Below are 889,510 nucleotides of genomic sequence, written 5' to 3' on the forward strand. Positions count from 1 at the left end.
GGCAGCAGAAAGCAATCATTTCATTACTACTTTTTCATTTTCCAAATCCACCTGCTGAATTTGCATGGTCATAATTGCTTCCCTGTATAACCATAAGGAACAAAGTGGGAGAGAGTGGTCAGATTGTCTTGAAATTCAACCAAGGGGACATAAGAATAGGAGAAACAAATAAAAGAATATGTGGGTAAATTTTCATGAAGACAAAGAAATACATTTTCAACTCAGCTCCTCTTGGCCCTTCCTTCTCTGAGCTCTCAAGAATGGAAATTCTCTTCTCTTTGGATTGATTTCTGATAGCACACTTTTCCACTTTTATATCAAACACTGGTTCACTACAAATGTTTAACAATCATGTTCAAGAAAGAATAGTTTAATCTTACACCTCCCAATGGAATTACCCACCTTAGTGATGATAATTAGCCATAATCACTCCCCTTCTCTATGTTGTAATTTAGAGGCATTTTGATGACATTGAAGCTCTGAATGTTTCTTTACATTATGAGCCAGGCCTTCTCTCATACAAATAACAGAAAATAGCACTGCATTTGTTTAATTAGCTATCTGATTGCTAACCTCAGGCGAAATATGTATTTCATTTCCATCACTGATGTTTATTGCTCAAAGCTGTATTCACAGTGGAGAATTTGATTTCAGTTTGCTCTAATTTTTTTGGAAATACTGTATTAAAAGAAAAGGGCTATTTCTTCTTTTTTAAAAAAGAAATGAGACGGTGTGTAGGATGTGTATTCTACTTCCTTATAATCTTCACAATGTTCATTAAGGAGTATTATTCTCTCGTTTTACAGAAGATAAATGTCACATTTCCATATGGCCTCTAAATAACTAAGCTGGGTTTCTACTGATCCTTTCTGACTACAAATGCCTTTTCATTATACCAGGCTATGAATGTTATATTTGCATTGTTTGTCTCACTCTCTTTCTCCTTCTCTACTAATGAAAATACCATGAATAAGCGAATCTATGCCATTTAAAAAAATTGTTTCCTCTGACATACCAGGCACTGTACAAGGGACTTTAGGAAGGCTACTCATTTAATTTGCATATCGCCTCCACGGGGCTCGAAGAAATTAAATAATGTACTCTGGATGACATAGCAGGTTAGGCTGAAATCTCTTTGGTTTCAAACTCCATTTTAAATTGAACTCTTCATAATGGTTCAAATCTCATGCACAGTTGTAAACAGCAACAACTAAGAAAATGAAAGCTATAGTTGTGTCAAATATAATTTTTATTTGATTTATAATTCAGATAATCACCATTAATATATAAGCTAAGCTATGATGTTGGCGCAGTATGGATTAAAAAATTTCAATTGTGTGAAGCAAGAATATGCTCACACACACAGGGATTAGCTACAATTCTAATTCTCCTGTTATATGCAGTACACAATTTACCTTAATTCCATAAGCATCCTTTTCCTCAATTGTAAAATGGAGGTAATAATAGTAATTACACACGGGTGTTAAGATGATGTAAATGTGATTTTCATCACATGTACAATAGGGGGACTGAATGCTTATATAGAAAGGAACAGCTATTGGAAGACAGACTGCTTTCTTATATTAGTTAGATAGGAGGTAGGACGATGAAACTTCATGGTTCATCTAGGACTCAGAGGTTTCCTGGGATGTGGGATTTTCAGAACTAAAACCAGGCAAGTTTCACAAGCCAGGATAAATTGGTCACCCAAGTAAAAGGTTTCTCAACCTAGGCACTGTTGACTCAATGGGCTGGATATTTCTTTGTTATGGGGTATTCTGCTATGCAGTGTAGGATGTTTAGCATCCTTAGCCTTTACCCATTTGGTACTACTAGTTTTTTATCCCTATTATGACAACAAAAATGTTTCCAAGATATTGCTAGATATCCATTGGGGCCATAATTGTGCCCAGTCGAGGCCCAGTGTCCCAGTAGAGGGAGAGAATTTGGAGAATGATAAATGCACTGCAGTGGATTTGGCAGCAGGTCCACAGAAATTGCTCCATTCTTAACTGCAAATGGCCAATTGCTTAATAGAAACTCTTTATGTATTAATAGCAGGTATGAAACGTTATCGTCACTGGAATTAAAACAGTGCAAATTGTGATAATTGTTTACAATTTTAAGCATTTGTTGTTTTTTCCAGTTATGCAGAGAAAAATAAAATTCTTCTGTCCTAGCACTTATTACCCTTGTAATTGCCTATTCACTTGTCTGCATTCAATATCAGCTTATATGGGTCATGTGAGCAGAGACTATGACAAGGTAATTAGAGGCAGTATCCCCAACAATAGATGCTTACCCTGCATAGAATAGAAATAAATATTTGTTGAAGTAATACATTCTAAAATATTAAAAATTATATAACCTAGGTATAATCAAGTAAATTACCAGCCAATCTAACCATCTCTGCCTCTCAACTGGAATATTTAGACTATTTGCATTGACTGTAATCATTGATATGGTTACAGTTAAGTCTATCATCTCAATAGACTTTTTTTTTACTTCCTTTGGACTAAGTGGGTATTTTTTATGATTCCATTTTATCTCCTTTTCTGGCTTATTAACTATAACTATTTCATTTTAGGTGGGTCTTTTTTAGTTTATAGTAAACATCTTTAAATTATCTCTGTCAACCTTCAAGTAATATGCCAATTCACTTCTTCCCTCACAAACTTTGTGCTGTTGTTGTCATACTGTAACTTTTGCCTACATTATAAAACCCATGTTCATTGCTGTTATGTCCATTTAAACTGTTAATTTTTTTTAATGTTTTCTATACTTTTATTAAAGTAGGGTAAAAATATTAGAGGATCTAGGCTAAGGAGATAAATTTACCAAATGCCATGAGAGACCTGTCTGCAGATTGAGCATATTCTACATCCTTTTGAATATGGTCCTTCTGAAAATTAATATTTTATCTAAGTGCCCTTATATTAGCTAGCATGTGCCTATACAGTTAATATGTTTCTATAAGAATTTATCAAATATCTTTATCATAAATGCAGCATTATAGAAACCAGATAGATAAGGATCATTGTACTTTCGTTATCCTCTAATTTCTCAACCCTACTTAAGTAATAAATGATGTCAGCCTGTTATGGTTTATTATTATTTTTTCTTACTTCATTTGAGTTGATTTGTTGACTCTTCAAGACCAGTATGGCCATTTGTGGACTGACACAGTATTTACAAATAGATCATTTCCATAGATAAACAGTAATAAACATACACATTCATATATTCACAAAGAGTTTCATGACTAACTTAAGTACTAATAAACTTCAAAGGGTCATAATTTTGCAGATTTATTGATAATAAAGTGAATATTCTTGATTTTTGTGTTGGAGTACCTCTCAGATATCTCCGTGACCAAATCTCTCATTTAGGTATCCCCCAAGTTCCTTGGAATTCAATACTACAGGGAATAATATCAGAAAATATTGAAATAAGTAGAAGGTTCAACAAAAAGTGCTAGATAAAGAGACAATAGTTGAGTGCTATTTATCTTATTGAAGTTCTTTTTTTTTTAACAGTTTTAGTCACATACCACAATATAATCCTGAGTGTACAATCAATGGTATAATCACATAGTTATGCATTCACCACCACAGTTCATGTGAGAACATTACCATTCTTCTGAAAAGAAAGGAAAAAATCCTTTATCGCTCCTTTATATCCTTCTATCATTTACATTCAGCCTAGATATAGTGCCTTTGTTACAATTAGCAAACATATATTACAATGTTACTGTTAACTATGGACCTTAATTTGCATTAATTGCATTTTTCCCATATGCCCAATCCTTAATTATATATATGTATATATATAATATATTTTTTTTTTTTGCATGGGCAGGTACCACCATTTGAACTCCAGGTCTCCGGCTGCTGAGCCACTGTGGCCTACCTTAATTATCTTTTAAGAGATATTTAAACAATAGGAAAACATCTTATATATTTACACATATAGTTACCATTTCTGGAGCGCCTCATAATTTAATGTAAATCCACACCTCCATCTAGTGTCACTTTCCTTTTCTCTGAATGTTTTCCTTTGACGTTTCTCAGGGAGCAGGTCTGTCATTGATGAATTCTGTCAACTTTCCTCTATCATAAAAAGTCATTATTTCACTTTTTCATTTGTTTGTTTTGTTTTGTTTTGCATGGGCAGGCTCTGGGAATTGAACCCCGGGTCGTGGGCATGGCAGGCGAGAATTCTACCTGCTGAGTCACTATTGCGCTGCTCTTTGCCTTTATTTTGAAATGCATTTTTTCCACATATAGAATTCTAGGTTGTACAACACAGGGAACCCTAATATAAATCATGGATTACAATTAATAGTACAATTATAATATTATTCTTTCATCAGTTGTAACAAATGCATCACACTAACACAAAGAGTTAATAATAAGGAAAGTATATGGGAACTCTATATTTTATGCATGATTTTTTGTAAACCTACAACTTGTCTAATTTAAGAAAAGCATATAAAATGAATTCTAAGAGGTTTTATTATTCTTTTAGTACTTTAAAGATGTTCTGCTGTCTTCTCACTTCCATTTTTTCCAATGAGATATTTTTTTATCATCCTTATCTTTGTTTTTCTGTACATATGGTATCTTTTTGTCATGGTGGCTGTAAGATTTTCTCTTCGTCTCTGGTTTTGTGCAATTTGATTATGGTGCACTTTAATATAATTTTTTTCATGTTTCTTGTGCTTGTAGTTCACTGACTCTTTTAGAACTATGGGTTATTGTTTTCATGAAATTTGGAAAATTCCTGGCTATTATTTTTTCAAATCTATATGTTTTTATTATTTGATGATCATTTATTTGAATTATACTGCTTATTAATGTTGTGATGGGCATTACACTAAACTTTTCTTTTTCAAATATTTTTGTGCCTCTCTTTTTCCTTTCCTTCGAGACTCCAGTCATACATATATTGGGCTGCATGTTTAGTCCCACAACTGTCTGAAGCTCTACTAATTTTATTAAATTGTCCTTTCTCTGTGTGTTTCATTTTTGACAATTTCTATTGCTATGTCTTCAAGTTCATTAATATTTTCTTCTGCAATGTCTCATCTCCATTAATCCTATCCAATATATCTTTCACCCCACACGTTATAATTTTTATCTCTAGAACTTTTATTTGGCTTTTCAAAATATTTCCATGTCTCTATTTTGCTCCTCTGAACATATGGAGTGGATTTATAACAATTCTTTTAATATTCATTCTAACATCTGGATCAATTCTGGGTCAGTTTTAATTCACTGATTTTTCCCACTTATTTCTCAGTCACATTTTTGTGCTTCTTTGAATGACTTACTTTTTTTTATTGAATTCTGGACATAGTGAGTTTGCCTTTTTGTATGCTGGACATTTTTGTATTTCTATCAACATTCTTAACTTAGGCTATTTGGGAACAGGTTGATCCTTTCCAGTCTTGCTTTTTTAAGATTTGTTAGATAGAAGTGAAGCAGTGCTCAAGCTGGGACTGATTATTCCCAACTTTTGAGGTCAGACTCTTCAGTATACTCTACCCAATGGACCATGAATTAAGAGGTTTCCAGTCTGACTAGGGGGAACAGACATTATTCCTGTCCTTGCGAGAGAACACCACTCTTCTCATCCTTTGGAGTAATTTTTTCCCCATTTTTGGTTATTTTCCTCACATTCATGTGCACTATTTTTTAAAAACTAGAATATTTCATTGTGTTGAAATGAGAGCTAAATAATTTTAAAAGACAAATATTATTGCATGCATTAGGGTAGTTTACATCCTCCTGGAAATTGCTTTTTAAAAGGGAGAGAGAAGGAAGAGGGGGAGAACGTAAAACTCATTTTCAGTAAAACTATCAGTTAGTACCTGATGCCTCCAAAACTCAGAGTAGTTACCAAAAACAAGTGAGAGAAGGTAGAAGCCAAGTAACAAAATATTCAGAGAGAAGCAAGAAGGTTCAGCAGGGTCATATGCCAAAAATACCAGAAAAAATACACTTTCTGAAAGTTCTCAAAAGCTGCCTGTTTTTTTTTTTCAACATTAGAGATTGGGTAAGTGAGCAAGGTCGTCATCAGAAATCCTCCTATCCAGAGAAGCAGAGGAGGTGGGCTTCACAAATCATAACAGAATGGAGCCAGAGCTGTAGGAAGCTGTCTATGTGGTAGAAGAGGAGAGAGGTTAGAAGACTACTTAGCCCCTTGCAGCTCCAACCAAGAGCTCACCCAGGGAAATCTGCTCTAATTCATCCAAGGATGAGTTTTTTCTAAAAGATTGCACACAATAATTGCAAATACACCATAAGAAACAAATGTAGAAATGACATCAAAACGTATCTTCAGATGAAGAAAATACAGCAGAAAATTTTGCCATGGAGCAGATAAAATTGTGACCAAACATTTTGTCATGTGTCTAAAAAGAAAAAATTAATATAGGGATTATTTTGATGTAAGATCTCATCAGAAAATACAGGAACTCAGGGAAGATATGGAAAGATACAGGAAGAAATAGAATATGATCTGGAAGAACTTGGGAAAGAAGTCAAAGGAAAAAGAAAACACCATTACAAAATGAAAATAAAATAGAAAGCTGTGTGAGGAGAATTGAAAACATGAAAAACATGATAAGAAATAGAACTAGGGAAAATGAATACAGTGAAATGGAAAGAAAGAAAACCATGGAGAAAACTATAAATGAAAAAGATGAATGACACTGAAGGTGAGCATGATTGACGGACAAGGGCTGGGGGCAAGTATAAACCAGAAGAAAAGATAGAGGATAAAGACTAAGGGTGATATAATTTAGGAATGTCTTGAGTGGACAATGATGGTGATTAAATGTACAAATAAAAATGCGTTTTTGCATAAGGAAGAACAAATGAATGTCAACATTGCAAGGTATTGAAAATGGATGGTATGTAGTAGAAAGTACAATCAATGCGAGCTAGGGTCTATAGTCAACAGTAACATTGTAATATGCTTCCACTGAATGTAATAAAGGCATTATGCCAAAACTAAATATCAACAGGCTGGAGAATGGGTGAGGGGTACAGACTCTTGTGGAAGATTATGGTGGTGAAGGCATGTCTATATATGTAGGTTGGGTTGTATGATGAATAAATAAAATTGTTTAAAAATGAACAGAGAAAAGGTGCTAGAGTAAATGCAGAGAAACAGATGTACCTATTCACTGTGAGTAGTGAAAATGAGAGGTGTAGCCCCTTGGAGGACAGTGTGGTAGTTCCACAGGCTAAGGGTGGGGTTGCCATTTGATCCTGAAACCCCACTACATAGCATATACCTGGAGGAACTAAGTGTGGGGACATGAATGGATATTTCCACACTGGTGATTATGGCGGTAGTGTTACCAATTCACAATGGATGGAGGTGGCCTAAGGGTATAACAACTGAGGAATGGAAAGAGGAACCATGGAGTATACATACAACAAACTACTGAGTGGTTGCAAGAAGCCATGTACTTACTTATGAGGCATGCATTTAGGTGAATGAACCATGAGGACAGTATGTTGACTAAAATGTCAGAAACAAAAAGACAGATAAATTCTAGTGTCAGCAGTGGTATCCCATGATGATAGGACACCACAACAGGTACCTCTACTCTGCACAGTTTTCTGCAATGAGCACATATTATTTAAGTAACAATAACTAAACTGTGATTCCCTATCAATTCCCAAATTCAATTCCAGATGAATTTGCAGCTCTAAGTGTGAAAAATAAAGCTATCAAACTTTTAAGGAAAACATATTTATTATCTTAAAGTAGGCAAAATTTTCTTAATTCCCAAATTTTCAAACAAAATTTTAAAAATTTTTACTCATAATTATGTAAAATTAAGAACTTCTGTTCATCAAAAGACACTATTAGGAGAGTGAAGAATTTGGGAAAAAAACATTTCCAATTCATATCTGTGACAAAGGACTTGTATCTAAAATACATAAGTATCAAAGTATCAATTATAGTAAAATTAAGAACCTCTCCTTATCCATACACTATTAAGAGAGTGAAATATGGGATAAATTATTTGCAATACACTTATTAGATGAAGACATATATCCAGACTATTGTAGGAAAATATGACTACAAATTAGAAAAAGACAAGTACATAGAAAAATAGTCAAAAGATTTAAAAAGAGTTTTCACCTAAAAGGATATCAAAACCATTAAACATAGGAAAATTTGCTCAACATCATTAGTCCTCAAAGAGATGCATATAAAGAAATAGTACCGGGCAGGCCACGGTGACTCAGCAGGCAAGAATGCTTGCCTGCCATGCCAGAGGACCCGGGTTCAATTCCCGGTGCCTGCCCATGTGAAAAAAAAGATAAAAATAGTACCACCACACCTCACCAGAATGGATAAATAAAAAGATGAAAAGTAGCAAATGTTGGTGAGGAGCTCTCTATAATGCTAGAGGAAGTACAAATTGCTACAACCACTTTGGAAACTGCCTGGCACTATCTTCTAAAGCCGAATATATGCATGATATATAACTGCTAAGTAATCCTCACAAGAAATGCATCCATAGGTTCAATGAGGGACATTTATTAAAATGTTCACAGTAGCACTATTTGTATAATGGCCAAAAACGACAAAATATACCAAATCAACAGTAGATTGGATCAGCAAATTGTGGTATATGCACACGATAGAATAGTAAGCAATGAAAATGTAAAAGTTGGAACTACATGAGACATGGATGGACAAATCTCACAAAAACAATGTTTAGGGAAAGAGTTCAGACAAAAAAAGAATACATATCACATGACGCAAAGCAGGCAAAATTAATTCATGTCATTAGAAGTTAGGATTGTGCCTATTTCTTAGTGTCAGAAGAACCAAGATTGGAAGAAAGATGATGGGGGCTTATGAGAATCTGGTTAGCATTCTGTTTCTTGATCTGGGTTCTGTCTAGTCGTACAGATTGGTTCTGTTTGTGGAAATGCGTGAGTCTGCACTCTCATGATAATGTTCATTTTCTATGTGTATTTGTACATATTCATATATTATACTATAATAAATCATTTTAAAAATGAAAGTATGTGACTATGAAAAACTAACTCGTTAATGATATGGAAAAGACTTAAAAGAACTCAGGGAATTAAATATTAAAATAATTTTGGGGGTAAATATGTCTTTCCAGATACAATTCAATCCAGTAATTAGAACCTGAAACTAAAATTCTGACAAAGATGTCTTTCATGGCTCTTCATTAGTCACTTAACCACACATCCAATTTTTCCCTTAAAAAAAGGAAGGAAAATTTAGTATCTTTCCTTCAAAGATTGTATTTAATGAAAATACATTGCTAACTACACGACTTATGAATTAAAAAGAAAGAAAAAAAAGTTTAAAAAGTAAATCTAATAAATTTCCTTTGAACTTGAAGGAACTTCATTAAGTACTACAAGCTTTTTCTGTTTATTTATATACTGTTAAATCTACTCAGTAGAATCTAGAATACTGATAAGTCTAATCTCCATTTTATATCTCATTTGTAACTTTCTATAAAGATAGCCTGTTTTTTTATACAAATATTATTGGATTATTTTGTAAAAGTTTACCATTTCTTGACAGATAGTATTTTTCTAATATAAGGGATTCACACTGAATATATTAATGGCTTTCAATGCACAGTCATGTTAATAGATCATGAAAAATGAAAAATATTTAGAAGAGTCAACTGTTTTAAAAGGAAATGTTAAAAGTGTCTCCAAAGAATTTCATAATTGTTTCTGTTTAAATGTTTGTTGTATTAGAATTCTTCAAAGTACAATGAACTTATGTGTATTACTCCCGAATTGGCCTTTTGGTCAAATATTCCTGAAAACAAATTCTTGATAATTTATTAGCTAAAATTCATATTTAAAAAAAATGTTTATTTCTAGACAAAAATAAATGATGTGTCCCTCACCTCATTTTACTAATGAGACACAATTCTAGCAATGTATTTTTAAAATTAGGATAGAAAAGTTCAAAAGAATTACCATTACTGAGATTTTTAAAAATTCTATACCCAAGGAAAAGATATACTATATTTAGAAAAAGCAAAAATAACTTTCTTTTTGAGAAGCGTTAAATTGAAAACGGACACTATGTGGCGTATAACCAGTAGAGTTTTTGCCAGGAATAAAAAAAATGACAGGAGATCAGAGAACACAGGAGGCAGTCTTGGAGTTACCCCCAGTGACATTACTGAATGCCAAATACGGGTACAGCACCAGTACAGGGTGAAAATAAGGCAAGGAGCCTTTAGCAAGCCAATGAGGGAAAAGATGGCATCATTCCAAGGGCAGAGAGAGAAGAAAGGAGCTACTCTCTCTCCTTGTCCAGCTTGAATTACAAAACCCTGGAAGCAATGGGAGGAGCTAATAATACAACTCTGTTCTAGCTAGGAGTTGCCTAGAAATCCATCAGGCTAACATGACGATGATTGAATGGTTTAAATATAAGACTCTAGTGGTGTGTTTGAAAAAAGGCAGGCAAATGGCTGCAGTCAGGAGAATATGACACCAAGCAAAAAATTAATGCAAGCCTTTTCATTCTGTATATATTATCATATTCTAGAAAAATTATAACCATTTATTTTATAAAAATACAAGCACAGTATGATGCTCAAGGGCATTGTCACATCAAAGGACAAATGTCAAGTCTCTCAGTCATTTGGGGAGTCAATTTGCTTTTTTATTTATAAAATGAGAAGATTGAATGAGATAACTTATGTGACTATTTAAAAGTCTAACATTTTATTCCTCTAAAATGTTATGATTTTGAATAAAGTAAAAATACGTAAGATCGCTGGGAAAATGAAGAGGTAAGGGGCTCTAAAAGGCAATATGTGAGTGGTTCAATGGTAGAATGCTCATATGGGAGACCCGGGTTCGATTCCCAGACCATGCACCACCCAACCCCCCCAAAAAATGCACCCTAAAAGGCAATATGATTACTGCCTTTTTATTATAAGGTAGTTTAACAACAATGGATATTGTACATTGGGATATAATGTAGTCATCTGAAGAGCTTGTTCACTACTTGAATGAGCCAAAATAGGGTGGAAATCAAAAACTGAAATGAATATTTTGGCATCAAAAGGAGGGCTATGGAGCTCACGTGAATGATATGTAATCAATCAAGTTTTATGGAAAGTTACAGAGAAAAAATCTACATTACATGGTTTATTTTGAGATGCTCTGAGTTACAGAATTTGTACACACTGACTTTTTTATTTCCACCCTTTATACTGCACACGGGTAGGAAAAATTCCTTAGGCATCAGGGTGACAAAAATCTGAGATGGACTCTTAGTAGAGAGGTAGTCTCCATGATTGTGTATTTTTGTACATGCATAGATATGTAATCAGTACCAAGAATAACTTTTATGTATAGATAGGCAGATAGATGGATAGATAGATAAATGGACTGATAGTTGAATATGTGGATGGAATGATACAGCGAACAGCAAAATATTAAAACTGGTAGGTCTGAGTATCTGACGGGATAGGAATATGTTGATGTTCTCTGGATGACATTTGTATTATTTTTGTAACTGTCCTGTATGCTTTAAATTAATCCAAAATAAAACGTTTTTAAATTGCTTGTATACAAACGTGAGTACATCTTTAGAAAACTAAAATGAGAGGCATTTTATGAAATAAGTACATGCTGTATTGTTCTCCAATTGCATTACTTTTGCCTAATTTCATGAGTGCAGGAAAAATGAGTAGAAAAGTATATCTTTTAGAGCTCAGTTAGGAGCCATATAAGGAAATCACTTTACCTATCATTGCCTCATCCTTTTTTATTCCACTCCATTGCCCAGCTTGCATATTTATTTACTAAATTTACTCCCAATTGGGTACTGAATGCATCCATAGCGCAACTACACCTTCAATTCCTCCAATGAAGACATTTAAATTTTTTTGCTAATGACTCTGGCAGCAATTCTAAAAGAAAATTCAGTCTTTTAAGAAGAAGCAATATTTGGGGGATGATTATTTGTAGAAGAATGATGTTCATTTGGGCTCACTTAATATATTTCTCAAAATATCAATCCATGCTATGCAAAATTTATCCAGTATGAAGCCTCTCCATACTCCTCCAGGTAAAGTCTCTTAAACTATTTATACCTTGGGCATTTCCCAGCACTTTAGATTGTAATTATCTGTTTAAAATCTGCTATTTTTCTGAATTAATATTAATATGAAAATATTATCATATTTGGATCTATTAGCTTTATATATATGACGTATAATCTGGTTGGCCAAAAAATTTTTCAATATATATAATTAAAACATAAGATTATCTCACTCTGAAATAGCTAAATTAAGTGAATTTGCATGAATTCCTTTGAAAATATAATACATCAGCTTAAAGAATGTCTTACATAGTATTCCTTCACTTACATAGTTCTAAAGAAAGTGCTATTCTAGCTGTTAGGTTCATTTCAAGATGCTGTCTTAAAGAATCAGGATGCAGTATTGAAATATGAGTCAAAATTAGATTACTTAAGAGCCAAAGTATTTCCAGGAGGAGAGAAGTCATCAAAGAAGAAAGGAGAGGTCAAATAAAATCAAGAGTGAAAAATATCTACCGATTTCACGAAAGGAAATCATCGGTGACCTTGGTGTAGCCTTTGGTATGGAATCCAAACTGGAATGGAATGAATGTGGACCTGCAGGTGAGGAAGTAGAGGTAATAAGCATCAACAACCCTTTCAAATAACTTAATTATGAAAAGAGAGTATTTTCTGGAGGACATACAGTTGAAAAAGCACTTGTATTTCCTAAACTTTTCAAGACAGAAGTGTCTTGATATTTAAAAACTGATGGGTTCCCACCTTCATCAAGATAGTGCAGTGAGATGCTTCAGGGCTGTCTCCCCATAGAAGCTTTAAAGAACCAGCAAGAACTGGCAAAAACATATTTCTTAAAGTGCATGCACACACATGCATACACACACACACAAACAGTAAAAAGATTGCAATAAAAAGAAAAAATAAGCACTGAATCAAAGAACATGGCAATTTAAAGGTGGTGGCATCTCATGGTATCATCCCCTCATCAGCTCAGAGTGGAGCCAAACCATGCTGAGTGAGGATCCCTGGCCCCAGTACCAAAGGGATTCATACTGGATGTCTGGTGGTGGCCTGAAGGACTGTACCATGACACTTGTCACAGGCTCACGGTCCCATAGCTCAGTCTGCATGTGGAAGGCAGGTCACAGAGTTCTCCTACAGAATACTGTGGGAGAATAGTTAAGTTGCGACTGCCTGGAGGAGGGATTGCATTCTGTGGGACATACAGTACAGGGCCAAGACATGAAGAAACTGTCCCCTAGGGAGCACGTCATATTTTCATAAACATGTCAACAGAGGTCACATGTGCATGTCCAAGACAAGAAGCATGCCCAGAAAGCATCAGGGAAGCCCGTATGCTTTGGCCTATAGCTGTTCTCTAACTCATTGTATGACTAAATCCTGAAGGAGAGCCCTCACAAGGTCAATCTTCAAAGACAGGGAAAGGAGTTTTCTTTCTTCTGTTTTCCTTTTTAATTTCCAGTCCAGGTTTCAACAAAAGATTACAAAATACTCAAATAAACTGGAAGTGATAGCCCAGAAAAAGAAGAAAATTAAAATATTAAAAACCATAAACGAGGAGTATCAGACCTGGGACATACCAGACAAAGACTTTTTAAAAAATCATCTTCAATATGCTCAAACAGCTAAAGGAAAACATGAAAACAACAAATGAACACAAAGAGAATATCAATAGAGAAAGATGGAGATTATGAGAAGGTATGAAACAGAGCTGAAGAACATAATAGAGAAATTTAAAATTCCTTAGAGGAGTTCAGCAGCAGATTAGAGCTGGCAGGAGAACCAACGAACCTGAAGATAAGAAAACTGAAAACATCCAGTTTAGGTATTAGAAAGAAGAAAATAGGAAGAAAAATGAATAGAGGTTGAGGAACCTGTGGGACACCATCAAGCATTCCAAATGATACATTTTGAAGTCCCAAAAGGAGATGAAAGAGAGAATAGGACAGAAAATTTTCAGAGTAATAATGTATTCAAATTGTCGAATGCCAAAATAAAGAATTCTGAAAGTCACACAAGAGAAGCAATGCATCATTTACAAGGAAACCTCAATAAGATTGTCAATTTCTCATCAGGAAACATGGGGTCAAGAGTGCAATACAATGCCATTTTTAAAGTGCTGAAAAGAAAAATTGCCAACCAAGAATTCTATATTTTGCAAAGCCGTCTCTCAAAAGTGAGGATGAGGTTAGGACATTCCTAGATAAACAGAAGTTAGGGTGTTTGTCACTACTACGTCAGCCCTATAAGAGATGCAAAGGAGAGTTGTGTAGATTGAAAGGAAAGGACAAAAGACCATAGACTGAAACTACATGAAGAAATAAAGATATCCAGTGAAAGTAAAAACATGGGTAAATATAAATGTCAATACTATTGTATTTTTGGTCTGTCATTTCACTTTTACTTCCAATGGGAGTAAATGATAAATGCATAAAATGTAATGATAAATCAGGGGTTTGGGATTTATAATGTATAAATATGTAATTGTGATAAAAATTACATAAAGGTGGAGGGACAGAGGGTTGCAGGAACATAGTCTGTCTATATTATCAAAGTTAAGTTGTCATGAAAGCAAATGAAATTGCTAAAGAATTATGGTGTTAAACTTAAGCCTCATCATAACCATAAAGAAAATATCAGAGAATTATGCAAGCTCATAGAAACAGAGAGAGTAGAATACAAATAGCCAGGGGAAGGGGGAATGGAGAGTTAATGTGTAGAGCATAGGGTTTCTATTTGAGGAAATGGGAAAATTTAAGTAATGGAAGAATAAGGGTACCGAAATAATATGAATGAGATTAATCCCACTGAATGGTATGCTTGGTAGTAGTTGAAACGGAAAAGTTTATGTTGTATATATTTTTCCAGTATTAAAAAAGAATAAGGAAGAGTAACTAACTATAAATACAAGGACAATTAAATGCACTATGTGATCCTGGGTGGGATCTAGCAAAGAAGGAGAAAAAAACTCAAAAGGGCATTATTGGGCATACGAAAAAAATTGGAATGTGTAAAGTAAGATTTATATAATGTTAATTTTATTGAACTTGAAAGCTGCACTTGAGGTGGTTGCATAAGTGAATATCATTGTTTGTAGGAAAAGTACATGGCAGTATTATGTGTTCAAGGAGTATGACGTATATATAATTATACTCGGGTGTCTAGAAAATAGATTGATAAATAATCATACAAAGAGAGAAGGAGACAGGAGAGAGAGAGGGAGAGAGGAAGGAAGGAAGGAAGGAAGGAAGGAAGGAAGGAAGGAAGGAAGGAAGGAAGGAAGGAAGGAAGGAAGGAAGGAAGGAAGGAAGGAAGGAAGGAAGGAAAGAAGATCAAATGTGACAAAATGTTAACACTGATGGACTTGAGTATCTGGGGGATAGGGGTATGTTGGAATTTTCTATATGGAGTTTGTATTGTTTTTGTCTCTCTCCTGTAAGTTTGGATATTTCAAACTTAATATTTTAAGAAAAAAGACAGCAACATAAAGAGTTGATGATACCAATAGAGAGGAAGCAGTTGATGATTCAGGGGAGAGGAGGGAGCAATGACGAGATCCAGGGAAGCAGTAGATGGATTGGTGTCAGGCAGAAAAAGATATCCACTCCATAAAAGGGTAGGTTACAGTGCAAATAAATATGGCAGTGTGGTGGCAGGAAGTGGAGGAAATTGCTGTTTCAGACTTCTGTGTTCTCTGTTATATAAGTAACTAAGTTATCTTCTGAGGAGGAAGGTGAGAATGTAGGATAAGAGGTGTCAGACAATTGAGAAGGTTTACTATAGTTTCCATGCAGAGCTACAGAGGGAAATAAGTGGGAAGCAAATGGAGGGCCTGGCAGTATTGAAAAGACATCTGTTGTTGGAGAACATGAGTTTGTAGTGGCACCAGACTCAAATATGAGCCATTTTCTCCAGCAAGACCCAGCTGCCTAGTAGAAAAGGTATTGAGGGAAAATAAAATGGCTTCCTAAAGTTTCCAATGATTATATCATTTAATGGAAATTGTGTAGCTTTTGCCAGCCTTTAAGGCCGATTTAAATATATAAATACTGAAGCTTCCAAACGGCGCTCAAGATGTCTCATATTTCCAAATATCTCTAATAGCTTATTAGGGGCAGAGATCACATCTTTCTGACATTGTATCCCAAGGACCTAACTGGACTAAGTACATAGTAGACTTTAATAAGCGTTTATTGGATCAATGCTAAATGGATGTGTTTCTCCACTTCACAGTAAAAAATAAAGTTCTATTTTCTTTTCCAAAAGAAATTAGTATGAAGTAAAAGGGAAGTAGATTACTTACTGGCAAATTGCATGTGGAAAGACATAAATGTGCTTTCAACTTGTTACTTTTCCACAAGAATATGTTTTAAGAGAGATCCATATATACTTACTAAAGGAGATCATTGGATTTCATTAATCAGGTAATCAATAGAAAGAGGCAAATGTCAAATAAAGGAGGACTGACCTCAGAAAATATTGTCAGCACTAATACAAATTTCACAGCCTTAGTTGATAGGACATGGATTTATTCATAAAAGCAGTATTAGTGGTGATAATAATAATAAATAATATTGTAAGTGTCTATTATGTTCAGGGCTCAGCACTAAGATGAATTCTCTAATTTAATCTTCACAACAACCCTGTGAAACACATGCTAATATCAACCTCTTTTTGTATATAAAGGAATGGATACCTAAAGAGGTTAAAGAACTGCTCAACATTACAGATCGAGTAAATGGTAGAATATTATGAAGCTAATTCTATCTGCCTTCAGAGTCTACACTCGTTACCATACTGTCTTCCTTTTCCAGTCCCACCTCTTCATTTATAAATGCAGAAACTGAGGTCCAGGGGTTAAAGTGAGTTTTCTGTATGCATGCATACTTTTAACTATAGAACCACAAACTGAACTCAGATCTCTTCATTCCCACTCTAGCAATGTCTTATCCATTCTTGAAAGCCATAAGCCCTGATACACAGATTTCTAGTATTTGAAAGTCTACCCAACTCTGATTCATGACTCAGTGAATGAAATCACCCCTAGTTGTGACTGCATCTATTTTCCATCTTAATACTGTTGACTGATTTGTGGGCGTGGCATACTCATAAGGATAGTCAACTGGCAAGTCACTCTCAAGCTGGATGCTTTCTAAACTACACAAACTCTTTGGCTCATCTTGGACTGATACAAGAGTGAAATGTGAGCCCTTAAGAGAACTACTGAGTGTAGATATGTGACTCTGATCTAGAGCATTCTGGAGGTTGGGAGATGGTTGTAGTTGCCCTTGACTGCTAAGTGAAGAGAGAGGAGAAGGAAGGAATGGGGGTGGGCAGCCACATTTCCAGAATTTGGCAGGACCAGTTTGCATATGAGTTCTAGTGGACTAAATGAACATCATAGAAGTAAGTCACACTCTAGCCTAAGAGAGTTTTCTGCCTGCACCCTCCCTAAGAAAGCTATCTGATGAGGAAGGGGACCCAGCAGAAAAAGACTGTGTGGGATCTGCCTCCAGGATAGAAGTCTGCAAAAGCTCAAAGATTGCACTGGAAAGGTAAGCTATGGCATCTATTAACCACAATGGGGTATGGTGCAATGCAGAGATCCTCAGACATTTGCGCATGGGTCTCAGAGACAGACGCAAAAGAGAAAAAGCAGTATTTGGGCATCTGCCCTACAAGAGGCACTAGAAGCCAAATTACAACAGCAGCAACTGGGGTCAGCCCTTTCCTTCCTCCTGATCTTCAAATTTATTTCCCGATTGACTCCTTCTGAATTCAGCCTATTTAATAATTGGTTCAATAATCTCAATGTGAGCACCCCCTTAACTGGTTCTCTGTTTCCTCAATGCAGCAGTTCACTGTTGCCAACAATACGTTTCTTAAAAACACTACTTCCTTTCTCAAGCCCTTCCAGGATCTACCTGCTCCCTTCCAATTAAAACTAAAGTCATCAGCCATCATGAAGGGAACTCAGTGATACCTTCTGACTTTCCAACATTAAGTGTTTTGAGTAATGTTTGGGCCTACTATGAAGGGAAAAACTTTTAATGGATCTCTAAGAATACTTTTGGTCTTCCAAAGTTTGGAGGTCCACAGTGTGCCACTGACACAAGAAATTAAAGTCATAATCTATGACATTTTCTTTTAGCTGTGAATTAACATAGCTGTAGAATTTGGCCTTAACTCTGAAAAAAAATCAAAATATTAATGTCATCCCCACAATAAAAACATGAGCTTTCAAAATTCTTAGAGCATTCTGGCTGTTTGACAATATATCCATGGAACACAGTTTGGGAAATATTATACATATTTTTCATGTCACAATAGCTGTGTATTTTCATTTCTCCAAACTTGCCATGTATTTCACCACTCTGCTTTATACAGTTTCTCAATCAAAATGCAACTATTCAAAATTCAGCTCAAATATCACCTCCTCCTAAAATTGTTACCTGATTCCCCCCAGTTGAAATCAGTTAGTCCTGTGTCTATGTTCTTCTGACCCTTTCTGTACTCCTTTGCTTTTTATCCTTTTTAACTTTTTAAATTAATTTTAAATTTAAAAATTATAACAACAAAAAACACAAACATTCTTAATATATAATCATTCCGTTCTACATATATAATCAGTAATTCACAATATCATGACATAGTTGCATATTCATCATCATGATCATTTCTTAGAACATTTGCATCAATTTAGAAAAAGAAATAAAAGATAACATAAAAAGAAATAAAATGAAAACAGAAAAAAAATTATACATACCATACCCCTTACCCCTCCCTTTCATTGATCACTAGCATTTCAAACTAAATTTATTTTAGCATTTGTTCCCCTTATTATTTAATTTTATTCCACATATTCAACTCATCTGTTGACAAGGTAGATAAAAGGAGCATCAGACAAAAGGCTTTCACAATCATACAGTCACATTGTGAAAGCTATATCATTATACAATCATCCTCAAGAAACATGGCTACTGGAACACAGCTCTACATTTTCAGGCAGTTCCCTCCAGCAGCTCCATTACATCTTGAATAACAAGGTGATATCTACTTAATGCATAAGAATAACCTCCAGGATAACCTCTCGACTCTGTTTGGAATCTCTCAGCCATTGACACTTTGCCTCTTTTCATTCTTTCGCTTTTGGCCGAGAAGGTTTTCTCAATCCCTTGATGCTGAGTCTCAGCTCAGTCTAGGATTTCTGTCCCACGTTGACAGGAAGGTCCACACTCCTGGGAGTCATGTCCCACATAGACGGGGGAGGTGGTGAGATTGCTTGTTGTGTTGACTGGAGAGAGAGGACGCATCTGAGCAGCAAAAGAGACTCTCTTGGGGTGACTCTTAGGCCTAATTTTAAGTAGGCTTGACCTATCCTTTGTGGGGTTAAGTTTCATATGAACAAACCCCAAGACTGGGGGCTCAGTCTATAGCTTTGGTTGTCCACACTGCTTGTGAGAATATCAAGAATTCAACTGGGGGGGGGTTGAATTTTCCCCCTTTCTCACCATTCCCCAAAGGGGACTTTGCAAATATTTTCCATTCACTGATCAAATCACTCTGGGATTCATCGGGGCATCACTCTGGACAAGCCAACAAAATCTCATGTCTTACCCAAGGTTCCATGTACTTATGCTGTTCAACCAACTATCTACATAAGTTATATTAGGACATGCACTAGTCAAAATATAAATTTTGTACCAAATAAACATATTTTGCTTTAGTCTCACACGTAAGTTGAAATTTTAAAATATTAATTGCCATCAAATTTCAGCACCCTGCAGTAATGATATTCCTTTGTTCTTCCTCATGCAAAAACATTTTCTAAATTTGTACATTTAGTCACTATCAGTATACACTCTAGGCATTCCTAGATTATACCACCTCAATCTTTATTGTCTATTTTTCTTTGTGATTTCATTTATGCCTCCAGCCCTCCTCCCTCTATCATTCTCACATTCAGCTTCATTCAGTGTTTTAACATAATTATATTACACTTAGGTAGTGTTGCGCTGTCCATTTCTGAGTTTTTATATTCAGTCCTGTTGCACAATATGTATCCCTTCAGCTCCAATTACCCAATATCTTACCCTGTTTCTATCTCCTGATGGTCTCTGTCACCAATGAAATATTCCAAGTTTGTTCACTAACATCAGATCATATCAGTGAGACCATACAGTATTTGTCCTTTCGTTTTTGGCAAATCTCACTCAGCATAATGTCCTTAAGCCCATCCATGTTGTTACATACTTCATAACTTTATTCTGTCTTACAGCTGCATAATATTCCATTATATGTATATTCCACAGTTTGTTTAGCCACCTGTCCGTTGGTGGACATTTTGGCTATTTCCATCTCTTGGTAATTGTAAATAATGCTGCTATAAACATTGGTGTGCAAATGTCCACTTGTGTCCTTGCTCTCATGTCTTTTGAGTAGAGACAACATTTGGATGGGTCCTGTTTTTTAATCCATTCTGCCAGTCTATGTCTTTTGATTGGGGAATTTAATCCATTAATATTTAGTATTATTACTGCATGGGTAGTACTTTCTTCTACTATTTTGCCTTCTGGATTTTATATGTCATATCTAATTTTCCTTCTTTTTACCTTTATTCATAGTCTTCATTTCTACACTCTTCTCCACACCTCTCTCTTCTGTCTTTTCTTATCTGTCTCTAGCATTCCCTTTAGTATTTCTTGCAGAGTTGGTCTCTTGGTCACAAATTCTCTCAGTGATTTTTTTTGTCTGAAAATGTTTTAATTTCTCCCTCATTTTTGATGGACAATTTTGCTGGATATGGAATTCTTGGTTGGCAGTTTTTCTCTTTTAATAATTTAAATATATCATAACATTGTCTTCTCGCCTCCATGGTTTCTGCTGAGAGATCTGTGCATAGTCTTATTGGGCTTCCCTTGTACGTGATGCATTGCTTTTCTCTTGCTGCTTTCAAGATTCTCTCTTTCTATTTGACCTCTGACATATTGATTACTAAATGTCTTGGAGTACTTCTATTTGGATCTATTTTTGGGGGGGTACGCTGTACTTCTTGGATCTGTAATTTTAAGTCTCACAAGAGTTGGGAAATTTTCAGTGATAATTTCCTCCATTAGTTTTTCTCCTCCTTTTCCCTTCTCTTTTCCTTCTGGTTCACCCACAACACGTATATTTGTGTGTTTCATATTGTCTTTCAATTCCCCGAGTCCCTGCTCATATTTTTCCATTTTTTTCTCTATAGTTTCTGTTTCTTGTTGGATTTCAGATGTTCCATCCTCCAGTTCACTAATCCTATGTTCTGTCTCTCGAAATCTACCATTGTAGGTTTCCATCGTTTTTTTCATCTCCTTTACCATGCCTTTCATTCCCATAAGTTCTGCGATTTGTTTTTTCAGACTTTCGATTTCTTCTTTTTGTTCATTCCTTGCCTTCTTTATATCCTCCCTAAATTCATTGATTTGGTTTTTGATGAGTTTTTCCTGTTCATATATTCATATATTCTGAATTAATTATTTCAGCTCCTGTAGCTCATTTGAATTGTTTGTTCCTTTGACTGGGCCATATCTACAATTTTCTTAGTGTGATTTGTTATTTTTTGCTGGTGTCTAGGCATTTAATTACCTTAATTAGTTTATTCTGGAGCTTGCTTTCACTTCTTTTACCTAGAGTTTTCTTGCTGGATGAATTTGTTGTCTATCTCTTCTTTGACATTCCGTTCAGCTTTATCTGGACCTCTAGCTTAGGCTTTGTTTAACAGAGGAGAATTTTTCAGTTCTTGTCTTCTAGTTTCTTGCCCTGCTTGTATGGTGCCTTTCCCCCCACCCTTAGGAGGGTCTACTTAGGTATTATAGACCCCAGACAGATTTTCCCAGACCAAACTGGCCTCCTATCAGGAGGAAAGAGTCACCTGCGTCAGTTTTCCCTCAGCATGAGACCCAGCAGGTTGAAAGACTTTCCTGTGAAGTCTCTGGGCTCTGTTTTTCTTATCCTGCCCAGTATGTGGTGCTTGTCTGCCTGTGGGTCCCACCAGCATAAGATGATGTGGCACCTTTAACTTTGGCAGACTCTCCCTGCTGGGAACGTGGTGGAGACGGAGGAGAGGCTATAGTCTGGTTTTAATGGCTTCAAATTACCAAGCCCTGGTGTCTGAATTCCTTGATGGAGGGATTCCACCTGAGTTGGGCTTCACCCCTCCCCTGGGGAAGGCAAAGGCTCCAGACAAGCTCTCAAACAACCTTGTTTCTGCCTACGTCTGAGGCAGTTGCAGCCTGAGAAGTCCTGCTGTTGAATCCAGAGGCAGTCAAGCCTTTGTAGAAACACAGCCATAAAAACCTCTGTTTCTTTTTTTTTTTTCTTTCTTCCGTCAGCCTTGCCTCCTTGTCTCTGGGGCAAAAATCAGCGACCTCCACTTTGACCAGGTTCACCTGAGCTGGGGGCCTATTTTTAGTTGTCAGAACTTGTTAATTAATTCCACAATTGGCGTTTAGTTGGGCTCAGCCCCTGCTGCTGGTAAAGTCTCTTTCCTTTCCCCTCTGGGAAGCAGCCTGTGGGGGAGGGGTGCTGGCCACTGTGGCTTGAGGAACTCATGGTTCTGGGGGGCTCGCAGCCAGTCCAGCTGGTCCAGACTGGGGTATGCTGTGTATCCAGTCACTGATGTGGCCCAGGAGCTGTTCTGTACTGTTTCTGGTTATTTAGTAGTTTTTCTGGAGGATGAACTAAAATGTGCACATTGTTAAGCCGCCATCTTGGCCTGGAAGAGCCTGCTTTTTATCTTATTTCATTCTGTTTTATATTATAGTCAGGTAGCAAGCATGCAAGACAAAAACCCAAAATGTACATGCACTATAAATTTGTGACACATCAAGGAATAAAAGTAATGGACCTTGGATATTCTAGTTGCCTGCAGGCTCATAAAGCCTGCTTTAAAGAACAGGGACTGAGATGCTAGAAAAAGTCCAGGATCTAGCAAGCCTCCTGATCACCACTGAGGAGTGAAATCTTGAAATGGACCCACGAGAGCAAGCATCATGAGGGTACAAGGGCTCAATTCTGGGACACCAATGGAGGTTTGCCAGAGATGGAATCTAAGGGATCAGTAGTGAACAATACTAATCCCAATAATGGTTTAGAGACTCTGTTGAAGACTTTTAAGAAATTAAGCTTAACAAAGCTTGCTGTTTTTTTTTTTTTTAATCTCTAGATCATTGTGGTAAGGTAGCCTGATAAGGATTATTTTTTTGTTGGGAAGAAAGGCTATTTCTTACCTCAGCAAAAGCTATAGATGAAAAAAGAAAAAATATTGATGGGCATGAGAATATGTGCATGAGGTCAAGGAGAGGAGAAATTCTGCATTATGATGAAATAAGCCCATCTGAATGGAGTGTTTGGGGTCAGTGCATGCATTGAGAAAATGGAATCGACGGGGCAGCTGTGACCATGATTTTGTGAAATGGCCATAGGAGGAGCCTCGGGTGAAAGTGAGAAATTACAAAAACAAAAGTCATGGTGATTTCAGGGGGACACTTTAAAAGTCACAAGAAACATGAGTAAGCCATTCTGCCAGGGGAAGGATCAGATTTGGGTTTCAGCGATATTCAACTCATATGTGTCAGCACAGGGGAAACTACATTAAAAGGGTTGTAGTTACAGACACTTAATAAATGTCTTTTGAATAAATACTCACTACATCATCATCTCTTGTATCTCTTTACCAAAATCTTTTGAAACAGAATATCTGGCAATTCTACTATATCCTTAATTTTCCATGTAGTAGATATCTTTATTTTTGTTTGCTGAACATGCCCCTTTCCCCCTTCTTTTGGGCAACTGGCTCTTCCCTTCTCTAACTATTTGACACTAGTGGCACTGCTAGGCATTGGCACATGGACCAACCTTGTCACTTAAAGTGTCCCAGCGTTTCAGCAATGGGGATTGGTGTGGGGGGGGGGGACGACACAAGATTCCAATTGGATTCATTAGAATTACTCCATAGAATATTTATATACAGAAGCAGGGAGAGATAAACCTCAGAGTCATGAAGCCATCATAGTTATATTCTTGAAGCTGCTTCCAGCCATGTTCTCTGTAGTAGAGAAAGCCTGTTTGAAGGAGAGAATGAAGGCAAGCTGACAAGCTTCGATATGTGGGTTTGAATGTGGGTGTGTGAAAGAAAGAGAGAGAGAGAGCATGGGAATAAAAGTTGCATTAGGAAGGTAGTAATATGCATATTTTTCTATCCACATTTTTCTTAATATTTCCTAGCTATTTCAACAAAAATTATATTCTTAAATCAAAAGAAAACACAAATATATAAATATGAGAACACTTATTGGGAAAATGTGTATGTTTTCATCATTTAGCTAGTCCAACATCACTGTGCTTGCTTATTTTACACTTTATTTCCACTTTTTCACCACATGGGATACTAATGAAAATTTTAGATTCATAGTCCATGTGCTAGAAGCTGCATTGTTTTCTCTAACACTCTGGAGTCCCATTATAGATATATAAGAAATATTGAGTTGTTATCTACAAAGGAAACTCCAAGAAAGAAGTCAGCTGTAAAGCCCTGATAGAACATTTGAGTGAGGTAAGAGAGTAATTATAAAATCATAAAATTTTGTAAAATTCAGGCTGACTTTTCCATATTTTGGAAGTTGTTTCTGATTTTTCTCAAAGATCTCTCTTTGCATATCCTGTTTCTGACTAGATAGTCTTGCTTAATATTTCAAAAGCAGGTCATCACAATGATTCTTAAAACAAAAACAGAAACAAACAAAAACAAAAAAAGTAAAGCAGAGAGGAAAAAAAAACTTCGGGTGAAAACTAGGCAAAGATTAAAACGTTGAAGAAATGTAAATCAAAATGGTTTTGAACCACCATCAGATTTGAAAGTTGAATTATTCAAGACAGCAAATTTTCTGGATTCCAGTTCTGTGCTGCAAGAGTTGGAAACAGATAACAGAGGCATTGTTGTGTATCTTTCACCGCCAGCCCTAAGCGTGCAGTCACTATTGTCAGTCGGCAATAGCCTTGCATGGAAAACAATGAGCACACTCCTGGTTTTGTGTATCAATGATAAGATACACCTTGAGACTTCCTCAAAGACTTCCTCCATTCACAGCTTTACCTAATTAATCTGTCTAGTAATTTATCAGGTAAGATTTGCTTTAATCATTTTTTTTCACAGTTTGGCACAGTTGCAAATATAAAGACTGAATACAGTAAATCGCATAGTTTTTTGTAAGATGCTTGTGATTTCCCTCATTTCTCTCTAACTTGTAATCTTTAAATTGGCATGGTCCACATTTACCCTGGGTTTGTATAAATGATAGGCTCTCTCCAACTCTATTAAATTTACTACAAAGTTTGATGCCCTAACTCTCTATTTTTTTTATCGGGGCTTTGACAGAACACCAAATTGACGCTTCTTTCTTTTGCTTCTTTTCAAATGAACTTCAAATTATTTTTCTTTTTCAAACTTTTTACCCCTAACCGCTGCAGGACTGTCCTTGGAACACATTTCTTAGAAGAAGGCAGAACCAGTCTCTGTGTGACTTGAGGAACCCTGCCCACAATGCTTACTGTTTTTCTCCTTGGACTACTTTGCATTAAGTCCTGCCTCTATAGAAAACCACAGTGAAGCTGCTGGGAAATAGCTAAAAAAAGAGAGAAGCGGAGGAAGAGAAGCTGGGGAAGACGCAAGACAAACCCAAAGTAGGGAGTTTCATGACAGCTCCAAGCAAGTGGATGCTACAGAGGTGTGGAGTCAAAGCAGAGATGAGTTTTCCTTCGAACTTGAGTTCAGTAGCTTATGGGAAAGCCCTGTTGCAAGGTCTGACATGACAAACTCCTGTACAAGTGTTTCCTTCCTTTCCTCCCTCCTTCCTGTTCCTCCACATAACAGAGAACAAGACTGATGAGGGTCACCACGAAGACCCCACAAAGGCATAAATGTCCACTTGTCCAGCAATGGACTGGATACACGCAAGCTCAGTTCTATGCTTGCAGCAGACTTGTGCTAAACAATGCGTGTCTATTGAAATGAGTTTGGAAAAACTGAAATTTCCCACTATATCTCTCAGCTAAAATTACATACAGATGCTGCTCGGTGCTTGTATTAACTTGTAACTGTGAACAAATTATAAGGTTTTAAGATCACAGAAAAGTTTTTGAAGTTGAAAATAACCACTATTACAGACAAAATAACCTGTCACTTCTTTTAGAGTTCAGGAAAATAAAATGTTGGTAAGAAAATAAAACACTCTGGCTTTGTGCCAGAGCATTACACTCTCTCATATACTTCTAAAGTGCTTATCTTAAGTGTCAGCAAGTGGCTGTTTGTTTAAATACATCTCCTTTAACAATATTTAAGGCCTTTTTGATTGACAATACAGAGTGTGATACAGAAGTTATATGTTAACTTTATTCTCAAAAAAAATAGCACCCAAACTTATTTTCTTTGAATCAAACTTAATGTTAATTGCAAAACTCATCCACAAATAAGGAAAGAGAAAATTTTGGTGCATTTAATGAAAGAAGTGATAGCTACATGCATTTCAATTCTGCAATGTGCTTATTATTTTCCCAATCTTTGTTATTTGAGAAAAAAACAACAACATATAGAGCTGAGACTATGTGTAACTTTAAATGTCTTGGACTTGAATCTATAGTCATATATGTCTTATAATAATAGGGATTCTTTTAAATAGGCAAGTTTAGAAGAATGAGACCTAATTATAATTTTATTCTGCAGTCTCAAGAGCAGTGGTTTACTCTCAAAGAATAAAGAACTGATTTGAAATTTTAAGTAGGAGTTTCTTTTGCCAATACTCTGATTAATCAGAGTATATGCACTATTAGCTCTTAAGGGGTAGGGGGGTGGGGTGGGGGGACAGTTCTCTTGAGAGTTCTCCTCTGCAGCTGTATACTACAGAGGTCTAAAATCCACTGAAATAAATTACCCCAAGGTTCAAACCAAGCTTTTTCTTTGAAGGGCACACTGAGGGTAAATATTTGAGCCTAATTATTATGCCACTTCAAATACACTCCTTCAGCTGGATTGGTGGAACAGAGCCATCCACACACAGCTTCAGCATCTCAAAAGTCCATCCTTCTGACCCTTCTTAGTTCCTCTCCTGCACGCCAAGCCATTCTGGCTTTTATTTTCCTTGTTTGATTTTTCCTATTCTCAAAAAGAAAAAAACGATGTGAAAGAAACTGAACCATGGTATCAAGTACTTGGGCATAGAGATAAGCAGCTATTTTAAACTTTTGCTTGCCCAGTAGCAATATTGCTTGCCCAATAGCAATATGGGGCCAAATTATGGTACGACAAATATGCCAGAGAATTCAAAATCTGAGAGTGCATTCTAAACAGTAGAATTGATACATCACACTATTTGTCATAAGGATTATATTTTAACTTCCCCTTTGTGTTAATAGATACTAATGCTCTGGGCTATTTGAGGGCTATATTAAATGGTTTAAAGTTCAAGAGACCAGATATCTCGTCTTCACTCTGCCCTTATAACTCAGTATATAACCTGCAGTGCTTCCAAATGAATTGTTCCCACCTCTATAAAGTAAGGACGTTGGACCAGGTCAGTTTCTAACTTGTGGGTCAAAAACCCATTCAGGGCCATGAAGTTACTGCAAAGAGTCAGGTAAATCAAATGCATAGTCGAATAAATATCACTTTCACTCAGATACATGTAATGTTTTAAAATTATGTGGATACTATTGTTAATAAAATATAAATTTATTTAAAAGGTTTACTGAATTTAGAACAGCATTTGTTACTTTGCATTTCCATTCATCATCCAATTTTAAGATTGTAACTTGTAATATATGAGCGGTCTAAGAAAATTTTTGTACTAAAAATAGAGCCCCACTAAAATACTTGATGAAATATGAGATTACTGCCAACTGGAATATTCTAGAAATCCTTGAAAAACAAAATCAAAATGCAAGATTCTGAGGACAGTGTATAGAAGAGATTTAGAAACTTTAAAAGAGAACTAATGGGCATCTCTTTGTCCTGCAGGGTCCATTTTTTTGTGCCATAGCCAAGGGTAACTTTACTGTATATATTAGTTTGCAAAGGCTGCCACAACAAAGTGACACAAACTGGATGGCTTAAAATAACAGAAATTTACTCTTACTCTCACAGTTCTGGAGGCTAGAAATCTGAAATCAAAGTGTTGGCAAGGCCAAGCTCCATGTAAGGCTGTAGGGAAGAATCCGTCCTTGCCTTATCCTCCTTTCTTGTGGTTGCTGGCAATCCTTGGCATGTTTTGACTTACAGGTATGTATCCCTCCAATCTCTGGCTCTGTCTTCACATGACCTCATTCTCTGTATTTCTCTGGGTCTCTGTGTGTCCAGTCTTCTTAGAAGAACACCAGTCACTGGATTTAGGGCTCATCCTCAACCCAAGATGATTCATTCTAGAAATCCTCAGTTATATCTGCAAAGACTATTTCCAAATAAGGTCACATTCTGAAGTTCCAAGTAGACATGAATTTTTGAGGGGGACACTATTTGACTCCCCTACACTGTGTATAATTCTAGCCAGAATACTTTCAGGCTAAAATTTAATCTGGGAACACTAAAAATATCAAAAACACATATAGTTCTCTTTCTCAAAGTTATCACTGAAATAGTTGAGCTTGCAATATCTGCAACATTTTAGGGCTATGAAATTCCACATTAGAAAATAATTATGAGAAATCCTGATAATTCTTTTAGAATAGAAAGCTAGCATTGGGAAATAATATATTTTCTATGGAGTTAGTCCCAAGTAGATCAGGAAAAAGTATCTTCTGTATCCATTTTGATGATTTGGATAAAATAAAATGTTTTGTTTATTTGTTAGTCTTATGCTAAAATGTGTCCACCTAAAGTGGGCTCAAATCTTTATTGGATTACTGGGGGAACTAAGAGATCAATTATCCAGATAAATTGAGCTGATCCTTCTTTCTTTGGATGATACTTCCATTACCTTTCAAATTTAGTTGTGCTTATCTCTATTGTCTACAGAGCCTTACAATCCATTCGTTGGAGTTTGCTCATTCTCCCAAAACCTTCAAATCTCAGAGTTCCCCTATTCCTCCCTCTCAGCAGCTTTAAGAATACTAATACTCACTTTCCTTCTACACTTCCATCTACATCTTCCAGTTGGAGTTCTTGTTATCTCAATGAAACCAGCCACTTCCCATCCCTAACTGGATCTAGGTCATGCCCCATTCAAATTCATACTACTCTTCCATAAATTATTTTTCTAAAATAGGTATACTCCAATTAATAGCTGCTTACAAGTTACAAATTTTCAGTGACTTCCAATTGCCTTAAAGAGATAATAACCAACAAAATCTTCACAACCTGGATGTAAACCTACTTTTTTAGCCTCACCTTCAACCAGTTAAGTCTCATTGTTAGTCTAATATATAGCAAATTTTTATAATCCTTTGCTTCTGCTTCTGAGCTTGTTGTGTCTAGGTTATTCTCTCTCTACGAAGTTGTTCCCACACCTCTTTTTTCTTTTTTTTTTTTGCAAATCTTTATGATTTCTTCAAGATCCAAACTAAAGAGCACCTCCTTTGTTTAAAGTTTAAAGTTCAAGAGACCAGATATCTCTTAATCCTAGCCCCATAGTTGAATTAATTGACTCATTTATGCACTGTTAACTAAATGTCTACTGTGTGATAGTAGACATATATCTTTCCTAGGGTTGCCATAACAAATTGCCACAAATTGGGAAACTTAACACAATAGAAATTTATTTTCTCAAAGCTCTGGAGGTGAGAAGTCTAAAGTCTAAAGCAATGCTTTCTCTGAAGTTTCCAGAGAAGAAGAATCATTCCTTAACTCTTCCTACCTCTGATAGTTGCTGGAAATCTTGGGCATTGTTTGGCTTGTAGATGCATCACTCCTGTGCAGAGCTGTCTTACCTGTAGGTATATCTATGTCCCCAAATCTCCCTCTCCTTACATCAGTCATTGGATTTGGACCCACCTTAACCCAGCATGATCTCACCTTAGTGCAGTTACGTCTGCAAAGACCCTGTTTCCAAATGAGATCACATTCACATGTAGTGAAGGTTAGGATTTCCATATACATTTGGGGGGATACAACTCAACCCACTTACAGATACTGAGTGTAAAAAGATAACAAAACTCAATTCTTGCCTTTCAAGAGTTTTTGGACTATTAAATAAGGCAGAAATGTAATGAAATAAATGCCACAGAGTTATGCCAGTTCCATGTCAGAACTGTACCCAGTGAAGTTGAACCCAAAGAAGAAGGTTATCATTCTAGAAGAGAGGTGAAAGAATAGATTGAGAAAGGCATCAAAGAGGAGACACAAGGTTTGGGCTGAATCTTGAAACAACACGTGGATAAATAATCATCAAGAGGATGGGAAGAGTACATTCACTCAGTTATTCATTCAACCATCGTTTATTAAGTGACCACAATATGCCAGGCACTACACTAGATACTGAGAACATAAAGTACATTTTTTACCCTAAAAAAAGTAAAATAAGTAAATAAATTATTGTTTTACGATTAATATGGTAGGTAGCTTCTAAAATGACCCTCTGTAACAAACAGTCTGACTCCATTTTTGAGGTTTGGCCACTGATAGCTTTCATCCCTCTTCCATCCCCCTTTTCCCTTTTTCCCCACATGTAGACAAGTTGATAAGAAAGCTTTGAAGCTCATTCCCTTGGTGCTGGCAGAGATGTTCAGACCACACAGACCCCACGCCCATGGTAACCCTTATCTCAGCCCTACTCCCTCACCATGATAAAGAACAAGGCCATTCACTTCTTTCTTCACTCAAGCCATTCCAGACTGGCTTGGGAACCTCTTCTCCCCAGAAGTACCATTATATGAGGAATAAACCTTTTTATATCCTCTTGGCGCATGTGTGGTTCCATCTCAACATCCAAATGAATTTTAGGTAGGTTGATACTGCCCTCCACGAGGCAACACAAAACACCCCTCATGACCCTGGCATCCTGGGGTTACACATGTCCTTGTGTAAAGCTACTTCAGTGTGGGCCGGACTTGTTGACTTGTTCCTAATCAATAGAATATAGCAAAAGTAATGGGATGTCTCCTGAGATTAGACAGAAAAAATACTCTAGCTTCCCTATTGCTCTCTCACTGGCTTCCTCCAATGGAGACCAGTTACCAGACTGTGAGCTTGTCTATGAGGTGGCCCACATAACAAGGAACGGATGGAGGCCTACTGTCAACAACCAGAGAACCGAGGCCCTTTCGGTTCGGCAGCCTGTGTGGAGCTGAATCCTGCCAACAACCACATCAGTGAGCTTGCAAGCAGATCCTCTCTCAGTTGAAAATCCTTAGGAGACCACTGCTCTGACAGACACCTTGACTATAAAGATACCTTGGGGCAGAGAACCCTGCTAAGTCACGCTCAGATTCCTGATCCATAGAAACTTTGAGATAATAAATGTTTGCTGTTTTAAGCCACTATATTTTTTGCAGTAATTGGTTATACAGCAATGGATAGCTAATACAATAGGGTATTTTATGGTAAAAATATGCAAAGACATTATACTACTTTAGGGCGGTGATGAAGGATGGATGGGTTACCAATTTGGACAACACAAATAAAGCATGGAGACAAGAGAATCTTGGTAATTTCATCCAATGTGCATCCTTAAAATAGTTCATTTTGGCTGGAGTAGCGATCTGAAGAGGGTTTATGGAAGGGCAAGCCTGGAGAAATCCACTGAAGATGGATAAGAAAGTGCCTTATAAGGCCATACTAAGCGGTAGTAAGAAGTCATTGAAGAATTCTACACATCGAAGAACAACACAATCATATTTGTGTAACTTGAACCTGAGCTGTTTTCTCTCTTGGATTCAGACATATCTGGACAGGTTTTGAGGGCTAGTGGCACAGGCACAGAATAGTCTATTTGCATGAGTAGTCAAAAAAATTTCTGGGGAATGACTCCACTGTTGTCTAGTCTCATGACTTCCTAAGAGCAATTCTTGGGCAAAGAGAAACTCTCTCTCTCTCTTTCAAATACACACGCACACTCTCTCTTCCCAAGAGTAATCAATGTTTTTAGGCATTTTGCAGCCTATAAACAGACTTGGTGGGAGGTGGGGAGAGAATTCTCTGTCTCTAGCAAGAAATGGTCCTGCTAAAAAGAAACCGATTATTTATTACTAAGTAGAAGCTTTTCCTTTCCTTTTTTTCATGGGCAGGCACCTGGAATTGAACCCAGGTCTCCAGCATGGCAGGTGAGCATTCTGCCACTAAGCCACCGTCACACTACTCAACCAAGTAGAAGCTTTAATATCTCAGCTGAAACACTGACTTCTCAGTTCATGGCTGCTTCATGATTTTTTTCTCCAAAAACCGAAAGTCAATATTTGTCTTACACCTGTAGAACTAAAGAGCCTCTTGTGGTGATTCCTGCAACCTCTACCATCAAATAAAACTCTTCCACAGGTGAAACGACAGCTCCATCTCTAGAGACAGAGTACTGCCAGCAACTTTAAAATACTGCCTCTTGGGTGGGTCACGGTGGCTCAGCAGGCAGAGTTCTTGCCTGCCATGTTGGAGATCTGATTGCTGGTGCCTGCCCATGCAAAAAAAGCGAGGCTACCTCTCTAGTTAAACAAATTTTAGAATTCAATCAGGTATGCCTTGTCTGTGGCTTTCACTTCCCCATGGCCCTTATTTAATGTTTTGAACCTCGGTTTATGACATGGGAATAGTATATTCCAAAAAATAATGAGATTTGGCATTTTATTCTCTTGACACAGTCATGGCATATATTAGGCATTCAATAAATAGAAGCTATTATTATATATTACCCATAATATTCACTTCCCAGACATGTATATATACAAACACTTATGTATATGTGCGTGTATGAATACAAATCTTTATATATCATGTTACATATATCAGGAAATAAAATAACTGTTTCCATATTGCACACATATGTGAAAAAGAAAAAATGCAACTATATATGGAGTGGAAAATGGAGTGAAAAAAATTCAATGAAATAAAACAGACACTCTCTTTAACCATAGTAAAATCTCACTCATTTTCCAATTTGGCCCTACCAACAGATATGCCCGAATAGTCTACATGATGTCAAATCTGAAATTAACTAACCCTGACCTTTATTCTTATTAACTATGGAAATAATACTAAAACTTTTGAAGACAATGAGTTCTGAAAAATTTCCAGGGTTTCTTATAGGAACAGCTGGTTGTACGCTGTCTAATTTTTCACCTTATTTTAAGCTGCTAAATCATAGCATGTGTTATTTTTTACTCTGTTTAAATGTGCAAAGTTAGGACAATGTTAATTTTTTCCTGGCATTTTGTATTCCTCAATTTTTAAAAAACCATCATTTCCTAAATAAGGCTATAAATCATATGGGGGTAATCTTTGCATTTATCAAATAATGCAAATAATAAATCATTTGACTCCTGTTGCAATGGATTCTCTTATATGCCCATTACTCACTGAACAATTACTGAGTTTCTGTTATGTTTCACACATCATTTTAAACCCTGGAGAAACAAAAACAAGTCTCAGTTTCTGACTTTAATAGATTTATTAAATCTAATACTGGGGTTGACATACATTTTATCAATTACTATGTGATGGGAGCAGAGGTAAAGAAAAAATACTACGTAGTAAGAATGGAGGGAATAAATATTCCATGGGGGGTAGAGGGAAGTTAGAAAGTACGGGAAGTTAGAAAACATATATTAAAGTATATATGATACTTTAATAAATTATATATCACCATACTTTAATATATTATATTATATATATAATATTAATATAAATAATAATACTTATTATTATTTTAAAAAATAAATAGGAAAAGTTCAGACAGAAATACTAGAAGAAGATTTTAAGCAGAGAAAACAGGACGTGCAGCATCAGGGAAAGCTGAAAGGCCACAGCTCAGACTGGAAAAGGCAAGTGCTGCAGGGCCTGAGCAGATGAGCGCAGGAGAAACACAATCTGGGACCAGGGGTACAGAGGACTTGGGGTGTCCTGTGGAAGAATTTGGACTTTGTCCTGTGAACTCAGGACCTCACCTGGATTTATTTTCAATACATTGGCTTAGCTCAAATATTCAAACCCCAAAAATCAAATAAAATGATACAGAACTGACATTTTCCCCTTGAATTTTAATCTGGGTGCCACACTATTTCATAGGTTTCCAAACAATATGGAATATATATAAAAGGAATGCAAATGGATTACATAACAAAGGTTCAAAGGAAAGACTTACTGTTGACGATGGAAGCCGATAAGTAGGCACAGGATAGAATGCAGCTTTCAGTTTTCATTTCAAGGTTCTCTTTCTCTGTCATCACACTATGGAATGATTTCGTGGAGAATCTAATAAAAGATTAGGGGGTCTTTGACTTCTAGCTTAACTATTAGTAACGATGGAATATCAATAAAGCAATGTTTTTACTGCTCTATTCCTCTAAAAATACAAAATAATATTTTAAAATGTAGGAAAAATATATTTCTTTGGCAGGAACATCTGCATAAGCAGAACGGAAATAACAGACGTGGGAAATCAGAGTCCTGGGGCTGATTTATCAGCCAACAGTAGGAGCAAATTTGCATGAGAAGGCTTATATTGATGCAGAGTCTTTGAATAAATAATAAATAATTCCAATATTTAAAACAATCCCCAACAAATGAATACAAAAGAAAAAAGAAAAAAAGCAATCCAAGAAGCTAATGTTCTCTAAAAAGAGGCAAAAACATTGATAGAAGGAATCCAAATCTGAAATAGGTTTTCAGAATGTCACCAAAACAAGGAAGGGAAGGTAAAAGAGATAAAATTTAAAATTCTGAGGCTCTCAGAATTCCAGAGAGTTAAAATAAGAATTATAAAAAAAATACGAATGATTTCACTTCAACTTAATAGAAAATACGTATTTTGAAATATATTTCAACTTATAATCATTTGCAAATTGACATAGGTAAATTCTGCATAGCTGTTATTAGGCCATATATTCAATATTGTATTTTTATTCACTTTTACTCCATATTCCTATATTCATGCACAGTCATTTCTGATTACTAAAATGTATTCTAATTAGAATCTCTAATTGGTCCAATGATCTAGATGAGAGCGAATCTCTACCATTTCCAAACCAAAAACATCATTGCCATTCATAATTGAGTTAAATTGTATCTGAACGCTCACTGGACCAGGAATCAAGAGTCCACATTTTAGTCCCAGCTCTGTCATTGATATCCCATGTCGCTTACTGCAGACTGAATTATCTTGTTCAGATTCCATTTCCTCGACTGTAAAATGAAACAGTTTGAAGAGCAATCTAAAGATTTCCCAGGCCTCAGTTTCTGAGATCCTGAGAAGTAACCCTGATTCACTCATTTATTTATCCATTCAGCAAATATTTACTGAGTTTCCTGTTAGTTGCTGGGCTGGCTTCTGGGGATACAGCAGTAGATGGGCCCATCAGATGTCTCTGCTCTCCTGAAGAGGAGGTATTCACCATGGAAAACAAACAATAAATCAACAACTAAACAAGATGATTTCAGATAGTTATAAATGCTGAGAATATGATTAAGACTATCTGGTGAGGGGCAGGATTTAGTTTTGATACATTTTTTCAAATTGATATTTAATGCAGGTTGTACTTTGCCTCACCACGCTTCATATTTGGATGTTTCCTGCTCTCACATTATCCATTGGTACAAGAAGCAAAAACAAGATGCTTACAGACATTTGATATATTGTTAATTAGAGATAAGTGACCAAATTGGGAAAAGTCATTTTAAAAATATAATTATAATATGGAGAATATAGATAAAATATTAATATGGAAGTGCAAAGATATTTAGGTGAGAAGATGAGAAGAGGACCATTTGCTTGTTCCCATTTGAGATACCAGGATGGATCTGAAGATGGGCAATGTTTCCCATGTCCAGATGGACAATGCAAGAGTAGAATAAAAAAAGATTATGAATCCCAGTTTTCGTTATGTGATTTTCCCTGGACTATGCATCTCTGGTTCAATTTTTTTATTTCATAAATTGACATAACTATTTGTCCTGTATTATCTCATGGAGAGGACGTAAAGACCAAGTTATTAACTCCCTAAATGTGAGATGCATTTTGAGTTTCCAGAAGGTACATTCACTGCCCAAACAATCGGCATCTGCAATTACAGTCAAATAGAGCATTGTCTGGATGAATTTTGAAAGCATGCATGCCACTGCACAGTGACTGTCATTTTTTAAAACACAAAAATCAGCCGAGGTTTTAGATTACAAAGTCAAGAAATACCTAAAGTCATTTTTCTCTTAACGCATTTGCTGAACAAGTTATACAGCTTCCAAATATTTATACGGTATTTCAAATAGAACTATGCAAAAGGAGCTGAATTATAAAATATGGAAAAGCAGTTTCAACTATGGATACTAGGGTGCCCGCTTCCATAATGTTTGTCCACATGTGAGCTTTGGGAATAACGCTAAATATGCCTTATTCTCCCAGAATTGTAGAGAGAAGGGGAGCTTCCCTTTTATAAGGATACTGCATCAAATGGAAAAACGTTTCATGATAGGTCAAATTGTACCTCCCCCAAAACATGGGATGGCTTGGTCCCCAGACCACTAATCACACCAGCTTACAGGGAAACAGCTGAGGCCTAATCAAGAGCCCCTTGATTTATCTGGGGCCTGAAATTTCTCTTTCAGAGTATGGAAAAAGATTTATACACTTTTAAAATATTTTCGGTAAATGGTTTATTTCTACGGAAAATAATGGTTTCAAGACAGCATTCCTTTTTCAACATTCGAAAATGATAATGACCCAATGTGTGCTGAGGAAATGACATTTTTAAAAGTTATTTGGTAATTATAAATGCTCTGAAAATAAAAAAGTTCTTCCAAAATAAAAGTTTCTAGTAATATTAAGCATACTGAGATGTAAAATGTAAACTTATTCCAACTTCTTAAAAAATAGGACAGTCAGAACTGTCTCGCAGGCTGTTATAAGGAAGACAGAGCCAACAGGAAACACCATGTTGACCAAGCGCCATGGTCCCCGTGGGCCCCATGACAGATTTGGTGTCAAGGCATCTGTGATAACACCCAAGCTTTAAAACAGGATATTTGTAAGCACGTGCTTCTCTGTCTTTTCTTTTAGTTCACTGCTCTTTGCTCAAGGTACATGGATAAGTCTAACTGTCGTGGCACGAACAGAGCTGTGGAAAAGGGCATGGATAGTTCTCGAATTGACTATGCAGTCACTAAAGAAAATGAAGATCTGTCTAGTTACAAAATTTTGTAAAATTGACTATGATCCTTCCCCAACCAAACCCAACATCGACAGACCCAGAATTAATTTGCAGCTAACCCTTCAGTTTAAATATGGAGTTTGATGCTATTTGGGGAACACAATTTTTGCTTCCAATTTGATGGCGTGCCTCTTGCTCCAGTTGTAAATGCACATTAGAAATTTTCCTAAGATCTTCCAAATTGATGTTAATTGTGATCATTCTGTTCATGACAATGAATCTCAGCATGTGGGACTCGTAGGAGGCGATCACTTATTCTTCCCCAGTTGTGGAAGTAAGATAACTTAAAAGATATCTTTCTGATCTTAGAATAATATCCTGTTTGGCTGGCACGCTTCCACAAAATAACAGCGGCCTGCCCTGTAACACTGCCTAAATCTTCAGAGCAAGCATAACATTTCAAATATTTCAAAATTGTGAGAAAAATAAAATTTGTTCTAACCCTCAGGGTTAATGGTCAAAATAGTTCACCTTTATTTACTCCTATCTCTTTTAAATTGCTCCCAGCATCTTCTCACCCATTCTTTATTATCTTCTTTTGAATTATTCTATATAAACTTCCCACATGGATCTGAGGCTAGCTCAGTTTATGTTAGTTGTTAACACTTTCTAGAAACAGAATAATTGTTTTTACCTCTGAAGTATCCTCATTACTTTTAACTTTCATGGGTATCTTTGATCAATAAATAGGGACTGATAGCATGACCTTATAAGTGCCATATATTCTTGAAATGTATTTGTTGAGTTTTTAAAGACAGATAAGCACCAAGGGGGAAATGCAAAGAAAAGAGAGAACAAACCCATGTGCTCGGGTGGAGAATGTCAGATATGCGGAGGCCCACACTCAGCTTACTGCACTGCAGCTTTGACACCTGCTGCAGAGATGTTGTAAAGGCTAACAGTATAAAACCAGCTCCAGGTCACCAATCTGGGTGAGAGAAACACCGGGCCCACTCTGTTTAGTCCATTGTTGTTGCTGATGATGTCGCTGCATGTATTTACAGAGTGTTTATGGAATGGAATAATTTGGTGCTAATTTAATAGTATCTTAATTTTAAAAGAAAATATCGGGGGGTGGGGGGGAGGTACAGATTACAAATACAGTTATCAATTCATGGTTCATCAGGGAAAATTTCACCATAGAGATAAAATATCCATTTTTCTTCATCTATCCCATCAATGTAGGTGTCTTCCAGATTTCAGCCTTCAATCCTCATTAATTTTCAGCCTCACGCTCTCCATGGTGGATGCTTCTGCTCACTTGACTTCAATTACGTGTGTAGATTTATTGTCCTCACTACCATATGGGCAGGCTCGTTCTCTCACTTCAGCTCCTGACCCCTATACATGACTATCTACTACAACTCCCACACATACCAGACTTCATACCTCCAAATCTGAATAAATCACACCTCACCCTCTACCCACAATGTGTTTTACATTCAGTTCCTGACCAGCGAATGGCATCACCAGTCACGCAATATCGAGGCCAAAACTGGAGGTCCTGAGTTCCTCCCGGTCTTTTGCCACCCCTAATCCCATTATACCTGGTCCTCTCCATTCTTTATTCTGTATAGATTCATCGCACTACACAACTACTTGAATACATCACTAATGTAACTCTAGGTCCTAGAATAGTACTGGGTATAGGCTCAGTAGGTTAAATAAAAATGTATTAACGGTGTGATCACTTGATTCACCAAATACAATGTAATAAATAGATCTAATATACGTTTTCATTTTCTTATATACCCTATATTTAGCTAGATTTCTTTTTTTTTTTTAACATGGGCAGGCACCAGGAATCTAACCCAGGTCCTCTGGCATCACAGGCAAGCATTCCTGCCTGCTGAGCCACCATGGCCCGCCCTAGCTAGCTTTCTTTTATACCAATGATTTAAAATAAATTTTTGATGACACTTGCTGTATCATAAAATGGCATTGATCTAATCTATAATAAATATTTCTGCTCTACTCTAAACCAAGGATGTATTTTTTTAGAGAGTTCCTCTAGTCCATGGAGTTTCAACTTTTCTTGACTTCTCAGGCTAGGAAAAAATACCAGAGAGTGGGAGGGAATAAAGAATGATGGATAAAGGAGAGGGTTTGAGGCTTATTTACCTTATTGTCTCTGCTTTCTAAAGTTGGATTTATCTATATTTAGAATAGCTTTAGACATACCAATTGTTATACAGTCTTGAGAAAACAGACAAATAAGCAGCAAATTTGAATTTTTATATATAGTGAACTTACCTCATTAGAGTGATGTCTGTACATACCATCTACTTCTCCAACACTTAAAATGTAGGTGGTGTGCTTCTCATGTAATGCCAGTGTTATCTAGTCTTCATTTTTCCCCTAACCTTTTTGTTGACAATATACATGTGCAAATCTACCCTAAATATTGAGCCAATCTCCTTTTTCTTTGGGCCGTCTTTGACCCTTGCGTTTGTTGGTGATGATTGTCAGGGGAAAATTACGTGAAGGAAACTACATCAACTTTACTTTCTTTGTGCTTAATTCCACAAGAAAGTGAGATTTACACCTATCTTAAAGAGACAGAGTAGATCCCAGTAAATGAGAGTGCAAGAAATGAGGGTAACCTGATTAAATATATTTTTATATATTTATATAAAAAGTGTGGTCTGTGGACCAGCTGCACTGACATAACCAGGAACTTCTTAGGAATGCAGAATCTGGGGCTCTATCAAAGACTCACTGTATTAGAATCCATATTTTAACAAGATCCCTTGGTGATTTGAATATATATTAAAGTATGAGAGCACTGTATTAAATTATCTCAAGCAATAATGTATCTGAACTGAAGAAAGATTGATCAACCATGAAAGTATCTTAGAAATGACAGTGCCAGAGGCAAATGAGCAAAGTACAAACCAGTATAGTTTGCGGGGTAAGGAAGTCAGTCTCTTAGTATTTTCATTGACAAAACCATCACTACTGTGAGCTCATTCTACATAAGCATTTCTACAAAAGGAATCTATGCCTAATGTTCTACATGTCATAAATCGTAAATCCATTTATGGCCCCAATACAGGAACTTTGCAACAATTGTTAAAGCTCATGAGCTCCTTGTGGAGCTGTACATGATTATTCTTATTTTAGAAAATTTCTTATCCCAGTCCCTTGTCTTTCCGATAGGTTCAGCAAAAGGCCCCATTTGATGATCTCATGAAACTGTGTTCCAATTCTGAGTTCTTTTATCAGTTTGGGTAAATCTTATGTGGCTCTATCTGCCCATGGAACTTTTCACCTTGATTATAACCAGGGTAGGAAAAGCTCAAGTCTGTAAAACTTTATGATAATTAGATTTTCAATGGCTTGGTTTCTTCCCTCTACCTCTTTCTCTTTATATGCTTTTCATTCTTTCCTTTCAATCTTCATCCTCCCTTCTTCACTGTTTCCCTTCCTTCCAACTACTTCTAAACCGTTAACACAGTATCCCATAAATATCTCTTTGTTTGAACCACTGTGAAATCTCCATACTGAGGGAATTTAGAATAAGAAATTTCCTTGTACATTCTTTAAGCTTGACAGCCAATATCCTCAGAAAGCATGACTGCAATTTCCCTTGTATCTGATGAGATGAGTTGGCATTAAGGAATGTCAAAGTGCCAGGATCAAGGGATAGAATACCCATGTGCCAAAGTCATTGTAGGAGTTGTGAATAGGGCAGATCTTTGTGTTGAACCCAGTGTCCATTCATAAGTAACACTTAGCCTGCTCTTTTAATGATCTAACTGTGGAAATTCCCTGCACTCTAGCCAGTAGCGAAGAGTTATTGTTGCAAGCAGGATAACTGACGCCTTTAAATCATACCACATATGGCTGCTTATGGAAAGATCTAGCTCAAATAACTTGAAAAGGAGAGGTCACAAGTCTTAAGAGCAGGTAGGGTGTGACAGAAAAAGTATTAAACTACAACTGGGGATTCAGACTGCTGGTCCTGGGTCTCTGGTACACTATCTAGTGATAATAGGTGAGTTACTTCGTGTCTTGGACCATCATTTCTTCATCTATAAACAGAATGTTGGATTAGATGCTCTTTCCAGTCCCTTCCAACTCTAGCATCCTTTGTTTTATGGGTCATTGCGAAAACAATTTCCAAGAGAAAAAGACAGTGGGTTTAAATGAAATAAATGAATAGAAAAAAGGAGGAATATGAAGGAGGGTGGTGTGGCATATGCAATGAAAGCATTCCAAACTGCTTGATTGAATAAATACAGCTATTTTTTTTTTTTATGAACAAATGAGATCAATTTAACTGACAAATTCCTACGTGCTTGTGGTCTGTGAGTAGTGAGGCAATTTTTTCCCACTGGCAGATCAGAACCTCTTTTGGCAACTAGCTGAATTTCAGCAGAGGGACTAGAAGTCCACCAAATATATAGCATGTTTGAGGGAGATAATGTGGACTTCTAAGAAGCCGTCGCTACAGAGGCAAGCATTCTCTATTTTGTTTCACAAGTATTGAACATATTACTTGCATTTTCCCATACTTTCCACATGAATGATGGGAATTAAAGAAACAGAAAGTATCGGCAAGAGCTCTGTTAACCCCAAAACAGATATTCACAGTTTGCTAAAAGAAATCAGACTTTCAATTTTATAATCCTATTCTCTGAATCTCAGAAGACTGAAGATTGAATGGGAAGGCTGACCTTCCTCCCTTTTTTTCTTTCAATGTAATTATTTTAGGAAAATTATTTTGCAATGCTGATTTTAAAACTTTCCCACTTAACTGCTTTTTCATTTCTGCTGGCCTGAGCAACTCCCAAAGTTCAAAGATCACAGTTCTTCACAATGCTGTTCAGTATAACATGACTGTGTTCACACAGAGCACTCAACTGTAGTAGCACATGCTCTTTCAGAGGGGTAACTGTTGGCAGAGCAAAACTCTGGGTAATCCTTTCCACAGCTGCAGAAAAGTGTCTGTGTATCCTGCCACTAGGTCGAATGGCAATCAACATGCATAATACCTTAACAAATCTACATTTAATTGGATTATTGGAACTCAAAAATTCAAGATGACCGCAGTTTCATCTTTCAAATGATCTTATTTGTGGAAGGCACACATTAAATTTGCTTGCAAAATTGCATGAAATACGCAATAAATTTAACGAATTTCATCTGACAGTGGTTTATTTGACTAGGATGCAGAGTGCTATATGTGTGCCAGGAAGATTGTTGTTTAATAAGCAGGAAAAAAAAAATGGAGCTCATAAATGTTTGCAGAGGTCTGGAATGTCCTACACTGAGACTAAATTTCAGTGGTGTATTATTTAAAAATTATAACAATACTTTGGAATTTGAAGTGTCTGATATAATGTGTACTATAAAACTGTATACAAATACCCTCTGTTTTGAGACAAGTATCAGCAACTTCAGCCTCTCCACTGCCACCCAGAGGAGTTAAGGATCAACAAACAAAAGGGAAAAGTTCTCCAAGGAGCCAGCTACTGTAAATCAGCATGAGAAGGAAATTTTTCATCATAGGTTTACTTCAGGAGTTTGTATTTGGGGACAATCAGCCAAAGGAAAACAACAGAAAAAGTTTAAGGAACTGTTTCAAATGACTAACAGCTCCTTGCATGGAATTCCTCCTCAGCAAATGTGCTGGGGGTGGGGTGTCAGATAGCAGCCTATCATATGTTTGCTTGGTATAGCAGGAAATACAGTGTCTCTAAGCAAGTCCCATTACTTAAATGCATGAAAGTACTGACTGGAACAGCTGGGTTTTTTCAAAGCTTTTACCCTTCAGTTAGTTTGTATGAAGTAACTCATTCTACAGTTAATTGTAGGTTACTTTTAAATACAGTGTGAAGGGTCTCCAATTTATGATTCTCCTTTTCGTTTATTGCAAAGATAAAAGTGTGTATGTTTGTTTCGGTTGAAAGGCTTTTATAAACTCACATCTAGAGAGTATTCTGGTCATCTTCTCAGTGGAAATATGCTTTTGTTCTATTGATATGTTTCTGGGTAATTTTCCATTCTTTCTTCACCTTGATATATTTTATGCATTTTCACGCTTTATTTTAAAATAATATCCAACAGAGTCTAAACAGAAAACTTGGGTTAGCCTGCCCCTACCTTTTTTATAGGCCACTTAAAGATGTTTTAATATAATGGGCATTGCATCCATTATTGTCCCTGAAAAAGGCCAGTGGAAGACAAAGGTGCAAAAGCTCTGGCCTTTACCTCCTTCCCCAGGAGGGTTTATTATTTAATGTATGAGATAAATAAATATACTTATCCCCAGGTAGGGAAAAATATCCACATTAATATTTCAGGATCTATTTCATGTTCCAAGAGAGAAAAAAGATCTTGCTTGTTTCTCAGTATAGAACTATAGGGAGATGTCCATCACTAATGCTTTATTTTATAATAATTTATTAAAATATAATTAAAGTAAATAAACTACACATATTTGAAGTTTACAATTTGATCAATTTTAACATATATATGCATCTGTGAAAGCTCCACCACAACCAAGAAAACGTTTCAATCACCTCCAGAAGTTTTCACATGCCCCTTAGTAATTTATCTCTCCTTCCACCCTGGTCACCAGACAACCAATGACCTGATATTCTGCTCCCACAGATTAGTTTGTATTTTGTAGAATTTTATATACATGTAGTCATACAGTATGTGTTCTACTTTGCCCAGCATCTTTTCACCTTTCATTAGGTTGTTTGTCTTATTACTTACTTTAAGAGTTCTTCATATATTCTAAGTCCTTTGTCTGATGTATGTGTTACAAATATTTTCTATCTGTTTGTGGCTTGCCTTTTAGTTTTTTTAATGGTGTGTTTTGAAGAGCAAAAGTTTTTAGTTTTGAGGAACTCTAACTTTATTTTTATTCTGTGGCTCATGTGAGAAATCTTTGCTCTATTTGAGAAATCTTTGTCTAACCCAAGAGCCAAGGCTCAGTCAACTTGGCACCATTTGTTGAAAAGACCTTCCTTTCCCTATTGAATTGCTTTGGCATTTTTGTCATAAATCGACTATACACTTATAGCTCTGTTTATGAACTTTCTACTTAGTTCTACTAATCTATATGTCTATTGAGCCACCAATGAAAACCTGTAGCTTTATAATAAGTCTTGAAATATTGTTGAGTAAGTCCTCCTACTTTTCTTTAAAAATTGCTTTATTTATTCTAGGTCTTATGCATTTGTATGTAAAATTTAGTAAAAGCTTGTCAATTTCTACTAAAAGTGATATTTTTGCTGATATTTTGTATCATGAATGTATGTTGAGTTTTGTCAAAGGCTTTTTTTTTGCATTTATTGAAATTAACATATTGTTTCTCTGTTTATTTTTTTAATAAGGTGAATTATATTGATTTCTCTGAATTTTAATTCAACTTGCATTCCTGGGATAAATTCTATTTGACCGTGATGTTTTGTCATTTTTATATATTGATGACTCAATTTGCTAACATTTTGTTAAGGATTTTTATGTCTCTTTTCATGAAGGATATTGGTCTATAAATTTCTTTTTTGGTAATGACTGTATTTTCATATTAAGGTAATGCCAGCCTCAAAGAAGGATTTGGTCAGTAACCCTTCCTTTTTTATTTTCTGAAAAAGTATGTACGATATTATTACTTCACCCTTGAATTTTTTTTTTTTTTTACATGGGCAGGCATCAGGAATCGAATCCGGGTCCTCTGGCACCGCAGGCAAGCATTCCTGCCTGCCGAACCACTGTGGCCCGCCCTTCACCCTTGAATTTAAAAAAAAATTTATCAGTGAAACTATCTGGGCTTGGAGTTTTCTTTTCAAGAAGTATTTTGATAATTGCAAAGAGATGGAAACAGCCAAAATGTCCATCAACAGAAGAGTGGCTAAACAAACTGTGGTATATACATACGATGGAATATTATGCAGCTTTAAGACAGGATAAACTTATGAAGCATGTAATAACATGGATGGACCTAGAGAACATTATGCTGAGTGAGTCTAGCCAAAAACTAAAGGACAAATACTGTATGGTCCCACTGATGTGAACCGACATTCGAGAATAAACTTGGAATATGTCATTGGTAACAGAGTCCAGCAGGAGTTAGAAACAGGGTAAGATAATGGGTAATTGGAGCTGAAGGGATACAGACTGTGCAACAGGACTAGATACAAAAACTCAAAAATGGACAGCACAATAATACCTAATTGTAAAGTAATCATGTTAAAACACTGAATGAAGCTGCATCTGAGCTATAGGTTATTTATTTATTTATTTATTTTTTACTATTATTATTACTTTTATTTTTTTTCTCTATATTAACATTCTATATCTTTTTCTGTTGTGTTGCTAGTTCTTTTAAACCGATGCAAATGTACTAAGAAACGATGATCATGCATCTATGTGATGATGTTAAGAATTACTGATTGCATATGTAGAATGGTATGATTTCTAAATGTTGGGTTAATTTCTTTTTTTCCGTTAATTAATAATAATAAAAAAAGAAGTATTTTGATAAATAAATTTATTTAACAGACACAGAATTACTAAGATTTTCTATTTCTTTTTCTATTGATTTTGGTAATTTAAAATAAACTTGCCCATTTCATCTGAGTTTTTTAATTTGTTTGAATAATTTTGGTCATAATATTCTCTTATTATTCTTTGAATTTCTATAGAATCTATACTAATAACCCATTTTTCATTTCTGACATTGGTGATTCTTTTTTTTTTATTGGTCTAGGTAGGCATTTGTAAAATTTTGTTTATCTTTGCAAAGAATCACTGTTTGACTTTCTTAATTGTCTCTAACACTGGTCTCTGTTTTCTATTCCTTTGATTTCTGTCCTTATCTCTATTATTTCCTTTTTGGTATTTACTGCTGGTTTACTTTGATCTTTTTCTACATTCTTAAGGTAGAATCTTAGGTCATTGATTCTAAATCTTTTTTCTCTTCTAATATAAGCATTTAAAGCTGCGCATTTCCCCCAAAGAACTTCTCTAGCTGTAATCCACAAATTTTTGTTTTATTTTCATTATCATTCTGTTCAAAATGCTTTCTAATTTCTCTTTTGATTCTTCTTTTGACATGAATTATTCAGTAGTTTAATTTTTGTATATTTGGGGGTTTCTAGATAATTTTTGTTATTGATTTCTAATTTAATTCTGTTGTGGACAGAGAGTACACTCTCTATGATTTTGATTCTTTTGAATTTACTGAACATTGTTTTATTGTCTAATTCATAGTCTATTTTGATAAATATTATATGCATTTGAGAAGACATTGACTCCTGCAATTATTGAATGCAGCATTTTTAATACATGTCAATTTGATCAAGGTGGTTGATAGGATAGTTGAGATCTACTATGGCTTTATTAAAATTATTTTACTTGTCTAATCATGCCATCAACTGCCAAGATAATGGTTTCCAAATCTCATACTACAACCATGGAATTGTCTATTTGTCCTTTAATTCTGCCCATTTTTATTTCCTTTATGTATAGGTTCTATTCTTAGAGGCATACATATTCATGCCTTCCTGATGAATCATAATTTTAAACATTATGAAATTTCCCTCTTGATCCCTGTTTATACATTTTCTTGGAGTCTATTTTATCTGATATTAAAGCTGCCACTTCCACTGTTTATATTTACTGTTGGGATATTGTATCTTTTCCCATTCATTTACTTTCAACCTACTGGTATCTTTATATTAAAGTGTGTTTTAGCACACAGTAGGACCTTGCCTTTTCATTCATTCTATCTATCTTTGCCTTTAATTGGTATGTGTGGACCACAAATATTTAATATAATTACTGATATGGTTGGATTTAGGTCTACCATGGTGTTATTTGTTTACTATATATCCCCACTGGCTTTGCTCCTCTGTTCTCCTTTTCTTATCTTCTTTTAGATTATTCAAATATTTTTTATGTTTAATTTAATTTTTATATTCACATTTTAGCTATATCCCTCATATTATCATAATATATATATTGCATCTCCATTTATTGAAACCATAACAATGTTATAGCTCTTGCTTTCAACAGCCAAACATATTTTAAAGAACTCAGGAGGAAAAAATAATCTCTTATGTTTACCCAAATATTTCCATTTCTCTTGTTCTTCCTCCATTACTGACAATCCAAGATACTTCTCTTCAGCATGAAGAACTTTTAAAATTTTGTGTAGTATACATTTGATGACAACACATTTTCTTAATTTATCTTTATTTGAGAACATCTTTATTTTACCATTATTCCTGAAGTATATTTTCACTGCATATAGAATTGTAGGTTGACAGTTCTTTTCTTTTGGCAAGTTAAAGATGTTGTCCCACTATCTCCTCACCCATGTCATTTTTTTATAAGAAACCTACAGTCATTCAAATCATTTTCCCACTATATGAAATATGTCATTTTTCTCTGGCTGCTTACATGACTTAAAACAAAATTTTTTGCCTTTCAACAGTTTTTTAAATGTGATTTTATTTCATTTTATCCTGTTTAAGGGTTTGCTGAGCATCTTAAATGTGTACATTTACATATTTCTTCAAATTCAGAAAACTTCTAGCCATTATTTCTTGGATATATATATTCTTTCCCCCATTCCTTTCTCCTCTCCTTCTGGAATTCCAATCACATGTACATTAGGCTTTTTAAATTAGGTATATTAGGGGACAAGACTAGGTTATATTAGACTGCATCACATGCAATGGGTGCCATTCTATAAAATTTATACTTCGTTTTATTCAACAAATATTTATTGAACACCTACTATGTGCCAAAGATTGTTTTAGGTTCTGAGAAATACATCAATGAACATAATACACAAAATACCATGCTTTTTTTTAATGAGCTGGAGGAGATAGGTATATATTTCTTTAAGTTAGAACAAAATATAGCATGTTAGCTAAATAAGTGCTGTTGACAAAAATAAAGGAGGAACTAAAGAGTGGGAGTTGCCAAGGCGGAGGGGTATAATTTTAGAAAACAGTAACGGCATCATTTGTGAGTGCTCACTATGTGCCACACACTATTTGTAAATGCTTTGCATTATTAACTAATTTAGTCCTCACAGCAACTGTTGCAATAGACATGACTTATCTCCATTTAACAGACATGGAAAAATGGGCAGAGAAGTAAAAAACAAGGCCCCAGCTCACACTTGCAGTAAATAGTAGAACAGGTATTCAAGCACAGGCAGATGGAATTCAAAGTCTAAACTCTGAAACACTACAGGTGTGTACTTGCACGTGCCCGCAGATGTGTGTGTGTGTGTGTGTGTATGTGTGTGTATTGGGTTTCCAAATGAGACAATTCTTACTGTGAGTGGTGGTTAAAAAAAAGTTCGAATAGCACAGATTTAATGATACACAAATTTAACTCAGATGTCACCACCACTTACTCCCTTCCCCCCAGCTGTTCTTCCATGTCATGTCACTCCCTACGCCCTTCAGCTTCCCACCAGGACATGCTGGGGGAAAGAGTGTGTCTTATGTAGGCCCTGGTAAATGACCCACAGCGTAGCATTTTTCTGTTGGCTACTGGTTCTGATCTGCCTCCATCGCTCACACTGCTGCTGATCACTGCCCGGATGGCATGGCAATGCTGTCACCACATTGATGTCAGCAGAGTGGTGACTTTGGGTGGTTCATAATTTTCTTTACTGTTGCATCCCAATATTTCCTGCAGAAGCCCTCCACACAAGACTCAACAGGTACAGCAGATTTATGAGGATGAAGATAGAGTTTACATCACAACACAGGGTGGAAAGCCAGAATCACTGTTATTATATATTCTACCACCCCACAGTCAGGAATTTCCTCCTGACCACATTTTCCTTTAGGTTGCACATGTCTAACATGGTGTTAGATCTTTCTCTTTCCTCTACCCTATAATCTCTTTTCTGCTACCTCTTACCCTGACATTTCCTATTTATTTCCTATACAGTGTTCATTTCCATTTTGGCTTTTTCTTTTTTTTAACTCCATGCCTACAAAGGCTATTTTTACCTCTACATTTGGGTCAGGTCAAATTTGGTGTCTTGGTATACCACTGGGGGTTCTATTATCACCCAACACTTGGAAAAGGAGTAGATCAGGGTCCTATTGTCCTCATGTCCAAGTAATCCCCAGGAGTGGAGGTGGGTGGTGGGTGGGGAGAGGTGGGTGTTTTCCCATGCACTCAGATACTTACTGAATTGTGTCTAAGTTGGTCAGAGAATTATGGACTCATAATTTAGAATAGGAATAATCCTGTTCTAAATCTTTTTGTGTTACTGACAAGGTATTTCAGGAGAAATGCTACTCCCTTATCTCTGATATGGCATCAATATTAGGATGGCAGCAACATGGCACGGTCCCCAGTCTGCATGTACAGCAGATATCATTAACCACAACCCACCTCCCCCAAGCCCCAGAATTCCCAACACAGCCCTGAGACAGCCACTGCCAATCAGTCAGGATTGAAAAAGGACATGAATTGTTTTTCCCCTTTCCACTTTGGCTAATGGCAAAACTTTCCCCTAAAGTTGTGGTTTTGCCAATCGTTACAAATGAATTTTTATTCCATAAGATAATGGCTGACTAGAGCACAATAAACACTGACACACATGCCTACAGCAATGTCCAGTCTAAACCTTACAAAGTTCTCTAGACACCATTGTCAGCCATAAGGAACGTTAATGAAACATATGTAGCTAAAGAAAATGTACATTTGGACAAAAACAAAGATTCTTTTTAAAGAACTGCTTCCTAGCCTGCTTCTTTTTTTAAAAAAAAGTGGAGATCTGGAAGCAATTTAGTACATTTACTGCATGTAAATTATAATTAACTTTGGACAGAAATCATTTGTTTTCTTGAAAAGAGGTAGAGAAACTTAAAGACAAGGAGATCAGATTCAAACTTAATCCCAGAGTTAAGTGAGGCAGAAAGAGACCCAATATGCAATGCCAACTATAAATATGTGTTAGGCTGTTGAAATTGCTATGTTACTGTCCAAAGCACTACACTGCTGTTTTGTAGAAACAAAATCTTACACATTTATGGCTTTGCACAGCAATTTCCTGACTATTATCATTTTAATTCAAACTGCTCAGCATCCAGAATTGAGGTGAATTATAACTTGTATACTGCAAGCACCAAGCCTGAAAATGCAATATCAAAATGAGTTAAAGTTTGTTAACATGAAAGCTCATGAAATTTCTTAAATAAAAATAACAGTGTTCGTGGAGTGAAATAGATGAATTGAAGCAGAAATAAAAATTCTGTTTTTAAAAAGGTGTTTTGGAATGCCTGCTCTCCTCCCAGTCCCTCCGGGAAGTCTCTTGCTGCTGACTATGTCTGAGTCCTAATCCCCAACCCTGTGCTTGTGAACTTATCTGTAAAGAGGATCTTCGAAGTGAAGAAGACCCTTTGCTGGGGGAACAATAGACCCTCTTCTTCCACTTACCCAGATGACTCTTAGAAAGGAGTCAACAATTAATTCTAAGGTAATCAAACATAAATCCACCAGAAATCTACATTACAACTCTGTAGGAAAGACTCTTTCCAAAAGAGTCAAACCAAGCTGTCATGGTTAGGGACAGGTGTCAACTTGGCCAAGTTGTGGTACCTGTTCATCTGATTGGGCAGGCGCTGGCCTGCCTGTTGCCATGAGGACATTTCATAGGATTAGGTCATGATCACGTCAGCTACATCCACAGCTGATTCCATTTGTAATCAGCCAAAGGGGAGTGTCTTCTGCAATTAGTGATGCTAAATGCAATCATGGGAAGCCTTTTAAGGAGGACTCAGAGGAGACAGGTTCCATTCCTGCTTTGGCTGGTGAGCCTCTCCTGTGGAGTTCGTCCAGGCCATCCATTGGAGTCATTGGCTTCGCAGCCTGCCCTGTGGATTTTGGACTCTGCGTTCCTACGGTCACGTGAGACACTTCCATAAATTTTATATTTGCAAGTGTTCCCTGTTGATTCTGTTTCTCTAGAGAACCCTAACTAATACACAAGCTAACTGGAAAGTGTCTCAGTTTGCCAGGGCTGCTATAACAAATCACACACTGGTTGGTTTAAACAACAAGAATTCATTGTATCAGTTTGTGGGGCTAGTTGTCTAAAGTCAGTGAGTCAGTGGAATCACACAAGGTCTGTAGGATTCTGGCGGTAGTTTGCAGACAGTTTGTAATTCACTGTTTGCCTCTGTCACATGGCGGTCTATCTCTTTCTGTCTTTTCTCCTGAGTCCTACTGCTTATAGGGACTCCAGTCATATTAGACTAAGGCTTACCAAGATTCAGTTTGGCCTCATTTTAATAGGATATTTGAAGATCCTCTTTGCAAATAAGTTCACTTTACCACAGGGCTGGGGATTAGGACTTGAAGATATCTCTGTGGGGGATGTGATCCAACCCATAACAGAAGGTTAAAGTAAGAGATGTAGGAGGAAGTTCCACATGGTAGAGAGCTGTGAATTTGCCAGGTCAGGTTGACTCAAGGTTCAGAATAGCCATTTGGACCATGTGTAGTGTGTTGGTCTGAAAGGATGTATGGACCCTAGAAAAGCCATGTTTTAATCAAAATCCATTTCATAAAGGCAGAATAATCCCTATTCAATACTGTATTTTTGAAACTGTAATTAGATCATCTCCCTGGAGATATTATTTAATCAAAAGTGGTTGTTAAACTGAATTAGGTGACGACATATCTCCACCCATTTGGGTGGGTCTTGATAAATTTCGGGAGTCCTATAAAAGAGGAAACATTTTGGAGAATGAAGGAGATTCGGAGATAGCAGAGGATGCTGCAGCACCACGAAGCAGAAGGTCCATGAGCCAGCGACCTTTGGAGATGAAGAAGGAAAACACTTCCCGGGGAGCTTCATGAAATAGGAAGCCAGGAGGGAAAGCTAGCAGATGATGCCATGTTTGCCAGGTGCCCTTCCAGCCAAGGGAGAAATCCTGAACTTCATAGGCCTTCTTGGATTAAGATATCATTCCCTGGACACCTTTGTTTGGACACTACTATAGACTTGCTTTAATTGGGACATTTTCTCAGCCTTAGAACTGTAAACTAGCAACTTATTAAATTCCCCTTTTTAAAAGCCATTCTGTTTCTGGTATATTGCATCCCAGCAGCTAGCAAACTAGAACATATAGCATCAATAATCCAAAGAAACTTTTGAGGGAGGATGGGGATTAAACAGAAACATAGAGAAAAGTAGAGATGACCAAGATGCATCTAAAATAGAAAGATGGAGAGAGTTAGTTGTATTTTTTGGTAACTGGGTCTCTCATGAAGTCCAACTATATGTAGTGATTCTAGTCTTGAATCCCTATGAAATTCATAAAGCATCAAGTAAAGTCACCTTGTAGAGCTACCTCATTCCACAATACTCCTCTGACTATACTCTTGTTCACTGAATTGCCAAAGATAACAATTTACCCCTTTAGATATACTCTCCATCCTTTCCATCCTACTCCATTGTCAGGAAAGCTAACTATATGTGCTGCATCACAGGTCTTTTACCCTCTGGCATCCAGTTTAGTTTTGTCAGTGGAAGGTACCATAGGAGATCAGAGTGTGGGAGATATTCTTCCAGCTCCCTTCCTACCCTGCAGTCGTGTAGCTGTGACCATATTTATCTCCTCATGACCACAGCTGATGTCAGGAAGCTGTCCTCTACAGCTAAAGTTCTCCTCTCCTCTCCTCTCCTCTCCCTCTCCCTCTCCCTCTCTCTCTCTCTCTCCCCTCACCTTTCTCAGTGGTATCTTTTTGACTGCCCATTCTCAACGTAGTTTACTAGTTCATCTTTCTCCTCTCTAACAATGTTTCTCAGAGTACTAGCCTGGACCATTTTTTCTTCATGATTTCAATAGGACATCTACATCTAGTCTAGCTTTAATCATCACCAAAAGCGTATTCCTTGGTATCTAGTAGGTACTCAGTAAATGTTTGCTGTATAAATGAGTATATATGTATGCTGATGACTACCAAATCTTAATCTCTTCCTCAAATCTTTCCCGTTGATTTACTTGTACGTATTTCTTATCTCTACTAAACATTTCCATTTGGATGCCTCACAGGCATCTCAGACTTAAAAATGTTCAAAGCTGGATTAATTAAACTTACTCCCAAATCCTGGTTCTTAACTGTACCCTATATCTTATGTAATAGCAACCCTATCTACCCAGCACTCAATTGAGAAAGCTAAACATCATCCTAAATAAACACCTAATTTCCCACTTTGCTCACAAATCTTGTCAACTCCACCATATAAACATCTCCCTCTTCTGTGCATTGTTTTCCATCTATCACTGTCTTCATTATGATCCTCGTGGTCTCTCCTTTGACAACTGCAGAATTACCTGGATGTCTTTGCCTCTGCTTTATTTCTTCCGAGCCCCCTTGAAATAAATTACAGAATGATCCTTATATGTCTTTTCTTTACTTAAAGTAATCTAATAGTTCTTCTTTGTATGACCTTCTTGATAGGCTCCATATCTAACTATCAAGTTTTTCATCTTTCACTTCCAACATGCACATTACACTAAATAACTTGACATTACTCACTTTACTGCTGTCCCAGCCAGGGTTTGCTTTCCAACTTTATCTTTCAATCTTTTTCACATCATCCAAGACTTAACCTAAAGTGATCTCTTCATTGATGCTTTCCCTCATATGTTTACCTCCTTCTCCTTTCTTCTCATACATAATACTTTGTAAATATTTATATCTTTGAACACATTGTGCTGCAATTAGTTCTTTATTTAACTTTCTTACCAAGAGACTTTTAGATCTTTGAAGATATATTTTTACTTAGTTTGTTACCTTCAGTACTAGTATGATATCATATATATATATATGCAGCATTCATTAAATTGTAAGTGAATTGATCTTTCAGTAACTGCTATTCTTATTACTGACATTGCAATTCAGCAACAATATTTTATTCAAGCTTTTAAATTTGCCATTTCCTTAAATCTCTGCTATTAAATCCCTCACCTGGACTCTGGAAAATTTATCCTAGGCCTAGTGTTGGCAATCATATCATTCTAAAATCTTTCCAGTTCAGTGAGTCAGGATACAACTACCAATGTACCCTTGTTCTACTTATCCTTTAAAGCTTTCAGTGGATTTTGACAAATCTTCCTTAAATTTAAATTCACAACTATGTAACTTGAGTCTTATTCTGCATTTGCTCTATTAACTTTTGCCCTCACGTATTACTTTCCTCTTAGCTATTTCCTCACCAATTAAGTTAACCAATCAATGTACTCTACATAACCTCTTCTCTCTGAACTTCAAGTCTTGCCATTCATTCATTTATCAGATATTGATTGAGAACCTATGGGGTTCTACAAACTGTTTACAGTCATTGAGGGTAGAAAAGGTTGGGGCCACTAAACACAGTCCCCGACTATCAAAAGCATATTATCCAACATAAGGGAGAACTATACTAGGTCTTAAAATTAAGATACATACGTCCAAAAGTGTTTATTTTACAAATATCAGCAATAATCCCGTCAATGGCCTCATAGTAAAATAGATACAATAATACAAGAATTGCAGGGTTGTTTTCACAATTGGGTGAGATAATGTATCACAAGAGAATAGCATGTTACATTGAGGTTTATGGGCTCCATGTGCTTGTCTAGACTTTCTTGCCTACTCTGTGACTCATGGACACACCAGCCTCGACGTGCTCACAATGCAAAATGATGCCTTGGCAAAATATTCATGTCATGGATGTTTTAAGTCTCCTTCAACATCTTCAAATGCCAAGGTTTCCCTATACAAGTATATCATTTAAAGAGGAAGTAAGTATTCAGAGGAAGAGGAAATCACAACTGCTTGAGTTCAAGGCCATTGGATTAAAGAAAATAAAATAGGTTATTTACACAGGATTGTGACCCTTCAGAAAAGGATATAGTATAAAGTATTTCCCCATTTTATAGGATTGCTAAGATCTTTTTTTCACAGAAGATAGTGATAGGACCCTACTGCTCATTAAATTCAGTTGGGAAATTCTGGCTTGAAGAATACATTCTAAACTTCTGAGCACAAAACCTTCACAATATTGTTCAATTCCATCTTTCTGTCATTCTCTCTCATCGCCCTCCTCTTAAATCTTCATCCTAGGTTCCAGCCCCAACCTGCTCGGCATTTCTATAACTATATATCCTTGTTCACATCCTCTGGCCATGCCTTCCTCTCTTCTCCCGGCCCCGCACCCCACCCCAACCTCTTCCATCATCCAACAAACCAAACATTGAAGAAATTATGCATTTATTTTCTTCTGAAGCCTTCCTCTAATCCCCAGGAAGAATCATTACTTGTTCTTTCCTCTACACACCAAATGGACTTTGAAGTTACCTACATTGTATCACATTGGAATATGATACTTGGGCTATTTTACTTATAGAGTGTGACCTTAGGAGCAGGGACTGAATAAAATTTCAATACCTGGCACTCGGCAGAGGTGCTGTCACACATTCATGATACATGCTCATTGAATGAAAGACTAGCACAACTGAAGTGAAACATATATAGAGAATTGACCTGCTGGGCTTTGTCTGTATTTGACAAGTGGAGAGTGGAAAGTGAAAGAAAAAGGGTTTCTGAAGATCAAGTAGGCAAGGGATTTCAGAAAAGTTGCACACACCTCACTGAAATAGTTGGTCATGGGAAGCAAAATAAACAATTAAAGAGAAGATGAATTTAAAGAATTGAGGAAAATCAAAGGATTAGTGAATCCACGAATACATGAAGAAAGTTCATTATGCCCCAGAGATAGAAAGGTAAAGCTCTTGGTGTCAGAAAAGTTCTTTTCAGTGTTTAAATTTAGAAGTAAAAGTAGGAATACAGCAGTCCAGTGTGAAATTTTGGAGAAGTCACAGAATTTAAAATTAATTAATGGAAAATATAGGAGAGGCAAATTCCAGCTCAATACAAAAAAGAATTATTCAGCACATGTGCAGCAGAATGGGGAAAATGGGGTGGAAAGGTTAAGTCCTTGGAGTTGGTAAAATTCGACTATAAAGAGAGACATAGATGATGTCTGTGAGAAGGAGAAAAGAGAATGGAAAAGAGAGGGGACATGGTGACCTAGGTGTTGAAATCATTATACAAGATAAGAGAAGCGCCTAGAAATCAGTGAATGATGTTGTCAACAATGAGAAGACAATGATACAAGTTAATGGTGTAAACTTCAAAAGAGAAGTTGTTTATTGGTAGTGGCAAAGAGAATGCTGCTTTCTTATCTGGGCCTGATGAATTAGATGGAATGAGGAAATAATTCAATTCTAGGACTTATTTAGTCAAAGATAAAAGAAATTTATTTAGTGAAGCTTCTTTGAGGAGGTGGAGAGGCAGTGGATAGAATATGTGCAAATACACATAAAATGTTGGCAGGTTCTGTGTGATAATAATTGGATTTTCTTAGAAGAAAATGAGAAATTTTCAGTATTCAATAGCAGAAAATAATATTCAATGATTAATAGTATTGTTTACATGTTATTTTAATTTACATCTTGTTTAAAAACTAAAGCACATGGAGCCCTTGAAATAGCTGATCTTATAAAAAATCAGTTATTTTTAATGTAGAAGAGAAAAGTCTTAACGGGGCATAATACACATCTTCATATATTTTAAGGATTTATCTGGAGAGAGATTAAACTTCTGCAAATTTGCAGAAGGTAGAACAACTGGTAGCATCATTTCTGTAGGCAGATTGTGACTCGATATAAAGAAAATTTTTCTGGCAAATAGCACTGGATAGCAAATAGGCTGTCTTTTGAGGTTCTGGCTTCAAGAAGGGAGAGTTTTCTATCAAAGAATGCCAAAATATGAGGATTACATTATTATACACTACTCCTGCATTGGAAGATATTTAGATTAGATGACTTCTAAAATCCTTTCAATCTCAAGTCCTAGGATCAGTGTTACTGTATTTCTAAGAATGTGCTTTACATTTTAAGCAGAATTAACAAATTAAGTCAAGGACTTGAAGAACTATAGTACATATTTTATACGTTCCGTTGTAATTTCGTGATATGTTCAAGCAGGCTGAAGTAGAAACAAACAAAAAAAAAAAGCTTTTTGTAAAAGATGCCTGGATTCTAAAAGAAAAATATTCGTGATTGTAGTTTGTTAAATGGATTTGGAGGAAATTGATTCATGACTCATGTAATTACTCTGAAGGAAGTTGACTAAGGCTTTCCCACCTTCTGTCTAGACTAGAAGCTTAGAAAGCACACCTGTGATTCCCCAAGCCTCTGATAAATCATGCCTGGTAAGACAGTTTTGTATGAAGAAGAAAAAGCTCATCACCCACAATACCCACAACTATGAATCTGGACACCGGAGAATGCTGAGACTTGCCATTGTGTTGGGCACCCAAATGCTATTTACACATGACTTCAGCAGATCTCCCAAAGAGCTTTTCCCCTTTGTGTCAGTTCAGAATGTATATTTCAGGAATAGCTCAGGGAGGGGTCATCGTGGAAATGAAAAGAGTATGGACCATCTGTTAGTTTCCACACCATAAAATCTCACCACCCTTCTTCATAAATCAATTCCAGGGCCCCTGAGCCTTTCTCCTCTCCCCTGCCACTCCCACCAACATTTGAGATTCTGTCACTCTTGGATCAAAGTTTGCAAAAGACTGGTATTCGAGCAGGAATACTGAGTTTATTCACCGTGTCAAGAAAAAATGCAATCCAGCTCTTTTAAGTCATCTCTTTGGGTAAAATGATTAATTCATTTATTGAAAAATTTTAAATTCCAGGTTGTTACAACATAGAAATTAATAAAACAATCTTTCAAGTAATGTAAAGTTTTAGGAGTGATTTTCAAACCCTGATTTTTAGCAGTTTACCCCTTTTATCAAATGAAATTGTATTGGGTCTCCCCCATATATAGACAAAAGCTGAGCAGATCTCTGGTTAAAATAGCAATGAGGGGTCTGAATCCACTCACTGCATCTCTCCAGGGCTCTGCCTTTGAATCCCCGGTGAGTTCCAGAGGCAGCGCTGACTTAATATATGAGCAATGTGAGTAGCTAATACAATGCAAGGAGGAAATTGGTAACATGGACAAAGAAAAGACTATATTCTATTAGGGATATTTGGAGAGACCTCACAGACAAACTGGCATCTGCACTGTGCATTTAAAAATAAGCAGGACTTTGACAGAGAATGTGGAGGGAAAAAGAGGGTAAGAATTAAATGAAAGAAAAATGTGAGCAAAATGCAGAGGCTTGGAAGTATACCTGTGTTTTAAGGAGAACAAGTCACAAAATGTGGACTCTTGGTCCTTGTTGCCTAAAATGTCTTTATTTCTCCCTCACTCATGAATGAGCATTTGGCTGGGAACATGTAGCACCGTACAGAGGAGGCTCCCAAGTTGTAGAGAGGCTTTACCTCTGCTCTAAATAAGTTTGCCACGCAAGGAGGAAGATGGGAAAAGTATATTAAATACAGGCAATGTTAATATAAATATACACGCCCTTATGACTGAATTGCAAAAGTCACTCAGAGATAAAAATTAGGTCCTCCAACATGCTTTGATCATTTCTACTTTCACTATTTCTACTCTGATAGTTATTGACATTTTCCTATATGATAAGGCCAAGAGAATAAAATATATAGCCAGATCATAAACCACTCAGACGCTTTTTGTTTCTAACTATAAAATGAAGGGGTTGGATTAGGTCATAAATGCCCTTTCTAATTATGTAGTCAGCACATATTCTTTATCATCTTGTCTCTCTCCTTTGCTCCCTCCTTCTCATCCTCTCTCACACATATTCAATGACATACACGTTTTTAACAACTAAAGCCTTCTTTATCCTTAGACGAGTCTGATGTTTTATTCAGAGGCATTTTTTCCTCTAAGTGAATATTAAGTATATTTATTTACATATACAATCAGCTGATGAATATAAAAATATAGCCATGTGTATTAATGGGTGTTTATCATTGTACACATCTGATTTGTTGTGGAGAGCTTATAATATTGTCAATTGTGGCTTAATATCACTGATGCTACCCAGGAAAAATATCAGAGAGTGCCCCACGGAGTGTAAGGGCTGGTGGGTTATGTCAGCAGCCTCCCTAAGACCCATCAGAATGTACTTGCCTTCAGGGTCCAGGCTGAGCAGTGGTCAGGCTAAGTCTAGGGACTTCATCCCAATAGATATTGACAACTCTATAACACTCCCTCAGATCTCGCAGGACACATAAGATACATTTTGACCTCCCTTGAAGAAATTCATCTGTTGTGATCCTGGTCTCAGGGTCCAGGAGGGCCCCATGAGACTTTCAGACTTCTTTTCCAGGTGTTTGGGGCCTTTTAAGACTAATATTAATCCAGGCCCCAGGCAGACCCCAAAGCCATGTCCTCAAAGAAACAGATTGTGCTGGTTTGAATCTGTGGCGGACCCCAGAAAAGCCATGTCCTTTAATCCTCATTCTATATTGCTGGGTGGGAGCATTTTGATTGTTTCCATGGAGATGTGACCCACCCAATTGTGGGTGGTAACTTTTGATTAGATGATTTCCATGGAGGTGTGTCTCCACCCACTGAAGGTGGAGTTGCTTACTGGAATCCTTTAAAAGAGGAAACATTTTGGAGAGAGTCCTTTTTGTAGAGCCATGAGAAAGCCAGCAGATGCCACCATGTTTGCCATGTGCCCTTCCAGCTGAGAGAGAAACATTGAACTTCATCGACCTTTTTGAACCAAGGTGTATTTCCCTGGATACCTTAAATTGGACATTTCAATAGACTTGTTTTAATTGGGACATTTTCTCAGCCTTAGAACTTAAACTAGCAACTTATTAAATTTCCCATTTTTGGTATATTGCATTCAGGCAGCTAGCAAAGTAGAACACAGATCAATAGTAAAACCCATTTTACTGGTAGTGAGGAGCCCATGTGCTCACAAGCAGTTCTGTTACGTATTTCTTATTAATGCTGTATGTTTGGAAGGAAGGTAAAAGTTGAACCGTGCAGGTGTGGCAATACTGATCTAGCCCATGAATTAGACTATAGAAGGGCCTGGAAGGTTGGCAAAGTAGAGGGAATAAAGCTAAACAAAGCCATACAAACTGAACCTCAAATATTTTTGTATTTCATACATATAAGGACATTTATCTTCTCTTAAATATGTTAAATGTTAATTCATTGAAACTATTTGGATACTACCATTTTAGGAATAATAATTAACTTGGTCTAAATTAATAGCAGTTGACTAGAATATCCTACAATGAGCACTTATTAAAACAGTCAGAGTAATCTGTTTATAGAAAATTGCATGAATTCAGAAAAGCCTATTTATTAATGTTTTACTGTTGCAGAAAAAAAGAAACCTATGGAAGCTTTCACTCAGTAAATCTCAGTTATCAGGATGCTTCTAGAGATCTTAAATTTTCTTACTTTCTGAGGGTTTTGCCAAACTTTGCCTCATGTTCTGATACCTAGAAGTTTGGTAATAATAGGTATTCCTAGAAGAGATATTTAAGTTTTTACAGAGCAAAACAAAGAGAGCGTTTCTAATTAAATAAACCATACTATCAACATACTCTTGAAATTAATTTTATGAAGTTGTTGGATTAAGCTAGCTTTATTTATAACAGAACTATTAGTTCTGTGATGATTAGATTATGATTTGTCAGCCTTTCAACTCCTTATGTCTAGTAATAACATGATCAGCAAATTTTACATTCAACTATGACTTGATATGGAATGGCCATCAGTTAATTATGAAAACAACAAGAGAAATCTCAATACAAACACAAGAGAGCCAAATAAATCTAGGAGTTCAGGTTTAACAGTTTTTCTAATGAGATCTATTTCATATTTGTATTGGTTAATTTTAGGTTGTTAGTACTTCATATAGATTGTGTCCATATGTCATTTTTATAAAATCAAGTTTAAAATAACCTCAGAAATAAGATTTTCATAAATTTCCTTTAGTAGTTTTATATACAAGAACTTGAAGTTGGTCACAAAGGGATAACATATTATGCATATGGTTATTTCAGAGAAATATATTATCAATTTGTTACTTAATGTCACAACCAATGCACTATTTAATGAAGAAATTGGCTTTGAAGCTGTTGTGTTTTAAAAGATAATAATGTGAAGCAGTGAATATGGTGTTTGAACAGATTATTCCAATGGTTAAAGCAGAACCAAGTTTGAAACTTTAAATGGCAGCATTCATTTAAAATATTGTGGCTTTCTAGAAAATATATTTTGTAATTGCTTATGAATATATGAATAAAGTATGTATTCTCTCAGGCAACAATCAGAGTTAAATATTAATTACTTGTCTTAAACTGGGTTTGACAAGGATTCAGATTGCCTACTGAATGACAGAAGAATGGAACTATGTATAAAAGCAAGAGAAATTATTTTTCAATTTCTCTCCTTTAATACCACTATAATAGAAAATTGCCTTACAGTACTATTAAGTGCTGCCTTACAAACATATTAACTATCTAGCATAATATTAAAACTATTCCACAGTGGCAGTAAGATAGTGCCTTAAATATCTAAATCCTATAAATTTTGTGATATTTAAAATATGGCCACTTTAAAATTCTGAAACTATATAATTACTTCATTCAGTCAATTAAGTGTATTGCACCAAATCATTCACAGAATGTTCCCTGTATATGGAAATGAGACACAAATAGAGTTTATATCCTCTTCCCAAGATATCTTGGTTATGTAGCTCAATTCCTTAGCAGTTTGGGGGTGTTAATTAAAAATGGTAAAGGGAAAGTCCTAGGAAGATATTTGTAAAATATCCCATGCTACAAAGATTATGTAGCTTAGTCTTGACAAATGTGAAGTGACATTTGCCAGGACCTTTTGTAAAAAGGAATAAAGGAATGGGTTCATGAAGAAAATAAGAATCCTTTCCAGGAACCAGTGTGAGGAGGAACAATCATCTAAAGGAGCAAGGCTAAGTAAATGTGTCAGACATCTTGCTCACAGGAGATGAAAGGGAATGTTTTCAAATTCATCTTATGTAGACCACAGATAAGGAATCTTCCAGATCAAAGCCTAGCTACATAATGGAAATTAGTTTAATACAACTAGATCTAAAAACATCTGTCAAGGGTTTAATGAATAAAAATGGAATATTTTGGCTATCCTAGATGATTTTTAAAGACTCTTTCAGCTCTATTGTTGTATAATATCATGTTATGAAATAGGAACTAACAGGACCCAGTACCCTTAAAGTTGGTATTTTCTAATGGGAAAAAAAAAAAGAGAACACATCAGCCTTACAGTGAAAATCTCCTAGCCTATGGCAAATGGATGGAGTATGAAATACTTTTAAATTATATGAGAATTTCAATGCTATATATTTTAACAAAATTCTGTAAGGTTTGATGTTGAAAAGCACGTTGAACTATGGTATTAATTATTGAATAAAAAGTTCAATATTTTAATATGATCGGGTCACTGAGTCTATTAAAATTTGTTAACTAAATTTTCAGTTCTAGGCTCATTTCTTTGTGGTAATATTTTCCTCATTGTATTACAGTGGGGACTGGGCTCGTGCAGAGAAAGCCCTTCGTCTAATTCATCCTTTCCTCGGCATCTAAAAGTGTCTGGTACCACAGCAGATGTCCAATAAGTGGCCTTTTACTACAGTGACACCACAAAACTGCTAGGGGACTTGTAGAGGGATGCTTAGCAGAAGGAACAAACTGGTTCCCTGATTTTCGGAGCCCCTGGGGAGCCTACATTTTGCTTGCTTACCTGAGGTTAGAATAATATCATATTCCAAAATAAGAACTAAAAGGATCCACTACTCTTCAACTTGGTGTTTTCTAATGGGGGAAGAAAAAAAGAACACACCAGCCTGATGCAAGTCCACTCCCCAAACCAAAGTTGACTTATCACCCCACCTCTATCCTTACCTTATCACCTTCGTCCACACTCCACCTGCATTTGTGGGAAGTGAGGCTTGCAGCATTGACAGATAAATCGGTGAGTCTTAATGTGGGGAGAGTTTCACATGTGTTGAGTGAGCCTCTTCCTTAGCTTCCACTGGATTGGAAACGGACCATCTAGGTAGTCCTTGCTTCGAAATTTTGTTAACAGGCATTACTTGATCACCTGGCCTAGCACCAGGAGGAGAAATTTAGGAGGGGAGGTGTCTGGAGGACATCTTGTCTAGGGCCTGTGAACGTTCTCATAAATTATGCCTGAGTCCAAAGGAAGCAAATCCTGCATGAGCCATAAATAGGAGAATCTTATTTTCTGCCTCCCTGGCAATGGACTCCACCTTTTAATACATAAGAATCTTGATCAAATTTTCAAACACATTTTCATATTAAATAAGAAAATAAGACTGTCTGTAAAGACCTTGCTGCTAGTTGAAAACTTTGGCTGCACTGAGAATTTCATGTTAGAATAAGATATATTAAAATAAGAAGAAATCCGTGGATCAGAGGTCTGATGTGTTTATCATCTCAGGAATCTGTCCTTAGCATTTTCCTTTTTTTTTTTTTTACCTATTATACTATGTACCAATGGTGACCAAATATTTGAGCCTCTGTCTCACAAACCAAACCAACTACCAGATCACTCTTGACTCACCAGATATTCACATGTCACTCGTCTATTCTTCCGATTTCAGTTTAGTAGCACTTGCTCTGATCTTTTAAGACTGGTTCATATACCTTTCTTATGTGTGTGTGTTTTACCTTTTATTGTACTGTTGTCACAGAACTCATCCCATTCATTTGTTCATTCAATCAATCAATAATTATGGGATGCTAAGTGCTTGGAATATAAAGATGAGTGAACACAAACAAACTCTTTGCAAAGAAGCAATTCAGTGTAGGAAAAGGACAATTAAGCAAGCACCAAAAAATGTAAAATTACAAAAATAATAAGCACTACAAAAGAGAAACATATGGTTTCATGGGAGAATAAAATATAAGTATTTGAACTAGTCAGGGGGGTCCAGGACTTAAAGAGGATGAGGAGGAGGTAACTGGGTAGAATTCTTGGTTTAGAGAACAGTGTTGCTTTCTTTTTACAAGACCTATTTAATTGTTCATCCCTCTCATTAGTTGAGAAACTCCTTCCCAGGTAAAGACATTATCTAATTTACAATTTAATTGCCAATGCTTGCAAAAGTGCCTGGCAAATAGTAGCTGCTCAGTAAATATTTGTCAATTCCAGGCCAATGTAAACATCCGAGTGGGTGCTGGATGATGAGTTGTACCAACAAAATTCTAAATAACTGCTTTAGGCCAGTGTTTATAAAATTGTGACTTACAGACCATCTTCTTATGTCCAAACCCAGATCTACTGAATCGGAATTTCTGTGGATGAAGTATGAAGACATGTATTTTTCAGAAGCTCCCCAAATGGTGTTTATATGCCCTGTTTTGTTTGAAAAGTCAAAAAGAAATCTAATATTTAAGGTTCTTTTACATGCAACTCTCTTTCAGATTTTTTAGCTGAAGTTATGCTGTTCTTTTTGAGAATCACTATACCAAGCAAATGGCAATGCCAGACATCTAATTGGAATTAAAACATTAGCCATGGCTGGGATGCAGGGGGTAGGACTAATACCCTCAGTAGGATTGGGCAAGATGTTAATTGGAGACCAATCATAGACACTGCAGGCTCATGGCAGAACTCAATATCAAAGAATGAAATAAGGTACAAACCCACTCATTAATTTTAAGCATTGTTTGAGGACACACAATATCCCAGGTTCTGTGCTGAGTGATTTGTGTGAATTATGTTAATTTAAACCTCACAAGAGTCCTATGATACAGAATTTGTATTATTCCCCCAAATAACATATAAGAAAACTGAGGCACAGATTTATTCACCAGACTTCCCCCCAAACAGTAAGCAGAGTTTTTTACAAAGCCAATATGCCTCCAGCTGCAGCCATGGAGGACCTTCTACCTGTAGACTCAGCTCTGTGTGGCAAAGTAGGAACAAATAAAATAAAAGATGACCCTTAATGAGTAGACTCTCCTGGTCTCCATTACTAGGGGAGACCCGCACTAGTTCCTCCTCCAGAACTGAGGAAGGTGGAGAAATGTATAAAGTGCCTGGATCATTGAAACCTTACATGGCAGCCTATTGGCAGTCATCTCTTTTTAGATGCTGCTCTTTCACTGCCCAACACTGGCTATAAATAAGCTCAGTGTGGCTGGCATCCAAACGCTGGCTTTTCTTGGATTCTTACCTCTGGACAACCTCCTGAAGTATCAACTCCATCTTAACCTCTTCCTTCTCTCCCCTGCCCCTGTCCACAGCCTCTTGCTACTGAGACGTCTGCTCCAGGGAAGACATTAGCAATGCAGGCTGAGACCGCCTTTCTTCTGAGGAATATAATTAATCTGTGGGAAACTTATACATGCTCACCAGGACAAAGAGTGAGAGTGAGGCTGTCCCAGACCTCTCTCTCTCCAATTATCCCTTTTCCAGAGCAAATGAGATTGAAGGATTATTTATTTTACTTAAAAGATAGCAGTTACTAAAAACAATAACAACGTGGAATCCACAGTATGGTAAATTGTCTGTATAAAGATGGCTGCAAAAGTATCTTCTATCCCACATGCTCCTTCGTAATCTAACCTTGCCACTCTTCCACCAAGAGATGACATCCATTTTCCCTTCCTTTGAACCTGTGATCTGTTTTGACCGATGGAATGTGGCAGAATTTCCACTGTAACTTCCAAGGGTAGACTTTAAGTGATCTGAAGCTTCTATCTTTGCTTATTGGAATGCTCCTTCTTCAAATGCAAGCTTTGGGAAAGCTTGAGAAAGCCCAAGCAGCCATGCAGAGAGACCCATATGGAGGCACTCTAAGCCAGTAGCCAGGATCAACTGACAGCCATGTGAGTGAGGCCATTTTGAACCACCCACTTTCAGCTCTAGTGGTATCCCTGGCTGATACACAAATCAGAGGAGTTGTTTGGCCAACACACAGAACCATGTGAAATAATAAAAAGTTGTTATTTTAAGCCTCTAAGCTTCAGGATGGTTTGTTACATAGCAGCAGTTAACCAAAACATATACATAGGCAAAAATCAAAGCAATAGCAGGGAAAACAAATTTAATCTTCAACTGAAGCTAAAATGGGTCACAGCCAAAACTGCTGATCCTCTTCTCCCCTTGTATCCTTCAACTTCTTGAACTTTGAGCCAGATGTAGGCTTAGCTGCTTGATGAAGGTCACCAGCCTGTCCTGCTGCAGGCTCACATCATCAAAGTTGGAGGCAGTGAGAGACGCATGGGTTCACATCCTTCTCACAGGTTTCAGCTCGGGTTCATAGGTTCCAGTTTGTTTCTGCTCTTCCACAGTTTATGTATCTTCCCTTATGGATCACCATCTCTGCACATTTTAAAATCCAGCATCAAACACAAACACAGCAGTTTCATAGAGATCGTTTGGCTCATTCCTAAAATTGCATTAGGTCAAATCATATATCTATATCCTTTCAATGATTATGGCTCTGCATCTCCGATCAAACACTGACTGATACAGAATTTGGAGGGAAAAGAGACTCCACCTCTTAATGGAAGAAGTATTAAAGTCAGTATTCGAAGGAGTAAGAAGGATGGAATAGGTTTTTGTGGCCACCTTTTTTAACAATCTAGGACAGTAAACATATTTTCCTCTAAGTTTTTTAACATAATTATAGTACCTGATCAAAGTTCTTGTCTGCTAATTTTAACATCCAGATCTTTTCAGAGTGGATTTCTATTGCCTTCCCCTGACTATGGGTCACATTGCCTTGTTTCTTTAAAATAGTAAAAGCTTTCACTGACTACTAGACCTTTTAGAGACTTTCGATTCTATCTGCCTCTACAGAGGGCTGATTTTTGTTCCAGCAGGTGTTAACTTCACTGGTTTCAAACTCCAAAGTCTGTTTCCTTGACTAGGAGCACTGCTTGAATTCTATGCTTAGTACTTTTAGATTTCTAGCTGTTTCTCTCCAGCAGGTTTCTTGTAGTCTCCCCTGTTCTTGTATTGTTCTGGGGTTAGCCAAGGATCTGAATCAACTTTTCCAGTAATCCCTTCAGTTTCCAGCCCCTCTTGCAACCCTTAACTCTATCTATTGACTCTTCAAGCCAATAAAACATGGCTTTTTGCCCAAATTCCATCTGTGGGAAAAAGACATAAAGAGTATGTTTCCCTATTTCAACTCATCTTATCTCCTCCATTTCCTACCTGCTTTGGTCATTCTCCAGTGCCTTCAAATAGCTATATCTTTTCTATCTCTACCAGGTTTATAATTATCACTGGAGGATTAGTCTCATGCAAAGCACCTTTCCATTACCAAAAGGAACTGCAGCAGCACATATTTTTAAGCTTAATAAGTGCTTTTACTTCTATTAAAACATTTAACACAACATCCCTTTGAAGAGAAATAAGAATGCCATTGTCATGGAGAAAACATGATTTTACTACTTAGTAGCTTTCTGAACATGGGCAACTTACCTAAGTTCAAACCCTCAGTTTCTTTACATAGGGATAATACCTCACAATGATTGGGAGCTTGAGGTCATGTAGGTAAAAGCACTGTCATGGTCATGTTCAGGTGTCAACTTGGCCAGGTGGTGGTGCCCGGTTGTCTGGTCGGCAAAGTGCTGGCCTGTATGTTGCTATGAAGACATTTCTTGGACTTAAAGCATGACCACGCTGGTGGCATCCACAGTGATTGCAAATGCAGAGGAGAGTGTCTTCTGCAATGAGTGATGCTTAATTTGATCACTGGAAGGTTCTTAAGGAGGACTCAGAAGAGACAATCATTCTTCCTGCCCAGCCAGCCTCTCCTGAGCTCGTTGAGGACCTTCATTGAAGCTGCCAACCCACAGCCTGCCCTAACCTTGGACTGTATATCCCCATGGTTACGTGAGACACTTGTATAAATTTTATATTTACAGATATCTCCTGCTGATTCTGTTTCTCTAGAGAACCCTAGCTAATACAAGCACTTACATGAAAAAATGCCTGGCACATAGTTAGCTTTAAAAAATTATGACTATCATTAATATTTGGAGTAAGAAACCATGGAATCATGTTTCTATCATTAGTTCTGAGTCTTAGGGCAAGCTAGCCAGATCATCTGACTTGCATTGTCTTCCTGAGTAATATGGGGCATTAATAATACCTACATGGTCTTCTGCACTGGATTGTTTTGAAGATTAAATGAGATGACATGTATGAAAGTGAAATGACAATGTTAATCATTTTTCAGATTAGAAAATTAAGAGCTAATAGTTGAAAACAGTATGACCATAGTATGGGGTTCTTCCTAGTAACTGAACCAGGATGTGAGACCTAGCCTTAAGTTCCTGAACCCAGGATTCGATTTATTTTTATCACACAGCTGCCTCCATAAAGCTTTGAGAAATTTCCCTTGCATAGGCCAGGATTAATCCCGGATCCTGGGATAGGTTTAAGCACCCCCAAAACGAAGAGAAAGAGCCCCAGTTGCTGGAATGAAAAGGCCTTGGGAGTGGAGAGTGAGGACAGCTAACATACTGTCCTTCTGTTTCTAGCAATATCCTCCCAGCTTCCTGAATTCAATGCCCTGAAGTCATCTTTGACTCTCCCTTCATCACCTATAGCTATATTTCCAAATCCTACCATTTCTTCCTTTAAAACATTTTCACTATCTACACTTTTCTCCCCATTTTCACTGCTCCCCCACCAGCATAGCCTTTCTTGCTCTATCCGCTGTACAGCCTCAGGTTGGTGTCTTCTTTCTCTGCCCAGTTACCCTCAGCAATATTGCTAGATGAATCCTTCAAAAATGTCACTTCGAAGAGTCACAAAAGCTGCGATTATGCAGTGATGTGCTGGAGCCAGTGTGAGCAGATTAGGCCCATCTCTTCTGAAACTCCTCATGTAATGATGTCATGCTCATAGCTACAATTGGCTGTGGTGAGTGTATTTATACCATGGAAATGAGCAAATGTTATGAATTGGTCTCATTTTTCCCCCAGAGAGCCTGTTGTTTACAATTTAGCAGCACACCACTGATTACATTTGACATATTCTCTCCTAACAGCTACCATGTATAATGTCTGACACGTAGTAGTACCAATCTTTATTTGCCAAATTATATGAAGTCACTCTCCTGCTCAAAAATCCACACATCTTGTTCACCATAACTTAGCTAACCCTTTAGATAAGCTTGTCTTTCTAGACTTTCTTAATTTGGTCCTTCTCCATGCAGTCATTATTATTTTCTACTCTTCTGTAAGGTCACATCCCACTTAAGCCCAAACAGACACCACTGGCCCTGCATGCTCCAGGTAACTGCCCTCCTCTGTGCCTCAGCTCCTGCCCTGCCTCCTACCTGGAAGGCCTTCTCTCTCTCCTGCAACTTTTCCAAATCCAGATAGTTCTTTATGGCCCAGATCAAATTTCACTTCTTCCCTGGAAGCCTATGTACTTGGCATTTAATTTTTTATAACTGTTTCATTCCTTTCAGTTTTATTTCCATAACTAGATCATGAACTCTGGAAAGGCAATGTCTTAATTTTTTTACCCATTTTTATTTCCACAAATTAGGTTAAATACAGTAGGATTCAAGAGGCTCATTTGTTTTCCAAGCACTTGTCCATGATCTTGTACCATTGCTCTGGTCCAAAACGTGCCTCTCAGATAAATTCTGGGCTCCTCCCTTAGAGGTAGTCAGTGGCCCCCAAATCCATAGTTCTCACTGTGAGTAACCTTCAGTTCCCTTCCTATAGCCTTCATTGGTCAGTGACCCAAAAGGCGGCCAAAGACTTGGGCCAATGTTCTTTGTACTCAATTTTTCCAGAATATTCTAAATAATATAAAATTGAATATTATTTCTATTTTTCATCAACATTCCCATGTGAAGTAATTTTTTTATGTTAAACTGTAAAAAAATAACATGAGAAAAAGTTGAATGATCAAGCTCTCCTTCATGGTTCATGATCCCATATAGATTCCCAAATGTACAAGGAAATTGTTCAAGGAAATAATCACACATATTGTAATGTCACAAAACAGGTTTTTCAGTTATATGTTTATGCATTTAAATAATAGATATGTGAATAATAGATATGCAACAGTGTCCCTCCTTCTCTTTCATTAATAAAATGCCTTTTGTTCTATTAAATGATGTTGGTAATTGAATGCAGTTGTTAATATAATAACTTTACTTGCAAAATTAAAAAGTTGGTAATTTTAAACCCTCACTAAAATCTTAAAATATATACACCCGCCCACACACATGCATATATAATTCTGTGTGTATATATATATATATATATATATATACACACACACACACACACACACATAAATGCATATAAATGTATGTGCAGTAAAGGATTAACTCAGCAAGCCTAGTTGTCTAAACCCTGCACATTCCAAAGGTCTTCAAGACTGGCCTTTGACTGGGTCCCAGGAGATAACCTCTGTGGCTTTGGCATATCCTACCTAAGAATGTCTTTGAGCTCCAGTATTCCGACTCTAGAGACCAACTCTCAATCACTGTGTTACAGTGTCTCAAGTGAAAGAGAGAATTACTCACTGCAACTAACACTACCACACCTTTAGTTCATTGCCTTGGGAATCTGCAACTAGACTACCACTCATCTAGTTAACGACTTAGGCCAAAGGATGTTGACTTGTACAGCAAGGTCAATGTACTTGGCCACACCGATTGGGCCATTTGCCACATGTGCTATGTGAAGGGTACCTTCAGGAGGAGTACAAGGCAGTGGCTTTGTACTGGATCTGATTACTGGGCAGTTAGACAATCTGAGAAATTAAAGGCCTAATCCAGAGGCAAATGCAGGTTCTGTAACTGGGACTATTAATTCATCTGCAAATAAGAGTTCACTCAAAGCATAAATGGATAAATCCTTATGATATGTTTTGCTTAGTACCTGAGAGGATACAAAAATGAATCTTCTGCCCTCCTGTTTCTTACAATCCAGCAAAGGGGGAAGACAAGTTTTTTACACACTAATTATAATTCAGAGAAGCATTCTAAAAGCTTAAATTCACCAGGTCGTCATATTTTACCTACAATGATGTAGTAAAGTATCATCTTTTACTGAAAGGCATCACATAGACTGGAGACTTTGAATCCCAGCTCCATCGCTACAAGTTTTGTGAACTTGGGCATGTTACTTGGACCTCTCCATGCTGAAGTTTCCTCGTATATAAAATGCAAGTAATAATAATAGTAATAGTATCTACTTTCTAGGGTGTTAGAAAGTTCAAAATGAGTTAGCATTTGGAGATGTTTAGCACAAGGTCTGCACATGGGAAGTGCTAAGAAGTGTCTTATTTGTTTAGCGATAACTTAAAATACATATTTTGTTTTGCTTACTCTGGTTTACATTCTTAACATGTCTCGTACCCATGGAAGAGTTTAGGCAGTTTGTTTGGGCTCTAGTGAGGATAGGATGAAAGGCTAATAGAGCAGGGGAAATCATCAATATTGATAGCATTGCTTTCTTGTACCCCCAAGGGAATGGAGACTTCTCAGGGTGCAGATTGTCTGGTTCCAGGCAGAGTATAAAATACACTGGAATGACCTCACTTCACAGAAACAAGCACATGCAAACCTTTTATTAACTCTTAAACAACAGATGAGAAAATTAAAGCCAAGTTTAAAGTCTAGGTGGGAAAAGCCTCAAATTACAAATACAAATTAAATTTGTCTTGACAGAACTAGACTCCTTCAACAGAAACTAGAAATGTCAGGGACTCACAAACAACGTAAATCCAAAGCATCAGTTTACCTCTTAATTATGTTCTGCTGTCAAAGTAAACTGACAGAATGAATCAAAATATTAATGTCCAGTGATATTTAATTACCCTGTTTAGATAGTTGCAAATAATTTTAGAAATTTTCCCAGAATCTAATAGGAAAAAGCATTGCAACAAGAGAAAGACCCCTAAACTGGTTGCATGGTCCTCAAGCTTAGTTAATATAGAAAATAAGAATCAAGATGCACAATAATTATGTATCCACCTCTCAGGTATTTAAACCTTCTGCATATTGAGGTAATTATGTGCACACTATTCCATAACTATTTACTTCAGAAATAACATAGTGGGTATCTTTAACTTCATTTTTCCAACCTTTTTTTTACACTATTGATTTGAGACGGACGTTTACTGTAAAAGAAACCTGGATCTTAATGATTCAGTGGTGACAAACAATCACAAATGCTTCTTACTTACAAGATGGATCAAAAGTTACATCTGCCTATTTTACTTTTGTCATGACTCCCTACCTGCTTTGAAATAATCCCTTTGAATGGTGATCTAAAATAACAACCTTCACTGATTTCACTTGAAGATACTAGAAAACACTGTAATCAGTTTTCAAAAATAACTTTTCAGAAACTCCTAGCAAAATAGCATTTTTCTACAATCTCTATTTTAAAATATAAGGACAGAAAGAACGATTCCATGAAAACACAAAGTTGCAAAGAATAGAGTGAATACAATTGCTTATATTTTTACTTCTTACAGACTAAGAGAATAAAATGGAACGATAAAAATTAGAGTAATACTAAAGAAAGAAGGAAAGGAAATAAAAAGGGATATAAAATGCAATAAATAAATAAATATAGATTTGAGCTGAATATTCCAATAGTTATCTTTATGTACAAGAACATTATGTTCCAATGAAAACTCAAAGATTACTAGAATGAATGGTATAACACCTCTTTGATTACAAGAAACCCATCAAGATATAAGAAAGGAAGGGGCTAGATAAAGCTATACCATGTGTGGCAGTTTGGAACTGTATGTACCCCAGAAAAGCGTGTTCTTCAAGTTAATAATTCCTGTGGGTGTGGATCAGTTGTAAGCAGCATCTTTTGATAAAACAACTTTAGTTAAGGTGTGACCACCTCATTCAGAGACTGCATGAATCTTACTCCTCTTACTGGAGTCCTTTATAAATGGAATGAATACAGAGAGAGAGAGAAAGCCAGGGAAGTCAGAAGCCGAAAGCAACAAAACCTGGAAGTGAAGGGAGAGGCCAGAAGACACCAGCTTGTGCCTTGCCATATGGCAGACAGGGCAAGGATTGCCAGCAGTCAGTCTTCAGGAAGAGAGCTTCACCTTAATGAGACCTTGATTTGGACATTTTTCTCAGCCTCAAAATTGTAAGCTAAATTTCCATTGTTAAAAGCCAACTACTATGGTTCTGCTCTCAGCAGCCTAGCAAACTCAAACACCACGTGAACATAAACTATAAGAAAGCAAGTACAGCTATAACATGAGAGGGACCAAATGCTAAGGCTGAGGATTGCATAAAACAAAGAGGAGGCTTTTATAATCGCAGAAATGTCAACCTTCCAGGAAGATGCATTTTTGTATGCATGTAGCAACATAGCTTCGAAATATATAGATTAAAATGTAATAAAACTAAAAGGAGGAACAGGTAAATTTCTAATGAGAGTGGAAGATTTTCACACACTCCTCTCAATAATTGAAAGGACAAGGCACATGCACACACGCACATATAAAAGGACATAACCAATTTGAACGACACAATTACCAAAACTTATCTAATGGACATACGTAGAACACTGTAAGCCCAACTTCAGAAAACCCATTATTTTCAAGTGTACATAAATCATCCACCCAAAGTAACCAAAATAATAAAGAAAGTCTCAACCATTTTTAAAAGATTGAAATCAAATAGAGAAACTCTCTTATTAAAGTAGGATTAAGCTAGAAATCAATACCAAATATATCATTAAAAAATGGCCAAATATTTTGAAATTTAGCAATATCCTTCTTAATAACCCAAGGACCAAAGAAATAACAGGATAAAATTTAAAATATTTTGAACTGACAGTGATATGAAAACATGACATATGAAAACTTATGTTCATGTTACTGGAATAAAATTTTTTAAAATCCATGGAACTGCACAACACAAACAGTGAACCATAAGTTAAACAGACTGTAGTTAATAGTACAATATAAAAATGTGTTTTCATCAATTGTAACAAATGTAACACTGATGCAAGTTGTTAATAATAAGGTTATATGTGGGAACTTGAATTTTTTTTTTTTTTTTTTTTTTTTTTTAAAGAGGGAGGAAGGGAAGGAAAGACAGAGAGAAGGAAGGAAGGAAGGAAGAAAGGGAAACATCTTCTTGTTTTATTGTATTTTGTTTGTTTGTTTGTTTTTTACATGGGCTGGGGCCGGGAATCGAACCGAGGTCCTCCGGCATGGCAGGCAAGCACTTTGCCCGCTGAGCCACCGCGGCCCGCCCGGGAACTTGAATTTTATGCATAATTTTTCTGTAGACCCACAGTTTGTCAAATAAAAAGTAAATTTAAGGGCACTAAGAAGATAAAGAATATTGTACAAGGATACAAGGAAAACTAGAAAAAAAGATTTAATTTCTATAAATTGAATAAATGTTCTATGTAATATGGTGTGTTAGTTTGCAAGATGCTGGAATGTGTATACCCGAACTGGAATGGCTTTTTAAGAGGGGAATTTAATAAGTTACAACTTTACAGTTCTAAGGAAGTAAAAGTGTCCAAATTAAGGCACCAACAAGAGTTTACCTTCACCCAAGAAAGGCTGTTGCTGTCCAGAACAGCTCTGTCAGCTGGGAAGTCACATGACTGGCATCTGCTGATCCCTTTCTCCTGGGATTCCTCACTTTGCTTCTTTAGGGCTGGCTTAATCTCTTGGCTTCCCTTAACTTTCTCCAGGTTCTGGCTTGCTTAGTGATGTCTGCTGGGCTCCAAGTATCTTCAAATGTCCGTGTTTCTCTTCTCTGAAGCAACTGTTCTCCAAGCGTCTACATCTGCTCTCTCTGTCAGCTCTGAGGCTTCTGGCGTTTCTGTCATTTCTAGCTCTCTCCAAAACGTTTCCTCTTTTAAAAAATTCCAGTAAACTAATCAAGACCCACCTGGAATGGGTAGAATCACATCTCCCTCTAATCAAAGTTCACACCCACAATTGGGTGTATCACATCTCCAAGGAGATAATCTAATAAAAAGTTTCCAGCCTCTAGTATTGAATTAGGATTAAAAGAAACAGCTGCTCCCACAAGATTTGATCAGGATTAAAATATGGTTTTTCTGGGATACATAATACCTTCAAACCAGCATACACAGCATCCAATTACCAAACAAAAATTATTAGAGCTAGATGGAGACCTTGATAAAATACAGTTATAAGAGCTGTCTCTCATATTATGGAGACTTAATAAATAAAGAATAAAAATAGAGAACAAACAAAACTCCAAGCTGTGCTTAGAGAGAAATCTATGGCTGTAATTGCTCACGTTACAAAAGAATAAAGGCTGAAAACATTTTTAAGTATCTATCTCAGGCAGTTATAAAAGGAATAGTAAAGAAAGTAGAGAAAAGAAAATAATAAAATAAGAGCATAAATTAACGAAATGTTAAAAAAAGGCAATAATAGAAAAAACATACAACACCAGACATTGTTTCTTTGGAAAGGCTGAAAAATATGTATAAATCTCCGAAAGGATTTATTAAGAAAACAGAGAGGAAAAATATAAATTACCAATATCAGAAATGAGTTTTGCAGATCATATCAATATTTAAAAGAAAATAACAGGATTATAAGAATTTTATGCCAATGAATTTGCAGTTTTAGTTGAAATAAACAAATTTCTAGAAAACAACCTGCCAACACTTACAGAAGAAATAGAATCTCACAATATTCCTATGCTTTCTAAAAATATATTTCTATGTCTATTTAAAAATGAATAATAATTTAAAAATCTCCCCATAAAGAAATATCTAGTCACAGGTGACTTACTGTGAATTCTGCCAAATATTTAAAGAAGAAATAATATTAACCTTACCCAAACTCTTCTGCAGAATTAGGAAATAGGAAACACTTCCCAATTAAATGAAATTTGGTAAGGAGAAAGAACAATGGGGGTAGGTTTTGAAATAGTTGAAGCATCATAAGCAAACTTCAAAGACACATATAATTTTTAACTTTAAAAAATTCCTTTTAGTTTTTTCTGATTTTAATCAGAGTTCAGAGAAAGAAGCTGCTTCTTGATGTAACTCACTTTTAACAAACAGCATAAGAAAATTCATGGATACAAAAATATTTAATGATAACTTATGCACTTATGCCCATTTTTGGTAGACTGCAAAATATACTTTTTTGGGGGGTGGTGGTGGGATTCCAGGAATCGAACCCTGGTCTCCCACATGAAAGGCGGGCATTCTAGCCACTAAACTACCTGTGCACCCCAAAATAAACTTTAATAGATATCATAAAATTGTATATCCATTATAGAATTCTTGATTTTTTCCCCTCAAAATTTCTCCCCTCAATCTTGTCTTAATAAGAATTATCCTCATTCTTCAAGTTCTCAGGCCAGAACTCTGGGATTCATTATTTACTCCTAATAGCTTTTAATACTTGCTTCCCTATCCAATCCAACAGCAAATCTTGCTAGCTCTACATTTGAAATGTGTCCAAAATTAGACCACTTCTCAAAACCTTCACTGCTACCACTCTCTCTCCCCTGGACAATTTCAATAGCCACTACAATGATTTTTATGCCTTCATTTTTGCCTCAATACACCACGCTTCCATGCTTTTCAACATAAAACACATCAGGTCACTCCTAATCATCAATGCTTAGCAGTTGCCCCTGTCAATCGAAGTAAACTGCAGAGTCCATACAATTGTCACAAGGACCTGAATGATCTGACTCTTCCCCCAAATCCATCCCTGACCTCATCTCTTATTATTCACTTCTCTTTTGCTCACTCTGCTTCAACCACACTGGCCTCCTTGCTATTTCTAACCCCCTCAAAGTCTTTGTTACTTTCTGGTATTTACTTTATCCCACACCCGTCTGATGCATATTATGTCTGCATAATTCTCTCGCTTGCTTCCTTCAAGTCTGCTCAACACTCCCCTTTTAGTAAGATCTTCCCCAGTCGTCTATATGAAACAACACTCCCAGGTCATGCCATCCCCTTTTCTGCTTTATTTCCCACCATCATATTCATCACTATATGACTTACTATACTGTTGTTTGTTTGTTTTCTGTACTCCTCATTTACCTATAACTGAATTCACCTCTATTGCCCTACTTTTTGTTTCTCCAATATGAAATCTAAACTTTCCATCTAAATTCTTAATACTACATATTCTCAATGCATCCAAAGCCATGCTCCAACTTCTCTCTCTTCCATGTTTTTTTAATTTTATTACGTGGACAGGCACCAGGAATCGAACCTGGAGTCTCTGGCACGGCAGGCAAGAACTCCACCACTGAGCCACCACGGCTCACCCTCTCTTCTATATTTTTAACTTGTCTCCAACCATGGTTTTTACCTCCTATGTATAAACACACTCAAATGCACATCTTTCTCAAAACTCTTCCTTAGTCCTGCAATTTCCTCTGTCACCCCCTACTTGTCCCTTACTTAACCATCAGGACTTAAAACAAGAGAAAACTTTATTTCTGCCTCTTATTTTTCACTTCCGATTTTCTCTTTCAGTTCCAGCAATCTGGTTTCCAACTGTGCCATTCAACTGCTTTTGAAAAGGTCACCGATGAATTCCAAATTGCCAAATGCAATGTAAACTTCTTAGTCTTTATTTTACTGGACCATTCTACTGCATGTAACACTGTTGACATGCACGGCTTCTTGAAACTTTACTCCCTTGACAACCATGACATTAATCTCTTCTGGCTTTTTAATCATTATATTTCTGCCCCTTTGGATCCTTCCTCCTCTGATTACTTCATGTCTTTGCCTCAAGGGTCCAAGATGTGTTCTAACAATATATGAGTACAGTTTCAATAAGTGCACAGCCATTCAGAAAAATTTAAGGGAATGCAAATTTACCGCTTGCACACATTTAGTAGAACTGCCTGGAAATATTTCTAAATAGGTGCTCTGTTTAACTTTTTAACATATGCAACAATTTTATTTAGCAAAATAATTTGCATATTTGTAATTTCTGTGCTAAAGCTGTTAGAAACATTTTATTGTTTAAGTTAGCTAAATATTGCCTCCCATTCATATTTTTACTGTGAATTGGCTTATTACTGAAAATTTAGACATTATAAAAATAAAATTCAACATATGCTGGTTATTAGAAATTATGATTTCATAATTGTTCCTGAATCTGTATTAATTAGGACTACTATATATTTAGAAAATAAAAATTATAACAAAAATAGACTTAGGACAATTTAGTAAAGGAAGGACAATTTAGCAAAGAGAATTTCTTTGTTTTAATGTTTTCCCTATCTCCCACTAGCTCCCAATTTTTAGTTCATTATGATGAATTTCATTACTAATCTAATAGTAAATAACATTTCAAAAGGTAAAGTAGCTAGTAGTTTCCTGTTTTATTTTCTTTTGAAAATGTAAGGAGCACCTTCTCACTTTCAAGACAAATCAGAATTTTCCGAGCTTAGAAGTTAAATTGCAAGGTTAATAAAATATATATCACCCCCCCCCCCTTCAAATATTCAATGGCAAACCAATCACCAGGGCTTCACATTCACATGAAGCAAAAGGGCTGGAATCGATTCTTCCTAAAAGCACTTCACAATGGACCCTTTTCTACAAGGAAAATAAGAACACAACTGTGATTTCCATCTAACAGGCAAAACCCTACACTAGTATTTACTTTGACCTATTATGGGCCCAAAGAGTTCTCAGTGAGATGTTAGAAAATTACAACTTTTCTGAGTGCAAGAAAGTATTTAAATTATCTTGCCCTATGAGGGGGGAAACAGTTGAGGAGAAGTTTTTGCATTTGTCAGACACTTGTCTTGGATCAGGAGAACAAATGTTATTAGTCTCCATATAAGCTATTAGCACATTTTCAAAGTCTAAATATGTCCTCAGATTAAGGTACAACTGTTTTATGCAAATAATCATATATAAACTTAAGCTATATTATTCTAATAATGTCCCTGAAAGCACTATTTTCAATCAAGCTAGGCAAACTTACAAAAACTTACAACAATATATGTTGAAATCACCCAAACAAATCATTTCAGCCATTTGTCTGGAATTAGAATTTTATTTGATCAGTCATTGACTCACCTCACAAATTGTAGACTACTGATTAATAATCTAGTCCAAATAATCTGAGAAAATCATACACCAAAATTTAGGATATTTATTTTGCATCTCCAGATCTTTCTAAAAATATTTTGAAGACAATTGTCTAATTAAAAAACGGTGCTTTATTCTTTAGTTTGACTTTATCTTTACTACTGCTATAATCCTGTTCTCATTAAGTAAATATAAATTACTAAGGGAATGGAAATTTTCTAAGTAGGAAAAGAATCAACGCATGGGGAAGAAATTGGGCAGAATGCATATTCTATTAGAAAACCTATCTCAGGCTTTTAAATAATTTTTCAATTTTTAATGCACATGAAGTTACTAAAGGGAAACAATCTGTAACAACTCTTGAATTTCAGTGTTAGGTAAAATTTCTTCAGCGATGTGAGGCCATTCTCAGAAGAATTCTCTCCTCCTGTATAAAATGTCCAGCTGCCCCTTGGGTCACTGTGAAGAAGGCGTCTATGAAAGGCAAATATGTGCATTGGCATGTAACCTGATCCTAAGAAGGAGCTCACGAGTTCTTTTAATTCAGAGTGGTTTTCATACAGCTGAAGCCTGTTGTAGAAATTCTGATGCCTTCTTTGAAAGGATATGCAGCCTCATAACATAGTGACAGAATAAAGGGTCCTATAATAGTGCCTAAAATATCTAATTGAGGTACATTTGAGCATTTGCATGGGGCGTTTTGAATGTCTGTTTCCCATTATTGATAGAACAAAGCGTGGAGAAGCAGCTACTGCCTATTACCCCCACCTACCTCAATGTGCCCCTGTCAATCTTAACCAGAACAGATTTTTCTCTTAACTGACATGAACAGAAGTGCTCCATCGTGAAACCCTAGCTATTGACAATGACTTACTGAAAATCTAGCAGAACCAGGATAAGATGAATGAGTCAGGAAAGAAAATTGAATCCAAGTACCATTTTGCTAACCCTAATCTTACCTTACCTCCTTCCATTCCAGGTCTCTTATCCAGCTCTTAGCATAGTGAACAGTGGGCCAAATGGTCTAGGGTTCCTTTTCCTGTTTTAACTCCCATACTCCATTCTCTCCCCATCATCCTGATTCCAGGGTGCCACAGCCTCCTTCACGGTAAATCCCTGTTTCCTGTTAGAAGCGACTTTCCCAGTTCTCAGCCTCCAGCCTCTAGTTCTTCCAATATGAAGTAACAAACTACAATAAATTAGTCCATTCTAATAGATATGGATAGAAAAATCTGAAACTACCCTCCTTCTCCAAAGAAAATAAGTACATTTCAGCAATGACTTAGAGTAGTGAAAGATAATAATTCTGGCCAAATTTTTTTAAAAAAGGCATTTATGCAATTAGGTGAAATCTGAATATCTTCCCTTCCCTTCTCCTCTTGCACTATAACTTAAATCTTCTTTGCCTCCTGCTAAGAAAGTCATGCTGAGAAAAAGTCAGTTACCAGAATTTGAAACCCTCTATGCAACTCACTAGGTGTATTACCTAGAAGTCATTTAATCTTCCTAATTCCTAGGTCCACCAATTATATACGAGATTTATATAATAATCTAACACACAGGGTTGGGAAGATCAGATTAACTCTTTTATAAAGCAGGAAACAGTATAAAAATGAAAAAATTGCTTTTGCTATTTACTTAATCCTATCACAAACCCTGATATCTGACTTCAACTTAACAGTATATTTTTCCTAGTTTTAACCAGTGAGCAATCAGATAGTACATGGGCCACATTTTAAAATGTATTACAGCTTTAACTCTATGCAATTGATACCATTTTGCTAATGAACTACATGTGATACATTCTTCATAGTAGATAACCAGGGATGAATAACTAAAAGCAAGACCCTGGCATGCAGCCAAGCTGTCATCGCTGGAAGATGGGTTTGGCCTGTGTGAAGAGAAGATGGTTTAATTTCCAAACAGACTGAGCACAAAAATATATTGTCCATATGCCAGGCAGGAAATTAAAATTAAGAAATTAAAACTTAGTGACGTGACTTCAACCTTTTGGCATTGCTTTGGGAAGCGAGGAAGATGTGGAACAGATCCGCCAATTGCCAGGGAAGCTATCAGAAAGGATCAGTTAACGTTAAAGGGAGATTTGAAGAGTCATGAAGGAGAAAAGTAAAATCACTTTTACTTTTGTGACCAAATCTCCAAGTAGTCATAATAGTGGCTCATGATTTCATTATGAGCCACTTTTCATTATGAAAAGACTGATGGCCATGAGTTAATCTCTACAGCAACACTTACCAGCAAAGTATAATTATACATTAAAAAAAAATCTCCAAGAATCTTTTCCTCAATGATTATGTCTCTGAATGGTAACTTCTTTGGCCACAAGAAAGTAAAAGGACTGACACACAATTCAGGATGAGGTCACACAGTTGCAGGATAACCTAAGAACCAGATTTCTTACAACTGTTTTTAAGGCTGTTAAAAGAGATAGCTATCTCCTTGGAACAGCTCTTTTCTTTGGAACATATTCTCCGCAGTTATTTAAACATCTGTAGTCATAGCGCATGTTGGCTTTCATCTTCAAAAAAAATCTATTTTCAGAAAAAAAAAGTTATTCCATTCAAATGTCATGATAGATGAAAATTCGTTTTTGAAATAGGATCTTTCATTATTCTTTATTTCTGTGATAAAATCACTTACCTTAATGGTTGTGCTCCTTTGAATCTATTATCTACCCCAGAAAAACCTATGCGCTCTTTTCATCCAGTCTTGTGGGGGCAGACCTATTGTTGGGTGGGACTTTTGATTAGGTTGTTTCCATGGAAATGTGACCCACCCAATTCAAGGTCGTTTTCACCAGAGTCCTTTGTGAGAGGATAAAAAGACAGTAAAACCTGGAGAAGTTTAGAGAGAGAGAAAAGAAATGTCCAGAGACATTTTGAAGAGAGTCAGTACAGAGCCCAGAGAGAGAAAGAGAGAAACATTTCAGAGGCACATACATGAGCAGAAGGACACAGAAAGCTCAAAAAGGTGTCCCCAGAGGAGCCAGCAAGGACCCACAGACGCTCAGAGAAAAAGCTGCTGAAATCAGAAGCTGAAAGCAAAGCAACCCAAATATAAAGGGCCAGTGGAAGCCAGCCATGTGACTTCCCCAAGTGACAGAGGAACTCCGGATGCCATCAGCCCTTTCTTCAGAGTTTTGACTCTGAAGTATCTTTCTTTTGATGCCTTAATTTGGACATTTCCATGGGTTTATTTGTAATCTAATGAATCTCCTCTGTAAAAGCCAACCCATTTCTGGTATATTGGATTCTGGCAGCTCTAGCAAACCAAAACAAGGGTAATGAATTCTTTTATTAGAAAATAGTTCATGATGACTCATTCATCATCTGTGACATATTATCTTTCTTGAAACATGTTGTAAATGGAATAATGTACTGACACCATTGCTTTGACGATGAGGGATCATTTGAAATATTTTTAAAAGGATATAAAATAAAGGCTTACATTAATGAAAAATGTGTGGGAGAATGAGTTTCTTATAGTCTTTTTTTTTAAAAAAAGAGTTAATTGTTTAAATAAAATTTTTACTTTTGTGATATCTTTTACCCAATAATTTCAATGTTAAAAATTATTGGTTTGAAAAAACATATATTGGTTTGACTTTTTTATTTCAGACTTCCTTTTTAATTGAGGTAAAAGGATCTCTTAAGCTATTATTTCTTCTCTCTGAGCCATGACTACCATCACAACTTATCACAAAAAGAGGTCATGTTCCTTAACTGCAAAGTTTCAGATTCATGATTGAGGATTCCATTAATAAACCAATGATTCATCAAAAATAGTGATTTCTTTCCAATAAGTGTAAAATACATCTTTTCAAATCTTGAAAATATTTCATGTATTTGGAGATATTTCAGCGAGAAAAAGGAGCTGACCAAGGGAAGAGGAAAAATGTAGAGAACTGTTAGACTAAATATCTTAGGGTTATGAACCAAGATAGATTAATGTAAAAATACATTAAATCAATAATGTTAGTAGTAAAGTGAACACTTAATACTCAATAATTCATGGACTATTAGAGCAATACCCTTGCAACCAAGAAGAGAAAATGTGACCGGTTAAAACTCTGTTGATAGGCTGTAAACCTTATGCCCTTTTATGATGTACAGATAAAAATAGATCTAAGATAAAGAAAAGATAAGTCAAATACTACAGAAACATTATGCGTAATTAAAGAAAATATAGCATATTTGAAGTATATCTTTATTTTTGGATGTTGCTATTTAAAAAATTAAAAGACTGCCATTCTTTCCTCACAAAGGCCATAGTTTCACTGTTAAGGAAACAAGGAGCAGAAGAAGTGGTTACCTAAACATGAATTAAAAGTACAGTAAATTTTAACAGTAGTTATATCACAATAATGATATGGGTAATCTGTTTCTCTTCTTATTTTTTTCAAGTTTCCTCTAAAATTCTATATGATTTTTTTTTAAGTTTAAGATTTTAGAGTTGTCTGAGGCAAAAATGTTAGTAGTACATGATTTATTTTCACAAATCAATGGTCTCTAAACAAGTCTCTAAACTCGTTTTGAAATCTAAATTTGAGGGTTGATGTGCCAGTTTGAATCTGTGGTGGACCCCAGAAAAGCCATGTCTTTAGTCCTCATTTGATGTCACTGACTGGGAGCTTTTTGATTGTTTCTATGGAGATGTGACTCAACCAATTGTGGGTATTAACTTTGGATTAGAGGGAGATGTGACTCCACCCATTCCAGGTGGGTCTTGATTAGTTTACTGGAACCTTTTAAAAGAGGAAACATTTTGGAGAGAGTTCCTTTTAAAACCATGAGTGCCCACACAGCCAGAGACCTTTGGAGATGAAGAAGAAAAACGTCTTCATGAAAGATGCCTGGAGAGAAAGCAGTCATGGCCATGTCTGCCATGTGCATTTCCAGTTGAGGGAGAAACCCTGAACTTTATCTGCCTTCCTTGAGTGAAGGTCACCTCTTGTCGGTGCCCTAATTTGGATATTTTTATTGACTTGCATGGCCTTAGAACTATAAACTAGAAACTTATTAAATCCCTCTTTTTAAAAAGACATTCAGTTTCTGGTATATTGCATTCTGGCAGCTAGCAAACAAGAAGGGTTGACATAGTATTTTTCTGTAGCTAATAGATATACTGGCTTTAAATTTTAGAAATAAAAGTCAGATATACAGTCAATAACTATGAAATGTCAGATTTTTACCTAATTGCAAGTTAACAAATTAGCATGCCACAGTTTCCTGGATGCCAGTAGAAGACATGAGCCTCCTGGGTCAGAGACAAAAGAGAGCTTATTAATCACAGCAATAGCAGCAGCTCCAATTCCCATAGGATACTGTGCAGAGAGCCAGTGACATCTGCACACCTAGTGCATTGTATTACAGGTGAAGAACCCTGAGCTCAAGGAACTCACATATTTTATAAATAAGCAGTAAGTTTGTAGACTTTTGCCCTAAAGGTAGTTATTATGCTTATTGTAGTGGACAATAAATAATCTTCCCTTTGCTCTGGAGGGAGCTACTACTTCTATCTCCCAAGGTTATTTTCTATACCAGGGGTTGGTAAATGCATTTTGGTAGAAAGCCAGATAGTAAATATATTAAGCTTTCTGGGTCATATGGTCTCTTCTCCGTTACTTTACTCTGCTTTTGTAATGTAGACAATATGTAAATAAGTGAGCATAATGGTGTTTCAGTAAAACTTTATTCACAAAAAACAGAAGCAGGTCAGAATTGACCCATGGGCCACCTGCAGTATAAACATCCTTAAAAATATAATTAAAAACAAAGGCATTCAGTGGGCGGGCCATGGTGGCTCACTGACGGAGTTCTTGCTTGCTATGCCAGAGACTCGGGTTTGATTCCTGGTGCCTGTTCATGTGAAAAAAAAAAAACAAAGGTACTCAATGCCTCTGCTCACATAATATACAGAAATATGAGAGACACACAGAGAATTGTCACTCAACATCATGAAGCAGTCTTCAGAGCTACTTAAAGACCAGATATTTTAACTAAATTATATATCTAATGATTCACAATATATAACAAACTACAGAGAAACTATTCTAAGAATGACTTTGGATAAGTTGCCCCATTAAAAATTTGTTTATTCAATAAATGCTTATTGAGTGCCTACCATGTGTCAGAAATTATCCTATATGCAGGGGATACAAAAGTGAATGAACCAATAGAGCTAATATAATAGAGGAAGGAAACAGATCATGAATGTATTGGTTTGAGGCTGTTGTGTACCCCAGGAAAGCCATGTTCTTTGTGGAGGCAGAACTATTGTTTAAGGTGGGATCTTTTGATTAGGTAATTTCCACGGAGATTTGACCCAGCCAATTGTGGGTAGGACTTTTTGATTAAGTGGTTTCCATGGAGATATGTCTCCACCCATTCAAGGTGGGCTTTAATCCATTTATTAGTATATTTTAAGGGGGAACCATTTGGGGAAAAGCTCACAGCTGACACAAACAGAGATGTTTGGAGATGCAGAAAGAAAATACCCCCTGGGGAAACTGTTTGAAACCAGAAGCCAAAGGACCAGGAGGTGCCAGCCACATGCTTTCCCAGCTGACAGAGGTGTTATGGACATCATCAGGCTTTCTTGAGTCAAGGTATCCCTCTCTGGATGCCTTAGTTTGGACATTGTTATGGCCTTAGAACTGTAAACTTGTAACTTAATAAACCCCCTTTATAAAAGCCAACCCATTTCTAGTATATACATCCTGGCAGCATTAACAAACTAAAACATGAGCAAAAAAGAAAGTTAAGTATAGAAAAGTGCTATGGAGAAAAGTAAATATAATAACTTGATAAAAAAATATTTCACAGTACAGAATAAAGATACAAAAAACAGGTATGCATATAAGCTAGACTGGTGTATGACAGATGAGGTAAATGGGGGGCAGTATGTAGGATTCCATAATGATTGAAAATTGGCTAGCAAAATGGAAGAATAATAAAACTCTAACATCAGCTCACATAATACACACAAATAAAGCCTAGATGGAATAATAAGCTAAACAAAAAATAAAATATCTTAAAATTTAAAAATTAAAAGCCTAGATGTGGTTGTGGGGAAAATATCTTCTTTCACATACTATTGTAGTAGTACACATTTGTACAGAAAGAAGTCTTTACTAGGGTATTGTTTATGATAGCAGCATTGTTTATACCAGCAAAAATTTAGAACTAATTTAAATCTCCCAAACTAGGGGAATGGATAAAATGTGGCACATATTTAAGATGGAATACTGCAATTAAAGTATAATTAATTCTATCAACATGAACATCTTAAAAATATTTTTGAATGAAAAGAAGCCAATTATAAAATGACTATATAGCTCATCAACATTTCAGTAGCTTAAATTGTTCAAACACACACAATGATACCCATTTTCTATGGATGTGTACAAGTAGAGGTAAAAGGTTTACAAAAGGACTAGAGAGATAACAAAGAAACATGATGGTAACTGCAGAATAATATGGAGAGGGCCAGAATTGGGAGCATGGGTCAAACGGGATTTTAGCTTTATCTGTAAAATCCTAACTTTCATTTTACTATATATCCATGTATGTGGTAGGCTGAAAAATGCCTCCCCCCACTCTCCCAAAGATATCAGGTCCCAAACCCTGGAGCTTGTAAATGTTACTTTACATGGCAAAGACTTTGGAGATATGATTAAGTCAAAGAGCATGGATTATCCAGGTGAACCTTAAATGTATGCAAAAAAGCCTTGATAAATAGACAGGCAGAAGAAAATATGACACAGACACACAGATGAGAAAGCAATGTGAAGACAGGGAAGAAAGAGATTTGAAGATGCTGGCCTTGAAGATGGGAGTGATGTGGCCACAAGCCAAGGAGTGCTGGCAGCCACCAAAAGGAAGAGGCAAGGATGGGGTTCTCCTACAGCCTCCTGAAGAAGCTCAGCCCTGCTGACAACTTGATTTCAGCCCAGTGAAAGTGATTTTGGATCTCTGGCCTCCAGGATTGTGAGAGAACACATTTCTGTTGTTTTCAACCAACAAATTTGTGATAATTTGATTCAGCAGCTATTGGAGACTAATACAGTATGTTACTTATGTAATTTTTAAAGGAATATACATAGAGAAAAGACAGAAAGCAAAAAAGCCAGCATTTAGCCTATTAATTCTGGGTCATGGGAATGTGGGTAATTATTTTCTTTCTGAATTTTGCAAATAAAAAAAGGGAAAGTACAATGATGAACATCAGGACAAGGAGAACACAAAGAGTTGCTCTGAAGAAGTCAGAAAATTAGAGCATTTAGATAATTTATCTTTGGAGCTGTATTTCTCAGATTGGATATTAAATATAGAACATTGATTTAAATATTATATATTTCTCTAAAATGGACTAGGTCACTAACATAAATGGCCATTACCTTTAGAATAACTGGGTTCATACACAATTCCAAAGCCTTTGGTACATTTTGAGAAAGTCTAGGTTCTCTAGAATACACTTGGGACCTCTCAATTATCTCTAGGTATCTTGGAATTAGGTTTCCACATACTATGAGCTCAGCATGGATGAGGAGCTTCTATATCAAAGAAGATCCTTAATCCTCTAATGGGAACTTGAGGCTTAAGCTGGGCTAAGTAGCCGGAAAGGAACAACTAGTCACCAACCACATTAGCAGTTTTCAAAGTGGCTTATATGATTCTTTGGGTATGCGCAAGATGACAACAAGATATGGTTATTTTTAAGAAACTCAATTATCATAAGGACTCTAAAATGCCCCAAGGCTTTGCCTGAGAAAGTACCTTTGGTAAAGAAGCAGATTTTTCTTTCCCACAACTTCTTCCACAAAAGCCTTTTTCCTACTTTTCTTCCCAGAAGGAAACCCGTAGTTCTCCCCTATCCTGCATCCTTCTAGGGTATAGTGGCTTAGGAAATACTCTAGCATTAATTAGTATGTGTCTATGGATAAATAAACTAATTAAAGTAACTATCCCTATATCTACCTCATTAACAGATACTTTACCAATAAAAGTTAATTTTTATGTCTAACACTTAACAAAATGCATAAAATAGTCATGCCTGTAATAGCTTGTGTATTCATGTATTTTTTAATTCAGAAATTTTTATACTTACAGCTTTATGGTCATGGGAAATAAAAAAATAAATCCTAACTTTACATGTTTTTATGGCGAATAATCATGAGAATGTTGGTGTCTTAAAGTAGGTTCCATAAATAAAGGACCTTGAGATACAAACTATCACTCAAATAAGGATCCAATTGCAGGGAAGCAAGAGAAAAAGAAAAGAAGAATGAGGCACGGAAGAAGGGCAGGCAAATATAAATAAGGCCTAGACTTGGTAAGTGTCCAATGCCAAGGCGACACTACGTGGGAAAAGGAAATTATTTAATCCCCAAGCCTGGACCATAGCAACACTAAAATATCTGTGTACTGCAAAGGCATTGAATCCTCCCAAAGCCAAGAGGCTTTAGACCTGAGATTTTCAACATTCAATTCAATTTTTTATTATATAAGATGCAAATCTCTGTTTTTTTCCTTATTTGTTGTCTTTGCTCTTCTAAAAGATATATAGAAAGTAAATATAGATCTGGTTTTAGTTTTACTCTTGTAAATTAATTTATCCTCCTGACTGTAAAACTTTTTGATACAAAAAAAAAAACTTCTCTGTTTTAAAAGAACAAACAAATCAAATTTATGGCCTGATAGATGTTTAATTTAAGGATTTTTGGACTCTTTTCATTAATCCTAAACTCTACCTTCAATTATCTAAACATTTTGAATTATGAAGAGCATTTTCAACAGGAAGACAAATAATTACATTTCCTTTAGTCTGGACATTTGATCAAGGAGTTTCCTGCCACCATTGGGCAGGAATTTCTATTTAGATTATCAGTTAGATAGATGCCCTATCATCTTTAATCAGGCTAACAACTCTGGTGAAAGCTATGATACAATCAAAACAAATACATAAACATGCATTTTATAGGCAGGAAAGATGCAACCCAGACCATGTCAAAACTTTTTGTTCTTAGTGAAAATGCTCTCACTGTTTCTTTAAAAAAAAAAAAAAAAAAGTAAATTTTTAAAAATCATGCTAAAATTCATCTCAGGTATATCTTTCAGACCTATAGTAGAATGGTGCAGACTCACAGCCTAAATATTAGATTATGAAGTTCCTTAAATACTCTTAAATCATACCCTGCCCACCTTTTAGGAAATGCACTGATTGTTTTTTCCGAAGTGCTAAGTACAAATTCACTAGGAAATTCTATGTTCAAAATCATGTTATGTGAGTCATGTCTCTCTAGCAGTTCTTACCACTATTCTCTCATTCGTCGACCAAGGCAACAACTACTTCTTTTTAATGGGCTCACACTCTTGGAGATTATCTCAAGCCCCACCAAAGCCAGACCGTAAATATTAGGCAGGACTGGCAGGAGGTGGGTGAGAGGTTGGAGTAAAGCCAGTTTTGATGTTGTGCTGAGCTTCTCAAAACTATAATGTCAAGAGATAAGCCAAGAGTCTCTGTTTCCCTGCTACTTACCACTTAGCTATGGTCTTTGTGCCAAGAACTTTGTGGCCTGATTTTTATTAAAAACGTGTTTAAAAATCCAGAAATGAAGTGCTTACTTTTCTGGATGAAATGCTTAAAAATTGTTATTTAAATAAATATTGCTGTTCTTTATGTGAAATAAACATTCAGGTAGTTCTTAGCTTTGAAAAGAAATGTAATTATCAAGGACAAAGGCTCCATTTTTGGTTGAAAAGCTTAACAATTTTCTACTGTGTTTCCTTTTAAGTAGAGGCCTCTCAATAATGTTCAACCCTCAATAAGAAAACTCACTCTGGGGTGGACCCATCAGCTCTAGGGACATCATTATTTTTCAGGATGATTGGTGATTAACAAATGCATTATATCATCAGCTTGCATTTATTAAGTGCCCAAATGAACATAATGTATGCCACATGCTGTATGAGGAAAGTTAAATAGACACAATCCCTACCCTCTAGGAGGAAATCTTTCCTATTTATCAGATAGCAGCATGATGTAATCCATGGAGCATTAAATGGGCACAGATTTTCTTCATAACAGCATCACTAACTCACAGATCCCTTAGATATTCTCTAGAAAATCAAAATCAACAACTGGGGGAATTATTTGTTTTTTTGCATAGTGTTATCAATAATGGCCCTAATTCTTCTCTTATGTCACCAAGGGATAATCTGGCCACCAAGAAATAAATTTTAAGCAAATTATAATTTCTTCAGTTAAGTTGGTTGTAGCAGAGCTTCCCAAAGAATAGTAAACTTATGATTACTTGTACTTGAAATCATTTTAGAAAGTACAGGAATGAACATATTTAAATTTTAACAGCTATTTTTATTTAACTGTCTATTAGAAGAGACATGTATATGCTCTTCAAAACTATGATATAAAATTTCTTTTTGAATAAATTTATCTAAGATTAAAATGTAATTAGATTTTTAAAAATACATTAAATGGCATGCAGACATGGCAAGTTGCGAATTTGGTAGGATGTTAACTGATGTTTGGGAAACATTGAATTAGAGTATGGGTTTAGCATGCAAGTAGCCATAAAGTAATGCCAAAATATACTGATTGGCTTTTCATATAAAATTGCTCTGTGTGAAGTTCTGATGTCACCTTTTATTAAAGATTCATAACAATTAAAATGTTATGTTAGAGACTATGAATAAATCAACAAAACCTATCAAAACAACTCATCAAATAATACAAAACTTTTATACTAATAAAGTGAAAAAATCCAATTACAACAGCATAAAAAAGAAGAAAATACTTAGCAATACAATTAAGAAAAGAAACACAACTGTGCACTGAAAATGTAGAATATCATTGAAATAAAGTAAGGACCTAAACAAGTGGAAAGATATGACATCTTCATTGATTGGAAGATATAATACTGATAAAATGGCAATATTCCCCAAACCAAGCTGCAGATTCAAAGCACTCCTTAGCAAAATCCCAGCTGGGTCTTTTGCAGAAATAGAAAAGCTGATCTTAAAATTCGTGTGGAAATGCAAGGAACTCCCAATAGCTAAAGCAATCTGACTTAGTTTACAAGGGCTTCTATAAAAAATTGTCACAGACTGGATGATTTAAACAAGAATTTATTGTTCAATAGTTTTGGAGGCTAGAAGTTCAAAATCAAGGTATTGGCGTGTCATATTTCCTCCAAAATCTGTAACATTCGTGGTGGTGGCCTGCTGGCAGTTGACTTCTGCCTCCATTACATGGTGATCTCTTTCTAGCTATGTCTTTCTACTGTGTTCAAATTTTATCGGCTTGCAAGGACTCCGGTCATAGAGGATTTAGGCTCACCTTGATTCAACTTGTCCTCATCGTAATGTGATCTTTGAATATCCCACAGGATGGGAGATTAGGACTTCAACATTGTCTTAATGGGGACATAATTCAATCTACCATACAATCGTGAAAAATCACAAAGTTGAAAGACTCACACTTCCTGATTTTAAAACTTAACTACAAAGCTAAAGAATCAAAACAGTATGCTAGTCATATAAAGATAGACATATGGATTGACAAAATTGAATTGAGAGTCCAGAAATAAATATTATACAGACACATTTTTTTGCAGTGGTGCCAAGAAAAATTCAATGCAGAAAGAATAGTTTTTTAAATAAATGGTTCTGGGACAAGTGTATATCCACAGGCAAAAGAAGGAATTTGAATCCATAACTCTCCCTTATTCAAATATTAATCCAAATGTTTAATATATCCAAATGTTTCAGTTTAAACTCTAACACTCTTAAAAGGAAATTTAAGCATAAATCTTTATGACCTTGGATTAGGCAATGGTTTCTTAGAAAACCACAAAAGCAACAGAAGAAAGAAATAGATAATTGTACCTCATCAAAAGTAAAACTTCTGTGTCACAAAGGACACTATCAAGAAGGAAAAGGCAATCCATGGATGAGAGAAAACACTTGCAAATCTTATATATTGGAAGGTACTTGTACAAACTATATACAAAGTACAACTGAACTCTAAAAAGACAGATAATCCAATTAAAAATGCATAAAGGATTTAAACAAAGAAGATACAAATGGTCAATAAGACATGAAAAGATATTCAACATTATTTAGTCACTAGGGAAATTCAAATCAAAATAGCAATGATATGTCACTTTACACCTGTGGGGATAGATAAAATTAAAAAAAAAAAAAACAAGTTTTGACAAGGTGGCCAGCATACATTGCCGGAAGTCATAAAATAGTATAGCCACTTTGGAAAACAGTTTGGCAGTTCTTCAGAAAGTTTAACATATACTTTTTTAGAAATCTACAATCTCCAAATGGGTTCCTAGGATAGATAAACCCTGAAACCTAGAGGAGCCAGCCTCTCCAGAACATCAAGTAATTCCATCCCCATATCCCATATTATCAACAGCCCTTTCTAACATGAAAGAGTTAGAATGAGCATAGCCAAATACTCCTAAAGATTGCAAGAAACATAAAAGGAGAAGGTAGAATTATAACAGGGAAGATAAGATTTAACAAATGAATATGACTGCTGATTCATTATATTGATATTTCTTTAGTCTCCAGTGTCTTGGAGCAGCTAAAAGGAAAAACCTAAAATTGTGAAACTGTAACCCATACCAAACTCTGAAATTTGTTCTATAACTGATTGTTTTGGTATGCTTTAAAATTTATTGCTTTTTTGTGTACATGTTATTTTTCACATAAAAATTTTAAAAAGTTAAACATAGAGTTGCCATATGACCCAGGATTTCTCTTCTTAGGCATATACCCAAGAGAAGTGAAAACATAATTCCACACAAAACTTTGTACAGTAATATTATAATAGTATTATTCATAATAGCCCAAAAGTGGAAACAACAAATGGCCCATCAACAAATGAATGGATAAACAAATTGTTATAGCCATCTAATGGAATATTATTTAGCCATAAAAGGAAAGAACTACTGATACAATGCTACAACATGAATAAAGCTTGAAAACATTGTTAAGTAAAAGAAGCCAGAAACAAAAGGCCACATACTATATGATTCCATTTATATGGTGTATTAGTTAGGGTTCTCTAGAGAAACAGAATCAATAGGGAACACTCGCAAATATAAAATTTATAAAAGTATCTCACGTGACCACAGGAATGCAGAGTCCAAAATCTGCAGGGCAGGCTGTGAAGCTGATGATTCTGATGGAAGGTCTGGATGAACTCCACAGGAGACGCTCACCAGCTGAAGCAGGAAGAGAGCCTGTCTCTTCTGAATTCTCCTTAAAAGGCTTCCGGTGATTTGATTAAGCATCACTCATTGCAGAAGACACTCCCCTTTGGCTGATTACAAATGGAATCAGCTGTGGATGCAGCTGACATGATCATGATTTAATTCTATGAAATGTCCTCATCACAACAGACAGGCCAGCACTTGCCCAACCAGACAAACGTACCACCACCTGGCCAAGTTGACACATGAACCTGACCATGACATATGGTATGTCCAATATAAACAAATTCATACAGACAGAAAGCAGAATTGGTGGTTGTAATGGGCTTGGAGGAGGTGGGAATGGGGGATGATTGTGAATTGGTACAGGGTTTCTTTGGGAATGAAACAAATTCAAGAATTAGATAGTGATGATGGTTGGACAACTTTGTGAATATACTGAAAAACCCAGAATTACAAAAGTTCAAAGGATGAATTTTATGGTAAGTGACTGCTATCCTGCTCTCTCTCTCTCTCTCCCTTTTTAAAACACATGTTGTCTTGGTTTGCCAGGGTTGTTATGACAAATGCCACACACTAATGACTTAACTGGAATTCTTTGTCTCATGGTTTTAGCTCCTAAATCCTCGCTTTCTCCCAGAAATGTCTGTAGTATTCTGGTGCTGGCTTGTCTCAAACATTGGGGTTCCCTGCTTGCATTTATTAGTTGCATGTCTCTGTGCTTCATTGATCTTCTCTTATGGCCTCATCTGACAGACTGTATCTGAATTTCCACTGGCTTTTAAGGAACAGTGATAAGGATGAAGGACCAACCTGATTTAATGCGGCCTTATCTAATCACAGATTTTTGAAGATCCTATTCACGAGTCTACACTTCAATAATAACATCTTCAAAGGTTCTAATTACAAATGGGATCATTGCCACAACAATGCAGATTGAGATGTGGACATGTCTTTATGGGGGATATGATTCAACCCCCAATACATGCATTAGCTTTGTTTCTTGTTTCACTGACATGTTCAAAACTGTGAAAAGAAGCTGCTTTCCAATTATCATGAATACCTAGCATAACTAGTACTGTATTGTTTTCCTATGGCCACTATAACTAATTATGAAAAACTTCGTGACTTTAAACAACAGAAATTAATTTACTCAGTCTTGCAGGCCATAAATCTGAAGTCAGCATCTCTGTGTCCTACACTCTGTGTTGACAGGGCTGCACTCCCTCCAGAGGCTTGAAAGGAGAATCCATTTCTTGCTTCTGGCAGCTACTGTTATTCTTTGGCCGGTGGCCACATCCCTCCATCTTTGCCTCTGTGGTCACATTGCCTTTTCTCTTCTGTCTCTGTCAAATCTTCTGCTGCTTCTTTTTTTTTGGGGGGGGGGAGGCTCAAAGTGTAGAAATACATATATTTTATTCATTAATTTCATGTTTTGTACGTGAAACACATAACACCATGGTTCTATAGCACTAATCTTAAGGTTCCAGGCAGAGCAGTACTATATATTTAAGAGTTTATGGTTTTACAATTGAAGAGGAAGAAAGCCATACATTTTTTAATAATTTGTCAGATAAAATGTGCTACATATATGACATTTTTCAATACTGACCAAAAAATACTGATAAATGGGTGTCTTAAAAATATTTAATATTTGGAGAATCATTACGTGAATCACAAGTAGCAACTAAAACATTGAAGGTATACTATATTAAATTAATGGAAAACATGTTATTGAACTGTTTCAAGACATTCCTAATACACTTTCAGCATCATTGTATGAAACTTGAAAAGCTGTTTCTGTAAATAATGGGAAAAAGCAGAGCACACGTTAAATGAGCTACTCGGGGACTAACAGGGAGAAAGAGGAGTGTGGGAAGCAAAGGGAGAAGTCCATAAGGGGACTGGGAAGGTGGGTGGGAGGAGCCTGAGGGATCTTGGACCTCTGGTTGTTAGTGTGCAGCTGTGTCTTCACAGGCTTCATGTGACACCTTCAGGGGGAACATGAGTCAGTCCTGTTGTGCTTGTGCCACACCCCACGCTCTCTGACCCTCCTCTCTTGGTGTCTCCCATGTGCAAACCATGGCCTGAACTCCTGGGTGAAACACAGCACCTACTGCTTGAGTCACAAGATTCATCTTGCAGAAGAGATGTTCCATAATGCTCACGGAGTTCCATAAAATCAAAGAAATATAGGGGTTCTTTCACTATTTTTCTCACCTTTATAGTTTAGGGAGATGGACTTCTGCAGCTGAATAGAATCCTCAGCCCTGGAAAGGATTGCTGCTTCTGTCTTAGGACACTTCTGATTGCATTTCAGGCCCACCCAGATAATTCAGGATAATCTCCTAAAAAATTATCTCAAGGTCTTTAACAATCCCATCTGCAAAGGCCCTTTTCCCATATAAGGTAGCATTTACAGGTTCCAAGCATTAGGACCTGATATCTTTGGAGACCATCTGGGGTTAGTCTATTGAAAGTAGCATTGCAGCTTTGATAAATTTTGGTGTGCCAGTATAATATAATATACTTCTTATTATGCTCTATAAATGTTTCGCTATTAAAAATGAATCTTTTAAAACAGACATTGCAAAATTTCCTTATTTAAATGAATGCTGCCCTTCAAATAGTCCTCCTGGAAAGCAGTGTGCTTATTACCATTATACAGCTTTTGCTCTGTTCAGTATATTTTTGAGCAAGAACTCCACTTTTTGAAATGTCTTCAGAATCTCCTTATAAATCACTAGGAAAATCAATCTTGCTATTGTATGGGTACATGCAATATGGCATTATCCTTCTCATCCATCAGACTTAGACTGAGTTAACATCCAGCTCTTTTCAAAAATTAAATCCATCTGGTATTGTTCAAGCTCTGCTGCTTTTACATAGAGATTTTAGAAAATAAACAAGGAAAAAGGGAAATTATCCCTTATCACAGTAAGAAATTAACAGTTTTGAATAATTTGGTTTATATCCTTCCATTCTTTTTTTGTGCAGGTATAGGTTTACAAAAATATTACCGACCCACTCATACTGCTTTGTGTCAAAAATAAATGCTGTTTAAAGATAAGCTATTATTAGTTTCCATTCTTACAACCTACATTTTCATTTTAACATGTTTTATCAACTTATTTCCATACTAATAGATACAGAATAATTTTAGTGACGCAGTAGAATTCTACTGATGGTTTTACCATAACTTATTCAACCAATTCTTTGTTGTCAGAAATTTTGTACCTCAGGTTTTCTTTTACTATTATCACAATGTGGATGTAACATGCAACTTAAATAGATAAATTTTTGGACACCCGTCCAATTATTTCTTTTTAAAATATTTGCAAAAAAAATACTGAGTTAATATTCTGATAAATGTTGCCAAATGGCATCCATAGTATTCCCCAAAATATTGAATGCCATGCACTGTCCTAGATCCTAAAGGTATACAAGATTAAAAGATGCTTGTACTCAAATAATTTACCTTTAAACAGAATGGATAGACTTTAGACAAGTAAATATAGGTATGAATTGTGTTTGTGAGAGGGGGAGTACAGGGTATTTTTTTGCCTGGAAGAGGGGCTTCTCACCTAGTTCAAGGATTCAGGGAATGCTTGATGAGAAAGATGTTAAAGCTAAGATCCTGTAGAGTAGGGGGTACACAGGGAAAGTATGTTTCAGAAACAATGAAAACAGTAAAACTGATAACCTAAGGGCAAGATAGAGAATGGAATATTGGAGGAAACAAATGAAGTCCAGTATGGCTACAGTAATATGTATGGCTAAATAAGGGATTGATATCTGTTTTAGTCTGCCAAAGCTGCCAGAATGCAACAATTCTTACAAATTAATAAAATGTTGAATATTATCAGTAGAAAAATGGACAAAGGAATAGACAATTCACCAAAAGAAAACTATAAATGTACAATATTTTAAAAGTTCAATCTTATAAGTAATTAAAGGCTGCAAGTTAAAAAGTATTTTTAAAAATGTTCTGATTATACTATCTGTTCTAGTTTGCTAGCTGCCAGAATGCAACACACCAGAGATGGATTGGCTTTTAATAAAAGGAGATTTATTTCATTAGTTCTTCAGAGGAAAGGCAGCTAACTTTCAACTGAGGTTCTTTCTTATGTGGGAAGGCACAGGGTAATCCCTGCTGGCCTTCTCTCCAGGCCTCTGGGTTCCAACAACTTCCCCTGGGGTGATTTCTTTCTTCATCTCCAAAGGCCTGGGCTGAGCTGCGAGTGCTGAGATGAGGTATGCTGAGCTGCTTGGGCTGTGCTACATTGCGTTCTCTCATTTAAGTCCCAGCCAATTAAGTCAAACATCATTTTCATTGCAGCAGGCACGTCTCCTAGTCAACTGCAGATGTAATCAGCAACAGATGAGATTCACAAACCATTGGCTCATGTCCACAGCAACAGAACTAGGTACCTTCACCTGGCCAATTTGACAACTGAATCTAACTACCACACCATCTGTCTTAGTTTTCCAGGCTGCTATGACAAATACCATACAATGCACTGGCTTAAACCATAAGAATTTATTGACTTAGGGTTTCAGAGACCAGAGGTCCAAATCAAGACCTTGGCAGGAAGGCTTGCTTCCTCCTGAGGTTGAGAGCTTCTGGTTGGCCAGCATCCTCCTTAGCTTTCCCATCACCTGATAATGCCTTCTCCTTTCTCTTCTGGGTTCCCACCGACATCCAATTTTCAGCATCTCCCGGTGACTTTCTATGACTGTGTCTCAATTTCTTCTGGTTATAAAGGACCCCAGTAATTAAATTAAGGCTCACCCTCATTCAATTGGGCCACGCCTTAACTAAAACATCTTCAAGAGATTCCATTTACAATGAGCTCATAGTCATGGGAATGTAGACTGAGCCCAAGAACATGTGTGGTTTGGGAGTATATAATTCAACCTACTATACTGTTAATGTTTTAAAATAATTACACCAAATTGGCAAGGGGCACTCTAGGCAATATTGCATTGTACTTAAGAGCTTGGGCTGAGAACCAAACTTCCTGCCTCTCTCTCTTACCACCTGCATGATCTTGAGCAAATTAGTTAATCTCTCTCCATCTTAGTTTCCTCATTTATAAAATAGCAGTAATACAACCTCATAGGATTGTAGTGAAGATTAATTAATATATATCAAATGAATGGAGCACGACATAATACATGAGTGCCTACTAAACACTGTTAGTATTGTGTGACCTTACCATTGTAATCATATGCTAAATTGTTATAGATATTTAGACATTTCTCATTGATTTGTTTTGACTGAAACAAGGATAATACTAACTTAATTTCATATGTGTTAAATTGTCTGAAGTCGAAGCTTTTTAGATTAAAATATATGTTCATAAGCTAATGATAGGACAAAATTCCTTGATTATTACTCCTTTTTGAAAAAATTCCTGGCTATTTTTGCTTGATTTTTTTCCAGATGCACATTAAAATTCCTTTTATACTTAATTCCAAAGTAAAATGTTCCAAAACAAATCTTGGAATTGCATTTAATTATTGATTAGTATGGGAAAAAAATAACATCTTTACAAATATTGAGTCCTCCTACCCCCCATTATAGGCTATTTACTCTTTTGTACTCCCACATAAATAAATACAACCTCAATAATAGAGTCTTGTAATTTCATTCATATATGTCATGCAAAGGAAAAAATTGTGTGTGTGTGTGTATAATGAATTACGCAAGAATTCAATAATGCTAGAATAAGTATATCACTTAAAAAATTACTCCAAAGATGGAAAAGATTTATTTTGATATAATCATTAGTGCATTTACTTAAAAATATCCCATTACCTTATAGTTAAACTTCGCATATTAGTACCTATAAATATAAAATGCCAAAAATGCATTATTTAAGTAAAAATTCCTGCTAAAATAATGAAATTATCATTCACATTCACATACACAAACACACACAAATCTCTATTTCCTAATCTAGTTGATGAAGTGCTCATAGAAGTTAGAGGTGGGTATATTCTTTAGTTTTCATAGCATTTGGACTTTTGCTTGAAATATTTTGCTTATATTGGGTAACCAATATGTAGAGGATGAATGGACACCATTTAACATGATCCTTTACAAAGAGAAAATTCTTCATTAATCATTCCCTTTCCAGAAAAAGACCTTATGATCTCTTGTTAGACAGAAAACAAAAGGGCAGCCTCTAGTTTCCAGCCCACAGACTGAAAACAGGCTCTGCAGGAAGTCAGAAGCCTGGGCTGCATGGCCCAACTTCACTTCTGAGTTTTGACAAATCAAATGTTAAGCCCGAGAAAGTCCACAAGGTCAAAGCGAGGGACCAGGTGAAGTGTAACATGAATCAATGGCAAATCTCCACAAAATACATGTGAAACCACATGAGGGTTTTGCTGTAAAGCTAATGCTGAAGCCACTTACAAGACCTAGGAGGGGTCCTGTCAATATGGTCACATGGTTCCTTCTTTTTAACTTGTAAAGATACTTCGTATTTTTATTTGTAAAGATAAATAAATGAAAATATTTATTTTGATATCTCCCATATTAAAAAACTTCACAAAACCTGAATCCACACCTGCTCTTCAGTCTTACAAATATCCTTTTTTTGGGGGGGGGGGAAGGGGGGGAAATGTTTTTTTTTCCCACTAAATGTAAAGGGAATGCATTTCTCTTGGACATGTCAGCATTGTGGTTCTTGGATGTCTATGTCCCATCACCCTGGTAAACCAAAAGAAAGAAGAAAAAGAATGAATAAGTTCCAAATCATTTAAACTTCTTGTTAAAAAAAGAGAAAAGATAGTTTGGGGGGAAGTCTAATTTTGTTGCATGGAATGTTAATAGTGAACAGATTCTACTTGTGTGCTTCAAAATATATATCTAAGTTATTATAAATTCCTGGCTATGGTTGAGAAAGAGCCAAGAAAGCCCTCTTTGTATTATCGTTCCCCTCCCCCATTGTTCTAAAACGCAGCTGCTTCCAGAGGCAAAGAAAGGGAGTGGGCAGGAGATGCTTCAAACTGTCCTTAAAGTTTTATTTTAGTTACATTTCCATAGCAGGAAAGATGGAAAAATATTGAGATTAACAAGGAAACATAATTATTTAATCAATGACATCTGTTTGAAAGTAACCTGAACAAATTCAATCTCTTCAAATGTAAAAGCACTAGAAACACCCTAGGGTTCCCTTCGCTAAGTAAAATATAACTGAGCACAAAGTGTTTAATACAGAAAAAAGGGAATTGCACATTTTTTCATCACAAGTGCAGGTGTGAAAAAAGGCAAGTGATACAAACAATGAATTGAGATCACCACAGTTGAACATTCTTCAATTAATGTTCTCCTTAAGCTTACATGAAATATAAATTTCTGGGCATTTCTTCCTCATTTTTAAAAGTTTTAATCTGTAATATGCAAATAACAAAAATGCAAAATCTAACATTGTTACAAACATCATTTATTGCATAATTTTTGTTCAGTAACACTTTTACGTCTTCCTAATTCTCTTTGATGTTAACCCAACTAGCCTCTCACCTTCTGTTAAATTATGCTCATCAGGATTTCTGGTTAATCTCATCCATCTCAACCTACTGCCCCATTCTCTTTTTGTCACTATCGAAGCAATGATGTAGGAGTATAAAATTACTGAAATGCTACTTTACCAGGAACTTTCAGTTTCAGATGATTTTGAGAAATTATGTTCTTCATACCTTATTTGGTAAATAAGCAATTAGAAGTTATGACTGTTTTATTTTTTTCTCTGTCTAATTCCAAGTATATTTAATTTGTCAAGTTGATGCAATACATGTTAAGTTATAATATAAAAACACATTGTGGTTTTTATATGAAAAAAATCAGTGTCTACCTTGAGGTACTTTCCAATGAATAATCAAAGCAATTAAAAATTTCCATTTTTGTTTTCAGAGTGTCCTTAACCCAAAGAAACTTACATATGGTGGGTGAGACTACAACTTGCTTCCCAATAGTCCTTCTCCCCGTCATCCTTAATGAAAGATCTTATGATGTTTTAGCTGGACTCATGGATGCCCAGAATAAGAGCTATGTTTCCTAGACTCCTTCACAGCTAATGAGGATCGTGAGCAAATTCTGGTTAATGACATATAAGCAAATCTTCCTTTGAATATACCTTGCCCATACCTTTTGCTTCTTTCTTGGTCTGTTTTTCCCTTTCTGACGGACAGATCATAGGAGGGGCAGCCAACTTGGGTCATGATTTCAGGCTTGGGCATGGAAAGTTACGTATTGCAGAACAACATGGAAAGAAACTGATTCCAAGGACTTTGTGGAACAAATCTCCCTTCTTAGGCCTGCAGCACCATTTTGGAATTTGAGTTGAGATGAAAACAAGCTGCTCTCTTATTTAAACTATTGTTATTTTAAGTTTCAGATATTGGCAACTGCACATATTCATATCTGGTATATGTTATTGCACCAGATTTCCTTACACATTAGTGACAAACACTAAATTCCCATTTTCGTGGGAAAAAGACTTTTCCTATGAAAAGTCTCATAAACAGTAAATTTCTGCACACTATTTAATTTATAATTAAAGTTTTATATCTGACATCTAACCATGCATACTGAAATTTCTACTGCTAGATACAGAAGGAGTATCATATTAAAAGGAAAATTCCTTTGGCTCTATTCTAGGAAGTTAAATTGCACATGGCACTGCATTAAGTACTGAACTTTTAAAATCATGTTACTATCAAGTGGTCAATTATTTAACTCCATCTTAAACCTTGAGGAAAGAAATATATAGGAAAGTGGTCAGATCTGAAAGCACACCATGAAAAAACAAACATGGTTAGCTGAACCATTTGTCAATTTATTCAATGAAATTTGTTAGCTTCTTTGTATTGTTTCCTATGTTAATTGTTTCATACAAATATAAATAAGACAGGTTCCTGCTGGTGTGTTGCATTTTTTGTATTAAAGAAAAGCAGTTGCTTTATCATTGCACTGGAAATTGTTATAGCTTGCTCCTTTATTAGTTATAATTACGAATAATTCAGTTTCAGCACTATTTACTGAACGCCTGAGTACCAGTATGGTGGGGCCTTGTAAAATCAGAGACACTGATTGAATGAAAAGTTCAACAGTTATGTTATTTCGTTATAGTTGTAAATAATTTGCTGTATTAATGTATTTAACAATTATGTTGATTTGGGAGCATTCATTATTCCCTTGATTTACTACTTGGAGTTATAAATGATTAAATCACAAAGGCTGTGCCTTGTAGAATGACTGACCAGAATGTTTCACTAGAGCTCATATAGTAACAAAAACGATGGAGGCTGAGAGGCAGAACGAGGAATTTGGTTAAAAGAAAGAAAATGCTCAGGTTTGTGACTAAAGAAGATCCAAGCAGGCAAAGAACCAAGTCACGGAAATGTACAAAGGCAGGTTAGGGTTGACAAGTACCTTGAATACTGATTAGAAATCAAGTAGGTCAGACATCTGGGACTTGAAGACATGCTAGAAGACTGAGATCAATTATCAGAGACTCTGAGTAACATAAGAACAGGAACTAAAGGCAAAGAGCCTGGCAGCAAGGGCTCAGGTTCTGAGTAGAAAGCTTGGAGTAGTAGGCATGGGTAATCAACAGTAAAAATGGGGCTAATTATTGAGCAGCAGACTCTGTGAGCCTGATGCTCCATCTATGTTTTGCCCAAGGCTAGAATTTGTTTCATAGTAAGAGACCTGTTTGAATCTTCAGGTACCCTTGGCTGGGAAGAAGGAGTGAAGGAATGGAGAATAAGGCAATTATTGATATTAGGGATCCAAACTTCAAATATGCCAGGCTTTCTTGAGCTAATTTATGAGCATAATAAAGTTTTATTAAATACAGGGCCACAAACAAAGTTGTCATATTAGTATCCCTTAAAATCAAGAGGTGAACCAATTTAGTGGAGACTCTGACATGGCATTCTTACTCTGCTAGAATTAAGTACTGCAGAGTAGTCTTGGGTCTTCCCAAAGAGAATGTATAATCTGTACCATTACTGGGAACCTGAAGTAACATCTTTGGTTTCAAATGTGAGAATATGGATTTTTGCTCCATTAAGTTCTAGGGCTGAGGGAAGAAACCCTCGACCCAAGAGGTTGAGTCACCTTAACAGCTGCTGTAAATTTGTTGTATGACTACAGGATAGGCAGTATCATGATCTCCCTATATTAATGCCTGGAGAGACTCAAATCTTTTCCAGACATGGAAACCCTCCCTTATGCCAAACTCTGCTGATCTTGACATAGTGTTGGAATCCTGCTAGGTTTTTGCAGTATTTCTATTTGCTCAAATTTTGCCTATTCCTGGAATTGCAACATTTTTGATGAAGGGTTTTTCTACCAATCTGCTCATAAATTATAGAATGAACTCTAATTAGTGTTATATGTGACTATTAACAGATAAACTTCAACTTGTTCTGTTATAGTCAGCATAGCCAAATAGTAAAAGTTAGAGCAAGTGATAGATAAAGAGATAACACTATAAGAAACTGTTCAACAAGACCATATTTCTCAAAGTGAAAAAAAGAGAGAGAAGAAGAAATCTGAAGTAAAGGGGTAAAATTACAAATGGGCTTTCAGACGGGCTGTAAGTACTCCAGGCAATGAAGGATGATTGAAGACTTGAATTAAAAACAGATTCAACCAACAAGAAACATATTTTATGAGGAAGGACAGATGTAATGGCTTGAGGGGAAGAAAGGAAGTAAGTGATGGAGCAATGAACATAAAAGAGTGACTGAGCTATGTGTCACAGTCAGGTGATCAAGGGAAGATGAGGTTGGAAAGTACAAAACGAATGGCGATTGACTCTGCCAGTCAAGCAGGAAATTTCAAATTAGTTTCAAAGTTCGATTAGACATAGGGAAATGGTAGCAGATACATAAAGGCCCTTCCCCTTTTTAAAATTCTGTGAAGTGGGAAGAGGGGAGTTTTCAGGGAAATGAACAGAGAGAAACTCAAAGAAATTAACAGCTGTCAACACAAAAGAGAAACCAAGTAGGAAGAGATTTCAAGCAAGGCCCAACTCATCAGTCATCTAATTTGGTACCTTCAGTATGCCAAGCACTGAATGACTGAACGGCCTTACAATGTTATCTCGTGCAAACTCTTGGCTTCTCTGAGTAAAATGGTGTCCATCTATGCCTATGAAGTGGGGATAACAGCATATTTAATAGAATATTATCAGGATGAAATTGAATTAATTACATTAAATTAATTGTGCTGATGCGCTATATGATACTTATTATTGAAAACTGGATATTTTTCAGATAATTATTGCCCAGGGAAATAGTGATAGAGCAGGAATTCACCCCAAGGCAGTCCAGCTATAGAATCTTTGATTCTAAAACATTTGGCTGTATTACCTCAGTCCCTGATTTCAGGAAATTTACAGTCTAATTGAGGGGGAAATACATAGAATGCTGAATAATGAGACAACCAAAATATGTCCCAAAGGAGCCCAGGATTCCAGGATGGATGAGTGCTACAGATCAGGAGGTTTATGCTAGAAAGTTGTTGGAAGGAGCAGAGTCTTGAGTTATCCTTATGAGGATGGTGTTATTTGGCTAATTAGAATGAAGAATAAGAACAGAAGAAAACAGCAAAATAATGCTAAAAATACAAAGCATAGCTATTCAGGTTATTTAGTTCTATATTCAGATATTTAGAGATAGAGCTAAAAATTAAAATACAGCAGACATTTAATATGCTGCTTACTTTCAACCTAAATAGAGGAAAATAGGTAGAAATAAGTATTCAACTATAGAATGTAGTAGCTTTTAAAACAATTTATTATTACTATTTGAAGGATGTTTTAAATAAATGACTATGGGATACACTAACCAGAGGCCCAAAATCAATAAAACAAAATGTAAGCCAAAATAAAGATAATTATAATCTTTTTATTAAAGGAAGTATTAGACAAAATAATACTATTAGGAAATACCCTAATTTTAAAATTGTACTTCATAATTGTAATGCTTATTTCAGATATAAGGTTTAATAAAATTATATTCAGTTTCAAAAATGCTTGCTTTCATTGGCCTTGAGAGAAGTTATAGACATAAATATTTAACCTTAAAGACTATGAAAAGTCTATTTAAAAAAACTGTTAAACTTCACCAAAACATGGGGTTCAACCTCTGGGCTTACAAAAGTATAAAAACTACATTGTATAACTTGACTTATATTATGGGAATTTTGAAAATACTAAGATGAACTCAAAGTGCAAACATAAACGTGTTTTTTAAGGAAATTTGTGTTTAATTTAAAATTACAAAAGATTTAAAGGTGCTGTTAGGGTGCATAGATCTGGAACAAATTTCTGCTCTCTTCATCTCACTGTATCCCTCTCCTTTGCTATTTTGGTTTATACTGAAAGTATAAGATAAGAATGCTGTCGATTGTGCTAGAAGAGTGAGAAATACTGTTCAGAACAGTCCCAAGGAAAGGATAAGGCATGACTACTACAGCATTTCTTTCATTAAAGCATGGGTCCTTCTTCTAAAACCACAAATAGTATCTGGCAGGAATAATGCATTGGTCTATTAAAACCATGTTTAACATTCATTATAAACTTAACTACCTATTTTCCTGGCAGGACTTATTTTTCCTAGAGGACCTATTTGTGGAAATGATGTTTTAGTTTTCCTGGCTGCTAAAACAAATACCATACAAGTTGGTTTAAACAAAGGGAATTTAATTGCTCACAGTTTTGAGCAAAACTGAGGTGTCAGCAAGGTAATGCTTTCTCCCTGAAGACCATGGCATCCAGGGGCTGGCTGACACATGGTAATGCACATGGCCAGGTTTCTTTTTTCTTCTGGTTCCACTCACTTCTGACTGCTCCCTGTGACTTCTCCATCTGACTTTCACTCTGCCTTTAAAGCACCCCAGTTACTTGGATGAAAGCCCAACCTACCTCAGCTGGGCCACAACTTCACTGCAGTAACATCTTGAAGAGATCTTGTTTACAGTGGGTCCATGCCAAGTCCAATGAAGACCAAGACCAAGAATCTGTCCAAACTGGGGAGCATGAGTCTATCCACCACAAATGGAAAGTTAGGGAAGAGCCTGGAGAGGCTGATGTATTGTTTAGGATTTTATAGTAACAAGCCACAGAAACCAAATCTGGCTAATTTCACTCCATGGAGTGAAAGAACATGAGCAACTCACAGGACCTGAGGGAGAGATGAAGAAGGTAGAGAAGAGTGGAACCAGACCACTCCAGAATGCCTTCCTGTTCTAGGACAAAGGAGGAAGATTCTTTGCCCTATGCACTTAATGCCCAATTCCTGACACATGAGGGTTTCAAAGAAAGTTTATTGCTAGGCGTGAAACAGGAGAACAGATGGCCTTTCAGCCCAAAAGTCTGTCTCTCCCAACTGCAGTAATTGTGATAGTTTTATAGTATTGAAAGATGGGCAGTGCTTAGGAGAATGAGCACAGTGGCCCCAGATGATGTAATTAGAGGTGATCTAATTATTGAGCATGTGCAGACTGATTTCATGCTTAGTCACACAACATATGCAAGTAAATGGTAGCCTCTATATGATGATAAGTGTGATTTTTTTGTAATACGATGAGGTATAGGTGACATATAGGTTAAAGTCTAAGCTGCTGTGCATGTCAGGTAGGTCCATTTTGGTTAGATCCAGCTTCAGTTATCAAGATAACTTTGGACTTGGGTGGGTTAGTCCTGGGCTGACCCAAGACCCTTCATTAATAAACATTAGAGGCTCTTTTTAGTGAACATGAGACTCTAAAGTAAATAATAACAATAATAATAAAATAGATAAAATGTGTATAAGTAAAGATTATTTACAAGGTTTTTACATTTGCGAGGGCACAAGACAAAGGCTCTACAATCATTATCAGAGATCAAGGCAGCTGGATTACAGTTTAGAGATTCCAGTTATTTCCCTCTGTCTACTCTAATATACCAGAAAAGAAAAAAGGAATATTCATATAATGATTCAGCACCCATAATCATCCCCTAAATCCTAACTTCTCTGTTACATTCCCAATCCCACCTGTCCATGTCCGCTCATATACGAACACGTTTCTTCTCTCTGCATTACTTCACTCAAGAGTCAAAGTCCAGGTGGCTGCGGTACACCCCGGCCCTGGGACCCTGTAGTCCTCCCAGCGCCTCATCGGCCTCTACCCCATTACCTTAGCAGCCAGGCCACAGCCACAGGTTAGCTAATGGCCCACAGAAATACAGTTGAAAATGCAAAACAACCAAATTATAAAACCTGACAGTAAAATTTCTCGGGAAGGGGCTTTTAAAAAGATGCTTGGATGCATCAACAAATGACCGTCTTATAACTGCAGCTGGTACAAATCAATGAGATGCATGTGGCTAAAATCCAGCTCATCCTGAGCCTTTGGGGGTGGCCACTTGTCATTAATCTGTGTTGGCAAAGGAAGTCTTGGACATGGACATGTAGTCAGTAATTTGAAACAGAGCTACAACTAGGAAAACAAGAGTGGTAGTATCACATATTTAAGAATACACCCAGGTAAACAGCTGTACCCTCTATGCCCCTTAAGTGGCAAAAAACCTATGAAGAATCCTCTAAAAATTATCACTATAACTGCTATAATTCTATAATTCTGAATGTAATGTCTCTTTAATTAGAATTCATACAAGGAAAAAAAGTCCATGTCCCAATGTTCGAGAGTGTCATCATCAAGATGGCAATGTAAAATATCCTCAGAAAAGTTTCCTCTCAGAAACAGCTATACAAGCAGGGCACATACATCTTGCTTGGGACTCTGGAAGACTAGAAACCAGAGAAAGACTCCACAAATGCTGGATTGAAGAGAGAATAAAAACAGACTCACCAAAAAGGACAGTAGGAGATGCGTGACTCAGATCTACCTATGCGGACCCACCAGTCCGGAGCCTTCCCCCTTGCTCTGTGCGGATTAACAGTTACAAAGCACCACTGTTCAGATCACATCCTGCTTATTGACTTGGATGTGCTATTCCCTCCGAGTGCTTCCCCACAACTCATCAAAGAGCTGGTTTCATGTAATTCTTCACTTGCTAGTTTCAGAATCACCACATTAGAGAGTCCTTCCTTGAATTCCCTTTCTACAGTCACTGGCTAATTGTAGAACTCTGTTTATTTCTTTTGTAATATATAACCACTATTGAAACTTACTTTTTTTTTTTTTTTTTTTACTAATTTATTGTTTGGCACCTACCACTACAAGGGTCCTCTGTCTTGTTCATTGCTGTGTCCCCAGATTCTAAATATTTATTAAATGAAATGAAAGACTTACTCAAAGCACAACTTTTCCGTATCTGTTTTTATCTGTAAAATGGCATCGACATTCTAAGCTGTGAGGATCAAATAAGAAAAGTGCTTCTGAGAGCCCTCTGATATAGCACCATTGTAAATGGATGAGTGTGGTTATACATAGAATATCAGAAGTGGAGAACTAATAAGTTCTTAAGGACTTAGGGTCTGCGAGACCTTGGGGTCTGTGAGTTCCCCAAGGGCAGGAACTGGATCTATTCTCCATATCACTGTGTAGTCCCTGCTTAGCATAATGATTCCCATGTAAATAAATATTTGTTGAATCAGTGAATCAATCAATTAATGAACACAGCATCTCTCTAATTCCAGAAAGCTGTCCCTTTAGGAAGCAATAAATTCAGTTGTAGTTCTTCATAAGGAGTTACATTAATACTAATCTGTTGTATTTTTAATTTGTTCATTGATAAGAATTATTGAGTACCTAATCATATGCCAGACACTAGATGATGAGGAAACATTGATAAAGACAAGCAACACAACAAACACCAACAACATCCCTGCCCTCATGGATTTAATAGCCTGGTGAGAGAAATATCAATCAAATAATCACAGAAATATTAAGAATGTGTCTTAATCGTGGCACATAATCCAATCTACCACACTTATATAACCTTTAGAATCAGACTGAATAGTTTAAAGAAACAAATTCATTAAATGTTTTTATTGGGATTGTATTGAAAGGATACATTAATTTAGGGAAATTGGACATAATGTATCTTTTTTTTTCTTTTTTGGTGCTTGATCTGGGAATCAAACCCAGGTCTCCTGCATGGCAGGTGAGCATTCTGAACTACACTTGCACCCCTGCACCATTTTTCATATAAATAGGCATGTATTGAGTTCCATTTTCTTGCAAACACTTGATATTGTCAGATATTTTTCATTTTAACCACTTATTTAGCCATTCTAGTGAGAAGTGGTATCTCATGTGGTTTTAATTACATTTCCCGGGCAAGGAATAATGCTAATCACCTTAAAAGTGCTTGTTTTCCATTCTTATATCCTTCTTTTGTGGTCTCTTCCAGGCTTTTGCTTATTTTTTATTGGCCCATTTATCTTTTTTCTCCATTTATCTTTTTATCATTAAGTTGAAGGAGTTCTTTATATATTCTAGTTATATGTCGTTTGTCAGAGATATATATTGCAATGTATCAATTGCTTTTTTGTCTAGAGCTTTATGTGAACTCTGAGAAATATTTGACTAATGCAAGGTTGCAAAGACACACTCCTATATTTTCTTCTAGATATTTTGTTTTAGTTTTTACAAGATATTAATATATGTATTGCATGATAGGGGACAAGGGTTTTGTTGTTATTTTACATATGGTTATATAGTTATTCTACCACTAGTTATTAACATGAACTTCCTTTCTCCTTTGCTTTGGCCTTTTTGTCAAAAAAGTTCCATAGGTTTTATGTGTGAGATTCTGTATCTGGATTTTCTATTCTAGTCCATTAATCTCTCTGTCCTCATGTCTTGATTATTATAGCTTAATAGTGAGTGATTAAATGAAGTATTATAAGTGATGGAACTAACAGAAAACAGAGAACTGACCTGACCTGTTGGAACTGACCAAACCTTTTGCAGCTGACTGAACTTCACCCACCCTGGAGAACTAGAGAGCCCCACTTGTCTATTCTAAACAATTTCCAAAACATATCCAACATTTAACCACAGACGTCTAAGCACAAAGACATTGTTCTTTTGTTGATCTTAGCAAGTCCTGTTCTATAAATATGTCGCTCTCCTTCCCCTTAGCGTGGCTCTTGGTTCAGCCAGTCCTCCAGGCTTAACTGCCCCTCGGGCTCTCAAGCTCTCTAATAAAGCTTGCCTCCATCCATTGATGTCTATCCGTTCCTTCTTATCAAGCATTCTCCTCCTCTACACTCCTTCACTTTCTTTTCAGTAAGCTTTCCAACATTGTTCTTCTTTACTGAAATGTTTTAGCTGCTCTAGATCCTTGACACTTCCAATTAATTTTAGAATCGATTTATTGACTTCCAAACACACACAAAAAGCCAGCTGTGCTTTGGTTGGGATTTAATTGAATTTATATATCAATTTGGAGTGAACTAACATCTTAATAATATTGTCTTCCAATTAATGAACATCATAGTGCTCTCAATTTAGGTCTTCTTTATTTTCTCTCAAAAGTGTTTTGTTGTTAACATTAGTAACGACACTGTTAAATATAGTCCTAAGTATTTGTTTTACATTATTGTAAATGGTATTGTTTTAAAGATTTCATTGTTCAATTACTCATTGCTATTATATAGAAATGAAATTTATTTTGGTACATTGACATTGCAGTATAACCTAGCTAAAATAATTTATTAGTTCTAGCTGTGTTACCAAACATAGGCAGTGGTTTCTCTGTCCAATGCATTCAAATGACCAATTCCTGAGACACTGAGGTTTTAAAAAGAAAAAGAGTTTACTGCTCAGCACAAAACCAGACATCAGGTGGCCTAAGCTGACTAAAAATCTGTCTCCAGAAGTCTATTTGTGCTGGTTTGAAGTTATTATCTACCCCAGAAAAGCCATGTCCTTTAATCCTCATTCAGTATTGCTGGGTGGGCTCTTTTTTATTATTTCCATGGACATGTGACCCACCCAATTATAAGTGGTAACTTGTGATTAGATGGTTACTATGGAGATGTGTCTCCACCCACTCAACGTGGGGTTGCTTACTGGAGCCCTTTAAGAGGGAAACATTTTGGAAAAAGCATCAGAACCTACAGAGCCAAGAGAGCCCACATAGCCAGAGACCTTTGGAGATGCAGAAGGAAAATGACTTTGGGGGAACGTCATAAGAAGCTGGAAGAGAAAGCTAGCAGATGTCACCATGTGACTGAGGCATTCAGTCAGAGGTATTCCGGACCCATCAGCCTTTCTTGAATCAAGATTTCTTTCCCTGGATGTCTTAGTTTGGACATTTCCGTGACCTTAGAACTGTAAACTTATGACTTAATAAATACCCCTTCTTAAAACCTATCCTGTTTCTGGTATATTGCATTCTGGCAGCTTTTACAAACTAAAACAGGAATTCAAGGTTTTTATGGATTCTAACAAGGGGAGATGAAATCATTACAATTTCAGCAGCAGGTATGAGCAGAAAGGGAGAGAGACAGAGTTACCATCACTTCAATAGCAGGTATAGGCAGAAACAATTTAAAAATATAAAGGTGTGAAACTGTGCTGGAACCAGTTAATGGTTGGTATTGAATTTATCCACATTCTTCCATTAGCATTAGGGCACTTGCCCTTACAAGTTTCTAAAGTAAAAAAAAATTAAAAATGGATAAAAGAAGTACTAGCTTTTATAATTGGGAAAGCTGAAGATAAGGGTTTTACAATCATTATCAGAGATAAGGACAACTGGATCACAGTTCACAGATTTCAGGTATTTTCTTTCAGACATTTGCCAGAAAGAAAAAAGGAATATTTATATAATGATTCAGTAATCACGGTCATTCATTAAATCCTAATTCCTCGGTTACAGCTGTTCATTTGTTTTATTTATAAATTTCTTTGGATTTTCTATGTACACCATAATGTTTACTTCTTTCATTACAACACTTAGTGTATGTATTTTTTTTTCTTTCCTTTATTACATTGGCTAGGACCTCTAAGACAAGTGGTGAAAGCAGCCCTCTCAAAGGGCTCCAGTAAGCAACTCCACCAAGGGTGGGTGCAGACACATCTCTGCTTAAACCAATTAAGCAAACTTAAATTGGTTTAAGTCTACCATATTGCTATTTATTTTCCTGTTTCTTTTCTAGTCTTTATTCTTTAATTTCTGCAGAAATAATTGCTTTATTTCTAATTTTAGGTGAATCTGCTCAATATTTAATCACTAAGTATTATGTGAGTTATAATTTTTAAGATAAATTCCCTTTATTGTATTGATGAAATCTCCATTCTTCTCCAGTGTACTCGGATTTTTCTTTTAAATCATAAGTGGGTGTTGAATTTCAACAAATAATTTTTTTAAATTTATTGACATGATTATATGGCATTTCTTCTTTATTTTATAAGTATATGATTATGTTGATTGATTTTCAGTGTTATAGCAATCTCAAATTCTAGGGATAAACTCACTTGTTCATGATTATTATCCTTTCTATATTACTGAATTTGATTGATAGTATTTTCTTAAAAATTTTGTAATGTGTCCATGAAAATATTATTCTACATTATTTTTTTCTGATAATGTTCTTTTCAGGTTTTTGTACTAGGGCTGTGCTGGTCTCATAAAATGATTGGGAAAGTGTTTTATACTCTTCTATTTTTCTGAAAGTTTGAGATTGACATTAATTATTCCTTTAGTATTTGATAGACTTCATTAATGACATCATTTGGTCTTGAAGTTTTCATTGTGGGAAGATTTTAAATTCTGAATTCACATTTTAAAACAGATATAGGGGTGTTCAGGTTTTCCTTTTCTTAGTGTATCAATTTTGGGAATTTGTCTCTTTCAACAAATTTATCTACTCATCTAAGTTGTGAAATTTATTGGCAAAAAGTAGTATATAAAACTCCCTTGTTATCCTTTTAATGCCAGGGATTCACCAATGTCTTTCTATTAATTGAAATACTTAGTCCATCTACATTTAATGTAACTTTTTTTAGGATTGGTTTAAGTCTGCCATATTGCTATTTATTTTCCTGTTTCTTTTCTAGTCTTCATTCCTTTCTTTGTTCTTCCTTTCCTGCTTTCTTCTGGATAAGTCAATTATTTTTGCTATTCCAAAGTATATCCTTATTTTAATTTTAAGCTGTATCTGTCTCTTTCTCTTTAAATTCATGTACTATAAGGATTACAATAAGTATCCTTATCACATAACAATCTCTCTTGAAAAAAAATTAGAATATTCTACTTACCTCTCTCATGTCTTTTAGCTTTTTGGCTATTGTCGTCATATACTTTGCTTCCACATGTGTTATAAGACCCACAAAACATGTTATTATTTTTTAACTTTAGTCACTCATCCTTTTAAAAATGTAACTAAATTTTTTCTTTAAATTTTCTCATGTACTTCTTTCTGACACTTTTCATTCTTTCTTATACATCCAAATTTCCCTCTCCCCAACTTTTTTTTTTTTTGGCATTTTTTTGGAGAGCAGTTCTGATGATGATAGATTTTTCTCTTAATTTGTTGGAAAGTGTTTCTATTTTGCTTTCAGTTTTGAAAAGTATTTTTAATGGATGGAAAAATCTTAGTGTGTTTTTTTTTCTTTCAGCATTTTACATATATCATTCCATTAACATCTGTTTTGCATTGATTTAATGAAAAATCAGCCTTTATACTTATTTTCATTATATCCCCCTGTTTGCAATGTATCTGTTGCTTCTTTGCTTTAGAAGATTTTAAAATATTTTTCTTTATTTTTGTTTTTCAACAATTTGACTATGCTGTGCTGAGATAGTTTATACTGTATTGTTCCTATTTCTGATTCATTGAATTTTTTTGATCTGTGAGTTGATGCTTTCCCTCTAATTTGGAAAATAAATACTAATTTAAAAATATATGTTTCTGTCCCAATAAGAGGAGAGTTCTCCTCTCTTTCAGGATTCCAATTATATGCATCTTAACTTACTGCTATCATCTCACTGGTAAGATGCTTTGTCAATTTTATTCTCTTGCTTCAGTTTGAATAATTGCTAACAGCATGTCTTCAAGTTCGCTGCAGGGTCCAATCTGTCATTAATCTTATCCAATAAAATTTTATTTGAGGTAATGTAGGTTTTCAGTTCTAGAACTTTGACTTGTTTTTTTAAAATAGGGTTTCCATTTTTATTCTGAAATATTCCTTTATTTCTGACTTTTCCTATAAATTGCTTAACATATTTATAATACTTGTTTTAAAGCTTTTTCTCTGCAAATTTCAATGATCGAGTCATCTCTGTTTGCTTCTTCTACTATGGTTCCTCTTCATTATAGATCACATTTTCTTGCTCATTGAATGTAACATTTTTAAATGTGTATTCCCGACATTAATATAAAAGACCTATGTCAATTCTTATTTCCCAAAAGAATACAAGATTTTTTCTTTATCTGCTTGTTTATTCCAGTTCTTTCTGAGACTGAGTTGAACCAAGGCTAGTTCGCAGCTTTAATTAGAATGAATTTACTTGCCCTCAGATTGGAAGCTAATAAGTCTCTCCACTTACACTATAAGAGCTCATTTCTCCCTCATACTCAGTCCATGAAGCCTTCTTATATCCAAGGCTCTTTTCTGATCTGACAAAAAAATATAATTTTTACTTTGTCTCCGATTTCCTTGTTGTTACCATGATCGTGAAGGTCTTTTGTATCATTTTTCTTTCTAACTGCTATCTTATGTATCAGTTTGCTGAAGCTGCCAGAATGCAATATACCAGAAATGGAAGGGCTTTTAACAAGGGCATTTAATAAATTGCAAGTTACAATTCTAAGGTCATGAAAAGACCAAATTAAGACGCCAAAACAAGATTATCTTCACTCAAGCGGGTGCTACCTGAACACCTCTGTCAGCTGGGAAGTCACGTGGCTGGCATCTGCTGGCCCCTTCCTCCTGGACTCCTTTACTTTTAGCCTCTTTCTAGTGCTTTCCTCTCGAAGCATCTGTGGGCCTTCACTTAGCTCCTCTGGGACACAACGCCAGGTTCTGGCCTGCTTAGTATCTCATGGGAAGGCACATGATAATGTCTGCTGGGCCCTGTATCTCCAAATGTCTGGGTCTTGTGTTGGCCCTGAAGCATCTGTTCTCCAAACGTCTGAATCTGAGGTTTCTTCAAAATGTTTTCCCTTTTAAAGGACTCCAGTAAACTAATCAAGCCCCACCCAAAATGGGCAGAGTCACGTTTCCGTCTAATAAAAGGCCATACCACACAATTGGGCATGTCACATCTTTGTGGATATAATCTAATCAAATGGGTTTCCACCCTACAATTTTGAACCAGGATTAAAGAACATGGCTTTTCTGGGGTACACAACATTTTCAAACTTTTTATTGCTTTCCTGGCATTTGTGTTTGTGTTTAAATTTGCAATATTTGGGAGAGTTTGATTTCACCAATGGTACTACTTTTTGCTCCTTTTTCCCCTCATTGTCTATTATCACTTGTGCTTTTTTTGACTTTATCTTCATTCCTTTCATCTTTTTTCTTTTTTTTTTTGTCTGTATCTTTTCTGAGTCTGCTATTTCAGGTTTCATCCTCTAGTTTTGTTTTATCCTCTCTTTCCTATTTTATTTTTTCTTCTTTTTTCTTTTGTAGTCTACCTTCATAGAAGTGATTGCTTACTAAAACATTAAATATTTGTCAAATTATTTATCACAGTTTTATCTTCTTTATGGCCACTTTTTTTGCAGTCTGTTGGAAAATTTTTTTATTTCTTTCCACATATGTATCTTACAGCATTGTTGTATCAAGGTTGTACCAGTTTCCATTTATTACTTATTATTGAATGAGTTGAATTTTACTGCACCAGCTATTTGTAGGAGGTTCTTGATTGGGAAGGAAAGGCCAAGATAATCTCCCAACCCTTATAATTCAAAGAATCCCCCCTTAACGCATCCTACAAATACAGAATATGCTTGTTTTTGATACTCTGTTTACTGCCAAACCAGGCTCAGCAGGATTTCAGGCATCAGCTTTGCTTACTAAATTTCTCACACCATTGTGAATAAGAGATACAACTTTTTCTCTTTTGGGTAATCCTTCTCATCTTTATAAAATGCATTTTTTTGCTGGTGCTTCCTGAAATCTGCTCTTATTGAGCCATTTGATACTTTTTTTTTTTTTCACTTCCTACCATGCAACTTTTTTCAGGTCTCAGCTGCCCTTTTGCCTCTTACATTTACCTTAAATGTGCAAATTATTGTTCATAATTTTTTATAGTTTTTCTTACTGTTTTGATGAAAATACCAAGAGAAGAGGAAAAATGACCATTTATACAACCACGCTCATATTGGAAATCACATGAAAGTGTTTTGACAGACTTAAGTTTTAACTCATATCTTAGAATATTTATGTTGTTTTATCTACTCTCTTGGATTACATTGACTGTAAACACAATAATCAAGTACTGAAAATGTTGAGTTCTCTAATTTGTCTTGTCAAGAACACACAAGGAATATTTTCCAATACTTCTTATGAGAGGAATGCTTTTCAACTGCAATTACTAGAACAATTCAGCTGATTATCAAAATATACTTGATTTGTCATCTAGAAAGTGACTGCATGATAAAAAATGCACTATAAAACTCCAGAGATAGGTAAAGAAAATTGTAAGTTTGCTTCTAGTTTTTCTTAGAGCATTGACACATGAACAAGATTACCTAGAAGAGTTAGATTAGTTATGAGGGGGTTATAAGTGCAAGGATATATTTCACTGTGAAATTAGAGTAGGCATTGAAATTGAAGACTGGCTCCTAGTGAGTTCTCTTCTGGGAGCACTAAGTAATCATCAGTACAAAGGTCACAGAAGTATCTCATGAAGCCAACCACTTCTTATGACATTTTGGGTCTGTGGAATTGATCTGTCAGATGACTGAGAGTATGGAGCAGGGACCAAAAAAGAATGAGAAGAGAAAATGTGAAGCAGAAAAGGATATAAATGTGACTCATCATATGTACATGCATCTTTTCTAATTTTTTAAAAAATATAGCCTGAAAATAGAGAATGATTAAGGATAATAAGAAATTTTCTTTTATACACTCCCTCCCCACTCTACCTGGCTCCATAAAATGCAGTGCTTCTAACCTTTTTTCACTCAAACAGAAAATGATGTCTGTATCATACTAAAGTAGACTGGAGTGGATATAGGGATGTGAGTTAGTGAAAAAATGTTTCTCTTTCTATATATATATGTTGTGATTAGAAAAAGTAAATGCAAGTACTAGATAAAAAATTAAATGTGAGTACATTTGGGTTTGCATACAGCTTCAAAATAAAGTATTTTCAAAATTTCAATGAGAAATTTAAGTTTTCTTCTCTGGATATAATATTTTAATAACAAGTTTTGTGTGCGAAATGGCTATGTATCTTTCCTGGTCAAAACTTAAGATTAAAAGGTATCATGGTTAGGGACAGGTGTCAACTTGGCCAAGTTGTGGTAACTGTTCATCTGATTGGGCAAGCGCTGGCCTGTCTGTTGCAATGAGGACATTTCATAGGATTAGGTCATGATCACGTCAGCTACATCCACAGCTGATTCCATTTGTAATCAGCCAAAGGGGAGTGTCTTCTGCAATTAGTGATGCTAAATCCAATCATGGGAAGCCTTTTAAGGAGGACTCAGAGGAGACAGGTTGCATTCCTGCTTTGGCTGGTGTGCCTCTCCTGTGGAGTTCATCCAGGCCATCCATTGGAGTCATCGGCTTCGCAGCCTGCCCTGTGGATTTTGGACTCTGCATTCCTACGGTCATGTGAGACACTTTCATAAATTTTATATTTGCAAGTGTTCCCTGTTGATTCTGTTTCTCTAGAGAACCCTAACTAATACAAAAGGATAATAGGCAAAATAATAATAAGAATGTGACAGTTCCTTTCAAACAGCAAATGCTATTTAACTACTACCTGAGTAAAACAAACAAACTTTTGCAAGATGATTTCTTAAATTCTGATGGTCACAATGAATATGCAACTTTGTAGAACAAAATTTTAAAGCTTTTTTTTTAACAATCAGTCAAAGATTATAACAGTTAAAATTGTGTTTGAAGAAGCCAACAGTTCTTCCTCTTCTTGAAAACCTAAATGTTAAAACTCCTTCATGATAATGAAAACAATTTTTGTATTTAATAAAACTTTCTCATATCAGCTATATCAAACTAATCATGAAACTCATTTCTAGAATAGACATCGTTAGAACAATCACTGTTTGCCTAGCTTGAGAGCTAAAAGGCATACCATCCATACCCAGAAAAATCTCCCATAAGTGAAGACAGAGATCAGGGCTTCCATGTGGCTCTGCACCTCCTCCACCCCTGTACCTGCCCACCTGTGAGCCTTTCCTGTAGGTCCTCATGCTCCTGGATCACCGTGTGCAGAGGCACATCCTACAACTTTCTGCTGAATCAGAGATCCAAGTGGTAGAGCAAACTGTTGCCTGTGCTTAGAAAATAGAGGAAAAGCAGCAAGTGACATACGTCACTCATCATAACTGCTACCTTTGGTGACTTCAGGATACATCATCACCCCTCCCCCAGGTAGTGACTACACAGAATCCTAAGGGAGGCTGCTTGAAAGGCTGAAGGACTCAGGATCTTGTGGCTTACCAATACATTCTAGCATGCCAGCTGGAAAGTCTCAGATAATATATTGCTCCCTCAGGTAATATATTTTCAATTGAACTGCAGCCTTTACTTCTTTCACACAATGGGATAAGTAATTATAGTGGTTTCTAATATAAGACAAATGGATATTTTAGTTATATTGGCAAGAAAGTTGAAGTTGTCTTAGAGAATGCAGGTAATTGGAGGCAATTATAGGTTTAGTTTCAAAATGAGGGGTCACCTTTGGTTCTGAATCCTAATTGAATAATGACCAAATGTTTTTGATTTTGTGCTTCAATTCTCTAGCCATATTAACATTTTATATAAACCAGAAATTAAAAATATGATTTTTTTTTGTCTGTGCCAGGGATTCTCAAACTTAACATCTCAGGATGAATCTCAAAAAAATTACTGAGGATCCCGGTGCCTGCCCATGCAAAAAAAAAAACAGCTACAATTAAAAAAAATAAAACGTTTAACAAAAAGTGCTGTGCGATGGTGGCTCAGTGGCAGAATTCTCGCCTGCCACGCGGGAGACCCAGATTTGATTCTCGATCCATGCACTTCCCAAAAAGCAAACAAACATGCAAAGCAAACAAAAATCAACCAACCAAACAAACAAAATTCAACAAATGGTACTGCAGTAACGGGATACTCACATGGAAAACTAATGAAATGTGACCCCTCCATACAGCGTACAAAAAAAAAAAAAAAAAAAAATTACTGAGAACCTCAAAGAGCTCTCATTTGTGTGAATTATATCTAACAACATTTACCATATCAGAAATTAAAACTGAGATTTAAGATGACAATAATAAATTCAATACTTGTTAAAATAAATTACATTTTTAGGAGAGTAAAATTGCCCAAACAAAAATAGAAGTGTCACATTGTTTTACGTTTTTGTAAATTGCTTTAATATCAGGACAGTCTTTTGTTAAGACAGCTGGATCCCATAACTGCTTTTGCGTTGATTCTGTTGTGATATTATATATCACGTAGTCTTTGGAATACATGTTAAAGAATGAGTGGAAAAGGCACGTGATTCCTAAGACTTAGTAAGAAAATAGTTTTGCCCTCACACTCCCTGGGGCCTGGGGAGCAGAAGGGATCACATGGCTACACACTGAAAGTCAGAATCCTATACTAAGGGGCATTTATTATAAGCATTAGGGCAAGAGGGGTGACAAAATTCCTAAGCATGACAGATGTACATCTTGGAAGTGAGGCATTAAATATGGTTTCTGAAGGAGTCCATTTGGGGTTCCTCTTCAGAAGTCCTTTAGGATTTCTCAATTTTTAACTGTTTCTCTCCCTGGTGTTTACCTTAAATAAAGGTATTTTGTTTTGTTTTTTAAAGTTCACCTTGAGCTAGTATATTCTAGTGTACAACTTTTGGTTTATAGTAAGAAATTCTTGGTTTATAGCAAACATGAAAAGTAATAGTTCTAAACAAAAGTAGCATTTCTCAGAGGCATTGATTTATGAATTATACTGATACAGGAAATCGTTTGATTCAGTGAAATCCGATAGAAATAATCCCCCAAATGATGCTTCACTTTAAAGGAACACAGCACACCAAAATAAAAAGTTAAAAATCTGACAGTTAAAAAATTATTATTCCTTTACAGAAAGATTTTTCACAGGTTTCCCTATGGACTATTCTTCTAATGCATTTAAAAGCCAGGCCAATATTTATATACGCAGCATCTCCTAAACCCAAGTAGAAAAAAGCAAAGAAAAAACAAGGTAGTTTTTAAAATTAGTTATTTTTTAAAAATAAAGATGAACAGTTTATTAATAGATTCAGCAGTCTCCTCAAATCAAAAGACATTTTGTAATATTTATTCTTTTTCTTTTTTTAAAATTTTGTGGTATATAACAATATAAAAGTCCACTAAAAAATGGAAAAAATATAGAGAATATTTACAAAACATATATTCATGTAACCACATCCAAGCTACCAAACAATCTAATGGAAATTTGTACTTCAAAGTCACATTGAAATAGAAATGCAAAAACATTAAGCAAATAATTATCAAATAATATGAATTATCTCAGAAACAGTATTGAGTGAAAGAAACAAGACACTAAACATAGATCTGTATCATTCCATTCACTTAAAGTTCAAAACAGGCAAAATATACCATATTCTTCAGGGATGCATGAATGGGTAGTAAAGCTATAAAGAGAATGAAAGAATTTATAAAATTTGAGATAATGGCAGCCTCAGGGGTGGATAATTTGTGATCAGGAAGGTGTTCATGGAGAGAAGGAAATGCTCTGTCTTTTGGGCCTGTGGCCTCATAAAGTAAGTTGGGGACTTGTGCCACTTTTCTAATCTCTTGAAGAGTGTCTGTGGGCTTGAATTATTACTTCCTTAAACATCTAGTAGAATTGGTTACTGAAGCCATCTGGGCCTGAACTATTTTATAAGGGAAGATTGGAGGCTACTGGTTCAACTCATTTAATGCTAACAGGATTATTCAGGTATACTATGCCAATTTTGTTTAACTGTATTTTTTCAAGGAGTTTTACATTTCATATAAAGTTCAATTTTATAAGCACAAAATTGTTCATGATATCCTATTATCTTTTAATTACAGTGAATTTCCTTTTCCAGCTCTGATATTTATTTGTGTCTACATTAAAAAAAAATTTTTATTAATTAAAAAAAATTACAAGAAAGAAACACAAACATTCCCAACACATACACTCAGCAATTCACAATATCATCACATAGTTGCATATTCATCATCATGATCATTTCCCAGAACATTTGCATCAATTCAGAAAAAGAAATAGAAAGACAATAGAAAAATAAAACAAAAACAGAAAAAAAATTTTTACATACCATACTCCTTACCCCTCCCTTTTATTGATCACTAGCATTTCAAACTAAATTTATTTTAACATTTGTTCCCCCTATTATTTATTTTTATTCCATATGTTCTACTCATCTGTTGACAAGGTAGATAAAAGGATCTTCAGACACAAGGTTTTCACAATCACACAGTCATATTGTGAAAGCTTTATCATTATACAATCATCATCAAGAAACATGGCTACTGGAGCACAGCTCTACATTTTCAGGCAGTTTCCCTCCAGCCTCTCCATTACATCTTGGTTAACAAGGTGATATCTACTTAATGCGTAAGAATAACCTCCAGGATAACCTCTCGACTCTGGAATCTCTCAGCCATTGACACTTCATCTCATTTCACTCTTCCCCCTTTTGGTCGAGAAGGTTTTCTCAAGCCCTTGATGCTGGGTCTCAGCTCATTATAGAGTTTTTCTCAACCTCTTGATGCTGAATCTCAGCTCATTCTGGGATTTCTGTCCCACGTTGCCAGGAAGATCAACACCCCTGGGAGTCATGTCCCACGTAGACAGGGGGAGGGTGGTGAGTTTGTTTGCTGTGTTGGCTGGAGAGAGAGGACACATGTGAGCAACAAAAGAGGTTCTCTTGGGGGTGACTCCTAGACCTGGTCTACATTTTTTACATCAGTCTCACCAGAGGTATGTCAGTTTTATTAGTATTTTCAATGAACCAACTCTTGGATATGCAGATCTACTCTATTTTATTCTCTATGTTTCTATTTCATTATTTCTATATTAAGTCATTATTCCCTAATTTCTACTTTCATTGAATATATTTTGATGTTACTTTCCTACCGTCTTTAAATGGATGCCTAACTAGCGTTTTAGTTTCCTAGGCTCCTCAAGCAAATACCATGAAATTTATGGTATTTGTTGGGTTAAACAATGGGAATTTATTCGCTCGTGGTTTGAAGCTGAGAAAATGTTCACGTCAAGGTGTCATCAAGGCAATCTTTCCTTCCAAAGACTGGCATTCAGGGGCTGGCTGCTTGCAATCTTCCTTCTCTCCATGAACACCTTCCTCATCACACGATTGCCAGCAGCTTTAGATCGTCACATGGCAAGGGACACGGTGACATCTCCTGTCCTCTTTGTTCTCTTCCAGGTTCCACTGAATTTCAGCTACTTGCTTCCGAGGCTTTCTCTCTCTCTCTCTCTTTCAACTTCATTCTGCCTGTAAAGGACTCCAGTAATGGATTAAGACCCATCCTGATTGAGGTGGATTATACCTTAGCTGAGGTAACCCCATCAAAAGGTCCTACTTACCATGGGTTCCCACAGGAATGGATTAAATTTAAGAATATGTTTTTCTGGGGTATATATATAGCTTCAAACCATTACAACTAGCTAATTTCCAGCCTTAATTCTTTCTACTAAAAGTGTTTATGAATATAATCTCCCTCTATATGCTGCTTTAAGTGCTTCTTACAAGTTTTGATGAGTAGTATATTTTATAATACTCAGTTAAAAATGTTTCCTAATTTCATTATATTTTATTTCTTTGTTCCATGGGTTATTTAGAAGTCTATTTCTTAATTTCCAAAGATAGAGGGATTTTCTAGTTATCCTTATGTTGTTGACTTCTAGCATAATTGTATTTTGGCAAGAGAATATACTCCATATGGTTTCATTCATTTGAAAATTTACTACATATGCTATGACCCAGAGTGTAGTCAATTTCTGTAAATGTTCCATATATGCTTTAAAAGAATCTTGGATCTGCAATTGATGAGTGTACTGCTCTGTATATGCCTACTAAGTCAAGTTAATTCTGTTGTTCAAAACTTGTGCATCCTCATTGATCTACGTCTGCTTTTATTAAGAAAGTCATGTAAAGTATCTATTTCTTATAGTTATGAAAATGTTTGCTTTGAATATTTTGAAGCAATATTACGAGGTACATTAAAACATACAGCTGTTAGATCTTCCTGGTGAATGGGAAACTTTAATGATTATGAAGTACTTCTCTTAATCCCTAATAATGCTTCTTGACCTAATTTTTTTTGTTCAATTATTAATATAGCTATGCCAACATATTTTCATTATTGTTGCATGGTATATCTTCCTTCTTCATTTTACTTTCAATCTTTATGTTGTCTTATGTTTGAGATGTATCCATGATAAACAAACTATAACTAAACTTTTAAAATACACTCTGATGATCTTTTTTAACTGGAGCACTTAATCCATAAATGTTCAATGTAATTATCGAGATGCCTGTATTTAAATCTACCACCTTCTTTGGTGTTTTCTATTTTTTTCTGTTATAATTTTTGTCTTCTCATTCTTTCCTTGCTTTCATGCAGATTTTTAAAACATTTTATTTTGAGTTAATTTCCAACTTACAAGACAGTTGAAGGAAGAACATAAATCCTATACAGACAACAACAACATCCCTGCACCATCACTCTCAAATACCCAGATTGACCAGTTTTAACATTTTTTCACCTTTGTTGTATCATTCTATCATTTATCTATCCATTTCTCTAATTTTTCTGAATATTTGTGAGCAGGTTGCATACATCATATTTCTTGAACACATAAGACTTCCATGTACATTTCCTACAAACAAGAAAATTCATTTATGTAATCACCTTAAGTATAGTTATCTAGGTCGAGAAATTTAACATTGATGTAAAGCTTACAGTCTATACTCCAAATTTTTTTCTGTCCCAATAATGTGCTTTTGAGCCTTTCTCCACTACTCTTATATCCTATCCAATATCAAGTATTGCATTTAATTGTCATTATCTCTTTGGTTGCTCATTCTTGCTTCTTTTTTAAATTATGGAAACATATATACAACATAAATCTTTCCATCCCAACTCCTCCCAAGCATACTATTCAGTGAAATTAATCACACTCACAATGTGGCAGTACCTTCACAACCATCAAATATTAAAACTTTCCCTTCACCCCAAACACAAGTTAATTTTGCATGATCTCCCCATTGCCCCTGTTCCTCACCCCTCATAACCTGCACTCTACTTTCTGTCTCTATGAGCTTGCATATTCTATGATATTTTTTTGGTGGTTACCTAAGAGTTAAATTTAACATCCTAAATCTACAACAATCTCATTTGCTTTGAAACTATCTTTATTTCAATAGCATACACAACCAATGTTCCTATACCCTTTATCCCCCCACCTTTATGTAGTTCTTGTTACAAATCACATATTTATATATTGTGTCTCAAAGCATTGATGTACCATTACCTTTTAGATCCTGTAGGAAATAGAAAGTGGAGTTTCTATTTTTTGGATAAAAAATACAATAATACTGGTATTTACCCAGTATTATTGTATTTATCTAATTTTTTAGTGTCCTTTCAACCTGATAAACTCACCTTGGCATTTCTTGTAGGGCCAGTCTACTAGTGACAAAATCCTTAGCTTTTGTTTATCTGGGGATGTCTAAATCCCTCCCCCATTATTTGAAAGAATTTTGTCAGGTATAGAATTCTTGATTGACAATTTTTTGCTTTCATCACTTCAAATATGCCAATACATTGCCTTTTTGCCTCCATGGTTTCCAAAGAGAAATTGGCATTTAATTTTGTTGAGTCTTCCTTGTATGTAACATGTTGCTTTTCTCTTGTAGCTTTCAGAATTCTCTTTTTACCTTAGGCATTCTGTAGTTTGATTATAATATGACATGGTGTGGGCATATTAGGGTTTATCCTTTTTTGGAGATTGTTGAGTATTTGGATGTGTATATTCATGTCTTTCATTAAATTTGGGAAGTTTTCAGCCATTATTTATTTGAATATTCTCTCTGTCCTTTCTCTCTTCTCTTTCTGGGACTCCCACAATGCATTTATTAGTACGCTTGATGATGTCACACAGATTACTGAGGCTCTGTTCACTTTTTTTCATTCTTTCCTCTTTCTGTTCTTCAGACTGAATGATTTAAATTGTCTTATCCTCAAGCTCAGTGATATTTCTTCTGCTAGCTCCAAAATGCTGTTGAACCCCTCCAGGCATTTTACATTTCTGTTACTGTGGTCTTCTACTGTTTGATTCTTTTTCCTAATTCCCATTTCTCTATAGATATTCACTTTGCGTTCATCTATCATTTTTCTGATTGCCTTAGTTCTTCACCCATGTTTTCCTTCAGCTCTTTGAGCATATTTAGGACCATTTTTAAAAAGTCTTTTCTGGAATGTCCCAGGTCTGATTCTCCTTACTGATAGTTTCTAATGCTTTAATCTTCTCCTTTTCCTGTGCCATTACTTCCTGCCCTTTTTATTTTTAATATTTTGTAATGTTTTGTTTAAACTTGGAAAGTATGATATTCAGTGTATTATTGCTGGAATTTAGATGCTGATGGGTCTGTTCCTTAAGCTTGCACTATGATAGAATTTTCCTTGAATGCCAGGGAGCTAACCAAAAAAAAAAAAGGAAGTAAACATTTCTCCCAGTCTTTGCAGATTTCTCCCAGTCTTTGCAGATAGATTTACCTGTGTGTGTGCTCTTTTTCAGGACTTAACTGTACAAGAATTTGGAGAATAGCTCTAGGCCAAAGTGTGGGGCCTCCCTGATCCTTCCTACACATGCCTCTTGTCTTAGGTTGGTATATATGGCCCTAGAAATTACCCATTTATATAGGTACAAATATCACCTCTTCCCTAGGAAAGTTTCCCCATGGTCCTACGCACTACACTATATGCCCTATAGCCATCAATTCCTTACCGTCAGGTATCATGACTTGACTGCTCTCCCACAGCATTCTCTCTGGGCTGTCTTCTACATGTAAGGCAAGTTACGGACCAGTACCAAATAGGGTCAGACATACATGCTCCCAGAATCTACATGAGAGTTATTCTGCTCCCTTGGGAACTGGAACCAGGGATCCTCCCTGGGAGCATGGGCCAGCTATGCACTGAGTCAATGAGGGGGTGGGGGGCAGCCTGGGTCCCATTAAATTCTACTTTTTTTTTTTTTTGCATGGACAGGCACCAGAAATTGAACCTGGGTCTCCAGCTCGGCAGGCAAGAATTCTGACACTGAGCCACCCACCCATCTACCATTTTTAAGTAGTCTTTTTCTTGAGTCAGAACTTGCTCTATTACTGTAATTATTTACCTATTTTCTGGAGCCTTTAGTGAGATGTTTCTGCCAGTTCTTGCTGGTTATTCAAAGCTTCTGTAGGGGGCCAGAGCCCTGAAGCATATCAGCATATCACTCCACCATCTGGATTAGGATGGAGCTAGATTTATTATTTTTATTTTGTTGTTTATTTTTTGGGTTTTTTTGTTATTCTTTTTTTTCCTTTCTAATTTGATTATTATTACTGTTTTTAATTGTTTTACTGGTCATTATCATGATTAAATTATACATGTTTAACTTATCAAAGACAAAAGTGTGGTAGATTGGATTATGCACACTGATTTTGACATGTTCTTAATCTTAATTCACATCCTTTTGAGTGTGAACCCATTGTAAATAGGGCCTTTGGAAGATTTAGTTTTAGTTAAATGGTGGTCCCGCTGAATGAGGGTTGACCTAAATACTTATTACCAGAGTCCTTTATAAACATAAGAAATTCAGTTATAGTGAGAGAAGGCCATGGGGAGAAGCTGGAAGATAAAAGCTGGAAATCAGCAGATCCTGGAAGAGAAAGGAAAGGACATCAGCATGCGATGGGAAACCCAAGGAACCCAAAGATTGCCAGCCGCTGGAATGCTGCCAACCTCAGAAGGAAATAAGACTTCTGACCTCCAAATCTGTGAGATAATTAATTCTCATAGTTTAAAACAGTCCACTGTGTGGTATTTGTCATAGCAGCCTGGAAAGCTAAGACAAACACATTTGCTCTTTTCTAAACTATATAGGGATTTTAGATCATTAATTCTATTCAGTTCCCTTCCAGACCCTATGTAATTATGTTATGTTTTAATTTTGTATTCTTTTTTAACCCCAAAAGGAATTATAGATATTGTCATTATTGTTTTATAATGTCATTTTGTCTATATTTAGTCACATATTTACCATTTTCCTTGCTCTTCACTATTCCTACACCTTACCTAGGATCATTCACCTTCTGTAATTTCATCTAGATAGAGTTGGCTCATTGCAAATTTTCTCAGCTAATTTAATATATTCCATTTTTGCTATGTGAATTAGCTTTCATTCTAGTCATTCTTTGGGGAAAAATTCTTTCTGTGGCTGCTTTTAAATTATTTTTCTTTTTTGTTGATGTTCTGCATACTCATTGTGATGTGCCTTATTGTGGTTTTCTTCTTATTTACACTGCTTGGGACTTAAGGGACTTCTTGAATATTTAGTATCTTATTAGTTCCAGGTAATTCTCAGCTATTATCTGTTTAAATGGTGCCTTTACCTTTTTCTTTCTCCTTTCCTTCCAAATTTCCAATTAAATGTATTTTGAAGCTTCACACTCTATTCATCTTGTCTTGTGTTTTTTCTCTATTTTTTAAAAATCTCTGCTGCATTCTGGATAATTTCTTCTAATCTATTTTTTATTTTACTAGCTTGCTTTTCAACTTTGTCTAATATGCAATTAAACTCATCCAATGAATTTTAAATTTTGATGATCAAAATTTTCATTTCTAGAATTCGCTAGTTCTTTTTATATATTCAAGGTTGTGTTTTAGTAGTCTTGCTCCTGCATTTTTTTCAATTTTGTCTCTTACTTCCTTAAAAATAGTAAATATGGGGGTGGGCAACGGTGGCTCAGTGGCATAGTTCTCACCTGTTGTGCCAGAGACTGGGGTTTGATTCCCAGTGCCTGCCCATGTAAAAAAAAAAAAAAGAAAGTAAACACAGGATACATATCTAGAATTCTAATATTTGAACTCTTTATATATATATATATATATATATATATATATAGTGTCTACTTTTTCTGCTGGCTTTTATTCATGATGTCTTGTTTTCTTCTGTGATGCTTATTGACTTGAAAATCTATTTGAAATCTTGGATGAAGGCAACTTCCTCTAGAGAACATTCCTGTTGGCTTCTGCCCTGTGATTGGTGTCACAACCATTTCATTTCAACCCAGTTCATGGCGTAAGGGCCCCTGAACTCTGTACAATAGGAATTAGATTTGAGCTCTGGGTCCATCTTTTTTATTTCTCAAGTTTCTTATTCACACTCTATCTCTGTGTCTTAATTGACAGTACTTAATAGATTAGTACTTGCTGATAAAATACAAAATGCTTAGTACATAGCAAATATTCAGTGATCAACAGCTATCAACATTGTCACTGAAAATGAGTCTTCCCCCTCTTGCTTTGACGTCATAGAATATAATAAATAGGTAAAGTCATATACAAACAGATTAAATAATCACTTCAGTAGCAAAGTAGTGAATTGAGGCACTCTGCATTAGGAACCAACATAGCATAGTAGTTATCACTGGGGACTTTGAAGCCGAAAAGAACAAGGCTAAACTCTCTCTCCTTGCAGCTTAGAGCAAGATAATCTCTTCAAGCCTTAGAATCTTTACATGTAAAATGGAGTCCTGGGTGGCAGATGACACTTGAAAGACAAATTAGAGGCATACTGTGTAGATCAACACCTGCTATACTGAGGAATTTGGACTTTTATTCCATACATACTGAGAAGCCATTGAAGTGCTATATAGCTTGAAAACAATGACAGGATCAGTTTTCTATCTCTAGAAAGATAAGCAACATTAGTACATAAGACGTCCATAAGATGGACAGTAAAGAATAAAGCCTAGCCATTTAGAAAATTATTAGAATAATCAAAATGAGAGAAGATAGGAACATAAAAGCATAATCATCAAATGCTTCACTATGAAGTTTAATATTTTCTTTTTCAATGCATTGGGAGAAAATGCTCTCTGAAAGTAGAATAACTGCTTCCTAGGATTGTTACTGACTCCTAGATGTGCAAACTGCATCATTTTTATTTACATGGCATAAAAATATATTCAATTCCCTTAAGATATTTCATGGAAAATGCAATTTAAATTACTTTCCTTTTGAAAATAATATGCAGAAATTCCATTTTATTTTAACTTAAGGGAATTATAATGGTTATTTAAAGAAAGACTCTCCAACTTCCCTTTCAGAAAAGAACACTAGCCCTTTAGGACCACAGAGTGGGCAGTGGAAGCAACAATCAGAGAAGATTAAGACCCTATTGTTGGTGAAAAATTCAGAATCCTGACTTAACCAGTCTTAAGAAAATGCACGGAAGACTTATCAAGAAAGTGTGACTAGGAATAAAACAGAAAGAATTGAGTCCTTACCCCCCTCCACTACTCACCCCATCCTGCTGCCCCGACACCTTGAGTTAAGAAGTGATCAGCTCTTTGATCTCTTCCCTTTAAAAACAATCAAACAATTTCTGTTTTGACTTCATGATTAAATTTTCTTCTCATAATAGGGGCTTTAATTCTACATTGGTAGTTGGGTTGGGTGTTTATTATGGGAAATTATAAAGGAAGCAACAGTTTAATATTTTGTAATATTTTCCAATATATCTGAATTTAGATAATGGCGATCCTGACCTCATCCCATGAGTCAAGTTTTCTTAAATAAGAGAGGATCTATGTACACAGGTGGAGTAAATTAGCTCCTGCCACAAAGTTGCTGAGAAAATGAATTGCTTAAGAAGATTAGAGCCATTTTCTTTACTCAGAGGTATTCCTGACAACCCACACTGAAATTACACAAGATTAACTCCATTAACACCATTTCCCATTCTTTAAACTAGTAGCATTCTAGAAAGCAGCATTTAGTCTGAATAGTTCAAAGCATATTTTGCTAAGATAAGTATCATTTAAGGATTTAGAATGGGGTGCTGAGAGGTCGAATAACATATCCCTGGTCATACAGTGAGAGAATCATAAGTGACATGAAAAGATGCTACCTATTTCCTTTTTTGCCAATTAGTGCATAATCTCTTTTGCAGATGACATGTCAAATAGAATTATATCTTAAAAGATATAACACTGTTAATCTCTCCCAAAGATAGGCATATTATTTATTTTTGTTTTTCCCATAGTATCTTGTAGAGTGCCTTTAATTTAGGGTTACATAAATATATGTTGATTATTATGTCATACATTTGGCTTGCTTTGTGGCCTATCAAAAAATATGTAAAGCAGAAAGGCTTAGAAAAAACAGATTAACACAATAAAATAAGACACCAAGTTATCTAGGAGACACATTTCGGAATCTTTCTGAAATTCTAAGGTAAAATCTACAGCCCAGGCACGGCACTAAACTTCAAACTACTTATTATTAACTGCTATTGGTGGTCTTAAACTTATATTTAACTTATACGTATATATAAGCTTATCTTGGTGCTTTTAAAATGCACAATGCCTAAGCTTCTTTCTTTTAAAATCCTATTTTCCTCGCTCCACATATCTTACCCCAAGTTCTTTCCTAGCCTTACATTAATGCAAGAAACCTGTGCATTTAGTTATACAGGGCTTCATTTTCTTTTTGATGTCTTAATGATAGTCCCCACGTGGAAAATATTGAGTAACACTGACCTAGATAGTTTTAAAAGATCCGAATTTGAACAAACTGCTAAACTGCCAGACTCAGAAATTGCTATTTCTACCTTCTAAAAAAAAAAAATTCTAATGGTGTGCTGAATTACCTTATTTTATGTTACGAGAGAGTTACATCAGAATTCAAAGTAAAGTCATTAACCTTTCAATTGAAAAACTTTTACCAGAGAGCATGTTAATGTAATAGTAACTATGATAACACTATGTTTTGAGGATTTACTAGGTGCCAGACACTGTTCTGTTTCATAATTTTTACTAAAAGTCAGTCAGTGAAATTTTAAGATATGGCATGTGATCATCAGTTCTTTTGTTCATAGTATCTTGAATGTGTACACTTTTCATGATTTTATTTGATATAATACTATCCAATTACTAACATTACTTCAAACCTGATAATATCACCTGCAAAACTGAGAATTTCTGAGCTTGAATCCTGTGCTTTTTCTGTGAAAAAGGTAAATCAGCAAGTATTGCTGATAATACATAAACTAGTTCGAAAGAGCTTTCTCTGCTTTAAACAAAATGATTGATAAGAAGATTGAAAGAGAATTGAAAAGGAGCAACTTTCTGACCATGCTTTTAAAATGATGTTTAATATTTTGCTATGTATGATCTAAAATAACCTCCTGTGATCTTTACTGATTTTGCACATACAAATCATAAAATATTTTGGGAAATACCTCAAAATGATCTCCTGAAAAATTTCATTTATTCTATTTTGGTCTCAGAACCTCAAATGAATCTTGTTTCTCTCAAGACATGCCCCAATATGCCCATTAATCAATGGCAAGAATATCAATGGTAGAATTGGGAGTTATTAATTGAAAACTTGTTCTCAGAAAGCAAATATTAGGTAGATGAAAACAATACTATCTGGGGAGCATAACTAAGTTCAACCACAAACTATAGGTTTGACTTTGAATATGCCAGTAAATCATTCTGATATTTTTCTCATCTGCAAAAAAGGAGAAAATACTACCTACCTACAGGGTGTGCATGTAGATTAAAGGGAGAGAAGTGGAAGTGCTTGGCATAATAGATACTCAATAAATGCTAGTTGGATCAAGAATTACACATGACTTTCAATTTATTTTAACTCACAAAAAATCTCCAGGTGTTTTATCTCAATAAAATGCCTATTAATTTGTTTTAGCTTCCTGATCCTGGGGCACTATAGCTCAGTTTGAAATGCAACTTTGGCTTTTAAAATTACCTAAACATCATCCTTCCAACCCCCTGACAGGACCCAGAAAAACTGCAAACAACTGAAGTGACTGGCCCTCAGCTGGACAAAGCATATTAAAGTCCTTAAAGTTAAAAAAGAAAAAAAATACAGCAAATATGACTGGTAAAAAAAAATTTTCCACATGAACAATATCTGAATCTATTTTTATCATGACTTGAAAGATGTTTAGTGATTCTTTCTTTACACATGGCCAGAATATTTACTAAACATATAAATGTGAGTGTGTGTGTGTGTGTGTGTGTGTGTGTGTGTGTGTGTGTGTGAACGATATCTGGAATTATAGTGCCATCTGCAGGCAAAGAAAAATACCATTGATAACATTGTAATGCTTCCATATTTTCTAATTGCGCTTCAACATTAATAAGAAAACTAGTTTTTAATACTTATGTAACATTTCCTAATTTACAGGATATGATTTGTCACAAAAAAGTTAAAAATTTTTTCCTAAAAATGTTTACTACTTAATATAGTATCATTTAATTATCAATAAACATTAAAACCATGAAAATATTTTTTAAAAATCAATCATACCAAAAGCTCTGATTCTTTAGATATCTTTATTGTTAAAAATGTATTACTGGAAAGAAACTTTTTTTTCAAGAAACTTTTTAATATTTAAAAAAATCTTGACTCCCCACCATCTTAACAGAATAAGACTTTTCATTTTTTTCTAAAAATTGCCATCTGCAAACACTTTTATTAACAAAAGCTGTCAGGCACGTTTCTAATGCTTTACATATATTAACTCATCAAATCCTCACGATAATTCTGTAATGTAGATAATAGTAACATCCCCATTTTATAGATGTTTTATTTGAGACACACAAAGTTTTTTAAGTTGTACAAGGTCACAGTGCTATAAAGGCAGAGCTAGGGTTCAAACTTAGGAAGTTTATCTCCAATATCTATACTTTAACATTATGCTACTAATGTCCCTAAAATGATTTTACCGATTTAACTATAAAAAATCCCAGGTAACTGGTATGTAATTATGCTGCCTCTTATTTGAAAAAGCTGCATTCACTGTATATATTGCATTCATTATGTATATATAGCATTCATTATGCATATATATATATGTATGCATATATATATATATACGCATACATACATACATACATACACTGCTCTTGTAGGTGGGGGGGGCCAACATTTTCTCACATAACTAATAAAATCTTCACCATTTTTAATAACTACATGCTTTATTATCAAGTGAACAGTTCACAATTTACTCGAGTTATCTAATGCAAGACTTTGAAACTATTTCTAATTTATTGCACCATACATAAAAAATGCTGCAATAAGTATATTTTGCATTTCATACAGCTTTTTTTCCTTCTTTTGAATTTTAATTCCTTATGCTAATGTTCCTAAAATAATTTTACTGATTTAAATATAAAAAAGTCCCAGGTAAATGATATGTAATACACTATACTGCTTTTATTTCATCATTATATAATGCTACCACCAGCAATGAAAGAATACTCAGATTTTCCCAATCAATAACTCCCCACCCCCAAGCAAACCAATATAAAATGGTTAAGGATCATTTATAATATGGGACAGCTAAGCCTACTCAGATTAAAATTTTCAAATGGGAAGAATGTTTTCTTCCTCTAGCAACATAAAAGTTTAAAAATCTTATTATTTATTGCTATGAGGTTGATAGCAAATGAGCCTCAAAAAGAATCAGTAACATATCCAGTCATTAGTAAGTGTCAGAGCTAAGAGTCTGAACCCAGATCTGTCTGACCCTAAAATTTGTATTTTAGATGCTAGAGAAAATTAAAGGTCAAAAGGGCCAGCTAATGTATTTCAAGATATAGAAATTAAATGAAAAATTTGACTTCAGTCTTCATCGAAGATTATTTATCCCATAAGGGAGGTACCCCTGGGGCAGCTACCATTAATAGAAAGAGGTGTTTCCCTTGTGTAGTGTTCTGATCAATAATATGAAAATAGGAAAGAATGACAATAATCAATATCAAGACACTTCACACCTCTCTTTCTCTCCAGTCATACACTTTCACTGCAACCTAATTTTATCTATATTCTAAGCAAGAAGCCAGAGGATGTAAACATTACTTCAAAGATGTTTTTTCTTAAATGTTATCTTGGGATATTATATGTTCCTAATGGTCCAAAATGATTGTAACTTATAACACAGAATTATACAGGTCCCTGAAACATGATATAATAGAATATAGGCTTTGGGGTCAGACCAATCTGAGCTTAAATTCAGACCCTGCTACTTACTGGCTATATGTTCTCTGGAACATCACAGCATCAAATTCTTACTTCTCAGGACGCTATGAGAATTAAAGGAGATAATAATTACAGGGTTCCTAGCACATGGTAGATGCTCAAGAAATTTTAGCTTCCTTTCCTCCAGACAGCGACGTATACACAAGTATGTAAAGGGCATCAATTTTAAACATCATGCTTCATTATTTCCCTCAGACAAACTGTGGCATAACATGAGGTATCAAGATCAAAAGAGATCAAAAGAGATAGAGCTTCATTGATATGGGAACCTTCCATTTCGACATCAATATCATGTTCTTCCATTAGCTGGTATGAGAGATTATGGGGATATTTCAATATCTGTCTATAGCATCCGGGAACATTCAGTTTCAGAGTAGGTACTTTAAACCTACATGTCTGTAGTCCATCTCGCTTAAGTATTTCATGGTACCACTGCCCTACTTTGTTCTTTGGGTACTGAATATTGTATCCCAGTACTGGAAGAACCACCTAGGAAAGAAAGGGAAAAATAAAAATATACACAAAACAGTTTTGAGAAAGATATATGGTCATATTTTCCATTTACTTTTATGACTGGGACCTAGACCTATAAAAACGGCATCAGGGTCTAAACATTAGAATCAAAATATGCGATTGAATACACTATGTGGGATATATTTAATGCTGCCAGACAAAGAAAAGGTGTGAACTAAAATCAACAAGAATGCTCAAATTAACCAAGATTATATAATCAAATCAGATTTTAGTAGACAAATACTGCTCATATATAGGAAATAGAACAAGTAGTTTATATACATTTAATTAGACAACAAAGAGTTACTCTCCATGCAAGATACTATACTAAAAGCATATTTTTTCTTTGTAACACAAAGACTATAAACATTCTTTGTGAAAATCCTAACTTGTATCTCAATTATATAACTGGTATTTTGGTTGGCAATTTTAAATTCTTATTTCAAAATGAGAGCAAACAAGTAGCAGCAAATATACTTATTTTCTCAGCTGCTTGTGAGTAAATACTGAAGTTTGTGGGGTTCTCCTCTCCTGCTGATTTCTAGACATCTTCTCTTGGCTGGTACCAAAAAGCAGTCAGAAAAAGGAACAAGGTAAAAACTCAAATATATAAAACGTGGACACTAAGTGAAAGAAGCCAGATACAAAAGGTTACACACTATATGATCCCATTATATGGCGTTCTTTCAAAGGCTAAAACTATAGGGACATAAAATAGATTAGTGGTTGCCAGGAGCTGGGAATAGCAGCTAACTATAAAGGGGTAAGGGGAAATCTGGGGGACAGGTGGAATTGTCCTATTAGTTAATTTTTAAAAACGGTAAAAAGAAAAAAAGTGGTGGGGAGGGTGGGTATGGTGGTGGTGGGGATCAACATTTTCTCTTTTGAGGGCAAATATCTACATTTAGATCTAAGTGAAACTAATTTTTAAGCACATTTACCTGATGTATTGCATATGTATTAGCTGATTCCTCTTCTTCAGTTACCAGATGAATCTGTTTTTTAAAATGAAAATATAGGTGATCTCCAAGTGTTCCAATTTCTATCAGTTTTCCCTAACTCTGTTATAAATAATCCAATTCCTATGCTGACTATAAATAAATGCAAACAAGATCTTTTCACAATTTGCTTCTGCAAGAGTGGTCTGGATGAAAATTGGAAATTATTCTTCCTACTGTAAACTGTTGATGACTGATGTTGGAATGCAGAGAAATTGGTGAGCAACTCAAAATCCTGAGGCAATACTTTCACCTAATACTTTCACCACCAACAACAATCTTTTTCTAAATTACAAAGTTGTTTTTTATTATGAGTCAAAAATCTGTTTCTGTGAAACCAGCCCTTCCCCCTAACAGACATCATAATCCTCTAGCATAAATGGTGTTTCTCAAAACGTTCCATAGAATATTGGTAGGTGTCATGTAAAAGGAAAAAAAAAAAGATGCATGACAGATTTTGAGAAATATTGCTCTTGGATATCACACAATAATTCTAATTTCTCTTCCACATAAAGTTCAAGAATAAAGGAAACGATCCTCTTTCCACTAGGACTAGCATATAATGTTCTCATTTCCCTAATGCATTCGTGATATAATATGTGCCTAGATACCTTCTGCCTGTTTGCTTTCCCTTAAATTCTCCTTTCTCCAATTAATAATGTCCTTCTCTTTTTTGCTGGTTTTCATTTTGTATTTGTGAGTTAGTTGGCAACTTACGTTTTAACTGTCAGACTCAGAATTGGATGTAAAACTCCAGATGTGGTTTGACTAGGACCACAAAATACTTGGAATTATGATCTTGTGCACCATCACTTCCAGCTTTTTGTCCTTTACAAATTCATAAGCATGTAAGTAATTAATGAAAATACTGAACAAAACCTGGTCAAGGATAGAACACCTGGATTTGTCTGTAGAAAACTCCCTGGAGGCTGATACCATGTAACAAACATGCTTTGGCTGTATGGATGCTCCTCAACTATAAATTCACCCAACTTTTTCATTGTCTAACCCACAATTCCCCATCATAGCCACAAAAAATTATGAGTTTCCAAGTGAATTAAAACACACCTATTAGTTCAGTATTCCTAATAAAAGAAGTGAGATTAGTTTTCTACTTTTATTTGTAGATGCACATTTCATGCCCCATATATCATTTCTTAAATATCTTCTGGCTAGTTCCTTTTTTATATTTTAAGTTTTGAGTTTCTAAACCTGTATTTTTTTTCCCCAGTGTTAACAGTAAAGAGAATACAAATGATTGGTCTTGAAATATATAAAGATACCTTTTACTGTTAGTAAAAGGAAACTTTGCAAGACATGGAGAAAATAGTTTCTCTTCCCTGTAGCTCCAAAACAAAAGCAGATACAGTTCTGATACAAAATTGCCCTTGTAAATGTTATTTTTGGGCAAAGAAGTCTTATAAGACACATGCATTTCAGAGACTATTATGTCTTAGGAAATTAACTTTTAGCCTCTAAAAATCTGAATCAGAAATGACGGACTTACTAGATAATATATTGCCCATGTAATAATATTTATATTGACAACTCTTTTCTCAAAGGTATAAAAACCTATGATTTTAAATTACTTATCAAAAGGAGATTACTAACATATATATTCTTCTATTCATATAAGGTAAAATAAAAACCTATGATGCTGGGAGAGTTTGAGTCTATATCTCAATTAGATTATCATTTTTAGTATTTTATGCTGCCTATTAGTGATCACGTTCTTATCTAAAACTCATAAACTATTTAATGAAATAGTTAAGCAGATATCTATTGTTTTGGCTTGTTCAGTCTTTACTCCCTCTTTTCCAGTATTAGCACTCTCATTTTCCATGGGGAATTTTCCTGACTCGTTCTCAGATACGGTTTGGGTGAGATGGTTCTAGAGGGAATCCTAGTAATGTAGGCTCAACCAATCACCCACTCCAGTCCACAGTAACAGTTTGGGTCTGGTCATGTGACCCAAGCCAGGCCATTCAAAAGCACAGACATCAATTCCTTGGCTTCTGTTGAAACTGTTGAGAAAGAAAAAGCTCTCTTTCCTCCAAAGTTTGTGAGAAATAAGTCTAGACCTATTAATAGCCATCATGTCATGGAAGGAATAAGCCAGACTTAGAATGAACCTAAGACAGAGGAAAGCAGGGGTTTAAAGCGGAAGAAAAGAAGATAAATTATTCAGAACATTGTTTAAGCACCTGGCTACATCTATGCCTGAATCAATCACGAACTTTCAGTTATGTGGGATAATAAAATCTTGTTTGTCTTTCCTTAGTTAGTTTGAGATGGAGATAATAGTTTCTATTATTTGAAACCAAAAGAAATTTAATTAATACACCTAGAACTCTATTTACACATTTTTAAAAAACTGGGACATGTTCTATCACTAGATGCTGATACCTCTTCTATGCTCCTTGATGTCTCCAGCAGAGGAGAAAAGAGAGTTTCTAAAATCATTTTCTGCTATAAAATCAAGTATTTTATGATGTTATAACTTACCACTTAAATCCTTTCACTTTCTCATTTTTAACACTTATTTGCGAGACTGACTTAAAAGGCTATTTAGAAGTAGTAGGAGCTCTTCTTCCCACGTACAAATCCCTGGTCCCAGTTCTGGAGGGAGAGAATAACCCACATGCACCTACTAGGAGTATGTATGTCCAGTGCAATCTGTCTGGTGGTGGTCAGAGGGACTCACCATCCCACAATTTGCTCTATGTGTAGAAGTCAGCTCAAAGAGCTCTCCTACTCTATGGCAGAGCAGTCAAGTTGTGCTGCCTGGGACAAGGGATTGCTGGTTGTAGGGCATAAAGTGCAGTATTGGGATTGTGAGGAAACTGTTTCCTAGAGAAGAGAGGAAATTCAGAACTGTATAAATAGGGAAATTCCTAGGACCAAAGGCACATGTCCAACAAAAGATGCATGCACGGAAAGGCTCAGGATGGCCCCCACACTTTGGCCTTGAGCTATTCTCTGAACTCACTGTATAGAAAAGTTCTGAAGATGAATACCACACAGGTGAAACAGCAAAACTGGGAAAGGGTTTTCGTTTTCCTTTTTTTTTTTTTTTTTTAATGTTTTTTGTTATTGTTAGTTTCTGGCATTCATAGAAAGCTCTGTCATGAGACACAAGCTGAATACAAGCTTAAAGAACAAATGCGTTAGAGTTTAAATTCCAGCATTAACACATTAAAATACCAAAATGTCTAGGTTTCAACAAAGACTCCAAAACATACAAAGAAATAGGAAGTTATGGTCAAGACAAGGGAGAAATTAAAGCCTTAGAAATCATCAGTGAGGAGGACCAGACCTGGGAAATACCACATAAAGACATTTTTAAAAAACAGTCCTAAATATTTTCAAAGCGCTAAAGCAAAATCAGGAAAATGATATAGGAAACCAAACAGAATATCAATTGAGAGATGGAAGTCAGTAAAAACAACAAAACAGAGCTAAAGATCACAGTAACAGGAATTAAAAATTCCTTAGAGGGGTTCAATGCAGATTGGAGTTAGCAGAAGAAAGAATCAGAGAACTCTGGAATAAAATAATTGATATCATCTAGTCTGAGGATCAGAAAGAAGAATGATGAAAAGTGAAGAGAGTTTTAAGAAGCTGTTGGACACTATCAGGCATTCCAATATATGCCTGTGAGATTATTAGAAGAGAAGAAAGAAAGAGACAAAGAGAATATTCAAAGAAATAATGGGTGAAAACTTTCCAAATTTAATGAAAGATATGAATATACACATCTAAGATACTCATGAACTCTTAACAGGATAAAACCAAATAGTCCCACAACATATATTACAATCAAATTGTCAAATGCCAAAGATAGAGAATTCTGAAAGCTGTAAGACAGAAACACTGTGTTGCATACAAAGGAGCCTCAATAAATTGAAGTGCCAATTTCTCAGCAGAGACCATGGAGGCAAGAAGGTAGTGGAATGACATATTTAAAGCGCTGAAGACAAAAAGTTACCAACCAAGAATTCTATATCCGGTAAAATCATCTTTAAAAAATGAAGGAAGGTTTAAGGCCTTCCCAGTTAAAAAAAAAAAAAAAAAGCTGTGAGACTTCATCACCACTAGGTTAGCCCCACAAGAGATGCTGGAGTTTTGCAGGTTGAAAGGAAAGGACAATAGACAATAGATAGAAGCTGCATGAAGAAATAAGGATCTCTGGTAAGGGTAATGACATGGGTAAATATAATTACCAGTATTATTGGCTTGTAAATTTACTTTAAATTCCTACAGGATCTAAAAGACAAAGGCATAAAATGTAAAGACTAAAAAATCTGTTACCAGAACTACATAAAGGTAGGGGATGGAGAGGTATAGGAATATAGTGTGTACACTGTATATACCATTGAAGTTAAGTTGGCATCTAAGCAGATGAAAGTGCTACAGATTTAGGATGTTAAATTTAAGCTCCATGGTTTCTATAAAGAAAATATCAGAGAATATACACACTCATAAAGATAGAAATTAGAGTACAGTTTGCCAGGGATGTGATAAGGGGCAGGAGGAAAAAGGAGTTAATGCATAATGGATATAGGGTTGCTGCTTGGGGAAATGAGAAAGTTTTAGTAATGGGATGTGGTGAGGGTACCCCATCACTGTCAATGTGATTAATCTCAATGAATGGTATGTTTGGGAGTGGGTGAAATGGGAAAGTTTATATTGTATATATATTTCCAAAATTAAAAAAAGAGAATGAGCAACTAAAGACACAATTATAAGTAATGGCAACATGATCCTGGACAGGATCTAAGAGTGGAGTAGAAAAGGCCCAAAACAACATTTTTAGCACATGGAAAAATTGGAATATAGAGTGTAAGCTTTATATCAATGCTACATTTCTTGAACTTGACAACTGCATTTAAGATGGTTACATAAGTAAACATCCTTGCTTTTAGGAAACATACATCGTAGTATTAAGTGTTCAAGGAGCATGATGCATACAAGCTATACTCAAGTGTTCAGAAAATGGATTTTTTTAGGTAGGTTGGCAGGTAGAAAGAGAGAGAAAAAAATGAAAAATGTGGCAAAATGTTAAAATTGGTGGATCTGGGTATCTGGTGGGGGTAGGGTGTATGTTGAAATTTTCTATATGGGGTTTGTATTATATTATTTTTTCTATTTCTGTAAGTTTTAAAGTATTTCATAATTAAAATATTAAAGATTATAAAATGCATTGCATTGTATGATTTACAGAATCCAGTTTCATTTAGTCCAAACACACAAAGATAAAAATACTAGATGGAGAGGGAAGAAATGGATCAAACTTCTCTTTTTTTGGAATATAATATACCAATAAATTCAAAAGCATTCTTATACATACATTAAGTGAATAATGAAAACTCTCTTTTCATTTCTATGAAGATAATGTCATTAAGAACCAGAGAATCCAAATATTTGCTCTTATGTTAGGCAGTTTTCTTCATTCTAATCATTAACGTATACTACATAATAACTATTCTTCTTATCTATTCCAAAATGTTCTTTTAAGTATCTAGACTCAAGATGTCAGGGAAAAGGGAAAAGGGGAAAGGCCAGATACTTTTCCTCAATTTTCTCCTATGTACTCTAAGCCCTATAAATATTAAAAGTCCATCCAAGAAGAAAGAAAAGAAGATATTGGCTCAATAAAACTTGATATTCTTATAATATCAAAAGCTACACAAGAGGGCGGGCCATGGTGGCTCAGCAGGCAGAGTTCTCTCCTACCATGCCGGAGACCCAGGTTTGATTCCCAGTGCCTGCCCGTGCAAAAAACAAAACAAAACAAAATCATTTTCAAAGCTACACAAGAGTTAAAAATACAAGTAGATCTGTATATTATAATATGGATAGGTCTCCAAGATATTGTTGAGAGGGAAAAAGGAAATTATGAAATCACATTTATATAAAAGAAACACATGAAATATCCTTTCCATGAATATTTAAAAGGTCTAGATGGACACACGCCAAACAGCAAAGGCAGGTTCTCTGGAAGCAGAGGAGGAAATTACAACAGATTGGTGGTGAGGACAGCAACCTCATCTACAATATTTTGAAATTTTTAAAGGAGACATTTCGGTGCATTATTTGTATGATTAAAATTAAAAAGTTCTTTGAAGAAAGCTTTATTTCCTTTGTGGTAGTCATTTCACATCACTCGCTGATTTTTTATTTTTCCAATTGCTGACATATATTGAACCCCAGCTAACAGCAGGGTAGAAGCAGGAGATCAGCAAATATAAGTAAAACGTGAAGCATATCTTTAGTTTTAAATTGTTTCTAAAATAAGTGCCGAATTTCTATTTGGGACAATGGAAAAGTTTTGATAATGGATGGTGGTGATGGTAGGACAACATTGTGAATGTAATTAATAGGATTGAGTTATATATTTGAATGTGGTTCAAAGGGGAAATTTTAGGTTGTGTATATATTACTAGAATTTAAAAACAAAACCATGGAATTGCACAACACAGTGATCCCTAAATTAAACCAAGGACTATATAGTTAGTAGTACAACTATAAAAAGGTGTTTTCATCATTTGCAACAAACATCCCACACTAATGCAGGATGTAAATAATAGGGTGGTATATAGGAATCCTGTATTTTATGCATGATTAATCTACTAAAAAAAAAAAAAAGGACTCCTGGAAACTAGTATCTTTGGTATGGTAACTACTTTTGGAAAACTTCGATGGAGTGATACTTACTTTACTATTTGAGAAATGCTCATCATTAATATCTTCATCCAAACAGACCAAATCACCCTCCACGACTCTGGATCCATAGGTTGAAAGCCTATAAGACACTGCCTCATTCCAAATTTTGCTGCTATATGCATGAACATAGAAGATGCGCATAGAATGGGGAAATGAGAACCAGGCCTGGACACAGCCTTCCTCTGTCATGCCAAAGCGATGCAATGACTCCAACAATGCTTTTTCTCGGGCTTTGAATTCAGGCATCATTGAAAGTGTGACTTTAGCATCCTCTGAAATAAAAAGGAAATCAGTTAGTCATTTTGATTTAAAGAACAGTTATAAACATCTTTGCTGTTTATAACTCTCTAAATGAGAGTTCAACTGTGCTGTGGCATAAGCACGAACATAAAGATGATGCTTAGCACCAATTATTTGTTAAACCTACTTACACCTGAAGTGTTTTTGTTTTTATTAAATAATAGAGATCATTAAGCTTATGGCCTTCCTTTTACTTTCTCTGCTTTAAAAGAAAAAAAGATAAAAGTACATTAGCATGTGAAAATTTGTCAATAAAAATATTTTTTTAAAAAGTACATTAGCAATGGTTTGCCAGTGTTTCTTCCTCTGCAATAGAGATAAGCTAAATTGCATTTATGCAGATGACTTTCAGGAAAAAAAAGGATTAAATAAATTGCTGAGATTGTAAGTACCAAAGACTTTTAAAGAGCCATTATGTTCATTTATAAACAGAATTTTTTGAATAAGAAAGAGTTGAGATCTGGATCCTTCAAGTGTACTATTAGGATTTATGACTGGGATCCTTTCAAATTATTTTTGAGGGGGAGGGGGTGCATGGTCTGGGAATCGAACCCAGGTCTCCTGCATGGAAGGCAAGCATTCTACCACAGAACCACCTGTGCACCCCTAGGATGCTTTTTATAATGCAGATTACTGGATTCCACTACAAAGATGTTGATTCAGGTAAGGCCTTAGAATTGGCATAAAAAAAACTATAGAGACAAATAAAAAACAAAAGGAACAGATTAATATTCCTGGAGAAGGAATAGGGGTGAAACAATTGCACAAATAGTACAATCTTAAAAATTGTACCACATATCGAGGGAAAGAATCAGATGAGTAAGAGGTACAAAAATCTGATCAGTTAAACATGAGCTATTCTAAAGGCCTATAATAAGTTGAAGCAAGTGTTAAAGTACCTTAGTACAAAGTCAATCAACAAAAAAAACCTTAGGCAAGAGAGAAACTGACCTAAAGAGTAAACTCATTAAGATAATCAGATGCCTGGGCATTGGCAAAAAATTATAAGCCATACTAAGAAACAGAAAGATACGGCCCTGAAAAAGAACAAATTAAAACTTCAGAGGACACACTGAATTTGGAACAACTAATCAAAGACGTTCAAACACTTCTTCTAAACCAATTCAAGGAGATGAAGGAAAATATGGCCACTGAGATAAAGGATGTTAAGAAGACACTGGGTGAGCACAAGGAAGAATTTAACAATATAAAAAAGAAACATAACAGAAATGATGAGAATGAAAGACACAACAGAAGAGATTAAATCACACTAGAGGCAATAACAGTAAATTTGAGCAGGCAGAAAAAAGAATCAACAAACTAGAAGATAGGGCAAGTTAAAATTTTAAAGACAAAAGAAGAGATAGAGAAAAGAATGGGAAAAAATGAGCAGGGTCTTAGGGATTTGAATGATAGCAAAAAGTGCACAGACATACACATCATGGGTATACCTGAAGGAGAAAAGAAGGCAAAAGGGACAGAAAGAGTATCTAAGGAAACAATGGCTGAAAATTTCCCAACTTTTAAGAAGGACAGAAATATGATGTTCAGCAAACACAACACACTCCAAAAATAAAAAATCCTAATAAAGCTAATCAGAATGTGAAATGCCAAAGTTAAGGAGAGAATCCTGAAAGGAGCAAGAGAAAAGCAATTTGTCACAACCAAGTGAAACACAATAAGGATAAGTGCAGAATTCTCATCAGAAACCATGTTGGTGAGAAGGCAGTGGTATATGTTTAAGATACAGAAAGAGAAAAAATCGCCAGTCCAAAATTCTTTATCCAGAAAAAATGTCCTTCAAAAATGAGGGAGAGCTTAAGATATTCAGAGATAAAGAGAAACTGAGAGTTTGTCAACAAGAGACCTACTCTATAAGAAATACAAAAGTGAGTTCTGTAGGCTGAAAAGAAAAGACAGGCGAGAGAGACAGCTGGAGGAAAGTGTAGAAATGAAGATTACCAGTAGTAACTAAAAGGGTAAAAAGAAAGACAAAATTAAGATACGATATAAAAACCAAAGAATAAAATGATTGAAGTAACTATTGCTTATACAACGATATATTTGAATGTTACTGGATTAAATCCCCAATTAAAAGATTGACTTTGTCAAGAAAGCATAAAGGCAGCCTATTCCAGGGGAGAAAATATTTGGAAACCACATATCTGATAAGAGTTTAATATCCAGAACATATAAAGAAATCCTACAACAACAATAAAAAGACAACTCAATTTAAAAATGGGTAAAACACTTGAGTAGACATTTTTCCAAAGAAGATATACAAATGGCTAAAAAGCACCAAAAAGATGTTCAATATCACTAGCTGTTAGGGAAATGCAAATGAAAACGACAATGAGAAAAAAACCAAAACAAAACACAATGAGATATCATTTCACATCTACTAGAATGGCCCCTATTAAAAAGACAGAAAACTGTTAAGTGTTAGAGAGTATGTGGAGAAATAAGAACATTCATCCAATGCTGAACGTAAAATGGTGCAGCTGCTGTACAAGACAGTTTGGCTGTTCTTAAGGAAGCTAAATAAAGAATTGCAATATGATCTGGCAATTCTGCTACTAGGCATATATATATATATATATATATATATATATATATATATATATATGTACAGAATAAAAACAAAACAGATTATATATATATATATATATCCAGAAGAACTGAAGTGGGGATGCAAACACATTTGCACACCAATGTTCATAGCAGCATTATGCACAATTTCCTAAAAGATGGAAACCACCCAAATGTCCATCAACTGATGAATGGATAAACAAAATGTAGTATATACATATAATGGAATATTATTCTGCTGTTATTAGGAATGAAGTCATGCTGCATGTGACAACATGGATGAATCTTCAGGATATTATGTTGAGTGAAATAAGCCAGACATAAAAGGGTAAATATCGTACGATCCCACTAATATGATCTAATTATAATAAGTGAACTCATAGAGTTAAAATCAAAATATAGATTACCAGGAGAAAGAATGAGGGTAGAGAATGGGGAGGTTATGTTTAATTTGTGCAGAATTTTTAATTACATTGATTGTAAACATTTAGAGATGGACAGCAGTGATGGTAGCATGTTATTGTGACCGTAATTAACAGTGCTGAATTATGTGCGTAACTGGTTGAAAGGGGAAGTTTTAGTGTTGTGTATGCCACTAGAAGGAAAGTTTGAGGATAAAACACGGGACTGTATAACATAATGAACCTTGCTGTGGACAATGACTATGGTAACTAGTACAAATATAAGAATGTTCTTTATGACTAGAACGAATGTACATCACTATTACAAGGTGTTAACAATGGGGTGGAATGTGTGAAAAAATACACCTAATGCAAAGTATGGACTATAGTTAGTAGTATTTTTGTATTGTTACAAAGGTTCCATACCAATGCTAAGTGTCAATAATAAGGGGATTAAGGGGTGTGGGGTTTTTCTTTTTGGAGTAATGAAAATGTTCTAAAATTAACTGTGTGAATACACAACTCTGTTAATACATTGTGAGCCATGTATTGTATACTTTGGATGGATTGTATGGTGTGTGAACAAGATACCCTTTATTTCAATGTAGGTGGATTTCATTATATACACATATGTAAATTAGATATTTGGATGTCTCAAATGAACCTAGAGTGGTAGATTGCCATTACAATTAATTAAACACAAATAATCCCTATCCAATACTTACTATGTGCTAGGCATTATATTAAGAACACTATATTAGTATATTATTTAAATATCATAACAGACTTTCAGGGATCATTGTTAGCCCTAATTTATAGATGACAAAACTAATACCATGAGGTTAAATCACTTGCACAAGACTCTTCAGTTGGAAGCAGTAAGGCTGAGAGTTAATCACAGACAGTTGACTCAAACCTACATTCATAACCACTTTTCTGTAGTGTCCTCTATTAAGCATTCTGCAAATATAACATTATATTGATGTAAAGTTTTCAAAATTGACAGTCAGGACTAACTGGCAACTAGATAGAAAACAATGCACAACGTATTAAACATCACCAATAAGGACTAAGTGGCAACTAGATAGAAAACAATGCACAAAGTATTAAATATTACCAATTAAATTTTAGTTTATTTTTAAGTCTCATCTAGTTGTAGTAAATTAGACTGCCATTAGTACCAGTTCAGAATCTGGAACTTCCATCTCCTCAGAGGATTTAGGCCAAGAAAAGCAAACTATATCTTTCCTTATCCCTATCTCTAAGCTATTTCCGTATGGCACAAATCACTTGAGTTAGAATTAGATGGGGCAAAAGTCCTGAGATCTGGGACTTTTTATTTTTATTTTTGGCAGAGACAGGCTCCGGGAATCAAACCCGGGACCCCGGCATGGCAGGCAAGAATTCTGCCACTGAGCCACCATTGTACCACCCCAAGACTTTTGAAGTACCTTAAATAAGTAATAAAATTATTAAATGTACAACCTCTTACAATATATTTATCATATTTATGTTACAATGGACATCCTCCTGCTGACACAACATTTATATTATATATCTACATGGCTAGTATGAGGAAAAGAAATCTTTAAATACCAGTTTGAAGAAAATATTTCTTTGCTCTATTTACAGGATCATCCAAGTCTTCTGGTGTAAGAAATAATTTTACAGCCCTCATCTTTAAAAATCAAACAAACAGACATGTTAATGAAAATGACAAATTTCTTTTTAGAAATGCAAACTGGGATTTTAAAAGAACGCATTTAACAATGACATTTGATGTGGCAATTCTGTTTTTAAACTTTCAAAAATTAAAGTGCATGTTAAATTTAGAAATAAAACTTTTGTACAAGTTAACTTTGTTTATAGAATTAAAGTATTATGGACCAAAAATGTACACCCACATCCTGTCACTTTGTAGTTCTACTTCTATCATTAATTACCTATATCATTGAACTATGAACACAAGTATAAAGTAATGATATATATATACATATATTACTTGAACAATACATACAAGAAAAGGGGAGAAAACAAGCACAGGGGAATGTCAAGCCATTAAATTTCTTTCATGTTCACAACTTCCTGAATTCTTTGATGTCAAAACTAATTGTCAACATCATTAAAAAAAAAGATTGTTGTTTAATATTTTCTTCTGAACCCTAAATACATTAAAAGATGTTCCTTTTTTTTTTTAATGCTGTCTACCTAGGTCCTATATTTTATCACTCTCACTAGCACTAGGAATTCAATTCTAAGTATGTGTCTTAGAGTAGAAAAGGATCTTAAAATAGGTCATTCAATCCAATATCCCACTCAATCTTCTCTTACAATATTCATTCATTCAAATAAATGTTTGTTTAAGAAGATAATTCAGTCAAATAAACATTGTTAAGCAGCTCCCACATGCTAAGCAACATGTGCTAGTGATAGACAGGTAAGCAAGAGAAACATGGGCCCTGTCCTAACCAAATTTACTGTCTAGTGGAAAAAAATTAAACAAGCAGTAACAATAAAATGTAATACAGCTTAAAATGGGAAGTCCAGGATGCTGTGGGATCACAACATAAGCAAAATTCATTTTGTCTAGGGTAGTGGGATGAGAATGAGACACAAAGAATGTCAAATTGAGACACAAAGAATGCAAAGGCTGGGGACTGATGCTTTAAGTAAAGGAAAGGGAGCTTGGCTCTCCACCTATGGAAACCATCCTTAAAGATGACCATCAATGACCCCTGCCTCCTGATACTCATTCCCTGGTGCAGTACCCCCCACCCCACCCCACATTTTATCAGAGTTGGTCTGTGTAACCAGTATAATATACCTGAAGTAAAGGTATGTTACCTCTGAGATTAGGTCATAAAAGACTGTGGTTTCTGTTTTTCTCTTTCACTTCTTTGAACTCTGGACTCCTCACTCTGCTGGAAGCCATGCTGTTGAGTGGCTCTGCGGCATGACACTGAAGGCTCCGGCCAGCAGCCACACGGTTATACCTGGAGGCTACTTGGAAATAGCCCCCACCGTGGCCCCAGCCAACAGTGTGACTATTATCTCATGAGAGACCCTGAGCCAGAACCACCAAGTTAAGCTGCTTCCAGATTCCTAACCCTCAGAAATTGTGTAAAATAATAAATGTTTGTTGTTTTAAGCCTCCAAGATTTGAGGTAACTGTATTATGTAGCAAGAAATAACCAATACTCTGGCAGGTTTGAGATAAAAAACTCACGAGGACAGAATTTGAAGTTTGAAGAGGTAGAAGTATGGCCACTCCACCTAGTTTATGCTTAACTGCTATGAGAAACAGAAAACTCTGGTTCTGTGGGTGAAGAAGCCCATTCTTTTGGACAATTGTTATAAAAGTCTTTCTGAGCTTAGGCTAAAACCCAGCCTTTTGAACTTTTACCCTTGTAAAAGCTCAGATTATTAACAGTCTAATTGTCTAATCTGTATCATCTCAATTATTTTCCATTTGTTAAAATGCCTCTTGAAATATGAAGTTTAGAACTGTCTATAAATTTCCAGATATAGACTAAACAGTAGCTCCCTATCTTTTTTACAGGTCAAATGACGCTGACGTGCCCATTGCTTCTCGCAAGTTCTGTTACTTATTCCTTTCCCTTCCACTCAAGAAACCAAACTTGAATACAAATGAGTGAACATGACACTATCATATGAATAAACTTACATTATATATAAAAAATATTTTTTAATAGTTTTTTAGTCTTCTTCCACTATGTACACTCCACACCACCGTAACAGAATGATCTAATAATTGCATTTTCCATTTTAGTTGAGACTAGTCAGATTGTCTGATTCTGACTTTGTTATTCCTCTTGGGTTACGCTCACTTTTAATCCCTGGTCACTCCTATCTATTATATCATCTAATAAGTGGTTTCTCAAATTGCAAGGTATAAATTTCATTATACATAGCTTTAAACCCACTATTCTGTTTACTGAGAATTTGGTGAGTATTGTTTAATTCTCCGTCAAGTTTCAAATAAGCATTAAACACAAGAATATTTCATACAGTTTGCTTCCTCATTATATGGTATCAAGAATATAGTAACTGTTCAATAAATCCTCAGTGACATAATATTTGTTGTGCATATATGTGTGTTTGTGTGTATACATGCATTTATATGCTGGGGTAGGAAAAGCAAGGTGTTTGCTTCCATCCATGAAACAGATAATAAGTACAATTGATAAGATCACATTTTTAAAAATCCTTACCATTTCACTCTTCAGCAAAGCCAATCCAATTTGGTCTGTGTGAATTTTCCTTCCCTTCCCAAATCTCTGCGGTCCATAGTAATTCACAAAACCTTTATCCTATGAACACAAAATAACAAATTAATCAAAAGTACATAAATACAATTATGGTATCAACATAGGCAATCAGCGCTTTCTTTTCTTATTTAATAAAAGAATCCTGCCATCAGCAATACCGAATAAAAACTAGAAAACAAATGAGTGAAGAGGGATGAAAAAAGGTGTCATTCACCTTTCTGAGGATTTACTGGAGATGCAGGAATTTTAATACTAAACCCAGGAAAAATTCCATGTAATATGGAAAGTTGATTCCCCTCTAACCAGAATTTGATTAAGGCCGTGAAGTCCTTGCTTATTTTGTGTATCTTATGATCGCTGGAGATGCAGGGAATGAGAAAGATTTATTTTCAAACCCAGCAAGCCTGGCACCTTTATATATAACAGTCAGTTCGTCAGTACATCTCTTCCCTATCTCATTTTATCAAAAATAGTGAGATGTCTCAGGTAACACCTTCTATAGCCAGATCATCAAGTTTATTATGCCCATTTCCTGTTTTCCACATTACTTCAGGTGATAGTGTTGCCAAACTTTGTGCCACAAAAATGAACATCTTTTCTCCAGTTTTAGTAACATTCTCCTTTCTTTTCTTTAAGCCCTTAATGACAGCCTCTTCAAAGCCCACGCGCCTATGCCAAAATTCTCCTCAAAGTCCTTTGGGTTTTCACTAACACTCTCCTTGAGCCACTTCAAACTTTCATTAACTTTTTTCAAAGCCCTTCTGGTCCTGTCCGTTGCCTCATCCAAAGCCAAATGTGCATATTTCAGGTTTTTGAAACAACATACCATTTTCAGGTAACAAAATCTGTTCCAATTTATCTATTGCTGCATAACAAACCACCCAAAATGGAGTGACTTAAAACAACAATAAGTTATTTAGCTCAAGACTCTAAACTTTGGGTGGGCCACGGTGGCTCAGCAGGCAAGAACGCTTGTCTGCCATGCCAGAGGACCCGGGTTCGATACCCGGTGCCTGCCCATGTAAAAATAAAAAAATAAAAAAACTCTAAACTTTAAGCAGAATCCAATAGGGACAGTTTGTCTTTACTCCACGCAGCATCAGTTAATATGGCCTGACCAGTGCTGGAAGATTCACTTCCAAAATGGGTCATTCACGTGACTGGCAAGTTTGTTCTGTCAGCTCCTTGGGCTTCCTTACAGTGTAATGGCTGGTTACCAAGAGTAAGCAATGCTGAGAGAGGAAGTGCAAACTGCTACTTTCTTAAAGCTGGGACTCACACAATGGTGTGAATTCAGCTGAACTGGATTAGTGATGCAGTCACAGTGCTTAGGTTGAAGGGGAGGGGACAAAGACTTCACCTCTTTTTTTAGTTGCTGTAACAACTTTTTCTTTTCTTTCTTTCTTTTTTTTGCATGGGCAGGCACGGGGAATTGAACCCGGGTCTCCAGAATGGCAGGTGAGAATTCTTCCATTGAGCCACCATCTCACCGTCCTGTAACTACTTTTTTAAAAAAATTATTTTGAAATAATTTAAAACTTATGGGATAGTTGAAAAAATAATACTAACCCCATACAGAGAACTCCAATATATTCCCATACCCTCAGAACCACCAATTTTAACATTTTTTGTCACCTTTGTCTAACTATCTAGCTATTTATTTTCTGAATATTTGAGAGCAGTTTGGACACACTTGAACATATAATACTTCCATGTACATTTCCTACAAACAAGGATATTCACTTATGTAATCGCCTTAAGTGCAGTTGTAAAGTTCAAGAAATTTATCAGATGCAAAGCTTACATTCTACTTTCTAATTTTTTGTTATGCTCCAACAAAGTCCTTTTGAGTCTTTCTCCTCCATTCTTGGATCCTATCCCATATAATGTATTGCATTTCATTACCATGACCTCTTTAGTTTATTATTCTTTTTTTTTTTAAAACTGTGGAAACACGTACACGACATAAATCTTCCCATCCCAATCCCTCCCAAGCATACTATTTAGTGGAATTAATTACATTCACAATGTTGCAGTAATCTCACCACCATCCATTACTATCACTTTCCCTTCACTCCTAACAGAAACTCTACACTCATTTTGTATGAACTCCTCCATTGCCCCTGTCCTCACCCGCCACCCCCACCTCTGGTAAACTGCACTCTATTTTCTGTCTCTATGAGTTTGCATATTGTCTGATATTTTCTTGGTAATCATGGGACTTAAGTTTAATATCCTAAATCTATAACAATTTCGTTTGCTTTGATAGTAACTTAACTTCAATAGCACACAAAACCTATGTCCCTATGCATTCCATCCCCCTACTATTATGAAGTTCTTGTGACAAATTATATACTTATACATTATGAGTCCAAAACCATTGATTTATTATTACATTTTATGCATTTGTCTTTTATATCCTGCGCACAATAGAAAGTGGAGTTACAAATAGAAAATACAATAGTGGTATTTATATTTACCCATATTTTTCTTTACCAGAGTTCTTTATTTCTTCATGAGGTTTCAGTCAATTGTATAGGGTTCTTGCCTCTCAACCTACAGAACTTCCTTTAGCATTTCTTGTAGGGCTGGTTTAGTGGTGATGAACTCCCTCAGCTTTTGTTTATCTGGGAATATCTTAATCCCTCCCTCATTTTTGAAGGATAGTTTCACCAGATATAAAACTCTTGGTGGGCAAATTTTTGTTTTCAGCACTTTAGATATGACATCCCATTGCCTTCTTGCCTCCATGGTTTCTGATGAAAATTGGCACTCAATCTCTTGAGGCTCCCTTGTATGTGACATGTTGCTTCTTGCTTATAGTTTCGGCTCTCTCTTTATCTTTGCATTCAACAGTTTGGATCTATTTAGGGTTATCCTATTTGGATTCATTGAGCAAGAATCTTACCTCTTGAAGGGAGGTGAATTTTGAGACTGTGTTTTAAAAGTGCCACAATATGCAAAAGAAATAGAAAATTGTAAGTTTCTATTGTGATTATTAAAGACATAGTCAGTTGTTAAATACCTTCTTATGAAGACAACACCAGGGCCAAATGGCTTTTTTAAATGCAATTTTGAGCTATATTATACATTCACACACCATATAATCATTCTAAGTTTATAATCAGTGGTTCACAATCATATAGCTGTGCATTCATCATAATCAATCTTTTTAACATTTTTATTACTCCAAAAAAAAGAAATAAAAGTAAAAAAGACACCTCAAACATTCCATATCCCCCATTCCCCACTATAATTGATTCATTTTTTTGTCTTTTTTTTTCTTACTCACTCATCTGTCCATACACTGGATAAAGGAAGTGTCAGTCACAATATTTTTACAATCACATGGTCAAACATTAAAACCTCTATAGCTTTCAAATCACCAGATGATTTCTTGAAAGAAAAGTATTCCGTACTCACTTTATGAGGTGAGTATACATTTATTCAGTCAATAATCATTACTGAGCACCAACTGTGCCTTAGGTCCTATTCTAGGTACTATAGGAATAGATTGATACTCATTCATTTATGTATTATCTAGTGTTGCTTCCATGCTACAATGGCAGCTGAGTAGTTATGACAGCCCTTATGCAAGCAAAGCAAAAAAAAAAAAAATTATTATTTGGCCCTTTAATAGAAAGTTTTTGATCCCTGGACTAGATGATCTGACAAAAAGGCTAGGGTTTTGTGTGCTATTTAGATATCTGGCAAATGTCATTTTAGAACTTAAATAATTTTTTACTGTAAGACATAATGAAATGTATATGACTTATCATTTGTATACAGTGAAAAAATTTCAAAAATAGATTGAAAAGAAAAGAGACTGTTATAATTATGAAAAGTAATTTAATTATTTACCAAGGGTTTTGGAAAGGAATTACTGAAAAAAATTCCCAAAATAAATCCTTATGCTTAAAATTCTATACTATATGGTAGATGTCAAAAGAAAATCTCATGTTATAAAGACAGTTTTGTTTCTTTTTTTAATCTCTCAGGGAGCCCCATACACTGTATTTTAAAAAATTACATCACTCTTTTTTTTTTTTTTTTTTTTTTTTTTTAAAGAGAGAGGGAGGAAGGGAAGGAAAGACAGAGAAGGAAGGAAGGATGGAAGAAAGGGAAGCATTTTCTTGTTTTTATTATATTTTGTTTGTTTGTTTGTTTTTTACATGGGCTGGGGCCGGGAATCGAACCGGGGTCCTCCGGCACGGCAGGCAAGCACTCCTGCCCGCTGAGCCACCGCGGCCCGCCCACACTCTTTTGTTTTAATATAAAAATGCATTAAGAAGAAAATTAAAAATAAGCCAAATGGCTTCAATTAACGTTTTTAAAGGAAACGTTATTTTCCTTTAAAACAAAAGGAAAACATACAAAAGAAACAGAAAAAGCTCTCTTCTGTCTCAAGGTAGAGAGAGGGATTATGAAGATTTTCCAATAATATTCTATTTTGAAACTGAATTTTCTTACCTTAACATTTTGTATTGCCTCTGAGATCCTTTCCTTCAGATTTGCAGAATCATTTATTTGTTTTTTTAAATTTCTGATGACAATATCAAAGTGATTTCCTTTGAGCTGACCAAGTCTAAGGGAATCATCTACAGGACGAATATTAAACACATTCATTCTTCTTTTTTTGACTTCTTTTCCAATATTTTTCAACCTACAAACAATAAAATATATAGACTCAGTTAAATCTTACATTGTAAAAATAACTTCAATATGGGTTTTAAATGATAGTTACCAGGCAACCATCTATGAGAATACTAATACAAAATTTTCTTTTGAAATGTTTACAAATTAATTTGTTATTTCAACAAATGTACATGAAAAACCCATTATTACAGGGTTATAGATCCAGAGTTAGTTTAAGAATCTGAACATACTTTCCTAATACCTAAACATACTTTGCTAATGCCATCACTCTAACAATGTACACCTTCTAACTTCTTAGTTCATGTGATAGAACCTCCTAACTGTTCTCCTGCTCTTCCTATTTCCAGAGTTTGCTCCTTTCCTCTTCTCCTAATATAACTACAGAAAACCACCAGTTCCAGAAGATTTTATGAAAATTTTGCTCTGAACACTTTCTCACTCAAACTTCAATTCTTCCCCAACATCTACAAAATAGATTCCAATGCTATGATCTTAGCATAGCATTTAAGATCCTATAAGATCCGATGTTAATTTTTCTTTACATCCATTATTTCCTTACTGTTCCTGTAGGCAGACAGTTTAGGCAGACAGTTTAGCTTAATGCCCCTCTAAATATACCTATGGGTTTTGTGCATCAGTTAAAATTCTCCTATTACTCAAAGGTAATTAAAATCCCATACCCATAGGCTAAATGAAAGTACCCTGTCCTTCTAGCAACTAATAGCATTTATTGTCCTTGGTCATTAAAAACTAACTTTTGTCTTAAATACCCTTTAACATCTAAAGGACTTCTCTCTTACCTATACCGAAATTCTTGAACACACAGACAAAACCATATACACTTTTTTGTCCCTCATATAAGAGTTTCAAAGAACTTAGTAGTTTTCACTTGCAAAGAGTGGATATTTAAACTAATGACAGAGGATTAATACATCAATATTATCTCAAATTAGGCTGAATTTTGAAGTTTTTCTTTAGGAAATTATCCACAAGGCACAGATTTAAGTACAAGAATAGAATATTAATCACAGTATTATTCATAGTGAAAAATCGGGAAGAATGTCCATATCCAAAAAGAAGAGAATGTTAAAGTAGTCTATATCATGAACTATTAAAAACTATGGTTTTGAAATATTGCACAATATAAATTTTCATAAAACAATATTATTTGCTTTAAAAATAAATATTTTAGCATTTGAGTTGAAAGTAGGCTAAATTTGAATACTTTATATTCTTCTTAATAAGGATTTACTTCAAATTGTAAGGAACCAAGATAACCAAGATAAAGACATCAAAGTATTATAGTGATTAGAAAAAAGATTTGTAAGATACTCTCCTGAATATAAGTGCATATTAGAATATAATTCAGGGGATTCAAAAACAACTTAGATAATTTAAAATTTATTGCTTGTCAAAGTTTCTATCCTGAGACTGCCTACATTTTCTTTGTAAATTTGACACAACTCTATTTAGGAGCTAACTATATTATGAATGCAGAATGTGCTGCTTAGTAAGCCAGTAATCAATGAATTAATATTGATAATAGGTTAATTTGCGTTCAGTATTATTCTGATTTCATAATCTTATATCTATTAGATGCAATAAGAAACTGAAGTTCTATCTTGTAAAGCAATGCTTTATTACCTCTCTGGAGTCACTTTTCTAACAACCATTGTTTGATAGGTGATGGCTTTCTTGTCTTTAAGGCCTGCATAACTAAAGTCCGAAGGAATCACACCAAGTTTAATTGCTAAAAATTCAACTGCCTCATACATTTCCAGATTTTCCTTTTGTAGGGTAAAAGCTGAAACAGAAATAATCCTGGATTACAAAAAAGAAAAACAAAAAACATAGCAGCTATCATATGTCAATTACATTCTCATCAGACAGATTAGTATAAAGAAATCATTATTTTAAATAAAGTATAAGGTATTTTAAAATCAAAATAGAAAATCAGCTTCGAAATTTTCAGATTGTTATGCAGTGCAAGTTGGTTCATTGAAGGCTTATAAAAAAATCCAAATTCCTTAATTGGGCATTCAAATGCCTTCACTATCTGGCCCCAATCTACCTTTCAGCTTCCACATGTGATACTTACAGTCATGCGTTTACAGAGAAAACGTCTCACAATGTCTGGATGGACTAGATTTTTCCATAGCCTTGTACCTTCACCCCTTTTAGCTTTTCTGTCTGAAACAGGTGCTCACTCCAATTATTACTTGCTATATTTCTATTCATTCTTCTAGACCCAATGGTAGCGGCACTTCTTACTCAAAAGTGGCACTTTTTACTTCTTACCCCAAAGCAGGGATCATCTTTGTTTAATTGACCATTATATCCTCAGCCTAGCACACAGTAACTATTCAAATATTTGTTGAACTAAATGAATAAATAAATGAACTCCACAAGGAGTTGATTACTTAATCCTCTGTGCCTCCAGAATTAGTGATTATTGCTAGTATGATACCTTGTATTATAATGTATCTTTTTATGTTTGTCCAACCCACAGACCTGGAGCTCCAGGCTAGCTATGCAGTATTTAAAACAGTACATGCTTCATGGTAGATGCTTAAATAAATGCCTATTATATAAGGGGTTGAGGACAGAATTGTGGAGGTGGGGAGAAAAACAAGTACAATAGCAGTAACAAAAACAACAACAGAAACCCAAATGTGTTAGTTTATATAACCTGCCGGCCTTGACAACGACAAATATCCCAATCCTCAATTCACCATATTTACTTATGAAATATTTCAAAGTACAGTCCTCTCCCCTACAATTGTGAAAAGAAAATTAAAAATTTTTTTTTTCCTGAATATATATTTTGCTCAACTACTATAACCATCAGCAGGAGCTATAAGGGCCTCTCTGAAGAGTATGTTAAGAAAATGAACATTAAACATAAACATATTCTGTGACCCAGCAGGAAGAAAGATGCCTGCATTTCATATTCTTCTATTACATATATATATATATATATATATATACCTCAAATATAATATTTGAGGTATAACCTCAAATATTTCAGCTATTGTCATATATATATATATATATATATATATATATATATATATATATATATATATATATATATATATATGAAAGGACTAAACAAAAATCTGTAATGTCCATACTTTAGAATAACATGAAGTAATTAAAAAGAATGGAGATCTGTATGTTCTGATATAAAATAATCTCTAAAAATGTATGATGATGGCAAGTTTCAAAATCATGCATATTGTATATCATTTATATGACAATTTTAAAAGCCTGCAATGTTGTATATTCTCAATGTTTTAATTTTTATAAGAAAAACATACTCTTACTTTTTACTTACACGTTTAAGAATTAAGTGTAAATAAATATAATTTCTGAAGGATATTCAAGCACTTTCCATTATTTCCTAAAACTTTTTACCACTAAGATCATTGCTCTTTGTGCTATCATAAAAGCTTTGTAGGATTCTCCAAGTTTTCTATCCGGACACTGATAAAATAAATGTATTATAACTCCTGTTATTTAGAAAGAACTTTTAAAACAAGTGGAGGAAAGAGAGACTCATACAAATTAATTCTGTGTACTGAATCACAATTTTTCTTTATACTTTCGGTATACCTCTACCAAATGGATTTGAGTATAAACCTCTGATTCCAAGGCAAGTGTTTATATAAGTTGTCTGAATATTAAATGAAATAAAAATCTATATTTAGAACATAGAGAAAGTATAACCTCAAATATTTCAGCTATTGTCATGATTAAGGATAGAGTTTAAGTAAAATTATTTTGGAAGATGTGACCAAATGGGCAAAGCAATGAGAAAGATAAAAATATAAAATATCTTAATATCCATAAGATTTGTTGATCATATCATTTCAGGGGTCCACGATGTTATTCTCACAGAAGGTTGTTTTATTCTCACAAAAGGTTGCCTTTTGCAAAATCCGGGATAGGCAAAATGTATCTTTTGTTGTTTTCTCTATTCTTGGACAACCAGGTATCTCAGTACCTTCATGCTGCCCTCTAGTGGACATCAATTTGTCCGTTTAACACATCCCTCCAGCCAGCCAAACTCTTAGCAAAAGTAATCTAATAAAAAGTTTCCACAATTTTTTGATCATTAATCCAAATTAACACTGTTAGAATTTAAAATTGTATACTGTTAGAATTTTAAATTGTATAGAAATATAAGAATTCCTAGAACTACTTAAATCACATATCAGCACTTCCCTTCCTGAAATGTTTTGTTTAATCCCTCAAAGCAGCTTTCTTATTTGTTACCATTTCTTGCATACCTAATGTGTCATGCCATATACTAGGAGTTTACACATAGAAAATGCAAGTCACATAACCAGACAGAAATTTCTAAAAGAGAACAAGAAGTTAAGTTTTCAGTATCTATTATGTGCTAACAATTTTCAATCATTATTTTATGTAATCCTTAAAATATTATTGTGAATTAGGCATTATTACCAGCCCATTTTTAAAGTACAACCTCAAAGTAAAGAATTATTAAGTAACTTGCCCATGCTAGTATTCTTTCCATTTTTATATCTGGCAGAGCCAAAGGAAGGTAGGTGCTCTCTGTAAAAATGTTCAGGTCCATGGCTTATTTTGGGTAGGGAAATTTGTTTTGGGTTACAAGGCATTGTCTTCCTTTTCCAATCATAGCATACATATTCTGTTTATCTCCAAATGTTTAATTTTAATTAAGATGACTTTAAAAATATGAAATTAAGATTTACCTCAATAAAGGTTATGAAAAACAAAATAACTGCTCCAACTTTATACAGTTGTGACTATGTTAACTATAATTGCCTGTGTTAAGCAGACTATCATCAGTTAAGACTATTTTACATTTAGTACAATTTGAAAGGCTTTTTCTCCCAGCAAATAACAGATATTTCTTCAAATATCCCTCTGGCAAAGTCTATCCAACTCATTTGAAATTACACAACTTTCACACAACTTTAAATTTAATTAAGCTTATCCAAGAAAATGATGATTTATTGAATTACCTGTATATGTAACTTTTCTTTCCTCGCATTCAAGAAGAGATCTTTTCCTTTGCCTGTGTACTTTTTCCCGAAATCTTACTGTTATCACTACATTTGAATTATCAGCATTGTAATTCAGTTCAGAAAAGGATTTAGTTTCCACAAGGTTTCCAAACCTTTTGTTAACGAAATGGTGGACAGCTTTTCTGTGGTCTTTATTCATATCAGGTTTAAAGGTAAATTTGGAATTCTCTTTCTTTGCATCTAAATATTTAAAAAAGTCACATGCTTCTTCTTCAGATACCAGATGACAGAGTTCTTTATATTCAAGATTCGGTTTTATAACAATTTCACTATTTCTTCCTACAGTTATTAAGAAAGGAAACTTCTGCCTAACAGCACTATGTAAAACGGCCCTTTGGTTCTTCTCAAGGATTTTGCCTAGTGAGAATTCAGGAGATGATGATTTAATTAGCTCATTTTCAGAATTCCATTTTTCTTTTATTTTACAAGCAAACTGATTCAATAATTCATTAGTTTCTTCATCTAACAAGGAACCTAATATATCAGCTTTTTCTTTTTCACATTTGGAAGGCCCTTCGACAGTCTCTTCATTTTCTGTACCAGACTGATGATTTTGGTCACTACTGGAGCATCTAGCCAAAGTATTAAGTTCTTGGTTACTTTCATCTTCACAAGAACAATTTTGAAGATCTAGTTTTATGTTTTTGCCAAGATTACTTGGCTCAGGTAGAATTTTACTAATCTTGCAAATAGGTTCATCAATGGCCTTATCAACTAATTGTCCCTGCTCATTAATCTCAATAACCACAAAGTCACTTGGTGAGCCTTTTATAGTACCACAAAATCCAACATGATCATTAATGTAACACAAAGAACTAAATCTGCTTCTATAATCTGCATCCTCTTCCATTCGTAAATGTCTGCAAAAGAAACAGAGAGGCAGGCAGTTACCAGAGAGAAAAGTTGTGAATAACAAAAAAGGAATAAGATTGCAGGATTTATTTAATCTTCTTAATTCAATCTTTTTTTTTTTTTTTTTTTGCTCTTTATTTTCTGGCATTCCAAACAAAACATAATCACTGTATAGTCTGTGTTTTACAGTAAATTACATGAACTAATTTAAAATTAAGGTGAACAAGGAAAAAATCTATAGATACAGATATCAGCATTTCTTAGATTCTAATATTAAACACTAACTTAAATACCATTTGACTAGCTATCAAAACTATATACATTCTCAAAATATATGTACAAAGTTATTAGAAACTACTTTGCAATAGTAATGACCTGCTACTGAACATTTTCAAATGTTTTATTTCAAGGAAATATAAAGATACAAATGTTTTTACAAATAACATATGAATATCTTATCTCTTTTCTTATAACATTTAAAAATCTTTATTTAATTTTGAGTCCCCTTAATTTACATAACTAATTTATGATGTGCACTTTGACTCTCCTATACCAAGATGAATAAATAGGAAAATTATTTTTCTGGTATAGTTGGTGATTTGTAGCTTGTTTTTAAATCCACTGCATATTTCCACCCATCATCCAGGCTTAAAATGGGTCAATTTCAGGTTTACCTTAATAATACTATTTATAGGTCCCCAAAGAAGAAACTAGATGATAAGAGTGTTTACAATGATTTCTCTAAACTCTATCCCTAGAACCTAAAATTTCTAATTCCAGAGAATTTGAGGCTATATTTTTCTAAACTGGGGATGGGGATTTGGAGAAGAGACAAGGAAAGGACAGGAAGAAAAAGCTTAAATTGATAAGCAAATGCAGTTCTAAATATCAACTCACAATTTCATTATGCTTTCAGGTAGGCTTAATTCAGTCCTGGACCATAAGCCTTCTCTAAAGCCCTCACTGGGACAGGCACAAACTTTTGAGGACGACCCAGAGGATATTTCCAACTACAATATCATTACCATTAGAGAGCTTTCTTGGAGCAGTAGACAAAACAATGGCCTCTGAGGCAGCCATCACTCACTCTTTACACAACTCACAGCTATCTTATGACATGTAGTCGTGGAAAAATCAGTTGCTCGGAAACAGCCAAAATGTCCATCAACAGAAGAATGGCTAAACAAACTGTGGTATATACATACGATGGAATATTATGCAGCTTTAAGACAAGATAAACTTATGAAGCATGTAATAACATGGATGGACCTAGAGAACATTATGCTGAGTGAGTCCAGCCAAAAACTAAAGGACAAATACTGTATGGTCCCACTGATGTGAACCGACATTCGAGAATAAACCTGGAATATGTCATTGGTAACAGAGTCTAGCAGGAGTTAGAAACAGGGTAAGATAATGGGTAATTGGAGCTGAAGGGATACAGACTGTGCAACAGGACTAGATACAAAAACTCAAAAATGGGCAGCACAATAATACCTAAGTGTAAAGTAATCATGTTAAAACACTGAATGAAGCTGCATCTGAGCTATAGGTTTTTTTTTTTTTTTTACTATTATTATTACTTTTATTTCTTTTCTCTATATTAACATTCTATATCTTTTTCTGTTGTGTTGCTAGTTCCTCTAAACTGATGCAAATGTACTAAGAAACGATGATCATGCATCTATGTGATGATGTTAAGAATTACTGATTGCATATGTAGAATGGTATGATTTCTAAATGTTGGGTTAATTTCTTTTTTTTTTCCGTTAATTAATAAAAAAAAAAAATCAAAAAAAAAATCAGTTGCTCAAGGGTCCACATCATTTAGTTACCAGCAGAACCCCATACTTTCCAGGCAATTTGTTATTATCTGGATTTTCATCCGTATTTCTACACATATTCCACTCATCTGAATCAAATAAGCAACACCCCTCCCTTCTGCCCCCTTCTCAATCTCTTCTACTGTGTTGTGTAGAAATCACAACAAATTCTTTACACACTATTTCCTAGGGAACATATAAAGGTATATTTAATTTCCTGCACATTCCCTTCAATTTCTTGCCCTAAGTGAAACCTGGCTATTTCTTCAGACTAGTTCTGTATCCTCCCAAATGAAGGCTATTTTCCCTTTCACACACTACTACCTTAGGACCTGGAGATTGTAAATATTTTCTGTTTCCCATCACTCCTTCCAAACCACTTTTCTCCTCCTCTACCTTTAAAAATCCCAGTTCCTTTAAAGTTCATGCCACTGGGTTTTACCAAATGCTGTCACCTTCACTCTGATAGTTTGAGGACTCTTCTTCATTCACTGATGACTTAACACCCGACTCATACCTTCCCATCCAACATGACTTCGACGCTCATCTACCTGGATCTTCCATTTAACACCAGGATCCCTCAGTCCTAGATCTTCCACTGCCACTTCATCTCAGTTGTACATCCCCTCAGTAACACCCCCCACTTTCTCATCACCAATCATCCCCCAAAACATCAACTTTAAGAATCTAGCTCTTTGATCAACCCACTGTCTTTTCATCACCCCTACTTTAGTACTTCCATACCTGAAATTCTTAGACTTCAGAAGGCCTCTAATCTCTGCTTCCATGGGTCAATATAGTTCACTCTCCATAGAGCCCCCAGAACTCTTTTAAAAGATAAATTAAATCATCTCACAACCTATTTACAACCCTCTAACTATAAATCCAAATTTCTTACATTGGTTTCCAAAGACTTCTGATTCTAGATTCTGTTGATTCTCCAAAATCATTTTGTACCCTTTCTCCATTACCCATTACACTCCAGCTACAACGGCCTTGTACTAACTGTTCCTGCTGCTTAAATTATTCCTTCCCTGGCCATATAGCTACATCTTTTGAAATTATATCCTCAAAGAGGTCTTCCCTAATCAGTATCTAAAGGAATCTTTAGATTCTTTTTCACAGAACCCTATTTTATTTTCTGCATAATATTTCAAATGTTTTCTTCAATATTTATTGTCTATCTCCCTCCAACTACTGTTAGCTCCATAAGCAGGATTCTTGTCTCATTTATCACTGATTATCCCAAAGTTAAAACATTGCCAAGCACATAATAGGCATGCAATCCATTGACTGCTGAAATGAACAAAATGACAAATATAAAATAAGAGCTTTAAGAATGAAGAGGAAGAAAGAAATAATCACTTTTGCCTGTGATAATCAGAAAAGGCATAATGCAAAAGGTGACCATCTAAGTGTGGCCTCAAAAGGACTCAAGAGATAAAAATGAGATAGAGAGAATATCATAAGTAATCTACAAACAAAATATGAATGTGTGAGAGAAAAATATAAACAGCCCAGATGCAACAGTAGGGGAAAAAGAGTTTTCTAGTACAGTTTTGGAAACGGAGCCCAGTTATGGAAGACTGAATGCCTTGTCAAGGACTTCAAATCCATTAGATGGTCAATGGATGGCCACAGAAGTTGTCTGAGTAGAAAAGCAACACAATCATTAAGATGCTTTAGTAAGATGATTCTGATAACACTGAGCCAAATGCATCTGATGGGGTAAGAGAAGAGTTGCAAAGCAATATGATCAAGCGCATAGCGGCAGATTGGCCTTGCAAAGAACAATGGTCATCTCTTTTCCCAGAAAAAGGAAGATAATATGAAGGTATTCTAAGCCAACATAATAATAATAGGGAGAGAAGGTAAACAATAAAAGGATTCCAACCAAGCACCTTAGTAAAAGAATGGGAAAATGCAGGGACTTGAGGTGGATAATGATGTGAGACTGGCTGGAGGTGGGAGTCTGGGAAATGTCAAAAGGGTCTAGACCCAAACTGGACAGCAGCCAAGGAGTCCACGTGGAGTTAAGCTCAAATGTGCAGAATTCCTAAGCCACAGTTTAGTTATGAGGGGGCGAGGCGGCGAGTCGGAGTTGGAGAATTGCAGGTTGAGGAATGATTCTGGGAAGGTAGTAGAAATGGAGAGTAGCTTCTCCATCATGCTCTTCTTCCACTAACCGCCAAACTCCCCCGATCTCGCTCCTAACAAAAGCTACCAAGCCACAGAAGTAAAGCCTACCCGGCGCTACCACTTCACTTGCCCCGAAAGTGCCCCCCCCCCCCATACACTGCCAGCAGCTCTACTTGCTTCTCCGCCTATCCATGGCGGAGAAGCAAGCCCACGTCGCCCCCCTTTTTTAGGGCAAAGGGTCGGGGTCCCCAATGCCAACCTTGTCACAGTCCCAAACACAAGCTGCACATTGCCCAATTAGCGCGATCCAGCCTACCTAGCGTCCAGGTGAAGGCGCGCCTCGGCACAACGCTGTGCGCATGCCCGGAAGCTTCAACTATTCAGCCTCCGACAGCGGCATATTTAAAGGGGCAGCTCACGGAAAGAAGCGCCTTACCCTAGACTGCAGTGTCTCACTGAGTACCAAGTCTCGGGACCCAGAGAGGAGGAAACGCGGCAGGCGGAGCGGGGGCGGGACCTGGAGACTTGCGCCCGCCCATCCGCTTCTCCGAGCGAGCGTAAGTTTTTAGGCCTTTTACTCCGCGGGGCGTCGCCCCACCCGCGTCCCGTACAGCGGGCAGGTAAGGGATTCCCGCCGTCCGCACCTGCTTCCCGGAGACTGTCCGAGGCCCGGGCCCGCCTCACCCTCTGCCCCCGAGTTATCGGGTGACCGTTTGTAGCGCAAATCGCTTCAAGTCTTATCTCCAAAGTGAGAGGCGCTAGAGAGGAAGTAGGTTGCGTGGGAAGACCCTGCTCCGGGATCGTGACCTGGGTAGTGGGCCCTCCGGGATCAGAAAGGTACTCCGATGGAAGGAGGAACTTAAGGCGCGGAGAGGCGTCACCCAGCACTTCTGTGGCTCGGTCAGACCTCGCCTCATTTCTCAACTTCCAGGCTGTTTGTTCTCTGAGCTCTTCTGCGAAATGAAATCTCATTTCCCGATAGCCAGGAAGTAAGCCCAGCACGCAGCAGAGATGCTGGCAGCGTGGGAAGCATTCTGAGCATACCCTCGATTCTAATAAGCTTGTTTTCTCTGATTTCCAAGCTCTCAAGAAATTAGAAAGTGGACAGTGGATGTAAAGTTTAGATAACTACATTAGCAGATGGGAAAAGTGTACTTAAGCCTGGCAACCAGAGAGTGAATCAAGAGATTAAAAAAAAAAAAAAAAAAAAAAAAAAAGCAACTTGGGGAAGCCGAGAAAGAACATCCGTCATTTAGAATGGGAACCAGTAACACTTATTAATGCCTCAAAAACAAATCTTCCCAAGGAGACTTCAGAGCACAGGATATTAAAATCTGCCTTTCCCCTTGCTGGGGATAGTCCTTGGAGACGACTGTCAGAAGATACCTTTTATGTTTCTGTTCTGTTCTTCTGTTTCATGCTAAATATTTATTTGAATTTAGCTTTCTGCTTTTCGCAGTGAAGCTGATCTTCCAGACCAAATTTGTGCCTTCCAAAGTTTTGTCCATTTCAGTAAATATCAGTGAAGAGTCGTTCGGGCCAAAACCTCCTCACCATCTTCCCACTCCACATCAGCACGCAGGTTCTGTTGGCTCTGTCTGGGAATATATCGAGCATCCAAGGATTTTGCACTTTCTCTGCCTCCACCCTGGTCCTAGCCGCCACTTGTTAGTGTAAGTTGTTAGTGTAGTCTCATAATTGGCCTCTCCCTGCGTCTCTACTCCAGTAGAGTTTATTTTCAGCAGCACCCCCAGTGCCCTTTTAAGGCATGAATATACAACATATCTCTCCCTTCTCAAAACCACCGGTATCTTCACATCTCACTGAGAGAATAAACAGTCAATACAAAGGAATTGAAGCCAGTGGCCTGGTTTCCAAATCTAGCAGACACCATGAGTGTTTTCTTGACCTCTTGAGTCATTTGTACCAACCTGTCCCCCATTCTAAAAATTCTCTGGTATGCTACTGTCTTGATTTTCAGCTTCCCTCCATGACTCTGCCTCATGAATATTTAAAAATTTTCTTTCTCTTCATTCATTCCCATTTTATATATTCCTAATATATAAGGCAACCTTATCTTACTTATTGCTTCAACCAACTCCTTTATTTATTGTGCATTCTTTACCTAAACTTCCCTCTTAACCCACAGACTATAATATCTAGTTACTTGCTGCCACCCCCCAGATAGTTCCAGAGATAGATATTCCACATTTAATATCAAAACTGAATGGTTTATTTCCTCGTACTATCTACCTAATTGCCCAAGCCAAAAAACCTACGAATCATCTTCCTTGTTCTCCTCACTCTCCATCCCTTCAATATCTGATCACACATGAAATCCTTTTGATTTAGCCTCCTAAATCTCCTGAACCTTCCCCTACCTAATACTTTTTTCAGGCTCTTATTTCTGCTCACCCAAATTATTGTATAATCATTCCGACTGGACTCTGTTTCTCAATATGCATCCCTTTAATTTTTTATACAGAGGATATTTTATCTTTACAAGTAAATCTCTTTTATGAACAAATTGATTCCTGAATATGCTCACAGAAATTTTACTGAAAACAGTAAACTTTTTGTTACTTTGTATAAATTGCATTTGGAAAATAGTATCCTAATATACATCAATAAGAATAAAAAAATGAACTTTTAAAATTCTTATTGATGTGTGTAGGTGGGAAAAGAATGCAAACCCAGAGGACAATTAATCAGAGAACTTACAATTTTAATTTCCTCTTAGAACATTAACTAGTTGACTTTAGAGTATTTCTTTACAATGGTGTATTAAGTTGCCAACCTTTCCTATGATATAACAAAGGGTGATATATAAGTTTACAGATGTCCTTCCCAAAGCTACTGTAAAATTTTAATAAGAATTTTTTATATTTTAGGAATAGAAGATGAACAAATCCATAACCTCATCAACATACGTGCGCTGCCTCAATGTTGGACTAATTAGGAAGCTGTCAGATTTTATTGATCCTCAAGAAGGATGGAAGAAGTTAGCTGTGGCTATTAAAAAACCATCTGGTGATGATAGATACAATCAGTTTCACATAAGGTTATATACAATATTCCTTTTTTAAAAATTCTTATATCACAATATAAAATGATTAATAGGAATAAATAAGTACTGCCCAATATCGCAGCTTAGGGACTGGGTCTTTCTCATGGAGATAACAGTTATAAGTAACCCATTTTTTGTTTGTTTTCTTGTAATTTTTGCTTCATTTGCCTTATTGGCTGGGCTGATATTATGGTCTTGAAAATTTAGTTTTGGGATTAGAACCAATTACAATTCTCTGGCAAGCTACGTGCGGTTTACTCTGCCTCCCCAGCTTATTTCCATATTGAAGTAATATAAGAATTTTTAAGAATCTCTAGTAAAATTCTGAAACTTAAGCTTCTAAGTGCGTGACTCTAATGCATTTTATCAATGTATTTTGGAAATTCTTCAAATTGATATTTTAAAGTTGTTACTTATGAGTGTACACATCTATGATCAGAATTCTTAGTGCTTAGTTAGGTCAGGAGTTTTCGACACTATTTTCAGATAATTTCCAATATTCCTCTCTACTCAGTTCTGCTTTCTTTAATGTAAAACATAAATGCAGATTTTATTCTTTGTCAATCATTGCTGCTGAGATCTGTCAAAATATGTAGCATGAGGGAAAAAAATTTATCTGTAATTTTCAGCATTAACCTGCTAAAAAACCTTTTTAAGTTTTGGTTCCCTCATTAATCCTTCCAAGAAATGTTTCCTAGTTTGAAGGGTAAACTTCTTCAATTTCTTGAAAGAAGCTTACGTTTAAACCTTGAAAGCCAATTTTTAAAGATAGTTTATTGAGATTATTATTGATCTTAATACGTGGAAGATAGTTGAGACCGTGGGGAAAAGGAAAACTCTTCCTTACGGAAGAATGCCAGCCAGTAATTGTTGAAAGGATGATAGAGTTAGAAAGGTACTAATTTCCAATCACCAATGAATTATTGACACACATGGCTCAGTAATGAATGCTAAAACTGCCTTTGAAACACATTATCACCTACATAGTATTCTTACCAAAAAGTTGTAACCCGAATTTAATCTTCGGAAAATAGACAAATATAGACTGTGAGCCATTCTACAGAGCATCTGCCCTAGACTCTAAATACACAGTATACACACACACACACACACATATACACGCACACAGGGCATGAGTGCAAATGTGGCAAATTGTTATCAATTCGTCAATTCAGTTGGTGAATCTAAGTAAATGATAAATGATTATTCATTGTATTATTCTTTCAATTTTTCTGTAGTTTTGGAATTTTTCAAAATAAAATATTTGGAGGGAAAACAGAAAAAGCTATGTTAAGTTTTTAAATGTTATTTTTCAAAATCGAGTGTCAAGTGGGTGAAAACACCTGATTTGCCTTTTTCCTTAAGCTTAATTGGAATATAATTAAGATCAAAGGAGTAATATTATAAGTTTATGTATATTCTATTTCTTTAATTTAGCAGGCTTATTTATTAAAATTATATAGCTAGGGTGGGCCACGGTGGCTCAGAAGGCAGAGTTCTCACCTGCCATGCCAGAGACCCAGGTTCAATTCCTGGTGCCCCTGTGCATGTAAAAAAAAAAGGAAAAAATTATATAGCCAGCAGAATTAGTAAGTCATATAGGAAAATACTATAGCTTAGCAGTTGAGAGTGCACCTGTATGCTTGAATACAGCTTGTTGGCTGTCTGGCGATGGGCTAGTCACTTTACCTCTCTAAGTCTGGCTTTCTCATTATTAATATAAAGATGATAATCATAATGTCTTTGAAAACTAAATGAGTTCATGTGTGCATGTCTTAGCCCACTAAATAAATACTTAGTACGGATCATCTTTGGCATCTTTTTTCTTCTGCTCATCTTTCTTGTCTTTTAGTTTTTGCAGGCTCTCTTGCTGCTCTTTTCATTTAATATTTTAGTAGGTGGGATGGAAGGCACAGGGATGGGGGAGCAATTCCTATTTTCATATTTGTTCTATTGATATATTCATTTTGTTTATTTGTTCCTTTTAAGGAGATTTGAAGCATTACTTCAAACTGGAAAAAGTCCCACCTGTGAATTACTGTTTGACTGGGGCACCACAAATTGCACAGTTGGAGAGCTTGTGGATATTTTGGTCCAAAATGAGTTTTTTGCCCCTGCCAGTCTTTTACTGCCAGGTAAACTAAGTTTGACCAAGGTCTCAACAGAGTGGAAAGACAAGAAGAATAGGAACATTTCTTCTTACTCTTGCTTTTTTCTCATAATAGAGGAACTTTACCGGAGAGTCTTTTTCATTCCTTCAGTTCTCCCCAACTCCTTAACAAGCACCTCAGACATAGGACTCTCCAGACTCTGCTGCTAAGCTGGTGGAGGCTTCACGATGGAATCTGATCCCACTATTAAAGCCAGGTAGTTGTGTACCAGTTGGAATTTTTGAAGGATATATATACTTCAGAAACCTAGTTTAGGCTGTAGGAAATTATTCTTTTCAGCTCTTTCTTTTTTCACCCTCAGTGTTCACCCTGATGAGACCCTGTAATCCTGATTTCCTTAGATTTTATATATATATATTTTTTTGACATGGGCAGGCTCCAGTAATTGAAGCAGGTCTCCAGTGTGGCCGGCGAGAATTCTGCCACTGAGCTGACGTTGCACCACCTTCCTTAGATTATATTTTGCTGCATTGGAATATCTAATTGCCTTCCTCATAACCTTGTTTTTTTTTTTTTTCATTAATGCCAGTTACACCAGTGGTTCCTTTATGCATAAGCTTCACTTGGGGCCAAGCTCAGGGTGAGACTTGCTTTTATGAAACTTATTTCTGTAGGGGAGAAGCTAAGACTCCTCATAATGATGCTTAAGAGTTGCTTCCAGGAAGCCTCTTTTGTTGCTCAGATGTAGCCTCTCTGTAAGCCCAACTCTGCAAGGAAAATCGTTGCCCTCCCTGCTACCTGATTCAAACCATTTAGGGGTAAAACTCTCCCTGACAGTGCGGGGCATGACTCTCAAGGATGAATCTGGCCCTTGCACTATGGGATCAACAACATCTTCCTGAGTAAAAGGAGGAAAAAGTGTAATAAAATAGGGCATCAGTGGCCAAGAGAGATCAAATGGAGTCACGAGACTGTTCTGGAGGCTGCTCTTATGTAAGCTTCAGTTAGATAGTGCTAATTGCCGTGGTTTGCTAAACACCAGTCATCATCGCTCCTATTGACTCTTAAGAACACCTAGGGCTTGAAGTGAGACTCTATAAAGGTTTCATGCACTAGGTTTGCCTTCTGGAACGTAATTACCAGAGGGTTCCTAGGTCAGATAAATCCTGAAATTCAGAGGGACCAACCTCTTCAGGATTATCAATTAATTTCATCCCCTTATGCTTTAGTGTGGACACCCCTTCTCAACATGAAAAAGTCAGAATATGCATTGCCCAAAGATCTCCATATATTGGATGAAGGATTAAAGGAGAAGAAAGAAGTATAAGAGAGGAAATGGGATTTAACAAATGAGTATGACTGCTGAATCACTATATTAATATTCTTTCTAGCCTTCAGTGTTTTAGAGCAGCTAGAAGGAAAAATCTGAGGTGATGGAATGGTAGCTCATGACAAACTCTGGGATCTATTCTGTAACCACTTGCTAAAGTGTTTTTTGAAAATTTTTGCTTTTTTCTTTCTTAGCTTTGTATATGTGTTATGTCATACAATAAAAAAAAAAACTTAAAGAATCAGTTGGGGTTGTTGTTAAACATGTCGAGTACTAGGACCTATTCTAAATCTAACTGATCAGAATTCTGGAGTGGAGTTTTTAAATGAGTATTCCAGGACTTCTGATACAGATGGTTTATGGAACAGCCTTTGAAACACTGTCATGCCCTCTCTACCCATCTCTATCACATGTCATATTTAGTAGGTATGCTTCTTGTGTGTGCTGTGAGAATATGGAACCAACATGTAGAATTTGGGATGATGGTCAATGAACCAAGTTCCTAGTTTAACTTTTTTACAAACAGTTTTTCTCGTGGAAGGATAACATATCTTATTTCATTTTGCAGATGCTATTCCCAGAACTGTTAACACATTCCCTTCAGAGGAAGCTGTAACAGTTCAGCAGAAACAAATGCCTCTCTATGGCAAGGACAGCACACCTGTAGTACCAATGCAGAATGTTGAACAAAACTATATGTCACCTGACTCCTCTAGTCAAGAAGATAAAAGTTTAGAAGTTAGCAATACACGTAAGTAACATTTTAGTGCTTTCTATTAGTAGGTTTGTTATTGACATCATAACTGCTTTAAAGTAAATATTTTGTTTGTACAGTAGTCAGAGAAACATTGGTAGTAACCCTTTGGTGTTTTTTTCTCCCTGCCGATTTGCTAAGTACCGTCTCCATTGTATTCATTAGTATGTTATCAATGGGTAAACGCAATAGGACATGTAAACCACACAGCTGCTATGAAAAAATAAGTAAATATTTGCATAACTCCAAAAAGACATTTTTTAGAAATGTTTTAAATGTATTTAAAATATTAAAAAAATTTAATATTTTAAGAAAATATATGAGTGTATAATAGAGTTTTGGCTGGAGGATGACATTTTTTTCTTTCTACTGGATTTGACAAAGAATTAAACACAATCCTTAAGATAGAGTTGACCACTTACATTTAAAATATACTTTTATCCTCTCCCGCCTTGCCTAGTCAAAAGTTGTAAGTAGTTGCCTATATATGAAATCTTTAAATTGAGAAAAATGTCGATTATTCCTAGAATCAGTTTTATTTTTCTTTATTTTATTAACAGGCTTTCACAGTTTCTCGTTTTATGAATTGAAGAATGTCACAAATAACTTTGATGAACGACCCCTTTCTGGTGGTGGTAATAAAATGGGAGAGGGAGGATTTGGAGTGGTATATAAAGGCTACGTGAACAACAAAACTGTGGCAGTGAAGAAGCTTGCAGCAGTAAGTTATACTTTTAGGAATAAAAGGAATTAAAGGGAGAGCTGCTTCCTACTGTGCTATATGATAAGTTTTTAATGAATCTTTAGGAAACATTACATTATTGTATATTTGCTTTCTTTAAGAAAACATTATTCTAAGCTGGTGGTTCTTACCATTTTAAGATCTGATGAAAGCTGTGGATCTTATCCTAGGAAAATGTAGTTGCCCTTACATACATACTAATATATATATAATTTTAGAGGAGTCACAAAATAAAGTTGAGAAGCCTTGATCTAGGTTGTGCTTCATGCATAATCTAGATTAAAATGGTGCGATATTAAGAATATTTTCTAAGAATAACTTTCTTTGCATTACTTTTCTTATTTAAAAATAAAGTTCATAAAATATAAAAAGATTGAAAAATTTTTCATTTGTGCCCTTTGTCCCTATTTCTATTAAGTTATTCACCTTTACTTATTGATGTGTTGTGTTCTAAATCTGTTATCCTCTAAAATATAAATATAATAGATCTTGATATTTTAAAATAGTCAGCTCTTTGTAATATGTGTTGCAAATGCTTTTGCAGTTTTTTTTTCTTCAAGTTTGTGTATGTTTTCGGTTACAGAGACTTTTTTTTCCAAAATGTTTATGCAGAAAAGTCTCGTATATTATTTCATTTTGTTTCTACAATATTTCAGTGAGATTTACATGGTTCTTTCTTCTCACTGTCATGGAAATTTGAGCAAATCAGTAATCTTTCTAAATCTTAATTGTTCTATAAAATGGGGAGAATAATGCCTTACTATTTTAAAGAAAGGGAAATAGGCCAACCAATTTCTTGATCTCCTTTCTAGCTTTAGGAGCCATGGAGTTCTTGCATTTTGCTGTACTGTTTATTATTTTATTTTTCAGATGGTTGACATTAGTACTGAAGAACTGAAACAACAGTTTGATCAAGAGATAAAAGTAATGGCAAAGTAAGTGTTAATATAGCAGTCTGGTATTGTGAAAAAAAAAACAGGACAAAGGGTAAGGGATCCAGTTTCTTACCCAGAATATGCAATGAGATAGTGGTGTTTTCAAATATATAGAATGAAAGTAAACAGTTTAGAATAGAGTAGCTGAAGAAACTTTTTGGCTCTGCAGTTCTATTACTACATAAACTCATGTATCTATTGATTAGATAGCCGTCATTATTTTAAATCACAGCAAAGTTATATAAAATTCAAACTCTCTTATACTTTTTTTTTTAACATATATACAAAGCAAAGAAAGAAAAAGGCAGTAGTTTTCAAAGCTTCTTCAACAGGTAGTTACAGGACAGATCCCAGAGTTTGTCATGGACTACCATACAATCCTCTCAGACTTTTCCTTCCAGCTGCTCCAGAATATAGGAGGCTAGAAGGAATAAATATTCTTTTATCATCACAATCGTCTTTTTTTTCTTTTTGAGAAAAATAACATATATACAAATGTGCAATAAATTTAAAAGCACAGCACCACAATTAGTCTTGGAACATATTTCAAAGTTTAGCATGGATTACAATTCCACAATTTTAGGTTTTTACTTTCTCTTACGCTTTTTGTTATCATATTTTCGCTCCCAGAATTCATGAGAGATAAACTCTGGAGATACTCTTAATTTTTTTTTCTGGAGATACATTTAAAAAATCTTAATTGTGGAATAATAGGCCTTTAGCTGTAAGTTGACACCCATAAAGGAACTAGGAAGTCTTATATGCTAGGTTTCTTAGAAGACATTGACCAGTATGATGGAAACTAGTTGGGCATCATCAAATCAAGAAATACTTTCAAATAATGATAGTGATTTGTATTTGAGTGCATACAATATACCAGATACTGTTTTATGTATTTTATGTGCCTTGTCTCATTTAGTCCTCACAATAACTAACTAGAGTTTTTTTTTTTAAATGAGATTTAGAAACATTAAATAACTTGCCCAAGATTACTTAGCCTGTAAATGTTAGAGCTGTGATTCAATCCCAGGTCTGTCTGATTCCAGAGCCTGAGCTTTTAATCTGAATCCTAATAGGTCTAAGTCTTTACACCCATTAGACCGTTGCTATAAATCATCCATTTTGGTTGCTAAACCTCAAGAAAAAAATAGACTGGGATTGATTCAGTCACAGTGAAATAATGCACACTAGAAAAAGATCAAAGCTTTTTCTTTTTCAGGATTTGTTCTCCCTACCCCTGCCTCCCACTCTTTAATCCTGAAACTAGTAAGTTCAAAGAAGATAATATGGATAATACAGGAAAATGTTTTTAAAATAATAGAAGCTATCTCTTAATTATGCCACACAGATATAACCATTGCTAATATTTTTATGTACTTGCTTCATGATGCATGTGCAGCATTTTCCCTTTCTCATTAAAAATAATTTGAAAACATTTAAAATTATTATGCAACATTCTAGTATATATAAGTATCAGATTTTATTTAATCATACCATTAGGTTTGTTTCAAAATTATAATTTGTTTGAAAAACAAAGTTTTTCAAAATTATAAATATAAGCTCCTTTAAACATTTTTAAGTGCCTGTAAGCATCCTATAATTTTGTAATTTTAAATTACAAATTTAAGCTGCCATAGATAGGCTCCCATAAATATCCTATAAACTGTGACAGTGAAGGTGCTTGCAGCGAAAATCCCCTTGGGAGACGGGGAAGAAAGGAGGACATATTAAACTTCCCCATCTGGCGAATTTCTGATATTCTCACATGCAATGGGGACAACTATAGGCTGAGCCCTCGATCTTGGTATTCGTCCCTGTGAAACTTATTCCTGCAAAGGAGAAGCTTAGCCTACTTCTAATTATGCCTAAGAGTCAACCCCAGAGAACCTCTTTTGTTGGTTAAATGTGGCCTCTCTCTCTTAAGCCAGCTCCGCAGATGAGCTCACTACCGTCCCCTCTACATGGGACATGACTCCCAGGGGTGTAAGTCTCCCTGGCAGCGTGGGACAGGATTCCCCAATGAGCTAGGACCAGGCATCATGGGATTGAGAAAGGTTTCTTGACCAAAAGAGGAAAGAGAAATGAGGCAAAATTAAGTTTCAGTGGCTGAGAGATTTCAAACAGAGTGGAGAGGTTATCCTGGTGGTTATTCTTTGCATTATATAGATATCCCCTTTTAGTTTATGATATATTGGAATGGTTAAAGGAAAGTACCTGAAACTGTTGAGCTGTGTTCCAGTAGGCTTGATTCTTGCAGACGATTGTATAACTATATAGCTTTTACAATGTGACCCTGTGATTGTGAAAACCTTCTGTCTGATGTACCTTTTTTCCAGGTTATGGACAGATGACTAAAAAATTAAGGCTAAAAATAAATAATGGGGGGGAGGATAAGGGGTAAAAATTATTGGGTAGAGTAATGGTCAGTGAGAGGGTGGGGTAAGACATATGGGATGTATGAAGTTTTTTTCTTTTTATTTCTTTTTCTGGAGTGATACAAATGTTCTAAAAATTAAAAATGATCATGGTGATGAATACACAGCTATGTGATGATATTATGAGCCATTGATTGTATACTATGGGTGGACTGTATATGTGTGAAGGTTTCTCAATAAAAATATTTAAAAGAAAAGGAAGCTTGCAGCAGTAAATTATACTTTCAAGCTCCTAAAAGCATTTTTGTATGTAAGCATAAATCTTTAAATGCAACTCTACCTATTTCATCAGAAGACAGCCCTAGAAATAGAATTACTGGGTTAGAGTATGTGAACATTTTAAAAACTTCTGAAGTACAATAGGACCTTGTTTTATGTAACCAATATGTTTCAAGACCCTTTGAATTGAAAATCATGCAAAATAGTGAACCCTATTTTTAAAATTTATTTATTAATTTAAAAAATTTAACAAACGAACTAAAACATTAACGTATGTAATGTTGCATATCATCACTTAGTTGCATATTCATCATTTCTTAGAACATTTGCATCAATTCAGAAAAAAAAATAAAAAGACAACAGAAAAAGAAATAAAATGAAAACAGAAAAAAAAAAAGATTATACATACCATACCCCTTACCCCTTGCTTTCATTAGCATTTCAAACTAAATTTATTTTAACATTTGCTCTATTATTTATTTTTATTCCATATGTTCTACTCGTCTGTTGACAAGGTAGATAAAAGGAGCATCAGACACAAGGTTTTCACAATCACACAGTCACATTGTGAAAGCTATATCATTATTCAATCATTCACAAGAAACAAGGCTACTGGAACACATCTCTACATTTTCAGGCAGTTCCCTCCAGCTTCTCCATTACATCTTGAATAACAAAGTGATATCTACTTAATGCATAAGAATGACCTCCAGGATAACCTCTCGACTCTGGAATCTCTCAGCCATTGCTGCTATGTCTCATTTCACTCTTCCCCCTTTTGGTCGAGAAGGTTTTCTCAATTCCTTGATGCTGAGTCTCAGCTCATTCTAGGATTTCTGTCCCACGTTGCCAAGAAGGTCCACACCCCTGGGAGTCATGTCCCATGTAGAGAGGAGGGGGAGAGTGGTGAGATTGCTTGTTGTGTTGACTGGAGAGAGAGGACACATCTGAGCAACAAATGAGGCTCTCTTGGGGGTGACTCTTAGGACTAAATTTTAAGTAGACTTGACCTATCTTCTGTAGGATTAAGTTTCATATGAACGAACCCCAAGAATGGGGGCTCAGCCTATAGCTTTGGTTGTCTACACTACTTGTGAGAATATCAAGAATTCAACTTGGGGAAGTTGAATTTCTCCCTGTTCTCACCATTCCCTGAAGGGAACTTTGCAAATACTTTTCCACTCACTGATCGAATCACTCTGGGATTCATCGGGGCATCACTCTGGACAAACCAACAAAATCTCATGTCCTACCTGAGATTCCAAGTACTTATAGTGTTCAATCAAACTATCTACATAAGTTATATTAGGAAATGCACCAGTCAAAATATAAATTTTGTACCAAATAAACATTTTTTGCTTTAGTCTCACACATAAGTTGAGATTTTAAAATATTAATTACCATCTATTCAGCATCCTGCAGTAATGACATTCCTTTGTTCTTCCTCGTGCAAAAACATTTTTAAAATTTGTACATTTAGTCGCTATTATTATACTCTCTAGGCATTCCTAGATTATACCATCTCAGTCTTTAACATCTATCTTTCTTTCTGATTTTATTTATGCCCCTAGCCCTCCTCCCTCTATCATTCTCACATGCAGCTTCATTCAGTGTTTTAACATAGTTGTATTACACTTAGTTAGTATTGTGCTGTCCATTTCTGAGTTTTTATATTCAGTCCTGTTGCACAATCTGTATCCCTTCAGCTCCAATTACCCAATATCTCACCCTATTTCTATCTCCTGATGGTCTCTGTTACCAACGAAATATTCCAAGTTTATTCACTAATGTCAAGTGAACCCTATTTTTTAATAAGTATTTCTTATAAAAACAGACCTGTCATACATTTAAAAATTTTTTATTATTTTTTTTAAATACCAAAAACACCAACAAATGCAAACATTAGTAACTTGATCATTCTGTTCTACATATATAATCAGTAATTCACAATATCATTACATAGTTGCATATTCATCATCATGGTCATTTCTTGGAACATTTGCATCTATTCAGAAAAAGAAATACAAAGAAAACAGAAAAAAATTCATATATACCATACCCCCCACACCTCCCCCTCACCGATCACCAGCATTTCACTCTAAATTTATTTTAAAATTTGTTCCCATTATTCATCTTTATTCCATATGTTTTAATAGTTTTTGAATTGTCAAATATAACATATTTACAAAAAAGCAATAAATTTCCACGTACATTTTAACAAGCACTTATAGAACAGATTTTAAAGTTTGGTATGGGTTACAGTTCTGTGATTTTTTGTTTTTTCTTCTAGCTGCTCCTAGACACTTTAGACCAAAAGAAATATCAATATAATGATTCAGCAGTCATACTCACTTGTTAAATCCTGTCTTCTCTGTTATACTCCTCCTTTTTTTTTCTTTTTTGTAAGAAATAACATATATACAAAAAAACAATAAATTTCAAAGTACGTCACAACAATTAATTGTAGAACAGATTTCAGTTTGGTATGGGTTACCATTCCATTATTTTAGGTTTTTACTTCTAGCTCCTCTAAGGTACTGGAGACTAAAAGAAGTGTCAATATAATGATTCAGCACTCATATTCATTTGTTGAACCCTACTGTTCTAGTTTGCTAGCTGCCGGAATGCAACACACCAGAGACGAATTAGCTTTCAATAAAAGGGTATTTATTTAGTTAATGTATAGTTCTTCAGAGAAAAGGCAGCTAACTTTCAACCGAGGTTCTTTCTTACATGGGAAAGCACAGGGCAATCTCTGGCCTTCTCTCCAGGCCTCTGGGTTCCAACAACTTTCCCCGGGGTGCTTCCTTTCTGCATCTCCAAAAGCCTGGGCTGAGCTGCAAGTGTTGAGATGAGGCATGCTAAGCTGCTTGGGCTGTGCTATGTTAAGGTCTCTCATTTAAGCACCAGCCAATTATCTCAAACATCATTCATTGCAGCATGCACGCCTCCTAGCCAACTGCAGATGTAATGAGCAACAGGTGAGCTTCACATGCCATTGGTTCATGGCCACAGCAATGGAACTAGGCACTTTCACCTGGCCAAGTTGACATCTGAATCTAACTACTACACCTACCCTCTGTGTATAACTCCACCATCACCTTTGATCTTCCTCTCACTCTTTAGGGGTATTTGGGCTATAACCATTTCTAACTTTTCCATGTTGCAAGGGGCTGTCAATAATATGGGATAGTAGGATGAAACTAGTTGATGTTCTGAAAAGGCTTGCCCCTCTGCATTTCTGGACTTAACCTGGTCCAGGGACCCATCTGGAGGTTGTAGTAAAAAAAATAACTGTAAAGTTATTCTAGTGCATGGAACCTTAGTAGAATCTTATATAATGTCCTAGGTATTCTTTAGGATTGTCAGGAATGGTTTTGGTTGGGGTTTGGCAAGTTATGATAGGTAGAAATGTCTAACTTAAGCTTGAGTAAGAGCAACCTCCAGGGTAGCCTCTCTATTTGAACTCTCTCAGCCACTGATACCTTATTCGTTACACTTCTTTCCCCCTTTTGATCAGGATGGCACTGTTGATCCCATGGTGCCAGGGCCAGATTCATCCCTGTACCATATATTTTTATAAGTAAAGCAAATAAACATTCTATTAACAATAAGAAAAAAAATTAATCTTTGAAATAATTTTAAAAATGTTTAATTCTCTCTTGCTGTCTGTCTTTATTTTTTTCATTTGCCAGTCATGTATACCTGAATTCCCGTGTATTGAGTTTGTGTAAAACGAAGTCCTAAATGGCTTTATGGATAAGTTATGGTAATTTATATTCCTACCAGCAGTATATGATAGCTTTTCATTTTCAGTACTACCTCACCCTCATTGAATTTTATTTCTATTTTCAATACATGTCAATCTCTGGACCTTATTAGCAGAGTAACCTTAGCCAAGTTTCTTAACACTTTATTCTAAATTAAAAAGCAGGTAAATCACTTATTACAGTGCCTGCATATAATATAAACTCATCAAATGTTAACTACTTATTTTAAAAATAAACCAATTTCTTAGAAAATGGAATACTTACTGTTTTACTTTGTACTTCTTAAAATAGTTATGTGGGTAGAAGTCCGATTTGATATAATTAAAAGTCAGATTTGTAGAATATTTTGAATGATCAAGCATTTGAATAGAACTTTTATCATGTACCAAGTGTATTTCTAGGTTTTCATATATATTTGCTCATTTAATACTCACAGCATCATAGTGTCCAATTAACATAGTAGGTGTAATTATCCCCATTTAGCAGGTAAAGAAGCTAAGATTCAGTAATGTTATGCCATGGGTCACATATCCAGAAGGCAGAGCTGTACTTTGAACTTAGCACTTTGTACTCACAATCCAGTCTTCTTTCTGCTTTACCTCAAATGTCTGCAGTTTTGTTATCCCACAGCTCTCTTTAGTTTATTATTTTCAAGTATATGAAGAAAACCAAATTGGGCTATAAATGATTAGATATGATTAATTAGATGTGTAATTTGTTGTAAATTAGATGTGACTAAATATCAGATATCTTTAAAGCAGCACTTTTTGCATGTTGGAGAATGTTTTTTAATATTGTATTAGTTAGGGTTCTCTAGAGAAACAGAATCAACAGGGAACACTTGCAAATATAAAATTTATGAAAGTGTCTCACGTGACCGTAGGAACGCAGAGTCCAAAATCCACAGGGCAGGCTGCGAAGCCAATGACTCCAATGGATGGTCTGGATGAACTCCACAGGAGAGGCTCACCACCCAAAGCAGGAATGCAGCCTGTCTCCTCTGAGTCCTCCTTAAAAGGCTTCCCATGATTGCATTTAGCATCACTAATTGCAGAAGACACTCCCCTTTGGCTGATTACAAATGGAATCAGCTGTGGATGTAGCTAAGTGATCATGACCTAATCCTATGAAATGTCCTCATTGCAACAGACAGGCCAGCGCTTGCCCAATCAGATGAACAGGTACCACAACTTGGCCAAGTTGACACCTGTCCCTAACCATGACAAATATTTTCATAAAAACCTTAATAGGTTTCTTGAAATCCTATTTGTAATATCGTTGAAAATTGTGCTAAGCAAAGGTAAATATCAGCTTAGTCCTTAACCAAACTATCACAAGTTCCAATGGATCTGAATTATTGAGCTTTTACTATAAAATAGAGAGATTTTGTTTCTATTGTTGAATCAGTACTGACTAAAAACTATTTACCACAAATTATAACAGTTATTAATAATGTAAACATTATAACATATATATCATAATTATGTCACATTATTTTCTTGCTTTTTTCTGTTATAAATCTAAAGTGAATAATTTCTAACCTATTGCTGAGTATATAAGTCTGCATTATAATAATTTTGAGTTATAAGTTTAATTATGAAAATTATTCATTGCAGGTGTCAACATGAAAACTTAGTAGAACTCCTTGGTTTTTCTAGTGATGGAGAGGATCTCTGCTTAGTATACGTTTACATGCCTAATGGATCATTGCTTGACAGACTGTCTTGCTTGGTAAGATGTTTCTACATCAAACTGGCTTTCTGTTTCCATGTTACAGTACTAATATTCAGTTTGTGATGGCATCATTTAAACCACATTAAACTTAATAATTTCCCTTCTCTATGGAAAGTATGTTGTTGTTATATAAAAATGGACTTCCATGTTCTTAGGTGATAATCTAAAAATATAAAATTGTCAATTAAGGCTAGACTTTGAAGATGTTCTTTTGTATTTTTATTTGCAAATAACAAATGCTAACCCCATATTTGATCTCGTCTAGAGAATTTTTAACAACTTAAAAAAAATTGTAGTCTTAAATTCTTAGTGATATAGTATCATTTTTAGTTGTTGCCTAGAAAAGTATTCTTTATTTTCCATAGATTTTTTTATCCTCTGTTTTTAATTGGTTGGTTTGTTTCTTCACAAGTATGGTACTCCACCACTTTCATGGCACTTGAGATGCGAGATTGCTCAGGGTGCAGCTAATGGCATCAGTTTTTTACATGAAAACCATCATATTCATAGAGATATTAAAAGGTAAATGCTTTTGTTAAAAACCTTTTGGAAGTCTATCTTTAAAGAATAATTGTGTCCTTACTCTTTCCATTCACTGTTCATATGTATGTCTTAACCTCGAGCAGCTGGACTTTTTTTGCCATCACTCCTTGAAAGCTTTTCTCACTAAAAATATCCAGATGTCCTTTATTCCAAACACGGTGACCTATCTTCAATGCTCATCCTGTTTAACCTTTTTTTTTCTTAAATATCATATTTTTCAGTTCTTGACCACTTTTTCTATCAAAATTCCTTTCTCAGTTTCTGGATCACCACTGTTTTCTGAATCACTTTTATCCTCCATAGGTACTTTTCAGTTCTCTTCTTTCTTTTTTATTTATTTATTGAACACCTATATCCTAGGTGCTATGGATGCTATAAGTAGCAAAAGTAGCATTTATCGAATTTGACATCAATTAAATAGTTACAAAATAATGTAGAATAATAAAATGATAGTAAATGTCATAAAGAAAAGGTGACCAAAGCTCTAAGAGCTTGTAACAGGGGAAGCTATTAGTTCTTGGAGGTCAAGGAGAGTTCCCTGAGAAAGTGATATTTCAGCTGAGATCCAAAGAATGAACAGGAAGTAATTAGGCACAATTTGATGGTGGTTTAGAAGATGGGGAGAAGAGCATTCCAGGCAGAGGAAACTGCATTTGTCAGACCAGAGTTGAGAGGAACATGGGAGCATGATGAATTACAGCAACTGAAATAAATGTAGTATGATCAAAGTGCAGAAATTAAAGGAATGATTAATGTGAGATAAAACTATAGAGGTAGGCAGAGAACTAGGCCAAGGTAAGGATTTTAGTCTTACTATAAGTGTGATGGGATGCCATTGAACATTCTTAAAGTGGCATCATATTTAAATTTTGAGAAGATTACTTTGGATCAGGTGTAGAAAACAGTTTGTAAGAAGGGGTACTTGGAGGCTATCACAAGGAGCCTCGGTGGTGGTTGTACATATAATAAGTGAACAGAATCGAGAGGTTGAGATGACAGGACTTGCTGCTGTCTGGCTGTGGAGGGGCCAGGGAGAGGGAAAGGTCAGGAATGATGTCTGGGTTTCTGGCTTCTAGAATTGCATTCTGGAATGATGATAGCATGATTCACATACAGAAAGCATTGTAAGAGGACCAGGTTGGGGTGGAGTTGGGAAAGGAAAGAACATGAGTTCTCTTTTGTACATGTTGAGTTTGGGGTGCTTTTAAGTTACAGAAAGCAGTGTCATACAGGTTTGGAGCTTAGAAGAATTCTGATATGAAGATATAAGTCTGTGTATTATTTGCCTACAGGTGATAAATGAAAAGTTGTCCTATGATGCAGTTACTTAAGGAGAGATATAAACTAAGAAAGGGACCTAAGATTAACTTTTTTTGGAACCCTAGGACTTAATGATAAGTGGAAGAGAATGAGTCCAAAAAGGAATCTAAGGAAGTACATACAGAAAAGCACATGAAAGCTAGGAGAATGTGTTTTCCCTGAAAAAGAAAAACAGTGTCAAGAGGGAGTAATCAAAAGTCAGGTACTTTTTAGAGATCCAGATGAAGACTGAAAAATAACCATTTGATTAGTGCCATGAAAATCATTAGTAATGTTACAGAGACCTATTTCCATATAGTGATTGGGTCAGAAGTCAGGTTATATTGAGGAGAGAGAGTGGGAGCTGGGAAACTAAGATATGATTATAGACAAGTCTTTTAAGACATTTATCTTTTGAAGTGGAATAGATGTCTCATTTAGAAACCTTTTTTTTCTTTTAATTGGCAGAGACTAAAACATGCTTCTATATTTATGGGAAGGGTCCATATAAGAGGTAGATGGTACAGTGGAAGAGAGAAATGGGGTAATTTACAGGACAAGTTCCTGAAAATGTAGGAGGGAGCCAATGTCTAGAGGAAATGGCCTCAGATAACAGGGGAGACACATCGCCCATCCCTTAAGTATTGGTAGTCCCTCCTGCTCTTACCTCCTTGTATCTTCTCTTCACTCTGCATGTTCTTACTGAATGATATTATACTGACTTCAGCTGCCATCTCTATGTGAATAACTCCCAACTCTGTATCACCAGCCTCTAACCCTGTATTTTCAGTATCTCCATGTGCCTTAGGAGTCTCTCAGTCAGCATGTCAAAAATAAGATTTCTCTCTTTTAACCCAAACTCTCTGTCCTGCATTTCCCTTTTGATCCCTTGAAGTCACTGTTCATCCAGTCTCCCAAGCAAAAGATTTTATCATTCCTCTTATCCTACTAATTACAAGGTCCTATTGAATGTGCCTCAAAAGGCACTTTCTATTTATCCCCCATGCTCAGCCTTTGTTTAGACCCTCATTTGTTTGCTTATAAAACCTCCTACCTGGGTGCATGGGTGGTTCAGTGGTAGAATGCTCGCCTTTCATTCAGGAGACCCGGGTTCGATTCCCAGATCATGTAACCCCCCCCACCACCACCAAAAAAAACCCCTCCTAACTGGTCGTCCTACAGCAGTCTGTACCAGTTCTCATCTGGTCACCACACCACTGCCAGGGTTATGGACCTAAAAGTTAGGCCTTATAATGTCAAGCCCCTACACTGAAAAGTTGAGTTGGAGCATGTTGCTTACAGAATAAAGTTCAAGTTCCCTTCATATTCCATGGACACCAGTTTCTTGCCATTGATCACGTGGACAGTTTGCTTTCAACGCTTTGTACATGTTGCTCCTCTTGCCTGAAATGCCTTTCTTTCCCTCATTTACCTGTCAACTTCTAAGTAGCTTAAAAACTAAATACACTTGTTACCGTCTCTTTGGAATTTTTTCCCCATTTTTTCGAGGCATGTGGTTGTTCTCACAGCACTTTATATGTCATATTTCCATTATTTGGTACTTATTAATAAATTATTTAAATTATTTATTCATGTACCTTTGTCACAGACAAGATTCTAAGATTCCTCCCATGCGCAGTCTCAAGCTTAAATACTAATACTAATACTAAAAGGGATTCCTCAATGAAGTTTAATTGTATATAAATATAAATGAATATACACAATAAGTGAATATTTTTTAGCTATATTCTGTTCTCTTCAAAATATTCCAGATAATAAAGAAAAAAAGAAATAGGTAAAGATGTGAATAACTTAAATACTTGGATTGGAAATTTATTTTTAAATGAATTAAGGAAGTTTAGGAAGAAAATTTTAAAAGTTGCTTTAGAAGACTGAGGGAAGTTACCCTGTAATAAATTATTTGTGAAATAATGAAAATCTCTCTCACTAACATCAGCTTTATTCTCCTAAAATTTTTTGTTGAGAAACTAAAAGAGAGGGCAGTCATTTCTCCTCAGCTGTAATTGAAATTCTAGATTTATTTGCATAAGTTATAGGTTTTTATGATATACTATAAAGTGGCATACTCTGTAAATGAATATCTGTATATATACACAGACACGTATTCAATTATGTGTACGTACCTCTAACTAAGAAAATATTTGGCTTGCTTGGGAAGAGTTTTTTTTCCTACTAACTTTAAATTTTTTTCAGTGCAAATATCTTACTAGATGAAAGCTTTATAGCCAAAATATCTGACTTTGGCCTTGCACGGGCTTCTGAGAAGTTTGCTCAGACAGTCATGACTAGCAGAATTGTGGGAACAACAGCCTACATGGCACCTGAAGCTTTGCGTGGGGAAATAACACCCAAATCTGATATCTACAGTTTTGGTGTGGTAAGTTTCATGTGGATAATTAGTAACGATATTAAATCTGCCTATCATTATAAAATTGAAGTAGAATATTTTTATTTATTTATTTATTAACTCTTTTATTTAGTAGAATATTTTTAAATACACCTGTCTTGCTTAGCTCTCTTCTATAAAGATGTTCCCTTTAACCGTTAGTTAGATCAGGAAGTTTAGAAAAACTCCTCTCAATGTGGAAAACTTTTTAATTGATTTCTGAAATTACCCCAAGAACTGATATTCTTGCCGCACTATACTCATGAATTAGTATGAAGCTTAAATCGAATTACTGGATAAAATAGATCATGTCATACAGTATCACTTTAGTTTCATATTTTAAGAATGAAATTTTAAGTAAATAAGCTTTGGCATTTTCTGATCTCCCAGTCTGTTCCTCATAACTTTTAAGAATGAGGTGAGAAGTTGGTAGGGGTTGTTAGAGAAACGGTGCTTTATCTTCATTTTATTTTCACATATGCATTTCAGATAGCACTGTTAAGTCTAGGCGTAGGGTTGTAGGATACCCATAAGGTTTAGAAAATAATATTCTCATAAGAGGAAATTATTCTTGTGAAGACTCCCGTGCAAGGAGGAAGAAGATCTGGGAATTCCCAGAACACGTATTGAGTGAAGCTGAATCTTTAGTAAATTGCCAGAAGAGAAGCAGTGCTTATGAGGATCAGTGGGATCCAAGGTTCCATGAAGGAAGGGTGGTGGGAAATGCCTAAAGCTCACTTCAATACCCCAAAGACGTAATACTTTGTATGGAAATGATTCATCACATTTCATTATCAGGCTTTATATTCTTTCCAGTTTCTATAGCTTGTCTTGAGCCTTTTATTAATGGACTTTTTTTGTCTTCATAGGTTTTACTAGAAATAATAACTGGACTTCCAGCTGTGGATGAACACCGTGAACCCCAGTTATTAGTAATTCACAGATTTATTTTTTTCTCGTCCTTTTCTCTTTGAATTTATATGGGTAGATTTGACATCTAGAAATGTTATTTTTCTATTGGCAATCTTTCCGTTGGCAATTATATGATGGCATGTGGAAAGAGCACTTCTAATCTCAGCTCTGGAATGAAACATTTGTGAAGCTTAGACAAGTCACTTACATTCTGTGTTCTAGTTTCTTTGTAGGGAAAATTAGAATTGAACCATATGATTTCTGGGTCTCTCCAGTTTATTTTGTTATGTTCGGGGTGGTTTTTAGTAGCATTTTCAGCTTAGAGAGGAAAAACAACATCACTGCCATTCACTTGTATTCAAGTAGTTGTCAGTAAAAATTCTCTATCCATTTCTATTATAAAGTATTTTATTTGGAAAGTATCATGTAAAACATCACCTAAGTTGTTATATTAGATATTTGTCAAAAATTGCAAAATAAATTAGATTAGCTGTATGCTAAAATAGGAAAATTATGCCTTGCCATTTTTTCCTATATAGTATATTTAAAAATTTAGAATATTTTTGTAAAATTTAAGAATTACAGAAATAACTATTATTGTATGTATGTTTTTCTTGAAATTAAATAACTACACTGATTTATTCTAATTTATGTATTTTAATGGGATACGTCAGTGTGACAAATTCAGGTAATATACATATGTCAGATTATATCCCTAGAACAGGGATTAGAAAGTCAAAAGGTGTATATGTATCTCCACTCAAGGGTTAGTTCGTACTCTTTTAAGAAAATTTGTAAATATAATGTCTATATGTTATAATATTGCATATAATTGTCTTTTATAAAACTACATTACAGAGCTTTCTGTGGTATACAAGAAATGTAATAATGCAATTGTATAATCACATTGAGGTATATTTATGGAACATAACATTAAAGTTCTTGTGAAAAGTTAGTATATTTTTAATATTTAGATTTTTATAGTTAACACAAAAAGAGTAAAATTTTGTTTTCACCTGAGAAATAAAATGCTCTGTCTTACTGGTTTTTGAACATCAGGAGAGAAGCCTGGGCTAGAGATAGTTTTTGAGCCATTAGTATAAAGGCATACTTAAAAAGATTTTATTACAAGTACAGGTGAAGAGAGTGGTCCTTTAAAGAATCTTAATATCGCTAGATTCTACCAGTGCCAAATACTTTCAGAATTGTCTTTTGGAAGGGTTTTGTACTCTCCTTCACGTAAATTATATTTTCCATTCCAGTCTTTCACCTCTTTCTCTCACTTCATTATTTTTTCATCTTGGCCTTCCCCTCCTTCCCCCTTCTTTTTGCTCTTTGACTCAACAATCTGAACACCCCTGGAAAGGAATTTGCTAGATACAAGGACAGTGAGATTGTATCTTCAAATTGAAGGCACTTTATTAGAAGCAAATCAAGCAGCAGACCACCCTGTGCTGCTAATGAGAACATGGGAGCAATTGGTTTAGCAACATAATATGTAAAAATGAGAAGACAAACAGCTAGAAGGCATAAATAAGAAACAAAAATATTTAGAGTTTCTCTTGGTATGGCTTTAATTCTTAATAAGGTTTTAAAAGTGGCTAGTAAAATGAGAATACATTTTACTATAAAGTAGGTTGATTTAAATAATCTAAATTTATATTCTAAATTTTTTTACTTTTATTTGATGCTCTTAATGTTTTAACACATTTTAAAGCTAGATATCAAAGAAGAAATAGAAGATGAAGAAAAAACAATTGAAGATTATATTGATATGAAGATGAATGATATTGATTCCACTTCAGTTGAAATTATGTACTCTGTTGCTAGTCAATGTCTGCATGAAAAGAAAAATAAGAGGCCAGACATCAAGAAGGTATTAATTTTTTTTACACTTATATAAAAAGTGAAGGGGTATTATTAGTCACTTTTTCCTAAATATGCATTTCAAACCAATTATTTCATGTGGTTCTTTTTTTTTTTCTTTCTTTTTATAAGGTTCAACAGCTGCTGCTAGAGATGACAGCTTCATGATTTCTTGAAACTTTGCTGGAATAGACTTTTGGCTTTTTACATACAGCTATCAAAGCCATTTATTATAAACTAAAATTTTTTGTAAATGCAATTCCTTATCTTTAACAATGCATCACAGTGTAGTACTATGGTTTTCAAAGCTCGTACTAAATCCCAAACATATAGAACAGATAAAAGTAGAGCCACTGTATCAATGCTTAGCCCCACCGTTTTAGTGTCATCTCAGCTCCTACAGTAATCCCTTATACTTTTCCTTAGAACTTGACTGCTTCACCAGAGTTTGAAAACAGGTTTAGCAAAAAGATCACAGGGCTAGATAGGGGCAAAATCTTTGTAAAGCTTTGGGCAATCTGTTAGCTGCTCGGATTTTTTTTTTCCTTATAATATGGACTAATATCTGCTTAGCTTTTCTGCCAGGTAGTCATGGGATCAAATGTTGCAGAATATGTAAAGCACTTTTTGAAATGTAAAATGATATAAAATGTAAAGTTTACAAAGGCAGGTATAAAATTATTATAGTCATATGTTTATCGGATCATGTTCACAGTTTGCTATTTTAAGCATTCACCACTAAACAAATATCCCCTTATAATACTCCCAAAATGATTTGCCTGTAATTAGATTGTTATGTAGGCAAAGGTGAAGGAATTTTGCAGGTCAATTAAGTTCCCTAAACAACTGACTTTGAGTTAGTCAAAAAGGAAATTATCCTGTGTGGGGCTCACATAATCAGGTATACCCTCACAAGAAGTCAGAGATTCTTCTTCTGAGCTTGATTGGAGTAAGTAAGTATTTGCCATGTTGTGAGAGGGCCATATTGGCCAGGACCTGAGTGAAAGGGACAGCTACTCCCAGCCATAAAAAATGGGGACTTCATTTGTACAGCCACAAGGAACTGAATTCTACCAACTGCTTGAATAAGTTGAGAAGAATACTCCAAGCTTCAGATGATACCAGTCATCCAACTGACACCTTAATTTCAGCTGTGTGAAACCCCAAATAGAGAATCTAGTTGACCTGTGTCTTGGATTCTGATATACAGAACTGTGATATAATAAAAGGGTTGTTTTAAACCACTAAGTTTGTGGTAATTTATTATGCAGTAATAGAAAGCAAGTACAGATAACCCCATGATGATACTCAGTGATGACATCTCATTGTAGCCACAGATTCTGCTAACACTCAAAGACTGGAGATTAAGCAGAATGTATATACCAGGGGGTTGTGTGAACTGATTTTCACCAAATTTCTCTTTCCCTCAGTCCCTACTCTTATAATTTGTTTCTTTAATTTACCACAGAGAGTTAGAGAATTCCGGATAGTACTGGTGAGTTGATATTGTTAAATACTTTCAACTTTTTTCAAAGTTAAAAACTCTCAGTTGGTTTATATCATTTGAAAATTCATTTTGCAGCTTTGAGCAATAGGAAGCAATTCACTTAAGTATAAAAAATTGGTTGAATTAAAATTAATATGTACAGAAGGAATACCTAGTGTCTGGGTAATTCATTCATTCAATAACCTTTATGTAATTAGTTCTTTTAGTAACACACCCAGAACAAGAGTATGTAAAATGTGCAGGGGATGATCATAATATATACTGCGTTGTTTCAACCTTCCTATGGTAGTTTGAAGCTGTATGTACCCCAGAAACAGGTTCTTAAATTTAATCCAATTCCGCAGTATGAACCCATTCTAGGTAGGACCTTTTAATAAGACTATTTCAGTTAAGGTGCAACCCACCTTGATCAGAATGGGTCTTAATCCTATTACTGGAGTCCTTTATAAGAGAATAAAATTCAAACAGAGAGTGTGCCACAGAAGCAAGAAACTGAAATCAATGAAACTGAAAAGAGAAGGGAGAGGCCAGCAGATGCCACCATGTGCCTTGTCATGTGACAGAGGAGCCAAGGGTCACTGGCAGCCGGTATTCAGGAAGAATCATCACCTTGATACCTTGATTTGGACATTTTCCCAGCCTCAAAACTGTGAGCAGATAAATTATGATTGTTTAACCCAACCCATTTCACGGTATTTGCTTAGAGCTGCCTAGCAAACAAAAACACTTCCTAAATGTTCTCCTGAGAGACAAAGATGGCATATCTTTCAAATCACCTTTATAAATTATATATTTAAGCAGAAAGGAACATTTGCTAGTTGAAAAGGAAAAAGGAAAGCAAAGGAAATGATAGCCTATTATTGATTTCCAACTTCATTCCTTTATCATCCGAGAAAGTGTTGTGTATGATTTCAATCTTTTTAAATTTGTTAAGACTTGCTTTGTGACCCAGCATATGGTCTATCTTTGAGAATGATCCATGAGCACTTGAGAAAAAGGTGTATCCTGCTGATGTGGGATGTAATGTCCTATAAATGTCTGTTAAGTCTAGCTCATTTATAGTAATATTCAGATTCTCTATTTCTTTATTGATCCTCTGTCTAGATGTTCTGGTCCATTGATGAGAGTGGTGAATTGAAGTCTCCAACTATTACGGTATATGAGTCTATTTCCCTTTTCAGTGTTTGCAGTGTATTCCTCACGAATTTTGGGGCATTCTGGTTCGGTGCGTAAATATTTATGATTGTTATGTCTTCTTGTTTAATTGTTCCTTTTATTAGTATATAGTGTCCTTCTTTGTCTCTTTTAACTGTTTTTCATTTGAAGTCTAATTTGTTGGATATTAGTATAGCCACTCCTGCTCTTTTCTGGTTGTTATTTGCATGAAATATCTTTTCCCAACCTTTCACTTTCAACCTATGTTTATCTTTGGGTCTAAGATGTGTTTCCTGTAGACAGCATATAGAAGGATCCTGTTTTTTAATCCATTCTGCCAATCTATGTCTTTTGATTGGGGAATTCAGTCCATTAACATTTAGTGTTATTACTGTTTGGATAATATTTTCCTCTAACATTTTGGCTTTTGTATTATATATATCATATCTGATTTTCCTTCTTTCTACACTCTTCTCCATACCTCTCTCTTCTGTCTTTTCGGTTCTGACTCTAGTGCTCCTTTAGTATTTCTTGCAGAGCTGGTCTCTTGGTCACAAATTCTCTCAGTGACTTTTTGTCTGAGAATGTTTTAATTTCTCCCTCATTTTTGAAGGACAATTTTGCTGGATATAGGAGTCTTGGTTGGCAGTTTTTCTCTTTTAGTAATTTAAATATATCATCCCACTGTCTTCTAGCTTCCATGGTTTCTGCTGAGAAATCAACACATAGTCTTATTGGGTTTCCCTTGTATGTGATGGATTGTTTTTCTCTTGCTGCTTTCAAGATCCTCTCTTTCTCTTTGACCCTGACATTCTAACTAGTAAGTGTCTTGGAGAACGCCTATTTGGGTCTAATCTCTTTGGGGTGCGCTGCACTTCTTGGATCTGTAATTTTAGGTCTTTCATAAGAGTTGGGAAATTTTCAGTGATAATTTCTTCCATTAGTTTTTCTCCTCCTTTTCCCTTCTCTTCTCCTTCTGGAACACCCACAACACGTATATTTGTGCGCTTCATATTGTCCTTGAGTTCCCTGATCCCCTGTTCAAATTTTTCCATTCTTTTCCCGATAGTTTCTGTTTCTTTTTGGAATTCAGATGTTCCATCCTCCAAATCACTAATTCTATCTCTGTCTCTTTAAATCTATCATTGTAAGTATCCATTGTTTTTTCCATCTTTCTACTATTTCACTTCCATAAGTTCTGTGTTTGTTTCAGATATTTCTTCTTTTGTTCAGCCCATGTCCTCTTCATGTCCTCCCTCAATTTATCGATTTCCTTTTTGAAGAGGTTTTCCATTTCTGTTCGTATATTCAGCATTAGTTGTCTCAGCTCCTGTATCTCATTTGAACTATTGGTTTGTTCCTTTGACTGGGCCATATTCTCAATCTTCTGAGCGTGGACTGTTATCTTCTGCTGCTGGCGTCTGGGCATTTAGTCAGATTTCTCTGGGTGTCAGACCCAGCAAGGTTGTAAGATTTTTCTGTGAAATCTCTGGGTTCTGTTTTTCTTATCCTGCCCAGTAGGTGGCACTCGTGGCACACGTTTGTCTCACGTGTTTGGAAGGGATCCCCCCGGTCACCGTTCTCCGCGGCCTGGGGATTTCCGATCCAATTCTCTCAGTTGGTTCGGGGGGCCACACGTGGTGGGGGCGTCAGCCGCCGCGTCTTGAGGGGACCCTGTGGCTCCTTTATTAATTCCCCTATTGGTGTTTGGTTGGACCCAGTCCCTGCCACTGTCGGAAATTTCCTTCTCTCCCTGGAGGGGTGTCGGTCGCCGGCCGCAGCGGGCCCAGGGAATTCGCCACCGGACCAGGAAGCCGCCCACGGGGGAGGGGCGTCGGTCGCAGGTTGCCATGGCCTGGGGAATTCGCCATGGGACCAGGAAGCCACCCGCGGGGGAGGGCCACCGCGGCTTGGGTAGCCCCCTGATCCGAGACTCGTAGCCAGTCCAGGAAGCCGCCCGCAAAAGAGGGGCGCTGGCCGCCGCGGCTTGGGAAACTTGCCTCTTCGAGACTCTCAGCCGGCCCGGGAAGGAGGGAGGGAGGAGCTCCGGCCGCCACAGCTGCCGCTGCTCGGGTAGTCGTGCGCCACTCGGGGATCTCACCGCAGCTGAGTCTCGCAGTCAGACTAGCCAGTCCAGACTGGGGTACGCTGTGTGTCCATTCCCTGCCGTGGCCCTGGGAGTTGTTCTGCACTGTTTCTGTTCACCTAGTAGTTGCTCTGGAGGAGGAACAAGTGAAGCAGCTGTCTCTGCCGCTTTGGTCCGGACTTGAGAACGAGCTGCCACTTCTCGCACCGCTCTTCCACACCTCCTGATTCTAATCCTCTTTTTATCGTGGATATAAAGAGCTCATACCAATCTTCCAGGTCCTTTGAGGCCTCACTTGAATCATCTTGCAGGAGATCCCACTAGTGCAATTGATTTCAGCTTTCCAAGGAAATACACAAAACTAAGTGCAGATTCAGAGTTTAAATTTTCCGGTAGGTGTTCTCAGTCAGCCGGTTCACCTACTCGGGCTCCCGCGACATGGCTGCGGCCGCCGTCGGCGAGCACCGGAGGCCGCGACTGGGCCTTGTGGCCGCCCAACTCGGGACGGCGGGCGCGCTGAGGCGCGGCTGAGGGGCCCCGGAGAGCCGGTCCCCGCCACAGCAGTCGGCCTGGGAGGGCCCGCGCGCGCCTCCGCCAGACTTCGAAGTATCAAAACTCGGACCCACTGCCGCCACCGCCGCAAACTGCCTGGACTATAACTTTTGCTTCCAGCCAGGTGAAGTTGTTAAAAGATCTGTTCAGTTTCTTGGTTGCTTCTTCCAGAACTGGCAGATGTTCTTGGGGAAATAGTGACCCCCCAATGCTGGGTTTCACCTCAGTATATTTCTGTATTCTCTCAGATCTTGGCCCTTTATTTCTTTTTTCCCTTGTTAGCTCTCTGATGTGGTCCAGATTTTTCTCCCTATTTCTCCTCAGGGGGAAGTTTGATCTGAATTGGCTGTTCTGCTCTTGGTGAAAGTAGAAGTCCTCTGGATTCATTTTCAATCTGGAAAGAATCCCACCCTCTCTTTCTTGAAGTTTTCTCCTTTCTTGACTTCCTGGTTTTCCTCATTCCTCCCTTTTTCTCAGTTTCTTTTGAATACATCTTTCAACCTATTCTTTTAAAGTTGATAATTCTATCCTAGGCAATTTTCTCTTTCTGGATATCTCTTGCTTGTCTCTTATAAAGTTTCAAATATCATCCATACTCTGATGATTGGATTTTTCTAGTTGACATATTTAGCCACCTGGCCTGAAATATGTTTTCCTCCACCAAACTGAAATATTTAGACTTTCTTCAGCATGACATGGCTGTTCCTGCATTTGAACACCCTCCATCCTTCTATTTTTTTTCTGCTTGAAATACCCTTACCTCCCTTGTTCACCTGGGAAACTTATATCAGTTCTTGGAGATTCAGTGCAAATATCCACTCCACAGTCCTTTCTAACTCCCAAGGTAGTAATAGGTGCCTTTCCTCTATTCCCGCAGTAATCCCTATGATGATGGTGATGATATTTTTTAAATTTGTAAACATTTATGCTGCACTTTTTTTATTCAACATCTTTGAGCATAGTTCAAATTGCTTTCCATATATTAACTTATTCAACACTCACAACAATCCTCTGAAGTTCGTAATATTGTTATTCCCATTTTACAGATGAAGAAATTGAAGTAATTTACCCAGGATTATGTAGCTATTAAATTGCGGATCTGAGATTTTTAAATCAGGTAACTGGTATCAATCTGTGCCCTTCATCGCACAACGTCTGTCATCATATTAATCATTATCTTGTCTGTCATTTGTTGAGGGCTAACTCCTGTGCCAAGCATTGTGTTAAGTGCTTTATATGCAAGATCTGATTAAATGAATTAAGATGGGTTCTATTGTTTTCCTATTGAGACCCAAAAAGTTTGTTACTTCTCTCACACATTGAGTTAGGTTGCAAAATAAAATTAATTCCCCACTCTTCCTTATATCCATATCCTTTGCAATATGACATTGTAATTCTTCCCATCAAGAAATGAAGTCTAGGTCCCCAACCTTTAAATCTAGGCTGGTGGTGTAATTTGCTTTGATTGATATAACAAAAGTGAGATTTCAGTTCCAAGCCTAGGCCTCGAGCCCTTGTGCACTAGTTCTCTCTCGGTCACCCCTCCTGGGGAACAGCACTTTCAGTGTTCCTGAGGCAGTTATGTGCTTGGTCCATTACAGAAATACCAAGCAGGCCAATGAGCTGGAGCAGACTGATCAAGGGAAATGGAAAAAGCAAAGGGCCAGGTCATGAAAAAAGCTAGTGGACAAGAGTAAGAACTAGATTTTATTATATCACATGCTATGATTATCATAACTACTATATACCAGCCTGAGTATACAGTTAACGGAATGAGGAAAAAGCCTGTTTACATAATTTAAGGTAACTCTTTCCAGTCATGGTCACACATGAATCACTCTTGAACTCTGATTCCTTGACCATCTACTAAAATCAAAATCTCTGAATACAAAGCCCCAGAAGCAGCATTTTTAAAAAAGAATCCCCTACATCCTTACAATGTGTGGCTGTATATGCAAAGAAAATGCATGAAAGTATGTACACCAAACTAGTTTACTTGAGGCATATTATTTATTTTGAGTAGCTATCTCAGCTTTTTAAACTCTCAGGTTTCAAAATCAGCCCTCTTAATGACATTTTGCTATCTTTTGTAAAACTGCTACCAAATATCCATTTTATAACATAAAAGGATCCACTTGTTACCGAATTGCACGCTTGCATTTATTATTTGTTGGATGAATGATAGCAAGTTTTTTAAGGTTTAGTGTCAAGTTAGTTGGTCACCCCTATAGTACTGGGGAGCTACTATCAGAGCAGGTACTAAATAAGTCAAGGCATTTCTATTTTTCCTGTAGCAGTGGAAAAACTAATCTAAATGAGGCACTCAGTTGTTACAAATATTCTTGGCTCAGGTTTCTGGCATAATTACCTCAAGTATATTATCAAATATATTCATGTAATAGGTATATGTGTATTATAAACTATAAATATTGTAAACTAACTCCTTTTTAGGACTTAGGGAGTCTAATTAACAAATTCTAACTTATCACTGGGTGTTGAATTATGCAAAATTAATCAAACTTTTTTTAATAAAAGGTTATAGTAGACAACCAACTTGGAACATATAAAACTTAAAGAGAAAAATCTTTATTGTGATATAAAATGCACTTATAAAATGTCCACAGAAGGCATGTAATTCTTTACTGCTATCTAAATTAACAGGGAATACTTTATTCACCATCTAGTGTTAAGATGATGCCACCTAAAACATACTGTAAACAATCAGTTATAATCTATAACAAATGCATCACTGATTTTCAGCATTGATTCAATAATTAGTTTAAGACTGTATAATCACATCTATAATCTGGAATGTCCATTTACCTTCTTGTAGTGTAGTGGAATTTAAAAGTATAATTGCACATGGATGGTGCAGAACATTCACTACTGAATTATTTTATACCCTCATGACAGGTAACATTCTTCCTGACTGAAAATAACAGCTGCAGCTATGGTCTGCAACATAGCTTCAGGCTTCTCAATTCAATAATTTGTGTATATGTCACATCTATGTGTGCACCCATGGAACAACTTAGAGTACTTTATTTAAAAAGTGCAACATTATGTGGATTATTTTGCATGTTAAATATTGTAGTCTGATTATCTGTAAACAAACAAAATCCCACACAAACACTCTTATTTCTACTTTTTAAAAAAATCTGTCAACCCATAATTATTCTAATATGCTTTGCTTATGTGAACACACATTGAATGTTGGAAAGGTGCATATACCTTAGATAATAAGGTTTAAAAATGAGTGCTTCATAATTTATACTATGAAATGTACATTTCTGATATTCATTTTATGCAGCATAAGGTTTAGATCAGGAAATTTCCAATCCTGGATCCACTCAGTTCACTTAGAAAACAACTCCTCAAAAGTATGGCTCTTGCAGCAGGCTTAAAGATTAAACATGATGAAGTATTCTTGCTCCCTCTATTTCAAGTATCAAAGAAAAATGAGGCTCAAAATATCTCTAGGATTATAACTGAAAATGCAATGATATACAAAAGTTGTGTGTTTTGAAATAAGATCTAAATTGAAACAAAATTCTTAAGCTAAATTTATAATCTATGTTAGGGTGATAAGTACTTTGACCTTAAAATGATTTTATTAAATCTGAATATTTGTTCTAAAGTGATAAAGAACACATTGCACTTATAAATATATGGTTTCAGAGGTAAAAATTCAATCATGATATTTAAAACTTTTAAAACATTTTTGGCTTTTGTTTTACTTTAAAATATTAAATTTCAATCTGAACATAAATATTTGGTCTCATGGTACTTAAAATTCAATGACTTTAGATATGGAAAATGTTTAGTGCACTAAAAAGAAAGAATTTACTAAAGCTGTTTAAACTTGCCTTTCACTGTCATCAGAAAATCTGCAGTATAGAAAATGTTTGGTACCCTTGAGGTTTTCAGGGTAAGCTGACTTGAAATTTCAATGCCATTAAAAAAACCAAGAATCAAACAGAAAAGACTGCTGCAATAAAGCACTATGTTTTTAAAACTTGCAGACATGATCCCACAGTCTGACAAAGTTAGCACTGCTCCTCAGAATAAGTAACTTTCCACCTTTTCCTAGGCACAAGAAGTTCTGAGCTTAGAAAATAATCTAACCTGGTTCTTAACATACTCACTGAGAAGTATGAATATTTTAAGGTATTTCTCTTTTAAGAATTACGTCAATCATGTGAAAGTGTGGAATCATCAATCTTATGAAAAGTGTGCCAAGATTAAATATGACTATGACTATGTTGAACCCTTTTCTAGCTTTAACTCAAAAATAGAAATCATGAGTCTTCTATACATTAATTTTAAAAACACATAGAAGTGAAAAGTGCTATTTTTAAAAAATTACAATTTTTCCCCTATTTTATATCAACGTGGAATGATTTCAGGTCTCCTGTACTAAAAGCTGGACTTTTAAAAAACTAGTATTATAATGTTTAATATGATGATTTCAATCAGTAGTGGCTTCAGTTTCAGCTGGACCACGAATTAGTCTTCGAATTCCTCTTTTTCCTGCAGGACCTTTTGGTTTTGCAAAACTTTGCTTATGAGCATGTTGCTTGGGGTGTACTTCTTCATAAAGGAAGTCTGCAGTCAACTCATCCCCATTATCTATCTCAATCTGTAAAAAAATGAGATTAATAAATAGTGTAGTGTAATAAAAAAAAGCACAACATTCAATCATTTCCTCATGATTAGATTTAGATGATAAATCTTTGACCAGAGTTTATCACAGAAATGATGCTTCCTTTTTCTCACTGCATCCTATCACAGATAGTACATAATTTCCATTTTTTCTATTACTCATGATGTGTACTTTGATCACTTGATTATGGTGGCATCTTTTTGTCACTATGAAGCTCCCCTTTTCCCATTTGTTTAAAAAGTATTGTGGGGGAACTATTCTGAAATTATATAAATGTCCCCTTCTTCATCAAATTTTATTTTACTCATCTAATTATACATGTGTAGTCTCATAGTTTCTTATTTTATTCTATGCATTAGAATCTATTATTCTCATTATTTATTTTCATGCTCAAATTATCCCTAATTTGGCCAGTAAGTACTTTTGTGTCCTTTTGATTTACGTTCCAATAATTCTTTCAGCTCTTTCTTACTTTGGGCACAGATATCCCATGCTCATCTTTTACCTCCCTTGACTATTAGCCATTTTTCTGAGACTACCTAGTTCCTTTTAGAGGAAAATGGTATTTGGAAGCCAGATTTGGGCTCTAGATCAACCAATTGTTATTGAGGTATTGCTGCTCCATGCCCTCAGTGGGGAAGTGTTGGGAAATACATGTATTATAGATATTTACACATCTACATTTATTTCTATATTTTTTTAAAAAACTAATACAAGCAAAAAGCCAGTTTTGAGGTATGAAATGAATACAAATGTTCATAAATAAATGCATGATATCTATTTCACCAAGAGAAAATCAAGCACCACTGGTAAATAGTTTCATCTTTTGTGGGGAAGTGGGGCTGAATGAGTGACTTGAATATACAACTAAAATCACTTCCTATTTGATTCCCTCTTACTGATTCAGTTTAAATAGATTTAAGAAACATTACTCATGGCCTCTTCATCATGTGGGCCACTTAAAACCACTCTAGAGCTACCATATCTATAAAAGGTAGGGGTCATGGTAGGGCATCCATAGGCATCTAGAATACAGGAGATCCTCTAAGGATTTATGATTGAACAACTTTTTTTTCATTTATAAATCACAACATATCATGAATTACATGGAAAAAAGAAAAATCTACCAAAAACAAAATCTTCAAATAAATAGGTAGATTTACCTTTCTAATTACATCCATTTGTAGTTGTCTTTCTACTATTTCTAGCAGAGGGCTCTTGCAGCTAGAATACAGCATCCGTTCTCTTATACTGCATGTATATCCAGGCATTGAATAAATAAAAACTATAAGTTAAAATAAAAGTGAATAAAATTAGAAGCATATTAATTAAAATAAACACTAAATATTATAAAACTAAGCCCACTGGGCAAGAAATCACTAAGGATATAGTGCTGAAATATCAATAAGCAAACAGAGTAATATGTTAAAAATATCATATACCTATGGACTCCAAATAGTCTCCTTCATGGGAATGTTTATACAGAAAGAAATGGTAACGTGCGGAATCCTTGGGTATCCTCTTTGGCAAATCTTTTAGTTCTGTATTTGTTGTGTTGGCCAAAATAATAATTTCGTTTTTTATATCTATTTCCTATCAATAAGAAACAAAATACATTCATTAGAAGACATACACAAAATTCATTAAAAAATGAATAACAAAAACCAGGAGACAAGGGAACTTACAGTTTTATATTATTTGACTTTTCACAGTGAGCACAAATTTGTTTTGTAATTTAAAAAAATGAGTGAAAAAAATCAGGAAGCAAATAAAAGCATGCATAATCCATTAAATATACAGGGCATAAACTAGCAAAAAGAACAGTCATTTCATAATAAATTATGTCTCTTACCAACTGCACATAGTTGAGCTGTCTGTTATTCAATTTTTCCAAAGCCTGAAAAGCTTCTCGAGAAATAGGAAATGCTACTCCTTGTAGTGTTTGATGCTTAGTGTCCACACTCACATCAGTTTGTACCTAAATATAAGAGATTTAATTTACTGCTAAGGTTTTAGCATTCAACAATGTCATATGGCAAAGAAAATAAGAAAACCAAACCCCTATAAAGTAAACATTCTTCAGCCTTTGTCCAGTCTAATATTAAATAAACACTTAAAACACTATGAACTTAAAAAGCAAATTATTTTTCGTATTTGTTCATGGTCCTGTTAACACTTTGTCAACATGCAGAGTACATGACACACCTTTATGAAAATATTGGTAGTGAAGGTTTGAGTGAGTATACAGTGAGGGTAGAAAGTTGGGGGTTTGTTAGTTTATATGTTTTATTTTAGCAAAATTTCAATGAGCCATGTAAGTTTTTTTTAAATGTTAGCAGGTTTTACTTTTAATAAAAAAATTTTAGTTGGTAAGTATTTATGAACAAGGTACTACAGTTTGATATATACAATACTGTATATAGTTTTATTTTATTCTGCTGGACATAAAATGCAACACCACGCATTGAATTGCAGACACTATACAAAGACGCAATGCAACTCAACAAGTTATACATCTGCAGAATTTCCAGACGTAGAGCTTTCTTTACTAAACAGGGTGTGCATGAACTGGAAGGCGGAAAGGATATGTCAACAAAGCTTTCATTGTACATATTTAAAGTTTTTATACTCACTAAATCATAGCTAATATAAGGTCTTGCTGGCAGTGTTGCAACAGATAGTCAAACAGAAATTTTGCTTTTAAGAAAATGGAGATTGTACAGCATAAATGTACTGGATAATGAAAACATCATAGAATAAATGTAAATGCATACCCCAATATGATCCTCTGGGTTCTGATTGCAAGGAATAAAACAAACTATCAAATTTGTAAAAAAAAAACAAAAAACAAGAGCTCTATTCAAATAATGTGAATTAAAATGACAGATCCTTGCTACCAAGTTAATATTAAGTAATATTATATACTAATATGATGATATTAATATTCCAGACTATTTCCACTATTAGTCTGCTTCTTAGGCTAGTAAATAGTTTTCTGCTACTTGTTCTTTTCTATAAAATCTCAGTAGAAATATAGTGGCATCCCAGCTCACAACTAGAATGGCTACAGAAAAAAAAAAAATATGACAACCTATAACATGGCTGAAATTTATTAACTCTAATATGCTAAGCAAGTACTCAAATAATCATCTATAAATATACATATATCTCCATCTAATTAGTGTTCACAGAAGTTAATTCCTAGAGCTTCTGGAATTCCTAAACATCCTACAGCATTTATATTTTGTTCTTTAGTCTCTGAAATGACAAATAAAACCAAAAACAAAAACCTGTTTCAGTCAACCTTATTAGAATAATATTCTTTGTATTAAATGGATAACACTACTTTTCCCATTTTTTTAGTATTCAAAGTATAAAGTTAAAAACAATTTGTACTCCCAACAGGAAAATTTACTATTCTGACCTACATTCTGAAGAAAGGATAAACCTATTTAGGAAATTTATATGAAGTTTAATACTAATTTTAGCTTTTTTTTTTCCTGAACACTTTAAGCATACAATCTTGTGTAGTCTGAGTGGCTCACCAAGTCTCTAAATTAAACAGAAGAAACCTAAGCAATCTCACTTCTTTATTCTCTAGTTACCTATCAACTGCTATCAAGTATATGTATTTTCAAACACCGAAAATCTTACAAGGGTTTCAAAGTTGTAATTTACCTCATTAATTTTAATCTGTCGTAATTCTTCCTCAGCTGCAGTCAGTGGAGCAGGAGAAGATTGTGATAGCAAATATTTTTTATATCCATGGAATGATACATCTTCCTGTAAGCACAGAAATGGACTGTTATCAGTTATTCTCTAGAAGTAAAATTTAGTGAGGTTATTTTAGGAAAAACAAAAATCATTAATAGAAAAGTACTTTTAAGTGAAAATAAATAGCTACAAAATGTTACTATCATTTCTTATTTTCCTTTATTCCTCTATTTTATAAGTTTTAAAACTTTTTAAGGGGAATATCTACTCTTTGTTTCCATAAGTAGAATAATTACCAAATCTTCTGGGGGTTTGATGGTGGTGGTGAAAGTCACATGAATACAATGATGATGCTTCAAGTCTACCTGACAATTATAATTAAATTTTCTGTGGAAGCCTAGTCTATAATTATTTAATTATCAACATTCAGATTCTGAATTTCATACTATAATGATTTATGTAATTTATCTACAATTATTTATATTAAAAGAAAAAGACACTCCAAAGTGGTCTAGTTATCATCATAATTTTGTTGTTTGGAAAACACAGGACTCTGAGAATTGAGAAGCCTGCCCATCTGACAATTAATGGTGAACAAGCAATGTATTCTCAACTGGTCTTATGCTCTGTCTACTCGCTTACCTTACTTTCTGAATCAGAATAAAAGCTCTAAAGAGAACACAAAACCTGTTCAAATATATATTTCAATTCCTTAATTCATGTGTGTAAAGGTAGGATGCATATATTTACTATATACTTGTGACAAAGTAAAATCTTTATCTTAATTTAACTAATTATCTCAATTAAATAATCAATTAAAATTAATTATCAACCAATTTTCCTGCCTCAATGTTCTGGTACAAAGAGTACTGTTACTACTTCTATAATATGGGTATAAATGTCCAAGACACCAACCAATTACCCTTTTTCAAGCAGATGCTAATTTTTCTGAGCCTATTTCCTCATTCTTAAAATGAAAAAGTTGAACTAGATGAAGGAATCAAACTAGATGAGCTCTAAGGTATGTTTCAGTTTATGAAGTTTATCATATATAGATTAACAAAGGCAACTTCCAATAAATTTCTAAAGGGTAAGTATAATGTTTCAATATCACTTAAAAATGTCAAACAGGTACAGATGAATGAATATAAAGTTACATATTCACTGGAGTTAACTTGCTCATCTTATTAAATATAACAATGTCTCTTATTCCTGTGTATATAGATGTATCAATCTGAATTCGTATTATTTATTACTTGCCCATTACTTAGGAATTCTTTAATCATTACATATATAATCCATATAAAAATATACGTTTTTGTACCTTTACTGTTCCAAATACTTCATCTTTAATGTGGCCACCTCCAAACTCCTTCTTCAGAGTTGCTCTTGTTGCTGCATATAGCATTTTTTGACGAACCTGTTCAGTTTTGAAAATTTACAGATGTTTACAGATGAAAACATATTACAAAAGAAAACACCTTTTGAATCTATTAAATCTCCAAGCACACTAAAAATAAAGCTAAAACCCACTGACTGTAATATGCTATGTGTCTATAAATAACCATGCTTAGGGTGGGCTACAGTGGCTCAGCAGGCAAAGTTCTTGCCTGCCCTGCTGAAGAACCAGGTTTCATTCCCAGTGCCTGCAGAATGCAAAAAAAGAAAAAAAACAAAGAAGAGCATCTAAATCATTATAGTAATAGCTATTAATGTAAGATTTCAATTTACAGCATGTCATATTTTTCAAAAAATGGAAAAAGCTGAATTAAAAAATAAAATAATTCATTAAATCTTTCCCAAGTCAAAAGTAAATTAAAAAAAACCACAACCAGAAGGAGAAATCAAGATAAAGTAAAAAGTACCCTTGATATTGATATTTACTCAGCGCAAATCAGATCAGATACTACCAAAAGCTGTTGTTTAAGAATATTCATGATGTACGTATGGAATAATATACTATCCCATGAGAGGCACAAAGATGAAAAGATATACAATATATGCTGAAATTAAAGACTTCTGGCACCTGCAGAAACCTACTCAAGATCAACTACCCAACAAAAGAAACAATTTCATAATCCTGCATGGCTGAATCCAATATTTCTTTCAGACAGGATGTGTGGAATTAAAGAGAAAGGGATGCTCTTTTGAATTATTTTTCTACAAGAAACATGGGAATTAATCTATAAAATATCAGGTAATGTCATATATTAATTTTGCCTCTTGTTCTATTTAGCCCATCTACTAACCAGCTTTACTAAAGAAATAGACTTTTGTATGGTATATTCATCATTTGAATAGTGGCTATTAATAATATAAATACTAATAATATTTAATATGTCCAGTTAGTTCTCAGAAGTATTACAGTCATCACTCTCAAAGCAAAGTAGGTAGCTTCTTCCTTAAGAAACCCAGAGTCACTTATATGGCCACAGATTTTTTTTTTTCATGGTCAGGCACCAGGAATCGAACCCAGGTCTTCGGCACGGTAGGCAAGAACTCTGCCACTAAGCCACCATTGTCTGTTCTTGCCACAGATTCTTAGATTTAAAATCAGTAACTGTTCTTTTGATTTCAAAGATAACACTTCTGAATCTAAATTCATTACTCTTGATCCTACATAATTAATCCAAGGATTTTTTCCATGATTTTTCCCTTCTATGGGAAATGACTTAGCTTCTTAACCCTTCTTTTAGTCTAGGAACGTTTCAGGAAAAAAATTCTTTCTTGCATTTAATGTCAAATAAATTACAACAAATTACTCACATGAGAATGATCTGGAGACCACGCAATGAATATCCATTCATATCCCTGGGCATTCTGGGAATCTAATCTGAATAAGATATAGCATGGTTGTTTGTCCTCCAGCAGAGGTAGAATAAAGGAATCATAATCCTTATCCCAGGAATCTGAAGGTTGACTATATGACCCAATCACAAGTTGCTCTATGAAGAATAATTTTTAAAAAGACAGATGAATAGCCTGAAATCCCAAATGGTAGTATAATTAAAGAACAGAACTCTAAATTAATAGATGGTTATTTACTAATTATCATTATTCACATCAAAAAGTTGACAGAAAGGTACAACAGAAAATAATTACAATATAATATAGTATCAAAAAGAAGTAGAGGGATGGCCACAGTGGCTCAGCAGGCAGAATTCTCGCCTGCCATGCTGGAGATGTGGGTTCGATTCTGGGTTAGATCGCCCGTGCCTGCCCATGTAAAAAAAAAAAAAACAATAGATATTTCATGAATAGTATGGTTTCAATAATGTTATATAAAAGCATAAGAAAAGCATAGAAATGACCAAAATAGTTTAGTTAGATTATTGAATAATGGATGATTATATTTCTATTTTTCAAAATCTCTATTTTAAATTATCAACAAAAAAATTTAAAAAAATTTATTAACACTCAAAAGTATAATTTCTGAAATTACCTTTGAGTTGTACAATAAGAAATAGTACATAAAACCAGGTTTAGCTCCTATTTAGCTAAAATGTAACACTACAGGTTAAAAAATTTTCACTGAAGCACAAGTTGGTACAACCACTTTAAGGAGCTATTCAGCAGAATCCAGTTATTCTGAAAATATACTGTTCATAGAGAATCTCTTATACATATGCAAGTAACAGTAAGTCTATATGTTTATCAATAAAAGAATGGGTAAATAGAGGTATAGTCATATGGTAAAATTCTATTCATTTTTTTTTAAATGAACTTCTAATATACCAAAACTAATTTCAAAAATATTAACAGAAAAAGGAAAGATGCAGAATAAGATGGTATCATGCAGTTTATGTGAATTTTTAAAACTCAAAACCACTTTTTTTAGGGTTACATATAAAACATAGATTGCACAAATGTAAGAACCTTATTATAGTTGTCTCAGAGGAAGGAAGTCAGGAAATGGAACTGGTTAAAAGGGATTTTCTTATATTTACAGTTCTTAATTTAAAGAAAGACTAGAAATTATTAGATTACTTATTTTGGTAACTTCCTTTGTTAAAAATTTTTCTCAAACAAAAAGTAAGTAGAAACAGAAAACAGTGGTATTTTCCTTTCATAAAGGTGTTGGTTATATAAAATCATAAAAATGATAAATAGAAACTAGCGCTTATCTTTAATTGGAATCCATTATGTTTCATTATTTAAAGTGCATGGTATTTACAACAGGAGTAAATTTTAAATTTTCCACTGTAGTTACTTAACTAGCACTCAAGAACTGACAGCATTTAACATTTTTACTCAATATTTCTAAAATAGGCTGCTTTATAGTGCATGTTTATTCCTATTGTATATAAAGTTGTAATTTTTGTAGAACAATTGTATATTCCACAAACTATTCTGGTATTCTTAATATCTAAGCAGAAATTGAAAGCTAATTAGATTGACTCCCAGGTTATGAGAGAATAAGTTATTTATCAAAGCAAAATATTTCAAGGTATTTAAGTAAATTAAGCCAACAGAATATCTTAGCACATTCATTTGAAATCAAGTAGTTGGAATATTAATTGTTCAAATTTAAACCTACCACAAGATTTTCACAAGATTTTAGTATTAAAACATCTTCCACCCAATCAGTTTTACAGCTCAGGATTATTTTAAAGGAATTAATTTCTAGTTTATTACAGTCTCAGAACTCCACCCACACCCCAAAAAAAACAAGAAAGGGTGATCATATCTGTAGCATAAACTGCAATCAGGTGCAGAAAATGCAAGAGTCTGAAATCCTTTGTTCGTACTTCAAAACAAAGTTCACTGAATAATGATTAACAAGTATCTATTTTTTTGATAATCAGCATTTTACTGATTTCATTTCAGAGATGGGAGCACCAACATTAGAAATAGACTGTGGTGCAGAAACAAAGACACAAAAGTAAATGAGGAACACAACACGCTGAAAAACATCTTTCCGTTTTCCTGATAGTTGGATACTCAATTCAGAAGGACAGCAGGGGCCAATAAGGACCAGTCCAAAGTGTGGGACCAGGATCCAAATTACTTATAACTGATAAGGTTATAAACAGTGAGCTTTGAACTAGCATTATATTAATAGTTCAAATGTCTGACAAAGACTTATAACTTTAAAACATATGGTACATAAAAAAATAAAAAATAAAAAAATATGGCACCTAATAATTTAAGGACAAGCAATATTTAAAAATGTTTAACCAACCATTTTCAATAGATATTTTCAGAAGTCTGTATTTTCCATTTCTTGCTCTGGCAAAGATATCTTTAACATCTTCACTAGCTGTGGAAAAAGATACAGAAAAGTAAACTTATTTTTGTACATACATATTGATACTTTCTTTTACCACTTAATAATGGAATGTATTACAATTCAAAGAAAAAAATCTTGACTATGTACCATCCTCTTATTACCAGTAATTTAAGTAAAACTTGAAGACATAATAGTTTATATTGAATACAGTAAAGAAACAGAAAAATTAAATATTTTATAGTACATTAATATTAATTTGAATCTGATTTAGCCAGAAAATCCCATAGCAGAAATAACACTTAAGTGAATTTATTGAAGTTACTCAAAACCCAGTCATAAATTACAAGTTTTGCTTGTTTGAAAATGTTAAAAATTTACTTTCATTCTCTTATATTCAATTCGATTGCTTTTTTATTCAATTTGTGATATACAGACCCTCCTTTATCACTTCATTTTCCCATTAAAAACAACAGTAAATACCAGATATCCTAACCCGTTTAAAGTCAATAAAGTGCATTTAATCCTATACTTCTGGCTTTATTTTTCTAACTTGAATTTCTCAAAAAGCTGGAGTAACCTCACTGGGCAAATATATATTTGAAAACCTAATCCTGTGTTACTATGAAAGCTTAAATTTCATCTTCTTCTAACAATTGACTAAGTAGTGCTTGCTTTAATAAAGTTCAAGCCTGAAAGCTCACTAATTACATATTTAAATGTCGAATTAACTGAACAAATAAAACAATGCTTTTAGGTTTGGGACACTTATTTATCTGTGAAAGGTGTGGGGTGGGGGCGGTATCAAAGACCCCTTAAGAACAAAACACAATTAAGTGTTTTGGAAGATACATTTTGTATTAAAATGAACAGTTTAAGTTTATATTAGAACGCGTTAAGTGATTGTGAGTAACTCTGTGATACATTATTCGATTTTGATGAAGTGAGCACTTCCAGACTGCCCTTCTTCATACCAGGAAATAAAATTGCACATTCAACTGCTTGCACGGGATGATTAAATGCAGCCACACAGATCAGACTTTTCCGTTTCCCTAGGGGCTACGTGGAAGGATTTCTCACAACATAATTCTGTTTCCATTTAGGAAGAAGATGCGGAAGACTTTAGGAAGCATCCCGAATGATGTGAAAAAGGTTCTGGCATCTCCTTTGGATCGTGAGACGGAGAACACCCCAAAAGGAGCCCCAGTCGCCTCAATGAGCTAGCTCTTCCCTACCTGACTGAAAAGGGGGAAAGTTGGGCTAATGTCAGGAGCGGTGAAGGGCAACGCCCCCTTCACCCAGTCCGCCAGGAAGACAAATTTCCTTCAGTCCTCTGAATTGCGGGTCCGTGGGCTACGTGGCGGCGACTCGGCCGGGGCTGGGAGGAACGCAGGCCGGGAGCGCCCGGGAAATGGGAACGCTGAGAGGTGCAGAGGCCCGGCAAGCCCCGCGTCCGGAGTCCCTGAGCTCCAGGCTCGACTCCAGCCCTGCCCGTCCCCGAGACCGCCCGGATCGCCCGGGGCCTCCTGGGAGCCCTTTACCCGCAGGCAGCGCTGAGCGCCGTTACCTTGGATGCCGGTCTGATGGGACATGGCGGCTGCCGCGGGCTCCAGGATCCGGCGCTGACTGCAGCCAGCGGCCCCGGCCGGCGGCTCCAGGAAGTGGTGTCTCCTTTGCCAGCCCCTGAGCGTCATCCGTACGCGACCGCAGCCGCCAGGCCCCGCCCAGCTGTGACGCCATTCTCGAGCGCCTCGGCGCCGCTGCTGCCGGCTAGTAGGTCGGTCTGTATCCGGCAGTGGGGCGCGGGAGTCAGTGTCGGCTGGTCCACCGTGTCATTTTCTGACCCCGGCTCGCTGTCCTCGGCACTTCTCCCTCTTCACCAGAGGGAAACCCAGCAGATAACCTGGGACACTTGATGCTCTGCTGTTCGCCTGCGGCGACCCGGCCAACACCGCCATTCGCTGCTTTAGCAAAGGGACGCTCGAAAACAGAAATGAGTGTCACCAACCACTCATTTTCTGCTTTAAGAAAACAAGTGTCCAACATTTTTCTTGGTTCCTCCTCCTGTAATGTATACGATTTAAAGAAGGGGTGAAAAGAGCAACTAACTTGAGTGATTCATTCCCCTCTGGTCGAGTCTACCTTTGCAAACGATGACATTCATCCGCTTTAGGTTTGCTGTTTATTTTTTAATTAAGTAATTATTCGAAATTCACTTGGATAAATGTGTAAGTCAGAGAGCAGATATTATCAAACATTATATTCCCTGCATTTATTAACATACGTTCACTTCCTGAAAGTAATTTTAGTAGTTATTTTTTGTTTTTTGGGGCATGGGCAGGCACGGGTAATCGAACCGTTGAGCCGCCATTGCACCGCCCATTTGTACTTCATTTTCTGCCACTCCTAGATTAGAATTTCTTGGGTAAAAAAACTGAGTCTTTATTCTTAGGACCTTGAGTGACAATACAAAATTACAATCTGCTAATCAACGAATACTTTGTTCTGTCCAACAATGTAAGGGCAAGTTTAAAAAAACCACCCTTCAAATGCAAAATATTTTTAGTTATTAACTAGCAGGCCTGCAATTGTTTTTCTTTGCAGGGATGGCAACAAACAAGGTTGCTATGTTCTATTCCTTGTTATACAAGGTCAATTTCTCATATTCAGGAATAAGCAAACTTCAATCTGGGTGTTAATGACTTGTTTGGATTTAAGAAATGTAGGGAGGAGTTCTTCCTGATAAAACAGTTCAACTTGATTTACCAGCTTTGATTGTATTGTTGAACACAGAAAATTGCGGAGTTTATCTGCCCCTTCTTTTTGACAGATTCATGTCCTGATGACTAGCAAAACCATTTAAGGAGGTTGGCCTTCCTAAAGTTCCTAAGCAAAAGAAGGAATCTGAGGAGAAAAATATTTAAGGTATAGTGTCAAGGTAATCTTTTTGTTGTCCATTAACATTTATTCATTATAGTTAAATCATTTTCCCTATTTTGTTATAGTCTAGGTATATGTGAGAAGTGGAGTTTTGATGCTCTTCTGTGGGAACTTGTTTTATGATAATGTTTTTGGCTGATATTGACATTATGATTAAATCTCATTAATTTATTATGTATGATGTTTATCCCAGATGCAGTTAAAGATTGGCATTGTACTAACTTTGGATAAATTGTTTTTTGAGCATGTAAAATGCATATATTTTATCTAAGAGAACAAATTGTAGTAGAAAACCTGCTCCTTTGGTCAGTCCCTCTTACTTACATCTTATTTGACCCCAATGACATGACTTACCCCTTTAACTTTTTAACTTTTAATTTTGAAATACTTTCAAACCTACAAGACAGAAAAATAATACAGATTCCATAAAGAGAACTCCCATATGCCCCTACACACTCTCCCTCCTCCCACATACCCAGATCCACTAATTTTAGAATTTTACCACATTTGCCATAACATTCTCTCCCTTCCCCATTCCATTTTCTGAACATTTGAGTGTAGGTCATATACTCAAGACTCCTTGAACACTTAAAACTGCAGGTACATTTCCTAAGAATAAAAATATTTACTTATATAACTTCTTTAAGTGCAGTTGCATCCAAGAGATTTAAAAAGTTTATAGTCTATATTCCAATTTTTCTTATGTCCCAATAATGCCCTTTGAGTCTTTTCCCTTACTAGATTTCATGTAGGGTCACATGTTGCACTTAATTGTCGTTGTTTCTTTAGTTGTGCGCATTCTCTCTCTTTAAAATAATTATGGAAATAAATATACAACATAAATTTTCCCGTCTCGTCCACTCCTAAGCGTATCATTCAGTGGGAATAATAACTTTCAGTATATTGTGGTTCCCTTACCACCTTCCATTGCTAAACTTCCCCATGTCCCCAAATAAAAACCTATACTTATTTTGCATAAACTCCCCAATTCCTCCTACAACCCACCCCTGGAAAACTGTCTCTGTGAGTGTGCATAATCTCTGATATTTTCTGAGAAATCAGCACTTAAACTTATTAAGGCTTCCTTGTATGTGACATGTTCCTTCTCTCTTGTGGCTTTCAGAATTTCCTCTTTAATTCTGGCATTTGATAGTTTGATTATAATATGTTATGGAGTGGGTCTATTTGGATTTACCCTGTGTGCTGGTTTGAAAGGAAGTATGCCCCCTAGAAAAGCTGTGTTTTAATCAAAATATCATTTCGTGAAGGTAGAATAATCTGTATTCAATACTGTATGTTTGAAACTGTAATCAGATCATCTCCCTGAATGATGTGATTTAGTCAAGAGTGGTTGTTAAACTGGCTTAGGTGATGACATATCTCCACCCATTTAGGTGGGTCATGATTGGTTTATTGGAGTACTATAAAAGAGGAAACATTTTGGAGAATGAGAGATTCAGAGAGAGCAGCCCCACGAAGCCGGGTCCACCAGCCAGCGACCTTTGGAGATGAAAAAGGAAAACGCCTCCTGGGGAGCTTCATGAAACAGGAAGCCAGGTGAGAAAGCTAGCAGATGACACCCGTGTTCACCATGTGCCCTTCCAGCCGAGAGAAAAGCCCTGACTGTGTTCGCCATGTGCCTTCTCACTTGAGAGAGAAACCCTGAACTTCACCGGTCTTCTTAAACCAAGGTGTCTTACCCTGGATGGATACCTTTGATTGGACATTTCTATAGATTTGTTTAATTGGGGCATTTTCTCAGCCTTAGAAATGTAAACTAGCAACTTATTAAATTCTCCTTTTTAAAAGCCATTCCGTTTCTGGCATATTGCATTCTGGCAGCAAGCAAACTAGAATACCCTGTTGGGAACTTGGATATGTATATTCATATTTATTTATTTATTTATTTTTGGGTAGTTTTTAGCCACTACTTCTTTGAATATCCTCCCAGCCCCCCCCCTTTTTTTCTTTTCTTTCTGGGACTCCCACGATGCATATATTAGTACACTTGATACTGTCCCACAGATCACTTTTCTTCGTTCTTTCTTCCTTTTGCTCCTCAGACTGAATGATTTCCGTGTCTTATGGAGCTTTGAGAGAGATTTTTCTACCAGTTCTTATTGATTGTTCAAAGCATCTGTGGGGGGGAGGGAGCCCTGAAGTGATTCACTCTGCTATCTTGAACAGTGTGGGGCTCCTCTTTAACTTTTTAAATGCTGTATTTGCTAATGTTTTTCCTCCCCTATGTTTTTACAAAACTTCTTATAAATGTCATCTGCACTTTCTACATACACTTTCTTCCTCTGACATTGTACAAACTATTAACTTGCGACAGTTCAAGTTTCAATATTCTTTTCCTTAACATCGTATCTTTGCAAAGCTGGATTTTCAGTGGTTACTCTGAATAAAAAGCAAATTCAGGTGAAAATTAATTTGGAACAGAAAATGACCACAGCTGTTTCCAATACAATTCCAAGTTTTGAGAAGTTGCATAAGGTCTAACAGGTACACACATCCAATTAGTAAATTATTGTGCTTACTTAAAAATAAACTCAAATATGATTTTTTTTTCTATCAATTTATATGTGCTACTTCAAATAGCTGCTAAGTTGTTAGGACATGAGTACTGATTGAGATGATTAGAACTGTCAACTTAATAAACTGAATTGTTCAGTATTTTGTTTGGCCAAGGAGCATCATGAAAAAGCATTGTTAACTGAGAAAGTTTGGGAATCTTTGTCTTATACCCTTTGCATATGGTTTTCCATAGACCACTCTATTGAAACTATTTTTTTGAATGTCACCAGTTTCCTTGATAAAAGAAAGTCCATTACACTTCCTCTCAGATGTTGTATTAATGTCTACTGTAACAAATTAACCCAAACTGAGTGGCTTGGTAGAACAAAAATTTCTTTTCTTTCAGTTCTGGAGGCCAAAAGTCTAAAATGAAGGTGTTGATAGGGTTGTACTGTCTCTGATGGTTTTAGGAGAGAATCCAGTCTCTGCTCTCCCAGCTTCTGGTGGTTGTCAGCATTCCTTGACATGTAGCTGCATCATTCCAGTCTCTGCCTCCATGTTCACTTGCCTTCTCTTCTGTCTGTCCCAAATCTTGCTCTGCCTTTTTCTAATAAGGACATTTGTCATTGGATTTGGGACCCATCTGAATAATTCGGGATGGTCTCCTCATTTCAAGATTCTTAACTTAATTATATCTGCAAGAATTTTTTTTTTTTTCTGTAAGATAACATTACAGTTTCTAGGAATTAGGAAGTGGACATATCTTTTTTGGGGCCACCATTCAACTCATTACAGATGTAGTCTCTGAAGCTTTCCATACTGTTGATCATTACCTCTTATTGGCAAACTCCTGTTTCTCTTTCTTTGTCTTCTTTATCTCCATTTGTCAACTTGACGTATGTAAAAAATGAACTCACAATGTTTTTTGTCATACCAGCCCTACTCTGGATTTCTCTTAAGATATCACTTAAAAGTTGACCCTTCTAATCTATCACACAGCTGCCTGTAGACCTGGGAGGACTCACTTATACTAACTACATCATTAGTATCAGGTGTAAAGTAACATACACCTAATCATAATTAAAATATACATATTTGGATCATAATTAAAATATACAAATTTGGAACTGTGAGGTTTGATATTTCCATATTCAATCTGTATGCAGTAAATCACTCGTGTGTTATTCAGCAAAGTACATTGAAGCATTGAACAGAGAAGGCAATTAATGTTTGCTAAATAAAATAAATTATTCCATTTATCCAGTCAATCCTTTCTGATCCTCACACCCAATTATTTCCTAAGTCTTATTGATTCAACTGACTTTTTCTGAAAACAAAATAAGAACAAACCTCTGGGTTCTCTTTGCCTTACTATTATTGTTTTACCCTATATTATTATTCTATTTTTGCCCCACACTGATAAATCTATACTCCATTGTCATATTTATTTCCTAAAATGCTGTTTTGATTGGTTATGCTGATATTCATTGCCTCTTCCAGCCTAGAAAATAGGGTTTATGTCCCTCAGGTTGGCACCCAGTACTCTCTGCATTGTTTTACTAAGTATGTGCTTTGCTCCAGCCAAACTGGACATTGTTGTTTCTAAAAATTACACTGTATTTTCCTTATCATCCTGTTCTCTGATCTGTAAGACAATGCTTCACTCCCCTAGCCCTGCTTCCAACTCTTTTTATGCTATGCTCTCAACTCTTTTTTCCTTCTGTTTTGGTTTTCAACATCTAACTCATTCTTTGAAGCCATATCAACTTCCATGAAGCCTTTCCTCAATTTCAAAGATATATGAAATTTTTTTCTTCAAATGCCTACAGTATTTTCTGGGCCTATTTTAGCCCCTCCCTTACCTTTTCCTGTATTTACAGATGTACATAGGTTATCCTTGCCTTTCTATTAATCTGTGATACTAAGGACTTTATCCTGCCCCTTTTTGCATCTTATATGCATTCAGTAAAACTCATTCATCATTTGTTTAATACATTAAGTTTCCTCAAATTGGAGGTATATCATGATCACAGTGCTCTGTAAGTTTTCTGAAATTTAAAAGATTATGATGATTTTGGTTTTGCATATGGAAATAGATGTTGCTGAGTCACTTATTTTCTGTGGAACTATGAAATGAGGATTTTGTTTTCCAAAAATATTTTTATCAGTTATCAAATTCTATGATTTCTTTGGTAAATAAAATGGTTATATATTCTTTTAGTAAAACAACTGCTTGGACATAGTTCCAACTAGTTTATACAATTAAACCTGAATTTCTTTAGGAAAATCTGCATTGTGAAATTTTTCTTGCAGACAAAAATCTTTACTAATGTGTTTAATGTTAATTATGCTTTTAGCAGTGACTGCTCAGATGGCTGTAAAGATTGTATCCTCAGGGTTGTGCGACAGTGGCTCAGTGGCAGAATTCTTGCCTGCCACGCGGGAGGCCTGGGTTCGTTTCCCTGGTGCCTCCCCATGTAAAAAGAAAAAAAAATTGTATCCTCAAACCCTTAATCTTGTTTTTTAATCTTTTTTTTTTTTTTATTTCTAGCCAAGCCGTCATATGAATAATTGAACAATTAAATACATCCCAAACTGAGTATGGCTTCAAGAGGTGAGCAAACCTTAAAGTCATTTCTCATTTTAGGCAAAGCAAAAGGAGATAGGACATTTAGGACAATGTAGTCACCTCAGGGTTAGGGCAGAGCCCAGGCAGAAATGGAAAGGAAAAGTTCACCTTTCCCTGCTGGTTTAAGTATTTAGTGGTAAAGTATCATGAATGTCTGCAACTTAATTTTAACACACACAATTTTTATACATACAACTTAATTTTTATACACACAGTATACACATACATACATAGATAGTTAAGATAAATGTTTGGAAATGTTAAACTGTGCACAAAACATATAAATGGTAGATTTATAGGTGATCAGTATGTTATCATTTTAATTTTTCTGAATTTTTAGAAATTTTTCATTATTAAAAACATTGGAAAACAAAACAAAACGAAGAAGATAATATGTAGAAATGTTCAGGTTGGTTTTCCCATGGCTGAAAAATATACAGTGAATGGTTTAAAAATTCCAAATCCTCAATCTACTGTAATTTATTTTAAAATAGTTTTATGCCAGCCCATCTCTAAACCCTGGGTCTTTTCTATTTTTTTCTCAATTTTACATAGATAAAGAAGCTCATTTACTGATTATTATGGGTCTGAAATCCCTTAGTTATCCCTTCAGGAATCTGCATTTATTTCCAGAGGTTCCTAACTACTTGCCAAGTACTAAGTGAATTGATTGCTCCTCACATTTCTGATTATTTCTTACTCTTAGGATTATGAGGTAGTTTATGCCTGATCACTTCACAGTCCTGCTACTCTCTTCCACAGAGAAGAGGCTGTTTGATTGTGCGTTAATAATATATATATATATATATATATATATATGTTTTTTAAAAAACTTTTATTGTATGGTATAACATATATACAAAGCAAAAAATAAAAAAGTAGTAATTTTCAAAGCACTCTTCAACAATTAAAGTAGTTACAGGACAGAACCCAGAGTTTGTCATGGGCTACCATACAGTCCTCTCAGATTTCTCCTTCTAACTCCTCCAGAATATAGGTGGCTAGAAGGCATAAATGTATTTTTATCAATACAATTGATGTTTTTTTCTTTTTTGTGAAAAATAACATATATGCAAAAAGGCATAAATTTCAAAGCACAGCACCACAATTAGTTGGAGAACATATTTCAGAGTTTGACATGGATTACAATTCCACAACTTTAGGTTTTTACTTCTGGCTGCTCTAAGATATGGGAGACTAAAAGAGATATCAGTTTAGTAATTCAGCAATCATATTCATTTGTTAAATCCTATCTTCTCTGTATAACTCTACCATTATCTTTGATCTTTCTTTCCCTCTCTTTAGGGATGTTTGGGCTATGGCCATTGTAACTTCTTCATGTTGGAAGGGTCTATCAATAATGTGGAGTAGGGAGATGGAACTATTTGATGTTCTGGAGAACTAGGCTGGGCTAGGTTTCAGGACTTATCTGATCCCAGGAACCCCTCTGGAAGTTGTAGGTTTCTGGACAGTTACATTAGTGCGTGGAACCCTTGTGGAAACATATGTACTGCCCTAGGTGTTCTTTAGAATTGCCTGGAATGGTCCTGTTTGGGGTTTGGCAGGTTATGATAGGTAGCAAGGTCTAACTGAAGCTGGCACAAGAGCAACCTCCAGAGTAGCCTCTCGACTCTATTTGAACTGTCTCTGCCACTGATACTTTATTAGTTACACTTTTTCTCTCCCTTTTGGTCAGGATGGAATTGTTGATCCCACAGTACCAGGGCTAGATTCATCCCTGGGAGTCCTCTCCCACACCACCAGGGAGACTTTCACCCCTGGATGTCATGTCCCACATGGGGGAGGGGCAACAATTTCACTTGCAGAGTTGGGCTTAGTGAGAGTGAGGCCACATATGAGCAACAAAATAGGACCTCCAGAAGTAACTCTTAGGCATACCTATAGGTAGACTAAGCTTCTCTGCTACCTAGATAAGCTTCGCAGGAGTAAGCCTCAAGGTCAAGGGGATATCCTATTGATTTGGGTCTCCCTAAAGTTTGACACGGTATCAGGGGATTCCCTGGTAAAGTTTAATACTTCCATATTTTTTTCCCATCCCTCAAGGGACTTTGCCAATACTTTTAGATTATCTGCTTAATATACTCTAGTATGTATCCAGGCATTATATTAATCTATGCAGGATTAAAGGACTCTTTCTTATTCTGGGCTTCCTGTGTTTCAGTTGTTCAAATGAGCTATACATATAGGTTGAGTTCGATTATGTGCTACAGAAAATTTCCATTCCAGATCAAATAAAACTTCCTTCCTGTGGTCTCAAAGAGTATGTGTGGTTCTAAAATATAATCAATGTCTTCCTTACCCCCGTGTTCTTAATTACTTTAACTCCAACTTGATCCACTTTGTTCTTATCTCTAAATATTAAGTTATATATATAAAACAGCTTCTGGAAATCCAGAAATAATTACCATTCCAGAATTATTATATCTGCTATAAAAGCTTACAATCTAGACCCCTGTTTTCTTTTAAGCATTTTCAATCTTATTTTTTTAATTAACTGATTTATCAGTTATATTTGCTGTTTGCCTATCCTAGCTACATACTCTTATTTCCTATTATTTATATGTATGAATTTTCTACTTCAGCCATGAAAATTTTGTTTTCCGTATCTGTTGTCTCCAGTTCCTGAATGTTTTGCCAGAACTGTCAAAAACTTAATACCTTAGACTTATATAATGGTTTACAGTTTTCAAATATGTATAATCTCATTTGAGCTTCAACATCCAACTGGCTTAATGAGTTATTATCAGTCTTTATATTTGAATTTTAAGAGATTTAGAAATTTAGTCAGCAGATTTCAAAACTGGGACACATGTTTGTAATATTTATTATAAGGAGACAAGGAAATCTCATAGATCCAATGGTAGATTGAGTTATTTATCCCAGGAAAAAACTTTATCTTAATCCCATTCTTGTGGGTATAAACCCGTTGTAAATGGAACCTTTTGAAGATGTTATTTTTAGTTAAAGTATGGCCCAACTGAAACAGAATGGCTTTTAATCCTGTTACTGGAAGATGTATAAAGAGAAAGAGCCAGGGAGAGGAGCCAGAAGCTAGAAGTCAAGAGAACCCTGAAGAGAAAGAAGAAAACATTGCTATGTGACAAGAAAACCAAAGAACCTAAGGATTGTCAACCTGCCAGAATGCTACCAACCCTGGGAGAAAGCAAGCTTCAAGCCTCTGAAACGGTGAGCCAATAAATTCCTATCTAAGCCATAACTAAGCAGCCAGAAGACTAAGACATATCACAGGGGTCTGGTTTCATGTCTGCTTTATTTTTTTTCTCTCTCCAAATGGGGCTTCTCTGCTTGTCCAGGCAAAATGACAAAATATGGCCAACCTACACATTCCAAATTTACAGTTACAGTTGCAGAGATTAAATAATTGTTACTAAATCCAAGTTCCAAATTCCTAAGGGAGAGCATATGAGTCATCCTGCTTGGCACAGGTGTCAAATCATCTTTGGCCAGATTGGCTGGCTTACTCAGTACACACACCCCTATGAATGAAAAGCCATTACCACTGCAGGGGAGTGGATCTTCAGTTTGGAAAAAAGGCTTAAAATTCTTAGGTTTTACAATTTGATGGAGCTGATAATGCATACAGAAATCAGTCAGATAACAAATGAAAAAGCTGCAGATGGAGCCTACAGACCCAGATTAGAGGACAGGTTCCATCTAAAGGGAGCTACTACTCAGTACTTGGCTGATGCTCAGTGAAAACTCAGGCTCAGTGAAGCCAACCTTCTGATTTTCAAGTGACATCAGAAATTGGGAATTTATGTGAAATCTCTTTTGGCAGATATTTCAATTAAAAAAAACTACATGGCAAGCAAAACAAAACAATAAAAACAAAGAACCAAGAAAGAACCATACGTCGGGCTGATTTGACCTATAAACTGGTAGTTGGGGACGTTTGACCAATATCTGTCTGGTTAGTTATCAAATAATGACCTTTGAGTCTTGTAAAATGCACTTAATTCACAGCTTCTATAAAATCTTCATAAATTGGAAGAAAATATGATGTGTAAAGTATTAATCTCAGCAGTTTAGATATTTTTATATAATGTGTGTGTACATAAAACTATAAAGAATTATTCATTAAACTAGTCTCTTCTCTGAATAGTAAACTTTTGGTAGAAAGGAACCATTGCGTCTTCACTTTGCAAAATAGTTATATTATAAAATGTTGCTGTGGTAGTTAGATTCAGGTGTCAACTTGGCTAGGTGAAGGTGCCTAGTTCTATTGCTGTGGACATAGCCAATGGCATGTGAACCTCATCTGTTGCTGATTACATCTGCAGTCGGCTAGGAGGCCTGCCTGCTGCAATGCATGATGCTTGATTTAATTGGCTGGTGCTTAAATGAGAGAACTCAACCTAGCACACCCCAAACAGCTCAGCATACCTCATCTCAGCACTTGCAGCTCAGCCCAGGCCTTTGGTGATGCAGAAAGAAATCACCCCAGGGAAAGTTGTTAGGAACCAGAGGCCTGGAGAGAAGGCCAGCAGAGATCACCCTGTGCCTTCCCACTTAAGAAAGAACCTCAGTTGAAAATTAGCTGCCTTTCCTCTGAAGAACTAATGAAATAAATTCCCTTTTATTAAAAGCCAATCCGTCTCTGGTGTGATGCATTTCAGCAGCTAGCAACTTGTACAATTGCACTGTTTGTTTTAGGCTTTCCTACAGAAGAAACCCGGTTATAGTAGAAAAAGCCATTTAGAAGCTGTGTGACCATGAATAAAATTACTTAATCTCGCTAAGCCTCAATTTTCTCTTCTGTGATATGGCAATACTGATGTCTCAGGGTATCATGGAAATCAAGTAAGATATAACACAAGGATTTTGACATGTTTTAGATACTCAATATATACTAGGCTTCATATTTGCTAGTTTGAAATAAGTTCAGTACAGTGTAAGGCAGGGTGTTTCAAAACGTGTCATTAAACCAAATCAGATAAAGCTAGACTGAATTTCCAAACTTAAAGGCAGTGTTCCGAGGATGTTGTTTTATAATGAGCTACAAAACCACAATATTACCATTGTAGTTAACTGCTGTGTCTGATACAACATTTCCTCTGACTTATAAAGCATCAAGTAAGAAAAATAACTCTCTTGGTCATAAATGAGTATCAAGCATTAAGCAACATACTTTGACTGAAATGAACTTAGATGTATGAAATTATAACTTCCAACCATTCACATAAAATACCTGTCAAGATTGTTAAAACTTTGAGGAAAATAGAATATATCACAGAACAGTCTTTCATTCAGGTCAGGCTGAACAGGCTCATTCAGGTCATTTGTGGTACTCAAATGAGTCACCAGGGAAACAGAACAAAGTGTTTGGGTTAAATATCAATTCAAGCAAATTTCTCTTTCTTACTTTTGCCTGACCGAAATATGGGCCATTATAACTAGTAATATGTACTTTCTAATAAAAGAAGCAGGAAGCACCTTGGTTCAAAAGAGTCATTAATAATGATAAGGATGCATACTGGAATCAAAATATAGGAAAGCATAAAGCACCCAGCTTTTTAATGTATTATTTACAGTGAGATTTTCATTCTGGGTTAGAGAAGTGCTTTAGCAATAGCATCTTGAACCTGTTTCTCATTATCCCCAATATCTTCTCTTCTGTTTCTCTGTCTTTTCTAATGGTGCCAAGTAACATCTAAAAGACTCCTCTAAAATTTAAACAGCATTTATCAAATAACTTCTCTAATATAAGTCCATACTGGGGGAAAACCTTTTTTGCCCTTTAAGTATTTTTGCGATCACAACAGAGGCAACTCCAGCATTTTCATGTTAGAGAAACTTAAGGTTGGAACCTGCAATCTAGTTGAGAGGTGGTGCAAGAGGAACTGTGAAGCTGAGTTTGCATAACAGTTTGTTTTGCTTATGAAAATAAATTTGAGAAAGCTGTTGAGAGCAAACAGTTGGAGGAGAGGAGGATGAAAGGGATTGAAGGAGATTTAAAGCCCTTTTACCCTCTTCCTAAACAATACTTTGGAGAGGCCTCAAAACCGTGGCCTCAAGGTTGGGATCCAAAATGGATTACTTCATACTAAATTACTTCTTCATAACATAGATTTTATAATTAAGATTCAACGTAACTATTCTGTTTTGTAGGGGCAGTCTAGATCAGTGCAGTGCATTGGCATATTTATTCAGAAATGTGCCAAGGAGGGCGTTAACTCTTAAATTTTATATGTTAGTAATGGGAACAGCAGTACAGTGAATCACAGATGAAGTATTGTCCAAAGGTCATTAAAATAATTATATTGTAATGCCTGTGTTTTAATGCTTTAATAATAGCTTTTGGTGAAACTGATAGCCACCTCCATAATGTTCTCAGATTTTATTTGGTGTGGCAGGTTGCCCAGATAAAAGTTTGGATTACCACCATCCTTGCAGCTTGATGTGTGCACATAATTAAGTTCTAGCCAATGAGATAAAAAGCTATCTAGCTGTGAGTACACTCTTTTATTTCTCTGCCCCACTTCCTCCTGTTTCCAACTAGAATGAAGATGTGATGGCTGGAGCTCTGGTCACTATTTTGGAGCATGAGGTAACCTTGGTGATAAAAGCCAAATTAGGATTATGGCAAAGAAAAACAGAAGGAGCCTAGTTCTTTTTTTTGGGGGGGGGGGGGCGGGAGAGGGGTGGGGTACAATACCAGGAAATTGAACCCAGGTCTCCCTCATGGAAGGTGAGCATTCTACCTCTGTACCATCCATGCACCCAGGCTACTTCCTTTTTAATGCCACTCTTCCTTATAAGACCTGGCATGCCTACCACCAGACTTATTTCACATTCAAGAAAAATAAACATCCATCTTATTTAAGCCACTGCTAGTTATAGGCTCTGTTAGTAGTGGCCAAATATAGTTCATAAGTGAGATATTATTCTTTAGCAAAGCACTATGTATAAATATCCCTTGAAATGCAGTTCTTTAGTTCAGGGAGTGAGAATTTGGGTGGCACATTTGTCAAATGAGGGATGTTATGTTGTCCAAATCTGATAGTTCCTGAATTTTAGATAGGAAGCAATGAAAATTTGGACAGAAGGGACACATACAGCTTAAAGGTGGAATTACATCTAGTTGCTATTCTATATTCCCTGTGTGTAACAAGATAGACACTGGCAAAGATTCCTAAAACCTTACTAAATAAGAGAACTTAATCAACCGAGAACTGAAAACATTGTTTTGTACAAAAGAAGATAAATGATGCATTGCTTAGCAGATGTAGAAATACTGTAAATCTTTGAAAATATGTAAACATTTCTCTGCTCTTTATAAAACCAGTTTAACCTTGAATGAGATTCATTTCTATAGTAACTGAGAACATTGTAAGAGATGCATGCTTTTTCTGAGTTTCAACATTTTCCCAAATACTGACTCATCCCAAGGTGGTACAAGAATTCACAAAGTCTTCACCTTAAGAAATTACATAAGATTCTGTTGATTAGCTGTGCTGAATGGTATTGTGAATAGACATCAATATTCCCTCTGAAATTATGATATACTCTTACAATGCTGGTTTGTACTTCATTCGTGGTTACTGGCAGCCTTAGATTTGACATTTTCTTCTCTGCTCTTGAATGAGTTCTCAGACACTCCTAAAAGAGATACTCTTGAGAACCATTTCTTCCTGGTGTTTCATTCCAGCTATGTTTGACCTGTTGCCAGTGGAGAATCAAAGCTTGTTGAAGCACTGAGTGAGATGGGACCACAGAGTCCCAAGATTATGATTCATCCCCCCCTTTTCCTTCTTTTCTTCCTCTTTATTCACTTTAGTATAGTACATTTTATTGCAGTTAATGTGCACCTGTTTTTACTACCCCAAGAGGAAAATGAAGGATATATTTATATACTAGTCAGGCAAATGGAAAATACTTGTTTTTGTACTATTCAATTATTAGGTTGGCAAAGGTTTCAAAAGTTAGCCAGATTCTTCGAGAAACTTCTGGTTTCTGTCTCCCAGACACTTGGCAATTCTCATCAGTTTTATTAAACCAGAATGAGCCTGGACTCTCTCTTTAAGGAGTCTGCCAGAGTGTTCCCAGGCAGTTTGAACCTCACCATGGAGCTGCTCTGCTTGGCCTCCCCTGACGCTGATGCAGCAGGTCCATCCCAGTTGTCCTCATGGTAATTCTCCAACCAGCTTCCTGGTGAAGTCGGTGCTTAGTGTTTCATTCAAGTTTTGTGAAATTATTTTCCTTCTTATTCTCACATCCTGGACACTTTCTTGCTTTCTCTAAAATCTCAGGACAATATATTTCTTCACACTCTGGCCCTTTGTTGTGGCCAGCCCCATGACTCTGTGTGGGTAACATCAGTCCATTTCTCTTGTCTGGCTCATTACACTTCCTTTTGGAAAAGCTCATTTTCAGGTCCCTACTCACTGCCTATTATTTCTCCCTGGACTGTTCTTGCACAGAACAATAGCCCAGGCACCGTAAAACCACAGTTCACTTTTCATGGCTCTAACCATGATGACCTCTAATCCACTTTAACTTTTAGTTTTTTAAGATCTTCCTCCCTCCCTCCCTCCCTCGAGTTCTCCCTCCATCCCTCTTCTCTTCCTTCCCTCCCTCCTTCCTTCCATCTTCCCCATCTTCTTTTTCTCTACAACCACTGTTAGTGTCCTGGCACTTTCCATTTGACCATTATGGCTTATGAATAGTGGAATAAAGGGCAGAGATCCCCAATGGATTCTCTGTAATATCATTATTGTTACAGCACATTTTAGATGTTTTTAATGGAGATGGAATAAGGTGCTCAAAGGGATACAGATCTTTCTGTTCCTCAGCTCAGGTCTGGACTACAAATACATTTGAAATTATGGATAATATCTGTGAGAAGACAGCTTAAGGTAAGATAAGTTGCACTTTTAAGACTTTAAAACTTAAATGTGCATACAAGAGGCAGTATTTGTTGTCAATGGGAAATGCTCTTGATTTTAATCTCACCTCCACGACTGGCTGGGTGTATGACACGGATGTGAGATGGTAAGGGGGAGAGAAAGGATGACAACATGGTAATCCCTGAGCAATAATATTAGCCCGGAATTGGTTTTGGTACTTCTGTGTCTTTGCTGGGTGGTTTCTTTCTATTCCATGACAATCATTCTACACAACATAGTATTTTTGTGTTTTCTTCCCTGGCCTCTCTAGATGGTTCTTTCTCCACAGCTAACTTGTCCAGGGTCTCACTTATTCAGAATACTTGCCAGGTAACTGGAAGCCAATCTGGTAAACTAATTCAAAGCAAGGTGCTCATTCACTGATTCATCAAATATTTATGGAGCACTCCAGCTCCCAAGGAAGGTGTGAATGACTCCCCAAGGCCACTGTGTTACATCATCAATATACAATGTAGCAACCTCAGGCTTTGGGGTTAGACAGCCCTGGGTTTGAATCTCACAAGGTCACTTGCTGGATGTGTCATCCTGGAATAATTACTTAACCCTGTCAGCAGTCTGGATTTCCTCATCTGTAAAACAGAAGTAATAACACTTGCAGGAGTTTTTGGGTTTTAAAGACAATTAGATACAGTGGCTAACTCACAGTAGGTATTAAATATGTGCTATTACTACGTTATCCCTTTCCATATAACATTCATGGGAATCTTTGAAGCTTAACTTAGGTTGTAAATTGTCAGTGTCTTATAATATAAATTTAAGTCTTGTGACAGGTTAGTGAGAGACATTGAGGGAGTCAGGGAAGTTTTCCCCTGCCTCTCACCCCCACCCGTTGTCCCTGTTCTGACAATAGAATACCCAAGTATCAGCTGTCTGAGGAACCGAAGCAGAGTGAACTGCTGAAGACACAGGAGAGGTGTTATGAGGATACACAAAGGTCCATTTTCAAAGGAGGCAGCCTAGCTATAAAGTGCCTGGAAACAGCAACAGCAGACCATGAAGTGAAAATGAGGTCATTCATTTGGAGTCAAGGTGTCGGGTAGCACACAGTGTGAAGAGCTCAAAGTGGTAAATGGTAACAGGCTGTGAAAATTGCTATAACCGCCATAAAACCACCAGCTGCTTTCCCGTATATGCTGGGTGAAAAGAACTGCTGGTGGTGCAGCCATCTTTTTGCCACACTAGCACACATGGAAAACAACGTAGTCAGCCATCAGCACCAACAATTTGAACATAGAAGACAATGATAAATAGACCAGAGGCTTGATTATGCACAAGGCGGGGGTGGGGGGGGGGGAGAGAGCAAGAGAAAGTGGGAATAAAGCTCTCCATTTATTTTGCTTGCTACCTAAAGTTTTTGTTGTACTTTTCAAAAGTTTACGGTTTCTACTTTCAGTGCATCAAATTTTAGACTGCCTGAATGAAACATCTGCTTGTTTGCATATTCTTGTACATGCGTATGTCCTATGGTGGGGTGTTTTTGTGCTGTGAGAATTTTTGTCATACTTATGTTGCTTGTAAGTTATAAAAATTCTAAGATTAAAGCCTCAAATTGGCATTTGAGCTGCATGAGTTCTATCTAGGGTTGTCTGCTTTGGAGGAAGGGAAGAGGTAGAGAGTGGCATTCTGTACTGCTCCATCATATTCTATGTCACTCCACTCCTCGATGCTCAACTCTACCCACAATCCTCTCTCCATACTTACACGTCCCTCTTCCCCAACACCCGCTGGAGAAATGGCCAAGAAGAAAAGACAGCCGAGAGAGTAGAGGTTTTGGTAAATCCTGGTGTTGGAAACTAGTTGCAAAAAAAGAAAAGCCTTAGCCATCATATACCAATGTTTCATTTTGATACTTTGATTCAAGAATTCTGAAAATTTCTTAGGCTTCCTAAATTAAGTGCGCTATGATTATTAACTTGTTAAAAGTGACATCAAATGGTATAAATGTTCTTTAAAGTGAAATATTCATTTAAAGGCCCAAACTATGATGTGATACTAGCATGAATTTCTCTGTCAACTCATGTATTTTATGCAGATTGGTACCATTAAGATTTTACACAATTGAAATCCATTGAGAGTTTGAAATAAGGTGAAGGTATTTGGAAATTGAGAACTGTGAAAAAAAAAAAAAAACAGAAAAATCCTAGCTGGGCTAACCCTTTTAAGCATCAGAGAACACACTGGATTCAGGCAGAGTTCTGACCAGATAGCTGGCTTTCAAAAGGCCCATAATTTAAATGAAAATAAATAGTGATTCTTATATTCTCTTCTTGAAATAAAAATAAGTGATGGCATTGAATAAAAATTCATGTAGTTTTAAATAGTTAGGAAGAGAAACTTGAAGACAAATGTGCCATTTAATCTATACTTAGAATAATAATCCTTATGGATCTCAAAGATTAAAGGCACTGACCTTACCTGAAGGGGATAATACACTAGTTAGGGAAATATATTCCTGAGATCAAGAGTTATGTTTTAAAACATTGAATTTTTTAAAAAAGTGTTTCTTGGGAGAAGACTGAGGAGGAGTTAACAATTTTTTTTGGTGTACGACTGAGAATACACATATTTGTTAACTTCCATTTGGAATCCTGATTTAATAAAAGCAAATTTTGAATTTATGGCCTTAAATGACTGAAATGAGCTTTGAATTTTACAGTAACAGCAACTAAGAAACTCTTCCATTACATCTGAAAGCAGTAGAAAATATTCAAATATTTAAAGTTTACTGACAAAGAACAATATCATTCCCTTAGTTTTTTTTAAAAAAAAACTCTTTTTTTTCCAGACTATAAATAATGTTAGTGTTTGAACAAAATTGCCCTCAAGCATTTTTGAAGGGGCACTATATTAGGCTGATTACTTCCATTTAACATCAATGCAGACTAAATAAAACCATATTTTTTTCTAAGCCCAGGCTTACACTTTGACAAATTTTCATGTTCCTTACTTACATAAAATTTACTTATATTAGGCCTATTATACAAGCATAAGAGCTTTATTCTTCAGAGGTTAGCTTCATAAACTAAATTTAGAGCTTCTGAAGAAACTTCTCAGTTTCTCTCATGAGTGATGATGCTATTTTAAAAAACATATAGAAGGAGGCTTTACATTCATTTTTTATTTACCTCACTTGAAAACATGTACTTATATAGTACAGGTGTATGCTTGAACTTACCTAATAGCTCTAAAATATGGGAGAAAGGTTTCCCTTTTCAAGGATACCTCTCTGATGAGTTTGTAGAATCTTAACTGCATGGTCAAAGAGTTAAAAGAAAGGACTTTCTTTTGTTTTTACGTGCACTTTAAAGCTTGCAGATAAAGTTATGCAAATATAAAAGTTACTTCTACCCATTTATGTATGATTAGTTCTAAGTGCTTGAGTGAATCAAATTTCCTGGGGAATAGAAAGCATATAAAAAAAAGTGCTGGCATTTTTTTTTTCATTCCATTTACTGGAGAATAAAATGAACATTTAAAAATGTTTAATTTATAAGCAACCCTCCTCCCCACTGCCCACGCACAGGTACCTTAGCCTATTTCTCTTAAGTTTTAAATTTGTATTTGTTCCCTTAATCTTAACATTTTAATCTTCTCCTCCTGGTTTTGTTTCAGATTTTGATATATTTTTAAATGGAGTTAGAAATAGAGATTAGAGGATATGTATGTCCATAATATTTTTAACGGAACTACAATACCTTCATAAAACCTCTCTTTCTGCTTTGCCTTTCTTTTCCCCACTTTTCTTTTCCTTTCTTGCCATCTGTTCCGTCACTTTGAAATACCTCTGAGCATCACATCACTCTTGCAAAATCAGTGGGGGTTCCTTAATTCTCCATGATGTGTTGCATGAGTTGAGAACAGGGGGTTACATGAAGCTAAAGACACAGAATTGTAGGGTGAAAGCCTGAATTATACTGCAGCTATTGAATGAGTCACTGAAAACATGGGAAGGAGTGGATTTGTTTAACCAGTTATTCGTGGAATGATAATTCACTGTCTTTGGAGTGGCATAGTTTCTTTCCAAACTTTTACTTGCCTTCTTGCTCCTTAGCTTTGCTAAAGGAAAACAAAGAGCAGTGGCCTCTATCCAATTCTGGGTCTTCCTGTGTATTGCAGGTTTTTTGATTTTAGATTCTAAAACTTGATTGTCAGAAGACTCCTCTGTAAGAGAAACTTCCGTATCTTGTTCAGAACAGTATTGCATTTTCCCTTGTGATATTTCAGAAGGGATGTCTGGTTCTGAAGCATTGATTTTCTCTATTATCATAGTCCTGATACGGTGATTAAATTGAAATATACCTCATTACAGCATGAGAATTTATGCTTAATTCTAGGAAAGAGTTGTATTTGGCATGATAATCATCTTGCGGCCCTTTCTATCATGGAAAGATTTAAACATATTTCCAAATAAAGGTAGTAAAATAAACATGGTAAAATAAAATTAGAAAAAAAGAAAACCTTTGCTTATCCATTGCATATATTTTCAGGTATTCCAGCTCTCTGGTTCTTACCAACATGTAATCGCAGTTGTATTTTGGAAACAGAATCATACTCTGCTATAGAAAAATATGCAGCAAGCATTCTGTATTCTGCAAATGTGCAATTTCATGTGCCTTGACTACTTTATTGCCCTTGTAAGCAGAAAACAGCAGGAGAAAGAGGACCGCTCACCTATAAGATAAATTACTCTCAAAACACACAGGCAAATAATTTAAATATTCACCAAGTCTGTTTTCTGTCTATCAAAGACAGAAAAAATGAATAACATTTGCACTTACTACTACCTGGTATAATTTTGTAGAACCTATAGCGTTTAAACAGACTTAGTTTTTACTTTTTGTTCAACACCCTTAATTTCCACAGGTAGAAGCTGAAGCCACAGAAAGCAAGTCATTTATCGAAGATGATACAGATTGGCAGTGGCAGAGTTGACTACTAAAACCCAGTATTCTGGATTCCTAATTAAATCCTGTTTTTGTTATACTTCAAATGTGAATATTTGTAAGGCTACCAAAATGATTAAATCATTGTTTCTGTAGTGGGGTGCGGTGGGATTTGGACTCTCTTCAGAGAGATAAACTTTCACACTATTTTATCTAATTTTGCACATGTCTAACATGGGTGTTAGTCCAGAGGGCATAGAGCACCACACTGAGTTACATGTGGGTGTGGGTGTGTGATCTGTCTGCGCCTCTGCCTGCAGATGACCACAAAGAAATTAAAGCTGGTGGGCCTCTGTGTATTCTTATAAGCTTAGGAGATCCAGGCATTATGGGGTATGTAATTAGTATTAAAGAATTCAAGACTTCTCCTGTGCTCCCAAATTTCTTTCCACGTTTTTATATATAAATTATTTTTACTAAAGCACACATGTGAGTTGATCTCTCGTGACAGACTGGCTACAGGAAGATTGCCAATTAGATATTGTGTAAGATAATCACCCACACCAATATCAAAACAAGATTTTTCTTTTCTTGTTGTTAACTCTTGCAGACTAACTCTCAGGAAATAATAAAAGTTTGTGTTTTGCAGGTTCAGGTAAATTCATGATTAATGCTTTTAAAATAATGATATATTATAACATAATGAAGCTTCGTGTAACCCTACAACTTCTCTAATAAAGAAAAAAAGTTAAAAAAATTCCAAAGTATCATTATAACATATCATTTTTCCATAAATAATTTGGGAAACATAATGGAGAAAGTGAAATGACTCCTGAATATCACTAAGCATTTCATAAATACTAAACTATAATCATTGATAAAGTTACTAAAATTAATTGGTATGAGGAGTGGTTCTTGAGAAATAGAATCCTAAAAATGGGTTTTTGCAAATGGTTTTCTACTCTGATTAGATTCAAAGGCACTAATGACTCTATTTTTAGTAATCAAGATGGCACTGACTGTCTGTGGTGTGAGTTGGCAATACAGATAAGCGAAATAACTCCATTTGATTCTCCGAATTATACTCTTATATAAGGCTAGGCAGTAGGTGACAGTGGTTTTGATACCTAACAGAGTTTTGTAGAATTAAGAAGCATAGTGATGTTGGCTGGTTGTTCATAAATATACTGAATACAGTTATGAAAGAAAGAGATGAGCTAAAGGCTACAAATATGCAACTTAAATGCATTGAAAGATGTGAAAGTTTCTATATATGACCATGAGGCAATATGCAATACTCCAGAAGAACTGCAAGAGTTTTACAATTTATGTGGACAGAAATCAGGGGAATCTGTGTGGGAATGGATATTAAGGATGTTGGATAATGGTGGAAGGAATATAAAGTTGCATCAGGCTGAATTTATTGATTTGGACCCACTAAGCAGAGACTCTGCATTCAATGTTGTAGCTTGAGGGGTTAGAAAGGGCTCTAACAGTTTGTTTGGGTAGTTGGCTAAAATAGGCATCAAAAGGTGGCTGACATTACCTGAGTTCAAAATGCCAGAACCACCCTGGTATAAGGTACAGAGGGGATCCAAAGACTCAGAGAGATTGGGATGTTAGGGTGGATTTATCATGGAAAACCTGCTCATACCTCCCAGGAATGTCAGAATACACACCTTTTACCAGGACTTTGAGAAATAAATTTGTGAGACTAGCTCCATCATCCCTGAAGAGCTCTGTAGTCACCCTTCTGTGTACGCCAGATATTACTATGATAACTGCTGTCACTGAATTGGATTCCTTAAACATAATGGGGATGATTGGATTTGAAGTTGGTAGAAGCCATGTGACGATAGTAAATCACCAAAGACAAGGTGGGCATGGTTGCCATAATGGATAGCAGACTCAAAGCAGCAGTCAAAATAATCTGACTCACAGAGACTTGGCTAGTAGATCATGGGGTACCTAGAAGTAAAACAGAAGAGCAGTCTATTAAATTCTCGTTTGATCTGTGTAAACAGAAGAGGATGAGGTCAAGTGAACAAAAGTCTAACTTGAATTACAAAAACAGAGTCATGGCCCCTTAATAAATTCCCAGACTTGAGACAATGTACAGATCCAGAGCCCCTTGAATGAGGGGAAGGCCGGATACACTTTGGGAAAGACTCACTTACACTGCCAAAAATTTATACTGTTAATCTTCCTCCCAGCCTTCTCCAAGGAAACCTATGGCTTTTTAGCATGGTAACTGTGCATTGGAGAAAAGGAAATGATCAAAATTCTGGGGATTATTAGACACTGGCTCAGAAGTGACACTAATTCCAGGAGACCAAAAACATTGCTCTAGTCTACCAGTCAGAATAGGAGGTTTATGGAGGTCTGATGATTGGTGGAATTTTAGCTCAGGTCCATCTCACAATTGGTCCAGTGGGTCTCCAGATGTATTCTGTGGTCATTGCTCCAATTCTGGAATGTATAATTGGAATAAACATATACAGCAACTAGCAGAATCCCCACATTGGTTCCCTGACTCATGGAATGAGGGATACTATGGTAGGAAAGGCCAAGTGGAAGCCACTAGAACTGCCCCTACCTAGCAAAATAGTGAATCAGAAGGAATACTGGATTTCTGGATGGATTGCATCACACTGTTCCATTATATTGATGATATCATGCTAATTGGACCTAGTAAGCAGGAAGTACAAACTACTCAACATTTACTGATAAGGCATTTGTGTCAGGGGATAGTAGATAAATCCAACAAGAATACAGGGGTCTTCTACTTCAGTGAAATTTCTAGGTGTCCAGTGGTGTGGGGCATGTTGAGATATCCCTTCTAAGGTGAAGGATAAGCTGTTGTATTTGGCCCCTCCTACGACCAAAACAGAGGCACTATGCACAGTTGGCTTCTTAGGAATTTGGAGACAGCATATTTTCCATTTGGGTGTGCTTCTCAGGCCCATTTACTGAATGACCAGAAAAGCTGCTAGTTTTGAGTGGAAATTGGAAGAATAGGAAGCTCCATGACAGCCCCAGGTTGCTATGAAAGCTGCTTTGCCACTTGGGCCATATGATCCAGCAGATCCAATGGTGCTGGAAGTGTCAGTGGCAAATAGAGATGCTGTCTGGAGCCTTTGGCAGGCCCCTATAGGAGAAGCACAATGCAGGCACTTAGGTTTTAGAGTAAAGCCTTGCCATCCTCTGCAGATAATAACTCCCCTTTTGAGAAACAGCTTTTGACTTGCTACGGGCCTTAGTAGTAGAGACTAAACAGTTAACCTTGGGCCACCAAGTTACCGTGAGACCTGAGTTGCCTATCATGAGCTGGGTGTTGTCTGACATGCCAATCATAAAGTTGGGCCTGCATGACAGCACTCCATCATAAAATGGAAACGTTATATATGAGATAGGGCTGGAGCAAGTCCTAAAGGCATAGATAATTTACATGAGGAAGTAGTCCAAATGCCCAAAGACCCCACTCCTGCCACGTTACCTTCTCTTTCCCACCTCAGAGCTATAGCCTCTTGGGAAGTTCCTTACAACCACTTGACTAAGGAAGCAAGAAGTCAGGCTTGCTTCACAGATGGTTCTGCATGATATGCAGGTACCACTTGAAAGTGGATAGCTGCAGCAGTGCAGCCCCTTTCTTAGATATCCCTGAAGGACAGTGATGAGGAGAAATCCTCCCAGTAGGCAAAAATCTGAGCTGTGCACCTGCTTGTTCATTTTGCTTGGAAGGAGAGGTGTTGCTAACGGTTTGGCTGTATGGTTAGGGATTTGGAAGGAGCTTGATTGTACAATTGGCAACAAGCGGTCTGGGAAGAGGTATGTGGGCAAAAAACATGAAGATATTTGTGTTCCATGTGAATGTTCACCAGAGGGTGACTTCAGCAGAGGAAGGTTTTAATAATCAAGTGGCTAAGATGCCCCATTCTGTGGATCCAAGTCAACGTCTTTTCCCAGCCACTCTTGTCATTGTCCAATGTGCTCATGAACAAAGTGGACATGTGGTAGGGATGGAGGATCTGCACGGACTCAGCAATATGGTCTTTTACTCACCAAGGCTGACCTGGCCACAGCCACTGTTAAGTGCCCAATCTGCCAGCAGCAGATTCCCACACTCAGTCCCTCATATGGCACCATTCCCCAGGGTGATCAGCCTGCTACCTGGTGGCAGCTTGATTACATTGGGCCACTTCTATCATGGAAGGGTCATCAATTTGTTCTAACTGAAATAGACACATACTCTGGATATGGATTTGCCTTCCCTGTGTATAATGCTTCTGCCAAAACTGTCATCTGTGGATTTATGGAATGCCTTATCCACTGTCATAGTATTCCACACAGCATTGCTTCTGATCAAGGAATCCACAGCAAATGAAGTGTGAGAATGGGTATGTGGTCATGGAATTCACTGGTCATACAATGTTCCCCATAATGATGAAGCAGCTGGATTGATAAAACAGTGGAATGGCCTTTTGAAGACTCAATTACAGTTCCAACTAGGTGGCAATGCCTCTCAGGGCTGAGGCAATGTTCTTCAGGAGGTTGCATATGCTTTGAATCAGTGTCCACTCTATGGTGTTGTTTCCCACATAGCCAGAATTCACAGGCCCAGACATCAAGGGGTGGAAATGAGTGTGACACTATTCACTATCACCCCTAGTAATCCACTAGAAAGATTTTTGATTCCTGTCCCTGAAACCTTAAGCTCTGCTGGTCTACAAGTGCTATTCCAGAAGGAGGAGTGCTCCCAAGAGGAGACACAACAATGATTCCATTGAACTAGAACTTAAAATAGCCACCTGGCCACTTTTGGCTTCTCATGCCTCTGAATCAATAGGCAAGGAAGAGGATTACTGTACTGAGCGGGGTGATTGATTCTGACTACCAAGGGAAAATAAGACTGCAGTTACACCATGGAAGTAAAGAAGAATTTTCCTGAAATACAAGAGATCTCCTAGGGCGTCTCTTAGTATTACTATGCCCTGTGATTAAAGTCAATGGAAAACTGCAATGACCCAATCCAGTCAGAACTACCAATGGCCCAGAAACTTCAGGAATGAAGGTTTGGGTCATCCCACCAGGCAAAGAACCTCCGCCAGCTGAAGTGCTTATTAAGTGTGAAGGAAATATGGAATGAATAGTGGGAGAAGGTAGGGATAAATATGAACTATGATCATGTGACAGAAAGGAGGACTGAATGGTATGAATATTTCTTTCTTGCTTGTTATGAATGTGTTTATATTTGTGCATGAAGCAAATATATTTTTTCTTCTCTATCTTATCCCCTTATCGTATGACAATGTATTGTTCATGTCATAGTATTTAAGTTAAAGGATGTCAAGTTTAAGAGTGAATGTAACCCAACTATTCTAGAGAGATTTCATGCATTCCTGGTTGTACTCAGGACATTTGAGTATTGTTAGGCTAAAAATATGTCTACTATTGTGTTCTATTTAGAGATTAAGACTGGTTTAAAGTGATATCTGTAGCTGCCAAGTTGACAAGGGGTGATGGTTGGGTTCGTGTGTCAACTGGCTAGGTGATGGTGCCCAGTGCAAGCACTGGCCTAACCATAACTGTAAGGATACTTCATGGACTGAATTTATCAGCCAGATGATTACATCTATGATCAACTAAGGAGAGTGTCTTCTGTAATGAGAGCATCCAATCAGTTGAAGACTTTTAAGGGAAAGGTGACAACTTCAGCAGTCAGAAGAGAGAACTTTCATCTCTACTTCAGCCAGCCAGCCCCTCCTGAGAATTTATCGAGGAACTTCATCATTGCTGCTAGCTTTCAGCCTGTCCTATTGAATTTGGACTCATGCATCCCCATAATAGTGTGAGAAACTTATATAAAATCTCATATTTACAGATATCTCCTGTTGTTTCTATTTCCCTAGAGAACTGACTAACAAAGACCTATTGTACAAACTGTACCCTCATACACACATTAGGAGATACTGAGTACATGTCATTAACTCAAAGGGTAGGATGCTTTCACATCAAAGTTTTGGTGTAGTATCTATATAGGATTTTTTTTGGGGGGGGGCTGGGTATACTTTATTGATGTTATATGGCAAGGTAAAATTCTTAGTCCCTCCCTTCTTCAGTGGGTCTGGGATGGAAGCTGTGGAACATGGGTGACTCTCAGTATTGTGGGATCAAGTTGAGCCAGAACTCTCCAGCAGCTAACGGCCTCTCTCTTCCACTCATGCTGTCACTGGGGCTGGTAGTATAGGGGCTCTTACTCCTTGGAGGCTGTGATGGTTAGGTTCTGGTTTTAACCTGGCCAAGTGATAATGCCCAATTGTATGGTCAGGCAAGCGCTGGCCTGACCATCACTGCAAGGATATTTCTTGGCTGGTTGATGAACTGGAAGGCTGTTGTATTAAGTTGTCAGTCAGTTGATTGCATCTGTGGCTGATCACATCTGTGATCAACTAATGCATGTGTCCCACAATGAGATAAACAATCAGTTGAAGGCCTTTAAGGAAGAGGAAAGATTCTTTCACTGCCTCTTCAGCCAGTGAGCTTCTCCTGTGGAGTTTGTCCAGACCCTTCAACGGATCTGCCAGCTTCAAAGCCTGCCTTATAGATTTTGGATTCTTCTATTCTCATGGTTGCATGAGGCACCTTTATAAATTTCATATTTATAGACCTCTCTTGTTGATTCTGTTTCTCTAGAGGACCTTGACTAACACAGTTTGGTACCAAGAGCGGTCCTTAAGAAATCTTTAAAATGGATTTTTATGATTGGTTTCTACTCTGACTAGACTAAGAGGCACTAATGACTCTGTTTCTAATAATCAAGGTGGCACTGACAGTTCATGGGGTGAGTTGGCAAAAGAGATACACAAAATTTCACCATTAGATTCTGCTAATTTATGATTATATGAGGCAAGGCTCTGGGTAATAATGTTTTTGACACCTTCACAGAGTTTTGTGGAATTAAGAGGTATAATGATGTTGGTTGGTTGTTGTTAGATACACTAGATACAGTGATGAAGGAAAGGGATGATTTAAAGGCTTCCAATTAACACGTTAAATGCCATATGACTGATACAAAAATTTCCATGTGTGCCCTGAAAGAAAATCTTATTTCCTGTTGTCGCAGATTTGAGGTCTCTGAAAACCAGACCTAAAGCGTCATTGTGCGAGTAGCAGATTTACAACGTAAACTAAAATCTGAAACTTGCAGGGTGTCTCCTGTTAAAGTAAGGGCTTTGATTGGAAAAGAATGGGATCTTGAAATGTGGGGATGGTGTATATATGACTTGATAATGATGGTGATGGGGGGATGGGATCCCTGGAATCTGCTGAGCCTTAGCTAGAGATGGCACCTCCAGAGGAGTCTGCCATCAACAAGATTAACCCTTTAGTGCCTACTAACCCTGTAAACACTTCCCCTGGGGAAACAGCTCTTACTCCTCTGTCTGGAGCAACTAATTCTGTTTAAAAAGATGAAACTGCAATGGAATGCCCTGAAGTAATTGGCTTCAAAGACACTTCTATTTGTTTTCATGACCCACCCCCACAACCCCTCTTTTCTTCAAGACCTTTAACCAAAGTCCCAACAGGCCTGAAAGGTGGGATACAAAGTGTGACCCATGGGGGGGTGCTATATTCTAAAAGAACTGCTTGAGCTTTCTAATCTATACAGACAGAAATCAGGGGAATATGTGGGGAATGGGATTAAGGGTGTGGGATAATAGTGGAAGGAATGTTAAATTGAATCAAGCTACATTTATTTATATGGGCCCGCTAAGCAGAGATTCTGCATTCGATGTTATAGCTCGAGAGGTTAGAAAAGGCATTAACAGTTCATTTGGGTGGTTGGATGAAAGATGGATCCAAAGATGGCCAACATTACCTGAGGTCAAAATGCCAGAACTGCTCTGGTATAATGTAGATGAGGGGATCCACAGGCTTAGAGAGATTGGAATGTTAGAGTGGATTTATCATAGAGACCTGCTCACACACTCCAGGAATGTCCAGAGGACACATCTTTCACCAGAACCCTGAGAAATAAATTTGTGAGACTAGCTCCATCATTCCTGAAGAGCTATGTGGTCACCCTTCTCTTTAGATCAGGTATTACTGTGGTAACTGCTGTCACTGAACTGGAATCCTTAAACACAGTGGGGATGATTGGATCCTGAGTTGGCAGAAGCCATGTGGTAACAGTTGATCACCATGGACAAGGAGGGTGAGGCCACCATAATAGGCAGCAAACTCAAAGCATTAGACAAAATAACCTGAGTTGCAGAGACTTGTGGCATTGGCTAATAGATCATAGGGTACCTAGAAGTACAATAGATGGGCAGTCTACTAAATTTTTGTTTGAGCTGTATAAGCAGAAGAATTCTGGGTCAAGTGAACAGAAGTCTAACTTGAATTACAAAAACAGAGAGTCATGGTCCCTTAATGAATTCCCAGACTTCAGACAGTTTATAGACCCAGAGCCCCTCAAATGAGGGAAGGCACCTTAGGGAAGGAGCCTTTATACGGTCCAAAATTTACACTGTTAACCTTTCTCTCAACCTTCCCCAAGGAAACCTATGGCCTTTTACCGGGGTTGCTGTGCACTGGGGAAACGAAAATGATCAGATATTTTGGGGATTATTGGACACTGGCTCAGAACTGACAATAATTCCAGGAGACCCAAAACATCACACTGGCCCACCTATCAGAGTAGGGGCTTGTGGAAGTCAGGTGGTCGATGGAGTTTTAGCTCAGGTTCATCTCACAGTGGGTCCAGTAGCTCTCCAGGTCCATTCTGTGGAATGCATAATTGAAATCCACATATTCAACAATCAGCAGAATTGCCACATTGGTTCTCTGACTTGTAGAGTGGGGCTATTGTGGTAGGAAAGGCCAAGTGAAAGCCATTATAACTACACCTGCTTAGCAAAATAGTGAATCAGAAGCAATACTGATTTCTGGATGGACTGCAGAGATTAGTGCCATTCTTAAGGACTTGAAGGATGCCGGTGTGGTGATTCCCACCACATTCCCATTCAACTCTATTATTTGGCCTGTGCAGAAAACAGATGCATCTTGGAGGATGACAGTGGATTATTGTAAACTTAACCAGGTGGTGACTCCAATTGCAGCTGCTGTTCCAGATGTACTGTCATTGCTTGAGCAAATCAACACATCGCCTGGTACCTGGTATTCAGCTATTGATCTGGCAAATGCTTTGTTTCTCAATAGCTGTCTGTAAGGACCACCAGAAACAGTTCACATTCAGCAAGGCCAGCAGTATACCTTCACTGTCGTGCCTCAGGGGTATAGCAATTCTCCAGCTCCCCATGTCACAATCTTGTCCCCAGGGATCTCCCTCTCACAAAACATCACATTGGTCCATTATATTGATGATATCATGCTAATTGGACCTACTGAACAAGAAGAAGCAATACTCTAGACTTATTGGTAAGGCACTTGTTGTCAGAGGATGGGAGATAAATCCAACAAAAGTACAGGGTCCTCTAACTCAGTGAAATTTCCAGGTGTCCAGTGGTGTAGGGGCATGTCGAGATACCCCTTTTAAGTTGAAGGATAAGCTGTTGCATTTGGCTCCTCCTACAACCAAAACAGAGGCACAATGCCTAATTGGCCTCTTTGGAATTTGGAGACAACATATTCCTCATTTGGGTGTGCTATTCCAGCCCACTTATTGAGTGACCAGAAAAGCTGCTAGTTTTGAATTGGGACCAGGACAAGAGGAGCCTCTGCAACATATCCAGGCTGCTGTGCAAGCTGCTTTTCCACTTGGGCCATATGATCCAGCAGATCCAATGGTGCTAGAAGGGTCAGTGGCAAATGTGGATGCTGTCTGCAGCCTTTGGCAGGCTTTTATAAGAGAATCACAACACAGACCCTTAGGATTTTGGAGCAGAGCCTCACCATCTGCTGCAAATAACTACTCTCCTTTTGAGAAATAGCTTTTAACCTACCCTTGAGCCTTAGTAGAGACTGAATGCTTAACCATGGGCCACCAAGTTACTATGAGACCTGAGTTGCCTGTCATGAGCTGGGTGTGGTCTGACCCACCAAGCCATAAATTTGGGCCTGCAGAGTAGCACTCCATCATAAAATGGAAATTGTATATTAGAGATAAGATTCGATAGGTCCTGAAGCACCAGTAAGTTTCATAAGGAAGTGGTCCAAATGCCCTTGGCCCCCACTCCTGCCACATAACCTTCTCTTTCCAAGCCTGAAGCTATGGCTTCTTGAGGAATTCTTACAGTCAGTTGACTGAGGAAGAGAAAACTCGGGCCTGGTTTACAGATCATTCTGCATGATATGCGGGGATCACATGGAAGTGGACAGATGCAGCACTGCAACCCCATTCTGGGATGTCCTGAAAGGACAGTGGTGAGGGGAAATCCTCCCAGTGGTTGGATCTGACTTTGTGTAGTGCATCTGGTTGTACATTTTGCTTGAAAGGTGAACTGGCCAGGGATGCATTTGTATACTGACTCATGGACTGTTGCTAATGGTTTGGCAGGATGCTCATAGTGCTGGTTTGAAAATATTATGTAACCCAGAAAAGCTATGTTTTAATTCTGATCCAACATTGTGGGAGCAGCCCTTTCTTTTAACCTTATTCAATATTGCAGGGAGAAACTTTTGATTAGATTATCTCCATGGAGATGTAACTCAGCTAGTTGTGGGTGTGACCTTTGATTAGGTGGAGATGTGAGTCCACCCATTCCAGGTATGTTTTGATTAGTTTACTGGAGTCCTTTAAAAAGGCAAACATTTTGGAAAAAGCCAGAAATGGCAGAAATGGTGGAAATGACAGAAGTCTCAGAGCTGACAGAGAGAGCTGATGTAGATGTTTAGAAAACAGTTGCTTCAGAGAACAGAGACATGGATATTTGTAAATGCTTAGAGCCCAGCAGACATCACCATGAGATGTTAAGGAAGCCAGAACCTGGAGAGAGCCAAGGGAAGCCAAGAGATGAAAGCCAGCCCCAGAGAAGCAAAGTGAGGAACTCCCACAGGAACAGAGGCTGAAAACAATGGAGCGCAGGAGCAAGGGACCAGCAAGTGCCAGCCACGTGACGTCCCAGCTGACATAGGTGTTCCAGACCTATCAGCCTTTCTTGAGTGTAGTTATTGATTCTTGTTATTGCCTTAATTTGGACATTTTCACTTCCTTAGAACTGTAAACTTGTACCTTATTAAATCCCCCTTTTAAAAAGTCCTTTCAGTTCTGGTATACTGCATTCTGGCAACTTGTAAGCTAATGCAATCAGGCATTTGGAAGGAGCTTGATTGGAAAATTGGTAACAAAGAGATCTGGAGAAGAGGCATGTTCTGAGTGGGCAAAGAACATGAAGATATTTGGGTCCTATGTGAATGCTCACCAGAGGGTGACTTTAGCAAAGGAAGGTTTTTATAATCAAGTGGATAAGATTACCCACCCTGCAGATACAAGTCATCCTCTTTCCTCAGCCACTCCTCATGAGCAAAGTGTGCATGGTGGTAGGGATGGAGGTTATGCATGGGCTCGGCAACATGGACTTACACTTACCAAGGCTGACCTGGCTACAGCCACTGCTGAATGCCCAATCTGCCAGCAGCAAAGACCCATACTCAGCCCCAGATATGGCACCATTTCCTGAGGTGACCAGCCAGCTAGCTACATGGTGGCAGGTTGATTACATTGGACCACTCCCTTCATGGAAGGGGTAGCGATTTGTTCTAACTGGAATAGATACACACTCTGGATATGAGTTTGCTTTCCCTGCATGCAATGCTTCTGCCAAAACTACCATCCATGGGCTTATAGAATGCCTTATCTATCGTCATGGCCAACCTGGTTACAGCCACTGCTGAGTGCCCAATCTGCCAGCAGCAGAGACCCACACTCAGTCCCTCGTATAGCACCATTCCCCAGAGTGATCAGCCTGCTGCCTGGTGGCAGCTTGATTACATTGGACCACCTCCATCATGGAAGGGTGAGCAATTTGTTCAAACTGGAATAGACACATACTCTGGATATGGGTTTGCATTCACTACAAGCAATGCTCTTCAAAAACTACCATATGTGGATTTATGGAATGCCTTATCCACTGTCATGGTATTCCACATAGCATTGCTTCTGATCAAGACATCCACTTCACAGCAAATGAAGTGTGTGAATGGGCACATGCTCATGGAATTTTCTGGTCTTAACATGTTCCCTATCATCCAGAGGTAACTGGGCTGTTATAATGGTGGAATGGCCTTTTGAAGACCCAATTAAGGTTCCAACTAGATAGCAATACCTTGCACGCCTGGGGCAGTGTTCTCCAGGAGGCTGTGAATGCTTTGAATCAGTGTCCACTCTATAGTGCTGCTTATCCTATAGCTAGGAGTCACGGGTACAGGAATCAAGGATCGGGGGGAATGGGTGTGGCACCACTCACTATCATCCCTAGTGATCCACTAGAAAGATATTTGATTCCTGTCCCTGAAACCTTAAGCTCTGCTGGTCTACAGGTCTTAGTTCCAAAAGGAGAAGTGCTCCTTCCAGGAGACACAACAATGATTCCATTGAATGGAAGTTAAAACTGCCACCTGGCCACTGGTCTTCTCACACCACTGAGTCAACAGGCACGAAAGATTACTGTTTTGTCTCAGATGATTGATCCTGATTATCAAGAGGAAATAGAACTGCAGCTACATAGTGGAAGTAAAAAAGAGTTTTCCTGGAATACAGACCTCCTATGATGTTCCTTAGTATTACCATGACCTGTGATTAAAGTCAATGGAAAACTGCAACAACCCAATCCAGGCGGGACTACCAATGGCCCAGAAACTTCGGGAATGAAAGTTTGGGTCACCCCACTAGGCAAAGAACCATGGCATGCTGAGGTGCTTGCTGAGGGCTAAGGGAACATGGAATGGGTAGTAGAAGAAGGTAGTGATAATATGAACTACAACCATGTGATCAGTTACAGAAATAACAACTGTGATTGTATGAATATTTCCTCCCTATTTTGTTAGGAGTGTACTTTCATTTGTACATAAGCAAATATCTTTTTCCTCTCTTATCATATGACATAAATTGTATTGTTCATATTACAGTATTTAAGGTATAGGATAAGAACTTTAAGAGTGAATGTTACCTAAGGACTTGCACCCTATTTTGGAGAGATGTGATGTGTATCTGGTTGTACACAGGACAGTTGAGTATTGTTAGGTGAATCATATATCTGCTATTGTGTTTTGGTTTGGAAATTAAGCATGTCTCAAGGTGATGTGTATAGTTGCCAAGCTGACAAGGGGTGGTATGTGATGGTTTTTTTCTCATGTCAATTTGGCCAAATGATGATGCCCAGTTGTCTGGACAGGCAAGCACGGGCCTGACCATTGCTGCAAGGATATTTTGTGGCTGGTTGATAAACTGGAAGGCTGGTGTATTAAATCATCAGTCAGTTGATTGCATCTGTGGCTGATTACATCTACAATAAATTAAGGCATGTTTCCCACAATGAGATAATCCAATCAGTTAAAAGCTTTTAAGGAAGAAGGGAGACTCACTGCTTCTTCAGCCAGTGAGACTCTCCTGTGGAGTTCATTCATACCCTCCATTGGCACTGCCAGCTTCACAGTCTTTCCTACAGATTTTGGATTCTTCCATTCCCACGGGTCATGAGACACCTGTTTCTGTAGAGAACCCTGAATAACACAGAAATTATGTAGACCATAAGGTCCATCACACTGTTGCTGTAGCCAAATCCATCCTCATATCAGGAAACGAGCTTGACAAAGTGGTCACTGAGAGCAATACCTGCTCCAGCATCAGAAGTGAAAAAGTGGGTGTCACTGTTTAAATCACAGGAGACAAACTGGGCCCTTTAGCCCAGGATGCCCTTTAGGGGGACCTGTGACACCTACTTCACCATCTTCTTGATGTCATTGTACTTCTCCACTTTCTCCAGTCAGCACATCAGATCCACAATGGACACATTGGGGTTTGAGGTGCAGAAGGCATGTCAGTGAGCTTCCCATTCAGCTCTGGGATGACCTTTTCCATTGCCATGGCACCACCGGTAGACACAGGGATGATGCTCTGGGCAGCCCCACAGCCATCATGCCACATTTTCCTGGAGGAGCCATCCACAGTCTTCTGAGTGGCAGTGATAGTGTGGATGGTGTTCATAAGTCCCTCCACGATGCCAAAGTTGTCATGCATGACTTTGGCCAGGGGAGCCAGGTAGTTGATGATGCAGGAAGCATTGCTGATGATCTTGAAGGAGTTGTCATACTTCTCATGGTTCACCCATCACAAACTTGGGGTTATTAGCAGAGGGGGCAGAGATGGTGATTCTTTTGGCGCCATCCTTTAAGTGATCCTCAGCCTTCTCCAGGGTTGGGAAGACACCAGTGGACTCCACAACATATTCATCCCCAGCATTACCCCATTTGATGCCAGCAGGATCCGGAAGATAGTGACGGGATCCTCATTGATTGCAAGCTTCTTGTTTTCAACCTTGATCATGCCTTTGAACTTGCCATAGTTAGAATCATACTGGACCATGTAAACTATGTAGTTGAGGTCAATGAAGGGGTCATTGATGGTGACAACCTGCACTTTCACAGAGCCTATAGCAGCCCTATTGTCCAAGAATCCAATATGTCCAAATCTGTTTATTCTGACATTCACCACTGTGTCTGAGATGCTGCTGGCACTGCATGAAAAGATGTAGTAGTCTCTCAAGCAGGGAGGAGGAGGGAGCTATATAGGAATTTTATTATAAAAATATGAGAACTTTCACTAGACCTGTTATCCACTGTAATAAAACTTAAAGATTTATTAAGAAGGCAATACAAGATGTGCCAATGTTTTATTTTAGCTACTTCATTTAATCCTCACTATAACTTATATATTATAACCAAAAATCTCAGATAAGAATATCTGTTTCAGATATTCTTAAAAAGCTGGCTGAGATCGATGATATGTATGGAGCAAAGACAGATTTTAACTTAGACCTGTCTAATCCGAAAGTCTACCTCCTATCCATTATATTACATCTTTGCATAAGGTAATAAGCAAATGGATCAAGAAAAGAATAACCACAGTCTTTTGAGTAAGGATGAAAATCATCTCAAAATATAGAGAACAACTTGGGTATATGTGTGTTTAAATTTTCATGTGCTGATAGTGAATTGAAGTGCTTTCCACTTTGGTTTGAATGCTAATTGTCAGTTGTTTTCCTGTTATTGCAGATAAGAAACATTTCATGCTCATTTAGTAATTTTAGGTGACAAATTGCTTTTATTACTGTATAAATTTTCACAGCCCTAAAACACTAAAAATTGCATGTAAATGGCTGGTACTGATATCTTCAAAAGTAATGATCAATTCATTAGCCAATGTTTGTGAATGTAAGGGAAACAAAAGAGGGAGTGCAAGCTTCTCCAATTCCTCTTACCACATATGTCCATCTAATTCATGTATGGAGTCCAGTCATCCCCAGACCTGGGAAGCTCCCTAGCTGTACAAGCCAGTCCTTCTCCTTCCCGAAGAAAAGCATTTTCACTATGCTGAGGGAGTGCCAGAGTAAATAATGGGGACCTGGGTGTCCAGTTGATTTGTGATTTGCAGGAGTCTAGCCCTGTTGGTAGAACCCAAAAGTATGAGGGTTGGTGTCAGAGGTCACCTTGGCCTGGGACTTCCACTATTCTCCTCAGGACCTCAGGCTCTGTCAACTGTAGCTCCAAGAAACTGGCTCTGGAAATAGATTAAACCAGCAGATAAATTGGGGTCTGTTTGTCGTTTTCCCAAATGATGTGCCATGCTCGGAAGGATTTTGGGGTCTGTGAGGAGGGAGGCTTGCTTGGGACCTTGACTTGGGAAGTGGGGGTCATTAAAACCCTTGAGGGTGCACATTATAGGCCTCAAATGCCTTCCGAACCCAGCCAATAACTGAGTGAGGGCAGAAGACCATGTGTCACTAATGAATATAAGTCCAGTGAGGCCAGTTCTTCTGATTTTTAAGAAGCCAGAAATTCAGCTTTTTATGTGAAATCTACTGGCTTTTAAGTATTTGCAACTAAATTAAAGTTTTAAGGATTGTGTGAGGGTCAAAGAATACAACCCATGGGTCAAACTGCTACCAGTTTGCAAGTTTGGGTGTATGACAACTATTGGGGAGTCTGGAGTGAAAGAAGCGATCCAGCCCTCTCAGAGGGATCTCATTGGTATGTGATGGGTCCAGGCATCAGAATATCCTGATATGCAGTCGAAGTTGAACCCTACTTACTTAACAGATGGTATTAAGTGACTTAAATTCTAGGGACCACTGGGCTATGTCATTAAGGCTTCCCAGGCCTTATTCTTTTTTTTTTTTTTTCTTTTTTCCTTTTTTTTCAAATGGGCAGGCACCCGGAATCGAACCCCAGTCCTCTGGCATGGCAGACGAGCATTCTTGCCTGCTGAGCCACCATGGCCCGCCCCCAGGCCTTATTCTTCATTCTAAACATTTTTTTTAGGCAACTTTATCTATAGAGCCACAGCATCAATTGTGTTTCTGCGTCTATCTTCGTTTCTTCAACCTAATTGTGCATGAGAATCACTTGGGAGCTTATTAAATGCAGATTACTAAAATCCACTTCAAGAGGTTCTGATTCATTAAGTGGGGTTCTAGAATCTGCTTCTTTTTTATCATTACCTTTAATTTATTTGTATTTAGATCCTGTGGGAAGTAAAAAGTGAAATTACAAACCAAAAAATACACTGTTTTGACTACCGTAGCTTTGCAGTAATTTTTTTTAATTAGTTGTTGGTTTACAGAAAAATAATGTAGATAATACAGTTTCTAAATTAACCTCCCTTCCCACCCAGTTTTCCCTATTATTAACATTTTGCATTAGCATACTACTTTTGTTGTAATTGATGAAACAATATTATTATAATTATACTATTAACTATAGTCCATGGTTTACATTAGGGCTCACTCTTTGTGTTGTATAGTTTAATGTCTGTTTGTTTTATATTCCGTTAACATATATACAACCTAAATTTTCCCATTTTATCTATTTTCAGTTATACAATTCAATGGTGTTAATTACATTCACAATATTGTGTCACCATCACCATGGGCAAAACTTTTCCATCACCCCAAACAAACTCTGTGTCAATTAAGCATTAACTCCCCATTCCACACCCCCAGCTGCTGATAAATTGTACTCTCATTTCTGACTTTATGAATTTGCATATTATAATTATTTCATATCAGTGTGATCATATCAATATTTTTCCTTTTTTGTCTGGCTTATTTCACTCAGCATGATGTCTTCAAGGGTCATCCATGTTGTAGCATGCATCAGAACTTCATTCCTTTTTACAGCCAAATAATATTCTGTTGTATGTATATACCACATTTTGTTTGCCCATTCATCAGTTGATGGACAGTTGGGTTGCTTCCATCTTTTGGCAATTGTGAATAATGTCGCTGTGAACATTGATATGCAAATATTTGTTCCAGCCCCTGCTTTCAATTTTTTTGGGTATATACTTACAAGTGGGATTTCCAGGTCATATAGTCATTCTTTACTTAACTTTCTGAAGGACTGTCAACTGTTTTCAACAGCGGCTGCACCATTTTACATTACCACCAACAATACACAAAGCTTCCTATTTCCCCACATCCTCTCCAACACTTCCTATTTTGCGATCTGCTTTTTAACACCCATCTTAGTTTACTATAGTGGTATTGATTGTCTGGAGTCCACGATTTGGGAAACAATGACTTATAATGGATGATGATTGATGGCACATCTGTTATATCAGCCCTAGTTTCTTGCCCAATTCATAGTGACCTACTGGAAATCTCTGTCATCTCTACCTGGACATTTCAAACTTATTGCCTGAAACTAAATCTATAATTTTCCTCTAATTCTGCATGCAGGTTTACATTCCTTATTTAATGTATGCACTATATCTACTTGTTTGTCCATGCCAGAAATTTTCATTTGCACCTCTGGTGGGTGAGGCCTAGCATTTAGGGGGCATAGAGTGTGTGACAGGCACCAGCCTTCCCACCAAGCAGCTGCCTTTCCATTCCAAGTCTTGTTGTATCTGCTTAGTTATTCTACTTTGTCATTCTAAGTATAATCCAGTTCTTCTGGGACAAACCAATAATAATAACAATAACTTTATTCATTGAGGTTTCTCTCTGCCAGGCACTCTTCAAAGAATTTCAAGTGTATTAATTCAATTTTTTTTGAAGTCACTGTCCAGTTTTTGGCAGTTCAGTATACACACTGAGGTTAGATTCTGTTCCCCATGTTTCCAATTGTCAGCTGGGATCTCTGTTTCATAATAATGTCATCTTCTTCCCACCCACCTAACTACAGACCTCAGGGTCTAGGAGCTCGGATACTGTTTTCTCTCTGTGATTCCATGAATTCCAGAATAGGAATTATATTTACCACATCTCCTTAGCTATTATAAATCAGAATACTGCATCCCCTAAAACAATAGAGTGCTAGAGTCAGAAGGGAATTTGGAATGCGATTTCTTTACTTTACAGATTTGGAAACTGAGACCTAAACCATAAAGTGATTTGCTAAGGGCAAGAAAGCTGTAATAGTTAGAATCAGGATCAAAACTTCCTTTTCTGTCTTTGAGTCTAATACTGAATGCAAGCCCTATTCTGGATGAGTTACATAATATCAGAAACTTTTCCTGAACTGATCATTTCTTTAGCTGCTTGCACCTAGAAGAGTACCTAGAACTCAGTGATGGTGAATGGATACACCACAGATATGTCAGCCTGTGGTGAACTGGCAATGCAAATAACCAGAATACCTTTCTCACATAAAGGAGTGTGATTGTTTTATTAAATATTGAGTCATATTCAAATATAAAAAGGTTGTGTTTAAGGCATATGTGGACTATTTTTACCACCTCTCATAAGAATGCAATGCAGAAAATAGAAATAAATTGTAACAGCAAAGAGCTCTAGCTTAATTACCCTTCACAAATATCATCTTGGAGAAGCCTACTTTTATCACCCTTTCTAAAATAGTGACCTGTATCCTTCTCAGTGCTCTGATTCTACTTACGTTGGTAGTTTGAAGCTATATGTCCCCCAGAAAAACATGTTTTTAAATTTAATTCATTCCTGTGCGGGTGAACCCATTGTAAGTACACATTTTGATGAGGTTACTTCAGTAAAGGTGTGGCCCACCTCAATCAGGACGGGTCTTAATCTATTACTGGAGTCCTTTATAAGTGGAATGAAATTTAGACAGAAAGTCACAGGGAGCAGCCAGAATCTGAAATTCAGCAGAACCTGGAAGAGAATGGAGAGCCAACATGTGTATTGCCATGTGACAGAAAATCTAAGAACCTAGGTTTGCTGACATGCCACCCCAGAATGCCACAGTCTTTGGGAAGAAAGCACTGCCTTGGTGATGATTTGGATTTTTTTCCCAGTTTCACACTGTAAGTGAATAAATTCCATTGTTTAACCTGAACCATTTCATGGTATTTGTTTGAGCAGCCTAGGAATCTGCATTAGTCAGGGTTCTCTAGAGAAACAGAACCAACAAGGGATATGCATAAATATGAATTTATAGAAGTGTCTCACATGACCATGGGGATCCAAGAGTCCAAAATCAGTAGGGCAGGCTGCCAGCTGGCAACTCTGATGAAAGTTCTTGACGAACTCCATAAGAGAGGCAGGCTGACTGCAGAAAAAGTGAAAATTCTCTCTTTTTTTCCCTAAGTCTTCAACTGATCAGCTCAAATCCAGCTGATTGGATTCTCTTGTTAGTGGAAGCACATCCTTCGTTAGTGGTAGATTTAATCAAGTCACAGATGCAGTGAACTGACGGATGATTTAATAAACCAGCCACAAAATACATTACAGTAATGGTTAGGCGGGTCCTTGCCTGACCAGGTAACAGGGCACCATCACCTGACCAAGTTGACACCTGAACCCAACCATCACAGAATCTAAAACACTACTTTTCTTAATAGCACATTCCCCTGTCTGAAATTATATCATTGTGCATTTCATGTTGACTCTCTGTCCACTCACTAGAATGGAAGCTGAATGGCGACATGGACTCAGACTTTTTTGCCCCCTTATCACCAGAATCTGGAACCGTGTCTGACATAGAAGAGCTTCCTGAAGATGAAATTACATTTTGGAATAAATCCTTAACGTAATACTTTGGCATTCAGAGACCTAATATACCTATGCAAATAGAAGCAAAATAAAAATCCAGTGCTGGACAATGTTGGAGTACTTAAATATGAGAGGTGTGGATAAAACTTGGAAAGATATCTACAAAAAAAGAGATATTTACAAATTTTCTTTATCATAAACTAAATGACACCACATTAGAAGAAGAACCCAGTAATGTAAACAAATATGACATTTAGACCAGGGATACTTGCTTATTTATGAATCTGAGAATAGGGGATATTTGTTTACTTATAAATAGGAGAATAAGTAGATTGTGCCATAGATAAATAAGTACACAGTATTTTGAAGTTGACTATTATTGTAATATCTAACCCTCATCAAGTATTCCTTGTGAGTAGATATGCTCCTTGTGACAGTCATCTTTTTAATGGCATCCTGAAGTTCAGAGACATGAGCCAGCCTGAACTTTGGGTTTAGCAGGTATAAGGGAGGAGAGGCTCTAGACAACCCCTAAGGCAGCTTACTGCAAGAAGGTAGAGGATGAGAATTGCTTTTGTTCACTTCATTGGCATGCAGGTTTGAAAGGATTTATGTACTCTAGGAAAGCCATGCTTTAATCCTAATCCGGGATTATGGAGGCAGACTTTTCTTTTAATCCCTATTCAGAACTATAGGTTGGAAACTTGATTATATCATCTCCACAGAGATGTGACTCGCCCAATTGTGGGTATTAATTTTGATTAGAGGGAGATATGACTCCACCCATTCTAGATGGGTCTAGATTAGTTTACTGGAACCCTTTAAAGGAGGAAACATTTTGGAGAGAGCAGAGCCACAATATGAGCCATGAGAACCATGAGCGCCCACTCAGAGACCTAAGGAGATGAAGAAGGAAAATGCTTCCTGGGGAGTGTCATGAAACTAGAAGCCTGGAGAGAAAGCTAGCAGACATCACCATGTTTGCTTGTGCCTTACCAGTTGAGAGGGAAACCCTGAGTTGCATCAGCCTTTCTTGAGTGAAGGTAAACTCTTGTTGGTGCCTTAATTTGGGCATTTTTATAGACTTGCTTTAATTAGGGACATTTTCACAGCCTTAGAACTGTAAACTTGCAACTAACTAAATTGCCCCTTTTAAAAGCCATTCTGTTTCTGGCAGCTAATATTGTAGGACAATTGGCTACATGTGAACATGATCATTTGTCTTCAAAATAAAAAAGAAAACAATTTTTGTTTCTTGCCATTAAAAATTCCTAGTGCCAAAGTCGTTTTGGGGGAATGGTGAGAAAGGGGGAAAATTCAACTTCCTCAAGTGGAGAATTCTTGATATTCTCACAAGTGGTTGTCCCACTGGGACAACCAAAGCAATAGGCTGAGCCCCAAATCTTGGAGTTTGTTCATATAAAATTTACCCCCACAAAGGATAGGCTAAGCCTACCTACAATTAGGCCTAAGAATCACCCCCAAAAGAACCTCTTTTGTTGCTCAGAAGTGGCTTCTCTCTCTCAGTCAACATGGCAAGCAAACTCACTGCCCTCCCCCTCTCTACATGGGACATGACTCTCAGGGGTGTGGACCTTCCTGGCAATGTGGAACAGAAATCCTAGAATGAGCTGGGACTCAGCATCAAAGGATTGAGAAAACCTTCTCTACCAAAAGGGAGAAGAGTGAAATGAGACAAAATAAAGTGTCAATGGCTGAGAGATTCCAAACAGAGTCAAGAGGTTATCCTGGAGGTTATACTTAGGCATTATATAGATATCACCTTTTTAGTTAAGATGTAATGGAGAGGCTGGAGGAAACTGCCTGAAAATGTAGAGCTGTGTTTCAGTAGCCATGTTTCTTGAAGATAATTGTATAATGATATAGCTTTCGCAATGTGACTGTGAGATGGTGAAAACCTTGTGTCTGATGCTCCTTTTATCTACCTTATTAACAGACAAGTAAAGCATATGGATTAAAAATAAATAAATAATGGGGGAACAAATGTTAAAATAAATTTAGTAGATTGAAATGCTAGTGAGCAAAGAAAGGGAGGGGTAAGGGGTATGGTATATATGCATTTTTTTGTTTTCTTTTTATTCTTTTTCTGAATTGATGCAAATGTTCTAAGAAATGATCATGATGATGAATATACAACTATGTGATGATATTGCGAATTATTGATTATATATCAAGAATGGAATGCTCATATGGCAAGAATGTTTGTGTTTGTATGTTGTTATATTTAATAAAAAAATCCTGGTGCCAATTATTTTTCTTATCTTCTGTTTTACCCTTTTCTATCCTGTTAGGCTGCCCCCACCCCCTTACTGCCAAAATTTCTGGAATAGATAAGTCCATTTTCAACAATCCGGTTTTCCCTAATTGTCCAAATGATGATTTCATTATCCCCCATAAACCCCTGCTCTTGTGAACAGACAACAAAATTCCTGCTCCTCCTTGCTTCTTTTCTTCATTCCACCCTCCTTCCTTTCCCTACACACTTGTGCTATTTTTTTTAACTTTTTAATTAATTTAATAAACAAAAACAATTACAGAAAGAAACACAAACATTCCCAATATGTGATCATTCCATTCTACATATATAATCATTAATTCACAATATCTTCACATAGCTGCAGATTCATCATCATGATCATTTCTTAGAACATTTGTATAAATTAGAAAAAGAAACAAAAAGACAACAGAAAAATAAAACAAAAACAAAAAAAAAAAACATGCACACCATACCCCTTACTCCTCCCTTTCATTGATCACTAGATTTCAAACTAGATCTATTTTAACATTTGTTCCCCCTATTATTTATTTTTATTCCATATGTTCTACTCATCTGTCAACAAAGTAGATAAAAGGAGCATCAGACACAAGGTTTTCACAATCACACAGTCACACTGTGAAAGCTACACCATTATACAATCATCATCAAGAAACATGGCTACTGGAACACAGCTCTACATTTTCAGGCAGTTCCCTCCAGCCTCTCCATTTCCTCTTGGATAACAAGGTGATATCTACTTAATGCATAAGAATAACCTCCAGGATAACATCTCGACTCTGTTTGGAATCTGTCAGCCATTGACACTTTGTCTCATTTCACTCTTCCCCCTTTTGGTTGAGAGGATTTTCTCAATCCCTTGATGCTGGGTCTCAGCTCATTCTAGGATTTTTCTCAGTCCCTTGATGCTGAGTCCGAGTTCATTCTCGGATTTCTGTCCCACGTTGCCAGGAAGGTCTGCACCCCTGGGAGTCATGTCTCACATAGACAGGGGGAGGGTGGTGAGTTTGCTTGCCATGTTGACTGAGAGAGAGAGGCCACTTCTGAGCAACAAAAGAGGTTCTCTTGGGGGTGATTCTTAGGCCTAATTTTAAGTAGGCTTGACCTATCCTTTGTGGGGTGAAGTTTCATATGAACAAACCCCAAGACTGGGGGCTCAGCCTATAGCTTTGGTTGTCTGCACTGCTTGTGAGGATATCAAGAATTCAACTTGGGGAAGTTGAATTTCTCCTCGTTTTCACCATTCCCCGAAGGGGGCTCTGCAAATACTTTTCCACTCACTGATCAAATCACTCTGGGATTCATTGGGGCATCACTCTGGACAAACCAACAAAATCTCATGTCTTACCCAAGGTTCTATGTACTTATGTTGTTCAACCAAGCTATCTATGTAAGTTATATTAGGAAATGCACTAGTCAAAATATAAATTTTGTACCAAATAAACATTTTTTGCTTTAGTCTCACACATAAGTTGAAATTTTAAAATATTAATTACCATCTATTTTCAGCACCCTGCAGTAATGACATTCCTTTGTTCTTCCTCATGCAAAAGCATTTTTAAAATTTGTACATTTAGTCACTGTCATTATACACTCTAGGCATTCCTAGATTATACCATCCCAATCTTTGTCGTCTATCTTTCTTTCTGATTTCATTTGTGTCCCCAGCCTTCCTCCCTCTATCATTCTCACATTCAGCTTCATTTAGTGTTTTAACATAATTGTATTACAGTTAGGTAGTATTGTGCTGACCATTTCTGAGTTTTTACATTCAGTCCTGTTGCACAATCTGTATCCCTTCAGCTCCAATTACCCAATATCGTACCCTATTTCTATCTCCTGATGTTCTCTGTTACCAACGAAATTCTCCAGGTTTATTCACTAATGTCAGTTCATATCAGTGAGACCATACAGTATTTGTCCTTTTGTTTCTGGATAATTCACCCAGCATAATGTCCTTAAGGTCCATCCATGTTGTTACATACTTCATAACTGTATTCTGTCTTACAGCTGCATAGTATTCCATTGTATGTATATATCACAGTTTGTTTAGCCACCCGTCTGTTGATGGACATTTTGGCTGTTTCCATCTCTTGGTAATTGTAAATAATGCTGCTATAAACATTGGTGTGCAAATGTCCACTTGTGTCCTTGCCCTCATGTCCTTTGAGTAATGACAGCATATAGATGGGTCCCATTCCCTAATCCATTCTGCCAGTCCATGTCCCCCGATTGGGAAGCTTAATCCATCAACATCAGTGTTCTGACAGCCCGGGCTTTTTGCCTTTCAGCTTTTATATGTCCTTCCAATTTTCCTTCTTTTTACCTTTACTCATAGTCTTCCTTTCTACACTCTTTCCACACCTTTGTCTTCTGCCTTTGTATCTGTCACTAGTGTTCCCTTTAGTATTTCTTGCAGAGCTGGTCTCTTGGTCACAAATTCTCTCAGTGATTTTTTTGTCTGAAAATGTTTTAATTTCTCCCTCATTTTTGAAGGACAATTTTGCTGGATATAGAATTCTTGGTTGGCAGTTTTTCTCTTTTAATAATTTAAATGTATCATCCCACTGTCTTCTTGCCTCCATGGCTTCTGTTGAGAAATCTACACATAGTCTTATTGGGCTTCCCTTGTATGTGATGGATTGTTTTTCTCTTGCTGCTTTCAAGATTCTCTCTTTCTCTTTGACCTCTGACATTCTGTTAGTAAATGTCTTGGAGTACATCTATTTGGATCTATTGTCTTTGGGGTACGCCGCACTTCTTGGATCTGAAATTTTAAGTCTTTCATAAGAGTTGGGAAATTTTCAGTGATAATTTCCTCCATTCGTTTTTCTCTTCCTTTTCCCTTCTCTTCTCCTTCTGGGACACCCACAACATGTATATTTGCACGCTTCATATTGTCCTTCAATTCCCTGAGTCCCTGCTCATATTTTTCCCTATATTTTCTTTTTCTTGCTGGATTTCAGATGTTCCATCCTCCAGTTCAGAAATCCTATGTTCTGCCTCTTGAAATCTACCATTGTAGGTTTCCATTGTTTTTTTCATCTCTTCTACCGTGCCTTTCATTCCCATAAATTCTGTGATTTTTTTTCAGACTTTCAATTTCTTCTTTTTGTTCATTCCTTGCCTTCTTTATATCCTCCTTCAATTCTTTGATTTGGTTTTTGATGAGGTTTTCCATGTCTGTTCATATATTCTGAATTAATTGTTTCAGCTCTTGTATCTCATTTGAATTGTTGGTTTGTTCCTTTGACTGGGCCATATCTTCAATTTTCCTAGCGTGATTTGTTATTTTTTGCTGGCATGTAGGCATTTAATTCCCTTAATTAGTTTATTCTGGAGATTGCCTTCACTTTTTTTATCTAGGGTTTTCTTGCTGGATGGATTTGTTGTCTCTCTGTTCTTTGACTTTCAATTCAGCCTTTTCTGGACCTCTGGCTTAGTTTTGTTTAACAGAGGAGAATTTTTCAGTTCTTGTTTTCTTGTTTCTTTCCCTGCTTTTGTGGTGCCTTTTCCCCCCCCACCCTGAGGAGGGTCTACATAGGTTTTATAGACCCCAGCTGGATTTTCCCAGACCAAACTGGCCTCCTATGAGGAGGAAAGATTCACCTGTGTCGGTTTTCCCTGAGGGTGAGACCCAGCAGGTTGACAGATTTTCCTGTGAAGTCTCTGGGCTCTGTTTTCTTATCCTTCCCAGTATGTGGTGCTTGTCTACCTGCAGGTCCCACCAGCATAAGATGATACGGTACCTTTAACTTTGGCTGGGGGCATGGTGGCGACAGAGGAGAAGTTGTAGGCTGGTTTTAATGGCTTCAAATTACCAAGCCCTGGTGTCTGAATTCCTTGATGAAGGGATTCCACCTGGGTGGGGCTTCACCCCTCCCCTGGGGAAGGCACAGGTTCCAGACAAGCCCTCAAATGAGCTTCTTTCTGCCTATGCCTGGGGCAGTTGCAGCCTGAGAAATCCTGCCACTGTATCGAAAGGCAGTCAAGCCTTTGTAGAAACAGAGCCACAAAAAGCTCTGCTTCTTCTTTTTTTTTTTTTTTCTTTTTCCTTCAGCCCTGCCCCCTGGCGCCAGGGCAAAAATGAGCAACCTCAGGTTTAACCAGGTTCACCTGAGCTGGGGGCCTATTTTTTTCTCATCAGAATTTGTTAATTAATTCCACAATTGGTGTTTGATTGCACCCAGCCCCTGCTGCTGATAAAGTCTCTTTCCTTTCCCTCTGGAAAGCAGCCGTGGGGGAGGTGCACTGATCACCACGGCTTGGGGAACTCACGGTTCCGGGGGGGGGCTTGCAGCCAGTCCAGCTGGTCCAGACTGGGGTACGCTGTGTGTCTGGTCACTGACATGGCCCCAGGAGCTGTTCTGTATTGTTTCTGGTTATTTACTAGTTGTTCTGGAGGACGAACTAAAATGCACACATTGCTAAGCCGCCATCTTGGTCCAGAAGTCCCCATTTGTGTTATTTTGAAGATTTACCCCGAAAAAGCCATGTCTTTAATCCTGATTCAATATTTTAGGGTGGAAACCTTTGATGAGATTATTTCCTTGGAGACTGACCCACTCAGTTGTGGGTTTGATCTTTTGGTTGGATTACTTCCATGGAGATGTGACTCACCCACTTGTGAGTGTGGCCTTTGATTAGATGGAGATATGACTCCACCCATTCCAGAGGAGTCTTGATTAGTTTACTAGAGTCCTCTAAAAGGAGAAATACTTTGGAGAAACTTCAGATGCAGATACTTGGAGAAGTGTTACTTCAGAGCAGATATTGGACATGGATGTTTGGAGATACCTGGAGTGCTGACAGTGAGAGAAACAGATGCCTAGACATGGGCAGAGTCCAGCAGATGTCACCATGTGCCTTCCCATGAGATGCTAAGCAAGCCAGAACCCAGAGTTATGTCTTGGATGTGCTAAGTGAAGGCCCACAGATGCTTAGTGAAGAAGCCACTGGCATCAGAATCTGGAAGCAACGGAACAGAAACAAGGACCAGCAGACACCAGCCACATGCTTTCCCATGTGACAGACATCTGTCTTTCTTGGGAGTTAAGGTATCTTTCTCTGGATGCCTTAGTTTCGAAATTTCTATGGCATTAGAACTGTAAACTTGTAACATAATGCATTCCCTTTCTAAGAGCTGTTCCATATCTGGTATATTTCTTTCCAGCAGCATTAGCAAACTAAAACACCCCTTCTCTTTGTTTTCCTTCCCTGCTTCTCACATTTTGTAGGGGGCCTGTTGGGCAATGGACACTATTCTAGGCTGCTCCCCTTTGTCTGGGATTTCTTCCCCTCCATCTTTTCTCCTTATGTAAATTCTCAATATTCTTCAATGTTTGTCTCAAACTTCTTCCTTCATCTCACCTTCTCTGGCAACTCCCAAGGATGGTTTAATTTCTCCATTTCAAATTTCTGTAACCTTTATGGCCAGTAAAATTCATTTGGCTCAGATTGTATGTCATCAGGTATTGCTATTTATGGTGATTATAAACCATCTCTTGCCTTTTCATTTAGATCATGACATCCCTAAAGAGATGAAAGATGCCATATGAATCTTTGAAATCTCAGTATCTTGCAGTGCTTTGAGTGACCAGTTGCTTTGGATATGTTTATTGGTTGAGTGATGCATTGCTACTTTACATGAAGTCAAGACTCTTGAAGGCCTGTATATTTTTTGTTTTCCTCCAAATCAAGATCCCCACCACCACCTTCGACTAAGTCTATCCAAGCTAAGGGCCTATTGGAAACAGTTTTGAAGAAGGTAAAAAAAAAAAATCATCCCCAAAACATTTGCTTTAAGTAAGAAAGGGAAGGTGAGACAGTAACTGCCCAAAAGGCAAATTTGACATTTAAATCTCAGCAGACAGGTTTCTGTGGATGAGGTCATCACCAATCCTAGTAAAGTGCTGAATCCTGAAAGTGAGGCACCCCAGTTGTTAGGGCCTTCAGATATGCTGGAGTAGGGTGAGGTAGAGAAGAAAGTAAAAAGAGGTGGAGAAAGGAAGTGAAGGGTGTGGATGACAAACTAATTGCTGTACTTAGTCATCGTATGAGGTAGGACCCTTTGAAAGTACTGCTGCCTTTATGCAGACTGTGCAGGACTGTCTCATGTAGAAGTCAGGGGTGACGCTGGCCACCACCCCTGGAGACCACTTGAATGCTAGTGTGCTCTCTGCAGGACTCCTCTGATTTTTGAAACACTGCAGAGGAGTCCTTGTTCCTGCCATTTATAGGCTTGGAGGCAGTAAATCAGCCCCTTAATAAAAGAAACTCTGTGGGCCATGCAAAATATAAGCAGAGCAGGGGTGAGATGAAGAATAATAATAATTGAAAGAGTCAACATTTATCAAGAACTTAATATGTACCAGCCTGTAATGGTTAGGTCCATGTGTGAACTTGGGGCCAGGTGATAGTGCCCTGTTGTCTGGTCAGGCAAGTACTGGCCTAACAGTTACTACAAGGATATTTCATGGCTGGTTAATAAGCCAGAAGACTGGTTTATTAAATCGTCAGTCAGTTGATTGCATCGGTGGCTGATAATGAGTACATCTACTCTCAACTAAGGGAATGTTCTCCCTAATGAGAAAATTCAATCAGTTGGATTTAATCCAATAGTTAAAAACTTTTAAGGAAGAAGCGAGAACTTTCACTTCTTCTTTAGCCAGCCAGCCTCTCCGGGAGAGCTCATAGATAACCGTCATTGGAGTTGCCAGCTAGCAGCCTGACTACAGAATTTGGATTTGTGCATCCCCACAGTTGCATGAGACACTTTTATAAAATCTCATATTTACAGATATCTCCTGTTGGTTCTGTTTCTCTAGAGAACCCTGACTAATACACAGCCCAAATGCAAAAGTGTGACATAGATTACTTAATTACTCTAATAGCCTGCCAGTACTACTAATGAAAAGCAGCCACAGAGGTTGAGTAATTCACTTAATATCATGTTGCTACTCTATGGCAAAACCAAGATTCAAGTCAGTCTTTGTCAGATTCAGGGCTCAGGCTCTAGTATTACAAGCAATGGACATGTGCTGAACATCTTTTTCCACCCAAAATTGAGCACATGTGGTCGAACTATCGTTGCACTTCAATAGAGTTTGAAATGGGCATTTGAAATGCCTTCCAGGACTGTAGAGGAAAATCCTGGCAGTAGAGACAATGCCCTTAAAATATCAGAAGAAAATTTTGGCTCATGTTCAAATTTCTATTCTTGCCGCTTTGGCAATAAGCAAATTATGCTGTTAATGTTTGCAGCGTACAATTAATATCACCCTGATTGATCACTGGGTGTTAAAAATAGTTTTGCTTGGAGTCTCAGATCACTGACAAAGTGTTTACTAACCAAGTTGGTGGAGGTTACTGATGCATCCAGCTATGGTTTCCTCTTGCTTTAAAGTGTCATCTGGTTGGAGACAGTTTGGTCATAATCAAAGTTTATACCAATTTTTGACATGTACTTGATTGAGCTTGTCTTTCTCTCTCTCTCTTTTTTTTTTTTAAAGTACAGAGTAAAGCCTTATTTTCTGGGACAGGTGAGGTGAATGAAAAAGCATTATATCTCATGTGGTTACTTCTGATTTCTGAACTCTTATGTGAGGATTTTTGAACAAAGGAATCATATGTAAGCAAGACACATTTAAGCTGTTACAGGGTTGATTTTATACGCAGATGAAGTAGTAGTAGGCAAGTGATTGGATGGTCTGATTTGAGTCTGACTAAACTATTGCCAACTTTGTCCTGCCACTCTGAAATTGTGGTCAATTTTTGAAACCTGAAGAAATAAAATAAATGGAGCAGTTTGGGCTAAAATATGGATGGGGTAAGTGGGAGATCTGAAGTCCTGCCATTTTGGTTTCTTCCTGGGATTTCTAGCTATATGACTTGAAAACCACTGCTGGCCAATACTGGAGAAATGGCTAATCCCTGTGATTAAGTAATTGCCCATCTGTGTACTGGACTAATAGATTTGGGCCCTGAGGTAAGGTTTCATAAAATGGTAAAGTTTGATGGGAAAGAACAATAGCCTTTATTGAACACCTATTAAGTATCTGGCATTGTGTAGGTATTTTATTCACATCATAACATTAAAAACTCCTAACAGGTCTGTATGTAATGACTGAGGTGGGAAGAGCCTAAGGAATAGGTAGAATGGTAGCCCAAATTCAGAGTAGGATCTGTCCTTGATCAGACTAAATGATATATATCCAAATCAAATCAAACATATCCAAATCAAACATCCATATCCAAATCAAACATCATCACTTCAATGGTGATGAAGGGCAGATCTAGGGATTCCTACTGTAATTTTATAGTATTAATGCCCATCAGGTTGTGGCTATTAAGTGGTGGAACCAGAATTTATAAAAATATTCCCTACTCTAGGTCTCCTAACTGTAAATCTCACAGGTCTTTCCCGGTACACAGGAAAATGTGTGAGAGGAGAGGTTAAAATGAGGGCTTGTGAGCCACATTACCATTCTGACTAGTTCTGAGATCATCCATGAGTTAGTCTCTCTGTGCCTCTTTCTTCAAATGTAAATCTGGAGGTGATATTCATAGCAATAACTCACAGACCTGTTGTGAAGATTAAATGTCTTAATATATGTAAATGGCCTTGTGCTGGTTTGAAAGGATGTATGTACCCTAGAAAAGCCATGTTTAGATCAAAATCCCATTTCATAGTGGCAGAATAATCCCTATTCAATACTGTATGTAATTAGATCATCTCCCTAGAGATGTAACCTAATCAAGAGTGGTTGTTAAACTGGATTAGGGGAGACATGTCGCCACCCATTTATTTGGGTCTTGAGAAGTTTCTGGAATCCTATAAAAGAGGAAACATTTTGGAGAATGAGAGATTCGGAGAGAGCAGAGAATGCTGCAGCACCATGAAGCAGAGAGCCCACAAGCCAGTGACCTTTGGAGATGAAGAAGGAAAACACCTCCCAGGGAGTTTCATGAAACAGGAAGCCAGGAGAGAAGGCTAGCAGATGACGCTGTGTTCACTATTTACCCTTCCAGCTGAGAGAGAAGCTCTGACTGTGTTCACCATGGGCCTTCTCACTTGAGAGAGAAACCCTGAACTTCATCGATCTTCTTGAACCAAGGTATCTTTCCCTGGATGGAGCCTTTAATTGGACATTTCTATAGATTTGTTTTAATTGGGACATTTTCTTGGCCTTAGAACTGTAAACTAGCAACTTATTAAATTCCCCTTTTTAAAAGCCATTCTGTTTCTGGTAAATTGCATTCTGGCAGCTAGCAAACTAAAACAGGCCTGGTAATGCAATAAGCTCTCAGTAAGTTGAGCTTTTATCACTACATATTACTGTGACATATTAAAGTATAGAGACTGATCCTTTACCTGGTCCTGAGATAAAGCTGAACTGGAGGTCCTGGGTGGCTGCAGAAGCAAATAGTATAAGCTTTTTGGTCAGTGGTAAAAAGGGAACATGGATATTAAAGACAATTCTTGCCCATTTCATCATTTTGCCTTGAGCTGGTCCTGGAGAACTATATTCTCTAAATTTAGATGTCACAGTAAGAGCAAATAGCAAGTATTGGTTGAGCTTAAATTTAAGATTATTATTAAAGGAAGAGAGACTGTATATTAAGAAGACAGGTATCTAAAGGAAGAGTGATAAACTCCATGTAACTGAGGCCAGACATTTAGTTCTGATTAACTAAAGTTCATGCTAGTAGATACCTTTGTAATTCAACTGATTGTAGAATGGAATGAGTAGTGCAATGAGTTCTTTCTCTCAAGTAGACAGAAGAGAAGCTGATAAATGATTTTTACCTACTATCCTTTAAAATATGTGTATTTTTAGTCTGTCTTTCAATGATAGGGAAAGTGCCTTCTGTTTTATTGTTTGTTCATTTGCTTTGCTCCACAGACGTCAATATTATAGTATATAGTTTGTTAAGCTTCAATATTTCCCAATTTCAACTAATTGAAGAGCCCTTGCTTTAAATGAAGAGTCAAGGAAAATAACATGAAACCCGTGTTAAGTAGTGTTTTAGTTTGGAAGCAGCTGGAATGTGACATACCAGAAACAGAACGGCTTTTAAAAATGGAATTTATTAAGTTTCAAGTTAACAGATCTAGGGCTGTGAAATTGTCCAAATTAAGGCACCAACAAGAGGTTACCTTCACTCAAGAAAGGCCGATGTAGTTTGGGGTTTCTCTCTCAGCTGGAAGGGCACGTGGCGAAGTCTGCTAGCTTTTTCTCTCAGCTCCTTGCTTCATGAAGCTCCCCTAGGGGCATTTTCCTTCTTTATCTCCAAAGGTCTTTGGCTGAGTGGGCTCTCAAGTTTTTTCCAAAATGGTTCACTCTTAAAATACTCCAGTAAGCAACTCCACCTTGAATGGGTGGAGACACATGTCTATGGAAACCATCTAATCAAAAGTTACCACTCACAATTGGGTGGGTCACATCTCCACAGACACAATCAAAAAGTTTCCACTCAGCAATATTGAATGAGAATTAAAGAACTTGGCTTTTCTGGGGTACATAACAGATTCAAACTGGCACAAATAGTTACACAGTTTAATAATTCTTTGGAAAATAATCCTAATTTTAATAATAAAATCATAATAGAATCTAATGATTAATCATGGACATTCCACTCAATATATGGTGCTGAGGAAGCAAAGATGAGTAAGATTTAGTCTTTGCCCTCAAAGAGTTCATAGCTGAGTGAGGGAGAAAAATAAATTGCAAAAAAGCACAACAAAATGTAAGAAGTATTATGATAAAATGTGCAGAGTGTTAGATGATGCAGCAGAGGAAATAACTCAGAAAACTTATGAAAGCCTCACAAAAGGAACTTTTACTAAATTAAGAGTTCCATAAGATGATTACAAACGATGGCTACAACAAGAGGTTGTATATATGCAGTCATTCTTAAAGGCTAGAAAAGATGGATGGCAAGCTGTGGGAAGTATGCCAATGAACTTCCAATTATCCCTAGGAGGATTAGCTGCACTGCAGGACTTGGGAATGGATCCCTCCATCCCATCTCAAACACTGCTGACATCTTTTCAGCTCTTCTGCTACACAACCCATTCTTGCATCATATTGTCAGTCAGGGTTCATGCACCCTTCATAAATTTACTACTTGTGGGCATATATGAATTATCCCATTTTCCACTGACTACGCAAATTAGTGATCACTTCCTTCAGCATGGAAAAACAGCATACTGAATAATAGCTTTTAACACATTGTAAGCATCTGGTAAACTGTAGTAGCAATTGCTGTTGGATGTGGAGAGAAACAAAAGCCTCATGTAGTTTTTGATAGAAAGGTGGTTATATCAGGAAAAAATGAATTGGTTAAGTGTGGTCCAAAGGTCTTCCTGCCCTATTCTGCAAATGAATCATTTAAATCCTACAGAATGATAGGCTCCTGAGAGCCTCAGCCTGTAAAATGATTCAAAACTGCACTGTGTATATACATGTGTTATATGTATTTTATGTGTGTATGTATTTGTGTTCTTCCACACGTTTGTGTATAGAGGTGGATGCATATGAGTGTATGGGTACTTATGTGTGTGTATTTGTGCGTCTGTATGTGTTTTTATATGTGAATATTAATGAATATGTAAGTATAGATGCTTGTGTGAATATATTTGCTTGTGTGTGTGTGTGTGTTGTGTGTGTGTGTCAGACCAGATCGGCTGGGAAGTACTATAAAACTTCTCATACTCCTCGCGGGCTCTCTCTTCTCCCCCCATCGCCAACAGACAGAAGCAGAAAGAATGCTCTGTGACCTAAGCCTGCATTAGAAAGTTTGTGGCTCTTTGAGGACATTCCACCTGGGAACCTTGTGGGTTCCCTGAAGGATGGTGGGTTTTATAAGAGGTCAGACAGTTCCGCCAGGAAGAAGGCACTGCTGCGGACAAGCTAGACTGAAGCCCAGAGTTAGTCCCCCAGCCCCCTAGTTCCCAAGTCTTCCTCGCCAGGGGCCGACGACTCTGCAGAGGCGGGCGGGGCCGGGGCAGGCTCAGCCGCGGCGCCCGCGGCCCGCGGGATGGAGTCGGCCCGCGGCGCGGGAGGGGGGAGAGGGAGCGGGAGGGCGGGGGCGGCGGGAAGCCATGCCTCCAGCTGTGGAGACTGCCGCACAGCTGGAGCGATCGCTGTCACCTGCGCCGCGCCGTCGCCCTTGCTCCCGCTGCCCGGCCCGCGGCGGGCGGACTTTGCGGTGGGAGCGCGGTGCAGTGAGCAGCGTCGCCGGGGGCGCGGGGCGTAGGCGGCGGCGGCCGTGGGCCGAGCTGGTATTTATAGCTCGGTGACAGCTCGGCCGCAGCGGCGCCGCGGGTCCGTCTCGCCGCGCTTCCCAGCGAGGCCGCCAGCGCGGCGTAGGGCTGTGCTCGACCCGGTCTCGCGTGTGCGGACGCCCGGAGCCCCGCGGCCCTATCGGGTGAGTACGCGGGCCCGGGCTGGGCGCGCCTCCCCCGCCACCCAGTCCAGCCGCAGCGGAGCCTCCGGGTCCCGCTGTCCGCAGCCCGGCTGCCGGCTCGCCCCTGCCCGCGATAAGGAGGCGGCCGCCGGCCCCCGGCCCCGCGTCCTCGGCTCCTTTTCTCCTCCCTTCCTGAGGATGGCATCCAAAGAGGAAGGGTGAAGTGTCAAGGAGGGAGACTCACGCACCAAGCCCTCTGGGTGAGAGCGGGGGAGGCTTCCGGGCGAATGCCTTGAGATGGGGACTCCTCAAACTCCCGGCCCTGGGGTAAGGGACACCACCGAACAGACCTTGAACTTCCCTCACTTCAGTGATTCCTAGGATAGGTTTTAAGAAAAAGCCTCATCAATTATTTGTTAATTAAATGAACAGGTTGCAGTTCGTGTATATTCTCTAAACCAAAACCAAAACCAAAAACCACCAACCAACCAACCAAACAAAAAGAGTCTTTGGGTGTTTACCAACTTCGGTGTGACGAAAACTATCTTTTGATTCCTGTTTTTGAAAATGCCACAGGCCCGTAAGTGTGTTTGACTCATGTGCTAACAATTTGGCTACCATTATTCATTCTACCCGCTGTAAAACAATAAACCCTGTGTTTGTGTATGATTGGAGTAAACATCACATGTTATTTTAGAATTATCTGTGCATAGAAGTCTCATGAACCAACAACTGAGTAAAAGTATGTTGAATGTAAGGAAATGTCTTTTCTCACAAATTAAACGATTTATTGTCTGAAATCCAAAGTAGGGCTCCTAAGGAAGCTGTCAGGGTTTTGTTTTGTCTTTAGGAAAGAAAGTGTTTCTGATTTCTTAAATATAAAAAGTAGTAGAAAACATCTAACATTTCCCTCCCTCAGTTTTTTTAGTTTGGAGGTAATTACGGATTTTGATATATTGATCCAGGTATTCGTCTCTCTTCAGCCCACTCCCTGTCGGGTGGGTTGTGTACTGAAAACAGGACTTTTCAGTGTGATTTAATTCGATTCTTTAAAACTGCGAATCATTTAAAAAATAACCTCAGACATGTGAGAATATTATTTTGACTTTAACCCTTATTTTCTTTGGTAAGTTTTGTTTAGAATATGATCACAGAGATCCAGTCGTTGTTAGCATAAACGGATATCCCTGAAAAGGAGGACCAAACAGTTTAAGAGAACTCATTGGTGATTATTTTTTTAACTTTATAATATGAAAGGGCTCATAAATATTTTGTGTTTCAATGAAAAAGTTGCATAAGGTCTTTGTTCAGAGGACCCCGTTTGCTTTTGGATTCTCTAGTTTGAAAACTTGCACTGGTTCAGTGCTTGTTATCCCAAAGATTGCAAGACAAGAGTAAGGGAAGAAAATCACTTAAAGGTTAAAACAATGTGAAGAAGAAGTCTAGGAAGTGATGTGTGGATGTGAGCCTCTAATGAGACAGGGTACCACAAAAACCATCCTGTCTAAGCAAAAACATTTATGGTGGTTTCATTGATTGACTTAAAAGGTTGCTTTTTATTTAAAAGGCTGTGTGGTTTCTTGTATTGGACTAAAAGTTCCCAGTTTACTTCTGTTATTATTGCTATTTTTTTAAAGCCTGTATTGAGCACTTGCGTTTCATAAAATAATTTGTACTGTCTTGGCATACTTTATTTTCATCAACAATTTAAGACAATATATTAAGACCTACTCTTACCTCAGGGTACGTCTAAATGTATATTTATTTTTCCATCTTTCTGTCATTTCTCTTTTTACAGACTTGGGTGTTCTATTACTTAGAGTCTAAATTCTCTCAGAGTGGAATCCTTCCCCCGACTTCACCCAAGGCTGGTCTGTTATCCACCCAGCATCCATCCATCTACTTATTTATTCATCCATCAGCAAATATTTATTGACTGCCTACTAGATGCAAGTCATTACAATGTACTTACTCCTACTTCTTTTCCCATAGGAACTTTTTTATTCTGGTATTTTGTACTGGTCAGTGTAGGGAGCACAGTAATAATTAAAAATATTGACTTTGGGCTCATGAAAAGTAAGATCTGCCAGTTTCTGCCAGTTACTACCTGCACGACCTTGGGCAGAACCGCCATTTCTTCACTGGTAAAATCCGAAGAGTTGAAGTAAAGATGAACCAAGATAATACATAAAAAGTGCTTTCAAACAGCCTAACATGTAAAAAGCACTAAAAAAAAAAATGTTAATTATTATTGTTGTGTACATCTGCTCTGACCCTATTCACTCCACATTCCCCATCTTGGTAAATGGGAAATCCATCCTGGGTTTTATTTAGACATCCAATTCATCAGCAAATCTTATCAGCTCTCCCTTTTAAATGCATCCAGAATCTGAGCTATACCTTCTACCAGCCTGGTCCAAGTTACTGTATTTCACCTGGATTATTGCAAGAGCTTCCTCTGTAACCTTCCTGCTTCTGTTCCTTGATCTCCTACAAAGTATTTCAACCAGCAGGGAGAGTGGCCCTTCTAAGATATGTCAGATTATATTACTCCTCTGCTTCCCATATTATTAAGTATAGAAAGCCCAAATACATAGGATGTCCTCAAGGTCTGTTATATGATTGTGTACTATCTCAGGAATCTTCATCTCCTTTTATATTCCTTTGCACCTATGACCCTCAGTTGCAGGAGCCTCCTTGCTATTCCTTAAATATACTAAGCGCACATCTGCCTCAGGTCTTTGCAATTCTTGTTCCCCCTTTAGGGATCATTCTTCCCCAGATAACTGCTTGTGTCCTTAACTTCTTTCATGTCTCTGTTCAAATGTCACTTTTTAGTGAGCCCTTCAACTTCCCTCGCTCCTGACACTCTCTATTAATTTTCCCCTACTTTAATTTCATCCATCAACTTATAACTTTCTAAAATATTGTGCATTAAATTTTTTATTTCCTTCAATTAGACTATAAAGTCTATGGCAATAGGAACTTTGTTTGTAACCTTAGTAAATATTAGACAAATGAATGAATGAAAATTATGTGGAATTAGCAAATTTGGACTTGACCACTTTCTATGTATGATTTTGGACAAGTAACAGTCTTTTTGAGCCTCAGAACACCTGTAAAATAAAGAATATTCATGTTTATCTCGTCAAGTTATTCTATTAAAATCTTTTAATGCTGAGTGTAGCATTTAAAACACACTCAGAAAATGTAATACAAAGTTGATATTACTTTCATGCCCATTTTTAATGGGAGATGACTAAAAGTCACTCGCAGTTTCACAGCGGTCTTCAGGTTAAGAAGCACCAAGAAGTGACCAGCAACTTTACAAATGTAATCTTCTGTAATCTTCACACCAGTTCTGTGAGGAAAGTACTTTCATTAGGATTTACTGGTAAAGAAATGGAGTCTCAAAGAGGTTAGGGATTGCCCAAGGTCATAGAACTAGCAAGTAATAGGGCCAGGTAGATTATGATGGATCATATTCTTTCTGCTACATTATGCTGCCTTCTGAAAACATATGTTCTTGATTTCTTTGGTCATTTGTATAGTCATTCTAAGGGTATGATTCATATCCATTAAAAATACTAACATTATGTAAATACAGGGCATTATCATTATTTGTCTATTTAGGAAATAATATCAAATAATTTAAAACTTTGTCCTTTTGACGTGCAAATTTATAAATGATTTTATCCTAGGAATTAAATGAAATGATTGCATGAAGTATTCTCATAGCTTTAAATAACTTTGCTTATATAACTATACCACAACTACTAGCTAATTGAAAAAAATAATCTTTAACTTTGTCTGGTACTAATACAGCTAAGATCTATTCAGACTTAGCAGTGGATTTCACAAAGTGCATATAATGCTTGAAATTGGATTCAAGATGTTGAAAGAAAGTTCATAGAATTCATCTTGGCAGAGCAGCAGGCACAGTCATCACTACTAAGTCTTAATGGGAGTTAAGAAGGGTTACAAGTGAAATACCAGCCATTAATAGTCAAGGACCTTCCAAAAATCCTAGAATAGTGCTTCACAAGAAAAATGATCTGTTTAGTAATCTAATTAGGTATAACTAGATGCTAAGATCAACATTAATAGAACTGTACTTTGGGTCCTGTTTACTTGGCTAGTTATAGTGTCTTTTTGTATAGCATATCATTTCCTCAGGGACATGCCAACTGTGGTACTTAGATTCAGGTGTCAACTTGGCCAGGTGAAGGTGTCTAGTTCTATTGCTGTGACATGAGTCAATGTCATGTGAACCTCATCTGTTGCTGATTACATCTGCAATTGGTTAGGAGGCGTGCCTGCTGCAATGAATGATGCTTGATTTAATTGGCTGGTGCTTAAATGAGAGAGCTCTAAGTAGCACAGCAAAAGCAGCTCAGCATGCCTCATCTCAGCATTTGCATCTCAGCCCAGGCCTTTGGAGATGCAGAAAGAAATCATCGCAGGGAAAGTTGTTGGAATCCAGAAGCCTGGAGAGAAGGCCAGCAGAGATCACCCTGTGCCTTCCCATGTAAGAAAGAACCTCAGTTGAAAGTTAGCTGCTCTTCCTTTGAAGAACTATACGTCAACTAAATAAATCCCCTTTTATTGAAAGCCAATCCATCTCTGATATGTTGCATTCCAGCAGCTAGCAAACTAGAACACCAACTTTTTAAAAACATGTTTTTTATCCTAATCATGTAAAATAATGTTTATGCAAAGAAAAGGAAGAAAAAGCAATAATTTTCAAAGTATAATTCATGAATAGTTATGGAACAGATTTCAGAGTTTGTTAGGGGTTTCCATTTTACTATTTCAGATTTTTCCTTTTAGCTGCTCCAGAACATTGGAGGCTAGAAGAAAAATCAATATGGTGATTCAGCAGTCATACTCATTTGTTAAATCTGTTTCTCTGTTATAACTCCTTCTTTTCCTTTGATACTTCTCCCAATTTATAGGGATCTTGGGCAATGCCCATTCTGAGTTTTTCATGTTGAGAAGGGGTGTCGACACTAAAGGAGAGGGGGATGTAATTAGTTGATAATCTTGAAGAGGCTGGTCCCTCTGGGTTTCAGGATTTTGAGGCTTGCCTTTATGAAACTTATTTCTTAGTGGAGATGCCAAGACTACCTATAATGAGGCCTAAGAGTTTCTTCCAGGAAACCTCTTTTGTTGCTCAGATGTAGCATCTCTCTAAGTCCAACTCTGCAAGGAAAATCATTACCCTCCCTTCTACATGGGAAATGACCTTCTGGTTTGAAAATCTCCCTGACCTGACAATGTGGGGTGTGACTGCCAGGAATGAGTTTGTTGGCCCTCGCACTGTGGAATACAACAGGGCCTTCTGGACCAAAAGGGGGAAATGAAATGTAATAAAATAAGGCATCAGTAGGCAAGAGAGATCAAATAGAGTCAAAAGGCTATTCTGGAGCATACTCTTATGCAAGCCTTGGTTAGAGAGTATTAATTGCCATAGTTGCTAAACACCAACCAACATCATTCCTATTAACTCTTAAGACCACCTAGGGCTCGAACTGAGACTCTATACAAGTTTCATGCACTAAGTTTGCTTTCTTGGAATTTATAATTTCCAGACGGTACCTAGGCCAGATAAATCCTGGACATGGCAACTTTTAGCAACCTTGTGTATGAGTCCTGAAGTAGATAAAAGTAGAAGTTTTATCGAAGTTATTAGGTAGGTTTTTGAAATTTGGGATCCATAAGAGATACCACTTCAGCTTCTGGGTTTTATGAGTCAAGAATAAATATCAACTGTATTTAGCATAACATAAATATGGGGGTCCTGTAGCTGTATCATTCTGCTAATATCTAAGTCACTAAAATTGTTGATGGAAATAATGAATAAGTTGTAAGTATGATGGGAAATAACCTTATTGGAAGGAGCATTTCCAGCTTTGCAGTATACTAGAAAGACCAAGAGCTAGGAATGGATGTAGATGCAAATGCTGGATCTTACCTTACTGAGCGTGTGAATTAAATAGATAAGTGCATTGGGCTTCCTGTAACATGGCAATGATGGTACCATTCATGATATAACTGTGGGAATTAAAAATAAGATAAGGTATGATTTAGTTTCCTGGGCTGCTGAAGCCAATATTGTACAATGGGTTGGGTTAAACAATGGGGAATTTATTAGCTCATGAGTTTGAGGCTTGGATAGAAGTCCAAATCAAGGCATCATCAAGATGCTTTCTTTCTGAAGACTGTGGCATTTTGGGGCTGGCTGCTGGAGATCCTTGGTCCTTAACTTGTCACATGGCAAGACTATATGGTGGCATCTCCTCATCTCTCCCTTCACTTCTGGGTTCCACTGATGTTCAGTTTTGGCTGCTCTCTCTTGGCTTTCTATTTCTGAATGTCATTCTGCTTGTAAAGGACTCTAGTAATAGGTTTAAGATCTGTCTTGACTGAGGTGGTCCATACCTTAACTGAAGTAACCTCATCAAAAGGTTCTATTTATAATGGGTTCAGACCCCCAGGAATGGGTGAAATTTAAGAACATGTTTTTCTGGGGACATATAGCTCCAAATCACCACAAGGTATTAGTGCAAGATTGTTGCTCAGCATGATACAGTTCTCTCTTTTAAAATAGTGTAAATGCTGGAAAGGAATAGCTAGCTTCAGTTTTAAAAAAATGTTCTAAGTCAGTTTGAGTATATGAACATTACATAGTGCGCACAAGATTCTGAAGGTAAAAAATAATAAAAACACACACACATTAAATAAGTACATGCCAACTCTTCACAAAGGATTTATTAATAAAAAAATCAAGGTCATATATATTCATCATTCAGAATCCTGCTGCCTTGATTTCTGTGTGTGTTTGTGTTTGTGTATGGTGTTGGCAACTACACTAGAATTCCTCAATGATAAGAGAAGCAACCTGTTATGCAGCTTCTAAACCAGTTCTGATGGCATGTAGGGGCTATTTCTGCTTCAAGATAAGATGTATTCTGTATATGTCTCCTGTGGTGATGGTCTTTGTAGTCTTTGAAAGATAATTGCATGAAATTGAATTGGCAACCAACCGCTTCTGGCATCCTTGCACACTGGATATCACGAAATGCATTGTGTTCATTTTTGTTCTTCACAACTGGCTCTGCTTTCTTTGGTGTGGAAACCACACAGGTAGATCTCTGCTGCTGCCGTGGGTGATGAGCCTCACTTTTAAAAAAAGAATCTTGTGAGAGTAACTATTCCTAACTGACCTGAGCAACACTCCTGGGAACCCAGATGTTAAGAGTTGTTCACGAAGATCATAAGGGATTTGAAATTACTTAAAGGCTTTTGAAGGAGGCACACTAACTATTTATTTTGCTGAATTTTATTGCCAATCCTTTTGCATGTTTACATTGTTTTTCTAAAATAGTTAAGGCAAATACTCACTCATTTAGAGGATGGGTTTAATTGACATTCATCAGCGCAGAATATTGAACGGGGACTTGGAGCCTGTTCTCAGATCTTGCGCTGAAGAAGAAAAAACTTAAAGTATTTTCATGCTTGCGGCTCAATCTCGTACTTTTAGCTATGTGTAAAATGAGAGTGTTTATTGTTGAATACTTTTCTCTTACAGTGTTCATAATTCTTGAATTTATATGTATTTTCCTGGACCATAGAAAAATATATTACAGAGTTAATATAATTGTCATTAAAGAAGAATGTGTCTTCAGAAGGCATTTGAGGGATGAGGCCCTACCACTGGGCTGAGTAATAGTGAAAATACCTGGAGCCGATTTGCCTGCAGGGCCCGGTGATCAGACTGCGAGACCTCAGATGTGGGCTTCCAGCTGGCTGACTTTGGGCAAGTTATATAATGAAGTGACCGGAATGATAGTAACTGTTTCAGAAGATTGTTAAAGCAATAATGAGATAGAGATGTATGCAGGTGTTAGCAACAGAACTTATAAAGGACTGTAGGCTTTTAAGGATCCAGTGAATAAGCATACCTCTTCTCTCTCCGAGTTCTAAATATGTTGTGAGAGAAGACAAAAACAAGCAAACAAAAAATGGCAGATTGCATTCAAATGATTGCCTTTATGGTTACTTTCTGTTACAGAATTTTCAGTGTATTTACTGAAAAGTGAGATGTAGCTTAGCTTGAGAACCAAATAGTTTCACTGAAATTAAACCCTAGAAGTAGCTGTTCTTACTCACCTGGTCACAAGCCCTGATGTGACAAGCCTCCACATATGACGAATACTGCTTGTTTTGTTTACGGTCAGGTTGGTTCCAAAACCTAAATTTTCTGTAGCACACAATCTTACTTAATCTGTCTGTCCAATTCAGTTAAACAACCTAGATACATGCAGCCTAGAGTTGGGAATGAGGTCTTGCAATTTTTAATGTAACACCCGGTTACATTTCAGGGTATTATGGAAAGAAAAATTTTAAAAATTGACAAAATCCTTTGAGGGACTGGAGAACAAAATATGAAACTATTAAACTTTCCCATTTGGGAAATCCCTGATACTCTCTCAAACATAAGGGGCCCCCAAGTTAATAGGCCAAGCCCTTGATTTGAGGCCCACCCTTATGAAACTTACTGTAATGGAGAAGTTAAGCCTGCCTATAATAATGCCTTAGAGTTATTTCCAGAAACCGTCTTTTATTGCTCAAATGTGACCTCTCTCTAAGCCCAACTCTGCAAGTAAAATCATTGCTCTCCCCACTACATGGGAGATGTAAGTCTCCCTGGCAAGGTGGGACATGACTCCCAGGGATGAGTCTGTCCCTGGCACCATGAGATTGGCAATGTCATCCTGACCAAAAGAGGTAAAAGAAATGTAATAAAATAAGATATCAGTGGCCAAAAGATTTCAAATAGAGTTAAGCGGCTATTCTGGAGGTTACCCTTGTGTAAACTTCAGCTAGGTATTGCTAATTGCCATGGTATACCAAGCCCCAACCCAACATTCCTATAGACCCTAAAGAATACCCAGCGCTTTGTCTGAACCTCTATAAAAGTTTCACTCATTAAGTTTATTTTTCAGAAACCTATAACCTCCCAATGGTTCCTAGGCCAGATAAGCCCTGAAACCCAGAGGTACCAGTCTCTCCAAGAGCATCAACCAGTTCCATCCCCCTATCTCATATTGTGGATACCCCTTTTCAACATGAAGAAGTTAGAATTGTCCAAATATCCATGAGTGGAACAAGGATCAAAGGAGGAGGAGTTTTATCAGAGAAGATAGGACTTAACAAATGAGTATGATGACTGAATCATTGTATTGATGTTTCTTTTTAGTCTCCAGTGTCTTAGAGCAGCTAGAAGGAAATACCTGAAATAGTGGAACTGTAATCCATATCATACTTTAAAATTTGTTCTAGAACTACTTACCAAAATGTGCTTTGAAATTTTTCGCTCTTTTGTATGTTATATTTCACAATAAAAAATGTTTAAAAAAATGAGCTGTTATAAATTTGAGAAGATTGCAGAAGGAGAGAGACTACTTAAGTTTTGGTCTAATCATATGTTCTTTTCTTATACAGGTAAACTACAGGATTGAAGTTTTGAAGGATGGGCAAAGACTTTCGTTATTATTTCCAGCATCCCTGGTCTCGCATGATTGTGGCTTACTTGGTGATCTTCTTCAATTTCTTAATATTTGCGGAGGACCCGGTTTCTCACAGCCAAACAGAAGCCAATGTTATTGTTGTTGGAAACTGTTTTTCATTTGTAATGAATAAATACCCTAGAGAAGTTGGCTGGAGGCTTTTGAAGGTGCTTCTATGGCTACTTGCCATTCTCATAGGACTAATAGCTGGCAAATTTCTGTTCCATCAACATTTGTTTGGTAAGTACCATAACCTGTGAATGTAAAGCTGCTAATTATTTATTTTCTATTCTTCAAGATCGAGCTTTTTTTTTCTTTTTAAATTCCAATTTAGGATGTATTGTAGTTTGTCCTCCAGCCTTAATTAGTTTCTTCCACTATTTTGTTAAATTTTGTACTTTTTTTTTTTTACTGTCTAAGGACAATTAGTATGACATAAAATTAGTACCAAATTTCATTTCAAAGCATGGCTTTAAAGCTAAAATGAACTTCTGAGAGCATCTATTTTTCTTCAGACAAGGCATGAAAATAACCTTTTTTTCTATAAATAGTACCTAATTATGATATAATAAAGAATTTATAAATTATAAAGAGAGTGCCTTCATATCACACCACATTTTCATTAATGTAAGTTAGCCATTGCCCCTATTTTTTCATACATTGTTCATTCAGAACATTAAAATTGGAACTTTAACTTTTTACCCTCACTTCCACTTTTTTTGGGACCATTTACTTGAGGATATTTATTTTGAGCTTATTCACCCACAGAATAGGGTGTTAGTAAGGAATCTCTTAGTAGTAGGCAACAGAAATTAAGACCAGCCAAATTTGTTCAAGTTTAAAAGGTAACTTACTGTAAGGATTTTGGAATATTTCACAGAGACCAAGGACAGAATATTTTCCTGGACATTGGGATACCTAAAACCAGGGGCTTGAATTCTGTCAGGGTGCTCTTTGTCTTGATGTTTCTATTCATTCTCTTTTCACACTGAAGATGAGTTTACATCCTCCCCAGAGACTGGCTAATTTAGATTCCCAGGGAAGGGACTGAAGGTGATCTGGTTTGAGAATGGTTCCCATCACTGGTCTAATCTATTTTGTTCAGCAGATGAGTGACATTCATTCAACAAATATTCATTTACCACTTATTACCTGCCAGGCACTATTTTGGACAACCCGGAGTGCAATTATCCCCATTGTGTTTAAGTTCAGTGGCAGCAGTTCCCACAGTATTATCTGACCAACAGGAAAGAGCAACCACAGAATTCTTCTGGGATGATGGAGCTGCTCTTGCAAATTTATCCCTCACAGTCCTGGTGGAAGTTGTGTCCTCTGGACATTCCTGGGGTAGATGAACAGGTCTTCCACGATAAATCCACTTTAACATTCCAATCTCTGTAAGTCTTTGGATCCTCTTATCTACATTATATCAGGGCAGTTTGGACATTTCAACTTCAGGTAATATAGGCCACCCTTTTGTCTATGCTTCAGCCAGCCACTCAAACAAACTCTTAGAGCCCTTTCTAACCCTCAAGCTACAATAACATCTCTGCTTAGTGGTCCCAGAGCAATAAATTCAGCTTAATCCACTTTATGTTTCTGCCACTATTATCCTACACCCTTATTATCCATTGACACACATTTTTCTCTGTTTATATCTGTATAAATTGGAAAAATCATGAAGTTCTCTTGGAGTATGGTTACCTCCTCATAGTTCACACTTTATACATCAACTTACAGAGACTGTTAGAATTTCAGTCTAGTTATAGGTCTGAAATATATGTATAGCCAGCCACAGACACACATATGTATATACTTATTGTGTGTGTGTGTAAATATGTTGGATTTATTGTAGGAATTGGCCTGCACAACTAACTGTGTGGATTGGCAAGTCCAAATTCCAAAGGGCAGGCCAGGCCAGGCCAGGCCACAATTTGGAAACTACAATGTAGGTTTCAGTGAATTCTGCAGGAGAAGCTGGGTAAAATAGCTGAAATAGAGAAAGAAATTCTTCCTGACTGCTGATATCATCGTTTTTCCCTTTAAGGCTTCCAACTGATTGGTTGAAACTTTTCTCATTACTGAAGGCAATCTAATTTGTTGATTATAGATGTAATCAACTTATTAATGACTTAAATCCATGACATACCCTTATACTAACAATTGGGTCAATGCTTTCTTGACCAAACAACTGGACACCACAGCCTACTCAAGTTCACACATGAAATTCACCATAGCAGTTATTATATATTTGCATGAAACCAACTTGCACTGTTAAGCAGTTTTCTCTATGAGAAACTGAATCACCTCTGAGTATGAGAGCTTAGTCACCTGAAACAGAATTTGAGAGTGATTAATCTAGGTGGAGACTGCTCAGGCTTGCTCTGTTGGAAACAAAAGATGGAAAATGAGGGTGCTAGTAAAAAGAGTTATTAATATGATTAACAGACAGTTCTGGCTGGACGTGGAAAGAAGGTAAGGGAAAGGATGGACTGGGAGGAGTGAGTAAAGGCCCGAAGACTTGGATGAAACTGAAGTTTGGAGTAAGAGAAGGGAAAGGATTGGAGGGTATTACTAGATGCCATGTTGCAACAGAAGCACAGCTATTCTTTAGTGTTGATTCCCAACTAGGACGGGATCTCAGAGAGTGGGTGTTACAGCAGAGTGGAGAGGCAGGTTATTGACACAGAGGATATCTGGGAAATGGGTGCTTGTTGGGTCATATACCAAAGTTTTCACAAGCGCAGGGTCATGCATGGTAATCATATGGATGGAAGTTGAGGGAGTGGGGGTGGTGGATGAATCAGTTTCCAAAAGTGTGATTAGTAAGTGTGAGGCAGACAGAATGATAGGTATCCATTACAAGTAGTGGCTGAATGTGTTTGTCACCCAATCAGGAAATTTGCTCAATGTTGGAAACTAAGACAAATTTAGACCAAAATATCCATTTGGTACCTATCCATTTGGATAGGTAGGGAACAATTCTCTACCTATATTAAAGATGTATTCAAAGCCTTACAGTCAAGGTAATGGTATTAATAATAAGAGCATGTCATTTAGTTTTTTAATTGCTTTGTTTTGTTAATTTATTCTATTGCAGACACTTATCTCTTACGTGAAACTCACATTTATCATTCTCCTATTGGTATAAGTAATTCAACTCTGAAAAATCACTCTTCCAGAGTACACGTTACTGTAAAATAATACAAAAGTGATTCCTAATTATTTTTAAGTTTTACATACAAGAGGAAAAATTCTATGCTTACAATTTCTATTGGGAAACTTCTTTCTCCTCTTTTTTCTTATTAAAAATGTGGGGTATTAGAGAAGGAATGATAACCTTCTAACCTTATGGAAATCCTGGTGAGTAAGATGATTGGAATTCTGATTTAATTTCCTAATTAACCTTGTCTTCCTCAATTAACCTTCATTTTCCTTCATGCCCATTGCTTCTTCCTTTGTTGAAGAACTTTTAATCATTTTTCCTAAAAATTCTCTCTTCCTCTGATTCATTCTCGGTTTTGTTACTAGAAAAAATTTTGCTATGGCTAAGTGTCTCCTTTTTCCCATGGAATAAAGCCTAAACTCCTTCAGTTGCCATCCAAAGCTCTTTATGATTTGCTTCTGTTTGACTTCACACCTGATTTCTTGATACTCCACAATGTTCAGAATTGGGTGATTCTATTTTTAAAAAATAAATGCTAGTTCAAATGATGCATAAAAACTTTTTTGGGGGGTGGTAGTAGAAATTGTACTTTAGAGATATATCCATGAATAGAGAAGTTCAAAATTACTATGCTGATAGTGAAGATTTAAATACAAAACATAATTTAATTTCTGGAGTTTATTCAATAGATCATCTTTATTCCTAAAAGAAATTGGAACTATTGACAACAACATATATGCTTAATAGAATAGGACTAGAAAATATTAACTGTAGAAAAGAGGGAGAATCAAATATGTTTTGATTTCATGAGTTTCATCACCTTGTTTGATGTTGAGCTTCCTTGGAGCCTGGACAAAAGGGGGAATGTGTTACATTATGTAGCTCAGTGATCAGAAATCACAAAAATTACAAGTTCCACAGGGCGTTTTTGTCTTTGTACTAAATTCTAGAATTTTCTTTGCCCTAAATTCTGGTAAAGAACTTTTTTCTTATACTTTGTATAGAAGACACTGAATAATGAAGTAGCAAATGAAGAAATGGGTTTCACATTCTTAAGTCTAAAAAAAACACTTTCATAAAAGCTTAGAGTACACCTTTTAAGCATAAAAGTGGTTCTTGATGTTTTATTCCATGAAATCAATTCTATGAAGGGCATAGAATTACTGGGTCCAAGTAATGCCTTCTGAGTTCTTTTTCCAAAAACATGTATATTTGTGTACATGGTTATTTGTATAGTTGTTTCATTAATGTCCAGTTCCCCAGCTATACCGTAAACTCCATGAAGGCAGGGATGATGTTGGTGTTGTGTACATTTGATTCTTCACGTCTGAAATAATGCTTGGAATTAAAATATTGAATAAATTTGAATGAATGAATAAGTTAATATTCCTTTGTCTATTGTATGTTCTCTTTGCCAATATTGCCTTCTTATTTTAAGCCACAGAAGGGTATTCATTTGTTCATCATAAAATATGAGACGTGGTCTCTCTTCTCAAATTTAAAATTTAAATTCTCAAATTGTATTTAAATTTAAATTAAAATTCATTTGTTCATCATAAAATATGAGACATGGTCTCTGTTCTCAAATTTAAAATCTGGTTAAAGAGACAAGATACATATGCCTGAAAATTTAAAAACTCTGGAAAGACAAGGGAGTACATATCAAGTATCAAAAAATATTAAAGACTGTGAGTACTGTGGGAATTCAGGAAGGATGATCATGGTGGGGTATAAAGGTGAAAGTAAGCTTTTCTGCTGACATGGGATCTAAACTGGATCTTGAAGAATGGGAGGGATTAAAGTCGTCAGATATGATGCAAAGAGTTCATTACTAATCTCAGGCTGTGAGGAAGATGGTGTGATCAAAGGAGACGAAGGCAACTCAGGTTTTTTGAATGGGCCGTATATTGATGAGGTCGTTCTCATCTTGACTGGAGTGAAAGGTTTTTGTTATGAAAGAGGAGTAGATGCAGTGGATAGGTTGGATCCAAATTCTTATGCTTTAGCGTTCCAGTCTTGTAACTGATACTGATCAAAAGCAGTGGGTTCTCTGACAAATTCCTGAGACACCAGGGTTTCAAAGAAAGAGTGTATTGCTAGGTGCGAAGCAGGAGATCAGATGATCTATTGGCCTAAAAATCTGTCTCCCTGAACTGTAGTGATTCTGATGGTTTAATAATATCAAAAGATGGGCAGGTTTTAGGATAGTGAGCAACAGTGGTTCTAGATGACATAATTAGACGTGATCTAATTATTGGGCATGCTCAGATTGATTATCTGCTTGTCACAGAATGTATGTAAGAAAATGACAGACAATATGGTGATGAGTGTGATTTTTAGTATTATAAGGAGATACAGGTCAGTTATAGGTTAAAGTTTAAGCTACTGCACATTGTCAGGTGGACCCATTTTGGTTACATCCCACTTTGTTTGTCAAGATAGCTTTGGAAATCGGGGTGGGTTAATTCTGGGCTGACTCAAGCCCCTTTATTAATAAATATTAGGGGTTGTCTTTAGAGATAATAAGACCCTAAAGTTGAAAAACTGGATAAAAGGGTTGTGAGGGTCAGTCACAAGGTTTCTGCAATCACAAGGGCAGAAGATAAAGGCTATGTAGTCATTACCAGAGATCATGGCAGCTGGACTATAGTTCAGGGATTTCAGGGATTTCCCTCTGGTTACTCTTAAATAACAGAAAGTAAGAAGGAATAGCTATATAATGATCCAGTAATCATAATCAACCCCTGAACCCTAACCCCTTGATTATATAACCTTGGACTTCATCTCTTCTATTGTGGTATTTCAGTTAAGAAAGGTATTTAAGCAAGGTGTGAGATAATGACAAGATTAACCTTGAAGCAGAATATAGAATAAATTGGAGACAGCCTGGGAGAATAGAAAGGAGTTAGGGAGGCGTTTTAGGAACCTCTTGTAGGGATTCAGGTCTGGGTCTGCAGTAGGGGTGGGACCTGGGGGAGGAGAGCAGGATGTGGATATGTGAGACCTTGTGAAGAAAGGCCAAACCGGCTTTAGCAATTGATAGTGTGCAGTGAGGTGAGAATAAGGATGAAATGAAAGATTAGTAGGAAGATTGGGCTGGGTGACTGGGGAAGTAATTATCTTGTTGAGAAAAAGAAAGTCATCAAGAGAATCCATTCAAAGAAGGAGATAATGAGTTCATTAAATGATAGGTTCAGGTAATGAGAACAAACGCGATGGCACCTTGATTAGTGCTCAGAACAGAGCAGTGTGTGTTTACTAAACTTAATTTCAGGTCCAACATTTCTTATCTCAAACACTAAGGACAGATGTGTTTCAGAATTCAGTGCTTATGCATATTTCTAGTAGTTTGTCTTTCAGGGCCTGAGAAAATACCCTGTCATTAAACACATTTTTATTTCTGTGGTTGAAAATATGCGACTCCCATGAGGTGGGATAAAGAAAGACTACAGACTGTCTCAAGTCGATCTGGACTAGGTTTTTTGCTAAACGAGCTCAGGTTTGGTCAGGTCTTGCCAATACATCAATTATAAAGATCAGAGTCTTTTGAATTTCAGAATCAAGGAGATTGAATTGTGGACCTGTACTTGACAACAAGAATATTTTGTATGGATCTTTTGTTTCCCCAAGATATTTCAAATGAATGAGGATCATGATTCTTTTTTAAAAGGCTGTGATAGAAACATGAATGGTTCAACTGATAATTGGAAAGAATAATGTGTTTATGTCATGCAAAATATAAAGGGGTTTGCTGTTTTCTCTGTACCTGTGTTTGTTTTAGTTTTAAATAGGAAGTTCTAAGTAAAAGAAGCATTCTCAATATAACCAGAGATTTGAGAAGGCATATTCTAGTTTTTTTCCTTTCATTTTACAGTTTATCTTGTAAAGGATTTGGTAAAGCCAAATGCCTGTTTATTTTGTAAATTATCTTAGCTTTAAGCCTACTTTGAAAATTTCTTCCTTGTATTTTCAAAATAGAAAAGATTCAGACATTCTGGAAGGTGTGGGCAAGATAGTCATGGTGATACAGGAATATATAAAAATGAAATGATTTCATCTAATATTTAAGAAGGAAAAATGTTATTTTATTGCAAGGATATGGGTACAATCTGACCTCTTTTGTGTTAATTTGAGGTCTGAATCGCTAAAGTTTTACCTCAAATTTATCCTGGTAAATAGTATATTAAAAATGTTTATTTATTAGTACTCAGGTGATTGCCAGTAAAGGCATATTGTAAGTATTTTATTATAAAGTTAATAATGACCTCATTTGGGACAATTATTTAAACAAATGCTTTATATGTAGGCAAATGCTACTCAGAATATCTATAATTTTTTTTTTCTGGTATGGTTTGTTAGTATAAACAATTGTCAAATGTTTAGGGTATCTATAGTTTTAAGATGTGTCCTCTTATGGTATTTGATACTCATGAAAGATATTATTTAAATGCCATGTCACCACATTCATTCTCAACCAATTTATACTGAATGCCATATCTTTCTTTTTCTAGGCAGTTGAATTGTCAACACACAATTCCTTTTTATAGAGTTAGAAGTGACCATAGAATTAAATTTAGAGAGAAGTCTTATTCCAAAGGTTAGTGGGCCTACTGGCATAAGAAAGAAAAAAAGGGAAGTTATGGATACAGTATAGGTGAGGAAAGGTAATGGGGAAAGTTATTGATGTTTAACATTAAAAAAAAAAAGCATTAGGGAATACCCTTGTTATATAGGGAAATTTGCATGTAAGAATTATTGAATTTTGTAGCTCTTTACAAAATTTACCTAGTTACTTTAATGTTCTTCCTTATACAGCAAGAAAGTAAGGTGAGGCTGGAAATTCCTAGTATACAGCCATTTCTTCCCAGACCTGCCTATTTGTAGTGTAGGCAGTTACACATCCATTAGCACTTAAGGGCGATCAGTTGTAGCCTTCAGTGTGCTAGAATCTTCTGGCTGCTCTGGTTCCCATAGGAAAGAGGATAGAAATTCTCTAGAAGGATACCTCAAGTGCTTAATAAAGCTAACTCAATTTAAAGCATTATAATTAAGCAATTATTAACCAGTGTACCTTTCTAGTTACTTTTTACTGTATTTCTGCAGATGAGTCAGTCAAAGGCCAAGGGAGCCATTCCCTACCAGGTCCCATTATAGGCTCCACCTCCTCTTCTCATTTCCCACCTAGGGGAGGTAATGGTAGAAGTTCTAATGAAGGCAACTCTCAAATTGAATAGTAGCAGGCAGCTAGTTCCATGCACCTAGGGAGAATGGTACCATTTCACTCAACAGTGAAATGTAGCCAGCCAGAGTGGTATCTGAAAGCTGGTTAAACAGTATCATGTAAACTAGGAAGTGAAGAGTGATTTCCAACTTCATTTATTTAAAGCCACATTGATGGGGCTTCTTGTTGTTCAGATAATAGGGTAAAGTGTATTGGCTGGTGGAGCAGTATGCTTTGAGAGGTCTCTGACTAATAAAAATTTTCCCTGGTTTGCTTGCTCTTTTGTTAATTCCCATAACTAGAATCACTTGTTGAATATATTTTTACTGGACTAAAGGATTTTACTGTTTGTAGGTATGATAAATTAAGAGTATGTCAACATTTGGCATCATCAAGAGTTGATGAATCCAAAGGTACTGGCACCCAGCTGGATATGTTTTAATAGGTAAGAAGACATAGAAGAATGTTCTGATATGGTAACATGTTGCTGTGCAAGGGTTCTGCATAGAAGGGGGGGAAATAGGGGCCATCAGCAGACCTTAGAGTACACAGGGGGACAGGCTGCATTAAGGATCAAAGGGCTTTTCCAAAGACAAACTTTGGTTCTTCACAGTTTTGCCCAGTGGCAGCCTTGAAGCTGTTTATCTGATTTTGAGTGTTTGCGGTGGTGGAAGCAGGCCTGTTGTCTCTGATTTGTCTCCTTCTCATGGTTATGACTCAGAAGTTGATGTTGATAGGTGAACAGAAATATACAGAGTTGATTTGTGTCACCCCAAGGTCACAGCAATAGCAGCAGCAGTAAAATTGGAACATAAACCGAAGTCTCCTGATTTCCAGACAGGTGCCTTTTCCAGGCATCCCAGATGGCGAACAGGCGGCCTGCGAGCCTCCTCTGCCTTAGGACTGGATTGTGCTAGGCCACTCCCTGGGCTTTGCTCCACATTGTCTGCATTCAGGAATCTTTTCTGGCACTGCTTTGTGCCTGACCAGCCCCTCTTTTGAGTTTAAAAAAAAAAAAAGTTTTTGTTTGACCCAGCAAAAATTTATATGTTTCCAGGGCAGTCTGTTATTGCTGCAGAGCCCAGAGAAACTCAGGACAGTGCTTCCTGCCCTTGTAGCCCTCAGTAACCCGACAGTCCCTGCTGGACTATACTTCTTCATATAAGAGGAATGTGATTGTACAAGATTTTCCCAGGCTAGTTGGTGCTTGTTAAAATGCTTTGTGTGTCCTTGAGGACATGGCCATGAAATGGACAGACCAGCTAAGAGTCGACAAATGGACAAACACTCAAACCTGAGTTAGCGAGTTTGAACTAACTCCCCAGCAGCCCAGGGAAGTTAATATTTCCTGCTGCTTCATTGCTTTTGCCCTTGTTCTTTTATATATTACCTTTCAATTTATTCCTGTTTGTTCCATCTTTCATCATTAACACTGGCAAACATTTTGAGTATGTATTACTTGCAAGGAACAGTGCTAGGTGCCGTGAGCCTCTGCCTTCTAAGAAGGTTGCAGTTTGTTGAGGACATATGAAAATACAGCTGCACTATACCTGTAATACCACTATATGACAATTGCCATGTGGGTGATATGGATCATCTATTCTGAAAGGGGTAAGAGGTCATTCCCAAAGGTAATAGCCAAATAAGGCTTCTCAGTAGAAAGAGGAGCTGAAGGGCACCTCAGAAATGGATGGGTGAATGTTCAGGGTGAATGGATTTGTTGAGAGCTTCCTTTGTGGTTTTCAGCCAGCCACTGAGCACCCCCATTAGCAGGGAACTTAGTATCTCCTAACAAGTCTCTGTGTCTGATCACTGCTTCTGCAACGTGCTTTGGTTCTGAATCTGAGCTGAGCCTGGCAGTTCAAGTAGGATTCTGTTAGAAGGAGAGACAGGGCATTCCAAGCTGGAGAAATGGCAAGCACAAAATTGTGGGAAGGGAAAGGGCAAAATGGTATGGGGATGGAGTGTGAATGGGACAGCTTGGTTGGATCATCAGATTTGGGTAGAGAGGAGGAGCAAAAGGGAAATTGTGGAAGATCTTGAATTCTAGACTCAGGAGTTTAAAATTCATTCTGGAAACAATAGGAAGACATTAAAGATTTCCCTTCCTTTTTAATTCTAAATTACAAAACTAGTATAAGCTTGTAAAAATGAAACAAAACAAAACAAGAGTATATGAAATAAAAGAAGATTAAAAATATTTGATCAAAAGGATAACAAGATCAAAATCATGTTAAAGGAAAATGAATGCAGGATCTGCTGGCCTTGAGGAAAGGAGGAGCTGTGTCTCAGATGTTGGGGTGCACCTGACCTAGAAGTGATAAGGGCTCCATTTTGAAGTGGTGGCAGTGAGGATGATGAGGATGAGGGGAAAGGAGGAAGAGAGGGTATGAGGAGGGACCTGAGAGTCCAAGTACACTTTTTGTTTCCTGATAATAACATCCTCACCTTAAGGACTCCTGTTCTGAGTCCCTTCCCATCATATATCAAACATACGGCATATCAATCTATTTCTAAAATTGGATACTTAAAGTATCATTATATCATCCATCTTTCTTTGCTAAGTTTCCCAAAATAAATGAAATCTATGTATTTTTATTTGTAACACTAGAGGGGACTTTTAAAAAAGCAGATTTATGTTAAAGATGCATGTATTAAATTGTGAGGTTTATTTTAATGAACTCACTGTTTATTTTTTGAAACTTGCTATTTACCTGAACTTGTTCATTCTTTTGGATTATGCTCATTGATTTGTTTCAATTATTTCTACAAAATATAGAACCTTAATAATATAACACTTGATTTTGTTAGAAGTATTCAGTGAGCAGTTTTCTTGGCACTGGGTGACCCACATTGAACAAAACACAGGACCTGTCCTGATGGAGCTTACATCCTAGTGGGAAGAGGTATACACTAAACAAATAAATGAGTAATTATATATTATGTCAGAGGCAATGATGGTTGTCGTGACTAATAAAATAGGAATGGGGGGAGGCCCAGGGGGGAATGGTTAAATTCTCTCCCTAATAAGATGACATTTTAACAAGGTGACATTGCAGAAGGTGAAGGAGTAACCCATGAAGTTTTCTGGGGGAAGATATCCCAAGAAGAGGGTACAGCAGATTTACAAAACCCTGAGGGAAACTTCTGGTATTTATGTGACACCTGAGACTCAGAGTTTGAGCTCTGAGGCTATAAAAGTCAGCACTACCTCATACAGAAACTATTTAAATAGTTTAAATAGAAGTTTAAATATTCAGCTTCCCCATTTGAAGAATTTCTGATATTCTCACCAGTAGTGGGAACAACCAAATCAATAGGCCAAGCCCTCGATCTTGGGGTTTGTACCTATTAAACTAATTCTTGCAAAGGATAAGCTAAGCCTACTTATAATTATGCCTAAGAAATACCCCCAGAGAATCTCTTTTGTTGCTCAGATGTGGCCTCCCTCTCTAAGCCAACTCAGCAGGTAAACTCACTACCCTGTCCCCTACTTGGGACATGACTCCCAAGGGTATAAATCTCCCTGGCAACATGGAACAGGACTTTTGGAAAGAGCTGGGATCAAGCATCATGGGATTGAGAAAGCCTTCTTGACCAAAAGGGGGAAGAGAGAAGTGAGACAAAATAAAGTTTCAGTGGCTGAGAGATTTCAAATAGTCAAGAGGGTATCCTGGAGGTTATTCTTAAGCATTATATATATATTCCTTTTAGTATGGTGTATTAGAGTGGCTGCAGAGAAGAACCTGAAACTGTTGAACTGTGTTCCAGTAGCCTTGATTCTTGAAGACGATTATAGAACTATATAGCTCTTATAATATGACCATGTGATTGTGAAAACCTTGTGTCTGATGCTCCTTTTATCCAGGGTATGGACAGATGAGTAAAAAAATATGGATAAAAATAAATAAATGAATAAGGGGGGATAAGGACTAAAATAAAGCAGGTAGATGGAAGTACTAGTGGGATTTCCAATGAGAGGGAGGGGTAAGGGGTATGGGATGTATGAGTTTTTTCTTTTTATTTCTTTCTCTTGAATAATGGAAATGTTCTAAAAATGATTGTGGTGTTGAATACACAACTATGTGATGATATTGTGAGCCATTGATTGTAAACCATATATGGATGTGTGTGAAGGTTTGTCAATAAAAATATTTTTTAAAAAGGAGAAAAAGCCCTGAGGCAGGAGTATATTTAGGATAATTGATGAAAAGCAAAGAGGCCAGTATGGGTGGAGGGAACAGAAAGCATGGAGAAGTCGGGGTAAGGCGGATGTGCTGGTTTAAACTGTTATGTACCTCAGAAAAGGCATGTTCTTCTAATCCATTCTTGTGGATGCAGACCTATTATGGGTGAGACCTTTATTTTTTTTTCTATGAAATATGAGTAGAATAACAATATTTAAAATTTTTTATTGTAAAATATAACATCTATCCAAAGCAAAGAAAGAAAAAAGAAATAATTTTCAAAGCACACTTCAACAAGTAGTTACAGAACAGATCCCGGAGTTTGTCATGGGCTCCTGTTCCACCATCTCAGATTTTTCTTTCAGCTGCTCCCAAAACAGGAGACTAGAAGGAATATCAATGTAGTGATTCAGCAGTCATACTTGCCTGCCAAATTCCATTCTCTTTGTTATACTTCCTCCTTCTCCTTTGATCATTTTCCCAATCCATAAACATCTTTGGGCAAATCCCATACCTTTTCATGTTTAGAAGCCTGTCAACACTAAAGGATAGGGGCATGTGATTAATTGATAATCATGGAGAGGCTGACCCTTCTGGGCCTTAGGAAGAAAAAAAAACCAAAAAAAAAAAAAATAATAATAAATAAGAAGACTCCAGGAATCATAGGTTCCAGAAAGGCAAACTTAGTGCATGAAACCCCTATAGAGTCTCAGTTCGAGCCTAGGTGTTCTCAAGAATCAATAGAAGTGATGCTGGTTGGGGTTGAGCAAACCATGGCAATTAGCACTATCTCATTGAAGCTTGCATAAGAGCAGCTTCCAGAATAGCCTCTGGACTCCATCTAATCTCTCTTGGTCACTGATGCCTCACTTTGTTACACCTCTTTTCCCCACCTGGGTCTGGGAGGCATTGTTGAGCCATGGTGTCAGGATCAGACTCATCCCTGGGGGTCATGCCCCACACTGCCAGGGTGACCTTCACCCTGAATGTCATGCCCCATGCAGAGGGGGGGGCAATGATTTTCCTTGAAGAATTTGTTTAGAGAGAGAGAGAGAAGCCACAGCTGAGCAACAAAGCAGTTTCCTGGAAGCAACTCTTAGGCCTTGTCATGGGCTGTCTTAGCTCCTCCCCTTCAGAAATAAGCTTTATAAGGGCAAGCCTCAAAATCAAGGACCTGGCACATTTTCCTGGGTGTGCCAACAGTTGAGAGGGCACCCAGAACTTCCCAGATGAAAAGTTCAATAGTTTGGGAGGGACCTTTTAATTAGGTTATTTCCAAGGAAATGTGACCCACCCAACTCAAGATGGGTCTTAATTGTCTTTACTGGAGACCTTTGTGAGGGGATAAAAAGACGTAAAAGCCAAGAGAACCTGGAGACTTTAAGAGAGAGAGAAAAAAAGCACCCAGAAACATTTTGGTGAGAGCCAATACAGAGCCTAGAGATAAAGAGAAACATCCCAGAGATGCTAAAAGTGGACCCGAAGGACCCAGCTCAAAGAGGCATCTCCAGAGGGTCAAACAAGGACCCATAGAAGCTCAGAGAGAAAGCAACTGGAATCAGAACTGACAGCAAAGCAACCTTGGAGCAAAGGACCAGCAGAAGGCAGTCACATGCTTTCCCAGGTGACAGAGGAATGCTGGATGCCATTGGCCTTTCTTTGGAGTTAATGTACCTCCCTCTTGATACCTTAATTTGGACATTTTAATGGCCTCTGTACATTTGTAACCTAATAAATCCCCTTTGTAAAAGCCAACCCATTTCTGGTGTATTGCATTCTGGCAGCTTTAGCAAACTGAAACAACGGTGTAGCAAGATCACAAGCATTTTATTTTAAAAAGTCCTTTTCCTTTAAATAAAAGGGGAAGATTAATAAACTAGTACATCTGTGTAACTAAGAATTCAGTTTCTAATTTAAATGTAGTATCTTTAAAATTGGTGTTTTCATGAAATCCTTGAGCCTTGCTTCTTAGTTTGCTCCGAGGTAATGCATGTAGATTTTCATTCCAGCAGTTTCTTCTCATATCCCCAATGTGGCTTTTGTATAGACTGCCTACCCCACCTTGCTCCCTTCAATGGGATGCAAAGAGCACATCTTTACGGTGAATGAGTCATTCTAAAAACATGCTTCTTCCTTGTCCTGTCATTTACTATCCCCCATCCCTGCCAGCAGTGGAAGTAGTGGTAGCTCTGTACTCGTACTTTTAGCAGCAGAGGTTGGGAAGAATGTTCTGGAGGCAGCAATTGTGGGGGCAGCCACACTTGTCTGTCTTTAAAGTTCTGACTTTCCACCTCCTGTTCCCCCATACAGCAGGTAAAGCATCTTTCTTTCCCTAGGGATGAATAGATGTTCTCTCTGTGTGCGGGGGTCTGTAGGGATGGACTTCAAAGCCCTTCTCTCCCCATTATTACCCCAGCCATGAGTCTGTTTATCCACATGAAAAGTAACTGTTTCTAGGTTGTTCTCTTCTTTTCAGAGCCTTAACAGATTACTCAACTATATCCCTTCACTGAATTTTGTAAACACAGTTCTTAATAATCCATGTTTAAACCAGGATAGAGAATTTAGTTAACAGCTGAACTGTAGCTGACAGACCAAACTAAATATGAAAAAGAACACTTTTTACTCTTCCTCAGAAAACTGTCAGTAGTGGGCGGAAGAAAATCTTTACTTTGAGAAATTCTAGACATATTTTAGCCTTAGATATTCAAGAAAGGTTGCCAACGATGTTATGCAACCATTTAAAAGTGTTTCTATAGTGCCTGTTATGAGGCAGGCTCAGTTCTAGGTACTCAGGATTCATCAGTGACTATTAAAAAACAGCAACAACCATCAAGGTTCTTGTTCTCATAGGTCTTACATTGTGGTGGGAAAAATATGGACACCTGTGGTCTCATGTAATTCATCAAAAATAATTCTGTCTCACTATTTCTGGCATGTGGTAGGATTGCAATTCCTGGCTTTGTGATTAATTCTGGCTGGTTAGTTGTGAGCCAGGGTGATGTGTGTAATTTCTAAGCTCATGCATTTGATTTCACATGCAATTCTGGCTTTCCTTTTTCCTTGGCAACCAGCTATATTCCAGTAATGGCTGCTCTGACTAAAGGCAGCATGGAGCCTTTAGCTGGTCCGCAGTGGACATGAGTATGAGGAAGGAATTAACCATCATTGTTTTAAGCCACTGATACTTTGGAGTTGTTTATTATTGTGGCATAGAAAGAATTCTCAAAGGAAATTAGAAAATATTTCAAACTGGGTGATGATAAAAATACAACATTGAAATTGGTGAGATGTAGCATAAGAATACTTACAAAATATTTGTTTTTAATGCTTAAACATTAAAAATTGTTACTCTAAGTTTCCACCTAAAGGAGTTAGAGAAAGATGAGAAAATTTAGTCAAAAGTAAGTAGAAGGAAATAAATATGAGAGCAGAAATAAAACAGAAAAATCAAATCGTAGAGACACTTAGCAAATTCAAAAGTTGATTTTTTGAAAAGGTTTATCTGATCAAGAAGGAAAAATCAAAAACACGCATTACCAGTATAAAGAATTAAAGAGGAAATATGACTACAGATCCTAACAGGTATAAGTATGGAGAATTATAATTTATGTCAATAAATTCTCAAAAATACTTGATACTTGATTAGAAAAATACTTGATAGATACAATTTAACAAAACCGAAACAAGAAAAAAATACGTACTCTGTATAATTCTCTATCTACTAAAGGAATTGAATTCATTATCAAAAACCTCACCACCAAAAATTCCAGACCTAAATGATTCCACTTCTTGTAGTTTTTTTATTAAAAAAAATTAACAACAAACAAAACATTGATATCATTCCATTCTACATATACAATCAGTAATTCTTAATATCATCACATAGTTGCATATTCATCATTTCTTAGAACATTTGCATCGATTTAGAAAAAGAAATAAAAAGACAACAGAAAAAGAAATAAAATGATAACAGAGAAAAAAAAGATTATACATACCATAGCCCTTTCCCCTCACTTTCATTTACCACTAGCATTTCAAACTAAATTTATTTTAACATTTGTTCCCCCTTTTATTTATTTTTATTCCATATGTTCTACTCTTCTGTTGATATAGTAGATGAAAGGAGCATCAGACACAAGATTTTCACATTCACAGAGTCTCATTGTGAAAGCTATATCATTGTTCAATCATCATCAAGAAACATGGCTACTGGAACACAGCTCTACATTTTCAGGCAGTTCCCTCCAGCCTCTCCACTACATCTTGAACAACAAGGTGATATCTACTTAATGCGTAAGAATAACCTCCAGGATAACCTCTCGACTCTGTTTGGAATCTCTCAGCCATTGACACTTAGTCTCATTTCACTCTTCCCCCTTTGGTCGAGAAGGTTCTCTCAGTCCCTTGATGCTGAGTCTCAGCTCATTCCAGGATCTCTGTCCCACACCCTTGGGAGTCATGCCCATGCAGAGAAGGGGAGGGTGGTGAGACTGCTCGTCATGTTGGCTGGAGAGAGAGGCCACATCTGAGCAACAAAAGAGGCTCTCTTGGGGGTGACTCTTAGGCCTAAATTTTAAGTAGACTTGACCTATCCTTTGTGGGGTTAAATTTCATATGAACAAACCCCAAGACTGGGGGCTCAGCCTATAGCTTTGGTTGTCCACACTGTTTGTGAGAATATCAAGAATTCAACTTGGGGAAGTTGAATTTCTCCCCACTCCCACCATTCCCCAAAGCGGGCTTGCAAATACTTGTCCAGTCACTGATCAAATCACTCTGGGATTCATCGGGGCATCACTCTGGACAAACCAACAAAATCTCATGTCCTACCTGAGATTCCAAGTACTTATGACATTCAATCAAACTATCTACATAAGTTATATTAGGAAATGCTCTAGTCAAAATATAAATTTTGTAGCAAACATTTTTTTGCTTTAGTCTCACACATAAGGTGACATTTTAAAATATTATCATCTATTTTCAGCACCCTGCAATAATGACATTCCTTTGTTCTTCCTCGTGCAAAAACATTTTTAAAATTTGTACATTTTACATTTCACTATTATTGTATACTCGAGGCATTCCTAGATTATACCATCTCGATCTTTACCATCTATCTTTCTTTCTGATTTCATTTATGTCCCCAGCCCTCCTCCCTCTATTATTCTCACATGCAGCTTCATTCAGTGTTTTAACATAATTACATTATAGTTAGGTAGTATTGTGCTATCCATTTCTGAGTTTTTGTATCCAGTCTTGTTGCACAGTCTGTATCCCTTCAGCTCCAATTGCACAATATCTTACCCTATTTCTATCTCTTGATGGTCTCTGTTACCAACGACATATTCCAAGTTTATTCACTAATGTCAGTTCATATCAGTGAGACCATATAGTATTTGCCCTTTAGTTTTTGGCTAGTCTCACTCAGCATAATGTGCTCAAGGTCCATGCATGTTATTACATACTTCATAAGTTTATTCTGTGTTAAAGCTGCATAATATTCCATCGTATGTATATACCACAGTTTGTATAGCCACTCGTCTGTTGATGGACATTTTGGCTGTTTCCATCTCTTTGCAGTAGTAAATAATGCTGCTGTAAACATTGATGTGTGAGTGTCCATTTGTGTCTTTGCCCTTAAGTCCTCTGAGTAGATACCTAGCAGTGGTATTGCTGGGTCATTTGGCAATTCTATATTCGGCTTTTTGAGGAACCGCTAAACTGCCTTCCACAGCGGTTGCACCATTTGACATTCCCACCAACAGTGAATAAGTGTGCCTCTTTCTCTACATCCTCTCCAGCACTTGTCATTTTCTGTTTTATTGATAATGGCCATTATGGTGGGTGTGATGATATTTCATTGTGGTTTTGATTTGCATTTCTCTAATGGCCAGGGACGTTGAGCATCTCTTCATGTGCCTTTTGGCTATTTGTATTTCCTCTTCTGAGGAGTGTCTGTTCAAGTCTTTTTCCCATTTTGTAATTGGATTGGCTGTCTTTTTGTTGTTGAGTTGAACAATCTCTGTATAAATTCTGGATACTAGACCTTTATCTGATATGTCGTTTTCCAAATATTGTCTCCCATCCTGTAGGCTGTCTTTCTACTTTCTTGATGAAGTTCTTTGATGCACAAAAGTGTTTAATTTTGAGGAGCTCCCATTTCTTTCTTTCTTTCTTCAGTGCTCTTGCTTTAGGTGTAAGGTCTATAAAACCGCCTCCAATTATAAGATTTATAAGATATCTCCCTACATTTTCCTCTAACTGTTTTATGGTCTTAGACCTAATGTTTAGATCTTTGATCCATTTTGAGATAACTTTTGTATAGGGTGTGAGATACCAGTCCTCTTTCATTCTTTTGCATAAGGATATCCAGTTCTCTAGGCACCATTTATTGGAGAGACTGCTCTGTCCCAGGTGAGTTGGCTTGACTGCCTTATCAAAGATCAAATGTCCATAGATGAGAGCGTCTATATTTGAGCACTCTATTTGATTCCATTGGTCAACATATCTATCTTTATGCCAGTACCATGCTGTTTTGACCACTGTGGCTTCATAATATGCCTTAAAGTCAGGCAACATGAGACCTCCAGCTTCGTTTTTTTTCCTTGAGATACTTTTAGCAATTCGGGGCACGCAGCCCTTCCAGATAAATTTGCTTATTGGTTTTTCTATTTCTGAAAAATAAGTTGTTGGGATTTTGATTGGTATTGCATTGAATCTGTAAATCAATTTAGGTAGAATTGACATCTTAACTATATTTAGTCTTCCAATCCATGAACACGGTATGCCCTTCCATCTATTTAGGTCTTCTGTGATTTCTTTTAACAGTTTCTTGTAGTTTTCTTTGTATAGGTCGTTTGTCTCTTTAGTTAAATTTATTCCTAAGTATTTTATTCTTTTAGTTGCAATTGTAAATGGAATTCATTTCTTGATTTCCCCCTCAGATTGTTCATTACTAGTGTATAGAAACACTACAGCTTTTTGAATGTTGATCTTGTAACCTGCCACTTTGCTGTACTCGTTTATTAGCTCTAGTAGTTTTGCTGTGGATTTTTCAGGGTTTTCGACATATAGTATCATATCATCTGCAAACAGTGATAGTTTTACTTCTTCCTTTCCAATTTTGATGCCTTGTATTTCTTTTTCTTGTCTGATTGCTCTGGCTAGAACTTCCAACACAATGTTGAATAACAGTGGTGATAGTGGACATCCTTGTCTTGTTCCTGATCTCAGGGGGAAAGTTTTCAATTTTTCCCCATTGAGGATGATATTAGCTGTGGGTTTTTCATATATTCCCTTTATCATTTTAAGGAAGTTCCCTTGTATTCCTATCCTTTGAAGTGTTTTCAACAGGAAAGGATGTTGAATCTTGTCAAATGCCTTCTCTGCATCAATTGAGATGATCATGTGATTTTTCTGCTTTGATTTGTTGATATGGTGTATTACATTAATTGATTTTCTTATGTTGAACCATCCTTGCATACCTGGGATGAATCCTACTTGGTCATGATGTATAATTCTTTTAATGTGTTGCTGGATTCGATTTGCTAGAATTTTGCTGAGGATTTTTGAATCTATATTCATTAGAGAGATTGGTCTGTAGTTTTCTTTTTTTGTAATATCTTTGCCTGGTTTTGGTATGAGGGTGATGTTGGCCTCATAGAATGAATTAGGTAGCTTTCCCTCCACTTCAGTTTTTTTGAAGCGTTTGAGCAGGGTTGGTACTAATTCTTTCTGGAATGTTTGTTAGAATTCACATGTGAAGCCGTCTGGTCCTGGACTTTTCTTTTGGGAAGCTTTTTAATGACTGATTCAATTTCTTTACTTGTGATTGGTTTGTTGAGGTCATCTATTTCTTCTTGAGTCAATGTTGGTTGTTCATGCCTTTCTAGGAAGTTGTCCCTTTCATCTCATAGTATCCTGTCATTACCTCTTTTATTTCTGTGAGGTCAGTGGTTATGTCTCCTCTTCCATTTCTGATCTTATTTATTTGTGTCCTCTCTCTTCTTCTTTTTGTCAGTCTTGCTAAGGGCCTTCTTGTAGTTTTGAAGGCTTGTTTTACTTGTGGTTTTTTGTTGTTTTTTTTTTTTGCATGGACAGGCACTGGGAATTAAACCCAGGTTTCTGGCATGGCAGGCAAGAACTCTGCCTGCTGAGCCACTGTGGCCTGCCCTTTTTAAAAAATATGGTCATGTAACATTTGTTTTGATAGAGAAGTTATAGGTTTAAGAAAAATCATGCAAAATATACCGAGTTCCATCTTCCTACTTTTACTTGTGGTCTTGAGGGCTGTTTTACTTCTGTAAACAAAAGGAAAAATCAAAGTCTAATTTGTTATTTAGTTTAACATTTGTATAGTACTTTTTTTATGTGCCAGGGATTGTTCTAAGTACTTTAGAAATAATTACTTATTTGTCAGAAATGTGTAGAGTGGTAAGGACATGAAAAAAGGAGAGAAAATTTCAGGAATAATTATTTCCTCCAATGTATTCAAAATAACTGTGCTCACCAGAACTGAACATTTCTGCTTGTTTTTTCCCACACTGGTGACAGAAATTTGTGGGTAGGTAGAACATGCTTTTAAATGTGTAGTCAGATGACATGATCAACAGTGCTTAACTATCATTTTCTCCCTGCTTGCAGAATAGAATAGAATTGTTAAAACCTGGAATGTGAGGTCAGATTGGATTCCTTTGTTTTCTGTTCTTGACTCATCATTTTCCACCATTCAAACTCATGCAGTCTTTTTTCTTGCCTCTTTATGGGTCAAATCTTACTTTTTCTGCAAAATTTATTTCAAATATTATCCCCTTTTTGTTTTTGTAAAAACTCTTATTATCTTGATTATAGCAAGAATTTAATAAACATCCCTTGAATGAATATGATGAATAGATGAATGAATAAAGGCAGGTATCTATTATGTTATATGATGCAAAGAAGTGACATCCTCTTTGCAGCTTCATACTCACTGGGATTTGACTGGAAATTAATTCTGAATAAAACGTAAATATTTGGCTGCCTGCACAACAGTGACTGGTGTTTAATACGATTATATAAAGTATTACAAAGCAATTTTGAAGCACTTGAGAAGTGGACTGACTTGTTATCCATTTGATTTGATAATTGATATATGCCAATAAGAAGCTAATGTTTCATAATGGATAAATGGAGGGTAATTTACAAACATTCATTGATGAATCTTGGTTCCTATGTTCAGAGCACAGTACTAGGCCCTTAAGTCATCAGCAATTCAGCCAACCATTTTTCTGACAAAAAAAAATCTATCTATCTTTCTATCTATCTATATATCATTTGATGAGCTTTCTGGATCCTATCTGAATTCCTTCATTCCTTGGTCAACATATTTGTTAATTATTAACATATCATTGAGTTTAATTTTAAGGGATAATTGCGCAAAGGTTTTGGATATAATGGGGTGTGCTTTTTTTTTTACATGGGCAGGCACTGGGAATCGAACTCAGGAGGGGGGATGTGCTTTTCAATGGGGTGAGTTAAAAAGGCATTTCAAAATTCCCTATCTTCATAACACCTGTCACCCATCTTAAATTCAGGTTCATCATTTTCCACTTTTGGCTCATATCCTGAAATAATCAAGGATTGATTTGAAAACAGTACCAACACAGACCATCATTATGAGCACAAATACTATTCTAAAAATAATTTTTTAAAAAAGTATCTGCATCTCTAACCATAGAAAAGCTATGACTAAGGCTTTGTACAAATTTGGCCAAAATCAAGCTCAATAACACAGCAGATATTGAAACGTAAAAGGAACTTCTGCTTTGCAAGATACTTTCTTTTAGGCATCTTACTTGCTTAACTTTTAGTTAAGAATTTCAAAATACTTTTTGTTGCAGAGGTTTCATGAATGTGCTCAAATGTTACTAGAGAATTAGCCAGCTCAAGAAATGGAAAGCCATAAATATATTTCCTACAATATATTCAAAATAAAACTCACCAAAACTGCGTTTCACCAGTAATGTTCATAACATACTGAATAGAACAAGTTGAATGTAATTTGTTGATAAACCCGAGTTGCAAAGGTATTTTCATTAACTTTTATTTTGAACTACTTTCAAATAAAAGAGAGATATAAAAGTAATAAAAATCTCACATAGAAAACGCAAACATAATCCTAGTCCTCCCAGATACTCAGATCCACCAATTTTAACATTTTGCCACATTTGCCATATCATGCATTCTATCTCTCTATCCGTCTATCTGTCTGTCTACCTGTATGTCTGTCTATTTGTCAGACATTTTCTGAACATTGAGTGTAGGCTGTATACATCATACATTTTGAACACTTAATACTCCCATGTACGTTTCCTAAAAACAAGGATATTCACTTATTTAATCACCTTAAATACAGTTATCAAGTTCACTACATTTAACACTGATGTAAATGTTACAGTTTATATTCTTGCACATGTCCCAATAATGTCCCTTTGAGCTTTTCTCTTTCTAGATCTTTTGCCAGTATTATGTATTGCCTTTAATTGTCAATATTTCTATAGTTACTCTTTTTTAAAAAATAAATAATAATTTTGGAAACATATATACAACATAAACTTTCCTATCTCAATAGGAATTGAGATAGGAAATACACTGGAATACTCCAATGCTTAGTATTCAGTGGGATTAGTCACATTCTTAATATTGGGGAACCTTCACCACCTCCCAGTACTAAAATTTTCTTATCTTCCTGAACAAAAATGCCTTTATGCATTAATTCTCAATTCTCACTGCCCCCCGACCCTGGTAGCCTGCATTCTCATTTCTGTCTCTAGGAGCTTGCATATTCTCTGATATTTTCTTTCTAGTTACCATAGCGCTTAAATTTAACATTTTAAATCTTTAAAAAATTTGTTTGCTTTGATACCAACTTAACTTCAATAGTATGCTCAAACTATGTTCCACTTTCCCCTCATCCCCCACCTTTATGTTCTTATTGCACCTTTATACATTATACAAAACCACTAACTTATCATTATGGTTTTTGCATTTGCTTTTTAGATCCTATAGGAAGTAAAAAGTGTAATTACAAACCAAAAATACATTAGTAGTGGCCCTTATATTTACCCAAGTTGTTACCCTTACTGGAGATTATTTCTTTATGCAGATTTGACCTATTGTCTAGTGTCCTTTCCTATCAACTTCAGAATTCTATTTAGCATCTCATGCAGGGCCAGTCTACTGAAGTCCCTTGATTTTTGTTTATCTGGGAATATCTTACCCTCCTCATTTGTGAAAGACAGCTTTGCCAGATATATAATTCTTGGTTGGTAATTTTTTGCTTTTAGCACTTTAAATATGTTATTCCATATTGGGAAGTTTTCAGCTATTATTTCTTTATTTTTTATTTTTTATTTTTTTTATTAATTAAAAAACAATTAACAAAACAATTAGAAATCATTCCATTCTACATGTACAATCAGTAATTCTTAATAACATCACATAGTTGCATATTCATCATTTCTTAGTACATTTGCATCGATTTAGAAAAAGAAATAAAAAGACAACAGAATAAGAATTAAAACAATAATAGAAAGAGAAAAAAAAAAAACCCTATACCTCACATGCAGCTTCATTCAGTGTTTTAACATAATTGCATTACAATTGGGTAGTATTGTGCTGTCCATTTCTGAGTTTTTATATCCAGTCCCGTTGTACAGTCTGTATCCCTTCAGCTCCAATTAGCCCTTCTCTCTTTTTTTTTTAATTAACAGAAAAAAAGAAATTAACCCAACATTTAGAAATCATACCATTCTACATATGCAATCAGTAATTTTTAACATCATCACATAGATGCATGATCATCATTTCTTAGTACATTTGCATCGGTTTAGAAGAACTAGCAACATAACCGAAAAAGATATAGAATGTTAATATAGAGAAAAAAATAAAAGTAATAATAGTAAAATCAAAACAAAACAAAACAAAACAACACAAAAACCTATAGCTCAGATGCAGCTTCATTCAGTGTTTTAACATGATTACTTTACAATTAGGTATTATTGTGCTGTCCATTTTTGAGTTTTTGTATCTAGTCCTGTTACACCGTCTGTATCCCTTCAACTCCAATTGCCCATTATCTTACCCTGTTTCTACCTCCTGCTGGACTCTGTTACCAATGACATATTCCAAATTTATTCTCGAATGTCTGTTCACATCAGTGGGACCATACAGTATTTGTCCTTTCGTTTTTGGCTAGACTCACTCAGCATAATGTTCTCTAGGTCCATCCATGTTATTACATGCTTCATAAGTTTATCCTGTCTTAAAGCTGCATAGTATTCCATCGTATGTATATACCACAGTTTGTTTAGCCACTCTTCTGTTGATGGAGATTTCGGCTGTTTCCATCTCTTTGCAATTGTAAATAACGCTGCTATAAACATTGGTGTGCAAATGTCCGTTTGTGTCTTTGCCCTTAAGTCCTTTGAGTAGATTCCCAGCAATGGTATTGCTGGGTCGTATAGCAATTCTATATTCAGCTTTTTGAGGAACCGCCAAACTGCCTTCCACAGTGGTTGCACCATTTGACATTCCCACCAGCAGTGGATAAGTGTGCCTCTTTCTCCGCATCCTCTCCAGCACTTGTCATTTTCTGTTTTGTTGATAATGGCCATTCTGGTGGGTGTGAGATGATATCTCATTGTGGTTTTGATTTGCATTTCTCTAATGGCCAGGGACATTGAGCATCTCTTCATGTGCCTTTTGGCCATTTGTATTTCCTCTTCTGATAGGTGTCTGTTCAAGTCTTTTTCCCATTTTGTAATTGGGTTGGCTGTCTTTTTGTTGTTGAGTTGGACAATCTCTTTTTAATTTCTGGATACTAGACCTTTATCTGATATATCATTTCCAAATATTGTCTCCCATTGTGTAGGCTGTCTTTCTACTTTCTTGATGAAGTTCTTTGATGCACAAAAGTGTTTAATTGTGAGGAGCTCCCATTTATTTATTTCCTTCTTTAGTGTTCTTGCTTTAGGTTTAAGGTCCATAAAACTGCCTCCAGTTGTAAGATCCATAAGATATCTCCCAACATTTTCCTCTAACTGTTTTATGGTCTTAGACCTAATGTTTAGATCTTTGATCCATTTTGAGTTAACTTTTGTATAGGGTGTGAGAGATGGGTCTTCTTTCATTCTTTTGCATATGGATATCCAGTTCTCTAGGCACCATTTATTGAAGAGACTGTTCTGTCCCAGGTGAGTTGGCTTGACTGCCTTATCAAAGATCAAATGTCCACAGATGAGAGGGTCTATATCTGAGCACTCTATTCGATTCCATTGGTCGATATATCTATCTTTATGCCAATACCATGCTGTTTTGACCACTGTGGCTTCATAATATGCCTTAAAGTCAGGCAGCGCGAGACCTCCAGCTTCGTTTTTTTTCCTCAAGATGTTTTTAGCAATTCGGGGCACCCTGCCCTTCCAGATAAATTTGCTTATTGATTTTTCTATTACTGAAAAATAAGTTGTTGGGATTTTGATTGGTATTGCATTGAATCTGTAAATCAATTTAGGTAGGATTGACATCTTAACTATATTTAGTCTTCCAATCCATGAACACGGTATGCCCTTCCATCTATTTAGGTCTTCTGTGATTTCTTTGAACAGTTTTTTGTAGTTTTCTTTATATAGGTTTTTTGTCTCTTTAGTTAAATTTATTCCTAGGTATTTTATTCTTTTAGTTGCAATTGTAAATGGGATTCGTTTCTTGATTTCCCCCTCAGCTTGTTCATTAATAGTGTATAGAAATGCTACAGATTTTTGAATGTTGATCTTGTAACCTGCTACTTTGCTGTACTCATTTATTAGCTCTAGTAGTTTTGTTGTGGATTTTTCCGGGTTTTCAATGTATAGTATCATATCATCTGCAAACAGTGATAGTTTTACTTCTTCCTTTCCAATTTTGATGCCTTATATTTCTTTTTCTTGTCTAATTGCTCTGGATAGAACCTCCAACACAATGTTGAATAATAGTGGTGATAGTGGACATCCTTGTCTTGTTCCTGATCTTAGGGGGAAAGTTTTCAATTTTTCCCCATTGAGGATGATATTAGCTGTGGGTTTTTCATATATTCCCTCTATCATTTCAAGGAAGTTCCCTTGTATTCCTATCTTTTGAAGTGTTTTCAACAGGAAAGGATGTTGAATCTTGTCAAATGCCTTCTCTGCATCAATTGAGATGATCATGTGATTTTTCTGCTTTGATTTGTTGATATGGTGTATTACATTAATTGATTTTCTTATGTTGAACCATCCTTGCATACCTGGGATGAATCCTACTTGGTCATGATGTATAATTCTTTTAATGTGTTGTTGGATACGATTTGCTAGAATTTTATTGAGGGTTTTTGCATCTATATTCATTAGAGAGATTGGTCTTTAGTTTTCTTTTTTTGTAATATCTTTGCCTGGTTTTGGTATGAGGGTGATGTTGGCTTCATAGAATGAATTAGGTAGTTTTCCCTCCATTTCGATTTTTTTGAAGAGTTTGAGGAGAATTGGTACTAATTCTTTCTGGAACGTTTGGTAGAATTCACATGTGAAGCCATCTGGTCCTGGACTTTTCTTTTTAGGAAGATTTTGAATGACTAATTCAATTTCTTCACTTGTGATTGGTTTGTTGAGGTCATCTATGTCTTCTTGAGTCAAAGTTGGTTGTTCATGTCTTTCCAGGAACCCGTCCATTTCCTCTAAATTGTTGTATTTATTAGCATAAAGTTGTTCATAGTATCCTGTTATTACCTCCTTTATTTCTGTGAGGTCAGTAGTTATGTCTCCTCTTCCATTTCTGATCTTATTTATTTGCATCCTCTCTCTTCTTCTTTTTGTCAATCTTGCTAAGGGCCCATCAATCTTATTGATTTTCTCATAGAACCAACTTCTGGTCTTATTGATTTTCTCTATTGTTTTCATGTTTTCAATTTCATTTATTTCTGCTCTGATCTTTGTTATTTCTTTCCTTTTGCTTGCTTTGGGATTAGTTTGCTGTTCTTTCTCCAGTTCTTCCAAGTGAACAGTTAATTCCTGCATTTTTGCCTTTTCTTCTTTTCTGATATAGGCATTTAGGGCAATAAATTTCCCTCTTAGCACTGCCTTTGCTGCATCCCATAAGTTTTGATATGTTGTGTTTTCATTTTCATTTGCCTCGAGGTATTTACTAATTTCTCTTGCAATTTCTTCTTTGATCCACTCGTTCTTTAAGAGTGTGTTGTTGAGCCTCCACGTATTTGTGAATTTTCTGGCATTCCGCCTATTATTGATTTCCAACTTCATTCCTTTATGATCCGAGAAAGTGTTGTGTATGATTTCAATCTTTTTAAATTTGTTAGGGCTTGCTTTGTGACCCAGCATATGGTCTATCTTTGAGAATGATCCATGAACACTTGAGAAAAAGGTGTATCCTGCTGTTGTGGGATTTAATGTCCTATAAATGTCTGTTAAGTCTAGCTCCTTTATAGTAATATTCAGATTCTCTATTTCTTTATTGATCCTCTGTCTAGATGTTCTGTCCATTGATGAGAGTGGGGAATTGAAGTCTCCAACTATTATGGTATTTGTGTCTATTTCCCTTTTCAGTGTTTGCAGTGTATTCCTCACGTATTTTGGGGCATTCTGGTTTGGTGCGTAAATATTTATGATTGTTATGTCTTCTTGTTTAATTGTTCCTTTTATTAGTAGATAGTATCCTTCTTTGTCTCTTTTAACTGTTTTACATTTGAAGTCTAACTTGTTGGATATTAGTATAGCCACTCCTGCTCTTTTCTGGTTGTTATTTGCATGAAATATCTTTTCCCAACCTTTCAGTTTCAACCTATGTTTATCTTTGGGTCTAAGATGTGTTTCCTGTAGACAGCATATAGAAGGATCCTGTTTTTAAATCCATTCTGCCATTCTATGTCTTTTGATTGGGGAATTCAGTCCATTAACATTTAGTGTCATTACTGTTTGGATAATATTTTCCTCTACCATTTTGCCTTTTGTATTATATATATCATATCTGACTTTCCTTCTTTCTACACTCTTCTCCATACCTCTCTCTTCTGTCTTTTCGGTTCTGACTCTAGTGCCCCCTTTAGTATTTCTTGCAGAGCTGGTCTCTTGGTCACAAATTCTCTCAGTGACTTTTTGTCTGAGAATGTTTTAATTTTTCCCTCATTTTTGAAGGACAATTTTGCTGGATATAGGAGTCTTGGTTGGCAGTTTTTCTCTTTTAGTAATTTAAATATATCATCCCACTGTCTTCTAGCCTCCATGGTTTCTGCTGAGAAATCTACACATAGTCTTATTGGGTTTCCCTTGTATGTGATGGATTGTTTTTCTCTTGCTGCTTTCAAGATCCTCTCTTTCTCTTTGACCCTTGACATTCTAACTAGTAAGTGTCTTGGAGAACGCCTATTTGGGTCTAATCTCTTTGGGGTGCGCTGTACTTCTTGGATCTGTAATTTTAGGTCTTTCATAAGAGTTGGGAAATTTTCAGTGATAATTTCTTCCATTAGTTTTTCTCCTCCTTTTCCCTTCTCTTCTCCTTCTGGGATACCCACAACACGTATATTTGTGCGCTTCATATTGTCCTTGAGTTCCCTGATACCCTGTTCAAATTTTTCCATTCTTTTCCTGATAGTTTCTTTTTGTTTTTGGAATTCAGATGTTCCATCCTCCAAATCACTAATTCTATCTTCTGTCTCTTTGAATCTATCATTGTAGGTATCCATTGTTTTTTCTATCTTTTCTACTTTGTCCTTCACTTCCATAAGTTCTGTGATTTGTTTTTTCAGTTTTTCTATTTCTTCTTTATGTTCAGCCCATGTCTTCTTCATGTCCTCCCTCAATTTATCGATTTCGTTTTTGAAGAGGTTTTCCATTTCTGTTCGTATATTCAGCATTAGTTGTCTCAGCTCCTGTATCTCATTTGAACTATTGGTTTGTTCCTTTGACTGGGCCATATTTTCTATTATTTGATCGTGATCCGTTATCTTCTGTTGGCGTCTGCGCATTTAGACAGATTTCCCTGGGTATTGGATCCAGAAGTTTGGAAGATTTTTCTGTGAAATCTCTGGATTCTGTTTTTCTTAATCCTGCCCAGTAGGTGGCGCTCGTGGCACACGTTTGTCTGTGGGTTCCACCAGTAAAAGGTGCTGTGGGACCTTTAACTTTGGAAAACTCTCGCCGTCTGGGAGGTTCGCTAGCCGAAGCGGCTTGGAAGAGTGCGAGTCGTCCCGGGGTCTGAACGCAGGGAGGGTTGCTGGCCGCCGCAGCCCGGGAAAGCGCCCGTCCGAATTTCCTAGTCGGCCCGGGGCGACAAGCGTGGCGGGAGGGCGCCAGCGCCAGCGGCCCGCCCGGGAGAGTGCACGTTCTCAGGGAGTCCCAGGTTTGGAAGGGGCCTCCCCCACCCGTCACCGTTCTCCGCGGCCTGGGGATTTCCGATCCAATTCTCTCAGTTGGTCCGGGGGGCCGCGCGTGGTGTGGGCGCCAGCCGCCGCGGTTTCAGGGGTCCGCCTCTCCAATTCTCCCAGCCGGCCCGGGAAGGGGGAAGTGAGTGACTCTGGCCGCCTTCCGCCCCGCCTGGTGAAGCCCGTGCGCCTTGGCGATCTCAACCGAGCGGCTTCTCTCAGCCAGCCAGCTGTTCCAGGATGGGGTACGCTGTCTTTTTTATCTCTGTTGTGGCTTTGGGAGCTGTTCTGTATCTCGTTTCTACTCCCCTAGTAGCTGTCCTGGAGAAGAAACTAAGATCCGCGCGTCTTACTAAGCCGCCATCTTCTCCGGAAGTCGCTATTATTTCTTTGAATACACTCTCTGCCCCATCTCTGTTTTTTTTTCTTCTGGGACTCCCACAATGCATATATTGGCATGCTTGATGGTGTCCAACAGGTTTCTCAGGCTCTGTTCACTTTTCTTTATTCTTTCTTCCTTTTGCTCCTCAGGCTGAACAATTTCAATAGTCTCATATTCAAGTTTTCCAATTCTTTCTTCTGCCTACTCCAATCTGCTTTTGAACCTCTCCAGGCAATTTCAAATTTTTGTTATTGTGGTCTTAAAGCTTTCTTCAGTCCCTTTTCATAATTTCTATCTCTCTATTGATATTCTCTTTTTGCTCATCTATTGTTTTTCTTTAGTTCTTTGTCAATGTTTTCCTTTAGCTCTTTGAGCATATTTAGGGCCATTCTTTTAGAGTTTGGTATGGAATGTACCATGCCTGGTCCTCTTCACTGATGGTTTCTAAGGCTTTAATCTCCTTTGCATAGGCCATTGCTTCATATTTCCTTGTATGTTTTGTGACTTTTTGTTGAAACTTGGAAATTTTGATATTTTAATGTGCTGTTGCTGGAATTTAGACTCTGAGACATCTCTTCCTTAAGCTTGTATCCAGTTAAAATTATAACATAACTTTACTTGATTGTCATGAGCTAACAAAAAAAAAAAAAAAAAAGGAATTAAGGGTAGGAGGAGAAGCAAGAAGAGAAGACGGAGGAGAAGAACAAGGCACCTTTCCTAGTCTTTGCAGATTGACCTGAGCCAGCGCTCTCCTTCAGGACTTATCCAGTGTGCTTAGAGAATAGATGCAGGGCAAAGCATAGGGGTCCTTCTTTTCCTTTCTGTGCTTGGATCTCTGTTAAGCATATGTGTATGGCCCTAGGAATTCTCCATTTTATGTGGTTCCTAATATCCCCTCTTCTTAGGAAACTTTCCTCACAGTTCCAGACACTGCACTGGATATATCCTATAGCCAACAGTTCCTTGCCATTTTGTGGGGGAGCTCTGTGAAACGCCTTCCATATACAGGGCAAGTTCTGGAAAGGCAAGTTCCTCAGGCCACCATGAGGCAAGTTGGGACAGGCATACATGTGCCTGGTATATGTGTGAGGGTCATTTTCTCCCTCTGGGACCTGGACTCTGCACCGGAAGTATGAGTCTATCCTGTGTCTTACTGGTGATGGGTGAAGGAGGGGCTAGCCAGGGTGTCACGAGATTCTACCTTTGTTAAGTAGCTTTTACCATGATTTATCTCTGGAGGCCTTTAACGGTTTTCTGAACCTTTGAGAGGTGTCTGAGAGTTCTTGCTGATTGTTCAAAGCTTCTGTCGGGGTATGGAGCTGTGCAGCATCTCACTTTGCCATCTTGATGGGGGCAGGCATGGAGTGCAAAGGTAATTTTGAATATTTCCATCTTCCAGCTATGACATTTAAGATAATAATATGCTTCCTCAATCCACCTTCATTGTTAAGTCCTGTCTTTTCTGTTATAACTCCTCCTCCTTTGACCCTTCTCCCCAATCTTCATGGATATTTGGGGTATGTACTTTCTCACTTCTTTTCATGTTGAAAAGGGGTGTTGACACTATGGGATAAAGGGATGGAACTTAACATCATTAAATGTGTGATAATGATAATAGAGAAAACAGTTTCTAATCAAAGCTGCTTTCCTTCTGTCTTTTAATGAAAGTTTAAATGTGACAGAAAATTTGATTTTTCTTTTTAATAGGCTTAGTACATATAAGCGCACACATTAACAAGTGCCTTGCAGCATAGGGATTATTTAAAAAGTTAATTATTTTTTTGAGAATCCAGTTAATCAAAACCTTTTATTACATGAAAGTATATTTACATTTTACAAATGTGTCTGAAATCCTTTTAATGCTAATTATGTTAGGAAGGATCAAGTTCATCAAACACATTCAGATGTTCAGAGCTCTTATTTACAATTGACCTTGAGCTGAAATGTAATAAAAGTACTGAATTTGCTATTGTTTTTGCTTGCCATGGATATTAACCAAAATCTGAGACTCATGCTAAGACAGGAAAATATTTTATGTTGGTAAAAAATATCTTGCTTACTTCTATATTAATCTTTAACATTTTTTCTTTCTTTACTGTTTCTACTATCTTTATTGTATCCTCTTTTCCAGTTAGTATTTATTACTTTCTTTTTATTTTCATTTTGTTCTTTCTTCTAAGAGGATATTTCTTGCCTTTTGCCAGCAGCAAAACTTCAGCTTTTGTTATTTTAGTTTTATTTCTTGCATTATTTTACTTGTGCCTTATAGTTATCTGCACTTAATTGATTTTTCTGTCATTTCTTTTTGTTCTCTTAATCATCTGTTTTTTAAGTTTTTTTATTAATTAAAAAATTAACAAACAAAACATTAAGATATCATTCCATTCTACATATACAATCAGTAATTCTTAATACCATCACATAGTTGCATATTCATCGTTTCTTAGAACATTTGCATCGATTTAGAAAAAGAAATAAAAAGACAACAGAAAAAGAAATAAAATGATAACAGAGAAAAAAAAGATTATACATACCATACCCCTTGCCCCTCGCTTTCATTTACCACTAGCATTTCAAACTAAATTTATTTTAACATTTGTTCCCCCTATTATTTATTTTTATTCCATATGTTCTACTCTTCTGTTGATATAGTAGCTAAAAGGAGCATCAGACACAAGGTTTTCACATTCACAGAGTCTCATTGTGAAAGCTATATCATTGTTCAATCATCATCAAGAAACATGGCTACTGGAACACAGCTCTACATTTTCAGGCAATTCCCTCCAGCCTCTCCACTACATCTTGAACAACAAGGTGATATCTACTTAATGCATAAGAATAACCTCCAGGATAACCTCTCGACTCTGTTTGGAATCTCTCAGCCATTGACACTTAGTCTCATTTCACTCTTCCCCCTTTGGTCGAGAAGATTCTCTCAATCCCTTGATCCTGTGTCTCAGCTCATTCCAGGATCTCTGTCCCACGTTGCCACGAAGGTCCACATCCCTGGGAGTCATGTCCCATGCAGAGAGGGAGAGGGTGATGAGACTGCTCGTCATGTTGGCTGGAGAGAGAGGCCACATCTGATCAACAAAAGAGGCTCTGTTGGGGGTGACTCTTAGGCCTAAATTTTAAGTAGATTTGACCTATCCTTTGTGGAATTAAGTTTCATATGAACAAACCCCAAGACTGGGGGCTCAGCCTATAGCCTTGGTTGTCCACACTGCTTGTGAGAATATCAAGAATTCAACTTGGGGAAGTTGAATTTCTCCCCTCTAAGCATTCCCCGAAGGGGGCTTGCAAATACTTATCCAGTCACTGATCAAATAAATCACTCTGGGATTCATCGGGGCATCACTCTGGACAAACCAACAAAATCTCATGTCCTACCTGAGATTCCAAGTACTTATGACATTCAATCAAACTATCTACATGAGTTATATTAGGAAATGCTCTAGTCAAAATATAAATTTTTTAACAAATAAACATTTATTGCTTTAGTCTCACACATAAGGTGACATTTTAAAGTATCAATCATCATCTATTTTCAGCACCTTGCAATAATGACACTCCTCCGTTCCTCCTCATGCAAAAACATTTTTAAAATTTGTACATTTTACATTTAACTATTACTATACACTCTAGGCACTCCTAGATCATACCATCTCGATCTTTATCATCTATCTTTCTTTTGATTTCATTTATGTCCCCAGCCCTCCTCCCTCTATTATTCTCACATGCAGCTTCATTCAGTGTTTTAACATAATTACATTACCGTTAGGTAGTATTGTGCTGTCCATTTCTGAGTTTTTATATTCAGTCCTGTTGCACAATCTGTATCCCTTCAGCTCCAATTACCCAATATCTCACCCTATTTCGATCTCCTGATGGTCTCTGTTACCAACGACATATTCCAAGTTTATTCACTAATGTCAGTTCATATCAGTGAGACCATACAGTATTTGTCCTTTTGTTTCTGGCTAATCACACTCAGCATAATGTCCTTAAGGTCCATGCATGTTGTTACATACTTCATAACTTGATTCTGTCTTACAGCTGCATAATATTCCATCTTATGTAAATGTCACAGTTTGTTTAGTCAACTGTCTGTTGATGGACATTTTGGCTGTTTCCATCTCTTGGTAATTGTTAATAATGCTGCTATAAACATTGGTGTGTAAATGTCCATTTGTGTACTTGCCCTCATGTCCTTTGAGTAGAGACAGCATATAGATGGGTCCTGTTTTTTAATCCATTCTGCCAGACTATGTCTTTTGATTGGAGAGTTTAATCCATTATCATTCAGTGTTATTACTGCATGGGTAGTACTTTCTTCCACTATTTTGCCTTCTGGATTTTATATGTCACATCTAATTTTCCTTCTTTTTACCTTTACTCATAGTCTTCCTTTCTACACTCTTCTCCTCACCTCTCTCTTCTGTCTTCGTATCTGTCTCTAGCGTTCCCTTTAGTATTTCTTGCAGAGCTGGTCTCTTGGTCACAAATTTTCTCAGTGATTTTTTGTCTGAAAATGTTTTAATTTCTCCCTCATTTTTGAAGGACAGTTTTGCTGGATATAGAATTCTTGGTTGGCAGTTTTTCTCTTTTAATAATCTAAATATATTATCCTACTGTCTTCTCTCCTCCATGGTTTCTGCTGAGAGATCTGCACATAGTCTTATTAGGCTTCCCTTGCATGTGATGGATTGCTTTTCTCTTGCTGCTTTCAAGATCCTCTGTTTCTATTTGACCTCTGACATTCTGATTATTAAATGTCTTGTAATATGTCTATTTGGGTCTATTCTCTTTGGGGTATGCTGCACTTCTTGGATCTGTAATTTTAGGTCTTTCATAAGAGTTGGGAAATTTTCAGTGATAATTTCCTCCATTAGTTTTTCTCCTCCTTTTCCCTTCTCTTCTCCTTCTGGGACACCCACAACACGTATATTCGTGCACTTCATATTGTCTTTCAATTCCCTGAGTCCCTGCTCATATTTTTCCATTTTTTTCCTATAGTTTCTGTTTCTTGTCAGATTTCAGATGTTCTGTCCTCCAGTTCAGAAATCCTATGTTCTCTCGAAATCTACCATTGTAAGCTTCCATTGTTTTTTTCATCTCTTCTACTGTGTCTTTCATTCCCATAAGTTCTGTGATTTGTTTTTTCAGACTTTCAGTTTCTTCTTTTTGTTCTTTCCTTGCCTTCTTTATATCCTCCCTCAATTCATTGTTTTGGTTTTTGACGAGGTTTTCCATGTCTGTTCGTACATTCTGAATTAATTGTTTCAGCTCCTATATGTCATTTGAATTGTTGGTTTGTTCCTTTGACTGGGCCATATCTTCAATTTTCCTAGTGTGATTTGTTATTTTTTTGCTGGCGTCTAGGCATTTAATTCCCTTAATTAGTTTATTCTGGAGATTGCTTTCACTTTTTTTATCTAGGGTTTTCTTGCTGGATGAATTTGTTGTCTATCTGTTCTTTGACATTCCGTTCAGCTGTATCTGGACCGTCAGCTTAAGTTTTGTTTAACAGAGAAGAATTTTTCAGTTCTTGTTTTCTTGTTTATTGCCCTGCTTGTATGGTGCCTTCCCCCCACACACATTTAGGACAGTCTACTTAGATATTATAGACCCCAGCCAGATTTTCCCAGACCAAACTGGCCTCCTGTCAGGAGGAAAGAGTCACCTGCATCGGTTTTCCCTGAGGGTGAGACCCAGCAGGTTGAAAGACTTTTCTGTGAAGTCTCTGGACTCTGTTTTTCTTATCCTGCCCAGCATGTGGTGCTTGTCTGACTGCAGGTTCCACCAGCATAAGATGATGTGGTACCTTTAACTGTTGCAGACTCTCCCTGCTGGGGCATGGTAGAGACAGAGAAGAGGTTGTAGCCTGGTTTTAATGGCTTCAAATTACCAAGCCCTGGTGTCTGAATTCCTTGAGAGAGGGATTCCACCTGAGTTGGGCTTCACCCCTCCCCTGGGGAAGGCACAGGCTCCAGACAAGCCCTCAAACCAGGTTGTTTCTGCCTATGCCTGGGGCAGTTGAAGCCTGAGAAGTCCTGCCGCTGTATCCAGAGGCAGTCAAGCCTTTGTAGATACACAGCCACAAAAACCTCTGTTTCCTGTTTTTTTTCCCCCCCTTTTTCTGTCAGTCCTGCCCCCTTGGCGCCAGGGCAAAAATGAGCAACCTCCTCTTTGATCAGGTTCACCTAAGCTGGGGGCCTATTTTTAGTAGTCAGAATTTGTTGATTAGTTCCACAATTGGCATTTGATTGTGCCCAGTCCCTGCTGCTGGTAAAGTCCTTTCCTTTCCCCTCTGGGAAGCGGCCTGTGGGGGAGGGGCACTGGCCACCGCAGCTTTGTGAGCTCACGGTTGGGGGCGGTGCTCGCAGCCAGTCCAGCTGGTCCAGACTGGGGTATGCTGTGTGTCTGGTCCCTGACGTGGCCCCCGGAGCTGTTCTGTACTGTTTCTGGTTATTTAATAGTTGTTCTGGAGGACGAACTAAAACATGCACGTTGTTAAGCGACCATCCTGACCCAGAAGCTCTTAATCATCTTTATTTAAAAATCTGTTCTGGTAAAAAAAGCTATGTAACATAAGATTTGTCATTTTAACCATTTTTAAATGTACATTTCATGGCATTATTTGCGTTTATAATGCTGTGCTACCATTTTCACTATCAATTTCCAAAACTTTTACTCACCCCAGACAGAAACTCTTTGCTTATTAAACAATAACTCACCATTTTCCCCTCCCTGAGATCCTGATAACCTCAAATCTATCTATCCCTGTGAGTCTGCCTGTTCTAGAATTTCCATATAGTGGAATTATACAATATTTATAAATTTGTGTCTGCCTTATTTCACTTGTCTTAGTATTTTTGAGTTTTGTCTTTGTTAAAGCATGTATTAGAGCTTCATTTCTTCTGGCTGAATCATATCCTATTATAGGATATGCCATGACTGTTTATTCATTCAGCTGTTGATAGCATTTGTGTTGTTTCCAACCTTTTGGCTGTTGTGAATAATGCTTCTAACAATATTGGTGTATGAGTATCTTTTTGAGTCCCTTTTTCAGTTCTTTGGGGAAACATACCTAGGAATGGAATTGCTTGGTCATATGTAATTTTATTTAACATTTTGAGGATTCACTAAAGTGCTTTTCATGATGGTTGCCCCATTTTACATTCCTACCAGCAATGTTTGAGGGTTCCAATTTCTCCACATCTTCATTGACAATTGCTGTTTTCCACTTTTTTTTTTAATAATAGTCATCCTAGTGGGTGTGAAGTATCTCACTGTGGTTTTGATTTGCATTTTCCTAATGACTAATGATATTGAGCATCATTTCATGTGCTTATTGGCCATTTATATATCTTCATATATATATCTTAGATATATATATATCTTGTTAAATGTCTATGCAAGATCTTTTGCCTATTTTTAATGCAATTTTATTGAGATTTAGTTGCATACCATATAATCATCCAAAGTGTACAGTCAGTGGTTCACAGTATCATTATATAATTGTGCATTCATCACCATAATCAATTTTTTAACATTTTAATTATTCCCCCAAAACCTATATAAAAATAAAAATAAAATAAAAATGAAGAAGAACACCCAAAACATCCCGTGCTCCTCACTCCCCCATTATTTATTTATTTTTTGTCCTTATTTTTTTACTCATCTGTCTATACACTGGATAAAGGGAGTGCCATCCCGAAGGTTTCCATAATCTCATTGTCACACTGTAAAAGCTATATAGTTATATAACATCTTTAAGATTCAAGGCTATGGGCAGGCCATGGTGGCTCAGCAGGCAGGAATGCTTGCCTGCCATGCCAGAGGACCCAGGTTTGATTCCCGGTGCCTGCCCATGTAAAGAAAAAAAAAAGATTCAAACTACTGGAATACTGTTCAACAGTTTCAGGTATTTCCTTCTAGGTATTCTGATCCACTAAATACAAAAAAGAAATATCTGTATAATGCATAAGAATAACCTCTAGAATGACCTCTCAGCTCTATTTTAAATCTCTCAGCCACTGCAACTTTATTTTGTTTCATTTCTCTTCCCCCTTTTGGTTAGGAAGGCTTTCTCAATCCCATGATGCTGGGTCCCAGGCTCATCCCTGGGAGTCACGTCCCGCATTGCCAGGCAGATTTACACCCCTTGTAGTCTTGTCCCATGCGGAAGGGAGGGCAGTGAGTTTACCTGATGAGTTGGCTTCGAGAGAGAAGTCACATCTGAGCAACAAAAGAGGTTCTTTGAACTCCTGGGCTGTGTTCCAGTAGCTTTAATTCTTGAAGACAATTGTATAATGATACAGTGTGTAATGATACATCTTTTACAGTGTGACTGTGTGACTGTGAAAATCTTGTATCTGATGCTCCTTTTATCCAGGGTATGGACAGATGAGTAAAAAAATATGGATAAAAATGAATAGATAATAGGGGGAATTAAGGATAAAAATAAATTGGATAGATTAAAGTGCTAGGGGTCAATGAGAAGGTAGGGTAAGTGGATGTATGAGCTTTTTCTTTTCATATCTTTTTCCGGAGTGACTAAAAATGATCATGGTGTTGAATACATAACTATATGATGATATTGTGAGCCACTGAGTGTATACCATGCATGTGTTTGAAGATTTCTCAATAAAAATATATAAAAAAAGTCACATTTGAATGCACATGAACAATGCACAACTCTGTAGTGAGAAACAGTATGCATGACATATTACTGTTGGGAAGAAATATCAAAGTTGAATATGTTGTCGTCTCACTTAATGCTATTATTAATACACATGTTCCAGTTAATTAAATGGCATTCTATGCTTACTATTGTTTTCCAGCCTAAAGATGCCAGACAAAACATGTCTCTATGATTTTGTTTGATGAGGTTATTGTCACTCATTATTTGCTGTTTGCATCTTAAGTACAATTTTCCTGTGACTCAGAGTAATGAAACTGCTTAGGGATCTCATCATATTTTTCCCATGTAAGTTGGAGTCATAAGGAAGTATGGGTGCCTTCGAAACAGCGGCATGGTTGCTAAAACTTTCACTAGATTAGAGATTGGATTCATTTTCTTTTCCAGTTGGGCGTTTTTTGTTTTGCTCTGTTTGTTAACAGAGGAAGAAAGAGGATTTTTATTTGTTCCTAGCTGTTTCTTTTTACACAGTAACGAAAGTTGACACAGTCACAGCTCAGAAGCCTAGTGCCAGCAATTGTATTAAAATATTGAAGATTTCTTGCTATTACTCACCAGCACCATATGGTATTGAAACAAGGAAGCATATCTATCATTGTTTTTTTTATGTACTGACACAGAGAAAGTGGTTTAATGTCAAGTGGCTGCCCCCACAAAGTAAACAAGAGGAACATTCCTGTTGGTAAATTTTGATGGTTCTAAAGTGGTAGAGGTTAAAGTCATATTACAGTCAAGAAAACTAAAGGGACTAAGTTTTTGATCTTCAAAAGATTAAAGTAAAAAGGGAGAAAAATGTACAGAATAGGAAATAAAGTTTATTAAGCCAAAAAAAAAAAAAAAAGAGGGTCTTTGGGAATGACTCTTGGGCATAATTATAAGTAGGCTTAGCTTTTCCTTTACAGGAATGTTTCATAAGGCCTTTTGCTAATTTTTAAATTGGATGATTTTTCTTTTTGTTGTTGAGATGTAGGAATTCCTTATATATTCTGGATGTTAAACCCTAATCAGATTTGAAATTTGCAAATAATTCTACAATTCTTTGGGTTGTCTTTTCACTTTCTTGATAATGACATTTTTGCACATAAGGTTTACATTTTCAATTGAAGTCCAGTTTACATTTTTTCCCCCTTTGTTGTTCATGTTTTTGTTGTCATAACTATTAATACATTGCTAAATTCAAGGTCGTGAAGATTTACTCCTTTGTTTAACTCTGAGAATTTTACGATTTTAGCTTATATTTAGGTCCTTGACCCATTTTGAGTTAGTTGTTATACATGGTATGAAGTAGGGAACCAACTTCAGTCTCTTACATGTGGATGTTCAGTTGTCCCACCCCCATTTGTTGAAGAACCAGTTCTTTCCCCATTGAATGAACTTGACAGGCTTGTTGAAAACTGATTAGCTGTAGAAGTGTGGATTTACTTCTGTGCTCTCAATTCCATATCGTTGGTCTTTGTGTCTGTCCCTGTGGCAGTATTACTGTATTTTTATTACTATAGCTTTGTGCTAAGTTTTGAATTGAGAAGTGTGAGTTCTCCAAGTTTATTCTTTTTCAAGATTATTTTGGCTATTCAGCATCTCTTGTAATTCCAGTGAATTTTATGATCCACCTTTTCCATCTCTGCAGAAAAAGTTATTGGGATTTTGGTAGGGATTGTGTAGAATAAGTAGATTGCTTTGCCAGTAATGACAGCTTAACAGTATTGTCTTCCGATCTAGGAAGATGTCTTTCTCCAGACATGAAGATGTTTTTCCATTTATTTAGGCCTTCCTGTGTTTCTTTCTGCAATATTTTGTGGTTTTCAGTGTATTCATCTTTCACCTGCCGGGTTAAATTTTTTCCTAGACATTTTATTTAATTAAATGTTCTTAACTTCCCTTTTGGATTGTTCATTGCTGGTATAAAGGAATGCAACTATTTTTGCATTTTATCTTGTATCCTGTAAATTTGCTCAATTTATTTATTTGCTCTAGTATTTTTCATTGAATTAATTTGAACATTGTATTTATGGGATTATGCCATCTGCAAATAGAGATAGTTTTACTTTTCCTTTCCAATTTTGATGCCTTTTATTTCTTGTTGCTCTGGTTAAAACTTCCAGAACAATGTTGAATAGCAATGTTTCTAACCATCTTTATATATATATATGTAAATGTGTATATATGTATATATATACATAAAAATAGTTTTTTTGATATATATTTATCATCTCAGCCAGTGAATTATAAATTGTTTTTGTTATAGTTTGTTTTTAATGTGAACTGAAAAATCCGTATATTTTTTTCCCTTGCTATATTCTGGTCTTCTATTTTATTTCCTTTTCATTTCTTATTCTCTTTTGGTTTTTCTATCCTAGTTTTTCCCACCTTGATGATTGTTTGTGGTTTCACCTGGGACCAGTAGGACTGAATTTACTTTATAACTTTATAGGAGGGAATGAAAATGGTGAAGAAAGGACATTCTGCTTTTCCATCACAACAACAGAACAGATTATGGAACATTGTTTTGCCTTCTCTTCTTAAGAGTGAGAGGTCAAAAAGGTTTAGAAGCCATAATAAATCCTGGAAGATAGCCTTATATAATCTGTCTGTTTTCTCCAACCATTATTTCCTCTTTACGTTTTAAATCTACACACACAGGTTCTTGAATCGTTGATCCTGCATTTTTAGTGTTCTTTCTATTTTGACTTGTCCTTCAGTTTGAGTCTCTTTCTGGTACTTGACACACAGTAGACACTCTGTAAATAAAGGTTGAGTTAATTTGAGCTATTATCTAATATACTAACTGCTTCACCATCTAAATACTCATTTAAATCCCTTGTTTCTGGAAAGGTAATGGTGCTATCAAATTGGACCCTGTGAGAAGGAATGAGGCTGGGTTGATGTAAATTCTTCAGGGACAAAGTTGGGAGTTATATTTTCCCACTAGTAAATAACATTTGATATTTAATAAGTTCCCTCTTATAGTTTTTCAAGTAATAAGAGATCCACAAGTGGACTGAACTGGCTAATACAAACGGTTTTAATTCCCCCTCTGTATAGAACTCATTTTGAGTTTTGTGTAATAGATACAAGTTGATTTCAATTATTTCATAAATAATGTATTTTTAAAAAGTAATAACAAATAATTCCATCCACATTTGCCCCCACCTAGGACAATGTGTTGTAAAGGATAGTGGACATAGATTTCAGAACCGATTTTCTTTGTGTGCATGTGTGTGTTTGTGTGTGTAAAAGGAGTCAAAGTTTGATAGGACAAGAGGATAAGCAGAAAGACTGAGTCTAAGCTCTCCTGGGAGCAGGTTTAATTTTATAGGTGATCCCACAGCTGTATGTCTCTGCTGTCAGCACTCCTGGGTGCTCAGAACCATGGACCAGATTTCCCCGAGTTCTTTTGAAATATCTGGAAATTTGCCTTTGAGGTTTTGGGATATGTTATTATTTTATGCTTTCAATAGCTCAAGTAATTCAACTTGGCTTGTATATTTATTATTTTTGTTCTAAGGGATCATGTCCAGTAGTTCCTTTCATAAGTTCATTTCTCAGTCCCTTGATTATATTCTTTTTCCTTTACTCTGACTAGAATTTTCTCTGGATTGATCATTTCACTGGTGAAAATTCAAAGAATCCAATTTGGAACACAGCCTAGAACAAAAACGCATTGGGTTGCTTTATTTATTGTTAAAGGAAGAATGACAAATTATCACACTATTAGCTAACCATGAGCAAGGGTGAAAAAACACCTGGGGCCATTTTACATTGCATCTGTTCTTCTTTCTTTCCAGTTGTACAGTGTTTAGTTTCTTGCCCACAAGGTAGGGTACTCATCTCAGGTTTCCTCTCCCTCTCTGCCCTTCTCTAAGATGTCATCTGGGGATATGACAAGAGCATACCTGGATGAAAGCGTGCCTTCTATTATCTGCATGGTGTCTGATAGCTTATTCTGTCTCCATGGAATTGTCCCTCTCGTTCTGGATGGTGTTCATCTTGCTGATATTCATTGTAAAGATCAGCAGCTGGAATAACTCGTGATTTGGTTTCTCTTGGCTTGGTCAGTGGTGATCGTCTCTGATTTGGCTGCCCTGAATCTTTGGCAAATTCATTTGTTGACTCCTGACCTAAGTAGCCAACTTTTTCTCTGCCCTGGCTGGCCCCAGCTGGGCTTGTAGGCTCTCAAACTCACTTCCCTTTGGATGTTGTTCTGTCATCTCTGGGACCACACAAGGTTGCTCTTAATGCCCCACAGAATTTTAAAAGTGATTTTGGACGGATGAATTCAGGCCTCTTTTCTGCCTAATCACCCTGCACTGTTAAGTTTATTTGATGTTCCTCCCTCTTCCCCCTTCCCCCTCCCCCCAGATGGTTGTATGTGCTTTCAAGCCAGTTTCATTCCTGGATTCTAAACATGAGCAGGTGTGACACTACTCTCTCAGTTCTTACCTAATCAGAATGGGAAAACCAGGATTTCTGTATTTCATATCTGTCCCCCGTCTCTTTCTTTTTCTACTTTCCACAATCATTTGAGACCAGTATGGTTCATGTTTGGGATTTTCACTTGTTCTAAAACATATCCCTTTGCCACAGGGCAGTACATTTGACAGCCATTTATGGAGCAGAAAGGGAATCTACTCCAGAGAGTGAAAAAAATTCTATGATCTGTATCATTTATGGAGCGGAAAGGGAATCTATTCCAGACTGTGAAAAAAATTCTATGATCTGTATCATCTAGCCTGCCTCTTGATATTGTAAAGGAAGAGATAATGGAATTTAGAAAAATCCCTGTTTTGGGCAAACTGATTTTTATGCCTCTGTCTAAGTGTATACTTGAAGTAATCTATTTATTTCACATTGAATTTGTGATACCTTTATTTTTCCCTCCCAATCCTACTGCAAAACCACAAAAGATGGAGAGTTTGGGCTGATGGGAAGTGACAGTCTACCTGGAAATGCAGGAGGAAAGCACATTAATCTTTTGGAAATACATTACCACCATTACAAATACAGTAATTCCAAAAAGACTTTCATTTGCAAGGTTCTATTTGTTCTCATAATAGCCCTGATGAAGAGTGTTATCTAACTTCCCATTTTATAGATGAAAACTCAGAGATAGAAGCTGCTTACCCTAGGTCACATACCTGATAAGTGGCAAATTCAGGCCTGACCTCAAGTCATCTGACATTATGTAGTAAGGCTACAAACTGTACCAGATACCTATCCATCAGGGAAGTAGCGGCCCTTTAAACACACTTTTGCAATGCCCTGTATTAGTTAGGGTAATGCCAGATGATGTGAGAATTAACCCCCAAATTGAGTGGCTTAACAACATTAGAATTTATTTCTCACTCATGTCACCATCCAGTATGGGTATCCTGAATGGGAGTAGGGTAGAGAGCAGAGGGCGGGTGTTCTGCTTTACACGGCCATGAAGGAACTTAGGCTGTTCTTCAAGAAGTGGTTTTCAAGGGCAGCCAGCTCATAAATCTCCAGCTGACAGATGGTGGAGAGGGGCTGGAGAAGGCATATTTGCTTGTTAACCACCTCTGCTCGGAAGTGGCATACATTACTTCTGCTTTTATTATATTGGTGTGACTATAGGAATCTTAAGATCTGAATCTTAGTCTGTTATAACTTTGATCAGTAATCTTAGGTAATTTACATGACTCATAGTTAAATGGTCATGGTCATGTTAGAAGGATTACATGATACAACTTCAGGTGTGTTCTTGAGGCTTTGACCTTCCTTATTCATCTCATTAAACCCTCCTTGACCTTTTCTGCAACCCCATTCTCCTCCTGCTCCCCCTACCACACCACAGAGTAACTTCATTAAGGTATTTTGTTCACAATGCCTAATATATAGAGGCTCAATAAATATTTCTTGAATAAATGTTGGACGAACAAAAATATGAAGTGAAAAATCATCCTTACCCTTACTATCCAGAAAGAACTTGATTAGCATTTTATTATGTACTTTCCCTCAATCTTCCTTTCCTTGAAATTATTTTGCAAAAGTATTTTCTTTCTTTTTATATTTAGAGATATTTTATAAACATCTTCCCTTGACAATGAATATATATTTTAATATTTTTAATGCATACCATAAATTCAATTTTAGTGTTTGTGTCGTGTTAAATTGGGTTTTCCTAGCATAATTTATTTAATTTTTTCTTGACTTTTTGGATACTTTCTAATTTCCTCTTTTGTAAACAGACCTTCAAAGAAAATCCATGTACATACATTTAAAAAAAATCTGTGTTCATTTGCTTATTTCTTTAGGGAAAATTCCTAGATTGGTATTTCTGAGTCAAAGGATACAAAAAATTTTGATGTGATGTATGTTGCCAAATCATTCAATGAACTTTGATTTTCAATTTGAAGAAAAACTCATATGTTAAAAGGTGGCCAAAATTTTTGACCCATTAATTTGAGCACTCTATCCCATAGAAATAAAGGTGTTCTATCTAAAGATACATATGCTAATGTACTTGGGGGTTGTGGTTGTAAATAGGTGAAATCAACCTGAAGGTCCACAAATAAGAAAAAACTTGAATAAAATCTGGACCATCTGTGCTATATAATACTATGTAGTCATTGAAAATATCTCTGTTGCCCCATGTATGATTTTGTTTTTGTAAAAACAAACAACAAATGTCTGTACATGTGGGTACATGTGTGTGTGTAGTTTTGTTTTGTTCGTTTGAAAATGAAGAGAATTGCAAAACGGTATCCCCCAGATTATTAAAACTGAATCTTTGGCACTGTGTGTGAGAACATCTTTGTATTGTTTCATATGGTGCATTGAGGAAGTTTTAATTTTTGTAATTTAAAATAAGTAACATAAAAATAAAGAAAAAAAAATCATGGCCTTAACAAACTGCATAAACTTTCCTGTAAACTGTACTTTCTAGCTAGGAAGCTGCTTGCAATCCACAGAAGAATTTCAGGGCTTTGAAGAGTGTGCCTGTTAAGTCAGGATGCCTTCTATAGTTCACTTAGTTGGTATATTGTTTTATACAAGGCAACAGCTAAATTATTGGGATTTCTCCAGTTATTTGATGTTCTCAGAGGTAATCATCTTCAGAAAGCTGCTGAAAATATGATCAGCGCACATCCTGGCCTGCTTTATGTCAAACAACCAATTTTTCAAAAGAGGAAATAGAGGGTGAGCTAGCAAAATTGTATCAATTTAAAAAATTGTTTTCAGAAATAATGTATAATTTTCTATAGATAGAGGAAGAAGAAATTTTTTAGCACTTAAAAATATAGAATCAAACAGGGAGGAAACAATAGGGTGTAGCTGAATGTGTGCTTTTGGTAACTCACTAGGTTTTATGGCGTTTTGATTAAAATTTCATTTTTGAAGAGTGACCAATATATTTTAAGAGGAAAACCTTTCTATGTCAGAAATTTTAGTCTCTTAGCACTATATAAAATTCACTTTAATAAGAGAAATTTTAGTAATTAAAAAAACAAAATTAGAAGAAGTAATTTATTTGAAGAGTAAAATTGATTATAGCTTATGGATAGGAATTTTTAACATTATTTTATTGTACAATGTAGCATTTATATAAGAGCGAAGAAAGAAAAAGCAATAAGTTTCAAAGCACACATCAACAAGTAGTTAAAGAGCAGATCCCAGTTTATCATGTGCTACCATGGTACCACCTCAGATTTTTCCTTCTAGCTTCTCCCAAATACTAGAGGATAGAAGGAATATTAATATAGCGATTCAGCAGTCATACTCCTTTGTTAAATACTGTTTTCTCTGTTATACCTTTCCTTCTCCTCTGATCCCTTTCCCAATTTATAGGGATCGTTAGGTAATGCCCATTCTGACTTTTCATGTTAGTGTTGACACTGAAGGTTAAGGGAATGTAATCAGTAATCTTGGAGAGGATGGTCTCACTGAGTTTGAGGATTTATCTGAGCTAGGAACCCTTTGGGAATTATAGGTTCAGGAAAGCAAACTTAGTGCATGATGCTTTTATAGAGTTTTGGTTTGACCCCTAGGTGTTTTTAAGAGTGAGCAGAAGTGATGTGGTTGAGATTTAGCAAACCATGACGATTAGGACTATCTAACTGAAGCTTGCACAAGAGTAGGCTTCAGAACAGCCTCTTGACTCTGATTTCTCTTGGCTACTGATGCCTTATTTTATTCACTTCTTTCCCCTCTTTTGGTTAGGAAAGCATTGTTGATCCCTCAGTGCCTACACCAGATTCATCCCCAGGAGTCACACCCCATGCTGTCAGGGAGATTTTCACCCCTGAATGTCATTTCCTATGTATTGAGGACAGTAATGATTTTCCTTGCAGAGTTGGACTTAGAGAAAGAGCGTCTACATCTGAGCAACAAAAGAGGTTTCTGGAAGCAATTCTTAGGACTCATTATGTGGCTTCCCTCACAAAAATAAGTTTCATAAGGGCAAGCTTCAAACTCAAGGGCTTGACGTATTTTCTTGAGTGTCGTTAGTGGCTGATAGGGTACCCTTAGTTTCCCAGATAGGGGAATTTAATAGTTCCATATATATATGCTTATTTCCCCCCTTTTTAATTATCAGTCCACCATAGTCTGAGATGTAGCCAGGTATTACATTAAGCTATACAGAATTACAAGGCCTTTTTCCTGTTCTGGACTCTAGGAGTTTGGATTGTTTAAATGAACTATCCAGACAGTTTGATTTAGATTATTTGTTACAGAAAATTTAGGTTCTAGACATAGTAAACCTCTCTGCCGTTGGTCTCATATAGTAGGTGAAGGTCAGGAGTACATACACTATTATCTTTTACCCTGTGTTCTGATTACCTTAGAGCCAGCCAGATTGACTTTGTTTTTATCTCTGATTGAGGCCTGATGTCTTTTTAGGCTACTTTAACTGTTATTGTATATAGCAATGCTAATTTTCAGAACTGCAGCACTTCATTTCTGGGTCTTAGTTGTCAGAGGTACTCAAACTTCCAGGGAAATACCCACTAATACATATATAGCTCAGTGTCTCAAAATCTAGACATACACTTAGAACTTCAGAGTAAGTGTGGCTGTTATAAAGATTTACAATCTAGGCTCCAATTTTCTTATAAGTATTTTCTGAAGGAGACCTTAGCATATTTTTTCCTTTATTTCTGGCTTATTTTGCACAACACATTGTCCCCAAGGTTTATGGTGTGCCTCTTAACGTCCTTCCTTTTTGTAGCTGCACCATATTCCATCATATAAATGTAGCACAGTTTGTCATTTTCCTTCTCAGTCATTGTTCCGTTTGGCTTCCTCAATCTATTGGGCATTATGGATAATGTCCGAAATAAACAAACTGTGTCTTTCAGCATCCTCACTTGGTTTTACAATCAATAACACTCTCAATTTTGAACAATTTTCAATGGCCCATAGTGACAAAGAATCAACAAACATAGCATCCCCAACTATCAAATCAAAACTACTCCTTATCGAGAGATGTTTATTTGGTACAAAATTTATATTTTGGGTAGCACATTACCTAAATTAATTTGCATGGTCAGTTTAGTTGAACACCATAAGTACATGGAATATGGAATATGATGTGAGATTTTGTTGGTTTTTCCAGGTTAGTGTGATGCTCTGATATATCCCAGAGTAATCTGGGCAGTGAATTAAGAAGTATTTGCTAAGTTCCTTTGGGGAATTGGGGAAAAGGAGGAAATGTTCAACTTCTCCATTTGGAGAATTGTGATATTCCTGCAAGCAGTGGGAACAATCAAATCAATAGGCCAAGCCCTTGATCTTGGGGTTCACCACTATGAAACTTATTCCTACAAAGGGTTAAGCCTACTTATAATTATGCCTAAGAGACATCCCAGAGAAGCTCTTTTGTTGTTCAGATATGTCCTCTCTCTCTAAGCCAACTCGGCAGGTGAACTTACTTCCCTACCCCCTACTTGGAACATGACTCCAGGGGGTGGGTGTAAATCTCCCTGGAAACATAGAACAGAATTTCCGGGTTGAGCCAGGACCTGGCATCAAGGGATTGAGAAAGCCTTCTTGACCAAAAGGGGGAAGAGAGAAATGAGACAAAATAAAGTTTCAGTGGTTGAGAAATTTCAAAAAGAATCGAGAGGTTATCCTGGAGGTTATTCTTATGTATTATATAAATATCCCTTTTTAGTTTATGGTGTATTGAAGTGGCTGAAGGGAAGTACCTGAAGCTGTTGAGTTGTATTCCAGTAGCCTTGATTCTTGAAGATGACTGTGTAATGATATAACTTTTATAGTGTGACTGTGTTTTTATGGAAACCTTGTGTCTGATGCTCGTTATCCAGGGTATGGACAGATAAGTAAAAATATGGATAAAAAATAAATAAATAATAAATATTTAAGGAGTAAAATAAATTGGGTAGATGGAAATGGTAGTGGTCAATGAGAGGGAGGGTTAAGGAGTATGAAATATATGAGTTTTTCTTTTTATTTCTTTTTCTGGAGTGATGGAAATGTTCTAAAAATGACCACGATGTCTCCCCCCACCATCACCAATTGGTTGCCCCTGGTATTACTGTGGTACTGTTGATATTTTTATGGATAGGATTTTGATAATTGAATGCCCCTGAATAGAAATGGTGACACAATGACTTAGATATAGGTGGTAATAGATTTATGAAAGTGTAGAAATGGTCGTTTGAAAATATTTAGTGACCTATAAATAAGTTTGCCAAACATTACTAGATCTGGGTTTTGAAAAATCTCTTTAATGTTAATATTTTAACAGTTATATTTTAGATGCACATATAAATAGTTTTATCCAAAGCCTGTGCTGTAATTATTCTATTCCCTTAACAATCTCACAATTTAAATTCTACTAAAATTTCAATGTGAGTTTATTTTATATTTTTTAAAACTTTACAAACAAAAAATTGAAAGCATTTTCTTTAGTCAATGAAATTGAATGCCCAAATAGAAGCAAAAAAATGTTCATAGTGGTTATAGGTGACCACCACGCATTCCTGAATATAATTCTGTGTGTAATTCCATTTCTCACCTTTGGTGAGATCAAAGGGAGTGTGACGTCATCCTGAAGCAGGTCCCAAAGTAAAGCCGTGCCCACGTGGCTCTGGTGAAGGGGCCTGTAAGTGTTAAAGCAGTAAACAAACACTGTTTTGTATTGGTGTCTCTATGTGTGGCGCTAATGTGCAGAGCGACGCAGTTCCTGCCTGCTCCTAATTCTGGGTCTGATATGGTATGTGGCTTTTCCGTAGAGAGTTTGAATTCTAACTTGTCACATTGCACTCACTTGCTATGTTTGAAGAAGAACCCTGACTTTCCTTTGCACATTTCATCTGTATGCACAGTTTTAAACATTCATTTATTCAGGTTTATTTAACCCAACTAGCTGTTAATTTGTTTTGGCTGCATATAGGGTAATCCATCCCCAGGCCTTTCTGTGTTATCTTGAATAATTGAGAGCACACTAATGCACAGAGCCACAGAGCTACAGAAGCTACTGCTAAGCCTCCAAGATGCTCTCTTCTTTTGAAGAAGATTGAAAATGATTCCAGCTGGCTAGAAAAAAATAATACATGAAAGCTGTAACAGACCCTTAGGGAAATCTCTTTCCACCAAGAAAGAATGATTCAAATGTAAGGCACATGTTAAAGTTTCCTTTAAGGAACTGGGGTGTCTAATATTTTACAGGTAGTATTTTTTACATTTCGTTATTTTATCAACTTTGAATAGGAGATTTTCTGAGTCTTGTTTTTCTCATTTATTAAATGTAGTAGTACATTTAATAAATTCTACAATTTTGTGAGAATCAAATAGAGACATGTGAAGGGTCTTGTAAATTATAAATTAATATATCACTCTAAGGCATTGTTTTCTGTCTCAGTGTTACTAATTTTCAGAATTTCTTGAACTATACATTAAACAACAGCATGTAGCCAACCATGTTAGATGGTTAGAGGACTTTTATTTAATTTAATTTCCAGCTAATTTGAATTTTATCCCTTTTATTTTTCCTATACAGGGAGAAAATGAGCCAGTCCAGGTTCAAAATTATATTGCAATTTCAAAATTATACTGCAGAATTAAGAAGTTGAGGGTTTGAAGAAGATTGGGGGAGCATAGTGAGTTGCAAATAAATGCAAGCACCTCCCAGGTGTGCAATTTCTAAAGAAATTATCTTTTGCTCAGCTTCAGTTAGTAGTGTCTGGGAGCTAGGTGCAGTACTCCAGGTAGAATCATTCACACAGCTCCAGAGACAGTGCCTCCTTTTAGCGATTCTTCCAGTAGGGCCAGAGCTGTGAGCTGGTGCTGCTGCAGTTTCTCAAAGTGATAGTATTTCACTGCTCTCATAAACACATCTTGTGGAAGAAACAAGGTTGCCTTTTAAACTTGTGTGGCTGCTTGACAATAAAAAAGATCTACTTTAAGAACTGGATGTCCTAATGAGAAGTCAACCCTTTGTATTTTTGTTATGAATGCTTTTATATCAATTCGCCATTCATCTTGTAGAATACAATATACGATGAGGCAAGAGAGTCAGGATTGATAAATAAGCCATTTATGCTTTTGCTGTCTGTGCTTCAGAAAATTCTACCTAGCTTGAGCTGGTGAAATTGAGAATTACAAAACTTGATAATGAGCAGGTACTTATTAAAGCTCGTTTGTTTTATAATGCATATATTATCCAATGTAGACCACACCATTTTGGGCTATTATACCTTCTGTGTTTTTTGCTTGACTGTGTCCATAACATAGATATTATTTAAAAAGGCCTGGGTTTCTTTTATTTTGTCTTTATAGGTTATTCTGCAGTCCCAAGATAATAGAGATGTGATCAGTTATTTGCACATGATATAGAGCAAGAAAGCATTTGTGTATTCCTTTTTGTCACTGAAAGAAAAATCTGTTTGCATTTGTACCTGTTTGTCTTATGTGGTCTAAGAAATATAGACTGAACGTTTTGATTTTTAATCAAAATTACCTTTGGTGCTAAGTGAAATAGGGTAGATCTCTAGATCTGTATTGTCCAATACAGTAGCCGTTAGCCATATGTGGTTATTAAGTACATGAAATATGGCTAGTCTAAATTGAAATGTGCTATAAATGTAAACTGCACACCAGATTTTGAAGAAAAATGTAAAATGTTTAATAATTTTTATATTGAGTACATATTGAAGTGATATTTTGAATATGGTTGAATAAAATGTATTATTAACATTAATTTCACCTGTTTTAATTTCCACGGTTTTAGTAGTGAAAGCTCCAGTGGCTACTAGAAAATATGGAATTATGTGTGGCTCGTTTTATGTTTCTACTAGACAGTGCTGCACTTTGAAATGACAGTATTGTGTTTAAGCCCCTCTTTAACAGTTTATATCCCTGATTTTAGAGTAAGTTTAAAAGATCTGCACTTTCTGGAAGCATTAATTTACATTGTCTCACTTCAAGGATTTCATTAGAACTATTTCAAAAAGTTTGCTTGTCTCTAAAATGCTTAATTTAGAAATCATTTTAAATTCTCTTTAGGTCAGTGAGCATAAATGGTGTGCAGTTCAGCTGTGTGCATAAAGGTGGCTGTCTTAGGGAATGGGCGCCTTCCTGTGGAATGTACTGAGTATAGCAACTTATTCAATGAACAGCTGTAGATTTTAAGATCCAGAGTAGGCAAATAATTTATTGCAGATATTTGGAGAAAAAAAAACAAGGCTAAAAATAATAAAGATTTTCACTTCCCTGAAGCATCTTCTTCCATAACTGGAGCTGCTGTCAGCTCAGAGAGTTATTTTTCTTAGTTACACATTTGGAGTACTTTTTAAAAATATAAAACTCTTGTTCCAGTATTTTGACTATTATTTTTTCTCCCCAAATTTCTGGCTGATATTTTTGTGTATTCTTTTAAAAAGAATCATAAGTCTATATTTTTGTCATTTTTACTAAGTAAAACTTGATGGAGTTTAAATTATTTAATCCATACAAGCAATCTTCATTAGATAAATGAGAACTGATTTTAGTTATTTTGAAAACATGCATTTTAAAGGGAAAGCATTGTCAAAAGGCTCTGGATAATATATTTCTTGTTCCTTCTTGATATTCTATATGTACATATGAGGATTAATTATTCAATTCATATCTCTTCACCATTACATTTCATCATCAAAGTTAGCCAGTCACCACTAAGTCATTGAGAATGGAATAGATTTCTCATGATTTGTTTTGTTGGGACCTGGTTAATGTAATTCCAAGATACTAACATTGTACTGATCATCTAAACAAAATTCTCTAAAACATTTTGCCTTTGCAGGCTGATGTAAGAGAGAGTAGTTTATAAGAGTGAATATAGGAGAAAGAGTCAGTTGGCTTTTCCTTTTATGTGGAATCCCTGGAAGCCCATTTCTAAAATGCTTGTTTTCAGACATATTATGCTATTTTTGGACACACTGAGTATGTGAAAAACCATTCTGATTATGAAAACATAACGCAAATACCAGAACAAGACAAATAAAACCAAGTGGCTAGTCAACTAAATTTACCCTAAGGAAATAAATATAATGAGTTGCCTGCTCCATTAGTGGAAGGAACCCAAATTTACTCATGTTCACAGTAAGAGGCTGAAGTAAATGATTCATTCTCATGAAAATATTTTTTTGTATTGCTTATTAATTAAATGCTCTCGTAAGTTTCTATGTGGTAATAGATTTTTAGAGCATTATATTTACTATTATACAGTATTTCTTTTTATTATTTATTAGATAAATTCTTGGTGGATTAAAAAATTTCACTCCAACCCACTTTTTCAAAGTTAATTAAAAATATTATAGTATTGGGTGGGCCACGGTGGCTCAGCAGGTAGAGTTCTTGCCTGCCATGCCGGAGACCCAGGTTCGATTCCCAGTGCCTGCCCATGCAAAAAAATTAAAAAATAAAGATAAATTAAACAGTATTAATTTTAGTAATAATTGTTCAGTTCTCATAAGCATTTCCAAGAACTTATGCTTGTTTTGTGGTCTCCAGCAAAGGATTCTGTTGATGAGGGGTCTCGATCCAGTGTTCTTTCAGGAATACAACCATTTGCTTTGCAGGCAAGTATCCACTCCAGTGGAATCTTCCAAGCTGCCATCTCTACCATCTCCCTTATTCTTGCTCCCTTTTTATTATTTTTGTTTTTCCTCCCTCATCCCATTTATGAAAGCAAGGCAGTGAGCCCATGAACACCTCATGGACTCTCAGCAATCACAGTCACTTGAGAGCGGGGGGGCCCCCTGACCTCTTTTGGTGTGAACAATTCAGCTTTGTGTGGATGGGTCTTAGTTGAGGTAGACTCTGTAAGGACACTGTTTGAGGTCAAGGTGCCCCACGCCCATGTAGGATTGTTGTCAACACGTGAGTGCTTCAAAGAGGACAGGATACCACTTTGCTCCTTCTGTTCTCTTGTTCTCCATAGAGTTTTAAGGGCCTCACCTATTTTCAATGAAGGGTTGAAAGGTTGCACCTGCTGTCATTCTCTCCCAAAACAGGAAGCAGAACTATTGCTTGGGACAAAGCTAGAACCTGATACTCAAGAGGAAGTTTCCTAGGAGCAAATATTATTTGATTCCTTGTAAACAGCTACTCCCTGGGGAGAGTAATGATTAATGCACTTTAAGCATAAAGAATAATCTTTTCTTCCTGCTATTTCCTGCAATCCACATGAAACCGATTAAAACAATTTATTGCAGGTTGTTGAAATAGCATCATGAAAAATTAAACAGTTGGAAGGCAACTTTTGGTGGCAAATAGTACTTTTACAAGAAACAGAACTATATTTGCTCTTTAAAAAGGTGCAACCAGAGTCGGCTTAGGGTTTAGTGTGCTTTTTGACCATGCCTTTCAGTCAGTGCAAATGTGGACTCAGAGCAGGGGCCCCAAATGTAAGAGAGACATACACTCTCCCTCCAACAGCCCTGCTGCTTCTCACTCCTTTACTGCAAAACCTGGAAAGCAAGAAGGGTCAGCAGAAGTTGTACTTCTCTGGGATCCAACTGAGGGCTCGGCTAACTTCAGTATCCTGGAAAAGCCCAATCTGCTCATGGACATCAGTGAATAGAAGATAGACTGGGTGTGGGAGAAAAGGGGAAATGGCTCTCAGGGCAGATTACACTGCTGGGGATGAGTCCATTGACTTCTTTAGCAGGGAGGGTCAAACAAGGGTTACAGATCACTTTTTTGTGCTTATGCTTGGCAGGGTATAGTTCCTAGAATGGCTTTGTATGTCTTTGTATAACTGGTGTGCCAGAGCAAATTCTGTTTTGGGCCAGTCTTGGAAGGGGAATAAAACCAAAGGGGTAGCGTAGTTTAATACAAAAGTCTAGATACAGAAAGACAAAGTTCAAAATTTGATGCAAAATTTTAATCGACGTGTGACCTTGTCCAATTTACTTACCTTCTCTGAGCATCATCAGTTTCATATTTGCAGAAAAGGCATAATACCTTCCTTACAGTGCTATTCTGAGCATTAAATCGAATTCCAAATGTAAAGCTCTGTATATACCTGGCATTTATTGTAAATGCTCAGAAAATGTAAGCTTTCTTGTGGGAGGGAAAGAAATTGGGTGCTGAGTAGTTACAAGGCTCCATCTAACCCCACAGGGAGCTCTGAAGCTAGATGGTCCTTCGGTATTGTTCTGAGTTGGGATGAGGGCTTTTATATGCCCACACAGAGCAGTCAGTGATGAGGACTGCTCTTGGGGTAGGCAGCTCTCTCTAGACAAGGACCCTTCGAGGAGGTTGAGAGCCATCAGCTGACAAACTGTGCAGTAGCTTGAGAAGTAAATCCTTTGGTCTTAAAACAGGGATCAGGGAGGGTCAATATCTATGGGATCTTTCAAAATATGTTTTCAGAAAAAGGAGGAAAGATGCATTTAATATAGGAATATAGATTTATTGTCAGTACTCTGTTCTTGAAGCAGCTATAAAACTGTTTGGAGCTTAATTTTCCATATTTTCCTTTCAAATGCCAACAATTCCCCTTGCTCCTTCTATGCTAGTTTAATAGTTTCAGTACTTTGGTCAAACTCGAAGACCATTATTGAAAATCTGTCAATAAATCTCACTCCACTCACTGTAATAGTACTTTTTCTTTCCTAGTTCAAATGAAGATCACTTATATGCAGCCATTCTAGATGAAATTAAGATAAAAATGGTATAGTTTGTTGTTAGGTGTTTAGTTTAGAGATAAAGAATTCATCTAAGGGCTATTTTCTTGGGAATACTAATACAGGCATCCATTCAGTTCAGTTCATTTAGGTGTGAGGGTTCTACATATTCGAAAAATATTAAAAGCATTCATTTGGCCTTTTTACTAAAGAGGAAATCTGGGTAGAAAGATAGTGGGTTTTTGTTGTTGTTGTTGTTGTTGTTGTTACTCTATTATTGATTCCTTAATGATTTATCCAGAGAGGTGGTCATGGGCATTTTTCTGTTCTCTTTAAGAACATCTTCCCCCCACACCCACTAGCTTCTTTACTGAAAAGTCTGAGATGACCATATTTAATGTCTCTCCACTTCCTCTATCTACTCTGCAAGATTTATCTATTTTTTATTTGGCCCCTCTTCTTTCCTTATCATTTGATGAGTATTTATTGAGTGTCTACCTTGTGCTTGGGATTCTTGTAGGTGCTTATATGTTCTTGTGAGCAAAACACACGGACCCTGCTCTCACTGATTTACATTAATGTTTTTTATTACATTTCTGTTCTTGAGCCCATCTCCTAATGTATCGTTTGGGAAATACTTCTTTAATCTTCAAGTTTTCCACCTGCTTTCTAAAAATAAACTAATGTCCACTACTCTACCATAATCTTCTCATAGTCAGCCTACCATGAAACTACCATACCCTTTAAATTTTTTCCTCCATTATTTACTGTCTCAGCTTCTTTAGTTCTCCTTCATTTGTTAACTTCTTGTCAACCAGTGTCTTCCTCCAAAAATTTGCAAAACTGGACTTAGGAAAATGCACTTACAAATTTATCTCTTTTTGCTTACACTGCTACCACACTAACCCCTGCCCTAGACCATTGCTGTAACCTCTTTCCTAATTGGACTCCTTGACAATAATTACTCCAGTCTTCGAATCTACTCTATAAGCTACTGCCAAAATACTCCTAGTGTTGGGAGGTTCCCAAGACCACTTCCAGGTTTGGTGATTCCCTGGATGGACTCACAGAACTCAGCATACAGCCATAGCTGTGATTTATTATAGCAAAAAGGATACAAAGCTAAATTAGCAAAGGAAAAAAATGCATAGGGCGAAGTCCAGGGGAGCCAGGTACAAGCTTTTAGAGTCTTCTCGGAGTGGATCACACAAAATGTGCTCGATTCTCCCAGTAAAGACTTATTTCAGCACATATGAAAATTTGCCAGCCAGTGAAGCTTGTTAGAGACTTGGTGCCCAGAGTTTTTACTGGGGACTGGTCATAAAAACATCGTCTGCCTGATACATACCCAAGTTCCATATTCCCCAAAGGAAAGAAGGTGTTTATCATGAACTATATTGTCTGTACAAACAATTTTGGCAGGGTGAGTCATTCTTACCAGTTAAAACCATCCCAAAATCCAAGTGTCTAGATGCCGGGCCTTTTTAAGGATAGTAGTTCAGTCTTGCTATGCAAACTCTTTTCTGAACTCCCTTCCTAAAGTACAGCTCTGTTCTTCATTTTTAAAAAAATATATATTCCCAGTAATGGGACTGTCTACTCACATGACAATCCTATATTTAGCCTCATGAATCCACTACTTTACCCTCCAGGGGAGCTGCACCATTCGCTACTTTACCAAACAGTGAATGAATAGATATACCTCTCTCTGCACATTTTCCCTAGCACTTGAATCTTTCTGTTTATTTATTTTGAATCTGCAGATTTTGTTAAGATGTATTCACATAGCATATATTTTATCCAAAATAAACCGTCAGTGTCTCACAGCATCCCTACTTAGTTGCACAGTCACTCCCAATTTTAGACACTTTTCATTGCTCCAAAGAGAAAAGTAGCAGGTAGATATACCCACACCAAAGAGAAAACCCCAAACACACCATAACTCTTAGCCCCTCTCCAATTGTTTACCTATAATATTATTGTGGTACTAGTGATGCATCCTGTTAAGTATAGCCCATAGCATGCAATATGTATTTCCCCCATATAACCCACGAATATTAACTTTTTGTACAAGTGTCATACTTTTGAAATAGTTCATGCAAGAACTTATTTACATTTGTAGTGCTAATCGGTGAGATACATGACTTTAAACAACACCTTTCAATCTTATTCACCTTCACTACAGCACTATTACTTGTAATCCCACTAAGTAATAGTTCATTAGTAAAAAGGCCAGTATAGCTAGAGTGGAATGTAGAAGGTAGAGAGTGGAAGGAGGTGAGTTTGAAGAAATAGGCAGCAACTAGATTATATGGGTCTTTTAGGAGGCCATGGCAGGGAGTTAGGATTTTACCCTAAATATGAGAGAAATCTCTCAGAGTATTTTGAACATGGAGGGACGTAATCTAATTTATATTTTAAAATGATCATATTGATAGCTATATGAAGAACTAACTATAGCAGGGCAAGAATGGAAGCACAGAGACAAATCATATGCTGTTCTAGAAGTCTTAGTTCTGAGATGGTAGTGGCTTGGATTATAGTGGTGGTAGTGGAAAAGTGAAAATATATTTTGATTCTTAACTGCTTAACAACTTTAGTCATATTCCATTAGCTACAGAATGTGTTCCAGAGGCTTGACTCTGACCTTCAAGGCATTTTTTGATCTTGAACCAAACTTCTTCCCATTTGAAATTTCTCAAAATTCCCTCTTATGCGCTCTGTATTTAAATCTCTGGCTATTGCCTAAACATGTTGGACTTTCTCACTGCTATTATTGATTTTGTAATTGTGCCTCCTTGTGAAAAATTATAATCTCCTTCAGCCATTATTTTTTTGCATCCAAATGTTAACAGGTATTCAAAGTCTTTTCATAAACGCTTCCCTATTTTTTACTCTGGAATTAATTTCCCTCCTCCAATCCCTTATATTTCAGTGATCTATTGCTGCCTAACAATTTAAACCAAGTGATTTAAAGGCCTGTTTTACTTTGTTCATGATTTTGGGGGTCAGAAATTCAGAAAGGGCTTAGCCGTCTGGTTTATCTGATGTATCATCAGCTGAGACTGGAGGATCCACTTTCACGATGCCTTTTCCATGCACAAGTTTAGCACCTCAGTGTTTCGTGGCCTCTCTCCATCACCATGTGGCATCTCACCCTTTAGGACTTTGGTTTCTCACAGTATAACAGCCTCTTAATGGAGGATGAGGTCTCCAAGAGAACAAGATGGAAACTTCCAGTCCTCTTAAAGGTTGGATCTGGAACTGGAAATACCATCACTTCCATAATACTATTTTGGTCAGAGAAGTCTCCGTCCAGCCCTTTGAGTCAAGTAGTGGTGGAAAGACTTCACCCTTTGAAGAGAGAATGGCATGGACATGTAGGGGAGAAAGGAATTGAAGATATTCGTCTTGGAGACAGCTATCACACCACAGTATTTTATTTGAACCTCTACTTTCACCCTGCTGCATAGTAGTCTGTATTTGCACAGATATCTCCTCTCCCTTATGACATTGTAAATTCTTTGAGGTAGGAGACATGACTGGCTTACCTTTGTATCCCTAGACACTAATATGTTGCCTCACATGTCACAGATTTTCATTGCCAATTTCTTTAATAGTGTTTATATGGCAATATTCTTAGAAAATATATACTGAGATGAAAAAATTTCAGTTCAACAAATTATTATCGCAGATCTGCCAAGTTCAAGAAGTGCTTATTTGTAGGAGTTGAAAATGTCCCATATTTGAAGAGTTTTTCAGTTTGTTAACATCTTTAAATGCTTAGAGTGCAAAGTTCTGTGATGGGTACTGTTGGGGATACAGATATGAATTACATCATCTTCAATATACATTATTTAATTTGATTCTCACAACAACTGCCTCAGTGGTGTGGGGAGAATTTGCCAGCCTCATATTACAGATGAGAAATAATCAAAGGATTTGGCAAATCTGAGCCTATATTTAGTCTGTTTTCAGAACAGTGATATATTCCTTACATGATGCTTAAAGTCTAATTCTCTTAGTGTTATATTCAAAGCCCTCCATAATCTGGCCATAAACTTACCTTTCTATTTATATATCTCACTACTCTTCAAGTACTGGATATTCTTATTGTTTTCTGAAAAGGTCCAAAATTTTTAACAATTTTCCTCTTATTTACTGACACAGTTACTAGTAATTGAAGCCCTACTTGTGGCAGATACTATACTAGGCACTAGGGAATCTATCCTCCAGGGCCTCTTAGTCTAGCAGTAGACACAGTGTCTCCTAGGTAGGACCTTTTCCTTGTCCCTTTCCCCATCTCTTATTAAAATCCTGTTCTTTTCTCAGAGCCAGGAAAAGTATTGCCTGCTCTATGAGGTCATTCCTATGTCATCTGGTCATCTTAAACTTTTATATGGAAGTTATCATGTTGTTCATAGTTTGTAATTTTACGAATGTCTTCAACTTCTTTAAACCTCCTACAAGATTTGGATTCAACTTATAGTACCTAGAACACTGTAGACACCCCCATGCTTTTGACCACTGAGTAAATTGCACTAGTTACTTCTAGACATCTTTTGCATGGTCCACCCTTTCCACGCACACTTCTTGAATCCTGCCTCAGCTCATGGCCTCTGCTAAAGACCTGGGTGGCCATGATTATACCACGTGGCTTCCCCCCCTGCAACTGATTGGAGTAGGAATGTGCACATGACCCAGTGGGTGAGCTCAGTGCTATCAGCTCATCAGCTTCTGTAAGGAATTTGCACTCAGGTAGGGAAGTTTCAGTTTTCATATGTAAACTTCTGTGGATGTATGTATGTGTGTGTGAACTATGTCATAATGTTAACTGTTTTCCTTGGTTATGGTCTACAAACTGTGAAAGTCAGATAATATATGTATGAGTGAGGCAACCATTTTGGCTGTGCGCAAGGAGAGAATGTACTCAGGAGGATAAAGGGAAAAGATGAGACTCATCGTGTAGCCTCTGAGAGGGTGGCCGTGGTCCCTAATTGCTTCCTGGTCAAGTTCCTATAAAATGGAGGTGTACTTTCAGTTCTTTACCTATGAGATGGCCTCTCAGATGATTAAATATATACTCCTTCACTTGAACTATATTTGAGTATTCCTTTATAACCAAAAGTGATTTGACCAAACATTGCCAGATGCAATTCTAGTCTCAGCTTGTCTCCCTTGATCTCTCATAGCATTTTGAGACTGCTGTCCAGGCCAACCTTCTCAAAATGTTTTCCTTGATTTTTATGATACTGAATTATTCCTATTACTTTCTCACCTAACATCTCCTCCTCTGTTTGTCTTTTGTGGCATTTCTCTGTCCTTCCCATCTCTCTCCTTGCTCTTTTCTATTACCATGGCATCAGCTACCCTCTCCATGAGTGTGGGTTTTAAATATTCTTCACAAACACTTACACACAATTCATAGTTTTGTCTTCTTTCTGAATTCCAGTGTTTGCTTATTGGTATCTGAAACTCAACAGATCAAAATAGAATTCATTATCTTTCCCTCTAGATGAGTTTGTTTGGATATTGGATTATTTTTGAAGCACTTTCTCACTCTTAATCTTATGAATCTGAGTTTTCATGACATTTTCTTTTCTGTTAATGTTTCCATTTTTTTCTCTTAGCTAACTAGGCTGTACATTTTTCATTCTGTGCTGGGAATCTCAGTGCCAAGCTAGCCTTTTAGACTGCATTATGATTAATAATGATGAATAATAATGATTAATAATAGACCTGATTAGAGTAATGTTTAAGTATAATAAATCCTACTTGAACCCTATATTTCTACACCTGACCTGGATCTAGCTATGGGTGGGACGCTGCCTGTTTTCTTCTCATCTGTAATACATTTTAAATATCTAGGAGGCAGAGCTTTAAAAAAAAGTGCCTCTAGAGTTCCAGGAGTGAGTTGATCCTGTTGACCTAGTATAGTTTCTGTAAACAGTTTTCCACATGTGAGAAGACCATGTGATGTTGGTGTTGAGTAACGTACTTCACAATGTCCGGTACAGTAGTTAGTTGTGCTCTGAGCGACTGCTTCTCTTACATAACACTTTCCTTGAAATTTAACTCCTGAACTGATTTGTTAACATCTGCAATAGTACCGGAGTTTAGGAAGATCTACTGAAAGTAGGATCAACTCTAAGGTGAAAGTGGCCTTACATGTAGTTCAAAAAGTTGCCTATGTGTCTGATTTGAAAACTGCCAGATTCTTATTCCATCCAAGAGGAGTAGCAATCATCTGCTTGGCATGGGACAGCTGTGAGTCAATCTATATCAAATTGAAAATGCAGCTCCTGCCCTCACACAATATCCTTCCAGATTATTGAGAATTCAATCCAAGCACTAATCTAATGACATAAGAGCAGCTGATGATTATGCTGTTTTGTTTAGACTCAAATTACTTGAAGTCTGCTCCTAAAGGATGTTTAATTAAGAAAATCAAAATATTTCCCTCAGCTCCAATAGAAGATATCCTGATATTAATGAGCTTTGTAAGGCATGAAGTAAAAGCTATTTAGAGCTCAGTTAACTGATGAGTCCTCTATCTAGACCACAGTGACAATTGATCTTCATAATTTATGTAAGATTCAGAACTGCCTTCTGCACCACCCAAAAGGTAAATTTATTTTATATATATGTTAGGGGATTTTATTGTGTACAGTGGAAAACATGGGTGGTCCATAAATATGCAACTCCAAGTAGCAATAATAATCAGCCTCATTTCTGATCATTCTGAATAAGAAGTAATTTACTTAACTGCAAATTCTGCTATGATAGAATCATTTGGGAAATTGTGCTTTATTTCTTAACAAGCCAATTCAATTAAAAGATACCTTTGAAATACATTTTAGGTGAGTTTTCCCCACATTTTAATTCTTTTGGAAGTGAAGATGTACAAAAGTCACTGACTTCTCAAAGTTATAAAAATGGCTCCCACTCACTGAGCACCTGCTCATTGTCTAACACTGTGCAAAGTATTTTACATGAATTTCCTTTCATTTTCCTACCCTGAATTAGTAAAATCATTAGTCCTAAGCAATGTATTAGAAAGAAAATGAGTTTGGGAGATAGGAAAAGATTTATTTGCCATTACTTAGATATGAGACCTTGTGCAAATTACTTCTCTCATCTCTAAAGAGGTTTGTCATGAGGATTCGTGTATACCCATTTTATCCTCATGCATATATATTAACATAGACCTGGTAAAATTAATCAGTGCTCAATAAGCATTAATATCATCCACAGTTCTTTCCTGTTCAGCTGATTGGTTTAGATTTGAAGGTGAATTTTCATTTTGATGTTTGCACAGCTTTAGAACCACCCACAACTATTTTCTCAATCTTTCTCAAACTTTCGTATTCTGTTACTGCAGTTAAAGCTGTAAAATACTTTGCACAGTGTTAGACAATGAGCAGGTGCTCAGTGAATGGGAGCCATTTTTATAACTTTGAGAAGTCAGTGACTTTTGTACTGGTGGACTTGGACAGCTGGAGTTTGTCACAGAATATAGCATTTGAATAGGTACTTAGATTCATTTTGCTTTTTTTTTGTTTGTTTGCGTGATTGCTTTTTTCTTAAAGACTCACCTTAGAGATCTGCAGGGGACATGCTTTGAATATAGGAGCAGGCACTACACAGAGGTAGATTACAAAATTATAGAAGTGAGCACAGATCTTTTGCAAGACCACCCCTGTTAATTTAATAAATGAATCATAAGTGAATCAGAAGAGAAATCAATTAGATCCTTACTTTACTCTATTTGATGATTCTCTCATACCCTTAAATTGTCATACTTTCTGGTTCCTTTTTTGCTGCTGATAAAAGCAATCCATGCTCAGTAGAGAGCATTGGAAACTGCAGAAAAGCAACAACAACAACAACAAAGAAAAAAATAGAGAAAAGTGAAGGAAAATGAAAATGCCCTGCCATTCTTCCACTCTGGACTGAGTGGAATATATTTTCCTTTCTTGATTTTTCCCATGTCATTATTATCAAAGGAAAGATGCTTAGAAAGGATATTATTGGGTCAAAATGAATGGACTTTATAAAGCTCTCGAAACAAATTGTACAATTGCTTTCTGAAGCTATCAAAACAAACTATATTATCGACAATAGCATATGAGACTTTCTTTTGTCCAAATGATTCCTTTTTCAACAACAGGGCATTCATTTGGCCTTCTTTAACTTATTTACATTAGCCATTTGTCTCATTAAGAAAATTATAAAATAAAGTGAAACTGTTAGTGTATTAAATAAGAGAGTAGGGCAGCTACAGTGCTACTAACTTTTTTAAAATTTTAAATTTTTTTTTTTTTTTTACGTGGGCAGGCACCGGGAATCGAACCCAGGTCCTCTGGCATGGCAGGCAAGCATTCTTGCCTGCTGAGCCACCGTGGCCTGCCTGATACTAACTTTTTAGAGGAATTTATGAGGAGTAGGTGAAGCATTTGAAGGACATATTTAATATCTATGTTTTAAAAAGAAAAAAAAAGTTTACATGCTCCCAGAAATTATGAAACTTTTTGCCTAATCATTTTTTTTCCCCCAGGAGCCTAGGAGAGAATGGGATTCATTATTCAACAAGTATTATACCATTTCTTTTGAAGTTATGTAAAATTTGTAGTGTTTTTTTCTGTTACATGGTGATATGGTAGTATATTATATACAGAAAATGATAAAGCTAACATTTAATGGCCTTGGTGAGACTTTTGATTACCCAACCTACATAAGATTAAAAATCAAACCAAATTCCTGTTTGATCATTTATACATTTTGTTGGAGAATTTACAACTGGTTAGTCAGGCATCATGGTGATAACTGGATAACTGCGGTGGAAGGGAGCAGGGTTGGGGTATCTTGAAGTTGAAACTAGACATGCCTTTGAGTGGAGGAGGTTTGGAATGGGATATGGGTGCCAGGACCTAACTACAGAGAAGGAGAAGAAATCTATTTAGGAAGGTACTTTGTGGTATCCAGAGACCAGAGTTAATGATTTTATCAAGACAAAAGACCCAGGCACAGAGGGAAATGAGGAAGGGACCCAGTTACCACATTTAGAGGATCAGTTGGGAATTGTTTTTAGGAACAAGGCAGAAACACAATTGTTAGAACTTTGCCAAACAGTTATCAGAGTTTGGACTAATAATGAGGTTGACTTGATAGCTAATGCTCTATATTGAGCTAAAATTCCATTCTGATGAGGGTAATAGCGATCCAAAGCCTGAGATAAGGCTGAACATCCAGAGGAGATTGATTCCCACTGTGGAGAGAGAGGGTGTGGGGGGAGCAGGGTCTTAGAACCAGACTATCAACAGCAGTATCACCACCAGTGTTTTAGAAGAAGAAACAGGGATGTGAGGTGACCCAGTGAAGTCAGGCCTAGATTTAGTGCTATTTAATACTTCCATTAAAGTGATAGATTAGAGAACAAGCCATTACTTACTCAAATAACATTAAATTAAAATGATAGTTGGCACTCTGGGAAATAAGATAAGATTTCAACATTATCTTTAGAAACTGCATAAAGGATTAAAATCCAATAGTAGCTTTGCCGAGACAAATGCAAAACAGTACATTAAAATAGAAAGACAAATGCTACCAATAAATTATAGACCAAAGGATTGAAGATCTTTATTTTCTGGTTGACCTTTTCTGGTAAACTCATGAGCTATTGATGGAATTTTTAGACCGTGACATTAGTGACTTTATTCTTATCAGTTTTAAAGTCTTCTGAAATTTACCTGATTTTGTAGTATCCAGTTACATTTACAAAAAGAATGAAATATTTATCATACCACCCTTGGTACTACTTGGGAGATACTATTCAGAGTAAGTATTCCATTTTTTTTTTTTTTTTGGCTCTAAGTCAAGGAGAAATGGATTCCATGCAATTATGAAAAGGAATATCTAGTTTCTTGATTGCTAGATGGGAAAAGGTCACTAAGCACTAGTAATTACTGCTTCTTCTGATGTTTTATGAATTCTTTTAAGAAATTGAGTGCTGAGGACATGAGGTCAGTTGAATACAAGAAAGAGTTATAGAATGGCAGAAAGAAAATATAAATCAGCTGAAAAAACATCAGAATGTGTCATCTCACTTTTCTTAAATGAGGATCAGTGCAGAAGAAAAAATTTTCTCAAATGATTTTCATGTGTTACATAAACAATTTACATTCAATTTAATTTAAAATTGTTGTAGTATTTGAAAAATATGACTCACTGTAGTTGGCCAGTTCTTTTATAGATAAGAATAAGCCATAGAGGTAAATGATAAGGGAACACAAAAAAGCCTGAGATGTGGGCTTTTGTGGAACCTTGACATTAGAGAAAATGTAAAAATACTTGATATATCTGTGCTTTCTTTTTCTAAAGTTTCTGCAAGTGGGTTTCTTTTTCTTAGAGATTATTCTCCCTAAACAACACTGTATCTGGCAGCTCAGCTCATCCTGGGCCATTTATATGCTTAGTCATGTTTATCTGGTTACCTGACCTCTTGGAACAGAAATTCCTTCCCTTCTAATCTTTCTACTACCAAGGGTGGTTGAGCAAGTGTTTAACTCTGCCTCAATGACTCCTTTATGTACTCAAATACCACTATTCTCAAGTCTTAACTTTTTCTTCCACAAAACAAAACAAAGTACAATTCTTCAACTTTTGTTACTCTAGTATTTAATGATCATGCATTCAGAGAGTATTGTGTTCTAAATGAATGCACAGTCATTTTGCCAGATAGTATAATTTAAGGTCGGGAACATTTTAATTTTTATAAGATTAATTTGCCTTAGCAACTTGGATCTTTACAGATTAAAAAGAATGAATTTTTATCTCTTTGAAATAAAAAGATAAACCAGATTCTTTAAATAGCTCACTAAAATAAATACTAGTTCCTTAAAAACAACTTTCCATTTAAAAAATCATTATGGTAACTGTTGTTTTAAGTGATATCTTCATCTTTCAAATGGGAATTTCTTAGTATATCCTGAATTACTTGCAACCACTTCACAAGGTAAATAATTAGTTTTTAAAAGATTTTGAGGAACTGTTCCTTTGATATGCTAGTGACACAAGCATTCAGATTAATTAGGAAAAAATCCCTGATTAGAGAGATAAATGCCGTTCTATTGTTTCTAAATCCACATGGCAAAGAGACTGTGTTTGAATCAGAGGAATCTGCATAGATCTCATCCTTGAGCTGCCACCGAGTCTCCATGACCTGTAGAAAAATCTATAGCATAACGTTTTGGTATCAACATTCCTGGAGTCCTCACCATGTCCTTTCACAGGGAAGTCTTTCTCCTGATGCTGCAGTCCAGCTACTTTGTACCAGGTTGTCATTTATTATGCCTAGGAGGATGCCTTAGCTTCCATCTCCCTGATCCTCTGTTCCATCTGAGGAAGAAACAATTAGACAATAACTGACATTTTCTGTATCCAAGTAAGACAACTCCTTTACATTGTTATACCAAGCCGTTTGGCTCCTTTAATGTCCCATTTGTGTCAAGGGTTGCATATCCTAAGGCTCTTTTTGAGCATGTGTGTGTGTGTGTGTGTGTGTGTGTGTGTGTATGTATGTGTCTGTGTCTGGGTGTGTGTGTGTATGTATGTGTCTGTGTCTGTGTCTGGGTGTGTGTGTGTTTGCTGCCCACTCCTCCCAACTGGATCTTTGGTTCTCACAAGCTCACAAGTAGCATAGAAAGCTTTGAAATGATAGCTTCCGTTGAAGGGCACCAGATGAGTTTCTTAGGCAGTACTCAAGCTGGAATACTTGAGGTTTCTTTATTCATTCTGTTATCCCCAGTTTATATACATTTGAGTTTTTTAGATATGTGATGGGAGGGGTGGTGGGCAATTCTGATAGGGAGTGGGAGTAGAAGTTACTCTCCTTCTCTTCCTGGCAAACCCCTCCGTCGGTCAAGTTTTCAGCTATTACATTTGTATTAACTGTTAATTCGTAAGTACTTTGTAAAACCACATGAAATTATTTAATTCTTTTTCATTTGTGTGTGTGTGCCTGTAAGGGATTATGTCAGATAATAGTATTTCTGGGCTCTTTAATCTGTTGGATAAACGTATTAGAAATAACTGATGTGTTCAGATTAGAGGATAGAAACTAATTTACTCATTTAAGAAAGTGACTTGGGCCTGGAGCAAGAACTTCTCATTCCATGAACTCCTGGACTTGGAGTGTCCTTATGCTTCATGGGGGGGGGGGGGAACCACAGTCAACCCCAGCCTGATGAAATCCTTATTTTCCATTGTGTCTATGACATCTTATGACTTGGCACTCCTCTATCTTCAAATATTTCTGTAAGTTTTTGCTTAGAGCAGTTGAGTGAATATAGTTTAAAAATATATTTTCTGAGAACTATAAACCATATATTATCAATACTAGTTATTTATTTAGTATTGGTTATGGGGCTTCTGTTCATTTTTACTGATATTTTTACCACCATAAGTTGAATTGTTAAATGAAAATGGCAGAATGTAAGCTACATGAGGAAAGAATTTTTGTCTCTTTTATTAACTTGTGTATCCTCAGTGCGTACAGCAGTGCCTCACATGTGGTAGACACTCAGTAAATATTTGTTCATTGAATGAAAACAAAGTGTAAATTTCCACCTTGGTTAATATCATCCTTAGGGACTGATCTTTTTATGGATGCTTTTCTATGTGATTTTTAATTAATGTATAGCCTTTAATCTGTTTTATGCCCCTTAACTAAATTAGTTTCATTAGTTTGTATCTACATTTATGTATTTTATTTTTTGGCTTTTAAAAAGGAAGTTTATTAATTTACAAGTTTAGAGTGCTAAGTCCATAAAAATGTCCAATCTAAGGCATCCAGGGAAGGGTACCATGACTCAAGAAAGGCTGATGGGTCAGAATACCTCTGTCAGCTAGGAAGGCACAGGCTGGCATCTGCTGGTTCTTTGGCTTCTGGTTTCAAATAGCTTCCCTGGGGGCATTTTCTTTCTGCATCTCCAAACGTCTCTGTCTGTGTCAACTCCCTAAATTTGCATTTACATTAACCAAAAATAAAGTAAGTACTTTAAACACCCATCTGTCATGTTTTTCTCCCATGTTTCTGGAAAACTTGTCATCATTGAAATTATTTACAAAAGGTATCCTGAGCTTTGAGACATTCCAAAGGAAAAAGTAAAAGTAAAGATGTTTTGAGAAACTGGAAATGTTTTGAGAAGTGGAACACTTTGTGTGGGTCCCAAGGTAGTGGTTCTTAAACATCTGCCCCTGACAAACAAATAAACAAGCATTTAATGCTTTGCATTTACTTTAAGGAGTTTACTAGAGCTCTGGAAGCCCATCCATAACTGTGAAAACAAAGTGCCTTATGTTTAATGAATATTGGCTAAGTGAAACATCGTCTAGTAAGAAAAAGTCATATTGTTTAATGATTGTTATTTTAAATTTTTGACTACCCACCATCATATAGGTTAATAAAATTTGTGTTAGGGTTCTGCCCCCGTACACTGTAGTAAAAGAGAGGCATTTTTGCCTGGTGGATGCCAGGACTATCTGAATGGCATTTGCCAGGAGCTGGACACAGGGAATGGAGCAGCAGCAGTTAGAGGAAAATGTGTTCTGTTGTTACTCTATTTATATCAACTATCTTAGTTTTTTTTTTTACTCTAGGTTTATGAGTCATTCCAATTTTTGCCACTATATGACAAATTGCCATTAGAGTCTGCCTCATATTATCTCTAGAAAATCAATACAAATTGGGTTTATGGAAGGCACAAAATCACACAATACACTTTAATAAAAGAATAAAGGAACATGTTGACATTGCCATTAATTACGTACTCTGTTCACTTCCATCATGGCAAAAGAAAAATAAATATTTTAAATTTATTTTTAAAGAAATAAAATTGGACCCAGTGGTTTTACAAGCAACCAAGTATTAAATGTATCTTGTCAAATAAGACAAAAAGGTTGAAGGGCTTTTCCACTTTTATGGAAGTGTTTCAATAAACTTGATTTTCCTGTATGTTTTGGGAATGATAGATAAAAATATCCAGATGGGAAAGGTATAAATGCTTCATCCTTTCTGGACATCCCAATGTAGGCAGGTGATCACAGGAGAATGCCTTGGCAGAATCTGATCAATTAAGTAACACGCCCTGAACCTACAGCCTTATATAGGAGTGGGGACTGTAGAGAGCATGAAAGTTCTTAGAGAAGGGACTGTCTTAGAGGGTTTGGTGCTGGGAACATTTTTCCACACTAGAAAAACTGAATTAGTATACTTGATGTACTTGTGTTTTGATTCTGCCCCCCTTCCTCTCCAGCATTGTTTATTTCCCTTCTTGGATCTGCAGCTCTCCTCTGAATCTTATGCTAAAAACTTTGCTTCTTATTCTTTCTCTAGATTTGATGTGCTCAAAAGTTGAATTTGCATTTTATTCTTCCTTGTCCCTTCTCCAAATCTGATATGGTAACATTTACCAAAGGTGCCCCACATTTGCTTCACCCTGCATTTAACAATCACATGGTAAGCCATTGTACCCTAGGCTCCAAGCACTGTGCCAGGTGGCTGGAAGGTACACCCAAATCAGCCCCCTTCCATGGATCCTTGACTTCTTATCTTAAGCCTAGTTCATCAATCATAGCCCTCCTTGCCTCTATATAATTTTGTTTCTGGAGCCCTATTACCTTTCCTCAATACTTGAGCTGGTTTGAGCCATCCAGGTCTGTTCTCATAAATTTTCCCTGACTTCAAATCTTAGTGTTGTCTACGCAAATTAATTTACATACCCCTTACCCTTCAGTGACCAACTTTGCATGACTGAACACCTTTGCTTTGTCACAAGAGTCTATTGCACCTTAGTCCCCAGACAATGACTACCAGCCATTGAATTGCCTAATTTAGAAGACTGCTCAGGTGTGGCCTTGGAGCACAGAAGTTTCTCTCTACTATTTTTATTAAAAAAAAAAAAGGAAAAAGAAAAACATTTTGGTAGTGTTTATAGTGTTCTAGAGATAGGGTTAAGGAAAGATTTTTTTTTTTTTTTTTTTTTTAAGATGGGAGACATGACCACTTTTCACTGTTGTCACCACAGACTTTGCCTTTCTCCCAAACACTCCTCTAGCAACTCTCTTGTTTGATAGAGAAAAGGCCATTGTGGTAGATGATAAATAGTGGCCAGGACAGGGTGAGAGCTGAGTAAGATAAAAGGGGAGGAAAAATTCATAGCTACTACTAGCTGTCCTTGCCCCAGCCATATTTTGAGCCAACCTGTTAATGTTGGGCTCTAGTCATCAGATGGAGAACAATATGGAGGGAGAAAGAAGGATAAGAAAATAGAAAAGTGAGAGGGAGGGGGATGATGGAGGAGAGGAGGGTTTTCTTGTTCCATCTGTTTGCTTCTCATTGCTAAATATTTTCAGTGACTTAATGCTGACCATGTTAACCTCTTTCTTTTTGTAAAAACTATTGCTTAAATTATTAAGCTAAAGAACAGTGTGTGGAATTGAGAAAATGTAGCAAGGTTCAAAAAAGAAAGAAATCTTTTTTTTTTTGTAATCCTGCCATCTACAGACCATTCTTAGCATTTTGACATGTTTCCCTATGGATAGGTATTTACAAAAAAGTGAACTTCCACTGTGTATTCAACTTTTATCCTATTATACCCTCTCCCTGTCATTAAATATCATTTATAAGTGCATTTTAATGTTTGTATGATTTGGTCACTTTATTTTGTCATGATTTTTAGTTGAATATATGGCGTGTTCATAGGATGTTGCCTTTCTTTTACTATATAAATCACTGAACTTTGGATCTCTTAGTTCATAAATCTTTGTAACACTGTCAGAAATATATCACAGTGAAATGTCATTGCATTGCTGCTGCTGGGAAAAGAAACTGCTGGGTCCTGGTGCTCTCTTCAACTCCTGGGACTGAAAAAACCAAAGGGTGTCTCTTGAGCCTTCTTACCTGTCATAGGTCTTTGAACTTATCCATATCTTAGGGCTGGAGGGGCTAAACCATAAGCCAGGTAGATATATTTTTCAGAACTTCTGGCTCCTTCTGATTTCCTGTTGGCCTGAAGAAGATTTAGGCTTCTGCTGTGAGCCTGCAATCTCAATATTTATTTGAACCTACATGACCCTCTGCCACGGCCTCTTTTCTGCTATAATCAGATCCATGTTAAAGTTACAGTCCCCTAGACTTCTGGGTCAAGATGGCAGCTTAACAATGTGCACATATTAGTTCGTCCTCCAGAACAACTACTACTAAATAACCAGAAACAGTACAGAACAGCTCCGGGGGCCACGTCAGTGACCAGACACACAGCGTACCCCAGTCTGGACCAGCTGGACCGGCCGCGAGTACCCCTCCGAACCGTGAGTTCCCAAAGCTGTGGCGGCCAGTGCCCCTCCCCCACAGGCTGCTTCCCAGAGGGGAAAGGAAAGGACTTTTCCAGCAGCAGGGACTGGGCACAATCAAACGCCAATAGTGGAACTAATTAACAAATTCTGACTACTAAAAATAGGCCCCCAGCTTAGGTGAACCTGATCAAAGAGGAGGTTGCTCATTTTTGCCCCGGCACCAACGGAGCAGGGCTGACAGAAAAAGGGGGGGGCGGGGGAAGGAAACAGGTTTTTGTGGCTGTGTATCTACAAAGGCTTGACTGCCTCTGGATACAGCAGCAGGACTTTTCAGGCTGCAACTGCCCCAGGCATAGGCAGAAGTGAGCTCTTTTGGGGGCTTATCTGGAGCTTGTGCCCTCCCCAGGGGAGGGATGAAGCCCCACCCAGGTGCAATCCCTCCATCAAGGAATTCAGGCACCAGGGGTTGGTAATTTGAAGCCATTAAAACCAGCCTACAACCTCTCCTCTACTTCACCACGCCCCCAGCAGGGAGAGTCTGCAACAGTTAAAGGTACCACATCATCTTATGCTGGTGGGACCTGCAGTCAGACAAGCACCACATACTGGGTAGGATAAGAAAAACAGAGTCCAGAGACTTCACAGAAAAGTCTTTCAACCTGCTGGGTCTCACCCTCAGGGAAAACCGATGCAGGTGACTCTTTCCTCCTGACAGGAGGCCAGTTTGGTCTGGGAAAATCTGGCTGGGGTCTATAATACCTAAGTAGACCCTCCTAAGTGTGAGGGGGAAAGGCACCACACAAGCAGGGTAAGAAACAAGAAAACAAGAACTGAAAAATTCTCCTCTATTAAACAAAACTTAAGCTGAAGGTCCAGATAAAGCTGAACGGAATGTCAAAGAACAGATAGACAACAAATTCATCCAGCAAGAAAACCCTAGATAAAAGAAGTGAAAGCAATCTCCGAAATAAACTAATTAAGGTAATTAAATGCCTAGACGCTAGCAAAAAATAACAAATCACACTAGGAAAATTGAAGATATGGCCCAGTCAAAAGAACAAACCAACAATTCAAATGACATACAGGAGCTGAAACAGTTAATTCAGAATGTACGAACAGACATGGAAAACCTCATCAAAAACCAAATCAATGAATTGAGGGAGGATATAAAGAAGGCAAGGAAAGAATAAAAAGAAGAAACTGAAAGTCTGAAAAAACAAATCACAGAACTTATGGGAATGAAAGACACAGTAGAAAAGATGAAAAAAACAATGGAAGCTTACAATGGTAGATTTCGAGAGACAGAACATAGGATTTCTGAACTGAAGGACGGAACATCTGAAATCCGACAAGAAACAGAAACTATAGGAAAAAAAATGGAAAAATACGAGCAGGGACTCAGGGAATTGAAAAACAATATGAAGTGCACGAATATACATGTTGTGGGTGTCCCAGAAGGAGAAGAGAAGGGAAAAAGAGGAGAAAAACTAATGAAGGAAATTATCATTGAAAATTTCCCAACTCTTATGAAAGACCTAAAATTACAGATCCAAGAAGTGCAGCATACCCCAAAGAGAATAGATCCAAATAGACACACTCCAATACATTTAATAATCAGAATGTCAGAGGTCAAAGAGAAAGAGAGGATCTTGAAAGCAGCAAGAGAAAAGCAACCCATCACATACAAGGGAAGCCCAATAAGACTATGCGCAGATCTCTCAGCAGAAACCATGGAGGCGAGAAGACAGTGGGATAATATATTTAAATTATTTAAAGAGAAAAACTGCCAACCAAGAATTCTATATCCAGCAAAATTGTCCTTCAAAAATGAGGGAAAAATTAAAACATTTTCAGACAAAAAATCACTGAGAAAATTTGTGACCAAGAGACCAGCTCTGCAAGAAATACTAAAGGGAACACTAGAGACAGATAGGAAGACAGAAGAGAGAGGTGTGGAGAAGAGTGTAGAAAGGAAGACTATGAGTAAAGGTAAAAAGAAGGAAAATTAGATGTGACATATAAAATTCAGAAGGCAAAATAGTGGGAGAAAGTACTGCCCATGCAGTAATAACACTGAATGTTAATGGATTAAACTCTCCAATCTAAAGACATAGTCTGGCAGAATGGATTAAAAAACAGAACCCATCTATATGCTGTCTCTACTCAAAGGACACGAGGCCAAGGACACAAGTGGACATTTACACACCAATGTTTATAGCAGCATTATTAACAATTACCAAGAGATGGAAACAGCCAAAATGTCCATCAACAGACAGTTGACTAAACAAACTGTGACATTTACATAAGATGGAATATTATGCAGCTGTAAGACAGAATAAAGTTATGAAGTATGTAACAACATGCATGGACCTTAAGGACATTATGCTGAGTGAGATTAGCCAGAAACAAAAGGACAAATACTGTATGGTCTCACTGATATGAACTGACGTTAGTGAATAAACTTAGAATATTTCCCTGGTAACAGAGACCATCAGGAGATAGAAATAGGGTAAGATATTGGGTAATTGGAGCTGAAGGAATACAGATTGTGCAGCAGGACTGAATATAAAAACTCAGAAATGGACAGCACAATATTACCTAACTGTAATACAATTATGTTAAAACACTGAATGAAGCTGCATATGAGAATGATAGAGGGAGGCGGGCTGGGGCATAAATGAATCACAAAGAAAGATAGACAATAAAGATTGAGATGGTGTAATCTAGGAATTCCTAGAGTGTATAATGATAGTGACTAACTGTACAAATTAAAAAAAATGTTTTTGCATGAGGAAGAGCAAAAGAATGTCATTACTGCAGAGTGCTGAAAATAGATGGTACTTAATATTTAAAAATTTCAACTAATGTGTGAGACTAAAGCAAAAAATGTTTATTTGGTACAAATCTACACTTTGACTAGTGCATCTCCTAGTATAACTTATGTAGATAGTTGATTGAACACCTTAAGTACATGGAACTTTGTATAGGACATAAGATTTTGTTGGTTTGTCCAGGTGATGCCTTGATGAATCCCAGAGTGATTTGATCAGTGAGTGGAAAAGTATTTGCAAAATCCCCTTTGGAGAATGGTGAGAACGGGGGAAAACTCAATTTCCCCAAATTGAATCTTGGTATTCTCACAAGCAGTGCGGACAACCAAAGCTATAGGCTGAGCCCCCAGTCTTGGGGTTTGTTCATATGAAACTTCACCCCACAGGGGATAAGTCAAGCCTACTTAAAATTAAGCCTAAGAGTCTCCCCCAAGAGAACCACTTTTGTTGCTCAGATGTGGCCTCTCTCTCCAGCCAACACAGCAAGCAGACTCACCACCCTCCCCCTGTCTACGTGGGACATGACTCCCAGGGGTGTGGATCTTCCTGGCAGCGTGGGACAGAAATCCCAGAATGAGCTGAGATTCAGCATCAAGGGATTGAGAAAAACTCTAGAATGAGCTGAGACTCAGCATCAAGGGATTGAAAAAACCTTCTCGACCAAAAGGGAAAAGAGTGAAATGAGACAAAGTGCCAATGGCTGAGAGATTCCAAACAGAGTCGAGAGGTTATCCTGGAGGTTATTCTTATGCATTAGGTAGATATCACCTTGTTATCCAGGATGTAATGGAGAGGCTGGAGGGAACTGCCTGAAAATGTAGAGCTGTGTTCCAGTAGCCATGTTTCTTGATGATGATTGTATAATGGTGTAGCTTTCACACTGTGACTGTGTGATTGTGAAAACCTTGTGTCTGATGCTCCTTTTATCTACCTTGTCAACAGATGAAAGGAACATATGGAATAAAAATAAATAATAGGGGGAACAGATGTTAAAATAGATTTAGTTTGAAATGCTAGTGATCAATGAAAGGAATCAGTAAAGGGTATGGCCTGTAAAATTTTTTTTTTCTGTTTGTCATATTTTTCTGTTGTCTTTTTATTTCTTTTTCTGAATTGATGCTAATGTTCTGGGAAATGATCATGATGATGAATATGCAACTATGTGATGATATGGTGAATTGCTGAGTGTATGTGTTGAGAATGTTTGTGTTTCTTGTAATTTTTTTTAATTAATAAAAAATTAAAAAAAAAAAAGAAAGAACGACAACATCCTTACAAAAAAAAAAAAGAAAAAAAAAGTTACAACCTGAGCATACTCAGGTTACCTGAAGCAATAATTTAGTTATGACTTTCCTAGGCCTGGTTGTTGATCTGTTGAATGCAAAGATCAAATCTGGCTTATTGAAACATTGATAATATTATAATAATAATGATAATAGTAAGTAATAATAATAACCACTTGCCTTGAATATGTGCCGTGTATGGTGGTTTGGAATTATGTACCCTAGAAAAAACATGTTCTTAATCCACTCCTGTGGGCATGAACCCATTGTACATAAGACCTTTTGGGGAAGTAACTTCAGTCTAGATGTGGATCCACTGAATCAGTAGTTCTATTACTGGAGGTGGAGGAGGCCATGGAAAAGGAAGTCATGGGGAGCAGTCAGAAGCTAGTAGTCAGAGACTTGGAAGTGGAAGAAGATGCTGCTTTGTCATATGAGAAAAAAGTCAAGGAGCCCCAGGCAGAAGATACTGACCTGTGAAGGAAGAAGCATTCTAACCTCGGAAACCCTGAGCCAATAAATTCCTCTTGGTAAGCCAACCCATTGTGTGATATTAGCTGCAGCAACTGGGACATTAAAGCACCATGTATCAGGTACTTTGATAAGTGATTTACATTAATCACTGCTCAATCCTCACACAAACCCTATGAAACAGTTACAGTTATCCTCATTTGATGAATGAGGAACCAGAAGCAGGGAGAGGTGATATAATTGGTCATAGGTCACCCTTATGGGCAGTGGCTAAACCAGGATGCAAGCCTTGGTAGTCTTCTCATGAACCCTCACCCTTAGCCATTAAGCGTATCACAAACATATGCATATCATTGGTAGTTTTTAGAAACTACCTTATTTTCCTTTTTAAGTTCCTGGGCTAAAATATAACCAGGAAGGTTCATAATTCTTACTTGAATTTTCAAACCAATTCTATTTATGCTTACTTTTAGGTTTCCTCTTAGATTTTTATCAGGTAAAATCAAACCACGTACGATTTATAAACATAAGAATGTTGGAGCTGGAGTGAGTGGTTTCAGGGATCTCCTTAACCTACCATCTAGTTGTATAGGCTTATGTTGTAATTTTAGACCTTGGCTGGTTGAGGTTGATTTAGATTTCTGTAGAAAGAATGATCTCTATTCCAGTTACTTGGTCTATGACATTGAGTCATCCACACCGGTTTGTCAGATGGATATCTTAGAGTCATTCTCTAGTGGGTAGAGCATTCCTTCAGTTTCTATCTCTGTTCCACAAGAACACTCCTTATCATCAAGGACAAAGCCTGTGACAGATCATAACTGTCGTACATACTCACATTATTTGGCAAAAATATTGCTTACATGGCGCTGTAGAACTGCCTGCAGAGTTCTATGATAATGGTCATTATGTGGGGACAGCGTTCTGTCTTTGCCCAGAATATTTTTCTTTTTTTCTTTCTTTCTTTTTGATGATTAGTATCAGTGCCCTTTTTGTGTTTGCAGGCTGCATTTGGTTTGGTCTGATTAAAATTGGTGGTTATTTTTAAGTCATCAACAATCATAATTTTTTGTTTTATTTTTAGAACTTTTACAGGAATTTTTTAATGCCTTTTTTGACTTTTCTTTTTTAACTCGTCAACGAGTTTTTAACAAGGTTAATAGCAAAGCTTTTCAGTGCCAACTTCGCCTGAAGTTAACCACTGCTTAACAGGTCACTTCACCATGCCAGTCATTTTGGACAGTTTTGTATAGCTATCGAAGTAGTTAATTAGTTCATTAGAAATTACTTCTGCTTTTATTTTTCAAGATAAACGTTTACTTGGCTCTGAACTTTTTCTTTGACTTTGCTTTCCTTTTTATTTAACTAACCCTATGCTTACTTGGTACAGATGCATCAGATAGGCCTTGTCTGTCCTCAGCTCTTTGCTTGCCTTCTGAACGGTGGTCATTATCCTACATTATTCTGAATTCCACACCTGTCTGTCCCAACCAACACTCAAAACCACTTTGATATTCTCACCATGGGTCTGAGGATGCTTTCTCTGAAATCTCGGTTGGCCATCTAAACAGCAAATCCTTGTAGCCTTTTCTCAGTCTTCATTTCTTTAAACTTTGTACCATTTGATATTGTGAACTATACTCTTTTAAAACTTTTCTTCTTTGATTTCCATGGTGACCATTATCTATTATATGATTTTTCCTCTTTATTCCAGTTTCCTGCAAGTATTAGGCAAAACATCATGAGATAGCTGTTTACGTAGTTTACAAATCCCAGTGCTGTGCCTCCAGCACCCCCCCCCCAGAGTTTTCTCTTTTTATTGAATTAAACCTTTGAGTCAAATGTATTGCACAAATTTTGGTTTCTCTCAAAGCTGTCTAGTCTCTCCATTTCTTTGGTGCTGGAATTCAGTGAATATGCAATGGGCTCCTCTAATAGAAAGGGATATGAAGTTAGAGATTGGGGAGGTAACTTTCTGTAACGACTATGAGTTCTAATATGCTTATTGTTTGAACATAGAGCGTATTTTTCCTGATAGTGAAAGAAAATTAAGGATTGTATCATCTCTAAAATTAACATACAAGAAAACCTAGCACTTATTTGTGTTTTTGGTTTATTTATATTTATGATTTAAATATGTGATTTTGTAAGGCAAAGGCTCTACAATAAGTCCATAAAGTCATTGAATTTGGTGTATTTGGGTCTTACATTGGCATTCTATCACCTTATTACTATGTTCTATCACCTTCTCAGGTCTCCTGGTACCTAAAGTCACCTTTGCTTTGAGATTTCTTGGTGAAATTGTGTTCGTTTGTTAGCCTTTTCTGTTACTTGATTTCTTTGAATCCCTTCAGTATAACTTCAGGCAAACTAGGTAGTTGGCATGACTATGAAGGTTGGACCCAAGAATATGCTGGTTAGTACCAGGGTGGTTGTACTGTATCTTTTTGTAGTCAGAGTTTGAGTGTTTGGTTGTTCTCATCACTGATATTTTTAAGTGCTTTAGGGGATCCAATAAGAAGTACCCTTCCTTCCTGCCCAAGTTCTAAGTATACTAAGAAATAAGACAGGAGTAAAGCTTATGGTGAACAAAATATCACCTTTAGTGCTGAAATCTATATCCTTGAGAATGTGGTTTTTATCTGTAGGCAAATGGAGTTCCTAATACTAAACTTCAGAATTAAACAGGCTTCCCCAGTCCCAGGTGGTGCTGTGCTAGACATATATCCTTTGTCAGAGCAGAACATAATTTAGAGTGCTCTGTAGGAGGGACCAGCTCCCTGAAGAAAAAGAAATGAGTTCCTTTCAAAATGATCAATCAAATACGTCAGTTCTCTCTTCGAAGTGGAGAGAGGTTAGGAGGGTCACAGTAATCTCCCTGGATAGAAACAATCTAGAAGAGGCAAGAGACATTTCTTTTAACAGTGTTAAAACCCTCTTGTAATAACTTGGTGGTTAGAAAATATGGTGTGGCCAGTTATAGTGGATTTAGCCCAACATGTATTTTTTTAATACTTTTATTGAGAAAATCCACACACACAGTCCAACCATGTTATACAATCAGTGGCTCACAATGTCACATGGTTGTGAATTCTTCACCATGATCATTTTTAGAACATTTGCATCACACCAAAAAGAGGAATAAAAAAGAAAAAAGAACTTATACATCCCTTACAGCTTACCCCTCCCTGCCATTGACCCACAGCATTTCAAAATACCCAATTTTTACCCTTTATCTTCCCCTATTTGTTTTTTATCCTTATTTTTTTTTACTCATCCCTCCACACCCTAGATAAAAGGAGCATCAAATACAAGTTTTTCACAGTCACATGGTCACATTGTAAAAGCTCTATTGGTTATACAGTCTTCTTCAAGAATCAAGACTATTGGAACATAACTCAACAGTTTCAGGTACTTCCATCTAGCCACTCGAAAATGCCATAAACTAAAAAGGGATATCTATATGATGCATAAGACTAACCTCCAAGATAACCTCTCAACTCTGTTTGGAATCTCTCAACCACTTATACTTTATTTTGTCTAGTTTCTCTCTTCCCCCTTTTGGTCAAGAAGCCTTTCTTATTCCCATGATATTGGGTCCAGGCTCTTCCCTGGGGGTCAGTTCCCACATTGCCCAGGAGATTTATACTCCTGGGAGTCAGGTCAGGGGTGGGCAGCGAGTTCACCGGCCAAGTTGGTTTAGAGAGAGGGCACATTTGAGAAACAACAGAGGTTCTCTGGGGGGTAACTCAGGCATAATTATCAGCAGGCTTAGCTTCTCCTTTGCGGGAATAAGCTTCATAGGGGCAAGCCCCAAGATCAAGGGCTCAGCCTATTGAATTAGTTGTCCCTGCTGCTTGTGAAAATAACAGGAATTTTGGGGAAATTTAATATTTCCTTGTTTCTCCCCAGTACCTCAAGGGGACTTTACAAATAGTTTTTTTTATTTTCTGCTCATATTAGTCTAGTATATATTGGGGCATCACATTAATCTGTACAAACCAACTAGATTTCACACCCTAGTCAAGGTTCCATGTAATTATGGTGTTCAGGTAGACTAACCATACAGGTTAAATTAGATAACCAACATGTATTTTTAAAATTTGAAATAATTTCAAACTTATGGAACAGTTAAAAAAAAATTATACAAGCACCATATGGAGAACCCAGCATGCTCCTACCCCCACCAGATACCCAGATCCACCAATTTTAACATTTTTCCATATTTGTCATATCATTCTATCTGTCTATCTATCTAAACACCTATCTATCCATCCATTTTCTGAACCTCTAAATGTAGGTTGTATGCATCAGGATCCTTGAACACTTAATACTGCCATGTACATTTCCTAAGAACAAGGATATTCACTTAAATAACCACCTGTACTGGCTTGAGGCTGTTAGGTACCCCATAAATGCCATGTTCTTTTAATCCATTCCTGTGGGTGCAGACCTACTGTACTTGGGACCTTTTGATTAGGTTGTTTCACTTGAGATGTAAGCCACCCTATTGAAGGTGGGTCTTAATCCTTTCCTGGAGTCCTTTATGAAAATACAAGACAGAAAAAACCCAGAGAATTCAGAGAAAGATACCGAGAAGTTTGGAGAGAAAAGCCCTGGAGGAGCTAAAAGAGCACCCCTAGAGGAAGCTACTGGAACTAGAGCTGAAGGCAATGAAACCTGGGAGCAAAGGACCAGCAGACTTTGTGCCTCTCCATGTGCCAGAGGTATCCCAGATGCTGGCAGCCTTTCTTCAGAGTCCAGGTATCATTCTGTTGATGCTTTAATGAGGACTTTTTCATGGCCTAAGAACTGTAAATTGTAAGTTAATAAATCCCCATTGTATAAGCTAACCCATTTCAGCAATTTTAGCAAACTGAAACACCACCTTAAGTACAGTTATCAAGTTCAAGACAATTAATCGATAAAAAGCTTCCAGTCTGTATTCCAATTTTTTGTATGTTCCATGTCCCTTTGGGCTTTTTCTGCTTGGCTAGATCCAATCCAGGGTTATGTATTACATTTAATTGTCATTGCTTCTTTAGTTGCTGTTTTTTTTTTTTTTTTTTTTTTTTGTTTTTATTGTGGGACCATATATACAATGTAAACCTTCCCATTTCAACCATTCTCAAACATACCATTCAATGGATTAATCACATTCACAATATTGCAGTGCCCTCTTCACCTTCCATTACTAAAACTTTCCCATCTCTCCAAACAGAAACCCTAAACACGTTATGCATTAACTCTGCATTCCTCTTCCTCCTACCCTGGCAACTTTTATTCTAATTTCTGTCTCTCTGAACTTGCATTCCCTCCAGTATTTTCGTCTTAGTTACTAAGAGGCTTAAATTTTACATTCTAAATCGATAACAGTTTAATTTGCTTTGATTCTAATTTATCATCAATCTTGTACATAAACTATGTTTCTTACACACATCCATGCCCCTTGCCTTATGTAGATCTTGTCCCAAATTACGTGTTGATGCATTTTAAGTTCCAGACCACTGATTTATCATTAGATTTTATGAATTTGCCTTTTAGATCCTGTAGGAAGGAAAATGGAGTTACAAACCACATAATCCAGTGCAATAGTACTGGCATTTATATTTACACAAGTTTTTATCCTATAGATCTTCACATAGTTTGATCTATTGTCTTTTCAATGTGCAGAAATCTCTTTTTCACCTTTTTTGGACTGGTCTAATGGTGACAGATTACCTCAATTTTTGTTTATCTGGAATGTTTAATCTCTGCCTCATTTTTGAAAGACAGTTTGTCAGATATAGAATTCTTGGTTGGCAGTTTTTTGTTTTCAATACTTTACGTCATTCTACTACCTTCTTGCTTCCACTGATTCTGGAAAGAAATTGGCATTTAATCTTATTAAGGCTCCCTTGTATGTGACATGTTGGTCTCTCTTGTGCTTTTGGCATTTTTTCTTTGTTTTGGGCATTGAGAAATTTGACTGTATATGCTGCATTATTGGTCTTTTTGGGTGTATCCTGCTTGGAGTTCGTGGAACATCTTGGATGTGACTATTCATGTCTTTTATTAAAGTTTGGGAAATTTCCAGCCGTTATTTCTCTCTGCCCTTTTCTCTCTTTCTTCGCCTTCTGAGACTGCCACAATGTATATATTGGTATGTTTGATTGTATCTCACTGGTTCACTTCTCTTCGTTTTTTCCCCCTTCTTTCTGTTCCTCAGGTTGATGAGTTCAATTGTCTTATCTTTAAGTTCTCTCATTCTTTCTTTTGGCAGCTCTAATCTGCTTTTCAGCATTTCTGGGGAATTTTTAACTTCTGTTTTTGTGGTCTTCAGCTCTGTTTGGCTCTTTTTCCTAATTTTCTCTTCTGTATTGATATTATCTTTGTGTTCATGTTTTGTTTTTCTGATTTCCTTTAGTTTTTTTTTTCCCATGTTTTCCTTTAATTGTTTGAACATGTTTAGCATTGTACTTTTAAAGTTTTGCCTGGTGCTAGTGCTTCCTGTTTCTTTGTATGTTTTGTAACTTTTGTTGAAACCTTGACATTTTGATATTTTAATGCGTTTTCACTGGAATTTAGACTCTGATGAATCTGTTCCATAAACTTGGATCCAGCTAGTGTTAGGACAAAGCTTTCCTTGATTGCTAGGAGATAAGGAAATGAAAGAAGATAAAAAAGAAAACATCTTTCCCAGTCTTTGCAGATTGATCCCTGCAAATGACCTTCTTCAGGATTTACCTATAAATGAGTTTAGAGAAGAGTTCAAGACCAAAGTGTAGGGGCCTCCCTGATCCTTTCTGTGCATGCATCTTGTCTTATCACATGTGACCCTATGAATTCCCCTGTTTACATGGTTCTGAATGTCCCCTCTTCCCTAAAAAAGTTTACTCATGGTCCTGAACACAGCATTGAATGTCTTACAGCCACCAATCCCTTGCCCCATGCAGCACAGCTTGTGCTCTGTAAGATAATTCTGTAAGAGAGTTCGATGAGCTACCATCTACACACAGGACAAGTTCTAGTATGGCAGGTCCCTCAGGCTGTGAGCAGACAGATTAGGCTAGATGTCCATGCTCCCAGAATATGCCTGAGGGTTACTCAGCTTCCTCTGGAACAAGGACCAGGAATCTGCCAGAGTGTGTGGGCCAACTCCATGATGAGTGAGTGTGGGTTGGGGAAAGGTTTAGCCAGGGCACCATGAGATCCTACCACTTATAAGCAGTCTTTTTCTTGATTTGCACTCACCTTGTTATTGCAGTCCTTTACCTGTTTTTCTGGAGATCTGAAAAAGATGTTTCTGCCAGTTCTTGCTTGTTGTTTAAAGCTTTTGTAGGAGGATGAAGTTATGAAGCATCTCTGTCTTAAATGGGGTGGGTCCCATCTCAGCATATTTAATAAAATGAATAGTTGAGATGTCAAGTGATGCTGGTCTTAAAAAACTGTCTAAGGTGATTTTTCACATCTCTGATGTCAAATTAGAGTGGAACCTGGTTACACACTGGTGATTTCAGAATTGCAACATTAATCCCTGTTGTGCTCCTGCAATAGGAATTACTGTTTTTATCTTATATGTTTATAATAAGGCACAGTAGCATCTAGCCTGTTACAATATCAATATGCTTCACCACTAGCTCATCAAAACTTGTTACTTCCCTCAGGCACTGATAAATAACTATTTCTAAAACTGTGCAAGAGTCTAATTCAAATGAGATTATATTTAGAAAGATTTTCCAACTAATCTCTCTGCAGTTGATGACTTGCATAGCTGATTAAGTAAAAATCTATAATTTTTTTATTATAATTTCAAGTTGGTTTACTATAAAAATAGTCAATTACATTTTGAATACTTATGTAACTGCATTGAGGACAGTGTGTTCTTTGAATCAAAAGTATTGAGAAGTATGCCAACATTATAACCACAGATTTTTCATGCCCTCATGTAAAAAAATCTATAATATTCAACAGTGATTAACTCGTAGAGAATCTATGTGTAAGTTGTTGATAGGAAAACAATTTACCTTATGTAAATATTGAATATTAAATTGTATCCATGGAAGTTTAGAATAGTGGTTATGTAAGTAAGTGGTTATGTATGTAAATAGTAGTGGTTATCTAAGTACGTGGTTATGTAAGTTTTATTAAAAACGCTTATAACAAAGCCTGAAACAAAGTAGCATTATATAAATATCTTAAATAAGAATTAATTAAAATAATGGATTAGGAAGAAGTGATGTTTCTAAGCAAAAATGGTACCCTACATCTTAATAGGTTTTTATAATTTTATTTCTTTTGTAAATGCAGTTTGCTGGCTATTCAAAGAGAGTTGTATGGCTCTTCATTTGTTTTACTTTATTCTTTCTGTATTGAGACAAATTACAAATCTCAGTAGATTAAAACTTGGAAGCAACATTGTCTGAATGCATACTTAAAGGTGAAACAACCTAAATGTCTAAGTTTTAATGCTTTATTATTCATTCAGTTTGTGTAGACACTGATCCTGTGAAATACAGCTATTATTTTATTATAGTAAATTCTGACAAAAAGATACAAAACGTGGTAAAAATATACTTTATGTAAATCTTTGGAGATCAAAAGAAATTGCCTTTAATGAGGTTTACTACACAAAGGTTGCCCTTTGAAATCATTTAATTATTTCAAGGCTTTCATGTTATAAAGGTTATTTTCACAAAGTTTCTTTTTCTCTATGTCATAATATCAAACATTTATTAAGATAAAATGTATGCCACACTATGAGAATTTTACTTTTATTTCTATTTTTTGGTCTCAGATCTCCCCTTATAAAATCATGTATCATGTTAGATTTTGATCGTTATTTCCATGCTTCAAATTCTCAAATAGCTTCTATTTGTTCACAGACTAGCTATGAGTATAAAGTTATCTACTGCTGTATACCAAATTTTCCAAAACTCTGTAGCTTGAAACAATCATAAACATGTATTACCTCACATGGTTTATCTGGGTGACAAATTTGGGAGCTGCTTGGCTGGGAAGTTCTGACTTGGGCTCTCTCTTAAGGTTGCAGTCAGAGTATCAACCAGGGCAGAAGCCATTGGGTGACTTGGCTGGAGAATTCACTTCCAGAATGGTTCTCTCAAATTGATGGCAAGTTGGTGCTAGCTGATGCCTGGAGCCCTGAGTTCCTCACCACATGGATTTTTTCATAGGGCTCCTTGAAATAAATATCCATTTTTTAAAAAAAGAAACAGCTGGTACTTGTTTCCTTTCAAAGCTCAAGAGTTAGCAGCTTTATATATCAGGAATGTCTTTATTATGAGCCCTAAGACTGTTACTGGAAAAAGGCTGTGGATTCTTCTGCCCAACACACTCAATACCAATTCTTGAGACACTGAGGTTTCAAAGAGAGAAAGAGTTTATTACTACATGTGTAGGAGGAGAACAGACAGTCTAACAGCCCAAATCTGTCTCCCCGAGTTTAGGGAATTCAAGGTTTTTAAGTATTTTAATAAGGGGAGATGAGGTCATTACAGATATTAAGTTCAAAGCAGAAAAGGAGACAAGTTTTATCATCATTTCAGTAGCAGATCATAAGTTGAAAGGAGGGGAGGCAGAGCTATCAGTTCAGTACTGAAGGTGTAAACCAAAAGGAAGTAGTAGTTAATGGCCAACTTCATTAACATCAGGGCCTTTGCTCTAAAGAGAATGACCAGCTCTTACAATCACAAAGGCACAGGACAAGGACTTTTTACACTCATTTCAGATATCACAGCAACTGGACTACAATTCAGAGATCTCAGGTATTTCCCTATCTACTCCAACATTCCAGAAAGCAGAAAGGAATTTTTATATAATGATTTACTAATCACAGTCATCCCTTAGATCTTGATTTCTCAGTTACAATTCCTCCCTGTCCTTTGACCATTCCCCAGTCTTAGGAGATATCTGGACAATGGCTGCTTTGGCTACTTCCTGCTGACAAAGGGGCATTGACCCTAAGGGTTTGGGGAGTGGAACTTTTTAGATTGTAGTTGGATATATTCTTTTCTTCTGAAGATAAATTTTAATCTTCTAGGGGTTTGTAATGATATCTGCACCCAGAAACTGGTCAGTTTCCTCTCCTTCATGATTCTCAGCTGTCTGTTTTCCAATATTGGTGCTGTGAAAGAGTCTCGGAGAGGAAAACTGGTTAGAAGGTGCTATTTTTATTTTATTATAGTGTACCCATGGTTTTACTCCCATCAATTTGACAGAGGAGTGCGTTGTTAATAAGATTCAAGAGGAAAAAGGATGAACTGATGAAGCCAGTTGCTATTCTTGGAGTCCAGTATCTCTGGGTTTCAGAGCTTCTCTGGCATTGAAACAATCTAGAGATTAAGTCTCTGAAAACAGACTTAAGTAAAATTTTACAGAGCATAGGATATCTTTCAGGGTTTCCAGGAACACAAGAACACTGTTGGTTGGGGTTTGCCATGTTGTGGAAGTTTGCAGTATCTGGCTGAAGCTTGCATAACCTCCAGAATGACCTCTCGACTCAATTTGAAATCTCTTAGCCATTGTAACTCTATTTCTTTCCCCCATTTTGGTCAGCTCATTCATGATGTCAGGGCCAGGCTTATCCTTAGAACTTATTTCTCACAGTGCCAGTTATGTCCCACGATGCCAGGCCAGTTATGTTTCATACTGCCAGTGCCAGGCTTACCCCCCTGGAAATTATGTCCCACATTCGGGGTAGGGAGCCCAGATTTTAGCTTAGAGAGAGACTACATTTGAGCAGCAGCAGAGATTTTCTGGAGATGCCTCTTAGGCACTAATCCAAGTAGGTTCAGTTTACTATCACAGAAATAAATTTCATAAGGGCAAGTCTCAAAATTGAGGCTTTGACTTATTAAATTGGGAGCCCCTCTTGCTTAAGAAAAGTCAGTAATTCCCCCTGGTGGGGAGGTTTAATGTTTCTATTTTTCCCAGTCTCATAAGGGACTTTGCAAACACTTTTTCATTTTCTGCCCCAAATACTCTGAAATGCATCATTGCATAACATTAGCTTGCATACACATTAAGATTTTGTTCTTTATTCCAGGTTTCATATCAAATAAAGGTGAATTACATTGTTTAACTGACTAGACAGATTAGGCAGTGCAAATTTTGGATAAAATAAACATTTTCTTTTATCTAACACAAGAGTTAAAGCTTTAAAATACAATATTATTCTTTATCTTGTATATTGATTTACCTTAGTTTTAACCAGATCAGTTTCATCACATCTTTAATTGGTGTTTGATCTTTCTCTGTTTTTTTTTTTTTTTTTTTAACCGTGGCTCTATGGACCCATGCTAACTTTTGGAGCTGGAGGACCAGATCTGAGTTTCAAGTTTTAAGTGTCACACAGACACTTAAAATTCCAGGAAACTATTGGGTTATATAAAGATAAAGCATCTCAAAATTTAATAATAATAGTTAACGCTTACAATCTGAGCTTTAATCTTTATAAACATTATTAAATGACACTTCTTTCAGAAACAAAAACATTAGACAGTCATTTTATGTTAATAAACCATAGTAGTTTTGTTCTGTTTCACTTTTATACATTTACCAGAGTTATGTTATTCAACAGATAAAATATAACATATATATTTGTCCATTCTTTCAAAGTTGAGTATAGCCTCACCTAGATCCAACCAATCTGAACCTCAGCACATCTTCCTTGACAGAGCAGATGTATGTGTGGCTGGTTGAGCAGAGTATTTTCCTAGTTCCAGCAGCCACACACCATGCACTTACGAATAGCCATTTTTTTAGGACCATTATCTAATATATCCTTGTAACATCTTTGTATTATTTCAGTAAATATCTTTCTTAGTTAAGAAAAAATAAAGTTGAGCACATATGCTTTTAATAATTGAGAAAAGCAGTGATTTCATAGTTTTTGGAATTTATGCAATCTCTAAATATATGATTAATACTTTACCTTTACAAATTTAACCTGAAACAGGATAGAAAATGCCTTTTAACTACTTTAATACCCCCCAAACACTTCATATGCAATAGGTTAAACTATTATAGCACCTTACTTATAAATGATGAAAGAAAAATTATTTGTAATGGTTTTCCCCTTAACAGTGAGAAGACTTATTTTCTGAAATAAAGGATAATGTGTATGTAAACATTTTTTTTATCCATTTTTTTTGCCCATGCTATTTTAACAGGAGAAAACTAAGCGTTAATTTTATATGAATACTCGGCTTAACACAAAAGCTTCTTTTTTTTAAATATATGATGCACCAAGTTTTTGAATCTGCATACTTCCTTCCAATAGCAGTTTTCATGAAGGGGAAAGAGACAGAGATACTATAAAATAACGGAGGAAGGAAGAAATTTATGTTTGGGTTTGGAACACAGCCAGGCATCTACATACTTTATACTCAGAACATACAAATTATTTCTTTATAATATGCCTAAAATCTTTCAGTCCAATTCAACACTTCCTTCAGAGGTCAGGAAAGCCCGAGTTTGAAATATAATCTGCTTTTTGATATTTAAGGGATTTATATTTGGGAAAAAACCTCAATTTTTTCTCAACAATATTCCCAACTGCTAAATAATGTCAGGAGTATATTATTTCACAAAATTAAGTTACAGTTTCAAAAAATTAGTTCAGAGTTCTGTTTATTTAAATGCTACTTTCTTATTTAAAAGTCTTACATGTGTCATCTCTATGAGGAGTTTTTAAGTCATTCTTTATCTCTCTGCTTTTTAAAATCTTCTAGCATTAAAAATTTTTTTTTTTATTAATAAAACCAATCAACATACAACACGAGCATTCTTAATCTATGAACATTCCGTACTTGGTATGCAATCAGTGGCTCACAATATCATCACATAGTTGTATATTCATCACCATGATCATTTCTCAGAACATTTACATCATTCCAGAAAAAGAAATAAGAAGGAAAAACAAAAACCTCATACATACCATACCCCTTATACCCCCCTCTCATTGACACTAGTATTTCCCTCTACCCAATTTATTTTAACATTTGTTCCCCTTATTATTTATTTTTAATCTATATTTTTACTCATCTGTCCATACCATAGACAAAAGGAGCATCAGAGCAAGGTTTTCACAAACACAGTCACTTTGCAAAAGCTGTATCATTTTGCAATCATCTTAAAGAAACATGGCTACTGGAACACAGCTCTACAGTTTCAGGCACTTCCCTCCAGCCTCTAATACACCTTAAACTAAAAAGGGGTTATCTGTATAATGCATAAGAATAACTTAACAGGATAACCTCTTGACTCTATTTGAAATCTCTCAGCCACTGATGCTTTACTTTGTCTCATTTCACTCTTCCCCCTTTCAGTAGAGAAGGTTTCCTCAATCCCATGATGCTAAGTCCCAGCTCATTCTAGCATTTCTGTCCCACATTGCCAGGGAGGTTTACACTCCTGGGAGTCGTGTCCCACGTAGAGAGGGAGGGGGTAGTGAGTTCACTTGCCATGTTGGCTGAGAGATAGACCACATCTGAGCACTAAAGTTCTCTGTGGGTGATTCTTAGGCCTAACTTTAAGTAGGCTTAGCTTATCTTTTGTGGGGATATGTTTCATATGAAGGAACCCCAACATTGAGGGTTCGACCTATTGACTTTGTTGTCCTCACTGCTTGAGGGAATATCAGGCCTTCTCCAAATGGGGAAGTTGGATTTTCCCTCTTTCTCACCATTTCCCAAGAGGACTTTGCAAATACTTTTTTATCTACTCTTCAAATCTCTCTGGGATTTATAAGGGCATCACCTTGGACAAACCTACAAAATCTCATGTCCTACTCAAGGTTCCGTGTACTTATGGTGTTCAATTAAGCTGTCCATATAAGTTATATTAGTAGATGCACTAGTCAAAGTATAAATTTTATACCAAATAAACAATTTTTGCTTTAGTCTCACACATGTTAAAGTTTTAAAATATGAATTGCCATCTATTTTCAACACCGTGCAATATTGATATTCCTTTGTTCTTCCTCACACAAAAACCCATTTTTTAAATTTGCACATTTAGTCACTATCATTGTACACTCTAGACATTCCTAGATTATACCATCTCAATCTTTATCATCTATCTTTCTTTCTGATTTCATTTGTGCCCCCAGCCCTCCTCCCTCTGTCATACTCACATTCAGCTTCATTCAGTGTATTAACATTATTGTATTACAGTTAGGTAGTATTGTGCTATCCATTTCTGAATTTTTACAATCAGTTCTGTTGCACAATCTGTATCCCTTCAGCTCCAATTACCCCAAATCTTCCTTATTTTTGATCTCCTGATAGTCTCTATTCTTAACTGAAATTCTCCAATTTCATTCATCAATGTTAGTTCATATTAATGAGACCGTACAGTATTTGTCCTTTGGTTTCTGGCTAATCTCACTTAGCATAATGTCCTCAAGGTTCATCCTTGTTGTTACATACTTCATAGCTTTATTCTGTTTTACAGCTGCATAATATTCCATCATACGTATATACCACAGCTTGTTTAGCCACTCATCTGTTGATGGACATTTGACTGTTTCCATCTCTTAGTAATTGTAAATAATGCTGCTATAAACATTGATGTGCAAATGTCCATTTGCATCCTTGCCCTCATGTCCTCTGAGTAGATACCTACCAATGATATTGCCAGATCATATGGCAATTCTATGCTTAGCTTCCTGAGGAACCGCCAAACTGCCTTCCATAGTGGTTATACCATTTGACATTCCCAGCAACAGTGGATATGTGTGCCTCTTTCTCTACATCTTCTCCAGCACTTGTTGTTTTCTGTTTTATTGATAATGGCCATTTTGGTGGGTGTGAAATGCTATCTTATTGTGGTTTTGATTTGCATTTCCCTAATAGCCAGGGAAGTTGAGCATCTTTTCATGTGCTTTTTGGCCATTTGTATTTCCTCTTCTGAGAAGTGTCTGTTCATGTCTTTTGCCCATTTTGTAACTGGGTTGTCTGTCTTTTTTTTGTTGAAATGAGCTATCTCTTTATATATTCTGGATACAAGACCCTTATCTGATATGTCATTTCCAAATATTGTTTCCCATTGTGTAGGCTGTCTTTTTACTTTCTTGACAAAGTTCTTTGAAGCGCAAAAGTGTTTAATTTTGAGGAGTTCACATTTATTTATTTATTTATTTAATGCTCATGCTTTGGGTGTAAGATCTAGGAAACTGCTTCCTATTATAAGACTTTAAAGATATTTCCCTACATTTTCTTCTAAAAGTTTTATGATATTAGATTTAATGTTTAGGTCTTTGATCCATTTTGAGTTAATTTTTGTCTAGGGTGTGAGATACGGATCCTCTTTCATTCTGTTACATGTGGATATCCTATTCTCTAGGCACCATTTACTGAAGAGACTGTTCTGTCCCAGGTGAGTTGGAGTGACTGCCTTATCAAAGATCAGTTGTCTGTAGATGAGAGGGTCTATATCTGAACACTCTGTTCAATTGCATTGGTCAGTATATCTGTCTTTACTCCAGTACCATTATGTTTTGACCACAGTAGCTTCATAGTATGCCTTAAAGTCAGGTAGTGCGAGACCTCTGACTTCACTTTTCTTTCTCAGGATATTTTTAGCTATTTGGGGCACCCTGCCCTTCCAGATAAGTTTGGTTATTCGTTTTTCTATTTCTGAAAGTAAGTTTTTGGGATTTTAATTGGTATTGCATTGAATCTATAAATTGATTTAGGTAGAATTGACATCTTAACTCTATTTAGTCTTCCAATCCATGAACATGGTATGCCCTTCCATTTATTTAGGTCTTCTGTGATTTCTTTTAGCAATTTCTTGCAGTTTTCTTTGTATAGATCTTTTGTAACCTTAGTTAAATTTATTCCTAAATATTTTATCTTTTTGGTTGCAATTGCAAATACAATCCATTGTGAATGGAATTTTTTTCTTGATTTCCCCCTCAGATTGTTCATTGCTAGTGTATAGAAACACTACAGATTTTTGAGTGCTGATCTTGTAACCTGCCACTTTGCTGTACTCATTTATTAGTCTAGTAGTTTTGCTGTGGATTTTTCAGGGTTTTTGACGTATAGTATCATATCATCTACAAACAGTGAGAGTTTTACTTCTTCCTTTCCAATTAGATGCCTTGTATTTCTTTCCCTTGTCTAATTGCTCTGGCTAGAACATCCAACACAATGTTGAATAACAGTGGTGATAGTGGACATCCTTGTCTTGTTCCTGATCTTAGGGGGAAAGATTTCAATTTTACCCAATTGAGGATGATGTTAGCTGTGGGTTTTTCATGTATTCCCATTATCATGTTGAGGAAGTTCCCTTCTATTACTATTCTTTGAAGTGTTTTCAACAAGAAAGACAAAATTTGAATTTTGTCAAATGCCTTTTCTGCATCAATCAAGATGATCATATGTTTTTCCTGCTTTCATTTGTTAATATGGTGTATTGCATTAATTTATTTTCTTATGTTGAGCCATTCTTGCATACCTGGGATGAATCCTACTTGATCATGGTGTATACTTCTTTTAATGTGGTGCTGTATTCAATTTGCAAGAATTTTATTGAAGATTTTTGCATCTGTATTCACTAGAGAGATTGGTCTGTAATCAAGAAAAGAAAATTTCTTTTCTTGTAGTATCTTTGTCTGCTTTGGTATGAGGGTGATGTGGGCTTCGTAGAAATAGTTAGGTAGCCTTCTCTCCTCTTCAATTTTTTTTGAAGGATTTGAGCAGAATTGGTACTAATTCTTTCTTGAATGTTTGGTAGAATTCACATGTGAAACCATCTTGTCCAGGATTTTTTTTTTTTTGAACTTCTTAATGACTAATTCAATTTCTTTACTTGTGATTGGCTTGTTGAGGTCATCTATTTCATCTCAAGTCAATGCTGGTTGTTCATACCTTTCTAGGAAGTTGTCCATTTCATCTACATTGTCGAGTTTATTAGCATAAAGTTGTTCATAGTATCCTCTCATTACCTCCTTTATTTCTGTGGGGTCAGTGGTTATGTCTCCTGTTCCATTTCTGATTTTATTTATTTGCATCCTCTCTCTTCTTTTTTGTCAACCTCACTAACGGTTCATCAATCTTATTGATTTTCTCATAGAACCAACTTCTGGTTTTGTTGACTTTCTCTATTATTTTCATGTTCTCAATTTCATTTATTTCTGCTCTAATCTTTGTTATTTCTTTCCTTTTGCTTGCTTTGGGGTTAGTTTGCTGTTTTTTCCCCTCTAGTTCTTCCAAGTGAAAAGTTAATTCCTTGATTTTTGCTCTTTCTCCTTTTTTGATACAGGCATTTAGGGCAATAAATTTCCTTCTTAGCACAGCCTTTGCTCCATCCCATAATTTTTGATATGCTGTGTTTTCATTTTCATTTGCCTCAAGATATTTATTGATTTATCTTGTAACTTCTTCCTTGACCAACTGGTTGTTTAACTGTGTTGTTGACCCTCAATATATTTGTGAATTTCTGGCCCTCTGCCTATTGTTGATTTCCAACTTCATTCCTTTATGATCTGAGAAAGCGTTTTGTAGGATTTCAGTTTTTTTAAATTTATTGAGTCTTGCTTTGTGACTTAGTATATGGTCTATCCTGGAGAATGATCTATGAACACTTGAGAAAAAGGTGTATCCTGCTATTGTGGGTTGTAATGTACTATAAATACCTGTTAAGTCTAGTTCATTTATTGTATTATTCAAATTCTCTGTTTCTTTACTGATCCTCTGTTTAGGTGTTCTGCCCATTGATGGTATCAGGGAATTGAAGTCTCCAACTATTATCATGAATAGTTCTGTTTCTCTTTTCAGTGTTTGCCTCATGTATTTTGGAGTACTCTGGCTCAGTGCATAAATATTTAAAATTGCTATGTCCACTTGTTGAATTGTTCCTTTTATTAATACATAGTGTCCTTCTATGTCTCTTTTAATTGTTTTACATTTGAAGTCTAATTTGTTTGATATTAGTATAGCTACTCCTGCTCTTTTATGATTGTTGTTTGCATGAAATATCTTTTCCTAACCTTTCACTTTCAGCCTATGTTTATACTTGGGTCTAAAATGTGTCTCCTGTAGGCAGCATATAGATGGGTCCTGTTTTTTAATCCATTCTGCCAGTCTATGTCTTTTGATTAGGGAGTTTGACCCATTAACATTCAGTGTTATTACTGTGAAGACAGTACTTTTTTCTACCATTTTGCCTTTTGGATTTTATATGTCATGCCTAATTTTTCTTCTTTTTACCTTTACTGATAGTTTTCATTTCTACACTCTTCTCCACACCTCCCTCTACTGTCTTTTCCTATCTGTCTCTAGTGCTCCCCTTAGTATTTCTTGTGGAACTGGTCTCTTAGGTCACAAATCATCTCAGTGATTTATCTTCTGAAAATGTTTTAATTTCTCCCTCATTTTTGAAGGACAATTTTGCATGATATAGAATTTTTGTTGGCAGTTTTTCTCTTTTAGTGTCTTAAATATATTATACCACTGTTTTCTTACCTCTATGGTTTCTGCTGAGAAATCTACACATAGTCTTATTGGGCTTCCCTTGCATGTGATGAATTGTTTTTCTCTTGCTGATTTCAAAATTCTCTCTTTCTCCTTGACATGAGACATTCTGATTAGTAAGTGTCTTGGAGTATGTCTATTTGGATCTATTCTGTTTCGGGTACACTGTACTTCCTGGATCTGTAATTTTAAGTCTTTCATAATAGTTGGGAAAATTTCAGTGATAATTTCCTCCATTTGTTTTTCTCCTCCTTTTCCCTTCCCTTCTCCTTCTGGAACACCCACAACACATATATTTGTGTGCTTCATGTTGTCATTCAATTCTCCAAATCCCTACTCATATATTTCCATTATTTTCTGTATATTTCCTTTTGCTTGTGAGATTTCACATGTCCTGTCTTCCAGTTCACTAATCCTATCTTCTGCCTCTTAAAATCTAATATTGCAGGTTTCCATTGTTTTTTTCATCTCTTCTACGGTGGCTTTCATTCCCATAAGTTCTGTAATTTGTTTGTTCAGACTTTTGATTTCTTCTTTTTGTTCATCCCTTGCCTTCTTTATATCCTCCTTCAATTCATTGATTTGATTTTTGATAAGGTTTTCCATGTCTTTTTTAACATTCTGAGTTAATCATTTCAACTCTGTGTCTCATTTGAATTGTTGGTTTGCTCCTTTGACTGGGCCATATCTTCAGTTTTCCTAGTATGATTTTCTGCTCTTTGCTGGCATCTAGACATTTAATTTCCTTAACTAGTTTATTCTGGAGATTGCTTTCATTTTTTTACCTAAGATTTTCTTGCTGGATAACTTTTTATCCACCAGCATAAGGTGATGTGGTACCTTTAACTTCAGCAGATTCTCCCTGCTGAGAGTGTGGTTGAGACAGAGGAGAGGTTGAAGGCTGGCTTTATCACTTCAATTTTCCAGACCCTGGGGTCTGAATTTTTTGAGGGAGGGATTCTACCTGAGCTGGGCCCCATCCCTCTCCCGGGGATAGCACAGCCTCCCAACAAGCTCTCAGACAACTTAATTTTGTCCTTGCTTCAGGCAGTTGGAGCTGAAGAAGCCTTGCAGTTGTATGCAAAGAGTATCAAGCTGTAGAAACACAGCCACAAAAAAAAAAAGTCCTTTTCAGAGCAGAACCCCAATCCCTTAGGTTTGCCAATCAAGAGCTTAAGTTGGTATATTTCTCTGTGTATCTCTAGGTCCTATGTCCCCCTTCTTTTCCTTCAGGGCCCAGAACTTTCAAGTATTTTGTGCTGTCTTTTTTTTCTTTTCCTGTCAGTCCTGTCCTTTCTGCTCCGGGGCAAAAACCAGCAACCTCAACTTTTACTCGAGGTTCAGGTGAACTGGGGCCCTATTTTTAGTAGTCAGAATTTGTTAATTAATTCCACAGATTGGAGCTAGGTGGAGCTCAGCCCCTTGCTGCTAGTAAAGTCTCTTTCCTTTACCCTCTTGGAACCAGCCTGTGGGGAAGGGACAATGGCCACTGTGGCTTGGGTGACTCATGATCCTGGGTGGGATTGCAGCTGGTCCTACTTGTCCAGACTGGTGAACACTGTGTGTCTGGTCACTGACGTGGTCCCACAGTTGTTCTGTACTGTTCCTGGATATTTACTAGCTGCTCTGGGGGATGAAATTAATTTATCAGTTAGTTTTTTAGGGAGAGCACACCCAAGCAGAATAAAATTGCATTTGTTCAATTCAAAATTTATCATAAAGTTCCTTTTATCAGAGGTTGAAAAAAATCACGATATCTTAAAATACAAATGATTTTAAAAATACATTGACTATCAGGTTCTGGTAAATACACTGCAATTGTTTAATTTGTCCCAAGTCGAAATCCAGGAAAATTTCCCTTCTCTCAAAGATCTTTCATTTTACTTACTGAAATTTTGTAATTAGATTTTATTCAGTTACTCCTACCCCAAGACTACTTATATATTAATAATGATTTAATTATTACCACTGCGAAGATAATATTAAACATATGACAGTTTTCTGCTGACGTAAGGAAATTCCAGGGATGGTTTCTTTCTAATGTCCAGGTTTGTTTACAGTAATTACAGCACTAAGGATTTGAATCTTGCCATTCAAAGAGTTTTTTCTTTTTACTTTTTTACTTCAGAAATATCAATTTATATATTTATACGAAGTTCCTAATTATTTCTAAACAGTTCAAATAGAATTCTTTTAAGAATTTTTCTTATTAATTTGCTCTTACCAGAGGTATGATACTCACCCATACCTGCTTAAGTGGTTGGGCCTTAGGGCAGAAATTGGTTGCACAGACAGAAAGAAGAGTTTGTGAAAGATTGGAATTGTTACTTGGATGTTCGAAAGAACTCATCTACAAAACCTTCTTAATGTGGTATTGTCTTCATAATAAAATGTTATAAAAAATACAAATATTTTTAGTAGATATAGAGTAATTCAGGTTTTCTTTAATCAGTTTTGGCAAGTTACATTTTTTCAAAAATGTGTCCATATTTTATCCGTGCTGTGTTTGTAGTTATGTCCCTTTATCATTCTCAATGTTTTTTTAGTGCCTTCTCTCTTTTTCCCTCATCAGTCTAATCAGAATTTGTCTCTTTTATAAAACTTAAAAAATCAATTTTTGCATTTAATGATCTTCTGTATTTTATTTTTGACTTCAATTTAATTAATTTTTACTCTATGTTAATATCTTCTTTCTTTTTTTAAATGAGTTTATATCTTGTTCTTTACTTTTTTTTTACATTTTTTGTTGAAATATAACAAATACACACAAAAGCAATAATTTTTAAAATTAATTTTAACAGATAGTTATAGAACAGATTTCAAAGTTTGGTATCGGTTACCATTCCATAATTTCAGGGTTTTCTTTCTAGCTGCTCTGAAACACTGGAGACTAAAAGAAATATCAATATAGTGATTCAGCAGTCATACTCATTTGTTAGAGCCTATCATTCTCTGTTATAGTTCCTCCTCCTTTGAACATTCTTACAATCTATAGGAGTCTTTGGGCTATGCTCATTCTAATTTTTTCATGTTGAAAAAGGGTATCAGTGCTATGGGATAGGGATGGAATTTGTTGATGCTCTTGGAGAAGCTGGCCTAGGAACCCTGTGGAGGTAGTGGATTTGTGGAAAGTAGACTTAGTGCTTGAAGCTTTTGTACAGTCTCAGTTAGAGCCCTAGGTGTTCTTTACGATTAACAGTGGTGATGTTTGTTGGGGCAATCAGCAGTGTCTAGCTGAAGCTTACATAAGTGTAGCCTCCAGAATAGACTCTCAACTCTAGTTGTTCTCAGCCATTGATACTTAATTTTGTTACATCTTTTTCCCCCTTTTGGTCCTGAAGACATTGTTGATCTCATGGTGCCAGGGCCAGCCTCATTCCTGGGAGTCATGTCTCACGTTGTTAGGGAGACTTTCACCTCTGAATGTCATGTTCCATGTAGTGGGAAGTCTTTTCCTTACTTCTAAAGTAAGCATTTAGCGTATTGAGAGTCATCCTTTCTTTTGTAATAGAAACAATTTAAGACTAATTTTCCCACTTTGTACTGCTTTTGCTGCATTATACATATTTTTTTTGCATTATACATATTTGATGTATCATGTTTTGATTATCATTCAATTCTAATTATTTCTTAATTTCCATTAGGATTTTTGTTTGATGCAAGAAATATGTTATAGTGTGTTAAAATTTATGAAGTGTAAGATAAAAAATTATTTAACCTTTTCTTATTATTCTCTAATTTCATTACATTTGTTTGGATGTGGTCTATGTGGTATCTAATCTTTGAACTTTAATGGGTCTCTTTTTGTAGAATAGTTCATGGTCTATTTTTAAAGCATTCAATGCATGTTAGAAGAGAGTATGCATTCTCTAATTGTTGAATGAAGGGTTTAATATAAGTTCATTAAATCAGAAGTTTTAATTGTATTATTCAAATGTTCTATTTCTTTGTTAAATATTTTTGTCTTTATGCCCCATCAATAAGTGAGAGAGGGATATTAAAAATTTTATGCTAGGGAATTTCTTAATTTCTTCCTATATATCAGATTTAGTCATATATATTTTTAATCATTTTTTTGTTACATACAACTTCAAAATCATGAAATTTACCTGGAATATTTAATATTTATTATTATGTAATGATTTTTATTATTCTGAATATTATATTTTTTTTATTTAAAGCCTATCTTGTCTGAAGTTACTATGTATTCTAGCTTTTTTTTTTTGGCCTGGTGTATATTTATGCAGCCTATCACTTCCAACCTTTCTGTATCTTTAAACATGACTCTTGCAAACACATATCTTTGGATTTTTTTTGTGTGTCTCTCACATTGTAGTTTTCACCTATACAAGTTTGATTTGATTAATGCCTTCCATGTCTTAACTGTTAAATATATGGAATTCAATTATACTGTTTTAATGTACTTACCTGCTAATTCTAACATCTGTGTCAGTTATCAGTTTTTATTGATTATTTTCCTCCTCATTAAAGGCCTTATTTTCTTGCTTCTTTGCATGCCAGGTAAATTTTGATTGGATGCCAGACATTGTGAGTTTACCTTGTTGGGTGCTGGATATTGTTTGCTCCTATAAATATTCTGGAGCTTTGTTCTGGGATGTAATTAACGTGGAAACAGATCCTTTCATGTTTTGCTTTTAATATTTGTTCAGTAATACTAGAGTCCTGTTTAGTCTAGGTCTAATTATTCCCACAACCCTTCAGAGTACTCTATCCAATGCCGTGGGTATTATGTGGTTTCCCAGTCTGACTGCTGGGAACTGGAACTATTTCCCGCCCTGTGTGAACACCAAGCTCTGTTCCCTCTAATCTTTTTGGGTGTAGTTTTTTCAGGCCTCAGGTAGTTACCTAATGGAGATGTGCTGAATAATGCAAGGGAATTCTCTGAAGATCTCCAGAATTCTGTCTCCTTCAATGCTCTGTCTTGCTAACTCCCAGCTGCCTTCTCAGTCTCTCAGCTCTGCCTCTCCAACTCAAAGTTACTATGATATTCCACTTGGTTTCCCTTTATGTGTTCTGAATCCTGAAGGTTCTCTCAAGAGAGTAAGCTGGGGCAATCTTAGTGCTTACCTCATTTATTTTCTTTACCTTAGGGGTAACTGTCCTTTTTGCCTGATGTTCTGTGTCTTGAAAGCCATTATTTCATATATTTTGTGTAATTTTTTTGTTGGTTCAGATGGAAAGTTAAATCTGCTCCCTGTGCTCTATCTTGGCCAAAGTGGAAGTCAATATTGCTGTTTTAAACGGTCAACATTCATTTTAAATTTATGCAATTGATCATTCCTTTTTTTTTTTTTTTTTTTTTTTTTAAAGGAAAGACAGAGAGAAGGAAGGAAGGATAGAAGGAAGGAAAGGAGGAAGAAAGGGAAACATTTTCTTGTTTTATTGTATTTTGTTTCTCCGTTTTTGTTACATGGGCTCGGGCCGGGAATCGAACCGAGGTCCTCCGGCATAGCAGGCAAGCACTTTGCCCGCTGAGCCACCGCGGCCCGCCCTTGATCATTCCTTTTTTATTAACATGTTCCACTTGAGATCTTTGGATTTTTTGCCCAAAGAACTCCCTTAAGCAGTTTTTAAATGAGGATCCTGAATACTTTTATTTTGTTCTTCTGAGAATGTTTTCATTTTACCTTTGTTTCTGAGGACATTCTTGCAAGGTATTGAATTCTAGGTTTGCAGTTATTTTCCTTCAGCACTTTGACATTGTCATTCCATTGTGGATTTAGGCTTTGTTTGGGTTTGTCTGTTTCTAGTTTGTCCTTACAGTATGGCATAGCCTTTCATGTATCACAGCTGAAAGCCTGGACTTTTCTCCAGGTTTCTTTCATTTTGGTGCTCTCTAAATTCCAATTTTTATTTCTTCAGCATTGTGAGACTGCTAATATCTATGCTTAGATTTTTTTATTCTTGTTAGCTATTCCCTGCTGGGCTTTTGCAGGTCTTACCTCTCCCCTGAACAGCTTAGGTGTCAGTGAGTGGTCTATAGGAATTGTGTTAGAATTTTGGGATTGCTTTCTGAGTTTTCCTTTTTCTTGTATCTTGGTCCCCCATGTCTTGCCTGTATTGGTAGCTCTGAACTTCAATTTTTCTTCCTCTGACCCAATGAGACTAGACACTGCCTCCAACACTATGCCATAAGTTTTCCATTTGGTCCCTGTGCTCCACACTGTGAATCAGCAAATGCCCCATGCAGGGAAGCAGCAATGAAAAGGGGATAATCTAAGTATATATTTTTCTGCCTTTTTTGCTCCTTGATGCCTTCAAATAGCTAACTTCATTATGATAGATAATTTTGCAAGATATGTGATTCTGGATTGATAGTTGCTTCCTTTGAAGCACTTTCTTATGGCATCCATTGCTACTGTTGAGAACTTTTCTGTCAGCATAATTTTGTTCCTTGAAATAATGTCTTTTCTCTCAGATTTAAGATCTTCCTTTTATATTTTAAGATAAGGTAAGCTCTACAGTTGTGCCAGCTTCTTGATGAGTTTCCAGGCTTCAGTGTAGGAAGAGGGTACACTAGTCAGATCTTGGTGGTATCTCAGAGTTGAAGAGACATTGGGTGTGTGGGGAAGCCAAGGCAATTCATCTTCACAGGGAAGCGCACCAGAGAGGAGAGAGGGCTTGAGAGGAAGCACTGCAAAGATCTGTAGAGTCTCTTTGAGTCTCCAGATAAGTACTGAGCAGCATGTACATTAAGAAAAAGCCACCCAAGGCAGAACAGGGGATAAAAATCCTCGGAGCTCACTAAGGGCCAGGAATAGTTTGTATTCCCATGTTTTAGTTTGCCAGCTCTGCTATGACATATACTAGAGGCTGGTTGTTGTAAACATCAGGAGTTTATTATTTCACCATTTTGGAGGTTAGAAGTACAGCATCAAGGTTGGCAGGCCATGCTTTCTCTTGATTCTCATGGTGGCTTTCTACCATTGAGTCTTTGCTTCCATCGTATGCTTCTACCATCAGCCTCTTTTTATCTCCTCCTGAGGTTTATACTGGTTCAGTTTACTTTGCTTATAAGAACTCTAGTCAGATTAAGGTCCACCCTCCTTCAATATGGCCTCATCGTAACAGCATCCTTGAAGATTTCATTTACAAATGAGTTCACACCCACAGAATAAGGAGTTAGGACTTGAACATGTCTTTTTGAGGATCATGACTCAATTTACCACCTCTCACAAGGAAGAAGGGCAAAACCTTGTAGTTTATGATAAATTAGGTAGAATATTCAGGATGGTAATTGGGCAATATTAGCCCTAGATGGAAGGCTTCTCTGGTCTTTCCTTACAAAGCTTAAAAGATAGATTCAATGAGATCGAACTCTTTTGAAGTAACTTAAATGCACCCAAATACAAAACTCAAGAGTATTTATAAGGCGGGAAAAGCTATCTGAAACCCAAAGTGTTCTTACTGGACTCTGAACCCAAACTTCCTTTCTGGTACCCTTTAAATTTAGAATTCTTGCTCTCTGCTCATCCTTTACATTAAAAGTGTGCTTTTAGTATTTTTCTCATTTACCATTGCCTCATTTATTAAACAAAGGAATTGAGCTACATTATTCTGGGCGTATTAGTTTTGGATAAAATTAGCTACTGTAATTAACATCTTTTGATACTAACCACCTATCCTTTAAATTTCTTTGTTATGAATGTTTAATGTCTTTATTTAGTAAATGTATAAATGTAATGGATAGAGAGAATAGAAGTTTATAAATATGAGAAACGGTGCATGGGTGGTTCAGTGGTAGAATGCTTGCCTTGCATGCGAGAGTCCTGGGTTCGATTCCCGGACCATGCACTGCCCCAAACAAAACAAACAAACAAACAAACAAACAAACAAGAAACCAGCCTAAAAGAGTTTAGAGGACATGTGGAAAGTTACAAGTGAAAACCAAGTTCAGAACAGGAGAAGGAAGGAGTGAAAGAGACATGAAATCATTGAAATAGGTAACAGGAACACTGGAAGTAGAGATGAAACTGGTAAAATCTTGGCCTTTCACCTAGTTTCACATTCCCAGTATATATGGTTGTGGGAAGACCAGCTCCTTCCTTTCTCTCGAACTTGCCTATGATCCAGGGAATGGCAATCAGTGTGATTGGTCACTGTCACTTATTTAAGCACAAGATTGCTTAGTTGTTCTGCAGGGGATTACTCTTGACAATTTAACCTTTCCTTTTTAGTTGGATTAATACAATGCCTGAAATTAAATCAAAATCTATTTTAAAAGTATAAGCTTGTTATATTTTTTCAAAACTAGTGTCAATATAATGGTGATGTAAAAATCTAATAAAAGTTGAATGATAAGACAGTGGCTCAGTGGCAGAGTTCTTGCCTGCCATGCTGGGGACCCAGGTTCGATTTCGGGTGCCTGCCCATGCAAAAAAAAAAAAAAATCTAATAAAAGTAGTGATAATAATTAGTTTTTAAGAATAGGGAGCTATAGTTTCTAGCCCATTGGCCATTTCAGAGTACAAAATGTGATAGTAACAATAGCTTCCAATGTTTCAGAAAATGTTTGATATGTTTTCTCCAAGGAGGATTTGATTACTAAATGTTGAAATATTCATTCTTTTTAATAATTATTTTAAACCCAAGAAAGCCTGCTATATTTTATTAGGGTGAATATGAAATTGAAGATATTTGGTGGTCTTTGACCATAAAAATACTATTTAATATGATTCCATTTGCGACATATATAGAAAATATAGAACAAATTGTCCATTAAAATTATAATCTATTATCATATTATATGTATTCATAAACCAAAAGTGCTGCTAAATCTTATTTTGGGCTACAAGCTCTGATGTAATATTAACTTTGCGTACTTTACATTAGATTGCTAGTTTTTTCTTAAAAGGAAAATAATAGATAATAAATGAATGCCTTTTACAAATCTGTTTTTATTAGAACAATAATAAGCAATGTATACTAAGAATGGCCTTATGGAAAGAACCAAATTATAATAATAAAATATAATATTTGGGTCCTTTCAATAAAATGGAAGGTTTATTACCATGTTTCCTTTTGAAGAATATTTTATGTCAATATATATTTATTTAGTAGATATGCTTTTTAAATTTAATGCATGTATTTTGAAATTAACATTAAGCTCTATATCTGAAAACTATCATTTTTGCTGTGTTCTAAGTTTAAAGTTTTAGAATCATTTGCAACATTAGGATCTGGATTTCTAACCATGGTTTTTTTTTCCTTTTCTTCTAGAACCTCTTTTTAAAAAATTTTGTATTTTGAAATTTTTTTTCCTTTACTAGAGAAGTTGTAGGTTTACAGAAAAATCATGCGTAAAATACAGGATTCTATATACTACCCCACCATTAGTGTGGAACATTTGTTACAATTGATGATAGCACATTTAAGGGTACTATTAATTAAAGTTCTTGGTTTAGTTTAGGATTCACAGTTTGTGTAGTGTAGTTCCATGGATATTTAAAATATTTTTATTCTATTATCATATACACAATCTAACATTTCCTGCTTTTAATCATATTTAGATAAATATTTTAGTGCTGTTGATTGCATTCACAATGTTGTGCTATCACCACCACCATCCATTACCAAAACATTTTCCCAATTCCATCTGTACATTTTAAGCCTTAACTTCCCATTCTCTATCCTTGCCTCATCCTCTGGTAACCTTTTTTTTAGATTCTGACCTTACGAGTTTGTAACACATTGCTTTTCTCTTGCAGCTTTCAGAACTTTCTCCTTGTCTTTTGCATTTGAAAGTATAATCAATATATGACAGGGTGCATTTTTCTTCATCTTGTTTGGTTTTCTCTAAGCTTCTTGGATGTGCATATTCACATCTTTTGCTAAGTTTGAGAAGTTCTCTGTCATTATTTCTTTGACTATTCCTTCTGCCCCTATCTCTTTCCTTCTGGGATTCCCATAATGTGTATATTGCTGACTTAGGCTATTTTCTTTTTTATCATTTAGTTTTTCTATCTGCTCCTAAATCTTACTCATTTTAAGTGTCTTGTCTTCAGGTTCACTTATTCTTTCTTCTACCAGCTCCATTCTGCTCTTGAAACCCTCCTAGACCTTTTTCATTTCATTTCAGTTATTGTGGTCTTCAACTTGAGTAGCTCTATTTGGTTCCTTTTAAGATCTTTATCTCTCTATTTAGACTCTCATATTGTTCATTTGTTGTTTTCCTGATATCCTATAGCTCTTTCTGTGTATTTTCCTTCATCTCTTTAAGCATTTTTAAGATCATTTATATAAAGGCTCTGTTCTGTATGTTCGCATTCTTATCTTCTTCACTTGTGTTTTCTATATTTTTACCCTCTTCCTTTGGATGGGCTATCATTTCTTGTTTCTTTGTTTGTCCTGTAGGCTTTTGTTCCACATTGTACATTTTAGTATTTTAAGATGTTAACTTTGGGATTACTTCCTGGGATGTCAGTTTCCAGGTTTTATAACTAGCTGTGATAAAACAGATTTTCTGGTGCTTCAGCCTCCTATAAGGAAGGTCTGTCCAAGGTGAATGTACTGTGCAGGGTTTTCCCCATCTTTCTGGGTCTCAGTCTTGTCCTAGGCTTTTGCTTGTTAATTGTTTTGAAATTGCCCTGTTTACAGGAGTTTGGTTGTTCCTTCTGTTTCCCAGGGTTCAGACATCTGTCACCCAGGTGACTGTCCACCTGTATAGTTTTTACTTTTATTTTCTCATGCTGCTTTTGCCTGGAGGTAAATTCTGGGAGGAATGTCACCCTATTGAGGATTTTCCCAATTTGGTCTTTCCCGGCCAAAACAGGGCCAGGGGCACATGAAAGGGCACAGATGGGCTCCAAAATGCCCTGGAGAGGGCATCAGGAAGGGCACCAAGAATAGCTTCTCTGATGGCTCTCCAATGCCGAGCTTACCTCCCCTGCCTAGAAAATGCAGCCCTTTAGCTAACTTTGCCCCGCAAGCCTGAGGAAGCCCTGTGTCTTTAAATCTCCACTATCTCTGCCCCTGCCTGGGGGTGGTTGAAACAGTGGCTGCTGCTGCCTTTCTCTGGGGTGTGGGGTGGATTGAAACAACAGCTACCCGCAGAGCTGGGACCCAGCAATCCAAATTTGCTAATCAAAAGCCGTGATCATTGATCAGCTGTGCACACCCTGTTCTTGGGGAAGAGGATTTTTATGTCCCTTTCTGTCAGCAGCAGCTAGCCAGGAACTAGATGTGCCCCATGGTGGCCTGCTGTGAGAGTGAGGGATGGGCACCAGAACCTGCTGTGTGAAGAGAGAGCAGTTTAGAGTTCTTTACCATGATTTCTCAGCCTCTTCCTCCTGCTCCTCCCTGGATACTGTATAGTGCTCTTCTGACCTCCGGAGTTTCAAATAGTTGCTGCAGACAGTTCTTGCCTGCCTAATAGTGTTTTGGTGGAAGGACTGAGTCCTGGAGCTCTCTACTCCACCATCTTCCCTGAAAGTCTCCTCAAGAATCCCTTTTGAGCTGCATGTATAATGTATATTTTTAGTATTATATGGAATTTTATTTCAATTCTCAATGATTGTCAAATTCAATGAATAACAAACACTTTATGAGTAGGCTCCTACTTCTAATAACCATCTATTCTGTTCTTAATTCTCTTTGTACACTGAAATAATGAGATTTGATCTGAATATTAATGAGATGTGCCTTTGGGGTACACAAGTTTATCATCTTCTATTTATTATACAAAGCCATGTTTGTCTCACTAGAACATCCTTTCTCCCTAATGATATTGTGGTATGTTTTGTTAGCCAGTTTTCTCTGTTGATGCCCCATCCATGAAATAACTTTTATTCCCTTTGGTTATTTTCATTTTTCAATTAGCAAACTTAAACAAGAAAATCACATTATGTCTTTATGACTAGAAATTTACACAAATCTGTCATGAATATTTCATTTATTTATTTTAATCTGATTGCAAGTGAAATTCATTTAACTTCCAAGTGCTCTGATCCAGTTTTATTTTATCCTTTGTTCTCTTATCCCAGCCATAACGAATAGGACTTACATTCATTTTAAGCATTCTAATATTTAAAATGTTAAATATTAACTTAGCCTTTAAAGAATATTATCAGAATGTTGCTTTAGGTTCATTTTACATATTATGAGGCATACAGTGACAGATAAAAATTAAGCAATGATACCACTTTTTTTTCTTAATTGGTAAAGATAGTGCTTTTTAAAAAAAAAATTAAGATGAGTTTTTTGATTTAGCAGACCTTGAGTTAATGCTTCACTGACAAAACAAATAATAGAATGCTAGGGTTGGACTGGATCTTAAAAGTCATGTAATCTAACCCTTTAAACTATACCTGGTGAACGGCCAGCTGTTCCCCTTTGCCCCTAATGGAGCTTACTACCTCCTGAGAGAGTCCTTCCCATCAGTTCTTTTTGGCTACCACTCCAATATATGAAATATCTAACAATGGAGACAGCTTCACAGAGGAGCTTAACTGTGACCTGCATTTAAGTCTCACAGGATATACAGGGGTTAACTGATTGATGGGGAAGGAAGAATGAATATTCCAGGCAGAAGACTCAACAGGAGAATAGAAATCTACAACCTCTTTAGTGTAGATGGAACTAGAGTGAAAGGTAGAGAGAATGGTGAGAGAGGAGAGGTAAATGTGGGTTAAATCAAGTGAAGCTTTATATACTAAGGTAAGGAGCTTAGATTTGATACGAGAGGGAATGGAGATCATTGAAAGATTTTAAGAGAAGGGCTGACATGGTCACATCTGTATCTTAGTTCTATTGATTGTGTGGACAATGGATTTGAGTTGGAAAAGTCTGGAGTAGGAAAGCTTAGTTAGAAAGATGTTGGAATAGTCATCAAGAGATGATGGGGTGGGCAATGGTGGCTCAGTGGCAGAATTCTCACCTGCCATGCTGGAGACCTGGGTTCGATTCCTGGAGCCTGCCCATGTAAAAAAAAAAGAAGGAAATATGATGGGAACCTAAATTATGAGAGAAAAGTATGGATATAAGGATGTAAAAGTATTGGGACTATTGATTGAAATGTGAGATGTGCAAAAGGGAAAAAATCAAAGATGGACTTTACCTTCAGCTATTTAAAAAGTTATATGATAGTAACTGTAAGAAGGTATGGATTTAGGAGTAGGAAGGTTCAGGATGCTGGAGTAGGGAGTGAGGATTCTGTACTCACAATTTGAATACTGAGTTTCTATTGCTAGTAGGCTATGCAGGAGGACAGTGGATAGGGGACTATTTCAGTGTGAAGGTCAGGAGGAAAAGTCTAAGCTGGAGATACTGGATTTTAAACCTTGAAAGTGGATGAGATCATGCAGTGACATGATGAAGACAAAGACTGAGGATAGACCAAGGGGAGGATTTTTCATTTATTGGGTAAGTGGAAGAGAGATGTGCATGAAAGGAACTGAAAACAATCAGGAAAGTAAAAAATAACAAGAAGTAGTTTTTTAAAAACTAAATCTACATTATTTTCTGAACATTTATTTTAAGCAGAAAATGAATTATTTTTGTTTAGAAAAGAGCATGAGAAAAAAGGTAGAAAATGTGGAGAGTCAATGAAGAATATCATTCCTTAAATATTATTATAACTTAAGCTGGTTTTAGTTTTTTTGTTTGTTTTATCTTATGTTTCATTTTTGCTTTTGTTACAATAGAGATCACTCTTACTGATATGTGGAATTCTTGCTATCCTGATTTTGATGATCTTTTGAGCCCCCAAAACTAAAAACACTTCTTCAAATAATTGCCTATTTCATTTATTCCTATGTATGTGTAGATATAGATGGTGGCCAGACCATGCACAAAGGGTTTTGGAGTGGACAACTTAACGGTTAGTAGTGTTAATTTCAGTTTGTAGTTCACTTCAGTCCCTTTATAGTTCCTTTATATTTCCTTATGAGGGTCTTGGGTAATGCAGCATTTTTGTAATGCTACTCTAAATGAAGTAAACCTTATTCTGAGTTCCTTCTTACCAAAATGGGCAAAGAGTACAGTATTAGGAATTTTTCAGATCACTCATTTTATCTCTAAGATTTGACAGAAGGGAAATGTTTAAGCCTTAGGGCTTAAAAATGTCCTGAAAATAAGTCTTTCAGTCTGTTCTAACCTCACTGCCTTTTCTGTGCAGTTACCCACTACTGCTTAGGTGCGGGTCTTCCATCATCTCTTTGGCACTATGGCTCTAAGGTGTCTGGGACCCTACCCAGGCTGTTGTATTCCAGATGGAGGTAAGTGAGGTCCCATTTACTTGGGGCTAGCCTGCCTCGTTACCTAGGCTTCCATGGCCTTAATGCCTGGGCTTTCACCTGTGTCCATGTACTCATCCCCAGATGAGGTGCTGCCACCTTGGAGACCTACCTCTTTGTAGCCCACAGGAGCTGGGATGCTCTCTGTCCAGTCCTCTGCTTTCAACAACTTTCCAGGGGTAGGGCTACATCCATTTCATACCTAGAAGCACCAACATTTTCACCCTTTCTTCTCCAAGATTCTTTAGTTTATTTCTTCCCCAAAGACCTGAGACAAAAATTTATTAACCACTTCCAAAGTAAGGGAGCCTAGAACTGAAATAAAAAAGGTCTGGCTTTGAGGAAGAAGGTAAATGTTCCTTTCCATTATTTTGCTGATGAGTACATATAGCAGAAAACAAACAAACAAATAGACAAAAAAAAAAAAAAAAAACCCAAGAGACTAAGTAGTTTCCCCATAATTCTCCCTCTTGCACTTGTCTGCCTCTATCTTCCAAAACAAATGTGAGCTCAATATACACTTTTAAATATGCTTTTAGGTCAATAATATTCTTAGAGTTCCATGACATCTAAGTAACCTTAAACCTACTGTTTTCCAGGAAGGATTCTGAGGCTCTAACCCATTCCGGTTTACTCTAGCCAGCATTTGTAACAGTGCTGTCCCACCTCCAATACTTGTGTAACACTTTAATGTTTCTGATTGTTCTATGCTATATTTCCAATTACCGTAACCGTAATAGAAGGTGATAATCTATATGATACACATAGATTTTATTAATAGCATAAACATGCACTCTGATTTACAAATAAACCTATGATTAAAATAAAGGTCATTTATGACCATGTCAGAAATGTACTCCTTTTAGTACTAAATTTTATTTCTGTTGATCTATATGGCTTCTTTTACTCTGTCATCTCCTTAAACTCTTCTAAAAGAAAATGTTATGAAATTCTGAATTCTGTGACCTATTGATAAGGTGGCACAATTTGTTATACAAACAAGAAAGCAAGGGGACAGTACTAAAAATTATGCCAGGACAACAGTGATAAACCATGGCTATTCTAGACAAACTAGGATGTATGGTCACCCTACAAGGCAGACTGTATTTTCATGTGACATCCTCAGATTGCTCTGAGATTCTTGGTTTGATTGGATTGCATGGAAAGAGTCATTTATGAAGACAAGTCAATTGATGGCCCAGTCTATGTATATGTGTGTGTAGGATGGTCACTCAGAGGGTTCACCTTGTAACAATTTATGGGAAATTTTTAGTGTGATTAATTCAATACTTGGGTTGTACCAATTCTGGTCTTAACATATTGCAGCACCTTTGCTGTGCTTTGCAAGTGAATTTCAAGCGATGTTAACTTGCCATTTTGTTCTAATGACTGCAATGGCTGAAATCAATGCCAGACAATGAGCTTGGCAATGAAAATATAAATGCTGCTGTTACATTTTTATTTTTACTAATTACAATATTTTAGCCAATTTACAGTTAATTCACAATGCTTTATTTGCAGAGCACTCTTAAATCACAAACATTATTTTATTTTTAAAGAGATTCATTACTGAATTTTTTGACATATGTATATTTTAAGAAAGAAATTCACGTTTGAATCTTAAAGGAACTCCAATTTCTGGTCTTTGCAGTTCTTCAGTATCAGGTACTGAATTAAATAAATGGGTCTTAGTTTGAAGCTAAAAGAACTGGCTGCAAAGGGAATCCTGAACAGAGCCCATGAATCTAAAATAAGGTCACATTTCCATTAAATAACCAAATGATGATTGACTTTTATCACCCTCCTACCTTGCTCACAGCTGAATCCCCAGCACTTACAACTTCGCATGTAAGAGGCACACATTAAATATTTGTTTAATGAATGAATAATACACTACAGCTTGCTTTGAGATATTTATTACATGTGTTTTTGACTCTCAAGCATTCTGTATTCAGTACTTATTTATTATATTCCTGTCAACATGTTGTGTGGAGGCTTGCAAATTCTTGGCTGTCCCATAATTGTTGATTTAATTAATCGATGAGTTCTGTAGGTTTGTAATTTGCAGTGCTCGTATAACTTGCTTCACTGGGGAGTTTTCCACATCATTGTTTCAGCCGTTCACATCCCCCCTGACTTTCAGATTTGCCCTTTGTTTCTCTCGGGTAGACCAAGAAACCAGATGATGTAACTAAATCTCTCTTTTTTGCTCCATCTCAAGCTTTCACTAGGGTAATGTTTCAGTTAGCCTGGTTTCGTAATGAAATATAAAGTGAGGTACAAGGGAATCTTAGCAGTTAGATCTTAAAAGATTATTTCTTCCTATGCTCAGTAAGCTACATAAGAGACACTGTCTGCCCATAGGGAGATAATTTCCAGATAGAAATATATATGTAAACATATTTGGCATATCATTGAAAAAGGGGTTATTTTCCCTACTGAGGAATTTTATTGTAGGTTTCCAGGCCTAACCTATTTTAATTGTAGTTCCTACAAGTATTTCATCTTCGTATCATTATTTAGATACATTTTCTCTAGTGAATCTAAATGGAGCTAGCAGACAACTTATCTTGGAAGAAACTGGGGTGACCTTTGTTCACTTCTTTCACATTCCCACGGCTTTTCATCTTCCTTGCTTTTTAGGGTTCTGGTGCCTTCGTTTGCCTTCTCTACTGTGAATCAAACTATTTTCTCTTTATTAATTCCAATATTGGTAATTTTTACTTTAAAAATTAGTAACTTTTACTTTAGTGTTTTAGTAATTTTTACTTTAGGGTTTTTTAAAAATATTTTTGCTTTTGTGTATATCACACTTGCCTGCCTGCAGTATTTGCATTTCCTCCTTGCAGTGTTTGAATTTTATGCATCACTTTTAATTTTAGCATTTATCTTTTTAAATGGGATTTAAGCATCAGTGTGGAAGTTACGTTTTTTTTTTTTTTTTTTTAGGAGGCACCTTGCGCTCCACAACACATCCATGTCCCACCCCTTTCCCCACCGCACACACGCATGCGTATGCTTGTGCACACACACACATATGCTTGTACACACACACGCATAAGCTTGTGCACATGCCTGCATATATGTATTCACAGACTTGTAGCTAAGAGCAAGGATAAGCTGTTTGCCTTTTCTGACAGAAACTTCCCTTTTTTCCTTTTAAGTTTTCATGTACCTTAAACAATTGGACCTTCTTATACGTGAGATCAGTTTTGGTTTTGGGGAATGCTCAATGGAAGCAAAAAGGGGAATAAATCAATTTTTGCAACTTCTTTGTCATTTGCCTAGAAGTCGTTTAAGTATGAACCAAAAACATATTTGTGGACTAAAAAGTAGCAGGGAGTGGCGCTGTATATAATTCATCTTGTTTTTCATGTTAGCATTATGAATGATCTTTGCCTACTAGATTCTCACATGAGTACTATTCACGGTAGAATGAAATGTGATATCAGAGTTGTCTTAGACTTTATCCATGAGCATTTATTTACATAAGAACAAAAGGGACATTATTTTGTGGTTTTACTCATCAGACAGCCCAATGACAAAGGCTTCAGAGTATGGCGAGATAATCAAGAGTCACTAAAATCAAACCAAGGTATATGAAGTTTGAATTCCAATGTAAATTGATTTCTAATAATTTCTGTATTCCAGGTCACTTGCTTCGGTTAAAAATGTTTCGAGAGGATCATGGGTCATGGATGACAATGTTCTTCAGCACAATTCTCTTTCTCTTCATATTTTCTCATATATACAACACGATTCTTCTAATGGATGGGACCATGGGGTAGGTTACCTTTCCCCTTTCTACTGTGGTGAGTGTTGTGTTTGCAACTCATAAGAATTCAAGGAGAATTTTAGAGTTTGTAGTAGTTTATATCAGCTTTACAAATGGTCTTCTCTAAATAGGGGTAATCTTCATTTTTCTTATTTATAACTTTTAGAATTCTTTTTTCCAAGAATCTAACAGCATTAAGCATTTTGTTAATACTTATTTTGTGTCCCTTATTCTTCAGGACTTCTCTGTGGGATAGTTTAGGACTGGCATTAATCTTATATAGTGATATTATTCATTATATAGTGATATAATCTTCTTATAGTATGAGAATCAGAAAATCTTATTGACTAGCTTATATTCATAAGATTAGTAGATCAGGGCTAAGATGAAGGCTTCAGGTTTGCACTTCCATTGCTCTACAATGCCTGGCTAAATAGAAGTGTTTTGTGGCATTTTTTTCTCCCTCTTGACATGCACAACAGAGACACCTTTGTTAAAAATGGGTCATTTAAAAAGTGGGACACCTTGTATTAAATCCAGAGTTGTGATCTGTACTTATCAAATCACTAATCAAAACAAAATGATAGGAAGATGTGTTGACAAGTGGTTTGTATATTTTTTAAAACTTTCTCTAGTTCTGTCATTATATAATGAAGCACTGGGATTGGTCCTTCAGTACACTTTCCTCTTGGCTTGCTCTCCGGGCAGAATGTAAGTAGATTGGTTTAGCCATCAGCATCAAGAATTTGATTAGTGGCAATAGACCAGCTTAGAGGTTCGATGTGCACTGAGAAAGTTATTAAGTAAGAGTTTGATCTATCCTCCCCAGTAGATCTGCAAGCTAGGTAATATCCTCTTCCAAATGCAGGCTAGGTAAGATTGTTGTCCAGTTATATAGTTTGCAATTGTTTTGACATTACATATAGATTCTGGCTACCACTGTTCAATGCTGAGAGGGATAGGTCAATTAAAATTTTATTGTTCTTTCCTCTCACTGTTAAAGAAGATGGATACTACGGAGAAAGGGGATATTTCACAAGGTTTATAATTTAGTCCATAGTAGCAAGTGGTAAATTCACAAAATGTGGTTCTAGATCAAATGTTCAGGTTTTAGGAAGTTATTAAAATGCTTTGTCTGTAGTTGTTTCTTGGTATAGAATAATGCTGTATATATTGGATCTACTCTTAAATAGTGGAGTTACAGACGCTAGCCTGTGGCTAGTCAGGCTATTCCTCAGCCGTAAAGCAATCCCTATACCAATGGAACTGTTAATAACATGCTTGGAATCACCAAAGACAATCAACGATCTCTCTGGAAGATTTTGCACAGATTCAACACTGGGGCCAGAAGAAGAGATCCATTTAAAATAATGTTTTTTTTTTTTTTTTTGAACTGTTCCTGGCAATAGTATATTAAATAGTATATAAAATATATCCCTTTCATCAGAAGTTTATTTTTCATCTAATTCTCTATACATTTTTTTACATCAACTACGCCAATGAAATATACTGACCAAACGTGTTTATTCTGAAGGAAAAAAATGCAGATCTAAAAGCAGTGAATTAAATGGGATAATAGACAATGGATGGCACATTTTAAAGGACTCAATAGCTAAAGACAAAAATATTATTAATGATAAAGGCCACTTTGCACTTAGCAAGTGCAAGAAATGAATTGTCTCAATTAAGCTTCACAACCCTTGAACATAGGTACTTTTATTATCACCATTTTCCATACCAAGAACTGAGGAACAGAGGGGTTAAGTCACCTGTCTGAGGTTACGTTATGATTAAATCTCCATTTTAAACACAAATAAAGAAAAGGTTGAGCTATAAGTGGAGTATTCTGGTAATGCAGTCTGCTGAAATGCTAGCACGGGTGTCTTTGGTGGTTGATACTGTTGTGCATTCACCACTGAAGACCCATATGCTTCGTTGGTCTTTCTTTGCAATCTTATCATTCAAGCTGAGCCCGAGAATTGAAAGAAGTAAGAGGATGTGCAAGAAATAAAAGAATAGTATAGATTTCATGTGTATATATGTTAATTAAAATTAAAAGTGCTTCTCTTTATTTTTAGAATAAATGCAGTAATACATAGTCCTATGTAACTCACTCTTCATTGAGATACTCCATCTTTGTTGGAAAAGGATCTTCCACTGAGGGGAATTCCTAATGGTGTGTCCCCCCCCCCCCTTTTTAATCCAAAGCAAGGGACAGGTAGTTTAGTGCTACAGATAAAAAAAAGTTAATTATCATTTCCAAAAGACATATTGCTAACTTACATAACATATACCATTTGAACTAGTATGCACTTCAAAGTAGAGATGTAAACTTGAAAGAAAATCATTTATTAGAGCAAATAGACGTAACTGTGCTTTTGGGGTCTTCAGGGAGATGCGATGATATCTGAGGCCTTGCCTCATCTTTTGTAGGTCAGGGAATGGTGGAACCTGAGGCTGTAGAAAGGACTGTGGGCACACAGGTATGGATTGCAGGGTTGCAGGTTGTAGAGGGGAATTCAGGGTTAAATACACTGAATGTGATTTGCATAGGGTGTTCCAGTGTTATCTTGTTTGTGGATCTCCAGAAATACTGGCCTAGAACCATTCCCGAAAGGGTTTCAAGTATTTTCTGTGATGGCGACACTTGTGTTCAGGTATTCTAGATCTCTCTTTTGCAGTTTTATGCTTACAAACACGAAGTCTTTCGGCCTAGAATGAGTGGGTTTAGGTTTCAGGGAGGAAGAAAGGAGCTTCCCTAGACTGGTCTGCTTCTTTATGCGCCCTCCCTCCCTCCCTCCCTCCATCCCTTGCTTCCTTTATTCCTTTTTGACAATTTTAAAGATTGGGTATAAATTTAAGCAAGCTGTAATCCCTTGAAACTTTAACAGAGAACAGAATTTCCAGACCGGAACCTCTAGAGTTCAGCCAGAATTGACTCCATAAGAATCAGTTTTCCTTGCTTCTGTCTTATAGTGAATTCCTTGAAGTGTGCACCAGCTCTTACCTCTGGAAGCCAAACTGAGAGGCAGTCAAAAGGAGAAGCTGGCCTAAATAAAAGAAACCAAGTTGCAGACAGTCTATATTTTTTAGCCACTACAGGAAATATCCCCTTCCACCTTTCATTTTCTCTCTGTCCTTCTATACTTCATACCACCAAAATGCTGCCTTTTGTACCTTCTTTTATTCTTTAAGTCACCTAGATGAAACTAAATTCATCTTTATATAAATATAGGAGGTTTTAAGTGAGGGTTCTCTTACAGGAAGGCTCTGACTATGGCCTGAATTTTGTACCTACCTACTTTATGCATAGCTTCTGTTTTACAAGGTGGCAGACTAAGAACCTGAAACTGCTTTCACTTCAAAATCCCTAGATGCTGGAAAATCTCATACAACCTGATAACCCTTTTTAAAATGCATAGCTGAGCTTACCCCAAGGTGAGGAGAATCTCCAGAGGCCAAAAATGAAGAAGGATCTGAAAACCAGAGCATTAAGTCCATGGGTTGACACTGTGCATAGCTGGGCTTTGACAGAGGCAGTGATTTAGAGACATGTGTTTTAACTCCCCTGTGGGGACTAGAAACAAGGTTTGGGGATCATATTAAGTGAAAAATCAAAAGTGGAAATCTCCCTATTAGATGGGTGTGTTGAGTCATACAAGGAAATGTAGATCAGAAGACATTTAACCACTCACACAACAGGCAGCAGGAAAGAGTTTATCTGACTTTAACTTCATTCAGGATAAAAAAAAAATGTCCAGGAGACTCATACCCACAGGTGTGTCCTCACAAGGCTTTATGGCCTTAATATGCATTTTTGAACTCAAAACATCTCTGATCAGGTTATCATTTTCATTTGTATAATTGCCAGTTGAATTTAGTTTATATAAATCCCCACTGATACTGGTAATTATCAGCAGACAAAAACAAATGGTAGGATTAGAACCTCAAGATCTTGATAAATGGACTATTAGATGAAGAACTACTAAATATGTTTGAAGTAATTAAAATCATTAAAAAGTGATAAAAGATTAAGACACTTTGGAAATAGAACAAGCAAACATGAAAAAGGACCAAATGGAACTTCTAAAACGTAAAAAATAACACAAAAGGGGGAATAAGGGTAGTTCAGTGACAGAATTCTTGCCTGCCCTGTGGGAGACCCCAGTTCAATTCCAGGTCCATGCACTCCCCCCCCCCAAAAACAAACAAACAAAACAAACAAAAACCTGCCAAACAAACAAAAATTCAACAAATGGTGCTGCAATAATGGGATTCTCACATGGAGAAATAATGAAATGTGACCCTGCCATACAGCATACAAAAAAAACTATGAAGGAACACAGTATTGATGAATCCCAAAATCATTATGCTGAGTGACAGAAACCAGGGTGCATGCTGTATGAGTCCATAGATAAGAAATTCAAGAAAGATTAACCTGGGCAAGGTGGGAAGAGAGAAAGGGGAAGGGCAGAAGAAGTGATTAATGACAAAGGGTCATGTAGGAATTTTTGGAGTGATGAGAAAGTTCTGTACCTTCCTGGGATGATAGTAAAAAAGGTACGTGTGTGTGTGTGTGTGTGTGTGTGTGTGTGTGTGTAGAGAGAGAGAGAGAGAGACAGAATTAAAACTCATTCAACTGTGCACTTAAGAGTACAGTTGATTTTATGTAAATATAAAATCAGAACCATTACATTAAAACTTCAAACATTCAAAATATAGGTAAAGAGCAGATTAAACAGAGAGAGAATTAATAAACTGGAAGATTAGATCTCCAAATGACCAAAATATGGCACAGAGAAATAAAGTGATTGAAAATATCAAAGAGGGAATAAGAGACGTTCTTATTACCCATGAGAGCGCTGTCATGAGAGAATAGAGAAAGTGTGGAAAATTCAATAGTCACAGAAATAATTTCTGAGATTTTCCAGAATTGATGAAAGACATAAATCTTCAGCTTTAACAATGACTCCCAGCCAGGATAAATAGAAGTACAGCTATAGTGAGAAACATCATAGTGAAACACAGAACAACGAAGACAATGGGGGAGATCTTGAAAGAACCCAGTCTAAAAGATTTATCTAGAAATTGAGACAGTAACACAGAAATTGATTTCAAGTACTGGGCAATGAATTAAGTGTCACCAAAAGAATTAATACCTCACAGGCTACACTCTGTGTGCATTTTCTGGCCACAGTGTATTAAGCTATAAATGCATGAGATAAATTTTAAAATAGCATATACTTGGACACTTCTAAATAGCTTATGAGCATTTGAAAATTCTTAGAAATAATGAAAAAATATGTATAAACTTGTAGGATTTAGCTAAAGTCTATTTAAAGAGAAATGTGTAGTTCTAATTTTTGTTTTACAAGAAAGTCGAAGAAACAACAAATTGTCTTCATCATGAATTTAGAAAAAGGAACTAATGAACACTAATAATATAGAAAGATAATTTTTTCCATAGGTATCCTAGATTGCCCTCTTTCTTCTTCAATGCTTTTTAGAGACCATTTGTGGTTTGTAGAAAGAATGTCAAAAGACAAACCAGTAGATCTGGCTTCTAATATTTTATGGTAGCTGTATGACAACTAAATGGCTAAATTATAAACTCCCTGTGATCAGGGACCATGTTTTATCCATTATTTTCATTCTGGTGTCCAGCATTTCATGCACGGTAAATAAAAATTTGCTGAATGAGTAAATCATACTTATTTGTCTTCTTGGGTATACGTTTTCTACCTTAATACAATAAAGGAGTTAGCTTAGATATGTCTTGGGTTACTTCTTGATAAGAGATTGTGGATTTTTATGATATGTGTGTGTTAGGCCTTCTGAGATATTCTGAGAAGATAATGATGCTATTTACTAAGATGAAGACAATTTTAAAATGCAGTTGAAGTAATAACCATAAGATGAAAATTTGGGCTTGAAAGTGGATGCATTTGCATAAAACGGGTCTAGGCCAGACATGGAAGCATGAAAAAATTAAAGATGAGGTGAAGGAAGCTGAAAAGGAATGATGGCCAAAGTTTGAGAAAAACTGTAATATCACTGCAATTAGAATTTGTAATGCCAAATGTCATTTAGTGTACTAAGGACATTTCATGTATTATCTCATTTAATCTTTAACACATGAGGTAGAGGCACAGGGTGCCAGTAGGATGTTATGTAATAAGGGAAAAGAGTGTTTCATGATGGTAGTAATCGATGAGATCACATGTAAGATAAAGTTTGTGAAGTGTTTTTACTGGATTTAGCAGATGGATATTCATTAGAGTCTTTATCATTGCAGCTTCACTGGGGCGGGGTGGGTGGAGCTTGATGGGAGGAGTTTGAGGAGAGAGTAAGAAGTGGGACAATGTATGTTGAAAGTGCACAGATGTTCTCTTTTAAAGCAATGTGTTTATAAATGGGAGCTGGAAGGGGCTGGGGAGTTGAGGGAGGAGGATCTTGTGTGAGTTTTGTGATTGTGTGCAAATAAATCAGGGAGGACCTCAGAAAGAGTGAGATTTTGCTGGTATATATGAGATCGTCATTTTCCTTAGTATCTAAATAAAATTACGTGTTTCCATCCATGCAACTGTGGGAGCCACCCAATATTTCTGAAAGTTCCTGGTGAAGCAGAATGTTAATTTTCTCTCATGCCTCTTCTAAATTTGGCTCCTGGTTCAATTTTTGATTCTCTCACAACATTTTTCCTCTATTACTACTATCTGTTTTTTTTCAAAGCTTTTCATCCCATGTATAGATGAATTCCCACCCATTCTACTCCCTACAAAACCACCCATACAAAGTCACTGTGGATTATAGATTTTATTAAGTGTTTGGTGATGAAGGAGGGGCACTACGAAACAGCATAATGGAATTTGATTACCCAGTATCCAGAAGGCGTTTCTCTTTAGGGATAGATCTGCCATTGCTTTTTTTGCAAAATCCTCTTGCCTAAGATTTTTGTTTTAATTTCTTTTTTCCCCCAGGTTCAGTTTCCTCCGTCTTTCTGGAGGTCCCACTAACCTCCAGAATTCTTCTACTTTATTATGGAGAGCAGTTAAGTTTGCTTTTGTCTTAATTCCTCTCCACTTTGATTTATCTGTGGCTTTCTTTAGAACGAAACCACGTTAATGCATTTTTTCCAATCAAAAGAACAAATACCCTGAGATAAATGCTGTTGCCTTCTCAGAATATAAAGGGTATGCTGCCATGGTGTTTTGCTTTTGATCTGTTTATTTTTAAAAGAGCAATTGTGCTTTTTTCCTTTAATTCTACTATTTTTTTTTTTTTTTTGTCTCTTGGGAGAGAATAGGTAAAATACCTGAACTTACTAAAGGAAAAGGGGGCAAAGCACTCAAATAAATTGAAGTCAGGGTTCTGTCTTAATTGTAGTTGTACTTTGCAGTGTCAATATAATATGCTACATTATTTATATATAGCACTGAGGTCTTGAGAAAGTGAGAAATTAATAGGAAAGAAACACAAAACCATTTTCTTTCACAGTGCTTGTCAGTTAACCTGATGCAAAATGATTAAAAATGAACTCACAAAATATTTCTTTTTATTCCCTCTGTGTTCAATCAGGTATCTTAAAGCCAGTCTATTTAGAAATTCTCCGTTTGTCCGGAATGTAGAGAAAGTACTTGGAAGTCCGAGTTGAAGTCTTTACTCACCAGCAACTGAGCTAGTCATATAGTGACTAGGAAGGATTTTCAGGTTTTGGATGCTTCAAATACTTTTTTGAAGTTGTCTTTCTGAAGAACTTCTAAGTAATGTAATTTTTATAGCATCAGTAGTAAAAAGCCCCACTAAAAAGGCTTGCCTGCATGGAAACACCCCCAGTCTCCACGGGGTGACACGTGTATAATGTGCAAAGAATGAAAGTGGTGGGAAAGCAGGGTGAGCATGAGGCTGATGGTCATAAAAATGTTCTGGAAAGAGCCACTTGATGGCAGCAAAAGGCATGTTTTGAGCATGGATTGTTTCATTTTGCAGGTTTTCTCTTAGAAAAGAATCTTCCCCCTGCTGAATCCCTGAAATTTGGTATTGAATGAAATAGTTGCCTTCCTTTTGTTAATTGACTTGTGGAAGAAATCTACATAGTGAACTCCCTAGTAAGTGGTTACTGTTTTGTGATGTGCTTTGCCTCTTTTCACTTTATGTCTTAAAGCAGGTTTAAGTAATATACATAAGCATTTATACACGTGGACATTTATATGTTAGTATGCTTATTCCAGTATAATAATCATAAATATTTTGTTTCACATTGAGGAAATTAGACAACTGATTCACTGATAAGGATCCCTCCATTTACTGGAATAAGGGATCTGTTTACCAAGACCTCCCAAAAGTTCATGCAACTCAGGGCAGAATATGAGGTAGCTGATGTTTCCTAGTAATAATCATGAGAAGCTGTCGTTCCTGATATGAAGCCTTATCCAGAGAAGTTTTACAAGCCAATTAACAAAATTAATAAATCTGTCAATTTGTGTTAAGTTTTGCACGGAGAGAAACCGAGAAGAAAGACAAAGTGAATCAGGCAACTTTGCAAATAAATGTTAGTATTCATTTTCAGGACCTGAATATATTAAGGTAAGAACTAAGCAGTGCGTTTAAATGAAACTGGAATATTCTCTTTCTTCTACTTCTTCACTGATACATTTTAGTACGAAATCATGTGGAGACCACATCTGGCCACCTGCATATGGCAGTTGTTCTGTCGTTGCAACCTGACAAGGGTGATTGGATCAGGAGAAGTAATAGAGGGAATATTCAAAATGGACACTTTCATAAAATCTAAAATGCATGATTTGTCTACAGGGGTGGCAACAAAAGCAAGCAAAGATGAACAGGGAAGGTGAACAAGTCAGAGAGCGGTATAGATTTGGAGGTTTGGATGAAATTGTTCGAGTTCTTATGCTTTTTAAAGTTCTTAGGCCCAGCTCACCTAGGACATAACCTCTGATATGCTGGATACATCTGTCCTTATTTTTTAGAAAGTGATTGATACTGTGGTCCCTATGTGTGTCCACACATTGTGTTATAAAAGATTCTCTCTGGTAGCTTCAGTTTCTGTTGCCTGGAGTGTAAGTTCCAGCACATTATTATTTTTTTCCAAAACTGAATTATCCTTTAATGGAAAATAATTCAGGGTGAAATCTCACTACAGGCAGTACTTTTTTTCTTCGCTAAGTTCACTCTCTTTAAAACTTTCAATAATGTTCCTTACTCAACTTTTTTTTTCTTCTCTTTTTTTTGTCACCACTGACCTAGAACCAGGAGTTCTGGCTTGTTTGCACTGTTAAGAACTGATTTTTGTTTGCAGTTGCTCTTCACATAGAATGTAGGTAGACCTGATACCATTATTCACTGGGCTAACTCAGTTCTAAGGAAGGATATTTAAGTGTTTGCTTCTTCTTTTTATTTTTGAAAGTGCTAAATTTATTTTGGGAAATTATAAGATAAATTGTAAACAGTATTTAATAAAATTAAAGTGTAGGACTTTTTGTAATACCTAAACCGAGAAAATTAGTGAAGTACAAAGCTATTAAATTTGAATAGTAACAAATAGAAAAAGAGATACAATGTTATTTTCCAAGGTCTCTAATCAAACACTGCATTTAGGGATGGGTAAAGGATGGAGGGGTGGGGCAGGATTCGGGGGTTGGGGCAGAGGGATTGTCTAACTCTAGGCTTTAAGGAAGCCTAGAAGTACCAAGAAGTGTCAGTAGCTGCAAGCTTGATTGGCTACAAATTCATGGCTGGAAGCAAATTCTGCTGGAGTGGTGCTTTAAATAATTTGTTGGCTTCATTCTTAATTAGGCTAAACATTAACTTGCTTGTATTATTAATTCATGATAATAGCACAATGAATTACCAAGTCTGTGAGTAAGGGACGTTGCTGGTTGCCGAGAATGGGTTGGTGAACAGAAAAGCTGGAAATGAACTGCCAGATCTGGTTAAGAGATCCCACCGGGGAATGGGGAGAGAGAGGGGGTAGACTGTGAGGAGACAGAGACAGAGACAGAGACAGAGAGAGATAGAGAGAGAAAGAGAGAGAGAAAGAGACAGAGAGAGAGACAGAGAGAGAGACAGAGAGAGAGAGAGAGAGAGAGACTTATTTAACCAGAGGCAGCAATAAAGGAAAAATTTACTGCTTTTAAATATTATTAGTTTCGCATATCAGTTTTGCTAGTAAAAGGTAAAATAGCACAGTTAATCCAAATTATCACAAGTTAAAGAGCGCTATCTAAATTGATAAAGTTTTACAACATTTATGAAAAAATAATAAATGTTGCATCAATTATTGCTCTGTGGGAGTGCACATTATCTCCAGGAATCGAAATTGATTTGCCACACTTACGAGGTGTTCTGTGATCATTATTTATGGTTGTTTACTTTAACTCTACCATTAAGTATTTTATCAACTTATTGCAGGGAAAAAAAAATTGATCTAGGAATTAAAATAGCTTATTTTAGCCTTATCTTCACTACTTACCGGTAAAAATAACTTGGGAAAAGCCAAACAGTTTCCTCATGTGATTTAGCTAGAAAAGGGGATAAATAATACCTTCCCTGCCAACCTCATAGGATTGTTGTAGGGTCAAAAGAATAAAAAAATGCAGGTATATGTGCTTTGCACGGGGGAAAAGAAAGGTACGAATGTTACTACTTATTCATATTATCTTCATCAACATCCTCCTCATTATTGTTAATCTGGGAAAGCACATGGTTCTAAGGGGAAGATACAAACTAAACTTCAGGTCATCAAAAATCTCATTTGCCTTTAATTTTTTCTTTGTTATGAGGGAGAGTGTTGTATTAGTAACAGCTTTCATCCTGGCATGTTTTGGCAGTGTGACCCTGGTGACATTTGGGTTTCTTAGCTCCAGTTTCCTCATGGGTAAAATGCAGATATAAGTACCTATCTTTGAGGGCAGTCTGATGATCAGAGAAGACAGAGTATGCAAAGCAATTGATATGGTGCCCACCACAGAATGAGCTTCTAATAAATCTTAGTTGTTATTATCCTAACTGAAAATATGTTGTTTAGTTTTTCAAGTGCTTTAATGCTCAATGAATATTTGTTGCTATAATAATGACAATATGTACTTTGGTCTATATAATGGGATGATGTAATTTATGGCAATATTCTTATTACATTTTTATCATGCAATTATAATAATCATACAAAATGTTCAAACAAATGCCTGACACCAGTAGGATCTCAATATATTTTAATTTCCTATGCTATAATACATAATCTCAAATATGCTGGACTTTTGGAGTGAAATTAACACATGGAATGTGTGGCACCTGACTCAAATGATATTGGAATGCATCTTGATGAATGTACTTAAGCTGGTTCTCCTTGTAATTGCTATCAATGAAAAGTCAATAAAGAAATCTGATATTACATTGGGGTTTAGAAGAGAAAATCAAACAAATAAATTAATAAACAGTTATTTGCTAGTTTTTCCCTTTTAGAAAAGAGAGGGGAAATTTGATGGGAAATGAATGACATAATGGCCCTTGTGTGTCTACGCATGCATGTATCCATTTTCTAAGAGACCATAGAATAATTTCATTTTCTTCTTCCAGTGGTGAGCATGCAGGAAATGCAGCAAATGTGCATAATATAGTCATGGAAAATTGATGTCTATGATAGCCCAAAGACTCAAGGTATACCAAAAGTTATATAGTCTGATCTAATAACTTAATAAAGATAGCACAGGACCTTTTAGGAAATGAAATTTCTGTGACAAGTTGTATCATTTGTCATCCATTAACCCAATAGTTATTCCTGAGGGACTGATGAGAAACAGTAAGCAGGTCTATTGGTGAAATATTTCATCATTCAAATATTTCCCTGTTAAGATTATATCAAGTTGCAACACAATAGTATACACTGTTCTTGTCACTTAATTATGAATATCTAGAACTTCTTTGACCCTTTTTGCACGAGGTCAGGTGGATAATTCCTTTTCATGGTAAAGATAAGTGAGCCTGCCAGTGCTTTCCTCAAGGAGAGAACCACTTTGGAACTGATTAGCTTTTCTCTACCCTGACACTCTACCTCTTTTTCCTCATTTTTTTTTTCTGGAGAAGCAAATGTGCATAACATAATTGATTTAAGTTATCGTCAAAAGACATGAAATTATAGGACTTCGAAGAGCATGATAATGTTTGCAATATTGAAATTCCTTAGAAATGGGAAACTCAAGAGATCAATCCTATTTTAAGTAGCATGTTAAATAAATTCCTTTACCTAACTGGAAAAAAAAATCTATTCCAGTTTCTTACAATAAAAAAAATCAATGAAATAAAAGTAAAATATGAAGAAAGTACATAGATTTTGATGTATGCTTTTTAGACTATGTAATCTAATCCTTTTCCCCTAAAATACATATTTTAAAAGATTAGGAGGATGCATCCTGCACAGTATCAGGAAAAATGTATATCTCACACACACATGGAGTGCTTATATTCTCTCAGCAAAAAAATTAATGGATTTTTTCACTTCAAAATTGTCCATATTGCTATTATTATATAATAAATGTATTATAAAACAAAATATATTATAAAACATATTGTATGTATATGCAAAGTGTTACACACACACATGTCCATTGTTGTATAGTAAAATATATTTACTAATTAAAGTATTTTACTTTTAATTACAGACTTTGATGTGCAAACTTAAAATGCAACATCTGAAATAAATAATTGATGGTAAAAAGTAAGAGATAAGAAATTGCAGTAGTGTGTGTATACTGTATATACTGAAAGTTACTGAGACATCTTAATCAGCTAATGTGAATATGCATAAAACTGAGAAGTAAAAAGTATTTCAAAAAGTCTTAAAGGAGCAAGAGATCTGATATTTCTCTTGGGATTAGCAGAAAGGAGAGAGATGAGCTACAAGGTTTCATCTTCTTAAACAATTTAGGTGTCTGGTAAAGGAGGCCTTGATTATCACTTCACTGTAGGAGCTAAAGGGAAGTCAGCTGAGGGTGAGTTTATGAAAATTCAATGACTTAAACTAATAAAAAAGCTAGGTTTTCACATCTATTTGCTGAATTGCTTCCAGAGAATTTGCTTATTACTTAGACCCTTCAGTCTTTGGAGGGATTCCTAATTGAAATTCCTAATAGCTATTACTCCTTATGTTTCTTAAGAACAAGAACAGCTCAGACAGAGCCAGAGCTATTAACAGCATTATTCTCTCTGAGCTTGGCTTCAATAATTAAAAAACATTTTCTGAGTATCTACTTTTGGTTCCAATCATCAGTTATAGTTTAAGGGTAGAAGATCTTTAGATCAAACAAGCATCCAGAGCTGGTTCAATAAGCAGATGATGGGCACATTTTGTCATAGTGAAGCAATGGGAAATGATGAGTTACAAAGACAAGGCAAAAGTACAGGACTAGGCAGAGAAGCTTAGCCTCCTGATAGGTATGCCTAAAAGTCATCTCTGTAGGACCTCTTTTGTTGCTCAGATGTGGCCTCTCTCTCTCTCTCTCTCTCTCTAAGCCCAACTCTGCAAGTGAAAACATTAGCTTCCCCCACTACGTGGGACATGACGTCCAGGAATGAAAGTCTCCCTGGCGGCATGGGAGAAGACTCCCAAGGATGAGCCTCCTGGCACCATGGGATCAACAATGTCATTCTGACTGAAAGGGGGAAAAGAAGTATAACAAATAAAGTATCAGTGACTGAGAGAGTTCAAATAGAATCGAGAGGCTACTTTGGAGGTCACTCTTACACAAGCTTCAGTTAGACATTGCTACCTATCATGACTTGCCAAACCCCACCAAAACCCTTCCTGCAAATCCTAAAGAACACCAGAGGACATTATATAAGATTTTACAAAGGTTTCATGCACTAGGGTAACCTTCCAGAAACCTACAACCTCCAGATGGGTCCCTGGACCAGATAAGTCCTGAAATTCAGGGGGGCCAGCCTCTCCAGAGCATCAACTAGCTCCATCCTCCATCTCATACTTTTGGCAGCCCCTTCCAACATGAAAAACTTAGAATGGGCATAACCCAAAAACCCCTAAAGAGTGGGATAGAAGGATTACCAGTGCTGAATCATTATACTGATATTTCCTTTTGTCACCAGTACCTTAGAGCAGCTAGAAATAAAAACCTAAAATTGTAGAATTGTAACCCATACCAAACTCTGAAATCTGTTCTACAACTAATCATTGTGATGTACTTTAAAATTTATTGCTTTTTTGTATATATGTTATTTAAAGAGAAGGAGGAGTATAACAGAGAAGATAGGATTTAACAAATGCTTATGACTGCTGAATCATTATATTGATATTTCTTTTGGTCTTCAGTGTCTTGGAGCATCTCAAAGAAAAAATGAAAAATCGTGAAACTGTAACCCATCCCAAACTTTAAAATCTGTTTTATAACTACTTGTCAAAATGTGCTTGGAAATGTATTGTGTTTTTGTATATGTTACATTCCACAATTAAAAAAAGTTAAAAAAAAAAAAAAAAAAGGAATATAGGACTAGGTAATCCAAGGCCAATTGGTCACAAAAGATTACCTGTCATGGTTGTAGACTAATCTCACAGAACCCTTAGGAATCAGTAACAACGTAGAGCTAAGGACAGGAGCTTTGGAGAAGTTCATGAACACTGTGGACTCTCTTCTTCCAACCCCCTAAATTTTGTGTACAATATAAGGGAGTTTATGAGCTCCATGTTAAGAACCATGGAAGTGGGTGTCTCAAAGTTGCTTTTTTCAATGATTTCAAATGTTACAACAAAGGAGTTTGGAAAATTTGTTCTGCAGTGTATGGCTGTCTTTTTGAGATAAAGTTCTACTTGTGATCAAAGAAAAAGTAGTTGGCATATATCATATTAATTTATTGCTACCTACATAATTTTGTGATTTTTTTTTGTCTGAAACCTAAGGTTTTTTTTTTGTAGTATTTGTTATAAAAAAGGTAACTATTCAGTTAGGAAAATAATGCTGAAGGCAGGTTAAGTCCAGGCTACTTTTCATACCTTTCTGATGACAGGCATAGCTGATTCTCTTTGCAGGATTTTTCTCTCTTTACTGTAATACAAATTCTTAGTCATCAGATTTTAGGTGCCATATACCACTTTAATTTGGAAATAATGGTGTAATGCTCTTTCAGTTAGTCTTGAGAAAGTACCTGCATTTAAAACTATTTCCAGTCTTGGCAGCTTTTACTGCAGCCTGCACATGGGCAAATAATTCTTACTAAAATTACTTAACACTTCCTTGTGAGCTTTGTGTGACACACAGATTTATATGTATATCCTTTTAGCAGGAAATGAGTTTGAATTTTACTTCAGGAAGCAAGAATTATATTTCAGGCTGGAATATAAAAAGATATGATAAAACCCTTTTAGCTAGTAATGTCACAGCATCCTAATCAAAGGAAGCATAGTGGAGCCATAGGAATATCCTTTTATATTGCAGAATAAAGCAGAAAATTCTTTCAAGAAAAGACGGGAACATACTATTCTTTGTGATAGCTGTGAATGTGCAGTGTAGATTTATTATAATCTCCTTAAAATTATTTAAAAATTACATCTCACCCTCATATGAAAAGCCCTGGAGGCTTCTGGCATTCGCCTTCTGCTGCTTTCTTTCTGTCATCTCGCTGCTAGCTCATTATTTCCTCTCACTCACTAAAAGATTTTAGCACATATCTCAGAGTCTTGCTCTTTGAGGCAAGCTCTGCCAGCATCCTGGTTGCAACAAAATATAAATGGTCACCTATGACCTCTTTGACAGTCTATCAAATGGATACTTCTTAAGTTTTTATTTTATTTGACCTCTCTCTCCAGCACTTGATAGATCATCATTTCTGCTTTCTTGAAATGCCCTATTTTTCTGGTTTCTATGACCATATACTCCCTCCTCTCTTTATTCTCTATTCTCAGTAAGCTGATTTTTAGTTTTCCCTGCAAGCTCTCATCACTCAGGGCTCTGTTTTCCTTTTCTTACTCTATTCAGCCTCCCAGTGTGGTACCCACCTTTCTAGCTTGATTTATTTTTTTTGCATGGGCAGGCACCTGGAATCAAACCCGGGTCTCTGGCATGGCAGGCGAGAACTCTGCCTGCTGAGCCACTGTGGCCCACCCCTAGCTTGATTTATCATTTTTTTTTGCAGGTGATTGCAAAATATATATGTATATCCCTGTGTTTTCTTTGGAGCTACCAGATCATACTATGGGAATGTTCTTTTGACTATTTCAAAGGTATCTCCATCTTGATAAACCCAAATTTGAACTCATTTCATTCCTGCTTTCCCCTCTGACACAAACCTCTGGCCCATACCAGTGAATGACTCTTTGGTCTCCCTAGTTGAGAGGCTAGACATTACTAATTTTTTCGTCATCCTTTATCCCCCACACATGGTAAATCACAAAACCTTACTGGTTCTACCAGGTAAATATCTCCCAAATTAATCTGCTTAGGTCTATACTCATGGCTATGACCCTTATCTCCTTTGGATTACTGCAATAGCTGCCTTTTCCTATTCATTGTCCATATTATGGTGATTTCTTTAAAACACGTAAATCCCTGCTTACAACTATTCAACAGATTTTCATCCTTTTCATAATAAAGTCTAAGTTTTTTCTGTGCCCTATAAAGCTCTAAATAATATGATTCTTACTTACCTTCTTTTTCGCTCTTTTGCTACTTTTTCCCCAAGACTAAGTGTGATGGTTAGGTTTGGGTGTCAACTTGGCCAGGTGATGGTGCCCAGTTGTCTCGCTAGGTAAGCACTAGCCTAACCATTACTGCAAGGATATTTCATGGCTGGTTGATAAACCAGAAGGCTGGTTTATTAAATCATCAGTCAGTTGATTGCAGCTATGGTACATTACATCTACAGTCAACTAAGGGCATGTCTCTTACAAATGGCATGATCCAATCATCTGGATTTGATACAATCAGTTGAAGACGTTAAGGGAGAAGAGAGCATTTTCGCTGTTTCTACAGCCAGCCAGCCTCTCCTGTGGAATTTGTTGAGTCCCTTCATTGGAGTTGCCAGACTCGCAGCCTGCCCTACTGATATGGGACTTTTGCGTTCCCACAGTTGCATGAGACACTTGTATAAATCTTATATTTACAGATACCTCCTGTTGGTTCTGTTTAGAGGACCCTGACTAATACACTAAGTTCTACCAAAAGTGAATTTCTTTTAGATCTATGAATATAACACTTTTTTTCCCCATCTCTCGATCTTCAAATTAACCCTTCATCTTGACCACTGTTCATCCCATGACTAACTCATATTCATCATTCAGGTCTCTGTATACACATCACTTTTTCCAGGAGAGCTTCCCTAACACTTTAAGGCCAGGTAAAATATTCCTTCTAAGTGTTCCTGTACTAGTGTGTACCATCTACATCATAACATTTATGACACTGTTCTAATTACCTTAAGATTTTTTATTAGAGAAGCTGTACATTTAGAGAAGAAATCATGCATGAAATACAAAGTTCCCTATATACTACTCAATAGCACCTTGCATTAGTGTGGTATGTTTGTTCCAATTCATGAAAGAACATTTTTAATAATTGTACTATTAGCTATAGTTCACTTCTAATAGGATTCACTGTTTGTGTTTGCAGTCCTATGTTTGTTTCTAAATTTTTATTCTAATAACATATATACAAACTAAAATTTTCCCTTTTAACCACATTCTAATATATATTTGGATAGAATTAATTACATTCACAATGCTTTGCTACCTTCACCATCATCTATTATCAAAAGTTTTCTATCATCCGCAACAGAAACCCCATACAAATTGAGAATTAATTATCTATTCCCTATTCCCATGCCTACCTAAGCCCTTGAGCACCCATATTCTAGTTTCTGACTCTATGAATTTTCTCATTTTAATTATTTCATGCTGGTGAGTTCATACAATATTTGTTATTTTCACTCAACATGATATCTTCAAGGTCCATCCATGTTGTCACATGCATCAGACCGTCATTCATTTTTATAGTTGAATAATATTCCATTTTATGAATATACCACATTTTGTTTATCTATTCATTGCTTGATGAACACTTCAGTTGCTTATATGTTTGGGCAATTATAAACAGTGCCTTTATGAACATTAGTGTGCAAATATCTGTTTTGGTCTCTATTTTTAACTCTTTTGGATACATATCTAGAGGTGGGAGAGCCAAGTCAAATGGAAATTCTGTACTTAACTTTCTGAGGAACTGCCAAATGGTTTTCCGTAGTGGCTGCACCATTTTACATTTCTACCAACAATGTACAAGTGTTCTTCTTTCTCCACATCCTCTCCAACACTTATTTTCCATTTTTTGAATAGTGACCATTCTATTGAAGGTGAAGTGGTACCACATTTTGGCTTTGATTCATATTTCCCTAATGGCTAATTATGTTGAACATCTTTTCATATGCTTTTTGGCCATTTGTATATCTTCTTTGGAGAAATACCTGCTCAAGTCATTTGTTCATTTTAAAATTGGGTTGTCTTTTTGTTATTTAATTTCAGAATTTCTAAATATTTTTTTGCAAATTAAGCTCTGATTGGATATGTGGTTTCCAAATACTGTCTTCTATTCTGTAGGTTGTCTTTTTACTTTCATGATGAAGTACATTGATGAAAAAAATTTTAAAAAGTTTTTATTTTTGATGAAGTCCCATTTATCTATTTTTTCCTTTGTTGCTCATGCTTTTGGTATAAAGTCTATAAAGGTCTTTGATACATTTTGTGTTAATTCCTGTATATAATGTGAAGTAGGGATCCATCTTCATTCTTTTGCTTTTGGCTACCCAGTTTTCCCAGCATCATTTGTTCCAGAGACAATTATTTCCATGTTGAGTGGACTTGACACCCTTGTAAAAAATCAGTTGGCTATAGATGATTTATTTATGAATTCTCAGTTTGATTCCATTGCTCTGCAAAGGCAGTCCATATGTCTGCCTTTGTGTGAGTACCATGTTGTTTTGATTACTGTAGTTTTTAACAAGTTTTAAAATCTGGATGTGTGAGTCTTGCAACTTTACTCTTTTTTTTCAAGAGGTTTTTGTTTACATGGTGCCCCTTACCGTTCCTTATACATTTGGTGGCTGACTTTTCTATTTCTGCAAAGAAAGCTGCTGAACTTTTAATTGGGTTTGTAACGAATCTGTAAATCTCTTTGGGTAGAATTGACATCTTAATATTTGGTCTTCCAATCCGTTCATCATGGAATGTCCTTCCATTTATTTAGATCTTCTTTAATTTCTTTCATCAATATTTTTTGGTTTTCCATGTACAAGACCTTGGTCAAGTTTATTCCTAGATATTTAAATCTTTTAGTTGCTATTTTAAATGGAATTTTTTGATTGATTTCTTCTTCTGGTTTTTCATTACTGGTGTATAAATGCACTATTGCTTTTGAGGTGTTGATTTTGTACCCTGGGTCTTTGATGAATTTGCCATTAGTTCTAGTAGTTTTGTGGGTTTTTCTGGATTTTCCACATGTATGATCTGGCCATCTGCAAATAGGGAAAGGTTTACTTCTTTTCCAATTTGAATGACTTTTATTTCTTTTTCTTGGCTAATCTGCTGTGGCTAGAACTTCCAGTAAAATGTTGAAAAACAGTGGTGACAGTGAGCATCCTCCTCTTATTCCTGATCTTGGGGGAAAGCTTTCAGTCTTTTGCCATTGAATATGATGTTAACTCTGGATTTTTCATATACTCCCTTTATCATGTTAAGGACGTTTCATTCTATTCTTACTTTTCTAAATGTTTTTTGTCAAGAAGACCTGCTGAATTTTGCCAAATACTTTTTCTGCATCAGTTGAGATGCCATGTTTTTTCCCCCTTTTTTCTATTAACAGGGTGTTTTACATTAATAGATTAATGATTTTTTTTTATGTCAAACCACTCTTATATAGCTGGGATAATAATCCCACTTCATCATGGTGTATAATTCTTTTTTTTTTTTTTTTTTTTTTAAAGAGGGAGGAAAGGAAGGAAAGACAGAGAGAAGGAAGGAAGGATGGAAGAAAGGGAAACATCTTTAAACATTTTCTTGTTTTATTGTATTTTGTTTGTTTGTTACATGGGCTGGGGCCGGGAATCGAACCGAGGTCCTCCGGCATAGCAGGCAAGCACTTTGCCCGCTGAGCCACCGCGGCCCGCCCCATGTATAATTCTTTTAATGGATTTGGTTTGCTAGTATTTTGTTGAGGATTTCTGCATTTATATTCACAAAGAATATTGGCCTGAATTGCTTTTCTTGTGGTATCTTTATCTGGCTTTTGTATTAGGCCTCATAGAATGATTTAAGACATGTTTCTTCCTCTTCAATATTATTGAGGAGTTTGAGCAGGGTTGATTTTAATTCTGCTTGGAATGTTTGGCAAATTTTACCAGTAAGGCCATCTGGTCCTGTGCTTTTCTGTTTTGGGAGGCTTTTGATTACTGATTCAATCTCTTGTTTTTGGTGTGTTGAGATCTTCAACATTTTTTGAGTTAGAATGGGTAGTTTGTGTGTTGCTAGAAATTTGTTTTTCATCTGGGTTATCTAATTTGTTGGCATGTAGTTGTTCATGTTATCTTTCTACCATCTTTTTTAAAAATTTCTGTGGGTTTGGTAGCAATGTTCACTCTTTCATTTCTGATTCTAGTCATTTCCATCCTCTCTTTTTTCTTTGTCAGTCTATGAATGAAACAACTGATTTCATTGATGTTTTCAAAGAACCAGCTTTTGGTTTTGTTGATTTTCCCTGTTGTTTTTCTACTCTTTATTTCATTTGCCTCCACTCTAATCTTTATTTATTCCTTCTGCTTGCTTTGGGTTTAGTTTACTCTTCCTTTTCTACATCCTCCAGTTGTGAGGTCAGGTTTTTGATTGGAGATCTTTCTTCTTTTTTAATGTAAGCATTTGGAGCTATAAGGTTCCCTCTCAGCACTGCCTTTGCTGTGTCCCATAAGATTTATGTTGTGTTTTCGTTTCCATTTGTCTCAAGATATTTCCTGATTTCCCTTGTGATTTATTCTTTGGCCACTTGGTTGTTTAAAAGTGTGTTCTTTAATTTCCACATATTTGTGAATTGTTTGTTTCTCCCTCTGTTATTGATTTCTAGCTTCATTCCATTGTGATTAGAGAAGATACACTGTATGATTTCAATATTTTAAAATTTACTGAGAATTTGTTTTATGACCCAACATGTCATCTACCATGAAGAATGATCCTTGTGCCCTATCTGCTGCCATTGGGTGAAGCATTTTACTTTTATGTCTGTTAGGTCTAGTTGGTTTATAGTGTTGTTCAAGTCTTCTGTTTTCCTTATTGATCTTCTGTCTAGATATTCTGTCCATTATTGAAAGTGATGTGTTGAAGTCTATTATAATAATATAGAAGAGTATATTTCTCCTTTCAAATCTGTCCACCTTTCAAATATGTCAAAATGTGCTCATGTATTTTGGGACTCTGCTGTTAGGCTCATTTATATTTATAACTGTTATATCTTCTTGTTGAATTGACCCTTTTATTAGTATATAGTGACTTTGTCCCTTGTAATAGTTTTTTATTTTAAATCTGTTATGTGTTATATTAGTATAGCTACCTCAGATTTATTTTGCTTACTATTTGCATGGCAGATTTTCCACCATCCTTTCACCTTCATAAAGACACAAAGATACCTTGTGTCTTTGAATTTAAAGTGAGTACCTTGTAAAGAGCATATAATTGGGTTATCTATTTCCAAGCTCTGCCTTTTCATGGAGATTTTAATTCATTTATATTTAAAGTAACAATTGATAATGCAGGAATTTATTCTGCCATTTTACTATTAGGTCTTTATATGACATACTTTTTTGACCCTCATTTCTCATGTAAGTGCCTACTTTCATATTTATTTGATTTTTTTTGAGTGTACAATTTTGAGTCACTTTTCACTTCTTTCTGTATATTTTTTCAGATATAATATTTCTGGTTATGATTGTACTTAATTTAACATCCTGTATATGTAATAATCACATTTGATTTGATGCCAACTGAACTTCAGTAGTGTACAACATACTCTGTTCACTTACCCTTTCATTCCTCTACTTTTTAAATTGTACTTGTTACAAATTATATCTTTATATATTGTATGTTCCAAACTATAGATTTATCATAACTTCTAATGCATTTGCATTTTAGAGCCTGTAAGAAGTAAACAGTCCAGTTACATGCCCCAAAATATAATATAACTTGCATTTATAAAGAGCTGGTTTGAAAAGATGTATGTCCCCTAGAAAAGCCATGTTTTAATCTAAATCCCATTTTGTAAAGGCAGAATAAACCCTATTCAATACCACATGTTTGAAACTGTAATTAGATCATCTCCCAGGAGATGTGATTTAATCAAGCGTGGTTGTTAAACTGGATTAGGTGACGACATGTCTCCACCCATTCAGTGGAGGTCCTGCATTCATTAGTTACTGAGGTCCTGTAAGAGAGGAAACATTTTGGGGAACGGTAGACTCAGAGAAAGCCAGAGAAGAACAACATAGCCATGAGAAGCAGAGAGCCCACAAGCCAGCAACCTTTGGAGATGAAGAAGGAAAATGCCTCCCAGGGAGCTTCATGAAATAGGAAGCCAGGAGAGAAAGCTAGCAGATGATGCCTTGCTCACCATGTGCCTTCTCACTTGAGAGAGAAACCCTCAACTTCATTGGCCTTCTTGAACCAAGGTATCTTTCCCTAGATGCCTTTGATTGGATGTTACTATAGACTTCTTGTAATTGGAACATTTTCTCAGCCTTATAACTGAAAACTAGCAACTTATTAAATTCCTCTTTTAAAAAGCCATTTTGTTTCTGGTATATTGCATTCCAGAAGCTAACAAACTAGAACATATAATCACCCATAATTCCCTTTAACCTCCCTTATAGTGCTGATAAATTTCCTTAAATTTTGTTTATCTTGGAATGTCTTAATTTATCCGTCACTTGAAAGATAGTCTCATGGGAATAAAATTTTTGGTTGGCAGTTGAATTCTTTCAGCCCTTTAAATATTTTGCCCCACTGCTTTCTTGCTGTCACTTTTCTTTTTATTAAAAAACATTTTAATTGGTTTACAAAGGAGCTACAGACTAACATTGAAACTAATCTTTGTACAAAAAGGCCAAAAAAAAAAAAAAAAAAAAGAAGAAGTAGAGCCCCAAAACACCCAGAGAGGAAAGGTAAAGAGAGTGACAAGATAAGAAAATACACAAGAACAGGAAGAAACTGAAATATAAGAGGTTAGCATCATACATACACAAGAGCAAAGTGGTAAAAAAAAAAAAAAGCAAGAAAGATGAGCTGCTGTCATGGTTTTGAATGAGAAATAAACACTTACTTTTATTGGGATTCCCTTGTAAATAAAATGTTTCTTTTCTCTTGCATCTTTCAGAGTTCTCTCCTTGTCCTTGATTAACAGGTTAGCTATTATGTGTCTGAGCATTGTTCTCATCGAGTTTACACTTTTGGGCTTCTTGAATATGTTGTATTCATTTATTTCAGTAAATTTAGGAAGTTTCTGCCAGGATTTCTTTGGATATTCCTTCTTCCCTTTCTCTCTTTCTTCTCTCTCTGGGATTCCCATAATGCATATATTGGCATCCTTCGTGGTGTCCACAGGTCTCTTAGGCGTGTTTCACTGTTCTTTGTTTGTTTGTTTGTTACTGTTACTAAGCCTGAATCATTTCAATTGTCTTTTCTTTGGGTTTATGTTTTTTCCTTCAGCCAGCTCTAATCTGCTATTGAAACTCTCTGGGGAATTTTTCATTTCATTTATTGTGGTCTTCAACTCCAGTGCTACTGTTTGTTTCCTTTTTAAAATTCCTGTCTCTTTATTGAGAGTCTCATATTTTTCATTCATCATTTTCCTGATATACTTTAGATCTTTCTCTGTGTTGTTCTTTTATCAACTTGAGCAGATTGAGGTCATTTTTAAAAAGTTTTTGTCTTTTCTGTCTAAAATCTGGTTTTCATTGATGGTTTCTGGATTTTTTATCTTGTTGCTTTGGATGAATCATCATTTCCTATTTCTTCATTTGTCTTGTAATCTTTTTTTTTTTTTTTGCCCCATGGGCAGGCCCAGGAATTGAACCTGGGTCTCCCGCATGGCAGGCGAGAATTCTGCCACTGAGCCACCATTGCACCACCCTGCCTTGTAATCTTTTGTTGCATACTGTGTGGTTTAATATTTTAAAGTGTTAAGGCTGGAATCTAGTTCCTAGCTCTCTGTTCCTTCAGTTGATATCCAAGTAGTGATATAATAGAGGTTTCCTTAAGTCTCAGGAGTATTCTCGAATCTGTGTTTTCTTGATTCATTACTTGCCCGGTTACTGCATCTTTTTAACTTTGTTCCAGAGCATTAAGGAAGATGGCTCTGCCAGTTTTGCTAGCTGGTCAAAGATTCTGTGGGGAAATGACACCCTAGAGTATCTTACACTGCTATTCTGGTCATTTGGAATGGTAATCCTAATTTTCCTTAATGCATAAGGTTATTAGCAATGCTTAACCAAGATTTGATTCTCCTCCCCTTCCTGAGTACAGAGAAGACTTTATTTCTATAATTCTGAGTCTGCTTGCCTTTATGTAGAACATATGACTATAACCAGAAGTAACCTGCAGTATTTATTAATTCAAGCCCTTTTCCCAGTACATGATTCTTCATGCTCTCTTCCTCTACAATGGTGGAATGGAGTACATGGCATAGGTACAATAAAGCCTCCACCAGCTGAAATGCTTGAGTAAATAGAGGCCCCAGCAGATTTGCAGAAGTGAGAAGGATACTTTTCTTGTGGTATGTCATCAAGGTTTCTGGTGATTTGTTATCCAGCATTGTATAGCCTCTTCTGAGTAATACAGGCCAGAACTGTGTCTGCCTTCTTTACTGCAGTACTGACAGCACCTATTGTAGTACCTACCTGACATATAATAGGTGCTCAATAAATAAAGGTTGACTGAATGAATTTCCTGGTTATCTTCCCAACAGATGTGTCATTTAGCATGTTATAGAGATGACATTTTAAATGGTACTACAAAATACTGAAAGAATTAATATAATTCTCAATTGCCTGCATTGCTGGCAGAGATGAGTGACTAACACATTAAGGAAAATCTTATAAAGGCTTCAGTGGTCTAATACCATGGTGATAAATCATTTACCACAAGGTAGCAGTGTTGAATAGATATATAATTTGAATGATTTTTGTATGAGTAATGTGTCTATAGAATCATGGAGTTTAATACTGATAGTTTATTTGCTAACTGGAGTCAGCCTTTCAAAAATTTTTCAGCCCACTCATATTTTGCCAGCCCTTCTCTATGATAGGGAATGTCATAGAGACACTATATAGAAGAAACTATAAAGCTGCTTTACATTCACAAGTTGTTTCTCTGAGTTAGGGATGGATGCATGCTTTTTAAAGAAAATATTAGTTCTGTTTTTATTGACATACCTTGAATATCAACAGTCTGAAGGTGCCATTTACACACTTGGCTGAGTAGAATGAATTTTCCCTTTGGTTCCTATGTTTCTTTTGCTCTCTTGTGTGGGGTGATAGTGGGTATGGCAAAGGTTCAAATCTCCATGTGTGTATAGCCATGTCTGGTATTCCTGTATTCCTCATTCCGGTGGTACAAAGGAATGGCTGTCTGTGGCCACTTGACCACAACAATCGTGGATAGGGCATCCATTCTGAGGTGTTTTCCTGTAGTCAGTTTAGACTTGCCATGACCTTCCTGTACTCTTTCATAGTTTATTCTCATGGAGAAATATCATAATTTTTATTATAAAGATGAGTCAGGGAAATGCTACCTTTTCTCCATATGTTTCTTACTCTTCTTAAAAACAGGAAAAGCATATTTAGAGGAACAAAGAAAAGCCATCTTTGGATTTGGGACAATGGGCAGAACTTGCTGGCTTAGGGCATTTGGAGAGACCGATATGATTGGGTGAATGTTAGTTTTTCATTAAGTTTTAGATTTCGGTTTGAACTTTTGGCTCTGTGTATTATATGTCAAGTCTTTGGCAAGTTATGTCTTTGAGCCTCAATTTCTGTGTTTGTAAATTGGAAAAAATACCTTTCAGGTTGTTTTGAGAAGCACATGAAATAATGAACATGAGCGTGTTCTGTGTATTAAATAATATAACTCTTTCAAATATGGTGTTATTATTAATTTACTTTCCTTCAGAGAGGTGCTGCTTAATGCATTGAAAAGTGGTTCTTTCTTTGGAGAATATTTAGCTGAAAGTCTGAAGCAAGACCAGCCACTTTTTGTAAGGGCATGCGCTATGAAACTATCATATGCTTTGCAGGGCCTAGTGTTCAAAACTGCTCTGGCAACCCTGGGTTCTTGGTTTTGGGCTTTTTTTTCCAAGGTGGTATCATTTAGATATTTGCAATTTAAAGGTAGTTGCAGGTAAACTTTTTGACTATTCCTAAACCAAGATTATGACCATTTTTACATGCCACATTTTAGTAACTTTCTTATTTTTTTTTCTTCATTTATTATTTATTTGCATCTTTTTTTTTTAATTTTTTTTTTAATTAATTAAAAAAAGAATTAACAAAACAATTAGAAATCATTCCAATCTACATGTACAATCAGTAATTCTTAATAACATCACATAGTTGCATATTCATCATTTCTTAGTACATTTGCATCGATTTAGAAAAAGAAATAAAAAGACAACAGAATAAGAATTAAAACAATAATAGAAAGAAAAAAAAAACAAAAAAAACAAAAACAAAAAACCTATACCTCACATGCAGCTTCATTCAGTGTTTTAACATAATTGCATTACAATTGGGTAGTATTGTGCTGTCCATTTCTGAGTTTTTATATCCAGTCCCGTTGTACAGTCTGTATCCCTTCATCTCCAATTATCCCTTCTCTTTTTGTTTTTTTTTTTAATTAACGGAAAAAAAGAAATTAACCCAACATTTAGAGATCATACCATTCTACACATGCAATCATTAATTCTTAACATCATCACATAGATGCATGATCATCATTTCTTAGTACATTTGCATTGGTTTAGAAGAACTAGCAACATAACCGAAAAAGATATAGAATGTTAATATAGAGAAAAAAATAAAAGTAATAATAGTAAAATCAAAACAAAACAACACAAAACAAAACAAAAACCTATAGCTCAGATGCAGCTTCATTCAGTGTTTTAACATGATTACTTTACAATTAGGTATTATTGTGCTGTCCATTTTTGAGTTTTTATATCTAGTCCTGTTGCACAGTCTGTATCCCTTCAGCTTCAATTACCCATTGTCTTACCCTGTTTCTAACTCCTGCTGAACTCTATTACCAATGACATATTTCAAGTTTATTCTCGAATGTCCGTTCACATCAGTGGGACCATACAGTATTTGTCCTTTAGTTTTTGGCTGGATTCACTCAGCATAATATTCTCTAGGTCCATCCATGTTATTACATGGTTCATAAGTTTATCTTGTCTTAAAGCTGCATAATATTCCATCGTATGTATATACCACAGTTTGTTTAGCCACTCTTCTGTTGATGGAGATTTTGGCTGTTTCCATCTCTTTGCAATTGTAAATAATGCTGCTATAAACATTGGTGTGCAAATGTCCGTTTGTGTCTTTGCCCTTAAGTCCTTTGAGTAGATACCTAGCAATGGTATTGCTGGGTCGTATGGCAATTCTATATTCAGCTTTTTGAGGAACCGCCAAACTGCCTTCCACAGGGGTTGCACCCTTTGACATTCCCACCAACAGTGGATAAGTGTGCCTCTTTCTCCGCATCCTCTCCAGCACTTGTCATTTTCTGTTTTGTTGATACTGGCCATTCTGGTGGGTGTGAGATGATATCTCATTGTGGTTTTGATTTGCATTTCTCTAATGGCCAGGGACATTGAGCATCTCTTCATGTGCCTCTTGGCCATCCGTATTTCCTCTTCTGAGAGGTGTCTGTTCAAGTCTTTTTCCCATTTTGTAATTGGGTTGGCTGTCTTTTTGTTGTTGAGATGAACAATCTCTTTATAAATTCTGGATACTAGACCTTTATCTGATATATCATTTCCAAATATTGTCTCCCATTGTGAAGGCTGTCTTTCTACTTTCTTGATGAAGTTCTTTGATGCACAAAAGTGTTTAATTTTGAGGAGTTCCCATTTATTTATTTCCTTCTTCAGTGCTCTTGCTTTAGGTTTAAGGTCCATAAAACCGCCTCCAATTGTAAGATCTTTAAGATATCTCCCAACATTTTCCTCTAACTGTTTTATGGTCTTAGACCTAATGTTTATATCTTTGATCCATTTTGAGTTAACTTTTGTATAGGGTGTGAGAGATGGGTCTTCTTTCATTCTTTTGCATATGGATATCCAGTTCTCTAGGCACCATTTATTGAAGAGACTGCTCTGTCCCAGGTGAGTTGGCTTGACTGCCTTATCAAAGATCAAATGTCCATAGATGAGAGGGTCTATATCTGAGCACTCTATTCGATTCCATTGGTCGATATATCTATCTTTATGCCAATACCATGCTGTTTTGACCACTGTGGCTTCATAATATGCCTTAAAGTCAGGCAGCGCGAGACCTCCAGCTTCGTTTTTTTTCCTCAAGATGTTTTTAGCAATTCGGGGCACCCTGCCCTTCCAGATAAATTTGCTTATTGATTTTTCTATTTCTGAAAAATAAGTTGTTGGGATTTTGATTGGTATTGCATTGAATCTGTAAATCAATTTAGGTAGGATTGACATTTTAACTATATTTAGTCTTCCAATCCATGAACACGGTATGCCCTTCCATCTATTTAGGTCTTCTGTGATTTCTTTTAGCAGTTTTTTGTAGTTTTCTTTATATAGGTTTTTTGTCTCTTTAGTTAAATTTATTCCTAGGTATTTTATTCTTTTAGTTGCAATTGTAAATGGGATTCGTTTCTTGATTTCCCCCTCAGCTTGTTCATTACTAGTGTATAGAAATGCTACAGATTTTTGAATGTTGATCTTGTAACCTGCTACTTTGCTGTACTCATTTATTAGCTCTAGTAGTTTTGTTGTGGATTTTTCCGGGTTTTCGACGTATAGTATCATATCGTCTGCAAACAGTGATAGTTTTACTTCTTCCTTTCCAATTTTGATGCCTTGTATTTCTTTTTCTTGTCTAATTGCTCTGGCTAGAACCTCCAACACAATGTTGAATAATAGTGGTGATAGTGGACATCCTTGTCTTGTTCCTGATCTTAGGGGGAAAGTTTTCAATTTTTCCCCATTGAGGATGATATTAGCTGTGGGTTTTTCATATATTCCCTCTATCATTTTAAGGAAGTTCCCTTGTATTCCTATCTTTTGAAGTGTTTTCAACAGGAAAGGATGTTGAATCTTGTCGAATGCCTTCTCTGCATCAATTGAGATGATCATGTGATTTTTCTGCTTTGATTTGTTGATATGGTGTATTACATTAATTGATTTTCTTATGTTGAACCATCCTTGCATACCTGGGATGAATCCTACTTGGTCATGATGTATAATTCTTTTAATGTGTTGTTGGATACGATTTGCTAGAATTTTATTGAGGATTTTTGCATCTGTATTCATTAGAGAGATTGGTCTGTAGTTTTCTTTTTTTGTAATATCTTTGCCTGGTTTTGGTATGAGGGTGATGTTGGCTTCATAGAATGAATTAGGTAGTTTTCCCTCCACTTCGATTTTTTTGAAGAGTTTGAAGGGAATTGGTACTAATTCTTTCTGGAACGTTTGGTAGAATTCACATGTGAAGCCATCTGGTCCTGGACTTTTCTTTTTAGGAAGCTTTTGAATGACTAATTCAATTTCTTTACTTGTGATTGGTTTGTTGAGGTCATCTATGTCTTCTTGAGTCAAAGTTGGTTGTTCATGTCTTTCCAGGAACCCGTCCATTTCCTCTAAATTGTTGTATTTATTAGCGTAAAGTTGTTCATAGTATCCTGTTATTACCTCCTTTATTTCTGTGAGGTCAGTAGTTATGTCTCCTCTTCCATTTCTGATCTTATTTATTTGCATCCTCTCTCTTCTTCTTTTTGTCAATCTTGCTAAGGGCCCATCAATCTTATTGATTTTCTCATAGAACCAACTTCTGGCCTTATTGATTTTCTCTATTGTTTTCATGTTTTCAATTTCATTTATTTGTGCTCTAATCTTTGTTATTTCTTTCCTTTTGCTTGCTTTGGGGTTAGCTTGCTGTTCTTTCTCCAGTTCTTCCAAATGGATAGCTAATTCCTGAATTTTTGCCTTTTCTTCTTTTCTGATATAGGCATTTAGAGCAATAAATTTCCCTCTTAGCACTGCCTTTGCTGCGTCCCATAAGTTTTGATATGTTGTGTTTTCATTTTCATTCGCTTCGAGGTATTTGCTAATTTCTCTTGCAATTTCTTCTTTGACCCAGTCGTTGTTTAGGAGTGTGTTGTTGAGCCTCCACGTATTTGTGAATTTTCTGGCACTCTGCCTATTATTGATTTCCAACATCATTCCTTTATGGTCCGAGAAAGTGTTGTGTAAGATTTCAATCTTTTTAAATTTGTTAAGACTTGCTTTGTGACCCAGCATATGGTCTATCTTTGAGAATGATCCATGAGCACTTGAGAAAAAGGTGTATCCTGCTGTTGTGGGATGTAATGTCCTATAAATGTCTATTAAGTCTAGTTCATTTATAGTAATATTCAGATTCTCTATTTCTTTGTTGATCCTCTGTCTAGATGTTCTGTCCCTTGATGAGAGTGGTGAGTTGAAGTCTCCAACTATTATGGTATATGAGTCTATTTCCCTTTTCAGTGTTTGCAGTATATTCCTCACGTATTTTGGGGCATTCTGATTCGGTGCGTAAATATTTATGATTGTTATGTCTTCTTGTTTAATTGTTCCTTTTATTAGTATATAGTGTCCTTCTTTGTCTCTTTTAACTGTTTTACATTTGAAGTCTAATTTGTTGGATATTAGTATAGCTACTCCTGCTCTTTTCTGGTTGTTATTTGCATGAAATATCTTTTCCCAACCTTTCACTTTCAACCTATGTTTATCTTTGGGTCTAAGATGTGTTTCCTGTAGACAGCATATAGAAGGATCCTGTTTTTTAATCCATTCTGCCAATCTATGTCTTTTGATTGGGGAATTCAGTCCATTGACATTTAGTGTTATTACTGTTTGGATAATATTTTCCTCCAACATTTTGCCTTTTGTATTATATATATCATATCTGATTTTCCTTCTTTCTACACTCTTTTCCATATCTCTCTCTTCTGTCTTTTTGTATCTGACTCTAGTGCTCCCTTTAGTATTTCTTGCAGAGCTGGTCTCTTGGTCACAAATTCTTTCAGTGACTTTTTGTCTGAGAATGTTTTAATTTCTCCCTCATTTTTGAAGGATAATTTTGCTGGATATAGGAGTCTTGGTTGGCAGTTTTTCTCTTTTAGTATTTTAAATATATCATCCCACTGTCTTCTAGCTTCCATGGTTTCTGCTGAGAAATCTACACAAAGTCTTATTGGGTTTCCCTTGTATGTAATGGATTGTTTTTCTCTTGCTGCTTTCAAGATCTTCTCTTTCTCTTTGACCTCTGACATTCTAACTAGTAAGTGTCTTGGAGAACGCCTATTTGGGTCTAATCTCTTTGGGGTGCGCTGCACTTCTTGGATCTGTAATTTTAGGTCTTTCATAAGAGTTGGGAAATTTTCAGTGATAATTTCTTCCATTAGTTTTTCTCCTCCTTTTCCCTTCTCTTCTCCTTCTGGGACACCCACAACACGTATATTTGTGCGGTTCATATTGTCCTTGAGTTCCCTGATACCCTGTTCAAATTTTTCCATTCTTTTCCCTATAGTTTCTGTTTCTTTTTGGAATTCAGATGTTCCATCCTCCAAATCACTAATTCTATCTTCTGTCTCTTTAAATCTATCATTGTAGCTATCCATTATTTTTTCTATGTTTGCTACTTTATCCTTCACTTCCATAAGTTCTGCGATTTGTTTTTTCAGTTTTTCTATTTCTTCTTTATGTTCAGCCCATGTCCTCTTCATGTCCTCCCTCAATTTATCGATTTCATTTTTGAAGAGGTTTTCCATTTCTGTTCGTATATTCAGCATTAGTTGTCTCAGCTCTTGTGTCTCATTTGAGCTATTGGTTTGTTCCTTTGACTGAGCCATATTCTCAATCTTTTGAGCGTGGACAGTTATCTTCTGCTGCTGGCGTCTGGGCATTTATTCAGATTTCTCTTGGTGTTGGACCCAGCAAGGTTGTAATATTTTTCTGTGAAATCTCTGGGTTCTGTTTTTCTTATCCTGCCCAGTAGGTGGCGCTCGTGGCACACGTTTGTCTGCGGGTCCCACCAGTAAAAGGTGCTGTGGGACCTTTAACTTTGGAAAACTCTCACCGTCCTGGGGGTTCGCTAGCCGAAGCGGCTTGAGCCGGCCCAGGGTCCGAACGCAGGGAGGGTGTCCGAACGCAGGGAGGGTGTCCGAACGCAGGGAGGGTTGCTGGTCGCCGCAGCCAGGGAAAGAGCCCGTCCGAATTTCCTAGTCGGCCCTGGGCAACAAGCGTGGTGGGAGGGCGCCAGCGGCAGCGGCCCGCCCGAGAGAGTGCACGTTCCCCGGGAGTCACGGGTTTGGAAGGGGCCTCCCCCACCCGTCACCGTTCTCCGCGGCCTGGGGGTTTCCGATCCAATTCTCTCAGTTGGTCCGGGGGCTGCGCGTGGTGTGGGCGCCAGTCACCTTGGTTTCAGGGGACCACCTCTCCAATTCTCCCAGCCGGCCCGGGAAGGGGGAAGGGAGTAACTCCGGTCGCTTGCCACCCCGCCCGGTAAGGCCCGCGCGCCTCGGCGATCTCACCCGAGCTGCTTCTCTCAGTCAGCCAGCTGTTCCAGGATGGGGTACGCTGTCTTTTTTATCTCTGTTGTGGCTTTGGGCGCTTTCTATATCGTTTCTACTCCCCTAGTAGGTGTCCTGGAGAAGAAACTAAGATCCGCGCGTCTTACTAAGCCGCCATCTTCCAGGAAGTCAGCCAACTTTCTTATTTTTAAAGAAGTGAAGTATGCTGGAATAGTGAGACATTTGAGAAGCTTAAAAGGACAGGTTTTAAATATTTTTTGTTTATTTAGGAATATTAAACAAGAATTCTTAAGGATTATACCAGAACTATATGCAACTTAGTCTTTTTCACAGAACTATTCTAGTCATCAAGCCAGAGAAAGAAGGGATTGATTAAATTGAATAAAGTAACTTTTTTATACACTTCAGTGATTTGACTTTAAGCCACAATTGGAAGAAAAGAGTTTCCTACCTTTCTCAGGTATCTGTGTAAACTGCATGCTTTTTTACCTGACACAGAGCTGTGACATTTCATTGTCTTTTTCTCATTGAGCTCAGTGTCTAGAGAAGCCCTACATTCTACTTCTCTAGTTGAGTCTCAAAGTTAGAGGCTTCTAAATAAATTTCAATACTTTAAAATCTGATTTTATTCAGAAAACTTTTCATTTTATAGGAGAATATTGATATTATTATTTGTTTAGAGAACATGTTGCTTGGAATTATTCTTTTGAAAGTATGTTTTGTGAAGGTTTTGCTCTATTTGTGAGCGCTTGTTTCTTTGACATATTTCTAAAGAGTGCTTAAAGATTAATTATGATTTAAACTGATCAATACCTAATGGTGAGAAGAATGTTCCTTGGAATTTCTGTTTTATTTCTCTTTATCTTCCTAATCTAATAACCAAGATAGACAAGATTTATGACCTTTCCCTCTGTCTTTCGTTACTTTGTTCCAGATGTACATTTTTTTTTTTTTTCCGCATGGGCAGGCAACAGGAATTGAACCCAGGTCTCTAGCATAGCAGGTGAGAATTCTGCCACTGAGCCACCATTGCATCACCCATTTTTGTTGTCTTTTATTCCAGTTGTCATGAGTTTATCAAAAACAACTCAACTTTCTGCTTAAATAGATTTTTTTCTATTAAGGAAAGCATAAAGTAAGCAATTTGTCTTCTCCTATGTTTATATTCTTAATAATACTGATGTATTTGTTAATGATGTGTCCAATTAGTGAATAGTTTAACTTCCTGAGTGTAGTTTTTACCTGTGAAAATGTAGGGGACAGTCTAAGGCACAGAAGTTCAGGGGGGTGTTAAGAACTGGGATAAGGCATATAACCCATTATAGTCAAAATGCCCCTGACATTTGCCTTCGAATCCTTGACAGCAGATGAATTCATTGCTGTCTTAGAGATGCCCTGCCTCAATCTACCTCTTGTTTGCCTTGTGACTCATCTTTCCTGTGACCTAGTTCTTAGCCTGGTTTTTGTCTTTAAGTTGTCACTGTAAAAATCTATAACTGGGCCATATCTTTGGTTGCACTGTTCCTTTTATTAGTTTCAAAATCCTATTTTTTTTATTGTATTGAAGAGTGTGGTCAGAAAGACCTTGTATTTGCTAGATGAAAAATAAACTTAGTTCTGTGTGTCCTTGACTACATGTATTTGTGGTGACTTTGGGGTGAGATAAACCTGCTTCAAATCCTGCTCTTCTGCTTATCTAACCCTCTTGTCTTGGGCTATGATAATTATAGATGATGCTTATTAAGACCTTACTCTTTGCCATATACTATGTTACATGATTTATGAGCATCATTTCATTTAATTTTGTGACAATTTTATGAGGGGGGATCGCTAACAGAGATTTAGTCATTTGCTCACAGCTGATATTGGGCAGAGTCATAATTCCATTGCAGGCCTTCTGACTCCAAGGAATCTGCAGGTTTATTTATATTGCATTTCCCAGGTATAAAGTACAAATGATAATATGGATCATAGGATTTATTTCGTGATTAAATCATATAATGCTGGAAAATATATTATTTTCTGTTTATACCAAAAGCTAGCTAATTATCTCTGTATACTTCTTTTCCTGTTAAAGCAAGATTTTTTTTTGCCAGAGACCCAAATACCTTTGTGATAGCAATTATAGTATTTTTGCAAAAAAAGCACAGAAAAAAGGTAGAACCTGTATGATTTTAGGATGATGTAGAGAATAACATCAACACTCTCTAGAGGTGGACTACCAAGCTCTGAATTTGTCTTTCACTGGTTTAGGCAACAATGTTTAAATGAAGGTAAACAAGTTGAGAGAAGTAGCTAAAAGAATCAGCATTAAAAGAAAAGAACAAAACAAAAAACACCACCATAGACTAGCATGAACAGTTGAAAGTAACAAGATTAAAATTATAGTTAACTTTAAACCTTACAAAATTATTAAAAAGTCTGCTAAAAAATAGAGTTTTTTTTTTTTTTAGGTTGTATTCTTAACAGGAGTTTGTTCAGTCAAGTTTTGATGGTTTAGCTGACTGGAGGCTGAAGAGGAATCACTACTGAGTAACATACTACTGAAAAAGCTAATGCAGTAATAGTATTATTTTGTGAAATAAGGAAACTAATAGTACTATGCAGTATCAGACCATATCTAGCATATTTTGATCAGTTCCCAGTTCCATATTCTAAAAGGTTCATTGGCCATCTGATTGCACTGGGAGGCCAAACCATGCTAATAAAGAGTTTTCTGACTATTTTATTTGAGGAACTGCTAAATCTGGGTTTTAGTCTGGGGAATGTTATCACTATCTTGAAATGCTTGAAAAGCTGTCATGTACAATTGGGAGTAGATTTAATCTGTATAATGCCAGAGGACAGAAAGAGAAAGGATGAATGGATCACAGTTAGAGGGAATCAGTTTGGGCTCAATATAAGCAAGAGCTTTTTAACTATTAAAGCCATCTGAAACTAAAGAACTGTTTTGTTGGTATAGTAATGAGTTCCCTGCTATAGACATGTTCAAGAAGCTACTAGATAAACTACCTTTCAGGGAGAGTAAAGACATGATTTCTGCTCTAATTGATTGACTCAGCCTGATAATCTCTAATTTCTATTCCAAGTTCAAAATTCCCTCATATTAAGAAAAAAAAAAGGATAAATAGATATTTGGCCACAGCAAAACATAGCTCATATGTTGGGTAGCTGATGGCTGGTTAGCTGATGGCTGGGGGTAAGTGGCCGTACTGAGTCAATCACACAGGCACAGAGCACACAGCACATGACTCAAGAGACAACCCTCAGGGGTGAGTGGAATGCATCTGCTTTATTGAGGAAGTGTACAGGCTTATATAGGCTGGGAGCATGCAGTGATACTTGTCGGGCTGGGATTGGTGGCTGTTGTTGCTAGGACAGAGGGCAGATTTCTGGGATTGGTCACCATTGTTGCTAGGGCGGAGGGCAGATTTCTGGGATTGGTCACCGTTGTTGCTAGGGCGGAGGGCAGATTTAAGGTCAGCCATTTTGTGTTGCCTTGCATCAGCCACAGCAGCCATGTTGGTGATATTTTATGGCTTCTCCAACACTCATAAAATTAAATCTAAATGAGAAAAGTGGATTCTACTACAGAAATTACATTTTTTGGGTGAGCCACGGTGGCTCAGCAGGCAGAGTTCTCACCTGCCATGCTGGAGACTTGGGTTCAATTTCTGGTGCCTGGCTACGCCAAAAAAAAAAAAAAAAAAGAGTAATTATATTTTTAAGAAATGTTAATGGTTTTTATTGTATCAGTAAATAAAATACACTTTTCATATGTAAGTAGGAGTATGACTTTATTATTTCATGATGAGCTTAAAAATGTCAGATAAACTGCATGTTTGGGTCAAGTTAAGTAGTTTCCCCAGGAAACAATATTGACAGTCAGACAATCAGAGAGTTCCTTGGTATGTGTGAATAAAAGTAAAGGGAAGTAGGTATATTATTGAAGTTCAGTGACATCTGGTAATGTTTCTTATGTCAGTGTCAACTTTGCCAGTATCCCATTGGTCAAAGCAAGTCACATCTCTACGAAAGGGATATGTCTGCTAATCAAACAAGATATTCATATTGGCTTCACAAGATATCCCCTTTACTAGGTGTTTTAGTTTGCAAGCTGCCAGAATGTGATATACCTGAAATGGAGTGGCTTTTAAAAAGGGGAATTTGTTAAGTTGCAAGTTTACAGCTCTAAGGCCATGAAAACGTCCAAATCAAGGCATTCAGGAAAAGATACCTGGGTTCAAGAAGGCCGATGATGTTCAGGGTTTCTTTCTCAAAAAGCACATGGCAATGTCTGATGGCTTTCTCTCTAGGCTTCCCCAACGGCTTCCTCAGGGCTCTGTTTGTTCAGTTGACTGTCAGTTCTGGTGGCTCTAATGCCTTTTTCAAACTTGTCCCCCCTGGAAGGGTGCTCCAGTAAGCTATTCCACCTTAAATGGGTAGAGACACATCTTCATGGAAACCATCTAATCAAAAGTTACCACCCACAATTGGGTGGGTCACATCTCCATGGAAACAATCAAAACGCTCTCACCTAGCAGTTTTGAATGAGGATTAAAGAACTTGACTTTTCTGGGGTACACACAGAATCAAACTGGCACACTTATAGGAAAAGATGGGCCCAACCAAGAATCCCACACTCTTTTGTGTTCTTATATTTTGGTAGGTCTTGTAGCTACTTTATTTATCTTAAGATAGTTTTATTTATTTTTACTTGGACCATATATACATATTTTATTGTACAAATCTCCTATGAAGTACCTCATTATGATCCATATTTTAAACATTGCTTACTTTTATTAGGTTTTTGCACAGTAAAGAATCCAGGAAGGCCAGCAATGAAGTAATTTGATGGCATGTTTACTATGATTTAACTTTTCTATATAACCAAACATTATCTGCTTCCCTATATATGCTTGGCAAGTGTTTGAGCTGTCACCTTAATATCTTCTTCTTAGCTTATATTGGGAAAGTCCTCCTTTTCCTTTTAAAAATCATCTTGTCTACCTTTTCCTTCAAGAAAAAAAAAAAAAAACACATCCCAAATTCCTCAGTCACGATCTCTTTTTGGGAAGTAATCTTGTAATAAAATGCTCCCTCTTTGACTTGTCTTGTGATATCATCAGTAAGAAAATAGCGTTCATGTATAACAAATTTTGCTTGGGAAATTAGCCATTAAGGACTTGGGCTACATGCATTTCCTAGAAAAAGTCTTTTGACTCCTTCCATATACTACTCCATTTTCCCTGGTCAAGGTTTTTTCTAATCTGTGGCTTCTCAAGCACATTAACAAATCTTGTGTTACAATTCTCACTACAAAGTTGAAAATAGGTATGCAGTTATAAATGGTAAAAAAGTAGACCACCCCAAAATTTAGTGGCTTAAGCCACACTATTTTATTTGCTCATATGTCTATGGTTCAGCAAGTTAGTCTGGGTTTAGCTGGGTATTTTTGTGCCCTTCTTATGCAGGTGTAGCCTGAGATGCTTTAGGATGGCCTCACTCAAGTATTTGTCACTTGGTTCCAGCTGTTGACTGAAGTACAAGTCTCCAGCAGATTCGTTCAGGTTTGTTCTCATGATGGCGTTTTCCAAGAAGTAGCAAGAGAGAGTTTCCAGCTCAGGAGACCCAGTTCCCAAGCACAAATAATTTTCAAGCTTCTGCCAGTGTCACCTTTGCCAGTATTCCATTGGTCAAAGCAAGTTACATGACCAAGCCCAAGTTCTTGTGAAAGGAGAACAGGTGGGTCTTGTAGAGAGGCAGGCGTGATGACTTGGGGGACGTGACTGTAGTCCTCTATCGCAGTTTGTGTGTTTCTTTTTCTTCTTTTGGTGCATTTAATTTTTATTTTTGGTTAACATAATATGAGCCAAGACTTTATATGAAGTAAGGAGAATGGTGTGAACATGAGGGAACTAAGATGTATTGAGAGCTCACAATGTGCCAGGAACTTTACATATTTTATTTCATTTAATCTCGTAAACTTGGAGTGAAAAAACTGAGATGCAGAAAGGGTAAATAACTTGCCCAAGTTCACAGTTAACAATTCACATTCTAAACTATGGGCCTTAATAAGTATTAAATAAAAAGAAGGGAATAGAAAATATCAGTAATGATACTATGGAGAGGTACTATTCCATAAACTTTACATGTTCATGTACATTGGATTACAATACAATATAGAATTCTTACCATGGATTTTTTTTTAAGCTTGAAAGTCACTCCATTACCCCATGAGAATGGGAAGCCAGAATGCTCATAACCAGGGGCCATTAAAAATATACCACTGCTTTCACACTCCTGATTTATCTGAAAGGTGTACCATGGCTACTATATTACAGTGACATAGTTTTTTATCATGTGATGAGCATCTGACCTTTTCCACTGCAGTTAATCTCTTTTTTTTTTTTTTATCAGCATCTACTAACATTTCCTTGTGGCTTAAAGAAAATCATGACCTTAGGAAAGATTTGGTATTCTGGGGTGGAAGAAATTAGAACATAAATTTCCTTTATTGATAGATCCTTTTAGAAACCGCTAAATAGCAAAAGAGGCACTGAAATAGTTTGGATACAATATTAGTGGGGTTGAACTGAAGCATTTGTAACTCAGATTTTGTATCTGAAGGAGGAAAACATTCTGTCACAATCTATTACTATTTCTTTGTTACTCTCATTTTTCTTCAATCATGCAAAGTGGAATGAGCGTTTTTAAATCAGCCCACATACTGAAATGTCTTCTTTTATTTGTAAAATGGAAATTCCATTAAGTGTTAAAGGAAAAAGAGACTTTTAAAGAAATACCAACAAGATAGTTCCAATGGAAGTTTCTTTGAGATGAAAGAAGTTTCTGCATGATGACTTGATTTGAAATTTTTCCCTCTGAGATTATTTTTTTCATGCTTACCCAACATGAATAAATATCACAAATAACTGGGAATCATTTGATAGAAAACAATGGGAGGAAAATGTCCATAAGTTCCTGCAAACCTCTGCATACAAAAAATTCAGTTACTTGAAATTCTTAAGAGTTCTTTATAGATTGATTAGAGATATTTTAAAGCCATTGTCTTCTGTGTTCACCCAGTAAAGTGTGGGCTGGAAAGTGATTTTAAAGTCATTTTATTGTGAGGAAAACAGCAGGATTCCACCAGAGCCCAAATGCTAGTAAAATTGCAATAAACACTGAAAATTATGAAGTGAAAGCTTTATATGTATATGCAAGAAATGTTAGGACAAAAAAAAAAGGTGATATGATTTTTCTAAGATATGCCATATTCCAAAGAAACACTGATGTATGAAATGGGGGAATTGTTTTTTATTATGACATATACTGGTAATTATCCTAAATTAAGATATTACAATGAATTTGAATTACTATAATGAAGAATGTAACTTTTTAAGTTTTATAATAGTTTTTCATTTAAAAGATGTTTGTGAAACATAATTACGGTGTGATTATTTATTGATTGTATTTTCAAATATTGCTTTGCAACAGAGTACTTATTTTGAAAGGCAAGTTTAGCAAGGACATGTAGCTTATAATTAATGCCAGATACATTAATAAAAAAATAATCAACATGTTCATAAGCAAATGCCAGAAACTGAAAATGAAGGTGATTAAGAGAAGATAATTTCCAAAACATCCAGCACTAAGTGAGTATGCAATTCCAATAGAGTTGTTACTTTGGCTCATTGTGAAAAAATAGGTCCATGCTGGAAGAACAAGCCATCAGTGAGAAAGCGAGAACAGATCTCAAATTTAAAGATCTATAATTTACTAGTCCAATAATCATTTTTTTATTAATTAAAAAAAATTAACTAACACAACATTTAGAAATCATTCCATTCTACATATACAATCAGTAATTCTTAATATCATCACATAGATGTATGATCATCATTTCTTAGTACATTTGCATCGATTTAGAAAAAGAAATAGCAAGACAACAGAAAAAGAAATAAAATGATAATAGAGAGAAAAAAAAAACTATAGCTCAGATGCAGCTTCATTCAGTGTTTTAACATAATTATATTACAATTAGGTAATATTGTGCTGTCCATTTTTGAGTTTTTGTATCCAGTCCTGTTGCACAGTCTGTATCCCTTCAGCTCCAATTACCCATTATCTTACCCTATTTCTAATCCAATAACCATTTTTAATAAGCTTTATTGTACCTGGATTCTAAGAAGTGGTCCCATTCCTGCTATTAAATTGTGATCTTTTTTTGGTCACAAATTTTATTTGAAAGGGAATCTATGAATGAGTGATATTTATTTTAAAGGAATCTGATATGTAATGTACCAAGAAAATTAGATTTCTGGTTAAAGAAGAGAAAATGACTGAAGTCATTCTTTTTTCACTTAACAAAGATATACATGTTTTATTTTAAATAGTTTTTCTTTACGAATTCTTAAATGTTAAAATATTAAATCTTAAAGGCAACAGTGATTCATTACACAAATTTTGGAAAATGCAGAAAAGTATGAGGAAGAAATAAAAGTCATCTATATTTATTATAGTTATAATTAATATTACCAGAAATAAACATAGTTAATATTTTTGTATAAATAAATCTAATTTTTTTCTTGAGATCTAATTACTTTAGCTTCTTTTTTGAAAGATGAGGCTGGATATTGATTTAGATGTTGATTATTGTTTTCCTTGAACACTTTGAAGATATCATTCTGTTATCCTGTGGCATCTATTGCTCGTATGCCATAATGCTCATGCTATTGTATGCGAACTTCTTTCCCCCTCCATTACTGCATTTAATATTCTTTGCACAATACAAACAGTGAACCCTAAGTATAACCATGGACTATAGTTAATTGTATAATTATAAAAATGTGCTTTCATCAATTGTGAAAAATGTAAACACTAATGCAAAGTGTTAATAATAGGTTGGTATATGGAAGTCTTGTATTTTATGCATGCTTGTTCTTTAGCCCACACTTCTTTCTCTCTCTCAAAAAAGGAAGAGCTATAAAAAAAGTGAACTTGCACACAAAAGGACAAATATTGCATAAATCCACTTATATGAAATATCTGGAATGGGCAAATTTATAGAGATATAAAGTAGATTAGAAGTTACCAGGGACTGGGCAGAGGGGACATGGGGAGGGGTTTTTGCTTAACGGGTACAATGTGTCTGTGGGGTGATAAAAAATGTTTTCAAAATAGATAATGGAGGTTGTTGCACAATTTCATGAGTGTAATTTTTGCAAGGGTTAAGGGTGGGCCATGGTGGCTCAGTGGCCGAGTCCTTGCCTGCCACGCTGGAGACCCGAGTTTGATTCCTGGTGCCTGCCCGTGCAAAAAATAAATAAATAAAAAATTTTAAAAACGGTTAAAATGACAAATTTTGTGTTGCATACATTTTACCACAATAAATTTTTAAAAATAGAAAAAAAAAGAGAATAAAAAAGATTTCTTTGTCTTCAGAGTTCTGCATTTTACTACAATATGGATAGATATGGATTTCCTGCCATTTGTCTTGCTTAGAATCTCTTGGGATTTCTAAATTTTGACAATTAAGGTCTTCATGAATTTTAGAAAATTCTAAGCTTTTCTCTCTTTAGATATTGCCTCGCATGTCTGTAATATCCACTGTGGAATTTCAATAAGATGTAAACTAGACCATCTCACTCTCTTCTCCTTTCCTAACCATTCATTTTTATTTTCCATCTTTTTATCTCTGTGTGCCATTTTAGATTTTTACCAAGATATTTTCCTGTTTTGAATTGAACTGTCTGGATTGAAATGACACTTCTGCTGTTTAATATACCAATTGGCTGTTTTATTTCCAGAAGTTGTATTTGATTCTTTTACACTTCAGCTGATTTTCCCCCTCTATATGTGTATTTTTTTTCATTGTGTTTCATTCTTTAATCACTTGAATTATTTTGTACCATACTTACATTTATTTGCTAATTCTTTGTTTCTATTGACTTGTCCCATAGCATTTTCATTGCCTTGTGTGGACTGTGCATTTTATTGCGAGGTGTTTAGTTACTTTCTTTGTTTCTTAGGAGTCTTGTGTGGACTCGATTGGTATAAATACATGATTAATCTGATGGATAAAAACTTGATTTCGCTTTTTTTTTTTTAAATGGGCAGGCACTGGGAAACGAACTTGGGTCTCTGGCATGGCAGGCAAGAACTTTGCCACTTGAGCCACCGTGGCCCCCCCCTTGAATTCACTTTTAATTTATGTTATTTTAGGTGCTGATAGGCTATAACTTTTTCATATGCCTATCAGCTATATGCATTCTCTTCTGTAACAATATGATCAGTGTTCATATTCGTCTCTTCAAAACAAAAATGAACACATTAGTCAGCCTACTTTTGTTCTGGTGATTCAGTGCTATCCATGTATGAACATTGTGATTTTTGTAAGTTTATACATCTTTTTTTAGCCTTCTCTAGGAAATTGAAAATTAATATTGCTTTCTGTTTTGGCAGGAAAACACATGAGTGTCTGAAGATAGGGTAGAATCTTGTTTTCAACTCTAGTTGATACCTGTAGTTAATCATAGAAAACCAGCAATTTCAATTTGTCAGGGTATTGTTATCATATTCTAATTTTGTATCAACTAAACTATTATATTCATTTTTGGTGAACAAACCTTTAGAATCTTAGAGCAAACCTTAGGAGAGACATTCATGCTTACAGAAAACAAAATCAAGACTTAAACTATTATAATATAAAGGTTTCAATTAAATATCTCCTTATAACAGAATTAAATAAGATACTGTGTGGCCTTCAAAGGGCACATCAGACTCATCTATAGATTTAAAAATATATATTAGGTGCCTGGTAGCATCTGCAAACTGGGTCCTAGGTATATTGTTTATATTATTTGACCTTTTGTTCAAAATTACTGCCTACAAGAAACAAAAAACTGAGTTATAAGATTTTGCTTATGTAAAAAAATATATATATGACACACAGTTTTCAAATTTCAATGACTGAAATTTGGCAAGTCTTATAATTTATGATTACATTAATATAATAGTATTTCCCTTTTTTTCCTATTCAGAAAAGTTCAATTGCTACAAATTATAATGAAAGCATTTAGGCTTGAGGAAATATGATGGGTAGTAGTGAATTGGAAAATTTTAGAAAGAATTGCATGGAATATTTAACAATGGTTATCAAAGGGAATTGTGAGGGAACAAAGGGAGGGGCAATGAGTATGTTTTACTATACTCTAAATGAGGTTGGTATTTTTCAAAACTTTTAAAAGTATGTATTTAAGAGTTATTTCTTTCTAAATGTAACACATAAAAAACGTTTTCTAAATATAAGCAATTTCTCCTTATGAATTTCTAAGTGGAGGATGGCAAATAGATGCCACCTCAGATTCCAAATCCAGTTGATTGTTGTGATTCTGCAGAGAGTGTTTTAAAAGGATTCTAAGGCTCTCTCCAAGGTCAGTGGGAAACAGTGCTGGGTTTCCGTAAGTGAGGTTTACCGTGGGGAAGGGAGAGGGAAGCTGCTGACACCAATTTGGGGCATTTGCTGACCCTCTTCTAAGTGCTAATAAGACAGCTCATCCCACATTCAACTTATTATTTGGTCCTGACAAAACTTAAAAAGATAGGTTTGCAAATGGGCACAACTTTATACCTTCCAACTTCATGTTCATATATCTGGAACTGGTTTTTAGAATTTGTTACTTTTGTACATATGTTTATACTACATTATTCATTACTTTCTAGTCACTGCACTTGATTCAGACCTCACCGGAATGGAAAATAGACGGACATGCAGTTTTGCAATCATGGTTTCCTGATAACTCATTTGTATTTGAAATTTAGTTTGGTTTCACAAATGTTGTAAGGTCTCGAATGTCTCTACTGCAACATTTTCTTTAACTGCAGTGTACCATTTTTTCTACCTGCGGCTGGTTTCTCTATCCTGTTTCGTTGACTGGTTGATATCTCTGAAAGTAACTTAACTTTTGGGTGTTGGAAATTTCAGCTCTGACAAGATTCCAATGAGATTGATGACCTTTATATTTGAAAATATTTATTTTTATGGAAATTTTCCTGTCTTTTTTTACTTCATTGTTTAAGTTTTCTGGAATGTAAAAGCTAGGGAATTCTAGCTCCATAGAACCTGCCCTTCTATCCCCTAGAATATTATTATTGCTACTGTTATTATTTTGATTTCTGCCTGAAATTTCATCCTCAAACAAAAACCTGGAATAATTAAGCTTCATTTAGGAGCATGGATCTTAAAATCTCTCTTGTTTTCAGGATCGGTGGTGCTTCCTGACTCCTAAAGAAATAGATTTTTATTTCTGTGTTATTTCTGCATACCTCATATGCAAAATGTTTGAATGAGACAGTGACTATATTTTATAGTAGCTCTCAGATAGTAGCTCTCAGATAGCATTTTAGGCTCTATTTCCAAAATGGGAAACACAGCCCTCGGTAAGAGTTAAACTAGTACATAAATCACGGCCAACATTTCCTAATGGGGAAGATGATCTGCCTTAGGAAATATTAATTATAAGAAAAATGATTTTTCTTATAATTAAATCTTAAAGGTAGTTCTTGGAATGAAGGATGTTAGAGTGATAGATCCTCATTACTCTCTGTAGAACTCTGTCAGTCTTGGTAATTGTTAACCTCCTGCTTGCTTTAAATCTATGTGAGAAATGTGTATGAACACAGGCTTGGAGGGTCAAGTGAATCGGAGGTCTCTTCTCTTGCAGCTTCAGAAATCAGACTTTAAGCCATTTTATTATCCAGAAATCACTTCAAGGTAATTCCATCGTTCCTTTTAAAATACCATCATGAGACATTTCACTATTCTCTGGAGTTTTAGATGAAAATGAAATTCAGCACTTGTGGCTTTTAATCATTTTAGGCGAGCATATTTGGAAAATGATCTGTATTTAAATGTTTTTATACCTCGCTCTCTAAAAGTTTTTATATAGTTTATAATGTCATAGTCCATTCCTCTGAAATGTATACATTTAACAGGGTTTCTGTAAGTTTTAATTTATTAAAATGAATTAGGATTTAATGTGCTGGATATTTCAGCCAAAGATTTCAAAGCATCTTGCCTGTCTGTATTAGCTCATTATTTTTTCAGCATGCCCCTGTGAGATAGTTGGTAAGTATTATTCCTTATTTTACAAATGAGGTACAAATGAAACTGAGAGAGGCTTAAGGGAGTTGCTGAAAATCCCAGAGCACGTTAATAGCAGAAAAGCAATTAAGGCCCAGTCCCCTGACTTGAGAGATTTTCAACCTTTCCTCAGAATATATCCCCAGTCCCACTCCAAAATGCTATATTGTCCATGAAAATTAGCATATTATTATATGCCCAGTGCTTTTGGAAATTAAAGTGGACCTAAGAAGAATTTAATAAAACATCTTTCTCTCTATTACTCGCTGATTAGGTTTCTAGGGAAACGTGTGATTGGAGTGTCCCCATGGCACATAAGTAGGTATTTCCTTTTGTCCAGTCACACAGGGAGCATCGAAAGAGGGCTTCAGAAAAAAGATTTTTATTTTAATTAGCAAGGATGTACCAAAAGTTGTGCATCCTTCAAATTCACTTACTCATAAAGTCGAGGGAATTTTACCATTTTTAGGGGCCTTTGGATTTTCTGAGTGTAACTTCCACAAAACATAGCACTATATCCCAAAGTATTCTTTACAGATCATAAAGCTGTCTCTGCTTGAGCACTTTGGGAGATGGAAAGTTGTCACTTTCCAAGAAATTTTGTTCCACTGGTAAGTAACTGCAATAACCAATCCACAGATATTTATTGAGTATCTCCTATATATGTGTTTTAGTTTGCTAAAGCTGCTAGAATGCAACACACCAGAGAGGATTGGCTTTTTATTCTTTTGCCTTTTAATAAGATGACTTATTTAGTTACAAATTTATAGTTCTTCAGGGGAAAGGCAGCTGGCTTTCTCTGTCACCTGGGAAGGCACACAGTGACATCTGCTGGCCTTTTCTTTTGTCTGCTGGGCTCCAGTGGCTTTCCCTGGGGTGATCCCTTTCCATATTTCCAAATGTCTGGGCTGAGCCATGAGTGCTGAGATGGGTTATGCTGAGTTACTTGGGTTATGCTTTGCTGAGCTTCCTTCTGACCTCTCTCTTTTAAGCCTCCAGCTAATTAAATTAAATGTGACTCATTTTAGAAAGCCCTCCCCTTGGCAGATTGCAGCTGTAATCAGCTGTACATGAATTTCACAGGCTGGTGATGTAAGTCCACAGCAACAGAACTGGGCACCATCCCCTGGCCAAGTTGACACCTGAATCTAACTATGTAAGAGACTATTTTCACATTAGGATGAAAGAAACAGAAGATAATCCCTGACCTCAAAAACCTCAGGCAAGTTTCCTAATTTCTGAACCCCAATTTCCTCATCTATATAGTGAGAAAAATGATAGTACTTACCTCATGGGCTTGTTTTGAGGATTGCATGAATTAAATGTAAAGCCCTGAGAAAAAGCCTGCTACATAGTAAGTGCTCCAAAAGCATTAGTTCTTATTAACTATGGATGAGACCAAAAAGAAAGATAAAAAAAGAGAGATTACTTAGCATTCCACCTCCTTGTTTCATTCGCTAATTGTGTTAGATCAGAGCCTCATTATTTCTCATTTGAATTACTGCAGAGGCCTCCAAAGTGGTCTCCATTTCCACGTTCTGCCATTGCAATCCATTTTTCCACACTGAAGCCAAAAAGAACTTAGTGAAATGCAAGGATGAGTATGTTAATCACATCTTAAAATTCATTGCTCTTCATGTGTTTTAGTAAGAACTCATTTATATGAATGACAACAGTTTTTATGATCCATCCCCTGAATGCTTCATTGCCTTCTTTATACCACACTTGTCCTCTGACTTTGTACTCTAACAGTTCTAAAAGATGCACATGCTCTCCATGCTCTCTCAGGTCTACAGGTATCCAAGTCGGCTTGAGTCCACATAGTCCACAGTCCTCTTTCTGCCTCAGCTGTGGCACATTTCCCATCACCCATCTCTGTGCCACTTCCTGTCCACAGGCTCTATCCACTTCCTGTCCACAGGCTCTATCCACTTCCTGTCCACAGGCTCTATCCACTTCCTTTCCACAGGCTCTATCCACTTCCTGTCCACAGGCTCTATCCACTTCCTGTCCACAGGCTCTATCCACTTCCTTTCCACAGGCTCTATCCACTTCCTGTCCACAGGCTCTATCCACTTCCTTTCCACAGGCTCTATCCACTTCCTGTCCACAGGCTCTATCCACTTCCTGTCCACAGGCTCTATTCTACCCATCTTTCAAGGATCAGTTTATACACCTCCAAGAAGTCTTCCTTGATCCCTTAGGTGGTCTCAAGGACTTTCATTCCTGTCTTCCTCCTTATTACCACATTCCAATACAATAATGTTTTTGTCCTCCCCAATTCTAAACTCAAGGGACTGTGTTTTTTCACTGTGTTTTTTTTCCTCCAGGGTCCAATTCCTGGCACATGGTTGATACTTAATAATATATGTTGAATGAATACCAATGAATGGCAGGTTGAAATAAATGTTAAATAATTGGTTCAGACAAAAAGTGTTTTAAAAATTATAGGAGGGAGAAACCATTCCTGATGATGAAAGCAGAAATAGGAAAACAGAACTAGTTCTTGAGCTAGGGTCTTCTCTTTGGTGTTTCAGTTAAAGGTATTAAAATAAATCTCTAGGGCATCAGTTAGCACATTTGTGCCAGAATGTAATTGCAATGCAGGCACTTCCTAGATGAAAGATATACATCTGTAAATGGATATTATAATATCCCCTACTTTGAGGGCATGTTGGAAGAATTTCATATGACTTTTGTAAAGGACCTGGCTCAGTGCCTGGCATGTAATGGGTGTCCAACAGTTGGTGTTCATTAGAATTATCACTTGTACTATATAACTCAGCTCAATACATCAAATTCTTAACTCTTTCAAAGGACAGACTATAAACTACCTTTCTAAGAACTAAGTCTGGAAATCCATATGTCTTCAGTATAGGTACTAGACCCTGGTTTTAGATTTTGGGATTCAGGGAGCCCTTGAAAGTATGGTGGGGAGGGAAGATGTGAGGGAAAAATGGGAGAGAAGTGAAAAAAAGAATCACTCTATCTTTCTCAGGCAGCAGATATAGATCGTCTTTATGAAATGCTTTCTAAAATACCTATAGTTCAGATATTTTTCTTTCAAAATTCTAGCTATATCATGAAAAATTGGATGGAGATGCTAATGTAGAATATTTACATATTCTTGTTCCCACTAAGACAGGGACCAACCTGAGTTCACTGGGAGACCTATTATCTTTCAGATAGAGTCAAATGCTTGAAATACAAAATGCAAAATTTTGTAAATGCATTCATCTTTTTTTTGAGGACAGGAACCATTGTTTTCTCAAATAACCCCATGGTCAAAACTCACTGTATTTTTGGGTTTTCCTTAATCAGAACTAACGTAATCAGCTGAATTTATGAGGAATGGAGGCATGCGTTATTTACAACAGACCTCTGAAAATACTTAGAGTAGATTATCATGATTTTAACAAGACTTGATAAGTCTTCGTCTTCTTATATTCTTATTGCTCATTATAACAAAAGTAAGCTTACTAGGTCATTTAAACAGCAGTTGATGATGTGCAAAATTCTTTTCAGAGAATAGCTTTTGTATAATCTTTAACCTGTATTATTTTGGAGGATCAGAGATTGAAAAACAAAGGAAAGAAAGAAACAACCAATCAGTAGTAAAGGTCCAGGATTTTGGACATTAGCAATAGCTACCTGATTCCAACATTTTATATATTTATATTTAATCTAGTAGTACATTTTTCCAGCTTCTTTTCTTTTTCAATGACTTGAAAGGCTTCTAATCATCTCTTTCTCATAGTGAATACATATACTCAAGGGAAATCACGCTTTGCATTTACTTATCTGACATGTTGTGTTTGATATGAAATGGTCTTTGTTAATAGGAGGGAAGGAGAGGAGCTGAGATGGGGGTTGAAGGAGAAAATGAACTTTTGATGAGTTTCTACTGTGTACCAGACCCATCATGGGCACATCACATGTCCCATCTTAATTTATTCCAAACGACAACCCTGTTGTATGTTATAAGCAGTATTTTTATATAGGTGGTGAAAGTGAGGCTTCAGAAATTAAGGAATTTGCTGAAATTCCACAGCATGCAAAATTGGCATTTGAACTCAATTCTAACTCGGAAGCCCATGGTTTTTCTTTTTGCTTTTCCTCCTCACTAGATCCCTTTTGCAAAACCTGGTACTTAACTAAAGCCTTTCTTAGATGCTTTAAAGTTTACACAGGGGTTGATATTACTGTTACCAGATAAATTGGAACTATCTGTGCTTTCTGAAGAGCTGGAATCTCCCAAAGATGACGGCATCACCAGTAGTCAGCTGCCTTGTCATTAACACTAGCTGGAAATCTGGACCTCTTAAGATATGTGGAATAAATCAGAAATCACAGGCTATTAGAAAATACCTGCAATCCAAACATTACTGAAACAATAATGGTAACATAATAATAGACAGATTATTAGATTAACAACCTATTTGATTTTAATGAATCATCTCTGAAAACTTGTACCACAACCTCTGCAATGAGTACTTGTGTTCTCTAAATTTCACAATTCCTATACAAGTCACAGAAAGCTTATAGAAATTTTGTTTCAGTTCCTGGGGTTGTTACTAACATTATAAACTGAGCTGAGTATGAACCAGTCTTAGATATGAGTCTTAGATATTACAAGATTTAATCTGAAACAAATATAGATATTAAAACAATAACAACATAAAACTTTTATTGCTTTCTTCCAAATTATAAAAGTAATACTGGCTTATTTTAGAAATATTATAGTACCATAAAAACATTTATGAGAAAATGAATTATGTTACCCAAGATGGACATTATTAATATTTTAGTACATTTTCTTCCAGTGATTTTGGTATGCCTTTTGCTTTCTAAAGTTGAGATCACATTCAATATCCTGTTTTATATTTATTTTCACTTAAATTTAATGCATTAGTTTTTCACTTAAACTACTCATTAACATTTTTATTAAACATTATTTTCAATGATTTAAAAAATACCAATTTAGTGGATCTCATGGGATTTTCTACATGATTACTCTAAGAATTGCTATGTTCTTACATAACCTACTCCACTGGCTGTGTTTGGCTGGATCAAAGGTAGACATTTGACCCAAACTTAGCTAATTGGGTGCTTCCTCAGGAACTTTTAACTTGGAACTCTGGTAGCTGAAACCCTGGTAGCTGTCATTGGTCATATTTGTTGGTCTTAATGAGAGAATATTAAATTGACAATGCAAAGAGTAAATACCAGAGTCAAGTCTCTTACGATATCAGTGCTTCCGGTTGTTCGTGAGGCTCAACTTCACCTCTGTCCTTCCCGGGTTTTATTTGTTCAACCTTTCCTTGTATTCCTTGAGCAATAAAATTCTTTTTCTGTTGAAACTAGTTTGAGTTGGGGTTTCTGTTGCTCTCTGACTAATATATTACACTTGGGAGGTTATAGATGACAAAACAGGCCTGGAAAGGTTTGATAAGCTGGAAAATATAGAACCCAGACCTATCTGATCTTCAGAGCCTGCATACCTAACTGTTAAGAATCCCAGGAATAGCTAGAACAGGAGAACAGGATGCAGAGGTGCATGCTTGTTTTAGTTTTAGTTTAGTTTTTGGTATAGGGACAGGGGATTGAATAGGAAGCAGATGTGATGCGCTCCTCTTTCTGCTTTTGTTTTTCTACTTGAAGATTTTCTACTTTCTACTCTCAATATAAACCCAGTCATAAAATTCAGGACTATTTCTCATGTATTTGAGACTGCTTACCAACTCCTTTGTTAAAGAGGCTTTCCCTTGCTTCTCCCTTTTCATCCCCATTTCCCCCATTCCCTTCAAGTTTTTTTTTTTTTTTTTCCTGCATGGGCAGGCACCGGGAATCGAACCCGGGTCTCTGGCATGGCAGGCGAGAATTCTGCCTGCTGAGCCACCATGGCCCGCCCTCCCTTCAAGTTTTAAAAGGAAAAGCACCCACAGGGAACCTGTAATAGCTCACTGTCATCATCATCACTGTCATCTTATTATCATTAATATCGATTGAGTGCTTGCCATGGGCCTGGCGTGAGTTAGGCACTTTACATGTATTATCTCAGGTACTTCTTCCTACAAGCGCTTGTAGGTATTACTACTGCTGCTGCTACTTTTATTGCTGCCGTTGTTGTTATTTTTATTTCCATTTTACATTTGAGGAAATTCAGTCTTAGAAAGGTTAATAATTTGTCTACGACCAAGCAGTAGAGCCCAGATTTGAATCCAATTCTGTTTGTTTTCCAAAGTCCTTGCCTGTACCTACACTAACGATATGGCTTTAACAGATTCTGGGATAATCCTGGTTCCCTCAGCTTTATGGAGCAAGAGGGAGAAAAAGAGAATGTATTCTTATGAGTGATGGGGCTGGCTGCTAGGCCAGCAGTGTAGGGCAGTTTTCAGTGCTGTGGAACCTGTTAGGTAAGGTAAGACCTAAAACAAGAAGCCGTCTCCACTGGTACAACACCCAGATCATTTTGCAGACAGAACTGTGATTCTGCTCTGAGTATAGGACTTAAATTACTACTTGGGAATCACAGAGACAAGGTCATCCAGACCTTGACAGAAGGAAAGGTAAGGACTGAAAAGGCTGGCAGGGCTCCAGCCAAGAGTATAGCATTCAAAGCAAATCTCTTTATTCAAAGAACTGAAATGCAAACCTGAATAAAAAGCTGGAGCCTGGTTGTATAAAATTGACTAATCACAAACAGGGTTGAAGTGTAAAGTTGCATTAGCGTGTATGTGGGTATGCAGCATCATTGCCAATGAATTAACGTGTAGGTATGCCAAGCACCAGACATTAGAAGGACTAATCTCAGAGTCTATCAGATTTGCTTGCTGAATTATCTGTAGCAAATTATTTCACTTCTCTAAGTCTAAGTTTCCTTATCTGCAAAATATCTATGTTATAGAGTGGTTAATGAAGAGTGGATCAAGTCATACCTTAAATGCAATGGGATAATATTTTAAAATAAATATTTAGATAGAAATTCTTTGGCTTGAGGAGAGAGAGTAGGAAGGAAGTAGTACACTTGTTGGGATCAGCTTCTGAGAAAAGATTTTGTACTCAATGAGCCTTGCAGGGGAGTGACGTAAGTAGAACATAGAAATACACAGTCTTGGGGACCTTAGAGAAGGGAAGCTCTGTGTCTTGCCCACTGTGTGAAGCCTGGGGAGGTAGCAAGCCATGTTGAGAAGTCCCTGCCTTCCCCCACAGCATAGAGGCACTAGTACAAATATGGGCATAGGTGGGCAGGCAAAGGCAGGCAACAGGTCCAGGATGGCAGATGGACCAATGCAACAACACAGAGCTTCAGTCTACCCCTTTGTGGTGCAGAGAATAGCTGACTCATTTCCCTCCTTGCCTCTGAGCATGTTTGGTCATGTTCCTGCAGCAGATCTGAAGAGGTCTTGAGATGTGAGGGAGAAGAAGATGAGAAAGATGAAGCAGCAGATGGGCAAATGACTAGAGACCAGTGGCCACTGAGGAACTGGATTTCTTATGACTAAAATGAAGTTTCTGCTTCCAAGCAGAATATGAGATATGGCAGAAATTTCTGTTCCTGATACACTGAAGTGATAATTTTTGCAAACTTGGTTTTGTAGACTGAGAGTTGCAACCACATACAGGCAAAGTACTTGACACAGTACCTGTTGTAATAAGCATCCAACCAAGCGACAGTATAATGGGATATAAGTAGTGAGAGCTGGAGTAGTGATGTTGAGGATGGTGGTTATGGCAGTGACATTATTGCTACTTTAGCTACCGGACCCAGGTTGGCTCAAGGCTATGAGTGCCTTGAGTTCTGAGTGCCTACAGCTGTGGTGTTGAAAAGTGGCAGTGATATTACAGACCCCTTGGCCTCTAGGACATATCAGAGTTTTCAGTAGAAGTTTTTCTAGTAGAACTCTAGCCATAGCCTCATGGAATATTTTATTGAACTTCTGATACTGAAGGAAACATGTCTTTTCCTCCGGGTATACGGATATCAACAGAAAGTTGGACGCTACTCATTCTACCTGCCTATTTTATAGTTGTGGTAACTGGCCCTAAAGGTTCAGAGTGAGTTAATTGCTGAGACTGAGCACAATTCCTCTGATAACAGTGGTATTTCCACCATACCACTTTGCATCTCCTAAGGAGAAAGATGTGGCCATTTATTACCTCATGTAACAAACATATCAGCTTATGCATAGTAGGAAATAATAAAAACAAACAGAAATATATTATTGAAGGATTCCAATATTTTTGAAAGGCTCAGTTTCAAAGTGTGAAGTTTCCATGCTGATGTCCATACTCGTCCAACCATACTTTGCAGTAAATCCTGAAGATTTAAAAAGAAAAGTTTTTTTTTAAAAGGAAAGTGAGTTTGTAGGAAAGCTAATTTTCCAGAAAGGAGGATAATCTGGTGGTGACTCTAAGTTGCATTCCAGGGAATTAGATGACTAGAAAAATAGTCACAGAAAACAGAAAAAAAAATTTTGTTTTTGTTTCACAGAATATGGTATTTAATATTTTGATATCTGGGGAAATATGTACTTGTTCCTGATTCTTATTCCTCTGTTGGAAACATTGGTAAAAGTGATCTTCAGCATGAAATTGCTGAATTTTCTGGAAACAGAGCCTGGGGCGGAGGGGGGGGAATAGTTAGAAGTGTTGGTCTGGATTCACTAAGACCAATCCCCCACATGGATTCGCTTCACCCAGTACATAGAAGAGAGCAAAGAAGTGAAGATGGTCACAGAATCTCAAGCTCAGAGTGGACACTGAAGGCCCTCTGCTGATGCTTGAGCCTTCTCTGTAATAACCGTTATAAACTTCTTCAGGTCTTAGAATGTCACCTGACCACTGAGACTTAAATTGCATCCCAAACCTGCCCTCTGGCACTCCCAGACCCTCAGACTCTTTTTCTTTTCTTTTAGCACTATTTATGTAATTTATTTATTTAATATGCTTATTATTTAAGGTATGCCTTACTCCACTCAAATTATAAAGCTCCAGGAAAGCAGGGATTTTTGATTGTTTTGTTCTGTTTGACTGCTTGATAGATCCCAAGTATCAAAACTGTCCTTGGCACTTAAGAAGTATTCAACAAAATAAGTGTTTGAAACGTGAATGATTAGCCTAAACACCTGTGGCGTTAGGGCGTACTCTACCTTTACCCTGTGGGTATCACTGTCTTCACTTCAAAGATGAGGAAACCGAGAGCAAAGACCAGGCTGTTCAGAAGCATGCAAAATTTGAATTCAGGTTTTCTGATTTCTGCTTCTAAATTAGGTCAGTGTTTATTCTACTACACCAGTGGCTCTCACACTTTAGTGTGCATCAGAATCACCTGATTTAATTCAGAGTTCTGGGGGTTGGGGTGGGTGGGGAGGGTAGCACGCTGAGTTTTGTCATTTTTTTAAGTTTCTAGGTGATGCTGATGCTACTGGCTCTGGGATTGCTCTTTAAAAACTACTATACTCTGTCCTAGCCAACTTCCTACTCTTTTATATTAAGTAAATATAAATAGCTCTCTGCATGATCAAAAGCTATGTTACCCAATTCCCCAGGTTGTGTACTTTTCCATACTTTATGGTTAATCATGAGATGCAGCAAGGAAAATGGACACTTGTATTTCCATCTCTTGTGTGCTTTTACTATATTTTTCTTTCTTAATGTTGTGCTTTTATCTTGGCGCTTTTCTTTCTCTCCTAATTTTCTTTGTTCTCCTTACTCTGATCTTTTCTTACAACCGCTATCTGTTGTGTTGTTTATCCATGTTCCGTGAAATACTGTGATAACCATGTAAAAATAATATAATTTAATTAAGCTTCAAGTAAATTCCCTTGCATCTAGCCTGAGAACGGCACAAAGCCTGCCATAATTCCTATTATTAACTTCGCTTTAGAGTTTTTTATTTGTTGAGGGGCATCTGAAAAACCTTAGCAACTCAGTTCAGAAAAAAAATTGGGCGACTTCAGTAATAATGTATGAGTCAGAGATTTGAGATTTTAGAGACAATTGATGAAGTGATCATGAAACAAATCTTGTTCTCTGGCTGTTATTAATTCTATTGGTAGCTACCAGACCTGTCAGGAATAATATATCATCTAAAAGAAGGAAAGCTGGACTCAGAAAAAAAAAAAAGAAAGAAATGAAGAAGAGAGTTCAAATCAGAAAAAAGTCTATCTAAAATCAGCCATTATTATATTCATACTAATATCCTTAATTTAAAAAGAACAGAAACCAGGAAGGCCTCAGCCCATTCATTCTGAGGAACTTATTTATTTTGTGACATGATTAAGAGAAGAGTGATTAATTTTTTACTACATTATAAGGTCCAATAATATTTCTTAGTTCTTTCCAGATTTATGATTCTTGGATGGTATGGTTCTAAGACACTTAAATACATATATTCATCTTGTAATATAGAAAAGCTTTTGTTCAGAGGATTTTTTTTTAACTGTGATGAAATGACAATTAAACCGCTAGAGGGCAATGTGGATAAACATTTGTACCAAAGCTATCTAGCTAGTGACAAGTAACTTGCCAGAATTTAGCTGTACAGGAAGTCCTTAATTGCCCATGTGTACTGATTCAAAATCTTGTTTATAAATTACTTCTTGGAAACTCAGAATGCATTTTATCATAGAAACTATAAAAAATACAGTGGTTGTGTTCTTAAGTCTTAATTGTCTGGTAAATATACTTTGTGGCTGAGATTTATTTAGCATATACAAGTAAACATTAATAACAAAAACAATAAAAAACCCTAGTAAACTATATGATTCATTTGGATTATAACAGGGTTTTAAAAAAATCTGATTATAATGACCTCTCACCACCTCTTCTCCAACTGCTGCTGTTCGAGAGCCATCCTTGCTTCTTTCTTTTACTCTGAAGGCAGCCAGGTGCTCAGCCCCAGCTCCTGGGTGAAGCCATTTCCCCCTGGTCCCAAGATAGTGAGGGTAATTTCTTTTTGTGTCCACTTCCCCCAGCTCTGTCTTTGGGAATTTGCTCAGCTCACTTCCCAGGTGGCACAGGACCATTCCAGTGGCCACAACGCAGTCACCTTCTACTCCTCTGATCCCCTGCCCTAGGAATGGGTCCCCTTTTCTCCTTCTCTCTTCAACTCTCTTCCCCCTAACTTAATTACCCTTTTTTCTGGGCCTACAGAGTTTGATCATCCATTTTCTTTTTTTCTTCGGGGCTTCTACTATGCTAGTTTACATTTTAGTCAATTAGTATTTTAAACTAGATTTGAAATGAACATTTTTCATTCTTATATTTAAACAATTATGACTGACACTTCAATCCTCACCCTGATTTCTTGCCACCCTCGCCTTTCCTCTTTAGCTGAAGTTGAGAATCCCAATTTTTCTCCCTTCCCTTCAGAGGTAATGGAGGTGAAGGTGGAGGCGAATTGTTTGCAGTCTGGGAATGTGTGTGGAGGAGAGAATACCGACCGGAAGGATTCTATCTCTCTGGATGGTGAAGGGCAGTGGGTGAGCGCCATGAACCATACATGCAGCCCTTCTAATTTAGGTTTCTGGAGGTAACTGTTAAAAATGCACATTCCTGTGGGTGTGAGATGTGTCCCCGGGAAGTGCATTTTAAATAAGCATCCTTGATGATTCTGATGAAGGTGAGATTCTGGCCACACTTTGATCAATTACAACAGGTCTTCCATCTTCAAGCCTCCTTTCAGGTGAGTGTGTCATAATTTCATAATTTAGAGTGTTATCTTTTGTTTATTTTTTTTATGTTTTATTTTTTGCATAGGCAAGCACCGGGAATTGAGAGCAGGTCTCTAGCGTGGTGGGCAAGAACTCTGCCACTGAGCCACCATCGCGCCATCCTATTGGTCTTTGTTTTAAGTCAGCAAACATGTTATTGTCACTAAAGAGATAGGAAAGGATGTTTTTGGTTTGTTTGGTGATATTACAAAAAAGGAAATTTAGTAAAGATGGATATCGATTTGCCCATTCGGGCATAAATGTCTAGCATTGCAACCCACATCCTTCACAAAAGGAGAGAGCATAATTTATGAAGCCTGGGTGTATTCTTTTTAAAAGATGATAAATTATTGAAAGTAAAGGTTGGCATTGGTATATCATGTCAAGCTTTTCTTTCTTTCTTTTAACATTAATGAGGAGACAGATGGTATTTTTTCATTAGATGCCAAAAAAAGAAAAAAAAAAAGCTCACATGTCTCACAGTTGTGCAAGCAAATCTTATATGGCTTCCAAAAGCAGAGCTTGAATCCTAATGGTCAGCCTTCTCACCCCGACTTGATGTCGCACATGGGGAGTAGATTTGCATTATTCTGAATGTTTGTCGTTGGATTGGCTAAGTAGAGGTGTGTGTGTGTGTGTGTGTGTGTGTGTGTATCTGATTAAAACCATGGCTTTCTAAGTGTGTAGTCAATAAACATGAAAGAGGTGAGAACCAAATGTGTCCAGCTGATCTGTAGTGGATAAATGTCAAATATGCTGATATTTAAATGCATGATAGGAACCACTGCCATCCCTACACATGCTTTGACAATTGTCAAAATATTACATGCCATTTTACTGTTTTAGGGTTTATAACCTTTCCTGACATCGAAAGTAATATCAAAGGTTACTCAATTAGAATGAGGACTCTGTTTTTAGAAGGATGCAACAAGTTCTTACATACTTGTTTTGGCTAGAAAATGATAGCAATAAAAATATTCTCAAATGCATCCTTTTTAATAGATCATTGAAATGACAATGTTTGGATTTTTCAGTGTTCTTTTTAACATCTGACTAGTATAAATGCTTCTATCTACATAAGTCACATACTAATTACTAATTAGCCACTGTTATTTAATTAGACTATCTAGTTGGTGGATCATGCATTAATCACTCCCAATTTGGTATGTGCCGGCTGCTCGCTGTGACTAGGCCACTCTACTGGCTTCATTTCATGCTGTGTGATGCAGCTGTGCTCAGATGCAACCTCTTCCTGGCTTTGTCTCAAATTTAGACATGAATCACAAAATGTAGAGAACTGTACTAATCTTAGTCAACTGGGCTTTAGAAATAGTTACAAAAGACAAAAATGAATCTTTGCCAATTGAATCAAGAAAGGACTCTTTGATTCAAGAGTGTCATTATACTCTCTTCTTCTTTCCTGAACTTTGGAATTTCCCTCAGACCATTTGATAATGATGCATATGCTGTAAGGAAAGGTCAAAATTGTATCTTAGATCTACTGAATTATAAGAACTCTAGCCATGCAATAAAAACTCATAAGCTCTCAACACTTTTCTAAAGCTTTTGGTAAATAGGGTTTATTAGGTAAAACATTTGAAAGACTTAATTAGAAATGACCACAGTAATTTAGAGACAGTATTTAAATGAAAAAGTTACATTTCATAAATTATGAGCCTGACCCATTTGTACTTTTTATTGTCAGGTTGTTACATAAATGGAGATGTCTGTTATTGTGAATTCCTCAAACTGCACAATGTGTCTTGAATAACAAGTGTGTAGGACCTTATCAATTATTTTATCCAGAAAGTACTCTAAATAATTAATTGTACTCTTTTAACTGCACTTAACCACACCACAAGTAGACTCCACCTAGGTCACTGGTTCTCAGCTCTGGGCAGCATTCAGGGAAGGAGATAAGTTAGGTATCCAAATCACATATGGAGTTTTTTGCTGGTTTGTATATCTGTCTTTTTCTACAAAATACCTACTAAGTCAGAATCCCTAAGTGGCTTAAATCAAGTTTGTGCATGTTTAAAAACACCATGAGTAACTACTATGTTTCCTGTTTAAGAAGCAGGAGGTATTTCTTCTTAAATCTTGTCTACAGCATGGTGGAGTGGGGCTTTCTGAAAAAGACAGCCAGTTTTTTTTAACACTTTTGGGGCAAGGTCATCTGGCATGACCAGACTCCTTATTTCCCCGAAATGTGATACATGTAGAACCTGAGGCAAAGATCCTTTCAGGCAAATGCTACATGACCCTTACACTTCCCCGAATGCCTGGACATATGCGGTTCCCTCTGCCGAGAAGACCCATTAGAGTGTCGTATGCCTGCCAGCCTATAGTAGTCCTGAGGGAATGGTAGGGGTAGAAACTGAGGCTTAGACCGGGGCCTGGCCCACTCAAGGTGCATAGTTATTAATCACTGGAATTAGGACCAAAACTCAGAACTTCTGCTACTCGGTCCAGGGCTCTTTTCACTATACATTTCTCCTCCTTTTTCTCTTTCTTCTTCCTTCTTCTAGATAAAGGCTTTTACAAAAAGTACAAATACATACAGATTGTAGACTAGAGAAATCGTGCCTTTTGTACACTTACATGTGTAGAAAGCGTATCTTTTGCATTCCTAGTTATCAAAGAGGGTAGTATATCTTTGGAAAGTTTCAAAAGTATTTTAATAAAGGCTTTATGAATATATAAGACTAATGAATCCTCCAAAACCTCCTTGATTTTCCTCATTTATGTATGATAATCCCCAACTTCAGAGAAAAGCTCCTTTAAACGGAATGAAGGTTCTTATTGTTGACACTTTGTGATAGAATATGTTTGGTGATAATACTCAGCAAATTGAAATCTTTCCTCTCACTCCCACTGTGTGGCAAAGGGAATGTTTTAGTCAGTCATGGCATTTCCTGCAGAATTTCCGATTACTAACTATACATACTAAAAATAAATTAAGAAAAAATAGATAAATTAATTAAGAATGAAAATCAAATTGGATTTGAAGAATTCTGGCTCTTTTGGTCAAATCCAAACAGGTCTACGATATCTTTGAGAAATTATTTAACTATTTCAATGAAAAGAATGAGGGTCTGAGCTGGCAGTATTCTGCTGTTATTATCAGTGAGTTATCACTTTCTCACAGTTTTTTTTACTTCTTTATATTACTTGGAGTCTTGTCTGACAAGAATCAACATTCTAGGGAAGGATACCTCATACTGTCCACCTCCCTTGTTTACTTCTCTTCATCAAAGATTAACTGTGAAGGATTTATAGAGGGTAGCATGGCAAAGTTGAAATGGCTCTAATCTGAACACAAGAAGCCTGACTTCTAGTCCTTTATGGGCTGCCATCTAGCTTTGTAATCTTGGAACATCATTTACTCTCATCTATAAATAGAGAGAATTATCCTAATGCTGTCATTTATGTCTCTCAAACCCTAGAGTTATGTGTGAGTCTTTAAGCAAATACATCTAAAACTTTTGGCATATACCAGGGCTACAAATGCTAACTTAAACTTGGGGCTAGGAAGTTTTCATGTAAAACTTATTGATCGTACAAATATTCTTGAACTCTCAATTGTCAGGGTATTTAAACATATTTTAAGTAGTCAGCAGTTTTCCTAAATTAGCTAGCAGCCAGACTCAACCCACTATCTCTGCTCAATTTGGGGAGAATGCTGAAGACACAGTGAAGGCCATAATACATATAAATTGTAAAATCCAAGATTATTTTCTTGTTTATATATCAGTTTATTAAACAAACACCATGCACCATGATTTCTGGTGCTAGATGAGTTTGGTAATGGAAAATACAGAGTTTGTGAAACCCAGACATTTATTACTTTCTGTGTTTCATCAGAAATCAAGACAAAACTTATATATTTTTAAGAAGTATAAGCAGTAAGAAAACTCATGCATTTAAATATTGTTTTTTTCCATTGCACAAATTAACTGATAATTAGTCTTTATATATAAGCTTTGTATGTCTAATATCTATCTATGAATATATTATTTAAATATAATGAACAAAGTAGGCTTGCTTCTGACTGGGCGTGAGGAAAACCCATTTATATAAATGTTGCGTTAATTGTTCCTTAATGGTGTAAGGTGGTAATTTGCTTACTGTTTTCCTGTCAGCGTTAGAGGCAATATGATACAGTGAAACAGCAAAGCAATTAAAGAGTTAAAATCAGAAGTTATGTGAAACAGCAAAGCAGTTAACGGGTTAAAATCAGAAGTTAAGTTGGAGCCTTAACTCCATTACTTACTAGCTGTGTGACCTGGGACAAGCCACTTAGCCTCTGAGGTTCAATTTCAAGGCTGTAAAACAATGATGATACTAGTTATCATTATTTGTATTGCCCTGCTACAGTATGAAGGTGACAGGGTGTAAGAGCACTTGGTGAACACTAAAACAGACTGCAATTACTAGGCTGGATTCCAACTTTGAATGCTGGTCTCACCACGTAAGTGATCTGGAGGAACCTCTCTGAACTTCATTTTCTTTATCTGTCATATGGTGATAACAATACTACCTCCTTCATGGGGCTGCTCTGAGGAGCAAAAGAAGTCTCCTTCTTGGGCGGGCCATGGTGGCTCGGCAGGTAAGAATGCTTGCTTGCCGTGCCCGAGGACCCGGGTTCGATTCCCGGTGCCTGCCCATGTTAAAAAAAAAAAAAAAAAGAAGTCTCCTTCAAAGGTTTCAAGTGCACAGATATAAGCATGTATATTATATATGTACTCCAGTGGTAAAATATAATAAGGCATCTACAGGCATCATGTGAAATGTGTGTATATTAAAGAAACAAGATGTTTAAGCATGGGTTATATTCAGCTCTAAAAAACCACTAAGGCCTTTTGACAATAATTCTATGTACATGTGAAAAATAGCTCTAAAATGTCAAAAGTTAAAGTCCGAGAATAAAAGTACCCCCAAATGATCAAAATAATTCTATATTCCTTTCTCATAATTTACATATATGTAGTCTTCATAGATATGATACTTAGACCACAAAAATATTACTCAAGGACAGAGATGGATAAAAAGACAAAGGACATGCTGGAGACCTGGGTTTGATTCCCAGTGCCTGCCCATGCAAAAAAAAAAAAAAAAGACAAGGGAGCATCTTTCAAAATTTAATTTAATTTAATTTCTGGGGCAATGGACTGCATTAGTGCGAGTCAGCATTTAATCAAGCACTACAAATAAAGGAGCAGATTAATTCTCAGACTATGGTTCAGTGGCTCCAACCTGATGCCAAATGCTTTTATTCATGTTGAACTGACTGAACACAGTCTTCTTAGTAGAAAAAAAGGAAAGACTGAACTTTAACAAGGAACTAAAGCAACATGGCCTTTCTAAGACTGTTCACAGGAGGACAGGAAGCCCTTTTTGGAAGACTAGCATGGTAAAGTGGGATTGGAGTAGACATGAGCTATTTTATTCACTTTTTGTCACTAGAGTTTCTAATTACAGCTGTAAGGAGATTTATATAATTGGACTGGTGCATGGCTTTATGGGGTTAGGGCAAAGACGAGGCAGCTAAAATGAAGTCAGCTGATACATTTACTTAGAGCCTATGTTGATCAACAGAAATGCCTTTGGTGGAAAATGAAGTCAAATAAAAATAAGGTGACCAAGACAATACACAGGATAAAAGTATTACTGGATGGGCAGATGTGAAGCTGAGCACTCCTCGGCCTTTCCATGCTTATCTCTGCGATAAGTGGCTAGAGAGTATGGAGTGTACATGTACACATGTGAATAAGTCATTAAGAAACAATAGCAAGGAGGTTATTTAATGTTTCCCTGTATGACATTGATGATGATGTCATAAATCCTTTGAGGAAAAGAGAAGGTTATCATGAATAAATGAAAGGAAGGATGGAAGGAAGGAAAGGAAGGAGGGATGGAGGGGGTAACAAATAACAAATGAAAATAAAGCCAAGTGATTATAGTGATAGAGAAGCAAATTTAGCCGAACAATTCACATTAGATTTTCTTAATGCAAGGGAAAAATTATTTTAACCATTAGTCAGTATAGATATAAAAATATTATACCTTTGTGTTTTTTTTTTTGTTATTTCCTTTAGCCATTCCTAAGTATAGACAGATTGGATTAGTTGGATTAGGGGCTCTAAGAGCCAAAATGTGGCTGGGTTCCTCTACTACATGCATAATAGGGCTGACTAAATAGTAACTGAGTGCCCTAGTCAAAGAATTTGACTTTTCTAGGCTTTAGTTTTCTCTTCTGTGGAGATTATAATACTCAGTAGATAAAGCATTGCCTATATAAATGCCTGACATACATTAAAAGCTCAATAACTTTTTAAATAATAATAATAAAACAACGAGAGAGAAGGCAAGTTGAACAGATATAATCTAGGAACACTTGGCCACCATAAGCAATGAAGGGTATGGTTTCATGAAACACTGATTTTCATTTAAGGGGGAGTTAGATAAACACAAGATTGGCCTAACTTCATAAATAGTCACAATGATCAGGCTTCTTCTATTAATATGAACATAGACAGAGTTTAAACTTTAATAAGCGGAAGTTTAGAAAAATAAAATAAAGATAAATTTGGAAAATGAAAGATATGGAGAAATGGGAGAATGTTAAAATTGATTTCATTTCATACAAAGGTGGAATACAAGCATGCAGAAAGATATTCCTCTTTTTTTCATTACTATCTTGAATGGTGTTGAAAGGACTTTTCGTAAGTTTAGGAACATCCAGTAATGAAATGCTGGGACAATTTGTGAATTCAGATGTTGTATTTTAGAAAGAAAAATTGCTGGCAGTCTGTTGGAACATCTCATTTTTATTCTACTAAACTTGTATTAAAGAATTTTCCTCCTTGAGAAAAAAGGAAAATTTCTAGAGAAGATTTCTGAAGTTTAAATATGATAACAGATGGTATTTCAAGTTTTCTGTCAATTACATTTGTGACAGAACTCCAAATTTAGATTCATTACATAGCTACAATTCTTAACAAAGAGTTTATGAAATTCTGATACTGTCAAAGGAATATCTGTGCCTGCGTGGAGGCATTTCTCTATCTCTTTGTAGAAAACTTCAGAAGGTCCAGGTCACTGTCTTTCCCTTTCAAAGATGACTCCAGAAGTGATTGCTCTTTAGTTGTCAACACACATTAGTGTGGGACCAAGAATCTGTGCAGTAAAGTGTATTGACTGGTTTGAGATTATGGCAGCTGACCCTGAATAAATGTGTTGCCACCTCTTAGTCTTGTGATAAGGCTAACTCCTTGACTCAAATGAGAAACTCCATTTCAAAGTATTGGCTCCCTCATTGCCCTGGTTGTTTTCTAAGCAGTCTACACAATTCTATCTTGTTTGAAGCATGCCCATATGTCCAAAATAAATTTCATAGGCTGTTCTGATTTTACACTCCTGCTGCTCTGGGAGCCTGCTGCCATTTTTTTTTCTGTCTTTCCTTGTGAATTTAAGTGGTGATTAAAAACCCAAGGATCCACTTCATGACCTTAGCACATGCTGTCTCATATGCCTTTGTTGCTTTTCCCTGAATTTCTACATGCCTCTGCTTATAAGTCACCTTTTCAGAGAGACAGTCATTGACCTTTATATACATCAGTAGTTCTCACTGAAACCTTTCTACCCACTTCCGTTATTTTTTACTTAAGCACTGATTTTTTTCATAGCACTTAACACAATTTATTATTATTTTTTATATATTTTACTTGTTTCCTTATCTGTCTCTCTGCTATACTGATAAGGATTGCAAACATGTATCTGGAAAATCTTCATGTTCCTGGATTCTGTACTACAAGTATATAGTCGATTATTTTTAAGAATTTTCAGTTTGAAATAATTTCAAACTTACAGGAAAGTTGCAAAAAGAGTACAACTCCACCCATTACAGATTTATGTCATTTTCTCTTTGCGTATACATATTATTTATATACTTCTAAATATTCCCATTGTATTTCCTGGAAAGAAGGACATTCCAATCCATAAACACAGGATAATTATAAAAATCAGGACAATTTAGCACTGATATAATATTAATGGTTAACCTACGGCCTACATACGGATTTTGGCAGCTGCCCCATTCATGTTCATCATAGCAATATTTTTCCCACTCTAGGATGCAATCTAGATTTGCATATTGCATTTCGTTATCACATCGCTTTAGTCTCTTTTAACTTCAAACAGTTCCTTAGCCTTTTATGAAGTTAGCACTTTAAAAGAGGACTGGCTAATTATATTGTAGAATGTCCCTTAATTTGGGCTCATCTGATGTTTCCTGATGATTAGAGTCACACATTGCATTTTTGTCGGAACACCACATGAGAAATGTTGGTTTTTTTCAGTACATCGCATAGGGAGGCACATGATTTTAAATTGTCACATTTCAATCAAATTTCTTAGCAGTAGCAGAATCTGAAGATTATATTCTAGAGCTTCAGACTGTTTGGCTGATGGTCAATATGACCTATAAGTAAAATTAATGACCCTTTTCAAATTTACAGATCTGACGTGTGTGTTGAGGCTAGGCCCCCAGATTTTGTTAGGACTAGAGCTAGATGGTACACACTCCTAGGTCTGTATTTAAAGTACATGATATTTACTGTCAATAAGCAGTTTAACTTGGCGTTGGGATTTTTATTTTAAGATAATGTATCATGTCTATTATTCCTGTGTCTGGAACATAGAATGAGGTGAATAAATGGATGAATTAATTAATTAATTAATTAATGTTTAAGTGTAGCATTATTCAATAATAGTATGCCAATTCTGAAAATTGATCATTTAATTATCTTCCTAATATGCTTTTTATGGCTTCATAATAAATCAAAGCTGTAAAACTAACTCTCTCAGTTAACAGATGAAATAACTAAGGTCCAGGAGCATGGAGGGATTTGCCAACCCGTGCACAGATGGTGTGATTTAGATCCAAACATTTCCTCAATGAAAGTCTACAGAATTTTGGATAATCTCTTAATCTCTTTAGTTGAAAGAATTTTCTAAGTGCAGAAGCACATTTTGATATCAACTACTAAGTTTATTCTTTCTCCTTCAAGAGACATCTCCTTCAATGACTGAGTAGAATCTGGTAAAAATGGTTTTTATGTAACCTTTCGTTGATTAGCAATGGATAATGGACCTAGACAGGATTCTGAGCTGCATGTTACTCGTCTTGCCTTCAACTTAAAGGTTGTCGGTGGTTTTCTCAAGGCAGAAGCAAAGACAATGAATAGAGCTTGGTGTTTTCTTCAGTTCAATGGACTTGGAGATGTGCTGACTTTGTATCCTGTGATTCTCGTCTACCTATTCCATAACAAAGATCGTGTGTATTTTTCTTGCAGTATACATTCATTCGCTGATACTGCCAGTTTCTTAGAGCACCATGCTCATTTCTAAGTCCCTCAACAAAAAAGATAACAAAAATATAGAGATGGTAAAAAAAAATATTCTTAGGAAACAGGTTGAGTTTCCTCTTATTACACCGTGATAGACTTTTTATCTGTAAAACCCTCCTGCTACAAACACTAGAAATGTGGATAACATAAAATCCTTTTATGTTAATAGCTGAGACCATAAGACTATAAGATAAAATAACAGAAGCCAAACAATGAAGAGTGAGAGATGGAGGCAGGGATATCAATAACATTTGGCTTTGTATGTTATAGCATTGGTAGTAGATATAAATAGTGGGTATAAACAATATAAATAATAGTTGTTAAATTAGCCCAAACTGATTAAAATATATTGTGTGACATTTAATACAATTGAGTCCATGCCAATTTCTCCTAAAATCAGGTTAGAATTCTCAAAATGCAGAATTTGCAGTTTTTCATAGTTATAATTGGACTGTGGTTTTGAACTCAAGAATATTGTTAGTAAGATAGCAGGCTTGCTTTACATTTTAATGACTGAGAACCTACTACAGATATTCACTCAACTAATCAAACTAAAATGAAATTAAAATTAAAAACATTCAAAATGAGAATTGGATATTATTTTATATTTTCAAAACTTATGGCCTGTAGGAAGGTAACAATATATGATATACCTTTAAAAGTAAGGATTCAGACAAATAACTTCCTAGGCATTCTGAGAAGTCTGGATGGTCCGTTTCCTTACCTGTGAAAAACAAAGGAGTTGAGCAGGTGATTGCTCATGTGTTCTTTGATTATGACCTTATTCATTTAATGTTTTAAAATATTATATATTACAAATATTACAAAATATATAATATATGTCCTATGTTGGGCTTGAAAATTAATGAGAATATAGTTCCTGTCCTCTAAAAACTAATAGTCTAGCAAATAATTAAGATATATCAACAAATAATTAAGATACAGTATCATATTTAACTAGAAATATATGTAGAATGATCTGAGTAAAGAAACTTGGGTCAGAAACATGTCAGGAGACATATTAGGTTTCTCAGGGAAACAGAATCAATAAGAGATACTGTAATATGAGATTTATAAAAATGTCTTATGCAACCGTGGGGATGCAAGAGTCCAAAATGTATAGGGCAGGCCGTGTACTGGCAGTTTCAATGAAGGTCCTCAAGGAATTCCCCAGGAGAGTCTGGCTGGCTGAAATGAGAGAGATTCTCTTCTCTGAATTCTCCTTAAAAGGCTCGAGGTGATTAGATTAAGCATCACTCATTGCAGGAGATATTCTCCTTAGCTGACTAAGGATATAATCAGCCTTGGAGGCAACCGAAGTGCTGATAATTCAAGTCCAAAAAATGTCCTCACAGCAACAGATGAGATAGGCCAATGCTTTCTTGACCAGACAACTGGGCACCATCACCTGCCCAAGTTGACACATGACCTTAATGATCAAAGTCCACCCCTTGTCAACTTGGCAGCAGCTATACACATTACCTTAAACAATTCTTCATATCTGAATAGAAAACAATAACAGATGCATTTTTTTTGCCTAATAAAACTCAACTGCCCTGTGTACAACTGCGAACATACTAAATATCTCCAGAATAGGGTGCAAGTCCTTGAGTAATATTCCCTCTTAAACCTGATATCCTACAACTTAAATACTATTTCTATTAAGAAAATACAACTTATGTTATATATAAATGAGATAAGATTAAGAGGAAATCAAAGACAATTGCTTTGTATGCAAATACAAACATACTCATTGCAAAGTAAGGAAGACATATGCTTATAATTTCATTCCTCATTTCTGAAACTGCTCACATGGTTGTAGTTCATATTTCTCACTACCTTCTTCCACTACCCATTCCATGTACCCTTGACTTTCAGCAAGCACCTCAGTTGGCCTTGGTTCTTTGCCTAGAGGGGTGATCCAAATCTTCATTCCTGAAGTTTCTGGGCCATTGATAGTCCTGCCTGGATTAGGTTGTTTCAGTTTTCCATTAACTTTAATCACAGGGAATAGTACTACTCAGAGATACCCCAGGGGACTCTTATATTCCATGAAAACTCTTCTTTTGCTTCCATTGTGTAGTTGCAGTCTTATTTCCTCTTGATATTCAGGATCAGTCACCCCAGTCAGTACAGTAATCTCCTTTGCCTATTGATTCAGAGGTATATGAAGCCCAAAGTGTCCAGGAAGTGGTCCAATGTAATTAACCTGCTACCACATAGTAGGTTGATCATCTAGGGAAATGGTGCCATATTGAGGGACTGAGTGTGAGTCTCTACTGTTGGCAGATTGGGCACTCAGTAATGGTGGCAGCCAGATCGGCCTTGGTGAGTATAAATCCATGTTGTTGAGCCTATGCATAATCTCCATCCCTACCACCCTGCCCACTTTGTTCATGAGCCCACTGGGCAGTGAAAGGAGTGGCTTGGAAAGAGGCTGACTTGTATCCACAGAATGGATCATCTTATTCACTTGATTACTAAAACCTTCTTCTGCTGAAGTCACCCTCTCGTGCACATTCACACAAGGCACAAATATCTTCATGCTTTTTGCTCATTGTGAAAGGTCTATCTGCATACTCTTCCCCAGACTTCTTTGTCACCAATCTTCAGACCGCGCTCTTTCCAAGTCCCCGATCATCCAGCCAAACCATTAGCAACAGCTCATGAGTCATTATAAAATGCACCTCTTGCTAGTTCTCTTTCCAAGCAAAATAAACAACCAGGTGCACTGCTTGAAATACTGCCCACTTGGAGGATTTCCCCTCACCACTGTCCTTCAGGGACATCTCAGAAAGAAGCTACAGTGCTACAGCTGTGCACTTTTGGGTGGTACTGTAAACCAGGCCCAAGTTTTCTCTTCCTCAGTCAGCTGATTTTAAGGAATTCCCCAAGAAGCCATAGCTTTGGGCTGGTAAAGAGAAGGTAATGTGGTAGTAGTGGGGGCCATAAGCATTTGGGCCACTTCCTCATGTAACTTACTTGTGCCTTCAGGATCTTCTCTGGCCCTATCTCATATATAACATTTACATTTTATGGTGGAGTGCAGCTGTGCACACCCAACATTATGGTTTGGTGCATCAGACAACGCTCAGCTCATGATAGGCAACTCAGGTCTCATGGCAACTTGGTGGGCCATGGTTAAGTGTTTAATCTCTACTAAGGTCAAGTAGTAGGCTGTTTTAGTTTGTAAGCTGCCAGAATGCAATATACCCGAAACAGAGTGGCTTTTATAAAGGAGAATTTATTAAGTTGTAAGTTTGCAGTTGTAAGGCCAAGAAAATGTCCAAACTAAGGCATCCAGGGAAAGATATCTTGATTTAAGAAAGGCCGATGGGTTCAGAACACCTCTGTCAGCTGGAAAGGCACATGGTGAAGTCTGCAGCTTTCTCTCCTAGCTTCTCATTTAATAACTAGGGGTGATCTCTTTCTGCATTTCCAAAGATCTCTGGCTCTGTGGGCTCTCTAGGCTCCAAAGCTTTTTCCAAAGTGTTTCCCTCTCAAAAGTCCCCAGTAAGCAAACCCACCTTGAATGAGTGGAGACACATTTCCATGGAAACCATCTAATCAAAAATTACCATCCACATTTCCATGGAAACAATGAAAAGATCCCACCCAGCAATATTGAATGAGGATTAAAGGATATGGCTCTTCTAGGGTACATAATACTTCAAATGACACACAGGCCAGGGCAAGAGCTGTTTCTCAAAAGGACAATAGTTATCTTCAGAGGATGGCAAGGCCTTACTCTAATATCCTAAAGGCCTGCATTTTGATTCTCTTACAGGGGCCTGCCAAAGGCTCCAAACAGCATCTCTATTTGCCACTGACACTTACAGCACCATTATATCTGCTGGATCATGTGGTTCAAGTGGAAGAGAAGCTTGTACAGCAGCCTGGACCTATTGCAGAGTCTCCTCTTGTTCTGGTCCACACTCAAAACTTCAAAACTAACAGCTTTTCTGGTCACTTGGTACATGGGCCTGAGTAGCACCATCAAATGAAGAATATTTTGTCTCCAAAATCAAAAGAGGACATTTAGGCATTGTGCCTCTTTTTTGGTCATAGGAGGGGCCAGATGCAGCAGCGTTTTCTTCAACTTAGAAAGAAAATCTCAACATGTCCCACACCACTCAACACCTAGAAATTTCACTGAGGTAGAAAGCCCCGGTATTTGTGTTGGATTTATCTCTCATCCTCTGACCACACAAATGTCTTAAAAATAAGTCTAGAGTAATTGCTACTTCTTGCTCACTAGGTCTAATCAACATGGTATCATCAATATAATGGGTCAGTGTGATGTCTTGTGGGAAAGAGAAATTATCCCATTCCCTGCAGACAAAATTATGACCTAATGCTGAAGAGTTGATAGTCTCCTGAGGTAATACAGTGAAGTTATATTGCTGGCCTTGCCAAGTGAAAGCAAACTGTTTCTGGTGGTCCTTACTGACAGCTATTGAGAAAAAAGCATCTGCCAGATCAATAGCTGCATACCAAGTACTAGGGGATGTGTGATTTGCTCAAGCAGTGATACCACATCTGGATCAGCAGCTGCCAATTGGCATCACCATGTGGTTAAGTTTACAATAATTCACTGTCATCCTCTAAGCCCCATCTGTTTTCTTCACAGGCCATATAGGAGAGTTGAATGGGGATGTGATGGGAATCAGCACTCTTGCATCCTTCAAGTCCTTAAGAGTAGCACTAATCGCTGCAATCCCTCCAGGAATCTGTTATTGCTTTTAATTTATGATTTTTCTAATAGGGCCAGTTGTAGTGACTTCTACTTGGCCTTTCCTACCATAATAGCCCTCATTCCACAAGTCAGTGAACCAATGTTGGAATTTTGCCAGTTGCTCAGGATGTCTATTCCAATTATGCATTCTAAAACTGGGGAAATAACTACAGAATAATTTTTGGATCCCACTGGACCCACTGTAAGATGGAGCTGAGCTAAAATTCCAATGATCACCTGACCTCCATAAGCCCCCACTCTGACTGTTGGATCAAAGTGACATTTTGGTTCCCCTGAAATTAATGTCGCTTCTGAAACAGTGTCTAATAATCCCCCAAATATCTGATCATTTCCTGTTCTCCAATGCACAGTTACCCTGGTAATAAGTGATAGGTCTCCTTGGCAAAGGGTGAGAGGATGATTAACAGTTTAAACTTGTGGCAGTGTAACAGGGTCTTTCCCCAAAGGGGCTCTGGGTCTGTAAACTGTGTCAAGTCTGGGAATTGATTAAGGAGCAGTGGACCTCTGTTTTTGTAATTCAAGTTAAGAGTTTTGCTCACTTGACCTAGAACTCTTCTGCTTATACAGCTGAAACAGGAATTTAAGAGAGTGCTCATCTATGTGCTTCTAGGTACTCCATGATCTACTAGCCAATGCCATAAGTCTCTGCAAGTCATGTTATTTTGACTGATGCTTTGAGTCTGCTGTCCATTATGGTGGCCATGCACACCTTGCCTTTGGTGATTAAGTGCTGTCACATGACTTCTGCCAACTCAGTATCCAAATGTTTAAGAATTCCAGTTTAATGATAGTAGTTCCTACACAGAAAGATGACCACAGAGCTCTTCAGTGTTGATAGAGCTGATTTCACAAATTTATTCCTCAAAGTCCTGGTAAAAGGTGTGTCCTTTGGACTTTGCTGAGGTGTGTAAGTAGGTCTTCCATGATAAATCCACTCTAACATTCCAATCTCTATAATCCTTTGGATCCCCTCATCTACATTATACCTGGGAAGTTCTGGCATTTCAATCTCAGGTAATGTTGTCACCTTTTTACCCTTTTTTTTTTTTTTTCGCCTGGGCAGGCACCAGGAAATGAACCTGGGTCCCTGGCATGGCAGGCAATAATTCTGCCGCAGAGCCACCATCGCACTGCCCTGTTGGCACCTTTTGATCCATGTTTCAGTCAGTCACCCAAACAAATTGGTAATACCCTTTCTAACCGCTTGAAATAGTGAATGCAAAATCTCTGCTTAGTGGCCCCATATCAATAAATTCAGCCTGATGCAACTTTATATTCTGTCCACTGTTATCCCACACCCTAATATCCATTCCTACACATATTCCCCTAATTTCTGTCTATATACATTGGAAAACTCATGCAGTTCTCTTGGAGTATGGTGTACCTCCTCATGGGTCATATTTTGCACCTCACCTTTCTGGGTCTCTTGGGACTTTAGTTATAGGCCTGGAAGAAATGTGAGGTAGTAGGGATGGGTCAAGAAAAGAATTAGAAGTGTCTTTCAAGCTGATTACTTCACACCATTCCCTTGTAGTTCTACCTGGTGAAACAGGATTAAACTCTCCAGACAGAAGAGTGAGGGCTGTTTCCCAAGGGGAGGTGGTTACAGGTTTAGCAGGCACTGAAGTATTAATTTCTTCTGGTGAAGGTTGTGTGGCAGCCTCATCAGGGTGGACTGGAGGCCAGGAAGCTGTTTCCTCTAGGCAGACTGGGCATTTTGTGTAATGCTCTCCTTAGGGTAGGCTGGAGATTGAGTGGCTGCTTTCTCAGAGCAGGTTTTTAGTGGGGCAGCTGCTTCCTCAGGGCACAGAACATTACATGTCTTTCTAGCAAAGCTTGGGCAGAATCTAGGGTTTCAATGTCCCACTGCCATCATTATCAGTCCATATGTCCCCATCCCTATTTTCAGTATCCCACTCCTTTCTGATCAATGCCCTCACTTCAACAGCAGACACACTGCAACATTGAGATTTCGGTTCATGTTGTAAATCTGCTACTTGAACAATGAGACTGGTTTTCAGAGATCTCAAGACTGTAGCCACAGGAAATAAGATTTTCCTTTAAGGCACAGAGGGAAGCTTTTACATTTTCATACAGCCTTTAGGTACAAATTTGAATTTAGCCCAGTCGTTTGTTTTATAACTGTATCCAGCATATCTAGGAACACCCACCCGACATCATTATACCTTTTAACACCACAAAACTCTGTTAAGGTGCTAAAAACACTGTTTCACAGGTCCTTGCCTCTTGTAAGCATACAGTTAGAACCAAATGGTGGTATTTTGTTTATCTTTACTTCCAATTCACAGCATGTACTGTCAAAGCCATCTTGATTATTGGAAATAGAGTCATTAGAGCCTTTTAATCTAGTCAGAGTAGAAAACCTATTGTAAATGCCCATTTTTAAAGATTCTGTTTCTCAAGAACCACTCCTGGTACCAAGCTATATTAGTTAGGACTCTCAGGGAAACAGAAATAACAGGAGATATTTGTAAATATGGGATTTATAAAAGTGTCTCATGTAACTGTGGGTGTGCGAAACACCAAAATGTGTACGGCAGCTTTGATGAAGGTCCTCAAGGAACTTCTCAGGAGAGGCTGGTTGGCTGAAGTAGAGATTCTGTCTTCTGGATTCTCCTTAAAAGTCTTCAGATTTTTAGATTAAGATCCATTTATTGCAGAAGAAATTCCCCTTAGACAACTGGAAATGTAATCAGCCATGGATGCAACCAATGTGCTGATGATTTAAGATCATGAAATTTCCTTACAGCAACTGATAGGCCAGTGCTTGCTTGACCAAACAACTGGCACCATCACCTAGCCAAGTTGACGCATGAACCTAACCATCATAGGAGAAAACTGCATTAGTCTAATATTATCATTGAGCATTGACTCTTCCCATTCATTGCTGTTTACCTTAATTTAATGTAAGTGGAGTGTACTCTTTCCTGGAAGTACATAATCTTCATCAGTGTAGTCACTTTGGCTTGGATACTGGAAAGTTTTTACCTGCTGACAGAGCAAAAGCATTGAAACCTTGCAGATAGATAAGCAGGCTATGCTTGATAGCACATTGTTGAGTGGTTTTATCAGGGTAAGAATGGAACCAGGCTCTGTGTGTGATTGTAATTTGATTCCACATGAAAATGACTGAATTTGCACTAAAGAGAAAGGAGGGTATTAGGGGGAATGTTGAATGCTTCTCAGTTTTCTGAGTGTTTTTTTTTTTTTTTTTTAGCAAAATGAAAGTTATAACAAGTGTTTATGACATGGTGGGAGGAAAATTCCCATTTTCTTCCATTAAGTGTTTTTGAGTCCTTTGCTGTCTGCTGTTTAGGGTGCAGACAATACAGTAGGGAGGGATCAGTACAGCTAGAGATTATCATCTCACATTGCAGTGAAAAAAATCTCTTCTATCAACACTGTTATATAGATTATACTTTTTATTATAGTAAAATATATGTAACAAAAAGTTTACTATATTTTAACCACATTAAAGTGTTTTTTTACAATTCTAAATTTAGATTTGCAATTCAATGGCATTTAGTAAATGATGTGCAGCCATTACCACTATCTAGTTTCAGAACATTTTCAGCTCCCCAAAAGGAAACCCCTTAACCTCTTAACCATTGACCAGTGACTCTCACTTCCATCCTCCTGCCATTCCCTTGAAACCACTGATTTGCTATCTGTCTCTAGGAATTTGTCTTTTCTACCTTGTTCATATAAATGGAATCATAAAATATATGGCCTTTTATGTCTGCGTTTTTTCTTTCAGCATGGTGTTTTTGAGATTCATCCATTTGTGGCATGTATCAGTATTTTTTTCCTTTTTATGCACGAACAATATTTCATTGTATGGTGTATCACATTTTGTTCATGGACATTTGCATGGTTTCTACCTTTTGGCTATTGGCAGTAGTGCTGCTATGAACATTGATGTATGAAATTTATTTGAATACCTTTTTTGTTTCTTTGGAATTATATAGATATAGGTGTGGAATTGCTGATCACATGGTAAGTCCATGTTTATCTTGAGGAACTGCCAAATTGTTTTCCACCGTGGCTGAACCATTTTACTTTCCCACCAGCAATGCATGAGGATTTCTATTTATCTCATCTTTTCCAACACTGGTTATTTTCCAATTGAAAAAATTAGGTATCTTAATGGGTGTGAAGTGGCATCTCATTGTCCTTTGTATTTCCCGAATAACTAATGATGCTAAACATCCTTTCATTGCTGGCCATTTGCATATCGTTTTTAGAGAAATGTCTATTCAGATCCTTTTTTCTATTTTAAGTTGGATTGCTTGTCTTTTTTGCTATTGAGTTATGTTTTTTACATATTTTGCATACTACAGATTAAAAAATATGATTCAAAAATATTTTCTTCTATTTTGTAGGTTGTCTTTTCACTCTCTGATGGTGATTAAATGTACAAATTAAAAAAATGTGTTGGCATGAGGAAGAACAAAGGAATGTCAATATTGCAGGGTGTTGAAAATAGATGGTCATTCATATTTTAAAACTTCAATTTCTGTGTGAGACTAAAGAAAGAAATGGTTATATGGTGCAAAATCTATATTTTGACTAGTGCATTTCCTAATTTAATTTGTGTGATTAGTTTAATTGAATACCATAAGTACATGGAACCTTGAATAGGGCATGAGATTTTCTCTTGATAGTATCTTTTGGTGCACACATTTTTTTAATTTTGATAAAGCCCAGTTTTTTTCTATATTTTTTTGTTGTTTATGCTTTTGTGTCATAGCTAAAAGCTTTGCCTAATACAAGGTTGCTAAGATTTACTCCTACTATTTTTTCTAAGAGCTTTATGGTTTTAGCTTTTGTGTTTAAGTCTTTGATCCATTATTTGTAAAATTTTGTTTGTGGTGTGAAGTAAAAATCCAACTTCATTCTTTTGCATGTGGATATCCAGCTGCCCTTGCACCATTTGTTGATGAGACTATTCTTTTCCCATTGAATTATCTTGTGATACTTGTTGAAAATCAATTGACCATCGGTGTACAAGTTTAGTTCTGGATGCTCCATTTTATTCTATTGATCTATTTGTCTATCCTTATGCTAGCAGTATACTCTTTTTTTTTAATGCAGCTCTGTAGTAAATTTTGGAATCAGGAAGTATCAATCCTTCAAATTCATTCTTTTTCAAGTCTTTTTTTGTCTAATTTGGGTCCCTTGCAATTCCATATGAATTTTAGGACAATTTTTCTGTTTTTTTTTTGTAAAAGACCACTTGGATTTTGATAGGGATTGCATTGAATTTCTCAGTTGTTCTGGGGAGTATTGGCTTTTTAACAATTTTAAATGTCCCAATCCATGAACATGGTATGTTTTTCCATTTAATCAGGCCATATGTAATTTCTTTCATCAATGTTTTGCAGTATTCAGTGTATAAGTTTTGCACCTCTTTGGAAAAATTTGTTCCTAAGTATTTTATTCTTTTTGATGCTATTATTATTGGAATTATTTACTTAATTTCATTTTCAGCTTGTTCATTGCAAGTATGTAGAAATAGAACTGATTTTTTTGTGTGTATTGATCTTGTATCTTGCAACTTCACTGATTTTAATAGTCTAATGCATATTTTATGGGTTCTTTTGAATTTTGTATAAGGTTGTCCTTGTTTAAAAACAATATATGTATTAAGAAATTTATTATATATGCAAAAGAGAATCTAAAACATTTATGAGTTCAAAGAATAATAATGAAAGACTATCCCTCTGAACTTAAGCAATAGAACCTTATATATATATATATATATATATATATATATATCTTAAAGCCCTCCATGAGCATCTCTCCAATCTTTTCCCCCACCTTCCTCCAGAGGAAACTCCTATAATGACTTTTGTGTTTATCATACTGTTGCTTTTCTTTATGATTTTGCCACTATAAATGTATGTTAATTAATATTTTATTCATATTCACATTTCTTGAACTTAATATAAATAGAATCTTATTAATTTTAGGAGTCCTTTAAATGTTTGGGTTACTAATCCTTTTTTAAAGTATATGTGCTGTGAATATTTTCTCCAAATTTGTAGGTCTTTATACTCTTACTAAGATACATCCCAAATACATACAAAGGTAAAGAAAATAGTACAAGGCAGCGCCTATCATCCTGCTACAGCTGTCATCAATTTCACCAATTCATGGTAACTCTTATTTCACCTATATATTTACTCACAATTCACTACCTCTCCCCAAGCAAATCCAAGATATCATATAATTTATTGTGCCTTGTTTGCACTTTATTTGTAGTTTCTTTCTGATGAATAAAGTTCTTAATTTTAATGTAGTAGAATTTATCAACTTTTTTCCTATACATATTGTTTATGTTTCTTGTTTAAGAATTCCTATTGTAAACAGAAATCATGAAAATAGTATCCTGTTTTCTTTTAAAGATTTTATAGCTTTATTTTTTCATATTTAAGTTCTTAATCCATTTTAGATCGACTTTTACATAGATGTGAAATAAAGATCCAGACTTTTTTTTCCCAAATAAGGATAACCATTTGTCTAGGCACTACTTACAATAGTTTTTTTCCCCACTTGTCTTTAATGTTATCTCTGAAATACATTAATTTTCCAAATTCCTGAAGATCTGCTTCTGGGCTCTCTATTCTATCTCTCAGCTAATACCACATCATTTTAATTACTATAACTTTATGACTAATCATATTGACAGGGTAGGAACCCCTAATCTTGCCTTCCTCAGTAGTATTGAATATTTCTAGATCTTTTCTCTTTCATATAAATTTTAGAATTTGATTATCAAGTTCTATGAAAAACTCAGGATTTTGATTGGCATTGCATTCTAATTTATATAGAGATAAATAGATATGTAGATAAACTCTTGGATATTTTATCTTTCAAATTTTAAGGTTTTTAATCTGTGAATGTGTTACACTAAATACGTGGAAGTTTATTTAGTTTTTCTTTCTTTACTCAGGTCTTTAATCAGGTGTTTTTTTCAATGAGTTTGCTCATATCCAGCCTATTTAAAATCACAGCCCTTAAACCCTCCTGAAGCACTTTTATTTTACTCCTAGAGTTCTTAACCCGTTTTACATATTGTTTCTCCCTGATATAAGATAGGTGAGAACAAGGATTTTCGTGTTTGATTACTGCTTGGAATAGTACCTGATATATAGTAGATATTCAATTAATTTTTATAACTTTTCCTTAAAGGTCTTTTACATCTTTTGTTATATTTAATTTATATAAATATAGAATAAAACTGTATCTATTCTACTATATTGTTGGTAAATATTTAACAACAGACTCTCCAAGAAGACGAGAAGAGGGAGAGATTTGTAGAGTTTGATGATTTTCGTGGTGTAAATCCTCCTACCATCTCTGATTTTAAGCTACTAACCTGAAGCTTAGTTAGTAGCTAAGCTTACCTCACTTACTAAGCTTACTTAGACGCTTCCTAATCATTATACGTGAACTTGGGAAGAGATGTGAGGTAGCACACCATTATACTGTATTTCCACCAAACAGAAAAATAAATAGTTGTAAAATATAATATCATAATTAAGTACTTAATTATAAGTATGTAATTTATTTTTTAATAACGGTGTGTTTAATAATTGGCTCACAAAATGTTTGGAAATTTAACAATCAGTCAGCTCTTATAAGCCATAAAGTCAGCTCCAGAACACTATCCAGGTTTTTAAATATTTTATGTGACTGCTATTTAAGTACCTTATCATTTTTTCCATAACTTTTATTTACAGACACTCTATCCACCAAGCAAAAACACTCCTTTCTCCTCTTCCCCTATTCCTTGGTAATCTCTAATCTACTTTCTGTCTTTATAAATATGGCAATTGTAGATACATGTGACATCATACAATATTTGTCCTTACGTGCCTTTCTTATTTCACTGGGCATAATGTTTTCAAGATTTATCCGTGTTGTAACATGTCTCAGAACTTCATTGCTTCTTATGGGTAGTTAATATTCCACTGTTTCATATGCCACATTTTGCCTTTCCATTCATTTGTTGATGGGTACTTGGAATGTTTCTACCTGTTGACTATTGTGAATAATGCTGTTATGAATATTGGTATACAATTATCTGTCTGTGACCCTGCTTTTACTTTCTTTAAGGATATACCTAGGAGTGGAATTGCTTGCTGATATGGTAATTCCATGTTAAAATTCTCAAGGAACTGCCGTATTGTTTTTCATAGTGACTACACCATTTTACATCCCCACCAACAATGCACTAGAATACCAATTTCTCCACCTCCTATCCAACACTTGTTATTTTCCATTTTTAAAAATAATAGCCATTCTCATTGTGGTTTTGATTTGCATTTCCTTAGTGAATAATGATGTTGAGCGTCTTTTCAAATGCTTATTGTTGATTTGTAGATCATCTTTGGAAAAATATGTGTTCAAGTCTTTTGACAATTTTTGAATTGGGTTGTTTGTGTTTTTGTTGTTGCATTGCAGCAGTTCAGGAATTTTGAGATGGATTGCATTGAATCCATAGATTGCTTTGGATAGTAATGACATCTTAACAATATTAGATCTTCCAATCCATTAACAAAGGACATCTTGAGATTTATTTAGGTCTTTAATTTCTTTCAGTAGTGTTGTGTAGTTTCCAGTGTACAAGTCTTTCACACTGTCAGTTAAATTAACTACTAGATATTTTATTTTTTTAGATGCTACTATAAGTAGAATTATTTTCTTAATTTCATCTTAATATTATTCATTGCTTGTATATAGAAATTATTGATTTTTGTGTTTATCTTGAACCCTATCACTTTGCTTAATTTGTTTTTGTGTATTCCTGCAGATTTATTGTACTTGAGATCAAGTAGTCTGCAGACTACAGAACCCATATCATGCAAATAATATTCCCTGATCACAAATAAACTTCGTGTATTGCATTCTGACTTACTTTCTGTATATCTCTCTCCCATTTCACTAATCTCTTTTTTTCCACTTTAAAAATATATTTATTGACAAAACAACATACAAACACAAGCATTCTTAACATACAAACATTCCATACATGGTGTATAATCAGTGGCTCACAATATCATCTCATAGTAGTATATTCATCACCATGATCATTTTTAGAATATTTGCATGACTCCAGAAAAATAAAAAGAAAAAAGAAAAAACTCATACATACCATACCCCTTACCCCTCCCTCTCATTGACCACTAATATTTCCATCTACCCAATATATTTTATCCTTTGTTCCCCCTATTATTTGTTTATTTTTATTCATATTTTTTACTCATCTGTCTATACCCTAGATAAAGAGAACATTAGATCACACAGTCACATTGTAAATGTTATATCTTTATACAATCATCTTCAAGAAACCAGGGTACTAGAGAACAGCTCTACAGTTCCATGTACTTCCTTTTAGCCACAAATACACTATAAACTGAAAAGATACATATATAATGCGTAAGAATAACCTCCAGGATAACCTCTTGGCTCTGTTTGAAATCTCTCAGTCACTGACACTTTATTTGTCTCATTTAACTCGTCCTCCTTTTATTCGAGAAGGTTTTCTCAATCCCTTGATGCTGAGTCCCAGCTCATTCTAGGATTTCTGTCCCATGTTACCAGAAGTTTACACTCCTGGGAGTCATGTCCCTTGCAGAGAGGGGGAGGGCAGTTAGTTCACTTGCTATGTTGGCTAAGAGAGAGAGGCCACAGAGAGAGAGCAACAAGAGAGGTTGTCTGGGGTGACTCTTAGGCCTAATTTTAAGTAGGCTTAGCCTATCTTTTGTGGGGATAAGTTTCACAGGAACAAACCCCAAGATTGAGGGCTCTCACTAACCTCTTTTTAACTCTGTGTATCTGCCTCTTATCTTGTCTGTTTTATTTCACATTTAATAATTACAGTTTTTGCTTTTGAAGTTCTATCTGGTTTATTTGGAAGTCTGCCTGAACTTTAAAGATATATATAATTTTCATTAAAAAATTATATTTCCCAAAGCTTTAAAAAATTTCTTCAAATATCACTAAATGTATTTATTTTTATTAGACATCTGCTAGCTACAGTATCATCAGTCTTCATCTGATTTTGTTGATTTTTTTCCTGCTGTTTCTGCATTGTGATGCAGAAATTTCCTCAGATATCTTATACTTATTTCTGAGCTCATAATTTATGGAATCTGTAGGAATTATTTGAGCATTGCATTTAAAATGCTCTAATGCAGGAGAATTTGAGTTGGCTTATTCCCAGTAATTGCAGGCTGTAGCAACTTGTCCTTACCTGATTTTCATATCTCAGCTTGTTTTTCTTTTTTTTTAACTACACAAATATTTTAAATTCTGGCCCCAAATTCCAACCAAATTCAGGACAAATGGCATGTTTTCCTCCCATTTCCTTCTGTACAAATTTTTTCTGTTTTATTGTTTTATAGTGGATATTGCTTTTTCAAAATTCCTGCTTCCTGCAGGGGCCTACAATTTTACTGTCTGACTTGTATTGCCTAGAGGTTTTATCTCCAATCCCTTACATGATTGCAGATTAGAAGATACAAGGCACTAGGCACTCAGGCTACAATCCAAAACTAACCAAGCTGTATTATTCATTTTATCTATTACTAAGTATGGTTGACTGGAATTTTATTTAGGATTTTTACATTTACTTCTGTAAGTGAAACTGGCCTGCAATTTTCTATTTACATCATTTTCTTCTCAGAATTTGATATCAAGATTATGCTGACCTAAAATAAGTTGGAAAAATTTTCTCTTTATCTATTCTCTAGGAAAAAAACTATATGAAGTTGGCTTTATTTATTCCTTAAACTGTTTGATGGTATTTCCTAATAAAGCTATTTGGGCCTGAGGCTTCATTGGGGACATTTTTTAAATTGCATGTTTCATTCCTTTAGAAATTTATAGGATGATTGTGTATTTTTGCTTGTTTGTTTCTTGTGTTAGTTTTGTTGTATCATTTATCCATTTTATTTACATTTTCAAAATCATTACCATAATCTTGTTTCTTATTTTAATATTTATAGATTATTTAGTAATGTCCCCTTTTTTTCTTGTATTATTATTTTTGCCCCTTCTTTTTTTGATTGTCCTTGGCAAGAGATTGTCAATTTTATTAGTCATTCCAAAGACCCAACTTTTACATATTGATTCTAATTTTTGTTTGTTTTTTATATCTTTAATTTCTGTTCTTATTATCAATATTTCTCTCTTTTCACTTTCTATGCATTTATTTTACTTTTTTTTTTTGACATGGGCAGGCTCCTGGAATTGAACCCTGGTCTTCCCGCACCGCAGGTGAGAATTCTGCCACTATGCCACCATTGCACCTCCCTTATTTTACTTTTATTTTTATAACCTTTTGAGATGGATGTTTAGCTCATTAATTTTCAGCCTTTCTTCTTTTTCATCATATACATTCAAGATGATACATTTTCCTATACATCTTGACAACTTGAGCTGAGTCTGACAAATTTTGGTTTGTATGTCACTTGCAAGTCTTCTTTCATGTAACATGATTCAAATTTTTTTCAGTGTACAAAATAAAGCGCAGAAATAGAGGTCACAGCCAAATAAATAGTATATGTTTCAGAACATGTTGAATTCATAGCCAAGTAGTGTACTCATTGGCTGAGGGCATTTTTAGCATGATAGGGTAACATCAGTTAGCTACGACTATGTGAATTACATTTGTTACATAGGCTGTCAGAACATAGAAATACAGCCTCACAGTTTTTCAGGAAAAAGGACACTTTTCAGGAACATGTAATGTATTAGTTTGTTAAGCTACCGGTATGCAATATACCAGAAATGGCTTTTAAAAAGGGAATTTAATAAGTTACAAGTTTACAGATTTAAGGCTATGAAAATGTCCAAATTAAGGCACCAACAAGTGGTTACCTTCACTCAGGAAAGATTGATGCCATTCGGAACACATCTGTCAGCTAGGAAGGCTGGCATCTGCTGGTCCTTGTTCCCGGTTCCATTGTTTCTACTGATACCAGTGGTTTCCTCTCTAAGAATCTGTGGGCCTTCACTTAGCTGCTCTGGAACAAAACTCTGGGTTTTATCTCTTAGCTTAACATCTGCCTGGGCTGGAGATTTCTTCTCTTCAGGTCCTGCCTATTTCTGTGAGTCCTTGCTAACACCTGGACTATCTCTGTCTTGATCTTCAAATGTCTACATCAACTCTGTGGTTTCTTCAAAATGTTTCCCCTTTTCAAGGACTCCAGTAAACTAAGCAAGACTCATCTTGAATGGGCGGAGTCACATCTCCGTCTAATCAAAGGTCACACCCACAACCAAGCACACCACACCCCTTGATGATCCAGTCAAGAGATTCTGCCTAACAGTGTGGAATCAGGATTAAAAGAACTGGTTGCCCCCGCAAGATTGGATCAGGATTAAAACATGGCTTTTCTGGGCTACATAATAGCTTCAAACCGGCGCATGTAGTTGTATATGGAATTAACACTTTGTGGGAATGGCATTTAATGCTGTAATCCTGTTAGTTATATACTGTACCACTCTTGGCACATCCCTGTATATCCACATGGCAGATATTAGAAACTATTTGTTAAACAAAGGGTAATTCCATCCTTAATTGTGGTTTGGGAACCTTTCAGTTAGCCCTTATCTGTTTATTTTCTGATATGTTGTGAGTTATGTGAGAGTGCCAGTAGACAAATTTATGTGTGCTCATAAGATAATAAGTTTTCACCACTTTACAAAATCATTCATCTAAAATTACAAGTATCTGTAAAATTTGTTTACTTATGAGACATATTCATGGTATAATTTGAAGAATTAAACAATTCTATAAATTGTTATTGCAGGTACAGATTAGGAAGAGAGTATATAATAAAATATTATATAGATATTATTTATGATAAAATATTATTAAGACTATGGAAAATACAAAGAAAATGAACACAAAATTTATCACCAATATAGTCAAACCATTAAAAAAAAGTACATTAAACATAATCATTTTTGCCCTTAATGGTTAATGGATTTTTAATTGGAAAGAGAAGCCTGAGGAATTTCGATTTTGCCACTTAGCATTATTTCCCTGAGCAAATAATGGTCGATGTCCAATGAGTAATAAAATTTTATATTATTTGACAAAAAGCTTTACAGAAAAGTTAACTGTAGTCAATATTTGATCAGTCAGGGGAATGGAGGGACAGATAAGATAAAACAATCAATAATTTTCAGTGATATTGCAGAATGAAGGGAAGGGAAGGTGTAGGGTAAGAGGGAACTGTGGTGGGACCCTGGAAGCACCAGTGGTGAGAATCCAGATCATAGTCTTTATTTGGTGGGTGACACTATCAGAATAGCAGCACTTCCTAAGCAGGCCAGAACTTCCAGCCACTAAGAAACTGATATGCAGATTGATCTCTTTTTGGATCATCTCACTCAACTCTCTGACTCTGTCTCTCTCTCTTGTTGGTCTCTCTTTCCTTTCCCTGCACAGCAACCCCCCCCCATCTGTTTCTGTCTCTCCTTTTTAAATTGAATATTGATGAAACCCACACTTTTTGAGGCATTGTGCTTCACAGGTATATGATCTCAAGGAACTTTCAATCTGCTAAGAGAACCATTAGGAGGCCTATTGCTAATACAATTCTAAAGAGTGATTTCTTAAGCCATTTTTATCTGTCACCTTTTGTTTCATAAAGAATGTCTTATAGTCCCTTGGGTTAAGAATTTACATCAGTAAAGACTGAAGATTTCATCTTGCTGTCAGCCCTGAGGACATTGAAGGGCAATATCACCCATGTCCCAGGACGTTTAGGAGTGAGAGTGATGGCATATATTAAGGATATTCAGATCGCAACTCCTTCTAAATGAAAATTTATTAGTTCATTATTCCTGAGACTGCATTTATTGTGACCCTTGGGATCTGAGATAATTGAAGACAACAATAATAATCCCTTTCTGTGTTACATACTGTGGAGTCGTTCAGTTTTGAAGGATTCCCCAGTGTGTCACACGCTGCATATAAAGCTCAGGATGGGGAGCTCAGGAATGGTGAAGGAAATGGACATAGAATATAAGCACAGATGCCCTTATGTCCTGAGGGGGCCTTGCAGCTTCAAAGTATGATTAACCCTGTGTAATACCAGAGATGTAAACTCTCCCCCCAACTCACAGTAGCCATGGCAATTTTTTGCTGGTTGGGAAATAATGGTGATGATGATGATAATATTAGATAATACTCATGTCTGTTCTAATGAATAGCAATAGCAAAAACTATGCCATATATATAGATATGCAAGAAATGTCACACTTCTCTTTTCTCGAGAATAAATGAATAATAAAACATACTTGGAGCCCGAAGGTATATAATTAAAAATTATTGTAAAACAAGGCTCTGGCAGGACTCATGTTGTAGGAAGAAAATTGTACATTATGTATTCTTTCACTAAATATTTCCCCCCTCAGTCAAGTGATAAATCAGGTAACTGTTTAGAGGCATCTATTTAGATTTGCCGTGATCAAGTTGTATGACAATGTAAATCATACCTTAATATAGAAGAGGTCGAGATGCATAAAGCAGTAATTAAGAGGCTGTGCAAAAGGAAGGCAGTGATGAGACAGAGGTGGGGACATTAGTCCTCCAAATGGCAATGTCCCACCTGTGCCCTCCTAGTTATTCAAAATTACTAGAGAAGCAAATGAATCTGAGCATACAGTAGCAACTTTAAAGGGAATCATATGGACTCAGTCATCATTATCCTGTGTGTCATGATGTTTTCAAAAGGATATTCAATTGGCAAGCTAACATGATGTAATTAAGAATTAATTAATGTCAAATTAATTAAGTAATTAATAACAAAGGGATCTGGGTTTAGATACCAGCTTTCACCCCATTAGCTGTGCACTGTTGGTAAGTTATTTCATTTCTCTAGCTTAAGTTTTCTTATCAAATACAACAGTGATGATATCACCTACAGGTAATAGGGTTATTGTGTAGATAAACATAGGTGGCACATAAAAATCAATAAATATTAGTAGTGCTGGTAGAGATATTTATCCCACTAAGTAGTTAGATTTCTTAAAAATTTCCATCTATTTTTAGCAACTGTTCAATAGAACTTGTTCACTTCTTTCACCGTCTTTGAAGAAATAAAAGCTGTATCGGACTTTTCTGACATTTCTTAAATAAAATTTAATCTATCTGGATACTTCTAGTTCTCCAAAACAGTCTCAGACCAGACCAGAATAATAATCAAACATCCTGATGATCTTAGTTAAAACCTCTTGCCTCCTGACTCAGGCCTGCTTCAGGCTGGCCATGGGAAAGAAGGCCATGGTTGACCTCTTTATTTCCTCAACTAGCACGTCAACTTCTTTTCCCAACTTTCTAGGCATCTAGCTCTTCCTGCAAATGAAGGGCGAGGAGCTAAGGGGCATGAAATTTCCTAATTGACTGTAACTGTCATGGTAAAGCCCAGCTGAGATTCTCCAGGCACTTGTGGGTGCTTTTGTGGGTTCTTTGGAGACCCTCTCCCAGCATGCATGGGAATTGCTCCCATGGGATTCTCTTGATGTGGGCAAATGAATCTCCATTTGGCTGGTCAATTATTGTTCCACCCTCATTCCCCAGATATTACCAGTGTCTCTGCCCAGTTCCAAGGGCTTTCTTGAACGTGGCCCACATCAGGGGAACAGTCACATATCCTTTTCTCCCAACATATTCTGTGATTGTGGCCTATCCCCAGTGCCAGGGGATACCTCTCAGTGTGGCTACTCTGGCACAGTCTCTCCCTTTTAGATTTCTCAGGTGTAGGCCACACACCAACCTAGTTCTAGAAGATACATGTCAATCTCTCAAGTGGTAGATACCCTGAACTTGAGGTGCAAGGAAACCATTCCCTGTCCCATGGCACACCAAAAACTTTTATAATTTCCAACCTCTTTCATAGATTGGAGGTGAGAGTTCAGGTGGTCAGGTTTGCTGAAGAGTTCTTGACCACCTCCTTAGGTCAGTTTAGTGCTGCTCCTTTGCATTGGAACTAGGAGTGGTTGGCACTTATTTTGTAGGGCCTCAGCTGAAAGAAAACAGTATGAATCTCCTATAATATCCTGTTACACAGTTAAAGTGCCACATAACTATTTCTACATAAATGTTAATTCAGAGCAGACAAGTGTGGACTTTAAGTTTGGATGTGATAGCTTCAAATGTTCTTGGGAATATTTTCACCAAGGTAGGTAATTATAAGGGAGAGGATATGATGCAAATCAAAGAACTTGTTGAAAAATTGCAACCCTGATAACTAGTGACTTATTTTTAATGTTTGCTGTAAATACCATGAAGGTCTTGCCTTCAGTGAAATGATTTAAATGGAGATCCCTGGGGTGCCAAAGCCTCGAGAGCAATGACATATATTGAGAAAGATATTTTCCTATTTTGAAAGGTTTATAGTTAGAAGGAATCTATGTGCCTATAAATCTTAATCAAGGATTGGAAAGGAATAATTCATCTAGTAATTTTTGAATTTTCAAAGATGTTCAAGGGAACTAAAAGGCTTTGAATTTGAGAACACCTTGGAGTCATATTGAAGCCTATCAAAGGGCTGCTGTTTTCCACAAACTGGAAATCGATTTTATTGCAAATCTCCCTGAATATTTGAACAATCAGTTTTGAATTTCAACTGAACATTGTCAAAGGGTTGGCCATAATAATTGTGAAAGCTGCATGAAGAGTTTATCTTAAAAACCACATGGTATATTTCAGAAAAGATGTCTATAAATAAAATTTGAAGATTTTGGAAATCTTTGCAAAATATATTTTAAATATCAGAAGTAGTACCTTGTTATCACTTGGGACACAATTTCCTTTAGCTTTTATGCTGATAAGACAGGAGAATTTATATAAGAAAAAATGGTATTAGCTAAAAAATTTTGTGTATGTCTACTGATTATTCAAATTTAGGACTTTGAAAAATGAAAATAAATATGTGCTTGGCAAAGAATAAACATTTAGCTGTTTATCCAGTTATCCGACTTTGAAAATGCTGTTCTCCTTCATCCATATCTCCTAACACACATTTAAAATCCCTTTGATTATAACAAAAATAATACAAGTTCATTGTAGAAAATTAAAAAATAAGGATAAGGACAGACAAAAGTAAACCTTAGGGAAAAAATTAGTGGATAAGAACACTGACTCTGGAGCCAGAACACCTCAAATTCTGATGTGTCTACTTCCTAGCTGTGTGACGTTGGGCATGTTTGCTTCCGTCTCTGTGCTTCAGTTTTCCTCATTTGTACAGTGGTAATTAAAGTATTAAATTACCTTCCTTAAAGGATGAGATAAGGATTAAATGATTTAGTACTTGTAAAGTGCTTAGACTAGCATCTGTTTTGAATACTATATAAGTGTATTTTAATAAAATATGTACACAACATCTTTGAGCAAAAAATTCATCCCAGTGTTCACCTTGTACCTGTTTTATTCACTTAATATATTATTTTCTTCCATGTCTTTATAATTCATATGGTTTAGTTATTGAGAATTTAGAGCACTTTATTGTTTATTTGTACCATAAATTACACAAACTGTAACTAGACTTTTCTTTGTTTTTAGCTTTTCATTCTTTTAAACAAAATCCTAATTTACTTCACGTGTCTAAATTTGCAGCAATTATGATTTTGAGATAGATTGTGAGAAGTGAAATTACAAAATATATGTATGTAAACACAATTTGTAAACATTTTGTTATATACTAACAGATTTATTTTTGTAAAGTTCCACTAAATTTCCTCCTAGTATCAGTGAATGAGCTCTCAAACCTTTGTTCTCAAACAACCCATTTATACCATGTTGGGAAAAGTGTTCCCAATAAAACATTGCTCATTTGTTGAGTCCCCATTTTAGGTTATATTTTAATCTCTTTTATAGAGATTAAGTATTTTAAAGTCTTAATTATACTTACTTGAACAGAGTGTTGGAAGAAATTTTGGAAAGGTGATAGTGGTTGGGGGTGTTGGAATACAGCTTCGAAAAAGTGTGTCAATTTTAGCAGAAGGCAGGGACTTGAGTTTGACTTTCTCCTTTGTATTTTAACATAAATTACACTTAAAGAGCATCTGGGGAAAAGTGGATGATTTAGGAGGAAAATAGAATTATAAGTCATTCATTCAGCTAGATAATAACAACTGATCCTGGGTGCCAACCGTTGTTCCAAATGATCTCTATCTTTTTCTCTCTATCTTATCTTTGTCTCACTCTGTATCTATCATCTCTTTATAAAACTTCCACTTTTCATAATAACCTTAAGGAGTAGGCTATATTGTATCCCCATTTACACATGAGGAAACTAAGAGATTTTATAACTTGCTCAAGATTCCATAGCTAGTAAATGGTGGAGCCTCAATTTAAATCCAAGCAAACTGACATCAGAGTCTATGATGAATACATACTACCTTTCCACATTTCTTAATTCCAGAATCAAAGAAGAGAAGGAAGCCACATGTTTTGAACTTGAGGACATTTCCTTCAGAAAGTAAAGATATGAACATAGCCTGTGTCATCATGCCATCATTTCAAGAATGAGAAATAGCCTCATTTAGGTCACCTAGGGGCTTAATGAGCCAAGCATGAAGGAGAGCTTTGGTTCCACTCAGGGCTGGCATCTGCATTCTGCAGCGCAGAACTGAACAGGCCTTCATGAAAGGTGGAGAGATGAATACCTAAGCTCTGACCATGGCAAGTCTCACGCCTATGAATTTACCACTGATTCTCTGGGAGATAGACAGAGAGCTGAACCTTATTTGAGCCTAGTACTTTTTGAAGAAAATTATTTTAAATGATAGCTGTCTTAAATTTATGTGGCTTAAAAAGTTATATTTTACGTTGAAGTGTTAAATTTGTCTACGATGGTAGATGAGTTAGAATAGGACAGACCTGCCCTTAAGGAACCGTAGTCTAGTAGGAGACAAATAATGTACAAGTACACAATGAATGTGAATAAATGCTATGAGGAAGATATGATAGAGTAAGTATTATGTGAACTCCAACAAACTGCAAATATTCCCTCTAAGTTAGTACACAGTGACAATATCACAGAGGTCTTCAGAGAAAATTCACTAGGAAACAAAAGCAAAATCTAACTGTTATGGGGCCAGCTGGTAGAATAGTACACAGAGGCGCAGTTAAATATATATATATATATATATATATATATATATGTATGTATTTATGTATATATCATTTGCAATTTAAAATATTGAAGGCAACCCAAAGAACATGGTTCAAAGTGTCTGGAGATCTGTGTTCTGGCCCTAATTCTGCCACTGATAAGCAGCATGACTTTGGGGAAACCATATATACCTTTCTGTTTCTTGATTTATCTGTAAATAGGAATAAAGATGTCGTAGGAAAATTAGATTGCACAGCTTGTGTTAAGTTGATTTGTTTCACATTAAATGGTATATATGCATTAAGCACTGGTGATTGGATCAGGTCCATCAGATTCTTGAACAGTCTTCAATTCACAAAGCAAGTATTCTACCAATTTTTCCAATCTTATTTAACTGAGATTATTCCATATAAAAGTAAATCATTTCTGAAATTTTTCTTTTATTCCAATTATGTTGATACGCTATTTGGGAGCAACTGTGTATCATTATTTATTTTTATTCAATATTTAATTTGGGGAAAAGCAACAATATAGAGATGTAGGAAATAGAGACGCTGTTTTCTGGAATAGTCATCATCTGTGTTATTGACTTCAGTTACTGGGTAATTTAATCTGCACAAAATACTATATTCACTAAGAATCTCAGCAGCCTCTAGTTAAAAATGAAAGCTCGCTTGTATAGCAAGAGATAGCCAAATCAGTTTGACAAATTCTGAAACCTATATTTTCTTGCTGAACATGATCTTCTATAATTACAATAGAAAGCTATTTCACCAGGTATTACCCAGGAAGGCATTGGTAAGTATCAGGATCAGTTTTTCTGTGCTATGAATACCAATGTAATCATTTCCTTGGGATTTTGTATTTTTCTATAGTGTTAGTTTAAAGATGAACTGAATACTGCCTCTCATTGCCATGATACATCTTTCTTAGCATTGTTCCAGTTAACACATTTCAAATGCTGAGGAATTAAAAGACGGCAAGGTGATTAAAAAATACCCACACAGACACATTCATTCTGAAAAATGTTTCCTATTTAAGAGGGAAGTGATTTCTATAACAAACATATAATTATTGTAGTAATCTGTATTGTGGGTATGAAGAAAATGAAATCTGTGCTCTTTAGACTCATATGGATTCTGTTCATCTTTTTTTTGTTCACTGTATTGCCACAGTATTCATGCATATTCTCTTCTGTAAACTTTGATAATCATAGAAATCAGCTGTATGAACCAATGATCAGAAAATCAACTGTATGAACCAAAAGAAGGAAATAATTATTTTAGTTTATTCAGTGTCCATAGTTTAGAAATAAATTAGAAGAGCAGGTAGATTTATAAGAAAATGGCCTATAGGCATCCACATTCTTATCACCTCATCAAAATCCCTTTAAGATAAAGAGAAAATGTGCAAATAAATAACTGTGAAAGAATTCTGTCACTTATTCTTTGCAGATTCCCCAGTGTTATAAAAAGAGAGGCTCAGCTTTGAGAGAATTTTGCCAGCATTTGTGCTAGCAAATGTATTCCAGTAGTTTAAGAACATGTGTTAACCTCACTTTTTCATTTTGGGGAAGTTTTTTAAAAAAAAAGTGTAAATGGGTTATGGCATCCATTTTGTAAGTCATTTACAAAACTTTGCACCATTTACCTCTTGCACATTGCAGAAATAAGGCATAATTTCAGTTGTCAGTGAATCACTCTATGACAGGCAAGTGGCCACATAGTCTATACAACAACATTCTCTAATGGATTGCAGGTCCCACATGAGGACCTGCAGTGTGCTCATTAAAATTACAGCAACAGAAAAACCAGAATAAATTGCCACCGAGTATTTGACTATGACACTTATATGTATTTCTTCTTGATGTGCCTATGGGCATGTCACTGTAAATTGTCCGTGATGATCCTGGTGACAGCTTTATGGACTAAAGTTAGAGACCCAGACTCTCACTTGGCTAAATGGTGACAGCCTAAATAAGAAGAACATAGTGAAAATAGCTTATGAATAGCTGTATAATTCTGTTTTGACAAATTTTAGGCACAAACTATCCCAAGTACTGCAGGGATCTAAAACAAAAAATGAGAAGGATATAACTTACAAATACATAAACTATGAACGTTTCTAACACTGGAACAACTAAACATACAATGATATCTCAGGGATACTGTGAGGATTAAGTGAAAGCTCCCAACTCAGTGACTCAAGTACATAGAGCTTCATAGATATTTGATTTTTCCTTCCCTTCTCACATGGCCCTTTTTCACCTTTGATAAACCATGCAGAGAAACTAATGTGAAATGGGAAATGCTTGATATCAACAATAACCACTGCAAACATTCAGGGGGAAAGTTTGGGACAACTGAGGAAGAATTCAGGGAAAGGTGGAACTCGATCTCCTCTTTGAAGGCACAGTTAACATTGAGGGTCTGGAGAGTATTCTAGGGAAGAAATCTCATAAGAGCAAAGGCTTAGCAGCAGAGATTTACCTCCTGTTTCTGAGGAGCAATGGAAAGAACAGATAAAGCTGGAGTTGATTGTGGAGGACTTCAACACAGCATGCCCTGAAGACTATGTACTTCATCTTCTAGGCACTGGGAAGTCGTTGAAAAATTTTAACTGCTAAAATACTGGCAGTATTAATAGAGAAAAGTGGGTCTGGAGGAGGAACAGGTGTTTAGATTTAGACATGTAGATTTTAGAGATGAGGGAGGGACAGAAGCAGGGAAGGTAGAATAAAGCTATCAATATTGAAGCCGTAAGAGTTGGTGAGGAGAGAGACAGAGGGAGAGGGAAAGGGACAGGGAGAGGGAGAGGAAGAAGAGGAAGCAGAGAAAAAGGAGAGAAAGAAGGAGAAGAAGAAAGTAAATGTGAGTTCTTAACTAACTTTGGTATTTGCTCATATTTAGCAGATAGAAGGAGGTAAACCAATGAAAGACAGTGAAGAAATTGTCACCAAAGAAATGAGAGAGAATAGCAGAGACGTGTGCCACATTTGATGGTGGTGGTGGGGCAACTTTTATTCATCTCCAACCAGGATCAACCACTCTGTGGTGGCTTTACATATTTTAATTCAAAGTATTCTGACAATAGCCCTCCAAAGTAGACAGCACTATTATCAAATTACATAGCAGAAGAGGAGACTTCAGTTATTTAAATAGGACTGTAATTTATAAGCTGCAAAGTTGGATTTGAATCAAGGCATCTGACTTCAAAAGTTGTGTATTACATCCCAAGTTCAAAGAGGATGGTTTAAAAAGGTTCAAAGAAGACAAAAGGAAAATTAGACAGATCATTGGTTTGGTAGTTAGTAGACTTGTTGAAGTTTCAAGAAAGTAATTCAAATTTAGAGTTGAAAAGATTAGTTGCTGGGAAATAAGGAAGAGGGCATGGTCAGAAAACAGAGCACAAAGACTCTCTTTGGAGAAATTGGGCCGTGTAAAAGAAGAATATGGAAGTAACTGGCTTTATGGTATTTGGGGTTCAAGAGGGACATCTGGATAATGATCTGGAGAACACTTATAATTCTTAGCAATTTATATGGGATTTCTATCTAAGGTGAGTACTTTTCTGTAAAGATAGTGTGATGGTTAGGTTTCTGTGTCAGTTTGGCCAGATAATGGTGCCCAGTTGTTGGGTCAAGCAAGCATCATCTAACCATGACTGCAAGGACATTTTGTGGACTTAAATCATCAGTAAGTTGATTGCATCTATGACCGTTTACATCTACAATCAACTGAAGATAGCATCTTCAGCAATGAGGGACACTTAATCCAATCAGTTGAAAGCTTTAAAAGGAGAAGTCAGAAGAGAGAATTTTTGTCTCTACTTTAGCCAACCTGCCTCTCCTGGGAAATTTATTGAAGACCTTCATTGGAGCTGCCAACTTGCTGCCTACTCTATAAACATCCTCACAGTTGTGTAAGACACCTTTATAAAATTTCATATTATACCTTTTTTCATATTATACCATAAGATACCTTCTGTTGAATCTGTTTCCCTAGAGAAACTTTACTAATACAGATGGTAGGAGGGAACTTCTGGGGCTTGGTTAGCCAGTATTTTATATTTGAGGAAAAAAATTAATCTGCAAGAGAAATGAGGGAGAAAGAGGAAGGACTGGTTTCAACATTTTCAAGTGGAAGTTTTGGAAAGCAAACTACAGTATATAAGGGGTCAAGGAGAGAGACTGGGAAAGACATGTTTCATGGAAAATTTTCAAGTGTGTTACACTCACACATTTCAATTAAGCTGCCAAATCTAGAATGTACTTGGTATTATTAGGGCTTTTTTTTCCATGAAAGCCTGTAAAGGAGATGGGATGTATTTATTAATGTTGGTGAATTATGGACCTAGAGTCATCAACTTTTAATTTTTTATTATTGTTTTGTTTTGTTAGATATATTGCTTTAAGATTTGAGTATGAGTTGGGGGGAAAGAAGCAGTGGAGGGAGAGAGATTGAAGATACAGAAATAGATTAGATAGAATAAAAAAATAGAGTTCTAGTCTTTGAATAGTGGTTGCTCATCTTTTTCTCAAAGGCAGGGGAAGAGAGAATATCTTGGGAATGACAGATATTTTAAAGCAAGTTGGTGGTTGTGCCTGGAAGAATTTTGGAAGAGGCACTCAAAGATGAGAGGTTATACTCAAGATGGCTGTCATCTTTCTTCTCATTAAAGCAGGATGAAAAATAATTTTCTGGGATGAAAAAGCAATGAATATGGAACTTAAGGAAGGCAAAAAATTTTGGACCCTCTGACTAAACAAATGAAAAATTTAATTGCCAAGCAACAGAGAAAGATAATTTTGAACCCCATCAAATTAGTTTTATAAATTTTCCAGAAATGTTGCCATTTGGAGAAGTGACTGAATTTGGGGGATATATTTAGGTAGGCAGAGCCATATACAATGCTTCAAATTATATCAGGGTATTTGTTGCTATGTTGGTTTGAATTTATGAACTCCAGAAAAGCCATGTCCTTTAATCCCCATTCAATATTGCCGGGTGAGAGCTTTTAGATGGCTTCCACGGAGTTGTGACTCCACCCATTCTTGATTAGTTTACTAGAATCCCTTAAAAGAGGGAGCGTTTTGAAGAGAGCCCCTTTTCAGAGCCATGAGACCATGAGAGCCTGTGCAGTCAGAGATCTTTGTAGCTGAAGAAGGAAAATGTCCACAGGGGAGCTTCACGAAACAAGAAGCCTGGGAAGAAAGCTAGCAGACTTGCCATATTCACTACCTGCTTTCCATTTCCAGTTGAGAGAGGAGCCCTGAGTTTCACCAGCCTTTCTTGAGTGAAGGTAACCTCTTGTTGGTGCCTTAATTTGGACATTTTTATGGACTTGCTTTAATTGGGACATTTTCATGGTCTTAGAACTGTAAATTTACAACTTAATAAATTTCCCGTTTTTAAAAGCCATTCCATTTCTGGTATATTGCATTCTGACAGGTAGCAAACTAGAATAGTTGCCAACTTTGTTTGAAAGAACTGATTGTATGTTTGCCAGTTTTCTTAAAAGAGAGAGCCCAGCTAACTAAATTATCTACATAGGTGTTCGCATTGCATTTTCTATTAAAGATATTCATTTTTTGACTCCTAGACTCTAATTTTGGTATTATAATCCAAATATGTTTGATCCTCCCACTAATTAGTCCAGTGTTTTGTTCATTATGGGATGTATTGGATGTATTTTATAGTATTTTTCTACCCTTCATCCCTTCTAAGAGGGATTTCTAAGATTATAATTTCCAGTAAAGGGAAGAACAGGAGCTATGGCTTTAACCAACTAATCCTAGTCTGTCTAGACCACAGTTGATTAGAACAAGGACAGCTACACCACAGTTAGTTAGCGATATACGATCTGTGGTTTAGCCAGAAAAGATAAGCTAGGCCAATATGGTTCTTCTTCTTGGGAATGTGATTTGAGAATGCTAAGACAAGAAACTGAGAGTGATTTCTGAAGAAGAAAGGATGCCTTGAAGTCTAGGGGACATGATGGGGAATAGTACTGATCCCATGTTCAGTTTCTAAAATGACCTTAAGATCTAAACTTAAAATATATAATTTTAAGAGTTTGAACTAAAATTCTCAGGCTCATGGGTAATATTGATGTAGTACTCATGCTGTAAGACCCACATGATGTTTTCTCAGTTGGAAAAGTTGGAACATGTATCTGACCCTGATACAGCACCATCCTTCCTCCTGCAGAAAGTCACTGATAAAAGAACTTGTAAAGAGATGCTGAGCCTGGAAATCCTGTCTCCCAGGAATCTTTTATCTTCTTATTTACTTAAACATGAGAACTGTATGTTAGTATTTCTTCAGTATAGAGTTATTCTCATTTGAAAGCAAGAAGAACTGCTTTTTTTTTTTTAAGGAGTAGAAAGGAATGCTGCAGAACCATTAAATCCCTCATTGACTGTTTTTTTCTGCATAACCTTGAATATTTTCTTAACAATGGTAATTTGTTTTTCTGAATGCAATCTTACTGCTCAAGGTAACCTCCGGAATTCTTGCCAGTTGAAAAAGTAAACTTCTTTGTGGCTAAATAGGGTACATATTTGCCAATCCTGGTTTTTGTTATTTTTCACTCTGTACATTGTTATTCCTCCATTTCGTTTTTGGAAGATGTGATAAAGTCAATTAAAATTTTGTGAAATTTTCTGATGTTACAAAGGAAACATGACTCTTAGGAAGAGAAATGGCTAAAGGTAGTTGCTAGGGGCAACTAGCAAAGAGTCTTTAAATTAATTGGCTTGCTGTTTGTTTGCAAATATGGTATTAATCACATGGAAAGAGGGAAATTTAAAAACACTTCCTAAAGGAAAATAATTTTAGTGTTAGGGACATTTTAAACATCTTTGCATGCCTAGGTGTACTTATGGGCCTCTTGGGGGGTCTCCTTGAAGGGATTATTGAAAAGCAATGCTGTAGAGGGACATATATTTTGCTGGCTCAGAAAAGAAAACCACAGAGCATGAAATGATTCCCTAAAAAGAGAAATGATGACAAACTCCTAGTATCAAGTGAAAATTAAGGAGGTCAGGGAAAAGAAGCTTCCTCCTTAAAGCCATCACAACAGTTTGAACAATTTGTATTTTGTTTTCAGAAAGTTTAAAGACATCTGTTTAAATGTTGATTTTTATTTTAAGTTAATTTAAGCTCTGTTTGCATAATAGGCATATATTTTTCGTTGGAAAGGATTTGGAAACTCGGTTTATTATTTCCATAAATTTTAGGACTTGCCATTTAGAGAAAAAAATCCATGATTCTCCCACTAACTGGTGCTAATTGTAGGATATTTTATCAAGTGGTGTTTTGAAGAAGGAGTGTGTATCTTTTGTCCCCACATGGTTGAAGACTTCCATGAAATGTATTTAAATGTCACTGTGACAATGACTCAAGTGATACATTTCTTTAGAATTAATTTTTTAAAACCTTTTTAAGTGGAAGTTTTTAATTAAGATGAGATGCAATATATATTTTTTATTTTAATGTGTTTTTTTTGTGAAATAGCATATACCCAAAGAAAAAAGAAAAAGCAGTAATTTTCAAAGTATACTTCAAAAGCAAGTAGTTACAAAACAGAGTTCAGAGTTTGTCACGCGCGTTACCATTCCAGTAGTTAAAATTTTTCCTTCTAACTGCTCCAAAACACTGGAGGCTAGAAGAAGTACCAATTTAGTGATTCAGCAGTCATACTCATTTGTTAAATCCTATTTTCTCTGTCGTAACTCCTCCTTCTCCTATGATCCTTCTCCTAATCTATAGGGATCTTTAGGTAATGCCCACTCTGACTTTCATGTTAAGAAAGGGTGTTGACACTAAAGGATAGGGGGATGTAATCAGTTGATAACATTGGAGAGGCTGGTCCCTCTGGGTTTCAAGATTTATCTGGTTTAGGAACTGTGCCAGTTTGAAACTGTTGTGTACCCCAGAAAAACCATGTCCTTTAATCCTCATTCAATATTGCTGGGTGAAATCTTTTTTATTGTTTCCATGGAGATGTGTCTCTAACCATTCAAAGTGGGTCTTGATTAGTTCACTGAAATCCTTTAAAAGAAGAAACATTTTGGAGAGACAGTCAGAAATGATGGAAGCAACAGAAAGGACAGAGCCAACAAAAACTTCAGAGCCCAGAGCTGACACAGATGCTGATACTTGGAGAACAGACACAGATGTTTGGAGATGCTTGGAGCCCAGCAGATGCGACCATGAGATACTAAGCAAGCCAGAAACCGGAGAAAGCCAAGGGAAGCCAAGAATGAAAACCAGCCTGGAGAAGCGAAGTGAGGAACCCCCATAGGAACAGTGGCTGAAAACAATGGAGCCCAGGAGAAAGGAACCGGCAGATACCAGCCACGTGACTACCCAAATGACAGAGTTGTTGCAGACGCATTGGCATTCCTTGAATTAAGATATCTTTTCATTAATGCTTTAGTTTGGACATTTTTTATAGACTTAGGACTGTAAACTTGTAACTTATTAAATTCCCTTTTGAAAAGCTGTTCCAGGTTCTAATGTATTGCATTCTGGCAGCTTGCAAACTAACGCACCTCTTGAAGTCCTTCCTTTTTGTAACTGCACCATATTCCATCATATAAATGTATCAGTTTGCCTTTCTGTTTCTCAGTTATTGTACCCTTCAGCTCCTATCATCTACTGGACATAATGGATAATGTCCAAAGTAAATAAACCACATCTACAGTATCCTCACTTGGTTGTACAATCAGCAGCACTCACATTTTTAGACAATTTTCATTGGTCTATAGAGACAAAGAACTGATATTCACCAAATATCAAATCAAAACTACCTCTTATTATTTGTCCCTCCAACCCCCAATTAGTTGCCCCTGTTAGTGCTGTGGTACTGTTGATGTCTTCCTGTTAATTATTGGATGTAGCATGCAATTTTAGTTTTCCCCCTTTACCCTTCTACTATTGACTCCTTGTCCAACAACAAACCTTTGTTATAGTTCATACAAGAACTTATTTATAATTGTAGATTTAATCAGTGGGATACATAGCACTATACATCCCTTTTCAATCATATTCACCTTCAGTACAGCTATTTTACTCATAACCCCATTAATTAGTTACCATCACTTCTATCCTTCCCTTGCATTTGAGTTCACCCTCATTGGTAGTCTTTCCCCCATCACTAGCTTCTGTGTACCTCTAGGTCCTGCTATGTTCTATAGTATAACTTCTGAGGTTACCTTTACCAGAGTCATAATGGTGAAATCATACAGTATTTTTCCTTTTATATTTAACTTATTTCACTCAGCATTATGTTCTCAAGGTTCATTCATGTTGTCATATGCCGAGGGACTTCATTTTGTCTTACTGCCTCACAATATTCCATCATATGTATATACCACATTTTGTTTATCCACTTGTCTCTTAATGGGCACTTGGATTTTTTCCATCTTTTAGTGACTTATGAATAGTGCCATGATGAACACTGGTGTACACATGTCTGCTCATGTTACTGCTTTCAGTTTTTCTGGGCATATACCAAATATTGATATTGCCGATGATAGTGCAACTCAATATTTAGTTTTCTGAGGAATTGCCAAACTGTTTTCCACAGTGGCTGAATCATTGTACATTCCCACTTATAGTGAATAAGTGTTTCAATTTCTCCACATCCTCTCCAACTTTTGTAGTTTTTTTTTTGTTGTTGTTTAATAGCAGCCATTGTTATAGGTGTGATTTGATATCTCATTGTTGTCTTGATTTGCATCTCCTTTATGGCTAATGAAAATGAGCATCTCTTCATGTGCTTTTTAACCATTTGTGTTTGCTCTTCAGAAAAGTATCTATTCATGTCCTCTGCCCATTTTATAATTGGGTTGTTTTATTTTGTTGGTGAGCTGAATGATTTCTTTATGTACACAGAATATCAAGCCTTTATCTGATATAGGGTTTCCAAATATTTTCTTCCATTAAGCTAACTGCCTCTTCACCTTTTTGACAATGTCCTTTGCAGCACAGAAGCTTTTGATCTTAATGAGTTATCTATTCTTTATTTTGCTGCTTGTGCTTTGCATGTAAAGGTTAAGAAGCTACCTTGTATTAGCTTGATCTTGAAGATGTTTCCATACATTTTCTTCTAGGAATTTTATGGCACTGTTTTTTACATTTAGATATTTAATTCATTTTGAATTAATTTTTATACAGGGTGCAAAGTAGGGGTCCTCTTTCATTCTCTTAGCTTTTGATATGCAATTATTCCATGCCCATTTATTGAAAAGAATATTCTGTCCCAGTTCAATGGCCTTACCAAAAATCAATTGTCCATAGATTTGGTGATCTTTCTCCGCACTCTCAATTCAATTCCATTGGTCGACCCTTCTATTTTTGTGCCAGTACCATGTTGTTTTGATCACTGTGGTATTATAATTAGAAAGTATTAATCTTCCCACTTTACTCTTCATTTTTAGCTATTCAGAGTCTCTTTCCCTTCCAAACAAATTTGATAACTATCTTTTCCTAGTCTTCAATGTAGGTTGTTGGGATTTTGATTGGTATTGCATTGAATCTTTAGATCAATTCGGGTAGAACTGACATTTTAATAACATTCAACCTTCCTATCCATGAGCATGGAATGTCTTTCCATCTATTCAGGCCATCTTTTATTTCTTTTAGCAGTGTTTTGTAGTTTTCTCTGTACAAGCCCTTGACATCCGTGGTTAGATGCCTGATTTTTGGGGTGCTATTTTGAATGGAATTTTTTCCTTAATTGTCTCCTCATATAGGTCATTACTTGTGTATAAAAACATTACTGATTTTTATACATTTAATCTTGTATCCTGCCACTTTCCTGAATTTGTTTATTAGCTCAGTTAGCTTTGTTGAAGATTTCTCAGGGTTGTCTAAGTATAGGATCATGTCATTTGCAAATAATGGAACTTTACTTCTTCCTTTCCTATTTGGATGTCTTTTATTTCTTTCTCCTGTCTACTAGCCCAAGATAGGACTTCTAGTACAATATTGAATAATAGTGGTGACAATGGACATTCTTGTCTCATTTCTAATCTTAGGGGAAATGCTTTCAGTCTCATTGTTAAATATGATGCTGGCTAAGGGTTTTTCATATATGCCATTTATGATATTGAGGACGTTTCCTTAAATTCCTATCTTTTAAGTTGTTTTTATAAGGAAAGAATGCTGAATTTTGTGAGTGTGTTTTCAACATCAATCAATATGATCATGTGATTTTTTCCCCTTTGATTTGTTAATGTGCTGTATTATATTGATCAATTTTCTTGTGTTGAACCACCCTTGCATTCCTGTTATGAAACCCACTTGGTTGTGATGTATAATTTTTTAAATGTGTCATTGGATTTGATTTGTTAGAGAGCATACCATATTTTGGAGAACATTCCATATTTTTGATTTGCTAGTATTTTGTTGAGAATTTTTGCATCTTTGTTCATTAAGGATATTGTTCTGCAGTTTTCCTTTCTTGTAGTGTCTTTATCCAGTTTTGGTGTAAAAGTGATGTTAGCTTCATAAAATAGGTAGTCTTCCTTTTTCCTCCACTTTTTTGGAAGATTTTGAGTGAAATTGGTATTGTTTCTTTTTGGAATGTCTGAGAAAATTTCCCTGTGCAGGCATCTGGTCCTAGGCCAGATGATTTTGGAAAGATTTTTGATGACTGGTTGAATCTCTACCTGTATTTAGTTTGTTGAAATCTTCTATTTCTTCTCAAGTCGGCATAGGTAGTTTGTGTGTTTCTAGGAATTTGCCCATTTCATCTAAATTGTCTAGTTTGTTGGTATATAGTTATTCATAGTATTCTCTTATGACTTTTAAATTTCTTCAGGATCCACGGTACCGACCATCCTCTCATTTCTGGTTTTGGTTATTTGCGTCCCCTCTCTTTTTTCTCTTTGTCAGCCTAGCTAGGGGTCCATTGATTTTAATGATTTTTTTCAAAGAACCATCTTTTGGTTTGTTCTCCAGTTGGTTTATTTCTGCTTTGATCTTTGTTATTTCTCTTCTTTTATTTGCATCGGGATTAGTTTGCTGTTCTAGCTCTAATTTCTCCAGATGAGTGTATTCTTTTTTTATTTTTTTTATACATGGGCAGGCACTGGGAAATGAACCTGGGTCTCTAGCATGGCAGGTGAGAACTCTGCCACTGAGCCACCTTGGCCTGCCTATATTCTTCTTCTTCTTTTTTTTTTTTTTGCATGGGTAGTCACCGGGAATTGAACCTGGGTCTCTGGCATAGTAGGCAAGAACTCTGCCTGCCCTGCCCAATATTCTTTTTAATATAGGCATTTAGGGTACTACATTTCCTTCTTGGCACTGCCTTTGCCACATCCCATAAATTCTGATATGTTGTATTTTCATTATTGTTTGTCTCCAGATATGTATCAATTTGTCTAGCAATTTTTTCTTTAACACAGTGCATATTTAAGAGTGTGTTGTTTAATCTCTATGTATTTGTTCTGGTTCTTTGGTGATTATTAATTTCCAGCTTCATTCTGTTGTGGTTAGAGATAGTGCCTTGGATAAATTCAATCTTACTAAATTTATAAAGACTTTTTTTTGTGTTCCAGCGTATGATCTATCCTGGAGAATATTCCATATGCACTAGAGAAGAATTTATATCCTGGAGTTTTGACATGTAATGATCTGTATATATCTATTAGGTCTAATTCATTTATCACATTGTTTATGTTCTCTATTTCTTTGTTGATCCTCTGTCTGGTTGTTTTAACATCCTCCAGATGCCCCTCTCCTGTCTTTATTTTTCCAGGTGACAGGACTCCTTTTAATATTTCTTGTAGGGCAGGTCTCTTGTTGACTAGTTCTCTCAATCTTTGTTTCTCTTTGAAGATTTTAATCTTCCGCTCAATTTTGAAAGCAGCTTGGCTGGATATAGAATTCTTGGCTGGAAGACTTTTTCATTCAGGATCTTAAACATGTCATACCACTGCTTTTTTGCATCCGTGGTGTCTTTTAAGTACTTCAGACTCAGTCTTATATATTTTCCCTTGACTGTAGTAGATTGCTTTTCTCTTGCTGCTTTCAGGATTTTATGCTTATTTTCATCATTTGACAGTTTGATTAGTATGTGTCTTTGAGTAGATTTATTTGGATTTATTCTATTTGTGGTTTATTGGCCATCATTGATTTGCATTTTTTTATTTTTACATGGGCAGGCACTAGAAATTGAACTCGGGTCCTCTGGCATGGCAGGCAAGCATTCTTGCCTGCTGAGCCACCGTGGCCTGCGCTATTTTCATTTTTATGGCTTTTATAAGGGTTAGAAAGGTTTCCCCAGATTGGCCAGTCCCAAGCATGGGAGGGAGAAGCTGATTGCAGCACCTTGTGGAACAGCTGCTCGCAGTGCCCAGCACCTGGAAGATCCACCACCCACCAAACCTGATGGGTTAGCTATTCACAGCACCCTGTCAGGTGACTGCTCCCAACACCCTGGGGGTGCGGCTTTTCACGGTAGGTGGCTAGCCACACCTCTGGGATTCTCATGGTTGCTGCCAGCTGTGGAACCACACAGGGAGTTCCCCAGCCAGAAGCTGGGGCAGGCTGGGACAGAGCAATGGTCAGTTCCCTCGGATCTGCACTTTCCTGTGTGCCATCACCAGTCCCCAGTGGGATCATGGCCCATCAAACCCCCCGTCCCAGTCTCCCTGCCTCTCTCCTCCCTATGAAATATTGAAAACCCTCTTCACCCTCTAGGACTGCAGTCCTGGTCATTTTCCCCCTGTCCCCTATCTTGTTTTATGGACCAGGAGTGAATCCAGTCAACTCTACTCTGTTATCTTTCTGGAAGTCTTGCAGTTCATTTTTGTTACAAAAAGTTTTCTCTCCTGAATGTTATAATTACTTTTATAAAGCAAGGTGATATAACAATGTACTGCTTTTCTGTTTATTTTGAGCACTAGAAAGCTTGTGCTTAGTTAATCCTCAATTACAGTATCCCTTTTAGTTCAGCTTTAGTAATAGGATCTGATAAAATAAAGAAAAAACTATGTAAGAATAAAAGCATACTGGGCAGGCCACGGTGGCTCAGCAGGCAAGAAAGCTTGCCTGCCATGCCGGAGGACCCGGTTTCAATTCCCAGTGCCTGCCCATGTAAAAAAAAAAAAAAGGAAAAAAAAGAATAAAAACATACTATAAGCTCCAAGGAGCAGGGGCTTTGGTACTATTTACCACTATCTCAGTACCTAGAGCAGTTTCTGGAACAGATTTAGAGTACAATAAATATTTCTTGAAAAAATGTATTAATAGTTCATAATTGTTGGCAAAAATAAAATTCTATAGAATTACAAATTTTGTATGGTAAAAATCCATGTACAGAAATTGGGATAGAGAACTTTATAAAATTGTCCTAATGAGTAAGGAAGTAAGAATAAGAATGAGTTTATATGGTGAATAGCAGAAATGAAAATAAGAAGAAATTCCATTCATGTTTACAGATAAACATAGCTGAAATTCAGCAGTGGGGCAAGGCTCTATGTTGCAAGTTACTCTTGCATTATGATCTCTTTTTTCATATTAATGATGTAATAAGGAGAATATCATAAGCAAAGGAAATAAACAGTAAATAAGCTTTGAGTAGTGTAAGATCCAGTTAGTTCTTTGGGAAAGATCAGGTGAGGGTGCTGGTAAGGGTTTAAAGGATAACTAGTGGTATCATGGGGAAGTGAAAATGCACCGAACATTTTCTGGAACTGCTTATAGACTTGAATTTCCTGCTGCCATGGTGAGCCAGAGTAAACAAACTAAATCTTTTGGGGGCACCGATGTCATCTGTTCCATTTTGAGGACACTGCTTCATTGGAGGATACTCCAGGCCTAGGTGAATGTAGAATTTATTTCCTTGTTGAAATAAATTCTACTTTTATGAATTGACATGGGTCTCTAGCAGTGGTGGAGCACAGTTGCTACAGTTAAATATTTTTCTGATTCTTACCAAGATGTCTGAATCCACCCAGAGGGCTCAGGGTAAGGAGGAAGTAAAGGGAAGTCATCATTAAAATTTGTTTTCTTTATGGCTTTAATTATGTTTGTTTATATAATTTATGTAATGGTTTTCTATGTGGTAGCTTATTTATAAGGTGCCTCAAATCCCTTTTGGTAGTCATCACAACAGAAGTAATAAAATGTTTTTCAAATGTCATTGATCTTTTCATGGTTTGGAAGAAAGAAACCCTAAAATATTAAATCAGATTTCTGAGTGAAGCCTATAGCTTATAGGTAATATAGGGAATCTATTCATTAAAAATTTATAGACAAGTAAAGCAGTGCTGATGTGTGGGTAGGTAGGGGTGTTGCAATTTGATATAAGGTGCAGGTGTCACTGAAAGGTGATGTTTCAGCAGAGGCCTGGTGGAAGTGAGGGAATGAGCCAGGCAAATATCTAGGAGAGAAATGTTCCAGACAGAAGGAACAGTAAATAAAAACCTGAGGCAAGAGTGTGCCTGATGTGTTCAGTTGAGACCAAAGCTCATAGTCTGGCTGGAGTGGAGCAAGTCAGGGGAAGATATCTAGAGATGAGGTCAGACAGTTCTCAGGGGGCAGACTGTGTAGAGCTTTTTAGGCCATCTGTAAAGACCATCTTTATCTTGATTGAGATCGTGACTGTTGGAGTGTTTAGAAGCAGAGGAGTAACATGATCTGTTATAATTTTAAAAGGATTATTCTTGCTTCTGTCATCTCAGGAAAACATTTGACTGTAAGAAACAAAATATTTGACTAATAGTAGTTTAAACAAATAGATGTCATTTTTCTCATTTTCTCTTTGATGAGGAAGTGTTATGGAATTGGTGCAACCCTTCCAGAATGCCTTCAAGGATGCAGGCTCTTTTTATCTTTCTTCATTATTTTCAGTTGGCTTTCCTTCGTATGCTTTTTGCCTCATGGCTACAGGATGGCTGCTACAACTCCATGCTTCACATCCCTGTTCAAGGCAGAAAGATGGAGGGAAGTCAGCACTAGCCATGTCTAATTGGAAAGTAGTAGCTTTACCTTTGTGTTACAATCTATCTGTAACTGTAAGGGAGGATGAGAGAATTAAAATATTTGCTTTCTCAGGGATGCAAGGATAGTTCAGTGGTAGAATTCTTGCCTGCCATGCGGGAGACCTGGTTTCGATTCCCGGTCCATGCACTCCCCAAAAACAAACAACTTAAATTGAACAGATGGTGCTGCAATATAAAAAAAAAAAAAATTACTTTCTCAGCCTCAACAGAAGAGGCAGGAAAGGAACAAAGGAGTTGCAGCAGGTGCCAGGTCAGTCAGCCTACACTGTCTGATATTCATGAGCCATTATATCGCTATTCTCAGTTTACCTGACTCTTTCACATACATTCTCTCACTTGGTACCTATAATGATTCTCTGAAGGAGGGCAGGTCAGGGATGGTCAAGTTAATTTTAGAGATGAGGAAAAAAAGGTCCAGAAGGGACCATGTATGTTTGTGATAAAGCAGAACCTATAACTGGTGTTGCTAGCTTTTACCCATTATAACATGGTGCATAACTTTAGAATCATCTGAAAAGTTTTGGCAGGTGTTTAACCATTTGCACCCAGCCTCCTCCAATAAATCAGAGGGTACAGGAAGGTTCCCTTTCTTCTCAAGGGCTTGAGAATTGTGATTATTTTGTGGCTTCACTCTGGTTCCCTCTGAACAGAGTTCCCTGAGGCAATGCAGAAATCAAGGAGTTAAAAACAGGAGAAGAGGCAGGTTCATCCTTCTGGCCTGTGAGACAGTGGAAGAGCTACTGAAAATCCATGGATAGAATATGTTTCTGGTAGACATATTTAAAACACACAGAAGAGCTCTCTCTTTAGAGAAAGCGTCTTTTTCATTGTTTCGTAAATTGCATAATTACTAAAAAGATAATCACCTTTCGTCTGTTGACTGTATCTGTGGTTTGCTATATTCAATTTGCTCAAAGCTGTGTTTCTAAGTAGCTCAGAGAAGCAAAAGCTGTGCACTGTGCCAGACAAGTGTTTTCATGCCACCTCAGAGTGGTTACAGCTGGGTTAGGCTTGGTTTGTCTTCAGAGCCGTCTTCCATCCGGGTGTATTTTCATGCTTCTCTTTCACATGACCGATGTTTTATCCAAAAGACCTTGGGACTGAAGTAATTAATGACCCAAAGCTCAAACTTGTCTAAGAAGGAATGCAACGAGGTCCTAAGTTAGGCAAAAAGAATAAAAATGTGTTAAAATTGCTAGAAATGGGTATTTTAACTTATTTATGATGCTGGGAACATTACCTTATCACATTTAATCCTTACAACAGTGTATATGAGATGTCACTGTTTTTGTTTTTTTGGAATAAGCAGTTGATAGTTACAGAGATTAGTTAAATTACTTTAATTTACCGGTAATCAAACAAAAACTGGAAATCAGACCCAGGCATGTGTATCTCCTATCCAGATACTAGTAGTTTTTTGTTGTGTCCTGGACACTCTAGGGAAGAAATTACAAATGGTGATGAAATTCTATGAAGTCTCAGTAACTGAATTAGGAAATAGGTAATACTAGACCTATCCTATACTTGGGTTTTATTATGACTTGGCTCCATCCGGGTCAGTGGTAACTATTTCTATGCACTTAAAAAATCAACTAAGGAGTTTCCTTACAAATGCAAATTCTTGGGCTCCAATCCAGAGGTTCTGGTTAAGTAGGCATGGGACATGATACAGGAATCTGTATTTTAACAAGCATGCAGACTGTTCTGATGCAGATTTTCTGCAAATGACATGTAGAGAAATATTGCACAAGACTGAAATTCAATAGCCAGAACCACACTAAGCATTCCAGAGGCTTCTGATCTCACATCTAGGAGTTGATATAAAATGGATAGATGTACTCCTTACAAATGGAGATGAACAGGTTTTCTTTCTAATGGAGACTTCCCCAGTTTATTACACTTTGCCATTGAGAACTTAGAGGAGATTTAGAAGAAGCAGAGTAGCTCCTACTCTAGGTAAAAATATTTTGAACATTTGTTTAAGTAAAAAAAGGAAATGGGCAGCATGCTTTACTTACTCTTTTTCTCTTACTTTGGTTCAATTTTTTATTTCTCTCACACAGCCAGACACAGTAGAAGAGATTCTCAGAGGATGCTAAAAATATTGCTCTTGTCACTACAGACCTCACATCCCCTTTTCTTTCTTTCTTCCTAATCCTCAGTAGAGGAGGTGTTTTGTCTTTTGCTTCCTTCTGACAAGAATTAGGTTCCTGGGTTTTGAGTTACTTTTGTAATAGGTTCTTGCTGCTCTGGCAAATCTGCCAAATCCGCAGTGAGGTCAAGTGTTGATGTTTCTTGGATGTCACTCAGACCCTGTGTTGGCTTGGGCTGAGCAGGGGCTTTGTTTTAAATAGGAAGCCCCACATGGAAATGAAAAGAACAAAACAACCAAGGCTATAGTCCTGCATGCGTTTGTTCCTTCAATCAACAAACATTTACTGAGTGGCTGCTCTTTGGTAGACGCTCTGCCAGGTGCTGCTCAGATAAATAATTTCTGATTAAAAAAATTGATTTAGGAAGCCGCATTGTCTTTGGTTTCCTGTTGCAAATCTTAAAAATTTGCTTCCCTTTTCTAGACTATAAGCTTATTTAAATTTATTACTAAATCAATAATTTTTGAACATTCTTTAGATCTGGTGCCCAGAGAATTCTATGTATTTTCAGGCATTAAAGCAGAAAACAGGGTACTAAGAGCATGGGTTTAGGAGTCAAACTAATCGTGGGTTACATCTTAGTTCTGCTTCCTGTTAAGTAGGTGAACTCATAAAAGTTACTTCTCTTCTCTAAGCCTTGTTTTTTGTCATGTGTCTGTAAAATAATCTTTCTAAGATTTAAATAATTAAAGAATGAAAAGCATTTGACATATTTTATGTTTAATGCATTGCAATTAATATTATTATTGAGGTTTTTCAACTGAATTCAGGAACCTACACTACAGCTGGGAAAACAGATGTGTCCTTGCTTAAAAGTATAATGAAAGGCTGTGTGATGGGCACCAGATCAGTCAGAGTAACAAGAAGTGCTGCTGGAGGTCAGAGAAAGGCAGGGTGTTAGAAGGAGCTTCTCAGAAGCTCATAGAGATATGGTATAGATAGAGGCTGAAACCACCCTCTGATTCTATTTGCAAATTGGTCTTCAGTGTTCGTTATTCTATTTTGAGTTATACAAATCAAAAAATGTCAAAATGCACATTTCAGAAGAAAAAGGGCAGACAATTATTTCTGTAAGGAAAGGTTAAATGATATGACTATTATCATAATCCATGATCCAGAAACATAGTTCTTAAACGTTCCTAGCCCATAGGCCATTTTGGAAAAGGGAAAAATGATACAGGAAAGTGAGAAAACTAATGATAGAGCCTTTGCTTTTTTAATTTTTATCAACCTCATTCATTTAACAGAGGGGATACATAAAGTAAGTGCTGATAAATTTTTTTTGATGAATGATTCTATTTACCTGTTTTCTCCTTGACATTGCAAAGCCCCAAACAAAACCAATTTTTGAAAAAAAAATCGACTTCTCAGAAATGCAAGGTCTGTTAACTTTTGAAGTTATATCAGTTCTATTATAGCCTGGGTGATCCTAAAATTTATCACCCAGAATGGGACACTTTTGAGAATATATGATGACACTTTATTAAGAATTAATCTGAGACAACAAGTGTCAACCTAGAATATCCTGAGTAAAGGAGGGATGAGCATCCTAATTATAGATTTTGCTCATTAAATACCTCATTATTAGTCGTTTATTAATACCAGAAATGAAATCATAGCTTCTGAAAAACCTTACAAAGTCTCAGGCATACAAATGCTGTGAGAAAAGTTAAGGTATTAAAAATAAAAAGAAGACATGATAATTTATTTACTGAATGTTTATTTGCTTGGCATTATCTCTCTCTCTCTCTCTCTCTCTCTCTCTCTCTCTCTCTCTCTCTCTCTCTCTTTTTCGCATGGGCAGGGACCAGGAATCAAGCCCGGGTCTCTGGCATGGCAGGCGAGAACTCTGCCTGCTGAGAACACTGTGGCCCGCCCTGGCATTATATCCTTGATCATAGATATAAAGCTTAGAGAGATATGTCAGTGTCTCAAGATTTCATATCAATTATGCTTATAATTCCAGATCTGTCTAACTTGGAAGCTTATCAGAATATAATAAAAAACTGAGCATTCTTGTTTAAGGAGAAAGTGTATTTAATAACTGTGTTTAAATAAAGATTGAAATTCTTTAAAAAACTCTTAGAAAAATGCATATTGTCTCAGAAACAGAGCAAAATAGTTTCAGAGAGGAAGGAGATTGGAACTTGAAGGGGCTTTCTATGAAAATCTTAAGAGTATTGAAGTATCACTCATTCTGAGGTAACTTAAACAAAATTGGGAGATCCAAGCTGCTATCCATGTATATTAATGCATTATTTTCTGTAATTCTCTTCTACATTCCAAAGACCCATTTGATTTTCTCATGATTTTTTCATGATGGTGAATACTGACTTCCTGAACTGGTTTTGTGGTAAACTTGTCATACTTAAAGAGATCAGACCAGGCTTATTTTGCGATTCCTAACTTGAGCCCAAGCTATGCTCTCCCTTAGGTTTTGGCCAAAATTGGGAACATCTAAAGGATTGTGGGAAAGTTTTCTGAGGAACAGAGTTGCTGGTGGCCTTGATTCTAGGAGCATGGTGCTGGGGGGAGTATCCAGGCTCTGACATACGGGAGCTGTGTGGCCTTGGGCAAGTTATTTCACTGTGTATTCACGGCCTCGCTCCCTGGACATGCAGCCAGTGCAGTCTCTGAAGAACCCTGCACTCGGTTTAGTGCTCTGTGTAGCTATTTTGAAGTTCTCAGTAGTCTCTGAACATAGGGTCTTGCATTTTCATTTTGCATAGGATCCCCTGATCATGTGTTGATCCTGTTTCTAAGCCTTAGTTTCCTCCCTTGTCAAACAGCGATAGTAGTGTTTCCTCCATCCTTGGGTACATTGCGTACAAAGTTCATGTCAGTGGGGAGGTAGAGTGTGCTGGCTTGAAAGGATGTATGTACCCTAGAAAAGCAATGTTTTGATCCTAATCCCGTTTTATAAATCCAGCCATTTCTTCTAATCCCTATTCAATACTTTATGTTTGAATCTGTAAATAGATCATCTCTCTGGAGATATGACTCCTCAAGAGTGGTTGTTAAGCTGGATTAAGTGGAGATGTGTCTCCACCCATTCAAGTGGGTCTTGATTAGTTTACTGGAATCCTATAAAAGAGGAAACATTTTGGAGAAAGCTAGAGATTCTGAGAGAGCAGAGAAGGACAACATAGCCACGAGAAGCAGAAAGTCCACCAGCCAGCGACCTTTGGAGATGAAGAAGGAAAATACCTCCCAGGGAGCTTCATGAAACAGGAAGCCAGGAGAGAAAGCTAGCTGATGATGCCGTGTTCCCCACGTGCCCTTCCAGATGAGAGAGAAGCCCTGACTGTGTTCACCATGTGCCTTTTAACTTGAGAGAGAAACCCTGAACCTCATTGACCTTCTTGAACCAAGATGTCTTTTCCTGGATGCCTTTGATTGGACATTTCTATAGACTGGTTTTAATTGGGACATTTTCTCGGCCTTAGAACTGTAAACTAGCAACTTATTAAATTCCCCCTTTAAAAAGCCATTCCATTTCTGGTATATTGCATTCTGGCAGCTAACAAACTAGAACATAGAATGAGAAATGAACTTAATCCAAACTGCTTAATTTATTTAAAAAGATGGGTGAATTTAGCTACAGCATGGTTTTGGTTTAGCTTGCTGTGGACTTTTGCCATTGGGTGGGAAGGAGGGAAATTAAAATGTTCTTTTCAATAGGAATATCTAAGAAACATTAGATGGTTAGGGAAGCATTGTTTAGGAACAGTAATCACATAGTTTGGTATGAGGTTGGAAACAGGTTTCTCCTTACTTTAGCAAAACTATGCTTTGGTATCACGGTGTTGGTGTGGCATCAGCATCAGAGCCAGAGCAGCTGAGATGAGCATGTGTGGTTCTTGCCTTAGTGCCCAGGGCGGTGGCAACAGTGGTGCTAAGGTTCCTTCTTGGGTTTTCAAGGGCCTCAGCGGTCCTAGCAGCAGATACAACCGCGTTGCTATAACCAGTGAAAGGATCTGACATTATCATGGGATGAAGAGGAGGAAAATGGCAGTTGCTGGATGATTCCTTGGGGTACTATATTGAAAACACATATGAGGAATTTCCCTCATTCTCTGAGATATATTTGGGAGGGATTCTGACTAGAGAAAGGAAACACCATCATAAAAATGTGGAATGTTGATAAAATTAATTTGTATTCTGAGTTTGTGTGACCTGTGACATATGAGTTGCCTTGATATATGAATCTATTTTACTTCCATTAGTTAGTGATAGGAAGCATTGGATCTCAATTATATTTAAAGCAATATCACATTCAAGCAAATCATTGAACACCAAACAGGTAAGGAAATAACTATCCCTAATACAAATGTTACTAATTCATCCCTTCTTTATAAAAAATAATATTGGACTATTACTGTGGTGTTAGGTTTTCATTTCTTGCTCGCACCTCTAAGCTTGGGAAGTGGAAGGTTATTTAATATGTAAAAGATATTCTGTTCTTGATGTTACATTCTGTGGATTAAAATACAGATAACAAATCAGCACGTATCCCCAATTAGCCAATGCTGGTCTATATTTGAGTAATCAGTGTTCACAACAATATGTTAATATTTGATCAAGCATGGATAAAAATAAATATTTCCATCATAGTTGAACTTTGACGCAGTAAATAATGCCCTTTGAAAGAAGGGATAGATAAAGAAGTAATGGTGGATTCATTGCAGCAGGTTGTCAAATGATTAGCCCATTGGGAGAAAGGAGAAAAAAGCGCTATCATCCATTTCTGGAAGTGGTAGAGGTAAAAACAAGGCTTAAATTATTAATTTAACACTTTGGACCCTATAAAAAGTAGTCCAAACTAAGAAGCAGTTCTCATACTTGCCACAGAGAAGAAATATGCCACTTAACAGGTACCTTGCCCAGGTGTTTTTGCTTCTACCAGCTGGCAACTACAGAATGTAGGAACATCTTATACTCACTAGGAGACAATAGACAAGTTCCTGGGGACTCAACAAATAGAAAATACCCAGGCATACTCAGCAGGAATGAAGCTTTAATATTCTTAACCTGTGAAGATGGTGAAAAGTTTTCATTAGAACAGTTCGTTGAATGAATCACATTTATAGTGGCTTCCTAACCCATTGATTAGATGCTACTTCACAGCCAGCATTTCCACAGGTAAAACTTGCTGCAAACATGTCAAGAACTATGCTTTGAAATTTTGCAGAATTTAGAGAGATTTATTATCATTTAATGTTCGAACTATTTTAATTTGCAGCTATATGATTATATTTGCCCAAAGTTTGTGTGTGTGTGTGTTTTGTTTTGCTTACTATTTGAATGGTCTGAGATAAATTTATGATTTAGAAACATGAGCAGTGCCTTGAACTTAAAAAATTTCCAGCCCCTTAAGTGACCAAACAGATTCTATATGACATTTCAGCCTTGAGTTTGGTTAATTTGTATATATTTAAGTTGATCTGAAGGGAATGACTCTTAGAAGATTTTGCTCTCATTTTGAAAAACCATCTGCTGAATTGCTAAATTATGTGCTAAGGAATGGATACTTCCTTCTAAGAACCAGTTAGAAATATTATGGTAATTTCACTTGCAGTTGTAATCTTGAAAACGATATAAAATATTCCTATGATTTTGGCAGAGTCTTTCAAACCAAATGATTTCAGCAGTGTAATTTTGTTATTCTGTTTGCTGTCAGTCCAGATTCTCAGTTCATACCTTGCAATTTTTATTCATTAAAAATTTTTGTCACTTAAAAGCATTTTCTGATACTGAAATACATTATTGTACTTACATTACACAAACTCAAAGAGAAACTTAGAGAAAAAAAAACAATACTGTATTTTCTTGACATCCCCTGCAAACAAATATCTCAAAGTAAATGCCTAAACCAAGAGACAGAGTTCAGAAAGGAAAATTATAGATGGTAAAAGAACCACAAATTTCTGTGTTAAAGAGAAAACCTCAGAAAAGTGAAATATCATAATTATCCAAAATGTTCAATATTGAGAAATGAAACAGAACACCAAATGTTTAGAAGTACTATTCTCACTTTTTTTTTTTAACTTGAAATAATGTTTTGCAGAATGATGCCTTTGGAATAGAGAGGAAAGTTTCTGGAAATACCAAAAAATATTTAAAATCCCTTCAGACTTGTCTGGGTTTTTTGTCAAAGTTAACAGTAAAACCATTTCAAATCATTTAAATGGGATGAGTTGGCTGAGAATAGATGTCATGCAACACACATGCATAGCTCTTCAACATTCTAGGGAAAGCGGCTGTGCCCAGCTGGATATTCCATTTTGACACTGCTTGTGCCCACACACAGCCAGACCGTTACTGGTGGGTCATTTGCAGCAGAGATTGTGTTCTGCGGGCAACTCAGGGGCACATGCATGATTGGATGAACTGCAGGGAAGGCACTTTGCCCTCAGCTTTCAATGTATTTTGCTTTGTTTGTTTAAATTCCAATGTTTAAAGATGTATCGTGATATTTTGAATAAGGCAGATCATATGAACTCAACCCAAGGTTTCATAAGACTGAGGGGAAACATACTACAAAATTCTCTGTCCTCAGAGAAGTGCCTTTTTAAAAAACAAATCCAAATTAGATGCAATAGGAACTCTTTCTCTAAGTATACTGAGATTTGGCAATACTGTCCAAAGTGCCATCTTAGATGTTTTAAAACCATGAGAGAAACATAAAATCGTTTTTTCATGCCATGCATAAAGATAGCATTTTGTAGAAAGTGCTTTCATAAGGGGAGCAATATTTATATTCTAAATCCAGGGTTATCAAACTATACCCATAGGTCAGATCTTGCTTCCTGCTGGTTTGGTTATAGTCCATGGGCTGAGAATGATATTCTCATGTTTAAGTGGTGGGAAAAAATCAAAAGAATAATATTTCCTAACATGAAAATTATCCGAGATTTAAGTTTCAGTGTCTACAAATAAGTTTCTATTGGAACACAGTCATGCTCATTCATTTATTTTTCATGTATTTTTATAAACAGTTATGTATGGCTTGCTTTTGTGCTATAACAGCGGAGAAGAGTAGTTACAACAGAGACCATCTAGTCTTCAAAGCCTAAAATATTTACTATCAGGCATTCTATAGAAAAAGTTTGCTGACTTCTGTTCTAAATTATTTATTTTCTCACTTTGGTATGCGATTGCAGAATGAAAAAGTAATAGCTTTTATAGTTAATCTGGACTTTTTGCCATAATTATTTCTGGATTAACATTATGAACACATACTCGTAACAGTTTTAAATGGATCTCAGTACTATTTTGCATTAGCATTTGCATTGCATGGCATGTGGTAGGTTCCTAAAAAAATTTGTTGAAGGAACAGATGAATAAATTGACACATGAAGCTGAAAAATAGTACTAAAAGAACAATCCTTTGTAGTCATGTACTTTTTCTTCTGATTCAGTTTAAACTGTAGTTTGAAGACTTGCTTAACTTAGTAATATTTGTCATGTCCCTGAAGTAATTAGTTGCCGTAAATTTGAAAACAATACATTTGTGGAACACAAAGTTATATTTGTGTCTAATTTAACTCAGCTAAATGTAATCCTAATTAGATGCACGGTGTTCTAGCTTTTCATGTTCCCAACTCATTTTTATGGTTCCTCTGTGCTATGCAGTGTTAAAAATATATGCAAATCTCTATGATTATTCACATGGAGAGATGGAAACTTCTGTGATTTGCAATCATCCCTTTATACATAAAGAAATCGGTTTTCAGAGAATCAATAATTAGACAGTCTTAGAATATAAATCTGAAATTTCTGCTGTAGAACAGCTTTCTACTGTTTGGCTATTCTTTAGGTTCTGAGTTTAAGGCTCCCAGGATTATTGGTTCTAATTATTTTTAAAGTTAAATGACTCTTTTGGGCTTCCTTTGAGTCTGGGCTATATCCAGAATGCAAAACTTCGGGTTGAGTTAGTGAACAAATAAATTCTGATCACATCAAGCATGTTCTTTACAGGAAGCCTTTTAGATTAGAAACATGTTGTCTCACAAATCCATTAATAAAATCTCATCAATTTAATTTAGTAAGTCACCTATACAATATTAAGGTCTTAGAGCCAGAATCACCATGTAGGGGAATGAGTTGTGTGTAAATCTTGATGTGAGATACTTTTAAAACAGGTATACCAGAAAATGTTTTTCTAGGTAAAGAATGTTAAACTATTATTTAATTTCTTTTTATAAACTTTTAGGCCGTATATTTGAGATATAAGATCATTCTAATGGGAAGTTCTATACTTACTCCTCTGTGAAATAAATAGAATAATTTGGTTATAATATTGTTGATACCATATTAGTCTTTATTTACACTGCATATATAAAATAAAAATTGCATCCATGTTACATTTAAGCATAGGTCTATGGTAGTATAAATTATAGTTTTAAGAGTCTCTATCAGTACAAATTTAACATTTTTTCACTAGATTGTATGGAATTTAATTGACACTAATGACTTTTTTAAATGACCTCAAATTGTGTGTGAAGGCAATGTTTTCTATAGATTCTCTAGCTACTGTTTTCTATAGGTTTTGAATTCCAAGCCAATCTTTCTATAGGGATATAGACATAGATACAGATATTCTTAGCTGTTTTTCTTATATACAAGACAGTAAATATCATGTTACCTTTTTATTCTTATGGTTTTAAAACCACATATAAATGATTAAATTAAAATATAGTTGAGAAAAATAGGTTACATGTAAGTACTTTCTAGGAAATAAAGAAGAAAAATGAAAATAACTACAACCATGAAGAAGTAATCATATAACATGGTTTTGTGTTTTCCCTTTAGATATTTAGGTATACCGATCTATAATTAGAAAATAATATGTGAAACACGCAGACGTGATTCAGCATAGCAATATAATGAACGCAACCCCACACCTCAAGAATTAGAACGCTGCTTGGAGCATCAGCCTGCATGCCATCAGAAGTGTTTTGAATTTTGTTTTTTACCATTCCCATGCCTTTATTTAAAAAACAGTTTTGGGTGGTGCGATGGTGCTCAGTGGCTGTATTCTCGCCTACCTTGCTGGAGACCTGGGTTCAATTCCTGGTGCCTGCCCACAGGAAAAAATAAAATAAAATAAAAAAACACCAGTCCTAAAGCTCAAAAATATTTTGCTTAGTTTTGCTTTTTTTTGAACTTCTTTTTTGTAACTTGCTTCTCTCGTCTCTGATATTTTGTCTGGCTGAACTTCATTCAACACATTCAAAAATGCTTCTACACTACCAGTGGCAACATTCCATTTGATTCACATCCTCACTAGCAATTGGTGTGATCAGACTTATTTGGTGCCAAACTATTGGGTGTAAAATGATCTTACTGTCATCTTAATGTTTGTTTCTCTAATAACTAATGAGGATGAACTTTGTTTTATGTTTTTACTTTTACATTTTACTTCTTTTGTGAGATACCTGTTCATGTATTTTGCCCATGGTTTCCCCCACTTTTCTGGGTTTTCATCTTTTTCTTATTAATTTGTATTAAAATCCATTTTTCCTAAATAAAACTAATCCTAAATTTACAAAAACACCAGCAAAATACTTGGGAACCCAATACGGCTTCAAAATGTATGTAAATTCTCAAAAGCAGTGATAAGTTTGATTTATTTAAAATGGTCTTCAACAACATAATGTCCAACTCGAGTTAAATGTGTTCAGATGTATGACAGATTAAACCACACAGACAGATAGCTAGAACTATACTTATCCTTTTTAAATCTAAAACTAAGAGTGATCATTCATCTTAAAGCCATTAGATTCTAACATATCTATTAATGGGACAAGTTAAGCACTAAACTTGACTCTGACCATTTTATTTTACTTTATTTAATCATGATATCATGTTTTGCCCTTTGAAAAGACTTCCATTATCGATGGAATAAAAAGTTCAGCATGATAACTATTTAAACCATTGCCACTACTTCTGTAGGTTTTTTTAAAGCCCTTGCTAGTAATATATAATTATGCCACTTTCAATGTAACATAATATCAATATAAATATAAAAGCTACTTAAACATCATTATGCTAATAATTGTAATTATTTAAAATACAACTTTAAAATCCAGTTGTGCCTGAATGTGATATTTCAACTCTAAGAGGAGGGTGTATTATTTGAAGCATGAGCTTCATTCTTCTCTTCATCTTTATCAGCAAAGGTCACTATCTGGGGATAATTATTCACTTCGCCTTTTCTACCTAGTGAGATGGTTTGAATTCACAAGACTGTCCTTTTCAGCGTTCCTCATTGGAGCTCAGGGCCCCATGCTAAGCCTAATTTACTCATTGACTCCATGTGTTTACAGCAGCCTGACAATGACCATGTTGGAGTCTACGCTGAGTATATTCTCATGCTGTTGCTTCCTATATCAAACAGCACTCTACCCTGCTGGTATCATTAGACATTTAAACTAGCACTTCCCAGGCAGGGTGAAAGTTCATCGCAAATCCTATTTAAGAGTAAAAAGAGTGAGGAAAGTTTATATGAACAGAGTTTCCTGACAGCTTTGCTTTCTTGCGCTATTAAATATAAGCAGAATTCCTGAAAATTACATTCTGCTAGGATTACTGTGAGGATTAAATAACATGTATATATATATATATGTGTGTGTGTTCATTAAATGTTACCAATGAAGAAGGCGATGCTGCTTTTATGTTTTATATCTATAATTATACATCTTTAAAATTTTGGCATAAATAGTATTTTCCTATTGATTCATAAGGCTGCCTTAATAACTTTTTATTTTGTTCTTCAGGGCAGCTTTCATTCTACATTTTTGGGGGCTATTTTAGTTCTTGTTTTATTTCCCATATTCAGCTGGGAAAAGCCAATTAGCCAGGAACTTTGTCTCATTTAGCTATCATAGGGCCTAGGAAAGTGCTTTATATATAAAAAGTACTCAATAAATAGTGTTTTGAATTGGCAAATGATCAGGGCATAATTATAACTACAGACTTAAGAACTGTAGCTGGCTAGTAGGAATATAACATGCATCCATTTGAGCCATTAAATAAAGAATTGAAATAATGAAGCCATAATCATTTCAAGGTGGCTAGTGGATCTGGGGGCTCTGGTATGACCATTTTGAGTCACTAATACCATGTTATCAGTGGGGAGCTAGAACTGAGTGCCTTCCAGAGCAACTTACCTTCAGCTTCTTCCTTCAGAAATTCAGTGTTCTAGTTTGCTAGCTGCTGGAATGCAAATACCAGAAACAGAATGGCCTTTAAAAAGGAGAATTTAATAAGTTGCTAGTTTATAGTTCTAGGGCCGAGAAAATGTCCCAGTTAAAATAAGTCTATAGAAATGTCCAATCTAAGGCACCCAGGGAAAGATACCTTGATTTAAGAAGGCTAATGAAATTCAGGGTCTCTCTCTCTCAAGTGAGAAGGCACATGGTGAACACGGCGTCATCTGCTAGCTTTCTCTCCTGGCTCCTGTTTCATGAAACTCCTCGGAAGGCATTTTCCTTCTTCATATACAAAGGTTGTTGGCTGGTTGATTCTGCTTCATGGTGTTACAGCATTCTCTGCTCTCTCCTAATCTCCTATTCTCCAAAATGTTTCCTCTTTTATAGGACTCCAGAAACTAACCAAATGGGTGGAGATACGCCTCTACCGAATCCAGCTTCACAACCACTCTTGAGTAAATCACATCTCCAGGGAGATGATCTAATTACAGTTTCAAACATACAATACTGAATAGGGATTAGAAGAAACAGCTGCCTTTGCTAAATGGGATTAGGATTAAAACATGGCTTTTCTAGGGTACATGCATCATTTCAAACCAGCACATTCAGTGTCCATTTCTTAAATGTGTGCACTTTATCCATGTACTAAGATATAAAATGATTAACAATTAGAGTTCGAACTATCAAACTGAGTATCAGAGATTGCTTTGGCATGAAGCTATTCAAGCAAAAGTTGACAAAATGGTGGGAACTAGTCAGGAAAAGGTTGAAGGGGATAAATGGGTTTTTGGGAAATTTTTTTACGAGAGCTATTGTGATGAATGGACATTTTCATGCAATGTCGAAACAAAACATATTAAAATTTCAACTGTTTTTAGTATTAAGAAATCTGAGCACTTATCATCTTTATCCCATCCCTGACTCTTGTCCCTTGGCATAGGAATGAGTATGGCGTGAGATCGGGTCAGAGAGGAGTAAGAGATATGGAGACAGTCAGGCACCATCTGGCAGACAAACTGTAGATAACCAAGAGTCACATATTTACTGAACTTGCTCTTTTCAGAAAGGGCCATCAATCATTCTTTTTTTATAATTTTATAAATAATTTCAGGCCATGGGCTTTATTGTTTTGCATCACATCATTTCTTATAAAAAAGAAACATTAGAGAACTAAAGTCAAAAGACCCTTTTATTTTCCCTTTCCAAGAAGCCACCACACTCTGGAATTCAGTGTGTGTCCTTCCAAGTCATGATTTTACATATGATTACATTAATAGAGAGTCATAAACAAAATAAAGATTTGCTTTGTATGTTTAAAATTTTACACAAATGCTCTCCTACTTATATTATTCTGCCACTTACATTTTTCATTTGGCCTTATGTGTTTTGGATTTTTTGTTATGAGGAGATGTAATTCATTCATTTATTTTTTACTTTGTTTATTTAAAACCTTTTCTTGAGCGGGCCACGGTGGCTCAGCAGGCAAGAATGCTTTCCTGCCATGCCAGAGGACCCGGGTTTGATTCCTGGTGCCTACCCATGTATAAAAAAAAAACAAAAAAACCTTTTCTTATTGTATAACATATATACAAAGCAAAGAAAGAAAAAAGGGCAATTTTCAAAGCACTTCAACAAAGCACAGTAACTACTACAACCAGTAGTTACAGAACACATCCCAGAGTTTGTCATGGGCTACCATTCCGTCATCTCAGATATTTCCTTCTAGTTGCTCCAAAATACTGAAGGCTAAATCGAATATTAATATAGTGATTCAGCAGCAGTACTCATTTGTTAAATTCCATTTTCTCTGTTATACCTTCTTCTTCTCCTTTAATCCTTCTCTCAATCTATAAGGATCTTTAGGCAATACCTGTTCTGACTTTTTCATTTTGAGAAAGGGTGTCCACACTGAAGGACAGGGAGAGATAATCAGTTGATAATCCTGGAGAGGCTGGTCGCTCTGGGTTTCAGGATTTATCTGACCTAGGAACCCCCTGGGAATTATATAGTCCAGGAGGGCAAACCAAATGCATGAAACCTATATAGAATCTCAGTTCCAGCCCTAGATGTTCTTAAGTGTCAACAGGAATGATGTTGATTGGGGTTTAGCAAACCATGGCAATAGCACTGTCTAACTGAGGCTTGCATAAGAGTTTAAGCCTCCAGAACAGCCTCTTGACTCCATTTGATCTCTCTTGACCACCGATGCCTTATTTTATTACTCTTTTTCCCCCTTTTGTTAGGAAAACGTTGTCGATCCCAGGTGCCGGGGTTAGACTCATCCCTAGTCAAGAGTTCATTTTGAGCAACTCAGAAAGTAGATTGAAAAATATATATTTAGCTGAAAGCAAAATGTTTTTTGTTTTTTAAATCTTTGACAGGTAACTGATTACAGTTAAATTTTCATCCTTCTAAGTTATCTCGTCAAATTGCCACTACCTTGAAATTACATAACATATTTTCTCCTTGTAAAAGAGAAATGATCTGCTTTATCCTCATGCCTAATCATTCCTGAATATAACAATTATAAAATGTATAAAAATGCTGTCCTTTGGTTCCCTCTTGTAGCTTACTTTTCCAGAGAAGAGAAAGAGAAAATGAATTGAGCGCCTTCTAATATTGGAACTTTTTCTGAAGTCACACATTCTGGGGAAAAAGAGAGAGACTTTGAATGTACCCAAAAACTCTTATGGCATTTAATCTAGTCTGTCTTTTTCCTGATTCTGTCTTTCTTGATTCAATCTTTGAGATCCAATTCCTCAGTGAAACTTTATTCTAGTGTATTCTGTGGATCTTAATCTCTAAAATTATTCTGCATTATGAAATTTTTAATTTAATTATTTTTTTCTCTACATGGATTCTTAGGAGAGGTGACTTGGTGTTCTAGTTTGCTAGCTACCAGAATGCAATATACCAGGAACAGAATGGCTTTTAAAAAGGGGAATTTGATAAATTGCTAGTTTACAGTTCTAAGGCCGAGAAAATCTCCCAATTAAAATAAATCTATAGAAATGTCCAAAATAAATCTATAGAAATGTCCAATCAAAGGCATCCATCCAGGGAAAGATACCTTGGTTCAAGAAGACCGGTGAAGTTCAGGGTTTCTCTCTCAAGTGAGAAGGCACATGGCGAACACAGTCAGGGCTTCTCTCTCATCTGGAAGGGCACGTGGTGAACAGGACGTCATCTGCTAGCTTTCTCTCCTGGCTTCCAGTTTTATGAAGCTTCCTGGGAGGCTTTTTCCTTCTTCTTCTCCAAAGGTCGCTGCCTCATGGACTCTCTGCTTCGAGGTGCTGCAGCATTCTCTGCTCTCTCCGAATCTCCTTCATTCTTCAAAATATTTCTTCTTTATTCATTCTCCAGAAACTTATCAAGACCCACCCAAATGGATGGAGACATGTCGTCACCTAATCCAGTTTAACAACCACTCTTGATTAAGTCACATCTCCAGGGAGATGGTCTGATTACAGTTTCAAACATACAGTTTTAAATAGGGATTATTCTGCCTTTACGGAATGGGATTTAGATTAAAACATGGCTTTTCTGGAGGACATACATCCTTTCAAACCAGCACACTTGATCCTGTTTCCCAGTTTAGAGCTGGGTTTGTTCTCCATGTGGCTTTAAACTAGAATCCTATCCAGATCCGGATCCGCTGGACTCTCTTTGATTCTGGCCCAAATCCCAAACAAAAGTCTGCCTGGATAGATCAGACAATCAGATGGTTGAGGGCCATTGGCAAGCAATTGTGCTGTATATTTGAGATTTTGGTGAATTCTAACAATATCATACAAAACGCTGAGGTCTGATTTTTAAAAATACTTTTGACTTTTTAGCAATGTAATGCATGAAAATAGTTTATATGATCAAATAATACTTTTAGGCTTTATTATGACATTTAGAGCAACTCTCTGGGTCTTATTTCCCAATGGCAACAATTTTTATCCTATTTTAATTAAACCAATATTTGGGATTTATATTATATTATGACTTTATAAATAATGTTGACTACAGAACCAAGTAGAAAGTTGTGATGCCCCTTTTCTTATACAAACTAGCTGATATAGATCTTTTCCTACACTAATTTTTTTTATTTTTTTTGTCTGTGCCACACAATCAGAACATTTAGTTCTAAATTACATCCAATCATGTTATAAAATTTTAAAAAACACTTAGCTCAGTCAGAGTTTTAATCAACACTTCATACTGCTTTGTAAAACGTTTTACACAAACAATTGTTTTGTGTTACGTCTCTTCTTATCATGTAAAGGTATGGTTATTTAAGCAGGAATTGTGTTGAACTTGTGTGTGACTTAGAACCACATGTTAAACCTATAAACAGGACTACATAAATATCTTGGTTAATAGAACAGAACTTACAGTGTTTTTCTTTTCCATTCTTAATATTTTTAAATCGATAGGCTCATGAATGTATAATATTTAAAGATATTTCTCTCTGCCTGTCTGACTTTTACCCCAAGTAAATGCATACATTTACCACAGGAGCAAACAATTTATGCTTTATTTACTTATAAAATGAATTTAAGGTGATCTAAACATATATTATAAAGTGTAAGTTCTCAAACTTTTTGGTCTCAGAACCCCTTTACCATTTTAAAAGACCCTCTTTACCCTCTTTAAAATTGTTGAGGACCCAGAGATTTACATTAGAAAATACTGGACATTGCAATCATGCAAAAGCACACTACTCCATCAGCTAATAGAGTGTTGGTGTCATCACATATCATTTAGCCTCTGGAAAACTTCCCTGACACTGGAGATAATCAGGATGAAAAAGGCAAATCAGAGTTTAGTTTTATTATGGAAATATCTCTGCCCTCGCAGATCCGTTGAAAGATCTTGGGACCTACAGCCCACCCCACCCCCATCCCAGATAGCACCTGATAACTGTTGTTTAAAACACAAAATTTTAATAATGAGAAATACCTGTAAAAAGCATTGAAGTTTGCCATGTGATTTCACGAATATTTTCTTATTTGATTCTCCCAACACTGTGAGATTATGACTATTCTATTTTACAGGTAAAAAAAACAAAAAAAACTAACTCAGAGAAATTCATGTGATTGGCTCAAAGGCATTCAACTAGGAGCATTAAATTCAGGTCTTCTGATTCCAGAGCCTGTGATGTTTCCATTATACATATTTCCCATCATATCTGTGCAACCTAAAAATTCTTTTTGAAACTAGGTTAGTTAAATGAAATCTAGCTCCATCACACATCTGGAGCCTGAGCCTGATTTGAATCAGAGCTGAAATCTCCATTTAATGTACATGTAACCCTGTGACATCTGGTCTGGCTCTGGGTGGCACCTAGACTTTGGTTCAAGAGAAACCTGAAGATTTGGGAGGATCTTGGAGCCTTGGCACTTCTGCGATCATACCTATCATGAACCTATAATTCTGCTTCAGAATGTACAGGGACTCTTGAGAGAGGTGACTTGCCAGACCTTTCCTAGCTTGAACTCTTGCCCCCAGCACCAGCTAAAATAGCTGACAGTCAGGAACAAATACCATAAAAAATCAAATGCCCTTTGCCTGGGAGCTGGCCCCAGTGTGGTTACCTCTTATGGAGGACCGTATTTCTGTGCTGTCTTTAGATTTTAACCTTTGGGCAAATCAAAATGACAACACCTGTACAACCTCTAAATCAAAAGGGACAGGGTCAAGACCATTCTTTATCTCTGTTGCAGCTCACGGCTTTGATTCTTCAAGTATTAAACATGAAGAAAACATGCATCACAGGTGTAAGGGACAAAAATATGTGCTGGGTAAGAAGCTATAAATAACTGTTAAATTTCTTTGAAATGAATGAAAAGGATGAATTTATAGAGGTAGTATAAAAGGCTTTTTGACTAATTTCTTTGCTCTGCTGTAAACTGACCTAGTTAGATGAAATGAAATGACTTCTTAATTGAAATAAAAATGCATTAATTTATGAACATACTTTTCATTGTTCTACCTATCTGCTAAAACCAAAATAAAACAAACGAAACAACCACCACAGGTACAAAGGTCTCCTGCATCAACTGTTAAGAGAAAATCCATATTCCTTCACTTGGTGTTCAAGTGCCAAACTCTCTGCCACCTTTTCAACTTTAATTGACACTTCTCCAAAACAACCTCCCCCCACCTTATGCCAGGTTGACCTACTTATTGCTCCATCACAGATTCCCACCTCTGTACCTTGGGTTATATGGTTTCCTCAGCTGAAAAAGTGCTCTACCTTCATTTCTTTTCTTCACTGATTCCTACCCATCCTTTGAGACTTCCTTTATCGGTCCAGTACAAAGCAACTTCATTCTTCTCTAGCCTTCTAGAGTAGGTGTTAGTAAATTTGGTAAATATTTTAAGCTTTAGTGTAAAGTTGGTAAATATTTTAGGCTTTAGTGGGCCATAAGGTCCTTGTCACAACTACTAACTGTGCTATTGTAGCACAAAAGCAGCCTAGATGAAACTTAAACAAGTGAGCGTGTTCATGTTCCATTAACATTATTTACAAATAATTTGTTATGATCATTTATGAAGAAGCCATAGTTTGCCAACCCCTGTTCTAGAGCACCTGCTGTGATTTGCATTCACTTACAATGTAATGTCTATTTTCCTTATTGTTTCGTGTGTACATCCCAATGCTTACCCAACTAGAGTACACGCTTCATGAAGACAACCTTATCTTTCTCCCATATGACATTTTTCCCGATATGTTACACATGGTATGTATTCAGACATTCAGAGAGTTGTGATTGACTTAAACACTTTTAAAAGACAAGAAAAACACTTGATCCCTCTTTACTTCACTCAGCTGCCTTTGGGTTTATATACTAATTCTCAAGCTTGTATATCTGTGCTTGTTCTTTCCTGAGTCCAGGCATCAGCCCATGCTGAGATGGAGTGTCTTACCGCTCTATGTTAAGACATAAATTAAAACAGGTCAGGATAAATGCTTTAAAGTGTATCCCAAGAAAAGGATTTTATGACTTATTTACTGACAGAATTGTTATGATGAGACCTTTTGCTTAGTCTGCCAACATAGCACTCATTTTTTAGGAGAAAAAGTACCATAAGGTGGCCTCTTGATAGAAAGCCTGCCGAGTTTTGCTATTTAATAAAATAGAGTACACAATGTAATTTGTACACTGTCAAACTTCAGAGAACAATTTATAACAATAACATTTCTATTTACAGCATGCTACTAAAGAAGGGACAATGAAATGTCAAGTTTGACAATGTCCACTGATTGATATTAAGGTCAGAAAGGGAAATATTTATTTTTATCATTGCTCCGTCAGTTGGTACTATAGAGGGCAGAATGCAATCAACTTTGCATTATTTTCAAAAGTCAAGGCTTTGGAAAGGATACCAGACTAGATCTGATATTTGTACAAGAGAAGCTGGAGTATAAAAACAGACACGATTGAAAATTGCAGTTTCCAGATTTTTTAATGTTAGCCTGGAAAAAATCGCATTAAATGTAGTTCACTCATCAGTTTTTTATTTATGTTGTGTTGTAACCCTCTATTTGAATTTGCTAGCTTCTCTGTGAAAATACTATACCCACATTTTCTGGTGACATAGATGAGGTCTTGGGAAAATTAATTATAAGCCATGAGATTTGTAGAACTGGCAAAGGGGAAAAGAAATTCCACTTGTCTCAGGTGACACAAGGAGGTATTAATTTAGATGCCTCATCTTAGAAAATGAATTAGCTTAGTTCACTGGTAGCAAAGGGTGGTTATGCTGGCCATTGTGAAGAATCTGATATAAATCAGCTTCTTCTCTTTGAAATATAATGGCACAGAGCTAAGTATTGATATAGATGATTCTTTCACCAGGGTGTGGAATCAAAGGCTCAACTTTATGCTGACATATATCACATTTAATTATATTAATGTCACATGTTGATATGAGGGTAGAATTTCTAAAGGTCTATTTCTCACTCACACCCTCTGACAGGATTTAGAGACTCGCTTTCACAAAGCAAACCAGTGAGCAGGTGAGCTCAGCCCAACAGGCCATATGCTAAGCAGGGCTTGAAACCTGGGACAAGAATCTTTCCTGAGTCATGTGCAGTGAGGTCAGTTTGCCTTGGAGGTGGAAGATGAAGTGCTTTAATGTTACCATATGCCAATGACTTTACCTTTATCACCACTCCAGGGAGCATTCAGAGACATTGAAATGGCATCATCTCTCGCTCCACATGGAAGGGTGAACTGCTAAGACAGTAACCGTTGCTGATGCCAAGTGGCAGGAGCAAGAATATTGAAATAAATCAAAAGTAGCCACACACTATGGAAAACCAGTTACCTACCCAGAGAACCCAAACTGCATGGATGAGCTTCAGTGGCCTTCATGTAGATACTGAAAGGCCAAGTACTGCTTATTTGTTTCTTCGACAAGTACTTATTGAGTTCCAGTGTCATACCGGTGGATAGACATGGGCGAGAAAGACATAACCTCTACCCACTCAGAGTTTACATTGCAGCCAAATAACAACTTCATTTTTCTTAAGTTCTGCAAAGAAGGAATTTGAAGCACTTTGAAAGTTTGTAATGAGGGGATTTGACCTGATCTAATCTGGAATGAGGTTTGGAGCAGAAAAGATCCCTTGTAGCAGTGATGTTTATGTCGCAACCTGAAGGTTGATTTGAAATTAGACTGAGATGGGAGTCAGAGGAGAGGGCAGGTGTTCCAGGGAGAGGGAAGCAGCTCTGAAAGACTGATAGGAGCGGTATAGTTCTCGGTCTTCAGGAAGGCTGGTATGGGCTGGAGCTAGATTTGACTAACTTTATTTTTTTCTTAAAAAATAATAATGCAAAAGAACTTCTCACATTATTTGAAATAAATTAGATAGTCCCAACTACCCACACAATAAAGCCAAAGGACTCTTTATTTTCTAACTTTGGTATTTCAAATTATTACCACTTTAATCAATCCCATTGTATAATTTTTGCTTTAATTGTATAGTGTTCTTAAGTGAAAATCAGATAGAAGTTGACAAAACTCATGTTTGGCTTCTCAATCCAAGTATAGGAGGTTCTTAATTTTTCTGTGTTTTTGTGGAAAGTATAAATCAACCATGTCTCTTCATTGAATATTGTCACTTAATCTCTTGAGAAATGTCATCTCTAATTACTTTTGGGGGGATGTTGCACAGAGACAAAACCCTGTAAGGAGAAAGAGTTGGAACACAGAGGAGAAATTTGATTCTTCTTAGAGTAAGGCACATAGACTGAATGATCACTTATGGTTCCCATCAGCTATTGATTTTTATGATATCAGCATACCACAGTTTGAGACGTCTGACCTGGTTGCATATCACTGGAATGTTGCTATTAGTATAGGGATGGTTTAGCAAGGTTAATTTACCAACAGAGTATATTAATATAGTAACAGCAGTAATGAAAGAGCTTATGGATAAGAAATCAAGCAAAATAAAATGCAAAGCACAAAAGGATCTACTTTAGTAGTGTCACTTATGATGTAATATGTCCTTGTTTGATGCATAACTGTAATAAAGCATGGCCATTCAATTAGAGTAGGTTAACTTTAAAAAAGAATATTGTGCCTATGCTTGATTCCATTTAAAGAGCTGCAGAAAAGAAAAAGGATTTTGAACCATGCAGTATGCATTAGCTCCAATGACAGAATATTAATCATAGCAAGTCATGGGCCTCTGCCCAGTTTTGATCTGTGTGGTGCATGTCAATGTCAAATTTTAAAAATGTGCACCTCGGTTAGAGCGCATGCATTTGGTAATTGGATAGAAGTGAGTGGAATAAATTGGAGGTTAAAGTCTGGCCCTTTGGAAATGTTTTGACACTTTATCCGGGAGCCTGTATTTATTAATAGTAATGGCTCCTAAATTTTAATTTTGGCTGACTTGCTGATTATATAGAAAGCTCCAGAAAGAGTGATGAAAAAAATACATTAGCGAAAAGTTTTAAAAATTGATCTCTGACATCTGTAGCACAAGAAACAAGTTCAGGGGGTTGATAAACGAGCATAAATCAGTCGATCAGAACATTCTTAATCTTATCGTTCATGTCTATTATTTAATTCTTCCCATTTTGTATTACTAGGAAAATCTACCCTGCGAGCCTTATTTCAATTTTTCTTAAAATTCACTAAAACTAAATAATGAACAGAAGGAATTGGGGAAATAATGAACATGCATGTGTGCATACATATATGTCTGGGGGGGCATGCTCTACTAAAGAGAAAGGGGTGAAAAATTACTAATGTATGCCAGGGATGTTGTTGGGCACTTTACCTAATCTATAAACAACTAAAAAATATTGTTTGCCTGAAAATATGCAATGCTGTTTTATATCTACACACCATTATATTTTGATATATGTAGTGTGATATAACCAAGACTAATAAATTAGTCATGCTATTACCCTGCTGCTCAGTTTTTTTTTGTAGGGGAGTTAGGGAAAAATATATATTGTTTGGAAATTAAGGGGATCCACTACAGCACTATAACTTGTTATCACTGCTTCTGCTATGTGATAAACAGTGTAAAGGAAAGAGCATTCGGCTGTGCTATGCACATACATGTCCCATGTACACCAAATATCACACAAACACATGCAAGCATTTTAAGGATAGTCTGATCCTGAAGGATTAGCATTTTTATTTGCTTTATTCAGTTTAATACTCAAAATTTAAAAAAATGTTATATACTTCCTTGACAGAAACACTGAGAAAAGTAAGTTAACACATTCAGTGGCTAGGATTGGAAAGTCATCTTGCATGGAGTCAAAATGTGTTAGAATGAGGAGGTAGATGGTTTGCACATAGTAATTTAATGGGACCACTTGGAAATAAATAAGAAAGTGGAAGGGGAGATAGAAACTATTTCTTAGATGTAGGATGGAATGGAGGCAGGAAGGTGTGAGTCAGTACTTAAAAGGAAAGGAGAAATGCCAGTGGGTCTTACAATGGAAAGGAAAGTTTTGAGGAGAAAAAGCCCTGGAGAAGAGGGAGAAAGAAGGAAAGACTCTATTCACATTTGTCACTTCCAGTTTACGTATTAATTTCCATAACTCAAAAAAGTCTCCTAGTTTTCCACCAGTGGCCAAATCAGAATTACACTAACCAGAAATAAAATAATCTGGAATAGATCGAAATGGGTGTTGCTAGTCCTTGGGGACAGTTCAGATATACAACCATAATGGATTTTGAAATAAGGAATATGGGATGGTCTCCTGGATTTTTCACATTTCATAAATTAGAGCAGAGATGGGTAAAGCCAACTTTGGGGAACAAAATGGTCCCTGGGCCAGCAAGATTCTATAGTAAACTGATCAAATATTAACATATTTGAAAACAGAATATGTATTGATTAGTATGGAAAACAGAAAAAGAAAGTTCAACTATCATTCATTCAACCTGCGGATATAAATTGAATGCCTACGTATAGACAGTGGGTACAGTTTAAAAGTAAGACAAAGGCCTTGACCTCTCACAAGTTGTACAATCAGTCAGAGTTGGCCCTATGTGGCCAAATACTGTCAAGGAGAGAGGGTTCCAGCACTTCCATTCTCCATTGCCAAGAGAACCTTTCTTTGGCGTTAGGGCATTTTTGTCTGCTAGTCTTCAAGAAGTGAATAATTGAACATCCCATGTTCTGATTATATGTTTACCAATCAAACTTCTGATCATAGTTTGGATTCCCAGATGTGTTTGTCTACTGGAAAAGAATAGTCAAGCAAATAAGAAAACTTTGGCTCCTGTGGTGCTCATATTTCTCTTTTTAATTATGCCATTATAATCCTGGGATTTACATCAGTCTAATGGGAGCCTATCCCTAAGGGATAAATTCCCTCTCAGAGTGTTTCCAAAGTCAAGTTTTTGAGTCCTGAACATCAGGACTCAAGGGCCAGATCCTATACTGACATCACTCCTGAATCTCTTGAAAAACCCCCAGCTGATCTCGGTGTCCTAGTTTGCTAGTAGCTGGAATGCAATGTACCAGAAAACAGAACGGCTTTTAAAAAGGGAGTTTAATAAGTTGCTAGTTTATAGTTCTAAGGCTGAGAAAATGTCCCAATTTAAAAAGTCTATAGAAATGTCCAATCAAAGGCATCCAGGAAAAGATACCTTGGTTCAAGAAGGCCGATGAAGTTCAGGGTTTCTTTCTCAAGTGGAAGGGCACATGGCAAACACAGTCACAGTTTCTCTCTTATCTGGAAAGGCACATGGTGAACATGGTCAGGGTTCCTCTCTCATCAGGAAGGGCACATGGTGAACACGGCATCATCTGCTAGCTTCCTCTCCTGGTTTCCCATGAAGCTCCCTGGGAGGGATTTTCCTTCTTCTTCTCCAAAGGTCGCTGACTAGTGGACTCTGCTTTGCAGTGCTGCAGCATTCTCTGCTCTCTCTGAATCTCCTCATTCTCAAAAATGTTTCCTCTTTTATAGGATTCCAGAAACTTATTAAGACACACCCAAATCGGTGGAGACATGTCGTCACCTAATCCAGTTTAACAACCACTCTTGATTAAATCACGTCTCCAGGGAGATGATCTGATTACAGTTTCAAACATATAATATTGAATAGGGATTATTCTGCCTTATGAAATGGGATTTAGATTAAAATAAGGCTTTTCTAGGGGACATATATCCTTCCAATCCAGCACACTCGGTAACACCCCAATATTTCTGTTAGTTGTTTTAGTTCTGTGAAAAATTCTACAAGGAATAGGTCTTATTCAATTATTTCAAATAACATTGAAAATGGATCTGAGAGATACTGCTTTTCAGGCATGATGAAATAAATAGGCTCTTCTTTTTCTTGTTTCTTCATAGTGGTTCCCTTGTGTCATTCTTAGATTTCATTTTATCCCAGCTATCTCCTGCCTCAGAATGGCTGGTAAAGGGCCAATTTATCATCTTATGGATGTCATTCAACTCTTCAGGGATGGAGCAATCTCCAGATGTGTTAATTTGCTTTTGACATCTGGTTTGTGTCCTTCTGCTCAGCAGTCTGCTGTTATTATTTGGTTACTGGCAAAAGCCAATCACAGGCTATCTTTAAAGAAAGTTAACCTGAAGTTACTTCCACTTTTCTGAAAAAATCTTAAGTAGAGCAGCAGCTAATTATCCTTTAACAAAATCCTAGGTATCAGCATTTTTCTTTTCTTCTTATTTTTTTTAGCCTTCAGCACAAAATACTTAAATAGATTTCTGGCTGATGATTAATAATCTATTTTTACGACTGTCCTATGCAGATCTCAGTGATATTCTGCTGTTCATGCCCAAATGGTATATTGTAGTTCACAGTGGACTTGGGATAGACTAGAATTAGTACTATATATTTTTTTCATCCACACTTGAAATGGGAAAGTCAGATAATGAACAGATTTCTTTAGAATGGTGAAAATACTGGGGCATGTGATTGTTTAATTATTTTGCCATTACTTAAATTTTAGAAAACAGTGACACAGTAGGGTATCTAAAACTTTAATATAATGTTGTTGTTTTCAAACTTTGGGTTTAGCAGTAGATCCTATTTTCAGATAAAGTTTTATGAGCGACTCTGCTAGAGTAAACTGATAAAATGAGAGATATTCTAGTTGAATCCTGGACAGGCAGTGAGATGAGTGAAGTCTTGGTTTAGAATGTCACAAATACATTTCAAAATCTCTCAGTTAGGATTCCAGTGCCAAACATTATTGGTGCAGAGAAGAAGGAGAAGGAAATAGAATATTGATTTTTCATGTGTATATGGGAGAAAACTTTGAAAGTCCACCAAGACAAACTGGATGTTAGTAAAATGGCTAAAATGAACCTACAGACCATTGCAAATTATGAGCTGAACATGCCAAGTGGTAGCTGGGAGGTTAAAGAACCTGATTCATTAATGAGAATACTAGTTACATTTTGCAAAACATCAAAATCAGTCTGAAAATGTTTTATAGGGTGATTAAAAACTATATTAAAAATGAATGATTCTTTTTGAGTAAAGTCATCAGATTGAGACTCTAAAGAGTGGAAAGTTTAATTCAATTCATTTAACCTCTATAATGGGCCAGACACAGTGCTAGATACTTTTATATCATATGGTGTATTGAAAATAATGCTGAAGCTAAGAACTGAAAACACTATTTGTTTATGTCCCACAAAAATGCCAGATAAGACTCATTCTGATATACCAGAAAATGATATATAGTGGCTGATTGTGTTAGGATTATTCCCCCCCCCCCCACTTTTACTTGGATTCATGGTCATTTTTTTTTCTATGAACAGTGCTATTAGAGAGTTTGAAGTGTGTGTGTGTGTGTGTGTGTGTGTGTGTGTGTACATGCAGAGATCAATGCATTCCATTTAAACACCCTGATTTTCTGCTAGATTTACTGCACACATTAACGCTTAGATACTTCATCTCATGGGAATATTTAACGCCCAGTTCATTCTATTTTTAGCTAAGACTCACTCATTGCCAAGTGATGATGTGTGTTTTTGTCCATAAACATATAAAGCTTGAAGATATTTTGTATGCTCATATTCTGCTTATTTTCTTCCATCTATAAACATCCCCCAAGCAAAACTCCTGCTCTGCCTCTTAAATTTCCCTCAAGTTACTGCTTTATCTCATTCCTCATCATCACCATAAAACTTCTAGAAAGAATAGTTTTCACGTTGCAGTATTTACTCCTCAACTCACTGCAGTCTGTCTAGCAGCTGTAGCCGCAGCTCCCACTGCTTAGTAAAAGCTGGCTCACGACGGTCGTCGGGTGTGACCCACCGAGTCCCCATCCTGTGGCTGCGCTGCTGTGCTGCAGCCTGACCTCCCTGTGTGTTTGGTGCTATTTGCCATGGGTGCTCCTCTCCCCAGCTGCTCTTCCTGACTCTTTGGCCACCTCCTTTTCCATCTCTTTCACAGGCTCTTCTTCCTCTGTCCATTAATGTCTTCTACAAATAGACCCACACCTTCAATTTCTCTAGCTTTGCCTTAGTGCAGAACTCATCATCCCTCAGCAGGTCCATTTCATGAGAGTCCCAGTAACTTCACAGATTAATTCGACATAAACCTCTCCCTCTACCTCCAGGTCATACTACATTGTGTGGCTAGAGGGGTCACCCACCAACAGAAGCCTCATCCTACACTTGATTTCTTGAAACATCCATTGCCCAAATGGATAAAATTAAAATGCCTTGTCATGGCACACTAGCTCCCTCACTAATCTGGCTCCATTTTTCCTTTCCTGCCTCATCTCCCTCCACTCTTCTTCCTTTACCAGAGACTGGCTGCCTCTGAATTTGTGTTCCTGTCCATGTGTCTGTCCTCTCCCTCTTGCCCATGTGTCTCTTCTCTCCTGCTCTGTCTCTAAAGCATTTAATCCCTTTGTGCCTCTCCCTTATGGATACAATAAACGTACTGTAATGTCTTTATTAAGGGGAGATTGTGTTGGTAGAAGGAAATAAGGCTGGTGTGTAGCTGTTTTATTTCCTACAAGCAACTTAAGATGCTCTGTGCATGTTCATTGTGGTTATTGTTATTAGATTATTCTGAAGTGAGTTTAGGGGGATTTGCAGAGGATGCTCAGGAAACTGATAAAGCCAGTAAAAAGTTTTGAAGATTAGAATCATGAAGAACAGGTAAAAGAAAGATTATTCATCCAAGAGAAGAAAAAGTCTGAAGAGAGATATAAGAAAGAAAAATTGCTTCGTACAGGATAGACTCAGAGTGCCCTCCATTAATATTGAGGAGAGAAAACAGCAGAGCATGTGGGATTTATATATGCCATAAAGGAACATTTCCCAGGTAAGGGATTGGCTCCTAACATGGTTTATTCATGAAACTCCCCAAATTTGTTCACCTAGAGATCTAAAAAGATATATTTTCTTTTCTCTAGCACAATTTAGGGATGAAGCAGATTGTATGTAGAAACAGTAAATTAGATGATTTCTTATGGTCCTTCTTTCTCTTCTTCTTAGTAAGTCTGTCTTTGTTCTGCCTTTGCCTCTCTCCATCTCTCTGAATGTGTCTCTCAGGCTTTCTGATTCTTTGTCTCTGTTTCTGTTTCTCCTTCTAATTTATCCCTCTCTGTTCTCTTCTCTTTCTCCCACCATCCATAACTACTTCTTCATTCTCACTCCTATCCTCCCAGCCCCAATATGCAGTATACGCAAAAGGTTTCCAGAAATGTTCCAACACCGCTATTCTACTTTTTTACTCTCTAATTCATTGCATTTTTTGGTGGACATTACAAATATTTGGGGTCAGAGGAAAATTTCCATTTCTGCAATGGGGCTGAATACAGACACATTTTTATGATCAATTACTTTAACTATATTATTTTCTGGGATCTTCAGTATACTTTCATCAGCATAGCTCCATGTATTTTCCTTTTGAAAAGTATCTTTCATATAACTCATGGATAGCAGATTTTTCCAGGGCACTGCCAAGCTCCTTCATTTCATGTTATTGAGTCCAAAGTGGGAAACATTAATCAGCCCAATGGCCATGAGGGACAAGGGGCGCCACAGAACGCCCTCTTCACCTTTCACCTATGGCTTTGCAGGTTCAATTTTTTAATCGTTGAATTTGGTTGTTTGTAATTGTTTCTTATATTATCTTTCCGCCTTTGAGGGTACCCCCTCCTTTTGTTGATTCTGGCAGCAGTCTTCTTGGTCTACTGTTCAGTAACTTTGTTTCATATTTGTCTTCTCTGTTTTCCCACCTTTTACTTTTCATTATTTCTCATGTCCAACCTTTTTGGAAAATTTCATCTTGTCTTTTTCTGAGATTTTTCTCTTCATGGATGCAGCCTTCTGAAGCATCCCATAACTTGACGTGCTGATGGATCCCAGAACCTGCTACTGGCATCCATTCAGCATGAAGTGAAAGATGCTAAAGCTCATATTATTTGTGGGAAAGTCATATGGATGAATCGATATACCCATTTGTCTTTTCTCCTGAGCAAATATAAATCTCATTCTTGACTCTTCCATCTTTTTTTTTTTTTTTTGCTAGATTTCCCCCTAAAGCCCTTTAGAAGATGCAGGTAGTTTTATTCTGTTCCTGTTCTTTTTACTAATTCTCATGTCATAGTTGAAAAGAATGGTCTAGTGCCCATTATCACAAGTTCATTGTGATCCAATAAACCCCAGGAATAAAACTTTACAATCTAAACTGGAGTAATAAGAGTCAAATTGGCACTTCTTTTGGAGGGTGTGATAGAGGAAATCAGGATAAAAGAATGGAGCAGTGGTTGCAATAAGCAAGATGTGGAGTTATCAGTTTATGAATGGTCACACTTTACTGCCATTTCAACAGCCATTGTAAGTGTAATCTGCCCTGGAAAACTTACTTGGCTTAAAGTAGAATTATTTGTTAGTATATTGCTTGTAACAGCAAAATAAGGTCATAAAGTATAGTTTTAGTTGTCTCCCTCCATCCCTCTTTCTCCTTCCTTCCTTTCTTTTCTTTTAACATATATATATATATATATATATATATATATATATATATATGTTTTTTTTTTTTTTGCATGGGCAGGCACTGGGAATCGAACCCAGGTCTCTGACATGGCAGGTGAGAAATCTGCCACTGAGCCACTGTCACACCACCCTTAACAAATATTTTTGAGGACACACAATCAATTCAATCATAATTATATCTGCTTTAAACATTTCCAATTTTATATAGGATTTAGTTTTTTTCTATCACAAATATTTATCAAGCACCTACCATTTGCTATGCAATTTAAAAATAACCTTTTTTATTTTTCAAAAACCTCAAAAACTCCTGCAAATGGTAGTATGTCCATTTCAAGTATATGAAAACAGGCTCATTTTTTTGAAGAGATTAAATAAATAGCTTGCCTGAGATCAAACACAGAAATAAGTGATAGTGCCTAAAATTAAAAAAAATTAACTCCAATTATTTTCTATTATGCCTTAGTTGTTCCAGTTGGTCCGTGGCTTTAAATGACAATTCCATAGTGTTACTGCTTTGAATAACAATTACATAACTGGGAAAATACATTTGGAATACATTCCCAAGATGGAAGAATTCTCCTACTGATATAGAATGCAAATTAATATTTACCAGCAAAAAGTGATAGATGTTGAATTGAGTTTTTCAGGTGTAGAAAATTAAAGATGAGTTCTAATTATAGTGAACACTGAATATTTTCTATCTCAATTCTTGAGGTTACATAGTTTCTTTCATAGAAATATAGGCATTCCTATGTAAAACAGAACTAGAGGACTTTGTTTATTCTTAAATTAATTTCCTTTTTTAATGGTATTTTGCTATTAACATTGCTCTCAGAATCTAAAAGTTCTTCCTTCAGATGGTGCATTAGTTTGCGAAATTCTTCTGGAACACAATATACCAGAAATGGGATGCCTTTAAAAAAGGACCTTTATTAAGCTACGAGTTAATAAAAGTCATGGCCATTCTAAGGCCATGAAAATGTCTAAATTAAGGTTTCCAGAGAAAGATACCTTAACTCAAGAATGGCCAATGTCTGTCGCATGGGAAAGCATGTGGCTGGCTTCTGTTGATCTTTGTTCCTGGTTCCTTTGCTTGCAGCTTCTGCTGTTTTGCTCTCTAAGCATCTGTGGACCTTCATGTAGCTTCTCTGGGACACAACTCTGAATTCTGGCTTGCTTAGCATCTCAGGGGAAGGCTTGTGGAGATGTCTGGTGGCTCTGCATCTCCAAATGTCCCTGTCTAGGTGCCTGCTCTCTCTGTCAGTACTCCAAACATCTCTGTTGGCTCTAATGCAACTGTTTTTTGCTTCAAAATGTCTCCCATTTTAAAGGACTCCAGTAAACTAATCATGGTTCACCTTGATAGGTAGTCATATCTCCATCTAATCAAAAGACCACATCCACAATCTGACATGCCACATCTCCGTGGTGTCATCTAATTAAAAGGTTGCACTCACAATAAAGTGGTCGCTCTCCATGAAAACAATCTAATCAAAGGTTTCCCCTTTATTATTTTGAATCAGGATTAAAGGACGTGGCTTTTATGGGGTACACAACACTTTCAAACCAGCACAGATGGCAATCAAGATGAATCATTATTTTGCTTACTTATCAATAAAGTTGACTATGTTACAATAAAAATAATAATAGCAATAGTAACTCAACTAACATTTATTGAGCACTTACTAGGTAGGGAGTAGGCACAGGCTAAATGCTTTAGAAGAATTTTTTTTAATTTGTTCTTCAAAATAAACTTAAGTAGAAACTGTTAACAATTTCCATTATAAGAACAAGAATATTGAGGTTAAAAAAAGTGAAATAAACTTTTCCCAATTCCCAAAGGCTGGTAACCTTTGGAGTGAGAATTTGAACCCAGGTCAACTTGACTTCAAAGCTCATAGAGTAAATAGCTACACTTTGCAAAAATTCAAAAAATTCTATGGACATTTGCCTAATTAATGCAATTCCTTTAAGAAACCATGATTTGAGGTGAGCATATAAAGGAGGAAAGTGTGTAGACAGGAAATAAAAATTCACTTAAAGCCTAGCTTTCTCTTAGCCCCTTGCACAGTGATTTGAGAGCATTGTCTTAATCAATTAAGGCTTTTTAAAAAATACAAGTTGACATGGGTAAATTTCATTATTTAAAAATTCACATGAGTATTGACGGATAAACAGGAGCACAGACTGCTTAAGTTTTTAATTTTCCTAATACTGTTAATGAAGCATATCTAAAAATTTTGATGGCATTTAATCACTCTCCAAATTTGAATTTACATAATAGTTCCTCCATAAGAAATGTTCAAATTTTTACCCTATTCCTGGTCGCTTTAAGAGTTTTCTAAAACAAAGAAAAAAAATCTTGTGTCATTTACGGAAAAATGGCCAGAATTATATGCATAACACTTTTATTTCATATTTTGGGAAAATGTTCAATCACTGTAAAATAGTGTTTCCAAAAGTTGTTCATATCCTGCATTGCACCGATTTAATAATATGGCAAGAGAGACTGCCCTGGCTTCTCTAGACCAAACAGACCCTTTCATCAGTATTTTTTATTTTTTTATTTTATTTGTGTATTTTTTATTTGTGTATTTGTGTGTATTTCCTTGATTATTTTTATGCAAATAAAATAGTGAAAAAGGTAAAATCTCCTTATCAACAGTTTTAAACAGACGAAAACTTCTTTTGCAAATCTGTTGATCTTTGATCACCATATGCACCAAATCACATTTAAAAGGACAGTTTAGCTTTTTCCTTATTTGTTCCATCAATCACTTGTGCCAAAAAGGAAGATTTAGTTATATTTTCTGTTTTAAAGAAGAATGGCAGCTCTTCTCTTCTCTGTTTCCTTCTTATGTCTATTCAGAATGGTAGGTGTGAGTGAGCAGCCTTGGAAACTATACCACTTTATAGCCAGATAAAAGACTGAAGTTAAGGGGCTTACCTCTGCATTTAGGATGCACTGCAGCTTAGTATTAAGAAGAAAGGTAAAACTCAGGGCTACTGATCCCAGACCTCAAGGAGTACAACACTGACCTAACTGAATTAATACCTAATTTTGCCTCTCATCTGTGTGGCCAAATAAACCATTCCCACATCCACCACTGTTTTGCTCAGTAGCCTCTGAATAGTAATTAATGTTCTTTTTGTTTTGTTTTCTCTCTCTGGTCAATGAGGCTAATTTTACTTTCCACACACATCAATCATGGTAGTTTTTTTGAGATTAATAACAATATCCACTGTGCATCCTGGAAGCTGAAAAGTCACATTAACCTAACTATTGGTAGAAGTGCTGGGGGTGGGGGGGTGGGGTGCTGGCAGCACACACATTGTTCTCCTGTGCATTTAAAAAATAAAACAAATACTACCATTTCCTATAGAAATGCATCTCCCAGATTTCCTACGTGTGGACGCTATATTCCAGAAAAAACAGCTTGGTTTCTATAAAAAATCCAAGTCAGATCATGCATAAAACAACTCTCTACTATTAAATCTGATTCACTGTAGAATTTTCTTTACAACATTAAACTCTTCTGAATGAATTTTCAGAAAAGGATTATAAGTCGTATGTTTTTTTATCTTTAAGAGCTGAATACATGAACTATTTCAGGGTTTGCAAATAAATAGCATAAAGTAGCATATGTGTCACTCGTTCTTCCTTCTGCCCAACCGGCAGACCTTAAAATTCCCTCCTCCCAAGTAAAGGCAGAGTTTCATGAATCTCCAGAACACACTGTTCCAGGCAGCTAGGACCAATTTATCAGAGTTGGTGGATGAGCCTCTTTGCCATTTTTAATTAACAGCAACTTCCTTATTTATAGTATGGAATTTAAGACCCAACCAAATACTTTAAGATTTTTACTAAAGCCATGCAAGTTATTATTTTTGGAATCATATGAACCAAAACTCAGATGTAACTACAATCTCAATCCAATTTTATTCTGTGACATTAGGTTGTGTCTGTAATTTTCAAGTCTGGCTGCATTCATCATATTCTTCAAAGACTAATTTCTGTGTGGTTGACTCACTCATTCGCTCATTCATTAAGTAACATTTGTTGAGCACCTACTGTATGTACCACATTAGGGATAGTGTTTCTGCACTCAAGCAACTTAAAGTTAAATAGAGTGGGTCATATATAAAAATAACCATAATACAAAATAAAGTACATTATGGCTCAATTCCTGCCACCCCCACCCCTACCCCTCCATTTAGAAACACGATTGTCTTTCTCATTCTTTAAACCCATGTGGCTTTCTAATTATTGGTATATCTTTCTCTCCCTTTACAGCCAAACATTTAGAATTAAAATAAATGACTACCCTATTGCCTTCATTTCCTCTTTTCTTATATATGACTTAACTCACTGCATATTTGCAAATATATTTAATATTTGCTTCTACTCAACTACCAAAATGTTCTTGCTGACATCAACAGTAACCCAAATGTTAAATTTAACAGATAAATTTAAATTCTTATTTGTTTCACTCACAAGCTCTTCATACAGTCAAATGAATTTTTTGAATTTTTCTCCCTTATATTCCATTACAGTACTTCTGATTTTTTCTTCTGTCTTTGGTGCAGCCCTCTCTTTAGCCTATATGGATTCTTTTTTCTCTTCTGATTCCTTTGAGGTTGGTGTTTCTGGGATACTGACCTCAATTCCTTTCTCTTTTCCTCTGGAATTTCGTGGATGACTGCAAACTCCACCTCTAGCTTGAGTGTTTTAACATGTTTCTCTCCAACCTCCTTCTGGAAGCACAGACTAGCATATTCAGCTATTTCAAAGTTGTTCTTCCTATATTTCCTAATTTGGTGAATGAGATCACCACCTGTTCAGTTGCTGAAGCAGAAATAAAAGAGTAACTCTCAAGTCCATCCTTTTTTCTACCCTCATCCTATGAATGATGAAATTCTATTGGTTCTTTTTTTTTTTTACATGGGCAGGCACCAGGAATCGAACCTGGGTCCTCTGGCATGGCAGGCAAGCATTCTTGCCTGCTGAGCCACCGTGGCCCGCCCCCTATTGGTTCTTACTCCTTAATAGATACCTTTTTATCTCCATTTCCATTTTCTTAGGCCTTTGTCTTTCACCTGACTCACCAAAATGAGTAACCCTACCAATCAATTCTCCACTTGCTGTCAACTTAGTCTTAATAAGACAAAAACTGCATCATCTGACATCCGAGCCTAGAATTGTTGAAAGCACCCCTTTTCATCCAGGATTAAATATAAACTCTTTCCCTTGGTACACAAAGCCCATCAGGATCTGTCCTCTACCTGAAGTTCCAGTTTTATCACTCTCCATTAACTAATCTCTTCGTTTAATTGACTTTGATTTCAGAATATTTTGAACTTGTTGAATGAATCATGGTCTCTCTTGCCTCATTTTTGCATATATTGCTTCCTCTACCTGAAATTTCTCCCACCAGTCTTTCTTTGACAGTTTGAACTCATCTTTTACATTTCAATTCTGATGCCATTTCCACCTGGACACCTTCCCTCACCCATAACATACTGTTTTTCTTTATTGCAATGTTTTCTGCATGGCATTACAGTTGTCTTCTCTTATCCTTAGCTCTCTATCCTCAATGCCTTTCATTGTCCATAGAGCAGATTGGTTGAATCATTTGCACCACGATTGGTTCTGCCCACAAAGTCTACCCATTCTGCCCTGGGACTTTTAGATGTGCCCTGTGCATTTTCTCTGTTAGGGTTTGTTGATACGTTGGCTAGTGATGAATAATGTGCAATCTCTTGATCCTGCAATTATCAAGAGTTTTGACAAAAAACTAGAATATCTTTGCTTTCAACTAGTGAGGGAGAAAGACAAGAGAATTCTGGAATTATCTCCCATTCATCTTAGAACATCATTTTAATATGTTGGGCATGAAAACTGTCCATATTTTGACTTTTTTTGTGGTTCCATTACTATTGATTTCACCATGATTGGATCAGAATGTTACTACTTGCTTTTCTTTCAGTTACCTCCTGCTTCTTTGAGTCAAGAGATTTTATTGAGAAAACTGCCTAATTATAGTTTTGTGTTAGACATTTATTTGCAAGTATAGATGATCATTTGCCTAGTTTCTTGGCCATTTTATAATTCATTTTTGTAAATCGTTATGTATCTATCTGCCTAATCAAGCATCTCTAATATCCCACATTTTAACCCTCATGTCTATACTAATAAAATATATAACTAATAAAATATATTAGAGGGAAATTGTAGCACTTATTCTGAGTGGTGGAATGTCAGTTTACATTTTTCTTTCAATATTTAATGCTGTTTATATTTTAATAATAAACTTTTTGTACTTTTATGATTAAAAAAGCTTTTTAAAATAAAAAGAATGAAAGGGAAAAATACGTTCATAAACAACAATTTTATATTGAGGCCAAGTCTCTTTTTCACTGAGTAATGCCATTTATTGATTTATTTATCCAACAAAAGTTCATTAAGGCCTACATTAACGAGGTTGAAAAAAAAAAGCTACCATGATGCAGAAGAGAGAGGACCCAACTTGCCTTTGAAGAAGGGGGAAAGGAAAAAGAAGAGAAAGTGACATTGGAGCTGTATATTGAAACACAACTGAACAAGATGATGGAAAGTATCTTAGGCATAGGAAACAGCATTATACAGAACCACAGAGACATAGGAATGCAATGGGGGATCTGAATGGCTGGAGAGAATTATGTATATGAGATATAGAGAGTTATATGCTATGTTATTGTGTTAATCCACAAGCTTTAGTTGAAATTGGTGGAAGCAAAAAAGAAAAGGTGATTTTGTTTTAAGCTCATTAAGTATTATGTGATTTCTAGATTTTATTAAAATTAATGCACACTGCATTTTCCCCTTAGCTTTTGCTTTCAAGATAGAAGTATTTTTACTTCTTTAAACTTATTATAGTTTATTTGTGTAACATTTATTGGCCAAATCTTGTTGCACTTTCATTTGGTCATGGATTGATTTAACTTCATGTGTATTTTAAAAACAATAACTGCAATTCCTTCGTTTCACTTCCTAGCTCTCAGACATTATTTGAGAATATAATGTTGTCATTAACAAGAGTCCCACCAAGTCCCACCCCAAATTCCTAAATAGCCTGAAGTAGTATTAAACTGAGAGCTCATCTTTACTCTTTGGTCATATTTTCCAGTTGTTTTTCTGGAAAACTGACCCCAAAATGAATGAGCAGTTTTGGTGAGGTTGTTGCCTTATTACACTCCACTTGGAATGCAGTGTGTGCTGTGGGTTGCGAGACACATTACTTTGTGATTGCGGTTCATTTCCACCAAAAGGACTCTAATTTAAATGAAATCTAGTTCTGTTAATCACCAAAGATATAACTCTGTCATCATATGCTGCGTGTTTTAAGATCAATGATTCTGAATCAGGCTGTTCTTTGATATTTGCATCATTTTTTCATGAACTTGCAGAGGGAATTTGGGTAGCTAAGAGCTGAGCACCCTGAGCAGACTCTAGATTGCTCCTTGATGGCAGGATGTTCAGCGTTTTTCTGAATGAGATTGACTACTAATCTGGTGAACACCTTCTCTAATGAATACAAGAGGGCCTCTTCTCAGAAGTCAGAAATCTAAATGTTTCCTTTTCATGATCTGCAGCTTTGATCATTCCTGATCTATCCAAATGTATTTAATTGTGTCATTTTGGTGCTTTAGAAGGATCTCCGACCTCATGATTCTTATAGTGTATTCTATTGTTCAGTAGTCCCTTGCCTCTGGGGCTGAATGAGGTGATGATGACCAAAAATTGCCTTCCAGATCCCAGGGGCTACATGGGTGTGTTAGTTAGATTCAGTTGTCAACTTGGCCAGGTGAGCATACCTAATCTTGTTGCTGCAGACATAAGCCAACGGTACGTGAACCTCATCTGTTGCCAATTACATCTGCAGTTGGCTAGGAGGCGTGTCTGCTGCAATGAGTGACATTTGACTTAATTGGCTGGTGCTTAAATGAGAGAATGCAATGTAGCACAGCCTAAGCAGCTTGGCATTCCTCATCTCAGCACTAGCAGCTCAGCCCCAGCCTTTGGAGATGCAGAAAGAAGTCACCCCGGGGAAAGTTGTTGGAACCCAGGGGCCTGGAGAGAAGACCAGAAGAGACCATCTTGTGCCTTCCACGTAAGAAAGAACCTCAGTGGAAAGTTAGCTGCCTTTCCTCTGAAGAACCAACAAAATAAATCCCCTTTTATTAAAAGCCAATCCATCTCTGGTGTGTTGCATTCCGGCAGCTAGCAAACTAGAACAGTGGGAAAGCTTTTCCTACAGCACTGATTTTAAAAAGTAATGTTAATGCCCATACCACGTACCAGCTCAATCAATGCCTGGGGAGAGACTCAGACAATGGTGGTTTTAAACATTCCCAGGTGAATCTAATGTGTAGCTAGGATTGAGAATGACCAGAGGGTGGATCAAGACTGGATGATGGGCAGGGCATATTCACCTGGGCAGTGGTGAGGGCGTTGAGGAGTCTGGGAAGCTGTGTCTTGAGGAAGTGATCTACGAAAAACCACATAGGCTCTTGAAGGCAGTAGCAATCTGGGCAGAGGAAGAGTCAGGCATAAAGTCAACTAAATGAAGACTGGAGGACTTGAAGAAAGAAAACTCACAGCAGAGGGTAGGACAGGGTTTGGAACAGCAACTCTGCTCTTATCTGCTGCCTGGAGCAGGTACAGGCATATTGTGAAGAGAAACGGACAGGAAAAAAAAGGACAGATTGGTTAAATGGACAACAAATATTTTAGAATTAGTAGAAATGATAGTTTCCTGTGTGCTGCATTCTGTCCTCAATTTTGAGTGTTGCTGATTTGCATGTGGATTACCAGGCAAACTGAAAATTATTTCAAAGCGATATTAAGTTGCTACCTGTCTGGTTTTGCTGTGCTGTGTACTCATATCCTGACTGCAATGACCAGATAAGGTTCACCAGGTTCAGACACTGAGATATATCTGGAAGCACTCTTAGGCCTATTCTGCTACCAGTTTAAAAAAGCACCCCTCTCAGCTCCAAGAGTTGGATAAAAACCTAACTAGGCATGTAACCAGAGAGCTTGCTTTTCAGCTTGGGAGTTTCTCTAAGTTTCCCTTGTGCCTACCTATGGACCCTGATTTTATACTCTGTATTTCTCTTAAATCACCTCACTGGATTTGTAAATTTGACATTTCTTTCAATGGGCTGAGCAGCTCTAGTTTAACCTCAATTATCCCTTAGATTAGGGATTGCTGTTCAGACACAGATTGCTCAGGACCCCCTCCTGGCTTCTAGTTGTTGGGACACACTCATGACAACTGTGGTTAAGATCTGGACACTGTGTCCTCCTCCTCCTCCTCCGGTCCTGTAAGCCACCTCTTCACGATTAATGAGTCCCTTGAATTAAGGACATGAGGAAGATGCCTAAAAACATTTTCTTTGAAGTGTGAGTGAACCTAAAATCTGGAATAATGTATGCTTTTCTATCAATAAACTAAGCAGAAACACGTACAACTGTAGGTGATACTCAGTTTGATGTGATATCAACTTCCAGGTCCTCCTCCTCCAACTAAGTTGTGGATTTTCTCTCTTTCTCTTAAGATTTCTCTGTAAATGTTCATTGAACACCTCCCTTATCAGTCACCATGTTAGATACTTCCACTCATGTGCATATCATGCCCCAAATGATCAGGCTTCCGGAAATGGTTTCTGAACTTCGCTGTTCTGCCTTCCGGTGACTTCATGTGTTATTAAACTTTATTCACAATACTTTCCACAAGCTGAAGACTGCTTAGTACAGTGCTCTACTTGCAGTATGTGGTTCTGTTGAAAAGATGTCTGTTTTAGTGGGAAAAAAAGAACACTTGATAAAAATATCCAACTTATGATCTCTGTGTTCAAGAGGTACTAAAAGCGCATACCCTAGGGTTTAAAAGGAAAGCTCTTTAGATTGGACACGAATGTGGGTAATTTGCGTGTGAGCCTATAGCTGTTCTAGCAGCAGGAAGCAGATGCTTGACAGCAAAAATAATCTCATGTAGTAAGAACTTCAGAAAGGTGCCAGAAGAAAAAGAAATTTTATATCGTCTTGTGTTGAAACAAAAACAAAAGAATACTCATTATAGATTAAGGCATGAGTATGGATTTTTAATAGTTGAATTAATATTTCAAAAATATGTAGAATCCCACAATTTGGTAAAAAATTAAGCTATGACTAAATCAGTGTTGACTCCTCAATTATAGCCACTGAAGAGAAGCTTCATCTCTATTTGGTGAAATACCGTGTGTGTGTGTGTGTGTGTGTGTGTGTGTGTGTGTGTGTGTAGAGGCAAATGCAGGCAATGTTACAAAGTTTTGGTGTTATATTCTAAAATTGGCATTCTAGGGATTGTTTAAATGTTGTATCAGATGTTGATGTAGGCTATATATTGTAATGTAAAAATAAATGTATCTTTAGATGTAAATTGTAGTATGGCTTACTAAATGAAAAGCACTTGAAAGATAAGAAGTAGATACTATCCACGTAGATGCTGGGATAGGGGAGTGAGTTTTAGTTCAAATGTTCCCCTTTCAATGAATGTTTTAAATGGTCAACTTGGTTAAGGCTGTACCAGCCTTTGTGTTGCAGCGCTGCCTCCCCTCGGGCCTCCGTTCTTGTCACACTGTACATTCCAACAGCAGCCTGAGCCGCCCTTGCCGCTCCTTCTAACACGTCCCGTTGCTTTCAGCCTCTTTGTCTTTGTACATGTGTTTCCTTCTACTTCACATGCTTTTGCTCTCCCCTGTGAAGCCCTCTCTTCTGCTTGCCCCTCCCTGTCACACCAGGAGAATTAGGTGCCATTCCTCTCTGTCTTTTCCCTTACAGCCTTTCCACACAAGGCAGCGGTGATTTGTTTGCATGTCTTTTCTCCTTTGCTACATGGTGAAGTAATGATCATGTCTTATTTATCTCTGTATTCCTAACACCTAGCACAGTTCCAGGTATATGGGAGGTATTCAATCAATATTGTTGAAAGAATGAATAAATAGCTCACCTGCTCCTTCAGAGACAAGCAACTGTCTTTAAGTTGCAGATGACAAGATGGCATCTTGTGTGAATTTGCAGGGCTAGGTACATTCCCAGGCCTCTCATACCTGAGATGCCTGAAGAGAAATCCCCTGGAAAACAGACATTAAGCTATTGCCAAAGGCCAGTACTTGTGCGGATTGTGTGTCTGCAAAGCAGATTTAAGCTGAATGTGCAGAACTTGTTGGTAACATATATTTGATAGCATGAATGCTTCACAAACTCAGAATTTGGGCTGACTTATTTTGACATTTCTAATTAATGACGAGGCCCCATCCACACTCAATAGCAAGAAGTACAAGCTCCCTTTTGAGGTTTTACCCACCTGATTGTCCGTAAAACTTGGTGGCTTACTTAGACCAAAATGGGTCACTAGGTTCAGACCTTTTTCAGATACCAGCCACAGAGTAAGATGTGTCACCTCATTATTTTCTTTCACTTTTTTTTTTTGCCCCCACATGGTGCCAGTGTTGAAGCTTGGTCTTATATAGTTGCATGGACTCCATTCACTCGGCCTTGGTGCCCTGCCTGGCTCCATCCCTACATAGGCCATGGTGAGTCTCACACACCAGAGTGGCTGGGTTCAGACAATGGCTGAAAGCAGCTTTCCCACCCTTGCCCCTTAGTGGGTGGATTCATCACAGCACCTTGTATACCTGTTTTCCACTCTCCTGTACCACTGGACCTTAGTCAGGTCATCCTCAACAGGTCTTCTGTACTTTATGTCTTGAGAGGAGATTGACCCCTTTCCTTCCTAGTGACCAGCTCTGCATGATTAGAGAGATTTGCTAGTGTTGTACGAGCTAATTACACACTTTCCAGTTCCCCTTTCCCAGTGACTTTCTCACCATAACCCAGGGAATGACTGGCAAGTTACCCAAGTGATTTTTCATGGAACCTAGGAAACATCTACTTTGAGATGACTTCCTACTTCACTCCTTGAAATAAATGAAGCAGATAGAGGTTTTAGTGGGTCCTTTCAGGGGCTCTTAATTTATCTCTACCTTATCAGTCATTATGTATATGAAAGTGAAAGGCCTTACACGCTGCTATGCCATCACTTTTCCTTTTACAGATACCTAGAACTATGGCTAGTTAAAAAGCAGAAAGATGTCTAAAATGCAGCGCCTTATGGAAGAAACTCATACGATCTAAATCTCAAATGCAAGTTGTCCATAGGGTTTTAAATAGGGACCAAATTACATCGTATGTACTCAATGCCCTTCACTGCATCTTTAATTTTCAACTTCATCTTTTATTATTCCTTTTCCTTGTCCTCATTCCAGCCATGGTGGACTAGTCTCAGCAGTCACAGGATTGATCACCCTTCAGGAATGTTCAGGCTGTTTCTTACCTCCGTTTGAGACACCCTCCAATCTAATATAAAAATCATTTTCTCCCAAAAGCTATGCTGCTCTTTTACTATCCCTGTGTTTCTCTAGTCGAATAACAATAGCTGCCATCTTTTGAGCCTCTCCTATGATAGAAGGTACTTTATTTTTTGTAACTATTTTAAAATTTAGAAATAATATACACAAAAGTGCAAAAATATGATTATATAGCTTAATTAGTGTAAGGTGAATTGTTATACAATATTATTAATGACAGCTGTGTTACCTGTCACCATTCATGTTGACCAAAAGAACTTGGCCAATACTCCAGAAGCCCTTGGGGTCTCTTTTCCTCATAATAAACCTCTGCCTCCCTCCAAAATAATCACTGTCTCCCTTCTGTGTGCTTCACTTTCTGGCTCTCCTTTATAGTTTACCACTTTTAATACTTCCCTAAACACTATTTTTTAGTTTCACTTTATTCTGAATTTTAGAAACTCATACAATGTGTTCTTTTTTCTTTTCTTTTTTTGGGGGGGTCTGGCTTCTTTTATATAATAGCTTCCGAGATCTGTCCAGGTTTGTATAGTAAGAGTCTGTTCATTTTAATTGTTGTGTAGTCTCCATTGTATGACTATACTATATGTATCCATTCTAGTGATAGACGTTCGGGTTGTTTCCAGTTTGGGGCTATTATAAATGATGCTGCTATAAACATTCCTGCACGTTTCTCTCAGCGCTCATTTGTACATCTGTGCCTGGAGTTTTCTGGTAGGAAAGTTTCTAATTATAGATTCAATTTTGGGAATCATTTCAAAATTTTCAAATTTCCTCTTTATTCCTATGCAAGTTTTGTTACTTTGTAAATGTTTTCCTAGAAATTTGTTGATTCCATTTACTTTTTCATTTTTATTGACAATTTCTTAAAATGTACTCATTATCTATTTAATCTCCACAGGATCTGTAACGATGTCCTCTTTCCATTTCTGACATGTTAGCTATACCTTCTCTCTATATATTTTGATTAATCTTCCTGGGAAATTATCAATTTTATAAGTGTTTTCACAGAACCAAATTTGTTCATACTCTTTATCATATATTGCCTTTTTGCTTACTAATTCCTTAACTAAATTCTGTTTTGTAAAATTTTTATTATTACATTCTTTGACTTTACCTTGCTATTTCTTCCTTAATTCATTAATTTTAAATTCTGGATGTATTAATTTTTTTTAGCATTTCATCTTTTCTAAAATATTTATTTACAATTAAATGTTTAAGCATGGGCTTTGTTGTATATCACAATATTTTAATTATTATCCAGCTCAAAATATTTTCTATTCCCCACTGAGATTTCTACTTTGAATCAAGTGTTATTTAGAAGTATATGCCTTAGTTTCCAAGACCAGGGAATTGTCTACTTGTCTTTTTATTACTATTGATTAATAGTTAATTTACATTATGGTCAAAGAACAACCTTTGTATGATTGTCATTTAAAATTTTTTAAGATTTGCTTTAGGCCTTGTTTATGGTCAGTATTTCTAAACTGACAATTAATTTAGAAATATTGCTTTAAATGAAAGTATATTCTGTAGTGGTGGAGCAAATTATACTACATATATCCATTAGGTAGAATTGTTAATCCATTTATTCAAATCCTTTATGTCCTGACTGATATTTTTGGCTGCTTGTTCAGTAGTTTTTGAGAGAACTATGTTGATATCTTCCACTATCTTTGTAAATTTGTCTATTTTTTCTTACCATTTTGTCAACTTATTTAAATTAACGTATTTTGGGGGCACATTGTATCCTCCAGATGACTTGAATCTTTTGTCATTACTAGGATGCCTTCTTAATCTATAATAATACTTTTTGCCCTTTAAAAATGATATTAATACAATGACATCAGCTAGCTTTCCTTTGGTTATTTTTGCATTTCACCTTTTTCCATTATTTTACTTTCAACCTATATGTTGCCCTGGTTTTAGATGAATTTTTTAAAGATAGCTTATAATTTAAATTTGACTTTGCAGGACTGAAAAATGTCTTCATTCTGTTACACATTTCTCTGCTGTCTACACTGTTTCCTCTGGGTTTCTTATCTTCTTTGGAGTTTTTCCTCAAATATAAGGTGATCTCTGAGGTCCATTCATATTTATGAATTGGGCAATTAAAGATAATTGGGAAGTCTCTGGCATGGACAGATTTGACAGATAAGACTTGGGGGTTGTGATTGATGGGAATTTGTCCATTTCACCAGGGAACTCTCAATTTTAATAAATCTTTTGGGTACGGACATTGGTAAGTTTTCTTTGAGCTGATACTTCTGTCTCCAGCCCAGGCAAACGGCATTGTGGATAATGGGACTCTCAGAGTTTAATATAAAAAAATTGTATTTAAAGCCCTTATTTTCACCAAGATGTCTCATTCCCTGATTGAATTACTCCAGGTAGCAAAGGTCCCGTGTTCTTTCCTCTGTGGGGTGGGGATAAAATCCTGGGTTTGCTGGTTTGAGAAGGGTACCTGGTAGTCTAACCATTCATTTGGAGTCTTTCCACTCAACTCTCTGTTTTCAGTTCCATCCTTCCTCTCTCTCACTTTCAGCAATACTGAGTTTTCACTCCGTAAGCACTGCTGGGATCAGAGGCACAATTAACTCCCTTCTTCAAGCATTCTACAGAAGAACTTAGGACTACAGAGAAAGAAATCCAAATCAGGCACCATTCCTCAATCTCCTTTTCAAAATGTTATTGAAATTTCTCATCTTCTGCCATCACTTCTGCTGTACAGATTTGTTTTTATTTATTTACTTCTATACTGTCATTTCAGTAGATTTTGGAGAGGGGGAAACATATGTGGTCACTCCTGCCTCTAGAATGCAGTTTACATGTGACCTCAGGGAGCCTCTTGGGATAGAACATTTAAGGAAGAATTGAAGGGAAGATAACTTTCCAGGACCATGGGCAGGTGTTAAAAAGGGGCTTTTACTCTGAAGAGAGCACAACATATTTTACTCCTTGCCCATGGACTCACACCAGAAGCTGTTATACAAGAGTAAGTGAAAGATAAAATGGGGACATTTCTCTATAATTTCTGTGGGCATTTGGGACTGCAGGGCATCAGCAACAGTGTTGGCATTGGCTTGCAATGCACAGGCGTGGGGTGGTAATGTATATGTATTGGTGACTGACCCCAGAATCTGTGGGAGTAGCATGTTAAAACAGTAGTACTTTTCAAGGATGTCTTTTCGTTGTCCTGGACCCCATTAGTGCCTTTGGGCTTTGACACACAGAGTGACAGCATGAATAGCAGTAGCAGGGACTTTGGTGCCAATCAGTAGAAGAGATGTTATCTTTGGAACCACTTTTAACATCAGTATCAACCAGACCATCACTGTGAGTAGAAGAGGAAAATTGCCAAAAGTATTAGTTCTAACAACACAAATAAAATTCTCAGAAAACTCACTGAATTATTTGGGAGGAAATTGAAATGCTCACAGGGTGGGTGGAAATGTGGCTTTATCTCCTTTTTCTCTTACCTAGGATGGTGTGATGCACATCGCAAAAGCAGCACATGAAATCCTTTACTGTTAAATCAAATGAAACTATATAATTAATAAAATTGCAGAACAGATTTACAGAGCAATAAAAACCACGTCACATCTAATCTGAAAGGGATTTGATAATAATAAGGCATTATTAGGCTAAAGAGATACCCATGGACTTTAGAGTTCTTCACAAGAAGGATCAGTTCAGGAGTGACCAAGTGCAGAGTGGAGGCTATGTATTTTATACCTGGGAGATGCTTCAGGGTCCTGTATCTGCTAACCCAAAACATTCCTGCATCATGGGCAAACTCAGTTCTAGGGCTCCCATTCCCAAGTTCTTGAGGCCCGCTCTCCAGCTCTCTGTTCTACACTGCTAAGTGATGTCTGTTTAATCTGATCTTCTTCTTACCTTCTCTTGACACTTCGTGTCAGACCAGTAATGATCTCTGATCTTTCAGAAACACGGCCTCCACTTTCTCCTACTTAAACTTCTTCTGCCTTTATTTTTTTGGTCAATACTCTTTCTTTCAAAGTCAGGCTCCTATTAGACTAGTTAGCTGAGAGATTTAACCTCCTTTACTACCTTTTTATCTATTCAATGTACAGATATTCTCTTGCTTATTGTCACTCATTTGACTCATTCTTATAATTGTCTCCATTTTTCCCAAAATGAAGACACATTCTAACAGATTGGTTTTAACTAGAACATGTACATGCATTTTTTTTTAATTGCAGGAAGGTGTGCTGTTGCAAAATTTAGCAAACTTGCAAAGTTTATATATGTAACAGTATCTTAAGATTTAAATCGAAGCCCCCCCCCCCTTGCCTTGGGTAGTGGTATAAAGAGTGGGCATACATACCTTCATCCCTGTTCTTATTAGGAGTAATTTGAAACCTAATATCAGTCTGTCAGCCTCATAGGTGACTCTTTTCTTGCAATTTAATTTTTAATCCTTTCTAAAAGGATTAAAAGATTATTGTATAGTTGAAATTGGGAAAATTATTCAAATCTAAATTTTTAGGCTCTAACATCATTCCTTGGTGTAAAGGTTACATTATTTTCATTGCAACTAGCAGAAGCCCAATCAAGTTATTTTGAGAAGAAAATGGGGCATTATTCTTAGAAGTGACGGGTGTTTCATGGATCCGAAATACAAGAATGCAGGTCCCAGAAGGCATTAGAGTTAGAGACTTCCATGCCACCAGTGTTCTCTTCTGCTTTTGTTCTCTCTTCCTTTGCATGAGTCAGCCTCACTTGAACCTCCCTCTCCCCATCTTCTCTTCTCTCTTTCTGCAGAATTTGTTCTCCATTGTTCACATTGTTTAGATTATGGTCACCAATAACCATTGGATTGTTTTCATCCAAACTTTGGAAAGAGGTTTCCTTCTTTTGCCTTTGATCCTTGGTTCTAAATGATCAACAAAGGAAAGTGTAGGATAGCATCAGGGTTCGGTGTGTTTGTACCCATGGTCTCTATGAACTTGTCCTTGGGACTCCGTGGATTGGGGAAAGATGGGATAGGAGGGAGGAAATAACTGTACAAGAGATACTGGACATTGATACAGAAAGCGACCACTATCTCTGGAGTGCTAGTTCTTTGTCCTTGGACACATATGTGAAGTTACACCTGGCTCATGGTCTAGCATATGGTGAGAGATCAGTGAATATTTGTGTGAAGAGTAAATGAATATGAAATAAAGTAGATGCTTATGTAATATAAATTTGCATGCTGCAGGAATGGTTCTTGGTTGAAAAAAAAATAGCTGTCTTCCCCTCCCCACATCACTGGAAGCTAAATTTCTTCAAGCCATAAGTAACATAATCAAACTAATGTATAAATGACTAATACTACAAACTTTCCAAGAAGTAATTTAGAGGTTCTGAATAACTGATAGTTATAGAAAAACTTTAAGTGAAAGATGAAATGCATAATTGGGAAACAGTATTGAGTAGTCCAGGGAAACAGAATAAGATGTGGTTGAATTCAATCTAAGTGATGATGGAGAAGGAGGAGGTCAAGGAGCGGAAGGAGCATAGAAGAAAAAGAAAACATTTCGAAAGAGCTTTGGATGTGAAAATTTTGTAGGGCATAGAAAGGCAGTTTCATTTTTGAGGTTACTTTATTTTATTATACTCCATTTACAAATCATTTCTGGCAAAAGTTAATTGTTGTACTTACATCTCAGTGTTTTCACTCCATTATTTATCTGTTTTGACTTTTTGACAGACAGCCGTGAATATTTACCTTCACTGACACATCCGCTAAAATCAGACTTGCTTTTTTCCTACATTGAGCAGCATCAGAAGCATATCAGAATCTACAAGGTTTTTATGCCTTTCTGATTAGTTTAGGAGGAAGTATAATTATGTAAGAACTAATAAATTATTGTAGGGTAAATTAATTAATGTCTTTCTGGCTCAGCTTGCAATTCACTTTTACAATAATACAAATTGATAGCAGTTCGTTGTATACACTTTATCTGAAGAGTCGTAAACACATTGATGTTATTTAACATCAAAATGTGATTAGAGAATGAAATTTCTTTTAGGTAATTTGTGACTCTCTTAATTCATTTGGAGGTTTATTGGGTTTCTCTTAATAACAAGATAAACATTTAAAACTTTGTCCTGTTATTTTGCCAACGACTTTAATGAAGACACATGAAATGTTTCGGTTATATTTGTTTTATTCATTAGAAATAGAACAAGCCTGTTTGTGCCTTCCAGTTATATTGCATGTAACTGTAGTGTTTGTGAAACTGAGAAAAAAATGAATTAAGAAAGATGCTGGGGTATAATTACAAAAATCCTATAACTTTAAGATTAGTTGTGAGGCTATATTATTTTTTTTAACCTTGTAAACTTCCAAAGTTTCACTTTAAAGGGCAAAAAAATGTAGTTTGGAAGTCCATTTGAAGGATCATGAAATTAATTTTTTTTCTTTATTCACATGGATAAAGTAAATGCATTTTACTATATAGGTCTTATATTGTTTATGCCAGAGAATTGATGCGTTAAATTATGTATTAATAGCTAGTCCCTTTTAAAAGGATTCCTTTGCAAACAGAATAAGATTTAGTAAAGACCATACAAAAAATCTATAGTATTTTACCTTTTTTCATTATTAGCCAACTCACTTATATTCAAAGTAAATAAATTTACATACATGGCAGAAAACCAAGGATGTTTCTTCATTTTGATTGAATTGCATTTTGTCCTTTAACTTTTTATTATAGAAGAGGTATTAAAAATTATACAAAGATATTCTATTTGCTAGGACATCATAATTACATGGTCTACATTTTATCTCTCACATTTTCTTTTAATTTCTTATATTGCAAATCCTTGATTTTACCTTTAATTCTTTTAATTCTTTTATCCTCTTCTTGTTTCGGCCCTGGTGTAAGATGCTTTAAGTAATCTTCTTACTTTAACTGACTACTTAATTTAAATATTTATTGCATTCCAAAAGCATGCTATGCACTGGGCAAAAAATTTCACCTGCCAGGGCAACTGAAATATATTCCCTACCCTTGATGCACTCAGTCTTATGAGAGAGAGAGCCAAGGTGAGAAAATCATTAAAGTACATTAGGAAAAGTATTTAACATAGAAGAATATGAAAATGTTGTGGGAACACCAGGAAAGGATGACTCAGGAGACTTCTCAGCAGACACATTGAGTTAAAAGTCTCAAAGGAAAGGGGATGGCTTTCCAATCGAAGAGACCAACATGGGCAGAGATGAAAAGGTGTGTTGTAGAATAATGTCATGTTTGGTGAGGTTGATTTCATGGTGTGAAGGAGGCTCTGGAAGAAGGATTTTGTGAAATGAAGGGAGATGGGTCTAATAAACATAACGGCTTGCAGATAGTACAAAGCCTTCTTATCCTTTCTTTGCCCTGTGATAGTGGAAGCCCTATTATTTCAGGAAATTGGAGCCAGTAGGCCAGAGGCCAACCATTTTTTGCGTACCCATTGTGAAATAGTTGTGCTGAAAGCTTTACATACGTTTATTTTATTAAATCCTTGAGGACACCCTGTGAAGGAAAAGTAGATATTCCCCTACTCTACAGATAAGGCAAGGGTGGTTATAGAATCTGATAATCTCCTCAAGAGTGGTAGTTTTCAAAGCCAGTGCTTTCTGGTTCTAGGACTCCTATTCTTCAGTATACCATACAACTTTCCCCAAAGCCACTATAGTGACAACAAAGAGTCTACATTAAAGGAAAAACTTTCATAGGAAAGTAGGAGGCTATTATTTTAATTCAGGTGAGATGATTAAGAACAGAATTAAGACACTGATAGTGGTAATGACAAAAGGAAAAAAAAAAGGAAAAACCCAGCATAGATTTGAGAGCCCTTTCAAAAGTCCTTCAGAGCCTTAGTGATTAATCAGATGTTGACAGTAAAAGAGGGGGAGGGATCCATGTGTTTTAATTTGCAAGCTGCCAGAATGTGATATAGCAGAAACAACAGTTTTTAAAAAGGAGAATTTATTAAGTTACAAGTTTACGTGTTTTAAGGCCATAAAAATGTCCAAATTAAAGCAAGGCTATAGAAATGTTTAATCTTAGGTGTCCAGGACAAATGCCTTGGTTCAAGAAGGCCAGTAATGTTCAGGGTTTCTCTCTCAACTAGAAATGCACATTGCAAACATGGTGATGTCTGCTAGCTTTCTCTTCAGGCTTCTTGTTTCATGAAGCTTCCCCAAGGGCTTTTTATTCTAACATATATGCAACCTAACTTTTCCCCTTTTAACCACATTCATGTATGTAATTCAGTACTGTTAATTATATTCACAATGATGTGCTACCATCACCACCATCAAAGATCTGTTTAGGCTGATTGCTATTTTACAATCACCTCAAATAGAAATTCTGTACAATTTGAGCATTAACTCCTCATTCCCTATTCCACCCCATTCCCTGATATCCTCTATTTTAGATTCTGGTTCTTCTATGAGTTTTCTTATCCTAATTATCGCATATTAGTGAGGTCATACAATATTTGTCCTTTTGTGTCTGGCTTATTTCACTCATCATGGTGTCTTGAAGGTTCATCCATATTACCACATGTATCAGAATTTCATTCCTTTTTATGACTGAATAATATTCCATCGTATGTATATACCTTATTTTTGTTAATCCATTCATTGGTTGATGGACACCTGGGTTGCTTCCATCTTTTGGCAATTGTGAATAATGCCACTATAAAAATTGGTTTGCAAATATCTGTTCAAGTTCTTGCTTTCAAATCTTTTGGGTATAGACCTAGAAGTGGTTTTTCCAGGTTGTTTGGTAATTCTATAGATAATTTCCTGCTGAATTGCCAAACTGTCTTCTGCTGTAGAATGTAAGTGGCTGCACCATCTACATTCCCACCAACAATGAATGAGGGTTCCTTTTCTCTCATCCTCTCCAACACTTGTTAATTTATTTTTTTTTAAATATAGTAGCCATTCTAGTGGGTGTGAAATGGTATCTTAAGGTGGTTTAGATTTGCATTTCCCTAATAGATAGTTTTTTGGAGTATTATTTCCTGCCGCTTTTGGTATATCTTCTTTGGAGAAATGTCTATTCATTTCTTTTGCCCATTTTTTAAAAAAACGTGTTGTCTTTTTATTGTTAAGTTGTAGGGTTTCTTTTTATATTCTGGATATTAAGCCTTTATTGGATAGGTGGCTCCCAAATATTTTCCACCATTGAATAGGTTGTCTTTCTTTTTCACTTTCTTGATAAAGTCCTTTGAGGTACAAAAGTTTTTAATTTTGATGAGGTCCCATTTATCTTTTTTTTCTTTTGTTGCTTGTGCTTTGTATGAAAAGTCTAAGAAACTGTTGCCTAAAACAATTTCCTTCCCTACATTTTCTTCTAGGAGTTTATAGTCCTTGTTCTTATGTCTTGGTCTATGATCATTCTGAGTTGATTTTTATGTATAGTATGTGTAGGGGCTTACCTTCAATTTTTTGCACATGACATCCAGTTTTCCCAGCACCATTTGCTAAAGAGACTATTCTTTCCACTTGCCAAAAATCATTTGGATATGAGGGTTGATTTCTTACCTCTCAGTTTGATTTCCTTGGTCCATATGTCTGTCCTTGTGCCAGACCATTCTGCTTTTATTACCATGGCTTTGTAGTAAGTTTTCAGATCAGAAAGTACAAGTCCTGCAGGACTCAAACTTCCTTTTCAAGATGCCATTGGTTATTTGTGCAAAGCAAGCTGTTGGAATTTTGTCTGAGGAGAGCATTGAATCTGTAAATCAATTTGGGTACAATTGACATCTTGACAATATTTACTCTTCCAGCTGGATGCAATGTTAATCATTCTAAGCTAATTCTAACAATTGCTTGCAGCGTTTTTGACACTCCAATGTTCTGTCCCATTATAGCTTTATGTCCTTGGCCTCGCCTGGAAAATCTTTATGTATGTATTCAGCTCCAGCAAAGTCTTTGAGTAGTTAAGACTAGGAATTTTGAGCAAAAACACTAAATGTTGCTATTTGGATACTAGTTAATTAAGGGAGTGGATTAAAGGCTGTTAATCATTTCATTATAGATACAGAAAGATTGAGTAAAGAATAATAAAGTGAATGTAAATTTAATTCCTAGCCTATTTTAGTGACAATTTTCTACCTTAGTGCCTTAAGAATACTGGGATTTTTCACTTTAGTTTAGTACAGGCTGGTACTCATGTAAGTCAACTCCTTATCCATGATTTACTTGAGTACAAGGTTCCCAATCTTATTTATGTTGCCATACATGACTAGGAGAGACAGCTGTGACATTATGAATCCAGCTGGCTACAGATGGATCTTCAGTGAAGCGTGAATCTGTATTGGTTTGATAATCTATGTTTACTGCCTCTTGTTTCAACTTTTAGGGGGATTTAACCCCTAAATCACCTGGCTTTGACTGCATCCACTTATGTATGAGTAATAGATGAAGTGAACTGGAGGTTTTGTTGATAGTGACCAAGACTCTCACCTTAAGGCTGATTCGTTATTTTATTGACTATTAAGCCATGATAGAGTGTGTTTTAGTTATGGCTATTTGATTATCGTTAGATTTCACTAGGTTTAATAGTTTTGGTGCTCATGTTCTTATGTTATTATTATAATTGCGAGCCATTTCTAGCTTCTACATATTGAAGTTCTGACACATTTGTTATGGTTTGACAGTAAATCTTGAAATCTCAAGAAGAAATAAAAACTGAAGTCAATGCATGAAAAGTCATTCATTTAGGATATTTAAAGGCACAGAGATGGTATCAATGATCTATATTTACCTTGAATACTATAGAACTGCAAGATTTTCTAGACCTACATACAGAGGAAATAACTATTTAAAGCATAAAACAGAAGAAATAAGCAAATGATATATGAATAGCTGAAAAATCAGCGAAAACATCAAACAAAGCTAAAACTTTAATGGTGTTTTCTGGAAAATAAATTGAATTCTGAATCACTACCTAAAACCTTTGTGTACAAAGTCCCGCTATTTTGCTTTTTTTAGAGTCCAGTATGTTTACAATGGCTGATAGGAATATATGCATACTCTGTCCTTTACAATATTAGCTTGAAATATTTTTAAATGTGAATGGATATGCAAATCAATGAACTAGAAGAAGAGAATTTTTACGACAGGTCTGGATATTTGTAATTCTTCCTCTTGTTGGTCCAAAGTAGCAAAAAATAACAATGTATACTAACATTTTTATATCATTCTCTACTTGACAAATCCATTTAAAGTATATTAGATATTTGGGGGTGCAAGAGTAATTCAGTGGTAGAATTCTCGCTTGCCATGTGGGAGACCCGGGTTCGATACCCGGCCTGTGCACATCCCAGACAGACAAACAAGCAAACAAACAAGCGAAAACCAAACCAACAAAAATTCAGCAAATGGTGCTGTAATAAGGGGATACTCACATGGAAAAAGAATGAAATGTGACCCCTGCCACACAGCATACAAAAAAATAAAAACGCTTTAGGTATTTTAGTTATTTAATAAAGTATCTATGTTATCTCATCTGCATTGTTATTGTAACATCTAGCACTCACCATATGTTCACAGGCACAAGGGAGGGGAACTTTATTTTGTGCTGAGATGTAATTCTAGGTGAATAAAGGACAGTTTCACAATCAAGGAAAGATTTAGTTGGAGAAATAAAGTGAAGACAATAAAGCAATTATGAAACATTTTTATTGACTTTGTGACAAAGTTCTTATGGATTCAATCTCATTTTATTGATTTTTCTGGGGTTTTACATACATAAGTCTACCCATGCCATATGGAAATGAGTATGAATAATTTTGTAACTTCATTCATTCATAAATTAAACAAATGCTTATTGACCACTTATTATGTGAAGGCAATGTTCTGTGTACCAGGGATTCAAGAGTGAGCAAAATATTTTAGAAATACTTCCCTTACATCATGGAGATATTCTCTGGTTTTAAATATTTTATTTTCTCTTGATTTTTAGTGATATAGCCCAGTCTCTTAATATGCTAGTAATTTTTTAATGAATTGCAGAAGTTATGTATTAAAAAGCATAGAGGATCCACATGATATTGTATTCTTCCAAAAAAGATTTACCCTTTCTTCTGATAGGCAGAGTGAAAGCTGATTATCTTAATCTAGTCATGGAATGGACTGGGTAAAGGCTGATTGATAATTTTATCAAGGCTCTGTCCACCTCTGGTTTATTCTACTCCTAAAGTACAGCCTTCATTAGCCCCATGTATTCTCTTGGGCTACACCCCCTGGCATTTTCTGAACTAAACTTGTATTCTTAGAACTGTTGTAGCCATCAAACCCTTATGCTAATTTTTCAAAGACTTTCTGCTTAACCTTTTAGCCTCCCTCCTGCACAAGTTCAGAATTTGGTATTTGTCTTGACGGGACGATCAGCATGGCTTGGTTAGGTCTAAGCCCCTCCTTTTGCGTTAGGAACTTGGCTGCTTAAGTTTCTTATGTTGCCTCTCCTGTTTCCTGAGACTGCTCTCCGCCCAGACAAAGCCCAGATTCTAACCTCTTGCCTTACCAGAGAATCAGTATATGTCCCCAGAGAAAAAGCAGCTAACCTTCCAATAATTCTCTTCTATCTGGTATCTTGGCCTCTGAAGTCCTTATTACTGCGTCAGTTTTCTGATGTCTTTAAAAAGTGTTTTTATGTTTTGTTTTGTTTTGGTGATTTTTGTATTTTATATCGATTTTTAGTTGTTCTTGGCTAAATCAATCTGTTGCAAGTTTATCCATCCCACTCCTGTTTTTATATACTGGAATAAAAGAGTGATGCCTTCTCTTATATATGTATATTCAACCATAGAGAATGTATCAGGAATTTCCATGCTAACCAACTGTATTATAGATTTAATTGGGTAAGTGGGCAAGTAAGACTGGGTCATTGAGCAAGTTCTTCCAAATAGATATCCTTGAAAGAGCTGGACAATTACCATAGGTTATCACACTGAGTTCATTGACCAAGAGTTGTTCAGTGATAGTGATAGTGAATTCAGTAACACAAACTGTCTATCAAGTTAATCTGGGAACTTTCAAGTAGGCTGCTGCTTCAAAGTTGGATTGGTGAGCTTTTGATGAATTGCGAGTACAACTCCTGAGGTGTTGCTGCTTCTGGATGCTATTGTTGACATGAATTTTCCACAAAGGAAATAAGTCATGATTCATTGCTCGCTAAAATACAAGGGAAGAAAGTAGACATAGCTTTTATTTTTTATATCTCTACTAACATTTATAGAAAAAAGGTATAACATTAGTGGTTAAGTGCCTGAGTTTTAGGATTAACCAAATTTAGAATGAAGTCCTGTGCATCCTCTAGCTGTTTGATCTTGAGGAAATTGCTTGAACATTCTAAAGCCTCAATTCCATATGCATGAAATAAGAATAATATATTTAATTGTGTTGATGTGAGAGTTGTTGGAGACACTGTATTTAAAGGGTTTGTCAGGATCTCTGACGCATTCTGAGCATGCAGTACATGGTAATTATAAATTTTTTGGCTATTATGGAAACCCATGGTATTGCAGATCCTGTACTTTGGAGTGGGATCTCGAGACATTTGCAGAGACCCTCCCAAGCAGGTGAATGAATTTAGCATGTGGAGAAAGAGCTGCTTGAGAGTTTGGAAGTTTGATTTTGTTGTTAAGTGAAAATATTTAAATATCTGTTTATTTTGTGGATAACAAAACTACCTTCAATAACATCAAATAAAACTGATTTAAAGGTAGTTTACCTCTCTGTAATTTAACAAATGTTCTTGTTCATCATTTTAACAGGTAAATAGCAAAAATAACCTCTATGTTATTTTAAAGTTAATCTAAATAATCAAGATTAATGTTCTGAATAGTATAGACATCATCATATATAAGAAAAGGGACAAAATTTAAAGTATAAAAAATATCTGAGTAAAAAAACTTGCAGTAAAATAATAAGAGAGAGAGAATTTGATTACTAACTACCATTCATTAGTTGTGTGGTGTTGGGTAACTTTGGTGATCTCTCTGAGGACCAGTTTGTTCAGAGAAATTGGAAAATGGAAAAAATAATGCATGAGATTTTCTTGAATATCAAATGAACAAATAGAAATGTAACTGCTTAGAAAACAATAAACATAGTCTTATTACTGGTATTTAATGGTCAGCTGTACCTTCCTCAACTGATATTCTGAAACTCTGAGCTGTGAAGACTATGTACTTGTATTATAACAGGAAGACAAGAACTAGCTATGCATAAAGAAAGCGATGACTAAATCCTCTGGTTAGTTTTATTTAAGTAATAATTTAAATGTGTATATCTGAATCAAATTTTGCATTGCTTTATTGTGGGTAATTTTTCTCAAAACTTGACATAATTCTGAACACGATTCAAGTATGATATACCCAAAGCCTGGTCCCAATACTTTTTTGATAGTTCTTACTTGACAGAGCTTTCAAGTTACTCTAATTCAGAAAATGTTTCCACTCCGCTCATACTTGAGTGAGCATGAAATGAAGTCTTTGCTGAGTTTTTCTGTTTGATTTTCTAAAAGCTGATGTCAGTTTTGCAGCTCAAAAGTGAAAACACATGGTGATTGGTATAGTTGCATCCAGTCTTTGAATCTAATTCAAACTGGCTCAGACACCCTCAGAGCTCTTCTTAGCCTTTTAGATTTCTAAGCATGTATGATGACACAAAATCGAGAAAGCTTGTTGAGAGGGAAACATCTTTTTGTGTGTTGCTGAAGCAGAAGACTTTAAACTGTATGGCCCTCTGAGTCTGGACAATGTCTTGTGTGTTTGTTTCCACAGAGCATATATCATTACACACTATATGGGCATCCGAAATGAAAGTTTCATGAAATTAGCTGCAGTAGGGACCTGGATGGGGGACTTTGTCACAGCTTGGATGGTAAGAAAATTTTAACTTCACCCATTTCAAACAAACATCAGAGAGAAGATATGTTCATAATGTTGGACAGACACTGCTTTTGATGATTTAGAGTAAAATGATTACCTCTATTCCAGTCGAACAAATGCATGAGTACAGATAAATCCAGAGATTATATGCAGTATCTGTGAACCTTGGGGAAAAAAATCAATGCAATTAGAATGTTCATAATGGTTCTCCACAGATACATTTATTTATAAAAATACGAATATATATCTTTGAATATGTGAAAATTTGTGTGTATGAATACATACAAATGAATGCACATTCAGAAAATTAATAGAACATTCTTCCTATGAAGATTTGAATAATTCTATGAAGATTGTGCTTTGACCTGTTCAATTTTCAGGTAAGGAGTGTGATCTGGCTTCTCTCAGAAGATCATATGAAATTTTTTAAGGACATTAAAAATAGTTTTCTACATTTGTTTTCCTCACTTAACCTACTAACTTAATGGTAAGTGAAAGTTATGATGGTAACTGAAAGTTATAAGTCATCTCTTTTAGTCTCTTTTGTGCATTATTAGTGGTTATTTTTATAAGCCTGCAACAAATAACCCATATCTTATGCTGAGCTCAATTGTCAAGAGTAGCTTCTGTTTTTAATAATTGAATTAAACTAAAATACATTATACCACCAGAAGTCTCTAGATCTTAACAATACATAAAAGCACCTCAGAGTGCAAGGAACATAATTTCCATAAAGGCTGAAAACTTGAACCTTCCTTGACACCTTTCACAAGTGGAGCTCATCCTAATTAACTTTTGTGCTGGTTTGAAGGGAAGCATGCCCCCTAAGAAAAGTGATGTTTTAATATAAATCCCATTTCTTAAAGGTAGAATAATCCTTATTCAATACTGTATATTTGAAACTGTAATGAGATCATCTCCCTGGTTGATGTGATTTAGTCAAGAATGGTTGTTAAACTGGATTAGGAGATGACATGTCTCCACCCATCTGAATGGGTCTTGATTGGTTTATTGGAGTCCTATAAAAGAGGAAATATTTTGGAGAATGAGAGATTCAGAGAGAGCAGAACGACAGAGCTATGAGAAGCAGAGTCCATGAGCCAGCAACCTTTGGAGATGAAGAAGGAAAACGCCTCCCGGGGAGCTTCATGGAACCAGAAGCCAGGAGAGAAAACTAGCAGATGACGACACCATGTTCACCATGTGCCCTTCCAGCTGAGAGAGAAGCCTTGACTGTGTTTGCCACATGCTTTCTCACTTGAGACAGAGACCCTGAACTTCATTGGCCTTCTTGAACCAAGGTATCTTTCCCTTGATGCCTTAGATTGGACATTTCTGTAGACTTGTAATTGGGACATTTTCTCTTCCTTAGAACTGTAAATTAGCAACTCATTAAATTCCCCTTGTTAAAAGCCATTCCGTTTCTGGTATATTGCATTCTGGCAGCTAGCAAACTAGAACAGATTTGTCCTTCCATTTGCTTGAAAATGAGGTTACAGTTTTTCTACGGATCTACCAAAGGAAAGACTGTGCCTTACCTCACTGAGAGTTGACCGGCTCATGTTCCTACAGATGTGTCCCATATACCATGGGTAGACTGTCTCAATGTGGTTACTGCTATTTCTATTGCTAGCTTTGCTTCTTATTCATAACAGGTGTTTTCAGGGAACAGGAAGCAGTTGCATCTTGACTGATATTACTGTGAGCATCCTGAAAGAGTATCAACTAACCATGCAAGGGCTTTGTATAGCCTGCCTTGGAGTCTCCTCCCACCTCCGTTCATTTTTAGAATGTTAACAGAACAAATTACCAGATGTAGCCCATCCCATTAACTTTAAAACCTGAACTTGAAAAAAATGATTTATTTTTTTTGTCATCACTAGTAATGAGAACGGGGCCAGGTGTTGAGACCAGGCTACCTCATATAAAACTTTTCCATTTCCATTGAGAAAAAAAAACAACTGTGCAGAATGAAATATATAAACTTTGAGAAATGTAGTTTCCTTGAAATTTGAGGATATTCCTTTAGATATGTTCATTGTGTGTTGTGATTTTGACTCCATTCTCTGGTGAAGCTCCTTAGTAAAACTGAAAAGAGAACCATCAAGGGTTCAGAAATCTGGATTCTGTTGCTGACTTCACACCTATGGTTTGACATTCCACAGAGGATATACAACTCTCTGACCCTCTGTTTGCATGTTCCTTAAATGGATTTAATAGCTCCTGCCTGTGCTACAGGGTCTAGTTAAAGATTAAGTGTCTTGCCACATGACAGGACTCATGACATTGTAAAGTGTAAGAAAGCAATGTGTTTTATCATTATTGTTTACATTTTCGGATCTCATCCTCTTGGCTCATCTCAGTCCCTTGAGGCGATGGCAAGAGCAGATTCAACCCTGCTCTTAGTCTTCCTAGAGTGCCAGGATCATCCCACTTATAAAAGGCATGGGATCCCAGTATCTGGAGCTTTCTTCCAATCAACAGTGTCGGGATACACTAAGATGATATGGTACATTCCTTCCTGATTCTTATCTAACATTGACTGTGACAAAAATCAGGGAGAAGCAACAGGTCACTCTGGTATAAGGTTCAAGTCAACCCTTTTATATATAAATCGTTTTCTTTCCCATTATGACATCATTATTTGTTTGTGTCTCAATTCCATTTTACTCCTCAGAATTTTCCTCAAGATAGGCATGTCTAGCGCTGGCCCATTTACTTTTTAACGCTGTTTTTTTTTTTTTTTTTTTTTCCTTTTTAGGTTTTTTCCCCTTCTTTTTTTTAAACCATAAAATGGGGCCCAGTTTTTAGGGTCACCTTGAGAGGCAAATGCCAGGTGCAGCTTTGACCAAAGTTTAAGCCTTTCTGGCCGGATTCCCACAGTGCTCTTGTCTGCTCCACTCGGTGGTTAAACGAATGCAACTTATTTCACGGTTCAGTCTGCGGTCTTTTGTTAGTGCCAACATCTGGCTGACTTTTCGTAGTTCCTCCTAAACTTCCTAATTTAATGCCTTCAATTTCTACTAAATTACTTGATAAATTTTTACCTTTTTCTATGTCATCAATTATTGCTCTGATCAATCCTGCCAAAACAACAGAAATAGGACTAGATTGAGAGTCAAGAGAACTGTGCTCTAGGTTTAACCCAGCAATGTAACCTTGGGTCACTTAACCTTCTGGGGCCTCTTTCATTTTTTCCTTTCTGCAAACTAAATAAGAACCCAAAATCCCTTTCTGTGAATGTTATATGAAATGTTGACATTTCTCCATTAGACACAGGGATGGAAATAGCAAAGGAAACAGTGTGCTTTCCTGATTTGAAAGTATAGTCACACAGGGAGGATTCCCAGAGCACATCATTTCTATTCCCTGACTAGGCAGTAAGTTTCTGTATAAATATTTATATGTCTACATTTGTGTGCATTGATAACATTTAAGAAAATAATAGTTTTCTCATGAGAGGAGTCTAAGGTAGCTTTGACCTTCATTTGTCTTTGGTATTTCATCATGAAGTGAATATCAATGATGAAAGTGACTGTCATGAAAAAACAAGTGGCTATTTGCATTTCCAATCAAACTATGCCTTTTAATATATTTCTGAAATGGAGGATGGTTTCTGGGAAATAATTAAAAATTTTTCCATGGTTTAATAGGTACTTTAAGGCCAGATATGATCCAAAGGGCTCCCACACCGCTTGGCATCAAGCTCTGCTAGGTCAGATTCCTTTGGCAGTCCCGACTGCCTGGCTTTGCATCGTGCACCATTCAGAGAACAAAAGATATTTAAGGCAGAGTAATTTTTGTTTCATCAAATAGGCTAAATTTTTTTGATTATCAGAGAAATACATGAAATCAAAAGTACATAATCAAGCTCTGAGCTGGCATTTGCAGCTGACAGGGGCAAGGAGGAGCTCCATCATGAAGACATACATAAAACAAAAGCACTGGGTGTTGCATGCAGCATCATTTTCATGTAGTCATGCATTTTTCCAGGGTCTGTACTAATCAGCAAGGAGCTGGAGGTGCTTCTGCCAGTCCCACAGCACATTGCTCTAATTTACCATTCCCCACTCAGAAGGCAGAGGTCATAGTCTCTAGGTCTAAAGTAGCAGAAGATTCTGAGGACATCATGACAACATTTGCTCCTGCTCCTGATTGAATACCAGTGGGAAATTGTGGTTCCTGTTCATCTGTACCCAAACGCTTCCTTATCCCCAGAGCCTGCTTCCTCCTGATCTTGTTGCTGTGCTCTTACAGCATAAGTAGTAAAAGTTATGGCTCATTATAGTGATAGGGACCTCAAGACTCCTGATTTGAGGGCTGTTGTTATAGGTGGGGGGAAACAATAGGAGAAGTTGAACCATGACCTAAGAAGGAGACAGTTCTGTTGTTAAATACCAAAGTTATCCTGAAGGCGTCCTTCTCCATGCATGGTGTGCATATAAAGCATATATACATCATCCAACCTGTGCATCAGCCCCTAGCAGGTACGGGGTACTGCTTAGCATTGGCATCTTATTCCCAGGTTTGTCAATAATTGTTTGTATACATGTGTCATTGCAAACAAATTTTCTGCAAGGGAGCAATGACACAGATGCTACATAAAAGAATTTAATTGTTTACCCAATTGATATTGAGTATATTTCAGGTTGTGATAATGACCATCTGCTTTTAAAATCTTGTGTGATTTTTTCAGGCTCCTTTTTCCTTTAAACTTGGAGTTTCATTACAACCAAACAAACTTAGTCAATACCTTCATGTGGAGATGCCTTTGGACTAATAAAACCTAGCCTTTATGGTTCGGTTATAACAAAAAAGAAAAATTTTTGATTTGCGTGATTAATTTTCTCTGTTGAGGATCTAGCAACCATATGATTTTTAAAGAGTTGTTTTACAAAGGTTATTTTACCCTTTTATCTAAACTATGACTGTATTATATATATAAATACTATATTATTGCTCCAGATATTTGAGTGACAAATTTGCCTTCTCTTCACACATTTTCCATTTCTTCAGAGTGATATTTTTCTTGATATTTACACATATTTATTGATATTTATGTTGCTGTTATCTTTGTTTCAAAGTCCTGTGTTTATTTAAGATCCAAAGCTAAAAACCCTGATTTTCCCTTACTTCTATAAGCCATTTTTTTACACTGTCAGTCATCTTCACAGTTCCCAGAACCTTATACAGGATCAGGCATAGAGTAGGTGATCAATGAATATTTATTGAAAGAGTCTCCTTTCTTTCACTGCAAGCTTCTTGAGGGGAGTTACTGTGTCAATGATACCCACAGTCTTATTCCAAGCATGCCCCCCTACCAGGTGTAGAAGAGGTGCTCAATAAATATTTACTGAGAGAATAAAAAGACAGATCAGAAGAACTCAAAAGCGCAGCCTGGACACTGAAGTTCCATTTTATTTTTCTCTGTTCAATATTTTGGCTTAACGTAGGAAAATGGTCAATCCAGAATGCTGGAAAGGAGGGGGAGGAAAGCTGTCTTATTCAGGGCACATAGGTATCAACTCTGTTTCTTCTTAGCCCCCAATGAGAGTATGCTGAGTTTATTTCCATAACCACGAGGATGGTTATGCTTAAGGAATGATGTAAACATTCCTTAAATGAAATAGATCATTAATATAATTCTCCCGTAAGATGAAACAACCCATGAGTATAAAGGATGTTCCTTGGTAAAGCAAAGATTGAGATTCTCAGATCCTACTAGAGCATTCTTTGCATGGTCATCATATTTGGCAATGGTATACTCCTGTTCAGGGTCCGGGGGACAGAAGGAAGCTGGAGAGGAAGCTCTTCAGTCATGTGCACAAAAAGTGATTACTACTTAAGACAGAAAATTGGTTAAACTTCAGTAGTGAGGCAGAGAGAATTACAGGATGGTATATTCTTGAGAGTAATTTATACTTCTTCTGGGTTAGTATTTATTTACAAATCAAAACAGAACACAGGAAAGAAATATTTCCACAGTGTTTGAGAATGATTTCATCTAGTTTAAAGAAAACATGGAATAAATGTCATAATTATACCTATATATAAGCTAAAATATGGTTAAGTTTTTGTAGTCATTCCCCACTTGTTGTATACTTGTTAAGAAGGTGGTATGCCTACTTATGTCTTTTTTATTTCATCTAATTAAAAATTATTTAGTTCAAATTTTTCTATTATATACATGGTATTATTTTGTGGAATCTTGTGCTAAAGATTAAAATGTTAAATTTGTCAATGAACAATACCTGGAGTATAACTGACATCACTTCTAGCTTGTTATTCTGTCTGGAATTGGGCTTGACAATTCATATTATGATCAATGTCAGTTTTCTAATTATTTCTCTTCCACTGTTATTTCAAAATGGCAGAATAAAAAGCATAATTGAATTTGATGTAGTATCTGAAATAAAGCAGAAATAATAGCTTTACTGAACTTTATAATGGAAAAGAATTTGAATTGTGAAACAGGAAATAGAAGGATCAGAGTCAGCAAGCTCATGGAACAAGTGTATATGACAAATGGGAGGGATGCAAGCTAGGTATTTCACCACTAATGCTGGACCTAAGAACCCAGTACCACTTGATTTTCTCTCTTTTGCTTTCTTTCTCTGCCTGTTCACTGGAGCTAGTTCATGACTTCAGTCTACTATCTAATTAGTTAACTATCATGTTAGTAGATTTCTATGTTGTACTTCATTATTTTCTACAATGAAAGGGAAACCGGAACAAGAATTGAATTGAATTAAATAAAATACCATCGTTCTATAAAAATGCCATCTTAAGTCAGATTTCTTAGGAAAACAGCATGCATTAGAGGTGTTGGGGTGCATGATTTATTGAGGAAATGTTCTCCAGGGAAATCTGTAAGGAGCTGAGAGAAGCAGGAGAGGGAAGAAGGAGACAAGCAAGTACGTGTACATATTGTCTCAGGGAAAGGCTGGTATTATATTTTGGGGGAACAGAGTACACCAACAGGTGAAGAGGATATAGGCAGGGCATCAGTAGTGCCTACCAGTCAGACAAAATACAAAGACAGCAGATTTAATGACTCCCCAGGATTTCCAAAAAAAGATTGCCAGGCTATTTGCTCATTTGATTGAAGCAAGGAGTAGAAGAGAAGAATTATATTTTACATTTCTTCTTTATTTATTAGGAAATTCATAGGCAACCAAATATGGTCATTTTGCTTTCACAAGTATAAATATTTTAAGATCTCCATAAATATTTTAGCTTTGTGTTTTCATGTCCCTTCAAAATAATAAGTTCTCTCTAAAATATTAATAAGACAGGAGAATGTAACCTTCAATCTTCAGATGGTGTCACAGATGGTGATCTAGAGTCTTAATTTTCAGGGTTCTTGGATTTTGAAGGTATTAACAGAATATGACATGGGATACAAAAGGATTTCTGAGTAAAAAGGTTGTAGTATAGCATATAGATAGTTAGGAATAGAAGACCAAATTTTGGCTTCTGCTATAGGTTTCCTAACTTCATGTCTTTCAGAAATCTCTATCTATGTAATTTATATGCATTTATTAAATATTTATGGAATAAATTATACTAAGAGTATGAAAGGCACCTATGCAAATGTATTAAATAGAACTATATTAAGGTATAAAAGATGCTGAGGAAATCTCTTATGGAAAGACATTACATCCCCAGCTCAGTGTTAGCTTCTTTCAATTCTATTATACTTTATTTCTGTTACTTGGTTTATATATCCTGAAGGCAGGTTGCCCCCCTTGTCCATACATTCCTTATGATTTACCCAATATAATGCTGCCACCCTTCCACATCTTTTAGAGCATCATCTTTCAATCATTTGCCTGAAGAAGTTTAAATAAAGGCTAGGAGACTTTGATATTTGATTTTTTTTTCTTAAAGTCAATAATATAATGAAACAAATGCTGATTGTTAATATTAGATTAGACTAGAGTGGCTTAGATAAGAACTTGATGAATGAAACTATGTGCAGTGTAATACTTTTAGAAGTAGTGTTATTCCCCTTATACATTTCTTTTACCTTTTATTTAGTGCCTAATGTGGGCCAAACACTATTGTTTTATAAAAAATATTTTTATTGAGAAATCTTCACAAACATACAGTCTATCCATAATATACAGTCAGTGGCTCCCAATATCATCACATAGTTATATATTCATCATCATGATCATTTTTAGAACATTCTCATGACTCCAGAAAAAGAAATAAAATGAAAAGAGATAAAAACTCATATATCCCATAACCCTTATCCCTCCCTCACATTGACCACTAGTATTTCCATCTACCCAATTTTTTACACTTTATCCCTCCTATTATTTATGTATTTTTGTCCTTATTTTTTTACTCATATGTCCATACCCTAGATAAAAGGAGCATCAGACACAAGGTTTCAACAATCACATAGTCACACGGTAAAAGCTATACAGTTATACAATTGTCTTCAAAAATCAAGGCTACTGGAACACAGCTCAACAGTTTCAGTTACTTCCCTTTAGCCACTCCAATACATCATAAACTAAAAAGGGATTTCTATATAATGCATAAGAATAACCTCCAGGATAACCTTTCAACTCTGAAATCTCTCAGCCACTGAAACTTTATTTTATCTCATTTTTCCTTCCCCCCCTTTTGGTCAGGAAGACTTTCTCAATCCCATGATTATGGGTCCTAACTCATCCCAGGAGCCCTGTCCCACGTTGCCAGGGAGATTTATACCCCTGGGAGTTACCTTCCACATAGTGGGGAGGACAGTGAGTTCACCTGCTGAGTTGGCTTAGAGAGAGAGAGGCCACATCTGAGCAACAAAAGAGGATCTCTGGGCGTGACTCTTAGGCATAATTGTAAGTAGGCTTAGCTTTTCCTTTGCAGGACTAAGTTTCATAGGGGTGAATCCCAAGATCGAAGGTTCAGCCTATTGAATTGGTTGTCCCCACTGCTTGTAAGATCATCAGGAATTCCCCAAATGGGGAAGTAGAATATTTCCTCCTTTCTTCCCAGTGCCCCAAGGGGACTTTGCAAATACTTTTTATTCTCTGCCCAAATTACTCTGGGATGTATTAGGGCATCACACTAACCTGGAAAAACCAACAAGATCTCACATCCTAATCAAGAGTCCATGTAATTATGGTGTTCAAAGAACTAATCATAGAAGTTAAATTAGATAATGCAGTACCCAAAATACAATTTTGCACAAAATAAACATCTCTCCCTTTGTTCTCACATAGAAGTTGAGGTTTTTAAATATGGACCATATCATCCTTTACTCTGTATTCTGATTTACCTTAGTCCTATCCAGATCAGCTACATTCGTGTCACTAGTTGAAGTCTGATTACTTGTTGATCTTTTTAATAGTTGCTGTATGGAGTAATGCTGACGTTCACAAGTTCAGTGCCCTAACTCAGAGTCTCAGGTGTCACATAAATGCCCAACGTTTCAGGGAACGACCAGGCTATATGCAAATAGCTTAGTAGCTCAGAATTTAGAAATAACAGTTACCATTGCTAAATATATGTGACTGCTGTAAGAGTTTACAATCGAGAACCCTTTGCAATAGGCCCCAACCTGATAATGCATGCTCTCAACTTTATTTCTCCTGATTTGTGTATTATAGTTAGTCCATACAAGTGAGGCATGATAATATTTTTCTTTCTGTTTCTGCCATTTCATCCAACATACAAGCACTATTCTAAATATAAATACAGTTGTATATACATGTATATGTAGAAAGAGAGAAACTTGTTTCATTTTCATAATAACCCTAAAAATGAAGTATTATCACAACCTGAGTTTTACAGATGGGGACGGTGAAGTTGAGAGAGTTTAAACTGCCTTTCCCAAGGTAACATAACTATTCAATGGCAGAGCTGGGATTTAAACCCAGGCAAACAGGCTCCAAAAAGTCTAAGCTTTCAACAACTATGTTATCCTGTCAGACTAAATAATTTCCTGGGAATAGTTCATCAAAGATCTTAATAAGAAATGGAATATAGACATAGGATTTGGTTAGATATTTTTTCCCACTAGCATGCAATAAATCTATCAAATTTTGGCTTCATCAGGGGAGAGGGGAGTTCATATATTTTCAGCCACAAGTGATAGCTACATCTCATCTCACCCAAACCATTACATTTTCAACTTTAGAAAATTCAGCTATTTATTCCTAATCCCTTCTGACAAATATAGGGGAATGAAAGCGTTTTATTGCTGGGACTGGAAAGAAAGTAAAAGAATAGTTTTTTATGATACCATCACTGCTTGATATAGGTACTGCAATTCCTGGTTAAGTGGTGTTTTGTTTATATGGAATTGCTACCCTTCAGCAGTTGTCTGCCCCAAGAATTTTTAGACCTAAAGATTTTTATTTTCATAGTGTATGTCACAAGTGTAGTTAAATGTTCTATAAATATCAAAAATAAATGTATAACGATGAAGTACCCTGTTCTGTTGTTGTTGCTTTATAAAAGTCATTATGTCATGTTTCAGGGTACCGAAGTACTTGAGTGAACAGAGTTGAATATTTGACAATGAATGTTAAGTAAGCGTTTTCTTAAAACCCGTATGTTTGGTGTATCTCTCTGTCTCTTCTTACATAGTTGAAGGCTGATTAGGAAATAAAGAACTTCCTTTGCCCTGGTTGACAAAATGTATTGAAGCTTATCCCAGATCGGGGCCTAACCTAGCATTTTTCACCATTGTATGCAGTTGCTCAACAAAAAAGTCCTGAAGAAGCTTTGTGAAAATGATATGCACAAGAATAGGAGTCAATTAAGCAGGCAGTAGTAATTGTACTCACTACTGAGGAATAAAATGAAATAAAATAGCAGTCACTGCCCCAAACAAAAATTGAAACAGAAGGCAAAGTCCACACTGATAGGTCCTTTAATCCTGTAGAACTGAGCTCAAAGAAAGTTAGGGCACCACAAGTGCTGATTTAAAAATCCCAGATTGTTCTTGACTGCTAACCAGAGGATATATAAGAAGTAATGCCTAAATGAAAGTCAAGTGCCTGAGATGAAACAGCAGACCTGGAGAGAAGCCATCCGTTTTAATTGAAAAGAGTAGTACCTCTCATAAAGATTTTAGAATATATCACAAAAGAGACTATGAACCTGAAGCTTTTGAAGAGAAGTGAAAGCTAATAATCTTCAAGATCTGGGAATGTTTTTCTTTACCTATAATTATCTTAATTTCAACTTGGGATTTTCAGTTAAGAAAAAGGCTAATAGAATCAATTTAAGAATTCTGGTAAATGTAAATGTTGATTTTAAACACAATACAGTTTACATTCTCATATAAGAAATTAGCAAAGTGAAACCATTTTCTGCCCCAAATGCTGGTATCTAAACTCATTCTTTCATTGAATAAATTTATATACACTTTGACTTTATAATTTAATCATACAAACTGAAATGCTTTTCAGATTAAATGAAGACTAAGAATAGATAAAATTATATAATTGTTGAGATATCTATTTATTGATCAACAAATTGGTTTTATATATTGGTAGAGCTATAAAATGTCTTTTCAAAGACCATTTAAAAATAGTTTTGTCCTAAAATATAAAAATAACTATATTCATGTGCATTAAGGCAAATATTTTTAAAACCTTTATTTTAATTATTTGACTTTTAAAATGAGAAAAATAATTATTCTTCGTACATACTCTGATACTTTACTTCCTTTGCTCTAAAAGTCTCTAATGCAATACAATTAGTATCCTCCTGAAGTTGTTGTTCTCTACCCCCAACTATTTGTACAGACCATAATATTTAAAAAAAAATACCTCCTCTAGTGCCAAGGGACTGATAAGAGCAAATTCTATTAAATGGCAGATACTAAAATTTATTTTTATCCCATGTATTTCCTCAGATGTCATCTTTTGCTTGCAAACTACTTTTTGCTTTCCTAAAAATATTTTTGCCAAACCAAAGTCATTAACTAAGTTGTTTCTGGGTTTAATTATTAAATATTTTACCAAATTTTGATACTGCAAAATTATAGGCCGTATCAATTTTATTCCATTCTGCAAAATATTTCAAATATTTTTCCCACAACTGGAGCTATTTCAGAGCACAATCATAGGATTTCCCCAAATTAAATCTTAAGCACAGTTTGAGCTATCATCATTTAATTTGTTAGTTCCACTATTATTATTATTATTTGGTCAGGGTACATTTCAATGTTTTTCTCTTTGTAAGATGTCTTCCTCCAATAGTTTCGACTTTCTGAACATTTCAAAAGCTGAAGATTTGGTGCACTATTTGTTAACAAATCCGATGAAGCATTTCTAATTGGTTTTGAAGAAAATGCAAGCACATTCAGAGAGCTCCTTTTTGAAAAAAGTTCTTTGTCAATGCAGGATACTTAGGCTAATGTACAAAAGACCCAAGTATCTCAAAAATCTGAGTAAATTTCAAGGAGAGAAAATACATACTGCTATACTGAAGTATTTTTGTGCATTCAATATCAACTTTGTCACAAAAATTTGTAGTTCATTTACTCTACTTGGGTGTATATAAAAACATATTTGAGAATTTTGACAATTATAGCTTCTACAAATTATAGAGCTACAGTAGAATTTCCCAGCTTATTTTACGGAATTGTGAGATATCTGTATACGACTATCAATTTCAAATATTTTCTCCTCCATAGATCCATTACTTTAGTAATGTAAGAAAATTATTTCTCCCATAATGCTGTATCTCACTAAATTTTGTATTTGCATTATCACTCCAAATGCAAATAATTTTAGTTGTATTGTTAAGTTCTACAAATGAACTTATAGTAGTATTTACAAAAATGCTGATTTGTTTCCTTTGGCAAATGAACTGCCAAAGGCTTTAATTTGATTCCAGAAATTAGATGAAAATATTGAACAATTATTGAGAATAAGCTAGCTGATTACATATTTGAAGTGTCTGATATAAAATAGGCATTATTTAAATATTTAGTGGCGTTTTTCATCTGCCAATAGTGTCAAGATACTAGAGGGAATTGTTCAGTGGGAAATATTTCAATTTTCCTACATTTAAGGAAACCTGGAATTAAAAATTGAAGAATTTAACAATAAAAGTCTTTTGATCTAAATGAAAGTCTTGTTCAACTGAGTAATTTGCAAGCACACCTGTAGCTGTCTGAGAAAACATCTAGCAGATGTTGAAGTAGACAATGATGCTTCTTTAGCATTTTTGTGCCTTCTGGTTTGCATGTGCTCAGTAATATCACTATGACCTTCATAGCTGATGCTAAATTTCAGTAAATATTATCTGCAAATTCCACATCCACTATCAATTTTCTTGAGAAACAGAAATTCTAAATTTTACTTTCACCTTTTTTGTTTAAGTTCATTGCTTCCTAAAGGGACTATTACAAAATGTAGCATTGTCAAATAATCGGGTAAATTAAAAGTTGTGGATTTACATAACCATTAATGAAAAAAATCCTTTAACAAGAGCAATTGGACTACTTTTTGTATGATCAAAAGCAGAAATGTGCACACTATTTCCTAAAAGTATTTTATAATCCCTAATCAGTAATTTTGAGTTTCCCACTGACCTGGCCAATCTGTGATCTGCCAGCCTCATGTACCTTGGGGCCAAATGCACAATTGGCTGACTCACCAAGTGGCTCCAGTATACTTCTCCCCTCACCTCCTAAAACTTGACTGTTAAGGAGTTAGGTGTACCTAGCAATTTGTGACTGTCTATAATTCATTTTGTCATCAATTTGTCTTCAAAAAGAAGATTCTATTCCAAATGTGCCTAGAAAGGGTCAGGAAAAGAGAGATGGGTTATTGCTGTTTGTCTTTCAGACTTAAACACATGTTAAAATGAAAACACTGTTTTCTATACGTGGCTCACACACTACTAGATGATACCCTAGAGGTGCTGTAACAGAGTGATGATCATCAAACACATCCTGACTTATTTTAAGGCAACTAATAATAATTCTTCATTAAAAATGAAAAGCCAGATAATAGGAATAAACCTAGATGGTCCTAGACAATATATAGAGTAATATATATGAAGTATATATTATATGACAGTCACTGTAGTAAATGAATGAACTTCTTATCTCAAGAAACTTAGTCTATTTAGAGTGCATGTGGAAATATGTATAGAAGAGGGAAAGAATAGATAAAACCCTGAGTATTTGTGTACTACAGCAATGCTGGTCAGAAAGTGGCATTGAGAAGGAAGAAAAATGGATGGACTAAAAAATTTTGAGTTAAAAATGTCAGGATCTGGTGAGAGGTGGAATATGATGCAGACAGGCTGGATCATGGACCAAGGGACTGTCGGCTCAGGTATCTAGTGGGCAGAGGTGCTGGGCACTGCAATGAGAAAGCCAGGAGAAGGTAGGGGCCCAGCAGAACAGTGGAGATGCGAGTGAGAAGGCACATTTGGATATATCAATTTGAAGGGACCTATTTGATGCCTGGTAGTAGAGTACCAAATCGATTTATCATTAAGAGGAATACAGGATGCGATGATAAACTCATAAGAATGAATGCATTTTATGAAGAGTAGAGGACTGAAGACAGAAACCTGGAGAACAGTGATATTTAAGGAACACAGAGACAGAAAAGAGCAAGTTAAGGAGGGTGGGAAAGTTGGCATTGTGGAAAACAAAAGGAAATAGCCAAATATTATATAAAATTGCTGAGAAAGAATAATCTCATTTCATTTACATTTCCAAAACATCAAAACTCAGTTCAATAAAACCCTGGCTTCACAAAATCAACATTACTTGAAACCCTCCATGGACTGATATTTTAAAATTTCACTCTAATTTCAAAAGAAATTGGTGAATCAAGATCACTTAAGCTTACTTCAGATAATTATTAGAAACAACAAAAAGAACAAATAATAACTCCCAAGAAATTCTGTGAGATCAGATTATATTCGACTTCATCTCTTCCACCTTTTACTTTTATCTCTACAATATGGACAGTGGGAATTAATAATCCAAGGAATGTCACAGTAACGTTTTGAATCATCAGAGTAGTACAATATTTTGCTCAGCAGTAATAAAGGAAGAAAGTGAAATGAAGTCATAAAGGTTTTAGAAAAGTTCATTCATTCAGCCAAGCTTCAATGAACATTTACTGCATACTTCTATTCCAGGCACTATGCCAGATGCTATGAATACAGTAAGGAAAAAGGACCTTGCCTAAGACTTATTTAGGACAAGTGAAAACTTGCTCGGTAACATTTCTTTAGAAAATTTTCTGTTTTCATGAAGGTAAGAGGAAGAACAGTTTTTTCTTAGTTTGCAAAAATTGATATGAAATGTTTTCTAGTTTACTCTAAGTTAAACAGACAACAGTGTTTTCTAAGCATTTCAATTTCAATTTATATTTTAAAATGTAAGGTGTTTCAGTTACCAGACTTTAACCTTCATGTATATTAAAATAACTGACCTCTAAGCTTTCTTACTAATTCATGTCTGTCAGATATTGATTATGTAATTTGTTGACAATGACCATGAAGTCTAGAACTGTTTACGGTTTCAATGTTTTTTTTTTTTAAGTCTAAAGGCTATTTCTTTGAAGTGACCAAATTTCATAAGTTTTAGTTTTGTTGTCCTCTGTTAATGTGTATGCTTGAATTGCACGTGGCTGAATCATAGATGAAGGAATTTCCAAGTTCTTCTTCCCACTGATAGCCTTATTATGACTGATCGAGCTGTTGTTTCCAGTAAAATTAAATTTCTGTTGGCTGCTACCAGGAGCTGGGATTCTATCTTCTAGAAGAGACTGAGTTAGAGCAAGAAAAAGGACCTGCCTAAGACTTAAGGCAGATACACACTTGTTCAATGGCATTCTGCCTTAGTTAAAAAGAGTCGTAATTGGACAAGAAAGTCAGTAAGTGGAATTTGCTGTGAAATGAAAGGAGGAGGTCAAAATCCAATCATGTTTCAGAAAGAATTTGATTTTGTGGAGAAGGAAATAACTAGGCACTTAAAAATGGCACAAACCATTCAGCAGACTAGGTGCCAGGCAGTGATAAACAAACAGCTCCATCTTAGAACCCTAAAACAGATCCTCTATGTGTTTGAGTAGGAAAGGAAATATATCAACAGAGCCATGAAGCTTTGAAACCTTTGAAGAATTTTGGACTACTGAAGTTAGAATAAAAAGTTGTTACTTTTTTATATTTTGTAGGAATTTTGGCATGAAAAAAAAGCATTTAGAGACAGTTTCTATTTTAGCTAGAATCCCCTTATTTAATCTTGTTGTTTCTAGAAATGGGTGCTTCTAAAATTGCTTTTAAGAGTATATTCCACAATTTAAAAATAACTTAAGGAATAAAGACAAACCTTCTTCAACTCTTATTTATAAAATAGAACCTTGGATAATAATATGAGGCTTACCAGTAACTCACCAAAGTATTTCATTACACCATTTCAATATCTCAGAAATATTAAAGAGTGATCAATCTTACAGAGCTGACTTCAGTGATAGAAACCTCTTCTGAGGGTCTTATTCACATATTTGTTAATCTAGTCACTTAATATATGCCAGACATTCTACAGATTAATAACGAGTGAATAAAGACGTAAACATGAGAATGCATTAACTATGGTAACATGGAGTTATAAAAGCCTTGCATTTAAAGTTAACATTCTTTCATTAAATGAATCTCCTAAAGGCCCTTGTACCTGTCCCTCTCAAGACTTGCTGAGTCTGCTAATAATGCTCAAGCTGTGTGGAAGGAACTGTCCTCCTACAACTCCTTTGGTCTATTCAGATTTTTCCAACCTTCCTTCAGTAGTCTAGGTTTATGGTATTTATCATGAGGTTTTAATGAGTTGCAGTGGCTCTCTGTGTTAAATTTGCATAAATAAAAAATGCCAGAGTTGCAAATCAAATGCCCTTAAGGCCAGGCCAATTTAGAAAGTGTGAACCATCTGGTATGGGAATAAAGGGTGTGGGGGGAGGGGAGGGTGTTATTAGAGCTGTGTTGAACCGGAGACTGTATTCTCTGCAAAGAGGCATTGTAATTCAGTTTAATACGCAATACCATGAATGCGAACTAGGATATAATTCAACATGGCTCCTGCCCATTGATCACCTGATGGAGACTCCTGTTTTACACTTTTTAAACAGGAAAAAGTAACCCAAAAACTGATGCTTGGCATGAATGTTGAAAAATCAGCATGGGGAGTGAATTTTGGGCAGATGCCACATTGGAACATCTCTATCACACCACCTAAATTTATCCATCCTCTAACGGGTTGGCCCTTCCTGTTTTTGTTATGACCACTAAAATTTCAGGGACATAAAAACTCCCTGCACTCTAATCATAGCTGATAAGAATTAAATCCTTGTACTACTTAGCACCTACTCCACCCAAACATTTAAGGCTCAAGTGGGTAAAACATTTTCATAACAACACTTTCTGAAGTGTTAATGAAATGCTTATTATTGCAGTCAGATTAGCCATTTCCCGTATGAGTGCATAGAGACCTAAGGTTCATGCCCTACCTGTGGACAAACTGACTAGTTTTTTTTTTTTGTAATAGGGAAAAGGTGTGTACATGGGTACTCAATGTATATGCATTGTGGAAATCTTAAATAAATACAAATATCATTAAGGTATCAGTATTTTGAAAGCTCTTAAGCCATTTCTAAACAAGAACAGTGAACCAAGCTTATTGTTTAATTGGTTGCCCCAATCAATTTTTATCTGAATGCCATAGTGGTTCCTGAATTTGTCTGCACATTGGAATCACCTGGGAAGCCTCAAAAACTACCGACGCCTATATCCCACTCCCATGGACAGTGATTTCATTTGTCCGGGTGTAGCATGGGTTTTGGAATTTCTAAAAGATCGTGAAAAATTCTAATAAGCAGCAAAGTTTAGGAACTGTTTCTCTAATAAGATTCCAGGAAGCTTGGCATGGGAACATTTTGACATTTGGTATGGGGTTATAATCTTCAGATAAGGCCGGGGGGAAACTAGAGTGGGGTGGGGAATCTGCTGGTGGGGGCAGAATATACAGGAGAAAAGCAGCCGTGAAGGAAATGATGGCTGCAAGGTGAGCTGACTTCCTTTTTAAGTGTCAACACTCCAAGGACCCACTCATTGCCATGAGGGTAATTTTAAATGCTCAGTAAATGTCACCCAGCCACCTTTGCTAAGTCTAGAACTTTACTTGGACTTCTTGCAGAGCAACTTGAACTGTGGGTGCCTTCTGATAGAGCAGTTTCCCCTAGGCTTGATTCCTTAACTCTCGGTAAACAAACGTTAGTTAGTGTGGTTGGAATTTCTCCGGGGTAGCTTATTTTTAGTGATTATTACTTAGAAAACATGGCTGTGCACTGCTGTAAGATAAAAGATAAAGCATGTGGAAGTATGACTGTTAATAGTATTAGTGTTAATTAAAAAAATTATAGTGTTTTATGAATGAGGACATCTTAAAATACAGCTCACAATTTGCATTTTCTGAATGAAGAATTTTTACTAATCTTAACATCTTTTTGGGGGGGGCTATACTGTCATTCCCACAGCTGAGCCAAAGATAAAATGGTATCAAGACTGTATATTCACTGTTTTTACATAGCAAACTATTTAAATGAAGGTCTTTTGTTTGTTTGTTTTTTACAAATGAGGTCAGCTTTAAGTAGGTCACTCTAACTTAAAATTATACCTGATGTTAATGTTATGTCCTTTGCTAGAATAATCCCTACTCATAGGAATTGTTTTGAATTTTGTGAGTTATGTATAGTGATGAAAACTCATAATGAAAAGCTTATATTCTCTAATGAAGACCTACAAGGTATACTTTTCAAAATAAGCAAGACAATTTTGAGGGGGTAAATGATAGTCTCAACTTAATAAAGCGATGAAAACATAGTGCTGAGAAACGCTGAATTTTAAAAATGAAATCCAGATGCAAAGTAGATAACTTTGAGCTGTCTTAAAGCTTTCTCATAATCTACCCTCCTCATTGGCTGAGTTCTAAATAAAGTCTGTGAATATTTGATGCAAAAGAAATAAACTTGTTTGAATTTTCTTGCCACACCCTTTTTAAAGAAAAGTGTGGAAACGTATTTACAACTCAGAATTTTCCATTTTATCCACTTTCAAGTGTAACATTTAGTGGTATCAATTATATTCCCAATGTTTCACTACCATCTTAATACTGTGTTGTGCTACTTTTTCAGTCCTGTTTGTTTTAGCAGCCTTATTTGCACATTAATATTAAAATACTAATTTTATATTCTCTAAAGTGGATTATCACAGGAAAATATGGAAGGGAGGTTAGGACCAGATAGGACATTCAGATTGCTTACTTGGGGAGCAGATGAGTAAAGATGACATTTGGATAGTCAATGACAATTATCAGGAGCCTCTCATCTGATCTTCCTGCTGTTATGTTTCCACAACAGTTCGTTAACTTGTCTATAAAAGTAAAGCTTGGAGATAATTAAGGTGTGACAACAAAGAAATGCAGTAGCAAACCCAGGGGAATTATAAGGTAAGGTAAGGGTAGTTTTTTAATTTGGAAGTTTGGAGAAAACAGCTGCACAAGAACAGTAACTTTTGATGCGAAGTGGATCTTGACAGAGGCTCAGATCCCTGATATTTCAGTCCTGTTCATTTGTCAACATAAAGGCAAGAGAGGGTCTTATGGGATTAAGCAAACTCGGTGGCTAAGAATATAGTCTGACATTTCTTGAATGTACTTGACAAGACTCCACATAAAATTATATAAGTATTCTTTCCAGCTAAGAGAAGATTTTTAAAAGAGGCTGAGTACTTTTATTCATATTCAAATTTAATCTTTGGTTGCCATGGCATCTTAAAATAATTAATCATATTGTTGGGTTTTAAATGTTGGATGTAGGGTGCTTAGTATGAATGGAAAATAATAAACTTTAGAAATGGTATTGTAAAAATTAAATTGCATTCAGGAACTTACAAAAATTAGCGTACCCTGAAAGTCAATTTCAGAGATTCTCCACAATGGGAAAAGTGATTATTGACCATGCTGTCAATAGCTGTCAGTGTCTGCCATGCTCTTTGGCATCCTTGCCAACCACCTTGTGGTTGTACCTTGTACCTTGTGTACCTTGTACCTTGTGGTTGCCAACCACCTTGTGGTTGTACCTTGTACCAAGGTACAAGGCTGTACCTTGTGGTACAGCTGGTTGGCAGATTGTGGCTAATGGGCGAGTGGAGGAGAAGGGTGGTGAGGAGGAGCAGGGGTTGCATAATGCAAGATGCCAACAGACCGAAGCCAGGGCAATGCATGTGTGAGGTAAGAGCTGATGGAAGAAGGTATCTGCGGGGAAATTCTGTAGTAATTGAGATGGTTGCACAGAAGGTGGTATGGAAAATATTTAGTGGAGAAGGAATTGGAGAGGATTGCATAGTTCCTAGAATAACATTTCAGCAGCAGAGGCAGAAGTAAGTGCTAATCACTGTTAATCTCCTACTATTGTAGCGATAGTAAATAGAAGGCTGGCACCCATAGAGCTTCAAAATATTAAATTCTTCTCTTCAGATGCAATGTCTGTACCTCCTTAAAATCCCTGTCTTCTTCTTCAGTTTTCCTTTCTTTTGAAAATGGTGTTTACTAGCTTGTTGGACTCTAGCTCTTGTTGTGGTTACCTGCAGGAACAAGAGGATGCGATGTCCAATCATGGTATTTACTTCTTAAAAGCTCTTTCTTTTTTTAAAACCAAAAGCTGCAGACGGATTCATTTTTGCAAAGGTGTGGATGTTTAATCAGGCTGAAACAATTGCAGAGCTGTGCTTTTGAAAACTTACCAACTGCCAGCCTCAGTTTTGAGGTTACCATTTTTTTTTGCCCTAAAGATGGGTCCATAAATTCTGATGAAGGCTTTACCCATTCATGCTTGAAATTCATGAGTATAATGTGCAGTCAGATAATCACAAGATTTGGTGTCAAACTGTGAGGCATATAATTTCCTCATGCCTATGAAATTAGCACTTGAGACCCTAAAATATAAGTATGTTTACATTCTCCCTAAACATGCCACTAAAAGTATAAATACTGGCAAAATTGATATTAATTAATTTGTGACTTTTTTGAAGACATCAACCGAGTGAACCTAATTGAGATGGTTCTTGAGGATTCTTCAAAATAACTTAAACGAGAAAAATCTAAGCCACCAGATGCCTGGTGAGAAGCAAAGTACTGATGTGGAAATGATAGAGAAGGCACAGAAACAAATGTCGGCAATTTGGTATAATGCTCATTTCCACCCAGGTTTCTAGTTTCAAATCAGAGAGCCGATGAAAGCTCAAAAGCCCTGGCCAAAAGAACGTTGATAGAGAAGTGGCAGATTGCAAATTAGCAGGACCCGGCCACTAATCTGGAAAGCAGCATGACACTTCCTGAAGGTATTCCAAGGATAAAAATAAATACATGAGAATGTGGATATTTCTAAGCCACTCCCTGGTGTAAATCTCACGAATATGGAAGCAGCATTAACTCTTTTAGTTAGTATTTCATTGAGCATCTAAAATTCCTTTGTTAGTATAGTAAGTGCCGTTTTTAGATTTAAATTATGAAATAGGAGAGGGTGAAGTACTCTCTATTCATATATGTATTTATACAAATTTATATACTTCATATAGCTAATGTATAAAAATCTAGATTTCTCCATTTTTTCTTTACCTTTTCAAAAATTTATTTCAACAAATAAATGATAAAAAAAAAAAATGATTGGGCTGTGCAATGGTGGCTCAGTGGCAGAATTCTCACTTGCCATGCCCCAGACGTGGGTTCGATTCCTGGTGCCTGCCCATGAAAAAAAAAAAAAAAAGAAAATGATTGGTTACTCTGCAATGGAGTAATAAATAAAACTTCCTTTAAGAAAGAATGATAATTAATTTATTAAACATTTGATTTATGCATACTTTTTCAGGAAACAACCATTGAATAAGGTTGGATTTCATTATGCTATTTAAGAAATTACCCGCCAATGCCCTAATCACATTAGTTGTCTCCAAAGGAATTATAGTTGCCAAAGTAATGACAAAAATGTATTGAACACTTACCATGTACCAGGTTCTCTTTTAAGTGTTTCAAGTTTATTAAGTTATTTGGACACAATGATATCAGGTGACTGTATTATTATTCCCGTTTTATGGATGAAGAAGTGGAAGCATTATGTGCAAACGTGTTTACGTTCATGAGAGGGTTTAGGAACGTCAGGTAGTGAGGTTATTTGGATATTAAAATTAGATATTTCAATATTTAAAATAAGTACAAGTTACTCCTGGAAATTCGTGATTGTAATTTTAATTGTATTTTGATAAAAATCTTTCTGAAGTACATCGCCTATGTCCCTATCTTAATAAACAGAAAACAATAAAAGTGACATCTTTTTTCTATTTATAGTGGAAAGAATATTGAATTTGCCTAGAACTGGGTTCAAATCTCAACCCTTTTATATACCAATTATATGATGCAACCGTTGGTTTTCTTCTCAGTGAAGTGAACTGATACCTACATCCTTATAAAGCACAGAGCACAGGACTTGACCCATGGTTGGTTCTCATAAACGCGAGCCAATGTTACTAGTTTTATTGCTCCCAGTTCTTTAAAAGGAAAGTGAAATAATGCTACCTCATAGGGGTTATATGCTAATCAAATAAATGGGAATAAATAAATAGATATATATATATATATTCTAATTTATGAATACATTATATACCCTAATGTAATTCTTAATAGTTAGCATTCAGTAGCATAGTTTAAATGGATTAATGGGTTAATGAGGACTGCTAGCTGCCGGAATGCAATATACCAGAAACAAAACAGCTTTTAAAAGGGGGAATTTATTAAGTTGCAAGTTTATAGTCCTAAGGTGATGAAAATGTCCCAATTAAAACAAGTCTATAAAAATGTCCAAATTAAAGCACCAACAAGAGGTTACCTTCACTCGAGAAAGGCCGATGAAGTTCAGGGTTTCTCTCTCAACTGGAAAGATGGCTGTTAGCTTTGTCTCCAGTCATCTTGTTCCATGAACCTCCCCCAGGGACTTTTTCCTTCTTCATCTCCAAAGGTATCTGGCTGCATGGGTTCTTGCGGTTTTCATGGCTCTCTTGTAGCTCCAAAATGCTTCCTTATTTAAAAGATTCCATTAAACTAGTCAAGACCCACTTGGAATGTGTGGAGTCGCATCTCCCTTTAATCAAAGATTAATATCCACAATTGGGTGAGTCACATCTCCGTGGAGATAATCTAATCAAATTTCCAACCTACAATGCTTAATACAGATTCAAAGAAATGGCTGCATTCACATGACTGATCAGGATTAAAACATGGCTCCTCTAGGGCACATAATCCTTTCAAACTGGCACAAGGGCAGAGCCCTTAGAAAAACTCTTGGCATGCTTAGAGCTCAGCTATTCTTATTTTATTCTCATTTAGTTTCCATCTTTTAGTTTGTTGTCTTGTTCTTGCTGACTTTTGGTTATGGAAGATTAAGTCATTCAGAAATTTGCATTAATGCTCTAGATATCTAGATATGCTAGATAATATTTTTTAGGTCCTGATAACTAAGGTCCATAATTTAGGAAGGTGAGAATTATTTGGTGAGGGTAGTGATGAGATCAGCTGTACATGCTAGTTTGAGGCATCTAGGAAATCAGAGTAGATAACTCCAGTTGAATATAGAAATTAGGCTCTAGATATTCACTTGCAATTCATAAGAATTTTGTGTTATTTGAAGCTGCTAAAGTGAGTTTTGATAATAAGGAAAGAAGTGGACTGGATTGACACTCCAGAGAACATGAATACTCTAGAGCTTTATGCAGAAATAAAGCAGAATGAATGGTCAGAGATGTAAGAAGAGAACCACAGGAACTTTGGGTATTGTATGTGGACAGAGAATTCATGGGGCACCCTGGACTTCCAATATGCATTCACTTCCACAGCAGTTGTCACAGTGTCCCTGTTCTAGTTTACTAGCTGCCAGTATGCAACACACCAGAGATGGATTGGCTTTAATAAAAGGGGATTTATTTCAATTTCTTCAGAGGAAAGGCAGCTAACTTTTACCTGAGGTTCTTTCTTATGTTGGAAGTCTCGGGGTGATCTCTGCTGGCCTTCTCTCTAGGCCTCTGGGTTCCAACAACTTTCCCCAAGGTGATTCCTTTCTGCATCTCCAAAGGCCTGGGCTGAGCTGTGAGTGCTGAGATGGGGTATACAGATCTGCTTAGGCTGTGCTACGTTGTGCTCTCTCATTTAAGCACCAGCCAATTAAGTCAAATGTCATTCATTGCAGCAGGCACGCTTCCTAGCTGACAGCAGGTGTAATCAACAACAGATGAGGTTCAGGTACCATTGGCTCATGTCCGCAGCAACAAAACTAGGTACTTTCACCTGGCCAAGTTGGCAACTGAATCTAACTATCACATGTCCATCCCTTGTCAACTTGGCAACTACATGCATTAACTTAAACAATATTAAGGTGCAAAAAATTCTGTTCTGGCTGTGGACCTGTAAATCTCAAAACAAGCTGTCTGGTGCCAATATGCAAAGGAGTGACAGTCACAAGATCCACAGGGAGAAATTGGAAGGAAAACCTGCAGGGCAAACACCATTGGATTTCAAAGTCTGAAAGTCATTTATCCTTCAGCTTTAGGAAGTGGCAGTCCCACCCTTTCCAAGGGCCTATGCAGTGGCCTGCCTCTTTCCAAATCAACCTCGGGGAACATTGAGGATACCACCTTTTTCTCGGTTCCACCCTCTCCAGGCATCAGGGCCACCCTGGGCTCTCTGCCATTTCTGGGGCACACTCTCAATCCCTCCATGTGGTGGCAGCCAGGCTCTCCCCAGTCTCCCAAGGAGCATGCTGTACCTTCTCCAAGGCCTGAGGCTGCACGATTCTTCCACTGCAATGAGGTGGAAACTCATCCTCGCCCTTCACAGTAAACTCAACCTCTTTATGTATATGGGTGGGTTCACTCACCTGGCTGAGGTTTCTTGGCTTCAGACCCAAGCTTCCATGGTTCTCACTCTGCAAACCCCAACTTGTCCCTTTTGTGTCCCCCTTTGTCCAGATTGGCAGTGGTTCCATTTACACCAACAGTCTCTTCAAACTCCAGAACTGTCCCTTCTTTGGGTTCTCAAACAGACTTTGGGGTGACTGCTGTTTCTTGGTTCCACTCTCCCAGCTTCGTCAAGTCTCCTCTGAATGCAATGTTCTGGGTTTTATCCGGGAGCATCAATAAGAATCCTCTTTTCAGGGTGCATCTTCCCTCTCTCACCAGAACAGAAAATGTTGAGCAAAAGAACGATCTCTGTCATTGAACCTGTCTCTTGTGCTCTAACCTAATGCATATCCATTAACTGGCTGACAGGGTAGCCCTGGTCGAGAAGCTTATGCCACCCAAACTTTATTGTTTTCACTTGAAGCTGTTGTATTTTGTTCTTTTTCTGTCTTTCTTCCATATATATCTGTTTCCTGTAGCTTTAAAAAGGAATGAATGAGAGCAGGCCACGGTGGCATAGCAGACAGAGTTCTCGCCTGATTTCCAGTGCCTGTCCATGCAAAAGAAAAAGAATGAATGAATATATGATTAAGGTTATGATAGTTCTCAGACTGAATGGATACTGATTACAGCAGTAGCCTTTGCATTCTTTTCATTGGAAATGTCCCTGGTGTCATTTTGCCTTCCTCTCATAAAGGTAGACTAAGGTACATTTAGATGCATGACTTTCTATGGGTGTAACATGATTGCCTTTCTCAAAATTAATTATTGAATCTAAGGTAAAAAACAGCCTCTTCCAAGGGATTCGGCACCCTGGAAAAATCTCACTGATGTTATCAGTGCATTTTGACTCGTCAGCAGCACAGGGCATATACATTATTCCTGCAACTCCAGCCACTGGACCAGAAATACCTTCTGGTTAGCCTCGGCTCTTTCTTCTGGCTCACTTATTTGTCTGCTGAAGAGCCTTAAAGAAGGAACACTCCATTTGAAGAAGTCTGTCTAGAAGGGTCACTTGTTTTAAAGCACACACATGCTACTTCTTTGGAAGAAGAACAATTTAGCAAATTAGTAATGCTTGAATTTTAACAGAAGTGTTGGTACCACCCACACTGAAGAAATAAGATTAAAATTCTTCAGTAGTAAATGAATCATTTTTAAATTGCTCACTAAGGCTTTTCAAACATTCTTAATACCTACTGTCCACAAAATGATTCCTTGGCGTAAAATTTAGGGACATGGGGAGTTTAAAAATTCTCTAAAACATCTTTTCTAGGATGAGCAGAACATTTATCCAGTAATAAACATTTATCTTAAGCTAAATCTGTCTTTCTGAAATGATCTTTCACTGAAGGTACAAAAAGATAATATAGAATTAGCCAATAAATTCTTAACTTTGCATGCTTTGCCTGAAGAGCAATAGGTAAATTTGTGACACTCTGGAAAGCCCTATGATGTTAAAGTTTTGATAAAGTTTTATTTATGGGAACTTAAAGCATTAGGACATGAACAGAGGAAAAACTAGATTTGTTGTGCTTAAGCAGAATGATGACTGGGAAAATTATTTCACAGACTCCTGCCAGGATAAAATGGTCAGCATCACCAAAATGTCCCAATTTCAATAGCACTGATGAGTTAGCTATTGATTAACCAGTGCTTAGAACTCTGATCTCTAAAATGAAGCATTCTCAGTAGTATTGTGATCACTTTTTATATTTTAAGACAAACATTGAATTTTCTAAGGGCATTTAGAATCATTAAAGCTACATGTCAGAATATTCCCAGTCAACCCAATTTTTCTCAAGCATTTTTTGGCTTTATGCTTAGCAATTAGCCTAGAGAAAAACCTCTCATTGTTTGTCCCTTCCAGAATGGGAGAAATCACAAGATAATTGGACTAGTTCCCAGCCATCCTGGGTGCACAGGTTAAGGTGGGATTGAATATAATGTTTCCCCCATCTCCAATGGTCCTGTAATGAGAAGAATATGTCCCGAAAGATACTACCTAGGGGTCAACACATAAACCAAAACTGGAGAACTATACCTCTCTGAGGACCTGGACAAAGGCCCTAGTAAAAGATGACATGAGGGAAATATAGAAATTAGAATTTTTAAATGGAAAGAATAGCTCTGGAGATTCCTTAAACTCTAGCATATAATAAGAAGGTTTCTGAATTAGGGGATTATCTGTCTTAGTCTTGATAAAGTGAGTGGTTGAAGATGAAGCTATGAACACAGTGAGCCTGTCTGATACTCTAAGAATCAGTTAAGCTATGGTCTGGGGTGGGCCACAGTGGCAGAATTCTCTCCTACCATGCTGGAGACCCAGGTTTGATTCCCAGAGCCTGTCCATGCCAAAACAAATAAACAAACTATGGTCTGATGTTATCAAGCACTAATACCTTCAGATGAGTAAAAGAAAAAGTGAGTCTGTAAAGAAGAAATATTTTTTGGTGTTACCAATAATTATTGTGGAAGAAATAAAGTTTCACATTGTGTTTGGATCGAATGTGCCAGAGACAGTTTGAATTTCTTGAATATGAATAGCCGTAGGGGACAACTAGCCAAAGCATTGAAAATGTTTGCAGTTCAGCAATGAATTCACATTCTTTATGGGGTGAATTACACAAGACTGGTCTGTTTCTAAGTAGACAAATACAATTTTTAAAAATAAACATGTGCTTCAACTTAAGTGGTCATGCCGCTTCAAGCCTTGCAGTTAAAAGATTATATTTATTAGTCTTGTAGTCAGACTCTTATGGTCACACAAATTTAAACATTCTGCAAAGTCTCCTTCCTTCTTGTATTAATAAGGGCGATTTCAGCCCAGAATTTAAAATTCTCCAAGTACTTCTATCTTTGAAATTAGCCCGCCTACCTGATTTTCAAGGCTTCTTATGAAAATAACTTAAACATTATAGCCAAAGACTGAAAATTTAAAGCCTATATGTTTGGTTTTGTACTAGTATTGTGTCTAGCCCAGAATAGATGCGTAATAAATATTTATGGTATCAGTGAAGTCACTTTGCAACAATTTGACAAATGTGCTATTCTTGTAAAGATTGTTACAATCTCTTTTAAGAGTATTACACCCTTCTTCTGCTTGAGCTTCATAGGTGTTTGGGGTCTTGCAATAGGATAGCTCCTAGAGTATTAAAATGTATTTTTTTTCCTGAAATTATTAATGTGGGAAATTCTACTTTATTGTCCTAGAGGTTAATTTGTTGTATGCCATAGTGCATGTCTCCACAGGTGGTTCTACTTCACATCCTTGAGCACAACAGTATTATAGCCCTGATAGAGTCTGCGTTATATTAAATGCCACCGGTGACCATTAGCAGACTTCAGATGCCTGGGCACACTCTTTTTTCCCCAAGTGGAATAGTAGTGGAGACTTAAGGTATAGAAAGAAAACCAGCTATGGAATCAGATGATCAGATATCTGTTTTCAGCTCTCACGCTTTTAATCTGTGAGACACTGTTTTAGTTCCCTAGTTGCTGAAATAAATTCCATTCAGTGGATTGGCTTAAATAATGGAAATTTATTGGCTCATGGTTTTGAAGCTAGGAGAAGTCCAAAATTGGGGCATCAACAAAATGATGATTTTTTTCTCAAACATTATGGCATTCTGGGGTTGGCTTTGGCAGTCTTTGGGGGTCCTTGCTGTTTCTGTCACATGACGATGTTGTCTTCTTTTTCTTTCAACTTCTGACTTTTCTTGATGTTACCTGACGAATGTGGTGGATTATTTTGCCTGATGCACTCGAATGACCGACTCCTGCGACACCGCAATTACCAAGAGAGAAAAAGTTTATTACTAAGTGTGTAAGATCAGATAGCCTATTGGCCCCCAAATCCCCTAAAATCTGTCTCTCCAAACTGCAGTAATTCTGGTAAAAGAATTAAAAGATGGGTAAGGTTTAGATAAAAGAGCGCAGTGGCTCCAGATGGTGTAATTAAAGGTGATCTAATTATTGAGCATGTGCAGTTTGATTACATGTTTAGTCACAGAAAATATGTAGGAAATGGCATTAATGTACCATTGGGTGTGATTTTTATTATTATAATGAGGTATAGGTGACTTGTGGGTTAAAGTCTAAGCTACTGAGCGTATCAGGTGGGCCCATTTTGGTTAGATCCAGTCTTGGTTTGAGGAGTTTACAAGATTAACCTCAGTATTTTTGTATAACTTTATGGATTCATGTGTATCACCTCAGCATTATTGTTGTATAACTTTATAAATTTGTGTGTATTTGTGCATATCACTTTATGAATTTATGTATGAAGTTATATACTCCTAAAGTATGTAAAAAGCAGGGAGTAAAACAAAATGTCTGCGGCATCTGTCTGCCCTGGTCACATCTGCAGACCCTGCCTCGGGTCACGTACACAGAACAGGGGTCCTCTATGCATGTCCAGCTCAGATGAAGGAAATTCCATACCTTTCCAGTGCTTACCGCCAGTTCCCATAGTGACTCCCGCCTTGCTTACTAGCCTGTATAGTCTGGAAACCAAGAATATTCGGGGCTCAGACTCTGGACAAAGAGCCCTCTGGGCCTGCCAGCAATAAAGTTTTGTCCACTTCTCAGAGACTCAGGTGCTTTCTTGGGTGAACGGAGTTTTCACTACTTCATGTCATCCAGATCCCTTTGGACTTGGGGTGGGTTAGTTCTGGGCTGACCCAAGACCCTTCATTAATGTACATCAGGGGCTGTCTTTAGTGATTACAAGACTCTAAAGTTGAAAAGCCCGATAAATGGGTACAAATGAAGGTTAGTCACAAGCTTTTTACAATCACAGGGGCACAAGATAAGGACTGTACTGTGTTAAAAAGGATGGACAGGGAGGACAGTGAGAAACCACTGGAGACCAATTTCCAGAGATTGTTTTGGCATTGCAAATTCTGCTGAAATTGACCTCTATTGTGATTTTTTCTTTGGTCAGGGACCTTTTGTCCTGATGTCTAGTTTGGTCACCTTCTTCTGAGTTAGACTGTGTATGTTCCCACACGTTTATCAGATGTGTGTAATCATGGGATGTTTCTGATATTTAGCTTTTGATCACTCAGGACACAGATTATTTTTCTTGTTATTGTTTACAAGTTCTTAATATAGAAAATATATTAATATTTTGCCTGTCAGATTTCCCCACTAAGCTTCCCAGTTTATTTTTTGGTTCTTTAAATATTTATTTTCATAAAATTTCTTATTTGGATTTGTTATATATTTCAGGTTTTTTTCCTTCACAATTTCTTTCATGAGTTTTAATCATGGGAGGGCCTCCTTTATCAATGTTCTCTCCATATTTTCTAGTTGCTATTATGAATGGATTTTCTTTACACTTAAATATAATTTAATGTTTTCTTTACCTAACTGTTAAAATTATCACTCTGCATTTATTTCTAAATGTAATGCAGATGGTCAATATTTAAGAAAATTCAGAAAATCTCTAAGATAAAAAGATTTTCCGCGTATTTATGACTCACTAATAACTGCTTCTAACATTTGGTTATTTATTTTCAGGTTTTTTTTGCATAAATATTTTATCTATATTCATTTAACTTTGTGTATACAATTTACAGAACCTCATTTTTTTTACATTATAATCAGAGCTTATTTTTTTTAATATAATTTGTAAATATAATTTTTAAAGACTGTCCAAAATAACGTCACATGGTTATGCTTTGATAAAGGGGTCAAAAAACTATGGCTGATGGACCAAAATAAGTTCATCATCAAGTTTTTTTGTGAGAAAAAAGAAAGTTTTATTGGAAAATAGCCACACTTATTTATTTGCCTATTTTCTATAGCTGCTTTTGTGTTTCAGTGGCAGAGTTGAGAAATTATGACAGAGACTGTATGACCTGAAAGGCCTCATCTATTTACCATCTGATCATTTAAAGAAAATGTTTGCCACCCACTACTCCAGTACATTCAATAATTCTGTGACTCTTGTGCCTTTAGGAAATTTATTTCTTTTGTTTTAATATAAAACATGGCAATGAAATTTTATCTGTTGCATTTTTTTCTTTAGTTTGGATTTTCTCAGGCCTTAATATGGTCATTAGTCATTCATTTATCTATTCCATTTATCACTCAACAAAAAATTATTGAATACCTATTTGTAACTTGCACTATGTTAGATTATGGGATATACCTATAAAGAAAATACATATGATTGTTGACTTGAGGGAGTTTAAAGTTTAGCAGGAAAAACAAAGTGTGTTTAACATTTGATAAGCATTGTACAGAGCTTATCTGATGAGAGCACATGCAAAAAAAAATTCTGGTTTAAACTGAGGAGGTCAGGTAAGGCAATCAGTGGTAGCTTGAAAAGTATGTTCTTAAAGTTAATTGATTCTTATGGTTATGGACCCATTGTAAGTAGGATTTTTGGATGAGGCTACATAAGTTGTGACCCACCCCACTCAGGGTGGGTTTTAAATCCTCTGACTGGACTCCTTTTATAAGAGAATGAAATTCAGACAGAGAGAGAAAGCCACGGAAGCAAGAAGCTGAAATCAAGGAAAAGCAGAAGAGAAGGGAGAGACCAGCAGATTCCACCAGATGTCTTACCATGTGACGGAGAAGTCCGGAAACACTGGCAGCAAGTCTTCAAGAAAGAAAGTATCATCTTGGTGATGCATAGATCTAGACATTTTCACAATTCAAAACTGTAAGCTTGTGAGCTATTAAATTCCCAGTTAAAAGCCAACACTTTTCATGGTATCTACTTTGAGCAGCTTAGCAAACTAAAACAGCATCTTTGGAAAAATAGTGGCACCTAAAGAATGAAAATCTGCCAACAGGTTGAAGAGGGGGCAATGACAGCAGGAGCATGGAGTTTCAGGGAGAAGGAACAGGATATTTGAAGATGAAAGAGTGAGAGATTCAAAGAAGTACAAGGACCTCAAAGTCACACAATTCTGGGTGAAACAGCAGGAGTGAGGTGATCTTTCTTCTCTCATCAAGCCTACTCATCTCTGTTAGCTTCCTGTCACCTGCAGGCTTGATGCACAGAACCTAGCATCTTCATTTAATTTATTGATTGTTATGTTAAACTTCAGTAATCCCTCCAGTTAGCATCATTTCATTATTCGAAGTATTTGTATAAGATCATTCAACCAGTTTCAAAGTAGGAAAGATCACATTGTAGGTAAGAAGATGGGTCGAAAAGTCAGAGAGCCTAGTCATGACAGTAAAACCTAATACATAAAAGATGTGATATTTATTACCTTTGATAAATTACTTAATGCTTCCAAATTATAGCTTTCTAGCTCACATACCTACCTCTCAGAGTCTGGGATACGCTTAAAATGTGACAGTGTATGTAAATAACTTGGTATAATGCCTGGTACATATAAGTACTCAATGCTAGCTATCTTCATAATTGTGTTAGTTTGGGAAATACTAGCTGCAATAACAAATAATCCCCAGATACCTTTGCTATCTAAGACCCAAGTGAGGCCTGTCCTCATTTGCGTGTGGCTTTCTTCCATATTGTGATTCAAACTTTTTTTAATCTGGTAGTTCAGCCATCCATGAAGACCTCAGTGTCTTTTTTATCTAGGAAGAAGTGAAAAAGAAAACCAAGAAGGTGAAGAAGGCTCACCCACTCCATAACCATCACCACCTAGAAGTGAAATAAATCATTTCAACTCAGATCCCATTGATGAAAAGTTATTATATAGCCTCACCTAGATGCAAGAATGGCACAGAAATATGGTGCCTGGCTGAGCAGCCACTTCCCAGTGTGAGCTCAATACTTGGTAAAGCAGAATGCACTGTTTTGTTGGAGAGCTTGCCATCTCTTCCACACTCACCACCATCCATCATCACCATCTTCATTATGCTGCATGAAACTCATGTTCCTCTTTCTTGTCCAGTAAGCTTAATTATGATCCTGTGTGGTTCAGATGATCTTGTTCTGTGCTGCCATATTAACCTGCCTATCCTTCTGTCATTGACTGTATCACTGGTAATCATTGACTTACTTGTCTTTCACACTCCTTAGCTATCAGTTCTTTTTTTAGTAATGTTTAATATCATGGGAGCTTCATTGGCTAGTATGGTTCCTGGCACAAGTAGTCATATCAAATGTCATTGTGATAATGATTATTTTTTGCCAAGTTATATATAAAAAGTGCAGTCATTTAAAATTCCTGATTTTGTTTTATCCTATAAGTTAGTTTTCAGATTTTTGCCACTGCTACTGCTTGTCTTCTGGGAAGAGCGAGTCCATAAAACAACAAGAGAAAAACAAGTTATGATTTCAAAATCTCAGGAAATGACACTGGTGTTAGGAAACAAAAAACATTGTTTTCATGAATTTGTGTTTACGGTTGTGAATTAATATTGCATACATGCAATTTAATCGTGTATTACCAGTAAGGAAAATTGTTACTTGTTCACATGACAAATACCCCAGTAATTCATTATGTGCTGTGAATAGCACAGACTTCCTGGTGCTTTATGCCCTGAGTCTTGTAGAAGGTCTCTGCTCTATGAAATCATGGATTTGGGGTCATGTTTAATGATTTTCCAACTTCTGTTTAGCATGATGCACAGCAAGAAATAACCCTGCTGAAGTTTGAGATAAAGCTGTTTATATAGTTCTCCTATCATTTTCAGACCTACCTAATATGTCTATAAGTGGATACTTTCTTAGAGGTTATTATTAGTGCCTTTTCTCACAAGGCATGTACAACCCATTTTGACCCAAAGCAGCACTTTTAAAACAGGTTAGTAGAATTTTTTCCAACAATCTGAGACAGAAAGTGATAGATATTCAATAGGAATTCCAAAGGGCATTTCAACAGACAGAATGCAGGATATTCAGCAGATGATTTGACTAGAATCTCTGCCAAAACCTCTACTTTTGTGAACAAGGCCTTTGGGTGTCCTGATAATGTGTTGTTAGGATTTTGACATCTGTTCTTAAAGATATGATGGGAAGCCCTTGCCCTTCCGGTACCAACACTGACAGCTGAGTCAAGGAACCTCTGTTGACTTGCCTTCCCTGCCAAACCTTATGCCTCCGTGAAAATAATCAGAACATTTTATCCTCTAGGGACCTAGGGTTGGCAAACCAAGAAAGGTTAGTCTAGTGAGAATAGTATCCTTCATTTGAGAACTTGTCTGTTTAATTGATTGCCAACTTTGCAAATTTTCTCTGAGCTGTTAAATGTACAGGAAAAGACACAGACAGGGAGGTGGGCATGTGTAAATTGCTTACCACCAAACATCTCCATATGTTGTGTCGCATTTAATCAGCTTTCCTATGGAATGGGGTAGGTGCAAATGAGAATGGTTTACTATCACAGGAAACTATTTTTGTACGGAGCACATGTTTAAAAAATCTTGTAATATGCAGAACTTTAGTCATGTAAACATATTTTGTGTTCCTGCATTGCATATCCAGGAAGACTACTTTTACTGTGCCGAATAGAAGTTCTACTTTAGCAACCTTTACTTTATACCAATCCCACAGAAGAAAATAACATTTGTAATTATAAAATAAATGTGTAATTTATAAAAGATATTTTATAAAAGATTTTATATAAAAGAATTTATAAAAGTTATTAGATAATAATGGTACTAAGGAAACAAAATGAAATTTATCTCCAATCTCCAAAAGTATTATTAATTTTTTCTGGTGTGCTTGGTGCTTTGGAGAAATACATTAAAATGTCATTTCAGAATTCAGAAGAGTACTATTTGGTAGTTGTTCCCCTTCAAATCAAAGGAGTTACCCTGCCTTTAAGCATGCGTAACTTACTCCTCCAGAATGATTTGAACAGTGGGAGAACATGGGAGCATGTATAAAGTAATCTCATGCTAAACCAGCAGTAATTTTATATTTAGGCATTCTTATTTAATTCTCAAAAGCAGACAAGTTTTCTAGTATGTATTAGTTTCTTGCACAGATGGGTTCTCACTAGGGAGGCTTCTTAAAAATCATTTAATGTATATGTGCTTCTTAATTGTATCCAGACTTACCATTTGCATATTTATTGCCCCCATATCAATCTAATTCAGATAGACTAAGGGAAATGAGAAAAAAAAATCAGTCATTGATCTTTAATATTTTCATCTGTTCTTTTTATCTATATATTTGTTAAAGCAAAATTATCATTTTCAACTTTTAAAAGTATATTATTTTTATATTATGTCCTATATGAGTAGTTCCATGTGGAGTTGCTCATTTAATGCCCTTTCAAACTAATGTTATTAGTCAATATTCATTTGTTCATTCTATCATTTATCAAATTTTGAGCGAGCCTGAAGGAAAGGAGCCATATAGTTTTTTTTAACTTTTTTATTGTATAAAGTAACAAATATACAAAGCAGAGAAATAAAAAAGCAATAGTTTTCAAAGCACTCTTCAATATTACAGGACAGATCCCAGAGTTTGTCATGGGCTACCATATGATCCTCTCAGATTTTTCCTTCTAGCTGCTCCAGAGTATTGGAGGCTAGAAAGCAAAAATATTTTTTTACCACAATCAACTTTTTCTTTTTTTCTTTTTTGGCCGTATAATTTTAATGCTGGGCACCCAGTAATACCTTTTTAAGTCTTTTTTTTTTTTTTTTTTTTTGCCAACGAAGAGTGGAGAATTAAAGTTGAATAAGATGGGCTCTCTAGCCTGGAAGTCTAATGGGGCAAGAGATATGTTGTGTTCGTGTTGGGTCTTCAGGCATAATTAAAATGAAACAAAGAAGTGGTGGCTTCTCAGGTAGAACGTTATATCTGATGCTTGGGGATCAATCATCTACTGCCCTTAATTAAAACAATTTGATCATCAATGACTTTTTAAGATGGCTACTTCATTTAAGAGGTACAGTAAACAAGAGTATCTTCAAGAGACCCTCTGTGAGTTCCTAGCTGACTCATATGGAGCTCTAACCTATGAGTTAGTCAGCATTAATCCACGATTCCCACTAGGTCTAAAATATCTGGCTACAATAGAGATGACAAATTTTCTATTTCAAGAGAAGTTGATGAAATTAAATCCCCTTTTGGATGGCTCTGAGAATGGATTAAGAGAGTTCAACCTAGTATTTGGAGAAAATTCATATAGATGCCTATTCCAGAACATATTAGAAAGGTGGCTGCTACTGTAAAGTAGTTGGGGAAACCTTATTGAGAAAGGAAAGCATACACCCATGCCTTAAAGATCACGTTAATTAGCTGGCCAATGTTTTTGTTACTTCGTCTCTATATCTGGTTCACATGTTCTTGATTCAGTCTCTCCTTTTAAGCCTGCAATTCTGTTTTCTATTCCAATGACTCTGATCATCTTCCATTTGAACATCCAATAAATGACTTTGGCTTTACTTTCTGCTAAACCATTGCCACTAATCCTGATTCAATTTTATCTTATTGTTCTTCTGATACTAATTTCAATCTTGCTGCATCTTATTGCTTAACTTATATTGCTAAAGAAACAGAATCGTAGGGTATTAAAAGATTATCATTGTATTTAGGGCAACTCAGCCCAAACTATGCACTCCTGGGGGCCAGAGGGCCAAGAAGCTGCTCGTCAGGCACCAGTTACTGCTGTTCTGTTGTCTTCAGAGGTGTACCAATACCTCTGTGGGTGTACAGAGGGTACCAATAGACTCTAGTAACAAGTTCCTTTTCCCTGTTACTCTGCATTTTGTACATAGTATCTCTTACCTGCTGTTCATTTTGCTCAAATGTCCCATTCTGAATGAAACCTATGCTAGCCATCCTGGGTACAATTGCACCCACCCTCCATCTCTTACCCCCACCTCCCACTGGCACACACAGTCTTCCATGCCATGCTCAACTTTATCTTGATCCATGTCATGTATCACCTTCTATTATACTATGTAATTTATTATGGTTATTGTTTAATTTTTGCCTCCCCCACTTGAATGTAAACTCAACAATTTGTGTGTGTGTGTTTTTTTCTGTTTCCATTGATACAACTCAAAAAACTAGGATAGTGCTTTTAAGTACATAGTATATACTTAATAAATGTTTATTGAATAAATGAATAAATGACTCCCATGTCCACATCATTGCCATAATTAGAAAAAAATTATTTTGCTTTATGAATACTTATTCCAAATATATTTTTGCTGGGAATCTTTTTATAAATCGAATATTATTGCAGAAAATAGCTCTCTTTACAATATAACAGGATTAGTTGTTGAAGTTAAAAGTATATAAAGATTTGAGAGAATGACTTTGATAAGTTACTAAAGATACTAAAAGAATGTCAAATTTGTTTCTTTATAGTAGCATACTCTTAGAAATAAAGGTATTTACCTTAAGCTCATATTAGTGTTCTTGTTTGTAATATACAAAAGGAGATGATGGCATGCTATATCTGAAAGAAAAAATAAAACACTGTCCTACTGTTCCTCCAGAATAAAACAAAATTCTCAGTGGTCTGCAGTGTTTGAAGGTCTTATGTGTAAATTAGATTAAATTTAGAAATAAAAACTAGGTTTATATGATACTTTTTAAATTCTTGGATATTATGTGCTAGATGAAATGGCTAACAATTTTATAAAATGCTAGGGTTACCTGTTTTTAAATGAATAGCGGTCAAGCATGGTTTTTTGACAGAAGTTTCACAGGCATATGACAAAGATGATTAAATTTCTCTGTTAAATGTGCAGACATGACAAACAGGAGCAACTGTAGACCCAAGGATTACCCCATATCAGCTGTGCCCACAGCATAGCTTCAGACTGTGAAAGTGTCCATCTAAGGGAAGTAATAATAACTAAAACAATGACTCAAAATAAAGAGATTAATAAAATGTACAACCCACTTTCATTATATCCTAATATTTTAAAAATGGCACATCCAAACTCTGAAGACTTGGTAAAAGCAATTTTGGATCTTGGGAATTAATAATTTCACGTGAAATTTTATTGTTTCTCGATCACCTTACATAGATACAAAGCAAGCACATTTTAGTATAATGTCTGCAAACCATGTTTCTCAATAAGGGGTGTTATAGATTGAATGACATGCTCCACAAAGACATGTTCAAGTCCTGCATCTGATCTTGGGTATGTGAACTCATTTGTCAATAGGATCTTTGACGATCTTATTAGTTGCAGTGAGGCCAAAGTGAATCATGGTGGGCCTTAATCTGAGATGACTGGAGTCCTTATAAGCAGAGGACAATGACAGAGGCAGAAGGAGACAGATGACCATATGACAGAGGATTGCTGGTAAGCTGCCACCAGCATGCTACAGACTTCAGAGAAGGCATGATCCTAACAACAACTTGATTTTGGACTTCTAACCTCCAGAACTGTGAGAAAATAAATTACGTTGTTTAAGTGAACTAGCCTGTGGTATTTGTTATCCCAGCCCTGGAAAACTAAGGCTGGTGTGTAGTAAGCCCTTTGTTGGATTTTGGGAAAAATAATATTCCGGGTTCTACTTCAGACAAATAGAATCTGAATCCCTTGGACAAGGGCTTTGAATTACTAAGGAAAGAGATCTCATTTAACTTCACACCTAGAAAACTGTAAGGAATATGTGGAGAGAGATAGAAAGTAGTTGCTGTGTCAGTTATCCCCAATTCTGAGAGCTCAAAAGCTTTGAAAACCAAAATATTGATTTCATAACTCACTTTCTGGCAAAACCTGCCCTGCCTTAATGCAGTTGGTGAAAAAACCAGATCTGATCCTCCAGGAGGCTATTTATTCTCTTTACTTATGCCAACTAATGTGAATAGTCATATGTTTTATTCCAGAAACCTGAATATATTTTCCTATGGAGGTGTTACCTAATTTTGTGTATTAGTGTATTCCACTTGTAGAATTAGAACAATTTTAAAGTCTAAAATAATATAAATAATAAAGAATAAAGATGGTAGACCTGTAGTAATGTCTTCAGTTGGCACTTGTTCTGTCTTACTCCAAAATTATTTAAGTACATTCCATTGCCTGATTGAATTCCTTGAGAGCAAGGACTCTGTTATAATCAACTTATACAAAAATAACCTTACCTATTGGATCATTTAAAATAATATCCTTTCCATGCTCTGAAATAATCTTGTGAGGTATGCAGGGCTTGCCATACCCATTACAAGGACAAGCAATCTGAGGGGAGTCCATGAACTATTACAGTGCCTAGTAGGGGGCCACAGAGTTAGTGTTCAGAGAGAGTATTCAGAAAATTGAATATTGCTTTAAGTTAGACTTACCTCGCAATTTACATTGTTCCTATAAATAAAGGAATACATCAGTGTGTGTGGAAAAAAAAAACTATAAAAAAGAAAATGCTGAATAAATACTATAGAATATATAAGCATTTTCCAAATCCTGTAGTCAAACATAAAAGAGTTAAGGGATACAAATGTTAATCATGTCTTTATGATCAGAGTCAGTTTTACACATAAAAATTAATGTATAAAGATAAGACTGATCCCAATTTGTGTCTCTAAGATGTTTCTTCATAGTTTTTACATACTTAACATAGAAATCATACTAATTTTTATAAACATTTCTTCAAATAAGAGATCCCAGTGTTAGAAGAGAATGCCAGTATTGTGGGGAATGGGTTTGGGATAAAAAGGAGTAGGATGAGCATACCAACCTCATTTCCTCTCTATCAGTGGACTCTTAAGTAGCAAACTGGGAGCCACCTGCAGCATCCCAGGTCTCTGCCCTGGGCTTGGCTCCATTTCTCCAGTGCTGACCACTCTGTCTTTCAGGGCATACTGGATTTAGCAATTTAGAACATAAAATAACATTAAAATAAAGAGGAAATGGGAAATATTAGTAAGGAATAAGAGACTAGGTCATTTGAAAATGGCTAACACAAAACTTTAAGAAATAAAAATATGGGATGGGCCACGGTGGCTCAGCAGGCAGAATTCTCGCCTGCCATGCCAGAGGAGACCCAGGTTCGATTCTGGTGCCTGTCCATGATAAAAAAAATAATGACAAAACAGGAAGAAATAAAAATATGTAATAATTGAAATGAAAAATTCAGTTGTCAGGTTAAAAAGCCTATTAGACCAAGTGAGCGAATTCGTTTAATATAAAATACATCTGAAATTAAAATTCCTTTCATAATGAAGAAAAATAAGGAAATGGAAAAATATCTAAAAGAGGTGGAGAGATATGAAGTGAGAATTTCTAAAATGCATCCAAAAAAGATAGAGAAGAAAAGGCAATATTGGAAGAAAATACAAATTTTTTCCTAATTACTGAAATACATGAATCCCCAGATTTCGGTATTACAATGAATTAAAACAAGAAAAAAGTCCCTAACAAAACCTGTGAGAGTGAAGCTATATAATATCAAAGGGGGAGGAAGGGAAGCACTTAAAGTAGTAAAAGAACAAAAGAGGCTACCTGTAAAGAATTGACAGATAACTGATTTCTAATTAGTAGCAATGAAGGCCAGGAGAATAGCTTCCAAATGCTAAGAGGAAATTATCTTAGAAAAGGACATCTCATAAAAACTCTCTTGGGACTAGAGCTAAGTGGACATTTTCAGAAAAATAAAAAAATAAAGTTTATCAATAATAGACCCTCACTAAAGGATGTCAAGGCAAGCTTACAATTAATTTTTAAAAAAGAATGTTAAAAAAGACAAGCTGAGGGCCACAATAGCTCAGCAGGCAAGAATGCTTGCCTGCCATGCCAGAGCACCCAGGTTCGATTCCCAGTGCCTGCCCATGTCAAAAAAAAAAAAAAAAAAAAAAAGACAAGCTGAGATGCCAGAAGAAATTTGTAAACAAATAATGTTTAATATGTTTTTAATACAATTTTATTGCAATGCATTCACATGCCACATAATCATCCAAAGTGTATAACCAGTGGTTCATAGTATCATCATATAGTTGTGCATTCACCACCATAATCAATTTTTGAGCATTTTTATTACTCCAAAAGCAATTAAAATTAAAAGGACACCCAAAACATCCCATACCCAAATTCCCCTATTATTTATTTATTTTTATCCTTATTTTTGTACCCATCTGTCCATACACTGGATAAAGGCAGTGCCAGCTATTTTTTCCTTCTGGAACAATTACATGGTCACACTGTAAAAGCTATATAGTTATAATCATCTTCAAAAATCAAGGCTACTGGATTTTTCAGATATTCAACATTTTCAGTTATTTTCCTCGAGCTTACTAATACACTAAAAACTAAAGAGAAATAGCTACATGACACATAAGAATAACTTCCAGAATGACCTCTTGATTCTATCTGAACTCTTTCAGACAGTGAAATTTTATTTTGTTTCATTTATCTTCCCCCTTTTGGTCAAGAAGCTTTTCTCATCACATAATGCCAGGGTCAGGCTCATTCCCAGGAGTAGATCCCAAATTTTGAGAGAGATTTACACCCCTGAGAGTCATGTCTCACTTAGTGGGGAGGGCAGTGAGTTAACCTATGGCGTTGATTTAGACAGAAAGGCCACATCTGAGCAGCAAAAGAGGTTGTCTGTGGGTGACTCTTAGGCATAATTATAAGTGAGCTTAACTTCTCCTATGCGGGAATAAATTTCACGAGGGCAAACCCAGGATTGAGGGCATGGCCTAATTGGTTGTCCCCACGGCTTATGAGAATATCAAGAATTTCCCAGGAAAGGAAGTTTAATATTTCCACATTTTCCCCCAGTCCCTCAAGGGGACTTTGTTAGTATTTTTTATTCTCTATCCAAATTATTCTGAGATACATCGGGGTATCACACTAACCTGTACAAACCAAGAAGTTCTCATCCCCTGTTCAAGGTTCCATGTAATTACGGTGTTCAAATAAACTGACCATACAAGTAAAATTATATACTGTTATCATAAATAAATTTTGCACCAAATAGGCATCTCTTCCTTTGTCTCATACAGAAGTTGAAGTTTTAAAATAGTCAAATCATCCTTTACCCTTAGGCTGATTTACTTTAGTGCTAACCAGGTCTTCTTCATTCATATCTCTGATTGAAGTTTGATCTCCTTTTCAACTTTTAAAGCAGTTGCTGTATCGGGTAATGTTGACATTCATAAATGTGGAACTCTAGCTCTGCGTCTCATACAAATACCCGAAGTTCCAGGGAACAACCAGGTCATACACAAAGAGCTCAACAACTTAAAATTTAGAAATGACCATTACAATTAAAAATAGATGTGCTTTCTGTAAGAGCTTATAATCTAGGAACCTTTACAATAAACCTTCCCCAAATAACCTGTGCTCTCGGATTCGATTGTCAGAGTTTGCACATTATAGTTAGTCCATATTAATGGTGCGTTATAATATTTGCCTTCTTCTTTCTGGCTTATTTCACTCAACAGTCCTCAAGTTTCATTCATCTAGTTGCATGCCTCACAACTTCATTCCTCCTTCCAGCCTCTCAATATTCTCAGTAATATTGTATGTACATACCACCATTCGTTAGTCTTTCCATTCATAGTTGATATACCCTTAGGCCACCTCCATCCATTGCAAATTGTAAATATTGCTGCCATAAACACCAGGGTGCAAATGTCCATTCCTGTCCCTGCTTTCAGTTCTTCCGAGTGTATACTTAATAAGAGGGTTGCAGGATCATATGTCAACCCTGTGCTTAACCTCCTGTGGAACCAACTGACTGCCCTTCAGAGGGGCTGCACCGTTCTCCTTCCCTACCAGTGGTGAATGGTACATCCTACTCGCCACATTTTCTTCAGCACTTGTTTCTTTCTATTTATTTTTAGACAGCTTTATTTATACACCATACAATCCATCATACATAAGCAATCAATGGTTCTGGGTATAATAACATAGTTATACTTTTACTACCACAATCTATATGAGGACAACTCCATTTCTTCCTCACAGAAAGCGGAAAAGGAAACAAAATGAAGAATAAAAAATTAAAAAAAATTAAAAGGAGAAACAATAACACTAAGAACCCCGTACTCCTCCCTTATACCCCACTCTTATTGAAATTAAACTTTGGTATATTGCCATTCAGTGTTACATTTACTAGAAGCATATTGCAATAGATTCTAATTTTCATTGATTGTATTTTTCCTAAATACCATTTCTATTTTCAACACCTTGCCATGTTGATATTCATTTGTTCTCCCTCATACAAAAACATTCTTATATTTGTATATTTAATTGCCATCATTGGCCACCCTAGGTTTTGCTAAATTATACAGTCCCAGTTATTATCTTCTATCTTTCTTTCTAGTATTGTATGTACCCCTAACTTTTCTCTTTCAGTCATGTCCACAAACATCTTTGTTCAGTGCATTACAATATTTTGGTACCACCAGATAGCATGGTGCTAACCATTTCTGGATCTTTACAATCAATCCTGTTGAACACTGTGAATCCCTTCATCATCAAATGCCTGACCTCTACCCTCTTTTTATCTCCCTATAACCTGTGTTCCCAACTTTAACTCTCAAAGTTCGCTTATTAATGTTAGTTCATATTAGTGAGACCATACAGTTTTTTACCTTTTGTTTCTGGATAATTTCACTGAACATGGTGTCCTCAAGGTTCATCCATGCTGTTCATGCTTCATGACTTTATTCTGTCTTACTGTTATATAATATTCCATTGTATGTACATACCACAATTTGTTTATTCACCCATGCATTGATGGACATTTGGGCTATTTCCATCTCTTGGCAATCATGAATGATGCTACCATAAACACTGATGTGCAAATATTCATTCGTGTCCTTGTCTTCAGTTCTTCTGAATACATACCTAGTAATAGGATTGCTGGATCATATGGCAGTCCTATATTTGGCTTCCTGAGGAATTGCCAAACTGCCTTCCAGAATGGTTGCACCGTCCTACATTCCCACTAACAGTGAATAACTGCCTTTTTCTTACATCCTCTCCAGCACTTGTAATTTTCTAATTTTTTGACAATGGCTGTTCTAGCAGGTATGAGATGCTACCTCATTGTGGTTTTGATTTACAATTCCCTAATAGCCAGGGAAGTTGAGCATCTTTTCATATGTTTTAGAGCCATATGTATTTCCTCTTTAGAAAACTGTGCATCTCTTTTGCCCATTTTTAAATTGGGTTGTCTTTTTGTTATTAACTTGTAGGATCTCTTTGTATATTCTGGATAATAAGCCTTTATCTGATATGTGGTTTCCAAATATTGTCTCCCATTGTATAGACTGTCTTTTTACTTTTCTGACAAAGTTCTTTGATGCACAAAAGTATTTAATTATTGCTTCTTTCATTGCTCATGCTTTGGGTATAAGGTCTGGGAAACCATATCCTATCGTGGGACCTCTGAGATATTTCCCTATATTTTTGTCTAAACATTTTACGTTCTTAACCTAATGTTTAGGTCTTTGACCCACTTTGAGTTAATTTTTGTATAGGGTGTGAGATAGGGATCCTTTTTCATTCTTTTGGGTATGGATATCAGTTCCCCAGGCACCACTTATTGAAGAGGCTGAAGAGCATATTTCTTTAGTTCTATCCCGTTGAGTTGGCTTGACTGCCTTATCAAAGATCAATTGTCCATAGTTGAAAAGGTCTATTTCTGAACACTGAATTCAATTCCAGTAGTCAGTATATTTGTCTTTATGCCTTTACCAGTAGCTTTGTAATATGCTTTACAATCAGGTAGTATGAGACCTCTCACTTCATTCCCCTTCCTCAAGATATTTTTAGCTATTTGGAGCACACTGCCCTTCCAATAAATTTTGGTTATTGGTTTTTCTACTTCTGCAAAGTAAGCTGTTGAGATTTTAATTGGTCTTGCATTGATCTATAAATCAATTTGAGTAGAATTGACATCTTAACTATATTTAGTCTTCCAATCCACGAGCATGGTACATCCTTCCATTTATTTAGGTCTTCCTTGATTTCTTTTGTCAAATTCTTGTGGTTTTCTGTGTATAGATCTTTTGTGGCCTTGGTTAAATTTATTCCTAAATATTTGATTCTTTTGGCTGCTATTGTAAATGGAATTTTTTTCTCTTCAGATTGCTCATTTCTGGTGTATAGAAGTACTACTTATTTTTGCATGTTGATTTTTTACCCTACCACTTTGCTGTATTCATTTATTAGCTCTAGTAACTTTCTGTGGATTTTTTTCTGTATATTTTCTACATATAGTATCATGTCATCTGAAAACAGTAAATGTTTTTCTTCTTCCTTTTCAATTCAGATGCATTTTTTTTTCTTGCCCATTTGCTCTAGCTAGAACTTCCAGCACAATGTCGAGTAACAATGGTGACAGTGAGCATCCTTGTCTTGTTCCTGATCTTAGAGGGAAAGCTTTTAGCCTTTCCCCATTGAGTATTATGCTTTCTGTGCAATATTCATATATTCCCTTTATTATATTGAGTAATTTCCCTTCTATTCCTATCCTTTGAAGTGTTTTCATCAAGAAAGGATGTTGGAGTTTGTCAAATTCCTTTTCTGCATCAATTGAGATGATCATGTGGTTTTTCTGTATGGTTTATTGATGTGGCCTATTACATTGGTTGATTTTCTTGTGTTGAACCAGTTTTGCATACCTGGAATAAATCCCACTTGGTCATAGTGTATAACTCTTTTAATGTGCTGATGGAATTGATTTGCAAGTATTTTGTTGAGGACTTTTGCATCTATATTCATGAAAGAGACTGGTCTGTAATTTTCTTTTCTTAAGCATCTTTGCCTAGCTTTGGTATTAGGGTGATGTTGGCGTCATAGAATGAGTTAGGTAGCTTTCCCTTCTCTTTAATTTTTTAAAGAGTTTGAGCAGGCTTACTACATATTCCTTCTTGAATGCTTAGTAGAATACTCATGTGAGGCCGTCTGGTCCCTGACTTTGGTTTTCTGAGAGCTTTTTGTTGACTGTTTCAATCTTTTTACTTGTGATTGGTTGTAGTCATTTATTTTTTTCAAGTCTAAGTTGTTCATTTCATCTGTATTGTCTTGTTTATTGTCATATATTGCTTATAGTATCCTCTTATTGTTTCCTTTATTTCTGTGAATAATAGTTACGTCCCCACCCACTTCTGATTTTATTTATTTACATCCTCTATTTTTTTTTTGTCAGCCTAGGCAAAGGGCCCGTCAATTTTATTGATTTTAAGAAAGAACCAACATCTTTCACAAAGAATCTTCTCTCTATTGTTTTCCTGTTCTCAACTGCACTTATTTCTGCTTGAGTCTTTGTTATTTCTTTCCTTTTGTTTCCTTTAGGGTTTAGTTTGCTGTTCTCTCTCTGGTTTCTCCAGGTGTACAGTTAATTCCTCAAGTTTTTCTCTTTCTTCTTTCTACTATAGGCACTTAGGGCAATAAATTTCCCTCTCAGCACTACCTTTGCTACATCCTGTAATTTTTGATATGTTGTGTTTCCATTTTTATTTATCTTGAGATATTTATTGTAAAATATTTTTTTCCTTGACCCCTTGTTGTTTAAAGTATGTTTTTTGTCTCTATATATTTGTGAATTTTCTGGCTTCAACATGTTATTGATTTCCAACTTAATATCACTCTAATACCAAAACTGGATAAAAATGCTATAAGAAAGGAATATTATAGACCAGTCTCCCTAATGAATACAGATGTAAAAATTCTCAACAAAATTTTAGCAAATCAAATCTAATGATATGTTAAAAGAATTATACATCAGAACCAAGTGGGTTTTATGCCAGGAATGCAAGGGTGGTTTAACACAAGAAAACCACTTGATGTAAATAGCACATTAACAAATCAAAAGGGAAAAATCACATGATCATATCGATTGATGCTGAAAAAGCATTTGACAAAATTCAGCATTCTTTTCTGATAAAAACACTTCAAAAGTTAGGAATTGAATGACAGGCATATATGAAAAACCCACAGCCAGCATCATTCTCAACAGTGAGAGATTGAAAGCATTTTCCCTAAGATAAGGAATGAGACAAGAATGCCACTGTAACCACTATTATTCAACATTGTACTAGAAGTTCTAGCTAGAGCAATAAGATTAGAGAAATGAATAAAAGGCATCTAAATAGGAAAGAAAGAAGTAGAACTTTCACTATTTGCAGATGACCTGATCCTATATGAGGAAAATCCTGAGAAATCTATGACAAAGCTAATTTGGATATTTGTATTTAGGAAGAAATGTAACCAAGGATGCAAACGAACTGTATATAGAAAACTACAAAACATTGCTTAAAGAAATCAAAGATCTTCATAGATGGAAAGATATACTGTGCTCATGGATAGGAAGAGTGGCTGTCATTAAGATGTCAATTCTACCCAAATTGATATACAGATTCAATGAAATACCAATTAAAATCCCAACAACCTATTTTGAAGACTTGGAGAAGCTTGTTATCAAATTTATTTGGAAGAGGAAGAATCCTTAAATAGCTAAAGATAGCCTAAAAAAGAATGAAATGGGAGGACTATCACTTCCTGACTTTAAAGCTTAATATAAAGCCTCAGTTGTAAAAAATAATAATAATAATAATTTTAAAAAAGCCATGGTGGTCAAATCAGCATGGTACTGGGCAGTGCAACTGTGGCTCAGTGGCAAAATTCTTGCCTGCCATGCCAGGGGCCCAGGTTCGATTCCCAGTGCCTGCCCATGCAAAAAGCAAACAAACGAAAAACCCAGCATGGTACTGACACAAAAAAAAGAAGTATTGACCAATGGAACTGAATCAAAAGCAAGAAAATCAGTTGGTGTAAACAGCACAAATCTATGGTCAATTAATCTTCGGCAAGGCCTCCAAATCTACTGAATTGGGACAGGATAGTCTTGTCAATAAGTGGGCTTGGGATAACTGCATATCAATAGCCAAAAGAATGGAAGAGGACTCCTATCTTACACCCTATATAAAATTTAACTCAAATGTCTCAAAGACCTAAATATAAGAGCCAGTACTAGAAAACTGCTAGAAGAAAACATAGGGAAACATCTTCAAGATCTAATGATAGGAGATCACTTCTTGAATTTTACACCCAAAACACAAGCTATGGAAGAAAAAATAGACCAATCAAATGCTCCTGTGCCTCAAAGGAGTGAGAAATAAAGGTGAAGAGGCAGCCAACACAATGGGAAGAGACACTTGGTAACCATGTATCAGATAAAGGTTTGATATCCTGTGTATATAAAGAAATTACACAACTTAAGAACAAAATAAGTAAACAACCCAATTATAAAACAAACAAAAGATATGAACAGACATTTTTCTGAAAAGCAAATACAAATGACTAGAAAGTACATAAAGAGATGCTCATCTTCATTAGATATGAGGGAAATGTGAATCAAAATGACGATGAGATATCACTTCATACCTATAAGAATGGCTGCTATTAAACAAACAGGAAACTACAAATGTTGGAGAGGATGTGGAGAAATTGGAACACTTATTCACTGCTGGTGGGAATGTATAATGGTACAGCTGCTATGGAAGACTGTTTGATGTTTCCTTAGAAAAGTAAATATTGAGTTGCCCTATAATCCAGCAATACTAATATTAGGTATATACCCAGAAGAGCTGAAAGTAGTGACACAAACACACATATGTACACTGATGTTCATTGCAGCACTATTCATAATTGCCAAAAGATGGAAGCAATCCAAGCGCACATCAACAGACGAGTGGATAAACATAATATGGTCTACACGATGGAATATTATGCAGCTGTAAGATGAGATGAGATTCTGAAGCACATGACAAGATGGATGAACCAAGAGGATATAATGCTGAGTGAAATAATCCAGACCCAAAAGGATAGATATGATTTCACTATTATGACTCCGGTAAGGAGCAAACTCCAAATTATACTGCCCAGGAAGAAAATCTGTACCCACGCATAGCAATGAACTAGATGTTGCATCTCTGCAGCTAAAGTATGCACATGACTTTGCAAGCAACAGTTTCCATGTTTCACATTTTTAACATTGACCATTCATAATAAAGATTCTATAAAGGAGAAAAAAAGAGTCAATCCATCCAAAAAAAAGGCAATATTGAAGGGAAAAAAGAAACACATGAGCAACAGAGGTTATAAAGTGAAATGATAGAAATAAATTGCATTAGTAAACACAATTTGTGTAACTTTCATGTTAATTACAAAGATTGTCAGATTAATTTAAAGCAATTCCAGCTATATGCTGTGAATTAGTTTCCACTGCTGTTTAACAAATTAGGACAGATTTAGTAGCCAACAACAACAATCATTTATAAGCTTATGGTTTTATAGATCAGAAGTTTATTTGGGCTCTACTGGGTTCTCTGGTTAAGATTTCAAAAAGGCTGAAATCACAGTGTTGACCAGGTTGGATTTATCTGTGGGGCCTGGGGAAGAATCTGCTTCCAAGCTCATTCAGGTTGTTGGTACAGTTCAGGTCCACGTGGTTATAGGCCTGAGGTTCCCGTTGCTTTGCTGGTTGAGACTCTAGGGATTCTCTGAGGTCTTGCCTCTTTCACATTCTTCCAAGTGGCTCCCTACAGCTCAGGAAAGGAGAACCTCCCTCATGTCCAGTCCCCATTAAGCTTCAGATTGCATTGACTTGTTCTGCTTTTTAAGGGTTTATGTGATTAAATTAGGCCCACCTGATAATTCCCCTTTTGTCATGTAACCTAGCATAATCATGGGAGTGGTAGTTCGTCATATTCATAGGTTCCACCCCACAACTTGAAGAGTTAGAATTCTGTATAACATTCTATGTTCAGATGCCATACCCCAAAACTAAGAAAACAGAAAATTTCGAAGTAAAGGAATGGAAAAAATGTATTACCAGAGAAAAACGATCCAAAACAAAGTTGATGAGTTCCACTGATATCAAGTAAAATCGATTTTGTGTGTGTGGGGGGGTGTTAGGGGGGATTTTTAGGATTGAAGACGGTTACCAAATAATGATGACAAATTCAGTTCACCAGAAAGATGCACTTTTAAACTTGTATGCACTCTTTACTATAGCTTCAAAATTTATAAAGGATAAATTGACATAATTTAATAAATGATAAATCCACCATAATAATGGTTTTATTAGAAAAGAAGTGGCACTAAAATGAATAAGGTAAGTATTCAACATTAAGTGCCTAGGAAAATCAATTTAAAAAGGAGAAAGGATATAATAAAGATAACATGCAAATTAATATAATAAAAGCAAAGACACTATAAAGAAGGTTAAAAAACAAACTTTTCTTTTTGAAAATGTTAGCAAAATAGATAAATCTTTTACAAGATTAGTCAATGTGAAAGAAAAGATGTACAAATAAATCGTAAGGAAAATTAAAACAACATTAACAGAGATGTAGTAGAGATCAAAGCTATAAGATGTGTTTCATTATGAGTACATCCCATAAAAATAATTGGAGTGAAAAAAGCCAGTTGCAGAAAAATTGTATTGTGGTTGATTAAGTATAAATATACAAAACTAAGCAGTAGTTTATTTTATTTTTGTGTACATCCAGATGAGATAAAATCACAAAGATAAACAGGAGAATAAGAATGACAAATTCACAATTTAAGGCAATGGTCCCATCTGGTATGGATAGACAGGGCAGTTTGTCGGGAGAAGAATATGCAGGTATCAAGGACTTTGGTTTTGTTCTATGTTTTCCAAGCTGGATGCTGGTCACCTGCTCTACTCTACTGTTTATTTTTATTCTTTATGCCTTTGATATACATTATATGGCCTTTGATATATGTGATTTTCAATAAATATAATGAAAAATATTTAATATGTAGTTACATCTGATATTAACAAAACAACAGAAAACAGTTTGATTCCCCTTTACTAGGTATAATTAAAATATGTGTACTCTAAAACCAGTATTTCACTTTTATTTGAAATGAAAATACTTGATTTTTTTTAGAGATTGAATGCTGATAAGCAGGGTTTCTCATTGCAAAAAATACACTTTTAGGTTATTGCTTTTGAATTTCTAAGCTTGCTGTCATGAATGTTACCCCTACACTCACTCCATAGTGTTACAATTATATCTGTCTTCAGGCAACAATAGAATACAGAAATAATGCTTTCTTAAACTTATATACCCTGTTACTTGACAGTTGCCTTACTTTGTAATCCCTCAGATTTAGAAAATGAAACAAGGTGGTTATGACAAATGGTAACTTAGCCTTCTCCTGGAGTTGCCAGTTTTTAACTATTATTAAGAAATTTAAACCAATTGAATTTCCTTTCCCTTCAATAGCCTACAGCTGTGGATTTGCTATCTTATAGAATTGGCTAAAACATTTTGATAAATGCTACAACACAAGCAATATGGCAGGTTGCACAGTAATACTGGGTCTGGAAGGTGGAGGCCCTCCTTTGGCTCTATGATTAGGACTATCCTGTGTTAAACATTTTATTTAGAAAACCAGAATGCTGAGATACCTTAAAATGAGATGGACTTTGCTGTTGAGAAGTTTGCTCATTCTATTCCAAGTGCTCCTTGGTGTGGAAAATGGTTCTTATGACCACATTTCCAGAATTATCCTTAGTTTCTCCTCATGTTTGCCCTCCATTTCTATAGGCAGTCACATACTATCAGATTATGATAGATTTTGTATAATTACATTCTCTAGTACTGATCATTTATCTATGTTAAAGGGGAGAACTTATATATATTGAAAGCTATTCGTGTTTCAAGCAAAAAAGAAAAATCACATGTGGTATTGGACTACTGCAGTTTGATAATTTAGCTAACCATAAGTGATAGCATGTCAAAAGATGGCATAAATATTTATCTGTTGGCTACTTGCTCAGCAAAACCAGGAATCATTTTCATTCTTTCCATTTATTCTAAATTATAATTCAGTGTTGTGGAGAGCAGATTGTACTGGGGCACATCATGTTTATTTTTCATTTGTTAGTACACTCTGAAACTCTGTAGAATTTGCCTGTGAAAGTGCTTCTTGATTGCATGTATTTCTGTATTCAGGTATCTTTCTCTACATGCTTCTATATTCTGAGACATGCCCTATTTCTTTACTTAATAATAAAACAGTCCATGATTCATTGTAAATCAGTAGAGATCCAGCAATAAGGAGCAATACATCACAAAAGCAGGGCAGGCTATCATTGGAGATAATAAGCAGGTGCATTAATATTCATGCTTTATGAAATCTTGGTCGTGCTTCTAAAAAGCTGTGGAATACATTCAAGATTTAATGTTCACCAGTAGATATTTGCCAGTGATTTTCTGATATTTCTTGTAGCAACTCGTTTAAGGCATCACTAGTAATTTAGGGACCTTTTATCTAGATTTTCCATTTACTTAATTGTACTTAATTGTACACTTGGCTAATGTTCCTTTGCTAATGGATATGCATATTCCTTTATGGTTGACTTTGGGTCTTTCTTTGTCTCAGCTGAAAGTGCTGCTATGTAAGACTGATTGTATATGGTTTCTGGCTCTGTGGTGTGATGTGAGAGTAGGGACAGGTGGAGCACCAAAGAGAGAAAAAGCTACATGTGTTGTCCTATATAGTATTTTTCTAGTGTCAAAGAAATACAATTTAGACTTTGTTCTCGTATAGAATGATCTAAGATGGTTGGGAGATGATGAAAATAATGCTATGCTACAATGAGTGCAAAAGTACCAAAACCAAACAAAAAATAACAGGGCCACCACATAAGGAAGCTGGACATTGTCCAAATCCAGGAGGCATCATTCACAACCTCCCCTCCCATGTTTGGCTTGAACTTCTTAGTGACACCAAAGGGAGCACCCAGGCTTTCTTGACATATTGCCAAGTAGAACAGAAGGTGAAGCTTAAAGGCCATAAGTAGTCATACATCAAAAGATGCAGTGAGACTTCTTATTACGGTTATGGTGATTTGGGAGAAATTTTGGAATATATGGTTGCAGTGTGAAAAGGACTTTATATCAATTGCTTAGAAACAGAGTGGTAAAGGAACAATTAAAAAAATATATCGGGGCCTGCTCCCCACCTTCTTCTCATTTTAAGTGCTGACATTTCCTGGATTTGTGACAATTGACTTGACTCATAAGTCAAAACTCATATTATTCATGATAATAAGCAGTCTCTCCTCTTGGCATTGGTATGTGAGGATGCTTTTGCTTTGGTTAGCTTTGACTATTGGTAAATCAATATATCTGGAACCAAAATTCTCTGGACAGCAACAGTCTCTAAACATATAGTTGACTTGTACAAATAAAAGGAACTTAAGTAATTTTTATTCTGCCCCTGAATGAACTCCTATAGGGGATTTCAAAGTAAATGTTGAAATAGTGATTGGAATTGGAAATTTAGCATTAATTGCCTCTTTATACTTAGTAAGTATGTCAAATATTGTCTTGCAATTCCATCTAAAGAATTTCTTTATAATTGACATGTACCTGTATATAACCATAGCCTCAAAGAAATCTGAATAAACATGGCATCAACAAAGTGAGGAAAATATGTAAAATTTGGCCATAATACAATTATACAGGGACATTTCCCCAAGCATAAAAAGTAATTATAGGAATCCATGAAAATCATTTACTGCTATTTTGTTGCAATTTTCATGAAATGGTAGATGTTACCAAATTAAAACACCATTATCACCATTCTCTTTAAGGGAAGAGATGGAAAATCTACCTACTTTTAGTGCTTGAATGGAATGCCCAGCATTCAATTCACTAAATCCTTTTCATGTTTCACTTATACATTAATTATGAGTAGCTGGGTGACCTAACTAAAATTTTATATTATATGTGGCAGATTGAATTATATACCCCAGTTTAGACACACTCTTCATCTTAATCCACATTCCTTTGGGTGTGGAACCCATTGTAAATATCAACTCTTGAAGATGTTATTTTAAGTTAAGGTCTAGCCCAACTGAATGAGGTTGAATCGTAATCAGGATTACTAAAGGCCTTATAACGAGAAAGAAAAAGGAAGCCAGTCATAGAAAGCCACAGGGAGAAGCCAGAAACTAGAAATCAGTGGGAAACCCAGAAGAGAAAGGAGAGGACATAGTCGTGTGAGAGGAATGCCAAGGAACCTTATTGATTGTCAGCAAGTCAGCATCAGAATGCCACACTTTGGGAAGAAAGCAAGCCTTGCCAATATTTTGCTGTTGGATTTCTGGCCTCTGAAACCATCAGCCAATAAATGCTTGTTGTTTAAGCCAATCCATTGTATGGTATTTGTCTCAGCAGTTCAGGAAAAACAAAACATATGCTGAATGTAAAGCAAAGGTTTTCTTCAAAATATCTCTCAGAAAAGCAGGAACTGCCTTATGTTCAAATGCTTATAAAATCTCATATTTTATTTTGAATAAAGTTGTGTTCAAAAACATTAATCTAAAACACTGTTAATTAAAAGCTAGTCTCAGATGTTATTTAGGTATTCTGATGGATGCCATTTTTAAAAAAGGAGACAGACTTATTCATTATTCGTGGTGGTATGGCTTCAAAATGATCACTTTAAATGGAAATACAGAATTTTTGTTTAAAATAGGGAGGTTTTGGTAATCAAAGGATCTTGGAGAACGAGAATCAGGCTGCTAATTTTATCTTAAATCAGATGAAATAACATCTCTGACTGTAAAGCACAATCTCTGATGGAGGGTTGATAAATGCAATCATGGTAATCATGTTTCAAGATAATACTAGGTAATCGTGTTTCAAGACAATACTAGCCAAACATGGGAGGGGAGGTTGTGAATGATGCCTCCTGGATTTGGACAATGTCCAGCTTTCTTATGTGGTGGCCCTGTTATTTTTTGTTTGGTTTTGGTACTTTTGCACTCATTGTAGCATAGCATTATTTTCATCATCTCCCAACCATCTTAGATCATTCTATATGAGAACAAAGTCTAAATTGTATTTCTTTGACACTAGAAAAATACTATATAGGACAATACATATAGCTTCAGCAATCTATAGGATCTCGGGCATAGGACAGTTGCCCAAGGTAGGTGGCACACACGTGAGAGTCTAGATCAATGGGGGTGGGACAATGCTGGCTGAGAGTGGGCCCTGCCACCCTTGAACATGAGTGGTCTGCCGAGAGATAATCCAGGAAGGAATCATGTCATACCAAGGGTGATCAGTCACAAAGGAACCAGCATGAAAATTGTGTTATTAATAATAAAATTTAATAGCAGGTAAAGAAATATCCATGAAACAGAGGAAAATTATGACCAAAATATTCTAGTAAATTAAAAAATAATTAGTGAAGTCTATATAAAATAAGGGTTCAAAGCAAAGATACAAGGATTCGGAATAGTGTGAGACATAGAAGATGGGACAAGAGATGGTAGAGCTCAGGAAGAAAACATGGAAAAGACAAAATTACAGAATTAAAGGTCAAATTGGAAATTCTACAAACATTAACACCCTAAATTATAGTAAGGGACGTGATTGAGTGAGCAAAATGAAAATTTCTAATGGTGTGTAGACATAGAAGACAGAGAAAACAAGCACATGCATAATTTCCCTACAGGACAGAACTGAAACAATGAAAATAAAAATAATAAAGAATAAGATTCCAAAAGGATTTAGAATAGAAAGAAAAAAAGAAACAGCATAACCAGCTTTATATGTACTGATATAGAATGACGTTCAGTGTATATTGTTAAATAGAAAGGACTTGCAAAATAGCTCTAAAATTAAATAAAATTAAGTGTATGTACTGTTCATTAACATAAATAATGTATTTGCTATTTATTAATGGAATGATACTTTTAAATGAAACATCGCTAAATAGTGGTTTCCTCAAGAGAGACATTGTAGACATAGTAATGGTTATTATATTATGATTTCATATCCTGAATAATTGATATTTGTACATTATAACATATGAGGCATGTAGCCTTCTCAGACTATTCCAATCTTCAGTAATTTCCCTTCCCTTTGATTTTAGACAATTTTAGACTATAACATATTTTAACATTAAATAACATCATTTTCTAATATAGCTTAGTATATAAAATTGCTTTGTCTTCATGGAGGGTATGAGGTTGATTCTCAAGTCCTTTGACGTTTTAGATCCAGTTATTCAAAGGGTTGCTGATTTAAAACAAAATGTTTGGGTAGAAGTTCCAGCTGTCAACAACACTGCGTCAATAATTATTATACCTGTTAGTTCGTATTGGGTGCTCATAAGTGATGAAAAAGAAAATGAGGCACAGAGAGGTTAATTACCTTGCCCTATAACAAAAACTAGTGTGGTAGTTAGGTTCAGGTGTCAACTTGGCTAGGTGAAGGTCCCTAGTTTTGTTGCTGTGGACATGAGCCAATGGTACGTGAACCTCATCTGTTGCTGATTATATCTGCAGTCGGCTAAGAGGTATGCCCGCTGCAATGAATGATGTTTGATTCAATTGGCTGATGCTTAAATGAGAGAGCTCAACTTAGTACAGCCCAAGCAGCTCAGCATACCTCATCTCAGCACTCGCAGCTCACCCTAGGCCTTTGGAGATGCAGAAAGAAATCACCCCAGGGAAAGTTGTTGGAACCCAGAGGCCTGGAGAGAAGGCCAGCAGCGATGATGATCGCCCTGTGCCTTCCCGCATAAGAAAGAACCTCAGTTGAAAGTTAGCTTCCTTTCAAACTAACGAAACAAATCCCCTTTTATTAAAAGCCGATCCATCTCTGGTGTGTTGCACTCTTGCAGCTAGCAAACTAGAACAACTAGTGAGAGACAAAACTGGGATTTGAACCCAGGCAGGTGGCTCCAGAGCTGGTGCATGTAACAGCATATTAGATGTGTGACCCTGGCCAGCTATTTAACTTCACTGACTTCTTTTTCTCCACTGCTAAAAAGTAGAGAATAATGTATTTTATAAAGTTATGAGAATTATTAATAAAAGTACATCTGAGAACTTTGCAATCATGTAACTCTACAGCAAATATAAAGTGTTATTGTCATTACTGCGACCGTCATGCTCTTATTGATACAGCATCATATAGGCTCAACTCACAGAGAAGCAAGGATTTCACTTAAATTCCTATAGACATAAACTGCTTTTACAATCATAAACAGACTTTTGAATCTCAGAATGCATGTATTCGCTCAATTGCATAGTATCCATTCCCTAAAATAGCTTATACTCTACTGAGAGAGACTATCTGATGTGTCATAATGAGGTTCAGCATTCTATTCAGAGACCTGGTGGTGAGAAAAGAGAATGGAAAGACTGTGAGACTCAAAGTGTTAAACCAACTCCCTGCTTAGAAAGAAAGCCTTGCAATGTCAAAGAATGATAATCTTCCTGTGGGAGAAGCATCAGCATGTTTTGTATTGTATTTATGCTATACAGCACCCTTGTTTGCCACATACTGAGTCCTCCCTTTTCTGTATCTTTTCACACGAAGACTGTTCTTGACCAACACCAGTCCATCAGAAATGAATTTGATTTCTCTAATGTGCAGAAAGTAATTGGATTTTTTTTTTACTGAATGCATCCCTTTATTGACATCTCTGCTCTCGCCAGTTTTCTGCAAGTGACCTGACACTGGTCTGATGATATAACTTTAAAAAGGAGTTGGAGCTGAGGGTGAAAACTACCATCTGTCTTGCATCAGAACATGCAAAAAAGCATCAGATGTTTTTTACCTCATCTTGCGATTTTTCTGGGAAAATCCTTTATCCTTGAATGTCAGTTTTACAAAACATGCTGTTGTAATAATTTGCCATCCTGCAGCAGATTGCCTTCTTCTAGAAAATATAATAAGTATTTCCCAGAAAGTGCCCTGGAGAAAACATTGGATATTGAATAAAGCCTACCCATTTATTACCATGCACACTCTCTGGAACGGGATAAGTATTGCAGAGCAGAATTAATTAAATCTTCTAAAAAGCTAGTTAAACATGAAATATTTAAAGTATTTATTTACTTAACCTTGAGGTTTGGCTTAAATGAAATTTGACTCAAAAATTGTTATTCAAGAAGATTACAAAGGAGCAGTGGCTGAAATTATCATATTTGGAAGAATTGCAATTCTTTCCTCTGGGGAAGTAATGATATAAAACTCTTTTTATGCCCAAGAATATTTGGGATTTTAATTTCTTTACTCTCACTTTTCTTCCTCTTTTGGTAGCAGTATAAGTCTTTGTTTCATGGTTAGTTTATTTTCCATAATCTTCCCTTTTCTCATGTTGATAAATATCATAAATGTTTTTTGATTGAAAATATAATCCAGGGACAATAGTCTGAGTGAGGAGATAAAATTCTGTAATTTTAAAGTTTCAGGAAAATAAATAGATGATAAAATCATCAATGAATAAGTCTTTTTCTTGAAAATAAATAAAATAAATATTTTTCCTTTTGGAAGTCTCAATATTAGTTCCCCCATTCACATGTATCAAAGTAGCTAACACTTTAAAAGAAATATAATGACAGTTTGTATTAAAGCTATTTGTTCCTTTTCAGATTGAACAATGACTCATTTATGCCAATTTTTATTCCCCAGGAGATGTGATAGAGGATGCAAAGTACTTTTTTTTTTTTTCCTGAAGCATCTATAGTAGATCATTGGGTAACAGTTTCTAGATACAGCACATAAAGTTATTATAGACCCTAAGTTATACAGAGCTGGCATAAATCCCCTGTGTTACTGAGTGTAGATCAATGAACTGGCTTTGGTTCTCACAAACCAGGAGAAGCTTGGGAACTCTATTCCAGAAATGATGTCACGAAGTAATATGAAGAATGGAATCTTTCCTAGAGACATGGTTCCTTATTCACTGTTTGGATTGCATTTTAGGTGAGCATGTGAAGCATTGGCATACCAGGGAATGTTTCCAGAGATCATTTCTTGGAGTTTGTATGTCACAACATGGTGGGCTTGCTTAGGACCTACCTCCCACAGGTAGTTTAGTAGTATTTAAGGGCTCACTGATCAGAATGAACCCATCAGGATCTTTCACCCTACATGTTTAAATATCATCCATTAAAAATCATTTTCTGGGAAAAAGTGGATTTTCTGGGAAAAAGGAAAAAATGTTTTTGTGTTTTAGTGTGTATGCCCATAAAAATTTTCAGTTCTTAGAAGAAAGAAGGAAATTCATTCTTCACCCCCATCATATATTAAAAATACTTCTTATAATAGGTTAGCTATTTATGATACTTCAGATATTTGTTGAAATCATTGACAGGCAATGTACTCAATGAGCAATTTACTTTTTAATGGAGCTTTAAAAAATTTATATTGTAATTCATTTTGCCATATCCTCTTTAAACAAGTATTTAAAGTCAGTTATATCAAAGATCCTTAGATGATAATAAGGATACAAAGATAAATCTTCACATTCAAGTGTTTTAAAGTCTGCTAGAGAGGAAAATGTGCATAAGTAAATATAAGGAGGGAACACTGTGTGACACAAGGAGAACGAATCAAGAACTGCGGTTGGAAAACAATGAAGACATCACAATGGTAGCATGACCTTACCTAGACCTCACAACATAGACAGAATCTCTGCATGTAGGAAAGAGGGGAAGGACATTTTAGGTATAAGGTACAGAAATGCTAATGCTGGTGGGAAAATGCTGGATCCTTGAAATAAATAAGCCATAAAACTTGGTATAAGTACTGTACCTCAAGTATGTTTGAAGGAATAAAGGGATAGAAAGGAAGATAATATACTGATTAGTGATATAGCTGAAAATCCAGACATTTCAGGAAATATTTGGGCTTTGGAGTTTCTGATTTAGACAAATTTTTAAAGCATATGGACTTTTGTTTGATATATAGGTTTTTGTCTATGGAGATATTAATATCATCTCAAAGTCACTCCTTTTACATAAAGGATAATATTTATTGAAATTTAGAGCATCTTAATATTTTAAATAGGTGGATGACCTTAAATAAACTCATTCGCTATGTGAAGTCAAATAAATTAAAGTTTTTAATTGAATTAAGTACATTCTGCTAATTTTATCTCTGAAAATATTCTAATGTGAAAATATCTGCATATCTTATTCTCAATAGATGTAAAGTTATAAGCTTGTATTTTAACTTCGGTTTAAGATTTCTGAAAGCACTAAATAAATTCCTTTTATTGCTTTAGGTCACTGATATGATGCTGCAGGACAAACCCTATCCTGATTGGGGAAAATCTGCAAGAGCTTTCTGGAAGAAAGGAAATGTTAGGATCATTTTATTCTGGTAGGAGATTCATTTATTCATTTATACCTTGTCTCACTCATTAAAGGGTTTGAGTTAGATACAATTTTCCTCAGATACAGAATTCTTTGTAGAGGAATATTTTCAGTTAAAATGATACTTCATTAAAGTGATTAAAACCGTTACCCTAATTATTATATGAATTAATTTCAGCACATATATACATTTTTTTTTTACATGAGCAGGTACCAGGAATCAAACCTGGGTCTCCAGCATGGCAGGTGAGAATTCTGCCACTGAGCCACCGTCACACTCTTTTTGCATAGACCCATTTCTAAGAGTTAAATTCCCCTAATATAATGATGAAATACAAGATTCTACCAGAGCTAAGTAGGTTTTTGACTCATCAAAAACAAAGTGTAATTTTTTTGAATGAAATCTGATGTAAAAAGTCTGTCTCCAGTAAATATTCAATCTCCAGGATATTTGATAAAATATGGTTTTGTCTGAATAAGTTACACAGAGAAGGAAACTTCACAAATGCCATCTGGAGTATTAGCATTTCTACTTTATGCAGCTTACGTTAACTTTCCAGTTCAAACATTGCAATAACAAAACAATCCATGTTTTATGGAACTTTTGTATTGTGTGTAATCACCATTATTTATGTGTATTTGAATGAGTTTAAATAGAAAAGACAGGATGTAGAGACAGCAAGAAGGAGATTTGATCTGGCTGTGGACATGGCCTAGCTCAGAGATTCAACAGACACACGGTCGTTTATGTACACTAAGATACAGAAGCATGTCATTGGCGGTAGCTTGTGCCTGGTAAATCCTATCCTGCTCATCTGCCTTTTGCAATGAAGGGGAAAAAATTCTGTTTATTCTTGGAGTCAATTCTGGGGGTTGATTTTTTTTTTCATGAAAAAGTTAAAAATCACAATAACTCAGTATTTGGGGGCAAATATACAATCTAAACTGTCTTGGTGTTTTCACACTATTATTAAGTGTTATTAGAGATACATGACATTTTGAACTCAATTCTCAGCAAGTAAGCAAAAGTGTATTTTTCAGTAATTTTGTAAAAAGGAATATGGTTTTGTCATACCTTGTCCCGTGAGTCAAATGTGGTCTAATTTTTTTTTTTTTTTCGCATAGGCAGTTTCCGTGAATCGAACCCGGGTCTCTGGCAAAATGTGTTCTATTTTTGTGCTGCTATTTAGCTGCTGTATTTTTTTTTCTTGTTTTTAAGTTCCCAAATAGCTTGTCTGGATAAGAATATACAGTACAATAAGGATAGCATATATTCATTGAGAGTGTGTTTTGCTCCCAGCATCGCCGTGTGCACTGTACTATCTATATTTTATGCATTTAATTCTGACAACCCTATAAGATATCTAGTTTTATTATCCAAATAGGTCTCTGACTCCAGCACACCCCTCCACATCCATTCTTAATAATTACACTAGGCTGAATCTAGTGTAATTTAGAACAAAGAATACCTAAGTGTGCAAATCTCCATGTGATTATTTTTAATCACTCTTTAGTTGGTGGTGGTAAAATAAGAGCAATGAGATTCTGAGATGTCCTTCATCCCTTATCCTACCCTACCCTACCAACAAAATTCTCTAGAGGGAGTTTAAGAATCATTATTTAAGGAGATAAATTCTGGTATCAAAAGCTTTCATGGAATACCTTTCTTAAAACAACATCTATTTACTATTTTTGCACAAGTTTTGAACTTTTTAATGTAAATTTAAATGCAGCCCATTGATGATTTCTCACTGTTGGTTATCACATATATTATCTGCAGTGGCAAGCCATGCACATAGTAATCTGCAGGTCCCTATAATTACTGTCATTAGTTACTATTAATCACAATTGATGTTTTAGAGGAGAGGAGTTCATACTAAATGTTTGCCTGGAGCATCTTAGTATAATTTTTTCCTTGAATATTTTTATACATATCTCTTTATTACCAATCTCTAATATATAAATGGGTTTGCTTTGGGCATATATTATAATGTAGGCATAATGGGTAAACGTAAATGATTTCAAATGAGTAATTATCTACTGATTAATAGATACTATTCTTGAATGGAGGCTTAGCTAAAATTTATTTATGCTTGCAGACATTATTTTTGTAAAAGTGTTGATAATTAGATAATATATTTGAGAGATGATGTTTTGTTGTTATATTTCAAAAGTACTATTTATTTAAAATTATGAGGAGCATAAAGAAAGCAAAGCAACGTCTTAATGCCTCTTTAAAATATTTTTGTCATAGGGTGCACGGGTGGTTCAATGGTGGAATGCTTGCCTGCCATGCAGGAGACCCGGGATCAATTCCTGGACCATGTATCCCAAAAAAAGTGAAAAAAATACTTTCATTCTATTTTATCCATTTCTATACAGTTAGTTTATCTTAACAAGGGTATTCTTGGTTTTTTTAAAAAGAAATCTGATGCAAAAAGTGAACATGGAAATTATGTGAATGCAGTTGATACTTTTTAGAAAAAAGGAATTTAGCAAGTATAAAGGGCATTTGTTTTTTCAGCACTAAGAGATAAAATACAGAATTCATTGGCAAGGTTTTAGATAAAATAAAAGACAGTATTTACATACTATGTGTCACCCACACAAAAAGAAGTGTTTTATTTTGCCCTAGTTAAAGAGAAAGAGATTAATGTGACAAAATCTGTAGCGGAGAAGAATTTTGTGAAGGAATGCTTTCCTAAGTTGAGATGTTCTTATTTGCAACAATTTAAACAGTACAATGTGCAATTTTATGCTTATAAACTCAACTCTTACCTACATGTAGCTACTTTAAATTTCAAAATTTAAAATTTTCAAAATTAAACTTATGACAGTTTTTCTTTGACTTTCAGTCATTGAAGAAAATGGTTCCTATTTCTTTCTGTAATTGTGCGAAGATGAGGCCACTGTAGAATATGGACTTCTGCATCAGTGAGGAAACTAAAACATGAGGGTATTTGAAAATGCCAAATGGAAAAGTGTTGTCGTTTCCTGGCCTCCTCAAGCAAATACCATGAAATGGGTCATATTAAACAATGGGAATTTATTTGCTCATTGTTTGGGGCTGGTAAAAAGTCCAAATTAAGGCATCATCAAGGTGATGCTTTTGTCTCAAGACTGTGATGTTTTGGGATAACTGCTGGCAATTCTTGGTCCTTAGCTTGTTTTTTAGGTTCCTGGTCCAGGAATCAAGTCTGAGTCTCCCGCATAGAAGGCTAGCGTTCTACCACTGAACCACCCGTGCACCTGGGCCTTAGCTTTTTTACATGGCAAGAGACATAGGGCATTTCCTGGTCTCTCCCTTCTCTTCCGGATAATTGATGTTCAGCTTCTTTCTGTGGTCTTCTCTCCCTCTTTCTGAGTTTCATTCTGCATATAATGACTCCAGTAATAGGATTAAGACCCATCCCGGGCCATACTTTAACTTTAGTACCTCATTAAAAGTTCCTACTTGTGGGTGCACGGGTGCTTCAGTGGTAGCATGCTCACCTGCCATGCCACAGATCCAGGTACCCAAAAAGAAAAGAAGGAAAACTTTTTACATGTGTGGGTTCATAGCCACAGGGGCAGATTAGGTTTAAGAATTTTTTTTCCTGGGGTACACACAGCTTGAAACCACCACAGAAAAGGAGAAATGTGTCATATATCACCTCTTCCAAAGTCCTTTTGTTAATTAAAAGGAATAAAGATCTAAGAATCTAAATCATAGCTGAATGCCCTACACTGCTGTATTTTTCAGAGGTGCTACCAAAAGCCATTTTCCCCAACTAGTGTCTGAAGTAAAAGGACGAATACATAAAGAGCAAGTAATATAATGATATTTGCGTTAGCACCTCTCTCTTTTATTTACTCTTTGAAGACCACATTTGCACACTTTTGATAGGAAGCATCATGGGATGATATTTACCAAAGGGCTTAGTTTATTGTGAATTAGGGGGAGACGTTCTTCTGTGATTGGTAGAGGAATTGCGGAAGGAGGGATTGGAAGCACAGATATTCCAGGTCTCACCCTCCAGACGTATGAGAGTATTGCACATTCTACCCCTTCTGAAGTGAGGCGAGATTGCATGATTGCCTTGACCAATCAAATGTTAGTGAAAGTGACATGGGTCATCTCTAGATTGAGCCATTTAGTTGTCAGTGAGAAGCAGTGCAGGGAACTCCTTTCTCAGCAGCAGTTCTGGAAGCTTGTGCTTAGCTGGGGCCTAAACCAAACCTCCTTATCAGCACACAGTGGGCATGCAATGTGAGTGGGAAACAATGCTTTGTGATGTTAAGTTACTGAGATCTAAGGATTGTTGGATATTGCAACAAACACTAGTCCACATTGATTTATACAAAAATTGACCACTAGAATTGGGGTGCTGCCACTCTAGAAAGCTAAAATTTGTGGACAGGAAACAGCAAGAAAATTGATGACAGAGGCTGGAAATATGGTAATGCAAATGTTAATAGTGGCAAAACATTTGGTGAATACTGTGGTGTGTGATTACTTGGATGCTAGAGGAGAAGTTGGCAAACAAAATGTTAGTAGTATAGATGTGTACTGCTGTACACATAGATGCTTATCTTCTTTTTTTTTTCTTTTTGTTGAGCAGTGTCTTTTATTACTTATAAAATACTTTATTCAGTACGGTGATGGTTTGAGTGGACGTCTATTTCTTGATCATGATTATTTTACCTTAATTCTTTTCTGGGAAACAAATGTGGCTGCTGATGTCTGCTTGAAATATGATGGTTCTTAAAATCTAACAAGAGGAACTTAGTTGTTTAACTTTGACCAGAGAAGAACTAATCATGAAATCAATATCTTAATATACAGTAAGTATAGTATAGAAGAATAACATGATGATAATAATAAAAATTAATAAAGTAGTAAAAATCATCTTAGAGACAGGGGGAAATTCAAGCTAAAAGGTTATAGTAACAGCACAGCCAATATCTAACTGTGTAAACTATATTACTACTTTGGGTTTTCATTTCCTTTTCTGCAAATGGGATATTTTGATTTTGCGAGAGCCCTTCCAGCTCTAAAATAGCTATTTTCTATCGTAAGGCTAAAAAGCTGAAGAATGAGTAATTCTGTTCTTCTTTGCTCCAGAGGGCATAATATGGAACAATGAGTTTAAGTTATAAGGAAGCAGACATTAGTAGCTTCATAAATAAAATAATTTCCTAACAATGTAAGCCTCTCAGTATTGAATGAGCTTACCTGATGATGTCCTGAATTACCCATTAGTTGAAGTATTTCTGCCGAGGATAGATATCCTCTGGGATGAGGGAGAAGAGATTTTTACATTGAATGAAAAAAAAATCACTTCTAAATTTTCATCAAACTTGAAACTCTAAGATTCTACATTTTTAACTAGAAAAAAACATTTCATATTTTCTGCTTTACAATGGAGAGGATACCAATTGTAATTTAATGTGCTCTGCCTGATTCTGTCATCATTATAAATACATTTTTACCTTAGACAATAATTCAGTAAAGGTTTCAGGGACAAGTATTGTCCAGAAAGCTCTTTCTCTCACCTCCCAAATAATATATTAGCCTATACCTTTCCTCTTGATGAATTTTGTCTTCTGGCCATCAGTGTCCCTTACTGTCTCAGCATGTCTCTTTCAGTAATTGTCCATCATTAACTAAAAGCTGCCTCTGTAATGAGGAAAAATAGCTTTTTAAAGTCCAAGTCCGCTAACTGAGCCTGTTAAATCAGTCACTGTAAACACAACACTAAGTTAACCAGCTCCAGTTTAAATCTGGCTTCATCCAGGCCTTCTATACAAAAAGGTCTAAGCATATGTTTCAGTTGGTTTTCTTGCTAAATGTATATTTTCTCCCTCTGGATAAATAGATACTTGCTGTTGAATTACTGTGGTTTCATATTAGATGGAGATTATCATTTAAAAATAAATTCCGTATTTATATGTGAAAGATTCAGCTCTCAGAAATGTACCTATGCCTTAGTATTAACATAATCCTGTATCCTTCTAGTCTTAATTTTGTTGAACTAAAAACAAGTCATTTTTCCATAAATTTAAGAAAATACTTAAGTGCTGAGTACACATCCAGCTGCCTACTTACCGTTGAACATTAGTTATTACTCTTTTGTTATAACAGGCATTATCGTTGCTGTTATTGGGTACCAGGCGGTCTCCTAGGTGCTGAGAATACACTTTGAAAGAGAAAACAAGGGCTCTGACAGCATAATTTTCAGTCTGAGAAATACAGAGGGAGAATAAGAGACAGTACCAAATATGACTGTGGGTGCCAAGTGAACACCAGGGATGATTTTCTAAAGGAGCTGAAGCTCAAGACAAGCAGGGGCCAGAGGGTTTGAGACATGATACTAGGTTGGCTATGTGGAAATGAGGTGGATGGAGAAGTTAAGGGCAGCACGGAGTGCTTCGACTTGCGAACCTGAATGGATGACTATACTATTCAATGACATAGGAGATATGATGGAGGAGCAAGTCTTAGGAGGTACATAATGATTCTAAATTTGAACATGTTGAATTTGATGGGTTTATAGATATGCCTGGTCAATAGCTTATTATATGGATCTGGGGCTTAGCAGTGATGTCTGAACTGTCTGAACTAGAGATATAAAACTAACTTTTGTATTTCAGTTTCTCTTTCTACTCATATCTAGATGATATGAAGATGGTTTTGGAAGGAATGTGAGTGGGTAAAGAGTAAGAATAAAAGATCTTCTAGTATACAGCCTGTAGAGCTCTTCTTTTCGGAACAGGCAGAAAGGGGGTCTACAAAGGAAAAAGAGAAGGGAGGAAAATAGTGAAAAACCAGAAAAATACATATCATAGATACCAAAAAGAAAGAGTATATCAGAGAGATGGCAAAGTCAACAGTCAAATGCTGGCAATAGATCAGGTAGGATCAAAATGCAGGGTTCATGGGATTTAACTCGAGCAATCTAATTAGTGGTGATGTTAGCAAGAGTTCTCTTCTTAAAAGTCGGTGAAGTTTAAGAGAAAGAAAGAAATTAGCTGGTCTTAAATTGCTTAAATAGTACCTCTCTATTACATAGGTCTTTTTTCCAATTGCTGAAGTCTAAAATAGTAACAGACCTTGGATTCATGAATCTTCAGAGGAAATGCCCTATAATAAAGGCTTAGAAATACTAATTAGTATTTCTATATAGAAGTTAGTGGTAGAATACAGTTAATCCTCTTCAATTTTAAATTTGCTGGAACAATGAACATGCCCAATGCCATGAGGCCTAAGGCATACTTAAGTTTCTAAAGTATGGGTATGTTTTCAAAGGTCCTTGTGTTCACATATGATGTTAGAAGTGCACAAGTTTAAAATAGAAACAGTAAATTCTAGACTAGAGAAAGAAATACTTAACCAAGTTTAGTGGCTTAATCTATTTTAGCTGTGTGGGAAATCTCTGCCAATCTTTACAATCCTTCCTTAAATTCATATCCCCCTGCCCCACCAAATCTAGTAGATGCAAGATGTAGACCTGTCATTAACAATATTCTAAATATTACTATGATTTGAACAGTTAAAAATCCCAGTCATTTTCACCCTCACTATTTTTCCATGTATTCCAGGTACAATTTATGAAAAACTTTGAGGTATTTATCTTCATTCTACAGATATTTACAAAGTGACCTAAATGAGTAAAACTGCTACAATAATATTTTACAGGCATAAAGTCTTCCTTTAAAAAAGTGTGTAATTTTGTGTGTTGTGACCAAAATCTTTTTTTTAGAAGTAAGATTTTACATGCCGGTAAATATGCAAAATTATCAGATCTGGATTCTTTTACATAAATCACTCAGATCATAACTATCCATCAGCTTTTGCAGTTTGGATGGCGCACAAAGAGGTCTCAGTGTCACCCAAGTGCAGTGGGTTGTAGAATGGCCATGATCCACTGTGGTTCCAATTCTGGTTGTGAGATAAGTTGTTTACAAACTCAATTTTATGGAACATTAGTGTATTGGTTAGGGTGGTCTAGAGAAACAGAATCAACAGGAAATATTCATAAATATAAAATTTATAAAAGTGTCTCTTGTAACTGTGGAAGCATAAGAGTCCACAATCCATAGGGCAGGCTGTGAAGCCGACGATTCCAGTGGAGGGTCTGGACAAACTCCACAGGAGAGACTTGCTGGCCAAAGCAGGAAGAGAGCCTCTCTCTTCTAAATCCTCCTTAAAAGGCTTCCAATGATTAGATTAATCATTACTCATTGCAGAAGACACGCCCCTTGACTGATTACAAATGGAATCAGCTGTGGATGCAGCTGATATGATCATGATTTAATTCTGTGAAATGTCCTCATAGCAACAGACAGTCCAGCACTTGCCCAACCAGGCAAACTGGTACCACTACTTGGCCAAGTTGACACATGAACCTGTCCATGATAATTAGTCACTGTTGGCAACTCACCAGTTATTGATTTTTCAACCAGAATTGCTGGCTAAACTTCTTAGTAACTAATGCGTAGATGTTCTCTACAAGGCAACTGATTTGCAATTATCAAGTGAAAGTGAATTGGTATTTATTTGGTGAGGAACAAATGAAAACTAAAAGAGATGGGGTGTCTAGCCAAGACAAATTGAGGCCTGCTGACAGTGCCTGTCAGGATGTCTCATTATGGAATCAGCTTGCTACCATCACCCAGATACAATGTGAAATTCCTTTGGCAGTGCAGTTTACATAGTGCCTTCTCTTATTCTAAGAATTGCATTTTTCTTAGTCCACCGTGCTGCCCAGTGCTCCCTTAGTGAATGCCTTCCCTCCTTAGAAGAGTTATGCTTACCCACTAACCACACTGAAGACCAAAATGCTCTGATGTTTGTTTTTGCATCTAGGAAGTTTTCTGACAAACTAATGGGAGAATATATCGATGGGTCACAGATGGTGACTGGTCATATGAGTGACCACATTTAGGATACCAGTGAGAACCAATGTCTTCATTTTTAATCTGAACAAAACTTTTCACTGTTGAATCAGAGCAAAATGCAAGCTTGCACCACTTATATATTCTTCCAATTTATGATTTGAATGTTATCTTAGTTTGCCAGACAACTATCACAAACATCACACAATAGGTTAGTTTAAACAATGGAAATTTATTGGCTTATGGTTTTGAGGCTAGAAGAAATCCCAAATAAAGATACTGTCAAGGCTTGATTTATCCCCCAAATCTGTAGTGTTTTGTTGCTGACTGATGGTAATACTTGGGGTTCCTTGACTTGTATTTCTGCTTCTATCAAGTGGTGGTATCCTCTGCTTTCTGGCTTTGGTGGCTTCCAGAAGGCCTCTAGTAATTCAGATTAAGACCCAACCTGGTTCACTTCATTTTATCTTAACTAAAAATAACATCCTCCAAAAATCCTATTTACAATGGGTTCACACCCACAGGGATGAGGATTAATATGAAGAACATGTGTTTCTTGGGGTGCATGATTCCACCTACCACAACTATATTAGGCATTCTATTGGGAATATAACAGTGAACAAAAAATATGCAGCTCTTGCCCTCATGCAAGACCTACTGTCTTTTTTTACCAGCTAGATTGTTGCTAAGACAGATACTAAAGAAACAATTAAACAAATAAAAAACTGTGATGATGCATTCTAGAAAGAAAATGAATATCAGTTATTTACTTTTCAGTTCTTTTCTTGTTCAGGTCACATTTCTTAAAAGTGTGGTTCTCACTGACTCTTTTCTTTGTGACCTTCCAATTACAGCCTCACCCCTATTCCTATTCCATGCCATGGACTGTTGGTAATTTCTTACCATTGAACCTCCTAAATTTCAGCTTTTGTGAGACTTCAAACAACGTGCTTTACATGCACAAACCAGTATTGATTTGGGGGTTTATCTTGACCTTTTATTTTGACACTCTTTAAGTCAAACAATGAAGTGAAAGTTTTTCAAATGAGTATCAGGCATTGGATTGTTTTTTAATAAAAAAATTTTCAGTTAGTATAAATACATAGACTGACTGTTAAACATTTGTTTAGAATCATAATGAATCTAGAAAGGCATATTTCCTTTATTTTTTTAAATTAAGAAAAGGGGGTGGTGTGACAGTGGCTCAGTGGCAGAATTCTCGCCTGCCATGCCGGAGATCCAGGTTCGTTTACTGGTGCCTGCCCATGCTAACATAAATAAACAAATAAAAAGGGTTCTACAACCACTTAGTACAGGGCCCTTACATTTTTTTTTTTCACATGGCTAGGTACCAGGACTCGAACCCTGGTCTCCATTTAGAGCCCTTGCATTTTAATAAAAAACTCTGGTTTGGGAAATGCAATGAGGAGTTCACATATCCAGTGGAATTGGGATGTGGCAGGAAGAATTTGACATGACAAAGCCACATGTCAAATTATGTAATCCAGGTACTGAGAGATAAAGGTGGAATGTTATGGTAATTTAGAGGTAGGGGAAATAACATAAAGAAGCATGTCTAGCAAAATAATACTGTTCCAATTTCACTGGATCGAATGACAAATCTAATGGTTATTTTAAGTTTTTATTTTTTATTTTTGGAATGTTTTCAAGTTTACAGGAAAGTTGTAAGGACAGTACAAAGAATTCCTATATACTTGTTATCCATATTCCTCAACCATCAGCATTTTACCACATTTGCTTTATCATTCCTTCTCTCTTTCTTTCACCACATGATTTGATAATGGTACTTCATCAATGTTAATGTTCAGATTTTGATAACTGGACTACAGTTATGTCTGTCTTTTAGGAAACAGTGAATACCTCATTGTATTTCCAAAAACACTTTTCCTCTGGGAAAAGGTAAATACTTCATCATATTTCCTTTAAGAAGGACTTTCTCATATAAATGCAGTTCAGTTATCAAAACCAGGACATGAGTACTGACATACCTTTTTCAGAGTTTGCCAATTGTCCCAATAATATCCTTAAAAGCCAATAAATAAATAAATAAATAAATAAATAAATAAATAAAGATTGTTTCGTTTTCTTCAGATTCAGTACTCAGCACAAAAATGCATTACATTTACTTTCAAATCTCTTCAGACACCTTTAATCTAAAGAAAAAAACTTGTCCTTTGATAAAGTTTGGGTTTTTAGGTAATTATTATCATTTGAGTGCTGAAATGAAATAATTTCATTCATTAATGAAGATTCCTTACCTTTTTCAAATTTGTTGAGTCTTAGACAAAACATAATATAATGGTATGATTTTTTTCTTATGGTGCAAGCATTTAGAAATTGAAAACATTCTTAGTACAACATGTTTTCTGTTTGACTTAGTGAACTTTTTAAAGTAAATGTTACTCTCTGCCAATCTTCTTTAAACATGTCCTTCTATTTGTTTTGTGTAGTTCAGAATCAGCAATACTTTAAGCAAGCATTCAACAAGCTCCTAAAATAGACTCCATGTTGGTCTAGAATAAAGAAGATATGCATCATGGTCCCAGCTCCCAAGAACCATGCAGATGGTCAGGCAAGTTAAAACTCACATAAGTAGAAAAGATAATCGATAAGGCAGGAAGGTTGTATTCAAGGATTAAATGATCTCATACTGACCGTGAGTGTTATAGGAATGTCAAAAGGAACATTACCAAAGAGGATTGGGTTAGTCATGAAAGTAGTCTAGTGGAAGTTGGATTTAATTAGGCCTTTGGAGAAGGTAGGGAAAAAGAAGCAGCACAGAGAGGGAGGACTTTTAGATGAGGGACGATATAGCAAGGAGGGAAACAGAGTACTCTGATAAGCCGATTGGAGCAGTTAGTATTTTCAAGTCCAAAAGGCTACCTGGTACCGTGAAAGTGTTTTTCACTTGTATTAAGAATCTTGTCACAGGGCTGAGGTTTTGAAGCCAGTATTGTCCATGGGTCTTAGGGGCACGGGGACACTGAGTAGGTGGGCTACAACATGAGGACTTAGCCCCTAGGACATGCCAAACACCTGTTTACTGTATTGAGACTCCATATTCAGAACTAGACAAGCAACAGTGTTGAGCCCAATGCTGAGTCACCCCAGGATCGAGCTAAAGATGCTTAAAATCCTCTATTCTCCCGTGACAAACAAGGATTTATAGGCCTTTATTCCTAATTATGCCATGAAACTCTGCATTTCTATGGTTTTCTTACCATGTTTTTCCTACTGTAAATTGAGTGGAGAAGCCATGTTTTGCTTTACCCTGTAATCCCAAGGCCTAATGGCTAAGCAATAAGCATTTGTTCAATGACATGTGAGAATAAATGAGTACTTCCAGGTAAGTCAACAATCTTACTTGTTAAATAAAATAGAACCTTCTAATAGGTTAGTAGAGCATTGTTCTGGAATGAGATTGGTCTAGTAAGAAGGGTTTGGCTGTATGATGAGTCCTAATTTGGCCCCTTGGGGTTTCACTCTCCTCTTGAGGGTCTCATTTGCATTACTACTGCCATTACCAATACCTGGGCCAAGCATGGTTAGAAATACCTTCCCTCAATTGCCTTTAGCATAGTTAACAAGAGTCCAAAATTTCCTGAAAGGAACAGTACTAAACACTAAAAGAAAGCAAATGAAAATGTTTTCAGAAAGCACTGACATCATAAGAACAGTCTGGTATCTTACTTTAAGGTATTTGATCCTCTACTAACTATCGCCTAGCCTCAGACTCCTGACACAGTTTCAGAGACCTTTTTGCCTGGTTCATATTCTATCCATTTGCTGCTCTGCCTATTTCCATTTGTTTAGGTCATCATATTTCTGGATATAATGGATTCTTTCCTGAATAAGTCTGCTACAATACTACAATCACATCCCCAGTGTAGGTCTAAGATATGGGCAGACTGTAGAGATTAATTCAGTGAATGATTCTGCTCTCTAAGTAGGTAATACTCTACCCAGAGTTTCATATATGAAATATAGAGGAGCCCAAACCTACGTATAAGAAACAGCAGTGGATATGAGTTATTTTATACAATTCTCAACCATATTGCCTTCTCAATCATTGCTTCCCTATTATATTAGCCTTATAATCCCATTCCATATCAGACATCATTTATTGAGTGCTTCCTGTATCTCCATGACTCGACTGTTCACAGTCATTTGATCCGCACCAACCATTCTACAATGTAACCATTACTTACTGAATTTTAATGATGAAAGCCTGTGGTTTAGAGAGGTTGCATAGGTAGTAAGCAACAAAACTGAGATATGCGTACAGGCTAATTTCTGAGCCTGCCCAGTACTGCGCCTCAGTTGTTCTGAGACCTTAAGATGTATAACAACTTTGGTCATTTTTTAACAAAGATATTTTCTATCTAGCAAATGGATTTGCACTGTCTAATGAAAGACATAAAATCCAAGAACGCTTTGAGTTTATGTACTTATGTTCTAATACCCTCATTTTTTTAATTAAAAAAAAAACTTGAAGCAAAATAAGTTGAGTGCCTTGTCTGTCCAAGGTCACAAAATTAATTAATATCTCTATGGCAATGAACGTTCAGGGCTAGTGATTCTTGGTAATGGTGTTCTTTTTGCTGTATCATGTCTCCTTCCTATATTCCTGTTTTGTCTTTAAAAATCAATGAAATTCAAACTAAAATAATTTGTTGATGATTAGATAGATGGAGGTTACAGCTTATATAAGCCAATACTAGTAATCAGAACATTCTGTGCAGTTTATCTTGCTGTAATTGTTTATCATTTACCTTTGATTATGGGAATTAGGCATGAAAAAGATGTACAATTTATAGTTTAACATGCCAGTAAAACATCATATAGTAACAGAAGCATCACTTAAGTTCTTATGTGAAAAGCCAATTGCAAGAATAGACTAGATTTTTTTTTAATTCTAAAATTCTATGATTCTGAATAGACTATTAACTTGTGTTTAGATGGACATGAAGTACTTAGAATAATGATTAAAGCAATCCAAAGTAATACCCTAATTAGTAATACCCTAATGAGTATTTTAGTATTCTCATTCAATGGAATGTTATCCAGGCTTTGGCTTTAGAAGATATGCTTTGGAAGAATATTTAATGATGTGGGAAGTCAAACACAATGAAATAATTAGAAGGAAAATAAAAATTCAAAGGGGCCTGTAAAGTATTATCCCAGTTAACAAAACATGATTGGTTTTAGCATGAGCTAAATTGAACTGTCTGGGTTTGAACCCTAGGCTCAGCCACTTGAGCAATTATTAAACATCTTTTGCCTCAGTTTCTTCCATGAAATGAGGATACCAATAATATCTACCTTAAAGACTTGGTTTCAGGAATATAAAAGATATTATTGTGAAATTTTTAGTGTAGTATATGGCACTTAGCACTCAATATATTTTAGCTATCAGTGTTATTATTTTGTATATTGCATATATCTACTTACATGCATATATGAAGTTACTTCCAGCTACACCTACATAGAACATTGTTCAAATGATGCCTTTGATTGATTCTAATGCATGTCTGTTTGTAAAGTTAAAGTATAAAGGCTTATATTTTCTGAGTAAAGAGAGAAAGTTTTCTGAGAAAGAGGCTGGGCTCAATCAATGATGGAAGGAATATTTTCATTGTCCAAAAAATAAAGGACAAAGGGCTTTTTTGACATTCAATCCCAGGGACCAAGTCTGACCCCTGTGAATAAAAGGGTTCTACAACCAAAGTGTCTCTCAACAGATGAATGGATAAACAAAATATGGTATATACATACAAAGGAATATTATTCAGCCATAAAGGGCATGAAGTTCTCATACATGCTACAAATGGGATGGATCTTGAAAACATTACACTAAGTGAAATAAGTCGGACAGAAAAGGCCAAATATTGTATGATTTAACCTATATAGAATAAGCAAATTCATAGAGACAGAAAGTAGATTAGAGGTTGCCATGGACTGGGAGTGGGAGTGGTGGTGGCAAATGGGACATTTTGCTTAACGGGTTTTGATTTGGTGTGATGAAAAAGTTTTGGTAATTGCTGGTGGTGATGGTAGCACAACAATGTAAATGTAATTAATACCACTGAATTACATACTTAAAATAGTTAAAATAACAAATTTAAGATATATATCTATTAATCACAATTAAATAAATCACTAGTGTTAAAAAGCTGAAGGAACCATTTTGTAAGACGCTTTTGAACTAGAAATAAACAGTGCTGCTTTTGATCTCATATCAAAGGACAGCACAAAATTGATGAGAAAGTCATTTTCTCCTTTTCTGCACAGAATACAGCAAAACTTTGTAGAACAGAGGATTGAAGGGAAGACAGTACTGTTGGACCCACGTAAGATTGCCAGCACTCCAGGAGACTGCTGACTGGGTAGGGCTGCAAAGATTTCACAGAACCGAGCTGAGGCAGTGCTGAGGTGCTTTTCTCAAGGATCTTTGGGATAATAAATAGGCTGAAGATGAAGAATTTGGATCTGCTTATTCCTGTACAGTGAGAGGAACTTTCTGAAACCTTCCAGAAATACCTGGAGAAATTTTAGGGAAATGGTGATTAAAAAAAAATTGTGTAAGGCATACTATACCACTATAAAAATGGCTAAAATTAAAATATATATATAAAATGTTGGTGTGGATGCAGAGCGACATTGCAGGTGGAAGTACAAAATGGCATAGGTATTCAGAAGATAGTTTTCCAGTTTTTATAAAATTAAATTTAAAAAAATTTTAATAGAGAAGTTGTAGATTTACAGAAGATAGTGAACAAAATACAGAGTTCCCATATGTGCAGGTTTGAAAGGATGTATGGACCCTAGAAAAGCCATGTTTTAATCTAAATCCCACTTCATAAAGGCAGAATAATCCCTATTCAATACTGTATGTTTGAAACTGTAACCAGATCATCTCCCTGGAGATGTGATTTAATCAACAGGGGTTGTTAAGCTGGATTAGGTGACGACATGTCTCCACCCATTTGGGTGGGTCTTGATAAGTTTCTGGAGTCCTATAAAAGAGGAAAGATTTTGGAGAATGAAGGAGATTCAGAGAGAGCAGAGAGTGCTGCAGCCCCACGAAGCAGAGTCCACCAGCCAGTGCTACGGAGATGAAGAGGAAAGGTGCCTCCGGGGGAGCCTCATGAAACAGGAAGCCAGGAGAGAAAGCTAGCAGATGACACTGTGCTTGCCATGTGCCCTTCCAGGTGAGGGAGAAACTGTGACTGTGTTCACCATGTGCCTTCTCAGATGAGAGAGAGACCCTGAGCTTCATCAGCCTTCTTGAACCAAGGTATCTTTCCCTGGGTACCTTTGATTGGACATTTCTATAGACTTGTTTTAATTGGGACATTTTCTCAGCCTTACCACTATAAACTAGCAACTCAATAAATTCCCCTTTTTAAAAGCATTCTGTCTGTGGTATATTGCATTCTGGCAGCTGCCAAACTAGAATACCATATAACTACCCCCATTTTTAACATTTTACATTATTGTGGTAGCTTTGTTATAATTGATAAGAATATTATTATCATGTACTATTAGCTATAGTCCATAGTTTACATTAGGGCTCACTGTTTGTTGAGGAGATTCTTCTTTCCCAGTTGAGTGGACTTGGTACCCTTGTCAAAAATCAGTTGGCTAACACGGCAAGCAAACTCACTGCCCTCCCCCCTCTATGTGGGACATGACTCCTAGGGGTGTGGACCTCCCTGGCTACGTGGGACAGAAATTCTAGAATGACCTGGGACTCAGCATCAAGGAATTAAGAAAACCTTCTTGACCAAAAGGGGGAAGAGAGAAATGAGAGAAAATAAAGTGTCAGTGGCTGAGAGATTTCAAACAGAGCTGAGCAGTTATCCTGGAGGTTATTTTCACGCATTTTATAGATATCTACTTTTTAGTTTAAGGTGTATTAAGGAGGCTAGAGGGAAGTGCCTGAAACTGTAGGGCTGTGTCCAGTAGCCATGTTTCTTGAAGATGATTGTGTAATAATACAGCTTTTTACAATGTGACTGTGTGATTGTGAAAACCTTGTGTCTGATGCTTCTTTTATCTATGGTATGAACAGATGAGTAAAAAATATGGATTAAAAATAAATATATAATAGGAGGAGCAAATGTTAAAATGAACTGAGTAGATTGAAATACTAGTGATCAATGAAAGGGAGTGGTAAAGGGTATAGAAAAAAAATAGGAAAACAAAGGTTAAAATATATTGGGTATGGGCAGTGTGACAGTGGCTTACTGGCAGAATTCTCACCTGCTATGCTGAAGACCAAGGTTTGATTCCTGATGCCTGCCCATGCCAAAAAAGGAAAACAAAACAAAACAAAACAAAACAAAAAAAAAAAATATATATATATATGTATATATGTATATATATATACACACACACACATATAGGGTAGATGGTGGAAATACTAGTGGTCAGTGAGAGGGAGGGGTATGGTGTATGGTATGTATGAGTTTTTTCTTTTTTCTTTTTGATTCTTTTTCTGGAGTGATGCAAATGTTCTAAGAAATGATCATGGTGATGAATATACAATTATGTAATGATACTGTGAGCCATTGATTACACCAAGTATGGAATGTTCATATGTTAAGAATGTTCGTGTTTGTATTTTGTTTTGTTTGGTCAATAAAAATTTTTTAAAAATGAATTATTAGAAATAAAAATGAAAAACATACAAAAAAATCATTTGGCCAAACATGTGAGACTCTATTTCTGAACACTCAATTTAATTCCCTTGGTCTATAAGTCTGTCCTTGTGCCAGTACCATGCTGGTTTTTTTTTTTTTTTTTTTTTAATTTTTTTTTTTTTTTAAGAGAGAGTGAGGAAAGGAAGGAAAGACAGAGAAGGAAGGAAGGATGGAAGGGAAACATTTTTAAACATTTTCTTGTTTTATTATATTTTGTTTGTTTGTTTGTTTTTTACATGGGCTGGGGCCGGGAATCGAACCGGGGTCCTCCGGCACGGCAGGCAAGCACTCTTGCCCGCTGAGCCACCGCGGCCCGCCCACCATGCTGGTTTTTTAATGTAATTTTATTGAGATATATTATATATTCACATAGCATATAATCATCCAAATTGTTCAATAGTGGTTCAGAGTATTATCATATAGCTGTGCCTTCATCATAACAATCGATTTTTAAACATTTTCGTTACTCCAAAAGAAAAACAAAAGAATAAAAATGAAGATAAAAGTGAAAAAGGAACATCCCATATACCCCCACCCTTTATTATATATTTTTTTCTTACTCATCTGTCCATACATTGGATAAAAGTAGTGTCAATCACAAGGTTTTCACAATCACACAGTTACACCTTAAAAGCTCTATAGTTATTCAGTCATCTTCAAAAATCAAGGCTATTGGATTACAGTTCAACAGTTTCAGATATTTCCGTCTACCTACTCCAAATCACCAAAAACTGAAAGGGACTATCTATATACTGCATAAGAATAACCTCCAGAATGACGCTTAGCTCTATTTGAAATCTCTCAGTCACTGAAACTTTATTTCAATTGTCTTGCCCCTTTTAGTCAAGAAGTCTTTCTCATTCCCATGATGCCAGGAACAGGCTCATCCCCCAGAGTCATGTCCCATGTAGTGGGGAGGGCAATGAGCTCACATGCAGAGTTGTCTTAGAGAGAGGCTACATCTGAACAACAAAAGAGGTTCTGTAGTGGTAACTCTTAGGCATAATCATAAAGCAGGTGTAGCTTCTACTTTGCAGAAATAAGTTTTATAAGCCCCGAGAACAAGGACCTGGCCCATCAAATTGTCAGTCCCCAATGCTTGTGAGAATATTGGGTCTTCCCAAGTGGGGAAGTTCAATATTTCCACCATTTTTCCCAGTCCCTCATGAGGAATTTGCAAATGCTTTTTAATATTCTGTGCAGATTACTCTGGGATGTACTAGGGCATTCTAATAACCTGTATGGACCAACAAGACATCACTCCCTAGTCAAGGTTCCACGTAATTATGGTGTTTGAATAAACTGACTATACAAGTTAGATTAGATAGTGTGCCTCTGAAAACATAAATATTGCACCAAATAAGCATGTCCTTCTTTGGTCCCACACCGAAGTTGAGATTTGAAAATGTAGTCAGTAACCTGTACCCTTTAAGCTGATTTAGCTTAGTCCTAACCAAATCAGTTTCAGTTTCATTCATATCTCTAATTGAAGTCTGATCTCTTTTTCAGCTTTTTTAACAGTTGCTATATGAGATAGTGCTGACTTTAATAGCTGCAGAGCTCTAACTCTTGAATTTCAGCTATCACACAAATAGCCAAAGTTCCAGGGAATGACCAGGTTATATGCCTCAGCATCTCAGAATTAAGAAGTAACAGTTAAAACTCAGGAATAGAGGTGACTGCTGTAAGAGCTTACAATCTAAGAACATTTACAATAAGCCTTCCCCTGAGAATCTATGCTCTCGAATTCAATTCTCAGAGTTTGCACATTATTGTTAGTCCATAGTTGCTAGGAGTAATAATTGTCTTTTTGTTTCTGGCTTATTTCATTCAACACACTGTCCTCAAGGTTCATTCACTTAGTTGCATGCCTCATCATTTCATTGCTTCTTGCAGCCTCTCAATAGTTCACTGTATGTATACACCACAGTTCCCTCTTCCATTCTTCAGTCATGTACCTTTAGGTTGCCTCCATCCATTACAAAACAGAAACACTGCCACCTTTAACACCAGTATGCAAGTGTCCATTTCTGTCCCCCGCTCTCAGTTCCTCCAAGTATACACCAAACTGCGGGGTTGCAGGATCACTGGGCAACCCTACCCTTAGCCTCCTGTGGACCTACCACTCTGCCCTCCACAGTGACTGCACTGATCTACTTCCCTACCAGCAGTGAATAAGTACATCTCTCCCCATATTTTCTTCAGCACTTGTAGCTCTCTGTTCATTTCTAAACAGTTTTATTCTTACAACATACAATCCAACCTAAGTAAAAAATCAATGGTATAATCACATAGCCATGCCTTCACTGCCATAATCTATATAAGGATATTTCCTTTTCTTCCGCAAAGACTCCCCTACCCATACCCTGTATCCTGCTTATTGACGTTTAGTTTTGGAATACCTTTTTGCATTCAGTGGAAACATATTACCATATTACTGTTAATTAAGGACTCTAGACTTCATCGAGTATATTTTTTCCTGTATACCATCCTATTTTCAACACCATGCAATATTGATATTCATGCAAAACATTCTTGTATTTGTACTTTTAATTGCCATCACTGTCCATTCTAGGCATCACTAAATTATACTGTCTCAGTCTTTATCCTATAGCTTTCCTTCTCATGTCATATATGCCCCCACCCCTCCCTCAACAATACTCACACTCAACTTCATTCAGTGTGCTTATAATATTGTACTGCTATCAGAAAACAGTGCTATCCATTTCTGGATCTTTTTTTTTTATTAATTAAAAAAATTAACAAAACATTTAGAAATCATTCCATTCTACATGTACAATCAGTAATTCTTAATATCATCACATAGTTGCATATTCATCATTTCTTAGTACATTTGCATCGATTTAGAAAAAGAAATAAAAAGACAACAGAATAAGAATTAAAACGATAATAGAGAGAAAAAAAAAACCTATACCTTACATGCAGCTTCATTCAATGTTTTAACATAATTGCATTACAATTAGGTAGTATTGTGCTGTCCATTTCTGAGTTTTTATATTGAGTCCTGTTGCACAGTCTGTATCCCTTCAGCTCCAATTACCTCTTCTCTTTTATTTTTTTTTTAATTAACAGAAAAAATGAAATTAACCCAACATTTAGAAATCATACCATTCTACATATGCAATCAGTAATTCTTAACATCATCACATAGATTCATGATCATCGTTTCTTAGTACATTTGCATCAGTTTAGAAGAACTAGCAACACAACCGAAAAAGATATAGAATGTTAATATAGAGAAAAAAATAAAAGTAATAATAATAAAAACAAAACAAAACAAAACAAAACAAAACAAAAACCTATACCTCAGATGCAGCTTCATTCAGTGTTTTAACATGATTACTTTACAATTAGGTATTATTGTGCTGTCCATTTTTGAGTTTTTGTATCTAGTCCTATTGCACAGTCTGTATCCCTTCAGCTCCAATTGCCCATCATCTTACCCTGTTTCTACCTCCTGCTGGACTCTGTTACCAATGACATATTCCAAATTTATTCTCGAATGTCGGTTCACATCAGTGGGACCATACAGTGTTTGTCCTTTAGTTTTTAGCTAGACTCACTCAGCAGAATGTTCTATAGGTCCGTCCATGTTATTACATGCTTCATAAGTTTATTCTGTCTTAAAGCTGCATAATATTCCATCATATGTATATACCACAGTTTGTTTAGCCACTCTTCTGTTGATGGAGATTTTGGCTGTTTCCATCTCTTTGCAATTGTAAATAACGCTGCTATAAACATTGGTGTGCAAATGTCCATTTGTGTCTTTGCCCTTAAGTCCTTTGAGTAGATTCCCAGCAATGGTATTGCTGGGTCGTATGGCAATTCTATATTCAGCTTTTTGAGGAACCGCCAAACTGCCTTCCACAGTGGTTGCACCATTTGATATTCCCACCAACAGTGGATAAGTGTGCCTCTTTCTCCGCATCCTCTCCAGCACTTGTCATTTTCTGTTTTGTTGATAATGGCCATTCTGGTGGGTGTGAGATGATATCTCATTGTGGTTTTGATTTGCATTTCTCTAATGGCCAGGGACATTGAGCATCTCTTCATGTGCCTTTTGGCCATTTGTATTTCCTCTTCTGAGAGGTGTCTGTTCAAGTCTTTTTCCCATTTTGTAATTGGGTTGGCTGTCTTTTTGTTGTTGAGTTGAACAATCTCTTTATAAATTCTGGATACTAGACCTTTATCTGATATGTCATTTCCAAATATTGTCTCCCATTTGTAGGCTGTCTTTCTACTTTCTTGATGAAGTTCTTTGATGCACAAAAGTGTTTCATTTTGAGGAGTTCCCATTTATTTATTTCCTTCTTCAGTGCTCTTGCTTTAGGTTTAGGGTCCATAAAACCACCTCCAATTGTAAGATTCATAAGATATCTCCCTACATTTTCCTCTAACTGTTTTATGGTCTTAGACCTAATGCTTAGATCTTTGATCCATTTTGAGTTAACTTTTGTATAGGGTGTGAGACATGGGTCTTCTTTCATTCTTTTGCATATGGATATCCAGTTCTCTAGGCACCATTTATTGAAGAGACTGTTCTGTCCCAGGTGAGTTGGCTTGACTGCCTTATCAAAGATCAAATGTCCATAGATGAGAGGGTCTATATCTGAGCACTCTATTCGATTCCATTGGTCGATATATCTATCTTTATGCCAATACCATGCTGTTTTGACCACTGTGGCTTCATAATATACCTTAAAGTCAGGCAGCGCGAGACCTCCAGCTTCGTTTTTTTTCCTCAAGATGTTTTTAGCAATTCGGGGCACCCTGCCATTCCAGATAAATTTGCTTATTGGTGTTTCTATTTCTGAAAAATAAGTTGTTGGGATTTTGATTGGTATTGCATTGAATTTGTAAATCAATTTAGGTAGGATTGACATCTTAACTATATTTAGTCTTCCAATCCATGAACACGGTATGCCCTTCCATCTATTTAGGTCTTCTGTGATTTCTTTGAACAGTTTTTTGTAGTTTTCTTTATATAGGTTTTTTGTCTCTTTAGTTAAATTTATTCCTAGGTATTTTATTCTTTTAGTTGCAATTGTAAATGGGATTCGTTTCTTGATTTCCCCCTCCGCTTGTTCATTGCTAGCGTATAGAAATGCTACAGATTTTTGAATGGTGATCTTGTAACCTGCTACTTTGCTGTACTCATTTATTAGCTGTAGTAGTTTTGTTGTGGATTTTTCCGGGTTTTCAACATATAGTATCATATCGTCTGCAAACAGTGATAGTTTTACTTCTTCCTTTCCTATTTTGATGCCTTGTATTTCTTTTTCTTGTCTAATTGCTCTGGCTAGAACCTCCAACACAATGTTGAATAATAGTGGTGATAGTGGACATCCTTGTCTTGTTCCTGATCTTAGGGGGAAAATTTTCAATTTTTCCCCATTGAGGATGATATTAGCTGTGGGTTTTTCATATATTCCCTCTATCATTTTAAGGAAGTTCCCTTGTATTCCTATCCTTTGAAGTGTTTTCAACAGGAAAGGATGTTGAATCTTGTCAAATGCCTTCTCTGCATCAATTGAGATGATCATGTGATTTTTCTGCTTTGATTTGTTGATATGGTGTATTACATTGATTGATTTTCTTATGTTGAACCATCCTTGCATACCTGGGATGAATCCTACTTAGTCATGATGTATAATTCTTTTAATGTGTTGTTGGATACGATTTGCTAGAATTTTATTGAGGATTTTTGCATCTATATTCATTAGAGAGATTGGTCTGTAGTTTTCTTTTTTTGTAATATCTTTTCCTGATTTTGGTATGAGGGTGATGTTGGCTTCATAGAATGAATTAGGTAGTTTTCCCTCTGCTTCGATTTTTTTGAAGAGTTTGAGGAGAGTTGGTACTAATTCTTTCTGGAATGTTTGATAGAATTCACATGTGAAGCCATCTGGTCCTGGACTTTTCTTTTTAGGAAGCTTTTGAATGACTGATTCAATTTCTTTACTTGTGATTGGTTTGTTGAGGTCATCGATGTCTTCTTGAGTCAAAGTTGGTTGTTCATATCTTTCCAGGAACCCATCCATTTCCTCTAAATTGTTGTATTTATTAGCGTAAAGTTGTTCATAGTATCCTGTTATTACCTCCTTTATTTCTGTGAGGTCAGTAGTTATGTCTCCTCTTCCATTTCTGATCCTATTTATTTGCATCCTCTCTCTTCTTCTTTTTGTCAATCTTGCTAAGGGCCCATCAATCTTATTGATTTTCTCATAGAACCAACTTCTGGCCTTATTGATTTTCTCTATTGTTTTCATGTTTTCAATTTCATTTATTTCTGCTCTAATCTTTGTTATTTCTTTCTTTTTGCTTGCTTTGGGATTAGTTTGCTGTTCTTTCTCCAGTTCTTCCAAATGGATAGATAATTCCTGAATTTTTGCCTTTTCTTCTTTTCTGATATAGGCATTTAGGGCAATAAATTTCCCTCTTAGCACTGCCTTTGCTGCGTCCCATAAGTTTTGATATGTTGTGTTTTCATTTTCATTCGCCTCGAGGTATTTGCTAATTTCTCTAGCAATTTCTTCTTTGACCCACTCGTTGTTTAGGAGTGTATTGTTGAGCCTCCACGTATTTGTGAATTTTCTGGCACTCCGCCTATTATTGATTTCCAACTTCATTCCTTTATGATCCGAGAAAGTGTCGTGTATGATTTCAATCTTTTAAAATTTGTTAAGACTTGCTTTGTGACCCAGCATATGGTCTATCTTTGAGAATGATCCATGAGCACTTGAGAAAAAGGTGTATCCTGCTGATGTGGGATGTAATGTCCTATAAATGTCTGTTAAGTCTAGCTCATTTATAGTAATATTCAGATTCTCTATTTCTTTATTGATCCTCTGTCTAGATGTTCTGTCTATTGATGAGAGTGGGGAATTGAAGTCTCCAACTATTATGGTATATGAGTCTATTTCCCTTTTCAGTGTTTGCAGTGTATTCCTCACGTATTTTGGGGCATTCTGGTTCAGTGCATAGATATTTATGATTATTATGTCTTCTTGTTTAATTGTTCCTTTTATTAGTATATAGTGTCCTTCTTTGTCTCTTTTAACTGCTTTACATTTGAAGTCTAATTTGTTGGATATTAGTTTAGCCACTCCTGCTCTTTTCTTGTTGTTATTTGCATGAAATATCTTTTCCCAACCTTTCACTTTCAACCTATGTTTATCTTTGGGTCTAAGATGTGTTTCCTGTAGACAGCATATAGAAGGATCCTGTTTTTTAATCCATTCTGCCAATCTATGTCTTTTGATTGGGGAATTCAGTCCATTGACATTTAATGTTATTACTGTTTGGATAATATTTTCCTCTAACATTTTGCCGTTTGTATTATATATATCATATCTGATTTTCCTTCTTTCTACACTCTTCTCCATACCTCTCTCTTCTGTCTTTTTGTATCTGACTCTAGTGCTCCCTTTAGTATTTCTTGCAGAGCTGGTCTCTTGGTCACAAATTCTCTCAGTGACTTTTTGTCTGAGAATGTTTTAATTTCTCCCTCATTTTTGAAGGATAATTTTGCTGTATATAGGAGTCTTGGTTGACAGTTTTTCTCTTCTAGTAATTTAAATATATCATCCCACTGTCTTCTAGCTTCCATGGTTTCTGCTGAGAAATCTACACATAGTCTTATTGGGTTTCCCTTGTATGTGATGGATTGTTTTTCTCTTGCTGCTTTCAAGATCCTCTCTTTCTCTTTGACCTCTGACATTCTAACTAGTAAGTGTCTTGGAGAACGCCTATTTGGGTCTAATCTCTTTGGGGTGCGCTGCACTTCTTGGATCTGTAACTTTAGGTCTTTCATAAGAGTTTGGAAATTTTCAGTGATAATTTCTTCCATTAGTTTTTCTCCTCCTTTTCCCTTCTCTTCTCCTTCTGGGACACCCACAACACGTATATTTGTGCGGTTCATATTGTCCTTGAGTTCCCTGATACCCTGTTCAAATTTTTCCATTCTTTTCCCTATAGTTTCTGTTTCTTTTTGGAATTCAGATGTTCCATCCTCCAAATCACTAATTCTATCTTCCGTCTCTTTAAATCTATCATTGTAGGTATCCATTGTTTTTTCCATCTTTTCTACTTTATCCTTCACTTCCATAAGTTCTACGATTTGTTTTTTCAGTTTTTCTATTTCTTCTTTATGTTCAGCCCATGTCCTCTTCATGTCCTCCCTCAATTTATCGATTTCATTTTTGAAGAGGTTTTCCATTTCTGTTCGTATATTCAGCATTAGTTGCCTCAGCTCTTGTATCTCATTTGAACTATTGGTTTGTTCCTTTGACTGGGCCATATTCTCAAGCTTCTGAGTGTGGACAGTTATCTTCTGCTGCTGGCGTCTGGGCATTTAGTCAGATTTCCCTGGGTGTCGGACCCAACAAGGTTGTAAGATTTTTCTGTGAAATCTCTGGGTTCTGTTTTTCTTATCCTGCCCAGTAGGTGGCGCTCGTGGCACACGTTTGTCTGCGGGCCCCACCAGTAAAAGGTGCTGTGGGTCCTTTAACTTTGGAAAACTCTCGCCGTCCGGGAGGTTCGCTAGCCAAAGCGGCTTGGAAGAATGCCAACCAGCCCGGGGTCCAAACGCGGGGAGGATCGCTGGCCGCCACAGCCCGGGAAAGCGCCCGTCCAAATTTCCTAGTCGGCCTGGTGGCGGGAGGGCACCAGCCACAGCGGCCCGCCTAGGAGAGTGCACGTTCCCGGGTAGTCACGGGTTTGGAAGGGACCCCCCCCCCGTCGCTGTTCTCCGCGGCCTGGGGATTTCCGATCCAATTCTCTTAGTTGGTCCGGGGGGCTGCGCGTGGTGTGGGTGCCAGCCGCCACGGTTTAAGGGGACCACCTGTCCAATTCTCCCAGCCAGCCCGGGAAGGGGGAAGGGAGTGACTCCAGCCACTTGCCGCCCCGCCCGGTGAAGTCCGCGCCCCTCGGCGATCTCACCAGAGCGCATTCTCTCAGCCAGCCAGCCATTCCAGGATGGGGTACGCTGTCTTTTTTATCTCTGTTGTGGCTTTGGGAGCTGTTCTGTATCGTTTCTACTCCCCTAGTAGCTGTTCTGGAGGAGAAATTAAGATCCGCGCATCTTACTAAGCCGCCATCTTCTCTGGAAGTCCCCATTTCTGGATCTTTACTGTCAACTCTGTTGAACATTCTGTACTCTTTTGGCATCAAATACCTAATCCCTATCCTTTTTTATCTCTGATAACCTGTTTTCTCAACTTTAACTCTCAAAGTTCACTCATTAATGTTAATACTAGTGAGACTATACAGTGTTTGTCCTCTTGTTTCTGACTAATTTTACTCAGCATAATGGCCTCAAGGTTCATCCACATTCTTACAAGCTTTGTGACTTTATTCTGTCTGACAGCTTTGTAATATTCCATTGTATGTATATACCACAGTATTTGTAGCCACTTGTCCATTGATGGACATTTGGGCTGTTTCCATCTCTTGGCAATAATGAATAATGTCACTGTAAACATTGGTGTGCAAATGTCCATTTGTGTCCTTGCCTTAATTTCATCCAAATATATTCCTAGAAATGGGATTGTTGGATCGTATGGAAATTCTATACTGAGCTTTCTAAGAAACTGCCAAACTGCCTTTCAGAGTGGTTGTACCATTCTACGTTCCAACCAAGAGGGAATACATGCGCCTATTTCCCCATACCCTCTCCAGCACTTGTTGATTTTTGCTTTTTTGATAATGGCCATTCTAGTAGGTGTGAGATGATATCTCATTATGGTTTTGATTTGCATTTCCCTAATAGCCAATGAAGTTGAACTTTTAAATGTTTTTGAGCCATTTTCTTTTCTGTAAAGTGTCTGTCCACGTTTTTTGCCCATTTTTAAATTAAGGGTTATTTGTTTTTTTGTTCTTGAGTTGTAGGATCTCTTTATATATTCTGGATATTAATCCCCTATCTGATAGGGTTTCCAAATACTGTCTCCCATTCCATTGGCTGCCTTTTTGCTTTTCTGACAAAGTTCTTCAATGCACAAAAGTGTTTAATTTTGAGGAGAAACCATTTATAATTCTTTCACTGCTCATGCTGTGGGCATATGGTGTAGGAAACCACCACCTATCACAGGATTCTTAAAATCTTTTCCTACATTTTCTTCTAAATGTTTTATGGTCTTAGCTATAATGTTTAGGTCTTTGACCCACTTTGAGTTCATTTTTGTGTAAGTTATAAGATAGAAATCCTCTTTTATTTCTTTTGATATGGATGTCCAGTTCTTGAAGAACATTTGTTGAAGTGATAATTAGGTCCCAGTTGAATTGACTTGACCACCTTATCAAAGAACAATTGACTGTAGATGTGAGAGTTCACTTCTTAACATTCAGTTTGATTCCACTAGTCAGTATTTTGACTGTTACTCCAGTACCATGCTGTTTTGAGCACTGTAGCTTTGTAATGTGCTTTTAAGTCAGATAGTGTGAGACCTCCCATTTCATTTTTCTTTCTCAAGTATCTTTAGCTATTCACAGCATCCTATTCTTCCAAATAAATTTCATTATTGTTTTTTTTTGTCTATTTCTGTAAGTAAGTTTTTGGGATTTTAATTGGTATTGCATTGAATCTACAAATTAATATGAGCAGAATTGATATCTTCACTGTGTTCAGTTTCCAACCCATGAACACAGATGTCCTTCCATTTATTTAGGTCTTCCTTGATTTTTTTTTAGCAAAGTTTTGTAGTTTTCTGTGTATAGGTCTTTTGTGTCCTTGGTTACATTTATTCCTAAATATTTTATTCTTTTTGTTGCTGTTATAAACGGAAGTGTTTCCTTGATTTCATCCTCAGATTGCTCATTGTTGGTGTATAGAAACACTACTCATTTTTGTGTATTGAGCTTGTGTCCTGAAACTTTGTTGTACTTGTTTGTTACTGCTAGCAGCTTTACTGTAGATTATTTCAGGATTTTCCACATACAGGATTGTGTCATCTGCAAACAGTGAAAGTTTTACTTCTTCTTTTCCAATTTGGTTGCTTTTTATTTTTTTCTTACCTAATTGCTCTAGCTAGAACTTCCAGCACAATGTTGAATAACAGTGGTGACAATGGGCATCCTTGTCCTGTTACTAGTCTTAGAGGGAAAGCTTTCAATCTTACCCATTGAGTATAATGTTAGCTGTGGGTTTTTCATATGTTTTCCTTATCATGTTGAAGAAGTTTCCTTCTATTCCTATTCTTTGAAGTGTTTTCAGCAAGAAACAATGCTGAATTTTGTCAGATGCCTTTTCTACATCAATTGAGATGATCATGTGGTTTTTGCTCTTTAATTTACTGGTGTGATGTATTACATTAATTGATTTTCTTGCATTGAACCACCCTTGCACACATGTGATAAAATCCACTTGGTAATTGTGTATAATTCTTTTAATGTGCAGTTGAATTCAATTTGCAAGATTTTGTTGAGGATTTTTGCATCTAAATTCATTAAAGAGATTGGTCTGTAATTTTCTTTTCTTGTAGTATCTTTGCCTGGCTTTGTTATTAAGATGATGTTGGCTTTATAGAATGAGTCAGTTGCTTTCCCTCCTCTTCAGTTTTTTTGAGCATTCGAGCAGGATTGCTACTAATTCTTTCTTGAATGTTTGATAGAATTCACATGTGAAGCCATCTGATCTGGAATTTTTCTATCTGGGAGCTTTTTGATGACTGACTTAATCTCTTTACTTGTGATTGGTTTATTGAGGTCTTCTGTTTCTTCTTGAGTCAATATTGGTTGTTCATGCTTTTCTAGGAAGTTGTCAGTTTCATCTAAGTTGCCTAGGTTATAGAATATAGTTGTTCATAGTGTCCTATCATTATCCCTTTTATTTATACAGGGTCAGTGGTTATGTCCCCCTTCCCATTTCTGACTTTATTTGCTTCTTCTCTCTTTGTTTCTGTCTAGCTAAGAGTTCATCCATTTTATTGACTTTTTCAAATAACCAAATTCTGGTTTTGTTTATTCTCTATGTAGTTTTCATGTTCTCAATTTCATTTATTTCTGCTCTAATTTTTGTTCTTTCTTTCCTTCTGTTTGCTTTGGGGTTCATTTTCTATTCTTTCTCTAATTCCTCTAGGTGAGCAGTTAATTCCTCAGTTTTTGCTCTTTCTTGCCATTTATTATAGGCATGTAAGGCAATACATTGCCCTCTCAGCACTGCTTTTACTGCATTCTATTGGTTTTGCTATGTTATGGTCTCATTTTCATTTGGCTCTAGATATTTACAGCTCTTGTAATTTCTTCCTTGACCCATTGGTTGTTAAAAAGTGTGTTGTTTAGCCTCTATAAATTTGTGAATTTTCCAGGCTGCCACCTGCTCTTTATTTCCAACTTCACTGCATTATGATCTAAGAAAGTGCTTTGTATAGTTTTAATATTCTTAACTTCACAGAGACCAGCTTTGTGCCCCAACATATGGTCTATCCTGGAGAATGATCCATGAGCACGTGAGAAGAATGTATATTCAGCTGTTGTTGGGTGCTTATATTAGCTAGATTTCTCTAGAGAAACAGAATGAGCAGGAGATATCTGTAGATATAAAATTTATAAAAGTGTTTCACGTAGCCATGGGAATGTATAGTCCAAGGTCTATGGGGCAGGCCGCAAGCTGGTGACTCTGATGAAGTTCCTCAACGAACACTCAGGAGTGGTTGGCTGGACAACCATGGGAATGGAAGAGTCCAAAATCCATAGAGGAGACTGTGAAGCTGATGACTCCGATGAAGGGTATGGATGAACTCAACAGGAGATGCTTGCCAGCTAAAGCAGGAAGAATGACTGTTTCTTCTGAATCCTCCTTAAAAGTCTTCTGGTGATTACATGAAGCATCTCTCATTGCAGAAGACACTCCCCTTACATGATTACAAATGCAATCTAGATGCAGTCAATGTAATCATGATGTAAGTCCATGAAATGTCCTTATAGCAACAGACAGGCCAGCACTTGCCAGACCAGGTGACCAGGCACTACTACCTGGTCAAATTGACACATGAACCTGACCATGGCAGTGCAATTATCTGTAAATGTCTATGAAGTCTACTTCATTTTATTATATTATTCAAGATCTCTGTTTCTTTATTGATCCTCTGTCTAGATATGCCATCCATTGAGGAGAAGGGTGTATTGAAGTCTCCAGCTATTACTGTAGAAGCATCTACTTCTCCCTTTAGTGTTGTCAGTGTTTGCCTCGTATATTTTGGGGAACTATGGCTTGACACATAGATATTTATGATTTTTATGTCTTCCTGATGAGTTTTTCCTTTTATTAATACATATTGTCCTTTGTCTTTTTTAATTGTTTTGCATTTGAAGTCTAATTTGCCTGATATTTGCATAACTACCCCAACTCTTTTCTGGTTGTTGTTTCCATGGAATATTTTTTCCAACCTTTCACTTTCAACCTGTTTTTGTCCTTTGATCTTAGGTGAGTCTCTTGTAAATAGCTTATAGATGGATCCTGTTTTTTCAATCTATCTGTCAGTCTATGTCATTTGAATTGGGAGTTTAATCCATTAACACTTAGTGTTATTACCATAAAGGCTGTGCTTTCTTCAAGCATTTTTTTTTAGATTTATCTGTTGTATCTTATTTTTTTTCTCTTTTAATCTTATTGTTGCCCTTCCTGCTAATTTTCATTTCTATACTCTTCTCCAAACCTCTCTCTCAATTCTTTTCCTATCTTCCTTTAATGCCCCCTTTACTATTTCTTGTAGAACAGGTCTCTTGTTCATAAACTTGCTCAGTGTCTGTTTGTCTGAAAATATTTTAAATTCTCCTTCTTTTTGAAGTACAGTTTTGCTGGATATATAATTCTTGGTTGGCAGTTTTTCTCTTCATTATCGTAAATATATCATACCACTTCCTTCTTGTGTCTATGGTTTCTGCTGAGAGATCTGCTCTGAGTCTTATCGAGTTTCCCTTCTATGTGGTAGATTGCTTTCCTCTTGCTGCTTTCAGAATTCTTTGTCTTTGACATTTGACAATCTGATTAGTAAATGTCTTGGCATAGGTCTATTTGGATCTATTCTTTTATGTGTGCTTCGTGGACCTGTAGTTTTATGTCCTTCATAAGAGTATGGAAATGTTCATTGATTATTTCCTCTATTATTCTTTCTGCCCTCCTTTCCCTTCTCTTCTCCATCTGGGGCACCCATAACAGGTATATTCTTGTGCTTCATGCTGTCATTCAGTTCCCTCAGGCCCTGCTCAAATTTTTCCATTTTTCCCTATCTGTTCTTTTGCATATAGAATTTCAGATGTCCTTCTAGTTCACTAATCCCTTCTTCTTCCACTTCAAATCTGCTGTTGCAGGTCTCCATTTTGCTCTTCATCTGTTCTACTTTGCTTTCATTCCCATAAGTTCCACAACTTGCTTTTTCAAGCTTCCAAGTTCTTCTGTATTGACAACTGTGTCTTCTTTATATCTTTCATGTCTTTTTCTATATTTTTCCTCAACTCATGGAATTGATTTGGAGATCTGTTTAAACATCACTGATTAGTTATTTCAGTTCCTGCATCTCAGTTGAGGTGCTAGTTTGTTTCTTTGGTTGGGTCATATTTTCATTCTTCCTGGTATGAGTTGTAATTTTTGCTTGTGTTGAAGCATCTGATTTTCTTGCTTAATTTATTCTAGAGATCATTTTATCTCTTTTGCCTAGTGTTTTCCTGTTGGCTGGATTTATTCTCTATATGTTTGTCTCTCACTGAGCAGTTGCAAGACTTATTCTCCCTCCCAGTCTCCTCCCAATACCAGGCACTACAGAGGCCTGCCTTAGTGATGGGAGTAGGCACTGGGTACCACAGCAGTGTCTCTGTCAATAAAGCAAGTCTGCTGCCTCCCAGTCATGCTCTGTTTTTTACCATCCTGCAAGATCTGAGTTTCTTTTAGGGAACTGCTTTAACAGTTGTGTCATCTGTGTTTCTCATCCAAATTGGACTGGTTCCTGGGAAGGGGGTCTAGACATGCTCCAGTCAGCCTGAAATAGTTTTCTTGGTAGTCTCTCAAATAGCCCTTCAATTCTTTTGCACTTTCTGTTCTTTCCAGCATATGGCGCTGTTCTATAATTTAATAACCTCAGAGCTGTTTCCTTCAGTGCACAGGCTGTGCCTCACCAGGTCAGACTGACTGTAGAGTTCCTGTTCCCTCTCTTTGCCAGCCAAAATCTGGCTTACCATAAGTCTGTGCCCCCCCCCCCCACTTTATTTATGGCAAAGTGTACCCCCAGCTGTCCCAGTGTTAGCCTTCCCCAGGCAGGGATCAGGTCTCTCACTGCTGTTTCTCAGAGTGGTGGGGGAAGGACTTTCAGACCCAGAGCTGGAAACACAGCTTCTGTCCATGTTTTCTCAGACTCTCTGTTTCTCACTCACCTGGGCCTTGCAATGCTTTCCCCTGTCTCCAAAAGGCCAGAGTCTGTCCCACTGCTGTGAGAGAATACCTATTCTATGACCCCATCAGGAAGGGTCCCTACTGCTGTTTCTCTGCCCATCCCATGCTGTGAGACCAAGTGAGAGGGAGGAGAGTGGACCGGCCAGTCTGGGATGGAAATTTCCTACCTGATATTCTTCTACTTGTTCAATTTGGGATTTGCAGGGTCTCTATCAAGTCCATATCCTCCTCCAAATTTCTGAACAATTCAGAATGTTCTTTTTTAATGCTGAATCTCTTAGGAGAGATTTTCATTAGCTGTTTGTGTCACCATGTTGATGACACCCCTCTCTGACTCTCCTTTCTTCTCTCTCCAGCATCAGCTTCATCCTAAAGCTCGGTTTCCTCCTGGTCACTAGATGGCCACTGGAAAAAGTTAGATTCTCATGTGGATTCTGATTGTCCCGAAGCTAAATGGAGACAGGAGACAAAAGCCAGGACTTCTCCTGAGCCCTTCACATCCCTGTCATGCATCCAAGTACCTCTGAAAACCACAGAGTTTCGTCACATACCATATTCATTAATTATTATTCACACAATTCTATTTCTTTGTTGTTCTCTTGGTTCGCCATAACTGTCTGGTGATAATTGTCTCAGCTCCAAATTGTAAGAATCACCAGCTACCATGCTGGTTTGACCACTGGAGCTTTGTACTAAGTTTTAAAATATGCCAGGGTGAGTCCTTCAACTTCATTCTTCTTTGAAGATTTTTCTGGTTGTCTGGGACCCTTACTCTTTCATATAAATTTGATGACTGACTTTTCCATTTCACCAAAGAAAGCTACTGGAATTTAATTGGCTTAGCCTTCTCTGTGGACAATGATGACTGAGCTTCAACTGGTCCTGTCTGAGCTTTTAAGTCCTAGCCAGGTGCTTCTGGTTTTGAATTATATCCATCACCACCCCTCAAGCCCAACTGTACCTTTGTCTTGATTCCAGTACTCTTCTGTCCTCTTAGCACATTTGCCACCACTTATTGGATGCAGAACTTCCAGTTCATTTATAGGACTTTGTGCCATCAGTGAGGAGAGAGAGAGGGGAAGGAATATCTGGCACTGGCACAGTCTTTTGTATCTAGCCACATCCCTCCACAATGACCCAAAGTCATATTCTTTTATAGAGGAGACCTGCTGCAGTGCCCTAGGCTACAGACCACTAAACCCTAAAGTGCTTGAATTCCTTCATATTTATCTGGCTATTTCTACATTCCCTTCCTCTTTAAAGAAGACCCTTTGTGTTACAGGACTAAGATCCTTGCTTTCTGTTATAATCATCCTTCTTCTATCCCTCTTTTTACTTCCAATAATCCTCTGTGGCAGGTTTCCCCCATTTCTATGGGGCAGGAAATTCTCTTATATCCAGCTTGTGTTCTTTCCCCTGTGACAAATCTGCTAAGCCTCTTGCTAGAGGAACCTTGAGATAATCAGAAACCAATAACTATCAAAGATTAAAATATATCATATATCTTTCCAGAATGCTACGTTCTTTAAATCACACAATATGGTGGCTGTAGATCCAGAATGATGTTGAAAACTGTGAAGGGTACACTTGTGTAAAAGTCATAAACTAAGAATTCCAAACACTTCCCTTAACCACTTTTTAGAACTTATCTTCTGGGCCACTCCATACGAATTTCTTTACACTGAGGGATATAGATGACAGTGTTTCTATGGATGATTTGGCTCTTTCCTATTGTTTCCTCAACCCACACCCCACACTTCCTCCTCTCCTGGTGGTTACTACCCAGACTGTCCTGCCTGGATCCCTCAGTTTGTATGTGTGTTTAATGGAGTCTCTTTCTTAACCCCAAGTTAAAATTTATTTTCTATATGTGGTTTCAAACCAAAGGGAATTAAGAATATTTGAATTTGCCTTAGTAGTATTTATATTTCTCCTAAGAAGATGTTATTCATTAAAAATATTGATTTGTATTTTTTGTCTTTATTAATAAACTGTATTTTTTTAGAGTAGATTTAAGTATACAGAAAAAATATGGGAAGGTACAAGAAATTATTTTCTTCCCCTACACACAATTTTCTCTAGTAACATCTTGCATTGGTATGTTGCAATTGTTGTAACTGATGAACCAATATCAATACCTTATGATTGACTTAAGTCTATAGTGTACATCATGGTTCACCTTTTGTGTTATACAGTTTTATGTGTTTTTACAAATGTAAAATGTAATGTTTCTACCATTAGAGCATCATACAAAATAGTTTCATGCTCTAAAAATATTCTGTGTGCTCACCTATTCATTGCTTCCTTTCTCTCTGTCCCTGAACTCCCTGTCCACCACTGATCTTTTTTACATCTCTATAGTTTTGCCTTTTCCAGAATGTTATAGATTGAAATTTCATTTACTAATATGTATATAAGTTTCCTGCATGTCTTTTCATGACTTGAGAGCTCATTAGTTTTTATTAGTGAGTAATTTTTCCATTTTATAGGTGTACCACAATTTCTTTATCAGTTCATCTATTGAAGGATATCTTAGCTGCTTCCAATTTGGGGCAATTGTGAATAAAAATGCTATAAACATTTGTCTGCAGGTTTTTTCCCCGAGCATAAGTTTTCAACTCTTTTGGGTAAATACCTTGGAGTGAAATTGCTGGATTGTATGGTAAACTATATTTAGCTTTGTAGTAAACTACAAAGTTTTTCAGAGTGCCTGATATTTTGCATTCCCAATAGCTGAATAGGAATTCCTGTTGCTTCACAACCTAACCAGTGTTTTGAATTTTAGCCATTCTAATAGGTGTGAATTGGGATCTCACTGATGTTTGATTTGTAATTCCCTAATGACACATGACTTTGAGCATATTTTCACATGCTTATTGCCATCTGTGTATCTTCTTTGATAGTGTGTCAGTTTAGATCTTTTGCTCATTTTTAAAATGGGCTGTTAGTTTACTTACTGTTGAGTTTTAAGATTTCTTTGTATACTTTGGATATGAGTTCTATATGTATGTTTTGCAAAAATATTTTCTCCCAACCTATGGATTGTCTTTTTATACAGTGTCTTTTTGTAGAGCTGAAGTTTTTAATTTTAATGAAGTTCAACTTCTCAATTTTTTCTTTCAGATATCATGATGTTGTTGTTGCATCTAAAAATTCACCAGACCCAATCTAAGGTCACCAAGATTTTTCCTAAGTTAATTTCTAGAAGTTGAATGATTTTTTGTTTTACATAAAAGGCCTATGATCCATTTTTAGTTAATTTTGTGAAAGCAAAAGGTCTGTGTCTAGATTCATTTTTCAGCCTATGTATATCTAGTTGTTCTAGCCCCATTTGTTAACTATCCTTTTTACCTTAAATTGCCTTTGCTCCTTTGTCAAAAAATCAGTTTACTAAATTGTTGGGGATCTTTTTCTGGATTCTTTAATCTGTTCCATTGATCTATTTGTCTATTCTTTCACCAGGGCCACACTGTCTTGACTATTGGGGCTTTATAATAAATCTTGAAATCAATAGGGCCAGTCTTCTAACTTTGTTTTCCTTCAGTATTGTGATGGCTATTCTGGGTCCTTGCCTTTCTATATGAACTTTAGAATCAGTTTGTCAGTATCTACAAAATAACTTTTGGGAACATTCATTGTTATTGTGTTGAATCTGAAGATCAAGTTGGGAAGAATTGACATCTAGATGATATTGAGTCTTCCTACCCATGAATCTGGACTAGCTCTCCATTTGTTTAGACCTTTTACTATTTCTTCCATTGGAATTTTGTATTTTTTCTCAAAGTATCTTATACATATTTCATCAAATATATACCTAGGTATTTTTTTGTTTGTGCTAATGTTAATGATGATGTGTTTTTAATTTCAAATTCTGGTTGTTCATTGCTGGTTATATAGGAAAGTAATTGAATTTTGAATATTAAGCTCATATCTTGCAACCATGTTATAATCACTTATTTGTTCCAGAAGTTTGTTTTTTTTGTTATTGCTGTTGACTTTGGGGGATTTTTCACATAGATAACAAAAAAATGTCAATAGAAGCTACTGAAAAGTATTGATTTGTCTCACCCTGCCAGTTGGTTTAGCCCTTCCAGAAGATGAGGACTTCCTGGGATTTGCTCCATCACCCTTGCTGTCAATCCACAGCCCTCTTACATCGTACTTTGTGCTGTGTCTTTACTGTTCTCTAATCTTTTTTGGTAAACATTCTTCCCTTCCATCCCCTAAATCTTATAGCTTCCCTTCTTACTCAAGGAAAAGACCTTCACCTTCATTCCTATGCCATGATGCCTTGGTTCCCCTTGTGTGTGTGTGTGCACATGTGTGTGTGTATGTGTGTAAGAGACTTAGGCAGAAACTGGTCTCTTCGCTTATCATGCTGAATTATTGATTGTGCTTTAGGACTTCATAAATCGGTCTACACCATCTGTAATTTTCTGTCTTTGTATACAGTGAAAATTTGGGATAAACAAAGGAATAAAATTATATCTTAAAGGAAAAAATTTTTCATATATTTTAACCAGTTGAGAGAGAGCACACCACTTTTAGATTTCCTCTCATACTTCTCTTAAAATGTAGTTGGCTGGGATTTTCTTGCTATATACCATGAAGTGACCTAGTACTTAATGGAATGAAATTTGAGTATCATGGAGAGAAAATGACAGGCCAAAAAACTGCCATGAAACTAGATTAAAATGTACTTGGCATATATTAAATTTATCCCCATTGCAATGCAAAAATAGTGCAGTGATAGAGTTGCTGGAATTAAAAGAACAGAATGTTGCCAAGGTTGAAACTATCAAAGGCAATTTTGCATGGTTTTTTCCTTTGAATAAATGAGCTGATTTTCTTTCCTTTTAACTCAAGATGATTGTGCGTATTAAATAATGTTCAATGGAACTCTAATTTCACACCTACATTATATGAAGTTTTTTCATTATTTGTTTCTATTAAAGCAATTTTAATACATAAATGTCTTCCTTAGTAACTTCACCATGGTATAGTTTTTCTATGCCAAATATAGCACAAACTGCAGGTCTCTGAGGTTAATGAAATGGCTACTCAGCATCACTGCTCATTGTAAAATCCATCCTAGCTGTCGTGGTCTCCAGTTAAGCTATTTGTAATTTTCTTCAGTATAGTAATATTCTTTAGCAAATTTGTGCCCATAGTGGGTTTAAGTTACTGGATTGGATTGGGGGAATAAGGAAGCATTCTAATATCTCTGAGATTCTCTGGTAAAGTTGGTGCTTTAAATATATTATTAAACTTAACTTTCCTAACAACCCTGTAAGGTAGATGTTATTATTATTTCTGTATACAGGAAGAATCCAGGTTTATCTAAGGTCATAAAAACATTTTTAAACTTCTATACTCATATTCATTGTACCCCACCATGCAGCTTACAAACTACATTTCCATAGCTCTCTAAATATTTAGGAAAAAGAAACAGGCAAAAGTAAGTAAAAACACGTTTCCCCTTTACAAAAAGCACTGTGATTACCTAGACTCAGGTAAAAGAAATACTACCACTGTTTATTCAAGTTTTTCTTATCTTATGTATTTCACAATCTGCTCAGGTGCCATGGCATGTACTTTATAAAGGGGGGCAGGGCATTGAGCTGAGAAGTGGCCTCTCTTTTTAGATAAGAATGGTTTGTGGGGGTAGAGATAAAGGTTCACTGGTAATGCTCTTAAAATAGTGTAGTGAGATAAGGTTAATTATTTCTTCCTAAATAAGTATAACATGCAACCAGAACTCAGCATGGTGGATTCTTCTCTGTCCTGGAGTAAGGACCATTTTCCTCACTGCTATCTCAGTGAACTCTTTCTCTTTCTTTTGCTTCCTCTCTCTCATATATATTTATATATGATTCAAGTGATATGAAAAAACCCTAGTATCATGGATTTTTACAAAAGCAATTTCTAGGTCTTATATACTGTTAACTCATTGTGCCTATGGTCATGTATCCCCACCTCCCACAAATTCAGTATTTACATTGCATTGTCAACATTGCAGTAGTTGATTTTCAGAAAGGTGACCCTGGGGCAATTTGTTCTTTGCAGTCATGAAAGAAAAGATTAAATCATGTTTAGTCTATTACACTTGAAAATTGATTATTAGATTTTAGAAATATTTGTGGATCCAAATTGAATGGGTTTTCAGGTTAGCTAGATAATTCATTTTACTCAAGCAGCTCTTTTTGCCCCATCATGTTAAGGAAGAGAAGATTTGCTGTAAACAAATCTCAGTTATGTCTATATTCTAACAATAATACTATTTTAAATGGTTTACATTTTCACAGGCCTTCACAATACACAAAGGGCCTTTGTTAGAATTGTCTCCTCTTCTGTGAAGCCTTCCAGGGTTCCACCAGTAGACCCAATGGCATTTGATCTCACATCACTCGGTTTTCCCTCTCTTACAGTTTTCACTGTACCATAAGGTTTTTTGTTTAGTTACACAATGAGGGCAGCAACTAAGCCTTTTCAGATTTCTATTCCCAAAGCCCACCTTATTTCTGGCACATGCTTGTGGAACATTTTATGCCCTCTCAGAAATCCAGATTGTTATTAAAGCTGAAGAATCTGAGATCCAGAGAGTTTAATTGATGAATAGGGTTAGGGAAGGTTTTAGAACCCAGAAGTTGGGGGAATATGAGAAAATTGGCCAGCAGTCAGAGGCTAGATCATATTAGGAGTTGAGAATTTCCTCTAAGGGAAATGGAAGACCATGGACAGTTTTAAACAGAAACAGGCCATGATTTCATTAACATTTTTAAATATCAATCTGGCTGCTCTATGGAAGCAGGGAGACCAATTAAAAGGATGCTGCAGCCACCCCTGTGAGAGATCTGGTGGCTTGTACGATAGAGGCAGCAGTTTAAATGAAAAGAAATAGAAAAATTCTGAATTTATTTTGGAAGGAAAATTGATAGGATTTGCTGTATCCTCCCAATATACCTAAGTAATAAATACCTATTTGTCTTACTTTGACAAAGTATTTATTTATTGCAAAGTAGGTATTTATTACTTATTAGGTTAGTCGTTATTTTAGACAGAGAACATACATAGGAGAAATCAGAGGAAGTCCCTACTGTTGGGACCTGCAGTTTATATTCTCATGGGGTTATACAGTCAGTCCATGAATAAGTGAATGAATCCATCAATCAGTAAAAATTAAGTATACCCTAATGATTTATGCAATAAAAAAGAAAGTAGGGTAGTAACCAAGGAGACGACTTCAGATCAGATGGCCAGGGAAATTCCCATGGATACCTAATCAGAGAACTGAATGAGAAGAAGCAACTAGGAAAATTGTTAATGCAAAGAGCCCGAGATGGGAACAAGCTTGGCATATTCCAGGAATAGAAAAAAAGTCTATATGGCTTGCCAGTGAACAAGGTTGAAGGTCATTAGAGATAAGTTCTAAGAGGTAGAAGGGGGCAAGGTGAGGTAGGCCATGATAAGGAAGCCATTGCAGGATTTTAGACAAGGAACTGATATAAAGTTTTAAAATACCCACTCCAGTTGCTATGGTGATACTGGATTATAGGAAGGAAAGAATGAAAGCAGTGATCTTGGCAAGGCATAATGTTGGTTTGGACTGAATTGGCAGTGGTGGAATTGGAAAGACGTCCATAGATTCAGAATCTATGTAGGAGGGACAGTAGCCATGGGGAGTAGTAGAAATAGATGATTCAAAGATGACTTTTAACTTGTTACCCTGAGCACCTGGGTGGATGATGTAGCTACTTAAAGATGGATAGATTGTGGGAGAAGCAGGTTTGGAGAAGACAATCAATATTTATTTCTCTTTGGACAAATACCTATGAGACACCCAAGTGATGATTTCAAAGAGGTTATTCTCAAAGAAAGAAAGGGAAAAAAGGGCCTGACTTCTAAAATGTCTGGCTCAAGCAGTGAAATGTTAAATATAATAATATTTAAGCTTAATATTAATATTAAGCTGAGATGCCATATTGGAGATACTAATGAAGCACTAGCATTAAGGCCATTTTAACTTAGTCAAAACAATATCAAACAAAACTAAAACCCCGACTCCCATATTTATGAGTAAGTAGAGACACACTGCCCTGACCTCCCATTGGTTGTGATGGGGTCACAGTTCCTAGGACATTGCTGCCAGAGAGGGGTGCAGGCTCGTGGAATCCAGATGAGTGTACCCCACCAAAGGAGAGAGCACAGAGCACAGCTCATGTACATCACACAAGGATTTTGGAGCAACTCCCTTCCAGATTCTCCTTTCCCCCTTTTCTCACTTTTCTAGAAACCATATCCTGCCTCCCTCTGATTCCTGAGAGTTATCCCCTTTTATTTGTCTCCTTGATTTGTAAAGATATACTTGTGTTTGCACCAATTCTGCATTTTAAGATATCCTTTGGGAGCTATAATTATGCTATAGCGTTAAATAAGTGCGAGCTTTAACTTTTGGAAGAAAATTTATTATAGGTTATACGTGTAGATTTGAGGGAAGAAATGTTACACTTTATACCAATATTTTAACACAAAACCACATTTGAATACATAAATCAATGGATTTATAAAAATATACTTATAAAATAACTTATAAAAATAACTTATAAGAATAGCATAAACCAAACTAATTTTACATTTTAAAAATCCTCCTTTATTCAGTTTTGTGGGTAACTGTAACTCTGCAGTCAGGTCCGGAGATGTGTGCTAATGGTGTGATTTTCTGTATATTGTCTAAGGCACCCTACGGTCCTCAGTTCAGATTCAGACTCTTGTGCCAAGATCCTATGTAACCTGAACAAGGTGCTTTCATACTGTCATTAAATCAGTACATCGACTCTGTTTAATGACACTGTTACCCCAGTTCTATAGATGTGCAGAGGCTGAAAATGGATCGTGACTTACTTGATGTCATGTGGTCAGTAGGTGAAGGAGCTTAAAAATATTGGGGTTACCCAATATTTTCCATTTCCTGCTTTTGAATGGTGACAAGTTAGCTTGTTTTAAAAATAAATTATGCCTCCCCTGCTCTACTACGTCTGTTAATGTCTTTCATTTTAGCTTATTGTTTATTCAATTTACTATACCACATGCTATGATTTTATAGAAATATGTACTTTTATTTACTAATTTCATACATCTACAATATAAAGTGTTAAGCAAATGATGGCTCCCAATTCTGTCTCTCCACCCTAGATTTTACCTGAGTTTCAGATGTGTGGAGAACTCTAAGGGCAGGACCCTTATATTCTCAGAGTCCAGAGCGGAAGCCATTCAATATATATGTACGAGATAGATAACAAACCATAACAGTAAACCATAACAAGTCAAGTGATAGAGTATCTTTGTTCTCCTGACTGTGGTCACAAATACCACAAAATGTGGTGGTTTAAGCAATGAGAATTTATTGGCTCACGGTTTTGAAGCTAGGAGAAGTCAAAATCAAGGTGTCAGTGAGGCAATCCTTTCTCCCTGAAGACTGATGTATACTCCTCCTAGCTGCCAGCAATCCTTGGCTCCTTGGCTTTTCTGTCATATGACAACACACATGGTGATGTCCTCTCCTTTCTCTTCTGGGTTCCTAGTTGACTTCTAGCTTCTCCTCCCTGTGCCTTTTTCCCCATCGTCTTCTCTCTAAGGCCTTCACTAATAAAATTAAGGTTCGTTCTAATTCATTTGGTGTGATGGTTAATTCTGTGCATCAGCCTAGTAGGTTATGGTATCCATTTGTTGGGTCAACCAAGCACTGGCCTTATTGTTACTGGGAGGGTATTTTATTGATTCAAATAATTGGTTAGTTGATTGCAGCAAAGGATATTGCCTTCAAGAATAAGAAGAGTCTCCTCACCCAGTCATTTGAAGGCTTTAAAAAGAGAACTGGTGATTTCAGCAGTCAGAAAGAATTTCTATCTGTACTTCAGCCTGCCAGCTGCTCCTGGGGAGTTCATGAAACCTTCGCTGGTGTGCCCAACTTGTAGCACATCTTAATGAATTCGGAGTTGCCAGTCCACGCAGTTGTTTGAGCCAATTCCTATAATAAACCTCTTAATATTTATATATATTAACCTTAACTAAAAAAATAACATCTTCAACAGGTCCTATTTATATTGAGTTCACACCATGATAATGAATTAGGATTAAGTGCTGGGGTACATAATTTAACCTATTTCTCCGGATGTCTCACGTTGAATGCTCTAGACACTCCAAAAGCTCAAAAAAGTCCCAAAAAGGACACATGATTTCCTCCTCAATCCTGCTCTTTCTCTGTATAAGTGTGTTATATATGTGTTCAATCTTAGTGAATGAAACTATCATCCATTTAGTTTCCAAGCCAAGAATCCTGAGCATCTTTTATGCAACAACTCTATATCCAATAATTCACCACATCCTGAAAATTCCTCTTTTTCATAACTGTGGAATCAGACCAGTATTTGCCTTCCTCACTGCCATTTCCCTGGTTAAGGTTATCACCCTCTTTCATCTTCCTACAACAACAGCCACAGAACTTCCCTTCCTGCCTACCTCCTTGCCTCCTCTTAACCCATTCTTCTCTCATCAGCCAGAATAAATTGTCTCAAACACAAATATTATTCTGACATTACCCTGTTTAAAGTTGTCTCTTGTTCTTATAACTTCCAAAAATATTAATAGCTTTTCAAAGCCACTATGATAGACTCCTGCTTGAGTCTTTAGCATCATCCCTTGTCTCTCCCCACCTGGAAATCCCTCTGACACTAAATGGATGTCTTTAATTCCTACTTGTCTTGACACTATCTCTCGCCTCCAGGTCTTTAGACATTTTATTCTCTCTGTCTGGAACACTTAAAATATTTATTTTTAAATTGTCAAATAAAATATACACACAGAAAAAAGACTTAAACTATAATATACCATGTAAAGAGTAATTATAAATTGAACACCTGTGTCCCCTCTACTAAGTAAATAAATAAAATATTACCAAGATCCCGGAGACCTCCCCAGTATCTCTTTTCTATTACACTGTCCTCACCACCCTCCCACCCAGGTTTAACCACTCTCTGGACTTTATGATGATCATTTCCTTGCTTTTATTTATAGTTTTACCAACTGCATAGCCACTCCTAAACAATATGGTTTAGTTCTTCCTGTTTTAGAAATTTATACAATCATGCTCTATGTGTCCCTTCTTTAACCAAAAATTATGTTTTTTAAGTTTTATACATGCTATTGTGTGCATCTTTAGTTTCTTTACTGTTGGATTGCGTTACGTTGTGTGAATATAACATAATTTTTATCAGTTCTTCTCTTGATGGGAATTTAGGGTGTTTCCCGTGTTTAACTATTTCAAATAATGCCTCTATGATCATTCTTGTATACATTTCTCTTGGAATATATGTAGACATAATTCTAAAATATATCCTCCGGAATAGAAGAGAGAAGTGGCATGTGTATTTTCGGCTTCACTAGAAAATCTCTGTAGTTTTCTGAAGTGTTGACACCCAGTTTCCATGCCCAATACAGCTGATATGAAAGTTGCCTTTGGTCTACTCCTTTGCTAATAATTAATGTTTGTAGACTTTTTAATTTTAACAAATTTGATGGTGTATAGGGGCATCTCATTATGGTTTTCAATTTTTATTCCCCTAATTATTGTAGTGCCCATTTAGGCATCATCATTTGTGAAATGCCTTTCAAGTCTCTCACCCACTTTTGCTTTGGGGTTATCTTTTTGTAACTGAAGAATTATTTATATATTCTGGATGTCAAATCATTGTCACTTATTGGTGTTGCAGATATTGTTTCCCATTCTGTGCCTTGACTTTTCATTCTTTTTAAGGCTTAGGGAATGAACTTTGATGCCAAATTGCCAGGCTCAAGTATTGGATCTATCTCATATTAACCACTTACCTCAGATAAGTCACTTAGCTTCTCTGTGTCTCATCTATAAGATGGGAATGAAAATAGCCCTAACTTACATGTTGTTGATTAACTACATAAACACTAAAAAGAATGTCTGGTCCTTAGAAAGAATTATATAAATAAGCATTTGCTATTATTATTATTTATGTTATATTAGAACATGATGTCCTAATTTTAATGTAGTAGAATTCATCCATCTTTTATTTTGTGTTTAGTGTTTTTTCTTTAAGAAAGTACATTGGTTTTCTTATTTTCTTTTCTTCTTCATTGTAGTTGGTATCTTTTTTTTTTAAACCTCAGGCACACAATATTAGATTCAGGACGCACTCTCATTTCTAGTTCATTCATGCTCACACTTCATATTCATTAACTTTTTTAGTTAATGCTCTTTAATAATTCATTAAGCATGTGTAGCACTATCATGCGAAGTAATGGCTATGTCACTGACAATAATTGACATTTTTCTACATGGCCTGCTTCCATCTCATTTCTCACCCACTTCTACCCAAGCAACAATAATCTTGAAATTCTTTATTTTACTTTTTTTTTCTTTTTCTTTTTCCTTTTCTTTTTTTTTACTATTATTATTATTTTTATTTTTTTCTCTATATTAACATTCTATATCTTTTTCTGTTGTTTTGCTAGTTCTTTTCCTTTATTTTACTTTTAATATACTTTATTGCTTCTTCATATTTTATTTGTTTTTAACTTTATCAAAAGGGCTTAAAATTGGCACTTGCTTTTCAAATATTATATTGCTAAGTTTCATCCATATTATTGTATATATCTATGATTCATCTGTGTTGACTGCTCAATAAATTTTACTGTGGTGCTATCACATAGTTTATTTATTCTCACTTTGAAGAACATTTAGGGATGTTTCCAAGGTTTCTATGTTATTCACAGCGCTTTTACAAATATTATTGTACATTGATTAATTTACTTATATTAAAATAACCAGAGTAATCTGATATGAAGATATTTTAGCAATTTTGCATTTTTTTTCATAAATTGCTGGGTTCAAGTGTTAATATTTCTTTAGGATTTTTGCATCTAGGTTCATATGTGATTGTTCTAGTTTGCTAGTTGCTGGAATGCATTATACCAGAAATGATATGGCTTTTAAAAAGGGGAATTTATTGAGTTGCTAGTTTACAGTTCTAAGGCGTAAAAATGTCCCAATTAAAGCAAGTCTATAAAAATGTCCAAATTAAGGCATCAACAAGAGGTTACCTTCACTGAAGAAAGGCCAATGAAGTTCAGAGGTTCTCTTCCAACTGGAAAGGCACATGATGAACATGGTGATGTCTGCTAGCTTTCTTTGCAGGCCTCTTGCTTCATGAAGCTCCCCCAGAGGCTTCTGCTTTTTCATCTACAGAGGTCGCTGGCTGGTAGACTCTGTTTCTTGTGGCTTTGTGGTTCTCAAGCTTTTTCCAAAGTGCTTCCTCTTTTAAAGGATTCAATAAACGAATCAAGACCTACGTGGAATGGGTGCAGTCACATCTCCGTGTAGATAACCTAATCAAGTTTCCAACCTATAGTACTGCACAGGGATTAAAAGAAAACCTGCCTCCACAAATGGATCAGGGTTAAAACATGGCTTTTCTAGGGTGCATGATCCTTTCAAACCAGCACAGTGATACTGGCCTATAATTTTCCCTTTTTGTACTGTGTGTAAGTGTGTGTGTGTTTGTGTTTGGCAATGCAGTATCTATGAGAAAAGATGCAGGAAGCTGAGCCCAGACAAGCGGGTGAACCATTACTTAATGAGCCAGTTCTATGTGAAGTATATTTATAAAGGTTGTAAGTAAATAAGGAGAGGGTCTTCTAAATTGATTCTTGCATCTCAAATGCCAATATAATTGTGTGCAGTAATAAGCACTCAGTGAAATTTTATAAGAGAAGAAAGGAAGTGGAAGGGAGGAATCAGGCAAACTGCATTCCATTTTTACTAGATCTAGGCTTCCTATGCATATTTGGCTTAAAAACTCAACCTAATCACTACTCTATTTTCAATAGTAATTTTTTTCATTATTTAGAAAAGACTTTATTACTTACTGTAATCAAGCCCATGTAGATAAGACCTTACATGTTTAATACAGTGCATTAACATTGTACAAATGGAAAAAATTAAGTTTAACATTTCTAGACTAATATGGTTTAATTTCTGTACAATGCCAACTTAGCACGGTTCAACTGGAATACTTTTTTCAAAGTTGACAGCACAGCCAGTTTCCAAAATTCAAGTTGTATATATATTTTATTTATATAAGATGGCCGGTAGAAGTATGTTATGCATCAATAGAAGCAACAGCTCTTCCAGGTTCTGCAGTCATCTGAATGAAATTATAGAAATGTTCAGCACACTGCGTTTTAAAAAAGTAAAAAATTTAAGTCCTATAAAACAGCAAGCTCTTCTCCTGTTATGGTACTTGGCACCATTTTTTTTTATTAGCTTCTCAATTGTAATTTGGAAAGAAGCCATTTTAGAATAATGTCATTAAAAACAGGTCTGGGGCGGGCCACAGAGGCTCGATGGCAGAGTTCTCGCCTGCCATGCCAGAGACCCAGGTTCGATTCCTGGTGCCTGCCCATGTGAAAAAAAAACATAACAAAAAAACCAGGTCTGATATATCATGGTCACTACGATGTTTCATAAAGCAGGTACAAGATATTTTATATTCACAGACATATGATACAATATTATTCTACATCTAAAATACCAAATAGTAATTCTTATATAAAGACAAATTTTGTTTTCTTAGTTTCCGAAGTCCATAGGACTGGTTCAATCCTGAATGTTACTGACATACTCAACTGGTTTCAAATGGATAAGATGCTCAAATGGATTAAAATAATATCTTTTAGAACAGAGTTCACTCAGTTGATTATGGTACTCCACATGTGATCTTATCAGGACCATCTCCTCTGTACTAGATACTGTACTTTGAATTCTGCCTCAAGTTATACTGATAGTCATGACTATAATTTCCAGTTCATCTTGATTTTCTTTTGAATCATGATTTTGTCATTCAAGGTGTTATAGTTCCCAACTTTTTATCAGTTAACAAATTTTAAAAGGATGATTCCTATGTGTATGTCTCAGTAGCTGATGAAAACTTGAAAAGGACAAGGTTGAAAGACTCCCCAACTTCTCAGTGGTTCTCTCCCTCAGCCTCAGGTAAGCTTCAGAGCTCTTGCTGTGTAGCACCTTAGGGAAAGGGGAATTCAACAAGCTATACCACCACCTGCAGCATTTTCTGATTGTCCTATTTGAAACTTTATCAAGTACACTGTAAAAATTAAGGTGCCCCCTGGCACATTACTCAATTACCAAGATTAACCCCCTCATAGGGAAGTTATGCTTATTTTGTATGCATTGCGCTTCTTGAATCCGTTTTGGCTTTTAGTGATTTCCGTTATCTGTTCAATAATCTATCATAAAGATTTCCAATGGGGCATCAAACTTACAGCAAATTATTTCCAGATACATAAAATGTGACTTTGGAAAACTGGGATATTTGATGTTCTTCAGCCTTTAGCCTTGTTTCTATTCTCCATAAATCCATCAAAGCTTGTCAACAGTACCAGAATGCTAATTTATGCCAAGTGCTTGGGAAACAGTTACACACACACAAACACACACACACATACCTGGAACTAAAGACTCATATAAAGAGATAGGTACTATTTTACTATCTCTTAAGCTTCTGAGTTTGTTTGCCTGCATTACCGTATGTGTATTTCAAAATTGCAGATTTAGCCCTTATTATTGATAAAAGACCCAGGCCAAACTGACACTGATAATTTCTGTTTTCCTTCTGATTAAATTTCACCTTCTTTTTATTATTTTATTTAAAATAATAACTTATATTTTGAAAAGGAAATACATGCAGCAAGAAACAAAATTCAAATGAAATAGATATTGAGGCAAAAGTTTGGTTTAGGATCATGTATAACTGAGAAGAGTGATAGAAACTTAAAACCAGTAGTGGCTTAAAAAGAGTCCATAAAGGGTCCATGTAGGGCCTGTATCATGGCTGCATGATTTTCAGCATTCCAACTTCATTCTATCTTGTTGCACTATTATTCTTGGCATTCTGACTCATGGGCCAGAATGGATGCTTGAAATTAAGCTCCAACCTCCACATTCCAGCCTGTGGAAAAGAGCACAAACAAGGGCATACATTTTTTGCTTCCTTTAAGGGCACTTCCAAAATGTTATACATGTGACTTACATTTTCATCCCGTTTTCTACCCTTGGTTAGCCTGCCAAGTGCTTAATGAATAACCAACTGTTATATCCCTAAGGAAGAGGGGAGAACAAATAATGCAGCAATTGGTGGTCTTTGCCATCCTTTCCCACTCATCTTCTAATAACTCAGTTCCTCTTCCCAGAAACGATTGCAAGTTCCTTTTGCATAATTCCAGAAATGGTAGTGAGTACATGTGTGTGTGGGTGTGTACATTTACACATGTACATGCTCTTTTCATTTTACAATATATTTTCAAGTTCTTTCCACTCTGTATGGATGAACCATATCTTACTTAACCACTCCCCTAAGATACACACTTAGGTTGTTTTCATGTTTGCAGTGAATATCTTTTTACCGTAGTATTTCACACTTGTATGAGTAAAGTTGTTGTGTATGTTGCTAAAAATGTGATTATAATGGGTCAAAGGGAATATGCATTTTTAATTTTGATAATATTTTTGACAATTGTTTTTCTTAGTAGATGAATCAAATTGCACACTCACCAGTAATACATGAGATTATTTGGTAATTCATGCAATGTGTTACCAAACGTTTTCTTTCTTTTTTTTTTTTTTCAAGTGCAGGCACGGGGAATCGAACCCTGGTCTCAGGCATGGCAGGTGAGAATTCTGCCACTGAGCCACCATCACACTGCCTGTGTTAACAAACTTTTATCCTTACTTTTGACAGATGAAAAAACTGGTGATTCTTTGCGGCTTTAATTTGTATTTCTCTTATTGTGAATGAGATGATCTTTTCTTTGCAATACAAAATATATTATTTTTATGAGGTCTAATTTATCAATATTTCTCTTTAGGACCTCTAGGATTTGTTTTATAATTAGAAGCCTTGTCCTGCACTGAAAAAGTTCTCTTCACCTTCTAGTAGTTTTATAAACCCATTTCTTTGTGTTTAAGTCTTTGATCTATTTGGAACTTCTTTTGTTTTACGGTATGAGGTAGGGAATCTTTTTTTTTTCAAAGCTGACCATCAAGTAGCCCTACCACCATTAGCTGAATGATCTATTTTTTACCAAAAGATTTGAAATACCATCTGTATTATAAAACCCATCCCTGGGCTGTCTAGATTCATTTTTTTTCATCCTTCTGTAAGTACTAAAATGTTTTAAATAGTGTTACTTTGTAATATATTTTAATACTGGAGGATCAGCTCCCTTTTATTTTTTTATTTTTTTATTTTTTAGAATTTTCTTGACATTTTTCTTTTAGCTATTTGGATTTTATAGTGAGCTTATGTTATTTAAAACATCCTGTTGATTTTCCTGCCTTCATTCACCAGAGTTTCTGTCCCTTCTTTTCTTTTCTTCTTGCAGATACAATATAAAAATATCTTTCTTTGATACTCTGTCTCCCCTGTTTCATCTCATTATGCTTTTCTAGTCACTCCAGATAATTTTAGAAATTAAAAGTCACTAATATTCTTGTGTTGATCTTTGATTTGGAATGCTGTCTTCTATCTTTTTGTACATTATCTTTTCAAATAAATGTAACAGATTTAGGTCAGAATAGTACTAATGTCTTTACAGAATATGCAGAAATGAGCTACTAGGTCATTATCTTGTATGTAATTTAAGGCCAGGCTTAATTAATCAGAAAGCTCTATTTGAGAAACCCTAGATTTCTCAAACCCAAGATTCCCCTATTCATTATCATAATCTAAGAGTCTACATGTTTCTGAGGTTTTTAAGTATGAATGATTTCAAACAATTTATTCTTTAAATTTAATTATTTGAGGAAAACAGTTAGGGGACAATTAAGAAAGTTCTGTTGAAAACTCTGGATAGAGTAGTAAGAGAACGAGAGAGCACTTTTGGTAGATATTAGAATAATTATTAGATAAAAAAGGAAGAAGGGTCACAACAACCAAACTCACTAAAATTGACACTGTTTACATCTTTAGATGGGAGATGTTCTACTTAGAAGAAATAATTACATATACAGTGCATGTAACATTTATATAACTACATGTATAAAATCAAAACAACTATACTATGCATCATTTCATAAAACTCTTTTTTCTCTTTTTAAATTAGATAGTAGTTTGAGAATTTTAATTTGATCTAAATTTAGGACAACAAAAAGGTGAATATATGTGAGAATTATAAGCTCATTTTCTCAAGCAGAATCACATTAAGTTACATTACTTAGTTATACTTTATTTTAATGACCTATGTATGAAGGCAGAAGTTTTACTTTGCTAGTAGGGAAATGTACACTTCATCAGTTTTAGGTCTATTTGTGAAAGGTCTTAAGAACCATTTAACTTTCCTTCCTGAACAGAACTAAATAAGATATTCTGGAATTTATCCTTATGTAATGGAATTTAAGAAATTTATATGTTTTCTTTTAAGAAATTTATATGTTTATGTGAATTTATCCTTATGTAATAGAATTTAAGAAATTTATATGTTTTCTGACTTACCACAAGAAGGAAAACTGGAAGCTGCCAAAATAAGATATTAATATGTCCATAAATGTTTATTCTCTTTTTAAAGAAAACAGTTTGCTTTTGCATTGAAAAATCTATCTCCAGCTGCTTTTTTTTTTCCAGCTTTTGTAAGTTGGTTTGCTACACACTGTGTTTTAAAAAGCCATTTCAGATAAGACTTTTAGTATCATCATTTAGACATGCCATTCTCTCCTGCCACAAGAAATTGAAGTGGCAGCAATATATTTTGAACAGTTTCTGAATACACACTTTTCTTTTAATCTATACACAAACTCAATTAGCGTTCAGGTCACTAAGTGGGAAGGCATTTATAGAATCAATCATTTTGGGTTAAGGAGTAGACACCCTGCAAGCTTACTAATGGAATAGAAATAATGCCTGGACCCTCTCCAAACAGGAACAGTCTCAATGGTGCAATTAAATATGTATGAAGGATGTTTGCTGAGAAGTTCAAACACATCAACCTGGGGTTTATATTTTTGGTTTAATTTATTCAGCACTTTCCAGTGAGCTGATGCTTGATGGTCTAAAAACATTTCTGGGCCCTGCGTGTATCACATCCTGCAAATACTCTGACTGACAGTCACTCAGAAAAGTAGTTATTTTTAATCATCTCAAGAAGTGGAGGCACAGGAGGGAGAATTGGAGTTTGGGATTAGCATTCAGGTACCCAACACTGCCTCATTAATAAATTTGGCACTATTACAGTATGTCAGACAATCTTCAGCCCATTTAATGAAAAGTAACAGCATTAGCAAAACTCCCATTTCTGCTCACAGTGGTCGTGTTTAGACCTTCAAATTACAATTCATTTATGTTATTGCTGCAATTTGTATCTTCAGATCATTACTGTTTCTCTCTCATAAAGAGAAGTCTGAGTGATAGCTACACACGGCACTTTATACCATTAGTGAATAATAGTATTATTATAATATTGCTGATTAAATTAACTATAAAGCAGTTTGGGAGGGGGGCTAAGAAACAACAGGGTGAGAGAGCAACATTTTCTTCTATGTGCTAGACTGTTTTTTTTTAATGACAATGAAAATGAACATGCTGAACAAAAGGGAAAGCTGTTTTTCTGCTTTTTTTTTTCCTGGTGGGTTTTTATTCCAAAGTGTGTGGCCGCGTGGGCCACGGTGGCTCCGTAGGCAGGAATGCTTGCCTGCGATGCCAGAGGACCCTGGTTCAATTCCCGGTGCCTGCCCATGTGAAAAAAAAAAGGTGTGTGGCCTATGACTACTAATAACCTCTCATTGGACAAATTTGCTCATCTATTACTCGAGGCTGAAGCTGGCAGGAAATTGAATTATCAAACAACTGGAATCCATATAATGGGGGAAAATATCCAAATAGGGTCAAGATTTTGAGAGGATTTTCAGTGGCACGACTGCTTTGGTGGATGCTTTGACACTTTCCACATTACATGTCATCTCATCATAGGAAGCGGCCGCGTGACGGGATGAGAGCCCGTACTTCCGAAGTGAATGGCACCGCTGAGATGCGCTACAAAAGCCCAGGCATTCATTCTTTGAAGTAGATTTACAACATTATTAAGGGAAAAAGCTGAAGCATCACAATAACTTAACTAGATATAAAATGAAAACAGATCTTCTAAAATGGAAACCTGCAATCCCAGGGAGACATTTAAAAGGTGGTTACTGACAGAGCTGCCATGGCCAATTTATGAACTGTGAAAGCTCAAGGCTTTCAAAGCTTCTGGCAGGACAACCAGCATTTAGGGTCTATAAGGCCATCGGTTGGACGCATTTCTTAAACGGAAGAAATCCTAAGGGGTTGTTATAAGATGATAGATAAGGTCCCCTGAGACCCAGCATTTACTCGTCAACTTGAAGCCAAGTACAGTTTGACCACTGTCCCAGATGACTGAGAACACATTTTACAGTCAACTCCTTTATATATAAGGTGCATTTTTTAGGCTACACATTGAATAAACGTATAACCCTGATCACAGAATAATTAGAAAAACTGAATAATCTTAATAGCTGCCATCAAATCTAATAGCAATCCCAACTGTAATCTTTCAGTTAGTAGCTCTATACCCTAGGTGGCCAAAGAAAATGATATTTTACGCCATTAACCCCTAGATAAGTCAAGCACAGATTTCCGAGTCACAAGCAAGTAGATAACAAAGTAATGCATCCAGCACTAGCTTCTTAAAAATGCAGATTAGATCAGATGACTCTCAGAGACATTCTCCCACCTGGAGATCTCCCCCACCTGCCCTCTGCCTCCTGTCTTCCAGAAAAAAAACTTGTGGACTTCTCAGCATGTTTAAGACTTGAAAGCATCTGGTTCATCCCCATTTCCAAACTTATTTCCATCTCTTCACACACCTTTGCTCCAGCTTATCCACAGTTTACTCACAGTTTCAGGAGCTTGCTGTATATTTCCAGTCCTGTGACTTTTACCCATGCTTTAGCCTTACTTGGAAGGCCATTCTTCCCTTTTCCTATTAAACTTCATGCACATGCAAAAATTCAACTTAATGTACCATTATTCCCCCTTTGGGTCTTCTTCAGACCCATCCTATCTCTAATATATATTTTGGGCTCCTTCTTTATTTTTGCATCCCTTGTTTTTTTCTTACATTATATAATTATTTCCTAGTATTTGAATTTGATGTTTACATGGGCTTGATTTAGACGAGGATGAATCCACTTTCTTACCCAATGACCTGGAGGGCCTTACTTAACCTTCAGAGCTTCAGATTTTCCCACAGGGTTGTGAGATGTTCGATACACAATAGACATTAAGGAAATGTGAGTCCCACCCAAGTCCAGGGAAAAAAAATGTTTCTCCTCAAAAGGAAGAAAATAGCTTTTCTTAATGAGCCTCTAATTTAAAAAAACAAACTAATTTACTGATGTGTGAAACACAAATGTCTATGAATCAATGCATTTTTTAAACTATTGTTTAGAATATGTGTCTAAATCATCTTCCACTTTTTAGAAGATTACCTGTCAGAGTACAGGAAAGGAATAAACAAGTGTGACTATTTGTTAATTGGAAGCAAAAGAATAATGAATGAGTTGTGTGTGTTAGGTAGAGTATTTGACTCGTTATAGTAAAACATTGGGTAGTACAATGGTGACTCAGTGGTAGAATGCTCGCCTACCATGCCAGACCCGGGTTCAATTTCCAGAGCCAGCCCATGCCAAAAAACATTGTGGTATTGGTCCAAAAATCAAGACAGAGAGGCTCATGTTGTCCTGAAGAGACCATTTGCCTCAGCAAATTGAAAGCCAAAAGGGAAGAGAGTCTGAATTTCAGGTGTTTTTCATAGAGCTGTTTTCACACAGGCAAATCTAAATAATGGCTCTGGGAGATTAGAAACTGGAATAGCTTGATTGGATTGATTGGTTTAGCCGGTGAACTTTTATAAGTGCTTTATGTGCTATTTCATGCGATTTTTGCATCATCTCTCTCTATTAGGTTAACACTGTTGACATTTTACGTGTAGAAAATTTCAGAGTGACGATACTATTGACAGCTGTGGGAGGTTGTCTATCTTTTTGGTCAGTAGTGAAGTGAAATGAATCATTAGTCACCTGACTTGGGGAACCAATCCAGACAATGCATCAGATCCCTAAGGGCATTTCATATTGGGTTATTCCTACCAGCATTTAAAATTCAAGTTATATTACTGGAAACACTAGCTAGGGTCAACATTTGTCATTTGTAAAAACTTCAATATATGCACATTCACTGTGTACACATTCATAGGCTCGTATATTCGTATATATGATTTGTATATACATAAATTTATAAATCATTTATATATGTAATATGCATATATAGTAAATCTGCATATACATTTTGAAAGGAACTGGTCATCTGCTTTTTTAAAAAATTTGAATTACATCCAGCCTACAGTATTTAAAGCTCTGTTGTCAGATATATGGAATCTCATTATTGTATATAAACTACCTACTATTGAATGGGAACCCAAAATGTCATGCTTTAACTTTTTTTTTGCTTTAACTTTTTAAATATGAAAAAGGAGAAATATTCAATCATATATTTCAATAACACTAAATTTGATTTTGGGTCACCTCATTATTTATTTTTTGATCAGAAGCACAAGATAAAATTACCATTATAAATAATACATGGTTATTTCATGTGGATTTTGATGTAAATATATACAGTATATCTCTATTTTACTGCCTTACATTACTATGTATTCTTGGATTTTCTACCAAAAGTTATGACCAGTAGCAATATAGCCCATTAAAATTAAGAATGATTTCATAAACCTAAAAAAGAATTTACAGATACAATTAATATATATAAAATAATGTGGGCTTTAATTTTACTTGATTTCTGTTTCTGAGAATAGCATTATCTGGGGTAATAAAAGAAACATATCTATTTTTAAAAATGCCTTTACAGCATCATTATCTTAAAAACTGCACAATTCTCTATAGAATATTGATTTTGCCAATCCCAGTGTCTGCTGATAATTCATTTGGTTTTAAGTTTTTTTTCAGATTTGTAAGTTGGACATTATTTAGATATATGACCAAGTTCTAAGCTTAATCCCCTCCTTTTTCCCATGTCTGTGAGTGGTTCCCTGCTACCTTTAACAAATGACCTCCATCCATCCATTCCTCACACAAAGAGAGAAAGGATTTATTAAATATCTGATACCTATGCTTCTTCATTGAATTCTCAAATAGTCCATATACTAGGCTATTTGAGGGACCACATCACTTTGGTAAAGAAGACAGTGGCAGGGAAAAGGAGGAGTTGCACATTAATGAGAAGAGTTTTCCACTTTCCTGTGATGGTGAGAAGACATACATTCAGTGTCCAACACCCTAGCCACAAGCAAGTATTAGCTGCTGTTAAGTGTAGTGGGTAATCTTTACTAGAAAAGATAGAGTAGATACTCTTCTGAAATATCTGTCCACGTGTCATTGAAATAAAAGTATTTGAGGAAGGAATTTTTTGTCTCTGCTATATTCACTCAGCTTTAGTCAATGATTCTTCCACCTGTAGCTTCTTCCCGTGAGGTTACTGAGCAAGTGCTAACAAAGATGGTTTCTTAGCAGCCTCAGATCTTTCAGTTTGCGGTGGACTAGAAATAGTCCCCAGTGCTCTGGGCACAATACCATGTGCTCGAGCTGAGCCCCAGGCATCTGCACATTAATCTATTTGCTGAGTTGTCCTACCCTCTTGCTGTGTTAACCCAGAGTATAAGCCATTTGGGTTTTTCTCTTCTGTTCTGGACTTGGAGCTCTGTTTTGAATCAGCCTATGAACTGCGCCTTGAAGCAATGCTTGGTCCTTTTGGCCATCTCCAATAGAGACCCCAACTGCTGTCTTGGACTGTGCCCGAAATCACTGATTACTTGGAACCATGTTTGCTACTGCCTCTTATTTTGAGTTTCTGCTCTACATGGAACCTTCTTTTCTGCTTAGAATTTCCATTGATATGAGAATATATATTACTTTGTAAATTTCAGTACTGACTATTGTCTTGGCATCTTAAAGACAAGCAAGTTACTACAATGTAGATTCCACTCGACTCCCTGGTCTCTAGTTCTACACCCTGAAATATAACACCCTGGGCAAGAGAAATTTTTTGCTTTGTATTTTGTTCTCAGAGCAACAGAGAACTATAATATAGAAGAAGGAGAAAATCCATGAGAAAATATGGTGTTTCTATTTTTAAATAAGGTATACATTATACACATATTTTTTTTTACCTAAACCAGAATTATTTCTACCATAATCTTTCTCAACTCTATGATTTGCTGTCCAGTTATAACATTGCTACTTCTCATGCTCTTCTTGAAAGTAATTGGAATACAGTATTTTTTAAATAAATATTCAAAGAATCTGGAGATTATTAATATTAATTACCTTTATGGAAAGATAAAACATTGTTTGAATATTCCTTTTCTCATAATAGGAGCCTAATTACCTTTTTCCTTGGTAATTTTTTGTCTTGGCTGAACTTCAGATTAAATTCAGTGGATATCAAATTATTAGGTATCTGATGAACAAAATGCATCTGTGGCATAATTGTTAATGCTGGTTAGTACAAACTCATCCAAAGCACAAAATGACCTCCCTATTCATTCCATTATTTTTTAAAAATTGTGTTATATTTTTACTTTGATACTGGTGCTTCTTACCTTAGACAATTGCTTTCTACAGTATGTGAGCAGACATGGCCTGATTGAATATGGACGGTTCTATTTCTTTCAATAGCTAAAAAGACTTGTAGCTGATTATGGCTGATTATGAAGTTTCATTCACTTAGGAAAAAAAATTTTCTCTTTCCTGATGGCATAGGGTGTGTATTCTAGGGAAATATTTTTAACATTAAAGCATCACCAGGGATAAAAAGATTAGAGTGTTTTGACATTTCTTTTATTTAAACTCTCACAGTAGAAAAATCAACTTTGTTAGATGAAAGAACCTATATTTATTCAAACTCTTTTGAAGAAATATTAAAGATGGATTCAAAACATTTGTAAGTATATCTTACCTTGGAAAGCTTTTCACATTTCAATAGTCAATATTTCTTTTAAGACATTTCAATAGAGAAAATACATTTCCTTGAGATTCACATGTAAAACTCACAGAATTCACAAGCATATAGTTGTGCCTAGGGCTTTTAGAACATTGAGATGAGTTTTGATAAATTCAGCCCACCCATCCAGATGTCTCATCTATCTGAACTTTCTAATACAGGAGCCATGTGCCACCTGTGGCTACTGAGCATTTGAAATATGGCTAGTCTGAGTTGAGATGTGCTGTGAATGTAAAGTACACACTGGATGTCAATAATTTAGTAAGAAAAAATTTACAATATATAACTCATAATTTTGTATGATTATATTTTGTAATGACATTTTATAATGTTATTATAAACATATTCACCTATGTGTGATATGCAAATTTATTATTAAAATCAACGTCACATTCCTTTTTTAATGTAGCTACTAGAAAGTTGAATTTTACATATGTGACTCACATTTGTGGCTTGTGTTATATTTCTGTATTTGTGCAAAATATTTAAATAAGCATATTCTTCACTTTTAATAACAGCATTCTGCTCTGTCCATAGCATTTACCATGTCATTTTTCTTGGTAAAGTGTGGTTGGAGCAGCTCTCCTCGTGAACTGTGCCTTCTATGAAGTGTCCAGTCTTATATTAAATTTTCTAGTTATATAGGCATAGCACCCTACAAGGTCAGCCCTTACAACATGCTGGGTGTATTACATAAATTATCTCATTTACTCTTCACAGTGGCTCCTTGATGTTTTTATAGCCTCAGTTTTAAGATGAGAAAACTGAAGTACCAATGGTTCAATTACTTGTCTAATATTACAAAGCTACTAAGTGGCTGAGTCAGGGATTCAAAATGAGGTTTATGAGTTTTTATAGCACCAACTTTTTTCAAAGGCAACTACCTTTCTTTCTTATATCTCAAGGTATTCCCGGAAATCTCTTAAGATACTGGCTTCTCTCAAAAGAGGGATGTCGAAGTATATTGATCTTGGGGGGAGGGTGATGGTGATTAGGATGATCATGGGTAGCAGTTACACAAGACTGTTCCAAACGTAGGTGGTCCGCGATTAGAACGTAATGAAATAGGTTCCTCAAGGAATGGTAATCATGGCATTCTCTGAAATGCGCACTTTAAATATCATCAGTACAATGATTTAAAGAACAAAAGTGGCCATATTAAAAATATCATTAGCTTTTTTAACTAAAATCCTCTCTCTAAATATGCAATAAACCCTATTATTAAATTGTTTACAATCTGGCCTGCAAGTACAATCACTGATATTCAATGAGTTGAAAATGAAGCCCATCAGTTTATGTAATAATTTTTAGTTTGCTATGTATCAGATGTTTCTTCATTAAAAAAACACTATGAAAATCATTAAAGAACCATGTGACATTTGAGACCATTTAGAACATTGTGCTGAAACCTAGCTGGGCTAGGCGATGCGGGTTTGTTTCACTGGTGTGAATTTGCTATAGACAGTTTCCCTACTGCTCCCAGGTGTAGGGAGTCACTGGTGATGGCGACAGTGTCCTTCCATGACCCATACCTCATCTCTCCAGAAGACCTCGCAGACCACAAGAAGAGTGATTCCCACCGATGTCTGCAGGTTAGAGATCGGCGAGAAGGCATACTCTTAAGCCATTTGTAATCACCACTGCAGTTACAATGGCAGTTCTTATGAGATTATGCCTAACAGATTCATTTGTGATTTTCTAACTTGTCTCCTGGCTGAGAGTGGTCTAAACCTTTCCTTAGAGCCTGCCTCAGGCATCAAGTGCACAGGTGTAAAAACTCCTTTCTTACTAAATGAGGAGCTGTGTGATGTCACAAGGGCTAAAGGATGTCTTAATTCACATTTGCCAAAATGAAGTTCTTTTTAAGAAAGAGCTTCCCATTTTTTGAGGCATTTTCTAATATTATTTATTTTAGTTCAGTCGTAATATCATGTATTATTAACTCTCACTGTAAATACAAAAACAAAAAACACATATACAGTATTTATTACCTGTTTGGGGAAATGGCTACTCAGAGATGAAATTGTTTTAAAGTTGGCTGGAGTTGTGGTCATTATTTGCCATGACAACATTTACTTCAGGTTATGTGAGTTTAAAGGGAAGAAAAAGACAAATATCTGTTCATAGATATGGAGTAGTCTTTTTTTTTTAAGCCATCCTCCATCCCTCCCCATTCCCCACTGGTTTTAGAGTGAGAAACATATGTGTGAATCATGGATTTTGGCAGCAAGAGGAGAGGCAGATGGGCAAAATCTTGAGGTTAAGTATCTCAATCCGACACTGCAAGTGAAAAGAGGGAAGCTTTTTTAACAAGATACTTTTAAAATATGCTAGTTTGTAATTAGGAGTGGCACAAAGTAGACTTTTTATGACATATCCCTTCTTTTACCAGTATCTCTATTAATTGAAAGATTGACTTCACAGTTTATCTTGGACTTTTTCTATATTTTTGAATAGTAAGCTTTTATGGGTTACAAAGACATACAGGTGTTTGGCCCATCTTAAAATATAACTTTAAACAGTCTCAATAATGATAGCAAAAATATCTATAAAATAATGATCCTTTATATGATGCACCTCTTCTATTGTAGGTACTTTGTATGAATAATGTCATTTACTCAGTAAACAACTTGATGGAAGGAGTAAGTATTATCTCCATCTCACAGATAAAGAAGATAAGGCTCAAAGAAGGTGGATAGCTTGTTTATTATTACATAGTTAGGAAATATAAGAGTTAAGATTCAAACACAGGTCTGCCTAACTCAAAATCCAATCTTCTTACATACTATGTGAGCCTTAATTTTAAACTTTGATGTGGAAAATGCATAAGAAATGTGAAATTTGTGATCTTCAGGGTACAAAAAGTCTGGATTTTCAACCTAACAGGCTAAAAAAAAAAACATTTGATATTTATGAGGATTTGGCCTGTTTTTTAATATAAATGAAAAAGGTTTATATTCAAAAGGGGCTTAGTTTCCCTCAAAATTTGATGCTGTGGGATCCTTATGAATAGCATGCTGTAGGGAGAAGTCATAAAAAGAAAATAAATCTTAAGGAAGCAGTTCAATTTAAATAATAGGAACACAGATGGAAGGTACTGTGATGGTCAATGAATCCTGTTATTTAATTATGACATTTAACTGGTAAAGTAAACTATCGTAATTTCCCAGCTGAATAGTAAATTGAGAAGTAAGAGTATTTGAAAAACGTTATATGAGCCTGCATTTAGAACAAAGTTTGGAACAAAGCACGAAAGTGAAATTTAATTAAAAGCAAATCAAGAATGTATTAGCCAGGGTTTTCAGGAAAACAGAACCAGCATGAGATATCTACATATATGAGATTTATAAAAATTTCTCACACAACTGTGGGGATGCAAAAGTCAATATCTGTAGGGCAGGCTGTGAGCTGGCAGCTCCAATGAAGGTCCTCAATGAACTTCTCAGGAGAGACTGGCCAGCTGAAAGAGAGAGATTCTCTCTTCTCAATTCTCTGTAAAAGCCTTCAGGTGATTAGCTTAAGTGTCACTCATTGCAGAAGACACTTCCCTTAGCCAACTGCAGATGTAAAAAGCCATAAATACAACCAACGTACTGATGTTTTAAGTCCATGAAATGTCCTCGCAGCAACAAATAGGCCAGTGCTTGTTTGACCAGACAACTGGGCGCCATCACTTGACCAAACTAACATTAGTTATGAACCTAACCATCACAGTACACTCCTTCTCAACTTGGCAGCTATACTTAATCTCTAAATAGAAAACACTAACAGGCACTTTTTTTCACCTAACAATACTCTGCTATCCTGCATACAACTGGAAATGCACTGAATCTCCCCAAAATAGGATGCAAGTTCTTGGGTAATATTCATTCTTACACTTGTTATCTATAGCTTAAATACTAGAACATGAACAATACAGCTTATGTCAGATGATAAAGAGGATGATTGAGAAGAAACCAAAGATACTTGCTTTATGTACAAATACAAACATACTCATTACAAGTAAGGAAGAAATATCCATACAATTACAGTCTTCATTTCTGTAACTGGTTACATGGTTGTAATTGATATTTATCACTACTTTCTTCCACTACCCATTCCATGTTCCCTTTACCCCCAGCAAACATCTCAGCTGGCTTTGGTTCTTTGCCTGGTAGGTGACCCAAACTTTCATTCCGGAAGTTTCTGGGCAATTGGTAAACCTGCCTGGATTGGGTTGTGGCAGTTTTACATTGACTTTCATCACAGGGCATGGTAGTACTAAGAGATGCCCTAGGGATCTCCTGTATTCCAGAAAAACTCTTCCTTACCTCCACTGTGTAGTTGCAGTCCTATTTCCCCTTGATAGTCAGGCTCAATCACTCCAACCAGTATAGTAATCCCTTTCTTTACCTGTTGATTCAGGGACATGAGAAGCCCAAAGTGACCGGGTGGCAGCCTTAGCTTCTAGTTCAATGGAATAAATGTTGCATCTCCTGGAAGGAGCACTCCCCCTTCTGGAACTAAGACCTGTAGACCAGCAGAGCTCAAGATTGCAGGGACAGGAAGCAAAAATTTATCTAGTGGATCACTAGGGGTCATAGTGAGTGATACCACTCCCATAGCAAGAGATAGGCCAGTGCTTGCTTGACCAGATAACTGGGAATCAAGTTGCTACATGAACCTAACCATCACAAGGAGCATTGTTGGAAGATGGCAGAGGAAGAAGCTCCAGGAAACAGTCCCACCACCAAAAGTACTATTGAACTAGCAAGGACTGTTTGAATCAACTATATTGAAACTCTGGAGTCTTGTGGAACACTGTGCAGCATCCAGGGAGGAATAGGAAGAAGAGGCTATAAAATTGCATTAAATACCTATAAATATCACCCTACTTAGAGTGGTGACCATACCCCAGGCCTGTGGCAAACTGCAGTGGGGAGTGCAACTTGGGCTTCTAGTGCAACTTGTTGGTGCCAAGGTGAGACATAAAGACTTAGTCCCAAACTGTAGGAATGCATAGGATGATCAGTGATCATTGCTTTTTTTTTTTTTTTTTCTTACATGGGCAGGCACTGGGAACCGAACCCGGTCTCTGGCATGACAGATGAGAACTCTCCCTGCTGAGCCACCATGCCCTGATCATTGCTTTTTATAAGTTACGAGTTTGTAAGATTGCTGGGGGCTGGCTCTGACGGCAGTCATTTTTCCTACCCACCTTGGGCAAGGTTGGCAGAGGAATCTTAAAGACATAACCTTCCTCAAAACTATGGAGAACTGTTAAAGGGCTACGTTAACTGGGCAAGATCTGAATCAAGAAAACACATGGTCCAGGAGGAGGACAGAATAGATGGGTCGAGTTAAACCCTGCTGCAAGAATAGTTAGAGAAGGGGCAGGAAGGTGACTGAGATGGTGATTCCATGGTGTAAGTGAACTGGAAGAGTCTTCTGCACCACATAGGGAGGCCCCGATTGCAAAAGCTGAGGAACTGAGAAGCAAAGAACTGGAGAACATCCAGCTGGTGCAAGTAGCCTAACACAAAAGCCTGGAGCCCTCAGGAGTGCACAGACAGGGAGATGGACTAGGAAGCAAGCCAAGCCATGTTCCTTAAATGTGTTACCCTCACTGGTGCAGCCAACCCCTCACACGCATACCCATCCCACACCTCCACCCCAAGTGCCCGCATGCCTGCCCCAGCCCAACAAACTTTTCCTGCACAAGTTCAGTCTTGACCCACTTCTTCCAAGCTCTACCTCCCTGTCCCTGCCTCCTATAAGTGGTTGCCAGCACGTGAAGGCTGTGGGCACTTACCTCCATACCCAGGATAAACTTGCCCCAGCCCACACAGTTGTGAAACCCCACCCCACTCCCCTGAGCTTTGTGCACATACACATCAGTTTATGGCCCTCCTAGATCTGTGCATGCCCATGGTCCCAGTCATGCCCCTCAGCTCTGGGAAAGTTCTGACCTGTGCAGATGGGTTGATCCGCCCCAAGCCCACACAGGCACAAGGCTGACCCACTGCCCTGAGCTCCGCACATGCACACAAAAGGCCACACGCCTTAGCCCAGTGCACACCAGGACCCTGCCCCCAAATTCATGAACCCACACAGCCACATCCTCCCTGCTGCAGGGCACCCACACTCGCAGGCACCAGTGTAGCATGCCCAGTCTGCACCTATACTTGCTCTGCAAAGCATTACCACACAGTTGTGCCCCACGCCATGCCCTGCATCCTGCTCCACATCCATCCCACAGATACCAGGCTTTAGAGTATAAGGAAATCAACTTCCAAAGTAAACCAATCAAGATACTTGCATGCCTCACTAATGATCTTCTACTTTGGGCTGATGCAGACAGATATAGCACAGGCCAACGACCAAATTAAAGCACCAAAGGAGACACAGATATTGAAACAACTAACCAAAGATGTTCATATAACTCTTATACTAAATAAAATATATGGGATAGCTAATGACATAAAAGAGATCAAGAAGACATTAGAAGAGCATAAAGAGGAATTTGAATGAATAAATAGAAAAATAGCAGATATCACAGAGATTAAAGATCCTGTAGACCAAGTTAAAAAAAAAAAATACTAGAGATGCACAATAGATTTGAGGAGGCAGAATAAAGAATAAGTGAACTAGAAAGCAGGATAATGGACTTTGAACACTCAAACAGCAAGTGGCAAAAAAAGACGGAACAATTGGAATTGGATTTCAAGGAAGTGATGGACAAAACAAAGCACACAAATATAAGAATCATTGGTGTCCCAGAGGAAAAGAGAAGAGTAAAGGGCTATGAAGATTAGTTGAGGATATAATGGGGGAGAATGTCCCAACTCTTATTTATATAAAGGACATAAATAAGCAAGTCAAAACAGCTCAATGAACTCCAAATAGAATTAATCCAAGTAAGCCTTCCCCAAGACACATATTAATCACTCTGTCAAATTTTGAAGAGAAGCAGAAAATCCTGAAAGTGGCAAGGGAAAAACAATGTACTACGTTCAAGGGTAACCACATAAGACTGAGTTCAGACTACTTAACGGGCACTATAGAGGTGAGAAGACAGTGGTATGATATATTTAAGATCCTGAAAGAGAAAGACTTCCAGCCAGGAATTCTGTACCCAGCCAAATTATCCTTCAAAGCTGAGGAAGAGATTAAAGGTTTCTTGGGCAAACAAATCTTGAAAGAATTTCTCAACAAGAGACCGTTCCTACAAGAAATACTAAAGGAAGTTCTTCCAGTTGAAAAAAAAAGAGGCAGGAGAGGAAGGTCTGGAGAAGAGCACACAATTGAAGAGTACCACTAAGGGTAACCTAAAGAATAAAAACAGAAAGAAGGAAAAGAACATATAGATCTGACAAATAAAATCCAGAAGATAAGATGGTGGATTCAAGAAATGACTTTTCAGTAATAGCTTTGAATGTTAACAGGCTAAACTTACCAATTAAAAAAAGATACAGATTGGCAGAATGGATGAAGAAATATAATCCAGCAATATGCTGTTTAAAAGAGACTCACCTTAGACACAAGTATATAAATGATTGAAAGTGGAAGGATGGAAAAAGATTTTCCATGCAAGTTGTAACCAAAAGAAAGTAGGAGTAGCTATACTAATATTGGACAAAATAGACTTTGACTGAAAAGACATCATAAGAGACAAAGAAGGACACTGTATATTAATAAAAGGGACAATTCACCAAGAAGAAATAACATCATAAATGTTTCTGTTCCCATTCAAGGAGCTCCAAAGTACATGAGACAGACATTGTAAAATTGAAGGGAATGACAGATGTTTCAGCTATAATAGTAAGAAACTTCAATACACCACTCTCCCCTATAGATAGAACAACCAGACAGGAGATCAACAAGGAAATAGAGAAGTTAAGCAATTTGATAATGAATTAGACTTAACAGATAAATATAGGTCATTACATCCCCAAACACCAAGATATACATTCTTCTCTAGTGCTCATGGAACATCCTCCAGGATAGATCATATGCTGGGGCGCAAAACAGGTCTTTATAAGTTTAAAGGTATTAGAATTATTCAAAGCACTTTCTCTGATCACAACAGCATGAAGCTGGATCTCAATAACCACCAAAGAATGAGAACATTCACAAGTATATGGAGATTAAATAACATACTCTCAAACAACCAGTGAGTCAAAGAAGAAATTGCTAGAGAAATCAGTAGCTATCTGGAGACAAATGAAAATGAGAATACAACACATCAGAACTTATGGGATATGGCAAAGGCTGTGCTGAGAGAGAAACTTATTGCCCTAAATGCCTATATTAAATACAAGAAAGAGGGCAGTGCAACAGTGGCTCAATGGCAGAATTCTTACCTGCCATGTTGGAGACCTGGGTTTGATTTCCAGTGCCTGCCATGTAAAAAAATAATAAATAAAAATAAACAAGAAGGAGCAAAAATTGAGGACTAAACTGCTCACCTGGAGGAACTTGAGAAAGAACATCAGACTAACCCCAAAGCAAATAGAAGAAGAGAAATAGCAAAGATTAAAGCAGCATTAAATGAATGGGAGAACAAAAGAACAATATAAAGAATTAATAAAACCAAAGTTTGGTTCTTTGAGAAAATTAATAAAATTGGTGGAGTACTACCAAGACTGACAAAGAAAAAAGAGAGAGAATGCAAATAAAGAAGGGCTGTTACTACAGACCCTGAAGAAATAAAAGAAATCATAAGAGGATACTCTGAACAACTATATGCCAACAAACTAGACAACTTAGATGAAATGGACAAATTCCTGGAAATGCACAAACAAGATACAGTGTCTCAAGAAGAAATAGAAGATCTCAACAAACTAATCACAAGTAAAGTGATTCAATGAGTCATCAAAAATATTCCTACAAAGAAAAGCCCAGGGCCAGAAGGCTTCACAGGGGAATTTTATCAAACATCCCAAAAAAGAACTCATGCCAATGCTGCTCAAACTTTTCCAAAAAAATAAGGAAAAAGGATCACTACCTAACTCATTTTATGAGGTGAATTTTTTTTATGAAAACTGATTAAAGATGCTATAAGAAAGGAAAACTATAGGCCAATCTCCCTAATGAACATAGATGCAAAAGTTCTCAACAAAATACTAGCAAATAGAATCCAACAACTTATTAAAAGAATTATACACCATGACCAAGTGGAGTTTATATCAGGAATGCAAGTATGATTCAACACAAGAAAAATAATTAATGTAATACAACATATTAACAAATCGAAAGGGAAAAATCACGTGATCATCTTGATTGATGCTGAAAAAGCATCTGACAAAATTCAACATCCTTTTCTGATAAAACATTTCAAAAGTTAGGAATCAAAGGTAACTTCCTCAATATGATAAAGGGCATATATGAAAAACTAACAGCCAGCCTCATACTCAATGGAGAGAGACTGAAAGTTTTCCCCTAAGATCAGCAATGAGACAAGGATGCCCTTTGCCACCACTGTTATTCAAAATTGTGCTAGAAGTTCTAGCTAAAGCAATCAAGCAGGTCAAAGTAATAAAAGGCATCCAAATTGGAAAGAAAGAAGTAAAACTTTCATTATTTGCAGATGACATGATACTATACTTGGAAACTCCCGAGAAATCCACCACAAAGTGACCTGAGCTACTAAACAAATTCAGCAAGGTGGCAGGATAAAAAATAAATGTGCAAAAATCAGTAACATTTCTATACAAAAGCAAGGTTAGCAATGACCTAACTGAGGAGTCAGTTAAGGAAAAAATTCCATTCAAAATAGTAACTAAAAGAATCAAGTACCTAGCGATGAACTTAACGAGGAACATAAAGGACTTGTACACAGAAAACTACATAACATTGCTAAAAGAAATTTTAAAAAATGATCTAAATAGGTGGAATACATTTTCTGCTTACAGATAGGAAGGTTAAATATAGTTAAGATGTCAGTTCTACCAAAAGTGATCTACAGATTCAACGCAGTACCAATCAGAATGCCAACAACCTACTTTGAAGACTTGGCAAAGCCAGTTATCAAATTCATCTGGAAAGGAAAGAGACCTGAATAGCTAAAAGCATCCTAAAAAGAAGAACAAAGTGGGAGAATTAACACTTCCTGACTTTAAAACTTATTATAAAGCCACAGTGGTCAAAACAACATGGTACTGACACAAAGATAGAAGTTTTGACCAATGGAATTGAATCGAGAGTGCATCAATAGACCACCAAATCTATGGTCAACTGATTTTTGACAAGGCTCCCAAATTCACTGAATTGGGACAAAATAGTCTTTTCAATAAATGGGCATGGGAGAATTGATACCAATAGTCAAAAGAATGAAGGAGCACCCTTACCTTACACCCTATACAAAAATTAACTCAAAATGGATCAAACATCTAAATATAAGAACTAGCAACATAAAGCTTCTAGAAGAAAATGTAAGGAAACATCTCCAAGACCTAGTAATAGGAGATAGCTTCCTAAACTTTACACCCAAAGCACAGGCAACAAAAGAAAACATAGATAATGGGAACTCCTCAAAATCAAATGCTTCTGTACCTCAACAGACTTTGTCAAAAAAGTGAAGAGGCAGCTAACTCAATGGGAGAAAGTATTTGGAAATCACACATTGGACAAAGGTTTGATAACCCATATACATAAAGAAATCGTACAACTCAACAATGAAAGAATGAACAACCCCATTATAAAATGGGTTAAAGTTATGAATAGACATTTTTCTGAAGAGCAAATACAGATGGCTCAAAAGCACATGAAGAGATGCTCATTTTCATTAGCTATAAGAGAAATGCAGATCAAGACTATAATGAGATATCACCTCACACCTATAAGAATGGCTGCTATTAAACAAACGGGAAACTACAAATTCTGGAGAGGATGTGGAAAAATTGGAACACTTAAGCACTGCTGGTGGGAATGTATAGTGGTACAGCTGCTATGAAAGATGGTTTGGCAGTTCCTTAGGAAACTGAATATCAACTTGCCCTATGACCCAGCAATAACACTACTTGGTATATACCCGGAAGAAAGCAGTGACACAGCAGACATTTGCACACCAATGCTCATAGCAGCATTATTCACAATCACCAACAGATGGAAACAAGCCAAATGCCCATCAACAGAGAAATGGATTAATAAAATGTGGCATATACATACAATATTATGCAGCAGTAAGACGAAATGACATCCTGAAGCACATGACAAGATGAATCAGCCTTTAGAACATAATGCTGAGTGAAATAAGTCAGACACAAAAGAATAGATACTGTATGACTCCAGTTTTATGACCATGGTAAAGGTAAAATCAGAGGCATATAATACAGAACATAAGGGGCTTTGAGATACATAGAAGTTAGAGATGGGTGGAAGGTTAGCTAATGAGGTTGAACTCAAATTAAGGGAATAGATAGAAGTGAAGGTGATTCTCTAGTGGGTCTATAAGTAATATTACCATACTGAAGGTGAACATGATTGAAAAGGGTTGTATAGATCTCTGTGTCTCACTGATTAACATTATAAATATAAATAGGTTCTTGCAAGAACTACTTCAAAGGTATGATTCATGTACAAAGAGTGTTTAAGTCCAGGGTACCAGGGGAAAACTGCTATTGCATGCTATGGGCTTTGTTTAAAAGGAAAAGATCAGCAATACCACCGCAACAGAAGGGATAAATAATGAAGGGAGGGGCAAGCAAAGGGGAGGTATAGATTTCCTATTTGGTGAGGGTGTGTTTATTGGTTATCTTTCGCTTGGGAACAATGAGATCATCTAAAATTGAGAGTGTTGATGGACTGTGGACTATGCACATTATACATGATCCCTAATAAGTGCAGGTGGCTGAAGGCTGCACTGACTGAGAAGTAGCTGGGCAAATGATGGTGCATACATATGATTGAATACTGTGCTGCTACAAGAAGGAACAAAGTTGTGAGGCATGCAGTGATATGAATGAATCTGTGGGACATTTGGTGAGGCAAAATAAGCCAGAAATGAAAGAACAATATTGTATGGTCTCCTTTTGAAAATGCTTATAAGGAAATGGGCCTAGATTTTAAGCTCTTATAGCAGACACATTTAGTCTGGTGTGGTAATTGTTATTTAAGGATTTTGAGAGGCTGTTTTATACATCTATAATCTGGTATTTAGAGATAAGAATGAAGCTGATTAGGTTGGGATTAAGGTGTTTCTGAACATAGGGGTAAGAAAGATGTTGTAGAACCACACCTACTCTTTAGACCAAAGGAAGAAAGATTTATTTTGTCAGGAACCTAAATTTTCTGTAGCACGTAATCTAACTCAATCTGCCTTGATAGCTCATTTGAACAATTGAAATATAGGAAGCCCAGAATAAGAATGAGGGCCTTTAATCCTGTATGGCTTAATGTAATGCCCCTATATATCCTGGAATATATTAAGCAGATAATCAAAAATTATTGGCAAAGTCCCCGAGGGATGGAAGAAAAAATACGGAACTATTAAACTTGCCACCTGGGAAACACCTGATACTGTGTCAGGTGTTAGGGACACCTAAATCAATAGGCCAAGCACTTGATCTTGAGACTTACTCTTGTAAAACTTATGTATGTAGCGGAGAAGCTTACCCTACCTATAGGTATGTCTAAAAGTTACTTCTGGGGGATCTCTTTTTTGGCTCAGATGTGGCCTCGCTCTCTCTAAGCCCAACTCTGCAACTAAATCATTGCCCTCCCCCCTATGTGGGACATGATATCCAGGGATGAAAGTCTCCCTGGAGGCATGGGAGATAACTCCCAGGGATGAGTCCAACCCTGGCACTGTGGAATCAACAATTCCAACCTGACCAAAGAGGGGAAAAGAAGTATAATTAATAAGTATCAGTGGCTGAGAGAATTCAAATAGAGTTGAGAAGCTACTCTGGACGTCACTCTTATGCAAACTTCAGTTAGACGTTGCTACCTATCATAACTTGCCAAACCCCAACCAAAACCATTCCAGCCAATCCTAAAGAACACCTTAGGCAATATATAAGATTCTACAAAGTTCCATGCACTAGGGTAACTTTCCAGAAACGTGCAACCTCCCCTGGACCAGATTAGTCCTGAAACCTAGAGAGCCCAGCCTCTCCAGAACATCAGGTAGTTCCGTCTTGCTACCCCATATTATTGACAGCCCCTTCCAACATGAAAAAGTTAGAATGGCCATAGTCCAAATACCACTAAAGAGTGGGATAGAAAGATCAAAGGTGATAGTGGAGTTATACTGTGAAGGTAGGATTAACAAAGGAATATGATATTTCTTTTAGTCTCCAGTATCTTAGAGCAGCTAGAAGTAAAAACCTAAAATTGTGGAATTGTAACCCATACCAAACTCTGAAATCTGTTCTACAATTAATTGTGCTGTGCTTTGAAATTTATTTATTTTCATATGTATGTTATTTTTCACAAAAAAAGAAAAATAATCGATTGTGATGATAAAAATAATTTATTCCCTCTAGCTGGCTATGTTCTGGAGCAGCTAGAAGGAAAAATCTGAGATGATGGTATGGTAGCCCATGACAAACTCTGGGATCTTTCCCATAGCTACTTGTTGAAAAGTACTTTGAAAACTATTGCTTTTTCTTTCTTTGCTTTGTATATATGTTGTATTATACAATTAAAAAGTTTTTTTTAAAAAGCCATTAGAGAAGCTCCTGGTGCTTTGACTGACCCTTCCACCAACCCCTCCATAATCTGTGGTGAAGTCAGCTTGTGCACATAATGGGGTGCATGTATGTCAGTGCCAATCTATCAGATGGAAGGATTAAGGGATTGAGCTGGAGAACTCGCCTCAGGCTTGCCCTCCCAAGAGTTTGTCCTGAGTACAGAGAAGTAACTTGCAGACAGCTGTAAGAAATAACTGAGTTGAAGCAGCCTGGGGTAAAGGACCATCTTCATCAAGTCATAAAGAGAACACCCAGGAGGCAGTCAGTCTGTTTCAAAGGGCGGAGAAGGAGTGTTCACTAAAATCCCTGTAAAATATAAATGGGAGAATTCCTGATATGCCTACAAACATAAGCCCAGGAAAAGAATCAGGCTGCTCAGCACCACACAGTCTCAGGTAATGCAAAGAGGACCCTGTACGTTGCATTTGCCTCAGAATGATCATCTGGATAGGAGGGCTAAATTCTAAAGGATACCACCAGCCACAGCAGAGGCAATGTGCAGACAGTGAAAGGGGTTTTGTGCTGTAGTTTGTTTATTTAAATTAACTCCTGGCATTCAAGAAAATCTCTGTCATATCACTAGCTGGATATAAACTTCAAGAACTAAATCACAGAGGTAACACTTTAAAATATTAAAATGTGCAGTATGCAAGAAAAGATTGAAAGGCAAACAAAGAAACAGGAAATGATACCCCATTTAAAGGAACAAAGTAAAAATCCAGAAACCATCAATTGAGAAGACCAGACTTTGGAAATAATGGAAAAAAACTTTTAAAAAATTGAGCCTAATCTGCTCAGAGGGATAAAGGGAAAAGTAGGGAATGAACTAAAGTTATGAGGAAAATAATGAATGAACAATACAGGAATCTCCAGAAGATTTTCAGTAGGAACCAAACAGAAATACCAGAGTTGAAGAATACAATATCTGAAATGAAAAATTCCCTTGAGGGTCTCAGCAGTAGACTGGAAGTGGCAGAAGAAAGAATCAATGATCTTGAACAAAAGAAAATTGAAATGATTCAGGCTGCGTGGCAAAAAGAAAAAAGAATAAACACAGAACCTAAGAAACCTGTGGGGCACCATCATGCATACCAATATGCATTACAGGTATTCCAGGGGAGAAAAAAATGGGGCAAAAGGAATATTCAAAGAAAGAATTGCAGAAAATGTCCCAAATTTAATGAAAGACATGAATATGCACATTTAATACCAGTGGACCCCAAACAGGATATACTCAAAGAGCATCATTCCCAGACACATAAAAATTCAAACTGGCAATGCCAGGGACAAGGAAAGAGTTCTGATTGCTGCAAGAGAAAAAGCAATGAGTTATGTATAAGGGAATCCCAATAAGATTAAGTACCAATTTCTCATCAGAACCATGGAGGCATGAAGGCAGTGGGGCAAAATATTTTTATGTTGAAATGTTTTGTGCTGAATGAAAACAATTTCCAACCAAGAATTTTATATTTGTTGAGACTGTTTTTCAAAAATGAAGGCTAGAGTATGACATTTTAAGATAAACAAAAGCTGAGTGAGTTCATTACCACCAGACATGCCCTACAAGCATTGTTAAAGGGTGTTCTTCAGACTGAAAGGAAAGGATACTAAGCAGTGGATTACATCAGCATAAATAAATAAAGACATCTGTTAAAGGTAACCTTATGAGTAGTTATAAATGTCAGTACAATTGTTTTTTTTTTTTTTGGTATGTAATTCCCCTTCTTACTCCTCCTTACTGGTGCCAAAATGTAAATGTATAAAAAGTAATGATAAATCTATGGTTTTGTTCATACAATATACAAAGATATAATTTTTAAGAACTACAAAAAAAAGATGGAGGGATGGAAGGATATAGAAACAATGTATATGTATGCTATAGAAGTCAAGTTAGTATCAAATCAAATCAGGATGTGATAGATGTAGAATTTTAAAAATGAACCCCATGGTTATAAAAACATTCAGAAAGAAATGAGAAGGCAGCCAAAATGGCACAAAACAAACAAAAAATCAAATAAATACAAAAGTAGCCATTATTGGAATAATTGAGGGTCAAAGAAAAGTATAAGACTTGTAGAGATAAAAATATCAAAATGACAGAAGAAAGATGTGTGTTACCAGTAGTTACTTTAAATGTAAATATATTAACCTTTCCAGTCAAAAGGCAGAGATAAGCAGAATGGGTTAAAAAAAAAAAAAAAAAAAGCATGACCCAGCTATATACTGTTTACAAGAGAACTTAATTTCAAAGATATAGATAGATTGAAAGTGAAAGGATGAGAAAAATATGCCATGCTAGTACTAACCAAAAGAGAGTTCAGGTACCTTTACTAATATCAGATGAAATAGACTGTAAGTCAAAAACTGTTATGCAGGACAAAGAAGATCTTTATACACAGATAAAGGGACCAATTCAACAAGAGAACATTACAGTTATAAATATATACACACCGAGGACTTCTGGAGAAGATGGCGGCTTAGTAAGACGTGCGGGTCTTAGTTCCTCCTCCAGAACAGCAACTAAAGAAACAGAAACAATACGAAACAGCTCCTGGAGCCACGACAGAGACCAAAAAAACAGCGTACCCCATTCTGGAACGGCTGAACGGGCAGGGAGAATCCGCTGCGGTGAGATACCCAAGGGGCGTGCGCTTTCCCGGGCTGGGGCGGCTGGCGACTGGGGTCCCCTCCACACACGTGGCTTCCCGGTCTGACTGGGAACGTTGGATAGCGGGGCCCTCCCACCACGCTTGGCATCTCGGACCAGCTGGGCAATTTGGACCGGCACTCCCCCAAGTCGCGGTGGCCAGCGACCCTCCCTCCACGCGCGGTTTCCCGGGCCGACTGCGAGATTCGGATTGGCAAGTTAAAGGAGCCACAGCATCTTTTACTGGTGGGACCCACAGACAGATGAGCGCCACAAGCGCCACCTACTGGGCAGGAAAAGAAAAACAGAGCCCAGAGATTTCACAGAAAAACCTTTCAACCAGCCGGGTCCCACACCCAGGGAAATCTGATCAAATGCCCAGACACCAGCAGAAAATAATGGATCATGCTCGGAAAATTGAAGATATGGCCCAGTCAAAGGAACAAACCAATAGTTCAAATGAGATACAGGAGCTGAGACAACTAATGCTGAATATACGAACAGAAATGGAAAACCTCTTCAAAAACCAAATCAATAAATTAAGGGAGGACATGAAGAAGACATGGGCTGAACAAAAAGAAGAAATAGAAAATCTGAAAAAACAAATCGCAGAACTTATGGGAGTGAAGGACAAAGTAGAAAAGATAGAAAAAACAATGGATACCTGCAATGGTAGATTTAAAGAGACAGAAGCTACAATTAGTGAACTGGAGGATGGAACATCTGAATTCCAAAATGAAACAGAAACTATAGGGAAAAGAATGGAAAAACTTGAGCAGGGGATCAGGGAACTGAATGACAATATGAAGCGCACAAATATATGTGTTGTGGGTGTCCCAGAAGGAGAAGAGAAGGGAAAAGGAGGAGAAAAACTAATGGAAGAAATTATCACTGAAAATTTCCCAACTCTTATGAAAGACCTAAATTTACAGATCCAAGAAGTGCAGCACACCCCAAAGAGAATAGACCCAAATAGGCGTTCTCCAAGACACTTACTAGTTAGAATGTCAGAGGTCAAAGAGAAAGAGAGGATCTTGAAAGCAGCAAGAGAAAAACAATCCATCACATACAAGGTAAACCCAATAAGACTATGTGTAGATTTCTCAGCAGAAACCATGAAAGCTAGAAGACAGTGGGATGATACATTTAAATTACTAAAAGAGAAAAACTGCCAACCAAGACTTCTATATCCAGCAAAATTGTCCTTCAAAAATGAAGGAGAAATTAAAACATTTATAGACAAAAAGTCACTGAGAGAATTTGTGACCAAGAGACCAGCTCTGCAAGAAATACTAAAGGGAGCACTAGAGTCAGATACGAAAAGACAGAAGAGAGAGGTATGGAGTAAAGTGTAGAAAGAAGGAAAATCAGATATGATATATATAATACAAAAGCCAAAATGGTAGAGGAAAATATTATCCAAACAGTAATAACACTAAAAGTCAATGGACTGAATTCCCCAATCAAAAGACATAGACTGGCAGAATGGATTACGACCCAGCAATACCACTGCTAGGTATCTACTCAAAGGACTTAAGGGCAAAGACACAGACGGACATTTGCACACCAGTGTTTATAGCAGCATTTTCTACAATTGCAAAGAGATGGAAACAGCCAAAATATCCATCAACAGAAGAGTGGCTAAACAAACTGTGGCGTATACCTACGATGGAATATTATGCAGCTTTAAGACAGACTAAACTTATGAAGCATGTAATAACATGGATGGACCTAGAGAACATTATGCTGAGTGAGTCTAGCCAAAAACTAAAGGACAAATACTGTATGGTCCCACTGATGTGAACCGACATTCAAGAATCAACTTGGAATATATCATTGGTAACAGAGACCAGCAGGAGTTAGAAACAGGGTAAGATAATGGGTAATTGGAGCTGAAGGGATACAGACTGTGCAACAGGACTAGATACAAAAACTCAAAAATGGACAGCACAATAATACCTAATTGTAAAGTAATCATGTTAAAACACTGAATGAAGCTGCACCTGAACTATAGTTTTTTGTTTGTTTGTTTGTTTGTATCTTTTGTTTTTGTTTTTTTCTTTTTCCTTTTATATATATATATATATATATATATATATATATATTATTATTATTTTAATTCTCTTCTCTATATTAACATTCTATATCTTTTTCTGCTGTATTGCTAGTTCTTTTCCTAAATCAATGCAAATGTACTAAGAAATGATGATCATACATCTATGTGATGATACTAAGAATTACTGAGTGCATATGTAGAATGGAATGATTTCTAAATGTTGTGTTAATTTCTTTTCTTTTTTTTGATTAATAAAAAATAAATAAAAATAAAAATAATATTTCACAGCAAAAATAAATAAATAAATATATATATATATATATATACACACCTAACAGTAGAGCCAAAAATATATGTAGCAAGTGTTGACAGATTTGAAGTGTCCATATTATAACAGTTTCATATTAATAGTAGGAGACTTCAGTATAACACTTTCAATAATGGATAGAACATAAACAGAAGACTAATAAGGAAATAGAAGACTTGAACAATACTGTAAACCAACTAGACCTAACAGACATATATAGAACACTTCACCCGACAATAGAATACACATTCTTCTTAAGTGCACATGGTCATTCTCCAGGATAGATCATTTACTAGGTCACAAAACAAGTCTCAATAGATCCAAAAATATAGAATTGCACAATGTATCTTCTCTGACCACAGTGGCATGAAGCTAGAAATCAATAACAGAGGAAGAAATGGAAAATTCACAAATAGGTAGAAATTAAACAAAATACTCAAACAATCAATGAATCAAAGAAGAAATCAAGAGGAAAATTAGGAAGTACCTACAGTGAGTGAAAATAAAAATACATCTACTATAACTTATAGGATGCAGCTATACCAGTGTTAAGAGGAAATTTTATAGCTATAAGTGCTTACATTAAAAAAAAAGAAAGATATGAAATCAGAAACCTGACTCCAAAAATTAGAGGATCTAGAAAAAGAGGAGCAAACTAAACCTAAAGCACATAGTAGGAAGGAATAACAAAGATTAGAGTGGAGATAAATGAAATAGAAAATTAAGTTACCCTACAGTGAATCAATGAAACCAAAAGTTAGCTCCTTGAAAAGATCAGTAAAATTGACAAAATCTTAGCTAACCTGACAAAAGAAAAAAGAGAATAGAAACTAATAATAAAATTTGAAATCAAATGGGAGACATAGTGACCCTACAAATAAAGACTGAAAGTAGAGACCATGAACAACTGTATGCCAAGAAATTAGATCACCTAGAAAAATGGCAAATTCCTAGATGCATGTAAACCACTTAATACTGACTGAAGAACATATAGATCTCAGCAAACCAATAACTAGTGAAGAAATTGAATCAGTCATCAAAACCCACCCAAGAAAGAAAAGCATAGGACCAAACAGCTTCACAGGTGAATTTTCCAAACATTCCATGAAGAATTAACACCAATCCTGTTCACACTTTTCCAAACAATTAAAAGGAAGGGATACTCCCTATCTCATTCTATGAATCCAGCAACACCCTTGTACTAAAGCCAGATAAAGATAATATAAGGAAAGAAAAATTTAGACCAATATCCTTTATGAATTTAGATGCAAAAATTCTCAACAAATACTAGTAAATTGAATCCTATAGGGCATTAAAAGAATTACACACTATGATCAAGTGAGAATTATCCCAGGTATTCAAGGCAGTTCAACTTAAGAAAATCAACTAATGTAATGCATCACATTAACAGAGTGAAGAAAAAAATGCATGATTATCTCAACTGATGCAGAAAAGCATTTAACAAAATCCAGCACCTCTTTTTGAAAAAAAAAAACACAGAAAAATAGGAATAGAAGGAAACTTCCTCCACATGATAAAGAACATATATGAAAAAACCCACTGCTAACATCATAGACAATGGTGAAAGATTGGCAGCAATTACTCCTATCTAAAGAACAAGACAGGATGCTCACTGTCACCACTGTTATTCAAAATTGAACTGAAGTTCTATCTAGAGAAGGTAGGCCAGAGAGAGTAATAAAAGATATCCAAATTAGTAAGGAAGAAATGAAAATTTCCCTATTTGCAGATGTCTTGATCATATATACAGAAAACCTAAAATATCTACAACAAAGCTACTAGAACAAATAAGTGAATTCAGCAAAGTGGCAGGGTACAAGATCAACACCCCTGTGCTGGTTTGAAAGGATGTATATTCCCTAGAAAAGCCATGTTTTAATCTAACCCATTTCATAAAGGCATAATCCATATTCAATACTATATGTTTGAAACTGTAATCAGATCCTCTCCCTGGAGATGTGATTTAATCAAGAGTGGTCGTTAAGCTGGATTAGGTGACGACATGTCTCCACCCATTTGGGTTGGTCTTGATAAGTTTCTGGAGTCCTATAAAAGAGGAAACATTTTGGAGAATGAAAAAGATTCAGAGAAAGCAGAGCAGAATGACATAGTCACCAGAAACAGAGTTCACCAGCCAGTGTCCTTTGGTGATGAAGAAGGAAAGTGCCTCCTGGGGAGCTTCATGAAACAGGAAGCCAGGAGAAGAAGCTAGCAGATGACTCCATGTTCATCATGTGCTCTTCCAGATGAGAGAGGAACCCTGACCATGTTCACCATGTGACTTTCGGGATGAGAGAGAAACTCTGTGTTTGCCATGTGCCCTTCTACTTGAGAGAGAAACTCAGAACTTTATCGGTCGCCATGTGCCTTCTCACTTGAGAGTGAAACTCTGAACTTCACTGGTCTTCTTGAACCAAGTTATCTTTCCCTGGATGCCTTAGATTGGACATTTCTATAGACTTGTTTTAATTGGGACATTTTCTCAGCCTTACAACTGTAAACTAACAACTTATTAAATTCCCCTTTTTAAAAGCCATTCTGTCTGGTATATTGCATTCCGGCAGCTAGGAAACTAGAACAATCCCAATACCAGTAGTGTATTTATAAACTATTAATGAACAAACAGAAGAAGATATTAAGAAAAAGATTGTTTAAATAATCAAATATCTAGGAATAAGCATAACCAAAGATATAAAGGACTTGTACACAGGAAACTACAAAACATTGCGAGAAGAAATCAAAGTAACCTTTAGGGAAGGATATTCTGCGTCCACGGATTGGAGGCCTAAATATTGTTAATATAGCAGTTCTTACTCAAAGTGATTTATACATCCATTGCAATCTCAATAAAAATTCCATTAGCTTTCTTTGCAGAAATAGACAAGCCAGTCATCAAAAGGGTAATGAGTCTCAAATAGCCAAGCCATCTTGAAAAAGAATAGAGTTGGAGGGCTCACACTTTGCGATCTTAAAAATTATTTTAAAAGCCACAGTAATCAAAACAGTATGGTACTATTACAAGGTTAGACATATTGACCAATGGAATTGAACTGAGAATTCAGAAGTTAACCCTCACATTTATAGCCAACTGATTTTTGACAAGGGTGCAAGTCCACTCAAAGGGGAAAGAATAGTCTAGTCAACAAATGGTTTTGGGAAAACTATTTGCAAAAGAATGAAGGAGGGCCCTTACCTCACACAATATAAAAAAGTAACTCAAAATGGATCAAATATCCATTTTGATATTTAAAGTAAGGAACAGAAATATAAAACTGGTAGAAGAAAACAGGGACACATCTACAGGACCTTGTGTTAGGCAGTGGTTTCATGGACTTCACCAAAAACACAACCATCAGAAGAAAAAAATAGATAAATGTGACCTCATCAAAATTAAAAACGTTTGTGCATCAAAGGGCTTTGTTCTGAAAATAAAACTATAATCTACACAACTGGAGAAATGATTTGGAAACCACATATCTGATAAGGGTTTACTATCCAGGATGTATAAAGGAATCCTACACTCAACAATTTTAAAACAAGCAAAAGATTTGAATAAACATTTCCCCAAAAAAGATACACAAATGTCTGAGAAGTCCATGAAAGAATGCCAGACATCATTAGCCATTAGAGAAATGCAAATAAAAATCACGAGAGATACCATTCCACACCCACGAGATGGCTATTATTAAACAAAAATAGAAAATTACAAGTGTTGGAAAGAATGCGGAGAAATAAGAATCCTCATTCATTGTTGTTGGGTATGGAAAATGGTGCAGCTGCTTGTGGAAGGTTGTGTAGCAATCCTTTAGAAAGTTAAGTTTCGAATTACCACCTAACCCAGCAATCCCGCTTCTAGTTATATACCCAGGAGAGACTCAAACAGATATTTGCACAACAATGTTCATGGTGGAATTATTCCCAATTACCAAGAGATGGAAGCGACCTTAGTGTCCATCCACAGATGAATGTATGAACAATACATGATATGTACATACAACAAAATATTATTCAGTCATAAAAAGGAATGTAGTTCTGATATATGCAATAACATGGATGAACGATGAAAACATCATTTTAAGTGAAATAAACTAGGAAAAAGGGCAAGTATGGTATCATCTCACTGATATGAAATAATTAGAAAACACAAATACATAGAGTCAGAAACTAAAATATAGATTAATAAGGTCCATGGTGGTGCAGGGATTGGAGAGTTAATGGTCAAATTCTACAGAATTTCGGTGTGGGTTGATGGAAAAGTTTGGGTGATAGGTGGTGGTGATAGCTCAGCATTGTGAACACAATTAACAGCATTGAATTATATATTTCAATGTGGTTAAAATGGGAAATTTTAGGTTGAATGTATGTGACTAGAAAAAAAAAAAAAAAAAAGAAGAACCAGAGGGCTATACAATACAAACAGTGAATCCCAATTTAAACCATGGACTATGGTTATTAGGACAATTTTAGCAATGTTCATTCATCAGTTGTAACAAATGTACTACACCAGTGTTACTAATAGGGTTGTATATGGAAAATCTGTATTTTATACATTATTTTTCAGTAAATCTACAACTTTTCTAATTTTTTTTAATCAAGTTAGGAAGCTCCCTCAAAATGAAGTTCTGGCCAGCTGTTACTTTTCTTTCAAGAAAAATTAGTAAAACTCATTTTACTGTAGTTCTGTATTGATTTGGATATGAACTGCAAGTCAAACAATCAAAACAGTAACCTTTGTTTCAAAGGAAAACTAACTTGTTTAATGAAATGGAATGGAAACAACCAATGTTTTTGCTATTAAAAGGAAATCCATTTGGGCTTTTTTTGTAAAAAAAAAAAACCTATAAGGATTAATATCAGTGTGAATCAACATCTTCAGAACTTTTCTTGAACATTTTTATGCAAAGAATAAGTGTGTGTTAAAAAAAAGTCAAAAAAGGGTTATACCAACTACATTTAGCATTCTAAAAATTGAATTTTACCATAAATTATACAGTGTGTATGTGTATGTATTCCACTCTATAAATTTACATATGCATATATGCAATTTACATATATTCATGCGTACAGTATTTGTTTACTTTATGTATATGAGTATGCATACATACATGTATTTATTTCAGAACATTGTAATTTAGAGATAAAGAAGAAACTCGCTTTTCATTTGGAATGAAGTAGAAAACCGAAGCAGAGAGTTATGATATGACCAGGGATCCTTTGTTCAATCAGTGGTAGAACCAGGTAGAGAAGCCTGCTCCTTCATATTGCTTCCACAAACCAAAATGAGGTATAAAAGTAATTGTTAGAGAGCTACAAATACCTTCACACAAAGCTAGTTTTAAGAGTAAAAGTATCACATGATTTGCTTTACATTTTATATATGTATTTGTATCTGTCTAATTAGTGATTATTTTAGTTTCCTAGGCTGCTTAAGCAAATACCAGGAAATGGAGTGGGTTAAACAATGGCAATGTATTCATTCAAAGTTTGAGCCTGGGAAAAAGTCCAAATCAAGATGTCATCAAGACATGCTTTCTTCCTGAAGACTATGGTGCTCTGGGGCCGACTGCCAGTGATTCTTGGTCCTTTGCTTCTCACACGGACCAAGGCACATGGTGGCTTCTCCTGGTCTCTTCCTTCTCTTCAGGGGTTCCACTGCTGTTCAGCAGCTTGCATCCTTGTGGCTTTCTCTTGCTCTGTTTGAATTTCATTCCACTACTAAAGGATTCCAGTAATAGGATTAAGACCCATCCCAGTTGAGCTGGGCCATAACTTAACTGAAATAACCTCATCAAAGGTCCTACCTAGAATCAATTCATACTCACAGGAATGAATTAGATTTAAGAATATATTTTTCCTGGGGTATATACAGCTTCAAACCCCAGCAATGCTATGCTACCATTTTCCTTGAATGAGGTTCATTTTTAATATTACCGTCTTATTAAATCAAGCATTACCCCTTTAAGAATTGAAGCTAGGTAAGAAGAAGCCTTATGAATACAAATTGTGCTAATCCATGCTCTAATTTTTATGCAATACTTTTTAATTGAAATTTAGCTTCTATAAGGCCATGAACTTTTCTTTTGCTGTGCCAAAGACAGTTAATGACATTTATAACTTAACACAAATTTAATTTGAATAAGCTGGTGTTCAAAATAGATAGCACTTTAATTTTTTAAGTTAATGGTATAGTAAATAAGCTTAGAGTTTCTTTTGCCTATAACATAAAGTTTTTAAGAAACCTAATGTTTTCCTCTGTTGATTTAATATGATTCCTAAAGTTGTTTAGAAAAAACATTAGATCAGTTCTACATTTATTATTTTAAGCATTTATTGGGTGATATGGAATCTTTAACTCAAAATAACATGTCTTGCTGTTCATAGAGGTAAATAGCCATTTGATGGACTTGCCATCCTGTTAGAAAAAATAGTGGAAAAAAGATATTACTGTACATAAAAAGTAGAAATATAAAATGTGCATATCCTTCATCTCCTAAAACAAAATATAGTAGTCAAGCCATATTCTTTTAGTTCATAATTTATTTCACTGGAGTTACATTTATACCCTGCAGGATCATATTAACATTTCCAGAGTAATGGAATTGTTTAATGTTTTACAACAATTTCACTGAATAATCAGAATTCCTGTTTCAGACTGTAAAATGTTGCTAATTCAGTTCCATGGTATTCTAAAAAATTTAAAGAGTTCTCAGTGTACCTATTAATAGGCTGACATTGACTCTGTCTTATACATAAGAAATCCAGTTAATAGGGTATGAGTATATTTCTGGACTCTTAATTCTATTCCATTGATTGAATGTCTTGTCCTTATGCCAGTCTCACACTGTCATGATTTTTGTAGATTTGTAATGAGTTTTGAAATTGGGAAGTGTGAGTCCTCCAGCTTTGTTCTCCTTTTTCAAGATTATTTTGTTAATTCTTATTACCTTGATTTCCATATGAATAGTAGGATCAGCTTGTCAATTTCTGCCAAGAAAGCAAGTGGGGTTTAATAGGGATTGCATTGAATCTATATATTAGTTTGAAAGTATTGCCATTTTGACAATAGTAAGTTTTGCAGTCCACAAACATGGAATATTTGCATTTGTTTTATTCTTTCTGATTCTATTGAAACTGAAATTGTTTTATTAATATCCTTTTCAGATTGTTTATTGCTGAGATATAGAAATACAATAGATTTTTGTGTCTTGCTCTTGTATCCTGCAACCTTATTATATTTGTTCATTAGTTCTAATTGTTGGTATGTGTGTGTGTGTCTGTATTTGTGTGTGTTCCTTAGAATTTTCTATATAGAACATTATATCATTCTTGAATAGTGCTTCTTTCTTTCTAATTTTGATACCTGTTCTAGTTTGCTAGCTGCTGGAATGCAACACACCAGAGTTGGATTGGCTTTCAATAAAAGGGGATATATTTAATTAACGTATAGTTCTTCTGAGGAAAGACAGCTAACTTTCAACTGAGGTTCTTTCCTACATGGGAAGGCACAAGGCAATCTCTGCTGGCCTTCTCTTCAGACCTCTGGGTCCCAACAACTTTCCCCGGGGTGATTCCTCTCTGTATTTCCAAAGGCCTGGGCTGAGCTGTGAGTGCTGAGATGAGATATGCTGAGCTGCTTTGGCTGTGCTACATTGAGCTCTCTCATTTAAGCACCAGCCAATTAAATCAAACATCATTCATTGCAGCAGGCACGCCTCCTAGCCAACTGCAGATGTAATCAGCAACAGATGAGGGTCACATGCCATCAGCTCATGTCCACAGCAATAGAACTAGACACCTTCACCTGGCCAAGTTGACACCTGAATCTAACTACCACAGTACCCTTTGTTTATTTTTCTTACCTATTTGCCCTGGTGAGAACCTCCAGCACACTGTTGAATAGCAGTGGTGAAAGTGGGCATCCTTATCTTTGTTCCTGATCTGAGAGGGAAAACGTTCAGTCTTTAATAAGTATGATGTCATGGATTTTTCCTAAATGGCCTTTGTCATGTTTAAGAAGTTCTTTTAGATTCCTAGTTTGTTGAATGTCTTTATAATGAAAGTGTGTTTCGATTTTGTCAAATGCTTTTTCTGCATCTATTGATATGATCATGTAGTCTTTTCCTTTCATTCTATTAATGTAATATATTGTATCAATATCGATTATCTTATGTGGACACCCATTACATTACTGAGATAAATTTCATTCAGTTAGGATGTAATCCTTTTAGTGTGCTGTTCAATATGGTTTTGTAGTATTTTGTTGTGGTGTTTTACATCTATATTCATAACAGGTACAGTTCTATAGTTTTATTTTTTTATGATGTCTTTGGTTTTTGTATCAGGGCTAACTGACCTCATAAAATGAGTTGGAAAGTATTCACTTCTTTTACTTTTTAGAATAGTCTCCAAATGATTGGTATTACTTACTTAAACATTTGGTAGAATTGATCAGTGATACCATCTGGGTGTAGGATTTTATTTGCAGAAAGTTATTACATTACTGATCCAAATTACCTGTTAATCTATTGGATTTTTAATTTATTCTTGAGTCAGATTCAATAGCTTGTATCTTTCTTGGAATTGTCTTTTTCATCTAGATTACCTAATTTGTTGGCATACAGTTTTTCATAGTATTCCTTTATACTCACTTATTATTTTGGTAAGATTGGTAGTAAGGTTTCCTCTCATATTCCTAATTTCATTAATTTGAATATTCTGCCTTTTAACATTGGTCAAACTAGCTAAAGGTTTGCCAGTTTTTCTTTTTATCTTTTTAAAGAATTATATTTTGGTTTCATTGATTTTATCTATTGTTTTTTTTCACTATTTCACTTATTTTGGCTCTAATCTTTATTATTGTATATCTTTGGCTTGCTTTGGGTTTAGCATGCTCTTATTTCTATAATTTCTCAAGGTGTCAGTTTGGGTAATTTATTTGAAATATCTCTCATTTTGTTAATAGAGATCTGTACAGCCCTACATTTTCCACTAACCACTTCAATACATCACATAAATTTTGGATTATTGTGTTTTATGGCCCAACCTATGGTTTGTCCTGGAGAATAGTTCAAGTGTACTTAAAAAGTATGTTTCTTCTGCTGCTGTTGTGTGGAATATTCTGTTAGGTTTACTTAGCTTACAGTATTGTTCAGTCTTTTGTTTCCTCACTGATCTATCTAGTTCTATCAATATTGAAAGTGTTGTTGAAGCTTCTATTGTTGTATCGTCTATTTTACCTTGTTTTCTATCAGTTTTTGCTCCTTGTATTTTGAAGCTCTGTTAGGTACAATTATATGTACTATTCCTATATCTTTTTGATGGATTAACTCTTTTATCATTATATAATTTCCTTTATCTCTAGTAATGATTTTTGTTGTAAAGTCTATTTTGTCTACTCTAGTATAGCCACTGCAACTCTCTTTTGGCTACTGTTCACATGGTGTATATTTTGTCATTTTTTAAATCTAAAGTGGGTCTCTTTTAAACAACAAAGTTAGATCATGTTTTTGTTTCTGTTTTTGATTCCACTAATCACTGCATATTGATAAAAGTGCTTAATCTTCTTATGTTTATTTACTAATATGGTAGAATTATGTCTATTTTATTTGTTTTCTGTATGCCTTGTGTCTTTTCTCTTCTTCCATTTCTTTCATCTTTTGTCTTAAATAGTCACTATCTTGTGTACTATTTTAATTCCGTTTTGTTACTTTTACTGTATTTTTTCAAATTATTTTTTCTTGTGACGGCCCTGGATTTTAGAATTAACATTTTATCTTAAAACATGTAGTTTGGATTAATGCCAACACAATTTCAATAGTGTACAAAAGATTGCTCAATATAGCTCCATTCTGCTTTCCCTCCTTTATGCTATTATTATCATAAAATTACCTCTTTATTCAATATAAATTCATCAAGAAGTTTTTATTATTGTTTTATGAAGTTGTTTTTTAAATCAAATAGGAAAAAGAGTTACATTCAAAACACAGGCATATTGTCTGTTCTATTTAGGTACATAATTATAATTACCAGTGCTCCTTATTTCTTCATGGGGATTTGTATTACTGTCTAATGTTCTTTCCCTTCAGCCTGAATATGCCCTTTAGTATTTCTTGTAGGGCAGGCCTGCTAACAACAAATTCTCTCAGTGTTTGTTTGTCTGGGGATATCTTTATTTTTTTCTTCACTTTGTCTTTTTTTTTTTTTTTTTTTTTTTGCATGGGCAGGCACCGGGAATTGAACCCGGGTCTTCAGCATGGCAGGTGAGAACTCAGCCTCCTCAGCCACTGTGGCCCATCCTGTCTTCACTTTTGAAGAACAGTTTTGCTGGATATGGAGTTGTTGGTTGTCATTAGTTTCCCATCAGCACTTTGAATATGTCATACCACTGCTTTCTAGCCTCCATGATTTCGAATGAGAAGTCAACTGTTAATACTATCAGGATTCCTGGTATATAATGAGTCATTTTTCTCTTGCTGCTCTCAAGATTCTCTGTCGTTTGCCCTGGATATTTTAACTATGAGAGTCTAGGTGTCAATATCTTTGAGTTTGTCCTACTTGGAGGTTTTTGTGACCTGGGATGATATTAATGTTTTTCATCAAAATCGGTAAAGTAATACCGCTGTTTCTCAGATATTCTTTCTGCCCCTGTTCTCTCATTCTAGGATCCCCACTATGGTTATGTTGTTACAAGTCTCTGAGGCTCTGTTAGTTTTCCTTAAAAAGATTAACCCTCCCATTCCAGAAGAGAGAAATTAGAAGGAAAACAGGGTCATAGGTCCCCCAAAATTCCCTAACTCGGCAGGGCAACATCGTTAGATTTCAAGGTCTGAGATTTATGAATGGAATGATGTTTTGTCCTAAAGACAAGATGAAAAGGCAGCTCCGCCCCTTCCATGTGATTGCACAGTGGCATGCTTTCTCCAAACACTGAGGTGAAAGCTCCGCCCTCTCAGAGCATTGGGTGGCAGCACTCTTCCTGAACCACAGGCAGAAGGCCTGCCCTCCTTCAAGCACTTTGACAAACTCACCTTTTCCCCCTATATGGGTGAACCTGCTGTCTTGGCCTAAGAAGATGTCTTGGCCTGACAAGGTACTTCACCTTCCATGGTTTTGCACCTGAGGTGATTTTTCCTTCAATTTGTCCCTTCTGTGTCCCTTTTAGTCCAGGCTGGCAATGGTTCCATTCACACAAATTACACAAAAACCCTTGTTGGTTTTGCTTATAGTTCACAGAGGTCCAACAGAGCAAACAAAAGGACCTTCCACAAATCCTTCCTGGGTAATTGCATTTCCAATCCTGACTTCTATGGAAATTGCTGACTGGGTCCATGTTCAGGTCACATGAAACACAATTCTCTGGGAACTCACTTTCCAGGAACTCGTACTTTTCCAACCATTAATTTCTGTTTTCTTTGTCCCCAGGAGTTCAGGTCTCAGCTTCTCATTTTCCTTTTGTATTTTACTATAAGCTGCAAAAGAAACCAGGCTGCGCTTTCCACACTTATCTTGGAAATCTCAGCTAAATATTCATGTTCATTGCTTTCAAATTCTGCCTTCCATCCAACATTAGAATTCAATTTCACCAAGTTCTCTGCCAGTCCGAAACAAGAATACTGTTCCTCCAGTGTCCAATAACATATTCATCATTTCCTTCTAAGGCCTTCTTGGAAGTACCTTTAGCAACAGTTTTTTTTCAAAGCAATCTAGACTTTTTCTGTCAAGCACTTTACAATTCTTCCTGTCTCTACCCATTACTCAATTCCAAAGTGATTTCCACCGTTTTGTTATTTGAACAACAGCACCCCACATGATTTTTTTTACTTATCATATAAGTTTATAGCAGTTAAATTAATGTGACAGTTTTAGTTTCCTGGGCTGCTCAAGAAAATACCATGAAATGGATTAGGTTAAACAATGGGAATGAAATTCACTCACAATTTTGAGACTAAAAGAATGTCCAACTCAAGACATTGTCAAGTTGATGCTTTCTCCCAGAACTGTGGTGTTCTGGGGCTAGGGATTGAGAATTCCTGATCCTCAGCTCCTTTGTCACATGTGAGTGTACAAGATGGCCTCTCCTGTGACTTTCTCTCTGTCTGAATTTCACTCTGGTAAATCTGATTACCACCCATCCTGACTGAGGTGGCCCACACCTTAACTGAAATAACCTCATCAAAAAGTCCTACTTATAATGCGTTCACACCTTAAGAACATTTTTTTTCTGGGGTGGGTACAGCTTCATACCACCACATTCACCCTCAAAAGTTCCATAAGTCATACTATTTTTATATTACTAAGCTTAATTACATATTCTGTCATTGGCGCTATAATTGCCTTCAATGATTCTGTTCCAAATTTGTAAATCCATTAATGGTTTTTAAATTATATATTATATTTCTTAATTTGATTTACTGAAGAATCAAATTATGGGGCTGGCAATATAATTAAAGTGATGGTATTAAATCTGTTCAACTCGAAGAAACACATAACCAGTGCCAAGGTCAGATAGGTTCTCTATTTTCATACCTAATTAGTTATCCAAAATCATGTATAATGAGTAAGAGACAAGGATGAAGGGAGGTCTATCAATCTTATTTCCACCCTACTTTCTGCTTTTCCTATGTCCATCGCCTTAACTTGAGCCTCTCTGGAACATTCGGATGTTTTTCTGCTACAGCCTTTGTCTGTACCTAAGCTCCTGCTTCCTTTGCTCTGTGTCACATATGACAAAATCCAGTATCTTCTGCTTCTGGAAATTCATAAAAATCTCTGTTTCACTCATGCTTATACTTATGTCTCATTTATGTTTTCATTTCTATTATAGATTTATCATGTTTTATATATCATCGTTAAAGCATCAGTGGGAATTGGAGTGGACTCAGTTTAGCATTATGAAGTAAGAGTGTTTGCCTGAGTATCCAAGACCAGCATGAAAACTTTATTGGGGTTTAACTTTGATAAAAGTCAATTATGGTACCCCCAAAAACAAGGCTGTAGGTAGAAAAGGTGAAAATTATATACTTCCCTAGCAGGCATATAAATTTAAGAGTTTGAAATTTAGCACAGTCACAGATAGGCATTTCATCTGCAAAAGAGAAGCAAGGATTAAGGTCACTGGAAAGGATAGAATAAAATGCCTCTCAGAATCAATACCATTAAGTACTACAAAGTACTTTGTAAGTATTACAAAAAAAGGATTTTAGAAATTATCTTTTTCACATGTGCCTGTCTGTATATCCCATGGTTCTGCAGCTAAGCTTCAAATTTGTCTGATGAAGTGTTACCATCACTCTTACAGTATCTCCACCGTCCATGGGACCATAAGGGTCTCTCCTTAGAGTGACCTTGCTGAGATTCTGGGGTGGGGAATAATGTAAGAAGAAATAGCCCTCACCAGCCAGTAGCAGCCTTGTAACAACCCATATTCCATAATAAACAATTTGAACTGTTATCACAAGTGATCCTCTTTTTTGAGGATTTTCATTTAGTATATTGTAACTTCTTTAACTGAACCATGCAGTCACAATATCTCGGCGATGTGTATGTTACCAAACATGCACATGAATTTAACATGTGGTCTCACCACTGTCAAAAGTATACATGCAGCAGGTTACAAAATGTATTTATATAAACTTTACACATAAATAAGTGGTAACCTTTTTTTATATGACTCTTGGAAAAATCAGAAGAACAAGTCTTTGACCTTCTCAAATTCCTACACTGGGACAGAAGGCAGAATGTCATCGTGAAGGATGTTGAAAAGCTAAGTGCCTACGCTTTAGGGCTGAGGAATGATGCCAGCAGAACAAGTAAAATTTCAACTTTAAGCTAGGTGACTACAATTCATCCAAATTTTACATGAGAAACTCCCTTTTAAAAACTACCTAATAATTCCTTTAAATTGTTCTCAAATTAATTCATAATATGATCATAATTTTAAAAAGTATCTTATTTCATCAACTCAATGGATGATGCCCTCCAGCCCCCTAGCAGGAAAAATAATATATTTCTGTGTCTGTGCTAGCAAACACCCAGCTCCAGAATGCAAGGCCCTTTATCACTTAATGCTACCAAACAAATCAGAGAAAATTATTAATGAGAAATCTGACTTTGTGTATTAAAAACATCACCTCTAATAAAAACTAACAGTCTTATGATCTGAAAGAACATTTTCCCCAACTACTTGTGAGTGAGATCATTTGTAGCAGCTTTAGCTTTAAATACCTGTTGAATAATTTGGAGAGAATACAAACATTAACTGAACTTCTTGTTTTTTTAACCAGAGCCATCACATTTACTAACAATTTTATTTCACATACATTATTCTATTCACCATCACAGTAAAATCACAAATAGGCAAGTCAGAATAGCATAGTGCCTAAGAATCTGGGTTTTGGTATTGGAGAGATATGGATTTAAATCTAAGCTTTATGTTTAATGGCTTTGTGCTCTGGAACAGGTTATTTCTAAATACAGTGTTCCTTATGCAAAATGACATTAGAAATGGTACTTTCTTCATAAAGTTGGTATGAGTTAAGTAAAGACATGGATATAATAATATAATTATATCCAATCAATACATTTAGTTGTCATATCATCATAATCATCATTATTTCAGACCATTAAAAAACTGATCTTAAGAGAGTAACCAAGTACAGATAAATGATCGACATGAGTCAGGACTACAAATCAGGTCCTCTCTTTATTTTACAAAGCTAATGTGATTAGGTTAGGTCCATCCTGGTTAGTCTCCCCTTTGATTAGTGAACCCAAGGTCAACTAATTAGTAATCTTAATTACATTTGCAAAAAATATCTTTGGCCATATAAGATAGCATAATCATAGGAGTGATTTTCTCATCAATTTCATAGATTTTACCACACTGAAGAGGAGATTTTACAAAAAAAGAGGAAAGGATCATTGGGGGTCATGTGAGTGTGTGCCTATTTCAGTAGCCTATAGAACATTGGGCAAGGAAATATGGGTTTCTGAAACTATCTGGATCTATCTCATCATCTTTCATTTTTGTTTTTGTGTGTGTGTGTGTGTGTGTGTTTACATGGGCAGGCACCAGGAACCGAGCCCAGGTCTCCAGCATGGCAGGCGAGAACTCTGCCAGTGAGCCACCGTGGCCCCATCTTTCATTTTTAAACCATCTTTCTTTCCAATTTCTTCAGTTCCCTAAGTGTCATCTCAGTCAAGTTATCAAGTTCTGTTAGCTTTCTTTTCAACTGTATCTTATATTTGTCCTCTATTTCATTGCAATTTATTTCCGACTGCATCATGCATGTATTACTCCAGCAGTCTGCTTTCTACTCTTTCTCAGTGTGAGCTCTTCCTTCTTTCCAGACTGAATCCAACTTACAAAATGATTTTGAAGGATATTATTCTTCTTAAAAAATCAGTATCTCTTTCAAACAGCATCAAATCATGCTTTTACTTGAGACATTAAAGACCATCTTTGATATAGTCTCACCCATAAATAGCTGATTTTGCTTCTCTACAAAATCCATACCTATATGCTCTGGTGTATCTAGGCAGGCTTATCTACCACTTCAGAATTTTATGATTTCTGCCAATTTTATCCCTCTGTCTGAGATGTTCCTTTGTCCTGAATTCTTTTTTTTTTTTTTTTCTCTCAAGGCACAGGAGAATTCTAGTGCCTCCTTGGAGAACTTCTTTAATTCCTGGTTACAGTTTGGTATATGTTAGTCTTTTCTCCTTAATTAGATCAAAGTTCATTTCTCTAATTTATGTTATAAACTACTCAAGGGTAGTTATATTTATACCATTGGCCATCAAAGAATACATGCTAACAACTTTCTCTTAATGAGGAAATGGCCAAGTCAAAGTCACGGTCTGTTCCTGAGAAATACACTTCCATAAAACAGAATGACTTGAAGTGGTTCTTGCCATTCATGAAACACACTGGGAAATTGAAACATCAAATGTCTCCAATTCAAGTATTTGGGTAAACTCCAATTTACAAAAAACAAAAAACCCTCAACTAATTGCCTCCAAATCATTTAAAATAGAAATTTCTAAAATAATTTCATCAATCTTCTCTTCATCCTTACCATTAGAAATCCTATGAAGAGAATACAAATTAGACCCATATCTGAGTCTACAGATAAAAGTATTTGAAACTATTTACATCCAATTTTGCAGTTTTCAAAGAAGCCATGTTTTAAAGGAAGAAGCATATTTAACAGGGCTCCATCTTCAATTTTTATCCTATAAAATCTCTATGTATGCCATGCAGGAGACATAAAGTCCATGTTCGATTTCCAGTCCATGCACTTCCCAAAAAAACAAAAACAAAAACAAACACAAAATTCAATAAATGATGCTGTGATAATGGAATACTCATGTGGAAAAATAATGAAATGTGACCCCGCCATACAGCATACAAGAAAAATAAAACTCTATGTAATATTTGGAGTTGTTGATCACCATTTTGTTCTAGAAATCCTCTTCACCTCTGGCTTCTACAATACTTCTTTTCCCCAGTTCTCTCCATATATCTCTTATCATATATCACTTTATCAGTCTTCATCCATCTCTGAATAACCCATCAAAAGAGAAGCTCTTCAATAAAATACCTTTGATTCTTCCTACTCTTCTTCTCATTTTTTTTACCTAAAAAATCTTATCAACATGGCTGGAACAATTACTTGTATTGAGAAACTAAAAATTCTGGGCTAAACCTTTCCTTGGCCCAGATTCCTACCTCCAGCTGATTATTGTTCCAGCACGACGTCCTTCCAGTCCCTTAAACTCAATAATGAGTCCAAAACAGAATCCATATCTCATTCCTGCTCCCTTTAATAGTTACTCCTTCAGTTAATAGCTTCACAGTCATTTCAGACATGCAATGTAGAAACTCTGGAGAAATTTCCCACTTTTCCCCCATTCCTCACAAGTTATACATTGTCATTACCATTATTTTCTTTCAAATTTATCTTCCTGCCTAAAATATCCTTTCCACTGTGAAAATCTCTTCGTCTTCCAGGTTTCCAATTTCATTAGGCCTCCCAGCCACCTTTTATACCTGAATAAAAATTAATCAAATATTCCTGGACACTTCCACAGAATTATGCTTTTTACTTAACTTTGGGTATAACATCTTAGTTTCAACAAAGACACCAAATTCTAACTGAAGCTTTCTTTTTGCCCAGTAGATAAATTCACCCTAATTTTAAAATAAAGCTTTGGTCTTGCTTATTCTCACTACTCACCACCCTACCTGACAAGATCTTTTATTTTTACCCCTGTTGAAACAAATTGATAGGCTTAGTTTTAAAATTTCACTTTGTATTTTTAATTGCAAGAGTATTTTTGGAGTATCTTAGCCATCATTTTACTTTTGTAAAATAAACAATTATTTCTTTCATTTGTGTAGGCATTATCTGTAATTAATGGGCATTTACCTGTATGACATTTTCATTTTTATTACCACTTATGTTATTGTATATGTGTCAATATTTAATATCTGGTGTAAATATTGGTAGAGTATGTCTGAAAAGTTCCCTCTTTTGAATTAATGAATTACTTAGTGTGTACAAGGTAATTCATTAGGAAGAAACTCTGGGCTGGTGAATTTAAAAGACACATAAGATTAACACCCCCATTAGGTGTTTTCAAGCTACTTGTACCCTGAGCAGACCTCTTTGGTCTGTAAACACTGGAGAAAGTCCCATTGTGGAAGTAGTATCTAACTAGGTTAAGGGTTAAGGATAAACATTTTCTACTCCAGGGTGAATAGCTTCATTTGCTCATTCCACCATTTATTGAGTACCTGTAATGTGCTTTGGAGATCGATAATGAATGACACAGGGCCATGGTGGCTCAGTGGCAGAGTTCTTACCTGCTATGCTGGAGACCCGCGTTCAATTCCTGGTGCCTGCCCATGTGAAAAAAAAAAAAAAAAGCAATCCTGTTTTCTAAGCTTGTACATGATCTAAAATGGCGTTTTCTATCAAGAGGTTTCTAAATTCTTGATGAAATTATAATTTTTGTATAGTTGTAAACGTCTCTAATGGGCCTTCCAGACAAAGTTGATATGTCTATAAAATGTCAACAATCAATTCTGAATTAAATCAAATTTATGAGTTGGTCCCTGATCACTAGTGCTAGTATGTCCTTCCCCTATTTTTTTTTTATTTTTATTTTTATTTTTTATTTTTGGCATGGGCTGGCACCAGAAATTGAACCCGGGTCTCCAGCCTGGCAGGCGAGAAGTCTGCCTGCTGAGCCACCATGGCCCGCCCCTTCCCCTATTTTTGAGTGAAGTAATTTTTTCCAGTTTGTCCTGAGTTATTTTTAACTAAATCAAAGAATCTTCAAAAGTTCCCAGGAGAAGCTAAATATATATCTTCAGTAAAAAGCTTTAGCTCCTTTTTTTTTTCATCTTCTCCCTTAGAATTAAGGAATTAAATGTGCATTTTTATGAATCCTAATATTGATTCTTTAATCCTTCATTGTGATATGATATTAACTCCTTAAAATATTTTTTGTGCAACTTTAGAGACATTTTTTTTGTTCTTCTTTTCTATTTTATAGTCTTCTTTCATAACAGAAAATATTTTATTTTCACAATGTCTACTTCTTAACGATTATACCATGTGACCACGGCCGTTGGAAAGGATTTTATCTTCCAGGTATGTGTGGGGAATTCTACAAACATTTACCTGATGGATAGTCTCCTGATGTTGGAGCCTCTTTAAGAGATTTTTGAGATGGTGCCACTACTGGTCTTGGCTTTGAGTCATATGAAAGAAGTATCAGGATGGTCATTGGGCCCTACATAAGGTAGCAATGGTGAGCACTTCATAAACACAGGAAATATCCTTTACAGAGATTAGGGACCCAGGACACTGTTCACATAGATTTACAATCTCTGAGGCCAAATGCCCCAACCCACGTAGAAGTGCCTTTCTCAGCCACCTATTTTATGGCCTTTCAGGGCAAAGAGTTATCCAGCTATTTCTTCATTTCAACTTGCTTGTTGCTTTTTGAGCTCCTGCTGTATTGAGGCCACTTTTCCTGGTGAAGTAACAGAGAGGTATAAAGATAAATAACACAAAAATGTTTAGTTTAATAGACAAAATTAGAGTAGAGCAATTTCCTTTAGAGATTCCAGATTCCAATGGAGCCAGAAACAGGAGTTAATGACTTCATCGCCTTTCTCAGCGATCCTATCTTAAGGAATGTGGTCACCTTGGCCAAAAACTGGCAGTGACATTTACCTAATGAAAGCCAAATGGAGAAGCTGTGTGCTCTCTCACTAGATTACTCAGCAAACATTATTTTTGTGGTCCCAGGGTACTTCTTGATCTCAAAACTCAGAGACCAGAAGAGAAACAAACCATTTTCTTCCCCACTTTTCTAAGGAGCAAACTAAACTTCAGTCAGACCAAGCATACACTGGCTCGAGGATTTGAGTGATGGTTGTTTTGCTCATAGGTTTGCAGTGGCAACACTGATAATTAAAACAAGAAAAATGAAGTGTGTTGACATTCTCTCATGGCTATATATGACTTCAGTTTGCTGATACTTCGTGTTTAGAGGGGAACAATTATATTTCAAACTGGCCCTCGATTTTGCAATGAAAATCAAAGGCAAACATTATTCTGCTGATGCTTGCTTGTTTTATTTTTTTCCCCCTAAGCAATATCTTTAAAAAATTATTATATTAAACCATTTTAAGTTCCATTGATGTGTCACATTTCATCTCGTGTATTTTGTTCTTTGAAATATGAGACTGTATCATAACTTAATTGTAAACTTGCTATCTCAACTCATGCATTGTTCTATTGCAGTTATAACAACTTGTTTTGAAGAGGATTTGCAGATTTTTATTTTTCTATGAAAAATGACTTGTTCTGGTCTACTTCCAGCATTTTAACATGAGAATTTTAGGAAGAAATAAAAGTGATTTTTTCACTTGTTGTAAAATTTTACAAGAATTGTGCAGCATGATCAGAAAGAAAAATTATATTTATGATGGTGGGATTTATATCCCTTGGAATAAAATATTCTGAACATTTTAGAATATGAATAATAGACAAAAACACATAAAAGTGTATTTATTACATTGGTCAAAAAATGGTCAAATTTGATAGGTCAAGAAATGGTCAAATTGAGCAGTTTTGTTGGTTCTACCAGTGTGATAATTCCTGTTACCTCTCTGTTACCTGGTTTTAATCAAAATGAAACAATGTGATAGTTAACCCTAAATGTTAGCCATTTGTAGATTGCCCAAACTTAATAGCAATTCTTCTTTTTTTCTTGAGTTATTGACTACTTTCAGGCTATTTGACCACTTAATAAGCCAATCTTAAAGTGGTCATGAATGGAAGAAGGGGGAAAACTATCATCAAAATTAGTAACTTAAATAGAAGTTAAATATTTTAAAAATCCAGAAGTTGGAATGAAAGAACAGTTAAAGCCAGGAATTAAACAACTTCTGGGGATTTTCTGGATTTATTTACGTGTGCTATTATTAGTTCTATCACTAATTATATTATTAGTTCTATCACTAATCACCATATATAGATATTTGACTAGTATATAACAAGTTAGATTAAGATGATTGTTTTAGTTTCCTAGGAGTTCCATAACAAAGTACCACAAACTGGTTGACTTTAAAAACAAAGAAATTTATGTTCTCACAGTTCTAGACTAGAAGTTTGAAATCGAAATGTCATCTGTCATACTTTCTCTGAAGCTTATAAGGGTCCAGCAGTGGCTTGCCTGCAGTCCATGATGTTCTCTACATCTGCATAACCATCTTCTCTCCCTCTGTTTGTCTGTGTTGAAATCTCCTCTTCTTATAAAGAATACCAGTCGCATTAGGTTAGGAGCCCACCCTGCTCCAGTGTTACCTCATTTGAACTTGCCTAAGTCCATCTGTAATGACGCCACTTTCACATAAGGTCCAATACTGAGGTACTGAGGAATTAGGACTTCAACATATCTTTTGTGGGAACACAGTTCAATCTGTAACAAAGATATTAAATTTTTTTTTAATTTCTGAAGATTTTTAGCTGAAGAGAGCAGTGGTGTGTTACGAGGTGAGCTCTTACTCAAAAGTCGGTACATCTAAGATCTCATGGTAGTTCTGTTAAGTGGCAGGCTGTGTAATATGCTCGAATTCCCTATCTTCCGTGGAAACATTTTTTCCATTTACCAACAACTCTTGGTGCATATGTGAATTCACATTTCCTTAACAACAAGTCTGTGCATTCCAGGAGCCCAATCATTGGGAACCATTGGATTAGGTAATCTCTTTACTCCTTCTTGGCCCATTACTGATTCTTACCTTCTAATTCCCATTAATCTAAAAGGTATTAGTCATAATTGAGGAAAAAAGGTTAAAAGAAACTACTGGAAATTTGAAAACATGAAAGTGAAGAGACTAACCACCTAAGCTGATAGTTATGTATGTGTTCTTTCTGTTTGACTGGATGCCAGAAACCAGAGAGAGTGGAGTTGATGTGCGATTATGTCAGGCTGGCATTGGCTGCATCCTGAAAGGAAATAATCCAGATAATTGTTTAATTGGATGCTACTTAAAATGAGGAGCTGGAACTTCCCAAGAATTGTGGTCCAGAGTAAATAAACATCTTTTCAACCATATTGGTTAGATAAAAGCCAAAGGCTGTTGGGTCCATGGCCAGTATCCCTGATGGCCCTCACTCACTGCCATGAACCCCTTTCTTTAACTATTTCCTGTCAGTCTCTGTCAGTTTTATTTTTCAGAGTAAAGTATTCCTGGGTGATAATTTTCAAATACTATGTTTATAATGAAAATAGTGAACTCTTACTTTAATCATAGTAATAAGACAGTTATGAGAGGCAGTGCAGTACATTGGTCATGAGCATAGGCTGTCCTGAGTCTGCCTGGGTTTGAATTGCTTCTCTATCACTTACAAAACCTGTGAACCAGGGTAGGTTATGTAACCTTTCTGTGCCTGTTTCTTGACTCTAAATTGGGGATGATGATAACAGGGTTGTGGTAAGGATTAAACAAGTTAATTTGTATGAATCAATTATACCAGTGCCATATAACTCTGATAGTAATGTTCTATTGCCAGCATTTCCTTCAAAGCAGTTTCACTTATAAGTGATGGTTTTTATATAACCCAACGAAGTGAATCATGGCTTTTTCAAACCGGTGGTTTTGACTGATTTGTCCTAGCATGGTGAAGTCTATCAATTTTACAAGAAACGACTGAGAAAAAAAACACAAATGTAATCTATTTGCTTCTGCAGCTATTTCTAGATAAGGCACTGCACATATCTGCATGTAATTTTGAGGTGATATGACTGATTAATGCATTTTGCCCCCCTTTTTCCTTTTTTCTCTTGAGACTTTAGGTTTTGCTGAGCTGTGTGCATTCATATTTAATGATTGCCATTTTTATTCTTTTTTGTACTATTAAATATTAAATATCAGGCAGAATACATCCTTTAATTTCCCTTTGGAGTAATAAAATGTGACCAATAACTTTTCCTTTAGATCTGTAGAAATACTCTGTATCACAACAGAAGTACATAATAAAGCCAGGAAAACACCTATAAGGAGCTCTTAGAAAGAGCATTATATATTAGGTAAATGAAATATATCAAATATAACAAATACCCAAGACATGACTTGGTGTGGGTTTGGTTTCAGAAGGAGTTCACATAAAGGTTTTGATAAATTCTAATTACCAATTTACCCAACAAATAATAGCAAAAGTTTTAAAGTTGAATTTTAGTGACTTTATTTACAATTCAAATATTAACATGAATAATAACTCCTGAATAACTATGTGACAGGTAAGGCTTTTGATTATTCAGCAGACACTTATTCCATATTCCCAGAGTTCTGGCACCTAAAAATATACTGCTGAATGGGTGTCTAACTTTATCGTGTCTGTTTATATATTTATATGAGTGGCATAATATTGGAGCATTAATTTCTGTATAGTCAATCATCCTCACAAAAAGAAACACCAGGTATCACTTGGGGAAAGTGCAGGGGTTTTTTAAAACTGTTAACCTGTAGATGTAAGGCTTTCATCAACAGAATGGACTTTATCCACAGAGTCAGAGCAAGGTGCTGGGACATTCCTGTTGCACCAGAGTTAACCTGTAGTGCTGGATAATAGCCAGCTGGGGACAAGGTGGGGGCAGTGAGGCTGTGGGTAAGAGAGTGCAGAGGCAAGGAAGGGAGAATTTTTTTTTTTATCTATATGACCATACTGGTACATCCAGTAAATATCAATCTCAGGAAGCATATGCATTTATAGCATCCTTGTAGGAAACATCTGAAAATCCAAGAGTGATGGAATATACTCATGGCCAAAAGGAGTTTTGAAGAATAGTCAACCTTTATCTGTTCTTCATGAGGTTGTCATACTCATTGTTGATAAAAGAAATTGTGATCATTTTATTCAGACTTGCTTAAACTTTCTCAAATTCAAGAACAAGAACAAAAATAAATTCACGATCTGAAGAAAGTTTGTTTACAATCCCACTGTTCTTATGTTTGATTAGATAATATTTGAAATTTTTTTCTGTTGAATTGTAATAATTACTTAGGGTTCCTCCCAATACTTATTTAATTCAGTTGGATTACTTTAAAAGATCAAAAGTATTCTAAAGGGTAGCAGGAGATATTCTGAAGTTATTACTTAAGAGGTCTTTTTGAGAAATTTGCAATTTTAATAAAATGAGTGAGTTCTACTAGAGACGTTTATTTTCCAAAAATTTTTAAACAATACTTCATACCTAGTCATAGGGAAAAAAATCTAAGGATTTGTTGTACCCATTGTATCAAAATTTAACTTGTTCCAAATAACGAATTATGAAAAGAAACACAAAATTTTGGTTTAGAAATTTGTACTCTGTACAACTGAAAAGAGAATTTTAGCATGATCCACATGATTCTTTTTTGAGTGCCAATTATGATGACACTGAAAGTCAAAATCAGTTTGTTAATTTCCAAAATGGGTCTTCTAAGATTTTATTCTACCTCCATATTTTCTTTTGTTCCCTTTTCTCTTTCTTTTCTCTTCTTCATTTTTTCTTTCTTCTCTTTATTCTTTTCTGATTAAATTTATTTCAAAATAATTGTGTTTTTTTTTTCCTGTTTACAGTTCAGAATGATTTCTAAATATCAATCCAGCCCTGAAATCACAGGCATAATTAACTACATTATGGGGAATTATCTGGCAGATTAAATTTCCACCACCCATGATTCAGATCTACTTTTAAATGTTAAATGTTAATATTAAAAACCAATTTAAGTATTTTCTTACTTTTCATAAAAATCTTAACTGATAATTATGTGACAATTTCAAAAATACTCAATAAATCCATCTGTATGTAATTATGCAAGACTTTAGGCGAGCCACAAAGATATATGAGAGAAAAATCTCAGGATCCTTGTACTTTGTAACAAGGAGTAGGAGATTGGACATGGAGAGAGGTCATTCAGCCTCAAGGCATCTATAATACGTGTCCTATAAGGAGAAGAGGCTGCACTGTTGATGTTTGGAGGTCGTTCCTCCCCACAATCCCTTCGGGCCATGGGGATTGTGATGAGATTTCTCTAACTATCCTTTCCTTCTGAAAGAGGAAAATGAAATCCAAGGACTTCTTCACCTGATCACCACTACCTTAAGTTCCTACATATGCAAGTCCATACCCCTCAGTAAAGCTGTGTGCATGTAATGAGAGCTACACACTAGCACTCTCTCTGGGCTACACAGTGCACGAACCCAGGTTCTTTGTAATATTTTTGCTGTTATTCATCTCATAATCATCTTGATGTTCTTTAGGGAGAATTTTGAAGTGATGTTGCCGTACCTTTCTCTGATTGGTTTGGAAAGAGATCCTTTAATTTACTTATTTTTCATCTTCTATTTGGTGAAAATGCCTTGAGATAGGTGTTTGGCAAGGGGTGGACATTTCAGATAATGTTCTAAAATGAGTGTCATTCCTTGCAGGACTGTCCTTTTTACTCTGACTTCTGTGGTTGTGCTTGTCATCACAACTGACTGGATCAGCTGGGACAAACTGAATCGGGGATTTTTGCCCAGCGATGAAGTTTCCAGAGCCTTCCTGGCTTCTTTCATCCTGGTCTTTGACCTCCTGATTGTGATGCAGGTGAGTGTCTCTGTGTTTCCTTCCTCTCCCTGGAGATGCATACGGAAAAGCATGCAGAGACTTTCTGTATGCTTTGTTCTCAGGACAGCAAACACTATACAGAATCGGGTTTTATAAAGCTAGAGTAGTACATAGTTTGCAGTTGCTATTAATGGGTCTTCTCTTGTCATACTTTCAGCAGTGTTACTGGGGGCGGGGGGGGAAGCCAATTGGACTTTCATGATAGGAGAACCAAAAATTCGTGTATGAACTTTGCAAGGTACGCCCCTAGAAACCATACAGCATGGTGGTGTTTTCTGCCAATGATTCAGGAGAAAAAAAAAACAACAACAAGTGAAACAAAATAAAACACCCTGTCATTTACTAAATGGAAGGCTGCAGAGATGAGGATGATTTAAGCCAGGAAAGCAGGGAAAGGCCATTGCCAAAACAACTCAGGGTTTCATAGCAGTTGAAATGGAGTGATGTGAAAATGCTTTTTCTGGTTATGGAAATTATCACTTTCTTTCAGTATTCACCAGAGATCATCCCATTTTCATGTAAACAATATTTCTTCCCTGCTTAGCAACAGATTTCTTGTACAACAGCATTGCGCTAGGCAGCGTTACTAGTGTAATCTTCTGCTGTGAATGATTTGGGGTCTTAGATATGTTCCTTTGAGTGGGGTAGAAAGAGACATTAGCTATTTCTTGGCATATTATCTTGCTCATTAAATGTCCATCCATTTGCTAGACATTTTCTTATTGCTTTCATAAGGCAAGTTTGGTTTTTTTTCCCTCCTGAGGTATTATAACTCATCAGAACAAAGGTTACCATACATGAAGGGAAAGGAAGCACCATTGTATTTTGAATTTATGAGATTTTACAGATAGCACATTGTTTTTCTCATTTCCAGAGGCAAAGAGAGGACTTTATAAAAAATATTCCGTGGTGTCTCAGAAGAGAATAATAATGTTCTGTGCTCCTTTTTTTTTTTTTTTGGTATATAATGTATCTCAGCCATCATTAGGTTCAACATGGTTCCTAGTCTTAGAGTGTATTACTATTTTAATGGGTGATAATTTAAAATACATTGTGGCATTTAAAAACATTATTTGATTATGTAAAATTTTTATTTTTATCTCATGTAAAAATTGATGTTTTTTTATTTCCAATAGGATAGTTTGGCATAGTAGAGATAGCACAGTATTTAGAGTTCGAAAGCATTGACACATTCTAGATCTGCTTCTTAACAGCTATAATCCTCCTCTAGGTACCCATAAAATTGAATTTATAGCACCTCTGAAATAATGCATTGTGCATTATTTTGTGTATTGCCTATTTTTTTCTTCCATCTCATATACCTAATATATTTCCTAATGTAAAAATATCTGCTTTGGCCAAGCAGCCTATTAGTTTTTCTCTGAGTCCACATTACAGCTGAAAGTATTAGTAGCCTAGAAAACCATTGTATCCCTGAATTTTTTTGCATTTATACTTGTAAGAGGATACCTTTATTCATTGTCCATTACCATCTCCTGTCTTCTACCCTGTTTATGTGATTTCATTATTCTTGTGATATGTTCACTAAAATCAGGAACTTTAAGTGGATAAATGTACCACTGCAATTTACAGACAGTATGGATTCATTTCATAATAATAAAAAAAAGGAGATAGAAAAAAGTGCTGGCAAGGATGAGGAGAAATACAAGCCTTAGTACATTGTTAGTGGGAATGCAAAAGGGTGCAACCACTGTGGAAAACAGTGTGGTGCTTCCTCAAAAAGTTAAATATAGAAGTACCATATGGCCCATCAATCTCACTTTCGGGTATATACCCAAAAGAATTGAAAGCAGGGACTAGGGCAGATATATATACATCAATACTTATAGCAGCATTATTCACAATAGACAAAATGTAGAAGCAACCCAGAAGCCCATCAGTATTACTAAACATAATATATACATACAATGGGGGAAATTATTCAACCATGAAAGGAATGAAGTTCCAATCCATGGTACAATAAGAAAGAAACTTGAAGACATAATGTTGTGTGAAAGAAATCAGACACAAAGGGACAGATAGTCTCCTAAAGAACCCTCTGCCTCAAGGAATCCCCTTGTACCATACTTCCCACACAGCTCACCCTTATAGCCATCCAATCTAAAATGCCTTATTTACAAGTCACTTCTTAGCCCAAAATACTGTCAGTGGTGGTATTTTGTCACTGACAGTATTTTGGAGCTGTCTCTCTCTGCCTGAATGCCCTCTATGACTCTGAACCTGGCTGTTTTCTCCCAGGAATCTTCCATGAACTAGCTCTTCCCCAGATGTTTGTTGGGTCCTTCACCATGTTGTATTTATTCACAGGATGTCTAGAAGACCTTATTCCTCCCCAGATTATCACATTCTTCTGACCTACTGACCTAGACTCCACATTCTCCATTTTAATGACCCCTTCATTAAAGCCACGTGATCACTACCTCCTTGAATCTCCTGTAGCACCATTCATCTGAACTTCAAATCAGTATTTCACTTTTAAATCTTCATAGCCCTCAAATCTCCCTAACACAATACCTTATACAGACAGGAAAGGCCCAGAGTAACTACTTGATGGGAATAAAGAATTGGCAGGTCAGTACCAAGTCTCCCCCTTCGGGAGCATCATGATGAATTTCCTGGAACTAGTACATGTGGCAAGAGAGTTATTTTAAGGAAACAGATCCCCAAAAGTCATACATATTCAAGACATTAATATATATATATTACAAATGACCTAACAAATCCATCCCATATTTACATATTTCAGCTGAAAGAAAAATAGAAAAGTAGAAAAATTAATGAAAATCGAAGGAATAGTTTTACTTAAATGGCCTGTCCTCATTAGAATAACTGAAGTGCTTTAAAAGCAAGTTACCTTAGGCTTTTCTAATGGGAGGAAAATTCTACCTATATTATGTTAGTGTTTAGTTAAAAAAAAAAAAAGCAATTAAAATTGGGTGATGGAGGCAGGGCAAGATGGTAGCATAGGGAGGTGTGGCGTTTGCTTCATCCTCTAGGGCATCTGTGGACAGCCAGGAGCTGTCTGGATCTACTGTTTGGAGGACTCCCATGGCCAGACACACATCATGCACCAATCTGTAGCAGGTGGGAGGGCTGAGAACCCAGCATAGAACTTTGGGTATGTCTCCCAGGCTCTGGAGGCTGACACCCCTTGCCCACTGGCACAGCAAGCTGTTTTGGAATTACTTCCTCCTGGGAAAAAGAAGCAGTCTCTACTAGGAGCAAGGGAAGGTAGCTCAACCAAGCTCCAATTGCAGAGTTAAGTAAAAACTTCAGACTGCTGATTACAAACTCTGAATACAGATAAACCCAGAGCAAGTACAAAAGGAATCCAGAGGTAGCTCCCCAGCAAAGAGGAGGCAGGGCTAGTGGGGAAGGAAAAACAACAGTAAAGGTTTCTGGAGTTGGCTGAACTCAGAACACTGGAAGAGGGCTGTGCCTCTAGAAAAGAGGCACATAAATCTGGGTACCAACTCTGGCACCTTATTGGAGTACCCAGGGGCATAGGTTCTGGCTCTGAAAAGGACCTTTTTTTACCATTTCTTTTTTTTTTTTTTTTTCCACTTTTTAGAAACCCATTAAATAAAGCTCCAGGCATTCTCAGGTTTCAGCACTGACCCAGACAAGGGCAGAGTTATGTCTGAGAGACAAAGTAACTAGCAGGTGGAGATCATTTCTAAAGGACCTGTCTTCCCCAAGAAAAGGGCTGAGGGATAGGGCCCAATACAAGTGGTGGCTCTCATTTAGTGAAGTCAGACTCCAGGAACTGGAAAACAAAAACAATTTAGGCCCACCTACCTCCTTAGCCTCTGTCTCAACTATGCACCTGACAAGAACAGGGTCTGATGAGAGTTAAAGGCATCACACCACTTTAGGCTAGTGAGGAGCTGTGAGCTGACAAGTGCCACCAGCTGGGCAGGATATGAAAACACACAATCAAGAGGCCTAACAGGAAAGAAAGGTACCCTGCTGGGTCTCATCCTCAGGGAATCTTGATACTGATTACACCCTATTCCTGAGTCCTGGGCCTCTTGTCTGGAAAATCTGATTGGGGTCAATCCTATCTGGCAGGGTAGGAACCAGAAAAACAAAAGCTGAAAACTTCTGTTTAGCTAAATAGAAGCTATGCTAGATCTAGAATAAGTTGAACTGAATGTCAAAAACCAGATAGAGAACAAGGCCAACCAATGAGAAAACCCTAGGTAACAGAGAGGAAATTATCTCCAGAGTAAACTAATAAGGAAATCAGATGCCTAGACATCGGCAAAATGTCATGAATCAAACTAGAAAGCATAGAGATATGGCCCAAAGGAAAAAAATAACAATTCAAATGAGATACAGGAGTTCAAACAACTAATTAAAGACATTCAAACAAATCTTCTAAATCAAATAAAAAAAATCAAATAAATGAGGTGAAGGAAAATATGGCAAAAAAGATAAGGGATATAAAGAAGACACTCAGGATGTACCAAAAGGACTCAAAAGGTTGAATAAACAAATGTCAGAACTTATGAGAATGAAAGGCACAATAGAAGAGATGCAAAATGCATGGGGACTTACAAAAGCAGATTTGAAGAGGCAGAAGAAAGGATTTGTCAACTAGAGCACAGGATACCTGAAATCCTACACACAAAAGAACAGATAGGGAAAAGAATGGAAAAATATGAGCATTCAAAGAATTGAATGACAACATGAAGTCCATGAATATATGTGTTATACATGTCCAGGAAGGAGAAGAGAAGGGAAAAGGGGAAGAAAGAATAATGGAGGAAATCATCACTGGAAATTTCCCAACTCTTACAAAAAATATAAAATTTCAGATCCGAGAAATACAGCATACTCCAAACAGAATAGATCTGAATAGACTTACTCTAAGATACTTACAGATTGTCAAATGCCAAAGAAAGAGAGGATGCTAAAAGTAGCAAAAAAAAAGTGATCCATCACATAAAAGGGAAGTTTGGGTCAAATCTCTAAGGAAACAACTTTAAAAGATCCCATCCTACAATGTTAAATCAGATTTAAAGAATATGGCTTTTCTGGGGTGCACAACAGTTTCAGACCAGCACACTGGCAAAGAAACAAAGAAAAATGATGCAAATAAATGCAATTAGAAATGGGAGGGAAACATAACTGCTGATCCCACAAAAAATAAAGGAGATAATGAGAGGATACTGTGAGCAGCTGTATACTAAAAAACTAGATAACGTAGATGAAATGGATAGCTTCCTAGAAAAGCATGAACAAGAAACATTGACTCAAGAAGGAACAGAAGACCTCAACATGTCAGTCCCGAGTAAAGAGATCAAATCGGTCATCAAAAACCTCCCCAAAACGAAAAGTTCAGGAGCACAAGGCTTCACATGTGAATTCTACCAATCTTTTAAGGAAGAATTAGTAACAATCCTACTCAAACTCTTCAAAAACTTGAAGAATAGGGAAAGTTACCTAACTTATTCTGAGAGACCAACATCATCCTAATACCAAAGCCAGGCAAAGAAGGAAAGAAAATTACAGACCAATCTCTTTCATGAATATAGATGCAAAGGTACTCAGCAAAATACTTGCAAATTGAATCCAGCCGCACATTAAAAGAAATATACACCATGACCAAGTGGGTTTTATTGCAGGTATGCAATGCTGGTTCAACACAAGAAAATCAATTAAGTAATACATCACATCAATAAATCAAAAGGAAAAAAAAACACATGAACATCTTGATTGGTGCAGAAAAGGCATTTGACAAAATCCAGTATCCTTTCTTGACAAAAATTATTCAAAGGATAGTAATAGAAGGAAACTTACTCAACATGATAAAGGGAATATATGAAAAAACACAGCTAAAATCATACTCAATGTGGAAAGACTGAACACTCTCACTCTAAGATTAGGTACAAGACAAGGATGCCCATGTCACCACTGTTATTCAACATTGTGCTGGAAGTTTTAGCTAGAGCAGTTACGCAAGAAAAAGAAATATAAGGCATCTAAATTGGAAAAGAAGAAATAAAACTCCCACTGTTTGTAGATGGCATAATCCCATATGTAGAAAATTCCAAAAATCTGCAACAAAGCTATCAGAGCTAATAAATGAGTACAGCAAAGTTGTGGAGACATGACCAACACATAGAAATCAGTAGTGTCTATAAATTGGTGAGTAGCAATATGAGGATGTAATAAGAAATCCATTTACAATGGCAACCAAAACAATCAAATATTTAGGAATAAATTTAACCAAGGACAGAAAAGACATTTACACAGAAAACTACAAAAAATTGCTAAAAGAAATCAAGGAATATGTAAATAAATGGAAAGACATACCATATTCATGGATTAGAAGACTAAATATAGTTAAGATGTCATTTCTATCCAAATTGATATATAGATACAATGTAATAACAATTGAAATCCCAACAACTTACTTTGCAGAAATAGATAAATCAATAATCAAATTTACCTGGAAGGGCAGTGTGCCCTGAATAGCTAAAAATATCTTGAGAAAAAAAATGAAGTGGGAGATCTCACAATATTGACTTGAATCCATATTACAAAGCTACAGTGGTCAAAACAGCATGGTACTGGCATAAAGACAGATATTCTGACCAATGGACTTGAATTGAGTATTAAAAGATAGACCTTCTTATCTACAGACAATTGATCTTCGATAAGGCAGTAAAGTCCACTAAACTGGGAAACAGCAGTATCTTCAACAAATGGTCTTGGAGAACTGGATATCCAAATCTAAAAGAATGAAAGAGGACACCTAACTACACCTTTTACAAAAAATTGACTCAAAATGGATCCAAGACATAAACATTAGAGCTGAGTCCATAAAACTTTTAGAAGAAAATGTAGGGAAGTATCTTAACGATCTTGTGATATGGTGTGGCTTCCTAGACCTTACACCCAAAATGACAAACAACCCAATTTAAAAATGGTCAAAAGACATGGGCAGACATTTTTCCAAAGAGGAAATCCAAATGGCTCAAAAACATATGAAAACGTGCTCAACTTCACTGGCTATTAGATAAATGCAAATCAAAACCATGATGAGATATCATCTCATACCTACTAGAATTGCCATTATCAAAAATACAGAAAAGTACAAGTGCTGGGAACAATGTGGAGAAAGAAGCACACTTGATTACTGTTGGTGGGAATGTACAATGGTGCAACAGCTCTGGAAGGCAGTTTGGCAGTTCCTTAGAAACTAAATATAGAATTTCCAAATTATCCAGCAATCCCATTACTAGATAGATATAGTCAGAGGATTTTAAGGCAGAGACATGAATGGACATTTGTACACCAGTGTTTATAGCAACATGATTCATGATTGCCAAGAGATGGAAATAGCCCAAATGTCCATCAACAGACAAGTGGATAAACAAACTGATATAAACATATGATAGCATATTATGCAACTGTAAGACAGAATAAAGACATGAAGCATGGAATATGAATGATGAAACTTGAGAATATTGTGTTGAGTGAAATTAACCTAAAACAAAAGGACAAATACTGTATGGTCTCACTGAAATGAATAAATTATAATGAGCAAACTCTGAGAGTTAAAGTTGAGAACATAGGTTATCAGGAGATAAAAAGAAGGCAGAAATCGGGTATTTGATGATGAAGGAGTACAGAATATTCAACAGGATTAATTGTAAAGATCCAGAAAATGCATAGCACAATGCCATCTAATGGTAGCACTATATTGTAGGTATAATGAACAAAGTTGAGTGTGAATACAGTTGAAAGAGAAAGTCTAGGGGCATGTATGACACTTGAAAGAAAAATAGAGGATTAAAACTGGGACTGTATAAATTAGTAAAACCTGGAGTAGATAATGATAGTGATTAAATGTACAAATGCAAGACAGATTTTAATGAGGGAGAACAGATGAATGTCAATAGTGCAAGGTGTTGAAAATGTGATGGTATATGGAAAAAATACAATCAATGCAAATTAGGGTCTATAGTTAACATTAACATTGTAATATTCTTCCATTAATTGTAACAAAGGTAATATACTAAAGCTAAATATCAATAAGAGGAGGATATAATGGAGGGGTATGGGATTCTTGTTGCTTCTCTTTTTTATTTTTCATTCCTTATTTTTTAAATATTTTTCCTCATCTTTATTTGCAGAAGAAATAGAAATGTTCTCATACAGCTTGCTGGGGATGAATGCATTAATATGTGATTATACTGGGAGCCATTGATTGTTTATTTTAGGATGGATTGTATTGTGTGTGAATAAAACTGTTTAAAAATAAACAGAAACTACAAGTGATGGAGAAGATATAAAGAGAGAGCTATACCTATTCACTGTTGATAGGGAAGTAGAATTGTGCAGCCCCTCTAGAGGGCAGTGTGATGGTTCCACAGGAGGCTAAGTATAGGGTTGTCATAAGATCCTGCAGTCCCATTTTTCTAGTTTGCTAGCCGCTGGAATACAATATACCAGAAACAGAATGGCTTCTAATAAAGGTAAATTTAATAAGTTATCCTCCTCTTATTGATATTTAGCTTTAGTATATTACCTTTGTTACAATTAATGGAAGAATATTACAATGTTAATGTTAACTATAGACCCTAATTTGCATTGATTGTATTTGTTTATCCACTTTGTCTGTTCTAAGGGCAAAAAAATGTCCTAATTAATTAGCAAGTCTATAAAAATTCCCAAATTGAGGCACCAGCAAGAGGTTACCTTCATTCAAGAAAGGTCAATGAAGTTCAGGGTTTCTCTCTCAACTGGAAAGTCACATGGCGAACATGTCGATATCTTCTAGCTTCCTCTCCAGGCCTCCTGCTTCATGAAGCTCCCCCAGGGGCATTCTCCTTCATCTCCAAAGGTCGCTAGCTGATGGACTCTAGTTCTTGTGTCTCTGTTGCTCTTGTCACTCTCAAGCTTTCTCCAAAATCCTTCCTAAAGGATTCCAGAGAAGTAATCAAGACCCACCTGGAATGCGTGGAGTCGCATCTTCCTCTGTTCAAAAGTTAATACCCACAATTGGGTGAGTCCTTAGAGATGACTAATCAAGCTCCCAACCTGTAGTACTGAATAGGGATTAGAAGAAACAGTTGCTCCCACAAGATTGATTAGGATTAAAACATGGCTTTTCTAGGGTACATAAATCCTTTCAAACTGGCACACCCATTAATAGATATATTTACTTGGAAGACTGAAAGTAGGGACATTTGCATACTGCTGTTTATGCCAGCATTATTCACCACTTGCAAAGGAAGGAAGTAGCCTAAGTGCACACCAACTGATGAACAGAAGGGTGAACTGTGGTATATGCACACAATGGAATATTGAGCAGCTGCGAGAAGGAATGAAGATGTGAGGCATCCAACTAGGTGAATGAACCTTGAGGTCAGTATGTTAAGTGAAATAAGCGAGAAATGAAGGGACAAATAATGTAAGGCCTCACTAATATCGGCAAACTATAATGTGCAACCTCGTATAATTGAATTCAAGAGCTTGGTTATTAGGGGATAGAACATGGGCAGAGGTTGGTCAATCAATGATTAAGAAGTGCAGAATGTTCAATAATGCTTATTCTAATAGTTCCTAAATTGCAAGCTCTTACAGCAGTTACATTTTTTCCCGAGTTTTAACTGCTATTTTTAAATTCTGAGATTCTGAGCTCTTTGTGTATAACCTAGTAATTCCCTGGAACTTTGAATATCAGTGTGACACCTGAGACTCAGAGTTTGAATTCTGCAGCTAGGAAAGTCAACATTACTCCATACAACAACAATTAAAGAAGCTGAAAAGGAGATCAGACCTCAGTTAGAGATATAAATGAAATGGTCTTGGCTGGGACTAAGGTAAATCAGAATACAGAGTAGAAGAGCATATTGACTGAATTTTAAAACTCCACCTTCTATGTGAGACCAAAGGAAGAGATGTTTATTTGGTACAAAATTTTTATTTTCTGTAGTACACTGTCTAATTTAACCTGTATGGTCAGTTTATTTAAACAGCATAATTTCATGGAATGTGGAATATGGAATGAGATCATGTCATTCTGTACAGGTTAATGTAATCCACTAATGCATCTCAGAGGATTGGGGGCAGAAAACAAAAACAAACAAACGAACAAAATTTGCAAAGTTCCCTTGAGGAACCAGGGAAAAACACGAAAATATTAAACTTCCCCACCTGGGGAATTCCTGATATTTTCACAAGCATTATGGACTCCCAATGTAATAAGCCAAGCCCTTGATCTTGGAGGTCGCCCTTATGAAACTTAATCCCGTAAATGAGAAGTGAAGTGTTATGGTTAGGTTCATGTGTCAACTCAGCCAGGTGATGGTGCCCAGTTGTCTGGTCAAACAAGCACTGGCCTCATCATTACTGCAAGGCCATATCATGGCTGTTTTGTTAAATCATCAGTACATTGACTGCATCCATGGCTGATTAATCTGCAGTTGGCCAAGGGGAGTGTCTTCCAGAATTAGTGGCATTTAATCTAATCAGTTGAAGGCTTTAAAGGGGAAGTCAAAAGAGAGAAGCTCTCTTTGCTTCAGCCATCTAGCCTTTCCTGAGGGACTCATTGAAGACCTTCATCAAAACTGTCAGCTTGCGGCTTGCCTGCAAAATTTGGACTCCTTCATCCCCACGGTTGTATGATACTTTTATAAAATCTCACATTTACAGATACCTCTTGTCGACTTAAGTTTTCCCTAGAGAACCCTGACTAATACACTAAGCCTACTTATAATTATGCCTAAGAGTCATCCCCAAAGAACCTTTTCTGTGGTTTAGATGTGGCCTTTCTCTCTCAACTATCTCTGCAGGTAAACACACTGCCCTCCCCACTACGTGGAACATGATTCTTGGGGATATAAGTCTCCCTATAATGTGGGGATGAGCCTAGCCCTGGCATTATGTGATTGAGAAAGGCTTCTTGACCAAAAGGGAAAAAGAAATGAAACAAAGTAAAGTTTCAGTGGCTGAAAGATTTCAAATGGAATCAAGAGGTCAATCTGGAGGTTATTCTTATGCATTATATAAATATCCCTTTTTAGTTTCTGGTGTATTAGAATATCTAGAAAGAAAGACCTGAAACGGTTGAACTATAATCCAGTTGATGATGCTTGTATGACTGTATAATTATATAGCTTTTAGGGTGTGTCCCTGTGATTATGAAAGACAAATATAAATAAATAAATTAAATAAATAAATAAATAAATAAATAAATGGAGGGATAAAGAAATGGGATATTTCGGATGTTGTTTTTTATATTTTGGGGGGCCTAATGCAAATGTTCTAAAATTGATTATGGTGATAAATGCACAGCTGTATGATGGTACTGTGAACCATTGATGGTACACTTTGAATTGATTATATGGTGTCTGAATAAATCTCAATAAAATTGCATTAAAAAATTGGTTATATTCATGATAATATTTTCTTTTAACAAAATCAGTAGGCCAATTCTGAATCCTTTCAGAGAAAGTGTAATTATTTATTTTTATGAATTTTCACAAACTAGGATTATTTATTTATTTTAAATTATTTGCTACATCACATTTTTTGTGCTTTTAGTAAAGTTACTAGAACTTATATACAAATAGCTGCCAACAAAAATATAGCATGACTGATAAAAATCACAGGACATGAGACATAAATTATAAAGAAAACCTCTGTATAAAATCTTTTCTCAAATTCCTTTTAATATTTGCTGTTATGTCATTTGATTTTTATATATCCCTTTGATTCATTGCATTGATCTGAAGATATGTCCATCCATTTACCTCCTCTGCTAGATTGAGGGAAAGATATATGTATATATATCTTTATATAGAGGAGTTAAAATATGAAGTGTTGCTTAGTAAGAGAAGAACTATTTCTGGCACATAGTAAGTACTACATAAATGTTAACTATATTAAACAATGAGTGAGGATGCTAATATGGTCGCATGTGAGTTTAATACTATATAATATTGCAGAAGTAGACTCTCAAGTACTTGGACTTGATCCTAAGGCTAGTGATAAGCTAATTTGGGTTCTAAGCCACAGGAGATAGAAAGTCATAATTATTTAAGAAAAGCTTGCTTTAAAAGTTGAAGAATGATTTAGGAAGAAGGAAACTCAAAGGAGGAGTCATGTTTTCATTTTTTAGTGTGGCATTTCATGCATGTAATGTCAAGAGCCTGCTTGGTCATAGCTATAGGAATAGCACAAGAAGTATATTACCTGAAAATGACAATAAAACAGGATCTGTTGATGTATATGTTGAGTAAAGGAAGGGAATTAGTCAAGATGACTGTTACAGCATCACTAGCCATCATTGTGGGAGTCATGTCTTATTCACTTTTATATATTTGGTTCTTGTACTATAACCAATATTTTAGAAATTTTGATTAATGAAATGAGCTACAGTCAAGCCATAGACTGAAATAATGGTGGCGCTATTGACTAAAACCAGGAAATTTGTAGTTTGAGAGAAAATGTGAGGAGTTGAGATTTAGACATGTTGAGCTGCAGTGATGGCAGGATATCCAAGTGGAAATGTCAAGATGATAAATTTGGGGTAAAGAATTGGAAAGTGAGAGTTTATATATGTAGAGAGATAGACAGATGACATAGATATAAACGCATATCTTAGATTTGTGTGCATAGATGTGATGAGAGAAGGCTTCTATAAGAAATGCTGTTAAAGCGAAGCTTTCACAAATTCTCTAGCTGCTGTATGTCTTTTCAACATTAATATTGAAAAATATTTTCAATATTTCTTTCATTGTAATTTATCTACCTACCTGCCTGTTACCTCCTGGAAAATGTGAATTCTTCAAGGAGAAGAAATGTGTTTTAACAATTTTTTAATCCCCATGCCTACCTAATGTCTGATGTATTATAGTTTTACCACAAATATTTTGCTGTATTAAAGAACAAATAAAAGAAGAAACATAACATTATTTCACAAAAGCCAAATCACATGAACATTTTCAAGACATAGTGTTTACCAACAGCAGGAGAATGAACCATCAATAATATTAGATTAGGCCATTTCCACTAAAATGTGATCTTACAGCGATTAAATATCCAAATAAAAATCTAGGTAATTTACACAATTAAGTGTTAAAAAGGACCCTATGGTCCAATTGAGAAGCACTTGCAGAGATATGATATTTCCTCAAAAGCTGTTCTTAATGCACTGAAAACAAATGATGACAATTGCATTCTACAAACATTTCATTGTGTGCCATATTTACTGTTTGTTTTTGGTTTGTACATGGGATCTCCAAAGTGGGAATAGTTACAGAGTGGCTATAATTATAGAGTAGTTATAGAGTAGACATATGACTCCTGTTAGACTTTATTTTAAACCCCATTTACCTCACTTTATTAGGGAATTTCTTTTGAGGTCAGTTATTGAAAGGGGAATCCGTCACTTTAGAACATAGGGCTGAACGATGTGCGTAGACCGATTTTAATTTAATAGCTATTGTGATTTGACAAATTTGCATTTATTTTTAGGGTAAAGTATTCCAATTAATTTTGTTTACATGCTACTTAGAAGGAAAGAGTTGTTTAAAGGCCCGTCCAGCAGGTTTAGCATATTCTTAAACTTTGGAAGTGTTTTGTAACTTTTTTCAAAATATTTTTAACTCCTCTTCTTCCTTGTTTTACATCTTCATTTTTTTTTACTCTTGGGTTATATTCCTATGTGAAATCAAAGTAATGGTAATTTCTGTTACAGTTCCAAGTTCTGACATGGAATAAAGGGCTTATGGTTCAAGTAACATCTGAATTAACCATAATACCTAATACCATAATCCCTAATACTATAATACCTCTCTTCAGGGCATGTGCCTTACGGTAGGATGAATCTCAACTTTGTGTATTGTCACCATTGAGTGTTTCTGATATCACTGTTGGTCCAGGTGGAGGCAGACTGTTCAAGGAGAATTATGAAGGGGAACCCCAATGTATTTATTAGCAGTCTCAGCAGCTGGTCTCCAAATAGTGGACAGATTTAGATCAGTGAGTCATGTCTATGCAGCATGAGGGAGTCCAGCCACGTGGGCAGTCTGCAGGAGGTGCCAAAGGAAATGTCTTGGCAGCTGACCCATGGGATCAGGGGAAATTTTGGCAGAAGGTAATAGGTAAGCTGGAAGCATCAGGTTTTCTGGCAACAAATTTTAGTATCCAATCATGGGTACTAATGTGACAAACACACTTTGCATGAAAATGAAGCTAGTAGTTTGGTTAGCGTATAATTAGATCACAATATTAAACCAGGCAGAGAGTTCTATGAGGGATTAATGTGATCAGGAGGGATCAGTCAAGCCATGAATGCATAATGTGGATGGAATGTAGCTTGAAGAAATTATAAATTTTAGTTAAGCAAGTGGAAAATAGAGGCATTCAAATTTTATCCTAATTTAAAATAAAAGACTTTAGTCTCTGAGGTATCATTTTAAAGGAGAGCTAAAACATTATTTTAAAACTGGGAAGATATAAATGCTTGCTATTGCATGTGGGCAAAAATTTTTCAAAGCCACACTGAGGCAGCAAGATATAGCTGCTTTGAACTTGTTTATTTCCATTGGATTTGGTGGTTTCCAAATGCCATGGAAAGATTAGTGCCTGAACATTACCCTGAAAGAGGGTGCCAGTCCTAGCCCTCATGCCCATCTTTGAATTTATGGGTATCATGGGTAGCCCCAAAGTCATATTTAACAGTTGCCCCTTGTCATGGTAACACATGTATATGGTTAAAAAGGCAGATTCCTGTGTCGTCCTTAGACAGAGGTATCAGAATCGCCACGGAATTTGGTCTGGACATAAGGGTTTTTAATTAGCCCATTCATGATTTCTCTGAAACTCACTGCTCTAAGGTAATTAGTTGGTAATAACTTGAATTTTTGTTGTTGCTTTGATTCAGATGGCTATACATAATAGGGCCCCAAGAAAATTCTAAACTACCAGATGGTATTCTGAATTTATTGTGTTTGATGAAGTTTGGGAAATATTTCTCCTAGAAAGTTTTGCATTTCTCCTATAAAATCATATTTTTCCTGTGGCACATATTGTGAAAGTTAAAGAAATAAAATCAACTCCATACCATGTGTGTATTTCTCTGATTTTTTATGAAAGCACATTGTATAAATATTCCTTTGCTGTAAACTATATTTACATCTAAGATGCTTACCATTTATTTACACTTGATTTGGTTTCAATAGATAAGTACATTTATTGGCACATTTAATAAGATTTAAAGTAAGGACATAGCATGAAACCAAAAAGGCGTATATTTTTCAGTTTTATTAAAAAAAAAAAAAGAAATTTGCACTCAAAAATATGGGTCTAGGGAAAAAAATAAAAAGACAATTTGTGGTCTGTAATCCTTTTTTACCCTTCCAGAGCCTTCTAAAGAGGGTGAGTGCCAAGCGAGTTCCTTTGTTTTAATGAATAGGGTGACAGATGCAAAATGGAGATGCTCAGAGACAAATATACTGCTCTACATTAGAAAGGGGATGGGCTGCCCTACAGGGATATCCCTGACTATGCAGAAGGACAGTAGGAGCCAGATGGTTGGTAGGAGTTGTTGTGGGAAAGAAAGAAGAAATAAAAAGAAAGAAGAAATAGAGGTTGACAGCTGCCACAGCTAATGGAAACTGAGAGAGGCCTTCTACAAAGTTTTTGCTTTGGCGTATGCAATGTTATATCCTACATCCAGCTTCCTAAGAGCATTTCAGTTAGAACAATGTTTTCTCCAAGTTTTCATCATTATTTCCCACTAGCCTTTTCTTCCTATTTAGAGTCAAGATGGCTACTAGGCAATAGTTGTGGAGAAAGTGGAAGGAGAAGGTCATGGAGGCCAAGATACACTCCGATTATACGAATATGAAAATTGGTGAAGCCCTATATGTAATGAGTTGGTGCAGAAATAAGTGGATGCATTCAATTTATCTTAATTCAATGTTTGAAAGTTCTTTCCTCTTTTGGGTATATATTCTGCTCTGGTTATATGTCTCTTTGTTTTGAATTCAATTTAACAAATCCCCTTACTCCAACTCTGCTTTAAATATCAGGATCCCCTGTGGTTTTGTCCTAGGACCCCTTATCTTCTCATCCCAGCTATTTTCCCATGGCAGTTTTGCCCACTAACGTGGCTTCAAGTACTCTTTATAGGTAGATCTTTCTCAAATCCAAACGCCTCTGTTGAATTTCAGAACTGGGTAGCTAACTGCCAACTGGCCTTATCTACCTAGAGGTTCCACTGTTATCTCTGGTTCATCATATCTAAAACTAACCATCTACACCCCTCAGACTGTTAGATAACAGTCTTAGTGCCCAGTCACTAAGCAAAAATCCTGGGAAATATCCAGGGTTTTTCTTTCTCAATGATCTTCCCATCAGTTGTCATGTCTACACATTCTTCTTGCCAAATATCTCTTGCATCTGTTCCTTCTTTAATTCCCCACACCCTGTACCTTTGTTGCCATCAATCTTCACTTGTACTCATGCAATATTCTTTCTCTTCTTTTGTAATCTTACTTTGTTTCTCCAAAGCAATCCTTTTAACATAAATACCTGAAACTCAAAATTCTTCAGATAGAAATCTCTTTGCATAGCATGTAAAGCCTTTTATCATCTAGCTCATGTGTAGCTGCCAGCCTTCTCTTCCTTTGCATAACCCATTCTTCCCTCCTCTGACTCCTACTGTTTACATTTTCTTCTCCATTAATTCTGAAATACCTCTTGGTTGCTCAAGTCATTATTCTTTTTATGGTGCAAACCTTTGTATATGCAATAAAAGGGCCTCTCTTTAATGTAGACATGGCACCTCTAAGTCATCTTTTCAAGCCTCACCTTAAATGTTATCCCCACTGTGAAGCCTCCTCTACCTCTAACAGATAAACTTAAGTACTTCTTTTCTTAAGCATCCATGGCAATTTGTTTATATTTCAATGTTAGTTATTCCCCTACTGCATTGCATTTGTTTCTTTGCTTGTATATAACTACCTAACTGAAAAGATTTGAGCATTTACATGGAATAGTGCAGGTCAAATATAGAGAAGATTTAATAGATGTTGGTTAAGTTTAGAATAGCACCTAGACCAGTGACTAACAGGTCACTTGGACTCAATACCCATGTTTTAAATGAAAAATTTTATAATATTCACAAGTGGGAGCAATTTTGTTATTTTAAGGGCTACTTTTAAATAAGCTTTCATTGTGTGAATCGTATTTGGATTGATTGTTAATGGAAAAGTTCAGTTTTAAAGGGCTTATTTAAAGTTAACACTAGACAATTTCCGCATTAAATTTAGGAGAGGCTTTAAAAGTATTTATCATCTAATTCAAGATTCTTCATATTTTGTAAAGCACAACCATCATAGACCCATAGTACTGTTTGTGCTATGATTTGACCATATATTTCCTGGGGCCCAGCTTGCGCTCAAGTAAACTCTTCCAGTTGAATTTGGAATCCACTGTGCCCTTAGAGTACTTCTCATAAAAAGCTGGAAAAGGGGCAAAAAGAGTGCACAATTGGAGACCATGTTGCTCCCCTCCCTGTGTTCTGAAACAGGCTCAGATAATTCTGAACAGCAAAGTCATCAAGAAGAAATTCTGAGCCTGCCATAATGTGTTGTATATTTCCTGATCCTTAGAAAATGGAAAAAAAAGGAAAGAACATTACAGTGAACCTTGATTCACCTGTCCCTGTCTACTGGAATATATCTAATGACTCCATCCAGAGGTGCTTCCATTGTAAATGGAGTGATGGAGAATTGCAATTACTGACTTCCTCATAAGGAGCAACTTAAATCAAATTAACTAAAACTAAATCAAATTAATTAAAACATCTGAAGTTCAGTCATAGAGAATTTGCAATGCCTTATTAATTTACAAAAAGAACAACCATAAACTTTCAGTGGCACACTGTTAGATATTAGTAATAGCATTCAAGTTCTGTTATGTAACTTGATATAGAATCACTCAGGGGTTCAAGCTTTGTGGCATATGTACCTTTAAGTGTATATTTACTACATTTTCTATAATAAAATAAACTGTTGTGGTTTATGTTAATAAATAGAGGAAGTGAATTTTTAGGTTTTAACAAGGCAAATGGGAGACCTTGAAGCAGAGATTCTCATAAAATAAGATTTTCTAACTAAAAAAGTCTCTAGCCATGGGCAGTGTGATGGTGGCTCAGTGGCAGAATTCTTGTCTGCCATGCTGGAGACCCAAGTTCATTTCCCAGTGCCTGCTGGGGAAAAAAAAAAGTCTCTATCCATAATGACCTGGGAGAGAACTATATGAAGGATATAATTTTAAAAGAATTTTATAAGAATAGAGTGAGTTGGTGATTTATGTCAGACAGCTCTTTTCATGGAGAAGACACTGGAGCTGTCACTATTTAGCACAGTTCAGACTGCTATTTCTTTCTACTTTTGCATTTTTAATACTCTGAAATATTTTCTATTTGACTTCTGGGATTCTCTAGATGGCACAACACATATTTTCTGTGATTTCCCCGATGAGATAAATATTTAAATGAACAATGAAAGACCTCTTTAAAATTATTGATTCCCAGATACCTGGCATTGCTTCAATTCTAAGTCACAAGCTTTGTTTTACTCCTGCAATGGTTTTCTTTTCTTTTTTTTTTTTTTTTGGAGTGACCATACCTCAAGATTTTATTGTTATAACAAAAGACAAATCTTAGAACACTATCACGTGGCCCTTTCTCTTCTTGTCTCTTCCCAGTACAAAATATTTGCCTCTCTTAGTAGCCAACATTCTCTTAGAAGCCAGCATTCTCTTAGATATGCAGTTGGGCTCAACACATTCAAGATTCAGTACAATCTTCTTGTAGTTTTAGCCTTCTAGAAAATGGGCTTAGTCTGCCCACCTGTAGCCACGCTGCTTCCTGTCGTAACGCCGCTTCCCCAGGGCATAGAGAGAATCCTTGCCCCTCTTGTAGCGTGTCATTTTGTGGGGTTGGTGCTTGCTGCACTTCTTACAGAAGGTCCGGTGGGTTTGAGGAACATTCTCCTCTTTGACCCCACCACTTGAATTCCTGGCTCCAGAGTCTGGCGTCTTCAGGGCCGACCCGAGGTTTTTTGTTTTTGTTTTAATTTTTTTATTTATTAATTTAAAAAAATTAACAATAAACAAACAAAACATTAGCATATCATTCCATTCCATTCAATCATGCAATGGTTTTCTGATTCTCTCACCTCTCAACAAGAATAAATATAAATTAAAAAGATAATAATTTAGACAATTATTCCAACCTCTGAATAGACTGTAGCTTGTTTGAGGTCATCATAAAGAAGAAGTCATAAACACTGAATTTGAGTGAGGAGAGCAAGCAGAAATACTTTGACACTTCTTTAAAGTAGCATCATAAAAAACGAACTTGTATTAATAACCACAGTCCCACGGTGCATGGTATCCTACATGTACATTTGAATACCAAACTTCCAGAAAGGTTGTAAATATATATATATAAAACCACCAGTATTGATTGGGAATACCTGATAGGTACCTGATAGATACCGTTGTCCTAAATCCTGGAACCTGGAAATATGTTAGGTTATATTACAAAGGGAAATAAAGCTGCATATGAAATTAAGCTTGCTAATCAACTGATTCTGCGATAGGGAAATTATCTTGGAGTATCCAGGTGGGTCCAGTGTAATCACAGAGATTTCTTAGAAGTGGAAAAGGGAGGTAGAAGAAGAGTCAGAGAAGGAGATCTGGATACAGATGAAGAGTCAGCAAGCTGCAATGTTGCTGACTTTGAGATGGAAAAAAAGGGTCACAAGTTAAGGAAATCTGGAAAAGGCAAAGAAACAGATTCTCTCATAGAGCCTCCAAAGGAAGGCAGCCCTGTTGACACCTTGATTTTAGCCCGATAGAACCCACTTTAAACTTCGATCTCCAGAACTGTAAGAATGTACATTTTTGTTGTCTTAATCTACTGAATTAACAGTAACTTGTTAGAGCAACAATCAGAAACTAATACAGTGGGATTTCTCTACATCTTTGCCAACACTCAATATTGTTACACTAATCTGTTAAATCTGTGCTACTCCAGAAGTAAAAAGTATCTTTTTTCACTATTTCTTTATCCTATATGCTTGATGATATTAATATTGTATTATAAAAATCAGGTTTATGTACTGATTCCATTTCACTATTGAGGTTTTAGTTTTTTAGTTCCATTTGTTTGATGATTAAGTATCATTTTTGTTGTTGACTTCTACCAATATATTAAGAAAGTGCATATTAACTCTTTTCAGGGATTTATGCTTAATTTTAAAAAGCAGCTCTTCACTTACAGTATGTTTCATATGTCTAATATGTTTTCCATTTCAACTATTAATGTAATAAAGTCTGAGTAATAGATTTCTTTCCTTGACCTATCCTTACATAACTAGAATTCTACTTGGTGGTAGTACATTTTTCTTTTAATTTTCTGCTGTATTCAGTTTTGCATCTACATTTAAAAGTGAGGTGTGTGTGTATCCTTTTTTGTTCTAATTTTTATCATGATTGTTCTAGCCCTCTAAAGGAGTTGAAAAACCATCCATCTTTTGCCATGTTCTGAAGCCATTTAAAAATATGGAAGAGTGGGTGATGGTGGCTCAGCAGGCAGAATTCTCACCTGCCATGCAGGAGACCCGGGTTCGATTCCTGGTGCCTGCCCATTCAAAACAAAACAAACAAACAAAAAAAAACATTTTGGGCGGGCCACAGTGGCTCAGCTGCAGAGTTCTCGCCTGCACCATGCTGAAGACCCGGTTTTGATTCCCGGTGCCTGCCCATGCAAAAAAAAAAAAAAAAAATATATATATATATATGTGTATATATATATATATATACATATATATATATGATAGCTATTTGTAGGACACTCGGTATCTTTTCCCTGCCTTATTACCGACCCTCTTTCCACCCATTTTTATATTATTTTAATAATACTGTGAAATTTAGAGAGAAAGGTAAGTAAATATACCTCAGACTGTTATTTTAAGGACAAACACCACAAATCATAAAAAGTTTTTCTTTGAAAATTTTTTTGACTTTTTTGAACCTTTAAGTCATTACGAATTATAGAAGAAAAAGGAGGTGAGATCTGAGAAAGTATTTCACTGGAGAGTTGTTGGCAGCTTAGCTTCTGATTACCTGTAATTACGCTGGTATTTTTCTTTTCCTATGAGGTTATTGTTATGCAGTAGATTATAACATATTAAAGCCTGTTTACACAATGCCAGTTCTAAACAAATTATTAATTCATCTTTTAGGATGCAAGTTTGTATGATTAGAACAATCAAAGGTATGTATTATTAGAAATGTCAAGGGCAAGAAGCCCCATCCTACTTTGTGATGGTCAGAATACTTCCGCAAGATTGTGTTGAGTTGGGGTTATTGCATTAAAAATGTACTAACTTCTTAAATTTAAAAAATGTGCAGGTTCTCTCAAAGCATTTTGGGAAGTGCAGAATAAAATAAGAGGAAATGAAAATATTCATAGTACAACCTTCTAGATAAATTGTTCATGACCATCTTGTTGCATATACTTCAGGATTTCAATCTGAGCACAAAAATTGTTTATGTATTTTTTAAAATGGAATCATCCTCTACATTATTGTATTGTAAGCTGCCTTTTCATTTCACAGTATATTACTAGCACTTTCTGTCATTAAATATTCTTTTGCATCATTTTAATGAATGTATTGTTATTTTACCTGAGATAGTATCCATCAATTCCTTATAGCAAAACATGTTTCTATTTCATTATTATTTATGATGCCTCAAAGAACATGATGCAATGATTATTTTCTTGATATAAATTCTCAAAAGTTTATTTGTTAGGTCAAAAAGGCCTAAAAATGACTTATTAAATGCTTAACCAAATTTTGTTCTAGAGGTTGTTCCATTTCTAATTCCATGGTAAATATAAGAAGATAACTATCCTTCTCACTAACAAAGAATACTAGAGTTTTCTTTAAAAGTTTCCAATACGATGGGCAATAAGATTATTTCATTTTGATATACATTTCTTTAATTACACATATTCATAGTCTCTCATTTAAAACCACTTTCAAAATTCTGACTTCTTTTTTATTTTTCACAAGGTAATACAGAAAAATATATTAAACAACCACCTCAGGAGTCTGGCATAGCAAACTGTGAACAAATGCCTTCATTCTTCTACAGTAAAACATGTAAATATCTACATAAAGCAGGATAGACAGAGACCATAAATTTCATTCCTTCAGATCAGGTTTTGTCACCAGATGAAGTCAGTTAGGTTAGGTTTGGGTTAAGTTAGGTTTTGCTGCTGTATGAAGGATGAAAAATCTTGTTTTCAGAGCTTTTCTATTTCAGAGTTGAGGACAAAGGATATTAGATATGTAGTGAAGGTGGTCATTATTTTCTTGTCTATTGGATATTTATTGTTATTCTTTTGTGAATTGATGTTCAGATCCTTTGATCAGTGTCTATTAGGGGGCTTTATATTTTCTTCATTCACTCATAAAAGTTTTTAGTGTATTACAGATTATCCTGTTATACAGATAACTCTTTATCCTGTTAAATGTCACATATATTTTCGCTGAGTTTATTTGATAGAAAAAAATGTTTACAACAATTGGTTACAAACTTAAGTCTGCCTAAGAATCATCCATGTGTTTGGGGTATGTGTGTGTGTGTGCATGAGCCTGTAATGCAAATTCCTGAACACTGCCCATAGAAACGTTGATATAACAAGTCAGGGTAGAATTCAGCTATCTGAATTTTTAGAAAGCCCAAATGTGGTTTTTTTTTTAATTGAGAAATCTTCACACATATACTTTCTATAGAAGGTGCACAATTACTGGCTCACAGCATCATCACATAGTTGGGCTTTTATCACCATAATCATCCTTTAGAACACTTGCGTCACTGCAGAAAAAGAAACAACAAGAAAAAAGAAAAAGCTTATACACAACATACAGCTTACCCCTCCCTCTCATTGACCACTAGTCTTTCCACTTACCCAATTTATTTGTCAAATGTGATTTTTTAATTTTTTTTTATACATGGGCAGGTACCGGGAATCAAACGCGGGTCTCTGGCAGGGCAGGCAAGAACTCTGCCACTGAGCCACCATCACCCACCCCGCCAAATGTGATTTTGATGCTGGTAATCACAGATGCACATTTTGACAAACTGGTTTATGATAGGGTTTGTTCAATATGTAATCCTTTTCACCATTTACTTTTGGTGAAATCTATCAATCTTTTTCCTTGTTATTTCTGCCTTTTATATGAAGCTGTGGTAACCGGGTTTCAAAAGCGACATTGACAAACTAGAGAACATGTCCAAGGGCCAACAATGAGGATGTTGAAAAGTTGAGAAAGAATTACAGTTTGGAGAATGATGGAAAGAAAGGGAGCGTTGAGCTTCAAGCACAGACTTTCTGAGGGGAACATACTGTAAGCTATCTTCGTGTATTTGCGAGAGAAAATGTAGCTATTCTATATTGCACCAGAAGACTGTGCCAAGAGCAGTGTTTTGAAATTCAGGGCATCAAAAGCATCTTCCACTGTGAGTTTTCACTTTTCAAACAGCTCTGATTATGCCACTTCACTGTGAGGAAACCTTCCATGACTTCTTGTCTTTTGGAAAGCATTCAGCGTCCCAAGCAGTCCTTCACAATCCAGGCTTCATTTGGTCGCATCATCTTCCCCACTTTCCCAGTCCTCCCCCAATGTGTTGCCAAAATGAATGACTTGATGTTTCTCAAAATCCTACAGTTTCATACATCTTTCTCCCTTCTCAGATCTTAGAGTTTCACAAGCTTTTTTATCTACTACAGTCCCTTTCCCTGTGGCCTGACCCGTATCTCAAGCTCTTGCTTGCCAGGTCAGGGTCCTTGAGGAGATGGTTTTTCTCTCATAATTCTCTCTGCAGTGTCACCAGTGTGACCTTATGCAGAAAATAAGTCATTTGACAGCTTAATGATGTGGTCCACCCAACAGTATTAAATATGTGCTAAGTGTTGGGATTACAGAGATGAATAAAATACATATACTGCAGTTCTCAGCATCTCAGGAAAAGAGAATTAAAGAAAATTAAAATGAAAACATTTAATGAATATTTGAAAATAGAAGGAACCGCAACTATATAATTCACATGTCAGCAGTTATCAAAATGTGAATTCATAATATATTCAGACATAAAACTATCGTCATTAATGCAGTGCTTAGGAGGATAAATAAAAGGAAAATAATTAAACTCGTTTGGGTTGTCCAGAGTGACAGCCTCATTGTATTCTGACTCCAAATGCATGATTTTTACCAAGATAATGAACTGGAAGACGCTTATGCTTCTTTGAAAATTTGACTGGTGTTAAATAGTTATATTAGCTAAAAAACAAGCTCATATTTACTTACTTAGGAACTCTTTTAATGTTCAATAAAGAGCTTGTACGTTTTTGCATAACAAAAGGGGATGCACCTAGTTAATCACTGAATGTCTTAGGATAATGAGCATTTAGCATCTGTTATATTTATATTTCATTGTGGCTATTAATGGATCATTTTCTCTTCCACTGTATGGGGAAGACATTGTTTTTCTTATTGTTGCACAGAAATTTGAAGTAGGAATTGTTTTTCTAGCAGCAAATTACTGAAGTGAATTGTATTTGGAATCAGTTCTTTAAATACCAGTGTGCTGTGTAGATGAAGTTCCAAGTCTGTAAGAACTCGAGAATTGCCAAGATCAGAAGCCCCCGATATTTTAATTCCATGTCTCCACACTTACAGGACTGGCTAGTGAGCGATTTTGAAATGCCCGTTAAGGAAAATGCATTCCTCAGCATTACCCACAGTGAGTTAAATGGCCAGACCCAAGCCCAAACCTGTGTGACAGATTATAAATGTGTTTTTCTCTGTAGAGCAGTGAGCCAGTCAAGCGATTTCCAAATAGTAGACTTGTCATCCAGATGTGGTTTGACTTTATCTCTAGTTAATCAAAAAACCTTAGCTTTTTCTCAAGGTGACTAATAGCCTTTTTATTCTCTCACTGCAGAATATCTTGAGAGGTGATACTAATCATATTAGTTACAGCTGATTTCCTTTGGAAGTTCCAAAAGCGTGTGTGGCCCACTAGTCTGTGAACTCCTGAAGGCGTGAACCATCACATTTATCTTACTATCGCCACCATTTGGCCAGTGTGTTGAAGTAGGAGTTTCCATAAATGACCTAAATTGAGTTTAATTAACTTCATTTGACATGGATGATGAAAACTATCAACAATTTGAGCACTATTTACATTCTTAGTTCAATGTAGGATTTAAAGCTTTACAGGAACACTGAATTTTATTCTGCCAGTAAGTAAACAACTCAACAAGAGAACTGTTAGCTCTTTTATTTCACACAGCTACTTGTGGAAAATTAGTGTCACATATCAGATACAGCAGCAAAGTCTGGCTTGGCAAGTCAGATGCTACAATCAAAAGTATAATTTACAACTAAAAGACATGTTTTGTGTGGAATTATGCCAATCTTTCCTAATGGGCACTTTAAATTGTTGCTACCATTCTACTTGTTTGTTTCTGGAATGTTCTAGAATCTCCCTGTAGCAGAGAGAGCTCATTACCAGGCAGGACAGATCCCATTAAAACACCCTAAGTAATGAGGTAAAAGGAAGGTCAGAAATAGTTGTTACAAGATCAAATCTTCCATTGCATAATTGACATCTTGTCTCAATGATTCTTGAAATCAGGGTGAGGTGCTCAAGGAATTTAAAGACCTGATATGATATCAGAAATAAGAAAACATGTCTTGACTGCTCAAGGCACGAGGGTATTTTCCAAGCCCTAGGTTCCACAGAGATGGCAAGGGGTTACAGGAGACACAAGCAAAGCAACAGCAGGATGGTGGATGAGAGAGGGACTACCCACCTCAATTAGAATGCCGCCAGCTTTATTGGAGATTCCTATAAAAAATATTTCTGCATTGCAATGTGGAAAATATTTTTGAACACCATAGCTCTAGAATAGTGGCACTAATGTAATATGAAATTACATAGGAGGAAGTGCAAGGGTTCTGAAGAATTAAATTACAAACACAGAGGAATCAAAGCTTAGTGACAACAGGTAGGAAAAAAGTTGTTATTGCTATTGGAATGAAGAAATACTGTGCTATGGCGGTAAAAAAAACCTAATGAGAACTTGGGCTGTGTTAGGAAAAAAAAAATGGAATTTAAAAATACCGGAGGTGATAGTTCAGCTCTAGTCTGAATTGGTCAGCCCATGCTCATCCAGAATTGAGCTCTGTTGTAGGCAAGGTATTTTCAGAAAGACACACACAAACTGGGATATTTTTTAAAGAGATTGCCCAAAATAGTGAGGAGTGATATAAAATCTGAAAAGAAAGTTCTCAAGGCAAAGAAGATAATTTCTTAAAAGACTGGTTTAAGAGTGAAACTAGTCCTTAACCTTGCCAGATGATGGGAAAAAATTCAAATTTGGATCATAAGAAAAACAGGAGAAAAGATCCTCATAACTTGTCGAACTTATTTTTATTTATTTTTTTATTTAAAGTTATGACATTTTTATATTAAAGGAAAACCTTTTTTCTAACAAAGCTATTTTGAGCCCTGCCTTCATTCCTATAAAATCCTTTAACTCCTATGCGCTAAGGTATATTCTGTCCAATGGAAATACAATGCTAGCCACATATGTCATTTTGAATTTTCTAGTAGCTAAATTAAAAAAAAGAAGCATGTAAAATTAATGGTAGTATTTGATTTAATCCAAGAGATCTAGAGTATTATCATTTTAACATGTAATCAATATAAAAAATTGTCAAAGATATTCTAAATTCTCTTTTCATACAAAGTCTCGAGTGCATAGTTTACACTTATAGTACATCTCTGTGTTGATTAGCTACATATCAAATGACTAGTGACTGTTGATTTTGGACAGGGGTAAGATCTTGGTCCTAATTAAATACTCATTAACGGTAAAGAAATTCAAAGGCAAGGACTACTTGTTATCGATATATGATTTTTAAAAATCCTGTGCACCTGGGCAGCTTGGGCATGGAATCCATCATATTGCTGCCTCACCACTGCCACCCATGGGGCACACATATACACACACACTCACACATGGAAGGAACCCTCCTTCTGTCCAGCAGCACCGAGATGATGTCACTGGTTTGTTGTATTGCTTACTGAAAAGTTACATTATTGTTTTATACTGTTTTACATTTTAAAAGCCACAGCATTTCAGCTAAACTATGTTGAAAAACGTTGTTTGGTTAAGTCTGGGAACCTAACCATAAATACTTTAATTCCCCAGTAACCAATATAAACAAAGTTTGGAATCACATTTATGGCTTGGTCAGTTTCTATATAGAGGTGACCACTTGAGCATTTAATTTGATGCCCAAATAAAGGTTTTTGATATTTCTCCTAGTGGAATACTCTTTCCTTTTTTATTCATTTTCTTTTTTTCCCAAGCAGCTGGAGGGTCACACAAATGGTACCATTTGAGGTCTTTTATCATTTAAATGTATTTTTAATCTCTGCAGAAGCCAAGGCACTAGAATGTCAATAAAACACCCCTGGGTGCCAAATGAGAAGTAGTTAAGCTCTTCTCAGAGAATTGTCAACTTTACTAAGAGTAATGTTTCACAAACCAAGAGCCACATTTTGAAGCATGACCAACCCTAATAAACATTAAGTTTAAGTCCATTTCAATTCTCCTTGGGCTTACATATTTGTTTCATCTGTGCATAGCTTCCAATCCAAAGAATTTAAAACAATTAAAGGGGAGCATCTTGTCAATTTAAGCTTTAATGTTGACACTTTGGATCACAAGGCAATTGTTCATGAATCAATGATGCAGTGAAGTTCATTGAAATTTAATGGATGATACTATCTTTCTAAGCTTCCTTTAGAATTTAACAGTCTTCTGTTGTTCAGAGTGTCTGGTCTCGTACAGTGGATTTTCCCCTCCCTAGTGTAGGGCATAGCTAGCTAGGGACTGGATCCATATCTGCTAATATTGTTCCATCCCCCAGAGCACCCAGCTCCATCTCAGTGCTCAGTGACACTTGCTAACCCATTGACCAATGAAGAAAAATTTTATTTCTGTCACCTGTATGGTGTTTTGAAGCAATATTTACCCCAGAAAAGCATATTCATAAGTCTAATCCATTCCTGTGGGTGTAAACCCATTGTAAGTAGTATTTTTGTTGAGGTTACTTCAGTTAAGGCATGGTTCAGGATGAGTCCTAATACTCTTACTGGAGTCCTTTATAAATGGAGAAAAAGCCATGGAAGCAAGAAGCTGAAATCAGTGAAACTCGGAAGAGATGGGAAAGAACAGCAGATGCCTCCATGTGCCTTGCCACGTCGTAGAGGACTGCTGGCAGCTTGTCTTTGATGATGCCTTGATTTGGACATTCTCACAGCCTCACATTAACTGTGAACTAATGAATTTTCAATGTTGAAAGCCAACCCATTTCACGGTATCTACTTTGAGCAGCCTAGGAAACTAATCCACTTTGGATGCATAGACTTTATCTATGTTGCAAAATAAATTCAGTTAATTAAAATAATAAATACTTATTCATTGATTTGTGTGACTACCTACCAAGCACCAACTCTTAGTGCTTGAGGCATCACACTTATTAAAAAATGTAACATAATTTCAGACAAATTTCAATCAAGCAACCCCTTTTGTCTTACATATGTGTAAACTGAGGCACAGAGAGGACTCATCATGACTCTATCATTTACCAACTCAGCTCTTGCATATCCGGGATATGTTATCCAACCTCTCTTGACTTTAGCTCTCCCCTCATCTATAAAGTGGAGCAATCAAAACTGCCACTAAGTGTTACTGTAAGGGACAGATGACATAATGTTTTATTCTAATTCCTTTCCTTCATGACATGGTTTGTACAGAGCATTTCACTTCTGAGTAGAAGGTGAAAGAAAATTTCATCACTTAGGCAAAGGAAGCCAGTCTTTCACTGGGTTATACCAGATAGCTCTGCATAGGACAAGGAACTAGATGGAATGAAAAGAAAGTTAATTGAACTTATTTAAAATCCACTTGAGTATTTTATAATAATATGACCACTGAGGAAATTTTTCTTTACATCCCTGCGGCAATCTAAAGAAAAAGATATAATGCGGCATAGTTTATTTCTAAAATAATTTATTTTCTCAAGTACTGTGAGCAAAATCCTATGAAATTTTTCAAAAAGAACTAGCTTCCAGCCAGGGGATTAGAAGGGCAAAATTAAATAAACTTCACACATATCATATATATTAATAAAATATAAGAATTGTATCTGCTATGGAAATACTGATATTCAATTTAGGGCTTTTTTGTTTCCAGTCAGGTATTTGTGTGTGTGTATCTGTGTATGCATGCACACACAGTCTTAACTAACACCAGAGAATTAAAAAGATCTTTGAAGTAACTATATGAAAATCATACCTATTCAGTTGTAACTAGTACCAAGGTATTTAAATCACCTGCGTTTGTCCATTAATAGTTTCTTATCACATTACATATCATGCTACAATTTGGTAAGAAGTAAAAGATTGTTAGAGAGTGTTTTAGTTTTTCAAAACTAAAATAAACAGCAATTATGTTGTCAAAAGCACCTCAAAACTTGTGCATCTCTCACCTGAAAATGTGTTGTCCTTACTGTGTGACTTTGCCTCAGAATGTATAATGTATGTGTCATTTATTTAATAAGTACTTATTAAATGCCAATAATATGCTAGGCCCTAAGCATAAAATATAGTGAGTAGGTGTCACTATCCTTTTGGAGTCTGGGGTCTAATAGAGGAAGCAAGCATATTTGTCAAGGATTTCTAGAAATAAATGTGTATATACAATCTGTGGTCATTTCTACTGTGCAAAAACTACAGAGTTATAAGAACATTGAAAAGGGGCAACCTGGCACAAAGATCACTTCTCTAACCAAATGTCTGAAAAATAAGGAGGTATCAACTAGGTGAAGAAGTTGATGGAGGAAAAAGAACATAAGCTTTGGGTGTATATAAGTCTGAATTTCAAATCTTTTTGCTATGCATTTGCATTATGGTGCTTTACCAATATGAAACCTTGGTTTTCTCTTTTATGAAAGGGTATTATTGAATTTACCCCTGTAGGGTTCATGAGGACTGTAAAATGGATATGTTGGTAGCTGGCAGACAGTGTACTTTTAATAAACAATAGTGCTATTTCTCTTCTTACTCCTTTAATCCTTTGATAGATTTTTTCTTAATGCCTAATATAATTATACTCTTCTTCTTAAGTCCCAAATCCTATCCAGGTCAAAGACTGTCAAGACAAGTAATTATAATATAGAATTATTCCTGATGAGGAGATGCTGATATTCATTTTAGGGCATTTTCTTTTTAGTCATGTGTTTGACAGGTAATGTGATAAAGGAAATGGACCTATTGATTTTAGTAAAATAGCATGCCCCATACATATCATTAGCTTGGCTGAGTAAAATCATGTGACTGAATAGAAACTACCAAACTGAGAGGTTGGGAAATGAGATTGTCATTAAAGCTTGGTTCAATTGGACCTCAAGTGAACCCTAAAATCCCTTGCAGCCGTTATCTTGGCAAACTGTAGGATGAGATTGATGCCTCTTTCATGTGATTGACTTTTATTTTTCTGAGATTCTTAGTTTAAGAGTCACCTCTTCTGAGAACCTAGCTTGACTCCCTAAGGTTTGGACTATATGTCACTCCCTTGTGCACTGCTGTGTTTTAGTTTTCTAGGCTACTCAAAGCAAATATATGAAATGGGTTGGAATAAATGATGGGAATTTATTAGCTTTTGATGCAAGGAAAATGTACAAGTCAAGTCATCATCAAGGTGATACATTCCCATTAAGACAGTGGCCTTCTGTGACTAGCTGCTGGCCACCCTTGGTCCTTAGCTTGTCACCATGGCAAGGTGCATGGTGGCATCTGCTGGTCTTTCCCTTCTCTTCCAAGTTTTGTTGATTTCAGCTTCTTGCTTCTGTGGCTCTCTCTCTCCATTCATTTTATAAAGGACTCCAGTAAGAGAATTAAGTCCCGTCCTGTAGAGGTGGATCACACCTTAACTGAAGTGGTCTCACCTGATGGCCCTGCTTACAATGGGCTCACACCCATGGGAATGGATTAGACTTAAGAGCTTGTTTTTCTGGGGTACATACAGCTTCAACCCACCCAAACTCTAGGGAGAGACATACAGCTCTATAATGAACACCTCTGTGTGGGCCTGAATCCCCATCACACTGTGGTCTCCTTGAGGAGTGAAATACTGCCCACCTTGCTCCCCAACTCTTGGCACAGCGCCTGGCACTTAATAGACTCTATTTACTGAATATCTGGTAGAGTGGTCTAACACAGAAAAGCTCACCAATGTGTGCTCAACACTATAAAAAATGTTTTGAAAAAGTTTATAGGATGGGCTTTCCTGCTAAAGAACTTATAATTTGATGAAGAGAGCAAAACCAAGACACAAGCAAAAGTATCCAGCAATATAAGGGGTGCATCATAAAATGAGGCATACTTTATAGGTTCTTCAGGGGCTCTAGAGAAGGCTGTGGAAGATTTTGGACTTTGAAGACTAGAAGAGAATGCATTAAGCAGAAAAGGGAACAGACACAATGTACGGGGAGCATCCTGACTTACGTGTGGAACAGCATGGCAGTGGGCTTAAAAGAACAGCAAAGAGTACCTGGTGTTTCAGTTTATTACTGGATAAAAGTTCTTAAGAGGAGTATACACTTGATGGGGTCAGAAATGTGGAACCATTGTTGGTTTTGAACATGAAACTGACATGCTCAGAATAATATCTTTAGAAATTTTAGAATAGGTTTTAGCAAATGAACAAATCTAAAAGAAATAAGGTTCTAAAATTATTTTTAAATATTTTATATTTAAATTGTGTTTTTAAATTGCTAGCACACTTCCATTTCTTCTTATTTCATTGCTTATCATAGCAGCTCAACCAGATTGGGTAGTATTTATTTCTACTTTACAGATGAAGAAATAGATGCTCAGAGAGGTTAAATGACCTGTTTGGGCTTATCCAGTTAATTAATATCAAGGCCAGGAATAAAAGGAAAGATTCCTGAATTTCGAATCTTTATCATCAAAGATAAAATTAAAATCTATTGAATGATAGCAACTATATAATTCAGACTTTTGTGCATATTGTCTAATTTAAAACATTATTACCACAATATTGTGAAAAGTATAAAAAGTTTGTTTGTTTGTGAGGATTTTTTTGCTTTTATGTTAAATCTTTATGCATGGTTGTAAATACACAGGCAACACTGAAGGGAATTGGACAGCTTTTATTAGATAAATTTAGGTTTTTAATACTCATTTTGTAATACTTCTAAAAATATGTAATAATTTAACTTATATATCAGAAATCTGAAACAATTCTTAGAAATAAAACTACATAGAATTCACAACCCAGACAAAAAGGGAAAACATCTTAAATATGAGAAATTAAATTAGAAGTTGGAATTTATTGCATATGTCAGTTTTTCTGCAGAATAGGTGTAACTTATACTCCATAACTAAAGCAAATTTAGGGCATGCAAATCAACATGTTTAACTTCTAATTTCTTGAGTGTTATTATTTGGTTCATAAATCTTTGACCACAGAATAATACATCTGATTATTTATTGCCTAATGCTTTAGGGGGAGGCTGTGTAGCACTGTGTTTAAAAGAACAGATTCTAGAGTCTGATTTGCTGGGTACAAGCTAGCCCTGATCCTTCCATTTTTACTACCTGTGTGATTTTATGCAAGGTTCTTAACCTCTGTAAGCTTTCTTCTTCTTTGTGAAATGTGGATAATGATAATTCAGTAAATTTTGTCTACGATTCTTTTAAAAATAGGGAAGGTATAAAGAAATAATTGATGTTAAAGAATAAAAAATTCTCATGCCTGTAAAACCACTACCATGCATATATTTCTGATATTGATTAGATACACATATTTCTTAATTGCTATGAACTACTGATTTATATTCTAGAATGTGTCTAATCCATTCAGTTTTCTAACTCCTCACTGGAAGTGTTGGCATTAGGTTTGCAGGAAATTGCAAGGAACGATTTTATGACAATTTACTGATTTTAGTGATCTATGGTGATTAATGAACCTTTATGGGAAACCAAAAATAAAAAATTCCCGGATTCCTGGTTTTATACTTTAAAACAATCCATTAGGCATTGGAAAAATGCCTGAAGGCTGAATTTTAAAGTTTTTTTTTCTTCAGATATATTATAAATATATATATAGATGTAAAACATGAAATCAGTCCCAGAGTAAGCACTTCATAAATGTCTAAATCTATGTTTTTCTTCTTTGACCTTTCTTCCCTCTCATGCTGCTATGTTACAAAATTATTCATTCAAAACAATGTGATTAAACTTCAACAGGACCCACTGTTAGCTAGAGTAGTTCTTGGGAAAAAAAAGAAGCTGCTGACAGGGATAATATTATGGCATTAAACATATAAGAAATGAGACAACTTTTAAAATACTGTTTGAAATTCAGAGCCTCAGTACCTCCTCTCCCTTTCTGCTGTGTCATAATATTCCTTTGCAATTATGGAAGTGAAGCTTGTGGAAAATACCTGTTGTCGTCTAGCTGGGTGAGAATTAAGCAAAACTGCTGTGAGAGGTGATAGATAGATCCAAAGAGCTGAATGGATGATCCCTCTTCCAAGGAATAGTGTCCTTCATCCTTCAGCAAAGACTCTGCTATAGATGAAGAGCCGAGCTTCAAACTTTCAGACAGCCAAATCATACAGTTGTTTGAAAAGAAAAGTAACTTTTCTTCTGACTGTGATTCTAAGACACACATTTTCACATTTTAATCTTTCAGAAGTCAAAGTGCATTTCATAATTAGTGAATTCATTTAATGCATTAGTTCAGTTTCCTTTTTGTCTAATAATGGTTATTAAATCAATTAATTGTGTATCATATAATTAATAATGTTTTAGAATTGACAAAATATGGCATTTTTCTTCCGAGGGGTTAAAATTGGTTGATTCCATGGCAGTTTCTCCCACTGTATGTATTTGTGTGTATATGTATATATGTTAAAATATCTTGGCATTAATTGAATTGAATACAGAATATTCTGTATAAAAATGTACAAATCAGGTGTTAGATAAATACAGCCTAACAGTGTTTCTTTCCTTCATAAACCACAGAACAGATGGAGGAGCAGTGACTCATTGAGAACCCTAACTTATAATGGGAAATGCCAACTGAATATTTATAGTAGAAGGAAAAGCACTATCAATTTCTAATTTAAGTGACATTATAGGCTTTATATTTGAATTGATGTTTGCAGAACCTTGTTTTAAAATATTATATTAGAGGTATTTTTAAAGTTTACTGAAGCAGAATTATTTTTAAAGACAGATCTTGACCCTCTAGGCAATTTATGAGGTATTTTATAAGTCTAGCACAATATCATGATAACTGAAGTAAAGAAATGTGAGATGAGTGTGAGTATAATTTGGTAGATTCAGAACTGATTGAAGATCCTACTTTTAAAATGCTGATTAATAAATCAATGTCAGCCTATAAAATGATTTCTAAAGTTTTTTAACAAGATTTTATTTTTAGTCCTGTCTTGTTTAAGCTTTTCTTTTTAAATCCATTATATAAAGTATATACTGGCCAGATTTACTAGTGTTTAGATGAAACAAAGCCAGGAGGGATAAGTAATAGATTGTATCACAAAACTATGGGCCAAATATATAAAAACGAATTTTAACAGAAGTAAAATGTGGTCCTAGTCTTTAAAAATATAAACATACACACACACAAAGGAAGGTGAGAAATCGACTTAAAAGTAACACGAGTAAAACATTCTAAAAGTAGTGGATGCCTACTGATTGTAAATTTGTTATTAAAGCGAGAAACTAAGGAAAACCAAGGGAGAAAAAAGCAGAAAATTAGAAATGATATGGGCAAATAAACGTGGATGTGGAGTAATTAAAATTAAAGAAATAATTTCAAAAGTATTGTAAAAGCATTATGAAAATGTTTGCATGAACACATATATAAGACCAGCATCATATATATATATACATATATATGTGTGTGTGTATAAGTATATATATATATATATATATATATATATATATATATTTTTTTTTTTTTTGGCATGGGCAGTCTCCGAAAATTGAACCTGGGTCTCCTGTAGGTGAGACCTCTGCCACTGAGCTACCATTGCACTGCCCCAGCATCATATTTAATAGTGGAACATTAGAGTTCTCAATGCTGTAGACTAATCTTCCAGATATGTCTCCCAGAAATGAGCCTGCCAATAACTACCACCTCTGCTGTGATTGTGAGGCTGAGGAATCAGCCAGCCTCTATCTTAATATTGCTTCCTGGACTATACCATCTCAGCCATGGTCTTTGGTAGCAAAATGATTTTCCTGTCTACTGCCTCTTGAGACCTGCAAAATTAGATACTACACACCAGCATCTCTGCTATGACTGAAGAAATCCCCAGAGCTCCATGACCATTCTCCTGGTTTGCAGAATCAACAGACCCGAGAGACAGCCTAATTTGTCTCACTCCCATCCTCCAAATCTCATGAGGGGACAGCTACTTAGTGCAAACTAGATTACAAGTAGAATCCAAACTTGAGGGGACCCTGGGAATTGTAGCCCTTTGTTTTCCATCCTCTGGCAAGTAGTTCTACAAAAAAATATTCTACAAAGAAAAGGAAATGGCAGTGATTGAAATGATCTGTATCCACAATGTTATTTCTCCCTAGTTTGATATTTCTCTGAAAGTAGTAGCCAATTAAAGAGAAATAAGAGGTACAAAGCAGGAGGCAAAATTATCACATTTATAGCTGGTATGATCATATATTCAGGAAACCGAAAAAATTAGCAGAAACACTATTAAAAACAATTACGTTTTAGGAAAGTAGTTGGTTATGAAATTAATATAAACCAATAATAGCTTTTTTAAATTTGTATGCTGTATGGCAGGGTCACATTTTACTCTTTTTCCATGTGAGTATCCCATTATTGCAGCACCATTTGTTGAATTTTTGTTGTTTGTTCCTTTGTTTGTTTTTGCTTCTTTGTTTTTGGGAAGTGGATGGGCTGGGAATCGAGCCTGGTCTCCTGCATGGCAGGTGACAATTCCACCACTGAACTACCCTCACACACCCCCCCAATAGCCTTTTATAATCAGTAACCCACTAGAAAATGCAGTAAAAGAAGTTACCTTATTTACAATAGCAGCAAAAAGGTATACTAACTAGCACAAAATTAATAAAAATGTCTAGGTTCTATATGAAGAAAACCTTAAGAATTTCTTGCCAATGTATGTAAGAGAGAAATAAATGCAAAGGCATACTTTGCTTTGAAAAGGAAGTTCAATATTATCAGTATTTTAATTATCCCTAAATTAATGATATATGCAATCCTCAATCATCAGGGTCTGTTTTTGAACCTGAAAGTTCTACAATTAAAATATAAAAAAAGCATGCACACACAATTAGCCATGAAAAGTCTGCAAAAGGAATGTAAAATAGACCCTGGCAGATATTAAAATATATCATGAAGCTGCAACTAAAATAGTTATTGTATTAAGAAGAAATAGAAGTTCACTGGGTTAGGATAAAGATTTAGAACATACCTAAAAGACATATAGAAATAATTTATTGTACAATAAAGGTAGTCTTTCACATCAGTGGGGGAAAGAGAGATTATTCAATAACTATTAAGATAACTAGCTAGATATCTGGAAGAAAATTAAAGTTGTATTGCACCATCTGTAATTGATATCAAAATCAATTACAGATGGAGTAAATGCATGGAAGCTAAAAAATGAGTCAAAAAGAATGGAGAGTTGATAATGACAAATGACCAATCAACTTATCAAAGGAGCTTCAACCTCATAATTTAAGGAAAGCCAAACAAAAGAAAGGTGTACTAATTTTCACTTATTAAATCTAAAGGCCAAAGGGCCATTTTTATAGACGTTGTGATTTAGCTGTTTTCTGTTTTTCTAGAAAGATTTGCCGGCTTTACCACAGCTCAGCTGTCTGTAAAATCTGGGAGTCAGCTTACTCTCTCTTCATCCAATCTCCAGCAATAGAAAGTCCTTTCCTATTAAAACTACTTGAGGCTTTGGGAAGAAACAGCTTCATCGCTCGTATCAAACATCTAACTTCTTAGCTATGAGTGTAAACAATTTGTTTTCTGAAGGGTACCTAGCAGTAACATTTGGAAGAAGTTGGGGCTGGAGGTGGTGCAGGAAGAGAGAGACCTGATTTTGTGTCATAGACATCTTTGAACTGTTTGAATTTCTGATCACATGTGGATTTTCGCTGTTTAAAAGAGATCTGATGTCTAGAACAGAGCTGCCGTTAGTCTTGCTGTGCCCTGGCTTAGCCAGTCAGGCCTGGAACTGGGTTTAGATGTGGAAGCCTGCCACAAACCAGTCAGAACCTGTAAAGAGAAATGCAACCATAGCCCAAGAGGATTTGAAATCAAGCCACATGATGAGAGATTGGAGCCTCTGAATGGATTATTTATCTGGACAACAAAGAGCTGGTCGAAATTTTTGCAGTTTTTCATGGAAAGAGAGGCTGGAAAGGCATTAAACTTATTCACTATGGACTCAAGAGATAGCCCTGCATCAGGGTGGATATTAAAGGAAGTAATTTTAGAGCCCTAAGCTGAGGGACTCTCCAAATGAGGCTGTAATGGCAAGTAGTGAGTTCACTCATCATGGGTGCTGTTCAGAATGAAACCACTGTTGGGTTAAATAGGGGAATTCAAGAAACTGAGCTCAAACTCCAAGATTCCCAGAGACTATCATAATTCCTGCTCATACTCACTGTTAGTAGGGGTCTCCAGATATTTTAAAAGACAAAAAGGAATAGTTCTATATAAATAAAACAAACTTAAAAGAGGTTGTAAAACTACAAGTCAACCACCTAGTTTCTCGAAAACTATTCCACTGTACCAGCTATTTAAAGCAAGAGCACAGCAGATAGTTTGTCATGTCTAAAGGCTGCAGGACCGCTTTTATTACCTTTTCAATTTGGCTTTGCTCTCTGCTGTTTTTTTTAAGGTTAGCCGGCTTTACCACATCTCAGTTTCCAGTAGAATCTAGGGAATCGGCCCACCCTGTTTGCAGCCAGCTTCTAGCTGATGAATTCCAGGCAATTGTTTACAGACATCAAGAGTAGGCATGACCTTGAGGCAAGGGTGGTAAGGCAACTTTGTTCTGACCTTTTCTTCCTCATGGACCACCAAGTATCAGAAGTGAATGTTTAACACCCTTGGGAAGACGCCTGGCCTCTATTTCAAACAATTGCTGAACTAATCTAAATTACACAAACAGACCATTTATCAAGGTCAGCATGCAAGATCTGCATATCTAGGCAAACTGTTCCCAGTACAAAGGATGGACTAAGGATAAGTAAAGCAGAAATTAGTTGCTGTTAGTCAAAACACAAACAGGCACACACACACACAGACATACACATATACAAACACCGTGATTCAATAAATTTTGTTTGCAGGTCAGGTCTACCTAAATGATTATTGTTTTATTAGTGTGAGACCAAAAAGCATTTTTCTTCTTGGGTAATAACCCAAGTTTGCAACTTTAGACAGAGACATTTGTCTTCAAGACAAATGATCCAAAGCCTTGGATTGAAGATGATGTTGTGATTGGGTTTATATTCAACCAACTGGAAGTGAAGAATCCAGACTCCAAAATGATGCAAATCAACCTGACTGGGTTTTTTAATAGAAAAAAAAATGCTAGAGAATTTACGGGAAAACTGTGGCCCCTGTCTTCTTACTTGTCTTATTACAAGTAAGCAGGAAGAGAAGGAAAAGCCATGTTAGTGCGGGGGAAGTGGTGGTGGAGAGAATATTTCCAACCCAGGCACCAGAGCCCAACTCTCCCTTTCAGGCCTTATTTCTTACAGCAATAAGTAAATTCTCCAAAACTTGGCATCTGTCTATTGGTTGTCCCTAGAGGGACTCTCCCCAGGTTTACACCCTCACCTGAAAAGTTTACCTCAAAAGTTAGGATCAATTAAGTATATTCACAGGCAAAAAGATATTACAGTGACTGAATTTTTAGAAACTCTACAACGTTGCATCCTCAGCATCAAGCATCATATTCTCCTCAGGCAGAAGAAGCTTGCCATTAGGCTGGGCATGCTTATTTGGATGGCACAATAGTGGGTCATGAAAAGGGAGTGATCTCTGAGTGAGGCAGCAAGATGGACATGGGATTCTTCCACAGAACTGGTGCAGAACAGGATAATTGGATCAGCAACAAACAGAAGAAGTTACTGAAGAGGCTGAAATTTGCAGATGCCTAGAGAAACCAGTGGACATGAGCGAGGTAAATTTGGAGGGTATAAAGCCTTGGATAACAAAATGAGCAATGGAAATCCTTGGATTGAAGATGGTGTTGTCATTGGGTTTATATTTATCCAACTGGAAGTGAAGAATCCAGACTCCAAAATGAGGCAAATCAACCTGGCTGGGGTTTTTTAATGGAAAAAAATGCTAGAGAATTTATAAGAGAACTGTGGCCCCTGCTGTTAAGTGCACAAGAAAGCATTACTGAAATCCCTTCTGCTTTCCTAGAACTGAGGAAAGAAGGAATAAAGCAGAAACAGATTGAACAAGAAAAATTGGCATCTATGAAAAAGCAAGATGAAGACAAAGATAAGAGGAATTAGGAAGAAAAATAGAGCAGCAGAGAAAAAAGGGAAAGGTCTCGAAGCCCAAGTAGATGCAAATCCAGATCTCCTTCCCCTAGAAGACCATCTTCCCCTGTCAGGAGAGAGACAGCGCAGTCGTTCTTGATCTCCCCATCACAGAGCCAAGAGCCAGAGTCTTTCCCCTGCTCCAGAAAAGAAGGAGAAAACTCCAGAGCTCCCAGAACCTTCAGTACAAGAAGCTAATTCTGCTAGTGACATCCTGAAAGTCCCCAGTTCTGAACCTGTCCCAGAACCTAAAGAAACTTCTCCAGAAAAAAAATTCTGAAAAGGAAAAGGCTCGACCGAAATCTTGGCCACATTCCAAATCAAGGCCCTGGACTCGTTCCTCCTCTCCATCTCCCATACTCGACCTAGATGGCGCCGGAGATGGGATGAAGATCTTGTTCACCCAGAAGGTGGCCAAGCCGGAGAAGGCAGCCTTCTCCTCGGAGAAGATCCACCGAGACGAATCCTCCTCCACCAAAGCATAGAAGGAGTAGATCTCCAGTGAGACGAAAAAGGCTCTCATCAGCATCCTTCTCTGGGAGTAGCTCATCATCATCTTCATCTCGTTCCTGGTGACCACCAAAGAAGCTTCCTAAGAGGACATCTAGTCCCCCTCGAAAAACTCCTAGTTATCTCCTTCAGCAAGTCCTCCCCTTAGCCTCCACCAACTCCACTGCCATAAATTCATCATTCCCCAACACCCCAGCAGTCAAACCGTACCGGAAAAAGTCATGCTTCCATCTCTGCAGGGATAATTTCAGGTCAAGTGACAAAACATAAAGGTACTGAGAAAAGAGAGTTTCCTTCAGTACCCAAGCCTAGAAAAGTAGAATTATCCTAATTCCTGGAATCGTCACTAAGTAGGTGGGAGACCTTGAGCAAGTTCCTTGACCTCTCTGAGCTGAGTTTATGTTTCTTGTTCATGAAACAGAAAAAATACATATTCGTACTAGTACTATGAAGATTAAATAAGATATGTCATGTGCAGTACACAATCGATCCTTAAATGGTACATCTATTATTAATATCATCAGAATTATAATTATTTTTCAAGTAGTAAAGGACGAAAGATGTCTCAAACAGATTAACACAAAATGTGTGTGAAGATTCTGATGGGTTGAAAACTAATTGCTATTCATTTACAGAGTCAGGGTATCATATTATTTATTTATTTTCTGATTTTTATTATTATTTTATAATTGTAGAATTAATTGTACATTTTAAAATTGAAAATGTACCTGAATAGTAAGCCCTGATAGTAGATTCTTTTTTCTGCAGATAGGATTACAATTAATGATAGTGCTATCTCTTATCCTCCACTGAAGTCAGCGTGATGGAAGCTTTTTATTTCACTTATATAGAAACAGAATATTTTAGAGCTGAAAGGGACCTTACAGTTCATCTATTAATGTTTCTTCTTTTAACAAATGTAAAAATTGAAGCCCATGAAATTATGTGTTTCTAAGTATTGGATTATTTCTCCCTAAAATTCTATCAGTTCAATAAGTACAAAATACTTGTATTTGTTTAATTTGTTATCTTTAAGTAAATTTACTTAAGTTATTTAAATCTAAGTGTTAGATCGGAAGCAAGACTTCTGTTATTGTATCCGCTGCTCTCCTTTTACTAGGGTCTTGAGAAGATTGTTTTGGACAGACTTCCAGTAGCACATTGAATTTTTAAATGGCATGGTGCTTTAATAATGGTGTACAGCACTTGCAATATTCTTAAAAGGTGGTCCTAAATTAAATCATCTGTCCAACTTTCAGTTTCTGCATAACAATGCTTATTCTGTGCCAGACAGTCATAAAACAGATAAACGTGACAATCTTGCATCCTGCTTCAAAATACACACTGTGGTTGTCCAGAATCTTTGCTTCAAAATTCACAGGCAACATACAGCACACAACACACACAGCAAAGAGTTCCTCCCTGCTCCCTACCCCCAATTTCTCTTCTTCCTTTGCTCAGTAGGCAAAGCAATCACTTGGACTATTTGGTTTTTTATACGCTCGCACACGCTGTGCGATAGCTGTGGTAGATGGCATCAGGACATGGTCTGTTCCATTTCCAGACCACCTCATTCCATGTATGTGACTGAGTTCTTCCTCATTTTGTCAAATGCGGTTTGACCAACTCCCTTGAGAGCAAAATTTGAATCGGCAGAGTGATTTCAGAGTGGAGTGCTTATTCTGTAGTTGGCAATCTATGTGGATTTTAATTGATGAGTTTTCCAACACAAGAGAAAAGATGCCACAGGCAAAAATAACAGTAAAATCTTCAGCCCACTGAAGCTATCCCTTTAAATGGTCGTATTAAATAAGCATATCATTGAAAGGAAAGCCCCTCTAAGGGATGTCATGGGAGATTATTTTTCTGGACCAGTGAATTAGTTGTAATTGCTGTTCTTTTTTTTTCTCATAAGGACATTGATTTTTCATTTGTTTCTAAATCTTCCCCATCATGGTTTTTATACCATCTGTCTTTTTCGATACATACGTATATATGTATATATAGAAAGATGCATAAAACAGTATGTATGTGTGTGTGTGTGTGTATATATATATATATATATATGTATATATATATATAAAATAATGTCAGCAAATCAGTTCAAAAGAAGCTTCTTCCATTGTCTGATCTTCCAATTCGATCAATTCTACCTTTCCCATGACCTTTTATTTTATAGCGAATAGTTTTCTAGAATCAAATTTTGGATATTTCCCACAGGCAAATCTGAAAGGATTTCAAGTGTCAGGCGCTTTAAATCTCTACTTAGGCTACAAAGACGTGGAAATAAATTTTGAGCTTCAGAAAATTCACAACCTGTGATAGAATCATAGAAATCTCCAGGATATTCCGAAGAATATAATTAAAGGGCGCTGGAGGTTTAAGTATACAAAAGGTATCTTTCAACAAAGCCTAGGGTATCACCTCATGGTTTCAATATTATATATATTAGCATGTATTTATTATGTAGGAAAGTCCCTCACATTATAAACCCCAAATCCTCCATAGATGAGCATAGCAAAGCCCTGGAAAGAGCTTCATGAAGATAATTAATTTTTTTTTTATATCTGGTACTATTCCCAAAAGAATTTAAGGCCGTAACAATCTTCAGATAAGATGTTTACTTCCCTCTTGGGAAGTCTTGCAGTTTGCTTATAGAAGAGCTTTTCCTACAAGAGTTGATCAGGGAATCGAAGTGAAGGACATGGAGAGGGCATTGTTAAAACTCAGAGAAGGGCCGGCCACAGTGGCTCATCAGGCAGAGTTCTTATCTGCCATGCCGGAGACCTGGGTTTGGTTCCCAGTGCAAAAAAAAAAAAAAAAAATATATATATATATATATATATATATATATATAAGCAACTCAGAGAAATAGTCTAAGACAACTAACTGAACCCTATTACCCCGGCTTCAACCTTACCATAGAGCAACTGAAGTGATTTACTCAGAGTAGATCTAAGTGAGCCAGGATTTACCTCCAAGGCCTCAGAGAGTTTTGTTTACTTTTAATTAAGTGGGTTAATCACAAACAAATAGTAATCAATGGAGTAAAAGAAACTATTTGACTCATTTCTACTTAGGTTCCTAACTAGGCAATGGCATAAAAAAGCAGAGGGACCTTTGGGTGTAGATTGTGTTTCATTTCAAGAGGAAGTAAAACTTATCACAGAGGTAATCTTAATACAAGAACATTATTTAACACTAAATACATCTCAGAAATTATAAAGGCAGACTTTACACTTCTTTTTTTTTTTTTTTTTTTTCCTTTTTGCATAGGCGGCACCGGGAATGGAACCCAGGTCTCTGGCATGGCAGGCGAGAACTCTGCCATGAGCCACCATCACATCACCCAAGGCAGACTAAAATTGAACATATGATATGGGAAATTCTAGTACCTAGGAGGTGATGACATTAGCTATTGTGGTTTTGGAAACATTAAAAAAAAAATAGCTTTTTTGCATTTTCTGTATTTTTATCTCTTGAATTTTTCTTGAAAATTCCTTTAGGAAATTAAGTAAATTACTGCTAGACCTACTTATATTAAAAAGAACAAGGGGAAAGGCATTCTCTTTCATGTGCTTTTGCTTTGACTGGATTGACAAGAACAGGGACATTTGTACCTGAGTGGTATGGAAGGAAGGACCAAACTGAGTAAAACCTAAAATAGGTGGAGACGGACGTTAGTGAGTTGGGACTATTAAGAAGGGCCTCTCTTCTCCCCAGAACTGTTTTTCCCTACAGAGTTCATTCTTTTCTCAGTCTTAAAGGATGTCATTTTTGTTACAAAGGTGGTCTCTTTATATCCACGTTGAAGTTCCTTTGCCAGGGAGGTAATTGAAACAATATTCTTTGGTTGTCTGCCTTTCCCAATCACAGTGAGTACTGAAAATATATTATTGTATCGATCAGGCATAAATTTTGAACAGATGTCCACTGGTACTGGAAATCCAACAAATTGCATTTTTGCCCCTCTTGAAGCACTACAAACTGATGTCAGTGATGCATTTCCTCATCATTTCAAAAAGCTTAGATTATAAGATCTGATGGAGTCTGTATAGTGAAACTTTTGCAAACCTCAGTTTAAATTTTTCTGTGAAAATTACTAGATAATTGACAGATCAATTTCATTCATTCTCCAGGGCCTCTGTTACACACATTATTTTCTGTTCTCTCAGCAAACAAGTCAATTTCTTTACTACAATTGAATACTAAAAGAAAGCCACCCATTCAGTAAACTATGAATGAAGCAGATATTTTAACAGCTATACAAACTTGAATGAAGTGGTCCTTAAGCAGAATTTCTTGAAGGAGGAACTCAGGCTGGTATGCATTTAAACAATGAAAACTGCTCCTTTCCAAGTTCTGGTGCTATCCTTCTTTTATTAACCACAACGTGGCAATTGGCATTCCTGTCAGAATCACTTCGCGGTGCAGGTTGCCAGGCCAGTGTCACTCCATGTGAGAATATGTTCTGCAACCTTTATGTTCCCAGCGACATGATGAGCACTCTTTTGAAAACAGCATCCTTCCCATCCTGAGGGCTTAATCTGCCAACTTTTTCTAATTTAGGGAAGTGCTGCTGCCTTTTGGGATAGGGGTTCACTCACTCATTCACTCATTCATCCATTCTGTTGACCTTTTTTTTTTTTTTAAATACTCTTACTATGCTCTTGACACTGCACCAGGTGCTAAGGCCATAAAAGATGAATGAGATATTTGGTTCCATGTAAGGGAATCAGTTCAGTTGTTCCACAGTGAGGCCCAGTGTGACTGGTAACTGGAAGCCTCACGGTATAGCTGAGGAGAAGACTAGAACCAGCCAACTTGGCATCTTATTCTGCCAGGAAAAGCAGAGACACCATCCAAAGAAGGGTTTGACCAGCTCAGCTTCAAGATGGCAATTTAAGAAAATGAAATATGGAGTGGATAATAAAAGAAGTAGCCAGCTGATGGTTTGATTGTCCTTTCACTGGACTCAGTTCTTATCCACAGTGAATGCCCACATCATTGATATCTTCTTATAAATCCTCAAAATTACTTTCCATCTCTTCTAGAACTAGTTCTTTGCTAGGAATAGCCTATGTTCATTATGAACATCTAGCCTGATATTACTTCTCATTCATTCAAGGCCTACAAACAAATTCTGATGATGACATAACAATCTGATTTGTGTTACACAGGGAAAAATTAACCACACTTAACTTGTGGATTTTTAATAAAAATAAGTTAAAAATTCTAACGGAACGATTGCATTTGTCAAAATCTAAGTGAGTTACAGCAATTAGAATGCAGTTCAGAGTATTTTTGACAACTCATCCCGAGTGATTTCTGGAAACTGAAATGCTTTTAGGATGAAGTTCCTGCTTTCTACATAGCATTGGCATCAGAAAATATATTGCCATGGCATAAAAAGCTGAAATTGCATTTCCCAGCGATCACCCTCAGTAAGGCCATTTCTGCATAGGGGTCAGACAAGAGGTTGGTGAACAGATTTATCTTCTTTTCATTTTTATTAACTTTTATTGCCTTTTTTTGCCTTTTGTTTCTTCTTTAAGATAAAAATATGCGCACATTAACTAAGAGTTGTAAAATGAACATTGCGTTAAAAGGAAGTGAGGTACCTTTAATTTGAGAAACAATTTTTAGAGTTATTATACTGTAAAGAGAATTAGTCATAGGAAGAAATTTGATGTCATCTCAATTCTTTTGAAAATGCTGTGTAGGACCATAATCACTAGAGATGCAGGCAATTAGTATTCCTCTGACCTGCATACTTATAATATATAGCTTTTTATTAGTATCAAAATTAATAAAACCAGCAGACCCTAAGTAAATGGACATTCAGTGCTGTGTTTTTATTATTATTTCCAAAGGCTGAAGTGACTAAACTTTCATGCATGATGTTGTAAAAATTAAATGATGCAAAATAATTTGAAATTTTTTTTTTTCTTGTACAACTTGGCCTTTTCAGCTCTCTATATTTGTTTAGGAATCTAGCTGTTGGTGGATGTTGCTTTTGAATGATTAAATTTCTGTTCAAATTTAGTAATAAAATAGTGTTTGAAGTTTCTCAAAATGAAAATATGAGAAATAAAGAGATTTAGTTCTCTGTTTGATTTGACATCACCTTTCCATTGGTTATTTGGAGGTCCCAAAGACTCTATCCTGGTTATGCCACATGTAACACACTGTAACTCAAGTATTTGGTATCAGATCAGACCAGATATATCTGGAGGACTTTCAGGGAAGGTCAGCCAAGCACCCATTTGCATAATGGACTGTGGAATCTTTTTGAGAAATAACTCATCCTAGGAAATACAGAGTTGAAACAGAGAAGCTTGGTATAAGTCCATGGCTTTGGGGTAAAAGTTACTGAGCCATGGATGTCACATAGGCCATTCTGCTTCCCTCAGAAATATATACTTGATTCCTAGGGAGAGTGTTGATGATAGAAACCTAAATTCACTTCCAAGTTTTCTATAAAATTTCAAAACCACTAAAGATGCCTGCTGTGTTGCCTTAGATATAGCTCCAGAAGGAGATGCATAGAACACAAATGGTGAATTGGGCAGGAGTCTAATCCCTAAACCAGAGAAGCAGGAGAGGCAAAGCCAGCAATTCTAGCAGTAGAGGGAGAAAGTTTCACAAAGTTTCATTAGAATCCTCAATGGGTTTGCAGCATTTTCCTAGCACATTCACGGACATTGGCTTCTCTGGTAGATATTTGTTGTGAGAGGAAAAAAGAAAAAGAAAAGGAACTGATCGATGCTATCTGGCAAAAAAAGAGAGAGAGAAAGAGAGAGAACCAGGTCTTTTGGGGGAGCAGGATGATTTTTTAAGACTGAGAGGTTCTGAAATACCTTCTTACTTTCACTCCTGAGAGTGCCTTGGGGGACATAGGTTAACGTGACATGATTAAGAAGACAATACCAAATTTCAAGATTACATGTAAAACAGATAGATGAGAAGAACTGCACTTAGTCAAGCACCAACAAAACTAAACCAAAATACACAATTATAAAGGAACACAGTGTAGTTAAATTTCATCCATTTCACATGTACAGTCTTCTGAAGGAGTTCCTGGTGCCTTTAGCATCTTTAGCTAAAATAACGGAATTAACAGAATAAGGAAGATTATTTCAATGCCTCACTAGGTATTATGTTGAGTTTGAACTCTTTGGTTCAGCTTATTTTATTTGGGATATTTTATTCAGTTTATTTCCAGCTCTGACTTTCTCCCAAAGTTGCAGATCCACATTTCCAGTTGTCTTCTGGACTGCAACACCTGAATATCCAAAAGAAACTTAACGATTCAAAACTCATTTTATTGCCTTACCATTCTCATCAAAGCTGCACTGCATCTTATATTTTATTATTATTTTTGTTGTGGATGGTGTCCCCATCCATTCAGTCTCTTGGGTAAGGAAAACAGATTCACCTTTTGCTTCTCTCACTTCTTTGGTTCCCATATCCAATAAGTTCACCCTAAATGCCATAATTAATTTGTCAAATCTCATCCCTGCCTTACTATCACCAGATTATAGGCCTCTTCATGTCTTGCCTAGACTTTTGCAACAGTTTCCTAACATGAGACGCTTCGCACTCTAATCAGTGCTCTACATATACCACCCCTAAAGTAATGTTCCTAAGGACAAAACTGATCATTACGCAGGCCCACTCCAGAATCTGTCAGCTCCATTGCATGTGGTATAAAGTCCCATTTATAAGCATTGAACCTTCACATATTGACCAGTCTCCCTCTTCAGCCTCATCCCTCCCACTCAGATTCAGCCATACTGAACTTCTCCCTTTCCCTGCATGAATCTTGTCCATTTACATCTCTTTCACAGTTTCTTCAACTGGCAAAATATTAGTCGCCTTTTCAACAGAAGACAAATTACCCCTGCGAGAAGCATTGTAGATTTCCTTTAGGCAGGATTAGTTTCTCCCTCCTCTCTGCCTCTTGGCACTTTAGTTCCTACCTGCAACATAGTACCTACCACCCTTTGTGATACTGTATCTGTGGTGATACTGTATCTGTTTCTGTGTCTTCGTCTCCACCAGACTGTGAGATTTGCTAGGACAGAGAGGTATCATAATTCTCTTTCCATTCCGAGAGCCTAGCATGGTGCCGCCACAGTGGCTACAGAGTAAGTATTGATCCAATTGAAATGACTAAGTCAGAAGAAAGAGACAGTGTGGCTTCAGAAAGCAACCCAGCAAGTGGACAGGGTCTGGCTAAATGTAGAGTAGAACACTCTAAGTGTCAGAGCTTCCTTTGAGAATAGCTAGTTTTCCTTCTCTAGAAATGCTCAGAGTAGTCAATACTTGTAAGAAACTGGAGAAGGTATTCATGCATTAGATAGGAGGTGGCTGTACTCAGTGACCATGAATTCAACTAAAAAATTGTGTTGCTGTTAATGAGTCCGTAGGGTCATCTGATCATTTCCAGTAGTCGGTGATACCTGCCTTAATGTTAACCTTGGCTCTACAAATTTAACTCCCATAAATAGGCTGGGAACATCTTCAGTTGGCACTAAGCACAGAGAGAAAGAGAATATGTCAAAAAACATAAAAGGCATATTATGATCTTTAAAAGATCTTTTAATATATACTGTGTTTAGCATGGAGAGGAATTTGGGATTAGCATTTTTGGCATTATCTTAAGTGCAGGTAGGAGAAGCAGCAACACCTCCTCTCATTCCTGGAATTCTTCTGCTGGCTTGGCATTAAGGGGTATTGCCCAGCCTGCAGTTGAAGTTAGTCCAACCATGTCTACTTCTGCTAAATAGTAGCTCTCACAACTCAATGGGTTTTATAATAACATAAATAATTTTAATGCATTGTTTTTATATAGCACCTTTCTCTAAGGTACATAAAGTGCTGTGTGGACTTTATCTCATTAAATCTCACAACGCCCTGGAGACATTGAGAGAAGGCAGGTGATATTACTTCCCCTTTGAACTGAGAGCTGAAAAAGGATCGCTTCAACCAAAAGTAAATAAAAGCAAGATTGAATAAAAGCAAGATTTATAAGAGGATATAAGGTTAAACTTTAAAGGAAGAAATTGACTATGTTAGCATTAAAGAAAGATTTAAAACCAAAAAAAAAAGGCATTTCCCTGAGAAATGGAAAAGTGTTTAGAGTATGTATATAAATATGTTGTTGTATAAAATTAAAGTAATATATAGACACTTTAGAAATTTGAAAAGCAAGGGCTTTTTAAGCCATTCATAATTTCTCTAAAATAGCTAAATTAATTTTGGGTACTACCTTAATGTATTTTGCCAGTGTTTTTTTGTTTTGCTTTGAATGTGCATCTGTGAAATTTCAAAGTATAGCATGTTATCAATTTCATGTTATGTATTGTTCACTCAACAATATATCAAAAAGCTTACATAATTCTAATTCCAAATTGCTAAGTATAAATTCCCATGGAATGATACACCATAATTTGTTCCACTCATCTTCTAACATAAGGTTGTTTCTACTTTTTCACCATAATAAATAAATAAATAAATAATATATTTAAAATCTATCTTTATGCATAAGAATTATATATTTAAAAAATAAAAAATTATTTCCTTAGCAAAGAAGATTTCTAAAAGTAGAAATATATGATCAAAACTGGTGGGTAAGAACATTAAAACATGACTATATATAAGATACTTCAAAATCAGCATATACGTGAGAACAAAGAAATAATTAAAAATTAATTCTATCCAATGACCAACCATATTTGCAAGCTGACAAAGCAGATACTCTAAAAATGAAAAAGTAGCAGCTTTTTTGTCTGTGCAAAATCAAACAATGCCTTGATTTTATTTTTCATCACATTTTCCTTGAATTATTCAGTCACTTTGATAGCGAAAATCCAGGAAAAAAAGAGAAAGTTGAGTATCATAGAAAACATAAATTTGAATTTGATGCAGAAAAGTAGTTTTACTTAGATGAAACAGGTAATTTCTCTGCACTTTTAATTTCAATTTACATGGTGAAATGTTCTATGAAATAATTAGGAAAGTGTGTGTGTTGTATATACCAATACAGGAGATCCCATTCCAAGAAGATTGTAACGTTTTCTTATTAATTATAGGGGCATTGGGAAAAAGGATGTGTGCATAGCTGTTTTCAGTGATGGGTTGTTAGATGGTTATCTGATTTATGCCATAGTCATTTACCAAAGTAATTACCTTGAATCAACGATAAAAAAAATATTGGCTTTGGTTAAAGTAAACATTAAAAAATATTGATGCATGATGTAAATACTGACCAAGGAAACTGCCAGACCAATGTTATTCCAAACGGCATTCGATCTTAATGATGACTAGAGCATGAAGTCAATACTAGCTGAAATATGAATAAGGGATTCAACCTTGACCATAGACTCAGGAATCTTGAAGGTTTAATCACTGTTCTCAATAATATTCTCAGTGATCTTAAGTCATATGTCCATCTTTATCTGTTTGATGGTTGGAAACAGTGTTGCAAGTTGCTCAGATTAATGTGTGACACCAAAAATATTTCAACTAGCTCGCAGAAATTTTGCCAACCATTCTCGTTTTTATTACCTTAGCATTGGTGTTCAAATGGTATGCATTAAGCATTGCAGCAGTTGTATAGATTGTATTTTCTATTTTACTGCATATTCTAGCAAGCAGGGTCTATCTTGAGAAAAACAGGACTTACATCAAAATGTTGTAAGTAAAGGGGGCCTTTGGATAACCTAAAACTATGTAAACCAAAGTTGTCCACTGAGGAAAGTTCATTTGGTCTGGGTTTAAAACCAGCAATCCCACCAAATATGACAAAGAGGAACAATTTGAATGGCTGCATCCTCCTCCTACAGCATGCCCATGGTCTACATTATCTCAATAGCCCCCTGTGAAAGTAGAAGCCAGAGAACGATTGTTTAGTTTTACTCACAGCTTGAATGAAGTGTCCCTTCCCCAATGGTTCCATAGGAAACCGATTTCATGCTCTGTTATGACTACTTCCATATAACCTTTTCTTTTTTTAACTGGTCTCTTCTAATAGAGGCAGGAGTTTTGCTTTATATCTTTGGTTTCTCAGGGCCTTGTACAGTTTCTGACACATGGTAAGCACTCAGTAAATATTGGTGACTCATCAAAGGATTGAATGGTTACTTCTCTCTATGTATTTGGCATTATGCTAAGACTGAGAGAGATGAAAGTCTAATAGCATGTACCTTCAAAGAGAATATAATCAGCACACAAAAATGGAAAATTAATGAACACTTTGGCGGTTTGTCATGGAGCTGCAAGAGAAGATTTTTGATGCATGTACTGATGAAAATCCAAAAAGGGTTGCATATGCCAAAAATGGCATCATGGTGGTTAGGTGAGTGAATGGGTAGGCTATGCAAGTTAACCTCACAAGTACAAAGATCTAGTTCCATCATTATTTGATTAGTATTCTACCCCCCCACTAGCCTGGAAGTGCCAAGAAGTTGGAGTACACAATAGGTTTTGTTCACCAGTCTGTTCCTCAGAGCTAGCAGAATATCTGGCATAAAAGTACTTAAGAAATGACAATTGGACACTTACTTTCTCAATATTCTCTGCTCTTTATATGGCTGGAACATTCTCATCCTCAGTTCTCAGCTCAATTGTCACCTCTTCCAAAGTACTTCCCTGAGAACCCTCTTATTTTCTCAATCATTAGTTTATTTACTTTGCAGCACTTTAGCTGAGTCTTCACTAGTTCTCTTTTCTGTCTCTCCCACTAGACTTAAGCTACCTTAGGGTGGGGGTATGTCTGTATTGGTCCCTGTGGCATCTGTGACAATGATCCCAGCACTTGGCACCTTTCAAACAGAGGTTTTATCTTCAAAGAAACCTAACCTTATCTAAAATAGCTCCCGTCAACCCATCATCCTATTTTATTTTCTTTCTACCACTTAGCACTTTCCAAAATTATTTTCTTTATGTGTTTATGCCACCTTCAAATTGTAAACCCCAAGAAGGCAGGGGTCCTGTCTGCCTGGTTTGTTGCTGTATCATCAACACTTAGAAGAGTGACTGACAACAAAAATTAATTACTGGGTCTGCAAATATTCAGCAAATAGAAAGCTATGGCTTGAAAGGAAAAGATGACGAGAAATAAAAGATTATGGCATGAAAAGTACAAGTGATGAGAAAGAAAAGAGATTAGCTTTTAACAAGGTTGGCAAAACAAGTGTTAAGCTTAGAAATGGTGGCAGTGGTAGCAGGATCTACTTTCAGTGGAAAATAATGACTATGGAAATCAAAGAGAATTGGGAGTAGGGACAGGAAACAACAGTAAAACAGAAGAGCAGCCTGAAGGCTTTATATCTGAAGTCAAACATCCCTACACAATTCAGTAACTAGTTGGGGCTCACTGAGAGAGACAAAGCAACTATAGTTAGACCAAGACAGGAATCTAAGGTCATTTAGAGCCAGGACATGTTCAATGCCTACTCAGCTTCATGAGTGAAGAATAAAGTTCACTGTGTATGGGGTTGGGCAAACCTAGGTTTGGATCTTCCCCTTCCACTTATTAACTGTATGATGGTAGGTAAGTCAGGGAACCTCCCTGCGTTCTGCAGATGGTACCTACCTCAGATGATTGTTTCAAAGATAAAATTTAGAAGTGTATATAAAGAGTCGTACGTGGTGCTCAACTATAGGAGCTCCCTAAAGGGTGGCTATTGTAATGACAGCACATCAGTTACATAAATGTGTCAGGCATACATTGATAATATTAATGAAGGGAAATCTACTTTATTTTATTTAAGTGACTTTAGAGGGCATCTCTTTATTTTGGATCAAAGCATGAGTAACCTATTAATCATACTATATAAGTGTTAGCAAGGGCATGCCAAATCATAAGCCCTTGATCTGCATGGGAAAAATAGAAAAATTATCAACTTTGATAATATTTATTCTTTCACATTGTATGCAATTGAGGCTCAAGATGTACAAATGGAGAAATTTTTCACAGTCTGAGTCTGTTCTCATACCTTGCAGGTGCTTGCATTAATACATTTTTCATAAGTATTATTTTCAAAGAAGAAATTTAAAGAAGTTCCCATTTCTGGTTAAACCTAATTGAAAGGCAAACGATACATGATTATCTGAAGTTTTCAAGTTGTGTATAGTTGCTAAAGTGTTCAATTACCATTTCTAAGAGAAACATAGTATTAAAAACTAAATAGCTCTGGTTTCTCAAAGGGGTGGGTATCCATCAGCAAATTATCTATTTGTAAAACATTTTGTAATCTTTTTCAAAGAACAAATTTCTGAATATACTCTATCACCTGAACAATTTCATTAGCATGTTGATTTATCAACTTCTCCTCTAGTGACAGTTAATGAATCAAGTGCACCTGGCTTTATTTAAGAAAAAAATAGCTTGTTAATTAACTGATATATAATATTGCAGGTATCCATAAAGCAAATCCTTTGGCAACTGGTAAATGTAATAATTTCATATTTACCTGTGGCTCACCAAGTTGCTTGAAGGCAAACTTTTATATTTTATACTTAGTGCTTATGATTGCCTCCATATAGCTTTTCTGTGCATTAAAAGACAATCATAAGAACCATTGGCTTATGGGTTTTTTACGAGTAAAAACTTTATGAGATATTATCCTGAGGTAGCTTAAAATCTTTTTCTGATAAATTTACCACCTTACCAAAGTTCACAGTTAATTTGTTTCAACATATGCTTAAGGGTATTGTTTGTAATATTTCTAAATATGACAGATTTCATTAGCCATTTGTCATATTGCACAGAGATACTATACATTGTTATTACCTCATGCCATTGCAGGTGTATTTATTAAGGTTGGTTACACTGATAATTCTATTTTAAATCACATATCAAGAATGACTTTGAATAAAATTTTTAATAATGTTATATTTATAGACATTGTGTCATCTTCTCTTGATCATAATTATGAACAAGAAGCAGTTTAATACCTGAAGTTGGGGGAGGGGCTCCCAGTAATACAATATTATAAACACTTCACTGACATACTGAACAAGGTAGACTTAAGATAAAATAAAATAGTTTATGTTAAATTGTTATGCCAAATAAACATTATCATTACCCTTATAGATTCTTTTCTTGTGCCTTTTACTACCTCAGGTCACCTACGTATAATAAGAGTTTCCCACTTAGTGATATGCACAGTCACAAAATTTTGGGGGCACAAATCTCACTGACATACAAGCTCTGAACAAACATAAAAGTTGCTTCTTTTTAGACGGTTGTAAAGTTTGACAGTCATCACTAGTGGACACTAAATCATCCTGAAATCCATCCCATTTTCCCATGCAAAGATATAGAAGTCTGCCATCAGAGTGTGAGGCATGATGACAAATATCCTCAGGTGAGAAAACCGAAGTGGAAGGAAGTTAAGGAGATAATATTCATTACTAGAAATATTCTGAGTTTAGAGCCAAATCTATGCATTGGCAGTAAACATTCCAAGATGGTCATAAACCATGTAAAGTTAAATGTGCATCTCAACCTGGATATTTTACAGGCTTTGTCAATGACTTGCAGGATAAACCTAGTCCCCAAGTGCTGCAGGTAGAAAATAATTCTGAAAAAATGTTATTTCAAGATGAGCCACGATGCACCACTAAAAGGAAAACTTTCATTACAGTTGTAATTTAGCTACCAACAGAAATACATATTGGGGTAACAATTGACTTTTAAGGAGGGTAGATAATTGCAACACTAAAGCCTGACTTGGAAAAAAAAAAGTCATGGAAAAGCTTGAAATGGCGAAAAAAAGTCATTGAGGTCAGAATGACCTGGGTACAAATCCTTTTCATACCAATTGTGCAGTCCTGGACAAGCTACTTGACTGATCTCAGTGTCAGTTTACGCCAATAGAAAATGAGAAAAGTCCTACATATTATATATAGTTTCGTGTGGTTTACAGTAAATTAAGTCTGTCAAATACCTGGCCCAGGGCAAGCTCATGACATGCATAGTATGAATAGAATATGAAAATGTAGATGATCTCCTAAACAGGATTTTCTTGAGTTTTCAGTTATGTGAAGGAGGCTATAGTACTACAGTGGCTACTCACTGAATTTCATCTGATATCTACTCCTAAGATAGGAGTACTATAACCTCATTAAAACTTGTCTACAACTGTAAAAAGATGAGCTTGGCTTATTTCTTTATTTATTAATTCCATTTTATATTCTTTGTCAATAAATGCTTTACATATTAAGTAACTGTTGAGTTAGTTGAATAACTGTGTGGTGCAATCCTATAGAGAACCTGAATGTATTATTGGGAAATTCCATGAGAAATACAGACTTTGCATTTGCACTATCAGTACTATGTGGAATCTGCAAGCCTGCAGTAGGCACCTCAGGCTTTTCTAAAGAGATCGTGTCAGTATTAGGACAGGCAATTGCTAACATGCATAGGCTTTAGTAACCCCACATGTTGACTTGCTTTCCAAAAGGACCCTGAGGGTGGTAGACTATCTCTCCCACAGATGCCTGACTGAGAAATCAATATGCTTTAGGTTTTTCTGGGCCATTGACCTCTGGACTAACAATGGTTTCAGAAAAATTTTCAATTCACCAAGGGTATAATTCTCAAACAATAAAATGTATTTTATCCTTTTCATCCATCTACCCATCCCCCATATATCTTGTTTTCCTAGTCTTTAATCTCTTTCTTAAGGGTGGATACTTTTTCTCTAGAGCTAAAAGGATGAAAAATCTTGACCTAAAACTCATTGAGGTTAGTCATGGAGAGTCTGGCAGTTCAAATCCATTGCTCTAAAGGTTTTGCTTTCTGTTACGTATAATCACTGGGAGGTCCTAGTGATGGGGGCTCTTTGAGTGTTCCAGAATTTGAAGTCTTTACTAAGAAAGATGAAAACAGAAGGAAACCACATGGGGTAAAGAGCCATGAGGATCGAATCTTGTTTCTAAATATCTGCTGCACTCAAGGCGCAATAACTTAGCCCGATTTTTCAGAAAAGAGCCAATCTTGACTTTACAAATACTAATAGTCAGAATACTTAACTCCTGATCCAGCAGAGGTGCTAACCGTGCAGAACCCATGCTGGCCCAAGCACGATGGACACCAGCTGTAAACAACCAGTACATACTACTGCACACCAGTGTTTCACATCAGTCATGGCTGAAACTACTGAAAATAGAACAAGAGAATCTCGTGTCCAAATGTCTCCAGTTATATGAAAATATGGCTTATTTTACACTAGCACAGTTATGTGAAATCAATGTAGTCACAGTCTTTCTCCAGTTACTGCTTCATTTCCCTTTTCCCTCCAACAGCAAAGCTGCTCCAAATAGTTCTGTATTTATTGTTTTTACTTCTCACCTCACATTTTTTTCTTCGACAAACTCCAGTCAGGCTTTTGTCCCCAAGATCAGTTTCCTCTGGAGTTCAGAGGAAACAACCTCCATATTGTTAAATCCTATAGTTAATTTTCAATCCTCTTCTTGTTCATCCTCTCAGCTGCGTTTACATAGGTGACTACTCCTTCCTTCTCAAAACTCCATTTCACACCTGGCTTCTAAGATATCCTTTTCTCTTGTTCTGTTTCTGATTCATACCGGTCCTCCACAGTTTTCCTTACTGGCTCCTTCTCTTCCAACCTCTAAATCTTGGTGTGCCTCAGTGCTCAGTCCCTGCCCTCTCCTCTTGGCTTTCTACACTCCCATTCCAAGAGATCGTATCCAGTTTTGATGGCTTTTCATCAGTAGATGCACCGTGACTCCCACATCTACATCTCCAGGCCTGGCCTCTCCCCTAAGCTTCCCAAAGACTACACAATACCTCCACTCGGATGTCTAATAGGCTTTTCCATATTAGCATGCTCTGAATAGATCTCTGTGTTTCTTCCCCACTTCCCTAACTTCTGCAAGTCTATTGGTTCCCCAGTTTCACCCCTATAGTAAATGCTACAAAGACTTACCAGTTACTCTAGTTACAAAATCTAGGAATCATGACTGAGTACACTCTGTCCTTCACAACCCACATTCAATCCATTCAGCAATTCGGTTGGTGATACCTTCAAAATACTTTTTGACCTGACCATCTGAACATCTGACCATCTTGCTTAAAAGCACCAGCATCTTACATGTAAACTATTGCAGCAGTCTCCTAACTGGTCTTTATTTCTCCTGCCACCAGCCTATACCAAATCACTCACATGCCTATACCACTTGAAATGTGCTGGTTTTTAAACACATGCATCTCATTTTCTCCCCAAGGTCTTTGTACTTGTTCCTCTCTCTAGCTGATATTCTCCTCTAGAGTTCTGCAAAACTGGCCCTTTTTTTATATTCAATACTCCATGTGAAGGTGAGCCTCAGGGTTTTCTTTTAACTAACTAAAATAGCACCCACACCCAGCTCAGTACTCTCCGTCTGCCTGCACTACTTTACTTTCTTCATAGCACTTATCACTCTTTGACATCACATTAGATTATTCACTGACTGACTACTCTGTCTCCTCATCTAGAATATATGCTGCATGAAACATTCCTAACAAAGAAAAAGAAAGTCATAGAAATTAAACCACTGCAGGGGACCCTAGAGATCATTGAACTCTACCCATCTGATATTTAGATCTATTTCATACTCCTTCTCGTGTTTCTGAAGTGGATATTTTTATATTGCATCACATTTTCCTGTGATTTCCACTATTATTATTTTTTCATGAAGAAAAATGACTTCAATATTAAATAAAAATTTTACCAAGGAGAACAATATCCACTCTTTTGACAGGGTGCAATTAATTTTCCTATATAGTCCACAGAAGAAATTATTCATTCGGACAATTTAATGTAACCATTGCTGGCAAAAACATGGTGAGGCAGAACAGATATTGGAGGTGTGACATTTTTACTGAATGTGCAAATGCACCAAAGCAAAGGCTATGTGCTATTAAACTGCAGCCAGTGTCTGAAATATGTGTTATCCAGTAACTTTCTTCCACTAGATTTCATTCTTTCCTCTTTTAAAGGTGTTCCCATTTGCATAAAAAAAATACCAATTTGTTAAATACTGAACAGTCATTCTCCTTGAGAACTGATGGAAGATCCTATCCAAAATAAGCTTTACTGAATCATAATGATGTGTTTAATATTTCCACTAATATTATCAACAACTGAATGTAACCAGTAGTTTGGGGGTTTTCCCCCTTATCCAGGCATCTGTAATAAGTCAAGCACTCTTTCTTTGTGTACTGGTGAAGTGTGCTGTCCCAGTGAGGGCTATTGATTTCCCATTACTCCTAGATGCCACATGATGTATTTCTATTAGTTGTAAACACTTACAAGACTGACTTTTATTTTGCCCTCCATCTCTTCAGTCTGCCAGGGCAGGACATCTGTAAATGAGGCCCAGTGCATTTCATCACACACTCTTCCACCTTGGTGCATTAAAGGAATGATGCTTTCAAGGTGCCCAGATGTAATAAAGCTTGTTTAGAAACCCACAGCTATCTTGCTAGAGCCTCAAAGCAAGGTCTCTTGAAAGTGATAGACCATACTTAGTTTTTAGATCTGCTCTGGGCTTGACTTATTTGCTTTTTCCATAGGCATTAAGCCATTACTTACATCCCATTGATGTATGTTGGCTTCAGAATGAACCAAGAGAATTCATATTGGTCTATGCAAGTAAGACAAAGTTTATTGATGAAGAAAAAATGTTAGAAACACTGCAAAATAGATTCTTACAATAGATAAGATTGTTTGAACAACAATAATTTTAAGAGTTCATTGATATTGTAGAGTACACAAAAACATGTAAGCATCAAGTCTTTTAAAACATTTTAAGAAAATGTTTACAGTTTGACTTGTATTAGTTTCAATGATGAATGAGTTCTACCAACTCTGCTACTTATTGACAGAAGTGTACTTCAACCAGAAAGCTAAGATTTCCCCCCAAACATTTTATATCTTGTAAATAGCAAATGTACCTTTTGAGAGAAAGCTCCAAAAGTTATAGAATTCATTTGCCCTTGAGGGGAAGAAACAATAGTGAATATTGAAAGAAAATGAAGAGAATAACAAATGGAAAAAAAGAATTTGTCAAGGACATCTGAGAAGTAACCTCCTGCTGTCTCTCTCTCATACATCCTTCAATTCTTTATTGCAGGGCTTCTCTTATATGCAACCTTGTCTTTACACCCCTGCTGCTGTCATCCACTGTGGGAAATAATAATAACACCCTCCCCCCCCTTTTTTTTGGTGTACTGTATGGCAGGGTTATGTTTCATTAGTTTTCCATGTGAGTATCCTGTTATTGCAACACCATCTGTTGAATTTTCGTTTGCTTGTTTTTTTTATTTTTGTTTTGCTTGTTTGTTTGTTTTTTGGGAAGTGCATGAACTGGGAATCAAACCCGAGTCTCCCGCATGGCAGACGAGAATTCTACCTTTGAAGTACCCTCGCACCACCACCCCCAACCCTTTTTTTTCCTTTTTCCTTTTGTTTTTTGCATGGCAGGCACTGGGAATCGAACCTAGGTCTCCGGCACAGCAGGTGAGAATTCTGCCTGTTGAACCACTGTCACACTGCACCCCTCCCCCACCTTTTTTTAAAATCACACGTTGTTTTACTTTTTCTTTCCTTGTTTTCTGACTTGGTTGAACATGTCTCATGAGCTGGTTCACACTTACATGATGACCACAAGTCTGTGTTGGATCATCTCAAAATGTATTTCTAACTCTCCAAACATTAATTGCCTCATCTCACAATATTTCCATTTGACCTCTACTCTCTGATTCCTAGTTGTCTCCTTTGCTCTGTGATCCCTGGCAAATGGCTTGATCTTTACGTTACTATGGTTCCAGCAAACTTAGGTTAAAAAGAAAAATTAAAACAAATTTTTCTATAAAAAATAAGCCTAAGGCTCATGTGTGATATTTATTTGCAGAAACAATTATTTGTAGTCTTATTTCTCTTTATCTAAATCCAGCCTATGTTTCCATTGACATGAATCAAAAGAAAAGATGGTTATATATCTTTAAATCTCTGAGATCTCCATTCATCAATTCAACAACTACTTGAGTTCTTATTATGTGACGCACACTAGTTCAGGTGTGGGGAATACAGGAACAAACAAAACAGAGAAAAATTCTGTAAGCTCCCTGGAGCCGACATTCCAGTGGGGGAGACAGGCAAGAAGCACATAAGCAAAATTATGCATCAAGGTTTCTAAGGATTTCTTTGGCCAAGTGATGCTTTCGCAACTTTGCCAATTAGAAGAAGCACAGAGCTGCTGAAAGGAATCAGGCACTTGAAATTCGTAAAAAGAAACGTAGCACAAATACAATTTTTCAGACCACCACTGCTCACTGTCATCTAAAATACTGTTGCTAGGACACTGCTAAGCATAGAAAAGCTAAGGACACTCTATAAGCTGTGGAAAATTTTGGTAGAATTTCATTCTGACATACATGAATTTAAATTCAGTTCCAAAATAGGCAGGAATACAAACTAACAAAGAAAGAAAGAAATACATCTGTAAAGTTGTCTTTGATGAAAATTAAAGCACAAAAATTGAATGCCAATAAAGAGGACATATACAAATTATTACATTGAAAAAGGCTGGTATTGTATATTAACATTTTAGAGTCTCTTGTCAATTCTATTCTGAGCTGTTATCGATACTTCTCAGTAAAGTCTACTCCGATCTTTCTCTTAATTTCCTTAAAAAATCAGGTGGCTAAGCTTTAGCTCAGAAAATAGAACTTTTGTTTCAATACCGTGCCTATAGTTTTGCAGGGTAATGTGTTGTTACATTTTTATCCTCTAACACTTCTCTGGATAGAAATGAGAGTTCTTCATTTGATTTAGAAAATTGTTGATTCAAGCCTGAGTTCCTCTGGGTAGTACCAAGTTCTTTTCCTTGGCCCTTTCCTGGTCTCAGTGAGAAAATGTGAGGAAATGATGAATCCAGGATATCCAGAGATGGTCAGACCAACTGACCTGTGTGCTTAACATTGTCCTAAAATTCGTTCAAATGTGGCCCTTGAAAAGGGATCAGTAACTGGTTTTTATTACTATGGGGAGAAATAAGCCATAGTATGCAAGAAGTAAATATAGATATATCTCATGGCACTGCTTGTTTATTTTTATATGGGAAATTCCATCTGAATGAAATTAGTAGTGTTTCATATAGGAAGCAAGATGCAGAGTTAAAAGTCTGTCATGCCATGTATATAACCATGAACTGATGAGAACTGGAATAGCATAATGTATTATACCTAAATAATTCTCACATTACTGAACCACAAATCTAACAGATTTCCGCAGTCATTGTTACGGTTAATAAGCCAAGAGCAGTAAGAAGTTTTGAATTACTATGCACTTCGTCTAAATCCAGCCTATGTTTCCATTTACATGAGTCAAAGAAAAGATGATTATATATCTTTAAATCTCTAACATTTTTGAAGAACAGAATAAATGAACATTTAGTGATATGCAATCCCAGATTAGCCTGTCTGTACCCCGGGACTGAGCAGCCAGCTGATCATATTTTGTCCCCTCATTCTCTTAGTTCAGCATTTTCATCTTGTATTCAAAATATATATTTTATATTTGTGTAGAAGGAAGAAAAGTCATGACTCTTATAACATTTTTATATAATCTGTGTATGAAATTGGTTATAAAGCCATAGTTATCAGGCCAAGAGAATCTCATTTTCTTTCTAACAAATCATCCATTAGTCAGACCTCTAGTTGTCAGACTGATTAGAATTCAACTCTCCCAAGGACAGTAGCTGAGTGGAGAAAGAATAAAAGCTGGTCTTTTTTTCTCTTGGTCAAAATAGTGTCAGATAAATAAGAGGCCTCCAGGGGAAGACCATGGAACTGGCTTTTGTTGAGAGATGAGCAGGCAATGATGCTATCAGTGATTCTCAATTAGAATAGATGTAGTAGGTCAGAATAGTTCCAGTTCTGAATAGAAAACAGAAGTGAGGTCAATTTTCACAGTTGGAGACAGTGTGGCCTAGCAGAAAGTAAGTAGCGATTAGAGCCAGATAAAACCTAGGCTCTGCCACCTGGCAGGTATATCAACTTGGACAAGTGACACCCTCTTTGAGGTCAAATTTTCTCATCTATAAAATGGATTAATAGCAAGCTTTCAGATTGTTTTGTATGTAAGTATAACTATATAGTCTAGGATGATGCTAGAACATTGCAAATGCTTAATAATTTATAGCCTGAAGGCCCACGGGTTTCTTAGTCATTGGTTATACATACTGCCAGCTCACCAGCTCCTACCCACATAAAAGAGCTTTCCCCAATCCTGAAAGTCTCCCACAGTTATTTCTGGAGGTTATCACAGTGAGACTCACATTGCAAAAGAAGCACATTTCCTTCTTTTTTGTTCTTCCTGCCTCCTCCTGAAGTCACTACCACATGCGTCTTTGAGGGAGGCACCACCCCCTACGGTCTTGCTCTCCATACCCTCTCGGAAATAGCTGCTCTGACAACAGTCCCGGTCAGAGACTGTGGGAGGCCAGAGCTGTGCACGGGTTGATGCTGAATGAAGGCAGCCTTCTTCCTTTTTCACCCCAATCTTGAACAGCCTTATTTGTGATCCTCCTGCAAATAGACCTATCTGCTTCGTCTGCTTCACTCTTAGGGTGAACCTAACCTTGGAATCATGCTAGGAAATGGACCGTTGGCCATTTTTCTAGGCTCTTCCTCCTGTCACCAGCAATCTGCAAATTGCTGTCCAGGTGCTATCTCACCCTCCTGTGAAGCCAGTGAGGTTGATATAGTTAACCTCAATTTATAGATGGAGAGACCAAAAACTTGGGAAATTCAGAATCTCGTTCCTTTTCCAGCCTCCTTTAAATACAAGACCTCACCAGCGTTGGATGGATGTCCGTTCTGTTAAGGTTAGCCCAAAACTCCCTGCTTTTCCACGCCACGTCCAATTAGGCCCGAGTATTCAAGAACAACGCATCTGGTAGAAGTATGCAGAGTAGGAAGTAAGGTGCAAAAATTGGAGTAGTAGGGAAAGAATGAAGACAGGGAATTAGGAGACTAAGTTTAAAAGTTGTTGAAGACAAAATACGATGATTATGAAAAATAAAGTAGAAGGGGTACATTTGAGACAGCACTCAACTGTTGTTTTTTAATGTCCTTTCGTGGTAATAGCTCTCTCATGCTTTTCCCTAACTCCTTGCTTGATCCCTTCTTTATAAAAGAAAAAATGGAAGGTCATCTTCCATATAAAGAGTAAGACTTTCCCTTCCTCTTTTCCTACCTCCACATTTCCTTAAGTCATCTTTCTATCTCTAAACACAAGTGGAAAATAATTAAGGAAATATTTCCTTAATTATGAGCTGTTTATTACAGTCTACAAGAACTCTCTAGAGATTACTTTCAAACTAAAGCCATCTTCATACCCAACAGAAAAATTTCACTTCATAGAGAAAAAAGTGAAATGTGAAAAGTCTAAGAACACCTTTCCAAAAAGATGATTTTAAGTATACTTGCCCAATTATTACCAAGAATTATTCTCTTCCTTAAACTAAGAAATGAAAAGAGAGTTGCTCCATTGATAATGTTTTGTGTCATTTGTCATTTATCTAGACAAATAAAAGATACTTTGATTTTCAGGTCATTTATTTGCCAAGCATGATTATTTCATCAGTTGTATTTTTTTTTTTTTCTTTTCTTTTTTTTTTTTACATGGGTAGGCACCGGGATTCGAACCCGGGTCCTCGGGCTTGGCAGGCAAGCATTCTTACCTGCTGCGCCACCATGGCCTGCCCAATCAGTTGTATTTTAGCAAAAGACTAAATTCAATTTCAGATCTCTTTGCAAGAGTCTTCCAAGTAACAGAAATAACAATAATGGTATTAGTGAAAAAAAAAAACAAACAAGCAAATGCACTTTTAAGCTCAGCAATGGTTCTCAGGTATTATTACCAATCCTACTTCTGTTAATACTTTAATTAAAATTCCAAATTCACTCATCGCTAATGCTTCAGGTTTTCTGAATTTCCAAAATTGCATGCCTATTTGCTGCTGCTGTCTGAAAATCCAAGGGTGGTAAGATCAACAAAAGATTTGTATACAGCAAGAAAGGGGTAATTTTGTTTTTTTATTTTATTTTATTTCATTTTTTAATGAGCAGGGACCAGGAAGCGAATCCAGGTCTCCAGCATGGCAGGTGAGAACTCTGCCTGCTGAGCCACTGTGGCCCACCTGATAATTTATTATTATCATTATTTTAATTTATTTTTGCAAGGGCAGGCACTGGGAATCGAACCCTGGTCTCTGGCATGACAGGCGAAAGTCTTGGGAAAATATAACTTTTTATACTGAGATAATGTACTGAAATCTCAAACTAATATTTTGTTCATTAATTTTTTCCATATTCATGTTCTCTTAAAAAATATTCACTAAACTCACTACATAGGATTATTAGAGATCTTTTCACTTTTAAAAATAGAAGGATGTATATTAATGACAATGAGTCCATCTCAAATAGTTCTTCCAATTGAGTGTAGTCTCTTCTTATGGTAGTTATGAACTTCAACTTGGTGCCTCAGTCTAAAAACCAAGAGCAGGTGAGATACCTAATAACATCCTCATTTGCATCTTTGTGATTCTTTCCAGAAAGAGGATCATCCCACCAGATTTTCCCTAAACAACCAAGAAATAAGTAATGGTAACTTGGAAATTAATTTACTATTGTTCTTTCATGGACTACTTCAAACTCTCTGTCATTTGATTCCAATTGATGCTGAATTGCAAGAGAGCAGGGCGAGAGTCTGGCCCTTTATATTCCAGATAGTAACTAGTGGAGGTAATTGATAACAGCTCCTTGATTTGAATTAAAGAATTTGGTTAAGTGAATCAGATCCTCTTTACTTTGTCCTCTTACCCAATATATGCTACAATAGGATTCATATTTTTTAAGTAGTGAAACAAAATATATCCCATATTTATAAACTGCAGTGTACTTTCTTCCTATAAAAATTTAAAATCAATTTTCTGAAATGAAAGAGAGAAGCATGTATAGATGCAAATCAATTTTGTATTGGTTTCTTATTACCCCTTTAAAGAGAAAATCTGAGGCTGTAAGTTATGACTTAATTTTAATTCTGAATGCATACTACTACCTATTGTACATAAAATAACCATAACAGAGCTAAACTGATGCATCCAACAGCTGGCTGCATTTAAATGATTTTAAAATATGGGCTTGTAAAAAGTCAGTTTTTTGTATTTTGCTGCTTAGGAGTGAAACACATCACAAATATGTTTTTTTGTTGATTTTCTCTTACAGGACTGGGAATTCCCACATTTCATGGGAGACGTGGATGTAAATCTCCCTGGGTTGCACACTCCTCATATGCAGTTCAAGATTCCTTTCTTCCAGAATATCTTAAAGGAGGAATATCGGATTCACATAACAGGTATATTATAACTCTGAGCATAATTTGAATCTCTACAACTATTAGTTAGAGTAGTATTAGCTGCTGTTAAAAAAAAAAGCAAACCATAACATCTCAGAGGCACACATCAATATAATTTTATTTCTCATTCACTTAACAGTGCAAGGTCTGCTGAGGCCTCTCCTCTATGTAGTCATTCTGGGAATTAGGCTATGGTGACTCTGCGAACCTCGGCTTCAGCATGCATCAGGCAGATGTGTATAAAGGAAAGTTGGGAAATGGTCGGGATAGGTTACACGCTTCTTAACCACTTTGGCCTGGAAAAGGAACACATCACTCTGTTCACATTCCAATTGGTAATAACTGGTCAAATAGACCACGTAGATTCAAGAATAACAGCGAAATGTAATCCCCAGGTGGGCAGTCCCTTGTGGCGTTAAGTCTACTATTCTGGTGCAGTACTAGTAAAGGGGAAGGGGACATCTTTTATGTGGACAGTTAGCTCTCTCTGTGTACTGCATTTGCCACTTTACCTTGGTTTTGTCATCGGATGGGTTTTTCACAACATCAGCACATCTTTTTCCACATTAATACTCTTTATGCTTTCCTTCTTGATTTACTGGTGAGATCCTAAAACAACAGCATCCTAGAGTTCCAATCAGTCTACCTGCCTGTCGGGAGTTAGGCCACTTTTCATTTGATTAAGTAAAACCTTCTTCTGAGGTAGAGTTTCCATTCATCTAAAGTGATTCTCCAGGGACCCCAGATTATTTCATTTTCACATATGTCCTGCTTTGAAATGCCTCCAATATGATTTATTATAATGTTCCTTAATGACATCTCAGTCATTCTCATCTAAAAAAAAGACTCCCTGGAATTACATTTTGTGCTTTTTTTTTTTTTTTTAAGAAGAAGCAGACAGCTGAGTGATCACAAATAAAGAATGGCATTAGCTCCCAAGCTGTTCAAATGCAGGTAGTGAATGTGTGTGTGTGTTGAGGACAATGGCCTAGGATCCCACACCTGCTGAAATAAAAACTGCTGAAGAAATCGGTGCTTACTCTACCGTCTGTGCTGCTGAATAAAAATAGCCTGAACACAGAAAACGTTAACATCTGAGTACTGCAAAAAACCTTTGCTTCCCAACCAGAAGGCTGTTTTTTTGCTTTCAGCATGAGGCGACATTCCTAAATTGGAGAATGAGCTCATGAATAGGGAAGATGCAGCAGGTTTCTTTTCCTATTCAAAAAGAATAAGGCCCATCCATTAAATTCACTGGATAAATCAATCAATTTGAGTGCAGATCACATAGTATAGTTACAGAGTCCCCACTTAATCTCTGCAGCATGCTACCCTCTCGGACTTCTAAAACAGCTATCACATTGCATCATCATATCCCTTTGGGCGACTTTTGTCTAAACCATCTGTTCCTGCTATCAGCTCTTATCCCAAACCACCATTGCACTAATATTGTCTCTGACTGTCAAAAATATACTGTGTAGGTACAGAACATCAGCTCAAATAAAAAAGAATTGAAGAATTCATTGATAAGAAAACAAGGAAGCTGCAAAAATATGCAGTTCCGAGCTATTTTGCGTGGCTTTGCCATATACATGGTCATTTTTAGTCGGGGGTAGATCCAGGTTTTATGGTGTCCTAAATTTATACAATTTAGAATCCTATTTAAGAAAATGAGTACCAAGTTACATCTAAAACTTATGTTCAGTGCCTTGGAAGAGCCGCGCACACAGAGTCTCTGAAGCTTCAGTGTCATTATCTGCTAGATAAATCCTCCTATGCATTTGGGAAAAAGCAGATACCTGACTTCCATTTAGTTTATTATTATTATTATCACCGAATTTGTGAATCATGTGTAATATACAGGATTCTCATATTCCACCCTATTAGTAACACCTTATAATGATGTGGTACATTTGTTACAATTGATGAAAGCACATTTTTATTATTGTAATATTAACTATAATCCATGGTTTAACTTAGGGTTCACTGTGTTGCAAAGTTCCATGAATTTTTTAAAAATTTTTATTCTAGTACCATATGTACAATCTAGCATTTCCCCCTTTTAATCATATTCAGATATGTATTTTAATACTGTTAATTACACTCACAATATTGTACTACCGTCATCATCATCATCCATTGCCAAAACATACCCATTGCTCCAAATAGGAACTCTAATTTAAAGCCTTATTTCCTCCTATTGCTTATTCCCATCCTGTTCCTGGTAACCTGTATTCTCAATTCTGACTGTGAGTTTGCTTATTATAATTATTTCATATCAGTGACATTATACAATATTTCTCCTTTTTTTTTTTCTTTTGAATGGGCTGGCACTGGGAAATGAACCTGGGTCTCTGGCATGGCAGATGAGAACTCTGCCTACTGAGCCACGATGGCCCGCCCAATATTTTTCCTTTTGTGCCTGCCTTATTTCACTCCGCATGATGTCTTCAAAGTTCTTTCAAGTTTTACATATATCAGAACTTCATTTCTTTTTGAGGCTGAATAATATTCCATCTGCTGATAGACACATGGGTTGCTTCCATCTTCTGGAGATTGTTAATAATGCTGCCTTAAACAGCAGTATGCAAATACCTGCTCAAGTCCGTACTTTCAATTCTTTTGGGTATACACCTAGAAATGGCATTGCTGAGTCATATGATAATTCCGTACTTAACTTTCTGAGGAATTACCAAACTGTCTTCCACAGTGGGTGCACCATTTTATATTCTTTGCAGCAATGAATGAATGTTCTTATTTCTCCAGATCCTCTCCAGTACTTGTTATTTTCTGTTTAATAGTCATTTGAGTGGGTGTGAAATGGTATCTCATTGTGGTTTTGATTTGCATTTCCCTGATGGCTAATGATGTTGAGCATCTTTTCATGTGCTTTTTGTACATTTGAATATATTCTTTGAAGAAATGTCTATTCACATCTTTTGTCCATGTTTTTATTGAGTTGTTTGTCTTTCAGTTACTGAGCTGAAGGATTTCTTTATATATTTGTGATATAAAACTCTTATCAGATATTGGTTTCCAAATATTTTCTCCAATTGTGTAGGTTGTCATTTCACTTTCATTATAAATTATTTGAGGCTCAAAAGTTTTTATCTATTTTTTCTTTTATTTCTTGTGCTTTGGGTATAGAGTCTAAGAAACCATTACCTAACACAATGTCTTGAAGATTATTCCCTATGTTTTCTTCTAGGAATTTGATAGTACTGGCTCATGTATTCAAATCCTTTGTCTCACCAAGTATTATTTTCCAAATACTTAAAAGGAAGAGAGACTAGCTAAGTTTTTGTCATGAGGACTGCCTGCTAATAAGATTTGCCCGAGGGTGGGAATATATTGTAATTTTGGCTTTGGAGTGCTGTTTGTGAAATTATGTTGATTATCAAGTTGTCTGGAGAATTTATAATTATGCAAAGTGCTAGACCCTATTCCTAGTGGTTCAGACAGGCTGGGGAATGGGTTCTTTTTAAAGGCTCTCCAGGTGATGCTGATAATAAGAAACTGTTTCTTTCTGATCGAAACCACAGATGAAGTCTTCTTGAGACTGGGCCTGCAAATGAATGGGTTCCTCAACTTGCCAGAATGGCTTCTGAAGATTTAGGGGTTCTACTTCCAAATAAGGTAGAGATGAGGGTGGTCTTTGAATTAATGAACTCCACCCTAAATAATTTAAATCCGGTTTGGGATAAGATGTTCTAGGGTATTCCCAGAATCAGGATAAAACTTTCTAGGAAAATGACTATAGGCTTGGAGGGTATAGAAAATCAGAAATTGTCCCCTTTCTTATTTTTGACCTGATACTCTCTTTTTTCTGTTAATCCATTGTAGAGATTGCCGGGGCACTGTGGAGTACATCTACTTTCCTGTGGAAGCCCTTTTACTTTACCTGACTCTTTAAGCAATTGTTTCTGGGCAAACTTAGATAAAATTTCAAAAACACTCTGCTATAAGTTGCATTTTAATACTCTCAATAGTTAGCAGTCTACACATTTCTATGTGAACTGTAGATGCCAACTTTATCAGCTCCTCCAAGTTTTGCTTCTTCTTATATGGAGACTTTCATACTTTCCTTGATAAGCAAATATTGTATCACCAGTGGAGTAATAAGGCATGAAACCTTCTCTATCTATCAGTGGTTCTCACACTTTAATGTGTGTGGGAATTACCTAGAGAGCTTATTAACAAGACAGATCCTTGAGCTGCACCCCCTGAGTCTGATGCATGAGATGAGGGGTATGATCCTGAAATCTGATGTCCTGTCAAGCCCTGCAAATGATATCTACATGGCAGTAGAGGTCCACTCTTATAGAAACTCTGCAGCTGATAAATTGTTTGTATAGTCAGAATTCCTCTCAACTCAGTTTTAATTTATTTTCATGTACAACTCTTAAAAAAGATTGAGGAGCAGTACACAAATTCAATAGAAAGCAGGCCAATGAGGAAGACACATGGTAGAGTCCTGCCAGGAACTGGAACATTTGGAGCTGGGGCCAACAGAGGAGGAAGCAAAGCAAAGTACTGCTGGGAAAAGGTGCTGGTCCTGGCAACCACAGAGGAAGCTGGAGCCAGGGCAGGAAATGGACCCTACAGTCCCCCCACCCCACCCCCAATCCCCACCCCAGTCTGCTCCATCTGTTACTCCCCCTGCCTCTGTTTGTTCTGTACTAAAAAAGCCTGGACAAGGACAGTGAGGATTCTCCCAGAGCAGTAGGTGGGTTGGCCTCTGCTCCCACCTACCATTTCCCTGTGATCTTGAAAAAATCTGTGCATGCTGCAACAGTAGAACATAGGAACTTGGTCTATCGGCTCTGGGCTCTGTCACTGGTGATGTGGCCCTCATCAACTTTCTTAACCTTACTTTTCCCATCTGTTAAATGGAGACAGTACTGGTACTTATCTTGTGAGGTTATCGTGAGAATTAAATATATGAAGATGCACAAGGCTGTTAACACTGCCTGCCATGTAATAAGCAGCGCAATAAATTTTCATTATTTCTACAGAGCTTTTCCTCTCAGCCATCCAGTTTATGTCTCCTAATTAACGCAAGAACACTATGTAGCCTGAAAGAGGGAATTCTGATCATTTATACGTGCTGTATTATTCTTAGTTCTCAAAAATGAGGAAGCTAAAAATGGAAAAATTCACTCTCCCAATAAATGTTCAGTATGTGGAGGGTTATCTGATGCTGATGCGTAATTGACAGTTTTTAAAGCATTTAGGATTTGGGTATTTTTTAAATCCTGATTCCAAGCTAGTTTTATTTATGCATGTCAGAGATAACTTGAATTGTTGCATCTGTTTACCTCATTTGGGTCTCCCTTGACAGATGGTTTGCTGCAGTATGTATAAGCTTTCATTTTATAAGCTGTAGCCAAGCTTTATAAAAATATATATCTTTAGCCAAGGGTTTGTTACAAAATTTGTTTTCTGGAAATTTTGGCTTCAGTAAGAAAGGGGATACATGGCTAGTGGTTAAGTCACATTGATAATTTTAGTCTAGACCCATTGTTCTTCCCCTATAAGTAAATGCCAAATGCAACTGGATTGCCTATCAATCCTTGCCCCTCTGCCCTCTTCCCTTTTCCCTATAAGGTGAGTGCAAAGATGGATTCAAAATGTGATGTACTAAGTCTCTGGAGGTAAGAGAGGAATGGCCTCTCCATTCAGTCTTGGGCGCTCCTCTGAGCACTATTAATAGCAATCCCCGTGGAAGCGCTGCCATCTGTCATTGCAGCCAGACAAAGAACGTGTCCCATTGGTGGCCATCATCTGAGTAAATTAGGAGGGGACTGGGGGAATGGCCAGAAGGAACGCCTGTGCCGTCGTGAGAAGAGAATTCACGCTGTTGGCACTATGATGCCCACGGGAACTCTTTGAGCAGAAATGGAAACTGTGGAAGTAAACAAGCCTCTGGAGTGCCTGTATTCTATTTCAGTTTCCCGAGCCGTGTGAGGGCACAGGTGCTTTGCCATGGTGAGAATGTGGAAAATAATGAATAAAAGCCCTTTGTTTTATTTCCGTAGGTGCCTGTGTGCTGGCAAATGAGTTCCCAGAGATTGCTTTTTAAAGAGCTCTCCTTTGTCAATCAGGTCTTGAGACGCGTTGGGGAGGGCAGGCCAGTGGTCCATCAAGCAAAATATTCTGTCTCTGACAAAATTAGCAAGGGACTTGTTACAGGGAAATATGATGTGTCTTGTTTCCATGACAGTCCCCAGAGTCCATGAATATATCCAAAGTATACACACATCCCTTGGTTAGTCTCTCTGTTGTGATTTTTTCTAAACTGCTTCTGAAGCAATCTCCAATTTCAACACATTCATACAACTCTTAAGAGCGTACATCATCTGTGTTTACTTCCATATAAAGCATCAGTTCTTTTTATTTATCCAAAACTCATTTTCTTCAAGGCCACGGTTGCTTTGCCATTGCCTGTCAATCCTTGCCTGCCCAGTAACCCATCTGTTCTACCCAGACTGAGGCCTCCTGGCTTCATTTTTGCATAGATGAGGATTTTTGTAATAAATCTCATGTTACTCGGGAATTGTCTTCACCACCAGAGAAAGGACTTGAAATCAATAATCATAACCCTTGAGACATGAATATTTTGCTTTTTCCAGTTTTCCACATTACAAGCAACTTGAGCAGTATCCCAAATTCATGAGATAGTTGTGACTAAAGTATTTAATTTGAAAGACTAGAATTTATTTCGTTCTTTAGACCTATTATTTCAGAGTTTACCTGTTGGTTAACAAGCATTTTCCGAATTATTATTTGCCAAAAACTTGGCTCACACCCAGAGAATATAGAAATAAGCATGACACAGTTCCCAGTTTCTAGAAAGTTATGATCTAATGATTATCTAGTTCAGTACAACCGCATTGCCTCCTCTTTCTCTATCATTACGAGGTCTCCACCCCTTCTCGCCATACTGGATTATGTCCGGAACGTATAGTCTCCCATTTTGGAAGCAATGATGACAAAAGAAGCTCCTTGAAAAACTCTATTCACTTGCTTTTAAGTCTTAAGAAGACACTTTATTAACTCAAATGATTATTAATTAATAAAGTACTTAGTAAATTTCTTCAGTTTACTAAATGGTCTCCTCATGCGCTAAGCACTTAATGTGGTTTCTAGTTATTTTTAAGTGGCCTAACTCAGTGAGCCTTCTTTTTACTGCTCCCGCCTGGAATGAGAGGATATTGAAGGTGGCCACGAAGCTTGATACAACAAATTGTATTTTTTTTTTAATCCAAAACTCACCTTGCTCAAGGTCACGGCTGCTTGCTGCCCTGTGACAGGTGCTCAGCGGCCTTGAGGAGCACGGCTGTTTCGTATACCTGTGCCCACGTGGCATAGAGGTGCCTCCAGCCCCGCTCAGCTACAAGTGCTAACTGGTGATTCTACTGAGTAAAAAGTATCTGAAAATATTATCATTGTTTATCTGAATAATGAAAGGTTCATTAAAAGGTGGAAATATCAGCACTTCATAGTATGTTTCCTTGGTTGGAAAAATAATACCCCCTCCCCCCAATTGTCGTCATTTGCTGTGTTAACTGGAAGTGATAATTAATGGGAGAGTCCTTTTAAGATTAACTAGCCCCCAGATTCTACAAACTCCCACAAAGTAAAAAAGATGAAATTACCATTATAACATCATTTTTGCCAACCAGTCAGATTCATTAAAAGCATGAAATACAAGAAAGGGGTAAGCCCACCACCACCATGCAGTGATTTCTCGTTAAAGGAGATGGGGAGATACTTCAGGGAAGAGATTAATAGAAAGAATGTACGTATTCTTACCCTCCTTGCTGATTTACACTATGCTGTGAGGTTAAAATAACAGGGGGAAATGCAAAAGCTCTCATATGATTAATGCTGATGTGCCAATCCTCTTGTTACAATTTATCATGCATTCACAGCACGCACTTTCAATTCTTTTCCTTTTGTGTCTTATATCTGTTCCGTGTAGTTCATTTCAGTGATATATATTTATTTTTATAGGGAACAGTGCTACTCATAATATGCAGTCATTTCCTCCTTTCTTTGAAAATTGTATTTTCCATCTCTTTTGAGATTTCCAGACCAATCATAAGACATTATGGTTTAGGCAGTATTTTATTTCATAGACTTATTAAAGAGACATTTAGGGAAGCAGTCCTAAGGATTATGTAGTTCAATTCTTCACTTTATAGACTAGAATACTGAGGTTGAGTTGTCCCTAAGTCTTATATTATATACCTGGGTTAAAGAAGAAAAGGGAAGACATTATAGAATACCACCCTATCTTTTAAAAATATTTTTATTGTAAAATATGGCATATGTACAGAAAAGTGCTAAATTTCAAAGTACAGTTTAATGAGTAGTTATAGAGGAAATTTCAAAGTAAAGCAGGGGTTACAGTTTTACAATTTCAGATAGTTCCTTCTAGCTGATCTAATCCACTAGAAACTAAAAAGAAATATCTATATAATGAGTCAGTAGTCATATTCAGTTGTAAAATCCTACCTTCTACGTACAATTCCTCCCTTTCATTTGACCAGTTTCTCAATCTTCAGAGATGTTCGGTTAATGACCATTCAAACTTCTTCATGTTGAAAAGGGGGGTTGATATTATGGGGTTTGGAAATGCAGCTGGTTGATGGTCTGGGAGAGAATGGCACTTCTAAGTTTTAGAGCTTATCTGGCTTAGGAACAATCTGGAGGTTTTAAGTTTCTGAAAAATAAACAATAATTAAAATTTTATAGGGTCTTAGATAGAGTCCTGGGATTTCTTTAGGGTTTCAAGGAATACTGTTGGTGGGGGCTTGGCGTACTATGGCAATTTGTAAGCTTGTATAAGTGTAACTTCCAGAATGACCTCTTGACTCTGTTTGAGATCTCTTAGCCACTGAAACTTTATTTTGTTACATTTCTTTTACCCCTTTTGATCAAGAAGGTATTCCCAATTCCACAATGCCAGGTACAGGCTCATCCCTTGGAGTCATGTCCCACATTGCCAGGCAAACTTACATCCCTGAAAGTTGTGTTCCATGTAGGGGGGCAGGTAATGAGATTATTTGCAGAGTTTACCACCCCACATTTTTTTACAATCTTTACACACATCAGAGAACTTTCAAATGAACCTTCTATTTTATCCTCACAATAATTCTTGGAAGTAATTATATTGGTATTATTCTCCATTTCGCATAATAAAAAATGTTCCAGCTAATACGCAGCAGGATTTAGGGGATGAGAACAGAATCATAGAAGTAGAAAGCATCTAGCTTAATTCCCTCAATTTGAAAATAAAACAATCGAGGTCTAGAGAGGTTAAACAGGTTGCTTAAGGTTGAATTATTCTAGTCTAGGGTGAGGATGAGATCTCCACATGCTGATTTTCTGCCTGCATCTTTTGTCAGTATACTACTTCTCTCACAAATTTATAAAGATGTCTTAAAACAGGCTGATTATATTCATTAAGTGATGTCAGGCAACACATTTTTAATTTGCTCCTCCCCACCCTCAACTCAACATATAGACTCTGGGTCACACTAGAAATAACATAAACTGATCTTTAGAGTGAAAGCTTGGTAGTCAAACTAATCCCACGCCATTCAACTTAGATAAACAAATTGAAAGTATAGAACAAATCTTCCCCTATCCTCTTTGTCTGTTTACCCACTGAGCATCCTTTCCTCCACCAGGGAAGCATCCTTCTCTGTGCTCCATGAGCATTCTTCTTTCTCCTCCCTGATACTGTGATGCTACTTATCTTCAGCTCCTGATATTCTTTATCATAGAAGCAGATTAACCATCTATGAGGGTCTGTCTTGTTTATGAGCTAATTAAAAGAAAACATAAAGAAGTATATGCATTTCTCCCAAGGGACTTTTATGAGTCAAGAAGGTGTGGTCCATCCTAGAAGTTATAAAGGACCTCTTCCTCTCACCACCCAGCCTGGCTTTTTAATACATATGGTTTTCAGAAAGAGAATAAATATTAATGTCCTACAGCAGAGAAGCACCCGAAGCTCCACTTCCAACTTGCTTTCTGTTACGGGTCTACAAACTATTGAATCCGTGATACTGGATGAGAATCTCTGAACTGTGTCATTCAACCTGTCTCTCCTGCTTTTCTTTTTCTGCGATATTCTCCATTTTTTACCCTCACTCTTCTCTCAGCCCTTCTCTTCCACATCATCTGATCTTTTTCTGCATGTTGGTCTATCTACAACATAAGCTGAAAGAAATACAGTGTTTTCCAAACACAGAGTTTTCAAAGACCACATGAATTGCTATCTTCTCCTAAATACTTTCTGCAGAAATTCAGCTTTCAGTTTTTATTCCATTTTCTCAGCAACTACAGCACTTATGGTTTGTATTACTCATTTGGCACCTCTTGAATGTGACCTCATATTATTATTTTTCTTTTGATGTTTCTGTCCTGTTTCCCCAAAAAGATGAGAAATTGTTCCCTAGAAGACAGAAACATACGTCCTTGGCATCTATCAAGGATTCTTACCTAGGGTCTGTCGTGATCACAATAAATGTCTGGTGTTGATGTTCTCCTTTGTATTTGATTACATTTCTCTGACTTGAGCTCCCTTGTTTTGTTTCATAGCTGCTTCTTAGTGCAAATCTCTTTAGTTTTTGAAGATCTAGGAGGGCAGAAGTGATATGACCTAACTGTGCCCGTGCTATAAGTATTTCATCATATCTGCAATGTTCCCAGTGTTCCAAGTTACTTTCTGCATTCTAGTTTGGATGTGCAAAATAAATCACCCAGGCAAGACGTTCTGTTAAAACTATTACAAACATTGCATCACTAAACAATTGTAGTATAGGCAGAGTTCTAATTTCCCTTCATATCATTTTCATAAGTTATCCTCATACAGAAGAATTTGCACTTTCCCATGAAAATGAAGAAATTCTCATGTCTTAGGTATAACTTTGATGAAATAATAGTACAATTACTGGGTCTCTATTATGTATCAGACGTTATGGTTAGCATCTAATATTCTCAGGTATTACTAACAACATTAATAAGCACTATTATATTCTGCATGTAAAGAAACTGGAATTAAAGAATTTCCACAACTAGTGTAGGATCACACAGCTGGAATATTATGGAACCAGGATTAAAACTCTACATCTTTGCACACAATAGGAACTTGAAAATGTGTAATAGTGATAAAATAAAAAATGCCTCACAAAATTATAATTTTATACTCTTATATAGTTATATATTAGAGCACATATTGCTGAATATATTTTTACCATTATTGGTCTATAATGATGCCCAAGATCCTTTCTCATTCCTGTCCCAAGATTTCTATAATCATGTGAAGAAATAGCATTATCTTCAAGTACAAAAGAAAATAATTCTGGCATAACACATGTAATAATTATAACTGAAGCTTTTATAACCTGTTACTTATATCCTTTAATTTGCTTTTCTAACTGTTACATCTATCACTTAATTTGCTATGACATACTTATGAGGTAGGTATTACTATCACATTATATTATATTTGCTATGGTAAAAGACAACAAATTCTGGTTGGAGTAAAAATTATTGTAGAATCTAGCATCCCTTGCAAATAAACTTACTATTTGCAGACGTAAGGATATCACCAGATAATATAACACCAAATAACATCTTATTTATATAAGATTTTCAACACTACAAAGAAACTGTAGTAGTTACAACCTCTATGAAGCATGTTTATTAATTTGATTTTATTTATATGTCTGAGAAGTGCATTCTGTTCAATGAAAATTTAATGCAATTAATTTTAAAGTCTTGAAATAAGTGCTCAAGAAGTATTGATCTGAATCCTATCAGCTAATGGTTTAATCAACAGGTCACCTACAAAGCAGCACTGTGAATTCAATTTATGTACTGCTGTGCTTGCATTGCAAAATGATTTATTCCTTATCCAAACATAATTATAAAACTGTAAGAGATATTCAGTCATACATTGAACTTTTCTAAGAATTTCATTAGAGCCTTGATTTTCAACATTAATTGGAATATTCTAGAGAGTAACCTACGTGGGACCAAATTTGAGTATGATTGTGGTGGTGCGTTTAAAACAAGGAGATCAAATCTTGTTAGTGTAAAAACCATAAATTACTGTCTCTGGGGACCCACCGTAATATTTTCATATGCCTAGAATACATTTAGTAAATTCCCTTTGCCAATTCACTTAATGGCAGTATAGCAGTCCCCAAAAGTTAAGTGTTAACAGATCTAAAACATTAACAATTTACACCATTACACCATTATCTCCATTTTATTGGAGAAACCCCTATTGCAATTTGATTGGTCTTTGATTAATGCAGTATCTCTTTTCTAATGCAGGTAAATGGTTTAACTATGGAATTATCTTTCTCGTCTTGATTTTGGATCTTAATATGTGGAAGAATCAGATATTTTATAAACCTCACGAATACGGACAGTATATTGGCCCAGGGCAGAAGATTTATACAGTGAAAGATTCCGAAAGTTTAAAGGACTTGAACAGAACCAAGCTCTCCTGGGAATGGAGGTCTAGTCACATAAACCCGCAGACAAATAAAACCTATGCTGAGGGAGACATGTTTTTGCACAGCAGGTTCATAGGAGCCAGCCTGGATGTCAAGTGTTTGGCCTTTGTTCCAAGTTTGATAGCTTTTGTGTGGTTTGGATTCTTCATCTGGTTCTTCGGACGATTTTTGAAAAATGAGCAAGGCATGGAAAACCAAGACAAAACTTACACTCGCATGAAAAGAAAATCTCCATCAGAACACAGCAAAGACATGGGCATCACTCGAGAAAACACTCAGGCCTCGGTGGAAGAGCCTTTGAATGGCCCTCCCTTGGTTTGCATCAGGTCTGACTTGAATGAGATCGTCTACAAGTCTGCTCACCTGACATCGGAAAACTTGAGCTCACACTTGAATGAGTCTACCAGCACAGCAGAAGCTGATCCAGACCCCACCACTTCTAAAAGTACACCTACGAACTAGATTCAATTACTCGGACAGCACAAAAGGCAACCTTGAGTGTAACTTTCCAGCTAGTCTTTCCTTTTGTAAACGTAACGTTTACGTAGTGTTAGGTACAGAAATACAAACAATGCCACAACGGTGCTCAACATGCTTTTTCTAGGACTCATTGTTTTCTATTTGTATTATAATACACGTGCCTACTGTATACCTAACAGTTCTCTAGAGTTTGCTTTTCACAATCGCACAAGCTATTTACTGACCTTACAGCATAGTAGATTAGCTGATTACTTGTGTATCTGATGTTCAACCATAGTGGTGCCTTCAGACATTAAACTGTTTTTAACTATACCAGAAATGAAGTGTGGAACAGTTCTCTAACCTATTTCACATGGTTCTTTTTTTTTTTTAAACAATTTTTTTTCAATCTATACTTGATGTTTGAGCAGGAAACAGATATACCCAAAATGTGGCTCAGGAAGTATCTCTTGGTTTCTTATTCAGCAGCAGAGTTGGTGACTTTGACAGCTATACTGCAGAGAAGCACGATGATTACCTTTAGATTTTAATTGGCTGTCTGCCAAAAACAAGTACAATTGCAAAATCCAGTAATAGAACAATAATCCATTATGGATCACTACTTGTGAAATGTGACTTTCCCCAACCAGAAATTGCAATGAAATGAAAACACCTAATTATGTTTTCCTAATTAAAGATATATTGCTACTTGATTAAATCCTGCCCTTCACCTTTGGGAACAAAGGTTAAGAGGCACAGTTGAGTGAACTCTCAAACTTACTGGCATTTACACAACGTCCTACAAAACCAAGGAACTGAAGTTTTAATCAAGTGAAGGTTGCACAGCCAACCACCTACAATATTTGTACATCTTTCTGTAAATATAGTTCTGGACAGTGAAAATTGGGAATCATATGCCATCCCTGAACAAGTGAATTCCTCTGAAAATCATGCAGTGGGACATTGTGAGATAGAAAATGGCATGCATGAAAGAATCTGATCAGTGGCTTGTTTTCTGTGTACATTGTTGTTGTTTATTGTTGTTTTTTTAAGAATTAAACATCACACATTAATAAATAAGAAATATTCATCAGTGATGATGTGATGCAGGTTTTTTTTGTTCGTTTACTTATGGTAGAGCGATTTTGTAATACCTTGGTTAACAAGAGTTTATTTAAATAAGATGCTTAAGCTTGATGCCAGGCAAATTAAGAAATGGAACACTCCTAACTTGCTTTTAATTTTTGTTCCATAAATTTTGATGGCATGTTCCTGGGAGGGAGGGGATCATTTTAAGGTGAAATTATTTTTTGTCACATACTGACATAGCTGTGTTTTGTCTTTGTGATTTTTTTTTAAATCTGTCTTGTTTTGGTCTTTCTGCTTTTAAGCTTGCAGCATGCTGAATTTAGCATTCAAAGTAGAACTATGCATTTATCTGTCACTTGAGGGCCAGCTTTAATAAACTTCTTTCTATGATTGTTTACCAAGCAGTTGGAACCATAATCCTGCTGTTTCTTTTACCTTTAATAGCCATATATGGTGCTGCTTATAATTCTAAATATCTCTGACACTGAAAACACAGAGATCAAACTCAGTATAGTATCCCACTGACCATGTTTACCATGCTAATCCTAATGTGTGTTAATATTGGCTATTTCCAAATTTGCAAAGCATAGAACATTCAACTTTGATTTTCTGGAATAAGTACATAATTCCACCTGGGACCGTATTTTTATTTATTCTGAAAGTTACTGTCTTTTAGAATAAAGAAAGAAATTTATCAAGAAAGGGAGTGCTTATTACCAATTTGTTTCTTATGGAGCTATTATTTAAAAATCTTTAGGTATGTATCAAAAAGAGTGTTTCAAATTAGAGAATCTAATTACAGAAATGTTAATATAGGAGAAAAAATCTGTAGTACCAGGCTTATATGCTTCTAGAGATTGACTAGAGAAACTGACCAACAATTATGATGAAAGTATATCTATAGGTTTTCAAAAGTTTCATTACCAAATGGAATGATTTCCATTTGCTGACTCTTTTTGCTATTACACTGTCCATTTGTCCTTGTAGCAATTAAATAATAGAAAAAGGAAATTAAAATCAAAGTCAAATCCATTTATGTTGTCTTAGATTCTGAGTCACAATAGATTATGATTCTACAGAACTTTAAAACCCCAAGCTTTTTGGACTATAAAGGACATCTAAGAGAAAAAAAAGAAAAAGATGTGTACCAAACTCAGAAAATTAGGTGTTAAAATAAAGAACGTTTTAAAAAAATCACTAACAACAGAGTCCAAAGAAAGCTTAACAAATGTGATATCTTAATTGCGGTAATGCTTAGGGATTATAAACAATTATACTTCTGCTGTTCAGTAATTACAGTATTTTCTTCTATGTAGTGAAGCATTTGTGCTAATATGACACAATTTCAGTATCCTGCATTTATAGAGTATTTCATTAGTAGTTTAAATGGAAAATTAAATAAACAGTATGAATTTATGCCTGATCACGTACACTTAGACGTAAATCTCATCACCGCATTCACCATCTGTATTATATAACCACAGCTAGTCACCTCATCTTCTCCCTATGGTGTCTACCATCTTGTTCCCTTATCTTTTAGGACATCTAAGGTCACAGGGAATCCTTTTAGAGACCTTAAAAATTATTTCTTCTCCATTTGCCCTCTTAGCCAATCAGGCACAACATCGCCTTTTACTTTATAGCATTAGGTTTCCCCACAAACCAGCTGACAGTGCAATGGAAAAAGCCATCCAAAACAGACACCTAGATTTGAAGATTGGAGGCAGTACTACAACTGTCTCACCACTGGATGCCAAAAGCAATTTTGTTACATTATTTGGCTGCCTCATGTCTCACCAACACAACCTGATATGTAACACGAGTAAAGCAATGCTAATGCATCACTCCACTGTCTTGGTAACTAAGGGCTAATTAAGGATGCCAACTGGATTATCTGACATTTAGCCAAGATCTTAAACCCCACCATTGCTTCTCACCTATGTGTCCTTCTTCTGAGCTAATCCCTGTTAAGTAGAAATACTTGATTATACAGCCCCAACCTGGGTGTTGTATTTCTATGGGCTTTTTCCCTTTTCAGCCCATTATTGGGCTCACTTCTCCATCATATCATAATTGCCTCTGGCTGTGCTCCTCAGAACCCAACAATGACCAATGGCCACCTCTACCTTTAAAAGAAAGGGAGCATCTCTGTTTTGCTGCAGGTAAATTGGCACTTCTCTAGTTTAGCCTGTCAAAGATAAAGTAAGAGAATTTTAAAATTTTGTTAAAGGTTTTTTGACAATAAATGATTCACAGATCAGGCAGCCTGAAACCAAAAGTGGCAAGAAGCTCCACTGAGATAGTAGAAAGGGGAAACTTATTTAGGGCAAATGCAGAGCAAGTGAAGAGATGTTCTGATAAGCAGACATTAAGTTTGCATTTTACATGGGGTAAGGTGTTTTACAAAGTGGGGAACAGATATACATTGATTAGTATGGTCTGTCTATTCTGATAAGCTATCTCCTGGACTCTTGAAAGTGATTTATCACCAGTGGTGCCTATCTGTAATTATGCGGGATGTGTTCCATTGTTCCATTTTCTCAGCCCCTACAGGTTGTTTTTGTCTTCTGGAAAACCTTTTCTAGGAAAGAGGTTCCTCCTGGCAATACCCAATGCAGGCAGCCATTTTATTTTACTTAAAATTTCCTATTTTGATTTTTAAACATGTTTGGGTGTGTAGGGATGTGTGTAAAAATACATGGAAGGCAAATGGGAACCAGTCTAGATAAGAAAAAAGAGCTCAGTGTTTGGCTTGCTACCATTTACATCTGCAGTAATTGACCTCCAAATTTGAGTTCACTTATGACAATTCTAGTATAGTTGCAGTAGAACTGTATTATAATCTGAGCAACTAGAGAAGTTTTGATGTATTTTTAGCTCACAACTCCTCTTGTTGAAGATAGAAAAAGAAGTGGATGTTTGTAATGGAAAATGAAGGTTAGGTAGATGATAGAGAATGAGTAGAAGTTGCTGAAATGAAGTCTTGGAAACAATAAGGGAAGTTTTAGTGTGAGCAGATTTTAAAACTGTAGAGAGGGGATTGAGGCCTTTGTAAGAGGAATTTCAACAAAAATTTATCCTGAGTCCAACATTCCTGCATTTTAGGCAGGGAATTCAAAAGGATATGTTCAACATAGCTAAGGAGATTACACAAGAAGTTTGTTTCTTAAATATTCTAACATTCAAGTTATTCTATGGCTGCCCAGGGAGACCCAAGATAGAAGACACAGAACTGTCAAGAGATGGGTGTGGGAGAAGAGAAAGACAAACTCAACACAATTCTAAGAGACTTGGAACATCCTTAATGGAAGAATAAACATTGGGCAAATTTTGTTTGTAAGCATATTATCAGCATATAAAAGCTGGTATCTTACAGACAAAAATACCTTTCAGATATTTTATGATATAGATTCTGAAAACTTCTAGTGAGAGATAAATTATGTTATTATGAACTTAATACATGTAATTTAGTGTGACATATCAGTTACTCTACTTTTATATAAAATACGTATAATGTATTTCACTGGTCTATTTTGTATCTCCATTTTCCAATATGATTTTATAAGGTCTTTAAGTTCCTTAATACCAAAAATTCTGCTATTGGGGTTTTTAGGGTTTATGATCGAGAAGGACCACTATAATTTATATTTGAGTATTATAGTAAAAAAATACCAATTTATAGATGCTTCTCACCTTAATAATTTTTTCACATTATTCAGATATTAAGCATCCATTCATGTTCAATCCTTATGGTAATAATACTGACATTTTTTAGTATATTTTATGTACAAATAAATTATCTCACTCAATCTCACATTAACCATTCAAGGTAAGTATGTTTAATTTCATTTCACAGATGATGACTGAGGCTCAGAGATTTATTAACTTGCCCAAGATCACAGAGCTGGCAAAAGGCAGAGTGACAATTTTAACCAGGTTTGTCTGACTCCAAAGACCCTTTATTTTCCATCACATTTCTTCACAAACATCCATCTTGGTTCAAATAAGATCTTTTGTGAGGATGGGTGTATGGAGCAATTGTGCAAACATAAGATGCTGGCTTTCTATCAATTCTTATCTCTCAAGCACCTGAGTTAATTTCTAATAGCTGTCTGGATGCAATTTACAAGTTAAGTCATATAATTAAAACAGGTAAGTTTGAATTAATTGGCAGGATCATTCAGTACTTTGCCAAGTGTTTTGATTTTATGCTACATCTACAAAACCAAATGCAGATTTTTTATAATACAGTTTCCAGCATTGGACTTGGTTTCCTTCCTGATTTCACTTTCCTTGGGTGGGGAGAGGACAGAGGGGGAGCTGGGGCTCTGCATGTTTTGAGCACACACTTAGGCAAATGTCTGGGGAGAGATAGGTACTTATGAATATTGAAAAAAGAATAAAATCATTAGCTAATGGCTAGTTTTAGGAGGCATTATTTGAAGATGAGCTCTAGGAATAACTGCATTTTGGCATCCCCATCTATAGTGTAATGAAAAACTTGTCTATTTTTTGTCCCCAGTTCATGGGGAAGTGTTTTAGTTTGCTAAAGCTACCAGAATATAATATACCAGAAATGTATTGGCTTTTACAAAGGGGCTTTATACAGTTCTAAGGCCTAAAAGTGTCCAAATGGAGGCATCCAGAGAACGATATCTTGACTCTGAAGAAAGGCTGATGTCTGTCACATGGGAAGACATGTGGTTGGCATCTGCTGTTTTTGTTCCCGGTTCCATTGCTTCCAGCTATGGATTCTATTGGTTTCCTCCCTAAGTGTCTGTGGGTCCACCCTTAGCTGCTTCAAGGCAAAATTCTGAGTTTCAGCTCTTAGCTTAGCATCTCCCAGGGCTGGAGATTTCTTCTCTTCAGGTTCTGGCTATTTCTATGTATCCTTGTTTAGCACCCAGGTTATTTCTGTCTCGATTTCCAAACATCTGCATCTATGTTGCTTCTGCGCTTTCTCCAAATTGTTCCCTCTTTTAAAGGACCCCAATAAACTAACCAAGGCCCATCTTGAATGGGTGGGGGTCACCTCTCCATCTAATCAAAAGGCCATACCAACAGCTGGGTGTGTCACATCTCCATGGAAACAGCCTAATCAATATGTCTGCCCCCACAAGATTGGATTAGGAAAAGAACATTGCTTTTCTAGGGTGCATAACACCTTCAAATCAGCACAGGATGGAACTCTGAATCTTTGGAATTCTCCAGGATAGGAGTGCCTTTTGTTATTTGTGGTCAGTTTAAGACCATATCAGATAGAATATATGCTAATGAGATGACAGTCCAGGCCAGCTATGCCAGATGATTAACCAGATGAATAAGGAACTGGGGCATGGAGCTAAGTCTTATGGACCCCAACAACTGGGTTGAATCCAGGTGGACCTTGATTCTATCAATCATGTTTACATAGACTAATGGCACTGGAAGCTCCAGAGATCTTCCCAATTGATAAAATTCATCTCTCTGCCAAGAGGGTGATGCATTCTAACTCCATGTGGAAAAAAAACTAGAAGCTTGTGTTTGAGTTCCCCCAGGCCTCTCCTTATGTATCTCTTCTTTTGGCTTCTTCTTATTTGTATCCTTTTACTACAATAAAACTATAATCATAAGTTTAGGGCTTTCAGTGAGTCCTGTGAGTCATTTGAGTGAGGTTGTAGAAGTTGAAGAAATTTTTGTGATATCTTAATATCATCCAAAGTTTATTAGTTATTTCTTAATACCCTCATCAAGGTGAGCAAGCTGTATCATGGTAGGAATTGTACGGGCCCTTGAACAGAATGAATTTTAATTTCTCATCCACAGAACAGGGATAACAAAATGGTGATATCTCCTAAGGTTTTGAGAGGATTGAATAAAATTGTGTGTATGAAAACATCCTGTAAGCTGTAGTGAGTTATACACATGTAGATGCTGGTCCCCTCCAGTGCCCACCATTCTACTGGGTCAGCTCTGTTTGCCTTCTCTAGTAGCTCCTAGGTTGATACTGTCATTGAACATATGTAGGCCATTTGCTCTCAATTTTCTGTTTCTTTGAGACTGTTTTGAACTCTAAAAGTTGCAGTGTAATCCATTTTTCACTTCTCAACAGAAATTCAGACCCCATTAGTTTAAAGCAAGAAGCTAAATTGTCTGAATCAATGGCAGTAATCCCTTGAAGCTGCTGGGCCAAACTTTTTCCTCAAGGTTTGCTCTGCTTTAGAGTTCTAAATTATTTCCTTCCTTTTATGATTGTTTTGCCAGTTTCTCTTACCAGTAATTCAGCACCTTTCATAAATCCTGAAGTGAAAGTGCTTGTGTCTTCAGGATTTAAAAGAGAGCCAACGCATACACCTAAGCCTCTGCACTTGAGGATCTTCTCTGCTGTATTTGGATGTGTCAAGGTAGACGTTTCTGAATCAAAAAGTTAAGCTAAGCAGAGGGATAGAGAAATAAAGAGGCAAGACATTTCTGAATCAGACTTTCTATACAGCCTTGCCTTTTAGAAAGAGGCTACTTTTGTATCCCAACACCTCAGCTAAAACCCATAGTTGAAGCTTTAAGAAAAAATCTATGATAAATTTGAAAACAGTATCATTTTCCATTCAGTTTATAAATTTAATTGGTTTAAATACATTACTTCATTTAGATTGTCCTGTTGACTTCAGCATTTTTAGTTATTCTTGACTCAATGAAAAGAGCATTGGCCAAATCAGGAAAGACAACTCTAACAATTACTACTAAGTTTTGATAACCATAAAATTACTCTAAAATTACTTTGAACAAATTATAATGTTCCTGAATTTGAGGAGCAATATTTGGAGCATCATATATGCCGAAAAACTGGAAGGCTCTATCATTTTACACATCCAAATGGTCTCAAAAGGAGTAGATGTGATTCACTTTGTCTCATATAACTGCCTCCTACTGTCCATCATTACCATGACTGCCATGACTAATATCTCATCATTACTTCCTAGGATGACTGTCCTTTCATCTTAACTGGTCTTTCTGACTCTCACCTTGTCCAACACAATCCATTCTCCTCCTTGTTACCAAATTGGTCTTTCTCTACTATAAATCTGATTAATCACTTCACTGTTTCATTGACCACTTATTGACTATCAGTAGCTTTTAATAATATTGTGTACAACTCCAAAACTGCAGTGGATTAGCACAGTAAAAATTCATTGCTTGCTCATCTGGCAATTGAATTGGTTGTCCACTGGGTGACCTACCATTCAGTGACCTAAGGATTCAATCATATTCCATCAAGTGATTCCTTAACCCTCTAGGATTTAGATCCTTCAAGAAAATTCTGAGTTATTCAGCTGGCTACTGGGGAAAGGAAAGGAGGAATTCTATAAGAAGTCTCAGGAGCAGACCTGGAAATGGAAATGACATATACCATTTCTTGCATTTTACTGGCCAAAGCTTGGTCACAGGCCTGCCTAACTGCAAGGGAGATTGGAAAATGTTCTTCAACTGTGTGCCCATGAAGGACAGGGAATGAATTTGGGGAGCATTTACAAAATATACACAGCCAGTTCCTACCAGGACACACATGAGATACCGGTAAAGCAAAGAGCAGCAAGTCAGAGGGGACAGGTGAAAAACTTTGAGAGAAGGGTGCTACATCCTCACCTGATTAATCAGTTACTCCTACAGCCATGATTGCTTGGGTAGATGGTTACCTAATGACTGTGTATTCGATGATGTTGACCTTTTAGAAGAAGGAAATATACTATCTTCATTCTACATAACTACGTGAGCAGTTCATAGCTAAATGCATGTAGACCTAAAGCATCATCCCTTGGCAGCATAAGATGGAGCAAAGTTGAGCTGATAAAACAGGTTTGCAGGTCTGGTCTCTGAAAGCCAAAATTGGAAGACAAACACAAGTCAAAAGCTCTAAAACTCAAGTGAATTGAGATTATAGTTGTATTCTTATAAATGGTATCTGAATTCCTTAAAAGCCTATTTACATGTTGAAAACATCAATTATTTCACCAATTTGAAATATGTGGTTCTTGTAATCAATTACTTTGAGTCAATGTTTAGAATTATTCATGAGTTATGTTTTAATGGTATTTGATGAGAACCACCAGCAGCATCCATTAATTTGATTAGTTTGTATGGCCTGGAAGAAAAGCCTGGCAGATAGCCATATGTGAATAAATAAAACAGGGTCTCAGTATGAGTATGCAAGCCAGCCTTGCCAGCCTGGTATCTGGCAAAGACTGATGACTGATGGGAAAACAAAACAACATTAGGGAAGAAATGCCTCATGTCTTCTATTTCTGCCTCCTTGGCATTTTATAATCAGTCACTTCTTAACTCAAGGGGTGAATATAAGTTGTTTTCCTCTTCCACCCCACACCCTGGCCCACTCCATATTGCCCTTTTTAAAGGACAAAGCAAATGATGGGTTATTTTTGAAACCTAAGGGTTTAAATATGTATCATAGCCCAGGCAGGATTCTGCTTCATGGCACTATGGAATTTCACAAGCATGAAAGACAGGGTAATAACTATGAACATTGAAGGAAACATGAGCCAGAGCCAAGGTCCTAATTTTTCTGAGGTCCATCCACTTTAAAGGGGAGAAGTGATGGCATAAGGAGGCAGCAGAAGGCTTTTATCCAAGGAACCCAATATGCAGAGTTGGGTGTAGGAGAAGTTTCCAGGCAATGGCACTGCTGAGGCATTCGAGGTATCATCATTGCTCCATGGCATGTCTAGTTCAAAGCAAAAAGCATTCCTAAGAGGCACAGGAACAGCCCATAGCTGGAGAATTTCCTGCTTGCATTTATGGGTTATTTGGTTTCCAATAAAGTAGTCTGGGGTTCAGGGCAGGGCTCTAGTCCCAGGATGGAACTGCATTGCAGACGAGACACCAGGCAGTATACTCCCCACATACCAGGCACACCATATAACGGAAAGTAACACCTCAGTGGTACCGCCAAACATGAGGTCCTGGCTTATGATCCAACACACCTCACTGGTTGAGGGGGAGCACCAGGAACGCTGCCAGATTTTGGTAGGAGTTACACGGTAACATACAAATCTGAATCCACAAAAGCAAGGACATTCTTGTCTGCAAAAAGGAACTGAGATAATACCAAGGAAGAAAGAGTTATTGCTAAAGTAGAGAAGATTGCATTTGCTTTCATGATAGGGTATCTTTGAAAAAAGAAAGAATTGGTAGTATTTCTTGTAACTATAATTAATTATTTGAATAATCATTTGTTTGAAGTATATCTAGTTCCTTATAAGACCTATGAGGACAGAAACTGCACGTGCTTCACTCACTCCTCTCTTTTTAGTGCCTCTCTCCAAGTGCACTAGATGGGGGATGTAGGGAGGGGTCAGATCATGCTTGGACCTCTGGCCCTGCTGAGGAGTTTGTATTTTCTTCTAAGGAAAATGGGAAACCGTTAAAGAATTTTAACTAGCAAATGATATTATTACATTTAGTATATTGAAACATCACTGCGACAAAGAATGTATGGAATGATTCATCAATCCAACAGAAAGGTCAAATCAGTTTAGCCTTGTCTTTAGTGACCTTAGGTCCCCTCTCCGTGATTGTCCAAAATTGTTCACCACTTGCTTGCATGAGGGTGGCATAACCAAACTGATCCCATTTTGATTGGAGTTCTTATTTAGCGTGTTCACTGTAGGCAGCAGGAAAATGTCACAGGCAGGCAGTGACAAAAAGGTGGGTTGGTCCATCCATTAAAGGACCCCAGAAAAGGCTCCTGTCACTCAAGTTTTTATATGGACTAAAGGATTATTTCAACTCATGCAACGAGTCATACATAAAACAAAGATTTCATCTCATACAATGAAGTGGTATATGTGCCATTCAACAAAAAGTTGGCCTACATATAGAGATAGGGAAATAAAGTGGCAGAAATGCCTGGATTTAATATGCATATAACATATAAAAGTTCAGAGATGATCACAGTGTCTCATTTCTGGCTCTCGGCCTCCCTTTTCTAAAAAAATTCATTTCTGCAAATAGTGCTCACAAAACAGCTATAATACCACTAAAATTGCTCTTGGTGACTTGTGGTGGACATGGAAATGTGCTTCCCGGTTCCCTCTACAAAAAAGGACCTATTCCCCAGGTGTGATGCACAGCCTCCTGCTGGCCGCACCTTCTGGTTCTGCTGCAGGGAACCAGGACAAGCATCCATCAAAGCAAATCATATCCTGTAAGTGACAGCATAAGGCTGGAAGACCCCTGGATGATTAAGCCCCAGAGACAGGCCCAGAATATGGACCACTTACCAAGGGCAACGGAATGTTCTGGTGAGAAGAGCATCAGCATTACTGAAGAAGATGACCATGAGATCAACCCTAATCACAGTGGTTCAACCAGATGAGTCTCTGCCCTTCTTTGGAAGGCACAGGTGGCTCTCCTCTGTAGGCCACAAATGATGGTTAAAAAAAAAAAATGTTATTATGGATAACTTTGGGGTGATAATACTCTAAAGCAACTGAAGTCAAGTGGTGGTGCTTAAATAACAGAACCGGAAGAGTCACAATGACTGTAATGCCTGGCAAGGTCGGAGTGCCAGCTAATGGGCCTGATCCACAGAAAGTAAGGGAGATGTGTCATTAGGGGCAGAATAAATGTGCAGTCAGCTAGGGTACCACTCATCCTATCCCAGCGAAGGAAATTAAGGATGGGGCACTAGGAAGCTGAAAGTAGTCACCCTAATAAAAAGTCATAGCTCTTTGTCCCGTTTCCATGCCCAAGCTTTGTGTGTGTGTGTGTGTGTGTGTGTGTGTGTGTGTGTGTGTGTGTGTGTGTATGGTCTTTAATTATAAGGAAATACAATAAAGTATTATAAGCAACCAGGCAGGATTTGGTGCCTATATTATAAGTGAAAGAACAGGTTTTGTTCATTTCTGACTTATCAGTAGTACCAAATATTAAAAAAAAAAAAAGGCATCCATTTTGATGGAAGGAAGAAAGGATTTTGGAATTTTACTCTTAGATAAATCATTTGTGACACACTGGGACACCTAAAGATTTTCTTAAATATGGGCACAGAAAATATAACTTTTATGGGAAAAAATTACATGAGCATATATTCCATTAAACCAAGAGATAAATTTAGAACACAAGGCTCTTGAAATCATATATAGAAGTATTTGTATGTCTTTTCTTGCTTGATTTAGTAATCCAGTCAGATTATTTGTATTCCTAGAGCAAAGCTTGACCAGTCAGAGTCCCTTTATCCCTTCTGCTCTTTTTCCAGCACAAAGCATATGTTATCCTTTAACTGTTTATTTTAAAATACTCTCAAACCTACAGCAATTTTAACATTTTGTCTCACTTGCCATATCATTCTATCTACCTATCTCCCCACTCTATCTTTCTCTATTTCTCTATCTCCATCTCTCTATTTGTCAATCTGTTTTGTGAACACTTGAGTGTAAGCTGTATACATAAAGCCCCTTGAACATTTAATACCGCCAGGTATATTTCCTAAGAGTAAAGATTCTTATGTATGTGGCAATTTATCAAACAGACATTGATATAAAGCTTACAGTCTATACTCCACTTTTTTTCATATGTCCCAGTAATATCCATTCAAGCCTTTTCTCTTCCCATGCTAGATCTGATTAAGGACTATATATTACATTTAATTGTCATTGTCTCATTAGTTCCCCTTTCTTTTCCTTTTTTTCATTGTGGGAATATATATACAACATAAATGTTCCTAACTCAACCACTTCCAAGCATACCAGTCAATGGGATTAATCATATTCACAATATTATTATACTCTCACCACTTTCATTACTGAAATTTTCCATCTTGGCAAACAGAAACCCTACACTCATTTTGCATAAACTCCCCATTCTTCCTGCACCCATCTCTAGGAGCTTGTATATCCTCTGTTATTTTCTTTGTAATTGCCATAGAATTTAAATTTAAAATCCTAAGTCTATACCAAATCTCATTTGCTTAGGTACCAACTTAACTTCAATAGTACACACAATCCATGTTCCTATACCATTCTATCCCCCCACCTTTATGCAGTTTTTATCTAAAATATCAAAAACTATATATTTATACATTATGAGTCTAAAACCACTGATTTGTCTTTGGATTTTAAACTTTTATCTTTTAAACCCTGTAAGATGAAAAAGTGAAGTTACAAACCAAAAATACATTAGTGTTGCCATTTATGTTTACCCATGCTGTTACCCTAGCAGGAGATGATCTTCATGAAGATTTGATCTATTACCTGTTGCACTTTCCTTTCAACTTGCAAAACTCCCGTTAGCATCTCTTTTAGGGCTGGTTAGGGGCAACAAACTCCCTCAGCTTTTGATTATCTGGGAGTGTCATAATTCATCCTTTATTTTTGAAAAACAGTTTTGCCAGACGTAGAATTGATGGTTGGCAAAGCTTTTACTTTCAGCAGTTTAAATATGTCATCCTACTGCCTTCTTGCCTCCATGGTGCCTGAAGAAAAATCAGCACTTACTTTTATTGGCTCCTTTCTGAATGGTATGTTGCTTCTCTCTTGTGGCTTTCAGAATTCTCTTAAATTTAGCATTCAACAGTTTGATTAAAACATGGTATATTTATGACTTTATTTGGTTTTACCCTATTTGGAGTTCATGGAGCATCTTGAATATGTGCATTCAAGTCTTTCATTGAACTTGGAAAGTTTTTGGCCATTATTTCTTTGAATATTTTCTCTGCCCCTTTCTCTTTCTTCTCCTTCTGGGACTCCCACAATGATTGGTATGCTTGATGGTGTCCCACAGATTCTTCAGTCTCTGTTCACTTTTTTCCTTTTTCTTTTTTCTGCTCTTCAGACTGAATGATTTCAGTTGTCATGTCTTCAAATTCACTGATTCTTTCTTCTGCCAGCTTCAATCTGTTGTGAACCCCTCTGGGAATTTTTAAATTTCTGTTTCTGTGGTCTTCAGCTCTGTATATTTCCTTTTCATTATTTTCATCTCTCTGTTGCTATTCTCATTCTGTTCATTTATTGTCTTCCTGATTTCCTTTACTTCTTTGTCCATTTTTTCCTTTAATTATTTGAGTATATTTAGGATTATTTTCTAAAAGTCTTTGTCTGGTAGGTCCCAGGTCTGGTCCTCCTCATTGATGGTTTCTAATACTTTAATCATATTCTTTGCCTGAGCCATCATTTCCTTATTTTTTGTATGTTTTGTAAACTTTTGTTGAAACCTGTACATTTTGATATTTTATGGTGTCATCATTAGAATCTAGACTCTTGTGATTTTATCCAGCTAGTATTATGACAGAGTTCTCTTTGATTGCCAGGAGCTAACAAAAAGAAGGAAGGAAGAAAGGAACGAAGGAAGGGAGGAAGGAAGGAAGGAAGGAAGGGAGGGAGGGAGGGAGGGAGGGAGGGAGGGAGGGAGGGAGGGAGGGAGGAAGGAAGGAAGGGAAAGAAAGAAAGAAAGAAAGAAAGAAAGAAAGAAAGAAAGAAAGAAAGAAAGAAAGAAAGAAAGAAAGAAAGAAAGAAAGAAAGAAAGAAAGAAAGAAAGAAAGAAAGAAAGAAAGAAAGAAAGAGAAAGAAAGAAAGAGAGAGAGAAAGCAGAGAAAGAGAGAAAGAAAGAAGAGAAAGAGAGAAAGAGAAAGAGAAAGAGAAAGAGAAAGAAAGGAAGGAAACAACTTTCCCAGTCTTTGCAGATTGACTTCTGCAAGTGCTCTCCTTCAGGGCTTATCCTTAAAATGAGTTTAAAGAATAACTCCAGACCCAAGTGTAGGGGCCTCCCTGATCCTTTCTGTGCATGGGTCCTGTCTTGGGCATGTGTGTGTGTGGCTCTAGGAATTCTCCTGTATAGGATCCCCTCTTCCCCAGGAAACAGTTTCCTCACAGTCCTGGGCAATGCACCATATGTCCTACATATAAGAGTCCTTTACCCTAGGAGCATAACTTAATTGCTTTCCCCAAGTGGTCTGCAGAAGAGTTCTTTAAAATGCCTTCTGCATTCAGGGCAAGTTCTGGGATGGTGAGTCTCTCAGGCTACCACCAGGCAGTTTAGGCCAGGCACAAATATTCCCAGAATGTGTGTGAGGATTACACTGCTCCCTCTGGATCCTGGACCAAGGATTCACATTGGGAGAATAGGCCAGCTCCTTGCTGAGATGGTGAAGGGTGGAGGAAGGGCCAGCCAAGGCACTATGAAATCCTACCACTTTCAGGCATCCTTTTCCTTGATTCTGTGATCACCCAGCTTCTGCAGTCCTTTAGCCATTTTACATAGCTTTCAGAAAGATGTTTCTGCCAGTTCTTATTGTTCAAGGCTTTTGTGTGGGGTTGGGGGAGGAGGGGTATTCCCTGAAGCATCTCATACTACCATCTTGATTGGGATGAGGGCCCTGAGCTAATTTGAAGACATGGAATCCATTGACTGAAGACAAGGCTTGATTCCTGGGAAAATGGATTTGCAACATTACCCCACGTATACATGGTAATGATTCTACCAATCTTTCCCAAAAATGGAACTATAATCATTTACTCAGATAAATGTGTAATGTGGAAAGAAGAATACTGAATATTTATAGAAATATTGTATATAAGGTATGAATTGACACAGACACATGGTCCCTTGTTAAAGTGGGGAGCACCAGAGGCCAGTATAATTCCTGGAGTCCTGGTCAGAGTAAGTCTACTGGATCCCTGGCACTGCCCAGTGTCACTTCTTCCCCATCTCTGAATGTATAATAGGGATTGACATATTTGGCAGGTGAAGTAGCCTCTACACTGTGTCCTTGGCCTGTGGAGTGAAAACTATTATAGTGGGAAAGACCAGCTACAAGTCTCTGGAACTGACAACTTGCACCCAGCCAAGATAGTAAATAAAAAATTATATTGCATCAGAGCAAGGGTTGAAGGAAATGCCAATTACTGCCACCCTTAAGGATCCCTAGGAGGCATGGGTAGTGGTTCCTCTCATATCTCTATTGAATTCACCAATCTGGCTATACTAACTACCCTGCCCTGTCATAATATTATTTCAAGAAATCTGGACCATATGATATCCTACAGAACTTTATATTGATCCATTATAACAATGGCATTATGTTGATGGGGTGAATGAATAAGAGGTGCTAACATACAGAAGGTCTTAGAAAGACATATGTGTCCCATAGGGTAGGATATGGGCTTTGAGAATATTCAGGGCCTTTCACATTCATAAAAATTTTAGGGGTTCCAGGGCAGGGGACACACTGAGACATCACCTTCAAATTAGTGTGCCTGGTATCTCTGACAACACAAAGAAGCATAATGCCTTGATGGACTTCTTCAGGTGCCAGAAGAAATAAATATCACATGAATTTTCTCTTATTCGTATTTGAGGTGATATGAAAGGCGTCCAGGTTTAAATGGGTTCAAGCTTAGAGCAGGAAGGTCCTCTGAAACAGGTCCAAGATAATGATGTAAGCAACTCTGCCACCACAGATTGGCCCACTATATACTATCAGAGGAATCAGTATTGAGAAAAGAGGCTGAGTGAAGGCTGTGCCTAGTGGAAGAATCACAATGCATGTCCTCGGGTTTGTGGAGCAGGACCCTGTTCTTTGAAACAGAGAATCAATTGCTTTTTGAAAAACAACTCCTGACATGGTGCTGGGTCCTGGTAGAGATGGGATATGTCACCATGCACATGACTATACAAGACAATTGTTCACATTGGGCTGAATCCTATCAGTTCAAGTCTTTGGGCTGGGCAGACCCAGCAATAGTTCATCATCTGAGATGGAAGTGGTACATCCAAGATCAACCACAAGCAGAACCAGAGAGCACAAGCAAGCAGCATAAGCAGATAGACCAGAACCCCATGCACCCACATCTATTATAATATTATGCCTCCCACAACTCACACATCTGGACATGGGGGAGATCCAAAATTAGCAACTAATAGAGAGGAAAAATCCAAGCTTCATTTATGGAAGCTGTGGCTTGGTATGTGAGTATCAACTGAAGCTGAAAATGGACAGCAGCTCTTCTGAGCCTCACTTAGACATTGGAAAGAAATCAAAGCAATGCTTTGATTGGTTTACCTGGTCATACATTTTGTGTGGAAAGAAGAGTAACCAAAGGTCCTTAGTTGTGGCAAGTGGCCTGGCTTGCCAGTCAGGGTTCCTTGAGGCATAAGAATGGACTTAAGTGAGTGATCATCAAAGTGTGAATATCTGTATCTCATATTAATGCCCACCAGAAAGTGTCCCCCATGAAAGAGGAATTAAATAGCCAAGTGAATAAAATGACTCAACATTTGATATTGGCCTTTGTCATAGGGATCGTCCCAGGTGAACAAATATATGGCATATTCTGCTTTGTTTACTAAACTCTTGCATTCACATTTTCAGAAAAATGTTGAGGCTAAGTCACTATGGCAAAAAGTTAACTAGAAATAAACTAGAACATCTGCGATGTACTGGCAACATTTACATGAAGAAACCAGACTACTCGTTGAAAACATATCACATAGTAGAAGATGCTTTTGTTTGTCATAATCCAGATAGATTTTTTATTTTCAGCAAAATCAGCTAATATGTGCTCATAAAGACAATCTGTCAACCTGACCCATTCCCCCATCTTTCTGTGAGCGTTGGAGCTGTCCAGAAGCTATGGGGAGGCCTGCTTGCCTGCCTGAAAGTGATTAGAATACTTTAGTGAGATGCTGCTATGAATAAGAATTTTTAAATAAGTGCAGTGAGCTCCATATTCATTCTGTCCAGGTGCTCAAAGCCTTCTAAGGATATTGGGATGCTTTTATAAAGATTACATTAATTAAGGAATATTGGATCAGATGTCTTCTCATCTATCAAGAACATGTTTATTCTAGCCTCTTGGGACCAAAAAGCAAAATATGGAAGATTTGCAAAGGAACAAAGATAGCAGATCTACAGATATAGCCCTGTTTTTACTGCACTATTAATGATATTACTGCTGTTGAACAGATGCAGAAATAGCTGATAATCCATGACAGCTGGAAATTCATTTATTCTAGAATCATAAGGGCTGAGGCAGTATTTGTGATTAGGAGATCTGTCTTCATCAGGATCAGTCCCAGTGTGGTCAGTTTTTCTTTGCCATCAGAAGAAGAGGCAAGCAGTGACATTGAATTGTCCCCCCACTCCTGGAGGGAAATTCTACAGGAATTTCTGAGGTTTTCTTCTTCAAGTGGTGAGTTATGAAGATTTTTCTATTGCCATTATTTTGTTTCACAGAATAAACTTCCACCCAGTTCTAGTTTACTAGCTGCCAGAATGCAATATACCGGAAAAAGAATGGCTTTTAAAAGGGGGAATTTAATAAGTTGCTAGTTTATAATTCTAAGACTGAGAAAATATCCCAATTACAACAAGTCTATAGAAATGTCCAATCAAAGGCATCCAGGGAAAAATACATTGGTTCAAGAAGGCCGATGAATTTCAGGGTTTCTCACTCAAGTGAGAAGGCACATGGCAAGCACAGTCATAGTTTCTCTCTTGGCTGGAAGGGTACATGGCAAGCAAGGCATCATCTGCTAGCTTTCTCTCCTGGCTTTCTGTTTCATGAAGCTCCCTAGGAGGCATTTTCCTTCTTCATCTCCAAAGGTCACTGGCTAGTGGACTCTCTGCTTCTCGTGTCATTCTTCCTTGGCTCTCTCTGAATCTCTTTTATTCTCCAAAATGTTTCCTCTTTTATAGGACTCTAGAAACTTGTCAAGACCCACCCAAATGGTTGGAGACATGTCATCACCTAATCCGTCTTAACAACCACTCTTGATTAAATCACATCTCCAGGGAGATGATCTGATTACAGTTTCAAACATACAGTATTGTATGGGGTTTATTCTGCCTTTATGAAATGGGATTTTGATTAAGACATGGCTTTTCTAGGGGACATACATCCTTTAAAACCAGCACAAGCCCGTTGGGCAATGACAAGAGTTGCTGGGGAAGGAGACTGACTGGTAGCCACAGACAGGTCATTTTATTCATTTGATTATTAAAACCTCCCTCTACTGAAGCCGCCTCTGGTGCACATTCACATGGGACACTAATATCTTCATGTTATTAGCCCACTCAGAAGTCTATCCACATGCCTCTTCCCCAGACCTCTTTGTCACCAATCTTCTAATTATACTCTTTCCAAATCCCTGACCATCCAGCCAAACCATTAGCAACAGTCCATGAGTCAGTATACAAAAGCAACTCTGGCCAGTTCTCCTTCCAAGCAAAATGAACAACCAGGTGCACTTCTCAAAGTTTCACCCACTGGGAGGATTTTCCCTCACTATTGCCCTTTAGGGATATCCTGGAAAGGTGTTGTAATGCTGCAACTGTCCACTTTCAGGTGGTACTTACATATTGTGCAGAACCATCTGTAAACCAGGCCCGAGTTTTCTCTTCCTCAGTCAATTCACTGTAAGGAACTCCCCAAGAGGCCATAGCTCTGGTCTAGGAAAGAGAAGGCAGTGTGGCAGGAGACCATGGGCATTTGGGCCACTTCTTCATGTAACTTACTTGTGCCTTCAGGTCCTGCTCTGGCCCTATCTCCTATATACCATTTCCATTTTATGATGGAGTATTGCTGTGCATACCCAACTTTACGGCTTGATGGGTCAGATATGATAGGCTTATGATAGTCAACTTAGGTCTCATGGAAACTTGGTGGCCCATGGTTAAGTATTCAGTCTCTACTAAGGCCCAGTAGCAGGTCAAAAGCTGTTTCTCAAAAGGAAAGTAGTTATCTGCAGAAGATGGTAAGGCTTTGCTCCAAAATCTTAAGGGTCTGTGTTGTGATTCTCCTATAGGAGCCTGCCAAAGGCTCCAGATAACATCTCTGTTTGCCACTGACACTTCTAGCACCATTGGTTCTGCTGGATCATATGGTCCAAGTGTCATAGCAACTTGGACAGCAGCCTGGACCTGTCACAGACCTCCTCTTGTTCAGGTCCCCACTCAAAATTAATGACTTTTCTGGTAAATGAGCCAGAGTAGCACACCCAAATGAGAAATATGTTGTCACCAAAATCCAAAGAGACTAATTAGGCATTGTGCCTTTTTTTTTTTTTTTTGGTCATAGGAGGGGTCAGATGCAGTAATTTATCCTTCACCTTAGAAGGTATATCTTCACTTGCCCCACACCATGGGATACCTAGAAATTTCATTGTGGTGGAAGGCTCTGTATTTTTGTTGGATTTATCTCCCATCCTCTACACACAAATGCTTTACCAGTAAGTCTAGAGTAGTTACTACATCATGCTCATTAGGTCCAATCAACATGATATTATCAATATAATGGACCAGTGTAATGTCTTGTGAGAGGGAGAAATCATCAAGATCCCTGCAGACAAGATTATGACATAGGGCTGGAGAGTTGATAAACCCCTGAGGTAGGACAGTGAAAGTATATTGCTGACCTTGCCAGCTGAAAGCAAACTGTTTCAGGTGGTCCTTACCAGCAGCTATTGGGGGAAAAAAGCATTTGCCAGATCAATAGTTGCATACCAGGTACCAGGGGATGTGTTGATTTGCCCAAGCAATAATACCACATTCAGAATAACAGCTGCAATTGGAGTCACCACCTGGCTGAGTTTGCAATAATCCACTGTCATTCTCCAAGACCTATCTGTTTTCTGCACAGGTCAAATAGGAGTGTTGAATGGGGATACACCACCCCTGCATCCTTCAAGTCTTTAAGAGTGGCACTAATCTCTGCAATTCCTCTAAGAATCTGGTATTGCTTCTGATTTACTATTTTGCTAGGTAGGGACAGTTCTAGTGGCTTCCATTTGGCCTTTCCTACCATAATAGCCCTCACCTCTATGAGCCAGACAGTCAATGTGGGGATTATGCCAGTTATTCAGTATGTCTATTCCAATTATGCATTCTGGAACTGGGGAAATAACTACAGAATGGGTCCAGGGACACTCTGGACTCACTGTGAGATGGACCTGAGCTAAAACTCCATCAATCACCTGACCTCCATAAACCCCCACTATGACTGATGAACCAGAGTGACATTTTGGATTCCCTGGAATTAATATCACTTCTGAACCACTGTCTAACAATCCCTGAAATATCTGATCATTTACTTTTTCCCAATGCAGTTACCCTAGTAAAAGGCCATAGGTCTTCTTGGTGAAGGCTTGGAAAATTAACAGTATAAATTTGTGGCAGTGTAACAGCGTCCTCCACCAAAGGGTCCTGACCTGCTCCTCATTTGAGGAGCTCTGGGTCTGTAAACTGTCTCAAGTCTGGAAATTGATTAAGAGGCCATAACTTTCTGTTTTTGTAATTCAAGTTAGACTACTGTTCCCTTGACCTAGAACTCTTCTGCTTATAAAGCACAGACAAGAATTTAGTAGACTGCCCATCTATTGTACTTCTAAGTATCCCATGATGTACTAGCCAGTGCCACAAGTCTCTGTGAGTCAGATTATTTTAACTCCTGCATTGAGTCTGCTGTCCATTATGATAGCCACGCCCACCTTGTCCATGGTGATTAAGTGCTGCCACCTGGCTTCTGCCAATTCAGGATCTAATCATCCCCATTGTTTTTTAAGGATTCCAGCTCAGTGGCAGCAGTTCCCACAGTAATATCTGACCCACCTAGATAGGTGATTACAGAGCTCTTTGGGAATGATGGATCTAGTCTCACAAATTTATTTTTCACAGTTCTGGGAAAAGGAGAATTCTCTGGACTTTCCTAGGATGTATAAGCAGACTTCCCATGATGAATCCACTCTAACATTCCAATCTCTCTAAGCCATTGGACCCCCTCATCTACATTATACTAGAGAAGCTCTGACATTTCAACCTCAGGTAGTCAGCCACCTTTTGATCCATGTTTCAGACAACCATTCAAACAAACTCTTAATGCCTTTTCTAACCCCTCAAGCTATCACACTGAATGCAGAATCTCTGCTTAGTGGGACCATCAATAAATTCAGCCTGACCCAGCTTTATATTCTTCCACCGTTTTCTCACAACCTTAAAAGCCATGGTCACACATATTCCCCTGATTTCTGTCTATATAAATTGGAAAACTCATGCAGTTCTTTTGGAGTATAGTGTAGCTCTTCATGGGTGACACTTTACCTCACCTTTTGGGGCTTGTTGGGACTTCAGCCTAGTTACAGGCTAAAGAAAAGAGGGGTGGTGAGGGTGGGTCATGAAAAGAATTAGAAGTAATCTTCTAAGCCAATTACTTCAAGGCATTCATTTGCCATTTCCTCTGGTGAAGCAGGATTAATCATTCCAGGTAGAGGAGCAAGGGTTGTTTTCCCATGGCAGGTAATTATGTGCTTCACAGGCACTGAAGGCTTATCCCTTTAGATGGAGTTTGGGTGGCCGATTCCTCAGGCCAGGCTGGAGGTGGGGCAGCTACAAGCTCAGGGCAGATCATTACAGGGTTCTCTAGAAAAGACTCAGCACAATCTAGGATTTCAATGTCTCCACAGGCATCATTAGCAATCCATGTGTTGCCATCCCATTTTTCAGGTCCCTATTCCTTTCCAATCAATACCCTCACTTTAAAGGCAGATACCATGCAAGGTTGAGATTTCAGCTTACATTGTAAAGTCACTACTCTAACAATGAGTCTCTGAGTCTGATTTTCAGCTCAAGTCTGCAGCTATAGGAAATAAGATTTTCCTTCAGGGCACTCATAGAAACTTTTGCATCTGTCATATGGCACAGAAGTTTCTCATTTGAAGCCTTCAGCTCATCCCTTTCCCTCATCAATGTATCCACCAAATCTAAGAACAACCAGCCAACATCTCTATACCTCTTAATTCCACAAAACTCTGTAAAGGTGTCAAAAACATCACCCAGAGACTGGCTTAATGTAAGCATACAATTAGTAGAATCAAATGGTGACATTTTGACTATTTCTTTTGCCAGCTCACCCCATGGACTGGCAGTGCCATCCTGATTATGGGAAACAGAGTCATTGGTGCCTTTGACCCTAGTCAGAGTAGGAAGCCAATTATAAAAATCCATTTTTAAGATTCTGTTTCTTAAGAACCACTCCCAGCACCAAGCTGTATTAGCTAGAGTTCTCTTGAGAAACAGAATCAGCAGGAGATACCTGTAAATATAAAATTTATAGAAGTCTCTCATGCAACTGTGGGGATGTAAGAGTCAGGCAGGTCATGAGCTGGCAGCTTCAATAAAGGTCCTCAACAGTCTCTCAGGAGTGGCTGGCTGGGCAACTATTGGGATGTAAGAGTCTAAGATCTGTAGAGCAGCCTGCAAGCTGGCAACTCCAATGAAGGTCCTTAGTGAATTCATAGGAGAGGCCGGCTAGCTGAAGCAGGAACAGTGATTGTCTCTTCTGAATACCCTTTAAAAGCCTTCTGGTGATTAAGTATCACTCATTGCAGAAGACACTCCCTTAGCGGATTACAAATGCAATCAGCTATAAATGCAGCCAAAATGGTCATGATTTAAGTCCCTGAAATGTCCTCAGAGCAACAGACAGGCCAATGCTCGCCTGCCCAGCACCGGCACCACCACCTGGCCAAGTTGACACATGAACCTGATCATGACACAAAGTAATAGGTATGACAGCTTAGATAACATATAATTTTATCACTTTTATCTTCCTAACTAATCTCTTAAAATTTTCTTGTTCAAATTATCCAGAAATCTAGCATTTCAAATCTTAACTCTGGGAGCAACTCAATTCCATCTTCATTTGGGAGAAATGGCAAGCCTGCTGTGTCGGTTTGAAAGGATCATGTAACCTAGAAAAGCCATGTTTTAATCTTGATCCATTTGTGGAGGCAGCCTTTTCTTTTAATCCCTATTTAGTACCATAAATTGGAAACTTGATCAGGTTATCTCCACAGAGATGTGATTCACTGACTTGTGGGTATTAACCTTTCATTAGAGGGGGATGTGACTCCTCCCATTCCAGGTGGGTCTTGGTTAGTTTACTGGGATCCTTTAAAAGAGGAAACTTTTTGGAGAGAATGATGAGAGAGCCATGGGAATCATAGAGCCCACACAGCCAAAGATCTTTGGAAATAAAGAAGGAACACATTCCCGGCGGAGCTTCATGAAAAAAGAAGCCTGGAGAGAAAGCTAGCAGACGTCGTTAATGTTTGCCATGTGCCTTTCCAATTGAGAGAGAAATCCTAAACTTCATTGACTTTTCTTGAGTGAAAGTAACCTCTTGTTGGTACCTTAATTTGGACATTTTCATAGACTTGCTTTATTTGGGGCATTTTCACAGCCTTAGAACTGTAAACTTGCAACTTAATAAATTGTCCCTTTTAAAAGTCATTCTGTTTCTGATATATCACATTTTGGCAGCTGGCAAACTAGAACACATGCTTAATCCATTATCATAATTGATTCACTCACTTGCATAGGTACTTGCTATTTCAAATTGGTCCCCCTTAATTATATGTGTTGTTTCCTCCTCCTGGGCTTTAAGAATTTATAACCCTTAAGGGGGAATGACCCACCCTTGAATTCCCAAAGTGAAACTATTTTAGATTATCTTCACACTCAGAGCCATTGTTTATACAAAGTATGAAGCATAATGCAATGGATAGGGAACTGGGCTTGACCTCATATGGGACTGAAGCCTGCCCTGCCCTACAATCATTTAACTTTGGTATTGAGCCTAGACTTTCCCTTTCCATATAGTGTGTGCTCCTTTGGGCCTTTGCCTTCTTTCCTAACAAATGACTAATCTGAAATCCTGGTAGTTCATCACAGAGTTCTTTTAATATTGAACATGAAAAGACACAAAGTAAAAAAAGCCTCCTCAGAGGCCTCTTATACATTTACTTTCCTCTCCATACCAAGGGATGTTGAGAGGAACTTCCCTTGTCAGGATACCATATGTCCCACTACTTCTTTTTCAAGGGAAATCAGCCTTCCCTTTACATAACCAAGCACTATTTAACTGATTCTTACCTGAACACAGAAGATCAGCTGCAAAGTAAATTGATGAGTCTTCCTAGTGAAGATAATTCAAAAGAATGCCAAAACAACTTTGAATTTAGTCTAACCAAATACTGCACTATAATGATAACAGCTAACATACATTGAGTATTTACTGTATGGCAGGCTTTTTGCTAAGCACTTCAAATGCATTCTCTCATTTAATCCCCATATTATCTCTGTGAGGGACACAATTATTAAATCCTCTTTTCCAGATTAGGAAACTGAGGCAAAGAGTTCAGGGGCTTGTACAAGTTTGCAGAACCACTAAGGGGTAAAGCCAGATTCAAATGAGGTGCATCTAATTAGTTGTACAGCATAGCTCTGTACTTGGAGCAAGCAGCAGGCTGAGCAAACAACAGAAGGAATAGAGAGAGAGATTATAGAGAATATCTTTGTGTAGTTTCTGTATTTTCTCTGTTTCCCTGTGTCATTTGCTCCTCTTCTGTGGGTCTACAAGCAGTACTTATTTTGTCATGCCCCCTGCCAGCACCCATAGAATTTAAGGTGAAGACATATTAGTCTCCCCTGAATCAAATTTGATTATGACTACATTAAATATTTAAATTTTCTGCAGCATTTTTTGAAAATTATCACATTTAAAATTCATACATGTTGGAATAGGTTATTTCTTTGGCCAGTCATTTTCTAATGTCTTACCTTTTGGGCCCTATGGGGAAAAAAATTAGTCTCAAATGAAAACCCCAGAAAAAATGCTGGTGGGAAAACTGCTTTTAGATTTTACTATATTCTTCTACTGGCAGAGGATTTTACATGGGGCCAAAGATAAGCAAGGAACAAGTAAATTTGAAGAGATTATTTTTAATGTCCAAACATCTTCTTTTTATGTTTGGCTGTATATTTTTGTAAAATGTCAGAATTTACATAAGCAAATTATTCTTCCTTCCTCAAAACCATTCTTCTTTCTCGCATTACAGATCTCGGCATTATATAATGTGTAAATTTTACTTTAAAATACTTCACCATGAACTGAGTGATGTAAATGTGTGTGTTTCAGTTTGCTAAAGCTGCTGGAATGCAATAAACCAGAAATGGGTTGGCTTTTATAGTGGTAATTTATTACCTTACAAAATTACAGTTCTAAGGTTGTGAAAATGCCCAAATTAAGGCATCAACAGGATGATACCTTCTCCGAAGGCTGCTGGCATCTCGGGCATCTCTGTCATATGGGAGGACATATGGTCAGTGTCTGCTGGTCCTTCTCTCCCAGGTTTCATTCCTTTCAGCTTCTGACTTCAGTGGCTCTCTCAGCTCTGTGGGCATCTCCTTGACTCTCAGCTTCTCTAGGGCTTCTCTCTTGAGCGCTCTCTGGGCTTTTTTTGTCTTTTGTCCTCTCATAAAAGACTCCAGCAAAAGAATTAAGAGCCATTCTTAAATGAGCTTGGTCATATCCCAATTGAAATACCTAACTTAAAGATCCCATCTACAACAGGTCTGTACCCACAGGAATGGATTAGAAGAACATGGCCTTTTCTGGGGTACATAACAGCTTTAAGCAACCCAAGAAGTGAGAGTTCCTGTTAGGACAACTGACTACCCTAGAGTATAGCTTAAACACACATGCACACTTCCTGGGTGGTCAGCTAGCAAGCTAACATTAGATCAGTAAGGCCACACTCCTAAATACCTTTCACAGTTTTTCAGATATGTTTTTCTCTAATCTGATTTGCTAATTCCTATAACGACTGCTAGAAATGAGCTCTCATTAGTGAAATTAGTGGCATTCAGCATATGAGGATATTTTAAAGAGAGCCCCCAAACTTGCAGGAACCCAGAATAGAAATCTAACAATCCCAATAGCCTATACTCCTAGCAAGGGCACTCAAGACTTGATACTGAAAAGGGCTTTCTCGGTTCAGCCATTGGATCACAGGACTCTGGTTTTTTGATGGTTACTATAAAAGTGACCAGATCTTTCCTCTAAAATACTTTCATGTAAGTGGTTAAAACAACAGAGAACTGGGATATCAAGCTGTATGCACTGGTTTATGCTTCTTATTAGATAATATTTAATAAATGTCAAAATGTGTGGCAAATTTGGTCTGAATCCTGCATTCAGACCATTATAATGTGCAATCTTTACTGCAGAATAACTAAACTTTATCACTACATTTACCTGAAAAATGAGCCCAAGAGGAGGAAACCATCCAGTTGGTTTGAGTCCATTTGCATTTAATTGTGGGTACTGCTTGTCTACTCACACAGCCTGGAAACCTGAGCTAGCTTTGATGCTACCAAAATATTTTGCAGCAAAGTGAATCAGGCAGCAAATCTAAACCTAAGATACCACAGATATCTTCTTCACCCCCATTGTGACCAAAACAGCCTAGCTCTTTATTGTCTACCACACAGGTTATTGCCAAAATCTTCCCATCCCCCACAGCTGTCTTTCACCTTAGTCTTTCCTTTTACGTTTCTGCCACAATATTTCACAAGAATAATCCTGTCACCCGCTGTTTAGAAATGCTCAATAACTTCTCATCTTTAAATGAAATAAAGCAGAATTCCTTAAATTGGAATTCAAAGACTGTTCACAGTCCAGTATCAGATTACATTATGTCTCCTACAGTTGCTATATGCATGTCAGTGCCTTTTTATTGCTTCGAGGGTTTCCTCTGCCTAGAGCACACACCTGTCCTTCTCTATCCTTCAAAGCTTAGTGTAAATGTTCACCTCCTTTGCTGATATTTCCTGATTTTTTTAATCAGAAGTAATTCTTTCTGCTTCGATTAGATTTATCCAAGTTTAATGAGGTCAAAATGGTTGTTTTCTTTGGTCTCGCCTACTAAACTCTGACTGTCTTGAAGACATGGATCACATCTTCTTCATTTTATGCCCCATACTGCACAATCATAGTATGTACTCACTTGGTACCTTTGAACAGCACTTTTTACATTCATACTCAGTTGAACTTAGTGGTTTTATTCAATGTCTTATCAAAGAGCAGAGACATTCAAACGTAAGAACCATGGTTCATGTAGTAATGTTGCAGGAGCACAAGGGGTTATATTCACAGATTCTCATGCCTTAACATCCAAGATCCCAATCCAGGATCTAACATATACACTTAAGACAAATAACCTAGGTGATTCTGAAACACATGGTCTCAGGACCACATTGCAGTCTATAAGTGGGTAGCAGGGCATGAAAAAGGAAGTACTAGTGTGAACTCAGGAAGAAGGATTCATTGACACTGAGAAAGGAAACCTGGAGAGTTACTGAGTAGAATAATCTCTTTGGCTTCTCTCAAGACAATCAAAACAATCCTCAGTCTTCTCTGAAGTACAAACTAATCTACAACAATGTGCTTTCTTTTGAACTATTCACAAATGCCCCCTGAAAGAATCTACCAGTGTTGATGGTTTCTTTATTTTAAGCAAAACATGCTAGGAGTTGTCTAATAGACTTCAGAGTTTGGGGAGGGAAGTAGGGAATAGTGAATGAGGGGAATAGAAAAGCCTAATAGACCCCTATCTTGCAGGTTGAAACCATTTTGGGACCTTGTAACTATTTAAGTTGCTAAATTCAATTTGTATTATAATAAATGAATGGATAAATTGATCATTTAAAAAGATAAGTGAAAGACTTCAACTTTCATCCCCAACATGTAAAAAGCTTGGAAGTTGTCACTCCTGACTCACTAAAAGAATAACTCAACCCAACTGAATAAATTAAACACACTAAAAATCAACTTTTCGTGGATCCAATAGAAAATGAGGCAAGCTGGCCAGGAGATCAAAGAGCTACTGGATGTAGTAGGCATGAGTTTTGGCAAGGAGGAATGATGCACTGTTTCATGCATGAGGGAAATCCGAGAATGTCCTCTTTTGTCCATGTGGGAGAGGTGGCTGCCTTCCTAGAGGAATGGGGATCACCGCAAGAGTATGGAGACACTTTGAAAACTCTGGTGGGTTTGCTAACTGTTTTGCAACAGATAGCAGGAAGCTAAATTTGAGTAAGAAGAAATAAGGTTCTTGAGGATGGCCTTAAGGCAGAACAAGCAACAAAAGCTACTGCATGCCATTTAGAGGAGGAATTAGAAGCCATTTAGAGGAGGAATTAGAACTAAAAGGAGATATGTGCCTTGCCCAGGCAGAAACAAAGCACTCTCAGACTGATTGCCTGTGCTGAGTAGATAGTCAATTAGAGACTTTGACATACAGATATGCCTGAGTTAGTGGCCGTAAATTGCAGTGTCTGAAAAATACTAACTAATCTGTGATAGGGCTCAAAAGCTTGGGATTCCATAGATTCTTCATCTGATGGTGAACAGCAGGAAAAAGAAAAGGTCTGGGAAGCAGAGGATAACTTTGTCCGCAGCAGTTCCAAAGGTTGTCATTTTACTACAAGGAATTAGCACTCAGTTATGTCATTAGCACTTTGGTTTAGATTTAACTAATGCTTGTTTTAGAACTCCCTTAAACAAAGCCAGTCAACCTATTTTTACCTTCACCTGGGAAGAAGAACAAAGGACTTTCACTGTGCTCCCACAAGGCTGTTTACATAGCCTGACCATCTGCCATAGTCTTGAGGCAAAGGATTTCACTAAACGTAAAAGTCTCACTAGTGTTACTCTATTCCACTGTATTGATGATACCATGTTAACCTATAACTCTTTTTTCAGAACTAAAAGAAGCCTCAGGATCATTGATATCCCACCTTGAGGGTCAGGATGGGCAATTAATCATAACAAACTGCAGTGCCTTGCCTACCCAATCAAATTCTTAGGTGTTTTGTAGTTGGGTAAGACAAAAATTATTTCTCTGCAATAACTGTTAAGGTACAATGCTTTCCTATGCCACATATGCCAAAACAACTAATAGCTTTCTTGAGTTTGTTGGGGAATTGGAAACCTTTTGTTCCTCACTTAACCCAAATGTTAAAACCTTTATATATGCTAATGAGTAAAGGTCATACTTGGAAGTGGGAGGACCTCCAACAGTACACTTTTGAAAAAAGTAAAAAGGACAAATTTTTACTTTTGTAAATTTCATGTAGCCAGCACTGGTACTGATTGGTTTTGGGTGGGGTCTGTGGCAAGGTGACATTCTAAATGAATGCCCCTTGGCTTTTGGTCACAATTACAGAAAGGGGTAGAACTTAGATACAGCCCCTTAGAAAAACAATCGTGTGCTGCACATAATGCCATATTTCAAGTAAAGGGACTGATGCAAAGATGCTCAGTTACCTTGAAAATGGCCATCCCCATTCAGGGGTGGAAAATCAACACAGCTTCTAAGCCATGCTCTAGCAGTGCCCAGCTGAGCATACTGACCAAATGAAAAGCCTATGTGCTACAGCACAGCATCTTCAATACCAGCCCTCTGAGGGCAGAAATGCACAAGATTTTTAATCCTGTGTTCTATATAGAAGATTCAACAGCTGAAGTCACTTCACCTGAAATAGCTATTGAAAATGCCAGCTGTAGAAAACATGGGCACCATTCTCAAATCTGCTTGGTACACTGATGAATCTGCTAGAAGCCTCCCACATGGACAGCTGTGTCAATGCAACCCTGTATTAAAATTATATGGTGGGAAACCGGTGCTATGCAAAGCAGCCAGTGGGCTGAGTTAAAAGTATAGATAGTAAGTACATAAATGATGAAACGCACTAACTGTTTGTACCAAATGCTGGGCTGTTTGCAAGGGCCTTATGACCTGGATGGCAACCTGGAAGCAGGAAGAAGGACAGTCATAGTTCTTCCCCTTTGGAGATGAGAATTGTGGAAATACATCTGGGATGCCTGCCAACAATGAAAGGTAACTGCATATCATATCCCTGCCCACACTTCCTACAGTTTAACCTGGGAATGTGGAAGCAGATGCACGCATAAGTTCAGAGTAGCACAGCTGAAACCAGGGAAGCAACAGAATGGCTTCATCAGAAAAGCAGACACTGAGGGTATCAAACCCTGTGGTGTCTAGCTCCAACTGCCAATCACATGCCAGCAGCTAGTGGACATCACTAGAGAACACCCTTCGTGTTCCCTGCAGCAACCACATGGGCCACCTCATAAGGGGCACATTGGCCAGTCACAAATTACAGTGACCTGCTGGCAAGTGGATTACATTGGTCTGCTGCCACTCTTAGATAGAGTGAGGTATGTTTCTACTGCCATGGACACGACTACAGGACTGTTGTTAGCTTCCCCACTGGAGAAAGTGAACCAACAGGTCACCCTACAATGTTTGGAGAAAATAAGTGCTCTGTATGGAATACCTACACAAATAGACAATGATTAGGGGACCCTTTCCACTGAGCAAATAGCCCAATTCTGGGCCATGGATCAGGACATCATGTGGATGTTTCATCTGCCCTACAATCCCACAGGGGCAGGCAGGCCTTATTGAAAGGATGAATGGTTTGTTAAAGGAACAGCTAAAAGATAATAAAGGTCCATGCAGCAGCAGACTAAAAGGTTCTATCAGGCTTTAACTTGCTTGAATGCAACACCCTGAGCAGCTGCACCTACCTGTATTGTAATGCTAACAGTAGGACCTATGCAGGCCCTGAGAATATAAATTAAAGGGCCAGATACTTTGTAGACAAAAAGGGGAAAAGATAATAATTTGTTGTTGCCTGTGCCTCAAACCATACAAAATGGGGGAAATGAGGCCCTTGGTGCTGGCCAATGCTGGATGGGAATCTTAAGTCCATGGGGAATGGGAGTCACCCAAATTATTATAATCTGACCATCATTTATACAAAATATTACTGTTAAAATCTTTGTCACAAATCTGGGGCCACCTATTCCCACAGGAACTTTATGCATAACTATGTGGAACCTTCTTATGCCCAGATTAATAATTGATGTAATGGTTTGCAGGGGGAGAATATCTTATATTTAAAACCTCTTCATGATGTTCCTCTGCCTGATACCTTGTTGTCAATCAATGAAACTCTAGCATGTATATTGTTAGACCCCTTATTGCATTTTCTTTTCACCCATAGTACCCTAGCAAACAGCTTCCTAGAGTGGGCTTCCGTAGTAACTCATGGCCACCATCGAATCTAATGTTGGGTTTGCTAGACTTGCCATCTTCAGGCACTACCAGCCTTCCTTGGACCACAACCCCTGTGAATTGGACTGCATGGAACACCCTGCTGATCTGGCAGAATTAACACACTGAAAAATCTAGAGAAAAGAATCTTCTAACTCCCTTTTGTGGCCATGGCAGCATCTCTCTGTGGGGTTGTTATCTCTGTGTGGGTGACTCCTGGTGTCCTGTTGTCTCTCATACTGCTGTTGTGGAATATGGGTGCAATGTCTGTCTTATAGTCAATGTAGTCTATTGCAAGGGGGTCGATTGTGGAGACTCAGGCCTGCCACTCCCCTCCATATTGAGAATAGGTTACTGCACATAACCACTTACAATGACCAGGACATAAGTTAAAGATCATTAGACCTCCTCAGGAGGTAGGGGAAAGAATGTACTGACTTCTTTCAGTACACAGAGTATTAAAACTTCCCTCCCTTGATCACTGTTGATAACAAACTTCCAGACTCCTGTGTTGTTACAGCCTTGTCTAAGACCCTTATAAACTATCCCTTGCCCTCCCCACCCTTTATGGAACACTGATTTTCATTTCTTGATCAGCTGCCATTGGGAAGAATCTTCTGTTTGTAAGTCCCAATAAAATCCACGCCTAACTCTGCCTAGCGTGTTCATAGGTCTTAGCACCATTGGATGGCCCCAACCCAACGCCTCCAAAAGCTGGGTTGGAACATGAGGTCACAGAGCAAACAAGTGAAAATCATCAACTTTTTTTGGATCCATCAGAGAATGAAGACACAGGGAAAACCACCACCTCCAAACTGGAGAGACAAGAGAATACAAAGAATCACACAGAATACAGAGAATAACAGCCAAGATCAGTGTTCAGAGCAGAAGCTGCTAGAGTCCGAAAATGGTGGGGACAACTAAATGGTAATTTTGATGAGTTGTTGGGGGCTGAAGGTAGACTGGCTTGAAAGTAGGGATGGGAGGAGGGGGCACAGCTTCATGGGTTTTATCTCTAGGAATTAAACTGGGTTCTCATGTTAAAAAGCTGAGGGAAAAAAAAAACCATGTTTCTGGTAGAGGAAAAGTAACCATTTTAAAATATTCACACATTACTCGTCATAATGAAAGATTACTGTACAAGAGAATACCCTTCATCAGAGCCTTATTTGATCTGGAGGAAGGACAATTATCCAGCCGCTTCCATCCATAAGTCCATACTCACATAAAGAAAGAACCCAATACATGAATAAATACAGATGAAGAAACAAATCTCCCGTGTGGAAGAATACCAAATAACTTATGTAGCTACCCTGCCTTAATGAGGACAGTGTAACTCCCCACTTCTTTAGCATGGGTTGCACATAGAGATTTCCTTCCAAGAAATACAGTATGGAAAGGGGGAAAAAGAGCGACTTTATGACTTTGACTAGAGATATAAATGAAGCTGATCTGGATAGGACTAAGGTGAATCAGAATCCAGGATAAAGGATGACATGGTCCATATTTTAAAACTTCAACTTCTGTATGAGAACAAAGGAAAGGATGTTTATTTGGTGCAAAATTTGTATTTTGGGTAGCACACTATCTAATTTAACTTGTATGGTCACTTTATTTTAACACCATGACTACATGGACTCTTGAATAGGGCATGAGATCTTGTTGGTTTGTTCAGATTAGTGTGATGCCCTGATAAATCCCAGAGTAATTTGGGCAGAGAATAAGAAAGTATTTGCAAAGTTTCCTAGGGGAATTGGAGAGAAAGGCGGAAATATTAAATTTTCCCATCTGGGGAATTCCTGGCATTCTCACAAGTCGTGGGGACAACCAACTCAATAGGCTGAGCCCTTGATTTTGTGGTTTGCCCCTATGAAACTTAGCCCTGCAAAGGAGAAGCTAAGCCTACTTATGATTATGCCTGAGTCACCCCCGAGAACCTCTTTTGTTGTTCAGATGTGGCCTCTCTTTCAAAGTCAACTCAACAGGTGAACTCACTGCCCTCCCCACGAGGTGGAACAAGACTCCCAGGGGGAAAAATCTCCCTGCCAACATGGGACAGGACTCCCAGGATGAGCCTGGGCCTAGCATCATGAGATTGAGAAAACCCTCTTAATCAAAAGGGGGAAGAGAGAAATGAGACAAAATAAAGTTTCAGTGGCTGAGAGATTTCAAACAGAGTCAAGAGTTATCCTGGAGGTTATTCTTATGCATTATATAGATATCCCTTTTTAGTTTATGGAGTATTGGAGTGAAGTGCCTGAAACTATTGAACTGTGTTCCAGTAGCCTTGATTCTTGAAGAAGATCATGTAACTGTACAGCTCTTACAGTGTGACTGTGTGAATGTGAAAACCTTGTGTCTGATGCTCTTTTTATCCAGGGTATGGACAGGTGAGAAAAAAAAAAATAAGGAAAAAAAATAAGGATAAAAAATAAATAAATAATAGGGGGAAATAAAGGGTAAAAAAAGATGTGTAGATTGAAATACTAGTGGTCAATGACAGGGAGGGTTAAAGGTTATGGGATGTGAATTTTTTCTTTTTCCTTTTTCTGGAGTGATGTAAAGTTCCTAAAAATGATCATAGTGACGAATACACAACTATGTGATGATATTGTGAGCCATTGATTGTGTATGGTTGATGGACTTCAGGTGTGTGAAGATATCTCAATGTTAAATTGAAATATATTTAAATATATTTAAAATATATTTTTTAATAAATAAATGAAAGAGTGACCTTACAGTGAAGAAACCTGACAAATATGCCTCAGTCAGGTGCACGGTCCAGATTAGCAGTCATAAATCATGCTGATAGTATGATGAAAATGGCACTTTACTTCTATAATCATCCTCCTAAAACCATAACTCCAGATGAATCATGAGAAAAAACATCAGAGAAAATCCAATACAGGGCATTCTAAAATATACCTGACCAGTGTTTCTCAAAACTGATAAGATCATCAATAATAAAGAAAAGCTGAAGAACCCTCCCTGCCAACAGAAGCCTAGGAGACATGATAATTAAATGCAATCTTGGATGGGATCCTGTAACTATTAGCTGAAAATAAGGAAATCTGAATAAACTATGGACTTTAGTTAGTAATAATGAACCAGCATTGGTATATTAATCATAACAAATGTGACACACTAATGTGGGATGTTAATAATATTGGAAACTGTGTACAGAATAGTGCTATATTCTCAGTTCTCTGTAAATTCAGAACTGTTTGAAAAAGTAAAGTCTATTAAATAAAAAGTGTTTAAAAATATATGCTCAGCTCACTCCATGTGCAGTATGAAATGGGTCCCACTCTGATGACAATCACCATGATGTACGCACAGCCTTTCAGAAATAATAAAAGGCCCTGACCACTGCCATTTCCTGAGGCTTCTGAATATTAAAAAATAAAGATGAACCAAAATAGGACTACAGAAAATCATGTTTTTTCTTGCATTTCTCAAATGAATGTTTCAAATAAAAAGACACACATGCAGGACAATATAATGCCATATAATTGTCCTTGTTATAAAATAATGGAATTGATAAAAGGTATTCATTCATAGTACACTGTAGGCAGGTGAGTTACAAATGTAAGGCTATAGTCTGAATATCTTATTTCAGTCTTCTGTTTTGCTCTCTGATTCTGTATAATAATAAACAGCAGCAGACACTATGTTCTGGGGGATTATTAAAATAGCCTCAATAGCCATCAGGCAGCTGTTAGTATAATCCTCAAGAAATTAAGAACATGAGGAGGTGAAGTGACATGCCAAGATATTGGCTAGAAAGGCAAAGGTGGCCTCTGAATCCTGGGGTCTTTGTGCAGAACCCCACGTTTCCCAGCCTCTGCCTCTACTGAAGTGCATCAAATAACGTGGAAAGAACAATAGAAGCTCTAAAGTTGAGGCTCTTTGTATGTGAGGCAGAGCCGATCCCACCTCGAAGGCACAGCTCCTGGGGAGGGGTCCTGACCCCGGGAACCACCTTCAAGAAGGAGAGGCGCCGTGCGCCTCTACAGCCCAGCCTGCCACCACGGAAGACGCCACCTGAATTGGCTCTTGGTAGCCCCACCAATAACTCACGACGGTGACCCAGCAGCGCCGTGCTGACGTGCGGCTACCGCTCTCTACCTGGTGGGCCCCAGGAGACCTCTAAATTCAGTTCACAACCCCGCGTGGCAGAGGGAGGAAGACACACAGCCCTCCAGAGAGGTGCAATCAGGAAGGACATTTGCCCTGCATCCAGCTGAGGGGAGAGTTATGCAAATATTTTTCCTCCCTGGCGTTTGACCTCCCTGATGAGCCAAGCTTCTAAACCCCTTCGCAAGGAGAGAAGCCGGCATCACCAGTACCTGGGAGCCCTGCCCTGGTTTCTGTCACAGTCTGCTCTCCCCTGCAACCTGCCGCTTAGAAACGCCGCTTCCCGATTACACTGTGTTTCATTAAGAGGCGTCATTACGAAGCAAGAATCTCATAGGGAGTTACGGAGCAGGGCCTGCAGGAAGAAACAGCGTATTCCAGCAGCTTTTAATTAGACAGGTAACCTGATTTTTTTCAAAGAAACGAATAAAAGAAAATCTCCTCCTTTCACTCACCTGGTAAAACCACCTGCCTTTTCTGCCCACGCTATCGGGACTTTTATTTTCATTTTAGTGATGATGGACAAAGGAACGATATAGCCTTATTTTAGTAATGGGATCTTAACTGTTTGTGCCCTATTTCCTCATCTGTAAAAGTAGAGTAATAGTAATATCTACTTCACAGGGTTATTGTGTGGTCATTATGATTACTATTCATGAGAAATGGAAATCTGCCCTCCTAACCAGGTTATGCAAACAAAATTCCTAACTGCCTGCTCAGTGCTAAATCAACTCATTCTGCCAGTTCATTCTTTTTTGGACTAAACCCTTTGTACTGATGGTGTTTAATTCTACCTTTCCCAAGACCTCGCTCTCTTGAACTTAAATTTAAATATGCAAATAATGCAAAACATATACACTTGGACCCCAAAGGTATTTTATATTTAATGTAGCTAAGTTTCCCACAGAGCTTCCTATTTTGGTAATTTACATTAAAATACTTCTTTATAGATATTGTGAAGTATGCTTCTATTTTAAACATGTGTGCTAGTTCATTTAAATCTTCACCCTAGGCAGGATTATTTAACATGGGAAGCACCTCCATCAGAAATCAAAGTCCTAGGATGGTCATTAAGCATTTGAATTATTATCAAAACCCAAGACCCTAGAGTTTGTAATTAACCTAAGGGATATAAGACTTAGTTTTTATTTTAATTATTGAATTATTAAGTATAAATTATGAAAGAAATTAACATGTTCAAGAAAGATGAATGGCTAGGAATGTTCTACAGGCTCCACTGCCCTTTCACAAGCATGGAGGAAGAACCCAACAAGCCTGGAAGACTAATTTCTCACGTGTCGAGCCTGAGGCTAAAGCCCCATGGTTCCGTATCCCTTCTGCCGGGAAATAGGAGGCCGCCCACCCATCCGCTCAGAATGTCACCTCCCATGAAACTTTCTGCAAGGTGATGGTCAGCTGCCTGATGCAGAGTATGGCATTATTTTTGTGACTTCTTGCTATTCATTCTGTAGAATTTGAAAGACTTGCTTTCAGGGCAGCATACCATCTGGCAGCAAGGTTGTGGGTAGAGGAAGCCTAGACACCACCTACCAGTGCCATGTCAGAGGCTACTTATTAACCCAGTAATCTTGCATCTGCCAAATCGTCTTTACAAGAATTTGCATCAGTTTCCTCTCTCATGGCCAGCCAGCTCTACAGCACATCCAGATGCCCAACTCAGAAATCTAGGCGTTATCCTAGATGATTTGCTGTCCCTAACCTTACATGTTCAACCAGTCCATATAATTAGCCTTTCCAATGCATTTCCTCTGCTATACCTTTCCCTTTCCCTACTTCTTCTTTCTGGAACATAGGAGCTTTTCAAATGCTCCTCCCACTCATCCTGCCATCCCTTCTAATATTTTCCACATTGTAGTCAGAGCAATATATTCAAAAATATACTCTTACTCCTTATTCCACTGCCTAAAAGTTTTCACAGGCTCACATTATCAACATGGTAAAGTCTAACACTTTGCTTAGAGCCATCATTTTGTCTTCTACCATTGAATAGTATCTGTCCCTGGTCATACTGTCCTCCTACCTTCTAGATTTGGAGAACCTCATGGTAATTTTCTCTCATTCTTCTCTGGATGATCACTGCTCAGAAAGTAGCAGGTACTCAGTGCTTATTTGCTGCAAGAAGGAGAATCACAGTAGTTGCTTGAGCAACTATGTAGAATGGAATACAATACGATAGCAAATATTTTTTTGAACAATTACCATATGCCAAGCTATGTTCATAAGTACTTTATATGGATTAATTCATTTGAGTCTCACAAAGAAGAATATAAGGTAGTATCATAATAATTCTTCTTTTAAAAATGTGAAAAATGAAGCACAAAGAACTTAAATAACTAGCCCAATGTCACACAGCTTGTAGTTTGTAGAATCAGGCTTCAGACTCTGGCAGCCAAGCCCCAGGGGCCACATTTCTAGCTGTTACACTCTGCAGTCTTTTGCAGCCTTTGGGGTGGACTCAATTAGTGGTTCACAGAATTTTGAAGCAGGCAGTTTACAACTCTGTTCCTCATTCTCATCTGTAAAATGAGATAATTGTGCCTGCCTCATAGGTTTGTGAGGAATAAATGAGATAATTCTGTAAACAATTTGCTCTGTGCTTGGCACAATGTTATCTCCTGCTTCCCTTTCACTTGGTCACTCTGCTTCAGTCGCTGGCCTCCTTGCTTTTCTTCAAATACACATTGCGTGCATTGGCATGCCTTAGGATATTTGAGCAGCTGTTCCCTCTGCTTGGAATGCTCTTTATGTCCACATGGCCAGCTCCTTCATCGCCTTTAAGTCTTTGCTCAAATGGACCTTCTCAGTAAGGCCAAACCTGAGCCTCCTATTTTAAATGGCAACTCTACCCTCACTTCAGACTCTCCTGTCCTGCTTTGTTCATATTTCCTGATCATTTATCTTCTAATGTACTGCATACTTCACTTATTTATAATTATTGTTGTGTATTGTCTGTCTCCCCCAGCTGGGGGCAGGGATTTTTACCGGGTTTATTCAGAAGCTTAACACAAGTGCCTAGAATAGTGCCTACCAGGAAGAGGCTCTCAGTAAATATTTGTTGAATCAATCAAAATGCTCTTCCTTCCCCTTCTCAAACTCCAATCTCAGTTTGTGCTTCACATTTTCAAGGAAACCTCCTGTGACAACTCATCTCTACCCTCAGCCCAAGATTCTTGCACTCTTTTTCTCCCTAACGCTAAATACAAATCATCACTGTATGTGGCTGTGTGGACTTGACAAAGATGTCTTTCTCCAGCAGGTGATAATGTCCGTGAGGATAGAGACTGTTTTGCTCACCATTTTATCCTTAGGCCTTGTATATGTTAGGCCTTGAATAAGATTAAATTATAAATGACTGGATAAAGATTGAGTATCCCTTTTTTTTTTCCAGCCTGAAGTAGATGGGTGAGGCCAATGAGAACTCTTCATATCACCATCTAACAGTTAGGTGCCACTTTAATTTTTTTTTTTTTTTAACATGGGCAGGCACCGGGAATCGACCCCCGGGTCCTCTGGCATGGCAGGATAGCATTCTTGCCTGCTGAGCCACCGTGGCCCGCCCTGCCACTTTAATTTACTTAGCAAGTTGCTCCAGTCCAGTTCTTGGAGGGCTTGGGTCGGGATCACAGGTATGAAGTTAGATGTGCATTTCATTAGGACTTATGAACAGGATAAGATCTTCCACTGTGGTGGCTGGTCATGGAAAAGGAAAGTTAGAGCTCTGCAAAGAGGGTGTGGAAGTGCAAGGGCTTATAAAAAGGGTTTAGGACAGGGGTGTGAGAACAGAGTTCCAGCAGGGTCTCCTGACACAGTGGTTTGCTATCAGCAGTGATTGGGAAGGAGAGTTTCCACGCCTTGTTTACAATATCATTTGTACACTCTTTCCCCCTGATGAGGTCTGATGACCTTTAATGTCAGTCCTGGTCACATAGGCGGCTACACGAGATGACCCATTCTCAACACGGCGGGGAGTTCTGGACCCTGGATCCCCACACAAGTTTATTTTCTTTGCCTTGATCCTCACCATGACCTTGGAATACAGATAGGACAGACAGTTTTAAGTAATGTCACACAGTTTCTATGTGGCCAAACCAGAATCAGAACTCAAGTCTCTCGAGAGGGAGCCCGGATTCTTGGATGGCTCTTATAAAGGCCCTGTAATCTTCAGATGTGCTTCAGTCTAGAGATTTCCTTAGAATGAGACTGAGCTTCCAAACCACTCCTCCCAGTCCTGCTTCGGCCCTGTCTCCATATATCTCTTCACCCCCAAACTGTAGCAAAATGGAAAACTACTCAACCAACTGCTCCCTCATCATTGCTTCCCACTACTAAGGTGCTATCAATTGCAAATGTAAATATCTGGAGTTTGAATTTCATGATAAATAAAGATGCAAAATATATTTTAAGAGCCACTGCAGAAAGAAGTGGGAAAAAAGAAGTAATGTTTGTGCAACTGCATAACTCAAATTTGACATTGAAAATTTGAAATGTATAATAGATTTTAAAATAGAATCTGGTGAGCCCCAAATTACCTGTGAGATCAATAAAAATCTCACCTCCTATATGCAGTTTTCTCAACCTGCTCCCCGAGAGAAGCTATTTTCTCTGTTTCTCTGCCCTTTTCTCTCTCGAATGATGTAATTCTCTTATACAAATTATCATACACTGCTGCAGTTATTTCTTTAGTCCTTCTCTCCCCTAGAATGAGGACTGAAGGTTCCTTTCTTTTCTTTTTTTGAGGGTCGGTGTGGTAGTTTGAAGCTGTCATGCACCCCAGAAAAGGGCATCTTCTTTTAATCCATTCCTATGGGTACAGATCTATTGTGTGGGGGACATTTTGATTAGGTTATTTCAATTGCGATGTGACCTACCCCATTCGAAGTGGGTCTTAATCCACTTACTGGAGTCCTTTATAAGAGGATAAAGCACATACAGAAGCTAAGAGGTGAAATGAAGAGACATTCATAGAGAAAAACCCCAGAGAAGCTAAGAAAGATAGAAGCTAAAAGAAATACACAGCCAGAAGCTGAAGGCAGCAAAACCCAGCAGAGAAGAACCAACAGACATCTCCATGCGCCTTGCTTTCTGACAGATGGGCTAAAGCTCGCTGGTAACCAATCTTCAGAGAAATTATCATCCCAGTGATGCCCTTAATTGGGACATTTTCATGGCGTTAGATCTGTAAATTTGTGAGCTAATAAATCCCCATTGTTAAAAGCCAGCCTATTACTGGTATATTGCACTCTGGCAGCTTTAGCAAACTAAAACAGTGGAGAAAATGTCATTCTTGTAGCTCAAACCCTGAGCACATTGCCAAGCATATTCTAGTTCTCTGTAAAGTATTGTGTGTATTCCTTGAGTCTCCCTCCACCAAACCCCAGGGCTTCCTTTTTCTTTTTTTCTTTGTATGCTGTATGACGAGGGTCACATTTCATTCTTTTTTCCATGTGAGTATCCCCTTATTGCAGCACCATTTGTTGACTTTTTGTTTGGTTTGGTTTTCAGTTCTTTGCTTGCTTGTTTATTTGAGATGTGCATGGGCCAGGAATCGAACCTGGGTCTCCCGCTTGGCAGGCGAGAATTCTACCACTGAACTGCCCTTGCAAACCCCCACCCCACCCGCACCCCGCTGTGCTACCTTTTTAAGGAACATCTGGGGACAGGGAGAAGAAGATATTGATTAGCCAGAACATCTTCTGATGTCAAACTGAAACCACTTTAACCAAAAATACCTAAGCATTTGTCACTCTTCTGGTTGCCTTGATGCTACCCATAGTGAAAGGGGTACAGCTCTTCACAGTTCTTCAGACCTCACCCCGGATGACCAAGAAGAAGAAATTGCTTACTAGGGCCCCGCAACCCAAGCATATGTTCAAAACAGCCAATGTCGTTCAGGAAGAGAAGGTTTTTGATGAATTCCTGCTGCCCAATTCATGCATAGAGCAACAAAGAACCGCAGCCAGTGTAATTAGCAAGCAGATCTTTCCACAACAGGATTTACACCCGGACATAAACATGTTCACTGAGGTTGGGATGAACATTTGCTAAGGCAGAGGCTTTTTGAAAAATTGTAAAGCTAATGATCTTGCACTGACAGCATAACCTTGAGCTTATTGCCAAATAGAATGCCGAGTGTAAACACTTAATGGAAGAAAACAAGCATTGAAGACGGTCCTTCTTGTGACCCCCCAGATCAGAGACTTTTTGAGTGCTTTTGAGGTCAGTGGAAACACTTTCCTACTTGCTGGTAATTTTTTATGCAGTTTCATGTATTTTATGATCTGGCTTGCTACGGATGAGAAGCACTTCATCAGTCAGAGCAGGATGCAATAATTGCTTCTCTTCCTCCTATTTCTTATCCCCAGAAGTAGAACTAATTAGCCCTGAAAGGTAGTTGGAACAGTTATTATTTAGGAATATTGTTGAGGGCCATAGGTAAAATCGTTAAGCTCATTTTGTAGGGTCGGGACATTTGTGGGCTTCATCATATATGGGGTTGGGAACTGGAGCTATGTGAAAATAGATGCATACCCAATAAACTTCCTAGAATTTAGGATGCAGTAACCCCTCTGTATTAACCAGAAGAGTGGTATTGTGAAAAATACCCAGGATATGGAAAGAAAGGATGCGGGTATAAATCCTGTTCTATAACCTCAAAAAAGTGAAAAAAACAAATAAACAAACAAAACACCCTGAACTTCCAGTTGCTTTATCTCAGAAAAATAAATAAAGTGGTGGAGAGTAATTCAGGGCTTGTAGTATTGTTTTGAAGATAAAATATATGAAACTGAATTGTACAGTGCTTGGAACAAAGATTTCAATAAATGTTATTGGCTAAACATAGGAGTAACTTAGGATGAATATAGGCATAAATAAAAATGGGAAATAGTCATCCATGCTTAAAATTAAACATTATCTAAATTGTAATTACATTTTTCTTTCTTTCTTTTTGCCTTCCCAAAATCCAATTCCTTTCTCATGTTGAAAGAACTTCAACTAGGTATTTGTGATGAAATGCTGCCTTTGATTGTCATACAATTGAACAGGAGAGATATACCCTCTACTTACCTCCTGGAAATCAGGATCTGACACATCATCATATCATCTATTTCGTTTATTCATTGTATTTATTGTCTATAGTTTGTCTTCTCCTCAATACCATAAGCTACAGAAGGGCAAGGGTAAGTGTTTTATCTGTTTTGTTCATTACTATATCTCCAGCATCTAGGACTGCCCCTGATCTAGGAACTTGAACAGATTTTTCACACCAATATTTATAGCCAAAATATGGAAGCAACACAAGTGTCCATCAACTTAGATGAATGGATAAGCAAAATGTGGTATATACAGGCAATGGAATATTCTTCAGTCATAAAAAGAATGAAATTTTGAAGCATGCAACAATGTGGATGAAGCTTGAAAACATCATGTTGAGTGAAATAAGCCAGACACAAAAGGACAAGCATTGTATGATCTCACTGACATGAAATAATTAGAATATGAAAACTCATACAGTCAGAATTGAGAATATAGGTTACCAGGAGAAGGAGTGGGGATAAGGAATAGAGAATAATTAAGACTTAAGATACACAGAGTTTCTATTTGGGATAATAGAAATGTTTTAGTAATGGATGATGGTGGTAACACCAAAACTTTGTGAATATAATTAGCAGCACTGAATTATATATTTGAATATGGTTAGAAGGGGAAATTTTAGGTTGTATATATGTTACTAGAATAAAACTTTAAAAAAAAAGTCCATAGAGCTGCACAACACAGTGAATCCTAAATTGAACCATGGATTTATAGCTAATAGTACAATTATAAATCTCCTTTCATTGGTTGTAACAAGTGTACCACAAAACACAAGGGGTTAATAATAAGGTGGTATGCTGGTTTTAAAAGGATTATGTGCCCTAGAAAAGCCATGTTTTAATCTGATCCAACTTGTGGAGGCAGACATTTTTTTTTAATTGCTGCCCAGCATTGTAGATTGGAAACTTGATTATCTCCACCGAGATGTGACGCGCCCAATCATGGGTATTAACCTTTGATTAAAGGGAGGTGTGACTCCACCATTCCAGGTGAGTCTTCATTAGTTTACTAAAATCCTATAAAAGAAAGCTTCAGAGCCGTAAGAACCACTAGAGCCCACACAGCCAGAGACCTTTGGACATGGAGAGGAAAATGCCTCTGGGGAGGCTTCATGAAACAAGAGGCCTGGAGAGAAAGTTAGCAGATGTCTCATGTTCGCCATGTGCCTTTCTAGTTGAGAGAGAAACTCTCTGAACTTCATCATCCTTTCTTGAATGAAGGTAACCTCTTGCTGATGCCTTAGTTTGGACATTATTATAGACTTGCTTTAATTGGGACATTTTCATGGCCTTGGAACTGTAAACTTGCAACTTAATAAATTCCCCCTTTTAAAAAGCCATTCTGTTTCTGTTATATCACAGTCTGGCAGCTAGTAAACTAGAACAGGTGGTATATGGAAACCTTGTATTTTATGCATGATTGTTCTGTAAACGCGCAACTTCTCTCATTAAAATCAAGTAATATATGTTGAATGGATTTAATACTTCTGTCCAAAATATTGAGTCTTTAACAAATGATTCAAAAATTAAGGAACAGTTAAAATTCACTCGAGCAGGAAGACACCTGCAGGTGAGATATTTACTGGAGAGACTCAACAGGGTACATGTCAGCAGACACGGAGCACCAGCTGATAAAGCAGCGTCCCAGAATCTTCCTGCCTTTCAGTTTCCAGAGCCAAACTCTTGCTGTCTGCCTATTTTCCATTACTGCTTTTGAAGATTCCCCCCAATTTTTTGAGCTACCCAGTGCTTTTCCTTTAGTACCTTTATTGCTTAAAATAAGTCTAGGTTTTGTTGCTTTCAGCTATGTGACTGATACTGAATTGGTACCCGTTGAGCAATAACTGCTAAAATCAGAGACGGTGGGACCATATGATGGCAGATGCAATCCCATTTTGGATGGTGTCACATACAACTTGAGCTAACCATCCATATTCTTAACATCATCTAAAGCATTATGATGATAAGTAGCTGCATTTGATCTATGCTTCCAGCTCTAATAAACTATAAATTCAGCAATCACATATGTGGTACTACTGAATACCTGTAAGCAATTCTTGTACAGGAGATAATTCTTGTCATGGTAACAGGCAAAGATGTTTTAGACCATAAAAGCCACCAAACATAAAAAGAAAAAATGATTTAAACCTCTGCTGTATAAAATACAATTTTATGAAAATGAAAAAGTCAAGCAGAATGTCAGAAAATACAACTTCCTAAGAAAGAACTTGTATCCAGAATAAATAAAGAACACTTACAACTCAGCAATAAGAAGACAAAGACAAACAAGTCAATTTTTAAAATGAGAAAAAACCGGAATAGTTACTTCATGAAAGAAGATATAAGAAAGGCCAATAAACACATGAAAAAGTGCTCAAAATCATTAGTCATCAGAGAATGCAAATTAAAACCATTATGAGATACCATTTCATAGCCACTGGGGTGACTGAAATTAAAAGACTGACGCTACCAGGTGTTGGTGAGATGTAAAGCAACAGGAACTCTCTTAGGTTGCTGGTGGATGTCTTAAATCTTACAACCACTTTAGAAAACATGTATTATTTTTTTATAAAGATAAATGCATATCATAAAATGCAGCTTTTCTATTTCTAGGTATTCTTAGGTATTCTATTCTTATAAATGAAAGCAGACATTCACAAAAGAACACATAATGCCCATAAATGTTCATTGCCACATTCATAATAGCCCAAAGTGGAAAGAACCGAATTGTCTTTCAGCAGGTAAGTAGGTAAATAAATCATAATACATCTATGTGACTACTAATACTATATTATATATGCAGGACTCCTACTCAGCAATGAAAAGGAACTACTGATACCCACAACAACATGACTGAATCGCAAAAATATGATGTGGAGTGAAACAAGCATGGCTTGAAACAATTCATACTGTATGATTCATTCTAGTTTTACATCTGGCGAGACCCATTTCTTATGATGGAAATCAAAGGTTAGTGATTACCTGGTGCAGGAGTTGCTGAAGGTGGGGACTGACAGCAAAGTGCATGTTGGAAATCTCTGGGATGACGGAAATGGTACATACCTTGATTAGTTTGGTGGCATGTCAGTGCATACATTTGTCAGACATACCAAAGTGGACACTTATATTGCGTGCATTGTATTATATATAAATTACACCCCAATAAAGTTGATCAAAAAAGGCACAGTCTGACAGAGAGAGATAATCTGAATACAGAAAGTATGAGGCAGAATTTGGTAAATGCTACTACCATAAGAGTGACAGAGAGTTAAATGGGAATGGAGGGAAGTGAAGTGAATGTCACCTGGGGAAGTTAGAAAAGGCCTCATGGAAAAAAAAGGTGTTTGAGCTGGGCCTTCAGGTCTGGATAGCAATCCAGAAGAAGGAGGAAGGAGCACAGATCGTGAGTGTAAAGGGAATGGCAAACAATGGAGTGTGGCTGGGATGCATGATGCATTTATTCATTAATTCAGCAAATATTTTATTGATGGCCTACTAGAACCAGGCACTCCTTTAGTGAACAAAATAAAATACATGATTGTATATGTTTGAGTGTAGGGAGATATATGAAAAAACAAATATATCAGGTGGTGCAAAATAAAACCAGGAAAAGAGTAGAGGGGTTTCAGGGATGGAGGGTGGGGATTGCTCAGTTAGATGGGCTAGTCAGCAAAGGTCTCTCTGACAAGGTGACATTTGAACAGAATCATGAATGAAGAGGGAGCAAATGCTACAGGTACCTGAGGGAAGCACATTTCAGAAGGAAGGAACCTTAACTCAGAGGCCCTGAAGAGGGAGCAGGACTGGTGTACTCAGGGAACAGAAGTGAGCATAGAAGGGTGTGGTGTCTCCCGAGGAGGAGGAAGGGACAACAAAGCAAGAAATCTGGAAATAAGTGCTAGTGGGGGCCTGGCAGGCCTCATAAAATCTTACAAAGTACCTAGGGACTTGTTAGACTGCAAGTTTTGATTTAGTATATCTAGGCATAGGGCCTGAGCTTTTGCATTTCTAAGAGAGAGATTTGTGTACAGGAGGTGTACTGGAGAGAGCACGCCGATCCACAACTGTTACGGGAGAGGGGACGTTAAATTGTGACGCAGTAGCAACAAAACTCTCATGCAATCCTACAGGGAGCTCTGAAGTTGGGAGGGCCCTTTTCTCAGATCAGGAAAAGGCCTTGAACCCTGCAGGAAGGCGGCATAAACATGGGAGATGAGCAAAGAGAAGTGATAGAAGAATAAGAGTTACAAATAAATTCAATAAAAACCATCCATGCTCATTTCATTCTCTTATCCTTGACTCTTCTTCTTCTACAGCATTTTGCCATAACAGCTCAGCCAATTTTTTTTTTTACTGCAGCATATAAGAAATACCATCCAAGGTGAATGCCAACCTTCCTTAAACCTTCATGCCACAAATGGAAAATTTCTCAAAGGTGACCAAAGCCAGAGGAGATCATTAGTCAGTAGTCATGTCTTCCATATTTGTAGGAACATCATTCAATCTAACAATAGCAACTAAAAAGTATATTCTCTTGAACCCTCACAGAAGCTTTGAATTTATTACCTCTGCTTTCTCTAATTAGAACTTTGGAGACCTAAAGTAATAGGACTATCAATTGGAACTTTGAGTGGAAACTAGCTCTGACGGGCAATATTGCATTTTCTGTAAAGGTTTGCTACTTACTACTGATGGAAAACTTTACCTTCCATTTGCAATATCTGTACTGGCACAGACCGCACCACAGAAATGAGCACTATTCAATTATAACCAACAGCTTTTCTAATATAGATTCACTTTAAGAAGTAGACGTCTTTAAATGATATCTGGTAGTGGTACTTTAAATTGCAAAATGTTTTCAAATCTGGGACTATTTAACCTTGGATAAATCTCTTTCCCTCTCTTTGTCTCAGTTTCTCTGTCTCTAAGGGACACTGGGAGAAAAGGAGAGGCAGGAGGATTAACCCTATACAACAAACAGGGCTTGCTTTTAGGATGAAATATATTAAAGTATGTGTTTGTATATAAAATAATACAAAATTCTAATGTAAATGAAATGAAAATCATTATTTCGAACAAAGCATATGATACAGGGACTTTTCCAACTAAGTATGCATTGGAATTACCTGTAGCATTTCTCTAAAATGAGACTGGTGGGCACAACTGTAAGGGACTCTGATTCTGTAGTTCTGGGATGGAGCCCAGAAATGAGCATTTATAACAAGTACCCCAGCAAATGAGATGCAAGTGGTTTGGACATTTAGAAATACCTAGAGTGGTCTGGATATTTAGTAATACCTAGATCAGCACAATTACAGTAACTATGACTACTTCCCTATTTTGCTGGTCACTAGCATATGGCCTTGGGGCAATTGTACTCAGTGGTCCCAAGCCTCAGTTTCATCACATATGCACGGGGTTTTATATATATGTGTGTGAGTGTGTGTGTGTGTATTGTATGTGTGTGTATATATATATATACACGCACACACATATGTGTGTATTTATGCATATGAATTTTATATAATAATATGGATAATGTATTTACAAACTTTTAGGAATTGCATTAGGTAGTGAAAAAGATGTTCCTTTTAAGACATAAACCATTGTAAAAATGATTGCTGGAATTGTATGCTTCTACTTCTAGCAAAAGGAGTTTGGCAGGAATGGGTAGGGAAATGGTTAAGGTGAAACAGCTCTGGAAAATGTAGACAAGGAAGAGGCATTAAGAAGATGTGGATGACATTCTGCTTGGAAAGGTGAGGGTGAGTAGTGGAACAAAGAACTAAAGTCTGATTCTTCTCAAATCTGCTTCCTCCTAGCACTGTTCATTTCCATGGTATTGCAAATCATGACTGCTGTTACTATTTCTGTGTAGGCGTCATGATTTTTAATAAAGATGCACTCCACCATGACGAGCAGTATAAAAAATACCATTTTTGCTCCCAGGTTATTTTCCACTAGTGTGTTCTACCTTAAATTTAAGGACGAGTAATAGTCGTGTACACACCAGAATACACAAATGAATTAATTATGCACGAGTGCACAAAAGTGGTTTCCAACCCTGATTGAATCAGCGTCTCATCATTCCTCTCTGGAACAATCAAAAAAATTAAGTAGGTTATAATTCATGCTACATTTGACAGGCATTTAAAATGAAAAACAAAATCACACTAATCTTGCACCTTTGACACACAGAAAGTGCTCTGACTTCCCCTTGTTCAATCACCACTGCCTGACTTTGCAGGTGACTAACAGCTTTCTTGCAGTTACTTAGCCAGCTTTAACATTTACTGAGCACATTCAAGGATATGCAGTTCTTATGGAATTGAACTTGGCAGGAAAGGGTGGTGATAGATATACTCAGCACAATCATCGAGACCTTAAAGAGCCACTGTGATAGATCTAACCTCGGGGAGTTCTGCAAAATTGTCAATTGCTGCTTGTAAACTGTGGACTTGAAATAGGAAAAATCCGTATTTCCCTGTTAAGCGGATGCAAGACTTGGCTGAAGCTCTTCCTGGGACTATCCATCTGACTGATGTTTAAAAATGAACTATTGATTTTCCTCACACCATGCAATATGTTGAGGAAAACTGGCAGAGGTACATTCAGGATGAGAAGCAGGCCAAGGCTGTTATGCAATAAAAAGGAGTTGTTGAAAAACCTTTGACATTTAGAACTAATTATCAGCCACTGCTCAAAACTTAAAGCAAGTCACCATTATAAACATTTAAAGGTTTGTGTCCCAAATCTCATCTCACGTGATTCTATCATTAAGTACAAGGCTGGACTAGCATGCTAACTATTAATAGTGACACTTTCTCTGCAAATAGATGACGTCTCTAAAAATATATTCTTCCAGACCCTCCCTAAAGATGGGTGGATCTTTTTGAAGAGCACAAACATGTTACTCATGAGAGGAAAAAAGGCATCGCAATACAGGAAAAAAGCACGTAGTGAAACGAAATAACTCTTGCATCTAAAAATGTCACTTTAAAAATCCAGCCATTATCTTTTTCTCTGTACCCATATCAGAAAACTAAGACGTGTGTTCATTAAGAAACAATTTAAATTGTGGGGGACCCCAATGCCTAGGATAGTAGGTGGCACATGATGGGAAATTAATAAATATTTCTGTACTGAAGTGATAATATTTTTGCTTTTGATTTTTTCAGATCGCAATATTTAATAGAAATGGATCTATTAACAGCTTGCACAAACAGGTAAATTTTATTAATTGGGCATTAACTCAATAGCTCATAATGAAATGGACCAAACAACTTCTAGAGGACAGAGATGACAATACACAAATTTCAGGAAAAAAAATCACATTACAGACTTTCATGAAGATGATGTCAGCAACTGTGCTTCAAATTCACTATCTGTAAAGTGGGCCTAATGATTTCTCTGTTGTAATAGTTAAATTAGTTATATACATATTAATTATTGTGATTTATTTTAATACAGAAAATTTGTTTCTTCCAAGCATAGGTAATTATAAAAGTGAAATAACTAGGGGAAGGCAAGTCAAATGTAATATGCTAATTCATGCTTGATTTTTGATCAGCTCTCTTTTTATTTCTGTATTATTAGCCTTGAAGTTGTAACTGAGAAATTGAGAATTAACAAGTGATTACGATTAATGAATCATTATATTGATGTTTTTCTTTCTATATTGTAGAATAGGCAGAAATTAATATCTGAGACTACTGAAATTGAACAAGTCCCACCTCTGTCTACAGTAACCTCACCCTTGTTTATACTTACTATTGTAATGGCTATTCTAGCCTAATCTCAGCCCTGTGTATACTTACCATTATAATAGTAACACTTCCATCCCTCCCACTTGTTTGAAGCCATAGAAATTCTGAACTCTTTAGACTCAGGGAGACATAATTTGGGGCTGACAGACCATTTGATCTCCAGTTTCAACCAGAGCATTAAACACTTTCTCTCTTTGAAACCCATGTCATGGATTGGCTTTCATGTGTATCAGGCAGAGACACCCACCACTTCATGAGTATCAAAGTCTCTGACTTATTTTAAGTAAAAACTTATGTTTGACAATAACTGCTAAATAACAGAATTGTCAACCCACAGCTAGAAGGGCATTTTGTGAGGTCATTTGGGACAATGGTTTTGGAATGTTCTGAGTTTATAAAGAGTTGTTTCTGCTCTCCTGGATTATGAACCTTGAACCCCATTCTGAGTAAATGCCACACCCAGCTGCTTAGAAGTTACCTTGATTCTTCCTTTCCCTCATTTTCTACTTCAGCCATATCTAATCCACGAGTGAGTCCCAGCAATTCTGCATTTTGCATCTACTTCCCCATCACCAGTACAATCATCCTAGTTCATGATAATATCAGCACTCCCTCTTTTATCTCTAGCCACAGTCTTCTAAGCTCCTTAGATGTATTTTCTGTTCCTTCTGCCTGGTATGATTTCCACCTGAGCTTCTCACAGGATTGACACTTTCTCAAGTCTCAGCTCAAATATCACCTCCCCAGACAGTCTTTCTTTCCATCCTGAAGTTTTTCTCCTACTCCATTAGCTCATCACTCTATTTCTTTCTTATATGGCATCTAGCAAAATATGTATTTCTCTTGTTCTTTATTCATTTAGCTCCATGAAGACCAGAACTTTGTCATCATATTCACTGCTGTCACCTTTGCACTGAGAAAATTTTCTGACATACCATGATAGACACTCAATGGCAATTGTTGAGTGATGATGCACAGATGAGATACTATTTCAATATGTGATACTTTTCCTTCAAGGAACCTTACTAGAGTGGTGAAATGCTGAAGTTTTAGTTGGAATACAGTAAAATCCACATGTGACTCCCAGTGCTTTATGGCCAGGATATTATAGCATGGAGACCCAATTTATGGCCAGGATATTGTAGCAGAGAGACTCAATTTATGATCAGCATATTATAGCAGGGAGATCCAGTTTGGCAATGTAAGTTTTTTTTTCACTCTGGAATTCAGGCATGATTTAATAGTTTTGGAATACAAATATGAACGCTGTCAGTTTATTTGCTTTAGAAATTAACAGTAAAATCCTGAGAGAACTGTTATCCTAAGCAAAGTGAGGATGGAGAGTTACATACTAAGATTTGTGGAGACAGAGGGGGCACAAGGCAGTTCTCTTAGCCTGTGAGGAGTCCAGTCCACAGGCAGTGAAGAGTGGATTCCCATCTGTAGTTGCTGATGGAGCAGAGGGTGGACCCAGCAGTGTGAGCAGCCAACCAGCGCAATGAGCATCTCGGAATGCAGACACCACAGGAGAGGACATCCTGTCTTGGTGACTTCACTCTTCTCTGGCCTCTGCGGCAGCAATCATCAGGTCAATGACAGACAGAACACGGCAGCCAAGAGATATTCCCCTAAGATTCCTGGAGCGATATGGGTTTAATTAAGGTGACCTGTTAAGAATGGGGAATTGATTCTGTTGTTGTCATTTCATTTTTAGTTTCAAGCTGGTATATTAGGGTCATTATGCATCACATTTTAATGCGTGATATCTGACTTTACTAGGACCTGTGTCTTCATTCTTAGCAGTGAAAGGCCGATTGATGAATCATCTCTGATATCCTACCTATGTGATGACTACAGCAGTAATATTCACTTAGTGCTTTATAGTGTTCAAAGCCAAATCCTCCCAACAACTCAATAGTGAGAGTAAAGTTGAGATTCTAGGGAAAGATCTCACTTAACTTTGATGAAAGAGACAGACGCTTCTACTTCGATCCCTGATACTTCTTAATCAGACTGAAAAATAAGATTCTCACAAGGCTTAGCATATACAAATAATTTCATTCTTAACTTTTTATCTCCAAAAAAAGTCACTATCCCAGAGTGACTTTCAGGGCTCAAGGGAAGGAGAAAATAATTCAATGTAATACAACCAGCATTGATAGCACCACTTTTTGCCCCACCCTCTTTGGGATGGGCTGCCCCTGATCAACCTTAAAATGATCATTCTGAAGAACCAGCAAAGAGAAAACTGCAATTACATTGGAGGGACTTATGCCCAAAGAGCTTCTGCCTATTCTGTTTTATTCTGATTTTGTAGAGGTGACACGATTATAAAATATTAAAATAACCTGTTCATGTTGTTCAAACATTACAAAGAGCCTTCTCGGAAGATATAAAAATTCTCACATTGAAAAAGACAAGAAAAGCATATACGTTTTCACTAATTGAGAGGAAGGAGTAAAAGAATCATTATGTAGTTTCTTGTCCAAGGAGGAGTGTGGGACTTAAACCCAATATTTTCTTTATATTTTATCAAGACTTATTAGTCTACCAGTGAAAAAATTAAAGTTGTGAGTTTAATAACCAATAAATGTTAAAACCAGGACTCTACCTCCACAGCTATTTCCCTGGATTTTTTATTCACTTTGGAACTCCAAGGTGGCTTTTCATTACATAGTTTTCATTCAGCTTCCTTTCTCCAAATGAATATGACTATTAAACATAGAGTTGCTCTCCTCTGAAATTATCATTACTTTTTTCATTTAAATATTAGACTATCAACTTGCCTTCCAATGGTGCCAACAAATATTTCATCTTTACTCCAATATATATTTAGTGCTGACATTCTGAAATGTCTAGAAAACTTTAGTGTGGCCTTGACACATGCCTGCTTTCACAGGGTCTGAGAAGCCTCCCGGAAAAGAGTGCATCTAAAAGGAAGAAGAAACCATGCATCATACATTAATAACAAAGCCTTTGCCAATAAGAGGAAATAGGAAGTTTGAGCAATATAGTGGCTCCACTAAGACTCCATTTTTTACCTGGATGCATGTCCAGAAAAAGAGAAGACTAAATAAAAACTGGAAAAGCAGTCTCACACAGAAAGCTCTTAAAATACTGGTAATAAGCTCTGCTGATTGGATAGCCCTCTGATAAATCATAACACATGGAAAAGAGAGGCATTCTATTCCCTGCTCCATTTCACTACTGTGAGTACTTGAGTGCATTGGCAATGATACCAGAGAGCAGTGTGGAGCTTATTGGAGGATTATGGAACCCAAAGGAACCTTTGGAACCTAAAGATGTCATTGCAGAGTCCCAAGGGGGCATAATTGTTCAGTTCAATACAGGAGACACCCTTTTAGGTTTCTTAGAAATTCTTGTTGGTGAATAGAATGGGGAACTCAAATTTGGATTTGGGAGAAAGAATGAAATTGAGTTATTGTCTTTTTTATAACAACACAAACTGTAGATGCTTTGGAAACTCAGATTAGATTTTACTCTGCTTTAGTCTCTGTTAATTGAGTATGTAGGACTATGGAGGATAAAATGCAGATGAGGGAGGACTAAGTAGGTATCACATCCCTATGCCTCAGTGTTCTAAGATTACTTAATTACAAAGTATAATTACAATTATAATATATGCAGCTTCCCACACTCACTAACTGCCAATGCAATCCCAGGATTAGGTCACATCTGCCAGTTTCTGTGCCTATTTCTTCTACTAGGGTTTTAGTCAGTTGTAGAAGTGAGACCAAAATGTAAATAAAACAGGAAAGCAGTGGGTAGGAATCCCATTGATAGCACCAAAGCATTCCGAATTCTGTTAATCTATTTCCAAGTAAATCAGCAAACATGGTGATTTTTAATGCTTAGCTGAGGAGAAATGAGGTAAACTTAGATATTTCCGGCATGTTTGTGTGTGTGTGAGCATGATACAGCATGTCTCTATCACACACACAACTATATTCTTTAGCTTACACACATAGATTCAACTATTGTTTATTTATATGAACATTCCTTCATATTTTTAGCAGTTTTTTGGAGGTCAATATGCCCCATACTCTATACAAACTCTCCAATATTGTACTGTATTCTATTCTTCAAAAATATTTCCATGGAGTGTTGTCGGTTTCAGTTTTTGTGCCCTGTTTTTAATGGATGAGCTACTTTAGACTTAGGTTAATGGGGGACATGTTGTCCTACTGATCGTTTTTTCTCTCATCAATCTATCAGGTTGGGAAATCTGAACATTTTCAAAAAAGGTTAGAGCAAGAGGTTCAGAGATCACAGGCTTGTTAAAGAAAATTGCTTTAGATATTTTTAAAATAAAAAAAAAGAAAGCTTAGTTTTGGGCATGTACATAAGTACAAATGTAAAGTTGTAATGGGAGAACTGATGTAAGTTCAATGTAGGTACATTAGCCAAAAACACAAGTCAAAGTTACATACAGATTGTGTGACCCTTTGTCTAGTTTCAGAGAAAAAACATTAGGTAAGGGCCCAGGTCAATCTTAAAGGAGACATAAAAAGTTGTCTTGGCCCTGGGCCAAAAATAAAGATTTTCTATCAAAATTATTGGCTTATTTAAAATATTCTGATGTCTGCTGGTGGGTTTCTGAAGATTCTGTCTGAATTTTAGAAAGGAGAATCAATGGAGATTTTTAAAGATTTTTTTGTTTGTTTTTGCTAAGCTTTTTTTATCATGGGGAGATGCTGGTTCTCTCTTAGGATATGACTGTGGGAATGGAGAGGCAAAGAGAACATTTGTGGGCAGGCCAGATGCTGTCATATGCCCTGTGGCATAACCAAGGAACATTTCATAGATATTTTACTCTGTGATTTCATGGCAAATAAAATTGGTTAATATTGGTGACTGTGGTATAAGAGTAGCAATTCCATCACTCAGTAATTGTGGATCTTGAGTCTGCTATTTTGCTTTTCTGAGATTAAATTTTCCTATCTGTAAACGGGAAAAATACTTGCCTCTAAGTATCTTAAGAGAATTGTGAAAACTAAAGGAGAAAATGTCAACATAAGTTCTATATTGTTCATGCAAACTACACTTGACAAACATTTAATCAGTGTATCCCCATGCACAAGCAATCATGAAGGTCTAGGAAATTTCCTGCAAAGTAGTAATAAGTAGTGAGGGGGTGGGATGGGAAAGGGAGAATTTAAAATTTGTAGAAAAAAAAAAAGAAAGGCAAAACAAAAGTGGGAAAGCTGGTTTATAGCTTTGTTTTACTCTCTGAGGGTGTTCTAATTTGCTAGCTGCCTGAATGCAATATACCAGAAATAGAGTAGCTTTTAAATAAGGGAATTTAATAAGTTGCAAGTTTACAGTTCTAATGCTGTGAAATTGTCCAAATTAAAGCAAGTCTATAAAAATGTCCAAATTAAGGCACCAACAAGAAGTTACCTTCACTCAAGAAAGGCCGATGAAGTTCAGGGTTTCTCTCTCAGCCGAGGGGCACATGGTGTCGGCTAGCTTCCTCTCCTGGCTTCTTGTTTCATGAGACTACCCTGGGGCCATTTTCCTTCTTCATCTCCAAAGGTCTCTGGCTGCGTGGGACTCTGTGGGGTTCTTGTGACTCTGGAGTGTTTTCCAAAAATGTTTCCTCTTTTAGAGGATTCCAGTAAACTAATCAAGACCCACTTGGAATGGGTGGAGTCACATCTCCCTCTCATCAAAGGTTAATACCCACAATTGGGTGTGTCACATCTCTGTGGAGATAATCTAATCAAATTTCTAACATACAGGGCTGAATAGGGATTAAAAGATCCACAAGATGGATCAGGATTAAAATATGGCTTTTCTGGGGCATATAACCCTTTAAACCAGCACAGAGGGTATAAATCATGTCAAAAAAATTAATTATATATATATGTAAATAAGGTTACAGATAGGAAGTAAGTTTAAACCTTTTTAAATAAACTTTTCAAGATGCCCTTGGGCCCTTTAGCAATATAATTTGCATATAAATAATTGACACCTAATTATAAATCATTTTCATCTATTCATCAAAGCTGGTCCCAAAGGGCTGCTAGTAAGCAATACTTTGTTTGACAAGTTCCAATTATTATATTAATTAAAATTTAATTAGACAACCAAGCTCAGTTTCTATCAATTAATTAATTAATGAACATAATAGTTAACAGTAAAAACAGGGCAATTTTACAATTAAGACTGCAAACTTCAGATTAGCTTTCCCAGGAAATGTGAATTCCTGTAGTGTTACTACACATAATTGCAAGCAGTCTTTCTGGAATTGGTGGAGAGAAGAGCAAATGCGTTTACTTTCCCATTTGGCCATTTAATTCTGAAATCTTTCACAGACTTCTTATTCCCTAAATTCACCAAATCACAATATTGACATATTCGTCTTTAGCTTCCAACTCCAAGCTCGAGGCAGGTTTGTTCGAGCAGCTGACTCATAAATATTTAAACTTCACCATGATGCATTCTTTAGGTTGAATGATTTCCAGTGGAGAGGGAGCTAAAGAGAGAAGAGAGCCATTGTGACTTCCTAGTCATAGTTCTTGCTCCAAGACATAAGTAAAACTAATATGAGGAGCTTGATTAATTTCAACAGCCTTTTGTTAGTCTATTTAGCTGTCTACTTTTTTGTACTTACGTTATGTGCTTGGCCCAGTAGTTGCTTTATTATGGAGCATTAGGAATTCCTGGGGCCTAGGGAGTCAGCCCAAGATTAGTGGGTTTAACAAATTCCCGGTCTCTTAGTCTAAGAAAATGGTGGGACCAGAGCTAAGTCTTGTCTGCGACCTCAGTGCAAGCATTCGCCAGTCGACCTGAGCAGAACTCTCACTGTGAAATCTGCTTTGGTCATGGTGAGAAGATAGGTGTGGTGGTTTGAATCATATACTCCAAAATAGGTATTTTCTTTGTCGTGATCCGCATTCCTAGTTGTGTGAACCCATTGCAAATAGAATCTCTTGAAGGTGCTATTTTAGTTAAGGTGTGGCGCGCCTGAATGAGAGTGGGCCTTAATCTGGATTACTAGAGTCCTTTAGAGACAGAAGAAATTCAGACAGAGAAAGAGAAAGTCCCAGGGAAGAACCAAAAGCTGGAAATCAGCAGGAACTCAGGAGAGAAAGGAGAGGTCATCCAGAACGTATTGGGAAGAGGACATGCAAGCCAAGGAACCCAAAGGATTGTTGAGCTAATGACCCAGGGAAGAAGCAAGGCTTCTAGTCCTCCAAATAAATTCTTATTGTTAAAGCAGTATGGCACTTGTCATAGGAGCCTGGCAAACTGAGACAAGAGATGAAGCAGGAGAAAGAGCTTCTAAGACAGTAGAAATATAACACGAATAGCAGAACACTGAAATGGAAGCTGAGGGTCAGGGTGATGTATTTATTAGCTTCTTTGCCCACCCCTGTCCTACCCTGCCTTGTGGCAGTCTCTACTTCCGCCATTCCAGTTCCCCTACTTCCTTCCACTGCTCACTATGCCCCCAATAAATGGTCACCTTTTGTTGCCATGAACCTCCAATTTCTGGACTCATTCCACATTTATTTGGGAAATAAAACAAATAAACACTCACTCTGATTGTGTTTGGAAAGGAAGTTTTTGGAGCAATAGCATATTAAACAGTGATGGACGTGGACACTATGGCTGAGAGGACAGGAATCATGCAATTCTTGGGCCCTACCTGGCACACAGCAGCGATGTAATAAATGTTTGACGAAATAACAGATACAAAAACATTTTTTTTTTTTGCATGGGCAGGCACTGGGAATGGAACCTGGGTCTCTGGCATAGCAGGTGAGAACTTGGTCTGCTGAGCCACTGTGGCCCACTCTAAATAAATAATCTTTAAGTCACCATACAAAGCAATCTTGTCTTTGGGGCCTGCTTTGCTACTTCATTGTTCTATTTCTTCTCTCTCTCTCTCTCTCTCTCTCTGCCTTTTTACAAATCCTGTTTTGATAAATGGGCTCTCTGTGGAAACAATTTAAGTTACCACATTGTTAATTCTTACTCACATTTTATCTTAACCAAGATGAAAACAGATTCATAGGGAATTAAGACTGACTCACTTCAAAGTTTAAATGCGTTCTCTATCAGCCTGAAATTGAGGAGGCACTTGGCTGAACTCTGAAGACACAGAATCTGATATTTCATTAGCATTGCCTAATAGCTTTCCAAACGTTACCCCAGCACTTTAGCAACAGGCAAGGAGTCCTGCTATGGCTAATTTAAAATCTGCCAAAGCTGATGGTCAGTCTTTTAAAGCCGGAAAAGAAGAACAATTCAATAAGCACAATACTGTGGTTTCTAGGACTTCTGATTCCAATAATGACGGGCTAATTTGGACCAACCTTGTCACTGAAGACAAATAGAAAAGCTGTACAAAATGTAAGAATCATCTGCTTGAAGGCATGAGAGACATAAAACCATAAAGAAGATCAAGTCAAGGTTGGAAAGAAAAAAGGGAGTCCAACTAAATAAGTCAAGCTGTTGGGGCTGGTTTTGCCCTGGGGACATTTGCTGAACTGAGGAGGCAGCTGAAGACTAGGCAAAAATTTTCTGAAACTTAAATTTAGGGCCAAGGAGCTGACTGTGGAGTTGGTAAACCCAGGCTGCATCTAGGAATGGGACCTAAACTATACCTTAGGAATAGGGTGACTTGAAGTAAACCAGCCCTCCACCTTACTGCAGCCTGGCTTCCAGCCAACTGGATCACCCCAAAAATCTCACTCTGCAATTGGATTGTCCCCAGGAACCTGCAGAAGCAAGCAAAAACTCTCTCTGGAGGAATATATTATTCTATGCCTCAAATTATTTTTAGAAGCAGTGATTTCAAACCGAAGTCCAGCACGTTGTCAATGGTATAACAAAGCCCAGGGAGAGATAAAACACTATGTACAGGAAGCGGCAGAAAAAAAATAGACAATAGAAGCATCCAAAGGTTCCAGGTATCCTGTGGGAATTATCAGACACTGTGGATTTCAAAATCACTAAAAATAATTTTAAATTAATTTTATTTCAACAAAGAGTTAGTGGGCAATACTCCAGATACATTCATGGATATAAGTACGCATAGGGCAGTCTTCACTTTCAGAAATTTTACAATGTAGTCATAGACAAATGTTATACATTTTAAATTCTTTTATTTAGTAAGTATGTTTATGGAGGCTCTGCTAGCCTTGAAGATAAAAGGTAAAATAGCAAAAAAAGAAAAGAAAAAAAAAAGACAATAAATGTGGCTTCTATCTCCATTAAATTTCCGTGCAAGTGTGGGAGAAAGGCGTTAATCACAGAATATCAATAATCAATGTAAAATCATACCTATAATTCTGTGAAAGAAAGGCACCTACTGCTTTAAGAGTAAGTATTAGAAATAGGGAGAATTGGAGGAGAGGGGGTGGAAGAGGAGGAGGCTTGCCAGAGAAAATAGTGGTTGGGCTAAGAACGAAGTGTAGGATTTTACTGGTGTTAGCTTCTGAAATAAAATCTTTAATACATGTCTCCTTGACCTCAACTCTACCTCCTCTGTAAGGTAGTGTCTGTGTAACACATTTAGTAAGTGTTGAATAAATAGTACACAACCCATTTGCATCTTAGATGTAAAAACAATTCCAGCTCGGTCTGAATTAAACCTCCAATTTTGCATCCATTTCAAAAGGGATCCGGCAGCAAGGAAGGAGCGGGACATGGTCTGGTTCTTTCTTTTCCTCTGACTTCCTCTCTCATCATATTGCTCCTACCTCTGGGATCTGGGTAGTAAAAAGGAATTAAGAAAAACAGAAGGAAGTGTCATTTTATCAGATGATGCTATATCTAATTCCTTCTTAACCACCAGTACCCTCCCAGTGGCTGGGCTTTTATGGAGCAAAGGCTCTTTGGGAGGGATCTGCACATCATCAATTTATGCAGTGGGTGAAATATTCTCTGGAAAGTCTGTTTGGGCCCTCCCCCTCCAACAGCTCCTGCCCAGTAATACCCCACTACTTCTTACCACTGAGGCACCCTCACCCTGGGAGGCAGCCTCTCCACCACAATAATGCTGGGAGGGGAAATGGCCATGCTGCTACCTTTGCTTCCACCTTTCTACCTCCAGGACTCTCTAGTCAAAGGAACAAGTAGAGGGTCTAGGTCCATGTGTGCTTCCAAGTGGTTCTCTCACTGCTCTCCATTCTGCAACTCCCCCTGCTAAGAGGAGTTCTATAATTGAAGAAGCATTAGCTCAGTGAGGAAATTCTGGCCTCTCTGCTTTAAGCATCCTCAGCCTCTGAATTTCTCTCTCCCTCTCTTTCTCTTCCTCAAAGAACCTTCCATTAGCTTGAGGAGTGGGGAGTGGGGGAGAAGGAATAAAAAATGCAAAGAACTTTCTGCCTTAGTATAAATTCAATGACTCCGTTAATTCCTTCTTCAACATACTGAATTCTTATATAATCTGGAAGAAGGAATGGGCAGATAAGGAAGAAGACTGCATTGGATTATTCTTAATAAGACCTAATGAAGTATCTGTTGCGCCTCTTCATAGCAGTTGCTTTCAACTTTGGGCCTTAGGCAGATTTGGAGATGACAGGAAGGACATTCTGTCACATCTGATTCCTTAATTATGACTCAAAGGCATTCATGAAATGAGTCCTGATTACCGTCTCCCACCTGTCCTCACATTCCCACTCTCAGGTGATCTGGACAACTTGTCATATCCGAAACGTGATTTGTTCTCTCTCACGTCCCCCAAACTACTGCCACCTCTGCTTGAAACCTCTGCTGTTTCCCACTTGGTCTACCAAATTCCTCTGCATCTTTCCAGAAAAGCAAACATTTCTCCCGTGAAAAGCGTCTTCCTTTGTTGTCCCATTACTTCTTCAAATGTGTCTGTTATGGCAGATATTAAATTGAAGAATAATTATTGAATTCACAAAAATTTACTGAGTGTCTACCAAGGAATAAAAACATCTGACCTCCTGGAGTTTATAATCTTGTCTATCTTAGTCTAGGAGCGCCATGAGGGCAGGGGGTGTATTTCATTTCACTCATGTTCCCAGATACAAAGTGAGCCACAGTAGGTAAAATTGCCTGATAAAAAAAATAAACACCCATAAGTATTGAAATGGTAAATAAATATTGTAAAAAGAAGCATATTGACAGAAAGCAAGCACCGTGGGAACACCCAAGAGGAACTTGCACTAAAAGCAGCAAGGAAAGTGTTTTGAAGAAGGTAGTTTGATGTGTCCTCAGATAAATATGGAGAAGGATGACACATCTCGAGCAATGAATGACCCAGAGCAGGAACAATGCTAAGTGTATCTTGGAAACACTTGATAGAGCTCAGGGTTGGAATGTATGTTGCTTGGACAAAGGGATAAATAAATGGCAGTAGCTAAGATTGTATGGGGGGTTTGAGGCAGACTGTAGAAGACCTCAAATGTCATGCTGAGAAGCTTGGACTTTTTTTTTTGTAATAGGGACTTTTTACACATTGTTAAGATGGATAGAGTCTGAGAGGTCATGATCTGGTCATTCATTTATTCAACAAGTACTTATTGAATGACTGCTACACTGTTCTAGGCATTGAGGATACAGTAGGGAGAGAGAGACATAAAAAATAAAATAAACATATAAATGTCCAGTTGAAATAATTGTGGAAGAAAAAAAGAAAAAAACTGGAGGATGAACAGTCTTGCTTGCCTTATATTGTTTGAGGGAACAATAAGGAAGGCATTATGGCAGACCACTCAGTATGTGGAGGGAAGAGTATTAAGAGGTGGAAGTCAGAACGGTTGGGAAGAGGTGAAAGATAGAGTGTGATGACTAATTTTACATGTCCACTTGGCCAGTTTATGGTGCCCAGTTATTTTGTCAAACATTGGACTTGTTCCTGTGGAGGTAATTCATAGTTGGGATTGTCATCTACAATCAGTGGACTTTAAGTAAAGAGGATTACCCTCCATGATGCAGGGGAGAGGTGAGCCTCACCCAATCAGTTGGGAGTCATAAAAGCAAGAACTGAGGGTTTCAGAGGTCAGGAGAATTTCTGCCTCAAAACTCCATGCATAAAGCAATCAGTTCTGGTTTTCTGGGTACCCCTTCCTAACACACAGGTTATAACGATGAGAATTAACGAGAGCTTTCTACTGCTCGGTTCTTTCCTTTTGAGATTGCACATGAAAAGGTATGACCACCCTAAGCTGATCACTTTGGATTCAATCAAGTGTACAATTCTCACTCTAGAAGACCTGAGAAGTGTGGCTACCTGGCATGGTATTACAGAGTTGTTAGCACACCCAAGTAAATGGAGGATCAGATGACACATTTAGCCCTCCCCGTGAACAAAAGCAATTTCAACATTATTGGATACATGGATAGTGCTTCTAAATGTAAGTGCTGGATTTGTCACCTCAAAAGAATGATGAATTATTGAAAAGCACTCAGCTTGATTCTTTTTCCCCTGCAACACGTTTTTTTTCCTCTCACAGCATTTAATGCATAGGAGCCAGGAAACTTTGCCAAATATTATGTATAGAAAATGTTCTCAATATCTTAAGCGGTAACTCTACAAGAGAGGTGATTGAATATTTACATGATTAGAAAGCATGATCAGAATTTAAATAAATCATTATAGATGCTGTTTCCACTGGAAGCCCTAAAGCCCCCACCTAGCTCCAAATTAATGCAAAGAGAAGATTGGCACCAAATTACATACCAGACTCTAGCTGTAATAATTACTCAGGCCTCAGTCAATAACCTGGTCAATTTTAAATTAGAGAAAAACCATACTTTGCAGGTATCCATGCCTATCATTTGATTAACACTTACGAACAAAAATGAGGTCCCACTGCTCTCTAGTGAGGCATGAAATATTTTATTTTTCTCTACTTAGAGGCAAAAGACATTTGCAATAGCTATTTTAATTTTTTTTAATGATTATACAAAAAAAAAAAAACGGGGGATAAAGCAGAAAATTGAACTCAGACCTATGCTCTGGTTGAGAGGACAATACTCGTTTCCAACTTCCTGGAGGTTTGAATTCCAGCCATTGTGGGAAGACTGACAAACCTTATCTAAATTGCCATTTTTCAAAAGCTTGCTGCAAATGTGGTAGGGAAAATCATTCCCTTCCCAATTCTCACACTTGTATAAATAGAACATAGTCTCATTAGGATTTCATTTTAGATTCGTTGGAAAGGACTCAGGTTTCACTTCCAAAGTCTAACCAGGTAAAAAGAATATCTGCGAGAAATTAGAAAAAAATTTTTGAAAAAAAGAAACTAAGTAAAGCTTCAGTCAAGGTGTCATTAAAATTAAAGCTGTTACTTCTTCTTTTTTTTAAAAAATGTAGTCCCTTGAATAGAGAAAGCAAATTATAAAACTCTTCATAGACACCACTGTAGAACTCTTCATAGACACCACTGTAGAAGGCAGGCTTTGTTGGTTTGAATTTGAAATACGGTACAATTGGAAAGAAATTTAGAATTTAACTACTTTAACCCCTTAAAGAACCGATGCACAACAGATTAAATAAGTTACCCCAGACATCATAGTATAAAAGGTGCCCTGAAATTAAATATGAATTTGAAATGATTTGAAATTCTCTGTTCAAAATGAAATATTTAAGCTCTTAGGCACTGAACTAGATTTCCAAACTCCCAGTCCTGGCTTCCTATAGCATCACTCTCTCCATGATGTTGGATAAGAATGCCTCCGAGAGAACATGTATGAAATGGAGTTGGCATGTAAATACTGAATAAATGTCAGCTATTATTAGTGAGAATTAGTGTTCAGCTGTCTTCAAACTTTAAGCAGCTCTCATATGACTCTAGGTTTGTGATATAAAGACTCTGCTCGACAAGAACGATTGCTTATCTCTATAGCAACACAGAGCTTTAAGGACACACAGAGAATAGAACCCGCCTCATCCTTCACTACCATTAAAACAAGAGCACCTGCCAGCTCAGACATTCTGCTCTGGCCTATTTAAAGGATACCTGAGATTCTGGCTCTAAAAGATTCCTGAGATTCTGGTTCTGAGTATGTTGCCCGGAGTTCCTCCTAGGAATGATGCGGTTTCAAAGTGTCTGACTACATGCATGCTCGGGAGGGACCCAGGATTGAACTCCAAAAGTTTTCATGGAGGGGTGGGTCTGCATTTGAGCTGGAGTCAAAGACTGACCTGATTTATGCGAACAATAACTATACCACACGCTATTCTCGGATTATGTCAGGTGTAGGATACCTAGCTGAGAGAGAAGAAAGAAGAAAGACAAAAGGAAAATATTTCTGGGTTTGGACTTCCCTTTCTTCCTACTCATTAGACTCTGGGTGGCTGTCCCCGTATCTTCATGGTATGCACTCTGAAGGTCATTGTTTATTTGAAGTCTATCACTGTTCAAGACTATGAGCTTCCATAAGAACTGGGACCCCGTCTGGTTGGTTGATTGCTGCTTTGTCTTACATGATGTCTGGCATCTAGTAGTCATCCAGGAAATAATGTTGAATAAATGAATGCATGCAGGCATTCTTTCTGCTGGTGACAAAGGAAATAGCATCAGATCCTCTCTTTGCAGATGGGGAATGGGAGTGGGTTGGAGGAAGAAAATGGATTAATATTTATTGAGTATCTCCTTTGTTCTATGCATTTCTACCTGTTACTTCAATAAAGCACCACCTTGCTCAGAGCAGACAAGAAAATGTAGGCCAGCTGCTTAACAGCCACGTGAATTCCATACCAGGTACATTAAATTTGTTTCCTGCTTTCTTTTCCTACTGTTCATTTTGAAGTGCTCAAATTTGAAGTCATTTTACTTCAGCACTAATTAACTAATTAGCAACTGTCAACTTTTGTTTATATTTCTTTTCTTTAAACTCTCAAAGATTCATTGATTTCTTTCTATATTGAATTTATGTCTAAGATTTGGCCCATTTACTTGGAAATTCTATGCTTGTAAATGAAAGATAATTGGAAAATTTCTTCTATTTCTTTCTACTTCCTAAAATCTTAGACTCTGATGATGTCCTATAGGCATTGTCTATTTGGCAGGTGATAGTATTTGCTCCCTTCAAAGCCCTCCCTAAAAAAAAAATAAAGGCCTTGATACATTTTATAGGAAAATTGATATAGATGAAGGAGGAAGAGAACTTGATGTCTACAATAAGATCAGCAGACAAAATTCTTTTTAACATAACCCTTTAATTCTGCATACAGATCCTTATTTGTTTGCCCAAGGAGAATAGAGATTTGGACCAGAAAATCAAAAAGGGCGGTCGATGTTATCCATTGTATCTTCAAGGATTTACACAGAGATGAGGGATTAAATAATTAGCCCAGTTACCCAAGCAGAGTATTTCTAAAACTATGGATTCTGATGTTTTTTCTTTACTTTCTTTTGATTTTATTTATTATTTTTGGTGCTTTGACAAGTACTAATTACGGGCATACTCTCTGCCAGACATGATAAATGCTAGAGATGCAAAGAACAAAACAAAGTCCTTGACCTCAGAGAATTTAACTTCTAGTTGGAAGAGACAAGAGTTGAACTGACACTGTATATGTTGGGGGGTGATCGGTGCTATAAGAAAGAATAAAGGTGGATAATGGAGATAACAATGTCAGAAAGTGAGGGAATTACTATTTTATGTACATGGTCAGAGAGGGCTCCACGAACAAGTTGATATTTCAGCAAAGACACAAAGAAAGTGAGGGGACCAGCTGTGAGGACTTTTGGAAGAATAACAACCCAGGCCTTTAGACCAAGGACACAGGAAGAGCAACATGGTGGGGGCATCCCTGGCATGTTTAAGAAATAGCAAGGGAGCCACTGTGGCTAGCCAGAGTGAACTGATGAAGGAGGAGAGGGTGAGAGAGGAGATCAGGAAAGCAGTAGGAGGGGTAGACCACATAAGCCTTCTGGGGCATGGTAAGGACTTTGGCTTCCATTTGGAATGAAATGGTAGGCTCTTGGAGGCCTTTGAGTGGAAGACTGACCTAACTGCCTTTTTAAATGATCACCCTGATTGACCTATGGAAAATAGAGAAGAGCAGGGCAAAGGCTAGCACTGGGAGATAAAAAAAAAATTAGGTTATTGCAATCATCCAGGCAAGCAGTGATGGTAGCTTGAGACTGGGTGAGTATATGTTACCAGACAAAGGCTATGGATTCTTTTGCCCAATGCGCTCAATAACCAATTCCTGAGACACCAGGCTTTCAAAGAGAGAAAGAGTTTATTACTAGGTGCATAGTAGGAGGGCAGATGGTCTAGCAGCCATTCTATCTCTCTGAACTGCAGTAATTCAGGTAGCTTTATTAGAGAAACGATGGGCAGGGTTTAGGATAATGAGCACAGTGACCCCAGATGATATAATTAGAGGTTGTTCTAGTTTGCTTGCTGATGGAATGAGATATGGAACAACTTTTAAAAAGGGGAATTAAATTTGCTAGTTTATAGTTCTAAGACTGTGAAATTGTTCAAATTAAAACAAGTCTATAGAAACATCCAATCTAAGGCATCCAGGGAAAGATACCTTGGTTCAAGAAGGCTGATGATGTTCAACATTTCTCTCAGCTGGAAGGGCACATGGTGAACATGGCAGTGTCTGGAGCTTTCTCTCCAGACCTCTTGCTTCATGGAGCTCCCTAGGAGGGGTTTTCCTTCTTCATCTCCAAAGGTTGGTGGTTGGTGGACTCTGTGGTTCTCTTGTTCTTCCATCAGGGTTTTGTGGCTCTCCTTGTTGTCAAAAGGGAACTCTCTCTGAAATGTCTCCTCTTTTACAGGATTCCAGTAAACTAAGCAAGATCCACATAGAATGATGGAGACATGTCTCCATCTAATTAAGTTTAACACCCACAATTGATTGAGTCACATCTCCATGGAGATAGCCTAATCAAGTTTCCAACCTATAGTACTGGGTAGGGATTTGAAGAACCGGTTGCTCTCACAGGACTGATTGGGATTAAAACATGGCTTTTCTAGGGTACATAAGTCATTTCAAACCAGCACAGTGATGATCTGATTATCGAGCACGCGCAGACTGATTACATACATGCTTAGTCATAGAATGTATGAAAGAAAATGGCAGATTGAGGTATAGGTGACTTATAGGTTAAAGTCTAAGCCATTCGCATATCAGAGGGGCCCACTTTGGTTAGATCCAGTTTCAGTCATCAAGATAACTTTAGATTTAGGGTGGGTTAGTTCTGAGCTGACCCAAGACCCTTCATTAATAAACATTAGGGGCTATCTTTAGTGATTACAAGACTCTAAAGTTGAAAAACTAGATAACTGGGTACAAATGAAGATTAATCACAACGTTTTTACAATCACAGGGGCAGAAAACAAAGGCTATACAACCATTATCTGAGATCAAGGCAGTTGGATTACTATTTACAAATTTCAGGAGTTTCCCTCTGTCTACTCCAATATGCCAGAAAGCAAAAAGGAACATCTATATAATGATTCAGTAATCAAAATCATCACATAAATCTTAATTTCCCAGTTACACATACATTATGGACATCTTCAGATGGATCCCAACCCCAAATTTGATTCGGATGGTGAGGCTGATAATGCCCCACACTTTGTGTCAAGAGGGTCTGAAAGGTTTATTCCTCACATAATGAGGCTTTTGGGTAGAACAGAAACAGACCTCCCAAGCTGGTCTTCAAATAGTTTGGAAGAGCAGAGAAAGGAGTCTGATGTGGGGGTTTGTGGTGTTTAAAGGCTGGGACTTAAGTGAGGGTTTCCACATGGGTTTGAACTTTCCACTGGTGCAAAAGGAGGAAACACCTGTTTGTTTGTTTTTTTTTCTTTTATCTTTTTTTTTTTTTTCCTATTAACTTGTCCAGATGTGGGGCAGAAGGAAAAGAGGGAGGAGTGAGGCTTAAAAGCTGTAAACAGTCAAACATAAAAAAAATGGAGTTCAGACTCTGTTGTATAATGGTGGAGGTGGTAAGATGTGACCAGATTCTGGAACTAGTTTTAAGACAGAGGTTATAGTATTTACACCTAGAATGGGATGTGGAGTAGGAGAAAAAGAGAAGATTATGGCTTCACTTACTTTATCATAACAAATCAAAATTAAAAAGACATAAAAAGTCACAAAGAGTTTTTTTTATATTTTTTTCTACTTCTAGAGTGAAGGTTTAATTGAAATATAAAGACCATGTCCTTTATTTATCTTTAATCTACTCTACTGTCCCCAGATATTTTCCCTGGGAACTAGGACATGCTCTGTAAGTGAGAATAACTGAATTCTGATTGATTAAAAAGATTTACAATAATATATTTTTAGAATCTTATGTTGACTTAAAACTACCTGCTATCTTGCTTATCACTCAAGTCAAACATTGACTATAAGTAAAATTTTCTTAAATATTCTAAATAATAAAACTGAGATTTCATGCCAGTATTTATCACAGATAATATCTGGAGTATAATAAAGAATCTTTTACTTACAACTTTTATTTCAAAAGTGACCTTTTATTATTTTATAGCTAATTAAGGAGGCAGCTGTGTTATAATAAAAGTGTCTTAATGTAGGAATGTAGAATTCTGGTTCCCACTCCCATTTCTGCCACAAACTAAGGAGATGGATGTGTGTTTCTGAGTACATAGGTTCTCTTTCATGAGTTTCATTGGTAAAATACAGGCACTGGATTCCATCATTCCTAAGATTCCTCTTTCAGGGACTCTATGCAAGTACTGAGAGCAAATGTGAAAGTTTCAAGAACACTCTCATGTGGATTCACACAATTGCTTGATCTTTCTCTACCTTGTAAAATGCAAGTGAGAAGTTTGTATGGTTAGAGAGATCTTGAGAAACATGTAGCCCCCAAGTTGGGAAATTTTATTACAAACTACATTAAAAAAAAATCGTATATGCCCATTGTAGAAAATAAGGAAAATATTAAACAGAATATGAGAATATTGAATGAATACTAGTAGATTTGTCTGTTATAAAATTTCTGATCTGAAGATTTAGAAAGAAGGTCAATAGAACCTATATTGCCATTAAAATTTAACTTTCAAATACTTTACATATTTATAGTCAGGTGTTTTGTAAGTTTCTCTTTGAAATAAAAGGGATTTTAAAAACTTAAAACCAATGCAAATATGTAAAACCACTTTCATCCTGGACTATTAATCTTAGATATAAAATCATTACTCTATATACAACAGTTAAAATTTTGACTATATATATTGTATATCCTGTTGAAAAAAGTATGCATAACTTTTTTTTAAAGTTAGTAAATGAAAGTTAAAAATAATATGAATCTATAACTCTAGACTTGTTTTATTTGTACCTAAGAAGCACTTTCAGAATTAATAAAATAGAGAAAAGTGTTATGTCACAGACTTCACAGTCCCGTCCCAGTGAAACTACATTGTTAAAGATCTCCAAAGATGGTTTGCTGCATCAAGTGAGAAGAATCTCTAGTTCCATTTTGCTCAGCGCCTGTCAGATTTGGTCCTGTTGACCCCTTGATGGCTGAGACACTGCTCCTTCTTGGTTTTTCACTTTGTCTTTTATGATTTCTTTTCTAGGTTATTCTCCTTTGGTGGTCCCCTATATGTTGATGTCTCCACATTTGTTTATTCATTTCCATGTTTTCAAAATCTCCAGAGTTGATAAGTACCAAATCTATTTCTCTCACAGGACTGCTCAAGACTGGACGTGAGCCAAACTTGTAATTCTCCTGGCCTCCTGCTCATGGGTTTAACAGCAAGTCTCTGGAAGAACTCCCTGCCACTCCTGCATACGATAAAGTGTTCCATGCACCATGTTCCCCATATGCAGTAATATAAGCACTCAACCATTTTAGTTTACTGGGACTGCTGTAACAAAGTACAGGCAGCTTACAACAGCAGGAATTGATTGTCTCATAGCTCTGGAGGCTAGAAGTCTGATGAAGTCTTAGGGAAGAATCTATACCATGCCCCTCTGTTGGCTTCTGGCAGTGACTTGCTGGGTATCCTTGGCATCACACCGTTCTCCCCTCTGTCTGTGTTCGCATTTCCTCTTTATGAGGACATTAGTCATATTGGATTAAGAGCCCATTTTAACTTTCCTAATTCCATCCATAACAAACTATTTACAAGTAAGGTCATGTTCTTAGATACTGGGCATTGGAACGTCAGCACATCTTTTTTGCCAAATACAATTCAATTCATAACATCAACAAATAAACAAGGACAAGGAAACTTGGAACCATCTTTGAATTTTCATTTATCCAAATTCTCACATACAGTGGGTGTTTAGTTTCTTAAGCTGCTCAGGGCAAATTCCATGAAGTGGGTCAGGTTAAACAATGGGAATTTATTTGCTTACGATTTTGAAGATGGAAAAATGTCCAAATCAAGATGTTATCAAGGCAACACTTCTGCTGCTGGCGATCCTTGGCTCCTCTGTCACATTGCAAGGCACATGGTGGTGTCTGCTGGTCTCTCCCTTGTCTTCCAAGGTTTCCTTTATTTAGGCTTCTTACTTCATGTGCCTTTTTCCTCTCTGTGTTTGAATTTCATTCTTTTATAAAGGACTTCAATGACAGGATAACGACTCATCCTGATTGAGGTGGGCCACACCTTCTGAAGTGATCTCATCGCATACCCCATTTACAATGGGTTCACACAACCAGGAATGGATTAACGTTGAGAACATCCTTCCAGAGGCATGTATATACCGCTTCAAACTACCAAAGTGGGACACCAAATTCTGTCAACTCTGTGTCTACAGACCTCTCTGAAGTGTCTCCTCCTTTTTATCCCCACATCCCTTGTTCATTGTTTTGCTATTTTCTGAGTAGGCTATTTTGTTTTTTTTTAAATATATTTTTTCTGCCTGACTCCAGCACTTATCTCAAGTCCATCCACCTCCCTTCTTCTAAAATGCCCTTTCTGAAACATATATCTGATCATGTTACATGGGTACTTTGTCACAAGCTTCTCATTGCTCAAAAGATCAAAACAAATTTATTGGAATGCTCTTTCTCAATATGGTTCCAAACTTTCCTCCTAGAGTTATCTCCCACTGTGACCCATTCTCTAACCATCCAGAATATTCCACTCTCCTTTGATCACATCCCACAATCTAACCTCCAAGCATTTTCTCATGTTCTTTATGTTAACTGGTTTTCTCTTTTACCTAATCTGTACCTGTTCAAATTCCACTCAACCTCCAGCTCAAATAACATTTATTAAATCTTCCCAAATACTCCAGACATAGCAACTTGCCCCATTGTACTCAGCTGATAATCACCTTTGAAATCCATCTTAGTAAGCTTTTATTCTGGCTGTTCTGTAAGCCTGTCCATGGTCACCCAGACAGCTTTTTGAAGGGAAAGGCAGTGGTTGCTCATCTTTGAATGCCTAGAACCTTGCACAGTTTTTGGTGCATGAAAGGGTTTTAATAAATGTCTGCCAAATTAAATAGATGGATTCTGTATAAAGTAGTTCAAACAGTGATTGGAAACTGTGAATCATAAAAGTAAAATCTAGTATTTAGCTTGGATATAGGCTGTGATTTAGATTTAGAGATTTAGAGACACTAATTGGGTTTTTGGAAGGCAACCACAATTACAGTAGAATGGAAGATACTTTTGCCTGATTAATTAGAGAGAAGTTTGAGAAACGCATCAGCTTCTCTGAGGTCAGTGATAAGATGGAAATAGGCAAAGAATAAAGAGGGCTGGAAGTCAGTTTAGGGTCAGGTAAAGATGTACTGGGTCTGTGTGGCAGATAGAAGGGACTTCTTATGGTAACATTTTAATTTATCCACTTTAGAACCATTAGTAATTTAAAAATGCCAACATAGTTCAGTTTTCCATGATTAGACCTGAGTTTTAGAGAAAGAATTGTGGCAGTGACAATGGAAATGGGGGTGCCCTAGCAGAAAGATACAACTCATGAAGTCAGATAGAAATATTGCTTGGAGATTCTTGTCCCAGAATACCTATCTGTTCAAATCTTGGAAATTCCATGCTTAGTTACAAGGATTGCCAAATAGGGCCGATACAAATGAACAGAAGGAAATTTCCCTCAGCGGAGTTTATAAAACCTGCCTCTTCTCATAGCTCTTACATCTCAATGCCCACCACCAGGCAGCAGCTTTACCCAATCTTGACATTAGTTAGGAGGTTGTATATAATGTTAGCCCAGTGCTCTGAGGTTCAGTATTAAATCACCTCATGGTAACCTGACTGTAAATGTGGGCAGTTATTTAGATAACTTAGATTTTGCTCTTATTACTAAATCACAGCTCTCCACTTCAGTACCCTTAGTTGTAAAGAGCTTAGATGTAGGCAAAGGAGACCATAAGAAGCCTCTTTTCTTTCTTTCTTTTTTTTTTTTTTTTTTTTGTCGTGGGCAGTGTTCTAGTTTGCTAGCTGCAAGAATGCAATATACCAGAAACTGATGGCTTTTAAAAAGGGGAATTTAATAAGTTGCTAGTTTACAGTTCTAAGGCCAAGAAAATGTCCCAATTAAGTCTATAGAAACATCCAATCTAAGGCATCCAGGGAAAGATACCTTGGTTCAAGAAGGCCAGTGAAGTTCAGGGTCTCTCTCTCTCTCTCAAGTGAGAAGGCACATGGCAAACATGGTCAGGGCTTCTCTCTCAGCTGGAAGGCATATAGTGAACACAGTGTCATCTGCTAGCTTTCTTTCCTGGCTTCTGGGTTCATGAAGCTCCCCGGGAGGCATTTTCCTTCTTCATCTCCAAAGGTCGCTGGCTCATGGACTCTCTACTTCATGGTGCTGCAGCATTCTCTGCTCTCTCTGTATCTTTCATTCTCCAAAATGTTTCCTCTTTTATAGGATTCCAGAAACTTCTCAAGACCCACCCAAATGGGTGGAGACATGTCATCACCTAATCCAGCTTAACAACCACTCTTGACCAAATCACATCTCCAGGGAGATGATCTGATTACCGTTTCAAACATATAATATTGAATAGGGATTAGAAGAAGCAGCTGCCTTATGAAATGGGATTAGGATTAAAACATGGTTTCTCTAGGGTCCATACATCATTTCAAACCAGCACAGGCAGGCTCTGGGATAATTAAAGCCGGGTATTGAAGCCCCTGAGCCACCATTGCACTGCCCTGTAAAGGGCTTAGAATACCAAGGCAAAGCAAGGCTAAGCGTGGTGCCCTGATGGAAGTCTGTTTCTATGGCATAACTTGACAGACTGGCAGTTGAGAAATCAGCTCAGAACAATATCTGAGAGCACAGCCCAGGTGTAGAGGTGAGAATCATGGTTCTCATTGATTGAGGTTGGTTGGCAAAATCTCAAACATCTTAGATCTTATACTTATACATACACCCTGGAAACTAATTCTTTTAGTCTTAATATCCCATTATAATCCTGAAGCAACACATGTCTACAGAAGTTTTATCTTCATAAAAAGAAGTAAACCCTTTAAACTATCATAGACTATATTGTCATTCAACAAATATTCATTGACCATTTTTTGAATTACATAGTTGATTGCCAGGCACTCTTCTGGTGTTGGAATTGCAGCATTGAAGAAAATAAGCAAAAATCTCTGACCTCATGAAGTGTATAATCTAATAGCTCTCTTCCCTTTCTCTCCCCTCCCCTACCATCCCTTCCCTTCTCACATGTTTTCAGCCCTCTTTGAAAGAATTTGTGGTCTCAGCCCAAGGATAGTCTTCACCAAGAGAAGCAGTGGTTACTATATTATCACACTCACTGATCCCTGTCCTTTGATATGTGTCTGGGGGTGGGAAAGAGTAGGGTAGCACTGGGCTTGCAGTTCAAGTGTCAATTGAGGAAATTGGAGAAATTCAGTGGTATCTTGATGCCATTAATGAATTATTCTCACGAACACATTCTTATATGATAAGAGTTTTCTAAGATCTCTTTTCTGTAGCTTTCTGAGAGGTATAAATGGTGGTGCTTCTCTAGAATGCATTGCTTTTTAATTTCAACATTATGTCATATTATTTATTGTTCAGAATTTTAGGAAACAGAAACCACACTGTGTATTTTCAGTAGGAACTGATACAATACAGAGAAGTGGGTGCTCACACATTTGTTGGAAGTTATTTGGAAAGGCAGTTTCCAGTCTTGGCTTCCAAGAACAGTTCTAGAACAATAAGCCATCACTAGAGCTATGCCAAAAAAAGGGACACTACTGTTACCTCTAAAGCTGCTACTGTTCAACACAAAGAAAGCTGTATAATGGACACGGAAACATTATCTGAGAGAGTCCATGACAACCATTCTTGAAAGTGCAAACAGCCAAGGAAGTCCATCAATATGACTTTCATCTTGCCCTGGCCTTCCAAATGTTTTGCAAGTACATCTAATTAGTGGAATTAATTTGCCTCCAAGACCCTACCTGCAAGAGAGTCTAGAGATGCAGAATGGTGGCTGAGTAGGCTAAGCAATGGTATGCAGCATATATTTTAACCTCCAAGGTGAATTTATGTAAGGGCTGACTTCTGGCCCCTCACCAGTCCTAATGAATCAGCTTCTGGGGACATGAGAACCTGCATGCTAGCAAACATCGCCTTGTCCTAAGTGATTCTCATGCCTAGTGGCCTTTGGGAAACATTGATTAGAATGATCAGGATAAGATCTATGACACACAGTGATAGATCTTTCCTTTAGAAAGAAAGGAAATCTTTCTAAAAATGTGTGATTTTAAACTATTGAAGCCACACTGATATAATTTAATTCCATGGACCTGTTTATAATCTGAATCAGAAAGTAAAATGCTTATCACCTCAGGTAATGTTCCCTCCACAATGCCAAATGGCAGAGAATTTCTCTCCTCAGTGTTTTACTCTCTCTAGTTCCTCATGCAATTGGTAGAGATATTGGCAATTTGGCGACTGCATTTTACTACCAGAGTTTGTCTAGTGCTCTCTCCGGGGATATTTCAAAGTAATGTCCCATTCAGACCTCAAAATTTATTCTTTTCTTGCTTGCAAGCTGGAGAAACGTTTTAGCATCGTTCCGAAGGGGAGAGAAACTCCTGATTTAGGAATAACAAAAATGCATGTTCTTTCTTTATTTAAGCAAAGACTTCCATTGAACAAATGATTGCAAGTGACTTCTGATGATTTATTGATTTAAATACATTAAACGGCTCAATTCAGAAATAAGCAAGAATCTATCATTTCAAGCAGAAACATCAAATCAACCTTGTGTGTTGCCTTGCTCACAGTGCCTCAAAGAATGTTTGCTGAATTAATAAAAAATGAATTCCCTGTGCTGATTCACTTTACTAAAATAAGGCTTCTGTAGCCATTTTCTAAAGTGATTGTAGTATTTCCTGGAAATACTTGCGGTTTCTGAGGTTTCCTCTAATGCGAATTTCAATCAGGTAATTATGAGGTTGTTTTAGTCATGGTAAGTACCACCGGCTGCTATAACAAACTACACAGAAATCATCGTGGCTTACCACCATGCGGGTTAATTTCTTAACATGTCATGGTCCTATTGTGTGTTCAGTGTGCAGTTTTCCACATAGTGATTGGGACACACTCCTTGCAGCCAGTGTAGCCACCATTTTCTAGGACAGAGATCAGCAAATATTTTCTGTAAAGGGCCAAGTAGTAAATATTTTAAACCTTGCTGGCTTAGAGCGAGATCAAAGGTATTATCTAGATACTTACATAATGAGGGAGAAAACAAATTTCTGCAAGTATTATTTTGATGAAATTCAAATTGCCGTAATAACTGGTGTAATTTTTTTTAGAATTCAGGCCTGCCAATGAGAAGAACAGAATTCTTTTTATGGGGTGAGAGTGATGATTTTGCTTAATTAGGGTTCAGAGTTAGTTTTCCTATCACGAAAAATGGATTGCAATGCTCTGTAGTTAATACCGTTACATAATGAGATTTTGGCAGATTTCATCTTTAGAAAATGTCTTTTCACACAGATAGGTTTCTTGGGGCATTGCCGCTGGTTGGCAATCATTTCGCTCTGATCTCTGTTTTTATTGTCCCATTTCTTTCTCTCAGTCTGACTCTCCTGCCTCCCTGTTAAAAGGACCCATGGGATTACATTGGAGCCAACATCCCAAGATCCTTAACTTAATCACACCTGCAAAATCCTTCCTGCCATGTAAGGCGACATATTCATAAGTTTCAGGGGCTAAAATGTGAACATCTTTGAGGGAAGCTATATTGCCTATCACAGCATTAAAAAAAAATGCTTTGCCACAAAATTTGTTAACAAAGTAATCTGCACTCTGCTTTAAAATGCACCATTCAAGTTCTCTTTTCTCTTCTTGTCCTGTTTTTACCTGATGGGTATGCAGACATAATTAAAAAGAAAATAAAAATGTCACAGTACAATGATATGTGTGGCACTCAACATGCTGTCAGGTTACAACTGCATGACTGCCATTTGTGGTCTACTGAAGCAACAGGTTATAACTATGAGAACACCACAGAGTTGGACATACTCAACTCTGACATTGTAGTGTAAAAGCAGACACAACAATATATAAATGGATGAACAAAGACGTGTTCCAGTAAAACTATTTATGGACACTGAAACTTAAATTTCGTAAAATGTTTGTTTGTCATGAATATTATTCTTTTATTCCTTTCTTCAGGAGAAATTATAGGTTAAAGGAAAAGTCATGCAAAAATATAGGGTTCCCATATACCACCAATGGACGTTTCCATCCATTCCTGATGTTCTAAGTGTTTTTTATCAAGAAGGAATGCTGGGCTTTGTCATGCCTTTCCTACATCAATTGAGATGAGCATGTGCTTTTTCTCCCCTTCATTCTGTTAGGGTGGGGTATTACATTAATTGATTTTATGTTGAACCAACATCGCATACCTGGGATAAATGCCATTTGAACATGGTGCATAATTTTAAAAATATTTGTTATGAATATTATTATAAGTTTTATCTTTTAAAAATATTTGAACATGTAAAACCATTTTAGTTGTAGGCTGAACAAAAACAGAGAGGCAGATTTGGTCTATGTACTATGTTTGCTGATCCTTCTTTTAGGGTCTTATAGTTCTCAAATGCAAGAGGTTTATGGGCAATATCTTGAATTCAGCTCTGTTCACATGCCATTGGCTAGAACCCAATCACAAGACCATGCTGAATCGAGAAGTAACAATTTAAGGGATGATTCTGATTGCTGAATCATTTTATAGAAGTTCCTTTTTCCTTTCTGGTATATTAAAGTAGACAGAGGGAACTAACTGAAATCTCTGAACTTTAATCCAGCTGCCTTGATCACTGATAAGGATTGTAAAGCCTATACAATCTCTTATATGCCCTTATGATTGCAAAAACCTTGTGACTAATGGTACAAATGAAGGTACCCATTAATCCTGTTTTTCGATTTTAGAGAATTGTAATCACTAAGGACAAATTCTTAATGTATATTAATGAAGGGTCTTGGGTCAGCCCAGAACTAACCCACCCCAAGTCCAAAGTTATCCTGATAACTGAGACTGGATCTAACCAAAATGGGCCCATCTGATTTGTGCAGTAGCTTAGACTTTCCCCTATAAGTCACCTACATCTCATTAAAATACTAAAAATCACATGCATCAACATCTTAAGGCTGCCATTTTTGTACATATGTTCTCTAAGCATGCAACCAATCTGTGCATGCTCAATAGTTAAATCACCTCTAATTACATCATCTGGAGCTATTGTGCCCATTGCCCTAAAAACCTGCCCATCTTTTAATACTATAAAATGAATCAGAATTACTGCAGTTTGGGAAGACAGATTTTTGGGCTGATTAGCCATCAGATCTCCTGCTTTGCACCTATCAATAAACTCTTTCTCTCTTTGAAACGTGGTGTCTCAGGGACTGAACATTGAGTGCATTGGGCAGAGAATTCACCATCATTTTCCAGTAATAATACCTAAGTGCAAGTGAGGCTGGGAAATGTAGCTTCTCTGTGTGTCCAAGTAAAGGTAACATGTGTCTTGGGAAACATTAGCATCTCTACCATAATCTGCTGTTTCTGGTAACCAAATTTTCATTTTCTCCACATAGATTAAACTCACCTCCAAAGTTTAGGGTCTTAGAGTAATCCATGTCCTCTCCATCAGCTCAGATATAATCCTGTTACTCCTGTGTGCCCTATGGCTTGGCATCTGTTCCTGCCACCTACCATAACAAATAGTCCTATTTGGAGAGGATAAACAGCAGTCACTTGTTGGAGTAATCCAGCTGAACAAATATTGTGGAGGTTTCCTATCCTGAGAGATATGGGAGATCTTTGATTCTTCTGTACATCTGCTTTCTATAAGGAGCTCCTTTGTACATTGTTTTCTAGGGCACCAGACTCTACCCCCATGGGAACTCTTTCCTCATCAGTTGCCATCTTAGCACATCTAAAGTGTGGTATGCCTTCCTTGGGGCTGCAGAGCTTTAACAGACCACTTCCTGCCTGAATTTTAATGATCTTTAAGTAGTTACAAGCTCCTTTAGACCATTTCATGGCCTTATTTGCAAGGTAATTTCCTCATAAACAAAACCTCTGTTTGCTTGTGGTTGGGACCATGTACCTGAAATCATACCCAACGTTGTTTTCCAGACAATTGTCTCAAATCAGCTTGATTTGAGCTCATTTCTCCACTTGCCCTTTTTTTTTTTTTTTAACAATTAAGTGATTTTTGCTGTGAGACTCAGCCACCTTATTCAGTAGAGGTTCTGTAGGGTCTTTGTTACTAAAAGCCTTCTCATTCACATCATTGTGACCTAGAAACCATAAACAGTTCTGATCCTTTGATGGCTCCAATATTTAAATTCTCTCCATCTCCTCTCATCGGTTTATAAACTGGCCAGATTTTTCCTTAGCTCACCTTTTTCCTGTAATATCCTGTAAACTGCAGAGAGCATTAGCAAGTGTCCACTATTAACGTTTTCTGACTAATTCCTCCTAGAGGAATAAGCATATGGTCTACCTAACAAATTATCACTGCAATGGATTTTTGTAAGTTTTTTCCACAGCCTTACCACATGCTCCTGGTTTTCAGTCAGCTGATCACCTTCTTATTGATAAGCTAATTTCTCCAAACTCCATCAGAAAATTTAGGCATTGGTTAGGCTAAGAGCTATAGTAAACAACAATAATTCTTACTCATTTGTGTCCTGGTCTAATTTATTTTCATTGGACAGCTTTCTATGTAGTGTTTCAGATTCTAGTCCTTGGGAGTGGATATGAAAGAGCAAACACAAACCTAAAGATTTTGGAAAATAAAACAGGGAATGAAATAGGAATTTAGATATTAGAGAGGCATTAGAACAATTTAGGAAAATTAAACCAAAATTTAGATCCAGATTAGGAACAGACATCCACTAGATTCCAAATCTAAGAGAGTTGGGCTAAAGCTGTTAAATATCCCCTGGGTTTTCCTGTGGCTAGAATTGAGCAAGGAAACCCAGTCAACAGATAGCCTACGTTGGCCTCCGCTGTAGAACTTGGAGAATGACAGAGAAATAAAACCAGGAGATGTTACACTCTCCTTCCAAAGGTTCCCCAGTATGGTAGGTGAGATGACCAGTATATAGTGAGAGCTCCTATATAACAGTGTGAACTGTTTACTCTTTTATTGAATTGCTCATCATTTTTGTTATAACTTTGGAAACCGGGTTAAAGCTTAGTAATTATTTATTTTCTTTTTTTTGCATGGGTAGGCATTGGAAAACCAACCTCTGACATGGCAGGTGAGAACTCTGCCTGATGAGCTACCGTGGCCCTGTTTTGTTTTGAAATGTGTATTAGTTTCTTAAGGCTGCCATACCAATTATCATGAACTGGGTGTATTAAAACAAATAAATTTATTCTCTCTGCATTCTGGAGACCAGATGTCTGAAATCAAGGGGTCTATAGTACCATGCTCCCTCTAAAAAAGCTAGAGAAGAATCCTTTATTTCTTCCTAGCTTCTGGTGGTTGCTGACAATCCTTGGCATTCTTTGCCTTGTGACTGCCTTCAGACCTGTCCTTGTAGGTCTTTGGAAAAGCAGAGGACATCTTTGAGCATTCTGTGGACATGAATCCTCAGGTTTAATCCTCTGAGGAGGCAGAATGTTTGGGGACTAAGGGAAGAGCGAGGTAAGTTTTACTGGGTTGGGCAGCATGGGTACTTGGATTCAGTGTTCCATAAATGGGGTCTCCTTCACTTTGGACTTCCTAAAATAATTTCAGGATTTTGACCATGAATTTATTCTGTGTTTATGTATAAAAAAATAGAAAAATAAGTTTTGGGCAACGAATTCCTGAATACCCACTGGGTGATATATATTGCTGTTGCATGTTCCCCAGGTATCTATAGCTTAGAGCATGAGTTGACAAACCATGGCCCACAAGTCAGCTGTAGCCTGCCATCTGTTTCAGTAAATTAAGTTTTATTGGAATACAGTCACACTCATTCCTTTATATATTGTCTATGGCTACTTTATCACTGAAATGTCAGAGGTGAGTAATTGTAACAGAGAATGTGTGGCCTTCAAGGCCTAAAATGTTTACTCTCTGGACCCTTATAAAAAAGTTTGCTGACTTCTGGTGTAGGTTATATGACAAGTAAGTGTACACTGTGTACCTAGTTAGGACTTCGGCCTCAAATCCACTTGTAGACATTTCCTTGGACCCTACGTGAGCTGGAAGTTCTTTCCCCCCTTCACTTGAGGCCTAAATTAGAGGCCAGTTGAGAGGCCCCTGCAACCTTCATTGCTTCCTTCCACAGGCCCTTCCGTAGGCTCTCTGTCCTGGCATCAAGCAAGCAGTGTTCAAAGAGGTTCTTGAAGGACTGCAGCCTAAGCAGTCTGCTCTCAGCATAAAGACAAACCAATGGCTCAAACAAAACTGAGAGTACAGTGATCTGAAAAAATATACATAAAGTAACACATAAACAAAATAATACATGCTTGATAAACGCCAACATAGAATTAGCTTTCAACAAAGAAGAAAACTACGATAAAACAAATCTCTGGAAGGTTTAATACATGTCACCTACAGAATAATAAAAACCAGCATTCAGAAAACATGGTTCAAATATATCACTGCAGTTGTTCTTGTCCTTGTTCGTAATCATCACTTGGTGAGATATTTTATTAGCATCCTGCTCTGTGTAGGGTGAGAATTTAATCAAAATGATACTATTCTGTTTCTCTTGGCTTTTCTTGGCTGTTAAAATTATTCAATTCACGAAAGAAAAATCAAGCTGTTTTATTCGTAGCAAGACAAAGTTATCTTCCTTTGGAATATCTTTTAGAGATGATAAAATGATGCACAGAGACCTGCACTGAGAAACGTATTGACTATAGATGAAAATCCCTAATTACTAGAAAAAATTCAATTTGAAGTAGAAAATACATGTTACTGGATTCTTTATGGAATAGTAATACCCCACCAAACAGAGTATGATTTTACGCAGCACTGAATGTTTGCTCTTAGAAAGATGATTTCGTCAACACACTTGGGAGAATATAATTTGAATGTAAATGTTCTCTTAATTAGCATTTTAGAAGTTTTTATGGATTTCAAGTAAATCAGAAGTGATCACTTGGTGAGTTGGGAGGAAAAATTTTTTTCTTCTTCTGAGAGAAGTCCAGTAAAGGAGACCCAATTTATATTCTCAGCTTTTAAAACAAATATGCTGTTGGCTGAAGGGATTTCTCCTGGAATACGGTGTTTGGTCCTGGGCACAACACATAAACAGGCACATGAACACCTGGAGAATACCAAGGTGACAACAATTGGGACTTTTTGAGGAAAGAGAAAAAGAATGGAGAAATTTAATACTTCAAGAAGAAAGTTGTAGAAGGATATTTGAAGAGGAGTTTGTCTGTATGACTCAAGAGAACTAGGACCAACGTGACATAAATTAAATTGAAAATTTAAGGAAAATAAATTTCCGCTGAATGTTCAGACAAACTCAAAGAAAGGATCAAAAAATGGAATGAATGGTTTCTAGAGGTGATGAGCTTTCTGTTTCTGTAATGTGCTCAAGCTGCTGTTGGAGAGAGAATAATCTATGAAAATTGTAGAAATATGAGGTTATAGAAGAAATCATCAATCACCCTGAGAAAAATCACTAGTTAACCTTTAATATACACTCTTCCAGATATTTTGGTAATATATTCTTTTGCAGTGGTAACCTACTAGGCATACTATTTTTAACCTTATTTTTCTCATTCAACATCTTATTCCATGTCGTTAAATACAGATCTACATCATTTTAAATGTGTCATACGCCATACTTTATTTAAACTATGTATTGACTAATATTTGGAGTGTTTTCAGTGTTTCACTACTATAAACAATAATGTGATAAACAAAACTTTGTTTACCTGCTTGATTATTGTTCTAGTTTGCTAGCTGCCGGAATGTAATATATCAGAATCGGAATGGCTTTTAAAAAGGGGAATTTAATAAGTTGTTAGTTTATAGTTCTAAGGCCAAGAAAATGTCCAATTAAAACAAATCTATAGAAATGTCCAATCAAAGGCATCCATCCAGGGAAAGACACCTGGGTTCAAGAAGGCTGATGAAGTTCAGGGTTTCTCTCTCAAGTGAGAAGGCACATGGTGAACACAGTCAGGGCTTCTTTCTCAGCTGGAAGGGCACATGGTGAACGGCGTCATCTGCTAGCTTTTCTCTCCTGGCTTCCAGTTTGATGAAACTCCCCAGGAGGCGTTTTCCTTTTTCATCTCCAAAGGTCACTGGCTAGTGGACTCTCTGCTTCATGGTGCTGCAGCATTCTCTGCTCTCTCTGAATTTCCAATCTCCAAAATATTTCCTCTTTTATAGGACTCCAATAAACCAATCAAGACCCACCCAAATGGGTGGAGACATGTCATCACCTAATCCAGTTTAACAACCACTCTTGACTAAATTACATCATCCAGGGAGATGATCTGATTATAGTTTCAAACATACAGTATTGAATAGGAATTATTCTACTTTTATGAAATGGGATTTTAATTAAAACATGGCTTTTCTAGGGGGCATACATCCTTTTAAAGTAGCACAATTATTTTTACAGAAAAATTCCTAAAAATTTAATTGTTGAGTCAAAGTGTAAGTACATTTAAAGGCTTCTAATATATATAGCCAGATCATCTCCAGAAAAGTTGGGACAGTTTACCACCCCCATATATGAGATGGCCTGTATTTCTTCACTCACACCATTATCATTATTTTTACTTTTTGTTAGTCTTATAGGTTGAAAAGGAAATCTTGTTTTCAAAAAAGAAATCATCAATAATATATTAGCATTTTTCATAATATAATTACACTAAATTGTATTGAGGAAAGCATTTGCAAAAATATGTCAAAGGATTTCTAACAATTATACATGAAAATTCCATTCTGACATAAAAGAAAAATATCAAAGCACAACAGATGTATGCATGGAGGACATAGGTAGACAATTCATTCCTGATGAAATAAAAAACTAGAAATGTTTAACCTCAAAATTATTTGAAGAAACTCAAATTAAAACACTGATGTCCCATTTTACACCTATAGAAGAAATACAATAGAGGACTGTAATTAAATTGATACTATTCAGTAGTGGCAAGGTTGTTTTGAATGTAATTCCATACATGGCCAGTGGCATTGTACATTGGTACAGCCTTTGGGCAAGCAATAAAACAAGCTAAACCACATCACATAGAATTGTTTACAACCTGCCTCATTAAATCTCCTCTTGATAATAGTCTAAAGATATAAGTTAAAAAATATGACTTGCAGCCTCATCTATAAAACCGAAAAAGTTAGAAGGAAGTAAACTGTTAGAAGGAAGTCAACACATCAATTAAATATTTGCTAGTCATTGAAAATTTATGAACAGCTAATGTAATAAACATTATTTACAATAAAATGCTATGCAGAAAGTTGGAAATAGAAATGATACATATGAGATTGCAACAATGTAAAATATATAGGCGTATGAGCAAAGAGTAAAGAAAAATGAAAACAGTAGCAGAGGTGCTAAAATTATGGTGAAGTTTTTTCTTTTGCAATTTGTCTTTAAAGGATCCGTATTTTATTTATTTAAATGAATAAATAGGAAGTGAAACCTTTTAGACACTGATATGTATAATTTTTTTTTAAGCCTTGCTTCCACAAATTCTGTGACATTCATAACCTGCATGTGAAAAACTGTCTGGCTTAGTTTTTGGAATAAAAATATAAGATAAAAACACATTTAATCAATTTGTAAATTAATTTTCCAGAATGTTAGCAATAGTCAGTATTATTTTGAAACATTTCAAATATACCAAATAATGATAAACAAGTATGACCAATAAGTAAGCACCATTAGAGGTAACCACTCAGAAATAACTGCTAACTCTTTTCATTCCCATGCATCTTTTTTTTTTTTTTAGGTGCATGATCCAGGATTTGAACCCAGGTCTCCTGCATGGAAGGCGAGCATTCTACCACTGAACCACCTGTGCACCCTCCCATGCATTTTTAAATACTTACACTTGCATAAATATATCCCTACACAGTTCATAGATTGCTTTGCACATTTTAAAACTTAATATAAATGCTGTGTTATGCATGTATTTTTTTGGCATCTTGATTTTTTCCTAAACATTATTGTTATGAGAATCATCCATGCCACTATATGTAATCCTTACTCATTTTCAATGCTGTAGAGTATTCCAAAATAGAAACATACTACATTTTTTTTATGCCAGTGATCTTATTGATTGGCATCTGAGTAGTTTCTATTATTTTTTAAATTATAAACAGTGCTGCAATGAATATCTTTTATACATCCCCTTGTATACATGTATGAGGATTTCTTGAGACCAGGCCTCTTCAATAGAACTTTTGAAGATGGAAATCTTCATTGTGCTGTTCAATATAGTAGCCACCAGCCCTTAAAATGTGGCTTCTGCAATTAAAGAGCTGAATTTTAATTTAAATTAATTTAATCTGAAATATCCACAAATTGCTAGTGATTAGTGCATTGGTCAGCACAATTCCAAATTACAAGGGGCATACATTCTCAACTTTAAATATTGCCTCCAAGATGGTTTTTCCCATGTGTAAACCTTCTATTAAAGTGCAAGAGTCCTTCCTGTTTCACATCCTCACCAACAATTTATGTTACCCTACTATTTAATGTTATCATTTTTCCCAGTTTTATCATTATGATTTTATTATATCCTCACCTGATTACTAGTCAGTCCAAGCAACTTTTCATATGCTTATTAGTCATTTGGGGGCTTCTTTTTTGTGAATTAACGATTTATGTCCTCAGCTCAGTTTTTTTTGTTGTTGTTTTTTTTCCCATGGGCAGGCACCAGGAATTGAACCTGGGTCTCCAGTGTGGTAGGTGAGAACTCTGCCACTGAGCCATCATTGCCCACCCTCAGCTCAGTTTTTAATTGAATGTCGTGTATTTTTCTTATTTTTAGGAGTTCTTTTTTTCTATTCTGGTTGCCAACACGTTATGATTTTGTAAATGTCACAGAGTGCCAGAATGATCCTTTTAACTGTCAGATTATGTCACAACTGTGCTCACAACTCTCTAATGACTTCCATATCAGAATAAATATCCAATTCCATAACCAAGGCTGAGGAAGCCATATGCCAAATAGCCACGACCACATCTACAAGTTTCAGCTTGCTCACTGCACTCAAGCCCTGTGTAAGTGTGCACCCTTCCCAGGCCTGTGCGTACGCTGCTCCCTCACCTGTGACCCTCCTCCTCTTCCAGGCATGGCAGACGGTCCCTTCCTCACTTCCTTCAAGTATTGCTTCGTGCCTCCTTATGTGAGAGAGGACTTGCCTCCCCATGCTACCACCACTTCCTCCTAGACCCCTGTCTCTATACAGCAAATGAATTTTCTTCCTAGCACTTAACATCACTTGATATAGTATATATTCATTTTTAAATTTTCCATTTCCCCCATTAGGATTCATATCCTATGCCATGAGAGTAGGTTTTCATCACATCATCCTTAGAACAGTGCCTGGTACATGGTACGTCCTCAAAAATATTGGTTGAATATGGTTTTTTATTTTTTGCATTTATTTCTCTTGGTAGACATTGTTTTTAGAAAATTACATTGTCTATTTATTTTTTATTTTTTCCCTATTTATAGCTTGGTTTGGTTAAAGGGGAAGAAAACTGCTCAAAAATAAACTCATTGATATTATTTCTACTTTGACATATATACATATATTCTTTTTCCAGAGTGCTTTTAAAAGCACCTAACATGGGGATTGGGTCGGGTAGAAGAGCACTTTCCAAATATCATATTTTGGTGGTGACAATAATATATTGTACCATCTGTCATTCAGAATAAAGAAGAGTTTCAGAATTTGTCAAGCAAACAATCTCTAAGAATGATGCTTTAATCCTAGTACAAAGATAAGAGGCCTCCCAGTCTCCGGGCAGAGATATAAGGTTTATAGGAATCTGTAACTCAGACAATCCTATTCTAAACTGCTCTAATGGTTCTATTCTCTACCAATTTATTTCACCACAGATCCAGAGCCAAGGCTCAAGGCACTCCTGCCTTTCTACCTGCAGGTCTATTAAGTAAGGGCAATTACTCTGCAAAGAGGTGACAATTCTCTTATGGAAGATATTGAATTCTAGGGCTGAGCACAGTGCATCAATAGTGAAAGTGCAGTGAGGACACAATGAGCCCGCTTCACTGTGACAGCGCCACTGCAGAAGGGCAGCATCCAGGCATCACTGAGGATAAAACACGTAAGCATTCACTATTGCCTTCAAGAATCCTTTTGGCATGAATCTCTCCTAGATCAATTTACTATTGTACCACTAATGCTCTACTTTTAGAAAAACACTAAAAACAAAAAGTCTTTCTCTAAAAACAATTGGAATCATCAATGTTCAAGTGCTAGATCAGCAGGGTTGAGGTGATGCCTGTGTCTGGGGATAGGTGGCCTCAGAGGGTCTCCTAACCCTGTCCGGCTTTAGTAGGTGAGGAAATGCATAGGGAACTGAACCTCATCTTTTATTCAGTACCTGTAACCTCCATTTTATTCACCTGAATAACTTGTGCTACTCTAACACTGAAAGTATTGACTGCTGCTTTAGAACTTTGCAATACCATTCATTTTGATAATGGCAATTACAGGGTATCTCAACCTTAGCTATACATAACCAAGTTATTAGGAGGCTGAAAAAGGTTCCATGATATCGCAGTTATAATTGAACAAAGGCATAATTCTTTTTGTCAGTGTGCCAGTTTGAATATGTGGTGGACCCCAGAAAAGCCACGTCCTTTAATCCTCATTCAATATTGCAGGGTGGGAGCATTTTCATTGTTTCCATGGAGATGTGACCCACCCAATTGTGGGTGGTAACTTTTGATTAGATGATTTCCATGGAGGTGTGTCTCCACCCACTGAATGTGGAGTTGCTTACTAGAATCCTTTAAAAGAGGAAACATTTTGGAGAAAGTCCCTTTTGTAGAGCCATGAGAAAGCCAGCAGATACTGCCATGTTCGCCACGTGCCCTTCCAGCTGAGAGAGAAACGTTGAACTTCATCGGCCTTCTTGAACCAAGGTATCTTTCCCTGGATGCCTTAAATTGGACATTTCTGCAGACTCATTTTAATTGCGACATTTTCTCAACCTCAGAACTGTAAACTAGCAACTTATTAAATTCCCCTTGTTAAAAGCCATTCTGTTTCTGGCATATTGCATTCCAGCAGCTAGCAACCTAGAACAGATTTTGGTACCAGAGAGTGGAGTGCTGCTGCTGTGGCTTGCAAATAACATGTTGGAATATTTTTATGCTTTTTAAATGGATAAGGGGAAGATTTTGAAGGAGTTGTGAGAAATTTGATAGAGAAGATCAAAAATGCTTTGAAGAGACTGTTGGTAGAAACATGGACTTTAAAGATAACCTCTGACCAGGCTCTAGATAGAAATGAGGTATGTGCTATTGCAGACTGGAAGGAAGGCAATCCTTGTTTTAAAATAGCAGATAATCTGGCAAAATTGATTAGTGGCTTTGGCTGGAACGCAGATTTTAAAAGCCATAAACTTGGATATTTAGCAGAAGAGATCTCCAAATTAAATGTGGAAAGTGCAGCCTGGTGTCTCCTCGCAGCCTATAGTGAAATGCGAAAGGAAAGAGACAAGCTGAGAACCGAACTCTTGGGTACAAAGAAACCAGAAGTTGATGTTCTGGAGAATTCTGGGCTTCCTGGAAGGGAGACCCCAGAGAATAGTGCCCCACGTGAGGACTTGACCAAATGTGAAACTGGTCAGTCATTTCGGAGAAAGCCAGGATTGGACATGGAGTTATCCAGGAAGGATTTGTGGAAACACCTTATGTCTAATGGGCATGATCCAAGGCTATTGCATACAATGCCAACGAGAGTGCCGTGGACTTGTATAAACAAAGCTGCTGCCAGTTTGTACTGGGGGGTATAGAGAAGGGACACATTGGAGGAAAAATAACTTCAGAGGCAAAACCATTGAGGCTGGGATCTGGAGTCAAGAAGTCTTGGGCCAGGAGAGCAGACCCACCCAAGCACATGGAAAGGGTGAGTTTGCCCCAAAGGCAGAGGATGGGTCTTCCACCTGGTTGCAGTGGGACACTTATGCTACCCCAGGCCTTGGAGAGGCTGAAGCACATTCCTTGGGGCTTGGGGAGAGCCTGGCTGCCACCACATGGAGTGGTTGAGTGTGTACCTTGGAGATGGCAGGGAGCCTGGGTGCAGCCCTGATGCTTGGAGAAGGTGGAGCCAAGAAAAAGGTGGTCTCCCATTGTATTTGGAGAGAGGCAAGCCACTGCATAGACCCTTGGAAAGAGGACTGTCATTTTCTAAAGCCCTGAAAATAAATGACTCTCAGACTTTAAAATCTAATGGACTTTGCCCTGCGGGTTTTCGAAGCTGTACGGGTCCAGTGAACCCTATATTCTTTCCTCCCTATGGAAATGTGTATATGTATCCTATGAATGTTCCTCCTTTGTATATTGGCAGCAAATAACTTGTTTTAAGTTTTCATAGGTCCAGAGCCAGAGGAGAATTTTGCCTTAGGCCAGACCATGCCTGTAACTAACTATAATGAGATTTTATACAGTTTCTAATTTTGTATTTAAATGTATTGTTACTGAAATGATTTAAGGCTTTCTGATATTGTTATGGAATGAATGTATTTTGCATTTGGAAAGAGCATGTCTTTTAGGGGTCCAAAGGATGGAATGTGCCAGTTTGAATATGTGGTGGGCCCCAGAAAAGCCATGTCCTTTAAAATCTTCATTCAATATTGCTGGGTGGGAGCATTTTCATTGTTTCCATGGAGATATCATCCACCCAATTGTGGGTGGTAACTTTTGATTAGATGATTTCCATGGAGGTGTGTCTCCACCCACTGAAGGTGGAGTTGCTTACTGGAATCCTTTAAAAAGGAAACATTTTGGAGAAAGTCCCTTTTGTAGAGCCACGAGAAAGCCAGCAGATGCCGCCATGTTTGCCATGTGTCCTTTCAGCTGAGAGAGAAACATTGAACTTCATTGGCCTTGAACAAAGATATCTTTGTCTGGATGCCTTAAATTGGACATTTCTATAGACTTGTTTTAATTGGGACATTTTCTTGGCCTTAGAACTGTAAACTAGCAACTTATTAAATTCCACTTTTTAAAAGCCATTCTGTTTCTAGCATATTGCATTCTGGCAGCTAGCAAACTAGAACAGTCAGCAAAGGGGAAAAGCCATATGGCAGTCCTTTGAAAAAATAGAAAAATAGTATGTTACTGTGCTGATTTGAACCTGTTTTGTACCCCCGAAATGTCATGTTCTTTAATCCTTGTCAATATTGCAGGGTGGGACCTTTTGATGAGGTGGTTTCCATGGAGATGTGTCTTTACCTATTCAAGGTGAGGTTGCTTATTGAAGCTCTTTAAGAGGGAACCATTTTGGAAAGAGCTGACAGGGCCCACACACCTAGAGACCTTTGGAGATGGAGAAAGAAAATGCTCCCAGGGAAGCCATTTGTGGGGAAGCCATTTGAAGAAGCCAGTAGAGAAAGCTAGCAGACTTCGCCAAATGCTTTTCCAGCTGAGAAAGATGTCAGGTCTCAGAAAAAGAACTTCACATATAAAAGGGACTTTTTAGCCTGGGGGAAACTTAGCTTCTTTTGCAGAACCAGGTATGACATCAAGGTCCCCAGGCATGCCTGTGCCACACCCATCAGAAGGCACCACACCCATCAGAAGATGATAAACAGCCATGCGGTCAACATTTGTCCCTGCTTGATAACTCTCCCTTCCTGGGTGATTTTTTTTCCTTTAAAACTGTAAGCTCTCAGAAGGAGAGCTGGAGACATTTCCTTTCTCTTCACTGGTGAGTTTCACTGGGTCCTGCCTGCTTCCTCCCCTCAATAAATCTGTTTATCTACACACTGTCCCATGTGGATTCCTTAATGACTTTGTACCTAACAAGAGAAACCGAATGTCATTGGCCCTTTCTTTGTAGTTAAGGTATCTTTTTCTGGATGCCTTAGTTTGGACATTTCTATGGCCTTAGAACTGTAAACTTACAACTTTTTTAAAAAACAGTTCCTTCTCTGCTATATTGCATTCCGGCAGCTTTAGCAAACTAAAACAGTTACCATGCAGTAATTACAAAATAATATTTAAATGCCCTTGTGCTTTTTTTTTTTCCCCCAGAAAAGGGGAAATAAAGAAATGGAGTAAAGCCCATTTACAAGAAGGGCTGCCCTTAAATGAGCCACACACCCTCAAATTAAATTCATGCTTCGTAGTTCTCACTTTCTCATAGCATTGGCATAATTCAACTACGGTTTTTTTTTTTTTTTTTTTTGCCAATTATTGCCAGAGTGAGAAAGAACACATTAACCACCTCTTCTTCAAGGAACAAAGTTCTTAAGAAATGATTGTTTACTGCTTACAGAGATCTGTAGATAAAACAGTAATTCTTCTGGGGATCTGTTATTTATGGGATAAACCTTGAAGGGGAAAAATCAATATGAGAACATTTATTTATTTTAATGCTTCTTGGAAGAACATATTTTTTCCCTCTCTTTTTCCTAAACATTGTTTAAGAGTTTTGCTTTGTTGAGTGATCTAAAGAAGCCAGAAGTCTGCAAACCACCAATATGCTCAAAACCCTACAAAGAGTTACAAAAGATTTGGAATATGCAATTCAAGCCTTGTTTCTTCTTCCAGAAAGGTATACAATACAGTATCTAAATGGTGAGGAAAAAAAAGTGTGTGTATTTGTTAGTCATTTAAAAGAATGAGTAAAATATGTTGTTTTTCGGAAGATTTAAAGTGAAATCCTAAACCTACATAAGGAAAAGAAAATCATGAGAAAAAAGTCTTCAAATTAACAGATATTCTCTTGGAGGCTAAATTGCTATCTGCCATAGTAATATAACTGATAAAAATAAACCTTATGCTCTGCTGAAATTCCAAATTAAATATAAAAGGGCTGCAAAAAAATGTTTATGAGGAATCCAGGGAGTATAATAGAGAGATATTTGAATTTACACAGTCAATAAATATCACACATGCCAACGGATTAAGATGTTTATAAACTATCCTTCAGCTCAGCTCCTGTTAGGTTGCTTCCACAGCAATCTTGGAGGGATAGTTAAAAATCACTTTAACATTTTTGTAGCTTGCAGTGGTCATCTATTTTCCATTTCAACTTTTTTTTTCATAAAGAAAAATGCTTATGTGCAACATGAAAAAGATAATTTGACAATACTTTGTATTTCTTTTTCACTCTAGTATAAAGTAAAATAACTCAGCAATATGGGTTTAGCTGTCTTTACTGGGCATTAACCTGTTTACTTATTTTCTCCCCCAAGATGCTGGTGTTGTAACAGTCACTTTTTAAATATAATCTTAAAACTGAAAGCAAGCTGGAAATGGTAATAGAAGTCTTTAAATGTTAACAAGCTGTGAATGTGAGCACTTAGTATCACAAGGAAGCAATATGTAAATATAAAGTCTGCACTCAGATCTGAATAAGCTTTCATCTATTGCTTCAGACCTACCAGATATGAATAAGCTTTCATTTATCTCCCTAAACTTGGAGGCAACTTTTCCAGATGTCACTTGGAGGATGTAAATCCTAAAGGAAGTGGGAAATAACTGAGAAACTACAGACGGCAGTGCAATGGTGGCTCAGTGGCAGATTTCTCACCTGCCAGGCAAAAACAAACAAAAACTACTGAAGTTCTCCAGACCTCTTGTCACCTGTTAATTAGGATGATTTTCTTTGTCCCTGAAGGGTATAAAAGGCTATTGAAAAATCACTATGAGGAGGCTAATTTGGGAGATCTCCCCTGCCCTCAGCCAGCATGAATAACTCAGTCCCAGTGGGTGTGCCATTCATTGGCCACTGCCCAGCAAGGAAGTCAGATTTGGGAATTCTCCATCTACAATGTTGCCAAAACTTTAATATGTAATATCATAATCACTACTAACATTAGAGCTCTTTACATTCTTATAGCAAAATATGAAAGACCAATTCTTAAAGACATTCTCAACTTGCTCCCCTTCCTAAGTGTATCAATTAGAATCCTGGTGGGAAACCATGGCATACTCAAGCAAGCTAATTAACATGAGTTTAATAAAGGGACTGTTTATAAAGATGTGAATGGAAATAGGAAACAAACAAAAAAAATTGTGCAAGTGTCTCCCAAAGATAGAACAGCTAAGCAAGTCATAACTATCCTTAGGCCAGACTGGTAAAGTAGAGAGCTGTCTGTCATGACAGCTTGAAGAAGGCAGCTGTACAGAGGCCACCTGTCAGACGCAGCCTACGGTAAGGCCAAGCAGCAGAGTGATCTGGCAGGGAGACGGCCCACAGAATAAACACCCAAATTCATCTCCTGATGTAACTGAGAAAGCAGGATCTAAGGGATGATTTTGATTACTGAATCATTGTATAGATATTCCTTTTTGCTTTCTGGTATATTGGAATTAGAAAGAGGGAAATTCCTGAAATCTCATAATTGCAATCCAGCTGCCCTGATCTCTGATAATGATTGCACAGCCCTTATCTTCTGCCCCTGTGATTGTAAAAACCTTGTGACTAACCTTCATTTGTACCTAGTTACCCAGTTTTTCAGTTTTAGAGCCTTGTAATCCCTGGGCTGGGATTACAATCCCTGGTCCAGAACTAACCCACCCACAAGATCAAAGTTATCTTGATAACTGAGACTGGATCTAACCAAAATGGGACGCCTGACATGTGCAATAACTTAGATTTTAACCTACAAGTCATTGATAACTGCATTCTGTCATTTTCTTACACACATTCTGTGACTTAACATGTAATCAATCTGCTCATGCTTGATAATTAAATCACCTCTAATTACATCATCTGGGGCCACTGTGCTCATTATCCTAAACCCTGCCCATCTTTGCTCTAATAAAACTATGAGAATTATTGCAGTTTGGGGAGACAGATTTTGGGCCAATAGGCCATCTGCTTTCCTGCTATGTGCCTAGTAACAAACTCTTTCTCTTTTTGAAACCTCAGTGTCTCAGGAATTGGTTACTGAGCACGTCGGGCAAAAGAGGCTTTTG

At 36.6% G+C, this 889,510-nt stretch overlaps 4 protein-coding genes, 1 non-coding gene and 1 pseudogene across 21 annotated transcripts; 3 read left to right on the forward strand and 3 right to left on the reverse strand.

The window, feature by feature from the left end:
* Positions 1-135,534: 135,534 nt before the first annotated feature.
* On the reverse strand, positions 135,535-166,687 carry PUS7L (pseudouridine synthase 7 like). Of its 3 annotated transcripts, none has more exons than XM_077170622.1 (9): positions 166,384-166,687; positions 160,863-161,785; positions 157,492-157,651; positions 155,662-155,854; positions 151,135-151,233; positions 148,499-148,580; positions 143,604-143,884; positions 136,830-136,883; positions 135,535-135,864 (listed from the first exon to the last, which is right to left on the reverse strand). In XM_077170622.1, the coding sequence occupies exons 2-9, from the start codon at positions 161,773-161,775 to the stop codon at positions 135,541-135,543; spliced, it is 2,106 nt and encodes a 701-aa protein (XP_077026737.1). In that variant the 5' UTR covers positions 161,776-161,785; positions 166,384-166,687; the 3' UTR covers positions 135,535-135,540. The 3 variants fall into 3 exon arrangements, with proteins under 3 accessions (XP_077026737.1, XP_077026736.1, XP_077026735.1); XM_077170621.1 differs by lacking the exon at positions 166,384-166,687 and adding an exon at positions 165,999-166,194; XM_077170620.1 differs by lacking the exon at positions 166,384-166,687 and adding an exon at positions 166,056-166,193.
* IRAK4 (interleukin 1 receptor associated kinase 4) lies at positions 166,137-191,104 on the forward strand. 8 transcript variants are annotated; one of them, XM_077170623.1, is made up of 12 exons: positions 166,137-166,359; positions 168,631-168,800; positions 170,796-170,941; positions 172,816-172,998; positions 173,562-173,722; positions 174,614-174,678; positions 182,719-182,833; positions 183,249-183,358; positions 186,893-187,076; positions 187,955-188,017; positions 189,715-189,873; positions 189,996-191,104. In XM_077170623.1, the coding sequence occupies exons 2-12, from the start codon at positions 168,640-168,642 to the stop codon at positions 190,029-190,031; spliced, it is 1,383 nt and encodes a 460-aa protein (XP_077026738.1). In that variant the 5' UTR covers positions 166,137-166,359; positions 168,631-168,639; the 3' UTR covers positions 190,032-191,104. The 8 variants fall into 8 exon arrangements, with proteins under 8 accessions (XP_077026738.1, XP_077026739.1, XP_077026740.1 ...); XM_077170624.1 differs by having other exon boundaries at positions 166,137-166,296; XM_077170625.1 differs by lacking the exon at positions 166,137-166,359 and adding an exon at positions 166,366-166,576.
* Positions 191,105-197,733: 6,629 nt separating this feature from the next.
* TWF1 (twinfilin actin binding protein 1) lies at positions 197,734-210,461 on the reverse strand. Its single transcript, XM_077170632.1, has 9 exons — positions 210,335-210,461; positions 208,723-208,800; positions 206,307-206,485; positions 204,865-204,960; positions 203,505-203,609; positions 201,679-201,804; positions 201,269-201,419; positions 200,990-201,111; positions 197,734-199,802 (listed from the first exon to the last, which is right to left on the reverse strand). The coding sequence occupies exons 1-9, from the start codon at positions 210,459-210,461 to the stop codon at positions 199,632-199,634; spliced, it is 1,155 nt and encodes a 384-aa protein (XP_077026747.1). The 3' UTR covers positions 197,734-199,631.
* Positions 210,462-210,522: 61 nt separating this feature from the next.
* On the forward strand, positions 210,523-796,198 carry TMEM117 (transmembrane protein 117). Of its 8 annotated transcripts, none has more exons than XM_077170635.1 (11): positions 210,523-210,940; positions 211,598-211,705; positions 213,102-213,264; positions 216,776-216,838; positions 275,046-275,350; positions 388,624-388,756; positions 553,908-554,007; positions 613,956-614,053; positions 715,948-716,107; positions 781,788-781,917; positions 794,275-796,198. In XM_077170635.1, exons 5-11 carry the CDS (start codon positions 275,074-275,076, stop codon positions 794,919-794,921), a joined length of 1,545 nt encoding a protein of 514 aa, XP_077026750.1. In that variant the 5' UTR covers positions 210,523-210,940; positions 211,598-211,705; positions 213,102-213,264; positions 216,776-216,838; positions 275,046-275,073; the 3' UTR covers positions 794,922-796,198. The 8 variants fall into 8 exon arrangements, with proteins under 8 accessions (XP_077026750.1, XP_077026749.1, XP_077026748.1 ...); XM_077170634.1 differs by having other exon boundaries at positions 211,598-211,692; XM_077170633.1 differs by having other exon boundaries at positions 210,523-211,692.
* LOC143690552 (glyceraldehyde-3-phosphate dehydrogenase pseudogene) lies at positions 244,583-259,360 on the reverse strand (annotated as a pseudogene).
* On the forward strand, positions 378,465-378,535 carry TRNAA-UGC (transfer RNA alanine (anticodon UGC)). Its single transcript has one exon. It is a non-coding gene; the product is annotated as a tRNA-Ala (tRNA).
* Positions 796,199-889,510: the final 93,312 nt, after the last annotated feature.

The sequence above is a fragment of the Tamandua tetradactyla genome, chromosome 7 (assembly GCF_023851605.1).
Source record: "Tamandua tetradactyla isolate mTamTet1 chromosome 7, mTamTet1.pri, whole genome shotgun sequence".
Classification (NCBI taxonomy): domain Eukaryota; kingdom Metazoa; phylum Chordata; class Mammalia; order Pilosa; family Myrmecophagidae; genus Tamandua; species Tamandua tetradactyla.

Bases quoted from the DNA above. Each gene is read 5' to 3' on its own strand.
- PUS7L (XM_077170622.1), bottom strand. From the start codon at position 161,775: ATGGAAGAGGATGCAGATTATAGAAGCAGATTTAGTTCTTTGTGTTAC. The intron at 148,581-151,134 runs GTAAGGATTTTT...TGATTTTTAAAG, and splicing joins CTTTGCTGAAGAGTGAAATG to ATGAGGGCTGTAAAATTATT. The intron at 135,865-136,829 runs GTAAATGTGCTT...TTTCTTTCCTAG, and splicing joins ATACATATGCAATACATCAG to GTGGTTCTTCCAGTACTGGG.
- IRAK4 (XM_077170623.1), top strand. From the start codon at position 168,640: ATGAACAAATCCATAACCTCATCAACATACGTGCGCTGCCTCAATGTT. The intron at 168,801-170,795 runs GTTATATACAAT...GTTCCTTTTAAG, and splicing joins TACAATCAGTTTCACATAAG to GAGATTTGAAGCATTACTTC. The intron at 173,723-174,613 runs GTAAGTTATACT...TTTATTTTTCAG, and splicing joins CAGTGAAGAAGCTTGCAGCA to ATGGTTGACATTAGTACTGA.
- TMEM117 (XM_077170633.1), top strand. From the start codon at position 275,074: ATGGGCAAAGACTTTCGTTATTATTTCCAGCATCCCTGGTCTCGCATG. The intron at 388,757-553,907 runs GTAGGTTACCTT...TTGTTTCCACAG, and splicing joins CTAATGGATGGGACCATGGG to AGCATATATCATTACACACT. The intron at 554,008-613,955 runs GTAAGAAAATTT...TTATTGCTTTAG, and splicing joins ACTTTGTCACAGCTTGGATG to GTCACTGATATGATGCTGCA.
- TWF1 (XM_077170632.1), bottom strand. From the start codon at position 210,461: ATGACGCTCAGGGGCTGGCAAAGGAGACACCACTTCCTGGAGCCGCCG. The intron at 203,610-204,864 runs GTACAAAAACGT...CTGTGCTTACAG, and splicing joins AAGTATTTGGAACAGTAAAG to GAAGATGTATCATTCCATGG. The intron at 201,112-201,268 runs GTATATGATATT...TTTAACTTATAG, and splicing joins AGACTATTTGGAGTCCATAG to TTTTTATTTATTCAATGCCT.